This window comes from Podarcis tiliguerta (genome assembly GCF_965153285.1).
Source record: "Podarcis tiliguerta genome assembly, chromosome: 13".
NCBI lineage: Eukaryota > Metazoa > Chordata > Lepidosauria > Squamata > Lacertidae > Podarcis > Podarcis tiliguerta.
Genome location: NC_139546.1, coordinates 53,346,990 through 54,391,315, shown reverse-complemented (window position 1 = coordinate 54,391,315; position 1,044,326 = coordinate 53,346,990). Strand labels below are relative to the sequence as shown.

Below are 1,044,326 nucleotides of genomic sequence, written 5' to 3'. Positions count from 1 at the left end.
TAGAGATGAGCGAGAGAAAGTGGGGTTTATCTTGTCCCATTTGCATGGGGAGGCCAAAACGTGGCTGAGGAATTTATGGAGAGATAATGATCCGGCGCTCCGAGATGCGAAGGCTTTCCTTAAAGCGATGGATTCGTGTTTTTTATCAAAGATAGACATAGACATGGCCAGAAGAGACATACACGGGCTTAAACAAGGCAGAGCCACTGTAAGGCAGTACCATGCACGATTCTTTGGATTAGTTCATGCGCTGGGATGGGACAAAGATTCTGCTCCAGTGAGAGACCTCTTTTGGGAAGGCTTGAATGCAGATGTGAAAGCCGAGATTGCAAGGGGGGAGAGACCCAAGACCACTCAGCAAGTGGTCCAGAGGGCGCTGGAGATCGGGGTGCATCTGGAAGAACGTCCTTGGTACAGAGAAGAAGGACGTTGGGGAAGGGCGCCAACCAGAGCACCTCCCCTCCCTCCCAAAGAAGCAGCGCGTGCGCAATCCACACCCTCGCAGGGAGGGGGAGAAGAACCAATGGAGATTGGAGGTGCTAGGGCTCAGTCAGCTACCAGAGCCCTAACACCGGGAGCAGTCAAGACGAAGCCTCCTAGAGGGAACAGGAAGTGCTACATCTGCGACAGTGCTCAGCACATGGCGAAAGAGTGTCCCCAGAGGCTCCACAAGCACACTGCAGCCTCAGCAACAGTAACAGAAGCAACGCAGCAGGGAAATGACACAGTCTGGCTGGAGGAAGAGGTGCTGGGGTCCAGCCAGACAAGTCAGTGAAGCAATCCCCAGAGATTTTGCAGCCCACAGACCCCCTCCCACCCAAACCAGTGGTGCAGCTTACAGCATCGCTCCAACTACCTAATGGACTCACTATGGAAGTGCCGATTACCATTGACTCTGGCAGCAATGCAGACTTTATAGCACTGGATTTCATTCAACAGCACAACATAGCACTACTGCCAGCCACGATGCCTCAGAAGGTTGTCACGGTGGATGGCAGAGAATTGCTGGGGGGGGGCAGGTGGTACAGCAAACACCACCGATGGTGATGCGGATTGGAAATCACCAGGAAGTCATCAGCTTCAATGTCACCAAACGGTCAGACACGCCTCTAGTATTGGGCATGAGTTGGCTGCACAGGCATAGCCCAGCGTTGGCGTGGTCCCAGCGCCAACTGACCTTCGGCTCATCCTATTGTGCGGAACATTGCATTCTGCCTAGCCCGGAAGGGGAAGAGGATGACCCGCAGCTGCAATTAGGCACGCTGCAAGCAGTGCCACTCACAGAAAGGGGCCCCCATAGTCAGGGCAAGAGGAGTGCCCAGGGGGACACCTCGGGAAGAAGGGGCCAGAGGGGACTCAGAGAGCAGCAGCTGGAAATCCGGACCAGCGTCCCCCCCAGAGTGCAGTAGGGGGGAGGAGTCCCAGGCATCGGGATCAGGTGGCGCGCGGGCAGCGGGAGAACGTGAGGCAGGAGTGACCACACCCTCGTCAGGGAGCGAGGAAACGGTCATCAGGAAAGTTAAACGCGCGCGCGCACAAGTTCAAATGTACAGGAGGGCGGCACGGTGGGCAGCCCGGGTAGGGAGCCAGGTCCTAAAGCCTGCCGAAGAGAGGGGGAGGAGTCAGAGGGGTCAACGTCTGCGTCGGAAGAGTCCAGGAGGGAGGAGACCCCGGGGGGTAGTAGGACCCAGAGGAAGAGAGAGAGAAGGAAGAGGTGGAGTAAGATTAGAGTCTTAAACTGGTGTACAGGGGGCGGAGACTCAGACGGAGCTTCGCCGGTCTAGACTCCAGACGTAGAGCTGGGACGCTGAGGTTTGGAAATGGAAACTATACTTCAATAAAGACTTTGGTACTTTACTACCGGCTAGCGTTGGTCCTCTGTGAGCTGGGACCAGGAGCCAGCTCTGACAGCACCCCATAGTCGCCTTTGACTGGACTTAACTGTCCAGGGGTCCTTTACCTTTACCTTACCTTTGTGAATTTATGTAAAAATCAGGGTTCAAAGTTTGATCCTTGTCAAATTTCCGCATAGAAAATAGTGTCAAGATTAGTAAATATAATTCTCTAGAAAACTTAAAAAAGCAATTAAGTTGTATAAAATATGCCCTGTTATTGTTGTTTTATCCTATATCTACACTCTATTCCCAGCTTCTTAATTTTCCTCTCAACTTCTTCCTTTTTCTCTCCCAGTGTTTCTCCCTCTAACATCCAAAGCCTGCCCAAGCCTGCCCCGGATTTTATTTACCATAAATTAACTAATTACAGATCAGAAATCTGACTTTTCCAAGGAAGCACCTTCTTTCACGGAACTGTCTGATATCATTGAATATTGTGGGTCCCCAGTTTGAAATGTAATAAATGGGTGGCTAAAGGCAAAATTCTTTTATTTCACTTATAAATGCAGGAAACCTCCCCCAGTGTATCACAGTGGTTTTTTTTGCCCTGGGGAGCAGGCAGAAACCAGAAAGCCCCTGAAATGCAGGAATCTTGTGCAACGCGGGACTCAAACCTATAACTCTGATATTAAGCCTCTTAATAGATAAGGTTCTATCCCTCAGGTACATCTATCCCAGTAAATATTCCTATTGATTTTTAATTGCATTTTAGTTCCTTCTCTTATTCTTTGTACTTTATTGTATTACAGTTTGAATTGTGTAGCATATGGTAAAATACAATGTGTGAGATATAAAACAAGCAATAAAAATGCAAGGAAAGATCACACAGCATCTAACAAAGAACATGGCAAAGGCTGCAATAAGCTGAACAAAAGTGGCCTGCTAAATCCCTCAGCCATTTTCAAACAGCCCATGAGGAGAGGAGTTTGGGTACCCCTCCTGCCATAAGCTTCTTTGAGGACTTTGGATGGAAAGTAGCAGGCAAATCTTTTCCATGCATCCTTGCATCTCTGTCCAGCTGTTGCAGCTCAGGATCTTTGTGAATAAAACAGGCATCTCCTTCTGTCCTAGTTTGGGAGCATTACTGGCCTTGAAAGGGGTCAAAGCAGACACCAGCAGGCAGGGGTGTAGCCTGGGGGTGTCAGAGGGGCCATGGTCCCAGGCACAGTTTTTTGAGAGGCCATGAAGCAGGAGCCCCCTCCATGCAGGCGTCATGCTGGAGGTGCCTGCATGGGACCCCTTGCTCCATGCCCACAAAGTGCTGTGTTTGCTGGGGAGGGGGGGCAGCGCAGGGCGGCCCTGCTTGGCTCCAGGGCAAATGGTCACTCTGGCAATGAGGGCAAGGGTGCCACCACAGGCTCCTCCACCCTCTGTGCCCCTGATGCACTCACACCCCCTCCTCTGGCACACGCACCCCCGGGTGCCAGGAACGCACGCTCTGCTGCTGCCAGCAAGTGTGAGCGGAAGTTTGAGATCAAGTTGCTGTCCTGGCTGAAGCAGAGCAGGTCTGGGCGTGATCAGGGCTGGCTGGGTGATTGTCTGGGAGTCCCTTCCAGACCAGAGCACAAGAAGAGCCCTGCTGCTCAGACCAGAGATTTGTCTGCAAACCAGTCAGTTTGAATGCTCAATATGCAGTTCATTGAGTTGTTCTACCTCGCTAGTTAGGGGCAGCAATGCTTCTGAACATCAGTTGCTGGAAGCCACCAGAGGGAGAGTGGCTTTTGTTCTCCCATCCTGCTTGTAGGTTTCCCTCTGGGGGCACCTGGTTGGCCGCTGTGAGAACAGAAGGCTGGACTAGATGGGCCACTGGCTTGATTCAGCAGCCAGGCTCTCCTTAGGTTCTTAAATAAATATGAGGAGGAGGAGGAGGAGGAGGAGGATGTTTCATTTCCTAATATGAAGTCTTTGTTTTGAAAAGCCCTTTATGTATTGACAAAGCAATTAAATTATTCTGAAAGGAGAAGGTATTCAGGATATGGTCCCTCTTGGGGAAAGAGACGGAAAGGATTAAAACTTCTCACACAGTGTGAATAGTTACAGATTGGTAGCCGTGTTGGTCTGCCATAGTCGAAACAAAATAAAAAAATTCCTTCCAGTAGCACCCTAGAGACCAACTAAGTTTGAAAGGAATTTTTAAATTTTGTTTTGACAATGTGAATAGTCACACTGAGATGCCAAATGTTTCATCTAAGGGCTCGTCCACACTTGGCTTCAGCCGTGATTTCGAGTCACAGGTCCAAGATGTTCTTCTTTGGTCTTACCACGTTCCCAGGGAAAACCCACAGTTTACGGTTGAATTGAAACAAACGTCAAAACATATTCTTTTACCTCCTCATAGGGCTTCATTTTCCATTTATTTCCTTCCTCTTTTATTAATTTTTCATACATAACCCAATTTTTGCTCATATTTATCTTTTTCAAGTGTTAACTTGAAAACTTTCAGGCTGTTTATATTTTGATGCAGATGTTTAGATGCAGGCCCTCCACTAATCCTCAGATGATGAAAAAGGGACATTTCTTTCTCCCAACTGACCCTCCTCAATGCCAATTTTTTGTTCCTCCCCCTGTAGAGCATTTCCTATCAGAAGAAGGGTGAGTGCCACCAGCACCACACCAACAGGACCCAGCACAGACACCCTCCACCATCCTGAGAAAACCCCTTAATTCTGATTTGATTTGATTGGTAAATTTACAAGAAGACAAACACTCAGCAATAACAAAATTTTAGAAAGGGGCAAGATTAGACACGGATGCACAAAGCTTTTTTTTTTTTTTAAAGTCAAGATTCCTTGTACTCCGCTCTTTCTCCCTTTAGTCCCACTCAGGGTGGCCCTTCCCTCTGCCTGCTGCTCAGAGCCAGTATGTCATGCGGGACTGGGCAACAGCAGCCTCTCCTCCTCCTCCCCTGCTCTCCAGCAACTGAGAGGAGCTGCCCAAGCTGCCAGGGGAAACAGGGATGTTCTGGGCAGTGGCGAAGCTGCATGGTCCGGCACCTGGGACGGATAACAGGCGGTGGCATGGCTGGCACGTGTCCTGAGGGGCGTGGTGCGTTGCCTGTGGGGGCATGGGACACGCCCCGGGGGCGTAGCACATGGCGCAGTGGGGGGTGGTGTGTGTCCGGGGGTGGCCACGATGATACCCCCTCCCCGATGGTGCTGGGGGCTCTGCGCTCACCCCGCTCCTCTGCCAGTGGTTCTGGGATCACATCAGAAACCAGGATGGCTTCAGGACACTTGAATGGTGTGTAGATGTTAAATATTTTCTGGAACATATGCAGATGCCTTTCTTCATGGACTCATTGACCCCTGGGTGACATTGAAGGGCTTGATGTAACCACAACAGAATATTATTATTATTATTATTATTATTATTATTATTATTACCCCACCCATCTGGCTCGGTTTCCCCAGACACTCTGAATGGCTTACAGCACATTCCTCAGGGCAGGCGCCACTACCGAGAAGGCCCTCAGAGCTGGACCTCAGTGTCTGGGCAGAAGGATGGGGGTCGAGATGCTCCTTCAAGTATACTGCACTGAGGCTGTTTAGGGCTTTAAAAGTCAGTGCCAACACTTTTAATTGTGCTCAGAAACATACTGGGAACCAATGTAGCTCTTTCAGGACCAGTGTTATATGGTCTCGGTGGGCACTCCCAGTCACCAGTCTAGCTGCCACATTCTGGAGTTGTTGTAGTTTCCGGGTCACCTTCAAAGGTAGCCCCACGTAGAGAGCATTGCAGTAGTCCACATGGGAGATAACCAGAGACAGATGAATGCAAGCAGGAAGACTGCTAATCTGGGCCCTGCTAGGCCTACGTCTCCGTCATGCACACAGCAGAGAAGCCATGATATATCAAGATGAAGGACACCAGACCTCCTTTGTGTCTAACAAACTGCTTGGAGCCATGTGCACATATTGGCTGCTTTAGATAAGGTTCATGGAGACATTGGCCTTACAACTGGGCAGCAGGACAGCAGCCAGGATCCAAGACAAAGGTGTCAGGCGCTTTGGCAAAGCGGCACTGAAGGGGCTTCAAAGTTCCCTCCATGGAACATTGCTAATCCAGGGCAGTTGGTGGGGGTAGGTTTCCCTGGCTGTTTTTCCTTTTCTGCCTTGGTGCCTGCTTTGCTTCACATGCTATTATGAGGCTGGCAGCCATGGATTGTTACTGATCTAAACCTAGATTAGTTTCACAACCAGATGGGCTGGAGGGAGTCAGGAGTTGCATTATTTGCTGTAACTGATAGCTCTGTGCTTGCTACTTATTAGTTCCCGTGCAAATTAAGTTGCATTTAATATAATCATGTGAAAATAACTTTATTCTTAAATATTTCATCTTGCCTTATTTCCTTTCAATTCAATTTTCTATGCCACTCCTGCATAAGGTTCATATCATTTATCATTCTGTTTCATTTCATTTACTAATCTGTTGCACACCACCCCAATCTCCAAGCGCTGAGAGTCCCCGGGGATTCCAGGCACATACCCAGGGTTCAGTTTGGTTGGAATGAAAGCCAGCAGAGACCATGGTGTCTTCAGGATGTGTGGCTTATTTACACATATCTACAACCCGAGCGTAGGGTGCTGGGGCTCCCAGCACTGACACCCAAGAAGGTCTTGCTTCTCCCAGCATTGGATTCCAGCAAAGATCCAGCACGTCTCTCCTTCTCTGGCCTCTTGCCTGCTTCCAGCCCAGCTCATACACACCCAGCTCTGGCCATTGTCCTTCTCACCACCAGCCAGGTAAGGGAGGGGATCTACCTGTCTGCCCTCTGACACAAAGCCATTCCATTCTTATACTAGTGACCCATATTTAGGGGTCATTATGGTCCTTACCTGACTAATTCAACAAAGGAATCCTCAATTAGATGTTGACCCTTATTGGATCCAGGAATTACGACACAGGCATCATACAGCCTAACTGCACATGCTCTGAGGTCCAAGCACAGTGGGCAGCCAAAGAGGACAGCAGTGTGACTGGCGTGGTGTGAGGGAGGCGCCAGTGCCTCTCAGGGGAGACCTAGCTGGCCCTTCTGGGATTGAAGGGATCATCAGGCCCAAAAGCCACAAGTGTAACAGTCTTCCTCCCACCCATCTCATAACAGAGGACACTTTTGGTCCCCCAGAGCTCCAGACTGTGTTTGTGAATTCTAAAGTGTCATAAATAAAAGGCACATTCCTAAGTGCACAAGGTAAATGCACCCACATAATAATAATAATAATAATAATAATAATAATAATAATAATAATAAATAATTTTATTATTACCCCGCCCTCCCCAGCCAAAGCTGGGCTCAGGGCGGCTAACAACAATCAAAATAATCCAACATTCTAAAAACCTTTCATTATAAAAATTAGTTAAAATCAAATTGATGGCAACCATTAAGCAAGATTCTGTGCAGATTGCCAGAGGAGGGGGTCAGGCTGCGCCCTGACCAAAGGCCTGGTGGAACAGCTCTGTCTTACAGGCCCTGCGGAAAGATGTCAGGTCCCGCAGGGCCCTAGTCTCTTGTGACAGAGCGTTCCACCAGATCGGAGCCACAGCCGAGAAAGCCCTGGCTCTAGTTGAGGCCAGCCTAACCTCTCTGAGGCCTGGGACCTTCAGGATATTTTCTTTGCAGACCGTAGGTTTCTCTGTGGGGCATACCAGGAGAGGCGGTCCCGTAGCTACGAGGGTCCTAGGCCGTATAGGGCTTTAAAGGTTAAAACCAGCACCTTAAACCTGATCCTGTACTCCACCGGGAGCCAGTGCAGCTGGTATAGTACCGGATGAATGTGATCTCGCAGCGACGACCCCATAAGGAGTCTCGCTGCAGCATTCTGCACCCGCTGGAGTTTCTGGGTCAGTCTCAAGGGCAGCCCCACGTAGAGCGAGTTACAATAATCCAGTCTGGAGGTGACCGTCGCGTGGATCACGGTGGCTAGGTCAGGGCGAGAGAGATAAGGAGCCAACTGCTTAGCTTGGCGGAGATGAAAAAATGCATAAAATGCATAAACTGCATAAACCTCATGTCTGAAAATGTACAGCAGCCATGCTTAGCTCCTAGCCAACCTCAGAGACTCCCTCAAGACACAGAGCAGGGAATTCCTAATAGGTTGCCCCTCTGTGAACAGATTTGACAAGGATCTATTGAATGGCCAAGCAGACCTGTTAAAGGAGCAGATATCTGTCCTTGGCAATGGATTATGGAGTCCAGGTATTCACCATTTCAAAAGGATGTCTCCAACATCCATTAAATATTTCCAGGCAACTTGATTGACTTGAAATACGTTGGAGAAATATGGACTCTGAGCATGATCTGATTTCCATGTGCAGCCAATTTTGTGATGTACTGGTGATGTGTGTTGGGGTGTTCTTTCTGTGACAGGGCAGTCACTCTCTGAGGGTTTAAAAATTGTAACGTGCTTTTGTTCAGGGCTCCCTCACCTCCTTGCAAGTGGGGCAGGCGGAGGCGAGTCTATTGCAGGGGTTGGCAAGGTTTACCTTGCCTGGGCCGGTTCACTCCAGCAGAGATCCCTCCGTGGGCTGGATTGCGTGTGTGTGTGCCTGTGATTTCCGGCATCTGCATCTGCGCAGACGCAATTTCCAGCGTCTGCGTCTGCACAGATGCAATTTCAAGCATTGGGAAAGCGAGTCCCCATGCTGCGCTACACCAGTTTACCGCAGCGTGTGGGGACTTGTCGAGCAGGTGGCTCGGTTCGGGGGGGGGGCTCATGGGACGGTTAAATGACCCCTGTGGGCCACTTGTGGCCCATGGGCCATAGGTTGCCGACCCCTGGTCTATTGCAACAGACCAATACAGATCAGCAGCTTGCCTTGCTTCCTTCCATTTGTATCTCTGACCACAGCAGACCTCCAGGGACCCAAAGTCCCCCCATTTTCCCCATAACATTTGTGGCCGGGGGGAAAGGGTGCCCCCCACTTTTCTGGAGGCCCCTTTCCCCACTGTAGGGGATCTTCAAGCCGCTGTGCAGAGTGTGGCAAGGCATCTGGCATCTGGAGACCCCCGCCTGGGACTCCTTCCCTCTCCCTCCTGGCTCAGTCTCACGGGCAGACGTAGGAGAGGAAGGAGGCAACTTCATTCCTCACCACGACTTTCCCAGGGTGGATGTTGTCAGGCAGGTAGTGGCAGGAGGTCATGGCCCAGGCATCCACAATGGCCACACGCAGGCTGGCGAACATGGTGCGCAGCAGGTGGTCCAGCTGCAGGGAGAGCCAGTCGCTGCCGTAGACAGACTTGTAGCCGGTGTTGGCCGTCTTGATGACCACGGTGGTGAGGGGGCTGCGGGCCAAGAGCTGGGCCACAGCTTGCCGCACCCGGCGCAGCCGCCGGACGTAGACCTCCAGGGGGAAGGTGGTGAAGTGCGCCCAGAGTGTGAAGACCACCACGGTGTCAGGGCCACCGCCCAGCGCATCCAGCTCGTTGGCCAGGTAGTGCAAGTCAGCCATCATGGTCTTGCCAGTGCGCAGAGGGAGACCGTGGGCACGCCAGCTCAGCACCAGGCCCCGGGTGGCCTCCACAGCCAGGAGAGGCCCCGACTGGTAAGTGACGTGGAGGTCGATCTGCTGGAGTGCTGGCAAGAGGGGCAGGGAGAGAGGGGGGAACAGAGAGAGATTCAGACCCCAAACATCCCTGGGTTCTCCTGCTCTGGGTCCTGCCCACCCTCACAGGGACAGGGGGTGTAGCGGCTAGAGTAGTGGTTAGGATCACAGAGTAGGAAGGGATCCCCAAGGGTCATCTACTCCAACCTTCTGCAACTCAGGAGTAAAGTTCTGAAACTTTATTCTCTGGGCTGCACTTTTGGAATAAAAATCTACTCCCGCCACACCAAACTTTTTCATTAATAAGAAATGTGTTGGAAAACCCAAGTTGGATTGTCCTCAGCATTTCTTGAGGCTCTTGCTCTCATTTGGAAAATATATCTATCCATATTCTGCAAATGCAAAAAATGATTTTGATGCTGTACTATACTATAATTTAAGCATTTCTCGAATTGCCCTTGAATCTTCTGCCACACTTGCTGTCCTCTCCTGCTACCCCACTATGGTGCGCCACACCCTTTGAGAACCTGCTCAGTTAGAGTGTTGGACTCAGACCTTGGAGAGACCAGGGTTTGAAGAGTTGCTGGATAGCTCAGTTGGTAGAGCACAAGAATCTTTCACTCAGGGTCATGGGTTCGAGACTCCTGTGGGGTAAAATATAGTTCTTTGGCCCCTTCCATGCTTCTCCTAGCCCCAGCCATCCATTCCTCCTCTTTCCACCCGGCATGACCAAATGGGACCTCCCCCGTACCCCCTGCTCATTGTCCTCTTCCCTCCATTTCTTTTTGCCTGGTCTCCTCAGCTCAGCCCTGCCTCTGGTTCCACCTGAATTCCCAAAGTGTCCCCCCTGCCACTACCCCAGGGGAGCAGGCACTCACAAGGGATGAATCCCACCAGGAACTCCCACCACTGGCGCAGGGTGGAGTCTCCAACCATGTGGACGATCTTTCCTTTCAGGCAGCTGAGGGCCGAGTCTGGAGTAGTGAAGGGCCGACTGGAACACAGCAAGGAAACCCAGGTGTCCTGGTAGTAGAAGCCCGCTGGGTTGGTGGGGGCAAGGCCAGGGCGGCACGGCTGAGGGGGTGGCGTCACTGCAGGAAAGTGGGCAAAGGAGAGAGATGCTCAGCTCCCACCAGGCCCAAAAAGTGCCACTCTGTCCAAAGAGACAGGAATTCACCATTTCAAAAGGATGTCTCCGACATCCATTATCAAGTATTTCCAGCCAACTTGATTGACAGACTTGAAATATGTTAGAGAAATATGTGACCAGGTAATAAAGGGACCAGGAACCAGCAGGGGGCAACTGACCCCCCTGGCAACTCACCGATGGCCTGCTGGGGCTTGGACAGCACCTGGATAACAGGCACACTCCCTGGGATGGGTTGGTCTGTCACAGCCCTGTGTGGACAGAGAGAAATGAGAAGTGGGGAAGGGGAAGAGGGGGTCCTGCAGGCGCTGCTGCCTGGGCTGCGCTTCTCCTGGGAAACTCCTGGCCCTAGGGAAGAACAAAGGGCATCAAGGGCCCCCAGAGCCCACCCCCCAGAGCCCCGCCAGCAGCTGGTTCCGGCTACTGACTGACCGTGCTGGTGCATCTCCCTCAGGCACCTTCAGCTGCCTCGTCTCTGCCTTTCCTACCTGCTGCTTTTACACGAAAGGGTCACAGGATGGCTTTGGAGTCAGGGCCCAGAGAGACACTCTGCAGAAGCCGCCCAGGTGGCCCCTGGGAGATGGAGGGGCGCCTCCCCTGCCCTGCCCTCCCCACCCTGCTCTGTTGTTTTTCTTCAAAAGATTCTGTTGGGGGTGGGGATATACAAAAATTAATATCAAATATCTTTTGAGAATATCAAAGATAAAAGAAACAGATCTAAATAAAAGCACAAACAAAAATGAAAAAGAAAAATAGGAGGGAAAGAAAAGAAGAAAGAAAAAAGGAGAACTTCTGATTCTTTGTCTGTCGACTGCATATAAAAATAATTCAAAACATTAGAAAAGAACTGTGGAATTTTTAAAAATATATGATTACAGCAGAGAGACTCTTGTGTAGACAAAGATGGAAGTATTTATTAATGTTTAATATGGAGGTTGTTGAAGTTGCTGGAAACAAAGCTGATATGTCTGATTAGAGAAAAACGATTGCTAACGTTTATTAATAACAATAATTAGAGAACACCTTCCTTGTGTAAAAAGGAAAACGAATTAATCTGTGACATTTGTGTTGGAAGTTTCGGGAAATATTGCCAGTTGTAGGTCATTCTAGAGTGAATATTTTGAATACTTTCTTTTATGTAACTGACAGCCAAAAAATAAGAAGTCTTTAAGAAACCTCTGTTTTCCTCTTTTCATTTCCCCCTTTCCTTTCCTTTTCTCTTTTTGTTTTCCTTTGGTGTTTTCTCTTCTCTTTCTCTCGCTGTTTGTTTTCACCTAGTTTATTTTCTCTTACTCTGTTATGAAAATGCTTTAACAAAACCTTATTAAAAGCAGAAACAACCCCCCCACCTCTCTCTTTGAAAGACCTGTCTAACAAGCCTCCTGGGCGACTTGGTACCCTCCCCGCCGCTCACCTCGCAAAGAAAGCCTTCTCCCTGGGCGCCAGCACGCTTTTGTAGCGCCCCGACGAGTGGCGCACAAGGGCCGCGCAAGGGTGCGCCTGGGGCCGCACGCAGAACCAGCGCTCGCCGGTGCCCGGGTCCACGTACTGGCAGGCCGGCCCGGGCGGCGGGTGGACGTTGCACTCGGTCACCTCTTCCTTGCCCGGCTGGTCTGGCTGCGCGAAGTAGCCGGAGAAGGCGACCGTGGAGGGCTGCGAGCGGCGGATGCGGCGCAACAGCGCCACGGCCTCGCTGGAGTGGGTGAGGCGCACCGCCACGCGCACGGCGCCCGCCCACAGCAGCGGGAAGGCCAGCGTGTAGGAGCCGTTGCCGTGGTCCTGCACCGTCCCGGCCGCGGCCGCCTTCAGCTCCGGCGAGTGCACCTTGGCGCGCACGAAGTCGCCCCCGTAGAGCTTGCGCCGCCCGGCGTGGTCGCGCGCCTCAAGGCGCACCAGCAGCGTGTCGCCCACCGTGTAGTTGCGCGGGGCGTGCAGGAGCGCGTAGCCGCTCTTCTCCGGGCTGGTGGAGCTGGCGAACGCCACGTCGGCGGCCTCGGAGGGAGCCGGCCACGCGATCAGCTGGAGCAGCGCCTGCATCTCACGGGCCTCTGGGGAGGGCATCGGGGTCGGGCGGGGGTCGCGCGCGGGCGGGGGCGCCGACTGGGCCCGGGGCTCCTCGGTGGCGATGATGTAGTACAGCACCTGCGGAGACCGAAGGAGAGCCGTCAGGCGGGCAGCAGAGCGGCGGAAGAGCCTGTGGCTGCTGGCTCTAGGGTGCCTCGAAGGAAAACTCGCGAGCAGGCTCCAAGCGCAGGGCAGTCTCCCCTTCTGGCAGGGCTGGCACCCAGAAGCATAGCTGCCTCTGTAGAGTGCCACGCTTAGCCTTTGTGGCCAGGAGCCATCGCGAGCATATTTTAAAGAGGTCTAGAAAGGGAGAACCCCCCTCTCTTTTCCCAGCCCCCACCCTCGAAGATGATGGTGGTGGTGAATTAAATTTGTATACCGCCCTTCATCCATAGATCTCAGGGCGGTTCACAGCATAAACATGGCCATTCACATCCTGCACCGGGTCTTTCCGCGCTCCCCACGACGCCCGCTGGCTACCGAGGAGAGACCCCAGACCCGGGCTTTGCGCAGGGGGGTGTCTATTCCCGCTGTGCGCCAGGTGCCTCCAGTGAGGCTGAAGGGCAGATGGATGGATGCTCCTGACAGATTTGGATTTTTATGGCTTTTTTGTATTAGGCTTCTGCATTCTGGCCATCTTTTAGCGCCGTGTTTCTCAACTGGGGGGCATATGGCTCCCTGGGCCCTCCCCCCATGATATTCCAAGGGGGCCACAGTTGAAAATCGTGTAAATGGGGCGGGTACGGCACGAGACTGGGTGGGCCAGAGAGAGAAGCGAGAAGTGAAGAAAACAGAAGTGACCTAGAGAAATAAACAAGAAAAAGACGTTGCTGTTTCTTTGCAAGAAGTGCTGCTAGAGCTGCAGAAGGAAGTAGCAGCCAGAGTAACTTTCAGTCAAGAAAAACACCGTTTTTGGATATCTTTAAAGTTTCCACAGCTTTGGGATAAAGCAAAATTGTTTTAGCGGCATTTCCTACGTCTTACTTAGTAGAAGAAGGTTTCTATCTGGCCTGAGCAGTCTGAAGGGCGGGAGGGGGGCAGCAGAGCGTAGAGGAGAGGGTCCTGCCTAAGCCCTTTCCCACCAGCCATTATCCAACACAATATTATTCCAGGCTGACCCTGCTTCTCCTTAGCCCCGGGAAGCCATGAGTCAAGAGAGAAGCAAGACGGGAGGAAAGCTGAGCTCCTTCAAGGTTCAGCAGACCCCCCCTCCGCAACCCTGAGGATGGGACCCTTCCGCAGCCCACTGGGACCCCAAGCCCTGCAGGAAGGAGGGGCAGGGCAGAGGGGGGCAGGGCATCTCCTGGTTAAGCTCCGCTGGTGCCCTTGTGGGGCTGAGTGAACTATGGAAGGCAGGGAGGTGCAATCCAAACATCTGAGGCTGAGGTGCGGCTCCGGAAATGGAAGGAGCATCCATCATACGCCCAACAACCGCTTATTATATTTGCTGCAACCCAGCAGGAACAGAGCCTTCCAAGAAGGACCTGGGAAGAGCCAAAGGGAAGGAGGGGAGGGGAGTGCCCGGAGGCAGAGCCCCTGCTAACACACACACACACACACACACACACACACACACACACTCTTCCCAGTTTCCTTTGGGGGAGGGAGCAAGAGACATTTTCTCTCAAAAAATTGACCCTGCACAAGAAGCTACTGTAAGGAAGTTTTTGATTTTATTTTTAAAGCAAAGCTACCTTTTCCCTTTTTAATCTTAACTCCCAATTTGGACTGCTCTTACTTTGCTCCTCACACACACCAAACACACAGCAACACCCATCAATTCTGCAAGTCCTCTTCCTACAAAGGGAGAGGGAAAGCAGGGGGACAAATTCCCCCCTCCAAGCTCCAGATCCAGCAGGGATTCCGAGGGCAAACCACTGCAGAGTGCATTTGACCCCAAAGGAAGAGGCTTAAGTAACTTCTGCCAACTTAGATAGAGGCACCACACGACTCCCCTCAAAGATTCCTGGATTTTGTTTGGGTGAGGGGAAATCTGGTCCAGTTGGGGGTGAACTATGGCTCCCAGGATCCTTGGGGGGAAGCCGTGTCCCTTAAATGTGCACCTCCAGAACCCTGGCTGAGAAGAGCTGGAGGGGGAGATTAAGCAGCACTTCCCTCTCATCTCCACCAGTCAGTCAAGCTTTTTGCATTTCCCCCCTGCCCACCCAAGTGGCCAGCAAAGCACAAGGTCCCCCCTCAGAACTCAGAAGACCACTCAGCCCAACCCCTTTCCCCGAGAGATGGGCTCTTCCACATCTCATTCCCTTTGGCACCCAGCTCACTTGCCCCTGAAACATTACTGAGCAAAATGTGAGCACTCCAGGCAAACCAAGAGGCAGCTCATAGAATCATAGAACTGGAAGGGACCCCGACAGTGGCGTAGCGTGGGTTGTCAGCACCCGGGGCAAGTAATTTGCACCCCCTAACCCGTGGATTTTGCGCCCCCTAACCCGTGGATTTGCGCCCCCTAACCCTAACCCCCAGATGTTGCGCCCGGTGCGGCCGGCCCCCCCTGCACCCCCCACACTAAGCCACTGGACCCCGAGGGTTATCTGGTCTGTAAGGAATAAAAATGTCTCTTTTTCATAAAAGCATAAAAGGTCAAAAGGCCTCCAATAGTTGCAGCTTCTGAGCAGAATGTTGCAACAACTCAGAAACCATAGACTCGCTTGGGGACTTATCTTTACTGGCTGGGGGTTAGAATGCCAGAAAACAGGGTGGCTTACTGCTGGAATGTGGTTTAGACACTTCAACAGGGTAGAACTGGATATAAATCATGTGCGCCTAAGGGGTGGTCAGGATGTGGCTGCATCGCTTGGGTAAATGCATGAGAACACACTTCCTTACTTGGGTAAAAGTAATTAAGAGTGATGGTCCCTGGATTTAGAGGGATGGGAGATGTCAATAGGGGCAGAGAGTTTAATATTTTAATTAGGCGGTCCTGATAAGACTGTAACCCCTGTGTGCCTCCACCCAATGGGGAACAGGTGATATAAACTTGTGTTTTACTAAACTGGGGTGTGCCTGCTTTTGGGACACCCAAATCTTGAAAGAAATGTATATGTAATCAATAAACTAACTTTTTGCTGCTTCACCAATTTTGCTCAAATTTTTATTTAAAGGTCCCAGGACCCAGAGTCTTGGGGCCGGTGTTTTATATCTCACATAGTCCAACGCCCCAATGCAGGAATCTCAACTACAGCATCCAAGACATATAGCCACACACCTCTGCTTAAAAACCTCAAAGGAAGGAGAGACACCCCCCCAATGGGTCTTTTGTAAGTTCTTGTGGGAACTTCAGGATGGGACACCCCCACCCCCGCTCAGGTTGCATGTCTGACACTGTCTGGCTTGATGGCGAATGCAAGTAGTGGGGCTGAGCACACCCCAAAGTCAACCCCACTGAGCCCTCCCCACTCCCTGCAGGGGCTTTTTAGTTGGGGGCAACATGGCTTAGCCCAGTGACCAGCAGCAGCCCCAGAAGATGCACAAACCACCACAATGCTCCCACCCCCCCAAAACACCCACCAGCCCCTCGAAAGACTGCATTCTCCCAAAGGGCTCCATTCAGCTTTTACCCCCACCCAGGCCTGGTATTTTTAGAGAGCATGTTACTCCCCAAGTCAACCCCCTTGACTCACCACCAGCAGGAGGGTTAGTCCAAAGCAGAAAAGGGCAGCTGGTCGGCAGCCCCCAGAAGTCTTCTTGGCCAGGTGCCTCATTGCTTCCTCTGCAGGACGGTCTGTGCTGACAGGGCACGAAGGTGGGAGTGTCTCACCCTCAAAGAGGCCAAGCGCAACCTGCGAGGAGCAGAGAGCAGCCCAGGTGAAGGGAGGAAGGGAGTGGAGAAGCCTTGGTTCCAGGGACACGCCTGTCTCCCGCTCTGGACCTTGCAGTGGGACTCTGACAGCCAGTGCAGTGGGACTCTGACAGCCAGGCTATGGACCTTGAGAGGAGGACTCTCCCTTCCTGCACTGGATCTCCACCTCAATGGCCGCCTGCCAGGGAAGGGACTTCTGCAAGCAGATCTCCTCCTCCAGGGCCTCCTCAGAGGCCCCTTCCCAGCCCCATCTCTGGTGCCATCACAGCAACTGAGGCAGAGCCCATGGAGGAGGAGGAGGAAGAGGAGGAATGCCCCAATATTGTCTGCAGGGCAAGCAACTCTGAACAGTTGCAGAAGGGGCGGAGGAGGAGAGGGTGTCTCCTCCTGGACTGCCTTCTCAAAAGGAGCACCTGAGGAGCAAAGCTCTATTTTCCAGGGAACGGGAACCACCAGGGAGAGGCTGGGCAGCTGCTGGAAAGCCACTCCTCTGGCTGGGCAGGCAGCCACATGAGTCAATGTTGTACATAAGTAGCCAGGGCTCACCTCCTGTGGACCTCAAGGTGGAATTATTATTATTATTATTATTATTATTATTATTATTATTATTATTTATATATTAATCCCTGAGAGGCAGGTTGGGCTGAGAGGTAGAGACTGGCTTCATGTGAGGATTTGAACCCTGAGCTGTGTGGCAATCCCCCCTCTTGCTGTGGGCGGGGGCGGGGGGAGAGAGAGAGAGAGGCCAGCAGGTGCAGAAACCTCAGAAATAATTTTCTGACAGGAAGAGCTATTCAACAATAGAACAGACTCCTTCAGGAAATTGTGGACTCTCCTTCCAGGAATTTTAAGCAGAGGCTGGATGGCCCATCTGGATGCTTGAGTTGAGATTCCTGAATTGCAGGGGTTGGACTAGATGACCCTTGGGGAACCCATCCAAATCTATGATTCTATGATTCTAGGACCCATTAAAACAAGCTGTTTTTAAAACCAGCATATCCCACATAAAAGGGGGGGCTGTGGACTTGGTCTGGCATTCTGGGGCATCCTCAAAGCGTATCTCTCCTGGCAATGCTTGGATAGTGGCCCTGGCCCAAAATACCATGATCAAGGCAGGTTTTAATGTAGGTAATAAAAGGGACAGGCTGGCAGAGCAGATGTCTTGCATGCAAGAGGTCTCGGGTTCGGTCCCTGGTGTGTCTATGGAAAGGCCTCTAGAGAGCTGCTGCTGCCCGTCAGTGAAACTGATACTGAGCTAGATAGAACCATGGAATTGGGAGGTGGAAGGCCATCTAGTCCAACCCCCTGCAATGCAGGATTCAAGATCGCCTGTCTCAGCACAAGGCAGCTCATGCCTACAGCTTCACCTCCAACAGGAGATCTTCCAAGAGGAAGAAATGAGTTGTTTGAGGAGGGATCAGTTTTATACTACCTGTATTTAAGAATCCATTAAGTGGATTGCAGTGTACAGTGAAAATATCGCATAACAAAATATATAATAGAAGTAAACACATACATAGCAGTTTGAAAGCAAATCTTTAAAAGATCAGATCACACAAATTCAGTCTGGATCGTAAAACAGCTAAGTCACACTTCAGAGGAAGCTCCGTCAGAGAGAAAAGGTGTCTGAGGAAGCTTCTGGAAGCAAGAAGAAGAAGAAGAGTTTGGATTTGATATCCCGCCTTTCACTCCCCTTCAGGAGTCTCAAAGCGGCTAACAATCTCCTTTCCCTTCCTCCCCCACAACAAACACTCTGTGAGGTGAGTGGGGCTGAGAGACTTCAAAGAAGTGTGACTGGCCCAAGGTCACCCAGCAGCTGCATGTGGAGGAGCGGAGACGCGAACCTGGTTCACCAGATTACGAGACTACCGCTCTTAACCACTACACCACACTGGCTCTCAAGAGCACCAGTTCAGCCAGGAGAGGGTTGCGGGCGACTGGAGCCACAGCACGAAAGCCCCAATTTCTAGCCAAGAACATAAGAAGAGCCTGCTGGGTGCTATGTGAAGAACTGGCAGTAAATTCCAGGGAAAGGGTAACTCTGGAAAATGTCAAGATTTCAGGTGGCCCCTTCCAAAGTCACTCATTTAATTGTGGATAATGAAATCATACACCAACTGCCTCCTTTATCAAGCGTCATCTCTGTATTGTTGCGATTTAATCAGGGACTTGTAAGCTTTTGAGCATTAACCCTGAATGACGAATCCAGCTCTTCTTAGCTGTTGGCGATGAGCCCAAAGAGCCCGCCTTGTGGCAGGTGCTAAGCACCCTCCGCGCTGCGCAATCCTGTGTGTGCTGGCTTGAAGGCAAGCCCTGCCAGATGCAGCAGGACTTGCTCCCAAGAAAGTGCGCATTGGACTGACGTCAGGAGGGGTAACATTTCCTCCTGGGCCTCTAACAGTAGCCGGCTTGGCAGAAATTCAACAGCTGAAGCTCCTTCGTGTCAGTGTGGTGGGGAGGGGAGGAACTTCCAACCTGAGTGTCTTGCATCATGCTCTCCGCTAGGACCCCAAATTCTTGTTCCTGGTTGGTCATCGCCAATTCAGACCCTGTTCACATCTACATGAGGTTCAGATTTTTTGCTCTGGTGTGCATGCACTGCACGGTCTGCATTTGCCATTTGACTCCCAATTCACCCGGTTTGGAGCTATTCATTGGGAGGACGGTCCATTTATTCCTGCTCTCTGCTTCCCATGAAAAACTTTTTGAAAGCCTAAAGACCATTGCTATTTTTCTAGAAAAAGAGGTGCTGGAACTCACTCTGAATGCGTCCCTTATTATCTTATAATGGCAATGGCGCCCACTTGAGAGGTGCTGGAGCTGAGTTCTGGCTGAAAGAAAGCCCCTGCTAAAGACAACGTTGACAGAACCACCTCTGCCAGTATACTTGTTGACACACTCAAAGAACTTCAAAAGGTTTGCAGGACAGGACTTTCCAGGCAGAAGCCATGCTGGCTCTGCTTCAGCAAGGCTTCTTCTTCTATAATAATGCTTTCCATCAATTTCCTCTGGACAGTCATTAAGCTAACAAGCCTGTAATTTCCAAAAGCCCCACCCATGGATCACTTTTGAAATATGGTGTTACACTGGCCAATTCCCAGTCCTCAGTGATGGAGGCTGATCTGAGGGGCCAGTCGTACATTTTTGTTTTTTAAAAAAGCAGCAATTTTGCATCTGAGTTCTTTGGAGTGGATGCCATCCAGGCACAGGGATTCATCGGTTTCTATTTTGTCCATCAAGTCTAGGACGCAGTCCTTTGCCAACACCATCTGCCTCAGCTCCTCAGGCTCCCTTCCTGCAACAGGGACTTTGGGATAGGGACCTGTCTGGCAGCTGTGCATCAGCTGAGCTAGAAAAGAGGGAGCAGTTGTTCAAAATATCACTAAGATCTTAAACTGCCACATTATCCCAGCTTCTCAGTTTTAGCACTTTTACCTACATCTGATGAGGGTAACCAAAATCTGCATTGTAAAGGATTAAGACCTTCTGGGAAATGATCTATAATGAAATGAAAAAGGTGTTTAAATACACCTTCCCGAAGAAACCAGAGGCCTTTCTCCTGGGCATGGTCGGCCAACAGGTGCCAAAGAAGGATAGAACTTTCTTTATGTATGCCACAACAGCAGCAAGAATACTTATTGCGCAGTATTGGAAGACACAAGAACTACCCACTCTGGAAGAATGGCAGATGAAGGTGATGGACTACATGGAATTGGCAAAAATGACTGGCAGAATCAGAGACCAGGGAGAAGAGACGGTGGATGAAGATTGGAAGTAATTTAAAGACTATTTACAGAAATATTATAAGATTAATGAATGTTAGAATGACATCGGATTGAACTTAAAAGGTTATTAGCAACAAAGTGGTGAAGGAGTATGGAAAATTCGAAGGTTAAAAGGTGTAAAATTAAAAGGTTTAACATATTAAGATATTAAGAAAAGACTAAGATATATTAAGATATTAAGATAAAGATTAAGTTAAGATAGAGGGAAGGGATTTGCTGATTAAATATATGAACTGGAATGCAGTGAGGGGAGGTGTGGGGAAGTCTGGGAAATAAGTAAATGCAAGGAATATTATGAAAATGGAATTGTTTTTATTTGTTTTTTGTTGTTGTTGTTTTTGTCGTTTTGTACCTTTGTATTTTTGTACTTCTTTTTTGTTTTTTAGTTTTATGTAAAAACTTTAATAAAAAATATTATTTTAAAAAAATATCTGCATTGTAAAGACTTGAAAGGGCACCTGCTTATAGAGGTTAGGACCACCGCTAGAGTTTTGGGAAAAACTTTGGGCATTTGAATACTTTCATTTACCCTCCCTTGCTATAGGGAAGGTAACTTTGCATTCTTCAGTAAATAATTACAGTCCCTCCCTTCTGCACATTCACATGCCTTTAGTTTATTTATTTTGGTTTTATTCCATGAGACCTCCCCCCCCCCCAGCTTTGCCTCTCCGCACTACGAGGCAAAGACAAAGAGCCACCGCTACACATTACCAAATGTAACAATTCACTGATAAATGTATCTATGTACTGGCTCAACGGGAAAACTTGAAATTCATATAAAATTCATATAAAATCACTATAATTATGGATTTACACTGTGATAGGAATTTTATGGTATTAGATATATGGTAATGTTCATAACTGCACATACACAGATCAACACAGGAAGACCAACCTGGAACCATTTTGATTCCTAAACTGACCAAATCCTTTCTCTGCAAGGTTAAACTGGAAAAGCCTCCCCATTGTCTCTTTCCTCACAAATCTTGTCTCAAGGATATGTCTGTTTGAATAAGGTGTGAACCTGTGACCTGGCCCAGGAAATAAGTATTTTACCACTTCAAAAGAATGGCCAGGCACCCCAGGCAATCCAATCAAGTAACTTGCCAGACAGGAGATAAACTGTGACAGGAGAAAAACATTTAAATTTCTGATGTAGGTGGGATGTATCGGAGGGGTGGTCTTAGGTTACACCCCTTCTGTGATGTATGCATAATGTTTCTGGGGGTGGTACTGATCTAGAGAATGGGATTTTCAAAAGTCTTTATAAGCTCTGGCACAGCAATTCTGGGGGGTCCTCTTCCTCTCCTGCGTGTGAGGGGAGCACCCTGTTGCAACAGATCAATAAAGATCAAGCTTACTAGCTGCTTTGCTTCTCAATATTCTCTGGTTGGCCTCTGTTATTTTCTCCTACCAATAGGGAACCTATGTAAGGACTCTATATGGGCTCTTGGATACCCCATAAGGGAAAAGGGCATATTTTTATTTACAACAACACCATTCCAACATTGTTCTAATCAGAAGGAAAATGACTACCAGAGGAGAAGCTTGGGATATGGCATGGGGCAGCCATAATCCCTGAAGTGTGAGACCACATACTCAGCAGACCACTCCCTGGGTGATAATTGCTGACATCCTGGTACCTGAGTGCCAGACAGGTATTCATTCCGAGCCCAACAGCACATCCAACCTCAATGGATTGCACTGGGAAAAAGGAACATGTAAATACTTACCTTTGTTTTACCTAAAGGGTGTGTTAAAACCGGGGGGGGGGGGAGCTAAATGACTTCCCCAAAATCCCAAGTCCCCACCACAGCCTCTAAAAAGTAGTGTATAAAACTGTAGCAATAAGTGGATACCATGTATTGTAGTGTTTCCCCTGACTATCCAATATAGAATCAAATAATCACCAAAATTCAACAGTTTGCCCCATTTCCTTGGTTCCAATGGCTAATGACTCCTCTGGAAGTGGGGAATCCAGGGTTTCCCCAGCCTCCAAAATCCCTGAGGCATAGAGTCACTTACACCTCCCACCTCACAAGGGAAAAGATAACAATGGACCAGACAGATATCCCTTGATGAAGTTTGCAGAAGCCAGGTGTTCACAAAGCCCATCTTCAGGAAAGGATAGGTCTAAATAGTTTTATTGAATAATGGACTCCTGTTACCATGCAAGATTCCCTCCTTCTTAGTGACACATTGGTGATGTATTGATGACGTAGCTGGAAATGTGTTATGGGAAGTGAGGGAAGGTCTTAAAGGTTCGTGCAACCCCATGCTTGGGGTTCCTACTCTCTGTGTGTTTGAACTTTGTTGCAACAATAAGGATTAGGTCTACTGACCGCTGATTTGCTTCTTTACTTGGCTGGAGATTCCTTCTTTTGCTGACAAGGAGAGCTGGGCAGTAGAGTAAACCTGCCCCCTGAATTTTTCCGTAACAGGTAGGAGGTAGAGGTCATGTGAGGGACAGGGCAAGCCTGGTGCTCAGGTTTCTGCCAGAAGACACTCCCAATTTATGACGCAGTTATGACAAATGTATGGTGGTGTTATGAGAAAAAACTGCTCCTTTTCCCTTATAGGGTACCCAAGAGCCCATACAGAGTCCTTTTGTAGGTTCTCTATTGGTAGGAGAAAATAACAGAGACCAACCAGAGAATATTGAGAAGCAAAGCAGCTAGTAAGCCTGATCTTTGTTAAAGCTGTTGCAACAGGGTGCTCCCCCCACACGCAGGAGGGAGGAGGGACCCAGAACAAAGGTGTGCCCGCCCTTATATAGACTTTTTAAATTGCCCACCCTCAAACTCCAGACTACCCCCAGAAACATCATACATACATCACAGAAGGGGTGTAGCCCAGGACCACCTCCCCCAATACATCATACATACATCACAGGGGGTGGCCTAAAACAGAATCCTGAGTGTGTTGTTTATTTCCTGTCTGCCATTTACCTGATTGCATTATCTGGGTTTTGGCCACTCTTTTGTTATTTTAACTACTTAATTCCTGAACCCAGGTCACAGGCTCATCCTATTCACACCTTAAATGTGCCCTTAAGGCAGGATTTGTGAGCACAGAGACAATGAGGAGATTTCCCATTTCGTTTGACCTTGCAGAGAAATATTTGAGGTCGTTTTGGGAGACAGAAAATGGTTTCAGGACTTTTCTGTGGGTTTCAGACATGTGATTTGCAATGTTATGGTAAAATCTGGGTGCGAGACTGCTCTGCCACCCAGCTCGTCGGACTAAGTCCGTGGGTCCCTGTGGAGGAAAATGAGCGCAGCTGGAGACAGGAGCAAGATGCAGAAGATCCAAGTTTATTGCGCAACAGGTTCAAGGTGAGATTGAACCCCGAGGAAGGGGTGACATGAACTTTTAAAACTTCCCTCCATGTCCCAGGGTACAGTGCAAAATACATCACGGTTGCATCATGAATACATTAAGAAGAGGTTGGGTTACACAGGTTACATCATGAATACATTATAAAGAGGTTGGGTTACATGGGATTAACATATGGAGGAGGGAGGGGGAATATGCAGAGCTGGAGATATGCACAGATAAGTACACCCTGAGTACCGGTGATGAGAAGACAATGGTCCATAGTATGCATAGTCTGCCACCTGGCATTGCCCAGAGGAAAGGCTTGGCAGAGTGATTTGACAGGATTAGGGTCTTCCTGAGAGTACATGGCAGCTCGCTTGAGGGATTATGGAGGACAGGGGATGTGTCATGGAGTCCTAGAGAAACTGAGCCGATTGGCACCAAAAGCAAGAAAATCGGGGTTGCGGTTGATTTTATATGAATTTTTAAAGATTTTAGCCCATTTAATATTGACAATTGTAATTGGAAACAAAGTGGATACATTGTAGCGAAATTTGAGAGTTTTATGAGTTCACGAGTTTCGATTCCATTGTTCTCCAGGCGGGAGTCGTCAGCAGCTTGTCAAAGGTTAAATGAGGCGTGCAACAGCTCAGCTGAGCTAGTTCTGTGGGGGGGGGGGGAATGCATCGTTCTGACTGGGTAGAACGCACCCATTCAAGAGATACAAAATGTCAGTATACAACGTCTACTAATGGAAACAATACAGCGGGCATAGCGAAAGGGAGACATAAGGCGTTTCGGGCTTATTTTCGCCCGGTCTACTTATTCTAGCGAATGGATGTAGGGAAGGGAGAAAGGCACTTTATTTATGGGGTTCGGGGTTAAGTGTGGTGCTTATGTAACAGTGTGGGGGCTGTTGCGTTCGCAAAGTAAAGGAAGGATTGAACTCTGATTAATAAGAATACACACAGAGGCTTCAACCAGCAAGACTCTGGGAAGGGTGCATATAATTGTGTCTCTCTGTGCTTGTCCGTCCGATCCTCGCAGCCCCCAGCCCAGGCCGTTTTATTCACAAAATAACTTTTTACAGAGTGTTCGTAAGAACCAATCAGATTTCTTCTGAGCATTTCCACAAACCCACGTGGGGAGAAAGTTAACCTATAAACACTAGTTATCCAAGCACCCCCGGGTGCAAGTAGATAAATAGGGACCGCTTACTAGCGGGAAGGTAAACGGTGTTTCCGTGTGCGGCTCTGGCTTGCCAGAGTAGCGATGTCACGCTGGCCACGTGACCCGGAAGTGTCTCCGGACAGCGCTGGCCCCCGGCCTCTTTGAGTGAGATGGGCGCACAACCCTAGAGTCTGTCAAGACTGGCCCGTACGGGCAGGGGTACCTTTACCTTTTTATCCATGCATACTTTTGGGGTAAATAAGTTGAGAACTCCAAAGAAGAGTATCTGGCAACCCCGGAGGTCATAAACAATCAGTACACATGATAAGAAGGATGGCCAGGAGGATAGCAATCAGTATCCCCTTCCTGGCCCTAAGATTAACATCCTAAGATTAGTATACATTAGAGAGCTACTTCAAATAAGCTTGCCCACAATCTTTATGGCCCAGGATGCCTGCCTGGCGAAGCAACTGCTGAACTGCTGTGTATGTGACATGTGAGGGGAGAGAAATAGGCAGTAGAGTCAAAAGGGCATGAAAAGGACATGAATGTAGAATCTTATGGGATTTAATCAGAAATTATTGTCAATGTATCAAACCCAGTCAACACAATGCTTTCATCATGGACACGATGGCTTGATGTATATTTTATAATTCCTCATGGTAATCCCACCTGATCACTACATCTCTGGATATTTGCACTCCTACAGGGGCTGAGGGGTCCATATGGGGCTGGGTGACCTAGAGGTCATCGCCTTGGACCCTCTGGTGACTGGCGGAAGGGCTGAAGAAGACATGCCCCCCTTCCGTATCAACATATTTGTATGTGTTTGCTCGAAGCTACAAACATGAGTCTGACCAAACTGCGGGAGGCAGTGGAAGACAGGAGTGCCTGGCGTACTCTGGTCCATGGGGTCACGAGGAGTCGGACACGACTAAACGATTAAACAACAACATGTGTTTGCTTGTGTCAGGGAACTGCCATCGGAGCGGGAGGCGGAGAGGAGGCTCCCAGACGATGGTGGAGAAGGTCCTAGGAGGAGGAGGGATAGCCCATCCGCTGGGGAAGGTAATCAGCGCAACACCAGTGGAGAAGGGGAGGAGATAGAGGAATCGGAGAGGTGGCTCCCGGACTCTTCGCAGGAGACCAGCGGAGAGGGCACTAGCACTCCGTTGCCCACACCCACCTTGCGCAGAAAACTTTCGCGCAGGCAATGGGGGAGGAGACTGGGCGTCAAACAGCTTCTATGTTGGAAGCGGTTTAAGAAACGCCCACTGATGGATTCTGCCAGCGACTGAGGCAGCCACGGATCTTGAGGCTGTCCTGACAGAAAGGGTTCAACCATGCAACCTAGCCAGGAGTAAAGGCAACTTACGCACGAGCAACCCCTAGAACCATTACAGCAACCCGTCAGTCCCTTACGTTGCTTATGCGCAGCTTCAGAGGAGCGACAACATGAGCGTTACCAGGGGAGCCGGAGGTCAGGAGGAGCAAGCAGCTGGAGGGGAAAGTCTGGTTGAGAGAAACCGAGACTTGGAACAGCATGTGGCTCTCCTAACGGCGCGCCTGGATGAAAGGCGGGCTCTGGATGCACAGGTCAGACCCACCCCCATCGCAAGGAAGGTACCAGGGTTGGTACAGAAGTTTGGGGGGGACCCCCAAGACTATAATGCATTCCGAACGGAAATAGAGTATGCCTTGGAACTGCAGCATAATGACTTTGCGGACGATGGAGAACGAGTAGCCTATGTGGTGGGGCATCTCCGGGGGGGGGCACGGGATTGGATTAGGCCCCTCATGGCAACGCAGAATATGGCCCTGAAGGACCTTAAGAAATTCTTCCAGGCCATGGATGCGATGTATTCACGTGAAGTGGCACAAAGTGTGACTCGGCGGGAGCTGATGGGGTGCAAGCAGGGGAACCAATCAGTTAGAGAATACTGGTCACGTTTTGCCATGCTGATCCACCGGCTCGGATGGAGTTTGGACTCGGAACCAGTACAAATGCTGTTCGAGGAAGGTTCGTCTCCTGCTGTGAAGGACGAACTGTCCAGGGCCCCCCGCCCGCAGTCCATGGATCAGCTGACCAAGGCTGTGCTTGCGATTGCAGTACGACAGGAAGCGCACGCTCAGGAGAAGCACGAGGGAAAGGGGGAACGTTGCCTTGACTACAGCATTCCTGAAATACCAAGGCAGCTTTCCCAGGCTCCTGAGCCAATGGAAGTGGATGGTGCTCGAGCCAGCGGGATTTCAAAGTCCAGCGAAGGTCGCAAAAGGGAGGGAAAGGATTGGAAGACGACCAAGAAATGTTTTCTCTGCCAACGGCCAGGACACTTTGCCAGGGTCTGCCCTCAAAGGAAGGCTTGGCAAGGGATGGTGGGGGCTGCTGCCAGCGGGGAGGAGAAGGAGGAGCAAGAACAGGCGCAGGGAAACGAAAGTGCCTGGCTGCCAATCAAGAGGAGCACCAGCCAGGCAAACAACCAATAAAAGCTCCCCAGCCTGAGCACCCCAGAGCAGCTATAGCTGTAGAAGTGGTGCTAGAACTCCCGAATGGGCACCCAGTCAAGTTTGAGGGGTTGCTGGATTCAGGCAGCTCCTGTAATTTCTTCAGCAGGGACTTTGCCCTAGAGCACCAACTCCACCTACTACCTTTGGATTTTCCCTTGCAAGTGACCACCATAGATGGCAGGGAACTTCTGGGAGGGGAAGTGACACACCAGACCCCACCAATGCGAATGAGGGTTTCCAGGCACACTGAAACCATCGCCTTTCACGTGGCCACACTGGCCGGACCTCCAATAATATTGGGAATGAGCTGGCTGGCACTGCATGACCCAGTAGTGTCATGGCATCAGCAGTCAGTCACCTTTGGGTCAACGTACTGTTTGGAGCACTGTCTGGGGGGGGAACCCCAAGAATGACTGTGGCCAGGGTGGCTGGGCTGGCAGTGGGAACGAAAGGGGAGGTGCCAACACAACATGCTGACCTAAGGGAAGTCTTCAGCGAGAAAGAGGCAAACAAACTACCCCCCCATCGGCCCTTTGACTGCCAAATCAACTTGCTCCCAGGGGCGCAACTACCAATGGGTAAGCTGTATGCTATGTCTGACAGGGAGATGCAGGAGTTGCGGCAGTTTATCGACAAGAATCTGCAGAGAGGGTTCATAAGGGAATCCAAGGCGGTGGGAGGCAGCCCGATGTTCTTTGTGGACAAAAAGGGACTAACCAGCCCAGATTGGTCGTGGACTATAGGGCGCTGAACTTGGTTTCCAGAACCAGTGACCTTCCCAATGCCAAGGATTGATGACATTTTAACACAGGTGAAGCGGGGAAAATTTTTTACTAAGCTGGATCTCAGGGGAGCGTACAATCTGATTAGAACACGGGAGGGGGACGAATGGAAAACCACCATGTTCACCCCCCTGGGGGCGTTTGAGTACTTAGTCATGCCATTTGGATTACAATCAGGCTCCGCCTGCTTTCAAGTTTTCATGCACCACGTGTTGGGGCCTCTGCTGTACAAGAACTGCATGGCCTTTCTGGACGATGTCCTAATCTATTCGGACAATGAGGAGCAACATGTCAGAGACGTCAGGGAAGTGCTAAAAAGACTGCATAAGCATCAGCTGTGGGTCAAGCTGGAAAAATGCCAATTCCACGCCAGAGAAGTCGAATTTCTGGGGTACAGGTTGTCTGACAAGGGCCTAGCTATGGACCCAAGCAAGGTGCAGGCGGTGTTGGAGTGGAAGGCACCCAAGACCCGGAAGGACGTGCAGAGGTTTCTAGGGTTCAGCAACTTCTACAGGAAGTTCATCAAGAACTTCGCTCACTTGACAGCACCCATCACAGATTGTCTAAGCAGCAAGAAGAAGTTCGCTTGGACAGAAAGTGCCCAGCAATCCTTTGAAAGACTGAAGAAGGCATTCGCCTTGGAGGAGCAGCTCCTGCATGTTGATCTGAAGAAGTCCATGAGGTTGGAAACCGACGCGTCCGACCGAGCCATTGGGGCGGTACTTCTTTTGGAGGGGGGGCCCGAAGGGGACTGGAGACCGTGTGCCTTTTTCTCGAGGAAGCTGAGCAAGTCGGAGCAGAACTATACCGTGTATGACCGTGAACTGCTTGCGATCTATGCGGCATTTCGCCGAAGGAGACATCTGTTAATAGGGGCACAACACAAGATTCAGGTTTGCACTGATCACAAGAACCTAGAATACTGGAGGACCGCGAGAGTGCTCAACCAGAGACAGATTCGATGGGCACAGGAGTTCTCCAAGTTTTCCTTCGAGATCCGATACGTTCCAGGAGAAGAAAACGTGAGAGCAGATGCGCTCTCCCGCAAGCCGGAGTACATGGAAGGAGAGGGACCACCGGAGATACGACATGTGATCCCCGAGGACCGATGGCTGTGTGGGGGAGCGTTGGTTGGGAAACAGGAACTGCGGGAGCTTATTAGAAATGACGAGTTCGCTCAAACCAAGATCAGAGAACTCCGAGATGGAAGTGAAAGCCAGGGAGGGTTCGAGGAAAAGGAAGGGCTATTGTACTACAAGGGGGCGCTGTATGTACCAGGGGGGACCCTGAGCGGAAGGGTACTCAAGCAACTCCACGATAACCCCACGGTGGGCCACTTCGGGCAACACAAAACTATGCTACTTGTCACCAGGCAATTCTGGTGGCCAAGGGTAAGGGAAGATGTGCGAGAATATGTACGGGGGTGCGACCGTTGCCAAAGGGCCAAGGGGGAGAGGGTGGCTCCTGCAGGGTTACTGGAACCCTTACCCACGCCAGGAAGACCCTGGGAGGTGGTTTCCATTGATTTTATGACAGATTTGCCCAAGTCGAGGGGGAAAACAGCAGTCATGGTAGTAGTTGATCTACTGACAAAGATGTGCCATTTCATCGCTTGCTCACATGCGGTGACGGCAGAGGAAACAGCCAGGTTATTTGTGGAGTACATCTTCAGACTGCATGGGATTCCCTTGAGAGTCATCTCAGATCGCGGGAAACAATTTACTTCCTGGTTCTGGAGGAAGCTCATGAGCTTGCTGCAGGTCAAGGTGGGCTTCTCGACGCCGCGACACCCGGAAACCAATGGGCAAGCAGAAAGAGCAAATGGGATACTCCAGCAATACCTACGCTGCTACATCAGCGAGAGACAGAACGATTGGGTAGAGAAGTTGGCGCTGGCTGAGTTTGCGTACAACAACGCTGAACATGTATCCACGGGAATGAGCCCGTTCATGGCCAATTATGGGTGTCACCCCAGGGCCTTCCCGGGGAGGGGGGAGGAAGGATGGAGTGTACCGGTGGCAGAGCAGTTTGTGGAAGAAATGGAGGCCTTGCACCAGCAACTCAGGTGGAACTTGGAGCGGGCCAAGGAAGTTTACAAGAGACAAGCCAACAAACACCGTCGGGAGGGGGAGACCATACGGGTGGGAGACCGGGTGTGGTTGTCAACCCAGGGGTTACCCCTAAAGGGAGGGTGCAAGAAGTTGCAACCTAGGAGGCTGGGACCATTTGAGGTAACACAGCGGGTGAACCCGGTGGCATTCAAGCTCAAACTGCCTAACAGCATGAAGATACATCCGGTGTTCCATAGGTCCCTACTCTCACCGTACAGGGAGGGGCGGGAGTTTCCAGAGCAGGGAGGAAGAGTCACCACCCACCTGCAGGTAGAGGAGAGGGAACACCATACCCAAGTTACGGAAATACTCGATTCAAGGTGGCGAGGGCGCCAGGTGGAGTACTTGGTAGCTTGGGAAGGAGAACCCGAGTCAGAAAACACATGGGTCCCTGCTGAGGTGGTCACGGACAGGTGTCTAGTGGAAGAATTCCACAACCTGTATCCACGGAAACCAAAACCACTAGTGAGATTCTGGGAGGAGGAGTTTGGCACTACAGACGACGAAGAGGACTTTGTGGGTTTTCCTGCCTCCGAAGAGGAGGGAGGGGAGGTGTCCAAGGAAGAAGAAGCAAGCTCGGAGACTCACCCCACAGGAAGGTATCGGGGCGGGTGGGAAGCAGGCTTTGAATCCTCGGAGGATGACGACAGCTCCTTCAGGGGCTTCCCCGCATCGTCGGTCGAGGACAGGGACGAGGTTATGTCAGAAGGTCGGGCCGGGGGTGGAGGGGGTCCTGGGGGGGAGGTGGATGTCAGGGAACTGCCATCGGAGCGGGAGGCGGAGAGGAGGCTCCCAGACGATGGTGGAGAAGGTCCTAGGAGGAGGAGGGATAGCCCATCCGCTGGGGAAGGTAATCAGCGCAACACCAGTGGAGAAGGGGAGGAGATAGAGGAATCGGAGAGGTGGCTCCCGGACTCTCAGCGGAGAGGGCACTAGCACTCCGTTGCCCACACGCGCCTTGCGCAGAAAACTTTCACGCAGGCAACGGGGGAGGAAACTGGGCGTCAAACAGCTTCTATGTTGGAAGCGGTTTAAGAAATGCCTACTGACGGATTCTGCCAGCGACTGAGGCAGCCACGGATCTTGAGGCTGTCCTGACAGAAAGGGTTCAACCATGCAACCTAGCCAGGAGTAAAGGCAACTTACGCACGAGCAACCCCTAGAACCATTACAGCTTGCTACACTTATGAACATCTATTTTTTATATATAAGACCTTAAAATTCTTATAACTATGTTTTACTAAGGGTGTTATGGGTAATTTGGGAAACTTATAAAAAAGGGGAGTTATCCTTTGGGACTTTTTCCAGCTTCTTCTATGTGGTAGTTTGAAGTCTTGTTGCAACAATAAAGATCAGGCCTACTGGCTGCTGTTTTGCTCCTATAATTTTGGCTGGAGTCTTTGTTTGACAATCCAAGTGAGCCAGGGAATTTTTCTCTAACAATGAAAAACATATATGACTATCAGATTCTGTTTGATAGCACTGTATTCTGCAGAATCATGTAGAAGCCTTTCTTTGAAAAGTAATTAAAAATATTTTTAAAAATCAGAAAAATTGCATAGTGGTGGAGGAAGAAGAACAAGCTGAGATCAGAAGACAGGAGGCGATGCAGGGGACAGCTGATCTGTGGTTGGGCCAGAAGCAGTGGCGTCACAATGGGGGCGGGGCCGCGGTGCGCCCTGGGTGCCATGTCTGGGGGGGGGGTTGACAAAAAGGCACCCTGCGGGGGCTCACTGCAGTGCGAGCAGCCATTGCGCTGCCACAGCCGCATGTGGAGGATCCTCCGTTTGTAGCTGCAGCTGTGAGCAGAGGATCCCGGTGCCGGCGGCAAACCACTATGTACAGCACATGTGCAGCGTTGCACACATGTGCTGTATGTAACGATGCCGCACATGCGCTGTACATAGTGGTTTGCCACCCCGGGTGTCATGCAGCCTTCGTTCGCCCCTGGCCGGAAGAAGCCACCTTAGAGGCGAGTGAAGGAAACAGGCAGCGCCGGGTTCAGGCTGACACATTTTCCTATGGTGTGTTTGTCTGCTTTTTGGGTTAAATTCTCAAACTGCCTTAAAAGTAGACACACACCCCACCCAACCCAAAATAAATTCAGCTTCACAATAACCACAACAGAATCTTTGAACTGTAGAGCAGGTAACGACCGTGAGAGTCATCTAATCCAACTCCCTGCAAGGCAGTAATCTCAGCTAAAGCATCCATGACAGATGGTTATCCAACCTCTGCTTAAAAACCTGCAAGGAAGGAGAATCCACAACCTCCCAAGGGAGTCAGTTTCACTGTCAAACAGCTCTTACTGTCAGAAAGTTTTTCCTGATGTTTAGTCCAAATCCCGTTTCTTGTAACTTGAAGCCATTGCCTCGAGTCTTACCCTCCAAAGCAGCAGAAAAGAAGCTTGCTCCATCTTCCATGTGGCAGCCTTTGAGATATTTGAAAGTGGTTCTCATATCTCCTCAGTCTCCTCTTTTCCAGGCTAAACATATTATCCAGCTCCTTCAACCATTCCTCATCAGGCTGTTTCCAGACCCTTGATCAGCTTGGCTGCCCTCCTCCACACACATCCCAGCTTGTCAACATCCTTCTTAAATTGTGGTGGCCAGAACTGGACACAGTATTCCAGACTCTCCAAGTGTCCCTATTTTCCAGGGACATCCCTGATTTAACCCTTCCCAGTTTCTGATTTAATCCCGGAATGTCCCACTTTTCCTTAAGATGTCCCTAATTTCATTGGAGAAAAGTTGGAGGGTATGGAGTTATCTGACCCCCCCAAGCTGTCTGAAGGCAATCCTGTATAGGGAAGGGGCTTTTTTAGTATTAAACGTTTTATTATGTTTTTATATATGTTGGAAGCTGCCCAGAGTGGCTGGGGCAACCCAGTATGATGTCTGGGGTATAAATAGTAAAAATATCATTATGGAATGTGATGTCCCTATTTTCATCAGTGAAATGTTGGAGGGTATGGCATTCCAGGTGTGATCTGACCAAGGCAGAAGGCCTTGCAAAAACCTTTAGTAAAAGCTAAGTTTGTTTTCGTTTCACTTGCCTCCAGCCTCATTATTCACCTCGTGCTGAATTGCCTTTTCCAGAACAGGCCAGGGAGAAGGGCACAGGCGCCAACTCTCTGGGGCCCTCAGACCCAAGCACCCACAAAATTCCCCTGAAGGGGCCCGGCACCTACAAGTTTCGGTGCCAAGCTGGCACTCCTGGAGGAAGGTAAAGAGTTTGGCATCCACTTGGGGGCAAGAGGCAGCTCTGTCCTGGATGCTCTCCTCCTGAAACCAGTGTTTCAAAGAGAAGGTGGCCTTCCTGCGGGGACCTGCCTTTTCACTCCCACTCCTCACTGCCCTCCTCAACAAACTGCAATGTGGAATATTTGGCAGCTCCAAATAATATCACAGCCCATGCCAGTTACAACCCTAGACTTGTAAAGTTGGAAGGGACCCCAAGGGTCATCTAGCCCAACCCCCTGCAATCACAGCTAAAGAATCCGTCACAGATTCTCAAATTCTGCCATTAGTTTCAGGAGCAAATTCAACCACATGCCAGCAAATTCAAGGTGCACAATCAAGCCCATCTGAACCGCTTGCCAAACAAGCCCACTTCTCTCCAGAGTCCAGGCTTTTTGCTATATGGAGACGGCAAAGCTATAGAATCCTAGAACCGTAGAGTTGGAAGGGAATTCACCCTGGCAAGGGAGGGGTCTCCAATCAAGCATCCATGGCAGATGGTCATCCAAGGGATCCCCAAGGGTCATCCAGTCCAACGCCCCACAACACAGGAAATGCAACTGCCTGGAGGCCCCCCAAACCCTAGCCCCCCAAACCTTTGGGGGGGTCCTCCACAATTCTATGATTCTAACTCGATTCCTGGGCCACTGTGGCCTGATCCAGTAGAGCTATTTTTGGTTCTCACAGAACCTCCCCATCCAGAGGCAGTCTACCTTGATTCCTAGGGGGATTTGGCCACTGGGGTAACAGGATGCTGAGCTAGGGGCCCCCCTTTGGTCTGATCCAGCAGGCTCTCCTGACATTCTTCCAGCCACACCCTGGAGCTGCTCAGCCTCACAGAATCATAAGGGACCCAGAGGACCATCTAGTCCAACCCCCTGCAATGCCAGATTCTGCAACTGCCCCATACAGGGATCGGACCTGCAACCTTGGCATTATCAGCACCACACTCTATCCAGGCCTCCCTCCCCTTCCAGTCCGGCAGACCCACCCAAAGCCCCTTTGCCCACCTTGGTCTCACGCTTGGCAGACTCAGGGCCATGCACAACAGTCCTCGCAGCCCTGGGCAGGGCAGGGGGGGTCAGGGGTCTGTCCACACGCCTTCCTGTCCTGGATGAGGCAGGCAGAGGCTCCTCGCTCACCTGCCTCACGCAGCATCTGTACTGGCCTAAAGCAAAAGGGAGACTGAGGCACATGTTGCCGCCCACCATTTTCCCGTCCGCAGAGACGTCATCTCACTTCCTCTTCCCACAACCAGAAGGTGGGGGAAGAAGAGCAGAATCTGACCCAGCCCTCGCCCTCCATCCTGTGTTTGGGGTCTGGGCAGGAAGGGGAAGGGCAGAATTGCAGAGCACAAGCTCCCACACTCCCCCCAGACCCATGAAGTGAGGGGGAGGGGCAAGGAGGCTGCTGCCAGAACCCCAGGAGACAAGGCAGAAGCAGGACATCAATAAATTAAATATTTTATTATTCCATAATTTAAGAAAAAACAGATCCAGAAAATAAGACAAATTCCTTTGTGCTTAAAAAAGGGGGCTTCTCAGTGCTTTGGGAACCCCCTCCCCAATGCCCTGGAAGGTCCACAGAAGGATCGACAGCCTATGGGGTGGGGGCAGAAATGTAAGTCTGGTCCCTGCCCTAGTTGGAGGGGGCTGCCTCTTCACCTACAAGCTGCTAGTCCCCCTCCTCTGAGAGGGAGAAAATTGGGGGCAGCTGTCTGCCCCCTCTCCCCCCTTCCCTTCACCCACCCCACCCCCTCTTAGATCCCCACCAAAAAGAGAGGCAAACTCAAAGGTATAGAAAAGAAGTGAAAGTTCATTGCTAGGCCTCTCCTTACAGCCCCCATTTTTAAAAAACCCTGGTTTTCCTCCCCAAGTGATAAAAAAAACCACCCTACAAGACTTGACTCCCAATCCCCCCCCCCGACTCTATTTGTCAATCCCATAAAATTAAACCCCCACCTGACAAGTGAGTGGGGGTTTATGAGAGCCCCAACCCAGCCCCCCTTTGACTGGATGCAGAGGGAGATTCCCCCCTTCCTGGTGGTGTTGGGGGAGGGGTGATGCCAGAGGAAGTCAGCCATTTGAGATGCCAAACCACTGTGGGGGTCACCAGCCCCCCAGCAGGAGGAGCAGGAAGAGGGGGAAAAAGACCTTGGCTTGCAAAGTGGCCCCTGTGGGGGGCAGCCCAGCCCCACTGCTTGGCCGCCCCCCACTCTGGTTCTGTCGGGAGGAGGAGGAGCCCTTCCCAGGCCGCTCCCTGCGAGGTGGGCGGGCATCGGAAGAAGGGCGGGATCCCGCGGGGGAACCCCCAGCCCCCCCTGCTCCAGCCCCCAAGGCCGGCCGGTCCTCGCTGTACCCAGCACCTGAGCCGCTCCCGCCGTCCTCATCTGGAACAGAAAACAGAGGGGAGGGTAGAAAGGTCTTGTCCTCTCAAGCGCCAATCTGCAGGTGTTACGGAAATTACGGGGGGGGGGACACATCTTTAAAGTTAAATATTACAAATATTATGCCTGAATATATCCTTCCAACGTGACAGCTCAGGGAGGTCACCTAGCTTTAAAAATAATATAAAATCATCTCCTTTCCCAGTTCCCCCCATTCCAAAGCTATTTTCCCCTTGAAAAAGGACTCCAGGAAGTTCTCAGAGGTGACAATTGCTGGGCTCTTTGTTAGCCAAGGGAAGCCAAATCTCATCACCTGACTTGCCTCACGCTCCAGACATGCAAAGGAACTTCTATTGTACTTTTGAGTGGTGGGTACTTAAGACATATTTGTCTATGCTAATCTTATAGATGAGTCTTGCCCCGCCATGTCTGCTTATGCTAATCTTGTTCCTGTGGGATGTAAACATAGAAGCAGTCAATGACAACATTCCTAGAGTGTACATGTTAGAACATGGGGAGGGATGTCTGTCCAGCAAGCAGGTAAACTTCCTGGGGACGGACTTCCTCCGCATGTGACCAGAGGTGGGTGTGGCCTCACCTGTGCAGGTAAATGTAAAAGCACAGGGCAGGCAGCCATCTATCTCTCTCTGCCATCTTCCTTCGATGAGGAAACATCTAAGGATGCTCTCTTGGCTCTCAGCCAAGAGAGGACTAAGGGACTATCTTCCATAAGATAGATTCTGAGTGTATTTTACCTTTTTAAGTCTGTGTGCCTTCTGGGATCATACTGTGAACAGAACGTGAGTAAACTCTTTCATACTTTTATGAAGACTGTGTTGTGTCTTGTATTTTAAGAGGGAACAAAGGGGAAATTACCAGAGTAATTATTATAGAGGTTCTAGCGAACCTGTGCAAGCGTTACCGTTGCGAACTTAAAGGGGAATGTCTATAAACTCTGCTGATATTTTGGGAACTTGTTAGCACAAGTTGGATAAGGATATAATTAGTCAATATATCCTCTCCTGCACCCCAGAACATTCCCACAAAGGGTTACGGGCCCAGTATTGCATATTTCTGCGTATTTTTGAAGGATTGCATTGGATTGTGATTTTGAGTTGAGTAGTATTTTTCTGAGTTAACTTCCTGGTAAGCACATGGTCCTTTGTTCCATTGTGCAGTGGGGATTAAGCAACCCCCCCCCTTCCCTCAGAGTTCACAGTGACCCAAGGCAGTGAAGAATTGTTTTGCATTTTGAGATTTTTGAGATTTTGATTTTAAAATTTTGAGAAATTTTGAAATTTTGAAGAATTTTCAAATTTTGGATTTTAAGATGGCTAGAGCAGCTTTTGATAGTGATGCAAAGCTAGGAATGCCTGTGCTGAATGAATACAATTTTATGCACTGGAAGCAGCGCTTGATAGCGTGTTTAGATTATAAGCACATTTTGGAAGCTTTAAACCCTCAACCTACGGGATCGTCTGAGGAAGCTTTAGCCAAGATAAGTGCTTGGAAACGCATGAACAGCGAAGCTAGACACATAATTTTGAGTGGACTTCGTGATGAGCAGCTATCATTAATAAATAGTACAGATGATGCGTCTCAGATCTTAAGAGATATTGAGCGTGTGTATGGAGAATCTAGCATAAACTGCTTCAGAAACCTGGTGTGTAAATTAACCAGATTGAGGATGAATTCAAAAGAGGAATTCACAGAGCACATCAACAAGTTTACTGAGATTATTCAAAGAATTGATCTGACTCCCAAAGCTTTTGATGAAGATACAAAGATAGCATTTTTGTTATCATCGCTTGGACCACGCTTTAGCGCATTTGTAAGTTTGATGGATCATAGACAAGGTCTGACTTTTAAAGACTTGATTGGTTATTTAAAAGAAGAATGCAGAGATAGAGCTGAATCTCCAGTGAGAAATGCTGGAAGGAAGGACAGCAGTTATGCATCTAGGCAATTTACAAAGTCCAAAGAGATGCCTAAGAAGGTGATTTGTTTCAATTGTAACAAAGAAGGACACATTGCAAAGAATTGCAGGGCTCCTAAAGCAAAGAAACCCCACCCCTTTCAGCCAAAAAGGGAAAAGAAGGGGAAATGTGAATGCACATGGCTACTGCAAGAAAGGAATTTAGCTGTCCAGAATCGTGAAAATAAACGTAATAAATGGATTTTAGATTCAGGTGCCAGTTCACACTTTTCATATAAAAAGGACTATTTTAATGAGATTAATGAGATAAGTGATGAAGAAGGATCTGAAATCGAGATTGCAGATGGCAACATTGTTAAAGCAAAAGGTGCAGGTTCCATGAGTCTGAAATGCAATATAAACAATGAATGCATTGAGAACACAATCTCTAGAGTTTTGTATGTTCCAGAGCTGAGCTGCAATTTAATCAGCGTGTCCACATTGGACAAGAAAGGTTTCCAGGTCACATTTGGAAATGGAGAATGTAAAGTGACTAGAAATGGCAAAGTGTTTGCTCAAGCAAAGCTAATCAATGGTGTATATGAGCTTGATCTTTCAGAGAACCAGTCTGCAAAAGTGGCACATTCCAGCCAGAAGAATGAAGCAGATCTGGACCTATGGCACAGAAGGCTTGGACATAGAGACACCAACGTCATTCTGGATCTACAGAAAAGAGATCTTGTAAGAGGTTTGCAGGTAAAGCAGAGCAACAAAGCTCCAGCAAAGTGTGTAAGCTGTATTACTGAGAAGGCTGTAAAACCTTCATTTCCACGTTGTGCAGAACAAAGAAGCAACAAAGTGCTTGACATAGTGCACACTGACATATGTGGACCCATGAATGTTCCCTCACTGGGAAAGAATAGATATATTTTAATATTTCTGGATGACTTTTCAAGATTTTGTGTTGTATATTTCCTCAAAGAGAAGAGTGAGACAGTGGACAAGCTCCAGGAATACATTGCCATGGTCAAGAATAAATTCCAGAGAGCTCCAGCTGTGTTAATGAGTGACAATGGAGGTGAGTACTGCTCAAATGAAATGCAGGCTCTCCTGGCCAAGGAAGGAATTGCACACGTAACCACAATTCCTTACACACCACAGCAGAATGCCATAGCTGAGAGAAAATTTAGGTCCATTATGGATATGACAAGGTGCATGCTAAAGGATGCACGTTTGCCACAGAAGCTGTGGGCCGAAGGAGTATACACGTCGGTCTATTTGCAGAATAGACTGCCAACTAAAGGTGCAGAGCGCACACCATTTGAACTTTGGCATGGGAAAGCTCCCAATCTGTCGCACATACGTGTGTTTGGAAGTCCGTGTTACTTCCACGTGCCCAAGGAACACAGACACAAGCTTGACTCCAGGGCAAAAGCAGGTATCCTTGTGGGATACGCCTCTGGAGGCAAAGGATACAGAATTATGGACTTACAAACTGGTAAGACAAATGCATACCATGCGGTTTATGTTGACGAATATGGAAAAGTAGACACTAAGAACACTGTTGTGGATTCTTCAGATGAGTCAGAAAGGACTCAAGAGTTTGTATATTTCCCTTTTGAGACCCCACAAAGTAATTATCTGCCTTCGAGTGTTGCAGCGCCCCCTACAGGTGACGCACCAGAAGACGCAGAGGACCAGAACCCTGGCGGCACCAGAGACGAAGATGAGGACTCAGATGGGGACATGCCTGCGTTGGAGGAGGATGAGGAAGCTGATGCGGTCGCAGAACCAGAGGTCAGGCGCTCATCCAGAACCACCAAAGGTGTCCCACCATTACGGTTGTCCTACTTTGCAGGGTCGGCGTTTCCACAGGAACCTTCCACTTGGGAAGAGATACAGGAGATGCCAGGTGCTGAAGCCAGTCTCTGGAGGAAGGCCGCGCAGGAGGAGATGGATGCACTGCATCAGAACAAGACCTGGACACTCACTGAGCTACCTCCCGGTAAGAAGGCCATTGGCAGTAAATGGGTTTTCAAGGTTAAGAAGGGGTCAGAAGGAGAAGTGCAGCGCTACAAAGCTAGACTTGTAGCACAGGGATTTTCACAGCGTTTTGGTGAAGACTATGATGAAGTTTTTGCACCAACCGTGAGGTACAGCAGCGTAAGAATGCTTTTAAGCATTGCAGCCTCCAAGAAAATGAGAGTGAAACACATAGACATTGCTACCGCTTTTCTACATGGGCAGATTTCAGAAGAAATTTACATGAAACAGCCCAAAGGTTTTGTAAAACCACATGAGGCACATTTAGTGTGCAAACTCCAGAAAGGACTTTATGGACTTAAACAGGCTGCTAGAGCCTGGAACCAGAAGTTGCATAAAATGCTGACGCAACTTGGGTACAAGCAAGGCGACGCTGACAAGTGCTTGTACAGTAAGTCAAACAATGGACAATTCTCATATATCCTAGCATTTGTTGATGACCTGATTATTGCCACAGCAAGTGAGAAAGACTATACACAGATAGTAAAACACCTTAGCAAAGAGGTGGAGGTCAAGGAGCTAGGAGATGTCCAGTACTACCTCGGGATCCAGGTGGAAAGAGAAGAGGACGGCTCATTTCTTCTCAGCCAAAGACAGAAGATCCACGAGCTGATTGAGCACATGCAGATGCAAGACGCACATCCAGTTGCTACACCGATGGCTACTGACTTCCTGAAGAATCAGCAGGATTCGAAGCAGTTGCCAGACAACAATGACTACAGGTCGGCGATTGGTAAACTTTTGTATTTAGTTACCACATGTAGACCTGACCTAGCTAATGCTGTGGGGATTCTTAGCAGAAAGGTGAATTCTCCCACTGAGCATGATTGGGCAGGTGTAAAGAGGGTGGTGCGATATTTGAAGGGTACCATGAATTGTAAATTAAGGTTACCAGCCGTCAGAGACCCTAAGTTGGTTGGGTATACTGATGCGGATTGGGCTGGGGATAATGCTGATTATAAATCAACAAGTGGTCATGTTTTTATGTTTGGTGATGGACCTGTTTCATGGGGCAGTTATAAACAGAGCTGTGTAGCATTATCTTCCACAGAATCAGAATACGTTGCAGCAACAGAAGCCTGCAGAGAGATCGCCTGGCTTGATCAACTCATAAAGGACTTTGGGTTGGTGAGAAAAGGGCCTGTCAGCTTGCTGGAGGACAATCAAAGTTGCCTGAAGCTGACACAGAGTGAGAAGTTCCTGGCCAGAACAAAACACATTGGGGTTAAATACCACTACATACGCCAGATGATCCAGGATGGACTAGTGGAACTATCCTACTGCAGCACCCAAGAGATGACTGCTGACATCCTGACGAAACCCCTACCAAGAGAGAGTTTCCAGAATCTACGTGTCAAGCTGGGACTCTGGGTGGTTGAATAAAGTTGTTTATGTTTTGTGTATGTTGTATTGCCTGAGAAGGGGTATGTGGGATGTAAACATAGAAGCAGTCAATGACAACATTCCTAGAGTGTACATGTTAGAACATGGGGAGGGATGTCTGTCCAGCAAGCAGGTAAACTTCCTGGGGACGGACTTCCTCCGCATGTGACCAGAGGTGGGTGTGGCCTCACCTGTGCAGGTAAATGTAAAAGCACAGGGCAGGCAGCCATCTATCTCTCTCTGCCATCTTCCTTCGATGAGGAAACATCTAAGGATGCTCTCTTGGCTCTCAGCCAAGAGAGGACTAAGGGACTATCTTCCATAAGATAGATTCTGAGTGTATTTTACCTTTTTAAGTCTGTGTGCCTTCTGGGATCATACTGTGAACAGAACGTGAGTAAACTCTTTCATACTTTTATGAAGACTGTGTTGTGTCTTGTATTTTAAGAGGGAACAAAGGGGAAATTACCAGAGTAATTATTATAGAGGTTCTAGCGAACCTGTGCAAGCGTTACCGTTGCGAACTTAAAGGGGAATGTCTATAAACTCTGCTGATATTTTGGGAACTTGTTAGCACAAGTTGGATAAGGATATAATTAGTCAATATATCCTCTCCTGCACCCCAGAACATTCCCACAGTTCCAAGGACTTGTCTGGACATGTTTGCCAAGGTTAACTCCTCCCCTTTGAACTGTATTCTGGGATGTGGTGGGAAAGATTTAAAAGTCTCTGTCACCCCATCCTTGGGGTTCAAAATTTGCTCTTTGAACCTACTGCGCAATAAACTTTGGTCTACAGCTATTTGCTCCGGTTGGCTGGACTCCTTCCTTTATTCCGCAGGGACCTGCGGGCAGACGACCAGCTGGGGGACTGAGCAGCCTCGCACCTAGATTTTTTTCCTAACACAGGAAACCCAGCTGACATTTCCACAACCATGGGGCAAATGGATATGTGGATGAGCCCTCGCTGGGAAGCCCCTGCCAGAGAGGGACGGGGGTGGGGCAGGTTGCTCCCACCCCTTTCTGTCTAGGCACCACCAACTGATTGCTAGACAGCTATGCTGGGGGTTGGGCTAGATGACCCTTGGGGTCCCTTCCAACTGTACGGTTCTGTGATTTTAAGAGACAAAGGCTTCCCTGGGAGCTGGGGTTGGGGGGGGGGTGTTGGAGGGCTGAATTTATTTCCCCCCTTGTAGGTGCAAGGTCAGTCAGCTGTCTTCATCAATGTTTCCCATTTGGGAGCCGTATGGCCCAAGGCCCCCCAGGATATTGCAAGGTGGGCACAGGTGAAAATCATGTAAATGGGGGGCCAGAGCGCGAGGTTAGGGGGCCACAGAGGGAAATGAGAAGTGAAGGGGGGGACTTAAAAAAAAAATCCTGATTGGCTGGCTATCCTCTTAGCCCATCCCAAGTGTGTGTGTGTGGGGGGGTCCTGGCTTGTTTCTGATGTGGGAGGGCGGTCGCTGAGGCTCCTGTTTTGACCAGCAGAGCCTGCAATCTAGAACCCCAGGTCAGACAAGTGGGGTGGCACTGGGGAGGGCTGGGAGCTCCAGAGCTGCTTGTTGCTGCCACCAGTGCTGGGCCCGCTGGCCGCCTGGGCCTGACTCTGCAAGGCGCAGGGTGCAATCCACCCCAGTGCCTGATGGATCAGGGCCTTCAGATGTTGCCAAGGGCTGCAGGGCCAGTCGGCAGTGAAATCCACCCAGCACCTAACCAAGGGGGCTTGTCTGGTGCTGCTGACTTGCAGCTGGTAAATAACTAAGTGTCTACTCAGAGGAAAGCCACAGTGAAGGGTGTGGGAGGCTAGAGTGTTTTATCTAGGCAGCCAGGGCTCCTCCAGATGTCAATATCTTTTTGCACCAGGTCAGTGAGGACCACTTGCTTTTAAACATTCTCCTATATATATAGAACTCCCTGTGCGCCTTTTGGACTGTATCTGTGGGTTTCCCCCTTTGTGTCAAATAACTGAGGCCAAATACAAATACATGGAAGATGGATCTGTCTCAGGAGGTATGGACTCTCCTTCCTTGGAGGTTTCTAAGCGGAGCTTGGATGGCCGTCTGTCCTGGATGCTTGAGCTGAGTTTCCTGCATTGCAGGGGGTTGGACTAGATGACCCTTGGGGTCCCTTCCAGCTCCATGATTCTGTTTTTCTGCTCCAGCAATATTTTATTATGTTCCTATCATTTTATGTGATTCTATTTTGTATAAATTATAAACATCATAAATAAAACATGTTCTATTTACAACAAAACATTTAAATAGCTACCTTTCTACTGGTAGGACGGGGGCAGGCATGGCCATAGCCAGGATTTTTGATGGGGGGGGCAGGCTTTTGTTTGTGTTGATTTTTTCTTATTGGGAGGCAGCTGCCCCCCCTCCAGTCTCCCCTTGGCTACGTCTATGGGGGGCATAGGAAGGAAACAAGGCTGGAAGGGGACTACGGTCAGAAAGTGGCTGGGAAACACTGGTCTACACCAGTGCTTCCAAAACTTGGGTCTCCAGCAGTTTTTGGACTACAACTCCCATCATCCCTAGTTAGCAGGATCAATGACCAGGGATTATAACAACTGTAGTCCAAAACCAGTTGGCGACCCAAGTTTGGAAACCTGGGTCTACCTCAATGATCAAGGCACATCAGCTCATTGGTCAGCCAGTGAGTCCAAGTTCATGTTACGTTTGAAGCTGCAGCTACTTCTGTATTTGTATCTGCAAAGCCTCCAAGCTGAATGTCTATCTATGAACATCAGGCACTGTATTACTGAAGCCTTATCTTCTGGACTTTAGGCTGCCAGTGTGGTGACTGGAACTGGGGGCAACTCCTGCTGTGTGGGTCTCTCCTCCGATTCCCAACAAGGCGAGGGGGGAGTGGGTGCCCGGAAGGGGCTTGTAGGCCTCACCTGCATCCTGGAAGTCGAGGTCCTGCCCATTGCAGGCGCCCACCAGGCGGGAGGTGGCACTGCGTAGGGCCAGGACGTGCTGCCGCGTGGGCATGTCAGGGCGCGAAATGTCCACCTCCACCTCGGGGTTGTTGATCTGGTTCACCAGCCCATCACCCGTCACATCTGGGAGGTACCTGGGAGGGGGGGAAGGGAAAGGTGCGGGGAGAGAGCCTTTAGGCGGACAATGCACCGAGCACCCAGCCCCAAAAGAACCTAAGGAGAGCCTGGTGGCTGGATCAGGCCAAAGGGGCCCATCTGGTTCACAATCCTGTCCTCACAGTGGCCTAGTACTTCTAAGAACCCAGGAATCAAGAGAGACTGCCGTTGGACCTGGAGGATCTGTAAGAATTTAAGAAAGGCCATGCCGCTGGGTCATGTCAAAGGCTTATCTAGTCCAGCCTTCTGTTCTCATGGTGGCTGAAAAGATGCCCTGAGCTCTGCATGGGGAAAGTCTTGCTGCACCCAATGACCAGGTTCACAGGCATGCTCAGGGGCTTGGGTGCAAATGTATCCCCAAAAGCCTCAGGGGTCAAGTGCCCCCTGTCCCCTCCAGCCTCAAGGCGGGGGAGAGAAATCCAGCCACCCTGCTCCCCATCTCCCCTTGAGTCCAAGCTTTTCCTTTTCTCCCTGCCTGCACCCTTAGCGGGGTCCAACCCCACCCCACCTGCCCCTCGCCTGCCCGTTCCAGCAGCTCTCCTCGTTGGTGACATCAGCGGCCACCTTCTCGTCGCTGCAGAGGGCGTGGGGAAGCATCACCCAGAAGCGCCGCATTAGACGCAGCTTCTCCTTCACATCCGACACCTGGGGGGGGGGGGGAGAAGGGGAGGATTAATTTGTCCAGTCCTCCTTTAAAGCAATCCAGGTTGGTGTCCATCACAGCCTCTTGGGAGAAGGAGTTCCAGAGTTCCAGAGATTAATGCAGAAGGGCTTCCTTTCCTCTGCCCCAAATCTTCTGACATTCCCCTTCATAGGATGCCCACAAGCTCTGGCATTAGGGGCGAGGGAGAAAAAGCTTTTCTCCATCCATTTTCTCCATGACTTGTATAATTTTATAAACTCCTATCTCTGCGGCCTCTTTGCCCTTTCTCTAAACTAAGAAGCCCCAAGTGTTGCAACAAGCTGTCTGCTTGTTCTTATACACACCACGAGATGCAGAGTTGTGGTGCTGAGTTGTCCCAGGGTGGACAGTGCGCCCCCCCAAAGGGCAGCATCTCCTGGAATGCAAAAGGCTAAGGCTGACAAGGCAGAAGAGGCGCGAGTTCAAGGCGGAGCTCTGGGGGGACGTAGCATGCAGGTGGAGCCGGGGGGGGTCCCCACAATACCTACCAGCCTGTCCAGGTTGGTTCCTGCCGCGGTTGTGGGCTTCTCCTCGGGCAAGTAAGTGCGGAAGCGGCGCTTGGCCTCCTCCCGGGGGGAGCGGCGAGAGCGGGCGGGGGCTGGGCGGGGGCTGCCGCAGCTCTGGAACACCTGAGGGGGGAAGAAGGCACAGGTGACCCCCACAAGCACCCCAGAAACACCCATCCTGAGCTGCTCTCTCAAGTCCGCATGAAGGCCAAAGGCATTCTGCTGCCAGAGCTGGTAGGAGACCAAAGCTCAGATAGGAGATTCAGACGGCAAGGAAGGGGAAGCAGACTCTGTCCTGGATGCTTCAGTGGAAATTTCTGCATTGCAGGGGGTGGGCTAGATGGCCCCTTGGGGTACCTTCCAACTCTTCAGGTCTATGATTCTATAACTGAACCTCAGGAAGGACTTTCTAAGGGGAAGAGCTGTGGGGCATTAAAAGGGACTACTTGGGGAGGTGGTGGGAGGACTCTCCTTCTTCAGAGGGTTTTAAGCAAAGGTTGGATGGGCATCTGACAGGGAATCCTAGGATTGTAGGGTTGGAAGAGAACCCCCAGGATCATCTATCCCAACCCCCTGCAAGGCAGCGATCACAGCTAAGCATCCCTGACAGATGCCTGCCCAACCTCTGCTGGTCTGTCTGCAGGTTGTTGGCATCTGTCTGTCTCAAGAGATAATGGAGTGCATCTCCAGGGGTGAAGTCAAACCACTGTGCTAGTGCTGAAGTGACCTCCCCAGGGCGCAAGCCAGGGCCATGTGCCTGGAAGTCCTGGGCTGCCCTGAAGAAGAGACCCCCATCTCAGCCTTGCTGATGGGCTCCAAAGGAAAGCAGAGCAAGATGTTTGGTACCTGCTTGGCTGCAGGAGATGCTGGAATGAGGCGTACGAAGCGCCATCCAAGCATCTTGGGGGCTCCACTCCGGATTTGTGTCAGGTGTGCTCCTGAGCCTGCCTGCAGGTGGGTTGGCATAATAAGGAGCAGAGGAGTCAGATTCTCCCTGTCCCCCCATACAAACCTTGGCTGAGATTTGGACACTGTGCTCCTGCAGGAACATGATCGCCTCCGAAATCTTCACTCCGATGGAGTCAGCCGCCAGTTCGAAGTTAAAGGGCCCCCCGAGGCGCTCGGCCAATTGGGTCAAAGCATCTGGGAGGGAGAAAGAGGGAGTGGGCCAAGGGGGCTAGGTTGGGGCAAGGGGAAAGAGCCCCCCCCCCCCGCCCAAAGACCCTGTCTACTTGCACTGAGCGGAACAGCCAGCCAGACTCAGACTTTCATCTTGCCTTTCTACCAATAAACCCAGGCTGGCATTCGTTTTGGTACCCACATGGCAGGGGTTGGACTAGATGCCCCTTGGTGCCCCTTCCAGCTCTACCAATCTAAGAAGTCCCCTCTAGATATATGGCAAGCTGACCCTCAAGGCCTCCAGGGAGCTCCCCGGCTGATCAGAGATTTCTTCAGCTGAAGCCCAAGACTCGGCTATGCCCATTGCACCACTCTGCCTCGCAGTTGACTAAAATGCCACTTGAGGGCAAGCTCTCCCCTCGTCCAACCCTGCCTCCTGCCATTTCCCACTGCCAGCCTTTCCCCCAGCCCTCGTCCCCTCCCCCGGGGGGGTGCTCACCGAGAAAGCGCTCCCACTCGGGGTCCAGCTCCGCTGCGCTGGCAAAGCAGCCCTTCATGACGTTGAGGCAGAATCCGTTGCAGGGCTTGAGGGCCGGAGTCCCACGGCAAAGGGGGCAGTAGGAGAGGCGCATGTGGGCACGGCGGCACTCTCCGCTGGGAGAGAGCTGGGGGGAGAAATGGGGGGGGGGACAGATTGAGCATTTGGCAGCCCAGAGAGGTCACCCTTTGGAACCCCCTGCCTATTGACCTTCACAGCATTCTCCACTAGGCAAACCTGGCATTTGACCCCCCCTGTCATCAGAGCTCCGATGTTTCGCCCACTGTCTAGTGCAGGTTCCCAGGGAAAGAGGGCCGAGGTCAAAAGAGAAGATCAAAAGAGACTACGAGGCTCTGGGCAGGAAATTGAAGCAATTAAATGCACAAATTGTCATCTCATCTGTCCTCCCAGTTGAACGACGTGGCCCAGGGAGAGAGAGGAAAATAGTGGAAGTAAACAGCTGGCTTCGCAAATGGTGTAAACAGGAACGGTTTGGATTCTTGGATCACGGACTGCAGTTTCTTGAGGATGGACTTCTGGCAAGCGATGGGCTGCACCTCACAACGGTTGGGAGGAATGTTTTTGCCAAAAAACTAAGAAACCTCATCAGGAGGGCTTTAAACTGACTAATGTGGGGGAGGGAGACAGTGCTCCTGAAGGTAGGTGTGTATTAATTGATGAAGATGATCATCCAAATGTCATAGACCAAATGGAGCAAACAGCAAGCAGACCTAGTGGTGGGAGGAAAAAATCCTTAAATAAGAGACACGGGGGAATGACTAATGGACTTCAATGTCTGTACACTAATGCACAAAGCATGGGAAATAAACAAGATGAGCTTGAGCTCTTGGTACAGCAAACTAAATATGACATAATAGGCATCACTGAAACCTGGTGGGATAAGTCCCACGATTGGAATGTAATAATGGAGGGATACAATCTATTTCAGAGAAACAGACCAGACAAGAAAGGAGGAGGAGTGGCGTTATATGTCAGGGATGTGTATACCTGTGAAGAGATCCAAGATTTAGAACCTCAAAGCCAAAGTGAGAGCATTTGGGTCAAAATTAAGGGAGAGAAGAATAATAGTGACCTCATTGTGGGAGTTTACTATAGATCCCCAAGCCAAACGGAGGACATAGATGATGCCTTCCTGGAACAGATGGCCAAGCATGCAAAAGGAAGGGAGATAGTAGTAATGGGGGACTTCAATTACCCAGATATTTGTTGGATCTCAAACTCAGCCAAGAGCATAAGGTCAAACAGATTCCTCACTGGCCTTGCAGACAACTTCATTGTCCAGAAAGTGGGAGAAGCAACAAGAGGAACAGCCATTTTAGATCTGGTCCTAACCAATGTCGATGACCTGGTTAATGGGGTAGAAGTGGAAGGATCATTAGGCGCAAGTGATCATGCTCTTCTGAAGTTTACTATACAACGGAAAGGAGCAGCCAAGCATACTAGGACTCAATTTCTTGACTTTAAGAAAGCCGACTTCATAAAACTTAGGGAAGTGCTGGGTGAGATCCCATGGACAGTAATACTAAAAGGAAAGGGAGTTCATGATGGCTGGGAGTTTGTTAAGAGGGAGATAGTAAAAGCACAACTTCAGGCAATACCAATGAGACAGAAACATGGAAGGTGCCTAAAGAAGCCAGGGTGGCTATCTAAAGAACTTCTAACTGAGTTAAGATTAAAAAAGGATGTGTACAAAAAATGGAAAAGGGGGGAAACCACCAAAGAGGAATTCAAACAAATAGCCAGCACGTGTAGACACAAAGTCAGAAAAGCTAAAGCACAGAATGAACTCAGGCTTGCTAGAGAGGTTAAAAGCAACAAAAAAGGCTTCTATGGGTATGTTCGTAGCAAAAGGAAGAACAAAGAAACAGTGGGGTCACTCAGAGGAGAAGATGGTGAAATGCAAACAGGGGACACAGAAAGGGCTGAACTCCTCAATGCCTTCTTTGCCTCAGTCTTCTCCAATAAAGAAAACAATGCCCGACCTGAAGAATTTGGAGGAAATGATTCAGCAGAGGAAACACAGCCCAGAATAACTAAGGAGATAGTACAAGAATACTTGGCTAGTTTAGATGTATTCAAGTCTCCAGGGCCAGATGAACTGCATCCAAGAGTATTAAAAGAACTGGCAGATGTGATCTCAGAACCACTGGCAGTCATCTTTGAGAATTCCTGGAGAACAGGCGAAGTCCCGGCAGACTGGAGGAGGGCAAATGTTGTCCCTATTTTCAAAAAGGGGAAAAGAGAGGACCCAAATAATTACCGCCCAGTCAGTCTAACATCAATACCAGGGAAGATTCTGGAGCAGATCATTAAGCAAACAATCTGTGAGCACCTAGAAAGGAATGCTGTGATCACCAATAGTCAGCATGGATTTCTGAAAAATAAGTCATGTCAGACTAACCTGATCTCATTTTTTGACAGAATTACAAGCCTGGTAGATGAAGGGAACGCAGTGGATGTAGTCTACCTTGATTTCAGCAAGGCATTTGACAAGGTGCCCCATGATATTCTTGTAAAGAAGCTGGTAAAATGCGGTCTTGACTATGCTACCACTCAGTGGATTTGTAACTGGCTGACTGACCGGACCCAAAGGGTGCTCATCAATGGTTCCTCTTCATCCTGGAGAAGAGTGACTAGTGGGGTGCCACAGGGTTCTGTCTTGGGCCCGGTCTTATTCAACATCTTTATCAACGACTTGGATGATGGACTCAAGGGCATCCTGATCAAATTTGCAGATGACACCAAACTGGGAGGGGTGGCTAACACCCCAGAAGACAGGATCACACTTCAAAACGACCTTGACAGATTAGAGAACTGGGCCAAAACAAACAAGATGAATTTTAACAGGGAGAATTGTAAAGTATTGCACTTGGGCAAAAAAAATGAGAGGCACAAATACAAGATGGGTGACACCTGGCTTGAGAGCAGTACATGTGAAAAGGATCTAGGAGTCTTGGTTGACCACAAACTTAACATGAGCCAACAGTGTGACGCGGCAGCTAAAAAAGCCAATGCAATTCTGGGCTGCATCAATAGGAGTATAGCATCTAGATCAAGGGAAGTTATAGTGCCACTGTATTCTGCTCTGGTCAGACCTCACCTGGAGTACTGTGTCCAGTTCTGGGCACCACAGTTCAAGAAGGACACTGACAAACTAGAACGTGTACAGAGGAGGGCAACCAAAATGGTCAAAGGCCTGGAAACAATGCCTTATGAGGATCGGCTAAGGGAGCTGGGCATGTTTAGCCTGGAGAAGAGGAGGTTAAGGGGTGATATGATAGCCATGTTCAAATATATAAAAGGATGTCACATAGAGGAGGGAGAAAGGTTGTTTTCTGCTGCTCCAGAGAAGCGGACACGGAGCAATGGATACAAACTACAAGAAAGAAGAATCCACCTAAACATTAGGAAGAACTTCCTGACAGTAAGAGCTGTTCGACAGTGGAATTTGCTGCCAAGGAGTGTGGTGGAGTCTCCTTCTTTGGAGGTCTTTAAGCAGAGGCTTGACAACCATATGTCAGGAGTGCTCTGATGGTGTTTCCTGCTTGGCAGGGGGTTGGACTCGATGGCCCTTGTGGTCTCTTCCAACTCTATGATTCTATGATTCTATGATTCTATGAGGTGCCAGAAGCACCACCTGTGTCAGGAATGCTCTCCCAGGCGCATCCGTTGCCGGCTTTAGGGCAATTGCAAGGTTTGCAGGAGCCTTGTGGATCAGGCCAGTGGTGCCTCCAGCCCAGCCTTCTCTCTCAGTTGGCCAGCCAGAGTCCCCCAAGGGAGACCTGCAATGGAAACTCTCTGCATGTGCTCAGAGAAACTCTTTGTGATGGCAGCAAAGGAAAAGTGCTCTGCATTGTCCGTTACATCCCCCACCCGTCTCTCTTTTCTTATGTCTACAGATGAAACCCTCAGAAGAACATCATAAGATCCTTCTGCATCAGGCCAAAGAGGGACTTCATGGTGACCAAGCAGATGCCTGCAGGAAACCCAGAATCAGGATTCGGACGCAAGAGCCACTCTCCCCCCTGCAGTTTCCAGCAAGTGGTATTATTGAGAAGCACCACTGCCTCAGATTGTGGAGCCAGAGTAGGATTCCTGCGCTGCCCTTGGGGATCCCTTCCCACTCGAAGTTAACGGTTCTGTGTGAAGTAGTCCTTCCTTTTCCCTGGAGATATTTGCAAGCCAGAAGCGACTGATCTGATATCCTCCCAACATTGCTGCTCCTTTGGAGAGGACTTTGTCAGCAATGTGGGGTGTGGGCAGTGGAGCAAAGCTGACTGCTAGGGAGCACGGCTGGGTGGGGGCAGGTAATAATAATAATAATAATAATAATAATAATAATAATAATAAATCCTGCCCATCTAGGCTCCTTCCCTCTAGCAAGATGCTTGCAGAAGTGTAACCTTCTTCCAGGCAGGGGGCCGCTCACCCATGTCAGGCTTCTCACCTTGACCGCCTGGACCACCACGTCTCGTCCGGTCGCCAGGCCCGACCGCCTGGACCACCACGTCTCGTCCGGTCGCCAGGCCCTGGACAAAGGCTCGAGCAGCAATGAAGGCGCGAGTCACCTGCAGGGGAGCAGGACAGAGCAGCCAGGAAGGGCAGCTGAGCAGCTGGACACATGCATGCATGCACACAGCCCAGGATGGCCCACCCCTGAGGCAAGGTGAGGCAGGTCCCACAGGGGCGTCAGATCCGGACTCCAAGGAATGCATGGCCCACTGCTGCCACGAATGTGGTGCACTCCCTGGAGGCAGGTTCTGCCCTCCACCCAGTGCTGCAGTGGCCTCCTGGCCATTGGAGGTGCTGCTGGTCTCTCCCCCTGCCTTGTTCCCGATGTAGATCTTCATCCCCAGCTTGTTCCAGCTGTAGATCTTCGCTCACCTGCCTTCTCTGGGCAAGAGGTGAGAGGCAATTTTGCGTTTTGCCTCAGGTGCCAACATGTTGGGGGCCAACCCTGCACCACCCACCCACACCCGACCCTCCCGCCCACCTGTCCCACAGTCATGCAGAGCTAAGGTTGCCATATGAAATCCCAGATATGTCCTCTTTTGGGGGAATTTTTACATTTTAAAACAGTGTTTTTCAAGCACTGGTCCGCGGCACACTAGTGTGCCGCGAGATGTTGCCTGGTGTGCCATGGGGAAAATTGAAAAATTTGAAAGATTAAAAAAAAGAAGTCAAATTTTCACCCACTAGGCGGGCGCCGGACTGTGTCCACCCTATTTTCCATCCGTCCTGGGTGGGGATCAGATCGGATGGGATCCGATGAGAGCGGACAGGCGGTCCGCTCTCATCCGATTCCCCATAGAGAGCAGAGGGGCTCTGACATCTCCCTCTCCGCACACAGTGCGGAGACAGAGCTGTCATCCGCCGGCTCAGCGGGGATCAGCGGATCGATCCCCGCTGAGCAGAGAACGGTCCGCAACGTTTTTGTTTGCCATTAAAGAAAAAAATATTAAACCATGCTTGAATGTTAAACCATGCTTCTTTGTGTTTATTTGATTCCTATTCAAGAGAATTACTTTATATATAGTCAATATAGGCACAGAGTTAAATTTTTTAACATTTTCTAATGGTGGTGTGCCTCGTGATTTTTTCCATGAAACAAGTGTGCCTTTGCCCAAAAAAGGTTGAAAAACACTGTTTTAAAACAAAGGTTCAGGGTTGGGGGGATATTTATTTATTTCTGCGTTGTGCGGTTTTGTTTGTTTGTTTGTTTTTGGCTCAGGTGCGGGCTGCTGTGCACACCACGGCCAGCCCAAGCAACTCAGGCTGTCCTCTTTTTTGCTCTTCAAGATATGGCAGCCCCACCCATGCAGGAATGAGTGTGTGTGTGTCAGTGGCTGGGAGCTGGATCTATGGGTAATTCACCTGTGCCCAGAGTTGGTGGAGAACTCAGGCACAGCTGGAAGCCAACTTTTTATGCTCTTGATCCTGCACACAAAGTCAGGGACGCCTCAGTCAACATTTCTGGCCTCCTTCCAGCCCGACTTTGCCTTTTGCCCCGCAGCTGAGGGCTGCCATGAGCCCCAGAGAAGAGGGGGTCCCTGTGGCCTGAGCCCATCCCTTGCAAGTGCATGAGGGGAGAGCTGCTGGATCAGGCCAGGGGCCCAGCTAGATGCTCGTAAGAAGTCTGCCAGCAGGATCCAGGCACAATAGCCTTTCTCCCCTCCTGCTGCCTCTAAATGTGGACGCAGAGCAGGGTCAGTCTGGCCAGTGGCCCTGAGAGCTCTCTCCTCCTCTGTGCATCTGTCCAATGCTCTTTGGAAGCCCTCCAAGTTAGTGGACGTCCCTGTCTCATGTGGGAGGGAGTTCCATGGGTTCACTATAGGTCAAATGAAGAAGCAAGAGGGTGTTGTGGCGTCCTAGGGAGGGTGGGGAGAGGAGGGCCAGGGGGTGGACTCACCTGCACGCGGAGCTGGCGGGGGCTGTCCCCAAAGGCCCGCAGCCCCTCTGCCTGGTGCCCCACACACTCCAGGTAGCCTTCAGGGAAGCTGTACTGGGGGTTGAGCAGGGGCAGCATCCGCTCCAGCAGGCGGGCCCAGAAGTCGCTCAGGGCCTCATCCAGTCCAGGTCGTGCTCCCTGCAGGTGGCGCCGCAGCTCCACAAAGAGCCCCTGGAAGAGGCGGGCATGCTGGGCATAGAGGCGCCCATAGGAGCGGGTGAACATGGCTTGGAGGGACTGCTCTGCCCCTGCCAGGAGCTCCCGGAAGAAGTCTGTGGGGGCAGGGAGATGTGGGGAGGAAGAGGAAGAAGGAAAGGAAGAAGAAAAGGAAGAGGAGGAAGAAGGTAGCTTGAGCCAAAACTCTGCCTCCGAAAAGGAGCCTTCTCCTGAGCATGTGCACATTGCGCTTCCCTCACTACTGCCCCCCTTTGGGGTGCAGGACAAAGGCCTCCAGGCAGCCACAAGCTGCAGCGCCCCATTGCACAACTTAGGGGTGCAAAGCGGGTGTGCAGTTGGGTGGAAATTGGAAACCAGGAGAGTGGGGAGGCAACAAGCCAAGTTGGGGGTGGCAGACCAGCTTCCTCTGCTGCTCAGGGCAAAAGGCCCCCCACCTCACCCCAGGAGCTCCATTGGCCAAGAGGTGCCCCCCCCCCGCTTTCTTAAGGATCCGGAGCAGATTCTGGCATAGAGTGGGGGATAACTTTCATCCAGCCCGTCAGGACCTCCAGTGGGTTGGGGGTCCCACAGCCTCTGGGGTCTCCCAAAGGGAACAGGGAGGGGCTGGAACCCTCCCTCCACCTCACCTTGGAAGCGGCGCTGGCGGGAGCCTAGGGTGCTGAGCAGGAAGCCGGCTGCCTCTCCCACCAGGCCCTGGAGGTCCCCCCGGCTCTGCTCACTCAGGCGCTCCTCCGTCTCGCTGGCGCAGCAGGTGTACTCCTGGGGGCAGATGCGCAGGTGCTCTCCTGGGGGGGGGAAGAGGATTGCTGTTAGCCTGCCTGGCCCCACAGCTGGAGGGAAGTGCTCCCCACCCCTCATGGGGGAACAAAGGCGGTGGCAGCCTCCCCAGCCCAGCATTGTAGAGTCGGAGGGGATCCTGAGGGTCATCTAGTCCAACCCCTGCAACACAGGAGTCTCAGAGAGTGGGTTTTTTTGGAGTGTGTGGCAAAATTGCAGCCAGGAGCACTTTCCACATAAACACATGAGAGTGGTGGCCACATAAGCACAAGAGAGTGGTGGCCTGGTGGTTAGCGTGTCCATCTAGGACCTGGGAGAGACCAGGGTTCAAATTCCCCCACTCAGCAACCTCCAGAGCCAGTCACTGCCTTCTCTCAGCCTAGCGGACCTCACAGGGTTGTTGTGAGGAGAAAACGGAGAGGAGAAAGAGAACTAGGGGCATCACCATGAACTTGCCTGGAGAAAAAGAGGTGGTCTGGAGGTACAGTAAAGAAGCTACGAGAAATGGGGGGGGGCTGGGGGTGCTCTTCCTTGCTAGCACAGGGGATGCCGCCCCCAACTCCACAGAACAGGGAGAGCCCTTCCAGAGGACAGGAGAGGTGGAGAGGGGCTTCTGAAGCGCTGAGGAGGCAGAGAAGAGGCAGCGAACGGGCGCGGGGGGGCGTTGGCTGCCTGTGAGGGGTCCCTCGGTCGGGGAAGCGTCCCTCCACGAGGCTTGAATGGGCAGACGGATAAAACGTCCCGTCGGACTTTGGAAAATGGTGGGCTTCCCCGCAACTTCTGCCCGAAAGACCCAGAGAAAAGGGGCAATGGCGGGGCAGGGGACAGTCCCCACGGGCGCGAGGGGGGGAGGGGTGGCGCGAGCCCTGCTGCTCGCTCTGCGGCCGCCTCGTCCGGGCGAGGGGGGCGTGGGGGGAGCCTTCCTCGCAACTTCCTTCCGAGACCCGGAGAAGAGGGGCGGTGGGGACCCACGCGAGACGCCCCTCTCCCTGATCCACGTCCTGGAGACGGCCAGGAAAGTTTGCTGCCCGTGCCCCCAGCGGTGCCAGGACGGGGCGCCCGCTTACCGGAGATGAGGCTGGGCGGCAGCGAGGCGAGGGCGAAGCCGCGCCCGGCCAGCGCCTGCCGGCTCTCCGCGCAGCTCCGCGCCGCCCCGCGCGTCTCTCCGCCAGCGGCGGCGGCGGCACAAAGGAGCGGCAGGAGGAGCAGGCGCAGAGGCGCCATGGAGGAAGAAGCGCCCCTGCGGGCGAGGCCGGCCGGGGAAGGAGCGCGCCGCCGCCGCCGAGAAGCGCGCAAAGGAGCGCAGCGCGGCGCAGCAAACGGCCGGAGACAATGGCAAGGGCCAGCCCGCGCCCGCCGCCGCCGCCCGGCCCTAGCGCCGCCCGGCCCTTCGGGCGAGAGACAATGGGGGCCGCGCGGGGGGCTCGGAGGGAGGGAGGGGTCCTAGCGCCCCCCGCCTCTCCTGCCGGGCCAGAGGGGCGGATGCAAGACGGCGGGGGCGGGGAGGGACTGCGATCCTGCGGGGGCGAGGGACGGAGGGACCCAGCTGCTTCCCCCCTCCCGGTCCGTGAGTGACAAGCGGACGCCGAAGCGGTTGGATTCCACTTGTCTGGAAGGCCCCTCGCCAAGGCGCGTCGAAACTGCATCGGGGCGACTGGGTGGCTTCTGTGCTGGGGACTGGACTAGATGGCTCGCGGGCCCCTTCCCACTCTACAAGTCTGCGGTTCCATGCTTCTACCTGGGGAGACCCAAGGAGATCCGTCCACGGAGTCCTCTCCGTCCAGCCAACTGCTTCTGGGTGTCCAGCGGGGGCAGCCCTCCCCTCCCTGCCTGTCTGCCTGTTTTCTGCTAGGTCTGCTGCCTCTGATCATGGAGGCTCCATTGTGCTGCTGCTCTGGCCAATGAGCCGCCGACGCTGGCCAGACCCCCTAAAACATTCACCTCCGCAGTCTCTCATTCTCCACACGTGGGCGACGAATTATAGACTCGTAGAGTTGAAAGGGACCCCGAGGGTCATCTAGTCCAACCCCCAGCCACTGAGAAGCTGGAGCATGTCCAGAAGAGTCGGCCAGGGGTGTGGGTGGGTGACCTCTGGAGAACACCTGAAACAATTGGGTGTGTTTACCGTGGAGAAGCAGGGAGACGGGAGAGAGCTCACCCGATATCCCTGGAGGGTTGTCAGTCACGCAGAAGACAGAGCGGGACAGGTCACATCCAGGCGGGTGGCCCTCGCTGCCTCCCCTGTTTGCCTGCGTGAAGAAGGACTTCCTTTCATCTGTCACGAATCCTCCAGCCTTCAGCTTCAATGGATGCCCACGAGTTCTTGTACCAGGAGAAGGAGAGAGGAAAGTTCTCCGCTGTCTCCACGTTCCCATGCCATACACTAGTTTATACACTTCTATCGTCTTATTCGCCTTTTATAAACTATAAAGCAGCCTTTCTTCACATGGGCGTCATTTGGGTTGCCTTTCCTGAACGCCCTCCAACTCTGCAACATCCTTCTTGAGGCGAGGCGAACAGAAATGTACTCAGCATTATTGCACCTGCCGTCGCGCCCGAGATTTCTGCTATAAGCGCATTGCGATGCTTCCTGGGGCCGGAGCCGCTTCCACAGCGGAGCAGGCGCTGCCTTTGCTGGAAGTGCTTAAGGAGCGGCTGGAGCGAGGCCAGTCGGGGGTCTGTGGGGGTCGCATCCTTCCTGTCCCGCAGGGAGCTGTCCTGTGCGTGACCTCACGTGCCTCTTCCAGCCCCGAGCGAGCGAGCGAGCGAGCGCCCGGCTCTGGATCCTCCCAGGTGAGCGGAGGGGGCCCGGAGGAGTCTGCGGTTGAGCTTCCCCGCACAAGCGGCAAGGGGCGCTGCTGCGACAGGGAGGACCCAGCGCCGGAAAGTGCGCTTCCCCCGTAGGAGAGACGTACCGTATTGGAATCACAGAATGGCAGAGTGGGAAGGGACCCCCAAGGGCCATCTTCTCCAGCCACCTACATTAATGCAGGAATCACAGCTAACGAATTCCTGACCTCTGTTTTTAAAACCTTGCAATGAATCACAGAATCATAGAATCCTAAGGTTGGAAGGGATCCCCAAGGACCATCTAGCCCAACCCGCAGCAACGAAGGAATCACGGCTGACGGGTGGCCTCGCGACTTCTCTTGAAAAGCCTCCAGAGAGAGGAGAACCCTCTTCTGCCTTTGCCCGGGCGGCCCAGGAGGACAACCTCCGGGTAACCAGAGAAGTGTTGAGTCGAGCCATATTCCACGCGGAGCAAAAGCTCCCGCGGTTCCTTCGAGAGTCTGCCTGGGGGGTTGACTGCCTTGCTTTCAGTGGATTAACGGCCCCGTCCTCCTTCCCTATAGTTTGAAGTAAGGCGCTGAGCGATCCTACAGCCGATTAAAATGCAGGGGCGAGGGGAACGGGGGCAGGAAGAGATGTCGCCCCTGCAGCAGCTTGGCTCTTCTCCACCCCATGGCAGCTCAGCCTTGAGATGGGGAGGGGGATATACTGCTTGGGAAATCTCCCTCCCACAAATATTGTGCAAGTGGGAGGCGCCCCCTGTTGGAAAGTGAGAGTTGGAAAATATATGCCTATTCTCCAGCAGCAGAGTTCAGCGCAATGGCGATTGCTCCAGGCACATTTAAACTTGATTAGATTTCGTCACCTGCCTTTAAACAAACGCTTTGTTGTTGTTTAGTCGTTCAGTCGTGTCCGACTCTTCGTGACCCCCTGGACCAGAGCACGCCAGGCACTCCTGTCTTCCACTGCCACCCGCAGTTTGGTCAGACTCGTGTTTGTAGCTTCGAGAACACTGTCTAACCATCTCGTCTTCTGTCGTCCCCTTCTCCTTGTGCCCTCCTTGTGCTTAGGCTACAATAAATCACACACTTAATGTTATGTACTGAGTTGAATAGGATCCAAACTGCAGCAATCTGATTGGTCCTAGAACAATAGGATCCAAATTGCAGCAGTCTGATTGGTCCTAGAACAATAGGATTCAGAATGCAGCAGTCTGATTGGTTGGCAGGAACCACCCAATCATGCTCCAGATATAAGTGAATCCACAACCTGATTGGCTTACAGTAGAATTCCAGAATTAGCCAATCATGTGCAGCCCATTGTGTAAATAATGTATATAAAGCAGATACTTTGAGGGGACATTCATTCATTCCTCCTCACCACTATGAGCTGAATAAAGAGCATGAAATCACTTTGCGACTCTGAGTATATTTCACTTAACTTTGCAAATAAGGCAGTATTTTACTCACATAGTTGCCAGAAGTTACAGCAAACATGCCTCTATTCTCTGGCAGTAAAACAAAGGACAAAAAAGAGAGGCTCCAAACTACTTAAAAAGAATAGTACTTTGTTTCCTTACGAAAAAGATCATGCAATATTAGGGTTAGCAAAGATGCAGGCTTTAAAATCTCCCTGAGAAGCAGGGCGCAGAGGCTGCTGAGAGCCAACTAAGCCCCTTGCAGCCTGAGGTCTTATATCTGCTTAACTCTTTCATACATGGAAGTGTGGGGCAGTGGCCATATATTGCAGCACCCTCAGTATCCATTGCTCTGGGAAGTGTGTTGTGACTGTGCCAGGGAGCGAGGTGCCCACGTGGGGGCCACAGACATGGAAGGAGCAGGTGAGCTCACTGGGGGGGGGTCTCTTCTCCCAGTACACACACCCCAGCACCACCAGACACGCAAGGCATTAACCATTAACCCAACACACCATTAAAATGTGAAAGTCCCTCCCCTAGGAGGAAGCAGTGGTGGTCATAAAAGATTAGACCAATTTATGGAGCAGATGGCTATCAATGGCTTCTGTCCGCAATTGCTCTGCTCTGCCTCCACCATCGGTGGTCGGGATCTTGTGGTCTGAATCCCAGTTGCTCAAAACCGAGGCAGGAGAGAGTTGCTCTTGAGCTCAAATCCTGCTTGTGGACAAGGCTTTGGCCGCTGTGAGAAGGAGATGCTGGACTGGAGGGCCACTGGCCTGACCCAGCAGGCTCTTCTTACATTCTTCTGTACAATGGTACCTCGGTTTAAGAACAGTCCTGTTTACAAACAATTTGGTTTACAAACTCCGCAAAACCTGAAGTAATGTTCCTGTTTGAGAACTTTACCTTGGTCTAAGAACAGAATCCGAATGATGGAAGGGCACTGACAGCGGGAGGCCTCATTAGGGAAAGCGAGCGTCGGCTTAAGAACGGTTTTGGTTTACGAACGGACTTCCGAAACAGATTAAGTTCATAAACCAAGGTACCACTGTATATACATACATATGTACATAGGAGCTGAACAAATGGATTCAAACAGCAAAAAAGGAGATTCTGACTGAACAACCAAGTCAAGCTGGATACTTTGGGGGTTGTTTTCATGAGGAAAGAGAGTCACAGGCCCTACAGCAGTGACTGCGCAAAGCAAATGCCATCCCTGGAAGCTGTCCAGGTCCCATTCTGAGGTGCACACGCCACTCATCCCCGCCTGGCTTCTCCTGCATCCGGGAAGGACTTTGCACCACCTTTGGCTTCCTTACGACCTGGGAGTGGTAGGGAGAGGTTCCTTTCCAGCACTCGTGTGAGCGGGGTTGTGGGGGAGAGAGACGCCTCCGTCCAGGCCCCACGTGCAGCCTCCCAGGCCTCTCTGCCCAGCCCCTCCTGAGGACTCTCACCAGCCCCCACCCCCCCACCCCCGATCCAGCCCTGCTGTGCACCAGCTGTCAAGGGGAAGAGCCTTGGCAGGTGACTGCCTCTTCCCAGCCTGGATAGAGAGATGGGGGGGGTTCAAATGCTGTGCACTGTGCAACAGAGTCTTGCTGTCTGATCATCCAAAGATCATATGTGGCGGACCTGTCCCAAGGTGAAAGACTTCTGGGAAAAGATTTATAATGAATTGAAAAAAATATTGAAATAAAGAAACCAGAGACCTTTCTTCTTGGAATAACAGGTTTGGAATTGCCCAAGAAAGATGTTAAATTATTTTTGTATGCCATAACTGCTGCTCAAATTTTACTAGCTAAAAAGTGGAAAACACAAGAATTACCAACGGTGGAAGAATGGCAGATGAAGATGGTGGATTTTTCAGAGCTAGCCGACCTAACCAGAAGAGTTCGCAACCAGAAGGAGGAGTACCAGGAAGAATGGACTAAATTTAATGATTACTTAGTTAAATATGTCAAATTAAATTAACTGGAAACAGCTTGCAGTTACTCAATTGGCTTAGGATTTTATATAAGTTAAGTGATGAATTAATATGTTTAATTTCAAAATGAAAAGATCTAAGGATGTTAATCTTCAAGTTAAACTTTATAAGAACTGTGATTTGGAAAAGCGTTGTTACGGAAAATCTGGGCACGAGGATGCTCTGCTACCCAGCTCGTCGGACTAAGTCCGCGGGTCCCCGAGGAGGAAAAATGAGAACAGCCGGAGGCAGGAGCAAGCTGCAGGAGATCCCAGTTTATTGCGCAACAAGGTTCAAGACGAGATTGAACCCCGAGAAAGGGGTGACAAGAACTTTTAAAAGTTCCCTCCATGTCCCATGATACAGTGCAAAATACATCATACTGACATCACGAATACATTAAAGAGAGGTTGGGTTACATAGTTCACGTCATGAATACATTTGGAGAAGGTTGGGTTACACAGGATTAACATATAGGGGAAGGAGGGGGAGATATGCAGAGTCCGGGATATGCATAGATAAGCGCATCCTGAGTACCGGTGATGAGAGAACAATAGTCCGTATGCACATAGTCTGCCACCTGGCATTGCCCGGAGGAAGGGCTGGACGGAGTGATTAGGTCAGATTAAGGTCTTCCTGAGTACGTGACTCTCCGCTTGGGGAATTATGGAGGTGGGGAAGGTGTCATGGAGTCCTGGAGAGACTGAGTTGATCGAGACCAAAACCAAGAGAATCGGAGCTATGGTTGATTTTATATGATTTTCTGAAGATTTTAGCTCCCTCTTGTCCATTTTATATTGCTTATTGAAATCGGAAACAGAATTGATACATTGTAACTGGTTTTGACACTTTTACGAGTTCACGGGTTTCGGTTCCATTGTTCTCCCAGCAGGGAGCTGTCAGCAGCTTGTCAAGAGGTTAAATGAGGCGTGCAAGGCTAGCTGAGCTAGTTCTGCACGGGCAAATGCATGGTCCTGATTGGCTAAAGCGCGCCCATAGACCACAACGGAGAGCGTAGTTTTACGGTCTACTCACTATCTAGATAGGGCGAGGGGAGGTTTAGAAATATTGGGCTTATTTCGCCCGTAATAGAAGGATAGAAGAGGACGCTTTATTTATGGGGTTAGGGGTAAAGTGTGGTGCTTATGCGACGGTGTGGGGCGAAGAGGGTCCTCAGGGGGGTTTTCGGCTCCCTTGAGGTCATTGCCTCGGACCCTCCGCTGTCCGTAGGGAGGATGGGGAAGACGTGCCCCCCCCCCTCCGTATCAGTCCCCCATTCGGAGATAGATTTGCATCAAAGTTCTGTAAGAACTTGCAAATCTTTTCTCCGCACCCTAAATCTCGGTAATTTCGTATTCCCCTTCCCCCAGGTGTCTCATCCGTATATAATCTGGGAAGATAGGGGCATTCTGCGAACGGGAGTAGGCAGTGAGGGGGAAAGAGGTAGACTTGACGGGGCGCCTAAGGAGGGAGCAGCAAGGGGTGATGCAATGCATAGCACAGCAGAGTATCAAAACGCAGAGGATAACAATAAAGACAGTAAAAAGGATACCTTTCACTAATTGTCGGAGCCATCCTAGCTTGGGCAACCAACCCCATAAGTCCACATCAGATAGTCCCTCGTGTTGTATATCTTTTAGTCTCCCTGCCAGCTCATGGATGTTGTTCAGGTGTCCAGTTATATTCAAGGATTGGTCAGTCACATATGTACAGCATTCCGTTCCTATTAAGGCACACGTTCCCCCTTGACTGGATAATAAAAAGTCCGTCGCGATCCTGGTCTGCAAACTTAGCTGTCTTACCTCAGACAGTTCTGTCATCATGGTGTCAGTGATCTGGGTGGCTTCTTGCATGAATTTTAGGAGAATGTCTGTGAGTCGGAGAATGTCGACATGGTTAGATCCTGCCCCATAGGCGGGGAAGAGAGCTCGGCCCACAGTTTCTCCATTTGCCGCGACGTCGGAAAGGTCTGACAGCTGTTTTTGCTCTCTTTTATTTCTCTGTCTTCCGGGTGGTAGATGTGGGACTACCCTAATTCCTGGGACGATGTATCCTACGAAGCAGGAACCAGACATGTGCGGGCTCACCCAGGTATATGCACGATGCCCACATACCCAGAATAAGCCACTGAGGTACGACTCCATTCTGCCAGATGCAAAGGCTTGCAGTAGCATGAAGTCCGTGGGTTGAGGCTTCCAGGTGGGCGGGTGGCCGACAGCAGCGGCCCAAGCAAGGGTGAGATTTGTGAAAGTCTGGGAGCCGGTCACGCTGGTGATGACAGCCTGACCCGAGGGTAGGATTTCCAGGTTGGAGGTGCAGGTACTAGAGCCGATGAAGGTGCCCTCGCCTGTGAAGCTGCGGCAGAGGGGTCCTTTCGTGGGGCCGGTAAGATACAGATATTGATGTGTCAAGTTCAAAGCAGTGAGATTCCAGGAGGTGACGTCTCCGGATCGGAACTGCTCTAAAGTCACTGGTACCGGAACGAGGGGGAGGCTCTGCTGGAGGTGGCTGGGTGCATGGGCACAGATCCAGCAGTCCGGGTAGGGCGCTTCCTTAGCCACCTGGCTAAGGAGCTTGATGTATGAGTTTTGTTCCCAGGAAGAGAGGAGGTCTTCCCCTGGGAAGGAGGGGTCTGTGCCAAGTCGTCGGGGTGCAGTACCGAGTGGGTGGAGCGGGTCGGTAGAATTCAGGAGCCGCCTGTCATTGGCGATGCCACCACACCTCAGAGGTCCTGCATTGTCCCAGGTAGGGGAACGTGAGGGGTGCACAGGGTGGTGCCAGCCTTCCAGGTATCCAGCTCCTTTCCAGTCGTGGGTGACCCCAAGGTTCCACAGGCAGCAGAACCGCCTTAAGCAAAGTCCCTGAAGTTGCGGTTTCCGGGGTTCGGGGTTCATGAGGAGACACTGGAATCCGAAGATCAAGTTTTCGGAGGGATGGGTCGAGTCCGTGTACACATGGGTGGCCCCTCCTACTTCGATTTCGGTCCAGTTTGGGCCCCTCGTAGTCTCCCCGTTGCCGTAGAGAAGATAGGTCCCATTGTGGCACTTCAGTCGGTAATACGGATGATCAAGGGTGAGAACAGCTGACCCTATACGTTGTAGGTTTTTATCCCGAATAAAGAGTTCCCAGTATTCGTTGTCGGTGAGTCGGGGTACCAGTGAATGGCGCAATAGGGTTCGTGATTCTGGGAGACAAAAATCAAAGTCCCCCATTCGGTCAGGGTTAGACTTTCCACCGGTCTCGACCTTGTGATAGTCCAGGAAGTGGTAGTCCGTTTGTAATCCGGTACAGTGATTTGGTGGGAAAGCTGAAGTTCTAGTCAGGGTGGCGAGGACAAGAAAGGCGCGGATCAGCTCCATGGTCGGCGATCGTGGGTGGCGATGGGCTGTCAGGAGGGCTGTCAGGCGAGCTGTCAGGCGAGCTGTCAAAACGTGCTGTCAAACGCGCTGTCAAACGAGCTGTCAAACGAGCTGTCAAACGAGCTGTCAAACGAGCTGTCAAACGAGCTGTCAAACGAGCTGTCAAACGCGCTGTCAAACGAGCTGTCAAACGAGCTGTCAAACGCGTTTAAGGCGTAGTTTGATGGCGCCTGTGTCAGGAACGACTTCGGAGGTCCACGTTGGTGAGGTGGTGTCTGGTCCGGTCTGTTGGACCCGGTTTTGGTCCCGATCTGGTCCGGTCTGTTGGACCCGATTCTGGTCCCGATCTGGTCCGGTCTGTTGGACCCGATTCTGGTCCCGATCTGGTCCGGTCTGTTGGACCCGATTCTGGTCCCGATCTGGTCCGGTCTGTTCCTCGTCGTCGTCGATGTAAGAGGTCGGCGATGGTGGCGGGGCTTCGTAAGTGTAATCCTCCCCGAGGCTTTCTTGTGTTTCTTGGGGTGGTGGTGCTGCCTTGCACCTGGTGTGGTGTAGCCACGCGCTTTTCTCTCCTACCTTTACAGCAGTTGGTGTGGTCAAAAGTATTTGGTAGGGCCCTTCCCAGGCGGGCTGGAGAGGTAGCTTCTGATAGACCTTGACGAGGATCCAGTCACCTGGGTGGAAAGAGTGGGCTTGGACGTCAATCGGCAGGTTCTGTCCTTCAATAGCTGCGTAATGGTGGAGGCGTTGTAACTGTTTTTGAAACTGAATGATATAGTTAGTAAGTTCTGCCTCCCCCACCTCAAGTTCTGAGAGGGGAAACAGGGTGTTATAGATGGGAGGGGGTCTTCCGAACAAGAGCTCAAAGGGGGATAGGTTCAAAGGTCCGGTCGGGGCGCTCCGGATGTTGTGAAGGACCAGTGGGAGCGCATTTACCCATTTCAGTCCAGTAAGCCTGCAAAGTTTTCCTAGTTGTATCTTTATTTCTTGATTCATACGTTCTACTTGGCCGGAGGATTGTGGATGATAGGGTGTATGGAGATCCCACTTTATCTGAAGGGCCCTAGCCACTTGTTGCACTACATCGGCCGTGAAATGCGTTCCCCTGTCACTGTCCAAGCGGCGAGGCATCCCGTATCGGGGAATAATGTCCTGTAGGAGGGCTCTCGCAACCACCGTCGCGGTTGCCTTTCGACAGGGGAATGCCTCCACCCAGGAGGAGAACTGGTCAATTATGACTAGGGCATGTTTGAAGCCCTGGCACGGGGGCAAATCAATAAAGTCTAATTGCAGGCTTTCAAAGGGGACGAAAGCCCATGGTCTGGCTCCTGGTGGTTTTCTGGGCTCACGTTTCGGGTTGAAGTTAAGGCAAGTGATACAATTCTTTGATGCTGCCGTGGCCGCAACTGCTATTCCTGGAGCATACCAGAATCTATTGACGTGTTCCATTAACCTCCCCTTTCCCCAATGGGTCTGTTGATGCAAGATCCTCACCAATTTTGGAATCCAGGCTTTTGGAAGGACGACCCTTCCATCAGGGAGGGTCCAGATACCATTCCGTTCTTTTGCACCAACGGATTCCCACATGGTTCTCTCTTTTTCCGGGGCTGATTTGTAGATTTCGTTAAGGTCTATGTCAGCGGGGATTTGTAAGGCTTGGAACTCAGATTCGTTACTAGGAGGGCGTATTGCGGCCATCTGGGCTGCTTTATCGGCGCGCCTGTTTCCTCTGGAGACTGGATCTCTCCCCTTTGTGTGTGCCTTGCAATGGACAACTGCTATGGCACTGGGTAAATGGATGGCTGTGAGGAGTCTCTCGACCAGAGCGGCATGTGAAATTTGAGAGCCGGCTGCTGTTAAGAAACCCCTTTGGAGCCAGATCTGCCCGGTGGTGTGTACGAGTCCAAAGCAGTACTTGCTGTCTGTATATATAGTGGTTCGTTTACCCTCGCTGATCTCACAAGCGCGGATGAGTGCTATTAACTCTGCGGCTTGGGCGCTATATTGTGGGTTAATGGGGTTTGATTCTAAGACTTCAAAATCAGAGACCACGGCATATCCAGTTTTTCTTTCCCCTTCGATCACTTTGGAGCTGCCATCTGTGTAAAGTATTAAGTCCGGGTTTTCTAGGGGAAGATGGTCTAAGTCTTCCCGGGGCTTCTCAGCTTGGCGAACTATAGTGGCGCAGTCATGGTGGGGGGTGCCATCGTCAGGGAGGGGCAGCAAGGTAGCTGGGTTGAGGGAATTGACCCGTTTAATTGTGACATTTGATGGGGTTAGCAGAAGGGCTTCATATCGGTTTAGGCGAGAGTTTGAGAAGTGGTGACAGCCTCTCAGGGTTAGGAGGGTTGAGACCGAGTGGGGCACATGGATGGTGATTTCATGTCCCAGGACTGTCTCTTGAGCTTTCTCTAGGAGGATTGCGGCGGCGGCAATAGCTCTCAGGCAACTTACTGCCCCCTTTGCAGTGTTATCTAGTTGCAAGCTGTAATAGGCTACGGGTCTTTCTTGGTCTCGGAAGGGCTGTGTTAAGACGCCTGAGGCTACCCCCATTTGTTCATGGATGAACAGGTTGAAGGGGATCCGGTAGTCTGGCAAGCCTAAGGCAGGAGCGGATCTCAATTCCCGTTTTAAACGTTCGAAGGACTTATAAGCATCTTCTTCCCACACTAGTGTGTCTGGGTGATCTTGGCGGGTCATAGCGGTCAGAGGCTTTGTTATTTCGCTATACCCAGCAATCCAGGCTCGGCAGAAGCCAGCCATCCCTAGGAAACTGCGCAATTGTCGTTTTGTCTTGGGGAGGGGAATTTTGGTGACAGCCTCGATCCTGTCGGTTGCTAGGCTCCGGGTACCTACTCCCAGGATGTGTCCGAGGTATTTCACTTCTTGCTTACAGTATTGTAGCTTTTTAGGGGACACCTTGTGTCCTTTGCGTGCCAGCTCTGAAAGGAGGTGTTTGGTGTCTATTTTGCAAGCCTCCTCACTAGTAGAACACAAGAGTAAATCATCTACGTAAAGCAAGAGGGCGGAGCTAGCGGGTAGGTGGATATCTTGCAAATCTTGGTGCAGTATTGCAGAGAATATTGCAGGGGATTCCACGTAGCCTTGGGGCAGCCTGGTCCAGGTTAATTGACTGGGCCCCCAGGTAAAGGCAAAGAGGAATTGGCTGGCGGGGTCCAAAGGTATGCTAAAGAAGGCGGAGCATAAGTCTGCAGCGGTGTACCATGTTGTTCCGGCTGGGATGGCGTTTAGGAGGGAGTTTGGGTTGCCCACCACCGGGTGGCGGGGTATCACAAATTGGTTCACTAGTCTCAAATCTTGAACGAAACGATATCGGACTGGGGCTCCCTCTGCAGAAGGTTTCTTTACGGGGAGAACTGGGGTATTACAGGGTGATGCACAAGGAACAAGGATCCCCTTCCCGAGAAAGTCTTCTATCATAGGAGTTAGTCCTTCGATAGCTTCTTTGGGTAGAGGATATTGTTTGGTGCAAGGGAAGGGTAAATCAGTTCTATATGTGATCTTTACTGGAGTGGCTGATATTAGGAGTCCTACTGAGGTTGATTCTGTACCCCATAATGAAGGGGGTAATTCATTCTCCAGTTCGGGGGGAAGTTCCGGAAATTGCCGGTCCGATTTCGCTTCTTGTATCATGCCCTGGAAGGCGAGGATAGAATCCTCGGGCATGTATAAGTAGATGCCATCCCCTGAACATTTTATTGTAGCGTTCAGTTTGCACAGGAGGTCTCTGCCGAGGAGGTTCACAGGGCTGCTAGTTAGAAGGAAAGTGTGCTCCGCTAATAAGGGTCCGAGGGTGACTTTAGCTGGTTGTGAGAGTGGGCAAGTGCGGGGTATCCCATCCAATCCCATGACTTTCCTGGTCTCAGTCCCTGGTTGCAGGTGACTGTCAGTTAAAGTGGAGTATGTGGCCCCTGTATCCAACAGACATTGATAGGGGTGGCCGTCAATTTCGAGAGTACAAACTGGGTCTTCCGGTGACAAAGCAAGGACGGGACAAATGGCTTGGGTTGGGTTGGGATCCCCTTCTAATTGTCAATAAGTCTCTTGGTCGTCCGGGGGTGGTTGATTTGGTGGGTGCAGAGGAGGAGCGGTGGCGTTGGTCCAGGGGTGAGCGGGTGGGTTTATGGCAGGCATCTGGTTCTTTGGACCTGGTTGGGATCGTTGATTTTGGGGTAGGGAATTCGCGATTGCTTGTGGATTGTAGGGCATCGATGGTACTTGCGGGGCATAGGGTGCAGACGGGTGGTTTCCATATCCCTGTGTCATGTTAGGACGTGGTACAGGGGGAAAGAGGTTGGGTTTAAACCCTTGTCCCCCGTTGGAAGCGGTATTTAGGTAGGGACAGAACCTTTTTATGTGTCCCTCTTCTTGACAATAGAAGCACCCAGTGGTGGTGGGTCCCCACTGTCTGTATGGATTGGGGGGTCCTCCTCCCCGGACCCCTTTTCCCCGAGGAAAGTTCCTGCCGTGTGTGGAGCTAGGGTCCATGCTCAGGGCTAGGATGTGTTCCGTTTCGGGTCTGGTCTCTTTTCGCTTTCTTTCATCTCGGGAATTGAAGACTGATTTAGCTATAGATAGAATTTCACTAATGCTTTTTCCGTCATACCCGATCTGAAGGTTCAATGCTTTTCTAATATCTGGGCAGGCTTGGTCTTTAAAGAAGCCTTTTATGATGACCTCATGCTGGGAGTTTTCGGGATCTATTCCCCCCCATGTTTTGATAGCTGATACCAGCCGGGTGTAGTAGTCTGAGGGGTGTTCATTTGGTCCCTGGAGTACTGTTTGGACCTTAGTCCAATTGACGGTACGCTGTCCAGCAGCTTTAATGCCGTCCAAAATTGCTTTTTTGAATAGGTTTAAACACCACGTGCCGTTTGGGGTGTTATAGTCCCAAGCTGGGTCGATGCGTAGGCATTGGGCAGAGAGAGCTTGTAAACCCTCTGGACGTCCTCGCTGATAATCTGGAAGCTCTATTGCGTCTCCAGCCTTGGCCAGAATGTCTGCCTTCTCAGCCTCGTTAAAGAGGGCATTCAAAAGAACGTGGACATCCGGCCAGGTGGGGTTATGAGTGGAGAAAATGGCGCTAACTTGACGGTGACACTTATCCGGGTCGTCTCTCAGGGAGGGCATTTGGTTCGCCCAGGTTACCAGGTCAGCCGTATAGAAGGGCTGATGCGTATATACCATTCGGGGGGGTCCGTCGGGTTGTAGGGGTGGGATCGGCAAAGCCCTTAGGGGCATCTGAACTGCCGTAGGACTTTCGGTAGAAGTTCCTGGTGTTTCTGCGGATTTTTCCACAGGAGTGGAGTCCTCCGAGTTGGTGTGCTTCTGAGCTTTGGCTTGTAATCGCGTAAGCCTTCTATTCTGCCCCCCCCTCGCTCCGTCCTCCCCTGTCTCTTCATCGCTGTCTAGATTGCCACTGGGGCCGGGTGGACTCGACTCTCTATAGTAGAAGGGGATCAGGACTCGCTCCATGGATTCGTCTGTGCAATGTCCCTCGTAGGGGGGGGGCAAAGGCTGCCTTCCAGGATTTAAGATGGGCAGCTGGTAGGATGGAGTTCCTTTCGGGGCCTGGAGCTGCCCCTTGACCGCCTCAAAGGCGGCTAAATACTCTAGTTGACGGGGCTTCTCTTCCATCAGATAATTTTTAAGGTACTTTAACCGGTCTTCGTTAAAAGATCCTCCCGTCGGCCAACGTAATTCTGGTTTCGCAGAGGCAGTATTGGCGGGCCAGATTTCTCTGCAGAGGTCCTCTAGTTTTTGTTTGGATAGCAATTTATGGCCAGGAACTGACTTCCAGCAAGTGATGACGAATTCAAGAGGGGAGTCGGGATCTCTCTGGGACTGAGATGGCTTCCTGGAAGCCTTCTTCCCAGAGTGAGCCCGCTCGTGCTTGGAAGCCTGGGTACCCATGTTGTATTACACGCGTGTCTGGGTAGAGAGAAGGGAGAAAGAGAGGGGTCGGTAAAGGGTTTGGGCAGCTTATGCAGGGTTTATTATTGGGGTTTCTGTTGCTTGGCAACTTCCTATGGGGTTTTTAACGAGCTCCAACTATTCTATTCCTTTTCCTTATCCTTACTTACTATTCCATAATCTGGGGTTCCTTTCCACTCTGCCCGCCCAATCCTTCTGGGTTATCCTTCCTGGCAACCTCCTACCTATCGTCACAATCTCAGGAAAAGGGGCCCTACTGAACGCCCGCGCTGTGCGGTGCCAGATCGGGTGGTCCCTGGACAGAATCTCGAACGGAAAATCCCCCTTGCTTTCGGAAGCGGGCTCACGCACGGTACACGTGTTACGTGGCTCCGACCGGTGCGGCTGGGATTCGGATAGAAAGCCAGACCACTTCCCGCCTCTGGTTAGGACGCTAGGGAAGATCGGAAAAAGAGCTCCAACCCCTTGCTTTCAACTGGGGACACCCGTTGCGGAGAGTCGTCTATCTTTCAAGTCGGGTCTCTCCGTCTTACGTTCGGGCTCCCAATTGGTGCGGCTGACTGGAGTTTTAAGAGAAAGAAATAGAGCTCAGAATCCCCCCTTCGGGTTGAGCAGCGGTCCACGGTCTCTCTCGCTAACCGGACCAAGAGAAAGGTGAGAAGAACGATAGAGAGGAGGGCAGAGAATTTGGTTGCCAGGAGACTTCCACCCCCTTCCCACCAGTGCACTGGATTTCCTTTTCCTTATACTCACGCGTCTTCAACTGTGATCCCGGGATCGATGAATGAGCCGGCTGGATTCCTCGTTGCTCCCCGGCTGAACTCTTGGGGCTTTAGATTACCGCCCGGAAGATGGCCGGAGGTCCAAAAGGGTCTTTCCAGGCAAAGTGGCCCGGAGCCGGCTAAAGACTTCGGGGCCCCCGGTCAGCAACACGGGAGAACCTCCGCCCCACGTTGGGCGCCAGAAAATGTTACGGAAAATCTGGGCACGAGGATGCTCTGCTACCCAGCTCGTCGGACTAAGTCCGCGGGTCCCCGAGGAGGAAAAATGAGAACAGCCGGAGGCAGGAGCAAGCTGCAGGAGATCCCAGTTTATTGCGCAACAAGGTTCAAGACGAGATTGAACCCCGAGAAAGGGGTGACAAGAACTTTTAAAAGTTCCCTCCATGTCCCATGATACAGTGCAAAATACATCATACTGACATCACGAATACATTAAAGAGAGGTTGGGTTACATAGTTCACGTCATGAATACATTTGGAGAAGGTTGGGTTACACAGGATTAACATATAGGGGAAGGAGGGGGAGATATGCAGAGTCCGGGATATGCATAGATAAGCGCATCCTGAGTACCGGTGATGAGAGAACAATAGTCCGTATGCACATAGTCTGCCACCTGGCATTGCCCGGAGGAAGGGCTGGACGGAGTGATTAGGTCAGATTAAGGTCTTCCTGAGTACGTGACTCTCCGCTTGGGGAATTATGGAGGTGGGGAAGGTGTCATGGAGTCCTGGAGAGACTGAGTTGATCGAGACCAAAACCAAGAGAATCGGAGCTATGGTTGATTTTATATGATTTTCTGAAGATTTTAGCTCCCTCTTGTCCATTTTATATTGCTTATTGAAATCGGAAACAGAATTGATACATTGTAACTGGTTTTGACACTTTTACGAGTTCACGGGTTTCGGTTCCATTGTTCTCCCAGCAGGGAGCTGTCAGCAGCTTGTCAAGAGGTTAAATGAGGCGTGCAAGGCTAGCTGAGCTAGTTCTGCACGGGCAAATGCATGGTCCTGATTGGCTAAAGTGCGCCCATAGACCACAACGGAGAGCGTAGTTTTACGGTCTACTCACTATCTAGATAGGGCGAGGGGAGGTTTAGAAATATTGGGCTTATTTCGCCCGTAATAGAAGGATAGAAGAGGACGCTTTATTTATGGGGTTAGGGGTAAAGTGTGGTGCTTATGCGACGGTGTGGGGCGAAGAGGGTCCTCAGGGGGGTTTTCGGCTCCCTTGAGGTCATTGCCTCGGACCCTCCGCTGTCCGTAGGGAGGATGGGGAAGACGTGCCCCCCCCCCTCCGTATCAGCGTTAAAAGGATATGCATTGAAATTCAACCGAGGGGAAGCGAGGAAGTCACTTAACAATGTTAATAAGTGTAATTTTTAATAAGGTTATGATTTATGTCTGTTTGTTTTATGTGTTTGTTTGTTTATAATTCTGTGAAAACCAATAAAAAAATTGGGGGGAGAAAAAGAAAACTCCATGCACATAAAAAAGGAGAAGCTTTGAATGAGAGTTTCCAAGGCATGCTCTGGTTCATGGGGTCACGGAGAGTTGAACACGACTAACAAACAACAAAATATACAACCTAAGCATAGGATGGAGGGGCTCACAGCATAGAGACCCCCAAAACCTTCTCCCATAGACAGCCTTTGCATCAGGCAGGAATCAAGCATGTCTCTGCCTGTCCGCTTCTGCCTGCTTCCAGCTTTGCTCACACACTGCTTTTCCAGAATCCTGGCCAGGTGAGCCCACCCATTAGCCCACCATCAGCTAACTGCAGCCCTGGCAACCCAGCTCCTTCCTTTGGGAGGCTGATCATGGTGCTTAACTCCCTGGCCAACAGCCTTTGTCTAGACAAAGGGAATGCTTAGGGGGCAAACAGGGCTTAGGAAACTTAACTGACTAGCCCAGCAATGGAATCCTCCATTACATATTAACCCTCGCTGGATCCAAGAATCATCTCCTTTCTTGTAACCCAAATCCATTGGTTTGGGTCCTACCCTCCAGAGCAGGAAAAAACAAGCTTGCTCCCTCCTTCATGCAACAGGCCTTGAGATATCTGAAGAGGGCTATAATCTCTCCTCTCAGTCTCCTCTTTTCAAGAACCACAGGAATCAGAACACCATGCAGACTGACACCCCCCATCTCCACCCCCCAAAAACTCACAACAATGTGGAGTGATGGGTCCTAGCTTACATCAAAATGAAATCAAATCAGAAACCATAATCTTAAAGACCTATACAAAGCTCTTCATCTTAAGCTGTGTGCACACTCCTGCTCAGACTGAAACTGACCCACAATTTCAAAGAAAACGTCCCTTCCTTATTTTATTCAAAGCAATTTGCAATTTTGAAGTGGCCAGGAGTCTGAGGCATCCCTGCGAAGCATTGCCAGGACATTTCCAAGTGGGGTGGGGGGACATCCACGTTGGGCTCCGCTTGGAAGTCTTCACTACGTGTTTTCTTTTCTTTATGGCTATTCAGAGCAGTCCAAGCCACAGTCTCCTTAGCGATGGCTTTGCGGCAAACTGTTTCCAAAGGCTGAGCCCAGCTGGGTGCTTTTGCCTGGGACAAATGCTGCTCAAAGCAGAATTTCCTCCCGCTGGTTTCCTGTGGCCTTCCCAGGCCAGCCACTGCTATTCCTGGTGGCCATGAGCTGAGGCATCAAAATTAGAGTATTCTGGGAGGGGGGAGAGAAGTGGGGGGGGGGTGAGCTCTCCATCTGGTGGATTTGAGGGCAGGAAGACCCAGCCAGGGAGAAGAGGAGCAAACTCTGCACAGAGCAGCTTGGAGACGCACTGTGTCCAGCCCCACCTACCCCTGCTGGTGCCACACAACAATCCCCACTCCACAGTTGAAAGCGTTGGATTGTTTAGTGCAGCAGCACCTGCACTTTGGAACTCCCTGCCAATTGAGAGAGAGCAGGCGCCTTTGCTCTGGCAGAGGGCCTTCTCGGTGGTGGCGCCTGCCCTGTGGAACTCCCTCCCACCAGATGTCAAGGAAATAAACAACTACCTGGCTTTTAGAAGACATCTGAAGGCAGCCCTGTTTAGGGAAGTTTTTTTTAATGTTTGAAGTTTTATTCTGTTTGATATTCTGTTAGGAGCCACCCAGAGTGGCTGGAGAAACCCAACCAGCTGGGATTATTATTATTAATAATAATAATAATATTTTCCAGCGCCTGCTAAAAACATTCTTGTTAGACAACTGCTTAGAAATGCTGCTGTCCTTCAACTTGGAGCTCTTTTATTAGTTGTGTTCACCAGCGCCCGGTATTCAGACTGCAGGGAGAAGGAGGAGGCCGAGTGCTGAGCCCGTCTCCGCGATCCCCAATCCCCACCTGGTGCGCAAGTGCCGGCATCAGAGTGGCAGGATCAGGCCGCCCGCGTGGCTTGACCTGGCCCAGCGCACAAGTGCTCAGACGCTGGGTGGGGGCAGAATGCATCCTGTGACATCATGCCATGTGTCCCCCAACGTGGCAAGTCGGCGCCCCTGGTTGTGTTAATAAAGACTATACACAGCATCTTCCCTCATACTGTGGAACACGTAACATCTGTATTTATATTTCAGTACTTTATTCCCATCTTGTTCATTGAACTTACTGGCGATGATCTTATCCTTTTGTATTCTTCTTCAAAAGATCTCAGGGCCTGGTTGAAGAGGAGCATTTTTGCCAGGCACCTAAAGATGGTTAATGATGTGTTTAAATATTATTTTCTGGTCTTATTCTTATACTTTGTCTCACTTGTAATAGAGTTATGCTGTTATTCTAGAGAATGCACTGTGTGTGGATTGCAAACAAAAAATAACTATGTGGGAGTCAGGGCGGGGTTAAAAGTTATATTTCCTGTTGTTCCTTGACTCACAAATAACCAATATCTGTACTCCTGGAGACATTCTTATTATTCTGTACCTAGATGTATTATTTTTCAAAATAAAATAGAGCATACAAAGAAAGAAATGCTGGTGTGAAACTTAGTATTTTAACTTTTTTGTAAGCTTTAACATATTGTGAATTTTTCCCAATTTCACTGTTTTATATTTTATTGTTTTTATTTTTATGTTTAATCTTTTTGCAAGCTGCTTTGAGAGGCACTTGCTTTTCCCATCAAGCGACATTTTGTGAAGCAAGTCAGCAGATACCTCCCCTGTGGAGAGGCTGGTCTGCCACACGCAGCACCAAGGAAAGGACCGCGAGGTCTTCCTTGCGGAGGCTCCTCTTAGCAGCAGAGGTGGGCCATTTGGGGAAGGACCTCACCACCCACTGTGGCAGAGCACCCACTTTCCGGGAGGAAAGCCCCAGTTCAGCCACCGCTGGCATTTCCCGGTGGGAAAAGGCTCCACCCCAAACCCTGGAGAGCAGAGAAGACTGAGCTCGTGGGAAAAGAACTGAAAACCAAGCTGCCGAGATCATGAGGCTGTTCTGCAACGGAATGCAGTGTGCAGTTCTGGTCCCCTGGCCACAAGAATGATATTTTGGAGCCGGGAAAGTTTCAGAAAAGGGCCACTGAAAGGGTCGTGGGGAATGAAGTGACTTCCCTGAGAAGGAAGGTGGCAGCGTCTGGGACTTTTTAGTTTAGAGAAAAGAATAAGAGGCGACACAATAGAAGTTTGTAGAATGATGCCTGGCACAGAGAAAGAGGACAAAGTTTTCCTTGTGGGCATCCAGTGAAGCTGAAGGTTGAAAGAGGCAGGACTTCTTCGTGAAGCACAGAGTTAGACTGTGGAACTCCCTCAGGAGGCCTTGGGTGCCTTTAGCAGAGGACTGGACTCATCCACGCAGAAGGAAGGGGCTCAGAAGGGCTGCTAGGCCATGGCTCGGCTCTGCTTCCAGATTCCAGTTCCTGGAAGCCGCAGGAGTGGAAGAAAGAGGATGCCTGGGCTCGGATGCTGGGCAAATGGGTCTTTGGCCGGATCCAGCGCCCAGGCTCTTCTAATGTTCTTATGTTCTTAGAAGGCCTGTCTGGAGCCATCTGTGCCCTGATCTTCCTCTCCTGCTCCCCGCCCCGCCCCACAGCAGACAAACCCCTCAGCGCTATAATCCCTTTGAGGGATTAGTAGGGGACAATCGGACAGAGACTCGCCATCCGACGCCCTGCCGGGAAAAGGATTAAATCAAGTCTCGGGAGGCTGAGGCCAAGGCGGGCAGGAGGAGGAGGAAGCCCTTCCCGGGACTCCTTCGAGGGCTTGGCGCTCTCCGTCTCTGGAGCTTGCCCCTGCCAGGGAGACTTTGGCTGCTATTCCTGCCTTGCAGGGGGTCGGGCTAGATGACCCTTGGGGTCCCCTTCCAACTCTACGATCCTATATGGAGCGGAACCACACACACACACAGAGCGGATGAATGAGCGGCACGGCCTCCCTCCCGCCCGGATCCCCTTCCCAGGACAAAGGCGGACAAAGGAGCCTGTGTCTCGGTGCCAGCGGAGCGGGAGGCGGCCCTGGAGCCTGGGATGGGGCAGGGGAGAAGAGGAGCTGCAAGGGGAGGAGCGGCGCCCACCCCCAGAGAGGGGCAGGCAAGCAACCGGTGCCCCTCCCGCCCCCCGCCGGGGCCAGACGGTGAACCTGCCGGGGCCTGTTTCTCCCTCTGCGTCTCTGTCTCTCTCTCGGATGCCTCGTCAGCTGCCTGCAAAATTGCTGACTGGGGTGGCGGGCGGGGGTCTGGGCGGCTTCGACAGGCCTCCACTCGCCCTGGGGCAGCCACCTGCTTTCCCCTTCCCCCACGCAGCCAAGGCTTGACCCCTCCGGGTCAACCAAACACCACTAGGCACCTGAGGCAGACAAGCCAGGGGCTGGGACTCTCCCCTTACCCTGGACAGCAGAGGAAACCAAGCCTGTTGAGGAACGGCTGAAGGAGCGGAGTCTGAGAGGCAATAGGATAGCCATCTCCAAATATCTCAAGGGCTCTCCCATGGAAGAGGGAACAAGGTTGTTTTCTCCTGCTCTGGAGGGTAGGGCTCCAACCCAAGGCTTCATGAAAGGAGATTCAGATTCCGTGTCAGGAAGAGCTGTTTGAGAGTGGAAGGGGCTCCCATGAGAGGTTGTGGACTCTCCTTCTTTGCAGGTTTGTAAGCAGAGGTTGGACACCCATCTGTCATGGGTGCTTTCGCCGAAATCCCTGCATTGAAGGGGGTTGGACTAGATGACCCCTGTGGATCCCTTCCAACTTTACGATTCAGTGATTCTAACAATCATAGAAACATAAAGTTGGTAGGGTCCCCCAAAGGTCATCCAGTCGAACCCCCTGCATTGCAGGAATTGCAGCTGACCATGAGCCCTGTGAGAAGAGCCTGCTGGATCAGGCCACAGGGGGCCCATCTAGCCCAGCATCCTCTTCTCACAGCGGCCAACCAGATGCCCCCCAAACGGGATTGAGCACGAGAGCAGCTCCCCCCTCCTGGGGTCACTGGCAACTGGGATTCAGAAGCGCGGCTGCCGATCAGAGCCACCCCAGCAGAGCCATTGAGGGCCCTCTCTTCCACCATTAAAGTCATCCAGGTTGGTGGCCATGGCTGCCTCCTGGGGGAGGAAGTTCCGCAGTTTGAACTGCATAAGGAAGGCCTTCCTTTTACCTGTCCTGAATCTTCAGCATTCAGCTTTCGGTGTTGGGAGAGAGGGAGGAGAACTGAAGATGGGGTGGTCATCCAGTCACATCCCTGTCCTCTTTTGCTGCCCACTGTGCTTGGACCACGGGGCATGGGAGGCCACAGCTGGCCATCGGGTGAGACGTGGGGGGGTGGCAAGTTGCCCTGGCCCCCAACTGCACCAACCCCCCCCCCCCACCCTTGCACGACAGCGGCAGTCAGGGCAAGTGTCAGGAGCAGGTCAGTCAGTGCAGTTAACTCTCTTTAGTCAAAGAAATAGAACATCTCAGAGGGCCAGGCTAGGGAGCATGTCAACTCTTCCTGGCAGGTCTTGCCCCAATGAGGCAGTTGCAAGGACTGAAGGTCTTTCCCCAGTTGCCTCAGTCTCCTCCTCCCCGTGGTCCTTCCCAAGCAATCTGAGGCTCCTTTGTCTCGCTTGTCTTTGCTCTACCCTCTTAATACCTCTTCTGGTTCAGGGAAAGCAACTGGGCAGGAACTGCCCCACACAGGAGGGGGAGACACCTGCGAGTCTTCACCAGCCCCACTCATCTCTGCCTCTTGGCCTTTGTCCTCCTACTCTCCTGCTTCTGTTTCTGCCTCTCATTCTGGACTTCTTTCTGCCACAGACTCTTCCTGCTCACTTAAACCCTGTTACTCCTTCAGCTTCTGATACCTCCTCACCCCGTCTTTTCCCTCTTCTCCCTCTGACCCTCATCGTTGTCTCACCACCCCTTTCCAGGCTCTGCGCCTCCTTCCGTTGGGGATTCCCCACCTGGTTCCTCCCACCATTCCTCTGTAGGGACCCACTTCATGACAACACCGCTAGCATCCTTAGGTCTGCAGGGGCTCCTCCTTGCCCCCCGCCTGCCCCAACCCCAGAGCTTACCTGGTTTGAGCTGGGACTATTTTGCAAAAGAAGTGCTCTGCCACTGAGATACAACCCTTTCCTTTTTCTTTTAAACGGGCTGGGGGAGGTGGAAGCCCCCCTCTCTCTCTGGGCTGCCGTGGAAAATGGGGGCTGGTGCTCTTTTGTGGGGGCTTGGCCTGGAAGGTCCCTCTGTCCCTTTGGCGCCAGGCTCCCTGCTCAGGGAATGGAAAGGCACAGACTGGGCTCCGTCCAGGACACCTGGCATCCAGAGTGGGTGCCTGCCAGGAAAGGCCCTTTGGGGTCAGGAGGAACCGTGACTCAGCAGGTGAGACACCGGAGTCTCCTCGCTCCCATCAAGAGAGGTGGGGGCCCTGGCCCCAGATCCTTTTCCAGACAGGATTGCATCTGGGAGGTGTCAGGCTACAGCTGCTCTGCACACTGATTGTAAGCTTCCAAGTTGACAATTCTGTGATTCTACAATGCCCACCCTGCTGCTCCTCCCAAAAGAATCCAGAGCAGCCTTACAACATAATTTGAAAAATACAAAAAAAGGAAAAGGAAACACATTTTCTGTGCAGCAATTATTCTGTCCTCACCTCAGAATACAGACCTGGGTGAACAGGAATGCTTCTATAGAGTCATCAAATTGTAGAGTTGGAAGGGACCCCCAAGAGTCATCTAGTCCAACCCCTGCAATTCAAGGACCTTCACTACAGTATCCAAGGCAGAGGGCCATCCAGTCTCTGCTTAAAAACCTCCAAGGAAGGAGAGTCCCCCGCCTTCCGAGGGAGCCCTTTCCATTGCTGAACAGCTCTTGCTATCAGAAGGTTCTTCCAGATGTTTAGTCAAAATCTCCTTTCTTTCATGCCCAAACATGGTGACAAACACGCATCACCAAGGGGGGACCCCCAAGGGTCACGTAGTCCAACCCCCTGCAATGCGAAGAATCCGTCATCATGGAGCCTCCAAGAAGGAGAACTTGAGTCTTGTCTCTCTCTCACACACCCCACCCCCACCAGCGGTGGAGGCCGGGAGATGCCGTCTTTAAAGCACTGAGGGTTCCCTGGCCATTCAGGGATTTGCACATGCATCACCAGCACCTCACAGCGCTTGGGGGTTTTGCACCAGCTGCAGCTTCCAGGGCAACTTCATCAGAGCATGAGAACAGCCTGAGGCTGGATCAGGCCAATGACCCGTCTGCTCCAGGGTCCTGTTCTCAAAGCAGCCAACCAGGCGCCTGATTCACAAAGAGCATGTTGCCGTGGTCTCAGCAGGAGGACATTACAGCAGCCGACCCCAGACTTCGTTGGGCTGCTCCCGGCTTAGTTCCATAAACTCACCCCCTGTGCTGCCTCCCTACCCTATAAAAAGCATTATTCAGAAGTGTGGTTTGCACAAGCTGCTCAGGAAGATAACAACACAGTCAAATTTGGAACAGAAATGATTCATTGCACATTTCTTCAAAACCCAGTTAAAGCTAGTTTAATTAAGTCGGCCAAATGGGTGAACTTGGTTGAGGAATATCACCTTTGGCAAAGCCTGATGGTCCTATACACTCCCACCCCACTAGGGAATCCCCCAGGGGGCTCTGCCACCCACTTTGGGAACCGCTGCATTAAGGCATGGGGTGGGCAGGGCCAAACTGTCTGCACCCAGGAAAGACCATGAGTAGTGTGCCAGTCTCATACCTGGGCGTCAGCACTCCACACCACCCAAGCCAAGCCAACCCTCTGTCAGTAGAGATTTGGCATGGCAGGTGGTTGTGCTAGATGACCCCTCGGGTCCCTTCCAAGGCTACAGTTCCATGAACCTCCAGCCACAAATTTCAATCAGGGACTCGTTCCTTTGCAGCAGGGGCACAGCCTCTCCCACAACAGGCCATCCCTTGGACACGAGAACCACCTCCTGGCTCCAGACTCCGTCTGCTGACTCCACTCCAGCCCGTCACGGCCTCTGGGCATTGACTCAAGGCCTGCACAGCCTCCCCTGGTTCAGAAGGAGGAGCAGATACACACAGAGGACACCATGCCCCTCATCCCCACATGATGGAGCCCCCCAATTTGGCAGCGGTCGTGGCTGCATCCCACGGCAACAGACCACAGAGTTTTAGATGTACATACTCATTGGGTGAGCCCACTGTGATTAGGAGCAGGGGGAGAAAAATGTCTCCCCACTGTTGCAGGAAAAATCCGAGGGCTCCCTTGGACAAAAAGTAAAGACACCAACCAGAGTAAATAAAGGCCTGTAGGCTTGGCCTTTATTGTACTGTTGCAGCAGGGTGTTCCCCTCACCCGCAGGAGAGAGGAAAGACCCAGAACAATGGTGTGCAAGACCTTATAAAAACTTTTGAAATTCCCCTCCTCTAGGTCAAGCCCACCCCCAGAAACATCATGCATACATTACAGAAAGGAGGGGTTGAGGGAGGAGTTGTGGTGGTAACCTGAGTGTCTTGTCACCTGGCTGGTTCCTCCTTTCTCCCCCTCCCATGAACCAGTTGTGAATAACAAAGAAAAGGTGCAGTTTCCTTCCCCCTGAGGGGAATCCGGCCATGGTCCTTTTGTTGCTGTCTGCTCTGAATATACAACCGTATGCAGTCCATTGTGTCCATGATGAGATGAGCCTGAGCCCATCAGGATGCTTATCTCGCTTATCATGCCCCACCAGGTGCAGTAGCCAGGTATGTGACTGCTCGCTTAGGGGATTATGGCTGACCGTCACCAGGGCACCCCCCTTAGCTAGTCCTTGAAATATGGAGTAGAATAAAAGTGGAACGGTGCAAATCTGATGTATGGTTGATTTTCTATGAATTTATAACAGAAGTGTAGCGTATGTAGTGTGTGAGTGTGAGTGTGTGTGAAGTCTGTACAAACTGAATGATGGGGGGGGGGGTTTCCTGCTACAGTTCCCCCCTTCGGAGATAAGATTGCAAAGGTGGCTACTTTGCAATCCTTTTCTCCGCACAATTTAAGGTGGTAAATATTAACCTGCTATTCTCCGTCCCAGATGCGTGTGTCCATGTGAGCCTGAAAGGGACTTGGAGGTCATGCTTCTTTGCATAGAAATGTAACGGTGTAACAGTGCATAGTTAGACATAGGATATCACGTAAAATTAATATTTTGTTGCTCAGTTACTTGTGGTATTCTAGCATCTTGGAAGAAATGTTTTCTCAATAGTGGTCTATGCTTTACATTTAGCAGGAAGGTCCAGTAACGACTGAAAAATGCAGTTTCCTTTGTCCCCCGCCATTTTTGTGTGTTTCCCAGGTGTCAAGCTAGCTCTTCTGTGGTCTCACACCGGGCATAGTGCTACAGGCGTGGCAATCCCTGGTGAATCCACTTAGGGCTTTCATATTAACCATGTTGCATGGCCGGTTTGGACACGTCATGAGAGAAATGTCTTTGCCTTGGCCATTCTATGGTATTTTATTATTATGGGCTCTGGTCTTGCAGTCATGGGAAGTTGCTCACTTGCACTTTAAGGACCAAAAAGCTAATTGCAGCCTGGATACACTTGTCCAATTTAAACTGAGTCCAATTTGAATTTATCTTGCCCCATGGTTCTCAACTTTTCAAAACAAACTGTTAAAAGAAAACCATTCTTGAAAAGGGCATTTGTCCAAATAAGTCAATTTAACTCTATAAGGGATCACTCCTGCTAAACCAAAGCATATCCACCTTCATGTATCTTGTGTTTTATGGATCCAGAAGCTTGTCCTAGGCAAAACAAAGTTCAGCACATTTTAAAATGGATAGGGAAAGTTGGCAGAGCGCTAGATGGAACTATGAAATGTGGTTATAAATTGATCTAAACATTGGACTACACAATAGCGTGAGCTATTAGAAAGTATAAAATGCATGAGAATTCTCCATTGGTGTGTAAGCAATAAGACATTAAACATAAAAACAATTACAGACAAAAATTGCCCCCCTTTGTGGAAATCACACTGTCAAGACACATTTCAAATTTCCTACATAAGAACACATAATACAAAACAAACTAATTAAATATCAGTTGCATATCTTGACACAATTGTGATCTTCTCAATCCTGGAGCACAGTCTTAAGGTTCAAAAGTGAGACAATGTCCTTAGAATTCAACTCCTCCCCCCTTTGTCAGCTCCCCTCCCCCCTCAGTCTATATCCTTTTCAAGAGATAGCTGTGGGCATTTTGAAAACTGGTGTCTGTTGTTGCAGGTCTTGTGATGGTGAAGAACTGAGTTTGAGGGGTTGTTGCTGCTTTTTCATCATTGCACATCTGTAGAAGTGACATCCTGTGAGAGGGGCAGGGTTTTGGGGGGACTTAAAGACAGAGTTAGAAAAAGAAGGGGCAAAAGCCCCTCCCCAAGAAAATCTCCTTGAGTTATTAGCTGCAAATAATAAAATCTTAGCATGTTAAGCATTTTACTCATTTTAATATTATTATCTCATTTCCATATAATTACTGTTATTATCTGCTAAGTTTGTTTGCTTTCTTTCACTTAATAAAAAATTACTCCACATGTAGAGAAAGAGAACTGTAAAAATACAAGAAAGGTTAAAAAAATAAAAAAGAAAGCAAAAAATTAGATTACCAGTCAGATCTAAACAGACTTGACACAAAAACATCAGATTTAGAAAAGAATTATTATTAAATAATACAAAGGTATTATCAAAACCACACAGATTACTACTGGATTGAAAAAGTGGGAAAACAATGGAAAAGGGTTTAAAATGACTTTCAACGTGTGATGGACATGTCCCAAAAGTAAAACACACACACACACACAATGACCTATGAGGAAGCAAAAATAAATAAATGCTAAGACACACATTTTTTAAAAAAAAAAACACCTGAAGTAACCTGAAGTAATCTGTTTTGGCATTCTAACAACCCAATGAAAAACTGATTAATAAATGAAAAGCAGATTATTTGTAACCTAAAAAGGTGTCAAAGCCACAAAGAGATAGAGGGAAATCAACTAGCAGGGATTCAGACTTGTTTGACTGTTTGGCTTTAAGGGAAGACAAAAGAAATACAAATGCAGTGACTGTTTGGCTTTAAGGGAAGAAAGACAAAAGAAATACAAATGGAATTACTTTTTGTAGAGTATTTAAATCACTGTTTGCATCCCCTCGTTATCATTTGTGCTGTGGGAGAAAGGAAGGGACAAACACTTTGTTAGTGGGGTTCACATATCCTGTTAAAAGGGAAAATTATTTCATGTGAGAAGTCAGTGGGAGTGCTTTTAAATTTACCTGTGAAAAGAATTTGGCATGTTAAGATTTGAAACTTGGCAACCTCTTGACTTTTGATGGTCCAGTACTTAGCCCTTTTGGAGCAAAAGACACATTAAGGGTGATTTCCCTCAATGGTTCCAAGTTTTACATAAGGAAATTTGGATAAGTTTCTCCCTGCAGCCGAAGCTCTGGAAAAACCTCCTCTCCCCCCTTCCTACAGTTCCCCCTCCTTCCTCTCTCTCCCTTTCTTTCAAGCTGATCTAGCCTCTGTGCATGTGCAGAGTTCATGTCTCAGCAAACCTTTTATACTATTGAAAATGTTGGATCTTTTGGCTAAATTACCATTTGAATAAGGGAAGGGAAGGGTAAGAAGTACATTTTAAAAAATAGGGTTAGATTTTAAAACAAAAAAGAGAAACTCAGCAATTCAAGTATTCACCCAAGCTAGCAGTTTTCTAAGGGATCATGTTTCCTTCAGCCCAAGCAAGAGATTGTTTCCTTTATGTACAGGAAAGGGCTAATATCCCTCTGGCCATTCGCAGAACAATGCCACGCCCTTATATATGGGAAAAAATGGCCAGAGTCAGAATTTATAAGATTTGTTTAACATTCTCAGTCATTTCAGCCTTACCATTTGCAGACAAATTTTTCCTGCCCTTTATTTACAGGATGGTGAAGGCTACTGACTATATGTCAAGGCTCATTCTACTTGATTATATGAATTTGTATGTGCTTAAACTTTGAGTAGACTTTTAAGTCTGATTTTTGTAAATAATAGACAAAATGATAAGCACTGTAATCACTCAAATGCCTGATATCACCAGTTCTGCTTCAAAACATCACGGCTTTCACCTCTCACCTTTTTAAAAAACGAAGAGCAAAGTTGGGCTGAATTTCAACTCATCACATGCTTGCAGACACATGGCCCTCCACACAGCCACAAATTGGGAAAGTTGAAAGGGACCCTGGGGTCATCTAGTCTAACCCTAAAATGCAGGGTTCATAGCAAGATTTTCACAGCAAGATTTGTACTACCAAAGAGACATACATATGTACACAGACACAACTGTTTGAAGAGACCATAAGCCATGCTCCTACCATGTACTAAGGAAGAGGAAAATAAAGGTACCCAACTTTATACAGAACCCTTTTAGCAGATCTTGAAGCTAGTTTGAGTGAGAGTTTACTTCCTTAGACTAAAGAGTGCAAGTTCCTAGACTGTTATTATCTTTAAAGGAAGATTGAAGTGAACATTTTCTTCCTAAGATAGGGAGAGGATCTTTTATAAAGCAAAGTTAATTCAATTGATATAACCACTCACAAATAATTAAATCAGCCATAGATTTGATTTAAAAGGAATACAAAAGTGAACAATTTTCCTGAACTTGCAGAGGCATAGTAAGCCTAATCTATGCCCCCCCCCTTTGCAGTTTCCTTTAAAGGAAGCTTACTCAGGAGTAAATTTACCTGGCACAGAAGTAAGAAGAAGAAAAAAAAACCTGAATGAGACAGAATGAAACAAGGGGGAGCATTTTCTAAGAAAAGAGACCAGGAAGTCTTATAGAGACTGATATCAGGAGCCTTACAATAACTCTTCTGTCCAACCAAATCAAAGTTAAAACTAGACTCAGATATTTTTCTTAGAAGGAACACCATACTTTCATAGGAATATGCTTAATCTAATACATACACTGCATTTTAGCTTGAGAGAGCAATTGTGCTCAACTAGGCTTTTGCAGCAGAAACATTTGTGTCTTCACAGCAAATTTCAAAATGCTGGAATAAAAAAGATTGGAACACGGATATAGACTAAGTTGCAGCAAAACATAATCTACCATCAACTTAAATCAAATCATACTCCTCACTCAAGCCACTCAGAGGAAGACTCTTTGGAGCCTCTCTCAAATAACAAACATTTGCACACTTCATTCTAATATATATATATACATATATTTATCCTGTTTAAGATTGATGAGGCCAAACATTCCTTAGCTTCCTTAGATTTTAAATTTTGAAGCAAGCTGGCAATTTAAAAACTATGTGCATTTAAGAACAGTCTGTGGATGCCGAAGCCAATGTAAACACAAACCCTTTAAATATTTCTAAATTTTTGAGTACATCTCTTATTCATTTTTTTTCCTAAATATATTTTAGAGAAACTAAGATCTCTAATGTGTGGGCTCTCAGGCTGGGCTGTTATTATATCTACTGCCTTCTGAGCACCATTAGGTTCATGATTTCATGTTCTAACTTTAGATGATAGTTTAACAACACAATTTTGATGTGTTCAGCTCTCCCTAAGGGTTCACACTCTGATTTTGTTGAAGGATCCCTGAGGTGGCTGCTGTGCCCTGGGTTCCAGGTGGTGGGCCTAAGCCACCCACTAAAAGTTACAACGGTCTTGTACTTTGTACTTGGAAAGACCATTTTGCCCCTTTATTTTAAACTGGAGGGGCGTATCAGAATCCACTCTGGGGCAAGAAAGCTTCATGGAAGCTTTGTTGCCAGGAGGAGTCCAGCCAGGGTGTCTAGTGAGCTCCCATTTTCCCTCTAATACTGAGGGGGGGTTGCTCAGTAGATTACACTAGGAGGTAGAAGAACGGGTACAAGAAAGGGACAAAGAATGGGGGGGGGAGAGAATATTCTACCAGTATTCAAGTTATCTTTCAGCTAAAGCAATCCCTGCCTACCAGTAAACTACAAGCAGTTTGTCTAGAAAACCACGGGTCTCTCTCTACCCGCATTAGCCTCGAAATCCACGGGTCTCTCTACCCGGAAAACCACAGGAACACTCCTGGAAACCACGGGTCTCTTCTACCCGGAAAACCACGTCTCTTAAATTCTACTTAAACCACGGGTCTCTCTCTCACCCGGAAAACCACAGGAACACTCCTGGAAACCACGGGTCTCTTCTACCCGGAAAACCACGTCTCTTAAATTCTACTTAAACCACGGGTCTCTCTCTCACCCGGAAAACCACAGGAACACTCCTGGAAACCACGGGTCTCTTCTACCCGGAAAACCACGTCTCTTAAATTCTACTTCAGTACTGTTCACAAGACTAACCCTAGTGTGGGGCCCCAGTTTATGTACTACCCTCTATTAACCACAACAGCCTCCTACCTGACCTCGAAACTAATTTCGGGATTCCCTACTGAACATCTGCACAGCGCAGTGCCGGATCGGGGTCCCGGAAAATTAAAGGTTTGGAAAGGAAGCAAATGACCTTGCGTTCTCACGTGCCCGGGTCATCCCTAACAAAGGTCGCCAGGCAGGAGGGGCAGCTTCATTTGCGGAGGTTATAGGAGAGTTTTAAGAGGGAGGGAGAGATAGATTTGTAAAGGAAAGTGCAGTATAGATCCGCAATTCCCTGGCCGACTCCGAAAGGGAAAAACGGGAGAGGGGGATGGGGGTTAGGACGCCCCTGGACGACCCCGAAAAGGTGGCGTCTGATAGCAGATAAGAACCGTGTTTCCCCGGACGACTCCGAGGGGGAAACCGGGAGAATTAGGACGCTCCTGGACGACCCCGAAAAGGTAGCGTCTGATAGCAGATAAGGACCGTGCTTCCCGGGACGACTCCGAGGGGGAAGACGGGGGGGGGTTTTAGGACGCTCCTGGACGACCCCGAAAAGGTAGCGTCTGATAGCAGATAAGAACCGTGCTTCCCGGGACGACTCCGAAAAGGGAAGACGGGAGAGTAAGGACGCCCCTGGACGACCCCGAAAAGGTGGCGTCTGATAGCAGATAAGAAGGAAAGATAGGAAAGTCCGGCTGTCGTGGGGTACTTTTTACCACCCCCCCTCCCAATGTGTCTACTTCAAACCCATACTCACGTTCGCAGATGTCCCCCGTGGATCCCGGGATCCTTTCTCTTTAGCCGGCTTGACCTTGCCTTTGCTCCCCCTGGTTGGGCTTTTGGTGACGATTGATTACCGCCCGCAAAGAGGAGGCAGGGAGAGGAAAAAGGATCCCTGGGCTAAGGTTGCCCAGTGGCGCCTGATCCCTTCCATCTCCCCCCTCACCTTCACAGGAGGACCAAGTGTCCCTGAGCATGGTCGCCAAACTGTTGCAGGAAAAATCCGAGGGCTCCCTTGGACAAAAAGTAAAGACACCAACCAGAGTAAATAAAGGCCTGTAGGCTTGGCCTTTATTGTACTGTTGCAGCAGGGTGTTCCCCTCACCCGCAGGAGAGAGGAAAGACCCAGAACAATGGTGTGCAAGACCTTATAAAAACTTTTGAAATTCCCCTCCTCTAGGTCAAGCCCACCCCCAGAAACATCATGCATACATTACAGAAAGGAGGGGTTGAGGGAGGAGTTGTGGTGGTAACCTGAGTGTCTTGTCACCTGGCTGGTTCCTCCTTTCTCCCCCTCCCATGAACCAGTTGTGAATAACAAAGAAAAGGTGCAGTTTCCTTCCCCCTGAGGGGAATCCGGCCATGGTCCTTTTGTTGCTGTCTGCTCTGAATATACAACCGTATGCAGTCCATTGTGTCCATGATGAGATGAGCCTGAGCCCATCAGGATGCTTATCTCGCTTATCATGCCCCACCAGGTGCAGTAGCCAGGTATGTGACTGCTCGCTTAGGGGATTATGGCTGACCGTCACCAGGGCACCCCCCTTAGCTAGTCCTTGAAATATGGAGTAGAATAAAAGTGGAACGGTGCAAATCTGATGTATGGTTGATTTTCTATGAATTTATAACAGAAGTGTAGCGTATGTAGTGTGTGAGTGTGAGTGTGTGTGAAGTCTGTACAAACTGAATGATGGGGGGGGGGGGTTTCCTGCTACACCACCCACATTCCTCAAGCCATGCACAACTTCTATTGTGTTGCTTCTTACCAGCCTTTTCTCTAAACTCTCTGGATTCCTGCATTACATTCTATGATTCTAACAGCCCACCTTTCTTCATAGGGGAATTGCTCCACCCCCTGACCCTTTTGGTTGCATCCTGGATAGCTCACTTGGTAGAGCAGGAGACTCTTAATTCCAAGGTCACAGGTTCAATCCCCAAGTCGGGCAAAAGATTCCTGCATTGCAGGGGTTGGACTAGATGACCGCCATGGTTCCTTCCACTTCTACAATTCTATGATCCTCATGGACATCCAATGAACCTGAATTTTGGAAGATTCAGGACACCTAAAAGGAGATGCTTTTCATGCAGCACATAAACTACGGCACTCCCTCCCATAGGAGGCAGTGATGGCCACTGTCAGGGCTGGCTCCGGGTCCCAGCTCACCAAGGACCAACGCTAGCCGATAGTACAGTATCAAAGTCTTTATTGAAGAATAGTCTCCATTTACAAGTCTCAGCGTCCCAGCCCTACGTCTGGACTTTAGACCGGCGAAGCTCTGTCTGGATCTCCACCCCCTGTACACCAGTTTAAGACTCTAATCTTACTCCACCTCTTCCTTCTTTCTCTCTTCCTCTGGGTCTTACTACCCCCCGGGGTCTCATTCCTCCTGGACTCTTCCGACGCAGAGCTTGACCCCTCTGACTCCTCCCCCTCTCTTCGGCGGGCTTTAGGACCTGGCTCCCTACCCGGGCTGCCCACCTTGCCGCCCTCCTGTACATTTGAACTTGGCGCGCGCGCGCGTTTTACTTTCCGGGTGACCGTTTCCTCGCTCCCTGACGAGGGTGTGGCCACTCCTGCCTCACGTTCTCCCTCTGCCTGCGCGCTCCCTGATCCCAATGCCTTGGACTCCTCCCCCCTACTGCACTCTGGGGGGGACGCTGGTCCGGATTTCCAGCTGCTACTCTCTGAGTCCCCTCTGGCCCCTTCTTCCCGAGGTGTCCCCCTGGGCACTCCCCTTGCCCTGACCATGGGGGCCCCTTTCTGTGAATCCTCCGAGTCACTGGAGAGACTCAGAGACCTTGGACTACTGTCGCCGCTGACATTTCCTTCCGACTCCTCCCCCTCGCTCTCCGTTTCTTCCCTCTCCTGTGACTCTGCTCCTGAACCCCTGACATCCATCCCCCCCTCGAAGCCCCCCCTTCCCCCCTCCCCTTCCTCCGGCGGGGGTGCTGGGTGCTCCGTCGTTGTGGGGGTGAATGGTGGATACAGTTCGTCCCCCGTGGCGTGCATCCAGTTAGAGAAATCCGGCTCGTCCTCCATGTCTTCGCCGACCTCGTTCTCCTCTGCTTCCATCTCCGTGCCGCCATGCTCGAACCCAACGTCCTCCCCCATCACGTCCATGTCCCTCTCTCCCTCGTTCCCCTCCGGGTCCGTTGCCTGCCAAGGGCCCCTCAGCCACCTCTCCTCTCCTCGATTGTCCCACCAAAACGAGCGGTCTGAGGCAAACCCCGAGGGCGAGCCCTCCGGTGAACGTGTGTCTAATGCTGGTTCTTCGTCCGAGGTGAATCCCTGGAACGTGCTGGTAGAAAGCGTGGGTGTGAAAAGCCAGTCGTCGAAATACTCGGCTGGCATGGGCCTGTGTGGGAACAAGGCATGAAACTCCTCTTTGAGGAGAGGCTCGTCCAGGGCATAGTCCGGCACCCAACTGTTGGCGCTGGCCGGGGTACCTTCCCTTGCGAGAAAATATTCTACTCCCTCTTCCCCCCATCTCGAGTCCAAAATCTCTGTGACCTGGTTGATGGGTTCCCTTCTTGGCGACTCCCTCCTTGGGGGGATCTCCTTATACTGGTCTGGTGCCGTGCCCTGCGCCTGAAATCGGTGAGGTGCTTTGTAGGGCGTGAGCACCGACCTATGGAATACTGGGTGCATTCTGGATCCTTCCGGAAGTGTCAACCGGAAGGCCACCGGATTGATCTGTGCCTCAACTAGGTAAGGTCCTAGCTGCTTATGTCCGAGTTTCTTCTTAGCTAAGGATCTGGTCGGCACTGCGTGGGCCGCTAACCACACCCAGTCTCCCACCTGTATGTCTTCACCAACCCTCCTGTGCTTGTCAGCCTGCAGTTTGTATGCGTGCTTTGCCAGCTCTAACTGCCTCCTAAGCTGCTCGTGGACTTCCTGCAATTCCGCCGCCAAGACTTCCGCTGCCTGTGGCTCCCCCTCCCCCAGTCTCTCTAATCCCGGGAAGGTTCTGGGATGCCTCCCGTTGTTGGCGAAGAACGGCGTCACCCCTGTGGACACGTGCTTCGTGTTGTTGTAAGCGAACTCAGCGAGCGGCAGGTAGTCCACCCATGTCGTCGGCTGTTGATTTGCGTAGCATCTCAGGTACTGCTGCATGACGGCGTTGACGCGTTCCGCTTGTCCGTTGGTCTGCGGGTGTCTCGCCGACGCTAGGTTGATCTTGACGTTCAGGAAACCCATCAGCTTCTGCCAGAAGCTCGAAATGAACTGGCGCCCCCTGTCGGACAAGATAGACCGTGGCAGTCCATGCACTCGGAAGACGTGGTCTATGAACAGTTTGGCGGTCTGTTCTGCCGTGGCCACCTTCGCGCACGGAATGAAGTGGGCCATTTTAGTGAACATGTCCACCACCACTAGCACTGCCGTTTTACCCCTTGAGCTGGGTAAATCCGTGACAAAGTCCAGGGCCACCCTCTCCCACGGTTCGCTCGGAGTCTGCAGCGGTTCGAGCAGTCCCGCCGGAGGTTTGTGCACTGACTTGGCCCTTTGGCAGGTGTCGCACCTCGAGACGTACTCCGCGACTTCCCCCCGCATCTTGGGCCACCAAAAATCTCTGGCAACGAGTTCTGCCGTCTTCTCCTTGCCAAAGTGCCCGGCGGTGGGTGCGTCGTGTAACTGCTGCAGTACTTTCGCCCGGAGGTCGTCTCCCGGTACATAGAGAGCTCCTCTGCGGATGAGCAATCCGTCTCGTACTTGGAACTCGTCGTCCTTCACCGTGCCCTTGTGCACCTCCTCCATCTTGGCTTGTGCAAAGGGGTCCCCCTGCAGTGCTCGACGGACCGCCTCCAAGTCCACGGTTGCTGCAGCGCACGCCCACGCTTTCGGAGCGAAAATGTGCTTGGCCGCTGCTGGTGCCGCCTCTTCGAGGTATTGCGGCTTCCTGGACAGTGCATCCGCCATGATGTTGTTGTCGCCTGGGATGTATTCTATCCTGAAGTCGAAATCCGCGAAAAATTCCGCCCATCTGATGTGCCGCTGGTTTAGGAATCTTGCCGTGCGCCAGTACTCCAGGTTCTTATGATCCGTGCGGACCTGCACGGTGTGCTTGGCCCCGACGAGGAAGTGTCGCCACGCCTTGAATGCTGCATGAATGGCCAGCAACTCCCTGTCCCAGATGGTGTAGTTTTGCTCCGACTTGCTGAGCTTCCTAGAGTAGAAGGCACACGGTCTCCAGTCCCCATGCGGGTCCTCCTGCAACAGTACGGCGCCCACGGCTCTGTCTGAGGCGTCTGTTTCAACCCTCAGTGGTTTGCTGGGATTCACATGCAGTAGCTGCCCTTCGGACGAGAAGAGACGCTTAAGGTTCTGAAAGGACTGCTCCGCTTGCTCCGTCCAGATGAACTTCTTCTTCTTAGAGCTGAGCGTGTCAGTAATGGCCGCCGTCTGCATCGCGAACCCCTTGATGAACTTGCGGTAAAAGTTGGCGAACCCCACAAACCGCTGGACCTCCTTCCGATTGCGCGGGCTCTTCCAGTCCAACACCGCGCGAACCTTGGCGCTGTCCATGGCAAGCCCCTTGTCCGACAGCTTGTAGCCCAGGAAATCCACCTCCTTCCTGTCGAACTGGCACTTCTCCAGCTTGGCATACAGCCGATGCTCCTGCAGTCTCTGCAGAACTTCCTTGACGTCACCTTTGTGGGTCTCTTCAGATTCTGAGAATATCAGGATGTCGTCCAAGAAGCAGACGCATGTCTTGTAGAGGAGACCCGCCAGGACGTGATGCATGAAAGCTTGAAAACAGTGGGCGCCATTTTGTAAACCGAAGGGCATAACTCTGTATTCATATGTGCCCAGGGGCGTGAACATGGCCGTCTTCCACTCGTCTCCTTCCCGTATGCGAATCAGGTTGTACGCCCCTCGCAGATCCAACTTTGTAAAAACGCGTCCTTTCCTCGCCGTCGCCAGCAGGTCATCTATCTTGGGCATGGGAAAGGCCGCGGGCTTGGTTCTGGAATTTAAAATTCTGAAGTCTACCACAAGTCTTTTTTGGGGCGTGTCCCTCTTCTTCACAAAGAATACAGGACTGCCCCCCGCTGCCTTCGACTCCCGGATGAAACCGCGCTTCAAGTTGAGGTCTATGAACTCCTTGAGCTCCTGCAGCTCGTCCTCAGACATGGAATACAGTTTCCCGGCTGGCAGCGTCGCTCCTGGCAGGAGGTCAATCTTGCAGTCATAGGGCCTGTGGGGGGGCAGCTTGTCCGCTTCCTTCTCGCAGAAAACCTCCAAAAACGCTGCGTACTTGCGCGGCACTGCTTGCAGCGTGCCTAATTGTAGCTGCGGGTCGTCCCCTCCGTCTTCCGGGCTAGGAAGGATGCAATGTTCCGCGCAATAGGAGGAGCCGAAGGTCAGTTGGCGCTGGTACCACGCCAATGCTGGGCTGTGCCTGTGCAGCCAACTCATGCCGAGGACTACAGGCGTGTCCGACAGGTGTGTGACATTAAAGCTGATGACTTCTCGGTGATTTCCAATCCGCATCACCATTGGTTGCGTTTGTTGCACCACCTGCCCCCCTAACAAGTCTCTGCCATCCACCGTGACAACGTTCAGGGGCAGCGTGGCTGGTAGCAGTGGTATATTGTGCTGCTGAATGAATTCCAGTCCTATAAAGTCAGCGTTGCTGCCGGAGTCAATGGTGATCGGCACCTCCAGAGTGCGTCCATTGGGCAGTTGTAGAGACGCTGTAAGCTGCACCACTGGTTTGGGTGGGAGGGGGTCTGTGGGTTGCAAAAGTGCTGGGGATTGTTTCATTGACTTGTCTGGCTGGACCCCAGTGCCTCTTCCTCCAGCCAGACTCCGTCGTTTAACTGTTGCTGCGTTTTCAATTGAGCTGCTTCAGCGACTGTTGCGGAGGCTGCAGTGTGCTTGTGGAGCCTCTGGGGACACTCTTTCGCCATGTGTTGAGCACTGTCGCAGATGTAGCACTTCCTGTTCCCTCTAGGAGGCTTCGTTTTGGCTGCTCCCGGCGTTAGGGCTCTGTTAGCTGACTGAGCCCTGGCACCTCCGATTTCCATCGGCTCTTCTCCCCCTCCCTGCGAGGGTGTGGAGTGCGCACGCGCTGCTTCTCTGGGAAAGAAGGGAGGTGCTCTGGCTGGTGCCCTTCCCCAACGCCCTTCTTCCCTGTTCCCAGGACGTTCTTCCAGATGCACCCCGATCTCCAGAGCCCTCTGGACTACCTGCTGGGTGCTCCTTGGTCTCTCCCCTCTTCCAATCTCCGCTTTTACATCTGCATTCAACCCCTCCCAAAAGAGGTCTCTGACTGGCGCAGAATCTTTTTCCCACCCCAGGGCATGAACCAGTCCGAAAAATCGAGTATGGTACTGCCGCACGCTGGCTTTGCCTTGTTTAAGTCCATGTATGTCCCTCCTGGCAAGATCGACGTCTACCTTTGATAAAAAGCATGAGTCCATTGCTTTAATAAAAGCCTTCGCATCTTGGAGCGCTGGATCATTGTCCCTCCATAGATTCCGCAGCCACGTTTTGGCTTCCCCATGCAAATGGGACAAGATAAACCCCACTCTCTCTCTCTCATCTCTAAAGTCTTTGTCAAGTAAATCCAGCGCAAACAGCAGGTCTGCTCTGAAGTTGGGGTACTGCTGCAAACTCCCGTCGAAATGCGATACAAGGCTGCCTCCCCTTCTCCCCAAACCTATGCCTTCTGCCTTGGATCCCGTTTGCCCCTGTTTGGAAAGCATGTCCAACCTGGCCTGGAGATCCTGGCAGGAGGTAACCATCTCCTCCTCTCTCTTCCTGGATGCAATTACCTCCGTGCTGAGTTGTGTCACCGCTTCTTGCAGGGCTTTTATCTGCTCTTCCGTCGTCATCTTGCCTGAGTTTTGTGAGCTCTGTAAGCACCCCTCCTCTGTCCTCGCTGCGCCAACTCACGTGGCGAGGTTCTTGGTGCCAAAACTTTAAAATTGAGACAGAGCTTACTGTCAGGGCTGGCTCCGGGTCCCAGCTCACCAAGGACCAACGCTAGCCGATAGTACAGTATCAAAGTCTTTATTGAAGAATAGTCTCCATTTACAAGTCTCAGCGTCCCAGCCCTACGTCTGGACTTTAGACCGGCGAAGCTCTGTCTGGATCTCCACCCCCTGTACACCAGTTTAAGACTCTAATCTTACTCCACCTCTTCCTTCTTTCTCTCTTCCTCTGGGTCTTACTACCCCCCGGGGTCTCATTCCTCCTGGACTCTTCCGACGCAGAGCTTGACCCCTCTGACTCCTCCCCCTCTCTTCGGCGGGCTTTAGGACCTGGCTCCCTACCCGGGCTGCCCACCTTGCCGCCCTCCTGTACATTTGAACTTGGCGCGCGCGCGCGTTTTACTTTCCGGGTGACCGTTTCCTCGCTCCCTGACGAGGGTGTGGCCACTCCTGCCTCACGTTCTCCCTCTGCCTGCGCGCTCCCTGATCCCGATGCCTTGGACTCCTCCCCCCTACTGCACTCTGGGGGGGACGCTGGTCCGGATTTCCAGCTGCTACTCTCTGAGTCCCCTCTGGCCCCTTCTTCCCGAGGTGTCCCCCTGGGCACTCCCCTTGCCCTGACCATGGGGGCCCCTTTCTGTGAATCCTCCGAGTCACTGGAGAGACTCAGAGACCTTGGACTACTGTCGCCGCTGACATTTCCTTCCGACTCCTCCCCCTCGCTCTCCGTTTCTTCCCTCTCCTGTGACTCTGCTCCTGAACCCCTGACAGCCACCAACTTGGATGACTCTAAAAGATGATTCTACAAATTTATGGGGAGGAAATGAGGCTCTGGCCATGCTTGGAGGCAGCCATCTTTCTGAACACCAGTTGCTGGACACCCCAGGACTCTGCTTGCTGGTTTCCCACAGCAGGCCACTATTCAACCACGGAGAGGTCAGGATGCTGGGGGTCAGGGTGGGGGTCAGGAGCAGCTCAGCAATAACTCACAGTGTCAGCAAAGCTAACCCTTTTTATTCCAAGAGGAGGCCAGGCCTAGTGAGCACAGCAACTCTTCCCCCCCAATGAGGTGGTCTCCTCCTCCCCGAGTCCTTCCCAAGCAATTGGAAACTTTTTCACCCTGTCTGTCTCTGCTCCACCCTCTTCATACCTCTTCTGGCTCTGGGAGACCAGCAGGGGAGGGGAGGTGGTTGCAGCAGGAGGAGGAGACACTCTGGCTTCTTCAGCAGCCTTCCTCCTCTCCAGCCTCTGCTTCAGCCTCAGAATCTGAGCTGCTCTCTGCTCCAGCCTCTTCCTGCTTGCTGAACCCTGTTGCCTCTCCAGCAGTTGACACCTCTTCCTCCCAGGCTGCCCCCTCTTCTCCCTCTGACCTCTCATCCTTGTCCCACCACCAGTCCTCTAGCTCTGTGCTTTCTTCCCCTGGGGGTTCCCCAGCTGGTGCCTCCCACCACTCCTGGGCTCTGGCCAGATGACCCTGGGCTGATTCAGGAGGGCTCTTCTTACGTTTATCATTTCTGCGAAAGGGCTCTGGAGAGCAGCTGCCCCTCCCCACTGGCCACATCTGCTTTGCGCCATGAGAGACCATCCCCAGGGGTGGGAGTGGGGGGGCTGGCTCCCCTCCTTCCTAGGCCAAGCTCTGTCCAGCTGTTGGGTGTGCCTGTGTGAGAGAGAGCGGGGATGGAGGCAGCCAGCTCCTAGGAAGGAGCCAGAGAGGTTGCGAAAGAGCCTGCAAGGGCAGGGAGCCAGAGTCCCACCTCTGGAGGTGCTGGGGGGGAGAGAGATGAGCCCTGCACATTGGTGGGGGGGGGTGAGTGAGTGGGGGGGGGGTGTTGAGGCAAGCAGGCCATCTCCACAGCTGACAGCCAGCCTTTGCTTGCCAGGTATAATTTGCTGCCAAAGGTGGTTGTTTTGGGGGTGATGTTTGTTTGTGCAAGAGAGGGGGGAGTGGAGAGGGGGTGGGGGTAAAAGAGAGGCCTGGGGCAGGCAGTGGGTGGGGGTGGCCTTGCCTCTTGAGCTCAGGCCCAGCTGCCTGAGGGGGGAGGCCAAGAGGCTGCTCCCTCCAGACTGAGATGGAGTCAGACCCCTGGGGTCCATCCCACTTGCCCTGACTGGCAACAGCAGCTCCTCGGGGTTTATGAGGCCACGGGGAGGGTGCTGCTCTTGCACCCGGGTCCTGCCTGTGGACCCCCCACTGAGGCACCTGGGTGGCAGCTGGACTCAAGGGGCCACGGCCAGGATGCAGCTGCAGGCTCTTCTGACTTGCTGTGTTAACCCTGACATGAGATGCTGGGGGGGGACAGGGACGGTGCTGGACTTGAGGCCTCCTGTTGCAAGGCGGAAGCTCAGCCTCTTCCCTCGGTGTGGGTCTCCCTCTGTGTGTCCCTCCCCAGAGCAGGCCCTATAGACGGGAAAGAAAGACAGTTGCAGGATCGTAGTGTTGGAAGGGGTACCCAAGGGTCCTCTAGTCTGACCCCTCCGCCATGCAGGAATCTCCTGCCTCTGGGGCGGGACACTTTTGCCCCAGGAGGAACCCCTCACCTTGCAGGCCATGGAGCCTCCAAACATTTAGGGCCCAAAGAGCAGCTGATAAAATCATAGAAGGGACCCCGAGGGTCACCTGCCCAGCCCCCTGCAATCCAGGAATCTTTTGGCCCCACGTGGGGCTGGAACCCATGACCATGAGATTAAAAATCCTAAAATATCCGGGGGGGTCAGGGAGGGGGCGTCTGGGTTGCTGAAGGTGGAGGAGGAGGCACTGAGCCGGGAAGAAAGCGAACCCACGCACCGCAGCATTCAGCCCCGAAATCCAGCAGAAGAGAGAGAGACTCCAGAGCATGTGCAGAGTGCGCTTCCTGCCCCCTGAGGACCCGCAGGAGACTGGCTCTGGGAGCAGCGTGCCCAAGGAAGGGGAGGGGACGCGGGACGGCGGCGGCGTTTCGCTGCTGTTTTCGAAGCGGCGGGGGAGAATCGTGCACAGCTCCGTCTCCCCCCGCCATTCGGCCGCCGGCCGGGGAGAGGGGCCGGAGAGGGGCTGGGGCGGCGCAGACAAAAGACGGCCGGCGGGCGGCGGCGGGGGAGGGGAGAGAAAAGTTGGGAAGGCAGAAGGGGGCGGAGAGAAGGAGGGAAGGAAAAAGTTCGGGAGGAGAAAGAGGAGAAGGACAACGCAGGGAGGGAAGGAGAGAGGTGGCGGAGCTCCGCCACGCCAGTCTGCCCCCCACCCTCGGAACGAGGGGTTCCCCCGAAGAGGCTCGGATCGGGCTCTCTTCTCCCCAGCCCCCCAGGATGGAATTGAGGCGCCCGGGAAACCGCGGGGGGCGGCTCTGAGCGACACCCCCAACACACACTGCCCTTCCCAGGTGAGGCGGGGGCAGCTGCGCTTCGGGAGGGGGTAGATGGGTCTGATTCATTGCAGGGGAGGGCAAGGCGGAGGAGGGAGGGAGCCCCCCCCCCAACGCATCTCCGGTGGTTGGAACTCCCCTCCCGGCTGGTTGCCCTCCCCGCAATAATCTCATGCATTTTCAGCTAGTCTGCATGGACAGATGATCCCCCCACCGAAAGAAAAAAAGTCCGGGGCAGCAGAAGCGAAGCCGGGGCTGGGGGGGGGCTGGGGGGCTGGTGAGCAGAGCCAACTTCCGCAGCTGGGTCCAGACCCAGGGGCGGGGGCAGCTTAAAGCGCAGAGAGGGAGAAGGCGCTCTGCACGTGCCCAGAAGCCGCTGTGTTTCGCCTTCTTCCGGAGGGTAGCCTCGGCTCGGAGTTACTGGTGGAAGCGGGAGGGCGGGGCGCCAGGCCCCCGGGCAGGGCGTGTGTCCCCGGGACAGCTGGCCGGCAGCTGCTCCGCTGCGGGTGCCAAGGGAGCCACGTGGGGGAAGCCGGCCCTCGCCCCCGGGGCGCTCCGAGAGGGCTTGCGGGGGGAGAGGGCGGACGCACGGCGAGGAAGCGACAGCGCAGAGTCGCACAACTGTGGCACTGGGCGGGACCCCCAAGGGTCGTCTAGCTTAACCTCCGGCAGCACAGGAGTCACCGCTAAGGCATCCCTGAACGCGAGCCAAAAACCACCCGAGAAGGCGAGTCCGCAACCTCCCGAAGGATCTTACCGTCGGATGTTGAGTCGGAATCCCCTTTCTTGTCGTTTGAATCCGTTGGTTTGGGTCCTCCGGAGCACGAGAAAAACAAGCTTGCTGCCTCTTCCATGTGGCAGCCCTTGGGATATTTAAAGATGGCTATCTCGTATCTCCTCTCAGTCTCCTCTTCTCCAGGCTAAACATCCCCACCTCCCTCAAGCCTTCCTCACTCTGCTTGGTTTCTAGATCTCCTGGACATTTTATCAATCTCCCCACAAGCAGACCCTCCTTTACCCCACTGGAGACCGGGGCAGGGCTGGTTTGGGGAGCCCTGGAAGGACTGGAGACATTCAGAAGAACCCCAGAAGAGCCTTTCAGGAAACCTGCAAGCAGGATCTGGGCCAAACCATCCTGGCTACTAGCCCTCCATAGCCCTCTCTTGCAAAGCCAGGCAGGTTGTGGCTATTGTTTCCTCCTGCAGGAGGGAGTTCCCCAGTTTAACTAAGAAGGGTTTTCTCTTTTCTGCCCTGAATCTTCCCGCATGGGGCTTCGCTGGCTGCCCACCAGGGAGGAAACTGCTTCTCTGCCCATTCTTTCCATGCCAGGGCCCTCAAAGACACTCCTGGAACTGCCTCTCTCAGGTGCCACAAGGACCAAGGAGCAGCCTTGGGAGGGGAGGGTGGAGGATGCGACCCCCTCCCACTTTCCTTGCAGCAGCGGGGCCCATTGGGCTGCCCCAGTCCCGACCCACAGAGGCCCCTTCCTCCCCTGGTGCCGCCTAAGCCTCCTCCGCAGGGCTGCTGCCATCTGCCAGGCTGCTCCAGGCCTTCTAATCCTCCTAGTCCTTAATGAGGAGTGGCAGGCAGAAGGCAAAGGGCAAGCGCCAAAGAGGAGGCAGCAGCAGTAATGGGGTGGCTGAGGGGCTGCGAGGCTCTCCCAGGCGTCCTTCCCCAGGGACATGGAGCCCCGGACCCAGCGGAGCCTCTCCTGCCCAGTGGAATGCCAGCCTGCCCATCTACCTGGCTTGTCTGGGGCTGGGACTTTGTTCTTATGAGGGAGGGGGCTTCCTTCCTGCCGCAAGCACAGCCTGGCTGCTTCCTCATCCTTCCACACACCGCAGCAGCAGCTGGGTTGGGCCGAGATGTGTGCAGAGTGGGAGGGAAGGCCAGGTGTGGGGCGGGGAGGGCCAGGACCAGTGTTGGCGCTGGCCAGGTGTTGCTGCTGCACACCCGAGAGATGGCTGCCCCTTCTGTGCTGGGCTCCAGGATGCAACTGTGGGGAGTGTGACACGGGTGTGGGGTGAGGAAGGCCAGAAGCAGCTCTGGGGAGGAGCCCCATGACCATCCTCTGACTGCCCCCCACAGGCCAGGCACCTCCAGGAACTGAGCGCAGAATCTGCCTCTTGCTTCCCTCTGGAGCTTCAGCAGCCCTTGATGGTCCTCAGGCGAGCTCTCCCTGTGGGTGAGGCTGAGCAGAGGTTGTTGCCCATGCCTGGGAGGGATGGAGCAAGCTTCTTTTCCACTGCTCTGAACCAATGGATTTGTAGCATGATAGAGTTGGAAGGGATCCTGAGGGTCATCTTGTCCAACCCTCTGCACTGCAGGATTCAGATGACAAGGAAGGAAGGGACAAATGGCAGAGGAACAAGCTCCCTCAGAAGGTGGTGGACTCTCCTTCCTTGGGTTTTTTTTTAAAGCAGAGACCACCTGCTTGAGCTGAGATTCCTGCATTGCAGAGGGCTGGACTGGATGACCCCCAGGGGTCCCTTTCAGCTCTCCAGTTCTATGAACTTGAGACAAATGAGGGGCATGATTTGAGGGTCTGTTTTCTTCCATTTACAAACCTCCTCCTCCCCTCCAGGGTTGTGGCATCCTGGCCTGCCCCTCTCTCGCCCTGCCCCCCAGAGGCCAGAGGACCATGAGGGTCCTCTATGGGCACTGCTGCCGCTTCCAGGTGCTGTGGGCCGCCCTGGCTGTCTCCATGACCATCGGCTTCACCATCCAGCTCTTCGGGGTCTCCTTTCAGAAGAGGTAACTGTTCCACCTTCCTTGCCTTCAGGACCACCCAATGCTCAGCAGTGCCCCCGGTGGCCACTCAAGGCAATGCCGTAGAATCCTAGAATTGGAAAGTCAGACGAGTGACCCAGAGGTCATCCAGCCCAACCCCCAGTGACACTGAGGCTGGCCAGTGAGGGCTTCTCTGATCTCCTCTTCCTCCTCCAGGGCTTCCTTGTCCCAGCTGCCTCCGACCCCCTGGGCTCCCCCTCTGCCCAAAGCGGAGCAGGAGGAGGCGGAGGGGCGGCCAGGACACCGCTGCCAGCCGAGACGCCACCTGGTCTTCCTGAAGAGCCACAAGACGGGCAGCAGCACCATCATCAACCTCCTGCACCGCTTTGGGGATGCCCAGGGTCTGCGCTTTGCCCTCCCCGCCCGCTACCAGTTCAGCTACCCTAACCTCTTCCAGGCACGGCGGGTCAAAGGGTGGCATCCCGGAGGGCGCCCCTTCGACATCCTCTGCCACCACATGCGCTTCAACTTGCCAGAGGTGAGACTAGGTGGGGCTCAAAGAGTGGGGCTGGGGGCATGTGGGGGCATGTGGAACACTCTGTCACAAGAGGCTAGGGCCCTGCGGGACTTGACATCTTTCCACAGGGCCTGCAAGATGGAGCTGTTCCGCCAGGCCTTTGGCCAAGCACAGTCTGACCCCTTCTCTCCTTCTGTAATCCTCATAGAACTCTAGCCCAATGGTTAACATTAATTTGATTCTGAATTGATTTTGGAATGTATTTTAATTAATTGACTGTGTGGTTTTATGTACACTGTGCTATTTTTACTTATTGTTAGCTGCTCTGAGCCCAGCTTTGGCCAGGGAGGGCGGGATACAAATAACATATGATGATGATGATGTGGAGGCTGGTGTCTGAACCAGTGCCTCTGTCATGCACCCTCTCAAACTTGTGGGCATCTAAGGAGAGTGAATGCTGGGAGATTCGGGGCAGATGAAAGGCAAGTCCTTCTTTGTTAAACTGTGGAACTCCCTCCCACAGGAGGCAGCAGTGGCCACCAATTTGGGCAGCTTTAAAGGAGGATCAGACACACCCATTGGGGAGGAGAAGGGCTATTGATGGCTACTAGTCAGTCAGAGTTGAGGCTCCAATACTTTGGCCACCTCATGAGAAGAGAAGACTCCCTGGAAAAGACCCTGATGTTGGGAAAGGTTGAGGGCACAAGAAGAAGGGGACGACCGAGGACGAGATGGCTGGACAGTGTTCTCGAAGCTACAAACATGAGCCTGACTAAACTGCGGGAGGCAGTGGAAGACAGGAGTGCCTGGCGTGCTCTGGTCCATGGGGTCACGAAGAGTCGGACACGACTAAACAACAACAACAACAACAACAGTCAGTCGGAGGCAGTCATGCTTCTGAACCCCACTCTTCTGCTCAGACCTGGCTTGCAGCTTTCCCATAATGGGCATGTGGTTGGCCACTGCCAGAAAAGGAGGCTGGACTAGATGGGCTTCCATTGCTCTGATCCAGCTGGATCCCCCAGGGCCAGATAGGCCAACCCCTGCAAGGCAGGATTCCCCAGAAAACTGGTGGCTATCCATGAGTAGGTGCAGGCAAAGAGGGTTCCCAGCCTTAGCCCCGGGCAAGAGTGGAAACTTGGGTTTCAGATTTGGGAGACTGAATGAGGAATGGCTTGACATCATAGAGAGAGGATGTATATTTCTTTGCTGTCTGCGTAGTAAGAAATAAAGCATAGCGATGTAGCCATAAATCTCATCACTTCCACGTGCTGCTTTGATTCTCTGCTGAATCGGAATGTGCCTGGAAGCCTCATCAAAGGCTCAGGTCGTTAATTATTCGTCGGAGGGCGATTCCGAAGGACTCAGCCAGAAGATGAGCTTTATCAGCTCGGCCGAGTGGAGATTCCGACACCAAGGTACAACTGTAGTGGTACCACAGTTTAAGAACAGTCCAGTTTAAGAATAATTTGGTTTACAAACTCTGCAAAACTGGAAATAGTGTATTGGTTTAAGAACTTTACCTATGCCTAAGAATGGAATCTGCATGGTGGAAGGGCACTAGCGGCGGGAGGCCTCATTAGGGAACGCACACCTCGGTTTCAGAATTGTTTTGGTTTAAGAATGGACTTCCGGAACTGATTAAGTTCGTAAACCAAGGTACCACTATATTGGCAAATGCAGCTTGGTTTTCTACCCAAGTGCAAAAGTGGACATTTCATAGACTCATAGAACTGCAGACATGTGTCTCTGAGCAAGCGCCGAGAGCCTGTCCGTTGCCAAAGGGCAAATTGGGCCTCAGACACACATGGGCTGGGGGATTTGGAGGACCAGACTCTGCCCCATATGCTCCCTCCAACATGTCTCCTTCTCCTTCCTCAGGTCCAGAAAGTCATGCCCCCGGACAGCTTCTACTTCTCCATCGTGAGGCACCCCGTCTCCCTGGCCGAGTCGGCCTTCTCCTACTACCGGAGCGTTGTCCCTGCCTTCCGCCGCGCCGGCACCTTGCCCCAGTTCCTGGCCTCGCCCCAGCGCTTCTACCGCCCCAGCGAGAGGGGCAACCACTACGCCCGCAACCTGCTGTGGTTCGACTTTGGCCTGGACCCACCAGCAGCCCCTGGTCTGGCCCCAATCCAGGCTGCCCTGGCCACGCTGGAGCGCACCTTCCACCTGGTCCTGCTGACGGAGCACATGGACGAGTCGCTGGTGCTCCTGCGCAACGCCCTCTGCTGGGGAGAGGAGGACATCCTGGCCTTCCGCCACAACTTCCGCAGCCCTGAGTCCGTCCGCCCACTGGCGCCCGTGGAAGCTGCCCGACTCCAGGCCTGGAACAACCTGGACTGGCACCTCTACACTCACTTTAACCGCAGCTTCTGGGAGCGTGCAGAGCGCTTTGGCCGTGCACGCCTGGCCCGGGAGGTGGATGCCCTGCGGCAGCGGCGAGCAGAGCGGATGCAGCAGTGCCTGCGGGGAGGGGGCCCTCTGGAGGCGGGGCAGATTGCGGACGAGCGCATCCGTCCCTTCCAGTTTGGGCAGGCCCCCATCCTGGGCTATGTCCTGAGGCCCGGCCTGGACCCCGAATGGCAGGCGCTGTGCCAGCGCATGGTGACGCCCGAGCTCCAGTACAAGGACCTTCTGGATGCCAAACAGTTTCCTCCGCCCCCCCAGGGCAACGGCTCTCAAGCCGGCGGGGTGAGGTAGCAGTGGCAAGCGGAAGGGGGTGCAAAAAGGCCAACTGGCCCCCAACAGGCTTGGCATGGGCTGGGTGCTGAAGGCACAGAGGACCTGAGCTGCCACAAAAAATCTCATTCTGCCCACATTTCTGGGATTCCCAGAAGAAGCTCCCTCTGGATGTTGGGAGATTCAGGTGGAAGGAAGGGCTTCTTTGTAGAACTCTAGTGTTGGAAGGGACCCTAAGGGTCATCCAGTCCAACCCCGGCAATGCAGGAATCACCACTAAAGCATCCGTGGCAGATGACCATCCGACCTCTACGCAGAAACCGCCAAAGGAGAGGAGGGACTTTATGCAGCCCATCAATGGCAAAAAATAAAATAAAATAAAACAAAATAATTCCTTCCAGTAGCACCTTAGAGACCAACTAAGTTAGTTATTGGTATGAGCTTTCGTGTGCATGCACACTTCTTCAGATACGAAAGCTCATACCAATAACTAACTTAGTTGGTCTCTAAGGGGCTACTGGAAGGAATTATTTTGTTTTGTTTTGTTTTGTTTTGTTTCGACTACGGCAGACCAACACAGCTCCCTACCTGTAACTACATCAATGGCATAGCATGGGTTGCCAGCGCCCAGGGCAAGGCAAGTATTTTGCACCTGGGGCAGTTGCCCCGGTAGCACCCCCACATGCTATGCCACTACAGCCCATAGTTAAATGTGGCCACCGCTGGGTCATCAGCTTCAAGAGGCCTTCCTGTCAGTGAGGACGGAATGAAAAGTGGACCCGACAATGTCTTTTCAGGCACAACTCAAGAGCAGCCGCTGGATCCTGCCGTGTGACTCAGCTCGGCATCCTCAGCCAGGCCTGACTTTGCACAAGGAAGTGGGGTTCTGCATCGGGGGGGGGACCCCACACCTCTTGACCTGGGACTCAGCCACAGTGGGCCTGAGTGACTCTTTGCAGGGGCAGCCTGCTGACATGGGAGCCTCAAAGTCCCAGGTTCATTTTGTTGCTTTGGCCACAGACTCATGATGGGGAAGGAGATGGGGTCTCTCTCTCCCCCCTCCCCACCCACAATCTGCAACGGAAGACTCATGGTACTGCCCCTTCCACCTTGTAGGGCTGCTGTGCGGAGCACCGAAGCAACTCACGTGAAGGGCTTTAAGCACTTGTGGGGGGTGTGGGGGGAAGCAGCTTAAATTGGTGCTGGTTAGAGGGCAGAGCCAGGCATGCTCTGGCCATGAGGGGGGGGCTCTTTGGCTGGGGGCTGAGGCTGGTCCTGCCGGTGGGGGGGGGGAGGGCATGTGTTTCCTGGGAGCCAGAAGTGTTCATGGGGCACAAGGGACTGGTGACAGGTGCCCACCTGGTCCTATATGCCAAGGCAGGAGTGCCAACTTGGCTCTATGAACACGGGTTCCCAGGGCCATGGCTGCCATGCAGCATGCAGGGCCCTGGCACCAAAATTGGTGGGTGCCCAGCCCCTTTGTGGGGAATTTTGTGGGTGCTTGGGCACCCAGGCCTCAGGGAGTCCCAAGACATCCTTTGGAGGCGAGAGGCTGCACATCAGCAGGTGTTCTTTTGGCCTTTTAGGCTCCAGCTGCCTATCAGCCCCGGCCTTCATCCAGGCAGTGACCTCAAGACACGCTGGACTGCAGCTCCCATGATGGGAGTTATAGTTCAAAATGTCTGGAAGGCACCAGATTGGCCAAGGCGGCTCCCTTCTCTCCATAGCCAAGGAGGCCACATGCAAAGAGCTGCTAGCTGGGCTGGAGGGAGAGGGAGACCCCCAGTCCAACCTCCCCACCCCCACCCAGGCCACCATTGATCAGTTTCAGTTGGGGACTGTGGAGCTTCTTCCCACCAGTGGTGGGCGCTGTTGGGCTCTTCCTCCCAGCACTTATGACACGGCTGGATCCACAGATCCCACCACAAGGCAGTTTAGGGCTTGGTGTTTGTTGTTTTCTTTTTCAAGGATGTTACTCTTAACCATTGTTTTTTAAAGGAGGAAATCCTTTTTTGTTTCTTTTTGGTCCTTCTCAATAGATTGACATGCTATTGGCCGCTTGGTGTGCTCCACATTTCATCTTCTTTCCGTCCTTCCTCCCTGCATTTCTGGAGTTGCTCAGCAATGACCTGGAGTTTGTTTATTATTACTTACTGCATCTGTATTCCTAGAATCAGAGTTGGAAGGGAGCCCAAGGGTCATCTAGCCCCACCCTTTGCAATGCAGGAATCTCATCTCAGGCATCCCTGCCAGGTGGTCACTCCAAGGAGCCCAAGGGGATGTACAACCCCCCTGTGAGGGAGGCTAGGCCGAAAGGCAAGGACACCCAGGGAGCATCATGGCTAGGCTTCCCATTCCTGACAGGTCCTGGTTTCTGGGTGCAAAAATGGTGTCAGGGGGGAATTTTGCTGAATTGGCAAAATGTCAGGGCAAACACAGGTGTATGGCAACGTGATGGTAAAAGCAGCAGAAGCTCCAAAAGTTAAATCCAGACAAATGGGACTATGGGGTGCGGTGCTCATCTCACTTCAGGCCAAGGGACGAGGCTGGCACTGGTATAAACCACTGCGCCTCTTGGGCTTGCCAATCAGAAGGTCCAGAAAGTCTGCAGTTCGAATCCACATGACGGGGTGAGCTCCCGTTGCTTTGTCTCATGCACTGTATATATTGCATCAGGAGCGCACCTGCGCCGGGTCCTTGAGATGCCCGACTGGGCCACAGCTGCACTTGCCTTAGTTGCCTCAGGCACGTCAGCCGGCCCAGGTTGCTGCAGCCAGACTGCTGACCAGGGCTGGTTACTGGGTTGCCACAGTCCCAATGGCCACCGGTCTACAGTTTTTCCAGGCACAAGTCAAAGTGCTGCTTTTGACCTAAGTAGCCCTACACAGCTGAGGAGCAGGCTGTCTCAAAGACCCTATTCCCCATGGGAACCTGCCCCGGTTTTGAGATCTTCCAGGAAGAGCCTTTTCCTGCTCCTGCCACCCTCAAGGCACCCTTGGTGGGGACTTGGCAGGTGGCTTTGTCATGGTGGCTGCTGCCAGACAACTCCCTCCCTAGAGAAGCCCGACTGGCTCCCTCCTTGTCCTTCTGCTGGCAGGTGAAGACCTTGTTCCCACAGGCTATGGATAAATGGCTGCTTTTAATGAAACAGCTGGTGCTATGCAGTTCTCATTGAGATTGTATGTTGTTAATAAACGTGTGTGTGTGTGTGTGTGTGTGTGGTACAGACACGCACATAAAAAGGCGGGGCATAAATATTTTATCCTTTAGCTTTATTTTATCCTCATCATAAGGGATAAATTTCTTCTGATTTTAGAAGACATCCACAGAAGCCCTTTGACCTCTAATTGAGGATGACAAAGTGTCCATTCCTTGGACTTTTTGTGGCTGCTCCGCACACTCATATATTTCCGTTCCCTCACAAGTGAATGTGCATCTATGAATCTGTAAGCAACCCTAGAAAGATGCAGAGTGTTCAGATGCAGAACAGCTCAAGCCGTGAGAGCAGCAGCGCTTGAATCTAGGAGAGATGCAGTTTCCCTGCAGAGGCCTGGGACTATCCAAAAGGCCTTGGTTGGATCCTGGAAAGATGCCGGGTGAAGCACCCTGGGAAGAGCATCCCACAATTTGGGTGGGGGTGACCCCCAGAATGCCCACCCCACATTAGTGAGGGCTGGATAAGGGCACCTGAGGGAGCCCCATTGGACTAGGGCAATAGGAGAAGAGCCCTACAACACCTGGATGCACTGAATCAGGCATCCTGCGACCAGGCAGAGGGAAGCCCACCAGCAGGCCATGAGTGCGAAAGCTGCCTCCAGGCAGGTGTCTTGCCAGCTCAAGAGCCTCTAGGCTCACTATTGCACCCCCAGGATCTCTGCCTCTGAAAGTTGCCGCTCTGGGACCCCCTGCAACTCCCCCCTCAAATCCTGGAGTTTTTATGCGGCAAATATTCTGGCATTCTGCCCCATCCCCCACCCCGCAGATGACCCTCCAGGGGGCAGAAGGGGTCCAGGAGCCTGTAGGAAGCGGAAGGAGGCAGGGACCGCCCGCTAGGAATCCATCGCGAATGCGAGATCTCCTTTATTGCCGTTGTTTTGACCTTCACGATCATATCAGCCGCAGAGGAACGGAATTACTAATACCTGCGTGGATGCAACGATGAGGCCAAATGCGTCTCTCCATTAAAATGCACCAGAAGAATACAGGAATGAGCTACGGTCGCAAAAAAGGGGATGTTGCAGAGACACCCGGGAAACCAGTCCCACCCGGGGCCACGCTCCCCACCCGCCTCCGGGGAGTCGCTGGCACCTGCTCAGAGACTCCAGCCCCGAGGCCGAGGGTCCCCGGAGGAAGCAGCGTTGCCGTGGGGGAGGGGCCGACAGAGCCAACGAGGAGGAGGAGGAGGAGGGGAGCGCATCCCCTCTCCCCGCTCCCTCCTCCTCCTTCCTCTTTCTTTCATTCTCTCCCTTCCTCCTTCCTTCTTTCCTGGCTCGCTCCGCCCCGCCGCGCCGCACAGCCCGGCCTGGCCCGGCCTCCCCCCGCCCCCCCACGCCGCACCGGCGCCTCCCTCTCTCGCTCTTTCGCTCTTCCTTCTTGATCTTTCCCCCCCCCCGCGCCGCCGAGAATCTGCCCCCCTTTCCCCATCTCTGCTCCGCATCTCTTCCACCTCCCTCGGAGGCGGATCCCCCCGCCCCTCCGAGCGTAACCCCCCTTCCTTCCTTCTCTCCCTCCCCCTCCCTCTTCCTTGCTGATCTCTCCCCCCCCCCGCCGGGAATCCGCCCTCCCTCCCCGCATCTGTGGGGCTCCCTCTCCTCCGCCCCCCTCGGATGTGGACCCCCCGCACCTGCTATGGAGTCCCAGTGCGACTACTTCATGTATTTCCCGGCCGTGCCCTTCCCGGCGCGGGAGGTGCTGCTGGGCGAGCCCGGGCGCTACCGGGCGCTGCCGCGGCGCAACCACCTTTACCTGGGCGAGACGGTCCGCTTCCTGCTGGTGCTTCGCTGCCGGCCGGGGGGCGCCGGCGGGGAGGGTGGCGGGAGGGCGCCCTGGGGGGAGCTGGCCGGGTCCCTCTCTGCCCTGGCCAGCGTTAGCCCCGGGGCCAGCCTGGGCGGCGAGGCGACGCTGGGCGGAGAGCCCGAGCCGACCCGCGAAGAGGACGAGGACACGGCCCCCGGGAGCCTCTTCCGCGACTGCCGGGCGCTGCTGACCCACGGCCAGGGGACCCCCGGGAGACCCGCCGCAGGAGTAAGGCCCGGAGCGGACGCGGGTGGCGGGGCGGTGAGGCGGAGTGCCTGGCGGGAGAGAGGAATCTGGATCCGGCCCGCTGACGCTTCCCTCCCGGCCCGCGCAGGTGCCCATGGAAGAGCCCATCGTGTCCACGGACGAGGTCATCTTCCCCCTGACCATCTGCCTGGACAAGCTGCCCCCCACCACCGTCAAGGCCAAGGTGAGACCCGGGCGGGGGAAGGAGGGGAGGAGGCGCACCTGCGTGGACACCCCACTAAACACCCACGGATCGTTTTTGCGCCCCCAGATCGTGGTGACGGTTTGGAAGCGGGACCAGGAGAAGGCGGAGGTGCGGGAGCGCGGCTACCTTAGCATCCTGCAGGATCGGGCCCCCTCGCAGACATTCCGGGAAGAGCAGGGGGCTTTCAAGGCGCAAGGTGAGCGCTCAAGACCCAGAACTACTCCCCGCAGCACCTCTGAATTGAGAGGAGCGTGGGGGTCTCCTCCAAACACCCCCCTCTCCACCTGCCTTCCCAAAAATTCCTCTTAGGTGCATGGGGCGGGTGTCACCCTCTGACCTTTGACCCCCTCCCTGCAGTGAGCACCATGCTGACCGTCCTGCCGCCTCCGGAGCTCAAGTGCCAACCCCTGAATGTGTCGGGAAAACACCTGACGGTACTAAAAGGTGCGTGGGTGGAGGGAGCAGGGGGGCATTTGGGGGAAATGTGGGGAGCAGCTGGGGCAGGGGCATGATGGGGGCAGGGGGCCTCTCCCTCTTCCAGGGACCTGCCAATGGCCATGCTCCGCCCTTTCCTGTGGGTGGTGCCCCCCCATATGTGTAAGCAGGGCTGGAGGACCGACATCCTCTCCCCCACCAACTGGAGGGTCTCTAAGTGAAGGCTGGGTGCAGAGAACCTCTGGAGAGCTGAGCACCCGCAGGCTCAGGCCCAAGGCTCAGACCCCACCTGGAGTCCAGCCTTCTCCTCTCACACTGGACCAGCCAAGCGTCTAATATGGGAAAGAATGAAAGGAGGGCCCCATTCTAGGTTCCTCCTCACAAGATCATAGAGACCCATGCTGAATCAGGTCCAGGGGGGGCTCACCTAGGCCAACACCCTGTCCTCACAGTGGCCAAAGGCCCCTTGGAACCAGGAAATCCAGATAGACTGTCTCTGGACCTGGAGGTTCCATTGGCTCATCAGAAGAAGCTGCTTGATCAAGCACACAGGTGTCCTGGAAAGTCCAGCTGATCACAGTCTCTCTCTCTCTCTCTCCACCCCCAACATTCCTGCTGTGATGATGGGGGCCGCCAGGCTGATGATCCAGGGACTCCCTTGGAGGAGTTGAACTCCTGACTAGAAGCCACCAGTAGCCCAGTGTCCAGTCCTTGCCATCCAGGTGGGCGGCCATTGCTGCCTCCTGTGGGAGGGAGTTCCATAGATTAATGATGCACGCCATCCTTTGCAACAGCGCCTGTCTCTTTGGATCCCAGGACCTTTCCCCTGCCTTTAATCTTTTGCACACCCACCCTCTTTCCCCCACCTCCAGTTTTGAACGCAGCCTCGCAGGAGGAGCTCTCTGTGTGGGATGTGCGGATCCTGCCCAACTTCAACACCAGTTACCTTCCTATGATGCCAGATGGGTCCGTCTTGCTGGTTGATGATGTCTGGTAAGGGAACAGTTTGTGGGAGGGCAGTCAGCTGGAGCTGGTGACCCCCCAATCTGCCATTGTGGCCGGGAAAGGCCTCCATTCAGGGGCTTTTGACCTTTGGTCCCCACCCTGCACTCAGGTCTCACCTGTGGCTCCTAGAAGCTGTCAGCTGGTGACAGCAGCCACACTGGGAGTGTCTTCGACTGGCCAGCTCAGACAGGTGAGGTTGGCTAATGGGTCTCAAACCCCAGAGAGTTAGGGGCTTCCCCTGTGTGCGGTCAGGCTCTGGTGGATTGAGCAGATGGCATCAAGAAGGGGTTCAACGGTCAGGAAGACAGTTTCTGCTCCTGCTGTGGATGAAGAAGGTGAGGGGCAGGTGGGGCTCGTCCGACTGGGAAGGGAGCCCCTCTAAGGGAAGGAAAACTCTGATCCTAAACCTCTGCTGCCTTGCAAGATATTTGAGGGGGAAGAAATGGCTAAGGAGTAAACCCTATGCAAATCCAGAGTAGAGTCCCTAAGATGCTTGGATGGCGCCTTGCACTGGTGGAGGAAAAGGGGTGCTGGCCCACGCCCCCCAGGCAGCACACCACGTTCCTGGGCGCACGCGAGTGCCCCTGTGGGCAGCGTTCCACACCCCCAGGACCACTGGCACTTTGTATGCCTCCTTCTGGCAATGTTATGTACTGAGGTTCTCGCCCTGGCCACCAGGAGTATTGTCTATGTAGTTTTCACTCAGGTCCACGTCAGTTATTTTAGGCGGGAAACCCTGGGTTGTTGTTGCTACATTGTCGACAGCCGGCTGCCTATAAAAGCAGGCCGGCTGAGCTGTTTGCCGTTCAGTTCTGTCCAGCTTACAAATAAAGAGCTGCTTTGGAGAAATCGCTGTGTCGTCTGCTATGTTCGCCCACTACATAACAGGCAACTCCTGCAGCCCAGCTGGTGGCAAACATCTTGCTCTGCTTTCCTTTGGAGCCCATCAGCCAGGCCAAGAAGGGGGTGTTGTCATCTGGGAAGCCCAGGACCTCCAGACACACAGCCTTGGGGAGGTCACTTCAGTGCTGCTGACGCAGCTTACTCAGGATTGCAGGGGGTTGGGCTGGATGACCCTTGGGGACCCCTCCAAATTCTCAGTCCTACAATTCTACAGGGACAGGGCAGTTGGAGGGATGGAGGCAGGAGTCTTGGAAGGTGGGGGCCTCTTTCCTCCCCTGCTTACCCCTCTTTCTCCCCCTTTCTCTCCAGCCACCAGTCGGGTGAGGTGTCCATGGCCTCCTTCTCCCGGGTGCCCTCGGCCACAGCCTCCTGCCCCTGCTCCCTGCGGGCCCTGGAGGAGCAGAACTTCCTCTTCCAGCTGCAGGCCCCCGAGCAGCCCCCGCCAGACAGCGCCAAGGAGGTGAGGGTCTGACCACCCGGCGGGGACCCACCCGGTGGAGGGGGGATCAGGGGGGTCCGCCTTGCTGCCAGGATTGCTGCCACCTCCTCAAGGCAGACACCGGGGGTGGGGCTAGAGCAGGGCTTCACATTTCAGGGCAGGATAGGATAGTCTTGTATGAAGAAAATAAGGGGTTCTTTGGTCCAGTGGTCCCTTCTTATTAAGTTTCGTGTGCATTGCACAAGCAATATGAGGCCTTATCTATTCAACTCTCCTCTCCACAAGTTCTGTCTCATTTATAAAGGAAAAGAAAGGAAGCAAAGTTCGCCGAAACCCCGTCTCCCTGCAGCGTGTTTCGTGCCCCTTCTGGGATGAGTGAGGCGTTCTGATACAACCCTATTCCAAATATTATTTAGCCAGACTTCAAGGGGGAATTCCATAAATTGTTGCCAGTTTCAGGCTAATGTTAATTGCACTGCTGATTAAAAAAAATAACCAATTTCTGCATTGACAGTTATTGTTTAAATTTGAGTCTAATGATAACAAGGCAAGAGCTGAATTGGAAAACATTTATTTATTTATTTGCAGAATATAGATAGGTATATTTTCAAAACGAGAGCAAGAGTAAGGCTTCTCTGTGTTGACGAGAGGAAAGTTTGTCCACCTTAAATTAGACCTCATATAAATGAGAAACATGGACAGCTTCTCTGTTGCCAAAACATGAGAAATGCAACACGGGAGCGTGCCTCTGGGCTCTTGGGGATATGCGACCAGAAACGGTATCCCAGCCTCTCTTCGAGAGCAAGCACTGGCTGTTCTTCAACTCTGACAAATATGGAAGATCAGAGAAGAGAAAGGCTTCTTTGTGTCAAGGAGGAGAGGAGGGCTTCTTTGTCTCAAATTAGGCCTAATATAAATGAGATTGCCCAGCAAAGGCAGGCTCACGCCTCTCACTGACTTTGTATACCTCCTGAAGGTACAAATGGAAGAGACTCATTTATAAATATATTTTGGGAAGGATGCATGTATTTTCTCTAGCTCCATTGCTTTATGCTTTCTAGGTGTCCCGTGATCATACTGTAAAGTAGTTGCCTGGAGCTGCTTCTTTTTGTATTTCTTCTCCATAAAAAAATTCAGTGCAGTGCAAGAACATTTTTGTTCTGAACAACTGACCCAGAGAAAGAAGTCTGAGAGCCACTGGACTAGATGTCCCTTGGGGATCCCTTCCTTCTGGGATTCTATGAGTGAGGGAGGGGCCACGGGGGGAGAGGCTGCATGGGGTGGGTGGGGCCAGCAGGTCTGCCAATCATTTCCTGCCTGCCAATAATTTTAAGAGGTGAAACTTAATTTTTGCAGCGAGGGGTCTTAAAAATATATTTGGGTGCGAGGAATCCATATCTGCTATTATTTTTGTGATTGGACGACAGTTAACTTGGTAAGTCTATATTTGATTAAGAAGCACATAAACAGTTTTCAGAAAACCAAATAATTTTAATTTTGCCTTCTGAAAGGTAGGCAACAGGTAATATAAAATATGCAATGCATACTATATAAATAAAAGTAATAATTTTAGTATATAATATAACTGCAAGTACTTGACACTTGTTTTTAATTATCTCTAGGGCATTTTACATGTTTTACTAACCAAGCAGAACTAAATTGCTTTAATTTAACCAAAATATCTCTTGAATTCCTAAGTCCTGTCACAACTTTTTAGCGCCCCTCATTTTTGGAAGTTGCAAGTTGAAAAACGCAAATCTCCTGATTTGGTTGAGATTCCTGCCTTGCAGGGGGTTGGACTGGATGACCCTCAGGGTCCCTTCCAACTTGACCATCCTATGGCTCTCTGGTTTAATCGCAGGGCCTGGAAGTCCCTCTCATCGCCGTGGTCCAGTGGTCAACCCCAAAGCTGCCTTTCACCGCCAGCATCTACACCCACTACAGGTAAGGGACCTTGAAAAGAGGATCAGACATGATATCAAAGCAGAAAAGAAAGTCAAATATTTGGGAGTGTGGTTCGACCCAGAAACTTGAACCTATTTCAAGTTAAGTATGTAGAGACTTGGGCTGAAATTTTAAAAAGACCTCGAAAAGTTTTCTTCACCCCTCCCTGATTTATTAAATAATAATAAATAAATAAAAAGACCTTGAGAAATGGAACCGAATGAAGCTTTCGTTTCTAGGGAGAATATCTGCGATCAAAATGAACTTTCTATCCAAGATGCTTTTTCTGTTTCAGGCCTTCCAGTATTTAGTGGCACTCACTGCTTAAAGCAATGGAAAAAGGACGTAGCTAATTTACCGTAATCTGTCAGGGGGGAAAGCCCTGGACTAAAGATGAAATTTTAATTGACATAAAGAATAGGGGTGTGGATTTGGGCTGCCAGACTTGAAAATGTATTATGAAGAGGCTTGTTTATGTTGGATGAAAGAGTGGGTAGAGTTGAAAAACACAACTGTTCTGGACCTAGAAGGATTCGACCTGATGTATGGATGGCACACTTGCCTGTGCTATGACAAAGCCGAAGTTCACAAGAGAGTTCATAATTGCGTGATAAAGAATAATCTATATAAAGTGTGGGTGAGATATAAAGACCTCCTAGAAAGGAAGACCCCCAGGTGGATCTCCCCTATGGAGACAGTTGCAGTTAAAAAACTAAAGCTGAATAAGAATTGGGGTACATACAGGGACCTCCTTGAAATCAAAGAGGACTCTATAGGACTTTAAAAAACAAAAGAGGAGCAAAGCTGGATTCCAGACTGGTTCCAGTACTTTCAAATGCACTAGGACTTTAGGAAAGATAAAGACAAAGGTTTTTTTGGAAGGGAAAGAATTCAGGAAAGTGGTATTGAGAAACAATAAAAAACTAATATCTAGACTTTATCAAATTTTACTGGAATGGGAGATCAAAGACAAGATGGTCAAGGAAGTAATGATACACTGGGCTATTGATACTGGACACAACATTGAAACATTGAAATTTCAGCCTGGGAGAAGCTATGGAACAAAACGATTACTATTTCGGCTTGCTACCTGATAAAATAAAATATGCTGTACAGGTGGTGCCTGACCCCCAATAATCTTGCTTGTTTTACAGATGAGGGTCTAACCTCTGCTGGAAATACTCAGAGGTTGAGGAATCCTTTATCCATATGTGAGGGCAGCGTAAACTTGCCCCAAAGGTCTGGGGGATAGTCTATGACCAGCTTATAAAAATTCTCCAGATCACGTTTCCAAAAAACCCAGAAGCTTTTCTACTAGCGATGATTGGAGATGAGATCCCTACGAAGGTTCATAACCTATTCCTCTATGTGACGGCTGCAGCCAGACTAGAATATGCCAGAAGTTGGAAAGGAAAAGAAATTCCAGCTAAAGAACAATGGCTGCAGAAACTAATAGAATTTGTGGAACTCGCAAATCTCACAGCCAAAATAAAAAACCAACATCGGGGGAAACAAAGGGATGGGACAGATTTGGGAAATATTTAAAAAAATGATGCTAAAATCAATCTACAAGAAGGGGTGTATAAACAACAAATACAACAAAGGACTACAAGGAGAAAACTAGGGTGGAGTTATAAATCGATATGCAGTTTATTAAGAATGCCATGGTAGGGAAGGTTGGAAGTCTGTACAAAACCTCCATATGATGGTTAAAAAAAGAGGATCAGGCATAGTCCTGCAAGAAGAGAGGGAAATACAGGGCTACTGGACTTGGTCATGTCACAGAGTGACAGCAGCAAAGGGGGCTAGGCTCACCCACAATTGGCTGGACCTCCACCCACTTCGTCCAAAAGGTGTTTCTCTCAGTCATGCAGAAATCTTGAGCTGCGATTCCTGCCCTGCCAGGGGTGGGTGGGCTAGATGGCCCTTGGCGGCCCCTCTCAACTCCATGAGGACGATAGACGCTGCCTCCCCGCTGCTGGCTGCCCATCTTGCTGCCACATCCCCGCTCACGGTCCCAGGGACGAAGGGGACCTGGCCCCCCAGGTGGGGTGGGGTGGGGCAGGACCCTGCCCCCGACTGCCCCTCCCGGCCACAGCTTCCCTTCCTCCCTTAAGCTGCTAAATGCTTTGAATGTTTGATTCTTTCTTATGTTTTTATATGTTCTGGAAGCCCAGCCAGATGGGTGCGGGATTCGGATTCTGATTCTGATTCTTAGGCTCCCCAGCATCCGCCTGGCCCGCCCCCGATTCGTCATGACAGCCGAGTGCGAGTCTCCGGTCGCCCTTCACCGCCGCTTCACCGTCACCTACACCCTCATCAACAACCTGCAGGACTTCCTGGCTGTGCGCCTGGTGTGGACTCCAGAGAGTGCGGCTGCTGGTGAGAGCATGGGGGGCTGGGCTGGATGACCTTTGGTGGCCCCCACCCAGCCCAACCACTCCATAATTCTATGGCGGTCTCTCTTTCCTTGGAGGATCGCCATCTGTCAGGCATTCTTTTGCGACCCTTGGGGTCTGTGATTCCATGATTCTTCCCTCCTGTTTTGGGTGGCAGGGAAGGAGGGCCATGGAGGCGACTGGCTGACGTGGTGGGTGAGAGAGGCAGGGCTTCTCTGCGATCCCTAGATGCCCCTGAGTTTGCATGATTCTATGAGTCCTGTCTGGAAATACTGTCTTGGAAGGTCTTTAGGGAGATGTTGGGGAGCCACTTCTCAGGGATTCTTTAACGTTGGACTAGATGACCATTGGGGATCCCTTCCAACTCTACGATTCTCTGGCCAGGAGGAGTTGTGGGGGGAGCCTTGCCGCTCTTGGTCCTGGGGGGCTGGAGCATGAGGAAGAGGGTGACAAAGAGCTCCTGGGCCATGCTCACAGGGAACAGAGCCTCCAAGCCCAGGGGCAGTCTCCCCGCAAGAGCGGGAGCTGGTGCTTCTCGCTTGTGGGCTTCTCTGGGGCACCTCAGGTGGGACACGGCTGCTGCCCTTTCCTTTTCCTGACACCCCCAGGCAAGAAGCTATCCCGTGAGGAACGGCGTGCCATCCAGGACGCCCAGGACGCCATCGTCTGCCACACGCCGCTCAACAACTTGGGGTTCTCCCGGAAGGGCAGCGCCCGGACTTTCTGCGTCACCTTCCAGGCGCTGCGTGCCGGGTTGTACGAGGTAAGAAGCCCCTGTGCGCCAGCACATGCTTCCACCCGGGCTCTGGGGCTCCTTTCTGCGGGGGGGGGGGGGCTGGGCTGCATGGCCCTTGGGGGATTCTTGACAATGCTGTGGTTGAATGCGGGCAGATTTGGGAAAGGTAAAAGAAAGACCTTCTCCACACAGCACAGTTAACCTGTGGAACTCCCTCCCACAAGAGGGATGGCATTAAGAGAGGATAGGACCCTGCAGGAAGATGGACTTTCCTTCATCTGTCCCAAATCTTCCCAGGGGCTGGTAGCTGTCACAGCCCCCTCCATGAATTTGCCCAACCCTCTTTTAAAGCCGTCCAAGTGGATGGCCAGTGCTGCTTCCCGTGGCAGTGAGTTCCAGAGTTCAAGTCTTGCAAGGTGGCCCCAGTTGCTGGAAACCACAGGCAGGGAGAGAGTGGTTATTGCGCTTGGCTTTTGCTTGCGGGAATCTCACAATGGGCATCAGGTTGGCCCCTGAGAGAAGACGCTGCCTGGTCATCTCTCATGGCTGCTTGAGCTGAGATTCCTGCATTGCAGGGGGTTGGACTAGAGGACCCTCAGGATCCCTTTCAGCCCCAGAACACTATGGTGCTAAGGGTCTGGGGCTGGATGGGCCCCTTTGGCCCAGCAGGCCCTTCTGGCAGAGTGGAGATGGGATTGTGGGGCTCTGAAGAGGACCTTGCTGGTGTCTGTGCTCAGGGTGGTGCTGATGGGCAGCCAAGCCCTTCCTCCTGGACCTGCTGAGTTGCAGGGAGATGGACTGGATGATCCTCAGAGCTCCCTCCCAACTCTGCAGTCCACTGCTATTGGGAAGCAGCAGCAGCTGCGGCCCTCCTGGGCTCCCGCTCGGTTTGACACCGCCCAGCTGCAGAAGGAATGGACCTCTTTCTCTTTCTCTTTCTCGTTCTTTGCTCCCCGGAAGCTCTCCCAGCACATGAAGCTGAAGCTGCAGTTCACCGCCAGCGTCTCGAACCCACCTCCCGAGGCCCGGCCTGTCTCCCGCAAGAGCAGCCCAGGCAGCCCGGCTGTCCGGGAGCTGGTGGAGCGTCACCAGGCCAGCCTGGGCCGCTCGCAGAGCTTCTCCCACCAGCAGCCGGCCAGGGGCCACCTCATGAGGTGGGTGCAGGGGGTTCGGCTAGATGGCCCTGTGGGGTCCCTCCCAATTCTACCATCCATGATTCTCACTCTTTCAGGGAACAGGAAGGGAGGGTAATGGAGGAGGCTGACTGAAGGGGCAGGACTCCGGGGGTTGATCTAGATGACCACTGGGATCCCTCCCAACACTCCAGTTCTGTGTCCTCCTCTTTGGAGACCCCGGAGGAAGGGTAATGGGGAGGGTGGGCTGAAGGGGGCAGGCAGGAGAGGCAGGGCTCCTGGGTTCTCCTGGGAGTCGGCCAAGGCCCCCCCGCCCCCCCCCACTGAGGCCTCTCTTTCTCTCCCACCCCACAGGTCAGGCAGTGTCATGGAGCGCCGAGCAATCACTCCCCCCGTGGGCTCCCCCGTGGGGCGCCCCCTCTACCTGCCCCCTGACAAGGCTGCTCTTTCCCTGGACAAGATTGCCAAGCGGGAGTGCAAGGTGCTGGTGGTGGCCCCCGTCACGTGAGGTGGGGGGCAGAGACCCCACCCCCTTTCCCTGCCCTCCTCCAAAAGGGAGACGCTGCCTCCTGCTTTGCAAGGGAACAAACCTCCTGCCTCCCCAACCTGCAAACGCCCCAGTGCTGCCCCCATGGAATAAAAGCCGCGCATGTGACCCCCCCCCGGAAAATCTCGGCACACCCAATAAATGTGGGGGGACCTTCCACTTCTCTCTGCTGTTCCCTTTCCCTTGCGGGGGCCCATGAGACACCCCCCTCACTGTGCCATCTCCCACTCTCATTCTGGGGTTTTTGGCTGCTTCCCCTCCCCGCATTTGCTCCTTGAAAATGGGGGGCACATACCCCCAACCTCATTGACGTCGTCCTGCACGGTATGTGCAAATGAGGCCAAGCATCTGGGGGGCAGCTCCTCCAATTGCCCCATGCTGAGGATCAGGAATCAGCTGCTGCTGCTAAACCTGGGAGCTTGACGGTACATCCACTGGACAGCTGCATTGCAGAGGGTTGGACTAGATGACCCTCGGGGTCCCTCCCAACGCTACAGGTCTATGGTTATGGGACGAATCTGTGCTGCCCCCTGCTGGTGGAGGGGTACCTTTGCTGCTGCGGATCTTCTGGATCACACTGGATTGTGCCACTTCTGAGGACTGGGAAGGGGGCAGATTTCTCTTACCCCCCCCCCCACCCCATTTCACACTGGCAGCTGCTACATCCACGGGAGAGGGGTGGGCAGGCCTCCACCCCAGGCCCTCCTGCCATCTCAGGCCAAAGGGCCCCATTCCATTGCACTTTATTTAATTTTTATGTTATTTATATATATTTTATTATTATTTGCCTCCAAAGCATCTCCGACTCCACGTTGTGTGTTTTGCAAATAAACTGCGCTGGCTGGGGGAAAGCGTTGGTGTGTTTTTGGGGGTGTTGCAGGAGTGGGGAGAGACATTCCTCCAAGGAAGGACGTCTAGCGGACGCCCAACGAAGCTGGACGCTGGATGATTCAGGACAGATTAGAAAAAGCCCTTCTTCACACCGTAGAGTTAAACTGCGGAACTCCCTCCTGCAGGAGGCCATGATGACCTCCAACTTGGAAGGCTTGAAAAGAGGAGGAAACACATTTAGGCAGGAGGCGAGAGCCAGCGGGGGCCCCTGGCCAGTTGCAGAGAAGGCGGCTTCTGAATGGCAGTTGCTGGAGGCCACGGGGCGGGAGAGGCCTCTCGGGCGCCCAGCTGGAAGCTGCGGGCTCCGGCCGGCCTGCCGTGCAGCTGCTCCGCCCACTGAGCCGCGCTGCCCTTCCCTCGGACTGAGCGAGAAAGCGGGCGCCTCGAGGGGGACCCTAGAAAGACCTCCTGCCCCTCGCAGCTCAGCGCCGCCGGGGGGCGAGGGGGGTCCGGGGGGGGGTTGGGGGCGGGCTCCCCCTCCCCTCCCAAGCCCGAGGGAGGGAAGGAGGGAGCCTCCCCCGGGCGGCCGCTTCCCCCGGCAAAGCCTCTTCCGCCCAAACGCAGCGCCAAGACGCTACTTCCGACGGAAGCGACCTGCAGTCGTTCTCTGTCCCCCTAGCAGCGGACTAGAGGGGAAGCGTCTCTATGGCGAAGGCCGGCGGGTTGGGGGGAGGCGCTCGGCGAGGCTGGGCCGGCCCGGGGGCGGGGCTTCTTTTCCCTTGAGTGGGCGGGGCCCCGAGGGAGAGAAGCGGAGCGAGGAGGAGGCAGAAGGGAATGAAGAGAGAGAAATGGCCTATTAAGCCAGGGCGAGGAGGAATGAAATCCCCTTATGTGCCGCGGAAGAAGCAGCCGAGGAGCGCGGCGAAGGCGGACAGGGGCTCCGAATGGAGGAGCTGAGGGGCTTCTCGGGTTCCAGGAAGGGAGCAGCCCCGGGGTCCTCTCTGGGAAGGCCGAGGGAGAGGAGCTGGGGGCCTGGAGGGAGCGCAGTCCTTGGCCCAGGAGCCGGGGAGGCGAGAGGCAGAGGGGCCGCCCGATCCTGCGTCCCACAAAGTGCAGCCAAAACGTTGAAACCCAGAGTCTTCCACTCTAGACCTCCAAGCCAGACTGAAGACTTGGGTGGTGCCTGCCTAGAGCAGGTGGGAAAGCATTGCAAAAAGAGAGAAAGTTCTTCCAGATGTTTAGTCAGATGAATCTCCTGTCACACAATCCTAGTGCTGGAAGGAAGCCCAAGGGTCATCTAGTCTAACCTGAATCCATTGGTTTGGTTCCTGCCCTCCGGAGCCCTTGAGATACTTGAAGATGGCTCTCATCTCTCCTCTCAGTCTCCTCTTTCCCAGGCTAAACATCCCCAGCTCCTTCAACCATTCCTCATAAGGCCTGGTTTCCAGACCCTTGATCATCTGGGCTGCCCTGCTCTGCACATGTTTCAGCTTGTCAACATCCTTGAGCTTGATCTGGACACTAGACTTCTGATGATGCAGCCTGAAAGAGCAGTAGCTTTTTAAATGCTGCTGCATCACACTGCCTAGAGCAGGGGTCAGCAAACTTTTCCAGCAGGGGGCCTGTCCACTGTCCCTCGGGCCCTGTGGGGGGCCAGACTATATTTTTTTTTGGGGGGGGTGAACAAATTCCTATGCCCCACAAATAACCCAGAGAGGCATTTTAAATAAAAGCACACATTCTACTCGTGTAAAAACACACTGATTCCCAGAATGTCCATGGGCCAGATTTAGAAGGCGACTGGGCCGGATCCGGCCCACGGGCCTTAGTTTGCCTATCCATGGCCAAGAGAGTACCCCCAAATAAAGCACCTCTGAGTGTGTGCAGAGTGACTGAGGTTCCTCCTTGACTCCTGCTTTGGAGAGAAGATACAGAGTGGGAAGAGTGGGTGAGCTTTTTGTAACAAGAACACAGCTGCATGCCTAGAGAGGATAGGAAATGAAGGCAGTGGGGTGGAACAAGGTCCTCCAGAGCAAAAGTCCCTCGTTCGGAGGCCCTTCCTCACCCTGTTCAAGTGCTGTATCAGTGATGCCTCCAGGGACCTGGTGAGTCTACCTTCTTCTGACCCAGTGCTGAAGGGGAGGCTGCAGGGGACCCTGGAGGGACCCCCTACAACCCCCAAATCAGGGAGCAGAGGCTCCTCCCTGTCTGCTGTTCCTTTGGATCCATGTACTGCTTGCCACTTTATGGAGGGGTCTTTGGGAAGAAGAGGGCATGCAAACAAACCCCCATTTAGATGTCACATTTATTAACAGAGCCAGGCAGAAATATTTGGACATAAAATATACACGTAATATAAAAACGGCAATCTGACCTCTGCAGTAAATCAAGAAAGACTGTTGGAAGATTGAGGGCGGGGGGGGGTGCACTGTGGGAACTATGGAACTCCTTCCCACAGGAGGCAGGGATGGTCACCAACCGAGATGGGGCCCTCCGGCTACAGAAGCTCCTGCCCTCCGCCCTAGTCCCCCACCAGCCTCCCCCCACCTGACGCTGACCCGGAGCTTGGACTACAACTCTCGCCTGCCCACTGCATTTTGGACCAGTTCCCCAGTCATCATAGAATCATCATATTATTGCATAGAATAAATAATTATTGTTATTGTTTTCAATTACCCACCTAAAGTTCACAGGGCAGATGACAACAGAGAAGCACAATATTCAAGAACAGTTCTAAACAGCCTGCAATCATGGGGAAATGATGGAGAGAAGGGTGAATTGGGTGTGCTCGGCTAGCCAAGGGTTAAAAGAAATGGGTGCTGCCTTCCTAGAGAGGACAGGTATTAAAAAGGGGGCGTCAAGTCCTCCAGAGAAAAAGCCCCTCCCTCCCCAGTCTTTTCGTGCAAGCGGAGGGGGCTCTTGTCTCGGCTCTGCATCTCCCGGGATCTGGTGAGTCTCCCTTCTCTTCTCCGGGGGAGAAGGGAGGGGTCACAGGGCTGCCGGGGAGGGTGCGGGGGGGGGACACCCTCAAATCCAGTGCCGGATTAAACCGGGCGGAGGCCTCTCGGGAGTCGAAATCTCAAGGGCCCCCTCGCAGATTCTTTTGAAGTTTCTGCCTCGGGTTGATCGTCATTTTCTTTCCGGATCAAATCAATGTTCTTTTGATCCATTGTTGTGGGGCCCCTAAAAGGCGTGGCGCCCCGAGACCGGTGCCTACTCTGCCCGTTTGGTCAATTCGGCACTCCCGCCCCATCCCTCTCGGCAAAGCCTCGGAGGGACCAGCGCGCAGGAGTAGCCTTGGGGGAGAGGAAAAGAGCAGATCTCAAAACCCCGCTCAAACTGAGAATCAACAGAGGTTGAAGCCGGACACAAATATGCGCCAAAGAGAAAAACAAAAGCCTGACCCAAGGAATCAAGAAAGAGTGACCTTCCCTCTGTCCTTGGCTGAGCTGGGGAACTCCCTCCGGCAGGAGGAAGGCTGGGCCGCCGGCCTGGGGGGCTTTAAAGGAGGGAGAGGCCAACGCAGGAAGGGCGGTGCTCTATAAAAAAACCCGAGAGCAGCTGGGAGGTCCACCTACGTTGCCTGCTCCCTTTTTTCTTGCCATTCTGCAGTAGCTGTTTTTTAGCCGCTTCCATGCCCACTGGGATATTCGGATATGGAGATAGGAGAGCAGACACTCTGCACATGCTCAGAGGCACAGTGGAGGTGAATGGGGGGGGGGGAAGGACCACCCATGCGCTTCCTTTACATCCTCCTTCCATCAGGTTTTGGGAGAGAACAAAGCACATTCCAAACAGACATAAGCAAAGGTCTGTCTCTTCCTACAGCCTCCATTTTCTCTGGAGCCCTTTTCTCTCACTTCAGGAGAGTCAGAGAAAACAAAAGACTCAGTCACCACCCTGCCAAGATGGCGAATTTGCTATTCAATAGCCTCCCATGGGATCTAAGGTCACTCCCTGGCTGCTAGAGAACAACAACCAGTTAATTATCAACTAGTTAAAGCTCTTCTTGCTTGTCTGAAATCAATGGAATCTTCCAGTTAAACCCTTTCACCAATTATTATTATTATTATTATTATTATTATTATTATTTCTTCAATTTATATACCACCTTTTATCAAAAGATCTCAGGGTGCTGTACAACATTAAAAAATCATGACAGAACATCAATGATAAAAACATAATAAGAACTTAGTAAAAAGCATACTGACAAATAGCCTAATAATAAAATAGTCGCCATCGTAAAAGTTCTCTCCCCCATACTTTTACAGGCCATAGATTATTTAATAGCCACAGGTCTGGGTAAAGAGGAATGTTTTTGCCTGGCACCTGAAGATATGTAATGAGGGTGCCAGACAAGCCTCTCTGGGGAGAGCATTCCACAGTTGGGAGCCACCACAGAAAAGGCTTCCTCTTCTTGGCAGTACACAGACATTCCCATTTCAGTGTGAATTAAATCAGTTATGCTTCACATCACCATCAGGGCAGGAGAGGCCCTGCTAGAAAGGAAGCCCACGTGTGGTGTGGAAAGCAGTGGCATAGTGGAGGGGGCAGGGGGGGCATGGTCCCAGGCACAGAATCTGGAGAGGGGGGAAACCAGGCCTTCCCCAACCAAGGAATTGGCATTAGGATGCCCTCTTGGCCCCAAATGGAGCCCCCAGAGGGAAGCCATTAAGGCTGCCAGCCTGTCTCTGTGTGTGTTCAAATGCACGTGGGGTGTGTGGCAAACTGGCTGTTTGACCTGGGTGAAATAAAACCTAGTTTTGCTCCTGTCTTGAAGAAAAAGCAGGTATGGCAATGCTATGAATAGAAAGCGAAGCAAGCCCATTATCTGGCTGCTGCTTTTTGAACCAGTTTCCAAGTTGTCTTCAAGAGCAGCTCCACCGAGAGGGCATTGCAATGATCCCTTAGCATAGGAGTATCCCAAGCATATATGGCTGGGGGGGTGGTCAGGATCTGGCCCTCAGAATAAAGAAAGGGGGACCCCATCCCAAGAGTCTTTCTTGAGAAGGTTGGAGGTTCCAAGTGCTAGAAAATGAGACGCAAGCAGGAAAAAACATGCCCTGAAGTCAGAGTGGGAGGAAGAGCAACTCTTGAAAATCCCTTGGTTAGCACCCCCACAAATGACTTACTCATCACTCATAGTTCCGACTTCCTTCCTTGACCGAAAACATTGCAAGGTAGAAGCAATCAGGCCGTTTCAACTCACAGAAATCCCTTCTATTGCCTGCACATTTTTTATGGTCATTTTCCTTACAGGAGGGCTAGAGGATTACTTTTCCTTCCTTTCTTTATTAAAGAAAGCTCAGAGCCTGGACTGTGGTGCAATCCAGTCCTGGTTCCTAGCAAAACTCATCCACGCTTGCTCAGGAAACCTTTCTCTTCTCCTAACTGTGTGACAATTTTATAATGGAACAATATATTTGCTTTTTAGAAGTTGCTGGCAGCTCTAATTCAGACTGTCAGACAGAACATGACGAAAGGAAAAACAGATTCCTTGAGATCTCTGGAGGACTTCCTGGGAGCAGAGCTGGATAAGCAAAATTCAGCTGGCCCTGAAGCAGGAGGAGCCCATGCCATTGGCACTGGGAGAAGTGGGGGATTCTGGGAAAACTCTCTGCAGCAGGTCCTGAGAGAAGAGGACACCCTCCGCTCAGATGTACAGAGCCAGCAGTTCAGGCAGTTCTGCTACCAGGAGACTGAAGGACCACGAGAGGTTTGCAACTGGTTCTACCACCTTGACCATCAATGGCTGGAGCCAGAAAGGCACACGAAAGCTGAGATGCTGGACCTGGTGATCTTGGAGCAGTTCCTGGCTGTCCTTCCAGCGGAGATGGAGAGCTGGGTGAGGGAATGCGGAGCGGAGACCAGTTCCCAGGCAGTGGCCCTGGCCGAAGGTTTCCTCCTGAGTCAGGCGGAGGAGAGGAAGCAGGTGGAGAAGAAGCAGGTGAGAGAGACTTTCCTCTGGATACTTCCAAGGGGCTCCAAACAGGAGGGAGAGTCTCCTAAAATCATCTACTAATGGCCCATCCTTTTTTGGAAAGCATCCAAGGAAGAATATATGATACCCCCAGATTTTATCTCTGCCATTCGCTTTCAGATCTTTCTCCCCATTCTCTGTTTTCTCTGTTTGGAATCCCTGTTTTTCTTTCAGGGAAAGGATCTGTTTGCAGAAATGGGCCCTGATTTGGCAGAGATGACTCCGTTGGACACCAGAGAGAGGCTGCTGGGTAAGGAGGAAGGAGTTTCTTCTCCATTTGGTCACATGCTGTGGATTTAGAAACTAATCTGTAAATTATTTTCATATTTTGGGGGAAGACACTTGGAGGTCAGATGTTTCTTTGCACAATGAAAATATGAGATGGGTACAAACATCAGCAGGGGGTAGTTTCTCTAAGGCCGATCTGTAGCTAGATAAGCACCGCTTCACCCCTGAGAGCATCATGCACTCATGGATTCTGACTTAACTTTGTCTCTTGCAGGTGACAAAATGATGCCGGCAAGACCTCCTCATCCATCCTTTCATGATGGTGGAGGGGAATCAGTGGCTGTGGAACCAGATCAGGTAGGGGGAAGGAGGCTGAGGAGTGGGGTAGCCAGGGTGTCTCTGGTTCCAAACAAGTGTCTCTCCTCTAGGCTGGTGTCAACAAAGTTGTATTACTGGGAAATGAGGGAGGAAGTGATCATGTCCTCCTGGATTTCATGATTCAGAGGCAACTGAAAATGGACATGCACTCTGGCCAATTTCAAAAAGCTTAAGGAGCTTCTGGGTGAGATCCCATGGTCACAAATAGTCAAAGAAAGGGGTTTCCCAGGTTGCTGGGAGTTTCTTAAAGGTGAGGTGTTGAAGGCACAAATACAGACAAGTCCAACAAAAAAAAGGGGGGGGCATCTAGATAAATTGGTGTGGTTACATAAGGAGCTTACTGGTGAGCTGAAAAGTAAGAAGGGCACAAAAGAGGAGTAGACAAGAGGAGGCAACAGTTGTGGGGAGAAGGTCTGGTGGGCCAAAGCTCAGAATGAAGCTCAGGTTTGCAAGAGAGGTTCAAAATAATTTTTAAAAGTTTTATTTGGCTATGTTTGAAGCAAGGGGAAGAAAAAGAAAATAGTAGTTCCCATGCATAGAGAATACAGAGAAATTCTTTTGGATGACAGACAAAAGGCAGAACTGCAGCAAAATCAGCTAATGCTATTCTAGGCTGTGTTAACAAAAGTTTAGAGTCCTGATCATGAGAAGTAATAGTCCCACTCTATTCTGCCTTGGTCAGACCACACCTGGAATACTGTGTGCAGTTTGGGGCACCAAAGTTTAAGAGAGACGTTGACAAGCTGGAATGTGTACAGAGGAGGGCAGCCAAGATGATCAGGGGCCTGGAAACCAAGCCTTATGAGGAATGGTTGAAGGAGCTGGGTATGTTTAGCCTCAAGAAGAGAAGACTGAGAGGAGATAACATAGTAAAAATGGATTCTACAAAGGACATTCCAGCTAAACATCAGGAGGAAGTTTCTGACAGTAAGATGTTTGACAGTTGAACTGACCCCCTTGGAAGGTTGTGAACTCTCCTTCATTGCAGCTCTTTAAGCAGAGGCTGGATGGTCCTTTGTCAGGGACACTTTAGTTGAGATTCCTGCATTGCAGGATTTGGATTATCTGACTCTCAGGGTCTCTTCCAATTCTTCCAGTTCAAGAATTCTATTATTTTATCAGTCATTTCTTCAGGGATCAGGATTAACCTAGCCAGCCCCATCAGCTGCACAATAGGGCTTTCTCCCCCTGAAAGTCTCCCCTAACCTCATCCCCAATAGCAGACAGAGAGAGAAGGGAGTGGGCTCTTCCACCTGGCAAATGGAAAGCTTGAGCAGACAATATTGGAGTTCCATCCACTTGCGCAAAGATTGATAACTAGCATTAAAATACACAATAAAAGAATTCCATTAAGATGTAAAGATAAGTATCCATAATTAAAATGCAAACAATCCCATGAAAACAACAGGGCAATTAACAGGCAGAAAACTACAGCACAATGTGCAGTACTTCATTTTATACTGTCTAAGAGGAGGACCTTTTCCTTTCAGGGTTCATTGTGCTTTGAAGATGTCGCTATTCATTTCACAGACGAGGAATGGGCATTGCTAGACCCTGCCCAGAGAGCTCTGCATCAGGAAGTCATGGAGGAGAATCGTGAGATCATGGCCTCTCTCGGTAAGGTTCCCCGTTGGAGCATCATCATAATAATTTATTATTTATACCCTGCCCATCTGGCTGGGTTTCCCCAGCCACTCTGGGCGGCTTCCAACAAAACAGTAAAATACAATAACCTATTCCAACATAAAAGCTTCCCTGAACAGGGCTGCCTTCAGATGTCTTCTAAAAGTTTGGTAGTTATTTTTCTCTTTGACATCTGGTGGGAGGGCGTTCCACAGGGCGGATGCCACTACCGAGAAGGCCCTCTGCCTGGTTCCCTGTAACTTGGCTTCTCACAGCAAGGGAACCACCAGAAGGCCCTCGGCGCTGGACCTCAGTGTCCGGGCAGAATGAAAGGGGTGGAGACACTCCTTCAGGTGTCCTGGGCCGAGGCCATTTAGGGCTTTAAAGGTCAACACCAACACTTTGAATTGTGCTTGGAAATGGGCTGGGAGCCAATGTAGGTCTTTCAAGACCGGTGTTATATGGTCTCGGCAGCCACTCCCAGTCACCAGTCTAGCTGCCACATTCTGGATTAGTTGTAGTTTCTGGGTCACCTTCAAAGGTAGCCCCACATAGAGCACATTGCAGTAGTCCAAGCGAGAGATAACTAGAGCATGCACCACTCTGGTGAGACAGTCCGTGGGCAGGTAGGGTCTCAGCCTGCGTACCAGATGGAGCTGATAAACAGCTGCCCTGGATACAGAATTGACCTGCGCCTCCATGGACAGCTGTGAGTCCAGAATGACTCCCAGGCTGCACACCTGGTCCTTCAGGGGCACAGTTACCCCATTCAGGACCAGGGAGTCCTCCACACCCACCCGCCTTCTGTCTCCCAGAAACAGTACTTCTGTCTTGTCAGATTTCAACCTCAATCTGTTAGCTGTCATCCATCCTGTTTTGAAATTCCATATGTAATGAACTCCCAAGATTTTGATTAACTGCACCACCTACAGCATCTAAAGTCTTATACCCCCACAAGCCACCTTGAATGGAAGGATTATTGACTGTTTTGTCTATGAAGATTCTTTGTCCAGTTATGCCTTCCTTAAGAATGATCTGGCTGTCCTGAACTGCCCTGGCCCTTTTAAATGTTGACTTCAGAGTGGTTAGGGAAGTTGAGGGAGCTTCTGTCAGGCATTGTGCTTGTCCTTCTGCTGTGGTCAATTTTTCATCGACCAAAGAGACTACTGACCTTGGAGATGGAGGGGATTCAATGACTGGGCCAAACAAAATCCATTCCAGATGAAAGCCAGGCTCTTCAAATCTCAGGTTCCCATAAATACATCTATGAATGCACATCAACAAAGGATATGAATCCTGTAGTAGGATCTCCCATGTAAGATCTTTTAGTTCTTCCTCTGTCACAAGCATTAATCAACATTGTTCAATAATTTGGAGCTACATTTCTTCCCGATGCTCTAATCAGTTTCTCTTTTCATTGCAGGTGGTGATGAATTGGAAATGAAGAACAAGGGAGACCACAACAAAATCCGCAGAGTGGAGAAACCACAGAAATATTTGGAGTGTGGTGAGAGCTTCAATCAGAGCAGCAATCTCACTTCTTATCAAGGAATTCACACAAAGAAGAAAGCTTATCAGTGCTTGGAATGTGGGAAGAGCTTCAATCAAAAGGGCAATCTCACTTCCCATCAGAGAATTCATGCAACGGAGAAACCCTATCAATGCTTAGAATGTGGAAAGAGCTTCAATCAAAAAGGCAATCTCACTTCCCATCAAAGAATCCATACAGGGGAGAAACCCTATCAATGCTTGGAATGTGGAAACAGCTTCCGTCAGAGAACTGATCTCACTTCCCATCAAAGAATTCATACAGGGGAGAAACCCTATCAATGCTTAGAATGTGGGAAGAGCTTTAGGCACAGGGTTAATCTCACTTCCCATCAAAGAATTCATACAAGGGAGAAACCATATCAATGCTTGGAATGTGGGAAGAGCTTCAGTCAAAAGGGCAGTCTCAATCTCCATCAAAAAACTCATACAGGCGAGAAACTACATCAGTGCTTGGAATGTGGAAAGAGCTTCATTCGGAAGGAAACACTCACTTTCCATCAAAGAATTCATACAGGGGAGAAACCATATCAGTGTACAGAATGTGGAAAGAGATTCAGTCAGAGTGGTCTTCTGACTTCTCATCGAAGGGTTCATACTGGGGAGAAACCTTATAAATGCTTAGAATGTGGAAAGAGATTCAGTCAAAAAGTCAATCTCACTTCCCATCATAGAATTCATACAGGGGAGAAACCGTATCAGTGTACAGAATGTGGAAAGAGCTTTAGTCAGAGTGGTCTTCTGACTTCCCATCAAAGAATTCATACAGGGGAGAAGCCCTATCAATGCTTGGAATGTGGAAAGAGCTTCAGTCAGAAAGGAAATCTCACTTTCCATCAAAGAATCCATACAGGGGAGAAACCATACCAATGCTTGGAATGTGGAAAGAGTTTCATTCAGAGTGGCCTTCTTGATTCCCATCAAAGAAGTCATACAGGGGAGAAACCCTATCAGTGCTTGGAATGTGGAAAGAGCTTCAGTCAGAAAGGAAATCTCACTTTCCATCAAAGAATTCATACAGGGGAGAAACTCCACCAATGCTTGGAATGTGGGAAGAGCTTCATTCGGAAGGAAAATCTCACTTCCCATCAAAGAATTCATACAGGGGAGAAACCATATCAGTGCCTGGAATGTGGGAAAAGCTTCACACAGAAGGTCAATCTTACCTTCCATGAAATAATTCATACAGGGGAGAAACCATATCCGTGTTTAGAATGTGGGAAGAGTTTTAGTCAGAGGAACAGTCTTATTTATCATCAAAGAGTTCATGGAGGCGGAAAACTCTATCAGTGCTTGAAATGTGGGAAGAGCTTCAGTCAGAGGAACAGTCTCACTTCCCATCAAAGAGTTCATACAGGAGAAAAACCCTACCAATGCTTAGAATGTGGGAAGAGCTTCAGTCACAGCGCCACTCTCACGTCACATCACAGAATTCATACAGGGGAGAAACCATATCAGTGTACGGATTGTGGGAAGAGCTTCACTCAGAGGGGCCATCTCACTTTCCATCAAAGAATTCATACAGGGGAGAAACCATATCAGTGCTTGGAATGTGGGAAGAGCTTTAGGGACAGCCGCGCTCTTACTTCCCATCACAGAATTCATACAGGGGAGAAACCATATCCGTGCTTGGAATGTGGAAAGAGCTTTAACGAGAGTGCCATTCTCATCTCTCATCAAACAATTCACACAGGAGAAAAAGCATTTCAGTGCTTTGAATGTGGAAAGAACTTCAGTAAGAAGAGTAATCTTACTACTCATCAAAGAATTCATACAGGGGAGAAACCATATCAGTGCTTGGAATGTGGAAAGAGCTTCAGTCAGAATGGATCTCTCACTTCCCATCAAAGAATTCATAAAGGGGAGAAACCATATCGGTGCTTGGAATGTGGAAAGAGCTTCAGTCAAAAGGGAAGTCTCACTTCCCATCAAAGAATTCACACAAGAGAGAAACCATATCTGTGCTTGGAATTTGGAAAGGACTTCAGACAGAGTTCCCATTTCAATTCCCATCAAAGCACTGACAGTGGGGAGAAACCATAGAGTCACGGAATCATAGTGTTGGAATGGACCTATGACAGATGGCCATCCAACCTCTGCTTTAAATGTCTTTAGCAGCTCATGCTGCTGTCAAACAACTCTTATCATCAGAAAGTTATTCCTGACGTTTTGTCAAAATCTCCCAAAATCTTGTTTCTTAAAACTTGTAGCCACTGGTTTGAGTTCTACCTGTTGCAGCTGCAAACAAACAAATAAACAGTGGTCTCTGGCCACTATTCTCCATTCATTGTGAGGTGGAATTAATGTTAGAACAATTCTTAGTGAAGCCAATTGTCACAAATGCAAGAATAAAACCTGACCACAAGACTGGCAAGGAGCAGTTGAAGAGGAACCTCGTGGTGAATTGCCCAGTGAAAAGCACTAAGGAGGGTTCTGACACATACAGCGTAAGCTGTTTATCATGGACTGTGGTTAAATAAGGGCTGGGGAAGGGTTGTTTTGCCAGAAGGTGCTTGGGTGGAGGATGAATAGCTAATAAGGCATCCATTTGCTAATAATAATAATAATAATAATAATAATAATAATAATAATAATTTATTTATACCCCGCCCATCTGGCTGGGTTTCCCCAGCCACTCTGGGCGGCTTCGAACAGAACACTAAAATACAATAACCTATTAAACATTAGAAGCCCCAGTGGAAATGCTCTCGCATTTTTGAATAAAGTCTGGCTGATGGAGAATCTGGTGTGAGCTTCTCTACTTGAACCTCCCAAGGGGAATCGCCCCCCCAATGGAAAAATGCCCCATTGTTCCTTAGAACCTGAGAAGAGTTCTGCAGCTGGATCAGGCCAAAGGCCCACTTAGTGCGTCATCCTGTCTTTGGCTCCAGATGCCCATTGAGGAAGCCCAGAAACACACCTGAGAGCAGCAACACTCTCCCCGCCACCTGTGATTCCAGGCAACAGATATAATAATTGACTTTAATGTAAACATTTTAATTGATTGGTTAATTAATTAGTTAATTACACTTACTGTTTTGTACCCTACCCATATGACTGGGTTACCCTAGTTACTCTGTGATTAATAAGAGCCTGCATGGGTTTCTTAAAAACAAGCCATGCCAGAAGGATCTCGTTTCTTTTTCTGGAAGGAATTACTAGCTTGGTGGAGTGGGAATGCTGTGGACACAGTGTATCTTGATTCCTGTAAGACTTTTGACCAAGTCCCTCATGATATTCTTGCAAGGAAGCTGGTAAATTTGATTTGAATGAGGTAACCGTTAGGTGGATTTGTAGCTGGTTGACTCACCGAGCCCAGAGAGTACTCCTCAATGGTTCCTCGTCATCCTGGGGGAAAGTAACAAGTGGGGTGCTGCAGGCTTCTCTTCTGGGCCCATTGCTCAATAACTTTATAAAGTACTTGGATGAAGGAATTGAGGGGATGCTCATCAAATTTGCAGATGACTGCAAATGCCTCAGAAGACTGAATCAGGATTCAAGATGACCTTAACAGATTGAAGAACTGGGTGCAAGCTAACAAAATGAATTTCAATAGGAAAAATGTCAGGTTCTGCACTTAGGCAGGAAGAACCAGATGCACGAAAAAGGATGGGGGACACCTGGCTTAAAGGTAAAGGTCCAGTCGTGGACGACTCTGGGGTTGCGGAGCTCATCTCACAAATCTCCACAAATTCCAGAAGTGTAGATGTGCGATGAGTGAATGAAAGCAGAATAGACGGGGGGGGGGAGCTTTATTTCCACAGATTCCATATTTTAAAAGCCCAGAGGACTTCCTGTGCTTTTTGGGGTTTCCATTGCATGAAATCAATTTTAGGGAGTGCTGCCAAATATGGGATTTTCACTGAAAACCCCCACAATATGACGACAGACTGAAAGGGACTATGTTGGGCCTGTTTGAGAACCAACTACTCATGGGGGGGGGGGCTACAAAACGAATACAAAGGACTTGGAAAGGACTTGTTCAGTGCAGGTGTTACTGGTTAAAGTGCTATTTCACCAAGAAGGTGTTTTTCATCGGCATAACGGAGCTAAGTGAAAGCACCCTCTGTAAATAGGTAGGTGCCTCTGGATACTTCGTTTGCATTTAACGGAGTCCCGTGATACAGTCCCACTCCGGATTAACCTGTTGGGCTGCTCTTGGGCTTCCATGGAAATCTCCGGCCATGCTTCCCCGGTACAATACAGGAATAGTGTAGAATAACTTCCATACCAGAGTACTAAGCCATTGTGCTCAAAAGCGCGTTCCCGGGGCTATTGCCGGGGCTCGTCGGGAGGGTGAGTGGCGGGTGCGCGCGCGAGGGGCTGGGAAAGGAGCCGGGGGAGGGGTGGGTGGGCTGCCTGCCTTCCTCCTCCTCTCCTCGCGATCCTCCGGACTAAGAGGAGGAGGAGGATGGGCGCGGGTGCAGGCGCGCTCTGGGTATGCGCGCAAATCGTGGAGGATTCTCGTATTCCGCGATGGGCTTTCCTGCTTTCTGCAGAGCCTTCAACGCCCCCCCCCCCCAGCTGCTCCGCCTGTTTCTGTTTCCAAGGGAGGGAGAAGCTCAGCACGTCTGCCAAGAGCCCCCCCCCCAAACCCTCTCTGGGGGTGCGCAATGCACACGGCTCCTGCCGGGCTCCTGTTTGGAAAGGGAGAGAGGCGTGAGCTGGGTGCAATCGGCTTGCCAAGGGTTAAACGGAACAGAGCTGGGTTCCTAGAGAGGACAGGCAATAAAAGAGGTGGGGGGGGAGAAATCAGGTCCTCCAGAACCAAAGCTCCCCCCTGCGTCCCTTCCTGCCAGAGGAGAGAGGCTGCATTCTGGGATGCGGTGAGTCTCGTCTCTTCAGTCTTAGGGCGCGCTGGGGAGAAGGGGGGGGGGGTCCCGGGGCTGCATGGGAGGATGCAGGGGGGTCCTGCTCAGCTCGTGCATGGGGGCGACCCCCAAGTGAGGGAGCAAAGGGACCTGCCCCCTTCCTCTCTGCTAAGCCGCGTAGGTGGTAGTTCGTGGGTGGTCTGCAATTGTGTCCTCTTTGGGGCTCTCCCTTTCGGGAGAAAAAAAAAGAGGAATGCCAATAAACCCCATTCAGACTGAGGAACGAGTCCCAGTTATTAACAGAGATTGTAGCCGTACAAAGCAATTGGACCTAAAATAAAAACGAAACCCTGGCTTACGCAGTAAATGCACCGAGTGCGTTGAAAGGGGGGGGGGGCAGAGAAAAGAACGTGCTTCTTCCTGCAGTGCAGAGAGAAAACTCCGGAACTCCCTCCCGCAGGAGGCTAGGAAGACCGCCAGCCTTTAACGGGAGAATGAGGCCAAAGCACAGAGGAGGAGAGGGGGATGCGTGGATCCTGGCCCCGTGGGCTGTGCTCTGACCCCACCGTTGGAGGAGTAAGACGGTTTAAGCATTTAACACCAATCCTGGCCTGACTTCACCGGCTGCCAATTACTTTCCCGGCCCAATTCAAAGTGCTGGTTTCATCTTCCCATGAAGGATGGTGCTGTATACATATTTAACTTGTTTCCCATCTTCTGGTAAGTGCAGGTGCAGAGAGGGGCTCTTGCGCTCCAGTCCTGCTGGGGGGCTTCCCATTGATGCCCCTGTGAGAACGGGAGAGGGGGGAGAGACTCCAGAGGAGGCCCCACTGGCCTGATCCTGCAGGGCTCTTCTCCTGCTCTGGTGCTGAGCTCCTCCAGATGCAACAGACTCCTCAGTTATCTTTCACTTGGAAGTAAAGCTCCCCCCCCCCCCCCGCCCCATATGAATCAGACAAGGTTGCTATTCAGACTCCTGGCTGATAAACCTGCTCCAATTCAGGCATGCAACCTTCAGACAGGGGTCAGCAAACTTTTTCAGCAGAGGGCTGGTCCACAGTCCCTCAGACCTTGGGGGGGGCAGACTATATTTTTTTGGGGGGGGGAATGAACGAATTCCTATGCCCCAAAAATAACCCAGAGATGCATTTTAAATAAAAGGACATATTCTACTCATGTAAAAGCACAATGATTTCTGGAATGTCCGCAGGCCAGATTTAGAAGGTGATTGGGCCAGATTTGGGCCCTGGCCTTAGTTTGCCTACCCTGCCTTCAGAGGATCTTTGGAAACTGAAGAGGAAGCCCTGTGGGAAAGCACTGCAGGTCTTCCCATCCGAGGCAGCAGAGGCCTTGGTGAAAAGGAAGCAAATCTGTGCTGTGGGAGGGGGTGAAAAAGTCACCCCCCCCCCAGTGGTTAGAGTTGCTGGGAAACCCTCTCCCCACAGCTCATGCGCCTGTCCTAGTTCCCTGGCAAGAAGGAAGGATTGTTAAACTCTCTCTCTCTCTCTCTCTCTCTCTCTCTCTCTCTCTCTCTCTGTGTGTGTGTGTGTCCTAGCAAATCTCAGAATCCTTAACAAACTACTGTTCCCACTGTTACGTGGACGAAGCCGTGGCTCTTTAAAATGTTCTGGACAGGGCAGACAGGGCCTGGGTGCATGTGTTGCCTATTCTAAAAAGTTTTTAGAATAACTTTTTACAGAATTAAATAAACAAGGATCATAGGAGTGGTAAATGATACAAAGAAATAGATGGAGTCTTCTCATGTCCTTTGTATATCAGAAAAATATCACAACAATTTTTCAGGAACATCTACATTGTGTGGTTCATGTTTAGTGGTCAGTGTATGCGGTAGGTTTTTGGTTCATGAATTGGTTTAAAGAGAAAAAGGGGGAGCAGGATAGAGCAGAGTAAACAGAGAACAGCCAACACTGCAGAGCCAAGTCAGCAGCCCTTGTGGTTGTGCAATAGTTATTTTTCCTCTTATGTCACCTATGAAACCATATAAAGTATTGGTCTGTTGATGACCGTGGGAGTCAGCTTCAAAGTGAACAAAGGAATTCATGTGTGAATTTAAATTTAGATCAATCAGATTGAGCCAAATGCTGATGGTGTGTGTGTTCTGGGGGCTTCTTTTCTTCAACAGTCCCCCCCCCCCAGCTTTCCTCAGGTTCTTTTGTTGGGGGACCTAAGTGAAGACCTCCTTGAACTGGGCCCGGAAATGAAGGGACAACCAATGCAGCTGTTTTGAAACAGGAATTAAATTTGTTCTCAAGGGTCGTTGTGGGGATTCAGTGAGGAGGGGTAGACCCACGGATGCCACCTTGAGATCCCTGGAGAAAAGGGGGGGGGGTTAGAAATGCCATAAGTAAAGAGAGGGAATCCAGCCCATAATCTGGCTGTTGCATTTTGCACCACTTTCTAAGTCAAATTCAAGGGTAGCTCCACATAGAGGGCATTGCAATAATCCCATAGGACTAGCTGCAAACAGATATGGCTGTGTGAGGGTTAAACAATGTCACATTATTATTGCTATTGTTATTGTTATTTACCTGCCTTCACCCTAAGTTCCCAGGACAGATGACATAAAAACACAACATTAAAAACATCCTACTTTTGATAGCTGTCTTTTGAGCCTACCCACATGAACTTTGGCCCCTCCCACTTGGCCCTACAGCTGGGGAGGGGGGTTGGGATCAGGATCTGGCCCTCAGAACAATAAAAAGTGGCCCACCTCAGGGGTATGGATTGAGAGCGCTGGAGATTCTAAGTGCTAGAAAATGAGACAAACGTGCCCTGAAGTTGGGTTGGCAGGAGAGCAGCTCTTGGAGACCCAGGAGGAGGAACCCAGCTGTAGCCAAGAGCCACTGTCTAAAGCGCTTACACATGGAGGACGAAGCAGGCTTGTTTTCTCTTGCTTTCACTGGGAGGATCCGAACTAAGGGCTTCAAGTTCTTGGTTGCAAGAAGGGAGGGTCTGAATCTTGGAGATTGTTCTGATGCTAAGAGCTGGTTGACAGTGGGAGGGACTCCCTCAGAATGTGGTGGACTTTCCTTCATTGGTGGTTCTTAAGCAGAGGCTGGATGGCCATCTGCCACAGATGAGACTCCTATATTGCAGGGACTTGGGCCAGATGACACTCAGGGCCCCTTCCTACTCTACAATTCTATGATTCTTTAAATCCGTCATTGCATTTTTATTTCTATGTTTATTGTTGAAGGCTAAAATAGGCTTCATTAAAATACACAGTAAAAGAATTCCATTAAGATGTTAAGCATCCATAATTAAAATGTCCAGCAAAACAACCCATTAAAGGGACACAGCAATTAATAGGTAGAAAAGAAAAGAACAATGTGTTTTCAGTAATATTATCTAAGAGGACCTTTCCCATTTTCTTTCAGGGTAAAGTGTGCTTTGAAGCTGTAGCTGCGCGTTTCATGGATTAGGAGTGAGCGTTGCTGGATCCTGACCAGAGAGCTCTGCATAAGGACGCCATGGAGGAGAATCATGGGATCATGGACTCTCTTGGTAAGGCTCCCTGTGGGATCATAATATACGTATTGAAATTCCATAATACTGTATCTCTATGTGACAAATGTCCCAGATTTGGATGGCGCTCAACAACGCCACCTAGAGCACCTAGGATTCTAACACCCCTAAAGCTCACCTTGAATCAAGCGGAATTGACTGTTTGGTCTGTGAAGATTCTTCCTCCAGTTTTGCCTTTGTAAACCATGATCAGGCTGGCCTGAAGTTCCCAGGCCTTTTTAAATGTAGTCTTCAGAGTTGTTAGGGAAGTGGATGTAGATTCTGTCAGGTTTTGTGTTTTTCTTTCTGCTTCTGTCTGTTTTTGGTTGACCAAGGAGGTGACTGACCAAGGTGGAGCAGATACTATGATTGCCCCAAACAATATTCATCCCAGAAAAGAGCCAGGTTTTTTTGGATCTCATGTTCCCATAAATATGTCTGTGAAGGTAGTAAGTGCTCACATTTAACTCCCCTTAGTTCATCCTCTATCACAAGTGGTCTTTAGCATTGTTCAATAATTGGTGGTCCATTTCTTCCTGAGGCGCTAATCTGCTTCTGTCTTTGTTTCAGGTGGTGATGAATTAGAAGAACAAGGGAGACCACAACAAAATCCACACATTGGAGAAGCCATATCAATTCATACAGGGGATAAACCATATAAGTGCCTTGAATGTGGCAAGAGCTTCAGTGAGAGAGCCCATCTCAGGGCCCATCTAAGAATTCATACAGAGGATAAACCATATAAGTGCCTGGAATGTGGCAAGAGCTTTAGACAGAGCATCCATCTCACTTCCCACCAAAGAATTCATACAGGGGAGAAACCATATCTGTGCCTGGAATGTGGGAAGAGCTTCCGTCACAGTGCCAACCTCACTTCCCACCAAAGAATTCACACAGGGGAGAAACCCTATCAATGCTTGGAATGTGGAAAGAACTTCAGTCAGAGGGCCAGTCTCATTTCCCATCAAATAATTCATACAGGGGATAAACCATATCAGTGCCTCGAATGTGGCAAAAACTTCAGTTGGAAAAAAAGTCTCACATATCATCAAAGAATTCATAGAGGGGAAAAACCCTTTCAGTGCTTGGAATGTGGAAAGAGCTTCAGATGGAGCGCCCATCTCACTTCCCACCAAAGAATTCATACAGGGGAGAAACCATAGAAGCATTAAATTGTAGAGTTGAAAGGGGCACTGAGGGGCATCTAGCTGAACCCTGTGCAGTGCAGGAATCTTAGCTAAAGCATCCATGACAGATGACTATCCAACCTCTGCTTAAAACCTCCAATGAAGCAAAGTCCCACCATCTTCTGATGGAGTCCATCCCACGGTTGAACAGCTCGTACCACCAGAAAGTTCTGCCTGATGTTTGAATTTCCTTTCTTTCTCTGTGCCTCTTGAATACAGTGGGAAGGTGGTGCCAGAGCACCTCTCAGAGAAGGCAGTGGTGGCAGAACATTGGGAGACAAACTAGACCTCTGCGTAGGGCATTCTGAAGCATTCAAAGCTATTCATAAAGACATTCTTACAGTATCCCTATAAGGTGGACCAGCAGCATTGCAGGAAGTTGAGAGAAGGGATGGAGAGTGGAGATGGGTTCGAATCATAGACTCTTCTCTGCAAGTTGCACACACAAAATCCACTCTGAATTGTGTTGCTTATTGACATCTGTATTGGACACACACACACAGCTGGCACTGGCTGAACCAGTTTTAAAGGTAAAGGTAAAGGTACCCCTGCCCGTACGGGCCAGTCTTGACAGACTCTAGGGTTGTGCGCCCATCTCACTCAAGAGGCCGGGGGCCAGCGCTGTCCGCAGACACTTCCGGGTCACGTGGCCAGCATGACAAAGCCGCATCTGGCGAGCCAGCGCAGCACACGGAAACGCCGTTTACCTTCCCGCTAGTAAGCGGTCCCTATTTATCTACTTGCACCCGGGAGTGCTTTCGAACTGCTAGGTTGGCAGGCGCTGGGACCGAACAACGGGAGCGCACCCCGCCGCGGGGATTCGAACCGCCGACCTTTTGATCGGCAAGCCCTAGGCGCTGAGCCTTTTACCCACAGCGCCACCCGCATCCCTGAACCAGTTTTAGGGTTTCATAATTATTGCTTTCTTAAATTGTGATTTCAAAGTGGGGGTGTTTTGGAAGGGGCATTGAGCTATGTATGCTGCCTTGAGCTGGAAAGGTGGCTGTGACTTTGCTCTAAGTCTGGAGCAGAGGAAAGGGAGTTGCCATGAAGAATGGGCAGGCAGACCTCTCCCAGGTCCCAAGTCTGTAGCCCTGAATATCCTGCGTGTGTCCAGGTTCTTTTTTGCTTGGTTTTTAGGGAGGGCTTTTCATGAGTCCATTCTTGGCCACACACACACACACACACACACACACACACTTCAAAATCAGGGATGTGGCTGGAGACACATTTCTCATATTTTGATGGTTCTTTAGCTGCATTGCAGTTACACCTATTCCATTTCTCCTGCAAGTTGCTCAAAGAGGTATTCATGGGTCTCCTTTTACCAGTGTTGATCTCAAGCCTTGGGTGTCATGGACCAGTCCTGTGGAACCCCCTGCCACTAGAGATTCAGGGGGCGCCTTCTGTGCAGGCCATTAAGAGAACATCCTTCACAAGAGTCTACTGATGCTTGTGTTTTAGATATTTCCTTTTGCTTTTAACCTGTTGTTAAGTTTTAATGATGTTTTATGTTTTTATATTGCTGTAAACCACTGGCATATTTTTCTGATGCAGCTGTCCATACATATTAACATACAAACAAGCAATCCTGTGAGGTACTTTAGGCTGAGAGACAGGGACTTTCTGCTCCAAGGTCGCACACTGAGCTTTGTGGCTGAGTGGTGGCACACTCTTTCCCCCCTCCCAGCTCCCTCTCTGCTTAATATGACCCATAATCACGAAATCTTTAAAATAAATGCATCAGTGCAAATGATGGCTTATGCCGCAAAACTAACAGTCGCAAGGATACCTTTTTGCAATGGCCACGGTTGCATTTGAATGCAAGACCAAACTAGAGCACAGTCTTCAAAACAACCACATGAAATCAAAATGAAATGTTTCAGAAGTTCCTGCAAGGATGGAGCACTGCTCCAAAGACAGAGGTGAGGGGGCCGGGTTCTGCTTCCAGAGAGGAGTCCCTGAGCCTGAACTAAGACACCCAGCTTCGAAACCGCAATGAAACAACCGGTCACAGAAATCCTATCCTGCGTAGAGATGGGCATTCCAGTTCTTTGGCTCAAGAAATCTGAGGCTGGGGAACCTGCAGAGCCATTGAGGCTTTGTCCTCCATACATTTAAAGCACCTTTCTTCCCCTCCCCCCACACCCCATACTTGAATTTACTTTGAAGTTGTTGACGTAAAAAAAATGCTCCATTGCTGCAACATCAGTTTTTGGGTTTTCTATATAAGTACTTAGGTATCAGGACATAATACGTACATTTTAAGGTGTCATGTTTTTGGAGGTCTTTAAGCAGAGGCTTGACAACCATATGTCAGGAGTGCTCTGATGGTGTTTCCTGCTTGGCAGGGGGTTGGACTCGATGGCCCTTGTGGTCTCTTCCAACTCTATGATTCTATGTTAGTGTTAGGGATTGTTTGTGTTAAAGGGGAAATGAAACAACAAAACTTGTGAGCCCCAGCGAGAGGGGTTTCCCAACTTCAATAGGTCTGGCTCTGTGGGTCCCAAATCAGTCATGTTCAAGCAAGGGACCACAGCCAAGAAAAACAGCGGCAGCCACGTCAAATCGTTTATTTTGTTGCCACAAAGTTTCTAACTTTAAGCAAAGCAAAGAAGAGCCAAGATCAAAGGTTACCTCCGTTTTTAAAAAATACCCAGAGTTTCCCAGCATACATCTGCAAAAGCATCATGAAAGCCGTCAGAAAGAAGGTGTGGTGACAAACGGGAGCCCCGACACCCCCCTGTCCCTCAAGGCAGGGATTAGACATATTTCACCTAGCAGAGAAAGGATTTACACTTCCTTTCCTTATTTTGTATCGCTTAGCACACCCAGGTTTGCTGCACCTCGTGAATCTCCACCCTGAGGTGGGTTTTCCTGCACTTAGAAGTCTGCCGGGCTCCTGTCCAGCCCTTGGTAAGGTGTGATCCTGGGGCCACGCTCCCAGGATTGGGGCCTACCTGCCCAATTCATCTCATGACTCAGCCCCCCTCTGCCTCTGCCTTGGAACCAAGTAAAAACATTTATTCGGCTATTTCTCATGAGTTTCTGTGTTTCTTCCATTCAGAATATAGAGGAGAAAGGCTGGCGCTTCGGCGCGCGTCCCTCGGGGACCTCCTGCCCTTCGAGTGCCAGCGAGGTGAGCCTTGGCGGCTCTTTGCAACTTTGACAGAGGCGATTCAGCCTTTTCTTCGGCCTGCCTCCCATTTTCCCCCATAGGGCTGCTGATTCGCAAGTGCGATTCAGGTTCAAAGGTCTGTTCTGCAGGCTGGGATTGGTCAGCTGTTCAACAGGACGGCTCCTGGTCGGTCAGATCAAGAAAAGGTGGCCTTTCCCTCCTGCTCCCAAAAGTGACGCGCTTGTGCCTGTGCAAGTCTTGTTCTGTGCTGGGCAGCCTCTTCGCCTCGGCGTTTGCCCGCTGCCGGTCAGGCTGATCCCATCAGGCGGAAAAGAACTGAACATTACATTTCCAGTACCAGAATGCCCATCTAGGGGGCGACCACACCGGGAATCCTGCGTCCAGTTCTGGTCCCCTCGCCTCGGAGCTGAAATAGTCTTAGAAAAGGGCCGCCCGGGGCGGGGGCGGGGGCGGGTAGACTGCAGCGGTTGCCTCTTTCTAGCTTAGAGGAAAGCCAGGGGAGACGCACCTTGAGCTGGGGGGGGGGTCGCCCTGCAAAGGTGACAGGGAACAGAGCTGCATTCCTAGAGAGGCCGGGGGAGGGGGAGTCCTTCCTCCGAAGCTCCTTCCTGCAAAGGGAAGTGGGGGCTTTCGTCTCTCTTCTCTGCACGAGCTGCCGCCTTGGGGGCGCCTTCTGGAATCCGGTGAGTCGCCTTTCTCTGACAGCGCAGGGTGCATTGGGGAGAAGGCAGGGCGTCCCAAGGCGGGGGGGGGCGAGGTGCATGCAGGGACCCCCAAGTCAGGCAGCTGAAATCCCCGCCCTTTGCCTGCGCAGGAGATCTGCAACTTCATTTGGATCCATTCGCTGCTTGACACTTTGGGGAGGGGTCTTTGGCGAGGGGGGATTATGTTGGTATTGGTATCGTATTAATTTTCTATACCACTTAATATATTATAAATGTAAACGGTGCACAGGAAATGGCAGCAACAACAATGTAAACAAATACACATTTCAAAAAGACGCTGTTGCATATAAAAATGTTACATTGATACAAAGTTTCTCTCTCTCAGTAGATACATCAGTAATGCAAATAAACTCAATTCAGATTAATGAATAAGTCCCATTTATTAACAGGGGCTGTAGCCCAACAGAAACATTTGGACTTGAAATAAACGCAAGAAACAAAAAGGAAAACCTGACCTATATATTTACTGAATAAAGTCCATTGGAAGATGAAGGGCAGAGAAAAGAAAGCGCTTCTTGGTGCGATGCAGAGTTAAACCTTTGGAACTCCCTGCCAAAGGAGGCGAGGCTGGGACCAGGGCAGGGAGGAGGAGGAGGAGAGGCTCCTGGTGGCTTCATCCTGGAGGGCTGAGCTCTTGTCTCCCCAGCGATGCTGCTGAATCCCAGTTGCTGGAAGGAAGCGCAGGGGGAGAGAGGGGCTCTTGTGCCCCAGTCCGGCTGGGGGGCTTCCCATTGAGGCCCCAGTGGGAACGGGGGTGGGGAGACTCCAGAGGGGCCCAATGGCCTGATCCTGCATGGCTCCTCTCCTGCTCTGATGCTGAGCTCCTCCAGATGCAAGTCCTCTGTTGCCCTTCAGTTAGAAGTAAAGCTTTCCCAGTTCCCTGGATTCTTTGGAGGAAGCCATGGCTCTTTAAAGTGGTCTGATCCTGCTTTGAAGATGCTTGGCTTCCTTGAGGCTCCATGTGTATCTTGAGGCTTAATTTTCCACCCTCAGGCTTGAGGCTTTATGTTGTTGTTGTTCTGGTTGTTATCCTTATTACTCTTATTACTGATACCCTTCATGGAATGCTCTCCCCAGGGAGGCCCACCGGGCGCCTTTGTTACAAATCTTCAGGCAACATTTGCCTGATCCACATCAAATGGCCTTTCAGATGTGTCTGTGGGAAGGGGGGTTGTTGGTTTGGTTTGTTTTTGTTTTGCTTTTGTTTTGCATTTTATGTTTTCATTCTGTTTTTTTATGTTGTGAACTACCCTGTGATCTTCGGATGAAGGGTGGAATACAAATTAAATAAATAATAATAATAATGACAATACATTTATTACCCAGAGCAGGTTACAAGCATTTTAACAGTCCATATTAAAAGGAGTTAGAACGAAGGACAGCCATAGGAAGGTAGGTCCTGAAAAGGCAAGAGTCAGAGCCCTTGGACAAGAGGGGAAGGGGCCAGGCGCCCCTCTGTGGGGAGGGAATGCCCCAACCGAAGTACTGGCCCCAGGATAGCCGCTCTAGGGCCACCCCAAACTGCCAAGAGTGCCCCTTCTGCCAACCTTAACCCCCCAAGAGGCGGTTGTTCAGATATTGGGAGGCCTAAGTGGACCCCTCCTGTGAGCCCCTTGAATTGGGCCCAGAAATGAATGGACATCTGTGGCAGCTGTTTTAAGACAGGAATTAGATATGTTCTCAAGGGTTTGGGGAATTCAGTGAGGAGGGAGAAACACATGGATGCCACCTGGAGCTCCTTGGAGAAAAGGGGGAGATAGAAATACCGTGAATCAAGAGAGGGAACCCGACCCATGATCTGGCTGCTGCATTTTGGAACGGTTTCTGAGTTGTCTTCAAGGGCAGCTCCATGTAGAGGGCATTGCATTGATCCCATCCGATCCAGAGCATGGAATACCATGGTCAAGTACTCTCTGTCCCAAATGGACTGTGTCAGGGACTGGACATCAGAGGAGGAACAGTGGTGACCGTCCTCCCCCTTCTCCTGAACCTTTCCTAGAAGAGGAGGATAGTATAGATGTACAACAGTGGTTTGCAGAAGGTCATGACTCTAGGAGATTACGCAGAGCAACGCCATTCTCCAAGAAACGGCATCCTGCATCTCTCTCTGTGAGCATTGAATAAAAGACTTTGGTGAGAGCTTCTTGTTTTCCATTACTGGCAGCCTGCTGTGAGGGAGGGGGATCTGATTCCCTGAAGCCTGACAGACCGACTGGCAAACTACCTGAGCTGGAAATGGGCACTCCTAGTCACCTGAGCCTCAAATGACCATGAAATGAGATTCGTCCGGCATGACTTGTTCTTCAGAAACCCATGCTAGGTGTTAGTAGTCTCAGCATCCTTTTCTAACTCCTCACAGACCGACTGTTGAATTGTCTGTTCTAGGACCTTCCCTGGTATCAATGTCAAGCTCACCAGTTGGTACATATCTGGGTCTTATCCCCCCCCCCCCCCCGAGAACGCTGGTCTGCAGGACGTCACCTGTTCTCCAAGATTTCTCAAAGGTCATAGACAGAAACTCTGAAGTTACATAAGCAAGCTCCTTTAATACCCCTGGATGCAGCCCCTCAGGCCCTGGAGATTTGAATTCATTTAAAATAGCTAGGAGTTCCCTTACTCAGAGGTGTAGCAAGGCCATGTGGAACCCAGGTGCGGAATTTTGTTGTCTCACTCACACACACCCCAAGTTGGGAGTCACGGACTTCTTGCAGTCCATGGGACTTCTTGCTTTTCCTTAGAATGTCCCTATTTTCATTGGAGAAATGTTGTTGGGTATGGAGTTATCCGACGCGCGAGCCGTCTGAAGGCAATCAGATGGTACAAGGAAGTATTTTTTAATGTTTAATGTTTAATTATGTTTTTATATATGTTGGAAGCAACCCAGAGCGGTTGGGACAACTCAGTAAGATGTATAGGTTATAAACAGTAAAATTTATCGGAGAAATTTTGGAGAGTATGTGTCACTGGTCTGATGAACCTTTTCCCCTGCAAGCTGCTCCTCTTTCTGTTTCCAATGGAAGGAGCAGCTTGGCACGTCAGCCAAGAGGGTCCCCACCCGCCGCCCAAGATAACTTCTCGGACTGCGCGACGCACGCGGCTTCTGCTGGGCTCCTGCTCTGGAGGCGAAAACGCAGAGAGGGAGAGAAGGGTGAGATGGGTGCGCACGGCTTGCCAAGGGTTAAAAGGAGCTGGATTCCTAGAGAGGACAGGATATAAAAGTGTCGCGGGGGGGGGGGCAGGTCCTCCCTTCCCCTTCCCTTCCTGCAAGAGGGGGAGGGGGCTGTCGTCTCCTTTGCAAATGCTGCCTCGGCGGCGCCTTCTGCGGGCTGGTGAGTCTCCTCTCTCTTCCCCCGGAGGGGGCATTGGGGAGAAGAGGGGTTCACTGCCCACCCCCACCGACCCCCCAAATCAGGGAGCCGAGGGTCCCCCTCCATCTCTGCAAAGCCAGGGCGGGGGCTCGTTCCCAGGAGGTGTGCAGCTACAGACCCATGGATGCCCCCTTGAGCTCATTGGAGAAAAAAAGGGGAGTAGAACTATGCCATGACTCAAGAGGGGGATTCCAGCCCATAATGTGGCCGCGGTGTGGTGGGCCCGTTTCCAGCCCGTCTTCCAGGGCTTCTCCACAGAGAGGGCATTGCAAGGATCCCATCCGTGGAGAAGCAGAGCCGGGGAGCTGAGCCCCCCCCCCCCGGAGGGCGCCGTATTCAGATGATCCACCTGGGCAACCCCTCCCTCCACGGAGCCGACTTTCTTTCCTCTATCTGCTCCTTAAATCAAGCGCAGCTTGGCCTGGACGTTGGCAGCAGCAGTGCTGGTTTATTGGGGGGCTTCCCGAAATGGATTAACTGGATGGATTCTAGGCACTGACCTGATTAAAAGATCGTAGCCGAGTTTCTGACGCAGGAACAGAATTTTGGAAGGTAGCTGAATGTAGAAAGTGTGCGTTTTCCTGAACTGTTTGGTCCCTGAATGTGCTGCTTGTAAATACACATGGTTTTAGTCCACTCATTGGTTGCTTTATATAAGGAATAGAGGTCTAGAAATTCAAGTTATTGTTATAGGCCCAGGGTCTTTTGCCTTGCCATCCCCACTACTGACTCCCTGTTGCTACTCTGCTTCAAAAAAAAAAAAAAAAAAGGTTCAGATTGAAAAAATCTGGTGGCCATAGGGTAGGGTGGTATACAGATATAATAAATAATAACAATGGAAATATTTCTAAATGAAATGAATAATAAAAAAAGAAGGGCTGCCTTCAGATATCTTCTAAAAGTTGTGTAGTTCTTTATCTCCTTGACATCTGCTGGGAAGGAAGTTCCCCAGGCAGGGGGCCACTACCAAGAAGGCCCTCCACCTGCTTCCTTGGGCATTTTGGGGCATCTCAGCCTCCCACCTTTGCGAGCAGAGTTGCCTTTGCAGCAGAGTCCCAAAACAAAACAAAACTCCACAACCAGGTCAAGCACAGGCAATCTGGATCCCATCCTGACTGAAAGCAAGGTCAGAAAATAATGCAAGCATAATTCCACTGGGGGTTCACGCTAAGTACAACACAGCAAGACAGGGGGAGTAATATCAGGAACATGGAGCCAGAAAGCTGTGCTATTTCCATATAATCTCATACATTATGGCCTTCCAGACCACAATCTAGCCAAAGTCGTCATCATCATCAGAGGAGTTTCAAGGACTGCATACTCATGAGTAGACCCCTTGCTCCTGAGCTGTAGAAGTTGTCTTCTGATCTCTTGCAGGCCTCCTGAGAGCACAGATGGATGAGCAAGACCCAGCTGGCCCTGAAGCAGGAAGAGGCCATGCCATGGAAACTGGAAGCCATGGGGGATTCTGGGAAAACTCAGTGCAGTTGGGTGAGGTGGACACTCTTCGCTCAGATGTGCAGAGCCAGCAGTTGAGACAGTTCTGCTACCAGGAGGCCAAAGGACCCCGTGAGGTTTGCAGCTGGTTCTACCACCTTGACCATCAGTGGCTGAAGCCAGAAAGGCACACAAAAGCTAGGATGTTGGACCTGGTGATCTTGGAGCAGTTCCTGGCTGTCCTTCCAGCGGAGATGGAGAGCTGGGTGAGGGAATGCGGAGCGGAGACCAGTTCCCAGGCAGTGGCCCTGGCCGAAGGTTTCCTCCTGAGTCAGGCAGAGGAGAGGAAGCAGGTGGAGAAGCAGGTGAGAGACACTTTCCTCTTCATTCTCCCAAGGAGCTCTGAACAGGAGGGAGAAGATCCTAAAATACTATACTAATTGCTCATCCTTTTTAGGAAGCATCCAAGGCAGGACCCATAAAATATTTGCCTCTACCATTTTTGTTGCTCTTTCAGGAAAAGGATCTGATTGCGGAAACGGGCTCAAATTACTCTGAGGCAGAGAGGACTCCGTTGGACACCAGAGAGAGTTCACTAGGTAAGGAGGAAGGAGTTTCTTCCCTCTTTGGTCTTTCTGTTGCTTTTGAAAGTAATCTCTGAGTTCTTTCAATTTTGGGGGGGGGGGAGACATTTGGGCCCCATAGTGCAAAACAAAACTATGAAATTGGTACGCCCGTCAAAATGTACATCTCAGAGAAGCATGCACTCCTGGCTTCCAACTAACCTTTGTCTCTCAGGTGGAAGAAGAATGCCGGCAAGACCTCCTCATCCATCTTTTCCTGGTGGTGGAGAGGAAGCAGCAGCTGTAGAAGCAGATCAGGTAGGAGGAAGGAGCCTTGTGGGGAAAGAGGCTCAGGTGTGGGGCAGCCAGGGTGTCTCTGGGAATGAAGAAATCCTTCTCTCCCTCTTTGCTTTCGTCAAGCTGTTCCAAACAAAGGCTGAAAGTGTGATTCAGTAAAGTCTATCTGCTGAAAATAAGGATAGCCTCCTCACGTTTATTAGCCTTCTGTATGTCCGTAGTGTTACTTATCAGCATTTGCAGTTATATTAATAAATTTATAGAATCATAGAGTTGGAAGAGACCACACGGGCCATCGAGTCCAACCCCCTGCCAAGCAGGAAACACCATCAGAGCACTCCTGACATATGGTTGTCAAGCCTCTGCTTAAAGACCTCCAAAAACATGACACCTTAAAATTATTATGTCCTGATACCTAAATACTTATATTAGTCAGTTTGAAGCCCTCCTGATGAGGTTTCTGAGATTTTTGGCAAAAACATTCCTCCCAACCGTTGTGAGGTGCAGCCCATCGCTTGCCAGAAGTCTATCTTCAAGAAACTGCAGTCCATGATCTAAGAATCCAAACCGTTCCTGTTTATACCATTTGCGAAGCCAGCTGTTCACTTCCACTATTTTTCCCTCTCTCCCTGGGCCACGTAGTTCAACTGGGAGGACAGATGAGATGACGATTTGTGCATTTAATTGCTTCAATTTCCTGCCCAGAGCCTCGTAGTCTCTTTTGATCTTCTGGAGGCTATTGCTTGCAGTGTCATTGGTTCCCACATGAACCAAGAGGAAGGAGTATTTCTCAGTGGGTTTTATGATTCCTGGCAGTCGTTCAGTTACATCTTGGATCTTAGCCCCGGGGAGACAGCACACTTCCCGAGACATCTTCTCAGGCCCATAGATCACTGCTTCTGTTCCCCTCAGCAGGGAATCTCCTATCACCACTACACGCCTCCTCTTAGGTTTGGTCGGGGTTCTTCCGTGAGCTGTCCATTCCAAGGTCGCCTGTACATTCCCTGAGGACTGACTTTGCTGCTCGTCTTCATATACCTGATTGACTGTAATGAGGGAGAGATCCTCAAATGGAGTCTGCTCTTCGTCTTCCATGCTAGGGGAGAGGACCTCAAAGCGATTGTGTATTTCTAAACAATCAGAGTGAACCCTGGGCCTCCTACTTCTTTGAGTCACGTTTCTCCATATATCTGGCTCCTGTGTTGGTGAACTAGTCTCCTTCTCAGGGGAGTCCCCTGTCTCCTCCTTGGTGGAGACGGTGTGCTCTGTTGCTTCCAAGAAGAGCTCCAGCTCTCTAATTCTTTGGAGCGTAGCTACACGTTCCTCCAGTTGCTGGACTTTGTCTTCTAAGAGGGCAATCAACATGCAATTGCTGCAGGTAAAGCTGCCTGCAACCTTTGGCAAGATGGCAAACATTGCGCAGGAACCGCAGGCGACTGCAGCTGTTCCCTCACCCTCCATCTTGAGAGCATGTCGTTGGGGGTGGCTACAGCGGTCCTCCATCATAAAAAGTGTGAAGACAGATGTCAGGGGTTCAGGAGCAGAGTCACTGGAGAGGGAAGAAACAGAGAGCGAGGGGGAGGAGTCGGAAGGAAATGTCAGCGGCGACAGTAGTCCAAGATCTCTGAGTCTCTCCAGTGACTCGGAGGATTCACAGAAAGGGGCCCCCATGGTCAGGGCAAGGGGAGTGCCCAGGGGGACACCTCGGGAAGAAGGGGACTCAGAGAGTAGCAGCTGGAAATCCGGACCAGCGTCCCCCCCAGAGTGCAGTAGGGGGGAGGAGTCTAAGGCATCGGGATCAGGGAGCGCGCTGGCAGAGGGAGAACGTGAGGCAGGAGTGGCCACACCCTCGTCAGGGAGCGAGGAAACGGTCATCCGGAAAGTAAAACGCGCGCGCGCGCCAAGTTCAAATGTACAGGAGGGCGGCAAGGTGGGCAGCCCGGGTAAGGAGCCAGGTCCTAAAGCCCGCCGAAGAGAGGGGGAGGAGTCAGAGGGGTCTAGCTCCGCGTCGGAAGAGTCCAGGAGGAATGAGACCCCGGGGGGTAGTAAGACCCAGAGGAAGAGAGAGAGAAGGAAGAGGTGGAGTAAGATTAGAGTCTTGAACTGGTGCACGGGGGGTGGAGATCCAGACAGAGCTTCGCCGGTCTAAAGTCCAGACGTAGGGCTGGGACGCTGAGACTTGTAAATGGAGACTATTCTTCAATAAAGACTTTGATACTGTACTATCGGCTAGCGTTGGTCCTTGGTGAGCTGGGACCCGGAGCCAGCCCTGACAGTAAGCTCTGTCTCGCATTTTAAAGTTTTGGCACCAAGAACCTCGCCACGTGAGTCGGCGCAGCGAGGACAGAGGAGGGGTGCTTACAGAGCTCACAAAACTCAGGCAAGATGACGACGGAAGAGAAGATAAAAGCCCTGCAAGAAGCGGTGACACAACTCAGCACTGAGGTAATTGCATCCAGGAAGAGAGAGGAGGAGATGGTTACCTCCTGCCGGGATCTCCAGGCCAGGTTGGACGTGCTTTCCAAAGAGGGGCAAACGGGAGCCAAGGCAGAAGGCATAGGTTTGGGGAGAAGGGGAGGAAGCCTTGTATCGCATTTCGACGGGAGTTTGCAGCAGTACCCCAACTTCAGAGCAGACCTGCTGTTTGCGCTGGATTTACTTGACAAAGACTTTAGAGATGAGAGAGAGAGAGTGGGGTTTATCTTGTCCCATTTGCATGGGGAAGCCAAAACGTGGCTGCGGAATCTATGGAGGGACAATGATCCAGCGCTCCAAGATGCGAAGGCTTTTATTAAAGCAATGGACTCATGCTTTTTATCAAAGGTAGACGTCGATATTGCCAGGAGGGACATACATGGACTTAAACAAGGCAAAGCCAGCGTGCGGCAGTACCATACTCGATTTTTCGGACTGGTTCATGCCCTGGGGTGGGAAAAAGATTCTGCGCCAGTCAGAGACCTCTTTTGGGAGGGGTTGAATGCAGATGTAAAAGCGGAGATTGGAAGAGGGGAGAGACCAAGGAGCACCCAGCAGGTAGTCCAGAGGGCTCTGGAGATCGGGGTGCATCTGGAAGAACGTCCTTGCAACAGGGAAGAAGGGCGTTGGGGAAGGGCACCAGCCAGAGCACCTCCCTTCTTTCCCAGAGAAGCAGCGCGTGCGCACTCCACACCCTCGCAGGGAGGGGGAGAAGAGCCGATGGAGATAGGAGGTGCCAGGGCTCAGTCAGCTAACAGAGCCCTAACACCGGGAGCAGCCAAAACGAAGCCTCCTAGAGGGAACAGGAAGTGCTACATCTGCGACAGTGCTCAACACATGGCGAAAGAGTGTCCCCAGAGGCTCCACAAGCACACTGCAGCCTCCGCAAAAGTCGCTGAAGCAGCTCAATTGAAAACGCAGCAACAGTTAAACGACGGAGTCTGGCTGGAGGAAGAGGCACTGGGGTCCAGTCAGACAAGTCAATGAAACAATCCCCAGCACTTTTGCAACCCACAGACCCCCTCCCACCCAAACCAGTGGTGCAGCTTACAGCGTCTCTCCAACTGCCCAATGGACGCACTCTGGAGGTGCCGATCACCATTGACTCCGGCAGCAACGCTGACTTTATAGGACTGGAATTCATTCAGCAGCACAATATACCACTGCTACCAGCCACGCTGCCCCTGAACGTTGTCACGGTGGATGGCAGAGACTTGTTAGGGGGGCAGGTGGTGCAACAAACGCAACCAATGGTGATGCGGATTGGAAATCACCGAGAAGTCATCAGCTTTAATGTCACACACCTGTCGGACACGCCTGTAGTCCTCGGCATGAGTTGGCTGCACAGGCACAGCCCAGCATTGGCGTGGTACCAACGCCAACTGACCTTCGGCTCCTCCTATTGCGCGGAACATTGCATCCTTCCTAGCCCGGAAGAAGGAGGGGACGACCCGCAGCTACAATTAGGCACGCTGCAAGCAGTGCCTCGCAAGTATGCAGCGTTTTTGGAGGTTTTCTGCGAGAAGGAAGCGGACAAGCTGCCCCCCCACAGGCCCTATGACTGCAAGATTGACCTCCTGCCAGGAGCGACGCTGCCAGCCGGGAAACTGTATTCCATGTCTGAGGATGAGCTGCAGGAGCTCAAGGAGTTCATAGACCTCAACTTGAAGCGCGGTTTCATCCGGGAGTCGAAGGCAGCGGGGGGCAGTCCTGTATTCTTTGTGAAGAAGAGGGACACGCCCCAAAAAAGACTTGTGGTAGACTTCAGAATTTTAAATTCCAGAACCAAGCCCGCGGCCTTTCCCATGCCCAAGATAGATGACCTGCTGGCGACGGCGAGGAAAGGACGCGTTTTTACAAAGTTGGATCTGCGAGGGGCGTACAACCTGATTCGCATACGGGAAGGAGACGAGTGGAAGACTGCCATGTTCACGCCCCTGGGCACATATGAATACAGAGTTATGCCCTTCGGTTTACAAAATGGCGCCCACTGTTTTCAAGCTTTCATGCATCACGTCCTGGCGGGTCTCCTCTACAAGACATGCGTCTGCTTCTTGGACGACATCCTGATATTCTCAGAATCTGAGGAGGCCCACGAAGGTGACGTCAAGGAAGTTCTGCAGAGACTGCAGGAGCATCGGCTGTATGCCAAGCTGGAGAAGTGCCAGTTCGACAGGACGGAGGTGGATTTCCTGGGCTACAAGCTGTCGGACAAGGGGCTTGCCATGGACAGCGCCAAGGTTCGCGCAGTGTTGGACTGGAAGAGCCCGCGCAATCGGAAGGAGGTCCAGCGGTTTGTGGGGTTCGCCAACTTTTACCGCAAGTTCATCAAGGGGTTCGCGATGCAGACGGCGGCCATTACTGACACGCTCAGCTCTAAGAAGAAGAAGTTCATCTGGACGGAGCAAGCGGAGCAGTCCTTTCAGAACCTTAAGCGTCTCTTCTCGTCCGAAGGGCAGCTACTGCATGTGAATCCCAGCAAACCGCTGAGGGTTGAAACAGACGCCTCAGACAGAGCCGTGGGCGCCGTACTGTTGCAAGAGGACCCGCATGGGGACTGGAGACCGTGTGCCTTCTACTCTAGGAAGCTCAGCAAGTCGGAGCAAAACTACACCATCTGGGACAGGGAGTTGCTGGCCATTCATGCAGCATTCAAGGCGTGGCGGCACTTCCTCGTCGGGGCCAAGCACACCGTGCAGGTTCGCACGGATCATAAGAACCTGGAGTACTGGCGCACGGCAAGATTCCTAAACCAGCGGCACATCAGATGGGCGGAATTTTTCGCGGATTTCGACTTCAGGATAGAATACATCCCAGGCGACAACAACATCATGGCGGATGCACTGTCCAGAAAGCCGCAATACCTCGAAGAGGCGGCACCAGCAGCGGCCAAGCACATTTTCGCTCCGAAAGCGTGGGCGTGCGCTGCAGCAACCGTGGACTTGGAGGCGGTCCGTCGAGCACTGCAGGGGGACCCCTTTGCACAAGCCAAGATGGAGGAGGTGCACAAGGGCACGGTGAAGGACGACGAGTTCCAAGTACGAGACGGATTGCTCATCCGCAGAGGAGCTCTCTATGTACCGGGAGACGACCTCCGGGCGAAAGTACTGCAGCAGTTACACGACGCACCCACCGCCGGGCACTTTGGCAAGGAGAAGACGGCAGACCTCGTTGCCAGAGATTTTTGGTGGCCCAAGATGCGGGGGGAAGTCGCGGAGTACGTCTCGAGGTGCGACACCTGCCAAAGGGCCAAGTCAGTGCACAAACCTCCGGCGGGACTGCTCGAACCGCTGCAGACTCCGAGCGAACCGTGGGAGAGGGTGGCCCTGGACTTTGTCACGGATTTACCCAGCTCAAGGGGTAAAACGGCAGTGCTAGTGGTGGTGGACATGTTCACTAAAATGGCCCACTTCATTCCGTGCGCGAAGGTGGCCACGGCAGAACAGACCGCCAAACTGTTCATAGACCACGTCTTCAGAGTGCATGGACTGCCACGGTCTATCTTGTCCGACAGGGGGCGCCAGTTCATTTCGAGCTTCTGGCAGAAGCTGATGGGTTTCCTGAATGTCAAGATCAACCTAGCGTCGGCGAGACACCCGCAGACCAACGGACAAGCGGAACGCGTCAACGCCGTCATGCAGCAGTACCTGAGATGCTATGCAAATCACCAGCCGACGACATGGGTGGACTACCTGCCGCTCGCTGAGTTCGCTTACAACAACACGAAGCACGTGTCCACAGGGGTGACGCCGTTCTTCGCCAACAACGGGAGGCATCCCAGAACCTTCCCGGGATTAGAGAGACTGGGGGAGGGGGAGCCACAGGCAGCGGAAGTCTTGGCGGCGGAATTGCAGGAAGTCCACGAGCAGCTTAGGAGGCAGTTAGAGCTGGCAAAGCACGCATACAAACTGCAGGCTGACAAGCACAGGAGGGTTGGTGAAGACATACAGGTGGGAGACTGGGTGTGGTTAGCGGCCCACGCAGTGCCGACCAGATCCTTAGCTAAGAAGAAACTCGGACATAAGCAGCTAGGACCTTACCTAGTTGAGGCACAGATCAATCCGGTGGCCTTCCGGTTGACACTTCCGGAAGGATCCAGAATGCACCCAGTATTCCATAGGTCGGTGCTCACGCCCTACAAAGCACCTCACCGATTTCAGGCGCAGGGCACGGCACCAGACCAGTATAAGGAGATCCCCCCAAGGAGGGAGTCGCCAAGAAGGGAACCCATCAACCAGGTCACAGAGATTTTGGACTCGAGATGGGGGGAAGAGGGAGTAGAATATTTTCTCGCAAGGGAAGGTACCCCGGCCAGCGCCAACAGTTGGGTGCCGGACTATGCCCTGGACGAGCCTCTCCTCAAAGAGGAGTTTCATGCCTTGTTCCCACACAGGCCCATGCCAGCCGAGTATTTCGACGACTGGCTTTTCACGCCCACGCTTTCTACCAGCACGTTCCAGGGATTCACCTCGGACGAAGAACCAGCATTAGACACACGTTCACCGGAGGGCTCGCCCTCGGGGTTTGCCTCAGACCGCTCGTTTTGGTGGGACAATCGAGGAGAGGAGAGGTGGCTGAGGGGCCCTTGGCAGGCAACGGACCCAGAGGGGAACGAGGGTGAGAGGGACATGGACGTGATGGGGGAGGACGTTGGGTTCGAGCATGGCGGCACGGAGATGGAAGCAGAGGAGAACGAGGTCGGCGAAGACATGGAGGACGAGCCGGATTTCTCTAACTGGATGCACGCCACGGGGGACGAACTGTATCCACCATTCACCCCCACAACGACGGAGCACCCAGCACCCCCGCCGGAGGAAGGGGAGGGGGGAAGGGGGGGCTTCGAGGGGGGGATGGATGTCAGGGGTTCAGGAGCAGAGTCACTGGAGAGGGAAGAAACAGAGAGCGAGGGGGAGGAGTCGGAAGGAAATGTCAGCGGCGACAGTAGTCCAAGATCTCTGAGTCTCTCCAGTGACTCGGAGGATTCACAGAAAGGGGCCCCCATGGTCAGGGCAAGGGGAGTGCCCAGGGGGACACCTCGGGAAGAAGGGGACTCAGAGAGTAGCAGCTGGAAATCCGGACCAGCGTCCCCCCCAGAGTGCAGTAGGGGGGAGGAGTCTAAGGCATCGGGATCAGGGAGCGCGCTGGCAGAGGGAGAACGTGAGGCAGGAGTGGCCACACCCTCGTCAGGGAGCGAGGAAACGGTCATCCGGAAAGTAAAACGCGCGCGCGCGCCAAGTTCAAATGTACAGGAGGGCGGCAAGGTGGGCAGCCCGGGTAAGGAGCCAGGTCCTAAAGCCCGCCGAAGAGAGGGGGAGGAGTCAGAGGGGTCTAGCTCCGCGTCGGAAGAGTCCAGGAGGAATGAGACCCCGGGGGGTAGTAAGACCCAGAGGAAGAGAGAGAGAAGGAAGAGGTGGAGTAAGATTAGAGTCTTGAACTGGTGCACGGGGGGTGGAGATCCAGACAGAGCTTCGCCGGTCTAAAGTCCAGACGTAGGGCTGGGACGCTGAGACTTGTAAATGGAGACTATTCTTCAATAAAGACTTTGATACTGTACTATCGGCTAGCGTTGGTCCTTGGTGAGCTGGGACCCGGAGCCAGCCCTGACAACAGAACAAAGAACTCCCCCCAAAAAAACCTAGGTCTCCCCCAACAAACGTTTGAGACTAGCTCCCCTAAATCTAAAAGATGGATCAAACTGCGCGCGCCACTAGGTGCGTGCCACTGCCCTGCAAGTTCTGATAAGCTCCTCCCACAGCTAATCACCTGCCTCAACAGAAACCCTGCCCCCTCTGACCTTTGCACAGGGAGAGCAGCTAATCAGCCACAAAGAAACACACACACAAGAAAACCCTTTTGGCTCCTTCTTCAGCTGCTGCCCTGCAAGCTCAAGCTCATGATTGAGTGCTCTGCTGGGCTTCTAAGCAGTTGACCTAATACAATGCAGCATCCCAAAAAATGAAGCAGGCGCAGCAGATTCATCCAGTATTATTTGCTGAAGGCCAATGAGCATAACAGTTCATGAATCCAACTCTCTGTCAGGGACCGTGCTGAGATGGGCTGCACTGAGGAGGAATGGTGGGAGCCTCCCCCTCTCCTTGCTCCTGATCAGGAATCTTCCCAGGAGCAGTGGGACAACATACCTGTATTTTTCGCTCTATAAGACGCACCAGACCACAAAACACACCTAGTTTTTGGAGGAGGAAAACAAGAAAAAAAATGTTATGAATCTCAGAAGCCAGAACAGCAAGAGGGATTGCTGCTTTCACTGTGCAGCAATCCCTCTTGCTGTTCTGGCTTCTGGGATAGCTGCACAGCCTGCATTCGCTCCATAAGACGCACACACATTTCCCCTTACTTTTTAGGAGGCAAAAAGTGAGTCATAGAGCAAAAAGTACGGTAGATTTGGAAAAGTGGTTTGCAGAGGGACATAGTTCAGAAGGCAGAAATTGGGAAATACTGGATGGGGAACAGCTAGGAGAAGAAGCACTTGGAGAGAGAAACACTGGAAAGTGTTCATCTACTCAGCCGAAGGTCAAGAAGAGCAAATAAAGTGGCAGCACAGGGAGCACAGTTGTTAGGAGATCAGGTTAGAAGATGTGGTAGTGACGTGGGTGACTAGGGCGGAAGTGGGCGGAACCCTTAATTGGGAGCACCGTCATTCCTAGGAAATGGATTCTTTGTTCTAACTGGTAGGAAGTCTCCTTTCCATGTATTCTGCTTATCTACTGCCAAAGTCAGGACAAAGCCGATTTCCTGAAGCCAGACACTCTTCAGGACTGGCATAGTTCTCAAAAATCCAGTTGCAGTAAAAAAACAAAAACAAAAACCTTAAGACTAAGAACTAAACAATTAGACATACTAGGTACAGATCACTCCACCAGAAATAGAGAGAGAGAGAAAGTGAAATCAGGTTTCCTCTGGCCTCTGTTTATAGGCAGCATGGCCTTGGGATAGAAAACTAACAGGGCCAGCTTCAACCAGCTGTACTCAGCTTCTCTGAAGGAATAACCCAAACATCAAGAACATTCTGCTCATTTCCAGGCAGAATGGAAAAATTGCTGACCAGCTAGTCACTTGCCGCTTGCAGTGTGTAGTAGCTTCTAGCTCATGAGAGCCAAACAAGTTTCCGGAACCTTATTGAATAGAATAGGAAAGAATAGAATAGAATAGGAAAGATCTTTGCATATTAGACAAATACTTTCTATAGCAAAAATTGCAAGCCGTGTCAGTGATATCACCTCCCTCTTACCTATCCACAAGCCTTGAATTCTACCCCAGATCCTTTTTGGCTGGTCCAAGATTTAAGACTTCTGTACCAGTTTATGGTCCAAAAACACCCAGTGGTGGCCAACCCTCAGAGCGCCATCCCTGCAGGGACCAAGTGGTACAGCCTAGTGGACCTTTGCTCAGCATTGTTGAGTCTTCTCACTGCAATTAACACAACACAGAAATGAAGAGGCAGGAAACCACACCGCAAAGTGTAGTAGATAATCTTTAGACTGCCTTAGAGGAGGACCCTTGTCTTTTTCCTTTCAGGGTCCTCTGTGCTTTGAAGATGTAGCTGTGCATTTCACAGAGGAGGAGTGGGCGTTGCTGGATCCTGACCAGAGAGCTTTGCATAAGGAAGTCATGGAGGAGAATCGTGGGATCATGGCCTCTCTCGGTAAGGCTCCCAGTTGGATGATAATATCTGCTTTGAAATTCCATAGAAATAATAATAATAATAATAATAATAATTATTATTATTATTATTATTATTATTATTTATACCCCGCCCTCCCCAGCCAAGGCCGGGCTCAGAGCGGCTTACAAGCAATAATAAAAACAAGATGAATGATTACAACTTAAAAACAAAAAAAAAACAGCGTTAAAATAATGGAACATTAAAATATTAAAATATAGCCTCATCGCAGGGGAGAAGGAAAAGAAAAAAGAAAGAGAGGGAATGAGGGAATCAAATTGGCTCCAAGCCAAAGGCCAGGCGGAACCACTCTGTCTTACAGGCCCTGCGGAAAGAAATCAGATCCTGCAGGGCCCTGGTCTCATGAGGCAGAGCGCTCCACCAGGCCGGAGCCAGAATTGAAAAGGAAATTATATATGGATGGAACTCAATAGAACCACCTACAGCACCTGGGATTCTAACAGGGCACAGGGCACCTTAAATGGAGGGGTATGGATTGTTTCGTCTTTGAAAATTCCTCCTCCGGTTATTTTTAAAACCATGATTAGGCTGCTCTGAATTGCCCAGGCCTTCATAAATGTAGTTTTCAGAGTTCTTAGGGAGGTGAAAGTAGATTCTGTCAGGATTTGTATGTTTGTTTTTGCTTCTGTCTGTTTTTGGTTGACCAAAGAGACTATGGACCTTGGAAATGGAGCAACAAACAGGTGACTGACAATAGAGATGCAGATAATTCCATGATTGGGGCAAAAAAAATCCATTCAAGAAAAGAGCCAGGCTTTGCACATCTCAGGTTCCCACAAATCCGTCCATGAATACCAGTCAGCAAAGGCAGTGAACCCTGTAGTAAGACCTCATGCCTGACCCTCTTCCGTTCTTCCACTATCACAAGACTTAATTTTCATTGTCCAATCATTTGGGGCTCCATTTATTTCTGAGGTTCTAATCCATTTCTCTCTCCATTGCAGGTGAGGTTGAATTGGCAATGAAGAACAAGGGAGACCATGACAAAATCCACACAGCAGAGAAACCATATGAATATTTGGAGTGTGCAGAGAGCTCCATCTCCCTTTCCACTCCCTATCAAATAAATCCTATTGGGATGAAACCATATCAGTGTTTGGAATGTGGAAAGTGTTTCACCCGGAAGGAAAGTCTCACTGCCCATCAGAGAATTCATACACTGGAGAAACCATTTCACTGTCAAGAATGTGGAAAGAGCTTCAGATGGAAGTCAAATCTCACCTCCCATCAAAGAATTCATATGGGGGAGAAACCATTTCAGTGTTTGGAGTGTAGAAAGAGCTTCACCCACAAGAAAATTCTCATTTCCCATCTAAGAGTACATACAGGGGAGAAACCCTATCAGTGTTTGGAATGTGGAAATAGCTTTAGTCACAGCGCCTCTCTCAATTTACATCGAAGAATTCATACAGGGCAGAAGCCATATCAGTGCTTAAAATGTGGAAAGAGATTCGGTCGGAGCTCCACACTCGCCAACCATCAAATAACTCATACAGGGGAGAAACCCTATCAGTGCTTGAAATGTGGAAAGAGCTTCACCCAGAAGGAAAGTCTCACTGCCCATCAGAGAATTCATACACTGGAGAAACCATTTCAATGTAAAGAGTGTGGAAGGAACTTCAGTTGGAAGGCAAGTCTCACTGCCCATGAAAGAATTCATACAGGGGAGAAACCATATCAATGTTTGGAATGTGGAAAGAACTTCAGTCATAGCTCCCATCTTGCTTCCCATCAAAGAATTCATACAGGGGAGAAACCATATCAATGTTTGGAATGTGGAAAGAGCTTCAGTCAGAGCTCCCAACTCACTTCCCATCAAAGAATTCATGCAGCGGAGAAACCGTATCAGTGCTTGGAATGTGGAAAGAGCTTCAGTCGAAAGGACAATCTCACTTCCCATCAAAGAATCCATACAGGGGAGAAATTGTATCAGTGCTTGGAATGTGGAAAGAGCTTCAGTCACAGCAACCATCTCACTTCCCATCAAAGAATTCATACAGGGGAGAAACCCTATCAATGTCTTGAATGTGGAAGGAGCTTCAGTAGAAAGGACCATCTCACTTCCCATCAAAGAATCCATACAGGGGAGAAACTATAACAGCGCTTCGAATGTGGAAAGAGCTTCAGAGGACCAAGCCCACTTTCCATCCAAGAACTCACAGCAGGGAGAATAGTTGAATTGTAGAATCATAGTGTTGGAAGGGACTTTGAGGGCACATTCACATGTATGTGGGTGCAGAAGGACACACACACATGCCAATCCCAGACACTACTGACAGTGATCCAGCCAGACCTTCCCGCTCCGGGGGGGGGGGGGACTTGTGAGTGCCTTCAGTACTGTATGGGGAGGGGGGAGCCAGTGCCCCTGTGGGTGGGTGTGTCAGCTTGCATTTTTTAGTGCAGAAAGTATTGATCTGATGTGTAGAGATCTCTCCTTTTCTTTCCTATTCTACTTAATTTTAGAGGGTTCTGGAAGCTTCTAGAAGGTTCATGATGTTTGAGTTATACCTTCTGAGAAGCTGAGTACAGCTGGTTTAAACCATTTCTCTTATCTCTTTCTGTCAAGGTCATGCTGACTAAAAAAGGAAGGCCAGAAGGAGCCTGAGTTTCACTTTCTCTTTCTCTCCCTTCTGGTGTATGTCCCTGTATATTGTGTTAAAGTATAGTCTTCTTGTTTTATTGAAGTTTAAGTTAAGTGTGCTGTAACTGGATTTCTGAATGTATTGGATTTGTGACCATTATGCTCATTTGCCTTCAGTAGCAGTAAAGCTCTGTTGAATGAAATATTAATTGCCTCTGGTCAATTTTATTTTTTTTTTGGAATTTTGCAACATTTAAGTGTTTACTCTGCTACCTATACATTGGAATCTACTCTGGATCACTAATGTTTAGCATTTCAATGACAGGTTGTAGCTGCACTACCTTCTTGCAAGAAGTGTTGGACCAGACAGAGGGAACCCAGAGTCCTGCTCACCTGAGCCCAAGGCTGCCCCGTGTGTGTGGAGGGTGTTGCAGGGGAACCTTCGATCCAGGGCATCCTTCAGGAAGGGAGGAAGTCCAGGACCTGTCCTGCTAGGGGATCTGCCTTCTTTCTACCTGCCCACCTGAGCGAGGCTCACCAGGTGAATTTGTGGGTGCTCTGGGTGGGCTGTCTGTGGGAATATTGGGGGGCAGGTGGACGGTCAGTCAGTCCTAATTCCCTTAGGACCCAGGAGTCTGGAGGTTGGAGCTCTCCCTGTGGCAACAGGTCCCTCCTGTAGGGCAGAGGTCAAGGGTCTGCCCCAGATAGGGCCATGAGTTCTGCAGACCCTCCTTGGCCAGAGTGGAGCTGCTACAATGATCTCTCCCCAGAGTGAATCTCCTTGCAGTTCGCAGAAGATTATGCTTCGCCCATAGAGTTCATTGCTTTTCTCCTATCTCCTTCTGCCTTAGCTATTTCATGCATTAATCGTTTCATATATGTGTCTCTTCGCTTTCATTCTCTTCTCTTCCACTCATGCCTGTGGGGAAGAACACTAGGAGGACCCAAGCGCAAGTCTCTTCTCCCACAGCTTCCATAAACTCGTATTCCGAAGCATCACTGCCTTCAACTGAGGAGGTTGAGGATTGCGTGTAGAGTATTTTTCTGGATTTGTTTGCACAAAGCTTGCAAGGAAGTCACCAGACCCCCCAAGTGCCCCTCTTTTCCAGGGACGTCCCTGATTTAGAGAAGCCATCGTGGTTTCTGATTTGATTCTGGAATATCCTGCTTTCCCTTAGGGTGTCCCTATTTTCATTGGAGAAAGGTTGGAGGGTATGGAGTTATCCTACCCCCGAGCCACGTGAAGGCAAAATTGGAGGCTGCAGGGGAAACCACGAGGGAGGGAGACATATATAGAGAGAGCCCAAGTCTCTTCCTTGCCAGAGGGGGAGACTGGCAGGGGGGAGCCTAAAGCAGGACCCAGCCATTCACAGGGCAAAACGAAAAGGAAGCGTCATTTCCGGGAATGGGCTTGTTGGCAGCGTCACAGACGAAAGTCAGGTGACCCATCTGGATAGCTGAGTATGGATGTATGTGTTTGATCTCTCGTAAACGGCTTTGAAGCTGAACAATAAATATTGTGAAGAGATGGGGCGAAGACCGGAGTGTTGCTTTACTAGCTTATCAGCACCCTCACACAATCAGAAGGCATAGGGAAGTGGTTTTTTATGTTTAATATTTTATTATGTTGGAGGCAGCCCATAGTGGCAGGGGCAACCCAGTTAGATATGTGGGGTATAAATAGTAAAATTATCATCATGGGATTAATGTTGGCGGGTATGAGTCACCTTTCCCCCTGCAAGCTGCTCCTCCTGTTTCTGTTTCCAAACGGGGTGTGAGGATACTCAGCAGCCCAGCTTGTCGGGGTGCAAGTCCCGCGCAGGTCTCTGCTGTCAGTAAAAGAAGGAAGTTCCAGCCAAGGAATGGAGCAAAATAGCGATCAGTAGACCACGCCCTTTATTGTTGCTCAACAGGTCCCCACAAGGAGTAAGAGCCCCGAACATCGGTTACACGCTCTTATAAGACCTTTCCTCCCTGCCCAGAATACATTTCCAGAAGCATTACTGAGTTGTGTATGTGACCTCTCGCTTAGAGGATTATGGAGGAAGGTGATGGCGAAGTCCGCCTGCCCTTTTGGAGCAAAATGTAATTGAAATGGGGAGAATTGGTTAAGGCATGGATTTTATATGCTTTTTCAAAGCACTGTTAAATACAAAGAGATACAATTTGACACTTTCTAGCAACAATGTAAGAGGTTTTGGCAATCGAAACCAGAAGAAATACAATTTACCAGCTTTCTCCATTATCTACAAAGAAGACCGTGCAAAGGCTGAGCTGTTTAGCTGAAGGTTTTGCCGCGTTCCCTGCTGGTGACCTACTTTCCACCCTAGGGGTGACTGTTTGGTAATACCCGATTGGCTAGCTTTCAGATTTTAGAGCTCCTGATTGATTGATCTTCGGTAATTCACAAATATGCAGTTCATTCACATAACACAGGGTTCATTCATAAAGCAGTAACATAATTTCAATATTATATATTGAGCGTATATTTGATTGGTTGAACGTACGGGTTTATGGCCAAGGTGTAATGTAGTGCTTCTGCGACTATGGACAAAGGTGGCTGGGCTCATCGTCCAGGGGTTTGGAAAGGAAGCGGAAAACTGATATCTAAGATGTGCCCCCCCTTCATTTCCGTAACACAAGGGAGGGAGCAGCTTAGCACGTCAGCCAAGAGGCCCCCCCCCCCCAAGAAAACTTCTCTGTGCGCAACGCACGTGCCTCCTGCTGGGCTCCTGCTCTGAAGAGAAGGGTGAGCTGGGTGCACACGGGCTGCCAAGGGTTAAAAGGAGCTGAACTGGATTCCTAGAGAGGACAGGAAAAAAAGTGTCGCGGGGGGGCAGGTCCTCCCTTCCTCCCCCCTTCCTGCAAGAGGGGGAGGGGGCTGTCGTCTCCTTTGCAAATGCTGCCTCGGCGGCGCCTTCTGCGCGCTGGTGAGTCTCCTCTCTCTTCCCCCGGAGGGGGCATTGGGGAGAAGAGGGGTTCCCTGCCCACCCCCACCCACCCCCAAATCAGGGAGCCCAGGGTCCTCCCCCTCCATCTCTGCAAAGCCAGGGCGCGGGCTCGTTCCCAGGAGGTGTGCAGCCATAGACCCATGGATGCCCCCTTGAGCTCATTGGACAAAAGGTATAACGATGCCATGACTCAAGAGGGGGATCCCAGCCCATAATCTGGCCGCGGGATGGTGGGCCCTTTTCCAGCCCGTCCTCCAGGGCTTCTCCACAGAGAGGGCATTGCAAGGATCCCCTCGGGTCCAGAGCCGGGCAGATGAGACACCCCCCCCCCGGAGGGCGCCGTGTTCAGCTGCTCCACCTGGGCAACCCCTCCCTCCACGGAGCCGACTTTCTTTCCTCTACCTGCTCCTTAAATCAAGCGCAGCTTGGCCTGGACGTTGGCAGCAGCAGTGCTGGTTTATTGGGGGGCTTCCCGAAATGGATTAACTGAATGGATTCTAGGCACTGACCTGATGTAAAGATCATCGCCGAGTTTCAGACGCAGGAGCAGAATTTTGGAAGGTAGCTGAATGTAGAAAGTGAGCGTTTTTCTCTTGTGGGAAAATGTTTGTCCTAAGAAAGGAAAATATTATTATTACTGCTGCTGCTGCTGCTACTCCTACTCCTGATCCAGGCATCTGGCTGAACTGTTTGGCCCCTGAATGTGCTGCTTGTGACTACACATGATTGTAGTCCACTCCTAGGTTGCTTTACATAATGAATATAGGTATAGAAATTCAAGTTGTTGTTATAGCGGTGATGAATGTTTTAACTTGGGAGGGTTCTGTTTTATTTGGGGGTGGGTTTGTTTTCAATTGTTTTTGAATGTTGGGTGTTAATTTGGAATCTTAGATTTCTTTTCTATCTGTGGCTTTTGTTGGGGAGTGTATTTTTCCCCCAGTTTGTATACATTAGTTTTTAAAATTATTTTTAATCTGTATTTTGTGCCTTTTATATTGTAACTGTGTGTTGTGAACCGCCCTAAGACCTACAGGTGTAGAGTGGTATACAGATATAATAAATAATAATAACAATGGAAATATTTCTAAATGAAATGAATATGAATAATATGAATAAAATGAATATGAAATGAAATGAATAAAAAAAAAATTGGAACAAGGAGATCACAAATGTGTGGTATGGACTCTCCTCCGTATATAGAAATAGTCTACCAGACATCAGATGCCACAAATAAATGTTACTTTGTTTTAAATTACATTATTAAATTATGCTTAAATAAGGGAAAATATATTTTCATCAGAAACCCAGGATATATGCACACATGCACTCAGTATATTAATAAAACAATGCTGTTGTGGTGGTTATAATATTTGTACCGCACTCATCTGACTGAGTTGCCCCAACCACTCTGGGTGCCTCCCAACACAATATTATAAACACAATAAAACAGCAGCCACTGAAAACTTCCCGATACAGGGCTGCCTTCAGATATCTTCTAAAAGTTGTGTAGTTCTTTATCTCCTTGACATCTGCTGGGACGCAAGTTCCCCAGGCAGGGTGCCACTACCAAGAAGGCCCTCCGCCTGCTTCCGTGGGCATTTTGGGGCATCTCAGCCTCCCACCTGTGCAAGCAGAGTTGCCTTTGCAGCAGAGTCCAAAAACAAAACAAAACTCCACAACCAGGTCAAGCGCAGGCAATCTGGATCCCATCCTGACTGAGAGCAAGGTCAGAAAATAATGCAAGCGTAATTCCACTGGGGGTTCACGCTAAGTACAACACAGCAAGACAGGGGAAGTAACATCAGGAACATGGAGCCAGAAAGCTGTGCTATTTCCATATAATCTCATACATTATGGCATTCCAGACCACAAACTAGCCTTAGTCGTCGTCATCAGAGGAGTTTCAAGGACTGCATACTCATGAGTAGACCCCTTGCTCCTGATCTGCTGAAGGACTCTGGAGCCTGAAGCCAAGGGCTATGTTGTCATTCTGGGACCTGGAGATTGTGGTGCTGACAGCTTGGGCTGTGGGTACAGTCCAGCCCTGGTTCCTAGCAAGACTTATCCACACTTGCTCAGAGAACATTTCTCTTCTCCTTACAATGTGTCAATTTTATAGCAATAAAGTGTGTTTGCTTTGTAGGATTTGCTAGCACCTCTAATTCAAACCTACAGAAAATGGCAGAAAAAAAGGTTATTTCCGATCTCTTGCAGGATTCCTGAGAGCACAGATGGATGAGCAAGACTCAACTGGCCCTGAAGCAGGAAAATGCCATGCCATGGAGACTAGAAACAGTGGGGGATTCTGGGAAAACTCTGTGCAGAAGTTCTTGCATGAGGTGTACACTCTTCGCTCAGATGGGCAGAGCCAACAGTTCAGCCATCTCCGCAACAAGGAGGTGAAAGGACCCCGAAAGGTTTGCAGCCTGTTCTACCACCTTGACCATCAGTGGCTGAAGCCAGAAAGGCACACGAAAGCTGAGATGCTGGACCTGGTGATCTTGGAGCAGTTCCTGGCTGTCCTTCCAGCGGAGATGGAGAGCTGGGTGAGGGAATGCGGAGCAGAGACCAGTTCCCAGGCAGTGGCCCTGGCCGAAGGTTTCCTCCTGAGTCAGGCGGAGGAGAGGAAGCAGGTGGAGAAGAAGCAGGTGAGAGAGACTTTCCTCTGCTTGCTCCCAAGGAGCTCTGAACAGGAGGGAGAAGATCCTAAAATACTGTACGAATTGACCATCCTTTTTTAGAAAGTATCCAAGGCATTTTGCCTCTACCATTTTTGTTGCTCTTTCAGGAAAAGGATCTGGTTGCGGAAACGGGCTCCAATTACTCTGAGGCAGAGTGGACTCCGTTGGACACCAGAGAGAGGCCCCTGGGTAAGGAGGAAGGAGTTTCTTCCCTGTTTGGTCTTTCTGTTGCTTTTGAAAGTAATCTGTGAGTTCTTTCAATTTTTGGGGGGGAGACATTTGGGCCCATAAGAGCACAACAAAGCTATGAAATTTGTACGCCCGTCAAAATGTGCATTTCAGAGAAGCATGCACTCCTGGCTTCCAACTAACCTTTGTCTCTCAGGTGAAAGAAGAATGCCGGCAAGACCTCCTCACCCGTCTCTTCCTGGTGGTGGAGAGGAAGCAGCAGCTGTAGAAGCAGATCAGGTAGGAGGGAGGAGCCTTGGGGGGAAAGAGGCTCAGGAGTGGGGCAGCCAGGGTGTCTCTGGGAATGAAGAAATCCCTCTCTCCCTCTTTGCTTTCATCAAAGCTGTTCCAAACAAAGGCTGAAGGTGCCATTCAAGGAGGTCTATCTGCTGAAAATAAAGAACAGCCTCCTCACCTTAAGTAATCTTCTGAATGTTGCTTTTATTATTTATCAGTATTTATTTATATATATTTTATTTATATATTTATAATTGAGTGCAACAATGGGCTTCTAAGCAATTGACATATCATAAAAACAGTGCCCAAGATACCCCAATGCAGACGGGGTGCGGAGAGAGGAGATTCTTCCATTTGTGACCCTTCCATACCGATCCAGACTAGACTTCAACGAATTGTTGGCAGATTAAACACAATGCAGGATCCCCAAAAATAGACCAGGCGCAGGAGCTTCATCCAATACTATTTACTGAAGGGAAATGAGCATAACTATTCACAAATTCACCTCTTTGGGATTTGCATAGTACTTAACAATCCATTGCAATATATATATATAAAACTCACATCCATGACGGAGGAATTATGGCCTCTGTTTATAGGCAGCATGGCCTTGGGATAGAAAAATAACAGGGCCGGCTTCAACCAGCTGTACTCCGCTTCTCTGAAGGAATAACCCAAAAATCAGGAGCCTTCGGCTTGTTTCCAGGCAGAATGGAAAAACTGATGAACAGCTAGTCACTGGCCGCTTGCAGCTTGTAGTAGCTTCTACGCTGTGAGACCCAGACAAGTTTCCAGAACCTTCTTGAATCAATAGAATAGGAACGATCTCTGCATATTACACCAATACTTTCTATACCAAAAATTGCAAGCCATGTCAGTGATAGCACATCCCTCTTACCTATTCACAAGCCTTGAATTCTACCCCAGATCCTTTTCAGCTGGTCCAAGATTTAAGACTTGTGTACCAGTTTGTGGTCCAAAAACACTTAGTGGTGTCCAACCCTCAGAGCGCCATCCCTGCAGGGACCAAGTGGTACAGCCTAGTGGACCTTTGCTCAGCATTTTTGAGTCTTCTCATTGCAATTAACACAACACAGCAATGAATAGGCAGGAAACACCACCGCAAAGTGTAGTAGATAATATTTAGACTGCCTTAGAGGAGGACCCTTGTCTTTTCCCTTTCAGGGTCCTCTGTGCTTTGAAGATGTAGCTGTGCATTTCACGGAGGAGGAGTGGGCGTTGTTGGATCCTGACCAGAGAGCTTTGCATGAGGAAGTCATGGAGGAGAATCGTGGGATCATGGCCTCTCTCGGTAAGGCTCAGGGTTGGATAATAAGAGAGAGAGATAGCAAACTGAAAAGCCTGCCAGATTTGGATGAAGCTCAACAGAACCACCTACTGCACCTGGTATCCTAGCAGAGCACAGGTCACCTTAAATGGAAGGGTATGGATTGTTTCATCTGTGAAAATTCCTCTTCCAGTTATGCTTTTTAAAACCATGATCAGGCTGCTTTAAAACCAACTGCCCAGGCCTTTATAAATGTACAGCGGTACCTTGGGTTACAGATGCTTCAGGTTATAGACTCCGCTAACCCAGAAATAGTATAGCGGGTTAAGAACTTTCCTTCAGGATGAGAACAGAAATCGTTCTCCGGCAGCACAGCAGCAGCGGGAGGCCCCATTAGCTAAAGTGGTGCTTCAGGTTAAGAACAGTTTCAGGTTAAGAACAGACCTCCGGAACGAATTAAGTACTTAACCCAAGGTACCACTGTAATTTTCATAATTTTTAGGGAAGTAAAAGTAGATTCTGTCAGGATTTGAGTTTTTGTTTTTGCTTCCGTCTGTTTTTGGTTGACCAAAGAGACCATGGGCCTTAGAAATGGAGCAAGAAACAGGTGAGTGACAATAGAGATGCAGAAAATTCCATGACTGGGCCCTACGAAACCCATTCAAGAAAAGAGCCAGGCTTTACACATATCAGGTTCCCACAAATATGTCCATGAATACCAGTCAACACAGGCAGTGGACCCTGTAGTAAGACCTCATGCCTGACCCCCTCCCGTTCTTCCACTATCACAAGAGTAAATTAGCATTGTCCAATCATTTGGGGTTCCATTTATTTCTGAGGTTCTAACCCATTTCTCCCTTCATCGCAGGTGGTGATCAATTGGAAATGAAGAACTGGGGAGACCACAACAAAATCCACACAGTGGAGAAACCATATAAAAATTTGGAGTGTGCAGAGAGCTCCATCTCCCTTTCCACTTCCTATCATATAAATCTTATTGGGATGAAACCATATCAGTGTTTAGAATGTAGAAAGAGATTCACCCGGAAGGAAAGTCTCACTGTCCATCAGAGAATTCATACATTAGAGAAACCCTATCAGTGCTTGGAATGTGGAAAGTGCTTCAACAGGAAATATAGTCTCACTTCCCACCAAAGAATTCATACCGGGGAGAAACGATATCAGTGCTTGGAATGCGGAAAGAGGTTCACCCAGAAGGAAAGCCTCACAACCCATCAGAGTATTCACACAGGGGAGAAACCATTTCAATGTCAAGAGTGTGGAAGGAGTTTCAGTTGGAAGGAAAGTCTCACTTCCCATCAAAGAATTCATACAGGGGAGAAACCTTATCAGTGTTTGGAATGTGGAAGGAGGTTTAGTGAAAAGGACACACTTAGAGCCCATCAAAGAATTCATACAGGGGAGAAACCACATCAGTGCTTAGAATGTGGAAAGAGCTTCACTCAGAGGGGCCATCTCACTTCCCATCAAAGAATCCATACAGGAGAGAAACCATATCAGTGCTTGAAATGTGAAAAGAGCTTCAACCGGAAGGGAAGTCTCACTGCCCATCAGAGAATTCATACACTGGAGAAACCATTTCAATGTAAAGAGTGTGGAAAGAGCTTCAGTTGGAAGACAAATCTCACTTCCCATCAAAGAATACATACAGGGGAGAAACCACATCAGTGCTTGGAATGTGGAAAGAACTTCTCCCGCAAGGAAAGTCTCATTTTCCATCTAATAATTCATACAGGGGAGAAACCCTATCATTGTTTGGAATGTGGAAAGAGCTTCAGTCAAAGGGGCAATCTCATGTTCCATCAAAGAATTCATACAGGGGAGAAACCCTATCAATGTTTGGAATGTGGAAAGAGCTTCACCCACAAGCAAAGTCTCAATTCCCATCAAAGTATTCATACGGGGCACAAGCCGTATCAGTGCCTAGAATGTGGAAAGAGATTCGGTCGGAGATCCTACCTCGCTTCCCATCAAATAATTCATACAGGGGACAAACCATATCAGTGCCTGGAATGTGGAAAGAGCTTCATTCACAAAGCCAGTCTCACTTCCCATCAAAGAATTCATACAGGGGAGAAACCTTTTCAATGCTTCAAATGTGGAAAGAGCTTCACCCACAAGGCCAGTCTCACTTCCCATCAAATAATCCATACAGGGGAGAAACCATATCAATGCTTGGATTGTGGAAAGAGCTTCAATCAGAACTCCGGTCTCACTTCCCATCAAAGAATTCATACAGGGGAGAAATCCTATCAATGCTCCAAATGTGGAAAGAGCTTCAGTAGAAAGGACCATCTCATTTCCCATCAAAGAATTCATACAGGGGAGTAACCCTATCAGTGCTTCAAATGTGGAAAAAGCTTCAGACACAGCAAGACTCTCACTTCCCATCAAAGAATCCATATGAGGAGAAACCATAACAGTGCTTGGAATGTGGAAAGCGCTTCCGATGGGCAAGCTCACTTTCCATCCAAGAACTCACAGCAGGGAGAATAGTTGAATTGCAGAATCATAGTGTTGGAAGGGACGCTGAGGGTCATCTAACTCCCTGCAATGCAGGACGCTCAATTAAGAGTTTTTTTTTTCAACTGGAGCTCATCAGAGCGAGGGAGAAGTTCATGCTGTGTTCTGGCACTTTTTTTCTAGAAAAATAGCACTGTGTATGACAGTTGGCCATTCAGCCTCTGCTGAAAAACCTCCAATCAATAACAGTCCAGCACTTTCTGGTGGAGTATGTGCTACAGTGATATCGCTCTTATTGACAGAAAGTTATGCCTACTGTTTAGCTGGAATCTCCTTTCCTGTAACTTGAAGTCAATTGCTTCAGTCCTTGTTAGGGAGGGGGTGTTTCTTCTGGTGGCAGACGACAGAACCACGAGACCATGAGACCGGTGCAAAACACTCAAACAAAGGTTTTATTACAGCTATACAAAAACAACAAACACAAAGCATGTGGCTGTTCTCCGTAGGTAAAATTCAAACTGTGACTTCTTTTCTTTTATACACATCACCAGCTGTGTCTAATCAGCCCAGAAAACCAAACCCAGAACTCACAGAAAAGGTTCTTAAAGTTACAATCATCTTTTCTGTTTCTTTTGAGAATGACTTCAAACAGTCCTAACATCTGCGGCAGGCAAAAATCAGTTTGCTCCATCTTCCATGGCATAGCCCTTTAGCTATTAGAAGATGGCTCTCGTATCTCCTCTTAGTCTCCTTTTCCATGATAAACACCCCCAACTCTTCAACTTTTCCTCATGAGACTTGGCTTCAAGACCCTTGATCGTCTTGCTCACCCCTCTCTGCACGCCTTCCAGCTTCTCGATATCCTCCTTAAATTGTGGCGCCCATAAATGAACACAGAACTCCAGGTGTGGCCTGATGAAGGCAGAATAGAGGGGTAATGTGACTTTACCTGGGCACCATACTTCTGTTCATGTCCCCCATCTTTTACTGGTGCATTTGTTTCTTCCTGTCTAAGTGCACAACCTCACATTTGTCCCTATTGCAATTCATTTTTGGTTTGGGACCAGTTCTCCAGTCTGTTAAGGTCATTTTGAATTCTGATTCTGTCTTCTGTGGCATTAACTTCCCATCCCATTTGGTCAGCATCCCTCCTCAATTCCCCCGCCCAAGTCATGTATAAAGATGCTGAACAACAGCAGACCCCAGACAGTACACTGTGCCCCCCCATGTCCCTTTTTGCAGGATGACAAGGAACGATGAATGACTACTCTTCGGGTTTGTTCAGTCCATCCACCTGAGAGTTTCCTTGTTCAGACCACATTTTACCAGCTTTTCTGCAAGAATATCACACTGGACATGGCCAAAGGCCTTACTGAAGTCAGGGTACATAGCATTCCCCTGATCCACCAAACCTGTAACTCCATAAAAAAAGAAAGAAATGAACTTCGTCTGGCATGACTTGTTCTTCAGAAACCCATGCTGGGTCTTAATAGGCACAGCATCCTTTTCTGATAGTTCACAGACTGACTGTTGAATTATCTGCTCTAGGACCTTCCCTGGTTGGTAGTTACCTGGGTCTTCTTTTTACCCCTTTTTGAGAACGGGGACATTAGCCCACCTCCAGTCTGCAGGACCTCACCTGTTCTCCAAGATTTCTCAAAGATCATAGACAGAAACTCTGAAATTATATCAGGAAGCTCCTTTACTTCCGTTGGATGCAGCCCCTCAGGCCCGGGAGTTCTGAATTCATTTAAAACAGCTAGGAGTTCCCTTCCCCCCCTTTTCCTCTCTTGGGCTGCAGCTCCTCCTTGCATCGTTTATTCTGTCATCACCAGGCTGGGAACCACTTTACTTTTGGGTGAAGACAGAGGCAAAGTAGGTGTTGAGTCGTTCTGCCTTTTCTGTCACCCAAGAGCATTTCTCTGTTTTCTCCACCCAGAGGACCTACCACTTGCTTGTTCTTCCTCTTACTTTGGACATTTTTTAAACTTCTCTTGCAAGCTGAGCTCATTCTGAGCTTTAGTCCACCTGACATTCGCCCTGCTAGCTACTTGTACGTCCTTTCTTCCATTTCTTATAAATGCCCTTCTTAAATCTGAGCTCATCTATCAGCTTCTTCTGCAGCCACACTGGTTTCCTTTTATGCCTCCCTCTTTTCTTTCTTGCTGGAATTGTCTGCATTTGGGCCTTCAGTATTTCTCCTTCAAGAAACTCCCCTCCAGCTTGGACTTCCTTCTTTTTCAGCATTCCTGACCATGGGATCTCTCCCGTACTTATTCCTCTTTGAAATTGGCCTCCTTAAAGTCCAGACTACACTCAGATTTCTCTTTTCTCTGTATCATGAAACCCAGGAGAACATGCTCACTTCCTCCCAAGTGTCTGAATACTTCCACTTTGTTGATCAGTTCCTCCCTGTTGGTGAGGGCTGGGTCAAGATAGATTATACGCCTTTAGGTGCCAGGCAAAAACATTCCTTTTTAACCAGGCCTTTGGTTGATCTTATTGACATCCAATACCCTTTTAGAATATGGCTCTTGGGGGGGGGGGTTGTTGGGTGGTGGTTTGTTGTTGTTGTTGTTTAGTCTTTAGTCATGTCCGACTCTTCGTGACCCCCTGGACCAGAGCACGCCAGGCACTCCTGTCTTCCACTGCCTCCCGCAGTTTGGTCAAACTCATGCTGGTAGCTTCAAGAAGCTGTGGTTTTTAATTTGATTTTATATATTGTGATATTGTTTATGAACCACCCCGAGACCTCTGGGTATAGGGTGCTACATAAATTCAATAAACAAGAAATATTAATAAATAATAGATGGTCCCCTTGTTGCTTCTTCCACCTTCTGGGAACTGAAATTGTCATCAAGACATGGAGGAAAATGTCACACCTTACATTCTTGGCAGAGTTTGTGTTACAATGGATATTGGGGTAGCCAAAGTCTGTGTGTGGGTCCTTCTGCACCCGTGTATGTGTGAATGCACTTATCTTTGATCATTTATTCATAGCACACTTGAAGTGGAGCCTGAGGGCTTGCACCCCTCTAGAGAAAGCCCTTCCTCCTCCATCTCTGACTTTGGCAGACTTTGCCTTAGAGAAAAGGAGGGAGGACCACCTCCTGAGCCCTAGGGAAGATGAAATTAGCCTTCAGGGTGAAGGGGGGGGGGTCTCATCACAGCATGACAGGATCCCTCTGAATGATACCTAACTCCTTGCAGGTTAATGGTCACCCATGAAAGAGCCTTCCAGCTCAGAAGCTTCAGGGGGATCTTCTGCAGGGGCTCCAAGGGGGGACCTGTGGGCACCTTCAGTACTGTGTGGGGGGAAACCTGTGCCCTGTGGGCGGTTTTAGTTGTGCTGCCTCCTTGGAAGAAGCGTTGGACCAGGCAGAGGGAACCCAGAGGGACTCCTGCTCACCTGAGCCCAAGGCTGCCCCGTGTGTGTGGAGGGTGTTGCAGGGGAGCCTTTGATCCAGGGCATCCTTCAGGAAGGGAGGAAGTCCAGGACCTGTCCTGCTAGGGGATCTGCCTTCTTTCTACCTGCCCACCTGAGCGAGGCTCGCCAGGTGAATTTGTGGATGTGCTGGGTGGGCTGTCTGTGGGAATATTGGGGGGCAGGTGGACAGTCAGTCAGTCCTAATTCCCTTAGGACCCAGGAATCTGGAGGTTGGAGCTCACCCTATGGCAGCAGGTCCCTCCCGTAGGGTAGAGGTCAAGGGTCTGCCCGCTAGTCGATATTTGGTAATTCCCAAAATACCGATCCATTCATAAAACACAGGGTTCATACATAAACCAGTGACATAATTTGAAAGTTATATATTGAGCGTATATTTGATTGATTTAACGTACGGGTTATGGCCGTGGTGTAATGTAGTGCTTCTGCGCCTATGAACAAAGGTGGCAGGACTCAATAGATGGGTGCGCACGGCTTGCCAAGGGTTAAAAGGAGCTGAACTGCATTCCTAGAGAGGACAGGATATAAAAGTGTCGCGGGGGGGGGCAGGTCCTCCCTTCCTCCCCCCTTCCTGCAAGAGGGGGAGGGGGCTGTCGTCTCCTTTGCAAATGCTGCCTCGGCGGCGCCTTCTGCGCGCTGGTGAGTCTCCTCTCTCTTCCCCCGGAGGGGGCATTGGGGAGAAGAGGGGTCCCCTGCCCACCCCCACCCACCCCCCAAATCAGGGAGCCCAGGGTCCTCCCCCTCCATCTCTGCAAAGCCAGGGCGCGGGCTCGTTCCCAGGAGGTGTGCAGCCATAGACCCATGGATGCCCCCTTGAGCTCATTGGAGAAAAGGTATAACGATGCCATGACTCAAGAGGGGGATCCCAGCCCATAATCTGGCCGCGGGATGGTGGGCCCTTTTCCAGCCCGTCTTCCAAGGCATCTCCGCAGAGAGGGCATTGCAAGGATCCCCTCGTTTTCCAGAGCCGGGGAGCTGAGACACCCCCCCGCCGGAGGGCGCCGTGTTCAGCTGATCCACCTGGGCAACCCCTCCCTCCACGGAGCCGACTTTCTTTCCTCTACCTGCTCCTTAAATCAAGCGCAGCTTGGCCTGGACGTTGGCAGCAGCAGTGCTAGTTTATTGGGGGGGGGGGGCTCCCGAAATGGACTAACACTGAATGGATTCTAGGCACTGACCAGATGAAAAGATCATAGCTGAGTTTCTGAAACAGGAACAGAATTTTGGAGGTAGCTGAATGTAGAAATTGTGCATTTTTCTCTGGTAGGAAAATACAGTGGTACCTCGGGTTGCATACGCTTCAGGTTACAGACTCCGCTAACCCAGAAATAATACCTCGGGCTAAGAACTTTGCTTCAGGATGAGAACAGAAATCGTGCTCCAGCGGCGCAACAGCAGCCCCCATTAGCTAAAATGGTGCTTCAGGTTGAGAACAGTTTCAGGTTAAGAAAGGACCTCCAGAATAAAATGGGAAAGAAGTTTAACAGGGAGGGTGCCACTACCGAGAAGGCCCTCTGCCTGGTTCCCTCTGACTTCACTACTTGCAGGTGGGCGGGGGGCGAGCCAGAAAAGGCCCTCCTGTGTTTCCATAGGTAATATCAGGAACATGGAGCCAGGGACCTGTGCTATTTCCATATAATCTCATACAATATGGCCTTCCAGACCATTAACCTGCCATAGCTGCCATTATCAGAGGAGTATCAAGGACTGCATACTCATGAGTAAACCCCTTGCTCCTGAGCTGTAGAAGGAGCCTGGAGCCAAGCACTATGTTGTCATTCTGGGACCTGGACCTTGTGGTACTCACAGCCTGGGTTCTGGTACAGTCCAGCCCTGGTTCCTAGCAAGACTCATCCACAATTGCTCAGAGAACATTTCTCTTCTACTGACAATGTGTCAGTTTTATAGCAAAAAAATGTATTTGCTTTGTAGGATTTGCTAGCACCTCTAATTTGGATAGATAGAAAATGGCAGAAAAAAGAGAGTTTTCTTCTGATCTCTTGCAGGGTTCTTGAGATGGCTGAGCAAGGCTCAGCTGGCCCTGAAGGAGGAAGAGGCCATGCCATGGAAACTGGGAGCAGTCAGGGATTATGGGAAAACTCAGTGCAGAAGCTCTTGGGTGAGGTGGACGCCCTCCACTCAGAGGTGCAGAGCCAGCAGTTCAGGCAGTCCTGCTCCCAGGAGGCCAAAGGACCCCGTGAGGTTTGCAGCCGACTCCACCACCTCTGTTGTCAGTGGCTGAAGGCAGAAAGGCACACGAAAGCTGAGATGCTGGACCTGGTGATCTTGGAGCAGTTCCTGGCTGTCCTTCCAGTGGAGATGGAGAGCTGGGTGGGGGAATGCGGAGCAGAGACCAGTTCCCAGGCAGTGGCCCTGGCCGAAGGTTTCCTCCTGAGTCAGGCAGAGGAGAGGAAGCAGGTGGAGAAGAAGCAGGTGAGAGAGGCTTTCCTCTGGATGCTCCCAAGGGGCTCCAAACAGGACGGAGAATATCCCCAAATGCTCTACTAATGGCCCTTCTTTTTTGGAAAGCAACCAAGGAAAGATATCTGATACACCTAAAGATTTTGCCTCTGTCATTCCTTCTCTAGCCTTTCTCTACATTCTCTCCAGTTTTGAATCCTTGTTGCTCTTTCAGGAAAAGGATCTGGTTGCAGAAACGGGCTCCAATTACTCTGAGGCAGAGAGGACTCCGTTGGACACCAGAGAGAGTTCACTAGGTAAGGAGGAAGGAGTTTCTTCACTGTTTGGTCTTTCTGTTGCTTTTGAAAGTAATCTGTGAGTTCTTTCAATATTTTTTCTTTGGGGGGGGGGACATTTGGGCCCATAAGAGCACAACAAAGCTGTGAAATTTGTACGCCCGTCAAAATGTACATCTCAGAGAAGCATGCACTCCTGGCTTCCAACTAACCTTTGTCTCTCAGGTGAAAGAAGAATGTCAACAAGACCTCCTCACCCGTCTCTTCCTGGTGGTGGAGAGGAAGCAGCAGCTGTAGAAGCAGATCAGGTAGGAGGAAGGAGCCTTGGGGGGAAAAGGCTGAGGAGTGGGGCAGCCAGGGTGTCTCTGGGAATGAAGAAATCCCTCTCTCCCTCTTTGCTTTCGTCAAAGCTGTCCCAAACAAAGGCTGAAAGTGTGATTCAGTAAAGTCTATCTGCTGAAAATAAGGAATAGCCAACTCACCTTAACTAGCCTTCTGCATGAATTGGCCTTAGTAAACATCTTCCAAGACAATAATGCCCACTTACACCACAAAGAACTTATAACCCACCCCTCCCCCTCAAAAAAATAGCAGACGGGGTGAGGAGAGAGGAGATCCTTCCATTTGTGACCCTTCCAGTCACCTTGTAATTGTCAAGGATGTGCCCCATAAAGATCGAGACTAAGATCCAGACTAGACTTCAATGAATTGTTGGCAGATTAAACACAATGCAGGGTCCCAAAAAATAGACCAGGCGCAGGAGCTTCATCCAGTATTATTTACTGAAGGCAAATGAGCATAACTATTCACGAATTCAACTCTTTCGGATTTGCATAGTACTTAAGAATCCAGTCGCAATATAAAAATAATAATCTTAAACTTAAAATAAGACTAAGAACTTGGCAATCAGACATACTATGTACAGATCACCCCACCAGGAAGAAAGATAGAGAAAAATGAAGCCCAGGTTTCCTCTGGCCTCTTTTTATAGGCAGCATGGCCTTGGGATAGAAAAATAACAGGGCCGGCTTCAACCAGCTGTACTCCGCTTCTCTGAAGGAATAACCCCAAAATCAGGAACCTTCTGCTTGTTTCCAGGCAGAATGGAAAAATTGCTGACCAGCTAGTCACTTGCCACTGGCAGCTTGTAGTAGCTTCTAGCCTGTGAGACCCAGACAAGTTTCCAGAACCTTCCTGAATCAATAGAATAGGAACGATCTCTGCATATTACACCAATACTTTCTATACCAAAAATTGCAAGCCATGTCAGTGATAGCACATCCCTCTTACCTATTCACAAGCCTTTAATTTTACCCCAGATCCTTTTTGTCTGGTCCAAGATTTAAGACTTGTTTACCAGTTCGTCATCCAAAAACACTTAGTGGTGCCCAACCCTCAGAGCGCCATCCCTGCAGGGACCAAGTGGTACAGCCTAGTGGACCTTTGCTCAGCATTTTTGAGTATCCCCATTGCAAATAACACAACACAGCAATGAACAGGCAGGAAACCACACCGCAAAGTGTAGTAGATAATCTTTAGACTGCCTTAGAGGAGGACCCTTGTCTTTTTCCTTTCAGGGTCCTCTGTGCTTTGAAGATGTAGCTGTGCATTTCACGGAGGAGGAGTGGGCGTTGTTGGATCCTGACCAGAGAGCTTTGCATAAGGAAGTCATGGAGGAGAATCGTGGGATCATGGCCTCCCTCGGTAAGGCTCAGGGTTGGATAATAATATCTGCTTTGAAATTCCATTTTTTTCTGAGGTTCTAATCCATGTGTCTCTTCATCGCAGGTGGTGATGAATTGGGAATGAATAACAGGGGAGAAAATGAAAAAATCAACACAGTGCAGAAACCACATAAATATGTGGAGTGTGGAGAGAGCTCTATCACCCTTTCCACTTCTCATCAAATAATTCATATAGGGGAGAAACCATATCAGTGCTTGAAATGTGAAAAGAGCTTCAACCGGAAGGGAAGTCTCACTGCCCATCAGAGAATTCATACACTGGAGAAACCATTTAAATGTCAAGAGTGTGGAAAGAGCTTCAGTTGGAAGACAAATCTCACTTCCCATCAAAGAATACATACAGGGGAGAAACCACATCAGTGCTTGGAATGTGGAAAGAACTTCTCCCGCAAGGAAAGTCTCATTTTCCATCTAATAATTCATACAGGGGAGAAACCCTATCAGTGTTTGGAATGTGGAAAGAGCTTCAGTCAAAGGGGAAATCTCATGTTCCATCAAAGAATTCATACAGGGGAGAAACCCTATCAATGTTTGGAATGTGGAAATAACTTCACCCACAAGCAAAGTCTCAATTCCCATCAAAGTATTCATACAGGGCACAAGCCGTATCAGTGCCTAGAATGTGGAAAGCGATTCGGTCGGAGATCCTATCTCACTTCCCATCAAAGACTTCATACAGGGGAGAAACCATATCAGTGCTTGGAATGTGGAAAGAGCTTCAATCAGAGCTCTGGTCTCACATCCCATCAAAGAATTCATACAGGGGAGAAACGTTTTCAGTGCTTCAAATGTGGAAAGAGCTTCATTCACAAGGCTAGTCTCACTTCCCATCAAAGAATTCATACAGGGGAGAAACCATATCAATGCTTCGAATGTGGAAAGAACTTCAGAAAAAGTGTCCATCTGACTTTCCATCAAAGAATTCATACAGGGGAAAAACCATATCACTGCTTGGATTGTGGAAAGAGCTTCAGTAGAAAGGACAATCTCACTTCCCATCAAAGAATCCATACAGGGGAGAAATCATATCAGTGCTTGGAGTGTGGAAAGAGCTTCAGCAGAAAGGACCATCTCACTTCCCATCAAAGAATTCATATGGGGAGAAACCACAACAGCGCTTGGAATGTGGAAAGAGCTTCAGAGGACCAAGCCCACTTTCCATCCCAGAACTCACGGCAGGGAGAATAGTTGAATTGCAGAATCATAGTGTTGGAAGGGACTCTGAGGGTCATCTAGATTAACTCCCTGCAATGCAGGAAGCTCAACTAAAGGTGTTTGGGTTTTTTCAACTGGAGTTCACCAGAGCTTTGCTCTGGCACCTCTCAGGTGGGTGCCATTCCCATTCCCAAAGAACAAGGGAGAAGTTTGTGGTGTGTTCTGGCACCATTTTTCTAGAAAAATAGCACTGTCTGTGACACATGGCCATTCAGCCTCTGCTGAAAAACCTCCAATCAAGAACAGGCCAGCAACGTCTGGTGAAATCTGTTCTGTAGTGAATTAGCTGTTACTGATAGAAAGTTATGCCTACTGTTTAGCTGGAATCTCCTTTCCTGTTACTTGAATCAATCGCCTCAGTCCTAACTTCTGCAGCAGGAGAAAACCAGCTTGCTCCATTTTCCATGCTCCAATTTCTCCTACAAGCTGCTCTTCCTGTTTCTGTTTTCAAATGTTAGGGGAGATTCCGGGGTGCAAGGATACTCAGCAGACCAGCTTGTTGGGGTGCAAGTCTCCCGCAGGTCTCTGCGGTCAGCAAAAGAAGGAAGTTCTAACCAAGTAACAAAGCAAAACAGCAGTCCGTAGACCACGACCTTTATTGTTGCGCAATAGGTCCCAGCAAGGAGTAAGAACCCTGAACACAGGTTACACACTACCCAGAATGCATTTCCAGAAGCATCATTCATACATCACTGATACAACATCATCATCATCATCATCATCATCATTTATTTATACCCCACCCATCTGGCTGGTTTTCCCCAGCCACTCTGGGCAGCTTCCAACAAAAGATTAAAAATACATTAAAACATCATCATTAAAAACTTCCCTAAACAGGGCTGCCTCTATATGTCTTCTAAAGGTCAGATGGTTGTTTATTTCTTTAACATCTGATGGGAGAGCGTTCCACAGGGCGGGTGCCACTACCGAGAAGGCCCTCTGCCTGGTTCCCTGTAACCTCACTTCTGGCAGGGAGGGAACCACCAGAAGGCCCTCAGAGTTGGACCTTAGTGTCTGGTCTGAACGATGGGGGTGGCGACGCTCCTTCAGGTATACTGGGCTCCTTCAGGTATCCTTTGGGTATACTGGTATACAAGGAGGGAGGAGAGTTGTGAGGATACCCAAGTTTGTCAAGTTGCCCCGCTTATCAGATTAAGTTCCAGACACCTTAAGTAAAGGTAAAGGGACCCCTGACCATTAGGTCCAGTCGTGACCGACTCTGGGGTTGCAGCGCTCATCTCGCTTTACTGGCCGAGGCAGCCGGCGTCCAGCTCCCGGGTCATGTGGCCAGCATGACTAAGCCGCTTCTGGCGAACCAGAGCAGCACACGGAAACACCGTTTACCTTCCCGCCGGAGGGGTACCTATTCATCTACTTGCACTTTGACTGCTTTCAAACTGCTAGGTTGGCAGGAGCAGGGACCGAGCAACGGTAGCTCACCCCGTCGCAGGGATTCAAACCGCCGACCTTCTGATCGGCTAGTCCTAGGCTCTGTGGTTTAACCCACAGCGCCACCCGCATCCCTACTGACACCTTAAGTAGCCGCCACCTAAAGAACAATAAAACTATCAATGCATATCCTTGTCTTCTGGCCTTCTCAAGGATGGGAGGATGGCTTTGGGAACAGCTGGCCTGAGCAAACCCATCAGCAGATGTCCATTGTTTCCCTCAAGGGAGGGGTGCTGTGTACATGACTTTATGTCTCAGGGATTATGGAGGAGGGTGGTGTCCAAGTCTGCCTTCCCTTTTGAAGCAAAATGTCATTGAAATGGGAAGAATTGGTTAAGGCATTGATTTTATATGCTTTTTCAAAGGTTAGTACTCCATCAGCACTGTCAAAGACAAAGGAATACAATTTGACGCTTTCTTGCAACAATGTAAGAGGTTCTGGCAATCGAAAACAATTTAGCAGCTTTCGCCATTATCTACACAGAAGCTGGTGCTCAGTCAACCACGCAAAGGCTGAGCTGCGGGGCTGAAGGCTTTGCACCGCTCCCTGGTAGTTACCTACTTCGCACAATAGGGGCGCTGTTTGGTAATACCCGATTGGTTAGCTGTCGGATTTCAGAGCTCCCCGCTGGTCGATCTTTGGTAATTCTCAAAATACAGACTCCATTCATAAAACACAGGGTTCATTCATCAAGCAGTAACATAAGTTCAGTGTTATATATTTGTGGGATGTGAAAGACATAGCAGTCATGCACAACATTCCTAGAGTGGACATGCAAGGGGATGTTTTGTACAAACTTCCTCTGCATGTGACTAGAGGTGGGCGTGGCCTTACCTGCCCAGGTAACAAAAGGGCTAGGCAGGGAGCACACTTCCTCTCTTGGACTGTCTTCTTCTCCATCTTGCTTTTATCGAAGAAGCAACAGCTCTTCAGCTAGAAACGCCCTCTTTCCTTCCAGCCAAAAGAGCACCCAGTGTGGGATAGTGCCACTTGTATATATTTTGTAATCTAAGTCTGCCTTCAGAGATGCAATTGTGAACTGATGATACTGTGAGTAAACTTGTTTTTACTGACTTTAAATAAGATTGTCGTGTCTATTCTTTCTAAGAGGGACAAAAGGGAATTACCAGAAATCCTATATTTAGAAGCTCAAACGAGCTGGCAAGAAGTTAACCGCTGTGCGTTTAAAGGGGGAGTGTTTAAACTATGCTAAGTCATTGAACTTGCTTAGGCAAGTTAGGAAGGATATTATTAAACAATATATTCTCTCCTGCCTCCCTGAACATTCCGACAATGTTGAGCTTCTATTTGATCGATTGAACGTGCTGGTTTACAGCCAGGGTTAATGCAGTGCTTCTGCGACTATGAAGGAAGGTGCCGGGACTCATCGTCCACTAAGATGTGCCCCCCCCCCTTTCATTTCCGTAACACAAGGGAGGGAGCAGATTAGAACTGTCCGTCCCGTCCCCCCCCCGAAAACTTCTCGGACTGCGCAGCACACATGGCTTCTGCCGGTCTCCTGCTCTGGAGGCGAAAACGCAGAGAGGGAGAGAAGGGTGAGCAGGGTGAGCACGGCTTGCCAAGGGTTAAAAAGAGTTGAGCTGGATTCCTAGAGAGGACAGGATATAAAAGTGTCGCGGGGGGGGCAGGTCCTCCCTTCCTCCCCCCTTCGTGCAAGAGGGGGAGGGGGCTGTCGTCTCCTTTGCAAATGCTGCCTCGGCGGCGCTTTTTGCGCTCTGGTGAGTCTCCTTTCTGTTACCCCGGAGGGGCCATTGGGGAGAAGAGGGGTCCCCTGCCCACCCCCACCCACCCCCCAAATCAGGGAGCCGAGCGTCCTCCCCCTCCATCTCTGCAAAGCCTGGCAGGGGCTCGTTCCCAGGAGGTGTGCAGCCATAGACCCATGGATGCCCGCTTGAGCTCATTGGAGAAAAGGTATAACTATGCCATGACTCAAGAGGGAGATCCCAGCCCATAATCTGGCCGCGGTGTGGTGGGCCCGTTTCCAGCCCGTCTTCCAGGGCATCTCCGCAGAGAGGGCATTGCAAGGATCCCCTCGTTTTCCAGAGCCGGGGAGCTGAGACCCCCCCCCCCGGAGGGCGCCGTGTTCAGCTGATCCATCCAGGCAACCCCTCAACCCCCCCCCCCAGCAGACTTTATTTCCTCTACCTGCTCCTTAAATCAAGCGCAGCTTGGCCTGGACGTTGGCAGCTGCAGTGCTGGTTTAGCGGGGGGGGGGGGGGGCTTCCCGAGATGGATTAACTGGATGGATTCTAGGCACTGACCTGATGAAAAGATCAGAGCCGAGATTCTGGTGCAGGAAAAGAATTTTGGAAGGTAGCTGAATGTAGAAAGTGTGTGTTTTTCTCTGGTGGGAAAATATTTGTAATGGGAAATGATAATATTATTGTTATTATGATTATTATTACTCCTGATTCAGGCATCTGGCTGAACTGTTTGGCCCCTGAATGTGTATTTTGTAAATGCACATGGTTTTAGTCCACTCATACATTGCTTTATATAATGAATAGGTGCCTAGAAATTCCAGTTATTGTTGTAGCAGTGATCAAGTTTTAACTCCGGTGGGGGCTGTTTTATTTGGGGGAGGATTTATTTTAAATTGCTTTTGAATGTTAGGTGTTAATTTGGATTTTTGGATTTCTTTTGTAAAAAGTTTCCTTCTGATCTCTTGCAGGCTTCCTGAGAGGTCAGATGGATGAGAGAGTCTCAATTGGCCCTGAAGGAGGAAGAGGCCATGCCATGGAAACTGGGAGCAGTCAGGGATTATGGGAAAACTCAGTGCAGAAGCTCCTGGGAAAGGAGGACACCCTTCGCTCAGAGGTGCAGAGCCGGCAGTTCAGGCAGTTCTGCTCCCAGGAGGCCAAAGGACCCCGTGAGGTTTGCAGCCGACTCCACCACCTTTGCCACCAGTGGCTGAAGCCGGAAAGACACACGAAAGCTGAGATGCTGGACCTGGTGATCTTGGAGCAGTTCCTGGCTGTCCTTCCAGCGGAGATGGAGAGCTGGGTGAGGGAATGCGGAGCAGAGACCAGTTCCCAGGCAGTGGCCCTGGCCGAAGGTTTCCTCCTGAGTCAGGCAGAGGAGAGGAAGCAGGTGAGAGAGGCTTTCCTCTGGATGCTCCCAAGGGGCTCCAAACAGGAGGGAGAAGATCCTAAAATGCTATACTAATTGCTCATCCTTTTTAGGAAGCATCCAAGGCAGGACCCATAAAATATTTGCCTCTACCATTTTTGTTGCTCTTTCAGGAAAAGGATCTGGTTGCGGAAATGGGCTCCAATTACTCTGAGGCAGAGAGGACTCCGTTGGACACCAGACAGAGTTCACTAGGTGAGGAGGAAGGAGTTTCTTCCCCGTTTGGTCATTCTGTTGCTTTTGAAAGTAATCTGTGAGTTCTTTCAATTTGGGGGAGGAAAACATGTGGGCCCAAGGGCACAGAAGAGCACAACAAAACTATGAAATTGGTATGACCACGAAAATGTACATTTCAGAAAGGCATGCACTCCTGGCTTCCAACTAACCTTTGTCTCTCAGGTGGAAGAAGAATGCCGGCAAGACCTCCTCACCCGTCTCTTCATGGTGGTGGAGAGGAAGCAGCAGCTGTAGAAGCAGATCAGGTAGGAGGGAGGAGCCTTGTGGGGAAAGAGGCTGAGGAGTGGGGCAGCCAGGGTGTCTCTGGGAATGAAGAAATCCCTCTCTCCCTCTTTGCTTTCATCAAAGCTGTTCCAAACAAAGGCTGAAAGTGCCATTCAAGAAGGTCTATCTGCTGAAAATCAGAAACAGCCTCCTCACCTTAACTAGCCTTCTGCATGTTGCTAGTATTATTTATCAATACTTGTAGTTGTATTTATATATTTATGATTGAGTGCTTCGATGGGCTTCTAAGCACTTGACATATCATAGAAACAGTGACCAAGATTCCCCAACACCCCCTCCCCCCAAAAAAACCAGACCATGTGGTGAAGAGTGAGGACGTCCTTTCATTTTTGCCTCCATATGACCCGTGAAGTTGACTCTTGGTCATTGTGAGGTTCCCCCACCCCAAAACAGAGCACGGGGAAAGTACAGAGTGGATCCTCATCCCCAGCCTTTTCCCCACCTTTAAACCAGGCCAAAACAGGGTCCCAGTGTCATTTCGGAGACAGAGACCTTGACTTGCCTCCATTTTGTCAATGGGAAACCCCATAGCCGACAAGCCCACCTGGGGCTATGACACTGATCATGGATCCTAGTGCCTGAAGATTTTTAAGAAAACCATCCTAGATGCCATCAAACCTGCCAGTCAGCAAACAGTGTAATGTCGTAAACCGTCGTACAAGGACTACACAGATGAACATCCATCTGAATACTACGTCCGTCTGGTAGCTGCCATAAAACATAGGCAGGGATTTACCTGGAAAACCTCCCAACATGAAGGGAGTTATAAATGTTGGGATACTGCCAGGGAGACAAAGTCCATCATGACTCCACGTCGTCTCCGGACGTCCATCAATCTCCCGTAGACACGCAGTATCAGCAATTAGCGACACAAGCTCCAGAAATAGCTTGCCACATTCCAGAGCTGATGCACGCTCTATCAGCAGATAATGTACAGTGAAAGATGCACTCAGGAGAGCATTATTTACAAGTTTATTCAGTGTTGATCAGAACAAAGAAAACATGACTGCCTGCTTCAGTGTCTCAGACACAGAGAGAACGAAAGCAAAGACACAACAGAAACATCCTGTGAACAGGAAATACGCAGGCTGTGACACAAACATCCTGCTCCCTTTTAAGGTGGAACGGAAATATCCTAACAATAAATGGGTTCTTTAAGGACAAATCCATGTTTGACATTGGTTATATTGGTTATGATGGGGAAAGCATTAGCAAGTTATTTTCAATAGCCAAATCAGTGTTCAACACCTTAGATGAGAGAAGTCAAAGGAGACCCCAGGCAGATCCAGGCAAGTATTAGCCCATAATTATTAAATGCTTAAGTTTGAAGGGATAGTGCAGGAGGCTAAGCAGGAAAGAGAGCTTAGAGGCCTCCCCCTTGAGCTGAAGAACGAGATACCCCCTTGGTTGTGGGGGCTGGAATCTAACTCTGTGCAACTCTTGAATCTGCCACAGCAAAGACCTGCCATTTCCTTGTACAGTATCCTCTTCCAAAGGAAGCCATAATTGGATTCACATCCACGACAGAGGAATTCTGGCCTCTGTTTATAGGCAGCATGGCTTTGGGATAGAAAATTAACAGGGCCGGCTTCAACCAGCTGTACTCAGCTTCTCTGAAGGAATAACCCAAACATCAGGAACCTTCTGCTCATTTCCAGCCAGAATGGAAAAAATTGCTGATCATCTAGAGACTAGACGCTTGCAGCTTGTGGCAGCTTGTAGCTTGTGAGACCCAGACAAGTTTCCAGAACCTTCTTGAATCAATAGAATAGGAAAGATCTCGGCATATTAGACCGATACTTTCTATACCAAAAATTGCAAGCCATGTCAGTAATACAACCTCCCTCTTACCTATCCACAAGCCTTGAATTTTACCCCAGATCCTTTTTGGCTGGTCCAAGATTTAAGACTTGTCTACCAGTTTGTGGTCCAAAAACACCCAGTGGTGGCCAAGCCTCAGAGCGCCATCCCTGCAGGGACCAAGTGGTACAGCGTTGTGGACCTTTGCTCAGCATTTTTGAGTATCCCCATTGCAAATAACACAACACATAAATGAACAGGCAGGAAACCACACCGCAAAGTGTAGTAGATAATCTTTAGACTGCCTTAGAGGAGGACCCTTGTCTTTTTCCTTTCAGGGTCCTCTGTGCTTTGAAGATGTAGCTGTGCATTTCACGGAGGAGGAGTGGGCGTTGTTAGATCCTGACCAGAGAGCTTTGCATAAGGAAGTCATGGAGGAGAATCGTGGGATCATGGCCTCCCTCGGTAAGGCTCCCAGTTGGATGATAAGATCTGCTTTGAAATTCCATAGATCAATCTATGTATCATCTATCTATTTATATTTATCTAAATATCTATCTATTATCTATCATCTATCATCTTATCTATATCTATATCATCTATATCTATATATCTCTATCTATCTAATCTATATCTCTATCTATCTATCTCTATCTCTATCTCTATCTATCTCAAAATGAGAAACCTGCCAGATGTTTTTGGAGCTCAACAGAACCACCTACAGCACCTGGGATTCTAACAGGGCACAGGGCACCATAACTGGAGGGGTATGGATTGTTTCATCTGTGAAAATTCCTCCTCCAGTTACGACTTTAAAAAATCCTGATCAGCCTGCTCTGAAGTGCCCAGGCCTTCATAAATTTAGTTGTCAGAATTTTTAGGCAAGTGAAAGTAGATTCTGTCAGGATTTGAGTTTTTGTTTTTGCTTCTGTCTGTTTTTGGTTGACCAAAGAGACTATGGACCTTGGAAATGGAGCAACAAACAGGTGACTGACAATAGAGATGCAGAAAATTCCATGATTCGGCCAAACAAAATCCATTCAAGAAAAGAGCCAGGCTTTGCACATCTCAGGTTCCCACAAATCCGTCCATGAATACCAGTCAGCAAAGTCAGTGAACCCTGTAGTAAGACCTCATGCCTGACCCTCTTCCGTTCTTCCACTATCACAAGACTTAATTTTCATTGTCCAATCATTTGGGGCTCCATTTATTTCTGAGGTTCTAATCCATTTCTCTCTTCATCGCAGGTGGTGTTGAATTGGAAATGAAGAACAAGGGAGACCATGACAAAATTCACACAGTAGAGAAACCATATGAATATTTGGAGTGTGCAGAGAGCTCCATCTCCCTTTCCACTCCCTATCAAATAAATCCTATTGGGATGAAACCATATCAGTGTTTGGAATGTGGAAAGAAATTCAGTCAGAGCTCCAATCTCACTTCCCACCGAAGAATTCATACCGGGGAGAAACCATATCAGTGCTTGGAATGTGGAAAGAAATTCAGTCAGAGCTCCAATCTCACTTCCCACCAAAGGATTCATACCGGGGACAAACCCTATCAGTGTTTGGAATGTGGAAAGAGATTCAGTCATAGCTCCGGTCTCACTTCCCATCAAAGAATTCATACCGGGGAGAAACCCTATCAGTGTTTGGAATGTGGAAAGAGCTTCAGTCAAAGCTCCAGTCTCACTTCCCATCAAAGAATTCATACAGGGGAGAAACCCTATCAGTGCTTCGAATGTGGAAAGAGCTTTAGTCACATGGCCATTCTCACTTCCCATCAAAGAATTCATACAGGGGAGAAACCTTATCAATGCTTTGAATGTGGAAATAGCTTCAGAAAAAGCATTCATCTCACGGTCCATCTAAGAATTCATTCAGGGCAGAAACCATATCAGTGCTTGGAATGTGGAAAGAGCTTCGGTACAAAGAATCATCTGACTATCCATCAAAGAATTCATACAGGGGAGAAACCCTATCAATGCTTTGAATGTGGAAAGAGCTTCGTTCACCAGGTCAGTCTCACTTCCCATCAAAGAATCCATACAGGGGAAAAACCCTATCAGTGTCTGGAATGTGGAAAGATCTTCAGTCACAGTGGCTCTCTCAGTTTACATCAAAGAATTCATACAGGGCAAAAGCCATATCTGTGCTTAAAATGTGGAAAGAGATTCGATCGGAGCTCCACTCTCACCAACCATCAAATAACTCATACAGGGGAGAAATCATATCAGTGCTTAGAATGTGGAAAGAGCTTCACCCAGAAGCAAAGTCTCACTGCCCATCAGAGAATTCATACACTGGAGAAACCATTTCAATGTCAAGAGTGTGGAAAGAGCTTCAGTTGGAAGGAAAGTCTCAATTCCCATCAAAGAATTCATACAGGGGAGAAACCATACCAATGTTTGGAATGTGGAAAGAACTTCAATCATAGCTCCAATCTCACCTCCCATCAAAGAATCCATGCAGGGGAGAAACCCTATAAGTGTCTGGAATGTGGAAAGTGCTTCAGTCGGAAGGACAATCTCATTTCCCATCAAAGAATCCATATGGGGAGAAACCATAACAGCGCTTGGAATGTGGAAAGAGCTTCAGAGGGCCAACCTCACTTTCCATCCAAGAACTCTCAGCAGGGAGAATAGTTGGCAGTGGAAGACAGGAGTGCCTGGCGTGCTCTGGTCCATGGGGTTACAAAGAGGTGGACACCACTAAACAACCAAAACAGTGTTGGAAGGGATTCTGAGGGTCATCTAAGCTAACCCCATGCATTGCAGGAAGCTCAGCTAAAGCATCCATGAACAGGGCTGATATTTTTCAGCTGGAGCTCACCAGAGTTCTGCTCTGGCTCCTCTCAGGTGGGTGCCATTGCCGTTCTAGGAAAACAAGGGAGAAGTTCATGGTGTGTTCTGGCACCTCTTTTTCTAGAAAAATAGCACTGTCTGTGACAGATCGTCATTCAGCCTCTCCAATCAAGAACAGTCCAATGCAATTCTGGGCTGCATCAATAGGTGTATAGCATCTAGATGAAGGGAAGTAATAGTGCCACTGTATTCTGCTCTGGTCAGACCTCACCTGGAGTACTGTGTCCAGTTCTGGGCACCACAGTTCAAGAAGGACACTGACAAACTGGAACGTGTCCAGAATAGGGCAACCAAAATGGTCAAAGGCCTGGAAACGATGCCTTATGAGGAACGGCTAAGGGAGCTGGGCATGTTTAGCCTGGAGAAGAGGAGGTTAAGGGGTGATCTGATAGCCATGTTCAAATATATAAAAGGATGTCACCTAGAGGAGGGAGAAAGGTTGTTTTCTGCTGCTCCAGAGAAGCGGACACGGAGCAATGGATGCAAACTACAAGAAAGAAGATTCCATCTAAACATTAGGAAGAACTTCCTGACAGTAAGAGCTGTTCGACAGTGGAATTTGCTGCCAAGGAGTGTGGTGGAGTCTCCTTCTTTGGAGGTCTTTAAGCAGAGGCTTGACAACCATATGTCAGGAGTGCTCTGATGGTGTTTCCTGCTTGGCAGGGGGTTGGACTCGATGGCCCTTGTGGTCTCTTCCAACTCTATGATTCTATGATTCTGCTGAAGTCTGTTCTACAGCGATATCACTCTTTCTGTTAGAAAGTTATGCCTGCTATTTAGCTGGAATCTCCTTTTCTGTAACTTGAAGTTAATGGCCTCAGTCCTAACCTCTGTGGCAGGAGAAAACCATCTTGCTCCATCTTCCATGGCACAGCCCTTTAGTTATTAGAAAATGCCTCTCAAGGCTTCCTGTTTCTGGCGGTGGGAAATGGCGGACTCCCACAAGATCGGACCCCAGCCTTTCCAATAATTCAGGGCTGATATGGGGATAATTAGCCCTGGCAGCCTCCCCAGGGTAGGGGAGAACTGTCTCAAAGACCCACGGATTTCCAAGATTGCCGGCGTGCACTAAGGTGCAGCCGGCAGGACACTGGGTCAACGAGCACGGAATGACTGGCACTCCTTTGATGTCATTCTCATAGCCGGGAGCATCTGTTTGGGAATATTAATAGATTTGGACGATAAACAGACACGGCTGGATTGAAGGAGCGTGAGGAAAAACCTGCAGAAGTGTACAGTTCCTGGGGGTTAAGTTCGGACTTCAAAGAGATTCTCATCATGGTGTTTGGATTACGTTTGCTATGTTTTCTCTCTCTCTCTACTCAACAATTAAGATTGGTCTTTTATGTCAAGCCTCATTAAGAATTTAAACTTTTTAAAAAGGAGTACAGATGGACTTTTAGTTATGATTAGGCGTTTAACCGCTAGGTTTCATTTCGGATTTGAGAGATCTGACGGAGATGCAGGAAGAGACAAGGTGGTTTTCACTAGTTTCTGCTAGTGACACAGCATGAAATTTTATATCTCTTCCTTTCTTTGAGATAAGAGGAGCTGTGTGCTGACTGACTTTGTGATGAATCAAGATAACTACTTGGAACAATACACAGTGCAGCTGTTTGCAGAAGCTTTTTATATTCATTATGAGTGAAAGAAAAAGCTAAGGGATGTCTAGCAGCCCCCCCCCGGGCTCAGGGGGGGGGAGTGCGGTTTCCAAAGGCTGATCGATCGCCAAATGACTGATACTGTGGAACACAGTTTAATATTGCAAACAGTTTTGCCTAATAACTTAATTTGGAAGGTACTGGATTAACAAAGTTCAAAAGGAAGGTTGGACAATTAAGGAGTTGTTGCCCCATCAAAGATAACAGACTTGGACAACATCCTGGAATTGGAACGGAATCAGATGAAGCTGAGCTGAGAAAAAGGCAGCTGGAAAAATTTTATATTAACAAAGTTATATTTGGACGATGAAAGTACAGTGGTCCTCTGGTTAAGTACTTAATTCATTCCGGAGGTCCGTTCTTAACCTGAAACTGTTCTTAACCTGAAGCACCACTTGAGCTAATGGGGCCTCCCACTGCTGCCGCACCACCAGAGCACGATTTCTGTTCTCATCCTGAAGCAAAGTTCTTAATCCGAGGTAATATTTGTGGGTTAGCGGAGTCTGTAACCTGAAGCGTATGTAACCTGAGGTACCACTGTATATGGTGTTTGACATGAATGAGAATCCTGGGCCCAGAAACAAAAAAATACCAAGCGTTAATATTGAGATGTGGAAAATATGGAAACAACAAGGAGAAGCAGGACTGAGATCTGCTCCAGAGATCCAGACCGTGGGGAGCCCCAAGAAATTAATAAATACAATTTGGACTATAATTTGATCTTCTTTATTTTAGTTTTTAATTGAAGTATTATGATCAGATGTTTATTTGGATGTTTTCTATGGGAAAATAAATAAAAATGATTTTAAAAAAGAAGAAGGCGGCTCTCATATCTCCTCTTAGTCTCCTTTTCCATGATAAACACCCCATCTGGCTGGGTTTCCCAGCCACTCTGGGCGGCTTCCAACAAAATATTAAAATACAATAATACAATAATTAAAATACAATAATTCAAGACCCTTGGTCGCCCTCCTCTGCACAACCTTCAGATTCTCAATATCCTCCTTAAATTGTGGTGCCCATCAATGAACACAGAACTTGAGGTGTGGTCTGATGAAGGCAGAATAGACACTACACTTCTGTGTACCTGGACCTGTGACCTGGACACTACACTTTGTTGATTAAGCCTAGAATAGCATTAGCTTGCTTTTTTTGCAGCTGCTGCTGCTGCTGCATCACACTGTTGACTAATATTAAGCTTTTGGTCTACTAAAGACCCCTAGATCCTTTTCACATGTGCTACTAATAAGCAAGGTGTCCCCCATCTCATACTGATGCATTTGGTTCTTCCTGCCTAAGTGCAGAACCTCACATTTGTCCCTACTGCAATTCATTTGGTTAGTTTGGGTCCAGTTCTCGGATCTGTTAAGGTCATCTTGAATTCTGATCCTGAGGGTGCGCACCCCTCTAGAGAGTGCCCTTCCTCCATCTCTGACTTGAGAAAAGGAGGGAGGACCACCTCCTGAGCCCTAGGGAAGATGAAATTAGCCTTCAGGGTGAAGGGGGGGGGGTCTCATCACAGCATGACAGGATCCCTCTGAATGATACCTAACTCCTTGCAGGTTAATGGTCACCCATGAAAGAGCCTTCCGGCTCCAAAGCTTCAGGGGGATCTTCTGCAGGGCTCCAAGGGGGGACCTGTGGGCACCTTCAGTACTGTGTGGAGGGAAACCTGTGCCCTGTGGGCGGTTTTAGTTGTGCTTCCTCCTTGCAAGAAGCGTTGGACCAGACAGAGGGAACCCAGAGGGACTCCTACTCACCTGAGCCCAAGGCTGCCCCGTGTGTGTGGAGGGTGTTGCAGGGGAGCCTTTGATCCAGGGCATCCTTCAGGAAGGGAGGAAGTCCAGTACCTGTCCTGCTAGGGGATCTGCCTTCTTTCTACCTGCCCACCTGAGGGAGGCTCGCCAGGTGAATTTGTGGGTGTGCTGAGTGGGCTGTCTGGTGGGAATATCGGGGGGCAGGTGGACGGTCAGTCAGTCCTAATTCCCTTAGGACCCAGGAGTCTGGAGGTTGGAACTCTCCCTATGGCAACAGGTCCCTCCCGCAGGGTAGAGGTCAAGGGTCTGGCCTGATACGGCCATGAGTTCTGTAGACCCTCCTTGGCCAGAGTGGAGCTGCTACAATGATCTCTCCCTAGAGTAGATCTCCTTGCAGCTCACAGAAGATTATGTTTTGCTCATAGAATTCATTGCTTCTCTCCTATCACCTTCTGCTTTAGCTATTTCATGCATCAGTCATTTTATATATATGTCTCTTCGCTTTCATTCTCTTCCCTTCCACTCATGCAAGAGCTTGGCTGCTGGATCCGGCCAAAGGTCCATCTAGTCCAGCATCGTCTTTTCACAGGGACTGACCAGATGCCTGTGGGAAGCTGTTACAGAAGCATTCTGGGTGCTGGTTTACTTCATTGCCCAGCTCATTGGATTGCCACTCCCTGTGGGTCTCTGTTTTATTCAGTTCCAGTTGCAGGTAGGGAGCCGTGTTGGTCTGCCGTAGTCGAAACAAAATTAAAAAATTCCTTCCGGTAGCACCTTAGAGACCACTCAGTTAGCTATTGGTATGAGCTTTCATATCTGAAGAAGTGTGCATGCACATGAAGCTCATACCATTAACTAACTGAGTTGGTCTCTAAGGTGCTACTGGAAGGAAATTTTTAATATTCAGTTCCAGACACCTAAGTACCCACCACCAAGAGAACAATAAAACAATTTACACCTATCCTTGCCCTCTGGGCTTTCCTGAAGATGGGCTTTGTCAATACCTGGCATCTGCAAACTCCATCAAGGGAAATCTGTCTGGTCCATTGCTATCTTTTCCCTTGGGAGGTGGGAGGTGTAAGTGACTGGATGCCTTATGCAGTCAGGGGGATCCCTGAATCCTCCTCTTCCAGAGGAGTCATTGGCCATTGGAACCAAGGAAATGGGACAAACCGTTGAATTTTGGTAATTATTTGATTCCATATTGGATAGTCAGGATACTCAACAGCCCAGGTGGTTGGGGTGCAAGTCCCGCGCAGGTCTCTGCTGTCAGTAAAAGAAGGAAGTTCCAAGGAATGGAGCAAAACAGCGATCAGTAGACCATGACCTTCAATGTTGCGCAAGAGATCCCCACAAGGAGCAAGAACCCTGAACATAGGTTACATACTACCCAGAATACATTTCCAGCAGTATTATGGATACATTACTGATACATCATCCACATGTCACAGAGAGGGAGGGGGGGTCATGAGGTTACCCAAGTTTGTCAAGTTCCTCCGCTTATCAGATTAAAGATTCAGGTAGGTAGCCGTATTGGTCTGACACACTCAAAATAAATTAAAAAATTGTCCAGTAGCACCTTAGAGACCAACTAAGTTTTGTTCTGGGTATAAGCTTTCGTATCTGAAGAAGTGTGCATGCACATGAAAGCTTATACAGTGGTACCTCGGGTTAAGTACTTAATTCATTCTGGAGGTCCGTTCTTAACCTGAAACTGTTCTTAACCTGAAGCACCACTTCAGCTAATGGGGCCTCATGCTGCCCCTGTGCCGCCGGAGCACGATTTCTGTTCTCATCCTGAAGCAAAGTTCTTAACGCAAGGTAATATTTCTGGGTTAGTGGAGTCTGTAACCTGAAGCGTATGTAACCCAAGGTACCACTTGTACCCAGAACAAACTTAGTTGGTCTCTAAGGTGCTACTGGACATTTATTTTATCAGATTAAGTTCCAGACACCTTAAGTACCCACCACCTAAAGAACAATCAAACTGTCTATGCATATCCTTGCCCTTTGGCCTTCCTGGGGCTGAGTGTTCGCCTGGCCTCATCAAACCCATCAACAGATGTCCATTCTTCCCCTTGAGGGAGGGGTTCCTTGTATGTGACTGCATATCAGAGGGATTATGGAGGAGGGTGCTGTGCAAGTCTGCCTTCCCTTTTGGAGCAAAACATCATTGAACTGGGGAGAATTGGTTAATGCATTGATTTTATATGTTTTTTCAAAGGTGGGTACTCCGTCAGCACTGTTAAATACAAAGGGATACAATTTGACATTTTCTTACAACAATGTAAGAAGTTTTGGCAATCGGAACCAGAAGGGATACATTTTACCAGCTTTCTCCATTGTCTGCAAAGCAGGGGGTGCTCAGTCAACCGTGCAAAGGCTGATCTGCGGGGCTGAAGGGTTTGCACCGCTCCCTGCTAGTTACCTATTTCGCACAATAGGGGCCGCTGTTTGGTAATGATGTACCCGATTGGCTAGCTGTCGAATTTCAGAGCTCCCCACATGTCGATCTTTGGTAATTCACAAAATACAGAGTCCATTCATAAAACACAGGGTTCATACATAAACCAGTAACATAATTTCAAAGTTATATATTGAGCGTGTATTTGATCTATTGAACGTACGGGTTTATGGCAATGGTGTAATGTTGTTGTTTAGTCGTTTAGTCGTGTCCGACTGTTCGTGACCCCCTGGACCAGAGCACGCCAGGCACTCCTGTCTTCCACTGCCTCCCGCAGCTTGGTCAGACTCATGTTTGTCGCTTCAAGAACACTGTCCAACCATCTCGTCCTCCGTCGTCCCCTTCTCCTTGTGCCCTCCATCTTTCCCAACATCAGGGTCTTTTCCAGGGAGTCTTCTCTTCTCACGAGGTGGCCAAAGTATTGGAGCCTCAGCTTCACGATCTGTCCTTCCAGTGAGCACCCAGGGCTAATTTCCTTAAGAATGGATGCATTTGATCTTCTTGCAGTCCATGGGACTCTCAAGAGTCTCCTCCAGCACCATAATTCAAAAGCATCAATTCTTCGGCGATCAGCCTTCTTGATGGTCCAGCTCTCACTTCCATACATTACTACTGGGAAAACCATGGCTTTAACTATACGGACCTTTGTTGGCAAGGTGATGTCTCTGCTTTTTAATATGCTGTCTAGGTTTGCCATCGCCTTTCTCCCAATATGCTGTCACCATCTGCAGTAATCATGGAGCCCAAGAAAGTAAAAGCTCTCACTGCCTCCATGTCTGAACCGATATCCCTCTCCGCCTCGTGACTTGAGACAGGCCCCTTGGCTTCATTCTTTTTGGTGCCTGCTTAAAATATGTTTTTTCAGGTGAGCCTTTCCAGATGCAGAGATTTTGATGTGCTTTAATCTTATGCTGTTATTCTTTCAATCTCTTTACTGTTTAATTTTTGATTTTGCTGCTTGGTTGTGATGTTTTAAATGGTTTGTTACTGTTTTTAATTGACTGTATTAACATTTTTAGTAAATGGCTTAGATGTTTTGTTACCACCAAGTGGCATTTTACTCAATGGAAATAAATATATTCCACACCCACCCACCCTTGTGGGGCTTTTGAAACCTACGGGACTTTTTTGCAGAACGCTTGCAATTGTGACTTTTTGCCAAGCCAAAGTATGTAAAAAATAAGGACTGCTTTCTTTGCCTGTGTGTGCCTGTCCCCTGCCATAAGCACAGCAACTCATTGCAACCTCTTCCTTGGATCCTATCTTGTTTGGGCGTTGCCCTAAGCAGTGAAGCATGCTGGGATCAGCCTCTTCTTTTCACCCTGCCTCTTGTTTCTGGACAGAGGCCAAACTTCCTGGCTCCCAAGTTGAAATGAAGCAAGAATGGATCATCACTGGCAGTACAGAGGCTGGCCACCTGAAGATCCCTGAGCCCATAACTGCCCCTAATTTTTTACATGCATTTCAGTTTTGTTCAATAGCCAACTTCTGTTGCAATGTCAGGCCAGCCCCCTAAGACGCATTACTCTCAACTAAAGCATCCATGATAGATGGCCTTCCAATCTATCCAAAGGTCCACAACCTTTCATGGGAGCCATTTCCTTTGCCAAACAACTCCTACTGTCAGAATCTTCTTCCTGATGTTTAGTCAGAACCTCATTTCTTGTCATTTGAAGACCTTGGTCCGAGTCCTACACTCTGGAGCAGGAGAAAACAACCTTTCTCCATCCTCCATGTAGCAGCTCATGAGATATTTGGAAATTGCCTTATCTCCTCCCAGTCTCCTCTTTTCCGGGCTTAACATACCCAGCTCCCTTCCAGATGGAGCTGGTGAGGCTGGCAGTCATAGAACCATAGACTTGGGAGGGACCACAAGGACTATCTAGCAGGAAACTCTTTGTCCAATGTGGGGCTCAAACCCACAACCCTGAGATTAAGAGTCTTGTACACCACCAAAATACGGCACCCAGAGGACACCTGCTTGGGGAAAGCAGTTCACTCCCAGAGCGACGCTCCCTTTCTTGGCTCTTCATGGGGCACAGATTCCCAATACTGAGTCCCAAATCCCAGAAGACCCTTCATCTTAACAATATGGATTGCTGGTAATTCAGTTGGTACAGCATGAGACCAGGGCCAGACTGAGGTTTGATGAGGCCCTAAGCTACTGAAGGTCATGGGGTCCTTTATATGTCCAGCTGTCCTTAACGACAAATTGTCGCTGCTTTTTGTGTTAAATATATGCTACTGTATATGGTAATTGATGGACCTAATAGGTATCTAAAGCCATTTGCACATAACAAAAGATGTACCGGTATTTTATCAAAGTAATTGTTGAACTGAAATACAATTAAGACGAAGTTTATCTTATATTTTGGAAATGTACATCCAGGTTTTTTTCCTTTAATTTTTTTGGGCTCCCCCCCCCTGCAAGAGAGTGGGGCCCTAAGCTATAGCTTGTTTAGCTTATAAGTACGTAAATCTGACACTGCATGAGACTCTCCGAGTTGTGGGTTTGAGCCTCACGTTGGGCAAAAGATTCTTGCATTGCAGGGGGTGGACTAGATGATCGGGGGGGGGGGTCCAATCCGACTCTATGATATCCAAGGGTTTGGGAAATTCTTGAAAAGATATCCCATAAATTAAATATATATAAAGGGCAGAGCTTGAATGACATATCAAAGCAGTCACGCACCGTGTGTGTGTGTACGTGCGCACACAGAGTATGTCTGGCTCATTTAAGCCTATTTAGCACCTTTATGAAGGGACGCAGGTGGTGCTGTGGTCTAAACCACTGAGCCTATGGCTTGCTGATCAGAAGGTTGGTAGTTTGAATCCCTGTGACGGGGTGAGCTCCCGTTGCTCAGTCCCAGCTCCTGCCAACCTAGCAGTTCGAAGCACACCAAAGTGCAAGTAGATAAATAGGTACCGCTCTGACGGGAAGATAAACGGCGTTTCCGTGCACTGCTCTGGTTTCACCAGAAGTGGCTCAGTCATGCTGGCCACATGATCTGGAAAAACTAACTGCGGACAAAGGCCAGCTCCCTCGGCCAGTGAAGTGAGATGAGCGCTGCAACCCCAGAGTCTTTGCGACTGGACTTAACTGTCAGGGGTCCTTTACCTTTTTTGCACCTTTAAATTCAGCAACGATGGAGCCCACAGGTGAGGAATACTTTTATTTTTTATCAGTCTTCCGTATTTGCCCCTAAAACCTGGGCTTCTAGGCGGCGGAAGCGGAGCTTGCAGGTGCAGAGCTCCGAGCAGCCAGCAGAGGGAGCCACGAGCACCTAATCCCCCCTCTAAGATCGTCCCCTTCACAAAAACATTTTGGCTTCATTCTGGTCAACAGCTGCATTAGGGGACTGAGCAAGGGCTGCGATGCTGGCGCTTCCCGCCAAACCCCCTCCCCCAGGTGTCCACCCAATAATCCTGGCACTGCAGAGTCGGGAGGGACCCCCAGGGGCCATCTAATCCCACCCCCTGCAATACAGGCATCGCAGCTGAAGCATTCCTGGCAGGTGGCCCCCCAAGCTCTGCTCGAAACCTCCCAAGGAACACTGGAGCCGGAAGGCATCCCCGGGGGTCAGCCTGGCAATGCAGCGTCGCCTCGCCTGGCGCCACCAGCCTTGGTCCCCCCGGGAAGGGACCCGCTGCTGCTGCTGCCCCCCTGGGGGCCCCTCCTCTGGCGGCGCTGCAGCCGAGGCCTCAGGGCAGCGCCAGCATCCCGTGCGCGGCATACAGCTCCTGGGTGGCGTTGTACACGTGGGCGATGCTGCGGACGGTGTCCAGGAGCCTGCGGGGGCCCTTGCCCTCCTCGCCCCCTCCGGCGCTCAGGATGCGGTAGAGTTCGCGGCGGGAGGGCATGGCCAGGAAAGCCAGGGCGGCCGCCTGGCGCACCCACCAGCTGTGGTAGGGCGCCAGGGCTTCCTGGTAGGCGTCGGCGCACATGCGGGAAGGCTCCGCGTCCTCCGGGCTGGTCCCCAGCTTGCGCAGAAAGAGCTCCAGCCACTTCAAGGCCCGGTGGAGGCGCAGGAAGGTCCGGCAGCCGGACGGGGGCCGGCTGGCCGGCAGGGACTGGAAGCTCACCAGCCCCCGGGCCAGCTCGAAGCGCACCATGGACTGGAGGGTGCGGTAGTGGGCTCCGTGGGGGCCGCGCTGGTTCTCCTGCAGGATGGCGATCTTGCTGCGCGTCTCGCCGGAGATCAGGCCGAAGGCGGCGCCCAGCGAGTCCATGAGCCTGCGAGGAAGGAGAGAGCGGGCCGGAGTCTCACAGGAAAGAAGCGGCGGAAATGGTGGGCTCCCACCCGCTTGTCTCGGGAGACAGCGGAGGACCGAGCCTTTGGGGGGGAGCTCGCAGCGCCTGCTGTGGAGATGCTGCTGCCTCTGGCATTGTTCTTGCTGCATTTGCAGCACCAAAGTGACCACCCCAGGGGCGCAAGTCTGGGCAGTGTGTGGAGGTCCTGGGCTGCCCGGAGGACAAGATCTCCCTCTCCTCCGCCTCGCTCAAGTGGTCCAAAGGAAAACAGAGTAAGATGTTGGGCGCCAGCTGGGCTGCAGGAGTTGCGGGAAAGAGGCGGACGAGGCGCCACCCAACTGCCTCAGGGACTCTGCTTCGGATGTGTGGAGGGTTCGTCTGCCTGCCAGTACCATAACGCCTTCATACCAATCCAGGGTGCCAGGAGGCCTTAGGAAAGGAACTGGGTTTTAACCACTCAGTGGTTAAAAATGAAAACTAATTTTTTAAAAATGGCAAAAAAAGAAAACAGGAAAGGGACTGAGAATAAAACAGCCAATTTCATAATGCCATTGTACAAATCTGTGGTGCGACCACATTTGGAGTACTGTAACTGTGTCTAGTTCTGGTCGACTATTCTCAAAAGGTATATTGCAGTTTTGGAAAAGGTTCGGAAAAGAGCGACTGAAATGCTCCAGGGGTTGGAGCGACTCCTCTATGACGCTTGGGACTTTTTAGTTTAGAGAGAAAAAGCAAGTAAATACTCGCTCACGCTTCCCTTTCCCCCATGATTTCTAGTCAGGGGTCCAATAGGGGTTGGCTTGTGTGTTTGTCCTGCTGCTTTTCCTGGGGAAATGCTCTGTTTATTACTGAGGGCTCCGCACGCTGAGAGAGGGAAAATTCAATAGGTGCAAACAGCAATTTCCCCCCCTGTGGATTGCTGTTTGTTCTGATTTAGCACTAAAGAGCAGTTTTTCCCTGGGAAGGAGCGGGGCAAGGGGGAAAATACTTCAACCCATACTTTCTAGGCACGGAACAAACAGGTGGCTCCTGGCCACAATGACTGCGCTCTGCCCTGTGCAGTTGGAGGCAGCAATGCTTCTGAATATGATTTGATGGAAACCACAGGAGGGGAGAGGGCTGCTCTTTTCTTCAAGTCCTGCTTGTGGGTTTCCCATTTGGAACACTTGGCTGGCCCCTATGAGAAGAGGATGCTGGGCCAGACGGGCCCCTTTTGGCCTCATCCAGCAGCCAGGCTCTTCTGATCCTCTTATGGAACCTCCAGGCCCAGTCTATCTGGATCCCTCGATTCCTGACTCCCTTCCAGTTCTAGGATTCTGCGCTGCTGCTTCATCGGTTTCTGTTTCCTGTGGCACCTGGAAACCTCCTCCCTGCCTTTGCCAAGCCTGTCCCAGGAACATAGTATCTGGGCCAGAATCTCTCACCTGGGAAATGTGGCTCCTGCTTCTACAGAGCCCCCCTTGGCTTTTTTTTGGGGGGGGGGACGCAGCTCTTACTCACTTGATCAGCTCTTTCCAGCCGCTGAGGTATTCCCGGATGAGGATTTGCCCGCTGGGCGTGAGACTGGCAGCGAAGGCCCTTTGCAGACGCACGATTCGGAAGCCCTCACCCAGGTCCCGGGGCTCGGATGGGGTGTGCAGAAGGAGGGCGGCCCCGGTGGTGGCAGAAGGGGGCGAGGCGGAAGGAGGGGGCTGTGAGCAGAGCAGAAGGGCAGAGTCACTGGGGTGGGTGAGCTGGTGGGACTGGGGTGCCTTAGGGGCAGAAAAAGCAACCCTCCGACCCTCGCGCTCCCCCCACCCCACCCCCCAAATCATCACTGCAAATGTAACAAAGAAGTGTTCACTTTTGGGGGGGACACAGCTGCATAATTTAGCCTCTGGCAACTTAGAATCTAGAAAGGGACCCACAGGGGCCATCTAGTCCAACCCCATGCAATGCAGGGATTGCCGCTAAAGCATCGCTTACAGGTGGCCACCCAGTGCTTGCTTAAAAACTTCCGATAGCAGGCAGGGAGGTTTAATTGCTTCCGTTAAGATCCCTGCATTACAACTCTGCCATCTACAGTTCTAGGATTCCAGCTGGGATCCTGGTGTAGGAATGTTGTGGGTAGCAGGAGAGGATATATGGATTAATATTCTCCTTCTGAACTCGCCTTAGCAAGTTTCTTCACTTAGCAGAGTGCATTCCCCTATTACACAGCAGGAAGCTGGTTGCAGACTCGTTAGAATCTCTTAAGACAACAAGCAATTCAATCTGACTTGCCCAGATAGAGACATGTTCTATTATTCCTGATAAGACCCCCTGAATCCCTCCTAAAAGAATAAAGACATCACAGTCCTATTCAGAAGTAACAAAATGTAGTTCTACTCGCAATCAGGCAGAGCACAGTGTGATCCCTGAAGGCAGGTTTTAGGGTTAAAGTTACAAACATGTACAAATAGGTTTACCCCCTATGAGAGATAACCCAGGGACAGCTGGCTGAGAGCCAGCAGTGCAGTCCAGGTGAATCAGAAAGCACGCAGGATGGAAAAGAAGGGAGGTGGCTCAGCGAGCTGACCTTTTACCAGGTCTGGAAAGGTCTCGCCCACCTACTTGGCTGTTGTTTAGTTATTTAGTCATGTCCAACTCTTCATGACCCCATGGACCAGAGCACGCCCACCCACTAGTCACATGCAAAGGAAGGATGCTCCAGCCAGGTGTAACAGGAGGTTCAACTGGCTGGACCAACATCCCCTGCATGTCCACTCTAGCACAACAGGTAATGTTGTACTTGACTGCTCCAGTAGATTACATCGCACACTTAGTGGAAATCCAAGCACTGCCAAACTCTCGGCATTTTTGGATTTTAAAACATGAGCAAATTCCCACTGAACTCCATTCCAAAACTGGGAGCCGCTGAGTTGGGGGCGCTCCGGGTTCTCACCTTCCTCTCTGCATCCTCCTTGCTGGGCGGCATCCCCCCAAACCAGCGGCACGGACGGACCCCCCAAACGCAGGTGGAGTTCGGCAGCTCTGCTGCGGCACCGAGAGCAGGCAATGCGAGACCCACAAGGGCAGGGAGGCAAAGAAAACACACAGAATTGTTAGGTGAAGACTCAAACCCACAACAGCGGAAGGTCGGAAATGAGACCCCTGTTAGGGTGGGGGGCTCCGCAGAGGCCCGTTTGCAATATTGACCTCCCTCACCCCTGGCAGCCTGGAAGAGCCCCAGTTTTAGCAGGAAAGCTTTTGTCTGCGCCCCCCCTTTAAATAACAATTGCAAATGGCTGCAAAATGAATCTGAGAATTGGAAAAGGAGATTCCAGGAGAAGCGAAAGGCCACAGCACGCCCCCCCCCCGACCCCCGACCCTCGGCTTACGGAGGCGGAGGCTGGAGAAGCAGAGGAGGAGGAGGAGGAGGAAGACCCCCACGGTGCAGGCCAGGCGGCAGAGACGGGTGCGAGTCCACCCCGCGGCCCCCATGCCCGGCACCCTGGCGCTCCTGCCGCGGCCGCGTCCTTCCCCGGCCTCCCTTTGCACCCTGACCGGGGCTGTCTGCTCAGGTGGGGAGATAAGAGTTCCTTATCAGTCGGGGACGAGAGGAGGGTGGGGGCAGCGGGGGCGGAGGGGGCGGCGACCTCTGTCCAGCCCCCGTCTCCAGGGACAGGGTCTCACGCAGGGACACCCGGCAGCACCCTGCCTTGGGGCTGACTTTGGCAAGGGCGCTTTGACATCTTCGCCGGGATGGGACGGGACCTGCCAAGCTCAGGATGTGGCGCGGATCCGTCTCGGGAGACACGTGGCAGCCGCCCCCCGGAATGGAGCCAGGAGGCATAGCTGTCAACTTTTCCCTTTTATTGCGAGGAATCCTATTCGGAATAAGGGAATTTCCCTTAAAAAGGGGGAAAACGTTGACAGCTATTGCCAGGAGGCAAAGACCCGAGCGGCATTGGAGAGTTGGGCGAAAGGGACGAGAACCTTCAGGCACTTTGGGTACGATCCGGCATTCCTGAATACAGCAGAAGAAGCATCGTTTTCAGGGCCAGCCTGGCGAACCTTGAACGAGACCCGATCATCATCAGATCCCGCTGATATCCTTTGTTGGACTTTTCGCCCGCGTGCAGCCGGGCTCATCCTACGGGACTTGTTTCAAAGTTTTCGTTTCTCGCCTTTAGATCTGTTGCTTTCTCTGTTCTCTCTGTTTTATATACGTTACAAAAGGAAGTCTTTGCACACGCGCCGCCACCACCGAAAAGAAGGACACAGGCAGCAATAATTGGGAAGGTTTAATATTTTGCTATGTTTTTATATAAGCTGGAAGCCGCTTAGAATGATTGGGGCAACCCAGTCAATGGGCAGAGTACAAATAATAAAGTATTCTTCTTCTTGTTGTTGTTGTTGCTGCACCTGAGCATGTCCAGAGTGCTTTTCCTTCCACACTGAGCAATAGCCACCAGATTCTGCATTTTTCAGGGTTAGTGGAAGAAGATGCAAGATTTGTGTCATTCCCTGACGTCACTCCCTGAGGCTGGCTTCATTCTGTGGCCTCGCTTTCTGTTTTCCGTCGCGTGTATTTGACTTTTACTTGTTAGCCACCCACACAATCTTTGCCATTAGGTGGCATATAAATATTGGAAATGAAGCGACATGAAATCAATTTGCCGTGTGCCTCCCTCCCTCCACCCCCAACCTGGAGGAGCAAAACACAGCTTCCCCTCGTTCCCTTTGGGGTTTACCTTGCAAACAGGCAGCCTGTGGGGTTGGGGTTAATGATTGACGTGCTGGGAGACCTTTGCTCCAGCGGAAAGCAAACAGGTCCCGGACCGAGTATGGTCTCCCTGAATGGGGCAACTGTGCCCCTGAAGGACCAGGTGTGTGCAGGAGTCATTTTGGACTCGCAGCTCTCCATGGAGGCGCAGCTCAACTCTGTGTCCAGGACAGCTGTCTACCACCTCTATTTGGTACGCAGGCTGAGACCCTCCCTGCCCACTGACTGTCTCACCAGAGCGGTGCATGCTCTAGTTATCTCTCACTTGGTCTACTGCCATGCGCTTTATGTGGGGCTACCTTTGAAGGTGACCCAGAAACTACAACTAATCCAGAATGTGGCAGCTAGACTGCGGACTGGGAGCTGCTGCAGAGACCACATCATAGCTGTCAACGTTTCCCTTTTTTTAAGGGAAATTCCCTTATTCCGAATAGGATTCCTTGCAAGAAAAGGGAAAAGTTGACACCTATGGACCACATAACACCGGTTTTGAAAGATCTACATTGGCTCCCAGTACGTTTCCAAGCACAATTCAAAGTGTTGGTGCTGACCTTTAAAGCCCTAAACAGCCTCGGCCCAGTATACCTGAAGGAGCGTCTCCACCCTCATCCTTCAGCCCTGACACTGAGGTCCAGTGCCGAGGGCCATCTGGTGGTTCCCTCATTGCGAGAAGCCAAGTTACAGGGAACCAGGCAGAGGGCCTTCTCGGTGGTGGCACCCGCCCTGTGGAATGCCCGCCTACCAAATGTCAAACAGAAGAACAACTCCCAGACTTTTAGAAGATATCTGAAGGCAGCCCTGTTTAGGGAAGCTTTTAATGTTTAACAGAACACTGTATTTTAATATTTTGCTGGAAGCTACCCAGAGTGGCTGAGGAAGAAATAAATTATTATTATTGTCAGGGGTTCAGGAGCAGAGTCACAGGAGAGGGAAGAAACGGAGAGCGAGGGGGAGGAGTAGGAAGGAAATGTCAGCGGCGACAGTAGTCCGAGGTCTCTGAGCCTCTCCAGTGACTCGGAGGATTCACAGAAAGGGGCCCCCATGGTCAGGGCAAGGGGAGTGCCCAGGGGGACACCTCGGGAAGGAGGGGACTCAGAGAGTAGCAGCTGGAAATCCGGGCCAGCGTCCCCCCCAGAGTGCAGTAGGGGGGAGGAGTCCAAGGCATCGGGATCAGGGAGCGCGCAGGCAGAGGGAGAACGTGAGGCAGGACTGACCACACCCTCGTCAGGGAGCGAGGAAACGGTAATCCGGAAAGTAAAACGCGCGCGCGCGCCAAGTTCAAATGTACAGGAGGGCGGCAAGGTGGGCAGCCCGGGTAGGGAGCCAGGTCCTAAAGCCCGCCGAAGAGAGGGGGAGGAGTCAGAGGGGTCAATCTCTGCGTCGGAAGAGTCCAGGAGGAATGAGACCCCGGGGGGTAGTAAGACCCAGAGGAAGAGAGAGAGAAGGAAGAGGTGGAGTAAGATTAGAGTATTAAACTGGTGCACAGGGGGTGGAGATCCAGACAGAGCTTCGCCGGTCTAAAGTCCAGACGTAGGGCTGGGACGCTGAGACTTGTAAATGGAGACTATTCTTCAATAAAGACTTTGATACTGTACGATCGGCTAGCGTTGGTCCTTGGTGAGCTGGGACCCGGAGCCAGCTCTGACAGTAAGCTCTGTCTCTTTTTTAAAGTTTTGGCACCAAGAACCTCGCCACGTGAGTCGACGCAGCGAGGACAGAGGAGGGGTGCTTACAGAGCTCACAAAACTCAGGCAAGATGACGACGGAAGAGCAGATAAAAGCCCTGCAAGAAGCGGTGACGCACCTCAGCACGGAGGTAATTGCATCCAGGAAGAGAGAGGAGGAAATGGTTACCTCCTGCCGGGATCTCCAAGCCAGGTTGGACGTGCTTTCTAAACAGGGGCAAACGGGATACAAGGCAGAAGGCATTGGCTTGGGGAGGAGGGGAGGCAGCCTGGTATCGCATTTCGACGGGAGTTTGCAGCAGTACCCCAACTTCAGAGCAGACCTGCTGTTTGCACTGGATCTCCTGGACAAAGACTTTAGAGATGAGAGAGAGAGAGTGGGGTTTATCCTGTCCCATTTGCATGGGGAAGCCAAAACGTGGCTGCGGAATCTATGGAGGGACAATGATCCAGCGCTCCAAGATGCGAAGGCTTTTATTAAAGCAATGGACTCATGCTTTTTATCAAAGGTAGACGTCGATATTGCCAGGAGGGACATACATGGACTTAAACAAGGCAAAGCCAGCGTGCGGCAGTACCATACTCGATTTTTCGGACTGGTTCATGCCCTGGGGTGGGAAAAAGATTCTGCGCCAGTCAGAGACCTCTTTTGGGAGGGGTTGAATGCAGATGTAAAAGCGGAGATTGGAAGAGGGGAGAGACCAAGGAGCACCCAGCAGGTAGTCCAGAGGGCTCTGGAGATCGGGGTGCATCTGGAAGAACGTCCTTGCAACAGGGAAGAAGGGCGTTGGGGAAGGGCACCAGCCAGAGCACCTCCCTTCTTTCCCAGAGAAGCAGCGCGTGCGCACTCCACACCCTCGCAGGGAGGGGGAGAAGAGCCGATGGAGATAGGAGGTGCCAGGGCTCAGTCAGCTAACAGAGCCCTAACACCGGGAGCAGCCAAAACGAAGCCTCCTAGAGGGAACAGGAAGTGCTACATCTGCGACAGTGCTCAACACATGGCGAAAGAGTGTCCCCAGAGGCTCCACAAGCACACTGCAGCCTCGGCAACAGTCGCAGAAGCAGCTCAATTGAAAACGCAGCAACAGTTAAACGACGGAGTCTGGCTGGAGGAAGAGGCACTGGGGTCCAGCCAGACAAGTCAATGAAACAATCCCCAGCACTTTTGCAACCCACAGACCCCCTCCCACCCAAACCAGTGGTGCAGCTTACAGCGTCTCTCCAACTGCCCAATGGACGCACTCTGGAGGTGCCGATCACCATTGACTCCGGCAGCAACGCTGACTTTATAGGACTGGAATTCATTCAGCAGCACAATATACCACTGCTACCAGCCACACTGCCCCTGAACGTTGTCACGGTGGATGGCAGAGACTTGTTAGGGGGGCAGGTGGTGCAACAAACGCAACCAATGGTGATGCGGATCGGAAATCACCGAGAAGTCATCAGCTTTAACGTCACCCACCTGTCGGACACGCCTGTAGTCCTGGGCATGAGTTGGCTGCACAGGCACAGCCCAGCATTGGCGTGGTACCAGCGCCAACTGACCTTCGGCTCCTCCTATTGCGCGGAACATTGCATCCTTCCTAGCCCGGAAGAAGGAGGGGACGACCCGCAGCTACAATTAGGCACGCTGCAAGCAGTGCCGCGCAAGTACGCAGCGTTTTTGGAGGTTTTCTGCGAGAAGGAAGCGGACAAGCTGCCTCCCCACAGGCCCTATGACTGCAAGATTGACCTCCTGCCAGGAGCGACGCTGCCAGCCGGGAAACTGTATTCCATGTCTGAGGACGAGCTGCAGGAGCTCAAGGAGTTCATAGACCTCAACTTGAAGCGCGGTTTCATCCGGGAGTCGAAGGCAGTGGGGGGCAGTCCTGTATTCTTTGTGAAGAAAAGGGACACGCCCCAAAAAAGACTTGTGGTAGACTTCAGGCTCTTAAATTCAAAGACCAAGCCCGCGGCCTTTCCCATGCCCAAGATAGATGACCTGCTGGCGACGGCGAGGAAAGGACGCGTTTTTACAAAGTTGGATCTGCGAGGGGCGTACAACCTGATTCGCATACGGGAAGGAGACGAGTGGAAGACTGCCATGTTCACGCCCCTGGGCACATATGAATACAGAGTTATGCCCTTCGGTTTACAAAATGGCGCCCACTGTTTTCAAGCTTTCATGCATCATGTCCTGGCGGGTCTCCTCTACAAGACATGCGTCTGCTTCTTGGACGACATCCTGATATTCTCAGAATCTGAGGAGACCCACGAGAGAGACGTCAAGGACGTTCTGCAGAGACTGCAGGAGCATCGACTGTATGCCAAGCTGGAGAAGTGCCAGTTCGACAGGAAGGAGGTGGATTTCCTGGGCTACAAGCTGTCGGACAAGGGGCTTGCCATGGACAGCGCCAAGGTTCGCGCAGTGTTGGACTGGAAGAGCCCGCGCAATCGGAAGGAGGTCCAGCGGTTTGTGGGGTTCGCCAACTTTTACCGCAAGTTCATCAAGGGGTTCGCGATGCAGACGGCGGCCATTACGGACACGCTCAGCTCTAAGAAGAAGAAGTTCATCTGGACGGAGCAAGCGGAGCAGTCCTTTCAGAACCTTAAGCGTCTCTTCTCGTCCGAAGGGCAGCTACTGCATGTGAATCCCAGCAAACCGCTGAGGGTTGAAACAGACGCCTCAGACAGAGCCGTGGGCGCCGTACTGTTGCAAGAGGACCCGCATGGGGACTGGAGACCGTGTGCCTTCTACTCTAGGAAGCTCAGCAAGTCGGAGCAAAACTACACCATCTGGGACAGGGAGTTGCTGGCCATTCATGCAGCATTCAAGGCGTGGCGGCACTTCCTCGTCGGGGCCAAGCACACCGTGCAGGTTCGCACGGATCATAAGAACCTGGAGTACTGGCGCACGGCAAGATTCCTAAACCAGCGGCACATCAGATGGGCGGAATTTTTCGCGGATTTCGACTTCAGGATAGAATACATCCCAGGCGACAACAACATCATGGCGGATGCACTGTCCAGGAAGCCGCAATACCTTGAAGAGGCGGCACCAGCAGCGGCCAAGCACATTTTCGCTCCGAAAGCGTGGGCGTGCGCTGCAGCAACCGTGGACTTGGAGGCGGTCCGTCGAGCACTGCAGGGGGACCCCTTTGCACAAGCCAAGATGGAGGAGGTGCACAAGGGCACGGTGAAGGACGACGAGTTCCAAGTACGAGACGGATTGCTCATCCGCAGAGGAGCTCTCTATGTACCGGGAGACGACCTCCGGGCGAAGGTACTGCAGCAGTTACACGACGCACCCACCGCCGGGCACTTTGGCAAGGAGAAGACGGCAGACCTCGTTGCCAGGGATTTTTGGTGGCCCAAGATGCGGGGGGAAGTCGCGGAGTACGTCTCGAGGTGCGACACCTGCCAAAGGGCCAAGTCAGTGCACAAACCTCCGGCGGGACTGCTCGAACCGCTGCAGACTCCGAGCGAACCGTGGGAGAGGGTGGCCCTGGACTTTGTCACGGATTTACCCAGCTCAAGGGGTAAAACGGCAGTGCTAGTGGTGGTGGACATGTTCACTAAAATGGCCCACTTCATTCCGTGCGCGAAGGTGGCCACGGCAGAACAGACCGCCAAGCTGTTCATAGACCACGTCTTCAGAGTGCATGGACTGCCACGGTCTATTTTGTCCGACAGGGGGCGCCAGTTCATTTCGAGCTTCTGGCAGAAGCTGATGGGTTTCCTGAATGTCAAGATCAACCTAGCGTCGGCGAGACACCCGCAGACCAACGGACAAGCGGAGCGCGTCAACGCCGTCATGCAGCAGTACCTGAGATGCTATGCAAATCAACAGCCGACGACATGGGTGGACTACCTGCCGCTCGCTGAGTTCGCTTACAACAACACGAAGCACGTGTCCACAGGGGTGACGCCGTTCTTCGCCAACAACGGGAGGCATCCCAGAACCTTCCCGGGATTAGAGAGACTGGGGGAGGGGGAGCCACAGGCAGCGGAAGTCTTGGCGGCGGAATTGCAGGAAGTCCACGAGCAGCTTAGGAGGCAGTTAGAGCTAGCAAAGCACGCATACAAACTGCAGGCTGACAAGCACAGGAGAGTTGGTGAAGACATACAGGTGGGAGACTGGGTGTGGTTAGCGGCCCATGCAGTGCCGACAAGATCCTTAGCTAAGAAGAAACTCGGACATAAGCAGCTAGGACCTTACCTAGTTGAGGCACAGATCAATCCGGTGGCCTTCCGGTTGACACTTCCGGAAGGATCCAGAATGCACCCAGTATTCCATAGGTCGGTGCTCACGCCCTACAAAGCACCTCACCGATTTCAGGCGCAGGGCACGGCACCAGACCAGTATAAGGAGATCCCCCCAAGGAGGGAGTCGCCAAGAAGGGAACCCATCAACCAGGTCACAGAGATTTTGGACTCGAGATGGGGGGAAGAGGGAGTAGAATATTTTCTCGCAAGGGAAGGTACCCCGGCCAGCGCCAACAGTTGGGTGCCGGACTATGCCCTGGACGAGCCTCTCCTCAAAGAGGAGTTTCATGCCTTGTTCCCACACAGGCCCATGCCAGCCGAGTATTTCGACGACTGGCTTTTCACACCCACGCTTTCTACCAGCACGTTCCAGGGATTCACCTCGGACGAAGAACCAGCTTTAGAAACACGTTCACCGGAGGGCTCGCCCTCGGGGTTTGCCTCAGACCGCTCCTTTTGGTGGGACAATCGAGGAGAGGAGAGGTGGCTGAGGGGCCCTTGGCAGGCAACGGACCCAGAGGGGAGCGAGGGTGAGAGGGACATGGACGTGATGGGGGAGGACGTTGGGTTCGAGCATGGCGGCACGGAGATGGAAGCAGAGGAGAACGAGGTCGGCGAAGACATGGAGGACGAGCCGGATTTCTCTAACTGGATGCACGCCACGGGGGACGAACTGTATCCACCATGCACCCCCACAACGACGGAGCACCCAGCACCCCCGCCGGAGGAAGGGGAGGGGGGAAGGGGGGGCTTCGAGGGGGGGATGGATGTCAGGGGTTCAGGAGCAGAGTCACAGGAGAGGGAAGAAACGGAGAGCGAGGGGGAGGAGTCGGAAGGAAATGTCAGCGGCGACAGTAGTCCGAGGTCTCTGAGCCTCTCCAGTGACTCGGAGGATTCACAGAAAGGGGCCCCCATGGTCAGGGCAAGGGGAGTGCCCAGGGGGACACCTCGGGAAGGAGGGGACTCAGAGAGTAGCAGCTGGAAATCCGGGCCAGCGTCCCCCCCAGAGTGCAGTAGGGGGGAGGAGTCCAAGGCATCGGGATCAGGGAGCGCGCAGGCAGAGGGAGAACGTGAGGCAGGACTGACCACACCCTCGTCAGGGAGCGAGGAAACGGTAATCCGGAAAGTAAAACGCGCGCGCGCGCCAAGTTCAAATGTACAGGAGGGCGGCAAGGTGGGCAGCCCGGGTAGGGAGCCAGGTCCTAAAGCCCGCCGAAGAGAGGGGGAGGAGTCAGAGGGGTCAAGCTCTGCGTCGGAAGAGTCCAGGAGGAATGAGACCCCGGGGGGTAGTAAGACCCAGAGGAAGAGAGAGAGAAGGAAGAGGTGGAGTAAGATTAGAGTATTAAACTGGTGCACAGGGGGTGGAGATCCAGACAGAGCTTCGCCGGTCTAAAGTCCAGACGTAGGGCTGGGACGCTGAGACTTGTAAATGGAGACTATTCTTCAATAAAGACTTTGATACTGTACGATCGGCTAGCGTTGGTCCTTGGTGAGCTGGGACCCGGAGCCAGCTCTGACAATTATTATTATTATTATTATTATTATTATTATTACGATTATATATTGGGACTATGGTTGCCCTTGTTGTCCATGTGTCTGGCATGGATCCAGTCTTATGCAACCCTTTGCTGATTAGCCAGCAAAAGGGTCCACCAGAGAGGGTTTAATTTCAGTTCTTTGGAACCTATCACATCTGGTCCAGGTGCTTTCCCTTGATTTGGCTGGCCTATAAGTCTCTTTATTTCATCAGGTGACACTCAGTATAGGAGACCATGCCTTGCGTGAGGATTTCCACGCTTTTATTTTTACTCTGTTGTTTATGAGGCCACATGGTCTGTGCCTTTCCTGGCTGTGTTGGAGACTGTGGCATGTAGGGAGGGTGCTGTGGGGGGGCAGCCTTTCCCCTCCCCACTGCACTGAAATTGTGCTTCCTTATCCTGTTAGCAATTGGGAAAGGTGGCCAAGCCTCTTCCTCACCATGACCATGAGGACCCAGCTTTTCCATGTCCCCAGGAAGTGTGGGATGTGCTACATAAATAGCAGTCAAGTACAACATTCCTTGTTTTCCTAGAGTGGGCATGCAAGGGGACATTTGGTTCAGCCACTGGTTCAGGAAACTTCCTGTTTCCTCCTGGCTGGGGCATACTTCCTTTTGCATGTGACTAGAGGTGGGTGTGACCTTACCTGTCCAGGTAACAAAAGGGACAGGGCACGCAGCCCCCCCCCCTCTTTTTGACTTCCTCCATCATTGGAGCAGCAGCTTTTAGCTAGAAATGCTCTTGGCTTCCAGCCAACATAGGACACTGGGACGATCTCCATATGGGATAGATCCACATGTATATACTTTGTAACTGAGTCTGCCTTCAGGGATCCAACTGTGAACTGAATGAGTAAACTACTTTTATATACTTTACACAAGTTTGCGGTGTGTTTATTCTTTTAAGAGGAATATAAGGGAACTTACCAGGAACCTACTAGTGAGAAGCTTAAATAAGCCTGCAACCAGCTATCCGCTGTGCATTTAAAAGGGGAATGTAAAACTCTGCTAAGAGTTTGCTAGCGGAAGTTAGGAAGCATATTAATAAACAAGATTTCCTCTCCTGCCACCCTGAACATTCCAACAGGATGTCGATGGAGAAAACCAACCACCCTCAAACAGAATTACAACATAGCTGCTTTAATAGATTGAGATGCAGGAGGAGCTTTTGACCGACCGACCGACCGCCCACTCCCCAGGAGAAAGGTATTGGCGAGCACTGGGTCACAATCCGCTGGGCTAAGTCAGGTGAAGCAGAAGGCAAGCATAGTATGACATTCCCCATGAAAGCTGTAGCACAGCTCCTTCGCCCTGAAGGGCCAGCACCACCCCACTCAGGCTATGTTCTCAATAATGGCCTCATCCTGATCAAGAGGGGCCACATCTGGGTCCTTGACCGCACCAGAGTCTGCACTGCTTGCCTGCAAAGCAAGGGAGAGAGGAGAAAGAAGTGTGAGGGGCCAGTTTGGGGGGAGGAGAGAAAAGTCCTGTGGCTGAGAGAATGAAACTCCCAGCTCTCCAAATCCACCTCCCTCCTCCATTCCAGAGCAACAGGTGAGGCACCACAAGCAGGAAGGCTGCCCCTCCCTAACAGGTTTGTCCCCCCTTCTCCTTTCGGTTTCCTGGGGTGTTGGAAGGTGCCAGGAGCCCAAATCCCCAGAGGCGTCTTTGCCCATGAGTCACATCCCAGGTATCAAAGCTCTGCCCCCTCTGCAGGTGGGCCCAGGCCCATGCCAGAGAATCCCAGAAGGGACCGCCAGGGGTCATCTAGTCTGAGCTAATCCATTCAAGTGTTGAGCAGCTCTTCCCATCAGAAAGTTCTTCCCGATGCTTTGTCAGAATCTCCTTCTTTGCCATTTGAATCTGTTGGGCAGAAAACAAGCCTGTTTCATTTAGGTTTCTGAGAGTGCAAACTGTTCTGCTTCTTTTTAAAAGGTAGCCATGCTACTGGCATCTCCCAGTCTCTATTCCTATTCCGCCCCCTTTCCTGCATCAAATCTGGTCTTTGCTAGCACCCATTTTTGCCCTTGTTATGGAGTGGGGAGAGAGATGGATTCAGAACTCAGGGCTTGGGACTTTGTTTGCTCGAAGGAGGAGACATGAGAGTCTTCTTCAGATATCTGAAGGGCTCTTCCGTGGAAGATGGAGCAAGACTGTTTTCGGCTGCTACCAGAGGTTTGGACCTCAGTCAGTGGATTGAAATTACAAGAAAGGAGATTCCAGCTAAACATCAGGAAGAACTTTGTGACAGTAAGAGCTGTTCGACAGTGGAATGGACTCCCTCGGGGTGGGGGGGGCACCCTCCAGCCCCCCAGTCCCTCCCAGCTACCTTCCGGGTGCAGCAGAGGAGGCGGAGGCTGTATGCAAGGCAGAAGAGAGCAATCGCCAGGGCAGCAACGGAGAAAATGAGCAGCAAGACCTTCACAGCAAAGGCCACGCCCTGGGGAGGAAAGGAGAAACAGAGGAAAATACCACATTCAGGCCGTTGCTCCAAACTGCAGGAGGGTGCAGCAGGTTTGGGGGAGGCTGCTGCTCTGGCCCCCAATCATGTAACAGGGCAAGCACCTGATCCACAATGGGACTCTGCTCACCATGAGATCCCATAAGATTCGCTCGCAGTTTCTCTGTCTCCAGTCATAGCCCGGGCTGGGCAGGATTGAAGAAGGTCCCCATCTGGTCTGGCACACATCCTTGCTCCAGTTGAAGGTCTGGTCAAGGTTTGGGATCCAAGCGATGCCTTTCGTCAGAGCCACAATTCCGGCCACAACGCTGGCCAAATTGAAGATGGTGGCCACATGGACCTGGTTCCAGAAAATGTCAGGTGAGCTGCCTGGAGTCCAGCAGAGAACCTTGGGTAGGGTTGGGGCAGTTGGGCAGAGCTGCTCAGGCTTTTGGGGGACTGGAGGTGGGGGAGAGGCTGAGCCTCCATTTCTCAGCATAGGTCTACCAGTCACTTCCCTTTTCCCCTTACACGTAAGCTGAAACCTCATAGAATCACAGAACTGTAGAGTTGGAAGGGGTCCCAAGGGTCATCTAGTCCAACCCCCTGAAATGCAGGAATCACACAGCTAAAGAATACCTGACCCAGGGATCTTTGAGATCAAAAGCAGGCAACGCAGGTTTTTCCTGGCACCTGCCCCACTTACCCAGAAGCCAGCACGTCTCTCACCCACGATGGATAAGGCACCAGAGAGCATGACCTGTGAAGGGGGAAAGGCCAGAGTGAATGAAGTGGGGCAGAGGGTAGGGAGACGCACAACTCCTGCTGCTCCTGGAACCACCAGAAGTGGCCTGCCCCACGTCTGAGTGGATCTTCCTCAGCCGCTTCAGTGGCCGGGGCACTGAATCACAGAACTGTGGAGCTGGAAGGGACCTCAAGGATCATCTAGCTCCACCCCTGCAATGCAGGAATCTCAGCTGAAGCATCCTTGAAGGACAGCCACCCCACATCTGGTCCAAGGAAGGAGAGTCCACCACCTCCCAAGGGAGTCACACTGTCCAACAGCTCTTGCTACCAGAAACCAGCCAGCGGTCTCTTGGGTCTCTGTAAACCTGGAAGTAGGTCCGGGATAGGAAATAAAGGCCACATGGAGGGCCAGCTGTCTGCCTAGTGGAGGACTGGGAGACGTCTGGGGCTGCTGCAGGTGCCACTGGACTCCTAACCCCCAGCAGCCAGCATGCCCAGTGGTCAAGAATCCAGGCTTATCTCTGCTCCTGTCCACCCACCACCTGCCATATCATAATGGCCCTTGCTCTTCTGACCTTCTCAGTAGATGGTGACCTTGTGTTGTCATGGGAGGCATAGCTGCATCTCTCTCTCCCTCCTTCCTGTCGATTTCTCCCCCCCCCCCCGCCTTACTGCTGTTTTCACTATTGGATGTTTTAGACTGTAATCTCCTTGGGGCAGGGACCTGCCTCTTTGTTGCCTATATAGCTGACTTGTGCCCTGCTTGCTCATGGCAAGGTGTTGGTTCTCATCAGCCACAATCCTCAGGGAGCCTTGTTGCCCCAGGTGCAGTACAGGAAGAAGAATCCTGACCTGATCAATCGCTCAAGCTTGTTGTGAGGCTGAAGTGTGCAAAGTGCCCCTGAACATGTATGAAGTGCTTCATAAACTGAAATTCACTTCCAAGCATGGCAGCTGCCCAGGACTCACCAGACCTCCCATCCAGTAAGGCGCTCCTGACCGTATGTAGAATAAATGTCCATAGTCGTTCACCACCCCAAGACTGATGACCACAATTCCCAGCAGGATCTGGGCCCCCTGAAAGGCAAATCCACCAAGGTTAATAATAATAATAATAATAATAATAATAATAATAATAATAATAATAATATTTTTATTGTCATTGCCCCCTTCGGGGACAACGAAATTACTTGACTGCTCCATAAAAACACTAATTAAACAATACAGTAAGGTTTTCTCACAAAGGAAGCAAGATGCATGTTTCATAGAACTGTGGCATTGCAGAGTTGGAAGGGATCCCCAGGGGTCATCTAGTCCACCCCTGCAATGCTGGAACTCAAGCATCCATGACAAATGGCCACCTAACCTCTGCTTAGAAACCTTCCATGAAAGAGAGCTCACATCCTCCAGCTCTTACTGTCAGGAAGGACTTCCTGAGGTTTAGTCAGAATCTCCTTTTTTGCAACCTGAAGCCATTGGATTGAGTCCTCCCCCCCCCCCCCCGAGCAGCAGAAAGCAAGCTTCTTCCGCCTTCCATGTGACAGCCCTTGAGATATCCAGAGATGGCCATCGTGTCATCTCTCAGTGACACATACAAGAGACAGTAAGTGGCTCTGTCGACTTGGACTACTGCCATGCGCTCTGTGTGGGGCTACCTTTGAAGGTGACCCGGAAACTGCAATTAATCCAGGATGAGGCAGCTAGATTGGTGTCTGGGACTGGCCGCCGGGACCACATATCACCGGTCCAGAGAGATCTGCATTGGCTCCCAGTACGTTTCCGAGCACAATTCAAAGTGTTGGCGTTGACCTTTAAAGCCCTAAACGGTCTCGGTCCAGTAGACCTGAAGGAGCGTCTCCACCCCCATTGTTCTGCCTGGACACTGAGGTCCAGCTCCGAGGGCCTTCTGGTGGTTCCCTCCCTGCGAGAAGCCAAGTTACAGGGAACCAGGCAGAGGGCCTTCTTGGTGGTGGCGCCCGCCCTGTGGAACACCCTCCCACCAAATGTGAAAGAGATAAACAACTATCTGACATTTAGAAGACATTTGATGGCAGTCCTGTTTAGGGAAGTTTTTAATGTCTGACATTTTGATGTATTTTTAATCCTTGTTGGAAGCCGCCCAGAGTGGCTAGTGTGATTAGTATAAATCACATGAGATGTCTGAGAAGAGTGTGGGAACGGAAGACTGTTTTATCTCTTCAGTCTGAGAGTGTTATTAGACTATACTTTCGCTTTTGCTGTATGCTTTCTGTTTTCTGCCAGAGTTTGGAGGACACAGACGTGATTATGCATTCTCTGTATATATTGTGAATAAAACGTAGTTTAGATCTACGGATGTCTCTATCTTCTTGCTGCGTGATGCCAGAAGACTGGTGTGCACTTTGCAAAGTGTCGCAGAGGGGCACTCTGGAGTGAAGGGACATGCCATTCCAGAGACGTGCCTACTGGGAGACGCTGGGAGGTACTGGGGGTCTGCCGTGCCCCCCAGGAGCGTTTGCCAGTCTTTGGTTTTCCGTGTGTGTGTGTTAGTTCCATAGTTTAACTCAGTGGTTTTCAATCAGTGTGCCATGGCACCCTGGGGTACCTTGAATGATGGTCCGGAGTGCCGTGGGCAACACTGGCCTCTGATGTGCCTTCCCTTCCTCTGATGTGCTCTGATGTCTGTGCCTCCCACAGGCTTGCACAGCTGTTTGCTGCAGCAGAGGCTGCCAGAAGGACTCCCAAGGAGACGTGAGAGGAGGCTGAGGAAACACTCCACAAGGCAGGGTCTTCAAAAAAGGGCGAGAGGCTGCAGGCAAGGGGGGACACAACCCCTGAGCCCCACAGGGGTGCCACAGAAAGAATGTACTTGGTCAAGGGAGGTGTGGACGCAAAAAAGTTGAACTATATTCTGCACGTTCTGAAAGAAAAGACTTCTATCATGTCACCTCTTGCTCTTTATAGGCCTGGGGACTCCACTTTTGTGGGTTCCTCAGCGACCGACTACTGCTGTTCGACAAAGTAAAGCTGTCTCAAACATCACAATGTTGTGTTGATGGAAGAAATCCACCACACACCCCCATGGCTCCATCCCTATCTCAGCACACCTGAGATGAAGGGAAAGGGGGGGGGATGCAGTGCTCAGACATCACTGGCGCATCTTTTCACTCCCACCTCCTCCTGCAAACCCATTTATGTAGGAGAATCTCTCCATTTTATTCCATCTCTGAATCCATTTTGCACAGTTAGAGCTTTGCAGTCTGAAATCTGTGTGTGCACTTTCCTGATAGAAGAGGCAGAAGTGTGTGCAAGCCTTGCTCTCTTACAGTTCTTAGAGCAATGAAAAGGAATGAAATGCAAGTAGATGTGAAGATGGAGAATGAAGCACTAGGCAATCAGCCAAGCATCAAGAAGGGAACAAAAGTATCAACAGAGAGAACCGAAAGCAAACATGGGCAGACCACTAATATGAGGAGCAATTGCTCAGAAGACAATGAGGAAAGACACTTGAAGATGCCTTTGTATTTGTAGACGTTATTACAATGAGGAGGTTGGGCTGGGCCAGTCAGAAGAAAGAAAGGGTCTCTGAGTGGATTAAGAATGACAACATGTTGTAACTGTGCAGCCGCGATGGGAAAGCATTGATGCAGTTTTCTGGTCAGGTCTTCATTGAGTGTGTAGTTGGACAGGCATCATCAAAGGTAGCCTCTCTGATATTTGGGGAAGGTTATCCTACATAGGTAAAGGTAAAGGGACCCCTGACCATTAGGTTCAGTCGTGGCCGACTCTGGGCTTGCAGCGCTCATCTCGCTTTATTGGCCGAGGGAGCCAGCATCCAGCTTCTGGGTCATGTGGCCAGCAGGACTAAGCTGCTTCTGGCGAACCAGAGCAGCACACGGAAACGCCGTTTACCTTCCTGCCGGAGCAGTACCTATTTATCTACTTGCGCTTTGACATGCTTTCGAACTGCTAGGTTGGCAGGAGCAGGGACCCAGCAACAGGAGCTCACCCCGTCATTGCAGGGATTCGAACTGCCGACCTTCTGATCGGCAAATCCTAGGCTCTGTGCTTTAACCCACAGCGCCACCCATGTCCCTTAAAAGCCTAATTCTTCACTTAAAGCCTGTGTCTATTGGCGCTCCTTCAGGGAACTCAGCTTAAGGCAAACCCTTTAAACTTTCTCCAACCTTTACATTCTGCAAACACAATTGCTTGTCCTGAATTCTGTTCTTCTGGGATTGGCCTTCAGGGCATGTGGCCCAATCCTGCACATGCTTCCTTGGAAGTGAGCCCCTTCATTTAATGGCCCTGCTCCCTAGTGAGTGTCCATCAGATTGTGTAGCCAGTTAGTACACACACACACACACACACACACACACACACTTACCCCCAAAACTTTCTGCTCCCCATTGCAATGGAGCAAGAAACGGCGGGCTGTTGTGGGGGCAGAGGCTGGAGACTGCTGGGTCTTCTGTGTGGGCTCCTGCTGCCTTGCCCAGCACTGGCCCACAGCCTTGAACAGGTAAGAGAGAGAAGACTCCTGGTTGATGGTGATGTTGATGACATTCTTGTCTGAGATCTCCGCAGGAACCTTTTGCTCATTCAGCGTGAGAAAGCTAGTCGACATCTTGGCCTCTTCCAGTGAGTACAGGTGACAGCAAGAGGCACCTGGAGGGACACGCAGAGCAATGTGTTACTTTGTATATTGCAACATTCATTGGTAATGATGGTTGCACGTCACTCCAATCTCCTTGTGGTGTGAGACTCCATCGGTTCTGGTGCTTACCCAGGGTTCATGTTTCGTTGGAAATGAGGCGCAGCAGAGACTGTGGTGTCTTTATGATATATGGTTTACTTACACATATGTACAACCTGATGGGGCTTACCCACCTGGTTAGGTGTCCCATCTGGGAGAAGGAAAACTGATCTTAAACCTCTGCTGCCTTGAGGGACATCTCTGGGAGAAGACAAGGCTAAAGAGTAAATCCTCCACAAATCCTGATGGAGTCCCCAAGATGGTTGGATAGCCCCTCGAACGCCTCCTTCTGGCAACTCCTGCAGCCAAGCTAGTGCCAAACGTACTGCTCTGCTTTCCTTTGGAGCCCATCGGCGAGGCTGAGAGGGGGGTCTTGACATCTGGGCAGCCCAGGACCTCTAGACACACTGCCCAGACTTGCGCCCTGGGGAGGTCCCTTCAGGGCTGCTAATGCACTGGTTGTACTGCACCCCCAGAGGTGCACTCTGTTGTCTCTTGAGACAGACAGATGTCAACAACAAACAACCTGAGCCTATGATGGAGGGGCTCATAGCATCCCCCCCCCCTTTTAAAAAAGGTCTTTTCCTCCGTAGCCACAGCAGTGAATTCCAACAGAAATCCAACATTTCTCTCAATTGTTGCTTGCTGCTTGACCTCTGGTCACATCACTTCCACCTTCAGCTCTGATCTGTCCTTCTTACTACCGTGTGAGTTGAGGGGGGGGCCTTATATTTCAACACTTGCTGGATCCAAAGGCTAGAAGGAGCTCACATACAGCCTACTTCTGTCCCAAACTCAAAACACTATTTTAAGACTGTTTCCACAAACATTTGAAACTTGTGGTGAGGTATGTGAGGCTGATAGGCAATAACTGGCCTAAGATTACGCCCAGTGAGCTTCACGGCTGAGTGAGAATTCGAACCGAAGTCTCACCCGGGTCCTATTCCAAAGCTTTAACCACTGCAGCCCACTGGCTCTGGGAAGTGAGCTTATGAGAATTCACCCAAATTCAGCCGAATGATTGCCTGCAAGATACATCAGGCTGGTACTGCCTAAACTGTCTTGCTCTCCATCACACACGAGGGATTGGCTTGCTGGCTCAGTGCTCACAATTGCAAACACAAGCTAAAACCTCAGCTTTAAAAAAAATGCCCTGAAGAAGCCACTGCTTCTTATCAGCCCAATGTGTATGGTGTGGCTCTGCCCTATAGGTAGGATCAAGAGGATTATAAATGTGGAAGCCAAGAATGGTGGACTTGCAAGGAACCCCAAGCCAGGGCTATGGCTCCATGGCATTCTGTGGGCACCGTTGTGATGCCTGAGGTACGATGAGCCAGATTTCCTGTTTGGATCCACAGCCATTCTGGTGGGATTCTCAGAGAACCAAACCCCGGGGGACACTCACCCTCGGCAGAAATGTGGGCACAGGCTGGGCTGGCTGCTGCTGGGGCCCAGAGAGGCTCCTGGGTGTTGGCTGGCGATGCCAGCGGCTGAGGCTGTGCTGCTCCCAGGCGCTCCTCTTCTGTGCAGATGCTGTGGCAGGAAGCAGCGAGCAAAACCAATAAATAAGCCTCTTCCTGTAACAATTACCTCAGAGGGAATTTCCAGCCTTGAAAGCGCTGGGGCTGAGCGTGCGAGGAAAGCGTTTGTCCTCCTGCTGAACCCGCGACGCGGCTGGCCAAGAGAACAAGCCCTGCCAGACCCGTCCTGGGGCCCTGGGAGGAACTCAACAAGCTGCTACTCTGGACATTGAAATGGAGAAGGGCCTTTGTAACAGCAAGAGTCCGGATACCAGCTGCTGGTGGTCAAAAGTGGGGAAAGCGCTGCTCCTGCACCCGGGTCCCGCTTGGGGCACCACAAGGAGAAGATGCCGGACCGTTTGGCCTGATCCAGCTGCTGCAGAGCTCTGCTTAGCTTCCTATGGTTCCTAAACGGTCCCTCAAGACCTCGTTGGGCTGCCGCTCCCACCATCCCCAGTCACCGTATCTGCAGGAGCCGCGGTCCAGCAGTGTCCACAGAGCACCAGGTGGGCTTCCTCTGCAGGATCAAGGAGTCGTTCCTCTGACTCAATGCGTTCCCAATTCGTCTCCTTGCTCAGTAAGCCTGCCACCCTTGTGCTCCCCAGCAGCAGATAGAGTTTGGAAAATGTGGCAGAGAAGAGCTCTGTCCACTAGCAGAATCCCAGAGAGCAGAGCTGAGCCTCCATGTCCAGAGGTTTTCTACCTATGAGCAAAGCAGCTGTCTAGAAAGAGCCCTTGGAAAGTTCCCGCCGGGGGGATCTGATCATCCAGCAGGGAGCTTCCTTGGGATCGAGGAGGCATTGAGGGGACGGGGGATGTTTCGTTTTGAAAGCTCCTGAGCCCCAGCACTGCTGAGCTCCACCTGAACCCCCCCCCCTCTCTCTCTCCCCCACCCCCAATACCTCAGAAAGGTGTACTGGTCTGATCCTAAACTCCCAGTAGCCCAAATGTCCAGTCTCTGGGCACGTGGGGACCCTAAAACCCAGAGACTGGCAACCAAGCACACTTCAGCAGTCAAATTAAGGAGTTTTATTGGGAATCAAAGGGGAAGCAGGCAGAAGGCAAAAGCAGCGTAGGAAACAAACCTGAGTGCTGTGGCTCCACAACTCAGGACCTGAGGAGAACCTGCTGGATCAGGGCCATGGCTCACCTGGCCCAGCATCCTGCTCCCACAGGGGCCAAACAACTCTAACAAGGATGACGGTTTTATTATTTATATGTGGCCCATCTGACTGGGTTTCCCCAGCCCCTCTGGGCGCCTCCCAACGAAATATTAAAAACACAATAAAACATCAACCATTAAAAGCTCCCCTGTACAGGGCTGCCTTCAGATGTCTTCCTAAAGTCAGATACAGTGGTACCTTGGGTTACATGCGCTTCAGGTTACAGACTCCGCTAACCCAGAAATAGTACCTCGGGTTAAGAACTTTGCTTCAGGATGAGAACAGAAATCGTGCAGTGGCGGCAGCAGGACGCCCCATTAGCTAAAGTGGTGCTTCAGGTTCAGAACAGTTTCAGGTTAAGAACGGACCTCCGGTATGAATTAAATACTTAACCCAAGGTACCACTGTAGTTATCTCTCTGTCTTACACCTGATGGTAGGGCATTCCACAGGAGCAGAGGTAGAGTGGTCTGCCCCAGGGAGGTTCCATAAGAAGACCCTGACGGACCCGGCCAGTGGCCCACCTAGTCCCGCCTCCTGGCCTTGCAGTGGCCAACCAGATGCCCCTTATGGGAAACCAGCAAGCTGCACCTGAGCAAGAACACCTCTCCCTTCCTGCAGTTTCCAGGAACTGGGATTCAGGAGCTGCGCAGGGCTGTGCTCATAGCTTTCTCCTCCATGAATATGACTTCTTGTGGGCAGAAGTCTTTTGTCGGGCTGCCTAAAGGGAGGCCATTGGGAGGTGTGTGTTTTTAAAGTCCAGGCTCTCGAGTTTCCATCCATCCTCAGCTGCCGTCCTCTTCGTGGTCAGGATAGGTGCCGGGGGAGTCACAAAGCAGGATTCACAAAAGACCCAGGACCCAGCAGGCCCAGACTCAGGGAGCAGGCGGTGCCAAGACACTGGGTGGTGCAGCAAGAATTGCGTCTGCCAAATTCTGGGCGAAACAACAAACTCCAGCCCTGGAAGAGACGGGAACAGGCTGTTAGGCAGACGACTTGACGTTATGAGAAAACAATGAGAGGGAACATGAGGCAAGCAAAAAGGCCGCCTTTCGCATACAGACTCCTGGTGTCTGAACGGGAGGAGCTGCCGACCCAATGTTTGGGGGAGGGGCGAGAAAGGCACCTCCCATTATAAAGGATCGTTGGGAAAATCAAACTGCTGTGATACAAATCCGTGGTGTGACTGTACTTGGGATGCTGTGGACATCTCTGGTCACCTCACCTCACTTGTATAGCTGGGGAAGGTTCAGAAAAGGGCCACCCAAATGACCCGGGGGGGGGGGAGCGACTTCTGTCAGAAACAGCTGCAGAGTTTGGGAAAAGCAAGTAAGAGGCGCCACGATAGAAGTTTGTAAAATGATGCCTGGCAGGACAAAAGTGGTTAGCAAATATGCACAGCTTGTGGACTTGACATATAGAATTAGAGAACAAGAAGAACATACGTTTAGAGAAGATTGGAAAATGTTTATTGAATATATGGGGGGATTGTGTGCACTTGAAAATGTTGGCAGATAAATTCAACAGTGTAAAGAAGTTTGGATGGATGTAATAATGGAATGCGGAATGGTTTAGTTTACCTAAAATATGCAGGGATTTATGAAATGCAAAATGAACCATGGAAAGAGAGGAAGGGAAGACTTTGATATTTTAAAGGTAAAGGTATGACATGCTTTTGAACTGCTAAGTTGGCGGGAGCAGGGACCAAGCAACAGGAGCTCACGGGGATTCGAACTGCCAACCTTCTGATCAGCAAGTCCTAGGCTCTGTGTTTTAGACCACAGTGCCACCTGCATCCCATATGTGTGTGTGTGTGTGTGTGTGTGTGTGTGTTTATTTTTTAAATATATTTTAAGGATGTTTAAATGAGTATTGTAAATTGTAAAACAGAGATAGATAGATGATAGATAGATGATAGATAGTTAGATAGATAGATAGATGATAGATAGATATAGATATAGATAGATAGATAGATAGATAGATAGATAGATAGATAGATATAGATATATATAGATGGAGAGCCAGTGTGGTGTAGTGGTTAAGAGCGGTAGTCTCGTAATCTGGGGAACCGGGTTCGCTTCTCCGCTCCTCCACCTGCAGCTGCTGGGTGACCTTGGGCCAGTCACACTTCTCTGAAGTCTCTCAGCCTCACTCACCTCACAGAGTTTGTTGTGGGGGAGGAAGGGAAAGGAGAATGTTAGCCGCTTTGAGACTCCTGAAGGGGAGTGAAAGGCGGGATATCAAATCCAAACTCTTCTTCTTCTTCTTCTAGATAGATAGATAGATAGATAGATGATAGATAGAGATAGAGATAGAGATAGAGATAGAGATAGAGATAGAGATAGAGAGATATAGATAGATGATAGATATGAGAAAGTGGTTAGCGAAAAGTTTTCCTCTCTCTCTCTCATAACACCAGAACTTATGAGCTGCCCATGAAGCTGAAGTTTGGAAGATTCAGGACAGATGAAAGAAAGTTCGTAGTTAAACTGTGGAACTCCCTCCCACAGGACCTGCCTGGCTTTTTTAGAAGGATTAGACAAATCCGTGGAGGAGGAGGAGGGTATCAATGGCTACCAGCCAGGATGGCTCTGTTCCGCCCTCCCCTGTCGGAGGCAGGAAGTGCTTCTGAATCCCAGGTGCCGGAAACCAAGGAGTGGAGAGTTCCTCCTGCGCTCAGATCCTGCTTGCTGCTTTCCCTTTGAGGCCACTGTGAGAACAGGATGGCGGACTAGATGAGCCACTTTGGTCTGATCCTGCAGCCAGGCTCTTCCTCTGTTCTTATGGAACCTCCAGGGCCTGAGGCAGTCTATCTCTCCTCCTAGGTTCTTAGGGTTACTTGGCCACTGTGAGAACAGGAGGTTGGACTGGACTGGCCTCATCTTCTGTTCCTGCGGAAGGTGGGCTGGGCTGTCAGATGCAGCCGGCAGCCTCCTCCTTCTTTTTCCCAGGTTCTCTCTGCCCGGGCATCACCTCATCCGGAATGAAGGCCGAGGGCCTTCCCCACTGGGCTGGGATAAGAGGGAGGAAGTGAGCCGAAAAATGCAGCCAGGCAGCCTAAGGGATTAGCCCTTGATAAGGGGAAAGATGCAGGCTGTTTACTCAGGGAGCCCAGAGGAAGTAAAGGGCTGGGGGATTTCAGCAGCTGAGATGGCCAGGCTACCCAGAAAAGGCAATTGATAAGGCATGATCAGGTATCCTGGCAGACAGGAGAGAAGCAACACTCTCAAATTTCACCACCTCTTTCTGTGATGTATGGATGATGTTTTGAGGGGTGGTCTTGAGCTACAGGGGAGGCAATCTCAAAAGTCTATATAAGGGCTTGCACACCATTGTTCGGGGCCCCTCCTGCGTGTGGCTGTGAGACCCTGTTGCAACAGTTTAATAAAGATCAGACTTACTAGCTGCTTTGCTTCTCAATATTCTCTGCTTGGCCTCTATCATTTTCTCCTACCAATATGCAGGCTCTTGGATACCCCATAAGGGAAAAAGGAGCTGTTTTTTCTTATAACAGTATGAAGCTGAATGTTGAAAGATTCAGGACAGATAAAAGGAGGCAGGTCATAGTTAAACTGTGGAACTCCCTCCCACAGGAAACAGCGATGGTTGCCTACCTGTGGGGCCTTTAAAGGGGGTTGTGCATGTTCCTGGCGGAGGAGAGGGCTGTGGGTTTCCGTTTGGATCGTTTGCCTGTTTTACGTGCACAGAAAACAACAGATCTAGCCGAGATCTGTGCTGAACGTTGCAGCGCGTCCCTGACTATTATTTCTGTGCAATTATAAGATTACTGGGTAATCTTAGACGGTTGCATAACATTGGAAGGGGCGTGGCTGTGTCTCTCTCGCCAAGGGCCCTTCGAAGCCTTCCCCCTTCGCCTCCATACTGGGGAACTGAATACATTGCTTTGGGAGGTGAGACCAAGCTTTCAGGGCGAAGAGTTCGATTTCAGGGCACTTCTTTCGTGGCATGGTCCCAATCCAGCTCAGCTAAGAGCCAGGCTGGGTAGCCTACCATGCTGGGACAAATCTCCGCTCAGCCAGTTGCGATCTGTTAACTTCCCCTTCCTTGCAAGGATTGGATGAAAAGTGGGAAGAGCGTAAGATAGATAAAACTTTATTCGCATTAGCCAATGGCCCTGGCAGCATAAAACAAGCAATATATACAAATAAAAAGACAGCAATGGGTGAAAAGGGCAGTCAAATGACCAAGATTAACGTTCAGATAGTGCCTCTTAATCTCATTGCACCCTCGATAAACCCAGCAACCTTTGCTGTTGTCTGATCATTTTGATCTAATAAAAGAAAGACCAATGTGGCCTCAGATGGGCGGCCTGGGATGGTGAGTGAGCGTGGGGTGATGATCTCATTCCTCAGATCTTGATAAAGGGGAGAGGACAGGAGAACTGAGAGCGTAAGAACATCAGAACAGCTTGCTGGATGAGGCCTGGCCAGGACATGAGAACTGCTCCGCAGGATCAGTCCAGCATCGTGTTCTCACGGTGGCCAACCAGAGGCCCCTTATGCGAAGCCTGCAAGCAGGATCCGAGCACAAGAGCGACCCCCCCCCCCCGTGGCTGCTTGTGAAGCACTGCCGCTTCTGACTGGGGAGGCAGAGCAGAGCCGCCCTGGCCAGCAGCCACCAAAGGCCCTCTCCTCCGAGGTGAAATGGGCTGGCCCTCTTCTGAAGCCATCCAAGTTGGTGGCCACGATTGCCTCCTGTGGGAGGGAGTTCCATAGATTAACTCTGTGCCACATGAAGGAGGACTTTGTTTTCTCTGCCCTGAATCTTCCAGCTTCGCTCCTGAGTTCTAGTGTCAGGAGAGAGGGAGGAAAACTTCTCTCCATCCACTTTCTCCACGCCAGGCGTAATCTTACAGTATTCTACCATCCTCTCACCATTCCTCCTCTAAACTAAAAAGTCCTAAATGCTGCATGACTTTCCTCCTGGGGGAGCCCCCCCCCCCATTCCCTGGATCATTGCACTGGCTCTTTTCTGGACCTTCTCCAGCTCTGCAATATCCTTTTCCAGATGAGGCGACCAGAACGTCACACAGTACTCAAAGCGGGGTTGTGCCGCAGATTCGTATAACGGCATTACGATATGGACAGTTTTATTTCCAACGCTTTCCCTCATGATCACTGGCATGAAATCCGCATTTCTTTGCCGCCGCCGCCACATCCCAGCTCAGCCAGTTAGTTCCACTCCCTTCCCCTCCCTCGCAGGGTTGTTGTTGCGAGGATAAAATGGAAGGAACTTGCTGGCCACTTTGAGCCTCTCAGAGGATGAAACCAGAATCAAAGGCCAACAGTAAAAACGAAGGAGGAGAGAGGGGCTCAGAAAGGAGGCCACACATTGCCCTTTCTCAGGTGGCTTCCTTCCACCAGAGTTCTGGTTTCCCCTTTTGTCCTGAGATAATCCGAACTGGATGGACCGGTCCTCCTGCTGCGGCAGCAGCACCCGTGGGTGTCTCAGAAGAAGCTGCCGCCACCCCCCGGTGGAGCCAATCGCTGGGCAAGGAGGAGGCCCACCCCACAGCCACAGCCCAGGGGATAAAAACCCAAGGGGCACATCTACCCACCCACAGGCACCTCCTGAGCATTGCGATGTGGCCAGTGGGGCGCACAGGCCTGGTGGCCGTCTTGCTGGCCGCAGCCATGGCGACGGAGGCCAAAGAGGTCCTGGAATTCAAGCCTGAAATTGGGGTGTCCAACGGAGGCCTCTGGGGCGCCTGGGCCTGGCAGGAGATGTGCCCGGAGGAGACCTACGCCACGGGATTCAGCCTCAAGGTAACACCCCCTCCCCACCCAAAATAAAAGCCCCACCCCTCCTTTGTGCCTGGTCTGGCTCTCCCAAACAGGGGGCCATCCCAGCTGAGCCCAGAGGTGCACGAAGGAGCAGGGGCGGACCTACATTGGGGGGCCCTGAAGCCTGAACTGCCATGGGGGCCCCTTCACAACCAGCAAGGAGGTCTGTGTCCCCACCGCCATCATCTTGAAGGGGGTTGTTTACAGCCTTCACAGCATCTGGGCTACTGACTCTCAGACTTGGAGATTGTTGAAATATATGAACAAACAGTAATCAATTTGAGTCACGCAGCTCCAATTGGGTCTACAGGACCCATTTTTTTTAAGCAATGTGAAATGAGGTCACTTCTGGGGCTCCTCTGGGATTGGGGCCCTGAAGATGAAGCTTCGTTAGTTTCATAGTAGATCCGCCCCTATGGAGGAGTGGAATTTGGGCAGTGCTCCTGAGCATGTACAAAGCGCCTTTCTTCCTGACAGCCTCCCGTGCTCCCCTAGTCACCAAACAGCAAAAATGGAATGAATTCATTTCCCCCCTCCACTTATTAACACTTTTATACAGCTTGATAAGGGGGGAAGAACCTCCCTCCATTTCCAAGATGTTTTGTGATGATGCTCCTTGGAGAGGGAGCGATGGCACGCCCAGTGGGAAGCCAGCAAGCAGGATTCGCACACAAGACTCCCTCCCCTCCTCCAGCTTCCAGCTGCTGCTTCTTCTTTGGAGATGAGTGGAGTAAGATTGTCTTGCACATCAAAGGGTGGCTTCCGGCAACTGGTGTTCAGAGAGGCAGAGCGTGACTGTCATGGCTAGTTGCCATCGATATCCCCCTCTTCCTCTGTGAATTTGTCCCATCTAGGTTGGTGGCCCTCACCGTCTCCTGTGGCAGGGAGTTCCACAGTTTAACTGTGACGCCCTTCCTTTCACCTGCCCTATATCTCCCAACATTCATGTTTCCCTGGATGCCCTCGAGTTCCCCTGTGTTTTCTCTAGATGTTTTCTCCAGGTCGAAATGATTTTATACATTGATAATAATATAATAATAATAATAATTTATTACTTATACCCCGCCCATCTGTCTGGGTTTCCCCAGCCACTCTGGGCGGCTCCCAAGAGAATATTAGAAGCACGAGAAAACATCAAATGTTAATAACTTCCCTAAGCAGCGCGTTTCTTATAGCACGTTGCGCTGCCTGCGTAATTCCGGAGTGGAGTCCCCGAGATGCTTGGATGGCGCCTCGCCCGCCTCCTTCTGGCAACTCCTGCAGCCACGCCGGTGCCAAAGGTCTTGCTCTGCTTTCCTTTGGACCCCCTCAGTGAGGCCGAGAGGGGGGTCTCGTCGTCTGCGAAGCCCAGGAGCTCCAGGCACACGGCCGAGACTTGCGCCCTGGCGAGGTCCGAGGTGCGCTCCGTTGTCTCTCTCCAGACAGAGGCGGTGCCCGTCTCTCCTTCGCCTTTTCTCTAACTTGAAAAGCCCCGCACGCCGAAACCTCTCCCCCCATTGTGTGTCTGTGGGGGGGGGGTCATCCATCTCCTTTGGCCGACCACCCTTCTCCCTCGCCGCCCCCTCAGGTGGAAGCCTATCGGGGCCCGATGGACGACGACACGGCGCTGAACGGGATCCGGCTCTTCTGCACTCGGGGCGGCCGGGGCGACAAGCACGAAGCGCACACCGTGGAGTCCCAGAGCGGCCCGTGAGTGGCTCCCTCTCCCTCTGCCCGGCCCCTGCGCCCCCCACCCCCGCTCGACCCAAAGGATTGCCCAGCCGCCCTGGTCCTCGGGGCACTTTGCTCGGCTAGGGTCTGGGTTCGAATCCCCGCACTCGGTCCTGAAGCTTTTGCTGGGCGACCGGGGGGCAGTTACTGCCTTCTCTCATCCTGGCCCACCTCGCAGGGTTGTGGTGGGGGTCCCTTGGTGAGCTTCGTGACCGAGTGGGGATTCGAGCTCCGGCCTCTCCAAGATCCTAGTCCTCATTTAATCCCTGCGACATGAAAGGGGGCGGACTCTCCTTCCTTGCATGGCCCCTGCCGGAGATGCTTCCGCTGAGATTCCTGCATTGCCGAGGGTTGGGCTGGATGACCCCTGGGGATCCCTCCCAACTCCGCAATTCCGTGATTGCGTGACTCCCCCTGTTCTGACCTGCATCTCCCATTCGCCCCAGAGAGCACAACCATTTGTGACCTCGCGGCGTGCCTGGCAGGGGGCTGGACTAGATGGCCCTCGAGGGCCCTCCCAACACCGCAGTTCTGGGATTCTAGCAACCCGCCCTCCAAGTCACCCAGCGAGAGGGGATTCGAAGCCTGGTCTCCGCCAGGTCCTCGTCCGGCGCTCCGACCACTGCGCGGCACTGCCTGGCCTGACTCTCTCTCTCTCCCGCCCCCTTCTCTCCCCCCAGGTGGGGCCAGTGGTCGCCGCCCAGCTGGTGCCCCGAGGGCACCTACCTGACGAGGTTCTCGCTGAGGGTGGAGCAGACCCGGCGCGGCCTCCAGGACGACATGGGCGCCACCAACGCGCGCTTCGCCTGCTCCGGGGGCGCCCACCTGGAGGGGCCCGGCCTGAGCTGGGGGGAGTACGGCGAGTGGAGCCCGCCCTGCCGGAAGGGCCTGTGCGGCATCCAGACCAAGCAGGACCCCGTGCGCGGAGCCCTGAGGGACGACACCGCCCTCAACGACGTGCGCTTCTTCTGCTGCGGCCGCTGAGCCCCACACATCCAGGAGGGGCCTGGGGCAAAAGACCCCGGGGGAGTCTTCAAGGGGGCTTTCCGAGGGCAGGGGGTCGGGCTTGAGGGCCCGGGGGGGGGTGCATTGCTTTTTTAGCAGTGGTTCCTGATTTGCAGGGAGTTGGAATTGATGACCTTGAGGTGGGCATCTGTCCTGGATGCATTGCAGAGGGCTGGACTAGATGACCCCGGGGGTCCCTTCCGACTCTACAATTCTATGATACTTCCCTCTCCCACTCCTGTCCCACCGGGTCTCCATCAGCAACTGACACACCCCTCCCTCTGAACCCAGGCTTTGTCCCAGAATGCATTAACAATAAAAATGGCATCTGAGTACGTGCAAAGTGCTTGTTTGCTTTGACAGTCCACCTTCTTCTCTCATTCCATCCCTGCGAGGTAGGATAGGCTGCGAGAGGCAGCGACCTGCCCCTCAAGGTAGCCCAGGGGTGGTGGGATTTGCACCCTGGTCTCCCAGGTCATGGTCTGACCCTGCCCACTACTCCACATGGCTCACTCATCTCCCGCCCCCTCCGCGCTAGCTGTTCACCAGGTATAGGAGCAAAGGGCCTCTGAGCCTACGAGGAGTGCCTTTGAAGGCACTGTCCATCCTCTGCCACCGCCTCCAGTCCACCCTCCTCTTCCTCCTCCTCTTCCTCCTGCAGAACTAGGAAAGGCCAAGCAATGCTCCGGCCCTTGTGGCTGAATGGAGCCTCCCTTCTCAGAGGCACTCTATCCCCAAAGGACACTTGAGAGCCAGTGTGGTGCAGTGGTTAAGAGCAGCAGTCTCGTAATCTGGGGAACCGGGTTCGCCTCTCCGCTCCTCCACATGCAGCTGCTGGGTGACCTTGGGCCAGTCACACTTCTTTGAAGTCTCTCAGCCCCACTCACCTCATAGAGTGTCTGTTGTGGGGGAGGAAGGGAAAGGAGAATCTTAGCCGCTTTGAGACTCCTTAAAGGGAGTGAAAGGCGGGATATCAAATCCAAATCATTTGCTGAGGATCTCATAAAAACGCAAGACGAGCCCCGCCGGATGAGGGCAAAGCGAGCCCAGCATCCTGTCCTCACGATAGCCGGATACCCCCAAGGGACCTGGGACTCTAAATGGACTGCCTCTGCCCCTGGAGGCTCCACAGGGACACCAGCAGAGTCTGCTGAGCCGCCCGGTCCGCCCAGAGCCCTTGCCTTCTCCGTAGGTCTGTCTAGCCCGCTCTTTCCTGCGGGAGGGAGTTCCGCAGTTTAACACGGCGCTGCAGCCCCAAAATGTGCGAGAATCTTCTCCCCTTGCAGCGCCCCCCCCCCCAGGGCAGCAGATCTCGATCCCTCTCTCCAGGGTCCCCCGCCCAGCCCCTCCCTCCCAAAATATGTGCCCCCCCTCCGCACAGCAACCCTGCAGAGCCGGACTCAACAAGGGGGAGAGAGCTGGTTTATTCCGACTTTTGCAAACCGTAGAGATGAGAAGTGGGTGGGGGGGCTGCAGGGGGGGGCGCTTGGACGGAGTGTGCGCGTTGCGGGGGGGGGGTCCAGCCCAGCCGGGTCCCTCAAAGGCCCCCGTCGCCCTACGAGAAAATGAGAGAGAGAAATTGGCCAGTGAAGCAGCGGGCTCGCAGCGGCCGTGGCTTGTAGCACCTGGACTTAGCGCCCGGCCTGGGGGCCAAGAGAGGCTGCGACCCCCGCGGGTGAGCCTGCTTTGCACTGACCCTCCTTCCCGCCGCCCCCCATTTCTCTGGCCCCCTTACCGCTCGGTCCTCGGCTTTGCGGCAGTCTCCGCACACGGTGCCCACCAGCCCATTGACCACCTGAAGTCCGCACAGCGCCAGCTCCACCAGCCCCAGCCCCAGCAGGATGGCGAAGAGGACCACGTGCCACATCACCACGTTGGGGGGGTTCAGGCACTCCTCCCACAGCGTCCGGTTGCCCAGGTAGCTCTCACTGCGGGGGAGACAGGCGCCATCAGTGTGGGGGGGGCGCTGGAGGGGGTCCTTGGGGGGGGAGGGGGCGCTACCTATTTCATGGCATTGACCGCCCCTTCTCCACGGAGCTCAAGGAAGATGGCCCACGTGGGTGTCTTCCAACTTCTTTTTAAGCAGAGGTGGATGGTCCTCTGCCAGGGACGCTTCAGTTGTGATTGCTGCATTGCAGGGGGTTGGGCTGGATGACCCCGGGGTCCCCCTCCAAGCCCTGCCAGATATCCTAGGCGGAGAGGCGGTCATACCCACAGACAGGGCTGGACTGAGGTTTGAAGAGGCCCTCAGCTCCTGAAGGTCATGGGACCCTTTCTATGTCCAGCTGTCCTTTGTCAACAAGAAATTGTCACTTCTTATTGTGTTGAATATATGCTATATGGCAATTTACAGACCTAATAGGTATTTAAAGCCATTTGCACATAGCATAATGTGTATTTTATCAAAGTAATTGTTGAACTGAAATACAGTGGTACCTCGGGTTAAGTACTTAATTCATTCCAGAGGTCCGTTCTTAACCTGAAACTGTTCTTAACCTGAAGCACCACTTTAGCCAATGGGGCCACCTGCTGCTGCTGCGCCGCCAGAGCACGATTTCTGTTCTCATCCTGAAGCAAAGTTCTTAACCCGAGGTACTATTTCTAGGTTAGTGGAGTCTGTAACACGAAGCGTCTGTAACCCGAGGTACCACTGTATTATTAAGAAGAAGTACGGTATATTCATAGTGAAGTACAATTGAGAAGAAGTATATTCATAGTGAAGTACAATTGAGAAGAAGTATATTCATAGTGAAGTACAATTGAGAAGAAGTATATTCATAGTGAAGTACAATTGAGAAGAAGTACATTTGGGGGGGGGCAAGAGAGTGGGGCCCTAAGCTATAGCTTGTTTAGCTTGTACGTAAATCCGGCCCTGACCACAGAGCTTCCTGGCCACGTGCAGAGGTTTGAAGGCAGGTCTCTCCAAACCTGGATCTGTCCCACCCCAGCCAGGATCCGAGCGCAGGAGTGCTTCCTGCCCTCTTGAGGTTTCCAGCAACTGGGATTCGGAAGCATTTGTCTCCCAGGGGGTGGGGGGCTGTCCCTCCCTCTTTACTGCAGCCCCCCCCCAGCTCCTCACCTGAGGTCCTTGAAGGGTGACCCCCACGTCCCGTCCTTCACCTCGCACCAGGGTCCCTCGGCCAGCGCAGTGGACGACACCACCAGGCAGTAGAAGCCCCCCAGCCCCCCAAAGATGGAGCAGAAGACAGAGCGCAGCATCTGTGGGGGAGGAGAAGGTGAGGGGGGGCTGGTGCCGCCCAACACACGCCCCACTTGCTCAGCCCCTCTTCTGCTCTCAGGACCAGAGCCCATTGGCACAGACTCCATAGGAAGCCCCCCCTTCTCTCCCCTCGGTGGGACAAGGTGGGAGCTCCCAGTCTCCCTCCCTAGAAACAGGACTCTGCGCCCCCAAACCTCTACCAAACCCCCAGGCTCTGCCTGCGAAAACATCATGGGGGGGGGCATGTGTAGAGGATCTCTGTGTTGCTACTTGTGGGCCGTGCAAATGAGTCCTGGCGATGCAAATGCCTCTGTGCCTGGGCAGAGTGCCTTTGCCTCACTCCTGGGCCGGGTGGGGAGAGGAACCCAAAAGTGTGTGTTTGTGTGGAACTGGGGGGGGGGGGGGAGTCCTCCAGGGCAGACAAAATAAGCAACAGTTTGTGACCTACTTGATTCCCCCTCCTTTGCCAGAGCTGAGAATAGGAATAAAGGGTTCAGGGTGCAAGGTGCCCATATTCACAAAGGAGCAGCTCACCTGTTCTAGGCCTGGATCAGATTAAAGGGTTTTTTTAAAAAAGAGGGAATGTTTGGGACTGAGGGCCAGGAACGAAAACACCCTCCAGCCCCCAGCCCCAAAGATGAGGCCCAGCCTCAGCTGAGTTGCTAACTTGTTCTCACTTTCACACACACACAAAATAAAGGCAGAGAAACCTGCCCCTGTTTAGTATATTAGAACTGCAGAGTTGGAAGGGATTCCTGAGGGTCATCTAGCCTAACCCCTGCAGCACAGGAATACACACACACACACACACACACACACACCCTGCCAGGCCCTTCCAGCAATGCAGCCTCTGCCAACCTGGAGTGGTTTCCATAGAATCACAGGAATGTAGAGTTGGGAAGGGACCCCAGAGATCATCCATCCCAACCCACTTCAATGCAGGAATCTTTTGCTCAACATGGGGCTCAAACCCAAAATCCTGTCTCATGCTCTACCGGCTGAGTGTTCACCAATTATTATTCTGGGGGAGCACTACAGTTCCCGCTAGCCCCTAGCAGGATGTGCTGGCTGTCTGGGAACTGTAGCTCCAGAGACCGGGCTGCCTCTGGCAGGCGCCTTGCAGGTGGCGGCTCAAGGGGCTGAGAGAGCGCTGAGCCCCCTGGCAGATGAGGCAGAGGAAGAGATGGGCAGGAGGGCCCCAAGATCCGCACCTGGCACCTGTTCCCGCAGCATCCGTATCCGCAGCAGCCTTTCCCTCCGGCCCTCACAGCAGAGCACCCGGTGCAGAGGACCTGGGGGAGGCGGAAAGGGAGGAGGGGGAGGTCAGAGAGTTGCTGGATCAGACCCAAGGAAGACCCCCCACACACACACACTCCCGGATTCAGCCTCCTGTCCTCACAGCAGCCAAGTGCCCCAGAGAACCTAGGAAGCCAGATAGACTGCCTCTGGCTCAGGAAGCTCCACAAGGACGTAAGAAGAGGCCGGATGCTGGATGAGGCCGGCTTGTCCAGAATCCTGCTCCCGCCGTGGCTGAAAGGGGAAACCCAGCAAACAGGACTCCTGATCTCAGGACATAAGGGGCTCACAATTGCAACTCCCCACTCATGTGGCTCCCAGTAACTGGGATTCGGAAGCATTATTTCGCGGGCAGCAGCCACGGATTGCCCCCTCCATGAACTTGCCCAAGCTTCTTTTTAAGAGATCCAAGTGGGTGGCGGCCACTCATTCCTGCAGCAGTGAGTTCCAGAGGTTAACTCCTCCAAGGTGGCCCCTGGATTGGCCTGGCTGCCCACACCATTAAGAACAACGACAACAATCTGATGGGTTTCCCCAGCAGATTTGGGCGGCTTCCAGCAGATATAAAAACAGAATGGAACATCAAACATTAAAAACTTCCCTAAACAGGACTGCCTTCTGTTGTCTTCTAAAAGTCAGATAGCTGTTTCTTTCCTTGACATCTGAGGGGAGGGCGTTCCCCAAGGAAGCGTGCCACCACCGAGAAGGCCCTCTGCCTGGTTCCCTGTAACCTCACTTCTTGCCACTGCCCCCCTGGCCCTCCCCACCTGGGCTGGGCTTCTCGAACTCAGGACCTGCCTTTACCTGAGCAGCTCTCAGGCTGCAGAATGCCAGAAGCACACACCTGTCATTTGACAGAAAAGGCAGGTGGATCTGAAGGTGCCCCCCCCAAAAAAACATGGGCAGTGGCACACACACACACACACACACCCCGGCAAGAGCGGTGACCCCCCCCCATCAGGTCCCTCCAGCAAACCTTTGTCACTCCTGCCTTCTCCCATGAGGCGCGTCATTTCCCCTTTCGGGGGGCAGAGATCACCTTGTTTTATTGACCCCCCACTCCATGCCAGCTGTCTCCTTTGCAGATAAGGGCCCTGTTATCTCCCACAGAGTGGGGGGGGGGCAGGAGGTTTGCACAAAGTTCACCATGAGAGAAACCGAGGCTGCCTGTGGGAAGAAAGGGCTGGGGGGGGCAGACCGGGTGATGGGGTTCCTCTGGGTTCTGCAATGGCACCCCCAATCCCTTGGGGAATGTGCTTGGCACCCCGTTGCCAGGAGAGGCAGCCGGGGTCCTGCTGTGGGTCAGGGCTGTCAACCTCCCCAGACCAGTGTCGGATTTATGTATGAGCTAACAAGCGATAGCTTAGGGCCCCACTCTCTTGGGGGCCCCCAAAAAATTTAAAGGAAAAAGAAACTGGATGTACAGTTCCAAAATATAAGACAAAAAACAAATAAAATAGAGTGGTACTTTGGGTTAAGAACTTCATTCGTTCTGGAGGTCTGTTCTTAACCTGAAACTGTTCTTAACCTGAAGCACCACTTAGCTAATGGGGCCTCCTGCTGCCGCCACACCGCCGGAGCATGATTTCTGTTCTGATCCTGAAGCAAAGTTCTTAACCCAAGGTACTATTTCTGGGTTAGCAGAGTCTGTAACCTGAAGCGTTTGTAACCTGAAGCACCTGTAACCCAAAGTACCACTGTAAAACCTACATACAGCAACAGTGTTTTAGATACCTAATTAGGCCCATAAATGGCCATATAGCATATATTCAACACAAAAAGCAGTGACAATTTGTTGTTGCCAAAGGACAGCTGGACATATAAAGGGCCCCGTTCCCTTCAGGAGCTGAGGGCCGCATCAAACCTCAATCCGGCCCTGCCAGAGTCACTCTGCTCCTGAGCATCCAATGCAACCAGGCCATGCTATGGGGGGAACTGTGGTTGGTACCAGAGATGTCCCTGGGCAGACAACTCGAGGAAGTGAGTCAGGCTGCACAAGGCAGGAGGAAGCAGCGTCTCTCCCACCACCGAGGCTCTTCCTGGCTCCAAGTCCTGAGAATCATAGGGATGGAGGGCACCCTCAGGGTCATCTAGCCCACCCCCCAGCAATGCAGGAATCTCAGCTAATGAACCCCTGGCAGGCAGCCACCCAAGCACTGCTGAAATGCCTCCAGTAGAGGAGAACCCACCCCCTCCCTTGGAATCACAGAACTGGGGAGTTGGAAGGGGCCCCTGAGGGTCATCTAGCCCCACCCACCACACAGAGGCAAAAGCCCTGGGCACTCACCATCAGCCCCCCGCCGACGAGGCCCCCCATGAGCCACACTTGGGTGGTGATGTTCTGGGGGGTCCAGTCCCGCTGCATGTTGGGGAACATCAGGAGGATGTTGGCCACCATGCAGGCCAGGCCGGCGGTCACCAGGCTGAGGCCCACCAGGCGGGCGCACTTGCCGGTGCACATGGTGGGAGACGAGGCCCCGGGGGAGACGGGCGCAGGTGCGGCGGCGGAAGCGGAGGAGGAGGCTGCTGCTGCTGCTGCTGCTGCCGTGCGGAGGAGCCAGAGCAGGAAACTGTTTGCTCACCGATAAGGAGGGCAAAGGGCTGGCCAGAGGAGAGGGAAAACATCTCCCAGCCTGGCATCCCTGCCTCCTCCTCCTCCTCCTCCTCCTCCTCTCCTCTGCTGCACAGAAACTCTCCCTCCCTCCCTCCTTGGAGGGGTTTAAGCAGAGGTCGGGGGGGGGGCATCTATCATGGATTGCAGGGGGTTGGACTAGATGACCCTTGGGGTCGCTCCCAGCTCTGCAGTTCTAGAATTCTATTGATTGATTGATTGATTGATTGAATTCATAAACTTCCCGATCCCAGGAGGCCTCAAGCCGGTTCACAGAACAAAATCAGAATATGAAACCACAAAATATATCATCAAAATAGAAACAACAACCCCTCCCCAAAAAAGAACCACATTTTAAAAAGGCATAGGATGACAACCAAAGCAACCACTGTTTTTGTCTGGTGCTTCAAGGTGTATAAGGAAGGCGCTAGGCGAATTTCCTTGGGGAGAGCAGATGGGGAGCCACTGCAGAGAAGGCCCGTTTCTTTTTTGGAAGCCAAATGTCCAGGCATAAATCCCATGTAGATTTTGCAAAAAAAAAAAAAAAAAAAAAAAGCAGCTCAACAACAACTTTGGGCAAAAAAAATAAAATAAAGCTCAACAACTGTGCCCCCCCAAAAAGCTCAACAATCCTAGTTTCAGAGACATATAATCATATTCTGGACATATAATCCTATTCTGTAGTTGGAAGGAGCTCCCAAGAGTAATCTAGACTGCAGCGAAGGAATCCCAGCTCAAGAATTCCCAGGAGACGGCCACCCAACCTCTGCTTGAAAACCTTTGGCGAAGGAGAGTCCACCACCTTACAAGGGATTGCAGAGTTGGAAGGGACCCCGTGAGTAATCTAGTCCAACCCCCTGCAATGCAGGAATCTCAGCTCGGGCATCCCTGGCAGGTGGCCAGCCAACCTCTGCTTGAAACCTCCAAAGAAGGGGAGTCTAGCACCTCCACTGCCCAACTGCTGGGAGGAGCCCAGAGGGAAGAAACGCCCGGGCGCACCTGCAGCGGCCCAACCCAACGCCTTCCTGTGCCCCGGCTGCAACAAAACATGTCTCTCCTGCATCGGTCTCTGCAGCCACAGCAGGCGCTGCAACCTCCAAAGGGATGCTCCTCCAGGGTCTCCCGAGACTAAAAGGGGCTGAAATGGAGGAGGTGGAGGCAAGGAGATGCTAAAAGAAGGGGGGGAAGAAGGAAATCCCAGGAGCCAGAGGGAAAGTGAGGTGGAAAGTGGGGGTCCCTGAAGTGGAGGGTCCCTGAAGGCAAAGAGCTGCACACACTTCAGATTATGATATGGAAAATTCAGTGCATGACCTCCTGTGGCCCAGCTGGACTGAGATACACATGGATGGATACAAAACGGCTACCTACCTGTAAATAGATGGATACAGGTGTTTTTTTCCTAGGGGGTACACAGGGGTACATATACATACCCCTAAACATTTTGTGAAGTTTTGTACTTTTGTCAACTTGCTGTACTTATTTTCCCCAATTTGAACTATAAAATGGTGGTTTTCTTGAGTCGAAATGAGAGTACCCCTAAACATTTTTTTATATAAAAATGCACTGGATAGAGATTGATTGATAGATTGAGAGATAGAGAGAGAGAGAGAGAGAGAGAGAGAGAGAGAGAGAGAGAAAGTGCTTTTTTTGTACTATGCTTTCCCCATTCTCACACATTTTTTTCCTGTGTTTATCAGCTGCCACCATTTGTAGGCAGTGATGCCAATAAGTATCTTGCATTTATTTTACTTGTGACATTGAATCTTTTTCTGGTTTTGCACTCCTTCTTTTCCAGGACCGAACCCAGAAACGAGTCTTTCAGAACTTATCGCCTTTGTCATGTTCTCTGCTAATTGTATTTTTATAGCTTGTTTTATATCTTACACCTCGTGTTATATCATGCTCCACAGGATACAAACTGTAATGCAGTATAGTAGGGGGAAGAAGGGCAGGAACTAAAATGCCATTAAAAATCACTAGGAATATTTCCCGGGATGGATTTACCGCCTCCTCTCTTCAGTCCCAGAAAAGGCAGGACCCGTGTGCCGCCTCCTCACTCATCCCTCAGCCGAGATCAAACATCTCAGACGGAGGAAGTTTATTTTCTCCTGCTCAGGAGGGGAGAACGTGAACCAAAGGATTATATTCCAAGCAAACACCAGGAAAAAAGACATTAGGATGGGAAGAAGGTGGTGGACTCTCCTTCGCTGGAGGTTTTTAAGCCGAGGTTGGACGGCCGTCCCTCGTGGATGCTTGAGTTGAGAATCCTGCATTGCAGGGGGCTGGACTGGATGACCCTCAGGAGCCCCTTCCAGATCTACAATTCTATGATTCCAGGATGGGGTTTCCTGCTTCTCCTGCTTGCTGCTCCTCCAGTTTCTGGCTAAGGGAGGAAACAGCTCAGAAACCTGCCAGCCAAGAGGCTACCCCGATGGAGGGAGGTGGGGTAGCTGCCCCTCCCACAAATAAAAAATAATAATAATACTCACCCAAAACTACAAATCGTAGAAAAAAAATTCTGAGCACTTGGGGTCAAAAGAAAGTAATTTGAAGCAACTGTTGCTGACCCACGTCATTCCGAATCTGCTGGACAGAGCCAGACAGAGGATGGGGACAGGGGGGAGACCTGCCCCCCCCCAAAAAAACCCCATAAATCCTGGTTACTCTCATGGCTCCCACAAATAAAGCAGCTCTGGGTGCTCAAGACACGTGTCTCCTGCTCTGCAGAGGGAGAGCTGAGTGTGCCCGGCTTTGCCAGGGTTAAAAGGAGCTGAGCAGGATTCCTAGAGAGGAAAGGCATGGGGGGGCAGTCCTCCAGATGAGGAGCCCCTCCTCCCTGCCACTGACGTCCCTTCCGGAGGGGGAGGGGGAGGGGAGCCTTCTGTCTTTCTGCTTTGCACCTCCTGCAACCTGGTGAGTCTCCCTTGTCTTCCGCCATGGGGTGCATTGGGGAGAAGCGGGGGGGGGGGATGCATCAGGGGGTCCCGTTCAGCTCATGCAGGCGGGGAGCCCCCAACCAGCCCCATCCTCACCCCAAGACACAACCACCCGATTGGCCCTGCAAAGGAACTGACAGGCAATGCAGCTGCTTTCAAACAGGAATTGATGGTGTTCTCAAGGGCTGCTGTGGGGATTAAAGGACAACAGGGAGACCCCTGGGTGCCCCCTTGAGCCCCTGGGAGAGAAGGGTGGGTGGAAATGCAATGAAGGAAGAGAGGGAGCCCAGCCCATCATCTGGCTGTGGGATTTTGGAGCTGATTCTGATTCGTCGTCAAGGTCAGCTCCACACACGTAGCGGGCATTGCAATAATCCCGGAGCAAGGAGTGCCCTGTCCACGTCCTCTCTCTCTCTCAAAGGGACTGGGGCTGGCAGCCTAGCCCAGCTGGAAATGGGGCGGTAGAGAAGGGGCAGCATCTGCGGTGGGGAAATGACAGGCTCCTTCTGGCTAGTTCCTCCACCTTTGTTCTCACATGTGGTTCCTAAAAGCTGGAGTATGGGACCGTCGCTGCATCCTGGCAGCAGATTTGAATGGCTGGCTAAACCAGATGAGGGTGGCCGATGGGTCTCAAACCTCAGTGGGTTAGGGACTCCCTCTGCATGCAAAGACAGGCTCTGGCGGATTGAGCGGAGGAGACCCACAGTGGGTTCAACAGTTAAGAAGGGAATTTCTGCAGGTCTTGTCATCTGGTCAGTCCAGGACTTCCAGGCACACTGCCCCGGCTTGCCCCCCATGGCAGTCACTTTGGGGCTGCAAATGCAGAAAAACTATGCGAGAGGCAGCAGTTATGAGTCGCTGGCACCATCTGAGCCTTCAGTGACCGTGTTGGATCCAGGAGTATTCCCAACATTTTTGATCCACGTGGGAGTTGTTGCTGTTGCTGCTCCTGCTGTTAATTCCCTGCCTTTTTCCCTAAGTTCCCACAGTAGATGGCAGCAGTAAAGTACAATATTAAAGATGTTCAAAACCAGTACAAGCATAGAAAGATTTACGGTACTTGCCTTTTAGCACTGTCCTTTGAACCTACCCAAATGAACTTTGATTTTGCCCATTTGACCCTCGGGGGGTTGGCCAAAGAATGATTTGGACTCTGAGAAAAAAGAAAAGGTACCCTACCCCAGTAATTTGCCTTGAGAAGCTTGGAGCGTCCAAGTTCTAGAAAATAAGACAGGGAAGAAATGTGTCCTGAAGTGGGGGTGGGAGAGAGCAACTCTTGAGAACCCTGGAATTAGGACCCCCACTGTTAGCCTAGTGTGTACATTACATTTGGTATAACTGACACACTTGTCAGTCACAGGTCTCGTTTTATTCCTCGTCTGCAAACACTGAAAGACAGGCTCAACCAGGCTGATTCATCTCACAGTTTGGTATGGTCACTTCTAGGAGGGCTGGGGGCTTACCTTTTCTTTAAAAAAGCTGAAAATCTGGCCTGTGGTAGAGTCCAATCCTGCTTCCTAGCAGGACTCATCCAACAAATTGACTATGCCGGTTTAATAACGGAACAATGCATTTGCTTTGTAGATTTTGCTAGCACCTCTTTTCGGACACACAGAACTGGGCAAGAGGGCGGAAAAAGAATTCCTTCCTATCTCTTAGAGGCTTCCTGAGAGCACAGATGGATGAACAAGACTCAGCTGACCCTGAAGCAGGAAGAGGCCATGGCATTGAGTCTGGGAGCAGTGGGGGATTCTGGGAAAACTCCATACAGAAGATCCTGGGTGAGGAGGACACCCTCCGCTCAAATGTGCAGAGCCAGAGGTTCAGGCAGTTCTGCTCCCAGGAGGCCAAAGGACCTCGAGAAGTTTGCAGCCAACTCTACCGCTTTGACCGTCAATGGCTGAAGCCAGAAAGGCACACGAAAGCTGAGATGCTGGACCTGGTGATCTTGGAGCAGTTCCTGGCTGTCCTTCCAGCGGAGATGGAGAGCTGGGTGAGGGAATGCGGAGCAGAGACCAGTTCCCAGGCAGTGGCCCTGGCCGAAGGTTTCCTCCTGAGTCAGGCGGAGGAGAGGAAGCAGGCGGAGAAGAAGCAGGTGAGAGAGGCTTTCCTCTGCATGCTCCCAAGGGGATCCAAACAGAAGGGAGAATAAACCCAAATGCTCTACTAATGGCCTATTAGTGGAGCATTTTCGGATATTAAAAAATTGTTGCCTCTCATTCCTTTTTCTATAATTCTGTGACTTCTTTTCGTTCTTTCAGGGAAAGGATCTGTTTGCAGCAATGGGCCCAGATTGCTCTGAGGAAGAGAGGACTCCGCTGGACACAAAAGAGAGGTCACTGGGTCAGGAGGAAGGAGTCTTTTGTCCCTTTGATCCCATTCTGTTGGTTTTGAAACTAATCTTTTCATCTGTTTGTGGAAGACATTTGGGACCAAGACCCTCAAGGAGGGGAGATGCATTTTTGCACTGCTGAAATAGGCAATGGGTACAAATGCTAAAATGCACTCAGCATGTGAGGCTTGTTATAAGTAGATTCATTTCAATCAGGGTTTAGGCCCGGTTTTGTCTCAGAAACTGATTTTATCACCCTGTGTAATGACCTTTGCCGAGAGAGAGATGGGGAAATATTCCCCTGTTGATTCTGCTGGACATCTCAGCGGCTTTTGATACTATTGATCACGCTCTCCTTCTGGAGCAGCTGGCTGAGTCGGGAGTAGGTGGCACAGCTTTGCAGTGGTTCTGGTCTTCCTTGGATGGTGGTTCCCAGAGGGTATTGCTTGGGGAGTGCTTTTTAGCCCCATGGAGCCTTAAGCGAGGAATTCCTCAGGGCTCTGTTTTATCCCATATGCTACTTAACATCTACATGAAACCGCTGAGTAGGAACATCCAGAGTTTGGGAGGACATTGCCAGCAATATACTGATGATACGCAATTCTACTTCTCTGTTACATCCGCAGGTGAAGCAGTGGATGCGGAGGGACTGCTTCACCTCTGAGAGAGGCAGGCACTCCTGTCTCCCCACTTACCTTTGTCTCTTGCAGGTGACAGAATGATGCCGGCAAAACCTCCCAATCCATCTTTTCTTGGTGGCAGAGGGGAAACAGCGACTGTGGAACCAGATCAGGTAGGGGGAAGGAGCCTTGGGGGGAAAGAGGCTGGGGGGTGGGGCAGCCAGGGCATCTCTGCGTGCAAATGAATCTCTTCCTCTTTGCTTCCGTCAAATCTGCCCTTAAGGAAGGCTGAAATGCCATCCCATCATGTTTATCTGCTGAGAGTAATGAACAGCCACCTCACCTTAACTCTCCTCCTGAATGTTGCTAGCGTTATTTATCAGTTGTTGCTGTTTGTTTCTACACTATGTTTATTGGTCAATGCTAAAATATAAGGAACTTTTTGAAAAAACAGTGGTGAGAATTCACCTGCCCAGCCCCTCCAGTTGAGGGCTCCCCCCTCTTCTCCACTTCCCCAAGCCCCCATGCAGCCCTTGAAGTTGGCTTTAGGGAATGAGGAGAGTTGTCTCTCTGCACCCTCCCAAAATACCACATAAGAAGAGGAGAGAGGGGAGCCTTCCATCTCACAAGCTAAAATGTTTGCGCAGACATACGGATCTGAAGAACACCATGTGGAGTTTCACCCTTTTGCACAAAGATTAATACCCAGTTTTAAAAATACAAAATAACACAATTCCATTAAGATGCTTAGATATGCATCCATCATTAAAATGTGCAGTGAAACATTCCTCTGAAAACTACACAGCAATTAACAGACAGGAAAAAACAGAACAATGTGTGCTAGATAATCTGTATGCTTTCTGAAAGGGAGAGCTTTTCTTTCAGAGTCTAGTGTGCTTTGAGGATATAGCTGTGCATTTCACGGAGGAGGAGTGGGCGTTGCTGGATCCTGATCAGAGAGCTCTGCATCAGGAAGTCATGGAGGAGAATCGTGGGATCATGGCCTCTCTCGGTAAGGCTCCCTGTTGGATCATAATATCTGTCCTGCAATTTTTAAATTTGTCTATGCGATGAACCTCTCAGATTTTGATGGAGCTCAACAGCGCCACCTACAGCATCTGGGATTCTAACACACACACCCTCAGCTCACCTTGAATAGAGGGCTATCAACTGTTTTGTCTGTGTGAACATTTCCTTCTCTGGTTATACCTTTTGATTAGGCTGTCAGTTTTTTGTTCTTGATTGTGTCAGATTCTGGTTGACCAAAATGATGACTGACATTAGAGATGGAGCGGATTCTGTGATTGGGCCAAACAAAACCTCAGAAAGGGCTGAAACACAGCTGGAGGGGCCCCTTCTCAGGAGGAGAGTCCTTTTTCTGGGAAATAGATCTCTTGGCTGACTCCTCAGAGGAATCTGGGGGAACCCAAGCTGCCTGGGTAAGGGGCCTTCTTGAATTTAGCAGCAGCCCAGGCTGAGGAGGTTTCGGTTGACCTGCAAAGGCCTGATCCAGCAGCTCCAGCACGTCCAGAAGGTTTGGAAAGCCAGGAAAGGGGGGTAGGGGGACCACCCTTGCCCCTCCCCACCCTCTGAGAGGCCTCCATTTGCTCTTGGGTGGGTCACCCGGCTAGGACAGGCTCTGGGCCTTTCCACAGCCCCCTGGCCCCATTCAGCCAGGGGCAGCAGCGGGGAGGGGATCTCAGGAAAGCACCCATGGTTCCGGTTCAAGCAGGGCTAGGAACCAGCACGATGGCCAGGTGCCAGGGAGGATGAGAAGGAGAGCTGATCCTCCCTTTGCCCTCAGAGCATTCCTCATCTTGGAGCAGCCTCTCGTCCCCTCACAGGGGAAGGGCTCAGAGGCAGGGGAGCCAGCACAGGAGGCGCCGGGTGCTGCTGAGCAGGGGAGGAAGGGGCTCTGGCAGAAGGGCTTCCAGAAGAGCTGAGCCTTCCCTTTCCCCATGGGCAGCCAGCTCAGAGGGTGCCTCAGGCTCTCACACCCCCTTCTTCAACATCTAGGCCTGCCCCCCCCCCCGACTGGGAGGACAGTGAGCTTTCAGGGCAGGAGGACGAGGGGGAGCATTCCTCCAGACTCTTCATGAGCCTAGACATCAAGCAGCTCCTGGGAAAGACTGTGAGGGCAGTCCATGTCCCTGAGCAGGCCCAGGAAGCCAAGGAGCAGCCCCAGGTAGCGGACGATGCCTCCATGGCCTTTCCCAAGAGCAAGGCCTGTAAGAGGGTTTTCCCTTTTCCAGAAGAGCTTAAGGAGACCATCTTGCAGAAATGGTGGGTTCCTGGGGCTGCTAAAGCAGCAAGCTTCCCCATAAGGCAGCTAAATCCATTTGATAAGCCTGCAGTGGGATTTCTTAGTGTTCCTCTCACAGATGCCCCCATATGTTCCCTCGCTCATGGATCCATGGTTTCCAGAGATGGGCAGGATCACCCCAGGACCCCACCCTGACAACAAAAGGGCCGAGGTTTTGTTGCTCAGATCACATGAAGCTTGTGCACAAGCCCTTGAGGTCTCGGCTGTAGCTTCTTTCATGGTCAGAGCGACCTACATCTGAGCCCAGGCCCTTCTGGCAGAGGTTGGACCAGGGTTCGTCCATATCCAGCAGGGAATAGCAAAGCAAGCTAGGTTTCTGCCCATGTAGCTGATGCCTCGTTGGATGCTTGTTCAATTCGCAGCAGGAGCCAGGGCAGCAGGCGTGGCAGTGAGCAGGCAGCTCTGGCTTAAACAGTGGCAGGTAGACACCAAAGCCAAGACCAGCCTGGCCAGCGACCCCTTCAAGGGGGGCCAGCTATTTGCGGAGGGGCCTGAAGACGCCCTGGTAGAGACCAGGGACAAGAAGAAGGCTCTGCCTCATAAGAAGACAGAGAGAAAGAGTCAGAAAGGAAATGACAGGGGCTCATTCAGTGCTAGAGACCTTAAGGCAACAAACCCTCCAGGGGAGGGGGGCAGAAGGAATGGATGTGCGCAGGGCTATCAGGGTTTACCTCAGGAACACAGAGGAGTTCCGCATAGCAGGGGCTCCGCTTGCTTCTTTCCAGTCTAGAACCAAGGGGCACAAGGTTCCCCCAGCATCATTGGCAGGCTGTATCCGGGGGTGGGGTGGGGTGCCCTTGGGAATCACTGCCCAATCCACCAGGAGCACAGTCACCTCGGCATCGTTTGGGACGTGAGCTCCCCTAGGTGATATACAGGGAAGCCACTTGGTCCTCTCCCTCCACCTTCATGAAACACCATAAGTTAGACACCTACAGCTCAGCAGAGGCCTCCTTTGAGAGAAGAGTGCTTCAACAGGTGGTTAACAATGAGGAGGTAGGGCCCACAGTGGCTGCCACCTGATCTGGACACTGCTGAGATACTTCCCACATCATGGAACCCAGTTTTCCCCTACAGGAGAAGTGAACATTGACACTTACCGTGATATTTTCCTCTCTCTACAGAGAATTGGGATCCGGCCCTCTCGGGTACCTCTGTGTGCATGGGGGAGGCTATCAAACACTGGATTTCAGAGGGTTGCCTAGAGGGACATGGGACACCTCCCCCCAAGGTCCAGGGGCCTCTTCTGTCTTCCCATCCCAGCCTTCTTGCTCTTCAGCACATATCAGAGTTCCCCCTCCTTCACCTGTGCTAGTTACAGGGGCCAGTAGGAATTTTCATTCAGTGACGAGAGCGGCATGCCCCACTAAAATCACTGTTCTGTTCCTATTCTTTAGTTGTTATGTTGTGACTATACAGTTACTCGCTTAAACATGAGTTGAACTGGAGAGAGGATGTATTCCTCAAAGCTTTAACTTCTTTTCAATGGTGAGATGGGCAGAGACCAATTCTCCCTACAGAGAAGGAACTTATTTCGATAAGTACCAACATTCGCTTCTCTCTTCATTGCAGGTGATGAATTGGAAATGAAGAAAATGGGAGACCACGACAAAGTCAAAACAGAGAAGAAGCCATATCAATATTTGGAATGCAGAGAGAGCTTGAGCCAGAGCTCCAGTTCCACTGCCTATCAAAGAAATTCCACTGGAAAGAAACGCTATCAGTGCTTTGAATGCGGAAAGAGTTTCGCTTGGCACGACTCTCTCAATTTCCATCAAAGAATTCATACAGGCAAGAAACCCTATCAGTGCTTGGAATGTGGAAAGATCTTCAGTTACAAGAACAATCTCGTTTCCCATCAAAGAATTCATACAGGGGAGAAGCCATATCAGTGTCTGGAATGTGGGAAGAGTTTCAGTTACAGAGCCAGTCTCACTTCCCATCAAAGAATCCATACAGGGGAAAAACCATACAATTGCTTGGCATGTGGGAAGACCTTCCGTCATAGCTGTCATCTCAAGTCCCATCTCAGAATTCATACAGGGGAGAAACCCTATCAGTGCATGGAATGTGGAAAGAGCTTCAGTAAGAGTTCTGTTCTCACTTCCCATCAAAGAATTCATACAGGGGAGAAACCATATCAGTGCTTGGAATGTGGAAAGATCTTCAGTTACAAGAACAATCTTACTTCCCATCAACGAATTCATACAGGGGAGAAGCCATATCAGTGCTTGGAATGTGGAGAGAATTTCAGTTACAGAGCCAGTCTCACTTTCCATCAAAGAATTCATACAGGGGAAAAACCATATAATTGCTTGGCTTGTGGGAAGAGCTTCCGTCACAGCTGCCATCTCAAGTCCCATCTTAGAATTCATACAGGGGAGAAACCATATGAGTGCATGGAATGTGGAAAGAGCTTCAGTCAGAGGTCCAATCTCACTTCCCATCAAAGAATTCATACAGGGGAGAAACCATTTCAGTGTCTGGAATGTGGAAAGAGCTTCAGTCAGAGTTCTGCTCTCACTTCCCATCAACGAATTCATACAGGGGAGAAGCCATTTGAGTGCTTGGAATGTGGGAAGAGCTTCAGTCAGAAGGGCAATCTCACTTTCCATCAAAAAATCCACAGTGAGGAGAATGGGAGAATCTAGTCCAACCCACTGCAGTGCAGAAATTTCAACTGAAACATGCATGACAGATGGCCACCAAGCCCATGCTTGAGATCTTCCAAGAAAGGACAGTCCACCGCCTTCCAAGGGACTTGCTTCCACTGTTGTACGACTGTGAGCATTAGAAAGGTCTTCCTGATGTTTAATTGGAAATAACTTGCTTGTAACTTGAAGCTATTGGTTCAGGTCCTCCTCTACAGACCAGGAAGAAACAAGCTTGTTCCATCCCCCATGGGACAGCCTTTAGATATTTAGAGGTCACTATCTTATCTCCTCTAAATCTACAATTTTGCGGACTAAACACCCCCAGTTTCCTCAGCTGTTCCTCCTAAGTCTTGATTTCCAGACCCTCGATCATTTCGGTCACCTGCCTCTGCACACGTTCCAACTTGTCAATATCCTTCTTGAATTGAGGTGCCAAGAACTGGACACAAGACTCCAGGTGTGCTCTGACCAAGGAAGAATAGAGCAGTGGTATGACTTCCCTTGATCTGGACTGTGTGGAGATTCATTTGCCCCTTTTGAGATTACTTTGCAGCCTTGAGATTCATTTTGCCCTACTCACAGCCACAGTTTGCTTGGCCCCTCACCCAGCTCACAGTTGTGCCAGAGAGGAAACTGGGGCACATTGTGCCCATTCCTGTTAATTATTCCACGTTGCCCCGTCTCTCCTGTGCTCCCACCTCCCCTCACTTGCACCGCTGCCCTGCTTCCTGGATGTGCCTCTTCTCCTTGCACCAGCTCCAGACTGCCTCCAGGGGGTCAGCGTTCCTAGTGAGCGGCAGGGGCTAGGGCGGAGGGGAGGGGTCTGCTGGTGGTTTCTGGTCAAGGACGCCTTGTAGATGGGGTGGAAGATGAAGGCGTTGGGAGCTCCAGATTGGGGGGGGCAGGTGGGTCAGTGGGAGAACTCCTCCTAACATTCCTCCTCCCCCTAAAATCTGTGTGTCCTGAGCCAGCATGATTACTTGTACCTTGGTTCTCAAGCGCCTTGGTACTCAAACAGCTTGGAACCGAAACACTGCAAACCCGGAAGTAAGTGTTCTGGTTGTGAACTTTTCTCGTAAGCCAAACGTGCTCCGTTGTGAGTGCCACACTCCCTTTTTGAGTGTTACGCTGAGGTCTGTCTGTTTTTGCTAGCTATTTTGCGTTTTTGTTTCTGCAGCTTTTTTGTTTTGTTTTTGTAACTGTGTGGAACCCAGGTCAGCTACTAATTGACTGTTTGTGTGACTGCAGTACATTGTTTATTGCTTTCATTTTATGGAACAATGGTCTCGGTAGATAGGAAAATTGCTGTTTTAGGGGTTGTTTTTGAATGTCTAGAACGGAATACAGTGGTACCTCGGGTTACATACGCTTCAGGTTACAGGCGCTTCAGGTTACAGACTCCGGTTAAGAACTTTGCTTCAGGATGAGAACAGAAATCACGCAGCAGCGGCGCGGCAGCAGCAGGAGGCCCCATTAGCTAAAGTGGTGCTTCAGGTTAAGAACAGTTTCAGGTTAAGAACGGACCTCCGGAACAAATTAAGTACTTAACCTGAGGTACCACTGTAATCCATTTTGCATTACTTTCTATGGGAAGGTGCGCCTTGGTTTTGGAATGCTTTGGTTTTGGAACGGACTTCCAGAACAGATTAAGTTTGAGAACCAAGGTACTACTGTACTAATATTAGCACTAAAAATAAAAAAGCTTCAAAGGCTTCCAATCAATACGCCATGCTGATTGTAAATAATGTGCTAACAGAAAAATGTAATATAACACAGGGGACAAGACAGAGTTGCCCCTTGTCACCATTATTGTTTATACTAGTATTATAGGTTTTGGCTAGCAGAATCAGATTGGATGTCAAGATTGAAGGGATAACAGTGGGACACAGGACATATAAACTTAAGGCATTTGCTGATGATGTGGTGATATTGGTAGAGCAGCCTCTGGTCAGGGTTCCAAAGGCTCTGGAACAGATTCATAAATTTGGAGAGGTAGCAGGCTTCAAACTTAATCAGTGGAAAAAAAAATATGAGAAACGACTGGGTAACTTACAAAGAACTATTAAGAGAGGTAGATCAAGACTTAAAATTAAGGAGTTACGAAGAAGTAAGAGGACTAATAACCAATTGGTTGCAATATCACCAGCTTAATGAAGCATTTATGTTGGATAAAAAGAAAGGTTTTTCACATAAAACCTCCCAGTTTGAAAGAGTTGCTGGAAAATAAAAACAAAATGTATAAACTTTTATCGGACTGTTAAACGAAAGATGGAACAGTTCAAAGCAGGGCTGATACACTGGACGAGGGGTTTTGGTTATAATACTGAGTTAGCAGTGTGGGAGAAATTATTGATTACAAATCTGAAATTTACAGCATGTTATACTTTGGAAAAAAACCTATATGAAAATGATGTCCAATTGGTACTTAATTAGCTAAAATGTATAAATCAAATTCTAATGTGCTGGAAATGTAAAGAGAAAGAGGGCATCTTTTATCATTCTTTTATCATATGTGGTAGTTATGTAAAAAAAGCTTGATGGGAAATGATATATAATGAGTTTTTTAAAATGGTGAAAACAATGTTTTCTAAGCAACCAGAAGCTTTTTTTAAAGGAAGTTTAGGTGCAGAGATCCTGAAGGACCAGAAGAAATTGTTCATGTATGCAACCACAGTTGCCCGTACGTTGCTGGCCCAGGGATGGCAAGAAAATACCGTTCCAAACAAGGAAGAGTGGCTATTAAAATTAATGAACTATGCTGGATTGGCAAAACTTACAGGAAGAATCAGGAGGCAGAAAGAATCAAATTTTAATAAAGAATGGGGGAAGTATATAATGTATTTGAAAAATTACTGTAAACAATTACATTCATTAGTAGGTTTGACAGAAAACTTATAAAAATCTGAACCATGGATTGATTAAGGATTTACAATAATTGGAGTTGGTGATAAGATGCAGAATGAAAATGAAAATATAAGGATCCACAAGGGGGGGGGGAGTTAAATAGGATATGATGTCTGAATTTTGTTTTGTTTTTGTTGTTCTGGTTTGTACAATGGAAAATAAAAAATAAAATGGAAAAGCTTCAAAGGCTTCCTATCTGGACCTTTTTTGGGTTACAGCTCAGTCGGAGAGCACACAACTCTCAATCTCGGGGTCATGGGTTTGAGCCCCACGCTGGGGAGAAGATTCCTGCATTGCAGGGGGTTGGACTAGATGACCCTCGTGGTCCGTCCCAACTCTATGATTCCATGATCCTTTGAGTCTAGTAATCAGGGCTAGGCTGCTAAGTTTGCTGCGTATTGAGAAGAGGGTCCATGGAGCTTTTGATGAACAGATGCCTGGGGGGTTGGGGTTGGGTGGGATTTGGGGGGTGGGGGTTGCAGAAACGGGGTGCAGTCTTTGGAAAGGGGAAAGAGGAACCACAGTTGGTAGGGACCCCAAGGGTCATCTAGCCCAATGCCTGGCAATGCAGGAAGGGTGCGTGTGCCATAAAGATGGAGGCAGAAAGACAAAGGCGGTTGGGAAGCCTTTCCCATGATGGAGAAAAACAGACCAGGCTGGGGGTCAGCTGGACACTGGTCAGAAGTCAACAGGTCATCCCCTCAGGGATGCTGGCCAAACTTGGCCCTCCAGCTGTTTTGGGAATACAACTCCCATCATCCCTAGCTAACAGGACCAGTGGTCAGGGATGATGGGAATAACAATTGTTATTAGGATTGTTTTTATTCTTACGCTGTCAATCACTATGCTTTTTATGTTTTCATTGTCATGCCCTGTAAAATATGTTCTTAATGTGACACACTGCCCTTTTGATAATGGGTGGTGTATAAGTCAAATAAGTAATAATAACAAAAATGCCCCTAGAGTTCATTGCTTCTTCTTTTATCAGCTTCCCCTTTACCTATTCCACACATATATTTTTTTACCTTTACCTTTATATTTTTTTACCTTTACCTTTATTCCATGTATCCATCCTTTTATATGTGTTGCAGTTTCTCTTACGTTCTCTTCATATTCCACCTTTAACACACAGAGAAAGACGCGCTCAGCACCCGGCCCCCGTGGCCCCTTCCGGCGGCCCTCTGGAACCTTATTCCCACAACAGAAGAGAGTGGGGGGGAGAAGGGAAGCCTCTGGAGACGGGGCTCGGCGTGGGCAAAAACCCCAATTGAAAAATGTCCCTTCAAGTTAACTGAAATGAACACAGTTGCCGAGCAAGGGGGGGGGCGCCTGAGATTTGGCTGAGGTAAAAAGTGGAGGAGAGAGGAAGAAAGGAAGGAGAGAGAGAGAGAGAGAGAGAGAGAGAGAAGAGACGCCTGACATTTGGCAGAAAAGGAGAAGCCGAGGTTAGGAAGGCCCAACAGAGACTCCATTTCCTCAGGGTCTTGCGAAAGAACAATGTTAAAAGAACAATTGATGACTCCTTCTACCGGAGTATTGTGTATGTAGTTTTCACTCAGGTCCACGGCAGTTATTTTAGGGGGGAAACCCTGGGTTGTTGTTGCTACATTGTCGACAGCCGGCTGCCTATAAAAGCAGGCTGGCTGAGCTGTTTGCTGATCAGTTCTGTTCCAGCTTACAAATAAAGAGCTGCTTTGAAGAATCGCTGTGTCGTCTGCCATGTCTACCCACAATTCAACACAGCACCTGATATGATGGGCTGCCCCGGAGCCCCTAGATGTCGCCTTAGGAGAGTGAGAACAATTCTCAGTCCAGCACCTCTTTAATCTTCCACCCTCGGGCAGGAGAGAGAGAAGTATAATCAGTCGTACCAACAGGCTAAATGGGCTGTTAAGCTGCTGAAGGGAAAAAAGAATATGGCGCGACTGACTTTCGGGGTTGGTGTGTTGTGCGAAAAGCACAGAGTGCAATGAGACTGAGTGTTGGCAGGGGGGAGGCTCGGTTAATTTCATTGTACACAGGTTGTACATTGACAATAAAGGTATTATTATTATTATTATTATTATTATTATTATTATTATTATTATTATTATTAAAAAGTGGAGGAAAGAAAGAGGGAGGGGGAGACGCCTGAGATTTGGTAGGAAAGGAGAGGCTGAGGTAAAAAGTGGAGGAGAGAGAGAGGAAGAAAGGGAGAGGGAGCGAGAGACGCCTGAGATCTGGCGGGAAGGGAGAAGCTGAGGTGAAAAGTGGAGAAGCTGAGGAGAAAGAGAGCAGGAAATAGAACTCTAAACGGGGCAAATGAACAAGGGCGAAGGCTGAGGTGGGGGAGAAGAAGAGGGAGGCCAGAGAGGGGCTGCAATGGCGGAGTCTGAGGGGAAGAGAAGAAATGGCGGGGGGGGGGGGGGAGGCTGGAAGAAAGAGAAAGAAATCCCGAGAGGGAGAGGGAGGTGGGAAGTGGAGGCCGCGGAAGGCAAAGCTCAGAGGCGTCTCTTGTCCTCACGGGAAAAGGGGTTGGTCACGAAACAGGCTCTTGGCATCCCAGATTATTACTTCCTTTTAAATCCGAGGTCTCCCTTGATAGCTTTGCGCTTTCTAAGAAATTCATACTCACTCGTTGCGTGTTTGATTATATGTACTGCAGACCCAATTACAAGAAAGAAGATTCCACCTAAACATTAGGAAGAACTTCCTGACAGTAAGAGCTGTTTGACAGTGGAATTTGCTGCCAAGGAGTGTGGTGGAGTCTCCTTCTTTGGAGGTCTTTAAGCAGAGGCTTGACAACCATATGTCAGGAGTGCTCTGATGGTGTTTCCTGCTTGGCAGGGGGTTGGACTCGATGGCCCTTGGGGTCTCTTCCAATTCTATGATTCTATGATTCTATGAACTATATTCTTCGTGTGCATTAGATCGTCTTAGCTCTACTGCGGCCACACTTCAATTTAATTCGGGTTAAAGGGCAGCTTGTGGGTCCAAGGGCTCCTGTGGTCCCGCATGGACCCCCCTGGGCGGAGGGGACGTAGGTACGATGCTCCCCCATCCTCACCCCTTTTCGTGGGGCACCAGGGGCAACTGCCAGGGGAGGAAGCTGGCCCAGGTGGGAAGTTTTGACTGTTTGATGTTTTATTGGGTTTTTAATATTTTGCTGGAAGCCACCCAGAGTGGCTGGGGGAACCCAGACAGATGGGTGGGGTATAATGGGATATTATTATTATTATTATTATCCAGCAGCCAGGCTCTCCCAAGGTTTTAGGTTTGGCTAAGATTCCTGTGCTTTAGGTTCTGCAGAGGGTTGGCTTCAGTAAAAACAGGCCTTCTGCCAGACTGGCGCACGGGAGGGGGGCAACTACCCCACCCTAAATCAAGTAGGTAACTCAAAGCGCTTAACTAAACGTAGAAATTGTAGAAAGATTTTGACATATTTTTCTGAGCACTTGGGGTCAAACGAAAGGAATTTAAAACAATTGTTGCTGTCACATTTCATGTTGAATCTTCTAGACAGAGCTAGAGAGAGGATTTCAGAGCATGAGAAGTCACCCAAAAATATATAACCTGGCATTGAATATTTATGGTTACTCCTATGGCTCCTCCCCCCCCCCCCAAAAGAAGCAACTCTGGGTGCTCAAGACACGTGTCTCCTGCTCTGCAGAGGGAGAGCTGAGTGTGCCCGGCTTTGCCAGGGTTAAAAGGAGCTGAGCTGGATTCCTAGAGAGGAAAGGCAATGCAGGGGAGGGGGAGGGGAGCCGGCTGTCTTTCTGCTTTGCAACCTGGTGAGTCTCCCTTGTCTTCCGCCATGGGGTGCATTGGGGAGAAGCGGGGGGGGGGTGCATCAGGGGGTCCCGTTCAGCTCATGCAGGCATGGAGCCCCCAACCAGCCCCATCCTCACCCCAAGACACAACCACCCGATTGGCCCTGCAAAGGAACCGACAGGCAATGCAGCTGCTTTAAAACAGGAATTGATGGTGTTCTCAAGGGCTGCTGTGGGGATTAAAGGACATCAGGGAGACCCCCGGGTGCCCCCTTGAGCCCCTGGGAGAGAAGGGTGGGTGGGAATGCAATGAATGAAGAGAGGCAGTCCAGCCCATCATCTGGCTGTGGGATTTTGGAGCTGATTCTGATTCGTCGTCAAGGTCAGTTCCACACACGTAGCGGGCATTGCAATAATCCTGGAGCAAGGAGTGCCCTGTCCACGTCCTCTCTCTCTCAAAGGGACTGGGGCTGGCAGCCTAGCCCAGCTGGAAATGGGGCGGGAGAGAAGGGGCAGCATCTGCGGTGGGGAAATGACAGGCTCCATCTGGCTAGTTCCTCCACCTTTGTTCTCACATGTGGTTCCTAAAAGCTGTCAGCATTTGACAGTGGCCACACCCCGAAAATGGCTTTCTCTAGCCATCTACACCAGGTGTTGATAGCCCTTGGTGGGTGAGTTCGGGACTTCTGTTGCCTCTGGTGGAATGAGTGAATGAGACCCAACCGTGGCTTCAACAGTTAAGAAGGCAATTTCTTCAGGTACTGTAGAGGGAGATGAGCAGCAGATTGGGCTCATCCACCTGGCAAGGTAGCCTGTCATAGGAAAACTCTGATCCCAAACCTCTGTTGCCTTGAGGGACATTTTCAGGAGAATAAAAGGCTAAGGAGTAAACCCTACAAAAATCTGGAGTGGATCTGGCCCTCAGAACAAAGAAAAAGGGACCCCACCACCCCTGTAATCTGCCTTGAGAACATTGGAGCTTCCAAGTGCTAGAAAACGGGACAGAAGCAGGAAAGTAATGTGCCCTGACGGAGGGGTGGGAAGGAGATCACTCTAGCCGAGCATCCATATGAAACTTGGTACAAATGACTCACTTATATTCCCTTTTCCGAGTTCATTCCTTGACTGAAAGGCAGGGTCAACCAGGATGATTCATGTCACAGAAACCCCTTCAGTTGCCTCCACTTTTGGCCTGGTCAAGAGGCTTGCTTCTCCTTTTTTTTTCTTAGAGAAAGCTCTGTGGTCCAGTCTAATCCTGGTTCCTACCAAGACTCATGTACGTTTACTCAGGAAACCTTTTTCTTCTCCTGATAGTGTGTCAGATTTATGGGGGGGGGGGCAACGGAATGCATTTGCTTTAGGATTTCCTAGTACCTCTTTTCAGACACACAGAAGATGGCAGAAGAAGAAAAAAAGATCCCTTCCAATCTCTTGGAGGCTTCCTGAGAGCACAGATGGATGAGCAAGGCTCAGCTGACCCTGAAGCAGGAAGAGACCCGGCCATGGAAACGGGGAGCAGTGCAGGATTCTAGGAAAGCTCTGTGCAGAAGATCCTGGGAGAGGAGGACACCCTTCGCTCAGAGATGCAGAGCCAGCAGTTGAGGCAGTTCTGCTCCCAGGAGGCCAAAGGACCCCGTGAGGTTTGCAGCCGACTCCACCACCTTTGCCACCAGTGGCTGAAGCCAGAAAGACACACGAAAGCTGAGATGCTGGACCTGGTGATATTGGAGCAGTTCCTGGCTGTCCTTCCAGCGGAGATGGAGAGCTGGGTGAGGGAATGCGGAGCGGAGACCAGTTCCCAGGCAGTGGCCCTGGCCGAAGGTTTCCTCCTGAGTCAGGCGGAGGAGAGGAAGCAGGTGGAGAAGAAGCAGGTGAGAGAGACTTTCCTCTGGATTCTCCCAAGGGGCTCCAAACAGGAGGGAGAACATCCCCAAATGCTCTACCAATGGCCCCTCTTTTTTGGAAAGCATCCAGATAATAATATGGGCCACTTCTAAAGTTTTTGCCTCTGTCATTCCTTTTCTATGACTCTAACACTTCTCTCCATTCTCTGTTTGGAATAATGTTTGTTCTTTAAGGGAAAAAATCTGCTTGCAGGAATGGGCCCAGATTACTCTGAGGAAGAAAGGACTCCGCTCGACGCAAGAGAGAGGCCATTGGGTAAGGAGGAAGGAGTCCTTTGGTCCCATTGTGTTGGTTTTCAAATTAATCCATGGTTTCTTTTCATCTTTTTCATCCATGGTTTCTTTTCATCATTTGGGACCAAGAGCCCCAAGGAGGGGAGACGTACTTTTCCATTATTAAAATACGCATTAGCTACAAATGACAAAATGCACTCGGCTGGTGAGGTAATGGCCTGGATGAGAGCCAACAAACTGAATCTCAGTCCAGATAAGACTAAGGCACTGCTAGTGGGGGGTTCCTCAGACTGGCTTGGGGTTGCCTGCTCTTTACGGGGTAATATTCCCTCTGAAGAAGCAGGTATGTAGTTTGGGAATACTTCTGGAATACTTTTGGATCCTCTGCCGTCCCTTGAGCCTCAGGTGGCCTCTGTGTCTTGGAGCATCAGCTTCGGCTGGTGGCCTGGCTGTGCCTCTATCTGGACAGGGACAGCCTAACTTATTTTGTCTAACTGTAGTTTAGATTACTGCAACACATTCTACGTAGGGCTGCCTCTGAAGTCGGTTTGGAAGCTTCAGCTGGTGCAGCATTCGGCACCGGCTCACTCACTGGGACAAGACTGATCCTGGCCTGACGGCACTAACTCCAAATTAGCTTATGGGCCCAACCCAAAGTGCTGACCCAAAATAATAATAATAATAATAATAATAATAATAATTTGTATCCCACCCATCTGGCTGGGCTTCCCCAGCCACTCTGGGCGGATTCCACAGAGACCAAAAATACACTAAAATGTCACACATTAAAAACTTCCCTGAACAGGGCTGCCTTAAGATGTCTTCTGAATGTCAGGTAGTTGTTTATCTCTTTGACATCTGAAGGGAGGGCATTCTACAGGGCGGGCGCCACTACCAAGAAAGCCCTCTGCCTGGTTCCCTCTAGCTTTGCTTCTCGCAATGAGGGAACCGCCAGAAGTCCCTCAGCGCTGGAACTCAGCATCCGAGCAGAAAGATGAGGGTGGAGACGCTCCTTCAGGTCTACCGGGCCAAGGCCGTTTAGGGCTTTAAAGGTCAACACCAACACTTTGACTTGTGCTCGGAAACGGACTGGGAGCCAATGTAGGTCTTTCCAGACCAGTGTTATGTGGTCTCGGCGGCCGCCCCCAGTCACCAGTCTAGCTGCTGCATTCTGGATTAGTTGTAGTTTCTGTGTCACCTTCAAAGGTAGCCCCATGTAGAGCGCATTGCAGTAGTCCAAGCGGGAGATAACTAGAGCATGCACCACTCTGGCGAGACAGTCCGCAGGCAGATAGGGTCTCAGCCTGCGTACCAGGTGGAGTTGGTAGACAGCTGCCCTGGATACAGAAAAGACCTGCGCCTCCATGGACAGCTGTGAGTCCAAAATGACTCCCAGGCTGCGCACCTGGTGCTTCAGGGGCACAGTTACCCCATTCAGGACCAGGGAGTCCTCCACACCCAGCCGCCTCCTGTCCCCCCAAAAACAGTACTTCTGTCTTGGCAGGATTCAACCTCATTCTGTTAGCCGCCATCCATCCTCCAACCACCTCCAGGCACTCACACAGGACCTTCACCGCATTCACTGGTTCTGATTTAAAAGAGAGGTAGAGCTGGGTGTCAAGGGCATCCTGATCAAATTTGCAGATGACACCAAACTGGGAGGGGTGGCTAACACCCCAGAGGACAGGATCACACTTCAAAACAACCTTGACAAATTAGAGAACTGGGCCAAAACAAACAAGATGAATTTTAACAGGGAGAAATGTAAAGTATTGCACTTGGGCAAAAAAAATGAGAGGCACAAATACAAGATGGGTGACACCTGGCTTGAGAGCAGTACGTGTGAAAAGGATCTAGGAGTCTTGGTTGACCACAAACTTGACATGAGCCAACAGTGTGACGCAGCAGCTAAAAAAGCCAATGCAATTCTGGGCTGCATCAATAGGAGTATAGCATCTAGATCAAGGGAAGTAATAGTGCCACTGTATTCTGCTCTGGTCAGACCTCACCTGGAGTACTGTGTCCAGTTCTGGGCACCACAGTTCAAGAAGGACACTGACAAACTGGAACGTGTCCAGAGGAGGGCAACCAAAATGGTCAAAGGCCTGGAAACGATGCCTTATGAGGAACGGCTAAGGGAGCTGGGCATGTCTAGCCTGGAGAAGAGGAGGTTAAGCGGTGATATGATAGCCATGTTCAAATATATAAAAGGGTGTCACATAAAGGAGGGAGAAAGGTTGTTTTCTGCTGCTCCAGAGAAGCGGACACGGAGCAATGGATCCAAACTACAAGAAAGAAGATTCCACCTAAACATTAGGAAGAACTTCCTGACAGTAAGAGCTGTTCGACAGTGGAATTTGCTGCCAAGGAGTGTGGTGGAGTCTCCTTCTTTGGAGGTCTTTAAGCAGAGGCTTGACAACCATATGTCAGGAGTGCTCTGATGGTGTTTCCTGCTTGGCAGGGGGTTGGACTCGATGGCCCTTGTGGTCTCTTCCAATTCTATGATTCTATGGGTGTCATCTGCATACTGATGAACACCCAGCCCATCATCAGAACTCCCTGATGATCTCTCCCAGTGGCTTCATATAGATATTAAAAAGCATGGGGGAGAGGACGGAATCCTAAGGCACCCCACAAGTGAGAGCCCAGGGGTCAGAACACTCATCCCCCAACACCACTTTCTGGACACGGCCCAGGAGGAAGGAGCGAAACCACTGTATGACAGTGCCCCCAGCTCCCAGCCCCTCTAGACGGTCCAGAAGGATGTTATGGTCGATGGTGTCAAAGGCTGCTGAGAGATACAGCAGAACTAGGAAACAGCTCTCACCTTTGTCCCTAGCCCGCCGGAGATCATCAACCAGAGCGACCAAGGCAGTTTCAGTCCCATGATGAGGCCTGAATCATTAAATGGCTCTTGACTTCAATATTTCAAGGACCACTTTTCCCCATGTAAGCCACCCAGACCTGAGATCATCATCTGAGCCGTTCTTCATGTGCTCCCGCCATGTGAGGTCTGGAGCGTGGCAACACGAGAGCAGGCCTTTTCTGTACTGCTTCCCCATTTTATGGAGGTTTCCCTGGTACCGTCATGATACATATTTAGGCATTAGGCGAAAACGTTCCTATTCAACCAGGCCTGGGGCTGATTAATATTCTATGTAGAGCCCTTTAATTTGTGACTGCAGGAAGAGGGGGTATTGCTTCACTGTTGGCTTTACAGTGGTACCTCAGGTTACAGACGCTTCAGGTTACAGACTCCGCTAACCCAGAAATAGTACCTCAGGTTAAGAACTTTGCTTCAGGATGAGAACGGAAATCGCGTGGCGGCAGCAGGAGGCCCCATTAGCTGATGTGGTACCTCAGGTTAAGAACAGTTTCGGGTTAAGAATGGACCTCCAGAAGGAATTCAGTTCTTAACCTGAGGTACCACAGTAATTATTTATTGTATTTTTATCTTGTATTTTATTCTGTGAACTGCCCTGAGACCTTATGATGAAGGGCGGAATATAAATTTAATAAATAAATAATAATAAGTCTGGTGCTAGAGAAGCAGCGCTTCACCTCTGAGAGAGGCATCCTGCACTCCTGTCTCCCCACTTACCTTTGTCTCTTGCAGGTGACAGAATGATGCCGGCAAAACCTCCCAATCCATCTTTTCTTGGTGGCGGAGGGGAAACAGCGACTGTGGAACCAGATCAGGTAGGGGGAAGGAGCCTTGGGGGGGAAAGAGGCTGGGGGGTGGGGCAGCCAGGGCATCTCTGGGCGAAAATGAATCTCTTCCTCTTTGCTTCCGTCAAATCTGCCCTTAAGGAAGGCTGAAAATGCCATTCCATCATGTTTATCTGCTGAGAGTAATGAACAGCCACCTCACCTTAACTCTCCTCCTGAAGGTCACTAGCTTTATTTATCAGTTGTTGCAGTTCTATTTCTATGGTTATTGGTCAGTGCTAAAATAGGCTTTAAATCAGCTAAGAAACTTTAGTGGTGAGAATTCGCCTGCCCAGCCCCTCCAGTTGAGGGCTCCCCCCTCCTGTCCACCTCCCCAAGCCCCTGTGCAGCAGAACAATGTGTGCTAGATAATCTTTATGCTTTTTGAAAGGAAGACCTTTTCTTTCAGAGTCTAGTGTGCTTTGAGGATATAGCTGTGCATTTCACGGAGGAGGAGTGGGCGTTGCTGGATCCTGACCAGAGAGCTCTGCATCAGGAAGTCATGGAGGAGAATCGTGCGATCATGGCCTCTCTCGGTAAGGCTCCCAGTTGGATGATAATATCTGTCCTGAAATTCTTTACATTACCGTATTTTTTGCCCTATAGGGCGCACTGGCCCATAGGGCGCACCTAGTTTTCAGGGGGGGAAATCAAGGAAAAAATATGACAACCCCCCCGCAGCTCTGGGAGCAGCAGACAGGCTGCACGCAGCCTGTGCGCTATTCCAAGACCTTCTCCCTGCTTTTGCGGGAGGTGGCAGAATTCCCCCACCTCCCGCAAAAGCCCACAGGAGCCACGCGCAACTCCTGCGGGCTTTTCGACCAGGAGGGAGAAGGGACTGAAACGGCCAGTCAGTGCCTTCTCCCTCCTCTGGGAAAAGCCCTCAAGAGCAGTGCGCTCTTTAAAGGCTATGTGGCTCCTGCGGGCTTTTCGACCCAGCTTGTGGAGCTGGCGGTGGGGGGAAGCGCTGCTTTCCCCCACCGCCAGCCTCCAAACCGGGTCGGAGAGTAGCGCAAAGGCGTCGCGCGCCTTCCCGCTGCCCCCCCGATCATCTGGGGCGGGTGATGGGGGGAAGCGCTGCTTTCCTCCACCACCAGCCTCAAAGAGCAGACTCTTCTGGCTTCAGCGAAAGCAACGCGACCCCGGAGCGCAGGCTTCGGAGGCTTCGCGTTGCTATGGCTGAAGCCAGGGAGCCTGCATTTGCCCCATAGGACACACACACATTTCCCCTTCATTTTTGGAGGGGGAAAAGTGCGTCCTATAGGGCGAAAAATACGGTAATCTGTGTGCCGAATCTCCCAGATTCTGATGGAGCTTAACAGCGCCACCTACAGCATCTGGGATTCTAACACCCCCACAGCTCACATTGAATCAGGTGCTCTGCCTTGCACCTGCGATTGCACATAGCGGGGCGTGCTGATGTATCATATGGGGCCACCGCAGAAGTTTGGAGGGGCCCAGACCCTTCATTGAAAATTGGGGGAAGCCTTGAGTACCATGGCCCCACATAGATGGCACACCTGCCTTGAATGGAGGGCTATCTACTGTTTTGTCTGCAGACATTTTTCTCTGGTTATAGCTTTTTAAACTATGATCAGGCTGTCAGCATTTTTCTTCTTGATTCTGTTGCAATTTCATTGACCAGAAATATGACTGACATTTGAGGTGGAGCGGAATCTGTGATTGGGCCAAACAAAATCACAGGTTCTCATAAATATGTTTGTGAGCACTAGTCAACAAAGGCAGCGTACTCTGTAGGAAGACTTCACACTTAATTCCCTTCCATTCTTCCACTATCAATGTTACTATCAGTGTTAATTAGAATTGTTCAATCATTTGGGTCTCCCATTTCTTCCTGAGGCTCTAATCCAATTCTCTCTCCATTGTAGGTGATGAATTTGAAATGAAGAACAAGGGAGACCATGACAATATCCACATACTGGAGAAATCATATAGATATTCAGAGTCCAGAGAGAACCTGAGCCAGAGCTCCCATTCCACTTTCCATCAGAGGAATTCCATTGGGAAGAAAGCATATCAGTGCTTGAAATGTGGAATAAGTTTCAGTAAGAAGGCTCATTTCACTTACCATCAAATAATTCATACATGCAAAAAACCCTATCAGTGCTTGAAATGTGGAAAGTCATTCAGTCATAGCTCCGATCTCATTTCCCATCTCAGAATTCATACAGGGGAGAAACCCTATCAGTGCATGGAATGCGGAAAGAGCTTCAGTCGGAAAGATCATCTCACTTCCCATCAAAGAATTCATAAAAGGGAGAAACAACACCATTGCTGGGAATGCGGAAAGAGCTTCAGTCATAGCTCCGATCTCACTTCCCATCAAAGAATTCACAAAGGCGAGAAACCCTATCAGTGCTTGGAATGCGGAAAGAGTTTCAATCGGAAAGATTATCTCACTTCCCATCAAAGAATTCACACAGGCGAGAAACCCTATCAGTGCTTGGAATGCGGAAAGAGCTTCATTTACAGGGCAAGTCTCACTCACCATCAAAAAACTCATAGTGGGGAGAAGCTATATCAGTGCTTGGAATGTGGAAAGAGCTTCATTCACAGGACAAGTCTCACCCCCCATCAAAGAATTCATACAGGGGAGAAGCCATATCAGTGTCTGGAATGTGGAAAGAGTTTCAGCTACAGAGTCAGTCTCACTTCACATCAAAGAACTCATAGTGGGGAGAAACCATATAATTGCTTGGTGTGCGGGAAGTCCTTCCGTGACAGCTGCCATCTCACGTCCCATCATAGAATTCATACAGGGGAGAAACCCTATCAGTGCCTGGAATGCGGGAAGAGCTTCAGGCAGAGGTCCAGTCTCACTTGCCATCAAAGAACTCATAGTGGGGAGAAACCATATCAGTGCTTGAAATGAGGAAAGGGCTTCTCCCCGAACTCCCTTTCAAAGAGCTAGCTGGGAGAATTGTAGAATCTAGTCCAGCCACTTGCATTGCAAAAATCTCAACAGAAACCCATGAAAGATGACCACCTGCTTCAGATCTTCCTAGGAAGGAGAGTCCACCACCTTTCTAGGGAGCCCTTTCTACAGCTGAACTGTTCCTACCATTAGAAAGTTCTTCCTGATGTTCAATTGGAATCAGCTTTCTTCTAACTTGAAGCTTGCTCCATCCTCCATGTGAAGATACTTGAAGATCACTATCCTGTCTCCTCTAAGGCAAGAATTTTGCAGTCTAAGCATCCCCAGCTCCCCCCACTGCTGCTCCTAAGTCTTGGTTTCCAGACCTTTGATCATCTTGGTCACCCTCCTCTGTTCCCATTCCACCTTCTCGAATGATGGTGCCCAGAACTAGACACAAGACTCCAGGTGAGGTCTGGCCAAGGCAGAATCATGTGGGACTGTTACTTACACTTATTTGGATGCTATACGTGTGTTGATGCAGCCTAGCTAACAGCGACTATCTTTTTTTTTGCTGCTGCTGCTGCTGCTGCATCACACTGTGGACTCATGTTAAGCTTGTGTTCACAAGACCCCTAAATCCTTTTGCATCTGGTTCGTCCTGCCTAAGTGCAAAATTCCACATCTGCCCCTATTGAAATTCATTTCTCCCTTCTGAAATTCCTTTGCCCGTTTGAGATTCACTTGCCCCTATTCTTAGCCACATTAAAGGAACCGGAAGGAGCTTGGGGGCTCTTGCAAAACTGATCCGAAACCTTGGAAGACGCAGCACGTGCAGGGATCATGGCCTCCCCCCAAAATGGCAGCCGTGCTGCTTTTGAAGCACAGAGGGGGGTGACCCACAGATCTCTCAAGGGCGCCACCCTTTGTGCGGGGCCCTCCCCCAGAGGGCAGTTGTGCCAGAGAGGAAACGGAAGCGCCGTTGGCCCATTCCTGTTTATTCTTTTGCCTGCCTTGCCCTCTCCCGTCTATGCTCCACACCCCTATCACTTGCGCCGCCGCCCTGCCGCCCGGATCTGCCTCTTCTCCTTGCGCCTGCTCCGGGCTGCCTCGGGGGGGTCAGCGTTCCCGCTGGGTGGCAGGGCCTGGGGCAGAGGGGCAGGGGTCTGCCGGTGGTTGCTGGCTGAGGATGCCTTGTAGATCAGATGGAAGATGAAGGCGTTGGAGTACCTGGCAGCGAGAGGCGGCAGATGGGGTGAATGGGAGAGCAGGGCCCTCTCGGTGGCGGCCACACATTTCTGGAATCTTGGGGTAGGACTTAGAATCATAGAATCATAGAGTTGGAAGAGACCACAAGGGCCATCGAGTCCAACCCCTTGCCAAGCAGGAAACACCATCAGAGCACTCCTGACATATGGTTGTCAAGCCTCTGCTTAAAGACCTTGCTCTGCTTTGGGAGAGGATTAGGCGATTTCATGGACTGGAGGAAGAGGCTATCAACCATTATGAGCCACACTGGTCTCCTCTGCCGGAGGTTATCATAGAATTTATCACTGAGTTGGAAGGGACTCTGAAGATCAACCAGTCCAACCCCCTGCAATGCAGGAATATGCAGCTGCCCCTTGCGGAAATTGAACTGGCAACCTTTGGCATTATCAGCCCTACGCTCTTAAAGAATGAGCTATCCAGTTTTGTTGGGAACTGTAGGAAAGCAGAGAGCTGTTGTGCTCGGATTCCGCTTGTGGGCTTCTTCCCTTTGGGCGCCTTCTTGGCCGCTATGGGGCAAAATGCTGGGCAGGGCGGGTCCCCTGGGGCCTGAGGCAACCGTCCTCATGGGACCTCCAGGCACAGAGGCAGTCTATCTGGCTTCCTCACTTCCTGAGGGTAGTTGGCCACTGCGAGGACAGGCTGGGCTGGCCCAGGTGGGCCCCCTTGGGCCTGATCCTGACGTTCTTCCTCCCCCTTGAAATCTGTGTGGCTTGAGCCAGCATGATGACTTGTTAATACTAATATGAATTAGCACTAAGCATAAAAAAGCTTCAAAGGCCTCCTTATCCGGAACTGCGTGTCTTTCTTGGGTTACAGCTCAGTCAGAAACCAGGCGACTCTCAATCTCAGGGTCAGGGGTTAGAGTCCCACGTTGGGAAAAGATTCCTACAGTGCAGGGGTTGGACTAGATGATCCTCACGGCCCCTTCCAACTCTACGGTTCCAGGATTCTGTGAGCCTAGGAATCCGTGCTGTTGGATGGGGGATTTCTAGTCTGCTAGCCTAGAGGTCCGGGGAACTTTCAATGAATGGATGGGTGTCGGCAAAGGGTGCAAATTTAGGGGAGTTGCAGAACCAGAGGGTGCAGTTCCTGGAAAGGAGGAGAAAGAACCATAGTTGGAAGGGTCCCCCAAGGGTCATCTAGCCCAACCCCAGCATTGCTGGAGGTGGGGGGAGTGCCATAAAGATGGAGGCAGAAAGACAAAGGTGGTTGGGAAGCTTTCCCCATGGTGGACAAAAACTGACCAGGCCAGGAGTCAGCAGGACAGAGGTCAAGAGGTCGCCCCTTTCAATCGCTTTATGGACTGGGGTCAGGGACATCCAAAATTACCTTCTGGGGCGGGGGGGGGGAGGTCAGAAATGAGTGGCTTTGCCAGAACCGCAGCTGGGGTACCCACCAGGGCATGGCGTTGTCGATTCCGGCCTGGCGGAAAGGCGACCGGAAAGGGTTGATCTGGGCAGGGCTGGCACTGCCCCCCGTCGCCATGGAGACGGCGGCCTCATCCACGGCACAGCTGTACTCGCTGCATTCGGTGAAGTAGGCCGGCACCCGAAGGGACTGCAAGGTGGAAGAAGAAGAAGAAGAGTTTGGATTTGATATCCCGCTTTATCACTACCCTAAGAAGCCTCAAAGCGGCCAACAATCTCCTTTTTCTCTTCCTCCCCCCCACAAACACTCTGTGAGGTGAGTGGGGCTGAGAGACTTCAGAGAAGTGTGACTGGCCCAAGGTCACCCAGCAGCTGCAGGTGGAGGAGCAGGGAAGCGAACCCGGTTCCCCAGATTACGAGTCCACTGCTCTTAACCACTACACAACCACTGGAGAGAGGGAGGAAGAGAGAAGTGAGGGGACGAGGACCTGGCAGCTCCATCACTCAAGAGGGTGTCTCCCTTGCCTGTATAATGGCCTGTACTTAATGCATTTATGTACTTGCTGCATTTCCAGCCTGGCTCTCCCTCCAAGGGGCTGAGGGTGGCATGGTTCTCCTGCCCTGTGAGGTCGGCTAGGCTAACAGGTGGCGCCTTGAGGTCACACGCAGGGAGCTTCATGGGGGGATTTGAACACTGGTTTCTGCCAGCAGTCTAACCAGTACAGCCTACTGCCTCTGCCATGGCTTCTGCTGTCCCAGAAACCATGAAGGCTCCATGCTGAGACCAGGAGCTGTCAAACTTCAGTTTTGAAAAGGAATAGGTTGTTTTTGTACGTGTGCCTTCCGTTTCCCAAAAAACTCTGCAGTTCTGCTAATAAACAGCCAGAGCTGACCATTTACTACTCTTTTCTCTGAATCTTCTAAATTCAGCTGCATTCCTAATTTGGAATTCTGCAAGATTTTCAATGCCTACATTTCTAGAATCAAAATTCAGCCTGGAAGACAAATGCCTGTGAATTGCCACCAACCCCGGGGCAGTTATTTCACCAGCTCTGAGGCGGTTACTTGGTGTCAGTTGGTCACAGCATCATAGCAAAGGCCTGATGACATCACAACTGGAGAATTGGGCTCGGGAGACGCCATCACTTCAGAAGCAGAGCAAAGGCATGTCTGATGTCACAACGCTGTACGCTGGGCCAAAGTACTGTATCCAATGGCCGTGATGTCAAGAGATGATGTCACAGCGATGTCATTCCACAGGATGGAGGGAGGAGTTTTGAGGGGGAGACTCCTTTTCTAAGTACTGCGTGATGAGTGGGCTCGGCTTACCTGTAGTCGCGGCAGAGAACTCCGCCAAGTTTCCTTGAGGGCAAATCCAGAGTTGAACCCTGGACAAAAGGGGGGTGTTAACATGGGGAACTCTCTGCATCAGATAGAGACAGCCTCCTCACCCCATTCTTCAGCTGGATTCTTTCTTACCCCCACCCCCGCCATTGCCTCATTCTCTGGCCAAGCAGCCCAACCTGTCCTCTCCTGGCCCCTTCCCCCTTTATTCTCACCAATGACCAGGTCCGGTTTGGGCGCCTGCAGGAGGTGGTAGGGGCGGGCGCTGAACCCAAACTGCAGTTCACGCCGCCCGCCTTTGCATCGGGGGGCCAGGCCAGGCCGGACAGAGACACCTTGCTCCTCCTGGAAGGGGGGAAGAGAAGGAGGGGATTCACAAAGTGCTTCTGTCAGATCGAGGGAGCCCCTAATTCAGTGCAGAGTTAGCCTCTGGAACTCCCTCCCACAGGAGGCAGCGTTGGCCCCCAACTGGGGTGGTTTCCCATGAGGATGAGGCAAATCCATGAAGGAGAAGAGGGCTATCAATGGGCTCTGCTCTGCCTCCACGGTCAGAGGCAGCAATGCTTCTGAATGCCACATGCTGGAAACCACAGGAAGGGAAAATCCTGGTTGTGGGTTTGCCATGGGCAACCCAGCCGTTACTGTTGCTGTTACAGGTGGCATTTGGTGGCCCGCTATGAGAGCAGGATGTTGGACTAGCTGGGGCCCCTTTGGCTTGATCCAGCGGCCAGGTTTTTCTGAGCTTCTTAAGTGAACCCCAGCTCTGCTTCCCATAAAAAGTGGGAAAGAAAAGCCAGCAGAGGCAACAATGGATGCTAAGAACAACCAGGAGGAAGTGAATAGAGAGAAGTTTCCTGTCCTCTCTGGTGCCACGAGAATCCGTGGACACCCAATGAAGCTGAATGTTGGAAGATTTAAGTAAGATTAAAGAAGGACCTTATTTAATGGAGCTTTTACTACAGGATGGCAAATATGACGCCTACAGTAGCTACTTTAAATGAATTCAAATCTCCAGGGCCTGATGAGTTGCATTTAAGGGTAATAAAGGAGTTTGAGGGTGTGATGTCAGAGCCTTTGTCTATGTTCTTGGAGAACAGGTGAGGTTCCTACAGACTGGAGGAGGGCAAATGTTGTCCCCATCTTCAAAGGGGGGGGGGGATAAGTCCCAGGTAACTACTGACCCGTGAACTTGACATAGAACAGATAATTCAACAGTCTGTGAACACTTAGAAAACAATGCTGTGATTACTGAGACCCAGCATGGATTTCTCAAAAACAAGTCAGGCCTCATTGTGAGAAGCGAAGTTACAGGGAACCAGGCAGAGGGCCTTCTCGGTAGTGGCGCCTGCCCACCAGATGTCAAGGGGAAAAACAACTACCAGACTTTTAGAAGATGTCTGAAGGCAGCCCTGTTTAGGGAAGCTTTTAATATCTGAAGGACTATTGTATTTTAATATTTTGTTGGAAGCCGCCCAGAGTGGCTGGGGAAACCCAGCCAGATGGGCAGGGTATAAATAAATAAATAAAAAATATTATTATTGTTATCATTGTTATTATTGTTATTGTTGTTATTGTTGTTATTTATTTATTTATTTATTTTTAATGGAGTTACAAGCCTGGTTGATTAGGGGAATAATGTGGGGTTGTTTCATGACAGATCATCACATAAAATAAAGTACTACACCTAAGATTTGGATTAAAATTGCTGTAATGGATTATCTCACATGTCCAAAGTCCCTGGTGTGAATAAAAAATTTATCTGCCTTACCATTTTTGATTTGTGTGACTCATATATGGACTACCAGACCTAAAAAATTTACGCAATGTGGTCTAAAGTTACTTTGGGAGGGGATCAGGGTCCCTGAAGCTGAAGCCTCATTGGTTGCATAGTAGATCTGCCCCTGGTGGCCCTCCCTCCCTCCCTCCCTCCCTCTCCCCAGAGGCAGACTCACATCCCTCTGAAGGAGAAACTGCTGGCCGTCCAATTGGGGGGGCAGGGCGTCCCCCACAAACAGAAGCTCCAGAGAGACATGGGGCAGCAGCACCGACAACTCCTGCAGGGGGGAAGGGGGGTCAGAAATGAGAAAATGGATGAATGTTAGCAAACTTCCTGTACTTCCTGTTACATATAATTGGTTTAATTCACACTGAAATACGATACTGTCAGGGGTTCAGGAGCAGAGGCACAGGAGAGGGAGGAAATGGAGAGCGAAGGGGAGGAGTCTGAGGGAAATGTCAGCGACGACAGCGATCCGAGGTCTCTGAGTCTTTCCAGTGAATCGGATGATTCACAGAAAGGGGCTCCCATGGTCAGGGCAAGGGGGACACCCCAGGAAGAAGGGGCCAGAGGGGACTCAGAGAACAGCAGCTGGAAATCTGGACCAGCGTCCACACCAGAGAGCAGAAGGGGGGAGGAGTCCCAGGCATCGGGATCAGGCAGCGCGCTGCCAGCGGGAGAACACGAGGGAGGATTGACCACGCCTCCGTCGGGGAGCGAGGAAACGGTCCAGAGGAAGGTTGAAGTCTGCGTGCGCGCGCCAAGTTCAAATGTACAGGAGGGCGGCACTGTTGGCAGCCCGGATAGGGAGCCAGGTCCTAAAGCCCGACGAAGAGAGAGGGAGGACTCAGGGGGGTCAACGTCTGCGTGGGAAGAGTCCAGGAAGGAAGGAACCCCGGGGGGTAGCAGGACCCAGAGGAGAAAGGAGAGACGGAAGAGGTGGAGTAAGGCTAGAGTCTTAAACTGGTGTACAGGGGGCGGAGATTCAGACGGAGCTTCGCCGGTCTAGACTCTAGACGTAGAGCTGGGACGCTGAGGCTTGGAAATGGAAACTATTCTTCAATAAAGACTTTGATACTTTACTACCAGCTAGCGTTGGTCCTTTGTGAGCTGGGACCAGGAGCCAGCTCTGACAGTAAGCTCCGTCTCCTAGTTTTGGCAACAAGAACCTCACCACGTGAGTCGACGCAGCGAGGGCAGAGGAGGGGTGCTTCGAGAGCTCACACAAATCAGGCAAGATGACTCCAGAACAGCAACTGACAGAACTGCGAAATGCAGTAACTCAACTCAACGCGGAGGTACGGGCCTCCAAGAAAAGGGAAGAGGAAATGGATGCCGCCTGCAGAGATCTCCAAACCAGGTTGGAAGCGCTCACCACACTGGGGCGAATGGGACCCAGGTCCGAGGGCATTGGACTGGGGAGGAGGGGAGGCAGTCTGGTATCTCATTTCGACGGGACTTTACAGCAGTACCCTAACTTCAGAGCCGACCTGCTGTTTGCGCTGGATCTGCTAGAAAAAGACTTTAGAGATGAAAGAGAGAAAGTGGGATTTATCTTGTCCCATTTGCATGGGGAGGCCAAAACGTGGCTGAGGAATTTATGGAGAGATAATGATCCGGCGCTCCAAGATGCAAAGGCTTTCATTAAAGCAATGGATGCGTGCTTTTTATCAAAGATAGACATCGACATTGCCAGAAGAGACATACACGGGCTTAAACAAGGCAGAGCCAGTGTGAGGCAGTACCATGCACGCTTTTTTGGCTTAGTTCATGCACTGGGATGGGAGAAAGATTCTGCTCCAGTGAGAGACCTCTTTTGGGAAGGCTTGAATGCAGATGTAAAAGCTGAGATTGCAAGGGGAGAGAGGCCAAAGAACACTCAGCAAGTGGTCCAGAGGGCTCTGGAGATTGGGGTGCGCCTGGAGGAACGTCCTTGGAACAGAGAAGAAGGACGTTGGGGAAGGGCGCCAGCCAGAGCACCTCCCTTCTCTCCCAAAGATGCAGCGCGTGCGCAATCCACACCTTCGCAGGGAGGGGGAGAAGAACCGATGGAGATCGGAGGTGCCAGGGCTCAGTCAGCTACCAGAGCCCTAACACCGGGAGCAGTCAAAACGAAGCCTCCTAGAGGGAACAGGAAGTGCTACATCTGCGAGAGTGCTCAGCACATGGCGAAAGAGTGTCCCCAGAGGCTCCACAAGCACACTGCAGCCTCGGCAACAGTCACAGACGCAACTCAACAGAGAACAGCACAACAGGGAAACGACGGAGTCTGGCTGGAGGAAGAGGCACTGGGGTCCAGCCAGACAAGTCAATGAAGCAATCCCCAGCAATTTTGCAGCCCACAGACCCCCTCCCACCCAAACCAGTGGTGCAGCTTACAGCGTCACTCCAACTGCCCAATGGACGCACCCTGGAAGTACCAATCACCATTGACTCTGGCAGCAACGCAGACTTTATAGGACTGGATTTCATTCAGCAGCACAATATAGCACTACTGCCAGCCACGCTGCCTCTGAAGGTTGTCACGGTGGATGGCAGAGACTTGTTGGGGGGGCAGGTGGTGCAACAAACGCCTCCAATGGTGATGCGAATTGGGAATCACCGAGAAGTCATCAGCTTCAATGTCACCCACCTGTCGGACACGCCGGTAGTCTTGGGCATGAGTTGGCTGCACAGGCACAGCCCAGCATTGGCGTGGTACCAGCGCCAACTGACCTTCGGCTCCTCCTATTGCGCGGAACATTGCATCCTTCCTAGCCCGGAAGAAGGAGGGGACGACCCGCAGCTACAATTAGGCACGCTGCAAGCAGTGCCGCGCAAGTACGCAGCGTTTTTGGAGGTTTTCTGCGAGAAGGAAGCGGACAAGCTGCCTCCCCACAGGCCCTATGACTGCAAGATTGACCTCCTGCCAGGAGCGACGCTGCCAGCCAGGAAACTGTATTCCATGTCTGAGGACGAGCTGCAGGAGCTCAAGGAGTTCATAGACCTCAACTTGAAGCGCGGTTTCATCCGGGAGTCGAAGGCAGCGGGGGGCAGTCCGGTATTCTTTGTGAAGAAAAAGGACACGCCCCAAAAAGACTTGTGGTAGACTTCAGAATTTTAAATTCCAGGACCAAGCCCACGGCCTTTCCCATGCCCAAAATAGACGACCTGCTTGCAACGGTGAGGAAAGGACGCGTTTTTACAAAGTTGGATCTGCGAGGGGCGTACAACCTGATTCGCATACGGGAGGGAGACGAGTGGAAGACTGCCATGTTCACGCCCCTGGGCACATATGAATACAGAGTTATGCCCTTCGGTTTACAAAATGGCGCCCACTGTTTTCAAGCCTTCATGCATCACGTCCTGGCGGGTCTCCTCTACAAGAAATGCGTCTGCTTCTTGGACGACATCCTGATATTCTCAGAATCAGAGGAGACCCACGAGGGAGACGTCAAGGAGGTTCTGCAGAGACTGCAGGAGCATCGGCTGTACGCCAAGCTGGAGAAGTGCCAGTTCGACAGGAAGGAGGTAGATTTCCTGGGCTACAAGTTGTCGGACAAGGGGCTCGCCATGGACAGCGCCAAGGTTCGCGCAGTGTTGGACTGGAAGAGCCCGCGCAATCGGAAGGAGGTCCAGCGGTTTGTGGGGTTCGCCAACTTTTACCGCAAGTTCATCAAGGGGTTCGCGATGCAGACAGCGGCCATTACCGACACGCTCAGCTCCAAGAAGAAGAAGTTCATCTGGACGGAGCAAGCGGAGCAGTCCTTTCAGAACCTCAAGCGTCTCTTCTCGTCCGAAGAGCAGCTACTGCATGTGAATCCCAGCAGACCGATGAGAGTTGAAACGGACGCCTCAGACAGAGCCGTGGGCGCCGTACTGTTGCAGAAGGACCCGCATGGGGACTGGAGACCGTGTGCCTTCTACTCTAGGAAGCTCAGCAAGTCAGAGCAGAACTACACCATCTGGGACAGGGAGTTGCTGGCCATTCATGCAGCATTCAAGGCGTGGCGGCACTTCCTCATCGGAGCCAAACACACAGTGCAGGTTCGCACGGATCATAAGAACCTGGAGTACTGGCGTACGGCAAGGTTCCTGAACCAGCGGCACATCCGATGGGCGGAGTTCTTTGCGGATTTCGACTTCAGGATAGAGTACATCCCAGGAGACAACAACATCATGGCAGATGCACTGTCCAGAAAGCCGCAATACCTCGAAGAGGCGGCACCAGCAGCGGCCAAGCACATTTTCGCACCGAAAGCGTGGGCGTGCGCTTCAGCAACCGTGGACCTGGATGCAGTCCGTCGAGCGCTGCAGGAGGACCCCTTCGCACAAGCCAAAATGGAGGAGGTGCACAAGGGCACGGTGAAGGACGACGAGTTCCAAATACGTGATGGATTGCTCATCCGCAGAGGGGCACTCTATGTACCGGGAGACGACCTCCGCGCGAAAGTACTGCAGCAGTTGCACGACGCACCCACCGCCGGGCACTTTGGCAAAGAGAAGATGGCAGAATTAGTTGCCAGAGATTTTTGGTGGCCCAAGATGCGGGGGGAAGTCGCGGAGTACGTCTCGAGGTGCGACACCTGCCAAAGGGCCAAGTCAGTGCACAAACCTCCGGCGGGACTGCTCGAACCGCTGCAGACACCGAGCGAACCGTGGGAGAGGGTGGCCCTGGACTTTGTCACGGATTTACCCAGCTCGAGGGGTAAAACGGCAGTGCTAGTGGTGGTGGACATGTTCACCAAAATGGCCCACTTCATTCCGTGCGCGAAGGTGGCCACGGCGGAACAGACAGCCAAACTGTTCATAGACCACGTCTTCAGGGTGCACGGTCTGCCACGGTCGATCTTGTCCGACAGGGGGCGGCAGTTCATCTCGAACTTCTGGCAGAAGCTGATGGGTTTCCTGAACGTCAAGATCAACCTAGCGTCGGCGAGACACCCGCAGACCAACGGACAAGCGGAGCGCGTCAACGCCATCATGCAGCAGTACCTGAGATGCTATGCAAATCAGCAGCCGGCAACATGGGTGGACTACCTGCCGCTCGCTGAGTTCGCCTACAACAACACGAAGCACGTGTCCACGGGGGTGACACCCTTCTTCGCCAACAACGGGAGGCATCCCAGAACCTTCCCGGGATTAGAGAGACTGGGGGAGGGGGAGCCACAGGCAGCGGAAGTCTTAGCGTCAGAATTGCAGGAAGTCCACGAACAGCTTAGGAGGCAGTTAGAACTTGCAAAGCACGCATACAAACTGCAGGCTGACAAGCACAGAAGGGTCGGGGAGGACATACAGGTGGGAGACTGGGTGTGGTTAGCGGCCCAAGCAGTGCCGACCAGATCATTAGCGAAGAAGAAACTCGGACATAAGCAGCTAGGACCTTACCAAGTTGAGGCACAGATCAATCCAATGGCCTTCCGGTTGACACTCCCGGAGGGATCCAGAATGCACCCAGTGTTCCATAGGTCAGTGCTCACGCCCTACAAAGCACCTCACCGATTTCAGGCGCAGGGCACGGCACCAGATCCGTATAGGGAGACGCCCCCAAGGAGGGAGTCGCCAAGAGGGGAGCCCATCAACCAGGTCACAGAGATTCTAGACTCGAGATGGGGGGAAGAGGGAGTAGAATATTTTCTTGCCAGTGAAGGTACCCCGGCCAGCGCCAACCGTTGGGTGCCGGACTATGCCCTGAACGAGCCTCTTCTCAAGGAGGAGTTTCATGCCTTGTTCCCACACAGGCCCATGCCAGCCGAGTATTTCGACGACTGGCTGTTCACACCCACGCTTTCAACCAGCACATTCCAGGGGTTCACCTCGGACGAAGAACCAGCAAGAGAAACACGTTCCCCGGAGGGATCGCCCTCGGGGTTTGCCTCAGACCGCTCGTTTTGGTGGGACGATCGAGGAGAGGAGCGGTGGAGCAGGAGGTGGCTGGGGGGTCCTTGGCAGACAACGGACCCAGAGGTGACAGAGGGAGAGATGGACATGGACGTGCTGGGGGAGGACGTGGGGTTCGAGCACGGCGGCACAGAGATGGAAGCAGAGGAAATCGAGGTCAGCGAGAGCACGGAGGACGAGCCGGACTTCTCCGGCTGGATGCACGCCACGGGGGACGAACTGTATCCGCCATTCACCCCCACAACGACGGAGCACCCAGCACCCACACCTGAGGAAGGGGAGGGGGAAGGGGGGGCTTCGAGGGGGGGATGGATGTCAGGGGTTCAGGAGCAGAGGCACAGGAGAGGGAGGAAATGGAGAGCGAAGGGGAGGAGTCCGAGGGAAATGTCAGCGACGACAGCGATCCGAGGTCTCTGAGTCTTTCCAGTGAATCGGATGATTCACAGAAAGGGGCTCCCATGGTCAGGGCAAGGGGGACACCCCAGGAAGAAGGGGCCAGAGGGGACTCAGAGAACAGCAGCTGGAAATCTGGACCAGCGTCCACACCAGAGAGCAGAAGGGGGGAGGAGTCCCAGGCATCGGGATCAGGCAGCGCGCTGCCAGCGGGAGAACACGAGGGAGGATTGACCACGCCTCCGTCGGGGAGCGAGGAAACGGTCAAGAGGAAGGTTGAAGGCTGCGCGCGCGCGCCAAGTTCAAATGTACAGGAGGGCGGCACTGTTGGCAGCCCGGATAGGGAGCCAGGTCCTAAAGCCCGACGAAGAGAGAGGGAGGACTCAGGGGGGTCAACGTCTGCGTCGGAAGAGTCCAGGAAGGAAGGGACCCCGGGGGGTAGCAGGACCCAGAGGAGAAAGGAGAGACGGAAGAGGTGGAGTAAGGCTAGAGTCTTAAACTGGTGTACAGGGGGCGGAGATTCAGACGGAGCTTCGCCGGTCTAGACTCTAGACGTAGAGCTGGGACGCTGAGGCTTGGAAATGGAAACTATTCTTCAATAAAGACTTTGATACTTTACTACCGGCTAGCGTTGGTCCTTTGTGAGCTGGGACCAGGAGCCAGCTCTGACAGATACGATATACGATATATGATATACGATATCTTTATTGTCATTGTCCCATGCAGAATGGGAATGTCTCTGGATTTTCCATGAAGCTTTAGAAAAGCAGGAAGAGCTCTCTGAGCTTTTTGCTGGCTGATTGTTCTTTACTCTAAACCAGTGATGGCCAAACTTGCAGAAAGTCTATGAGAGGTTTCCAATATTTAGTAAATGTTGGCAATGATTTTTCTCAAATTAAACATGTCAATTTTGCCCTCTCGGCTAAGTCCAATTATTTTAATAACCGTTCCTCCAGTGTTGGCAACGGCGAGTCTTTCCACCTTTGTGCATATTAAAAGTCTTGATGCCGTAATCATATATTAGAACAAAGATGCATGATCTTTTTTCCAATTGTGTATCCGTAAGTTTCAATAAGAAATAGATAGACAGGAATTCCTGCCCAGAGAACCCTACAAAACCAGTGGTACCAGTTTGCCCAGCTCTCCCTCAACCCTCCCCTCCCTCACACCCAATTGCGCCTCTGCCCCGCTGGGGAGACCCTCAACGTACCCAGAAGACCATCAGAACCCCAAATTCTTTGCCTGCCTCTACCACGTGGATCTTGAGAGACTGCTTGTTCAGGATGTTCAGCTCGGGAACTGGAGGGAGAAGAAAAGGAGGGGGGAGACCAGGAGTCACAAAGGACCTTTGGAAAGCTTTGTTGACTTGAAGAACATCAGGAGAACCTGCTTCATAAGGCCTGTGGCCCATCTGGCCCATCGCCCTCCTCTCACAGGGACCCAACGCCCCTGAGAAATAGAGGAGTCTCAATAGGGCCCATTATGGGAAGGCCACAAGCAGGATCTGAACTCAAGAGCAGCTCCCGCTTCCTGAGGCTTCTAGCAACTGGGATTCAGAAGCATCGCTGCCTCTGACCTTGTCGGCAGGGCAGAGCCATCCTGGCTAGGAGCCACCAAGAACCCTCTCTTCCTTCATGAATTTGTCCCGTCCTCTTTTACAGCCATCCCTGCCTCCTGTGGGAGGGAGTTCCACAGGTTAACTGAGCTGCACAAAGAAGGTTAGGCTAAGAGAGGCAGTGGCTGGCCCCAAGGTCACCCAGTGAGCTTCATGGCCAGGTGGGGATTTTGGAAGGGAGGAGAAGTATTCCGAAAGAAACTATGGTTTGCTGCCCAAAATTAATGTTACTGAATATTTTTGATGATGTCGATGTTGGTATAAAGTCAAAAGAGTTGGCCTTATCTACGATCTTGGCAGAACAAATAGCAATTGCAAGTCAATGGGGAACAGTGTCCGAATCTTACAGCTTAGTCGCCGGAACAGAGGTACTATGGAGAGAATCACACATAATTTGGTATATCGATGAGGACTAGAACTGGCAGACACCTTTTGTATGACCTGGAATTCCCTTTACAGCATATATAACAGAACCGCCCTTTTCAAAGCAAGCCTGGAAGACCTGGAACCAGACCTGATAATGCCAATAATTCTCTTTACTTGTTCCTTTGACTCCTGTGCGGCTGCACTTTTTCCATGCACCCATTTTACAGCTTTACTTTTCGTCTTTTAATTCCCGCCTCTTCTTACACCCGTTCTCTCACTGTTTCATGTATGTTACAAACCCTGCAGGGAGGCTGGGGGCCTTACCCCCCCCCCCGATACTCACAGTGCTGAGGGGCCAACTGGGTGATGATGTAGTAGGCAGTGAGGGGGTAGCTGAGGAGGACGGCCAGAGGGGCTCCGAGGGGCAGCCCCCGCCACTGGTAATACTCCTTCCAGGACCCTGTGGGAAGGGGGGGCAGTAGCGAGTCAGAGAAGTGGGCCCGTCCCCTTTCCCCAGATAGTGGGATGGCTATTAATCAGATTTAGCCATCACTTTTTTGTCAGGGCGATTGAAAGCAACTTGCATTATTTTAAGCAAAGAACAGGCACATATGGATGTTAAGACAGGCATATAAATCTAAAAGACAATCTTCTTCTTTTAGAAAACCTAAATTCAATCATTTCACCCAGGCAAAAAGGCCATTGATGATTAAAAGCTGAAGGCCCAATCTGAAAGGATCTTCCCCCCCCCAACACCCCCCCCAGTGCCTATAGATGTGTAATTACGGCACCTGGCAAGCCTCCCTGGAGAAAGCTTGCTGCAAGTGGGGAGCCACCACTGAAAAGGCCTTGTGAACAGCAGTTGCAAGATGCAAGCTCTGACTCCCCCCCCCCCCCGACCTCCTGTCTCACCAAAGAATGTCCGGGGCATGGGAGGCTCTGGGGGGGCTGGTGGAAGAGCCGTCCCTCCTTCCGGCCGTAGCGCCTCAAAGGGGTTCCCTAGGGGGGGTGAGAAAAAGGCTGATCAGGGCAGGGAGGGGAAAGTCAAGGTTGTAGGGCAAAGGAGCTGCCCCAGCCTTAGGCAGAGTGAGCCAGGAGGTGGCAGAGAGGAGATGGGGGCAGGAGTGGCACCCCCCCCAATCAGTTGGAGAGAACTGTGGGTGCCATACAGCTGGTTGTGCACCCCACAAGCAAGTGGAATCCCCTCAGCCCCATTCCAGGGGACCAGGAGGTGCTGCCCCATTGCCCCCCCCAGAAGTGAGTATCGACTGCCCGTCCAGGCAGGTTCTGTGCAAGGAATTGGGGGGGGGGGGACAAGGAGAGGCGCCATCTTCTCCTCTGCCCCAGACGGCCCAGATGTCTTGGACTGGTCTTGAAGAGCCATTGGCCCATCTAGTTCTTGCAGTGGATAAATACCCCCTATGAATCTAGGAATGCAGAAAGACTGCTTCTGGGCCTGGAAGCTCCACGGGGCCAAAAGAATCACCCTGCTGGATCAGGCCAATGGCCCACCTAGTGTAATGGGAAAACCACGAGAAGGACCCAAGCACCAGAGCCGCTCTCCCTTCCTGCAGTTTCCAGTAGTGGGCATCAGGAACAAGACTGCCTCTGGTGGCCCCCCTTCTGTCCACCCCACCTGGACTCCGTGGGTCTGCACCACACACACGCCTGCCCAACAGGCCCACTGCCCCCTCACCGCTTTGCAGGAAGGGCACAGGCTTCTCGGGACCCCCCTGGAGCCCCACGCCGTAGTCAGGCGCCCTGACCAGCATGCTCTCTCCGGCCCAGTAGCCGCGGGTCAGACCCCTGGCCGAGAGGAAGCCTTCTTTGTTGAAGTTCTCGCTGGTCACCTCTGCAAGGGAAACAAGCGGGGAAGATGAGGTGGGGGGCTCAGCCTCTCAGGACCCCAGACTCTGCCTCCCCCCCTCCAGCACCTGACCCCCCGACCCTAGGCTGTGCCGTGAGGGGCCCTCGCCCCAGCTGCCCACCTGCTGTGAAGGTGAAAGGGAGGTTGGCCAGCTCCCGGGTGCGACTCATGTACCCAGCCATGCGCTGGCACCAGAACTGGTGCCCGATGTCCTCAGGGCTGCGGTTCCAGTCCAGCTTGCGGCAGCGCTCAGAGCAGTACAGGACGGCCCTGCAGTGCTGGCTGTGGGGACAGAGAGGGGCTGCTCAGGCCGGGAAGGGGCTGGGGGTTGTGGGGAGAGAAAGAGAGAGTCGGAAGGGACCCCCGAGGGTCATGCAGACCAACCCCCGTGTGGGAATGTTCAGGGATGCAGGAGAGGATATATTGTCTGATTACAGCCTTTCCAACTTGTGTTAACAAGTTCACAATTTAGCAGAGTAACATTCTCCTTTTTAAACTCACAGCGGATGCGTTTACTCAGGCTCCCTAAAGCCTCTATAATAAATGTTCTGGTATTTCCCCCTTATTCCCTCATAAAAGATAAGACACGACACAGTCTTCTATAAAAGTATACAAAGGTTTACTCACACATCATTCTGTTCACAATCGGATCCCAGAAGGCAGACTTCTTAGAAAAGTAACATATACCTGGAAACTATCTCATAAGGAGACAGTCCCTTTGAGCATCTTTGGCTAAGCAGATGTTGCTTCTTCGATGCATGTAGTCAGAGAGAGAGAGATGGCTGCCCTGCCCTGTGCTTTTGTCATTACCTGCACAGGTGAGGCCACGCCCACCTCTGGTCACGTGCAGAGGAAGTCTGTCCCAGCCCAGAAGGAAACAGGAAGTTTACCTGATGGCTGGACAAACATCCCTCCCCATGTGTAAACATGTTCACTCTAGGAATGTTGTACTTGACTGCTCTTGTGTTTCACATCCCACACCCCGGCCATGCAGGAATCCCAGCAAAGGGCAATGCAGTACCAACTTCTGTGACACACCCGCTGGGCTCCCACTGCTTTGCAAAGGTGCGGCAGAGCGAGAGTTGTGGCTTTGCACAAGCGTCTTTGGTGTGTGCCGACAGGCGTGCCTGGATGGAAAGCGGGGGTGAGGTGGGGAGGGAGCCCTCTCTGGGGTGCTGCTCACCACGCCGTGACTTGCCCCTCGAAGCTGTACCTCTTGCAGACGTGGCAGGCCCTCACACGGGTGGTGGGGAACGTGAAGGCTGGCTTGGGGCCCCAGCCGCGCATCGGGCCCTTGCTCATCTTCACCCCCAGCCTCGAGAGCAGCGGCTCCAGGGACCTAGACAGGAGGACACCGGCTGGATCAGGCCCAAGGGGGACTAGCGCCCAGTGGCCAAGTGCCCCATGGGACCCGGGACCCAGATAGACTGCCTCTGGGCCTGGAGGTTCCACAAGAGCACCTCTTCTCCCAGATGCCCCATTGGAAGCAGAATTGGCTGCCCTTCCCCCAGCTATGGGTCACCCCCTTCCCTCTCCGGGGTGGATCTGGCCAACTCAAGCCAGCCCAGGTGCCTCAAGGAAGTTCCAAGGTGGGGCGAAGTGCAGGTAGCCCCATGTCTGTAGGCTCTTTGGGCCTTGGAGGTGCCCTGCCCCTGAACATGGGATCTCTGTTGTCAGCTCCTCTCTTGCTACTTCTTTCAAAGGGGGGGGCAAATGTATTGCACAACCTCTTTTACAATGTGCTTATTCTTCTCTTTGCGCGCCCCCTGCCCTGCCGCCAAAGGAGGAGCCCCTTGGAAGCTGCGTCATGCGCTGCAACCAAGTGCTGCAGCCTCTCACTTGTGCAAGGCTGCGTCTCCCACGGTGAGCAGCTTGGGCCTTCGCGGCTCCCCTGAGCCCAGAGGGCAGATCATGCTGTGGCACAGGAGGGCGACGGCGCGCGGCTCCAGGGGCTGCTCGGCCCCCGTGGCCCCTGCACAGGACCCCCCCAGCTGGAAGTCAAAGCCCAGGATGCTGCCGTGCTCGTCCGTCACCAGCAGGAGGTGGTCCACGCGCCAGAGCGGCTGGCCTGCAAGAGAAGGAAAGGATTATAATCATTATAATTTATACCCCACCCATCTGGATGGGTTTCCCCAGCCACTCTGGGCGGCTCCCAGCAGAATATTAAAAACATAATAAAACATCAAACATTAAAAGCTTCTGTTATGTACTGAGTTGAATAGGATCCAAACTGCAGCAGTCTGATTGGTCCTAGAACAATAGGATCCAAATTGCAACAGTCTGATTGGTCCTAGAACAATAGGATCCAAATTGCAGCAGTCTGATTGGTCCTAGAACAATAGGATTCAGAATGCAGCAGTCGGATTGGTCCTAGTACAATGCAGCAGTATGATTGGTTGGCAGGAACCACCCAATCATGCTCCAGATATAAGTGAATCCACAACCTGATTGGCTTACAGTAGAATTCCAGAATTAGCCAATCATGTGCATTGTGTATTTACACAATCATTGTGTAAATAATGTATATAAAGCAGATACTTTGAGGGGACTTTCATTCATTCCTCCTCACCACTATGAGCTGAATAAAGAGCATGAAATCACTTTGCGACTCTGAGTATATTTCAGCTTCCCTAAACAGGGCTGCCTTCAGATGTCTTCTAAAAGTCAGATAGTTGTTATTTCCTTGACGTCTGGTGGGAGGGCGTTCCACAGGGCAGGCGCCACCACCGAGAAGGCCCTCTGCCTGCTTCCCTGCAACCTCACTTCTTGCAGGGAGGGAACCGCCAGAAGGCCCTCGGAGCTGGACCTCGTTGTGAGGACAGCCATTGGCTGGATCCAGCCACCGACCCACCAAGTCCAGCCTCCGGCTATCCCAGTAGCCAAATGCCCCTAAGGACCAAGGAATCAGGACAGATTGTTCCTGGGCCTGGAGGCTCCATAGGGATGTGAGAAGAGCCCTGGATCAGGCCAGTGGCCCACCTGGTCCAGCATCCTGGTCTCCCAGTTGCCTGTAGGAAACAGGCAAGCAGGATCTGGCCACGAGAGCAGCTCTCCCCTCCTGTGGCTTCCAGCAACAGACATTCAGAAGCACCGATTCCCGTTCCCTCTGCAGAGGCAAGTGTGGGAATGTTCTGGGAGGCAGGAGAGGATATCTTGTTTGTTAATATCCTTCCTAACTTGTGCTAGCAAGTCCCTTTCCTTAGCAGAGTGCATTCCCCTTTACAGAGCACAACAGAGAGCTGTTTGCAGGCTTGTTTAAGCCTCTCACTATTATACAGTTCGGTATTGATTTGTATGTTCCTGGTATGGGAAAGGTTGTAGAATGAAAGGATAAAATTTACAGACTGTAATGCTTTGAAAGAGAATATGATGAAAATGATGTATAGATGATATATTACACCAGTGAAATTAGGTAAAACGTATAAGACAAATAATAAATGTTGGAAATGTAAAGAAAAAGAAGGAACATTTTATCACATGTGGTGGGAATGTAAGAAAGTAAAGAACTTCCCCCCTTCATGGATCACTGCCTTGCCGTGGCGAAGGGGCTTGAAGAACTCAGAGAAGCTATGAACTATGCCGAGCAGGGCACCCAAGATGAACAGGTCATAGTGGAGAGTTTTGACCAAACGTGATCCACCTGGAGCAGGAACCGGCAAGCCACTCCAGTATCCCTGCCAAGAAAACTCCATGGACAAGGACAACAGGTATATAAAAGTTATGACGCTGGAAGATGAGCCCCTCAGGTCGGAAGGCGTCCAACATGCTACTGGGGAAGAGCGGAGGACAAGTACAAGTAGATCCAGAGCTGATGAAGCGGCTGGGCCAAAGCCGAAAGGACGCTCAGTTGCGGATATGCATGGAAGCGAAAGGAAAGTCCAATGCTGTAAAGAAAAATATTGCATAGGAACCTGGAATGTAAGAACCATGAACCTGGGTAAGTTGGATGTCATCAAAAATGAGATGGCAAGAATAAACATTGACATCCTGGGCATCAGTGAACTAAAATGGACGGGAATGGGCAAATTCAGTTCAGATGACCATCATATCTACTACTGTGGGCAAGAAACCCGCAAAAGAAATGGAGTGGCCCTCATAGTTAACAAAAGAGTGGCGAAAGCTGTACTGGGATGCAATCTCAAAAATGATAGAATGATCTCGATACGAATCCAAGGCAGACCTTTTAACATCACAGTAATCCAAGTTTATGCACCAACTACTGGTGCTGAAGAAACTGAAATTGACCAATTCTATGAAGACTTACAACACCTTATAGAAGTGACACCAAAGAAGGATGTTCTTCTCATTATAGGGGATTGGAATGCTAAAGTAGGGAATCAAGAGATAAAAGGAACAACTGGCAAATTTGGCCTTGGAATTCAAAACGAAGCAGGGCAAAGGCTAATAGAGTTCTGTCAAGAGAACAAGCTGGTCATCACAAACACTCTTTTCCAACAACACAAGAGACGACTCTACACATGGACATCACCAGATGGGCAGCATCGAAATCAGATTGATTATATTCTCTGCAGCCAAAGATGGAGAAGCTCTATACAGTCAGCAAAAACAAGACCTGGAGCTGACTGTGGCTCAGATCATCAGCTTCTTATAGCAAAATTCAAGCTTAAACTGAAGAAAGTAGGAAAAACCACTGGGCCAGTAAGATACAATCTAAACCAAATCCCTTATGAATACACAGTGGAAGTGAGGAACAGGTTTAAGGATTTAGATTTGGTGGACAGAGTGCCTGAAGAACTATGGATGGAGGCTCACAACATTATACAGGAGGCAGCAACGAAAACCATCCCAATGAAAAGGAAATGCAAGAAAGCAAAGTGGCTGTCCAATGAGGCCTTACAAATAGCGGAGGAGAGAAGGCAAGCAAAATGTGAGGGAGATAGAGAAAGATACAAGAAATTGAATGCAGAATTCCAAAAAATAGCAAGGAGAGACAAGAAGGACTTCTTAAATGAGCAATGCAAAGAAATAGAGGAAAACAACAGAATGGGAAGAACCAGAGATCTGTTCAAGAAAATTGGAGATATGAAAGGAACATTTCGTTCAAAGATTACCATAATAAAGGACAAAAGTGGTAAGGACCTAACAGAAGCAGAAGACATCAAGAAGAGGTGGCAAGAATACACAGAGGAATTATACCAGAAAGATATGGATGTCTCGTACACCCCACGTAGTGTGGTTGCTGACCTTGAGCCAGACATCCTGGAGAGTGAAGTCAAATGGGCCTTAGAAAGCATTGCAAATAACAAGGCCAGTGGAAGTGATGGTATTCCAGCTGAACTATTTAAAATTTTAAAAGATGATGCTGTTAAGGTGCTACACTCAATATGCCAGCAAGTTTGGAAAACTCAGCAGTGGCCAGAAGATTGGAGAAGGTCAGTCTACATCCCAATCCCAAAGAAGGGCAGTGCTAAAGAATGCTCCAACTACCGCACAATTGCACTCATTTCACACGCTAGCAAGGTTATGCTTAAAATTCTACAAGGAAGGCTCAAGCAGTATGTGGACCGAGAACTCCCAGAAGTGCAAGCTGGATTTAGAAGAGGCAGAGGAACCAGAGACCAAATTGCAAACATGCGCTGGATTATGGAGAAAGCTAGAGAGTTCCAGAAAGACATCTACTTCTGCTTCATTGACTATGCAAAAGCCTTTGACTGTGTCGACCACAGCAAACTATGGCAAGTTCTTAAAGAAATGGGAGTGCCTGATCACCTCATCTGTCTCCTGAGAAATCTCTATGTGGGACAAGAAGCTACAGTTAGAACTGGATATGGAACAACTGATTGGTTCAAAATTGGGAAAGGAGTACGACAAGGCTGTATTTTGTCTCCCTGCTTATTTAACTTATATGCAGAATTCATCATGCGAAAGGCTGGGCTGGATGAATCCCTAGCCGGAATTAAGATTGCTGGAAGAAATATCAACAACCTCAGATATGCAGATGACACAACCTTGATGGCAGAAAGTGAGGAGGAATTAAAGAACCTTTTATTGAGGGTGAAAGAGGAGAGCGCAAAATATGGTCTGAAGCTCAACATCAAAAAAACGAAGATCATGGCCACTGGTCCCATCACCTCCTGGCAAATAGAAGGGGAAGAAATGGAGGCAGTGAGAGATTTTACTTTCTTGGGCTCCATGATCACTGCAGATGGTGACAGCAGCCACGAAATTAAGAGACGCCTGCTTCTTGGGAGGAAAGCAATGACAAACCTAGACAGCATTTTAAAAAGTAGAGACATCACCTTGCCAACAAAGGTCCGTATAGTAAAAGCTATGGTTTTCTCAGTAGTGATGTATGGAAGTGAGAGCTGGACCATAAAGAAGGCTGATCGCCGAAGAATTGACGCTTTTGAATTATGGTGCTGGAGGAGACTCTTGAGAGTCCCATGGACTGCAAGAAGATCAAACCTCTCCATTCTTAAGGAAATCAGCCCTGAGTGCTCACTGGAAGGACAGATCGTGAAGCTGAGGCTCCAATACTTTGGCCACCTCATGAGAAGAGAAGACTCCCTGGAAAAGACCCTGATGTTGGGAAAGATGGAGGGCGCAAGGAGAAGGGGAAGACAGAGGATGAGATGGTTGGACAGTGTTCTCAAAGCTACAAACATGAATCTGACCAAACTGCGGGTGGCAGTGGAAGACAGAAGTGCCTGGCGTGCTCTGGTCCAGGGGGTCACGAAGAGGCAGACACGACTGAACGACTAAACAACAACAACAAAGAACTTCTGGGAAATGATATATAATGAGATGAAAAAGATGTTGAAATATACATTCTTTAAAAAACCAGAAGCATTTTTACTTGGTATTATAGGCCAAGACATTAATAGACAAGATGTCAAACTGTTCTTATATGCAGCAACAGCGGCAAGAGTATTGTTAGCCCAGAAATGGAAGCAAGAAGAAATTCCGACGAAAGAAGAATGGCAGACGAAATTAATGGACTACGCAGAATTGGACAAAATGACAGGAAGGATTTGAAACCTGCGGGACCAGAGATTTACAGAAGATTGGAAGAAGTATATGAATTATTTGAAGAGCAACTGTAACCAACAAATTACGCTAGTAGGACTACAAGAAGTTTTGTAAGGAGAAATATCCAAAGCAGAAAAAGGTAGAGATATTGGTTATGCATTTGAAATGTAATAGGGAAAATAAATGCATACTAAGAGATTAGATTGGAAAATTTTCAGACAGGACTGATGGAAGTCAAAAAATTGAATAAGATGTAAAAGTATGTTTAATTACTGTTGAAAATGATATGTTAAGAAACTAATATATATATATATATATATATATATATATATATATATATATATATGAATTGTATGTTCCTGGTAAGTTCCCTTTTTATCCTTCTTAAAAAAATAAAGTCACAACAATCTTATTTAAAGTCAGTAAAAAAAGTTTACTCACATCATCAGTTTACAGTTGGATGCCTGAAGGCAGACTTAGTTACAAAGTATATACATGTGGATCTATCCCATATGATCTCAGGGTCCTCCGTTAGCTAAAAGCTGCTCCAACGATGGAGGAAGTCAAAGAGAGAGCGAGAGTGCTGCATGTCCTGTCCTTTTGTGTTACCTGGACAGGTAAGGTCACGCCCACCTCTAGTCACATGCAAAGGAAGGATGTCCCAGCCAGGAGGAAACAGGAAGTTTTCGAATGGCTGGACCAAACATCCCCTTGCCTGTCCACTCTAGGAAAACAAGGAATGTTGTACTTGACTGGTACTTAGGTATCACATCCCACACAGACCAGAGCCCTGGTCGCCCTTCTTCCCCGAGCCCCGCCCCCTCCGGCGCCCCTCACCTGTCTCAGGTGTGGCCTCCTCATCGTCCTCCTCGCCGGCACCCACGAAGGTGATGAAGCGCTCCAGGTCCCCCAGGGCCAGGGCCTCCTCACTGTAGAAGCGGCCCCCCATCTGCTGCCCCGGGTCGGCCACGGTGAAGGCCAGCGCCCGGTTGGGCAAGGCGTGCAGCACCCAGAGGGCCGGATCCGGGGGCAGGCGCCGGATGGAGCCCTCCTGGCGCTTGCGGCGCTCGCTGCCTCGCCGGCAGGCCGAGTCCAACAGGAAGCGCCGGTACCAGCTGAAGAGCAGCTCCGCAAAGTCCAGGATCTCGGCCCGGTAGCCAGTGACAAACTCCATGCCTGCGGGGAGAGCGGCGGGGCCAGGCCTCCATCAGCCACGCACGGGAAACCCCCAAAGCCCCCCTCAGGACACCGGGGGAGCCTCTGAGCATGTGCAGAGTGCATCTCCCTCACCCCCCGACAAACTCCCATGCATCTACCTGCCTTGCAGCGGGTTGGAATGGATGGCCTTTTGGAGTCCCACCCGAATCGACAGTTCTAAGTTTCTATGAAACAGGCAATTCCTGGATGGTTGGGGGTTGGACTAGATGACCCATGAGCCCCTTCCAACTCTCAATACTATGATCCCTTGGAGATTTCTAAGGAAAGGTTAATTCCTGCAGGGTGTGTCATTTTAGGGGGTGAAACTTAATTTTTGCACTTTTCTTCAGTGAGGGGCCCTAAAAACAGTTTTGGGTGTGAGGAATTTAAATCTACTATTTTTGTGACTGGAAAACATTTATCTTGCTAGGTTTGATAAAGAAGCAAATAAACTACTTTCAGAAAACCGAAGAAAATTAATTTGAAATTGACAGGTCATATAAGATATGTATAATATATTAATATGAATACATAGTACCGTATATAACTGCAAGTATCTGCCAGTCATTTCCCATGAATTCTACACAAATTTACTCACATTTTATTTACCAAGCAAAACTAAATTATATTATAATATTCTAACCAAAATATCTTGGGGCTTCCCTCATTTTTGGAATTTGAAAGGTGAAAATCCGACAGGTTGGGCCTGCGAATACTCGAAATAAGATAAAAGTGTAATGAAATTTGGAACCCATTTATACAAAATATACTGGGGGTTTTGTGTGTGTGTGTTTGGATTATAATAATATCTATATATTAGATAACTTTATATGGAATTGTAATTCTTAATTCTTGTATTGATATATTATACCTTCCTTTCCATGTTCTCACTTCTAATTTTTATTCTATATTGTTTATTTTCAGCGCTGTTTAAAATTATTATTATTATTAAATAAATGAAATGAAATGAAAGTGTTTCCCCCGTCTCTCTCTGTCCCCTGCATCCCTCGTCTACAAAGGGGGTCGTCTTGGGGGGGGGGAAGTGGCCTCCATTCAGTGGCCTCCATTCAGGTGAGTCCCAACTGCCACCAACAGTCAGGTGAGTCCCCCCCCCTCGATCATAGAGAGGGGCTCCCTAGAGGGCAGCTGTGCCCCCACCAGCCCTGCCCACCCCCTGGCATGGGGTCCTGCCCCCCACCTAGGGCCCACCTAGGCCTCCCCACCTACCTGACCGCTTTGGAGGTCAGTCGTTGGATGGGGGGGGTCCCTCTCTTCCGCTGCGACATCAGAGGAATCTGGAACCCTGGCCAGGCCACAGACGGCGGGGTGGCCAGCAGCCTCCTCCTCTGATGCCCCCTCGGACACCTGGGTCCCATCGCTGCCATGGGCTCCCTGCAGAAGGCCATCGCTGTGGTCCAGCAAGGCTGGGTCCTGAAGGTCAGGAAAAGATTTCGGGGTGTAAAAGAGGCAGCGGCGGTGTAGTGGTTAGAGTGCCAGGCTAGGACCCAGGGAAGACCAGGGTTCGAATGCCCCCAGCCAGCCATGAAGGTTGCTGGGTGTGAGCTCAGGGGAGCGTCTGCCTCCTTCTGCCGGCCTGGCCTGCCTCACAGGGCTGTTGTGGGGACTCCATGAGGACTAGGAGCAAGATCAGGGTTCGAATCCCCACTTGGACAAAAGGGCGCTGGGTGACTTTGTGGGGCAGGCACTGCCGCTCCGCCTAACCGACCTCGCAGGGTTGTTGTGGGGCTTCAATGAGGACTAGGATTTGGGGTTCGAATCCCCCACCCAGTGGCTGTAAAGCTTGCTGAAGATGACCTTCTGGGGGGGGGGGCGGTCACTGCTTTCTCTTGGCCTGACCTACCTTACAAGGTTGTTGTTGTGGGGATTCGATGAGGAGGGGAGAGGAGAACCATGTGCCCCACCTTGAGGTTCCTGGAGGGAACGTTGGGCTGCAAATGCAGAAAATAAATAAATTCCATTCCAAGTGGACCAAATCCCACTTTTTGAAATCTCAGGCGGGGGGGGGGGGGCTACATACTTCCTCTGCAAACCCCTTTGTCCCCCCCCCCTCAAATAATCAGCCTTTTTTAGTCATATCCCCTCCCTCTGGTTAGCCCCTCCTCCAGACTCTCTTATTTCAATTCCCCCCCCCCTTTTAAAAAAGCGGGGTGCAACAAGGATCCAGGGTGGTTTACGAAAACAAAAAAGATGTGATAAAGCTTAGGGAGAAATGCACAAAATAAATCCTAGATAACCCCCATATTGTTGAGCCTTCACTACTAGAGCATGTGGGGCAAGAACCCAACGTGCTGGCATGGAGGGGGCACCTCATTCTGCCTGCCACCCCCAAAGGCCACCCGGGTGCAGAGGGGTCTTCAAAGGGCCTTCAAAGGGGTCTTCAAAGGGCCACGGGTGGAGCGCAAGTGGTTGCAAAGAAGCAAAGGCCTCCACAGGAGAGCCAGAGGGAAGCCGCTTTGTACCTCCACAGAGAACTGGAGCCTCCGGAGAGGGTCAGGGGGAGGGGAAGCCATCTCCCCCCCCCCCCCCCGTTCTTAGTGGGGGTGGGAGGGCCTTGAAAATATTTCAGAACAGGGCCTATTTTCAAGGCCCTGTTCTGAGAGAGACTCTCCCTTCAGCTCCATTACTCTGGGGCGCCAGAGCTGGAGAAAGCATCTCCTGCGTGAAGGGCCTGGCTGGCATGTGGGATGTAATCCATTGGAGCAGTCAAGTACAATATTCCTTGTTTTCCTAGAGTGGACACAGACAGGGAGATAGATGTAGCAGAGTTCCATTCCCCTTTCTTACATGCATAGCAGATAGCTGGTTGCAGGCTCGTGTGAGCCTCTCACTATTATACAATTCAGTCTGTCTCAGATTGAATTGTATGTTCCTGCTAAGTTCCCTTGAATCCCTCTTAAAAGAATAAAGACGCCACAATCTTATTCAAAGTCAATAAAAGAACTTTACTCACATCAGTTCACAGATGGATTCCTGAAGGTAGATTTAGTTACAAATATGTACATGTTGATCAACCCCCATATTGGATAATAACCCAGTGCTTCTGCTAGCTGGAAGCTAGCAGAGCAGTCCTAGCTAAAAGCTGGTCAAATGAAGAAGGAAGTCAAAAAGAGAGAGGTGTGCTGCGTGACTCGTCCTTTTGTTACCTGGACAGGTGAGGTCACACCCACCTCTAGTCACATGCAAAGGAAGGATGCTCCAGCCAGGAGGAACAGGAAGTTTTGACTGGCTGGACCAAACATTCCCCTGCATGTCTTCTCTAGCATTACAAGGAATGTTGTACTTGACTGCCTCTCATGGATCACATCCCACAATAACTTTCTGTTCCACCTGGTCTGGAGCATCCTCCCCCTGCATGTGACCAGGTAGGTGGACGTGAAGCTTACAGACCCAATGAAAGGTCCAGTCACACAGCTCTCTTGTTCTTCTTCTGTTTTTCTTCTCTTGGACTGCACTGCTGGCTCTCAGCCAGCAGCACATGGGATCAATCCCAACCTCTCTCTGTAACTGTACCTACAAGCCAAAGCCTGCCTTCAGGGATCATACTGTGAACTGAATGTAAGTAAACTTCTTGCTACTTTTAAGGAAAGACTGCTGTGTCTTTATTCTTTTGAGAGGGATCAAAGGGGACTTACCACGAATAAATCCAATCTGGGCAAGCCAGACTGGATTGCTCAACGAAAGAGATTCACACTGTCAGAGCTGGCTCCGGGTCCCAGCTCACCAAGGACCAACGCTAGCCGGTAGTAAGGTATCAAAGTCTTTATTGAAGAATAGTCTCCATTTCCAAGCCTCAGCGTCCCAGCCCTACATCTGGACTCTAGACCGGCGAAGCTCCGTCTGAGTCTCCGCCCCCTGCGCACCAGTTTAAGACTCTAATCTTACTCCACCTCTTCCTTCTCTCTCTCTTCCTCTGGGTCCTACTACCCCCCGGGGTCTCCTCCCTCCTGGACTCTTCTGAGGCAGACGTTGACCCCTCTGACTCCTCCCCCTCTCTTCGGCGGGCTTTAGGACCTGGCTCCCTAGCCGGGCTGCCCACCTTGCCGCCCTCCTGTACATTTGAACTTGGCGCGCGCGCGCGTTTTACTTTCCTGATGACCGTTTCCTCGCTCCCTGACGAGGGTGTGGTCCCTCCTGCCTCACGTTCTCCCGCTGCCCGCGCGCCCCCTGATCCCGATGCCTGGGACTCCTCCCCCCTACTGCGCTCTGGGGGGGACGCTGGTCCGGATTTCCAGCTGCTACTCTCTGAGTCCCCTCTGGCCCCTTCTTCCCGAGGTGCCCCCCTGGGCACTCCCCTTGCCCTGACTATGGGGGCCCCTTTCTGTGAATCTTCCGAGTCACTGGAGAGACTCAGAGACCTCGGACTGCTGTCTTCGCTGACATTTCCTTCGGACTCCTCCCCCTCGCTCTCCACTTCCTCCCTCTCCTGTGCCTCTGCTCCTGAACCCCTGACATCCATCCCCCCCTCGAAGCCCCCCCTTCCCCCCTCCCCCTCCTCCGGCGGGGGTGCTGGGTGCTCCGTCGTTGTGGGGGTGAATGGCGGATACAGTTCGTCCCCCGTGGCTTGCATCCATCCGGATAAGTCCGGCTCGTCCTCCTTGTCTTCGCCGACCTCGATCTCCTCTGCTTCCATCTCCGTGCTGCCATGCTCGAACCCAACGTCCTCCCCCAGCCTGTCCATGTCCATCTCACCCTCGGTCTCCTCTGGGTCCGTTGCCTGCCAAGGACCCCTCAGCCACCTCCTGCTCCACCGCTCCTCTCCTCGATCGTCCCACCAAAACGAGCGGTCTGAGGCAAACCCCGAGGGCGAGCCCTCCGGGGAACGTGTTTCCGTTGCTGGTTCCTCGTCCGAGGTGAACCCCTGGAAGGTGCTGGTTGAAAGCGTGGGTGTGAAAAGCCAGTCGTCGAAATACTCGGCTGGCATGGGCCTGTGTGGGAACAAGGCATGAAACTCCTCCTTGAGAAGAGGCTCGTTCAGGGCATAGTCCGGCACCCAACGGTTGGCGCTGGCCGGGGTACCTTCACTGGCGAGAAAGTATTCTACTCCCTCTTCCCCCCATCTCGAGTCTAAAATCTCTGTGACCTGGTTGATGGGTTCCCTTCCTGGCGACTCCCTCCTTGGGGGGGTCTCCCCATATGGGTCTGGTGCCGTGCCCTGCGCCTGAAATCGGTGAGGTGCTTTGTAGGGCGTGAGCACCGACCTATGGAATACTGGGTGCATTCTGGATCCCTCCGGAAGTGTCAACCGGAAAGCCACCGGATTGATCCGTGCTTCAACTTGGTAAGGTCCTAGCTGCTTATGTCCGAGTTTCTTCTTAGCTAGTGATCTGGTCGGCACTGCGTGTGCTGCTAACCACACCCAGTCTCCCACCTTTATGTCCTCCCCAACCCTTCTGTGCTTGTCAGCCTGCCGTTTGTATGCGTGCTTTGCAAGCTCTAACTGCCTCCTAAGCTGTTCGTGAACCTCCTGCAATTCTGCCGCCAAGACTTCCGCTGCCTGTGGCTCTCCCTCCCCCAGTCTCTCTAATCCCGGGAAGGTTCTGGGATGCCTCCCGTTGTTGGCGAAGAACGGTGTCACCCCCGTTGACACGTGCTTCGTGTTGTTGTAGGCGAACTCAGCGAGCGGCAGGTAGTCCACCCAGGTTGTCGGCTGCTGATTTGCATAGCATCTCAGGTACTGCTGCATGATGGCGTTGACGCGCTCCGCTTGGCCGTTGGACTGCGGGTGTCTCGCCGACGCTAGGTTGATCTTGACGTTCAGGAAACCCATCAGCTTCTGCCAGAAGTTCGAAATGAACTGGCGCCCCCTGTCGGACAAGATAGACCGTGGCAGACCGTGCACCCTGAAGACGTGGTCTATGAACAGTTTGGCGGTCTGTTCCGCCGTGGCCACCTTCGCGCATGGAATGAAGTGGGCCATTTTAGTGAACATGTCCACCACCACTAGCACTGCCGTTTTACCCCTTGAGCTGGGTAGATCCGTGACAAAGTCCAGGGCCACCCTCTCCCACGGTTCGCTCGGGGTCTGCAGCGGTTCGAGCAGCCCCGCCAGAGGTTTGTGCACTGACTTGGCCCTTTGGCAGGTGTCGCACCTCGAGACGTACTCCGCGACTTCCCCCCGCATCTTGGGCCACCAAAAATCTCTGGCAACTAGTTCTGCCGGCTTCTCCTTGCCAAAGTGCCCGGCGGTGGGTGCGTCGTGCAACTGCTGCAGTACTTTCGCACGGAGGTCGTCTCCCGGTACATAGAGTGCTCCTCTGCGGATGAGCAATCCGTCCCGTACTTGGAACTCGTCGTCCTTCACCGTGCCCTTGTGCACCTCCTCCATCTTGGCTTGTGCGAAGGGGTCCTCCTGCAGTGCTCGACGGACCGCCTCCAGGTCCACGGTTGCTGAAGCGCACGCCCACGCTTTCGGAGCGAAAATGTGCTTGGCCGCTGCTGGTGCCGCCTCTTCGAGGTATTGCGGCTTTCTGGACAGTGCATCCGCCATGATGTTGTTGTCGCCTGGGATGTATTCTATCCTGAAGTCGAAATCCGCAAAGAATTCCGCCCATCTGATGTGCCGCTGGTTCAGGAACCTTGCCGTGCGCCAGTACTCCAGGTTCTTATGATCCGTGCGAACCTGCACTGTGTGTTTGGCCCCGACGAGGAAGTGCCGCCACGCCTTGAATGCTGCATGAATGGCCAGCAACTCCCTGTCCCAGATGGTGTAGTTCTGCTCCGACTTGCTGAGCTTCCTAGAGTAGAAGGCACACGGTCTCCAGTCCCCATGCGGGTCCTTCTGCAACAGTACGGCGCCCACGGCTCTGTCTGAGGCGTCTGTTTCAACCCTCATCGGTTTGCTGGGATTCACATGCAGTAGCTGCCCTTCGGACGAGAAGAGACGCTTAAGGTTCTGGAAGGACTGCTCCGCTTGCTCCGCCCAGATGAACTTCTTCTTCTTGGAGCTGAGCGTGTCGGTAATGGCCGCCGTCTGCATCGCGAACCCCTTGATGAACTTGCGGTAAAAGTTGGCGAACCCCACAAACCGCTGGACCTCCTTCCGATTGCGCGGGCTCTTCCAGTCCAACACTGCGCGAACCTTGGCGCTGTCCATGGCGAGCCCCTTGTCCGACAGCTTGTAGCCCAGGAAATCTACCTCCTTCATGTCGAACTGGCACTTCTCCAGCTTGGCGTACAGCCGATGCTCCTGCAGTCTCTGCAGAACTTCCTTGACGTCTCCTTCGTGGGTCTCCTCAGATTCTGAGAATATCAGGATGTCGTCCAAGAAGCAGACGCATTTCTTGTATAGGAGACCCGCCAGGACGTGATGCATGAAGGCTTGAAAACAGTGAGCGCCATTTTGTAAACCGAAGGGCATAACTCTGTATTCATATGTGCCCAGGGGCGTGAACATGGCAGTCTTCCACTCGTCTCCTTCCCGTATGCGAATCAGGTTGTACGCCCCTCGCAGATCCAACTTTGTAAAAACGCGTCCTTTCCTCACCGTTGCAAGCAGGTCATCTATTTTGGGCATGGGAAAGGCCGTGGGCTTGGTCTTGGAATTTAAGAGCCTGAAATCAACTACAAGCCTCTTTTGGGGCGTGTCCTTTTTCTTCACAAAGAATACAGGACTGCCCCCCGCTGCCTTCGACTCCCGGATGAAACCGCGCTTCAAGTTGAGGTCTATGAACTCCTTGAGCTCCTGCAGCTCGTCCTCAGACATGGAATACAGTTTCCCGGCTGGCAGCGTCGCTCCTGGCAGGAGGTCAATCTTGCAGTCATAGGGCCTGTGGGGAGGCAGCTTGTCCGCTTCCTTCTCGCAGAAAACCTCCAAAAACGCTGCGTACTTGCGCGGCACTGCTTGCAGCGTGCCTAATTGTAGCTGCGGGTCGTCCCCTCCTTCTTCCGGGCTAGGAAGGATGCAATGTTCCGCGCAATAGGAGGAGCCGAAGGTCAGTTGGCGCTGGTACCACGCCAATGCTGGGCTGTGCCTGTGCAGCCAACTCATGCCCAAGACTACCGGCGTGTCCGACAGGTGGGTGACATTGAAGCTGATGACTTCTTGGTGATTTCCAATCCACATCACCATTGGTTGCGTTTGTTGCACCACCTGCCCCCCTAACAAGTCTCTGCCATCCACCGTGACAATGTTCAGGGGCAGCGTGGCTGGTAGCAGTGGTATACTGTGCTGCTGAATGAATTCCAGTCCTATAAAGTCAGCGTTACTGCCGGAGTCAATGGTGATCGGCACCTCCAGAGTGCGTCCATTGGGCAGTTGGAGAGACGCCGTAAGCTGCACCACTGGTTTGGGTGGGAGGGGGTCTGTGGGTTGCAAAAGTGCTGGGGATTGCTTCATTGACTTGTCTGGCTGGACCCCAGTGCCTCTTCCTCCAGCCAGACTCCGTCGTTTAACTGTTGCTGTGTTTTCAATTGAGTTGCGTCTGTGACTGTTGCTGAGGCTGCAGTGTGCTTGTGGAGCCTCTGGGGACACTCTTTCGCCATGTGTTGAGCACTGTCGCAGATGTAGCACTTCCTGTTCCCTCTAGGAGGCTTCGTTTTGGCTGCTCCCGGTGTTAGGGCTCTGGTAGCTGACTGAGCCCTGGCACCTCCGATCTCCATCGGTTCTTCTCCCCCTCCCTGCGAGGGTGTGGAGTGCGCACGCGCTGCTTCTCTGGGAGAGAAGGGAGGTGCTCTGGCTGGTGCCCTTCCCCAACGTCCTTCTTCCCTGTTCCAAGGACGTTCCTCCAGATGCACCCCGATTTCCAGAGCCCTCTGGACTACTTGCTGGGTGCTCCTTGGCCTCTCCCCCCTTCCAATCTCCGCTTTTACATCTGCATTCAAGCCCTCCCAAAAGAGGTCTCTCACTGGCTCAGAATCTTTTTGCCATCCCAGTGCATGAACTAGTCCGAAAAAGCGTGCATGGTACTGCCTCACGCTGGCTTTGCCCTGTTTAAGTCCATGTATGTCCCTCCGGGCAATGTCGATGTCTATCTTTGATAAAAAACACGAGTCCATTGCTTTAATGAAAGCCTTCGCCTCTTGGAGCGCCGGATCATTATCTCTCCATAAATTCCTCAGCCACGTTTTGGCCTCCCCATGCAAATGGGACAAGATAAATCCCACTTTCTCTCTTTCATCTCGAAAGTCTTTGTCAAGCAGATCCAGCGCAAACAGCAGGTCTGCTCTGAAGTTGGGGTACTGCTGTAGACTCCCGTCAAAATGAGATACAAGGCTGCCACCCCTTCTCCCCAAGCCAATGCCCTCTGCTTTGGTTCCCGGTGGCCCTTGTTTAGAAAGCACGTCCAACCTGACTTGGAGATCCCGGCAGGCGTTAACCATTTCCTCCTCTCTTTTCCTGGATGCAAGTACCTCCGTGCGGAGTTGTGTCACAGCTTCTTGCAGGGCTGTTAGTTGCTCTTCCGTAGTCATCTTGCCTGAGTTTTGTGAGCTCTGGAGGCACCCCTCTTCTTCCCTCGCTCCGTCGACTCACGTGGCGAGGTTCTTGGTGCCAAAATTTGTGGAGACGGAGCTTACTGTCAGAGCTGGCTCCGGGTCCCAGCTCACCAAGGACCAACGCTAGCCGGTAGTAAGGTATCAAAGTCTTTATTGAAGAATAGTCTCCATTTCCAAGCCTCAGCGTCCCAGCCCTACATCTGGACTCTAGACCGGCGAAGCTCCGTCTGAGTCTCCGCCCCCTGCGCACCAGTTTAAGACTCTAATCTTACTCCACCTCTTCCTTCTCTCTCTCTTCCTCTGGGTCCTACTACCCCCCGGGGTCTCCTCCCTCCTGGACTCTTCTGAGGCAGACGTTGACCCCTCTGACTCCTCCCCCTCTCTTCGGCGGGCTTTAGGACCTGGCTCCCTAGCCGGGCTGCCCACCTTGCCGCCCTCCTGTACATTTGAACTTGGCGCGCGCGCGCGTTTTACTTTCCTGATGACCGTTTCCTCGCTCCCTGACGAGGGTGTGGTCCCTCCTGCCTCACGTTCTCCCGCTGCCCGCGCGCCCCCTGATCCCGATGCCTGGGACTCCTCCCCCCTACTGCGCTCTGGGGGGGACGCTGGTCCGGATTTCCAGCTGCTACTCTCTGAGTCCCCTCTGGCCCCTTCTTCCCGAGGTGCCCCCCTGGGCACTCCCCTTGCCCTGACTATGGGGGCCCCTTTCTGTGAATCTTCCGAGTCACTGGAGAGACTCAGAGACCTCGGACTGCTGTCCTCGCTGACATTTCCTTCGGACTCCTCCCCCTCGCTCTCCACTTCCTCCCTCTCCTGTGACTCTGCTCCTGAACCCCTGACACACACGAATCTGCAAACTAGCTTCCTGCTGTCTAAGGGGAACGTGCTCTGCTACTTGACTCCCTAGCGAGAGTGAGGAAGGGTAATATTTAATCTGATCTGGGATCGTAATAAACTTCGTTTCATTTCATATTTAATCAAGATATCCTCTCCTACTATTCACAACATTCTCACATGGCAGAGACAACAAGAGGGACCAGGATCCCACAGAGGGGAGGAAGGAGCAGATATGGTAAAATGTTTAAGTGCTGCGATTGAAACTTTAAAAAAATGAAACGATTTAATGTTTTCTATTTGTAGCAGCTGTGGCTTTTCACCCCTTTCTATGCATTTGGTCCATATTTTTTCCATTAATATGCAAATAATATATTTTTTATAATTTAAAAAAAGGTGAAAATAAGGAGATCTGCCCATGCTGACAGGTTGTTAACATCCTCCAAGACCTTCAGGTTCAGCTGATATTGTTCCAGGTTGTGGGGACAGTCTGGATGGCCGCTGGGGGACCCCTTCCTAGCCTGTAATCCTGCGTGTGGATGGAATCTGTTAAGAGGAAACTGCTGAACTAGTCTAAGAAAAATGGAAATGACTTAATGGATCTCTTTTGTGGTGGCTGCTGCCTTTCATCCCCTTTGATGAGAAACCCAGTCAGATGGGTGGGATACAAATAATAAAATTATTATTAGTAGTAGTAGTAGTAGTAGTAGTAGTATCTGATGCAGTGATCCAAGGCTTGGTTATGGGAGAAGAAAGACCCTCTTGAGGTGCTGATGCTGTGAGCCCCTCCGTTATAGGCTCAGGTTGTATATATGGGCAAATAAACCCATATCACCCCAAGACACCCGTCTCCTGTGAGCCTCAAGGGAAACACGAATGCTGCCTTCAGTGCTTGGGACCCCTGGAAAGTCACACCACCCAGAGATTGGGGGGGCAGGCAACGTTTCCTGCCCCCCCCCCCTTTCATTTGCATTTTTATCCGTAAGCCGTCCCAAATCCCCGTCCGGGTAAAAGGCAGGATATAAACGAACATAAAATAACAATTTAAGCACCGCTAAAAAGAAAACACAAACATATGGAAAGTTAAAAGGGCAATAAAAGAGACTCGTCGTTTTGTTTATTTATTTCCACCCCGCCTTTTTCCCACGCAGTTTACAGATAAAAAGGAGAACCGGCAAAAAAAATTAAAATTAAAATATGTGCAGGGTGTGTGGAAAAGATCAGGACTCCTCCGTTGCCGGGGCTGGACTAAAGTCCCTCAGGCTCCCTTCCAACTATGCTGCGCTACGATTCCACGACCCAAAAGCATTTCCACGCCGTCGGAAGCCGGAAAAACTGCTCGCGCGCGGAAGACCCAGGCCAAATCCCGCCGATCTCCTGAGCATCCCGAGGAGGCGAGAAAAGCCTTCTCCAGGCGCACAAGCACCGGGGGAAACTTTCCTCTAAAGCAGGGGTAGGCAAACTAAGGCCCGGGGGCCGGATCCGGCCCAGTCACCTTCTAAATCCGGGACGGTCCGGAATCAGCGTTTTTTTACATGAGTAGAATGTGTCCTTTTATTTAAAACGCATCTCTGGGTTATTTGTGGGGCATAGGAATTCGTTCATTCCCCCCCCCCCAAAAAATATAGCCCGTCCCCCCCCCCACAAGGTCTGAGGGACAGTGGACCGACCCCCTGCTGGAAAAGTTTGCTGACCCCTCGAGTCTAAAGCCTTCGGGCACATAGCATCCCGTGACCTTGACAATGTTCGCGGGGTCCTTGGTTTCGCTCTTGTTTCGTCTTGCATTTTGCGCCCTCCCTGCGCTCGCCCTGCGACCTTCGGGAGAAAGGCGGCGTACAGATTCCATAAGCAAACGCAGATAAATAAATGATCCTTTATTCCATCTCTTCTGCCCAGCGCAGGGCCCAGCAGGCGGCCCCCAGGAGCCACGCGAGGGCCGGGCGCTGCCCGGGAGCGGCTCTGGCGGCGAGGGCCGCCTCCACTCCGGCCCACATGTCGAGCTCCTGCCTGGTCACATGCGCCGGCTCGGCGGCGGGGGAGGCGGTGTGGCCCTCGGCGGTCTGCGGCACGTGGAAAGGGTGGCTCTCGTGGGCCGAGGTCATCTCCAGCCACGCGTGGAAGTTGGCCACCCTGGTGTAGACGCCGGGGCTGTGGCGGGCCGCGCAGCTGCGCCCCCAGCTCACCACGCCGACCGCGTACCAGCGCTGGTGGGGTCCTCCGCGGCCCGGGGGGCGGCACATGAGGGGTCCTCCGCTGTCCCCCTGGAGAGGCGGGAGGGTGGGAGTTGTAGTCCGAGGCCCCCGGGAGCCCCAGCTGCAAGCCCTTCGCTGCCCCGCCCTGCGCCCCCCTTGCCCCCTCGGAGCGCCCTGGCCGGGCCCCCTTCTGCGCCCAGAAGGAAGACGGGGGGCAGGAGGCGAGGGGGCGTCTCCCACCTGGCAGGCGTCGCGGCCGCCCTCCTCAAACCCGGCGCAGATCATGTTTTTGGTGAGCGAGCGCAGCCAGCGGAGGCACAGCATCCAGTCGACCATCCCCACCTGCACGTCCAGCAAACTGTAGGATCCCTGGCCGCTTCCTGGGCGGAGAGAGGAGGAGGGAGGGAGACAAGCCGCGCGGGCTGGCTGGAGGCGGGCGCGCAAGCCCCAAGACCCCTTTCCCCGTGGGCACCCCACGAGGTTCCAAAGACCCCCTGGAATTGGACCAGGTCCACCAGCAGGTCCATTCCGTTCCGCTGCCTCTTCCCCGCAGAGGTAGACTGCGCCTGGCGGCGGGGCTCCTCCTGCGCCGCCCCTTCTCCATCCATTTGCCCCGTCCCATTTCTCTGCCCTGGCGGCCACATCTTGAGGCAGAGGGGCTTTGGGGAGGACCGGGCTTCTTTCCTCCCCCCGCCCCCAATCCATCCCACAAGGCTGCGCCAACAACGCAGGCAAGGTTCGAGTCCGGCATCCCTGACCATCTTCCCATTTTACAGGGAAACACAGTTGAGAACAGCCTTGACCAAAGGTGTCCTGGGCTTTGAAGACACTCGAACTCAGGACGCAAGGGAGAGACGTGCTAAGAGGAAGGCACGCTTGGCAAATCCACACCGGGATCAACTCCCGCCCGGAAACCAATGTCCCCGCTGTGGAAGGACGGGTGGATCCAGAATTGGCCTCTCCATCACTTACGGACTCCTTGTTAAGACCGTGTTTACGGAAGACAATCTTACTCGGCTACAAGTGATCGCCAAAGAGGAGAGAGATTTTACAGGTGGAAGAACTGAGGAAGGGAGGTAGAGCAGGGGGGCAGCTGCCCAGGACCAAATCCTGAGTCAGCATGGGGCGTGTCTCCCCCCCATCTTTCATGCCCACCCGGGTAAACCCCCTCTGTTCAAACAGGGGTCCACACGCGCAATGGCCCGGCTCATGGGTGCCAACTCCCTGGGGCCCTGGGTGCCCAAGCACCCACAAAATTCCCCGTGAAGGGTCCGGGCACCCACAGATTTCGGTGCCAGGGTCGTGCACGCTGCGTGGCGCCCACGACCCCGGGGCCCCCACAGTCGCGAGCCCAAGCCGGCACTCCTGGTCCGACTCCGCTCTCCCAGCCGCGGGCAGAGAGCTCCCTAAGCCCCGGGGGGTCTCTCTTTGGAGGGACGGGGGGTTTCGTCAAGGGAAAGGAAGCGCGGCTCACCGGCCTTCGTGAGCCCCCAGCCGGCCACGGTGCAGCTCTCCCACATGTTGTCGTCGGGGACGATGCTGTGGTCGGGGAGGCAGAGGGGGCTGTGGTAGAAGCTGTAGGGGATGGGCTTGTCCAGCAGGAGGAGCGCCAGGTCGTTGTCGTAGGTGCGGGTGCTGTACTCGGGGTGCAGGTGGATCTTGCGCACCCAGCGGGTGACGTTGTGCCTCCCCAGGAGGTTGCTCCCCGCCGCCACCCTGACCTTGTCGCTGAAGGAAAGAGAGGGGGGGGGGACTCTGGGTTTAGTCCGAATTCACACACACTTTCGCCTCCAAACAGGGTCTCCCTGAAGTCATAGAACTGTAGAGTTGGGAGGGGGTCCCCCAGGGGCCATCTAGTCCAACCCGCTGCGATGCAGCAATCCAGGGCCGGATTATTTACTTATTTAATTTCATTATTTGAATTTATATTTCGCCACAAACTCTCAGGGCGGTTCCCAAGATAAAAAATGCAGCATAAAAGCACAAAAGACGAAACAATGTGTTCCCACGAACACATTTGAAAGGCTGTAGAGCATTAATTGGAAGTTTCCGCCTGGTGCCTAAACAGACATAATGAAGGCGCCAGGCGAGACTCCCCGGGGCGAGCAGTCCACAAACGGGGAGCCGCCACAGAGAAGGCTGGTTCTCCAGAAGGTCACATGGAGGAGGGACCCTTCATTAAGCAGCCGAATCAAAATAAGGGAAGCAGAGATCAAGAAAGCAATCTTTGTTTGCAAGAGAAGAGTCTGGTTGTAAACGGGCGCTTAACTCGTGTCCGCATGCCGGTTCAGACACACGCGGCTGCACCCAGAGCCAGCCTCCCCCTTGGCTCCGTGGCTTGGCGGGCAGGAGAGGGCGCGCGCACAGCCTCCGGAGGAGGTTCCTGGCAGCCCGGCAGGGACCCCACCTGAAGGTCCCCCCCCCTCCTTCCTCACCTTCTCTCTGCGAAGCAGTGGGCGGCGGAGAGGACCCACCACGGGTGCACGATGGATCCCCCGCAGAAGTGGTAGGTGCTGGTCTGTATGCTGACGACCCAGGGCCACTTCCCGGGGAGGGATTTCGAGCCCCCCACAATGCGCGCGCCGGCCACGGGGGAGGCGTGGGGCCCGTCGAACTCTGGCCGGAAGCCGCAGCCTGGAGGAGAGGGGCGGGCGGAGGCAAGTGCAGGTCAGAAGGGCCCCGGGCCCCTGCCAAATGCCCCGAAGAACCCAGGAACCTGGCCATGGAGGCCCCCTAAGGACATAAAAAGAGCCTGGATGCAGGATCAGGCCATTGCAGGCCCACTGGATGCCCTTCAGGGGAAACCTGCAACCAGGGCCAGACTGCAAGAGCACTCTCGGGTTGTCCTTCCCCATACCTGTGATATTCAGGGGTAGACTGCCCCCAGCCATGGAGGTTTTGCTGGCACAAGAGCCCTTTGTGATAAGAGCCCTGCTGGATCAGGCCCGTTGCCCACCCAGCCCTGCCTCCTCTTCTCACAGTGGCCAAACAGATGCCCCAGAGGGAAACCTGGGGGCAGGATCCGAGCGCAAGAGCCACTCTCCCCTCCTGTGGTTTCCAAAAACTGCTGCCTCCAGCCGTGGAGACAGAGCACGGGCATTGGGGCTGGTCGCCAGGAGGAGGCCCCAAAACACCTCGGCCTCCCCACCCTCCCCACTCCAAGAGGTGATGATGTCACATCATTCCTGTGATGTCACAGGAAACGGAGCAGCCAGGGGGGGGGTTCTTGGAAGATTGGCCATCAGGAGGTGGGGTTGTTTTTTTTGGGGGGTCTGCCACGGGCCTCCGAGGGAAGGAGCCATAGCGCCTCCAGCCCTGCCTTCACCCCATGGCAGCGCCCCACTCCCCTTTCCTTGCACCCGGTACCTTGTCCCCAAATGGCCTGTCCCTGAAGCATCAACAGCAAGCCACAGGCCAACAGATGGTCCATAGGTTCTCCCAGAAGTCACTGGCTTCCAATCCTGAGTGTGGGAGGGGTCTCAGGCTGCGCCCTGTGAGGTCATAGAAGGCCAGCTAATGATGTCACAGGTGCAGAACCGAGGCCCCTTAGCTCCACCTCCCCAGCCTAGCGCTAGACGGGAGCACACGTGGCTCTCTTGGAGCCGCCAGCATTCTGTGAGGCGCTGAGGTCACTGCGAAAGAAGGGAGAGCCGAGTTCTAATCCCACAAGCTCAGTTTCCTCAGCTGCAGGAAGAAGAGTGTGAAGATGCCTGACCAGGCCAATCCCTGCTGCTCTGGTTCAGTTTAACCCCCTCCCTGCCAATGTGTCAGGGGAGGGTTGCAAAGTGGCCATGCCCTCCAGGAACCATGGACCTGTGCCCCCCCCCCATGAGAGAGGTGGTGCCGGGGCTCAAGCAGCAATAAACGCAGAATGAAAGAAGACAGAGGGCGGGGGGGGGGGGGAGGGACGACCTTGCCGCCTCACTGCCAGAAGATCGGAGGAAAGCCAACTTCTCTTATTGTTATTGTTACAGGTAGGGAGCCGTGTTGGTCTGCCATAGTCGAAACAAAATAAAAAAGGAAGGATTTTTTTATTTTTTATTGTTATTGTTACTATTATTATACTCTGCACATTTGGTTGGGTTTCCTCCGTCACTTTGGGTGGCTTACAGCATATATAAAACATGATAAAACATCAGGTATCTGGAGACGTGTGCATGCACATGAAAACTCATACCAATAACAAACTTAGTTGGTCTCTAAGGTGCTACTGGAAGGAATTTCATTTATTTATTTTTTTGTTTCGACTACGGCAGACCAACGTGACCTGTAAACAAAACATCAAACATTAAAAACTTCCCCATAGAGGGCTGCCTTCTAAAAGTTGTGTAGTTCTTTATCTCCTTGACATCTGCTGGGAGGGCGTTCCACAGGGTGGGTGCCACCACCGAGAAGGCCCTCTGCCTGGTTCCCTGTAGCTTTGCTTCTCGCAGTGAGGGAACCGCCAGGAGGCCCTCGGAGCTGGACCTCAACGTCCGGGCAGAAGGATGGGAGTGGAGACGCTGCTTCAGGTATACTGGGCCGTTTAGGGCTTTCAGGGTCAGCACCGACACTTCAAATAGTGCTCAGAAACACACTGGGAGACAATGTAGGTCTTTCAAGACCGGTCTTATGTGGTCTCGGCGGCCATTCCCAGTCACTAGTCCAGCTGCCACATTCTGGATTAGCTGTAGTTTCTGGGTCACCTTCAAAGGTAGCCCCACATAGAGTGCATTGCAGTAGTCCAAGACGGAAATAACCAGAGCATGCAGCACACTGGCCAGTCAGTCTGTGGGCAGGGAGGGTCTCAGCCTGCGTATCAGATGGAGCTGGGAGACAGCTGCCCTGGACACAGACTTGACCTACGCCTCCATGGACAGCTGTGAGTCCAAAATGATTCCCTGGCTGTGCTCCTGGTCCTTCAGGGGCACAGTTGCCCAGTCAGGACCAGGGAATCCCCCACATCCAGCTTACTTACAAATTCCAAATGTCTGGTTCACGTGCTGTTCCACGCGGCAGCAAGAAGAAAACGCATAGTAAAACTCTTGGGTTACAAAGTGCAGTGGGTTACAAAGAAGACAGTGGAAGACAGGAGGGCCTGGCGTGCTCTGGTCCAGGGGGTCACGAAGAGTCGGACACGACTAAACGACTAAACAACAACAACAAAGTACAGGAATGCAAGGTCGAAGCTTTGCAGGAGCTATTTGATTTATTTAAAGAACAGTCATAATAGAAAGCACTGCAGCACCCAATGATGTGTTTAACATACCGTGGAACTTGGATCGTGGCCTTCCCAGACTTCCTCTCACACTCCCACACTTCTGAGTGTCTGCAAATGCTTTGCTGTCTCTGAAACCTCCTGAAATTCTACACACATTGATTGGGGTTTCTGCTGCTCCGCAGTCCTCCACTGTCAGCCCAAGATGCCGGACCTGATGCTCTTAGGTCCAAGAACATCACTTGCTCCCACTCGGGCGGCTTTCAAACAGGATGGGACCAATTCCCGGCAGAGACAGAGGCTTTCGCTGGCTAGTGGCCAGGATGCCTCGCAGGGCCAGCTGTGGGGCGCGCAGAGCTCCCGCAGTTCTGAGCGCAAAGTTGCGCCAGTGCAGAAGGACGTATCTTGCCCGAGCCTTTGCCCTTCCTCCTCCGGGATGCCGGTCTCTCTCCCCGCCTGCGCGGGGCTCCCAGGGTTCCCCTACGGAGGCGGGGGCTCTTCTGCCATGGACGCGGCGGAGTCGGGAGCGCGCCGAGCCCAGCTGCGCACGCGCCTTTTCTGCTTGGAGAGGCAGCTGCTTCCTCGGATCCGGAAAAGTCGGGCTGGCGGGGGGCGCGGGAGGCTTTTCGGGCGAGTGAGTGGCGGGGGCCGGAGTGGGATGGGCTGCCTCCCTCTTGCTCGTCCCTGTCATCCTCTCGCCCCGGAGGAGAGGGGGGACTGGGAGACCCCCTGCAGTCGGACTGTGTGGCGGGGAAGAAGCCCCCAATTTGCCCCCTGCACCCTCCTCCTGGCGGGGCTCCCGGGGCGCCTGCAGGTTGCGCCTGGGCTTTTGGAGAGCGCCGCTCCCGCTCCAGGCATTGCATTCCCTCCACCTGGGTCTCTCTCATCTCAGCTGTCACTCTCGTGGGTGGTCGAGGCAGAGGTCTGTCTGGGGTCCACCCGAGGGCCAGCCCAGCCGCCCACCCTGGGCAGGATCAGGCCCCTGGACACTGCAAGCAGAGGGCATCCGGGGGAGGGGCTGGCGCTGGAGGCCGGGGATGGGGGGGGGGCAGCAGGAGGGAGGGAGGCGGAGGGGATGGAGCTCGCTCGCCTGGAAGAGATCGCCGCTTGCCTGCCGCTGCCTCCCCTGGCTGGGTGGCTGTTATGTACTGAGTTGAATAGGATCCAAACTGCAGCAGTCTGATTGGTCCTAGAACAATAGGATCCAAATCGCAGCAGTCTGATTGGTCCTAGAACAATAGGATTCAGAATGCATCCGTCTGATTGGTCCTAGAACAATGCAGCAGTCTGATTGGTTGGCAGGAACCACCCAATCATGCTCCAGATATAAGTGAATCCACAACCTGATTGGCTTACAGTAGAATTCCAGAATTAGCCAATCATGTGCAGCCCATTGTGTAAATAATGTATATAAAGCAGATACTTTGAGGGGACATTCATTCATTCCTCCTCACCACTATGAGCTGAATAAAGAGCATGAAATCACTTTGCGACTCTGAGTATATTTCACTGGCGACGAAGGTGGGATCCCGCTGAGCTGACTGCCACACACAGCACCGCAGCACCGCCACCTGCCGCACCGCTGCCTCGCACCGTGTATCCAGGCTTCAGCTCCGGGACACAAGGAACTCAGAATGGCAACCGACAGCAGCTTCTCGCCGTTCAACCCAGCATCTGGAGACTGGGAAGCGTACGCCTCCCGTTTCACCTTCCTCCTAGAAGCCAAAGGGGTCACCGATGAAGAAGACGCCAAGAAGAGGGCGATATTCTTCAGCGTCTGCGGAGAGGAGACGTTTGAAATCGCCCGGGCTCTCCTTGCGCCTGAAGACGTCGCTACTGTTCCATACAAAACAATAATGGAACGGCTGAAGGGGCACTTTTCGCCACAGCCCTCAGTGGTGGCTCGTCGAAATGCCTTCTACGCAAAGCGGCAAGCTCCTGGGGAAACCATAACTGGGTTTGTGACCTCTCTCCGCCAAGCCGCCCGGTTCTGCAACTTCTCAGAGCTGGAGAACATGCTTCGGGACCGCCTCGTCGGTGGCCTGGAGGATGAGAAGCTGCAACGACGCCTCTACGCTAAGAAGGACCTAACGTTCCAGGTCGCTCTGGAGGAGGCCCTGGCAACGGAAGCTGCCAAGAGGTCGACGCAAGAGGCACGGCCGAGACTGCCACCCCAACCGAGGGTCCACCACGAAGACCTCACCGACGACTCAGGATCTGACAGGGAGGAGGTGCACCGAGTACAGCAGCGCACTCAAGCAGCCCACATACCACAGCTGCCTCGACGAGAAGGAGGGAACTGCGCAAGCTGCGGGGAAAGTCACGAGAGGAGGACCTGCCGTTTCCGCAACGCAGAGTGCAGGCAGTGCAGAAAATCGGGACACATCGCCCGGGTGTGTCGAGCTCGGTCCACCCGACGCCAGGCATCAGATGACCAATCCAAGAGCCCCAGGTCCCGGGGCCCAACGCACCAAGGCAACTCGACGGAGCTCACGGACTTCCAGGTATACCAGTTGCCCCACCCCAACGTAGAGAAAATTTATGTAGAGGTACAGATAGAGGGCGCCCCATGCCGCATGGAGCTTGACACGGGTTCAACTCTATCCATAATCTCGGCAAAGACCTTAAGGAAACTGTGTCCTACTGGGGGTCCCAAACTCAGGCCGGCCCCATTCACCCTCCGGGACTTCCAGAAACGTAAGGTCCCCACAATGGGGGTGGGGACCTTCAGGGTGCAATACCGAGGGCGGACGCGGCAACTGGACTTGCTTGTGGTCAAGGGCCCCTACATTAGCTTACTGGGATTGGCATGGTTTGGACCACTGGGGCTAGCCGTCACCGGGGTGAACAACACTAGCTTACAAGTGGACGTGGACGCCATTTGCAAGGAATTTCCGGGGGTTTTTGATGGAAAATTGGGACAGTATACGGGCCCCCCCATTGCTCTACAGCTTGACCCCGCAGTACGACCAGTCAGGCTCAAGGCCCGCCGGGTCCCGTTCGCCCTGAAACCCCGTATAGACGAGGAATTGGACCGGCTCGTGGAGCAAGGAGTGCTGGAGCCGGTGCCTAATGCCCCCTGGGAAACCCCAATCGTCACACCCGTCAAGCCTAATGGTTCGGTCCGCATCTGCGCAGACTACAAATGTACCATAAACAAGGCCCTCACGGCCCATGCATACCCAGTGCCAGTGGTCAGCCATGTCCTTGCCACCCTGGCTGGGTCGAAAATTTTTGGCAAGCTGGACTTGGCCCAAGCATATCAACAGCTACCAGTAGATGAGGCCACAGCAGAGGCACAGACGATTGTGATGCACAGAGGAGCGTTCAGGGTAAAGCGGCTGCAATTCGGCGTCAGTGTGGCACCAGGCATATTCCAGAACCTAATGGACTCTCTCCTTAAAGGAATTCCTGGCGTCACCCCCTTCTTCGATGATGTGTTGATTGCCGGGCCCACACCAGAGGAGTTTGAGGACCGCCTCCGCACCGTTCTGCACCGTTTCCAGACGGCGGGTCTCAAGGTGAAGCGGGAAAAATGTCTACTAGGAGTGCCTCAGGTGGACTTTCTGGGATTTATGGTGGACGCAGAAGGGGTACACCCGACTGGGGACAAGGTACTGGCCATTTGTGATGCCCCAGCGCCCAAGAACAAGACTGAACTTCAGGCCTTCTTGGGACTATTGAACTTTTACCATTCCTTCCTTCCCCACAAAGCGGCGGTAGCAGAGCCCCTACACAGACTTCTGGACAAGCGGGCCCCTTGGGTGTGGGGCCAGCGACAGGAGGCTGCATTCCAGGCAGTCAAGGACTTGCTTGTCTCAAACTCGGTCTTGGCACACTTCGACGAGAGGCTGCCGGTGGTGCTAGCATGCGACGCCTCACCCTATGGCATTGGCGCTGTCCTGGGACACCAACTCCCGGATGGAAGAGAGGTACCAGTAGCATACTTTTCCCAGACACTCAGCGCAACCGAACGGAACTACTCACAAATAGACAAGGAGGGGCTGGCAATTGTGAAGGGAGTAAAAAAATTCCATGATTTCTTGTACGGGCGGCCCTTCACCGTGGTGACTGACCACAAGCCGTTGCTTGGCTTGTTTGCCCCCGAAAAGCAGACCCCCCAAGTGCTGTCTCCTCGCGTCCTCAGGTGGTCAATTTTCCTTGCCAGCTACCAGTATGCACTGATTCACCGACCTGGGAAGGCGATGGGCCATGCGGACGCTCTCAGCAGGCTACCACTACCGGAAACAGGCCCCGACCCAGCACCTGCACAAGAGGTTATGAGCCTGGAGCTGCTTCCCGACCGCCCCATCCAGGCACAAGAAGTTGCACACCATTCCAAGAAAGACAGGGTCATCTCCCGGGTCCTGGACTGGGTGTGGAGGGGATGGCCCAGCAACAGCCCTGGGCCAGAATTCGCTGGCTACACAACCCGCAAACATGAACTGTCGGCCCACAAGGGGTGCCTGTTATGGGGAAGCAGGGTCGTTGTTCCCCAGCCCCTCCGCAAAAGGGTCCTCACAGCCCTACACGAGACACACCCAGGGGTAGTAAGAATGAAGGCCCTGGCCAGGAGTTATGTGTGGTGGCCGGGGATCGACGGAGAGATAGAGGCCTGGGTCAAACACTGCCAGGCCTGCCAAGAATCCCGCCCAGATCCCCCAAGGGCCCCAGTCCAGTCCTGGGAGTCCGCCCGAGCACCATGGTCACGCCTGCATGTGGACTTCGCTGGCCCCTTTCAGGGGAAAACATTCTTCATAGTGGTGGACTCCTACACCAAATGGCTGGAAGTCGCACTGGTACCGTCCACTTCTACATCCGCAGCCATCCGGGTACTACGCAGGCTGTTTGCAACCCACGGGCTCCCTGACACTCTCGTCTCAGACAACGGGACTGCATTCACGTCAGGAGAATTCCAAACCTTCACAGCGCAGAACGCCATCCGCCACATCCGTTCGGCGCCATTCCACCCTGCCACCAATGGCCAAGCAGAACGCATGGTGCGGACCACCAAGGACACCCTTCGCCGCATGACGCAAGGGGATTGGGAGTACCGCCTTGCCACATTCCTCCTAGCACAGCACAGCACCCCCAGCTCAACGACTGGCCGGAGCCCCGCTGAACTACTAATGGGTCGGCGCCTTACAATCAGATTGGACCGGCTTCACCCCGATAGAGCTCAGGATGAGGTAGTGGTGGGGGAAGGCAGGAACCCCCGGACCTTCGAGGCCCAGGACCCAGTGTACGCAAAGAATTTTGGGGCAGGCCCAGCATGGGTACCCGCCACAGTCACCAGGGTCACTGGCCCCGTGTCATACGAGGTGCTAACGGATGGGGGGCAATGCTGGCGCCGCCACTGCGACCAGATACGGCGACGATTCCCGGGAGAAAACCAGGAGGAGGAAAGGTCAGAGGAGTCCCAAGGGAACAGAGCGGCAGTGAGGCCCATAGAGCAGGAGGGGCCAGCAGGAGAGGCAGAATCAGTAAATACAGAGAGGACCCGCGAGGCAGAAAGGACACCGGAACCAGAACCACGACTGAGCGAGCCGGTTGCGCCAGACCAAACAGGCCCATCACAGCCAGCATCCTTGGAACACGAGCCAGAACCTGAACCCCGGACCAGGGAACACCACAGGCCGCAACGCACACGTAGGCCGCCGGCGTACCTCGAGGACTATGAATGTGACCTCCCGGGCAGGACTGGAACTTAGAGGGGAGGGGTGTTATGTACTGAGTTGAATAGGATCCAAACTGCAGCAGTCTGATTGGTCCTAGAACAATAGGATCCAAATCGCAGCAGTCTGATTGGTCCTAGAACAATAGGATTCAGAATGCATCCGTCTGATTGGTCCTAGAACAATGCAGCAGTCTGATTGGTTGGCAGGAACCACCCAATCATGCTCCAGATATAAGTGAATCCACAACCTGATTGGCTTACAGTAGAATTCCAGAATTAGCCAATCATGTGCAGCCCATTGTGTAAATAATGTATATAAAGCAGATACTTTGAGGGGACATTCATTCATTCCTCCTCACCACTATGAGCTGAATAAAGAGCATGAAATCACTTTGCGACTCTGAGTATATTTCAGTGGCCATGGCTTGCCGAGGAAGGAAATGCTCCAGGCCTCCAGCCCCCTGCGCGGATCCCGTCCTCCTCCAGGAGGGATTCTCCAGGGCGGCTCCTGCCTGGCATTCCTGCCCGCCTCTTTCGCCAGCCGGGTCCAGCACCGTGGCCGCGGAAGGGAGGGAGACAGTTTTAAGCACTGAAAGGCAGGAGCAGCAAGCCTGATACATTTCACAGAAATCCCTGCCGTTGCCTGTCCATTTGGCCGGGTCACTTTCCTTCTAGGAGGGCTAGAGGCTTCCTTCTCCTTCCAGCCCTGGTTCCTAGCAAGGCTCACCCATCTCCCTTCTTCAGGGAACATATTTCTTATCCTGCCCTTGTGGCGATTTTATAACAGAACATTTTTATTTGCATTGTAGGATTTTCTAGCACCTATAATTTGAGAGACAGAAAATGACAGAAGAAAAAGTTTCCTTCTGATCTTTTGAAGGTTTCCTGAGAGCACAAATGGATGAGCAAAACTCAGCTGGTCTTGGAGCTGGGAGAGACCATGCTATGGAAACTGGGAGCAGTGGGGGATTCTGGGAAAGCTCTGGGCAGAAGATCCTGGGAGAGGAGGACACCCTTCGCTCAGAGATGCAGAGCCAGCAGTTGAGGCAGTTCTGCTCCCAGGAGGCCAAAGGACCCCGTGAGGTTTGCCACCGGTTCCTCCACCTTGACTGTCAGTGGCTGAAGCCAGAAAGGCACACGAAAGCTGAGATGTTGGACCTGGTGATCTTGGAGCAGTTCCTGGCTGTCCTTCCAGTGGAGATGGAGAGCTGGGTGAGGGAATGCGGAGCAGAGACCAGTTCCCAGGCAGTGGCCCTGGCCGAAGGTTTCCTCCTGAGTCAGGCGGAGGAGAGGAAGCAGGTGAGAGAGACTTTCCTCTGGATGCTCCCAAGGGGATCCAAACAGGAGGGAGAACAAACCCAAATGCTCTAATAACTGTCGGTCTGGAATTTCTTTTCTAATAGTTCTTCCTATTCTCTGTTTTGAATCTTTGTTGCTCTTGCAGGGAAATTATACTTTTGCAGAAATGGGTCCTGAGGCAGAGAGGACTCCGTTGGTCAGGTTCTGTTTATTTTGAAATTATTCCATGTGTTCATTTTATCTTTTTGAGAAACACACTTGGGGTCAACTAAAATGTGAAATGGGTAGAAACACAAAAATGCACTCAGCAGGAGGCCCATCTATGATTAGAGATGCACTGCTCCACCCCTAGAATCATAGAATCCTAGAGTTGGAAGAGACCACAAGGGCCATCGAGTCCAACCCCCTGCCAAGCAGGAAACACCATCAGAGCACTCCTGACATATGGTTGTCAAGCCTCTGCTTAAAGACCTCCAAAGAAGGAGACTCCACCACACTCCTTGGCAGCAAATTCCACTGTCGAACAGCTCTTACTGTCAGGAAGTTCTTCCTAATGTTTAGGTGGAATCTTCTTTCTTTCCCTGAGAGAAGCATCCTGCACTCCTGTCTCCCCACTTCCCTTTGTCTCTCGCAGGTGAAAGAAGGATGCCGGCAAGACCTCCTCCTCCATCTCTTCATCCTGGTGGAGGGGAAGCAGCGGCTGAGGAACCGGATCAGGTAGGAGGAAGGAGCCTTGGGGGGAAAGAGGCTGAGGGGTGGGGCAGCCCCGGTGCCTCCAGGGTCCAACGAATCTCTCTGCCCCTTCTGTCAAATCTGCACTGAAGAAAGCATGAAAGGCCATTCAAAGAGGTTCATGTGCTGAGAATAAGGAACAGCCACTCTCCTTTACTAGCCTTCTGAATGTTGCTAGTGTTATTTATCATTCATTGCAGTCTCGTTTATACATTTATCGTTGGTTGCCAAAATAGGCTTCTAAGCAGTTAGTAAATCATAAAAAACTGTGGCCAGGATCCATCCCCTGTTTAGGGAAGTTTTTTATGTTTGATGTTTTATCATGTTTTTAATATTCTGTTGTGAGCCGCTCAGAGTGGCTGGGGTAACCCAGCCAGATGGGCAGGGTATAAATAAATAATTTGTTGTTGTTGTTGTTGTTGTTATATCCCCTATTATTAATGGGGATAGGAAAGAGGGGGGCCTTCCATCTGGCAATTGGGAATGCTTGCATAGACAGCAGCATTTAAAGAGTTCCACTCATTTGCACAAAGATTAACTGCACATTAAAACAATTCCAGTAAGACAGTAAAATAAGTATCCATACTTAAAATGTGCAGCGAAACAATCCCATTAAAACAACACAGCAATTAACAGGCAGAAAACAACAGAGAATGTGCATTATATCTTTAGACTGCCTAAGAGTAGGACTGTTTCCTTTTCCTTTCAGGGTCCTCTGTGCTTTGAAGATGTCTCTGTTTGTTTCACGGCTGAGGAGTGGGCGTTGCTGGATCCTGACCAGAGAGCTCTGCAGGAGGAAGTCATGAAGGAGAATTGTGGGATCATGGCCTCTCTCAGTAAGGCTCCCTGTTGGATCATAATATCTGTTCTGAAATTCTTTACGTTAATCTATGTGAGAAGCCTCCCATATTTGGATGGTGCTCAACAGCGCCACCTGCAGCACCTGGGATTCCAACACCCGCACAGCTCACCTTGAATGGAAGGCTATCAACTGTTTTGTCTGTGAGAATTCCTTCCCCGGCTTGCTTTTTTAAACAACTTTCAGGCTGGTCTGATCTGCCGGAACCTTTTCAAATGCAGGCTTCAGAGTGGTTAGGAAAGTTGAAGTAGTTTCTTTTTTTAAAGAAACCACAATTTTATTTAAGGTTTTCAACATATGATACAATGAAAACCAAATAAAACTAATATCTAAAGAGAACAGAATAATGAAAAAATAAAAAAATGGGGAGGTGACAAAGAAGAAAATATAAACATACCCACACAAACACAAAGTTTTATATTCTACCAACCTTCTATGTGAATCTTGAATGGTGAAAGCCCAGGGGAAATTCTAGCAAATCGCTTAAAACAAACGTAGGAAAATTCATTTATCCCAAGTATTAAAGGTGAAGTCAATAAAAACCTCAAAGGATATGAATAACCAATATTTTAAATTTTATTTGCAATTATACATTGAACCAAAATATGTCGGCCGCAAGGATATGCAGGCTTTCTTAAATAAAATTAAACTACCTCACCTAGATGATTTACAAAAACAAATACTGTTCGCTGCAGTATCAGAGACAGAAATTAAACAATCCATCCTTGAAATGACAACTGGCAAAACATCAGGCCTGGGTGGATTCCCTATTGAATGATGTGATTCAAGCTGGACATGCCTGGTGTAAAACAGATATAGATTTATTGGTACCAAAACTTCATCCAGTGTATGTTGAGATACTTGATAAAGGTATCTTATCAACAATATTTAACCAAGCCAAACCACAGTTATTCCCAAACCAGATAAGGATCACACAAAATGTGAGAATTATCACTCTAGATCCTTGATTAATGTTGATACAATTTTTTTAACATTTTGACACTAGCAAATAGAATCCAATTGCGGAGGCCATTGAGAGGGATCAGACCGGCTTTATAAAAACAAGACGGGCTGCAGGTAACATTAGATTAGTGGTAGATTTGATTGACTTAAATAAAAATAAAGCAACATTCTTTTGGACATCTGTATCTTTGCCTTCACAGCACCATCTGCAGAGTTGAATTTGTCTTCTCTTTCTGAATCTTCATAATTCGTTAAAAATGGCTCTTCTTGATTTTCATCCAGACTCACATTCTTCTCATCTGTATTTACATGTCTCTAGTCATACTATGAAATTCTCATTTCTACTGCTTTAACTGCTCCTTAAGCATTTTTTGCAAGAGGCCCAGAATCGGTGAGGCATAACGAGCCTTCATGATTATGAGATTCCTTCTTCAAATCTGTGACAAAGCAATCAATGTCCATATTTTATGGCTCAGTACAAAGAAAGGGCAGGTTACATAAATTATACATCATAAAAAGCTGAAAAAGTCACAGTCCGGTATATCTTTCAAAGTTATCAGATATTTAAAGCTTTTTGAGGATGTTTCCAGCCTTTTACAATATTTTATAATGTTTTGTAGCCCTTAGCAAGCTTTGCCACTGGGTGGTGTTTAATGGACAAATAGAGAGTCCAGTTTGCTTTTCTTTCAAATCTTGTTTAAAAATAATTAACGTAATGGAGATGCAAACTTGAAGCCCATATTTGGTGTATGAGCTGCTGTAACATCTCGTCTGGAATGCTCCACATTTCCAGAGGTTTAATCTTCTTCCTGATAATGATGGACAAGTGTCTCTTCAGAACTTCTGAGTCTTGCCCACTGATCTCTCCTTGACTCTGGGAGAGAAATTATTGGCAGTCAGGTATTCTGGCCGCCTCTTATCACAGAACAATTATCCATGGTGGCAGATGAGTTGGCAACGGATTCCTTCCAGTTTGCCATGTTCCACAGGAAAGTTGAGGTAGCTTCTGTCAGGTGTTTGTTTTTGCTTCTGTCTGTTTTTGGTTGCTCAAAGACACTACTGGAGATGGAGTGGAGTCTATGGCTGAAGTAAACAAAATACATCCCAGTAAAGAGCCAGGCTTTTTGAATATTAGTTTCCCATGAATGTGTCAGTAAATAGAAGTCAGCAAAGGCAGTAAGCCCTGTAGTAAGAACTCACATCTAACTTCCTTCAGTTTTTCAGAAGCATTCATCAGAACCATTCAATAATTGGGGGCTCCATTTCTTTCGGAAGCTCTAATTTATTTATTTCTTCATTGCAGCTAGTGATAAATTGGAGTTTAAGAACAGTGGAGATGATGACAAAATACACACAGTTGAGAAAGCATTTAAACATTTGGAGTTTGGAGAGACTTTTGGTCAGAACTCCCATTCCAGTCCCTATAAAATAAATTCCATTGGGGGGAAACAGTATCATTGCTTGGAGTGTGGAAAGAGCTTCAGTTGGAACTCCAATCTCATTTCACATCAAAGAATTCATACAGGGGAGAAACCATATCAGTGCTCTGAATGTGGAAAGAGCTTTAATATAAGCATAAGCTTCCGTCGACATCAGAGAATTCACAGTGGGGAGAAACCATATCAGTGCTTTGAATGTGGAAAGAGGTTCAGTCAGAGTGCCACTCTCACTTCCCATCAAAGAACTCACAGCGGAGAGAAACCATATCAGTGCTTTGAATGTGGAAAGAGGTTTACTCGGAGCACCACTCTCACAGCTCATCAAATAATTCATACAGGGGAGAAACCATATCAGTGCTCTGAATGTGGAAAGAGCTTCAGTCACAGGGCTTATCTCCGAGCCCATGAAATAGTACATAAGGAGAAGGAACCACATCAGTGCTTGGAATGTGGGAAAAGCTTCAGTCAGAAAGCCAAGCTCACCTCCCATCAAAAAATTCACAGTGGAGAGAAACCATATCAATGCATGGAATGTGGAAAGATCTTCAGTCAGAGTGCCACTCTCACTTCTCATCAAAGAATTCATACAGGGGAGAAACCATATCAGTGCTTGGAATGTGGAAAAAGCTTCAGTCAGAGTGCCACTCTTACCTACCATCAAAGAATTCATACAGGGGAGAAACCTTATCAGTGCCTGGAATGTGGAAAGAGCTTCACTCAGAATGCCACTCTCACTTCCCATCAAAGAATTCACACAGGGGAGAAACCCTATGAATGCATGGAATGTGGAAAGAGCTTCAGTAACAGGAGTGATCTCACAGCACATCAAAGAATTCATACAGGGGAAAAACCATATCAGTGCTTGGAATGTGGAAAGAACTTCAGTGTGAGCACCCATCTCACTTCCCATCAAAAAATTCATACAGGAGAGAAACCATATAAATGCTTGGAATGTGGAAAAAGCTTCAGTCAGAGCACCCATCTCACTTCCCATCAAAGAATCCATACAGGGGAGAAAGCCTATCAGTGCTTAGAATGTGGAAAGAGCTTCAGTCAAAAGGGGAGTCTCACTTCCCATAAAAAAATCCATAGCAGGAAGAATAATGGAATCATAGAGCAGAAATGAATCTTGAGGGTCACCTAATACCATGCCCTGCAACACAGGAATCTCAGCTAAAGCTTTTATTATACATGTCCACACAACCTTTGCTTAAAAACCTCCAATGAAGAAGAGTCCAACATACCAAGGGAGTCCATTACACTGTCAAACAGCCCTTTCCACCAGCAAGTTATTCCAGATGTTTAAGCAGAATCTCATTTCTTGTAACTTGAATCCATTGGTTTGAGTCCTTCCCTCCAGAACAGGAGAAAACAAGTTTTCTTCATCTTGTAAATGACAGCCCTTGAGATAGTTGGACAGCTCTTCATATACACCCTTGTGCAAATTAATTGAAACAAAACACGTTTTCTATGCCACATTGGTCAGTCTGTCAAGCACCCAGAAAAGTAGATGTTTTGGGGATGCTTCAGTTATTATGGTGTCGGAAGCCTGCAACCAATAGAAGGAATGATGCGCTCGCCACAATACATTGAGGTTCTATGAAAGAGAGTTATTCAAGGACTGGAAAAGAAGTATCCTGACAGTACTGGGATATTGCAGCAGGACCTAGCTCCCTCTCACACACCGAAAGTGGTGAAGAAATTCATGACAGAGCAGCCAATACACGTACTTGATTGGCCAGGGAATTCCTCGGATGTAAATCCCATTGAGAATTTGTGGGCTAGAAATACACCACCGAGAGATGACATTGTGTTTTAGGGGTCTCCTGGAACATCAGGATGAGATCATCAAAGAAAATATTGTAAAAGAACTGGCAAATTGGCTAGGACTACAAGAGGGTGACATTGCACTAGACATTGATAAAGCATTTAGGGTTACATCAATGAGAGCCAAGGCCAACAAATGGCCAGGAGATTGCTTGGTATTCTTCAATTCCAGACTACTTAAGGACAATATTCTCCCAAAAAAAAGTAACCAAGAAAAATTGAGAATAGAAGAAAAGAATATCATTATCCTCAAGGAAATACCAGCAAGATTGTTGTTAAAGAAAAGAAATAATTCTAAAGTCCTAGCAAACTCATTGAGAAACAACTCCAAAGCATATAGATGGGAATTCCCTGAGGAGCTATCTTTCACATATAAAGAAAGAAGAAAGAGGATTAGAGGAACTGGATAAGCTGGATAAACAAGCTCCTCTGATGTTCATAGGCACCGAAAAGGCGTTTGACAACGTCTCGTGGAAATTTATGGAAAGAACAATGGAAACACTGGGAGTAGGGAAAGTACAGTGGTACCTCGGGTTAAAGACTTAATTCGTTCTGGTGGTCCATTCTTACCTGAAACTGTTCTTAACCTGAAGCACCACTTTAGCTAATGGGGCCTCCCGCTGCCACCGCCATGCGATTTCTGTTCTCATCCTGAAGCAAATTTCTTAACCCAAGGTACTATTTCTGGGTGAGCAGAGTCTGTAACCCGAGGTACCACTGTAACAGGAAACTAAAATATTATCTTAAAGATTTCAAAATAAAACATTACAACTACAGAATACATATTTAACACAGAGTTATTTACATGGATGAATTTATCTTAAGGCTACCAGCGTTTTCAAATGTACACAATTTTCACCCATATATTCAATAAACATTTTCTAATCTTCTTTAAACGTGTGTTCTTCTTGTTCTCTTATTCCATATGTTAAATCTGCAAGCTGTATATATATTCCATCTGCTTCAGTTGCCACTCTTCTTTGGTTGGGACCTCGCTCATTTTCCATTTCGGGGCTAACAAAACATTAGCTGCAGTAGTGGAATACATAAATAACCCTTTTGACACCTGGAAATTTCCACCTGATGGCCAAAATCTTAAGCGTTTGTTCCCAGGTGCTCCTTTGTATTCAGATCAGCCTCAGCACAATAATGTAGCACTTGGGGAGGAAGATGCAGCCCAGGAGCCCAGCACTGGAGGCCAACATAGAGAAGATCTGCACGGTTCCCATGTACTTCCCCTTGGTGCTCAGGTTGGTGGGCACAAAAGACACCCAAACACTGCAGAAGACCAGCATGCTGAAGGTGATCAGCTTGGCTTCGTTGAAGGACCCAGGCAGCTTCCTGGCTAGGAAAGCCACCTTGAAGCAGGTGGAGCCAGGAAGCCCATGTAGCCAAGGGCGCCATAAAACACGGCCACAGAGCCTTCATTGCATTGCAGGATGACCTCTACCACCTTGGAGTGGGACTCTGGGAATGGGGGAGAAGAGCCCAGCCAGATGGTGCAGATGACAACCTGGACACTGGAACAGGAGACCACAATGGACTTGGCCAGACTCTTCCCCAGCCATCTCCTCACCCTGTTCCCTGGCTTTGTGGCCAGGAAGGCCAGCACCACAACAATGGTCTTTGCCAAGAGAGAAGAAATGGCACTGAGAAGATGGTGCTGAAGGCCATTTGTCGGAGAAGGCAGGTCGCTATTCTTGGCCGCCCAATGAAGAGGACAAGAAGGAGAGCAGAAGGGGGGCGAGGAGGATGTAGGAGAGGTCCCGGTTGTTGGCTTTGACTAGTGGGGTGTCTTTGTATTTAATGAAGATTCCCAACACAACTCCTGCTGTTATGAACAAGAGCAGAGCAATGGAAGCTAATAGGAACCCCCAAAGTTCTTCATAAGACAGAAAGGTGGTCATGGTGGGGACACACTGATCTCTGTCCTCATTTGCATGCTCATTGTCTGGGTATTTGGTGAAATTCTTGGCATCTGAGGAAGAGAAAATTGTGGCTTCAGCATCACCTGCATGGCCTTCTGTGCTCTGCGCCATTTTGAAAATCTCAGCTGTTGTGGGGGAGGTTACGGAAGAAGAATGTGTAAATAGGTCACGAGAGGCAAAAAATAGTGTATTTGGTTTTTAAAAAATGTTCACACTTGTAGCCTGCCTTTCCATTGTGGAGTTAGAGGAGTCCCCGCCCCCCCCCCCAAAAAAGTTTAATCATCCAAGCAGCCTTGTGATTTAGGATTCGGTCAGAGGAAATGACAGCTCCACATCTGTAAACTGCATTGTAACCTTTTTGCCTAATTAATATTTCCTTTGACCTGTGCCAATTCCTTTATTCTTCTATTATTATTTATTGGCTGCATTTGCATAGCCCTCGTCACCAGGGCTTGTGTGTGTGTGTGTGTGTGTGTGTGTGTGTGTGTGTGGTTTCCCCTTTTGTTCCCACACCAACCTTGCCAGGTCTCCTGGCTTCCTGCAAGTAACAATGTGATGAAAAACAGAGAAGCGAATAAAGGACCCACGTTAAAAATGTATTTATACCCTTCTCAAAGAGTGTATCTGGGGGAGTCTATACCTTATTTCTATCCCCCCCCCCCCAGAAATGCCCTCTTCCTTGGAGTCACCCGCCTCTCTGGGTGAAGATGGTCCCTTCCACACATGGAACACAAGGATAGCAGCAAGCGGGTTTTCCTGGTATCACCTTCTGGACATATCCAGGTCGACATCTTTCATTACACCTGGAACGAGGGACGGCCTAAGCATCCAGGGGGAAATGTGAGGAGTATTGTTGACTATGGACTTCACTCATAGAGTTTGGAAATGACCCAACAGGGGAGTCTCTCGTCCCACTGACCCTCCCTGCTTTGGCAGAGAAACCTCCTTTGTGGGTCTATTAGCCAGTCTCCCCTTCATTCTTTCATCTTTCCATATAAAGATGTGCTCATGGCAGAGTACAAGACATACACAAATGATATAGAACACAGGAAGAAGAAAACAGCAGAGATAGAAAAAAGTGGTGAAGATTATGCTTGAGCATCCTCTCACCGGAAGACTAATGGAAAAAAGGAGTCCTGGGTTATTATTGGAAGGAGTTTTGGGTGCTGGGAAAGAAGGGGAGAGATTAATCTCTTTTGGGAGAGTCTGCTCTATAGTGGGATGCGGATGGTGCTGTGGGTTAAACCACAGAGCCTAGGACTTGCCGATCAGAAGGTCGGCGGTTCGAATCCCCGCAACGGGGTGACCTCCCATTGCACGGTCCCTGCTCCTGCCTACCTAGCAGTTCGAAAGCACGTCAAAGTGCAAGTAGATAACTAGGTACCGCTCTGGCGGGAAGGAGGGGGACACGGGTGGCGCTGTGGGTAAAACCTCAGTGCCTAGGACTTGCCGATCGCATGGTCGGCGGTTCGAATCCCCGCGGCGGAGTGAGCTCCCATCGTTCGGTCCCAGCTCCTGCCCACCTAGCAGTTCAAAAGCACCCCTAAGTGCAAGTAGATAAATAGGTACCGCTTTATAGCGGGAAGGTAAACGGCGTTTCCGTGTGCTGCGCTGGCTCACCAGAGCAGCTTCATCACGCTGGCCACGTGACCCAGAAGTGTCTGCGGACAGCGCTGGCTCCCGGCCTCTTAAGTGAGATGAGCACACAACCCTAGAGTCGGACACGACTGGCCCGTACGGGCAAGGGTACCTTTACCTTTACAGGCGGGAAGGTAAACGGTGTTTCCGTGCGCTGCTCTGGTTTGCCAGAAGCGGCTTAGTCATGCTGGCCATATGACCTGGAAGCTGTACGCCGGCTCCCTCGGCCAATAAAGCGAGGTGAGCGCCGCAACCCCAGAGTCAGCCACAACTGGACCTAATGGTCAGGGGTCCCTTTACCTGCTCTATAGTAAAGAAGTCTCCCCTCTGGCAACCCTCATCATCCTCATCCCCTGACCCATCTCAAGGTGGCTTCCCTTCCCTTCCTCCCTCCCTTTTGTGACTGCCACAACCCTGCTGGGTTTGCAAAGCAGAGGATGGTCAAGGCCATATTAGCGGGTTCCGGGGAGCGAGGAGGCCTCCTGAGCTGCTGGGGCCAACCCTTCACTCAGGACCTGCTGTGAACCAAAATCTCACGTCCTCCATTATGCGAGGGGACCCTCCAGGGAGGTATGGTGCTTCCTACTTGACGCAATTACTATGCCAAGGGGAAATCCCGGGGGCTTCCAGGCCCAGCCCCAAACTCTACTCGGCCGCAGCCCTTCCTCCCTCCTATCTGGGCACAGGATTGCAGTCAAAGTCCCGAAGGAAAAAGGCGGATGAACTCCACCTGCCTTATAAAGGAGTGCAAAGCAAGAAAAAGGGGAAAGAGAGCCCACCCCCAGTTAGGTGGGCATCAGGTGAGAAGTGACAAAGGCAGCTGGATCCGGCCCATCAGTGGCGTACGGAGGCGGGGACGGCACGCTCCGGGTGACATCCTGACGGGGGTTGACATCGCCGTGCCCCCCCCCCCCGGATGCTCACCGCGGGCAGCTAGCCCCGCCCCCAGGACCGGAGCAGCTTTCTCAGGTCGGGGCTGCGGGATCTGGGACTGGCTGGCTGGCGGTACAGGCGATCTTTGGAACTGCCTGCGCATTGAGCGACTGCAGGTTCCCTCGCCGCTTGCTAAAACCATTTCCGTTTAGGCAAAGCCTGTCCAAAGCTGACACAAGGTGTAATCCATTTTTAGCCTCTTGCTTGCTTAAACTTTTGCACAGTCTAAAATCCACCTTATACTTTTTTCATCCTCGTTTGGGGATTGTTTTGTTTTGCTTTTTCAGAGTTGGCCGGTGGCATACATTTTACGGGGTCTCTCCCCTCTCGAGGCTTCCAGAAACCGGCATTCAGAAACGTTTCCTGCCTCAGACTGCGGAGGACAGAGCTGAGCCCCCCGAATATGCCCAACCCTCTTTTAAAGCCCCCCCGGCTAGTGGCCCCGGCCGCCTCTCCTGGGAGGGAGTTCCGCAGTTTAGCCCTGCGCTTTCTGCTTCGCCCTCTCAGTTTGGGCAGCTGGAGCAAAACCCGGTGGCGTTGGCGGGCCTCTTCAGCTGCAGGCGGCGCCACCGCGAGTGAGGCCGCCAAGCTCCGGGTGGAGAGGGTGCCCTGAGGGGGGGGGCTCGTGGAGCAGCCCCTGCCCCACCTGCGGCCTCCAGACGAGAGTGCAGCCCCCGGCCGGCCTGAAGGAGGACACGGCCCTCAATGACGTCCACTTCTGCTGCTGCTGCTGCTTCGGGGCCTGCGGGGGTGGGGGGCACGCGGGGAGGTGGAAATGGGACTGTAACTCTTGCGTTAAAAAGTAGCTTCTCTGTTTCATCTCACAGAGTTTATTGAAAGGTCGGGGGGGGGGAACCCCACAATTAAACAGCTGGTGATTCCTTCCTTGCTGGGAGCTGGACTGGATGACCCCTGGAGTGCCCTTTCCATATCTCTACATTTCTTGGATTCTGTGACGTTGGAAGGTGGTGGCCTCACCTTCGCTGGAGGTTTTTAAATAGGTTTGTCATAGATTCTCCAGCTGTGATTTCTACATTGCAGGGGGTTGGACTAGATGACCCTCAGGGTCACTCCTAACTCAACTGTTCTGTGACGCATTGGGGATTTTAAAGCAGTGCCCGGGTGGCTGTCTGTCAAACTGAGTGGACATTCCTGCACTGCGGGGGGGGGGGGGTAGACACCCCGCGGGGTCCTTTCCCCACCTCTACAAGTCTAAAGGTCCTAAATTTCCTCAAGGTCTGTCTGTGGCGGGTTCTGAGTCATGTCGCAACCTGCACAGCCCCCACAGAACCGCAGTCCCAGCCCAGATTGCGCAGGCCAGTCGCCTGAAATGCCAAACCACCCGGTTCCTATTTACTTTCCCCTTATCTCTGCACAGAGAGTTTGTCTTCCGCCCAGCAACCCTTTCTTTCCCTGGGCAGAAATTTCATTGGTGCGGCCCCCTCAAAAGGCATTGTGGTGTGTTTGGGGATAAATATTGCTGCTGGGAAATGTGGGGGTGGCCTGGGGGCGCCATCCTGCCCCCCCCCCGGCAAGGTAGTGCGGCACCTTCGCCCATCCTTGAAAATTTCCTTCTTGAGAAAACAGTGGGCGGAAAACCCCATGAGGTCATGGAGGAGGAAGCGAGAGGAGGAGGGGGGGGGCATGCTGGATTCCCCAGACCTGACTCACGAGGAAGCTTTGCAAACCGAGAACTGAAAGCAGACTGTGGCCTTCCGGGTTCTGCTTTCGACTTGAAAGTGAGCGCGCAGAGAGCAAGCGGAGATCATGAGGGCAGAATCCTCCTTTGTGCAAAATTATTTATTTTTTTAACCATTTCTATTTACATATTCTTATGACATATCATTTGGTCTTCTGGCCCTCGGAAGGTCGAGGCTGAGAGGAGACATGGAAGGTGGAGCAAGCTGGTTTTCTCCTGCTCTGGAGGGTAGGACTCGAACTCATGGCTTCAAGTTGCAAGAAAGGAGAGTCCCACTAAACCTTCCCCACTAAGAACTTTCCGACAGCAAGAGCTGCTCAACAGAGAAATGGTCTCCCTCGGGAGATGGTGGACACTGTCATGGATACTGTAGTGAAGATTCTTGAATTGCAGGGGGTTGGACTAGATGACCCCCAGGGTCCCTCCCAACTCCACAGTTTCTATGCTTCTGTACAAAAATAAGGGGGCAGAGGGAAAGACACACGGGGTAAAGTGCAAATGAGGGGGGGGACTTTGGGGGTTTGGCTGCCAGACACCCCCCCCCAAAAAGCCTTTTAAGAACAAGAGAGAGATTTTCAAGGGACACCTTTTGCACACAAGGGGATTCCAGTATCTACATTTCCCACTCTCCCCCCTTGGCTCAAAGTCTTTTCATGCCCCCCCCCAACTCTTGGAACAAAGGGATGCAGCAGACTTGCTGGCGAAATCCGCCCCCTGCTTCTTCCAGCAGCTGCCAGGCTGGCTTCAGGTCTCCTCGCGATGATGCGGCAGGTGCATTTGCTCCTCTGTTGAAAGGGGAAAGATGGATTCGTTAGGACGATTTGAGTTGCAGCCCACAACCTCTGGAGAGCGCCAGGTTGCCAAAGGCTGTTCTGCGGGGGGGGGGAGCAGAGGAGACTTCCCACCACCCCCCTCCTTGCTCACCTGGGTCTCCGAGAGGAACGAGGGTTGCCCGCCGCTGCCGGTGTCTCCTGCGGCACACCACGGTGGTGGCAACGGCCACGGCAACCAGGGTGACAGCCAGCAGTGAAAGCACGACTGTTGGTGAGACCCCCCTTTCTGCCGCCTGGGGGGGCTGGCTAGCGGGCCCGGCTGCCCAGGGATCTGCAAGGCAAACAAAGAATTTCGAAGCACAGTCGAGGGACTTTGAAGAGGGTGGGAAGTCCCTTTCCAGGCGCCCCCGTCCTCCCAGCACCACACACTCACCGTGGCCGAGTGGCGCAGCACTTCTGGTTGACATGGGGGGCTGTGTGGCATCCTTGGGGACCTCTGGAGCTGGATGCATGGCAGGGGTCTCCTCAAGGACCCCCATTGAGGTCTCTTCAAGGACCCTCAGCGAGACCGTGGGGGCCTGAGCTGAGAGGGGGGCTTGGGAGGTGGAGAGCTTGGGTGCAGAGGTGAGGGCCGGCTTGGGAGGCGCAGGACTTGGTCTCTGCATCACAACACCCTTTTCTGTGGGAGAGAGAAATGCACACTGAGACTGCTGGGGGGCAGGAAAACAGGCCATTCACAGGCTCATAGGATCGAGGGTCCTCTAGCCCAGCCTCCTGCAATAATAATACAGTTGTACCCTGGAATTTGAATGGAATCCGTTCCGGAAGTCCATTTGACTCCCAAAGCATTCCAAAACCAAAGCACGGCTTCTGATTGGCTGCAGGAAGCTCCCGCAGCCAATCAGAAGTCCCGCCAGACGTTTGGCTTCCAAAAGAATGTTCAAAAACTGGAACAGTCACTTCTGGGTGTGCGGCGTCTGGGACCCAAAACGTTCAGGAACTAAGCTGTTCCAAAACCAAGGTACAACTGTAATGGTTATTTTATTATTTATATGTCGCTCAATGGACTGACTCAAAATGATGGCAACCGTTAGGCTAAAGTTCTGTGAGGCTTACCAAAGGAGGGGGTCAGTCTGTGCCTCGGCCAAAGGCCAGGCGGAACAGCTCTGTCTTGCAGGCCCTGCGGAAAGATGTCAAGTCCCGCAGGGCCCTGGTCTCTTGTGACAGAGTGTTCCACCAGATCGGGGCCACAGCCGAAAAAGCCCTGGCTCTAGTTGGGGCCAGCCTAACCTCCCTGTGGCCCAGGACCTCCAAGATGCTTTTGTTTGAAGACCGTAAGGTCCTCTGTGGGGCAGACCGGGAGAGGGGACCTCTGGAGCTGGATGCATGGCAGGGGTCTCATCAAGGACCCCCATTGAGGTCTCTTCAAGGACCACAGCAACCAGGGTGACAGCCAGCAGTGAAAGCACGACTGTTGGTGAGACCCCCCTTTCTGCCGCCTGGGGGGCCTGGCTAGCGGGCCCGGCTGCCCAGGGATCTGCAAGGCAAACAAAGAATTTCGAAGCACAGTCGAGGGACTTTGAAGAGGGTGGGAAGTCCCTTTCCAGGCGCCCCCGTCCTCCCAGCACCACACACTCACCGTGGCCGAGGGGCGCAGCACTTCTGGTTGACATGGGGGGCTGTGTTGCATCCTTGGGGACCTCTGGAGCTGGATGCATGGCAGGGGTCTCATCGAGGACCCCCATTGAGGTCTCTTCAAGGACCCTCAGCGAGACCGTGGGGGCCTGAGCTGAGAGGGGGGCTTGGGAGGTGGAGGTCTTGGGTGCAGAGGTGAGGGCCGGCTTGGGAGGCGCAGGACTTGGACTCAGCATCACAACACCCTTTTCTGTGGGAGAGAGAAATGCACACTGAGACCGCTGGGGGGCAGGAAAACAGGCCATTCACAGGCTCATAGGATTGAGGGTCCTCTAGCCCAGCCTCCTGCAATAATAATACAGCTGTACCCTGGAATTTGAACGGAATCCGTTCCGGAAGTCCATTTGACTCCCAAAGCATTCCAAAACCAAAGCACGGCTTCTGATTGGCTGCAGGAAGCTCCCGCAGCCAATCAGAAGTCCCGCCAGACATTTGGCTTCCAAAAGAATGTTCAAAAACCGGAACAGTCACTTCCGGGTGTGCGGCGTCCGGGACCCAAAACATTCGGGAACTAAGCTGTTCCAAAACCAAGGTACAACTGTAATGGTTATTTTATTATTTATATGTCGCTCATCTGAGCGGGTTGTCCCAGCCACTCTGGGCAGCTCCCAACAAAATATTAATAATAATAATAATAATAATAATAATAATAATAATAATAATAATAATTTTTATTTATATCCCGCCCTCCCCAGCCGAAGCCGGGCTCAGGGCGGCTAACAACAATAAAATAGTACAACATTCTAAAAACATTTCATTATAAAATTAATTCAACTCAAAATGATGGCAACCATTAGGCTAAAGTTCTGTGAGGCTTACCATAGGAGGGGGTCAGGCTGTGCCTTGGCCAAAGGCCTGGTGGAACAGCTCTGTCTTGCAGGCCCTGTGGAAAGATGTCAAGTCCCGCAGGGCCCTAGTCTCTTGGGACAGAGCGTTCCACCAGATCGGGGCCACAGCCGAAAAAGCCCTGGCTCTAGTTGGGGCCAGCCTAACCTCCCTGTGGCCCTGGACCTCCAAGATGTTTTTGTTTGAAGACTGTAAGGTCCTCCGTGGGGCAGACCGGGAGAGGCGGCCCCGTAGGTACGAGGGTCCTGGGCCGTATAGGGCTTTAAAGCACAAAAGCCTTGAAACATTAAAAACCTCCCATTAGAAGAAGAGGTTTTTAATGCTTCCAGGTGTCTTCTAGTGGAGGGATTGTGGCTGAAGGTTCCCTGATGGGTGGCTGTGCAAATTCTGTCTGAAAGCCTCCACCTTCCCAAGAAGCCCTTTCCAGAGTCCAGTTGGCTGATGCCCTCAGAAAGTCCAGCCAGAATCTCTGTGAGGGAGGCAGGGACTGGGCACCACCTTGCGAGCTTCGTGGCTGCCAAGTGGGAATTCGAACTCGGGTCTCTCCCAGGTCCCCGCCTGACCACTAGGCCCCTTCACTTCTCGCCAGCCAGAGCACCCCAAACCTTTTTTTTCTCTCTTTTTCACTCACCTTTTTCAGGGAATTCTTTCATCAGCGCTTGGACCCAGTCGCTGCTCTTTAAGCCGAGGTAACAGTCTCCTTGGGGGAACGTGAACCTGCCGAGGAAAAGGACGGAATGGAGCGGAGGGATGGAGGTGGAGAGCCAGGGGGCTGGCAGAGACGTAACGGAGCCGCCGAAGGATGGCAGGCAGGGAAAAGTCCCTTGTTCCGGGCTGGCGAGGGTGGCCTACTTACTTGACTAAGTCCATGCAGGGTTCCCAGTTTTTCATCCGCCCGGGGTATTTGCTTAATTTCCCCTGCTTTTTGGAGTGTTTCTGGCAGGAGCCACAAGTCCCAGCAGCTGCTCCCTCGTTCCCCAGAGCTGTGGAAAGAGAAGAGCAGAGCTTCAGGAAAGAGTGGAGAGCGGAGAGGGCCGCTTTGGCCCACAATGAATGAGGAAGAGAGGGAGGAGAAGCAGGCCCTGGGCCCAGCAAAGGGGGCTTGCTTTTGGGGGGGGGGGTTATGCTTAATTCCTAAAGGGAACAAGGTTTGGTCAGCGTAGAACACCTTTGCAGTGGCTGCCCATTTGCAACCGGGCCGTTCAAGGTGCTGCTGTTAGCATAAAGGTAAAGGGACCCCTGACCGTTAGGTCCAGTCGCGGATGACTCTGGGGTTGCGGCGCTCATCTTGCTTTCCTGGCCGAGGGAACCGGCATACAGCTTCCGGGTCATGTGGCCAGCAGGACCAAGCCCCTTCTGGCGAACTAGAGCAGCGCATGGAAACACCCTTAAAAGTTTGGGACCAGTTTACCCATGAGAACACTTTGCCCCTTCAATTGGTGGAACTGGCACTGCTGCAGATGCCACACAAGGTCTGTTCCACATTTACAAGAACCTGATCTTTTAGTACGGCCTGCCCTTTGGAACTCCCTGCCACTTGATATGAAGCAGGCGCCTTCCCTGTGTTCTTTTTGGCACCTGCTGAAAGTATTCTTGTTTATGCAAGCCTAATGCTCAGAAAGCTGATGTAATTTTGACGATGGTTATGTTAAAACGTATGCAGGATTTGAAGTGCGACAACAGAGGAGAAATTGTAGTTTAATAATTTAGAATTAATGCATATAATGGATAAAATATAAGTAATATAGCAGCTTTATAAGTTAACAAAAGGATCCCATGGGTGACCTGTCAAAGGATATGAGAGATTTGTTCGGATTGTACTGTAAAGGAATTGCTAAAATTTGAAATAATAATAATAATAATAATAATAAATATTATTAAAAGAAGAAAGTCGAGGTAATTCTGATTTGTTTTAGTATTTTAACTTTTGTATGCTTTAAAGGTGATGACAAATCTAGACAAGCAAAGACATCACCTTGCCGACAAAGGTCCGTATAGTAAAGTTAAAGCTCTGGTTTTCCCAGTAGTGATGTATGGAAGTGAGAGCTGGACCATAAAGAAGGCTGATCGCTGAAGAATTGATGCCTTTGAATTCTGGTGCTGGAGGAGACTCTTGAGAGTCCCATGGACTGCAAGAAGATCAAACCTCTCCATTCTGAAGGAAATTAGCCCTGAGTGCTCACTGGAAGGACAGATCCTGAAGCTGAGGCTCCAATACTTTGGCCACCTCCTGAGAAGAGAAGACTCCCTGGAAAAGACCCTGATGCTGGGAAAGATGGAGGGCACAAGGAGAAGGGGATGAGATGGTGGGACAGTGTTCTGGAAGCTCCCAGCATGAGGGAGGCAGTGGAAGACAGGAGTGCCTGGTGTGCTCTGGTCCAGGGGGTCACGAAGAGGCAGACACGACTAAACGAGTAAACAACAACATGTTTTAAAGGAGGGTTGTGATCTTTTTTTGTTAACCACTTTGAGGTTTTCCATAATCATTTCATACATTGTATGAAATAATAATAATGCTGCACAATCCTGTGTTCAGTATCAGCTGTCCCTGCAAAAGCTTCAGGGCAAATAGATGCAGGGCTTTTTTCCACCCAGAACTCTCTGGAACTCAGTTTCAGGCCCTCTCAGATGGGCGCCATTATCCATTATAAGAGAACAAGGGAGGTGTTAATGGTGAGTTCTGGCGCCTCTTTTCCTACAAAAACAGCACTGGATAGATTGCTCCATTTCCACTTTCGAAAGACTGTAATTTGTCATTCCAAAACTGGGGAGAACTTTCCTCCCTGTTTTGCGCAGGAGCACAAGGGAGCCCCCCCACCCCAAGATGGCACTAAAGCAGGAACATTGAGGGAGCGGTACACAATGGCCCACAAAGTGAAATGACTCGTGTGAACCCACCACCAATACACTGAGATGGCATTGATGGTGTGTTGCCTAGTTAACCGGTGGAACTCCCTTCCACAAGAGGCAGCAACGACCACCAACCCAGATGACTTTGAAAGAGGATTAGACAAATTCATGGCCCCAAAGGGGACCCATCTCACCTAGCATCCTGTCCCCTGAGTATCCAAATGCCCCCCCCCCAAAAAAAAACTTAGGAATCTAGATAGACTGCTTCTGGGCCTGGAGGTTCCTTAAGTACATGAGAAGAGCCTGACCGCTGGATCCAGCTCAGCCTCCTCTTCCTCCAGTGGCCAACCAACCAACCATACATAAATAATTTTAGTTCTATGTCTCCTTTCCACAGTTCAATCCATGCTCAAGGCGGCTTCCAACATGAAAGAAACCGTCACAAATGTAGCCATGAATGAGAAATCAAAAGTTTAAAAAATGCAAAACCAAACTGAGCAACTTCCACATAAATCACAGCAAAGTCTAACACAAAGATACAACACAAAGAGAGTCCTTTTGACTATCAGTAACAGCAACGATCTCTGCCCCCAACGGAAACCTCCAAAGCAAGACCCCGGCCTCAGCTTTTGTAGCTGGAGTCAGTCCATTAAGGACGCGAACGCCCAGAAACTGGCAGAGCTCCTCTTTCGCTCTCCTTGGACTTCGGTTGCAGCAAAAGTAGCAAAGGCTTGAGGAATGTGGGAGTGTTGCTGTTTCCCCAGAGGCAGAAAAATAAAGAGAAACGCTGGCATGGGTTTTAATTTGTTAACTTTCTGTGAGCCTTAAGGCACTGTATTTTTCTCTCTCGATTTTGTTGTTTCATTCCCCCCCCCCGCCCCTTTTTTCAACAATCAAGCTGTGCACGCATTTTCTGAAGCAAAAATAAACAGAAGAACGCCGTTTACGGAAGCCTTGAAATTACAGGGTGGTTTCAAGGGCTGAGAGCCTGGCAAAGGGGGGGGGGTGTCTTGCCCCAAGGACCCTGTTCAGCCTTCTAGGTGCCACCCAAGGGAGCTCCAGGAAGGGGTCCAAGGGGGGAGTGGCTCCTCCAGCACAGAGGGGGGGGGGGCTTTTGCAATAGCTGCTCCGAACACCTCAGTTAAGAACATCAGAAAAGCCTTGTTGGCTCAGTCCCATCTCCCTTCTAGTCCAGCTCCCCGTCCTCACAGGGGCCACTTCTCCCCCCCCCCCCAGCTCCGGTTTCCAGAGACTGGCATTCAGAAGCGGCCCTCGGCAGCCCCCTCCTCCTCCATGAATTTGTCCCCCCCCCCCCTCCTGGAAGGCCACCCCTGCCTCCTGCGGGAAACTCTGCGCTGCCTGAACCAGGGTTTTCTCTTCCCCTTCCCCAGGAGTCCTGCGCCCTCCCCGCCCCGCTCGCCCGTCCAGCCCTCCTTCCCCGGCTCCAGCCCGTCCCACCCGGCCCGCGGGCGCCTTACCTGGCCCCGCCAGGAGGAGCGCCAGCAAGACGGGCAGCCGCGCCCCCATGCTTCTCCTTCTGCCTCCGAAAACGAAAGGGACCCGGCCGAGGTGCGGCGCCCTGGGACTTTCCGGCGCCAGGAGGCGGAGGCGGAGCGCAGCCCCAGCCCGGAAGCCTCTCCCGCGAGGGGGCAGCGGGGAACTCCCCGGGAAGAGGGAGCGGAACGCGTGGTCCTGGGGGGCCCGTTGGCCCAGCGTCGCTAGCCTCGCTATTTCCCGGGGTGGGGGGTTCATCTCCCACATTGGGGATCCCTTTGAGTGCCCCTCGATTTATTACCCCCCCCGTCTAGGATGAGGAGAGAAGCGGGGAAAGGTTCTCTCCATCCACGCCGGGCGAACATGAATCAACGTCCATCTGATGGAAAGTCCGTCTCTGTCTTGCAGTGGCGTAGCGTGGGTTGTCAGCACCCGGGGCAAGGCAAGTAATTTGCACCCCCTAACCCGTGGATTTGCGCCCCCTAACCCTACCCCCCAGATGTTGCGCCCGGTGCGGCCGGCCCCCCTGCACCCCCCACTCTACGCCACTGCGGTCATGTGCCCCCCCCCCCCGCCCTTCCTTCCTTTCTATTCAACTTGAAGCGAGAGACTCGAGGAGCTTCCAATCCTGTCCTCTCGCCCCTCGGAAGATGCTTCAGTGCTGCCATCGACTGGCTGCCATCCGGTGAGAACATCGGAAGAGTCCTGCAGCCGCTGGATCGGGCCCCGCAGGGGTCATCCATAGCTCTCCCCTCCTCCATGAATGTCTCACATCCTCTTTAAAGCCATCCTAGTTGATGGCTACCACAGCCTCCTGCACAGCAGCCAAGTCCTAGGGGCCACCGTCCCTTTGCACCACCAAGAAAATATTTGAGGGGCCAGGCTGGATTGAGCTTCACTTTGTTGGCTCTCATCCAGTCCATTGCTGAGGCAAGACTCTGGTCCAGCACTTCCACTGCCTCACTTGCAGGTGTGAAGGAGATGTGACCATGCACTCCAAACCTCCAGATGTCCCCACCCTTGGTTTCACGTAGATGTTAAACAACACGGGGGACAGGATTGAGCCCTGCGGAACCCCACATTGAAGGCTCCATGGGCTGAAAAGCATTTGCCAAGCACCCCCCTCTGGGATAACCATCCAAGTAGGACCAGATCCACTGCAAAGCAGTGCCACCCAGCCCTAGTTCAGACAATGGTTGATGGTACTGAAAGCCACTGAGAGGTTGAGGAGAATTAACAGGGACGTGTTTCCCTGTCTGTCTCTTTCAAGTGTTACGGTAAAATCTCTGTGTGTGTGTGTGTGTGTGATTGCGTGTGTGTCTGAGTGCATGTTCCCTTGTCTTGTTATGTGTTAAGTTTGTTAATCAATAAAGCAACGTTATATAGAAATTCCAATACGCATTGGTTGTCTCATTGTTTATTTGTGTTCTCTCTCTGGGGTGCACCATGTCTCATTCAAGCTAAACATCTAAACAGACAAGGAACCTGATTATTCTGTACAGGGTTATTCTCACGATTGTCAAGGAGGTGAAGAACCATGTAACCCCACAAGAACAGAACAAGAAAGGAGATTCTGATTAATCATCAAGAAGATGCATTGCACTGGTTAGACTAGATGACCCTCAAGATTCCTCCTAAAGCTACTATTCTATAACTCCAGGATTTCCCCCACTGTGAGTTCTTTCATGGGGAGTGAGAGTTTGCTTCAAGGTGAAGCTCATTCCGCATTCCAATCACTATTCGGGTTTATCCGTCGTATGAATTCTTTGGTGGGAAGTAAGGTGATCCTTCCGACTGAAGCTCTTCCCACAGTCCAAGCACTCATATGGCTTCTCCCCTGTATGAAGTCTTTGGTGGGAAGTGAAATGGGCGCTCCTTCTGAAACTCTGTCCACACTCTTGGCATTGAAATGGTTTCTCCCCAGTGTGAATTCTCTGGTGTCGATGGAACCCATATCGTGTAGTAAAGCCCTTTGTGCACTCCAAGCAGTGATATAGTTTCTCCCCTGTATGAATTTTTTGGTGGGAAGTGAGACTCTCCTTCCTGGAGAAGCTCTTTCCACATTCCACACACTGGTATGGTTTCTCCCCTGTATGGATTCTTTGGTGGGAAGTGAGATGGGACCTGTCACTAAAGCTCTTTCCACACTCTTGGCATTCAAATGGTTTCTCTCCCTTATGAATTCTCTGGTGTCGATGGAAGCCTTTTCGTGTAGTAAAGCACTTCTCACATTCCAAGCACTGAAATGGCTTCTCCCCTGTATGAATTCTTTGGTGAGAAGTGAGACTCTCCTTCCTGAAGAAAGTCTTCCCACATTCCACACACTGGTACGGTTTCTCTCCGGTGTGAATAATCTGATGTCGACGGAAGCATTTGCTTGTAGGAAAAGACTCCCCACAGTCCAAGCACTGATATGGTTTCTCCCCTGTATGAATTCTTTGATGGGAAGTGAGACATGAGCTCCGCCTGAAGCTCTTCCCACACTCTAAGCACTGATATGGTTTCTCTCCAGTGTGAATTCTTTTGTGTTGACGCAAGTCACTTCTTGTAGTAAAGAACTTCTCGCATTCCACACACTGAAATGGTTTCTCCCCTGTATGTATTCTTTGATGGGAAGTCAGATAGGTCCACTTCCTAAAGCTTTTCCCACATTCCAAGCACTGAAATGGTTTCTCCCCACTGTGAATTCTCTTATGTTGATGTAAGTTTCTTCTTGTACTAAAGAACTTCTCACATTCAAGACACTGAAATGGTTTCTCCCCTGTATGAATTCTTTGATGGGAAGCGAGACTTCCCTTTTGACTGAAGCTCTTCCCACATTCCAAGCACTGATATGGTTTCTCCCCACTGTGAATTCTCTTATGTTGTTGCAAGTCTCTTGTTGTAGTAAAGAACTTCTCACATTCAAGACACTGAAATGGTCTCTCCCCTGTATGAATTCTTTGATGGGAAGTAAGCCTATCTTTCCAACTGAAGCTTTTTCCGCACTCTTGGCACTGATATGGTTTCTCCCCAGTGTGAATTCTCTTATGTTGCCATAGCTTTTTTCTTGCAGCAAAGCACTTTGTGCATTCCAAGCACTGATATGGTTTCTCCCCTGTATGAATATTTAGATGGGAAGTAAGACTATTCTTCCGACTGAAGCTCTTTCCACATTCCAGGCACTGAAAGGGTTTCTTCCCCATAGGATTTATTTGATGGGAAGTGGCATGGGAGCTCTGACTGAAGTTCTCTCCACGTTCCAAATCTTGATATGGCTTCTCCACTGTCTGGATTTTGTCCTGTTGTCCCTTGTTCTTAATTTCTGATTCATCACCACCTGCAACAAAGAGAGGAACAGATCAGAGCCTAAGAAAGAAATGGAGTTCCCAGTTTTTGAATAATGCAAATGAACATTTGTGATCAAGGAAGATCTGAAGGGAGTTAGATGGGAAGTCTTACTGGAGAGTTCACTGCCTGACTGACTTTCACTGACATATTTATGGGAAATTCATATTCAAAAAGCCTGTTCTTTTCAGAGGAGAAATTTCTTTGGCTCAATCATTGAACCAACTCCATCTGCAAGGTCAGAACTCTATTTGAATGTGAATTGGATTCTCTGTCTACCAATTACCTAGCATCCAGGGGAGAATTAAATTGCTGTGTAATGACAGACTTCTAAATGGGTTTGGAAAATACATCAAAAAAGCTCAAAACTAACTACTGGTGATTTCAAAATAGTAACATGAATATATAGTTCTGAAACTTTGCCTTCATTAACTTCTGAGCTGTTTGTAAATGTCCCATCTTTTTTTCCTATGCAGAACGGACTGAAAACCGATGATAACTTTTTATAAGTGCAGAGAAGCAGAGAAGATCAAAGAAGGAGAACTAAATAATCATAATTAGTAAATCATAGCAAAGATAACAATGAATGCATTTTGATTTTAGATACAGCAGTAGATGAAGAGAAGTCCACAGCTTTGCAACTGTATGAAGTGAAGAAAAAAAGAAAGAAAGAAAGAAAGAAAGAAAGAAAGAAAGAAAGAAAGAAAGAAAGAAACTGTTCTGAAGCCAGAAGAGATTTATGGACGATTGGAGGTAGCAAAGACTAATCTGTAAATTAAACAGAGGCAGAAAAAGCCTCTCATCCATTGGAAATCAATTTGGAGAAAGACTTTTTGCTCCACCAAAAAATCCACAAAAATCAAAACCTGGCAGAACCAACTTCCCTGAACACTCAGAAAGCCCATCCACATCCTGATCCCTGTGGGAAAAGGCAGAAGCGGAGGAGCAATATCCACAGAAGAAACAGTCCCCTCCATGCAAGGTGAGCTGTGGGGGTGTGAGAATCCCAGCTGCTCTAGGTGGCAACGTTGGGATCCATCCAAATATGGGAGGTTTGTCACGGATAAATATCTCCTGAATTACAAAACAGAGATTATGACCCAAGAGGGAACTTTACCCAGAGAGATCATGGTCCTCCAAGTCTCCTCCATGACTTCCTTATGCAGAGCTCTCTGGGCAGGATCCAGCAACGCCCACTCCTCAGCCGTGAAACGAACAGCGACATCTTCAAAACAAACTGGACCCTAAAAGAAAAAAGGTCCTTCTCTTACACAACATAAAGATTATTTCCTGCACGTTGCTTTTGCTTCCTGCCTGGGCTGTTTTAATTGGATTGGTCTGCTGCACATTCGGATTATTGGTGCTTATTTCTACACGTTGTTTTATTCAGATCAATATGTCTGTGCAAGCGTTCCAGTTTGCCAAATGGAAGAATCCCTCTCTCCTCTCCCTATGTGATGTTCTGGGATGGAAAGACTCCCCAGATGTCCCAAAGACAATTTATAATGAATAATACTAGTGACATTCAGGGTTAAGGTGAAGGGGTTACGCTTTATCCTCAGCACACAAACCTTCATTAATGGCATTTTCAGCCTTTGTTCAGGGCAGCTTTGACAGAAGGCAAGAGGGGATTCATTTGTCCTCAGAAACCCCTGTCTACTCAGCCTCTTTCCCCCCAAGGCTCCTTCCCCGCACCTGATCCGGTTCCTCAGCCGCTGCTTCCCCTCCGCCAGGACGAAGAGATGGAGGAGGAGGTCTTGCCGGCATCCTTCTTTCACCTGCGAGAGACAAAGGGAAGTGGGGAGACAGGAGTGCAGGATGCTTCTCTCACAGGTGCATTTGGGAGTTTGTCCCCATTTCATATTTTAGTTATGCTAAAATATATCTCATCTCCTTTGGCCTCATGACCCCAAGTGGCTTCTCCCAAAATATTGAATGAACCTGCAGATTAGTTTGAGAATCACCAGAATGTGACCCAACTAAGAAAAAAACTCCTTTCTCCTCACCCAGCGGCCTCTCTCTGGTGTCCAACGAAGTCCTCTCTGCCTCAGAGGAATCAGGACCCATTTCTGCAGAGAGATCCTTTTCCTGAAAGAGCAACAAGAATTCAAAAAAGAGAATGGGGAGAAGGGTTAGAAAAGGAAAAAGGATGAGCAATTTGGAGAGTTTTTTAGGATCTTCTCCCTCCTTGGAGCCCCTTGGGAGCATCCAGAGGAAAGTCTCTCTCACCTGCTTCCTCTCCTCCGCCTGACTCAGGAGGAAACCTTCGGCCAGGGCCACTGCCTGGGAACTGGTCTCCGCTCCGCATTCCCTCACCCAGCTCTCCATCTCCGCTGGAAGGACAGCCAGGAACTGCTCCAAGATCACCAGGTCCAGCATCTCAGCTTTCGTGTGCCTTTCTGGCTTCAGCCACTGACAGTCAAGGTGGAGGAACCGGTGGCAAACCTCACGGGGTCCTTTGGCCTCCTGGGAGCAGAACTGCCCGAACCTCTGGCTCTGCGCCTCTGAGCGAAGGGTGTCCTCCTCTCCCAGGATCTTCTGCACAGAGCTTTCCCAGAATCCCCCACTGCCCCCAATTTCCATAGCATGGCCTCTTCCTGCTCCAGGGCCAGCTGAGTCTTGCTCATCCATCTTTTCCTTGACCAAGTTCTGCCTGTCTGATTTAGAGGTGCTGGCAAATACTGTAAAGGAAATATATTGTTCTGTTATGAAATTGGCACACGGTCAGCAGAAGAAAAAGGTTCCCTGAGCAAGTGTGGCTGAGTCTTGCTAGGAACCAGGGCTGGACTGCACCACACGCCAGACTCTGAGCTTTCTGTAATAAAAAAGGAAGGAGGAAGGAGAAAAAGAAATCCTCTCGCCCTCCTGGAAGGAAAGTGACCAGGCCAGAAGTGGAGGCAAATGAAGGGGTTTCTGTGAGATGAATCAGCCTGGTGGCTCCTGCCTCTCGGTGCTTTCAGCCCAGGAATGAAGTCAGCACTTTGCATCTCCACATCTCCAGACAGACTGATGGGGTGGGATCCCTTTTTCTCTGCTCCGAGGGCCAAATCCTCATCTGGCCAAGCCCCTGAGGGCCAAATGGGCAAAGCCAAAGTTATTATTGTGTTTTAAAGTTATCGGCTGCTCTGGGAGCTTACGGTGAAGAGTGGGTAATGAATAATAATAAAAATAAAAATACTGTGTTGTAGCTTAGCCCCCCCCCCCTCAGCCCGCGATGTCTGGGGCTTCTCCTGGATCCCACACACTCCCTGGGGGCTCCGGTGGCGTCAGTGACTAGCAGGATCCCTTTCCAGCTCTGAGAGAGAGGACCAGGCCAGGCTCCTCCATGCTCTGGACCCCATGAGGCCATGGCAGGGCCCTCTAGGCGGAGCTGCCCCAATGCAAAAGTGGCCGGGTTCCCTCTCTTGATTCCTTGTCTTTCTATCTCCCTCTTTTCTCCAAGGAGCTCCAGGGGGCATCCGGGGGGGGGGCTCCTCACTGAAGCCCCACCACCTTGAGAAGACATCTAATTCCCCTCTCAAACAGCTGCTTGGGTGGCCGGTTCATTTCCTGGCCCAATTCAAGGGGCTCACATTTGGTACCCAAATATCAGAACACCAGCAGGACTGGGGCGCAAGAGCCCCTCTCCCCCCCTGCGCTTCCTTCCAGCAACTGGACCCCCCCCCTGCATCCCGGGGACCCCCCTCTTCTCCCCAATGCAGAGACTCACCGGCTCCCCGGAGGCGCCATGGATGCAGCACGTGCAGAAGAGAGAGACAAAGGCCCCTCCTCCTCTGGTGGAGTTCCCGGTGTCCCCCCCCACCCCCCGCTTGACTTCCTCTCCCCTCTAGCAATCCAGCTCAATCACTTTTAACCCTTGGCAAGCCAGCGCCCCCTCTCTCCCTCTCCCTCCTGTGCCAGGGAGTTCCACTGGTGAACTCTGCCTTGCGTGTAATTTTACCTGTCCTGAATCTTCCAACATCCCGACTCCTTGGATGTCTTTGAGTTCCACTGTCAGGAGATGCAACTCTCCCTCCACTTTCTCTAGGCCAGGCTTGGCTTTTGAAAATTAGGGAGGGGGGGGCTCAGTAATTAGCTAATTGGGAACCACTGCTCTGAAGTCTAAAGAGCCCCAAAGGCTGCAACCTTTTTTCATCGCAAAGTCTGCCTTGATCATTTTGGCAGCCCTTTTCTGAACCTTTTCCAACTCCCCAAACCTCCTTCATGAGGAGAGGCGACTGCACCCCCCATGAGGTTACGCCATAGAGTTGTGACCAGGGGGGGCTGCAGGGCTCTGTCCGGGGCCTGTTTTGCTCCATCTGTCGATCTTGGATGGAGGAGTTGAGGGGATGCTTGTCCAGTTTGCAGATGACACCAAACTGGGAGGGAAGGCACAAAGGACAGAATCTGGATTCAGGATTACCATTTACAGATGAATTTCCATAGGGAGAAAGGTCAGATTCTGCACTTAGGCGGGAAGAACCAGATGCACAAATATAGGATGGGGGACATAGCAGTGCATGTGAAAAAGATCGAGGGGTCTTGGTGGACCACAAGCTCCACCTGAGTTCACTGTGTGATGCATCTGGCGGGGGGAGGCGGTGGTTCTGGTGCGCCCAGTTCCGCGCTGCGGGGACTCAGGCCAGCGCCCCCCTCGGGCTCCGCCGCCCTCTCCCGCGGGCTTCCTCCCAGGAAGGCCCCTCCCGCCTGCCTTTCTTTCGCCCCCTTCTTCCCCACTGACCGGGACCCCCTCTTCCCTCCCGGCCTCCCTTCGCCTCGCGGGCAGAGGGAAAGGCGCGGCGGGATGGCGAGCAAGGTGCCTGCGCAGGGCGCGCTCGGAGAAGCAGGCAGGGCCGTAGCCGGGGGGCGGCGAGGCGGGCTCCTGCCAGGGGTGGGGGCGCAAAATCGGCTAGAAATGTATCCACAAATATCTCTCTAAACAAAAGTATCCATTATTGCCGGAGCGGCTGGTCCAACTTCGAGGTGGGCGCGGCGGCAGCAGCGGCAGCAGCATCAAGAGAGCCGCTGGGAGCCTGGCTGGACGGAAAGGGAACCGGAGGAGGATGCGGGAAGAGCGCCCCCCCCCCCCGGACACATGGAAATGGGTTTGTGCGGAGACGGAGGCTTCGCCAGAAAAGAAGCGGCTCTGGCCAGCAGAAGCCCACCGGTCCTGCCCCCTCGGCAGAGGACGTGTGTTGGAGGGAGGGAGGGAGGGAGCGGGCGCGCATGTGTGTGCCAAGTGGAGGGATGGCGGAGGGAGCCAGCCCAGCCCCGGGCTTCAGCCCTCGGGGGTCATCTCCCACATCTTGGGGTCCCTTTGAGTGCCCTGCGATTTATGGCCCTCCCCCTCCCCGCACTGGGGAGAAGTTCTCTCCATCCAGACACACCGCCCCTCCTTCCTTGATCCTGAGGCAAGAGAGGAGGAGCTTCAAATCCACACTAAACTCCCATGTGGCTGACATCTGGTGAGAACATCGGAAGAGTCCCGCAGCCGCGGGATCCGCCCCACAGGCCCCGCCTCCCGTCCTCACAGTGGCCAACCAGATGCCCATGATGGCAAACCCACAAGAGAGGTCCCCAGGCAAGAGTCCTCTTCTCCCCTCCTGGGGTTTCCAGCAAGAGAGGCTCAGAAGCACGGCTGCCTCCAGCTGGGAAGGCAGAGCAGAACCAGCCTGGCTAGAAGGGCCATCCATTTCCCTCCCCTCCATGAATGTCTCTCATCCTCTTTAAAGCCATCCTAGTTGATGGCTATCACCGCCTCCTGCACAGCAGCCAACTCCGAGGGGCCAAGGTCTGAAAAGCATTTGCCAATCATCCCCTCTGGGAATGACCATCCAAGTAGGACCAGTTCGGACAGCTGCTCCAGAAGGAGACAATGGTCAGTAGTATCAAAAGCCGGTGAGAGGTTGAGGGGAATTAACAGGGACATGTTTCCCTGTCTCTCCCTCTCTCTTGAGAGAAGTCATCATTGAGGGCCACCAAAGCAGTTTCTGTGCCAAAACTGGACCTGAACCCTGATTGAAATGGATGTAGAAAATCAGTTTTCTCCTAGAGCCCCTGGATGTGGTCCACAACCACCCGCTCCAGAACCTTGCCCAGGAAAGGGAGATGAGCAACCGGCCGGTAGTTAGTGTGGGAATGTTCAGGGATGCAGGAGAGGATATATTGTTTGATTATATCCTTTCCAACTTGTGTTAACAAGTTCCACAATTTAGCAGAGTAACACTCCCCTTTTTAAACTCACAGCAGATGCGTTTGCTCAGGCTCGCTTAAGCCTCTATAATAAGTTTCATTTGTAATGTCCCCTTTAGTCCCTCATAAAAGATAAGACACAACACAGTCTTCTGTAAAAGTATAAAAAGAATTTACTCACTCACATTCTGTTCACAATTGGATCCCAGAAGGCAGACTTAGCTTAGAAAAGTAATGCACACCTGGAAACTATCCCATAAGGAGACAGTTCCTTTGTCCTCTCTAGGCTGCAAGCCAAGAAGGCATCTTAGGCTAAGCAGATGTTGCTTCTTCGATGAAAGTAGTCAGAGAGAGAGAGGTGGCTGACCAGTCCTGCTCTTTGTTACCTGGGCAGGTGAGGTCATGCCCACCTCTAGTCACATGCAAACTGGGTGGGTGGGGATGCTTTGAGAGTGCAGGTGGAGGCCTTGAGATGGATGAAATGGCCCCAGCCCCACCAGATGCTTCATGGGACATGAAATATTTATTCCAGGTGAATCTCTTTCCACATTCCAAGCACTATTCGGGATTCTCCGTTGTATGAATTCTTTGGTGGAAAGTGAGATGAGACCTGCGACTGAAGCTCTTTCCACACTCTTGGCATTGAAACGGTTTCTCCCCAGTGTGAATTCTCTGATGTCGACGGACGTGTGTGCTTGTAGTGAACCTCTTCTTGCATTCCAAGCACTGATATGGTTTCTCCCCACTGTGAATTCTTTGATGGGAAGTGAGACTTGAGCTCCGACTGAAGCTCTTCCCACATTCCACACACTGATATGGTTTCTCCCCCGTATGAACCCTTTGATGGGAACGGAGATTGGCCCTCTGACTGAAGCTCTTCCCACACTCCAAGCACTGATATGGTTTCTCCCCCGTGTGAATTCTCTTGTGTTGATGCAAGTCTCTTCTTGTAGTAAAGAACTTCTCACATTCCAAGCACTGATATGGTTTCTCTCCTGTATGAGTTCTTTGATGGGAAGTGAGACTATCCTTCCTGAAGAAAGTCTTCCCACATGCCACACACTGGTGCGGTTTCTCTCCGCTATGAATACTCTGATGTCGACGGAAGTATTTGTTTGTAGGAAAACACTCCCCACATTCCAAGCACTGATAAGGTTTCTCCCCTGTATGAATTCTTTGATGGGATGTGAGACATGACCTCCGATTGAAGTTCTTCCCACATTCCAGACACTGAAATGGTTTCTCCCCTGTATGAATTATGTGATGGGAAGTGAGATGGTCGTTCCGCCTGAAGCTCTTCCCACACTCTAAGCACTGATATGGTTTCTCCCCACTGTGAATTCTCTTATGTTGTTGCAAGTCTCTTCTTGTAGTAAAGAACTTCTCACATTCCAGGCACTGAAATAGTTTCTCCCCTGTATGAATTCTTTGGTGGGAAGTGAAATGGGCTCTCCATCTATAGCTCTTTCCACACTCTTGGCATTTAAATGGTTTCTCCCCAGTGTGAATTCTCTGATGTTGATGAAATAATTTTTTTGTAGTAAAGCATTTTGTGCATTCCAAGCACTGAAATGGTTTCTCTCCTGTATGAATTCTGAGGTGAGAAGTGAGATTGTCCCTCCTGGAGAAGCTCTTTCCACATTCCACGCACTGGTATGGTTTCTCTCTGCTGTGAATAATCTGATGTCGACGGAAGTATTTGTTTGTAGGAAAACACTCCCCACATTCCAAGCACTTATATAGTTTCTCCCCTCTATGAATTCTTTCATGGGAAGAGAGATAGGACCTCCAACCGAAGCTCTTTCCACATTGCAAGCACTTATATGGTTTATCCCCTGTATGAATTATTTGATGAGAAGTGAGACTTCCCGTCTGACTGAAGCTCTTTCCACATTCCAAGCACTGATATGGTTTCTCCCCACTGTGAATTCTCTTATGTTTATGTAAGTTTCTTCTTGTAGTAAAGAACTTCTCACATTGCAGGCACTGAAATGGTTTCTCCCCTGTATGAATTCTTTGATGGGAGCGGAGACTGTCCTTCCTGGAGAAGCTCTTCCCACATTCTAAACACTGAAAGGGTTTCTCCCCGCTGTGAATACTCTGATGTCGACGGAAGCATTTGCTTGTAGGAAAAGACTTCCCACACTTCAAGCACTTATATGGTTTCTCCCCGGAATGAATTCTTTGATGGTCTTTGAGATGTGAGCTGTGATTGAAGCTCTTTCCACATTGCAAACACTGAAAGGGTTTCTTCCCAATAGGATTTATTTGATGGGAAGTGGCATGGGAGCTCTGACTGAAGTTTTCACCATGTTCCAAATCTTGATATGGCTTCTCCACTGTGAGGATTTTGTCGTGTTGTCCCTTGTTCTTAATTTCTAATTCATCACCACCTGCAATGAAGAGAGGAACAGATCAGAGCCCAAGAAAGGCTCCCAGTTTTTGAATAATGCTCATGAGCATTTGTGATAAGGGAAGATCTGAAGGGAGTTAGATGGGAAGTCTTACTGCAGAGTTCACTGCCTTTGCTGACTGACTTTCACTGACATATTTATGGGAAATTCAGATTCAAAAAGCCTGTTCTTTTCAGGGGTGGAATTTCTTTGGCTCAATCATCGAACCAACTCTATCTGCAAGGTTAAATGTGAATTGGATTCTCTGTCTACCAATTACCTAGCGTCCAGGGGAGAAATAAAATACTGAGTAATGACAGAATTCTAAATGAGTTTGGAAAATAGATCAAAGAAGCTCAAAACTAACTATTGGTGATTTCAAAAGATTAAAATGAATATATAGTTCTGAGACTTTGCCTTTAACTTCAAAGCTACACTGTTGATAAATATCCTTTCTCCGTTTGTTTTTCCTATGCAGAACGGACTGAAAACCGACGGTAACTTTTTATAAGTGCAGGGAAGAGGAGACGGTCAAGGGAGGAGAACTAAATAATCGTAATTAGTAAATCATAGCAAAGATAACACGGAATGCCTTTTGATTTTTGATGTGCCATAACCAGCAGCTAAGAGATGAAATGTGCAGAATGGCTGGAGAGGTTTGAGAGAGACTGTAGATCAGAGATTGGACAGAATCTGTTGGGGGAAAAACCTGAGACAGCAATAGATGAAGAAAAGTCCACAGATTTACAAATGTAAATAGGGAAGAAAGAAAGAAAGAAGCTGTTCCTAAGCCAGAAGCTACAGTTAGAACTGGATATGGAACAACTGATTGTTTCAAAACAACCAGAAAGCCCATCCACATCCTGATCCTTGTGCAAAAAGGCAGAAGCGGAGGAGCAATATTAACAGAAGAAACAGTCCCCTCCATGCAAGGTGAGCTGTGGGGGTGTGAGAATCCCAGGTTTTCCCAGAGAAATATCTCCTGAATTACAAAACAGAGATTATGACCCAAGAGGAAACTTTACCCAGAGAGATCATGGTCCTCCAAGTCTCCTCCATGACTTCCTTATGCAGAGCTCTCTGGGCAGGATCCAGCAACGCCCACTCCTCAGCCGTGAAACGAACAGCGACATCTTCAAAAGAAACTGAGCTCTGAAAGAAAAAGATCCTTCTCTTAGGCAGCATAAAGATTATTTCCTGCACGTTGCTCTTTTGCTTCCTGCCTGGGCTGTTTTAATTGGATTGGTCTGCTGCACATCCTGATTATTGGTGCTTATTTTAATGAACTCCACGTTGTTTTATTCAGATCAATTTGTCTGTTTGCCAAATGGAAGAATCCCTCTCTCCTCTCCCTGTGTGTTGTTCTGGGATGGAAAGACTCCCCAGATGTCCCAAAGACAATTTATAATGAATAATACTAGTGACATTCAGGGTTAAGGTGAAGGGGTTACGCTTTATCCTCAGCACACAAACCTTCATTAATGGCATTTTCAGCCTTTGTTAAGGGCAGCTTTGATAGAAGGCAAGAGGGGATTCATTTGTCCCCAGAAATGCCCTGTCTCCCCCACCCGTCATCCTTCCTCCCCGCAAGGCTCCTTCCCCGCACCTGATCCGGTTCCTCAGCCGCTGCTTCCCCTCCACCAGGATGAAGAGATGGAGAAGGAGGTCTTGCCGGCATCCTTCTTTCACCTGCGAGAGACAAAGGGAAGTGGGGAGACAGGAGTGCAGGATGCTTCTCTCAGAGGTGCATTTGGGAGTTTGCCCCCATTTCATATTTAGTTATGCTAAAATATATCTCATCTCCTTTGGCCTCTTGGCCCCAAGTGTCATACCCAAAACACTGACAGAAACCACAGATTAGTTTCAGAATCAACAGTATGGAATCAAAAGAAGAAAACTTCCTTCCTCCTTACCCAGCGGCCTCTCTCTGGTGTCCAATGAAGTCCTCTCTGCCTCAGAGGAATCTGGTCCCGTTTCTGCCAACAGATCCTTTCCCTGAAATAGGAACAAGAATTTGTAATAGAGAATGTGGAGATGGGTTTGAAAAGGAATGGCTGGGACAAAAACTTGAGGGGTATCCAATGACATTCCCCCCAAAAAGGATGGGATTTAGGGATCTTCTCCCTCCTGTTGGAGCCCCTTGGGAGCATCCAGAGGACAGTCTCTCTCACCTGCTTCTTCTCCACCTGCTTCCTCTCCTCCGCCTGACTCAGGAGGAAACCTTCGGCCAGGGCCACTGCCTGGGAACTGGTCTCTGCTCCGCATTCCCTCACCCAGCTCTCCATCTCCGCTGGAAGGACAGCCAGGAACTGCTCCAAGATCACCAGGTCCAGCATCTCAGCTTTCGTGTGCCTTTCTGGCTTCATCCATTGATGGTCAAAGCGGTAGAGTTGGCTGCAAACCTCTCGGGGTCCTTCAGCCTCCTGGTGACAGGACTGTCCGAACGGCTGGCTCTGCGCCTCTGAGTGAAGGGTGTCCTCCTCTCCCAGGATCTTCTGCACAGAGATTTCCCAGAATCCCTCACTGCTCCCAATTTCCATAGAATGGCCTCTTCCTACTCCAGAGCCAGCTGAGTCTTCCTCATCCATCTTTTCTTTGACCAAGTTCTGTCTGTCTGATTTAGAGGTGCTGCTAAATACTGCAAAGCAAACACATTGCTTTTAGGAAACTGGTACACGGTCAGTGAGGAGGATTTAAAAAACCTTTTATTGAGGGTGAAAGAGGAGAGCGCAAAATATGGTCTGAAGCTCAACATCAAAAAAACGAAGATCATGGCCACTGGTCCCATCACCTCCTGGCAAATAGAAGGGGAGGAAATGGAGGCAGTGAGAGATTTTACTTTCTTGGGATCCATGATCACTGCAGATGGTGACAGCAGCCACGAAATTAAGAGACGCCTGCTTCTTGGGAGGAAAGCAATGACAAACCTAAACAGCATTTTAAAAAGTAGAGACATCACCTTGCCAACAAAGGTCCGTATAGTAAAAGCTATGGTTTTCCCAGTAGTGATGTATGGAAGTGAGAGCTGGACCATAAAGAAGGCTGATCGCCGAAGAATTGACGCTTTTGAATTATGGTGCTGGAGGAAACTCTTGAGAGTCCCATGGACTGCAAGAAGATCAAACGCATCCATTCTTAAGGAAATCAGCCCTGAGTGCTCACTGGAAGGACAGATCGTGAAGCTGAGGCTCCAATACTTTGGCCACCTCATGAGAAGAGAAGACTCACTGGAAAAGACCCTGATGTTGGGAAAGATGGAGGGCACAAGGAGAAGGGGACGACAGAGGATGAGATGGTTAGACAGTGTTCTCGAGGCTACAAACATGAACCTGACCAAACTGCGGGTGGCAGTGGAAGACAGGAGTGCCTGGCGTGCTCTGGTCCATGGGGTCACGAAGAGTCGGACACGACTGAACGACTAAACAACAACAACACACGGTCAGAAGAAGAAGGTCTCCTGAGCAAGTGTGGCTGAGTCTTGCTAGGAACCAGGGCTGGACTGCACCACACGCCAGACTCCGAGCTTTCTTGAAGAAGGAAAGGAAGAAGGAAGGAGAAGAAATCCTCTTGCCCTCCTGGAAGGAAAGTGGCCAGGCCAGAAGTGGAGGCAAATGAAGGGGTTTCTGTGAGATGAATCAGCCTGGTGGCTCCTGCCTCTCAGTGTTTTCAGCCCAGGAATGAAGTCAGAACAATGATTCCTTTGTTCCGAGTGTAATGTGGGCACTAGGCCAGAGTGGGGCTCCTCAAGAGTTGCTCTCCCTCCCACCCCCATTTCAGGGCACTCTCCGTTTCTGGTTCTGTCTCATTTTCTAGCACTCTGCATCTCCAACGTCCTCCAGGCACACTGCTAGGGTGGGATCCCTTTTCTGTGTTCTGAGGGCCAGATCCTGATCTGGCCAAGCCCCTGAGGATGAAATGGGTGAGGCCAAAGTTCATGTGGGACAAACCAATGGACAGCACTAAGAAGCAAGTGCAATATTGAGTTTTATTACTGAATTTTAATTAGCATTTTAATGTTGTCAACTGCTGTGGGGGCTTACGGTGAAGGGCGGGTAATGGATAATGATAATCATAACCATAATAATAATAATACTGTGATGTAGTTAAGCTCCCCACAGCCAGCGATGTCTGGGGCTTCTCCTGGATCCAACCTACTCACTGGGGGCTCCGGTGGCCTCAGTGACTGGCAGGATCCCTTTCCAGCTCTGAGAGAGAGGACCAGGCCAGGCTCCTCCACGCTCTGGACCCCATGAGGCCATGGCAGTGCCCTCTAGGCGGAGCTGCCCCAATGCAGCCGGCAGGACCCCTCTCTTGATTCCTTGTCTTTCTCTCTCCCCCCCCCTTTTCTCCAAGGAGCTCCAGGGGGCATCCATGCGGGGGGGGGGGCTCCTCACTGAAGCCCCACCCCCTTGAGAACACATCTAATTCCCCTCTCAAACAGCTGCTTGGGTGGCCGGTTCATTTCCTGGCCCAATTCAAGGGGCTCACATTTGGTACCCCAAATATCAGAACACCAGCAGGACTGGGGCGCAAGAGCCCCTCTCCCCCCCTGCGCTTCCTTCCAGCAACTGGACCCCCCCCCTGCATCCCGGGGACCCCCCTCTTCTCCCCAATGCAGAGACTCACCGGCTCCCCGGAGGCGCCATGGATGCAGCACGTGCAGAAGAGAGAGACAAAGGCCCCTCCTCCCTTTTAGGCAGGCGGGAGAGGGAGGGGCTTGGGCTCGGGAGTTTACCCCCCCCAACCCCACCGCCTTGACTTCCTCTCCCCTCTAGGAATCCAGATCAATCCCTTTTAACCCTTGGCAAGCCAGTTCCCCCTCTCTCCCTCTCCCTCCTGTGCCAGGGAGTTCCACAGGTGAACTTTGCCTTGCGTGTAATTTTATGTGTCCTGAATCTTCCAACATCCCGACTCCTTGGATGTCTTTGAGTTCCACTGTCAGGAGATGAAACTCTCCCTCCACTTTCTCTAGTCCAGGCTTGGCTTTTGAAAATTAGGTGGGGGGGGGCTCAGTAATTAGCTAATTGGGAACCACTGCTCTCTAAACTAAAGAGCCCCAAAGGCTGCAACCTTTCTTCATCGCAAAGTCCGCCTTGATCATTTTGGCAGCCCTTTCCTGACCCTTTTCCAACTCCTCCAACTTCCTTCATAAGGAGAGGCGACCCCCCCCCATGAGGTTACACCATAGATTGGTGACCAGGGGGGGCTGCAGGGCTCTGTCCGGGGCCTGTTTTGCTCCATCTGTCGCTCTTGGATGGAGGAATTGAGGGGATGCTCGTCCAGTTTGCAGATGACACCAAACTGGGAGGGAAGGCACAAAGGACAGAATCGGGATTCAGGATTACCATTTACAGATGAATTTCCATTGGGACAAAGGTCAGATTCTGCACTTAGGCAGGAAGAACCAGATGCACAAATATGGAACGGGGGACATAGCAGTGCATGTGAAAAAGATCGAGGGGTCTTGGTGGACCACGAGCTCCACCTGAGTTCACCGTGTGATGCATCTGGCGGGGGGAGGCGGCGGTTCTGGGGCGCCCAGTTCCGCGCTGCGGGGACTCAGGCCAGCCTCCCCCTCGGGCTCCGCCGCCCTCTCCCGCGGGCTTCCTCCCAGGAAGGCCCCTCCCGCCTGCCTTTCTTTCGCCCCCTTCTTCCCCACTGACCGGGACCCCCTCTTCCCTCCCGGCCTCCCTTCGCCTCGCCGGCGGCGGCAGCGGCTCCTGCCCGGGCGAAGGGAAAGGCGAGCAAGGTGCCTGCGCAGCGCGCGCCCGGAGGAGCAGGCAGGGCCGTAGCCGGGGGGCGGCGAGGCGGGCCCCTGCCAGGGGTGGGGGGCGCAAAATCGGCTAGAAATGTATCCACAAATATCTCTCTAAACAAAAGTATCCATTATTGCCGGAGCGGCTGGTCCAACTTCGAGGGGGGCGCGGCGGCAGCAGCAGCAGCATCAAAAGAGCCGCTGGGAGCCTGGCTGGACGGAAAGGCAACCGGAGGAGGATGCGGGAAGAGCGCGCCCCCCCCGGACACATGAAAATGGGTTTGTGCGGAGACGGAGGCTTCGCCAGAAAAGAAGCGGCTCTGGCCCGCAGAAGCCCACCGGTCCTGCCCCCTCGGCAGAGGACGTGTGTGGGAGGGAGGGAGGGAGGGAGGGGGCGCGCATGTGTGTGCCAAGTGGAGGGATGGCAGAGGGAGCCAGCCCAGCCCCGGGCTTCAGCCCTGGGGGTCATCTCCCGCATCTTGGGGTCCCTTTGAGTGCCCTGCGATTTATGACCCTCCCCCTCCCCGCACGGGGGAGAAGTTCTCTCCATCCAGACACACCGCCCCTCCTTCCTTGATCCTGAGGCAAGAGAGGAGGAGCTTCAAATCCACACGAAACTCCCATGTGGCTGACATCTGGTGAGAACATCGGAAGAGTCCCGCAGCCGCTGGATCCGCCCCACAGGCCCCGCCTCCCGTCCTCACAGTGGCCAACCAGATGCCCATGATGGCAAACCCACAAGAGAGGTCCCCAGACAAGAGTCCTCTTCTCCCCTCCTGGGGTTTCCAGCAAGAGAGGCTCAGAAGCACGGCTGCCTCCAGCTGGGAAGGCAGAGCAGAACCAGCCTGGCTAGAAGGGCCATCCATTTCCCTCCCCTCCATGAATGTCTCTCATCCTCTTTAAAGCCATCCTAGTTGATGGCTATCACCGCCTCCTGCACAGCAGCCAACTCCTAGGGGCCAAGGTCTGAAAAGCATTTGCCAAGCATCCCCTCTGGGAATGACCATCCAAGTAGGACCAGTTCGGACAGCTGCTCCAGAAGGAGACAATGGTCAGTAGTATCAAAAGCCGGTGAGAGGTTGAGGGGAATTAACAGGGACATGTTCCCCTGTCTCTCCCTCTCTCTTGAGAGAAGTCATCATTCGGTGCCACCAAAGCAGTTTCTCTGCCAAAACTGGACCTGAACCCTGATTGAAATGGATGTAGAAAATCAGTTTCCTCCAAGAGCCCCTGGATCTGGTCCACAACCACCCGCTCCAGAACCTTGCCCAGGAAAGGGAGATGAGCAACCGGCCGGTAGTTAGTGTGGGAATGTTCAGGGATGCAGGAGAGGATATATTGTTTGATTATATCCTTTCCAACTTGTGTTAACAAGTTCCACAATTTAGCAGAGTAACATTCCCCTTTTTAAACTCACAGCAGATGCGTTTGCTCAGGCTCACTAAAGCCTCTTTAATAAGTTTCATTTGTAATGTCCCCTTTAGTCCCTCATAAAAGATAAGACACGACACAGTCTTCTGTAAAAGTATAAAAAGAATTTACTCACTCACATTCTGTTCACAATTGGATCCCAGAAGGCAGACTTGGCTTAGAAAAGTAATGCACACCTGGAAACCATCCCATAAGGAGACAGTTCCTTTGTCCTCTCTTGGCTGCAAGCCAAGAAGGCGTCTTAGGCTAAGCAGATGTTGCTTCTTCGATGAAAGTAGTCAGAGAGAGAGAGGTGGCTGACCAATCCTGCTCTTTGTTACCTGGGCAGGTGAGGTCATGGCCACCTCTAGTCACATGCAAACTGGGTGGGTGGGGATGCTTTGAGAGTGCAGGTGGAGGCCTTGAGATGGATGAAATGGCCCCAGCCCCACTAGATGCTTCATGGGATGTGAAATATTTATTCCGGGTGAATCTCTTTCCACATTCCAAGCACTATTCGGGATTCTCCCCTGTATGAATTCTTTGGTGGAAAGTGAGATGAGACCTGCGACTGAAGCTCTTTCCACACTCTTGGCATTGAAACGGTTTCTCCCCAGTGTGAATTCTCTGATGTCGACGGACGTGTGTGCTTGTAGTGAACCTCTTCTTGCATTCCAAGCACTGATATGGTTTCTCCCCACTGTGAATTCTTTGATGGGAAGTGAGACTTGAGCTCCGACTGAAGCTCTTCCCACATTCCACGCACTGATAGGGTTTCTCCCCTGTATGAACCCTTTGATGGGAACAGAGATTGGCCCTCTGACTGAAGCTCTTCCCACACTCCAAGCACTGATATGGTTTCTCCCCAGTGTGAATTCTCTTGTGTTGATGCAAGTCTCTTCTTGTAGTAAAGAACTTCTCACATTCCAAGCACTGATATGGTTTCTCTCCTGTATGAGTTCTTTGATGGGAAGTAAGACTATCCTTCCTGAAGAAAGCCTTCCCACATTCCACACACTGGTGCGGTTTCTCTCCGCTGTGAATACTCTGATGTCGACGGAAGTATTTGTTTGTAGGAAAACACTCCCCACATTCCAAGCACTGATAAGGTTTCTCCCCTGTATGAATTCTTTGATGGGAAGTGAGACATGACCTCCGATTGAAGTTCTTCCCACATTCCAGACACTGAAATGGTTTCTCCCCTGTATGAATTATGTGATGGGAAGTGAGATGGTCGTTCCGCCTGAAGCTCTTCCCACACTCTAAGCACTGATATGGTTTCTCCCCACTGTGAATTCTCTTATGTTGTTGCAAGTCTCTTCTTGTAGTAAAGAACTTCTCACATTCCAGGCACTGAAATAGTTTCTCCCCTGTATGAATTCTTTGGTGGGAAGTGAAATGGGATCTCCATCTATAGCTCTTTCCACACTCTTGGCATTTAAATGGTTTCTCCCCAGTGTGAATTCTCTGATGTTGATGAAATAATTTTTTTGTCGTAAAGCATTTTGTGCATTCCAAGCACTGAAATGGTTTCTCTCCTGTATGAATTCTGAGGTGAGAAGTGAGATTGTCCCTCCTGGAGAAGCTCTTTCCACATTCCACGCACTGGAATGGTTTCTCTCTGCTGTGAATAATCTGATGTCGACGGAAGTATTTGTTCGTAGGAAAAGACTCCTCACATTCCAAGCACTTATATAGTTTCTCCCCTCTATGAATTCTTTCGTGGGAAGAGAGATAGGACCTCTGACCGAAGCTCTTTCCACATTGCAAGCACTGATATGGTTTATCCCCTGTATGAATTATTTGATGAGAAGTGAGACTTCCCGTCTGACTGAAGCTCTTTCCACATTCCAAGCACTGATATGGTTTCTCCCCACTGTGAATTCTCTTATGTTTATGTAAGTTTCTTCTTGTAGTAAAGAACTTCTCACATTGCAGGCACTGAAATGGTTTCTCCCCTGTATGAATTCTTTGATGGGAGCGGAGACTGTCCTTCCTGGAGAAGCTCTTTCCACATTCCACACACTGAAAGGGTTTCTCTCCGCTGTGAATACTCTGATGTCGACGGAAGCATTTGCTTGTAGGAAAAGACTTCCCACACTTCAAGCACTTATATGGTTTCTCCCCGGAATGAATTCTTTGATGGTCTTTGAGATGTGAGCTGTGATTGAAGCTCTTTCCACATTGCAAACACTGAAAGGGTTTCTTCCCAATAGGATTTATTTGATGGGAAGTGGCATGGGAGCTCTGACTGAAGTTTTCACCATGTTCCAAATCTTGATATGGCTTCTCCACTGTGTGGATTTTGTCCTGTTGTCCCTTGTTCTTAATTTCTAATTCATCACCACCTGCAACAAAGAGAGGAACAGATCAGAGCCTAAGAAAGGCTCCCAGTTTTTGAATAATGCTCATGAACATTTGTGATAAGGGAAGATCTGAAGGGAGTTAGATGGGAAGTCTTACTGCAGAGTTCACTGCCTTTGCTGACTGACTTTCACTGACATATTTATGGGAAATTCAGATTCAAAAAGCCTGTTCTTTTCAGGGGTGGAATTTCTTTGGCTCAATCATCGAACCAACTCTATCTGCAAGGTTAAATGTGAATTGGATTCTCTGTCTACCAATTACCTAGCGTCCAGGGGAGAAATAAAATACTGAGTAATGACAGAATTCTAAATGAGTTTGGAAAATAGATCAAAGAAGCTCAAAACTAACTATTGGTGATTTCAAAAGATTAAAATGAATATATAGTTCTGAGACTTTGCCTTTAACTTCAAAGCTACACTGTTGATAAATATCCTTTCTCCGTTTGTTTTTCCTATGCAGAACGGACTGAAAACCGACGGTAACTTTTTATAAGTGCAGGGAAGAGGAGACGGTCAAGGGAGGAGAACTAAATAATCGTAATTAGTAAATCATAGCAAAGATAACACGGAATGCCTTTTGATTTTTGATGTGCCATAACCAGCAGCTAAGAGATGAAATGTGCAGAATGGCTGGAGAGGTTTGAGAGAGACTGTAGATCAGAGATTGGACAGAATCTGTTGGGGGAAAAACCTGAGACAGCAATAGATGAAGAAAAGTCCACAGATTTACAAATGTAAATAGGGAAGAAAGAAAGAAAGAAGCTGTTCCTAAGCCAGAAGCTACAGTTAGAACTGGATATGGAACAACTGATTGTTTCAAAACAACCAGAAAGCCCATCCACATCCTGATCCTTGTGCAAAAAGGCAGAAGCGGAGGAGCAATATTAACAGAAGAAACAGTCCCCTCCATGCAAGGTGAGCTGTGGGGGTGTGAGAATCCCAGGTTTTCCCAGAGAAATATCTCCTGAATTACAAAACAGAGATTATGACCCAAGAGGAAACTTTACCCAGAGAGATCATGGTCCTCCAAGTCTCCTCCATGACTTCCTTATGCAGAGCTCTCTGGGCAGGATCCAGCAACGCCCACTCCTCAGCCGTGAAACGAACAGCGACATCTTCAAAAGAAACTGAGCTCTGAAAGAAAAAGATCCTTCTCTTAGGCAGCATAAAGATTATTTCCTGCACGTTGCTCTTTTGCTTCCTGCCTGGGCTGTTTTAATTGGATTGGTCTGCTGCACATCCTGATTATTGGTGCTTATTTTAATGAACTCCACGTTGTTTTATTCAGATCAATTTGTCTGTTTGCCAAATGGAAGAATCCCTCTCTCCTCTCCCTGTGTGTTGTTCTGGGATGGAAAGACTCCCCAGATGTCCCAAAGACAATTTATAATGAATAATACTAGTGACATTCAGGGTTAAGGTGAAGGGGTTACGCTTTATCCTCAGCACACAAACCTTCATTAATGGCATTTTCAGCCTTTGTTAAGGGCAGCTTTGATAGAAGGCAAGAGGGGATTCATTTGTCCCCAGAAATGCCCTGTCTCCCCCACCCGTCATCCTTCCTCCCCGCAAGGCTCCTTCCCCGCACCTGATCCGGTTCCTCAGCCGCTGCTTCCCCTCCACCAGGATGAAGAGATGGAGAAGGAGGTCTTGCCGGCATCCTTCTTTCACCTGCGAGAGACAAAGGGAAGTGGGGAGACAGGAGTGCAGGATGCTTCTCTCAGAGGTGCATTTGGGAGTTTGCCCCCATTTCATATTTAGTTATGCTAAAATATATCTCATCTCCTTTGGCCTCTTGGCCCCAAGTGTCATACCCAAAACACTGACAGAAACCACAGATTAGTTTCAGAATCAACAGTATGGAATCAAAAGAAGAAAACTTCCTTCCTCCTTACCCAGCGGCCTCTCTCTGGTGTCCAATGAAGTCCTCTCTGCCTCAGAGGAATCTGGTCCCGTTTCTGCCAACAGATCCTTTCCCTGAAATAGGAACAAGAATTTGTAATAGAGAATGTGGAGATGGGTTTGAAAAGGAATGGCTGGGACAAAAACTTGAGGGGTATCCAATGACATTCCCCCCAAAAAGGATGGGATTTAGGGATCTTCTCCCTCCTGTTGGAGCCCCTTGGGAGCATCCAGAGGACAGTCTCTCTCACCTGCTTCTTCTCCACCTGCTTCCTCTCCTCCGCCTGACTCAGGAGGAAACCTTCGGCCAGGGCCACTGCCTGGGAACTGGTCTCTGCTCCGCATTCCCTCACCCAGCTCTCCATCTCCGCTGGAAGGACAGCCAGGAACTGCTCCAAGATCACCAGGTCCAGCATCTCAGCTTTCGTGTGCCTTTCTGGCTTCATCCATTGATGGTCAAAGCGGTAGAGTTGGCTGCAAACCTCTCGGGGTCCTTCAGCCTCCTGGTGACAGGACTGTCCGAACGGCTGGCTCTGCGCCTCTGAGTGAAGGGTGTCCTCCTCTCCCAGGATCTTCTGCACAGAGATTTCCCAGAATCCCTCACTGCTCCCAATTTCCATAGAATGGCCTCTTCCTACTCCAGAGCCAGCTGAGTCTTCCTCATCCATCTTTTCTTTGACCAAGTTCTGTCTGTCTGATTTAGAGGTGCTGCTAAATACTGCAAAGCAAACACATTGCTTTTAGGAAACTGGTACACGGTCAGAAGAAGAAGGTCTCCTGAGCAAGTGTGGCTGAGTCTTGCTAGGAACCAGGGCTGGACTGCACCACACGCCAGACTCCGAGCTTTCTTGAAGAAGGAAAGGAAGAAGGAAGGAGAAGAAATCCTCTTGCCCTCCTGGAAGGAAAGTGGCCAGGCCAGAAGTGGAGGCAAATGAAGGGGTTTCTGTGAGATGAATCAGCCTGGTGGCTCCTGCCTCTCAGTGTTTTCAGCCCAGGAATGAAGTCAGAACAATGATTCCTTTGTTCCGAGTGTAATGTGGGCACTAGGCCAGAGTGGGGCTCCTCAAGAGTTGCTCTCCCTCCCACCCCCATTTCAGGGCACTCTCCGTTTCTGGTTCTGTCTCATTTTCTAGCACTCTGCATCTCCAACGTCCTCCAGGCACACTGCTAGGGTGGGATCCCTTTTCTGTGTTCTGAGGGCCAGATCCTGATCTGGCCAAGCCCCTGAGGATGAAATGGGTGAGGCCAAAGTTCATGTGGGACAAACCAATGGACAGCACTAAGAAGCAAGTGCAATATTGAGTTTTATTACTGAATTTTAATTAGCATTTTAATGTTGTCAACTGCTGTGGGGGCTTACGGTGAAGGGCGGGTAATGGATAATGATAATCATAACCATAATAATAATAATACTGTGATGTAGTTAAGCTCCCCACAGCCAGCGATGTCTGGGGCTTCTCCTGGATCCAACCTACTCACTGGGGGCTCCGGTGGCCTCAGTGACTGGCAGGATCCCTTTCCAGCTCTGAGAGAGAGGACCAGGCCAGGCTCCTCCACGCTCTGGACCCCATGAGGCCATGGCAGTGCCCTCTAGGCGGAGCTGCCCCAATGCAGCCGGCAGGACCCCTCTCTTGATTCCTTGTCTTTCTCTCTCCCCCCCCCTTTTCTCCAAGGAGCTCCAGGGGGCATCCATGCGGGGGGGGGGGGGCTCCTCACTGAAGCCCCACCCCCTTGAGAACACATCTAATTCCCCTCTCAAACAGCTGCTTGGGTGGCCGGTTCATTTCCTGGCCCAATTCAAGGGGCTCACATTTGGTACCCCAAATATCAGAACACCAGCAGGACTGGGGCGCAAGAGCCCCTCTCCCCCCCTGCGCTTCCTTCCAGCAACTGGACCCCCCCCCTGCATCCCGGGGACCCCCCTCTTCTCCCCAATGCAGAGACTCACCGGCTCCCCGGAGGCGCCATGGATGCAGCACGTGCAGAAGAGAGAGACAAAGGCCCCTCCTCCCTTTTAGGCAGGCGGGAGAGGGAGGGGCTTGGGCTCGGGAGTTTACCCCCCCCAACCCCACCGCCTTGACTTCCTCTCCCCTCTAGGAATCCAGATCAATCCCTTTTAACCCTTGGCAAGCCAGTTCCCCCTCTCTCCCTCTCCCTCCTGTGCCAGGGAGTTCCACAGGTGAACTTTGCCTTGCGTGTAATTTTATGTGTCCTGAATCTTCCAACATCCCGACTCCTTGGATGTCTTTGAGTTCCACTGTCAGGAGATGAAACTCTCCCTCCACTTTCTCTAGTCCAGGCTTGGCTTTTGAAAATTAGGTGGGGGGGGGCTCAGTAATTAGCTAATTGGGAACCACTGCTCTCTAAACTAAAGAGCCCCAAAGGCTGCAACCTTTCTTCATCGCAAAGTCCGCCTTGATCATTTTGGCAGCCCTTTCCTGACCCTTTTCCAACTCCTCCAACTTCCTTCATAAGGAGAGGCGACCCCCCCCCATGAGGTTACACCATAGATTGGTGACCAGGGGGGGCTGCAGGGCTCTGTCCGGGGCCTGTTTTGCTCCATCTGTCGCTCTTGGATGGAGGAATTGAGGGGATGCTCGTCCAGTTTGCAGATGACACCAAACTGGGAGGGAAGGCACAAAGGACAGAATCGGGATTCAGGATTACCATTTACAGATGAATTTCCATTGGGACAAAGGTCAGATTCTGCACTTAGGCAGGAAGAACCAGATGCACAAATATGGAACGGGGGACATAGCAGTGCATGTGAAAAAGATCGAGGGGTCTTGGTGGACCACGAGCTCCACCTGAGTTCACCGTGTGATGCATCTGGCGGGGGGAGGCGGCGGTTCTGGGGCGCCCAGTTCCGCGCTGCGGGGACTCAGGCCAGCCTCCCCCTCGGGCTCCGCCGCCCTCTCCCGCGGGCTTCCTCCCAGGAAGGCCCCTCCCGCCTGCCTTTCTTTCGCCCCCTTCTTCCCCACTGACCGGGACCCCCTCTTCCCTCCCGGCCTCCCTTCGCCTCGCCGGCGGCGGCAGCGGCTCCTGCCCGGGCGAAGGGAAAGGCGAGCAAGGTGCCTGCGCAGCGCGCGCCCGGAGGAGCAGGCAGGGCCGTAGCCGGGGGGCGGCGAGGCGGGCCCCTGCCAGGGGTGGGGGGCGCAAAATCGGCTAGAAATGTATCCACAAATATCTCTCTAAACAAAAGTATCCATTATTGCCGGAGCGGCTGGTCCAACTTCGAGGGGGGCGCGGCGGCAGCAGCAGCAGCATCAAAAGAGCCGCTGGGAGCCTGGCTGGACGGAAAGGCAACCGGAGGAGGATGCGGGAAGAGCGCGCCCCCCCCGGACACATGAAAATGGGTTTGTGCGGAGACGGAGGCTTCGCCAGAAAAGAAGCGGCTCTGGCCCGCAGAAGCCCACCGGTCCTGCCCCCTCGGCAGAGGACGTGTGTGGGAGGGAGGGAGGGAGGGAGGGGGCGCGCATGTGTGTGCCAAGTGGAGGGATGGCAGAGGGAGCCAGCCCAGCCCCGGGCTTCAGCCCTGGGGGTCATCTCCCGCATCTTGGGGTCCCTTTGAGTGCCCTGCGATTTATGACCCTCCCCCTCCCCGCACGGGGGAGAAGTTCTCTCCATCCAGACACACCGCCCCTCCTTCCTTGATCCTGAGGCAAGAGAGGAGGAGCTTCAAATCCACACGAAACTCCCATGTGGCTGACATCTGGTGAGAACATCGGAAGAGTCCCGCAGCCGCTGGATCCGCCCCACAGGCCCCGCCTCCCGTCCTCACAGTGGCCAACCAGATGCCCATGATGGCAAACCCACAAGAGAGGTCCCCAGACAAGAGTCCTCTTCTCCCCTCCTGGGGTTTCCAGCAAGAGAGGCTCAGAAGCACGGCTGCCTCCAGCTGGGAAGGCAGAGCAGAACCAGCCTGGCTAGAAGGGCCATCCATTTCCCTCCCCTCCATGAATGTCTCTCATCCTCTTTAAAGCCATCCTAGTTGATGGCTATCACCGCCTCCTGCACAGCAGCCAACTCCTAGGGGCCAAGGTCTGAAAAGCATTTGCCAAGCATCCCCTCTGGGAATGACCATCCAAGTAGGACCAGTTCGGACAGCTGCTCCAGAAGGAGACAATGGTCAGTAGTATCAAAAGCCGGTGAGAGGTTGAGGGGAATTAACAGGGACATGTTCCCCTGTCTCTCCCTCTCTCTTGAGAGAAGTCATCATTCGGTGCCACCAAAGCAGTTTCTCTGCCAAAACTGGACCTGAACCCTGATTGAAATGGATGTAGAAAATCAGTTTCCTCCAAGAGCCCCTGGATCTGGTCCACAACCACCCGCTCCAGAACCTTGCCCAGGAAAGGGAGATGAGCAACCGGCCGGTAGTTAGTGTGGGAATGTTCAGGGATGCAGGAGAGGATATATTGTTTGATTATATCCTTTCCAACTTGTGTTAACAAGTTCCACAATTTAGCAGAGTAACATTCCCCTTTTTAAACTCACAGCAGATGCGTTTGCTCAGGCTCACTAAAGCCTCTTTAATAAGTTTCATTTGTAATGTCCCCTTTAGTCCCTCATAAAAGATAAGACACGACACAGTCTTCTGTAAAAGTATAAAAAGAATTTACTCACTCACATTCTGTTCACAATTGGATCCCAGAAGGCAGACTTGGCTTAGAAAAGTAATGCACACCTGGAAACCATCCCATAAGGAGACAGTTCCTTTGTCCTCTCTTGGCTGCAAGCCAAGAAGGCGTCTTAGGCTAAGCAGATGTTGCTTCTTCGATGAAAGTAGTCAGAGAGAGAGAGGTGGCTGACCAATCCTGCTCTTTGTTACCTGGGCAGGTGAGGTCATGGCCACCTCTAGTCACATGCAAACTGGGTGGGTGGGGATGCTTTGAGAGTGCAGGTGGAGGCCTTGAGATGGATGAAATGGCCCCAGCCCCACTAGATGCTTCATGGGATGTGAAATATTTATTCCGGGTGAATCTCTTTCCACATTCCAAGCACTATTCGGGATTCTCCCCTGTATGAATTCTTTGGTGGAAAGTGAGATGAGACCTGCGACTGAAGCTCTTTCCACACTCTTGGCATTGAAACGGTTTCTCCCCAGTGTGAATTCTCTGATGTCGACGGACGTGTGTGCTTGTAGTGAACCTCTTCTTGCATTCCAAGCACTGATATGGTTTCTCCCCACTGTGAATTCTTTGATGGGAACAGAGATTGGCCCTCTGACTGAAGCTCTTCCCACATTCCAAGCACTGATATGGTTTCTCCCCAGTGTGAACCCTTTGATGGGAACAGAGATTGGCCCTGTGACTGAAGCTCTTCCCACATTCCAAGCACTGATATGGTTTCTCCCCAGTGTGAACCCTTTGATGGGAACAGAGATTGGCCCTCTGACTGAAGCTCTTCCCACATTCCAAGCACTGATATGGTTTCTCCCCAGTGTGAATTCTCTTGTGTTGATGCAAGTCTCTTCTTGTAGTAAAGAACTTCTCACATTCCAAGCACTGATATGGTTTCTCTCCTGTATGAGTTCTTTGATGGGAAGTAAGACTATTCTTCCGACTGAAACTCTTTCCACACTCCAAAAATTGATATGGTTTCTCCCCTGTATGAATTCTTAAATGAGAAGTGAGAGGGCTGCTCTGACTGAAGCTCTTCCCACACTCCGAGCACTGATACGGTTTCTCCCCACTGTGAATTCTCTTATGTTGTTGCAAGTCTCTTCTTGTAGTAAAGAACTTCTCACATTCCAGGCACTGAAATAGTTTCTCCCCTGTATGAATTCTTTGGTGGGAAGTGAAATGGGCTCTCCATCTATAGCTCTTTCCACATTCTTGGCATTTAAATGGTTTCTCCCCAGTGTGAATTCTCTGATGTTGATTAAATAATTTTTTTGTAGTAAAGCATTTTGTGCATTCCAAGCACTGAAATGGTTTCTCCCCTGTATGAATTCTGAGGTGAGAAGTGAGATTGTCCCTCCTGGAGAAGCTCTTTCCACATTCCACGCACTGGAATGGTTTCTCTCTGCTGTGAATAATCTGATGTCGACGGAAGTATTTGTTTGTAGGAAAAGACTCCTCACATTCCAAGCACTTATATAGTTTCTCCCCTCTATGAATTCTTTCATGGGAAGAGAGATAGGACCTCCGACCGAAGCTCTTTCCACATTGCAAGCACTTATATGGTTTATCCCCTGTATGAATTATTTGATGAGAAGTGAGACTTCCCGTCTGACTGAAGCTCTTTCCACATTCCAAGCACTGATATGGTTTCTCCCCACTGTGAATTCTCTTATGTTTATGTAAGTTTCTTCTTGTAGTAAAGAACTTCTCACATTGCAGGCACTGAAATGGTTTCTCCCCTGTATGAATTCTTTGATGGGAGCGGAGACTGTCCTTCCTGGAGAAGCTCTTCCCACATTCTAAACACTGAAAGGGTTTCTCCCCGCTGTGAATACTCTGATGTCGACGGAAGCATTTGCTTGTAGGAAAAGACTTCCCACACTTCAAGCACTTATATGGTTTCTCCCCGGAATGAATTCTTTGATGGTCTTTGAGATGTGAGCTGTGATTGAAGCTCTTTCCACATTGCAAACACTGAAAGGGTTTCTTCCCAATAGGATTTATTTGATGGGAAGTGGCATGGGAGCTCTGACTGAAGTTTTCACCATGTTCCAAATCTTGATATGGCTTCTCCACTGTGAGGATTTTGTCGTGTTGTCCCTTGTTCTTAATTTCTAATTCATCACCACCTGCAACGAAGAGAGGAACAGATCAGAGCCCAAGAAAGAAACGAGTTCCCAGATTTTGAATAATGCAAATGAACATTTGTGATAAGGGAAGATCTGAAGGGAGTTAGATGGGAAGTCTTACTGCAGAGTTCACTGCCTTTGCTGACTGACTTTCAATGACATATTTATGGGAAATTCAGATTCAAAAAGCCTGTTCTTTTCAGGGGTGGAATTTCTTTGGCTCAATCATCGAACCAACTCTATCTGCAAGGTTGAATGTGAATTGGATTCTCTGTCTACCAATTACCTAGCGTCCAGGGGAGAATTAAATTGCTGTGTAATGACAGACTTCTAAATGGGTTTGGAAAATAGATCAAAAAAGCTCAAAACTAACTATTGGTGATTTCAAAAGATTAAAATGAATATATAGTTCTGAGACTTTGCCTTTAACTTCAAAGCTACACTGTTGATAAATATCCTTTCTCCATTTGTTTTTCCTATGCAGAACGGACTGAAAACCGACGGTAACTTTTTATAAGTGCAGAGAAGCGGAGATGGTCAAGGGAGAAAAACTAATAAATCATAATTAGTAAATCATAGCAAAAATAACACGGAATGCCTTTTGATTTTTGAAGTGCCATAACCAGCAGCTAAGAGATGAAATGTGCAGAATGGCTGGAGAGGTTTGAGAGAGACTGCAGATTAGAGAATGGACAGAATCTGTTGGTGAAAAACCTGAGACAGCAATAGATGAAGAAAAGTCCACAGATTTACAAATGTAAATAGGGAAGAAAGAAAGAAAGAAAGAAAGAAAGAAAGAAAGAAAGAAAGAAAGAAAGAAAGCTGTTCCTAAGCCAGAAGCTACAGTTAGAACTGGATATGGAACAACTGATTGTTTCAAAACAATCAGAAAGCCTATCCACATCCTGATCCTTCTGCAAAAAGGCAGAAGCGGAGGAAAAATATTCACAGAAGAAACAGTCCCCTCCATGCAAGGTGAGCTGTGGGGGTGTGAGAATCCCAGGTTTTCCCAGAGAAATATCTATTGAATTCCAAAACAGAGATTATGACCCAAGAGGGAACTTTACCCAGGGAGATCATGGTCCTCCAAGTCTCCTCCATGACTTCCTTATGCAGAGCTCTCTGGGCAGGATCCAGCAACGCCCACTCCTCAGCTGTGAAACGAACAGAGACATCTTCCAAAGAAACTGAGCTCTGAAAGAAAAATATCCTTCTCTTAGGCAGCATAAAGATTATTTCCTGCATGTTGCTCTTTTGCTTCCTGCCTGGGCTGTTTTAATTGGATTGGTCTGCTGCACATTTGGATTATTGGTGCTTATTTTAATGAACACCACATTGTTTTATTCAGATCAATATGTCTGTTTGCCAAATGGAAGAATCCCTCTCTCCTCTCCCTATGTGTTGTTCTGGGATGGAAAGACTCTCCAGATGTCCTAAAGACAATTTATAATGAATAATACTAGTGACATTCAGGGTTAAGGTGAAGCGGTTACTCTTTATCCTCAGCACACAAACCTTCATTAATGGCATTTCAGCCTTTGTTCAGGGCAGCTTTGACAGAAGTCAAGAGGGGATTCATTTGTCCCCTTGTGTCTCCCCCCGGCCCCCAGCCTCTTTCCCCCCAAGGCTCCTTCCCCGCACCTGATCCGGTTCCTCAGCCGCTGCTTCCCCTCCGCCAGGACGAAGAGATGGAGGAGGAGGTCTTGCCGGCATCCTTCTTTCACCTGCGAGAGACAAAGGGAAGTGGGGAGACAGGAGTGCAGGATGCTTCTCTCAGAGGTGCATTTGGGAGTTTGTCCCCATTTCATAATTTAGTTATGCTAAAATATATCTCATCTCCTTTGGCCTCATGACCCCAAGTGGCTTCTCCCAAAATATTGAATGAACCCGCAGATTAGTTTGAGAATCACCAGAATGTGACCACACAGAGGAAAAACTCCTTCCTCCTTACCCAGCAGCCTCTCTGTGGTGTCCAACGAAGTCCTCTCTGCCTCAGAGGAATCAGGACCCATTTCTGCCAACAGATCCCTTTCCTGAAAGAGCAACAAGAATTTGTAATAGAGAATGAGGAGATGGGTTTGAGAAGGAATGGCTGGGGCAAAAACTTGAGGGGTATCCAACGTCATTCCAAAAAAAGGATGGGATTTAGGGATGTTCTCCCTCCTGTTTGGAGCCCCTTGGGAGCATCCAGAGGAAAGTCTCTCTCACCTGCTTCCTCTCCTCCGCCTGACTCAGGAGGAAACCTTCGGCCAGGGCCACTGCCTGGGAACTGGTCTCTGCTCCGCATTCCCTCACCCAGCTCTCCATCTCCGCTGGAAGGACAGCCAGGAACTGCTCCAAGATCACCAGGTCCAGCATCTCAGCTTTCGTGTGTCTTTCTGGCTTCAGCCACTGGTGGTCAAAGTGGTAGAGTTGGCTGCAAACCTTTCGTGGTCCTTCAGCCTCCTGGTGACAGGACTGCCCGAACTGCTGGCTCTGCGCCTCTGAGCGAAGGGTGTCCTCCTCTCCCAGGATCTTCTGCCCAGAGCCTTCCCAGAATCTCCCACTGCTCCCAGTTTCCATAGCATGGCCTCTTCCTACTCCAGAGCCAGCTGAGTCTTCCTCATCCATCTTTAGGAAGGAATCCATCTTTTCTTTGACCAAGTTCTGTCTGTCTGATTTAGAGGTGCTGGCAAATACTGCAAAGGAAAGACATTGCTTTTAGGAAATTGGTACACGGTCAGCAGAAGAAGAAGGTCTCCTGAGCAAGTGTGGATGAGTCTTGCTAGGAACCAGGGCTGGACTGCACCACACGCCAGACTCTGAGCTTTCTGTAAGAAAAAAAGGAAGGAGGAAGGAGAAGAAGAAATCCTCTCGCCCTCCTAGGGGGAAAGTGACCAGGCCAGAAGTGGAGGCAAATGAAGGGGTTTCTGTGAGATGAATCAGCCTGGTGGCTCCTGCCTCTCGGTGTTTTCAGCCCAGGAATGAAGTCAGAACAATGCTTCCTTTGTTCTGAGTGTAATGTGGGCACTAGGCTAGAGTGGGGCTTCTCAAGAGTTTCTCCTCCTCCCACCCCCATTTCAGGGCACTCTCCTTTTCTGGTTCTGTCTCATTTTCTAGCACTCTGCATCTCCAACGTCCTCCAGGCACACTGCTGGGGTGGGATCCCTTTTCTGTGTTCTGAGGGCCAGATCCTGAGGATGAAATGGGTGAGGCCAAAGTTCATGTGGGACGGACCAAAGGACAGCACTAAGAAGCAAGTGCAATATTGAGTTTTATTACTGAATTTTAATTAGCATTTTAATGTTGTCAACTGCTGTGGGGTCTTACGGTGAAGGGCGGGTAATGAATAATGATAATGATAATCATAACCATAATAAAAATACTGTGTTGTAGCTTAGCCCCCCCCCCCCCTCAGCCAGAGATGTCTGGGGCTTCTCCTGGATCCAACACACTCCCTGGGGGCTCCGGGGGCCTCAGTGACTTGCAGGATCGCTTTCCAGCTCTGAGAGAGAGGACCAGGCCAGGGTCCCCCACGCTCTGGACCCCATGAGGCCATGGCAGTGCCCTCTAGGCGGAGCTGCCCCAATGCAGCCGGCAGGACCCCTCTCTTGATTCCTTGTCTTTCTCTCTCCCCCTTTTCTCCAAGGAGCTCCAGGGGGCATCCATTGGGGGGGGCTCCTCACTGAAGCCCCACCACCTTGAGAACACATCTAATTCCCCTCTCAAGCAGCTGCTTGGATGGCCGGTTCATTTCCTGGCCCAATTCAAGGGGCTCACATTTGGTACCCCAAATATCAGACCATCTGCAGGACTGGGGCGCAAGAGCCCCTCTCTCCCCTGCGCTTCCTTCCAGCAACTGGACCCCCCCTGCATCCCGGGGACCCCCCTCTTCTCCCCAATGCAGAGACTCACCGGCTCCCCGGAGGCGCCATGGATGCAGCACGTGCAGATGAGAGAGACAAAGGCCCCTCCTCCCTTTTAGGCAGGCGGGAGGGGGAGGGACTTGGGCTCGGGAGTTTATCCCCCCCCCAACCCACCGCCTTTATTTTCTCTCCCCTCTAGCAATCCAGCTCAATCCCTTTTAACCCTTGGCAAGCCAGTTCCCCCTCTCTCCCTCTCCCTCCTGTGCCGGGGAGTTCCACAGGCGAACTCTGCCTTGCCTGTAATTTTATGTGTCCTGAATCTTCCAACATCCCGACTCCTTGGATGTCTTTGAGTTCCACTGTCAGGAGATGCAACTCTCCCTCCACTTTCTCTAGTCCAGGCTTGGCTTTTGAAAATTAGGGGGGGGGGCTCAGTAATTAGCTAATTGGGAAGCACTGCTCTGAAGTCTAAACTAAAAGCCCCAGAGGCTGCAACCTTTCTTCATAGCAAAGTCTGCCTTGATTATTTTGGCAGCTCTTTTCTGACCCTTTTCCAGCTCCTCAAACATCCTTCATGAGGAGAGGCGACTGCACCCCCCCCCCATGAGGTTACGCCATAGATTGGTGACCAGGGGGGGCTGCAGGGCTCTGTCCGGGGCCTGTTTTGCTCCATCTGTCGATCTTGGACGGAGGAAATGAGGGGATGCTCATCCAGTTTGCAGATGACACCAAACTGGGAGGGGCAGCTAATGGCACAGAAGACAGAATCGGGATTCAGGATGTTCATTACAGATTGGAGAACTGGGGGCAAGCTAACAAAATGAATTTCCATAGGCGTGAACCAGATACACAACTATAGGATGGGGGACACCTGCCTTACTAGCAGTGCATGTGAAAAAGATCTAGGGGTCTTGGTGGACCACAAGCTCAACATGAGTTCACAGTGTGATGCAGCTGAGAAGAAGCGAATGCTATTCTAGGCAGCGTCCACAGAAGTCCAGTGTCCAGATCAAGGGAAGACATAGTCCCTCTCTGTTCCGCCTTGGTCAAGCCACACCTGGAATACTGTGTCCAATTCTGGGCAAAACAATTTAAGAAAGATGTTGACCAGCTGGAAGTTGGTCAAATTTTAAGCAGACACAAATGCAGGCACAACTTCCCAGAGTCTCGTTGAGGGCAAGACCTGGATGATGCTGGTCAACACCGTGTCCAGGGCAGCTACCAGCTCCATCTGGTACACAGGCTGAGACCCTCCCTGTCCGCAGACTGTCTCACCAGAGAGGTGCGTGCTCTAGTTATCTCCTGCTTGGACTACTGCCATGTGCTCTACAGCTAGACTGATGACTGGGAGTGGGCATCGGGACCATATAACTCTGGTCCTAAAGGATCTTCATTGGCTCCCAGTATGTTCCCAAGCACAATTCAAAATGTTGGTGCTGACCTTTAAAGCCCTAAACAATCTTGGCCCAGTATATCTGAAGGAGCGTCTCCACCCCCATCGTCCAGCCCAGACACTGAGGTCCAGCTCCAAAGGTCTTCTGCTGCTTCCCTCACTGCGAGAAGTGAGGTTATAGGGAACCAGGCAGAGGGCCTTCTCAGCAGTGGCACCTGCCGTGTGGAACACCCTCCCTTCAGATGTCAAGGAGATAAAGAACTGCACAACTTTTAGAAGAAATCTGAAGGCAGTCCTGTATCAGGAAGTTTTTAGTTTTTGATGGTTTATAATTTTTTATATGTACTGTACTGTATATGTACTGTAAGGGACGCGGGTGGCGCTGTGGGTAAAACCTCAGCGCCTAGGGCTTGCCAATCGCATGGTCGGCGGTTCGAATCCCCGCGGCGGGGTGAGCTCCCGTCATTCGGTCCCAGCGCCTGCCCACCTAGCAGTTCGAAAGCACGTCCAAGTGCAAGTAGATCAATAGGGACCGCTTACTAGTGGGAAGGTAAACAGCATTTCCGTGTGCTGCGCTGGTTCACCAGATGCAGCTTGTCACGCTGGCCACGTGACCTGGAAGTGTCTCCGGACAACGCTGGCTCCTGGCCTCTTAAGTGAGATGGGCGCACAACCCTAGAGTCGGACACGACTGGCCCGTACGGGCAGGGGTACCTTTACCTTTACCTTTAAGGCTCCCAGAGTGGCTCAGGAAACCCAGCCAGATGGGTGGGGTATAAATTTAACAACAACAACACAATTATTATTATTAGTAGTAGTAGGTGCCGGGTGGCGCTGTGGTCTAAACCACTGAGCATCTTGCACTTGCTGATCAGAAGGTCAGCGGTTCAAATCCCTGCAATGGGGTGAGCTCCCTTCACGCTGTCCCAGCTCCTGCCAACCTAGCAGTTTGAAAGCACATATAAGTGCAAGTAGATAAATAGGTACCACTGTGGCGGGAAGGTAAATGGCATTTCCGTGCACTCTGGTTTCCACCACGGTGTTCCATTGCGCCAGAAGCAGTTTAGTCATCCTGGCTATCTGTGGACAAACGCCGGCTCCCTCAGCCTGAAAGCGAGATGAGCGCCGCAACCCCATAGTCAACTGACTTAACTGCCATGGGGTCCTTTACCTTTACCTTAGTAGTAGTATTAAAATCCATTCTCTTTTTTATAAGTATTTTTTATTAGATTTTACAAATAAAATGTCTTTGGTCTTCTCATATCATAAATATGCATGCAATCCAAATCTACTCCAAATCTATTATCGTGACCTTCCAGGTCTAAAATATCTGTACTTTTCAATGTTATCCATTCCTTTAGCCAGCAGAGATAGGATGCCTCATAATATAATTTTAAATCTGGCTTCCCTTCTCAGTCATGAAGATCACTGGGCAACCTTGAGGACCAGGCACTACATCACAACATTGACATTGGATTAGATGACCCTCAGCGTCCCTTCCAACACTACAATCTTATAATTCTATTACATTCCCTGCTGCAAGTTATTGATGGGAAGTGAAACTTTCATTCCAGGTGAAGCTTTTTCCACATTTCAAGCACTATTAGGGTGTCTCCGTCATATGAATTCTTTGATGAGAAGTGAGTGTTTGCTTCAAGGTGAAGCTCTTTCCGCACTCTTGGCATTGAAATGGTTTCCCCCCACTGTGAATTCTCTGATGTCACAGAAGCGCTCTTCTTGCAGGAAGGCCCAATGTGCATTCTAAGGATAGTTTCTGCCCTTTATTAATTATTTGGTGGGAAGTGAGACTTTCCTCTTTCCACATTCCAGGCACTTAAATGGTTTCATCCCAAAGGGATTTCTTTTATCAGAAGTAGAATGGGAGCTCTGAGTGAAGTTCGCTCCACTCTCTGAATATTCATATGGCTTCCTCATGTAGATTTTTTCATGGTTTCCTTTGCTCTCAATTTCCAATTTATCACCAGCTGCAATGAAATGAGAGATGAATCAGAGCATCAGGAAGATATGAAGCTGCCAATTATTGAAAAATGCTCATTAACGCTTGTGAGAGGAAGAACTGAGAGGAGTTAGATCAGAGGGTGTTACTTCAGGGCTCATCCCTATTTTCTGGCATGGATTTTGTTTGGCCCAGCTATGAAATCTGCTCCACCTCTTATGCCAGCCATCTTTTTGGGTCAACCGGAAACACACAGCCAAAATAAAAAAATCTGCCAGAAGCTACTTCCATTTCCCTAACCACTCTGAAGCCCACAGTTCGGACCAGCCTGATCCTTGTTTAAAAAGGCGTAACTGGAGGAAGCATATTCACAACAAATCAGTAGATGGCCCTCCATGCAAAGTGAGTCCGTTTGGTTTATTGTGTTTAGCAAACAGCCTTTACAAACATCCATGCAAAGTGTGCTGTGGGGGGGATTTGAATCCCTGGGGCCGAAGGTGTGCTGTTGAGCGCTATCAAAATCTGGGAGCTTCATCACATAGAGATTTATGTATGGAATTTCAAAATGTATATTATGGTCGAACAGGGTCTTAGAGGTTACTGACTATAACTGCTTCCCAAAGCTCTAGCAGAGTTTCCCTGGCGGCAGACGACAGAACTGCAGACACACTCAAATGCACAGTGAAGAATTACTTTATGCAAACATTTTCAGCTACTACAAGCATGTTAGTTGCTACTATTTACAAAACTATTTACAGTTCTTCTCCTTCATTGGCATGGTATACTTTTAATCTTATGATAAACAGTCCTGATACTGCAAACTCATAGTATCAACGTATGTGTGCTCTCCTCCTGCCTCAAATTGCAAACTCATTTGTTGTTGTTTAGCCGTTTAGTCGTGTCTGACTCTTCGCGACCCCCTGGACCAGAGCACGCCAGGCACTCCTGTCTTCTCCTTTCAACTGCATCTCCAGATGACTCCAGTTAAGCTGGCAATCCCACGCATTGAAGAAACTTCTGGAATGCTTTTTAACTTAAAGGAACCTTATCTGCTTCTTTAAAGAATGTATTCCTAACACCCCGTCTCATTTGAACAGAAACAGATACAGGATTATGAAACATATACAAACATATTCACATATCATGTAATACAATTCCCAGCATTGTGACCAGTTCTGCATGTTTTTCAAACGTGACAGCTTTTGTAAAAAATGTCTGCAGCGTTTTGCTTACTTGCACAATACTTCAACGTTATCACATTTTCTTTCACATTCTGATATTTAATTTCAATATGTTTTATTTTGCCTTTAGACTGCTCAGAACCCACCAATGAGATTACTGCTTGATTATCCTCCCCCTCTTGTACTGGATAATTACATTTCACACCTAAGTCGTTGTGGATCTGTACATAATATTTCATTTTGTTACATAGTTCTGCTAATGCACAATACTCAGCTTCTGTTGAGGAAGTAACCACAATTCCCCATTTTCTGGCAAAGTGGAAGGGGAGCCGCTTACACCCGTAAGCGTGTAAGCGGTTGTAAGCAGCTCCTCTCCCACTTTCCTGCTTCCAAGCAACTATGGAGGAGGGAAGGAAGGGGACCATGGATCCTCCGCTAGCGACTGCAGCGGATTCTCTCCTCCCGGGCTCTCTTTGAAGCAGGAAAGTGGGAGGAGAGCAGCTCCTCTCCCACTTTCCTGCTTCAAAGCGGAGGGAATCTGCTGCAGTTGCGAGCAGAGGATCCATGGCTCCCTTCCTTCCCTCCTCCGTGGCTTGCTTTGAAGCAGGGTGCAGGGGGGAAAGAGGGCAGGAAATAGATGCCGGGCAGGAAGACAACTGAGACGGCCAGGCTAATCTCGATGGCCATAGGGGCTGGAAACTTGCATGGGCTGCTTATTTAAAGACGAAAACATGCACCATGTGAAAGAAATCCTCCCAGGTTCCTGGACACAACCCACGCTTGATATTCACACATGGATGGCATTGGCAGCTGGAGGAGCAGCATGGTGAAAGAGCAAGTCCTGGTTTCAAGCTGAAGATCAGCTCTTTGGTGGTGGCCTCAAACAACCCTTTGGCTGCAAGGGGAATTCCCCCCCCCCCTTAATTCAGGACGCTACAGTCTACAGATGCTGTGTCTGCCTGCCCTTTGGCCTGAGCTGTAAAAAGCACCTTCAAGAGGGTGATGGGAGGCGACACAGTCATCTTCCAGATGTGCAAAGAACCACCCTCGCTTCACTAAACGGGACAGCAAGCCTCACACCCAGATCCGCAGCATAAATGGGAACCTAGGAAGCTGCCTTATAGGGAGTCGGATCCACTACTCCATCTAGCTTAGTAATGGCAACACTGGCAGTCTGCCAGAGTTTCAGGCCTGGAGAAGCCGGGGATTGAACGTGTGGTGTTCTGCATGCAAAGCCACTGAGTTTACAGCTGTTCCCTTTAAAAACAAACTAAGATTGTAGTCCTCATGGTTATGAAGAAAGGGCTAATTTAAACAGGAACAGAGGGACCTTCCCTGTTCCAGTCAGGACCCCTGAGCCCACTGAGCTCAGTTTTGTCTTCGTAGATGGGCAGAGGCTCGCCGGGGTTTCAGGAGAGACACCCTCAGCCCTGTCCAGAGAAGCTTTCAAGGACTGAACTTGAGATCTTCTCCATGCTCTCCCCATTGAGCTATGATGGCTCCCTCCCTTCTCCTCCCCTGCCCCTCTGCAGGAGGCCTATCTCAGCTTGTCATTATAAGGTATACATGTCAAGGGCTTTGAGATGCATATAAAGTCAGGCTCAGCATTATTAACTGGCCGCCCGCTTTGCTGCTTTAAATAGTTTAGTACAACATTTGATTCAAAATATTTTTTTTCGTGTTTTCCTCCTCTAAAAACTAGGTGCGCCTTATGGAGCGAAAAATACAGTACATAATAAAAACAAAAATTAAGCATACCAATATTCTCCTCCCACAAAGAGACTTAAAAGGGTAACATTTAATTGGCCAAAGGCCTGATTGTTAAGTTGTACTTACTTAAACACACTTCCAAACTCTCAGCCAATCAACAGCCCCTCCCCCCAGCTAATATTACCTTAAATCTATTATAACATATTAGTTGATTTACTATTATTACATAAATTACTTTGCTAGAGGAGTGTACAACTTTAAATACAAACACCAGACATGCACAAACAATTTTTAAGAGTCTCATGGGAGAGCCAGTGTAGTATATTGCCTAGAGCAGGGATGTCCAACAGGTCGATCGCGAGGTTTTGGTTGATCGTTGTTGATCGCTACCTTGCCCTGCCCCGCTGTCATCCTTCGGTGAGCTACTGTTTCTCTTTGACCCCAAAATAATGTAAAAATGTTGCGCCCCCCCCCCAAAAGCCAACCAACTTATGCCTCCCAAACCCCCTAAAAATGGGGCTTTGACCTGAACCCCTAAAAATGGGGGTAGATCACTGCCAGTTTTTTAATCTGTGAGTAGATCGCAGTCTCTTGGAAGTTGGCCACCCCTGGCCTACAGGATTCGACTACACCCTGGGAGACCTGGGTTCAAATCCCTACTTGACCATGAAGCTCACTGGACAGCCTTGGGGAGCCTAACCTACTCACAGTGATTGAAAAGGAGATGAAGAACCATGTAACCCCACAAGAACAGAACAAGAAAGAAGAATCTGATTAAACATCAAGAAGATGCATTGCACTGGTTAGACTAGATGACCCTCAAGATTCCTCCTAAAGCTCCTATTCTATAATTCCAGGATTTCCCCCGCTGTGAGTTCTTTCATGGGAAGTGAGAGTTTGCTTCAAGGTGAAGCTCATTCCGTACTCTTGGCATTGAAATGGTTTCTCCCCAGTGTGAATTCTCTTATGTCGCCATAACTCTTTTCTTGCAGCAAAGCACTTGGTGCATTCCAAGCACTGATATGGTTTCTCCCCTGTATGGATTCTTTGATGAGAAGTAAGACTGTCCTTCCTGGAAAAGCTCTTTCCACATTCCACACACTGGTATGGTTTCTCTCCGCTGTGAATACTCCGATGTCGATGGAAGTATCTGCTTGTAGTGAAGAATTTTCCACATTCCAAGCACTGATATGGTTTTTCACCACTGTGAATCCTCTGATGTAGACGGAAGTATCTGCTTGTAGTGAAGAATTTTCCACATTCCAAGCACTGATACGGTTTCTCCCATGTATGAATTATTCGATGAGAAGTGAGATAAGAGCTGCGACTGAAGCTCTTCCCACATTCCAAACAATGATATGGTTTCTCCCCTGTATGAATTCTTTGATGGGACGTAAGATTGGCCCTCTGACTGAAGCTCTTCCCACATTCCAAGCACTGATATGGTTTCTCCCCAGTGTGAATTCTCTTATGTTGATGAAAGTCACTTCTTGTAGTAAAGCACTTCTCACATTCCAAGCACTGATATGGTTTCTCTCCTGTATGAGTTCTTTGATGGGAAGTAAGACTATTCTTCCGACTGAAACTCTTTCCACACTCCAAACATTGATATGGTTTCTCCCCTGTATGAATTCTTAAATGAGAAGTGAGAGGGCTGCTCTGACTGAAGCTCTTCCCACATTCCAAGCACTGATATGGCTTCTCCCCCGTATGAATTCTTTGATGCGCTTTGAGATGTGAACTGTGATTGAAGCTCTTTCCACATTCCAAGCACTGAAATGGTTTCTCCCCTCTATGAATTCTTTGATGGGAAGCGAGATTGCTGCTGTCACTGAAGTTCTTTCCACATTCCAAACACGGATAGGGTTTCTTCCCAATAGCATTTATTTGATGGGAAGTGGCATAGGAGCTCTGACTGAAGTTTTCCCCACACTCCAAATCTTGATATGGCTTCTCCACTGTGTGGATTTTGTTGTGTTGTCCCTTGTTCTTAATTTCTGATTCATCATCAACTGCAATGAAGAGAGGAACAAATCAGAGCCTAAGAAAGAAATATTTATGGGAAATTCAGATTCAAAAAGCCTGTTCTTGTTTGGGATAAAATTTCTTTGGCTCAATCATCAAACCAACTCCATCTGCAAGGTCAGAAGTCTATTAGAATATGAATTGGATTCTCTGTCTACCAATTACCTAGCGTCCAGGGGAGAATGAAATTGCTGTGTAATGACAGAATTCTAAATGGGTCTGGAAAATATCTCAAAAAAGCTCAAAACTAAGTACTGGTGATTTCAAAAGATTAAAATGAATATAAAGTTCTGAAACTTTGCCTTTAGCTTCAAAGCTACACTGTTCATAAATCTCCATTCTCTGTTTCTTTTTTCTATGTGAAACGGACTGAAAACCGACGGTAACTATATATAAGTGCAGAGAAGCAGAGACAGTCAAAGGAGCAGATCATAATTAGTAAATTATAGCAAAAATAACAATGAATGCCTTTTGATTTTTGATATGTCATAACCAGCAGCTAAGAGACGAAATGTGCAGAATGGCTGGAGAGGTTTGAGAGAGACTGCAGGTGAGACAATGGACACAATCTGTTGGGGAAAAACCTGAGTCAGCAGTAGATGAAGAAAAGTCCACAGCTTTACAACTGTATGAAGGGAAGGAAGGAAGGAAGGAAGGAAGGAAGGAAGGAAGGAAGGAAGAAAGAAAGCTGCTCCTAAGCCAGAAGCTACAGTTAGAAGTGGATATGGAACAACTGATTGTTTCAAAACAATCAGAAAGCCTATCCACATCCTGATCCTTGGGCACAAAAACAGAAGCAGAGGAACAATATTCACAGAAAAAACAGTCCATAGCCTTCCTGCAAGGTGAGCTGTGGGGGTGTGAGAATCCCAGCTGCTCTAGGTGACAGCGCTGGGATCCATCCAAATATGGGAGGATTGTCACGGAGAAATATCTACTGAATTCCAAAACAGATATGATGACCCAAGAGGGAACTTTACCCAGGGAGATCATGGTCCTCCAAGTCTCCTCCATGACTTCCTTATGCAGAGCTCTCTGGGCAGGATCCAGCAACGCCCACTCCTCAGCCGTGAAACGAACAGCGACATCTTCAAAAGAAACTGAGCTCTGAAAGAAAAAGATCCTTCTCTTAGGCAGCATAACGATTATTTCCTGCACGTTGCTCTTTTGCTTCCTGCCTGGGCTGTTTTAATTGGATTGGTCTGCTGCACATTCGGATTATTGGTGCTTATTTCTCCACGTTGTTTTATTCAGATCAATATGTCTGTGCAAGCGTTCCAGTTTGCCAAATGGACGAATCCTTCTCTCCTCTCACCTAAGTTTTGTTCTGGGATGGAAAGACTCTCCAGATGTCCCAAAGACAATTTATAACGAATAATACTAGCGACATTCAGAGTTAAGGTAAAGGGGCTACTCGGTATCCTCAGAGCATAAACCTTCATTAATGGCATTTTCAGCCTTTGTTAAGGGCAGCTTTGACAAAAGCAATGAGGAGGGGAGAGATTTGTTCGGTCTCAGAAATGCCCTCTGTCCACCCCCCCCCCCCAGCCCCTTTCCCCCCAAGGCTCCTTCTTCCTACCTGATCCAGTTCCTCAGCCGCTGCTTCCCCTCCGCCAGGACGAAGAGATGGAGGAGGAGGTCTTGCCGGCATCCTTCTTTCACCTGCGAGAGACAAAGGGAAGTGGGGAGACAGGAGTGCAGGATGCTTCTCTCAGAGGTGCATTTGGGAGATTGTCCCCATTTCATATTTTAGTTCTGCTAAAATATATCTCATCTCCTTTGGCCTCTTCGCCCCAAGTGTCATCCCCAAAACACTGACAGAACCCGCAGATTAGTTTCAGAATCAACCGAATGGAATCAAAAGAAGAAAACTTCCTTCCTCCTTACCCAGCGGCCTCTCTCTGGTGTCCAACGAAGTCCTCTCTGCCTCAGAGGAATCTGGTCCCGTTTCTGCGAACAGATCCTTTTCCTGAAATAGGAACAAGAATTTGTAATAGAGAATGTGGAGATGGGTTTGAAAAGGAATGGCTGGGACAAAAACTTGAGGGGTATCCAATGTCATTCCAAAAAAAGGATGGGATTTAGGGATGTTCTCCCTCCTGTTTGGAGCCCCTTGGGAGCATCCAGAGCAAAGTCTCTCTCACCTGCTTCTTCTCCACCTGCTTCCTCTCCTCCGCCTGACTCAGGAGGAAACCTTCGGCCAGGGCCACTGCCTGGGAACTGGTCTCTGCTCCGCATTCCCTCACCCAGCTCTCCATCTCCGCTGGAAGGACAGCCAGGAACTGCTCCAAGATCACCAGGTCCAGCATCTCAGCTTTCGTGTGCCTTTCTGGCTTCAGCCATTGACGGCAAAGGTGGTGGAGTCGGCTGCAAACCTCACGGGGTCCTTCAGCCTCCTGGTAACAGAACCAGCTGAACTGTTGGCTCTGCACCTCTGAGCGAAAGGGGTCCTCCTCTCCCAGGATCTTCTGCACAGAGCTTTCCCAGAATCCCCCACTGCTCCCAGTTTCCATAGCATGACCTCTCCCAGCTCCAGGGCCAGCTGAGTCTTGCTCATCCATCTTTAGGAAGGAATCCATTTTTTCTTTGACCAAGTTCTGCTTGTCTCATTTAGAGGTGCTGGCAAATACTGTAAAGGAAATATATTGTTCTGTTATGAAATTGGCACACGGTCAGCAGAAGGAGAAGGTCCCCTGAGCAAGTGTGGCTGAGTCTTGCTAGGAACCAGGGCTGGACTGCACCACACGCCAGACTCTGAGCTTTCTTGAAGAAGGAAGAAGGAAGGAGAAGAAGAAGAAATCCTCTCGCCCTCCTAGGGGGAAAGTGCCCAGGCCAAAAGTGGAGGCAAATGAAGGGATTTCTGTCCGATGAATGAGCCTGGTGGCTCCTGCCTCTCGGGGTTTTCAGCCCAGGGATAGAAGCAGAACAGTGATGGAGAAGTGAATCATTTGTTCCAAGTGTGGACACGAGTTTCTATTGAGGGGCCTCATCCTGGGCTCCTCAAGAGTTGCTCTCCCTCCCAGCCCCTTCAGGGCACATTTCTGCTTCTAGCACTTTGCATCTCCCACATCTCCAGACAGACTCCTGGGGTGGGATCCCTTTTTCTTGTTCTGAGGGCCAAATCCTGATCCGGCCAAGCCCCTGAGGGCCACATGCATGAGGCCAAGGTTCCTGTGGGCGGGAAAGTGCTAAAAAGCAAGTAAAGCACAACTCAGTTTCTTTCTGTCACTGCAACTTGTTTTAAATGGTTTTAATGGTGTCCTCTTCCCTAGGAACTTAAGGGGAAGTGTGGGTTATAAAATAATAATAATAATAATAATAATAATAATAATAGTGTTACACAGCTGAACCCCCGCAGAGCCGTAGATGGGTTGCTCTTTGGAAAGCCCTGCGGAGTGGGCTTGCCAAGAGAGAGGGGAAAGGGAGACGGAAAGGGAGCCCCACTTTGAAGCGGAGAAGGAAGCTGTGCTGCGTCCAAAGGATTGAACTCAGAACTGAGTCAAGGAAGGAGAGGGAGGAAAGAGAAACCGAGGGAAGCATTTCACCTCCTCTTCTAGAAAGTGGAACATCTACCTTTGATTTTTAGCAAGGGAAGTTGAAGAGAAGCTGTGCATTTACTTCTTTGTTTTAAGGCCTGAAAGCTCTTTAGGTTTAGTGTCATGAATAAGTTCACGGTTTCCTGAAAGGACACAACTTGACAGATTAGAGAACTGGGCAAAAACAACCAAGATGAACTTTAACAGGGAGAAATGTAAAGTATTGCACTTGGGCAAAAAAAATGAGAGGCACAAATACAAGATGGGTGACACCTGGCTTGAGAGCAGTACATGTGAAAAGGATCTAGGAGTCTTGGTTGACCACAAACTTGACATGAGCCAACAGTGTGACGCGGCAGCTAAAAAAGCCAATGCAATTCTGGGCTGCATCAATAGGAGTATAGCATCTAGATCAAGGGAAGTAATAGTGCCACTGTATTCTGCTCTGGTCAGACCTCACCTGGAGTACTGTGTCCAGTTCTGGGCACCACAGTTCAAGAAGGACACTGACAAACTGGAACGTGTCCAGAGGAGGGCAACCAAAATGGTCAAAGGCCTGGAAACGATGCCTTATGAGGAACGGCTAAGGGAGCTGGGCATGTTTAGCCTGGAGAAGAGGAGGTTAAGGGGGGATATGATAGCCATGTTCAAATATATAAAAGGATGTCACATAGAGGAGGGAGAAAGGTTGTTTTTTGCTGCTCCAGAGAAGCGGACACGGAGCAATGGATCCAAACTACAAGAAAGAAGATTCCACCTAAACATTAGGAAGAACTTCCTGACAGTAAGAGCTGTTTGACAGTGGAATTTGCTGCCAAGGAGTGTGGTGGAGTCTCCTTCTTTGGAGGTCTTTAAGCAGAGGCTTGACAACCATATGTCAGGAGTGCTCTGATGGTGTTTCCTGCTTGGCAGGGGGTTGGACTCGATGGCCCTTGGGGTCTCTTCCAACTCTATGATTCTATGAACTCCTGACCCTTCTTAGTTTTACCAACTTGGTTTTGTAAATAAAACCTTTCTTATCCGTTCAACGTCTCCCTGAGTCTCCAAGCATCTGAGGTTTCCCTCACACAAAATCCAAGAGAGAACCTGTGGTGGTTAAAATATATATATCTCTAGGAGTCATAGAGAGTTGGAGGGTTTGCCTCAAATGGTGGAAGAGTCATGACAGGAAATAAAACCCACAAGAATACAGTGGTCCCTCAGGTTAGAAATACCTTGGGTTACAGATTCTGCTAACCCAGAAGTAAGGTTAAGAAAAGGTTTCTGTGGGGAGAAGGACTCCTGAAGGGAAGAGAGAGCAGAAATGGAGGGAAAAACCTGAGAGGGAATTTCAGTCAGGAGACAAAATGGAGGAAACCCAAACCTGACAGAGAAGCTCAGGCTTTGAATAAAACAGATTCAGTTGGCGGGAAAAAGGGGGACAAGGAAAAAGAGGCTGCGCTGAAGAGAAAACGTCAAATATTGTGAGCCAAAACTCAGGCGGAAGATGCAGAAAGAGGCCCAAAAAGAAATGTCCCTCCGTCTGGAGATGAAGGCAGAGAAGGGAGAAATGAATCCCAAATGCCAGGGGGGAAAACGAGAGGAGAAGAAGAAGAAGCCTTTCTGCTTGGTCTGGAAAGGACTTGGTTGCCCCAAAGGGGAGGAAACGGAAATCGCTTTAGAGACGCTGGTCAAGCGGAGCAGAGCCGGCCGGAGAGAGAGTTATGGGGAGGACTATAAATGCAATTATTATTAATAATAAGAATAATTAATAATAATGGCAGCCAAGGAGGGGCTGAGGGGATTGAGGGATCTGAGGGGACTTGAACCCAGGCCAAGATGGTGAAGAGAGGCCAGAATCTGGCAGGGAAATGGTGGCCGGGAGGCTGAGGCGAAGGAGGCGGAACTATTATTATTATTTTATTATTCATTTAGTTGATTTTCATTTTATGAAATGACAGGAATTAGGGTGCCTTTGGGCTGTTTATCTATTCCCACTTGTGTCTGCCTGAACCCACATTCACACACAGGAATACAGATGCCTTTAATCTGACAATTCTTGCATTTGGAAGCTGCCTAGAGGAGCTCAGAAACTCTGGTGCAGTTTTTAAAAATGTCGGCGCAGATTTTGTTTAAGAGGAGACAGTTCCATCAAGGATGCAAAGACACGTTATACTTCATTTTTCTATCTGCCACCAGAGAAACCAGTTTCTTAGCTTGTGAGCTTTGGATTTTAAAATAATAATAATACTATGCAGACTAGTCCTCTAGTGCCTTTATTTGTTTTCATTCATAGCTGCAGGGACAACGTACAAACACATAAATAAAAATATGTAGGATTCTGGTGAGGCTCCATTCAACACTTTGCTGATCAAATTTATCAAATTAATTTGTTTAATTTGTATACCATCCTATACCCACAGGTCTCAGGGTGCTCACAACATAAAATCACAATATTAAAAACACAAAATATATAATAAAAACAACATAAGCCAATAACCCCCCAAGAGGAGTCTGGGAAGAGAGAGATGTGCAAATACTTTTCGGTAATGACTTAGCCCAGCAGAATAAGTTGCCCAGAGTGGCTGGGGAAACCTACTCAGATGGGTGGGGTATAAATATTATTATTATTATTATTATTATTATTATTATTATTATTATTAATTATTATTATTATTATTAAATGCAGGAACCAGGAGTAGGCCTAAAATTCCCAAGCAACAGGCCTGACTAGCTGAGCCCCAGGCCCCTCAGCCCAGCACAGAGAAAAGAATGCAGAGGGGGAGGGGAGAGGTCCAGGGGTCAAGAACCTCCCAAATATATTGTTTTGTTATATTGGTAAGAATGCAAAATGTAAAGAAAAAAATCTTTAAAAGAAAATATTAAAAAAGAAAAGAAAACAATGCTGAGGAATTATTATTATTGAAGAATTATCATCACCATCATCATTTCCATGCTGCAAAGTACTTAGCAGAGCAAAGGCAGGATTACTTTTAATTATGCGAGGCAGACAAAAAGATTGTTGAAAGTCCAGATCTTTCAAAAGAAGATTGACTACATACCCTCCGACATTTCTCTAATGAATACAGGACCCTCCTATTCCATTATTATTATTATTCTACTATTTATACCCCACCCACCTGACTGGGTTCCCCCAGCCACTCTGGGAGGCTTCCAACATATAAATAAACCTTTAGAAACTTCCGTCCTCCCATGGCTCTGGGGTCAGAGAACTGTAGGTTTGGAAGGGGCTCCTGAGGGTCATCCAGCCCAACCCGCTGCCATGCAGGAATCTCAACTCAAGCATCCCAGAGAGTCTTCCCAAGGGATCCTGCTCCTCTTCCCAGCAGGACTTCTCAGCAGGGCTTTCTGTTCAGTCCTAAAGATCCCCTGAACACCGGAGCGGCTGCATGTCTGAATGGGCACACGAGTGTCAGCCTGGAGTCCGGATATCTCCCTTGTCTGATTCATTGGGGGGGGGGGGAGCTCCACTCTAACTGAGGAGCTCAGCATCGGAGCAGGAGAGGAGCCCTGCAGATTCCCTCCTTCTGTTCCCCCTGGGGCCTGAATGGGAAGCCCCCCAGCCGGACTGGGGCGCCAGAGCCCCTCTCTCCCCCTGCGCTCCTTCCAGCAACTGGGATTCAGCAGCATCGCTGGGGAGACAAGAAGCCAAGCAGAGCCTCTCCTCCTCCTCCTCCCTGCCCTGGTCCCAGCCTGGCCTAAAGTGGCAGGGAGTTCCATAGGCTTGACTCTGCACTGCACCAAGAAGCGCTTTCTCTTCTCTGCCCTCCATCTTCCCACAGACTTTCTTTCTTTATTGGTCAGGTTTTGCTTTTTATTTTTTGCATATATTTTAAGTCCGAATGTTTCTGCTGGGCTGCATCTCCTGCTGGTGATCAATGCCTTGAACTGGGTTTCTTTGCAGCCCCCCCTCCCAGGGCCAAGGAAGAAGAGCTGCGGGAAGAAGGCCCTCCCTGCCCCCCCCCCTGCAGCCCTGGGACCCCCCCCCCTCGCCCCATTGCACCCTTTGCAAGAAGAGCAGAGACCCACCGGATTCCCAAGAGATCACCGATGCAGGTGCGGAGGAGAGGCGCTTGGCCGAGAATGGCTCCCCCCCCCCCCCCGGCCTGGATCTCCTCTCTCCTCTCTAGGAATCCAGCTTAGTGCCTTTTAACCCTTTGCATGCCAGCGCAGCCCCGCTATGCGTCAGGGAGAAAAACTGCGCTCTCTCTCTCTCTCTCTCTCTCTCTCTCTCTCTCTGCGCTTTCTCCAGGCCAGGCAGAATTCTGACCAATTCTCACTCGCCTTCCTCTAAACCAGACATCCCCATAGGAAAGTCGGCCACCCCCCTTGGTCATTTCGCCGGCTCTACAATTTGTAACTCTACAAATATCCTGGACTGGAGACTGTGCCCCAAATGCAGCCACACCATAGATTTCTGTTTGCAGTTTTATTTCCCACTCCTTTCCTAACGATCCCTGGGGTGAAGTTTGTCTTTTTTCACAGCCGCCACACACTGGGTCTACGGCTTCATTGAGCTGCCTGCTACAACCCCCAAGGGCTCCCTCCTGGTCCATCTCCACCAGTCCAGATTCCAGGAGTGAGTATGTGAAGTTAAGAGCTTTGCGTAATGGGTCCTTGTCACCCTAGAAAAAGTGACAAGTCGGGTGCCACAGGGTTCTGTCCTGGGACCAATGTTGTTCAAAGTGTTTATAAATGATGCGGATGAAGGAATTTAGGCGATGCTCAACAAATTTGCAGATGACACCAAACTGGGAGGGACAGCTCATGCCATAGAAAACAGAATCACAATTCAAAACGATCATAGCTGACAATTCTTAACCTGAGGTAATATTTCTGGGTTAGTGGAGTCTATAACCTGAAGCGTATGTAACCTGAAGCGTTTGTAACCCAAGCTACCGCTGTATAACAGAAAAGCACCAGAGTGTAGTGTATGCAGGTGTGGGTGGCACACTTAGGGAAGAATAAGTATATTCTAATTTTTCTGGGTGTTTTCTCAAGGTACTTCTAAAAGAGAAAAGTGAAGCAGTGGAGATGTTCAGAAAATACGACAATGGAGGTGAGTTTACCTCGAGCCACGTGAGAACCCTCCTGGAAGAGGAAGGGGAGGTGTGTGAGCGCAGCGTGCAACAAAACTTAATCAGGAGGGAGAGTTTCAGTCTCTTATGGAGATGACTAGGTGCGTGCTGAGGGACTCTGGACTCGGACACTTGTCCAGCAGGACATCGAAGGGTGTTTGTCTTATCCATTGTCTCCAGACTCACACCTTCAACCTTCAAACATATTACTTAACGCAGTGGTTTTCAATCAGCGTGCCGTGGCACCCTGGGGTGCCTGGAGTGATGCTCAGGGGTGCTGCAGGCAACTCTGGCCTCTGGCCTTCTTTTGTTCCCTCCCTCCTCTGATGCCCTCACGGCCTAGGACCCTCATACCTACGGGACCGCCTCTCCCGGTATGCCCCATGGAGGACCTTAAGGTCCACAAATAGCAACACCCTAGTGGTCCCAGGCCCTAAGGAAGTTAGATTAGCCTCAACCAGAGCCAGGGCCTTCTCAACTCTGGCTCCGGCCTGGTGGAACGCTCTGCCTCATGAGACCAGGGCCCTGCGGGATCTGATTTCTTTCCGCAGGGCCTGTAAGACAGAGTTGTTCCGCCTGGCCTTTGGCTTGGAGCCAATTTGATTCCCTCCTCTCTTTCTTTTTTCTTTTCCTTTCTCCTCCTGCGATGAGGCTACATTTTAAAATTTTAATGTTTCAATATTTTAATGTTGTATTTTAATCTTGTTTTTTAAGTTGTAATCATTCAACTTGTTTTTATTCTTGCTTGTTAGCCGCCCTGAGCCCGGCCTTCGCTGGGGTGGGCGGGGTATAAATTATTATTATTATTATTATTATTATTATTATTATTATTATTATTATTATCTCTGCCTGCCAAAGCCTGGCATGGCTGTTTGTTGCAGCAGCCTTGGTCACCAGCTCCCCTGGCAAATGGTGCCTCTGGGGCAGGCCAGGGGGTGCTGGTTAGCAGGAGCTGAAGCGGGTTCGGAGGAAGCAAGCAAGCGGGCGAGGGAGCCCAGCCAGCCCATCTGCCAGCCCTTGCTGGTAGGAATGGACAGACAAGTCCCAGGCCCCTGTGGGGCAGCCTGAGAAGACACCTCTCTTTGGGGCAGCTCAGAGACCAGGGCAGCAGCAACGGCTGTCCAGAGGACTCCCAAGGAGGAGGGAGAGGAGAGGAGGCCGAGGGAACACTGCACTGTAATAAACAAAAATCTGCCCTTATGGGGGACACAAGAGCCTTTATAGAGTCCGTGCAGGTTCTCTACCAGTCGGAGAAAATAACAGAGACCAACCAGAGAATATGGAGAAGCAAAGCAGTTGGTAAGCCTGATCTTTATTGATCTGCTGCAACAGGGTGCTCGCCCCTGAGGAGGACCCCCAACCAAGGCCTGCCTGCCCTTATACAGACATTTTAAATTCCCTGCCCTGGAGCTCAAGACCGCCCCTCCATACATCATACATACATCACAGAAGGGGTGTAACCCAAGATCACCCCCCACAAACATCATGCCTACATCATAGAAAAGGCAGTCTGCAACAGATATTTGAATGTTGTTGTTTTTCCTGTCTGCCAGGTTATCTGATGATGCCTTATCTGATTGCCTTTCCTAGTAGTCTGGCCATTCCTTTGAGATGGTGATTTCCCAATTCCTGAGACAATGGGAAGGTTCCCTTGCCCCCTCCCTCCTTGCCCAGAAAACATTTGGTCAGTTTGGGAGCCAAAATGGTTTCAGGGCGGTCCTCCTGTGCTGCTCCAGACACGTGGTCCACATATCTATGTATGCGCTTGGTTGGTACATTGCTGTATAGCTAGGTTTGCTTTTATGAAGAGCTCTAGATGAGCTCTACTCATGCAGAGGTCTAGTTTGTCTCCCTGTGTTGTGCTGCCCCCGCCTTCGCTCAGAGGGGCTCTGGCAGCGCCCACCCCCTCCTGCGCCCCCTCCCCACTGCAGTCAAGGGGCACAGCTGGGGGCTAGGTCTTGACTGGGTCTTCCACCAAACACCCCCTTTGTTCCCAGTGACACCCCAGAGAACTCTTCCCTGAACCCTTCACCCTAAAGGAGTGAAGAATGAAGTGTGTGTTGGAACACAGCTGCTTTATTTAATAATTAGGTTTTTAAGATAACTTTGTATACATAAGCACATGGTTTCAAATGTTTCATAGGGAGTTGTACCTGTGTGGCTATTTTGCTTTTTTTAGCTCTTGCGATTTATGTGGAAATTGTTCGGTTTGGTTTTGCATTTTTAAATGTTTTATTTATTGCTTATGACTACTTTTTGTATTTAATTCATTCAATTTGTATACTGCCTTCATCCAGAGCATACAACGAGACAAACCAATCACCGCCCTCCCACAAACACATTTAAGACGATATCCAAAGTTGAATAAGCCACAGGCCTGATTGTATGTTTTATTCAAAATCCTTTTCAAACTCTCAGCCAATCACATCTCACCCCCCAACATCCCAAACTCACACTCTACCCCTCACTAGCTATCATTACCTTAAATCTTATTATATTAATTACTTTGTTACACATGCATACAAACACCAGAACACCACAACTGAACTTTAAGCAGACATCCATGCATGCACAATTTCTAAGAGACTCATTAGAGAGTCAGTGTAGTATACTGGAAGGAGGGCTGGACGATGACCTGGGAGACCTGGGTTCAAATTTCCACACTGGGGGGCCAGATACTGCTTCCTAGCCTAACCTACCTCACAGGGTTATTGTCAGGATTACAAAAGGAGGGGGGAGAACTATGTGGCACCACCTGGAGCTGCTTGAAGGTGATATATGAAGGCAATAAATGAATTTCAATAAGGGCAAATGTCAGGTTCTGCGCTTAGGCAGGAAGAATCAGCTGCACAAATATAGGATGGGGGACGCCTGGCTTGCCATAAGGACATGTGAAAAGGATCTAGGGGTCTGAATGGAACAAAAGCTGAATAGGAATCAACAATGTGATGCTGCAGGGGGGGAAAGCTAATGCTGTTCTAGGCTGAATCAACAGAAGTCTGGTGTGCAGAGCAATGGAAGTCATAGCACCACTCAGTTCTGCCTTGGATGTGTTCTGGGTATGTTTAGCCTGGAAAACAGAAGCCTAAGAGGAGATATGATACCTGAGAGATCTCAAGGGCTGTCCCACGGAAGTAAGAAACCTGAATCTTAAATCACAAGGGAAGCAGCATGAACACTTCCCTTAAGCAGGGCTATCTTAGAAGGTGACCCGAAAACTACAACTAACCCAGACTGGGAGCGGCCGCCAAGACCACATAACACCGGTCCTGAAAGACCTACACTGGCTCCCAGTACGTTTTCAAGCACAATTCAAAGTGTTGGTGCTGACCTTTAAAGCCCTAAATGGCCTCGGTCCAGTATACCTGAAGGAGCGTCTCCACCCCCATCGTTCAACCCAGATATGGAGGTCCAGCTCCAAGGGCCTTTTGGCGGTTCCCTGGCTGCGAGAAGCCAAGTTACAGGGAACCAGGCAGAGGGCCTTCTCGGTAGTGGCGCCCGCCCTGTGGAACGCCCTCCCACCAGATGTCTAAGAGAAAAACAACCACCAGACTTTTAGAAGTTATCTGAAGGCAGCCCTGTTTAGGGAAGCTTTTAATGTTTGACCGACTACTGTATTTTAATATTTTGTTGGAAGCCACCCAGAGTGGCTGGGGAAACCCAGCGAGATGGGTGGGGTATAAATAATAAATTATTATTATTATTATTATTATTATTATTATTATTATTATTATCTTTAAGCGGGAAGTTGCTAGTTTTATTGAATTGGAATATAATTGTTGATTAACAAATGTAACTTTCTATAAGGAAAATAAAATAACATCACAAAAAGGGAGGTCTTGAATACTGAGACTTATGAGGAATGCTTGAGGGAGCTGGGGGTGATGATCACAGAGAAGAGTGCATGGAGATATGATAGGCATCTTCAAATATCTAAAGGGATGTCACATGGAAGATGTCATTTCTCCTTCTCCACAGGATAGAACTCCAACCAATGGCTCCAAGTTACAAGAAAGGAGATTCTGACTAAACATCAGGCAGAACTTCTGAAGGTAAGATCTATCTGACTGAGGAACAGACGCCATCAGAAGGTGGTGGAAAGTGGAAAGTTTTTAAGCAGAGGTTGGATGGTCCTCTGCCATGGATGCTTTAGCTGAGATTCCTGCTTTGCACAGGGTTCAGCTAGATGCTCCTCAGTGCCCCTTCCAACTCTATGACTCCATGATCCTATGATTCTCCCCACTGTGACTTCTTTGATGGGGAGTGAGCTTGATCCTTCAAAGGTATTTCCACATTCCAAGGACAGTTAGAGTTTCTCCCTTGTGAATTCTTTGTGGGAAGTGAGAGAGATGCTATGACTGAAGTTCTTTCCATATTCCAAGCACTGATATGGTTTCTCACCTGCATGGGTTCTCCGATGTGAAGTGAGGTGGGCCTTCTGACTGAACTTCTTCCCGCATTCCAGACACTGATATGGTTTCTCCCCCGTATGGATTCTTTGATGGGAAGTGAGAAAAGTACTCTTACGGAAGCTCTTCCCACATTCCACGCACTGATACGGTTTCTCCCCTGTATGGATTCTTTTATGGGAAATTAGATTCGTTTTCTCATTGAACCTCTTCCCACATTCCAAACAATGATATGGTTTCTCCCCCGTATGGAGTCTTTGATGGTTAGTGAGAACGGAACTCTTACGGAAGCTCTTCCCACATTCCGGACACTGATAGGGTTTCTCCCCTGTATGAATCCTTTCATGGATAGTGAGGTGGGCCCTTTGACTGAAGCCCTTCCCACATTCGAAGCACTGGTAGGGTTTCTCTCCTGTATGGATTCTTCGATGGGAACTGAGGTGGGTCCTCTGGCTGAACCTCTTCCCACATTCTAGGCACTCATATGGTTTCTCCCCCGTATGAATTTTTTGATGGGAAGTGAGATGGGCTCTCTGGTTGAACCTCTTCCCACATTCCAAGCACGGATATGGTTTCTCCCCTCTATGAATTCTTTGATGGGAAGTCAAACTTATCTTCCAGACGAAGCCCTTCCCACATTCCAAGCACTGATATGGTTTCTCCCCACTGTGAATTCTCTGATGTCGACAGACACTTGTGCTTATATGAGAGCCCTTAACCGACTCCAAGCACTGACAGGCTTCGTTCCCAATGGGATTTCTTTCATGGGAAACTGAATGGGAGCTCTGGCTAAAGTTCTTTCCAGACTCCGAATATTGATATGGCTTCTCCGTGTGGATTTTGTCGTGGTCTCCCTTGTTCTTAATTTCCAATCCATCTCGACCTGCAATAAAGAAAGAAATGGATTAAAGCCTCAGAAAAAAATGGAGCCCCCTGTGATTGAACTAAGCTCATTAACGCTTTGGAGAGAGGAGGAACTGAAGGGAGTTAGATGGGAGGACGTATTTCAGGGTTAACTGCCTTTGTTGACTGGCATTCAGGGACATATTTATGGAAACTTAAGATTTGACAAGACTGGCTCTTTTCTGGGACAGATTTTGTTTGACTCAATCATGGAATCTGGGCCATCTCTAGTCTGTCATCTCTTTGGTCAACAAAAACAGACCAGAGCAAAAGCAAAAACAAAAAAATTGTCAGAATCTGTTGTTGTACAATGGCTTTATAAATGACATGGATAGAGGAATTTAGGGGATGCAAATCAAATTTGCAGATGACACCAAACTGGGAAGGGTAGTTAATGTCACAGAAGAAAGAACCAGAAATCAAAATGACCTTAACAGATTGAAGAACTAGGCCCCAGCTAACAAAATGAATTTCAACAGAGACAAATGTCAGGTTCTTCACTTAGGCAGGAAGAACAAGATGCACAAATATAGGATGGGGGACACCTGGCCTTATGGTAGTACATGTGGAAAGTATCTAGAGGTCTTAGTTGACCACAGGCTTAATATAAGACAATAGTGTGATGCAGCAGCAAAAAAGGCGAATGATCTTCTAGGCAGCATCAACAGAAGTCTAGTGTCCAGATCAAGGGTAGTAATAGTCCCACTCTATTCTGGCTTGGTCAGACCACATCTGTAATAGTGTTTCCAGTTCTGGGCAGCACAATTTTAGAAGGATGCTGACCAGCTGGAAGGTGTGCAGAGGAGGGCAGCCAAGATGATCAAGGGTCTGGAAACCAAGCCTTATGGGGAACGGTTGAAGGAGCTGGGTATTTTTAGCCTGCAAAACAGGAGACTGGGAGGAGATATGAGAGCCATCTTCAGATATCTCAAGGGCTGCCACATGGAAGAAGGAACAAGCTTCTTTTCTCCTGCTCTGGAGGGTAGGATCCAAACCAATGGCTTGAAGTTACAAGAAAGTAGAGCCTGACTAATTATCAGAAATAGCTTTCTGAGTGTAAGAGCTGTTGAGAAGTGGACCTGTCTCCATTGGAATGTTGTGGACTTTTAAGAAGAGGTTGGAAGACCATCTGTCATGAATGCTTTAGACGAGATTCCTGCATTGCAGGGGGTGGGACTAGATGATTCTATGATTCCCTAAGCACTCTGAAGTCTATATTTTAAAAGTCCATGGTAGTTCAAACAGCCAGATCATGGTTTAAAAAGGCATCAATGGCGAAATAATAACCACAGACAAAAGAATCCATAGCCCCCCATTCAAGGTGAGCTGTGAGGGTGTTATAATCACAGGGGCTCTAGGTGGTGCTGTTGACCTCAATCAAAATCTGGGAGGCTTCACACATAGATACCGTATTTTTCGCTCTATAAGACGCACCAGACCACAAGACGCACCTAGTTTTTGGAGGAGGAAAACAAGGGGGGGGGGGAATTCTGAATCTCAGAAGCCAGAACAGCAAGAGGCATCGCTGCGCAGTGAAAGCAGCGATCCCTCTTGCTGTTCTGGCTTCTGTGATAGCTGTGCAGCCTGCATTTGCTCCATAAGACGCACACACATTTCCCCTAACTTTTTAGGAGGGGAAAAGTGTGTCTTATAGAGCAAAAAATACGGTATATTTATGGAATTTCCAAACAAATATTATGATTCAAGAGGGAACCTTACCTAGAGAAGCCAAGATCCCATGATTCTCCTCCATGACTTCCTTATGCAGAGCTCTCTGGGCAGGATCCAGCAACGCCCACTCCTCAGCCATGAAACAAACAGCGACATCTTCAAAACACACCGGTCCCTGAAAGAAGAAAAAGGTCGTCCCCTTAGACAGCATAAATATTATCGACTACACATTGTTCTGTTGTTTTCTGCCTGTTTGTTGTTGTGCTGTTTTAATGGCTTTGTTTCACTACACATTTTGACTATGGATGCTTATTTTAATGTCTAAATGGAATTTTTAAAATTGTGCATTCCAATGCCCCACCCCCCAGCCTCTTTCCCCCCAAGGCTCCTTCCCCGCACCTGATCCGGTTCCTCAGCCGCTGCTTCCCCTCCGCCAGGACGAAGAGATGGAGGAGGAGGTCTTGCCGGCATCCTTCTTTCACCTGCGAGAGACAAAGGGAAGTGGGGAGACAGGAGTGCAGAATGCTTCTCTCAGAGGTGCATTTGGGAGTTTCCCCCCATTTCATAATTTAGTTATGCTAAAATATATCCCATCTCCTTTGGCCTCATGACCCCAAGTGGCTTCTCCCAAAAGATTAGTTTCAAACTCAACCGTATGGAATCAAAAGAAGAAAAACTTCCTTCCTCCTTACCCAGCGGCCTCTCTCTGCTGTCCAACGAAGTCCTCTCTGCCTCAGAGGAATCAGGACCCGTTTCTGCAAACAGAACCTTTCCCTGAAATAGGATTCCAAACAGGGAAGAGGGTCAGAATAAGAATGAAAGAGGCAAAAACTTTAGAGGTTTCTGATATCCCTCCTTGGATGCTTTCCAAAAAAAAGGATGGGCCATTAGTAGAGCATTTGGGATACTCTCCCTTATCTATTGAGCCCCTTGGGAGCATCCGGAGGAAAGTCTCTCTCACCTGCTTCCTCTCCTCCGCCTGACTCAGGAGGAAACCTTCGGCCAGGGCCACTGCCTGGGAACTGGTCTCTGCTCCGCATTCCCTCACCCAGCTCTCCATCTCTGCTGGAAGGACAGCCAGGAACTGCTCCAAGATCACCAGGTCCAGCATCTCAGCTTTCGTGTGCCTTTCTGGCTTCAGCCATTGACGGCAAAGGTGGTAGAGTTGGCTGCAAACTTCTCGGGGTCCTTTGGCCTCCTTGGAGCAGAACTGCCTCAACTGCTGGCTCTGCGCCTCTGAGCGAAGGGGGTCCTCCTCTCCCAGGATCTTCTGCCCAGAGCTTTCCCAGAATCCCCCACTTCTCCCAGTTTCCATAGCATGGTCTCTTCCTGCTTCAGGGCCAGCTGAGTCTTGCTCATCCATCTGTGCTCTCAGGAAGCCTCCAAGAGAATGTTAGGGATCCCCTTTTTCACCTGTCAATTTCTGAATGAGAGGTGCTGGCAAATTCTACAAAGCAAATACATTGTTCTGTTATAAAATTTGCACACTGTCAGAAGAAAAAAGTTCTCTATTAAGTGAGGATGTGTCTCTGCCCTCCGTATTCTAAGAGTGTTTATTCATTTTTTTGCACAGGTCAGGTTTTCATTTTTTTGGTGTGTGTATATTTTATGTCCCAATGTTTCCATCTGGTTAATAAATGGGGTTTATTAATTTCACTGATTTACATTATTTATCTATATGAGTAACTTTGTATCAATGTGACATTTTTATATGCAACTGTGTATTTTTGCAATATTTTTGTTTACGTAGTCTGTGCTTGCTTTCGTTTCCTGTGCACTGCTTAGAGATTTTTCTAATATATGAAGAGGTATAGAAATCAAATAATCCATAAACTCATCACTTTTCCCCCTATCCAGAGACCCCTCCCTAAAGTGGCAATAAGTGTATGGGTCCAGGTAAATAATACAGTTGCAGACCTCCTGAGAACTTGCCTCCCGCTCTGGCTTTACTGAGCCTCTTGAGCTTGCTGATCATAAGCTTGGCAGTTCAAATATCCATAATGGAGTGCGCTCCCGTTGCTCGGTCCCTGCTCCTGCCAACCTAGCAGTTCGAAAGCACGCAGTGCAAGTAGATAAATAGGTACTGCTGCAGCGGGAAGGTAAACAGCGTTTCTGGGCACTATGGTTTCCCTCTTGGTGTCCCATTGCGCCAGAAGAAGCGTCTCCACCCCCATCGTCCAGTCAGGACACTGTGGTCCTCCTCCGAGGGCCTTCTGGCGGTTCCCTCCCTGTGAGAAGTGAGGTTACAGAGAACCAGGTAGAGGGCCTTTTCGGTGGTGGCGCCTGCCCTGTGGAACGCCCTCCCACCAGATGTCAGTGAGATACAGAACTATCTGACTTTTCAGAAGACTGTTTAGGGAAGTTTTTAATGTTTGATGTTTTATTGTGTTTTTAATATTCTGTTGGGAATCGCCCAGAGTGTCTGGGGAGGCCCAGCCAGATGGGCGGGGTCTAAGTAATAAATTAGTATTATTATCAATGCCTTTTTTCCTTTAAAACTGTTTAGGGGTACTCTCATTTTCCTACTCATATTGAAATACTGCCCCTCAATGAGGCCAAACTTAGATTCAGAAAATGTCTAGGGGTATTTGTCCCCCTGCGTCCCCCCAGAAAAAAGCACTGATTATTATTATTTGGTCCTGCTGGCCACATGACCCAGAAACTCTGTGGACAAACGCCTGCTCCCTTGGCCTGAAAAGCGAGATGAGCGCTGCACCCCATAGTTGCCTTTGACCTAAGGGTCAGGGGTCCCTTTACCTCTTAGCAAGAGAAGGACCCTCTGCTCCCTGACCTGGGGATCTCCCCCTGCATGAGCCCAACAGCCCCCCAGCCCCCCATGCACCCTCCCCTTCAGCTCCGGCCCCAATGCACCCCATGCAAGAAGAGAGAAGAGACTCACCAGATCCCAGAAGAGGCAGAGCAGAGGCAACAACCTCCTTGCAGAGGAGACAAAAACCACCCCCTTGCAGGAAAAGACAGAGAAGCTTTTGCGTGGGAGGACCTGCCCCCCCCCCTGCATTTATTTCCGGTCCTCTCTAGGAATATAACACTCACTTCATTGTAACCCTTGGAAGGAGGTACCTTTGCTCTGGAGAACTGGATTCTATTATAACAGCATTCTAATGGCACTATCCTAATAACAGGAATAATGAGCACCACAAAAACATAAAGCCCATAAATTCCCATTTATTAAGCAGATGAAAGCATTTGGACATAAAATATGAACAAAGAATAGAAGTGAAAACCTGACCTATGCTATAAAGAGACACAGATTGTTGGAAGATGGAGAGCAAAGAGGATTAGGGCAATGCATGGAGGAAGAGAGGTCCAGGGCTGGCTCATGTTTTGTCTCCAGGCGAAGGCAGCCTTGCTTCTGAATCCCAGTTTTTGGGAAGGAGGAAGCGCAGGTGGAGAGAGGGGCTCCCCCCCCCCAGTCCTGCTGGTGGGCTTTCCAGAAGAACAGGAGGCTGGACTCAATACGGGGACCCCACTGGCCTGATCCTGCAGGGCTCCTCAGATGCTGAGGTCAAGATGCAAGCAAGTCCTCTATTGTCCTTCCGTTGGAAGTAAAGCTCTCCCCACCACCCACCCATCAGACTCCCGATCGACATGTGATTGCCCATTCAGACATGCGGCCGCTCCGGTGTTCAGGGGATCTTTAGGACTGAACAGAAAGCCCTGCTGAGAAGGCCTGGAGGTCTCCCCATCCAAGGAATCCGAGGCAGGAGAAGCCCTGCTGGAAAGAGGAAGGGACTCTCCTTCCTTGGAAGGTTCTAAGAGGAGGTCGGGCAGGGATGCTGTAGATGAGACTCTTGCATTGCAGTGGGCTGGACTAGATGATCCTCGAGGGCCCTTCCAAATCTACAATGTAAGGATTATAGGAAAGGAAACAAACCTAGGGTGGAGGCGAAAGAGGCAACCCCTCCCCAAAGTGGTTAGAGTTGTTGGGAGACCCTCCCCCACCAGCGCCTTCCACTTGAGCTACAATTCCCAGAACTCCCTGGCCAGGACAGATCATTAGACTACTCTTTTCCCCTCTGATTCCTGGGATTCCTTGGCAGAAACTCCTGGCTTTGATCCAGCTTTGAATATGTTCTAACCGCTACAAATGCCAACAGGCTCCCCGCACCCCCAAAAAAATGCTTTTTGGGGGCGCCATGTGTATCTGGAGGCTGGAGCCTGTTATGCATTCACTGGTCTGTGTTTGCCTGAGACTGAGTCTGGACTAAGGATTCTCAGCTCCTGTGTTCTGATTCGATACATGATGTCCAATCACAGAACATTTCAGGATTTGGGCCTCTGCCATTGGCCCTTGAACTCAAAGTCATGATTCGCAGCTTGGAAGTTTAGACAGCCAATCACGTTGGGACTGGGAGTGGCCCAGGCTTTCAGGAATGTATATAAGCAGTTGCCTTTGCCGCTGTTTCCCAGTTATGTAGCTCAGTAAAGGGACTGGGGAGGGAGGGCCTTTTGCTCTGGAGGACCTGCCCCTCCCCCACCTTTATTTCCTGTCCTCTCTAGGAATCCAGCTCAGTTCCTTTTAACCCTTGGTAAGCCAAGCACACCATGTAACCCTTCTTTCCCTCTCCAAAGCAGAAGCCCAGCAGGAGCCTCATGCGTCAACCCCCCTGCCCCACCCCACCCCCGTTTATTTGGGGACTTTCTTGGCCAATGTGCTGAGCTGCCTTTTCATTCCAAGGTTCATTTCTTCACTGGGCAAGGACCAGTAGTCTAGCAGCAATCTCTGACCACAGCTGGGAGTCCAGGAAGACCAGCTCCATGCCTTGCAAGGTCCCCCCCCCGGAGTGATTGACTGATGGGCCCACGGACTCCAGCTAGAAAGGCTGAGGCTGATGAACAAACTATAGGTTTTAACAGGTTTTCCGGGGGTTGTGGCTGTTGTGGTGACCCAATGCACAAATCCTGAGGATCCATGGGCTTTTACCTCCCCCCTCCCAGGCAGCCTCCTTTATCTCTCCCAATCCCACCAATCAGCTGTTTCCTTTCAACATTCCCTTCCCTCTTGTTTGCCTTAGTGTCTTTTCCTTAGCTGGAGCAGTTTTTTGCTCCTCCTTTTCTTCTAATTTCTCTCCTTATAGCTTTAGTCTTCCTGTTTCCCCCCTCCCAGGCAGCCTCCTTTATCTCTAGCGTCTTTTATCACTCTCCCTGATCGCAAACGATCAGCTGCTTTGTTTCAACACCCACTTCCCTCTTTCAAAAAAAAAATAAAAAATCTGCTTTTTGCCCCTGGGCAATTCGGCTCCAGGGACCACGCATTCACTCCATAAGACGCACAGACATTTCCCCTTACTTTTTAGGAAGAAAAAAGTGTGCCTTATGGAGCAAAACATACAGTATACACCATGTTAATGGAGAAATCCAAGGGCTCCCTTGGACAAAAAACAAGGACACCAGCCAGGAATACCAGAGCAAAACAGCAGCCAGTAGGCTTGGTCTTTATTGAAGACTGTTGCCACAGGACTCCCACCTGTCACCAGGTGGAACAAGATGGAAGAGAACCCAAACTTTTATTAGCTGCTAATCCCCATGTTACACCCAAAAAACTACATCACTAATACATCATGGTTACATCATGAAAGGGGAGGTCTGGTGGCAGTAATCTGAGCATCCTGGACCCTGCCCCATGGTTCCCCTTGCCCTCCACCAAACACCCACCAAGTGATATTTACATTTCCCTGTTTCCCAGCCAAGTTAATCACTTAGTCATGAAGCCCACTGGGTGACCTTGGGGTCCAGGCGTAGCTTCACAGCCTAACCTACCTCACAGGGTTATTGTCAGGATTAAATCAGAAGGGCAAGATCCATGTGACTCCACCGGGAGCTTCCTGGAGAGAAAGATGGCATATTAATGCCATCAAGGAATTTCAGCAAGGACAAATGTCAGGTTCTGCATACAGGCAGGAATAATCAGCAGCAAATATATAAGATGGGTAAATATTAAAAGCACAATAAAACACTGACCATTAGAAACCGTTTGGTACAGGGCTGCCTTCAGGGGTCCAAACACTCATCCCTTTCTAGACATGACCCAGGAGGAACAGAACCACTACATAACAGTGCCCCCAGCTCCCAACCCCGCTAGACGGTCCAGAATGATACCATGGTCAATGGTTACAAAAGCCACTGAGAGATCCAGCAGAACCAGAAAAGAGTTTTCACCTTTGTCCCTAGCCTGCCGGAGATCATTGAGCAGTGCAACCAGAACGGTTTCAGTTCCATGATGGGGCCTTAATGACGACTGGAAGGGATCCAGATGGTCTGCTACGTCCAGATGTGCCTGGAGTTGTTTAGTTCTTATATGCTATCCTGTCTTTATTGAATGTCCCAAAAGTTAAGAGTATTTTGAAAGAACCCCGGTACTCTAATAGATCCAGCCAGCCTTTTCCTTGCATTTCTGCACTCTTGTGTCAAACCAGTATCACTGTTCTACAAGATAATTTTTAGGTTCTTTGGTGTTGATCAAGAAGGATTTCTGCTATTATGTGTTGGTAAATCTCCACCGGGTTGGACGAGTTTCTTTCAAGGAATTTGCATAGACACACCCGATATTCAGAGACCAGGGTCTTTAGGATGTTGTCACTTAGTCTCAATGACCATTTCAGCTTTTTTGCACCCACAAGCTCTCTGGAAGTATCTGTTGGCTCGGGGGGGGGGGGAGAGATTCTAACAGGGGGTAGATTTTAACTAATAATGGGAAATGGTTGCTTTCTGCCCTCTCGAGCACCTCAAAAGAATTCACTGAGTGGAAAAGAGATGGTGACACTATGATGTAGTCAATCACACTTCCCCTCCTTTTATGTAACAGTCTGATCTGTCCATATAAAACATTGACAGGACTCCCATGCAGGATATAAAGATCATGTGAGTAAACCCACTCTAGCCGTTTCTTGCCTTGTGGGTTGATTTTCTTGTCCATGGAATAGTGAGGAAAGAGAAGACATCTTCCAAATCTATTCCCGCAGGGAATAAGATTCCGTCTGTTTGATAGCCAATGTGCTGTCATTCATCTGATTGGAAGTTCGCTTGGCCCTCCTAAGTTATTTCCACTCTCCAAGCATAGCTATAGTTTCTTCCCTAAATGTACTCTTTGATGGGTGGTGAGAGCAGAACTCTGACTGAAGCTCTTTCCACATTGCAAGCATTTATATGGTTTCTCCCCTGTATGAATTCTTTGGTGGGAAGTGAGAGCAGAACTCTGACTGAAGCTCTTTCCACATTCCAAGCACTTATATGGTTTCTCCCCTGTATGAATTCTTTGGTGGGAAGCGACATGGGCCCTCTGATTGAAGCGCTTTCCACATTCCAAGCACTGATAGGGTTTCTCCCCCGTATGAAGTCTTTGATGGATAGTGAGCTTGCCCCTCTCACTAAATCTCTTTCCACATTCCGCACACTGATGTGGTTTCTCCCCTGTATGAGTTCTGTGATGGGAAGAGAGATGGGAACTGTCACTGAATCTCTTCCCGCATTGCAAGCACTGATACGGTTTCTCCCCTGTATGAATTCTTTGATGGCAGGAGAGACTTTTCTTACGAGTGAAGCTCTCTCCACATTCCACACATTGATACGGTTTCTCTTCTCCATGAATTATTCTATGGGAAGTGAGACTTTCCTTCCAGGTGAAGCTCTTCCCACAGTCTAAGCACTGATGTGGTTTCTCCCCTGTATGAATTCTGTGGTGAGAAGTGAGGTAGGCCCTATTACTGAATCTCTTCCCACATTCCATGCACTGATACGGTTTCTCCCCTGTATGAGTTCTTTGATGGGAAGTGAATATGTCCTTCCAGGCAAAGCTCTTTCCACATTCCAAGCACTGATATGGTTTCTCCCCCGTATGAGTTCTTTGATGGGCTATGAGCTTGCCCCGCTGACTGAATCTCTTCCCACATTCCAAGCACAAATGTTTCTTCTCCGCTGTATGAGTTATTTGATGGGAGGTGAGACCTCCCTTCTGAGTGAAACGCTTTCCGCATTCCAAGCACTGAAAAGGTTTCTCACCTGTGTGAACACTTTGATGGGAAATGAGAGTAGAACTCTTAAAGAAGCTCTCCCCACATTCCAAGCACCGATATGGTCTATGCCCTGTATGAATTCTTTGATGAGCCATGAGCTTGTCTCTTTGACTGAAGTTCTTCCCACATTCCACGCACGGATATGGTTTCTCGTCCGTATGAATTGCCTGGTGGGATGAGAGATGGGCCTTCCTGCGGAAGCTCTTTCCACATTCTAAGCACTGATATGGTTTCTCCCCTGTATGAATTCTTTGATGTGAGATGAGTGTGGAATTCTGACTGAAGCGCTTTCCACATTCCAAGCACTGATGTGGTTTCTCCCCTGTATGAATTTTTTGATGAGAACTGAGACTGGAGCTCTGGCTGAAGCGCTTTCCACATTCCAAGCACTGATATGGTTTCTCCCCTGTATGAATTTTTTGATGAGAACTGAGACTGGAGCTCTGGCTGAAGCGCTTTCCACATTCCAAGCACCAATATGGTTTCTCCCCTGTATGAATTCTTTGATGGTAAGTGAGAAGGGACCTGTGACTGAAGCTCTTCCCGCATTCCAGGCACTGATAGGGTTTCATCCCAAAGAGATTTCTTTGATGGGAAGTGGAATGGGAGGTCTGATTTAAGTTCTCTCCACATTCCAAATATTGATATGGCTTCTCCACTGTGCAGATTTTGTCAAGGTTTCCCTTGTTCTTCATTTCCAATTTAACACCATCTGCAGGAAATAGAGAAATGGATTATGTCCCTTTAATTTCAGGAAGAAATGGGGACTACGTAGTGCTACTGCTTTTCATGTAGCTTCTAATAGATATATCTGCTGCAGCATTAGATTTGGCTCTGACTGAAGAATCAACACAATACAAACACAACACATAGGCTAATAGTAGGAAATATACAATAGAATAATGATATCATTCAAATTATAGGAGTAAGCCAATCAAAGTTCATATATACAATATAACAGAGTGGTAGCGAGGACTGTCAAGCCATGTGTTCAAAACAGATGTCTAAGGACAGTCTCACAATAGTCTTTCAAAAGTATCAACAGAAGACGTCTCAAAAGTTTCAAAAGTAAAGTCTCTCAATAATGCTCTGCTGATCCTTAGCATGAATTGTACTTACATATTCTGTTGAAAAATATAGGCTGATGAAGACTATTACAAAAAAGTAGTATCATTCCGGAGACACTGTCCTTTTGAGACGTCTTCCGTTGAAACTTTTGAAAAACTATTGAGAGACTTTACTTAGCAGGAGGGAGCCAGGAGGTGTCAAGGCTCTGCTATGCTGAAGCAGAGCCCCAGCACTGCACAGAGAGCTCAGGGGCAGGCGGAGAGCCTATGCCTGTGCCTTCGGCACAGGAAAGGAGAGGCTTAAAGCGCAAGCATCAGAGACGTCACATGAAACTTCCCTGCCCCTTCTGTTTGTTTTTTTTTTTAATTTTTATTAAGGGTTTTCTTGTTTTACAGAAGTTAAGTGTAATGCCTCGTTGTTGTTTTTCCATGTAACATTTTTACAAATCCATTTCATTTGTTGAGGCATTAGGGGGAGAAGAAAAGAAAAAGGGGGGGTGGAGAGAGGGAAAATGGAAGGGGGTGGGGTTGGGTGGCGGTGTTTCTATTGTGTTTAATGTACGTAGAGTTTGGGGTCAGCGTTGTTTGTGTTGTTCACTTGTGTTCCTTTGGTGGTGAGAGAGGTTGGGGTTGGCCTAGGGTGTGATTGTTTGCTTGTGATTGGCTGTGGTGATCTTTGTTTTCGTGTGTGAGTGAGGTGGGTGGGTGTTTTGGATCAGGTTAGCCATATTGATTTGTATGCTGTTGGTGGATTATTGTCATTGTCCTGTTGGGCTGTGTATGTGATAAAGGGGAGCCATACCAGGGTGAAGGCGTCTTCTTCTGTTTGTCCCCGTGTCAGTTTCAGTTTATTAGTTAATTTTTCTAGTAGGGCTGTTTCCCATACTATTTGGTACCATTGGTCCATTCTTACTCCTGACAGGTCTCTCCAGTGTCTGGCTATGATGCTTCTGTCTGCTGAGAGTAGGTGGGTTATGAGTTCTTTGTGGTGTAAATGGGCATTGTTGTCTTGGAAAATGTTTAGTAGGGCCAATTCTGGGGTGATGTCTATTACTTGCTTAGTTATTTTACATATTTCTTGTATGGCTGTTGTCCAGAATAGTTGGATTTTGGGACACTCCCACCACATGTGGAGGTATGTGCCTGTGGAGGTGCACCCTCTCCAGCATTTTGGTGAGGTTCCTGGGTGTATTAGCGCTAGTTTCCTTGGTGTTAGGTACCACCTGTAGGTGAGTTTCAGTGTGAGTTCCCTGCCCCTTCTGTTGGAGGAGAATCTGAACCAGACGATTCGGATGCATAAGTTGTACTGTGCTGCTTGTACATATGTAAAATAAAGAACTGCAAATATCTCTCTGAGTGAGCAGAGGGTGCTTATTGCAAAGAGCATACACAAACCTCCACAGTGTTTGTACTGCAATAAATCTTCAAGCTAATTATGACTTGCGTGCTGTGTTATCAAGACAGCAGCTTGGCTCCTGACAGGCAGAGTATAAAAATAACAACAACAACCTCTTTCTGGTATTTTAACTGTTTGGTGTTGCTCTTTCTGGTATTTTAGCCCATTTTATACACGTGTGCTATGTTATTTTGTATGCTATTCGCTTTAGATTGTACAGCAGTTATTGTTTTGTAGTGAGTGTGGGATAGGGATGTTATTTTGCTTGCTTCATTGGATCATCCATCAGTTAAATAAAGCTTGCTTCTGACACCCAATCGTCTGTCTGCTCTCCATTCACTGAGACCCAAAGAACCACCCCGGCCAAAAGAGTACCCGTTATTGAACAATGTTCATTAATACTTCTGATAGAGGAAGAACTGAAGGGAGTTACATGGGAAATCTTAATACAGCATTCACTGCCTTTGGGGATTTGCAATCACAGACATCTTTATGGGAACCTAAGATTTGAAAAGCCTGGCTTTTTTCTGGGGTGGATGTTATTTGACTCAGTCATGAAATCTGCTCCATCTCCAAGGTCAGTCGTCTCTTTGGTCAGCCAAAACCGGACAGAAGCAAAAACAAAAAACCTGACAGAGGCTTCTTCAACTTCCTGCAACACCCTGAAGCATACATTCAGAAATGTGTGAATAGTTCACATCAGCATAATCCTTGTTTTAAAAGAAATAGCTAGAGGAAAAATGTTCACAGACAAAACAGTCCATTCAAGGTGAGCTGTGGGTTAGAATCCCAGATGCTGTAGGTGGCATTGCTGAGCTAATCAGAAGCTGGGAGGTTCGTCACATAGATATATATACGTATGGAATTTCAAAACAGATATTGTGATCCAACAGGGAGCCTTACCAAGAGAGTCTATGATCCCACGGTTCTCCTCCATGACTTCCTTATGCAGAGTTCTCTGGTCAGGATCCAGCAACGCCCACTCCTCTTCTGTGAAATGAACAGCTACATCTTCAAAGCACACTGGACCCTAAAAGGAAAAGGAACAGTTCCTCCTCTTAGATAGCATGAATATTATCCACTACACATTGCTCTTTTGTTTCCTGCCTGTTAATTGCTGTGTTGCTTTCATGGGATAGTCTTGCCACATATTTTAAGCACAGATGCTCCTTTAGCGTCTTAATTGAATTTTTTATTGTGTCTTTTATTGTATGCATTGTTCTGTGTAGGGAGGGAACCCTCCCAATGCCCTAGGGACTGGGGGCACAAGGAGGAGAGTGGGCAAAGCCCCGGGCTACAGATGGGACTGGTTAGATGAATCCTGGCTACAATTTTGTATGGTTTGTTAATTCCTTAGAAGCCTATTTCAGCATTTCACAACAAACAGACGAATAAAAAAGCAACTACTCATAGATACTAGCGACATTCAGAGGGCTAGTTAAGGTGGGGTGTCTGTTCCTTATTCTCAGCACAGAAACCTTATTGAATAGCACTGGCAGTCTTTGTTAAAGGCAGTTTTGACAGAGACCAAGAGGAGAGATTCATTCTGACTCCAGAGGACCCCTGGCTGCCCCACCCCTCAGCCTCTTTCTTCACAAGGCTGCTTCCCATTACCTGATCTGGTTCCACAGCCACTGCTTCCTCTCCACTACCATTAAAAGACAGATGAGGAGGTCTTACCGGCATCCTTCTGTCACCTGCAAGAGACAAGGGCAAGTGGGGAGCCAGGAGTGCAGGATGCTTCTCTCAGAGGTGAAGCAGTGCCTCTCTAACTGCAGGTGGGCCTTAGAAGAAGTCTCCCCTGCCGAGTGCATTTTTGCATTTTTACCCATTTCATATTTTGTTGTGCAAAAATACATCTCATCTCCTTTGGGCTCTTGGCCACAACTGTCTTCCCCAAAAAGGTGAAACAACCCCATGGATTAATTTCCAAGTCCAGAGAATGTGACCCAAATGAGAAGAAATTCCTTCCTCCTTACCCAGCGGCCTCTCTCTGGTGTCCAAGGAAGTCCTCTCTGCCTCAGAGGAATCAGGACCTGTTTCGGTCAACAGATCCTTTCCCTAAAAGAGAATCAAGGATTCAAAACATAGAATGAGAACTATTAGGGGCAAAATCTTTAGGGATGTCCAATATAGCGCCTTGGATACTTTCAAAGAAGGATGAGATTTAGGGATGTTCTCCCTCCTGTTTGGAGCCCCTTGGGAGTATCCGGAGGAAAGTCTCTCTCACCTGCTTCCTCTCCTCCGCCTGACTCAGGAGGAAACCTTCGGCCAGGGCCACTGCCTGGGAACTGGTCTCCGCTCCGCATTCCCTCACCCAGCTCTCCATCTCCGGGGGAAGGACAGCCAGGAACTGCTCCAAGATCACCAGGTCCAGCATCTCAGCTTTCGTGTGCCTTTCTGGCTTCAGCCATTGATAGTCAAGGTGGAGGAACCGGTGGCAAACCTCACGGGGTCCTTCAGCCTCCTGGGACCAGAACTGCCCGAACCTCTGGCTCTGCACATCTGAGTGAAGGGTGTCCTCCTCACCCAGGATCCTCTGCACAGAGTTTGCCCAGAATCCCCCACTGCTCTCATTGCCAGCTGAGTCTTGCTCATCCATCTGTGCTCTTAAGAAGCTTCCACGAGATCAGAAGGAATCCCTTGGTCTTCTGCCAAGAGCTGTCTGTCCTAATGAGAGACGGTGGCAAATCCTGCAAAGCAAATACATTGTTCCATTGTTAGATTGGAACACAATCAGAAGGAGAAATATGTTCCCTGGGCAAGTGTGGATGAGTCTTGCTAGGAAGCAGGACTGGACTTCACCACAGGCCAGACTCTGAGCTTTATATTAAGAGGTATAGAAATTAAACAATCCATCACTCCTCCCTTCAGAGGTCAAGGAGATGAAGAATTTCACAACTTTTAAAAGACATCTGAAGGCAGCGTGGGGAGATTTTTAAAGCTTGATGTTTTTACATATGCTGTAGGCTGCCCAGAGTGGCTGGGGAGGCCCAGCCAGATGGGCATGGCACTGATGATGAGGATGATCCATCACTTTTTCCCCCTGACCAGTTTCCCCCCCTCCGGAAAGTGGCAAGCAGTGTGTGGGTCCAAATGAAAAAATACATTTGCAGCCTTCCTGTGACGCCTCCCGGGCTTTGCAGAGAGATGACGGGAGGATCCTCTGCTCCCTGACTTGGGGGTCCCCTGCTGCATGAGCTGAGAAGACCCACCCCTGCATACCCCCCCCCTGACTCCCCACATCCCAGGAGGCGCCACCTAGGCAGCGCCTGCAGAAGAGAGAGACAAAGCCCCCCCCTCCCCTTGCAGAAGGCCACTTGAGAAGGAGGGGCTTTTGCTCAGGAGCACATCTCAACCGCCTTGATTTTTTCTCTCTCTCCTTCTCTAGAAACCCTTTTCTTTTCCCCCCTTTTCCAGGACAGGCATAATTCTGCGAGACAGAAATTCTGTCAAGGTGCCTCTCACTCGCCTCTCCTCTGGCTTTGCAGAGAGGAAGAGGGAGGACTTGGGAGTCCCCCCTTCATGAGATGAGCACCCCCCCCCCATGCATCTTCCTCTGCAATGCACCTTATGCAAGAAGAAAGAGGAGACTCACCAGATCCCAAAGGAGAGCCCCCAGAGCCCCCACTCCTCTTGCAGGGGAGAGAGACAAAAGCCACGCCCCTTTGCAGGAAAGGATGTGCAGGGCGGGGCTGGGACTTTGGAGGAACTCCCTCCCCCGCGCACCTTTCTTCCGGTCCTCTCTAGGAATCCGCCCCAAGTTCATTTTAACCCTTGGCAAGCCGAGCTCAGGAGAAATCTTTGTTCGTATCCTTCATTACTCCCCTGATCCTTGTTTCTAACCCAACCCCACCCCACCCCCCCAAAAAAGAAGTTGCGAGAAGAGAAGGAAAAGACAACACCCGCCCCCCCCCCCAGGTCCCATATGCACTGCAAGATCGGAGCAGTTCAAGAGCCCTGGATCACCTCCAATGAATCACAGAATCGTAGCACTGGAAGGGTTCCCCCCGGGGGGTCATCTAGTCCACCCCCCCCCGCAAGGCGGCAGGAATCTCAGGACTTCATTGAAAGCCAGCTTGACTTGACAGTTGACGGGGGGGGGGGTTTCTCCCGCCCCCTTTCCCTTTGTTCCGCTTCCTACCTTTATTTCCCCTGCGGGGCAGGCCGGCTGCACAGGAACAAAGGACTAAATTGCCCAGGAGAAGCGGGGAGGGGTCTCTTTTATGGGGGAGCCCCGCCTGGACTCCCGGGGGGGGGGGGGAAGCCTGCAGCTCGCGCCTGCGCTGTGGGGGAGCGCCGGGTCCCGCTTCGCGCATGCGCTGGGGGGGGCTCAGCTGCAGGGGCGCCAATTTGAATAGAATAAGGGGATGCAGGCGCCCTCTTGGGATGGCAGTGCTCACCAATGGGGGGGGGGTCTCGGCCCCTCAAGTATTTTACTGGGGGCGCTGAAGCCCCTTGGCCGCCCCCAGGACTTGCCCCTATGACGGGGGGGGGGGCAGGACCCCCAGAGCGAGCCAAGGCCAGAGCTGCCAGATTGACAAAAGTCCAAATTTTAGTTTCATCTGAAACTTCCCTCAGTTTGGTCCCAGCCAAGGAATACCAGATGAAGGCAATGGCAAAACGGGAAGAATAAGGAAGCAAGAAGAAAAAAGATTTCCACAAAGAACGGGGGAATGATGGGGCTTCCCTTAAAAATTATTGCAAACGACTAAATACAACAGCAGGATTAATTTAAAAGCAAGCAAGGTTAACTTGCAAGAAAATTAAGAGAGCAATTTAAGTCAAAGGTGTAAAGTGGGAGCGCAGTTTCGGAAGCGATTCTGTAAGAAACCATGGAAGGGGGGAGGGAGGTCAAAATGGGTGTTTTGTGTGTGGTTATTGTTAAACTGAAAATAAATAAAATTCATTTTTTAAAAAGAAAAAGCAGAAGTCTTTCCCTCGGTTTGTGCTTCCTCTCACTTCGGGGTGCCTTCTCCTCTCCTCAATTTCCTCCTCACAAAATATAGAAATTTCTGTGGGAATGTATTCTCCTTGTGGGTTTTATTTTGGATCATGACACAACCGTCAACGAATGATGTAGCCGATCCCACCACTCACCAATTCCCGTAATTTGTAGCGGACTCATCCCACTCTCTGCCCCCAGGGAAATATAGCACAACCAGCGAACATCAGGCCAGTTAAATGAATCTCCGCCATTTGCCCCAGGCGGTCTGGTGTGAGGGAAACTTTGATTCAGGGAGTCTCGGGCAAGAGTTCATCAAATGAGAAAAGTTTTATTTTCAAAAAGAAGAGGTTTGTGAAACCAAGTTGGGTCGGGAGAGGCGTTCTTTCAGGCAGAAGTTAGCTTATTAAACTAAATACGGGAATGTCACAGGCTTAAACACAGTAGCATATGCAGCTTTCCTTAAACTTCAGTTGCTAAAAATCAGTTTGTACCCTTCAGGTAGATATTCCTGTATCTAGACTGGGTGGGGAAATGCTCAAATCGGTTTCTGTTACTTCTCTCTCGTTCCTTTCCTTGGTTATGGAGGTGTGGCAGTTCAATCCTTTTGACCAGCCCAGGTTCCTTTCCCTCAGCCTCCCTCTCTCTCAGCAATGCCCCTCCTGAGGCGTTTTACCCAGGGGATCCCTCGGCCCCCTTCTTTCTCTCCCCCCCCCCGACTCAGCCCCGCTTCCTCTCTCCTCCTTCTGGCCCCCGAGATTCTCCTCAGGCCGGAGCCACTTCTCCCTCAGACTCAGCCTCTCCTCCTCCTCCTCCTCCTTCCCTCTCAGCTCCAGCCTCAAAACTCCCTCAGAAAAGGCGCCTCTCATCTTCCCGCCAAAAGGGCTGGCTCCGCCCCCGCCTCTGGCTGGCACTCTCGGTAGCCAATCAGAGAGAGAAGTTCCAGCCCCTGGTGGCGTTTCTGAGGGACTGCAGCTCCAGACTCGGCCCGGGCTCAGCTGTCCATCACAGCAGGGCTTTCTCTTCAGTCTCCTCTGGACATTGAAGTGGTTGCATGTCTTCCCTATGGCCTCTTGTCTGAATTACACCTGGAAGAAAGGACTCACTTGTCAATCACCATTCTGACTTCCTTCCTGGACTGCACACACTGAAAGGCAGGAGCAGCCAGGCTGATACACTGCACATAAACCCCTCCAGTTGCCTGCACATTTTGTATGGTCACTTTCCTTCTCGGAGGGCCAGAGGCTTCCTTCTCCTTTCCTGAAGGAAAGCTCAGAGTCTGGAAGTCCAGCCCTGACTCCTAGCTAGACTCCTCTATGCTTGCTCAGGGAATCTTTCTATTCTCCTGACAGCAGATCAATTCCTGCCTCAAGTCTCCCATCAAACCCATCTCTTGAGGTTGTGCTGATGGAAAAACCAGGGGAAGTTCCTGCATGGCATGGGGCTGGTCTAGCTGATCCCTGGGGTCCCTTCCAACTCTACACACCTGTGATTCCATTATTCTTGGGGTCTAGCCCTCCTAGAGATATAGTCTGAATATTCCACCCACTCCCTCCCCGCCCACATTTTTCTGGAAAAGAATGGCTTGGGGGGAAAACAGGAAAAAACCTGCTTTCCCCCCATTTTTTCTCCAGGTCTTCCAATATCTAAGCCCTCCCCAAGTCTTCATTACAGTGGGAGAACTACCAGAAGGCCTTTGGAGTTGGATCAGTGTCTGGGCTGAAAGGCGGGAGTGGAGAATCAGAGAACTGGAGAGTTGGGAGGGACCCCAAGGGTCATCCAAACCAACCCTCTGCAACGCAGGAATCACAACGACGGCCACCCAACCTCGGCTTAAAAACCTCCAAGGAAGGAGAGTCCAGACGCTGCATGAGGTATGCCAACACTGAACTGAGCCCACACTGGATGCCCTTCTGGCAGATCTCATTTAATGAAGATGTGCATACCGCGAATCTGTTGAAAAACTAACAAATGTTTTGTGGGGAAAAAATGTGGAAACGCTTCATAAATATCACAAGTTTGTTCCAGGAAAGAAGCCAAAGAGGAGGAAGTAAAGCTATGAAACTGCAAAAGGCGACAGAGACGTTGCTGTTCCTCTTCTGCCCCGCAGGCAGTTTCCACCGCCGTCCCTGCCAGGCGGGCTGCTCAGAGTCCTTTGTCCACAAAGAGCAGCCTGGCGAGGGCTGGCGGCCAGGAGGGGCCACCCGGGAGAGGCCTCCCCTCGGCGCCTCGGCCTCACTGCTCCAGCATCTGCTCGCAGGTCCGGGAGACTTCTCCCAGCTTGACCCGGGCGTAGTCGATCCTCTTGAGGGCCATCTGGCAGTCCTTGCGGGCCGAGTAGCTGGAGCCTTCGTGGGGCTGCCCTGTGGCCACCTGGAGGGAAGAGGAAAGCAGGCCAGGTGAGAGGGCAGCCGGCGGCTCAGAGGAGGGACCTGCCCCCTTGCCGGTGCCGCGTAATGGGCAGAGTGTCGGACTAGGAAGCGGGAGGCAAGGGCTCAAATCCCCCCCTGGGGAGCTGGCTCCAGGCACCAGGCCCATCACAGACCAACTCTGCGCAACAGAGACGTCTGCAAACGTGGCACGAAGGCTGGCAACATCAGCCATGTGGGAATCCCTTGCAGAGACAGGCAGGTTGCGCATCCCTAGCAGTGACCAGGGGAGGAATGGCCGCTTTGGGGAGCGCAGAGAGAAGGAACGCCAGGGTGCAGCTGCAGCAGCACAACCAGGCGCCTTCCTTGCCCTGGCTGCAGCCAGGACTCAAAATTAGCCAGGCACATTTTGCTACTGTCCAGACTGCGGGGAGATTTCTGGGCAAGCCCAGTTTAAAAGCCTCCGCCTTAGTCCATAGTGAACACTGTTTCCGTTTCCACTGTGTGTGTTGGAAGAGCAAGCAAAGGTCAGACAACACAACTGAGATAATAGAATCAAAGAATCAAACAGACATTCCGTTGTGGTGACCAAACTCAGGTTTAAGTCAGCTTTTGGCGCTTTGCTTATTCTATACCTTAGTTTCTAATGCTGGCTGCCACAACCCCTGTCTCTTGCACATCGGTCTCCACAGCCCCAGCAGGCGATGCAACGCTCTATGTGTTGGACTTGACTCCCCGAAGGCACCCTTCTCCAGGGTCTCCCGAGACAGACGGATGCCAACTCCTCAGCTGTGAAGTTCACTGGGTGACCCTGGGTCCGTCCCTGTCCCTCTCAGCCTGGCCTCCCTTGCAGGGCTGGTGTGGGATTAAAGGAGAACTAGGACCTGGGAGAAGCCAGGGTTGGAATTGCCCACCCAGCCATGATAAAACACTGGATGTGACCGGGGGGGGGGCTGTTTCTGCCTCTTTCAGCCTCTCCTCCCTCATAGGGGTTAAATGCAGAGCAGGGAAAGCATGTAAGCCACTCTGAACGCCTTGAAGGAAAAGATGAAATAGCAATGCAACAAGGAAATAACCTTGATATACTGTATAAAGTTCTGCTTGGTCCCCTGCAACCTGTTTCCCTCCCCTTCCCTCAAACAGTGCACAATGTCTCCTTTTCAAGGAATCGTAGAGCCAGAAGGGATCCCAAGGGCCATCTAGTCCAGCCCCCTGAAATGCAGGAATCTCAACATGCCGTCCCCCATCATCCCATCTGAAACCACACAGGGTCTGGCTTAGCTTTGCAAGTCAGTTTTTGATCATCAGAATAGTCTTGCAGCCGCTGCCGCCCCTGGAGGAGAGCAAAGGGGGACCTTCCAGCCCAGCCTCAAGTTCTCACCCTGGCCCACAAGGTGGGGAATCTGGCAGCAGGATCCGAGCCCAGGAGCAGCAATGTGCCCTCCTGCAGTGAGTTTCCAGCCACTGGTACCCAGAAGCACCACTGCTGCCTCTGGCAGTGGAAGCAGAGCATGGCGGGCAGCCACAGACAACCGTTCTGACCCCCCATGAATTGGCTTCCTCAGCTTTGAGAGCCACCCCACTTGGTGGCCACGACAGCCACCAGCCAAGGAGCCCCAAGCAAGTCCTCAGAGCTCTGAGCATCCCTCTCCAGATACGGCAGGGGGCCATGATCTGCACTTTCCAGAAGGAACGGGGGACATATCGCCTCCATCTCCTATTCTTGTTACTGCGGCTTCTGGGGTTCTGGATGGGGCTGGGCTCCCTGACAGGAGCGCCCCCCCCCCAGCGCCAGCCCCGCCCACCCACCTGCGTGAGGTAGCGGATCTGGGCGGAGAGCTCCGACTCCACCTTCTGGACGGAGCCCATGAACTGGGAGGTCTGGCGCTCCAGCAGGCTCCAGTTGGGCTTCTCCTTCGACAGCTCCAGGATCACGGTGCCTGCGGGGGGAGGGGGAGAGAAGGGGGTGATGTCAGCGGTGGGCGGGGCAAGCAGGTGCACCCTCAGGCGTGGGGGGGATTTCCACCCAGCTCCGCCCATGGGACCGCCTGGCCCCTCCTGCTCCTCCGGGCCCCGCCCACAGCAGCAGGCCCCGCCCCTCGTAGCCCCGCCCACCGGCGTCCCAGACTGAAGCCCCGCCCCCAGAGGCCTCTAAGCTCCGCCCAGACGTCTCCTCCCTCCCCGAGCACAGCTCAAGGCCCCGCCCTCTTTCCCCAGGCCCCGCCCACCCGCGCTCTGCATGGCGGCGCCTATCTCTCGCTCCAGCTCCTCCAGCAGCCGCAGCCGCTCGTTGGCCAAGCCCAGCCCGTAGGCGCCCGAGCCCGACGCCGACGAGGAGCCCGACGCCATCGCGCTCTGCCCGCCTCCCCCCTCGCCGCGCCGGGACGCCTGCTCTCTCGGCGGCACGTGACCCGGGGCGGGAGGCGTGCGCATGCGCCGCTGTGAGGCGAGGCCTTTAAAAATTTCTTCCGCCCTCGGTCTCCCGTCGTCCTCCTCGTTCGGGGCGGGGCCATGCCGGGCGCGGGCTGGCGGCAGCACGTGCGCGCGGAGCTGCAGCGGCGGGAGCGGCGCGCGCGGGGCCTGCGGCTGCTGCTGGAGCGACGTGAGAGGCCGGGGAACTCCCCGCCACCGGCGCCCCAAGGCCCGCGGGAGGGCTGCGCGGGAGGGGGGGGCTCGGGTGGGGGGGTCGCCCTAGTCAGCGGGGCGGGGGCCACATCTCCGCAGGGCAGCTGGGAGCTCCCCCCAGCCCTCTTCTCCATTAATAATAATAATAATTTGTTCTTTATACCCCACCCATCCGGCTCAGTTCCCCCAGCCACTCTGGGCAGCTCCCCATTGAGACAGCATTAAATATTAAAAACTGCCTTTAGGTGTTTTTAAAGGTAGGATAGCTGCTTATTTCCTTGACATCTGATGGGAGGGTGTTCCACAGGGCGGGCGCCACCACCGAGAAGGCCCTTTGCCTGGTTCCCTTTAACCTCACTTCTCGCAATGAGGGAACCTCCAGAAGGCCCTTGGCGCTGGACCTCCGTGTCCGGGCTGGACGATGGTAGTGGAGACGCTCCTTCAGGTCTACTGGACCGAGGCCACCTAGGGCTTTCAAGGTCAGCACCAACCCTTTGAACTGTGCTTGGAAACCTCCTGGGAGCCAATGCAGATCTCTCAGGACTGGTGTTATGTGGTCCCAGCAGCTGCTCCCAGTCACCAGTCTAGCTGCCGCATTCTGGATAATCCATCTCCAGCCGCCACTGCCTCTTGTGGGAGGGAGTTCCGCCCTTTTAGGCGCTGCAGGAGAACACCTCTCCCGCCATTCAGCCTCATTGGCTGCCCCCAAGTTCTGCTGGGACCAAAGGGGGAGAAAAGCTTTCCTCTCTCCACTTTCTCCATGACAGTAATAATTTTATCAACTTCCATCCTGCTGCCTCTTCCTTGTCTTTTCTCTTGACAAATAAGCCCGCCCCCGGATCATTTTCCCCGTGACCCTCAGGTGAAGGGCAGCATAGAACAGGAATAAATAATAATTTGGAGACCCTTTTCTGAACCTTTTCCAACTTGGCAATATCCTTTTTCAGGTGAGATAACCAGAACCGCACAGAGTTATTCCAAATACAGTCACACCATTGATTTGAATAACGTCCATAACTATGCCACGGATCCCTGGCCTGGGGATTGGCCTTTTTCGCGCTGCCACCCCCTGGGCCCACTCCTTCGGGAGTCTGAAGATGTTTTCTGGGAGGCTATAAAGCAGGGCAGAGAGGCGTGAAGCCTGGCAGGAGTTTCAAGGGCCGGGCAGAAAGGGCTGGAGGGCCGCTTCCCTGCCATGGAGTCAGAATAGGATCTTCTTGGCTCTCTGCCTGGTGCAGAATCCTGCAACTGCTACAGCAGCCCTCGCCTCCCTGGCCCCTTCCAGAGGTTGCGGGACTACAACTCCCAGCAGCCACCAAGTGGGTGAAGGCTGACCCATGGCACCCATTGGCCTGCGTGTTTCCTTTGCTGCGATTCCTGCACCGCAGGGGGTTGGGCTGGATGACCCTTAGGGCCCCTTCTGCTGGCTTGAACATCAGAAGCACCTGCTGGAGGGGCCCAAGCAGGGCCACCGAGCCCAGCGTCCTGATCTCACAGCAGCCAGACAGACGCCTCTGATGGGAAGCCACCTGGCAGGATTCGAACACAAGAGCAGCTCTCCCCACGATTTCCAGCAAACGGCCTTCATCCTCCCTAGTAGCCACTGATAGGCCTGTCCTGCACTGTTAAATTGCCCGATTCTCTTTTAAAGCCGTCCAGGTCGGTGGCCATTTTGCTACCTCCTGTGGGAGGGAGTTCCGCAGGTTAATGGCATGCTGGATGAAGACGTTGCTTTCTCTCCCCAGCCTTTGGAGAGGCAAGTGGGGCAGTGGAGGCCTAGGGTGGGGCTGCCCTTTCTAAAAGCCCCTTTGCCCAGAGACGACCTTCCTTCCCAGCCCCCTCCTGAGACGCTCCTTCTTGCTCTTCCAGATGAAAAGCTGTATGGCCGCCTGGACGCTCTGCAGGCCCTGCTGGCAGCGGCGGAGGAGGAGGCGGGGCAGTGGCCGGCGGCTGGGGGGTCCTGCCGGTGAGTGCGCGGGGTGGGCTGCTGGCGTGGGGGCAAAGAGTGGGCGTTTGCTGAACTGGGGGGGGGGGGGGTTCTCTTCTGGCTTTTTCCTTTCTTTATATACATTTTTACTGATTTTTTAACATATCAGTTCCAACAGTCATACAATATATATTCTCATCTTATACCATGTTTTAGACTTTCGTCAACACCTGGGATGATTTTCCGCTCTTTATCACTTATTCTGCATTTCTTAATTTCTCTATTGCAATTAATTATCCTTAACTAATAACTCTTTTTAGGGACGCGGGTGGCACTGTGAGTAAAAGCCTCAGCGCCTAGGACTTGCCGATCGAAAGGTCGGCGGTTCGAATCCCCATGGTGGGGTGCGCTCCCGTCGCTTGGTCCCAGCGCCTGCCAACCTAGCAGTTCGAAAGCACTCTCGGGTGCAAGTAGATAAATAGGGACCGCTTACTAGCGGGAAGGTAAACGGTGTTTCCGTGTGCGGCTCTGGCTCGCCAGAGCAGCGATGTCACGCTGGCCACGTGACCCGGAAGTGTCTCCGGACAGCGCTGGCCCCCGGCCTCTTGAGTGAGATGAGCGCACAACCCTAGAGTCTGGCAAGACTGGCCCATACGGGCAGGGGTACCTTTACCTTTTAATAACTCTTTTTATAGTCTTTCTTGTGATGTTTCAAATAATCCATCTTACAGAACTTCTTGCAGTCCTACTAGCGTGATCTGTTCATCACAATTACTTTTCAAATGGTTCATATATTTACTCCTGTCCTGAGAATCTCTGATCCTGCAGGTTTCAAATCTTTCCTGTTAGTCCCCCTCTTCTGGCTTTTTCCAGGCCCCCCCAGGAAGTGGCCTCCGTCCGGGTGCAGCAGGAGGTGGAGCTGATCGAACTCCGGAGAGAGAGAGAGGAGGTGAGTGGAGGTTCCGCAAGGGCCTGGATCGGGGCCAGCTCCTGTGGCTCCGTCGGATTATGGAATTGTGGGGCGGGAGGGGCTCCCCGGGGGTCATGTAGTCCAACCCCCTGCAGCGCTGGAATCTCAAGGCTGACAGACAGCCACCTGACCTCTGCTCCTGGGACGAGAAATGCGGGAGAGAAATGAATAAATTCTGCGCTTGCTTTGCAGTTGTGCCAGCGTGTCGCCCTCCTGACGGACATCCTGAGGGAGGCGGAGGCAGAGAACAAGGAGCAGCAGGCAAAGTAGGAGTCTTGGTCTCTCTGGCCCCCCAGGTGTGGGAGGGGAATGGGGCTTGGCCTTTTAAAGAGGCTGGGGTGCAGCTGGTTCGCTGGCGCTGCATCCTGGTGTTTTTTCTTCCTCCGTTCACCCTGTCCTGCTGCAAAATTCACCAGGAAGCCCACAAAAGGTTAGAAAACAAAATATTGCATTGCCAGGGGATGGGCTGGATGTCCCCGGGGTGTCCCTGCCGGCTCTGGGATCCGGTGCTTTCTGCCCCCCGCAGGACGAGGCGCCTGGCCCAGGATCTGGCTGCCCTGACCCGCCGGCACGAGGAGGCGCAGTGCCAGGCCTGGGCGCTTTCCCAGGAGGCCGAGGGGCTGCGCCGGGAGCTGGCCGAGGCGCAGGGGCTCATGCAGGAGGCGCAGCGGAAAAGGGAGGAGCTGGAGGCGCGCTGGGTGCGCGAGAAGGCGCTGGAGGCCGGCCGGCTGAACCAGGCCAACGAGCAGCAGGACCGGTGAGCAGAGGGGCTGTCCGGAAAGATGCTCAGGCGGGGGGCTGTGGAGGTGCGGCTGTACGTCGGAAGCCGAACGGAAGTCCATTCAACTTCCAAAACATTCGGGAACCAAGGCCCGGCTTCTGATTGGCTGCAGGAAGCTCGATACAATACGATGATCTTTATTGTCATTGTCCCATACAGAACAACAAAATTGAAAAATCTGCATAAGACATTCAAAACCCAACAAGCCTGCTATCCCAACCTGGTTAGCCCCCAAAATACTCTGGTACCCCATTTTTAAATACAATATACTCCCATACAGACTCCTTACAATGCGTTGGGAGCCCCGCCGGATGTCCAGGTCCCTTTGAACATTCACAAACCAGAACACTCACTTCAGGAGCCAAAATGTTTGAGTGCCAAGACATCTGGGTGAGAATTCATATCCTGCCCTTTGTCATCCGGCGTTTGGGCAGATCACAGACTAAAACACAAGATAAAAACACAAAACGAAACTGCAAGGCAATAGACACAGGGTGCTAGTTAGCCAAGGGCCGGGGGGAAGAGGAAAGCTTCTGGTTGGTGCCTAAAAATGTGTACTGGGGGGAGGCTTTTTTTTGGAAACATCTCCCCCCCCCCCCCCAACACAGACAAAAATGAATACATGTTTAGGCCCAGATTGAAAATAGTCCAGGCGCCATTCAGAGAGCCCAATTTCCGGACGTGTCCCCCCCCCCCCTTGACATTGCACTCTGTTTGCACGAGGCCTTTCTTCCCTGAAATCCACTGCAGCCCCGACCCCTTCTCTCCCCAGGTATCAGCGGAGAGTCCGGCGCCTCCAAGAGAAGCTGCAGGAGGCAAGGGAAGCGGCCGGCATGTGAGTCCGTCTCCTTTTCCTGAGGGAGGGCAAGGGGGTGTCCCTTTCTGGTGGGGCTGCCATCCCCGCTCGGCCTTGAAGCTCCCTGGGCCACTCTGGCACACAGCACGGAGTTGAACTGCGGAACTCCCTCCCACAGGAGGCAGCAGTGAAAGGGGCAGGCGAGGCAGATTCACGGGCCATCGGTGGGTCGGCTCCATCTCCGCAGTTGGAGGTGGCTGTGCTTCTGAATCCCAGTTGCCGAAGCCGCAGGAAGGGAGAGTTGCTCTTTCACCCAAATCCTGCCTGCGGGTTCCCATGATGGACGTCTGGTTGGCCACTGCGAGGCAGGAGGCGGGACTAGGTCGCCCCCCGTTTTCTACGAAGAGCCACTTTGCAGAGGCTGGCCCTGCCTTCTGAGCAGCAGTGCCTTTGCACTGAAAGCCCCCCACTTTTTCTTAGGAAAGGGGGGCACCCCACTGCTTGCCCCCAACACGGTCTGCCCCTCTCTCTCAACGCAGGATTCCCAGGCCGGCAGCTGCAGAATCGTCCCCCAGCGACAGCACCTTCAGCACGTCTTGCGAGGAAACCAGCGCAGAAGGTGGGAGCAGCCCAAAGGTGGGTGTGGTGGGGGGGCATATTTATTCTAGTAATGTGCACCCCACCTTTCAGGCGAGAGATTCTTCCAGGGCGGAAGGTTTCTAGGAAAGCATCAAACTGCATTCTGGTACCATCTGATAACAGTTTATTGTGATCCTGAAAATGACCAAGGGGACTTGGTAGACTGGGAGCCAGTGGTGTGATGCAGCAGCAAAAACGGTGAATACTATTCTAGCTGCATCAACAGAAGTGTCCAGATCAAGGGAAGGAATAATACCACTTTATTCTGCCTTGGTCAGGCCACACCTGGAGCCCTGTGTCCAGTTCTGGGCATCACAATTTAAGAAGGATGTTGACAAGCTGGAACATGCACAGAGGAGGGCAGCCAAGATGGAAACCAGGCCTTATGAGGAATGGTTGAGGGACCTGGGGATGTTTAACCTGGGAAAGAGGAGACTGAGAGGAGAGATGAGAACCACCATCAAATATCTGAAGGGCTATCCCAGGGAAGAGGGAGCAAGCTGGTTTTCTCCTGCTCCATAAAAAATAAAGGGACGCGGGTGGCGCTGTGGGTAAAACCTCAGCGCCTAGGACTTGCCGATCGTATGGTTGGCGGTTCGAATTCCTGCGACAGGGTGAGCTCCCGTCTTTCGGTCCCAGCTCCTGCCTACCTAGCAGTTCGAAAGTACTCTTAAGTGCAAGTAGATAAATAGGTACCGCTTTATAGCGGGAAGGTAAACGGCGTTCCGTGTGCTGCGCTGGCTCGCCAGATGCAGCTTGTCACGCTGGCCACGTGACCCGGAAGTGTCTTCGGACAGCGCTGGCCCCCGGCCTCTTAAGTGAGATGGGCGCGCAACCCTAGAGTCGGACACGACTGGCCCGTATGGGCAGGGGTACCTTTACCTTTACTATCCCATGGAAGATGGAGCAAGCTGGTTTTATCCTGCTCCATAAAAATATTAATAATTTATTATTTATACCCCAGCCACTCTGGGCAGCTTCCAACAAAATATTAAAATAGTGTGTCAAACATTAAAAGCTTCCCTAATCAGGGCTGTCTTCAGATGTCTTCTAAAAGTCGGGTAGTTGTTTATTTCCTTGACATCTGGTGGGAGGGCGTTCCACAGGGCGGGTGCCACCACCGAGAAGGCCCTCTGCCTGGTTCCCTGTCACTTGGCTTCTCGCATCAAGGGAGCTGCCAGAAGGCCCTCGGAGCTGGACCTCCAGAGGAGAGACCTAGAGGCAACGGCTTCAAGTTACAAGGAGATTCCAACTAACATGAGGAAGATGTTGGAGGTCTTCAAGCAGTTTGGGTGGCTGCCTTTCAGGAATTCCTGAGCTGCGGTTCCTGCATTGCAGGAGGTTAGACTAGAGGACCTTGGGGGTCCCTCCCCACTCCCGCGGTTCCTAGCGCTCCTTCCCCTCCTTCCAGGTTTCAGAAGCAGGAGCAGCAGAGTCCAGCCCCCCTCGGGCCTCATCCCCTCTGGGTCAGCGCGCAGCTGCAGGTAGCCTTGTCCCTCCTTCCCGGGGAGTCCGTGGGGCAGCGAGCTTCCTCCGTGTCCTTAACTTGGCCCCTCTCTTTCTCGCCGCAGGTCCAATTCCCGAGGCAGCCCCCGCCCCATGAATGCAGCCTGGCCCTTTCCGAGAACGTCTGCACGGCCGTCGGTGGGCTTGCTCAGTGGTCACAGCAGGCTTGCAATGGCACCTTGATTCTTTACCTGGACCTCATGTCACAGAGAGCGTCCTGGTTGTGTGAATTGCTCAGGAGAAGGGGGCTAAGCCACACCCCACAACCCTGGAGTCTACAGGTTTTGGGGGGTCAGGGGTAGCATGGCCTCACGCCCCCCCCCCAGGGTTGGGCGGCTACCGAAAGCCCCACATAGCTCTTCTGCGGGTGAGGGTCTTCCTTCTTGCAAAACTTGGGGGTCAGGGAGCGTCTGGCCGGCCCCACAGCGGTGCAGCAAAAGTGGGGAGTCCTTGCTGCAGATCTGAGAATCTCTGGCAGGGGGGCTGCTATTTTCACAGGAGCCCCCTTTCCATTTCTCCCACACTCCCCCCCCCCCCCGTTTTTAATGCTCAAACCACTTAATAAAAACCTCCAGGCATCTGTTAACCGTTTTTTTATTTTCATTTGTTGCTCTCTGCTCAGACAACGTAGGAAACAATAATGGCCTTTTTAAAATTTCTTTTTACACGCATTGCCTGCCCTGCACCTGTTTGTACAGGGGGGCAGCCCTGCAAAGGTTTTGGGGGGGGCACGACTGGGCACAAAGCACAGAGACGTTGGCACACACCTGCCCCCTTCGGCATTTGGGGGCATGGGGAGGGGTCCCCAATCCCAGGCAGACGGGTTCAGCTCACACCCCCATAGCCAGCAGAGGCACATCTCCTGGGGGGGGGGGGGGCGACAGACAGAAGAGGCCTCCCAGCCCCAATTGATTTTTTCAAAAGGGAAAGAGGAGAGAGTTCAACTGACCAATTGTTTTCCCTAACCAGTTAAAATAGCATTTAAAAATAAGACATTTATATAAAGAGCAGGCGGGGGGGGGGGTTTGCCCAGAGAGATTAGACACACACAACGTGGTGCTTGGGGGGGGGGGGATACGACAGTCAGACGATAATGCCCAATAAATGTTCCAGTGCGTTAGACAAAAATTTAGGAGGGGGGGACGGACGAGGACGGTGGCGTTAAAATCCATCTGTGGAGAAGATACGCAGCAGCAGATAAAGATTAAAAGCTGGGGGGGGGGCAGAGGAGGTGGCGGCCCTCCCCCCCCTCCATTTTTAGTCACATTAAAAGCCCCCCCCCAATACAGCATGAAGACACAAGGCGGGGGAGTGATGGCTCCTATAAGGAAGGAGGGGGGAGTAGAGGATGAGGCGACATTTGTACGGGGTGGGGGGCCGTTTCCCGGCTCTTTCCTCTCTCTCCGCCCCCCCCAACTTGGCTGGACCTGTGGTGGCGGGGGGGGGGGGTTTCCTCCCTCCCTAGCAAAAATGGTCGTCGTCTTCCTTGTCGTCCTTCAGCCCCTTCAGGCGCAGGCGGGCAAAGTCTTCAAACACAATGTCGTCGTCCTGCCCGTAGCTGGGGGGAGGAATTGGGGGGGGGAGAAAAAGGAAAGGAGAAAACGAGGCCAGAGTCAGGCTGCTGTGGATATGCACAAAACCGGTGGCTTTTCTTTCCCCTTTGCACCCGTAAAATATCTGCTTGTTTCCCCCGCATTCCTACATCCCATAATTTCCTCGCTCCGCTTTTCTGCAGCAACAACCCTGCCAGGTAGGCTGGGGCTGAAAGGGAGAAACCGGCCCCCTCCAGACCCCCAGCCAAGCAGAGATTTGAACCCGGGGTCTCTGACCACTGCACCACACTGCCACTGGCCGCTCTCTGCGCAAGACCCAAAGGTCCAGCTCCTTTCCTGGGGGCCTGGACATGGGGGGGGGGGTTGAAGGGGGGTCCCTTGCAGTTCTTGCCCCCCCCCTTGTGGGTTCTCCTTTCTGTGCCCCAACCGCTGACCAAGATTCTCCACTTTTAAACCCCCACCCCAATTAAACTCCCTCCCACCCACCCCTAAAGTGTTAGATGGGCAATGCAGTCACCCCATAGAAGTCCTCAAAGGGGGTTTGTGGGCTCCCCCCTATATTATCCCTGCCCTATATTAAAAAAACCCAAATAACAACCATTCCAACTTGCAGAATAGAAAATAGAAATGTTCGGGTGTTGTAAGTTCTAGACTAGGACTGGGGAGCCCACTGGGTGACTTGGGCCCCCCAACCTCCCTCGCAGGGTAGTTGTTGGGGGCGGGATAAAAAGGGGAGGGGGAGAACAAGTCACATCTCCTTGAACAACCTGGGAGGAAAGGCGGGGTATAAATGCAATAATAAGTCATATTATTTGCTTTATTGCGCGTTTTGGGTTTCCATCTTGCATTCTTATGCTGGGAACTGCCCTGAGTTCTACAGATGAAGAGCAGTATGAAAATAAGTAATACTACTAAATAATTGGGCCAATATATGGGAAATAACTAGGCACAGAGAGAGAGAGACCCTCTGGGCCCAGCCTGGCTCCCCCCCTCTCCCCGAGAGCGGGGCCTTGTGGGTGCTGGCCTCTGAGCCAGACTTGTCTTACTTGGTTTCGAACTCGATGAGGTTGGTGTCGACGGGGGCGTCCGTCTCGGGGGCGGCTGGAAGGGAAACGGGAGGCGTGAGGTTCCTCTTCCCACCCTGTGAAACTTCTCCCGCCCCACCCCCTCCATCAAGCGCAGCTGCCTCTGGGGTGGTAGGAGAGGGCCTGCACCCCGATGCAGAGACTTACCCAGCTGAGGCTGCAGGGTGGGCGAGGCCTGGTCAGGCGGCTTGGGGTGCATGAGGACGAAAGGCAGCTCCACGGAAACATCCCTGGGGGGCAGGAGAGGATCGTGAGAAGAGCCTGCAGGTGGATCAGGCCCCAGGGGGCCCATCTGGCCCAGCAGCCCGGCCTCAAAGAGCCAAATGCCCCGTAGGACCCGGGAATGGAGGTAGACTGCCTCCGGACCTGGAAGCTCCATACGGACATACGAAACGGATGAGGCTGGTCCAGCGTCCTGCCCTCACAGTGGCTGAACAGGTGCTATAGTTATTTAATCATTTTGCATTTTGCTCATTGCATCTATACAACTCTTGATCTTACACAGACTTCCCAACTTATCTTCCCTTGGCATCCTCCTCCAAATCCTTGGTTTGCTATAACTCCTTGGGGAGATTTTGCAGCCTGCATCTTTGCGAACCCCAAATATTGCACGATCCTTTTCATTCTCTTCTTTTTAGGTCGATTGGAAACACACACACACCCCTTTTTTTTTTTTTACTGTTGCGACTTGTTGACTGTAACTTCTGAAAGAACCCCAGAACATCCACTTATCTGCAATGCCAAGTGTCTGTGATTTATTCTAGCCTTGGTATTTGTTTGAAATTGGGCAAGAGCCGATGCAAAATCTAACCAAATTTAAATGCGCTTGGAGTGATCGCCCTTGTGCTTAACTCTGCTACTAGAGAGCAGGAATCTCCCAAACATATCTTTGGAACAGAGTTGGGATTTGGGGGGTGCGTGGGACAACGAGAGAAGAGAAACCCACCTGATGTTCATACTTACCCTCCCCGGGACACCACCAGCTTGACCTTGACCCGGTAGGAGACCAGGATGCCCAGGACCTCCTTGTTGGCACCCTCCTTCACACTGCAATGCCAAGGAAAAAGAAACAGGGGGGTCGCTCTGACCTGAACAGACCCCACAAGGAACAAGGCCTCCCCTTTTTCCCACGCTCACATTTCTTACCCCTTCTCACCATCCATGCATTCCTCCTGTGCCACATAACAAACCAGTGTTCCCCAAAGTGCCACAAACTCACCCCCAGTGGCCCCTCCCCTCCAAAAAGCATTGCTCAGAACAGCGGGTTTTTTTGCATGAGCCCCTAAAGAAGACTCAAAGCAGGAGCAGCTAATGGCCAAATTGTTCAAAATCCAACTGAAACTAACTGTATTTTACTTCATAAAATTTATATACCGCTTGATTGTAAGGGGAAATGCCTCAGAGAGGGTTTTACAAAAAGGATAAAACAATAAAATTGTCGCTAAAATTGCAAAACCACAATGGAACACACTACAAGCACCGTTTAAAACCGCAGCAGAATAGACTGAAACTTGTGCAAACTCATCTCAACAGGAATGTTGAGACAAAAAGAACGCAGTGAAGGCAACTGTGCGGGAAGATGTCAAGGCAGGGGAAAGTGTTACTGCTACCACTATATATTATTGATGATGATGATGATGATAATAATAATAATAATAATAATATTTATTTATCCCCCACCTTTCCCCCTGAATACTCAAGGCGGTCAAGTGATCTCGCAGAGAAGCTGGTCCCAAGTTGTTAGAATCACAGCCTCAACAAATTAGCGGGGACCCCAGCGGACATCTAGTCCAACCCCTTTTTAAGGGCTTTATATACTAAGAGTAACACCTGGAACTCGGCCCGGGAGCAAATGGGCAGCCAGCGCAAATCTCCGAGAAGCACAGGTGTTGTGTGCTGACTGGGTCTCCCATCCTGTCAGCAACCGTGCTGCAGCATCCTGCACCCAGGGCAGCCCCACAGAGAACGCCTTGCAGTACTGAGCGCAAGCAATCCTGCAATCCAGGGTGAGCAGCTCTGCAGTGTCCGATATTCCCTGTCCCCTTGCCTCTTAACACCCCCCCCCAGGAACCTCCTGCCCCCCTCCCCCCCACCAGGGGTCTGCAACCCCTGTTTGGTCCCTCTGCAGTCCTAAGATCCTTTAGCTGGGGTTGGACTGGATGACCCCTGGGGGTCCCAGCGTTGAATTGCTGGACTCACATGGTGGAGGAGGCCAGGTTGGTGTCTTCGTGCTTGAGCTTCCCGTCCAGCGCCAGGCCCCGCTTCTCCCGGTTGTTGCTCAGCAGCGGCGTCAGGGTGTAGACCTTGCAGAAGGTGGAGCTGGGCGCCACTTGGTCGCTGGCGGAGGGAGCCAGAGAGGGAGACGTCAAGGTCCCTGCCGGCCCAGCACGGCCCGCCTGGCAGGAACGGCGCAAGCTGCTTTCTACTGAGTCAGGCTGCTTGCCAGCCCACGTCATGCAGGATTATCTGTGCTGTCAGGCAGGACCCTCTTGGGGCTCGAACCTGGGAACGGCCTGCTCTAACCACTGAGCCCCCATTGCAAGCAGGGGTGCAGGGGACAGCGTCAGGCCAGGGCCAAAATAATAATTATTATTTGTTATTTATACCCTGCCCATCTGGCTGAGCCCCCCAGCCACTCTGGGCAGCTCCCGATCGAGTGTTAAAAACAAGACAGCATTAAATATTAAAAGCTTCCCTAAACAGGGCTGCCTTCAGATGTCTTTTAAAAACAATATAGCTGCTTATTTCCTTCACATCTGGTGGGAGGGCATTCCACAGGGCAGGCGCCACCACCAAGAAGGCCCTCTCTCTGGTTGAGACTCCAGCATTGCAGAGGGTTGGGCTGGATGACCCTTGGGGATCCCACCCAGTTCTGGGATCCGATCTGCAGGAGTCTCCTCCACAGGAGTCTTTAAGGAGAGAAGGGCGTCCCCGAACATTTCGATGCTTGGGGAGATGATGAATGCAAGGCTGAGGTTTCCGAAATCACCCACCCCGCGCCCCCCGCCCCAATCCCGGTTCCGAGGCTGGAGACTTACTCCTGTTCGATTTGGGCCACGGGGCACTTGTACTGGGCTGTGCTGAAGAGGCAGATGTCCGCATATTGCCGCACTGCAGAGTCAGGAGGAAGGAAAAGCGTCGGGGGACGTCCGGAGGAAGCCAGGTCCAGGGAGTGCCAAAGGGGGTGTGTCAGGGGGGGTCCTCAGCTGGCCGTCCCCCATGTACCCCCTTTTTTCCAAACCAGCAGAACCCCCCAAAGCGCTCCCCCCGGCTCCACAGGGACCCCCCTTTCCTACCGGACACCTTGACTTTCTTGACACTTTTGCTGGAGTTGTTTGTGACGTGAACGTTGACGCTGATGGGCTCCCCGTGATAATATAGCTGGAGGGGGGGAGAGAGAAGGGGGGGTCAGGATACCTGGCCGAGGAAGACACGGCCCACCCTCCCAAGACCCCCTGGGACCTGGCCCCTCTCTCTGCAACGCCCCCCCCCCAGCGGCACCGTCCCCCCAAATCATAGCAAGGAACATCCACCCTGAAGCCGGTGACCCCAGAAGGACAGGGAACCTGCAACCATTGCTGCCAGGAGTCCCACATTCGCAAGAGATCTGTCTGTGGAACTCACCGCCTCTTGACGCCTTTTTCCAGAGCCCCCTAAAAGCTCAAATACTCAGGGGAGAATATTCTCTTGAACTACTAGACGCCTATTGTATGGAACTTGACAGTCGGACAACAGACGTTTGGATACAAATAGTGATATTTGGAATGACTTTGCAAAGAATGTATTATTAGGTTTTGAATAGCTACACTTGTACAGTGAGGGGGGGGGAAGTATTTGATCCCCTGCTAAATTTGCCCGTTTGCCCCATGACGAAGAAATGACCAGCCCATAATTTTAATGGTAGGTTTAATGGGAGGGTGTTCATCAATCTCCGACTTTTGTCTTCTGGGTTTCTGGGGGTTTTCCTGTTGTTATTCTCACAGCTACAATAAACCTACCATTACAACTATGAACTGGTCATTTCTTTGTTGGAGGGCAAACGGTCAAATTTAGCAGGGGGATCAAATACTTCCCCCTCCCACACTGTATCAGGGATACAACATCATTTATTTCAATGTATGGAAATGTACTGATTTTATTTCTGCATCTTCTTTCTCACTTATTTCCATTTTCTCTTATCTTTTATAAATGAAATTGCTCTAAAATAATAGTAATAATAACACATTACAGTATTTCTATGCCGCTCTGGGTGGCTTCCAGCAAATTTAAATAATCAGAATTATCAACTATTTTAAAAAGCACTGATTTGCTCAGACCAGCCTGAGGATACTGGTGTGTGTTTTATTATGCTTTAAGGGTCTTTTCCCTCATTGCAGCAACTTGCAGGTGGGGCATTGTGGGGAGGGGGCAGCTATTGCTCGGGGGTGGGGGAGACTGGGACTAGACGGGGGCTGCTTTTAGGAAGGCCGGGCGCCCAGGGATTCTCGAGCTACGGTTCACACCTTGCAGGGCGTTGAGCTACGACTCCCGGATTCCTGACTGGTGGCGGGGGTCTGCGGGGGTCTCAGTCAGAAGCACGTTTCACACCCGCCCCCCCCGCAAATGCACCTATGTGCATCACAACGCCCCCCCCCCCATAAATACCTCCTTGTCGAGCGAAGCCTCAAGGTGCAAGGAGCGGTCAGACATCAGGAAGTGGCGTGTGGTCTCAGCCATGGGCTGGGGGCCGGGCTTCTCCGGGGCATATTGCACTTTCCGGATGACCAGGCGGACGGAATTCCTGTGGGTCGGGGGGGGGCAAGAAGGGGGAGAGGTTGAAAGAGGAGGGGGCTGCGGCCCAGGACGCCTGGGTTCTCCCCAAGGCAAGTGAGGAGGGGGCAGTTCAAAGCCCGATTAATCTGTTGCACGAACAGAAGTCCCCCTTTAGGAATCTCAAGGAGGCTCTCTTCCCCGTTTCACGCCCCACAAGAACCCTGTGAGGTGGGCAAGTCTGAGAAAAGGGGGTCAGGATAAGGGGCAGTATATATATCGAGCAAAGAAATAAATAGCAAATAATTAAATATGGAGTCGGGGCGAACGCCTTCTCCCTTTTAGGACAAAGGGATTTTCTGGCCTGAACTGGACGTGCTGCCAGGGATCCGAACCCAGAGCCCGCCATGGGCAAAGCAGGCAGAAAAGGGGGCAAGGGGCTTCACAGGAAATGACACAGCCTTGGCCACCTGCCCCACAGCCTTCCCTGATCAACCGCAGTTCCTGCATTGAAGGGGGTTGGGCTGGATGACCCCTGGGGGTCCCCTTGTAAGTCTTCCATTGGCAGGGAAGGCTGGGCTACGTAACACCCAAAATAACAATAAATCTGTTTTGTTTTTTGCAGTTTCTCAGCCAAAGGATTTGTTTTCCCGTGAAGAACAGCCCGGCAAAGCTGGCTCACCTTTTGTGAATCTTCTCATCTTGAATTTTGGCACAAAAAGCCCGGATCTCAAAATCGACGCCGCAAGCCTGGAGGAGGAGGAAATTGGGGGGTCCACTTAGTGGCACTGGTGGTTCCCCCCCCCAGCTGCCCCATAAGCAGCTCTGCCCCATATGCTGCTTTCAGGGCAGAATCCACATGGTTCTCTGCCCCAAACCCCCAAAATCTGCCCCCCACCCCTTCAGAAACCCCCTCCTACCTTTCCTGTGTCCTCTGGACCCGGCTGCAGCGTCACAGAGCAGGGCAGGTTCTGTGGGATCTGTGGGGCGCAGAAAGAAATAGAGCAGTGCAAAGGTTTCCCCCCTCGACTCCAACTTTGGGGTCACCCACATGGCCCCCACCCCAAGGACTTCTCCTCCGAGTCCCTGCCCCCCTCCCCCGCTTTCCTCCCTTGCCACTTTCTCCACCCCATGCGCAGAGACCAGAAACCGAGGTAACAGCCCTGCGGAACTCCCTGCCACTGGAAATGCAGCAGGCGCCTTCCAGGCCAACTTTCAAAGCCGGGGGTTGGGCTAGATGTCCTTTGGGTTCCGCTCCAACCCGACAGGGGAGGGAAAGGAAATCATAGAGCCACGGAACTGCAGAGAGTTGGAAGGGGGGCCCCCCAAAGGGCATTAGCCCAACCCCCTGCAATGCAGGCATTTTTGGGGTGCAAAGGCTGAGTGGGCTTGGTCCCCCTCTTACTATGAAGCTGAAGGGGTGGGCGTTGGCCCCCAGTTTCCGCAGCAGCCGCTCCTGCAGGCGGGTGAGGGGCTCGGCCGTCTCCTCGGGGGGCGGGAAGGCCTGCCAGGAGGCCAGGAAGAGGTCCTTGCGGAAGGAGAGGCCCAGCACGTCCAGGTCCTCGCGGCCGTAGCGGAAGGCGCAGGTCAGCGTCACAAAGACTGCGGGGGGAGAAGGGGGACATGGTCAGGCCCCCCAAGACCCACAGCGCAGGAGCCAAAGGGAGGGCAAGCGCAGAAAAGGGAACGGGAAACAGGAAACTGTTCTCTCTCCCCCCCCCCCAAAGATGCAACCCAGGCATTTAGGATTTTGCGGTTTTGCAGAAAGCAAGGGCTTCGCCACTTCTGCTTGGTGACGGAAATCAGGGGGCGATTCCGCCGTGACCAACGTAACATCTGCAAGCTCCCCGGCACGTAATGTTTTGGTTTCTTCCAAGCTCGTGTTTTTCTGAACTCCAGCGGACCTCTTTGCATGCCTACAGACTTCTCTGCAAAGATTACTAAGAAGCTCTCGTTTAATTGCTTTTCTTGCAATTAAAAGGTGTGTTTGACAAGATGTGACTGTGACAAAGGTTCTGCAACCTCAAGAATTTACCTGTAACTTGGATAATGGTTTTCTCTAAGAGATTGATTGATTGATTGATTGATTGATTGATTTTTTCCACCATATGTTCCAAACTTCCTGAGAGCTATCAGATGCCCGACGCTGATAGTATGGTCCAGATTGCAGGTCTAATGCTTATTAAATTCTCAGGGAAGGAAAAAGGAGGTTTCAAACGACACACCCTCTTCTAAGTCACCTGCTGCGATGTTACGTTGGTCACAAGAAATGCTGAATGTATGAAACCTTTCAGGAAAGATCTCACCCCGTTACCTTAATGCTAAGAACTTCAAAGAAGAGGGGAAACCCATACCTTTACCTTTACCTTTTCCTTTTCCTTTGCTATGGGGAGGGGGAGGTGTGCGTGACCAACGTAACATGCTCAAGCAACGCAATTTTCCTTGCCCTCCAGGCATCTGATCTCCGCCCCTAGCCTGGCACTTCTTATCAGTTCCCCAGAGGAGGAAGCAAAACTATCAGTACAGTCCAGGGCCGTTAACCTACTGTCTGTTTTCTCTGGCAAGGTCTTGGGCGGAAATTAGAGAATTAGAGAAATTCTGAGTCATCTTCCTTTCACACTCCCAGCTGCTCTAATCTTGCGCAGAATGACTGATAATCAAACTGTGAACTGAATTATCTTCGGGACGGTGTAGGGAACGTGTTGACCACTTGTGAACAGGAAAAATGGGTTTGTAGGTTGACCGTTTTTTCACAGAATTACCCAGATAAGTTTCCTCTGCTGCCCCCCCCGAAGCTCTTCAAATGATCAGATTATCTTAAGGACTGGAGACTGGAGGCCTTCTCAGTAGTGGCACCCTTCAAATGTCAAGGAAATAAACAACTATCTGACTTTTAGAAGACATCTGAAGGCAGCCCTGTTTAGGGAAGTTTTTAATGTCTGATGTTTTATCGCATTATTATTATTATTATTATTATTATTATTATTACCACCACTGATTCTGTTGGGAGCCACCCAGAGTGGCCGGGGAAACCCAGCCAGATGAGCGGGTATAAATAATAAATTATTATTATATATTATTATTATAAAAAGAGAGAGCGACACTCATTTCCAGGCATAAATGTAAAGTTTACACCTGCTTCTACTTCCCAGATTAGCCCTGCTGGGCTCCCATCAGGCCCCAAACAGCTGCCAACTTCACTGGCGTCAGGAGCAGGGAAAATCTCTTCCCTGAGAGCAGGAGAACAATACTTCTGTTCTCTAGGCTGCCGGTTTTAACTTTTTCTCTCTGAAAAGGCTTCCCTGAGCTTGGCAGGGAGTGCGGGAATTAGACAGAACAAATCTTCACCCCTTTGAATACCATCTTCAGACGGCACAATTGGGATTTTGGGAATTCAAAGGGCTTTGCTTGCAAAAACGACTTAAAATGGCACAGAGACGGGTCTCCTGCAACTCTCTCTCTGTAGAAATTAATGTGGCAGAACTCTGGAACTGCCTGCCTGTTGATATTGGCCTTCAGCTGAACACTTTCTGCACCCGATAAAAGCAGTTTCATTTCGAAAGTCGGTGCGAGTTTTAACCTGCATCCAGACTTCTGCCATTTCGACCTTTCGGACGTTTTAAATTATTGCTGTTAATTTTTCCCATCAATAATTTATTTTCAGAGTATAATATTCTCTTGAACGACATGCCCACTATGTGAGATTTGGCAACGGGATTAGATTTTCTGTGCCCTTACTAGGGCCGAAAGACGGATCTTGATGCATTGCGAAGATGTAAGCCGGACCAGGTATGAATAATAAAATGATTATCATTATCATTAATGTATGGCTCCAATTAATCAATAGATTGAAGATCTGACCATCGCTGCCGCCAATGAGCAGATTGCTGAGAGATGAGATTTGGAACTCTTTTGGAAAAATACAGTAGGTTAAAAATTGAATTAGAAAGAACTGTTTGGATAACATCTCTATTAGGTAAGTATATGTGTAATTGTTAACTGTTATATACCGCACCCTGAAATAAATAGTTATTTGCCGTTTTTATTTTTGTAAACCGCTTTGAGCTTCTTTTTCTACAGGCAAGCAGGTCCCAGAGTGCAGCAGTTAGAGCGTTGGGACCTGGGAGAGACGTGGGTTGAAATCCTCCCACTTGGTCACGGAATGAGCTCCCTGGGGGTGACCTGGGGGAGGCGGCAGGGGCGGCCTCTGAGCCCGGCCTCCCTCACAGGGCTGGCGTGGGGATTCCCTGAGGACCAGGACCTGGGAGGAACCAGGGTGCAAATCCCCACTCGGCCCGCTGGCTGTGACTTCAATAAATAATAATAATAATTTTTTATTTGTATCCCACCCTCCCCAGCCAAAGCTGGGCTCAAAGCGGCTAACAACAAGTAAAAAGGAGGATTGGTTTGAGAAGATACTGAATTATTTGGGGAGGTCTGAACAATTTGGGGCAATTAAAATGTTAAACGTTAAATAAACCTTGTGGAGGGAGGAGTGTTAAGGTATATAGAAGTGTACATATGGCTGATTTGAATATGTTAGTGAATATTATTGAATATGTATATTATTGACTATTGTATACCCAATGTATCAGCTGCCTGGGGGGGTTCACTGTTTGTGTTTTGGTGGTTGGTAAAAAATAAAATATTTAAACAAATATTTTTTTTTTAAAGAAACAAGTAAAAATAGCACAGCGTACATAAAATCACACAGTAAATTAATTAAAATACATTCTAAAATCAGTTCAGAATCAAATTAATGGGGACCATTGGGTTAGAGTTCTGTGAGGATTACCAAAGGCTGTGCCTTGGCCAAAGGCCAGGCGGAACAGCTCTGTCTTGCAGCCCCTGCGAAAAGATGTCAAGTCCTGCAGGGCCCTAGTCTCTTGGGACAGAGCGTTCTACCAGATCGGGGCCACAGCTGAAAAAGCCCTGGCTCTAGTTGAGGCCAGCCTAACCTCCCTGTGGCCCGGGACCTCCAAGATGTTTTCGTTTGAGGACGGTAAGTTCCTCTGTGGGGCAGACCAGGAGGGGCGGTCCCGTAGGTACAAGGGTCCTGGCCGTATAGGGCTTTAAAGGTCAAAACCAGCACCTTAAACCTGACCCTGGACTCCACCGGGAGCCAGTGGAGACCTAGCCTACCTTTCAAGGTTGTTGTGAGGACTGGATGGTGGGGGGAGAGACAGAACTACGCAAGTCACCTTGGGCTCCTTGGAGGAAAAGGTGAGATTCCTGCCTTGAAGGGGGTTGGAGTAGATGACCCCTGGGGGGCCCTTCCAATTCTATGATTCTACAAAATGCACAATCAATAAATAAAGGCAAACAAGTAGAAATCAGTGCCCCCCCAATTCAAGCACCGGCCCCTCTCCTTGCCCCCCTGCTTACCCTTCCGGTCCTTTAGGTATTCAGGGTCCACCAGAACGACACCATCTAAGGGGGCAGAAAAGAAACAAAGGGATTGAGGGGGGGAGTGCAAACCTCCATTCCCCCCCACGTCGCCCTGGATTGGTACAGCCCAAACAGCAACACACACGCCCCAGCCCCGCCCCCGGCTCCGGTTCTAGACTTGATGATCTGATAAAGCCTTTACTTGGGACCCTTGTCATCCCCCCCCCCCCCGGGAACTGGCCTCATTCCATGCCCCCATTTCACAGTTTCCCCTCTTTTCCCAGGACGGTTCTCTCCATTTGGTTCCACATTATAAAATGACATGGTTCACACACATACACCCAAACTAGTCGCACGGACTTTAAATTGCAGTTTCATTGCTGCCTGCATTTCTGACGCTGTGTTTTATCGTGTTGCGGTCAGGATCCCGTGGAATGCAGAGAGGGGCAAACAGTGAATAAACAAACGAGGTGATTAAAATTAACAATTAAAAAGCAGGCATAGTTTATGGCATTGTGTCTGCGTGTGTGTGTCTTTGGGCGACAAGTGACGAATGTTAAATAAGTCAGCTTGCGCAGATTATTAAGTCATTCCTGTTATTCTTCTTCCTTATTGATAAGTTTATTGTTTATATTTGGGGGGTGTTTTAAAAATAAATAAAAATAAAGCAGTGTGTAAATTTCATGGAATAAACAAAATGAAACCAATAAAATTACGATACAAAAAGCTAAAAGCTGATTAATACCCTATACAATTTTCAGTGTGTTTGTGGGGAGGTATTGCTTTGGTTTTGTATTCGTTTCAATACACATTTGGGGTTTTGGTCTTGTAATTTTGTGCTAAGATCTACAGGTGAAGGGCAGTATCCGAATTTATTACGGTATACCTCTATGATCTACTATCACTGTCGAAAAATGTGATCAGACTCTAACAGAACTGCAAGAATATTTGAAAGCCGTGCCTATTAAAATACGGTACATGTGATTAAAAACAACAGCAGCACAGCACTATTAAAGCCCTTTGCTTTAAAAAAGACCCGGGTTCAAATGCTCCGACTTGGAAGCTGTGACCCCCCCCGGGGGGGGGGACCTCAGGGACCAGGCGCTGCTGCCTTCCTGCAGTCTTGAGCTCCTTGCAGGAAAATAAAGTGGCCTAAAAGTGCAGTTTTTAAAAAGGCAATGTCCCCTGAATGGAGCTGGGGGGGGGGGGAATGACTTTGATGGACCCCAAATAAATCGGAAGGGCCCACCCCATAACTCACTTTCCTCTCCTCCCCCCTTGCACCCCCGACTGCCCCAGGGGCTCTCCCCCCCCCCTGCCCCCTACTCACCTACGGGGTCCACTCTGTCCAGGTGGTCCACAAAGTCCCTCTTGCCCAGGTAGACGGTGAGCTGGAGGGAGGAGAGGCAGACCCCCATTAGGTGAAGAAGAGAGGGGACACCCCCTCCAGGGGGGGCATCTCTAGGGAAACAGCCCCTCCCCCCAATCCAACATGGCAGGGGGTGGGCTAGATGGCCCTTAGGAGCCCCACCTGACTCTACAATTCCCGGATTCCCTGGGGAATTTTCAGCAGAGGTCGGGGGGGGGGGGCATCTGTCAGGGATCCTTGGTTGCGGCTCCTGCATGCCAGGGGGTTGGGCTGCGTCACACCTGGGGGGCCCTTCCAAACCTACGGCTCTCCGATTCTGTATCGGTGGCACAGATAAGGGTCATAGGACACTGGAAATACCCCAAATCTTGTGAAATCAACCTCACACAGCCAAGGGCCCCCCCATCCTCCCCCAAGACCTGGAACTGGGCCCCCTTAAGCACACTTCCAGCCCCACCCTCCTCCTCCCAGACCAAAATCCATAACCTGCAAGTGGCTTTTTGGGGGAGGAAGCTGCAAGGAAGGACTCCCCCCCTGGCCATCCGCCAAAGAGCCCCACCTGGCTGCTGAGCTGCTTCCGATAAACCTGCACCCCCGAGGAGGCACCTCGCACCAGATCCGGTCCAGCTCCAGGGGCTCCATCCTGCCCTCCCCACGTCCTCCGTTGGTCCCAGCTGCCCCCCCTTCACTCCCCCCCCAGCCCCAAACGCTGTTTCGCCTGCAGCACTTTCTGGCTGCCCTACCCTGCCAGGAGTCTGCGTTGTGGGTTGCCCCCCAGGGAGGGAGGGAGGGGGGCAGCATCACCACGGAGACGCCGGGAGTCAACAAAGCGCATCCTCCTCCTCGCCCAGATGGAGCGAAGTGTGGGAGGCTTGGAGGGACCCCAGGGGACATCTAGCCCAACCCCCTGAAACGCAGCCAAGGAATCCCTGGCAGAGGGGCACCTGGGCCTCTGCTTAAGCACCTCCGGGGAAGGGACCCCCAGTGGTCATCTAGCCCAACCCCCTAATAAACCGGGAGAGAGAAGGGGGGCAATAAGGGGGGGGGGAGAGAGAGAGAGAGAGAGAACGAAAGAAAGAAAGAAAGAAAGAAAGAAAAGAAAAGATATGCATTTGCCTGCCTCCATCCTTGCCTCTCAGCTGCCTTGCCCAAGATTCAGGATTCCAGGCAGGTGGGCTGGCACCAGGGTCCTCGCTGCCCCCACCCCAAACAAAAGCCCCCCACCCCTCCTTGCACCAACCCCTCAAGACCACCCCCCGCAACCAGCTCAAAAATCAAATTTTCCAGTTCATCCCCTCCGCACCCCCCCCTGCGAAGTGCAGGAGCCCAACTCTCCTCCTTCAGCCCCCCTGTAAAGCCCCCCCCATCTGACCTCTCCCCCCCTCTTCCCACACCCCATCAGCAAGAAGAGAGATCTCTTTTGGTGGGGGGGAGGCAGGGGGAGGTTCTTGCACAGCTAAGTTTATAAAATCAATTTATAAAGAATGCAAAATTATGCATGGCATGAAGAAACTGGGCAGAGAAAAGTTCCCCCTATGACATGCAAGGAAGCTGAATGTTGGAAGACGCAGGAGAGAGAAAAGTCCTTCTTCACTCAGAGTTGAACTGCGGAACTCCCTGCCACAGGAGGCAGCAATGGCCCACCAACCTGGATGAATTTTTAAAAATCATGGCAGCGGCTAGTGGATGGACATTAAATGCGATGGAATATGCAAAAGCTCTGCTTCCAGAGGCAGCAAACTGGAAACTCCAAGAGGGGAGAAGCTGCTCCTGAGTTCGAATCCTGGGGGTGTGTGTTTTGCATCTGGTTGGCCACTGCAAGAAGAGGATGCTGGGCTGGGTGGGCCTGATCCACCAGCCAGACCCTAATGCAAGAGATCCCTTTTGCTGGACGTGGTGGGGAGAGGGGCAGCGCCACCCGCAAAGAACGAGAGGGGGGTGTTTATCGGGCGACTGACAGGTGGGGGGGGGGGAGAAGCAGAGCGCGCAGAGCAGGGAGAAAGAGAGAGGCAGCGGCAGGCGGGACTCAGTTCCTGGTTTGAGAGTCGCGCTTGCCTGTTGGGGAGGAAGGAAGCTGGGAGGGGGAGGGCGGCTGACAGGAAACCCACAAAGCGAGAGATGGCGGGGGGGGGGCGGAGAGAGGAGGCCACATGAATAAACCGTTAAACGTGCCTTTTTGGCCCAGGCACCAAGCTCAGAGCGGAGGATTTGGGCTGATTTTGCAGGAAATACTAGTGCTAATATTATTATTATTGTTATTATTATTATTGTTTGTACAGCACCCATCGGACTGGGAAGGGGGTGTTTTGCAGGGGGAGAAGCCGGGTGAAAGGGGGTCACTTACTTTGCAATTGGGGCTGGACTTCTTGAAAACCCTGTTTTCAACAGCAGAGAGGGAGAAAGAGGACAAGGCAGTTAGGATAAGTGGGGCCCGTGCAGCATCTCTCCCCCTACAAGTGGGACACCCCCCAAAAAAGAAACACCGCCCCTCCCCCCCACCCCTTCTCCTCTCCCCACCGTTAAATTATCCAATGCTCCAATGCTCAGGCCAGCTCCCTCTCTCCCCCAGGAACAGAAATCCACCACCAGCAGGGCTTAGTACAATGTGTTGCCGTGGGAACCGCATCAGGACCAGGTGCCTGAGGGTTGCCGCAGCAACGGGAGCAGCTGTCACCCTGTTGTCAAGGGGTTGGGTGGGGAGGGCAAAGTCCGCTGGGGAACCTCTTTTCCAGCCTGGGCATGGCGGGGGGGGGGGTCCAGACCAGCAGAGACAGAGGCTGTCACTGGGGGTCCCGCCAGCTCTGTGGTGCCCACACGGGCTGGCAGCTGCTGCTCTCTGGATGGACCCAGGCCAGGCGTCTCCCCCAGCCTGGAAATGCCACCTGCAGGATTTGAACCTGGAGCGGGTGTCACTGAGCTCACAAATCGCAGGCCAGGAGGGTTGGCAGCCCCCATGAGCCCCATCTGAAAAAGCAATAATAACAAACCAGCCGTCTCTTTCCTTGCCCCCCCCCATCCAAACTTTGGGCACAAGCGCTCTGAGACCTTAAAAGGGATGCGGGAGAATTTCAGAACACGCTGCACTTCTTCCAAATATCCTGTTCTCCTGGGGGGGGGGGCTCTTGCCCCAAAGGGGGAGGGAAAGGGGGTGGGGAACAGGCTCTCAGGACCCTCCCCCCACAGAACCGTCTCCTCAGAAAAGGCCAATGTTTCTACCTCGGAATCTGGACTTGGAAGGGACCCTGTGGGGTCATCCAGCCTCACCCCGTGCAATGCAGGCATCCCCTGCCCAAAGCTGGACTCGAACTCACAACCCTGAGACAAAGAGCTCTACTGCCTGGGCTCTCCTTCCCTGGAAGTTTGTAAGCAGAGGTGGGGCAGGCGCCTGCCGCGGATCCCTGCATTGCAAGGCGTTGGGGGCCCCTTCCAGCTCTGCAGCTACAGGGCTCCCCCTTATAAACACCCCCCTCCCTGCCCTATGGAAGCCCGATGGAGGATTCATCGGGGCAGGAAAACCGGGGAGGCCGAGAGACCTGCCATCTGCCCTCCTTTCTCCGAAATTCAAGGGGGGCTGGCCATCACCGCAGGGAGCGGCGCTGCATCCTATTGCATGTTGGTGCAAAAACCTCCGTCCTGGGCTGTCTCTAAGGGGGGGGGGGAGCCTGGCAGAGCGGAAGAAGAGCTGTCCAGAGGGACGGCGGGTGCGGAGCAGAAAAAGTTATTTACACCCTCTTCCAAATGTCAGCCTGCCGATGACTTCCTGTTTTTGTGCAGAGATGGGGAGGCGAGAAACCGCTTCCTTATAAATGGGCCCTTTTCGTTCTCCCCCCCCCCTCAGCGCAGCAAAATCATCCCCTGGGGGGCTTTGTGTCTGGAAGCAGGCATAGTGGTTAGAGTTCAGACCTGGGTTCGATTACCGCCCACCACCCAAGGAGCCTGGGGGGCTGCGCCCGCCTTGCAGGGCCGTTGTGGGGACGGAATGGGGGTGAGGGCCTTGGAGGGAGCAGGGTGCCAGTCCTCCCACTTGGCCATCACCAAGGGGGCAGCCAGTCTCTGCCTCTGGGCCTCGCAGGGCTGCTGTGAGGGTTGAGGAAGCCCTTCAGCTCCCAGCGCGGGGTAGAAATGCAACTAATAAATGGGAATAACTGCCCCGGCCGGGTCCGGCCCCCTCTCACCTCCGGGTCCAGAGGCCAGAGTGTGTGTGTGTGTGTGTGTGTGTGTGTTGTGTGTACACAGGCGGACGTGGCTGGCCCTCCCTCTCCCCCGACCACATCTGGGGCTCTGGTGCCAACTCCCGCCTGGCTCCGGGAAAAGGTTAATAGCCAACTAATAAAAGTAAATAACGGAGGCGAGAGAGAGAGGGAGAAGTAACTTCTCTTTTCTGCCCCACCCAAGGCAAAGGGGGGGGGAGAAAGGACACCCCCTCAAGAAGCATTGGGAACAGACATGCCAGCTGGCAGGAGTCTGGGGGCGGAAGGGGGTTTCCACCCCCAGGGGAAATGGCAGGAGAGCCTTTGGGTGCTGGGGCGGCTGCCAGCCCCCCCCCCGCCTGGTACCCCAATGCCTCCTGGCTCAGGCACGGCAGCCCCCCAGGAGGACAGCGCGCCCCCCTCTTTGCAGCCAAGTCCACCCGCCCCCCCCCCCAAGATCCCCCAGCCCTTCTGCGCAATCTGGGACCCGGACGCCTGGGTCCTCGGTGGGAGAGGGGCTCCAGCCAGCGGCCAGGACACCTGGGTTCTCCAGAGGGGTGGGGTGGGGGGAGAAGTCTGGAAGAGGCGCTCGGACGCCTGGGTCCCCCAGAGTGGGGGCGCTTTGGTCAGGTGACGGTGAGGGGAGCCCGGGTCCCGGGGAGGGGGGAGTCCGGGACCACTGGCCCCTCCTCGGGGGGTCTCGGACTCCTGGGTCCCTTGGCGGGGAGGGGGGCGCCTGGGCGGGGGGCTGCCGGCCAGCCCGGACTCCTGGGTTTCCTCCCGAGCAGCCGCTGCGTGTGCGGGGGGGGGGCGGGGGGCGCCCGGACGCCTGGGTCCCTTCCTACCTGGTTCCCGCCTTCTCCCCCATGCCGCCGCAGCCGCTGCTCGCCTTCCTCCTCCTCCTCCTCCTCCTCCTCTAGTGCTCCGGCCCCGAGTCCGGGCTGCAGGGCGGAGCGGACCACAGTGAAGCCATGGCTGGCCTCCGGGCCGCGGTCACGTGGGCGCCTCGGCAGCCAATCCCAGGGCCGGCCCGGGAGGCGGGGTGGGAGGGGGCGACGTCAGCGGCGGCGCCGCGGGAGGGGGAGGCGGGGCGGGAGCGCGCCCCCGAGCATGTGCAGAGCGCCCCCCGCCCCCCCCCCGCCCTCTGCACGCGCCCCGAGACTCCGGCGGCGGTTTCGCGGAGCCCCTCCCCGGGGCGCGGCTTGGCGGCGGGCGTTTCCAGGCCCCCCCCCCGGGCGCCTCCCGGCATGCCCCGCGCTCCGTGCCCGCGCATGCGCCTTGGCGGGGGAGGGCGCGATGGCGGCGGCGGCGGCGGCGTTGGGCTTCTCGGCGGGGTCCTCCTCCTGCTCCTCGTCGGGGGGTCCCGGGGGGGCGGCGCCGTCGGGGCGGCTGGTGCTGGAGACGCTGGCCGGGCTGCTGCGGGGGGGCGCGCAGGCGGGGGGGGCCCCGGAGACGCCGCGAGGCCTGGCCGGGCTGCTGCGCTGCGCCAGGGAGGCCGGCGGGGGAGGGGGCGCCCAGGTGAGAGAGAGAACACTCTGGGGGGGCCACTCCCCCCCCTGCCCCCCCCCAAGACCGGCCCCAGAACGGCCTCTTCCCCTACTTGGTTCCCGGTGACCCAGAGGGAGGCTCTTCTCCCTCTGCGTGGTGGGGGGGGGAGCATCCCCTTCGCGCCTCCCTCTCAGGGTGGGGGGTCCCCAGGGCGCCCCTCGTTCTCCTGAGCATAAGCAGAGTGCCTCCCCTGCCCAGCGCTGCTCTCTGACCGGGTCCCTTTGTCTCCCTCCAGGCGTCGCCCACCCTGGGGGGGCTGGTGAGCCTCAGCAACACCCGCCTGGGCTCCATCAAAACCCGGTGAGTAGCTGCCTCTCTCCTGCCCCCCAGGCGCTGTGGACTACAACTCCCAGCATCCCTTGCAGAATTTTTGGGCAGTCCTTGGTCCTGGATTCTGGAGCTGCCATTCCTGCCTGGCAAGGGGTTGAGATAGATGACCCTGGGGGTCTCTTCTCACTATACCAATTTACCGGCACCCACAATTAATGGGAAACGGGGCGGCAGGGGTCTTGCGGCACCACTCCAAAACCGGCGCATCACTGTCGCCCATGGGCCGCACTGCCTGTGGGTGGGGGGCTTGGAGGCCAACACCCTCGGGGGGACCCACAGGGGTCTCAGGGTGGGGACCCAAGGGGGCATCTAGTCCAACCCCACCACCCGCAGGCTACCGGGACTTTTTCTCTTGACACATCATCGTCTGGCCGGGGGTTGGTTTGGATGACCCTTGGGGGCCCCTCCCAGCCCTCCAGTGCTCTGATTCTGCCCCGCTTTTTCTTCCCCCTGCAAAGGTTTGAGGGCCTCTGCCTCCTCTCCCTGCTGGTGACAGAAAGCTCCACCGAAGCCTTCAGCCAGAACTGCCTGGGATGGCTGCGCAGCCTGCAGCACCTCATTCAGGTGAGGGGGGGCGCCAGTGCCCCCCACCCTCTTTGCCTCCCCCCAGGCCCAAGAGCTCCGCAGCTGCACCCACCTTTCTGGGCCCAGGAAGGCTGGGTGGGTCGGATGTTTTGGGTGCCTTAATGCTCCTTTTGGGTGGGAGGTGCTGGCTGAGGAAGGCTGCCCCCCCCCACTAACCTCATTTCTTCTTCCCCCCCCCCCTCAAGTCTCAGGATCCGCCCCCCACGATGGAGCTGGCCGTCCTCATCCTCCGGGACCTGCTGGAGTATTCCTGCCAGATCCCTGAGCTGGCAAGAGACATCGGCACCAACCACATTCCGGGGCTGCTCACCTCCTTGCTGGCCCTCAAACCCGAGGTGAGGCCCCCAACCCCCCCTGGTTGGGGAACTGGGGGTGGCCTGCACCCCCCCCCCCCATGTGGAACGAAACATGTTTGAAGGCATGAAACAAAACCCACAACTTGAATGAGTGAATATTGTTCAGTATGGCAAAACAGCCAGCTTGGTAAAACCAGAAATTCAACATAATTTTTACATAAATATTAAAACAGTCCAAATGGAATGTAACAATCAATGAGCTAATTAAATAGATGCAACCCCCCTCATAATGTGACTCCCCCCCCCCCACGTAAGAACGTCAGAGCCTGGCTGGGTGAGGGTCCAGTGGCCAGAGACCTCTTCGCACCAAGCGGTTGAAGTAGACTGCCTCTGCAGCTGGAGGCTCCATAAGGACAGAAGAGGCCAACTGCTGGGTCAGGCAGAGGCCACAGCGCCCAACCAAGTGCCCATTATGGGAAACCCGGACTCAGGATTCGAGTGCCAGAGCAGCTCCCCCTCCTGTGTGTTCCAGTATCTGGTGTTTAGAAGCATTTATTGGCCGTGGAGGCAGAGCACAGCCACCAGCAGCCCTCTTCTCCTCCATAAATTTGACCAGTTCTCTTCTATTGGGGGGGCCATCTCTGCCTCTTGTGGCAGGGAGTTCCGCAGTTCAACGAAGAAGGCCTTCATCCCTCCTGGATCTCCCCGCATCTGGCTTCTCTGGCTGTCTCCCACCGGCTCTGGTGTTACAAGAGAGGAAACTTTTATCTGACCCTTTTCTCTTTTCTGACCCCCCCCCTTGCCTCCCCCCGGGACTCTTCCTAGTGCCAGATTTCCACCCTGGAAGGAAGCAAGGCCTGCATGATGTTTTACCCCAGGGCATGTGGCTCTTTGCGGGTAAGTCTTCTGTTTTTGGGGGGCAGAGGAGCAGCACTGGGTTGCAGAATCCCCACTGACCCCTCTCCCCCCCCTTTACTTTCTGCCCCCCCAGGGCAAACTGGCGGCCTATTTCCTGGCCCGTGTGGATGCAGAGACGCCCCACCTGCAACAGGTAAAAACCAACCTCTCTTGCCTTCCCTTCCGCTGTACAGGGACCTCTGCCTTGTGTTTTAAACTGGGAAAGTCCCCTGGGGGCAGGGGGGTGGTTGTGGGACCTGGGAAGAGCCCCAGAGCAGTTGGATCAGGCCAGAGGGGCCCAGCATCCTGTCCTCCCCACACCTGGCCAACCAGGTGTGTGGGGGGGGGCTTGAACCCAGGTCTCCCAGGCCCTAGACCTCATTGAATCCCCACAAGAACTCTGTGAGGTGGGGATTTGAACCCAGGACTCCTTGGGATCCCGCCCCCCTTTCCCCTTGTGGTCTGCCCCACTGATGCTCTGCCTCCTCCTCCTCCTCCCCCCAGCTGGCCTGCGACTGCTACGCCCTCCTGCCCTCCCTGGGCGCCGGCTTCACGCAGGGGCTGAAGTACACCGAGTGCTGGGGGCAGCAGGCCCACTGCCTCCTGGCCACGCTCCACAGCCTGCTGGGGACGCTCTACGAGGGAGCAGAGACAGGTGCGTCTGGCCAGACTTTGAACGTTGATATTGCTCTTACTTTGGGGGGTGGGGTTAGCAGGGCTCGGAATTCGCCAGGCGCATTTTGCACCTGGCTGTCGGCTACTTGCGAGGACACCTCCACCCTTGGGGGGTCCTTGGAGCCGGACTGTTTTCACACACTACCACACACACACACAGAGAACCTGTAGAATTCACTCAGTTCTATTTCATCTGCACAATCGGAACGAATTTCAAGAACCAAAGTGCTTTTTCTGTGCAGCCTGAGCAGGAGCCGCAAACAACTAGTTAATGGTTAATTGTTGTCATAGTTGTCATAGTTAATTGTTGTCGCTAGTTTTTAGCGGTTCTTATTTTTATCTGTAAAATAAGGGAGGAAGGTGGGATATAAATAGTATTATTATTTTATTACGTTTATGTACCACACTTCATCGTAAGATCTCAGGGCAGTTCATAGAATAAAATGCAGGATAAAAACAAGTCAATAAGTCAAACAAAACAGCAAAACAGTAACCTCCCCTTTTCCACAGACTCATTTAAATAGCTGCAGAATATTAATCTGCCAAAGGCCAGGCTTAAGAGGAACGTTTTCGCCTGGCACATAAAATTTTATTATTATTATTATTATTAGTAGTAGTAGTAGTAGTAGTACCCTGCCCATCTGGCTGGGCTTCCCCAGCCACTCTGGGCTGCTTCCAACAAAGATTAAAAATACATTAAAAAGTCACGCATTAAAAACTTTGCTGAATTTATTTAGTTATTAATAAAACATAAAAAATTGCAGGTAAACTGGTCCCAGATTTCTAAGGCTTTCTTGTGCCAATAGCAACACCTTGAACTCGGTTCAGCTGCAAATTTGCAGGCAGTGCAGATGTTCTCTATCGATAAGACCTCCCTCCCGTCAGCAATTGTGCTGCAGCATCCTGCACCGAGGGCAGCTTCCGGATCAAGCGTGAGGGAAGCCCCACATGGGGGGAGGGCGCAGCCCCAGCCCCAGCCAGGAGGCTCTTGTTTTGCAGCGGCCATATTCCCAGCAGACCTGCTCACGTCATGCGCCCCGCCAGCTAATTTGAGGCCGGGGCGTCTCCTGCCCTTGAGGGAGCAATTAAGATAAGTGCTTTGTTGACGAGCCGATTGGACGTGTTGTGCGGAGCCCACATGACGGAAACAGGACCAGTGATGGATGTTGACAGCGGAGGAGACGGGCCAAATCCCAGACCGCCGTCCCGTTGCGTGATCATTGCGTTTCAGCCCCTCTGCCTGCCTCCCCCAAGTTCCCCTTTCCTGGCCGCCTGTCTGCAGCTGGAAGCAGTGGCCTCCCCTGGGAAGCCCAAAGGAACTCCTTCCCTGGAGGAAGAGCGAGCAAACGTCTGGGCCATTGCCCTGCCTTCCTCCATTGCGGGGGTTGGACTAGATGACCCCTGGCATCCCTTCTATGATTCTATATAAGCAAGAGTCCTCAAGTTTCCACTCACGTGGTATAAGTTGTTCTCCCATGAACAGCGCACTAAATCCTCTGCTCCACAGATAAATATGTGGACAGATATTTTTGAGAACTTAATTGACTCCCCCCTCTCTCTTTTTTCCTTTTCTTTTCATTTATGATAGTTGAGTGCAGTATTGTATTCTCAGTTGATTTCTGGGTCTTCCTCCCCATTCTGTCTCCATTTTATTTAATTTATTTCTATATGCTTTTTTTTATCAGCTGCACTTATGACTTTTACTGTATCGTCTATGAGCTTGTATTAATAAAATTAAAAAATTAAAATACTGTCCTTGTGGTCCAGTATTTTAAAAGAGCTTGCAGTGGCTCTCCTCCCATCTTTTCTGGGGGGCATCTTTTAATTGCAAGAAGCACCCTCTTACCTCAGTCTAAGAGGGCCAAGCAATATATCCATATATCATCCAAAACTGGTTTGAAGCCCATATCCGTGATATAGGTTTCGCAGCTTTTGACCTGGTAATATATCACAAGTCCTGGTGTGTGTTTTGCAAAAATCACAACGAAGGAGAAACCATGAAGCCGCTCGGTACCTCTACATAGCGCCATCTAAGTGTCAGAGATCGTGATGCATCAGTATACAGTATTGCAATGTTTAGCTGGGGATGTACCGCGATGTTGAAAACCAGATACCGCCCATCCCTCAAGCTCTTACTTGAGATCAAAGATGCTTTGGGCAACATGTTCTTAATTTTTGTTCCTTATCGGCACTTTAAATGAGCATCTTAGACCAGGGCAGTCCGACCTCTCAGATCGCAGAACCCACAAGCCACATCCTGAATTAAATTTCCGTACTGTGAATGGAAAGGCCTGCCATATAGTTAACGTATGCGATTCGTATACTTAATTAAATATATATCATTAAATAGAGTTCGTAGATTTTACGTATTTAAACTGAACTAATACACAGATGTGTTTGGCTATAGGTCGGAATACAGATTTAATAAGTAAATATGCACAAAAAACAAATGTTTAAGTGCTTTAAGATGTTTCTTCTTGAATGTTGCCAAGTGCTGCACACTGGACCACCTTGCAGGCCACTTAAGAGCTGTCCTTTGTTCTGCAGGGTGGGACAGATGACCTTTGGGGGTCCTCTTCCACCTATGCAACCGGACCTGATGGGTTCTCTCTCTCCCCCCCCCCCTTCCTCCTCCTTCTCCTCCAGATCCCCTGCACTACGAAGGGCCTGGCGTGGAGACCCTGCTCCCCACCCCCGAAGATGGAGAGGTGAACTTCATCCTCCACCTGAAGCACCGCTTCTCCGGACTGGCCAAATGCCTCTGCCAGATGCTCAGGTCAGGGGCCCCTCTCTCCCCCCCCTTTCCAGCCTTGCGCTGTACTTGAGACCCCCCCTCCCCCTAAAACAAGCACTTCATTTGCCATTCCAGTAACGACTTTGTGGCTCCCGTCTCCGTCCCAGTTCAAGACATCCTGGACCTCGTTTGCCGCACCCTCAACATCTCCACAAAGAACATCGTGAGTAGCCGTGGGGGCAGCGTTGGGGTCAGGGTGGGGCGGGCAGGTCCCCGAGCCGAGGGGGCACACAAGTGAGAAGATCCACTGCGGAGAAGATCTCTTCTGGGGGTGCCCAGTGCCTCACTCAGGGCATCGTAGGACCAAAGGTGACCAGAGGCTGGCAGTGCCTGTCTCAGCAAAGCCCCTCTCGGCTGCTCCTGGGCTTATTTTGGCCCCAGAATCATCATCACCATAATTATTAATTATACCCCGCCCATCTGGCTGGGCCTCACCAGCCACTCTGGGCGGCCTCCAACAGAATATTAAAATACAATAACCTATTAAACATTAAAAGCTTCCCTAAACAGGGCTGCCTTCAGATGTCTTCTAAAAGTCTGGTAGTTGTTCTTCTCTTTGACATCTGGTGGGAGGGCGTTCCACAGGGCCGGAGCCACCACTGAGAAGGCCCTCTGCCTGGTTCCCTGTAACTTGGCTTTTCTCAGTGAGGGAACTGCCAGAAGGTCCTTAGAGCTGGACCTCAGTGTCCGGGCTGAACGATGGGGGTGGAGACGCTCCTTCAGGTCTACTGGGCCTTTGAGGCCGTTTAGGGCTTTCAAGGTCAGCACCAACACTTTTAACTGTGCTCGGAAGAGCTTTAGAGCTGGGAGAGCCCCCCAGGGCTCATCTAGCTCAACCCCCTGCAGTGCAGGAACCTCAGCTAAAGCATCCAAGTCGATGGGCTTCTTCGCTTCTTCTGGAAAGCCGCCAAGGAAGGGGAGCCCCCTCCCTCCAAGGGAGCCCCCTCCCCTCTCAAACAGCTCCTTCCGCCAGGAAGTGCTTAGTAGGGACCTCCTCCTTCCTTCTCACCTGGACCAAAGAGGTGCTGGAGGAGAGGGCACCGTGAAGACTGAATGAAAAATGGGGCTTGTTTGTTATTGGAAGGTAGAATTCCAGGGCAAGGGGAACCCCCTATGTAGTTTTAATTTCTCCCTCTAATTTGACCTTTCGTGTCCAGTGCAGTAGCAAACAGGTGTGCTCCTTGGATAGCTGTTTTGTACATGGATGCATGCTTTATTTATTTATGGGGGAGGAAATAGAAATGACTTCCAAGCTTACGTTTAAGGAATAACAAAGTATAGCAGAATTATAATTATATGTTGCTGTAATACGTTAATGCCATATGCATATGTGTATGTAAAACCCACATATTACATTGTCAAAATTATTATTATGAGAATTGTTGTTTCTTTTGTAACGGGTTTATTTTTTGCAATGGGTATATATATATATATATATATACACATACATATATGCACACACACACATATACATATACATACATGTGTGTGTGTGTGTGTGTGTGTATATATATATATATATGCTTTCGTAGATTTTCACGGGTACAGGAATGCAGGTTTTGGTGTCCTCGGGTGTCTTCCCGTGTAAAAGTTGGGGTGTCTAGGCGACGTTTCGACGAGGTCTCACTCGTCATCTTCAGGCTGGTGCTTTCGGCTTCTTGTTACTGGAACAGAGCAGGATCTCAGTGTTTGAGTTCCTATAAATACCGTTGAGGAGGTGTGGTGTATAGCCTCCAATGTTCTGGGCAGAGAGGAGGTTCTCATCTCCAGAACCAAACGCCTGGCTGACGAAGACCACTTGACAACTGAGTTACAGAATCTCTCAAATGTGTTAATTGCCAATGGATACCAGCAAAACAGGGTTACGAAGCTAATCCAAAAAGAAACACCCCCCAAAAACCAAGACACAGAAGAAAACAATGGCATAGCCCTCCTTCCTTATATCAAGGGCACTACAGATAAAATTAGCAAAATCCTCCATAAACACAATATCAAAACAGCCTTTTGCACCAACCAAAAAATAGCCAATATCCTCAGAAACCCCAAGGATAAAATTCAGTTGGAAAACCAAGGGGTCTATGAAATACCCTGCAAAGTCTGCCCAGCCACGTACATTGGACAAACAAACAGACGAATAAATGCACGTATCGCAGAACACAAGAATGCCGTCAAAAAAGAAGAAAAAACTTCCTCTCTTTTCCAACACATGAAAGAAACAGGACACGAAATTAATTTTGCAGATTCCAAATTGCTCTTTAACATGGAACATCACCACAAGAGAATAATCATGGAAGCCATCGAGATAGAGAAACACCCTCACAACATGAACAAGCGTGACGACACATCCCGCTTGCCAGACATCTGGAAATTAGCCCTCCCCACAAAATCTGACACCAGATCCAGAGGCACACAGAACGCCATCACCAATCAACCACACCAGACCCAAACCCAGACCCTCTCCACAGATAAATTACAGACACCATCCAGTAGCCAAACCAGGGTGGCACCTCCGGATGCTGCACCCCCCTGCAATCCCTACACAGATCTGGCTGGCACAGACCACAAAACCACAGCTCGCCCCTATACACGAAGCCAAGCCAGAGCACAACCAAGTGCAGTACAGCCATCTTCTCAGAAAAACTCTTCACAAAGTTCAAGAGTTCAAGACACGAAGGCTTTAGCAACTAATCCACACCTAATGACCCACCTAAGTGGGATTCAGGAAATCACTCAAGAAATCACTCAAGATATCCCTCAAGTAATTAAGGAACAAAAGAAGAAAAGGCACACTAACCTGGGAACCTCCTCTCTGCCCAGAACATTGGAGGCTATACACCACACCTCCTCAACGGTATTTATAGGAACTCAAACACTGAGATCCTGCTCTGTTCCAGTAACAAGAAGCCGAAAGCACCAGCCTGAAGATGACGAGTGAGACCTCGTCGAAACGTCGCCTAGACACCCCAACTTTTACACGGGAAGACACCCGAGGACACCAAAACCTGCATATATATATATATATATATATATCTCGCTTGAAAACTTACCGCTTAAGGCAGTGATGGAGTGATGGCCAAACTTGGCCCTCCGGATGTTTTGGGACTACAATTCCTATCATCCCTGACCAGTGTTCCTGTTAGCTAGGGATGATGGGAGTTGTAGACCAAAAGCAGCTGGAGGGCCAAGTTTGGCCAGGACTGCCTTAAGGGATCATGAAGATTAGTAGAATTGTTGTTTACTGCTATGCCTATGGCTATTGCTATTATTATTACTGCATACAATAATGCTAGAAAAAATAATGCAGCCTAGTAGACAGATTCATCCAGTGACCTTGGTCACTTTATAATGGGGGGGTGGGAAGTGGGGGTGGTGCTGCTCCCTTCCGCCCCTGACCCCCCCTCCCTTCCAGAGCTGGTTTGGTGACGGCCCCCTGCGGATGCTCCTCTTGCCCTCCGTCCACCTGGAGGCCCTGGACCTCCTTGCGGCGCTCATCTTGGCGTAAGTCCCGGGGAGGGGAGAGGGCGTTGGGAACCCCCAGGCCTGGCTGTCCCTTCTCTGACGCCCCCCTCCTCTCGCTTTCCCTTTGCAGGTGCGGCCCCCGCCTGGTGCGCTTTGGGGCCACCCTCGGCCGCCTCTTCCCCCAGGTCCTGACCACCTGGAGCAGCGGCCGAGACCTCTTCCCCCCCGGGCAGGAGCGCCCCTACAGGTATGTGGGGAGCCGAGGAAGGGGGGGGCCTTGCTGCTTGGGCCAATGTGTACCACCACCCCCTGGGGGGGCCTAGAGATGGAGGGAGCAAGGCTGTGTGTTCGTGGTTCTCCCCACAACAGCCCTGCGAGGGAGTTTCGGCTGAGAAGCAGCTACCAGCCCTTGAGGGCTCCCAGTGCGCATCCCAGCCAAGTTGGGGGATCTGGACCTCGACAGTCCTCACGGCGACGCCACCCTGTCTCTCCAGAAAGCTGCCTCCCCCCCCCAAACAGCACCAGCTGTTGCCTCCCCTGCTTAGTCCATCATTAGCGACGCCCCTGCAGGGTTGCCTGGGTCAGGCCTTCCTCTCTCTCGGCCTCTCCTCCTTCCTTGGAGGTTTTTAAGCAGGGGTCAAGTGCCCCCCAGGGGGTTGGGCTGGATGACCTTTGGGGCCCCCATCCAGTTCTGCATTGCCATGAAGCCAGCCCCGGGTGAGGGGTGTGGGGCCTGCCAGGCTGCCCCCTCCTCCAGCTCCTCTTCCTTCCTCCTCAGTGCGGTGCGGACGCGGCTCTACGAAGTCCTGGATCTGTGGGTCCAGACGGCTGGGGCGGCCTGTGGCATCCTGCAGGGACCCAGGACCCAGAGCGAGGCCCTGCTGGGTCACCTGATCAGCGACATCAGCCCCCCGGCCGACACCCTCAAGGTGAGCCCCCCCCCCAGTGAAAAGGGAAAAGGAAATGAAGGACCACGAGACGCTGCAGGAAATATTGTTGAACAGAGAGTGCAGCTGATAGTTTGTTGTACTGACTTGACGGGTAGTTTTAAAATATTATATTTTCATCTAGTGCATGGAAAATATTCCTCCTTTTGTAAGTTTTGCTAATATTTCCCCGTTTCTTCTTTCTTTCTTTCTTTTCTCTCTCTCTTTTCCCTCTCCCTTTATCTCTTATTTTCTTCTGCTTCTTTTCCTTGTTTTGCATCTTAGGCAGCTGCAATCTGGTTGTATTAGGAGAAAATCTCAAATTGAAATGTTGATACGAATGAAGTATTTTAGCTGCGCTGATGAATTCTCTCCCCCACCCCCTCCCTCCTGGCCTCCGGTTTAAGGCCTCTCTCCCTCTTTTTAAAATAACAACAACAATAATTACTATTTTGTCATTTCCACCCCACCCATCTGACTGGGCTGCCCCAGCCCCTCTCTCTGGCCTCCAGCAACTATAAAAGTGTAATCAAACATCCCAAACTTCCCCCTCCCCTTCTCTCTCTGCCCCCGTCCAGATGCGGGACAGCCGGCCGGCCTCGGACCTGAAGCCCAGCGCCCCCAAGAAGCCCAAGCTGTCTGACCTGGGCACGTTGGGGTCCCTGCCACCCCAAGCAGGACTCCCAGGCCAACAGCAGCACCTGCCTGGCCGCCTTGCGAGGTAAGGAAACCTGGGGCTCAGCAGCCGGGTGGAGAGGGGGCCGGGCCTGGGGCTCTGCTTCCTCCAGTCCCACTCACCCCAAACTCACCCCCCACACACACACTAAACTCTTCTCTTCCCCCCCCCCAGGCCTGAGCCGTGCCGTCCTCCTGACCGGAAGCCTGATGAAGGAGCAGGTCCACAAGGTGAGGGGCTGTGGGGCAGCCCTGGGGGCTTGGGGGTCTGGGCTGCCAGGCAAGGGGTGGGGTGGAGTGCCAGTCCTGGCGGCCGAGCCCGGCTCTTGGTTTCCGGAGAGAGCCTTCCCCGTGCAGCGCCGTGGTGGTTGGCCGGTGCCGTCTCTGCCCCAAGGAGCTTTCAGGGCAGGAAAATGAGACAGAGAAGTTTGAGGAAGACGAGGGGAAGGAGAACTTCAAAGGAGATCTGTGATCACTATTACTATGTTGGAATCTGTTTGTTGATTTCAGTCCTGTTGAATGTTGTAAATGGTTCCTTAAATCAATGGCTATTTATTCTCCTTGTGAAGCTGCTTTGAGGTTGACTTGAAATAAGTAAGCTGACCAGCTGCTTTGTTGTTGTGGGGGGTTTTTGGTCATGACAACCTGAATTGTTAAATTTATATCCCTCCCTTCGTTGGAGAGACGAGAGGGCAGCTTCCAGCATAAAACACAAGATACAGGAACAGAATGATAGTCAGAGCAGGGCAGGGAGTCTGCCTCTTTTCCCTCATGGTGGGGCTAGGGAACCCCCGTTCCGCACAGGGCCAGGAGGACCCCCCAGACCGTCTTGCATGTCCCCCCCCCCCAAAGCAACTTCTCTTGATCTTCTTCCTCCCCCCAGAGGCTGCAGGAGCTGGTGGTCCCTCTGCTCATCCGCCTGGGTCAGGCCGAGACCCCCCTGGGGCTCCCCTACGCCAGCGCCCCCTGCCGCAGGGAGCTGCACCGCCTCCTGCTGGCGCTGGTGCTGGCCCCCCCACCCTCCTGGCCGCCCCCTTTCCACTGCGCCCTCCGCTTGTTCAGCCAGGGGCGCGCCGACCCCAACCTCCAGGTGAGTCTCTCTCTCTCTCTTTTCCCCCCAACACCCACTTGGGGTTTGGCCCAAAGGGAAGCCGGGGAGCAGGGCAGGAAGGGAAGAGCCCCCTCCCCACATTGGGCATCTCTCCCCACCCCCTGGAGGGCCTAGGCTCTGCACAGCAGGTAGACTGCCTCTCAGCCTGGAGGTTCCTCCTTCGCCAGCCCATCCGTCCATCCTCCCCTCCTCCTTCGCCAGGCCTGGAGGCGGGAAGTCAACCCCCCGGCTGGGCCCTGTTAAATGTTTCCTAAAAGAATTGCTTTACTTTTTTCATAAATAATACGGGGTGGTTTTTAATGTTTTGACTTTTTAATGTTTTAATATTTTGTTAAAAGCTGCCCAGGTGTGGCTGGGACAACGCAGTCAAATGGACAACATATACGTAATACAGGTGAAACTCGAAAAATTAGAATATCGTGGGAAAGTTCCTTTATTTCAGTACAGTGGTGCCTCGCAAGACGAAAAGAATCCGTTCCGCAAGTCTCTTCGTCTAGCGGTTTTTTCATCTTGCGAAGCAACCCTATTAGCGGATTAGCGCTATTAGCGGTTTTGCGGCTATTAGCGGCTATTAAAGGCTTAAGGGATTGGCGGATTAGCTGCTAAAAGGCTATTAGCAGTTTAGTGCCTTAGAAAAAGGGGGTGGGGCTGCGAAAAAAAATCGCAGGAACTCGCAAGACATTTTCGTCTTGCGAAGCAAGCCCATAGGAAATTCGTTTTGCGAAGCACCTCCAAAACGGAAAACCCTTTCGTCTAGCGGGTTTTCCGTCTTGCGAGGCATTCGTCTTGCGGGGCACCACTGTAATTCAACTTAAAAGGTGAAACTAATATATGAGATCAACTCACAACATGCAAAGCGAGATGTGCTTCTACTTTTCAGAGGTCCAACCTTGCTCGATTTGTAATCCTTGTTTTGCTGATTTCCTTGAATATTCTAATTTTCTGAGGTTGTTAATTGGGGGTTTTCATCATCTGTACACCATGATCATCGCAATGATAACAAATCAAGGCTTGACATATCTCACTTTGCATGTCACGAGTCAATCTCATATATTAGTTTCCACTTTATTCTAATTTTTTGAGTTTCACCTGTAATAATATAATTATTAGAAAGTAAACCAAAGTAAGGCAGCAACTGCTACAATCGTTTGGAAGCAGCTTAAGGTTGGGCTCGATCCCTGAGCTTGTTGCTCCAGAGCAGCACAGAAAAGGCCCACCCCCCCCCATAAGCCTGTGGGGCTGCTGCTTTAGCAGGTTTTCTTTTGCAAGAAGGTTGGGTGAGTTGTAGCTGCCGCAAACCCAGTTTCCTCCCTCCGTTCAGCTAGAGTAGGAAATGGCCTTTTCTCCCATTCGGAACCATTTATATGTTAGCCGCAGCAATGAGGTTGAGCATTATTTCTCGTTCATTTTCTGGAATAATAATAATAATAATAATAATAATAATAATAATAATAATAATAAATTTATACCCCGCCCATCTAGCTGGGCTTCCCCAGCCACTCTGGGCGACTTCCAAAAAAATACTAAAATACCGTAATACATCAGGTCCCGAGGGTGTAAGATATCCTGGCATGTCAGATATATTGGCCTGCACCGATTTCTGGAATATTTCTCTTTGGGAACAAATCCGAAAGACGTGTGCGTCCTCTGCTTTATTTAATCCAGGTCTGCAGCATTTGTCTGGTCTTGACTGGCATATTGAGTTCAGTCTATAAGCTGTTTAAAATACCATTCATAGGCAGTTTTGAAATAGTTCTCCTTTAGCCCCAGCTCCCGGGATTTCCTGGCTGTTCTCTGGCCTGAATCTCCTCTATGTGTCCTGGTTCTGATCTAAGCTCAACCCCAAACTCTTCCTTTTATGCAGATGGGAGATAGATTTCCCATTTGTCCTCTCCCTCCATTTCCCCAGATCTGTGCATCAGAAAGGAGATGGCACCTCTAATCGTACTGTAATTATTTGCATATTTTTAATGGGTGGGTGTATAGCTTTAATTCTGTGGATGTTTAATCATTTTTTAATTGTTGTTTCTCCCCCACCCCCTTAAGTCTTCAGCCTGCTCTTATTTTTATCTGCTAAATGAAATTGAGTCCCGTTAGGTATAAATAACTATATCATGTATAAATAAGGATATAACATAATCTGTGTTTTGTGCTTTCGTCTTGTATTTTTATGTTGTGGACTGCCCTGAGATCAACGGATGGAAGGCGGTTTGCAAATTAAAAATTATAATAGTAATAAGAAAACTGCAAAAATGAAAATAATGAAAACAATTTGGCGTTTATTTTCCTCCTCCCTCCGCAGGTCTCTTCCTTCTGCACAGAGGCCCTGGCTGTCTGCAACGCCCTCCTGCACCCCCGGGTGCCCTCCCTGCAGCTCCCTCTGGCCGCCCCCCCGGGGGGTCCCCAGGCCCCCCCTCCGGGCCCCTCGGAGCTCTCCCCCGCCCTGGCCTCCCCCTTCCGCCCGGCGCCCCCGGCCCCCTTCTCGGCCCCCCGCCTCCTCCTCCCTCCCCCCGCCTCCTCGGCTGCCAACCCCCTGGGCCTGCCCCCCCCAGGCCTGGCCTCCCCCGCCCAGCTGCCCCCCCGCCTGGCCCCCGAGGAGCCCTCCCTGCCCACCTCCCCCGGGGCGGCCGAGGCGGCTCTGGGCGCCAAGCTGCGCCGCTCGGTCTTCGTCCACTACGACAAGGAGGAGGAGGAGGACGTGGAGATCTCCCTGGAGAGCGACTCGGACGACTCCGTGGTCATCGTGCCCAAGGGGCAGCTGGGCAAGGGCCCCGGGAGCGCCATGGTAGTGGCGGCCGTCGCAGCCCAGGTCCCCACGCCGCCCGCTCCTCCGCCGGCCCCGCCAGCCCCCCCTTCCCCCCCGCCTGCCTCCGAGGAGACCCCTCCGGAGCCGCCCGCCCCGCCCCTCTCCCTGGGTGTCCCTCTGCCCCCTGCCCCCACCGCTGTCCTGGCACTGCCCACCTCCCCTTCCCCCGCAGCCATGGACCCCCCGTTCCCCGCCTTGGTGGAGGAAGACCCCACCGTCATCAACATCAACAGCAGCGAGGAGGAAGAGGATGATGAAGACGACTACCCGGAGGACGAGGAATACTTTGAAGAGGACGAGGAAGAGGTGCACTGGGGAGGCAGGGGCCAGTCAGACGGGCGGCATGTTAATTCTTATTTTTTATTGTGATTGCCAGGCAGCGAAGAGGCAGGGCTTGTGGGGCGGGAGGTGCTGTGACCCTATGGGTCAAATTCGTCCCTGCTTTCCCCCCGGGGTAAGAACTTCACCACCACCAGGACATTACCCAGGTGAAAGGAACACCTTTACGTAAAACATGGAACCAAGGAAATAAGTCCAGCAGCCCCGTTAGGGACCCGGTTTATTATCTGCTCCTGCAGTAGGACAGAGCTCAGCTTAACATGGCTTAAATAGTAGCTGCAAACAGATCGCACGCAGAGAGCTATAAAACATCAGGCATTTTTCTGCGTACATTGAGAAGGGTTACAGGTCATGGGATGTATAACACGCCTGGCTCCATACCGGTCTCTGCTTCCCCCAAGTGCTCAGGCCGTTTGGGTCTCAGTTGTCGCCCTTGGCAGGCCTTGGCCAGCCCCACCCTCACTTCCCTCGTCCCTGGGGAGCTCTCGGAAAGCTTCCAGAAGATGCTGGATTGCCAGCTTGAAGCAGACGTAGGAAAACATCACCATTGGCTGTTTCTGCCACTTTGGGGGTTAGATAGCAATTTTAGTTTATGGCCTAGAGAGCACAAGGGTTGTAAAATGTCGGCACACAGGAGCCTCACAGACGTCATTCCCCGATGGATTTCATCTTGAGGTTAAATGGCGTTCATATTGAAATATTGCTTTCAAAAACAGACACCTTTGGTCTCTAATGTTGACATCACCCGCAAGCCTCAGGTGTCAGCCCCACACCTGGCAGGTGAAGACGGGGCTGGGTGCCTATCAGGCTGTGGTTCCTGCGCACCAGGGTCAGGCCGGATGGCCTTTGGGTGGCCCTCTCCCAACGCTATGGTTCTGATTCTCTCCCACCCACCCTTTTTTTTTTTGCTGGCCAGGAGGAAGAGTACGACGAGGAGGACGAGGAGTTTGGGGAGGATCTGGAGGAGGAAGAGGACGAGGAGTTTGACGAGGAGGAAGGCCTGACGGAGGAGGAAGAGGACGAGGAGGAAGGCCTGACAGAAGAGGAGGAGGAGGAGGAAGAAGAAGAAGGAGAGGAGGAGGAGCGGAGGGTGCTGCCCTCACTGCCGCCCCCACTGCCGCCCCACCGGAGTGACGAGGAGCCGCCGGAGCTCTTGCCCATCAAGGACGACCCCCCCAAGTTGGAGGAGGGGGAAGAGGAAGAAAACGAAGACGAAGAGGCGGCCGCCGGACTCCTGATGGAGGTGGACGAGGAAGCCTTCCACCCCCCAGAGGAAATGGCAGAGGAGGAAGAGGAAGGAGGCCGGCCGGAGCAGGACCTGGGGAAGGCAGAAGGCCAGGCGTCTCCTCTGCGGACGGCCGAAGGGCAGGCCCCCCTCCCCAGCACGGCCCCCCTGCCCTCCGTGAAGCTGGAGGAGGAGCCGGGCGAGAAGCAGCCCCCCCAGGAGGAGCAGGAGGGCCCCGCGGCTGCCCCACGGACCGCGACTCCGCAGGGGCAGGAGGACGAAGAGGAGGAGGAAGTGGTGGTGCACGAAGGGGGCCGGAGAGAGCCAGGAGGGGCGGCCCCTGAGGCTGCAGCGCTGCGGGGAGAGGCGGAGAAGCAGGAGCCGCTGCCTGGCGAGGAGGTGGGCATGAGGGGCAGGGAGAGGGGGCGTGGCTGCTCCCCCCCTGCACATGTGGGGAAGAATATTCCCTCGGTATCTGAACTCTGTACGGTGCATCTTCCACTCTGGGGCGGTAGTGGAGCTCAGGGTGTGGCGTTGAAGTTCCAGGCGGAAAGGAACCTGGGACGGCTCAGTGGGTAGAGCAGGAAGGGTCGTGGGTTTGAGCCCCACGTCAAAGATTCCTGCACTGCAGGGGGTGGGACTTGTTCCCCCCCCCCCACTTCTATGACTCGATCATTCCAAGTATGAAGGCATTACAGGTGGAGGGTTTTGATTTGTTTGGTAAATTTGTAGACCCATAGATCTCAGGGCTTTTGCGGTGTAAAATTACAATCTAATAAATGCAAAATAAGAACAATGATCCCTTGGGATCCCCTTCCAGATACTCACAGTTCTCTGGTTCTGTCCTCTGTCCCGGTTCTGATCTTCTCCCCCCCTCCCCACCTCCAAGAAAGGGCAAAAGAGGGAGTGAAATTATATCAGTTTAGAGTTGGCTCTTCTCTTTCCAAATTAAGCTGTTTGATTGACTTCTACACAGTGCTGTTTTCTATTTGTTCGTTTGTTTTGCTTCACAAAATCTCTTCGCTGATCGATTGTAGAGGGAAAAGCCTCGAAGCCGGAAAGGTTTTCTCAGGAAAACCACATAAAGATTTTATGAAGCAAATAAGTAAACCTCAAAGTGGTTTGCAAAAGGATGATGATGATGATGATGATGATAAATTGTCAAACAGAAAAGTTTACAGCAACAACATTTAGGCTTCCGAACAGTTAACACAGCAAAAACCCGAAAGCAGATCAGGAACTCGCATGCACTTCGTAATGTGGGTGGTTGTCTGAAAGCAGTTTACCTGTGAGATCGCTTTGCCCCACGTGCTCCCACTTGGCCAGTTCAGCCAGCGGATCTGGCCCTGCTGCAGGCGCCGCACGACACCCGTTCTGCTTTTGTAAGAGCTCTGGCAGCCTCTGCCCTTTGGAACTCCCCGCCTCTTGAGATCAGGCAGGCGCCTTTGCTGTACTCTTTACCAGCAACCGCCAAAACCCTTCTGGTTGGGGAAGCCCAACCAGAGAAGCCTTAGGCAGGAGGAGGATGCAACCAGGCCGCCGTGTCGGGGAATATTTTGGCGCGTTTTGTTTTTTAAGAGCACAAATTGTCATTAAGAATGATCCAAATAATCCTGGCTACACTTTGGATGGCAGAAAAAGTCCTCTCTGGGGTGGCGGAGAGCCTGGAGGGAGGGTGTGTCTAGGGCAGGTTCCCAAGTCTGGAGCTGGGATGGTTTATTGTACCGGGGGGGGGGGTGTTGTGTGTTCTGCAGTCTCTCCAACTTTGGGGGGAGCAGCGAGGGGTCTTGCAGGGGCAGCTGGGAACAATGGTCAGACCCCACCTGGGTCCAATTTGGGGCGCCCCAGTTACACAAGGATATTGGTGAGAAGATGGAAGGTGCGCAGAAGAGGGTGAGCAGGATCTTGAAGGGTCTGTAAACCAAGCTTTATGTAAGAGGAACAGCTGGGGGGAGATGGAGATGTTTAGCCTGGAAAAGAGGAGAGGTGAGAGCCGACTTCCAGTATCTGAAGGGTTGTCGCAAGGAGCAAGCTTGTTATCTCCTGCTCTGGAGGGCAGGATCTAAACCCATGGTTTCAAATTCCAAGAAAGGAGATACTCAGCGTTTAGGCTTTCCTGAGGGTAAGAGCCCTAATATATTGACGCTTTTGGGGGGATGCTTCCGGTGGGTGGCGGGGTGAGTTGGCATGCCAGCTGCCATGAAGTGACCCCACCTCATTCTCTTCCCCTGCAGGGCACAGAGGTGGATGAAACAGAAGCCATGTTGGCGGACTTTGTGGACTGTCCCCCAGATGAGGAGAAGGTGCCGTCCGAACCCAGTTCCTGAGGGGGCGCTGGAACCGCCGTGGTCAACAGTGGTGGGTGAATTGGGGGCTGAGAAGAGGGGCGCTGTGATCCCTGAAACAGACGTTCCCCGCTGAGCGCATCACTGCCATCTGGACTTAGGACTCTCCATATTCTATTTTTTATGTTGTTTGTGTTTTGAGGGGAGGAAGGTTTTGGGTTTGTTTGGGGTTTTTTTTAATACAAAAGACATTCAATAAAATTTCTTTATACTGCATGTTCACTTTGGTTTGTGGTGCAACGGGGCAAAGGCAGCAGGGCGAGTCGGACCCCTGGGGGGGGGGTCAAGGTGGAAGATTTATGCTGCTCCGGAGGGCAGCATCTGAACAAAGGAGAAAGGAGATTCCGACTGAACGTCAGGAAGAACTTTCTTGACAGTAAGAGACTCCCCTGGAATGTGATGGACTCTCCTTCCCTGGAGGTTTTTAAGCTGTCATGGATGCTTTCGTTGAGATTCCTGCATTGCAGGGGGTGGGACTAGATGACCTTTGGGAGTCCGGTTTTCCTGTGTGATCCAACACCTGCACACTTGATCAGTAGGCAGAGCCTTTTTGATATTGTTGCTCTGTGGAGTAAGAGGCTCCGCAGTTGAGCTTGCTGAATGAAGGATCAGTTTCAGGTTCTGCAGCCAGCCGTCTCTAGCCGCCTGCCAGACAACCTCCCATTGAATGCTGCATTTGGGTCGCTCATTGGTGTGAAGGGCACAAACCAACCAGATCAGCTTTGCACCAAGCTTGACCTCTACCCAATACACGGCACACACACCCATAACAGCAGTAGAATCGCCTCCAGTGGCCCAGAGGTGCTTGTCAATGTGTGTGTGTGATTGTAATACAAAATTTTATATAAAATATGTATAGGTCATACCTAATAATATAGATAACTGAATACTAGGCAATCATTTTTATTTGTACTTACACATTCTTTAGGCAATTCTACACACATTCCCCCATCCAAAAAAATAATGACAAGTGTACCTATTGAGATTAATTTTGTCAGCTTGCCCCCAGTTCTCCAATTTGTAATGGTAATTTTTGCCATTAGCTGCCCCTCTCAGTTTGGTGTCATCTGCAAATTGGATGAGCATCCCCTCAATTCCTCCATCAAGGATCTACAGATTGAGCAAAACAGGTCCCGGACAGAGCCCTGCAGCCGCCCCCCCCCCCCCCGTCACAACTCTATGGCGCAACCTCATGGGGGGGGGGGTGCAGTCGCCTCTCCTCATGAAGGAGGTTTGAGGAGTTGCAAAAGGGTCAGAAAAGGGCTGCCAAAATGATCCAGGCAGACTTTGCGATGAAGAAAGGTTGCAGCCTTTGGGGCTCTTAGTTTAGACTTCAGAGCAGTGCTTCCCAATTAGCTAATTACTGAGCCCCCCCCCCCCCCTAATTTTCAAAAGCCAAGCCTGGACTAGAGAAAGTGGATGGAGAGTTGCATCTCCTGACAGTGAAGCTCAAAGACATCCAAGGAGTCGGGATGTTGGAAGATTCAGGACAGATAAAATTACACGCAAGGCAGAGTTCACCTGTGGAACTCCCTGGCACAGGAGGGAGAGGGAGAAGGAGGGGGAGAGAGGGGGCGCTGGCTTGCCAAGGGTTAAAGGGGATTGAGTGGGCTTCCTAGAGAGGAGGAAGTCAAGGCGGGGGTTGGGGGTTGGGGGGGGGATAAACTCCCGAGCCCGAGCCCCTCCCTCTCCCGCCTGCCTAAAAGGGAGGAGGGGCCTTTGTCTCTCTCTTCTGCACGTGCTGCATCCGTGGCGCCTCCGGGGAGCCGGTGAGTCTCTGCATTGGGGAGAAGAGGGGGGTCCCCGGGATGCAGGGGGGAGCAGGGGGACCCCAAAGCAGGGGGGCAGAGGCTCCTGCCCCCCCTCTCTGCAAAGCCGTTTGGGGACGGAAGAAAAGGGCCTGAAAATAAAACCCCCCAGACTGATGAATCAGTCCCATCTATTAGCTGAGGTTGTAGAGGGACGGAAATATTTGGACCTAAAGCATCCCAAAGAAATAGAAAGGAAAGCCTGACTGCTGGAAGAGGGGAGGGGGCAGAGGAGAGAAAGCGCTTCTTGGTGCGGTGCAGAGTCAAGCCTGCGGAACTCGCTGCCCCAGGAGGCCAGGCTGGGACCAGGGCAGTCAGGAGGAGGAGGAGAGGCTCTGCTTGGCTTCTTGTCTCCCCAGCGATGCTTCTGAATCCCAGTTGCTGGAAGGAGCGCAGGGGGAGAGAGGGGCTCTGGCGACCCAGTCCGGCTGGGGGGCTTCCCATTCAGGCCCCAGAGGGGCCCACTGGCCTGATCCTGCAGGGCTCCCCTCCTGCTCGGATGCTGAGCTCCTCACTTGGAGTGAAGCTCCCCCCCCCCCCCCAATGAATCAGACAAGGGAGAGATCGGGACTCCAGGCTTCGCATCCTTGGCAGAACTGTCTCCTTTGAAGGGAAATCTCTCTTAATTACTCCGCCAACATTTTTAAGGACAGCACCAGAGTTTCTGAGCTCCTCTAGGCAGCTTCCAAATGCAAGAAATATCAGATTAAAGGCATCTGTGTTCATGTCTGTGAATGTGGGTTCAGGCAGACACAAGTGGGAATAGTTTCTGTCTTTCTGTCGCAGGACCCCCCCCCCCCCAATCATTCAGTTTGTACAAACTCCACACACACTCACACTCTCACACACTACATACGCTACGCTTCTGTTATCAATTCATAGAAAATCAACCATACATCAGATCTGCACTGTTCCACTTTTATTTTACTCCATGAAGGAAGGACTACAAAATGGGGAAGGTTTGATACAGGCCAGCCATAATCCCTTGAACATCCCAGCACATCCACAGGAGCCCTGCCCAGTTGCTATGCCAACCCTGATGGTCCTAGACAGAAACCCATCCACCACACTACAGACTGCATACAGGAGTGGATTCAACATGGACTATAACAAAAGAACAGTGATTGGATTTCCCCTCAGGGGGCAGGAAACTGCAAGCTCCCCTTTGTCACCTGGAAAGTACTCATGGGGAGGGGAGAAAGGAGGAACCAGCCAGGGGACAGGACACTCAGGTTACCACCACAACTCCTCCCTCAACCCCTCCTTTCTGTAATGTATGCATGATGTTTCTGGGGGTGGGCTTGACCTAGAGGAGGGGAATTTCAAAAGTTTTTATAAGGTCTTGCACACCATTGTTCTGGGTCTTTCCTCTCTCCTGCAAGTGAGGGGAACACCCTGCTGCAACAGTACAATAAAGACCAAGCCTACAGGCTGCTGTTTTGCTCCAAGTTATCCTGGTTGGAGTCTTTGTTTTGGTCCAAGGGAGCCCTCAGATTTCCCCGTTAACAATATCAATGCAGAGCCAACGGAGGTTCTGCCCCCCCCCCCCCCGAATCAGACCAGGGAGAGATCGGGACTCCAGGCTTCGCATCCTTGGCAGAACTGTCTCCTGTGAAGGGAAATCTCCACCAACATTTTAAGAAACCGCACCAGAGTTTCTGAGCTCCTCTAGGCAGCTTCCAAATGCAAAAATTGTCAGATTAAAGGCATCTGTGTTCATGTCTGTGAATGTGGGCTCAGGCTGACACAAGTGGGAATAGGTCCTGTCATTTCATAAAATGAAAATCAATTAAATGAATAAAATAATAGTTCCTGCCTCCTTCGCCTCAGCCTCCCGGCCACCATTTCCCTGCCAGATTCTGGCCTCTCTTCTCCATCTTGGCCTGGGTTCAAGTCCCCTCAGATCCCTCAATCCCCTCAGCCCCTCCTTGGCTGCCATTCTTCTTATTCTTATTATTATTATTATTATTAATTGCATTTATAGTCCTCCCCATAACTCTCTCTCCGGCCGGCTCTGCTCCACTCAACCAACATCTCTGGGCTGAACTGATTATTTCCATTTCCTCCCCTTTGGGACAACAGAGTCCTTTCCAGACCAAGCAGAAAGGCTTCTTCTTCTCCTCTCATTTCCCTCCCGGCATTTGGGATTCATTTCTCCCTCTTCCCTGAGGGAATTCATTTCTCCCTTCTCTGCCCTCAGCTGCATCTCCTGTGCCTGAGGGACATTTCTTTTTGGGCCTCTTTCTGCATCTTCCGCCTGAGTTTTGGCTCACAATATTTGACGTTTTCTCTTCAGCGCAGCCTCTTTCTCCTTGTCCGCCTTTTTCCCGCCAACTGACTCTGTTTTCTTCCAAGCCTGAGCTTCTCTGTCAGGTTGGGGTTTCCTCCATTTTGTCTCCTGACTGAAATTCCCTCTCAGGTTTTTCCCTCCGTTTCTGCTTCTGCCTGACTCTCTCTTCCCTTCAGGAGTCCGGGGTCACGGTGGGGCCTTCTCCTCACAGAACTCTCTTTCCCTCACAAAATAGACCACTTTCTGTAGTAATTCATTCTCCTCCTGAGTTATGCTTCCTGTCATGACTCTTCCACCATTTGAGGCAAACCCTCCAACATGACTCCTTTAGATATATATATATATATTAACCACCACAGGTTCTCTCTTGGATTTTGTGTGAGGGAAACCTTGGATGCTTGGAGACTCAGGGAGACGTTGAACGGATAAGAAAGGTTTTATTTACAAAACCAAGTTGGTAAAAGAAAGAAGAGTCAGGAGTTGTGTCCTTTCAGGAAACAGTGAACTTATGAATGACACTAAACCTAAAGAGCTTTCAGGCCTTAAAACAAAGAAGTAAACGCACAGCTTCTCTTCAACTTCCCTGGCTAAAAATCAAAGGTTCCGCTTTCTAGAAGAGGAGGTGAAATGCTTCCCTCGGTTTCTCTTTCCTCCTCTCCTTCCTTGACTCAGTTCTGAGTTCAATCCTTTGGACGCAGCACAGCTTCCTTCTCTGCTTCAAAGTGGGGCTCCCTTTCCGTCTCCCTTTCCCCTCTCTCTTGGCAATCCCACTCCGCAGGGCTTTCCAAAGAGCAACACATCTACAGTTCTGCGGGGGTTAAGCTGTGGAACACTATTATTATTATTATTAATAATAATAATAATAATAATTTATAACCCATGCTTTCCCTTAAGTTCCCCGGGGAAGAGGACACCATTAAAACACAATTTTAAAAACCATTTAAAACAAGTTACAATGACAGAAAGAAACCAAGTTGTTCTTTTCCTGGCTTTTTAGTACTTTTCTACCACAGGAACTTTGGTCTCACCCGCTTGGCCCTCAGGGGCTTGGCCAGATCAGGATCTGGCCCTCAGAAGAAGAAAAAGGGATGTTGGAGATGCAAAGGGGTAGAAAACGAGACAGAAGCAGAAAGGAAATGTGCCCTCAAGTGGGGTTGGGAAGGAGAGCAACTCTTGAGGAGCCCAGGATTAGGACCCTCAATAGAGACTAGTGTCCATATATTATTTATACCCCAGCCACTCTGGGCGGCTTCCAGCAAAATATTACAATACAATAATTCATCAAATATTCCACACTTGTAATAAATTATTCACTTCTCCATCACCTTTCTGGTTTTATCCCTGGGCTGAAAACACTGAGAGGCAGGAGCCACCAGGCTGATTCGTCTCACAGAAACCGCTTCATTTGCCTCCACTTTTGGCCTGGTCACTTTCCTTCCAGGAGGGCGAGAGGATTTCTTCTTCTCCTTCCTCCTTCCTTTTTTTCTTAGAGAAAGCTCAGAGTCTGGCGTGTGGTGCAGTCCAGCCCTGGTTCCTAGCAAGACTCAGCCACACTTGCTCAGGGGACCTTCTCCTTCTGCTGACCGTGTGCCAATTTCATAACAGAACAATATATTTCCTTTGCAGTATTTGCCAGCACCTCTAAATGAGACAAGCAGAACTTGGTCAAAGAAAAAATGGATTCCTTCCTAAAGATGGATGAGCAAGACTCAGCTGGCCCTGAAGCAGGAAGAGGCCAGGCCATGGAAACTGGGAGCAGTGGGAGATTCTGGGAAGGCTCTGGGCAGAAGATCCTGGGAGAGGAGGACACCCTTCGCTCAGAGGTGCAGAGCCAGCAGTTCAGGTGGTTCTTCTACCAGGAGACTGAAGGACCACGTGAGGTTTGCAGTTGGTTCTACCACCTTGACCATCAATGGCTGAAGCCAGAAAGGCACACGAAAGCTGAGATGCTGGACCTGGTGATCTTGGAGCAGTTCCTGGCTGTCCTTCCAGCGGAGATGGAGAGCTGGGTGAGGGAATGCGGAGCAGAGACCAGTTCCCAGGCAGTGGCCCTGGCCGAAGGTTTCCTCCTGAGTCAGGCAGAGGAGAGGAAGCAGGTGAGAGAGACTTTCCTCCGGATACTCCCAAGGGGCTCCAAGGAGGAAGAAGATCCTTAAAAACTCTCCTAGTTGCTCATCCTTTTTCCTTTTTTAACCCTTGTCCCCATTGTCTGTTTGGAATCCTTGTTTCTCTTTCAGGAAAATGATCTGTTTGTGGAAATGGGTCCTGATTCCTCTGAGGGAGAGAGGACTCCGTTGGACACCAGAGAGAGTTCACTAGGTAAGGAGGAAGTAGTTTCTTCTCAGTTGGGTCACATTCTGTGGGCTTCGAAGTGATTCCATGGGTTCTTTTCATCATTTTGGGGGAAGACACTTAAGTCCAGGAGCCCAGAGGAGGGGAGGTGTAATTTTGCACAACTAAACTATGAAATGGGTACAAACACTGAAATGCACTCAGCAGGTGAGGCTTTTTCTCCAAGAGAAGCATGCTCTCATGGTTCCCACTTACCTTTGTCTCTTACAGGTGATGGAATTATACTGGCAGAACTGGCAAGACCTCCTCTTCCATCTCTTCATCCTGGTGGAGGGGAAGCAGCGGCTGTGGAACCAGATCAGGTGCGGGGAAGGAGCCTTTGGGGGAAAGGGGCTGAGGGGTGGGGCAACCAGGGTGTCTCTGGGGGCCAAACAAATCTGTCCTCTTCTTTGCTTCTGTTGTAGCTGCCCTTAAGAAAGAGAACGTTTATCTGTTGAGTATAATGAACAACCAGCTCACCTTAACTCACCCTCTGAATGCCACTAGTATTTATCAATAGTTGCTATTTTATTTGTCAATTTATTGTGAAATGGTAAAATTTGATTCTATAGAATCAAGAAACAATAAAAAACTGCAGCCAGGATTCACCTAATGAGCCCCATCCACTGCAGAAAGGGGCTTTCTCCTCCCTGTGGCCCCAATGCGCCCCTTGAAGTTGGCATCAGGAGCCCTCCCCCCAATCACAGTGAAATACACAATAAAACAATTCCATTAAGACATTAAAAGGAGCATCTCTACTTAAAATCTGCAGCAAAATATTCCCATGAAATCAACAGAGCTATTAACAGGCAGGAAACAACAAAGCAATGTGTAGTAGATAATCTTTATGCAGTCTAAGAGGAGGAACTTTCCCTTTTGCTTTCAGGGTCCAGTGTGCTTTGAAGATGTCTCTGTTTGTTTCAAAGAGGAGGAGTGGGCTTTGCTGGATCCTGCCCAGAGAGCTCTGCATAAGGAAGTCATGGAGGAGAATCGTGGGACCATAGATTCTCTTGGTATAGCTCATATTATTACAACATCTGTTTCAAAATTCCATGCATATATCTCTGTGTGATGAAGCTCCTAGATTTTGATGGATTTTGACAGCGTCACCTGCAGCATCTGGGATTCTCGCACCCACACAATTTACCTTGAATGGAGGCTACTGACTGTTTTGCCTGTGAATATTCTTCCACCACTTACGCCTTTTAAAACAAGGATCAGGCTGGTCTGAGCTGCCTAGGCCTTTTAAAATTGTAGGCTTCCTGAATATTTAGGAAAGTGGAAGTAGCTGCTGTCAGTTTTTGTGTTTTTCTTTTTGCTTCTGTCAGTTCTTGGTTTTGCAAAAATTCTTCTGACGCTGGAGATGGAGCAGATTCCATGATTGAACCAAAGAAAATTCATTGCAGAAAGTAACAGGCTTTTTGAATTTCAGTTTCCCATAAGTACCGTATTTTTCGCACCATAACACTCAGTTTTCCCCCCCTAAAAGGTAAAGGGAAATGTGTGTGCGCGTTATGGAGCGAATGCAGGTGGGAAGAGCTGCTCTTGCTGGCTTTTCGTCGAGGTGGGAGAAGGGAGTCAGCCTCTCTTCCTCCGTGTCTGCCTGCTCTATGGCTTTTTGGCGAGGTGGGAGAAGGGAGGCGGGAGGCAGCCTCTTTTCCTCCGGCTCAGAAGCCGGCAAGAGCTGCACGCAGTGTGTAAAAGCCAAGGTGGGAGAAGGGAGGCAGCCTCTCTTCCTCCGTGTCTGCCTGCTCTATGGCTTTTTGGCGAGGTGACTTTATAGTCTGATGGGCTGACTGTAATGTAAGCGGCTCTTACTCTGCTTTCTTTACAATGAGCCGGAAGGAGGGACAAAGAGGGCATCCCCTTCTGTCCCTCCCCCAGCACCTCACCGGTAAATTCAAACAAAGCGGCTTACAAGGCTCGTGTCCCTGCGTCTCCTCCTCCTCTTTTTGCTCCGGTTCGAGGCAAGGCAGCTGCACAAATGTGAGTTCCCCTCTCTCTTCCTTCTCTCCCTCCCTCCCTCTTCCAACTTCAAAAAATATTGGGGGGCGGCCAGGTAAGCCCCACCTCACATACCACAATGGGGGGTGGGGGATGACTCCCTCAAATATTTAATGGGGGGGTGAAGGGACCTAGGCCTATAGGAGTTGGCTGCTTTGCCTAGGACAAATGTGAGCTCCCCCCCCCCTTCATCACTGTATTGGAGATACCATACATTACTGACAGTTCCTTCATCATTTTCTTGCAGAAAACTGTATTTTCTTGCAGAAAACCTCCCCCGTTCTGATAAGGATGATAAAGCAGAGAAGACTAGCATATAAGATTCCTTTTAAACTAAAGGTAGTAAAATATGCTAAGGAGCATGGAAACAGAGCAGCAGAGAGACGTTTTGGACCACCTCCAACTGAAAAAACGATAAGAGGTTGGAGGAAACAGGAGGATCAGCTGCAAAAAGCAGATAAAAGCAAGCACTCTTTTCGTGGACATGGTGCAAAGTGGCCACAGATGGACATTGCCATGAAAGAATGGATCACAAAACAGCGGAATAATGGCATCACAGTCTCTTCAAAAATGATAATATGTGAAGCCAAACGCATTGCTTTAGAGAAAGGCATTCACGATTTTACTGGCTCACCATCATGGTGCTACAGATTTTTGAAGCGATGTGGCCTTGCTATGCGCACCAAAACTAGAATTGCGTAAAAAATGCCAGAAGAATATGAATCTAAGATTCTGTCTTTTCATAAATTTGTAATTGATGCTAAGAAGAGAAATGGATTTGAAATTGGCCAGATTGGGAATATGGATGAAGTCCCGCTAACCTTTGATGTGCCATCTAATAGGACTGTTGATCTTGCAACTGTCCGGAGGTTGCTGTGAAAACCTCCGGACATGAGAAAACCCATTACACGGTTGTGTTGTCTTGCTGTGCAGACGGCACCAAATTGCCACCCATGTTAATTTTCAAAAGGAAAACATTTCCAAAAGAAGTGATTCCACGAGGAATTGTTGTACATGTTCATGAGAAAGGATGGATGGACGAAAATGGAATGAGAGTATGGGTTGAAAAAGTGTGGTCCAAACGTCCTGGAGGGCTTTTGAAAAAACCTGCCTTATTGGTACTGGACCAGTTTAGAGCATATATTAGCGAAACTACAAAAAAGTGCTTTAAAGAAGCGAAGACTCATCTAGCTGTAATTCCTGGAGGTCTTACCAGCCAGTTGCAACCTCTCAATGTTTCCACTACAAGCCATTTAAGGTCTTTATGTGAGAAGAGTGGAACAAGTGGATGGCTGCTGGTAATCATGATCTGAAACCTACTGGACGAATGAAGAGGCCCACTATCACTCAGGTTTGTGAATGGGTGAAAACATCATGGCACTCGGTGAAGGAGGAAATCGTTGTCCAGTCATTCAAAAAATGTGGCATTAGCAATGCTTCGGATGGAAGCGAAGATGGTATCTTATATGAAGATAGCGAAGAAAGTGATGTCAGTGATTGTGAGCAACTGAGCTTCATAAATTCTGACTCTGGCACTGATAAGTTCTTGATAAGTACTCTAGAAGAGTACTCGAACCTAAAATTCTCTCTTCATTTGTTAATGACAGTGATGATGGTTCTTAATGCCACTGTTGACTGCTGTTCACTTTACATGGTTGTAATATGATTCTGATATACCGGTTGTTTATTAAATAGTTTAGTACAACATTTGATTCAGAATATTTTTTTTATTGTTTTCCTCCTCTAAAAACTATGGGCGTGTTATGGTCAGGTGCGTGTTATAGAGCGAAAAATACGGTGTGTCAGTCAACAAAGGCAGTGAATTCTGCAGTAAGAAATCTAACTTCAGTTCTTCCTTTATCACAGGTGTTCATTAGCTTTATTCAATAATTGACAACTCCATTTTTTCCTCTTTGCATAATAATTTTTATTCAGTTTAGAAAACTTTAACAAATTAACTTCAAATTCAATATATGCTTCTTTTACCAAAAAACAACAACAGTGAGGGGACATCTTCCCTCATTTCCGTGGTGCTTTCATTCCCATTTTTTCCTGCTGCTGATATATATCAAACTATATCTAATACATATTTCATCCATTACATTTATTATCATTTCCAATCCGCTGCTTATAATTCCAATCCTGCCCATGATTTCATTTGACTAAAATTCTTTCTCAGATATTCCAAAAAGGGTTTCTACTCTTCAGTAAAAAGTTTGGTCTCTCACTCTTGCTCTCAACTTTGCCAATTTTGCATACTCCAATGTTTTTACAAGCCATTCCTCTTTGTTTCTTCTTTCCAGTTCTGTGCATATAAAGTGTTGCTGCGTACATAAATAGTTTAATCATATTCTTCAGGACATTTGTCCCCAATATCCCTAAAAGAAAAGCTTCAGGTTTTTGAAAATTACCAATTCTTACATCTTCATTTCATGATACATCATTACAGTGGTGCCTTGGGTTAAGAACTTAATTCGTTCCAGAGGTCCGTTCTTAACCTGAAACTGTTCTTAACCTGAAGCACCACTTTAGCTAATGGGGCCTCCCGCTGCTGCGGGAGCACAATTTCTGTTCTCATCCTGAAGCAAAGTTCGTAACCTGAGGTACTATTTCTGGGTTAGCAGAGTCTGTAACCTGAAGCATCTGTAACCTGAGGTTCCACTATATAATCCTTTGTCCATCTATTGGAAGTGGGTTTGAAGAATTCTATCCTTGATTTTTCTTGAGCAGAACTGAACCAAACAAACTCCTGGTAGTTTCTTTGTGCTTGCAAAGGCCGACTTTATACAGAAAACTTAGATTATCTCCTCCGCTTCCATCTCAAGGAATTCCACCAACTGCTTCACCAGTTTCTCTTGGATTTAATCACCTAGTTCCAGGATCCCACGGAATATCAAAAAGGACTCCTTTTGTCGCATTTCCAAGACTTCCATTTGATCTGACAGCAGCTCTCCTTCCTTTATTTCTGTCACTTCCCCCTGCATTGTCTCTGCTTGCTTCTTGGTTTCACGATTCCCAGAAGAAAGCTTATTAACAGTCTCTCCCACTGAAGGAGTTCTTTTAGTTAAATCCTGGATGTTACAAGAAAGTGGGATATTGCATTGGAATTTGCCTCCAGTGCCAACTTGATTGCGATCCATGTTTCATTTAAATCCATTGCTGCCTTGTCAATTCTGCTGTTACAGATGTTGCCCTCTGTGAGGCTGGCTGGTTCAGGTTTTTTTCTTTGGTTCTGGTCATCATAGTACTGTAATTCACTTCTATAATCCATGCTTAAACAACAGTCCTTCTGGGGCAAGTTTTGTTCTGCAGATCTCTCTCATTCAGACGTAACATTTCAGCCTGCTCCGTCCCACCGTGCACCTCTGCTCTGCTGGCAATATTCCAAGTGCTCTCTCTCTTAGCTCTCTCTTTATATGGCAAAGTCAAATTGTTCCCAGACAGTCCCCTTTTGGATTCTAGTGCTCCTTATTCCATTAGCCACGAGGATTGGGTAGTATTCTCCCAAGGAATTTATAGCTTTGTATCAACATTCTCCCTTCCCTCTCCTCTCCCTTCTCCTTTGTGGCAGCGATTTTTTTTTTTTTTTTTACTTCTTTCACTCTTTTCTTCACACACCAGCAGCCAGAATTTCCCCCTGCAGCTGCTGCCCACCCTTTATGGTAAAGCGTCTTTAAATTTAAGTCAAGTCCAATTTATAAGGAAGTCAGCCACTTACACGATTGCCTCTGAGTCTTCTCAGTAATTGAGTCAGAAATGTTTTTGCCAGTGCCTTGCCTCTCAACCAGCCTGGAACAGGGTCCTCCAACTTCCTCCAAGCAGGGAGCGGCAGAGAAACGGGCTTGTCACCCTGCTACACTCAGGGTCTTAAGGAATGTTTGCCTTCGCTACCCCAATTTCTGCATCTGAGACTTCCCCAAGCTCGGAGAAGCTGCTCTTGTGATCATGGCTGACCTAGAAGTACAATTCTTCCTGAGGCTCTAATCCATTTCTCTGTTCATTGCAGGTGGTGATGAATTAGAAATTCAGAACAAGGGAGACCAAGACAAAGTTCACACAGTGGAGAAACCCTATACATATGTGGAGTCTGGCAAGAGCTTCAGTCAGAGTTCCTATTCCACTTCCCATCAAAGAACTCATACAGGGGAGAGACCACATCAGTGCTTGGAGTGTGGAAAGAGCTTTAGCAAGCAGCGGATTCTCACCACCCATCTAAAAATTCATACAGGGAAGAAATCATATCAGTGCTTGGAGTGTGGAAAGAGCTTCAGTAGAAAGGAATATCTCACTTCCCATCTAAGAATTCATATGGGGCAGAAACCATATCAATGCTTGGAATGTGGAAAGAGCTTCAGTTGGAAAAAGAGTCTTACTTCCCATCAAAGAATTCATACAGGTGAGGAACCATATCAATGCTTAGACTGTGGAAGGAACTTCAAAACAAAACAACATCTCACTTACCATCAAAGAACTCATAGTGGGGATAAACCATATCAGTGTGGGGAATGTGGAAAGAGCTTCAGTCAGCACTCCAGTCTCAGTTCTCATGAAAGAATTCATACAGGGGAGAAGCCATATCAGTGCCTGGAATGCGGAAAGAGCTTCATTTGGAAAGATAGTCTCACTTCTCATGAAAGAATTCATGCAGGGGAGAAGCCATATCAATGCGTGGAATGTGGAAAGAGCTTCAATCACAGATCTCATCTCACTTCCCATCAAAGAATTCATACAGGGGAGAAACCACATCAGTGCTTGGAATGTGGAAAGAGCTTCAGTCACAGATCTCATCTCACTATCCATCAACGAATTCATACAGGGGAGAAACCACATCAGTGCTTGGAGTGTGGAAGGAGCTTCAGTCAGAAGGTGAGTCTCACCACCCATCTAAATATTCATACAGGGGAGAAGCCATATCAGTGCTCAGACTGTGGAAGGAACTTCAGAACAAAGCAACAACTCACTTACCATCAAATAACTCATAGTGGGGAGAAGCCATATCAGTGCGCGGAATGTGGAAAGAGCTTCATTCGGAAGTACCGTCTCACTTCCCATCAAAGAATTCATGCAGGGGAGAAACCCTATCAGTGCTTGGTATGTGCAAGGAGCTTCACCTCAAAGGCAGCTCTCACTTTCCATCAAAGAATTCATACAGGGGAGAAACCACATCAATGCTTGGACTGTGCAAGGAACTTCACCTCAAGGGCAGCTCTCTCTTACCATCGAATAACTCACAGTGGGGACAAACCATATCAGTGCTCAGACTGTGGAAGGAACTGCAGAACAAAGCAACATCTCACTTCCCATCAAAGAACTCATAGTGGGGAGAAGCCGTATCAGTGCGTGGAATGTGGAAAGAGCTTCACTCGGGGGGATACTCTCACTTCTCATCGAAGAATTCATACAGGGGAGAAACCACATCAGTGCTTGGAATGTGGAAAAAGCTTCATACAAAAGACCAGTCTCATTTCCCATCGAAGAATTCATACAGGGGAGAAACCACATCAGTGCTTGGAATGTGGAAAGAGCTTCAGGCAGAGAATCAGTCTTATTTCCCATCAAAGAATTCATACAGGAGAGAAAGCACATTAGTGCTTGGAATGTGGAAAGAGCTTCACCTGTAAGGAAAGTCTTATTTCCCATCAAAGATCACACAGCAGGGAAAATAGCAGAATAATAGCATTGTAGTGTTGGAAGGGGCTGTGTTAAGTCATCTAGTACAGGAATCTCAGCTAAAGCATCCATGACATATAACCATCTGATCTCTTATTAAAAACCTCCAAGGAAGGAGATGACACCTCTCATAGGAATCTGTTCCACTGCTGAGCAGTTTATACCACCAGAAGCAACCTCCTGATATTGAGTCGGAATCTCATTTTTTGTAACTTGAATGCATTGGTTCAGGTCTTACCCTCCAGAACAGGAGAAAACAAGCTTGCTGCATCTTGCCTGGGACAGTCCTCTAGATATTTGAAGACTGCTATTCTGTTTCCTCCCAGCTTCCTCTTTTCCAGGCTAAACATATCCATTCCCTCAACTGTTTCACTTAAGGCTTTGTTTCCAGGCCCTTGGTCATGCTTCCGGCTTGTCAGTATCCTATTCAAATTGTGACACCCAAAACAAGACACAACACTCCAGACGTGGTCTGACCAAGGAAGAAGATAACAGTACTGTGACTTCCCTTTATCTGGACACTCGGCTTCTGTTGATGCGCCCTTGGATAGCATTAGCTTTCTTTGCTGCTGCATCACACTTCTGACTCATGTTTAGCTTTAGTTCTGCTAACACTCCTGGATCGTTTTCACATGTACTACTGGAAATCCAGATGTCCCCCATCTTATATATTTGCTGATTATACCTGCCTATATGCAGAACCTGACATTTGTCCTTACTGAAATTCCTTTATGGCATTTAAAGGCCACCTTTTTCTCCAGGGAGCTCCCGGTGGTGTCACATGGCTCTTGCCCTCCTGATTTAACACGGACAATAATCCTGTGAGGTTGGTTAGGCTGTGATGCAGTGCCTGGTCCCCAGGGTCACCCAGCTAAGTAGGGATTTGAATCCAGGTCTCCCAGATCTGAGCCTTTAACCACTATGTCACACTTGTTCTCTAGTGAGACTCTCAGAAACTTCATGTGCATGTGTGTTTCCTTAAAGCTCAGTTGTGATGTTCTGGTGTTTGAATTTAAAGTTATATACACCTATAGCAAAATAATTAACATAACAGAAGTAAGTACAGTATACTAGAAGATTTATGGTAAAGTTGGCTAGGGAGGGGGAGTTTGGAATGCTGGGGGTGAGAGGTGATTGGCTGGGAGTTTGAAAGGGGTTTGAATGACGACAACATAACAATCATGACTTTGGGTAATTAAACATTCTGTGTCCTTTTAAATGTGCTTGTGGGAAGGGGGGATTTTTGTTTTTATTTTGTTCTTGTTTTTATTCTGTATTTTGTGTTTTTGTTCTGTGGTTTTGTGCTGTGAACTGCCCGATATCTTCAGACGAAGGGTCATATACAATTTTTTTTAATAAATACTAAAAATTAGTCATAAGCAATAAAACATAAAAAAGACCAACCACAATGAACCATTTCCACATAGATCCCAAGGAGCTAAAAAACAGAGATGCAAAAAACCCGACAGCTACGAACTTCTATGGCACATTCCCCCCTGGGTGGACCCCCACATCCCCGGAGAGTAAATCTAGCAGCCTGGCACTTCTCTTTTCAGGGCGTGGCGGTGTGGTGTGCTCTGGTCCAGGGGATCACGAAGAGGCAGACACGACTCAACAACCACAATCCATAAAATGAAATCTTCCTCGTCCCAAGGGTTAAAAGCGACTGACGTGCCTTCCTAGAGGGGACGGAAATCCTGCGGGAGGGGGCAGGTCCTCTGGAGCGAGAAATGGGGTGCTGATCGGCGCTCCAAGGGTTAAGAGGAAGTGAGCTGGGTTCCTAGAGGGGACAGGAAACAGTGGGCAGGGGGCGGGACCTCCGGAGCCAAAGAGGGGCCTCTGCGTGGGGTGAGTCTCCTCTCTCTCTCCCCCCCGGGGGTGCAGGGGGACCCCAAGTCCGGGGAGCAGGAGAGGCCTCGGAGGGGAGCAGGGCATTCCTCGGCATCCCTGGCTTGGCGGAGGGAAGAAAAGGGCCTGCAGAGAAGCCCCTGCAGACGCCGCAGTGGGAAAGAAAGATTTGTACGCAAAATAGATGCATAAAATAAAAGAAAGGAGAGCGTGAGCCCTGCAATCAATTGCTGGAAGAGGGGAGCGGGCAGAGAAGAGAAAGCGCTTCTTGGTGCAGTGCAGAGTCAAGCCTGCGGAACTCCCTGCCCCAGGAGGCCAGGCTGGGACCCGGGCGGGGAGGAGGAGGAGGAGAGGCTCTGCTTGGCTTCAGGTGCGAGGACTTCCCAGTTGCTGGGAAGAAGCGCAGGAGCAGATAGGGGCTTTTGCGCCCCAGCCCTACTGGGGGGCTTCCCATTCAGACCCCGGTCACAGGGACATGGAATCGTAGAGTTGGAAGGGAGCCCGAGGGTCATCTAGTCCAACCCCCTGCAAAGCAGGAATCTCTGCTTCCCTGAAGGTTTCTCAGCAGAGTTTGGATGTCCAGCTCTCAAGGATGTGCGAGTTGAGATTCCTACATTGCAGGGAGTTGGGTCACATGACCCCCGGTGCCCCTTCCAGCTCTGCAGTTCTGGGGTTCAGTGAAAGAAGCTTGTGGGGTGGGGCTGGCATCCGAGAGCTCAGACAAGAGGAGAAGGGGGCAGGAAATTCCCAGGAGGAACCGCCACCAGGCTGCCCTCTCTCTGGCCACCCAAAGCTCTTGAGTGTGTGGAAACCACCAAGAGGGCCCGTCTGTCCCCCCTGAGCCCCCAGGGGGGTGTAGTGAAGGAGGCCTTTCTTCAGATATTTGGCTCCTGTGAGTCCCTTGAACTGGGCCCAGAAGTGAATGAAATTAATAAAGAGAAGGAGCCCAGTCCAGAATCCGAGGACTGCATTTTGCATCCGTTTCTGAGTTGTCTTCAAGGGCAGCTGCACATGGAGGGCATTGTAATGATCCCATTGGATCAGGAGCATGGAATACCATGGCCTCCTCCTCTCGCCCCAAAGAGACTGGGGCTGGCAAACTCGCCAGAGCTGGAAGGGGGCACTGCTAGTCACTGAGGCCACCTGGGAACCTCTAAGCAGATGTGGTGATGGAGTTATGCTATGCCACATTATTGTTACTTTAATTATTATAATAATTAATTACCCATCCTATTATTTACATGCGCTTCACCTTATGATTTTAGGGCAGATTTCAACATTACAACAGTATAACAAAAACAGTTTAAAACCCCTTACAATCACAGAAATAAGGTGAATCCTCCTGTACTTTCTTTTAGCGCTGTCCTTTGGCCCTGCCCACATGAACTTTGGGCTCACCCACTTCACCCTCAAGGTGTTGCCAGATAAATCACGTTCCTTGTAGGGGGACTAGATGATTTCTTCTTCTTCCTTCTTCCTTTTTTTCTTAAAGAAAGCTCAGAGTCTGGGCTGGGGTGCAGTCCAGTCCTGGTTCCTTCCAAGACTCATCTACGCTTACGCAGGGAACCACCTTCTTCTCCTTCCCGTCTATCAGTTTTATAACAGAACAATGTCTTTCTTTGTAGAATTTGCCAGCACCTAATTTTCGGACGGACAGAACTTGGAAGAGGCCCAAGGGGTTCCTTCTGGTCTTTTGGAGACTTCCTGAGAGTGAAGATGCATAAGCAAGACTCAGCTGGCCCTAGAGCAGGAGGAGACCATGCTATGGAAACTGGGAGCAGTGCAGGATTCTGGGAAAACTCTGTGCAGAAGATCTTAGGTGAGGAGCACACCCTTCGCTCAGAGGCGCAGAGCCGGCAGTTCCACTGGTTCTGCTACCTGCAAGTCAAAGGACCCCGTGAGGTTTGCAGCCAACTCTACCACTTCTGCCACCAGTGGCTGAAGCCAGAAAGGCACACGAAAGCTGAGATGCTGGACCTGGTGATCTTGGAGCAGTTCCTGGCTGTCCTTCCAGCGGAGATGGAGAGCTGGGTGAGGGAATGCGGAGCGGAGACCAGTTCCCAGGCAGTGGCCCTGGCCGAAGGTTTCCTCCTGAGTCAGGCGGAGGAGAGGAAGCAGGTGGAGAAGAAGCAGGTGAGAGAGGCTTTCCTCTGGATCCTCCCAAGGGGCTCCAAACAGAAGGGGGAACAAACCCAAATGCTTAAAAAAAAAGGGCCATCCTTTTTCAGAAACATCCAAGGAATAAGATGTGATATATCTGAAGTTTTTTTCCTCTGCCATTCCTTTTCTAACCCTTCCCCACATTCTCTATTACAAATTCTTGTTGCTCTTTCAGGAAAAGGATCTGTCTGCAGAAACGGGTCCCGATTCCTCTGAGGCAGAGAGGACTTCGTTGGACACCAGAGAGAGGGCACTGGGTAAGGAGGAAGGAATTTCTTCTCTGTCTGGCCACATCCTCTTATTCTCAAACTAATCTGTGGTTTCTGTCTGTGTTTTGGGAGAAGCCACTTGGGGCCAAGAGGCCAAAGGAGATGAGATATATTTTAGCATAACTAAAATATGAAATGGGGACAAACTCCCAAATGCACCTCTGAGAGAAGCATCCTGCACTCCTGTCTCCCCACTTCCCTTTGTCTCTCGCAGGTGAAAGAAGGATGCCGGCAAGACCTCCTCCTCCATCTCTTCATCCTGGGGGAGGGGAAGCAGCGGCTGAGGAACTGGATCAGGTGCGGGGAAGGAGCTGGGGGGGGGGAAGGATGAGGGGTGGGGAGACAGGGCGTTTCTGGGGGCAAATGAATCTCTCTCCTGCTCTTTTTTTCTTCTGTCAAATCTGGAAAACTGTCATTCTTGCACAGACAGAATGATTTGAAGAAATCAACATACAGTTCCATCCATTTTCACTAAGATTCATACCTATCATTAAAAACAGTATGAAAGATTCCCAAAACATTAAATTATGCATCCATGGTCAAAATATGCAGCAAACAAATCCGATTAATCCAATGCAGGCAGAAAGAGGAATGTGCAGTAAATAATCTTTATGTTGTGTAAGAGAAGGACCTTTGTTCTTTTAGGGTCCACTTTGTTTTGAAGATGTCGCTGTTTGTTTCACGGCTGAGGAGTGGGCGTTGCTGGATCCTGCCCAGAGAGCTCTGCATAAGGAAGTCATGGAGGAGACTTGGAGGATCATGAACTGTCCCGGTAAGGTTCCCTGTTTGGTTATAATAGTTGTTTTGACATTCAGTCAATATTTTTATATCACAAACCACCCAGATTTTGATGAATCTCAACTTTGCCACTTAGAGTATCAGGAGATATGTGTTAAGATCTTGATGGAATTATGCAAATTGTAGGAATCACTGTCCCCTCTTCCTGTTGTCAGGGGCTGGACTGAGGAGGAATGGTGGGGGCTGCCCCCCTTCTCCTGAACCTTCCCGTGGGCAAGAGGACAGTATAGATTTAGAACTGTGGTTTGCAGACGGTCATAGTTCAGAGGCTGTAGAGGGGAGAAGCAGGGAAATATTGGAAGAGGAACAGCAGGAAGAAGAAGCACTAGGGTGGGACAGCTGACAGACTTGTGTCTTTGGAAAGCATTCTTGACCCCCTTCTCCCAGGACCAGGCCAGCCTTGAGGGCAGGAGAACAAGCATAGCTTTGCAAGCGTTGAGTATTGTATCGGTAATGTCTTTATCTCTTGCAGTATGTCTTTATTTCCCACTTTTGTAAAGAAATCTTTCTCTTTCTTTATTAGCTTGTTAGATGTATCCAGTTTCTTCCCTTCCCTCACTTTCCTCTGATACACACTTTGCTGAATAAAATAGCCTCTCAAAACTATAAAAAGTGGCGGGTGGCGGGTTGGCTCTCTGTTGCCAGCATAGTCCAAACACTAGAGCTTCCCCGCTTTCCCCTTGCTTTCAAATCACACACATTCTCTGTTGCTGTTTGTTAATCTTAATGTTACTCCAACTTATTCCATCCTCACTTGTATATATTTCTTAAACCTGCATTCTGGAGAGGGTTGCCATATCAAAAAAGAAAAGAGAAAAACTCAAAATAAACAACCATGGGATTCTCTCCCCCAACCATCTCTTACACAGAATGAAATCTTATCTCAGTTCAAACCTTAAATCCATGCAGCTGAATGTACCACAGGTTGTAGTTGCATCTCCTCCAGCCCATTCCTTTACTTTAATTGCCAATTAACATCCAATTCGTAGGATGACCTCTGCTTCCAGAAACGGAGCCGGGGGGTGGGTGGGGTGGGGGGGTGGGGTTGCAGCAGACAAAGTGCTCCTGCCCCCAGTGCCTGCCTTCCATGGGGAAGCGAATGCCAGACCCCAGGGCCCGTTCCTCCCCTGCCCTGAGAGGAATCCAGAGAATGCTTTAACCCCACGATCCTCTTTATCTGCATTTCCCTGCGATGTCAAAGGAGTCATCCATTCCTGGCGCAGACCGGAAACAGAAACCAAATGCAATTTAAAATGTTTACTGGGATGGATGTACCGTCTCCCATCTTGAATCTGTCACCTTCTTGACATTAGACATCACTTATCTGGGATGTGGCAGAATGGGAGGTAACATCGGGGGATTTCCCAGTATTGAAGGGACTCTCCCACGGAAGTTGGAGCAACCTGGTTTTCTGCTGCTGCTCTGGAGGGGAGGACCCAAGCCCAGTGGCTTCATGTTACGAGAAAGGAGATTCTGACTCAATCCTTGGACTTCTGTGGAAGATGCAAGACTCTCCTTCATTGGAGGACTTCAAGCAGAGCTTGGATGACTCTTCTGCCTCTGCAGAAGGAATCATTGGAGTTTTGCAAGCAGAGGTTGGGTGTGTAAGTTGAGATTCCTGCATTTCAGGGGACAGGACTAGATCACCCCGGGGGTTCGCTTGCAACTCTCTCCTTCTCAGAAAGCGTTTCCTGCTTCCAGAGCCTTTTTCACACAAAGCTGTTCCTGCTGCTTCTGTATCTAAGGGAAGAAGCAGCTCAGCATGTCAGCCAAGAGGGTTCACCAAAGAAATCACCTCTGGGGGTGCCTGACACACGCAGCTGGTCCTGGGCTCCTGCTCTAGAGAAAGAAAACTCAAGACAGGGAGGGAAGGGTGCGCTGCTTACGCTCGTCATCTAAATCCTTTCAGTTCTTCCTCTCTCACAAGCGCTAATGAGCACTGTTCAATAATTGGGGGCTTCATATCATCCTGACACTCTAATTCATCTCTCTCTTCATTTCAGGTGTTGAGGAATTGGATATGAAGAACAAGGGAAACCATGAAAAAATCCACACAGTGCAGAAGCCATACCAGCCTTTGCAATGTGGAGATAACTTCACTAACAGCTCCGATTCCATGTCTCATCAAAATCCCATTGGGAAGAAACTGTATCAGTGCTCAAACTGTGGAAGGAACTTCAGAACAAAGCAACATCTCACTGACCATCAAAGAACTCATAGTGTGGAGAAACCCTATCAATGCTTGGAATGTGGAAAGAGCTTCAATAATAGGCGCTCCCTTGGGTCCCATCAAGGAATGCATACAGGGGAGAAACCTTTTCAGTGCTTGGAATGTGGAAAGAGCTTCAATAATAGCCGCTCCCTTGGGTCCCATCAAAGAATTCATATAGGGGAGAAACCTTTTCAGTGCTTGGAATGTGGAAAGAGCTTCAGTGAAAGCATCAAACTCACTGCCCATCAAGTAACTCATAAAGGGGAGAAACCATTTCAGTGCTTGGAATGTGGAAAGAGCTTTAGTCGACGTGACTCTTTCACTTTCCATCAAAGAACTCATACAGGGGAGAAACCCTATCAGTGCTTGGAATGTGGAAAAAGCTTCATTCACAAGGTCAGTCTCACTTGCCATCAAAGAATCCATACAGGGGAGAAACCCTATCAGTGTCTGGAATGTGGAAAGAGCTTCAGTATGAAGACCTATCTCACTTCCCATCAAAGAATTCATATAGGGGAGAAACCATATCAATGCTTGGAATGTGGAAAGAGCTTCAGTATGAAGGCCTATCTCACTTCCCATCAAAGAGTTCATACAGGGGAGAAACCATATCAGTGTGTGGAATGTGGAAAGAGCTTCAATCACCGCTCCACTCTCAGTTCTCATGAAAGAATTCATTCAGGGGAGAAACCCTATCAGTGCTTAGAATGTGGAAAGAGCTTCAGCAGGAAAGACCATCTCACTTCCCACGAAATAATTCATGCGGCGCAGAAACTATATCAGTCCTTAGAATGCACATTGGGCCTTCCTGCAAGAAGAGCGCTTCTGTGACATCAGAGAATTCACAGTGGGGGGAAACCATTTCAGTGCCAAGAGTGCGGAAAGAGCTTCACCTTGAAGCAAAACACTCTCTTCCCATCAAAGAATTCATGTGACGGAGAAACCCTAATAGTGCTTGAAATGTGGAAAAAGCTTCATCTTGATTGAAAGTTTCACTTCCCATCAAATAACTTGCAGGAGGAATATAATAGAATTATAAGATTGTAGTATTTGAAGGGACGCTGAGGGTCATCTTGTCCAACCCCCTGGCAATGTTGTGAAGTAGTGCCTGGTCCTCAAGGTTGCCCAGTGATCTTCATGGCTGAGAAGGGATTTTAGTAGTAGCAGTAGTATTAGTAGTAGTAATTGTTGTGTTATATTTATACCCCACCCATCTGGCTGGGTTTCCTGAGCCACTATGGGCGGCTTCCAACAAATATATCTATATAAATAATAAAAAATCAAACATTAAAAACCTCCCTAAACAGGGCTGCCTTCAGATTTCTTCTAAAAGTTGTGATGTTCTTTATCTCCTTGACATCTGATGGGAGGGGTGTTCCACAGGGCGGGTGCCACTACCAAGAAGGCCCTCTGCCTGGTTCCCTGTAACTTGGCTTCTCGCAGTGAGGGAACTTCCAGAAAGCCCTCGGAGCTGGACCTCACTGCCCAGACTGGATGATGGGGGTGGAGATGCTCCATCAGGTCTACTTGGCCGAGGCCATTTAGGGCTTTCAAGGTCAGCACCAACACTTTGAAATGTGCTCGGAAATGTACTAGGAGCCAATGTAGGTCATTCAGGTCTGGTGTTATATGGTCTGGGCAGCTGCTCCCAGTCACCCATCTAGCTGCTGCATTCTGGATTAGTTGTAGTTTCCGGGTCACCTTCAAATGCAGCCCCACGTAGAGCGCATGGCAGTAGTCCAAGCGGGAGATAACCAAAGCATGCACCACTCTGGCAAGACAGTCTGCGGGCAGGTAGGGACTCAGTCCGGGTACCAGATGGAGCTGGTAGACAGCTGCCCTGGACACAGACTTGACCTGTGCCTCCATGGACAGCTGTGAGTCCAAATTGACTCCTAGGCTGTGCACCCACCCCATTTAGGATCAGGGAGTCCCCCACACCGCACCTGCCCCCTGTCCCCCCCAAAACAGTACTTTCTGTCTTGTCAGGATTCAACCTCAATCCATTAGCCGTCACCCGTCCTCCAACTGCCTCCACTCACAGGACCTTCACCGCCGTCACTGGTTCTGATTTTAAAGAGAGGAAGAGCTGGGTATCATCCGCATACTGATGAACACCCAGCCCAACCCCTGGATGATCTCTCCCAGTGGCTTCATGTAGATATTGCAAAGCATGGGGGGAGGACGGAGCCCTGGGGCACCCCACAAGTGAGAGCCCAGGGGTCTGAACACTCATCCCCCCAAAGCCACTTTCCTGACACGGCCCAGGAGGAAGGAGCGGAACTGTTGGGATGTATGACCCCTCAGTCTCCCTGACCTTTCCGGGCATCCTCCCAGTAAGCACAACTCTGGAATGGCACGTCCCCTCATTCCAGTGTGCCCTTCAGCGACATAAACCAGCTTGATTTATGCACACTAATCTTCTGTCATTGCACAGCAAGAAGAATGAACCATCCGTAGATCTAAACTACGTATTTATTTACACTGTATTACACTGGACTTCTGTGGACGCTGCCTAGAATAGCATTCACTTCTTCTCAGCTGCATCACACTGTGAACTCATGTTGAGCTTGTGGTCCACCAAGACCCCTCGATCTTTTTCACATGCACTGCTGTGTCCCCCGTTCTATATTTGTGCATCTGGTTCTTCCTGCCTAAGTGCAGAATCTGACCTTTGTCCCTATGGAAATTCATCTGTAATGGTAATCCTGAATCCCAATTCTGTCCTTTGTGCCTTCCCTCCCAGTTTGGTGTCATCTGCAAACTGGACGAGCATCCCCTCAACTCCTCCATCCAAGATCGACAGATTGAGCAAAACAGGCCCCGGACAGAGCCCTGCAGCCCCCCCCCCCGTCACAAATCCATGGCGTAACCTCGGGGGGGGGGGGGTGTGCAGTCGCCTCTTCTCATGAAGGAAGTTTGAGGAGTTGGAAAAGGGTCAGAAAAGGGCTGCCAAAATGATCCAGGCAGACTTTGCGATGAAGAAAGGTTGCAGCCTTTGGGGCTCTTAGTTTAGAGAGCAGTGCTTCCCAATTAGCTAATTACTGAGGCCCCCCCCCCAAATTTTCAAAAGCCAAGCCTGGACTAGAGAAAGTGGAGGGAGAGTTGCAGTGAAACTCAAAGACATCCAAGGAGTCGGGGTGTTGGAAGATTCAGGACAGGTAAAATTACAGGCAAGGCAGAGTTCACCTGTGGAACTCCCTGGCACAGGAGGGAGAGGAAGAGAGGGGGATCTGGCTTGCCAAGGGTTAAAAGGGATTGAGCGGGATTCCTAGAGAGAAGAGGAAGTCAAGGCGGGGGGTGGGGGTGGGGGGTGGGGGGGAAACAAAACTCCCGAGCCCGAGCCCCTCCCTCTGCCGCCTGCCTAAAAGGGAGGAGGGGCCTTTGTCTCTCTCTTCTGCACGTGCTGCATCCATGGCGCCTCCGGGGAGCCGGTGAGTCTCTGCATGGGGAGAAGAGGGGGGTCCCCGGGATGCAGGGGGGGTCCAGTTGCTGGAAGGGAGCGCAGGGGGGGGGAGGGGCTCTTGCGCCCCAGTCCTGCTGGTGTTCCAATATTTGGGGTACCAAATGTGAGCCCCTTGAATTGGGCCAGGAAAACAAGGTTGTGGGGCTTCAGTGAGGATGGGGGGGGGCATGGATGCCCCCTGGAGCTCCTTGGAGAAAAGGGGGAGATAGAAATATAATGAATCAAGAGAGGGAACCCAGCCACTTTTGCATTGGGGCAGCTCCGCCTAGAGGGCACTGCCATGGCCTCCTGGGGTCCGGAGCGTGGGGGACCCTGGCCTGGTCCTCTCTCTCAGAGCTGGAAAGGGATCCTGCCCGTCACTGAGGCCCCCTGAGCCCCCAGTGAGTGTGTTGGATCCAGGAGAATCCCCAGACATAGCTGGCTGGGGGGGGGGGGGCTAAGCTACAACACAGTATTTTTATTATTATTCATTACCCACTCTTCACCGTAAGCTCCCAGAGCAGCTGATAACTTTAAAACACAATAATAACTTTGGCCTCGCCCATTTGGCCCTCAGGGGCTTGGCCAGATGAGGATTTGGCCCTCGGAGCAGAGAAAAAGGGATCCCACCCCACCAGTCTGTCTGGAGATGTGGAGATGCAAAGTGCTGATTTCATTCCTGGACTGAAAGCACCGAGAGGCAGGAGCCACCAGGCTGATTCATCTCACAGAAACCCCTTCATTTGCCTCCACTTTTGGCCTGGTCACTTTCCCCCTAGGAGGGCGAGATAGTTTCTTCTTCTTCCTTCTTCCTTTCCTTCTTCAAGAAAGCTCAGGGTCTGGCGTGTGGTGCAGTCCAGCCCTGGTTCCTAGCAAGACTCATCCACACTTGCTCAGGAGACCTTCTTCTTCTGACTGTGTACCAATTTCCTAAAAGCAATGTCTTTGCTTTGCAGTATTTAGCAGCACCTCTAAATCAGACAGACAGAACTTGGTCAAAGAAAAGATGGATTTCTTCCTAAAGATGGATGAGGAAGACTCAGCTGGCTCTGGAGTAGGAAGAGGCCATGCTATGGAAACTGGGAGCAGTGAGGGATTCTGGGAAAGCTCTGGGCAGAAGATCCTGGGAGAGGAGGACACCCTTCGCTCAGAGGCGCAGAGCCAGCAGCTCAGGCAGTTCTGCTCCCAGGAGGCTGAAGGACCACGAAAGGTTTGCAGCCAACTCTACCACCTTTGCCGTCAATGGCTGAAGCCAGAAAGGCACACGAAAGCTGAGATGCTGGACCTGGTGATCTTGGAGCAGTTCCTGGCTGTCCTTCCAGCGGAGATGGAGAGCTGGGTGAGGGAATGCGGAGCGGAGACCAGTTCCCAGGCAGTGGCCCTGGCCGAAGGTTTCCTCCTGAGTCAGGCAGAGGAGAGGAAGCAGGTGGAGAAGAAGCAGGTGAGAGAGACTTTCCTCTGGATCCTCCCAAGGGGATCCAAACAGTAGGGAGAAGATCCCTAAATCCCATCCTTTTTTGGAAACATCCAGGGAAGGATATCAGATGCTGCTAAAGTTTTTGCCTCTGCCATTCCTATTCTGATTCTTTTCCCTGTCTCTGTTTTGAATCCTTGTTGCTGTTTCAGGGAAAGGATCCGTTTGCTGAATTGTGTCCTGATGCCTCTGAAGTAGAGAAGTCTCTGTTGGATGCCAGAGATAGGCCACTGGGTAAGAAGGAAGGAGTATTTTCTCAGTTTGGTCCCATTCTGTTGGTGTTGAAAGTAATCTAGTGGTTCTTTTGATCTTTTTGGGGAAGACACTTGAGGCCCTGAGCCCAGAGGAGCCTGATAAATAATTTTGCACAATTAAATATGAAATAGGTACAGGGGAGTATTTCTTAATCTGTAGTTAGAGATGCACTGCTTCAGCTCTGAGAGAAGCATCCTGCACTCCTGTCTCCCCACTTCCCTTTGTCTCTCGCAGGTGAAAGAAGGATGCCGGCAAGACCTCCTTCTCCATCTCTTCATCCTGGTGGAGGGGAAGCAGCGGCTGAGGAACCGGATCAGGTGCGGGGAAGGAGCCTTGGGGGGAAAGAGGCTGGGGGGGGGGAGAGACACAAGGGGACAAATGAATCCCCTCTTGACTTCTGTCAAAGCTGCCCATAACAAAGGCTGAAAATGCCATTAATGAAGGTTTGTGTGCTGAGGATAAAGTGTAACCCCTTCACCTTAACCCTGAATGTCACTAGTATTATTCATTATAAATTGTCTTTAGGACATCTGGAGAGTCTTTCCATCCCAGAACATCACATAGGGAGAGGAGAGAGGGATTCTTCCATTTGGCAAACTGGAATTCTTGCACAGAGACAATGATCTGAATAAAACAAAGTGGAGTTCCACCCATTTTCACTAAGATTCATACCCATCATTAAAATACACTATGAAAGAACTCCATTAAAGCATTAAAATAAGCATCAATAATCTAAATGTGCAGCAGACCAATCTGATTAGAACAACCCAGGCAGGAAGCAAAAGAGCAACATGCAGGAAATAATCTTTATGCTGCCTAAGAGAAGGATATTATTCTTTCAGAACTCAGTTTCTTTTGAAGATGTCGCTGTTTGTTTCACGGCTGAGGAGTGGGCGTTGCTGGATCCTGCCCAGAGAGCTCTGCATAAGGAAGTCATGGAGGAGACTTGGAGGACCATGATCTCTCTGGGTAAAGTTTCCTCTTGGGTCATAATATCTTTTTGGGAATTCAGTAGATATTTCTCCGTGACAAACCTCCCAAATTTGGATGGATCCCAACGTTGCCACCTAGAGCACCTGGGATTCTCACACCCCCACAGCTCACCTTGCAGGAAGGCTATGGACTGTTTTGTCTGTGAATATTGTTCCTCCACTTCTGCCTTTTTGCACAGGGATAATTATGTGGATAGGCTTTCTGAGTGTCCAGGGAAGTGGAAGTTTCTTCTGTCAGGTTTTTGTTTCCGTACATTCTTTGGTTGAGCAAAGGGACTTTTTATTTTAAGAAATTGATTTTTATTGGAAGTTTTCCAATTAAAATAGAATAAAAATTAGAGTATGTTAAGCCCAAGCCCTTTATATCCTTATTCCAGACACAGAAGAGCGAACCCTCCCAGCTCCCACCTGGGAGTCTCGTCCCCTTTCCCCAGCCCTTCATCTTCTCTCCATCACCTTCCTGTGTGTATCCTCCCTTATCCAAGATATGAAAATTCAAAAAAGACTTTATAACAAATGTTCATGAGCATTATTCAAAAACTGGGAGCCTTTCTCAGGCTCTGATCTGTTCCTCTCTTCGTTGCAGGTGGTGATGAATCACAAATTAAGAACAAGGGACAACAGGACAAAATCCACACAGTGGAGAAGCCATATCAAGATTTGGAACATGGAGAGAACTTCATTCAGGGCTCCCATGCCACTTCCCATCGAAGAAATCATACTGGGAAGAAACCCTATCCGTGTTTGGAATGTGGAAAGAACTTCAATAAGAGCTCACATCTCAAAGCCCATCAAAGAATTCATTCTGGGCAGAAGCCCTATCACTGCTTGGAGTGCGGAAAGAGCTTCAGTCGGAAGGATAGTCTTACTTCCCATCAGAGAATTCATACAGGGGAGAAACTGTATCAGTGCGTGGAATGTGAGAAGTTCTTTACTACAAGAAGAGACTTCCATCGACACAAGAGAATTCACAGTGGGGAGAAACCCTTTCAGTGCTTGGAGTGTGGAAAGAGCTTCAATCACAGCTCACATCTCAAAACCCATCAAAGAATTCATACTGGGGAGAAGCCCTATCACTGCTTGGAGTGTGGAAAGAGCTTCAGTCAGAGCTCCGGTCTCACTGCTCATCGAAGAATTCATACACGGGAGAAACCATGTCAATGCTTGGAGTGTGGAAAGAGTTTCAATTGGAATAATAGTCTTACTTACCATCAAATAATTCATATAGGTGGAAAACCATTTCAATCCCTGGAATGTGAGAAGTTCTTTACTACAAGAAGAGACTTCCATCAACATAAGAGAATTCACAGTGGGGAGAAACCATTTCAGTGCTTAGAGTGTGGGAAGAGCTTCAGTCGGAAGGATAGTCTCACTTTCCATCAAAGAATTCATACAAGGGAGAAACTATATCAGTGCTTAGAATGTGATAAGTTTTTTACTATAAGAAGAGATTTCCATCGACATAAGAGAATTCACAGTGGGGAGAAACCATATCAGTGCTTGGAGTGTGGAAAGAGCTTCAATCACAGCTCACATCTCGCTTCCCATCATAGAATTCATACAGGGGAGAAACCATATCAGTGCTTGGAGTGTGGAAAGAGCTTCAGTCGGAAGACTAGTCTCACTTCCCACCAAAGAATTCATACGACGGAGAAACCTGAATACAGTGGTACCTCTGGTTAAGAACTTAATTTGCTCTGTAGGTCCGTTCTTAACCAGAAACTGTTCTTAACCTGAGGTACCACTTTAGCTAATGCGGCCTCCCGCTGCCGCAGCACGATTTCTGTTCTCATCCGGAAGCAAAGTTCTTAACCCGAGCTACTACTTCTGGGTTAGTGGAATCTGTAACCTGAAGTGTTTGTAGCCCGAGGTACAACTGTAGTGCTTGAAATGTGGAAAGAGCTTCAGCTGGAAGGAAATCTCACTTCCCATGAAAGAACTCACGGTGGGGGAAATCCCGGAGTTATAGAATAGTAGCTTTGGGAGGAATCTTTAGGATCCAAAACATATGCAAAGCAGACTGTTCCCAAACCAAGGTACCACTGTAGTAGCTTTGGGAGGAATCTTGAGGGTCATCTAGTCTGACCCACTGCAATGAATCCTCTTGATGTTTAGTCAGAATCTCCTTTCTTGTTCTGTTCTTGTGGGGTTACATGGTTCTTCACCTCCTCGTCAATCATGAGAATAACTGTGAGTAGGTTAGGCTCCCCAAGGCTGTCCAGTGAACTCCATGGCCAAGGAGGGATTTGAACCCGGGTCTCCCAGGGTGTAGTCAAATACTCTGGCAATGTACCACACTGGCTCTCCCATGAGACTCTTAGAAATTGTTCATGCATTTGTGTCTGCTTAAAATTTGGGTGCCATATTATTGTTTTGTATTTAAAGCTGTATACTTCTCTAGCAAAGTAATTAATGCCATAATATTAAGTCAAGTTCAATATTATAATAGATTTAAGGCAATGTTAGCTGGGGGAGGGGGAAGTTTTCAATTCTGGGGGTGAGTGCGGCTTGGCTGAGATTTTGGAAGGGTGTTTAACTAAGTACAACATAACAATCTTTGTCTTTTTGTGGGAGGGGGGATATTGGTGTGTTTCATTTTTGTTTTTATTATGTAATTGGTGTTTTTATTTTGAATGTTAATGCTGGGTACTGCCCTGATATCTTCAAATGAAGGCAGTATATGAATTTAATAAATGAAAAATAAGGTCAAAAATCATAAAGGAAAATATAAAAATACTCTGGGCTGGCAGCTGGAATGAAAGACCCAGTCAAGACCCAGCTCACAGCTCTGCCCCTTGAGCACTCTGGGAAGGGTCCCCATAGCTCAGGGCCTGGGGGCACCTGCTTGGCATGCAGAAGGGCCTGGTCCCCGTCCGCCCTGGCAGCATCTCCATCTTGTTAACGGAAATACGTACCGAGGGTTCACTTGGACAAACAAGACACCAACCAGAGTAAGTTCGGAGCAAAACAGCAGCCAGTAGGCTTGGTCTTTATTGAAGAAAAGACTGTCGCGACAGGACTCCCACCGCCCACGAGGTGAAGCAAGATGGAAGCCCAGAACAAAGGGAGACCCTAACTTTTATTAGCTCCTAATCCCCTGAGTTACACCTCCAGAAAATACATCATAGTGACATCATGAATATATCAAAATCAGGAGGAGTCAGGGAGGGGTCGAGCAGGTAATCCGAGCACCTTGACACCTGGCCAGAGTCTCCCTCTCCCCCTCCCATGTGCCAGTCCTGAATAACAAAGGGAAGGGTGCAGTTTCCATCCCCCTGAGGGGAATCCGGTCGTGGTCCCTTTGTTGCTGTCTGCTCTGAATATACAACCGTATGCATTCAATTGTGTCCATGATGGGATGAGCCTGAGCCCATCAGGATGCTTATCTTGTTTACCATGCCCCACCAGGTGTCGTAGCCGTATACGTGACTGCTCGCTTAGGGGATTATGGCTGACCGTCTCCAGGTCACCCCCCTTAGCTAGTCCTTGAAATATGGAGTAGAATAAAAGTGGTCCGATGAAAATCCGACGTACGGTTGATTTATAGTGATTTTATAAAGAAAGTTGCCCTTGAAGTTCAAAGCAAGTTCGCCAGTCGGAAGCAACTTGCTACATTTTGATTAGATCAGTCACGGTTCAGTGAAGTCGGAAGCTTTGTATTTGTGAGCTGTCAAAGCGAAGAGACGGGCGCTCGCTGCCTGCAGTACCAGCGTAGCCGCCACTAGGAGCGCTGTTCACTAACGCTGATTGGCTGAAGCGGCCGCCGGCTGACCCCGAGTTCGGTCGCCCGGTCTACCAATGGCGAAGATAGGGCGAAGCGGAGTACGGGGAGCCCATTTGAGGAAATGGAGAAAGCGCCTCCTTATGTACGGAGGGCTCCTGGGGTGTCCCTCTAGAAGGGGCACCCCTTGGGTCGGGAACAGGAAATGTGTGGGGTGTTCGTGTAGTGCTTGTGCATTACGGTGTGTGGTGTGTTAAAAGGAAGGGGGGGGTTTTCCTGCGACAGTTCCCCCCTTCGGAGATAAGATTGCAACGGAGAATGCCGTGCAATCCTTTTCTCCGCAAATTAGTAGAAGTCCGGCATGGCATACCTGGAGTCCGGGTCGCGTGGGGTTCGGAGGGGTTCCATCTCGATGAAGGTTGAAGTGGTCCCCGGTGGCGGCGCCCGGTGAGGGTGAAGCGTTGTGTGAGGTGCAGGGTCACGGAAGCGGGGAGGCGGGAAGCAGGAGCCGCACGTTTGACAGCAGAGTGGAAAACAATGGACAGCGCAGCAGAAAAATGCGATGCATACAGTTACCGTAATTATAACCAGGAGCCCATTTCCTAAAAGCTGCTTGAGCCATGCTGATCCTGGTAACCAGTTCCAGAGTTGCACGTCAGATAGACCCTCGTGTTGAATGTCTCTTAGCTTGTCAGTTAATTTGTGGATGTTGTTAAGATGGCCGGTGACGTTCAGGGTCTGGTCGGAGACGTGTGTGCAGCACTCTGTTCCCACAAGGGCACAAACGCCTCCTGTCGACGCCAGAATAAAATCTAAAGCAAGGCGGTTTTGAACAGCCGTCTGCCTGACTTCTGTCAATTCAGTTAGGATAGACTGAGTTGCCGCATTTGATTCTTCCATAAAAGTCAGCAGGATGTCTGTCAGCTTGAGAATATCAACGTGGTTGGAGCCGGCTCCATAGGCAGGGAAGAGGGCTCGGCCATAAGTTTCCCCATTGGCGGTCACGTCAGACAGGTCAGATAAGTCCTTGGCCCTTTTGTTACGTCTCCTTCCTGAGGGAAGGTCTGTGGTTACTCTGATTCCAGGTAGGATGAGTCCGAGGTAGCATGTGCCTCGGGAGTGGGGGCTGGCCCAGGTATAGCCACGGTGGCCGCACACCCAAAATAGTCCCTGCAGGCAGGAGTCTATACGACCAGTAAGGAAGGTACGGAAGAAACACTGAGAAATTGGGGAAGGGTCCCAGGAACGGGGCAGGTCCAGTACCTGTTTCCAGGCAGACAGGAAATCCGGGTGTATAAAGGGGGTGCCCCGTCGCCACAGGGTGATTCTACCATTCAAGGAGATGTCAATGACGTACTTACAGGTGCTGTCTCCGATCATCCGATCGTTGCCGCTGAACTTCCGACAGATGTCGCCTTTCGTGGGTCCAGTTAAATAGATGTATTGGTGAGTCAAGTTGATGGCAGTCAAATTCCAGGATTGCACGTTAGCGGAAAGGTGCTGTTGTAGAGTGAGGGGCACTCCAAGGAAGGGAATGCCACTGTGGAGGTGGGCAGGGGTATTGGCGCAGATCCAGCAGTCGCTGGTTGTGGTCTGTTTTGCGATTTCGGAAATCAACTTGACGTATGTGTTAGAATGCCAGGTGGACAGCAGGTCGTTCGTGGGGGTTTGAGATGTCGACAGTTCCCCCCTTAGTCGAGGAGCGGTTCCCGCGGGGTACAAGGGGTCCTGTCGTGAGAGGTGTGTGGCATTTGTGGCTAGTCCGCCACATCGTTGGGGTCCGGAGGTATCCCATTCAGGGGGCGAAGTGGTGGAGTGATGCCAACCTTCAAGGTACGTTCTGCCGTCCCAGGTGGAGGCAAGGCCGATATCCCACACACAGCAGTACCTTCGGAGGCAGATCCCCTGAAGGGTGGTGGGGCGGGGTGCGGAGTCGGCTCTTTGGCAATAGAATCCGTGTATGAGGCGGTCGGTGGGGTGGTTGCGGTCGGTATAAACGGATTCACCACCTCCGTTGTCAATGAGTGTCCAATTCAGGGTTTGCTGGGGTTCGCCATCAGAGAAGACCGTGTAAGAACCATTTATACAGCGGGCCCGATTCCAGGGGCCATCCCTGCTGAGTACGAACTTGCCGAGCGGGGTATAAGTTGGGGAGCGGATGAAAAGTTCCCATGTTTGGTGTGCGGTAAGGGTAGGTAGGACAGAATGGCGGAGGAGGACCCGGGTCTCGGGTACACAAAAGTCGAAGTCTCCAAGGCGGTCTAATGTTCCCTTCTTCACCATGTCAACAATACCAAAGTCCAAGTATTTGTGCTCAACTGGTAGTCCTGGGCACGAAACATGCGTATCCCCCAGGGTGGTGGTGGCGAAAAGGTGAAGAAGGAGGAGGGAGGGGAGAAGTGGGATTGTTGCGAGTTCAGTGTTGGGCATGGTCAGGCAAGGAGTGGTAAGCGGTGAAGCTGTCAAAGGTAGAGCTGTCAAGCGGCGGAGCTGTCAAAAGCAGAGCTGTCAAACGGCGGAGCTGTCAAAAGGTAGAGCTGTCAAATGGTGGAGCTGTGAAACGTAGAGCTGTCAAACGGCGAAGCTGTCAAACAGCGGAGCTGTCAAAGCAGAGCTGTCAAAAGCAGAGCTGTCAAACGGCGGAGCTGTCAAACAGCGGAGCTGTCAAAGCAGAGCTGTCAAAAGCAGAGCTGTCAAACGGCGGAGCTGTCAAACGGCGGAGCTGTCAAAAGGTAGAGCTGTCAAATGGTGAAGCTGTCAAACGTAGAGCTGTCAAACGGCTGGCGGGGGCGCTTTGCGCAGGCGGAGGCGGATTGGGGGAGGGTCTCCGGTGTTGGTAGTTGAGACAATCTCGGATGTCCAGCAGGTTGGTGTGGAGGGTTGATCAGGTCCGGTCTGTTGGGCCCGATTCGTGCCCCGATCTGGTCCGGTCTGTTGGGCCCGATTCGTGCCCCGATCTGGTCCGGTCTGTTGGGCCCGATTCGTGCCCCGATCTGGTCCGGTCTGTTGGGCCCGATTCGTGCCCCGATCTGGTCCGGTCTGTTGGTCGACGTCCTCGTCGAGGTCGTTGTCCTCTGTCGTCAGCGGGGGAGTAGTGTAGGGGTCGTCGTCGGTGGCAGAGTCGGGTGGAGGAGCAGATTTGCAGCGGGTGTGGTGCAGCCAGGCGGATTTCTCTGCTACCTTGACGGAAGTTGGAGTGGTTAGAAGTACCTGGTAGGGTCCCTCCCAGGTCGGTTGTAGGGGTACTTTCTGATAAGTCTTCACAAGTACCCAATCTCCCGGCTGGAACTGATGAATGTTCTGGTCAAGAGGTATGTTCTGACTGGCGGCTGCGTATCTGTGAAGAACAATGAGTTGCTTCTGGAGCTGCATTATATATTTTGTTAGTTCAGATTCTCCGACTTCCAGTTCAGATGGGGGAAATTGGGTGTTATATACAGGGGAGGGTCTTCCAAAAAGTAGTTCATAGGGGGACAGGTTCAATTTCCCACGGGGGCAGGCTCGGAGGTTGTGCAGGACTAGGGGGAGGGCATTGACCCACTTGATCCCTGAGTCTTTACAGATTTTTCCGAGCTGGGATTTAAGTTGCTGGTTCATCCTCTCAACCTGTCCCGAGGATGGAGGGTGATATGGTGTGTGGAGCTTCCACTTTACGCCTAGTGCTTTGGCTATTTGCTGGACAATGTCGGATGTGAAATGCGATCCTCGGTCACTATCTATGTGTCGAGGGACTCCAAACCGGGGTATGATCTCGTGTAATAGGACCTTTGCGACTATGTGGGCTGTAGCTCGGCGGGCAGGGAAGCATTCCACCCACCCGGTCAGTTGATCAATGATGACTAGGGCATGTTTATAGCCTTGGCAAGGGGGCAGGTCTATGAAGTCGATTTGGAGGCTTTCAAAGGGGACAAATGCCCATGGTCTGGCACCCGGTGGGCATCTGGCGCTATGCTTGGGGTTAAACGTTTGGCAGGTATGGCAATTCTTCACGGCCGCTTTAGCGGCGGCAGCTAACCCTGAGGCATACCAGCAGCGCTGCATAGAGTCTATTAGCTTGTCCCGTCCCCAATGAGTGTACTGATGCAGGATTCTCAGGTGCTTAGGCACCCAGAGCTTTGGCATTAAAAGTCTCTTGTCTGGGAGATACCAGACACCGTTTTTTAAGAGTGCCCCTTGTTCCTCCCATCCTTTTATCTCCTCTGCGGATGCCGTCTTGTACATTTGTTCAAAGTCTATGTCAGAGGGAATCTGAGGCCCTTGAAATTCATTATCAGCTGTCAATGGTTGTAGGGCTGCTTCCTGTGCCACCCGATCTGCACAACGGTTTCCCATGGACACGGAGTCTCTCCCCTTCGTGTGGGCCTTACAATGGACCACCGCTATGGCATCAGGTAGGTGTATTGCATTCATAAGGCGTTGCACTAAGGGGGCATGCGCTATTCGGGTGCCTGCAGCTGTGAGGAAACCTCTCTGTAACCAGATCTGCCCGGTGGCATGTACTAACCCAAAGCAGTATTTGGAATCTGTATAGATGGTAACTCGCTGCCCCATCCCCAACTCGCAGGCCCGGATGAGGGCGATAAGCTCGGCTGCTTGTGCACTGTACTTTGCATGGATGGGGCGCGCTTCCAAAATGTCTGTGTCGCTAACAACGGCATACCCGCTTTTCCGTTCCCCTCCAACTACTTTCGAGCTGCCATCGGTGTATAGGATGAGGTCGGGGTCCGTTAAGGGGAGGTAGTCTAAGTCTTCCCGTGGCTTTTCAGCATGGCGAACCACTTGTGAGCAGTCGTGGTGTGGGGTACCATCGTCTGGAAGGGGCAGGAGGGTTGCAGGGTTGAGGGAGTTTACTCGCCTTATGGTGACGTTTGAGGGGCTGAGGAGGATTGCCTCGTATCTGTTCAACCTTTGAATGGTGAAACGTTGACATCCCTGTAGACTAAGGAGGGTGGCTACTGCGTGTGGGACGTTAACAGTTAACTCGTGTCCCAAGACGGTTTCCTGAGCCTTTTCCAGTAGTAATGCCGCGGCAGCCACTGCTCTCAGGCATCCCACGTTCCCCATTACGGTAGTGTCTAATTGAAGACTGTAGTATGCGACAGGTCTGTTTCTTCCTTGGAATGGCTGAGTGAGGACCCCGGAGGCTACTCCTCTATTTTCATGGACGAATAGCGAAAAGGGTAGTCTGTAGTCAGGGAGTCCAAGGGCTGGTGAGGATCTCAATTCACGTTTGATTGATTCAAACGCCTCGAGCGCCTCAGCGGTCCATTGCAGTTGGTCTGGGGCAGTGTCATGGGTCATCGCCGTGAGGGGGCGTGAGAATTCTCCGTACCGGGGTATCCAAGCTCGGCAGAACCCACTCATTCCGATGAAACCCCTGAGTTGCCGTTTGGTTTTGGGGAGAGGTAATTTAGTTATGGCCTCAATTCTGTCTGTGGAGAGGGCACGGGTGCCCTCTCCCAAGATATGTCCAAGATATTTTACTTCCTTCTGGCAATATTGAATCTTTTTAGGGGATACTTTGTGTCCTTTATGCGCCAGTATGGTTAAGAGAGCTATAGTATCTGTTTTACAAGATTCCGGGTCTTGGCTACAAAGTAAAATATCGTCTACGTAAAGCCGAAGAGCAGAACCCCTGGGGAGAGTGACATCTTGCAGATCTTGGTGCAATATAGCGGAGAAAATCGCTGGGGATTCCACGTAGCCTTGGGGTAACCGTGTCCAAGTTAATTGACCAGCTTGCCAGGTGAAGGCGAATAGGAATTGGCTTTCTGGGTCTACGGGGATGCTAAAGAAAGCGGAGCATAGGTCTATGACAGAGTACACCACAGTTCCCTCCGGGATGGTGCTCAAGAGATGGTGGGGGTTCGCGACCACAGCGTGTCTGGGAACGACGAAGGAGTTGATAAGCCTAAGGTCTTGTACTAGGCGCCATTTGACGGGATTCGTATTGGGTTTTTTGACGGGAAGAAGTGGGGTGTTGCAAGGGGAGGCGCAAGGTACTAGGACTCCCATTTTCAAGAATTCATCGATCATGGGGGTGAGTCCGTCTATCGCTTCAGGAGGTAGGGGGTATTGCTTGGTACAGGGGAAAGGTTGATCCGTTCTGTAATTTATTTTCACCGGGGTCGCAGATTTCAAGAGACCCACTGAGGTTGATTCAGTTCCCCATAGCCACGGTGGGACATTATCAAGGAGCTCAGGCGGGAGGTCAATGGCTTTTGTGTTTGCCTCCTGTAGGACTCCCTGGAAGTTAAAGATGGAGTCGTTTGGCATGTGCAGATATATTCCTTCTTGGCCGCATTGGATTGTTGCGTTTAATTTACAGAGCAGATCCCTCCCCAAAAGGTTGACGGGGCTAGATGTCAGTAGGAAAGTATGCTTAACGGATAAAGGTCCGACAGACACCTTTGCTGGTTTGGAAAGGGGGCAGTTGCGGGGGATTCCGTCGAGTCCCATCACGGTTCTGGTTTCTTCCCCTGCAGCTAGATGGCTATTGGTAAGGGTGGAGTAAGTTGCCCCGGTGTCGAGGAGGCAATCGTAGGGTTGCCCATCGATTTGCATGGTGCAAATCGGATCGGTAGAGGACAGTTGCAGGACCGGACAAAGAAAGGGGAAAGAGGCGGGATCTGCTTCTAATTGTCAATGTTCGTTATATTCTTCCATAACCATTTCGTGAGTGGGGTTGGTGGGGCGATTTGCTTGGTTGAAGGGGTTCGTTGTACTTTGGGGTTGGTTCCGGGGTCGTGGTTGTGGCCTCGCGGTGGTCTGGGCTTGGGATGGGGTCTGAGTGGATCGGTACAATGAATTGGGCTCCCTGTACTTGGGATAAGTAGACTCCCTGTTGTCTGCTCGGTATGATCTGAAATCCCCATATTCGGTTCTCGTCTGTTCTGACAATAAGGGGCAGAATCTTCTGATGTGCCCCACCTCGTCGCAATTGTAGCAGACGCGGTCGTCTGGTCTCCCGGGTCCCCTCATTCTGAATGTCTCTTTAGGAGGGGGGACCCCGGCTGCATAAGCCAGCACTCGTGGGGGATCCATTTTTGGATCTTTCTTTCTCCGCTCATCTCTGTTGTTAAAAACTGATTTGGCAATGGACAGTATCTCACTCACTGTCTTCCCATCATACCCCAGATGTGCATTTAATGCCTTCCTTATGTCCGGGGTTGCTTGGTCCTTAAAGAACCCTTTAACGATGACTTCATGCTGGGGGCTTTCTGGGTCTATTCCCCCCCAGGTTTTGATCGCGGAGACTAATCGGGTATAGTAGTCAGAGGGATGTTCATCCGGTCCTTGAAGGACGGCTTGGACTTTGGTCCAATTTACTGTACGCTGTCCTGCAGCTTTAATGCCATCTAGGATGGCTTTCTTGAACATTTTTAGACCCCAGGCGCCATTTGCAGTGTTGTAATCCCAGTCAGGGTCATTGAGTAGGGTTTGGGCAGTCAGAGGGGCCATCGAAGCGGGTCGGTTAGGTTGGTAGCCTTCCCGCGCTAGAGCTTCCCCGGCTTTGGTTAGGATTTCTCTTTTCTCTGCCTCATTGAAGAGAGCTCCGAGTAGCATATGGACGTCCGCCCACGTGGGGTTGTGGGTGGAGAAAATGGTGGCGACCTGACGGTGGCATTTGTCGGGGTCGTCGCGAAGGGAGGGCATCTTGTCTGACCAGTTCATTAGGTCTGAAGTCAGGAAGGGTTGGTGTGTAAAGACCATACGTGGTGGGTCTCCTTCCCTGGCTGGTGGAATAGGCAGTGCTCTTAAAGGGAAAGCGCCCTCCACTTCTCCATTCAAAGTGATCTCTCTATTTCGAGTCCTGCTGGCGACTGGCCCTTCTCTTTCCTCGTTAAGGGGGTGCCCGTTGGGTAGGGTTCTCGTAGTTAAATCAGTGTTGGTCTCCTCCTGTCCGGGCGCGGTCAGATTAGGACTAGGTTGGGGCACTGCGGGCGAGGTCTGGGACGGGGTAGCCGAAGGGGGGCTAGCTGCTCCCGCCCCGGGTCCCGTTCCCCCCCCACCGGCTGGCTGGGGTGCCCTTGGTTCAGGATAATAAAACGGGACTAGAGTTCGGTCCAGCTGTTCTTCTTGCGCCCTAATCTCATCATAAGGGGGCGGTTTGGTAGTTTTCAGAACGGCCATTTGGCGGACGATTTGGGCTTGCTGTCTATGGAACAACTCGCGGGCTTCAGCAAAAGCATTGAGATAATACAGTTGCCGGGGCTTTTCGTCCGCTAGGTACGATTTAAGTGCCTGCATCTTCATGAGGTTAAAGGAACCATGCGGTGGCCACTGAGAGGCGGGTTCCAGGTGGTGGGTAAAAGCAACCCACGAAGAGTTACAGAGATCCCTCAGCTTGGATTTTGAGAGTCCCTTTCTCCCCCTCAGTTCCTACCAATTGGAAAGGACGAACTGCAGAGGGGTATCGGAGTCCTCCCTAGGACCGAAAGGCTTCATAGAAGCCTTTTCGCCTGGAGGAGTCCAGTCGGGGTATTTGGAAGCGTGGGCACCCATCTCTCCTAATAGGTGTGATAGGATCCCTTTGCTTTCAAGGTACGCTAAAGATAGAAGGGTAGACACACAAGGGAAAGGGGGAAAGAAGAGAAAGAAAGGGGGGCAGAGAGATGGAAAGAAATAATAAAAGGACTTCAGTATTTAGGATATCCTTAACCAATACAATCCCTACCTATTAAATGAACTACAATATCTTATCTAGGAACACTACAGGTTCCTCTGCCTGGAAACCACGGGTCTCTTCTACCCGGAAAAACCACGTCTCTTAAACCTATTTAAACCACGGGTCTGCCTCTCACCCGGAAAACCACATCTCTTAAACCTATTTAAACCACGGGTCTGCCTCTCACCCGGAAAACCACAGGCTCCTTTGCCTGGAAACCACGTTTCTCGAATTCTACTCCAGTACTGTTCACAAGACTAAACCTAGTGTGGGGCCCCAGTTTATATGCTACCCTCTATTAACCACGACAGCCTCCTACCTGACCTCGAAACTAATTTCGGGATTCCCTACTGAACGCCTGCACAGCGCAGTGCCAGATCGGGGTCCCGGAAAATCAAAGGTTTGGAAAGGAAGCAAATGACCTTGCGTTCTCACGTACTCGGGTCATCCCTAACAAAGGTCGCCGAGCAGGAGGGGCGGCTTCATTTGCGGAGGTTTTTTGAAGAGTTTTAAGAGGGAGGAAGAGATAGATTAGTAAAGGAAGGTACAGTATAGAACCGCAATTCCCTGGCCGACTCCGAGAGGGAAAAACGGGAGAGGGGGATGGGGTTTAGGACGCCCCTGGACGACCCCGAAAAGGCGGCGTCTGAAAGCAGATAAGTAACCGTACTTCCCCGGACGACTCCGAAGGGGAAAACGGGAGAAAAATAGGACGCTCCTGGACGACCCCGAAAAGGTAGCGTCTGATAGCAGATAAGAACCGTGCTTCCCGGGACGACTCCGAGGGGGGAAGACGGGGGGTTTTCTAGGACGTCCCCGGGCGACTCCGAGGGGTGACGTCTGATAGTAGTTAAGAACCGTGCTTCCCGGGACGACTCCGAAAAGGGAAGACGGGAGAGTAAGGACGCCCCTGGACGACCCCGAAAAGGCGGCGTCTGATAGCAGATAAGAAGGAAAGATAGGAAAGTCCGGCTGTCGTGGGATACCCTTTCCACCCCCCTCCCAATGTGTCTACTTCAAAACCATACTCACGTTCGTAGACGACGTCCCCCGTAGATCCCGGGATCTTCCTCTTTGGCCGGCTTGACCCTGCCTTTGCTCCCTCTGGTTGAGCCTTTTGGTGACTATTGATTACCGCCCGCAAGGAGGAGGCAGGGAGAGGAAAAAGGATCCCCGGGCTAAGGCTGCCCAGTGGCGCCTGATCCCCTCTATCTCCCTCCCCACCCTTACAGGAGAACCAAGAGTCCCTTCGTGGTCGCCAAAACTGTTAACGGAAATACGTACCGAGGGTTCACTTGGACAAACAAGACACCAACCAGAGTAAGTTCGGAGCAAAACAGCAGCCAGTAGGCTTGGTCTTTTATTGAAGAAAAGACTGTCGCGACAGGACTCCCACCGCCCACGAGGTGAAGCAAGATGGAAGCCCAGAACAAAGGGAGACCCTAACTTTTATTAGCTCCTAATCCCCTGAGTTACACCTCCAGAAAATACATCATAGTGACATCATGAATATATCAAAATCAGGAGGAGTCAGGGAGGGGTCGAGCAGGTAATCCGAGCACCTTGACACCTGGCCAGAGTCTCCCTCTCCCCCTCCCATGTGCCAGTCCTGAATAACAAAGGGAAGGGTGCAGTTTCCATCCCCCTGAGGGGAATCCGGTCGTGGTCCCTTTGTTGCTGTCTGCTCTGAATATACAACCGTATGCATTCAATTGTGTCCATGATGGGATGAGCCTGAGCCCATCAGGATGCTTATCTTGTTTACCATGCCCCACCAGGTGTCGTAGCCGTATACGTGACTGCTCGCTTAGGGGATTATGGCTGACCGTCTCCAGGTCACCCCCCTTAGCTAGTCCTTGAAATATGGAGTAGAATAAAAGTGGTCCGATGAAAATCCGACGTACGGTTGATTTATAGTGATTTTATAAAGAAAGTTGCCCTTGAAGTTCAAAGCAAGTTCGCCAGTCGGAAGCAACTTGCTACATTTTGATTAGATCAGTCACGGTTCAGTGAAGTCGGAAGCTTTGTATTTGTGAGCTGTCAAAGCGAAGAGGCGGGCGCTCGCTGCCTGCAGTACCAGCGTAGCCGCCACTAGGAGCGCTGTTCGCTAACGCTGATTGGCTGAAGCGGCCGCCGGCTGACCCCGAGTTCGGTCGCCCGGTCTACCAATGGCGAAGATAGGGCGAAGCGGAGTACGGGGAGCCCATTTGAGGAAATGGAGAAAGCGCCTCCTTATGTACGGAGGGCTCCTGGGGTGTCCCTCTAGAAGGGGCACCCCTTGGGTCGGGAACAGGAAATGTGTGGGGTGTTCGTGTAGTGCTTGTGCATTACGGTGTGTGGTGTGTTAAAAGGAAGGGGGGGGGGTTTCCTGCGACAATCTGCTAGGGAGCCTGGCTAAATTTGGCGGGGAAAGGCAGGCAGGAGCAGGCTCCCCCCCCCCCCGTCCGCAGCTGATCCGCCTTCCTGGAGGGGACGCGGGTCCTCCAGAGCAAGGAGGGAGATGGGGCGCCCGGCACTCCAAGGGTTAAGAGGAGCGGAGCTGGCTTCCTAGAGGGGACAGGAAATAGTGGGGCGAGGGCCGATCCTCTGGCGCCCCGGAAGTGGGGTTCCGCTCGCCCTCGCCGAGGCTGCCGCGCCGGGTGAGTCTCCTCCCTCTTCCCCCTGGGCAAGGGCTCCCCCCCTCCTCTCTCGGCATCCCGGCAGGTGGTGGAGGGAAAGTCTCTCGCCCCCCCAGAAACCTCCGCGGGGGGGGGATAGATAAAGGTTTCCTGAGGGTCCGGAGGCGAGGAATTGGGGTCCGGTTGGGGACAAGGACGGGGCAGGCTGCCCCCGCCTGGAAACAGGAAGGCCGCAGAGCAGCTCCGGGGGGGGGGAGGGGAAGGGAAAGGGGACACCTTCCTCTCTCCCCCCCCTCCGTTTCCTTGGGTAGGAGGCCCCGCCCCCAAGCGAGACCCCCGGAAACTCTTATTCTTAGGGAGGGGGCAAAGGAGGAGGCCCCCCCCCCGCCGCTAGGAAAAGCAGGATCGCTCCCCAGAGAGTGACTTGGGGGGCTTTCTCTCCCCAACGCCCGCCTTGTACCTCGTCCTTCTGACTCTTTGCCGCTCTATTTGTCTAACTTAGAAATTCCAAAATAGAGGCAGACTTTTACTCTCGCAAGGTCGAATATACGGCCTTTGGCAGAAGACACCTGAAGGCAGCCCTGTTTAGGGAAGCTTTTAGTGTTTGATGTATTACAGTACTTTAATATTTGTTTTGGAAGCCGCCCAGAGTGGCTGAGGAAGCCCAGCCAGATGGACGGGGTATAAATAATAAATTATTATTATTATTATTGTCTGCCCTCTAGGGGCGATTCTCAAAAATCCCACTGGAAACACGGTTATGTCCCTGTGGAGATGGCAGTATCGAATCGGTGGCTCATGTCCCTCTTCACAAGGTTTGAGGAGCGAGGTTGTTACCCCTCCATTATTGTCTATTCTGGGTCGCCCAACCGTTGAGGCAGTCTCCAGTCTCTGGGCAGATCAAGGTGAACAGGTGACAGCAAAAGCTGCGAGGGTTTTAACCGGGTCAGAATAAGAATAAGAACCATCATTTGACTATTGATCCTCACCCCCAAAATGTATTTTATGTAATCAACTTTTTACCTTTATCCTCTGTAAGCTGCATTTTATGTTATTGCTATGGCTGGTGGCTGATGCACATAAATATTTATTTATTCATTCAACACCCACCTTGCCCCGCTCTCTTGTGGCCCCACTTCTCAACCCCTTCCTTGCCACCCTGTACCTCACTGACTGCCCAAGCGCAGCCCTCAGGGACATATCATGGACATACAGCCCCCCCCCCCGCCTGCGCCCCTGGTGGAGGCCTTCCCTGAAGCTATGATCCAGGTGTGTGTGCTCAGCTCATGCACGGAGGGACCCCCTAGTTCAGGGAGACAGGGGCTCCTGCCCCCTTACTCTCTGCAAAGCATGGAAGAGGGAGACAAGGGCACAGGGTATCTGCGACTCTTTCCTTCCTTTGCATCCATAGCTTTGGGGAGGGAAGGAAAGGGCCTGAAAATAAACCCCCTCCATACTGAGGAATCGGGGCCATCTACGTTGTAGTCGGACAGAAAGATTTGTACGTAAAATACAATAAAGAGAAAAAGGAAAGCGAGACCCATGCAATCAATTGAGACTGTTGGGAGGGGGCAGAGAAGAGAAAGTGCTTCTTCCTGCGGGGCAGAAACAAGCCTGCGGAACTCCCTGCCCCAGGAGGTGAGGCCGGGACCAGTGCGGGGAGGAGGAGGAGGGGCTCTGCTTGGCTTCTTGTCTCCCCAGAGATGCTGCTGAATCCCAGTTGCCGGAAGGAAGCGCAGGGGGAGAGAGGGGCTCTTGCGCCCCAGTCCGGCAGGGGGGCTTCCCATTCAGGCCCCTGTGAGAATCATAGGGACATGGAATCGTAGAGTTGGAAGGGAGCCCGAGGGTCATCTAGTCCAACCCCCTGCAAAGCAGGAATCTCTGCTTCCCTGAAGGTTTCTAAGCAGAGTTTGGATGTCCACCTCTCAAGGATGTGAGTTGAGATTCCTACATTGCAGGGGTCACATGACCCCCGGTGCCCCTTCCAGCTCTGCAGTTCTGGGGTTCAGTGAAAGAAGCTTGTGGGGTGGGGCTGGCATCCGAGAGCTCAGTCAAGAGGGGAAGGGGGCAGGAAATTCCCAGGAGGAACCACCACCAGGCTGCCCTCTCTCTGGCCACCCAAAGCTCTTGAGTGGGGAAACCACCAAGAGGGCCCCTCTGCCCCCCCTGAGCCCCCGGGGGGGTGTAGCGAAGGAGGCTTTCTTCAGATACTTGGGGGCCAAAAAGAACAGCTCCTGTGAGTCCCTTGAACTGGGCCCAGAAGTGAATGAAATTAATAAAGAGAAGGAGCCCAGTCCAGAATCCGAGGACTTGTCAGTTGTCTTCAAGGGCAGCTGCACATTGAGGGCATTGTAATGATCCCATTGGATCAGGAGCATGGAATACCATGGCCTCCTCCTCTCGCCCCAAAGAGACAGGGGCAGGCAAAGTTGCCAGAGCTGGAAGGGGGCACTGCTAGTCACTGAGGCCACCTGGGAACCTCTAAGCAGATGTGGTGGTGGTGGTGGGGTTATGCTGTGCTACATTATTGTTACTTTAATTATTATAATAATTAATTACCCATCCTATTATTTACATGCGCTTCACCTTATGATTTTAGGGCAGATTTCAACATTACAACAGTATAACAAAAACAGTTTAAAACTAGGACTAGTAGATTTCTCCTTCTTCCTTTTTTTCTTAAAGAAAGCTCAGAGTCTGGGCTGGGGTGCAGTCCAGTCCTGGTTCCTTCCAAGACTCATCTACGCTTACGCAGGGAACCACCTTCTTCACCTTCCCGTCTATCAGTTTTATAACAGAGCAATGTCTTTCTTTGTAGAATTTGCCAGCACCTAATTTTCCGACGGACAGAACTTGGAAGAGGCCCAAGGGGTTCCTTCTGATCTTTTGGGGACTTCCTGAGAGTGAAGATGCATAAGCAAGACTTAGCTGGCCCTGGAGCAGGAAGAGACCATGCTATGGGAACTGGGAGCAGTGGGGGATTCTGGGAAAGCTCTGGGCAGAAGATCCTGGGAGAGGAGGACACCCTTCGCTCAGAGGTGCAGAGCCAGCAGTTGAGGCAGTCCTGTCACCAGGAGGCTGAAGGACCCCGTGAGGTTTGCAGCCAATTCTACCACCTTTGCCACCAGTGGCTGAAGCCGGAAAGGCACACGAAAGCTGAGATGCTGGACCTGGTGATCTTGGAGCAGTTCCTGGCTGTCCTTCCAGCGGAGATGGAGAGCTGGGTGAGGGAATGCGGAGCGGAGACCAGTTCCCAGGCAGTGGCCCTGGCCGAAGGTTTCCTCCTGAGTCAGGCGGAGGAGAGGAAGCAGGTGAGAGAGACTTTCCTCTGGATGCTCCCAAGGGGCTCCAAACAGGAGGGAGAAGATCCCTAAATTCCATCCTTTTTGGAAAGTATCCAAGGTGCTATATTGGACATCCCTAAATATTTTGCTCCTGCCATTCCTTTTTTAATAGTTCTCATTCTTTGTTTGAATCCTTGTTGCTCTTACAGGGAAAGGAACTTTTTGCAGAAACGGGTCCTGATTCCTCTGAGGCAGAGAGGACTTCGTTGGACACCAGAGAGAGGCCGCTGGGTAAGGAGGAAGGAATTTCTTCTCAGTCTGGCCACATCCTGTTATTCTCAAAACAATCTGTGGTTTCTGTCAGTGTTTTGGGAGAAGCCACTTGGGGCCAAGAACCCAAAGGAGATGAGATATATTTTAGCATAACTAAATTATGAAATGGGGGCAAACTCCCAAATGCACCTCTGAGAGAAGCATCCTGCACTCCTGTCTCCCCACTTCCCTTTGTCTCTCGCAGGTGAAAGAAGGATGCCGGCAAGACCTCCTCCTCCTCCATCTCTTCGTCCTGGCGGAGGGGAAGCAGCGGCTGAGGAACTGGATCAGGTGCGGGGAAGGAGCTGGGGGGGGGGGAAGGATGAGGGGTGGGAAAGCCAGGGCATTTCTCGGGGCAAATGAATTTCTCTCCTGCTCTTTTCTCTTCTGTCAAATCTGGAAAACTGTCATTCTTGCACAGACAGAATGATTTGAAGAAATCAACCTAGAGTTCCATCCATTTTCACTAAGATTCATACCCATCATTAAAAACAGTATGAAAGATTCCCAAAACATTAAATTATGCATCCATGGTCAAAATGTGCAGCAAACAAATCCGATTAATCCAATGCAGGCAGAAAGAGGAATGTGCTGTAAATAATCTTTATGTTGTGTAAGAGAAGGACCTTTTTTCTTTTAGGGTCCAGTTTGTTTTGAAGATGTCACTGTTTGTTTCACGGCTGAGGAGTGGGCGTTGCTGGATCCTGCCCAGAGAGCTCTGCATAAGGAAGTCATGGAGGAGACTTGGAGGATCATGAACTGTCCCGGTAAGGTTTCCCCTCTTCCTATTGTCAGGGGCTGGACTGAGGAGGAATGGTGGGGGCTGCCCCCCTTCTCCTGAACCTTCCCGTGGGCACGAAGCTGTTCCTCCTGCTTCTGTATCTAAGGGAAGAAGCTGCTCAGCATGTCTGCCAAAAGGTTTTCCCAAAGAAAGCTCCTCTGGGGGTGCCTGACACATGCAGCTGGTCCTGGGCTCCTGCTCTGGAGAAAGAAAACTCAGGGAGGGAGGGAGGGAAGGGTGCGCTGCTTACGCTCATATTCCCAAGGGTTAAAACGAACTGAGCTAGATTCCTAGAGAGGACAGGAAATATATCTAAGACGGGCAGGCCTTTCAGAGGAAAAGCCCCTTCCTCTCCAGTCCCTTCCTGCAAGAGGAGGGGGCTGTGGTCTCCTTTGCAAATGGTGCTTCGGTGGCAACACCTGGGCTCTGGTGCAGTCCAGTCCTTGTTTCTGAACCAGATTCATCCAAACCTGCTCATTTTTTATTTGTTTCTGTCAATTTTTGGTGGACCAGAGAGATGACTAACTTTAGAGATGAAGAGGATTTCATGAACGGGCCAAACAAAATCCATCCCAGAAAAGAGCCAGACTTTTCGAATCTGAGGTTGCCATAAAGATGGCTGTGGATTGTATTAATATTTCCTTGTATTAATATTTCCCATCTAAATCCTTTCAGTTCTTCCTCTCTCACAAGCGCTAATGAGCACTGTTCAATAATTGGGGGCTTCATATCATCCTGACGCTCTAATTCATCTCTCTCTTCATTTCAGGTGTTGCGGAATTAGAAATGAAGAACAAGGGAAACCATGAGAAAATCCACACAGTGCAGAAGCCATGTCAGCCTTTGGAATGTGGAGATAACTTCACTAACAGCTCCGATTCCATGTCTCATCAAAATCCCATTGGGAAGAAACCATATCAGTGCTTGGCTTGTGGAAAGAGCTTCAGTAGAAAGGACAATCTCACTTGCCATCAAAAAAATCATACAGGGCAAAAACCGTATCAGTGCTTGGATTGTGGAAAGAGCTTCAGGAGAAAGGACAATCTCACTTGCCATCAAAGAATCCATACAGGGCAGAAACCGTATCAGTGCTTGGATTGTGGAAGGAGCTTCACTATGAAGGCCTATCTCACTTGCCATCAAAGAATCCATACAGGGGAGAAACCTTTTCAGTGCTTGGACTGTGGAAAGAGCTTCAGTCAGAGTTCTGCTCTCACTTCCCACCAAAGAATCCATACAGGGCAGAAACCGTATCAGTGCCTGGACTGTGGAAGGAGCTTCAGTATGAAAGCCAATCTCACTTTCCACCAAAGAGATCATACAGGGGAGAAACCCTATCAGTGCTTTGAATGTGGAAAGAGTTTCAGTAAGAAATACTATCTCACTTTACATCAACGAATTCATACAGAGGAAAAACCCTATCAGTGCTTGGAATGTGGAAAGAGCTTCTCCAGGAAGGACAGTCTCACTTCGCATCAAAGAATTCATACAGGAGAGAAACCGTATCAGTGCATCGAATGTGGAAAAAGCTTCAGTTGCAGTTCCTATCTCACTTCCCATCAAAGAATTCATACAGGAGAGAAACCGTATCAGTGCTTGCATTGTGGAAAGAGCTTTGACAGGAAGGATCGTTTCGCTTCCCATCTTAGAATTCATACAGGGGAGAAACCGTATCAGTGCTTAGATTGTGGAAAGAGCTTCAGTCAGGGCTCCTCTCTCACTTCCCATCAAACCATTCATACAGGGCAGAAACCCTATCAGTGCTTGGAATGTGGAAAGAGCTTTGACAGGAAGGATCGTCTCACTTCCCATCAAAGAACTCATACAGGTGAGAAACCATATCTGTGCTTGGAATGTGGAAAGAGCTTCAGTTGCAGTTCCTATCTCACTTCCCATCAAACCATTCATACAGGGCAGAAACCCTATCAGTGCTTGCATTGTGAAAAGAGCTTTGACAAGAAGGATCGTCTCGCTTCCCATCTTAGAATTCATACAGGGGAGAAACCCTAATAATGCTTGAAATGTGGAAAAAGCTTCACCTGAAATTAAAGTTTCACTTCCCATCAAAGAACTTGCAGGAGGAATATAATAGAATTATAAGATTGTAGTATTTGAAGGGACGCTGAGGGTCATCTTGTCCAACCCCCTGGCAATGTTGTGAAGTAGTGCCTGGTCCTCAAGGTCAGCCAGTGATCTTCATGGCTGAGAAGGATTTTAATAGCTATAGTAATAATAATAATAATAATTGTGCTGCTGTTGCTGTTGTTACATTTATACCCCACCCATCTGGCTGGGTTTCCTGAGCCACTATAGGCGGCTTATAGCATATATATATATATATATATATATATATATATATATATATAGTGGTGCCTCGCAAGACGAAAAGAATCCGTTCCGTGAGTCTCTTCGTCTAGCAGTTTTTTCATCTTGCGAAGCAACCCCATTAGCGGATTAGCGCTATTAGCGGATTAGCGGCTATTAGCGGCCTAAGGGATTAGCGGATTAGCTGCTAAAAGGCTATTAGCAGCTGGGGGCCACTAGGTGGCGTGTTGGAAGATGGCCGACAATAACATCTCTCTGACCCATACGAGGTATTAAGGGGCTGCTATGGGAAGTTGGCAGCCTTCCTGGCCCCCCCAAGGGGATGGGGGGGACTGCCCTGCCAGCGGTGTTCATAATGCACCCCCTGATCCGAGAGACGGGGGTGGAGAATACTTGGCACAAGCCCTCGGTGGATTCAGATCTTCTCGATGCCGATTCCAATCAGCGCGTGCTGGTTGCTTCAGCTTGGAATTATAATTGGAAATAATGGATTGGAAGAAGGCTGAAGCACATATATCAAGTGAAGCTCGACGATAAGACTGCTGATTAATGCATCTCTGTGACCGGGAGTGACGGATGGATAAGTAAATCTTTTGATGAACTACCACTATGAGAATGTAAGGTTGGAATGAAGGGGGGGGGGGTGGAGGAAAAAACTTTTTCTGTTTCCTTTGCATGATATGACAATAATACCCTCCACCCCAGAAAGAAATAAGATCGTCACGTTTTAATAATCATAAACAGAACTTTAAGACTGTGTGGGAGGAAATATAATACAATAAGAGAAGATCGAATGGTGAGAAGGAGGAAAATTTCTATGACGCAGTTAAAAAAATATGGCGTCTCGCCAAGACAGGATGGTCGGAGAAGATCAGGGGGAGGAGAATCAGGACTGCGTGAAAGAGAAGGAATGTTGGAATGCAAGTTTGACCTGACAGAGCCCCCTAATTTACTTGATTTATTGGGCCAGCCTGAGGAATAATAATGGACAGACCGAAGATTAACACTGTTTATGGAAGTATTTAACAGAGGTTGTTCCTGAATAATATGAGTTTGGAAGAGCACAAAACCCACACAGAGACGCTAAATTTTCAATCTGTTTGTGGAAATTATCAGAGATCGCAAAGAAAGGAATAAATGATAATAACAAGAAGAGAAAGAAGGTAATAAAGGTCTATCCGAACCGAACTGGATGGAACTGTCGAACAAAAGCAGCAAACAAGTGATGTCTGGAGTCATCTGGAATTTTGGACTCGTGCGGAGCTTGATATATGGGTACCCCCCAAAAATTTAAAATTTGGCTGTATAATCTGGAACTAATGTGATTTGAACTATGTGATGTGATTGGCCTGTTAATAAAAATTATTTCAAAAAAAAAAAAAAAAAGGCTATTAGCAGCTTAGTGCCTTAGAAAAAGGGGGGTGGGGAGCGAAAAAAAATTGCAGCAACTCGCAAGACATTTTCGTCTTGCGAAGCAAGCCCATAGGAAATTCGTTTTGCGAAGCACCTCCAAAACGGAAAACCCTTTCGTCTAGCGGGTTTTCCGTCTTGCGAGGCATTCGTCTTGCGGGGCACCACTGTATAAGGTTAAGGTACCCCTGCCCATACGGGCCAGTCGCGTCCGACTCTAGGGTTGTGCGCCCATCTCACTTAAGAGGCCTGGGGCCAGCGCTGTCCGGAGACACTTCCGGGTCACATGGCCAGCATGACAAGCTGCATCTGGCGAACCAGCGCAGCACACGGAAATGCCGTTTACCTTCCCGCTAGTAAGTGGTCCCTATTTATCTACTTGCACCCGGGGGTGCTTTCGAACTGCTAGGTTGGCAGGCACTGAGACCGAGCAACGGGAGCGCACCCCGCCGCGGGGATTTGAACCGCCAACCTGACGATCGGCAAGTCCTAGGCGCTGAGGTTTTACCCACAGCGCCATCCGCGTCCCATATATATAATGAATCAAACATTGGACTCGATGACCCTTGTGGTCTCTTCCAACTCTATGATTCTATGAAAAACTTCCCTAAAGAGGACTGCCTTCAGATTTCTTGGCAATGTTGTAAAGTAGTGCCTGGTCCTCAAGGTTGCCCAGTGATCTTCATGGCTGAGAAGGGATTTTAGTAGTAGTAATTGTTGTGTTGTAGTTGTTATGTTTATACCCCACCCATCTGGCTGGGTTTCCTGAGCCACTATGGGCGGCTTCCAACAATATATCTATATAAATAATAATAAATCAAACATTAAAAATCTCCCTAAACAGGGCTGCCTTCAGATTTCTTCTAAAAGTTGTGTAGTTCTTTATTTCCTTGACATCTAATGGGAGGCTGTTCCACAGTGCGGGTGCCACTACCGAGAAGGCCCTCTGCCTGGTTCCCTGTAACTTTGCTTCTCGCAGGGAGGGAACCACCAGAAGGCCCTCGGAGCTGGACCTCAGTGTCCAGGCTGAACGATGGGGGTGGAGACTACTGGGGTCTGAGGTATACTGGGCCTTTGAGGCCGTTTAGGGCTTTAAAGGTCAGCACCAACACTTTGAATTGTGCTTGGAAACATACTGGGAGCCAATGCAGATCTCTCAGGACCGGTGTTATGTGGTCCCGGCGACCACTCCCAGTCACCAGTCTAGTTGCCATATTCTGGATTAATTGCAGTTTCTGGGTCACCTTCAAAGGTAGCCCCACATAGAGTGCATTGCAGTAGTCCAAGCGGGAGATACCTAGAGCATGCACCACTCTGGCACGACAGTCCGCGGGCAAGTAGGGTCTCAGCCTGCGTACCAAATAGAGGTGGTAGACAGCTGCCCGGGACACAGACTTGACCTGTGCCTCCATGGACTGCTGTGAGTCCAAGAAGAAGAAGAAGAAGAGTTTGGATTTGATATCCCGCTTTATCAGTACCCGAAGGAGTCTCAAAGCGGCTAACATTCTCCTTTCCCTTCCTCCCCCCCACAAACACTCTGTGAGGTGAGTGGGGCTGAGAGACTTCAGAGAAGTGTGACTGGCCCAAGGTCAACCAGCAGCTGCAGGTGGAGGAGCAGGGAAGCGAACCCGGTTCACCAGATTACGAGTCCACCGCTCTTAACCACTACACCACACTGGCTCTCAAAACAACTCCCAGGCTGCGCACCTGGTCCTTCAGGGGCACAGTGACCCCATTTAGGACCAGAGAGCCTCCCACACCCACCTGCCCCATCCCCCCGAAAACTACTTCTGTCTTGTCAGGATTCAACCTCAATCTGTTAGCCATCCTCCAACTGCCTCCAGGCACTCATACAGGACTATCACTGGTTCTGATTAAAAAGAGAGGTAGAGCTGGGTATCATCCGCATATTGATGAACACCTAGCCAAAAACCCCTGATCTCTCCCAGCATCTTCATATAGATGTTAAAAGCATGGGAGGAGGACAGAGTCCTGGGGCACCCCACAAGTGAGAGCCCAGGGGTCTCAACACTTATCCCCCCCCCCACTTTCTTGACACGGCCCAGGAGGAAGGAGCGGAACCACCGTATAACAGTGCCCCCAGCTCCTCTGGACGTTTAAGAAGGATGTCATGGTTGATGGTGTCAAAGGCCGCTGAGAGATCCACCAGGACCAGGAAACAGCTTTCCCCTCAGTCCCTGCCCCCCCCCCAAGATCCTCAACCAGCTTCATCCAGGTCTTACCCTCAAGGAGACTCTTGGAAGTTGTGCCTTAAAATTTGAGTGTGATGTTCTGGTGTTTGTATTTAAAGGTGTATACACCTGTAACACCTGTATATACCTGTAACAAGGGACGTGGGTGGCGCTGTGGGCTAAAGCCTCAGCGCCTAGGGCTTGCCGATCGAAAGGTCGGCGGTTCGAATCCCCGCGGCGGGGTGCGCTCCCGCTGTTCAGTCCCAGCGCCTGCCAACCTAGCAGTTCGAAAGCACCCCTGGGTGCAAGTAGATAAATAGGGACCGCTTACCAGCGGGAAGGTAAACGGCGTTTCCGTGTGCGGCTCTGGCTCGCCAGAGGAGCGATGTCACGCTGGCCACGTGACCCGGAAGTGTCTGCGGACAGCGCTGGCCCCCGGCCTCTTGCGTGGGATGGGCGCACAACCCAGTCTGTCAAGACTGGCCCGTACGGGCAGGGGTACCTTTACCTTTACCTTTACAAATTATTGGGGGGGGGGAGGGGAGAACATAAAACTGTTATTTCAAAGTTCTCTTTAAGTTTTCATGAAGAGCCAAACAGACCATAGAAATTTCCATCTCCTGATATCTGTACACACAAACAAGCTTAGGGGACGAGCTCAAATTTCATCATTGCACAATTGCAGGGTTTTAACAACAGAGAAAAATAAATAAATGAACAATAAAAGTATATAGCACATGCATGACCTTCCACCAGGTATTTGGTAATCCAAATTTCCAACTGAAATTAAAACCATAGTAGCACTGAGGGCTTATACACACCTCCATTTGACCTGCCTCTTTCCCCCAGGGAAACTCAATCTTTAGCACTGGATCATCATCATTTCAGTAAAAATAAACTAAACCAAAACATTTAAAAACATTTAAGAATGGCCTAATCTTTGGAAAGGGATGCGGGTGGCGCTGTGGGTTAAAGCCTCAGCACCTAGGACTTGCCGATCGAAAGGTTGGCGGTTCGAATCCCCGCGGCGGGGTGCGCTCCCATTGCTCGGTCCCAGCGCCTGCCAACCTAGCAGTTCGAAAGCAGCCCCGGGTGCAAGTAGATAAATAGGGACCGCTTACCAGCGGGAAGGTAAACAGCTGGTATGCAGCTTGTCACGCTGGCCACGTGACCCGGAAGTGTCTGCGGACAGCGCTGGCCCCCGGCCTCTTTGAGTGAGATGGGCGCACAACCCTAGAGTCTGTCAAGACTGGCCCGTACGGGCAGGGGTACCTTTACCTTTACCTTTACCCCTGTAACAAAGTAATTAATGTAATAATAGCAAGTACAGTATTAGAATAGATTTAAGGTAATGTTAGCTGCTAGGGAGGGGGAGGGGCCAGAGCAGTATACTAATTAAATTAATTAAAACCTCTGATGCATGAAGTCTGCAGTGTTGAATTGAGTCTCGTCATAATCCTACATATTTTAATTAATGTATTTGTAAGTTCTCCCTGCAGCTATGAATGAAGACTAGGGGGCTAATCTGCATAATATATCTTTTTTTAAAAAAAAAACCTTAATGTTCAAAACTGGTTTCTTTGGTGGCAAATAGAAAAATGAAGTATAACTTGTCTTCGCATCCTTAATGGAACTGTCTCCTCTTAAACAAAATCTGCGCCAACATTATTAAAAACCGCACCAGAGTTTCTGATCTCTGCTAGGCAGCTTCCAAATGCAAGAATAATCAGATTAAAGGCATCTGTATTCCTGTGTGTGAATGTGGGTTCAGGCAGACACAAGTGGGAATAGATAAACAGCCCAAAGGCACCCTAATTCCTGTCATTTCATAAAATGAAAATCAACTAAATGAATAATAAAATAATAATAATAATAGTTCCTGCCTCCTTCGCCTCAGCCTCCCGGCCACCATTTCCCTGCCAGATTCTGGCCTCTCTTCTCCATCTTGGCCTGGATCCCCCCAGCTCCTCCTCCTGGGCTGCCATTCTTCTTCTTATTATTATTAATAATAATTGCATTTATAGTCCTCCCCATAACTCTCTCTCCGGCTGGCTCTGCTCCGCTTGACCAGCGTCTCTAAAGCGATTTCCGTTTCCTCCCCTTTGGGGCAACCAAGTCCTTTCCAAACCAAGCAGAAAGGCTTCTTCTTCTCCTCTCGTTTTCCCCCCGGCATTTGGGATTCATTTCTCCCTCTTCCCTGAGGGGATTCATTTCTCCCTTCTCTGCCTTCATCTCCAGACGGAGGGACATTTCTTTTTGGGCCTCTTTCTGCATCTTCCGCCTGAGTTTTGGCTCACAATATTTGATGTTTTCTCTTCAGCGCAGCCTCTTTTTCCTTGTCCCCCTTTTTCCCGCCAACTGCATCTGTTTTCTTCCAAGCCTGAGCTTCTCTGTCAGGTTTGGGTTTCCTCCATTTTGTCTCCTGACTGAAATTCCCTCTCAGGTTTTTCCCTCCATTTCTGCTCTCTCTTCCCTTCAGGAGTCCTTCTCCCCACAGAAACCTTTTCTCAACCTTACTTCTGGGTTAGCAGAGTCTGTAATAATAATAATAATAATAATAATAATAATAATAATAATAATAATAATTTATTATTTGTACCCCGCCCATCTGGCTGGGTTTCCCCAGCCACTCTGGGCGGCTTCCAAAAAAGATGAAAAATACATTAAAATGTCACACATTAAAAACTTCCCTGAACAGGGCTGCCTTCAGATGTCTTCTAAATGTCAGGTTTATCTCTTTGACATCTGAAGGGAGGGCGTTCCCTGTAACCTGAGGGACCACTGTATACTTGTGGGTTTTATTTCCTGTCATGACTCTTCCACCATTTGAGGCAAACCCTCCAACATGACTTCTTTAGATATATATATTTTAACCACCACAGGTTCTCTCTTGGATTTTGTGTGAGGGAAACCTTAGATGCTTGGAGACTCAGGGAGACGTTGAACGGATAAGAAAGGTTTTATTTACAAAACCAAGTTGGTAAAAGAAAGAAGGCTCAGGAGTTGTGTCCTTTCAGGAAACCGTGAACTTATTCATGACACTAAACCTAAAGAGCTTTCAGGCCTTAAAACAAAGAAGTAAACGCACAGCTTCCCTTCAACTTCCCTTGCTAAAAATCAAAGGTTCCGCTTTCCAGAAGAGGAGGTGAAATGCTTCCCTCGGTTTCTCTTTCCTCCTCTCCTTCCTTGACTCAGCTCTGAGTTCAATCCTTTGGACGCAGCACAGCTTCCTGCTCTGCTTCAAAGTGGGGCTCCCTTTCCCTCACTTCCCCTCTCTCTTGGCAAGCCCACTCCTCAGGGCTTTCCAAATAGCAACCCATCTACGGCTCTGCGGGGGTTCAGCTGTGTAACACTATTATTATTATTATTATTATTATTATTATTATTATTATTATTTTATAACCCACACTTCCCCTTAAGCTCCTAGGGAAGAGGACACCATTAAAACCATTTAAAACAACTTGCAGTGACAGAAAGAAACTGAGTTGTGCTTTACTTGCTTTTTAGCACTTTCCTGCCCACGGGAACCTTGGCCTCATGCATGTGGCCCTCAGGGGCTTGGCCGGATCAGGATTTGGCCCTCAGAACAAGAAAAAGGGATCCCACCCCAGGAGTCTGTCTGGAGATGTGGGAGATGCAAAGTGCTAGAAGCAGAAGTGGGGCTGGGAGGGAGAGCAACTCTTGAGGAGCCCAGGATGAGGCCCCCTCAATAGAGACTCGTGTCCACACTTGGAACAAATGATTCACTTCTCCATCACTGTTCTGCTTCTATCCTGGGCTGAAAACCCCGAGAGGCAGGAGCCACCAGGCTCATTCGTCTGCCAAAAATCTCTTCCGTTGCCTCCACTTTTGGCCTGGTCACTTTCCCTCTAGGAGGGCGAGAGGATTTCTTCTTCTTCTCCTTCCTTCCTTCTTCCTTCTTCAAGAAAGCTCAGAGTCTGTCCTGTGGTGCAGTCCAGCCCTGGTTCCTAGCAAGACTCATCCACACTTGCTCAGGGGACCGTTCTATTCTCCTGACAGCGGGTCAATTTCATAACAGAACAATATATTTCCTTTGTAGAATTTGCCAGCACCTCTCATTCGGACAGACAGAACTTGACAGAGAACCAAGGGGTTCCTTCTGATGTTTTGAAGACTTCCTGAGAGCAAAGAAATCTGTTTGGAGAAGGGAGGGGGCAGAGAAAAGAAAGCGCTTCTTGGTGCGGTGCAGAGTCAAGCCTATGGAACTCCCTGCCCCAGGAGGCGAGGCTGGGACCAGGGAGGGGAGGAGGAAGAGGGGCTCTGCTTGGCTTCATGCAGGAGGGCTGAGCTCTTGTCTCCCCAGAGATGCTTCTGAATCCCAGTTGCTGGAAGGAAGCGCTGGGGGAGAGAGGGGCTCTTGCGCCCCATCCTGCTGGGGGGCTTCCCCTTGAGGCCCCTGTGAGAATCATAGGATCATGGAGTTGTAGAGTTGGAAGGGAGCATAAAAAAGTCCAACCACAATGAACCATTTCCACATAGGTCCCAAGGAGCTAAAAAGCAGAGATGCAAAAAACCCGACAGCCACGAACCCCTATGGCACATTCACCCCTGGGTGGACCCCCACATCCCCGGAGATTAAATCTAGCACCCCGGTACTTCTCTTTTCAGTGTGTGGCGGGAAAGGAGGTTTACTTAGTAATGCAACTTACACACTTGGTTGTCCCCAAGCGCAGAGTTCTGGGTCTGGCTTTTGTGTGCCACGTCTGCAGTCTGGATTTCTGAGAGATTAGTCTCATAGGCCCTCTTCATCAAATGCGCTTCTGCGCACACCTGGCCATCTTTGGTCACTGGCCAGGTTGCAATTCAATCTTCAGCTCAGACAATTAGTACATAGTCTAAGAGGCGCCAGTGGATTGACTGAGGGTGCCTCCAAGATGTTTTGAATTTGTTTTGTCAAAAGAGTGTGCTGGTAATAAGGTAGTGCACTGCACATATTGTCAAAAGTAACATTGCGTTCTGGTTGCTGTTGCCAGTTCCTCCTTTCCCAATATTCCCAGGCCCCAGATCGAAATCTCGCCCAACTCTTGCATTGAAATCACCCAGGAAACTAATTTTATCCTCCTTGGGCGACCCTGATAGGCGCCTCTGATAGGCGTCTTTATACTGAGAGTATAAATGTTCTTTAATGTCTTCATCAGCATCCAGTGTTGGTGCATAAGCGCTTAGAATAGCAGCCTGTTGGTTTCTGGTGAGTTTTATTCAAAGTGTGAGACATATATATGACACTCTCCACATGGTTATCTCTTCATTGACTGTTTGCCTTTCAGTTTGGGGTCCCTGAACCTGTACTGTATCTCTTTATGGCTTCTCCATTTGCAGTTGGAATATGGCCACCCCCACTGACAGCTTGAGATTGTCCAGGCCGCCAAGTAAATCTTCATCCTAACACATACAGTATATAATAGTAATAAATAATAAATTTTTATTTATACCTAGCCCTTCCCGGTTCAGAAAACTGGGCTCAGGGCAGCTAACAACAAACTTAAAACACTTAATTGATGCAACAAAAAACAGCCTAAAATACAGTATAAAATATGAAAAATAATAAATTCAGAATTCAAAAATCAATTTAGGGGGAAAATCCATCCGATAAACATTAGATGATCACCAGGGCTAGCTGGCTGAATTGGTCCTATTTGGGCCAGCGAAGAGACCAGGGGAGAGTTAGCTGTGGGGTCTCAGAGCGGGTAATCTTCATAAAAAGGGGAGGGGGAAGGAAGGAAGGGGAATAAAAGATCAGGCTAAGTTCAAATTGAAAGCCAGGGGGAATAGCTCTGTCTTGCAGGCCCTGCGGAAGGAAGTGAAATCCTGCAGGGCCCTGGTCTCCTGGGACAGAGCATTCCACCAGGTGGGAGCCACCACTGAGAAGGCCCTGGCCCTGGTGGAGGATAGCCTGACTTCCTTAGGGCCCAGGACCTCTAAACAATGATTTTTCATGGACCTTAAGGTCCTCTGTGGGGCAGATCAGGAGAGGCGATCCTGTAAATACGAGGGCACTAAGCCACAAAGGGCTTTAAAGGTCAAAACCAGCACCTTAAATCTGACCCTGTACTCCACTGGGAGCCAGTGCAGCTGGAAAAGCACTGGGTGAATATTCTCCCATGGCAGGGATCCAGTGAAGAGCCTCACTGCAGCATTCTGCACCTGCTGGAGTTTCTGGGTCAGTCTCAAGGGCAGCCCCGCGTAGAGCGAATGAAGAACATCCATAATTGAGCAACCACTGGTTTGAGTTCTTTCTTTTTCTTTCGCATCTGTTTACAGCTAGACGCTTCTGTTGCAAAAGAAGATTGCATTCTTGATTGCTCTTTTCTCCACAAACTTTTCTCAGATGGCTGATGACATCAGTGAGCCTGAACCTTGGTTTGCCATCTATGAGAGTAGCAAAGGTCCCGGTTTTTAAACCATTATTATTAAAATCCATCAATGTGGTCCATTTCATAGAATCATAGAGTTGGACGAGACCACAAGGGCCATCGAGTCCAACCCCCTGCCAATTTGACTGTCTGAAATACTATCCAGAATAATAGACACTGCTGTTCCCATCTCCTCGTTAAAGATGCACCTCCTCTGGGTTTTTCTTCAATAATAATAATAATAATAATAATAATAATAATTTATTTGTACCCCGCCCATCTGGCTGGGTTGCCCCAGCCACTCTGGGCAGCTTCCATTCCTCTCTTCTACAGAACTGAACTACTCTGGATTAGGCGATCTGGGGCTTGGCTCAGCAATGGGATTCTGGCTACCCATAGAAATAAGGTATATTCATAAACCAAAATAGAAAATCTTCCCCGTCCCAAGGGTTAAAAGCGACTGACGTGCCTTCCTAGAGGGGACGGAAAATCCTGCGGGAGGGGGCAGGTCCTCTGGAGCGAGAAATGGGGTGCTGATCGGCGCTCCAAGGGTTAAGAGGAAGTGAGCCGGGTTCCTAGAGGGGACAGGAAACAGTGGGCAGGGGGCGGGACCTCCGGAGCCAAAGAGGGGCCTCTGGTCGCCTGCGCAGCTTGTGCGGGGGGTGAGTCTCCTCTCTCTCTCCCCCCAGGGGGTGCAGGGGGACCCCAAGTCCGGGGAGGAGGAGAGGCTCCTGGTGGCTTCATGCAGGAGGACTGAGCTCTTGTCTCCCCAGAGATGCTTCTGAATCCCAGTTGCTGGAAGGAAGCGCAGGGGGAGAGAGGGGCTCTTGTGCTCGGGGGCTTCCCATTCAGGCCCCTGTGAGAATCATAGGGACATGGAATCGTAGAGTTGGAAGGGAGCCCGAGGGTCATCTAGTCCAACCCCCTGCAAAGCAGGAAACTCTGCTTCCCTGAAGGTTTCTAAGCAGAGTTTGGATGTCCTGCTCTCAAGGATGTGTGAGTTGAGATTCCTACATTGCAGGGGTCACATGACCCCCGGTGCCCCTTCCAGCTCTGCAGTTCTGGGGTTCAGTGAAAGAAGCTTGTGGGGTGGGGCAGGCATCTGAGAGCTCAGTCAAGAGGGGAAGGGGGCAGGAAATTCCCAGGAGGAACCGCCACCAGGCTGCCCTCTCTTTGGCCACCCAAAGCTCTTGAGTGTGGGGAAACCACCAAGAGGGCCCCCCTGAGCCCCCAAGGGGGGGTGTAGCGAAGGAGGCCTTTCTTCAGATATTTGGCTCCTGTGAGTCCCTTGAACTGGGCCCAGAAGTGAATGGACCAGCAATGCAGCTGTTTCAAAACAGGAATGAAATGTGCTGTCAAGAGTTGTTTTGGGGATTCATTGAGGAGGGGTTCCTTGGAGTAAAAGATGGGATGGAAATGAAATTAATAAAGAGAAGGAACCCAGCCCATAATCTGACGACTGCATTTTGCAGCTGTTTCTGAGTTGTCTTCAAGGGCAGCTGCACACTGAGGCCACCTGGGAACCTCTAAGCAGATATGGTGGTGGGTTATGTTATGCAACATTATTGTTATTTTAATTATTATAATTATTAATTACCCATCCTATTACAGTGGTACCTCTGGTTATGTACTTAATTCATTCTGGAGGTCTGTTCTTAACCTGAAGCACCACTTTAGCTAATGGGGCCTCCTGCTGCTGTGCCACTGGAGCACGATTTCTGTTCTCATCCTGAAGCAAACTTCTTAACCTGAACCACTATTTCTGGGTTAGCGGAGTCTGTAACCTGAAGCATATGTAACCCGAGGTACGGCTGTATTTAAATGCGCTTCACCTTATGATTCCAGGACAGATTTCAACATTAAAACACTTTAGGAAAAATAGCTTAAAATTATAACTAGAAGATTTCTCCTTCTTCCTTTTTTTCTTAAAGAAAGCTCAGAGTCTGGGCTGGGGTGCAGTCCAGTCCTGGTTCCTTCCAAGACTCATCTACGCTTACGCAGGGAACCACCTTCTTCCCGTGTATCAGTTTTATAACAGAACAATGTCTTTGTTTGTAGAATTTGCCAGCACCTAATTTTCGGACAGACAGAACTTTGCAGAGGCCCAAGGGGTCCTTCTGATATTTTGGGGACTTCCTGAGAGTGAAGATGCATGAGCAAGACTCAGCTGGCCCTGAAGCAGGTAGAGACCATGCTATGGAAACTGGAGGCAGTGGGGGATTCTGGGAAAGCTCTGGGCAGAAGATCCTGGGAGAGGAGGACACCCTTCGCTCAGAGGTGCAGAGCCAGCAGTTGAGACAGTTCTGCTCCCAGGAGGCCAAAGGACCCCGTGAGGTTTGCAGCCAACTCCACCACCTTTGCCACCAGTGGCTGAAGCCAGAAAGGTACACGAAAGCTGAGATGCTGGACCTGGTGATCTTGGAGCAGTTCCTGGCTGTCCTTCCAGCGGAGATGGAGAGCTGGGTGAGGGAATGCAGAGCAGAGACCAGTTCCCAGGCAGTGGCCCTGGCCGAAGGTTTCCTCCTGAGTCAGGCGGAGGAGAGGAAGCAGGTGAGAGAGACTTTCCTCTGGATGCTCCCAAGGGGATCCAAACAGGAGGGAGAAGATCCCTAAATCCCATCCTTTTTTTTGGAATGACATTGGATACCCCTCAAGTTTTTGCCCCAGCTAGTCCTTCTCAAACCCATCTCTTCATTCTCTATTACAAATTCTTGTTCCTATTTCAGGAAAAGGATCTGTTGGCAGAAATGGGACCAGATTCCTCTGAGGCAGAGAGGACTTCGTTGGACACCAGAGAGAGGCTGCTGGGTAAGGAGGAAGGAGTTTTTCTTCAATTGATTCCCTTCTGTTGATTCTGAAACTAATATTTTGGGAGAAGCACTTGGGGCCAAGAGGCCAAAGGAGATGAGATATATTTTAGCATAACTAAAATATGAAATGGGGACAAACTCCCAAATGCACCTCTGAGAGAAGCATCCTGCACTCCTGTCTCCCCACTTCCCTTTGTCTCTCGCAGGTGAAAGAAGGATGCCGGCAAGACCTCCTCCTCCATCTCTTCATCCTGGGGGAGGGGAAGCAGCGGCTGAGGAACCGGATCAGGTGCGGGGAAGGAGCCTTGGGGGGAGGGAGGATGGGAGGGGGGAGAGACAGGGCGTTTCTGGGGGCAAATGAATCTCTCTCCTGCTCTTTTCTCTTCTGTCAAATCTGGAAAACTGTCATTCTTGCACAGACAGAATGATTTGAAGAAATCAACCTAGAGTTCCATCCATTTTCACTAAGATTCATACCTATCATTAAAAACAGTATGAAAGATTCCCAAAACATTAAATTATGCATCCATGGTCAAAATGTGCAGCAAACAAATCCGATTAATCCAATGCAGGCAGAAAGAGGAATGTGCAGTAAATAATCTTTATGTTGTGTAAGAGAAGGACCTTTTTTCTTTTAGGGTCCAGTTTGTTTTGAAGATGTCACTGTTTGTTTCACGGCTGAGGAGTGGGCGTTGCTGGATCCTGCCCAGAGAGCTCTGCATAAGGAAGTCATGGAGGAGACTTGGAGGATCATGAACTGTCCCGGTAAGGTTCCCTGTTTGGTTATAATAGTTGTTTTGACATTCAGTCAATATTTTTATATCACAAACCTCCCAGATTTTGATGGATCTCAACTTTGCCACCTAGAGTTTCAGGAGATGTGTGTTAATCTGAATTCATGATATGGTTTATCTCTATGAGATTGACATAACTCTAATACGACACAAAAGCCCCCATGGTGTCTGCATCCTGAAAGGCATTCAGGAATATCCTGAGTTCACACACATCAGGCATTATCTACACATGCAAATATAGGGTTGCTCATTGCAGGATTCTCAGCTCCCCAGTGGGATCCACCCACCCCCTGGCAAGGGGGTGTAAAGGCAGGTTGGAGACAGAGATGTCTAGGTTCAGATCATTGCTCACGATCACAAGTCTTTCGCCTTGTTGTTAAACGGAAACAGGATGACCAAAGATGGGCAAGGTGAGAAAGAGGCAGGAAGATCTTGATGGAATTATAGAAATTGTAGGAATCACTGCCCCCTCTCCTATTGTCAGGGGTTGGACTGAGGAGGAATGGTGCGGGCTTCCCCCCTTCTCCTGAACCTTCCCGTGGGCAAGAGGACAGTATAGATTTAGAACTGTGGTTTGCAGACGGCCATAGTTCAGAGGCTGCAGAGGGGAGAGCCTTTTTCACACGAAGCTGTTCCTCCTGCTTCTGTATCTAAGGGAAGAAGCAGCTCAGCATGTCTGCCAAAAGGTTTTCCCAAAGAAAGTTCCTCTGGGGGTGCCTGACAGACACTAATTCATCTCTCTCTTCATTTTAGGTGCTGAGGAATTAGAAATGAAGAACAAGGGAAACCATGAGAAAATCCACACAGTGCAGAAGCCATGTCAGTCTTTGGAATGTGGAGATAACTTCACTAACAGCTCCGATTCCATGTCTCATCAAAATCCCATTGGGAAGAAACCATATCTGTGCTTGGCTTGTGGAAAGAGCTTCAGTAGAAAGGACAATCTCACCTGCCATCAAAAAATTCATACAGGGCAAAAACCATATCAGTGCTTGGATTGTGGAAAGAGCTTCAGGAGAAAGGACAATCTCACTTGCCATCAAAGAATCCATACAGGGCAGAAACCGTATCAGTGCTTAGATTGTGGAAAGAGCTTCAGTCAGGGCTCCTCTCTCACTTCCCATCAAACCATTCATACAGGGCAGAAACCCTATCAGTGCTTGGAATGTGGAAAGAGCTTTGACAGGAAGGATCGTCTCACTTCCCATCAAAGAACTCATACAGGTGAGAAACCATATCTGTGCTTGGAATGTGGAAAGAGCTTCAGTTGCTGTTCCTATCTCACTTCCCATCAAACCATTCATACAGGGCAGAAACCCTATCCGTGCTTGCATTGTGGAAAGAGCTTTGACAGGAAGGATCGTCTCGCTTCCCATCTTAGAATTCATACAGGGGAGAAACCCTATCAGTGCTTGGAATGTGGAAAGAGTTTCAGTTGCAGCTCCACTCTCACTTCCCATCTAATAATCCATACAAGGCAGAAACCCTATCAGTGTTTGGAATGTGGAAACAGCTTCGATCGGAATATTGATCTCACTTCCCATCAAAGAATTCATACAGGGGAGAAACCATATCAGTGTTCAGAATGTGGACAGAGCTTCAGTTGGAAGATATATTTGTCTTACCATCAAAGAATTCATAGAGGAAAGAAACCCTAATAATGCTTGGAATCTGGAAAGATCTTCACCCACAAGAAATGTCTCACTTCCCACAGAGAGCCAGTGTGGTGGTGTGGTTAAGAGCGGTAGTCACGTAATCTGGGTAACCGGCTTCGCGTCTCGGCTCCTCCACATGCAGCTGCTGGGTGACCTTGGGCCAATCACAGTCTCTCAGCCCCACTCACCTCACAGAGTGTTTGTTGTGGGGGAGGAAGGGAAAGGAGAATGTTAGCCGCTTTGAGACTCCTTAAAGGGAGTGAAAGGCGGGATATCAAATCCAAACTCTTCTTCTTCTTCTTCAAATAATTCATACAGGGCAGAAACTACATCAGTCCTTAGAATGCCCATCGGCCTTCCTGCAAGAAGAGCGCTTCTGTGACATCAGAGAATTCACAGTGGGGGAAAACCATTTCAATGCCAAGAGTGCAGAAAGAGTTTCACCTTGAAGCAAACACTCTCTTCCCATCAGAGAATTCATAAGACGGAGAAACTCTAATAGTGCTTGAAATGTGGAAAAAGCTTCACCTGGAATGAAAGTTTCACTTCCCATCAAATAACTTGCAGCAGGGAATATAATAGAATTATAAGACTGTAGTGTTGGAAGGGACGCTGAGGGTCATTGCTGGGGGGGGGCAGTTTGGAATGCTGGGGGTGAGAGATGATTGGCGGGGAATTCGAAAGGATGGCCTTAGACTGAATTAATATTCAATGTCCTTTTAAATGCAATTGTTGTTGTTGAGTTGCTTAGTCGTGTCCACTTCTTCGTGACCCCCTGGACCAGAGCACGCCAGGCCCTCCTGTCTTCCACTGCCTCCCGCAGTTTGGTCAAACTCATGCTGGTAGCTTTGAGAACACTGTCCCACCATCTCGTCCTCTGTCGTCCCCTTCTCTTTGTGCCCTCCATCTTTCCCAGCATCAGGGTCTTTTCCAGGGAGTCTTCTCTTCTCATGAGGCGGCCAAAGTCTTGGAGCCTCAGCTTCAGGATCCGTCCTTCCAGTGAGCACTCAGGGCTGATTTCCTTCAGAATGGAGAGGTCTGATCTTCTTGCAGTCCATGGGAGTCTCTTCCAACACCATGATTCAAAAGCATCAATTCTTCGGCGATCAGCCTTCTTTATGGTCCAGCTCTCACTTCCATACATCACGACTGGGAAAACCAGAGCTTTAACTATACGGACCTTTGTTGGCAAGGTGATGTCTCTACTTTTCAAGATGCTGTCTAGGTTTGTCGTTGCTTTTCTCCCTAGAAGCAGGCGTCTTTTAATTTCGTGACTGCTGTTACCATCTGCAGTGATCATGGAGCCCAAGAAAGTAAAATCTCTCACTGCCTCCATTTCTTCCCCTTCTATTTGCCAGGAGGTGATGGGACCAGTGGCCATGATCTTCATTTTTTTGATGTTGAGTTGTTGATTTTTTTTTGATGTTAAATGCAATTATGGGAGGTGAATTATTGGTTTGCTTCATTTTCACCTGCAATGAAGGATATTCAACAAAAGAGTTCATGACAGATGGGCATCCTACCTTTGCTTAAAAACCTTCCAATTCAGGAGTGTCCCACACCACCTGAACTACTTTCTTTCACAGTCCAACAGTTCCTGCTGCTAGAAAGTTCTTCCTGATGTTTAGTCAGAATCTCCTTCCTTCTACCTTAAATCCATTGGTTTGGGTCCTCCTTCCACCAGAGTAGGAGAAACCAAGTTTGCTCCATCTTCCATGGCACGGCCCTTCGCATATTGAAAGATGTGAAGCAGTGCCTGGTCCCTTGGTGAGCATCATGGCTAAGTAGGGACTTGAACCCAGGTCTGCCAAGTCGTATTCTGGCACTCCAACTACTATACCACACTAGCTCTGTCATGAGTCTCTTGGAAAGTGTGCATGCATGTGCATCTCTTTAAGTTTAGGCACAGTGTTCTGGTGCTTGTATTTAAAGTTGTGTACACATGGGATCAAAATAATAATTAAATTACTGTTAGCTAAGAAGGCAGAAAGGGTGAGTTTCGGGGTGTTGCAGCTGAGAAATGAGAAGCACGGTTGTGTAACAACAACATCAAAAATAGAGCTTTGCTTAATTAAACCTATGTCCTTTCTAATTAAATCTATGTCCTTGCAAATGTATTTGTGGGAAGGGGTTATTCTTTCTTTTATTATGTATTTTGTGTTTTTATTTTGCATCTTTATGTTGTGAAATACTCAGATCTTTGGATAAAAGACGTCTTACAAATGTAATAAATTAAATAAATAGCAGAGTAGTCATAAGCAATAAATAAAACATTAAAATACACAATCACACTGAAGAATAGCCACATGAATCATGAGAAGATAGAAAATAAAGATAGAAAAACCTGTAGCAACAACAAACCTGCTAAGCCCAAGTGTTTGTTCAGTGGCCCCAGCTTTTGTAGCTGGAGTCAGTCTGGACTTTCCTAGGCCGCATGGGAATAGGCCTGCAAGGCAGGAGAAGGTCTTAGAGGACTCACAGCCAGGATGGTCTCTGTCCTCTTCCACGGTCTCAGCTTTTGTAGCTGGAGTCCATCTGCTAATCACCCCTCAGGCTGGTGGAGAAAGCCTGCAAGAAAACAGTTGGAGGTTGAACTCAGTAGTATAGGAACATCCTTGTAATACCCATTGTTACAGTAGGAATAAAGTAATGAAGAATGAACAGAAAAAACTGGAAGATTTGAAACCTTACACTTAATGTTAGGATTGCCTTATTTCAAATAGTAAAAAACCAGGACACCCCAAAAGCTGTTGAGCAATTCTTTAGGAAGACCCCAACACTAGTGTGCTTTTTTTAGGAACCCCCCCAAATTTTATGACAATGCCAAAATAACCTGATTTTTTTATTGATTTACCTAAGATCCAAGAAAATCTGGACTTATGGCAGCCCTAACTTATCTACACCAAGTTATCTTGAAATTAGTATTTGTTTTTAATAAATCAGTTGTACTCCACCTCACACCTCCTTCTTCGCTACGCTGGGGGTGAAGTGTTCAGGTCAGAGTTCTGGGGTGGCGGTGGGAATAAGGGGGGGTTGGGTGAAAAGCCCATCTGTGCCCCTTGAATGCAGAGGGAAGGTGGAGCAGGAGGGGGTGGGCGCAACATGGAGGGAAAACAGCCTCCGTGTGGTACATTTCAAAGTTCTTAATATAAAAAAAAAACTTCTATAACATTCCTATAAGGCAGACCAGTAGCATATGCACAGCTTTCCTTAAACTTCAGTTGTTAAAATGAGCTGTTAAAATGACCCCCGGCTCAGCCCCCCTTCCTCTCTCCCTCTCCTCAGGCCGGAGCCACTTCTCCCTCAGACTCAGCCTCTCCTCCTCCTCCTCCCTTCCTCCCGTCTCAGCTCCAGCCTCAAAACTCCCTCAGAAAAGGCGCCTCTCATCTTCCCGCCAAAAGGGCTGGCTCCGCCCCCGCCTCTGTCTGTCTGTCTGGGTAGCCAATCAGAGGGAGGCTCCAGCCCCCTGGTGGCGTTTCTGAGGGACTGCAGCTCCAGACTCGGCCCGGGCTCAGCTGTCCGTCTCCCTCCCCCCCCCCTCACACACACTGCTTAGTATTGCTGTTTTCTGACACTGCGCCTCGAAAGTGGGGCTGCTCTGAGGGGGCGCTGAGCTCTCATTGCTGGGGCAGAAGGAAGGGGAAGGCAGAGAGAAGAAGAAGAAGGAACCCAGGGAGGTGATGGCTCGTCAAATGTTGCCGCGAGATTTGTTCCAACGAGATTTCATCTGGGTCTTTCAGCCGGGTTAAGAGGAACTGAGCTGGACTCCTAGAGAGGACCAGAAATGAAGGCGGGGCGGGTCCTCCCGAGTCCAGGCCCCGCCCTCCCCAGCCCCTTCCTGTCAAGAGGCAGCTGTTGTCTCCTCGGAGGCGCCTCCTGCATCGAGTGAGTCTCTCTCTCTTCTTGCCTGGGGGGCTTTGGGGGGAAGGGGAGGGTGTAGGGAGACCCCCCCCAAATCAGGGAGCAGAGGGTCCTCTCTGCAAAGGATCCAGGGGGTGGTTGAAATGAATTTCCGAATTCTAGGGTGGGGAGGGAACCACGAGAGTCATCTGGGCCAAGCAGGAGCAATGCAGGAATCTCCACTCAAATGCTGGTCAGGATACGGAGGAGCGAGACCCATGGCTGCCTTTTGGAGCTCATGGGGGGAAAGGGGGAGAGAAATGCCGTGAATAAAGAGAGGGAAGCCAGCCCGTAATTTGGTCCCTGCTTTCCATCGATTTCCGAGTCATCTTCATGCACAGCTCCGCATGGAGGGCATTGCAAATATCCCACCAGAAGCAGAGCATGGAGTCCCCTGGCCACAAAGGGACTGATCCAGAAGTACCCCACGCAGATGTGGGGGTTCTGCTGTGTCACATTATTAATGACACAGCCACCCTCCTGAATTCCCAGGGCAAATTCCCGGATTAAAACACAACATTGAAAACAGTTTAAAACAACTTGCAATCACAGAAAGCAGGTAGGTCCTACTTTACCTCCCCTTGAGTACAGTGGTACCTCAGGTTATATACTTAATTCATTTGGGAGGTCCGTTCTTAACCTGAAACTGCTCTTAACCTGAAGCACCACTTGAGCTAATGGGGCCTCCTGCTGTTGCTGCGCCGCTGGAGCACTATTTCTGTTCTCATCCTGAAGCAAAGTACTTAACCCGAGGTGATATTTCTGGGTTAGCGGAGTGTGTAACCTGAAGCGTATGTAACCCGAGGTACCACTGTACTGTCCTTTGGCCTCACCCACTTGGCCCTCAGGGCATTTCCCAGATGAGAATCTGGCCCTCAGAACAAGGAAAAAAGGACCCCATCTCAGTAGTTTGTCTCGAGGAGGTGGGAACTCCTCACTATAGCCTGGTTTCCACGAGTGACTCACTTGTCAATCGCCGTTCTGACTTTATTCCTTGACTGCAAACACTGCAAGGCAGGATCAGCCAGGCTGATTCATTTCACAGAAATCCCTTCACTTTCCTGCACATCTGGGACGGTCACTTTCCTTTTAGGAGGGCAAGAGCATTATTTCTCCTTTCTCTTCTTAAGCAAAGCTCAAAGTCCGGCCAGTGGTGCAGTCCAGCCTTGGTTCCTAGCGAGACTCATCCTCGCTTGCTCAGGGAACATTTTTCTCCTCTTGTCCATGTTGTGCTTTTATAACAGAACAAGGTTTTTTCTTTGTTGGCTTTTCTAGCGCCTCTAATTTGGACGAACAGAACTTGGCAGAGGACCAAGGGGATCCTTCCTGTCTCTTGGAGGCTTCCTGAGAGCACAGATGGATGAGCAAGACTCAGCTGGCCCTGAAGCAGGAAGACGCCAGGCCATGCAAATGGGGAGCAGTGCAGGATTCTGGGAAGGCTCTGGGCAGAAGATCCTGGGAGAGGAGGACACCCTTCGCTCAGAGGTGCAGAGCCAACAGTTCAGCTGGTTCTGTTACCAGGAGGCTGAAGGACCCCGTGAGGTTTGCAGCCAACTCTACCACCTTTGCCACCAGTGGCTGAAGCCAGAAAGACACACGAAAGCTGAGATGCTGGACCTGGTGATCTTGGAGCAGTTCCTGGCTGTCCTTCCAGCGGAGATGGAGAGCTGGGTGAGGGAATGCGGAGCAGAGACCAGTTCCCAGGCAGTGGCCCTGGCCGAAGGTTTCCTCCTGAGTCAGGCAGAGGAGAGGAAGCAGGCAGAGAAGCAGGTGAGAGAGGCTTTCCCCTGGATGCTGTCAAGGGGCTCCAAGGAGGGAGAAGATCCCTAAATCCCATCCTTTTTTGGAAACATCCAAGGAAGGATATCAGATGCTGCTAAAGTTTTTGCCTCTGCCATTCCTATTCTGATTCTTTTCCCCGTCACTGTTTTGAATCCTTGTTGCTGTTTCAGGGAAAGGATCCGTTTGCTGAATTGTGTCCTGATTCCTCTGAAGTAGAGAAGTCTCTGTTGGACACCAGAGATAAGCCACTGGGTAAGAAGGAAGGAGTATTTTCTCAGTTTGGTCCCATTCTGTTGGTGTTGAAAGTAATCTAGTGGTTCTTTTGATCTTTTTGGGGAAGACACTTGAGGCCCTGAGCCCAGAGGAGCCTGATAAATAATTTTGCACAATTAAATATGAAATAGGTACAGGGGAGTATTTCTTAATCTGTAGTTAGAGATGCACTGCTTCAGCTCTGAGAGAAGCATCCTGCACTCCTGTCTCCCCACTTCCCTTTGTCTCTTGCAGGTGAAAGAAGGATGCCGGCAAGACCTCCTCCTCCATCTCTTCATCCTGGTGGAGGGGAAGCAGCCGCTGAGGAACCGGATCAGGTAGGAAGAAGGAGCCTTGGGGGGAAAGGGGCTGAGGGTGAGGGACAGAGGGCATTTCTGAGACAGAACAAATCTCTCCCCTCCCCTTGTCACTAGTATTATTCATTATAAATTGTCTTTGGGACATCTGGAGAGTCTTTCCGTTCCAGAACAACACGCAGGGAGAGGAGAGAGGGATTCTTCCATTTGGCAAACTGAAAAGCTTGCATAGAGAGTGATCTGACTAAAATAAGGTGGAGTTCCACCCATTTTCACTAAGATTCATACCCATCATTAAAATACCGTATTTTCCGCCCTATAGGACGCACTTATTCCCCTCCAAAAATGAAGGGGAAATGTGTGTGCGTCCTATGGGGCGAATGCAGGCTTTCGCTGAAGCGTGGAGAGCGAGAGGCATCGGTGCGCACCGACCCCTCTCGCTCTCCAGGCTTCAGGAAGCTATCCGCAAGCCTTGTGAGCCCGGGGGAGTTCCCACGGGCTTGCGGGCAGCAGCCCGGAGCTCGGGGCGCCCTCCAGAGGATGCCCCGTGCTTCGGGAAGGTGTTCGCAAGCCTCCCGCGCCTGGTGGGAGGTCCCGCCGGGCACGCGAGGCTTGGGGCGGCAGGCTGTTCTGGGGCTGGGGTCTCCGCCCCCAGCCCCGCAAGCTCCCAGAGCGATGCCAAAGCTGCACGCAGCTTCGACATGGCTCTGGGTCCCGTTCTGGGGGCTGGGGGAGGGGGAAGCTCGGGCTTCCCCCTCCCCAGCCCCGTGCCTGGGGGGGGGGAATAAATTTTTTTTCCTTTATTTCCCCCACCCAAAATCTAGGTGTGTCCTATGGGCCGGTGCGTCCTATAGGGCGAAAAATACGGTATACTATGAAGGACTCCATTAAAGCATTAAAATAAGCATCAATAATCTAAATGTGCAGCAAACCAATCTGATTCAAACAATCCAGGCAGGAAGCAAAAGAGCAACATGCAGGAAATAATCTCGCAGGATATTTTTCTTTCAGAGCTCAATTTCTTTTGAAGATGTCGCTGTTTGTTTCACGGCGGAGGAGTGGGCGTTGCTGGATCCTGACCAGAGAGCTCTGCATAAGGAGGTTACGGAGGAGAATCGTGGTATCCTGGCCTCTCTCAGTAAGGCTCCTAGTTGTTTTGAAATTCCATACATATATCTCTATTGTGATGGAGCTCAATAGTGCTGCCTTCAGCAGCTGGGCTTCCAACACCTCCACAAGTCACCTTGAATGCAGGACTGCTTTGTCTGGGATTATACTTCCTCCAATTATGCCTTTCTAAACAGAGATCTTACTTGTCAGGAGTCCCTTTACCCTAAACAGAGATCAGGCTGGTCTGAACTGCCCAAACCTTTTAAAAGGAGGCTTCATTCTTATAAAAGGTAAAAGGAGCCTTTTTAAATTGCCAATCTTCTTTTGTTGGTACTGCTTTTTCTTTCCATCTTTGGGCCTATACCATTCAGGCAGCTGTGGTAGCATACATAAACAGGTTTTCCCCCTCATCTTTGGGTACCTTTCCCCTCATCATACCTGAAAGGGAAGCTTCCGGTTATTTAACAAAGATTATTTTCAGCATTTTTTTTAACTCATTATAAATCATTTCCCCGAAGACTTTTACTATCTTACAAGAACACAACGTGTGAAAAAGGTACCTTCCTTCCCTTGACATTCCCAGCAGGCATTTGATTTGGTCTTGTACATTTTAGCCACGTTACTAGGAATCCAATGCCATCTATACATCATTTTCCTATAGTGTTCTTTTAACTCATAACATGCTGTAAATTTCAATTCTCCATTCCACAATATTTCCCATGCTGCCATTTCAATGTTATATCATATATCAATTGCTCTATGTATCATCAGTGATTTGACCTGTTTGTCTTTCTGGGTCACCTTCAATGGTAGCCCCACATAGAGCGCATTGCAGTAGTCTAAGCGAGAGATAACTAGAGCATGTACCACTCTGGCAAGACAGTCCGCGGGCAGGTAGGGTCTCAGCCTGCGTACCAGATGGAGCTGATAAACAGCTGCCCTGGACACAGACTTGACCTGCACCTCCATGGAAAGCTGAGAGTCCAAAATGACTGGTCCTTCAGGGGCACAGTTAGCCCATTCAGGACCAGGGGGTCCTCCACACCAGCCCACCTCCTGTCCCCCCAAAGAGTACTTCTGTCTTGTCAGGATTCAACCTCAATCTGTTAGCCGCCATCCATCCTCCAAACGCCTCCAGACACTCACACAGGACCTTCACCGCCTTCACTGGTTCTGATTTGAAAGAGAGGTAGAGCTGGGTATCATCCGCATATTGATGGACACCCAGCCCAAACCCCCTGATGATCTCTCCCAGCAGCTGCATGTAGATGTTGAAAATCCGTATCTCTCTTTGTTGCAGGTGGTGATGAATTAGAAATTAAGAACCAGCGAATCCATGACAAAATCCACACAGTGGAGAACCCCTATCAATATGTGGTGTATGGAGAGAGCTCTCATTCCTTATCCCATCCAAGAATTCCCACTGGGAAGAAAAAGTATCAGTGCTTGGAATGTGGGAAGAGCTTTAGTCGACGTGACTCTTTCACTTTCCATCAAAGATTTCATAAAGGAGAGAAACCCTATCAGTGCTTGGAATGTGGGAAGAGCTTCATTACAAAGGGCAATGTCATTTCCCATCAAAGAATTCATACAGGGGAGAAACCCTACCAGTGCTTGGAATGTGGAAAGTGCTTCAGTCAGAGGTCCACTCTCACTACCCACCAAATAATTCATACAGGGGAGAAACCCTACCAGTGCTTGGAGTGTGGAAAGTGCTTCAGTCAGAGGTCCCACCTCACTTCCCATCAAATAATTCATACAGGGGAGAAAGCGTTTCAGTGCTTGGAATGCGGAAAGAGCTTCACTTCAAAGGCCTATCTCACTTCCCATCAAAAAATCCATAGAAAGCAGAAACCCTATCAGTGTTTGGAATGTGGAAAGAGCTTCGATCGGAATATTGATCTCAATTCTCATCAAAGAATTCATACAGGGGAGAAACCATATCAGTGTTCGGAATGTGGACAGAGCTTCAGTTGGAAGATATATTTGTCTTACCATCAAAGAATTCATAGAGGAAAGAAATCCTAATAGCTTGGAATGTGGAAAGATCTTCACCCACAAGAAATGTCTCACTTCCCACCAAATAATTCATACAGGGCAGAAACCACATCAGTCCTTAGAATGCACATTGGGCCTTCCTGCAAGAAGGGCGCTTCTGTGACATCAGAGAATTCACTGTGGGGGAAAACCATTTCAATGCCAAGAGTGCAGATAGAGCTTCACCTTGAAGCAAACACTCTCTTCCCATCAGAGAATTCATGTGATGGAGAAACCCTAATAGTGCTTGAAATGTGGAAAAAGCTTCACCTGGAATGAAAGTTTCACTTCCCATCAAATAACTTGCAGCAGGGAATGTAATAGAATTATAAGACTGTAGTGTTGGAAGGGACGCTGAGGGTCATTGCTGGGGGGGGGGGGCAGTTTGGAATGCTGGGGGTGAGAGGTGATTGGCGGGGAATTCAAAAGGATGGCCTTAGACTGATTTAATATTCAATGTCCTTTTAAATGCAATTATGGGAGGTGAATTATTGGTTTGCTTCATTTTTTCTGGTTTTTATTCTTTATTCTGTGTTTTATTTTGCATTTTAATGCTGGAAACCGTCCTGAGATTTTCGGTTGAGGGCAATATACCAGTTTAATAGATTGTATGTAAGAAAGTGGTTGTATACAAGAAATGAAACATCAAAAAATACACAACCAAACCCAGCAATTTCCACACAACTCACAACAACGACTTAAAACAGATACAAACAACCCCAGCTGCACATCCCTGTGGTCAGATGGGGAAAGGCCTGCAAGGCAGGGAGCAGGTCTTCCGGGACTCAAAGCAGCCAAGGTGGTCTCTGGCCTCTTCAGGAGAGACCCTTGGAGGTGGAGAGCAAGAGGGAATTGTCAGCCAGGAGGAGAGGAACAAGGAACAGGAACACTTGAAATGATATGTACACAAACTTAGCCTGAACCTGTTTATTTTCTAATAAATTGGTTGTATTCCACAAAATGCCTCATTCTTTGCTACTTTTTTTCTTTTTTTTAAAATCGAAGTTCTGTTAAGCAATTGGTGAATCTGCCAAGTAACTGCTAGGCTAAGCTGACTATTCTCTGGACAAATGCCAGCTCCCCTGGCCTGAAAGCGAGATGAGCCCCGCTCCCCAAAGTTGCCTTTGGACTTAACTGTCCCGGGGTCCGTTACTTAAAAAAATGGTGTTAGAAATTAGCCAGGTGCCAGGCACATTTTGCTGCTGGCACAGGTCCAATTGTGACTACATGGAGATTTCTGGGCTCTGGGTTCGTGACCCCAGTTTAAAAGATTAGTCCTTAATACAGTAGTTAATACAATTTCCATTTCCACTGTGTGTGTTTCTCCTTCTTGCATACTGGGAGAAGTGAACTGTTGTAAGAGCAAACTAAAGTCCAGCAACGCAGCTGAGATAATAGAATCGTAGAATTGAAGCGTTGGAAGGGACCCCGTTATGGTGACAAACTTAGGCTGAAAGTGCCCCTTGGCACCCAGCTGATATATCTGAGTTTCTTACGCTGCATTAAAAGCGCTTCATGGAAACTAACCCGGCTGACCTTAACACCCCATAGTATGAACAAGGCTACAAGGGTCCAGGCTTAACCCCCCCCCCCCATCTGGCCCCCTGGAGGGTCAAGGCTGCCAGTCAGTGCTGGCAACCCATAGCAGCAGCTTCTTCCTCTTGTCTCCTGCTTCCCTCCTGAGCATAAATGAGCGCCCTCTGACTCAGCAGCAGCACCCTATCCTCCATCTCTTGCTGCAGGTTGCATGCCCCCTCCCACTTGCATGCCCGCCCCCCCAATATTCAAGTATTCCTGCACTGCTGCAGAGGTCGGACTCTTGAATCCATTGGTTCTGGTCCTCCCCTCCAGAGCAGGAAAACAACAGGCTTGCTCCATCTTTCATGGAACAGCCCATAAGATATCTGAAGATGGCTCTCCTCTCTCCTCTCAGTCTCCTCTTTTCCAGGATAAAGATACCCTGGTCCTTCAACCGTTCCTCATCAGGCTTGGTTTCCAGACCCTTCATCATCTTGGCTGCCCTCCTCTGCACACCTTCCAGCCGGTCAACATCCTTCTTAAATTGTTTTGCCCAGAATTGGACACAGTATTCCAGGTGTGGCTTGACCAAGGCGGAACAGAGTGGGACTATGTCTTCCCTTGATCTGGACACTGGACTTCTGTGGACGCTGCCTAGAATAGCATTCACTTCTTCTCAGCTGCATCACACGGTGAACTCATGTTGAGCTTGTGGTCCACCAAGACCCCTAGATCTTTAACACATGCACTGCAAGTAAGCCAGGTGTCCCCCATCCTATAGTTGTGTATCTGGTTCGTGCCTATGGAAATTCATCTTGTCAGCTTGCCCCCCCTTCTCCAATCTGTAATGGTCATCCTGAATCCCGATTCTGTCCTTTGTGCCTTCCCTCCCAGTTTGGTGTTGTCAGAGCTGGCTCCGGGTCCCAGCTCACCAAGGACCAACGCTAGCCGATCGTACAGTATCAAAGTCTTTATTGAAGAATAGTCTCCATTTACAAGTCTCAGCGTCCCAGCCCTACGTCTGGACGTTAGACCGGCGAAGCTCTGTCTGGATCTCCACCCCCTGTGCACCAGTTTAATACTCTAATCTTACTCCACCTCTTCCTTCTCTCTCTCTTCCTCTGGGTCTTACTACCCCCCGGGGTCTCATTACTCCTGGACTCTTCCGACGCAGAGCTTGACCCCTCTGACTCCTCCCCCTCTCTTCGGCGGGCTTTAGGACCTGGCTCCCTACCCGGGCTGCCCACCTTGCCGCCCTCCTGTACATTTGAACTTGGCGCGCGCGCGCGTTTTACTTTCCGGATGACCATTTCCTCGCTCCCTGACGAGGGTGTGGTCAGTCCTGCCTCACGTTCTCCCTCTGCCTGCGCGCTCCCTGATCCCGATGCCTTGGACTCCTCCCCCCTACTGCACTCTGGGGGGGAGGCTGGCCCGGATTTCCAGCTGCTACTCTCTGAGTCCCCTCCTTCCCGAGGTGTCCCCCTGGGCACTCCCCTTGCCCTGACCATGGGGGCCCCTTTCTGTGAATCCTCCGAGTCACTGGAGAGGCTCAGAGACCTCGGACTACTGTCGCCGCTGACATTTCCTTCCGACTCCTCCCCCTCGCTCTCCGTTTCTTCCCTCTCCTGTGACTCTGCTCCTGAACCCCTGACATCCATCCCCCCCTCGAAGCCCCCCCTTCCCCCCTCCCCTTCCTCCGGCGGGGGTGCTGGGTGCTCCGTCGTTGTGGGGGTGAATGGTGGATACAGTTTGTCCCCCGTGGCGTGCATCCAGTTAGAGAAATCCGGCTCGTCCTCCATGTCTTCGCCGACCTCGTTCTCCTCTGCTTCCATCTCCGTGCCGCCATGCTCGAACCCAACGTCCTCCCCCATCACGTCCATGTCCCTCTCACCCTCGTTCCCCTCTGGGTCCGTTGCCTGCCAAGGGCCCCTCAGCCACCTCTCCTCTCCTCGATTGTCCCACCAAAAGGAGCGGTCTGAGGCAAACCCCGAGGGCGAGCCCTCCGGTGAACGTGTTTCTAATGCTGGTTCTTCGTCCGAGGTGAATCCCTGGAACGTGCTGGTAGAAAGCGTGGGTGTGAAAAGCCAGTCGTCGAAATACTCGGCTGGCATGGGCCTGTGTGGGAACAAGGCATGAAACTCCTCTTTGAGGAGAGGCTCGTCCAGGGCATAGTCCGGCACCCAACTGTTGGCGCTGGCCGGGGTACCTTCCCTTGCGAGAAAATATTCTACTCCCTCTGCCCCCCATCTCGAGTCCAAAATCTCTGTGACCTGGTTGATGGGTTCCCTTCTTGGCGACTCCCTCCTTGGGGGGATCTCCTTATACTGGTCTGGTGCCGTGCCCTGCGCTTGAAATCGGTGAGGTGCTTTGTAGGGCGTGAGCACCGACCTATGGAATACTGGGTGCATTCTGGATCCTTCCGGAAGTGTCAACCGGAAGGCCACCGGATTGATCTGTGCCTCAACTAGGTAAGGTCCTAGCTGCTTATGTCCGAGTTTCTCCTTAGCTAAGGATCTTGTCGGCACTGCGTGGGCCGCTAACCACACCCAGTCTCCCACCTGTATGTCTTCACCAACCCTCCTGTGCTTGTCAGCCTGCAGTTTGTATGCGTGCTTTGCCAGCTCTAACTGCCTCCTAAGCTGCTCGTGGACTTCCTGCAATTCCGCCGCCAAGACTTCCGCTGCCTGTGGCTCCCCCTCCCCCAGTCTCTCTAATCCCGGGAAGGTTCTGGGATGCCTCCCGTTGTTGGCGAAGAACGGCGTCACCCCTGTGGACACGTGCTTCGTGTTGTTGTAAGCGAACTCCGCGAGCGGCAGGTAGTCCACCCATGTCGTCGGCTGTTGATTTGCATAGCATCTCAGGTACTGCTGCATGACGGCGTTGACGCGTTCCGCTTGTCCGTTGGTCTGCGGGTGTCTCGCCGACGCTAGGTTGATCTTGACATTCAGGAAACCCATCAGCTTCTGCCAGAAGCTCGAAATGAACTGGCGCCCCCTGTCGGACAAAATAGACCGTGGCAGTCCATGCACTCTGAAGACGTGGTCTATGAACAGCTTGGCGGTCTGTTCTGCCGTGGCCACCTTCGCGCACGGAATGAAGTGGGCCATTTTAGTGAACATGTCCACCACCACTAGCACTGCCGTTTTACCCCTTGAGCTGGGTAAATCCGTGACAAAGTCCAGGGCCACCCTCTCCCACGGTTCGCTCGGAGTCTGCAGCGGTTCGAGCAGTCCCGCCGGAGGTTTGTGCACTGACTTGGCCCTTTGGCAGGTGTCGCACCTCGAGACGTACTCCGCGACTTCCCCCCGCATCTTGGGCCACCAAAAATCCCTGGCAACGAGGTCTGCCGTCTTCTCCTTGCCAAAGTGCCCGGCGGTGGGTGCGTCGTGTAACTGCTGCAGTACCTTCGCCCGGAGGTCGTCTCCCGGTACATAGAGAGCTCCTCTGCGGATGAGCAATCCGTCTCGTACTTGGAACTCGTCGTCCTTCACCGTGCCCTTGTGCACCTCCTCCATCTTGGCTTGTGCAAAGGGGTCCCCCTGCAGTGCTCGACGGACCGCCTCCAAGTCCACGGTTGCTGCAGCGCACGCCCACGCTTTCGGAGCGAAAATGTGCTTGGCCGCTGCTGGTGCCGCCTCTTCAAGGTATTGCGGCTTCCTGGACAGTGCATCCGCCATGATGTTGTTGTCGCCTGGGATGTATTCTATCCTGAAGTCGAAATCCGCGAAAAATTCCGCCCATCTGATGTGCCGCTGGTTTAGGAATCTTGCCGTGCGCCAGTACTCCAGGTTCTTATGATCCGTGCGAACCTGCACGGTGTGCTTGGCCCCGACGAGGAAGTGCCGCCACGCCTTGAATGCTGCATGAATGGCCAGCAACTCCCTGTCCCAGATGGTGTAGTTTTGCTCCGACTTGCTGAGCTTCCTAGAGTAGAAGGCACACGGTCTCCAGTCCCCATGCGGGTCCTCTTGCAACAGTACGGCGCCCACGGCTCTGTCTGAGGCGTCTGTTTCAACCCTCAGCGGTTTGCTGGGATTCACATGCAGTAGCTGCCCTTCGGACGAGAAGAGACGCTTAAGGTTCTGAAAGGACTGCTCCGCTTGCTCCGTCCAGATGAACTTCTTCTTCTTAGAGCTGAGCGTGTCCGTAATGGCCGCCGTCTGCATCGCGAACCCCTTGATGAACTTGCGGTAAAAGTTGGCGAACCCCACAAACCGCTGGACCTCCTTCCGATTGCGCGGGCTCTTCCAGTCCAACACTGCGCGAACCTTGGCGCTGTCCATGGCAAGCCCCTTGTCCGACAGCTTGTAGCCCAGGAAATCCACCTCCTTCCTGTCGAACTGGCACTTCTCCAGCTTGGCATACAGTCGATGCTCCTGCAGTCTCTGCAGAACTTCCTTGACGTCTCTCTCGTGGGTCTCCTCAGATTCTGAGAATATCAGGATGTCGTCCAAGAAGCAGACGCATGTCTTGTAGAGGAGACCCGCCAGGACGTGATGCATGAAAGCTTGAAAACAGTGGGCGCCATTTTGTAAACCGAAGGGCATAACTCTGTATTCATATGTGCCCAGGGGCGTGAACATGGCAGTCTTCCACTCGTCTCCTTCCCGTATTCGAATCAGGTTGTACGCCCCTCGCAGATCCAACTTTGTAAAAACGCGTCCTTTCCTCGCCGTCGCCAGCAGGTCATCTATCTTGGGCATGGGAAAGGCCGCGGGCTTGGTCTTTGAATTTAAGAGCCTGAAGTCTACCACAAGTCTTTTTTGGGGCGTGTCCCTTTTCTTCACAAAGAATACAGGACTGCCCCCCGCTGCCTTCGACTCCCGGATGAAACTGCGCTTCAAGTTGAGGTCTATGAACTCCTTGAGCTCCTGCAGCTCGTCCTCAGACATGGAATACAGTTTCCCGGCTGGCAGCGTCGCTCCTGGCAGGAGGTCAATCTTGCAGTCATAGGGCCTGTGGGGAGGCAGCTTGTCCGCTTCCTTCTCGCAGAAAACCTCCAAAAACGCTGCGTACTTGCGCGGCACTGCTTGCAGCGTGCCTAATTGTAGCTGCGGGTCTTCCCCTCCTTCTTCCGGGCTAGGAAGGATGCAATGTTCCGCGCAATAGGAGGAGCCGAAGGTCAGTTGGCGCTGGTACCACGCCAATGCTGGGCTGTGCCTGTGCAGCCAACTCATGCCCAGGACTACAGGCGTGTCCGACAGGTGGGTGACGTTAAAGCTGATGACTTCTCGGTGATTTCCAATCCGCATCACCATTGGTTGCGTTTGTTGCACCACCTGCCCCCCTAACAAGTCTCTGCCATCCACCGTGACAACGTTCAGGGGCAGTGTGGCTGGTAGCAGTGGTATATTGTGCTGCTGAATGAATTCCAGTCCTATAAAGTCAGCGTTGCTGCCGGAGTCAATGGTGATCGGCACCTCCAGAGTGCGTCCATTGGGCAGTTGGAGAGACGCTGTAAGCTGCACCACTGGTTTGGGTGGGAGGGGGTCTGTGGGTTGCAAAAGTGCTGGGGATTGTTTCATTGACTTGTCTGGCTGGACCCCAGTGCCTCTTCCTCCAGCCAGACTCCGTCGTTTAACTGTTGCTGCGTTTTCAATTGAGCTGCTTCAGCGACTGTTGCCGAGGCTGCAGTGTGCTTGTGGAGCCTCTGGGGACACTCTTTCGCCATGTGTTGAGCACTGTCGCAGATGTAGCACTTCCTGTTCCCTCTAGGAGGCTTCGTTTTGGCTGCTCCCGGTGTTAGGGCTCTGTTAGCTGACTGAGCCCTGGCACCTCCTATCTCCATCGGCTCTTCTCCCCCTCCCTGCGAGGGTGTGGAGTGCGCACGCGCTGCTTCTCTGGGAAAGAAGGGAGGTGCTCTGGCTGGTGCCCTTCCCCAACGCCCTTCTTCCCTGTTCCAAGGACGTTCTTCCAGATGCACCCCGATCTCCAGAGCCCTCTGGACTACCTGCTGGGTGCTCCGTGGTCTCTCCCCTCTTCCAATCTCCGCTTTTACATCTGCATTCAACCCCTCCCAAAAGAGGTCTCTGACTGGCGCAGAATCTTTTTCCCACCCCAGGGCATGAACCAGTCCGAAAAATCGAGTATGGTACTGCCGCACGCTGGCTTTGCCTTGTTTAAGTCCATGTATGTCCCTCCTGGCAATATCGACGTCTACCTTTGATAAAAAGCATGAGTCCATTGCTTTAATAAAAGCCTTCGCATCTTGGAGCGCTGGATCATTGTCCCTCCATAGATTCCGCAGCCACGTTTTGGCTTCCCCATGCAAATGGGACAGGATAAACCCCACTCTCTCTCTCTCATCTCTAAAGTCTTTGTCAAGGAGATCCAGCGCAAACAGCAGGTCTGCTCTGAAGTTGGGGTACTGCTGCAAACTCCCGTCGAAATGCGATACAAGGCTGCCTCCCCTCCTCCCCAAGCCAATGCCTTCTGCCTTGGATCCCGTTTGCCCCTGTTTAGAAAGCACGTCCAACCTGGCCTGGAGATCCCGGCAGGAGGTAACCATTTCCTCCTCTCTCTTCCTGGATGCAATTACCTCCGTGCTGAGGTGCGTCACCGCTTCTTGCAGGGCTTTTATCTGCTCTTCCGTCGTCATCTTGCCTGAGTTTTGTGAGCTCTGTAAGCACCCCTCCTCTGCCCTCGCTGCGTCGACTCACGTGGCGAGGTTCTTGGTGCCAAAACTTTAAAATTGAGACAGAGCTTACTGTCAGAGCTGGCTCCGGGTCCCAGCTCACCAAGGACCAACGCTAGCCGATCGTACAGTATCAAAGTCTTTATTGAAGAATAGTCTCCATTTACAAGTCTCAGCGTCCCAGCCCTACGTCTGGACGTTAGACCGGCGAAGCTCTGTCTGGATCTCCACCCCCTGTGCACCAGTTTAATACTCTAATCTTACTCCACCTCTTCCTTCTCTCTCTCTTCCTCTGGGTCTTACTACCCCCCGGGGTCTCATTACTCCTGGACTCTTCCGACGCAGAGCTTGACCCCTCTGACTCCTCCCCCTCTCTTCGGCGGGCTTTAGGACCTGGCTCCCTACCCGGGCTGCCCACCTTGCCGCCCTCCTGTACATTTGAACTTGGCGCGCGCGCGCGTTTTACTTTCCGGATGACCGTTTCCTCGCTCCCTGACGAGGGTGTGGTCAGTCCTGCCTCACGTTCTCCCTCTGCCTGCGCGCTCCCTGATCCCGATGCCTTGGACTCCTCCCCCCTACTGCACTCTGGGGGGGAGGCTGGCCCGGATTTCCAGCTGCTACTCTCTGAGTCCCCTCCTTCCCGAGGTGTCCCCCTGGGCACTCCCCTTGCCCTGACCATGGGGGCCCCTTTCTGTGAATCCTCCGAGTCACTGGAGAGGCTCAGAGACCTCGGACTACTGTCGCCGCTGACATTTCCTTCCGACTCCTCCCCCTCGCTCTCCGTTTCTTCCCTCTCCTGTGACTCTGCTCCTGAACCCCTGACAGGTGTCATCTGCAAACTGGATGAGCATCCCCTCAATTCCTCCATCCAAGATCGACAGATTGAGCAAAGCAGGCCCCGGACAGAGCCCTGCAGCCCGCCCTGGTCACAAATCTGGGGCGTAACCTCGTGGGGGGTGCAGTCGCCTCTCCTCATGAAGGAAGTTTGAGGAGTTGGAAAAGGGTCAGAAAAGGGCTGCCAAAATGATCCAGGCAGACTTTGCGATGAAGAAAGGTTGCAGCCTTTGGGGCTCTTAGTTTAGACGTCAGAGCAGTGCTTCCCAATTAGCTAATTACTGAGCCCCCCCCCCTAATTTTCAAAAGCCAAGCCTGGACTAGAGAAAGTGGAGGGAGAGTTGCATCTCCTGACAGTGGAACTCAAAGACATCCAAGGAGTCAGGATGTTGGAAGATTCAGGACAGATAAAGTTAAACGCAAAGCAGAGTTCACCTGTGGAACTCCCTGGCACAGGACACCAGAGGGAGAGGAAGAGAGGGGGATCTGACTTGCCAAGGGTTAAGAGGGATTGAGTGGGATTCCTAGAGAGGAGAGGAAGTCAAGGCGGTGGGGTTGGGGGTTGGGGGGGGAACCAAGCTCCCGAGCCCCTCCCTCTCCCGCCTGCCTAAAAGGGAGGAGGGGCCTTTGTCTCTCTCTTCTGCACGTGCTGCATCCATGGCGCCTCCGGGGAGCCGGTGAGTCTCTGCATTGGGGAGAAGGGGGGGTCCCCGGGATGCAGGGGGGAGCAGGGGGACCCCAAGTCAAGGGGCAGAGGCTCCTGTCCCCCCTCTCTGCAAAGCCGTTTGGGGAGGGAAGAAAAGGGCCTGAAAATAACCCCCCCCCCCGACAGAGGAATCAGTCCCATCTATTAGCTGAGGTTGTAGCGGGACGGAAATATTAGGACATAAAGCATCCCAAAGAAATAGAAAGGAAAGTCTGACTGTTGGAAGAGGGGAGGGGGCAGAGAAGAGAAAGCGCTTATTCCTGCGGTGCAGAGTCAAGCCTGCGGAACTCCCTGCCCCAGGAGGCGAGGCTGGGACCAGGGAGGGGAGGAGGAGGAGAGGCTCTGCTTGGTTTCATGCAGGAGGACTGAGCTCTTGTCTCCCCAGAGATGCTGCTGAATCCCAGTTGCTGGAAGGAAGCGCAGGGGGAGAGAGGGGCTCTGGCGCCCCAATACGGCTGGGGGGCTTCCCCTTGAGGCCCCTGTGAGAATCATAGGAACATGGAATCGTTGAATTGGAAGGGAGCCCGAGGGTCATCTAGTCCAATGCAGGGAGGAGGAGAAGGTCCTCGTGCCCATCAGGCTGATTCATCTCACAGAAACCCTTTCATTTGCCTCCACTTTTGGCCGGGTCACTTCCCCCCTAGGAGGGCGAGAGGATTTCTTCTTCTTCTCCTTCCTTCCTTCCTTCCTTCTTCAAGAAAGCTCAGAGTCTGGCGAGTGGTGCAGTCCAGCCCTGGTTCCTAGCAAGACTCATCCACACTTGCTCAGGGGACCTTCTCCTTCTGCTGACCGTGTGCCAATTTCATAACAGAACAATATATTTCCTTTGCAGTATTTGCCAGCACCTCTAAATCAGACAGGCAGACCTTGGTCAAAGAAAAAGGGGATTCCCTCCTAAAGATGGATGAGGAAAACTCAGCTGGCTCTGGAGTAGGAAGAGGCCATGCTATGGAACCTGGGAGCAGTGAGGGATTCTGGGAAAGCTCTGGGCAGAAGATCCTGGGAGAGGAGGACACCCTTCGCTCAGAGGTGCAGAGCCAGCAGTTGAGACAGTTCTGCTCCCAGGAGGCCAAAGGACCCCGTGAGGTTTGCAGCCGACTCTATGCTATGGAAACTGGAGGCAGTGGGGGATTCTGGGAAAGCTCTGTGCAGAAGATCCTGGGAGAGGAGGACACCCTTCGCTCAGAGGCGCAGAGCCAGCAGTTCAGGCAGTTCTGCTCCCAGGAGGCCAAAGGACCCCGTGAGGTTTGCAGCCGACTCCACCACCTTTGCCACCAGTGGCTGAAGCCGGAAAGGCACACGAAAGCTGAGATGCTGGACCTGGTGATCTTGGAGCAGTTCCTGGCTGTCCTTCCAGCGGAGATGGAGAGCTGGGTGAGGGAATGCGGAGCAGAGACCAGTTCCCAGGCAGTGGCCCTGGCCGAAGGTTTCCTCCTGAGTCAGGCAGAGGAGAGGAAGCAGGTGAGAGAGACTTTCCTCTGGATGCTCCCAAGGGGCTCCAAGGAGGGAGAAGGTCCCTAAATCCCATCCTTTTTTGGAAACATCCAAGGAAGGATATCAGATGCTGCTAAAATTTTTGCCTCTGCCATTCCTATTCTGATTCTTTTCCCCGTCTCTGTTTTGAATCCTTGTTGCTGTTTCAGGGAAAGGATCCGTTTGCAGAATTGTGTCCTGATTCCTCTGAAGTAGAGAAGTCTCTGTTGGACACCAGAGATAGGCCACTGGGTAAGAAGGAAGGAGTATTTTCTCAGTTTGGTCCCATTCTGTTGGTGTTGAAAGTAATCTAGTGGTTCTTTTGATCTTTTGGTGGAAGACACTTGAGGCCCTGAGCCCAGAGGAGCCTGATAAATAATTTTGCACAATTAAATCTGAAATAGGTACAGGGGAGTATTTCTTAATCTGTAGTTAGAGATGCACTGCTTCAGCTCTGGGAGAAGCATCCTGCACTCCTGTCTCCCCACTTCCCTTTGTCTCTCGCAGGTGAAAGAAGGATGCCGGCAAGACCTCCTCCTCCATCTCTTCATCCTGGTGGAGGGGAAGCAGCGGCTGAGGAACCGGATCAGGTGGGAGGAAGGAGCCATGGGGGGAAAGAGGCTGGGGGGTGGGGAGACACAAGGGGACAAATGAATCCCCTCTTGACTTCTGTCAAAGCTGCCCTTAACAAAGGCTGAAAATGCCATTAATGAAGGTTTATGCTCTGAGGATACTGAGTAGCCCCTTTACCTTAACTCTGAATGTCACTAGTATTATTTGTTATAAATTGTCTTTGGGACATCTGGGTAGTCTTTCCATCCCAGAACAAAACTTAGGTGAGAGGAGAGAAGGATTCGTCCATTTGGCAAAGTGGAATGCTTGCACAGACATATTGATCTGAATAAAACAACGTGGTGTTCATTAAAATAAGCACCAGTAATCCAAATTTGCAGCAGACCAATCCAATTAAAACAGCCCAGGCAGGAAGCAAAAGAGCAACGGGCAGGAAATGATTTTTATGCTGCCTAAGAGAAGGATCTTTTTCTTTCAGAGCTCAGTTTCTTTTGAAGATGTCGCTGTTCGTTTCACGGCTGAGGAGTGGGCGTTGCTGGATCCTGCCCAGAGAGCTCTGCATAAGGAAGTCATGGAGGAGACTTGGAGGACCATGATCTCTCTGGGTAAAGTTCCCGCTTGGATCATCATCTCTGTTTTGTAATTCAGTAGATATTTCTCCGTGACAAACCTCCTATATTTGGATGGATCCCAGCGCTGTCACCTAGAGCAGCTGGGATTCTCACACCCCCACAGCTCACCTTGCAGGAAGGCTATGGACTGTTTTTTCTGTGAATATTTTTCCTCTGCTTCTGTCTTTTTGCCCAAGGATCAGGATGTAGATAGGCTTTCTGAGTATCTAGGGAAGTGGACGTCACTTAATCTTTTGAAATCACCAATAGTTTGTTTAGAGTTTTTTGATTTATTTTCCAAACCCATTTAGAATTCTGTCATTACCCAGCAATTTAATTCTCCCCTGGACGCTAGGTAATTGGTAGACAGAGAATCCAATTCACATTCAACCTTGCAGATGGAGTTGGTTCAATGATTGAGCCAAAGAAATTTCACCCCGGAAAAGAACAGGCTTTTTGAATCTGAATTTCCCATAAATATGTCAGTGAAAGTCAGTCAGGCAGTGAACTCTCCAGTAAGACTTCCCATCTAACTCCCTTCAGATCTTCCCTTGTCACAAATGTTCATTAGCATTATTCAAAAACTGGGAACTCCATTTCTTTCTTAGGCTCTGATCTGTTCCTCTCTTTGTTGCAGGTGGTGATGAATTAGAAATTAAGAACAAGGGACAACAGGACAAAATCCACACAGTGGAGAAGCCATATCAAGATATGGAGTGTGGGGAGAACTTCAGTCAGAGCTCCCATGCCACTTCCCATCAAATAAATCCTATTGGGAAGAAACCCTTTCAGTGTTTGGAATGTGGAAAGAGCTTCTGTCGGAAGGATAGTCTCCCTTCCCATCAAAGAATTCATTCAGAGGAGAAACCATATCAGTGTTTGGAATGTGGAAAGTTCTTTACTACAAGCAGATACTTACGTCGACATCAGAGGATTCACAGTGGGGAGAAACCATACCAGTGCGTGGAATGTGGGAAGTCTTTTACTATGAGCAGAAACTTACGTCGACATCGGAGTATTCACAGCGAAGAGAAACCATATCAGTGCGTGGAATGTGGAAAGAGCTTCTCCAGGATGGACAGTCTCACTTCCCATCAGAGAATTCATACAGGGGAGAAACTGTATCAGTGCCTGGAATGTGAGAAGTTCTTTACTACAAGAAGAGACTTTGATAACAATAAGAGAATTCACAGTGGGGAGAAACCATATCAGTGCTTGGAATGTGGGAAGAGCTTCAGTCGGAAGAATAGTCTTACTTCCCATCAAAGAATTCATACTGGTGAGAAGCCCTATCAGTGTTTGGAGTGTGGAAAGAGCTTCACTCGGAAAAATAGTCTTACTTCCCATCAAAGAATTCATACAGGGGAGAAACCATATCAGTGCTTTGAATGTGAGAAGTGTTTTGCTTCAACAAAAAAGTTATGGCAACATAAGAGAATTCACACTGGGGAGAAACCATTTCAATGCCAAGAGTGCGGAAAGAGATTCACCTTCAAGGAAAATCTCACTTCCCATCAAAAAATTCATACAGGGAAGAAACCATTTCAGTGCTTGGAATGTGGGAAGAGCTTCATTTGGAATAATAGTCTTACTTCCCACCAAAGAATTCATACAGGGGAGAAACCATTTCAATGCCAAGAGTGCAGAAAGAGATTCACATTCAAGCAAAATCTCACTTCCCATCAAAGAATTCACACAGGGAGAAACCATATCAGTGCTTGGAATATGGGAAGAGCTGGAAGAAAATCTTACTTTCCCTGAAAGAACTCACAGCGGGGGAAATCCTGGAATTATAGAATAGTAGCTTTGGGAGGAATCTTGAGGGTCATCTAGTCTAACCAGTGCAATGCATCCTCTTGATGTTTAGTCAGAATCTCCTTTCTTGTTCTGTTTTTGTGGGGTTACATGGTTCTTCACCTCCTTTTTAATCATGAGAATAACTGTGAGTAGGTTAGGCTCCCCAAGGCTGTCCAGTGAGCTCCATGGCCAAGGAGGGATTTGAACCCAGGTCTCCCAGGGTGTAGTTGAATACTCTGGCAATATACTACACTGGCTCTCCCATGAGACTCTTAGAAATTGTTTGTGTATGTTTGCTTAAAATTTGGGTGCCATATTCTGGTGTTTGTGTCTGATGTTGTATACAGTGGTGCCTCGCAAGACGAAAAGAATCCGTTCCGCGGGTCTTTTCGTCTTGCGGTTTTTTCGTTTTGCGAAGCAAGCCCATTGGCGGATTAGCGCTATTAGCACTATTGACAATTTAAGGGCTAAAAACGGCTTTTTAAGGCTTGGGGGATTAGCGGTTTTGCTGCTAAAATGCTTTTAGCAGCTTAGCGCTTCAGGAAAAGGGGTTTTGGAGCGGGGAAAAAATTCAAAATTTTTCGTCATTTTTCGTCTTGCAAAGCAAGCCCATAGGGAAATTTGTCTTGCGAAGCGCCTCTGCAAACGGAAAACCCTTTCGTCTTGCGGATTTTCCATCTTGCAAGGCATTCGTCTTGCGGGGCACCACTGTACTTCTCTAGCAAATAATTTATGTAATAATAGTAAGTCAGGTTTAGTATTATAATAGGTTTAAGGCAATGTTATCTGGGGGAGGGGCTGTTGATTGGCTGAGAGTTAGGAAGGGTGTTTAAGTAAGCACAACATAACCATCAGGCCTTTGGCTAATTAAACTTTATCATTTTAAGTGTCTTTGTGGGAGACGGAAATATTGGTGTGTTTCATTTTTGTTTTTATTATGTAATTGGTGTTTTTATCTTGAATGTTAATGCTGGGTACTGCCCTGATATCTTCAAATGAAGGCAGTATATGAATTTAATAAATTAAAAATAAGGTCAAAAATCATAAAGGAAAGTATAAAAATACTCTGGGGTGGCAGCTGGAATGATGGGGCTGTTTGGTGAAAGACCCAGTCAAGACCCAGCTCACAGCTCTGCCCCTTGAGTACTCTGGGAAGGGCCCCCATAACTCAGGGCCTGGGGGCACCTGCTTGGCATGCAGAAGGGAACAGGCTCCATCTCCCCTGCGAGCATCTCAAGGTTAGGCTGGGAACATTCCCCATCTTGAACCCTGGAGGGTCATGGCTGCCAGTCAGGGCTGGGAACCTGGAACAGCTGGAGGGGCCCCAGGGTCTGTCCTGGCAGGAGGCACCAGCTTCTTCCTGTCCCCCATTTGAGAGAGCTGGGGCCCTTCGCCCTGCTGGGGGTGGGCATGCAGAGGGGGCCCCTGTTGCCTGGGGACCATGACCCCATTAAAGCCTGTGGAGGCCCCCGGCCGTTGAAATCTCTGGGTCCCCTAGCAAATGATCTCCGAATCCCTTTCTGATTTTAACCAACCAGCAATTGCAATAAACCCAATCAATATTCTGTTGATCCATTGTCGTGGGGACCCTAAGAGGTGCAGGGCCCAGAGTCTGGTGCCAGCTGTGCCTGTTTGGCCCTCCTGCCCTGCTGGGGCGACTCCTCAGAGGAGAGGGCAGGGCTGAAGGCAGCATCCTCTGGGCTGGGAGAGGAGTTGGAGCCCCTGGAGTCTCCCAGCCCCACCCTCTTCGCCCCCATCTTCTGGGTCTCCCGGTTCTTGTCCCCCATTTCCTGGGTGGGGGAGGCCGATGGGAGGACCCTGGGGGTCCCCCCAACCCTCCGATTCCGCGTTGGGGTTTCCCCCTTCCAGTTGCCCCTCCTGCTGCTGTTTCCAAGGGAGGGAGCAGTTCAGCTCACCAGCCAAGAGGGGCCCCCAAATCCTCCCTGGCGGGGATGGCGAGGCTCCTGCTTTGGAGAGGGAGAGAAGGGGTGCACGGCAGGCCAAGGGTTAAGAGGAGCGAAGCTGCATTCCTAGATCAGACAGGAAAAGAAGGGGAAGCTGGCTGGTACTCCCGAGCCCAAGCCCCGCCCTCCGCAGTGCCTTCCTTGCTCGAGAGGAAGGGATCTGCCCGCTCTCCTCCGGGATCTGGTGAGCCTCCTCTCCCTTCCCCAGAGGGTGCATTGGGGAGAAGGGGAGGGGGCAGAGGGAGTCTTCCAAATCCATGCAGGACCCTCTGCTCCCAAGTGAGGGAGCAGAGGGTCCTGGCCCCTTTTTGCAAACCAGAGCGGGAGGCGAGTTCGCCGCAGGTATGAAACCGTGTTCTTTATTGTGCCAACTCCCTGGGGCACCCACAAAATTCCGCATGAAGGAGCCAGACAAGGTGAGGTAAAGGACCCCTGGATGGTTAAGTCCAGTCGAATTCAACTTTGAGGTGTGGCTCTCAGCGCTGACTTCAGCCTGAGGGAGCCGGTGTTAGTCCACAGACAGGATTCAGGATCAGGTGGCCAGCAGGGCTAGACCGCTTCTGGCACCACAGGACACCGAGTGCCAGAGCGCATGGAAACACCATTTTCCTTCCTGCTGCAGTGGTACCTACTTATCTACTTGCTTTCAACCCTGCTAGGTTGACAGAAGCTGGGATAGAGCAATGGGAGCTCAGCCTGTCACGCAGATTCGAACCTCCGACCTTACAATCGGCAAGCTCAAGAGGCTCTGTGGTTTAGACTACAGCGCCACCCCAACACCCCCCCCCAAATCAGAGGCACTCAGCAAATGAGACTTTCATAGAATTGTAGAGTGAGAAGGGACCCTGGCAGTCATCTGGTCCACCTCCCTGCATTACAAGAATCGCCACTAAAGCATCCGTGACGCTTTTAAAATCTCCATGGAAGGAGAGTCCACCAGCCTTTGCAGGGAGGCTGTTCCATTGTTGAACACCCCTTACCCTCAGATACTTAGACAGAAGCTCCTTGAAGCCACGAGCCAATTCCCCTCCTCTCAGGTTCCTCTTTCCCCATCTCAACCATCTCAACCATTCCTCATAAGGCTTGGCTTCCAGACCCTTGATCATCTTGGCTACCCTCTTCTGCACATGTTCCAGCTTGTCCACATCCTTCCTAAATTGTCGTCCATATATGGCTAAAGTATTCCATGTGTGGTCTGACCAAGCAGTATAGAATGCTGCTATTACTTCCCTGAATCTGGACACTAGACTGGCTTCCCACTTACCTTTGTCTCTTGCAGGTGATATAAGGTTGCTGGAGCAGTGACTGTGGAACCAGCTCAGGTAGGGGAAAGTGGTCTTGTGGGGAAAGAGGCGGAGGGGTGGGGCAGCCAGGGTTCCTCTGGAGTCCCAGGAATTTCTCACCTCTTCCTCTTGGCTTCTGTCAAAACTGCCCCTTGAAGTTGTTTTTAGGGCTTCGGCTGGGTCTTCCATCTTCGCAGAACAATGCACAGCACAAAACACAAAATAAAATAATTCCATTAAGACGTTAAAAGAAGCATCCATACTTAGAATGTATGGGAAACAAAACAATCCCATTAAAACAGCACAGCACTTAACAGGCAGGAAACAGCAAAACAATTTGTGGTAATATAATGATTTTACTGGCTAAGAGGAGGACCTTTCTCTCTCTCTTTTAAAGAGTTCACCGTCCTTTGAAGTCGTCGCTGTTCCTTTCCCGGGTGAGGTCTGCATTTGGAAGTCATAAAGGAGAACTGTGGGATCATGGCCGCTCTTGGTAAGGCTCCCTGTTGGATCTTAATATCTTTTTTGAAATTCCGTACTAATCTATCTATGTGAGGAACATCCCAGATTTTGATGGGGCTGAACAGCACCACCTGCAGCATCTGGGATTCTCACACCCCACAGCTCACCTTGAATGGAGGGTTATCCAGCTGTATAGCAAGACAATACCCAGCTATTCCTCATTCTGCTAGGTGGTGTTTGCCCAGACAAAATCCATTCAAGAAAAGAGCCAGGCTTTTGGAATCTTAGGTTCCCATATCCCTGAATGCCAGTAAACAAAGCCAGAGAACCCTGAAGACCTCTCATCTATCTCCTTTCTGTTCTTCCTCTCTCACAAGCGTTAATGAGCATTGTTCAGTAATTAGGGTTCTCCATTTCTTGCTGAGGCTCTAATCCATTTCTCTTTTCTCTTCAGGTGGTGATGAACTGGAAATGGAGGACAAGGGAGACCATGACGAAATCCACACAGAGAAGAAACCATATAAAAATTTGGAGTGTGCAAAGAGCTTCAGTCAAAGCTCCCATTCAACTTCCCATCAAAGAAATCCCATTGAGAAGAAACCTTATCAGTGCTTGGAATGTGGAAAGAGCTTTGGTTGGAGGGCTCACCTCACTGTCCATGAAAGAATTCATACAGGGGAGAAACCATATCAGTGCGTGGAATGTGGAAAGAGCTTCAATCAGCAGGCCAATCTCACTACCCATCAGAGAATTCATACAGGGGAGAAACCTTATCAGTGCTTGGAATGTGGAAAGAGCTTCAAGGAAAGGGCCAAGCTCACTTCCCATCAAATAATTCACACAGGGGAGAATCCTTATCATTGCTTGGAATGTGGAAAGAGCTTCAACTGGAAATATAATCTCATTTCCCATCAAAGAACCCATACAGGGGAGAAACCGTTTCAGTGCTTGGAGTGTGGAATGAGATTCAGTCACAAGGGAAGTCTCACTTCCCATGAAAGAACTCATAGCTGGGAGAGTCCACATAAATGCTTGGAATGTGGAAGGAGTTTTAGTCAGGACTCCCATCTCATTTCCCATCAAATAATTCATACAATGGAGAGACCGTATAAATGTTTGGAATGCGGAGAGTGTTTTAGTCAGGAGTCCTTTCTCACTTCCCATCAAAGAACTCACAGCGGGGAGAATCAGATTCCCCAAGAATCATTGGATTGTTGCATTGGATTAGATGGTGAGAGTCATCTTCTCCAACCACCTGCAATGAAGGATATTCAACAAAAGAGTTCATGACAGATGGCCATCCTACCTTTGCTTAAAAACCTTCCAATTCAGGAGTGTCCCACACCACCTGAACTACTTTCTTCCAGAATCAAACAGTTCTTGCTGCTAGAAACTTATTGCTGATGTTTAGTCAGAATCTCCTTCCTTCTACCTTAAATCCATTGGTTTGGGTCCTCTTTCCACCAGAGTAGGAGAAACCAAGTTTGTTCCATCTTCCGTGGCACGGCCCTTTGCATATTGAAAGATGTGAAGCAGTGCCTGGTCCTCCGGTGAGCATCATGGCTTAGTAGGGACTTGAACCCAGGACTGCCCAGGACTGCCAAGTCGTATTCTGACATTCTAACTACTATACCACACTAGTCAGGAGTCTCTTGGAAAGTGTGCATGCATGTGCATCTTTAAGTTTAGGCACAGTGTTCTGGTGCTTGTATTTAAAGTTGTGTACACATGGGATGAAAATAATAATAATTAAATTACTGTTAGCTAAGGAGGCAGAAAGGGTGAGTTTCGGGGTGTTGCAGCTGAGAAATGAGAAGCACGGTTGTGTAACAACAACATCAAAACCAGAGCTTTGCTTAATTAAACCTATGTCCTTTCTAATTAAATCTATGTCCTTGCAAATGTATTTGTGGGAAGGGGTTATTCTTTCCTTTATTATGTATTTTGTGTTTTTATTTTGCATCTTTATGTTGTGAAACACTCAGATCTTTGTATAAAAGACGTCTTACAAATGTAATAAATTAAATAAATAGCAGAGTAGTCATAAGCAATAAATAAAACATTAAAATACACAATCACACTGAAGAATAGCCACATGAATAATGAGAAGATATAAAATAAAGATAGAAAAACCTGTAGCAACAACAAACCTGCTAAGCCCAAGAGTTTGTTCAGCGGCTCCAGCTTTTGTAGCTGGAGTCAGTCTGGACTTTCCTAGGCCGCATGGGAATAGGCCTGCAAGGCAGGAGAAGGTCATAGAGGACTCACAGCCAGGATGAGGGGGCCGGGCCTCAGGCCGGTGGAGAAAGCCTGCAAGGAAACAGTTGGAGGTTGAAATCAGTACTATAGGAATACCCTTGTAATATCCATTTTTACAATAGTAATAAAGTAAGAAAAGAAAGAAAAGAAAAAACTGGAAGATTTGAAACCATACGCATATTAGTGTATTTTTGGTCTTTGTCGGAAGCCACCCAGAGTGGCTGGGGAAACCCAGCCAGATGTGCGGGGTACAAATAATAAAGTTGTGTTGTTGTTGTTGTTGTTATTATTATATTTCAAAAAGTAAAAACCAGGATACCCCGAAAGCTGTTGAGCATTTTTTAGGAAGACCTCAACATTGTTGTGGTTTTTTAAGGACCACCCGCCATTTTATGACAATTTCAAGATCCAGGACAATCTGGACTTATGGCAGCCCTAACTTTTTAATATCAAACTTTTAAATAAATCAGTTGTACTCCACCTCACACTTCATTCTTCGCTACGCTGTGGGTGTAGTGTTCAGGTCAGAGTTCTGGGGTGGCAGTGGGAATAAGGGGGGGTGTTTGCTGAAAGGCCCAGCTGTGCCCCTTGAATGCAAAGGGAAGGTGGAGCAGGAGGGGGTGGGCGCAACGTGGGGAGAGAAACAACCTCCGCAGGGTACATTCTGAAGCGTTTTTCAAAGTGCTCCATAAAAACAAACTTTTATAACATTCCTATAAGGTAGACCAGTAGCACAGGTACACCTTTCCTTAAACTTGCTAAAATGAGCTGTTACACTTCAGGTAAATGGATGTTCCTGTTTCTAGACGAGGTGGGAAAATGCTCAAATCGGTTTCTGTTACTTTTCTCTCATTCCTTTCCTTAGTTATGGAGGTGTGGCAGTTCAATCCTTTTGACCAGACCAGGTTCCTTTTCCTCAGCCTCCCCCTCTCTCATCAATGTCCCTCCTGAGGCGTCTTATTGTGTGCTCCAGACCCAGGGGATCCCTCGGCCCTCTTCTTTCTCTCCCCCCAACTCAGCCCCCCTTCCTCTCTCCTTCTCCTCAGGCCGGAGCCACTTCTCCCTCAGACTCAGCCTCTCCTCCTCCTCCTCCTCCCTTCCTCCCCTCTCAGCTCCAGCCTCAAAACTCCCTCAGAAAAGGCGCCTCTCATCTTCCCGCCAAAAGGGCTGGGCTGTCTGGGTAGCCAATCAGACTGCGCCAGACTCGGCCCGGCCCAGCTGTCCATCTCTCTCCCCCTCCTCTCTCTCCCCGCCCCCTTAGTTTTGCCTCCTCGCTGCTTTCTGACACTGCGCCTTGAAAGTGGGGCTGCTCTGAGGGGGGCTGAGCTCTGTCTCCCCTCGAGCTGGAAAGGCGCCTGGGACTTGGCCCTCGTTGCAGAAGGAAGGGGCAGGCACAGAGAAGAAGAGAGAAAAGAACCCACGGAGGAAATGGCGTATAAAATGTTCTTTTTCTGTTGCAAAACTCCCTTATCCTTCTACAGAACTTGTTTTCTGATTCTCCCCCTCCCGCATAAAAGGAGTGGCGATGGGGAGGGACAGGGTGAGCTCGGCTGGCCAAGGGTTAAGAGGATCTGAGCTGGACTCCTAGAGAGGACCAGAAATGAAGGCGGGGCGGGTCCTCCCGAGTCCAGGCCCCGCCCTCCCCAGCCCCTTCCTGTCAAGAGGCAGCTGTTGTCTCCTCGGAGGCGCCTCCTGCATCGAGTGAGTCTCTCTCTCTTCTTGCCTGGGGTGCTTTGGGGGGAAGGGGAGGGTGCAGGGAGACCCCCCCCCCCAAATCAGGGATCCTCTCTGCAAAGGATCCAGGGGGTGGTTGAAATGAATTTCCGAATTCTAGGGTGGGGAGGGAACCCCGAGAGTCATCTGGGCCAAGCAGGAGCAATGCAGGAATCTCCACTCAAATGCTGGTCAGGATACGGAGGAGCGAGACCCATGGCTGTCTTTTGGAGCTCATGGGGGGAAAGGTGGAGAGAAATGCCGTGAACAGCGAGAGGGAAGCCAGCCCGTAATTTGGTCCCTGCTTTCCATCGATTTCCGAGTCATCTTCATGCGCAGCTCTGCATGGAGGGCATTGCAAATATCCCACCAGAAGCAGAGCATGGAGTCCCCTGGCCACAAAGGGACTGATCCAGAAGTACCCCACGCAGATGTGGTGTGGGGGTTCTGCTGTGTCACATTATTAATTACACAGCCACCCTCCTGAATACCCAGGGCATATTTCAGGATTAAAACACAACATTTAAAACAGTTTAAGACAACTTGCAATCACAGAAAGAAGCTAGGTCCTACTTTACCTCCCCTTGAGTACAGTGGTACCTCTGGTTATATACTTAATTCATTCGGGAGGTCCGTTCTTAACCTGAAACTGCTCTTAACCTGAAGCACCACTTGAGCTAATGGGGCCTCCTGCTGTTGCTGCGCCGCTGGAGCACTATTTCTGTTCTCATCCTGAAGCAAAGTACTTAACCCGAGGTGATATTTCTGGGTTAGCGGAGTGTGTAACCTGAAGCGTATGTAACCTGAGGTACCACTGTACTGTCCTTTGGCTTCACCCACTTGGCCCTCAGGGCATTTCCCAGATGAGGATCTGGCCCTCAGAACAAGGGGAAAAGGACCCCATCTCAGTAGTTTGTCTCGAGGAGGTGGGAACTCCTCACTATAGCCTGGTTTCCACGAGTGACTCACTTGTCAATCGCCGTTCTGACTTTATTCCTTGACTGCAAACACTGCAAGGCAGGATCAGCCAGGCTGATTCATTTCACAGAAATCCCTTCACTTTCCTGCACATCTGGGATGGTCACTTTCCTTTTAGGAGGGCAAGAGCATTACTTCTTCTTTCTCTTCTTAAGCAAAGCTCAAAGTCCAGCCAGTGGTGCAGTCCAGCCTTGGTTCCTAGCGAGACTCATCCTCGCTTGCTCAGGGAACATTTTTCTCCTCTTGTCCATGTTGTACTTTTATAACAGAACAAGGTTTTTTTTTTGTTGGCTTTTCTAGCGCCTCTAATTTGGACGAACAGAACTTGGCAGAGGACCAAGGGGATCCTTCCTGTCTCTGGGAGGCTTCCTGAGAGCACAGATGGATGAGCAAGACTCAGCTGGCCCTGAAGCAGGAAGACGCCAGGCCATGCAAATGGGAAGCAGTGCAGGATTCTGGGAAGGCTCTGGGCAGAAGATCCTGGGAGAGGAGGACACCCTTCGCTCAGAGGTGCAGAGCCAACAGTTCAGCTGGTTCTGTTACCAGGAGGCTGAAGGACCCCGTGAGGTTTGCAGCCAACTCTACCACCTTTGCCACCAGTGGCTGAAGCCAGAAAGACACACGAAAGCTGAGATGCTGGACCTGGTGATCTTGGAGCAGTTCCTGGCTGTCCTTCCAGCAGAGATGGAGAGCTGGGTGAGGGAATGCGGAGCAGAGACCAGTTCCCAGGCAGTGGCCCTGGCCGAAGGTTTCCTCCTGAGTCAGGCAGAGGAGAGGAAGCAGGTGAGAGAGACTTTCCTCTGGATGCTCCCAAGGGGCTCCAAACAAGAGGGAACGGGTCCCTAAATCTCATCCTTTTTTGGAAACATCCAAGGAAGGATATCAGATGCTGCTAAAATTTTTGCCTCTGCCATTCCTATTCTGATTCTTTTCCCCGTCTCTGTTTTGAATCCTTGTTGCTGTTTCAGGGAAAGGATCTGTTTGCTGAAATGGGTCCTGATTCCTCTGAAGAAGAGAAGTCTCTGTTGGACGCCAGAGCTAGGCCACTGGGTAAGAAGGAAGGAGTATTTTCTCAGTTTGGTCCCATTCTGTTGGTGTTGAAAGTAATCTAGTGGTTCTTTTGAACTTTTGGGGAAGACACTTGAGGCCCTGAGCCCAGAGGAGCCTGATAAATAATTTTGCACAATTAAATCTGAAATAGGTACAGGGGAGTATTTCTTAATCTGTAGTTAGAGATGCACTGCTTCAGCTCTGAGAGAAGCATCCTGCACTCCTGTCTCCCCACTTCCCTTTGTCTCTCGCAGGTGAAAGAAGGATGCCGGCAAGACCTCCTCCTCCATCTCTTCATCCTGGTGGAGGGGAAGCAGCGGCTGAGGAACCGGATCAGGTGCGGGGAAGGAGCCTTGGGGGGAAAGAGGTGGGGGGGGGGGAGAGAGACAGGGCGTTTCTGAGACAGAACAAGTTTCTCTGCACCTCTTTCCTTCTGTCACAGCAGCTCTTCAGAAAATGCCATCCCATAATGTTTATCTGCTGAGAATAAGGAACAGTCACCTCACCTTAGAATGACACTAGTGTTATTTCTCAGTCCTTGCAGTTTCATTTTTTATATTTATCACTGGGCACTAAAATCGGCTTCTCAGCAGTTAGCAAGCCATCTAATACGGTGGCTTAAAGGCCTGATTGCCTCTGTTCTGAATGCAGGGCAGCAGGGAACCAAGGACCTGAGGCAAGTCAGGACCCTTGGGAACAACAACAATGCGAGGGATAACGCATCAAAGAACTCGGGCTTATCCGATGTTTTGCATTGGATCCGCTCCACCCCTAGGCTGAAGTCAGCGGACGAGTGAGGGGAGCCAGCTGTGAACTTGGGTGGCCAGACAGAACATGACTCCCTCCCTCCAGCAAGGAGAAGCTTCTGTGGCAGCGGGGGAATGGATCTCAGCGCCCGTGGGTTGACGCAGAAATCATTTTTGAGGCCTCAAAATTCAAACTTCATCATGCACAATTGGCCAAATGCTTGCTCTGACCTTGAGGGACTCTAATAACATACACTTCAAGCAGCGTGACTGTGCCCCGGTTTTACTACGGGACCCAAGTTGTGATGGATGTGTCTCTATTTAGCTCCTTACGGGAGCTCTGTCTGTAGGGCTATGTAGGCTCTTAGCCACGAGATTAAGCGAGAACAGAAATACAGCAATTATAACTGGTCATTTACCTTTTTTACCTTTATAAGAGAACAAATGAGATGTTCCCGGTAAGTTCTGACACCTCCTTTTCTGAAAAATAGCACTGCCGACACACATGGTGGGTGTGTCCAGAAATACACGAGTTCTGGCAAAAGGTTTTTGCAAAGATTTCTTTGATCACAAGACAGACAGAACCTGTGACCCCAGGACTGGCTTTGCTTAACCTGTACAGTCAGGAAACAAAGAATTTCTAACTCATCTGGTAACCGCGGCAAGAATGACCATTGCCTGAACATGGAATACATTGCAAATATGGACCTTTTTATTTCCTTTTAGGGTCTCGTGTGCTTTGAAGATGTCACTGTTTGTTTCACGGCTGAGGAGTGGGCGTTGCTGGATCCTGACCAGAGAGCTCTGCATAAGGAGGTTACAGAGGAGAATCGTGGTATCCTGGCCTCTCTCAGTAAGGCTCCTAGTTGGATCACGAGATCTGTCTTGAAATTCCATACATATATCTCTATTGTGAGGGAGCTCAATAGCGCTGCCTTCAGCAGCTGGGCTTCCAACACCTCCACAAGTCACCTTGAATGGAGGACTGTTTGGTCTGGGATTATACTTCCTCCAATTATGCCTTTCTAAACAGAGGTCTTAATTGTCAGCGGTCCCTTTACCCTAAACAGAGATCAGGCTGGTCTGAACTGCCGAAACCTTTTAAAAGGAGGCTTCATTCTTATAAAAGGTAAAGGACCCCTGACCCTTAAGTCCAGTCGCGGATGACTCTGGGGTTGCAGCGCTCATCTTGCTTTACTGGCCAAGGGAGCTGGTGTTTGTCCGCAGACAGCTTCCGGGTCATGTGGCCAGCATGACTAAGCCGCTTCTGGCAAAACAAGAGCAGCGCACAGAAATGCCGTTTACCTTCCCGCCAGAGCGGTACCTATTTATCTACTTGCACTTTGACGTGCTTTCGAACTGCTAGGTTGGCAGGAGCTGGGACTGAGCAACGGGAGCTCACCCTGGCGCGGGTATTCGAACCGCCGACCTTCTGATCGGCAAGCCGTGGGCTCAGTGGTTTAGAGCACAGCACCACCCGCATCCCTTCATTCATACATATATATATATATATATATATATATTTGCTTTCGTAGATTTTCACGGGTACAGGAATGCAGGTTTTGGTGTCCTCGGGTGTCTTCCCGTGTAAAAGTTGGGGTGTCTAGGCGACGTTTCGACGAGGTCTCACTCGTCATCTTCAGGCTGGTGCTTTCGGCTTCTTGTTACTGGAACAGAGCAGGATCTCAGTGTTTGAGTTCCTATAAATACTGTTGAGGAGGTGTGGTGTATAGCCTCCAATGTTCTGGGCAGAGAGGAGGTTCCCAGGCTAGTGTGCCTTTTCTTCTTTTGTTCCTTAATTACTTGAGGGATATCTTGAGTGATTTCTTGAGTGATTTCCTGAATCCCACTTAGGTGGGTCATTAGGTGTGGATTAGTTGCTAAAGCCTTCGTGTCTTGAACTCTTGAACTTTGTGAAGAGTTTTTCTGAGAAGATGGCTGTACTGCACTTGGTTGTGCTCTGGCTTGGCTTCGTGTATAGGGGCGAGCTGTGGTTTTGTGGCCTGTGCCAGCCAGATCTGTGTAGGGATTGCAGGGGGGTGCAGCATCCGGAGGTGCCACCCTGGTTTGGCTACTGGATGGTGTCTGTAATTTATCTGTGGAGAGGGTCTGGGTTTGGGTCTGGTGTGGTTGATTGGTGATGGCGTTCTGTGTGCCTCTGGATCTGGTGTCAGATTTTGTGGGGAGGGCTAATTTCCAGATGTCTGGCAAGCGGGATGTGTCGTCACGCTTGTTCATGTTGTGAGGGTGTTTCTCTATCTCGATGGCTTCCATGATTATTCTCTTGTGGTGATGTTCCATGTTAAAGAGCAATTTGGAATCTGCAAAATTAATTTCGTGTCCTGTTTCTTTCATGTGTTGGAAAAGAGAGGAAGTTTTTTCTTCTTTTTTGACGGCATTCTTGTGTTCTGCGATCCGTGCATTTATTCGTCTGTTTGTTTGTCCAATGTACGTGGCTGGGCAGACTTTGCAGGGTATTTCATAGACCCCTTGGTTTTCCAACTGAATTTTATCCTTGGGGTTTCTGAGGATATTGGCTATTTTTTGGTTGGTGCAAAAGGCTGTTTTGATATTGTGTTTATGGAGGATTTTGCTAATTTTATCTGTAGTGCCCTTGATATAAGGAAGGAGGGCTATGCCATTGTTTTCTTCTGTGTCTTGGTTTTTGGGGGGTGTTTCTTTTTGGATTAGCTTCGTAACCCTGTTTTGCTGGTATCCATTGGCAATTAACACATTTGAGAGATTCTGTGACTCAGTTGTCAAGTGGTCTTCGTCAGCCAGGCGTTTGGTTCTGGAGATGAGAGTCTTGGCTACGGAGTTTATTTGTGCAGGGTGGTGGTGTGATTGTGCATGTAAGTAGCGGTTGGTGTGTGTTTTTTTCCGGTAGATAGTGTGTCCTAGGGAGCCATCAGGTTTTTTGTAGATTAGGACGTCAAGGAAGGGAAGTTGGTTGTTGGCTTCTATTTCCATAGTGAATTGTATTTTGGGGTGTAGGCTGTTGAGATGTGTGAGGAAGCTATCCAGTTTTTCCTTCCCGTGTGGCCAAATTACAAAGGTGTCGTCAACATATCTGAGCCAAAGTTTGGGTTTGTGTTCTGACTTGTCTAAAGCATTGGTTTCAAAGTGTTCCATGTACAGGTTAGCGATGACCGGTGAGAGGGGTGATCCCATAGGTGCTCCTTCTATCTGTTTGTATCTTTGTCCATTGTGGATGAAGTACGTGTTGGTTAGGCAGTGGTTGGTCAGGTCCAAGATGTATTCGGGGGGATTGTATTTGTTTTGAATGGCTGTCAAGGCTTCATTAATGGGCACTTGTGTGAAGAGAGATACAACATCGAATTGCCCATTAATGAAGCCTTGACAGCCATTCAAAACAAATACAATCCCCCCGAATACATCTTGGACCTGACCAACCACTGCCTAACCAACACGTACTTCATCCACAATGGACAAAGATACAAACAGATAGAAGGAGCACCTATGGGATCACCCCTCTCACCGGTCATCGCTAACCTGTACATGGAACACTTTGAAACCAATGCTTTAGACAAGTCAGAACACAAACCCAAACTTTGGCTCAGATATGTTGACGACACCTTTGTAATTTGGCCACACGGGAAGGAAAAACTGGATAGCTTCCTCACACATCTCAACAGCCTACACCCCAAAATACAATTCACTATGGAAATAGAAGCCAACAACCAACTTCCCTTCCTTGACGTCCTAATCTACAAAAAACCTGATGGCTCCCTAGGACACACTATCTACCGGAAAAAAACACACACCAACCGCTACTTACATGCACAATCACACCACCACCCTGCACAAATAAACTCCGTAGCCAAGACTCTCATCTCCAGAACCAAACGCCTGGCTGACGAAGACCACTTGACAACTGAGTTACAGAATCTCTCAAATGTGTTAATTGCCAATGGATACCAGCAAAACAGGGTTACGAAGCTAATCCAAAAAGAAACACCCCCCAAAAACCAAGACACAGAAGAAAACAATGGCATAGCCCTCCTTCCTTATATCAAGGGCACTACAGATAAAATTAGCAAAATCCTCCATAAACACAATATCAAAACAGCCTTTTGCACCAACCAAAAAATAGCCAATATCCTCAGAAACCCCAAGGATAAAATTCAGTTGGAAAACCAAGGGGTCTATGAAATACCCTGCAAAGTCTGCCCAGCCACGTACATTGGACAAACAAACAGACGAATAAATGCACGGATCGCAGAACACAAGAATGCCGTCAAAAAAGAAGAAAAAACTTCCTCTCTTTTCCAACACATGAAAGAAACAGGACACGAAATTAATTTTGCAGATTCCAAATTGCTCTTTAACATGGAACATCACCACAAGAGAATAATCATGGAAGCCATCGAGATAGAGAAACACCCTCACAACATGAACAAGCGTGACGACACATCCCGCTTGCCAGACATCTGGAAATTAGCCCTCCCCACAAAATCTGACACCAGATCCAGAGGCACACAGAACGCCATCACCAATCAACCACACCAGACCCAAACCCAGACCCTCTCCACAGATAAATTACAGACACCATCCAGTAGCCAAACCAGGGTGGCACCTCCGGATGCTGCACCCCCCTGCAATCCCTACACAGATCTGGCTGGCACAGGCCACAAAACCACAGCTCGCCCCTATACACGAAGCCAAGCCAGAGCACAACCAAGTGCAGTACAGCCATCTTCTCAGAAAAACTCTTCACAAAGTTCAAGAGTTCAAGACACGAAGGCTTTAGCAACTAATCCACACCTAATGACCCACCTAAGTGGGATTCAGGAAATCACTCAAGAAATCACTCAAGATATCCCTCAAGTAATTAAGGAACAAAAGAAGAAAAGGCACACTAGCCTGGGAACCTCCTCTCTGCCCAGAACATTGGAGGCTATACACCACACCTCCTCAACAGTATTTATAGGAACTCAAACACTGAGATCCTGCTCTGTTCCAGTAACAAGAAGCCGAAAGCACCAGCCTGAAGATGACGAGTGAGACCTCGTCGAAACGTCGCCTAGACACCCCAACTTTTACACGGGAAGACACCCGAGGACACCAAAACCTGCATATATATATATATATATATATATATTCATTTTTACATTTTACAATGTTTCAACAACAACATTTAAATCTAAACAAATTCAGCCTACATTTTCTGCCACTTCCCTCCCACCCCCAACTCTGGGGTTCCTTATTTGATATTCTATTCTTACTGCATAATCAATTCAAATCTATTTGCAAATGTATCCTTATACTTCCTTTAACTTATTTCTAATTGCTCATATTTATGTCAATCCTGCTAACGTTTTCAATTGTTTTCAATTTATCTTTATATATTCAGCAAAATTTCCCCATTCTGTTAAAAATAAGTATCTCACGTTGATCTCTTATTCTTCTGGCAAGTTTCGCAATCTCAGCATGTTACGTCAGTTTTACTTGCCAGTCGTCTTTTGCCAGTCGTCTTTTGTTGGTACTGCTTTTTCTTTCCATCTTTGGGTGTATACCATTCAGGCAGCTGTGGTAGCATACATATACAGGTTTTTTTCCTGATATTTGGGTACCTTCCTCCCATTATACCTGAAAGGGAAGCTTCCGGGTTTTTAACAAAGATTATTTTCAGCATTTTTTTCAACTCGTTATAAATCATTTCCCGGAAGACTTTTACTATCTTACACGAACACAACATGTGAAAAAGGTACCTTCCTTCACTTGACATTCCCAGCAGGCATTTGATTTGGTCTTGTACATTTTAGCTAAGTTACTAGGAGTCAAATACCATCTATACATCATTTTCTTTTAACTCATAACATGCTGTAAATTTCAAATCTCCATTCCACAATCTTTCCCATGCTGCCATTTCAATGTTATATCATATATCCACTGCTCAATGTATCATCAGCGATTTGACCTGTTCGTGTTTTGTCTACCATTCTAATAATATTTTGCCATTATGGTTTCTATTTCCCAGCAAGTTTTTACATTTATCCCAAACTATATATATGTTTTTCCTAATAACATGATTCATGAAAGCTTTATGCCTTTCAGCTTTTCCATGCCACAAATATGCATACCAGCCCAACTTATGATCATGCCCTTCTAACTACAAAATCTGAACAGTTCTCAATGTTAACCACTCCTTTAACCAGTAAAGGCATAATAAACAGTGGTAACTTGGTTCTCAAATGGCTTAGTCGCCAAACAAATCAGCTACCGAGCGTTGTTCCAGTTTGCGAACATTTTTCAGAAGCCAAACGTCCGACGTGGCTTCTGCTTGAGTGCAGAAAGCGCCTGCAGCCAATCGGAAGCTGAACCTTGGTTTTTGAACACTGGGAACTCCATTTCTTTCTTAGGCTCTGATCTGTTCTTCTCTTTGCTGCAGGTGGTGATGAATTAGAAATTAAGAACCAGCGAATCCATGACAAAATCCACACAGTGGAGAACCCATATCAATATATGGAGTGTGGAGAGAGCTCTCATTCCTCATCCCATCCAAGAAATCCCATTGGGAAGAAACCATATCAGTGCTTGGAATGTGGGAAGAGCTTCCATCAGAGGTCCCATCTCACAGCCCATCAAAGAATTCACACAGGGGAGAAACCATATCAGTGCTTGGAATGTGGAAAGAGCTTCAACATGAAACAAAATCTCACTACCCATCAAAGAATTCATAAAGGAGAGAAACCTTATCAGTGCTTGGAATGCGGGAAAAGCTTCAGTACAAAGGCCTATGTCACTTCCCATCAAAAAATCCATACAAGGGAGAAACCATATAAGTGCTGGGAGTGTGGAAAGAGCTTTGACTGGAAATATAATCTCACTTCCCATCAAAGAATTCATACAAAACCTTATCAGTGCTTGGAATGTGGAAAGAGCTTCAGTGAAAGCATCAAACTCACTGCCCATCAAATAATTCATACAGGGGAGAAACCATTTCAGTGCTTGGAATGTGGAAAGAGCTTCTCTCGGAGTGACTCTTTCACTTTCCACCAAAGAACTCATACAGGGGAGAAACCCTATCAGTGCTTGGAATGTGGAATGAGATTCACTCAGAAAGGAAGTCTCACTTCCCATCAAAGAACTCATAGCTGGGTGAGCCCACACAAATGCTTGGAATGTGGAAGGACTTTTAGTCAGGACTCCCATCTCATTTCCCATCAAATAATTCATACAATGGAGAGACCGTATAAATGCTTGGAATGTGGAAAGAGTTTTAGTCAGGAGTCCTTTCTCACTTCCCATCAAAGAACTCACAGCGGGGAGAATCAGATTCCCCAAGAATCATTGGATTGTTGCATTGGATTGGATGGTGAGAGTCATCTTCTCCAACCACCTGCAATGAAGGATATTCAACAAAAGAGTTCATAACAGATGGCCACCCAACCTTTTCTTAAAATCCTTCAATTCAAGAAGAGTCCACCACCGCCTGAACTTCTTTGTTCTACAGTCAAACAGTTCTTGCTGTCAGAAAGTTTTTCCCGATGTTTCATCAGATTTTCCTTACTTGCATCTTGAATTCATTGGTGTGTCCTTCCACCGGAACAGAAAAAAGCAAGTTTGCTCACTCTTCCATGGCACAGCCCTTTCGATGTTGTAAGATGTCTATCACATCTCCTTCTCCATCTCTTTTTCTCCATAATAAACATCCCGGCTCCCTCAACCATTTCTCCAAAGTCTTGGTTTCCAGAACCTTGATCACCTTGGTCTCCCTTCTCTGCACCCATTCCAGCTTTCAGGGATGAAGCAGATCCAGAACTCTGTTTCAAAAGGTTTGGCCCCAGAAGCATCAAAGCCATTGTGGAGACAGAATGTGTGCAACACAACATTCCTGCATTGCGGGGGGGTTGGAGTGGAAGACCCTTGGGGTTCCTGCCAACTGTATGATTCTATGATTCTGTGTTGATGCAGCCTAGAATGGGATCAGCTTTTTATTTTGCTGCTGCATCTCACTGTTGACTCACTACAAACTTGTGGTCTACTTAGAGCCCTTTACCCTTTTCCAATATATGCATGTTATTCCTGCCTACGTGCAGAACCTGATATTTGTCCCTACTGAAATTCATTTATTGCATTCAAATACCCCCTTTTCCCCCAGGTTTCCCCCCTCTTCTTTTAATCCTGACAATAACCCTGTGAGGTTGGTCAGGATGTGAAGCAGTGCCTGGCCCCCAAGGACACCTGGTGAGCATCAGGGCCAAGTAGGAATTTGAACCCAGGTCTGCCAAGTCATATTCTGACACTCTAACCACTGTACCACACTAGCTCTGTCATGAGACTGTCAGAAATTGTGCATGTGTGCACTTTTGCTTCACGTTTAGGTACACGTCCTTGTACTTAAAAGTTCTGTACACATGTATCAAAACAATAATATAGTGGTGCATTTAAGGTACTGTTAGCTAGGGGGGCAGAAAGGGTGAGTAACCATCTACAGTGGTACCTTGGTTCTCAAACTTTATCCGCTCTGGAAGTCCGTTCCCAAACCAAAGCATTCCAAAACCAAGATGCACTTTCCCATAGAAAGTAATGCAAAGTGGATTAATCCATTTCAGACTTTTAAAAACAACCCCTAAAACACACACAAAAAAGCTGCAAAAATAAATAGCAAAAACAGGACAGACCTCAGCATAACACTCAAAATGAAACTGGGGAACTCAAAATGGAAGTGGGGCACTCAAATCAGAAGCGTAGCACTCAAAACAGAGCGTGTTTGGCTTCCAAAAAATGTTCACAACCCGGAACACTTCCTTCCTTGTGGGTTCCAAGTTGTTTGAGGACCAAGGCGTTTGAGAACCAAGGTACCACTGTATGTCTTTTCAAATTTGTTTGTGGAAGATGGTTATTCTTTTGTATTGATTCTTGCTTTTATTATGTATTTTGTGTTTTTATTTTGTATTTTTATGCTGTGAAGCACTCTGAGATCTTCTGGTGAAAGTCATTATACAAATGTAATAAATTAAATGGCAAAGTAGTCATAAACAATAAATAAAACTTTAGAATACACAACCAGACTGAAGAATACCCGCATAAATAATAATAATAATAATAATAATATCTTTATTGTCATTGCCCCCTTTGGGGACAACGAAATTACTTAATCATGAGAAGTTCTAAAATATACAAAAACCTACAGCTACAACCCCACCCCCAAACCTGCTAAACCCAAGTCTCTGTTCAGCAGCTTCAGCTTTTGTAGCTGGAGTCAGTCTGGACTCTGCTAGGCCACATGGGGAAAGGCCTGCAAGGAAGGAGAAGCTCTTAGACGACTCACAGCCAGGATGGTCTCTGTCCTCTTCAGCAGCCTCAACCTTTGTAGCACTGGGTCCTTCTGTCCCAGACCATGTGGAAATAGGCCTGCAAGGCATGGAGATGGTCTTCCAGGACTCGCAGCCAAGGTGGTTTCTGGCCTCTTCAGGAGAGACAGTTGGAGGTCGGAGTGGGGTGGGAGAGCGGTGGGAGTTGTGAAGGAGGGTTGGTTAGATCAGTAGAAGAGGAACAGCATAATAAAGCCTCCTTTTACAGTTTTAATAAAATAAAAGTAACAGGCACATCTGAAAGCACATGCTTATGTACCCAAAGTTACCTTCAACTTCCATTTTTATTTTTTAATAAAACAGTTATACTGCACCAGACATGTCATTCCTTGCTATGTTGGGGGGGAAGTGTTTAGATAGGATTTCTCTGGGGTGGCCCCGGGAATCAAGGGGGTGTTTGGTGAAAGGCCCCGTGACTAAAAGTGGGAAGGTGGCGCAGGGAGGTGTGGGCACTGCCAGAGCACCCGAACAAAAGAGAACCCAAACTTTTATTAGCTGCTAATCCCTATGTTACACCCCCAAAAAACCTACATCACTAATACATCATGGTTACATCATGAAAGGGGAGGTCTGGTGGCAGGAATCTGAGCATCCTGGACCCTGCCCCATGGTTCCCCTTGCCCTCCACCAAACACCCATCAAGTGGAACAAAAGAGATCTTTACATTTCCCTGTTTCCCAGCCAAGTTCATCACATCCTTTTGTCTTCATCTGGGTTTGCTATTTCTGGAATGGCTACCTGTCTGGCACTCAGGTATCAGGAGGCCAGGGATTATCGCTCAGGCAGAGGGGCTGCTGAGGAGCTGAGCTCACAGGTCTATATGCATTTCTGACGTTTTCCCAGTGAGCCAGTACAGAGATCCATTGATCAGTGAATTGTTACATTTGGTATCGTGCAGCAAAGGCCCTTTGAATAGATAGGAAGAAACTGTGATGAAGTGTTTTGTGGGGACAAGTCACAAAAGTGATTGTGCTGATTTTGGTAGTGGGCTGCAAGTGCATGATATCTGCTGGAGGGGCAAGCATCCCCCCCAACCTATATATAAATTCCTGCAACACCCTATTACTGGGGTAGAAGGAAGGGAATTGCTATGAAGAATGGGCAGGCACAAACTGCTAAGTCCAAGAGTCTGATCAGCAGTCTCAACCTTTGTAGCTGGAGTCCATCTGTACAACCATCACCCCGGACCAAAGGATTAAAAGAACAAAAAAGGAGATTGGCTGGCCAAGGGTTAAGAGGAGCTGAGCTGCATTCCTAGAGCAGACAGGAAAGGAAGGCAAAGCTGGCAGGTCCTCCCGCGCCCAAGCCCCGCCCTCCCTGGCGCCTTCCTTGCTCTAGAGGAAGGGATCTGCCAGCTCTCCTCTGGGATATGGTGAGCCTCCTCTCCCTTCCCCAGAGGGTGCATTGGGGAGAAGGGGAGGGGGCAGAGGGAGTCTTCCAAATCCATGCAGCGTGGGACCCCCAAGTGAGGGAGCAGAGGGTCCTGGCCCCTTTTCTGCAAACCAGAGCGGGAGGCAAGTTCGCTGCAGGTATGAAACCATGTTCTTTATTGTGCCAACTCCCTGGGGCACCCACAAAATTCCGCATGAAGGAGCCAGACAAGGTGAGGTAAAGGACCCCTGGACGGTTAAGTCCAGTCGAATTCAACTTTGAGGTGTGGCTCTCATTGCTGACTTCAGCCTGAGGGAGCCGGTGTTGGCCCACAGACAGGATTTAGGATCAGGTGGCCAGCAGGACTAGACCGCTTCTGGCACCACAGGACACCGAGTGCCAGAGCGCATGGAAAACCATTTCCCTTCCTGCTGCAGTGGTACCTACTTATCTACTTGCTTTCAACCCTGCTAGGTTGGCAGGAGCTGGGACGGAGCAATGGGAGCTCAGCCTGTCACGCAGATTCGAACCTCCGACCTTACAATCGGCAAGCTCAAGAGGCTCTGTGGTTTAGACTACAGCGCCACCCCATCCACGACAGCCCAGCACCCCCCCAAATCAGAGGGCACTCAGCAAATGAGACTTTCATAGAATCACAGAATTGTAGAGTGGGAAGGGACCCTGGCAGTCATCTAGTCCACCTCCCTGCATTACAAGAATCACCACTAAAGCATCCATGACGCTTCAAAAATCTCCATGGAAGGAGAGCCCACCAGCCTTCGCAGGGAGGCTGTTCCATTCTTGAACACCCCTTACCCTCAGATACTTAGACAGAAGCTCCTTGAATCCACGAGTCAATTCCCCTCCTGTCAGGTTCCTCTTTCCCCATCTCAACCATTCCTCATATGGCTTGGCTTCCAGACCTTTTATCATCTTGGCTACCCTCCTCTGCACATGTTCCAGCTTGTCAACATCCTTCCTAAATTGTTGTCCATGTGTGGCTAAAGTGTTCCATGTGTGGTCTGACCAAGCAGTATAAAGGTAAAGGGACCCCTGACCATTAGGTCCAGTCGTGGCCGACTCTGGGGTTGCAGAGCTCATCTTGCTTTATTGGCTGAGGGAGCCAGCGTACAGCTTCCAGGTCATGTGGCCAGCATGACTAAGCCCATTCTGGCGAAACAAGAGCAGCACACAGAAACGCCGTTTACCTTCCCGCTGGAGCAACACCTATTCATCTACTTGCACTTTGACGTGCTTTCGAACTGCTAGGTTGGCAGGAGCAGGGACCGAGCAACGGGAGCTCACCCTGTCATGGGGAGTCGAACCGCCAACCTTCTGATCAGCAAGTCCTAGGCTCTGTGGTTTAACCCACAGCGCCACCCACATCCCAAGCAGTACTTCCCTTGATCTGGACACTAGACAGACTTCCCACTTACCTTTGTCTCTTGCAGGTGATATAAGGTTGCTGGCAAGACCTCCTCATCCATCTTTTCTTGTTGGCTGAGGGGAAGCAGGGACTGTGGAACCAGCTCAGGTAGGGGAAGGCAGTCTTGTGGGGAAAGAGGCGGAGGGGTGGGGCAGCCAGTCCAAGGAATCTTAAGTCCAAGGAATCTCTCGCCTCTTCCTCTTGGCTTCTGTCAAAACTGCCCTTAACAAAGACAGACAGTATTACTGAAGAAGGTTTATGTGCTGAGAATAAGGAACTTATTCACCTTAATTCTTCTTCTGAATGTCATTACCATCATTTATTTATTGTTGCTATTTTATTTGTCTACTTATCGTGAAATACTAAAATATGCTTCTCACTAGTTTACAAACCATAAAAAAATTGTAACCAGAATTCACCTAAGCAGCCCCATCTGTTGTACAACTGGGCTTTGCACCTTCTGCCCCCATGTGCCCCTTGAAGTTGTTTTTAGGGCTTCGGCTGGGTCCTCCACCTACACAGAACAATGCACAGAACAAAACACAAAATAAAATAATTCCATTAAGACGTTAAAAGAAGCATCCATACTTAGAATGTATGGGAAACAAAACAATCCCATTAAAACAGCACAGCACTTAACAGGCAGGAAACAGCAAAACAATTTGTGGTAATATGATCATTATACTGGCTAAGAGGACCACCTTTCTCTTTCTCTTTTAAAGAGTTCACCGTCCTTTGAAGACGTCGCTGTTCCCTTCCCGGGTGAGGAGTGGGTGTTGCTGGATCCTGACCAGAGAGCTCTGCATACGGAAGTCATAAAGGAGAATTGTGGGATCATGGCCGCTCTTGGTAAGGCTCCCTGTTAGATCTTAATATCTTTTTTGAAATTCCGTACTAATCTATCTATGTGAGGAACATCCCAGATTTTGATGGGGCTGAACAGCGCCACCTACAGCATCTGGGATTCTAACACCCCACAGCTCACCTTGAATGGAGGGCTATCCAGCTGTATAGCAAGACAATACCCAGCTATTCCTCATTCTGCTAGGTGATGTTTGCCCAGACAACTCAAGTTTGTTAATTTTCCTTTGCATGCAAAAACTCCAGTTCTTATTCTCACTCGCTATCAGGAAAATTCTTCCTCCGGTCCAGTAGCATGAGTGTTCCTTATTAGGATAATAATCTATAATCCTTTATTTATTGTATGTTCATTAATTTGTACCTGTTCCCATTTCCTGTTGCTCATGATGTCCCACCTAAATTTAGGAAGAAAAGACCTTCCAATTACTCTCCTTTTCCCGCCCGGATGAGGCACCAGCTGCTTGGTTGCTTTCCCCCCTGAGTTTACTTCAGCCACCACAGAATGTTTCTTACTGTTTCAGTCCATGGCTCCTCCATTCCTCTGCTCCAGAATAATAGTGAAGATACAGCCTTGTTAGAGGGCTTTGCGTTTTTCTTTTCTTTTTCTTCTTCATCATCTTCTGTTTATCCATTTACTTTCTTTTCCTACTTATCCACTCTGTTTTATTTTTATTTAGCTTGACTTTCATTGTATTCTATGCTGAAATCCCCTGAAAACAAAGCATGTGAGGTTCACCCCCAGTTCATCTCCCTGTCTTCAAAGGCAGAGTGTGATACTGGTGTCTTTGCCCTGGCTATCATAAACCATCACATAAGAATCTCTGCTGGCAGAGCGGCAACAGCCAAGAACTAGCCAGCCTCCCCCACCCTGGAAGTCACTGCTTCTGTCCCTTTTTGCTTCACCAAAGAGATGACTGACATTAGAGATGGAGCAGATTCCATGATTGAACCAAACAAAATCCATCCCAAAATCCATGCCAGAAAAGAGCCAGGCTTTTGGAATCTCAGCTTCCCATAAAGATGGCCCTGAATGCCAGTCAACCAATTAAATGAACCCTAAAGTAAGTCCTCCCATCTATCTCCCTACTGTTCTTTCTCTCACAAGCGTTAAGGACCATTGTTCAATAATTGCGGGGCGGGGGGGGGGGGCTCCATTTCTTGCTGAGGCTGTAATCCATTTCTCTTTTCTCTGCAGGTGGTGATGAATTGGAAATGAAGAACACGGGAGACCATGATGAAATTCACATAGGGGAGAAACGATATAAAAATTTGGAATGTGGAAAGAGCAGTCAAAGTTCCCATTCAACTTCCCATCAAAGAAATCTCATTGGGAAGAAACCTTATCAGTGCTTGGAATGTGGAAAGAGCTTTGGTTGGAGGGCTCACCTCACTGTCCATGAAAGAATTCATACAGGGGAGAAACCATATCAGTGCGTGGAATGTGGAAAGAGCTTCAATCAGCAGGCCAATCTCACTACCCATCAGAGAATTCATACAGGGGAGAAACCTTATCAGTGCTTGGAATGTGGGAAGAGCTTCAAGGAAAGGGCCAAGCTCACTTCCCATCAAATAATTCACACAGGGGAGAATCCTTATCATTGCTTGGAATGCGGAAAGAGCTTCAACTGGAAATATAATCTCATTTCCCATCAAAGAACACATACAGGGGAGAAACCGTTTCAGTGCTTGGAATGTGGAATGAGATTCACTCAGAAAGGAAGTCTCACTTCCCATGAAAGAACTCATACCTGGGTGAGCCCACATAAATGCTTGGAATGTGGAAGGACTTTTAGTCAGGACTCCCATCTCATTTCCCATCAAATAATTCATACAATGGAGAGACCGTATAAATGCTTGGAATGCGGAAAGTGTTTTAGTCAGGAGTCCTTTCTCACTTCCCATCAAAGAACTCACAGCGGGGAGAATCAGATTCCCCAAGAATCATTGGATTGTTGCATTGGATTGGATGGTGAGAGTCATCTTCTCCAACCCCCTGCAATGAAGGATATTCAACAAAAGAGTTCATGACAGATGGGCATCCTACCTTTGCTTTAAAACCTTCCAATTCAGGAGTGTCCCACACCACCTGAACTACTTTCTTTCACAGTCCAACAGTTCCTGCTGCTAGAAAGTTCTTCCTGATGTTTAGTCAGAATCTCCTTCCTTCTACCTTAAATCCATTGGTTTGGGTCCTCCTTCCACCAGAGTAGGAGAAACCAAGTTTGCTCCATCTTCCATGGCACGGCCCTTCGCATATTGAAAGATGCCTGGTCCCCCGGTGAGCATCATGGCTTCGTAGGGACTTGAACCCAGGACTGCCAAGTCGTATTCTGACATTCTAACTACTATACCACACTAGTCAGCAGACTCTTGGAAAGTGTGCATGCAAGTGTTCTGGGGCTTGTATTTAACGTGTACACATTGGCTCAAAATAATAAGAGTGCATTTAAATTACTGTTAGCTAAGGAGGCAGAAAGGGTGAGTTTCGGGGTGCTGTAGCTGAGAACTGGGATTCATGCTTGTGTAACAACAGCATAACAACCAGAGCTTTGCTTAATTAAACCTATGTCCTTTCTAATTAAATGTATGTCCTTTCAAATGTGTTTGTGGGAAGGGGTTATTCTTTCTTTTATTACATATTTTGTGTTTTTATTTTGCATCTTTATGTTGTGAAATACTCTGAGATATTCGGATGAAAGACGTCATACAAATGTAATAGATTAAATAAGTAAATAGCAAAATGGTCATAAGCAATAAATAAAACATTAAAATACACAATCACACTGAAGAATAGCCACATGAATCATGAGAAGATAGAAAATAAAGATAGAAGAACCTGTAGCAACAACAAACCTGCTAAGCCCAAGTGTTTGTTCAGCGGCCCCAGCTTTTGTAGCTGGAGTCAGTCTGGACTTTCCTAGGCCGCATGGGAATAGGCCTGCAAGACAGGAGAAGGTCTTCGAGGACTCACAGCCAGGATGAGGGGGCCGGGCCTCAGGCCGGTGGAGAAAGCCTGCAAGGAAACAGTTGGAGGTTGAAATCAGTACTATAGGAATACCCTTGTAATATCCATTTTTACAATAGTAATAAAGTAAGAAAAGAAAGAAAAGAAAAACTGGAAGATTTGAAACCATACACTTATGTTAGGGTTGCCATATTTCAAAAAGTAAAATCCAGGACACCCTGAAAGCTGTTGAGCAATTTTTAGGAAGACCCTAACATTGTTGTGCTTTTTAAAGGATCCCCCCCTCATTTTATGACAATGCCAAAATAACATTTTTTTATTGATTTAGCTAAGATCCAGGAAAATCTGGACTTATCTCAGATGAGAGTTCTGGGGTGGCAGTGGGAATAAGGGGGGGGGTGTTTGCTGAAAAGCCCAGCTGTGCCCCTTGAATGCAGAGGGAAGGTGGAGCAGGAGGGGGTGGGCGCAACGTGGGAGAGAAACAACCTCCGCAGGGTACATTCTGAAGCGTTTTTCGAAGCGCTCCGTAAAAAGAAACTTTTATAACATTCCTATAAGGCAGACCAGTAGCACAGGCACAGCTTTTCTTAAACTTCAGTTGCTAAAATGAGCTGTTACACTTCAGGTAAACCGATGTTCCTGTTTCTAGACTGGGTGGGGAAAAGCTCAAATCGGTTTCTGTTACTTCTCTCTCGTTCCTTTCCTTAGTTATGGAGGTGTGGCAGTTCAATCCTTTTGACCCAGACCAGGTTCCTTCACAGCCTAATATTTTCCCTCAGCCTCCCTCTCTCTCAGCAATGTCCCTTCTGAGGCGTTTTATTTTGTGCTCCAGACCCGGGGGATCCCTCGGCCCTCTTCTTTCTCCCCCCCCCGACTCAGCCCCCCTTCCTCTCTCCTTCTCCTCAGGCCGGAGCCACTTCTCCCTCAGACTCAGCCTCTCCTCCTCCTCCCTTCCTCCCGCCTCAGCTCCAGCCTCAAAACTCCCTCAGAAAAGGCGCCTCTCATCTTCCCGCCAAAAGGGCTGGCTCCGCCCCCGCCTCTGGCTGGCACTCTCGGTAGCCAATCAGAGAGAGAAGTTCCAGCCCCCTGGTGGCGTTTCTGAGGGACTGCAGCTCCAGACTCGGCCCGGGCTCAGCTGTCTGTCTGTCTGTCTCTCTCCCCCTTAGTTTTGCCTCCTCGCTGCTTTCTGACACTGCGCCTTGAAAGTGGGGCTGCTCTGAGGGGGCGCTGAGCTCTCATTGCTGGGGCAGAAGGAAGGGGCAGGCAGAGAGAAGAAGAAGGAGGAGGAGGAACCCAGGGAGGAGATGGCTCGTAAAATGTTGCCGCGAGATTTGTTCCAAGGAGATTTCATCTGGGTCTTTCAGCCGGGTTAAGAGGAACTGAGCTGGACTCCTAGAGAGGACCAGAAATGAAGGCGGGGCGGGTCCTCCCGAGTCCAGGCCCCGCCCTCCCCAGCCCCTTCCTGTCAAGAGGCAGCTGTTGTCTCCTCGGAGGCGCCTCCTGCATCGAGTGAGTCTCTCTCTCTTCTTGCCTGGGGTGCTTTGGGGGGAAGGGGAGGGTGCAGGGAGACCCCCCCCCCAAATCAGGGATCCTCTCTGCAAAGGATCCAGGGGGTGGGTGAAATGAATTTCAGAATTCTAGGGTGGGGAGGGAACCCCGAGAGTCATCTGGGCCAAGCAGGAGCAATGCAGGAATCTCCACTCAAATGCTGGTCAGGATACGGAGGAGCGAGACCCATGGCTGTCTTTTGGAGCTCATGGGGGGAAAGGTGGAGAGAAATGCCGTGAATAAAGAGAGGGAAGCCAGCCCGTAATTTGGTCCCTGCTTTCCATCGATTTCCGAATCATCTTCATGCGCAGCTCCGCGTGGAGGGCATTGCAAATATCCCACCAGAAGCAGAGCATGGAGTCCCCTGGCCACAAAGGGACTGATCCAGAAGTACCCCACGCAGATGTGGGGGTTGCGCTATGTCACATTATTAATGACACAGTCACCATCCTGAATTCCCAGGGCAAATTCCCGGATTAAAACACAACATTGAAAAGAGTTTAAAACAACTTACAATCACAGAAAGAAGCTAGGTCCTACTTTACCTGCTTCTGGGTTCTGTCCTTTGGCCTCACCCACTTGGCCCTCAGGGCATTTCCCAGATGAGGATCTGGCCCTCAGAACAAGGAAAAACGGACCCCATCTCAGTAGTTTGTCTTGAGGAGGTGGGAACTCCTCACTATAGCCTGGTTTCCACGAGTGACTCACTTGTCAATCGCCGTTCTGACTTTATTCCTTGACTGCAAACACTGCAAGGCAGGATCAGCCAGGCTGATTCATTTCACAGAAATCCCTTCACTTTCCTGCACATCTGGGATGGTCACTTTCCTTTTAGGAGGGCAAGAGCATTACTTCTTCTTTCTCTTCTTAAGCAAAGCTCAAAGTCCGGCCAGTGGTGCAGTCCAGCCTTGGTTCCTAGCGAGACTCATCCTCGCTTGCTCAGGGAACATTTTCCTCCTCTTGTCCATGTTGTGATTTTATAACAGAACAAGGTTTTTTCTTTGTTGGCTTTTCTAGCGCCTCTAATTTGGACGAACAGAACTTGGCAGAGGACCAAGGGGATCCTTCCTGTCTCTTGGAGGCTTCCTGAGAGTGAAGATGGATGAGCAAGACTCAGCTGGCCCTGAAGCAGGAAGACGCCCGGCCATGGAAATGGGGAGCAGTGCAGGATTCTGGGAAAGCTCTGTGCAGAAGATCCTGGGTGAGGAGGACAGCCTTCGCTCAGAGGCACAGAGCCGGCAGTTCCACTGGTTCTGCTACCTGCAAGTCAAAGGACCCCGTGAGGTTTGCAGCCAACTCTATCACTTTTGCCACCAGTGGCTGAAGCCAGAAAGACACACGAAAGCTGAGATGCTGGACCTGGTGATCTTGGAGCAGTTCCTGGCTGTCCTTCCAGCGGAGATGGAGAGCTGGGTGAGGGAATGCGGAGCAGAGACCAGTTCCCAGGCAGTGGCCCTGGCCGAAGGTTTCCTCCTGAGTCAGGCAGAGGAGAGGAAGCAGGCGGAGAAGAAGCAGGTAAGAGACTTTCCTCTGCATGCTCCCAAGGGGCTCCAAGGAGGGTGAAGATCCCTAAATCCCATCCTTTTTTTGGAATGACATTGGATACCCCTCAAGTTTTTGCCCCAGCCATTCCTTCTCAAACCCATCTTCTCATTCTCTATTACAAATTCTTGTTGCTCTTTCAGGAAAAGGATCTGTCTGCAAAAACGGGTCCTGATTCCTCTGAGGCAGAGAGGACTTCGTTGGACACCAGAGAGAGGCCCCTGGGTAAGGAGGAAGGAATTTCTTCTCAGTCTGGCCACATCCTATCATTCTCAAAATGGTTTCTGTCAGTATCTGTGGTTTCTGTCAGTATTTTTCGGCATGACACTTGGGGCCAAGAACCCAAATAAGAGGAGATGTATTTTAACATAATATGAAATGGGGACAAACTCCCAAATGCACCTCTGGGAGAAGCATCCTGCACTCCTGTCTCCCCACTTCCCTTTGTCTCTCGCAGGTGAAAGAAGGATGCCGGCAAGACCTCCTCCTCCATCTCTTAATCCTGGTGGAGAGGAAGCAGCGGCTGAGGAACCGGATCAGGTGCGGGGAAGGAGCCTTGGGGGGAAAGGCGCTGGGCGAGGGGGGAGACAGGGCGTTTCTGAGACAGAACAAATCTCTCCCCTCCTCTTGTCACTAGAATTATTCATTATAAATTGTCTTTAGGACATCTGGAGAGTCTTTCCATCCCAAAACAACACACAGGGAGAAGAGATTCTTTCAATTGGCAAACTTAAAAGCTTGCATAGACATATTTATCCAAATAAAACAATGTGGAGTTCCACCCATTTTCACTAAGATTCATACTCATCATTAAAATACACTATGAAAGAGCTCCATTAAAGCATTAAAATAAGCATCAATAATCAAAACGTGCAGCAGACCAATCTGATTAGAACAACCCAGGCAGGAAGCAAAAGAGCAACGTGCAGGAAATAATCTTTATGCTGCCTAAGAGAAGGATATTTTTCTTTCAGAACTCAGTTTCTTTTGAAGATGTCGCTGTTTGTTTCACGGCTGAGGAGTGGGCTTTGCTGGATCCTGACCAGAGAGCTCTGCATAAGGAGGTTACAGAGGAGAATTGTGGTATCCTGGCCTCTCTCAGTAAGGCTCCTAGTTGGATCACGAGATCTGTTTTGAAATTCCATACATATATCTCTATTGTGATGGAGCTCAATAGCGCTGCCTTCAGCAGCTGGGCTTCCAACACCTCCACAAGTCACCTTGAATGGAGGACTGTTTGGTCTGGGAATATACTTCCTCCAATTATGCCTTTCTAAACAGAGATCTTAATTGTCAGGGGTCCCTTTACCCTAAACAGAGATCAGGCTGGTCTGAACTGCCCATACCTTTTAAAAGGAGGCTTCATTCTTATAAAAGGTAAAGGGAGCCTTTTTAAATTGCCAATCTTCTTTTGTTGGTACTGCTTTTTCTTTCCATCTTTGGGCCTATACCATTCAGGCAGCTGTGGTACCATACATATACAGGTTTCCCCCCTCATCTTTGGGTACCTTTCCCCTCATTATACCTGAAAGGGAAGCTTCCAGTTTTTAAAAAAGGTTATTTTCAGCATTTTTTTCAACTCATTATAAATCATTTCCCCGAAGACTTTTACTATCTTACACAAACACAACATGTGAAACAACAAGGGAATATACTTCCCTTGACATTCCCAGCAGGCATTTGCTTTGGTCTTGTACATTTTAGCTAAGTTACTAGGAGTCAAATGCCATCTGTACATCATTTTCCTATTGTCAGGGAACTGCAGGCAGCAAGGGAGGAGAGAATCAGGGGGTACAGAGAGAGGTCTCCACTAATCAGCAGTCAGTCCTCAGAGGACAGAGAAGAGAGCAGTGAGTCTGGGGAGGAAGGGGTGCTTCAGAGAGAGGGGGATCCACGTCACAGGGAAAGACTGAAGGGGCTGGGCCGTTGGCTCTGTTGGTCTTGCGGGAGAGGGAAAAGAGAAAGTAGTTAGAGCAATGCCTCGTGAGAGACGGGTCGCTTTGTTTATTCTGCATGTAATCTTGTCGAAAAGCAATAAAGAAAGGAATTTATGGTGGCTGGCCTCGAGAGTGTCTCTGCTAAGTGCAGTCACGGAGGGAGGAGGCACGCATCACACCTATAGTGTTCTTTTAACTCATAACATGCTGTAAATTTCAATTCTCCATTCCACAATCTTTCCCATGCTGCCATTTCAATGTTATATCATATATCCATTGCTCAATGTATCATCAGCGATTTGACCTGTTCATCTTTCCGGGTCAAAGGCAGCCCCACATAGAGCGCATTGCAGTAGTCTAAGCGAGAGATAACTAGAGCATGCACCACTCTGGCAAGACAGTCCGCGGGCAGGTAGGGTCTCAGCCTGCGTACCAGATGGAGCTGATAAACAGCTGCCCTGGACACAGACTTGACCTGCACCTCCATGGACAGCTGTGAGTCCAAAATGACTGTGCATCTGGTCCTTCATGGGCACAGTTAGCCCATTCAGGACCAGAGAGTCCTCCACACCCGTCCGCCTCCTTTCCCCAAAAAAGAGTACTTCTGTCTTGTCAGGATTCAACCTCAATCTGTTAGCTGCCATCCATCCTCCAACCGCCTCTAGACACACACACAGGACCTTCACCGCCTTCACTGGTTCTGATTTGAAAGAGAGGTAGAGCTGGGTGTCATCTGCATACTGATGAACACCCAGCCCAAACCCCCTGATGATCTACCCCAGCGGCTGCATATAGATGTTGAAAATCCGTATCTCTTTGTTGCAGGTGGTGATGAATTAGAAAATACATCCCAGAAAAGAGCCAGGCCTTTTGAGTCAGGTTGCCCTAAATATCTCAGTGAATGCCAGTCAAGAAAGGCAGTGATTCCTTTATTAAGACCTCCCATCTAAGTCCCAATAGGGCTTCCTATAACAGAAGCAGTGATGTGCTTTATTCAATAGTTGTGGCCTCTCCTTCCTCCTGATGCTCAAATCCATATCTCTCTTTGATGCAGGTGGTGATGAGTTAGAAATTAAGAACCAGCGAATCCATGACAAAATCCACACAGTGGAGAACCCATATCAATATGTGGAGTGTGGAGAGAGCTCTCATTCCTCATCCCATCCCATGAGTGCTACTGGGAAGAAAAAGCATCAGTGCTTGGAATGTGGGAATAGCTTCCGTCAGAGGGCCCATCTCACGGCCCATCAAATGAGTCATAAAGGAGAGAAACCTTATCAGTGCTTGGAATGTGGGAAGAGCTTCAGTAAGAAGGCCTATGTCACTTCCCATCAAAGAATTCATACAAGGGAGAAACCCTACCAGTGCTTGAACTGTGGGAAGAGCTTCAATCAGAGGTCCCATCTCACTATCCATGAGAGAATTCATACAAGGGAGAAACCATATCAGTGCTTGGAATGTGGAAAGCGCTTCAGTCAGAGGTCCCATCTCACTACCCATCAAATAATTCATACAGGGGAGAAACCGTTTCAGTGCTTGGAATGCGGGAAGAGCTTCAGTTCAAAGGCCTATGTAACTTCCCATCAAAAAATCCATACAAGGGAGAAACCCTATCAGTGCTTGCATTGTGGAAAGATTCACTCAGAAAGGAAGTCTCACTTCCCATCAAAGAACTCATACCTGGGAGAGAGTCCACATAAATGCTTGCAATGTGGAGAGAGTTTTAGTCAGGAGTCCTTTCTCACTTCCCATCAAAGAACTCACAGCAGGGAGAATCAGATTCCCCAAAAATCATTGGATTGTTGTATTGGATTGGATGGTGAGAGTCATCTTCTCCAACCCCCTGCAATGAAGGATATTCAACAAAAGAATTCATAACAGATGACCATCAAACCTTTGCTTAAAATCCTTCAAATCAAGAAGAGTCCACCACCACCTGAACTTCTTTGTTCTACAGTCAAACAGTTCTTGCTGTCAGAAATTTTTTCCCGATGTTTCATCAGATTCCCCTACTTGTATCTTGAATTCATTGCTGTGTCCTTCCACCGGAACAGAAAAAAGCAAGTTTGCTCACTCTTCCATGGCACAGCCCTTTCGATGTTGGAAGATGTCTATCACATCTCCTTCTCCATCTCCTTTTCTCCATAATAAACATCCCGGCTCCCTCAACCGTTTCTCCAAAGTCTTGGTTTCCATAGCCTTGATCCCCTTGGTCTCCCTCCTCTGCCCCCATTCCAGCTTGTCAGGGATGAAGCAGATCCAGAACTCTGGTTCAAAAGGTTTGGCCCCAGAAGCATGAAAGCCATTGTGGAGACTCAATGTGTGCAACACAACATTCCTGCATTGCGGGGGGTTGGAGTGGAAGACCCTTGGGGTTCCTGCCAACTGTATGATTCTGTGATGATGCAGCCTAGAATGGCACCAGCTTTTTATTTTGCTGCTGCATCTCACTGTTGACTCACTACAAACTTGTGGTCTACTTAGAGCCCTTGATCCTTTTCCAATACAATGGTACCTCGGGTTAAGAACTTAATTCGTTCTAGAGGTCTGTTCTTAACCTGAAACTGTTCTTAACCTGAGGTACCACTTTAGCTAATGGGGCCTCCCGCTGCTGCCGCTGCACGATTTCTGTTCTCATCCTGAAGCAAAGTTCTTAACCTGAGGTAATATTTCTGGGTAAGCAGAGTCTGTAACCTGAAGCGTCTGTAACTCAAGGTACCACTGTATATGCATGTTATTCCTGCCTATGTGCAGAACCTGATATTTGTCCCTACTTAAATTCATTTATTGCATTCAAATACCACCTTTTCCCCCAGGTTTCCCCCCTCTTCTTTTAATCCTGACAATAACCCTGTGAGGTTGGTCAGGATGTGAAGCAGTGCCAGGCCCCCAAGGACACCTGGTGAGCATCAGGGCCAAGTAGGAATTTGAACCCAGGTCTGCCAAGTCATACTCTGACACTCTAACCACTATACCACCCTATCTCTGTCATAAGGCTCTCAGAAATTGTGCATGTGTGCAATTTCGCTTCACGTTTAGGTACACGTCCTTGTACTTAAAAGTTCTGTACACATGTATCAAAACAATAATATAGTGGTGCATTTAAAGTACTGTTAGCTAGGGGGGCAGTAAGGGTGGTACCTTGGTTCTCAAACTTTATCCATTCTGGAAGTCCGTTCCCAAACCAAAGCATTCCAAAACCAAGATGCGCTTTCCCATAGAAAGTAATGCAAAGTGGATTAATCTGTTGCAGTCTTAAAAAAACAACAAACCCAAAACAGCAATTTAACATGAATTTTCCTACTAGCAAGACCATTGATCCATAAATGAAAGCAATAAATCATGTAGTGCAGTCACACAATCAATCAGTAACTGAACTGGGTTCCACAGAGTCACACACACACAAAAAGAGCCGCAAAAATAGCAAAAACAGGAAAGACCTCAGCATAACACTCAAAATGAAACTGAGGAACTCAAAATGGAAGTGGGGCACTCAAATCAGAAGCGTAATGCTTGAAACAGAGCATGTTTGGCTTCCGAATAATGTTCACAACCCGGAACACTTCCTTCCTTGTGGGTTCCAAGTTGTTTGAGGACCAAGGCGTTTGAGAACCAAGGTACCACTGTATGTCTTTTCAAATGTGTTTGTGGGAAGATGGTTATTCTTTTGTATTGATTCTTGCTTTTATTATGTATTTTGTGTTTTTATTTTGTATTTTTATGCTGCGAAGCACTCTGAGATCTTCTGGTGAAAGTCATTATACAAATGTAATAAATTAAATGGCAAAGTAGTCATAAACAGTGAATAAAACTTTAGAATACACAACCAGACTGAAGAATACCCACATAAATCATGAGAAGTTCTAAAATATACAAAAACCTACAGCTACAACCCCACCCCCAAACCTGCTAAACCCAAGTCTCTGTTCAGCAGCCTCAGCTTTTGTAGCTGGAGTCAGTCTGGACTCTGCTAGGCCACATGGGAAAAGGCCTGCAAGGCAGGAAAAGGTCTTATAGGACTTCCAGCCAGGATGGTCACTGTCCTCATCCGCAGTCTCAGCTGCTGTAGCTGGAGTCCATCTGTACATCCATCACCCTGGACCAAAGCATTAAAAGGACAGAAAAGGAGATTCCACGAATTACTGGGACTCCCTTGGAAGCGGACGGACTCTCCTTCCTTGGAGGTCTTTAAACAGATGACCATCCGTCGTGGATGCTTCAGCTGAGATTCCTGCATCGCAGGAGGAGGTGCGACTAGATGACCCTGGGAGTCCCCCCAACCCTCCGGTTCCCCGCTGGGGTTTCCCCCTTCCGGCTGCCCCTCCTGCTGCCCTTTCCAAGGGAGGGAGCAGCTCAGCTCGCCAGCCAAGAGGGGCCCCCAATCCTCCTGCTTCGGAGAGGGAGAGAAGGGGCGCTCGGCAGGCCAAGGGTTAAGAGGAGCGGAGCTGCCTTCCTAGAGCGGACAGGAAAAGAAGGCGAAGCTGGCCGGTCCTCCCGCGCCCAAGCCCCGCCCTCCGCAGCGCCTGCCTTGCTCGAGAGGAAGGGATCTGCCCGCTCTCCTCTGGGATCTGGTGAGCCTCCTCTCCCTTCCCCAGAGGGTGCATTGGGGGTCTTCCCAATCCATGCAGCGTGGGACCCCCCTCCCCCATGCACGGTAAAAGGTGGAACCGCTCAGGGAGGGGGAAGGCTCCTCATCCATCTTGGGGGCGGAGGAGAAGCAGCAGCTGTGGAAGCAGCTCAGGTTGGGGGCAGGAGCCTTGGGGGGGAAGAGGCGGAGGGGTGGGGCAGCCAGATCACCCTGGTCGCCCTCCTTTGAACCCCTCCCAGCTTGCCAATATCCTTCCTAAATTGTGGGGCCCATAACTCCAGGAGGGGTCTGCCCAGGGCAGAAGAGAGGGGTGCTGTTAATTCTCTTGATCTGGACTCTAGACCTCTGTGGATGCAGCCTACAATCTACGAAACCCCTACGTTCTCCATCTTACACTTGGGTAGCTGCTTCCCCCTGCCTAAGTGAAGAACCTTACATTTGTCCCTCTGGAAATTCCTCAGTGACATCTGTACTTTCTCTAAGGTCCATCTGTAGTTAGAAAGGCAGTGTATTACCTCTTGAGAGAAGCATCCTGCACTCCTGGCTCCCCACTTACCTTTGTCTCTCGCAGGTGACAGGAGATTGCCGGCAAGACCTCCTCATCCATCTTTTCTGGAACCAGCTCAGGCAGGGGAAAGCGGTTTTGTGGGGGAAGAGGCGGAGGGGTGGGGCAGCCAGGGGGCCTCTAGAGTCCCAGGGATCTCTCGCCTCTTCCTCTTGGCTTCTGTCAAAACAGCCCTTAACAAAGACTGACAATGTTATTGAAGAAGGTTTACGTGCTAAGAATAAGCAACCTCCACCTCACCTTAATTCTCCTTCTGAATGTCATTACCGTTATTTATCAATTGTTGCAGCCTTATTTGTCTATTTATTGTGAAATCCTAAAATACGCTTCTGAACAGTTTACCAACCGTTAGAAAACCCCACAGTAACCAGGACTAAGGCTGGGCCATAACTGCTTTTCAACATCTAAGGTACCGCCAGCTAAACACCACACTAGGGCGATATATCACAATATTGGAAAGGAGCCCATTTCAAAGCAGCAGTGGGTGAGGCTGGTGGGCAAACTCTCACCCGCTGCCTTGAGGCAGGAAGGGGGACTGGTGAGGCTCAGCTGGGGGGCAAGAGGGCTTCTTTGGGTCTTCTTGCTCCCCAGCTGAGCAAGCCCCATGTCCCACTGGTGCACATCCAGGCCTAACCAGCCCCATCTGTTTCCCCAGCATCTGCACATTGTCCCCCATGTGCTCCTTGAAGTTCACCTTGGGGCATTGGGAGAACCATGCACACAACAGACAACAAAACAATTACATTAAGATGTTAAAAGAAGCGTCCATACTTAAAATGTGCAGCAAAACAATCCCATTAAAACAGGGCGGTACTTAACAGGCAGGAAACGAAAAAACTCCCCACAATTCATAGAGGATAATCTTCATACTGGTTAAGAGGAAGACCTTTCTCTCTCTCTCTTTTTAAAGAGTTCACTGTCCTTTGAAGACGTCGCTGTTTGTTTCCTGCGTGAGCAGTGGGCATTGCTGGATCCTGATTAGAGAGCTCTGCAAAGGGAAGTTAGAGTCGAGAATTGTGGGATCATGGCCTCTCTGGGTAAGGCTGTCTGATGAAGCTTAATATCTGTTTTGAAATTCCATACATATATGTGGTGAACCTCCCAGATTTTGATGGATTTTGACAGCGCCACCTACAGCATCTGGGATTCTCACACCCACACAATTTACCTTGAATGGAGGCTACTGAATGTTTTGCCTGCCAATATTCTTCCACCACTTATGCCTTTTTAAACAAGGATCAGGCTGGTGTGAACTGCCCAGGCCTTTTTTTAAAGCAGGCTTCAGAGTGGTTATGGAAGTGGACGTAGCTTCTGTCCTTTTTTATTATTATTATTGAAAGCTTTCAACATACAATGCAACAAAAACCAAACTAATGTAAATATAGAGAAGAAAACAACAGAAACGAAAAAGAGAGAAAAGTTACGTATCATAAAAACGGAGGAGAAGATGGAACCAGGTAATGCCTTCTTAAGAGGCATTAATGCTTTATATAAGGAACAATGGACAAAGATTATAATAAGCAATGTTGTCTCAGAGAAATGTAACATTAGGAAGGGAAAAAGACAATGGTGCCCACTCTCTCTGTTATTATTTATCCTTACCTTAGAAATGTTACTGCAAAATGTTAGGAATAATGACAAAAATAGGGGAATAAAAGTCGGCAAACAAAATTATAAAACAAAAGATGATATTGTCTTAACTCTGGAAGAACCTCTAGAAGGTATATTAGAGTTATTAAAGGAGGTAATTGAATTTGGAAAATTGGCGGGTTTTAAAATAAATAAAGATAAAACCAAAATGTTAGTTAAAAACATGGGTAACCAAGCTAAAATGAATTTAGGGGAAATTACCGGCTGGGAAATAGAGAAAAAAGTGAAGTGTTTAGGAATGTTGGTATCGACAAAGGATCATATCGTCTATAATGATATCAATGCGAAAACTTTGTGGGGAATGCAATGGGGAGAATCTTGGCAATAATATTCTCCCAAAAATTCTATTTTTATTCCAAACAATCCCAATACTTAATGACACACGATGCCTAAAAGATTGACAAAAAAGACCTGTTTAAGTTTATTCGGAGGGGGAATAAACGTAGGATAAAACATAAGATTCTCATTGATAGAAAAGACAGAGGAGGGTCTGCACTCCCATATTTGGAATTGTATTTTGAAGCTGCCTGCCTGTGTTGGATAAAAGACTAGATACTGCTGGAAAACACACAGCTCCTAGACTTGGAGGGTCACGATGTCAAACACAGCTGGCATGCTTGAATCTGGTATGGCAAAGTGGGAAGACGAAAAGCCTTCACCAACCATGTTATTAGAAAAAACTTAATTTAGGGCGTGGGAAAAATACAAAAAAGAAAAGAAAACACTTTCAGGAATTGGGGGCTCCATTTCTTGCTGAGGCTGTAATCCATTTCTCTCTTTGCTGCAGATGGTGATGAATCAGAAATGAAGAACAAGGGAGACCATGATGAAATCCCCACAGAGGAGAAACCAAGTAAATATTTGGAATGTGGAAAGAGCTTTAGTCAAAGCCCCCATTCAGCTTCCCAAAAAAGGACTCCCACTGGGAAGAAACCCTACCAGTGCTTGGACTGTGGGAAGAGCTTCAATCAGAGGGGTCATCTCACTATCCATGAAAGAATTCATACAGGGGAGAAACCATATAAGTGCTTGGAATGTGGGAAGAGCTTTAGTTACAGGTGCAGCCTTAGTTCCCATCAAAGAATCCACACAGGGGAGAAACCTTATCAGTGCATGGAATGTGGAAAGAGGTTTATTCGGGGGGAACAACTCATGGTCCACCAAAGAATTCATACAGGGGAGAAACCTTTTCAGTGCTTGGAATGTGGAAAGAGCTTTAGTCAAAGTGCCACTCTCACTTCCCATCAAAGAATTCATACAAGAGAAAAACCTTATCAGTGTTTGGAATGTGGGCAGAGTTTCAACTGGAAATATAATCTCACTTCCCATCAAAGAATTCATAGAAGAGAAAAACCTTATCAGTGCTTAGAATGTGGGCAGAGTTTCAGGGAAAGCGCCAAGCTCACTTCCCATCAAAGAATTCATACAGGGGAGAAACCCTATAAGTGCTTGGAATGTGGAAAGAGCTTTAAACAGAAGGGAGGTCTAACTTCCCATCAAATAATTCATACAGGGGAGAAACCATTTCAGTGTAGGGAATGTGGGAGGAGATTCACTCATAGTGGCAATCTCACTTCCCATGAAAGAACACATACCTGGGAGAGCCCATATAAATGCTTGGAATGTGGAAGAAGTTTTAGTCAGGACTCGTATCTCATTTCCCATCAAATAATTCATACAGGGGCAAGACCATATAAATGCTTGGAATGTGGAAAGAGTTTTAGTCAGGAGTCCTATCTTACTTCCCATCAAAGAACTCATAGCGGGGAGAATCACAGTGTCCCAGAATCATTGAATTGTTGCATTGGATTGGATGGTGAGGGTCGTCTTCTCCAGACCCCTGCAATGCAGGATATTCAACAAAAGAATTCATGACAGATGGCAATCCAGTCTTTGCCTTAAAACCTTCAATTCAAGAAGAGTCCACCAGAAAAGTCTGCCAGAAGAGTACTGCCAGAAAATTCTGCCTGATGTTTAATCAGATTCTCCCTACTTGTATCTTGAATGCATTGGTGTGGGTCCTTCCCACGAGAAAGCAAGTTTGCTTGGTTTGGGTCCTTCCACTGGAGCAGGAGAAAGCATGCTTGCTCCCTCTTCCATGGCACAGCTCTTTAGATATTGGAAGACGGCTTTCAGATCTCCTTCTCAATCTTCTCTTCTCCATGATAGACATCCCGATCTCCCTCAACTGTCCCTCATTAGGCTTGGTTTCCAGACCCTTGATTGCGTTGGTCTCCCTCCTCTGCACCCATTCATCATCATCATCATCAGGGATGAAGCTCACTCAGAATCTGGCACAAAAGGTTTGGCCCCAGAGACATCAAAGCCATTGTGGAGATACAAAGGAAGCAGCTTGCAAAAGGGATGGAGGTAATCCAAAATGCATCATCCATAGTGAAGTGCATTAACTGCGTTACTGAGAGGAAGTTGAAACCTCCTTTCCTGCCCTGTATGCAACATATCTTTCCTGCATTTCAAGGGGTTTGACTAAAGGACCCTCTGTGCTCCTTCCAACTCTACAGCGCTATGATTCTCTTATCCTGTCTTGATGCAGCTTAGAATAGCATTAGCCTTTCTTTGTTGGTGCTTCACTCTGTTGACATAAAAGCCCTAGATGCTTTTTATGTGTCCTACTGGCTAGCTAGTTGTCCCTCATCTTATATTTGTGCAGCTGGTTGTGCCTGCCTAAATGCACATCCTGACATATTGAAATTCATTAATTGCATTCCTATAACACCCTGTCCTTGAAGGTGCTGTTACACGGTTGTTTCCTATCTCATTTAATGCTGACTATATAATCCTGTGAGGTAAGTTTGGTTGTGAAGCAGTTCCTGGCCTCCAAGCTTCATGGCTGAGTGGGGATTTGAACCCAGGTCTGCCAGGTCATAGTCCAGCACTCTAACCACTATATCACACTAGCTCTATAATGAAACTCTCAGAAAGTGTGCATGCATTTTTTATTTTTATATTGTATTTTTACACCACGAATCGCCCTGAGATCTTTGAATGAAGGGTGGTATAACATTTTACAGCAGCCAAATAAATAGATAAAATTAAAGTCGTTAGAAATAACTCATAAAAAATACACAACCAAACTGAAGAATAGCCACATAACTCACAAGATGTAAAATAAAGATACAAATACCAACCTCAGAACGCCTGACCATACCTCCTAAGTCCAAGGGCCTATTCAGCAGCCTCAGCTTTCGTAGCTGGACTCAGTCCGTCTACCAGTCACTCTAGGGCCTACTCTTCCAGGCCACTTGTGAAAAGGCCTACAAGGCAGGGAGCAGGTCTTCCAGGACTCACGGCCAAGGTGGTATCTGGCCTTTTCAATAGAGACACGGGGAGTGGGGGGGGGGTAGTAGCAGGGTTGGTTAGAGCAGTAAAATAGGAACAGCATAATAATGCCCCTTGTTTCAGTTTTAATAAAGTAAAAAAAAGGAACAGGAACATCTGAAAGCACATGCTTATGTACACAAAGTTACCTTGAACTTCTTGTTTATGATTTAATAAACCAGTTATACTCCAGACGCATCATTCCTTGGTATGTTGGTTGTGAAGTGTTCTGATAAGAGTCATCGGGGTGGCAATGGGAAGAAAGGGGGGTTTGGTGGAAGACCCAGCAAAGAGTGAGCTCGCAGCTGGGCCCCTTGAATACAGTGGGAAGGTGGTGCAGGAGGGTGTGGGCACTGGCAGAGCGAAGGTGGTGGCGGCACAACATGGGGAGAAACGCAGCCTCTGCATCTGAAGTGTTCAAAATGCTTCATAAAAAGAAACTCTTACAACATACCTGTGAAGTGAACTGGCAGCATTACCCCAATGCTACTGTTGCTTCACTGTCTTTCTCCTAGTTATGAGAGGTGTTGCAGTTAAATGCTCTTGAAACAGCCCCACTGTTAGAGGAAGGGGGTGCGGTGGGGTGGGCGGCCCCGAGTGTCATCCCTGGGGGGGGTGACATTGCCCCCCTGGACACCTGCCGCAGGTAGCGCCCCTGTGGGTGGCTGGCCCTGATCCAGGTGCACAGCTTGTGTGCTGCTCCAGGTGCCAGAGCAGCTGGCTCGGCCTCCGCACAGCCCAGCTTCCTTCACTGCCTAATATTTTCCCTCAGCCTCCCTCTCTCTCAGCAATGCCCCTCCTGAGGCGTTTTATTTTGTGCGCCAGACCCAGGGGATCCCTCGGCCCCCTTCTTTCTCTCAGACCCCCAGAGCCTGTCTCCCCCCCCTGACTCAGCCCCTTTTCCTCTCTCCTTCGAGATTCCCCTCAGGCCGGAGCCACTTCTCCCTCAGACTCAGACTCAGACTCTCCTCCTCCTCCTCCCTTCCTCCCCTCTCAGCTCCAGCCTCAAAACTCCCTCAGAAAAGGCGCCTCTCATCTTCCCGCCAAAAGGGCTGGCTCCGCCCCCGCCTCTGGCTGGCAGTCTCGGTAGCCAATCAGAGTGAGAAGTTCCAGCCCCCTGGTGGCGTTTCTGAGGGACTGCAGCTCCAGACTCGGCCCGGGCTCAGCTGTCCAAGGGTTAAGAGGAGCAGAGCTGCATTCCTAGAGCAGACAGGAAAGGAAGGCGAAGCTGGCCGGTCCTCCCGAGCCTAAGCCCCTCCCTCCGCAGCGCCTGCCTTGCTCGAGAGGAAGGGATCTACCTGCTCTCCTCTGGGATCTGGTGAGCCTCCTCTCCCTTCCCCAAAGGGTGCATTGGGGGTCTTCCAAATACATGCAGCGTGGGACCCCCCCCCCATGCACGGTAAAAGGGTCAGGACCCAGTTAAGTCCAGCCCAAGGGGATTATGGGGTGCGGCTCTCACCCTGATTTGAGGGAGCCGGCCTTCGTCCCCAGACAGCTTTCCGGGTCGGGGGGCCAGCAGGAACTAGCCCACTTCTGGCGCAGCGGAACACCGCGAGGAGTCACAGCAGTACCTATTTATCTACTCGCTTTCAAGCCTGCTAGGTTGGCGGGAGCTGGGACGGAGCCACGGGAGCTCAGCCCGGCTCGCCAATTTGAACTGCTAACCACCTGATCAACAAGCTCAAGAGACCCCAGGACAACCCTGTGCAGTGCAGGAATCTCCACTAAAATGCCACCTGGGTGTCCTTGCAGAAAAAGAGGGGATAGAAAGGTCATAAATGAAGAGTGGGACCTCAGCCCATAATTAGTTTATAATTTGGCTGCTGCATTTGGCACCAGTTTCCAAGGCAGCTAGGCAATGCACTCAGCAAATGAGACTTTAGTAGAATCCTAGAATTATAGAGTTGGAAGGGACCCTGAAGGTCATCTAGTCCAACCCCCGCAATACAAGAATGTCAAAGCATCCATGACACTTAAAAACTATCCATGGAAGGAGAGTCCACCACCTTACAAGGGGATCTGTTCCACTGTCAAACACCCCTTACCCTCAGATGTTTAGACAGAAGCTCCTTGGATACATTGAGTCAACTCCCCTCCTCTCAGGTTCCTCTGTCCTCATCTCCTTCAACCATTCACCATAAGGCATGGCTTCCAGACCCTTGATCATCCTAGTTGACTTCCTCTGCACACCTTCCAGCTTGTCAATATACTTTTTAAATTGCAGTGTCCAGAACCAGACATGGAACTCCAGGTGGGGTCTCCCCAAGGCAGAATAGAGTGGTGCTATAACTTCCTTTTATCTGAACACTAGACTTCTGTGGGTGCAGCTTAGAATCGCATTAGCCTTTTTTGGCTGCTGCATCACACTGTTGACTCATCTTCAGCTTTTGGTCTACGAAAACCCCTACGTTCTCCATCTTACACTTGTGTAGCTGGTTCTTCCTGCCTAAGTGAAGAACCTTACATTTGTCCCTCTCTCGCAGGTGACAGGAGATTGCCGGCAAGACCTCCTCATCCATCTTTTCTTGGTGGCGGAGGGGGAGCAGTGACTGTGGAACCAGCTCAGGTAGGGGCGAAGGAGCCTTGTGGGGAAAGAGGCGGAGGGAGTGGGGCAGCCACGATTCCTCTGGAGTCAAACGAATCTCTCACCTCTTCCTCTTGGCTTCTGTCAAAACTGCCCTTAACAAAGACTGACAATGTTACTGAAGAAGATTTATGTACTGAGATTAAGGAACATCCACCTCACCTTAATTCTTCTTCTGAATGTTGTTACCATTATTTATTGATCGTTGCTGTTTTATTTGTCTACTTATTGTGAAATACTAAAATACATTTCTCATCAGTTTGCAAACCATAAAAAACAGTAACCATGATTCACCTAACCAGCCCCATCTATTGCACAATGGGGCTTTCCCACCCCCTCTACGTTGTGCCCCATGTGCCCTTGGAGGTGGCCTAATGCACACAATGAAACACAAAAATAATTCCATTAAGACATTAAAAGAAGTGCGGTAAAACAATCACATTAAAACTGTGCAATACTTAACAGGCAGGAAACAACAAAACAATTCATAGCAGATAATCGTTATTCTGGCTAAGAGGAGGACCTCTCTCTCTCCCTTTCACTCTCTCTCTCTTTTTAACAGTTCACTGTTCTCTGAAGATGTCGCTGTTTGTTTCACGGGTGAGCAGTGGGGATTATTGGATCCTGACCAGAAAGCTCTGTATACGGAAGTTATAAAGGAGAATTATGGGGTCATGGCCTTTCTTGGTAAGGTTCCCTGTTCGAACTTAATATCCATTTTGATATTCCATATATAAACCTATGTGGTGAACCTTCTAGACTTTGATGGAGTTGAACCGCACCACCTACAGCATCTGGGATTCTCACACCCACACAGTTTACCTTGAATGATGCACTGTTGCCTGTTTTGCCTGTGAATATTCTTCCACCTCTTCTGCCTTTTTAAGCAAGGAGCAGGCTGGTCTGAACTGCCTGGTCGTTTTTAAATGTAGACTTCAGAGTGGTTAGTGAAATGGAAATAGCTTCTGTCAGGTTTTATTTTTTTAATTGAAAGTATTCACCATAATATAAATACCAAGCTAATCTAAATAATCATAGTAAAGAAAATAACAAACCAAAAAGAAAGAGAAACCAACATCTCTTTGCCATTCTTTGAAACTTCCTGCAATGCCAATCACTGGAGCTGGCTGGAATAATTCGGGATTCAATGTGGTTAGCTGGACTGTCAGATTTTCTGTTTCTGCTTGTCAGTTTTGGATGGCCAAAGAGACTACTGACCTTGGAGATGGTGCGGATTCCATGATAGGGCCAAAAAAATACATCCCACAAAAGAGCCAGGCCTTTTGAGTCAGGTTGCCATAAATATCTCAGTGAATGCCAGTCCAGAAAGGCAGTGATTCCTTTACTAAGACCTCCCATCTAATTCCCAATAGGGCTTCCTACAATAGAAGCAGTGATGTGCTTTATTCAATAATTGTGGACTCTCCTTCCTCTCTTTGTTGCAGGTGGTGATGAATTAGAAATTAAGAACCAGCGAATCCATGACAAAATCCACACAGTGGAGAACCCATATCAATATCTGGAGTGTGGAGAGAGCTCTCATTCCTCATCCCATCCAAGAAATCCCATTGGGAAGAAACCATATCAGTGCTTGGAATGTGGGAAGAGCTTCAACATGAAACAAAATCTCACTATCCATCAAAGAATTCATAAAGGAGAGAAACCTTATCAGTGCTTGGAATGCGGGAAAAGCTTCAGTACAAAGGCCTATGTCACTTCCCATCAAAAAATCCATACAAGGGAGAAACCATATAAGTGCTGGGAGTGTGGAAAGAGCTTTGACTGGAAATATAATCTCACTTCCCATCAAAGAATTCATACAAAACCTTATCAGTGCTTGGAATGTGGAAAGAGCTTCAGTGAAAGCATCAAACTCACTGCCCATCAAATAATTCATACAGGGGAGAAACCATTTCAGTGCTTGGAATGCGGAAAGAGCTTCTCTCGGAGTGACTCTTTCACTTTCCACCAAAGAACTCATACAGGGGAGAAACCCTATCAGTGCTTGGAATGTGGAATGAGATTCACTCAGAAAGGAAGCCTCACTTCCCATCAAAGAACTCATACCTGGGTGAGCCCACACAAATGCTTGGAATGTGGAAGGACTTTTAGTCAGGACTCCCATCTCATTTCCCATCAAATAATACATACTATGGAGAGACCGTATAAATGCTTGGAATGCGGAGAGAGTTTTAGTCAGGAGTCCTTTCTCACTTCCCATCAAAGAACTCACAGCAGGGAGAATCAGATTCCCCAAGAATCATTGGGTTGTTGCATTGGATTGGACGGTGAGAGTCATCTTCTCCAACCCCCTGCAATGAAGGATATTCAACAAAAGAATTCATAACAGATGGCCATCCTACCTTTGAGATCTTTGGGTGAAAGCCATCATACAAATGTAATAAATCAAATAAATAGCAAAGCAGTCGTAAACAATAAAACAGTAGAATACACAACCAAATTGAAGAATAACCACATAAACCACAACAAGATCTAAAATAAATATTCAAAACCCTACAGCAACACCCCCCCCCCCAATATCCTAAGCCAAAGAGTCTGTTCAGCAGCCTCAGCTTTTGTAGCTGGAGTCTCTCCTTCCATCCATCTCACTGGGCCCTTCTCTCCCAGTGTAGGTGGGAAAAGGCCTGCAAGGCAGGGAGATGGTATTCCAGGACTAGCAACCAAGATGGTTTTTGGCCTCTTCAGGAGAGACTGATGGAGGATGGCGTGAAGAGAGAGGGGGTGGTAGTTGTGAAGGAGGGTTGGTTAGATCAGTAGTAGAGGAGTAGAGGAACAGCATAAAGATGCGCATTGTTACCATTGTAATTAAGTAAAAAAGAAGCAGGAACATTTGAAACCACATGCTTATGTACACAAACATGAATTTATTTTTCATTTTCCAATAAAACAGGTATACAATACCAGATTTATAATTCCTTTCTACGTTAGGGGTGAAGTTTTCAGATAGGAGTTCTCTGGGGTGGCAGTGGGAATAAGGGTGTGTTTGGTGAAAGGTAGGGTTGCCAGTCAAGTAGGATTCCTGACACCTGCAAATTAATAATAATAATAATAATAATAATAATAATATATTTATTGTCATTGCCCCCTTCGGGGACAATGAAATTATTTGACTGCTCCATAAAAATACTAATTAAACAATACAGTATAATACAACAAGGGAGATTAGATGACTTTCAAAGTCCGGGCTTCCCATTCAGGGCCGAGATCGCTCTGGAGAAGAAGCTGTTCTTAAGACGGCTCGTTCTTGTCTTCATTGTCCTGTATCTCTGTCCCGACGGCAAGAGCTTGAAATTTGTTGAATTTGTTGACTTTTTTATGGAAATCTCTCCCCCCCCATAGTGATGTTTAACTTTTTGAACTTTTTCCACTGCTTTTTCCATCACGTTGCCATACATCTGGTTTTCCCCTGACATTTTGCCAATTTGGCAAAACTCCCCCTTGACACCAATTTTACACCCAGAAACCAAGACGTCAGGACACATGGCAAGCCTAGAAAGGCCCAATAAAGTCCCACCTTCTAGCTGTGCTTCCTGAATGCATTGGGAATGTGGCACAGGAGTGTGTGGGCACTGCCAGAACAAAGGGGGGAGGGTGGCACAACACAAGGAGATAAACTTTGCCTCTGCATGGTACATTCTGAAATGTTTAAATGTGCTGCAGAAAAACAAACTCTTGTAACACCCCTAAAAGATGGGCCAGGAGTGTTACCCAAATAATGCAGGAGGTTGAAGAGAGGGGGGGAGGGGTGTAAATCAGATACTGTTCCCTGCAAGTTGCACACTGTAGCAAATTCACTCGGCTAACTGCCCCCAGTGAAATTTAGCACACCCACAGCATGGTATGCCAATTAAATGAATTTTTGTGGGGGTCTTGTGTGAGGGAAACGTCAACTATGGGAGTCTCAGACAGAATAAGAAAAGTTTGATTTACAAAAAAGAGGTTGGTGAAACAGTTGGTTCAGGAGATGCATACTTCCAGGTAGAAGTTAGCTTATTACTTAAATGTAAGGATGTCACAGGCTTAAACACAGTACCATATGCACAACTTTTCTTAAACCTCAGTTGCTGAAAATCAGAAATCAGTTTGTACCCTTCAGGTAGATGCTCCTGTTTCTAGACTGGGTGGGGAAAAGCTCAAATCGGTTTCTGTTACTTCTCTCTCGTTCCTTTCCTTAGTTATGGAGGTGTGGCAGTTCAGTCCTTTTGACCAGACCAGGTTCCTTTCCCTCAGCCTCCCTCTCTCTCAGCAATGCCCCTCCGGAGGCGTTTTATTGTGTGCGCCAGACCCAGGGGATCCCTCCGCGCCCTTCACTGGCTGGGGATCCTTCTTTCTACCAGACACACAATCCATTCGGATATTTGCTGCCTCTTGACGCCTCTTTTGGGCCCTCCGGCATCTGCTGAACCTGTTTCGGTGCTGATTTTATAGTCTTGGATAGTCGTGGCGCTTTAAAATTCTGGTTTCAAAGTGGGGGGGGGTGTCTTGGAGGAGCGTTGCGCTCTGTCTGCCTCCTTGAGCTGGAAAAGTGCCGGTGACATTGGCCTGTTACTGGGGCAGAAGGAAGGGAGCTGCTATGCAGAATGAATGGGCGGAGGGGAGAAAAGAACCCACGGAGGAAGGGGGTCCCCCCAACCACCCCCCGATTTTCCCCTTCCAGCTGCCCTTTCCAAGGGAGGGAGCAGCTCAGCTCGCCAGCCAAGAGGGGCCCCCCAATCCTCCTGCTTGGGAGAGGGAGAGAAGGGGCGCTCGGCTGGCCAAGGGTTAAGAGGAGCGGAGCTGCCTTCCTAGAGCGGACAGGAAAGGAAGGCGAAGCTGGCCGGTCCTCCCGAGCCCCAGCCCCGCCCTCCGCAGCGCCTGCCTTGCTCGAGAGGAAGGGATCTGTCCGCTCTCCTCTGGGATCTGGTGAGGGTGCATTGGGGAGAAGGGGAGGGGGCAGAGGGGGGTCTTCCCAATCCATGCAGCGTGGGACTCCCCTATGCACGGTAAAGGGGGAAGGGCCCAGTTAAGTCCAGTCTAAGGGGATTACGGGGTGCGGCTCTCACCCTGATTTGCGGGATCCGGCCTTTGCCAGGTGACCAGCCGGACTAACCCGCTTCTGTACCGCAGCGGGACACCGCACTGAGGACCAGAGCGCGCGGCGTTCACCTTCCTGCTGCAGCGGCACCTCTTGCTCTATGGCCCTTGCATGCTTTCGAACTGCTGGCTTGGCAGGAGCTGGGAGCTCACGCCCTTCGGCTGTGTCAAACCGCCGACCTCAAGATCAGCAGCCACAAGAGGCTCCGTGGTTTAGACCACAAGGCTCCTCCAGTCTAACCCTGTGCAGAAATTTCCACTAAAATGTTGGGCGAAATGAGTAGGGGGTAGACCCAGGCCCCTCTTAAGCATATCCGGCGCAGTGGTGCAAAGATCCCTCCGGCACCCCCCCCCCCCATTTTGACCTTTTTAAAGCTGACCTTTTTTAGGAAATGCTGCTCCCACCCTCGCATGCAGCCGGACATGGGCTGGGCAGCCAGGCGCAATTGGGGGGGGGGCACGGGAGGCAGGCAGGGGTCTCCTTCGGGCAGGGACAGGCGAAGCGAGTCTGCATTGCTGCAGCAGCAGAGCAGCACACTCGCTCAGCCAGTCTCACCATCCTTGCTTGGGGAGGAACGGGCGGGGGGAGCATGACAAGCTTCGTGTGAAGGAGTGCCAAGGTGGTGGGGGCAGCGGGAGGAGGCAGGCTCCCTGCAAGGTATTGGGAGGGGCGCTGGGGGCAGCAGTTGCAGCGTGTAGCCTCGAGCGCGGGGATCATTTGAGGTAGAGTGGGGGGAGTGGGGGTAGAGTCCAGTTTATTATGTGCAGAGCTTGGGATGCAAGCACACACCACGCAGCCAAGGTGGCGTGTCTCGGAGCCAGCGGAGAGAGCTCCAGACTGCGGGGAAGCATCCGGAGCCTTCCTGCCTCCGACAGGTGCTGGAGACACACAGGCACCAAGCCCCTGCTCTGCCTCGCATATCTCCCCGCTCTCCCCTCCCCGGACACTCCGCCTGGCGCCCTCCACTGCTTGGCACCCTGGCTCGCCGCACCACTACACCCAATAGAAAAGACGTCCCTGGATAGACCCATGGATGCCACCTGGATCTCCTTGGAGAAAAGGGGGTGGGGGATAGAGATCCCATAAATAAAGTGCGGGAGCTCAGCCCGTACTCTGGCTGCTGCATTTTGGACCAGTCTCCGAGTCCTCTTCAAAGGCAGCTCCACGTTGAGTTAAGGTTACCAGATTTTTTCCAGTTACTCCGGGGACACTTTTCAACTTCAATGGATTTTGTATGGGGACTGATTTGTAAATCTGGAGACTGTCCCCAGGAAACGGGGACATCTGGTAACCTTAACGTAGAGGGCAACGCACTCAGCAAAGGAGACTTTAGTATAATTGTGGAGTTGGAAGGGACCCTGAGGGACAGTCAAAACCACGGGAATATAGCCATTTCAATTATAGCATCCCTGACGCTTTAAAAACCTCCATGCTAGGAGAGTCCACCACCTTCCGAGGAAGGGTGTTCCATTGCTGAGAATAAGGAACAGCCCCCTCCCCTTATTTTTCCTTCTGAATGTCGCTAGCATTATTTAACAGTAGTTTCTGTTTTATTTTTCTTAATAGTAGAAATGCTAAAATATGCTTCCCGCCAGTTTCCAGTCCATAAAAAAACCAGGGCCAGGATACACCTAACCACATGGGTAGGCAAACTAAGGCCCGGGGGCCAGATCCGGCCCAATCGCCTTCTCAATCCAGTCCTGGACAGTCTGGGAATCAGCATGCTTTTACATGAGTAGAATGTGTGTTTTTATTTAAAATCCATCTCTGGGTTATTTGTGGGGCTTAGGAATTTGCTCATATTTTTTAGCAAAATATAGTCCAGCCCCCAACAAGGTCTGAGGGACGGTGGACCAGCCCCCTGCTGAAAAAGCTTGCTGACCTCTGCCTAACCAGCTCCCTCCATTGCAAAACTGGGCTTTCTCCACCCTCTCCACCTTGTGTCCCCACATGCCTCTTGAAGTTGGCCTAATGCACCCAACAAAACACAAAATAAAATAATTCCAGTAAGATGTTAAAAGAAGCATCCATACTTACAACGTGCAGCAAGACAATCCCATTAAAACAGCACAGGTGGGAAACACCAAATCAGTTCATAGGAGATAATCTTTATACTGGCTAAGAGGAGAACCTTTCTCTCTCTTTTTCTGTGCTTTGAAGGCGTCATTGTTCGTTTCCTGGGTGAGGAGGGGGCGTTGCTGGACCCTGACCAGAAAGCTCTGCATACAGAAGTCATAGAGGAGAATAATAGGTGATTTGTGGGATCATGGCCTCTCTTGGTAAGGCTCCCTGTTGGATCAATGTGTTTTGAAATTCCATACATATATACGTGACGAACCTCCCAGATTTTGATGGATTTTGACAGCGTCACCTACAGCATCTGGGATTCTCGCACCTACACAATTTACCTTGAATGGAGGCTACTGACTGTTTTGTCTGCGAATATTCTTCCTCCATTTATGCTTTTTTAAACAAGGATCAGGCTGGTCTGAACTGCCCGGTCCTTTTAAAATGTAGGTTTTAGAGTGGTTAGGGAAATTGAAGTAGCTTTTATTTGTTGTTGTTGAAAGTTTTCAATAGAATTAAAAACCAACTAATCTATATAAACATAGAGAAGAAAAGAACAGTAACAAAGAGAGAAAGAAAAAACAGAAAACAGGGAAAAGAGAGTGAGAGAGAAGAAAAAATAAAATACAGTGCCCTCTACCAGGGGTAGATCTTAACCCTTATCTCACAAAAAATGGTATCAACGCTCCCAGCTCTCACCAGAGAACTTCGCTTTCTTCTCCCAACCTCCTTCCCTGGGAGATGATCCCTTCCCTGCCTCTCCCGCAGGGTCCTTCATCAGCAGTAATACAGCAGCTTTCTGTGACTATCCTCATCAAATCAGCATCAAGGACTTCAAAATACAAAATAAAACAAGGACAAAAATAGAACTAACAAAAAAAATGGAGTAAAGCTACAGTATCATTGAAAAAGGAAAATAGAAATAAAGGAAATAAATAGAGAGGACTTCCCATTCTCCCTCTGCCCATTATGTACTGTATATTCAGATGGTTCAAAGCATTGACTCCAGGATAATATCCAGCTGCATTTCAAGACAATGCCCAGCTGTTCCTCAATCTGCTAGGCGGTCTTTTCTCAATCATCAATCCCAGACACCTCAAGTTCGTTCCTTTTGCTTTCCACACAAAAAGTCCAGTTGTTATTATCACTAGCTATCAAGAAAATTCTTCCTCCAGTCCAGTATAACAAATGTTTCTTATCTGGATAATAATCAATAATTCTTTACTTATTATATGTTCATTAATTTGTACCATCTCCCGTTGGCCATGATGTCCCACCTTGATTTAGGAAGAAAAGTCCTTCCATTTCCACTTCTTTCATTTATTTTTTCTGGTTCTTCCAAATTGTTGCAAATCAATTGCAAACCAATTAATTCAGTTTCATATAATTTCCCCAAATCGGCTTTCCATTCCACGTATAATATATGTCCAAGATGAACCTCTATTGCTGTTTATTGTTCTCAGTTAATCTCTAGATAACATCCTCTAAAGGTAAAGGGACCCCTGACCATTATATCCATTCGTGACCGACTCTGGGGTTGCAGCGCTCATCTCACTTTACTGGCCGAGGGAGCCGGCGTACAGCTTCCGGGTCATGTGGCCAGCAGGACTAAGCCGCTTCTGGCAAACCAGAGCAGCGCACGGAAACGCCGTTTACCTTCCCGCCCGAGCAGTACCTATTTATCTACTTGCACTTTGACGTGCTTTCGAACTGCTAGGTTGGCAGGAGCTGGGACAGAGCAACGGGAGCTCACCCCCTCGCGGGGATTTGAACCGCCGACCTTCTGATTGGCAAGTCCTAGGCTCTGTGGTTTAACACACAGCACCGCCCAAGTCCCTAGTATTAACCAAAATCATTATACATCAGCTGCTCCTTTACATCCCTGCATACAGAAAAAGTGAACCTTAATAAGACTCACCCTGTATATATATTCAGTGACAGCTGGTGTGGTTATTACTCCATCTTCCCTTTAAACATTTGCTTGAATTTTAATAAGTTCCCTTTTTCAGAGTGCATTGTTGTCTTCCAACTTGTACCTCCGCATTTTCCTTGTTCAGATCCAGTTTTTTTGCTGCTTAACTGCAACGCTTATGTTCCTGCTCATGCTGCCCAAGGTCACTTCAGATATTCCTCCACAGGGATAAGTCTGGCTCTCAAACAGGACAATTTATCCAACAGCCCGGCCATTAGAGTCTCTGTCCCTCTCCAACACACAGCAGGCACAACCTGTCCAGTACCTCCAGGTCACCTGTTTCACCTCTATGCCAAGCTGCGTCACACTCCTCTCAACCTCTTCATGGCCTGAGTTCCTTCCATAGTAACAGAGCAGACAGCATTCTTGCTAGTCTGAAGAGTCGTAAAATGCAATTCCTGCGTTTCTCCCTCCAGAAACACCAAACAATGCACAGCGATGATTATAAACACAAATCGAATGACCAGTCAGTCAGTCCTTAGTCAGAGGAGAGCAGGCATAGTAAGACTTTTTCAAATTCCCAGTAAAACATAAAAACATCTGCCTTCCTCTTTCCTCAGCCAAAAGTCCCACATTCCCGACACTTGCTTCTTCTTTTCATTAATCAGGAGAGGGCAGGGAAAGCACAGGGGGAAATAGTGTAACATAAAACCCTTTGCCCCCCTCCTTCTCTATTCAAGTCTGCTGCAGGGGTTTTCCCATGTTAAAATTCCATTTAAATATCTTCAGAAATTCCAGTTTTCACACGACAACTGGTTAAGGCGCAGCCTGCGTTGCATATCTTGTCCAGAGAATGCTCTTAGTTTCATCCAATTAGCCAGATTGAAGGAGGAATCTTTCCACACTTCATTAAAAGGCTCTGGAGGCTGGTTCTTTGGCAGAGAACTCACTCCCAGCGCCCCCTTCATTTCTTCTTCCATGGAGGCAGTCATGGGGTCAACCAACATCTACATGCACCTTAGTCTCTCTGATTCTTCCCAGAGACGTCCGGGAGAGGTCATGCCTCATTCTCTCCCTCCCTCTGCCTGAACTTACGCACAATCCCCAGAGGGGTTCTAAAGAAGTGCCACCCTTGAATCTGGGTGTTGACCAGAAGCCTAAAAGTCCTTCCATTCCACTTCTTCCATTTTTTTCTCTCCAGACAAGTTACCAGCTGCTTGGTGGCTTTCCCCCCTGAGTTTACTTCAGTTTGAACAAAAGATCATTTCTCTCCCAGCTCTTTCTCTGCCATCACAGAATGTTTCTTAGTGTTTCTGTCCATGGCTCCATTCCTCTGCTCCAGAATAACGGTTAAGATACAACCTTGATAGAGGGCTTCTTTCTTTTTCTCTTCTTCTTCTGTTATTTGTTTGTTTCGTTTTCCATTCATTCTCTCTGTTTTATTTTTATTTAGTTTGGCTTTCATTGTATTTAATGTTGAAAAGCCCTGAAAAGAAACTTCTTATCTCAGTGTGAAAAGTGGCTCCTTCAGAGCATGTTAGGTTCATCCCAATTCATCTCCCAGTCTTCAAAGGGAGAGCGTGGTACTGGTATCTTTGCCCTGGCTGTCAAAAATCATCACATAATCTCTAGTGGCAGGGTGTCGACAGCCCAGAACTAGCCAGCCTCCCCCACCCTGGAGTCACTGCTTCTGTCAAAGACAACTGATATTAGAGATGGAACAGATTCCATGATTGGGCCAAACAAAATCCATCCCAGAAAAGAGCCAGGGTTTTGGGATCTCAGGTTCCCATAAAGATGTCTCTGAATGCCAGTCAACAAAGGCAGTGAACCCTAAAGTAAGTCCTCCCATCCTACTCCCTTCAGTTCTTCCTCTCTCACAAGCATTAATGAGCAATGTTCAATAATTGCGGGCTCCATTTCTTGTTGAGCCTCTAATTCATCTCTCTCTTTGTTGCAGGGGATGATGAATTGGAAATGGAGGACAAGGGAGACCATGACGAAATCCACACAGAGGAGAAACCAAGTAAATATTTGGAATGTGGAAAGAGCTTCAATCAAGGCTCCCATTCAACTTCCCCTCGAAGAAATCCAATTGGGAAGAAAGCCTACCAGTGCTTGGAGTGTGGGAAGAGCTTCTGTCGGAGGGGTCATCTCATTATTCATGAAAGAATTCATACTGGGGAGAAACCATATCAGTGTGAGGAATGTCAAAAGTGCTTCAGTCACAGGTCCAGCCTCACTACCCATCAACGACTTCATACAGGGGAGAAGCCTTATCAGTGCTTGGAATGTGGAAAGAGTTTCAGTCAAAAGTTCCAGCTCATTTCCCATCAACGAATTCATACACGGGAGAAACCTTTCCAATGCCTGGAATGTGGAAAGAGCTTCAGTCACAGGTCCAGTCTCGTTTTCCATCAAAGAATTCATACAGGGGAGAAACCTTTTCGATACTTGGATTGTGGAAAGAGCTTCAATCAAAGCTCCCATTCAACTTCCCATCAAAGAAATCCCATTTTGAAGAAACCCTACCAGTGCTTGGAATGTGGGAAGAGCTTCACTCGGAGCGGTCATCTCATTATCCACGAAAGAATTCATACAGGGGAGAAACCATATCAGTGTGAGGAATGTCAAAAGTGCTTCAGTCACAGGTGCAGCTTCATTTCACATCAAAGAATTCATACAGGGGAAAAACCTTATCGGTGTTCGGAATGTGGAAAGAGCTTCAGTCGGAGTGACCTACTCACAGTCCATCAAAGAATTCATACAGGCGAAAAACCTTTTCAGTGCTCGGAATGTGGAAAGAGTTTCAATCAGAGTGCAACCCTTGCTGCCCATCAAAGAATTCATAAAAAACCTTATCAGTGCTCAGAATGTGGAAAAAGCTTCAATGAGAGCACTAAACTCACTTCCCATCAGATTATTCATAGAGGGGAGAGACCATTTCAGTGCTTGGAATGTGGAAAGAGATTCACACAGAAGGCAGGTCTCACTTCCCATCAAAGAACTCACTCCTGGGAGAGCCCATATAAATGCTTGGAATGTGGAAGGAGTTTTAGTCAGGACTCCCATCTCATTTCCCACCAAATAATTCATACAATGGAGAGACCATATAAATGCTTGGAATGCGGAGAGAGTTTTAGTCAGGAGTCCTTTCTCACTTCCCATCAAAGAACTCACAGCAGGGAGAATCAGATTCCCCTTGAATCATTGAATTGTTGCATTGGATTGGATGGTGAGAGTCATCTTCTCCAACCACCTGCAATGAAGGATATTCAACAAAAGAATTCATGACAGATGGCCACCCAACCTTTGCTTTAAAACCTTCAATTCAAGAATAGTCCTGTACTTGTTTGTTCCACAGTCAAACAGTTCTTGCTGTCAGAAAGTTCTTCCTGATGTTTCATCAGATTTTCGTTACTTGTATTTTGAATGCATTGGTTTGGGTCCTCCTTACACCAGAACAGGAAGAAGCACGTTTTCTCAATCTTCTATGGCACAACCCTTTAGATATTGTAAGATGTCTTTCAGATCTCCTTCTCCATCTTCTTTTCTCCATAATAAACATCCCGGTTCCCTCAACCGTTTCTCCAAAGTCTTGGTTTCCATAGCCTTGATCCCCTTGGTCTCCCTCCTCTGCACCCATTCCAGCTTGTCAGGGATGAAGCAGATCCAGAACTCTGGCTCAAAAGGTTTGGCCGCAGAAGCTTCAAAGCCATTGTGGAGACTCAATGTGTGCAGCAAAACATTCCTGCATTGCGGGGGGTTGGAGTGGAAGACCCTTGGGGTTCCTGCCAACTGCATGATTCTATGATTCTGTGTTGATGCAGCCTAGAATAGCATTAGTTGGGTTTGGTTTTTTTGCTGCTGCATCTCACTGTTGACTCACTACAAGCTAGTGGTCTGCTAAGAGGCCTTGATCCTTTTCATATATATGTGTTGCTGATTATTCCTGTCTACTTGCAGAACCTGATATTTGTCCCTACTGAAATTCATTTATTGCATTCAAATACCACCTTTTCCTCCAAGGTGCTGCTACATGGTTCTCCCCTTCCTCTTTTAATCCTTTATTTCTGTTTCTATTTTCTGTTGTTGCTGTATTTCACCAGATCTTAACCTATTACAGTAGTTGTAAGAATGGAATCCCTTCCTCTTAATCCTGACAATAACCCTGTGAGGTTGGTCAGGATGTGAAGCAGTGCCTGGCCCCCAAGGACACCTGGTGAGCATCAGGGCCAAGTAGGAATTTGAACCCAGGTCTGCCAAGTCATACTCTGACACTCTAACCACTATACCACACTAGCTCTGTCATGAGACTGTCAGAAATTGTGCCTTTGTGCTCTTCTGCTTCACGTTTAGGCGCAGTGTTCCGGTCCTTGTACTTAAACCTTCTGTACACAGAATAATATAATAGTGTATTTCAGTGCTTTTTTTTGGGGGGGGGGGACGCAGGGTACACATACCCCTAAACATTTTGTGAATCCTTTTACTTTTGTCCATTTACTGTATTTATTTTTCCTGATTTGAACTATAAAATGGTGATTTTCTTGAGTCAAAATGAGAGCACACCTAAACCTTTTTTTAAGAAAAAAAACACTGGTGCATTTAAGGTACTGTTAGCTAGAGAGGCAGAATGGGAAAGTTTGGGCTGCTGCGTGTGAGTGTTGATTGACTGAGAGTCAGAAAGGTGGGGGGGGCTGAGTTACTACAGCCTAATAACCAGGGCTTTATTTACTTAAACCATCTATGTCCTTTCAAATGTGTTTGAGGGAAGGTGGTTATTCTTTTGTTTTGATTCATGTTTTTATTATGTCTTTTGTGTTTTTATTTTGTAATTTTATGCTGTGAAGCACTCTGATATCTTCAGGTGAAAGTCATCATACAAATGGGAAAAAATAAATAAATAAATAAATAAATAAATAGCAAACAATAAATAGAATGCTAAAATACACAACCACACTGAAAAATAGCCACATAAATAACGAGAAGATCTAAAATACAGATAGAAAAACCCGTGGCAACAACAAACCTGCTAAGCCCAAGAGTTTGTTCAGCGGCCCCAGCTTTTGTAGCTGGAGTCAGTCTGGACTCTCCCAGGCCGCATGGGAAAAGGCCTGCAGGGCAGGAGAAGGTCTTCGAGGACTCACAGCCAGGATGGTCTCTGTCCTCTTCCACGGTCTCAGCTTTTGTAGCTGGAGTCCATCTGCTCATCACCTTGGACCCGGCCCCCTCAGGCCGGTGGAGAAAGCCTGCAAGTAAACAGTTGGAGGTTGAACTCAGAAGTATAGGAACATCCTTGTAATACCTATTGTTACAATAGTATAAAGTAATGAAGAAAGAACAGAAAAAACTGGAAGATTTGAAACCATACACAATGTTAGGGTTGCCTTATTTCAAATAGTAAAAAACCATGGCCTTCCTGAAAGCTGTTGAGCATTTTTTAAAGGAAGACCCCAACACTATTGTGCTTTTTTAAGGAAACCCCCCCCCAATTTTATGACAATGCCAAAATAAGATGATTTTTTTATTAATTTACCTAAGATCCAGGAAAATCTGGACTTATGGCAGCCCTAACTTATCTACACCAAGTTATCTTGAAATTAGTGTTTATTTTTAATAAATCAGTTGTACTCCACCTCACACCTCATTCTTCGCTACGCTGGGGGTGAAGTGTTCAGGTCAGAGTTCTGGGGTGGCAGTGGGAATAAGGGGGTGTTTGGTGAAAAGCCCATCTGTGCCCCTTGAATGCAGAGGGAAGGTGGAGCAGGAGGGGGTGGGCGCAACGTGGGGAGAGAAACAACCTCTGCAGGGTACATTCTGAAGCGTTTTTCAAAGTGCTCCATAAAAAGAAACTTCTATAACATTCCTATAAGGTAGACCAGTAGCATAGGCACAGCTTTTCTTAAACTTGCTAAAATGAGCTGTTACACTTCAGATAAATGGATGTTCCTGTTTCTAGACTGGGTGGGGAAATGCTCAAATCGGTTTCTGTTACTTCTCTCTCCTTCCTTTCCTTAGTTATGGAGGTGTAGCAGTTCAATCCTTTTGACCAGCCCAGCTTCCTTCACAGCCACATACTTTTCCTCAGTCTCCCCCTCTCTCATCAATGCCCCTCCTGAGGCGTCTTATTGTGTGCGCCAGACCCAGGGGATCCCTCGGCCCCCTTCTTTCTCCCCCCCCCCGATTCAGCCCCTCTTCCTCTCTCCTTCAGCCCCCCGAGATTCTCCTCAGGCCGGAGCCACTTCTCCCTCAGACTCGGCTTCTCCTCCTCCTCCTCCCTTCCTCCCCTCTCAGCTCCAGCCTCAAAACTCCCTCAGAAAAGGCGCCTCTCATCTTCCCGCCAAAAGGGCTGGCTGGGTAGCCAATCAGAGAGAGAAGTTCCAGCCCCCTGGTGGCGTTTCTGAGGGACTGCAGCTCCAGACTCGGCCCGGGCTCGGCTGTCTGTCTGTCTGTCTCTCTCCCTCCCTCCCTTAGTTTTGCCTCCTCGCTGCTTTCTGAAACTGCGCCTTGAAAGTGGGGCTGCTCTGAGGGGGGCTGAGCTCTGTCTCCCCTCGAGCTGGAAAGGCGCCTGGGACTTATTGCTGGGGCAGAAGGAAGGGGCAGGCAGAGAGAAGAGGAGAGAAAAGAACCCAGGGAGGAAATGGCTCGTCAAATGTCGCCGTGAGATTTGTTCCAACGAGATTTTATCGTGTTCTTTCAGCAGGAGCTTTTCATGTTTCAAAAGATTTTATCAGGAGCTTATTATCTTGTGAAAACTATGATCCATGTCTCAAGCATAGAAGAGGAAAAAAGAGAAAACAACCGATTGAGGAAATGCCTTATGAATGTATGCAATGAAATGTGTTCCAACGAAAATTTGCATAGTTCTGTAAACAGTACATGCTACAAAACTCCCTTCCCCTTTAATGTAAGTTTTTCACGGGAACGTATTATCATGCAGCAAAACTATTATCCATGTCTCAAGAGTAGAATAGATTTAGGTTTCATATGGAACCCAAAATAATGGATCCAAACTAAAGGATTAAAAGGAGAAGAAAGGAGATTGCAAGGAAATACTGGGGGTCCCTCCATGGGCGTAGCAAAGAGGAGGCAGGGAAGGGCTACTGCCCCCCAAATCAGGGCGCGCTCGGAAGGCCAAGAGTTAAGAGGAGCGGAGCTGGATTCCTAGAGAGGACCGGAAATAGGATGGAAGAAGGGAAGGTCCTCCGGAGGCAAAGCCCCTCCTTCCCCGGAAGAGGGGGCTCTGGTCGCCTTTGCAGAGCTTCTCCGCTGGGTGAGTCTCCTCTCTCTTCCCCCAGAGGGTGCCGTGGGGAGAAGGGGGTCCCAGGGCTGCAGGGCAGGGTGCATGGGGGGCTCCCCCCACAACTCGCAAAGTGGGAAAGCAGAGGGTCTTCCCCTGCAGCTGCTCCCCCCGCCCCCCTTTGCTACACCCCTGCCCCCCTCCCTCTCTGCAAACCCAGGGAGGGGCGAGATCCCAGGAGGTTTACAGCTGTGGAATCTCAGAATCAGAAGTGGCATAAATAAAGGGAGCGGGCTCAGTCCATAATCTGGGTGCCGCATTTGGCGCCAGTTTCCGAGTCCTCTTCAAAGGCAGCTCCACGTAGAGGGCAATGCACTCAGCAGAGGAGACTCCTAGAATCGTAGAGTTGGAAGCGATCCTTACGGTCATCTCGCCCAACCCCGTAAAATGCAAGAATGTCAACTACAGCATCCAGGACAGTTTTAAAACCTTCAGGGAAGGAGAGTCCACCAGCCTTCACAGGGAGGCTGTTCCATTGTGGAACACCCCTTACCCTCAGATACTTAGACAGAAGCTCCTTGAATCCATTGGGTCAATTCCTGTCCTCTCAGGTTCCTCTTTTCTCACCTCCCTCAACCATTCCTCATAAGGCTTGGCTTCCAGACCCACAATCATCCTAGTCGCCTTCCTCTGAACATCTCCCAACTTCCCAATATCCTTCCTAAATTGTGGTGCCCATAACTCCAGGAGGGGTCTGCCCAAGGCAGAAGAGAGTGGTGCTATTACTTCATTGATCCGGACTCTAGACCTCTGTGGATGCAGCCTACAATCACATTAGCCTTTTTTGCTTCTGAATTAGACTGTTGACTCATGTTCAGCTTTTGGCCTACGAAAACCCCTATGTTCTCCATCTTACATTTTTGTGGCTGGTTCTTCCTGCCTAAGTGAAGAACCTTACATTTCTCCCTCTGGAAATTCCTGAGTGACACCTGTACTTTCTCTAAGGCCCATCTGTAGTTAGAAAGGCAATGTATCACCTCTTGAGAGAAGCATCATGCACTCCTGTCTCCCCACTTACCTTTGTCTCTTGCAGGTGACAGGAGATTGCCGGCAAGACCTCCTCATCCATCTTTTCTTGGTGGTGGAGCAGTGACTGTGGAAGCAGCTCAGGTAGGGGGAAGGAGCCTTGTGGGGGAAGAGGCAGGGGGTGGGGTGCGGCAGCCACAATTCCTCTGGAGTCAAACGAATCTCTCGCTTCTTTCTCTTGGCATTTGTCAAAACTGCCCTTAACAAAGACTGAAAATGTTATTGAAGAATGTTCATGTGCTGAGAATGAGGAACATCCACTTCATCTTAATTCTCCTTCTGAATGTCCTTATCAGTAGTCGCAGTTTTATTTGTCTATTTATCATGAATACTAAAACACACTTCTCATCAGTTTTGTTGTTGTAGTTTAGGCCTTTAGTCGTGTCTGACTCTTCGTGAACCAGAGCACGATGGGCACTCCTGTCTTCCACTGCTGCTCATCAGTTTACAAACCATAAAGAGCAGTAGCCATGATTCACCTAACCAGCCCCATCTGTTGCAGAATGGGACTTTCCTCACTCTCCCTTCTTTGTGCCCCATGTGCCCTTGGGGTTTTCTTAATGCACACAGGAAAACACACATAAAAATAATTCCATTAAAACATTAAAAGAAGCATCCATACTTAAATTGTGCAGCAAAACAATCCCATGAAGACGACGCAGAAAACAACAAAACAATTCGTAGTAGATAATTGTTATACTGGCTAAGAAGAGGACCTTTCTCTCTCTCTCTTTTTTTTAAAGAGGTCACTGTCCTCTGAAGACATCGCTGTTCGTTTCACGGGTGAGCAGTGGGCATTGCTGGATCCTGACCAGAGATCAGAAGTCATAGAGGAGAATTGTGGAATCATGGCCTCTCTTGGTAACCTTGACACAGGGCTTTATATTTTCGTTTGCTTCTTCTTCTTCTTCATCTTTTATTTATCCAATTTACTTTCTTTTTCTATTTATCCTCTATGTTTCATTTTTATTTAGTTTGCCTTTCATTGTATCCTAAATGGAACACTTTTAGTAAAAATTGATATTGAAACCCTGAAAACAAACTTCTTATCTCAGTATGAAAAGCAGCTCCTTCAGAGCATGTGAGGTTCACCCCCAGTTCATCTCCCTGTCTTCAAAGGCAGAGTGTGATACTGCTATCTTTGCCCTGGCTATCATAAACCATCACATAAGAATCTCTGCTGGCAGAGCGGCAACAGCCAAGAACTAGCCAGCCTCCCCCACCCTGGAAGTCACTGCTTCTGTCCCTTTTGCTTCACCAAAGAGATGACTGACATTAGAGATGGAGCAGATTTGGTGATTGGGCCAAACAAAATCCATCCCAAAATCCATGCCAGAAAAGAGCCAGGCTTTTGGAATATCAGGTTCCCATAAAGATGTCCCCGAAAGCCAGTCAACCAATTCAGTGAACCCTAAAGTAAGTCCTCCCATCTATCTCCCTTCTGTTCTTCCTCTCTCACAAGCGTTAAGGACCATTGTTCAATAATTGGGGGGGGGGCTCCATTTCTTGCTGAGGCTGTAATCCATTTCTCATTTCTCTGCAGCTGGTGATGAATTGGAAATGAAGAACATGGGAGACCATGATGAAATTCACACAGGGGAGAAACGATATAAAAATTTGGAATGTGGAAAGAGCAGTCAAAGTTCCCATTCAACTTCCCATCAAAGAAATCCCATTGGGAAGAAACCTTATCAGTGCTTGGAATGTGGGAAGAGCTTTGGTTGGAGGGCTCATCTCACTGTCCATGAGAGAATTCATACAGGGGAGAAACCATACAAGTGTGTGCAGTGTGGAAAGAGCTTCAGTCAGCGGGCCAATCTCACTACCCATCAACGACTTCATACAGGGGAGAAACCTTACCAGTGCTTGGAATGTGGAAAGAGCTTCAATGAAAAGGCCAAGCTCACTTCCCACCAAATAATTCATACAGGGGATAATCCTTATCATTGCTTGGAATGTGGAAAGAGCTTCTCTCGGAGTGACTCTTTCACTTTCCATCAAAGAATTCATACAGGGGAGAAACCCTATCAGTGCTTGGAATGTGGAAGGAGATTCAGTCAGAAGGGAAGTCTCAATTCCCATGAAAGAACTCATAGCTGGGAGAGTCCACATAAATGCTTGGAATGTGGAAGGACTTTTAGTCAGGACTCCCATCTCATTTCCCACCAAATAATTCATACAATGGAGAGACCATATAAATGCTTGGAATGTGGAAAGAGTTTTAGTCAGGAGTCCTTTCTCACTTCCCATCAAAAAACTCACAGCAGGGAGAATCAGATTCCCCAAGAATCATTGGATTGTTGCATTGGATTGGACGGTGAGAGTCATCTTCTCCAACCCCCTGCAATGAAGGATATTCAACAAAAAAAATCATGACAGATGGCCATCAAATCTTTGCTTAAAATCCTTCAATTCAAGAAGAGTCCACCACCACCTGAACTTATTGTTTCCACAAGCAAACAGTTCTTGCTGTCGGAAATTATTCCCGATGTTTACTCAAAATCTCCTTTCTTCAATACACAGGAGCAGGAGAAAGCAAGCTTGCTCCCTCTTCCATGGCACAGCTCTTTAGATATTGGAAGATGTCTATAACATCTCCTTCTCCATCTCCTTTTCTCCATAATAAACATCCCCCACTCCAATCAACCGTTCCTCATAAGGCTTGGTTTCAAGACCCTTGATCACCTTGGCCGCCCTCTGCAGCCTTAACTTTTGTAGCTGGAGTCTCTCTTTCCATCCATCTTACTTGGCCCTTCTCTCCTAGCCATGTGGAAATAGGCCTGCAAGGCATGGAGATGGTCTTCCAGGACTCGCAGCCAAGGTGGTTTCTGGCCTCTTCAGGAGAGGCAGTTGGAGGTCGGAGTGGGGTGGGAGAGCGGTGGGAGTTGTGAAGGAGGGTTGGTTAGGTCAGTAGAAGAGGAACAGCATAATAAAGCCTCCTTTTACAGTTTTAATAAAATAAAAGTATCAGGCATATCTGAAAGCACATGCTTATGTACACAAAGTTACCTTCAACTTCCATTTTTATTTTTTAATAAAACGGTTATACTGCACCAGAGACGTCATTCCTTGCTATGTTGGGGGAGAAGTGTTCAGATAGGATTTCTCTGGGTTGGCACCGGGAATCAAGGGGGTGTTTGGTGAAAGGCCCCGTGAATAAAAGTGGGAAGGTGGTGCAGGGAGGTGTGGGCACTGCCAGAGCACCTCTGAGTGATGGCAAAGGGGGCATAACGTGGGGAGATAAACTAAACTTCTTCATGGGACATTCCAAAGTGTTAAAAGCGCTTCATAAAAACAAACTCTGAGCAGTATCATTTGTCCAGTACTGCAGTATGCTAAAGAAAATGGATGGAGAGTGGAGAAGGGTGTGAACCGGGACTTTCTTCCTTGCCCCCCACCAAAGAGTCTGATTTTTTTCTGTCTATTGACACCTGTTTGGTGCTGAACTGTGTTAGGTGCTGATTTTTTAGCCTTTGATCATTGTTGCTTTCTTAAACTGGCTTTAAAGTGGGGCTGTTCTGGAGGGGGCACTGAGCTATGTCTGCCGCCTTAAGCTGGAAAGGTGCCTGTGACTTTGCCCTCACTGCTGGGGCAGAAGGAAGGGAGTTGCCGTGAGGGATGGGTAGTCAGAAGAAGAGAGAAAGCAACCCATGGAGGAGATGGCTTTTTAATTGCTGCGATGAGATTTGCTCCATCAAAATTAAATCTTGTTCTTTCAGAAGGAGCTTTTCCTGTTGTTCCCTTGTCCATTAATTTAACTTTTCCCTAAGCGCTGATTATCTTGCAAAACTATAGACCAAGTCTCAAAAATAGAAGGGATTGAGGTTTCATCTGGGGCTCTCTTGATGATCCAAAATAATGGATACAGGTTAATGATGATAATGATAATAATCTGGCTGGATTTTCCCAGCCACTCTTGGTGGCTCCCAACAGAATATTAAAAACATGATAAAACATCAAATATTAAAAACCTCCTGATACAGGGCTGCCTTCAGATGCTTTCTAAAAGTTTGGTAGTTATTTTTCTCTTTTACATCTGACAGGAGGGTGTTCCACAGGGCGGGCGCCACCACCGAGAAGGCCCTCTGCCGGGTTCCCTGTAGCTGGGCTTCTCGCAGGGAGGAAGCCGCCAGAGGGCCCTCAGTGTCGGGCAGAACTATGGAGGTGGAGACGCAGTTTGCAAGGAAATACTACTGGGGGTCCCTCCATGGGCGTAGCAAAGAGGAGGCAGGGAGGGGCCACTGCCCCCCAAATCAGTAACAATCCATATAAATCCATAGCCAACTGAGGTTCTTCCCCCGCCCCCCAAATCCTGTCTACGCCCTTGGCTCCTTCGGAAGCTGAGGTTTCCGAGCTCGGAGAGCCCCCTGTCGTGGCTGCTTCTGCTGAGATTCCCCAGGCTGGGGCTCCCCGCTTCTGGCAGAGCCCTTTCCCCAGCCAGCTGCTCCTCCTGCTTCTCACGCCAGCCAAGAGGGTCCCCCAAATACCCTCTCTGGGGGTGCGCTCGGCAGGCCAAGAGTTAAGAGGAGCGGAGCTGGATTCCTAGAGGGGACCGGAAATAAAATCAAAGGAGGGAGGGACCTCCGGAGGCAAAGCCCCACCCTTCCCGGAAGAGGGGGCTCTGGTCGCCTTTGCAGAGCTTCTACGCTGGGTGAGTCTCCTCTCTCTCCCCCCAGAGGGTGCCGTGGGGAGAAGGGGGTCCCAGGGTTGCCGGGCAGGGTGCATGGGGGGCCCCCCCGCGAAGTGGGGAAGCAGAGGGTCCTCCCCTGCAGCTGCTCCCCCCGCCCCCCTTGGCTACACCCCTGCCCCCCTCCCTCTCTGCAAACCCAGGGAGGGGCGAGATCCCAGGAGGTTTGCAGCTGTGGAATCTCAGAATCGGAGACTTGGAAGGTGTTACCGGAAAAATCCGAGGGCTCCCTTGGACAAAAAGTACAGACACCAACCAAAGTAAATTGGAGGCTTGGCCTTTATTGTACTGTTGCAGCAGGGTGTTCCCCTCACTCGCAGGAGAGAGGAAAGACCCAGAACAATGGTGTGCAAGACCTTATAAAAACTTTTGAAATTCCCCTCCTCTAGGTCAAGCCCACCCCCAGAAACATCATGCATACATTACAGAAAGGAGGGGTTGAGGGAGGAGTTGTGGTGGTAACCTGAGTGTCCTGTCACCTGGCTGGTTCCCCCTTTCCCCCTCCCCAGGAGTACTTTCCAGGTGACAAAGGGGAGATTGCAGTTTCCTGCCCCCTGAGGGGAAATCCAATCACTGTTCTTTTGTTATAGTCCCTGTTGAATCCACTCGTGTATGCAGTCTGTTGTGATTTTTGATTGTCTTCTGTCTGGGACCATCAGGGTTGGCATAGCAACTGGGCAGGGCTCCTGTAGATGTGTTGCTATGCTCAAGGGATTATGGTGGCCTGTATCAAACCTTCCCCATTTTGTAGTCCTTCCTTCATGGAGTAAAATAAAAGTGGAACAGTGCAAATCTGATGTATGATTGATTTTCTATGAATTTATAACAGAAGTGTAGAGTGTGAGTGTGTGTGAAGTCTGTACGAACTGAATGATGGGGGGGGGGGGGTTTCCTGCTACAAAGGGAACCACGAGGGGCCTTGAGTCCAATGCAAGAATCTGTGCAATGCAAGAATCTCCACTAAAATGCTGGGCAACATGGAGAAAAAGCGGGGGAGGGGCGTGTGCGCGTAGAAGTGGCATAAATAAAGGGAGGGGGCTCAGTCCATAATCTGGTGCAGCATTTGGCACCAGTTTCCGAGTCCTCTTCAAAGGCAGCTCCACGTAGAGGGCAATGCACTCAGCAGAGGAGACTCCTAGAATCGTAGAGTTGGGAGGGATCCTTACGGTCATCTAGCCCAACCCCGTAAAATGCAAGAATGTCAACTTCCCAGGAATCCGTTCCATTGTCAAACAGCTCTTCCCCTTAGATGTTTAGACAGAAACTCCTTGAATCCATTGGGTCAATTCCCGTCCTCTCAGGTTCCTCTTTTCTCATCTCCCTCAACCATTCCTCATAAGGCTTGGCTTCCACACCCTTGATCACCCTGGTCGCCCTCCTCTGCACACTTCCCAGCTTCCCAATATCCTTCCAAAATTGTGCTGCCCATAACTCCAGGTGGGGTCTGCCCAGGGCAGAAGAGAGTGGTGCTGTTAATTCCTTTGATCTGGCTGCAGCCTAGCATTGCATTAGCCTTTTTTGCTGCTGCATCACACTGTTGACTCATGTTCAGCTTGTGGTCTACTAATACTCCTACATTCTCCATCTTACACCTGTGGAGCTGGTTCTTCCTGCCTAGGCGAAGAATCTAACATTTGTCCTTCTGGAAATCCCTGAGTGACATCTGTACTTTCTCTAAGGCCCATCTGTAGTTGGAAAGGCAGTGCATCACCTCTTGAGAGAAGCATCATGCACTCCTGTCTCCCCACTTACCTTTGTCTCTTGCAGGGGACAGAAGGTTGCCAGTAAGACCTCCTCATCCATCTTTTCTTGGTGGTGGAGAGGAAGCAGCGACCGTGGAACCAGCTCAGGTAGGGGGAAGGAGCCTTGTGGGGGGAAAGGCGGAGGGGTGGGGCAGCCAGGGGGCCTCTGGAGTCCCAGGAATCTCTCGCCTCTTCCTCTTGGCTTCTGTCAAAACTGCCCTTAACAAAGAATGACAACATTACTCAAGAAGGTTGATGTGCTGAGAATAAGGAACATCCACCTCACCTTAATTCTCCTTCTGAATGTCCCTATCACTAGTTGCAGTTTTATTTGTCTACTAAAATACACTTCTCACCAGTTCACAAACCATAAAGAGCAGTAGCCATGATTCACCTAACCAGCCCCATCTGTTGCAGAGTGGGACTTTCCTCACTCTCCCTTCTTTGTGCCCCATGTACCCTTGGAGCTTTCTTAATGCACACAGCAAAAGACATAAAAATTATTCCATTAAGATGTTAAAAGAAGCATCCATACTTAAATTGTGCAGCAAAACAATCCCATGAAGACAACGCAGAACACAACAAAACAATTTGTACACTTCTTTGAAGTCTCTCAGCCCCACTCACCTCACAGAGTGTTTGTTGTGGGGGAGGAAGGGAAAGGAGAATGTTAGCCGCTTTGAGACTCCTTAAAGGGAGTGAAAGGCGGGATATCAAATCCAAACTCTTCTTCTTCTCTTCTTTGTAGTAGATAATCATTATACTGGCTAAGAGGAGGACCTTTCGCTCTCTCTTTTTAAAGAGTTCACTGTCCTCTGAAGACATCGCTGTTCGTTTTACGGGTGAGCAGTGGGCATTGCTGGATCCTGACCAGAGAACAGAAGTCATAGAGGAGAATTGTGGAATCATGGCCTCTCTTGGTAACCTTGACACAGGGCGTTATATTTTCCTTTTCTTATGCTGCTGCTTCTTCATCATCATCTTTTATTTATCCAGTTTACTTTCTTTTTCTATATATCCTCTGTGTTTCATTTTCATTTAGTTTGCCTTTCATTGTATCCTAAATGGAACACTTTTAGTAAACATTGATATTGAAACCCCTGAAAACAAACTTATTATCTTAGTATGAAAAGCGGCTCCTTCAGAGCATGTGAGGTTCACCCCAATTCATCTCCAAATTTTCAAAGGCAGAGTGTGATACCGGTATCTTTGCCCTGGCTATCATAAATCATCACATAAGAATCTCTGCTGGCAGAGCGGCAACAGCCAAGAACTAGCCAGCCTCCCCCACCCTGGAAGTCACTGCTTCTGTCCTTTTTTGCTTCACCAAAGAGATGACTGACATTAGAGATGGAACAGATTTGGTGATTGGGCCAAACAAAATCCATTCAAGAAAAGAGCCAGGCTTTTGGAATCTCAGGTTCCCATATCCCTGAATGCCAGTAAACAAAGCCAGTGAACCCTGAAGACCTCTCATCTATCTCCTTTCTATTCTTCCTCTCTCACAAGCATTAATGAGCATTGTTCAATAATTAGGGTTCTCCATTTCTTGCTGAGGCTCTAATCCATTTCACTTTTCTCTGCAGGCGATGATGAATTGGAAATGAAGATCAAGGGAGAGCATGATGAGATTCACATAGGGGAGAAACCAAATGAATATATGGAATGTGGGAAGAACTTTAGTCAAATCTCCCATTCAGCTTCCCATCAAAGAAATCCAACTGGGAAGAAAACCTATCAGTGCTGGAAATGTGGAAAAAGCTTCAGTCGGAGGGGTCATCTCATTATCCATGAAAGGATCCATACAGGGGAGAAACCATATCAGTGTGTGGAATGTGGAAAAAGCTTCAGTCACAGGTCCAGCCTTACTTCCCATCAACGAATTCACACAGGGGAGAAACCTTTTCCATGCTTCGAATGTGGAAAAAGCTTCACTCGGAGCGACTCTTTCATTTCCCATCAAAGAATTCATACAGGGGAAAAGCCTTTTCGGTGCTTGGAATGTGGAAAGAGCTTCAGTGAGAAGTCCAATCTCATTTCCCATCAAAGAATTCATTCAAAAGAAAAATCATTTCAGTGCTTAGAGTGTGGAAAGAGTTTTAATGTAAGAGCCAGTCTCACTTTCCATCAAAGAAATCATACAGGGGAGAAACCTTATCAGTGTGTTGAATGTGGAAAGAGATTCACTCAGAAAAAATGTCTCACTTCCCATGAAAGAATTCATACAGGGGAGAAACCGTATCAGTGCTTAGACTGTGGAAAGAGATTCACATGGAGCAACTCTCTCACTTCCCATCAAAGAATTCATACAGGGGAGAAACCATTTCAGTGTGAGGAATGTGGGAAAAGCTTCGGTAAGAAGGGTGATCTCACTTCCCATCAAAGAATTCATACTGGAGAGAAACCATTTCAGTGTGAGGAATGTGGCAAGTGCTTTGCTCGTAAGGAATGTCTCACTTCCCATGAAAGAACTCACTCCTGGGAGAGCCCTTATAAATGCTTGGAATGTGGAAGGAGTTTTAGTCAGGACTCCTATCTCATTTCCCATCAAATAATTCATACAATGGAGAGACCATATAAATGCTTGGAATGTGGAAAGAATTTTAGTCAGTATTCCTACCTCACTTCCCATCAAAGAACTCATAGCGGGGAGAATCACAGTGTCCCAGAATCATTGAATTGTTGCATTGGATTGGATGGTGAGAGTCGTCTTCTCCAGACCCCTGCAATGCAGGATATTCAACAAAAGAATTCATGACAGATGTTCATCCAACCTTTGCTTAAAATCCTTCAATTCAAGAAGAGTCCTGTATTTGTTTGTTCCACAGTCAAACAGTTCTTGCTGTCAGAAAGTTCTGCCTGATGTTTAGTCAGATTTTCCTTTCTTGTAACTTGAATGGATTTGTTTGGGTCCTTCCACTGGAGCAGGAGAAAGCAAGCTTGCTCCCTCTTCCATGGCACAGCTCTTTAGATATTGGAAGACGGCTTTCAGATCTCCTTCTCAATCTTCTCTTCTCCATCTCCATCCCCATCTCCCTCAACTGTTCCTCATTAGGCTTGGTGCACCCATTCCAACTTATCAGGGTTGAAGCTCATTCAGAATCTGGCACAAAAGGTTTGGCCCCAGAGACATCAACACCATTGTGGAGATGCAAAGGAAGCAGCTTGCAAAAGGGATGGAGGTAATCCAAAATGCATCATCCGTAGTGAAGTGCATAAACAGTGTTACTGAGAGGAAGCTGAAGCCTCCTTTCCCGCCATGTTTGCAACATATCTTTCCTGCATTTCAAGGGGTTTCACTAAAGGACCCTCTGTGCTCCTTCCAACTCTACAGCGCTCATGATTCTCTTATCCTGTCTTGATGCAGCTTAGAATAGCATTAGCCTTTCTTGGTTGGTGCTTCACTCTGTTGACATAAGAGCCCTGGATGCTTTTTATGTGTCCTACTGGCTAGCTAGTTGTCCCTCATCTTATATTTGTGCAGCTGGTTGTGCCTGCCTAAATGCACATCCTGACATTTGTCCTTATCGGAATTCATTATTTGCATTCCTATAACACCCTTTCCTTGAAGGTGGGGTACAGTTCTCCCCCTCCTCATCTAATGCTGACAATAATTATACCACGTTTTCCTCCAAGGTGGTGTTACATGGTTCTCCACATTTTCATTTAAGGCTGACAATAACCCTGTGAAGTAGACTAGGCTCTGAAGCAGCGCCTGGCCTCCAAGGTCGCCCAGTTACCTTTATGGCCGAGTGGTGATTTGAACCCAGGTCTCTCAGGTCACAGTCCGGCACATAACCACTATATCACACTATCTCCGTTTTGAAACTCAGAAAGTGTGCATGCATGTGCCTCTGCTTAACATTAAGTGCAATATTCTGGTCTTTATATTCAAAGTTTTATGCACATGTACCAAAACAATTGTGGTGAGGAAAGTATAATCGTAGATTTAAGATGTTAGCTAGGGAGCGGGAGAGAGTGAGTGTTGATTGGCTGAGAGTTGGAAACGGGTTGGAGTAATTCAACAATATATGTGATCGTAAATTGTTTTGGCAAGGTAGAGTTATTGGTTTGCTTTGTTCTCGTTCTAATTTTTATTATGCATTTTGTATTTCTTTTTGTGTTTTTATGCCATGAATTGCCCTGAGATCTTCGGATGAAATGTGGTATAAAATATAATTAACAAACAAACAAATACAATTAAAATAGTCATATTCAAAGTTAGTACCTTCTGGACCTCCTGGTTTTCCAGTCATTATAGACTCTGTACTTTTCAGCAGCCTCAGCTTTTGTAGCTAGAGACAGACTGGACTCTCCTAGGCCACATGGGAAAAGGCCTGCAAGGCAGGAGAAGGTCTTCCGGGACTCACAGCCAAGATGGCCTCTGGCCTCTTCAGTAAAAGTCAGAAGTTGAACTCTGTACTATAGGAACAGCCTTCCAATACCCATTGTTACAGTGCAAATAAAGAGACAAAAGGAAAGAAAACTGAAGATTTAAACCATACAACTATGAAGAAGAATTTGGACTTGATAACCCACTTCATCACTACCCGAAGGAGTCTCAAAGCGGCTAACATTCTCCTTTCCCTTCCTCCCCCACAACAAACACTCTGTGAGGTGAGTGAGGCTGAGAGACTTCAGAGAAGTGTGACTGGCCCAAGGTCACCCAGCAGCTGTATGTGGGGGAGCGGAGACGCGAACCCGGTTCCCCAGATTACGTGACTACCGCTCTTAAGCACTACACCACACTGGCTCCCTATTGTACACTGTTACCTTGAACTTCTCGTTTATTTTTAAATAAATCAGTTGTACTCCACCTCACACCTCATTCTTCGCTACGCTGGGGGTGAAGTGTTCAGGTCAGAGTTGGGGTGGCTGTGGGAATAAGGGGGGGGGGGTGAAAGGCCCAGCTGTGCCCCTTGAATGCAAAGGGAAGGTGGAGCAGGAGGAGGTGGGCGAAACGTGGGAGAGAAACAACCTCCGCAGGGTACATTCTGAAGCGTTTTTCAAAGCACTCCGTAAAAACAAACATTTATAACATTCCTGTAAGGTAGACCAGTAGCATAGGCACAGCTTTTCTGAAACTTGCTAAAATGAGCTGTTACACTTCAGATAAATGGATGTTCCTTTTTCTAGATGAGGTGGGGAAATGCTCAAATCGGTTTCTGTTACTTTTCTCTCGTTCCTTTCCTTAGTTATGGAGGTGTAGCAGTTCAATCCTTTTGACCAGCCCAGGTTCCTTTCCCTCAGCCTCCCTCTCTCAGCAATGCCCCTCCTGAGGCGTTTTATTGTGTGCGCCGGACCCAGGGGATCCCTCGGCCCCCTTCTTTCTCTCAGACCCCCAGAGCCTGTCTCCCCTCAGACTCAGCCCCCCTTCCTCTCTCCTCCTTCTGGCCCCCGAGATTCTCCTCAGGCCGGAGCCACTTCTCCCTCAGACTCAGCCTCTCCTCCTCCTCCCTTCCTCCCATCTCAGCTCCAGCCTCAAAACTCCCTCAGAAAAGGCGCCTCTCATCTTCCCGCCAAAAGGGCTGGCTCCGACCCCTTTCTTTCTGTCTGTCTGTCTGTCTGTCTGTCCGGGTAGCCAATCAGAGAGAGGCCCTCGCTCACTGGTGACGTTTCTGAGGGACTGCAGCTCCAGACTGCCGGGCTCAGCTGTCTGTCAAATCCAGCCCATAAGTGGGTCTCCTGCCTGTGTGCCTGAAAAAGGAGTGTGGGGCCCACACAAGGATATGAGGGGAAAGACGAGTAAGAAAAAGGGAAGTAATGGGGCCGGCAAGGGTGCCATTTCAGGAGAAGGGGCGGCGGAGAAGGGTGCCATTAAATCCAATCAAGATAGTTTCCAAATCCCCTTACTCTGCCTTCCAAACCTGGCAACACACTCCCAGGCGTGTCTCTGGCAAGAAACTGTCATGGCTTCCCGCAGAGAAGGGCGGTGACGAGTTGGAAAATAAGAGCATTGGGGAGTTTGCAGAGCACTTCAGTCAGAGCTCCCATTCCACTTCCCATGGAAGAAGTCCCATTGGGAAGAAACCATCAGTGCCTGGCATGTGGACAGAGGTTCAGTCGGAAGGAAAGTCTCAACTCCCATCAGAGAATTCACACACTTCCGTGGCAGGAGTGCAGGGGAGGAAGCAGATCGGTGCTCGGAATGTGGGTTTTCCTGGGATCCCACTTGATAAAGAGGGGGAGAGGGACCACCGGGCGAGAGAAGGGGGAGCTGGGTGCGCTCGGCTTGCCACGGGTTAAAGGAACTGAGCTGCATTCCTAGAGGGAAGGAGAGATGGAAAGGGGGAGCCGGGTCCTCCAGAGCCAGAGCCCCTCCCTCGCTGGCTGCCCGGTCCTTCCTGCAAGGCTTTTGTCTCCTCTGCAAGCGCAGCCTGGGGGGCTCCTTCTGCAAGGGGGGGGGCAGCTGTCTCTCTGCCCCTTCTGGGCTCGGGTGAGTCTCTTCTCTCTTCTTGCAAAGAGTGCAATGGGGAGAAGGGGGGACCCAGGGATGAAGGGGGAGGATACAGGGGGGGCTGCAGAGCTCCTGCCTGGGGAGACCCCCAAGTCACACCCAAGGTTCCTGCCACCCTCCTCTTTGCAGAGACCGAGTTGGGGGCGAGGTCACAGGCTTGCAACTCGAGTCTTTGGATCCTTGCGCGGCTTTCCTCTGTGGCGACAATCAGGCCGAGGTTGTAGCCGGACGGAAATAATTTTACGTAAAATATAAGCAAAAAATATAAAGGAAAACCTGACCTATAAAATAAGTGAATAAGGTCTGTGGGAAGATGGAGGGCAGAGAAAAGGAAGCGCTTCTTGGTGCAGTGCAGAGTCCAGCCTGCGGAACTCCCTGCCACTTTAGGCAAGGCTGGGACCAGGGCAGGGAGGAGGCGGAGGGGCTCTGTTAGGCTTCCTGCAGGAGGGCTCAGCTCTTGTCTCCCCAGAGATGCTTCTGAATCCCAGTTGCTGGAAGGAGCGCAGGGGGAGAGAGGGGCTCTGGCGCCCCAGTCCGGCTGGGGGGCTTCCCATTCAGGCCCCAGGGGGAACAGGAGGGGGGAGTCCAGAGAGGCCCAATGGCCTGATCCTGCAGGGCTCCTTAGTTGTCCTGGAAGTAAAGCTTTCCCCAACACAACCCATGCATCAGACCTGGGTGTTTTCCGGACTCCAGGGTGACGCTCGTGTCCCCATTCAGACATGCAACCACTTCGATGTCCAGAGGAGACTGAAGAGAAAGCCCTGCTGTGATGGACAGCTGAGCCCGGGCCGAGTCTGGAGCTGCAGTCCCTCAGAAACGCCACCAGGGGGCTGGAACTTCTCTCTCTGATTGGCTAGCCAGACAGACAGACAGACAGAAAGGGGGCGGAGCCAGCCCTTTTGGCGGGAAGATGAGAGGCGCCTTTTCTGAGGGAGTTTTGAGGCCGGAGCTGAGAGGGGAGGAAGGGAGGAGGAGGAGGAGAGGCTGAGTGAGGGAGAAGTGGCTCCGGCCTGAGGAGAATCTCGGGGGCCAGAAGAAGGAGAGAGGAAGGGGGGCTGAGTCTGGCGCACGAAATAAAACGCCTCAGGAGGGACATTGCTGAGAGAGAGGGAGGCTGAGGGAAAGTTGGCTCCTTACCTCTCTTGCCCTGACCTAGCCACTGTGATCCACGCGACAGTCACCTCCAGACTGGATTATTGTAACTCGCTCTACGTGGGGCTGCCCTGGAGACTGACCCAGAAACTCCAGCGGGTGCAGAATGCCGCGGCGAGACTCCTTATGGGGTCTTCGCTGCGAGATCACATTCACCCGGTGCTATACCAGCTGCACTGGCTCCCGGTGGAGTACAGGATCAGGTTTAAGGTGCTGGTTTTGACTTTTAAAGTCCTATGAGGCCTAGGACCCTCGTAGCTACGGGACCGCCTCTCCTGGTATGCCCCACAGAGAAACTTAAGGTCTGCAAATAAAAACATCCTGAAGGTCCCGGGCCACAGAGAGGTTAGGCTGGCCTCAACTAGAGCCAGGGCTTTTTCGGCTGCGGCTCCAATCTGGTGGAACACTCTGTCACAAGAGACCAGGGCCCTGCGGGACTTGACATCTTTCCACAGGGCCTGCAAGACAGAACTGTTCCACCAGGCCTTTGGCCAGGGCACAGCCTGACTCCCTCCCTCAGCAATCTTCGCGGAGCTCTGGCCCAATGGTTGCCAGTGGCTTGAATTAATTAATTTTATAATGAATGATTTTAAAGTGTTGTTTGTACTGTTTTATTGTTGTTAGCCGCCCTGAGCCCGGCTTCGGCTGGGGAGGGCGGGATATAAATAAAATTTATTATTATTATTATTATTATTATTATTATTATTATTAGGCTGTGAAGGAACCTGGTCTGGTCAAAAGGATTGAACTGCCACACCTCCATAACTAAGGAAAGGAACGAGAGAGAAGTAACAGAAACCGAAATGAGCATTTTCCCACCCAGTCTAGAAACAGGAACATCCATTTACCTGAAGTGTAACAGCTCATTTTAGCAACTGAAGTTTAAGGAAAGCTGCATATGCTGCTGTGTTTAAGGCTGTGACATTCCCATATTTAGTTTAATAAGCTAACTTCTATCTGAATCAATGCATCTCCCGACCCAATTTTGTTTCATAAACCTCTTTTTTGTAAATAAATCTTTGTTCCGCTTCTGCCTAAGACTTAAGTTTTCCCTCACGAAGACACCCCCCCCCCCACAAGATAGCTTGTGGTAAATTGTAGGAATTTATGGAACTGGTGTACCATGAGGTGGGTCCACTATATTTAATTGGTGTTACTTGGGGGGTGAGTCCACCACATTTTAATTGGGGGCTGGCAGTGGCGTCTGCTACACCTGCTGAGAGGTACGGGAGGTCTCACCATCCAAGGCAGGAAAGGTCCCTGTGGAAAGAGGAAAGGACTCCCTCAGAAAGAGGCGGACTCTCCTGCCTTGGAGGTTTTTAAACAGAACTTGGATGGCCACCTGTGAAATGTGCTAGAGTTGTGATTTCTGCATTGCAGGGAGTTGGGCTACATGATCCTTGGGGTCCGATCCAACTCCACAATGCTCCGTTTCTACTGAAAGGAAACAAACCTGTGGTGTGGGGAGGGGTGAAATAGGCCGCCCTCCAATTGCTGAGAGTGCTTGGGAGACCCTCTCCCACCAGCCGCTTCTGCCCAAAATAGCATCTTGAGCAAACTACACGTCCCAGGATTCTTTGGAGGAAGCCGTGGCTCTTTAAAGTGGACTGATCCTGCTTTGAAGATGCTCGCTCCCCTTTCTTGAGGGTCCATACGAATGTTGAAGCTTAATTTTCCACCCCCAGACTTGAGGCTTTACGTTACTGTTCTTCTGGTTGTTAGTCTTATTGCTCTTACTGCTGCTGCCCGTTTATGGAATGTTCTCCCCAAGGAGATTCGCCTGGCGCCTTCATTGCAGATCTTTAGGCAACAGGGGAAACCTTTTCCAACAGGCATTTGGCTGATCAACATTATATGGCGTTTAAATGTGTCAGTGGAAAGGGTGGTGGTTATTGGTTTGCTTTGCTTTTGCTTGGCCTTTATTATGTATTTTGCATTTTCATTCTGTATTTTTATGTTGTGAACTGCCCTATGGCCTTCGGATGAAGGGCGGTAAACAAAAACAAAAAATATGATGATGATGATGATGATAATAATAATACATATATTACTCAGGGCGGGTTACAACCATTTTAACCATTAGAACTAATGACAGTCACAAGAATAGGGTGGGTCCTGAAAACAAGTTTTGAATGGTGCCTCTGTGGAGAGGGAATTCCCCAACCAGAATGCCCCCTCTTGAGCCATTTTTCACCCAAAACATGGAGGGTGGTGAAACTAGCAAGGGGGCTCCCTCCCCCAACATTAACCTGAGAACCCAGGAGGGCCTGTAGGGAAGGAAGCGATTCTCCAGATATTTGAAGGCCTAAGAAAGGAACTGATCAACAAGGCAGCTGTTTTGAAATAGGAATTAAAAGTGTTCTCAAGAGTTGTGGGGATTTGATGGGGAGGGGTAGACCCATGGATGCCACCTGGATCTCCTTGGAGAAAAAAGCAGGATAGAAATGCCATTAAGAAATTTAATTCTCCTGACGGTTGTTTAAATTTTACAACAGAATAATGTATTTGCTTTGTAGGATTTGCCACCATCTCTCGTTTGGATGGGCAGAACTTGACAGGACCAAGCGATTCCTTCTGATCTTTTGGAGACTTTCTGAGAGCACAGATGGATGAGCAAGACTCAGCTGGTCCTGAAGCAGGAAGACGCCAGGCCATGGAAACGGGGAGCAGTAGGGGATTCTGGGAAAGCTCCATGCAGAAGATCCTGGGAGAGGAGGACCCCCTTCGCTCAGAGGTGCAGAGCCGGCAGTTCAGGCAGTTCTGCTCCCAGGAGACCAAAGGACCCCGTGAGGTTTGCAGCCAACTCTACCGCTTTGACCGTCAATGGCTGAAGCCAGAAAGACACACAAAAGCTGAGATGCTGGACCTGGTGATCTTGGAGCAGTTCCTGGCTGTCCTTCCTCTGGAGATGGAGAGCTGGGTGAGGGAATGCAGAGCGGAGACCAGTTCCCAGGCAGTGGCCTTGGCTGAAGGTTTCCTCCTGAGTCAGGCAGAGGAGAGGAAGCAGGTGGAGAAGAAGCAGGTGAGAGAGGCTTTCTTCTGGATGCTTCCAAGGGGCTCCAAACAGGAGGAAGAAGATCCTTTTTTTGGAAAGCATCCAAGGAATAAGATCGGATACCCCTAAAGTTTTTGCCTCTGCAAAATTCTCTGAAATCTTTGTTTCTCTTTCAGGGAAAGGATCTGTTTGCAGAAATGGCAGAGGAGATTCCATTGGTCCCCAGGAAGTGGCCGCTGGGTAAGGAAGGAGTTTTGATTCTGTTTGCTACATTCTGTGGATTTTGAATCTACCCTGTGGATTCTTTCCAACTTTTAGTGGAAGGCACTTGGGGCCCAGAGAAGGGGAGATGTATTTTTTACACAACTAGAATATGAAATAGGTTGGGACACTGAAGTGGACTCAGCTGGCGAGACATTCATAGAACCCTAAAATTGTAGAGTTGGAAGAGTGACCCCAAGGGACATCTAGTCCAACCATCTGCAATGCCATCGTTCTCAACTAAAGTATCCACAACCAATTAAAACCCTTTGTTGAAAACCTCCGAGAAAGAAGAGTCCACCACCTTCCAAGCGATAAATGAGTTTTTTCTCGGTTTTTTCACATTCTGTGGATTTTGAAACTAATCTGCGGGTTCTTTTCATCTTTTCCAGAAAGATATCTGAGGCCAAGACCCCAGAGGAGGGGACATGTATTCTTGCACAACTAAAATATGAATTGGATAGAAACGCTAAAATGCACTCAGCAGGGAAGACTTTTCTAAGGCCCACCTGCAGTTAGAGATGCACTGTTTCACCTCTGAGAGAAACATCATGCACTCCTGGCTTCCCACTTACCTTTGTCTCTTGCAGGTGACAGAAGGATGCCACTAAGACCTTCTCATCCTTCTTTCCATGGTGGCAAAGTGCAAGTAGCGGCTGTGGAGCCAGATCAGGTAGGGGGAACGAGCCTTGTGGGCAAAGAGGCTGAGAGGTGGGGCAGCCAGGGTGCCTCTGGACCCAAACGAATCTCTCTCCTCCTCTTTGCTTCTGTCACAACTGCCCTTAAAAAGTCCGAAAATGCCATTTGAGGTTTATCTGCTGAAACTAATGAACGGACAACTCGCTTTAACTTTCCTTCTGAATGTTGCTAATTTATCAGTTGTTGCAGTTTTATTTGTCTATTTTTTGTGAAATACTAAAATACACTTCTCACCAGTTTACAGACCGTAAAGAACAGGAACCAGGATTAACCCTTACCAGCCCCATCTCTTGGAAAATAGGGCTTTCCCCACCCTCTCCTCCTTGTGCCCCTATGTACCCCTTGAAGTTGGCCTTAGGGCATTGGGAGGGTCCCCGCCCCCAACAATGCACACAATAAAATACACAATAAAACAATTCCATTAAGATATTGAAAGGAGAATCTATTCTTAAAATATGTGGGAAAACAATCCCATGAAAACAACAGAGCAATTAACAGGCAGGAAACAAAAGAGCAATGTGAAGTAGATGATCTTTATGCTGTCTAAGTGGAGGAACTTTTCCTTTTCCCTTTAGGGTTCATTGTGCTTTGAAGATGTAGCTGTTCATTTCACGGAAGAGGAGTGGGCGTTGCTGGATCCTGACCAGAGAACTCTGCATAAGGAAGTCATGGGGGAGAATCGTGGGATCCTAGACTCTCTTGGTAAGGCTCCCTGTTGGATCATAATTTCTGTTTTGAAATTCTCTATGTGATGAACCTCCAGTATTTTGATGTTCAAGAGCGCTACCTACCACATCTGGGATTCTAACACCCCTACAGCACACCTTGAATGGAAGGCTATCAAGTGTTTTGTCTGTGAATACGCTTCCTCCAATTCTGCCTTTTTAAGCTTGCGTCAGGCTGGTCTGAACTGGCCAGGCCCTTTAAATGTAGCCTTCAGCGTGGTTAGGGAAACTGAAGTAGCTTCTGTCAGGTATTTTTATTTCATAGAATCATAGAATTGTAAGTTTGCTTCTGTCCGTTTTTGGTTGACTAAACAGATGACAGACATTGGAGATGGAGTGGATTCTATGATTGGGCCAAACAAAGTTTGCCCCCCAAAACAGCCAGACTTTTCAAATCTCAGCTTCCCATAAATATGTCTGTGAATCTAATTCTCTACCTGTATCACCGCTGTGTCCAACCAGTCCATGGCAAACCACCTACAGTGCAGCAATCCCAATTAAACCATCCATGACAGGTGGTCATCCTACCTCTGCTTGAAAACTACCCATGAAGGAGAGTCTACCACTTCCCGCTGGAGACGTTCTACAGTCGAAAAGCTCTTACTGTCAGAAAGTTCTTCTTAATGTTTAGTTGGAATCTCCTTTCTTGAATTCATTGGCTTGGATTCTACTCTCTGGAGCAGGAGAAAACAAGCTTGCTTCATCTTTCATATGACAACCCTTTAGATACTTGAAGATGGCTGTCATATCTTCTTTCAGTTTTCTCTTTTTCAGGCCAACATACCTAATCCCCTCAACTGTTCCTCACAAGGCTTGGTTTCCAGACTGATCACACACGTTCCAGCTTGTCAACATCCTTCTTAAATTGTGGTGCCAAGAACTGGTGTGGTCTGACCAAGGCAGAATAGAGTGGGTCCGTTCCTTCCCTTGATCTGGACACTTGATGCAGCCTAGAATAGCATTAGCAGTTTTTGCTACTGCATCACACTTATGCCACGTGGTAAGCTTGTGGTCTGCTAAGAGCCCTAGCACCTTTTCACATGTACCACTTGCAAGCCAGGTATTCCCCATCTTGTTTCTGCAGATGTTATTCCTGCCTAACCAAAGGCACAAATATAAGTTGGCAGACAAAAAAGGCACTGAACCCTGTAGTTAGGCCTCACTTCTAACTCTCTTTGGTTCTCCCTCTACCACAAGTGTTGATTAGCATTGTTCTGTAATTTGGGATTCTACCTCTTCCTGAGGATCTAATCTGTTTCTATCTTTGTTGCAGGTGGTGATAATTTGGAGATTAAGAACAAAGGGGACAACGACAAAATCAAGAAAGTGGAAATGCCACATACATATTTGGAGGTGGCTGAGAGCTCCCATTCCACTTCCCATAAAAGAACCCCAGTGGGGAAGAAACCATATCAGTGCTTGGAATGTGCAAAGAGTTTCAGTCAGAAGGCCAAGCTCACTTCCCATCAAAGAATTCACACAGGGGAGAAGCCCTATCAGTGCTTGGAATGTGGACAGAGGTTCAGCCGGAAGGATAGTCTCACTTCCCATCGAAGAATTCATACAGGGGAAGAACCGTATCAGTGCTTGGAATGTGGAAAGAGCTTCAGTCAGAGAGCCCATCTCACCGCCCATCAAAGAATTCATACAGGGGAGAAACCATATCAGTGTCTGGAATGTGGAAAGAGCTTCACCTGGAAGGTAAATCTCACCGCCCATCAAATAATTCATACAGGGGAGAAACCATATCAGTGCTCAGAATGTGGAAAAAGCTTCAGTGGGAGGACCAATTTTGTTGCTCATCAAAGAATTCATACAGGAGAGAAACCATATCAGTGCTTGGAATGTGGAAAGAGCTTCATCTGGAAGAAAAATTTCACTTACCATCAGAGAATTCATACAGGAGAGAAACCATATCAGTGCTCTGAATGTGGAAAGAGCTTCAGTGTGGGGGCCAATCTCATAGCCCATCAAAGAATTCATACAGGAGAGAAACCATATCAGTGCTTAGAATGTGGAAAGAGGTTCAGTGCAAGGACTAATCTCATGGCCCATCAAAGAATTCATACGGGAGAGAACCCATATCAGTGCTTGGAATGTGGAAAGAAGTTCAGTCGGAAGGAAAGTCTCACTTCCCATCAAATAATTCATACAGGGAAGAAACCATATCAATGCTCTGAATGTGGAAAGAGCTTCACTCAGAAGAAAAGTTTCACTTCCCATCAAAGAATTCACACAGGGGAGAAAGTAAATCAGTGCTTGGAATGTGGAAAGAGCTTCACTGAGAAGCAAAGTCTCACCTTACACTTAAGAATTCATATTGGTGAGAAACCATATCAATGCTTAGAATGTGGAAAGAGGTTCACTCAGAAGGGAAGTCTCACATTACATCAAAGAATTCATACAGGGGAGAAACCATATAAATGCTTGGAATGTGGAAAGAGTTTCACTCAGAAGGGAGGTCTCACTTCCCATCAAAGAATTCATACAGGGGAGAAACCTTATCAGTGCTTGGAATGTGGAGAGGGCTTCACTTACAAGGAAAGTCTTACTTCCCATCAAAGAATTCACACAGGGAAGAAACCATATCAGTGTTTGGAATGTGGAAAGAGCTTCAGTCAAATCTCCTCTCTCAATTCCCATCAAAGAATTCATACGGGGAAGAAACCATATCAGTGCTTTGAATGTGGAAAGAACTTCAATACGAGGGGCCACCTCAGTTCCCATCAGAGAATTCATACAGGGGAGAAACCGCATCAATGCTTGGAATGTGGAAAGAGCTTTACTTGGAAGAGTAATCTCACTTCCCATCAAAGAATTCATACAGGGTAGAAACCATATCTGTGCATCAAATGTGGAAAGAAATTCAGCGGTAGCTGTCATCTCACTTCCCATCAGACGATTCATACAGGGAAGAAACCGTATCAGTGCTTCGAAAGTGGAAAGAAATTACCTGGAAGAAAAGTTTCACTTCCTATCAAAGAATTCATATAGAAAGCTTCGATGGAGAAAACAGGGTTTCAAATTGAATGAAAAGTTAAAATACTTGGGTATTACTATGACAAAGAGATTCATCAAAGTTTTTATGTCAAGGGAAAAAACCACGAGTCAAAATGAAAATATTGCAAGATGAGAATGAAAGGGGAGGATTGGGTTTAGCTGATATGAAATTGGCCTTTGCAGCCCGTTGTTTAGTGTGGATGAAGAAGAGAGTGACATTGAGAAATAAGAGACTTCTGGAATTAGAGGGTCATGATTTAAAAGCATGGATATTTGTGGTATGATAAGGTCAAAGTTAATGTGGATTTCAAAAACTATTGAGACATACAATATTGAGAATTTGCAATACAGTGGTGCCTCGCAAGCCGAAATTAATTCGTTCTGCGAGTTTTTCCGTTCTACGAGTTTTTTCGTCTTGCGAAGCACCATTGTGTATTGACGGTTTCCCATAGGAATGCATTGGCGGTTTAAAAAAAAAGGCGCAAGACGTTTCGTCTTGCGAAGCAAGCCCATAGGGAAATCCGTCTTGCGAAGCAACTCAGAAAACGAAAAACTCTTTCGTCTTCCGAGGCATTCGTCTTGCGAGGTACCACTGTAGATATAAACCTAAGTTATACGTGAAGATACCTTTATGGATTTCAGTGCAAGAAGCGTTCATAGAAAAGAGGCAATAGTCAAAGAGAAATGGTTAACTTATCAAGAGTTGAATAACTCCACTCTAATGAGTCAAGGAGACTGTAAAATTAAAACAAGGGAACAACAAACAAGGGAAGTTTATAGATTCTAGTGGTTTTCTTATTACAACTAACAAAGATTTAAGTTGGATAAAAAGACTTTGGGTACAGAAAAAAGACAGGTTTTGAAATATAGTTGTGTACAGACAAATATGTTATTGTGAAAACATTTGTTGTTGTTGAGTCGTTTAGTCGTGTCCGACTCTTTGTGACCCCCTGGACCAGAGCACGCCAGGCCCTCCTGCCTTCCACTGCCTCCTGCAGTTTGGTCAAACTCATGCTGGTAGCTTCGAGAACACTGTCCCACCATCTGGTCCTCTGTCGTCCCCTTCTCCTTGCGCCCTCCATCTTTCCCAACATCAGGGTCTTTTCCAGGGAGTCTTCTCTTCTCATGAGGCGGTCTTGGAGCCTCAGCTTCAGGATCTGTCCTTCCAGTGAGCACTCAGGGCTGATTTCCTTCAGAATGGATAGGTTTGATCTTCTTGCAGTCCATGGGACTCTCAAGAGTCTTCTCCAGCACCATAAGCATTTATTGAAATTTGAAATGCAAGAAGAACAAATTAAAGAATATATTTGAAATAAATAAATAAATGTCCAGTAGCACCTTAGAGGCCAACTAAGTTTGTTCTGGGTCTTAAGCTTTCGTGTGCATGCACACTTCTTCAGATACACTGAAACAGAAGTCACCAGACCCTTATATATAGTGGGAGGGTGGGGTTTTTCTCAGAAGGGTAGTAGGAGATGGGTGATTGACTCAATGGGTATGGTAAACCGGTTGGACTGTTAACGACTGCAATTAGTCTTACAGCAGAAGAATTTCAGAAATAGACCTGGAAGAGAAGTTGCTGAATTACCACTTATTACTAAACTGAAGGGACGTTGGTGGTGCTGTGGGTTAAACCACTGAGCCTAGGGCTTGCCGGTCAGTAGGTCGGCGGTTCGAAAGCACATCAAAGTGCAAGTAGATAAATAGGTACCGCTCTGGCGGGAATGTAAACGGCGTTTCCGTGCGCTGCTCTGGTTTGCCAGAAGCGGCTTAAGTCATGCTGGCCACATGACCCAGAAGCTGTACGCCGGCTCCCTCAGCCAGTAAAGTGAGATGAGCACTGCAACACCAGAGTCGTCCGTGACTGGACCTAATGGTCAGGGGTCCCTTTACCCTTTACCTTTTACTAAACCGAAAACTATGGAGAGACCTGGTTTGAATAGAGATATTGGATTCTTCTCTCATTATGCATGCTAAAGCTACTTTTGGTCATCTGCATACTATCCCTTGCTTTTTCCTGTAGGACTAATTTCAGTTTACAATACCCATTGAGTCAATCACCCATCTCCTACTACCCTTCTGAGAAATACCCCACCCTCCCACTATATATAAGGGTCTGGTGACTTCTGTTTCTGTGTATCTGAAGAAGTGTGCATGCACATGAAAGCTCATACCCAGAACAAACTTAGTCGGTCTCTAAGGTGCTACTGGACAATTTTTTTATTTATTTCGACTGCGTCAGACCAACACGGCTGCCTACCTGAATCTTAAAGAATACATGATTACATTTGTGGGGGAAATTAAGTTATATACAGAGGGAACAGTGGGAACATATGTGGACCAAAGAATTACAATATACATTGTGTTATGATTTAAAAGAGAATGTGTACAAAATGATGTATCCTTGGCACTTAACTCCTTTGAGGTTATATAAAATGTATAAAAATGTTCCAAATACTTGTTGCAGGTGTAAAGAACATGAAAGGACATTTCATCATGCTTGATGGACATGTATAAAAAGCTTTAAAATGATTCAGAGAATTTTGAAGATATTTTCAACTGAAACCAGAATTGTTCCTGTTGGAAATTAGGGATATACAATTAGGAAAAGACTATGGAAATTTATTTCACTATACGATTACAGCTGTGAGACTTATATGTAAAAAGATGGGAAGACTCATTACCTACAATGGAGGAATGGTTGTTAAAATTACTGGATTTAGCTGAGATGTCAAAGTTGACACTCATGATACTTTGGTTTGAGGAGTCACCCTTCTTGTAACTTGAAGCCATGTTTGGGTCCTAGCCTCCAGAGCAGAAGAAAACAAGTTTACATGGGACAACCCTTGAGATATTTGAAGGTGGCTCTCCTATCTCCTCTGTCTCCTCTTTCCCAGGCTAAACATACCCAGATCCTTCAACCGTTCCTCATCAGGCTTGGTTTCCAGCCCCTTGATCATCTTGGTCACCCTCCTCTGGATACATTCCAGCTTGTTAATATTCTTCTTAAATTGTGGAGCCCAGAACTGGAGACAGTACTTCAGGTGTGGTCCGACAAAGGCAAAATAGAAAGAACTTACTTCCTTTAATCTGGAAATTCTATTTCTGTTGATGCAGCCTAGGATAGCATCACACCGTTGACTCATATTAAGCTTGTGGTCTACCAAGATCCTTTTCCCATGTACTACTGACAAGCCAGGTGCTCTTCATCTAATATTTGTGCATCTTTTATTTGGTTATTCATGCCTTATGAATGCCAGGAAACCCCTGACATGCCTTTCATTTGTCCTTTTTGAAATTCATCTTGTAAGTTTTGACCCAGTTCTCCAATCTGTTAAGGTCAACTTGAATCCTGATTCTGTTTTCTGTTGCTTTAGCTGCCCTCCCACTTTGGTATCATCTGCACATTGGATGAGCATCAATTTCTTCATGCAAGTCATTTATAAAGACATTGAACAACAACAAGCCCATGAGATCTCACCCAGTAGCTTCTTCAGCTTTTTCTAATTGGTTTTTCTAATTTTCTGCCTTAAAGTCCAGAGTGCATGTCCGACTACACTCAACTTTCCCTTGCCTCTATATTATGAAACCCAGAAGGACACGACCACTTCCTCCCGCATTTCCTGGCACTTCCACTTTATCAATCAGTTGGTGTGGACCACGTCCAAGATAGATGGTCTCCTTGATGCTTCTTCCCCCTTCTGAGAAATGGCCAGTGAGCAACTGGAGAATTTTTGGACCGTACATTCTTAGCAGAGTTGGGAGTCCCAACAGATATGGTGGTAGCCAAAGTGACCCATGACTCTCTCCTGTTTGAACCTCTAGTAGTCTGCTCTAGGAAGGCATCACCCAAGTCTTCAGTCTGGCTTGGAGATCCCTGTGCTGAACCCGTGAAATGTTCCGGAAGGGGCTGCAAGCACCATCTTGGTGGTCAAGATAACCCTAAAATATTTGGTAATTGTGAGAATGAGCTCATACGTTTTCTTGCTTGTATACATGCTAATTGGCTTGCTGTGATGCTGTCTTTATGCATAGGCCTTGGGGTGCTGGGCTCTCAGCCCGGAGAGGGGAAATCATTTGGACAGCTGCCACCTGTGGCCTCACCAGCCAGGTGTGCCAGGAGGTTCTGGGCAGACTGACCTATGCTGCTTAGTGCATAGAGTGTGCATAAACATTTGATTGAGAGCAGACAAGTTATGGCGACCTCTCGCTGATGTGTCCGTTCTGCATCTGTAATGGCAGTGAGATCTAGCAGGCTGATTTACTGTAAGCTTACCCTCCAAATAAAGCACTAGAACTGAACACTCTGGTGTTTTTGACATCCTCCTTTGGCATACCTGCACCAAACCACTCCCATGAGCCCACCTTTGGGCCAGTGGATAAGGATACACCCACAGTAAGGCCACTGTTGTTTCCCTCTCCTACAATTTTTACCCAGATACCGTCAGTCTGCCTTCCATGCTCCATGTCACAGATCTCTTCAGAAGCATACACATCCTTTACGTATAAGGCCCCTACTCCTCCCTCCCCATTTGGTCTATTCCTTTTGAACAGTTTATACCCCCCCAGTTGATACATTCCAGTCATGAGTCACATCCCGCCAGGTTTCAGAAGGAAGGGGTTGTGGTCCATGGCCTTTATAAGACTGACAATTTCTCAGTCACATTGTGATTTTTTGCTGCTGGAAGACCTCCTAGGACATCCGGTTACCTCTGCACCCTGTGGCCTCTGTCCCCCTCAGTGGGGAGTCACCTATCACCACCACACGTCTCTTCCTCCTCTGGGGAGTGGCAGGAATCATTCTGTATGCTGTCTTTTTCACAGCCACCTTGGTGTGTTCCGAGGTTGGCAGCTGCTGTCCTAGCTTCTCTGGCCCAGAATCAGTGTCTGAGGTGAAAGCATGGAATCGATTTTGCAGTTTCAGTGACGGAGCATGTCTCCTGACAGTTCTACTTCTGTGTGTCAGATTTCTCCAGGGGTTTGTCCATTTGCAGTAGGCGATCTTACTCCTCCCTAGAGGCAGCCCACCTGTGGTGCTGTTCCAGCACAGTCCACTTGCCAGGTAGCTATCTTGCCAGGTAGCTCGAAATGTGGATAGGAAGGCCTCAAGTTCCTGTGCCTCCTCTTCCATTGAGGCAACCAGCTTGCACTTGGCTGCAGATATAGTTTTGAACATTCTTGGGCAGGAAGACAAACATGGCACAGGTGTTGTGGGTCACTGCAGCAGCTCCCTCGCTATCGATGTCTCTTGGTCCTAAGCACCTGGCCTCTCCCTCAAACTCCTCTGGTCATAAGCTCCTGGTCACAAGCTCCCAGGGGCTGCAGTCAGCCAAGCAGGACCGCTGCTGGCTACCAACTTCCTCCTTCAGCCTGGCTTCCTCTTGGCAGTAGCTCCTCTCCCTCTGATCATGTGCTGTAGCACAACACACAGCCACACCCGCAAACAGAGAAACAATAATAGAATCATGGAATTGTACTCCACAGAGGAAGCCCGCCTACAGCGACTCCTCAACCGTCTTGCCCAAGCCTGCAGGGAGTTTGGCTTGAAGAAGACCAACATCTCTCATCAGGACATTGCCACCAGCATTGGTGACCACACGCTGGTTCCACCATAACCAGCAGCCTCTTCCATCAATGCTGAGCTGGACAAGCGCATTGGCGAGGCAGCCACAGCTACGACTCACCTCTCCAAAAGGGTACGGGAGAACGTGATGCTAAAGTCCAACACCAAGGTAAAGGTGTACCAGGCTTGCGTGTTGAGCATTTATGGAAGTGAGTCGTGGGCAACCTATACCTGCCAGGCGTGACGTCTCCACACACCTCAATATGTGCTGCGTCAGGAGGGTTTTGGCAGGACGGAGTCTCAAAGCTGTGCTCTCCCAAGCTCACATTCCCAGCATGTTCACCGCTGGGAGGAGCGCAGATTGAAGAAATGCCCGGGTGCATCTGCAGCAGCACAACCGGACGCCTTCCTCTGCCCCGGCTGCAACAAAACATGTCTCTCCTGCATCGGTCTCTGCCGCCACAGCAGGTGCTGCAGCTCTCCAAGGGTTTGACTTCACCCCCCAAATGCGCACTCTCCCATTGTCTCCCTAGACAGAATGGTAGAATTGGAAGGGGTTCCCAAGGGTCATCTAGCCCAGCCCCCTCAATGCAGGAACCTGCCGCCCTCCAAAAGAGCTGCTTGCATTTTTATTTCATTATAGAAAGCTTTTGCTTGGTCGGAAGGGTCCTCCTCTTCTTGGCTGCGTCCAGAACCCCCCCCCCTTGCAATGGGACGCGCCAAGCCGCGCGCCGGCCCCGCCTCCTCCCGGCCTCTTCCACTGCTCCCTCAGCGGGAGGGGGAGACGGCAGCAAACCACTCCTCCTCTGGCGCGATTGGTGGCGCCCGGCAGCTGACCCGCCAAGGGCGTCGGGAGGGGCGGGCTCAGTCTGCTGCGTCGGCTCGGCCAGGCAGCAGCTCTAAGAAGGCGTCCCTCACTCGCTCGCTCTCTCGCTCTCCGTCCCTCCGCCGGGCTTTTCACGGGAGCCATGGTCTCCCTCCTCTGCTGCGGGCCGAAGATGGCCGCTTGCGGGATCGTGCTCAGCGCCTGGGGCGTCATCATGCTGGTGAGGAGCGATGCGTGTGTGTGCGAACGCCCAGATGCGTGTCGGGGCCGGGGGGGGGGGGCTGACGGCCTTGGTGCTTCTTCTCTCCTCCCCCATTAACCCGTTCGAGTTCGGGCCCCGTCCCTTGATCCGGGGCTGCTGCACCCGGAGCGGCGGATTCAGACGGGCAACAACCGGAACTGCCAGGAGCCCTTTTTTGCGGGGAGGGTGGACTTCGGGGGCAAATCTTGGGAGCAAGGGCAGAATGCGGGGGGAGGTGATGGGGAGAGGCGCCCCCTCCCACGAATTTAGTCATTCAACTTATTTTCGGGCGCCTTGGCCACTGGCGGTCTTTCCCCTCCGCTTCCTCCTCCAGCTTCCCCATTAGAGGCTGGAAAGGGTGACTGTGGCTCAGGCGGGTGTCAGTCACCGGGCGAGGGGGGCACCAGGGCGAATCCTCCCCCCCCCCCAACACGCACGCAGCCCGGGGGAAAACCAGGCCTGTCTAAATAGAGGCATGTTGGGTAAACAGCAGAGGAGGAGGTGGGGTTACGGAGCATGTGCAGAGAGCAGGAATACCTTCAGGGGGGACACCTGAGTGTCTTTTTAGGGGTGGGACTCCTGTCAGGTAGGGTTCCTTCCGGGAGTTCAGGGTTTCCTTCATGGGCAGTTGGAAGAACTGGGCGATCTTTTTTGGGGGGTGGCAGGTGGCAAAGGAGACCCGAGCAAGCAGCTGGCATGTAGTTTGGGGTCTGTTTTTGGAGGGGCTTGCCACCCCACTGCAGAGGGCGCTGGGTTCCTCAGGCTTAGATTGTGCCTGCTGCAAAAAGAGATCTGGGCTGTTTTCTCCTCTCAACTCTGTGGCTTGCTCTTTGTCCCCCTTTGGGGGACGGTGGGTCTGGGGCGCTCCCTCCTCCTGAATGGGGCAACTGTGCCCCTGAAAGACCAGGTGCGCAGCCTGGGAGTCGTTTTGGACTCACAGCTGTCCATGGAGGCGCAGGTCCATTCTGTGTCCAGGGCAGCTTTCTACCAGCTCCATCTGGTACGCAGGATGAGACCCTCCCTGCCTGCCTGTGTACTGTCTGGCCAGAGTGGTGCATGCTCTAGCTATCTCCCGCTTGGACTACTGCAATGTGCTCTACCTGGGGCTACCTTTGAAGGTGACCCAGAAACTACAACTAATCCAGAATATGGCAGCTGGACTGGTGACTGGGAGCGGCCGCCAAGACCACATAACACCGGTCTTGAAAGGCCTACACTGCCTTCCAGTACATTTCCGAGCACAATTCAAAGTGTTGATGTTGACCTTGAAAGCCCCAAATAGCCTCGGTCCAGTAGACCTGAAGGAGTGTCTCCACCCCCATCCTTCAGCCCGGATGCTGAGGTCCAGCTCCAAGGGCCTTCTGGCGGTTCCCTCCCTGCGAGAAGCGAGGTTACAGTAAACCAGGCAGAGGGCCTTCTTGGTGGCGGCGCCCGCCCTGTGGAACGCCCTCCCATCAGATGTCAAGGAAATAAAGAACTACGTGACTTCTAGGAGACATCTGAAGGCAGCCCTGTTTAGGGAAGTTTTTGATGTTTGATGTTTTATCGTGTTTTTAATATTCTGTTGGGAGCTGCCCAGAGTGGCTGGGGGAACCCAGCCAGATGAGTGGGGCATAAATGAATGAATGTATGTAATAAGAATTACTAGCGCTACAATAGGGGGGTGGCCACTGTGGCTCCCCCTGCCCCCCACTCTCTGGAGAGACTACCCCTGTTTCTCCTCTGCTCCTTTAGGTGCTGCTGGGCATCTTCTTCAATGTCCACTCAGCGGTCCTCATCGAGGACGTCCCGACCACCGAAGAAGACTTCACGTGAGTAGGGCAGGGTGGGGTCCTTCTTTTCCTGTGGGGTGGTGGGCGGCAGCAGCCTTGCGGCTGGCAAGGGGGGAGGATCAGCCAGGAAGGAGGGAAGGAGAACTTGTTCCCATCTCCCACCCACCTACACACACCTGGTGGGTGCCAAACATACACCCCCCCCCCGCCACTGCCTTGGGTTAGCTGCTGCTCCAGGAGGGAAAGGGGGCTGTGAAGTGGGATTCTGGAGGAACTGTGGGGAAGGGCTGTGTGTGTGTGTGTGTGTGTCCTGTGAGAGCTGGGAACCTGACCCCCCTCTTCCTCTCTCTCTGCCCCCCAGAGGTGGTCCAGACAAGATTTACGCCCTGTATGAGCAAGTCAGCTACAACTGCTTCATCGCGGCCGGCCTCTACGTCCTCCTGGGGGGCTTCTCCTTCTGCCAAGTGCGCCTCAACAAACGGAAGGAGTACATGGTCCGCTAATGGCGCCCCCCACGCCCAGCCCCCAGGCTCCAGCCTCCTGCCGGTGGGGACGGCCCACCCTCTCCTTCTGCCTCTGATATTTATTCCCTTTTTGGACATTGGGGCCCTGCTTTGGGGTTCCTCAGCCCTCGTTCTCCACGCAACAGATCCTCTGGTCGCCCCAAGTCCAGGGTCTGGCGGCTGGGGAAGGGGGCTGGTGGGTGGGGAGTGAGGGGGGAATATTTCCTTTTAAATCATATATATATATCCATGTGTGTTTGTGCGGGTAAAGTGCAGTTTCCCAACTTGGTCTGGAGCACCTAGTTTACGAAAGGGACCTATCCAGGGCTGCTCTTGGCTACTGCACCTTCTCTTCCCCCCCTGCCCCCCCCCAGTGCATCACCTGGCCCAGTTCTGCCTGCCAACGCCTTCCCTGCAATGGCCTCTCTTTGCCATCAAAGACCAGCAAGGGCTGGTTTCGGCTGGCAGGACCTCTGTGCCAGGGTTGTTGTGTAAATAGCACAAGGCGCCCCCCCCCCCCTGCAGTATGTGTACAGTGAAAACAGCCCCCACCTCTTCTTTTCCAAGTCTCTGTTGTCTCTTTAACCGGGGAGGTTAGCACAGTGCTTGAAAGAGCAAGCCCATTCCAGTCCCAGTCCTTTTTGTGTCTCGATCCTAGAACTTGGGTGTTTCTTCCCCCGTGTTCGTTGTGCAGACGTTGACGCTCTTCTTGTTGTAGGACCAAGGCGTGGCCAGGCAACTTGCCCTAGTCTCTGCCCCTGTTGCCAACAGCCCCCCCCCGCCAGCTGGCGCATGGGGCTGCAAGCTCAGTTGCCCCATCACACTTGACTTGCAGACTTGGCCTGGATGTGGCTGCTCAGAGCTGCGGGTTTGAGAGTGGAATGCTTGTATGCTATACGACGGGGTGTCCCCTGAGCAACTCCCTCTATCTGGATGTGGTGTTGGGAGGGAGGGGCTCTGAGTTGGGGGTGCAGTGGGGGGGGGGTCTGGTTGTGCACCCAGGGGGCTAATGTGTTGAAAGCTGTCCTCCTCCTCTCTCCATTTGGTCACCTGTGCAATAAACAGCATTTGATCTGTGTGGGCTGCTTTGTTTTTCTGTTCCTCTTCCTCGGTTCCCTCCCTCGCCCGTCCCATTCTCTGTACTTGGCTTTCAGGGAGAGAGGGAAGCCTGTGATGCTATCAAAACACCAGAAGGTCCCGGCTGCTGGATCAGGCCAGTGGGGACCTATGGACCTCACAGTGGCCAAATACCCCAAAGGTCTTAGGAATGAAGATAGACTGCCTCTGGACCTGGAGGTTCCATAAGGACACCAGAAGATCCTGGCTCCCGGATGAGGCCGAGGGGGGCCCGTCTGGTCCAGCATCTTGTCCTCACAGTGGACACCCAGGTGCCCCAGAGGCAGTAAGCCCACAGGGGGGCATCTGAGTGCAGCAGCAACTCACCCCACACGTTCTCTGGGAACTTCTACTCAGAGGCATTCACTGCCCAGATAGTGGAGGCAGAACACGGCTATTGTGGCTGTTCACCATGTATTGCCGCCTTCTGCCTCAGTTTGAAGTTGCCGGTTGCTTCCACGCAGAAGCAAGTTTGTGCTTTGTTGCGAATCTAGCAAAACGTTGGGGCAGGAAAGGCTCACAGGAGGCTCCAGTTAAGAAGAAGCTGTCAAAAATACAATAACCCGTCAATCCCAGTTTAAACCATTCATGTGGGGCCCTCTAGGTCCAAGCAAGGCAGAAGGATGCCAAGACTCAAATGCAGAAAGGGCAGGAAGCTCTTTGGACCCCACTGAGTCTTGGGGGGGGGGAGAGCTTGTGCCCACCACACACCTCAAAGTCTCCATTCTCCATTGTTGCTGCCCCCCTGTAAATGGTGCTGGCATCCTTCTGTCCCGGGAGGCGATGGAGGAGTGTGCCTCTGGGGTGGTGCAGTGAAGGAAGCCCGGCCTTCTGGCACAGTTGTGCAGCCTGTATTTTCCCTTCCTATCACAATATGGGATCGCTCCAGCAGTAGAGCATGAGACTCATTTGTATATAGACCTAATTTTTTATTGAAAGTTTTCAATGTACGATACAATAAAAACCAATCTAATATATAAAAAGAATAGAGGGGGAAAAGAAAAAAGAGAGAAAGTGGGAAGAAAGAAGAAACTGCAGAGAAGACCCTTCATTGCAAGGGGTGGGGCTAGAAGACCCTCGGGGCTCGCTCCCGGGGCTGGACCTCGCAGCTAGACTGCCTCTGGGCCTGGAGGTTCGGCGGAGCCAGGCGAGCATGTCTCGGGGCGGGGAGTTCCACAGGCGGGGGAGAAAGAGAGTCACAAGGGCTTGTCTTCGGGTTTCCTTGCTTTCGTGGGGCGGGTGTCACGTGCTTCAATGAACCAGGAGAGGCCGGGCAGCGGCGCCCATAGAGCCTGGGGTCCTCCTCGGGCCAGAGGGGCCTATTTTTCCCGCCGGAACGATGCCGAAGTCCCGCCCCTTCCTGCGAGGCCTTGCTCTCCATTGGCGGCGCCAGGAGGGGGGAAGGAGCGTCCGCGGCATAGAGGAGCGCGAGGGCTAGAAGGGCGGAGAGGAAGCGCGGTCGCCATGGAGACGGGCGCCGGGCGGGCGGGCGAGGGCGGGACCATAGAGTGTCGGCGAGGGGAGGCAGCAGAGCGGCCGGGTCGCCTTCCCGGAGCAGCGGAGGCGGCGGCGGGGTCGCCATGACGTCCGCCTCCACCAAGGTACCCGCGGAGGCGGAGGGGGAAGCGCCGCCTCCGCCGCCAAGGATTCTGGGAGGGGCGGAGGGTGCCTCTGAGCATGGGCCGAGCGCCGCGCGGCGGGAGGAGGAGGAGGAGCAGGAGGGCAGAGCTCGCTCCCTCCCTCCCGGGGCTGGTTCGCCCTCCTTCGGCTTCTTCTTCGCCGCCCGCTGTGTCCCAACGGGGACCGAGACCCCGAGGGAGACGGGGGGGGGAGGCGAGGGGGGCACGTCCCCCGCACCTTCCGCTCAAGGGATGGGGAGCCCCACTTCCCGCACTGCAGCGGGGTGGGCTGGATGACCCCTGGGGGTCCCACGCAGCTCAGCGCGGCTCGGGAACTTCAGCTGGGGCAGAATTCAGGGCCCACGAGGGTCTGAGCCCGGGACACCCATCCTGGCCCTTCTGCCCTGGCTCCCCATTCAAAGTGCTGGTTTTGAGCTATAAAGCCTTAAACAGGTCAGCGCCCTCAAGGGCCGCCCCTCTCCCTACCCGGCCCCTGAGATCCTCCTCGCCTGAGGCCCTTCTTCGCGTTCCTCTCCCATGGGCATCGCCAGAACGGGGCCTTTTCAACAGTGGCTCCCCGTTGGCAGAAGACTTGCCTGTCGCCTCCTTTCAGCACCAGGCAGAAAGCATTCCTCTCCTCGCAGGCCTTTGGCCTTCTAAAAGTGTTTGGGGTTACCTGCAGTTTTTCTAGAAAAAGAGGCACCAGAGCTCACTGCAAGCTTCTCCCTTGTTCTCTTAGCATGACAATGGCGCCACCTGAGAGGGGCCTGAGCTGAGCTCCAGCCGGAAAAAAGCCCTTGGTTATTGTTTTGTTTTCCCTTAAGCTATTATATTGTGCTTTTATCTTGTGTTTTGTCATTGCGAACCGCCCTGCAATCTACAGACAAAGGGCAGTATACAAATTGAAGAAATGAAGAAATAAATAAATAAGTACAGTGGACACTCGGGTTGCAAATGTGATCTGTGCAGGATGCACATTCGCAACCCACAGCATTCCCAACCCGCACCTGCACGTCTGCGCACGTGTGGGTTGTGATTCGGTGCTTCTGAGCATGCGCAAAGCGTGACTTAGCGCATTCGCGACCACTGAAACCCGAAAGTAACCAGTTCCGGTACTTCCGTGTTTTGGCGGTCCGCAACCCGAAAAAACGCAACCTGAAGTGGCTGTAACCCAAGGTATGACTGTAACATACTCTGTGCATGCTCAGAGGCACCCAAAGAAACATGCCTCCTGGCAGGTGTGCTGGGGTGTGTGTGTTCTGCATGCCTACCCTCTTATTTCCACAAGCAAAAACACCTTTCATGGAGGGTGGAGGGCAAGAGGGCTCTCAGCAAGGGGGCTTTGCAGCTGCCCCCCCCCCCGCGCACCCTTTCTCCCCTCTTCCTTCTTCAACAAACTTCTCTCCCCTCCACAGGTGGGCGAGATCTTCTCTGCCGCTGGCGCCGCTTTCACCAAGCTGGGCGAGCTGACCATGCAGCTGCACCCCGTGGCCGACTCCTCGCCAGCCGGGTGAGCCCCAGGGAGGGAGGGAGGGAGACCCCCCCACCTATGCTTCTGTGGTCTCAGTCAGGGCTGCCCATCTCTTCCAAGCGGTGGGGGCAAGGTGGGATGCATGCTCCACAGGCTGCACCCAGAGGTGTCCCTGGGCTCCCTTGCACCTTGGCAAGGAAAGGCGCCCTCACCATGGACCGGAAACTCAAAAAGGCTGCATTTTGTCAACTTTTGTGCTCTGCCGGTGAACAACGCTCCTCATAGGTTAAAATGCAATTTAAATTGCAGCCTCATTTTAAAAGTAGCCTGTAGATCAAAACTGTAAGGGGAGGGAAACATAAGGGTCAGACTGAGTCCAAACCAAAGGCCAGGCAGAACAGCTCCATCTTGCAGCCCCTGTGGAAAAATGTCAAGTCCCGCAGGGCCCTGGTCTCTTGTGACAGAGCGTTCCACCATGTCGGGGCCAGTACTGAAAAGGCCCTGGCCCTAGTTTTTGCACTAACCCCTAGGTTTGCCCCCCTCCGAGCACTAAAATCATCATATAGCTGAGGTCGACCATTTTCCATGCGCCCAACTGACGTGCCTCTGCACGGGCCTGTGATTCTGTCTATACTATATATATAAATTGCAAGTCGCCATATAGATCTAGGTGTGTGTCGTACAGAACAGTGTTAAATACATGTTATATATTGTATTAAGAACATGCAGATCACTACATGGCCCAGTACCAGTTCTGAGGTCTCAAGTGCCATGGAAACGCAGTTGGGCCCCTCTGCAGACCCCACCCAGCACCCAACCCGCCCACCCATGGGCTCTCCCTGTGCAGGGGGGTCAAGAGGTTGCATGCCCTTTTTTGCATTTTGGGGGTGGGGGAATGTTGCGTGAAGGGCATCCCTGGCAGCAGAAGGGGCGGGAGGAGGAGCAGGTAGCAGCGGTGCGAGGATCCTGACCCCCCACTCCCCACTGTCCCCCCCCCAGGGCCAAATGGACCGATGCGGAGATCTCCCTGCTCCGGGCCTCCGTCCAGCGCTTTGGAGACGACCTAAACCGCATCAGTGCTCTCATCAAAGACCGGACTGTGTAAGGGCTGTGGGGGGCAGGCGGGCGGGTGGGGGGTCCTTGCACAGCTCTAGAGAGGCCGTTCCACAGGGCAGCGTAGGAAACAGGTGCTGGACGCGTCAAGCTTCTTTATTTCCGTTTTGCATCCTGCTCCTGCTCTCCTCACAGCAGCCCTGTGAGGTTGGCCAAGCTTTTGAATGGCGGTGTCCGGCTCTCTAACCACTGTACTGCACTCTTGTTGAGGGAATCTGACCTCTTCTCTCCCCCCGACCCCCAGGGCCCAGCTGAAAGGGGCGGCCAAGCGGAAGGTCTACGAGGACAGCGGGCTGCCCCTCCCCTCGGAGTCCCCCAAGAAGGGGGCCCGCAAGGGGCAGCCTCAAGGCCCCCCCTCCACCCAGGGGGCGGGCGGACACCCCGACCCTTCGGCTCCCCCTGCGAAGAAGCAGAAGGCATCTGGTGAGTGGGACCCGGGGGGGGGGGTTGCTCTCTCTGTTTTTTGGGGGGGTCTCTCTGTACCAGGAGCCGGGGTCTGCGTGCTCACCCCCCCCATTAAACCAGGGTCTCCCCCCCTTCCGACAGACGTGACCCTCAGCGCTTTGAACGACTCTGACGCCCACAGCGACCTGGTGGACATTGAAGGCTTGGGAGACGCCCCCCCTGCCAAGAAGCTGAACTTCGACCAGGGTAAAGACTCGGGGGTCCCGAGTGGGTGCTGGGGGGCCCCTCCTGACCTCTCTTTCTCCCCCCCCCCCCATGGGGAATTGGCTCCTCACACCTACTTTGTGGGGTTTGGTTGGTGGGCTGGGTGAGAGGTGCCGGGTGCGAAATGTCCCTGGGTTAGGGGGCTGGGCTCCCCCCACTGGGTGGGGCAGGGGCCTTATGGGTGGATTGGACTGTGGCCCCCCCATTCCCCCTCCCTCCAGCTCCCTGGTCCTTCTCTCTCTCTTTCTAGACAGCCTGAATCTGGACTCTGGACTCCTCATGACCCCTGGCACAGACCTGCCCCTCCTCTCCCGCTGACGGACCGCTTGCCCCTGCCCTCCGGTGGGGGGGCTCTCTCTCCCTCCCCCCCCAATCTCGTGGCCCCCCATGCAAGCACTGCCACTCCAGGCCAAGGACTGGTCCTCCTGTCTCCGGGAAGGGGAGTTCATCTATCTCAACTCCTCACCCTCCTCCTGGATCTTTGCCCCCCCCCCCAGTGGGGAGAGGAGAGGTTGAGGAGTTGGGGGGCTGCCCCCTCCTTCCCCCCCCCCAGCCGTGCTCATGCTCCACTCCTCACCTGCCCTGTAATGATGGATGCGGCTGCCCTCAGTCCCTGCTGACCCACGGAGGCCCCCTTGACTCCCTCGCTGTGCCCCATGGGGCAGGACTCCTCTGCAAATGGGGGGGGGCCTCCTTAGCTTCACCCCACTCCCCCCCGAAGTGTGGTTTTGTCTTTTTGTATGATGATGATGATGGTAGCAATAAAAGCCTCCTGCCTCCCTCCTGGGTCTCCTGTCTCTTTGAGCATCCCGTCTTGCGCCCGAGGCCTCTTGAGACAGCAGCACCAGGGATGGGGGGGGGCACTGATGACACACAGACCTCCCCCCCCCCCCAGCAATTTGGGACCCAGGGGCTGAGAGGGGGCGGCCTGGCAGGTGCGGAGGGAGAGTCCTTTGGTGGGAGAATGTCATTGTTCTGTATGGGACAATGACAATAAAGACACTGTATTGTATTGAGAAGGTGAGCAGAGCAGGACGTCTCGGTCCCCCCCCCTGCCATTTCCTCCTCCCAGCCTCTTTTTTACGTGCCCCCCATCTCCCCAGCCCCCCCCACATTTCATCCCCCCCCCCCCGGTGTGTGTGCCAGGCCCACGGGAGCAGCGCTAGCAATACTGGCTGGACAAGGCAGTGCCAATATTTCTGTGCTGCTACGGCGGGACGAGCCTCAATGTGGAGAGGGGGGTGGTCCGCCGGGGGTGTGTCCGGAGGGGGCATCTGCTTTCCATCATGTGAGGGGGGTGGAGAGGGCCCCCCCCCAGGCTCTCTTCCCCCCTCGAAGTCCTGCCTGCTCTCGCGTCAACACCACAAGACGGTTTGTGGATTCCCAGACCACCAAACAAACCATGTTGTGCTGCTTGGGCGGAAGCAGGATCCGGTCCAGAACTGTTGGGGGGGCAGGGAGGGGAGTCAGTGCTGGGGGCTCCGGAGCATTGCTTGTTCTTCCTCCCACCCCCCAAAACACGCTCACCTTGCAAGTTCAGTCCTGCCGACCTCAGCACCTTCGGTTTCGCTTGTGACATTTCCCTCTCCTGGGGGGTGGAGAGAAGAGGGCTGGGAAGAAGGAGGCCTGTATTTTTTTTGGGGGGGGGTGTCAGGAAGGAGCTTGGGAAACTGGGATAAAATCGCAGTGTGTGTGTTTGTTGGCAGGGGAACCCTCTTATCTTCATCGTAATAATGAATAATAATTTTATTATTTGTACCCCTCCCCCCTGGCCAGTCTTGAACCCGTGCTTGCACTGCGGAGGGTTGGACTAGATGACCCTCCGGTCCCTGCCTGGCTCGGCAGTTCTGTGCAAGGTCTGCATTCCGGGAAACGCGTCCCTGTGTGTCCCCACCCCAAACCCCTTCCCGAAGTAGCTGCTGGGCTCGCCACCCCCACCCCACGAGGAACACGGAGCGCCCGGGGTGCCCCCCCCCACCAAGGAGGAGGCCTTGCAGCCCCCCAGGAGGAAATGGACTGGGCGGAGGGCAAGGCCTTCCTGGCTGCACAAGGGGCATCGCACCCCCCCGCCCCCGCCCCAATTTGCACACAAGCAATTCATGCCAAGGGACGGGGTGATGGTGGGGGGTCATGCAATTGTGCACACATCCAGCTGCACCCTCAAAAGGCCATGGGTCCGGGGGGGCATTTGTCCTCCCCAAAAGAACCCGTCCCTCCCTATTGGGGGGGGTAGATGGGGCAGGCCGACGCCTAAGAACTTGGGACCCCCCCCCCCTTTGTGGAGAGCCGGTGGGTCTGTGTGCAGATGGGACAAAGCCCTGCCTTCCCCATTATTCCCGAAATTTCTTTTGCAGACCTTATTTCAGTTACAAAGAAAATAGCATTTTTGGCCTCTAAAACTACCGCCAACCCCCCCCCCCCCCGCAACATGCTGGGCAGCCCTATTTAGGGAAGTTTTTAATGTTTGATGTATTTATCATTTTTTTAATTTTCTGTTTGGAGACGCCCAGAGTGGCAGGGAAACCCAGCCAGATGGGCACGGTATGAATAAAATAATAATAATAATAATAATAATAATAATAATAATAAAATAAAAAAAATAAAAAAATAAAAAAATAAAATTAAAATAAAAATAAAAACAACAACTAACTGCTCCCCCCGCCCCCCCGTTCGCCATGTTCCATTTTAACTGTAAAGGAAGTGTTCACTTCGATTCCATTATTTTTAATTTTTGCAGGGGTATCTAATTCTCCCACCCCCTCAAAAAAGTGACCCCCAAACTCTTTTCTAAGAATTCGCCGTGGCCATTTTCTGTTTTTCCACCATCCCCACCTATTTTCTCCAACGTTGCAAATGGCCGAAGAGGAGTTTCGAGGCGCCTGGTGCCTTTGCCTGGCCGGCCTCGTCCTCAAGAGCCAAAGGGTGTGATTTGCTCAAAAGGAAAACCGGGGAAATTAGAGGAATTGGAGAGGGGTGTCCCTGGAGGGCTGGGCCGTGGGGCTTTGTGGGTCTTTTTCGGAGCAGGGGGTGCTCATTTGTGGGCAATGAGTTGAACGGACACCCACAAAATGCTGTTTTTGGGGTGCAGGGACTGGCAGTGGGGCGGATGGCAGTCAAATCATCTTTGGGCCCAAGCCTTGCTCTCAATATTTCCCTATTTTCAGGGTTAGAGGCTCTGAAAGCTTATATACATATTTTGTGGGGTGAGGGATCGAAATATTTGGGGGGGGGCTTGATTTATTTTTTTATTGTGGAGGAGGGAGAGTAAAAAGGAACCTGTTTTGCTTCAGAGGTGTCCAGCTGCTGTTTTTTTGTGTGGTGGGTGCCCTTAAATTTCGGGATTCTCGGGTGGGGGGTGGCGTGATCCCCCCCACCACTGGAAAACAACAACCCCACCCCTTTGTTTTGCAGTGAGACACCCAAGAGGTGTCCGGGGCCCGATCCTGCCTTTGGGAGGAAGAGGCTGACGCCTTTGAGGGCAGGATGTGGTGTATTCTGCAAATGACGGCTTTCTTCTTAAAGGAGGGGGTCCGCAGGGGGGGCCGGGCTCCTCTCTTTTAATTGTGGGGTGTCTTGCGGTCTAATTCTGGGGTTCCCGGGGGCTTCACCCCCGCAAGATCCGAGCCTTTGTTGTCCTGGGAGCCTCTTTTTGCAGTTTTCCAACCACACAGGGTGTGCTTTGGGGCTGTTTTGGTGAGCTGAGGTTTCACCCTTCTCTGTTTCAGGATCGGACCCCCACCCCCCTTTTTTTGGCCTACGAAGCCAATTTGGGGGTGTCCTCTGGGGGCTGCCCCCCTCCTGGATTTTCTGGATCCTGTCTGGGGCCTGCCAGGCCTCTCAGCTGCCTGCACCACACTCTGCCCAGCTTGCAGCCGTGAAAAGGAACACACCCAGCTCCTCCCGGGGCAAGGACAGCCCTGAGCCGGCCCCGATCCCCACGCCACCTCCCTGGGCACCTCCAACTTACCTCCTCTGCTGCCCCATTGCCCCCATCCGGGCGCTGGGGGGGCGGGTTTTCCAGAAGCCCTTAAAAAGCACTTTTACACCCACGGAGAGATAGCAAGAGGGGCCCTGATGCCTTTGCCACCCAGTCCTGGCACGCTGCCCGCTCTGGATCCGCGTGGGGTTTGTGTGCGTGTGGCCCCCCCTCCTGCAAAAGGGAGGAAAAACTGGCCCCCCGCTTTTTGTTCAGGTCCCAGAATCGGGGGACCCCCTTCCAGCTCGCCCCACTCTTAGATTTTTCCAGGGAGTCCAGATTCGGAGGGTGTGGGGGGCAAAAGGAAATAAAAGAAAATAAGAGGGGCCCCCTCCCAAAGCAGGCCCCCCCAGGAGCTGCCAGCCCTTTTCCGTGCGATTGTGGAGGCAACGAGAGAGGGAGAGAGAGAAAAAAAGAGCAGGGGTGAACGGAGAAAAGCCTGGTCCTTTTTCCCCCTACGCAAGTTTCTACACTTGAAAAAGCCCCTTTGGGGCGCTTGGAAAAATCTGCAAAAAATTCAGGGGGGAGCCTTGGTGCCCCACTGGCGGCGTGCGGAGTTTGGGGCGGATCCGGGCAGGCGCTCCCCGGGGAAAAAATAGCTTTTGAGCGGCTCCGTCTCCCGCCAGCTTCAACGTCCCCAGCTGACTTTGACACGGTGCCAACTTGCAAGGCTGGCTTGGCAGAGGCTCAGCTTTTCAAACGGCCACTCTGGCTCCCTCCCCCCCCTCCCTGGACGGAGGGCGCCCCACGGCACGGGGCCAGGCTTCGGCCTTGCAGCCCCCCCAGGTCCCCCCCCCGTGTGAGTGTGCTTTTCTCCACAAGCCAGGCCGGTGTGTTTGTGTGTGTGTGTGTATTTGTGTGCGCCTCTCGCTTTCCTGCCACCGAGGCTGTTGAATCTGCCGATGCAAAACGCCAGCCGGCTTTACCGGGCAGCGCCAAAGCCCCCCCACCCTGCCCAAAACGGGGCCTGGGCAAGGCAGGCAGGCCTCCCCTGGCACAGGGCATGCGCCCCCTCCCAGGCAGGGGCTGGGGGCACCCCTTGACCCCCTCCCTCCCGCAGGCCCCCTCCCCACCTGCAACCAGCCCCCCTCCCCGCCTCCTTCTCAGAGCGGCCCCCCCAAAAGCTGCTTGGCCACCCCAGCAGGAGAGGTCAAAGGGCAACGGCCTCCGTTTGACCTCTGCAGAAGCCAGGCCTGGCCCAGGGCGGGGGAGGGGCAGCAGGTCCCCGGGAGGAAGTGTCAATCAACCTGCGGGCGGCAAAGGTCAAAGGGCGGCGGGGGGCTTCTGGGCGCGCGCAGAGCGTTTCCTCCAAGGCCGGGAGCTGGGGATCCCCAATAGTCATCGCTGGAGGGGAGCTGGGGGTCCTGCGTTTCATGGAATTGTAGCGTGAGGACCCCAAGGGACATCTAGTCCACCCCTCTTTTGCTTGTGGATCTGGGCCCACCAATCGCATATGATTTTTTTGTGCGGGGGGGGCAGCTAGTCAGTTGCTAGGGCAGCAGCGGAATTTTATTTATTTTTTTGAGGGGGGCAGCTGTATGTGTTGGGAAACAGGATTCCTTTCCAGCCCTCGGTTGGTTTTGCAAGATGACATACCCCCCCCCCCCCCCCGGCTGGCAGGGCCTCTTCCTCCTCTTCCGCTGGGGTTTCATTTCCTGTAACCCGGCCCCCCCCCACACCAAACCACCTTGTGGGGCACATTCTTCTTGCCTGCAGGCATTTTTAAACTCCCCCCCCCTTCCAAAAATGCAACGCCAATCAGGAGCCAGTGGGGTCCTTGCTTCAAGGTCCTTTTATTACAGAATTGCAAAATGCACAGCAGATCCACCAGGAGTGGCAGGGGGGGGGGTGCCCTGTTTCAAGCAAGGACCCCCCAACCCCCAGGGCAACCCCCCTCCCCAATTCCCCAACAGAAAAATATATATTATATATTTATAGAAGATATGTACAAATTATATATATATACATAGAATAGAAAAATAATCCTGCAAATGCCCCCCCCCCGAAAAACATGGTTTATACAGTACATGATTCGGTAGCAGAAGGCCAGGGGGTGGGATAAGAGACCCCTTTCAGTCCATCTTGGTACACAGTTCTTGCTGGGGGGGGGGGACATCCTTGTCCCAATGAGCTCAGGGAATATCACTTAAGCCCCCCCACAAAGTCACTCCTGGGCTTCCCCACCTGAGAAACTCCAAGGGTGCCCCCCCACCTTGTGGGGGGATGTTGGGGGGGAAGTTTAAAGCATGGGGGGGCTCCTGCAAAATTGACCTTTGCATTAATCCACTAAATGAAACCTCTGCCTCTCCCCCCCCCCCCAAATCCTTTTTTTTAATTAAAGGATCCGCTGCACCTCTTTCCTGACCCCCCCCCATCCTTATTTCCTGCTGGAGGGTATCCCCCCCCCAACGAAAACCAGCTCCGAGCACAGCCTGATGCGAACCCCCCAAGGAATGGAGCTGGAGTGCCCTTTGCCCTCGCCTGGGGGGGGGTCAGCTACGGGGCTGGGGGCGTGAGGGGGACCCCCGCCACAAAGAGCTTTTTCGGGGGGGAGTCGATGTCCAGTCCTCCTGCAACGAGAAGCAGAGATGTGGGTGAGGGGTAGAGAATCAGTATTGTGCCCCCCCGTAACTGCCCCCTCCCAGGTACCCCCCCATTTTGCTCACGCTCTTGGAGCCCCCCACAAATGTTGGTGGCCCCTCCCACCGGCAATGCTCATGTTCTTCCATGTTTCCTCCTTTTCTTTTTCTACCTTTCCTCTTCAGGGTTTCCAGCCTTGGGGGGGTCCTTGGGGAGGAGGGGAGCCTGGAAGAGGGGAGCAGATGGGGGGGGCAAAGGTCATGCCAGTTCACCCAGAGCAGCCTGCAGTGGCAGAGGAGGGACCCCAGGGTCATCCATCCCACCCCCCTGCAATCCTCTCCTCCCCCCTCCGACCCACCTCTGGAGATGCCAGGAGTGGGGGGTCACAGCGCTGGGGGGGCTGGAAAACTGGGGGAGAGAGAGAGGGAAACAATTAGGGGGGCCCTGCCCCTGCGAACCCCCTCCCTCCCCGGTCTCCTCTGCGCCCCACACTCACCCCATAGCTGGTCCCCGGGCCGGGGCTGCCGCCGTGGAGGCCGCCGGGGGGCGCCCTGCAAAAGCAGGACAAGCTGAAGCTGGAGCTGCGGGGCCAGGTGTGTCCCCCCCCCATTTTGCACCCCCTAAAAGAAAAGCCTCACCTGCTGCTGGGGGGCCCCCACACTCGGGGGAGCGTCTCGCTCATGGCCTCCACCTTGCAAGAGAAAAAGGGAAAGGGCAGTGAGCCTTTGCAAGCGGGGCTTTCATTGGGGGGGGGCCCCCATGCAGCCGAGCCCCCTCTTGCGCTCACCCCCAGCCCGCTCTCCAGGCAGACGCTGCTGCGGCGGCTCCGGGGGGGGCCGGCCGGCTCCTCCTTCCGCGGGGGGGTCCTGCAAGGAAGGAAAGGCGGGGGGGTGAGTTGCGTCACGGGCTGCGCCGGGACCCCCCCTCCTGCCCCCCCGCGGCCCCCCTCTCCTACCCGCAGGACCCCGGCAGGAGGGGGGCGCTGTTGGACCTCCGCAGGGCCCCCCCCGCCCCGCTGGGCTCCACTTCCATGCGCTCCATGGGGGGCCCCCCAGCCCGACGCCTCGCATCCCAGCCCCCCCCCCGGAAGAGGCGGCCAGCCAGCCGCGAAGTGGGGGGGCTCTTCTGGCGGCTCCGCCTCTTCTGTCGCCCCCCCCCCTTTTCTTTCCAGGGCAAATACTTCCTCGCGGGAGGGGGAGCCGCCCCTGGGGGAGCCCCGCCCCCAGAAGACTCCGCCCCCTCCTCCCCCAGTGGTCGCGGGAAGGAAGTGCACGGGGAGGGGGGGGTTCTCCTTCCCACCCCCAGAATACACGCGCGCGTGCATACACGTGAAAAGGAGCCCCTTCCCCACGGAGCGGGCAGGGCGGGGTCAGGCGCCCCCTGCTGGCGCGCGTCTCCCACGCTGCCGGGAGCGCGTGTTGCGGAGCCCCGCCCCCCAGGCGTGGGACCCCCAACCCTGCGAGACCCCCTCGGGAGGTTGGGCTAGATGACCCTGGGGTCCCTTGCAAGCAGAGCTGCAGGGGCGCCCCTGGCTCATTTGGCCGGCACAAAGCGAGCCTCTAGGGCCGTCTGCCCACCCCTGTGGAACTCGCTGCCACTGGAGATGGCGTCCACTTCCAAACACCTGCTAGTAAGGTTTCTGTTCCGACAAGCCTAGGCAGGCAAGAGGTTGCTCCACAAAGGTTAGCTGATTTCTGATTTTAACTTTTTATATGTTTTTTATTGTTTGCATTTATTATTATAAACAGCAGCACCCCATACATATAAAGGCACAGCAGCATACAACTTTAAAAAAATGGATACTGTAGAGTTGGGAAAGCTTCAGAAAGAGATGACAAAGGATATGGAGGGAATGGAGCAATCCTGCTAGGAGGGAAGGCTGCAAAATTGGGGTTCCACAGAGTCACAAAAACAAATTAAACTAAAAAGCCTAAAAAAAAAAAAAAAGCAGCAAAATAAATAGCAAAAACAAAAGCACCAAACTTAATCTGTTCTGGAAGTCCATTTGACTTCAGAAACCAAGGTGCAGCTTCTGATTGGTGCAGGTGCCCCGGAAACAATAGCTGACAGCCGCATTGGATGTTTGGCTTCCGAAAAATGTTCAAAAACCGGAACACTTACTTCGGAGTTTGAGAACCAAAGCGTTTGAGAACCAAGGTACCACTGTACTTTGCTGGAAATTCCTTCTTTTGCTGACAAGACCTGTGGGGAGCGGCAGCCCAACGAACTGAGCAGTGGAGTAAACCTGCACCCATAATTTTTCCGTAACAGACTTCATTGGGGTGTTACCAATGTGGAGAGAAACGACACATCCAATGGAATTGGCCCCACTTATCTCATGACACGGGTGGCGCTGTGGGTTAAACCACAGAGCCTAGGACTTGCCGATCAGAAGGTCAGCGGTTCGAATCCCTGCAACGGAGTGAACGCCCATTGCTCGGTCCCTGCTCCTGCCCACCTAACAGTTCGAAAGCACGCTAAAAAGTGCAAGTAGGTAAATAGGTACCGCTCCGGCGGGAAGGTAAACGGCGTTTCCGTGCGCTGCTCTGGTTCGCCAGAAGCGGCTTAGTCCTGCTGGCCACATGACCTGGAAGCTGTATGCCGGCTCCCTTGGCCAATAAAGTGAGATGAGCGCCACAACCCCAGAGCCGTTCACGACTGGACCTAATGGTCAGGGGTCCCTTTACCTTTATCTCATGAGTAGGGCCGGGTGCAACCAGCTTTTCAACGTTGTGATGTGTCAGCAGCTAAATATTCTGAAAGGACGATACATCGCAGTCTTGAAAAGGAAGGCGCAAACCATTGAGTTTTGGCGAATTATTTGATTCTATATTGGATAGTCAGGGGGAACAGTACAACACATGGTATTCACTTATTGCTACGGTTTTCTTTTCTGAGCTTTTTTGCTGTTATGTGTGTCTGTGTCAATGGTCCTTGTCCTGGCCTTAGTTGGAGGCTGTGGTGGGGACTTGGGATTTTGGGGGAGTCGTCTAACTGCCCACCCCTGTTCCTGGTTTCAACAAGTCCATGGCCAGCGGAGGCTGCTGTTGCCATTCCTTCTCCTCTTGTGAGAACTGCGGCTGCCGCCGCCTCCTCCTCTCCGTCCGCCTTAATCTCCTCCTTTCCCCTTATATCTCTGCCGTTAAAGATGGACATTGCTGTGGAAAGATCAGCTTCCTCTCATAGCCTAGCTGGAAACTCCTGACCTTTTCGGTCTCAGGGGATGATTGATCTTTAAAGAAAATTTTATGGGTGAGCTGACTGCCTGCCTTCTCAGGGTCTGGTCCTCCCCAAATCTTTATCGCTGAGCATAAACGGGTACAGTGGTGCCTCGCAAGACGAAATTAATTCGTTCTGCGAGTTTTTTTGTCTTGTGAATTTTTCGTCTTGCGAAGCACAGGTTCCCATAGGAAATGCATTGATGGTTTCCCATAGGAATGCATTGACAGTTTTAAGAAAAAGGCAAAAGACGTTTTCGTTTTGCGAAGCAAGCCCATAGGGAAATTCGTCTTGCGAAGCAACTCAAAAAACAAAAAACTCTTTCGTCTTGCAAGTTTTTCGTCTTGCAAGGCATTCGTCTTGCGAGGTACCACTGTATAATATTCGGACGGATGCTTGTTGGGTTTTCGTATGACTGCTTGAATGTTAGTCTGATTGATGGATAGCTGCCCTGCAGGCAGGGGCGTACGAAGTGGGGGGTGGGTCACCCGGGTGCCACTCTGGGGGGTGACAAGATGGCCCCTGCCTCCCCCCCAGCTGTAGAGCGGCCGAGGGTGCGTGCAGTCTGTACGGATGCCACGCTGCCGCTCTCGTGTGCCGTCCATACGGGCATCCGTACAGGCTGCCTCTCGCATGGCGACCGTACGGGATGCCGCACATGCACAGCCTGTACGGACATCATGCGTGCATCACCGGGTTCCATAGAGGGTTCCTCCACCGCTGCCTGCAGGTTTAATTCTGTCTCATACTGCTTTCTTAAAACTCCAGCACCTTCAAGGGTGTTATAGGGAAATCCTTGGGCTCGCTTGGATTACCAAAGACACCAGCCAGGAATAGAGGAGCAAAACAGCAGCCAGTAGGCCTGGTCTTTATTCCAATGACTGTTGCAACAGGGCTTCCACCCACCACATGGCAGAAGCAGGAAGAAGCCCAGAACAAAGGGTGGCTCCCACTTTTACAAAGATACCCACAACACCCCTAAAAATGCATCATGCATACATCACAAATACACCACAAATAGGGAGGGTCTGGTGACAGAAACCTGAGCATGAGGGTTGTCCCCATCCTCCTCTTGACCTCCACCTCAAACCCATCAAGAAGACAAAAGAAATATTTACAAGTTCCTGGTGTCCCCCCCCCCCAGTTAATCACACCTCTTTGTCCCCACCAAGAACCTAACCCATTCCTGGATGGTTTGCTATTGTCCACAGGATGGCTACCTGCCTGGCACCCATTTGCCAGGATGCCAGTGATTGTCTCTTGTGCAAGAGGCTGCTGTGCACCTGATCTCAGGTTTCAGGATTACGGCTGCCCACATCCCAGGCTCCCCCCTTAGTAGCCTTTCCTTTCCTGAACAGAACAAAGTTGGAAAGATGCAAATCCAATACTGGAGCGACTTTATATGACTTTCTAAAAATCAGGACGTAAATGCATTTATCAGTGCATTGTTACATTTGGTAATGTGCAGCTCAGGCCCTTTTGAAGAGAGATAGGAAAAAACTGATGAAGTGTTTTGTGGGGGGGACAATTGCAGGATTGAATTTGGTAGTTGGTGTGTGTGTGTGTATGAAATCTGCTGGAGGGGCAACCCCCCCCCCCTTTTACATAAATTCCTGCAACAAGGGTGTTGTGATTCCACTGTGGTTCGTCCTGAGATTTTTCTGGTGGGCATTTTGGCTGCCTTTGAGCCTCTCCTGCTGCAGTCAGAATTTTGCCTCTTTCTGCTTTGTTAAGTCGGGCGCTGAGGAGCATCCGTACATGTGCCCACCACAGGTGGGGAACGTGGTGTACTTATTTGTCTGAGGCTCCTGTCTTGGTCGTCATGCAGGGATGGCGTTGTATCCACGTTCCTCCCGCGTCTGCTGGGAGGGAGAGAGGGGGCAGCCTCTCAAAAGGCGTGTGCTGGGTTGTCAGGATCTCTGGCACCCCCAAAACAGGTGGACCGAAAGTCCCTTCGTGGTCGCCAAAGCAGTTATAAAAAAACAGGGATCACCGTTTCAGCTCAAACCCAATCAAAGGACTTACACACCTTCAATGTTTGCTCTTCGGTCAAAGTAAAACTAGAGACCCCGTTTTAAGGTGTGGGTTTTGCAAGCTCCTATGGGTTTGTTTTCTGGGTTCTCTGATTCTGGATGTGTGTTTAATGCACTTATTTGCACCTAGTGCACTTGTTTCATTTTTCTTACATCACTCCCATCATGTGACCCCTACTGGCTGGGGCTGATGGGAGTTGTAGTCTGAAAGTGGAGGGCGCCAGGTTGGGAATAGGCTGCTCTGAGGGCCTTCCAGGTGCAGAGGCAGAGCAGAAACTGTGGAACTCCCTGCCGCCACAGGAGGCAGGGAGTCCAGCAACTTGGCTTTAGAAGAGGATCAGGCAAATCTGAGGGGGAGGAGAGAGCGATCGATGGCTACTACCCATGAAAAGCTGGCCAGAATTTGTGAGCCTCTGGATCCCAGCTGCTGGAGACAACAGGAGGGAAGAGGGTTACTCTTGAACTCGGATCCTGCTTGTACGTTTCTGGTTGGCCGCTGTGAGAACAGGATGCTGGACTTGGTGGGCTCTTGGCCTGATCCAGCAGGCTCTTCTTATGTTCCTACAAGGCAGCAACTTACTTCTGTGTAGGAGCCACAGGAGAAGACTTTTTTGGAGGGAGTGGAGTTCTTCTTGCGGGCTTCCCAGAGGCGAAAGGTATATTGAAAGGCATGGAATACTGCAAGCTGTCTGCTCAGCCACTCTGAGAAAGAGGGTGCTGAGCCTCTGCATAGCTCCATCCTTATTTCAGGCATCACAATATATTGGTACTAGATATCACAATGTTTAGCTGGCGATATATTGAGATGCTGAAAATAAGATATCGCCCAGCCCTAGTCTGAATCCGCTGGGTGCCTCTTCACATTCCCACAGAATAATAGATTTGTAGAGTTGGAAGGGAGCCCCCAAAGGTCATCCAGCCCAACCCCCTGCAATGCAGGAATCCCTGCTCAAGAACCTCGGACAGACGGCCACCCAACCTCTGCTTAAAAGCTTCCAAGGAAGGAGAGACCCCCGCCTTCCCAGAGTCCGTCCTCTGTCCAACGACTCTTTCTGCATTATCTCTCAGAATGATCTAGTACTTTGTAGTGGTCATGTAGGATTGCTATGAGGAATTATGAAAAATGGAGCAAGCCATTGTGTCAGCGGTGAAAGCATCGCTTTGACTGGGTTTGGGTCATTGGCATGATTTCTGATCGATCCCACAAGCCTCTGCATCTCTGCCTCATTTTCTCTATGCCTGACGGTCACGTGTAAAGCAGTCTAACACAGACCAGTTGCTTGCCAGGCATCCCTGGTACATAAAGATAAGGAGGTAGCTTTGATGTAGCTTTTGTGAATCTTAGGGCCAGGAACAGAGTTCACATGGAGGTGGTAACATGCCTGTATTTCCTATGGGTTTATTACTGCCGGGGTTTACTAAATGCATTCCTCCTTGGTTCTTGCTTAGTTAGCCTGAACATGTATGCATGCTGAAATGGCAAATAGTTCTTTGTAGTTAAGAGGCTTCCTCTGATCTGACTTTGTCTCCACATGGGGATTTTTTGAAATGCTCAGAGGAAATCTGATTCGTTCTTACAAACGCTGTGTTAAACGACCTGGGCTGTGCACTTCCTCGCAGAGTCTTGCTGGTCAAGCCTCGTGTCCGTTGTATTAATCAGGGTCCAGTCCTTCCTTTGCCTTCAGAACGCAACAGCCCTTTCTCAAAGTCGAACAGAGGTTGGCTGGTTTCCCGCTGGCTGAGCATTGCTGCCTCATATTGCCTGCCCACCCAGCGCCCCCTCCCCGGTTCCGTCCCACTCTGCCCTCCCCGCCCATCACAGACACACACAGACGCCGCACCAGGTTAACTCTTTTTATTGGGTTTTGCAGGAGTTCACACACAGGTCGGAGTTCCACAGGTGCTGGCCATGCAGGCGGAAGAGGTGGGAGGCTGGGGGCAGGGAAGGGGGGGGCAAACTGACTTGGCGGGGGACCCAGCTCTCCAGGGGTCTGCGAGTGGGTCTTTCTCTCTCTCTGTTTCCGAAGGAGCCCTTGAGTCACGGGGCTTGTCCGGAGGTCGGGACTGATAACAGGGACAAGTCCAAGTCAGTTGGACTTTTGAGGTGTCTGGGGGGGTGTGGATTTGGGAGAGTGGTTGCTTTGAGGGGTGGGGACCAGGCCCTGGATCTGGCCAAGGCTCTACGGTAATAGGTATTTGGGGGTGGGCTCTGAGGATGGCTTGGGGGGTGGATTCCCTTGGGGTGCCTTGTGACATGTGTGGGGAAATCAGAGTGAATGATTTGGGGGGGGAGGCGATGCGTGTGGAGGGTGGGGAGTGTTGCCTGTAGCTCCGGTCGCTATACAGTCCAAATATAGATATATATTTATATTTATATTTATATATATGTGTGTGTATTTATTCATTTATTTATCACATTTCCCCCCTTTAAATAAACATTATATACAAATCACAGCAAAGAGTCAGGAGTTGGGGGGGGGGGTCCCAAACAGCAAAGGGGAGGAACCACAGGGGGTGTGGGTTCAATGAGTTTGGGGTGCTACGATGGGGGGCCAGTTGGTGGGGGGGGGTCTGGGAACTGGTGACCGCGGGGACCATGGAGGGGCCTTGGGAAGGCCAGGTGCTGTGTCCCCCACCCCAGTACGGAAGCAGTAGATCAACTTGCTGCCCGGTTCCTGTTTCTGGGGATGGGGGTGATTTGGGGTGGGGGGTGTTGGCAGGCTGGGCCAGCTGGATTGATGGGGGCGCCCGGAGGCTGGAGGGGCTGCTTGGATTGCGTTGATGGGCACAACTCTTGGCTTTGGGTGGCTGGACGGGTGGTCAGGTGGTCAGGGGAGAGGGAAGTTGGACGGGGGGGGGGGTCCATTAGGGATGTTCAGATCGGCTGGGATCCAGCTGCACTGGAAGGTGTTTGGGTTGGGGTGGGGGGAGAGTTGGGGTGAGTGTCACCAGAGGGGCTGATGGGGGGTTTCCTTGAGCTGCTTGACTGAGCTGGGGCTGAGGGGCCGTTCCCTCGTCTCCCCCCTCTGCGTCACAGCTCTGAGCACCGGTCCTGTTTGCTGTAGTGGTCGAACTGGCTCTTCCAGTGCATCATGTAGGCGCTCCAGAGGTGGAACTCCAGCTTCCACTGGCGCTCGGCCTCCTCGATGTTGTCTGGGGGGGGGGGCAGGCGCGGAGGGAAAGCAAGAAGGGAAGGAGAGAGAAAGGAGGAGAAAGGAGGAGAAAGGAAATAGAGTTAAGCGGCAGGAAGAGCTGCCAAGAGGCCAGAGCGCATTTGCGGGGGGGGGGGGGTGCAGACTCACCAGGCTCCAAAGCCCCCTCCCCACTGCAGAGCCCCAGACTCCACACCTGGGGTCAGACGGAGACATGTTCCTCCATCTCTCTTGTCCCTCTGTCTGTGGGGAGTTTTAAGGGTGCAATTCGGCTTCCACTGAGGGGGGTGGGCCCTGCGTGGCCAGGGGGAGATGGAGCCCCCCAGCTTCTCTCCTGACCTCATCCTCTCACCATGACTTTCCCTTCAATGCTAGGCTGATACCTCTTAGGGATGCTGGCCTCTGTGTCCTCCTTCCTTCGTCCTCTACCTTGCAGAGGAGGGGACATTTCTGTCTCTCCTGCTGCGACTGAGGAGGTGGCCTGGCTCACAGCACCTCCGCCTCAGGGACCTTTTCCCCTCAAATGATGATTTCCGGTGATAAAAGTAGCTTTTTCAGGGGGTTGGGCTAGATGACCCTTTGGGTCCCTTCCAACTCTACAATTCCGTGAAACCCGGAGTCTCAGTGTACAAACTGGACAGGGGAAAGTGGATTCCTCCGGCAGAGATTTCACTGCGAAGTTCACCTTTTTAAACTTTTCTCCAAAGCAGCCTGCATGACTCTGTCCGCCCCCAATTCCATCCTCATAAAGACAAAGTTGGCCTGAGACGTAGTAGCTGCCCCAAAGTCACCCTGGTGGGCTTCATGGCTAGGAATGCAATGCAGGACCCCCCACTCAAGAATCCCTGACAGACGGCCAGCCGAGCTCTGCTTAAAAACCTCCAATGAATCCTGGAATTATAGAGTTGGAAGGGACCCCGAGGGTCATCCAGCCCACCCCCCTGCAAGGCAGGAATCCCAGCTGAAGAATCCCCGAGAGAAGGCTACCCAACCACTGCTTAAAAGCCTCCAACGAAGGAGAGTCCATGAAGGGGCGATACACAAATTTAATAAATAAAACAAGTAATAATCCAGTGCTCTAACCACTGCACCTCTCTCACTGGCAGGAGGCAGCTTCCCTTCCATCATGCACCTGCTGCTAGCCTGTGGAATGCACTGCCACTGGGTGGGAAGCCTTTTGGGATGGCTTTCCAGAAGGATCTGAAAGGGGGGCAGTTTGATTTTGACTCAGAGCTCTGGGGCCGGGAGGGGAGTCTTTGGGTGGACCAAGCAGAAGATTTATTGAGGGTGGGGGAGATGCACTGAGGACACCCATGTAAGAAAGAGATGGTTAGCATTAGCAAGCTAAAGGCAGCTGCGGCAGCATTGCGGTTAAGAGCATGACCTGCGGGCCAGGAGCTCGGAGGTTCATCACTCAGCTCCATTTATTTTCTGGGCTGGAGGGTGGACATGTCTCTCTATCCCTCTCTCAAAATCTATCTCTATCTCTATCTCTATCTCTATCTCTATTTACCATTTTTTCCGGCGTATAAGATGACTGGGCGTATAAGATGACCCCCAACTTTTCCGGTTAAAATACAGAGTTTGGGATATACTCGCCGTATAAGACTACCCCCACCCGTTTCTGGTCCTCCTTGTGGGGTGGGGGCGAAGAGGAAGGGATGGGGACTGGCCGGCTGCTGCCAATGCCCCACATGGTGCCGGGGCTGGCGGCGCCCCCGACGGGCTCCCCACACACTCCGTATCCCTCTTGTCATGTTTGTGGTTTGGGACGAGACGGTGAGTCCGTGCACCAAGAAAAGCCATGCGCCCTTGAGCCCCGCCACAGACCACAGACAGTGCGGGCCCCGAGCTCCGGCTCCGGACGCCGCTTTGCTCGCCACTCCTTGGAGTGAGGGAGATGGGCCCAGAGCTGCCAGACCCTCGGCAAGGTGGGGCGAGGAGCAGGCACAGGCCACAGCCCCCCAACCTAAAGCCCGCCAAGCGCCGCCAGGGGCAGAGCACGCACCCCTCCGCTGCCTCTGCCATCGCAGCAGCAGCAGCAGCCCAAGGCGAGGTGAGCGAGCCCCGAGCGGCCATCCAGCAAAGCAGCGGGCTGCACTCACCGGCTCCCTCTCCTCCTTCCCAACGGGTGGCTCTGCGTCGCCACAACCATACCCGACGTATAAAATGAGCCCCGACTTTGGAGAAGATTTTCCTGGGTTAAAAAGTTGTCTTATACACCAGAACATACGGTATCTATCTGTCTAACTAACTAACTAACTAACTAACTAACTAACTAACTATGTGCCTTGCCTCCAAACTCCATCTTACAGCCCTGACCCCTTGGCTAAACAAAGGGTGACCCCAAACTTCACATCTAACACACTCCCCACAACCAAGGCTGCAGCCATCTCTGCAAATGGCAATTGGCATTCAGGTGGCCCCCAAGAAGGCCCTGCGAAAAGGGGTCTGGGCCCACAGCCAGGCTGAGAAAGGGATCACCCACCAAGGAATGAAGCCCCATCCCCAATATCTGTGTGCCTGTAAGTCCAGCAGAACATGGAGCATGCTTCCTCCTGCAGCCTCTCCCTTGACCCCAAAAGGCCTTCCTTGAACCCCCCTTTGCAGACACATTATGCACACCCCCATGCACCCTCCTCTTCACCCCCCACCTCTGTTTCCCCCTCTGGTTATGCAGTTGGAAAGAGTGGGTCTCCCACTTGCTGCGTCCCTCGCCTCCCCCCAAATTGCAAAGCGCCAAAGACTGTGTGTGCTTGAAATTATTGATTCTTATTGCAATTCCCCCAAACAGGGACCTCAGGAACACACAACCATCAAAGTTTCAAGCATGTGAACATGAAACGAGAACAACCAAACACCAGGCAGGAACAGAACCATAAAACCATTGAGAACAAGCTATACAGACACACGCAGAGACCCTGACTCATCCCGACACTGTGCCTGAAGCAGACATTTGCTGCAAGGTGGGTGGGAGGTCTGGTTTGGGGCGCCTGGGCAGGGGGTGCTGAGCCCCCTCACACAACGGCTCACTTCCCTGCCGCTCTCCCCCCCCCAAGCTTTTCCCAAAGGCAGGCAGTGGTGCTGGGAGGGGGGTGGACTGGGAAAAGGTGGGAAGGGGCTCAGTGTCTCCCAGTCTGTCTGCTTTGCCCTTAAAACCAGAGACATCCTCCACTCCATCCTGCTGCAACTGGGTGGAAACCCTCCACTCAGTTGCCGAAATCTGAATCTGCGTTCGTGTGTCCCTCTCCCAAAATCCAACTGTTCTACCCCAAGCCCAAAGGGGAAGCACTGCTGGGCTCTCAGGGGTCCAGATGCTGGTTCCGGGACAAGCAGGATTGTCACAGAAGAACTGCGGGGCTCAGTTGCCTAGACGGCGCATTCTGATTTGCAGCACGCCTCAAATCCATGCTGGATCGCTCACGGGTCTTTGTCTCCCAAAGTCAATCCGCCGCAATGCCAAAGGGCAGCCTGCCTTTGCTGCCTGCGGGCTCCTGTGGGGCTGCGTGCCCAGTGAGTCGCTGCCTCCTGCCCACCCCTCTGCCCTTCTGCTCCCACGATGCCCCTGGACATAGGCCCCTCTTGACCTCCCGGGCCATGCATAGCAGCAGCGGCAACAGCACCAGCAGCTGGGCTGAGCCCCCTCCCTGCTCCACCAAGGCCCAGCCCTCCACCAGTCTGCGGCAGGCAGCAGCGGCTTCCACCTGCTCTTCTCTCAGTGTGATCCGTGGGGTGCTCAGGACAGGAGGTGCCATGGGGGGAAGAGGAGGAGGAGGAGGAAGAGGACCACCAGTGGGGCAGAGGGCCCCCCGGGTCCCCAGCTGGACTCAGCACAATGCCTGGAAGACTCTACAAGGGAGAAGAGAATGAGGAGTTAAACCTCTGGGCAAAGGGGAGAGAGGGGTGTGTGGGGTGCAAGGCCCGGCTCAACACTCATTGGAAAAGTTGCCATTCCCCCAGATTGCAATGGCAGTAGGGAGGGAGGAGGCAGCCACCGGCTGCCCACAAACGCATCACCTTCTGCTGTGGTAGTGAGAGGTCAGTTTGGTCAAGACAGAGAGAGAGCTAGAGAGGAGGCTGGAGAAGTAGGTCATTCTTGGTGGAAAGGGGTGGGAAGCAAAAGATTGGATTTAGGGAGACTTGGCAGGTGGGGGGCGGTCAAGGGGCCGGCTGAAGAAGACCTGGGGAAGGGGCTGGATTTTCCACATCTGTTTTGAAGGAGCGGCCCAATTCCTGGGCTGGGTTGTGCTTTGCCTGTTTCTCCCCCCCCCGCCATGTCCCTGCCCACTCTCAGGAGGCTCCCCCCGCCAGGGGCCCAGACCCACCGGTCACGTTGAGGAGCTTGGGGAGGAAGTGGTTCCAGAAGGCGCAGATCTGGGCCCGGAGGCCGCGGTCGGTGCTGAGCGGCTGCGTGTTGAGCTTGACGTACTGCTGATCAGACAGGTTGTAGACGGGCCAGGACTCCTCCTTGTCCGAGGGGTCCGTGGGGTTCCTGCGTGGGGAGAGAGAGTGAGCGGTCAGTTTCTGGACCAGCCCCCCCAGGAATTCTTGCACCGGCCTCTGTGCTTGGGTCAACCTAGCAGCAGATGGTGCATTTTGGGTGTTTTTGTCTTGTATTTCTATGCAGTTAACTGCCCTGAGATCCAAGGATGGCGGGCAGTACAGTCATACCTCGGGTTACAGCTGCTTCAGGTTGCGGTTTTTTGGGTTGCGGACCGCCGAAACCTGGAATGGGTTACTTCTGGGTTTTGGCGGTCGCGCATGCGCAGAAGCGCTAAATCGCGCTTTGCGCATGCACAGACACGGGTTGCAAATGCTGTGGGTTGTGAACGAGCATCCTGCACGGATCACGTTTGCAACCCGAGCGTCCACTGTATACAAAACAACAACAGCAGTGCAGGGCCAGGACTAGTCCAGTATTCTGGCTCAGTGCTTCATTGTTCTTTTAAGTACTGGCTCTCCTCCTTTCCCCTGCTGTGGGTTTGAGGTATAATGGGGGGGGGGGTCAGTCTGGATGATTCCTCGAGTCCCTTCCAAGCCTTGAGGTCCAGGACCCAGGGAGGGTTAGAATTTCATGGCAGATTCTCTTGCTGAACTGGTCAGACAAGTTTCTTTGTAGGACAACGACCTCGGCTGGCCGCTTAAGTGTCCTCCTCAACATCCCAAAAGAACCGGCCAGGTTGGAAGAGCTGCAGCTAAGTGAGGGGGCCTTCCAGGCTGATGGGTGGGCCTTTCCTCTAGTCCCCTCACCTAGGAGGAGCCAGAGAACATGTGTGAGCCGAGCTGGAAGCAGCCCAGAAGCTGGAGACACAGAGACCTGCTTGCTGTGTGCAGGATGCAGAGCTGCGACTAACCGAGAAGCAGGATCCGTTGAGGTCTTAATACTGTGAGCCCCTCCATCATACACTCGGGCTGCATGTATGTGTAAGTAAAACCATATATACTGAAGACACCACAGTCTCTGCTGTGCCTATTCCAAGGAAACTGAGCCCCCGGGAAGCGGCTGGAGTCCCTTCCCACTCAGAGACTGATTTGAATTAATCTTCCTGCTATTTGCCCAGGCAAACTCACACACTCAAGACACACCTGAGCAGAAATCAAAAGTGGTGGGTCTGTATATTTTAAAATTCAAACCCATGTTTTTCTTATCATGGCCAAGGGTCAACATTTTGAAATTTGCTAATTCACATGAATTGCCCCAATCAGGAATTCTCACTTAAAACCAGCCAGACAATCAAACACAATCCATAACTAGGAACATTTTTCATCTTTCTAGTTGTGTGCGCGGGGGATATAAATAAATCTAATCAAGTCCTGCAAATAAACCTGAATCCTGAGAATCTTCCAAAATTCATTCCCCCAATTGACCTATGCCCAGGGCCCTGTTTGCGACCCCACTGGCAGCTTCTTCAAACATTTAATTAATTAACTAATTAATGGAATACCTGCCCTGGTTGCAGGGCAGATTTCAGCATTAAAACACAAGATCAAAAACAGTTCAAGAAAGCAACTGTAAAATAAGGTGGGGCCTAAAAACATGCACCTCAAGTGCCAAAAGGCAGGGCAAAGAGGTGCGTCTCCAGCATTCTCCGGAAGCTGTGCAGTGAAGGGGGAGGGAGCCCTGCAGCTCAGGGGCCGCCACAGAGAAGGCCCCCCCCTGCATCCCCCCCCCGAGTGGGGAGGAACTTTGCCCCCTTTCCTCCCTCCCTTGGAGGGCAGCCTCCTCCCTTCCCTGCCCCCGCCTGCCCCCTCCGCCAGCCTCGTTACCCTGTGCGGGCAAAGTTGACCCAGTAGCGCATCATCCTGCGGCTGAGCTCCTTCTCCTGGGGGGTGTAGTTGAGGCTGTCGTTGAGCGGCAGCCCGAAGACGAACTCGATCTCGTAGCCGTGCGGGACGCCCATCCAGAGCGGCCACATGAGGTTGGAGGCGCGGTGGTCAAAGAAGTAGGCGTAGACCTTGTTGCCGTGCTCGGCGTAGCGGCGGGCAAAGTGCATGGCGGGGCAGATGACGTTGTGGTCGCCCACGATGTCGTCCATGGCCTCCCGGTTCTTCTCGCGGTTGTCCTCGTCCTCCCAGTCGGTGTACTGCAGCACCACGGCCTCAGCGGCGATGTCGTTGGCGTGCGGCACCCCGATGCGCACGCCGTCCAGGAAGTCCTCTCGGCTGATGAGGCTCTCGTTGTCCTTGCTGAAGCCGGGCGCCCCGTAGATGAGGAAGTAGGTGCCCTCGTCCTTCACCACCCCCAGCAGCACCTGCGTCTCCTTGAAGTTGCCCGTGCTGAGCATGGCCTCGGGGGTGTCCGGGAAGAAGTCCCCGTCGATGACGGGCACGAAGGAGAAGCGGAAGATGCTCTTGTAGGGCAGCACCGACCACTCCTCGTCCACCAGCTCTTGCGGGTGCTTCGTGCGCAGGCAGCTCACCAGCTCAGAGTCGTTGGTGAAGTGGCAGCCCACCCGCTTGCCCAGCAGCGTGGCGCGGCGGCGGCTCTCTGCCGGGGTGATGGTGGCCCACGGAGCGTTGGCCGTCCCGCTTTGCAGGATGGCCCGTTGGAAGAGGGGCCGGCTCTGGGCCGAGAGGAGGTGCATGCTGACCGAGGCGCCGCCGGCGCTCTCCCCAAAGATGGTGACAGCCTTGGGGTTGCCCCCAAAGAACTGGATGTTGCTCTGGAGCCACTGCAGCGCCAGGCGCTGGTCCAGCAAGCCCATGTTGCCCGGGGCCTCCTGGCTGCCCAGCAGGGCCAGGAAGCCGAAGGCGCCCACCCGGTAAGTGATGGAGACCAGGACCACGTTCTGAGTGTAGGTGAGGAAGCGCCCGTCGTAGACGTCCAGCGAGGACGAGCCGCTGTAGAAGCCGCCTCCGTAGATCCAGACCAGGACGGTGGCGTTTTTGGGGCGGGGAGAGGGCACCCAGACGTTGAGGTAGAGGCAGTCCTCGCTCATGTTGTGGTTGGGGTTCCACATCTCCGTCCCGTGGAAGCCAGGGTAAGTGTTGTCCACCGCCTGGTAGCAGGCGTGCCGGTAGGACGAGGCGTCCAGCTCATGGCTCCAGGGCTTGACCGGCTCCGGGCGCAGGAAGCGGCGTGGGCCCACGGGGGGCTCTGCAAAGGGGATGCCCAGGAAGGCCGAGACCTGGCCATCCAGCACCCTCACACGGATGCCACGCACCCGCCCGGTCTGGGTGGCCACCAGCAGCTCATCCGCCTGGGCCAAGCCGACGAGGAAGGCCAGGAGGAGGGGGAAGAGGGGCTGCAGCCGCGAGGCGGGCATCGTGCCAGCCTGCCTGGGGGGCACCTGTGGGAGAAAGGGGAGAGGGTTAGAAGAGGCCTCTGCCTAGCCGCCTGCAGTTGCCACAGAGTCAGGGCCCGGCCTGCCCAGCCCTCCTTCTGCTGTCTGATAAAGGGCGCGCAGGCTGATATCAGCGCAGGCCAGGCCACAGGGGAGGAAGCGGGGAGAACAGCAGGCTCCTTCTCTGCCTCCGATTCAGGGGCTGAAGGAGAAGGGCGAGGCCCCGGGTTCAAGTGGAGGAGCGGGCCCAGAGCCTCCAGCTCAGGCAGGGAGCCTGACACTCAGCTGTGCGGATAGCTCAGTTGGTTAGAGCATGGCGTTGATAATGCCAAGATTGCAGGTTCAATCCTCACAGGGGACAGCTGCATGTTTCCTACCTCGCAGGATTGTGGTAAAGAACAAATGTGTGAAGTTATCTTCCACAGATAAATGGAACAAAATGAAATTTTAGCAGTAAGCTGCCTTGAGTCCCTGTCGGGGAAAGAGACAGGATGTAACAACAACAACAACAACAACAACATGAGAATGATCAATAACATACCAGAGAATAAATCCTATTTAACTCAGTGGGACTTATTTCTGAGTAAAAATGTCTAGGATTGCATTGGAAGGCTGCCCAATCTGGACCCAGTTACTTGGGAGTAAGCTGCACTGAATGCAGTGGGACTTACTTCTGAGTAGACAGTGTAAGGCTCCATTTACAATAAAGGAATGAACACTCCACATGTTTCCTAAGAAATGGCTGGCTGTGGAAGCCTTGCAATTAAAGAATTTAAAGCAGATTGGTGACCTTCTCCTTCTAAACCATAGGAAGGGTTTCACATGCCAGCATCACTGTTTCCTTCATTTGACACAGGGGTTTTATTGTCAGTTCAAACAGGATCAAACTGGACTTTTGGACCAACACAAGCAAGAAAAACAAAAACAAGCAGGAAAAGTGGGACATTCTGGGATCAAATCAGAAACCAGGACACTTGGAGGTTACGCCAACGTGGGAGTCAAAAGACTTGCTTTTGCCCTAAAAGAAGCCAGAAACCCCCACTCTCAGGTGCCTCAGTGCCCCCCATCTGAGAGGCCCTCTTCCCATCCTTCAGCCCCCCCACCAGTCTCCTGGGAGGGTGGGGGTTTGACTCAAGGTCTTTCTAGGGGGTGGAGGAAGGAATCCAGACCCTCAGTGCCACCCGGGGTGGGTGAGGGCGCTGAAGCCACAGAGGAGGGGGTGGCACATGCCTGGGTGTGTGGCCTCTGACACCCAAGACTTGTGCTTTTGTGGTCCCACCCTGCTCTTGTGGACGTAATAGGTTTCTGGCCTGGGGAGTCTCCCCCCCCTTCTCGCTAGCCTTTCAGAGTCCTCTGTTGACAAGCCTTTGTGTATTTAGACATTCAGAAAGCTTTCTTTGCTTAAGTGCCTCTCCAAAGGCTGCTGAGAAAGGTTAGCAGTCGTGGGAGGAGAGGAGAGGCTCTGCTACGGATCAGTGACTAGCTAAGAAACAGGAAGCAGAAAATAGGATAAATAGGGCATTTCTCCACAGAGCCTGGAGTCCCCCGGGATTTGATATCGGGATGAATCATAGAATTGTAGGGTTGGAAGAGACCCCCAGGGGTCATCTAGTCCAGTCCCCTGTAAGACAGGAATCTTAGCTAACCTCAACAGATGGCCAAACAACTCTCTGCTTAAATTCTTCCGTTGGGTGTTTGCTCATAAGCCACACAGAGAGCGAAGCCGCCAAGTTTACTGGTGATACCAAATTGCTTAAGGACCTCTCAAATCATGGGGAGCAAGATGGCAAATGCAATTCAATGCACCCGTATTTTTCACTCCATAAGACGCACCTGACCATAAGACGCACCTTGTTTTTAGAGGAGGAAAACATGAAAAAATATTCTGAATGAAACAGTGGATGTATGATTTTTGTGGTTCATGCTGTGGCCACAGACATGTGATCGGATGGTGAATTTGGGGTGACCCAATGTAAAAATCCTGAGGATCCATGGGCTTTTACCTCCCCCTCCCAGGCAGCCTCCGCTAGCTTCCCTTATCTCTCGCCTGATAGCACAGATCAGCTGCTTCCTTTCAACACTCCCTTCCCTCTTGTTTGCCTTAGTGTCTTTTCCTTAGCTGGAGGAATTTTTTGCTCGTCCTTTTCTTCTAATTTCTCTTGTTATTGCTTTGGTCTTCCTGTTCCCCCCTTTGCAAGTTTGCTGTCTTTCCCTCCCAGGCAGCCTCCTTTATCTCTAGCCTCCCTTATCTCTCTCCCCGATCCGGCAAACGATCAGGAGCTTTGTTTCAACACCCACTTCCCTCTTTCAAAAAAAAGAGAGCATGATCTGCTTTTTGCCCCTGAGCAATTCAACTCATTCGCTCCATAAGACGCACAGACATTTCCCCTTACTTTTTAGGAAGAAAAAAGTGCGTCTTATGGAGCAAAAAATACGGCAAGCAAGCATGAGTTGATGCAGATCACGGCAAAAATATATTCCATATATATGCTCCTGGGGTCACGAATGAGAGGGAATTGCTCGTAGGCAGCTGCATCGTACAGAGTCAGACCACGGATCCATCAGGCAGTGGGATCCATCCTGGCCTACCTGGAGAGCATGTGCTTTAACAAATTAGAGATGAGCTTGCAGTATCCTCAAATCTGTTTTTTTTAAAAAATAATTTTTATTAACCGACCAATCAAATCAAATCACATCACATCACATAAATTCCGAATTACAAAGCCAAATTTTTAAATTTTGTTGAGGGGACCCATATTTCAAGATCCGAAGGGGGATTCTGATCATCTTCTTGCTACTGCGTTAATGTCCAAATCAGTCCAAACAAAGTTCATAATTCTATCCAGTCTTATCTTGCTGTTTCCACATCTCATCTTGTTCGTATATTTTCTCTTTTTTCTTTATGATCTCTTCTGATAATCTCCTTAAGCAGATAAACACCAATTACCGTATTTTTTGCTCTATAAGACTCACTTTTTCCCTCCTAAAAAGTAAGGGGAAATGTGTGTGCGTCTTATGGAGCGAATGCAGGCTGCGCAGCTATCCCAGAAGCCAGAACAGCAAGAGGGATTGCTGCTTTCACTGCGCAGGATCCCTCTTGCTGTTCTGGCTTCTGAGATTCAGAATATTTTTTTTCTTGTTTTCCTCCTCCAAAAACTAGGTGCGTCTTATGGTCTGGTGCGTCTTATAGAGCAAAAAATACGGTATATCCTGTGTGAATTTTTCCGTTTGTCCAATCCTCAAATCGAGATGGTTTCCATATATCGCCTTCATAGATAACATTGCTCTTTCCATCATTAATCACAGAACTGTCGTTCTTAAGTCCCTCTGAGGAGTTTCACCCACAATATAAAAACATCTCTATTGCTCTATTTCTCCTCCCAGACTTAAGTCCTCCGACAGAACTTCCCAATATGGCGACGGTATTTTTAACTGCGTCATTCCAAAGCCCTTATACATTCCACGCTCTTCTTAAAGCATGCTTTGGTTAGAAAGTTTATCTCCACACAGACATAAATCCACAGCTTAAGTCCTTCAAACGACATTTCTGACTTGTGAGGGGGGGATTCTTGTTTAATCACATAGAGGAAAGAAAGGAAAGTCCCCCCCCCCTCCCCCATCCAATCCTTTTGCCATACCGAGTCTTGGTGTATCTTCATCTGGTTAATTCTTGTTCCTCCAACTTGTCTTGTTTATCAGAGATCTCTTCTGTTAGCAGTCTTTACTCCCCCTCCTTCCTTGAAATATGTGCATTCGCTTCCTCCTAATTGTTTCTTTTGAAGTTCTTGCAGCTAGCGGCGTGGATCAGAGACAGCGTCCAGGAGCGCCGAGATCCCACAGGAGGGCATTCTGCCTAGTGCCCCCATCCCCACAAATTCGGGGGTGGTATAGGGCACAGCAGGCAAGGGCAGCCCCCCCCCCCACAATCCTGGGGGGGTAGGAAGGCTATTTACTCCCATCACAGCTTCCAAATTACCTCGTGTGGGTCGGAGAGATGTTATTGTCAGCCATCTTCTGATGCTCCCCTAGTGGCCCCTCCAGTATCCTCAAATCTGGGAGAGTTGTGTACAGCGATTAACCAAATGAAAAACAACAAAGCCAGCGGACCTGATGGGATTCCTGCCAAAGTTACACAACAACTTCACAAGCTCATCGAAAAAATCTGGGAGGAGATCCCAGCAGATTTAGGGATGCCAAAATTATCAAAATCTTCGAGGCATCTCTTTATTCTCTATGGATGGCAAAATTCTTGCAAGGATCTTAGCAAACTGTCTCCAAACTATATCTGAGGACACCTTTCCTGAATCCCAAAATGGCTTTCAACCTTCTAGGGGGACAGTGGATATGATTTTCACTGCTCAAACAGCTTCAATAAAAATGTAGAGAGCAAAACCAGCCCCGTATATGGCGTTTATTGACCTGACTAAGGCCTTCGACACTGTCAATCATACTGCCCTGTGAACTGTCCTTTTAAAAATTGGCTGCCTAGATAAATTTGTGAATATCATTCGGCTTCTCCATGATGACAGCAACAATCATGGATAACAATGGCTCTCAAAGTGAAAATTCACAGTGGGATTGGGTATTAAACAGGGATGTGTTATCGCCTCAACTCTCTTCATTATTTTCATTGCCACGATCCTACACTTTGTTGAAGGGAAACTCCACAACGGGGTAGAAATTATATATCGAACAGATGGAAAGCAGGCTGAAAGCAAAGAGTAAGGTTACCGTAACTTCCGTCACAGAGCTTCACTATGCGCTGACAACATAGTGTGCGCACGCTCAGAGGATGACCTCCAAACCATCCTAAATATTTTCGCAGAAGCTTACGAAAAGCTTGGCCTGTAATTCAACATCCAAAAAACCAAAGTGCTGCACCAACAAGAACAAAACAACCCCTCTGCAGCGCCACAAATCCAACTCAGTGGTGCAGTGTTGGAAAACGTCAATCACTTCTACCTGGGCAGTTATCTTTCCACAAGGGCCGACATTGATGCCGAAATCCAGCATCGCCTGAGCTCTGCGAGTGCAGCTTTCTTCCGATTGAGGACTGGGACGTTCACAGGGAGACCAAAATGTTGTTTACAAAGCTATTGTACTACCAACCTTACTGTCTGCTTGTGAAACGTGGACCACTTATAAATGCCATCTCCAACTCCTTGAAAGATTCCATCAACGGTGTCTCCTGAAAATTTTACACATCACGTGGGAAGACAGGCGAACTAATACCAGCGTACTGGAAGAAGCAAAGATCACCAGTGTTGAAGCAATGATTCTTCAACGTCAACTTCGTTGGACTGGTGGTGTTGTGCGGATGCCTGATGATCGTCTTCCAAAGCAACTACTCTATTCCGAACTTAAAAATGGAAAGCGTAATGCTGGTGGTCAACAAAAGAAGTTTAACAAATCTCTCAAGGCAAATTTTTAAAAATGTAGTATAAACACCGACAACTGGGAAACACTGTGAGAGCTCCAGTTGGAGAACAGCCTTGACCAAAGGGGTCCTGGGCTTTGAAGGCGCTCGAACTCAGGACGCAAGGGGGAAACATGCTAAGAGGAAGGCACGCTTGGCAAATCCGGAGGAGAACCCCAAGGCATCCTCTGGCCAGGGACCCCCTAAAACTCCTCATGGGCACCTGAGGGAATTACCGTACTTTTCTGTGTCTAAGATTAGGGGTGTTTTTTTTTTTTGCTTTAAAATAAGGTTCAAAATCTGGGGGCGTCTTATACACGGATAGTGCATATGCCCATTTTCTAAATTTGGGGTCCCCCAAAGTAGGGAGCGTCTTATGCACGGAAAAATACAGTACATGAATTAATGGATTTCAAACTGTGGCTGTTTAGGAGGCCTCCGGATATGAGGGCCTGGCCTTCTTTTTCCCAAACTGCCACACACACACCTCACAATCAAGAGCATATAAATGTTAGGAAATAAATAAGTTGCCCCTGAGGAAGAGGAGAAGAAAGAACCTTTTGAATGCCCATTACGGAAAGAAAATCCTCCTGAGGGAGCAAGGGATGTCGCCTCCATTGCCTGAGGAGAGAGGGGGAGGGGCAGCTCTTCTGGCACTTTCTGAGGGGAAGAAAAAGGCGGGAAAAGGCCTCAGGCCTGCTCCTCCTTGGCCTCTGCTCCGTCTCTTCGTATCCCGGCCTCTTCTGAGGAGAAAAAGGGTCCCCTTTCTGAGGAAAGAGTCTCATTTCGGAGGAGGAAAAGCATCTCCTCAGGAACAACCCATTTATTTTATTCATTTATACCTACATGCCTCTTGATTGCAAAAAATAACAAGAACCCTCGAAGCAGTTTACAAAGGAGAAAGCAGTAAAAGTGTACTTTGAAACAGACAAAAGTTGAAATGCTGAAATGGATTAAGATTTCCTCAGCTTCCAGTCCTGGCACTCCTTAGGTTTACTCTTCCCCAGACACCTCAAGCCCCTCAGATGGACGCTGGGGAAGGAGGACCGGAAGGTTTCCTGGAGGGAATCTCTGAGCAACCCCTCGCGTATTAGTATTATAGTTTTGATTATTCTATAGTTATTGTAAAGCCTGCTTTCCCCTCTGGTGGTCAACAAAAGAGGATTAAAGATTCTCTCAAGGCAAATGCAAAAAAATGCAGTATAAACACCGACAACTGGGAAACCCTGGCCTGCGAGGGCTCCAGTTGGAGAGCAGCCTTGACCAAAGGTGTGGTGGGCGTTGAAGACACTCGAACTCAGGACTCAAGGGAGAAATGAGCGATCACCAAAGAAGAAGAAGACGAAAGACAGCCCAGGAATGTGAGGGGATTTTTCGTAGGCAGCTGCATTGTGCAGAGTCAGAGCACGGATCCCTGCGGCAGTGGGTCTCTCCCAGGCCTCACCATGGAGCCAAGCCCCCTTCCCCTCCACGAAGATGCTGACTTTGTGTGTGGAGAAAAAGGTGAATTCCATGCTAGGGATTATTAGGAAATGAGTTGGAAATAAAACTGCTGATATCGCAATGCTAATGCAAATCTGTGTGAGACTCGAACCCACAGCTTCAAGTTACAAGAAAGGAGACTCAACTTCAGGAAGATCTTTCTGGCGGCAAGAGCTGCTTGACAGCGAAATGGGCTCCCTCAGGAGGTGGCGGACTCTCCTTCCTTGGAGGTCCTCAAGCAGAGCTTGCATTGCAGGGGGTTGGGCTGGATGACCCTCAGGGTCCCCTTCCAGCTCTGCAGTTCTGTGGACTCACTGGAAGTCCCTGTGCTTCCTTGGGGATCAGAAGAGGGTTTTCAAATATATATATATATATTACCACCCAAATTCTCCCCTGTGGACCTTAGAGGTGGGGTCACCGTTCCGTGTGGGGCCAGGGAAGGAGTGTAACGGAGACCCCAAGTGTGCATTATGTGGGGTGGGATTCGGATGTCCAGTTTCTATTCTGGGATGTCCTCCCAGCAGCTGCTCAGCTATTAAAAGAACCCGAGTCAAAAATAAACCAGCTGGCTGTGTGTGATATGGGGAGACGGGGGGGGGGGGGGAGTGTGTACATGGGGTGGGGTGGGGGGTGGAATCATTTGCTCCGACCCATTGGGTATCCTGATGCGCTGGCAGGTGGGGCGAGGGCATATGTGTGCCCCCTTTTGCGGAGGGCAGAATCAGCCCTCCTGTGGCTGCTGGGGAGACAACACTGGTCTGGTTCCTAGAGGTTTTTTTGGGGGGGGGGCATTGCACATAAAATGGACACTTGTTTCCCCTTCTCCCAGCAGGGCCAAGGGGGGGGGGACACAGAGCAAAATACCCCTGTATTCCTGCCAGGATGAAGCCAGGTTTGCAATGGCAGCCTTTTTTGCATTTGGGTGTTGATTTGCTGCAGCAGAATGTCTCTGTCGTGGCTTTTGACGGGGGGGGGGACAACAGGAGATGGGGGGGTCAGTCTCCCTGACAGTGCCATCTGCATCACTCGTCATGCGCCTGTCAGGAAACCCTCCAGCCGGAACTAATGCCTCCCTTGCCCAAGGATTAGCAAGTGGAAACTGAAACCCCGTCATCCGAGTGCCAGGGCTCACGCTGGCAGTTGCGTCCCCCCCCCCCCATCGCTCCTGCAGTTCAGCAGGGAAGGAGACACTTCCCTCCCTCCCCTCCTGTGACTCCCACCCCAAAGTTGAAATAGGAGCTGGAATGAGGGGCAGTTGGAGGCCCCTCACCCTGTCTGTGCCCCAGAAAGAGCTCCCCCCCTGCTTTTCGGAGAAAGGTGCCTCCTGTCTCGGCTGCCAGTCAGACATTGAAAAATTGAACGGCAGCATTGAAACGGGACCCCAAGGGTCATCTAGCCCAACCCGCTGCTTCCGTCTTTCTCTTCCTCCCCATTTCCCTGCCTCTTTTGAGTAGGGGGGTGCTGCTCCTTGCCCCCTGCCCGTAACACTTTCTTGAGGACTGCAGCCTTGACCTCTGCCACCCTCAAGCCTTCCAGGTGCTATGGATTATGACACACACCCCCCCCCCCAAGTGTCCCCAGGCTGGCCAGGGGTAGTGGGAGTTGCAGCCCCCCAGCAGCATCGGGAGGGTACCACCTGTTGATGAGGCAGCCCAAAGGAATTTGGCAGAAGTGGCTCCTGCCCCTCTCACCCGCCTTGTCTCTCCTGGCTCTGCTGCTTCTGTTTGTCTTCCCCGAACCTCATTGTCACACCTCACTGTCCTGCTCTCCTTTGTTGCCTTCTAATCCCGTCCTCCAGAAGTGCGTGCAGCCCCTCCCTGTTTTGTGTCATCTGCAGACTTGATAAGTAAATAAACAGCAGAAGTGGGGGAGGGGCACCCAAGATTACCACCCAGGTCTTTGGTCCCTTGCCAAAAAGAGAAGAAGGGCCTTCTCACCGAGTGGCAACAGCACATGCCTTGCAGGCTGAAGGTCTCTGGTGCAACCCCTGGAGCTGGCTGGGCCAGGGGGTGGGAGGCCCACTGCCTCCCAGGAGCCCACACTTGGAGGCTGCATGCCAAGGATGTGGGGCATGCAGAAACGGGTGCATTTTCATAGTTCTGTAATCCTGGGCTGGGGAACCTGCGTCTTGTGGGCTCCATGCACCCTTCAGCCCAATGCCACGTGTAGCCCGCACGGATGGGGTGGCAGAGAGACAGACAGGCAGGTGGTCCTTAGAGCAGGCGCTGGGCAACTCTGCAAGATCCACCAGCTGCCACTTGCAGGGGTCTCAGCTGGCTTCCCCAGAGCCTTTGCTAAGAATATAATAAAATGCTCCCGGGGACTAGAGGAGCTGCTTCTGAAACGTGTCATTCTCACCTCCCAATAGACATGGCTTAAAAATGTCAGGTTTTAGGCCATGAATAGGCAAACTAAGGCCTGGGGGCCAAATCCGGCTCAATCACCTTCTCAGTCCGGCCCGTGGACAGTCCGGGAATCAGCATGTTTTTACATGAGTAGTATGTGTGCTTTTATTTAAATGCATCTCTGGGTTATTTGTGGGGCATAGGAATTCGTTCATCTCCCCCCATCCAAAATATAGTACGGCCCCCCACAAGGTCTGAGGGACAGTGGACCGGCCCCCTGCTGAAAAAGTTTGCTGACCCCGGTTTTAGGGTCACTGCTCCCTCTTGAATCCCCACAACTCCCTTCCTGTACCTTATCCAGCTCTGCCCAGCAAAAGGAAGCGAGCCAAAGAGGTGATATTTGTGGTTTGCTCTTGGACGCCTTTACTAGAGGCTTTTCCTTGGCTGGGCTCAAGAAGAGCATTTTCCTGCATGCAGAGCTCTCCGAGTCTTTGCAAAGGAGCCCCTCTCGACTTCCCTGGCTAGCAAAAGCTGAGCAAGCACATGATTACGGAATCTGGTTTTTCGTGGTTCAGAATTTGGAGCCTGCCTTATCGCCTGCAAGTCTGCTTCTGGCCTACACATTACTACTGCAGATGATACAAAAGCAGGAGGGACTGCAAACTCCGGGGAGGACAGGATGAGATCAGGAGCAGCAGGGGAAGACAAGGCGCTCATGGCACCTTCAGAAATAAGGGCCTGAAGCTGGTCTTGGCACAGCTCCAGGCCCATGGCCCTCGCTGATGCGCTCCCTGCACTGGGAGATGTGGTCGCATGCTGGGGGCCTCCAGTGGAAAGAGAGTCAACTGTTTGCCATCGGCAATTCTATGAGTCAATGATAATGATTTCATGTATTCGTATCCAGCTTTCCTTACAAGGTGGGATTCAAAGCGGTTCTCATAATTACTTTTTGAGGTTTGTTTTTTAAGGGATGCTTTTCCTTTTATACAACCTCCTTTGGTGACTGCTTTCATGGCGTCCCAGAGGAGGAGGGTTGTTATGTTGTCTACGTCATTGTCTTTAAAGTAGTTTTGGAGGGCTTTCGAGAGACTCTTGATAATTGGTTTGCGGTCAGTATGGGGCTAAAGGGCCACAATGGGGTGTGTGTGTTTGTGTTTCCTCTCCTAGTTTGAAATAAACTGGGTCTGTAATCCTGATACAGTCAAACCTCAGTTGTCGAATGGAATCCGTTCTGCAAGACCGTTCGACTTCCGGAACGTTCGACAATCAAGGATCAAAGGGCGATTGGCAAAGTCAATAGAGAGAAAAGGGGGGGGGGACCTCCCCAGAAGCCATTCGGCTTTTGAAAACTGGAGCAGTTACTTCTGGGTTTTCAGCGTTTGGGAGCTGAAACGTTCCAAAATAGCGGTGTTCAGGAGCCGAGGTTTGACTGTATTGCCAATGTTTGTTTTTTTCTTCTTTTCCAAATGGGGGATCAAAGTTGTGAAAACAAGGTACCGGATTTTTCGCTCCATAGGACATATGTTTTTCTTCCTAAAAAGTAAGGGGAAATGTCTGTGCGTCTTATGGAGCAAATGCGTGGTCCCTAGAGCTGAATTGCCCAGGGGGGAAAAGCAGATCATGCTTCTTTTTTCGAAAGAGGGAAGTGGGTGTTGAAACAAAGCTGCTAATTGGCAAGCGATCGGGGAGGGAGAGGAGAGGAGAGGAGACACGAAGACTAAAGCAATAGGAATTAAAAATAGGAATTAAAATACACCAAAGCACATTCAGAACCAGCAATTAACAGTGCAGTGCACCTTAGTTTCCAACGGAAATGAAGGAGGGAGCCAGTCTGGTGTTTCTTGGGAAGGAATGCCACAATCTGGGAGCAGACAGAAAAGCCTCTCCCTGTCTCCTTCCAGCACCGGCTGTGACTCTGATGTTGGTGGGACCAACAGAAGGTGTTTCCTGAGGGTCTGAGCAACCAGGGCAGGTTCATAAAGGGTGACAGGCTCTTCCAAGCCGCCTGGCCCCAAGGCAGGCTCCAGAGTGTGTTGCTTTCATTTGATTCTCACAACAGGAAAGCACAAGCATCACACTGGAATTGCCAGGCAAATGCCTCCTTGTCCCTCATGGCTGTTCTCTGATGGGTTCCATTTTGGTTACATTAAGGACACCTGGTGTTCAGGATGAGGCCTTCTTGGGCGCTGTCTCACTCGTTTGCAGCTCCTCCCTCGCTGGGACCTCACCAAAGCCCCAGCATCAAAAGGCAATAGGGGGAAAATGATCTGACTTTGGAGCATGGATGTGTGTTTGTGAAACGTGGGAAGGGAGCCGGGATGGGAATGCTCAAGGCTTGCCTTACCCTCATTCCTTTAGTTTCATAAGTGCTTGCTGGCATTCTTGACGAGGCTGGAATTTTTAGAATCGGGTGCGTGAAAGAGGCCCTTTCATGTGTGGGTTGGACGGAATCTGGGAGATGGAGGACAGATCAAAGGAAGGGCCTTCTCTCTGAAGCATGTCATGAAAACGATGGAATTCCAGAAGATCAGAGGACTGCAGGGTTGGAAGGGACTCCGGGGGTCATCTAGCCCAACCCCCTGCAATGCAGGAATCCCAGCTAAACAATTTCCGATCAACCACCATCTGACCTTTGCTTAAGAACTTCTGATGAAGGAGAAAGTCCAGCACCTTCCCAAGGAGTCTGTTCCGCCATCAAATTGCTCTTGCTGTTGGAAAGTTCTTCCTAATATAGTGTTGTCTGCCTGTTTAAGAGCTGATGGGGGAAATAGATGGAGGGAAGGGCTATTAGCCATCATGGCTATGTACTGCCTCCCGTATTGGGGGCACCGTGCCCCAAATGTCACTCGCTATGGGGCCCCAGCTCCTGCGTTGTCTTGGGGCATCTCCTTCAGCCACAGGCTCTTCTTATGTTCCTGTTCAAGCTCCAAGCCCAGAGGCAGTTTATCTAGATTCCCACTGTGAGAACAGGACTTGGTGGGCCTCCTTTGGCCTGATCCAGCTCTGCTTACGGTCTTTCTTGCAACCAAGGCAGTGTTTCAGTTACTTTGAGATTGACAGAAAGCCACCCACCCACTTGTCTTCCAGAGAACAGTCTAACCAGGTGGATCCCCTTAAATTAGCTCGCTCCAGCCAATGAACTCCTACAGAGTTTAGCTTTGGAAACCAAACCTGCCTACAGCCTAGAAGAGCGTGGAGTGGGAGCTGGCTCCTGTTCCTTGAGGGCAAAGTGCTCTGCACATGCCCAGAGGCAGCCTGGCACTGCTATACATATTCCAGACATTGAGATTCTGGACCGCATCCCTGGAGCGTCTCCATCTCCACCCTGGCTAAGAGTGGAAGAGGAAGGGCTTTCTGTAAACACAGCGGGGAAATCCTCTCTCTCCGGGGGTGGGGGCAAACAGGAAAGAGACTCTGCCTGTCCCTGCGGAAGTTGTGCTGCTGCAAGAGGGGTCAAGCTCAAGGATGGGAGGGGTTTATTTCCTACGCAAGGCACAGGATCACATACCCTCCAGGAACAGTCCCAGAATGACAGAAGTTACTGAATTGATACTGGAATGTCCCTTTCCCCCTCCCCTCCTAATCTCAGAAGACAATTAGAAGTGGTGTGTAGATGCAAAAACAGAGTCCTGTTTGAACTGAAAATAAAATTCCTGCACCGGATTAAAAAAATAGTGACGCTGGTGTATGAAGCCTTTCCTATAACTTTGAAGGAAAATGTTGCCAACCTGCCATAAATTCTTTAATTGTGATGCTTCTGCAGACAGCCGCTTCTTATGTTCTTTTAGAAGAGATGAATTGTATGGTTTTCTTTCAGACATGAAAAGAGAATTGTTTGATCAGGTAAAATAAGACGTTCATAAGGCAGCTTCTCAAATTTGTAAAAATAATAACTTACTTGCAGAGGCTGTGAGACAATTAAAAGAGGCGAATTCACAAACCACCAAGGTGTAAATGGTGGAGAGATGAGGTTCGAGGCAAATACAAGGGAAAGTAAGAGAAGTGCAAGACAAAAATGGTATTATATGTGAAAAGATTTGGGAAGCTGTGACCGTGATAGAAAAGAGGCAGGAAGGGAGGACAAAATGGACAAGAGGTTACTATTTGTGGTGGCAATGTATAATTTATTTAAAAGGCCTGGGAAAAGACGTATAAAGATTTGAAGAATGTGGGAAATGATTAATGTTTAAAAAAATTGAAGTGATGATATTGAGATGTACAGGACTCAATGGACTCATTGAGCAAAAGACTTTGTTCCTGTACTTGAGAATCCCAGGCCAAGACCAGCCAGCTCCTACCTAAGGAAGAACCCACGCCAAAGAAGATAAAGAGGTACTATTGAATAAACTATTGAACTGTGCAGGACAACTTAGTTAATCTGAAGCCAAAGAAAGGAGGACGTTGAGTTTTTAAAAGGGGCAAATGTTCAAAGAATATCTATTCAACTTGTGTTTAGAAATTGACATTAGTATAACTTTTAAAAATAACTTGTAATAAGATGGAGGTGGTTTTAAAATTGGATTCTTAAGAATATAAGGTTCCACGGACGTGCATAAATAGGCTTAATGTAATGGAACCAAGAAGTAGAGGGAAGTCGGCTAGAAAGAATATGGTTTTAAAAACTTGCATAAGATCTTTTTCCTTAGTGTTTTGTATTGTTTTTATTTTTCTTATTTTTGGAAAACTAAAAAAATGTTACTAGAAAAAAGAAAAAAAGCAACCAGCCACTTCTTAGGAAACACAGGCACTGTTTATTCCGTTATTGTAAATTGAGCCTGATGCTGCAATCCTCAGCATTTTTACTCAGAAGTAAGTCCCACTGAGTTCATTAGGATTTACTCTCTGGTATGTTTATTACTGGGAGAAAAGAGATGACAAACCTAGACAGCATCTTAAAAAGCAGAGAAATCACCTTGCCAACAAAGGTCCGTATAGTTAAAGCTATGGTTTTCCCAGTGGTGATGTATGGAAGTGAGAGCTGGACCATCAAGAAGGCTGATCACTGAAGAATTCATACTTTTGAATTCTGGTGCTGGAGGAGACACTTGAGAGTCCCATGGACTGCAAGAAGATCAAACCTCTCCATTCTGAAGGAAATCAGCCCTGAGTGCTCGCTGGAAGGACAGATCCTGAAGCTGAGACTCCAAGACTTTGGCCACCTCATGAGAAGAGAAGACTCCCTGGAAAAGACTCTGATGTTGGGAAAGAAGGGGATGACACAAGGAGAAGGGGATGACAGAGGACGAGATGGTGGGACAGTGTTCTCGAAGCTACCAGCATGAGTTTGACCAAACTGTGGGAGGCAGTGGAAGACAGAGGTGCCTGGTGTGCTCTGGTCCAGGGGGTCACGAAGAGGCGGACACGACTAAACAACAATGTTCATTAATATTACTAAAGAAAAGTCCAGTAGCACCTTGGAGACCGGCTAAGTTTGTTCTGGGTATAAGCTTTTGTGTGCATGCACACTTCTTCAGATACAGTGAAACAGAAGTCGCCAGACCCTTATATATAGTGGGAGGGTGGGATGGGGTAGAGTTTTCCTCAGAAGGGTAGTGAGAGATGGGTGATTGACTCAATGGGTATTGTAAACCTGTTGACGACTGTTAACGACTGCAATTAGTCCTACAGGAAAAAGCAAGGGATGGTATGCAGATGACCAAAAACAGCTTTAGCATATGTAATGAGACAAGAATCCAATATCTCTCTTCAGACCAGGTCTCTCCATGGTTTTCAGTTAGTAATATGTTGTAATTCAGCAACTTGTCTTTCAAGTCTATTTTACTTCTACTACTACTACTATTTCACCTTTTTTCCTGACAGGAACTCAAGGCAGCTTACCGCCAACATTTTCTTTCTTTCCATTTATCTGTGGAAAGTGTTGCACACAATCCCTTCCCCTCGCACATTTTTTCCTTACAACGATCCTGCGAGGTGGGTGAGGTGGAGAGGTTGCACTTGGCTCAAGGTGACCGAGGTCTGTGTGCGCATGACATCTATGTGTGCAATGAGATCAAATGCAGGAGAAGCTTCCGGATGTGGAATAGGATGTCCCTATTTTCATTGGGGAAATGTTGGAGGGGGTGGGAGGGGGTCGGAGACCAAGTCTACATGTCTGGCTGGGGGTGGCAAGTCTGGTGAGTGTTTAGATGCTCCTGGGTGGGGGAGCACATGCCTTCTCCTCCCCACCACTGTGGCTCCTTCCAAGCATTTGGGAGAGGGGCAGATTTAGCCTGGATGCTTCTGGGACACCCAGCGCCCCCCCCCCAGCCTGGCCAGGCTTTTAATAGCTCTCCCCTCCCCCTCCTTCCTCCCTTTGATTCCTGCAGCTGCTCTGTTTGCAAACAAGGGGGAGGTGGCCATAGAGACAGCCTTGATGTGACCTGGGGGGGGTGCGCCCGGCCGGACCCCCTCACCTCCTGCAGCAGCCAAGTGCAGCTGAGCGCATTAAGCGCCGCATCTGGCTCCGGATGAGCGCCCGGCTGGATTGCGACCCACCCGCCGCTCCTCACAGCGCCCCCCCCCCCGCGTGGATGCGCAGGCGCACTGGCAGAGGACTCCCTTTGCTCCCTCTCTTTGCACCAACGGAGGTTCCCAGGCCCCCACCCCCGCCGGATCTCCCGACAGCCTCACCCCACCTGGGAGAAGCCAGGATTCCGCCCGCCCCCCAGCTAAAGATTTTCCATCAGAAGATGCCCCTCCCCGGCATGTCCAGCTCCGCGCTCTACATCTTTCTAGGGGAGTGCTGGGGGGGGGGGGCGCTCTTCACACTCTCAGAGGTGTTTCCTCCAAGCACAACCCCCCCTCCCCACGAACGTAACACTCTGGCCTTGCTCAGCCCCCCGCCTCCCCGGTTGGGAAAACCCCCGGGCAGGATGTCCTCGATGGCCCCCTCAACACAGGCCAGGTGCTGAGGAAGGGGAGCAGGCAAGGGGCGATGGAGAAAGAGGGATCGAGAATTGGGGGGCCAGAGAAGGAGTAGGGAAGTGGTGGCGGGGTGGGGGTAGAAGATGACTCGGGAAAGATGGGGCAGGAGCCGGAGGGAGCTGCGCGTTCGGGGGGGGGGGTGGGCTTTGGAAAACAGCGGCCCGGGAGGGAGAGTCCGAACCTCGCCCCCCCCTCCCCGGCACGCGCCAGCCTGTCACGGGCGCCCCGACCTCCACCTGGGGGGAGAGGGGTACGGTAATTTCCCAGCCCGGCCTGAGATTAGGGAGCCTTTTCTTGCGGAAGAGAGAGATGACGAGATTTGGGGAAGCACGATTTGTGGGGGGCGGAGAAGGGACGGTGGGGCGTCTGCGTCAGAGGCGCCCGGGCCGAGGAGGGAGCCCTTTGGGGGTGTCCTTCGCTCCACTGACCCCCCTGCAGCTGCCCCTTACCTGGGCCGAGGAGGAGGACGAGGGCGCCGCTGTTTCTGGCTCCGCTGCCTCTGCCGACTCCGGGCTGGCGGGGGCGAGAGGAGCAGCAGCAGCAGAGGCGCCCCCCCAGCCCCGCCCGGCTGGCCCAGCCTCCCCACCCCGCCGGGCGGCGGCCCGAGGCGGCAGATCTCGCGAGCCTCACCCCCCCCCCCGCCAGCCCAGGGCTCCCCGTGGAGGAGGAGGGGGCAGCGGCTCAGCCGGGCGCTCCCGCGCTGGGGAAGGGGCGCAAGTCCAGGGGCCCCTCGGAGACGCCCCCTCCAGCGAGGCAGGCGGGCCTGGGCGGGGCTTCGGGCCCGTCCCCGCCTGGCACGTGCAGAGCAAGTTGCGGGTCCCCCCGTCGGGGATCGGAGTGCGGGGACCCTCAGGCGCCGCTTCCGACGGGAGACCCCGGCCGGCCAGCGCCCGAAAGGTGCGTCTGGCTGAAGAACTTGTGCGCAACGCCGGCCGTCTGAAGCTTCGCCCGAGGCCCCCAGGCCCCCCAAAATCCTGCTCTTCTGTAGGTCTCAGAATTGGGACCACCCGCTTAGCCTTGGGTTCCTTGGAGGGGGCGGATTGCAAAGGATGCCTCGCGATGGCTTTGTTTTGTTTTACAAAGGCAGCACGTGCGAAACCCCGGGACCCCGACGGCGAACCCCGAGAACCCGGGACCCGTCGGCCTCTTTGGGAAGCCAATTCCGGGAGGGCTCGGCAGCCGCCCGCCAAGTGCGCCACAAGCCCCGAGGGTCCGGTCCGGAGGGGAGGGGGCGCACGGTTCCTCGCAGGGATGGGGCCCGATTTTTATCCCCGACAGTCGGGGCACTCCAAATTGCCCAGCCACGCACCCCAATTCTCCTCCTAATGACCTCATACACCCCCTCGGCCCCCTCCCCCGGCAAGGCCTTCCTCGCGGCAGCTCCAGGGGAGGAGGAAGAGCGTGCCCCTGAGCGCGTGCAAAGCGCCTTCCGGCCACCAGCCTGGAGCCCCCGCCCCTCTCCTTCGGAGCATCCAGATATCTCCGCCGCCCCCCCCCCCCATCTACTCAGGAAAGAACCCAGGAGTTCCGGCTCTCTCTCTCCAGCACCTCCGCCGGGTGGACAGCGCTGCGCTGACGTCACCCCCCCCCCCCGCCAGCCGGGCCTGGCCGGGATCCCCTTGGCGGCGACGCCCGGAGGGGAGCGCGGCTGGCCGCGGGAGCGAGCGGGGCCCCGCCAAGGCCGGGAGGCGGCAGAGATGGACCCCCCCCCGGGGGTATTTTTGGCCGGCGATGCCTGGAATCCGGCAGGAGGGAGGAGAGGGAGAGATCCGGTTACGGGGAGGCGCGGGGCTTGCAGAGCGGGCTCGCGCGGCCGGCACGTGCACGCGCGCAAACGACAACCGCGTCTCTCTCCCCGACCCCCACCATCCGGCCAGTTCACACGTCCCAGGGGACTGAATCTGCAAGCAGTACCCCCGACGGCCGGCAGGTGGCAGCAGCGCGTCGGTTCCCCCGGGGCGCCGGCAGCGTCCACACGAGCAGACCCTCTTTTGGGGCGGAGCAGAGACGGAGGCGACTGTAAGGCTGAGTTCACACGATGCCTTTGAAGCACATACTCCCCACCCCCCGCCCAAGGGATTATGGCTACTGGGGTTTCCCCTCACAGGGTTACAATCGCCAGCAACTCTTCAAATCATTGAATTGAAGGGGGACCCAATAGGGTCATCTAGTCGAACCAGCTGCGAACTGTTGGCAAACTACCGTGCCCAGAATTCTTTGGTGTGCGTGCGCTTTGCATGTGCTTTAAAACTCTCACATGTAAACATCCAAGGCTGCCTCCTCCTCTTCCCATTATCACAGAATTGTAGAGTTGGAAGGGACTCAAAGGGTCATCCAGTCCAGCCCCCTGCAATGCGCCTGAAGACTTTGCCTCTGTGTGGCGCTGTGACTCCGGCCGCATTCACAGGTGAGGCGTGTAAGAAGCAGAGTTCTGCAGCTCCATTTCAGGGTGAACTCTCTGGCCAGATCTGGGGGTGTTGGTCCACTGGGGGCTCCCTAGCGCAGGTGGTCAATGCCCCCTTTGAGATGTGAAACTGGCCTGTCTGGATCCCACCAAGAAGAGGAGGCCGGATCAGCACCCACTGCAAAAATGAGGAGGGGGTCTTGAGTGGGCTGCACCACTTTGCACATCACCTTGGCCAAGAGCAGAGGGAGACCTCTTGGTCTTCAGCCGGGACACTCCCCCTCCCAGCTCACTCAAGAGTCAGGGAAATAAAAAAGCACAAAGTAATCACAGCACCACCAATTGTTTGTGGGCGTCTTTGGCGCCCCCAAGTCCCTCTTGCAGGTTTGTCTGAGCCTCTTTGCAAAGGCCTTTGGGGCAGGGGGGGGGGGAATGTGGCCTTGTCTTGCTTTGAGAGCTCAGGGGAAATAAGGACTAGGCAAAGGCCTTTCAGAGCCAGGGAGGGGGCCCTTTTCCTGACTGGGCAGCACTGGGTGAAGCTCAGGAGCAGCTGAATGTGGGGATTCAATGCGGAGTATCTCTGGAAGTCTTAAGGCAGCCGGAAGGATTCAGCCCATGTGCAAAGGTCGGAAGTGGCAACGAGGAATTTCTAGGCTGCGAAAACACTTGTTCAGGCTTGTTTTAGAAGAGAAGCCTTTGTTGCTTCCTTACTTACAGAATCATAGAATTGCAGAGTTGGACGGGAGCCAGAGGGTCATCTAGCCCAACCCTCTTGGTGATTGGACACAACCCCAAGGCTGTGTACTCACAGTGCATTTAAGGCGTATTCTTTCTCTCCTCAAATAATTCGGGGCCCTGTGCTTTCCCCCATGACAATTCCCACAGCAGCCCCTAACAAACTACAGCACCCAGAACTCTCTGACGGGGGAGAGAAATGTGCTTTAAGAAAAGCAAAGTGTTCACACACTGTTCCTGAGACCATGCACAGAGTGCACCAACACAAGTTGTCGGGAAGAGTCTCTTCCACTGAGATTGGGGGGCAGGGAGGCTGCTGAGCCCCAGCACCCACCTGGAAGTGAAGCAGGGGTTGTGTGCCTCAGTTTCCCCAGGTGGCCAAAGGGGGATTATTCTCACCTCCTTCCTTTCTTGTCTTGAGAAGGAAGTAAAGCTCTCCCTATTTGCCTTGGCTGTGTGTGAAGCCGTGAGGGAGCAGCACTCCTCTCAGATGCAATTCTCAGTGTTTACCTCACATATTTTGGCGCTGAGGCACGGGCCGCAAGTTAAACCTCAGCTCAAAGGTAGCCCCTCTCTGGCTAGCATGAGCCAATTCTGCTCGACACAGCGCAGCATTGTGCGATAGGTTTCGCCAGAAAGAGGAAGCGGGAAGTTTTTAAATCTGAATTTCGGTGGAAAATATTTGCGACATGGGAGGAGAGGGCCTCGCTGAGAGCCAAGAAGAAGTGAAGCGGGGCCGAGACAAAGAGACCCAGGCCAAGCCAGGATTAGTTGGGAATGAGGAGTGGCTGCCGCAAGGAGGGAGATGGCAAACTCTGGAGGGTTGAAGTTTTGCATGAGAATGCACTAAAATCGTCTGTTGTTGGGTTTGCAACAGCCCCCAGCGGGCTTAATTTAAAATTTGTACACCGCTAGGGATAGTTTAAAAAACCTCAAAGTGGTTTACACAAAAGATAAAGCAATCAAATTGACGGTTCCAAAAGTTGAAATGGCAAGAGACTAAACACAGATTAAGATTCACACCAGATTTCTAAACCTCCGGACAGGCTCGTCTAAACAGTAATGTTTTTAGCAGGTGCCAAAAAGAGTGCAGGGAAGGTGTCTGCCTGGTGCCATGAGGCAGGGAGTTCCAAAGGCATTCTTACAAATGCAGAAAACAAGCATTCTGTGGCACCTGCAGCAGTGCCCATTCTGCCAATTTCTCCACCAATTCAAGGAGCAACACAAAACCCCAGGGCTTGACACCTGGAGCATGCAGGGACATTCAACGGTTGTTTGGAGAGGTGTAGCAGGAACCCCCCCCCCCATCATTCAGTTTGTACAAACGTCACACACACTCACACACTACATACGCTACACTTCTGTTATAAATTCATAGAAAATCAACCATACATCGGATTTGCACTGTTCCACTTTTATTTTACTCCATGAAGGAAAGACTACAAAATGGGGAAGGTTTGATGCAGGCCACCATAATCCCTTGAGCATACCAGCACATCCACAGGAGCCCTGCCCAGTTGCTATGCCAACCCTGATGGTCCTAGACAAAAGACCATCAAGATCACAAAGAACTTGCATATGGGAGTGGATTCAGCATGGACTGGAACAAAGGACAATGATCAGCTCTTCCCTCAGGGGGCAGGAGACTGCAAACTCCCCTCTGTCACCTGGAAAGTACTCATGGGGAGGGGGAAAGGGGGAGCCAGCCAGGTGACAGGACACTCAGGTTACCACCACAACTCCTCCCTCAACCCCTCCTTTCTGTAATGTATGCATGATGTTTCTGGGGGTGGGCTTGACCTAGAGGAGGGGAATTTCAAAAGTTTTTATAAGGTCTTGCACACCACTTTTCTGGGTCTTTCCTCTCTCCTGCAACTGAGGGGAGCTCCCTGTTGCAACAGTTCAATAAAGGCCAAGCCTACAGGCTGCTGATTTGCTCCAAGTAATCCTGGTTGGTGTCTTTACTTTTGTCCAAGGGAGCCCTCGGATTTTTCCGGTAACAGAGGTCACTCCCTGGTTCGCATGGAGAAGTCGTTTTCAACACACAGCTGCATTGAGGCAGCACCCAGTGCTGAAATTTTGCGCCCCAGGCAACCACCCATTGCCTCCACAACGCTATGCCACTGTTCTGTTGTGTAAACCATCCCATTATTACTTCCTTCAAAACATATTTCCAGTGTTGAATTTATCTTAATGCTGCCATACACAATCCCCCCCCATATATTCAATAAACATTTCCCAATCTTCTTTAAACGAATGTTCGCCTTGTTCTCTTATTCTATATGTTAGGTCCGCAAGCTGCGCATATTCAATCAGCTTATTTTGCCATTCTTCTTTGATTGGGACCTCGCTTGTTTTCCATTTTGGGGCGAACGAAGCATGGGCTGCCATAGTGCCATACATAAATAATCTTTTTTCACACCTTTCCATCTGAATTATCCCCATCTGGTTTTTAAAGAAAAGTACTTTTAAACATTTTTTTCAATTCATTATAAATTATTTCCCAATACTCTTTTACCTTTTTACAGGTCCACCACCTATGAAAGAACGTGCCCTTGACCTCTTTGCATCTCCAGCACTTGAATGATTCAGTCTTATACATCTTAGCATGTCTAATCGCAGTTAAATACCACCTATAAATAATTTTCAAGTAGTTCTCCTTCAGGAAATAACATGCTGTAAACTTTAGATCACTCCTCCAGAGTTTTCGCCAGAGGTTAAAATCTATATCGTTGCATTTTTCTGTCTATAAGACGGCCCCATGTATAAGATGTTCTCTATTTTGGGGGACTCAGATCTATCTGTGTATAAGACGCCCCCTAATTTTTGACTTTATTTTTTAGGGTAAAACCTAGTCTTATACACGGAAAAGTACGGTATGTCCTCTATCTATTGCCCAGTGTGTCATAGAGGCTTTGACAAGCTTGTCTTTGGTTTCCCAATCTAATTACAATTTTAGGCACCAGGTGGGCCAAAGCTGCTCCCTGCCCTCCACTGCCCCTTGCCAGCTTCCCAGCCCCACAGGAGCCCAGGTGAGGGCCACCCAGTTCTTTCTGCCAGTCATGCCATGTCAGCAGCAGGAGGGAGAGGAGGCAAACACATATGCCCACACTCCCCCCCCCCCCCGTGTGTGCCAGTTGCTACTGGCTCAAAGGGAAAGGGCCAGACCTGGAGGTCACAGGATGACTCAGTGGCACCGTTAGGAAGCCAAAGTGCTGACGCCACTCACTCAGTGCCACTCCCTGCCATCAAATTCCTTGAGAACCCAGGAGTCCTGGCTGGCACCCTGCCCTGTGAGGCCTGAGGCCCACTGCCAAGCCTGCCCTGCCCTCCACCTCTTCCCTGACTGCCCCCCTCCCAGCTCAACCACTCCATTGTGGCTCTCAGGGACCCAGGAGTCCTGTCCCCTTTCCAAACTCCTGAATGCCACTCCTCCCGTACTTTAACAATGGAGAAAGAGTCTCCTTTGTGCCCTAACTCACAACCTGGATCAATTTAAGGGCAGGTCCCGTTCCAACTCTGGCTGCTGTTCACCCCAAATGTCCTGCACTTTGGGGGGGGGGGTGAGCCAGCATGCTGTGTGTCCCCTCCACTCTTCCTAGAGGACTCAGGCTGCGCCATCCCCATCTTTGTGACCCCCCCACCTTCTCCAGGCCAATACATACCCTCCAAAATCCCACTGATCAAAACTGGCTTGCTTGTTTTTTTTGTCCTGAGCTCTCTTGGTAACCAGCTGATTTGCATGAAAGCACGGCATCAATAAACGAGCATCCTTTGGTCGGCGCTCTGGCGTGAGTCAGCACCAAACCAAAAAATGGGACATTCTAGGATCCAATCAAAAGCTGGGATGGCTTCTGCAATTCTGTCCCACTCAAATTGGGATGGTTGAGGGTTATGCTGCGTGGTCAGCTGGGTCTCAGAGGAAGAGTGTGAGCATGGAAGGATGAGGTGTCTGCATTTCTGCTCATGCACAGAGGTGAGTGCAGGTGTGGTATCTCAGATAAAATGGCATTCCTGCTGGGCACAAAAGGCCCACATATTGGATTGGTGGAAAGCAAGCAAGCAGTTTCATGTCTGCTGAGACCGCTGTGGCCACGATCGGGCCTTGCAAGGAGTCCCCCTTGCCACGCCCTGTGCAACCGATCTTGGCCCATCAATGTAATCTTAAATAAACAATTTGAAGAAAACCTGCTTAGAGTCTTATCTAGGGATTGGGGAGGGAACTGCAGAACAGTGCTGTGCTCATATCCCCAGCAGTCCTCCTGCCACCCCAAAAGGGGATCTCAGACTTCCCGTGAAGGAAGGCCTGCGCTTTCTCTCCTCTGTTATTAACCCCACCACCAACACATCTGGTTTGGGCTTGAATTTGCCCCATGGCTGAATCAAGTCTTGGCTGAATTTGCCCCGTGGCAAATTTGCCCTGCAGGTAACCTTCTGCCATGCGCTGGGTCCTTGCACTTGGCACCCCTTGGGCTGTGTTGACCTAAACAAGGAGTGCTATTTATAGCCCTTGTTTTGTGGCTGCTCCTCTTAGATAAACAGCTCCTTGGGGAGGCTGGTGCTCAGAGCCCTTTCACCTGGGCAGGTAACACACCCCACCTCAGAGTAGGCAGGCAGCCAAAATGGGCACTGCCTGACAACAACCTGAATTTATCAGGAAGCGATACAGCGGAGACAAACACACGCTTGCTCCTGGTACAAGGGGAACCAACACCTGGGGTCATGCCCCAGAGCTCCAAACCCCACAGAGCCAGTGCACACGAGTTTTGCTTTCGTTCCAGTGCAAACAGGGCGCTAGAGAGATATTTGCAAGAACACCTGGACTCAAACAGAGATTGCTTTCTTTTCCTGGGGCTCCAGAAACATAATCAGATAGGATTATGGGAGCGTAAGAGCCTGCTGGGTCCGGCCAGCATCCTGTTCACAGAGTGGGCCTCCAGATGCTTCAATGGGAACCCTTCATGCAGGATTTGAGCAGGAGCCAGCCCTCTCCCCTCCTGTGGTTTCCAGCAAGTGGTATTCAGAAGCATTGATGCCTCCAACGTGGAAGGCGGAGCAGAGCCATCACATTCACCCGGTGCTCTACCAGCTGCACTGGCTCCCGGTGGAGTACAGGGTCAGGTTTAAGGTGCTGGTTTTAACCTTTAAAGCCCTATACGGCCTAGGACCCTCGTACCTACGGGACCGCCTCTCCTGGTATGTCCCACAGAGGAACTTACCGTCCTCAAACGAAAACATCTTGGAGGTCCCAGGCCACAGGGAGTTCAGGCTGGTCCCAACCAGAGCCAGGACTTTTTCGACCATGGCCCCGATCTGGTAGAACGCTCTGTCCCAAGAGACCAGGGCCCTGTGGGACTTGACATCTTTCTGCAGGGCCTGCAAGACAGAGCTGTTCCACCAGGCCTTTGGACAAGGCACAGCCTGACCCCCTCCTTTGGCAATCCCCATAGAACTCTAGCCCAATGGTTGCCAATAATTTGATTCTGAATTGATTTTAGAATGAATTGATTTTAGAACGAATTGATTTTAGAATGTATTTTAATTAATTGATTGTGATTTTATGTAAACTGTGTTACTTTTATTGTTGTTAGCCGCTCTGAGCCCGGCTTCGGCTGGGGAGGGCGGGATATAAATAAAAAAATATTATTATTATTATGGCTAGATTTTGAGGCGAAGCAACCAGATTTGTACACAGTATTCCAAATGCAATCACATCATAGATGTGTAGAATGGCTTTATTATATGAGCAGTTTTATTTTCGGTTCCTTTCCCAGTGATCCCAAGTGGAAATTGCCCTTTTCACGCTGGGTTGACGTCTTCATCAAGCAATCTGTTATGACTATCACCTCCAGTTCAGACCCCGCGAGCGTATATGTGAAAGGAAGATTTCTTGCATCACCAGACATCCCTTTATACTTAGAATCATAGAGTCATACAGTTGGAAGGGACCCTGAGGATCATCTAGTCCAACCCCATGAAATGCATTTGTTTGCATTGAATTGCATTTGCCATTTTGCTGCCAGTTTGGAAAGGTCCTTTGGAGGCTCTTGGCAATCTCTTTTCATTTTAACGGTCCTGAACAATTTATTATCATCAGTAAACTTGGCTACCTCACAGCTCCCAATACAGATCCCTGGGGGACTCGACTTTCTACAGAGCTGTCCGCTTATTTCTGCTCTCCACTTCCTGCTACTTAACCAATTCCTGACCCATAAGAGGTCCCCTAAACACCCTTGGCCCTGTATACCTGAAGGAGCGTCTCCACCCCCATCATTCTGCCCGGACACTGAGGTCCAGCTCCGAGGGCCTTCTGGTGGTTCCCTCACTGCGAGAAGCGAGGTTACAGGGAACCAGGCAGAGGGCCTTCTCAGTAGTGGCACCCACCCTGTGGAACGCCCTCCCAGCAGATGTCAAGGAAATGAGTAACTATCTGACTTTTAGAAGACATCTGAAGACATCCCTGTTTGGGGAAGTTTTTTAATGACTCATGTTTTAACGTATTTTTAATCTCCTGTTGGAAGCCGCCCAAAGTGGCTGGGGAAACACAGCCAGATGGGCAGGGTATAAGTAATAAATTATGTTTATTACTGTTATTATCCATGTCAGCTACATTTACTCATAGAATCATAGAATCGTAGAGTTGGAAGAGACCACAAGGGCCATCGAGTCCAACCCCCTGCCAAGCAGGAAACACCATCAGAGCACTCCTGACATATGGTTGTCAAGCCTCTGCTTAAAGACCTCCAAAGAAGGAGACTCCACCACACTCCTTGGCAACAAATTCCACCGTCGAACAGCTCTTACTGTCAGGAAGTTCTTCCTAATGTTTAGGTGGAATCCTCTTTCTCAACTTTCTCAACTTTCTTTCTCTTCTTTCTCAACAGTCTTTGGTGCGGTACCTTATCAAAAGCTTTTTTGGAAGCCCAGGTGTACTATGTCAACTGGATCAGCTCTATCAAGATGCTTGTTGACACTCTCATAGAACCCTAATAGGTTCATGAGACAGGACTTGTCCTTGCAGAAGCCATGCTGGCTTTACTTCGGAATGGGCTTATCCACACCTACCTTTTGTCCCCTGCTTTTTGAGCACAGGTCAACACTTCCAAGTGCCCGTTTATCTGCTCCTGAGCTTTCTCCACACTTAAAGCAAAGTGCAAGAAATGCCAATTCAGGTTTCCTGCAGATTGCAGTTTGCCCTGATTCAGCTGGGACACAGAGCTTTAAAGCACCTAGAAAGCCCAGAGTAAAGGGAAGTGTGGACACACCCTTATTTTGTGCCACATTTCTAGGCACAGGTCTGGGATTTCCAGGTCTGTATCTGAGCCGGTTCTTTCCTCTCGGGACAAACCTACATTTTACCACTGAATTGGAGGAAATGGCAATTGGGATTCCCAAAGATTGCTGTTTGCTCTGATCCAGCAGTAAAATGCAGGTGTTCCCAGGGAGAGCGTGAGAGCAAAAGTAATAATAAAACCACACACACATACACACACACACACACACACGGACCTGGAAATCCTGGGGCTGGGCCTAGAAAGCAGGGCAGCCTTGTTCTTCTACCTGCCTGGTTATATTATCTTCCTACTTCCCACCAGGATTGCCCTTGGAAACACCTTTTCAAAAATTGGTGTTACACAGGATACTTTCCCGTCCTCAGGTGTGGAGGTAGAGCTGAGGAACAAGTGACATATCTTTTGTTGTTTGTTTATAAAAACATTTCTATACCACCGTATCATAAAAAATATATACCACTGTGGTTTACAACAATATAAAAACATAAAACCAAGCTTAAAAAATCATAAAACGTTAAAAATGATTGAAAAACCTAAATTAAAAACAAACATTCATAGGGCGTTGTGGGGGATGTATCCTTGATTGCCTGCTTGGGCCTTGCGGAATATAAAAGTTTTCAGCAGACGCTTAAAAGTTGGCACAGAAGGCCATCTGGATCAGGCATCCCAATCCGGTGATTTGTCCGTTTTTATTTTGCCTATCGGGCCTAGAAACTCAGCTCCCCACACCCCTATCTGGCCCAGTTCCTCCTGCAAAAGTTAGTTCAGGTACTGAGCTCTGTTCTAGATCTTCCACGGTGACGACAGATGCCAATAATTCATTCAGCCTCTCTGCCACATCTCCTTGACCTCCTGGAGCACACCTTGTCACTGACGGGTCCAACCACCTCACTAGGCTGTTTCCTGCTCCTCAGGGAGAGAGGCGTGAGCCCACGGTTGGAACCACGTTTCACCCACTCACCCACAGGTTTCCCCAGCCATTCTGGGCGGCTTCCAAGAGTAAAAATACATTAAAACATCAGTCATTAATAACTTCCCTAAACAGTGCTGCCTTCAAAAGTCTGTCTCTCTTTCAGCCTCTCTCTCACGCAGAGACACACACCTCAAGGGCCAAGCGGTGGGTTCTGGGCCTCAGATTGTTCTCCTCAAGCTTTCCTAGGGAAACTTTCCTAGGCACCTTGCAGGATAACAAACCGCAGTAACATTGGGTCTGCACTCAGCAGCAAAGTCTCTCACTGGAACCTGCTCATGCTCACAAGTCCAGTTGTGTGCAGATACTGAAGCATCACTTGCAGGGTGATTGTGGAAGGCGAACACGGAGGCCACAGGAGGTCTTGCAGACCAGAGGAGCATCAGAGCTGCAGCGAGGACCAGACTGGTCTGAGACGGAAGGCCAGATATCCTCAGCCTCCTGAAGCCAGAGAGGCCAAAGTGGGTCACCCAAAATTCATTGCTGGATTTTTGTGGCCTCTGCATCACTGCTGCTGTTCTCTGCCTCTAATCTTCCCACACCCTAAACCTTTTATTTCTCCTCAGACTCCCCAGGCCTTCTTTCCTTTTCCTCATTCTCTCTCTCTGCCTGGATGCCTCTCCCTGAATGTGACTTGTCCCTGCCCTTATCACAAGCATCTTGCAGGATGGTGTGGCTAGACACCCCTTCCTCCTCCTCCCTCTAAAAGCTCTCTCTCTGGAGCTTTGAGCTTCAATCCAGCTTTGGTGCTGATCGGAGGAAGGTGCGCTCCTTGACCTCTGCCTGGAAAACCCTCTGGCACCTGCCCTCCCCTTTGCCAGCTTCCCTGGTGCCTCAACCCATGAGACCCAATGACTGGAGAATGGGGGTGAGCCTCTTTGCTCTCTGCCTCTGGACGGGGCTGATCATGGCCTCCTCCCCAGAGGGTAAGTATTTGGGAGCACAGGAGCCTTCTGGATGCGGTGGGTGTGGCGGGGTGGGAACTCTGCCGCTTGGGCAACCGGCTGCGTGGTGGGTGCATTTGGGGTGGAGTCACAGGAGAGTCGCCAGCCCCCTTGCCAGGGCTCAACGCATGCCAAGGCTCCTGGCGGCCCAAGCCCAGAAGCTGTCGCTCATCCACGAAATACCTAAATTAATTTTTTAAAAAAGAGACTTCCCTGGAGCATGTGCAGAGTCCCATTCCCTCCTCACAGAGAAACTTAACCTCCGTCAGATGAGCAACATCAGGGGAGCCAGATTGCACTTGGGTCGGACCAAAGTTCTCTCTAGTCCAGCATCCCATTCGCTACAGTGGCTGACTAGACGCCCCCCTGAGAAGCCTACAAGCCAGGACAGGAGAGCAGCAGCCCTCTCCTGATGATTTCCTCCCCACTGATGATGAGCGTCCTGCGGCAGACCACCTCTCATCCTCATACATGGCCATCGCGATTAGTATCCTCCCTCATGAAACTATTTAATTCTCCTTAAAAGCCGTCTACATTGGAGGCCACCACTGCCTCCTGTGGGAGTGAGTTCCACAAGCACTGCATGAAGCTCAGTTGGCTAGAGTGTGGTGCTGATAACGCCAAGGTTGCACATTCGATCCCCCGTAAGGGACAGCTGCATATTCCTGCAGACTGGACAATTCTCAGGTTTCCTTCCAACTCTATGATTCTGATTCTGATTGTTTCTCTGTTTTGAGTGTCTCACTCTTCAGCTTATTGGACAGCCCCGTTTGGGTTCTGGGCAGCTTGCAGTCAGAATGGAAGGCTGAACTCTTTAGGAGGGTCTTTTCCCACCTACAAAACTCTGCTGTGTTCCTCCTTAATGTGTGTCTAGCAGCTGGATCAGCCGGAAAGCCATTGACTGCTGTTATCACTTCCTGTACCACCCGCACATTGTCATGGCAAGATGCTTCTGGGGGTGCTGCTCTCCTCTGGCTGGGCTGCCCCTCTCAGGCACATCTCCTAATTCCCACATCTCATTATTTCCTCTGTTCTCTTTCCCCTGCGCTTTCTATTCCTCCTCCTATTGCCAAGTCTGGGGAATGAATTTGCAGCTTTCAAAACGGATTCTGCTTCTCATATTTTGTGGATTCCCATTTCCATGTTGTTTTTGCTGCTTGCTCTGGGTTTTGATCAGCTCAGATCGGTTCGCCGCCTCCTTGGCTTTGTGAAGGGCTAAGTGAACTTGCTGTTAGCTGCATTGGGCCAGGAAGCCCTTTGTTTAGAATCCCAGGCTGCTTTGTGCTGAGTCAGGCCCACTGGTCCATTGGCTTCTGCGTCCTCTACACTGACCAGTAGTGGCTGCATTGGGAATTTCTACAATTAAGCCTCTTTTTTCATACTTTCCCCATGATTTTTTGTATTTTAAGCTTATATTTGTGAACTAGTACAGTAGTACGTCCGGTTAAGAACTTACTGTATTTTTCGCTCCATAAGACGCACTTTTTTCCTCCTAAAAAGTAAGGGGAAATGTCTGTGTGTTTTATGGAGTGAATGCGTGGTCCCTGGAGCCAAATTGCCCAGGGGCAAAAAACAGATTGTGCTTTTTTGGGGGGGAAAGAGGGAAGGGGGTGTTGAAACAAAGCTGCTGAGCAGCTGATTGGCAAGCGATTGGGAAGGGAGATAAGGGATTCTAGAGATAAAGGAGGCTGCCTGGTAGGAGGGAGGTAAAATCCCATGGATCCTCAGGATTTTTGCATTGGGTCACCCCAAATTCACCATCAGATCACATAGCATGTCCATGATTACAGCCTGTACCAAAAAAATCACGCATCCACTGTTTCGTGGGGCCGCAATGGCACAAAAACGTGGTTACAAAGCATGGATCCACATGGATTCTCAAGATTTCTGCATTGGGCTACCCCAAACTCACCGTCAAATCACATGTCTGTGGCCACAGCATGAACCACAAAAATCAAATATCCACTGTTTTGTTCAGAATATTTTTTCCCCCTTGCTTTCCTCCTCTAAAAACTAGGTGTGGCTTATGGTCAGGTGCGTCTTATGGAGCGAAAAATACAGTAATTCGTTCTGGAGGTCCGTTCTTAACTTGATATTTATGGGTTAGCGGAGTCTGTAACCTGACGGGCCTGTAACCTGAGGTACCACTGTACATGTATAGCCAGAGACTTGTGTGCGTAAAATATTTATGTTCTACTATTTCTGGGGTGTTCTTGGATTCTTCATAAAAGGGGACTCCATCCCCTTTTAAACATCTTCAGAGAGACAGGGGTGAAAAAGAGCATGTTTCCACTAAAGACATCGGGAATTCTTACTTCTGGGGGGAAATTACTCAACATATGCCACAATCCTAATTACAAAAAAAGAAGTTAACCTGTAAAATCCAAGAACGCATGCATGTTGAAGAGCATTAAAGGAGAAATTAATATACAGTGGTACCTTGGGGTACAGACGCTTCAGGTTACATACGCTTCAGGTTACAGACTCTGCTAACCCAGAAATAGTACCTCAGGTTAAGAACTTTGCTTCAGGATGAGAACAGAAATTGTGCTCCGGCGGCACGGCAGCAGCAGGAGGCCCCATTAGCTAAAATGGTGCTTCAGGTCAAGAACAGTTTCAGGTTAAGAACAGACCTCCGGAACGAATTAAGTACTTAACCCGAGGTACCACTGTAACTGTTTCAGTGCTGGCACAGGCTGTACTGATATCCTCCTTGCCCTATTTAATGTGCTGGATTTTTACTAATGCAGAGTAAATACATAATATGCACACTTGTCAATGAAACCAGAAAGAAGTTTCTGGTTTGTTTCAGATTGTTCTGATGATGCTGATGCATCTGAAAGGATATCCATCTATACATTGTGACCCTTTTCAGAGAGAGACTCCAAACAAAGAAGGAAGACACCTGAAAGCAGCCCTGTTCAGGGAAGTTTTTACTGTCTGGTGTTTTAATGTATTTTTAATCTTTTGTTGGAAGCCGCCCAGCCAGATGGGCGGGGTAGAAATAATAAATTATTATATTATAATATTATTATGACTTTCAATTCTCAGCCATGCCAGTGCAGTGGGCAGAGTTTTGGGCAAGGAGCAGGGAGACAAGAGCTCCATTCCACGCTCAGTGATGAACTTCGCGGGGTGACCATTCGCTGCCTCTCAGACAAGCCGACCTCGCAGGGTTGTTGTGGGGTGGAAAGGGGGAGAGAACCAAGTATACCCCCTTGAGCTCCTTGGAGAAAACAGTGGTATATGGATACAGGAGAAAATAATAATAGAAGAGAGACTCACTTCCCAACCACTGGTGTAAAGGTAAAGGGTAAAGGGACCCCTGACCATTAGGTCCAGTCGTGGCCGACTCTGGGGTTGCGGCGCTCATCTCACTTTATTGGCTGTGGGAGCTGGCGTACAGCTTCCGGATCATGTGGCCAGCAGGACTAAGCTGCTTCTGGCGAACCAGAGCAGCGCACGGAAACGCCGTTTACCTTCCCACCGGTTGTTGTTGTTGTTTAATCGTTTAGTTGTGTCCGACTCTTTGTGACCCCATGGACCAGAGCACGCCAGGCCCTCCTGTCTTCCACTGCCTCCCGCAGTTTGGTCAAACTCACGTTAGTAGCTTCGAGAACACTGTCCAACCATCTCGTCCTCCGTCGCCCCCTTCTCCTTGTGCCCTCCATCTTTCTCAACATCAGGGTCTTTTCCAGGGAGTCTTCTCTTCTCATGAGGTGGCCAAAGTCTTGGAGCCTCAGCTTCAGGATCTGTCCTTCCAGTGAGCACTCAGGGCTGATTTCCTCCAGCACCATAATTCAGAAGCATCAATTCTTTGGTGATCAGCCTTCTTGATGGTCCAGCTCTCACTTCCATACATCACTACTGGGAAAACCATAGCTTTTACTATACAGACCTTTGTTGGTATAGGTTGTTGGTATAGGTACCCACCGGAGTGGTACCTATTTATCTAGTTGCACTTTGACGTGCTTTCAAACTGCTAGGTTGGCAGGAGCAGGGACCGAGCAACGGGAGCTCACCCCGTCCCGGGGATTCAAACCTCCAACCTTCTGATCGGCAAGCCCTAGGCTCTGTAGCTTCAGGTCCATTTGACTATAGTCACTCCTTGAGGTGCTCTCAACTGTTTAATGCCAGAATATTAAGCACAAGCCAAAGAAAAATAGGCGGCCTGTTTAAATGCTAAAGGTGATGTGTTGAAAGATCAAAATGCTTCCCCTTAAAGTTTGCGTTGTTGATGCAGCACCAGCTGAGGCTTCAGAACTGAATCTGAAGATGTATGAGACCCAAAGAGGAGCCGCTCTGCTCAGAATCACCAGGATCTAGAAAGGTTAAAGATGCCCAGCAAGGGAAAGCTGGCAAAGTAAAAATGGGTCATGGGTGCTTTATATATATATTTTGTTTAAAGCACTTATAAAATGCTTGCTGATTCTAAATGCCTAACTGGAATAAAAGAGCACAAAACTGCATGTTCTGAAAAATAAAAACTTATGATGATATTGTGCTTATGAAAAAATATATTGTTTATGGATTCATTGCTTGTTCTTTCTGTAACCAATTTGAATGTTTTGAAATTGCAGTGAAATCAACAGAAGCAAGCCCAACTAGTATGACTAGTTCTTCCACTGCAGCGGAATCCTCAACTCAGAGTACAGTAGGAGACACTAGTACTATGCAGGCAGTGACCTCCACTCCTTCCACCTTGGAGGAACCATCCACTACAGGGACACCTTCTCTGTCAACGTTGCCCGCCTCTTCCAGTGCGACCACTGCAGTGGTATCCTCAACTCCGAGTATAGCAGGAGACACTAGTACTACGCAGGCAGTGACCTCTGCTCCTTCCACCTTGGAGGAACCATCCACTACAGGGACACCTTCTCTGTCAACGCTGCCTACCTCTTCCAGTGCGACCACTGCAGCGGAATCCTCAACTCAGAGTACAGCAGGAGACACTAGTACTATGCAGGCAGTGACCTCCACTCCTTCCACCTTGGAGGAACCATCCACTACAGGGACACCTCTGTCAACGCTGCCTACCTCTTCCAGTGCGACCACTGCAGCGGAATCCTCAACTCAGAGTACAGCAGGAGACACTAGTACTATGCAGGCAGTAACCTCTGCTCCTTCCACCTCGGAGAAACCATCCACTACAGGGACACCTCTGTCAACGCTGCCCGCCTCTTCCAGTGCGACCACTGCAGCGGAATCCTCAACTCAGAGTACAGCAGGAGACACTAGTACTATGCAGGCAGTGACCTCTGCTCCTTCCACCTTGGAGGAACCATCCACTACAGGGACACCTCTGTCAACGTTGCCCGCCTCTTCCAGTGCGACCACTGCAGCGGAATCCTCAACTCAGAGTACAGTAGGAGACACTAGTACTATGCAGGCAGTGACCTCTGCTCCTTCCACCTTGGAGGAACCATCCACTACAGGGACACCTCTGTCAACGTTGCCTACCTCTTCCAGTGTGATCACTGCAACTGAATCCTCAACTCAGAGTACAGTAGGAGACACTAGTACTATGCAGGCAGTGACCTCCGCTCCTTCCACCTTGGAGGAACCATCCACTACAGGGACACCTTCTCGGTCAACGTTGCCTACCTCTTCCAGTGCGACCACTGCAGCAGAATCCTCAACTCAGAGTACAGCAGGAGACACTAGTACTATGCAGGCAGTGACCTCCGCTCCTTCCACCTCAGAGAAACCATTCACTACAGGGACACCTTCTCAGTCAACGTTGCCCGCCTCTTCCAGTGCGACCACTGCAACTGAATCCTCAACTCAGAGTACAGTAGGAGACACTAGTACTATGCAGGCAGTGACCTCTGCTCCTGTCACCTCGGAGAAACCATCCACTACAGGGACACCTCTGTCAACGTTGCCTACCTCTTCCAGTGCGACCACTGCAGCGGAATCCTCAACTCAGAGTACAGCAGGAGACACTAGTACTATGCAGGCAGTGACCTCCACTCCTTCCACCTTGGAGGAACCATCCACTACAGGGACACCTTCTCTGTCAACGTTGCCCGCCTCTTCCAGTGCGACCACTGCAGCAGAATCCTCAACTCAGAGTACAGCAGGAGACACTAGTACTATGCAGGCAGTGACCTCCACTCCTTCCACCTTGGATGAACCATCCACTACAGGGACACCTTCTCGGTCAACGTTGCCCGCTTCTTCCAGTGCGACCACTGCAGCGGAATCCTCAACTCAGAGTACAGCAGGAGACACTAGTACTATGCAGGCAGTGTCCTCTGCTCCTTCCACCTCGGAGAAACCATCCACTACAGGGACACCTCTGTCAACGTTGCCTACCTCTTCCAGTGCGACCACTGCAGCGGAATCCTCAACTCAGAGTACAGCAGGAGACACTAGTACTATGCAGGCAGTGACCTCCACTCCTTCCACGTTGGAGGAACCATCCACTACAGGGACACCTTCTCTGTCAACGTTGCCCGCCTCTTCCAGTGCGACCACTGCAGCAGAATCCTCAACTCAGAGTACAGCAGGAGACACTAGTACTATGCAGGCAGTGACCTCCGCTCCTTCCACTTTGGAGGAACCATCCACTACAGGGACACCTTCTCTGTCAACGTTGCCCGCCTCTTCCAGTGCGACCACCGCAGCAGAATCCTCAACTCAGAGTACAGCAGGAGACACTAGTACTATGCAGGCAGTGACCTCTGCTCCTGTCACCTCGGAGAAACCATCCACTACAGGGACACCTTCTCTGTCAACGCTGCCTACCTCTTCCAGTGCGACCACTGCAGCGGAATCCTCAACTCAGAGTACAGCAGGAGACACTAGTACTATGCAGGCAGTGACCTCTGCTCCTTCCACCTCGGAGAAACCATCCACTACAGGGACACCTCTGTCAACGTTGCCTACCTCTTCCAGTGTGATCACTGCAACTGAATCCTCAACTCAGAGTACAGCAGGAGACACTAGTACTATGCAGGCAGTGACCTCTGCTCCTTCCACCTTGGAGGAACCATCCACTAGAGGGACACCTCTGTCAACGTTGCCTACCTCTTCCAGTGTGATCACTGCAACTGAATCCTCAACTCAGAGTACAGTAGGAGACACTAGTACTATGCAGGCAGTGACCTCCGCTCCTTCCACCTCGGAGGAACCATCCACTACAGGGACACCTTCTCTGTCAACGTTGCCCGCCTCTTCCAGTGCGACCACTGCAGCAGAATCCTCAACTCAGAGTACAGCAGGAGACACTAGTACTATGCAGGCAGTGACCTCTGCTCCTTCCACCTTGGAGGAACCATCCACTACAGGGACACCTCTGTCAACGTTGCCTACCTCTTCCAGTGTGATCACTGCAACTGAATCCTCAACTCAGAGTACAGCAGGAGACACTAGTACTATGCAGGCAGTGACCTCTGCTCCTTCCACCTCGGAGAAACCATCCACTACAGGGACACCTCTGTCAACGTTGCCTACCTCTTCCAGTGTGATCACTGCAACTGAATCCTCAACTCAGAGTACAGCAGGAGACACTAGTACTATGCAGGCAGTGACCTCTGCTCCTTCCACCTTGGAGGAACCATCCACTACAGGGACACCTCTGTCAACGTTGCCTACCTCTTCCAGTGTGATCACTGCAACTAAATCCTCAACTCAGAGTACAGTAGGAGACACTAGTACTATGCAGGCAGTGACCTCTGCTCCTTCCACCTCGGAGAAACCATCCACTACAGGGACACCTCTGTCAACGTTGCCTACCTCTTCCAGTGCGACCACTGCAACTGAATCCTCAACTTTGAGTACAGCAGGAGACACTAGTACTATGCAGGCAGTGACCTCCACTCCTTCCACGTTGGAGGAACCATCCACTACAGGGACACCTTCTCTGTCAACGTTGCCCGCCTCTTCCAGTGCGACCACTGCAGCAGAATCCTCAACTCAGAGTACAGCAGGAGACACTAGTACTATGCAGGCAGTGACCTCTGCTCCTTCCACCTTGGAGGAACCATCCACTACAGGGACACCTCTGTCAACGTTGCCTACCTCTTCCAGTGTGATCACTGCAACTGAATCCTCAACTCAGAGTACAGTAGGAGACACTAGTACTATGCAGGCAGTGACCTCCGCTCCTTCCACCTTGGAGGAACCATCCACTACAGGGACACCTTCTCGGTCAACGTTGCCCGCCTCTTCCAGTGCGACCACTGCAGCAGAATCCTCAACTCAGAGTACAGCAGGAGACACTAGTACTATGCAGGCAGTGACCTCTGTTCCTTCCACTTCGGAGAAACCATCCACTACAGGGACACCTCTGTCAACGTTGCCTACCTCTTCCAGTGCGACCACTGCAGCGGACTCCTCAACTCAGAGTACAGCAGGAGACACTAGTACTATGCAGGCAGTGACCTCCACTCCTTCCACGTTGGAAGAACCATCCACTACAGGGACACCTTCTCTGTCAACGTTGCCCACCTCTTCCAGTGCGACCACTGCAGCAGAATCCTCAACTCAGAGTACAGCAGGAGACACTAGTACTATGCAGGCAGTGACCTCTGCTCCTTCCACCTTGGAGGAACCATCCACTACAGGGACACCTCTGTCAACGTTGCCTACCTCTTCCAGTGTGATCACTGCAACTGAATCCTCAACTCAGAGTACAGTAGGAGACACTAGTACTATGCAGGCAGTGACCTCCGCTCCTTCCACCTCGGAGGAACCATCCACTACAGGGACACCTTCTCTGTCAACGCTGCCCGCCACTTCCAGTGCGACCACTGCAGCGGAATCCTCAACTCAGAGTACAGTAGGAGTCACTAGTACTATGCAGGCAGTGACCTCTGCTCCTTCCACCTCGGAGAAACCATCCACTACAGGGACACCTCTGTCAACGTTGCCTACCTCTTCCAGTGTGATCACTGCAACTGAATCCTCAACTCAGAGTACAGCAGGAGACACTAGTACTATGCAGGCAGTGACCTCCACTCCTTCCACGTTGGAGGAACCATCCACTACAGGGACACCTTCTCTGTCAACGTTGCCCGCCTCTTCCAGTGCGACCACTGCAGCAGAATCCTCAACTCAGAGTACAGCAGGAGACACTAGTACTATGCAGGCAGTGACTTCCGCTCCTTCCACTTTGGAGGAACCATCCACTACAGGGACACCTTCTCTGTCAACGTTGCCTACCTCTTCCAGTGCGACCACTGCAGCAGAATCCTCAACTCAGAGTACAGCAGGAGACACTAGTACTATGCAGGCAGTGACCTCCACTCCTTCCACGTTGGAAGAACCATCCACTACAGGGACACCTTCTCTGTCAACGTTGCCCGCCTCTTCCAGTGCGACCACTGCAGCGGAATCCTCAACTCAGAGTACAGCAGGAGACACTAGTACTATGCAGGCAGTGACCTCTGCTCCTGTCACCTTGGAGAAACCATCCACTACAGGGACACCTCTGTCAACGTTGCCTACCTCTTCCAGTGTGATCACTGCAACTGAATCCTCAACTCAGAGTACAGTAGGAGACACTAGTACTATGCAGGCAGTGACCTCCGCTCCTTCCACCTTGGAGGAACCATTCACTACAGGGACACCTTCTCAGTCAACGTTGCCCGCCTCTTCCAGTGCGACCACTGCAGCAGAATCCTCAACTCAGAGTACAGCAGGAGACACTAGTACTATGCAGGCAGTGACCTCCGCTCCTTCCACCTCAGAGAAACCATTCACTACAGGGACACCTTCTCAGTCAACGTTGCCCGCCTCTTCCAGTGCGACCACTTCAACTGAATCCTCAACTCCGAGTACAGCAGAAGACACTAGTACTATGCAGGCAGTGACCTCTGCTCCTTCCACCTCGGAGGAACCATCCACTACAGGGGCACCTTCTCGGTCAACGTTGCCTGCCTCTTCCAGTGTGATCACTGCAACTGAATCCTCAACTTTGAGTACAGCAGGAGACACCAGTACTATGCAGGCAGTGACGTCCGCTCCTTCCACCTCAGAGAAACCATCCACTACAGGGACACCTCTGTCAACGCTGCCCGCCTCTTCCAGTGCAACCACTGCAGCGGAATCCTCAACTCAGAGTACAGTAGGAGACACTAGTACTACGCAGGCAGTGACCTCCGCTCCTTCCACCTCACAGAAACCATCCACTACAGGGACACCTCTGTCAACGCTGCCTGCCTCTTCCAGTGCAACCACTGCAGCGGAATCCTCAACTCAGAGTACAGTAGGAGACACTAGTACTATGCAGGCAGTGACCTCCACTCCTTCCACCTCGGAGAAACCATCCACTACAGGGACACCTCTGTCAACGCTGCCCGCCTCTTCCAGTGCGACCACTGCAGCGGAATCCTCAACTCAGAGTACAGCAGGAGACACTAGTACTATGCAGGCAGTGACCTCTGCTCCTTCCACCTCAGAGGAACCATCCACTACAGGGACACCTTCTCTGTCAACGTTGCCTGCCTCTTTCAGTGTGATCACTGCAACTGAATCCTCAACTTCGAGTACAGCAGGAGACACTAGTACTATGCAGGCAGTGACCTCCGCTCCTTCCACCTCGGAGAAACCATCCACTACAGGGACACCTTCTCTGTCAACGCTGCCCGCCTCTTCCAGTGCGACCACTGCAACTGAATCCTCAACTCAGAGTACAGTAGGAGACACTAGTACTATGCAGGCAGTGACCTCCGCTCCTTCCACCTCGGAGGAACCATCCACTACAGGGACACCTTCTCTGTCAACGCTGCCCGCCTCTTCCAGTGCGACCACTGCAGCGGAATCCTCAACTCAGAGTACAGTAGGAGACACTAGTACTATGCAGACAGTGACCTCTGCTCCTTCCACCTCGGAGGAACCATCCACTACAGGGACACCTTCTCTGTCAACGTTGCCCGCCTCTTCCAGTGCGACCACTGCAGTGGTATCCTCAACTCCGAGTACAGCAGGAGACACTAGTACTACGCAGGCAGTGACCTCCGCTCCTGCCACCTCGGAGGAAGCATCCACTACAGGGACACCTTCTCAGTCAACGTTGCCTACCTCTTCCAGTGTGATCACTGCAACTGAATCCTCAACTCAGAGTACAGTAGGAGACACTAGTACTATGCAGGCAGTGACCTCTGCTCCTTCCACCTCGGAGGAACCATCCACTACAGGGACACCTTCTCTGTCAACGCTGCCCGCCTCTTCCAGTGCGACCACTGCAGCGGAATCCTCAACTCAGAGTACAGTAGGAGACACTAGTACTATGCAGGCAGTGACCTCCGCTCCTTCCACCTCGGAGGAACCATCCACTACAGGGACACCTTCTCTGTCAACGCTGCCCGCCTCTTCCAGTGCAACCACTGCAGCAGAATCCTCAACTCAGAGTACAGTAGGAGACACTAGTACTATGCAGGCAGTTACCTCCGCTCCTGCCACCTCGGAGGAAGCATCCACTACAGGGACATCTTCTCTGTCAACGTTGCCTGCCCCTTCCATTGAGGGTACTACAGCGACCCTAAGTACAACTAGTGTGACTGATAAGCTGGGTCCATCTACCACCTCCTCCAGTTCCACAGAAGCGAGTCCTGAAACAAGCACATCAGAGGCATCTACATCTACCGGTATGAAAATCTCCACCATTGGGGCCCCTTTCACTTCCACTATTACCCGTTCACACACATTGACTCCTTCTGAAATTAAAAGTTCCTCTGTTAGGGGCCTATATTTTCATATGGTAATGATGTTTATCTCCTAGCACACGACTGCAGGGCTTAATGGTTTGCACTTGTTGCAATCATGCTTCTTGGCGCATTACGAAGTTCTTGCATCAGTTTACATGGCCCTTAATATACTTGAGTCCAGAATATCTTCAATACCTATTAAGGTGTTATATCCCCGTTTGATCAGTGCTCTCTTTGTGGGAGTTTTCTCCGTGGTCCCTCATGAGTCAAGGCACACGACGTATATCCACCATGTAACCAGTGGCGTAGCGTGGGTTGTCAGCACCCGGGGCAAGGCAAGTAATTTGCGCCCCCTAACCTGTGGATTTGCGCCCCCTAACCCATGGATTTGCGCCCCCTAACCCTAACCCCCAGATGTTGCGCCCAGTTCGGCCGGGCCCCCCTGCAGCCCCCACGCTACGCCACTGCGTGTAACTCCTTCCTGGCTGAGAACCATTCTTTATTGAACTCCAGGCCCTTGGCTTAGGCTTCCTTGATTTCAGCAAGCAGCTAAAGTTCTGATTAATTGATTTTATGTATTGCTCTTTCACCCTCACTATACACTTAGAAATAATAGCATTAGGCTGTACAGTATATAAATTATTATTGTCATCATCATCATATATGAGGGCTCTTTTGTCGGCTTGTTCTTAAATATTGTTAATGTTCTGTTCTCTTCCTCTTGCTCAGCTTCTTCCACCACAGTTGTCCCTCTTGGGTGCCTTAATGGAGGAGTCTTTGTTGGGGGTCATTGCCACTGCCCATCTCCCTATACTGGGCGACGTTGCGAAGAGGCAAAGAATGAAATCCAAGTGGGTAAGTCTTAGTACAAATTATTAGTACAATCCTCCCGCCCTCTGGCTCTTCCTTTGGAAACAAAAGCTCAGGAATGTCCGGGTATGTGTAGTAATTTTCTAGGTGGGCAATGCTTGTGGTCCTGCGGCCAACTTGCTTGATTCAAAGTGGTGTGTTGCTTCTGCGGCATCACCCTGACACCTGCAGTTTAAAAAGCTTCTGATACCAGCAGGAGCAGCAGCAGCTGGACCAAAATGTCACCTGCCTCAGGGCCTGGAGACTTCCTGTCAGCAAGAGTAGACTACACTGAGCTGATACGCGCACATTCCCATGTATTTCACACCCTTTGCCAGCGCCCTTTCTCTGCACACTTGGTGTGGATCCAGAAGTCATTCATGTTGTTTCCATGATCACTGTGACTCAATGGACACCGAAAGTGCTCATCCTCACATCTGAAACTGTGGCTGTACCTTCATGTTTAATGACTCCTGTGTTTTCTGATCATAGTGACTGTTGTGGCCATAATCCATGTCTCTGTAACAGTGAGGAATAGGGACTTTAGACCAGAGATGGCGATTCACGGCTCGCATGACTTCAAGAGATTCGTGAATGTCTTTGAGCAACAGGTGAGGGGCGGCTGGGAGTTCACAGAGGATGCCCACTCAGGAAAATGATCACTTCCAGGCAGACCTATTGTTACTTTTGAGTCTGGGTCCCGTTAACATGCAATTCCTTTGTGGTAAACTTCATTAACAGAGATTTGTCCGCTTAGCACATCTGGAAACAGTCAGTTTTCCTTCCTTTGAAACACCTAGATATCCAGATGTGGAGATGTAGCCATCAGATGAGTATAGAAAGCTGTTTCTGTAACTTGTAGCTCAGAGCTGATGGTTCAAACCCTAATACACACATCAGGAACCGTCTTCCTAACTGAAAGACAACGTTAAAGTGACAAAGGTCATCTTCCAGCCTTTATAATCATCCCATCCCTTTGGCCAGGCTGGAGTCCAAGAACAGCTGGGGGAGGGCCACCGACTAGCCATGCCCAGCACAGGAGATACCCCAAAGGTGTGTCGGAAGGGTGGAGGAGTTCAAGGAGCACAGCAGGATAGAGAGGTCCTACTCAGCACACAGGAGGGACCCAGAATCTGCTGGGATGGGGGGTTTGGTATTCCTCAGATCAACAAACTGGTGTCTTGTACACCAGTTTGTACATGTGGAGTATTTTGTTGTTTCTGATTTTTGGTGTTGCCTTTTTGGTACGTTGTAAACATCAGAAGGATTGCTGACATGCACACCTTCTAAGCTGTTGATGCTTCCAAGTGGCAGTACCTCCTCTGCTCCTGGCCAGACCTGCTCTAGATTGCTGCTCCTCACATTCCGTGGTCACTGCAGAGGAGCTAAGATTTTCTTTCTCTCTCTGTGCAGATGAACATCTTCTATTCGGGCGTTTTTGGGTACCAGGGCATACATGTGATTAATCTGAGGTGAGGCACAGAATAGATAAGTTTGGTGACCAAGCATTGGAGAGAGTGTGGTTTTGGGTTCCACCAAATTCCTTGGCGCCCAATGTAAAACACCACACTCCCTTGAACACAGAAGCCTGAGCAGGCCATGCTGACCCCCCTCACAACAGGCCAACTGGGGGCACCTTCACAGCTGGGGCTAAATGATTTATCCTTCTTGCTTCCTGCTTCTTGCTTCCAGGCGAGGCAGTGTCATCGTGGACCACAATGTGCATCTGCGTGAGCCGTTCTCAAACTTCAGTGGTTCTTATGAGGCATCCATCAAGGACATCATGCAGGTCCTGAAAAATAATTGCACTTTCAACCAAACAGGTGAGGCAGCAGCTGCCACTGGCTGGCTGGCAGCTTCCTGAGCGAAAAGGCTTCCTTTGCTTGCATGCCACGGGGCAGCTCTTGCCGCTACATTCCTGCCCCGTATCTGGCTTGTGGAGCGCGAGGAAAAGGTTCCTTATAAGACGTCTCCAGATCAGATGCCACGAGGAAGCAGAGGCCATCCAAGGGCAGCAATCCTGCCCCTTTTTATTTGGGAGTGCCGTATTTTTCGCTGTATAAGACACACTTTTCCCCTCCTAAAAAGTAAAGGGAAATGTGTGTGCGTCTTATGGAGCGAATGCAGGTTGCGCAGCGATCCCTCTTGTTGTTCTGGCTTCTGGAATTCAGAATATTTTTCCCCTTGTTTTCCTCCTCCAAAAACTAGGTGTGTCTTGTGGTCTGGTGCGTCTTATAGAGCAAAAAATACAATAAATCCTGCCGGCATCAGTGGCACTTAAGAGCTTGTCCACTTCTCTACTTGTCAATCGGAGCAGTGAGACAGCCGGTGACCCACCTCTCTACAGAATCTGAGCAGCCTCACTGAGCCCAAGCCCACCCCCCGCTCCCCTGACCCAAACAATCATGCTGTTTCTCTAGGAACAGAAGTACGGAAGCTTATTGGGGGGAAACGTAGTCTTCCTAGTGTGCCCATTTCACAGGCAGCAAGCTTCATCTATGCCAGATCTGAGGCCAGCTAGTGTTATCCATGCAAGCTGAGGGAGACCCAGTGACAGACCCCTTTCACGTCAACAACCCCAGCAGAGACGGATGCCAGGGTGCGGGCTGAACATAGGAGGGATGGCAGAGGAAGTGTGTTTCCTTCAACTGGTGGCAGGGAGACATGGCGGGTGGGGGGGGGAAGAGGTTCCTCCCCTTGGATGTCCCCCCCCCCGTGATTTCTTCCCTGCAGAAGCCTCACCTTTGCTTTCCCCCTCTCCTTTAGATCAGCTCTGCTTTACTAAAGAAAAATCTCGTGTGACTCGAGTGCCCCTGAGCCCTGAAGGTGAGGACTGGGGTGTGAGAGGGGGTCAGTGTGTGCTTAACCCACTCCTGATGCTGAAGAGTTGCAGTGGGCTGTCTGGATGGGGGCGGTGGAGCTGTATGAGGAAGAAAACATGGCCACCGCATGCAAACAAATGCATTGCTGGTGTGGACACTGCAGATGTTGCCAGGATTCTGCAAAGTGCAGTCACAACTGAGATGCACAGGGGCTAATCCTTGTCCCATCAAGTGCAATTAACCTGTGGGATTCTCTGACACAAGTCTGGAGGATGAGAGGAAAGGGTTTCATGGCATTGTGGCTGTATACCACCTCCATATTCAGGGTTAGTCTAACTCTAAGTTGCTGGGAGAAGCAGAGTCAGAGAGTGTTTCTGCCGGTGCCTTTCCCGGAGACAAGTGGCTGAGCATTCTGGGATGCTGAACCCTCTGGGCCTTGGACCTAATCCTGCAGCAGGCTCCTCTTCTGATCTCCTGGTCTCAAGCATGCCGGCGGTTTTCTAAGAGGCACTTGCGTTCTCCCGTTTCTGACTCTGCTTCCTTCCTTCCCCTTTCCAGATCTGTCAAAGGAATGCAAGAACACCTCTGTGGTGGCAAAAAACATCCAGCAATTTTACGTGGCACGAAACGTCAGTGGCAACCTCCAGTGTGTCTCTAACTGCAGCGTTTGGCACCCCGACCCCTTCAGATGTGTGAACGGAAACTGCTATATCACCCCTGAGGGGCCCAGTTGCTAGTGAGTAGCATGCCAGGGGGTGAAGTGGGTGGTGCCCGTAGGCTGTTCCTACCAGCTGTGCTAGTTGTTGTGGTTTAGTTGTTTAGTCGTGTCCGACTCTTCGTGACCCCCCTGGACCAGAGCACGCCAGGCACTTCTGTCTTCCACTGCCATCCGCAGTTTGGTCAGATTCATGTTTGTAGCTTCGAGAACACTGTCCAACCATCTGGTCCTCCGTCGTCCCCTTCTCCTTGTGCCCTCCATCTTTCCCAACATCAGGCTCTTTTCCAGGGAGTCTTCTCTTCTCATGAGGTGGCCAAAGTCTTGGTGCCTCAGCTTAAGGATCCGTCCTTCCAGTGAGCACTCAGGGCTGATTTCCTTAAGAATGGAGAGGTTTGATCTTCTTGCAGTCCATGGGACTCTCAAGAGTCTCCTCCAGCACCATAATTCAAAAGCAGCTGTGCTAGTAGGAACCATTTAAATGTCATTTTTAAGGAAACAGTGTCATTCATGTGCATGTTGTCTTTTGCTGCAATTCCCCGTGGGCACCAGTCACCACTGCTCCTGCCTTGGATTAGGGCCCTGGATGCCACCCAGCCCCCCCCCCCCGCGAATTGCAGCATCAGAAACACCCCCTGCTGCCCGCCCCGTAAAGAACCCAGGCATCCTGGGCCCCATTACCTGCCTCCTTGCCGGTTTTTGACGCTGCCTTTCCTCCCACAGCTGTGAGCAGTCGGACTCCTACTGGTTCGTGGGCCGGCGCTGTGAGCAGGGCATCAGCAAGGTGGGGGTGGCCGTGGGGGTGGCCCTGGGCCTGGCGGTGCTGCTGCTGATCATCCTGGTCTTGGTCGTGCTTCTCTGCTGGAGGCGCTGTTGCCCGAGGGAGAAAGGACACAGGTAGGAGGAGGGCTGGGCACTCAAACTCTTGTCAGCTCGGTCAGCTCCGTGTCCCGGTCAGTCTCTGCTTTGCATCTTCTCTCAATGACCACCTTGGGGGGAAAGTTCACTGGGATTGGAAAGGCATTCTCTGTGAATTGCCCTGGGAACTACGGATGAAGGGCATTATACTACTACAACAACTAATAACCACATTGTAGAAAGGCTATCCAAGCTGCTTGTGTCTGGATGGAGCCCCTCAGAGGCCCCGCTCCTCCCTGTCTCACTCTCTGCCCTATTTCCAGCTGCTGGTGGGGGGCTGCAGGTTCATGATTCGGTCACCCCCCTCACCGCCATAGGTCAGTCTCTGCTGTTTTCAACTGGCGCTGACTCTGGAAGCTGTCCTTGAAATGGGCTGAAGGACAGATCTTTGACCTGATGGCCTCTGTTGGTCTCCCACTCCCAGGCTGACACATTTGCCTCCTGATGAAGAGAAGCGGTATGAAAACGAGCCCGAGTGGGTGTTCCATCCCGAATGCCCTGCAACTGCCACAGGAGGTATGTGGGGCAAGGTCTCGGCCAGGAAGGGGAGGCCATGGTGGGGGTGGCATGCCTTGGCGTCCATGTCAACTGCTGGCACCCAAAGTATGCTTCCTCCCTTGACCTGCGGGTTAATGCATGAAAGAAAATACGTCGATGGAATTACAGGTGGTCTGGGGTTGCAGAAGGGGTTCAGGTTGCACAGAAACATTCCACCCCACATGCAGAAATAAGAAAGGGGAGAGCCAGAGGGGAGGTCAGACACAGCCAGGTCCCCAGACTGCAATCAGACAGAAGGGCTTTCCGTGCCCTGCCACCCCACCCTGCCCTGATCCAGGAGAAGGAAATAGAAATAAATAAATGAGCCCATGTGGGGGTTCTCATGTACTCTGTGCTCTGGGAGGGAGCGCTAGGCACCTGAGGGGGAGGATGAGCCTCAGCCCTGATTACGGGCTGCATTATCACCCCAGGGAAGACCACTTTGCTTGCCAGAGCTTAGAAGATGCGGTTTGTAAAAATAAAGCAGATTCTAGCTGGCTCTGTAGGTCCCTCCCTTCTCGGAAGAGGTCTGGGGGGGCAAGTGGAGAGGCTGGACTGGGGAGAAGGGAAGCCCAAATCTAAAAATATGACTGACATGCCCCCTCCTACTTCACCCTTTGCACAGAAGACCCTTTCGCTGGTGACAGAGACAGCTCCTTCCGACCACGCCTGGAAACGGTGGACACATCTTTGCCGGTACAAGAAACGAGGGCCTCTGGGGTTCGGTGTGTGTGTGTCACAGCTGAGAGACAGCAGGCAGGGATTAGAAATGGCGCATAAAAGCACAGCCAGAACAATCCGGGAGCAGAGCCAAGACCTTTCCCAAAAAGGACAGTGACTTTTTGAATTACGAAAAAAAGCACATGATCGGTTTATAACATTATGGGTGGTGAGCAGACAGTGGACAAGAGGAGGGCTATCTCTCATGATACAAAGTCATTCCACAAAGCCAAAATGCAGGAGCTTCAGAATGGGGGGGGGGGGGAGTCTTTCTTCACACTGGTGCCGTAACTGACATATGGAATGCCCTGCCACAAGATGTGGCAGAGGCAGCTACCTCTTGGAGAGCTTTAAAGGTGCATGGTTGGTTGTGTGTGGCGTGAGAGGTGGACCAAATTCCTGGCAGACCTGAAGTCCATCAATTAAAAGCTACCAGTTAGAACAGTGAAATGGAGCCTCCAAGATCGGAAGCCGTCTGCCATTTGGTGCCGGTTGCTCAGGGAGCTGGCAGGGGATCCGCGTCAGCAGCAAGGAAGGGCTGTTGGCTCCATTTCCTGCCTGTTGGCTTTTCTTCTGGGCCAGAATCTGGCCAGAATCCGGACGCTGCTGCAGGTGGACCTTAGCTCTGAGTAGTGTGGCGCTTTCTGAAAGGTGCTTGTCATTTCCGCTGACCCTGCCTCGCTCTTCTGCTTTCTCCTTCTCTCCCTGCTCACTGCAGACGCGGATCGCTCGGCCCCACTTGGCCCGGCTGTGAAGAAGCCCCGGGGCCGTGGGAAGGACGCTGGGTCTGGATTCGCACAGGACATGATGCCTTCCTGCTTCCTCTCGCACTTCAGGACTGGGGTGCTGCCGCCCCCTTGAACACCAGCGCCTCTTCGTGGTGATGCTGGAAGGAGGAGGTGGAGGAGGAACAGGGCCCCATGGGGGTATTTGGGCTTCTGCCCCTGAGGACTTGCGTTGCCCACAGAGGCTGAACTTGCACAATCACATCCCTCAGCGAGGAGCCTTTGACGACTGCCTGGATGCCAAGGCCATCTGGTGCAAGAGGAGGCTGCCTTGCAAGGGTCTCGCGTCGTCTCTGCAGGTCGGGGGCCATAGCTAGCACTTTTGGTACCTTTCTGTACCAACCTATTTATTTCCCCTTTGCCTCTCTCCAGTTTGGCTCTGGATTCCTCCCTCCAACCCCAACCTGCTCCCACTTGGCTTTTCCTTCTCTTGGTACAAACTTACCCATCCCCTTCCAGCCCAGCCCTGATGACCCACGATGCCACACACCGGTACCCACAGAGTTGCATCCTGAGATGCGCCACAGGTTGGATGCACAGTGCAATTGGTGGGTTGATTTCCAAAGGGGTGCCCCCCCAATGCACAGGTGAGGGGTTCACACCCCTTAATTCACCATGTAATTTGTATAGGATAAGTTATTTGGCAGCGTAGGCAAAGTCAAAAGGAAAAAAAAAACCTTTAGCACTTTGTAATCCAAATTTCTGATAGTTCCTTCGGCTTTTATATATATATTTTATGGAAACTTTGCTGCTTTATCCACTCGAAGCTTGAGGCTTCTCTTCCAAGGGAATCAAATAGATCCCAGTGCTTGCAACTCGATCCCACCTCTCCTCCGCTCTTTGCAGCACAGTTTGGGCTGGGAGAGTCTGCTGACAAGTGCAGCCAGATCCAGGTGCTCAGAATATCCCTTTGAGCCTTTTACAGGGGTACATAGCCCCCTTGCGTTTCCCCGGCCCACACCCTTCAGAAGATCGGGTCTTTCCTCGAGGACTACATCCATGCTACGATGGGGTCAGGGGCAAACTGGAAGTCATGAAATTTATTCTCAGTTCACCAAGTGAGAAACCGAAACTATTAGAATAAAGTGTCCTTAACCTGCTGCCTGTCTTCTTGGAGGGGTATTTAACTGAAGTTTAGATTACTATCTCTGTTTGGGAGACTACTGCAGGGAAATAGAGACATTCTGGAATCACATCAGAAGCTGGGATGGGTTTCGTAAGTCTGGGACTGGAAAATTGGGACACTTGCAGAGTGTGTGTCCATTTGTAGAATTAGAAATGCTGGTTTGATTAGATGCCTGTGGTGGTCATGTAAGGAAATAAAGGCTTTCTGGGAAATGATATATAATGAACTGAAAAAAATGTTTAAAATAACTTTTGTAAAAAAACAACCAAGAAGCATTTCTATTAGGAATTAGAGGTACTGACATTCCGAGGGAACAGAAAAGACTCTTTATGTACGCAACAATAGTATCATGGATGCTACTAGCCCAGAGATGGAAAGAAGAAAGAGTCTCAGAGAGGAATAGCAAACCAAGCTGTTAGACTTACACCGGAATGGCAAAATTGACCCGAAAACTAGAGACCAAGAAGACAAGAAATTCAAGAAAGAATGGGGAAAGTTTATAATTTATTTAGGAGACCACTGTAAGAAGATGAAAACATTAGCAGGATTTGAATCTCACTTGTAATGTAACAAATACTATGGACAATATGGATAGATATAAAATAGAGATTACGAAATAATATGCAGTTGAAAATGTTGACAACAGGATGCATGGGGGCGGGGGGGGGGGGGAGACCCGAGATTCAGAGTGATCTCTCTACATGGATGTGTATTTGGCATGGTTATAAATTCATATTTGTAAAATCAAATAAAAATAATTTGTGCTGTTTGTTTAGATGCCTTTTGACTTTCCCTGCTTTGTACTGTGGTCTTTCTCCATGGTTCCTCACCCCCACACTTCCAATTTATTTACTTTTTAAAATGCAGTGATAAGATTCAAGGGCCCCTGAGCAAGTGCAGAGTGCACTTCTCTCAGCACCCCTGAGAAGCCACAGCAAGAACCGGAGCAGGGGAAGAGCTTGCAGTGGAGCTAGCTTTGTGTGAGCAGAATTGGGTCCCAGCGGCTCTTTTTTCTGGAAATGAAGCCTTGGCTAAGGGGGAGGCCACAGAGGTTCTGCAACGAGCTGCCCCCAAGGAGATTGTTTTGCTAATTAGCAGCACCAGTCTGGAGGAAGGCTGAGGAAGGGCACTTAAGTTCCCATTTGCAAGTACTTTCCTCAAACTTAATCCCTCTTCCCCAAAAGGGAAGACAGAGACTTTTTAACTGTTTGGCCCCTTTGCAGAATTTGGGGGGGGGGGGGATTTGGATCAGGAAAAGGACGTTGGAGGAAAGAGCAAAAACTTCTGTGTCTTCAAGGATGCTGCACTCTGTGTGTGGAGCTGCTGGTCAGCAAAGCGAAATGGTGGGAGAATGGCCTTGACCAGGGTCTCATCTGGCCCCCGGGGAGGTAACTTGGGTGCTGCTAACCCAGCAGTTTGACTTCACCCCCAGAGGCACACTCCATTGTCTCTTGAGGCAGACGGATGCCAACAACAACAACATTTCCCACTGAGGTCATGTCCTTTCAACCAGAAACTGCGCAAGGTATGCCCTAGAGTGGGTCTGCACCTGCTCTTCTGGCTTTGGAGGCAGTTACGTAGGGATCCTGCTCAGGCGTGTATGTACTTTGTGATTTGCTGCCAGCTTATATTGCAATTTTGCGGTTTGAGCCAGCAGCCATGTACTCCATCACTTTTATTTCAAGTTGTAAACCAATCTTCCTTTATTGCTCTTGTCTGGGAACTTATTGTGGGCACAAAGCCAAGGGAAGGTACACACAGCCATGACAGATGCAGCTTTGAACCTGAGACTCAGGAGAGCGCACAGAGGGACACTCATGGCTGGTGTGTTTGTGTGTGCGGGTGGGTTCAGACGACACCTCGCAACACCAGAGAATCACAAATTCTTTCTAGTTGGAACTGGTCCACCAGATGGTAACTCAGTACCACAATATGGTTACTAGTGAAAGCAGATTTAGAGGAGCATGACTGGTTCGCCCGCACTGGGCACCAATCCGAGGGGGCGACACAACAGTAATGCAGAATGGAAGGTGGGAGGCAGGTGGGGGTGTGTGATTAAATTTTGGCATCACACAGGGGTCTGATGAAATTTGAAAGTCCCCCACTGGGTACCAGGATCTGTGCGATGTTTGCCACTCATTGTGCCATTGCCACCAGGGTCCTATGTATTTGCTTCCTTTGGGTTGGAAGTGTAATCCCAACCATGGGGAGTCCAGACAAGCCACCATATTGAGCTTTGAAGTGTTAGGGAAGTGCTTTTTGGTACCAGACTCCTAATCTTGCTCTTCTCGAACTCATTTTTTTATCTGAACAGCTTCACGCATAGCATCCATTTCCTATCCTTGATGGGCATTGACATGCCTGCAGCATAAATCCATTTGTTTGTTGGGTGTGATGTTCTGCAATCCTTGTGCGTACATTGAGGAGGAAACAGTATGCTTCCTATGAGATCCAGGACTCCTTTAACAAACACAAGTGCCATGCATGCTTAACCATGTTTCCTTTATGAAAACTGCCATAAAGATGTTGGCGTTCCTGTACCGCAAATTGATGGCACCACAAGAATCTCCTCCAGGTGTTGAGGAGGAGGAGGACATGCAGATTGCAGCAGAATCTCTGCTCTACCCGCCCCCCGCGCCCACATTGTACCAGATATGTGGTCAGGGGGACAGAGCCAGATCGAAGGCCCTGCCTCAGTGCAGCTTGGCAAGTACTGTGGTGCAAGGCTCTTACATTTCTTTGTCACATGTGGATGGAAAACACCACGGGTCCTCCAACTGCAACAAGGAAAGCTGGCGATGAACGCACACTGATGTGCCCATTCAGTGAACAAGCAAGACTACAAGCAGCAAAGACGGTATGTCCGCGACCAGTGAATATTGTCAGGGGAGGGGTGTTTCCAGCTACCCCACCCTTTGCCCTTGGAAGCCTTGCAAGTGGTTGCAGGAGAGGGACTGTGAGCAACATCCTGGCAGGGGTGTTTCCAGGAAAAAGGTGAAACTGTGAAGCTCCCTTGTTATTTTTGCTCTTGGATGCTGCATAGCGTTCAGGTAATCTTGTTATATTTTTAATATTGGAATGGTTGGGGTTTTTTTTGGTATGTTGTTATATTTGCTATTGTTTTCCTCTGTTATTATGAAATTGCTTTTGTAGCGTTTGTTTGAATTGCACCCCTGTTTCTTTGCTGTAAGCCACTTTGAGCATGGTTTTGTGCGTGTGGAAAAGCAGCATACAAATGAAATGAGTGAAATGAAATGATCAGTCGGGAATCAAACACAATCCATAATTGCTGTTCCAATGCAAACAACGCCGGCTGAGGACGCCTCCAAGTACACAGCACAGCAGCAGGAAGAAAGAAGTGTGTTCCACACATCAGTGTGAGCGATGCATCGAGCATTTCATCCTCCAAACATCAGGTGAACTTGTTTCCTGACGCAGCTCGTAAAAGCCAAGCCCTAAGTTGTCCTTTCAACGTAAGGACTTTCAGCTGATGGAACATAGATGGAAGCTGAGGCTCCAAGACTTTGGCCTCCTCATGAGAAGAGAAGAATCCCTGGAAAAGATGTTGGGAAAGATGGAGGGCACAAGGAGAAGGGGACGACAGAGGACCAGATGGTGGGACAGTGTTTTCGAAGCTACCAGCATGAGTTTGATCAAACTGCGGGAGGCAGTGGAAGACAGGAGGGCCTGGTGTGCTCTGGTCCAGGGGGTCACGAAGAGGCGGACACGACTAAACGACTAAACAACAACACAACAACGAAAGTGAAAGAGAGTCTACCACCTGAGGCTGTCAGTTCCACGACTGAACAGCTCCTCAGAAAGTTCTTCCTAATGTTTAGTTAGAATCTCCTTCCTTGCCATTTGAATCCGTTGCTCCGAGTCCTCCCCTCCAGAGCAGCAGAAAACAAGCTCACCCCATCTTCCCAGTGATGGCACTTCAGATATCTGAAGACGGCTATCTTGTGCTCTCTCCATCTTTTCTTCTCCAGGCTAAGCATCCCAAACTCCCTCAGATGTTCCTCCTAAGGCTTGGTTTCCAGAACCTTGATCCTCTGAGTCACCTTTGTCAGCACCATTTCAGGCTTGCCAGCATCCTTCTTAACCTGGGGCCCCAGAACTGGACACGGTCGGACGCTGCTTGCTGTTTTCTGCACCTTTCCCTTTTTGAGCTGAGCACAGCTCAGGGTGCGGCAAGAACAACGACTCAGTGCATAGCAGGAGGCTACGTGCAGGGAAATTGCTTGGATGCCATGGGGCAAATTTGGCCAATATTTGATAAAAGACCCAGTGGGGTGGGGTTGTTAATAACAAAGGAGGAGAGAGAGGGGAAGGCTTCTGCCCAGACCAATCACAGGAAGCTTGAGACACCCTTTTGGACACCATGGGAGGAGCAGGAAAAGGACACTGGGTCCCTGAAGGGCTCCTCCTGTGAAGTGATCTAGTCATGTAGGTGGCCAGGGTAGACTTGGCAGTGGGCCTCAGGCCTCACAAGGCAGGGTGCCAGCCAGGACTCCTGGGTTCTCAAGGAATTTGGTGGGGCTGGGTGGCTTGCAGAGAGGGAGGGCCAGGCCAGCAGTCAGTCTTTCCCTGGGCAGGGAGTGGCACTGAAGTGAGTGGCGTCAGCACTTTGGCTTCTTAACGGTGCAGCTGAGTCACCCTGTGACCTCCGGATCGGGCCCTTTCCCTCTGAGCACCTAGCAACTGGCACATACAGAGGGCAGTGGTGTCGCAGAACCCCTTCGCATGGCTGGCAAAAAGAAGAAGGGGAGCCCAGGACCCCTCAGGAGACTGGATAACCCCCACTTGGGTTTGGCCTGCAGATAGTTTGTGGCCCCCACCCTTTCCCTGCCCAGCTGTGGCACCCAACCCACCTTTATTTATTCAGCGCAATTGCTTATTGTTTATGGTCCCGCAACCTCGAGGATGGGAAGTAATAAATGCCAGCCATCTCCTCTGGCTGGGAAGGATCCTCTGCAGTGCTTGGCACTGTCTGTCCCACAAAATGTAAGGGCCTTCTTGGGGTGCAAGATCCCCCTGGGCAGAAGCTTCAGGTGGGTTCTGTGTTGCAAGCCGGGGGAGGGGGTGCATGGGGGAGTCTCGGGGTGTGTGTGTCTGTGAAATAATAATAGTAATAGTAATACTACTACTACTACTACTACTACTACTACTACTACTACTACTAATTTATACCCCGCCCATCTGACTGGGTCTCCCCAGCCACTCTGGGTTCCAACCAAATATCAAAAAACAATACAGCATCAGACATCCCTAAACAGGGCCACCTTCAGGTGTCTTTTAAAAGTAAAATAGTTCTTTATTGCCTTGACATCTGGTGGGAGGGCGTTCCACACGGCGGGTGCCACCACCGAGAAGGCCCTCTGCCTGGTTCCCTGTAACATCACTTCTTGCAGGGAGGAAACCGCCAGAAGGCCCTTGGCGCTGGACCTCAGTGTCCGGGCAGAACAATGGGGGTGGAGACGCTCCTTCAGGTATACTGGACCGAGGCCGTTTAGGGCTTTCAAGGTCAGCACCAACACTTTGAATTGTGCTTGGAAACGTACTGGGAGCCAATGAAGATCTCTCAGGACTGGTGTTATGTGGTCCCGGCGGACACTCCCAGTGACCAGTCTAGCTGCTGCATTCTGGATTAATTGCAGTTTCCAGGTCACCTTCAAAGGTAGCCCCACGTAGAGCGCATGGCAGTAGTCCAAGCGGGAGATAACCAGAGCATGCACCACTCTGGCCAGACAGTCTGTGGGCAGGTAGGGTCTCATCCTGCGGACCAGGTGGAGCTGGTAAACAGCTGCCCTGGACACAGAACTGACCTGTGCCTCCATGGACAGCTGTGAGTCCAGAATGACTCCCAGGCTGCTCACCTGGTCCTTTGGGGGCACAGTTGCCCCATTCAGGATCAGGGAGCCCCCCCCACAAGCCCGCCCCCTGTCCCCCAAGAACAGTGCTTCTGTCTTGTCAGGATTCAAACTCAATCCATTAGCTGCCATCCATCCTCCAACCACCTCCAGGCCTGTTGCCAGCCTGTGACGGAGCCCCTGGGTCCTTAGTGGGTCATGAGCCATGGTGAGTCTGCAAGCCTTCAGGTCAAATCCCACTCCCACCAGAAACTTAGTAGGGGTCCTGAGACACCCCACGCCCCCTCCCAACCTCAGTTGCCCTGTCTGCAGAGTGGGGATAATTCCACCAGCCTACCATATGGGATTGTTGTAAACATTAACTCTCTAAATTCCGATGCTAAACTCTTGTCAGTGATAATAACAGGAACAGGAGGCACAGCTGGGTTTTCCTCTGGGGGAAAAGTGTCTCCAGCGGAAGAGTGTGAGAGTGGCAGGGCGAGGTGTCTCTGCTCATGCACAGAGGGCGGTGGAGGTGGGATGGGGCTTTTCTGTTTCCCTGTAATCTCAGATGTTCCTACTTGGCACAAAAGGCCCTCGGATTGGACTGGTGCAAAGCCATTTCAGGCCTCCAGTGCCCCCCCCCCCAGGCTGGTGTTTCCATGGTCGGGCCTTGCAAAGAGGCCCCCCCTCACCCTACTCTATGCAACTGACCATAACTGCTCAAGATAGCCTTAAATAAACAAATTGGAGTCCAGTAAAACCTGTTCAGAGTCTTATCTTGGGGGAGGAAGGAACTGCGCAATAGTGCTGTGTTCAGATTTCTAACTGCCCTCTGCATCCTCCTAAGTGGCAGTGATAGTAAAAAAGGGATCTCAACCTTTCTATGTATTTGGTGGCGAAATAAACAAGTCATCCATCTGCAGCTTTCTTTGACTCAATCTTCAGAGAGAGACTGTGTGGCGGCATGAACCTGAGGCCTCAATGGTGAATCGAAGTTTAAGTTTAAGTAAGCTCCACGGAAGCAGCAGCCCATAAATCAGGAGTAGCCCGCTGGATCGTCTCTGCAACTCAGTGCGCTGGGTGTTCGGATGTGATGCTAAGCCAAACTGTGTCTTAACTCCCCGTTGCACAGCAAGAGCTGGGGCAGAGCAAAATCGCCTTGAGGGGAAAAGGCAGGATATAAACTGATTAATCAATTGATAACAAAGCAGCCACATATTTCTCGCTGTGCCCCCAAGCACACGTGCTCATTCTCGCTAATTCATAGTTTGCCTGAGCTTTACATGCAAATGAGACCAGTGTGGCCATGAAGATCACTAGGGATCACTAGGGAAGGGAAACTGTCAATATGGTAAGGCCTTTATGCAAATCTCTTGTGTAACCGCACATGAAATGCTGTGTACGGTTCTGGTTGCCAGGCCTCCGAAAGGAGTGTTTTGGAGCTTGGACAGGTTCAGAAAAGGCATCCGGAAGGATGAAGGGCCTTGAGCAACACTCCTAAGAAGACAGGACACACCACTGGGGGCTTTCTTTTGCTTAGGGGGAGAAAAGATGAGTAAGGGGAGATGTGACAGAGGTATGCAAAATTAGGCAAGGCATCGAGAAAGGGGACGGAGAGAAGCCTTCCTCTCTCACAACGCAAGAACCCATCTGGGATCATCTTATGAAGCTGAATGGCAAAGGAGACTCAGGGCAGACTTTTCGTTGTAAGTTACAATAACGATTACAAAAATCGCAAGTGACACAAAGATACCTTAGTGAAATCACAATGCCACTGCAATATTCAACAGGATCCACTGCACTGGAAGAGGAAGGAGGTCTTTGTCCCCCAACTGCCACCACACTCCTAGGGAGCGGGGACTGTGGAAGCCCCCAAGTCCTGCCAGCACCACTGATCTGACCCCCACCTTTTAGTTTCTGTGCTTTCAAGACTACAGGTTTGGAGCCCCCCCTCCCCAACTCCAAGTTGGGCAAAGGTTGTGGAGCTGCTCTGATGGAGGAGGAGGAGAGATGGCCTAGGTGGAGTCTTGGCCAGGAGGTGTCTATTTGGGGCATTACTGAGAGGCATTTAAGTGACAAGGCAGAAGCCCAAGGGATGCTATTTATAGCCCTTGTTCTGTGGCTGCTCCTATTAGATAAACAGATTCTTGGGTATGGCTGGTGCTCAGAGCCCTTTCACCTGGGCAGGTAGCACGTCCCACTTCAAGGCAGGCAAATGAGCCCAAATGGGCACTGCCTGACGTCAATCCGGATTTATCAGAAACCGATACGGCCGAGATAAACACATGCTTGCTCCTGGCGCGAAGGCAAACCGACACCCGGGGTCGTGCCCCAGAGCTTTGTACCCCACACAAGTCTTGTTTTCCCTCCACCGTTAACAGGGCACTAGAGATATATTTGAAACAACAACGTCTGGACTCACACACAGCCTTCTTTCATTCTCTTTTCCCAGGACTACAGAAATGTAATCAGATAGGATTGCTGAGATGCAGGCAACGGGCACCATTATTTTTATGCTTCACCCAACTACATTCACACCGTTGAACAACCTCAGGAGGGGAGAGCGAGGGAGAGAGACGTAAGCCCATGGAACCATGTCTCACCCACCCGCAACATTCTCACAGAACATGTACAGAGATAGGCAGTCTCTCTGTCTCTCTTTCAGCCTCTCTCTCACGCAGAGACACACACCTCAAGGGCCAAGCGGTGGGTTCTGGGCCTCAGATTGTTCTCCTCCAGCTTTCCTAGGGAAACTTTCCTAGGCGCCTTGCAGGATAACAAACCGCAGTAACATTGGATTCTGCACTCAGCAGCAAGGTCTCTCACTGGAACTGGCTCACAAGTCCAGTTGTGTGCAGATACTGAAGCATCACTTGCACGGTGATTGTGGAAGATGAACACGGAGGCCACAGGAGGTCTTGCAGACTAGAGGAGCACCAGAGCTGCAGCGAGGACCAGCCTGGTCTGAGACGGAAGGCCAGATATCCTCAGCCTCCTGAAGCCAGGGTGGCCAAAGTGGGTCACCCAAAATTCATTGCTGGATTTTTCTGTCCATTGCATCAGCACAACTCAGGATTGCTTCTAGAATATGTCCTTCTCTCTCTCTCTCTCTCTCTCTCTCTCTCTCTCTCTCTCTCTCTCACACACACACACACACACACACACTTTTTGCCGTAATATTTGCCACCTTGGACAGTTTGAATTTTAAAACCATAGCAGCCCTTTTGCAAATTGTTAGATATTTCTTGCAAAGGAAACTTGCACGGGGTGGAGGGGGGGAGCACTTTTCCCAAGCAGTGTGTTACAAAATAATGATGATGATGATTTTTATTGTTTTATAAGTAAAAATTACAGTTGTTAGGATTATCACAAAATCTAAATGTTATCTCAAAACTCTCCCACCAAACTGCCCCTCCCCCTTTGGCCCTGGTACAGTCTTAGTATGTTAAAGGATGTTTAAAAGTTCTCAAAATTCATCAGACTTGTTAAAAAGATTATCAAGGTTATCAGTGCTTTTTTCCCCTGGAAAATTGGGTGCTGGTACTCAGTGTGAAGTTGTTTCAGTAAGTGCCACACATTTTAACAACAAGAAGAAGAAGTGCCAGTGCTGCGTACCCTTGAGGACCCCCTGAAAGAAAGCACGGAGAGTTGTCAAAATTGATCAAAAGTATAAAAAAATACTGGGGAGGTATTATGAAGTATTTCGTGCATTCCACATCACACCATATTGGGGTAATACCACCCTGGATGTTTAGCTGTGATTCTTGCATCGCAGGGGAGTTGCCTAGATGACTCCCTTGGGATTCCTCCCAGTCTGTGATTCCATGCTGTTGGACAGCGCAACGGACTCCCCTGGAATGTGCTGGACTCTCCTTCCCTGGAGGTTTTTAGGCAGAGGTTGGCTGGCCATTCACCCGGGATGCTTCAGCTGAGATTTGTGGGTTGCACTAGAGGACCCTTGGGGGTTCCTTCCAAATCAGCTCCCCCGCAGTCTCGCCATTGCCCTTTTTGCCTTTCCCTCATTCAATCCCTTCCTCACCTGCTCTAGGGAGGGGCCGGCCTGGCTCACAGCTCCCCCCCCTGCAAATATTTGCCCAAGGTCCTTTGTCAAAGTCGCTATTTACACTGGGCGGGCTGAGCACCACACTTGGAACATACCTGCCAAGAAGGACTGCCCTCCCTCCTTACCAGTGCCCGTTCCGTGCCAGCGGGTCAAATCCCCCCCCCATACCCAACTGACCCACCACTTCCCAGGGTGTTTCCTCCATGAGACACCTCCTGCTGGACGCCTCTCCCTGAAGGTGACACATCCCTGCTCTTATCAGAAGAATTTTGAGGGATGGTGTGGCCAGCCACCTTCTCCTCCTCCTCTTCCTCCTCCTCCTCCTCCCCTCCCCGCTAGAAATCTCTCTCTGGAGCTTGGAGCTTCAATCCAGCTTTGGTGCTGATCGGAGGAAGGTGCGCTCCTTGACCTCTGCCTGGGAAACCCTCTGGCACCTGCCCTCCCCTTTGCCAGCGGCCCTGGTGCCTCAACCCATGAGACCCAATGACTGGAGAATGGGGGTGAGCCTCTTTGCTCTCTGCCTCTGGACGGGGCTGATCACGGCCTCCTCCACAGAGGGTAAGTATTTGGGAGCGCAGGAGCCTTCTGGATGCGGTGGGTGTGGCGGGGTGGGAACTCTGCCGCTTGGGCAACCAGCTGCGTGGTGGGTGCATTTGGGGTGGAGTCACAGGAGAGTCGCCAGCCCCCGTGCCAGGGCTCAACGCATGCCAAGGCTCCTGGCAGCCCAAGCCCAGAAGCTGTCACTCATCCGCGAAATACCTAAATTAATTTTTTAAAAAGAGACTTCCCTGGAGCATGTGCAGAGTCCCATTCCCTCCTCACAGAGAAACTCAGTCAGATGAGCAACATCAGGGGAGCCAGATTTTCTCTAGTCCAGCTTTCCATTCGCTACAGTGGCTGACTAGATGCCCCCATGAGAAGCCCACAAGCCAGGACAGGAGAGCAGCAGCCCTCTCCTGATGATTTTCTCCCCACTGATGATGAGCGTCCTGCGGCAGACTGCCTCTCATCCTCATACACGACCATTATGACTAATAGCTACGGAAAGCCATGATTTTGTCCAAGCCTCTTCCAAAGCCACCCACCTTTGTGGATGTCACTGCATCTTGTGGGAAGGAGTCCCATGGTTTAACCATGTGCTGTGTGAAGAAGGACTTTCTTTTCTTTCTCTCGCTCCTCCGCTTCATCTGTTGGCCCCGGTTGGGTCCCAGACAGCTTTCTGCTGATGGGTTTATGGAGTATTTCCCCTGATTTGTTTGCAGGGAGATTAGAAGGTGTTGGCTTTCTAAGGATTATAAAACAGGCGCTCTCACCCCAGACTTTCCAGGGCAGTTCCCTGCCACTTTCTTTTCCCTTTTTCTAAAAAATAAATAATTGTTTATTTAGTTTTCAAAAGTTTACCATCAACAATATGTTTCATTTATCAGGTGATGTCCCACGCCCCCCCCTCCATGATGTTCAATGTTTATCCTTTAATGCTGCATATTTTAACTTATAACCACTCCATTTATACATCCCAAATTATTAGCCTTAATGTATTTCCACTGTTGCTCATATTTCAAATGCTGCCCATCTTTCCATGCAATTTATAATAGTTCTTTAGATATTCTACAAAAGGTTTCCAATCCTCAAGGGATGTTTGGTCACATTTGTTCCCTGCCACTTTCCTTATTGCAAACAATCCCGTCTGCTGGGGAAAGAGGGTTTTCTGCACAGGAGCAGAACTGTAAATACCCAAACTTGACTTGCTGGTGCGCGGCTGAGGGATCGTCCGCACTCCCGCTTTCCCCACCACTCCCCCCCCCCCCCGGAAAACCTGCTCTTTACTGCTCAGTTGGAACAAACGTCCATCGGGTTTTCCTCAGACTGACGTTTGTGCCGATTCAGCAGCAAGGAGAAGGAAATGGGAAACTGCTCAGACTCGTTCCTAGAAAACACAAAAGAAGCAGAAAACCTCTCGGACCCGTGCTTTGTAGACATGGTGCAAGTGTGGGCAAGCCCTGAATTCTGCCTGAATGTGTGTGTGGGGGGGGGAGGTCCCTGTGGGCCAAATTTGTGGGGGTGGCTGACAGTGCTGTGAGAGTGGGTGGGTGGAAACTAAGGCTCTCCCTCCCTGAGTCCATCCAGCCACTGTCCTTCTGTTCTACAAATGCCAGTTTCCACCCGGTGGGCCTTCAAGTCCTGGAGTAAGCACAGGAAAGAACAAGAGCTTTATTTGTTTATTTAAAGGTGGTTTCAGGTGATAAAAGACGCGGGCGGCAGGGGACTCACGTTGCACCGTCCATGCCCCCTCCCCCCGCCTTTATAGGCAACGGGCAGGACCCAGATTGGGTGTTGTCACAAGTCACACCTAGTTTTATCCTCCACATATTTGACATTGAGGCAGAAAGAGTGGCTGTGGGAGGCTGAAGGCTCCGGACCTCTCAGCCGGTGGCGGCAGAGGCGGTCAGGAAGCTGGGCTAGGGCCTGGGAGAGACCAGGATTCAAATCCCCACTCAGCCTTGTAGCCCACTGGGCGATCTTGGGCCAGTCATGTTCCCTCGCAGCCCCGTCAGAGTAAGGCCAAAAGGAGAGGAGGGAGGTGTGGGGTCATCACCTTGAGCTCCTTAGAGAAAAGACAGGCTGTAAAGGCAATAAGGGGACGCGGGTGGCGCTGTGGGTTAAACCACAGAGTGTAGGACTTGCCGATCATAAGGTCATTGGTTCGAATCCCCGTGACGGGGTGAGCTCCCGTTGCTCGGTTCCTGCTCCTGCCAACCTAGCAGTTCTAAAGCACGTCAAAGTGCTAGTAGACAAATAGGTACCACTCCAGCGGGAAGGTAAACGGCATTTCCATGCGCTGCTCTGGTTCGCCAGAAGCGGCTTAGTCATGCTGGCCACATGACCCGGAAGCTGGATGCCGGCTCCCTCGGCCAATAAAGCGAGATGAGCGCTGCAACCCCAGAGTCGGCCACAACTGGACCTAATGGTCAGGGGTCCCTTTACCTTTACCTTAAAGGCAACAATAACATGGGAATTTGCTGCTGCCCACCCCTCCCTCGCCTGCCTGCCTGCTTGCTTGCTTGCTTGCTGCTGCCCACCCGCTCTCCCTCCTCCCTGTCCCCCTTGTACCTTTGTCTGGGGCCTCCTCCTCCTCTGTCTTGGAAGAATCTGTGCCCGCCTGCACAGCCTCCTCCACCAGTGCCACAAATATGCCGCGAGTGGCAACGTGCGGGTCAAGTAAGTTTTCCTTCTGTTTTTTGGTCCCGTTCTCTGGTGTGGCCAGAGCACGGGAGCCAAAACAAGACATCCAGGATTGGAACTGGAAGCCAGTGAGGCTCCTGTCAGCCTGGGCTGCCCCGCTTAACACGGGACAGTTGTGCGGTATGAATTCGGGTTTTTCATGGATTGCTGTCTGTTCCGATTTAGAGCTAAAGAGCGGGTTTTCTCTGGGAAAGGAGTGGGGCCTGTGCTTGTTCTTAACGAGGTCTTTAATTATTGGATTTGCATCTGGCACTTCCTCTGGAAAGAGGCCAGGGTGGCAAGAGACAGAGATCAAGCAGAGCGAGAGCTCCAGGAGGCGCTTGGGTCTGGAGGCACATTCTCAGAAACAGACAGACAAGGCCACCGATTTCCACATTTGGTCTCCACAGGATATGTGACCAGAGTGCTCAGTTTCCCCCTCACACACTTTAAACAGTAGCAGTAAAGTGTTCATAGCTTCTTTTAGCTTGGCAATTGGAATAACAGAATTTTAGGATTGGAAGAGGTCATCTAGTGAAACCCGACAGTGGGAGACCTGCCGTTCATGAGTCCTGCAGCTGTGGCTTGTCCCTGACAAGGGGGCAGCCCATTCTTTGCTTGATATCCCTCCAGTGCCTGGGAGCCCACCATCACCACCTGAGGCACTCAATATTCCCCTGCCAAGCAGCTCATGCCACTGGGAAGCTCCTGCTCTTCTTCGGTCAGAATCTGCCATTTCCCTGCCAATTCCACCCACTGGTACTTGTCCTGTCCTTCTGGAATGGCAGAAAACACGAGTCTGCGCCATCTTTTCTATGGCACCCCTGTAAGCATTACGAGACTGCTGTCACCAGGGGCCAACCTAACCAGTTCTTCCAGTCAATCCCTGTAGAATCATAAATTCATAGGGTTGGAAGGGATCCTGAGAGTCATCCAGTCCACCCCCTGCGATGCAGGAATCCTTTGCCCAACGTGGGGCTTGAACCCATAACCCTGAGATGACTGAGCCATGGTCTTTGTTTCCATCCTGGTCGCCTTCAACTTTGTCCTTCTTAAAAGGTGGCACCCAGAACCAGACACAGCCTGACAAGCATAGAATAGAGTGGATCTATTGCTTCTTGTGGTCTGGACTTGTTATGATATTGTGAGCGCCTGTTTATGTCGCCTTTGATTGTGTTAGCTTTTTACGCAGCTGCTTCACATTGCTGGCTTAGAGTTAGCTTGTGAGAAACCAATGAGACACCTAGATCCCTTTCACACGTTCTGCTGCCAAGCCAGGTCCACCCTCCATCCCATACTTGTGTCCTTGATTCAGAAGCATTAGTGCTTCTGTATGTGGAGGCAGAGCCAAGCCATCTTGGCTAGTAGCCTTTGATAACTCTCTTCTTCATGAATTTGTGTTTTTTTAAAAAATAATATTTATTAGAGGTTTAATAGTTACAGAAAAAAGAAAAAAGAAACAATAAAAAATTTAACAGACAATACATCTAAAATAAAAAGAAAAACAAAAAAACAATACAGCAAAACAACAAAAAAGAAAAACAAAACATTTAAAAACACATCTAATATTTCCATATCTTTACCTTTCATTTACTTATTTCATCGACCTCCTCACACCTCCCTTTTTTGTATTCTAGTTCAATTAGCTATTTCAGCAAATCCTTTCCATCTTTCTCAATTTTTTGTTCTATAATTTATCTTAACACAATCTAACTTTTAATTTTTCACTTTGGCCCATTAACAATCAGTTTTTGCTTAATTCTTTATAACATTTCTGCTAAAACCATATAGCTTCATTCCAGCATTCTTCTAACATTCATTAATTTTGCAATATTTCTGTAATTTTTTTCCAATCTTCTTCCATCGACTCTTCTCCCTGGTCTCGGATTCTGCCAGTCATTTCTGCCAATTCCATGTAGTCCATCAGCTTCATCTTCTTCATGAATTTGCCCTGTCCTCTTTTAAAGCCATCCAAGTTGGTGGCCATACCAGCCTCCTGTGGGCGGGAGTTCCACAGTTTAACTCCGTGCTGTGTAATAAAAAATAACAAAATTTATCTGTCCTAAATCTTCCAACATTCAGCTTCTTTGGCTGTCCATGGGTCCAAGTATTAAGAGAGGTGGAGAAAAACTTTCCTCTATCCAATTTCTTTATGCCATGCAGGATTCGTACAAACTTCTATTATGTTGTCTCTTACTCACCATTTCTAAACTAAAAAGTCCCTTTCTTCATAGGGACCTTTCACTCCATCCCTTTGATTGTTTCAGTCGCCTTTTCCAAATCTACCATACCATATTTGAGGTGAGAAGTACTGTACACAGTAGTCCAAAAGGGATCAAATAATAAAAGAATTGGATGGGACCCTAGGACTCGTTTAGTCCAACCATCTGCAAGGCAGGAATCACAACGAAAGCGTCCATGACAGATGGCCACCCAACCTCTGCTTAAAAGCCTCTAAAGAAGGGGAGTCCACACCTCCCAATGGAGCCCGTTCCACAGTTGACAAGCTCTTACCAACAGATAGTTTTTCCTAATGTTTGATTGGAATCTCATTTTTAGTAACTTTAATCTGTTGATTTGGGTCCTCCTCTCTGCAGCAGAAAACAAGCTTTAGGTATTTGAAGATGGCTACCATATCTGCTCCCAATCTCCTCTTTTCCAGACTAAACATACATAACTCGTCTCCTCCTTCTGTAGGGAGTAGCAGGCTGCTTGGAGTGTCCTGGGGTCTGCTTCTGTTGTTCTTGTGTCTTTCCCTCTTGTTTATTGGAGCTTATTTTGAAATTGCTGGGATAAGTTACCAAGGCCAGAATCTTATGGTTTGAGTACTTCCTACTCCTTCCTCCCAGCTTGTCCTCTCTAGGCTGCAAATCCCTTTCTCTACTGTCATCTCCACAGAAGGTAGCAAGGGCATTAGCATACTCATCCACGGTCAGTAGCCTTGGATCTGATGGGGTTAGATTAAGAATGGAAAAAGACTCCTACGAATCCATCTCCTCCTTCTGTCTCTTTCTCCTCTGGGGGATGACAATAATCGTTCTGTGCGCTGTAGCTTTCACACCCACCTTCGTGTCTTCTGAGGTTGGCAACTGCTGTCCCAGCTCTTCTGGCCCAGAATCAGTGTCCAAGGTGAGAGCATGGAAGCGATTTTGCAACTCTAAGACCAAGTGTGGTTTGTGACTGTCCTACTTCTGTGCATCACATTCCTCCAGGGGTTAGACTCTTGCAATGGACAATCTTTTCCCACTTGGGGACACTGCATCTCTCTTGGTGCTCGATCTCAGTCAACTCAGATCTATTAAGTAACTCTGCATGTTGTCCTGTTGCTTGAGGTGTGGCTAGGTGGGCCTCAAGTTGCTGCAACTTCTCTTCCAGCCAGACAACCAGCTTGCACTTGCTACAAGTGTCCTGTTTCTTGTTCTCTGGCAGAATGACAAACATGGCACAGGTGTAACAGGTCACTTCAGCAGCTCCCTTGCTCTCCATGTCTCTGGTCCTGTGTACATCAAGAGACAGAACTCTGGGCCTCCCCCTTAACCTCCCCTGTTTGCGAGGTCGGCTCGCAAGCTCTGGGCGCAAGCTCCTAGGATCTGCACTGGGCTAACTTTGACTGCTGCTGGTTGCTAGCTCCTACCTCAGCCTCCCTCCCTCGAGGCATAGTACTCAAGAAGAGACCTCAAATGAGCCCACAGAGACATCTAGTTCTTCCACCAATGAGCAGCCATCCACAAATAAGATGTCTTCTCAGTCAACATTGTCTGTCCCTTCCAGTAAGCTAACTACAGAGATTCCAAACACAACTGTTGAGACTATGGGAAATTGCAGTTAAATATAACAAGCAGGTCTGGGCTACCTAATATTTAATACGACCCCAGAATTGTATCCTTAGACTTGTTTGGTCATGCCCCATTACCTCTGAAGAAGGAGGATATGAAACTTCACTCGGTCTACTATGTGAGCTCAGGAACAAATGGAGGTCTGGCCTGGTGCTCCAGGCTCACACTGCGTCTTTATAAACATTTCTCTACATAGTGTAACTCAAGATGTTCTACCAGTGTTTACTTGTTCCTCCTTGGCTGAAGGCGTGAAGATGACGTTTGAAGTATTTCTAGGAAAGCTGTTTTAAACTTACTATGGTCTGTTTATTACAAAAGGGGTAGAAATGGCGTAGTGCTATAAGCAAACTAAATGAGATACTGAAGTGGTATAGAAGACTACAGTCTTCTATACCACTACAGTCTTCTGCTGCATGATCCTGTGTTTTAAACTATGCTGGGGGCTATCTCCTACTGGGGAGTGTGTTGAAGCCTGCGCATTGGATATACTGATTTAGGCAATTCATTTCTTAATTAATCCACAAAGAGAAGTAATTGATGGAAATATTTTTCATCCACAGAGACACCAAGTTCTATATCTACGAATCCTTTTACAACTTCTGACACAACTACACCCGCCCTATCCTCAGTTACCAACACACCCAATGACCATTTCTCGCATGCTACACCAAAAGATACTTCAACTGAGTCCACACAGATGCCTAGTTCTTCCACCATTGAGCAACCATCCACAAAGGAGTTTTCACAGTCAAGCATGTCAGTCTCCTCCAGTGACTTGACGACAGAAACTCCAAAAACAACAAACAATATGACAACGGGTTCTTCACCTACGACCCCTTCTACACCCAGTCCTGAGCCTTCAGAGACAACTGCACCCAGCCTATCTACAAGAACAAACACACCCACTGCACACCTGAAGCAGACTACACCACAAGGGAACTCATCTGAGTACACAGTGAAGTCTAGTTCTTCCACCACTCAACAACCATCGACAACAGAGGTGTCTTCTCAGAAAACATTTTCTGCGTCCTCCAGTGAAGTGACTTCTGAAACTACAACCAACAATAGTGAGACTACAACACCTACTCCATCCATGACCCCGTCTACATCCAGTCCTGAGCCTTCAGAGACAACCGCACCCAGCCGATCCACAAGGACTGTCACCCCCACTGAGAACCTGAAGCAGACTACACAACAAGGGACCGCATCTGAGTACACAGTGAAGTCTAGGTCTTCCACCACTGAACAACCATCCACAACGGAGGTGTCTTCTCAGAAAACATTCTCTGCGTCCTCCAGTGAGCATAGTACTGAAACTACAACCACAAATAGTGAGACTACAACACCTACTCCCTCCACGACCCCGTCTACACCCAGTCCTGAGCCTTCAGAGACAACCGCACCCAGCCGATCCACAAGGACTGTCACCCCCACTGAGAACCTGAAGCAGACTACACCACAAGGGACCTCATCTGTGTACACAGTTATGCCTAGTTCTTCCACCACTGAACAACTATCCACAACAGAGGTGTCTTCTCAGAAACCATACGCTCCCTCCTCCAGCGAAGTGACTTCTGAAACTACAACCACAAATAGTGAGACTACAACACCTACTCCCTCCACGACCCCGTCTACACCCAGTCCTGAGACTTCAGAGACAAGCGAACCCAGCCGATCCACAAGAACAAACACACCCACTGAACACCTGAAGCAGACTACACCACAAGGGACCTCATTTGAGTACACAGTGAAGTCTAGTTCTTCCACCAGTGAACAACCATCCACAACAGAGGTGTCTTCTCAGAAAACATTCTCTGCGTCCTCCAGTGAGCATAGTACTGAAACTACAACCACAAATAGTGAGACGACAACACCTACTCCCTCCACGACCCCGTCTACACCCAGTCCTGAGCCTTCAGAGACAAGCGAACCCAGCCGATCCACAAGAACAAACACACCCACTGCACACCTGAAGCAGACTACACAACAAGGGACCTCATCTGAGTACACAGTGAAGTCTAGTTCTTCCACCACTGAACAACCATCTACAACAGAGGTGTCTTCTCAGAAACCATATGCTCCCTCCTCCAGTGAAGTGACTTCTGAAACTACAACCACAAATAGTGAGACTACAACACCTACTCCCTCCACGACCCCGTCTACACCCAGTCCTGAGACTTCAGAGACAAGCGAACCCAGCCGATCCACAAGAACAAACACACCCACTGAACACCTGAAGCAGACTACACAACAAGGGACCGCATCTGAGTACACAGTGAAGTCTAGTTCTTCCACCACTGAACAACCATCCACAACGGAGGTGTCTTCTCAGAAAACATTCTCTGTGTCCTCCAGTGAGCATAGTACTGGAACTCCAGCAACAACTAGTGAGACTACAACACCTACTCCCTCCACGACCCCGTCTACACCCAGTCATGAGTCTTCAGAGACAAGCGAACCCAGCCGACCCACAAGGACTGTCACCCCCACTGAACACCTGAAGCAGACTACACCACAAGGGACCTCATCAGTGTACACAGTTATGCCTAGTTCTTCCACCACTGAACAGCCATCCACAACAGAGGTGGCTTCTCAGAAACCATATGCTCCCTCCTCCAGTGAAGTGACTTCTGAAACTCCAGCAACAACTAGTGAGACTACAACACCTACTCCTTCCACGAACCCGTCTACACCCAGTCCTGAGCCTTCAGAGACAACTGCACCCAGCCTATCCACAAGGACTGTCACCCCCACTGAGAACCTGAAGCAGACTACACCACAAGGGACCTCATCTGTGTACACAGTTATGCCTAGTTCTTCCACCACTGAACAACTACCCACAACAGAGGTGTCTTCTCAGAAAACATTCTCTGCGGCCGCCAGTGAGCATAGTACTGAAACTACAACCACAAATAGTGAGACGACAACACCTACTCCCTCCACGACCCCGTCTACACCCAGTCCTGAGCCTTCAGAGACAAGCGAACCCAGCCGATCCACAAGAACAAACACACCCACTGCACACCTGAAGCAGACTACACAACAAGGGACCTCATCTGAGTACACAGTGAAGTCTAGTTCTTCCACCACTGAACAACCATCTACAACAGAGGTGTCTTCTCAGAAACCATATGCTCCCTCCTCCAGTGAAGTGACTTCTGAAACTACAACCACAAATAGTGAGACTACAACACCTACTCCCTCCACGACCCCGTCTACACCCAGTCCTGAGACTTCAGAGACAAGCGAACCCAGCCGATCCACAAGAACAAACACACCCACTGAACACCTGAAGCAGACTACACAACAAGGGACCGCATCTGAGTACACAGTGAAGTCTAGTTCTTCCACCACTGAACAACCATCCACAACAGAGGTGTCTTCTCAGAAAACATTCTCTGTGTCCTCCAGTGAGCATAGTACTGGAACTCCAGCAACAACTAGTGAGACTACAACACCTACTCCCTCCACGACCCCTTCTACACCCAGTCATGAGTCTTCAGAGACAAGCGAACCCAGCCGACCCACAAGGACTGTCACCCCCACTGAACACCTGAAGCAGACTACACCACAAGGGACCTCATCAGTGTACACAGTTATGCCTAGTTCTTCCACCACTGAACAGCCATCCACAACAGAGGTGTCTTCTCAGAAACCATATGCTCCCTCCTCCAGTGAAGTGACTTCTGAAACTCCAGCAGCAACTAGTGAGACTACAACACCTACTCCCTCCAGGACCCCGTCTACACCCAGTCCTGAGCCTTCAGAGACAAGCGAACCCAGCCGACCCACAAGAACAAACACACCCACTGAACACCTGAAGCAGACTACACAACAAGGGACCGCATCTGAGTACACAGTGAAGTCTAGTTCTTCCACCACTGAACAACCATCCACAACGGAGGTGTCTTCTCAGAAAACATTCTCTGCGTCCTCCAGTGAATTGACTTCTGAAACTCCAGCAACAACTAGTGAGACTACAACACCTACTCCTTCCACGACCCCGTCTACACCCAGTCCTGAGCCTTCAGAGACAACCGCACCCAGCCTATCCACAAGGACTGTCACCCCCACTGAGAACCTGAAGCAGACTACATCACAAGGGACCTCATCTGTGTACACAGTTATGCCTAGTTCTTCCACCACTGAACAACCATCCACAACAGAGGTGTCTTCTCAGAAACCATACGCTCCCTCCTCCAGTGAAGTGACTTCTGAAACTACAACCACAAATAGTGAGACTACAACACCTACTCCCTCCACGACCCCTTTTACATCCAGTCCTGAGCCTACTGATACAAAAGTACCCAGCCTATCTACAAGAACAAACACACCAACTGAACACCTGAAGCAGACCACACCAAAATGGACCTCATCTGAGCACACAGTTATGCCTAGTTCTTCCACCACTGAACAACCATCCACAACGGAGGTGTCTTCTCAGAAAACATTCTCTGCGTCCTCCAGTGAAGTGACTTCTGAAACTACAACCAACAATAGTGAGACTACAACACCTACTCCTTCCACGACCCCGTCTACATCCCGTCCTGAGCCTTCAGAGACAACCGCACCCAGCCTTTCCACAAGGACTGTCACCCCCACTGAGAACCTGAAGCAGACTACATCACAAAGGAACTCATCTGAGTACACAGTTATGCCTAGTTCTTCCACCACTGAACAACCATCCACAACAGAGGTGTCTTCTCAGAAAACATTCTCTGCGTCCTCCAGTGAGCATAGTACTGAAACTCCAGCAACAACTAGTGAGACTACAACACCTACTCCCTCCACGACCCCGTCTACACCCAGTCCTGAGCCTTCAGAGACAACCGCACCCAGCCTATCCACAAGGACTGTCACCCCCACTGAGCACCTGGAGCAGACTACACCACACGGTACCTCATCTGAGTACACAGTGAAGTCTAGTTCTTCCACCACTGAACAACCATCCACAACTGAGGTGTCTTCTCAGAAAACATTTTCTCCCTCCTCCAGTGAGCATGGTACTGAAACTACAGTTACAACAAGTGAGATTGCAACACCTACTCCATCCACGACCCCGTCTACACCCAGTCCTGAGCCTACTGATACAACTGTACCCAGCCCATCCACAAAATCAAACACACCCACTGAACACCTGAAGCAGACTACACCAAAAGGGACCTCATCTGAGTACACAGTGAAGTCTAGTTCTTCCACCACTGAACAACCATCCACAAAACACCTGTCTTCTCAGTCAACACTGTCATTCTTCACCAGCAAGGTATCTTCCCCTTCCACCACTACTCGTGTACACACATCGACTAATTCACAGCTTACAACTTTATCTGGTAGGTATCTGTGTATTCATATGGAAATGATGTTTATCTCCCAGCATATAATTCCAGTGTTTAACAGTTTACACATGTGGCCCATATGCTACTGGGTCAACTACAAAGTTATTGTATTGATTTACAATGCCTTTAACAACTTCAGTCTAGGATATCATCAATACTGTTTGATAAGTTAAATTCCTGTTAGATCTCTCCCGACATTGTGGGAGTGGCTCTAAGTGGTTCCACATGACTCAGGCGCATACGTCAGCCACCAATGAACTGTGTGTTCGGAATTGTAGCCCAATTCTGTGGAACTCCCTCTTGGCTGAGACCTCTTCTTGACTGAACTTCAGGCACCCGTGAAAGCTTTGTTCTTTTCAGCAAGAAATTTAGGCAACACTTTTTGGTTTTCTGATGAAACGCAATCTAATTGATTCTATCATTTGTATTGCTCTTGACGCCTCACTGGACACTTCTTAGAAATAATTGCTTTAAGTGGTATACATATATTGTTGGATCCTGACATGAGGGCTCTTTTTTCAGCTTGTTCTTGAATATTGTTAATGTTCTGCTCTTTTCCTCTTCCTTAGCTTCTTCCACCACAGTTGTCCCTCTTGGGTGCCTTAACGGGGGAGTAATTGACAGAGGTCATTGTCACTGCCCATCTCCCTATACTGGGCAGCAATGTGAAGAGGCAAAGAATGAAATCCAAGTGGGTAAGTGAGCATTATTAGCACAAGACTCCTGCCCTCTGGTTCTTCTTTTGAAGACAAAAGCTCAGGGATGTCCGGGTACGTGTAATAAATTTCTAGGTGGGCAATATCTGTGGTCCTGTGGCTTCAAACTTTGTGTTTCCCATTGCTGGGAGTGACTTTGCTTCTTTGATGACCTGAGTGTTTCTCTGTTGAAGTCTTGAGACACGAGTCTTGAGACCCCTCTGATCTCCACTTGCCTGCACTGTCACTCTTGTGAAGGGAATTCTGGCAATGAAGAGACTGAAAGCTTCTATGCATACTGAGAAAGAAGTGAAAAATTCCAGCCCCCCATGGACATGGTTTGATATAGAAATTTACCTTTTCGGGATGCAGATGACTTCCATACCAACCGTGTATAAAACTGGTTGTATCTTTAGGAGGTGTATATACAATCTGCTCAGGATTGTCCGCATGCCTAGGAAGTCTGGGACTGTGGGGTTTTCCGCTTGTCCTTGGCTTAATAGGCATGGGTCTGAGCCGTTTTTCCTTTGCTACACTGTTTTCCCCTGGGAAACCTGCTCTTTAGCACTACATCAGAACAAACAGCAATTCGTGGAAAAACCAATTGCCATTTATTTCTATTCAGCACACAACACTTTCCCCAGGAAAGTACAGAGGCAAGTGGAAGTAAGGATAAGCCCTCAACAGGTTCGCAAGGAAAGATGGCCAACTTGCTTGCTTCAAAATGGTGTGTTGCTTCTGTGGCATCACCCTGACACCTGCAGTTTAAAAAGCTTCTGATACCAGCAGGAGCAGCAGCAGCTGGACCAGAATGTCACCTGCCTCAGGGCCTGGAGACTTCCTGTCAGCAAGAGTAGACTACACTGAGCTGATACGCGCACATTCCCATGTATTTCATAACCTGTTCCAGCACCCTTTTTCTGCACACTTGGTGTGGATCCAGAAGTGATTCATATTGTTTCCATGATCACTGCAATTCTCTTGCGACTCAATGGACACCTGAAGTGCTTATCCTCACATCTGAAACTGTGGCTGTACCTTCATGTTTAATGACTCCTGTGCTTTCTGATCACAGTGACTGTTGTGGCCACAATCAATGTCTCTGTAACAGTGAAGAATCGGAAGTTCAGCCCAGAGATGGCGAATTCCAGCTCTTCTGACTTCCAGACATTCGTGAAGATCTTTGAGGAACAGGTGAGGGGTGGTTGGTTGTGCACAGAGAGATGACACCCCGCAAAATACCCACACCCAAACCCAAACCCTATGGCGACTTCTGAGTCCAGGCCCCATTCATACTCCATTCCTCAGTGGTGAAGTTCATTCACAGCAAGTCTGGAAACACAGTCAGGTTTCCCTCATTTGGAACACCTAGATATCCAGATGTGGAGATGTAGCTATCAGATGAGTATAGAAAGCTGTTTCTGTAATATGTAGCTCAGAGCTGATGGTTCAAACCCTAATACACGCATCAGGAACCGTCTTCCTAATTGAAAGACCAATGTTAAAGTGACAAAGGTCATCTTCCAGCCTTTATAATCATCCCATCCCTTTGGCCAGGCTGCCTGCTGGGAACTGGAGTCCAAGAACAGCTGGGGGAGGGCCACCGACTAGCCATGCCCAGCACAGGAGATACCCCAAAGGTGTGTTGGAAGGGTGGAGGAGTTCAAGGAGCACAGCAGGATAGAGAGGTCCTACTCAGCACACAGGAGGGACCCAGAATCTGCAGGGATGGGGGGTTTAGAATTTCTCAGATCAACAAACTGGTGTCTTGTACATGTAGAGTATTTTGTTGTTTCTGCTGCCGTGGAAATTCCTGCATGGCAGGAATTGGACCCAATAACCCTCAGGTCCCTTACAACTCTATAGTTCTATGATTCTAGGACTGCTGACCCGTACCTCAAAGACACACCCCGTATGATATTTTTTTTGGCGGGGGGGGGGGGCTGGTGATGCTTGCAGACAGCAGCTGCTCTGCTGCCTCTGTGCAGACCCTGCTGTTGGTTGGTGCTTCCGACTGTTGCTGTCTATGCAGCTGAGATGAGACCTCTCTCTCCTTGCAGATGAACATCTTCTATGCAGACATTCCTGGGTACACGGGTGTAAAGGTGATTCGGCTGAGGTGAGTCACAGAAGTGATACAGCTGGGGGCCAAGTATGGGAGGGAGGGTGCTGCTTGGTGCCACACAATTTCCTGGGCCTCCTGCTGTGAGTGGCCACGCCCCTTTAAGCGGCAGCCCCCACTACCATCATTGACCTCACATCAGGCTGGCTGAGGGCACCTTTGGGGTTGTGGCTAAGTGATTTCTCTCTCTTCCTTCCTGCTGCCTCTTCTCAGCAATGGTAGTGTTATCGTGGACCACGAGGTGCTCCTGCAGCTTCACTTCTCAGACTTCAATGCTTCCTACAATGAATCTATGAAGGACCTCACACAGACCTTGCAAAAGAATTGCACTTCCAATGACAAAGGTGAGGAGGCGCCTGCCACTTCTCGTGGGAAGGTCTGGCTGGCAGCTGAAGGAGCCAAAAGATGGCATGAATGTTGCAGACTTTTACACTACGTTCCCATCCATCCAATGGAGTAGGAGGAAAGGCTTCTTATTAAACATCTTCAGATCAGCTGTCATGAGGAAGCAGAAGTCATCCAAGGGTTGTGATCCTGTCCCTCCTTATTTGGGAGTAAATTGCACCAGCATCACAAGTGCATGTACTCCTGAGTCAACATGCATCGGATTGGGCTCCCAAGGTGGTAGCCAGGAGTTAAGCCCGGGGTTGCCAGCCACACTGGGAGCCTGAAGGAGGTTGTGAGGCAGCTGGTGAGACACCTCTCTGCAGAACCTAAGCAGCTCCACTGAGTCCAAGTCCACCCTGACTCTCCTGGTCCAGACAATTACATTGTTTCACTAGGAACAGAGGTATCCCTTTGAGATTGAGCAAGACGAAACTGTACGAAAGCTTATTGTCCAAAATGGAATCAAATCAAGGTCTTCCCAGCCTGCCAATTTCACTCCAGAGAAAAACAGGAATCAAGAATAGAATGCGCCCCAGTTAGGCCGTATCTGAGGCCACCTAGTGTTATCTATCCATGCTGAGGAGTGAGGGTGCAAACCCTTCCCTGTTACCCCAGCAGCTGGGCAGCAACATCAGCCAACCCCAGGTGATTTCCCTAGGCCCACATGGAGATGGATATCAGGTTGCTTGCTGTCAGAAGAGGTGTGCTTCCTTCAACCTTGGTGGCAGGGAGTCATGATGGATGCTCCACCCCCCACGCCCAATTTCTTCCTTTCAGAAGCCTCACCTTTGCTTTCCCCCTCTATTTTAGATCAGCTCTGCTTTACTGAAGGAGCATCTCGTGTGACCGCAGTGCCCCTGAGTCCTAAAGGTGAGGACTGGCAAGTGAGAGGGGATTGGTGTGTGGGATATATGATGATGATGATGATGATGATGGGACACAGGTGGCGCTGTGGGTTAAACCACAGAGCCTAGTACCTGCCGGTGAGAAGGTTGGCTGTTCGAATCCCGCGACAGGGTGAGCTCCCGTTGCTCGGTCCCTGCTCCTGCCAACCTAGCAGTTTGAAAGCACATCAAAGTGCAAGTAGATAAATAGGTACCACTCCGGCGGGAAGTTAAACAGCGTTTCCGTGCGCTGCTCTGGTTTCCCAGCTTAGTCATTTTGGCCACGTGACCCGAAAGCTGTAAACTGACTCCCTCGGCCAATAAAGCGAGATGAGCTCCGCAACTCCAAAGTCAGTCACGACTGGACCTAATGGTCAGGGGTCCCTTTACCTTTACCTTTTGATGATGATGATGATGATGATGCTCCCCTTTTGTTCTCATAGTCCCATGCATGTGGTGTTGTGAGACATTTGCATTCTTCCATTGCTGACCCTACTCCTTTTCCATTCCCAGATCTGTCGGACGAATGCAAGAATGACTCAGTGGTGGCACAAAACCTCCAGCCATATTATGTGGCGCGGGTCATCAACAACACACTTCATTGTGTCTCTAATTGCAGTGCTTGGAACCCCCACCCATTCCACTGTGTGAATGGAAAGTGCCACATCACCTCCGAGGGACCCAAATGCCAGTGAGTAGCATGCAAGGGGTTGAAGGAGGGAGTGGAGATGTGGGGTCAACTCTTCCCCCTTGGCGGGTCCAATAATCACTACCAGTGGTGAATAGTTATGTGCATTTTTATAAAATATTCTAATACAATTTGCCGTCTATTCGTTCTAGGGAGATGCCAAGCACAACAAGCGAAACATCCATTTCTACAATTTTGAAAACAACACCATCTACTTCTGCAACCTCAGCAACTTCTGCTTATACTACTACGAACATGTCCACCACTTCTGAAACTACAACCACAACTAGTGAGACTACAACACCTACTCCACCCACGACCCCTTCTACATCCAGTCCTGAGCCTTCTGAGACAACTGCACCCAGCCTATCCACAAGAAAAAACACACCCACAGTGATGTCTAGTTTTTCCACCACTGAGCAACCATCCACAAAACAGCTGTTTTCTCAGTCAACATTGTCTGTCTCCTCCAGTGAGTTGACCTCTGAAACTACAAGCACTACAAGTGAGAGTACAACACCTACTCCTTCCATGACAACTTTTACTTCTCATTCTGAGGCTTCTGAGACAACTGCACCTACCCTGTCTTCAAGCACAAACACACCCACTGAGCACGTGGAGCAGACTACCTCAGAAGGGACCTCATCTGAGTACACAGTGATGACTAGTTCTTCCACCACTGAGCAACCATCCACAGAACAGCTTTCTTTTCAGTCAACATTGTCAGTCTCAACCAGTGAGGCGACCTCTGAAACTACAGTTACAGCTAGTGAGACTACAACACCTATTCCATCTAATGCCCCTTCTACATCCAGTCCTGAGACTTCTGAAACAACTTCACCCTTCTTATCTTCAAACACCCACCCACCCACTGAGCACGTGAAGCAGACTACATCCCAAGGAACCTCATCTGAGTACACAATGATGACTAGTTCTTCCACCACCGAACAACCATCCACGAAACAGCTTTATTCTCAGTCAACATTTACTACCTCCCCCAGTGAGCATAGTACTGAAACTACAGTTACTAGTGAGACTACAACACCTATTCCATCCACGACCCCTTCTACATCCAGTCCTGAACCTTCTGAGACTACTGTACCTACCCTGTCTTCAAGCACAAACACACCCACTGAGCACGTGGAGCAGACAACACCACCAGGAACCTCGTCTGAGTACACAGTGATGTCTAGTTCTTCCACCACTGAGCAACCATCCACAAAACAGCTGGTTTCTCAGTCAACATTGTCTGTCTCCTCCAGTGAGGTGACCTCTGAAACTACAAGCACTGCAAGTGAGAGTACAACACCTACTCCTTCCATGACAACTTTTACTTCTCGTTCTGAGGCTTCTGAGACAACTGCACCTACCCTGTCTTCAAGCACAAACACACCCACTGAGCATGTGGAGCAGACAACACCACCAGGAACCTCGTCTGAGTACACAGTGATGTCTAGTTCTTCCACCACTGAGCAACCATCCACAAAACAGCTGGTTTCTCAGTCAACATTGTCTGTCTCCTCCAGTGAGGTGACCTCTGAAACTACAAGCACTGCAAGTGAGAGTACAACACCTACTCCTTCCATGACAACTTTTACTTCTCGTTCTGAGGCTTCTGAGACAACTGCACCTACCCTATCTTCAAGCACAAACACACCCACTGAGCATGTGGAGCAGTTTACATCCCAAGGAACCTCATCTGAGTACACAGTGATGTCTAGTTCTTCCACCACCGAACAACCATCCACGAAACAGCTTTATTCTCAGTCAACATTTACTACCTCCCCCAGTGAGCATAGTACTGAAACTACAGTTACTAGTGAGACTACAACACCTACTCCATCCACGACCCCTTCTACATCCCGTCCTGTGCATTCTGAGACAACTGCACCTACCATGTCTTCAAGTACAAACACACCCACTGAGCATGTGGAGCAGACTACTCCACAGGCAACCTCATCTGAGTACACAGTGAAGATTAGTTCTTCCACCACTGAACAACCATACACAACAGAGGTGTCTTCTCAGAAAACATTCTCTCCCTCCTCCAGTGAGCATAGTACTGAAACTACAGTTACAACAAGTGAGACTGCAACACCTACTCCCTCCACGACCCCTTCTACATCCAGTCGTGTGCATTCTGAGACAACTGCACCTACCATGTCTTCAAGTACAAACACACCCACTGAACACCTGAAGCAGACTACACCACAAGGAACCTCGTCTGAGTACACAGTGATGTCTAGTTCTTCCACCACTGAGCAACCATCCACAAAACAGCTTTCTTCTCAGTCAACATTGTCAGTCTCCTCCAGTGAGTTGACCTCTGAAGTTACAAGCACTACTAGTGAGAGTACAACACCTACTCCTTCCATGACAACTTTTACTTCTCCTTCTGAGGCTTCTGAGACAACTGCACCTACCCTGTCTTCAAGCACAAACACACCCACTGAGCATGTGGAGCAGACTACATCCCAAGGAACCTCATCTGAGTACTCAGTGATGTCTAGTTCTTCCACCACCGAACAACCATCCACGAACCAGCTTTATTCTCAGTCAACATTTACTACCTCCCCCAGTGAGCATAGTACTGAAACTACAGTTACAGCTAGTAAGACTACAACACCTATTCCATCTAATGCCCCTTCTACATCCAGTCCGGAGCCTTCTGAGACAACTGCACCTACCCTGTCTTCAAACACCCACCCACCCACTGAGCACGTGAAGCAGACTACCTCAGAAGGGACCTCATCTGAGTACACAGTGATGACTAGTTCTTCCACCACTGAGCAACCATCCACAAAACAGCTTTCTTCTCAGTCAACATTGTCAGTCTCCTCCAGTGAGGTGACCTCTGAAACTACAGCTACAGCTAGTGAGCCTACAACACCTATTCCATCTAATGCCCCTTCTACATCCAGTCCTGAGACTTCTGAAACAACTTCAGCTACCCTGTCTTCAAACACCCACCCACCCACTGAGCACGTGAAGCAGACTACCTCAGAAGGGACCTCATCTGAGTACACAGTGATGACTAGTTCTTCCACCACCAAACAACCATCCACCAAACAGCTGGTTTCTCAGTCAACATTGTCTGTCTCCTCCAGTGAGTTGACCTCTGAAATTACAAGCACTACTAGTGAGAGTACAACACCTACTCCTTCCATGACAACTTTTACTTCTCGTTCTGAGGCTTCTGAGACAACTGCACCTACCCTGTCTTCAAGCACAAACACACCCACTGAGCATGTGGAGCAGACTACTCCACAGGCAACCTCATCTGAGTACACAGTGATGTCTAGTTTTTCCACCACTGAGCAACCATCCACAGAACAGCTTTCTTCTCAGTCAACATTGTCCGTTTCCTCCAGTGAGGTGACCTCTGAAACTACAGTTACAGCTAGTGAGACTACAACACCTATTCCATCTAATGCCCCTTCTACATCCAGTCCGGAGCCTTCTGAGACAACTGCACCTACCCTGTCTTCAAACACCCACCCACCCACTGAGCACGTGAAGCAGACTACCTCAGAAGGGACCTCATCTGAGTACACAGTGATGACTAGTTCTTCCACCACCAAACAACCATCCACAAAACAGCTGGTTTCTCAGTCAACATTGTCAGTTTCCTCCAGTGAGGTGACCTCTGAAACTACAGTTACAGCTAGTGAGACTACAACACCTACTCCTTCCACGACAACTTTTACTTCTCGTTCTGAGGCTTCTGAGACTACTGCACCTACCCTGTCTTCAAGCACAAACACACCCACTGAGCATGTGGAGCAGACTACATCCCAAGGAACCTCATCTGAGTACACAGTGATGTCTAGTTCTTCCACCACTGAGCAACCATTCACAGAACAGCTTTTTTCTCAGTCAACATTTACTACCTCCTCCAGTGAGCAAAGTACTGAAACTGCAGTTACTAGTGAGACTACAACACCTACTCCATTTACGACCCCTTCTACATCCAGTCGTGTGCATTCTGAGACAACTGCACCTACCATGTCTTCAAGTACAAACACACCCACTGAGCATGTGGAGCAGACTACACCACAAGGAACCTCGTCTGAGTACACAGTGATGTCTAGTTCTTCCACCACTGAGCAACCATCCACAAAACAGCTTTCTTCTCAGTCAACATTGTCAGTCTCCTCCAGTGAGTTGACCTCTGAAGTTACAAGCACTACTAGTGAGAGTACAACACCTACTCCTTCCATGACAACTTTTACTTCTCGTTCTGAGGCTTCTGAGACAACTGCACCTACCCTGTCTTCAAGCACAAACACACCCACTGAGCATGTGGAGCAGACTACATCCCAAGGAACCTCATCTGAGTACTCAGTGATGTCTAGTTCTTCCACCACCGAACAACCATCCACGAACCAGCTTTATTCTCAGTCAACATTTACTACCTCCCCCAGTGAGCATAGTACTGAAACTACAGTTACAGCTAGTGAGACTACAACACCTATTCCATCTAATGCCCCTTCTACATCCAGTCCGGAGCCTTCTGAGACAACTGCACCTACCCTGTCTTCAAACACCCACCCACCCACTGAGCACGTGAAGCAGACTACCTCAGAAGGGACCTCATCTGAGTACACAGTGATGTCTAGTTCTTCCACCACTGAGCAACCATCCACAAAACAGCTTTCTTCTCAGTCAACATTGTCAGTCTCCTCCAGTGAGTTGACCTCTGAAGTTACAAGCACTACTAGTGAGAGTACAACACCTACTCCTTCCATGACAACTTTTACTTCTCGTTCTGAGGCTTCTGAGACAACTGCACCTACCCTGTCTTCAAGCACAAACACACCCACTGAGCACGTGGAGCAGACTACATCCCAAGGAACCTCATCTGAGTATACAGTGATGTCTAGTTCTTCCACCACTGAGCAACCATCCACAAAACAGCTTTCTTCTCAGTCAACATTGTCCGTCTCCTCCAGTGAGGTGACCTCTGAAACTACAGTTACAGCTAGTGAGACTACAACACCTATTCCATCTAATGCCCCTTCTACATCCAGTCCGGAGCCTTCTGAGACAACTGCACCTACCCTGTCTTCAAACACCCACCCACCCACTGAGCACGTGAAGCAGACTACCTCAGAAGGGACCTCATCTGAGTACACAGTGATGACTAGTTCTTCCACCACTGAGCAACCATCCACAAAACAGCTTTCTTCTCAGTCAACATTGTCAGTTTCCTCCAGTGAGGTGACCTCTGAAACTACAGTTACAGCTAGTGAGAGTACAACACCTACTCCTTCCATGACAACTTTTACTTCTCGTTCTGAGGCTTCTGAGACTACTGCACCTACCCTGTCTTCAAGCACAAACACACCCACTGAGCATGTGGAGCAGACTACATCCCAAGGAACCTCATCTGAGTACACAGTGATGTCTAGTTCTTCCACTACTGAGCAACCATCCACAGAACAGCTTTTTTCTCAGTCAACATTTACTACCTCCTCCAGTGAGCAAAGTACTGAAACTGCAGTTACTAGTGAGACTACAACACCTACTCCATTTACGACCCCTTCTACATCCAGTCGTGTGCATTCTGAGACAACTGCACCTACCATGTCTTCAAGTACAAACACACCCACTGAGCATGTGGAGCAGACTACACCACAAGGAACCTCGTCTGAGTACACAGTGATGTCTAGTTCTTCCACCACTGAGCAACCATCCACAAAACAGCTTTCTTCTCAGTCAACATTGTCAGTCTCCTCCAGTGAGTTGACCTCTGAAGTTACAAGCACTACTAGTGAGAGTACAACACCTACTCCTTCCATGACAACTTTTACTTCTCGTTCTGAGGCTTCTGAGACAACTGCACCTACCCTGTCTTCAAGCACAAACACACCCACTGAGCATGTGGAGCAGACTACACCACAGGCAACCTCATCTGAGTACACAGTGATGTCTAGTTTTTCCACCACTGAGCAACCATCCACAGAACAGCTTTCTTCTCAGTCAACATTGTCCGTCTCCTCCAGTGAGGTGACCTCTGAAACTACAGTTACAGCTAGTGAGACTACAACACCTATTCCATCTAATGCCCCTTCTACATCCAGTCCAGAGCCTTCTGAGACAACTGCACCTACCCTGTCTTCAAACACACACACACCCACTGAGCACGTGAAGCAGACTACCTCAGAAGGAACCTCATCTGAGTACACAGTGATGACTAGTTCTTCCACCACTGAGCAACCATCCACCAAACAGCTGTCTTCTCAGTCTACATTGTCTGTCACCTCCATTGAGGTGACTTCTGAAACTACAGCCACAACTAGTGAGACCACAACATCTACTTCATCCATCACCCCTTTTACTTCCAGTTCTGAGCATTCTGAGACAACTGCAGCCATCCTATCTGCTAGCACCAACACCAGCCGTACACCAGAACAGAGCTCACCACTGCTTACAACTTCCACAGCCTATCATGGATCTGCTAGCACAGAAATTGCCACTAGTGGAACATCTCATTCATCGACATCCCTTGAAACAAGTGGAGAGACTTTCACCACTATTGTAGCTCAAAGCACTTCCAATACAACATTATCATCTACGTCTATTACAGAGACGATAACCACACACCCTACTACTAGCATATCGGAAATGACCCCAACACTGTTGCCCACTACATTAACGCCTTTTGCTTATACTACTACAAAAATAGCAACCGCCGAGGCATCTTCATCTTTCACCACTACTCATGGACACACATCGATTAATTCACAGCTTACAAGTTCATCTGGTAAGTATCTGTGTAATCATATGTGTCAGAGCTGGCTCCAGGTCCCAGCTCACAGAGGACCAACGCTAGCCGGTAGTAATGTACAAAAGTCTTTATTGAAGTACAGTTTCCATTTTCAAACCGGAGCGCCCCAGCTCTACGTCTAGGGTTTAGACCGGCGAAGCTCCATCTGAATCTCCGCCCCCTGTACACCAGTTTAAGATTCTAGCCTTACTCCACCTCTTCCGTCTCTCCTTTCTCCTCTGGGTCCTGCTACCCCCCGGGGTTCCTTCCTTCCTGGATTCTTCTGAGGCTGACGTTGACCCCCCTGACTCCTCCCGCTCTCTTCGGCGGGCTTTAGGACCTGGCTCCCTATCCGGGCTGCCAACTGCTGCACCCTCCTGTACATTTGAACTTGGCGCGCGCGCCCAGCCTTCAACCTTCCTCTCGACTGTTTCCTCGCTCTCCGATGGAGGCGTGGCCAATCCTGGCTCATGTCCTTCCGCTGGCAGTGCGCCGCCTGATCCCGATGCCTGGGACTCCTCCCCCCTACTGCACTCTGGTGTGGACGCTGGTCCTGATTTCCAACTGCTGCTCTCTGAGTCCCCTCTGGCCCCTTCTTCCTGAGGTGTCCCCCTAGGCACCCCCCTTGCCCTGACCATGGGAGCCCCTTTCTGTGAATCTTCCGATTCGCTGGAAAGACTCAGAGACCTCGGACCGCTGTCATCGCTAACATTTCCTTCGGACTCCTCCCCCTCGCTCTCTATTTCCTCCCTCTCCTGTGCCTCTGCTCCTGAACCCCTGACAATATGGAAATGATGTTTATCTCTCAGTACAGTATTCCAGTGCTTAACAGTTTACACATGCTGTCCATACTGGGCCAACTACAAAGTTATTGTATTAATTTACAAGGCATTCAACAACTTGAGTCTAGGATATCTTCAATACTGTTTGATGCGATATGTCCCTGTTAGATCATTCCCGTCTTTGTGGGAGTGGCTCTAAGTGGTTCCCCTGACGCAGGGACACAGGTCACCCCGCAATGAGCTGTGTGTTCAGAATTGTGGCCCAATTCTATGGAACTCCCTTTTGGCTGAGACCTCTTCTTGAATGAACTTCAGGCACCCTTAGAGGCTTTGTTGTTTTCAGCAAGCAGTTTAGGCAACACTTTTTGATTTTCTGATGAAATCTAATTGATTCTATCATTTGTATTTCTCTTGTACCCTCACTGGACACTTCTTAGAAATCATCGCTTTAAGCGGTACAGTATATATATTGTTGTATCCTGATATGAGGGCTCTTTTGTCGGCTTGTTCTTGAATATTGTTAATGTTCTGTTCTCTTCCTCTTCCTCAGCTTCTTCCACCACAGTTGTCCCTCTTGGGTGCCTTAACGGGGGAGTAATTGACGGAGGTCGTTGTCACTGTCCATCTCCCTATACTGGGCAGCGATGTGAAGAGGCAAAGAATGAAATCCAAGTGGGTAAGTCTGAGCATTATTAGTACAAGGCTCCTGCCCTCTGGTTCTTCCTTTGAAAACAAAAGCTCAGGAATGTCTGGGTATGTGTAGTAGTAGTAGTAATAATAATAATAATAATAATAATAAATTTTATTTATATCCCTCCCTCCCCAGCTGAAGCTGGGCTCAGGGCGGCTAACAACAATCAAAATAAGCCAACATTCTAAAAACATTTCATTATAAAAATTAATTAAAATCAAATTGATGGCAACCATTAAGCAAAATTCTGTGCAGTTTGCCAGAGGAGGGGGTCAGGCTGCGCCCTGACCAAAGGCCTGGTGGAACAGCTCTGTCTTGCAGGCCCTGCGGAAAGATGTCAGGTCCCACAGGGCCCTAGTCTCTTGTGACAGAGTGTTCCACCAGATTGGAGCTGCGGCCGAGAAAGCCCTGGCTCTAGTTGAGGCCAGCCTAACCTCTCTGAGGCCTGGGACCTTCAGGATGTTTTTATTTGAAGACCGTAGGTTCCTCTGTGGGACATACTAGGAGAGGCGGTCCCATAGGTACGAGGGTCCTAGGCTGTATAGGGCTTTAAAGGTTAAAACCAGCCCCTTAAACCTGATCCTGTACTCCACCGGGAGCCAGTGCAGCTGGTATAGTACCAGAGCCGTCTCGGTCCCATGACCAGCGCGGAAGCCGGACTGGAATGGATCCAGAGTCGATGTTTCATCCAGAAACCTACCAAGCTCTTCAGCAACCGCTCTCTCAATCACCTTACCAAGGAATGGAAGATTCGAAACCGGGCGGTAATTGGATAGATCTAAGGGATCTAATGATGTTTTCTTTAAGAGCGGGTACACCACTGCCTCCTTCAGTTCCCCTGGGAATATGCCGGTGCCAAGGGACAAATTGATGATATCACCCAGGGGGGCCCGCACCTTGTCTGGATACACTCTAATCAGCCAAGACGGGCACGGCTCAAGAGGACAGGTGGTGGGCTTTCCAGCTTGGAGGAGTCTGTCCATATCGGCTGGGGATATCCAGTCAAAGTGGTCCAATACTGGACCCGAGGACAGTCAAGGGGCCTCCAGTTCCTTTATTGTATCCAAATTGGCAGGGAGGTCATGGCGGAGCAACAGGACCTTCTATATAATAATAATAATAATAATAATTTATTATTTATACCCCGCCCATCTGGCTGGGTTTCCCCAGCCACTCTGGGCGGCTTCCAAAAGAATATTAAAATACTGTGATACATCAAACATTAAAAGCTTCCCTAAACAGGGCTGCCTTCAGATGTCTTCTAAAAGTCTGGTAGTTGTTGTTCTCTTTGACATCTGGTGGGAGGGCGTTCCACAGGGAGGGCGCCACTACCGAGAAGGCCCTCTGCCTGGTTCCCTGTAACTTGGCTTCTCGCAGTGAGGGAACCGCCAGAAGGCTCTCAGTGCTGGACCTCAGTGTCCGGGTAGAGCGATGGGGGTGGAGACGCTCCTTCAGGTATACTGGACCGAGGCCGTTTAGGGCTTTAAAGGTCAGCACCAACACTTTGAATTGTGCTCGGAAACGTACTGGGAGCCAATGTAGGTCTTTCAAGACCGGTGTTATATGGTCTCGGCGGCTGCTCCCAGTCACCAGTCTGGCCGCTGCATTCTGGATTAGTTGTAGTTTCCGGGTCACTTTCAAAGGTAGCCCCACGTAGAGCGCATTGCAATAGTCCAAGCGGGAGATAACCAGAGCATGCACCACTCTGGCAAGGCAGTCCGCGGGCAGATAGGGTCTCAGCCTACGTACCAGATGGAGCTGGTACACAGCTGCCCTGGACACGGATTTAACCTGTGCCTCCATGGACAGCTGTGAGTCCAAAATGACTCCCAGGCTGCGCACCTGGTCCTTCAGGGGCACAGTTACCCCATTCAGGACCAGGGAATCCTCCACACCTGCCCGCCTCCTGTCCCCCAGAAACAGTACTTCTGTCTTGTCAGGATTCAATCTCAATCTGTTTGCCGCCATCCATCCTCCAACCGCCTCCAGACACTCACACAGGACCGTCACCGCCTTCACTGGTTCTGATTTGAAAGAGAGGTAGAGCTGGGTATCATCCGCATACTGATGAACACCCAGCCCAAACCTCCTGATGATCTCTGCCAGCGGCTGCATATAGATGTTAAAAAGCATGGGGGAGAGGACAGAACCCTGAGGCACCCCACAAGTGAGAGCCCAGGGGTCTGAACACTCATCCCCCACCACAACCTTCTGAACACGGCCCAGGAGGAAGGAGCGGAACCACTGTATGACAGTACCCCCAGCTCCCAGCCCCTCAAGACGGTCCAGAAGGATGTTATGGTCGATGGTATCAAACGCCGCTGAGAGATCCAGCAGAACTAGGAAACAGCTCTCACCTTTGTCCCTAGCCCGCCGGAGATCATCAACCAGTGCGACCAAGGCAGTTTCAGTCCCGTGATGAGGCCTGAATCCCGACTGGAAGGGATCCAAATGGTCCGCTTCTTCCAGGCGTGCCTGGAGTTGTTCAGCCACCACTCGCTCAATCACCTTGCCCAAGAATGGAAGATTTGAGACTGGGCGATAGTTGGCCATCGTGGCCGCATCTAAAGATGGTTTTTTAAGAAGCGGTTTAATAACCGCCTCTTTCAGCGGGTCTGGGAAGACTCCCTCACAGAGGGAAGCATTCACCACCCCACGAAGCCCATCGCCCAGCCCTTCCCAGCTAGCTTTTATAAGCCAGGATGGGCAAGGATCAAGGAGACAGGTGGTTGGTTTCACTCGTCCAAGCAGCCTGTCCACATCCTCGGAGGTAACAGATTGGAACTGATCCCACGCAATTTGACTAGACAGGACTCTAGCACTCTCCCGCCCCGGCCCTGCTCCCACGGTGGCATCGACCTCTTCCCGAATCTGAGCGACTTTATCTGCAAAAAACTTTGCAAAATCATTGCAGGAGATCATGTGGCCCGTACTGGGCCCCGATGTAGCAGGTGGTTCCGCTAGATTGCGGACCACCTGAAAAAGTCTCCTGCTGCTGTTTTCTGCAGATGCAATAGAGGCGGTGAAGAAAGTCTTCTTCGCCGTCGCTACTGCCACTTGGTAGGCTCGACATTGAGCTCTAACCTGTGTCCGGTCAGCTTCAGAATGGGTCCTCCGCCACCGGCGCTCTAGCCGTCTCAACGATTGTTTCATTGCCCTCAGATCCGTGGAAAACCACGGGGCTGTCCGGGCTCCATGCAATCGGAGAGGGCGCTTCGGAGCCAAACAGTCAATAGCCCTGGTTAACTCCACATTCCAGCGGGCCACCAGGGAATCAGCTGAAAGGCCATCAACATGGGATAAAGCATCCCCTACCACTCTCTGGAAACCATTTGGATCCATTAAGTGGCGGGGGCGGACCATCCGAATCGGTCTCACCTCCCTGCAGAGGGGAAGGGTCGCGGAGAAGTCAAGTTGCACCAGGAAGTGGTCTGACCATGGCACTTCTTTTGTTTCGCTTTTACTTAGTGTCAGATCACCAACATCCATTGAGGTAAACACCAGGTCCAAGGCATGTCCGCGGCTATGGGTTGGGCCAAACTTATTCAGGGACAGCCCCATGGAGGCCATGCTTTCCACGAAGTCCCGAGCGGCCCCTTGTAAGGTCGTGTCGGCATGGATATTAAAATCCCCTAGGACAACCAAACTAGGTGTCTCCAGGAGGACATCTGCCACGACCTGAAGCAGCTCGGGCAGGGAATCCTTGGTGCAGCGGGGAGGCCGGTACACCAGAAGGAATCCTGTACTGCCCCTATTGCCCAACTTCCAGAACATGCACTCAGAAAACTGGGTCTTCCCAATAGGACGCCTGGTGCAAGCTAATGACTTCCTAAAAATCACTGCAACCCCCCCTCCCCGCCCACAAGGCCTGGGTTGCTGTGCGTAAGAGAAACCTGGTGGACAAGCAGCGGCAAGAACAGGCCCATCTGCTTCATCCAACCAAGTCTCTGTTACACATGCCAGGTCAAATCCTCCATCCATGATCAAGTCATGGATTGCAGTGGTTTTATGAATCATTGACCTGGCATTGCACAGCAGCACCTTCAGGTCATGTGGGTATCCCTTGCTGATTCTAGCATCCGTCCGGTCAGGACCAGACCCGGAGGCAGGGATAGTCCTCAGACAACGACTAAACCTGCCTCCTCTGTAATGACAAGGTCTGGTCTTAGCGTAACTCCTCCTCCTACCCGTGATCACTGAGATCGGTTGTCCCAGCGCATCCCCCTCTGTGGAACATGCCCCAGCCATTTTGTTGGCTGGGACCCACTCCCTGGCAGCCCTGACCCCTCCCCTTAAGAACAAAATAAGACCTTAAAACAATAAATACAAAAACAAAAGACCCCAGAAAACAAAAAACAATACAAATAAAAAACTATAAAAATTACAAATCCGTTAAAAACAAACAAATTCCCAACTAAACATCCATCCCACCCCCATCCACGTCCCCGCATATACAAAAAAAATAAAATAAAAAGGAGAAGGAAAAATTTAAAACATTTAAAAAAAAAAAGCTCTGCGCCACTCCGGAACCCCCTGGGCCGCAGCAGCAGTGACAGCAACCGTCCCTGTGAGGCCTGTCAGGCCCCACCCCGGGCCAGATGGTGAGTGGCAGGAAGGAGCAGGGCCCTCAGACACTCACACAGGAGAGTCCTCCTGGGCAGCAGAGTGCGGCAGTCCCTGTGAGGCTTCAGGCCCCGCCCCGGGCCAGATGGTGAGTGGCAGGAAGGAGCAGGGCCCTCAGACACTCACGCAGGAGAGTCCTCCTGGGCAGCAGAGCGCAGCAGTCCCTGTGAGGCTTCAGGCCCCGCCCCAGGCCAGATGGTGAGTGGCAGGAAGGAGCAGGGCCCTCAGACACCCACACAGGAGAATCCTCCTGGGCAGCAGAGCGCAGCAGTCCTTATGAGGCTTCAGGCCCCGCCCCGGGCCAGATGGTGAGTGGCAGGAAGGAGCAGGGCCCTCAGACACCCACACAGGAGAATCCTCCTAGGCAGCAGAGCGCAGCAGTCCCTGTGAGGCTTCAGGTCCCGCCCCGGGCCAGATGGTGAGTGGCAGGAAGGAGCAGGGCCCTCAGACACCCACACAGGAGAATCCTCCTGGGCAGCAGAGCGCAGCAGTCCTTATGAGGCTTCAGGCCCCGCCCCGGGCCAGATGGTAAGTGGCAGGAAGGAGCAGGGCCTTCAGACACCCACACAGGAGAATCCTCCTAGGCAGCAGAGCGCAGCAGTCCCTGTGAGGCTTCAGGCCCCGCCCCGGGCCAGATGGTGAGTGGCAGGAAGGAGCAGGGCCCTCAGACACCCACACAGGAGAATCCGCCTGGGCAGCAGAGCGCAGCAGTCCCTGTGAGGCTTCAGGCCCCGCCCCGGGCCAGATGGTGAGTGGCAGGAAGGAGCAGGGCCCTCAGACACCCACACAGGAGAATCCGCCTGGGCAGCAGAGCGCAGCAGTCCTTATGAGGCTTCAGGCCCCGCCCCGGGCCAGATGGTAAGTGGCAGGAAGGAGCAGGGCCTTCAGACACCCACACAGGAGAATCCTCCTGGGCAGCAGAGCGCAGCAGTCCCTGTGTCCCTTCTCCGCAAAAAAAGCCTAGTTAATTTCTAGGTGGGCAACATTTTTGGTCCTGTGACTTCAAACTGTGTGTTTTCCATTGCTGGGAGTGATTTTGCTTCTTTGATGACCTGAGTGTTACTCTGTTGAAGTCTTGAGACACGAGTGCCCAAGCCAGCCTTCCCTAACATTGTGCTCTCCAGACATGGCTCCTCCCATCTGCCTCAGTGAGCGTGTTCAGTGGCCAGGGAGGACTTGTAATTGTAGCCCAATGACACCTGAAGGGCACCAAGTTGGGCGACCCCTCTGACCTCAAGAATGTCACCTGCCTCAGGGCCTGGAGACTTCCTGTCAGCAAGAGTAGACTACACTGAGCTGATACGCGCACATGACCATGTATTTCATAACCTGTTCCAGCACCCTTTTTCTGCACACTTGGTGTGGATCCAGAAGTGATTCATATTGTTTCCATGATCACTGCAATTCTCTTGCGACTCAATGGACACCTGAAGTGCTCATCCTCACATCTGAAACTGTGGCTGTACCTTCATGTTTTATGACTCCTGTGCTTTCTGATCACAGTGACTGTTGTGGCCACAATCAATGTCTCTGTAACAGTGAAGAATCGGAAGTTCAGCCCAGAGATGGCGAATTCCAGCTCTTCTGACTTCCAGACATTCGTGAAGATCTTTGAGGAACAGGTGAGGGGTGGTTGGTTGTGCACAGAGAGATGACACCCCGCAAAATACCCACACCCAAACCCAAACCCTGTGGCGACTTCTGAGTCCAGGCCCCATTCATACTCCATTCCTCAGTGGTGAAGTTCATTCACACAGTCAGGTTTCCCTCATTTGGAACACCTGGATATCCAGATGTGGAGATGTAGCTATCAGATGAGTATAGAAAGCTGTTTCTGTAATATGTAGCTCAGAGCTGATGGTTCAAACCCTAATACAAACATCAGGAACCGTCTTCCTAATTGAAAGACCAATGTTAAAGTGACAAAGGTCATCTTCCAGCCTTTATAATCATCCCATCCCTTTGGCCAGGCTGCCTGCTGGGAACTGGAGTCCAAGAACAGCTGGGGGAGGGCCACCGACTAGCCATGCCCAGCACAGGAGATACCCCAAAGGTGTGTTGGAAGGGTGGAGGAGTTCAAGGAGCACAGCAGGATAGAGAGGTCCTACTCAGCACACAGGAGGGACCCAGAATCTGCTGAGATTGGGGGTTTAGAATTGGACCCAATAACCCTCAGGTCCCTTACAACTCTATAGTTCTATGATTCTAGGACTGCTGACCCGTACCTCAAAGACACACCCCGTCTGATATTTCGGGCGGGGGGGGGGCTGGTGATGCTTGCAGACAGCAGGTGCTCTGCTGCCAATGTGCAGACCCTGCTGTTGGTTGGTGCTTCCGACTGTTGCTGTCTATTAAGCTGAGATGAGACCTCTCTCTCCTTGCAGATGAACATCTTCTATGCGGACATTCCTGGGTACACGGGTGTAAAGGTGATTCGGCTGAGGTGAGTCACAGAAGTGATACAGCTGGGGACAAAGTATGGGAGGGAGGGTGCTGCTTGGTGCCACGCCTGGCCCCCCTGCTGTGAGTGGCCACGCCCCTTTAAGGGACAGCCCCACTACCATCATTCACCTCACATCAGGCTGGCTGAGGGCACCTTTGGGGGTGTGGCTAAGTGATTTCTCTCTCTTCCTTCCTGCTGCCTCTTCTCAGCAATGGTAGTGTTATCGTGGACCACGAGGTGCTCCTGCAGCTTCACTTCTCAGACTTCAATGCTTCCTACAATGAATCTATGAAGGACCTCACACAGACCTTGCAAAAGAATTGCACTTCCAATGACAAAGGTGAGGAGGCGCCTGCCACTTCTCGTGGGAAGGTCTGGCTGGCAGCTGAAGGAGCCAAAAGATGGCATGAATGTTGCAGACTTTTACACTACGTTCCCATCCATCCAATGGAGTAGGAGGAAAGGCTTCTTATTAAACATCTTCAGATCAGCTGTCATGAGGAAGCAGAAGTCATCCAAGGGTTGTGATCCTGTCCCTCCTTATTTGGGAGTAAATTGCACCAGCATCACAAGTGCATGTACTCCTGAGTCAACATGCATCGGATTGGGCTCCCAAGGTGGTAGCCAGGAGTTAAGCCCGGGGTTGCCAGCCACACTGGGAGCCTGAAGGAGGTTGTGAGGCAGCTGGTGAGACACCTCTCTGCAGAACCTAAGCAGCTCCACTGAGTCCAAGTCCACCCTGACTCTCCTGGTCCAGACAATTACATTGTTTCACTAGGAACAGAGGTATCCCTTTGAGATTGAGCAAGACGAAACTGTACGAAAGCTTATTGTCCAAAATGGAATCAAATCAAGGTCTTCCCAGCCTGCCAATTTCACTCCACAGAAAAACAGGAATCAAGAATAGAATGTGCCCCAGTTAGGCTGTATCTGAGGCCACCTAGTGTTATCTATCCATGCTGAGGAGTGAGGGTGCAAACCCTTCCCTGTTACCCCAGCAGCTCTCCTGCAACATCAACCGATCCCAGCAGATTTTCCCAGGCCCACATGGAGGTGAATATCAGGTTTCTTGCTGTCAGAAGAGGTGTGCTTCCTTCAACCTTGGTGGCAGGTAGTCATGATGGATGCTCCACCCCCCACGCCCAATTTCTTCTTTTCAGAAGCCTCACCTTTGCTTTCCCCCTCTATTTTAGATCAGCTCTGCTTTACTGAAGGAGCGTCTCGTGTGACCGCAGTGCCCCTGAGTCCTAAAGGTGAGGACTGGCAAGTGAGAGGGGATTGGTGTGTGGGATATATGATGATGATGATGATGATGATGATGATGATGATGATGATGGGACACAGGTGGCGCTGTGGGTTAAACCACAGAGCCTAGTACCTGCCGGTCAGAAGGTTGGCTTTTCGAATCCCGGTGACAGGGTGAGCTCCCGTTGCTCGGTCCCTGCTCCTGCCAACCTAGCAGTTTGAAAGCACATCAAAGTGCAAGTAGATAAATAGGTACCACTCCGGCGGGAAGTTAAACAGCGTTTCCGTGCGCTGCTCTGGTTTCCCAGCTTAGTCATTTTGGCCACGTGACCCGAAAGCTGTAAACTGGCTCCCTCGGCCAATAAAGCGAGATGAGCTCCGCAACTCCAAAGTCAGTCACGACTGGACCTAATAGTCAGGGGTCCCTTTACGCTTACCTTTTGATGATTATGATCCAGCAGCCAAGCTCCCCTTTTGTTCTCCTAGTCCCATACATGTGGTGTTGTGAGACATTTGCATTCTTCCTTTGCTGACCCTACTCTCTCCTTTTGCATTCCCAGATCTGTCAGACGAATGCAAGAATGACTCAGTGGTGGCCCAAAACCTCCAGCCATATTATGTGGCGCGGGTCATCAACAACACACTTCATTGTGTCTCTAATTGCAGTGCTTGGAACCCCCACCCATTCCACTGTGTGAATGGAAAGTGCCACATCACCTCCGAGGGACCCAAATGCCAGTGAGTAGCATGCCAGGGGGTGAAGGAGGGAGTGGAGACGTGGGGTCAACTCTTCCCCCTAGGCGGGTCCAATAAGCTCTATCAGTCGTGAATAGTTATGTGCATTTTTATAAAATAGTTCAATTGTTGCCTATTCGTTCTAGGGAGATGCCAAGCACAACAAGTGAAACATCCATTTATACAAATTTGAAAACAACACCATCTACTTATGCAACTACAACACCTTCTGCTTATACTACTACGAAAATATCCACCACTTCTGAAACTACAACCCCAACTAGTGAGACTACAACACCTACTCCACCCACGACCCCTTATACATCCAGTCCTGAGCCTTCTGAGACAACTGCACCCAGCCTATCCACAAGAAAAAACACACCCACAGTGATGTCTAGTTTTTCCACCACTGAGCAACCATCCACAAAACAGCTGTTTTCTCAGTCAACATTGTCTGTCTCCTCCAGTGAGTTGACCTCTGAAACTACAAGCACTACAAGTGAGAGTACAACACCTACTCCTTCCATGACAACTTTTACTTCTAGTTCTGAGGCTTCTGAGACAACTGCACCTACCCTGTCTTCAAGCACAAACACATCCACTGAGCACGTGGAGCAGACTACATCCCAAGGAACCTCATCTGAGTACACAGTGATGTCTAGTTCTTCCACCACCGAACAACCATCCACAAAACAGCTCTATTCTCAGTCAACATTGTCCGTCTCCTCCAGTGAGGTGACCTCTGAAACTACAGTTACAGCTAGTGAGACTACAACACCTATTCCATCTAATGCCCCTTCTACATCCAGTCCGGAGCCCTCTGAGACAACTGCACCTACCCTGTCTTCAAACACCCACCCACCCACTGAGCACGTGAAGCAGACTACCTCAGAAGGGACCTCATCTGAGTACACAGTGATGACTAGTTCTTCCACCACTGAGCAACCATCCACAAAACAGCTTTCTTCTCAGTCAACATTGTCAGTCTCCTCCAGTGAGTTGACCTCTGAAGTTACAAGCACTACTAGTGAGAGTACAACACCTACTCCTTCCATGACAACTTTTACTTCTCGTTCTGAGGCTTCTGAGACAACTGCACCTACCCTGTCTTCAAGCACAAACACACCCACTGAGCATGTGGAGCAGACTACATCCCAAGGAACCTCATCTGAGTACTCAGTGATGTCTAGTTCTTCCACCACCGAACAACCATCCACGAACCAGCTTTATTCTCAGTCAACATTTACTACCTCCCCCAGTGAGCATAGTACTGAAACTACAGTTACAGCTAGTAAGACTACAACACCTATTCCATCTAATGCCCCTTCTACATCCAGTCCGGAGCCTTCTGAGACAACTGCACCTACCCTGTCTTCAAACACACACCCACCCACTGAGCACGTGAAGCAGACTACCTCAGAAGGGACCTCATCTGAGTACACAGTGATGACTAGTTCTTCCACCACTGAGCAACCATCCACAAAACAGCTTTCTTCTCAGTCAACATTGTCAGTCTCCTCCAGTGAGGTGACCTCTGAAACTACAGCTACAGCTAGTGAGCCTACAACACCTATTCCATCTAATGCCCCTTCTACATCCAGTCCTGAGACTTCTGAAACAACTTCACCCTTCTTATCTTCAAACACCCACCCACCCACTGAGCACGTGAAGCAGACTACACCCCAAGGGACCTCATCTGAGTACACAGTGATGACTAGTTCTTCCACCACCGAACAACCATCCACCAAACAGCTGGTTTCTCAGTCAACATTGTCTGTCTCCTCCAGTGAGTTGACCTCTGAAATTACAAGCACTACTAGTGAGAGTAAAACAACTACTCCTTCCATGACAACTTTTACTTCTCGTTCTGAGGCTTCTGAGACAACTGCACCTACCCTGTCTTCAAGCACAAACACACCCACTGAGCATGTGGAGCAGACTACATCCCAAGGAACCTCATCTGAGTACACAGTGATGTCTAGTTTTTCCACCACCGAACAACCATCCACGAAAAAGCTTTCTTCTCAGTCAACATTGTCTGTCTCCTCCAGTGAGGTGACCTCTGAAACTACAGCTACAGCTAGTGAAACTACAACACCTATTCCATCTAATGCCCCTTCTACATCCAGTCCGGAGCCCTCTGAGACAACTGCACCTACCCTGTCTTCAAACACCCACCCACCCACTGAGCACGTGAAGCAGACTACCTCAGAAGGGACCTCATCTGAGTACACAGTGATGACTAGTTCTTCCACCACCGAACAACCATCCACCAAACAGCTGGTTTCTCAGTCAACATTGTCTGTCTCCTCCAGTGAGGTGACCTCTGAAATTACAAGCACTACTAGTGAGAGTACAACACCTACTCCTTCCATGACAACTTTTACTTCTCGTTCTGAGGCTTCTGAAACAACTGCACCTACCCTGTCTTCAAGCACAAACACACCCACTGAGCATGTGGAGCAGACTACTCCACAGGCAACCTCATCTGAGTACACAGTGATGTCTAGTTTTTCCACCACTGAGCAACCATCCACAGAACAGCTTTCTTCTCAGACTACATTGTCAGTCTCCTCCAGTGAGGTGACCTCTGAAACTACAGTTACAGCTAGTGAGACTACAACACCTACTCCTTCCATGACAACTTTTACTTCTCGTTCTGAGCCTTCTGAGACAACTGCACCTACCCTGTCTTCAAAAACCCACCCACCCACTGAGCACGTGAAGCAGACTACCTCAGAAGGGACCTCATCTGAGTACACAGTGATGACTAGTTCTTCCACCACCGAACAACCATCCACAAAACAGCTGGTTTCTCAGTCAACATTGTCAGTCTCCTCCAGTGAGGTGACCTCTGAAATTACAAGCACTACTCGTGAGAGTAAAACACCTATTCCTTCCATGACAACTTTTACTTCTCGTTCTGAACCTTCTGAGACAACTGCACCTACCCTGTCTTCAAGCACAAACACACCCACTGAGCATGTGGAGCAGACTACATCCCAAGGAACCTCATCTGAGTACACAGTGATGTCTAGTTCTTCCACCACTGAGCAACCATCCACAGAACAGCTTTTTTCTCAGTCAACATTTACTACCTCCTCCAATGAGCAAAGTACTGAAACTGCAGTTACTAGTGAGACTACAACACCTACTCCATCCACGACCCCTTCTACATCCAGTCCTGAGCCTTCTGAGACAACTGCACCTACCCTGTCTTCAAACACCCACCCACCCACTGAGCACGTGAAGCAGACTACCTCAGAAGGGACCTCATCTGAGTACACAGTGATGACTAGTTCTTCCACCACTGAGCAACCATCCACAAAACAGCTTTCTTCTCAGTCAACATTGTCCGTCTCCTCCAGTGAGTTGACCTCTGAAATTACAAGCACTACTAGTGAGAGTACAACACCTACTCCTTCCATGACAACTTTTACTTCTCGTTCTGAAGCTTCTGAGACAACTGCACCTACTGTGTCTTCAAGCACAAGCACACCCACTGAGCATGTGGAGCAGACTACATCCCAAGGAACCTCATCTGAGTACACAGTGATGTCTAGTTTTTCCACCACTGAGCAACCATCCACAAAACAGCTGTTTTCTCAGTCAACATTGTCTGTCTCCTCCAGTGAGGTGACCTCTGAAACTACAAGCACTGCAAGTGAGAGTACAACACCTACTCCTTCCATGACAACTTTTACTTCTCGTTCTGAGGCTTCTGAGACAACTGCACCTACCCTGTCTTCAAGCACAAACACACCCACTGAGCATGTGGAGCAGACTACATCCCAAGGAACCTCATCTGAGTACACAGTGATGTCTAGTTCTTCCACCACCGAACAACCATCCACGAAAAAGCTTTCTTCTCAGTCAACATTGTCTGTCTCCTCCAGTGAGGTGACCTCTGAAACTACAGCTACAGCTAGTGAGACTACAACACCTATTCCATCTAATGCCCCTTCTACATCCAGTCTGGAGCCCTCTGAGACAACTGCACCTACCCTGTCTTCAAACACCCACCCACCCACTGAGCACGTGAAGCAGACTACACCCCAAGGGACCTCATCTGAGTACACAGTGATGACTAGTTCTTCCACCACCGAGCAAGCATCCACCAAACAGCTGGTTTCTCAGTCAACATTGTCTGTCTCCTCCAGTGAGGTGACCTCTGAAATTACAAGCACTACTAGTGAGAGTACAACACCTACTCCTTCCATGACAACTTTTACTTCTCGTTCTGAGCCTTCTGAGACAACTGCACCTACCCTGTCTTCAAACACCCACCCACCCACTGAGCACGTGAAGCAGACTACCTCAGAAGGGACCTCATCTGAGTACACAGTGATGACTAGTTCTTCCACCACCGAACAACCATCCACAAAACAGCTGGTTTCTCAGTCAACATTGTCAGTCTCCTCCAGTGAGGTGACCTCTGAAATTACAAGCACTACTCGTGAGAGTAAAACACCTATTCCTTCCATGACAACTTTTACTTCTCGTTCTGAACCTTCTGAGACAACTGCACCTACCCTGTCTTCAAGCACAAACACACCCACTGAGCATGTGGAGCAGACTACATCCCAAGGAACCTCATCTGAGTACACAGTGATGTCTAGTTCTTCCACCACTGAGCAACCATCCACAGAACAGCTTTTTTCTCAGTCAACATTTACTACCTCCTCCAATGAGCAAAGTACTGAAACTGCAGTTACTAGTGAGACTACAACACCTACTCCATCCACGACCCCTTCTACATCCAGTCCTGAGCCTTCTGAGACAACTGCACCTACCCTGTCTTCAAACACCCACCCACCCACTGAGCACGTGAAGCAGACTACCTCAGAAGGGACCTCATCTGAGTACACAGTGATGACTAGTTCTTCCACCACTGAGCAACCATCCACAAAACAGCTTTCTTCTCAGTCAACATTGTCCGTCTCCTCCAGTGAGTTGACCTCTGAAATTACAAGCACTACTAGTGAGAGTACAACACCTACTCCTTCCATGACAACTTTTACTTCTCGTTCTGAAGCTTCTGAGACAACTGCACCTACTGTGTCTTCAAGCACAAACACACCCACTGAGCATGTGGAGCAGACTACACCACAGGCAACCTCATCTGAGTACACAGTGATGTCTAGTTTTTCCACCACTGAGCAACCATCCATAGAACCGCTTTCTTCTCAGTCAACATTGTCCGTCTCCTCCAGTGAGGTGACCTCTGAAACTACAGTTACAGCTAGTGAGACTACAACACCTATTCCATCTAATGCCCCTTCTACATCCAGTCCGGAGCCTTCTGAGACAACTGCACCTACCCTGTCTTCAAACACCCACCCACCCACTGAGCACGTGAAGCAGAGTACCTCAGAAGGGACCTCATCTGAGTACACAGTGATGACTAGTTCTTCCACCACTGAGCAACCATCCACCAAACAGCTGTCTTCTCAGTCTACATTGTCTGTCACCTCCATTGAGGTGACTTCTGAAACTACAGCCACAACTAGTGAGACCACAACATCTACTTCATCCATCACCCCTTTTACTTCCAGTTCTGAGCATTCTGAGACAACTGCAGCCATCCTATCTGCTAGCACCAACACCACCCGTACACCAGAACAGAGCTCACCACTGCTTACAACTTCCACAGCCTATAATGGATCTGCTAGCACAGAAATTGCCACTAGTGGAACATCTCATTCATTGACATCCCTTGAAACAAGTGGAGAGACTTTCACCACTATTGTAGCTCAAAGCACTTCCAATACAACATTATCATCTACGTCTATTACAGAGACGATAACCACACACCCTACTACTAGCATATCGGAAATGACCCCAACACTGTTGCCCACTACATTAACGCCTTTTGCTTATACTACTACAAAAATAGCGACCGCCGAGGCATCTTCATCTTTCACCACTACTCATGGACACACATCAATTAATTCACAGCTTACAAGTTCATCTGGTAAGTATCTGTGTAATCATATGGAAATGATGTTTATCTCTCAGTACAGTATTCCAGTGCTTAACAGTTTACACATGCTGTCCATACTGGGCCAACTACAAAGTTATTGTATTAATTTACAAGGCCTTTAACAACTTGAGTCTAGGATATCTTCAATACTGTTTGATGCGTTATATCCCTGTTAGATCATTCCCGTCTTTGTGGGAGTGGCTCTAAGTGGTTCCCCTGATGCAGGGACACAGGTCACCCCGCAATGAGCTGTGTGTTCAGAATTGTGGCCCAATTCTATGGAACTCCCTTTTGGCTGAGACCTCTTCTTGACTGAACTTCAGGCACCCTTAGAGGCTTTGTTGTTTTCAGCAAGCAGTTTAGGCAACACTTTTTGATTTTCTGATGAAATCTAATTGATTCTATCATTTGTATTTCTCTTGTACCCTCACTGGACACTTCTTAGAAATCATCGCTTTAAGTGGTACAGTATATATATTGTTGTATCCTGATATGAGGGCTCTTTTGTCGGCTTGTTCTTGAATATTGTTAATGTTCTGTTCTCTTCCTCTTCCTCAGCTTCTTCCACCACAGTTGTCCCTCTCTGGTGTCTTAATGGAGGAGTAATTGACGGAGGTCTTTGTCACTGTCCATCTCCCTATACTGGGCAGCGATGTGAAGAGGCAAAGAATGAAATCCAAGTGGGTAAGTCTGAGCATTATTAGTACAAGGCTCCTGCCCTCTGGTTCTTCCTTTGAAAACAAAAGCTCAGGAATGTCTGGGTATGTGTAATAATAATAATAATAATAATAATAATAAATTTTATTTATATCCCTCCCTCCCCAGCTGAAGCTGGGCTCAGGGCGGCTAACAACAATCAAAATAAGCCAACATTCTAAAAACATTTCATTATAAAAATTAATTAAAATCAAATTGATGGCAACCATTAAGCAAAATTCTGTGCAGTTTGCCAGAGGAGGGGGTCAGGCTGCGCCCTGACCAAAGGCCTGGTGGAACAGCTCTGTCTTGCAGGCCCTGCGGAAAGATGTCAGGTCCCACAGGGCCCTACTCTCTTGTGACAGAGTCTTCCACCAGATCGGGGCCGCGGCCGAAAAAGCCCTGGCTCTAGTTGAGGCCAGCCTAACCTCTCTGAGGCCTGGGACCTTCAGGATGTTTTTATTTGAAGACCGTAGGTTCCTCTGTGCGACATACTAGGAGAGGCGGTCCCATAGGTACGAGGGTCCTAGGCTGTATAGGGCTTTAAAGGTTAAAACCAGCCCCTTAAACCTGATCCTGTACTCCACCGGGAGCCAGTGCAGCTGGTATAGTACCAGAGCCGTCTGGGTCCCATGACCAGCGCGGAAGCCGGACTGGAATGGATCCAGAGTCGATGTTTCATCCAGAAACCTACCAAGCTCTTCAGCAACTGCTCTCTCAATCACCTTACCCAGGAATGGAAGATTCGAAACCGGGCGGTAATTGGATAGATCTAAGGGATCTAATGATGTTTTCTTTAAGAGCGGGTACACCACTGCCTCCTTCAGTTCCCCTGGCAATATGCTGGTGCCAAGGGACAAATTGATGATATCACCCAGGGGGGCCCGCACCTTGTCTGGATACACTCTAATCAGCCAAGACGGGCACGGCTCAAGAGGACAGGTGGTGGGCTTTCCAGCTTGGAGGAGTCTGTCCATATCGGCTGGGGATATCCAGTCAAAGTGGTCCAATACTGGACCCGAGGACAGTCAAGGGGCCTCCAGTTCCTTTATTGTATCCAAATTGGCAGGGAGGTCATGGCGGAGCAACAGGACCTTCTCCGCAAAAAAGCCTAGTTAATTTCTAGGTGGGCAACATTTTTGGTCCTGTGACTTCAAACTGTGTGTTTCCCATTGCTGGGAGTGATTTTGCTTCTTTGATGACCTGCATCTGAAACTGTGGCTGTACCTTCATGTTTTATGACTCCTGTGCTTTCTGATCACAGTGACTGTTGTGGCCACAATCAATGTCTCTGTAACAGTGAAGAATCGGAAGTTCAGCCCAGAGATGGCGAATTCCAGCTCTTCTGACTTCCAGACATTCGTGAAGATCTTTGAGGAACAGGTGAGGGGTGGTTGGTTGTGCACAGAGAGATGACACCCCGCAAAATACCCACACCCAAACCCAAACCCTGTGGCGACTTCTGAGTCCAGGCCCCATTCATACTCCATTCCTCAGTGGTGAAGTTCATTCACAGCAAGTCTGGAAACACAGTCAGGTTTCCCTCATTTGGAACACCTAGATATCCAGATGTGGAGATGTAGCTATCAGATGAGTATAGAAAGCTGTTTCTGTAATATGTAGCTCAGAGCTGATGGTTCAAACCCTAATACACACATCAGGAACCGTCTTCCTAATTGAAAGACCAATGTTAAAGTGACAAAGGTCATCTTCCAGCCTTTATAATCATCCCATCCCTTTGGCCAGGCTGCCTGCTGGGAACTGGAGTCCAAGAACAGCTGGGGGAGGGCCACCGACTAGCCATGCCCAGCACAGGAGATACCCCAAAGGTGTGTCGGAAGGGTGGAGGAGTTCAAGGAGCACAGCAGGATAGAGAGGTCCTACTCAGCACACAGGAGGGACCCAGAATCTGCTGAGATTGGGGGTCTAGAATTGGACTCAGGTCCCTTACAACTCTATAGTTCTATGATTCTAGGACTGCTGACCCGTACCTCAAAGACACACCCTGTCTGATTTTTTTTTGGGGGGGGGGCTGGTGATGCTTGCAGACAGCTGCTGCTCTGCTGCCAATGTGCAGACCCTGCTGTTGGTTGGTGCTTCCGACTATTGCAGTCTATTAAGCTGAGATGAGACCTCTCTCTCTTTGCAGATGAACATCTTCTATGCGGACATTCCTGGGTACACGGGTGTAAAGGTGATTCGGCTGAGGTGAGTCACAGAAGTGATACAGCTGGGGGCCAAGTATGGGAGGGAGGGTGCTGCTTGGTGCCACGCAATTTCCTGGCCCCCCTGCTGTGAGTGGCCACGCCCCTTTAAGCGACAGCCCCCACTACCATCATTCACCTCACATCAGGCTGGCTGAGGGCACCTTTGGGGTTGTGGCTAAGTGATTTCTCCCTCTTCCTTCCTGCTGCCTCTTCTCAGCAATGGTAGTGTTATTGTGGACCACGAGGTGCTCCTGCAGCTTCACTTCTCAGACTTCAATGCTTCCTACAATGAATCTATGAAGGACCTCACACAGACCTTGCAAAAGAATTGCACTTCCAATGACAAAGGTGAGGAGGCGCCTGCCACTTCTCGTGGGAAGGTCTGGCTGGCAGCTGAAGGAGCCAAAAGATGGCATGAATGTTGCAGACTTTTACACTACATTCCCATCCATCCAATGGAGTAGGAGGAAAGGCTTCTTATTAAACATCTTCAGATCAGCTGTCATGAGGAAGCAGAAGTCATTCAAGGGTTGTGATCCTGTCCCTCCTTAGTTGGGAGTAAATTGCACCAGCATCACAAGTGCATGTACTCCTGAGTCAACATGCATAGGATTGGGCTCCCAAGGTGGTAGCCAGGAGTTAAGCCCGGGGTTGCCAGTCACACCAGGAGCCCAAAGACAGGCTGTGAAGCGGCCGGTGAGCCACCTCTCTGCAGAACCTGAGCAGCTCCACTGAGTCCAAGTCCACCCTGACTCTCCTGGTCCAGACAATTACGTTGTTTCACTAGGAACAGAGGTATCCCTTTGAGATTGAGCAAGACGAAACTGTACGAAAGCTTATTGTCCAAAATGGAATCAAATCAAGGTCTTCCCAGCATGCCAATTTCACTCCACAGAAAAACAGGAATCAAGAATAGAATGTGCCCCAGTTAGGCCGTATCTGAGGCCACCTAGTGTTATCTATCCATGCTGAGGAGTGAGGGTGCAAACCCTTCTCTATTACCCTAGCAGCTGGGCTGCAACATCAGCCAACCACAGCTGATTTTCCCATATTCATGGAGGTGAATATCAGGTTGCTTGCTGTCAGAAGAGGTGTGCTTCCTTCAACCTTGGTGGCAGGTAGTCTTGATGGATGCTCCACCCCCCACGCCCAATTTCTTCTTTTCAGAAGCCTCACCTTTGCTTTCCCCCTCTATTTTAGATCAGCTCTGCTTTACTGAAGGAGCATCTCGTGTGACCGCAGTGCCCCTGAGTCCTAAAGGTGAGGACTGGCGTGTGAGAGGGGATTGGTGTGTGGGATATATATATATATATATATATATATATATGCAGGTTTTGGTGTCCTCGGGTGTCTTCCCGTGTAAAAGTTGGGGTGTCTAGGCGACGTTTCGACGAGGTCTCACTCGTCATCTTCAGGCTGGTGCTTTCGGCTTCTTGTTACTGGAACAGAGCAGGATCTCAGTGTTTGAGTTCCTATAAATACTGTTGAGGAGGTGTGGTGTATAGCCTCCAATGTTCTGGGCAGAGAGGAGGTTCCCAGGCTAGTGTGCCTTTTCTTCTTTTGTTCCTTAATTACTTGAGGGATATCTTGAGTGATTTCTTGAGTGATTTCCTGAATCCCACTTAGGTGGGTCATTAGGTGTGGATTAGTTGCTAAAGCCTTCGTGTCTTGAACTCTTGAACTTTGTGAAGAGTTTTTCTGAGAAGATGGCTGTACTGCACTTGGTTGTGCTCTGGCTTGGCTTCGTGTATAGGGGCGAGCTGTGGTTTTGTGGCCTGTGCCAGCCAGATCTGTGTAGGGATTGCAGGGGGGTGCAGCATCCGGAGGTGCCACCCTGGTTTGGCTACTGGATGGTGTCTGTAATTTATCTGTGGAGAGGGTCTGGGTTTGGGTCTGGTGTGGTTGATTGGTGATGGCGTTCTGTGTGCCTCTGGATCTGGTGTCAGGTTTTGTGGGGAGGGCTAATTTCCAGATGTCTGGCAAGCGGGATGTGTCGTCACGCTTGTTCATGTTGTGAGGGTGTTTCTCTATCTCGATGGCTTCCATGATTATTCTCTTGTGGTGATGTTCCATGTTAAAGAGCAATTTGGAATCTGCAAAATTAATTTCGTGTCCTGTTTCTTTCATGTGTTGGAAAAGAGAGGAAGTTTTTTCTTCTTTTTTGACGGCATTCTTGTGTTCTGCGATACGTGCATTTATTCGTCTGTTTGTTTGTCCAATGTACGTGGCTGGGCAGACTTTGCAGGGTATTTCATAGACCCCTTGGTTTTCCAACTGAATTTTATCCTTGGGGTTTCTGAGGATATTGGCTATTTTTTGGTTGGTGCAAAAGGCTGTTTTGATATTGTGTTTATGGAGGATTTTGCTAATTTTATCTGTAGTGCCCTTGATATAAGGAAGGAGGGCTATGCCATTGTTTTCTTCTGTGTCTTGGTTTTTGGGGGGTGTTTCTTTTTGGATTAGCTTCGTAACCCTGTTTTGCTGGTATCCATTGGCAATTAACACATTTGAGAGATTCTGTAACTCAGTTGTCAAGTGGTCTTCGTCAGCCAGGCGTTTGGTTCTGGAGATGAGAGTCTTGGCTACGGAGTTTATTTGTGCAGGGTGGTGGTGTGATTGTGCATGTAAGTAGCGGTTGGTGTGTGTTTTTTTCCGGTAGATAGTGTGTCCTAGGGAGCCATCAGGTTTTTTGTAGATTAGGACGTCAAGGAAGGGAAGTTGGTTGTTGGCTTCTATTTCCATAGTGAATTGTATTTTGGGGTGTAGGCTGTTGAGATGTGTGAGGAAGCTATCCAGTTTTTCCTTCCCGTGTGGCCAAATTACAAAGGTGTCGTCAACATATCTGAGCCAAAGTTTGGGTTTGTGTTCTGACTTGTCTAAAGCATTGGTTTCAAAGTGTTCCATGTACAGGTTAGCGATGACCGGTGAGAGGGGTGATCCCATGGGTGCTCCTTCTATCTGTTTGTATCTTTGTCCATTGTGGATGAAGTACGTGTTGGTTAGGCAGTGGTTGGTCAGGTCCAAGATGTATTCGGGGGGATTGTATTTGTTTTGAATGGCTGTCAAGGCTTCATTAATGGGCACTTGTGTGAAGAGAGATACAACATCGAAGCTCACAAGTAGGTCATTGGGTTGTAGGTTTTGCTTCTTTATTGTTTCTATGAACTGGAAGGAGTTTGGAACGTGTGAAGAGATGGATTCTGCATATCTCTAATCAGAAACGAACTACACAAGAAAAGATACCTACTAAACCAAACCAACAAAGATCTACTCACTCTTCACCTCAAACTCTGTAACAAAATCCACCCTGCACTCTGGGACAAATGCAAACAACTAGCCGTCTGGAGAGCTGAAACGGAGACCTCACACAAGACAGACACACACACCAACAAACTCCACAAACTAGAGAAACGCCAGAAGCCCAGCCACCCTCCACAACAACCCATGAAACAAACAGTACATAACATATCAGACAGGATCCTCACCTCAACTGAAACCAAAGTACTCTCCAAAGGTTTCAACTTTGCAGTCGCCCCGAGACACATCCCCACGGAAAACATCATATGCGGAGTCGAAGCTAGCCTAACCAAAATCAATCCAGACGAAGCCAATAAAATCAGACTTGAAGTCACCAACATCCTCTGCTCCAGCAAACCACCCAGAAGCAATTTACACAAAGAAGAACAGAAAGCACTCACCAACCTGAGGAAAGACAACAACATAATCATTCTCCCAGCAGACAAAGGTAATGCCACTGTTGTGATGAACACATCGGACTACCAAGCAAAACTATCAAATCTACTCCAAGACCCTACCTACCAACCTATAAAAACAGATCCCACCACCTATCTGGAAAAAACCACCAAATCCAAAATAAAAGCCTCTCCTATCAGTGAAGAAATCCAGCTAAGAATCATCCCCAGAGAAAAATCATCCAGATGCCCCAAACTCTACGGCCTCCCCAAGATACACAAAGAAGGAACACCACTCAGACCAATAGTCAGCTCCATAGGCTCACCTCTACAAAATCTCGCTAAATTTCTCGCCAAGCAACTTCAGCCCTATGCAGAATCCATCTCTTCACACGTTCCAAACTCCTTCCAGTTCATAGAAACAATAAAGAAGCAAAACCTACAACCCAATGACCTACTTGTGAGCTTCGATGTTGTATCTCTCTTCACACAAGTGCCCATTAATGAAGCCTTGACAGCCATTCAAAACAAATACAATCCCCCCGAATACATCTTGGACCTGACCAACCACTGCCTAACCAACACGTACTTCATCCACAATGGACAAAGATACAAACAGATAGAAGGAGCACCCATGGGATCACCCCTCTCACCGGTCATCGCTAACCTGTACATGGAACACTTTGAAACCAATGCTTTAGACAAGTCAGAACACAAACCCAAACTTTGGCTCAGATATGTTGACGACACCTTTGTAATTTGGCCACACGGGAAGGAAAAACTGGATAGCTTCCTCACACATCTCAACAGCCTACACCCCAAAATACAATTCACTATGGAAATAGAAGCCAACAACCAACTTCCCTTCCTTGACGTCCTAATCTACAAAAAACCTGATGGCTCCCTAGGACACACTATCTACCGGAAAAAAACACACACCAACCGCTACTTACATGCACAATCACACCACCACCCTGCACAAATAAACTCCGTAGCCAAGACTCTCATCTCCAGAACCAAACGCCTGGCTGACGAAGACCACTTGACAACTGAGTTACAGAATCTCTCAAATGTGTTAATTGCCAATGGATACCAGCAAAACAGGGTTACGAAGCTAATCCAAAAAGAAACACCCCCCAAAAACCAAGACACAGAAGAAAACAATGGCATAGCCCTCCTTCCTTATATCAAGGGCACTACAGATAAAATTAGCAAAATCCTCCATAAACACAATATCAAAACAGCCTTTTGCACCAACCAAAAAATAGCCAATATCCTCAGAAACCCCAAGGATAAAATTCAGTTGGAAAACCAAGGGGTCTATGAAATACCCTGCAAAGTCTGCCCAGCCACGTACATTGGACAAACAAACAGACGAATAAATGCACGTATCGCAGAACACAAGAATGCCGTCAAAAAAGAAGAAAAAACTTCCTCTCTTTTCCAACACATGAAAGAAACAGGACACGAAATTAATTTTGCAGATTCCAAATTGCTCTTTAACATGGAACATCACCACAAGAGAATAATCATGGAAGCCATCGAGATAGAGAAACACCCTCACAACATGAACAAGCGTGACGACACATCCCGCTTGCCAGACATCTGGAAATTAGCCCTCCCCACAAAACCTGACACCAGATCCAGAGGCACACAGAACGCCATCACCAATCAACCACACCAGACCCAAACCCAGACCCTCTCCACAGATAAATTACAGACACCATCCAGTAGCCAAACCAGGGTGGCACCTCCGGATGCTGCACCCCCCTGCAATCCCTACACAGATCTGGCTGGCACAGGCCACAAAACCACAGCTCGCCCCTATACACGAAGCCAAGCCAGAGCACAACCAAGTGCAGTACAGCCATCTTCTCAGAAAAACTCTTCACAAAGTTCAAGAGTTCAAGACACGAAGGCTTTAGCAACTAATCCACACCTAATGACCCACCTAAGTGGGATTCAGGAAATCACTCAAGAAATCACTCAAGATATCCCTCAAGTAATTAAGGAACAAAAGAAGAAAAGGCACACTAGCCTGGGAACCTCCTCTCTGCCCAGAACATTGGAGGCTATACACCACACCTCCTCAACAGTATTTATAGGAACTCAAACACTGAGATCCTGCTCTGTTCCAGTAACAAGAAGCCGAAAGCACCAGCCTGAAGATGACGAGTGAGACCTCGTCGAAACGTCGCCTAGACACCCCAACTTTTACACGGGAAGACACCCGAGGACACCAAAACCTGCATTCCTGTACCCGTGAAAATCTACGAAAGCATATATATATATATATATATATATGATGATGATCCAGCAGCCAAGCTCCCCTTTTGTCCTCCTAGTCCCATGCATGTGGTGTTGTGAGACATTTGCATTCTTCCTTTGCTGACCCTACTCTCTCCTTTTGCATTCCCAGATCTGTTGGACGAATGCAAGAATGACTCAGTGGTGGCCCAAAACCTCCAGCCATATTATGTGGCGCGGGTCATCAACAGCACACTTCATTGTGTCTCTAATTGCAGTGCTTGGAACCCCCACCCATTCCACTGTGTGAATGGAAAGTGCCACATCACCTCCGAGGGACCCAAATGCCAGTGAGTAGCATGCCAGGGGGTGAAGGAGGGAGTGGAGACGTGGGGTCAACTCTTCCCCCTAGGCGGGTTCAATAAGCTCTATCAGTGGTGAATTGTTATGTGCATTTTTATAAAATAGTTCAATACAATTGTTGCCTATTCGTTCTAGGGAGATGCCAAGCACAACAAGTGAAACATCCATTTATACAAATTTGAAAACAACACCATCTACTTATGCAACTACAACACCTTCTGCTTATACTACTACGAAAATATCCACCACTTCTGAAACTACAACCCCAACTAGTGAGACTACAACACCTACTCCCTCCACGACCCCTTTTACATCCAATCCTGAGCACGTGGAGCAGACTACACCACAAGCAACCTCATCTGAGTACACAGTGATGTCTAGTTCTTCCACCACTGAGCAACCATCCACAAAACAGCTTTCCTCCCAGTCAACATTGTCAGTCCCCTCTGGTGAGGTCACTTCTGAAACTACAACCACAACTAGTGAGACTGCAATGACACCTTTTACATCCAGTCCTGAGCCTGCTGAAACAACTTCAGCCTTCTTATCTTCAAACCCTCACCCACCTACTGAGCACTTGAAGCAGACTACACCCCAAGGAACCTCATCTGAGTACATGGTGATGTCTAGTTCTTCCACCACTGAGCAACCATCCACAAAACAACTTTCCTCCCAGTCAACGTTGTCAGTCTCCTCCAGTGAGGTGACCTCTGAAACTACAGTTACAGCTAGTGAGACTACAACACCTATTCCATCTAATGCCCCATCTACATCCAGACCAGAGCCTTCTGAGACAACTGCAGCTACCCTGTCTTCAAACACCCACCCACCCACTGAGCACGTGAAGCAGACTACCTCAGAAGGGACCTCATCTGAGTACACAGTGATGACTAGTTCTTCCACCACCAAACAACCATCCACGAAACAGCTGGTTTCTCAGTCAACATTGTCTGTCTCCTCCAGTGAGTTGACCTCTGAAATTACAAGCACTACTAGTGAGAGTACAACACCTACTCCTTCCATGACAACTTTTACTTCTCGTTCTGAGGCTTCTGAGACAACTGCACCTACCTTGTCTTCAAGCACAAACACACCCACTGAGCACGTGGAGCAGACTACACCACAAGGAACCTCATCTGAGTACACAGTGATGTCTAGTTCTTCCACCACTGAGCAACCATCCACAAAACAGCTTTCTTCTCAGTCAACATTGTCCGTCTCCTCCAGTGAGGTGACCTCTGAAACTACAGTTACAGCTAGTGAGACTACAACACCTATTCCATCTAATGCCCCTTCTACATCCAGTCCGGAGCCTTCTGAGACAACTGCAGCTACCCTGTCTTCAAACACCCACCCACCCACTGAGCACGTGAAGCAGACTACCTCAGAAGGGACCTCATCTGAGTACACAGTGATGACTAGTTCTTCCACCACTGAGCAACCATCCACAATAGAGGTGTCTTCTCAGAAAACATTATCTCCCTCCTCCAGTGAGCATAGTACTGAAACTACAGTTACTAGTGAGACTACAACACCTACTCCATCCATGACCCCTTCTACATCCAGCCCTGAGCCTTCTGAGACAACTGCACCTACCCTGTCTTCAAGCACAAACACGCCCACTGAGCATGTGGAGCAGACTACACCACAAGAAACCTCATCTGAGTACACAGTGATGTCTAGTTCTTCCACCACTGAGCAACCATCCACAAAACAGCTTTCCTCCCAGTCAACATTGTCAGTCCCCTCTGGTGAGGTCACTTCTGAAACTACAACCACAACTAGTGAGACTGCAACACCTACTCCTTCCATGACACCTTCTACATCCAGTCCTGAGCCTTCTGAAACAACTTCACCCTTCTTATCTTCAAACACCCACCCACCCACAGAGCATGTGGAGCAGACTACACCCCAAGGAACCTCATCTGAGTACACAGTGATGTCTAGTTCTTCCACCCCTGAGCAACCATCCACAAAACAGCTGGTTTCTCAGTCAACATTGTCTGTCTCCTCCAGTGAGTTGACCTCTGAAATTACAAGCACTACTAGTGAGAGTACAACACTTACTCATTCCATGACAACTTTTACTTCTCGTTCTGAGGCTTCTGAGACAACTGCACCTACCATGTCTTCAAGCACAAACACACCCACTGAGCACGTGAAGCAGACTACACCACAAGGAACCCCATCTGAGTACCCAGTGATGTTTAGTTCTTCCACCACTGAGCAACCATCCACAAAACAGCTAGTTTCTCAGTCAACATTGTCTTTCTCCTCCAGTGAGTTGACCTCTGAAATTACAAGTACTACTAGTGAGAGTACAACACCTACTCCTTCCATGACAACTTTTACTTCTCGTTCTGAGGCTTCTGAGACAACTGCACCTACCTTGTCTTCAAGCACAAACACACCCACTGAGCACGTGGAGCAGACTACACCACAAGGAACCTCATCTGAGTACACAGTGATGTCTAGTTCTTCCACCACTGAGCAACCATCCACCAAACAGCTGTCTTCTCAGTCTACATTGTCTGTCACCTCCATTGAGGTGACTTCTGAAACTACAGCCACAACTAGTGAGACCACAACATCTACTTCATCCATCACCCCTTTTACTTCCAGTTCTGAGCATTCTGAGACAACTGCAGCCATCCTATCTGCTAGCACCAACACCACCCGTACACCAGAACAGAGCTCACCCCTGCTTACAACTTCCACAGCATATCATGGATCTGCTAGCACAGAAATTGCCACTAGTGGAACATCTTATTCATCGACATCCCTTGAAACAAGTGGAGAGACTTTCACCACTATTGTAGCTCAAAGCACTTCCAATACAACATTATCATCTACGTCTATCACAGAGACCATAACCACACACCCTACTACTAGCATATCGGAAATGACCCCAACACTGTTGCCCACTACATTAACGCCTTTTGCTTATACTACTACAAAAATAGGGACCGCCGAGGCATCGTCACCTTTCACCACTACTCATGGACACACATCGATTAATTCACAGCTTACAAGTTCATCTGGTAAGTATCTGTGTAATCATATGGAAATGATGTTTATCTCTCAGTACAGTATTCCAGTGCTTAACAGTTTACACATGCTGTCCATACTGGGCCAACTACAAAGTTATTGTATTAATTTACAAGGCCTTTAACAACTTGAGTCTAGGATATCTTCAATACTGTTTGATGCGTTATATCCCTGTTAGATCATTCCCGTCTTTGTGGGAGTGGCTCTAAGTGGTTCCCCTGACGCAGGGACACAGGTCACCCCGCAATGAGCTGTGTGTTCAGAATTGTGGCCCAGTTCTATGGAACTCCCTTTTGGCTGAGACCTCTTCTTGACTGAACTTCAGGCACCCTTAGAGGCTTTGTTGTTTTCAGCAAGCAGTTTAGGCAACACTTTTTGATTTTCTGATGAAATCTAATTGATTCTATCATTTGTATTTCTCTTGTACCCTCACTGGACACTTCTTAGAAATCATTGCTTTAAGTGGTACAGTATATATATTGTTGTATCCTGATATGAGGGCTCTTTTGTCGGCTTGTTCTTGAATATTGTTAATGTTCTGTTCTCTTCCTCTTCCTCAGCTTCTTCCACCACAGTTGTCCCTCTCTGGTGTCTTAATGGAGGAGTGCTTGTTGGCGGTCGTTGTCACTGTCCATCTCCGTATACTGGGCAGCGATGTGAAGAGGCAAAGAATGAAATCCAAGTGGGTAAGTCTGAGCATTATTAGTACAAGGCTCCTGCCCTCTGGTTCTTCCTTTGAAAACAAAAGCTCAGGAATGTCTGGGTATGTGTAGTAATAATAATAATAATAATAATAATAATAATAATAAATTTTATTTATATCCCGCCCTCCCCAGCCGAAACTGGGCTCAGGGCGGCTAACAACAATCAAAATAAGCCAACATTCTAAAAACATTTCATTATAAAAATTAATTAAAATCAAATTGATGGCAACCATTAAGCAAAATTCTGTGCAGTTTGCCAGAGGAGGGGGTCAGGCTGCGCCCTGACCAAAGGCCTGGTGGAACAGCTCTGTCTTGCAGGCCCTGCGGAAAGATGTCAGGTCCCACAGGGCCCTACTCTCTTGTGACAGAGTCTTTCACCAGATCGGGGCCGCGGCCGAAAAAGCCCTGGCTCTAGTTGAGGCCAGCCTAACCTCTCTGAGGCCTGGGACCTTCAGGATGTTTTTATTTGAAGACCGTAGGTTCCTCTGTGCGACATACTAGGAGAGGCGGTCCCATAGGTACGAGGGTCCTAGGCTGTATAGGGCTTTAAAGGTTAAAACCAGCCCCTTAAACCTGATCCTGTACTCCACCGGGAGCCAGTGCAGCTGGTATAGTACCAGAGCCGTCTCGGTCCCATGACCAGCGCGGAAGCCGGACTGGAATGGATCCAGAGTCGATGTTTCATCCAGAAACCTACCAAGCTCTTCAGCAACCGCTCTCTCAATCACCTTACCCAGGAATGGAAGATTCGAAACCGGGCGGTAATTGGATAGATCTAAGGGATCTAATGATGTTTTCTTTAAGAGCGGGTACACCACTGCCTCCTTCAGTTCCCCTGGCAATATGCCGGTGCCAAGGGACAAATTGATGATATCACCCAGGGGGGCCCGCACCTTGTCTGGATACACTCTAATCAGCCAAGACGGGCACGGCTCAAGAGGACAGGTGGTGGGCTTTCCAGCTTGGAGGAGTCTGTCCATATCGGCTGGGGATATCCAGTCAAAGTGGTCCAATACTGGACCCGAGGACAGTCAAGGGGCCTCCAGTTCCTTTATTGTATCCAAATTGGCAGGGAGGTCATGGCGGAGCAACAGGACCTTCTCCGCAAAAAAGCCTAGTTAATTTCTAGGTGGGCAACATTTTTGGTCCTGTGACTTCAAACTGTGTGTTTCCCATTGCTGGGAGTGATTTTGCTTCTTTGATGACCTGCATCTGAAACTGTGGCTGTACCTTCATGTTTTATGACTCCTGTGCTTTCTGATCACAGTGACTGTTGTGGCCACAATCAATGTCTCTGTAACAGTGAAGAATCGGAAGTTCAGCCCAGAGATGGCGAATTCCAGCTCTTCTGACTTCCAGACATTCGTGAAGATCTTTGAGGAACAGGTGAGGGGTGGTTGGTTGTGCACAGAGAGATGACACCCCGCAAAATACCCACACCCAAACCCAAACCCTGTGGCGACTTCTGAGTCCAGGCCCCATTCATACTCCATTCCTCAGTGGTGAAGTTCATTCACAGCAAGTCTGGAAACACAGTCAGGTTTCCCTCATTTGGAACACCTAGATATCCAGATGTGGAGATGTAGCTATCAGATGAGTATAGAAAGCTGTTTCTGTAACTTGTAGCTCAGAGCTGATGGTTCAAACCATAATACACACATCAGGAACCGTCTTCCTAATTGAAAGACCAATGTTAAAGTGACAAAGGTCATCTTCCAGCCTTTATAATCATCCCATCCCTTTGGCCAGGCTGCCTGCTGGGAACTGGAGTCCAAGAACAGCTGGGGGAGGGCCACCGACTAGCCATGCCCAGCACAGGAGATACCCCAAAGGTGTGTTGGAAGGGTGGAGGAGTTCAAGGAGCACAGCAGGATAGAGAGGTCCTACTCAGCACACAGGAGGGACCCAGAATCTGCTGGGATGGGGGGTTTAGAATTTCTCAGATCAACAAACTAGTGTCTTGTACATGTAGAGTATTTTGTTGTTTCTGCTGCCGTGGAAATTCCTGCATGGCAGGAATTGGACCCAATAACCCTCAGGTCCCTTACAACTCTATAGTTCTATGATTCTAGGACTGCTGACTTGTACCTCAAAGACACACCCTGTCTGATTTTTTTTGGGGGGGGGGCTGGTGATGCTTGCAGTGAGCAGCTGCTCTGCTGCCAATGTGCAGAACCTCCTGTTGGTTGGTGCTTCCGACTGTTGTTGTCCATGCAGCTGAGATGAGACCTCTCTCTCCTTGCAGATGAACATCTTCTATGCGGACATTCCTGGGTACACGGGTGTAAAGGTGATTCGGCTGAGGTGAGTCACAGAAGTGATACAGTTGAGGGCCAAGTATGGGAGGGAGGGTGCTGCTTGGTGCCATGCAATCTCCTGGCCCCCTGCTGTGAGTGGCCATGCCCCTTTAAGCGACAGCCCCCACTACCATCATTGACCTCACATCAGGCTGGCTGAGGGCACCTTTGGGGGTGTGGCTAAGTGATTTCTCTCTCTTCCTTCCTGCTGCCTCTTCTCAGCAATGGTAGTGTTATCGTGGACCACGAGGTGCTCCTGCAGCTTCACTTCTCAGACTTCAATGCTTCCTACAATGAATCTATGAAGGACCTCACACAGACCTTGCAAAAGAATTGCACTTCCAATGACAAAGGTGAGGAGGCGCCTGCCACTTCTCGTGGGAAGGTCTGGCTGGCAGCTGAAGGAGCCAAAAGATGGCATGAATGTTGCAGACTTTTACACTACGTTCCCATCCATCCAATGGAGTAGGAGGAAAGGCTTCTTATTAAACGTTTTCAGATCAGCTGTCATGAGGAAGCAGAAGTCATCCAAGGGTTGTGATCCTGTCCCTCCTTATTTGGGAGTAAATTGCACCAGTGCATCACAAGTGCATGTACTCCTGAGTCAACATGCATCGGATTGGGCTCCCAAGGTGGTAGCCAGGAGTTAAGCCCAGGGTTGCCAGCCACACTGGGAGCCTGAAGGAGGTTGTGAGGCAGCCAGTGAGACACCTCTCTGCAGAACCTAAGCAGCTCCACTGAGTCCAAGTCCACCCTGACTCTCCTGGTCCAGACAATTACATTGTTTCACTAGGAACAGAGGTATCCCTTTGAGATTGAGCAAGACGAAACTGTACGAAAGCTTATTGTCCAAAATGGAATGAAATCAAGGTCTTCCCAGCATGCCAATTTCACTCCAGAGAAAAACAGGAATCAAGAATAGAATGCGCCCCAGTTAGGCCGTATCTGAGGCCACCTAGTGTTATCTATCCATGCTGAGGCGTGAGGGTGCAAACCCTTCCCTGTTACCCCAGCAGCTCTCCTGCAACATCAACCGATCCCAGCAGATTTTCCCATGCCCACATGGAGGTGAATATCAGGTTGCTTGCTGTCGGAAGAGGTGTGCTTCCTTCAACCTTGGTGGCAGGGAGTCATGATGGATGCTCCACCCCCCACGCCCAATTTTTTCCTTTCAGAAGCCTCACCTTTGCTTTCCCCCTCTATTTTAGATCAGCTCTGCTTTACTGAAGGAGCATCTCGTGTGACCGCAGTGCCCCTGAGTCCTAAAGGTGAGGACAGGCAAGTGAGAGGGGATTGGTGTGTGGGATATATGATGATGATGATGGGACACAGGTGGCGCTGTGGGTTAAACCACAGAGCCTAGTACCTGCCGGTCAGAAGGTTGGCTTTTCGAATCCCCGCGACAGGGTGAGCTCCCGTTGCTCGGTCCCTGCTCCTGCCAACATAGCAGTTTGAAAGCACATCAAAGTGCAAGTAGATAAATAGGTACCACTCCGGCGGGAAGTTAAACAGTGTTTCCGTGCGCTGCTCTGGTTTCCCAGCTTAGTCATTTTGGCCACGTGACCCGAAAGCTGTAAACTGGCTCCCTTGGCCAATAAAGCGAGATGAGCTCCGCAACTCCAAAGTCAGTCACGACTGGACCTAATGGTCAGGGGTCCCTTTACCTTTTGATGATTATGATCCAGCAGCCAAGCTCCCCTTTTGTTCTCCTAGTCCCATGCATGTGGTGTTGTGAGACATTTGCATTCTTCCATTGCTGACCCTACTCTCTCCTTTTCCATTCCCAGATCTGTCGGACGAATGCAAGAATGACTCAGTGGTGGCCCAAAACCTCCAGCCATATTATGTGGCGCGGGTCGTCAACAACACACTTCATTGCGTCTCTAATTGCAGTGCTTGGAACCCCCACCCATTCCACTGTGTGAATGGAAAGTGCCACATCACCTCCGAGGGACCCAAATGCCAGTGAGTAGCATGCCAGGGGGTGAAGGAGGGAGTGGAGACGTGGGGTCAACTCTTCCCCCTTGGCGGGTCCAATAATCACTACCAGTGGTGAATAGTTATGTGCATTTTTATAAAATAGTTCAATACAATTGTTGCCTATTCGTTCTAGGGAGATGCCAAGCACAACAAGCGAAACATCCATTTCTACAATTTTGAAAACAACACCATCTACTTCTGCAACCTCAGCAACTTCTGCTTATACTACTACGAACATGTCCACCACTTCTGAAACTCCAGCAACAACTAGTGAGACTACAACACCTACTCCCTCCACGACCCCTTTTACATCCAGTCCTGAGCTTTCTGAGACAACTGCACCCAGCCTATCCACAAGAAAAAACACACCCACAGTGATGTCTAGTTTTTCCACCACTGAGCAACCATCCACAAAACAGCTGTTTTCTCAGTCAACATTGTCTGTCTCCTCCAGTGAGTTGACCTCTGAAATTACAAGCACTACAAGTGAGAGTACAACACCTACTCCTTCCATGACAACTTTTACTTCTCGTTCTGAGGCTTCTGAGACAACTGCACCTATCCTGTCTTCAAGCACAAACACACCCACTGAGCATGTGGAGCAGACTACTCCACAGGCAACCTCATCTGAGTACACAGTGATGTCTAGTTTTTCCACCACTGAGCAACCATCCACAGAACAGCTTTCTTTTCAGTCAACATTGTCAGTCTCCTCCAGTGAGGTGACCTCTGAAACTACAGTTACAGCTAGTGAGACTACAACACCTATTCCATCTAATGCCCCTTCTACATCCAGTCCGGAGCCTTCTGAGACAACTGCACCTACCCTGTCTTCAAACACCCACCCACCCACTGAGCACGTGAAGCAGACTACCTCAGAAGGGACCTCATCTGAGTACACAGTGATGTCTAGTTCTTCCACCACTGAGCAACCATCCACAGAACAGCTTTTTTCTCAGTCAACATTTACTACCTCCTCCAGTGAGCAAAGTACTGAAACTGCAGTTACTAGTGAGACTACAACACCTACTCCATCCACGACCCCTTCTACATCCAGTCCTGTGCATTCTGAGACAACTGCACCTACCATGTCTTCAAGTACAAACACAACCACTGAGCATGTGGAGCAGACTACACCACAAGGAACCTCGTCTGAGTACACAGTGATGTCTAGTTCTTCCACCACTGAGCAACCATCCACAAAACAGCTTTCTTCTCAGTCAACATTGTCAGTCTCCTCCAGTGAGTTGACCTCTGAAATTACAAGCACTACAAGTGAGAGTACAACACCTACTCCTTCCATGACAACTTTTACTTCTCGTTCTGAGGCTTCTGAGACAACTGCACCTACCCTGTCTTCAAGCACAAACACACCCACTGAGCATGTGGATCAGACTACATCCCAAGGAACCTCATCTGAGTACACAGTGATGTCTAGTTCTTCCACCACTGAGCAACCATCCACAAAACAGCTTTCCTCCCAGTCAACATTGTCTGTCTCCTCCAGTGAGGTGACCTCTGAAACTACAGTTACAGCTAGTGAGCCTACAACACCTATTCCATCTAATGCCCCTTCTACATCCAGTCCTGAGATTTTTGAAACAACTTCACCCTTCTTATCTTCAAACACCCACCCACCCACTGAGCATGTGAAGCAGACTACCTCAGAAGGGACCTCATCTGAGTACACAGTGATGTCTAGTTCTTCCACCACCGAACAACCATCCACCAAACAGCTGGTTTCTCAGTCAACATTGTCTGTCTCCTCCAGTGAGTTGACCTCTGAAATTACAAGCACTACTAGTAAGAGTACAACACCTACTCCTTCCATGACAACTTTTACTTCTCGTTCTGAGGCTTCTGAGACAACTGCACCTACCCTGTCTTCAAGCACAAACACACCCACTGAGCATGTGGAGCAGACTACTCCACAGGCAACCTCATCTGAGTACACCGTGATGTCTAGTTTTTCCACCACTGAGCAACCATCCACAAAACAGCTTTCTTCTCAGTCAACATTGTCCGTCTCCTCCAGTGAGGTGACCTCTGAAACTACAGTTACAGCTAGTGAGACTACAACACCTATTCCATCTAATGCCCCTTCTACATCCAGTCCGGAGCCTTCTGAGACAACTGCACCTACCCTGTCTTCAAACACCCACCCACCCACTGAGCACGTGAAGCAGACTACATCCCAAGGAACCTCATCTGAGTACACAGTGATGTCTAGTTCTTCCACCACCGAACAACCATCCACAAAACAGCTGGTTTCTCAGTCAACATTGTCAGTCTCCTCCAGTGAGTTGACCTCTGAAATTACAAGCACTACTAGTGAGAGTACAACACCTATTCCTTCCATGACAACTTTTACTTCTCGTTCTGAGGCTTTTGAGACAACTGCACCTACCCTGTCTTCAAGCACAAACACACCCACTGAGCATGTGGATCAGACTACATCCCAAGGAACCTCATCTGAGTACACAGTGATGTCTAGTTCTTCCACCACTGAGCAACCATCCACAAAACAGCTTTCTTCTCAGTCAACATTTACTACCTCCTCCAGTGAGCAAAGTACTGAAACTGCAGTTACTAGTGAGACTACAACACCTACTCCATCCACGACCCCTTCTACATCCAGTCCTGAGCATTCTGAGACTACTGCACCTACCATGTCTTCAAGCACAAACACACCCACTGAGCATGTGGAGCAGACTACACCACAGGCAACCTTATTTGAGTACACAGTGATGTCTAGTTTTTCCACCACTGAGCAACCATCCACAGAACAGCTTTCTTCTCAGTCAACATTGTCCGTCTCCTCCAGTGAGGTGACCTCTGAAACTACAGTTACAGCTAGTGAGACTACAACACCTATTCCATCTAATGCCCCTTCTACATCCAGTCCGGAGCCTTCTGAGACAACTGCACCTACCCTGTCTTCAAACACCCACCCACCCACTGAGCACGTGAAACAGACTACCTCAGAAGGAACCTCATCTGAGTACACAGTGATGTCTAGTTCTTCCACCACCGAACAACCATCCACAAAACAGCTGTCTTCTCAGTCAACATTTACTACCTCCTCCAGTGAGCAAAGTACTGAAACTGCAGTTACTAGTGAGACTACAACACCTACTCCATCCACGACCCCTTCTACATCCAGTCCTGAGCATTCTGAGACTACTGCACCTACCATGTCTTCAAGCACAAACACACCCACTGAGCATGTGGAGCAGACTACACCACAGGCAACCTCATCTGAGTACACAGTGATGTCTAGTTCTTCCACCACTGAGCAACCATCCACAATACAACTTTCCTCCCAGTCAACATTGTCAGTCTCCTCCAGTGAGGTGACCTCTGAAACTACAGTTACAGCTAGTGAGACTACAACACCTATTCCATCTAATGCCCCTTCTACATCCAGTCCGGAGCCTTCTGAGACAACTGCACCTACCCTGTCTTCAAACACCCACCCACCCACTGAGCACGTGAAACAGACTACCTCAGAAGGAACCTCATCTGAGTACACAGTGATGTCTAGTTCTTCCACCACCGAACAACCATCCACAAAACAGCTGTCTTCTCAGTCTACATTGTCCGTCACCTCCATTGAGGTGACTTCTGAAACTACAGCCACAACTAGTGAGACCACAACATCTACTTCATCCATCACCCCTTTTACTTCCAGTTCTGAGCATTCTGAGACAACTGCAGCCATCCTATCTGCTAGCACCAACACCACCCGTACACCAGAACAGAGCTCACCACTGCTTACAACTTCCACAGCCTATCATGGATCTGCTAGCACAGAAATTGCCACTAGTGGAACATCTCATTCATCGACATCCCTTGAAACAAGTGGAGAGACTTTCACCACTATTGTAGCTCAAAGCACTTCCAATACAACATTATCATCTACGTCTATCACAGAGACCATAACCACACACCCTACTACTAGCATATCAGAAATGACCCCAACACTGTTGCCCACTACATTAACGCCTTTTGCTTATACTACTACAAAAATAGCGACCGCCGAGGCATCGTCACCTTTCACCACTACTCATGGACACACATCGATTAATTCACAGCTTACAAGTTCATCTGGTAAGTATCTGTGTAATCATATGGAAATGATGTTTATCTCTCAGTACAGTATTCCAGTGCTTAACAGTTTACACATGCTGTCCATACTGGGCCAACTACAAAGTTATTGTATTAATTTACAAGGCCTTTAACAACTTGAGTCTAGGATATCTTCAATACTGTTTGATGCGTTATATCCCTGTTAGATCATTCCCGTCTTTGTGGGAGTGGCTCTAAGTGGTTCCCCTGACGCAGGGACACAGGTCACCCCGCAATGAGCTGTGTGTTCAGAATTGTGGCCCAATTCTATGGAACTCCCTTTTGGCTGAGACCTCTTCTTGACTGAACTTCAGGCACCCTTAGAGGCTTTGTTGTTTTCAGCAAGCAGTTTAGGCAACACTTTTTGATTTTCTGATGAAATCTAATTGATTCTATCATTTGTATTTCTCTTGTACCCTCACTGGACACTTCTTAGAAATCATCGCTTTAAGCGGTACAGTATATATATTGCTGTATCCTGATATGAGGGCTCTTTTGTCGGCTTGTTCTTGAATATTGATAATGTTCTGTTCTCTTCCTCAGCTTCTTCCACCACAGTTGTCCCTCTCTGGTGTCTTAATGGAGGAGTGCTTGATGAAGGTCATTGTCACTGTCCATCTCCGTATACTGGGCAGCGATGTGAAGAGGCAAAGAATGAAATCCAAGTGGGTAAGTCTGAGCATTATTAGTACAAGGCTCCTGCCCTCTGGTTCTTCCTTTGAAAACAAAAGCTCAGGAATGTCTGGGTATGTGTAGTTATAATAATAATAATAATAATTTTTATTTATATCCCGCCCTCCCCAGCCGAAGCTGGGCTCAGGGCGGCTAACAACAATCAAAATAATCCAACATTCTAAAAACATTTCATTATAAAAAATAATTAAAATCAAATTGATGGCAACCATTAAGCAAAATTCTGTGCAGTTTGCCAGAGGAGGGGGTCAGGCCTGACCAAAGGCCTGGTGGAACAGCTCTGTCTTGCAGGCCCTGCGGAAAGATGTCAGGTCCCGTAGGGCCCTAGTCTCTTGTGACAGAGCGTTCCACCAGATTGGAGCCACGGCCGAGAAAGCCCTGGCTCTAGTTGAGGCCAGCCTAACCTCTCTGTGGCCTGGGACCTTCAGGATGTTTTTATTTGCAGACCGTAGGTTCCTCTGTGGGACATACCAGGAGAGGCAGTCCCGTAGCTACGAGGGTCCTGGGCCACATAGGGCTTTAAAGGTTAAAACCAGCACCTTAAACCTGATCCTGTACTCCACCGGGAGCCAGTGCAGCTGGTATAGTACCGGATGAATATGATCTCGCAGCAAAGACCCCATAAGGAGTCTCGCCGCGGCATTCTGCACCCGCTGGAGTTTCTGGATCAGTCTCAAGGGCAGCCCCATGTAGAGCGAGTTACAATAATCCAACCTGGAGATGACCGTTGCATGGATCACAGTGGCTAGGTCAGGGCGAGAGAGGTAAGGAGCCAACTGCTTAGCCTGGCGGAGATGAAAAGTGCTGCCTTTGTTATAGCTGCAATCTGCGCCTGCATAGAGAGGGAGGTATCGAAGATTACACCCAAACTCTTAACGGACGATGCTGGCACCAATTGCACCCCCGCAAGAGATGGGAGTTGCCCCCTCAATCCCATATTGCCCCGTCCCAGCCAGAGGACCTCTGTCTTTGAAGGATTTAACTTCAACCGGCTCCCATGTAACCATCCAGCCACAGCTTCCAGACATTTGGTCAGTGTGTCTGGGGTCGAGTCAGGGTGGCCATCCATCAACAGACAGAGTTGGGTGTCATCAGCATACTGATGAGCAGCCCAGCCCAAAACTCCGGACAAGCCAGGAGAGGGGGCGCATAAAGATATTAAAAAGCATCGGGGAGTGTATCGCACCCTGAGGCACTCCACACACCAAGGAGTGGCACGATAACAATTCCCCCCCAAGCGCCACCCTCTGTCCCCAACCAGAGAGAAATGAGCGCAGCCATTGAAGGACTGTGTCCTGGATCCCCACGTCGGCAAGGCGGTGGTCCAGGAGTTCGTGATCAACCATGTCGAAGGCTGCTGACAGGTCTAGAAGAATCAGCAGCCCCGACCCGCCTCGATCCAGCTGCCTGCGGAGATAATCTGTTAGGGCGACCAGAGCCGTCTCGGTCCCTTGACCAGCGCGGAAGCCAGACTGGAATGGATCCAGAGCCGATGTTTCATCCAGAAACCTACCAAGCTGTTCAGCAACCGCTCTCTCAATCACCTCACCCAGGAATGGAAGATTCGAAACCGGGCGGTAATTGGATAGATCTAAGGGATCTAATGATGTTTTCTTTAAGAGCGGGCGCACCACTGCCTCCTTCAGTTCCCCTGGGAATATCCCCGTGCCAAGGGACAAATTGATGATATCCCCCAGGGAGGACCGCACCTCGTCTGGACACACTCTAATCAGCCAAGACGGGCACGGGTCCAGAGGACAGGTGGTGGGCTTTCCAGCTCGGAGGAGTCTGTCCACATCGGCTGGGGATATCCAGTCAAAGTGGTCCAATACTGGACCCGAGGACAGTCGAGGGGCCTCCAGTTCCTTTATTGTATCCAAATTCGCAGGGAGGTCATGGCGGAGCAACAGGACCTTCTCCGCAAAAAAGCCTAGTTAATTTCTAGGTGGGCAACATTTTTGGTCCTGTGACTTCAAACTTTGTGTTTCGCATTGCTGGGAGTCATTTTGCTTCTTTGATGACCTGCATGTTTCTCTGATGAAGTCTTGAGACACGAGTGCCCAAGCCAGCCTTCCCTAACATTGTGCTCTCCAGACATGGCTGTCCTCCCATCTGCCTCAGTGAGCGTGGTCAGTGGCCAGGGAGGACTTGTAATTGTAGCCCAATGACACCTGAAGGGCACCAAGTTGGGGGACCACTCTGACCTCAAGAATGTCACCTGCCTCAGGGCCTGGAGAGTTCGTGTCAGCAAGAGTAGACTACACTGAGCTCTGCACACTTGGTGTGGATCCAGAAGTGATTCATATTGTTTCCATGATCACTGCAATTCTCTTGCGACTCAATGGACACCTGAAGTGCTTATCCTCACATCTGAAACTGTGGCTGTACCTTCATGTTTTATGACTCCTGTGCTTTCTGATCACAGTGACTGTTGTGGCCACAATCAATGTCTCTGTAACAGTGAAGAATCGGAAGTTCAGCCCAGAGATGGCGAATTCCAGCTCTTCTGACTTCCAGACATTCGTGAAGATCTTTGAGGAACAGGTGAGTGGTGGTTGGTTGTGCACAGAGAGATGACACCCCGCAAAATACCCACACCCACACCCAAACCCTGTGGCGACTTCTGAGTCCAGGCCCCATTCATACTCCATTCCTCAGTGGTGAAGTTCATTCACACAGTCAGGTTTCCCTCATTTGGAACACCTAGATATCCAGATGTGGAGATGTAGCTATCAGATGAGTATAGAAAGCTGTTTCTGTAACATGTAGCTCAGAGCTGATGGTTCAAACCCTAATACACACATCAGGAACCGTCTTCCTAATTGAAAGACCAACGTTAAAGTGACAAAGGTCATCTTCCAGCCTTTATAATCATCCCATCCCTTTGGCCAGGCTGCCTGCTGGGAACTGGAGTCCAAGAACAGCTGGGGGAGGGCCACCGACTAGCCATGCCCAGCACAGGAGATACCCCAAAGGTGTGTCGGAAGGGTGGAGGAGTTCAAGGAGCACAGCAGGATAGAGAGGTCCTACTCAGCACACAGGAGGGACCCAGAATCTGCTGGGATGGGGGGTTTAGAATTGGACCCAATAACCCTCAGGTCCCTTACAACTCTATAGTTCTATGATTCTAGGACTGCTGACCCGTACCTCAAAGACACACCCCGTCTGATATTTTTTGGGGGGGGGGCTGGTGATGCTTGCAGACAGCTGCTGCTCTGCTGCCTCTGTGCAGACCCTGCTGTTGGTTGGTGCTTCCGACTGTTGCTGTCTATTAAGCTGAGATGAGACCTCTCTCTCTTTGCAGATGAACATCTTCTATGCGGACATTCCTGGGTACACGGGTGTAAAGGTGATTCGGCTGAGGTGAGTCACAGAAGTGATACAGCTGGGGGCCAAGTATGGGAGGGAGGGTGCTGCTTGGTGCCATGCAATCTCCGGGCCCCCTGCTGTGAGTGGCCATGCCCCTTTAAGCGACAGCCCCCACTACCATCATTCACCTCACATCAGGCTGGCTGAGGGCACCTTTGGGGTTGTGGCTAAGTGATTTCTCTCTCTTCCTTCCTGCTGCCTCTTCTCAGCAATGGTAGTGTTATCGTGGACCACGAGGTGCTCCTGCAGCTTCACTTCTCAGACTTCAATGCTTCTTACAATGCTTCCATGAAGAACCTCACACGGACCTTGCAAAAGAATTGCACTTCCAATGACAAAGGTGAGGAGGCGCCTGCCACTTCTCGTGGGAAGGTCTGGCTGGCATGAGGAAGCAGAAGTCATCCAAGGGTTGTGATCCTGTCCCTCCTTATTTGGGAGTAAATTGCACCAGTGCATCACAAGTGCGTGTACTCCTGAGTCAACATGCATCGGATTGGGCTCCCAAGGTGGTAGCCAGGAGTTAACCCCGGGGTTGCCAGCCACACTGGGAGCCTGAAGGAGGTTGTGAGGCGGCCGGTGAGCCACCTCTCTGCAGAACCTAAGCAGCTCCACTGAGTCCAAGGTCACCCCAACTCCGCCGGTCCAAAACAATTACGTTGTTTCACTAGGAACAGAGGTATCCCTTTGAGATTGAGCAAGATGAAACTGTACGAAAACTTATTGTCCAAAATGGAATGAAATCAAGGTCTTCCCAGCCTGCCAATTTCACTCCACAGAAAAACAGGAATCAAGAATAGAATGCGCCCCATTTAGGCCGTATCTGAGGCCACCTAGTGTTATCTATCCATGCTGAGGAGTGAGGGTGCAAACCCTTCCCTGTTACCCCAGCAGCTGGGCAGCAACATCAACCGATCCCAGCTGATTTTCCCATGCCCACATGGAGGTGAATATCAGGTTGCTTGCTGTCAGAAGAGGTGTGCTTCCTTCAGCCTTAGTGGCAGGGAGTCATGACAAGTGGGGGTGGGAGTAGAAGAAGAGGTCCCTCCCCATGAATGTCCCCCCCCCCCGTGATTTCTTCCTTTCAGAAGCCTCACCTTTGCTTTCCCCCTCTATTTTAGATCAGCTCTGCTTTACTGAAGGAGCATCTCATGTGACCGCAGTGCCCCTGAGTCCTAAAGGTGAGGACTGGCGTGTGAGAGGGGATTGGTGTGTGGGATATATATATATATATGATGATGATGATCCAGCAGCCAAGCTCCCCTTTTGTTCTCCTAGTCCCATGCATGTGGTGTTGTGAGACATTTGCATTCTTCCATTGCTGACCCTACTGTCTCCTTTTCCATTCCCAGATCTGTCGGACGAATGCAAGAATGACTCAGTGGTGGCCCAAAACCTCCAGCCATATTATGTGGCGCGGGTCATCAACAACACACTTCATTGTGTCTCTAATTGCAGTGCTTGGAACCCCCACCCATTCCCCTGTGTGAATGGAAAGTGCCACATCACCTCTGAGGGGCCCAAATGCCAGTGAGTAGCATGCCAGGGGGTGAAGGAGGGAGTGGAGATGTGGGGGTCAACTCTTCCCCCTAGGCGGGTCCAATAAGCTCTATCAGTGGTGAATTGTTATGTGCATTTTTATAAAATAGTTCAATACAATTGTTGCCTATTCGTTCTAGGGAGATGCCAAGCACAACAAGTGAAACATCCATTTCTACAATTTTGAAAACAAAACCATCTACTTATGCAACTACAACACCTTCTGCTTATACTACTACGAAAATATCCACCACTTCTGAAACTACAACCACAACTAGTGAGACTACAACACCTACTCCCTCCACGACCCCTTTTACATCCAATCCTGAGCACGTGGAGCAGACTACACCACAAGCAACCTCATCTGAGTACACAGTGATGTCTAGTTCTTCCACCCCTGAGCAACCATCCACAAAACAGCTGGTTTCTCAGTCAACATTGTCAGTCCCCTCTGGTGAGGTCACTTCTGAAACTACAACCACAACTAGTGAGACTGCAACACCTACTCTTTCCATGACACCTTTTACATCCAGTCCTGAGCCTTCTGAAACAACTTCACCCTTCTTATCTTCAAGCCCTCACCCACCTACTGAGCACTTGAAGCAGACTACACCCCAAGGAACCTCATCTGAGTACACAGTGATGTCTAGTTCTTCCACCACTGAGCAACCATCCACAAAACAGCTGGTTTCTCAGTCAACATTGTCTGTCTCCTCCAGTGAGTTGACCTCTGAAATTACAAGCACTACTAGTGAGAGCACAACACCTACTCCTTCCATGACAACTTTTACTTCTCGTTCTGAGGCTTCTGAGACAACTGCACCTACCCTGTCTTCAAGCACAAACACACCCACTGAGCACGTGGAGCAGACTACACCACAAGGAACCTCATCTGAGTACACAGTGATGTCTAGTTCTTCCACCACTGAGCAACCATCCACAAAACAGCTTTCCTCGCAGTCAACATTGTCTGTCTCCTCCAGTGAGTTGACCTCTGAAACTACTAGCACTACAAGTGAGAGTACAACACCTACTCCATCCATGACAACTTTTACTTCTCGTTCTGAGGCTTCTGAGACCACTGCACCTACCCTGTCTTCAAGCACAAACACGCCCACTGAGCATGTGGAGCAGACTACACCACAGGCAACCTCATCTGAGTACACAGTGATGTCTAGTTCTTCCACCACTGAGCAACCATCCACAAAACAGCTAGTTTCTCAGTCAACATTGTCTGTCTCCTCCAGTGAGTTGACCTCTGAAATTACAAGCACTGCTAGTGAGAGTACAACACCTACTCCTTCCATGACAACTTTTACTTCTCGTTCTGAGGCTTCTGAGACAACTGCACCTACCCTGTCTTCAAGCACAAACACGCCCACTGAGCATGTGGAGCAGACTACACCACAAGGAACCTCATCTGAGTACACAGTGATGCCTACTTCTTCCACCCCTGAGCAACCATCCACAAAACAGCTTTCTTCTCAGTCAACATTGTCAGTCTCCTCCAGTGAGGTGACCTCTGAAATTACAAGCACTACTAGTGAGAGTACAACACCTACTCCTTCCATGACAACTTTTACTTCTCGTTCTGAGGCTTCTGAGACAACTGCACCTACCCTGTCTTCAAGCACAAACACGCCCACTGAGCATGTGGAGCAGACTACACCACAAGGGACCTCATCTGAGTACACAGTGAAGTCTAGTTCTTCCACCACTGAACAACCATCCACAATAGAGGTGTCTTCTCAGAAAACATTCTCTCCCTCCTCCAGTGAGCATAGTACTGAAACTACAGTTACTAGTGAGACTACAACACCTACTCCATCTATGACCCCTTCTACATCCAGTCCTGAGCCTTCTGAGACAACTGCAGCTACCATGTCTTCAAGCACAAACACACCCACTGAGCACGTGGAGCAGACTACACCACAAGGAACCTCATCTGAGTACACAGTGATGTCTAGTTCTTCCACCACTGAGCAACCATCCACAAAACAGCTTTCCTCCCAGTCAACATTGTCAGTCCCCTCTGGTGAGGTCACTTCTGAAACTACAACCACAACTAGTGAGACTGCAACACCTACTCTTTCCATGACACCTTTTACATCCAGTCCTGAGCCTTCTGAAACAACTTCACCCTTCTTATCTTCAAACACCCACCCACCCACTGAGCACGTGGAGCAGACTACACCACAAGGAACCTCATCTGAGTACACAGTGATGTCTAGTTCTTCCACCACTGAGCAACCATCCACAAAACAGCTTTCCTCCCAGTCAACATTGTCTGTCTCCTCCAGTGAGTTGACCTCTGAAACTACTAGCACTACAAGTGAGAGTACAACACCTACTCCATCCATGACAACTTTTACTTCTCGTTCTGAGGCTTCTGAGACAACTGCACCTACCCTGTCTTCAAGCACAAACATGCCCACTGAGCATGTGGAGCAGACTACACCACAGGCAACCTCATCTGAGTACACAGTGATGTCTAGTTCTTCCACCACTGAGCAACCATCCACAATACAACTTTCCTCCCAGTCAACATTGTCAGTCTCCTCCAGTGAGGTGACCTCTGAAACTACAGTTACAGCTAGTGAGACTACAACACCTATTCCATCTAATGCCCCTTCTACATCCAGTCCGGAGCCTTCTGAGACAACTGCACCTACCCTGTCTTCAAACACCCACCCACCCACTGAGCACGTGAAACAGACTACCTCAGAAGGAACCTCATCTGAGTACACAGTGATGTCTAGTTCTTCCACCACCGAACAACCATCCACAAAACAGCTGTCTTCTCAGTCTACATTGTCCGTCACCTCCATTGAGGTGACTTCTGAAACTACAGCCACAACTAGTGAGACCACAACATCTACTTCATCCATCACCCCTTTTACTTCCAGTTCTGAGCATTCTGAGACAACTGCAGCCATCCTATCTGCTAGCACCAACACCACCCGTACACCAGAACAGAGCTCACCACTGCTTACAACTTCCACAGCCTATCATGGATCTGCTAGCACAGAAATTGCCACTAGTGGAACATCTCATTCATCGACATCCCTTGAAACAAGTGGAGAGACTTTCACCACTATTGTAGCTCAAAGCACTTCCAATACAACATTATCATCTACGTCTATCACAGAGACCATAACCACACACCCTACTACTAGCATATCAGAAATGACCCCAACACTGTTGCCCACTACATTAACGCCTTTTGCTTATACTACTACAAAAATAGCGACCGCCGAGGCATCGTCACCTTTCACCACTACTCATGGACACACATCGATTAATTCACAGCTTACAAGTTCATCTGGTAAGTATCTGTGTAATCATATGGAAATGATGTTTATCTCTCAGTACAGTATTCCAGTGCTTAACAGTTTACACATGCTGTCCATACTGGGCCAACTACAAAGTTATTGTATTAATTTACAAGGCCTTTAACAACTTGAGTCTAGGATATCTTCAATACTGTTTGATGCGTTATATCCCTGTTAGATCATTCCCGTCTTTGTGGGAGTGGCTCTAAGTGGTTCCCCTGACGCAGGGACACAGGTCACCCCGCAATGAGCTGTGTGTTCAGAATTGTGGCCCAATTCTATGGAACTCCCTTTTGGCTGAGACCTCTTCTTGACTGAACTTCAGGCACCCTTAGAGGCTTTGTTGTTTTCAGCAAGCAGTTTAGGCAACACTTTTTGATTTTCTGATGAAATCTAATTGATTCTATCATTTGTATTTCTCTTGTACCCTCACTGGACACTTCTTAGAAATCATCGCTTTAAGCGGTACAGTATATATATTGTTGTATCCTGATATGAGGGCTCTTTTGTCGGCTTGTTCTTGAATATTGTTAATGTTCTGTTCTCTTCCTCTTCCTCAGCTTCTTCCACCACAGTTGTCCCTCTCTGGTGTCTTAATGGAGGAGTGCTTGTTGGCGGTCGTTGTCTCTGCCCATCTCCCTATACTGGGCAGCGATGTGAAGAGGCAAAGAATGAAATCCAAGTGGGTAAGTCTGAGCATTATTAGTACAAGGCTCCTGCCCTCTGGTTCTTCCTTTGAAAACAAAAGCTCAGGAATGTCTGGGTATGTGTAGTAATAATAATAATAATAATAATAATAATAAATTTTATTTATATCCCTCCCTCCCCAGCTGAAGCTGGGCTCAGGGCGGCTAACAACAATCAAAATAAGCCAACATTCTAAAAACATTTCATTATAAAAATTAATTAAAATCAAATTGATGGCAACCATTAAGCAAAATTCTGTGCAGTTTGCCAGAGGAGGGGGTCAGGCTGCACCCTGACCAAAGGCCTGGTGGAACAGCTCTGTCTTGCAGGCCCTGCGGAAAGATGTCAGGTCCCACAGGGCCCTACTGTCTTGTGACAGAGTCTTCCACCAGATCGGGGCCGCGGCCGAAAAAGCCCTGGCTCTAGTTGAGGCCAGCCTAACCTCTCTGAGGCCTGGGACCTTCAGGATGTTTTTATTTGAAGACCGTAGGTTCCTCTGTGCGACATACTAGGAGAGGCGGTCCCATAGGTACGAGGGTCCTGGGCTGTATAGGGCTTTAAAGGTTAAAACCAGCCCCTTAAACCTGATCCTGTACTCCACCGGGAGCCAGTGCAGCTGGTATAGTACCAGAGCCGTCTCGGTCCCATGACCAGCGCGGAAGCCGGACTGGAATGGATCCAGAGTCGATGTTTCATCCAGAAACCTACCAAGCTCTTCAGCAACCGCTCTCTCAATCACCTTACCCAGGAATGGAAGATTCGAAACCGGGCGGTAATTGGATAGATCTAAGGGATCTAATGATGTTTTCTTTAAGAGCGGGTACACCACTGCCTCCTTCAGTTCCCCTGGCAATATGCCGGTGCCAAGGGACAAATTGATGATATCACCCAGGGGGGCCCGCACCTTGTCTGGATACACTCTAATCAGCCAAGACGGGCACGGCTCAAGAGGACAGGTGGTGGGCTTTCCAGCTTGGAGGAGTCTGTCCATATCGGCTGGGGATATCCAGTCAAAGTGGTCCAATACTGGACCCGAGGACAGTCAAGGGGCCTCCAGTTGCTTTATTGTATCCAAATTGGCAGGGAGGTCATGGCGGAGCAACAGGACCTTCTCCACAAAAAGCCTAGTTAATTTCTAGGTGGGCAACATTTTTGGTCCTGTGACTTCAAACTGTGTGTTTCCCATTGCTGCGAGTGATTTTGCTTCTTTGATGACCTGCATGTTTCTCTGATGAAGTCTTGAGACACGAGTGCCCAAGCCAGCCTTGCCTAACATTGTGCTCTCCAGACATGGCTCCTCCCATCTGCCTCAGTGAGCGTGGTCAGTGGCCAGGGAGGACTTGTAATTGTAGCCCAATGACACCTGAAGGGCACCAAGTTGGGCGACCCCTCTGACCTCAAGAATGTCACCTGCCTCAGGGCCTGGAGACTTCCAGTCAGCAAGAGTAGACTACACTGAGCTGATACGCGCACATTCCCATGTATTTCATAACCTGTTCCAGCACCCTTTTCCTGCACACTTGGTGTGGATCCAGAAGTGATTCATATTGTTTCCATGATCACTGCAATTCTCTTGCGACTCAATGGACACCTGAAGTGCTTATCCTCACATCTGAAACTGTGGCTGTACCTTCATGTTTTATGACTCCTGTGCTTTCTGATCACAGTGACTGTTGTGGCCACAATCAATGTCTCTGTAACAGTGAAGAATCGGAAGTTCAGCCCAGAGATGGCGAATTCCAGCTCTTCTGACTTCCAGACATTCGTGAAGATCTTTGAGGAACAGGTGAGGGGTGGTTGGTTGTGCACAGAGAGATGACACCCCGCAAAATACCCACACCCACACCCAAACCCTGTGGCGACTTCTGAGTCCAGGCCCCATTCATACTCCATTCCTCAGTGGTGAAGTTCATTCACACAGTCAGGTTTCCCTCATTTGGAACACCTGGATATCCAGATGTGGAGATGTAGCTATCAGATGAGTATAGAAAGTTGTTTCTGTAATATGTAGCTCAGAGCTGATGGTTCAAACCCTAATACACACATCAGGAACCGTCTTCCTAACTGAAAGACAACGTTAAAGTGACAAAGGTCATCTTCCAGCCTTTATAATCATCCCATCCCTTTGGCCAGGCTGCCTGCTGGGAACTGGAGTCCAAGAACAGCTGGGGGAGGGCCACCGACTAGCCATGCCCAGCACAGGAGATACCCCAAAGGTGTGTCGGAAGGGTGGAGGAGTTCAAGGAGCACAGCAGGATAGAGAGGTCCTACTCAGCACACAGGAGGGACCCAGAATCTGCTGGGATTGGGGGTTTAGAATTGGACCCAATAACCCTCAGGTCCCTTACAACTCTATAGTTCTATGATTCTAGGACTGCTGACCCGTACCTCAAAGACACACCCCGTCTGATATTTTTTTTTGGGGGGGGGGCTGGTGATGCTTGCAGACAGCAGCTGCTCTGCTGCCTCTGTGCAGACCCTGCTGTTGGTTGGTGCTTCCGACTGTTGCTGTCCATGCAGCTGAGATGAGACCTCTCTCTCTTTGCAGATGAACATCTTCTATGCAGACATTCCTGGGTACACGGGTGTAAAGGTGATTCGGCTGAGGTGAGTCACAGAAGTGATACAGCTGGGGGCCAAGTATGGGAGGGAGGGTGCTGCTTGGTGCCATGCAATCTCCGGGCCCCCTGCTGTGAGTGGCCACGCCCCTTTAAGCGACAGCCCCCACTACCATCATTCACCTCACATCAGGCTGGCTGAGGGCACCTTTGGGGTTGTGGCTAAGTGATTTCTCTCTCTTCCTTCCTGCTGCCTCTTCTCAGCAATGGTAGTGTTATCGTGGACCACGAGGTGCTCCTGCAGCTTCACTTCTCAGACTTCAATGCTTCTTACAATGCTTCCATGAAGAACCTCACACAGACCTTGCAAAAGAATTGCACTTCCAATGACAAAGGTGAGGAGGCGCCTGCCACTTCTCGTGGGAAGCTCTGGCTGGCATGAGGAAGCAGAAGTCATCCAAGGGTTGTGATCCTGTCCCTCCTTAGTTGGGAGTAAATTGCACCAGCATCACAAGTGCATGTACTCCTGAGTCAACATGCATAGGATGGGGATCCCAAGGTGGTAGCCAGGAGTTAAGCCTGGGGTTGCCAGTCACACCAGGAGCCCAAAGACAGGCTGTGAGGCGGCCGGTGAGCCACCTCTCTGCAGAACCTGAGCAGCTCCACTGAGTCCAAGTCCACCCCGACTCTCCTGGTCCAAAACAATTACGTTGTTTCACTAGGAACAGAGGTATCCCTTTGAGATTGAGCAAGATGAAACTGTACGAAAACTTATTGTCCAAAATGGAATGAAATCAAGGTCTTCCCAGCCTGCCAATTTCACTCCAGAGAAAAACAGGAATCAAGAATAGAATGCGTCCCAGTTAGGCTGTATCTGAGGCCACCTAGTGTTATCTATCCATGCTGAGGAGTGAGGGTGCAAACCCTTCCCTGTTACCCCAGCAGCTGAGCTGCAACATCAGCCAACCCCAGGTGATTTCCCTAGGCCCACATGGAGATGGATATCAGGCTGCTTCCTGTCAGAAGAGGTGTGCTTCCTTCAACCTTGGTGGCAGGGAGTCATGATGGATGCTCCACCCCCCACCACCAATTTCTTCCTTTCAGAAGCCTCACCTTTGCTTTCCCCCTCTATTTTAGATCAGCTCTGCTTTACTGAAGGAGCATCTCATGTGACCGCAGTGCCCCTGAGTCCTAAAGGTGAGGACTGGCAAGTGAGAGGGGATTGGTGTGTGGGATATATGATGATGATGATGATGGGACACAGGTGGCGCTGTGGGTTAAACCACAGAGCCTAGTACCTGCCGGTCAGAAGGTTGGCTTTTCGAATCCCCACAACAGAGTGAGCTCCCGTTGCTCGGTCCCTGGTCCTGCCAACATAGCAGTTTGAAAGCACATCAAACTGCAAGTAGATAAATAGGTACTGCTCCGGCGGGAAGTTAAACGGCGTTTCCGTGCGCTGCTCTGGTTTGCCAGAAGTGGCTTAGTCATTTTGGCCACGTGACCCGGAAGCTGTACACTGGCTCCCTCGGCCAATAAAGCGAGATGAGCTCCGCAACCCCAGAGTCGGCCACGACTGAACCTAATGGTCAGGGGTCCCTTTACCTTTACCTTTTGATGATGATGATGATGCTCCCCTTTTGTCCTCCTAGTCCCATGCATGTGGTGTTGTAAGACATTTGCATTCTTCCATTGCTGACCCTACTCTCTCCTTTTGCATTCCCAGATCTGTCGGACGAATGCAAGAATGACTCAGTGGTGGCACAAAACCTCCAGCCATATTATGTGGCGCGGGTCATCAACAGCACACTTCATTGTGTCTCTAATTGCAGTGCTTGGAACCCCCATCCATTACACTGTGTGAATGGAAAGTGCCACATCACCTCCGAGGGACCCAAATGCCAGTGAGTAGCATGCCAGGGGTTGAAGGAAGGAGTGGAGACGTGGGGTCAACTTTTCCCCCTTGGCGGGTCCAATAATCACTACCAGTGGTGAATAGTTATGTGCATTTTTATAAAATATTCTAATACAATTTGCCGTCTATTCGTTCTAGGGAGATGCCAAGCACAACAAGCGAAACATCCATTTCTACAAATTTGAAAACAACACCATCTACTTCTGCAACCTCAGCAACTTCTGCTAATGCAACTACGACACCTTCTGCTTATACTATTACGAAAATATCCACCCCAAAGACATCTTCCCCTTCCACCACTACTCGTGGACACACATCGACTCATTCACAGATCACAAGCTCCTCTGGTAGGTATCTATATATTCATATGGAAATGATGTTTCTCTCCCAGCACAGCATTCCAGGGCTTAACAGTTTACAGGTGCTGTGCATACGTTTCGGTGCCTTAACGCGAGTCCAGGATTTCTTCAAAACCACTGGATGCGTTGTTAGATCGCTCCCGTCTTTGTAGGAGTGGCTCTAAGTGGTCCCCCATGACTCAGGCACACAGCTCACCCCTCCCCCAGAAGCTGCATGTTCAGAATTGTGGCCCAATTCTGTGGAACTCCATCTTGGCTGACACCTCTTCTTTAGTGAACTTCAGGCACCGTGAAGGCTTTGTTGTTTTCAGCAAGCAGTTTAAGCAACACTTTTTGATTTTCTGATGAAATCTAATTGATCATTTGTATCGCTCTTGAACCGTCACTGGACACTCCTTAGAAATAATACCATTAAGCAGTACAGCATATAAACGGTTGGATCATCAACATCATCGCCATATATGAGGGCTCCTTTGTAAACTTGTAGTTAAATTTTGGTTATGCTCTGTTGTCTTCCTCTTGCTCAGCTCCTTCCACCACAGCTGTCCCTCTTAAGTGCCTTAATGGAGGAGTGCTTGTCGGGGGTCGTTGTCACTGCCCATCTCCCTATACTGGGCGACGTTGCGAAGAGGCAGAGAATGAAGTCCAAGTGGGTAAGTCTGAGCATTATTAGTACAAAACTCCCTGCTCATAAGTTTTTCCTTTGAAAAGAGTGGGCAGTATCTATGGCTCTGAAGCTGTAGACTTGGTTTTGTGTTGTTGACGACTCAGTATCGTGCAGTGAAATTTTTCATAGGGGAACAGTTAGGGCCAGAGGCCCTAGCTTGTGAGGGGTGGGGGGTTGATGTAACACATGTGACATCCTGACACTGCGGACATGAACATCATGCCTCCTTCCCTAAGCCAGGCAGAATCTTCCCAGGCTTTGCCAGGGCTCTGACAGGATGCTGGGACCTCTTGCCTCCTTCCAAAAGCCAGATGGGCTTTGGGGAGTTGACAGGACAGATCTAGGACCCATCAGAGCCTTGCATCTCCCTCCCTAAGCTGGGCAGAAGCTTCCCAGGCTTTGCGAAGGAGGCTCCAGGGGGCCATTTAGGCTACTCCCCTTAGTCCAATGACCACCTGCCACTCTTGGGAGTGATCTTGCTTCTCTGTCATGCTGACCATTTTCCCATGGAAGTCTAGGGCTAGGACAGCCTTCCGTAGCCTGGTGCCCTCCAGATGTTGTTCTCTTGGGCTCCCAGCTCCCCTCTGCCCCAGCAAACATGGCCAAAAGCCGGGGAGGATGAGCAGTTGTGGTCCAACATCTGGAGGACGCAGGTTGGGGGACCACTCTGACCTCCCCTTCCCTGCACTCTCACTTTGCAAAGGGAATTCTGTCCATGGTGAGATTTAAAGTTTCTTTCAACACTGAGAAAGAAGGGAAAGGTTTGCAGCCCCCATGGATGTGGGAAGAGGTAGAATGGCGGCTTTTCTGGATGCTGCTGTCTTGTGGGAGATCTTTGGAAGAAGAAAAGGCTGAGGAGTAAGCCGGACGCAAACCCAGAGCGGAGTCCTTAAGAGGGTTGGATGGTGCCTCGTACGCCTCCTCCTGGCAACTCCTGCAGCCAAGCTATTGCAAAGCGTCTTGCTCTGCTTTGCTTTGGACCCCCTCAGTGAGGCTGAGGGGGGCGGGGCCTCTTGTCTTCTGGCCAGCCCAGAGCCTCCATACATCCTGCCCAGGCTTGCTTTGGTGCTGCTAATGCACAGTTAGACTTCACCCCAGAGGCACTTGCCATTGTCTCTGGAGACAAACAGAGGCCAACAAGCAGCAGCCAATAGGCAAGAGCCTCGTTTGCCTCAGGCCCTGGAGAGTAATTGCCACTCAGAATAGACTACACTGAGTTGAGGTGCGCAGGTTCCAGTGCATTTCACACCTGTATTAGCACCCTTTCTCTGAACTCTGTGATGAGGATAGAAAAGCAATCCATGTTGTTCCCATTATCACTGCAAATTATACTGCAACTGCACAGACGTCTGACAGGTTCATCCTCACAAGGTGTCTTTTCACCCCAAAGAGACAGGAGGTGTCAATGGGAAGACACTTCCCAAGTGCTACCTGGGAGAGGGATCCAGCTTGCAGGACTGGGGAGAAGAAAACAATACTCTTGTGGATGGGTTTCTTGATGGGCTACCTAAGTGCTGCAACACCTTTTGACAAGATCATGATGGGCGGCAGGAGACAGATAAAGGGCATGGGAAGAAGACTGGAAAAAGTTTAAAGATTATCTACAGAAATACTGCAAAATTAATGAATGTTAAAAGATTGTTAGAATGAAGTTATATGGCTTTAGTAGAAATGTTATAAGGATTTAAGTATAAATAGATTAATGGAATTTTAAAGGTAAAATAAGGTTAGAATGTGTTAGGATAATTATAGGACAGATAACAGAGGAAGATGGAAAGGAATTGCTGAAACATTTGACAGAAGTGGAATACAAAAAGGGAGGTGCGAGGAGGTCGGTGAAATAAGTGAATGAAAGATAAGATATTGAAATTGTTTGAGTGTTTTAAATTGTTTTTGTTTGGTTTTGTTAGTTTAATGTGTTTAGTGTTATGTAGTGTCTTTATATTGTATTGTATTGTTCTTTTTTGTTTTTGTTTGGTTTTGTAGTGTTTAAATTGTTCAAAAAGCAATAAACATTTTTTTTTAAAAAAAGAGAGACAGATAAAGGGCAGGGCAGCATTGTGCTCCCTTCACCATGCAACTAGGCTGTTGTGTGGTCGTGATTGTGAAAAATGCCTGATTTGAAAATTCCAGCCCCCCATGGACATGCTTTGATTTAGAACGCTACCTTTTCGGGATGCAGATGACTTCCATACCAACCGTGTATAAAACTGGTTGTATCTTTAGGAGGTGTATATACAATCTGCTCAGGCTTGTCCGGATGCCTAGGAAGCCTGGGTCTGTGTGGTCTTCCGCTTGTCCTGTGCTTACTAGGCATGGGTCTGAGCCGTTTTCCCTTTGCTACACTGTTTTCCCCTGGGAAACCTGCTCTTTAGCACTACATCAGAACAAACAGCAATTTGTGGAAAAACCAATTGCCATTTATTTCTATTCAGCACAAAACTGCTTTCAAAGGAAAGTGCAGAGGCAAGTGGAAGTAAGGATAAGCCCTCAACTGGTTCGCAAGGAAAGATGGCCAACTTGCTTGCTTCAAAATGGTGTGTTGCTTCTGCGGAATCACCCTGACACCTGCAGTTTAAAAAGCTTCTGATTCCAGCATCAGCTGGACCAGAATGTCACCTGCCTCAGGGCCTGGAGACTTCCTGTCAGCAAGAGTAGACTACACTGAGCTGATACGCGCACATTCCAGTGTATTTCACACCCTTTACCAGCACCCTTTCTCTGCACACTTGGTGTGGATCCAGAAGTGATTTCATGTTGTTTCCATGATCACTGTGACTCAATGAAAACCTGAAGTGCTTATCCTCACATCTGAAACTGTAGCTGTACCTTCATGTTTAATGACTCCTGTGTTTTCTGATTACAGTGACTGTTGTGGCCACCATCAACGTCTCTGTAACAGTGAAGAATCGGCAGTTCAGCCCAGAGATGGCGATTTACAACTCGTCTGCCTTCAATTCATTCGTGAAGATCTTTGTGGAACAGGTGAGGGGTGGTTGGGAGTTCATAGAGCACGGGTGTCAAACACAAGGCCCGCGGGCCGAATCCGGCCCGCCAGACCTCGTCATGTAGCCCGTGTAGCCGCCAGCCCGGCCTGCCCGCTCCCCCCCGCGAGGTGGCGCGCTGTTGGCGGGGATGGGGGGCTGGAAGGCGGGCGGTGGAGAAAGTGAAGGCACTCCCTTCCCGCGCCGTTACTCAGCCGGCCTGAGAGAAAATTTCTGAGGTGGCGGCGGCCTTCGTCCAGGGTCGGGGGGCCATGGCGGGACTTTGCCCTCCCGACGGCCTGGAGCATCTGGCGCTGGGGTGGCTGTGGGACCCGCTGGGCAGCAGCGGCCGAGTTGTCGTCGGCGCTTCTTCTCCTTCTCCTCCTCCTTCGTCTTGCTCGCCGCTGCCGCCGCTCTCGTCTTGCTCGAGGCAGGCCTGGAGCCGGGACAACCCGGGCTTCGAGCCCGAGGAGGAGGCGGGCGAAGCAGCCAGGGCGGCTGGCGGGAGCGCGGCGGTGGGGCCCGTGCTGCAGATGGGCGTGGTGGAGTGGGGCCGAGGAGGGGCGCCATCGCCCTTGGAGCCTGACGCCTGGGAGGGCCAGCCGAGAGCGGGAGGCAGCGGAGGCGCAGGCGGAGCGGCGAAAAGGAGGAAGGCGGAGGGGAAGGCGAAGGTCAGCGGCCTTGCTCTGCCGGAGGTGCCCCGACGCCAACGCTGCGTTTCCCTCACGAGGAGACGGGCGAGGAGGTCGTCGAGCAGCCACCGCCGCCGCCTCGCCTGGGCCAAAGGGATGACACACCCTTCCCGGCTCGCACCTCTCCTGTTTCACCTTATTACTTTTATGTTACTCGAAAGTCTTCTGCTCTGAAGACAGATGCAAATAATCCGTTCAGCTCCTCTGCAATCTCCTTTCCCACCTTTAGCACACCTTTGATTCCCTTGTTGGCCAAAAGCTCTACCACAGTCCGTTTCGGGGGCCTAATCCGGCCCATTCGGCAGTTTATGGGGTAAAATCCTCAAAAAAACCCTCAACAACTTCAACCCTAAAAAAAAGCGCAACAACTTTGGTTGGCCCTCACGGCCCTTCACTTCATCAAATCTGGCCCTCCTTGAAAAAAGTTTGGGCACCACTGCCATAGAGGACGCCCACTCAGGAAAATGATCACTTCCAGGCAGACCTATTGTTACTTTTGAGTCTGGGTCCTGTTAACATGCCGTTCCTTTGTGGTAAACTTCATTAACAGAGATTTGTCCGCTTCGCACATCTGGAAACAGACAGATTTCCTTTCTTTGGAACAACTAGATATCCAGATGTGGAAATGTAGCTATCAGATGAGTATATGCAATATGTAGCTTAGATCTGATGGTTCATACCCTACACAGAATTTCTTCTTGTTTCTGCTGCTGTGGAAATGCGTCTATGACAGGGATTGGACCAAATGACCTTCAGGTCCCTTCCAACTCAACAATTCTATGATTCTAGGATTGCTCACACACACCTCAAAGCCACGCTCTGTCTGAGTAGATACAGAGGGCTGGTGATGCTTGCAGACAGCAGCTGCTCTGCTGCCTCTGTGCAGACCCTGCTGTTGATTGGTGCTTCCGACTGTTGCTGTCCATGCAGCTGAGATGAGACCTCTCTCTCCTTGCAGATGAACATCTTCTATGCGGACATTCCTGGGTACACGGGTGTAAAGGTGATTCGGCTGAGGTGAGTCACAGAAGTGATACAGCTGGGGGCCAAGTATGGGAGGGAGGGTGCTGCTTGGTGCCACGCATTCTCCTGGCCCCCTGCTGTGAGTGGCCACGCCCCTTTAAGCGACAGCCCCCACTACCATCATTGACCTCACATCAGGCTGGCTGAGGGCACCTTTGGGGTTGTGGCTAAGTGATTTCTCTCTCTTCCTTCCTGCTGCCTCTTCTCAGCAATGGTAGTGTTATCGTGGACCACGAGGTGCTTCTGCAGCTTCACTTCTCAGACTTCAATGCTTCCTACGATGAATCCGTGAAGGACCTCAAACAGACCCTGGAAAAAAATTCCACTTCCAATGGCACCGGTGAGGAGGCGCCTGCCACTTCCTGTGGGAAGCTCTGGCTGGCAGCTGAAGGAGCCAAAAGATGGCATGAATGTTGCAAACTTTTACGCTACATTCCCATTCATCTAATGGAGTAGGAGGAAAGGCTTCTTATTAAACGTCTTCAGATCAGCTGTCATGAGGAAGCAGAAGTCATCCAAGGGTTGTGATCCTGTCCCTCCTTAGTTGGGAGCAAATTGCACCACAAGTGCATGTACTCCTGAGTCAACATGCATCGGATGGGGCTCCCAATGCGGTAACCCAAAAACAGGCTGTGAGATGCCGGTGTACCAGCTCTCTGCATAAGTTGAGCGGCTCCACTGAGTCCAAGCCCACCCCCACTCTCCTGAACCAAACAATTACCGTACGCTGTTTTACTAGGGACAGAGCTACCCCTTGGAAATCACCCAGAGAAAAGCAGGCATCAAGAATAGAATGTACTACGCCATATCTGAGGCCACCTACTGGGTTTGTCCTGTATGGTGGGGAACAGAGGAACCTTTTCCAAAAGGGAGCCAATCAATGTCTCCCTAGTCTTCCCATTTCACTGCCATATGGAACAGAACAAGTTTCGCCTATTTATGCCTAATCTGAGGCAACCTGGTGTTATCCATCCATGCTGTGGGGTGAGGGTTCAGACCCATCTCTCTGTTACCAGCAGCTGCCCTGTAACATCAACCAGCCCCAACTGCTTCACCCTTGCCCACACAGAGATGAGTGTCAGGTTGCTGGTTGGACCTATGGCCAAACAGAGTTGTTTCCCTCAGGAGACATGGCGGGTGGGTGGGGGAAGAGGTCCCTCCCCTTGGATGCCCCCCCCTCCCCATGATTTCTCCCTTACATAAGCCTCACCTTTACTTTCCCCCTCTCCTTTAGATTCGCTTTGGTTTACTGGAGAGCGTTATGTGACAGAAGTGCCCCTGAGCCCTGAAGGTGAGGACTGGCGTGTGAGAGGGGGTCAGTGTGTGCTTAACACACTCCTGATGTTGAAGAGTTGCAGTGGGCTGTCTGGATGGGGGCGGTGGAGCCGTATGAGGAACAAAACGTGGCCACCACATGCAAACAAATGCTATGAACCCCCGTACACCTTGTGGCACCACTGAATGGTACAGATGTTGCCAGGATTCTGCATGTGCAGTCACATATGAGAAGCACAGAGGCTAATCCTAGGGCCATCAGTCGCCATCATAGTTGGTGGGGAAGAAAGTAGGATAAGGAAGAACAAGGGAGGTATTCAGGGCCCCCAATGAGTCCTTCCTTTCCCTTTCCAGATCTGTCAACGGAATGCAAGAACACCTCTGTGGTGGCAAAAAACATCCAGCAATTTTACGTGGCACGAAACGTCAGTGGCAACCTCCAGTGTGTCTCTAACTGCAGCGTTTGGCACCCCGACCCCTTCAGCTGTGTGAACGGAAACTGCTATATCACCCCTGAGGGGCCCAGTTGCTAGTGAGTAGCATGCCAGGGGGTGAAGTGGGTGGTGGCAAAGGATCTGGGCCTGTGGCACAGGGGGGCGAAATCATGCCCGTAGGCTGTTCCTACCAGCTGTGCTAGTAGGAACCATTTAAATGTCATTTTTAAGAAAACAGTGTCATTCATGTGCATGTTGTCTTTCGCTGCAATTCCCCGTGGGCACCAGTCACCACTGCTCCTGCCTTGGATTAGGGCCCTGGATGCCACTCAGCCCCCCCCCCCCGAATTGCAGCATCAGAAACACTCCCTCCTCCCCACCCCGTAAAGAACCCAGGCACCCTGGGGCCCATTACCTGCCTCCTTGCCGGTTTTTGACGCTGCCTTTCCTCCCACAGCTGTGAGCAGTCGGACTCCTACTGGTTCGTGGGCCGGCGCTGTGAGCAGGGCATCAGCAAGGTGGGGGTGGCCGTGGGGGTGGCCCTGGGCCTGGCGGTGCTGCTGCTGATCATCCTGGCCTTGGTCGTGCTTCTCTGCTGGAGGCGCTGTTGCCCGAGGGAGAAAGGACACAGGTAGGAGGAGGGCTGGGCACTCAAACTCTGGTCAGCTCGGTCAGCTCCGTGTCCCGGTCAGTCTCTGTTGTTTTAACTGGCACTGACTCTGGAAGCTGTCCTTGAAATGGACTGAAGGACAGATCTTTGACCTGATGGCCTCTGTTGGTCTCCCACTTCCAGGCTGACGCATTTGCCTCCCGATGAAGAGAGGTGGTACGAAAATGAGCCCGAGTGGGTGGCCCGTCCTGAAGGCCTCGATCCGAGTGCCCCAGCAATGGAAAGCAGCAGCGCTGCAGCAGGTGGTATGTGGCAGAAGGCCTAGGTCGGGAAGGGGAGGTCTTGGAGGTGGTGGTGGTGTTAAGCCCGGGTTTCCATGGCAGCTGCCAGACTCCATCCCAGAGGATGCTCCTCACCTTGCCCTGGAAGGAAGCACCACGTTAATTGGATTACAGGTGGTCTGGGGTTGCAGAAGGGGTTCAGGTTGCACAGAAACATTCCACCCCACATGCGGAAATAAGAAAGGGGAGAGCAAGAGGGGAGGTCAGACGCAGCCAGGTCCCCAAACTGCAACCAGGCGGAAGGGCTTTCCGTGCCCTGCCACCCCACCCTGCCCTGATCCAGGAGAAGGAAATAGAAATAAATAAATGAGCCCATGTGGGGGTTCTCATGTACTCTGTGCTCTGGGAGGGAGCGCTAGGCACCTGAGGGGGAGGATGAGCCTCAGCCCTGATTACGGGCTGCATTATCACACCAGGGAAGACCACTTTGCTTGCCAGAGCTTAGAAGATGCGGTTTGTAAAAATAAAGCAGGTTTTAGCTGGCTCTGTAAGTCCCTCCCTTCTCGGAAGAGGTCTGGATGGGCAAGTGGAGAGGCTGGACAAGGACAAGAGGAAGCCCTTTTGAAAGAGGCCACCAGATCTTTAAAAATGACTGACATGCTCCCTCCCCCTCCTTCGCCCTTTGCACAGAGGACCCTTACAGCAGCATGAGCAGCGAGCAAGACAGCTCCACCGCAGACCAGGGCTCCTTCCAACCCCGCCTGGACAAAGTGGACACCTCCCTGCCGGTACAAGGAAAGAGGGTGCTTGGGGTGGGGTGCAAGAAAGCACAGCCAGAACAATCGGGGGGCTGCAAGGCCTGTCCCAAGCAAGGACACATAACAAGATTTTGTGGCTTTCAGATTAGGGGGAGAAGCAACAGGCAGGGGGTTCCGGCGGGCACAGGATAGGTTTCTAGGTGGCGTGGGGAAATGGGGTGCGAGAGGTATGCATTTCGTGATATAGGGTCATTCCACAAAACGAAAAGGCGGCAGGTTCAGAATAGAAGACAGGAAGTCTGTCTTCACCTTGGTGGCAAAATCAGTGTATGGAACTCCCTGCCACAAGAGGTGGTGGAGGCCGCTGGCTTAGAGGCACAGGTGGGTTAGCCAAATTCCTGGCACTGCAAATATCTCTCACTACTTTGGGTAGTGTAGCCTCCAGGGTCAGAAGCGGTCTACCGTTGGATGCCAGCTGCTCAGGGCTTTTCTTCTGGGCATCTGGCTGGAATCCGGATGCTGCTGCAGGTGGACTTAGCTCTGATCCAGAGCAGGGCTCTTTCCGAAATGTGCTTGTCATTTCCACTGACCCTGCCTCACTCTTCTGCTTTCTCCTTCTCTCCCTGCGTACTGCGGCTGCAGAGACGGATCGCTCGGCCCCAGTTGAAGCGGCCATGAAGAAGCCTGGAAACGGGGCCACAGGAAGGACGCTGGGTCTGGCCGCACGCTGGATTTGCACAGGATGTGTCCCCAGGGGCCCAGATCCAGGAAGAGGCAGTGGAGCTGCAGTGACTTGCAGGGGGGCTACAGTGCTGCCTTCTTCTTGCTTACTCTTGCACTTTAGGACTGGGGTGCTGCCGCCCCCTTGAACACCAGCGCCTCTCCTTGGTGACGTTGGAAGGAGGACGTGGAGGAGGAACAGGGCCCCATGGGGGGTATTCTTCTGCCCCCCCAGGACTCGCGTTGCCCACAGAGGCTGAACTTGCACAATCACATCCCTCAGCGAGGAGCCTTTGACCACTGCCTGGATGCCAAGGCCATCTGGCGCAAGAGGAGGCCGCCTTGCAAGGGTCTCGCGTCGTCTCTGCAGGTCGGGGACCACGGCTAGCACTTTTGGAGAAATCGCTTTCTCCCTTTCTGCACCAGCCCACAATCTGATCTCTAGCTCAGTCGGTAGAGCATGAGATTCTTAATCTCGGGGCCAGGGGTCTGAGCCCCACGTTGGGCGAAATATTCCTGCATTGCAGAGGGTTCGACTAGATGATCCTCATGGTCCCATCCAACTCTGTGGTTCTGTTTGCCCCTCTCTACAGACTAGCTGTGCTCTCCCCCTCCCAGGTCAGTCCCAGGTACACCTGTAGCAACACTGATTTCCCACGATGCCATGCATCTGAACCCGCAGCAATGCACCCTGGGCGCAAGCGACAGGAAACTGCCTTCAGTTTTTCCTTCCCTTGGGTCGCTCTGGCCCCACAGCCATGGTCTGCCCACGGCGAACCCTTTGGTCACTCGCATCCCCCCCCTCCCATCCAGCCTTTTACTTGATCAGGTTTTCAGTGCAATATGCAAGGAAGCACAGCAACTGATCAGTTGCCAGAGAAATGATATAGGATGATGATGATGATGATGGATGACGAAGTGGTCAACATTGTGAACGATTCGTTGGGGTGGGAGAGAAAATAAAGCAACTGAGGGAAGCGTCCTCCTTCTTTTGTGGTGTCAATCAATGGGGCTTGGAGAAGAGAGGCTGGCGGGAGGGGAGTTGTTCCCCCTGGACAATGGTCTCCCTCCACCCCACATAAGAAGGGCCTGCTGGATCAACTCCCTTCTCTTGTGGGGGCCCAATTAGTACCATTGCCTTCCGTTAAGATTTTGGGTGTAATTCTTGATGCCTCCCTTTCTTTTCCATGGAGGCGCAGGTTACAGCAACAGCCAAGGCGACATTTTTCCACCTTCGCCGCATCAAGCAGTTGGTCCCTTACCTTTCCCGCCCCGACCTGGCCACAGTGATCCATGCGACGGTCATCTCCAGGCTTGACTACTGTAATTCGCTCTACGCAGGGCTGCCCTTGAAGCTGTCCCAGAAACTCCAGCAGGTGCAGAATGCTGCAGCGAGGCTCCTCACGGGGTCCCTGCCATGGGAGCATATTCACCCAGTGCTTTTCCAGCTGCACTGGCTCCCGGTGGAGTACAGGGTCAGGTTCAAGATGCTGGTTTTGACCTTTAAAGCCCTTCACGGCCTAGGACCCTCATACCTGTGGGACCGCCTCTCCCGATATGCCCCACGGAGAGCCTCAAGGTCCATAAATAGCAACACCCTAGAGGTCCCAGGCCCTAAGGAAGTCAGATTGGCCTCAACCAGAGCCAGGGCCTTCTCAACTCTGGCCCCGGCCTGGTGGAACGCTCTGTCTCATGAGACCAGGGCCCTGCGGGATCTGATCTCTTTCCGCAGGGCCTGTAAGACAGAGTTGTTCCGCCTGGCCTTTGGCTTGGAGCCAATTTGATTCCCTCCCTCCCTCTCTTTTTTTCTTTTCCTTCTCCTCCTGCATTGAGGCTACATTTTAATATTTTAATGTTGTATTTTAATCTTGTTTTTAAAGTTGTATTTCAATCAATTTGTTTTATTATTGGTTGTTAGCTGCCCTGAGCCTGGTCTTGGCTGGGGAGGGCGGGGTATAAATAAAATTTATTTATTACAGTGGTACCTCGGGTTACATATGCTTCAGGTTAAAGACTACGCTAACCCAGAAATAGTGCTTCAGGTTAAGAACTTTGCTTCAGGATGAGAACAGAAATCGTGCTCCAGCGGTGCGGCGGCAGCGGGAGGCCCCATTAGCTAAAGTGGTGCTTCAGGTTAAGAACAGTTTCAGGTTAAGTATGGACCTCCGGAACGAATTAAGTACTTAACCCGAGGTACCACTGTATTTATGATTATTGGATCAGGGCAAAGGGGGCCCATCCAGCCCAGCCTCCTGCCCTCAAAGTGGCCAAATACCCCAAGCAACTTAGCAATCTAGATAGACTGCCCCTGGACCTGGAGGTTCCATCAGAACATAAGAAGGACCAAAGGGGGTCCATCTAGCCTAGCAACCTCCTCTCCCAGTGGCCCACAGGATGCCTCTATTGGGAAACCCTTTGAAGGTTTCGTTCTGCTTTACCGTCAAGCAGGGTGTGGATTTTGCAAAATGAAATAAATGATAGTGGACTGCCAGAAAGCTCAGGCTGCCGCTCCTCTCAGTTGGGCAAGACCTCCTCCATCCTATTAAAGTTGTCTCCAGAACTTTCCAGGGGAGCTCTCTGCCAAAGAACAAAATGAAGAAATTTTTATTATACTGTACATTTAAAGCTACATTTATTTAACAGCAAACTGCCAAGATGTAGGCGGGGGGAAAGCAGGTCGTATCTCCCTGCGCCTACAAGCCACAGCCCAGTAACACATACGGGTGGCCCCCTGTCATGGCTGCTTTATCTGAGATTCCTGCATTGCAGGGGGTTGGGCTGGATGACCCTCGGGGGTCCCTTCCGACTCTGGTTACATGAGATTGTGCAGAAAATTAAACTCTAAGGGGCTCCTTGGGCCAATGAACTGGGCAACTGAGGGAGCAGAGAGGCAAACGTGAGGGAGGCGGCTTGTGAGACCAGGAAAAGCAGAACAAGCCCCTCATCTTTCTCTCTGAGGCCGGAGGGGAACCCCAAGGCATCCTCTGGCAGGGACCCCCTAAAACTCATCATGGGAACCTGAGGGAATTAACGTACTTTTCTGTGTATAAGACTAGGGGTTTTTTACTTTAAGGTTAAAACTCTGTGGGCATCTTATACACGGATAGTGCATATGCCCATTTTCTAAATTTGGGGTCCCCAAAAGTAGGGGGCGTCTTATACACGGAAAAATCCAGTAGATGGATTAATGGATTTCAAACTGTGGCTGTTTAGGAGGCCTCCGGATTTGAGGGCCTAGCTTTCTTTTTCCCAAACTGCCACACACACACACACACACACACCTCACAATCAAGAGCATATAAATGTTAGGAAATAAATAAGTTGCCCCTGAGGAAGAGAACCTTTGGAATCCCCATTACGGAAAGAAAATCCTCCTGAGGGAGCAAGGGATGTCGCCTCCATTGCCTGAGGAGAGAGGGGGAGGGGCAGCCCTTCTGGCACTTTCTGAGGGGAAGAAAAAGGCGGGAAAAGGCCTCAGGCCTGCTCCTCCTTGGCCTCTGCTCCGCCTCTTCTGAGGAGAAAAAGGGTCCCCTTTCTGAGGAAAGAGTCTCCTTTCGGAGGAGGAAAAGCATCTCCTCAGGAACAACCCATTTATTTTATTCATTTATACCTACACGCCTCTTGATTGCAAAAAAACCCAAGACCCCTCGAAGCAGTTTACAAGGGAGAAAGCAGTAAAACAGAGAGAGATTCACAAGTGTACTTGGGAGCAGACAAAAGTTGAAATGCTGAAATAGATTAAGGTTTCCTCAGCTTCCAGTCCTGGCGCTCCTTAGGTTTACTCTTACTCAGCTGTTTTGAGGACGGGTTATAATAACGTACAAAAGTCAGAGCATAAATTGGTAACTGTGCAGGAAGAAAGGATGAGTGAATTTTGAAACCAAGGTTGGAAAAGTTCTTGTACTGAAAGAAGCGAAGGAGGGAGGAAAATGGAGGTGACGTCTGAGGGACGTTTGTCACAGCAGGAGCAACGGCATCATCGGCCACAGCAGCATTTGCCAGTGCTGCAATTTGCAGGATTCAAGGATAGTTTGACCTGGCGCATGACCCCTTTGACGGTGAGTGGTCTGAGGGTCACCCGCTCAACTTCGTCAGCGTTGTGGACCCAAATATTCCCCAGGCAAATCCAACCATGGGACTGCCCTTCGTAGCTGCTCACTATTCTGTGCCTGTCCACTGATCCTAATAAACTGGGTCATATGTTCTGTGGGATAGATGTGGATCAACACAAGTGATGTCGCTATGAACGCTCTTCTGAGGGCGTTGCTGCCATGATGAGCCCCTACATGACAAGAATTACCACTGGGTTAGCTAACCTGTGGCCCTCCAGGTGTTGCTGGAACATAACTCCCATCATCCCTAACTACTCTTCCTCGCTGGCCTGGGCTCATGGGAATTGGAATCCAACATCTTGAGAGCCACAGTTGAGCAACTGCTGATTTAGCACCGCACCAGTGTCTGCATGTAGGGATGCGGGTGGCACTGTGGGTTAAGCCACAGAGCCTGGGACTTGCCGATCAGAAGGTCGGCGGTTAGAATCCCTGCAATGGGGTGAGCTCCCATTGCTCGGTCCCTGCTCCTGTTCAAAAGCACGTCAAAGTGCAAGTAGATAAATAGGTACCACTCCAGTGGGAAGGGAAACGGCGTTTCCGTGCGCTGCTCTGGTTCGCCAGAAGCGGCTTAGTCCTGCTGGCCACATGACCCAGAAGCTGTACGCTGGCTCCCTCGGCCAACAAAGCGAGATGAGCGCCACAACCCCAGAGTCGGTCACAACTGGACCTAGAAAGTCACACAAGGTTTTAATTGTGTGTTTTTTTAAAAATTACCGTTCTCCTCCCCTTAAGTTCTTTTTTGCCAATTTTTAAAAAATTGATTTCCCATTATTTGTAACCATTTTTCACCAAATCAATACAAATGGATTGGCAGAGGGCCTTCTCGGTAGTGGCACCCTTCCCTTCCATCAGATGTTAAAGAGATAAGCAATTATATAGCATTTAGGAAACATCTGAAGGCAGCCCCGTATAGGGAATCTTTTTAAGGTTTAATGTTTTACTATGTTTTTATATATGCTGGAAGCCGCCCAGAGTGGTTGGGGCAACCCAGTCCGGTGGGCGGTGTACAAATTATTATTATTATTATTATTATTATTATTATTATTATTTGATTTAAAAGCTGACCTCCCACCCCTCAGACTTTTTTTAAATTGGCAAAAAAGAACTTAAGGGGAGGAGAACAGTAATTTTTTAAAAAACACAATTAAAACCTTGTGTGACTTTCTAGGGTGAGCAAAGAACCACCAGGTGATGCCACTGAGCAACTTACTTGCCTAGTTAGGGCTTTGTGTGATTATGTCTTCCTGTCTTTCTCTCTCAGCCTACCTTTATCCAGGTGGCCTTGAGAAATGATCCGATGCCTTGAAAAGTGATCTGTGGGGAACAGGGCTTTATTTACCATTTATTTTACTTTCCCCATACATAGCCTACCTACCCCAGGAGCTCAAGGTGGCCCACATATAATAATTGGTTGGCACCTGTCTGTCTTGTGAGGAGCAGAGCACCCCTGGGAGTCGGCTCCTCTGCCTTCAAGGGGTGAAGTCAAACTGCGGGAAGGTTGCAGCACCTATATCTGTGGCCAGAGAGAGTGACACGGGAGACGTGTTTTATTGCAGCTGGGGAAGAGGAAGGTGTCCAGTTGATGTAGGAGTGCAAATATCCAAAGTGTGGGGATCAGATGGGATTACTATGAGGAATTACAAAATATGCATCAAGCCGTTGTGTCCGCAATGAAAGCATGGCATTGACTGGGTTCGATTCATTGACAATCATTTCTGATCAAATGCCACAAGCCTCTGCATCTCTGGCCCTTTCCTCTACTGTCCATTTCTCTCTGCTTGACAAGTCCCGTACACAGCCCAGTTGCCAGTTGCTTCATCAGGCATCCAGAGCCATAAAAGATAGTAGGTAGCTTCTTTGATGTAGTTTGTTAATCTTTAGATAGATCTTAAGGGCCAGGAAGAGAGTTCAGAAAGAGATGGTAAATACATCCCATCCTTCATTCCTTTATTGCTGTTTATGACCTCCGGAGTTTCCTTTTATTTACTCTGAATTACATATGCATGCTCAAGTAGGAAATTAGCTCTTTGTAGTTTGAATCTTTAACTTTCTCCCACGTGGGGTTTTTGAAATGCTCAGAGGAAATCTGATTGGTTCTTACGAACACTGTGTAAAAAGCTCTTTTGTGAATAAAACGACCTGGGCCAGAGGGTGGACAGGAATTATTATTATATGCACCCCGCCCAGAGTCTTGCTGGTCAAGACTTTGTGTATATTCTATTAAAGGCTGGTCAAGCCTTTGTGTATATTCTATTAAGGTAAAGGTAAAGGGACCCCTGACCATTAGGTCCAGTCGTGGCCGACTCTGGGGTTGCGGCGCTCATCTCGCTTTACTGGCCAAGGGAGCCGGCGAACAGCTTCCGGGTCATGTGGCCAGCAGGACTAAGCCGCTTCTGGCGAACCAGAGCAGCACACAGAAACACCGTTTACCTTCCCGCCAGAGCAGTACCTATTTATCTACTTGCACTTTGACGTGCTTTTGAACTGCTAGGTTGGCAGGAGCAGGGACCGAGCAACAGGAGCTCAACCCGTTGTGGGGATTCTGATGGGCAAGCCCTAGGCTCTGTGGTTTAACTCACAGCGCCACCCGCACCCCTTATATTCTATTAATCAGAGTCTAATCCTTCCTTTGCTTTGGGAGCGCCACAGTTGAGCTGCTGCAGATGCACCATGCCATTTCTTCTCTCTGCGCTCCTCCGGGTGGTCATTTCTTCTCCAGTCATTGCTATGGACTTGGCTGCCTGTCTCCAGGCACTGAGATCTTCTGAAAGGGATTCCCACACGGCAGGGTTGATGTTGCCAGTCTTCATGTCACGTTTGCAGACATCTTTCTAATGCAGAGTTGGCCTTCCAGGGATGCCTGGTGCTGGGACCCGGCTCGCCATGGAGCACATCCTTGGAGATCCTGCCATCTTCCATTCTGTGGACGTGGACCAAGCCAGCATGGATGTTGCTGAGACAGGAGTGCAAACTAATAAGACAATGCATGGTTCTCCCCCCTCTCCTCAATTAACCCCCGCAAGGACCCTGTGAGGGTAGGCTGAGAGGCAGTGATCAGCCCCCAAGGTCACCCAGTGACTTTATTGTATCAGGAGGGAATTAGCTTACTAAAGGTAGTTCAGTGGTACCTTGGTTCTCAAACTTAATCCATTCCAGAAGTCTGTTCCAAAACTAAAGTGTTCCAAAACCAAGGCACGCAATAGAAACACTGCCACCCGACCCCACCCCCTTCCATTTTCCCTCTCTCCACCCCCCCCCTTTATTTTTTCTTTCTTTTTTCTTTTCTTCTCCCCCTAATGCCTCAACAAATGAAATGGATTTGTAAAAATGTTACATGGAAAAAACAACAACCAGGCATTACACTTACTTCCGTAAAGCAAGAAAATCCTTAATAAAATATCAAGATAAAAAAAAACAAAAAAAAAACCAAGGCACGCTTTCCCATAGAAAGTAATGCAATATGGATTAATCCGTTCCAGATTTTTTAAAACAAGCCCTGAAACATGAATTTTACTATCTAACGAGACCATTTATCCATAAAATGAAAGCAGTAATGTACTGCAGTCACACAATCAATCAATATCTGAACTGAGTTCCACATAGTCATAAAAACAAAACAAAAAACAAGCCACAAAACCACAAAATAAATAGCAAAAAACCAGACAGATGTCAGTGCAACACTCAAAACAGAGGCATGGCACTCAAAACGGAGTATGTTTGGCTTCTGGAAAAAGTTCACAAACCGGAACACTTACTTCCGGGTTTGCAGGGTTTGGGTTCCAAGTTGTTTGAGTACCAAGGCGTTTGAGAACCAAGGGAGCACTGTAAATAGAATTAATATGAGAGTTTAAACAGGGAGAAGAGTTAAAAGCCGTGGCTGAGCCCCAGCACCTGCACTCAGCTCTGTGGAGCTTGCGGCCGTGTGGTGAAGAACGATGCACCTCTGAGCCCACACAGCACACCAGGAATACGCTCTCCTCCAGGCCGTGCTTCAGCTCCAGAGTTCAGCCTTAGGGCAGGTGATGCAGCAGCAGAGAATGCCTCTGAGCATACCTAGAATGCCTTTCCCTCAGCCTTGCCCAGTGTGGCATGCTTGGTGTGCTTTGAGACTTGCAGGTTCCTTCTCTGGGTTTCACTTCCGCCTTCGAAGGTGACGGCTCTCTTGCAAGGCAGGATTGGTGCTCTGAATGCTTGGGTGTGGGCATTTCCAGCTCTGCCGGCCTGGCTGTGTGCACTGCCTGGGCGTGTGGCAAGGGAGGGGAGGCCTGTGGGTGCTCCTTGCATTTTCAAGTGGGGCTGGAGGGTCCCAATCCCGAGGGGTGAAGGCCAGGAGCCTCTCTTGTCACTGCTGCATTATCTCACACATGATGAAGCGGCCCCTGAGTCACGAAACCTCCTCCTGCAAAAACAAACATGTTAAGCGGCCACCACGACGCTCCCGTTTCTTTCTCCTGCAGCAGGATAACCCAGAAGTTGCTCCTCCTGAAATTACTAAACAAGTGGAACTGGCTGCAGGCAAGATATATCCTCTGCTGGATATTGCCCAGGCAGCCTTTCCAGTTTGCAAAACGCTCCACGCCATCTATTGACCCTGCGGGCCATTGTTTTACAGATATGTGGAAATTTCAGCTCAAAGAACATAGAACTGCTACACAGGAGGAACGAACTAATCAGCTGAGAGTCCTTAGGGGCCAAAACTCCAAAGGGGATGATTTAACTGTGATCCACACAACGGTCACCTCCAGACTGGATTACTGTAACTCGCTCTACATGGGGCTGCCCTTGAGACTGACCCAGAAACTCCAGCGGGTGCAGAATGCCACGGCAAGACTCCTTATGGGGTCTTCGCTGCGAGATCATATTCATCCGGTACTATACCAGCTGCACTGGCTCCCGGTGGAGTACAGGATCAGGTTTAAGGTGCTGGTTTTAACCTTTAAAGCCCTATACGGCCTAGGACCCTCGTACCTACGGGACCGCCTCTCCTGGTATGTCCCACAGAGGAACCTACGGTCTGCAAATAAAAACATCTTGAAGGTCCCAGGCCACAGAGAGGTTAGGCTGGCCTCAACCAGAGCCAGGGCTTTTTTGGCTGTGGCTCCAATCTGGTGGAACGCTCTCTCACAAGAGACTAGGGCCCTGCGGGACCTGACATCTTTCCGCAGGGCCTGTAAGACAGAGCTGTTCCACCAGGCCTTTGGTCAGGGCGCAGCCTGACCCCCTCCTCTGGCAATCTGCACAGAATCTTGCTTAATGGTTGCCATTAATTTGATTTTAATTAATTTTTATAATGAATTGTTTTTAGAATGTTTGATTATTTGATTGTTTGATTATTTGATTGTTGTTAGCTGCCCTGAGCCCGGCTTCGGCTGGGGAGGGCGGGATATAAATAAAATTTATTATTATTATACCAGTCTTATACCAGTATACCTGAAGGAGCATCTCCACCCCCATCGTTCTGCCCGGACACTGAGGTCCAGCTCCGTGGGCCTTCTGGTGGTTCCCTTGCTGCGAGAAGCCAAGTTACAGGGAACCAGGCAGCGGGCCTTCTCGGTAGTGGCACCTGCCCTGTGGAACGCCCTCCCACCGCATGTCAAAGAGAAAAATAACCACCAAACATTTAGAAGACATCTGAAGGCAGCCCTCTTTAGGGAAGCTTTTAATCATAGAATCATAGAGTTGGAAGAGACCACAAGGGCCATCGAGTCCAACCCCCTGCCAAGCAGGAAACACCATCAGAGCACTCCTGACATATGGTTGTCAAGCCTCTGTTTAAAGACCTCCAAAGAAGGAGACTCCACCACACTCCTTGGCAGCAAATTCCACTGTCGAACAGCTCTTACTGTCAGGAAGTTCTTCCTAATGTTTAGGTGGAATCTTCTTTCTTGTAGTTTGCATCCATTGCTCCGTGTCCGCTTCTCTGGAGCAGCAGAAAACAACCTTTCTCCCTCCTCTATGTGACATCCTTTTATATATTTGAACATGGCTATCATATCACCCCTTAACCTCCTCTTCTCCAGGCTAAACATGCCCAGCTCCCTTAGCCGATCCTCATAAGGCATTGTTTCCAGGCCTTTGACCATTTTGGTTGCCCTCCTCTGTACACGTTCTAGTTTGTCAGTGTCCTTCTTGAACTGTGGTGCCCAGAACTGGACACAGTACTCCAGGTGAGGTCTGACCAGAGCAGAATACAGTGGCACTATAACTTCCCTTGATCTAGATGCTATACTCCTATTGATGCAGCCCAGAATTGCATTGGCTTTTTTAGCTGCCGCGTCACACTGTTGGCTCATGTTAAGTTTGTGGTCAACCAAGACTCCTAGATCCTTTTCACATGTACTGCTCTCAAGCCAGGTGTCACCCATCTTGTATTTGTGCCTCTCATTTTTTTTGCCCAAGTGCAATACTTTACATTTCTCCCTGTTAAAATTCATCTTGTTTGTTTTGGCCCAGTTCTCTAATCTGTCAAGGTCGTTTTGAAGTGTGATCCTGTCTTCTGGGGTGTTAGCCACCCCTCCCAGTTTGGTGTCATCTGCAAATTTGATCAGGATGCCCTTGAGTCCATCATCCAAGTCGTTGATAAAGATGTTGAATAAGACCGGGCCCAAGACAGAACCCTGTGGCACCCCACTAGTCACTCTTCTCCAGGATGAAGAGGAACCATTGATGAGCACCCTTTGGGTCCGGTCAGTCAGCCAGTTACAAATCCATTGAGTGGTAGCAGAGTCAAGACCGCATTTTACCAGCTTCTTTACAAGAATATCATGGGGCACCTTGTCAAATGCCTTGCTGAAATCAAGGTAGACTACATCCACTGCATTCCCTTCATCTACCAGGCTTGTAATTCTGTCAAAAAATGAGATCAGGTTCGTCTGACATGACTTATTTTTCAGAAATCCATGCTGACTATTGGTGATCACAGCATTCCTTTCTAGGTGCTCACAGACTGTTCGCTTAATGATCTGCTCCAGAATCTTCCCTGGTATTGATGTCAGACTGACTGGGCGGTAATTATTTGGGTCCTCTCTTTTCCCCTTTTTGAAAATAGGGACAACATTTGCCCTCCTCCAGTCTGCTGGGACTTCGCCTGTTCTCCAGGAATTCTCAAAGATGATTGCCAGTGGTTCTGAGATCACATCTGCCAGTTCTTTTAATACTCTTGGATGCAGTTCATCTGGCCCTGGAGACTTGAATACATCTAAACTAGCCAAGTATTCTTGTACTATCTCCTTAGTTATTCTGGGCTGTGTTTTCTCTGCTGAATCATTTGCTCCAAATTCTTCAGGTCGGGCATTGTTTTCTTTATCGGAGAAGACTGAGGCAAAGAAGGCATTGAGGAGTTCAGCCCTTTCTGTGTCCCCTGTCTGCATTTCACCATCTTCTCCTCTGAGTGACCCCACTGTTTCTTTGTTCTTCCTTTTGCTACGAACATACCCATAAAAGCCTTTTTTGTTGCTTTTAACCTCTCTAGCAAGCCTGAGTTCATTTTGTGCTTTAGCTTTTCTGACTTTGTGTCTACACGTGCTGGCTATTTGTTTGAATTCCTCTTTGGTGGTTTCCCCCCTTTTCCATTTTTTGTACACATCCTTTTTTAATCTTAACTCAGTTAAAAGTTCTTTAGATAGCCACCCTGGCTTCCTTAGGCACCTTCCATGTTTCCGTCTCATTGGTATTGCCTGAAGTTGTGCTTTTACTATCTCCCTCTTAACAAACTCCCAGCCATCATGAACTCCCTTTCCTTTTAGTATTACTGTCCATGGGATCTCACCCAGCACTTCCCTAAGTTTTATGAAGTCGGCTTTCTTAAAGTCAAGAAATTGAGTCCTAGTATGCTTGGCTGCTCCTTTCCGTTGTATAGTAAACTTCAGAAGAGCATGATCACTTGCGCCTAATGATCCTTCCACTTCTACCCCATTAACCAGGTCATCGACATTGGTTAGGACCAGATCTAAAATGGCTGTTCCTCTTGTTGCTTCTCCCACTTTCTGGACAATGAAGTTGTCTGCAAGGCCAGTGAGGAATCTGTTTGACCTTATGCTCTTGGCTGAGTTTGACATCCAACAAATATCTGGGTAATTGAAGTCCCCCATTACCACTATCTCCCTTCCTTTTGCTTGCTTGGCCATCTGTTCCAGGAAGGCATCATCTATGTCCTCCGTTTGGCTTGGGGATCTATAGTAAACTCCCACAATGAGGTCACTGTTATTCTTCTCTCCCTTAATTTTGACCCAAATGCTCTCACTTTGGCTTTGAGGTTCTAAATCTTGGATCTCTTCACAGGTATACACATCCCTGACATATAACGCCACTCCTCCTCCTTTCTTGTCTGGTCTGTTTCTCTGAAATAGATTGTATCCCTCCATTTTTACATTCCAATCGTGGGACTTATCCCACCAGGTTTCAGTGATGCCTATTATGTCATATTTAGTTTGCTGTACCAAGAGCTCAAGCTCATCTTGTTTATTTCCCATGCTTTGTGCATTAGTGTACAGACATTGAAGTCCATTAGTCATTCCCCCGTGTCTCTTATTTAAGGATTTTTTCCTCCCACCACTAGGTCTGCTTGCTGTTTGCTCCATTTGGTCTATGACATTTGGATGATCATCTTCATCAATTGATAGACTCCTACCTTCAGGAGCACTGTCTCCCTCCCCCACATTAGTCAGTTTAAAGCCCTCCTGATGAGGTTTCTGAGTTTTTTGGCAAAAACATTCCTCCCAACCGTTGTGAGGTGCAGCCCATCGCTTGCCAGAAGTCCATCTTCAAGAAACTGCAGTCCGTGATCTAAGAATCCAAACCGTTCCTGTTTACACCATTTGCGAAGCCACCTGTTTACTTCCACTATTTTCCCCTCTCTCCCTGGGCCACGTCGTTCAACTGGGAGGACAGATGAGATGACGATTTGTACATTTAATTGCTTCAATTTCCTGCCCAGAGCCTCGTAGTCTCTTTTGATCTTCTGGAGGCTATTGCTTGCAGTGTCATTGGTTCCCACATGAACCAAGAGGAAGGGGTATTTGTCAGTGGGTTTTATGATTCCTGGCAGTCGTTCAGTTACATCTTGGATCTTAGCCCCGGGGAGACAGCACACTTCCCGAGACATCTTGTCAGGCCCACAGATCACTGCTTCTGTTCCCCTCAGTAGGGAATCCCTTATCACCACTACACGCCTCCTCTTAGGTTTGGTCGGGGTTCTTCTGTGAGCTGTCCGTTCCAAGGTCGCCTGCACATTCCCTGAGGACTGACTTTGCTGCTCATCTTCATATACCTGATCGACTGTAATGAGGGAGAGATCCTCAAATGGAGTCTGCTCTTCGTCTTCCATGCTAGGGGAGAGGACCTCAAAGCGATTGTGTATTTCTAAACAATCAGAGCGAACCCTGGGCCTCCTACTTCTTTGAGTCACGTTTCTCCACATATCGGGCTCCTGTGTTGGTGAACTAGCCTCCTTCCCAGGGGAGTCTCCTGTCTCCTCCTTGGTGGAGACGGTGTGCTCTGCTGCTTCCAAGAAGAGCTCCAGCTCTCTAATTCTTTGGAGTGTAGCTACACGTTCCTCCAGTTGCTGGACTTTGTCTAATGTTTAATAGGTTATTGTATTTTAGTGTTTTGTTGGAAGCTGCCCAGAGTGGCTGGGGAAACCCCGCCAGATTGGCGGGGTATAAATTATTATTATTATTATTCATTTGTAAGCAAGAAGGAACACAGTCAAGGGATGCCCCCACTCAACCTAGGAACAAATCTGGCTTTGGGCATTTGGATATTTTTATTGACATTCCCTTGGTATAACAGGCTACCTTGCCTTGTAACCATGTCTTGTTTAATCATTATGTCTATGCTATACATAGTTCCAGTCGCTACTTTCCGCACAATCACACGCCTGTGGTTTATTCCCCCCCCCCATTTTATTTCATGCCTGCTTTTGCAGATGTGGGAAGCTGATTTTGGGCACCCATCTGTCTCGGGAGACAATAGAGGAGTGCGCCTTCAGGGGTGAAGCCAAACTGTTGGAAGGTTGCAGCATTTCCTGGGGCTGTAGACACTGATACATGAGATGAGTTTTTATTGCAGCAGGGGCAGATGAAGTTGCCCAGTTACGCTGCTGCAGAGGGACCACCGCCTTTCTACTCTCTGCGCTCCCCTTAAATCGTCATTCCCACTCCCCCACCCCCAAAAATATTGCGGCTAAAATGCCTTTTTATTTAAGCTTTGCGCATATATTTATAAAAAAGCAAAGACATCACCTTGCCAGCAAAGGTCCGTATAGTTCAAGCTATGATTTTCCCAGTAGTGATGTATGGAAGTTAGAGCTGGACCATAAAGAAGGCTGATCGCCAAAGAATGGATGCTTTTGAATGGAGACTCTTGAGAATCCCATGGACTGCAAGAAGATCCAACCTCTCCATTCTGAAGGAAATCAGCCCTGAGTGCTCACTGGAAGGACAGATCCTGAAGCTGAGGCTCCAATACTTTGGCCACCTCATGAGAAGAGAAGACTCCCTGGAAAAGACCCTGATGTTGGGAAAGATGGAGGGCACAAGGAGAAGGGGACGACGGAGGACCAGATGGTGGGACAGTGTTTTCGAAGCTACCAGCATGAGTTTGACCAAACTGCTGGAGGCAGTGGAAGACAGGAGTGCCTGGTGTGCTCTGGTCCAGGGGGTCACAAAGAGGCGGACACAACTAAACGACTAAACAACACATATATATTTATATACTTGCAGGGGCAAATAAGACTTTTGGTGCACTTTTTTTTTAAATTGGTAACAGCCTCCCCATACGGCAAGCCGCCTTGAGCATTGTTTTAACTGTGAAAAGGCGCGTACAAATAAAATGATGATGCTAAAATGGTGCCCACTAGAAAAATGTGCTGCTGTGCCGAAGTGAAGAGCCCAGCCATGTTGCCTGAAACATCCCTGCGTGCAGGTCAGGATTAGGCCTCCAAGGTGGTGCTCTAGCTGTGGAGGTGGTGCTCTAGCTTGGCACGTGGTCACGCACTGGACAAGAACCATAGAATTGTTGTAACCTAAGCAAGACCACCTACCTCTCACCTCCGTTTGAGCTTCAGCAAGACTAATGCCATCTTGTTGCTGGCCGACACCATGGTCACATGCTATTCTCACAGTAATTGTGCTGAAACGCAGGCTTAAAAGGGGGCAGAGAAAGAGCAAACCACAAAGAGGTGTGTAAAGGGAAGTTTTGTGAGCATGCAAGGGCACAGAATACACAAAGGGGAAGAAAGAGGAACTGCCCAGGTTAGCTGAAGCCTGCAAACATCCGCCTTTGCGGTTAAAGCTGGTGGTAGGACTGTATCCCGGGTGGATAGCTGGTGTGTCTAAACAATACGATGACTATAAAAACAGTGTACAACAGTTTAAAACAGTGTACAGCCTTCGACTGCTTTCTTGGTTGCTTGCTGTAACCTTTCCTGCTCCTGCAAGAAATAAAACTTTGCGTTTTATTCTTGGGTGATGTTCTTCGGAGCTGCTGAGTAAAGGACTAGGCTGTGCAGGGGACCTTAAGGTAAAGGTAAAGGGACCCCTGACCATTAGGTCCAGTCGTGACTGACTCTGGGGTTGCGGCACTCATCTCGCTTTACCAGCTGAGGGAGCCGGCATATGACCAGCAGGACTAAGCCGCTTCTGGTGAACCAGAGCAGTACCTTCCCGCCAGACCGGTACCTATTTATCTACTTGCACTTTGGGGTGTGATTTCGAACTGCTAGGTTCACAGGAGCAGGGACCGAGGAACGGGAGCTCAACCCGTCACGGGGATTCAAACCGCCGACCTTCTGATCGGCAAGCCCTAGGCTCTGTGGTTTAACCCTCAGCGCCACCCGCGTCCCTGCAGGGGACCTTAGGGGAGTCAAAAGGGAACCTGGGGGTCATCTAGTCCAACCCCTGCGATGCATGAATCACATCTGGACGGGGCCCTCTTTTGGCCTGACCCAGCTGCTGTCCTCCGTTCTTGCGGGGCGGGGAGTGGGGCGGCCCCAGGAGGGCACACTCTGCCAAGACCCGCTTGCGCTAACTCCTCGGGGTGTGGTCCAGCCTGGATGCCCCAAGAGGAGAAGGGCTGCGAGGCTCAAAGGGAGCGAGGGGAGCCGAGGGGAGCGGGCGGGCCGGACGCCCCCTCTCCGGCCCTTCGTTGCGCCCCAGCGGAACCAGCCCCGAGCCCCCTCCCCGCCACCCCCTGGTCGCAACCTCCCAGCCCCGCGGCGCCTTGCCTTGCGGGAATCCTCCGCCCCCTGGGGGCCGGGCCAGGCGACAGATTCGCTTTCGCTTTCGTGCAGTGACGCTCCCCGCCCTACGTCTCGGGGGCGACCTCCCGGGGAAGGGCGAGCGGGGAGGACCCCCAGCCCAGCTGCCGCTCCGAGGTAGGGGCTCCTTCGCGGGTGGGCGGCAAGCTCCCAGCCAGTCGGGAGTCGCCCCCCAGATATGGGGTTCGGGCGGCGGCCTTTGGCCCGGAGATCTTCGGAGGGTTAGGGGCGGTCGGGGGGGGCGTTCCTTCTCTCCCTGGATCCCGGGGAAGGGGAGGTCACGCTGGTCGCAAGGGCCTCGATGAGAGCTGGGCAAGGGCGCCCCCGCCGGCGCCAGGAGTCTCCTAGGAACCCAGGAGTCCTGCCCCCTAACCCCCACTCCCGTTGGAAAGAGCCGCCGCCCCCCACTTCTGACTCGCACCCATCGCTTCTGGACGTGTTGTAAATACCGGTGGTAGCCTGTGCAGCTCAACCCACGGAGAGTGGCGCTTTCAACCCCGTGTGTGGGTTTCCCCGTGTTTGTGGCTGTCCGTTTAACGCGCTCCTGTCCGCGCCTTCCTACCTAGCGCACTTACAGACGTGCGCTTCTTGTACAGAGCCTCAGTTTCCTTACATCAGGAGCAAGGGCTCCTTCTCCTGCCTCCCGGGGACACCCCGATCCGGGGAGCCCCCTCTCACCCCAGGCTCCTAGCGGGAGGAAAGGGGGGAGCCCCAGCAGGGCTCTCCAGGGGTTGCTGGACTGCCGCTCCCTCCCTTGCAGGGAATTCAAAAGTCCAGCCATATCTGGTGTTTGCAGAACAACTTTTGTCCCGAGAGGACTGGACAAAGTCAGGGAGGAGGGAGGCTGGCCTTGGCTCCGAGCCACAATACAGACTCTGCTGTGCCTTAGTGAATGGTGATCCGCTCCAGGGTCAAACTGCTCTTACTGTCAGAAAGCTCTTCCTGATGTTTACGCTGCAATGTCCTTTCTTGTAACCGAACTCAGGCTTGCTTCACTTCCCATGTGGCAGCCCTTGAGATGTGTGAAGATAGCTACCATGTCTCCTCTCAGTCTCCTCTTTTCCAAGCTAAACATACCCAGGTCCCTCAACCGCTTCTCATCAGGCTTAGTTTCCAGACCCTTGATCATCTTGGCAGCCCTTCTCTGCATAGCTTCCAGCTTGGCAATACAGTGGTACCTCAGGTTACAGACGCTTCAGGTTACGGACTCCGCTAACCCAGAAATAGTACCTCGGGTTAAGAACTTTGCTTCAGGATGAGAACAGAAATTGTGCTCTGGCGGCACAGCAGCAGTGGGAGGCCCCATTAGCTAAAGTGGTGCTTCAGGTTAAGAACAGTTTCAGGTTAAGAACAGACCTCCAGAACGAATTAAGTACTTAACCCGAGGTACCACTTTATCCTCCTTAAATTGTGCTGCTCTGGACTTCTGATGCTGCCGCCTAGAATCACATTCGTCTTTTTTTGCTGCTGCATCACAGCGTTGACTCATATTGAGCTTGTGGTTTACTAAAACCCCTGGATCCTTTTCACAATGCTCGCTCTCTTTCTTGTCCACCCCCCGGCAGGTTCCCTTCAAGGCAAGCGCCCTGCAGCAGGGGCCACCCCACCATGGCTGCCAAGGCCCCGTCCCTCTCCGAAGCCCTCACCAGCGGCTTCCTGACCTGCACCATCTGCCTGGAGTGCCTCCGCCGCCCCAAGATCCTGCCCTGCCTGCACAGCTACTGCCAGGAGTGCCTGCGGAAGTTGGCAGGAGGCCGGAAGGAGCTTCAGTGCCCCGAGTGCCGTGAGCGGGTGGCCCTCCCCGAGGGGGGCGTGGGCGCCCTCCGGACCAACTTCTTCATCAACGGCCTGCTGGACCTGGTCCGCCCCACAGGGGAGGCAGAGCCCACCTGCAGCCTCTGCCCGCTTATCGGCCAGGAGGCCGGCCGGCCGGCCGTCTCCCGCTGCCTGGACTGCGCCGACGACATGTGCCGGGACTGTGCCCGCGGGCACCGCTGCTCCCGCCTCACCCACCTCCACCGCCTGGTGGCCATGGAGGACTACCTCTCCGGGGAGCACGACGAGGAGATCCGGAAGCGCCAGGCGCTGCAGTGCAAGGAGCACACCGGCGAGGAGCTGCGCTTCTTCTGCACGCCTTGTGCCGTCGTCCTCTGCCGGGAGTGCCGGCTGGGGGCCCACCTCCAGCACCCTTGCCTGCCCCTGGCTGAGGCGGCCCAGGCCCGCCGGCCGGTCATCCTGGAGCTCCTGGCCGGGGTGGAGGAGACGGTGCAGGTCATCCGGACGGGGAGGGCCAGCCTGGAGAGGGGGGCTGCGCAGCTGCAGGTGCGCGAGGCTAGCATCCGGGGTGCGGTGGAGCAGGCGTGCTCGCGGGCGGTGCAGCGGCTGCTGGCGCAGCAGGAGGAGGTCCTGGCCCAGCTGGAGGACTACATGAAGGAGCGGCAGAAGGCCTGCCGGGCCCTCTGCTCCGATCTGGAGTTCCAAGAGCAGGTGGCCTCCAGCACCGTGGCCTTTGCCCAGAAGGTGCTGGGCCTGGGGAGGGAGGTGGAGATCCTCTCCCTGGAGCAGGTCATCTGTGAGCGTCTCAGGCATCTGCAAGGCTTCTCCTGGGAGCCGCTGGCCACCCGCCTGCCCTGTCTGGAGGTCAACGCTGAGATCGAGGGCAGCGGCCCCCGCCTGTTCCACCTGGAGTTCCGAGAAGAGAGCCCCACTGGAGTGCCGGAGGGCCCCCAGGAGGAGGCCACAAACGGGGCCAAGAATAAGACCCACCTGCCGGAGGGCCCCCAGGAGGAGGCCACAAAAGGGGCAAAGAAGAAGACCCGCCTGCTCTGCCCGGAGGTTGACGCTGAGATCGAGGGCAGCGGCCCCCGCCTGTTCCACCTGGAGTTCCGAGAGGAGAGCCCCACTGGAGTGCCGGAGGGCCCCAAGGAGGAGGCCACAAAAGGGGCAAAGAAGAAGACCCACCTGCCAGATGGCACCCAGGAGGAGGTCACAAAAGGGGCCATGAAGAAGACCCACCTGCCAGAGGGCCCCCAGGAGGAGGCCACAAAAGGGGCCATGAAGAAGACCCACCTGCCAGAGGGCCCCCAGGAGGAGGCCACAAACGGGGCCAAGAAGAAGACCCACCTGCCGGAGGGCCCCCAGGAGGAGGCCACAAAAGGGGCCATGAAGAAGACCCACCTGCCAGTGGGCCCCCAGGAGGAGGCCACAAACGGGGCCAAGAAGAAGACCCACCTGCCAGAGGGCCCCCAGGAGGAGGCCAGAAAATGGGCCAAGAAGAAGACCCACCTGCCAGAGGGCCCCCAGGAGGAGGCCACAAACGGGGCCAAGAAGACCCACCTGCCAGAGGGCCCCCAGGAGGAGGCCACAAAATGGGCCATGAAGAAGACCCACCTGCCGGAGGGCCCCCAGGAGGAGGCCAGAAAATGGGCCATGAAGAAGACCCACCTGCCAGAGGGCCCCCAGGAGGAGGCCACAAAAGGGGCGAAGAAGAAGACCCACCTGCCAGAGGGCCCCCAGGAGGAGGCCACAAACGGGGCCAAGAAGAAGACCCACCTGCCGGAGGGCCCCCAGGAGGAGGCCACAAAAGGGGCCATGAAGAAGACCCACCTGCCAGAGGGCCCCCAGGCGGAGGCCACAAAAGGGGCCATGAAGAAGACCCACCTGCCAGAGGGCCCCCAGGAGGAGGCCAGAAAATGGGCCAAGAAGAAGACCCACCTGCCGGAGGGCCCCCAGGAGGAGGCCACAAAAGGGGCCAAGAAGAAGACCCACCTGCCAGAGGGCCCCCAGGAGGCGGCCACAAAAGGGGCCAAGAAGAAGACCCACCTGCCAGAGGGCCCCCAGGAGGAGGCCACAAAAGGGGCCATGAAGAAGACCCACCTGCCGGAGGGCCCCCAGGAGGAGACCACAAAAGGGGCCATGAAGAAGACCCACCTGCCAGAGGGCCCCCAGGAGGATGCCACAAAAGGGGCCATGAAGAAGACCCACCTGCCAGAGGGCCCCCAGGAGGAGGCCACAAAAGGGACCATGAAGAAGACCCACCTGCCAGAGGGCCCCCAGGAGGAGACCACAAACGGGGCCATGAAGAAGACCCACCTGCCGGAGGGCCCCCAGGAGGAGACCACAAACGGGGCCATGAAGAAGACCCACCTGCCGGAGGGCCCCCAGGAGGAGACCACAAACGGGGCCATGAAGAAGACCCACCTGCCGGAGGGCCCCCAGGAGGAGACCACAAAAGGGGCCATGAAGAAGACCCACCTGCCAGAGGGCCCCCAGGAGGAGGCCACAAACGGGGCCAAGAAGACCCACCTGCCAGAGGGCCCCCAGGAGGAGGCCACAAAAGGCGCCATGAAGAAGACCCACCTGCCAGAGGGCCCCCAGGAGGAGGCCACAAAAGGGGCCATGAAGAAGACCCACCTGCCAGAGGGCCCCCAGGAGGAGGCCACAAAAGGGGCGAAGAAGAAGAGGAGGAAGCAACAGCATCAAGTGCCACCTGCCAAGGAGGGATTCCAGATGACCACCCTCATCCTCAGGGGCTGCCTCCTTGCCGTAGCCCCTGTACGTGCTCCCAAGATCCCAGGAACCCCCCTTCTGACACCCAAGCCTCTCTTCTCATGCAGCTTCTGTGTCAAGAGCCCCAGCGACCAGAAGTGCCCCCTGGTCACGGGGCTCTGCCCTTTTGGCTCTGGAGAGCTTCTGGTGGCCGATGAGCAAAACCAGAAGCTGAAACGCTTCTCACTGCAGGGGGAGTTCAAGGGCACTGTCCCCGTCCCCAGTGGCGTGGCCCCGGTCAGCGTGGCCACCGTGGGCAGCAAGGTGGCCTTCACAGCCGGCTCCTGCCTCTACCTCCTGAACGGTGAGGGTGACCTGGTGTGGCAGAAGGCCCTGGGGCAGGGGCAGGCCAGCCATGCCGTGGTGGGTCTGGGGGGAGACCGTATGGCAGTGTGCGTGGCTGGGCAGTTGGAGGTGTACGACCTGGAGGGGCGGCTGCTGGAGAAGATTGTGCCCGAGGGCAGTGCAGAGAGGCGCCTCGTCTTCCTGGCCAACCACAAGGACGGCTTTGTGGGCTCCGACTGGTACCGCCGCAGCGTGGTCCTGTTCACCAGGACGGGACAGATGGTGGCCGAGTGCTCTGAGGAGCAGCTGGGCGAATGCCAGCCAGGGGCTGTTTGTGCCGATGACAAGGGCATCATCTACGTGGTCTTGCGGGAGCTGAACAAGGTGGTGGCATTCTCCCCCAGAAGGAACGAGTTGCGGGCGTTCCTCACTGCCGAGAACAGCATTGACCAACCGCAGGTGGTCACGGTGGCTGGGAAGCGGCGCTTTGCTGTGGCTCTCAGCAACGGCACCGTCCACATCTTCCGGATCAGGTACCAGGGCAAGTGAGACAGAGGAAGGGCAAGGGAGGGGGGTTAAAAGCTGTATGTCCCAGAGTTAATGACCCAAGGCAGACTGGTGTTCCCATGGTCACACAGGGTGAGCTATGGTGTGTGTAGGAGAGTAAAAGAATCATTTTACTTTGTATCTCTGCTGTGGTCACCATCCCTCTCTCTTTTTCTATAAATATCATTCAATAATAAAACAAACGTCTATATTTGCATCTTTGCAAGAGAGGACAATTGTATATGAGCTGAAATAAAAGAGTCTGGATAAAAAACGTCCTGCAGTTCTGATATTTTTGTCCTGGGATGCTTTCAGATGGGAACTTAATATGTAAAAGGGCAACAGAAACATCCTGTATGAGAAGCATAAACTCCACAGCAAACAGCTGCCTGCGAGACACCCCTCCCCCCCATTTTTGAACATGCAGAAACTCCACTGGGAGCAGCCAGAGAGTCTGGGAGCAGGAGCTCACCTGTTCAGAAATGGGGCAGAATCTCACCCTACAGCATATTGGAAACAACAATGAGCAGATATTTGTTTCATTCATTTGGCACCCCAAAGCAATTTACAATATATTATAACAACTAAATGAATTGCAAATATGGAAACTCTTCTTACATATATGAGAACAGCTTCAAACAACAATGCCTAAAATCAGTCTGATTCCAATGCTGATACTGGCTGGAATTGTTGCAGGAATATATGTATAGGTTGGGGGGGTGCTTGCCCCTCCAGCAGATGTCCTGGGGTCAGCCTCTTTTCTTTTTGGCCTTAGGCCTGCCCCCGGCCGGCCGGCCATTGTCCTCCCTGGCTGAGGGCGGGTCAAAGGCTAGCTCAAGCAGGTGGGTGGCACCGCGCCCACCTCTGGGGAAGGGAGGGCGGATATTGCGGGCACAGAACCCTGTCTGTGGTGCCTATCCCTTTCCCCAAATGATAACACAAGAGACCAGAGTATGGGTTCAAATTGGCCACAACTTGATTGAGCTTCAGAAGTGGGGAACTTGGCACAGGCCTTGGCAGGCAATCCTCTCAGCCCGCCTGGCTGAGGATATGCAGGCAGTTGAGGCCCAGTGAGAGGGGACTGCAATGCGCAAACTTACACAGCATGCCCTTCCACTGACCTCGTCTGGGGAGTTTGACCTACATGCCGCAGCTCTAGGGCCAGGGACTCCCGGTTTTGCCCTTCAATGGGCCCTGCAAGCATGACTGCATCCCCCCCCCAACTTGATGTTAGACTAAAGGCTACCTTGCCAAGGCCTAGAACCGCCACTCGAGGCCTTAAGGGGCCTTACCGCCAAGTCCCACAACCGAGGACCAATCAAACCCCGCAATCTATCCAGTCCCCAAGGGCTTGTCGCAAGTCGTGGGGCCAGACGTCATTGCCCAGTGGGGTCAGGTGCACCCCGCCCCCCCGGAATACGTCAACTGTATCTGCTGTGATGGTGGGATGTGGGATAGAGAACCCACCAATTTGGCGCATGGTGTTGAGCATGGCCCTGCTAATTTTACTCACTGCATAATGGAGGCGAGAGGGATTGGAAGCCCCCCTCCAGTGAAGACGGGGTAGGAGATTGGACCAGCCGATGGTCATTGATGGGTACAAGGCATGCAGGCTTTTCAAATCTGCCCTTGCAGCAAGGGCAATGCCTTTTTGCTTCACTAGATCGTTCTCCCTTGCATGCATAATCAAGACCCTTGGAGGCCTTGGGTCGCTGCGGCACTACGCAGCATGGGCATCAAGCTCCGCCAACGCATGCCCCGCTGCACCATCCAATAAAAGCGTACCTTGGAGTGGATGTTATGGTTATGGCCATGATTTTGAGACTGTGCATAATCCGCTGCCCAATGGACTATGCTGTGGCCGATCACCCAGATCTTCACGGTGGGCAAACCTGTAAGACAATTAAATTGCAAGTGATAAGGAGGAGGAGCCGGGACAAATGTAGCTTTTGTAGGCTGCCGAACGCCAGCACCCCAGTGTCTTGATGTGTGCAGGGTCCCAACCCTGTATTGCCGCTGAAGTGGCAGCCCTGATACGGAAGGAGTGCCCATAATATTCCTGGGGACGTAAGCAGATAAGGCTTTGCGTAAAACCGCTGTGAATTGTGATTGCGCCAACAGGCGCGTGTTTGAGTGAATGAAGAAAAGGCCCTTGCACTGGGACCGGACCCTGAAGAAGCGGCGCGTGTCGTGATATGGGCAGGGACCCGCCTGTTCCGTCGAGGGCAGCGCAAGCGTGACCCCTTTCCGCAATTGGTCACTTTTGGCGGACCGAATCTTGACATTCAACGTATGCCCAGAGAGCTTGATGTCGTTGTCTGCCAACCCTGATTGCAGGGGCCCAGCCAAACACTCCCCAATGCGCATGGCACCCAAAAAGGCTAGGGAGAATGCTGCCCGAAAGAGACAAGTTTCAAAATTTGACCAGCAGATCTCTGGTAGTTTTTTCCAAATTAGATTAAGTTTATCTATGGTGATAGGCTTCCTGCCATCCTGACATGGGGGAATGACATGCTGCCACCCAGCCAGCAACTTCTTGACATGGAAGCTGTCACAGGGGTCTGGCCAATGACGGACTTTACAAAAGAAAGAAGTAGCTGCCCTGTAAAGCATTAAAGTTTTTATGGCAAGGCCCTTGCGCTTTCGGAGCACCAAGAACTGAAGCACCTCCTCCTCGGATGCCCGCCGTGTTGCAGAGCCACGAAAGCGCCCAAAGGCATCCCAGGCCCTGGAATAAGAACGTCTAGTGGAGGGGGCTATTGCTGCCAGCACTCCCTGGTTTACTTCTTGCTTCCAATCTCCCACAGATCGTCTGGGAAGGCGTCCAGGGACTGGGCTGCTTCTGGTGCCATCGCGCGGAAACGCTCCATCTGAAAACGAGACAGGGCATCAGCGATGTTATTGATAAGGCCAGGTATGAAGCGGGCAGTGAAAGAAATATTGTGCCACCGGCACTCCAGCACAAACAGGCGCAGGACCCTTATGACCCTCTGGGACTTTGCTGACTGCCTAGATATAACTCTTACCACCGCTTGATTGTCGGACCAGAAACAGACCCTGGAACAGTGGCGTAGCGTGGGTTGTCAGCACCCGGGGCAAGGCAAGTAATTTGCGCCCCCTAACCCGTGGATTTGCGCCCCCTAACCCTAACCCCCAGATGTTGCACCCGGTGCGGCCGGCCCCCCCTGCACCCCCCACGCTACGCCACTGCCCTGGAATTCGAGAAGAGGGTTCCCCAGATGCGAATGGCAGCTAGAATAGGAAAGAACTCCAGAAAGGTTAAATCCTGAGTAATGTCTGCTGTGTGCCAAGAAGGTGGACATGGCTGGGCGCACCATGTCCCCTGAAGAACACGCCAAAGCCACAGAGGCCAGAAGCATCAGAATGAACCTGGAATTCCACCCCGGGGGTTAAGGCTCTTCTGCCAAAATGAAACCTCGTTATAATCCTGCAGGAATGGAAGCCAAACCCTCAGATCGTCCTTCATCTGGTTTGTCACCCTGATGCGATGGTGGGGGGCTACCCCCCCCCCGGCCATGAGCCGAGCCAGACAAAGGGCACGGCCTGGCGCCACTACTCTACATGCAAAATTAAGATGACCCAACAGGGCTTGCACCTGGCAAAGGGTGGTCTTTTGAACCCCAAGCTTTGCCTCCAGCAACACTTTCAAGGATTCCAGCTTGGTCTGCGGGAGGCGCGATGACTGCCGAATTGTGTCCAGTTCAATACCCAAGTAGGCAAGGAGAGTCGAAGGGCCCTCGGTCTTGTCAGCAGCCAGAGGTATGCCAAAGTCAGCTGCAAGGCGCATGAAAGTAGCTAGGGATAGAGCGCAGTCCGGGGAGTCTGGGGCCGCCATAATAAGAACGTCATCTAAGTAATGGGTGACGAAAGGGGAACCAGATGTGGATTTGAAGGCCCATGCAATGAATGGGCTGAAGGTTTCAAAGGCTGCGCAGGCCACAGAGCAGCCCATGGGCGTAGTCTTGTCAAAAGACCAGCTATCCCTGAATTTGAGTCCTAGAAGCCAAAAATCTTCAGGATGAGCAGGCGGGAGCAGGCGGAAGGCTGACTCAATGTCGCATTTTGCCATTGATCCTGGAAGGAAGAACAGCAAAAGAGGCTTGAGCCGAGGGGTCATCCTCTTTTCTCTTGGCCTTAGGCCCACCCCCGGCCGGCCGGCCTTCCATTGTCCTCACTGGCCAAGGGCGGGTCAAAGGCCAGCTTAAGCAGGTGGGTGGCACCCGCTCAGGTGAGCTCCACTCGGTGCCGCAAACTCCGCCCATCTGTGGGGAAGGGAGGAGAGATATTATCTCTTTGACATCTGCTGGGAGGGCATTCCACAGGGCAGGCGCCACTACTGAGAAGGCCCTCTGCCTGGTTCCCTGTAGCTTTGCTTCTCGCAATGAGAGAACCGCCAGAAGTCCCTCGGTGCTGGACCTCAGTGTCCGGGCAGAACGATGGGGGTGGAGATGCTCCTTCAGGAATACTGGGCCAAGGCCATTTAGGGCTTTAAGGGTCAACACCAGCACTCTGAATTGTGCTCAGAAATGTACTAATACATCACTCATACAACACAGTTATATCATGAAAGGGGAGGTCTGGTGGCCAGAATCTGAGCATCCTGGACCCTGGCCCATGGTTCCCCTTGCCCTCCACCAAACACCCATCAAGTGTAACCAAAGAGACATTTAAATATCCCTGTTTCCCAGCCAAGTTCATCACACCCTTTTGTCTTCATCTGGGTTTGTTATTTCTGGAATGGCTACCTGTCTGGCACTCAGGTATCAGGATGCCAGGGACTATCACTCAGGCAGAGGGGCTGCTGAGAGGCTGAGCTCACAGGTCTATAGGAATTTCTGAAGTTTTCCCAGTGAGCCAGTACATAGAGACATTTATCAGTGAATTCTTACATTTGGTATCGTGCTGCTAAGGCCCTTTGAATAGAAAGAAAGAAACTGTGATGAAGTGTTTTGGGGGACAAATCACAAAATCCACAAAGTGATTGTGCTGATTTTGGTAGTGGGCTGCATGTGCATGATATCTGCTGGAGGGGCAACCCTCCCCCCAACCTATACATAAATTCCTCCAACACTAGGAGCCGTCAACAGCCTTCTCCTCAGGCTGTATCGAAGCAACAGCAGCCCAGAGTCTCCTGGGGGCGGCTTAAAGACTCCCACTTGTGTTGCGGCAGAATATTTCTTTCAGGGGCCGCAGTCTCCTCCAGGATCCTGGCTACGATTCCTGCATTGCAGGGGCCTGGGCTGGGTGGCCCTGGGGCCCTCTCCAAATCTACAATTCTAGGATTCTGCTATCATCACCACCTGCATAGAGAGAGATCCCGAGTTGCACATATGTATATATTTATGCGTGTGAAAATACACACAAACGCACATGCATGGTCCGTGTGGGTGTTCCACAGAGGTGGAATTGAAATCATCAAAGGTCAGAAGGAAATGAAACTGCTGGGGGTTTGCCAGATGGCTCTCAGGGTCCTTTCCAATGATTCTGCAATCTTAAGTTCCCATCTGAAAGCATCCCAGGACAAAAATATCAGAACTGCAGGAAGTTTTTTATCCAGACTCTTTATTTCAGCTCATATACAATTGTCCCCTCTTGCAAAGATGCAAATATAGACGTTTGTTTTATTATTGAATGATATTTATAGAAAAAGAGAGAGGGATGGTGATCACAACAAAGACACTTACAAAAGACTGGCCAGGCTCCCCAGGGTATCCAATCAAGTGACCATTAAACAGGTAACCTGGCAGACAGGAGGTAAACCAACCACTCAGATCTCTGCTGTAGACCGTCCTTTCTGTGATGTAGGTATGATGTGTCTGGGGTGGTGGTCTTGAGCTACACCCTGTCTGTGATGTATGTATGGTGTTTTGGGTGTGGTCTTGATCTACAGGGTGGCAATTTCAAAAGCTTTTATAAGGCCTTGCACACCATTGTTCTGGGTTCCTCCACCTTTTCTGCAGGTGAGGAGAGCACCCTGTTGCAACAGATCAATAAAGATCAGGCTTACGAGCTGCTTTGCTTCTCAATATTCTCTGGTTGGCCTCTTGTTATTTTCTCCTACCAATAGGGAACCTATGTAAGGACTCTGTATGGGCTCTTGGATACCCCATAAGGGAAAAGGGCAGATTTTTTTTGTATACAAACAAACCGTCCCATTTACGAGCAACCTGACCGCAAGCTGGTCTAAATATAAGAGTATGCAGGTCTTTGCTGCTGCCTGCCATTATCTGGCTGTTGCAGCCTTTTCGATATTTGGTGACAAAAAGCAACATTATCGTCCCTCACATCCTCTGGACTTTGTCGTGCCCCTGATTTACCCGGGAGAACAAAAGGAAGGTAAACTTTGGCAGTTAGGGGATCTATGCCAGGTTCTATCATTTCCACATTGCCCTCTGGTGGCCACCCTTGGGAACAACAACCCAAGGTAAGTAAAGCACAACTCTGGGAGCTGACCCAATCCAGACAGATGGGCAGGCGGGAGAAATTGTTGCTTTTACTCTCCTACACACACCATTGCTCACCTTGGTCACACCAGTCTGCCTTGGGTCATTAACTCTGGGACATACAGCTTTTAACCCCTCTCCCTTGCCCTTCCTCTGGCTCACTTGCCCTGATACCTGATCCGGAAGATGTGGACGGTGCCGTTGCTGAGAGCCACAGCAAAGCGCCGCTTCCCAGCCACTGTGACCACCCGCGGTCGGTCGATGCTGTTCTTGGCAGTGAGGAACGCCCGCAACTCGTTCCTTCTGGGGGAGAAGGCCACCACCTTGTTCAGCTCCCGCAAGACCACGTAGATGATGCCCTTGTCATCGGCACAAACGCCCCCCGGCTGGCACTCACCCAGCTGCTCCTCAGAGCACTCGGCCACCAGCTGCCCCGTCCTGGTGAAGAGGACCACGCTGCAGCGGTACCAGTCGGAGCCCACAAAGCCGTCCTTGTGGTTGGCCAGGAAGACGAGGCACCTCTCTGCACTGCCCTCGGGCACAATCTTCTCCAGCAGCCACCCCTCCAGGTCGTACACCTCCAAGTGCCCAGCCACGCACACTGCCACGCGGTCTGCCCCCAGACCCACCACGGCATGGCTGGCCTGCCCCCTTCGCAGGGCCTTCTGCCACACCAGGTCACCCTCAGCGTTCAGGAGGTAGAGGCAGGAGCCGGCCGTGAAGGCCACCTTGCTGCCCACAGTGGCCACGCTGACCGGGGCCACGCCACTGGGGACGGGGACAGTGCCCTTGAACTCTCCCTGCAGTGAGAAGCGTTTCAGCTTCTGGTTTTGCTCATCGGCCACCAGAAGCTCTCCAGAGCCAAAGGGGCAGAGCCCCGTGACCAGGGGGCACTTCTGGTCGCTGGGGCTCTTGACGCAGAAGCTGCATGAGAAGGACGGCTTGGGTGTCAGAAAGGGGGTCCGTGGGACCTTGGGAGGAGCCACAGGGTCTACGGCTTGCAGGCAGCTCCTGAGGATGAGGGTGGTCATCTGGAATCCCTCCTTGGCAGGCGGCACTTGCTGCTGTTGCTTCCTCCTCTTCTTCTTCGCCCCTTTTGTGGCCTCCTCCTTGGGGCCCTCCGGCACTCCAGTGGGGCCACTGCCCTCGATCTCAGCGTCAACCTCCGGGCAGGGCAGGCGGGTCTTCTTCTTTGCCCCTTTTGTGGCCTCCTCCTTGGGGCCCTCCGGCACTCCAGTGGGGCTCTCCTCTTGGAACTCCAGGTGGAACAGGTGGGGGCCGCTGCCCTCGATTTCAGCGTCAACCTCCAGGCAGGGCAGGTGGGTCTTGGCCCATTTTGTGGCCTCCTCCTGGGGGCCCTCTGGCAGGTGGGTCTTCTTCATGGCCCCTTTTGTGGCCTCCTCCTGGGGGCCCTCCGGCAGGTGGGTCTTCTTCTTGGCCCCTTTTGTGACCTCCTCCTGGGTGCCATCTGGCAGGTGGGTCTTCTTCTTGGCCCATTTTCTGGCCTCCTCCTGGGGGCCCTCTGGCAGGTGGGTCTTCTTCTTGGCCCCGTTTGTGGCCTCCTCCTGGGGGCCCACTGGCAGGTGGGTCTTCTTCATGGCCCCTTTTGTGGCCTCCTCCTGGGGGCCCTCTGGCAGGTGGGTCTTCTTCTTGGCCCCTTTTGTGGCCTCCTCCTGGGGGCCCTCTGGCAGGTGGGTCTTCTTCATGGCCCCGTTTGTGGCCTCCTCCTGGGGGCCCTCTGGCAGGTGGGTCTTCTTCATGGCCCCTTTTGTGGCCTCCTCCTGGGGGCCCTCTGGCAGGTGGGTCTTCTTCTTGGCCCTTTTGTGACCTCCTCCTGGGTGCCATCTGGCAGGTGGGTCTTCTTCTTTGCCCCTTTTGTGGCCTCCTCCTTGGGGCCCTCCGGCACTCCAGTGGGGCTCTCTTCTCGGAACTCCAGGTGCAACAGGCGGGGGCCGCTGCCCTCGATCTCAGCGTCGACCTCCAGGCAGGGCAGGCGGGTGGCCAGCGGCTCCCAGGAGAAGCCTTGCAGATGCCTGAGACGCTCACAGATGACCTGCTCCAGGGAGAGGATCTCCACCTCCCTCCCCAGGCCCAGCACCTTCTGGGCAAAGGCCACGGTGCTGGAGGCCACCTGCTCTTGGAACTCCAGATCGGAGCAGAGGGCCCGGCAGGCCTTCTGCCGCTCCTCCACGTAGTCCTCCAGCTGGGCCAGGACCTCCTCCTGCTGCGCCAGCAGCCGCTGCACCGCCCGCGAGGACGCCTGCTCCACCGCATCCCGGATGCTAGCCTCGCGCACCTGCAGCTGCGCAGCCCCCCTCTCCAGGCTGGCCCTCCCCGTCCGGATGACCTGCACCGTCTCCTCCACCCCGGCCAGGAGCTCCAGGATGACCGGCCGGCGGGCCTGGGCCGCCTCAGCCAGGGGCAGGCAAGGGTGCTGGAGGTGGGCCCCCAGCCGGCACTCCCGGCAGAGGACGACGGCACAAGGCGTGCAGAAGAAGCGCAGCTCCTCGCCGGTGTGCTCCTTGCACTGCAGCGCCTGGCGCTTCCGGATCTCCTCGTCGTGCTCCCCGGAGAGGTAGTCCTCCATGGCCACCAGGCGGTGGAGGTGGGTGAGGCGGGAGCAGCGGTGCCCGCGGGCGCAGTCCCGGCACATGTCATCGGTGCAGTCCAGGCAGCGGGAGACGGCCGGCCGGCCGGTCTCCTGGCCGATGAGCGGGCAGAGGCTGCAGGTGGGCTCTGCCTCCCCTGTGGGGCGGACCAGGTCCAGCAGGCCGTTGATGAAGAAGTTGGTCCGGAGGGCGCCCACGCCCCCCTCTGGGAGGGCCACCCGCTCACGGCACTCGGGGCACTGAAGCTCCTTCCGGCCTCCTGCCAACTTCCGCAGGCACTCCTGGCAGTAGCTGTGCAGGCAGGGCAGGATCTTGGGGCGGCGGAGGCGCTCCAGGCAGATGGTGCAGGTCAGGAAGCCGCTGGTGAGGGCTTCCGAGAGGGACGGGGCCTTGGCAGCCATGCTGGGGTGGCCCCTGCTGCAGGGCGCTTGCCTTGAAGGGAACCTGCCAAGGGGTGGACAAAAAAGAGAGAGAGCACTGTGAAAAGGAGAGGGTGGGGAGGCTGGGGTGAGAGGGGGCTCCCGGATCGGGGTGTCCCCGGGAGGCAGGAGAAGGAGCCCTTGCGCCTGATGTAAGGAAACCGAGGCTCTGTACAAGAAGCGCACGTCCCTAAGTGCGCTAGGTAGGAAGGCGCGGACAGGAGCGAACAGCCACAAACGCGGGGAAACCCACACACGGTTTGAAAGCGCCACTCTCCGTCGGTTGAGCTGCACAGGCGACCCCCGGTTTTTACAACACGTCCAGAAGCAATGGGTGCGAGTCAGAAGTGGGGGGCGGCGGCTCTTTCCAACGGGAGTGGGGGTTAGGGGGCAGGACTCCTGGGTTCCCAGGAGACTCCTGGCGCCGGCGGGGGCGCCCTTGCCCAGCTCTCATCGAGGCCCTTGCGACCAGCGTGACCTCCCCTTCCCCGGGATCCAGGGAGAGAAGGAACGCCCCCGACCCACCCCGGCCGCCCCTAACCCTCCGAAGATCTCCGGGCCAAAGGCCGCCGCCCGAACCCCATATCTGGGGGGCGACTCCCGACTGGCTGGCAGCTTGCCACCCACCCGCGAAGGATCCCCTACCTCGGAGGGGCAGCTGGGCTGGGGGTCCTCTCCGCATGCCCTTCCCCGGGAGGTCGCCCCCGAGATGTGGGGCTGGGAGTGTCACCACGGGGAAGCGAAAGCGAATCTGACGCTCACAGGGGGCGGAGGATTCCGCAAGGGCAGGTATGTTCAAAGTCCAAAGGTTTAATCTGGCGCCTAGTTTATTTACTGGGGTAACCCCCTCCAAAAAAGATCAACAACTTGAATCAACAAAAAGTTCAACAACATTGGGGGGAAATCGTATAGAAAGCTTTGGTCGGCCCTCACGCATGTGCACTTCATCAAATCTGGCCCTCTTTGAAAAAACGTTTGGGTACCTCTGCGCAAGGTGCCGCGAGGCTGGGAGGTTGCGACCAGGGGTTGGCGGGGGGGGGGGCTCGGGGCTGGTTCCGCTGGGGCGCAACGAAGGACCGGAGAGGGGGCGTCCGGCCCGCCCGCTCCCCTCGGCTCTCCTCGCTCCCTTTGAGCCTCGCAGCCCGTCTCCTCTTGGGGCATCCAGGCTGGACCACACCCCGAGGAGTTAGCGCAAGCGGGTCTTGGCAAAGTGTGCCCTCCTGGGGCCGCCCCACTTCCCGCCCCCCTGTTGGAGAGCTCCGTTTCCTTCGTGGACGCAAGAACGGAGGACAGCAGCTGGGTCAGGCCAAAAGAGGGACCCGTCCAGATGTGATTCATGCATTGTAGGGGTTGGACTAGATGACCCCCAGGTTCCCTTTTGACTCCCCTAAGGTCCCCTGCAGGGACGCGGGTGGCGCTGAGGGTTAAACCACAGAGCCTAGGACTTGCCGATCAGAAGGTCAGCAGTTCGAATCGACGCGACGGGATGAGCTCCTGTTGCTCGGTCCCTGCTCCTGTGAACCTAGCAGTTTGAAATCACACCCCAAAGTGCAAGTAGATAAATAGGTACCACTCCGGCGGGAAGGTAAACAGCGTTTCTGTGCGCTGCTCTGGTTCGCCAGAAGCGTCTCAGTCAGGCTTAGTCATGCTGGCCACATGACCCGGAAGCTGTCTGCGGACAAACGACCCGGAAGCTGTCTGCGGCCAGTAAAGCGAGATGAGCGCCGCAACCCCAGAGTCTTCTGTGACTGGACCTAACAGTCAGGGGTCCCTTTACCTTTACCTTCCACAGTTAAAACAATGCTCAAGGCGGCTAACTGTATGGGGAGGCAGTTACCAATTTTTTTAAAAAAAACATGTGCACCAACAGTCTTATTTGCCCCTGCAAGTATATAAATATATATGCGCAAAGCATAAATAAAAAGGCATTTTAGCCTCAATATTTTTGGGGGTGGGGGAGTGGGAATGACGACCTAAGGGGAGCGCAGAGAGAGGAAAGGCGGTGGTCCCTCTGCAGCAGCGTAACTGGACGCCTTCATCTGCCCCTGCTGCAATAAAAACTCGTCTCATGTATCAGTGTCTACAGCACCAGTAAATGCTGCAACCTTCCCTAACCCTAACCCAATGTCTTGATGTGTGCGGGGTCCCAACCCTGTATCGCCACTGTATCGCGACATTCAACATATGCCCAGAGAACTTGATTTTGGTGTCTGCCAACCCTGATTGCAGGGGCCCAGCCAAACACTCCCCAATGTGCATGGCACCAAAAAAAGGCTAGGGAGAATGCTGCCCGAAAGATTTCAAAATTTGCCCATCAGATCTCTGGCCGGGGGTGGGCCTAAGGCCAAGAGAAAAGAGGATGACCCCTCGGCTCAAGCCTCTTTTGCTGTTCTTCCTTCCAGGATCAATGGCAAAATGCGACATTGACTCAGCCTTCCGCCTGCTCCCGGTTCATCCTGAAGATTTTTGGCTTCTAGGACTCAAATTCAGGGATAGCTGGTCTTTTGACAAGACTACGCCCATGGGCTGCTCTGTGGCCTGTGCGGCCTTTGAAACATTCAGCCCATTCATTGCATGGACCTTCAAATCCACATCTGGTTCCCCTTTCGTCACCCATTACTTAGATGACGTTCTTATTATGGCGGCCCCAGACTCCCTGGACTGCGCTCTATCCCTAGCTACATTCATGCGCCTTGCAGCTGACTTTGGCATACCTCTGGCTGCTGACAAGACCGAGGGCCCTTCGACTCTCCTTGCCTACTTGGGTATTGAATTGGACACAATTCGGCAGTCGTCGCGCCTCCCACAGACCAAGCTGGAATCCTTGAAAGTGTTGCTGGAGGCAGAGCTTGGGGTTCAAAAGACCACCCTTTGCCAGGTGCCAGCCCTGTTGGGTCATCTTAATTTTGCATGTAGAGTAGTGGCGCCAGGCCGTGCCCTTTGTGCCCGTCTGGCTCGGCTCATGGCCGGGGGGGGGTAGCCCCCCACCATCACATCAGGGTGACAAAGCAGATAAAGGATGATCTGAGGGTTTGGCTTCCATTCCTGCAGGATTATAAGGGGGTTTCATTTTGGCAGAAGAGCCTTAACCCCGGGGTGGAATTCCAGGTTCATTCCGATGCTTCTGGCCTCTGTGGCTTTGGCGTGTTCTTCAGGGGACATTGGTGCGCCCAGCCATGGCCATCTTCTTGGCACGCAGCAGGCATTACTCGGGATTTAACCTTCCTGGAGTTCTTTCCTATTCTAGTCGCCATTCGCATCTGGGGAACCCTCTTCTCAAATTCCAGGGTCTGTTTCTGGTCCGACAATCAAGCGGTGGTAAGAGTTATATCTAGGCAGTCAGCAAAGTCCCTGAGGGTCATAAGGGTCCTGCGCCTGTTTGTGCTGGAGTGCCGGCGGCACAAGATTTCTTTCACTGCCCGCTTCATACCTGGCCTTATCAATAACATCGCTGATGCCCTCTCTCGTTTCCAGATGGAGCGTTTCCACGCGATGGCACCAGAAGCAGCCCAGTCCCCGGACGCCTTCCCAGACGATCTGTGGGAGATTGGAAGCGAGAAGTAAACCAGGGAATGCTGGCAGCAATAGCCCCCTCCACTAGAGGTTCTTATTCCAGGGCCTGGGATGCCTTTGGGCGCTTTCGTGGCTCTGCAAGACGGCGGGCATCCGAGGAGGAGGTGCTTCAGTTCTTGGTGCTCCCAAAGCGCAAGGGCCTTGCCATAAAAACTTTAATGCTTTACAGGGCGGCTATTTCTTTCTTTTGTAAAGTCCGTCATTGGCCAGACCCCTGTGACAGCTTCCATGTCAAGAAGTTACTGGCTGGGTGGCGACGTGTCATTCCCCCACGTCAGGATGGCAGGAAGCCTATCACCATAGATAAACGTAATCTAATTTGGAAAAAACTACCAGAGATCTGCTGGTCAAATTTTGAAACTTGTCTCTTTCGGGCAGCATTCTCCCTAGCCTTTTTGGGTGCCATGTGCATTGGGGAGTGTTTGGCTGGCCCCCTGCAATAGGGTTGGCAGACAACGACACCAAGTTCTCTGGGCATACGTTGAATGTCAAGATTCGCTCCTCCAAAACTGACCAATTGCGGAAAGGGGTCACGCTTGCGCTGCCCTCGACGGAACAGGCGGGCCCCTGCCCATATCGCGACACGCGCAGCTTCTTCAGGGTCCGGTTCCAGTGCAAGGGCCTTTTCTTCATTCACTCAAACATGCGCCCGTTGACGCGATCACAATTCACAGCGGTTTTACGCAAAGCCTTATCTGCTTGTGCTGTTAGTCCCCAGGAATATTACGGGCACTCGTTCCATATCAGGGCTGCCACTTCAGCGGCGATACAGGGTTGGGACCCCGCACACATCAAGACACTGGGGCGCTGGTATTCGGCAGCCTACAAAAGTCACATTTGTCCCAGCTCCTCCTCCTTATCACTTGCAATTTAATTGTCTTACAGGTTTGCCCACCATGAAGATCTGGGTTATAGGCCACAGCATTGTCCATTGGGCTGCGGATTATGCACGGTCTCAAAATCGTGGCCATAACCTTTATACGCATTTATTGAATGGCCCAGCGGGGCATGCGTTGGCGGAGCTTGATGCCCATGCTGCGTAGTGTCGCAGTGACCCATGGCCCTCCAAGGGTGTTGATTATACATGCGGGGGAGAACGATCTAGTGGAGCAAAAAGGCATTGCCCTTGCCCTTGCTGCAAGGGCAGATTTAAAAAGCCTGCATGCCTCGTACCCATCAATGACCATCGGCTGGTCCAATCTCCTACCCCGTCTTCACTGGAGGGGGGCTTCCAATCCCTCTCGCCTCAATTACGCGGTGAGTAAAATTAGCAGGGCCATGCTCAACACCATGCGCCAAATTGGTGGGTTCTCTATCCCACATCCCACCATCACATCAGATAGAGTTGACCTCTTCTGGGGGGACGGGGTGCACCTGACCCCACTGGGCAATGACGTCTGGCTCCACGACTTGTGACGAGCCCTCGGGGACTGGATAGATTGCAGGGTTTAATTGGTCCTCAGTTGTGGGACCTGGCGGCGAGGCCCCTTGGGGCCTCGAGTGGCGGTTCTAGGCCTTGGCAAGGTAGCCTTTAGTCTAACATCAAGTTGGGGGGGATGCATTCATGCTTGCAGGGCCCATTGAAGGGCAAACCGGGAGTCCCTGGCCCTAGAGCGGTGGCATGTAGGTCAAACTCCCCAGACGAGGTCAGTGGAAGGGCATGCTGTGTAAGTTTGCGCTTTGCAGTCCCCTCTCACTGGGCCTCAACTGCCTGCATATCCTCAGCCAGGTGGGCTGAGAGGGTTGCCTGCCAAGGCCTGTGCCAAGTTCCCCACTTCTAAAGCTCAATCAAGTTGTGGCCAATTTGAACCCATACTCTGGTCTCTTGTCTCATCATTTTGGAAAAGGGGTAGGCACCACAGACAGGGTTTAGCGCGTGTGCCCGCAAATAACCACCTAACATTTAGAAGACATCTGAAGGCAGCCCTGTTCAGGGAAGTTTTTCATGTGTGACATTTTAATGTATTTTTCATCTTTGTTGGAAGCCACCCAGAGTGGCTGGGGAAACCCAGCCAGATGGGCAGGGTACAAATTAATAATAATAATAATAATAATAATAATAATAATAATAATAATTATTATTATTATTATTATTATTATAGTTTTGGGGGGTAGCATGGGGATTAGCAGCTAATAAAAGTTTGGGTTCTCTCTTGTTTGGGGCTTCCATCTTGTTCCACCTTGTGGCAGGTGGGAGTCCTGTAGTGACAGACTTCAATCAAGACCAAGCCGACTGGCTTCTGTTTTGCTCTGGTATTCCTGGCTGGGGTCCTTGTTTTTTGTCCAAGGGAGCCCTCAGATTTCTCCGTTAACAACACTGAGGTCAGAGGGAGGAGATTGGGAGGAGGTGATGGAGGCTGAAGGGGCAACAGGGTTTAGTGAGCAGGAAGAGCCTGTGACAGGGAGCTGTTCAGACTCCGAGGATGAAGCAGAGGAGGGGGCTCAAGAGGCTGCTGGAGAATCTCAGGAGTCTCCCTCTCCCTCCTCCTCCCCCATCTCCAAGAATGTGCAGAGTAATGACAGGATGGCTTTGCTCTGCCTCCAAAGTTGGAGTAATAATAATAAATTGGAGGAAGAAATGCTTCTGAATACCAGTAGCTGGAAACAGGAAAGTTTCATCTGGTTGGTCACTGTGAGGACAGGATGCTGGAAGTGTCAAAATTAAAATCACAATGCATTAACCTAACTAGAGCAAATCTTCACAGCTGCCAGAGCAAATCTGGCTGCCTGGTGTGTAATTTTTAGGTATTTATCAGCTACGAGGTCAACTATCACTTCCAGGGAGGATCAATCCAAGAACCAGAAGTGGAGTTATAAATTTTTCTCTGGGCACCATATTTAAATTGCAAATCAACTATTAGTAGTACAGTGGTACCTCGGGTTACATACGCTTCAGGTTATATACGCTTCAGGTTACAGACTCTGCTAACCCAGGAATAGTACCTCGGGTTAAGAACTTTGCTTCAGGATGGGAACAGAAATCGTGCTCCGGCAGCACGGCAGCAGCAGGAGTCCCCATTAGCTAAAGTGGCGCTTCAGGTTAAGAACAGTTTCAGGTTAAGAACGGACCTCCAGAACGAATTAAGTAATTAACCCGAGGTACCATTGTAGTAGTAGTATATGACCCCTATACCTGTAGATCTCAGGGAAGTTCACAACCTAAAATCACAACATAAGAACAAAAACATAATAAAAACAAAAACACAAAGTATTCCACAAATGGAGATTGTCAAAAAGGCCTGTTCTGGTGCTGCCCCCCCCCCCCCGGACCTCTCACGGAGGCGGCACAAATAGTGAATGATATCTTCACCCCGACTACAAAAGCGTATTTCTGTTCCGTGTGTGCTATTCCAAGATTTCTCCCCTCTGAGCACCTGTTGAAATCCAGGTTCAACCAAGGCCCTGCCTAATTGTGGAAACGTCAGCATCTCAAGGCAGTGAGGCCCTGAGTGGATGTCCTTAATTTGAGGGTACCAAACAGAATAATGGGCAACGATAATGGATGGCCCTGCCTTGGCTGGCTTCGTGGTCAAAGATCCAGTTTCTAAGATCATGCAAGCTCAGAGATAAATATTTCTCCATTTGGAGAGTCTGACACTTTTGGGAGCCAGCCTGTAGCTGCTCCAACCAGCAGAGCTTGGTGAAAATATGGTCCTCAAAGACATTTAGTATCTGAGGTGAGCTAAATCAATTCTGGCTGCTATCGAGGGGAGACCCAACTCAGCTCTAAGTTGAGCCCATGTAGTTCCAGCAGAAAGCCCACCGGCCCAACATCTGGAGAACATCTGGTTGGCTGGACTAGGCAGGCTTGAAGAGGAGGACTGAGCTACAAGACACGCTAGCTAAGCGAAACCTCCCTATTCAGAGGCAGTGTACCTCCAAATGCCAGTTGCTGGGGTGGGGCACTGCCCTTTCTGCCCTGCTCATGGCCCTCCGCCCGGCCAGGGTGGCAGAGACGATGCCAGTGAACTTGGCGGTTTCTGCTCGGTGTGGTTCGATTCCTCTCCCCGCAAGCTCTGAACTTGAACTCAAGACGGTGAAACCTTTCCTTTTTAATCCTCTTAATCAGCAAGATCTCCTGAAACCAAAGCAGGCTGCCCCAGCTGCATCTAGCCTCTTTCCATGACACACGCGCGCAAGCAGGGGTGCGCACAGTCAGCCGACCGCAAGTTACGCAACCCCTGTTGCATAACCTTGAATTCCTACATGCCAGAGGATTGCCCGAAAGCGAGAGGGGAGGAGGCTCCCTCGGAAGCCCAGTGACATGAAGAAACCTCTGGGCTCGCCCCTCTCGCATTCCTCTTGTCACAACAGTCACAGAAGTCTCCAGCTGTGCCGCTGGGCCACATTCTTGGGTGGGGGGTGCCGGCCTGCAGCTTCTTTCCCCAAAGAGGAGCCCTGCAAGGTTGCGCTGCGGAGGCCCAGGGACGAGGCTGGCTGGAGGCCGGTTCAGACACGCAGCCACACAGCTGGATCTGTGGGCGATGGGCGAAGGTGGTGCATGATGCATCAGCAGCCTCCGTGGGGAGGGTGGGACGTTGCCTCAGGGGTGTGGGGTTGATGCTCTGCAGGAGGAGGCTGAGCTGGGTATATTTATTCAACATTCGTAGGCCACACTTTCGTGAAAATACAGCAAAGTACAGCATACCGTGCAAGAACGGGCATCCACACATGCGAGAAGCCCCACATTTGTGTCCCCAGGCCCTGGAACCACAGAGTCCTATAATTGTAGAGTTGGAAGGGAACCCTGAGGGTCATCTAGCCCAACCCCCTGCAATGGGGAAGGAAAGGGGGGTCTGAACGGGCCTACAGGTGAATCTGCTGTGGCGACTGCTTGTCTGAACATTCGGGCAGATCACAAAATTCTGGAGGAATCATAAACACACAATGCACCCACTTACAGCTCCAGCCAAAGGTTCTTTTATTTTGGGGGGGGGGTGTTGGGATCCTCTGGCAACAGCAGAGGGGTGTGAAAGGAGGGTGTGGGCCTGTAGCAGAAGTTGCTGTTGCATCACCCTGGCAGCCTTGTGGAGGGTCAGGCTAGATGACCGCTGGGAACCGTTCCCAACTCTACGAGGTTTGCCCTGGTAGATTGAGCCCCTTGTTCATTCGCTAGAGAAGAGGAGCAGAGGGTGGTGAATCCTTTGGATCTGGAAAATCATAGAACTGTAGAGTTGGGAGGGGTCCCCAGGGTCATCTAGTCCAGCCCCCCTGCTGCAGGAATCTTTGCCCAATGTGGTGCCCAGGGAATATGCAGAGATAAGATACATCTATAGCTGTGTTTTAGTTACCCAAATATATGGGGCCGGCTTCTCCTACCTGTTGCAAACGTTTCAATCTACAGCATGCATCTCTCACACCAACCCCAGAGACCCACTGGTGTGTTAAAACCAGGAATTGGGGGGGGCAGTTAAACAAGTCCCCCCAAACCCCAAGTCCCCACCACAGCCTCGAACTAAGGCCAGGACAATGACCATTTATGCAAGCACCATAAACACACCACGGCAAAGAGGCTCAGATAAGCAGTCTATAAAATTGTAGCAATAAGCAGATACCATGAATGGTGCTGGTTCCAAAATAGAATCAAATAATCGCCAAAATTCGACGGTTTGGGGGATTCCCTTGCTTCCTACGGCTAATGACTCCTCTGGAAGAGGGGAATCCACAATCCCTTAAGCACAAGGTCACATACTCCCGATCAAGGCCAGCACATACCCCAGACAGACATCCATCGGGTAGTGGATTGAATCCTGATACTTTCAAAGGAGAAGCGCAGGAAAGCCCGGCAGCCCGAGCGATGTGTAAATACTTTTTATTGTTCTTTGGGGAAGAGGGTAGTTAAAAGGTGTCGGGAACGGGAGCTGTTGAAAGGGACGGGTGACAGGCTCATGTTTCTAAATGCCAAACTCTCCTACTTATCCATGTTTTTATACCGTATGTTATGCTGGCCACGTGACCCGGAAGTGTCTCCGGACAGCGCTGGCTCCCGGCCTCTTGAGCGAGATGAGCGCGCAACCCTAGAGTCGGACACGACTGGCCCGTAGGGGCAGGAGTACCTTTACCTTTCTTTTATAATTGTTTTAAATTTGTTGTTAGCCGCCCTGAGCCCCGGTTTTTGAACCGGGAAGGGCGGGGTACAAATAAAATATTATTATTATTATTATTATTATTATTACTTTGTGACCTATTTGTATGGGGATGCTGCTGGAAAACGTATTATGGGAAATAGGGAGAGGTCTTAAAAGTTCACGCTTGGGGGGTTCCCCGCTCTTTGTGTGTTTGAACCTTGCTGCAACAAATAAAGATCAGGTCTACTGACCGCTGTCTGCTTCTTTAACTTGGCTGGAGACTCCTTCCTTTGCTGACCAGAGAGAGGGGCGCCCCAAGGAGCTGGGCAGCGGAGTAAATCCGCACCCCAGATTTTTTTCTTTATCAGGAGGGAGGATCCTGGCAGGCCTCCCCCCTATACACACTTTGGCCGGTGAAGCGTTTTGGTGCTGGTGAGAAAACTCCTGCCCTGTCACTCAGAGAGCTCCCCCCGCCCCTGCTCGCCTCTCCGCGATCCTCGGATTCCTCAAGAGCCGGCTCCGCGCCTTCTTCCAAGACAAGAGACAGCAGTGACTCAGCTTGGCTGCTGCTCTGAGACTTGTGTGGGACCTGGCAGGGATCCTGGGTGTGCCCCCCCGTCCCTCCCCACCCATCTGTCACGTTGAACTCCTTGTGCTAAGCTGGGGCTCGGGACCTCTGTCATCCGAAGGAAAACTTTGCCCGGGGAATAGTTTCCCAAACCGTCAGCCCACAGAAAGCAGAGTTGTGGCTGCGCGGTAGCCGCTTGTGTGTACGTGTGTGCAGGGAGCTAAAGAAACTCTCCGTGCGCGCACATGCACACTCACACACACAGGGCTGGCATTCCTCCGTGGCGCAGGGAGCAAGCGGGCACATGTCTCTCCATGTGGCCAAGCTCGCCGCGTCTGTCTGCCGGCCAGCCGCGCCCACCGCTCCTCTCTGCAGGGGCTCATAGCGCACAGCCCAGCCTCCCGCCCAGAACTCTCACCCAGACCTCTGAGCCTCCGGGGCTGTGGGGATGAGTCTGTGTCTGGGAGGGAGGGAGAGGGCAGGCGCCCCTTCCCCCTGGGGCAGGGGCTGAGCCCCGAGTGGGGTGAGTGGGTTCTTCCTGATTCATCGCTGGGGAGAAAAGCAGGAGGAGGAATTGGCAGCCACCTCCAGCAGCACTTAGAGTTTGGGATGATATCTTGCACGGTGTCTTGGACTGGCTGGAGGAAGGGGAGCGGTGCCCCCCCCCCAAGGGAAACCCCAGAGGAGGAAGGCTCAGAGCCCTGGGATTGGTGGTGGGACCCTGAGGCCAGAGGGAGAAGATTGCGGGGAGGAGGTGATGATGGATGCTGAAGGGGCAACAGGGTTTAGTGAGCAGGAAGAACCTGTGACAGGGAGCAGTTCAGACGCGGAGGATGAAGCAGAACATCTCTGGGAGCAGCTCAGGAGGTACAGGTCAGGCTATGGCAAGGGGAACGCTGCCAGGGCGTCCACTGCCCTCCCCCCCACCTAAGTTATACAATACCTTTATTGTCATTGTCCCATGCAGAACAATGAAATTGAAAAACTACATAAAACATTCAAAACCCCCTAAAAACTCTTCTTTATAAAGCACAAAGTTAAACTGTGGAACTCCCTGCTGCAGGAGGCTCTGTCTCCACTGTCAGAGGCAGCGATGCTTCTGAACCCCAGTTGTTGAAAACCACAAAAGGGCAGAGGTCTCTTGGGCTTGGGTGCTTCTCACCCGGTAAGAAGGGGGTGTTGGACTCGGTGGGCCTGATCCAGCAGGCTCTTCACAGAATCTTGGAGGGGGCCATGAGGAGCATCTAGTCCAGCCCCCTTCAATGCACCAACTACCAAAGAAACCATCGCAGCCCCTCCTCTCTCTCTCTCTCTGTTCTTCCACCCTGACACCCACTTTCCCAGAAAGCCCAGTCATTCCTTGGGCACCCCCCTCGGGGCTTTCCAAGCATCTGGGATGAGGATGAGACGCCCCCCCCTCAGGAAGCATCTGGAGAAAGAGAGGAAACCGAAAGGCCTTTTCGGAGATGGAGCGACAGGGACCGGAAGGACGGAGGAAGGCTCTGGCGGCAGATAAAGGCCGGCGGGGAATTCTGGGCTGCACCAAACCCGGCGGCTCCATGGCAGCTGGGGGTGACTCAGCTAGGGAGAACCTGGAGCTGGGGGCTGGGGGGGGGGGTGCGTGTGTGTGATTGATGGGCCCTATTGAGGGAGGGGGAGCTGGGGAGAGGGCCAGGGCCCAAGAAAAGAGGCCCATCGAGGCCAGCACCCACTCTTCACAGTGGCCAACCAAATGCATTGCCCAGCTTAAGAAGGCTAATAGCGGCCCGGGACTCATAGCCAGGATGGGCCCCCTGTGAAACTGCCCTGCATGAGCCAGCCCCTGGCAAGGCAGTGGGTAGATCCCACCCAGAGGGTGCTGGGCTCTGGCTTCCAGCATCCTCCTCCTCCTCACCCCCCCCCCACCTTTGGCCCTGCTCTCTGCTGGATCCCTCTGGGCGTTGGAGCCTTGAGAATGGCCGCCTGTAGTTAGCCACACACACCCTGACCTAGGCTGGTATTGTCCGCTCTGACTGGCAGCGCTTCTCTCTCCCCACCAAGGTTTCTCCACCTGGGCCTCCTGCGTGCAAGGCAGCCCCCACCCCCTGGGCTATGGGTCTGCCCTCCCATAACAAGTGCCTCCACATGGGCTAGCGTCAAAGAGGAAACCTCCATGTTTAGAGGCAGCCTATCCCCAAGGACCCAGAACAAAGGCCAGTGGCCACCAGATAATACTTTTTCAAACAATAATTTTATTATTTATACCCTGCCCATCTGGCTGGGCTGCTTTGCACTGTGCCTGAGCCGGTTCCTGCGGAAGCTGCCAGTTGGTGCTGGGATGAACTCGAAGCCCTGAACAGACTCCAAAACCCACCATTTTTGCATTTTGTTCCTTTAACTAGACCGCCAGCATCTGTTTTCAGTTGCCAGAGCTCCATCCTGGGGTATGTGAATCAGCCGACAATGAGCAACGGAGCCTCTGAGCGTGCGGAGAGTGCCGCCCCAGCTAAGAAGTTAGAATCATAGCATCATAGCATCATCTAGCCAACCCCCTGCAGTACAGGAATCACAGCTAAGTCACCCTCTGTCATAGGAGCCAACACCTAGAAGCCCCTGCAATAAAATATTTGAAAAGTCGAAGGGCATTCCCATTCAGGTGGTGTGTGTGCCCTGCGTCATGTGACCGATTCTGCGGGGCGGGGCTTACCTGGCCCCGCCCCCGCAGTATTCTATCCAATTGGCCCCCCTGCCCTCTGCCAGACAAGGGCCTTTCCTGCCACATCAAACCCCTTGGGGTCCAGGACGCTGTGAGCCCCAGCACCTCTCAGTTCAGGCCCATCTTGGACCTCCCGGGCACAGCTTTTATCAGCGCCGGGTGGTGATGCCGGGCTGAGTCGAGTCTGCCTGGAGCAGGAGATCGCGGGGAAGAGGCTTCCATGAATCAAGGACAGCTCATGGGGCAAATGTCTGTGGGGAGGCGGCAGTGGTGATGGGGGTGTCCCAGGATTCCCGCATTGATCTGGGACACCGAGGGGGGGCAGGGGGGGCGATAGGGTTGTCTCTGGAGCCAGAGAGACAGGTCCTTCCTGGAAGACGTCAAGCTTAAATAATTAGTAATAGATTAGTATTAGCATTCTTAATTACCCCGTCCTTCACCCTAAGGGCACAGTACAGCATCGAAAACATTTTGCAACCAGAAAAATAAGGTGGGTACTGAAAATATACACCTGAAGTGCCAAAAGCCATTCCCCCCCCCCCCATTTTTTATTTTATTTTATTATTTTCATAGGTAAAGGGACCCCTGACCATTAGGCCCAGTCGTGGCTGACTCTGGGGTTTTGGCGCTCATCTCGCTTTATTGGCCGAGGGAGCTGGCGTACAGCTTCCGGGTCATGTGGCCAGCATGACTAAGCCGCTTCCGGCGAACCAGAGCAGCGTATGGAAATGCCGTTTACCTTCCCGCCGGAGTGGTATCTATTGATCTACTTGCACTTTGATGTGCTTTCGAACTGCTAGGTTGGCAGGAGCTGGGACCGAGCAACGGGAGCTCACCCCGTCGCGTGGATTCGAACCGCCAACCTTCTGATGGGCAAGTCCTAGGCTCAGTGGTTTAACCCACAGCACCAACCGTGTCCCTATTATTATTATTATTATTATTGTTATTGTTATTATTATGCCCCAGCACCTATCTTCTTAGAAACTGGGGAAAAGGGAAACTAATAGACTACGTCCAGAGGTGCTGGTATGCTCCAGGGACAGCTGCAGCGGCCACAGCAGCTTCAAAGAACTGTATAGCATGCCAGAACTTCAACCCCAAACGTGAACCTAGACGGCCCCCTGGGGCCAGGCCTTGGGCTTTCATCCCTTTTGAAAGCTTGCAGCTGGATATTATCGACCTGCCCCAGTGCCAAGGGTTCAAACACACCCTAATCATAGTGGATAAGTTCTCTTCCTGGGTGGAGGGATTCCCTTGTGAAATATACTCGGAGTCGAGTGTGGATTTCATGCTCTTTACTCAGCTCATAGTAGTGAGGAATGCAAGTTTCCCCGAAATGTCTGCTTTATATACATTATTTACACAATCGGCCCCACATCATTGGCTAATTCTGGGATTCTCCCGTAGGCCAATCAGGTTGTGGCTTCACTTCCACCTGGAGTTGGATTGGGTGGCTCCTGTGGACCAATCAGCCTACTGCATTCTGGATCCTATTGTTCTAGGACCAATCAGACTACTGCAATTCTGGATCCTATTGTTCTAGGACCAATCAGACTGCTGCATTTTGAATTCTATTGTTCTAAGACAAATCAGACTACTGCAATTCTGGATCCTATTGTTCTAGGACCAGACTGCTGCAATTTGGATCCTATTCAACTCAGTACATAACACCTTGTAAGAAAGCAACTGCTTCAGTGGTCGCTAGAGCCCTTGTACAGGACATCATTCTGCGATATGGGGTACCCCGTCGGCTGGACAGTGACAGGGAAACACACTTTATTGCAGAAGTCATCCAACAGGTGGCTGGACTCCTTTCTTCCGCAGGGACCCGCGAGCAGCCTCCCACCTAGATTTTTCCGTAAGAGAGTCCTGCAGGAGCTGCAGAGGGCCTTCCTTGCTCAGCTCCTGCCCCCCCCCCCCAGCAGCTGCTCTCCATATGGGGCTGGCACACCCACCTCCATCTCCAGCCGATAAATATTTGCCAGTCGGCTGGCTTGGGGTGATGGCATCTCTCCAGCAGACATGGCAGGGAGCCAGGGAAAGGAGGGGCCCACGGAAGCCAAACAGAAGACAAAGGGGGAAAGATTAGACGAAATGAGCTCAGCTGTCTGATCTGCACTCCTTGGAAGCAAAGCAGGAGCCTCAATGGAGGAACTGGTTGCGGGGAGTGGGGGTGGAGGTGGAGGTGGGTGACAAAAGAAGCCCCCTGTCTCCATTAGCTGAAAGGTAGATGAGGGATATGCAAATATGCAGATGACACAACCTTGATGGCAGAAAGTGAGGAGGAATTAAAGAACCTTTTAATGAGGGTGAAAGAGGAGAGCGCAAAATATGGACTAAAGCTCAACATCAAAGAAACGAAGATCATGGCCACTGGTCCCATCACCTCCTGGCAAATAGAAGGGGAGGAAATGGAGGCAGTGAGAGATTTTACTTTCTTGGGCTCCATGATCACTGCAGATGGTGACAGCAGCCACGAAATTAAGAGACGCCTGCTTCTTGGGAGGAAAGCAATGGCAAACCTAGACAGCATCTTAAAAAGCAGAGACATCACCTTGCCAACAAAGGTCCGTATAGTAAAAGCTATGGTTTTCCCAGTAGTGATGTATGGAAGTGAGAGCTGGACCATAAAGAAGGCTGATCGCCGAAGAATTGATGCTTTTGAATTATGGTGCTGGAGGAGACTCTGGAGAGTCCCATGGACTGCAAGAAGATCAAACGCATCCATTCTTAAGGAAATCAGGCCTGAGTGCTCACTGGAAGGACAGATCCTGAAGCTGAGGCTCCAAGACTTTGGCCACCTCATGAGAAGAGAAGACTCCCTGGAAAAGACCCTGATGTTGGGAAAGATGGAGAGCACAAGGAGAAGGGAACGACAGAGGATGAGATGGTTGGACAGTGTTCTCGAAGCTACAATCATGAGTTTGACCAAACTGGGAGAGGCAGTGGAAGACAGGAGGGCCTGGCGTGCTCTGGTCCATGGGGTCACGAAGAAGCGGACACGACTAAGCGACTCAACAACAGATGAGGGATTCTAAGACCACACGAGGAGACTCTTTAGGCTATGTTTGCAGCAAGAAGAATCACATGGAATATGTCTGTCTTGCTTTCTGAGGAAGAAGACAAAAGTACTCTGCTTCTGTGTCACCTCGGTCTTCTCCCCGAAGGGGAATTGCGCTCAGCCCCAGAGAAGCAGAACAAATAATATAACTAAAGTAAAAGAGGCCAGCGTCCATGCAGAAGAACACAAACCTGACATGAGAAATGGCAATACCCGAAAGCCAGCGGGGAGAGATTTCAGCCTCCCAGGATTCACCTAGAAATCCAGAGCTCAAATTGAAACAATTGGGGATTCTTCTTGTTATCATGCTGCATGTGCCAATGGGCCTGTCAATCTCCGGAAGCCAGCGATAGCAGGAGCAATGTCCACACAGTTTGTTGCGCAGCTGCCATTGTCTACGGACTTCATTCTCCTCTGACTTCACTGTTTACAATTCCTTCCCCTGCCAACTCTGCCAGGAACTCAGGATAAGGGCTTGGGGTTTATCTGACAAAGCGGAGAGTCACCCATGAAAGCTTCTGTGCCGGAATATCACGAGACGCTGTTGTTGTTGTTCCCGCATAACGACAAAGGCGGGAAATAACACAGGGAGACACTCTTGCACCCCAGGAGAGTGAAATAGTAATAATAAGAAGAACAGTCTGAGGACTCCTAAGTGAGTTTGGGGCAAAGGGAATTCCAGGGTGCTGGAGGAACTTGGAGCTGCTGGCTATCCTTGTAATCGTTCTGGCAGCTTGGAGAACAGGAGAGGTGATGGAAGGGTGCAGGGGGGCAAATGGTGTCCCTAACATCAAAACAGGGGGAGGTGAGAGATGGTCCACCCTGGTCCACCCTGGCAAGCATCTAGCACTGGGTTGTTGTTGAGTCGTTTAGTCATGTCTGCCTCTTCGTGACCCCCTGGACCAGAGCACGCCAGGCCCTCCTGTCTTCCACTGCTTCCCGCAGTTTGATCAAACTCATGCTGGTATCTTCGAGGACACTGTCCAACCATCTCGTCCTCCGTCGTCCCCTTCTCCTTGTGCCCTCCATCTTCACCAACATCAGGGTCTTTTCCAGGGAGTCTTCTCTTCTCATGAGGTGGCCAAAGTAGTGGAGCCTCAGCTTCAGGATCCGTCCTTCCAGTGAGCACTCAGGGCTGATTTCCTTCAGAATGGAGAGGTTTGATCTTCTTGCAGTCCATGGGACTCTCAAGAGTCTCCTCCAGCACCAGAATTCAAAAGCATCCATTCTTCGGCGATCAGCCTTCTTGATGGTCCAATTCTCACTTCCATACATCACGACTGGGAAAACCAGAGCTTTAACTATACGGGCCTAGCACTGGGTAGTTCCGTTGGTTAAAGCCTAGTGCTCATAACGCCAAGGTTGCAGGTTCGATCCCTGTATGGGGCAGCTGCATATTCCTGCATTGCAGGGCATTGGACTGCTAGATGATTGTCAGGGTCCCTTCCAATTCCACAATTCTATTGTTCTAAAAAATGTACGGACGTGAGAACATAACCAGAGTTCTGTTGTATCAGGCCAAATGGCCTGTATACGTCCCGCATCCTGTTCTCACAGTGGCCAGCCAAATGGGAAGCCCTCAGGCGGGATCCGAGTGCGAGAGCAACTCTCCCCTCCTGTGTTTTCCAGCAACTATACCCAGAAGCATTGCTGGCTGCAGCTGTGGAGACAGAGCACAGCCATTGTGGCCAGGAGCCACCGATAGCCCTCTCCTCCTCTGCGAATTTGTCCGACCTTCTTTTAAAGCCATCTAAGTTGGTGGCCATGCCTGCCTCCAGTGGGAGTGAGTTCCATAGACCAACTGCAGAAGGACTTCCTCTTTTTTCGGTATATAATTTTTATTACGTTTTCTGTCCCAAATCTTCCAATACTCAACCTTCCTTGGAAAAGAATTCACGGCTGCATTACAGGGTCCAGCGGCGAGAACAAAACTCACGCCAGTGAAGCCTTTTCCTTTTTAAAAAAATGGGTGAGCCCAGGGTTGAGCAACCGTAGCCAGCAAGAACCTTGGCCAATGGCCTGGGGGAGTGTCTCTCCTGGGGACCCCAAAGCCCCAGTGCCCTGTGACACAGCTCAATACAGCCTTGGCCAAACTGGTGCCCTCCAGGCCGAGTGGGCAGCCTGCTCTGCCCCTGTGAAGGAGCCCCCATGGAAGAAACACACATTTTAGGGGTCACAAGACTGACGCCTGGAAGTCACTGTTTGCAGTTTGTGGGCCTCCTCTTAAGGAACAAGGGTGGAACGGGTAATAATAATAATAATAATAATAATAATAATAATAAAATTATTTATACCCCGCCTTTCCCAGCCAAGACCAGGCTCAGGGCGGCTAACACCAGATATAAAACAATTGATTGAAATACAACTTAGAAAACAAGATTAAAACACAACATTAAAACGCAGCCTCATTTCAGCAGAAACTCAAAAACTTTTGGGGGGATGAAAATGTCAGGTCTTCACCAAGGCCAACTATCCAGACTTGTCTTATGTGGGCCAGAAAAAAGCCAGGGAAGTCCCCAAATAGGAGTTCTATCACAGAAGAAAAAAGAAAAAAGGAAAGAGGGGAAGGGATCAAATTGATTCCAAGCCAAAGGCCAGATGGAACAACTCTGTCTTACAGGCCCTGCGGAAAGAAATCAGATCCTGCAGGGCCCTGGTCTCATGAGGCAGAGCGTTCCACCAGGCCGGGGCCAGTGCTGAAAAGGCCCTGGCTCTGGTTGAGGCTAATCTGACTTCCTTAGGGCCCTGGACTTCTAGGGTGTTGCTATTTGTGGACCTTGAGGCTCTCCGTGGGGCAGACCGGGAGAGGCGATCCCGTAGGTATGAGGGTCCTAGGCCGTGAAGGGCAGCCTCATTTATTTCTCTTTCCTCCAGAGTCTGGGGGTTCCTGCTCTGTTCAGCAGAGCTGGGAAGGCCCCTTTCGGATCCCTCCTTGCAGAGGAAAGAAATGTTGAGGGCCTGAGGGCTCAGGGACCGGCAGAAAAGGCCCTGAGGGAAGGCAGGGAGGAGCTGCTTAAGGAAATGAAGTTTGCAGGCACTGAAGCAGCTGCGACCCCTGCGCTATTGCACCGGGTTGGGCTAGATGTCCCTTGGGGGTCCATGCCTTCCAACACGGCAATTCTACAATGGAAGCCACAGTTTCAGGACCACCACGGTGTGTGTGTGGAGGCAGGGTCAGCCCAGGGGAGGCCTCCGCTTGTCAGCAGCCCAAGGCCCCGCTGTTCTGGTCTTCTCCCGGGCATCTGCTGACCGGGCCCAGAGGCTTCCCCGCTTTTGTCTCTCTCCAGCTCCTCCCGTCCCTGGGAACGCTGAGCGGGCGGCCCACCAGCAGCCTCTTGTTCAGCAAGAGCAGGCCGGGAGCGGGGGACGGGGCAATGGAAAGTCGCTGCTGCCCAGAGACCCCGTTGCGTAACCCGCCCACCCCATTCCTCTGCGATGCGCGGGGTCGGATCCAGACCTCCAGCCTGGCCCTTTATGGAGCGGAGTCCCGCTGGGCTGACGGTCTGAGCAGCCGGCTCGGAATGTCCTTGCCCGAGGGCCACTCACTTGGCCCCTGGCCGGCCCCCTCCAGCCACATGCCTGACTCAAGGCTCACACGGAAGCTTCGCGGGAGGAGGGGATCCGGGGATCCGGCCCTCTCCAGCCGCTGAGTGGGTGGACCACAAAAATCCACTCTCTCTCCTCTCTCCCAGTCCCGGTGCTGGGAAGGGAACCCGGGAGTCCCAGCGGCTGGGATGCCTGCCGGGTGAGTGTCCCCCTCGCGGGGGAGGCGAGATATTTTGGGCCTCGGAGGCGTGGAGAGCAGCCAGGACAGAAATAGCATCCCGGCGGGGTTAGCCTCTCATTCATGTTTTCCTTCGCACGTGGGTGGGGAGCGCAGGGGCCTCGCTGCTGCTGCTGCTGCTGCTGCTGCCCTCCTCCTCCTTCCACGCACGTGCAGACACACACACACACACACACACACAGCTCTCACCCTGGACCACAATCAAGAGTGCTGCAAACCCACGTAGTTCACACACAGCTCCCTCCCTCGACCTTCAAGGTTTAGGCAGAAGGCAAAGAGGAGAGTCTGTGTCAAATCTATTATTGTGAATTGAGAGATGAATGCAGGGACAAGGGGGGGAACTAAAGGTGGGCAAAATACACCCCCCCCTTCAGAGACACTGCCTCTCCCCCAACACCGAACACACCCCTAGAAGCTGTTGGCGTGTGACAGCAGCCACAGGCCAGGAGCAGGCCGGCTAAAGCAGGTGAGGGGAGCTGGTGGGTCTCAAACCCTCACTCATTTAGGGGCTTTCCCTGTGTGTGAAGACAGGCTCTGATCGATTGAGTGGACAAGACCAAGACGGGGTCCAGCAGTCAAGAAGGCAGTTTCTGCATCTGCTGTGTAGGGAAGTGAGGGGCAGGTGGGGCTGATCCACCTGGGAAGGGAGAAGGAAAACTCTGATCCTAAACCTCTGCTGCCTTGCAGGAAATATTTGGGAGGCCGAGAGTGGGGTCTTGTCATCAGGGCAGCCCAGGACCTCAAGACACACTGCCCAGGCTTGCACCCTGGGGAACTCACAGCGGTTTCACTTCACCCCTGGAAGTGCACTCCATTGCCTCTCAAGACAAACGGGTGCCAACAGTATTGTCATTTGCATTTCTATCCAATCTTTTTCCTCCAGGGAAGGAGGTTCTTCTCCCACCTCCTTGCTTAATCCCCACAACAACCCTGTGGGGTAGGCAAGGCTGAGAGAAGACAGCGGCTGCCCGCCAAGGTCACCCAGTGGGCTTCACGGCCAAGTGGGGGATTCGAACCCAGGTCTCCGACTTGCCGACACTCTAACCAGTCCGCTACCGCCGGCTCTCAGGTGTGCAGAATGAGAGAGAGGAAGCTGCGGCCTTGCATGGAGTCTGACCCGGTGGAATTCCCCTCGCTCAGTGACGCCCACACTGGCCGGCAGCAGGGCCTTTCCAGGGTTCCTACCTGGAAATTGCCATTTGGGGCCTGATCCAGGGACTTTCTGGATGCAAAGCAGGTGCCCAGCCCTTCAGAGCAACCGGTTACATGGCACAGCCATTCTGGTGCTGCTAAGCTTGAGTCGTGAGGGTCTTGGGGGCAGGGACCTGGCTTTGCACTTCTGACACCACGACGCACCTTTGCGCACAGATGGCACTACATGTGTGCATTTGGCAAGGACAAGGTGATGCACTCCTGATTTAATTAGAGGTCATGCTGTCCTCCAGGCCTCAGCACAGAAACCTTTCTTAAAGCCAGGGTCCATCACAGGTCCAGGCCCCTTGGAGCTGTCTGCACTCTGGGCATGTGCAGTGTGCCATCCTTAGAAGCCATGATGGACCCAGGGATTCGGAGTTGTGTGTGTGTGTGTGTGTGCAATCTTGGGCCAACTGCACTGGCTGCCATTAGTTTCTGGGCCCAATTCAAAGGGCTGGTTTCTGAAGGCCCGAAATGGCTCAGGACCCCAATATCTCAAGGGCTACCTCTTTCCCCATAGGAACCGACCCGGACCTTGTGATCATTATCTGAGGCCCTTCTATGTGTGCCCCCCTCTTCCACGGGAGGCCCAGAGGGTGGCAGCATGAGAACAAAGGGGTTTTTCCATGGTGGCTCCCCACTTGTAGGACACTCTCCCCATGAGGCTCATCTAGCAGCATCATAGAATCACAGAATTGTAGAATTGGGAGGGACCCCGTGGGTCATCTAGTCCAACCCCCTGCAACGCAGGACTATTTTGATGTAGGGGTGTGTGTTTTTTAATGCTGGTTTTAATGTACAAAGGTCCGTATAGTTCAAGCTCTGGTTTTCCCAGTAGTGATGTATGGAAGTGAGAGCTGGACCATCAAGAAGGCTGATCACCAAAGAATGGATACTTTTGAATTCTGGTGCTGGAGGAGACTCTTGAGAGTCCCATGGATTGCAAGAAGATCCAACCTCTCAATTCTGAAGGAAATCAGCCCTGAATGCTCACCGGAAGGACAGATCCTGAAGCCGAGGCTCCAATACTTTGGCCACCTCCTGAGAAGAGAAGACTCCCTGGAAAAGACCCTTATGTTGGGAAAGATGGAGGGCACAAGGAGAAGGGGACGACAGAGGACGAGATGGTGGGACAGTGTTCTCGAAGGTGCCAGCATGAGTTTGACCAAACTGTGGGAGGCAGTGGAAGACAGGAGGGCCTGGGGTGCTCTGGTCCAGGGGGTCACAAAGAGTCGGACACAACTAAACAACAACATGTGTTTTTTGGCTTACAATATTGTAAGTTGCATTGCCGTTGTGGAAAAAAAGTGACGAATAACTTTATTAGTTATTGTTTTGTTCCTCTTCCAGTTCCTGTTACGTACTTTGTGGTTTTACTCCGCACACTTATGCTGTGAACCACCCTGAGATCTTCGGGTGGAGGTCAGTATACAAATTTAATAAATAAATAATAATAATAACTGTGCTGCCCTCTTAGGTACTTCCAGCCCCTTCTCTCCCTTCCTTCCTCTCTGTCTCACATGTGGCTCCTTGGCCCCCAAAGAGGACCAGGGATTCCCCGCTTCCTTTCTGCTCTCTTGACCTTCCTGCCCAGGCCTCCTGTTGCCCCATACCCAGAGCAACCTCGGCTGACATGTGTGGGGAGCGTGGTGGTTGCTGTGGGGCATTCCCGGACACTCAGGAACAGCTGCGGTCATCCTGTGGGTGTTTGGGGACACCGGGTTCATCTGTGTGTTGTCGTCCGTTCCCCCAGAGGAGAGAGTCACTGGAAAATCTTCCTCAGCAGCTCTCGGCATGGCCCTGGAACGTGGCCTCCTCTGTCACGGGGCCCAGCTGCCTGGCAGCCAGGCAGGAATATGCTGAGTCAAGGCCCCAGAAGTGCAGCAGGGGCAGTTAGCAGCCATTCCCCCGAATCAGCAGGAGATAGGGCCAGGGTGCAAAACCTGACCCCTTCTCCTGATAAAGCCCTGACCTTTCCGGCCCCAGAGCTCAGCCGGCATCACGGCGATGCACCGGCTCGGCCCAGACCCCTCGCCAAATGTGCAGCGAGCTCCAGGAATCACATCACACACTGACTGACCATACAGCCAATCGGACGGCTAGATGCCTTTGGGAACAAACTTGCGCCTCCAAACACCTTGGGGCAAGGTGCGGCAAATGCCTCAGGTGGCAGGACCCAAAGGCACAGCAGATCTGGTCTCCAAAGAATGCACTGGCGCAGGGGTGGTGACCTTTAAAGCCCTAAATGGCCTTGATTCAGTATATTTGAAGGAGCATCTCCACCCCCATTGTTCTGCTGGGACACTGAGGTCCAGCTCCGAGGGCCTTCTGGCGGTTTCCTCACTGCAAGAAGCCAAGTTACAGGGAACCAGGCAGAGGGCCTTCTCAGTGGTGGCACCTGCCCTGTGGAATGCCCTCCCACCAGATGCCAAAGAGAAGAACAACTACCAGACTTTTAGAAGATATCTGAAGGCAGCCCTGTTTAGGGAAGTTTTTTAATGTTTGTTGCATTACTGTATTTTAATATTTTGTTGAAAGCTGTCCAGAGTGGCTGGGGAAGCCCAGCCAGATGGGCAGGGTATAAATAATAAATTAAATTATTATTATTATTATTATTATTATTATTGGCCGCCGCTGATGCTGCTGTGGTGACAGAAGCGGCTGCTATCCCGCTTTATCAGTACCCGAAGGAGTCTCAAAGCGGCTAACATTCTCCCTTCCCTTCCTCCCCCACAACAAACACTCTGTGAGGTGAGTGGGGCTGAGAGACTTCAGAGAAGTGGGACTGGCCCAAGGTCACCCAGCAGCTGCAGGTGGAGGAGCGGGGAAGCGAACCCAGTTCACCAGATTACGAGTCTATCGCTCTTAACCACTACACCATGCTGGCTGTCCTACACCACACTGAGTGGTGTGGGGGACCCTCCCTCCCCCCAAACTAGGAGGTCTGCCCGTATTAGAGAACAAAGGATGCAGAAGAAGGAGGAAGAGGAAGAGGGGGAGGAGGAGGAGGAGGAGGAGGAGTTTGGATTTGATATCCCGCTTTATCTCTACCCTGAGGAGTCTCAAAGCGGCTCACATTCTCCTTTCCCTTCCTCCCCCACAACAAACACTCTGTGAGGTGAGTGGGGCTGAGAGACTTCAGAAAAGTGTGACTGGCCCAAGGTCACCCAGCAGCTGCAGGTGGAGGAGCGGGGAAGCGAACCCGGTTCACCAGACTACGAGTCCATCGCTCTTAACCACTACACCATGCTGGCTCTCACTCCTTCAAGGCCAAACCTGCCTCCTCATTGGCAGCCCCCCCCCCCCATGCAGCCTCAGCAGTGGCCTCTTGATAAATAGGAGGTGCTGCTGGTCTCCTCCCACCCCCTCTATCTATATCAATATCTCAACGCCGCCCACATGCGCTGAGTTGGGAAGGTTTGGGGCATCACATGGTAGGAGAGGGTCTCAAAGAGATGTGTGCTCTCCCAAGCCCACATTCCCAGAATGTGTCCCAGCTACGTCTATGCTGGCTTGGCCACGTCCACAGAATGGAAGAGGGCAGGATCCCCCAAGGGATCAGTAGCTTCCAGCACCAGACCAACTCTGCATGACAAAGATGTCTGCAAGCGTGACATGGAGGCTGCGATATCAACCCGCCGTGTGAGAATCCCTTGCAAATGACTGAACTGCCTGGAGACAGGCAGGTTGCCTAGCAGTGACCAGAGGAGGAATGGCCGGTTTGGGGGGCGCAGAGAGAAGAAACGCCCTGGCGCATCTGCAGCAGCACAACCAGGCGCCTTCCTCTGCCCCGGCTGCAACAAAACATGTCTCTCCTGCATCAGTTTCTGCAGCCACAGCGGGCGCTGCAACCTTCCAAAAGTTTGCCTTCACCTCCAAAGGAACAATCCTCCATTGTTTCCTGAGACAGACGGACGCCAACAAAAACAACAACAACAACAATGTTCTTTGGAAGAGAAGGGAGTTGTCCATTCAACATTTTTGTTGACTGAGGCTGTGTGGCCATCGGTCATGGATGTTTCAGCTGAGTTTCCTGCATTGCAGGGAGGCGGACGAGATGGGTCCCTTTCAGCTCTAGAATTCCATGGTTATGCAATGCAGTTTCCCAGTTGAGCAAGGAGCACAAAAATGTACAGACCATGGCAAAGAGAGCCTATGTGAAATAGCAAAGAAAAATGCTTTGGATGACGGAAACAGGTTTTGCAGAGATGTGCGTATGAAGTAGAAGAAGAAGTGTTTGGATTTGATATCCCGCCTTTCACTCCCTTTAAGGAGTCTCAAAGCGGCTAACATTCTCCTTTCCCTTCCTCCCCCACAACAAACACTCTGTGAGGTGAGTGGGGCTGAGAGACTTCAGAGAAGTGTGACTGGCCCAAGGTCACCCAGCAGCTGCAGGTGGAGGAGCGGGGAAGCGAACCCGGTTCCCCAGATTACGAGTCCACCACTACACCACACTGGCTCCCTGTGAAGTGAAATTGCAGGCAAGGATGTGAATATTAGGATACAAGGGCGTTAAAATGCTGGTAGGTTTTCATGCAGACACCCCCACCCACAAACTGAGGTGCAAATGTGAACAACTGAAAGATGAGCAACAGAGAGAAGAAACCAGTATTGATAGATCTGTCTGTATGTAGCCCAAGAACATATTCCCTGAAAGGCTGAATGGAAAAAATAAGTCACGGAAATGGACAAATACGGGTTTGTGGGTGTTCAAGGAAACCCCAGGGAGCATTAAAACAGTTAAGCAACAGGAAACAGAGAGTAAGAATAAATGGACAACTCTCCAAACAGAGTCAGAGAGATGTAGAAAGTGGTTCCCTGAGGATCTGTACTGGGACCTGTGATTTGAACTTGATCATAGATAAAATGATTCAGAGTTAAGCGCAGGCAGTGAAGCGGCCAGGTTTGCTGATGATACTAAATTGTTCATGGCTGCAAAAAATATTAAGGGGTTGTGAAGAGCTCCAAAAGGACCTGAGTGAGTGGGAGGCAAAACGGCAAATGAAAATGGCCAATGCAGTTCACGGACGGACAAAGAATCTTCCTTCCACCTGTGCCCTTGTGGGGTCTGTGGGCCAGGAGGGAGACCTTGGGGGTCACAGCAGAGAGCTCTCCGAAGATGTCGACCCAGAGTGTGGCCGCTGTGGACAAGGCAGGTTCCCATGCTAAGGATCTTTAGGAATGGACCACCGCAGTATCACACGGCCAAAATATTAATTTGTGGTGTGGCCCTCTTTGGAGTGCTGTGTGTCCAGTTCAGGTGGCCTCACTGCGAAAAAGACATTGCAGAGTTGGAGAAGGTTTAAAGAAGAGCAACCAAACGGAGGGAAAGGTGCAGTGTGTGTGTGTGTGGGGGGGTTAGTTTAGAGAAAAGGCGAGTAATATGAGACACGATAAAAGTTTATAAAATGCTACATGGCATGGAGAGGGTGGGTAGAGGAAGGTTTTTCTCCTCTCGTAGCACTAGAATTCATGGCCATTCAAGGAAGCGGAATTTGGGAGATTCAGGATGGATAAAAGAAATGGTTAACTTGTGGAACTCCCTGCCACAGGAGGGAGTGATGGCCTCCCACCTTGGTGGCTTTAAAAGAGGGTTAGGCAAATTCATGGAGGAGGAGAGGATTGTCAGTGGCTGTATGTTGTGGGAGGTGGCAATATTTCTGAAGCCACAGGAGAAGGAGGGAGCTCCAGTTCTGCAGCCAAGGGCTGAGATTCCTGCATTGCAGGGGGTCAGACTAGACGACCCCTGAGTGTCCCGTGCAACTCTACAGTTCTGCGATTCTCTCTCCCCCTTCACTTCTGGAGGACTCTCCTGGTCCTGGGGCAGGGATGGGGTTGGGGAGCAGCAGGAGGAGGAGGGGCCACATCTGGGCAGCCAAGCCCCCTCCGCGCTCCGCTGCCGCCGCCGGGGCCTGACTCAGCCTCTCCGCGCCCCTCCGCCGCCCCACTCCCGCCACAAGGGCGCAGCGAGGCGGCGGGAGTTGTTTGCGGGCGTTGCTCATCGCGACGAGGGAGGGAAGCGGCGGGGCCGGCCGGTGACTTCATCGCGGCTTCCTGGCCCGCGGCTGGGCGGGCGCGCATAAAAGCAGCCCTCGGCAGGCAGCCCCAGCAAGAAAAGCCGCAGCGCCCAGCAAGAGTCGCTCCCGCCAGACAGAGAGAGAAGACAAGCAGGTAGGATGGAAATGAAGCTGCTCGCTCGCTCGCTGGGCGCTTGGGCAGTCCTGCGGGCTGCAACGCACGTCGGGAGAGGCGGACGCGTGTCCAAGCAGGGTCCCATAGCCGCCGCGCCTGCCTTCCCGCGTTGCAAGGGCTTCGGGCTTCCTCCGGAGGGGAATCGGGACCGGGAAGAGTCCCGAAAGCGGCCCTAGGGCGGGGCCACGACGGCCAAGCGCTGTCCCGCCGCCCCCTCGAGCTGCGCATCTGGACGAAGGCGCCCCCGGGGAAGGGAGACCCCTCTCCAAGCCTGGCTCTCGCCCTACCCCGTCCCCCAGCCCCGCGCCCCTATTCCCAGGCGGCCGAGCCGTGCGCCTTCCTCTCGTCGGGGTCTCCTCTCTCACCGCCCTCTCCTCCCCTTCTAGGATGCCTCAGCCGTCGAGCACGACCCCCGGCGCCTCCCGGAGCCTGGCCTGGGCTGTCCCCCTGGCGGGGCTGCTGGCCCTGTCCTGGGCGTCCCCGGCGCCCCTCGCCCGGCCGGGTGTCTCCCGCGTGGCCAGCCTCTCCACCGACTTCGGCGTGCGCGTCTTCCGCGAGGTGGCCGCCGCCTCCGGCGAGCGCAACGTGGCCTTCTCTCCCTACGGCGTCGCCTCCGTCCTGGCCATGCTGCAGATGGCCGCCGCCGGCGAGACGCGGAGACAGATCCAGGACAGCATGGCTTTCAGCCTCGACGGTGAGTCCGCAGCCCGGGTGGGGGGCGCTCGCTTGAAAGGGGGCTGGAGGGGGCCGTGGGGCGCAGCGGCTCAGGGAAGCCCCCGACACTTTGCTCTGGCTTTGCTGCAACAAGGGAAACTTGAGGGTGGCAGCAAAGTTCTGCCTCGCTGGCATCCACTTGAGGTGCAGGATGCATCCCCTTAGGGGGCAGGAGAAGCCCCGCAGGACAGACCCCACCACTAGCCCGAGCAAGCCAGCCCACTGAGGCAAGAAATTTGTGGGGAGAGCCCCCAGCTATTTCCCTGACACCCCAGCAGGGGCCAAGCTGGGTTGTGATGCTGTTCTCCAGGACCCTGAGCTGACCCCCCACCCCATGCAAGAAGGGCTGCTGCCCCCCCACCATCCCTGGTGTTGCAGAGACATTCAGGGGTTGGTCTTGGGAGGAGGAATAATTTATTATTTATACCCCACCCATCTGGCTGGGCTTCTCCAGCCACTCTGGGCGGCTTCCAACAAAATATTAAAATACAATAATGCATCACACATTAAAAGCTTCCCTAAACTGGGCTGCCTTCAGAACTGGGGGGTGAGTGGGTGCCCTCTTTTCCTTGCCCTCCTTGAGCCCCCTGCCTCTTCCAAGCAGAGCCAGATTGATAGATGGGGGGGGTGGGGCTGTCATGGGCTGCTTGCCTCTCAGCTATCTGGTCAAAGCACCAAAATAAACCCCAAATCTTCGCTAGCTGAGCTGGTGATACAAGGGGAGTTACCCACTGTGTCAACATTCATGTTTTGTTTTGTTTTAATTGGGGAATTAGTTGTTGTTTTTAACCATCTCTTATGCAACTGGGGCGACTCATGCACTCAGATCATAGAATTGTAGAGTCATCTAGTCCCACCCCCTGCAATTCAGAAATCTCAGCTCAAGCACCCAAGACGGATGGCCTTCCAACCTCTGCTTAAAAACCTCCAAGGAAGGAGAGCCCACCATCTCCCAAGGGAGTCCGAATCTCCTTCCTTGCAATATCAAGCCCTGGATTCGAGTCCTACCCTTTGGAGCAGCAAACATGCTTGCTCCATCTTTCACAGAGCAGCCCTGAAGATATCTGATGCTGGCTCTCATATCTCCTCTCCTCCAGGCTAAACATTCCCAGCTCCTTCAACCGTTCCTCATCAGGCTTATTTTCCAGACCCTTGATCCTCTTGGTCGAACCTCCTCTGGCCACATTCCAGCTGGTCAATCTCCTTCTTTAAACTGAGGTGCCCAGAAATGGACACAGGACTCCAGTTGCAGTCCCACTAAGGCAGAATAGAGTGGGACTATTCCTTCCCTTGACACTAGACTTCTGTTGATGCAGCCTAGAATAGCATTCGCCTTTTTTGCTGCTGCATCACACTCTTGACTCGTGTTTAGCCTGCGGACCACTAAGACCCCCTGATCTCTTTCACATGCACTGCTAGTAAGCCATGTCTCCCCCATCTTATAATGATGTAACTGGTTCTTCCTGCCTAAGTGTAGAACCGTACACTTCTCCCTATTTTTTTTTAAAAAATGTTTTTATTAAAGATTTTCCTGGGTTACAAAAGTACACACTTTTGTGCATTTTCAGATCATAAAGCTTTTTCTACAGATCAGTTATATTCGATGTGAGACTTTGATGCTGTATACAGCATAAGGTATGGGATGTGGGTGGCGCTGTGGGTTAAACCACGGAGCCTAGGACTTGCCGATTGGAAGGTCGGCGGTTCGAATCCCCATGACGGGGTGAGCTCCGGTTGCTCGGTCCCTGCTCTTGCCAACCCAGCAGTTCGAAAGCACGTCAAAGTGCAAGTAGATAAATAGATACCACTCCGGCGGAAAGGTAAACGGCGTTTCCGTGCGCTGCTCTGGTTCACCAGAAGTGGCTTAGTCCTGCTGGCCACATGACCCGGAAGCTGTACGCCGGCTCCCTTGGCCAATAAAGGGAGATGAGCGCCACAACCCCAGAGTCGGCCACTACTGGACCTAACGGTCAGGGGTCCCTTTACCTTTACAGCATAAGGTTGGGGGAGAAGAGAAGGGGGAGAGAGAGAGAGAGAGAGAGAGAGAGAGAGAGAGAAGCAGGGTAGGAAACTTAAATCTGTAAGATCCTTACACCACTTTCCTTAGATGCCTCCCACTTTTCTTTCTTGTTGGCATTGTCTGCATTTGGGCCTTCAGCATTTCTTCTTTTAGAAACTCCCTTCCATCTTGGACTCCCTTCTCTTTGAGTATTTCTGACCACGGGATCCACCCCGTCAGTGGCGTAGCGTGGGGGGTGCAGGGGGGGCCGGCCGCACCGGGCGCAACATCTGGGGGTTAGGGTTAGGGGGCGCAAATCCACGGGTTAGGGGGCACAAATCCACGGGTTAGGGGGCGCAAATTACTTGCCTTGCCCCGGGTGCTGACAACCCACGCTACGCCACTGCACCCCGTAGCTCCTTCAGCTTTTCGAAATTGGCCTTCTTAAAGTCCAGAGCGTATGTGTCTGACTATGCTCAACTTTCCCTTACTTCTGTATCCTGAAACCCAGGAGAACATGGTCACTTTCTGCCAAGTTTCCTGGTACTTCCACTTCATCAATCAGTTCTTCCCTGTTGGTGTGGACCAGGTCCAAGACAGATGGTCTCCTTGTTGCTTCTTCCACCTTCTGGGAAATGAAATGGCCAGCGAGCAACCGGGGAATTTTTGGACCGTATATTCTTAGCAGAGTTTGGAGTCCCAACAGATATTGGGGTCGTCAAAGTCTCCCATGACTACTATATATCTCCTTTTTGAATCTTGAGTAGTCTGCTCTAGGAAGGCATCACTCAAGTCTTCTGGCTTGGCGGTCTCTAGCAGACACCCACAGCAAGGTCCCTGTTGTTTTTCTCTCCTGAAATTTATACCCCTATCCTCTCAACCTGCCTTCCATGCTCCAAGTCATGGATTTCTCCACAAGTGTACACATCCTTTATATACAATGCTGCTGCTCCTCCCTTCCTGTTTGGTCTGTTCCTCTTGAACCGGTTATAACCTTCAGTCCTGACATTCCAGTCGTCAGCCTCACCCTGCCAAGCAATGCCTTCGAGGATCAGCCTCCTTGTCATGTGAAGCCATTGGTTTGGGTAGACGGTGCCTTGAGAAAGGAGCTGCAGTGGACAATGAAAAAGTGGAGCAAATGGAGAGAGAGAAAAGGGGGGGAACGCTCATATTTAAGGGACCGCCTCTCCTGGTCTGCCCCACAGAGGACCTTAAGGTCCATGAATAATCACAGTTTAGAGGTCCCGAGCCCTAAGGAAGCCAGATTATCCTCCCCCAGGGCCAGGGCCTTCTCAGTGGTGGCTCCGACCTGGTGGAATGCTCTGTCCCAGGAGACCAGGACCCTGCAGGATTTAACCTCCTTCCGCAGGGCCTGTAAGATAGCTATTCCACCTGGCTTTCAATTTGAACTTAGCCTGATATTTTATTTCCCCTTCCTTCCCTCCCCCTCCCCTTTTTATGAAGATTACCCGTTCTGGTATCCCACAGCTAATTCTCCCCTGGTCTCCTCGCTGGCCTAAATAGGACTCATTTAGCCAGCTAGCCCTGGTGATCATCTAATGTTTATTGGATGGATTTCCTCCCTAAATTGATTTTTGAATTCTGAGGCAGTGAAAGACAGGAGTGCCTGGCGTGCTCTGGTCCACGGGGTCACGAAGAGTCAGACACGACTAAACGACTAAACAACAACAACTGTATTTTATGCTGTTTTTTGTTGCATCAATTAAGTGTTTTAAATTTGTTGCTAGCCGCCCTGAGCCCAGTTTTCTGAACCGGGAAGAGCAGGGTATAAATAAAAAAATATTATTATTTATTACTAATAATCTCCCGCCCTCGCTGGGCGCTTCCTCCCTGCAGAGTGGGGCACCCCCAGAGCCCTGCGTTGGTTGCAGAAGGCGCTGACGGACCCCAGGAACAAAGATGCAGTGGACACGGCCGACGCCCTCTTTGTGCAGAGGGACCTGGAGCTCAGCCCGGGGTTCATGCCCCACTTCCACCGGGTCTTCCGCCAGACGGTCAAGCAGGTGAACTTCACAGAGAGCGAGGAGGCACGCAGGATCATCAACAGCTGGGTGCAGGAGCACACGAAAGGTGAGTCCCCCCTCTCTTGGCAGCACTGCAAGGGGAAGGGGGAACCGGGCCGCCTGACAGTCATGATGATTGACAGGTAGGCAGGCCCATGGGGGGGCGGGACAACGCAGGATCCAGCCCACTTGCCAGAAAGGGTTATTTTTTTTATTATTTGAGGACATATTGTAAACCAAGTAAAACATTAGTGAGGTTGATATAAACACGCGCAGTAAGAGATAGTAAAGGGAAGGATGAGGGGAAATTTATAAATGTATTTGAATGGGATATGCAATAATAAAAATATATGAACTGCAGAAGGGAGAGGGAGGAAAGTTGAGGGAAAGGTAAATTAGATTGGTAAAGTTCCCCCCCCCCCCCGACTAAAATATTTGTAAAAAATGAAATTAAAAAAGAATTTCGCACACAGTGTTCGAGAGTATTGCAGGGAGCTGAAATAAATAAGGGAAGAAAAGAGGAAAAGTAAAAGTAATAAAAACAGAGGAAAGCAACAGGAACAAAATAACAAAAAAATATATATAATCAAAGTTACAGAACTATATATATGTGGATAAATTGTTTCCCTCCAGTATATGTTGATTCATGGGTCTCTATGATTTCCATAAACATGTTCCAAAGGTCATTAAATGTGTCCCTGCACAATCTCTGCCTGCAAGGGACCCGTTCATGGGGTGCAAGAGATGCCATCGGTCCAGTTGTTGTTTTTATTATGCATGTTGTGCCTTTACGCTGCGAACCGCCCTGAGGTTTGTGGGCGAATGGCGGTGTGCACATCTGACAGCATGCATGGCTTCCCCCAGGGATGATCCAGGACTTCCTGCCCGAGGGGACCCTGGACCACATGACCCGCCTGGTCCTGGTGAACGCCATCCACTTCAAAGGCCTCTGGAACCTGCCCTTCCCAGAGGCGGCCACCAGGGAGCGCCTCTTCCACAAGCTGGACGGGAGCACCCTCTCCGTCCCCATGATGGAGCAGACGGCAAAGTGCAACTACGGTGAGCAGCGGCGTCAAGCGGGGCTTGCCGAGAGGTGGGGTGGGAAGGGGTCTTCCTCCTCGTCCTCCTCCTGGAGAATGAGGTCATTAATGTGTCAGGAATGTGGGCCCCCAGAGCACAGCCTCAGAAATTGAACTAAGCGAGCAAGGAGCTGAGTTTAGAGAGCACAGCCCGGCCCCCTCCCTCCCAGGGAAGAAGCTGTTAGCTCCGAAGGAGAGGGAGAGTTAGAAGTCGACAGGAGCGCTGCCAGGCAACTAGCAGATAAGCCTGAGGCTGTGTCTTCGGGGATTGGGGAGAAGACAGGCCAGCCGTTCAGTCCCCAAACTAGGAGACGAGAGAAGCTCAGAGAACAACGGAAGGGAAGGAGAAGAAAGGCAGGGTTTTGGCGTTCTTCCTGGTGGAAGAATGAGTCAGACTGAGCAACTACTGTTAATGAGAGCAGGCGGGAGGGATGTGCTCTGGACGTGTTTCTTCTTGTAATTAAACTTGTAAGCAACATAAAGCCGTTGCTGCTTATCAGGCTGCTTGTTTGCCAGAGACCGTTATGCAACGGCTACTAGTCAGGATGGCGATGTTCTGCATCAGGGACGCTTCTGAATCCCAGCTGCTCAGGAGGGAAGACTTGCTCTTGTGCTCAGGTCCCGCTTGTGGGTTTGCCACTGTGAGAACGGGAGGCAGGACTAGATAGGCCATTGGCTGTCCAAGCAGCTGGGCTCCTCTCATGGAACCTCCAGGTCCAGGTGCAGTCTATCTAGAGTCCTAGATTTCTTAGCCAGGATGCTGGACCAGGTGGGCCCCCTTTGGCCTGACCCAGCAGTCTCTCCTCCTGTTCTTACACCCTCCTGTCCTTTCCTCTGCAGGCGAATTCTCCAGCCCTACAGGAGTGGAGTACGATGTCATCGAGCTGCCCTACCAGGGGGGGACCCTCAGCATGCTCATTGCCGCCCCCTTTGAGCTGGACACCCCGCTCTCTGCCCTGACCAACATCATCGACTCCCAGCTGGTGGCTGAATGGAAGAGGAACATGACGGAAGTGACAAGGCTCCTGGTCCTACCCAAGTAGGTGGCTCAACACCTTCACCTGAGGAGGGCAGGTGGGAATGTGGGGAGCCAGGACTCCCCCGGGTCCACGCCAGGCCCCCATCTCTCCTGTTGGATGGATTTAGATGAGTAGGGGTGGGTATTTTATTAATTATCCTCCCCCTCCCTCACTAGAACGCAAGTATCTATTACAGCAGAGTAAAATCTCCACCTGTGTGCAGCTTATCTGTAGAAGCTCTTGGGAGAAGTTTACATAACCTCCTGGAACGATTATGATATCCAAGGATGCAAACTTGGATTATCTTCTGCCGTTTATGTTCCCCTCTTAACAAGGAAATCACTCTCAGGCTGTTTAAGTAAGCCAGAAAAAAGTAAGGTTTACTCACATTAAAAGTCTTGCCAGGTTTCAACAGTTACAGTGGTGGAAATCAAACAGGCAGTAATCCCTAAATGTTACAAAACTCTACAGCCCAGTTCAAAATGGAGTGTGCTTTCTGGGAAACCCAGCCAGATGGGTGGGGTATAAATAATAAATTATTATTATTATTATTCTGGAGGGAAGCTTACTGACATCTTACCCCATTATAGGTAAGAGGAAGAGTGTGCAGGGACAGGGAGAAGCAAAGATTAACTTTTTACTATTCCCTTTCCCACCACAAAAGTTTAGAGAATATGACATTCTGGAGTCCCCTGTCTGTGACCATCTAGCAATCACGCAAGCTGTGGTTTGGGTGCAGATCCTGCCACATCTCCCAGCCATGGTGTGGAGCCGGTGGCTGCCTGGACTGTGAAACACCCCCCCCCCTCACCTCTCGCCTTCCTTTTTCTGCAGATTCTCCTTGGAGAGCGAAGCCGACCTCCGGGGGCCCCTGGAGACCCTGGGAATGAAGGACATGTTTGACGCAAGAAAGGCCAACTTCAGCAGCCTGTCAGGTCAGTCCCTTCTGATCCCTGTGGGAAGACCCTTCTGGGCACCTGCACCCCGGGGTGCCTGATTGTGGCTCCCCAACTACAGTATGTGTGGAAATGTTTCAGAGTTAAGGCAGCGATGCTTCTGAATCCTGGATACTGCAAACCACAGGAAGGGGGAGCTGCTTTTGTGCAGGGAAACCCTCCTTTGGGAATTTGGTTGGCCCCTGTGAGAGCAGGGTGCTGAGCAAGCTCTTATGAAAGTAATAACAAAGAGGAAGGTGCTGTTGAGCATGTGGCGAGGGCCTTGGCCTGGCCCAGCCCACTCCCAGACTACACAGGAAAGTCAAACAGCATTTTGGGGTGGAAAGGTTTTTAGGCGTGTGCTGCAGAAGCAGCCACGCGATCAGAGAGCTGTTTTCTCCTTCCACACTCCAAATAAAAAATATTGCACTGTTGCAGAGGACGCAGCGGGGGCTATATTGATGCCCAGCTTGCTTTTAGCATCGTAGTGTTTGAAAGGGCTTGCAAGGGTTGTCTAGTACAACTCCACCAGCAACGCAGGAATCACAGCTACAGAATCCCTGGCAGATGTGCCTTCCGTCTCTGCTTAGAAACCTCAAATGACTCATAGAATTGTAGGGTTGGATGGGTCCCCCAGTGGTCATCCAGCCCAACCCCACATGGGATGCAGGAACCGCAGCGAAAGAAGCCCTTGCAGACGCCCATCTGACCTCTGTTTGAAAACTCTTGGACATCCCAGCTGAGAACGAGGCAGCCAATGCCCCCCCCTTGCCCCCTCCTGCCCCCCTGCGGCCCCCTTTCCCTGCTCACTGCCTTGTCCCCCTTTGCAGACCAAGAATCCCTCTTTGTGGCTCAGGCCTTGCAGAAGGTGAAGATCGACGTGAATGAGAGCGGGACGGAGGCCTCCTCTGCCACAGGTGAGGGTCGCTGCTGTTACTTCTCCTTCCTGCCGTTGTGTTTTTTTTGGGGGGGGGGAGTTTTGAACCTGCTTATCAAAGCTCTGATCAGCTTACTTCCCCTTCAGAAATGTTCTGAACTGCTTAATATAAAAACCGGTGAGCAATAAAATTCAGGTATGCAGTAATGCTGTCAGTGTGTCAGATAACATCGGGAAGTACCAAGAAGACAAGGTGACAGAATGACAAGCAGGCCGGGCCCACCTTGAAGGGCCGGGGAAAGCCTGGGGGAGGGAAGGGTTGTATCCAAAAGACACCTGGAGCAGGTGACCAAAGATGGAACCTCATTCCCTGCAGCATCCCAAATAGCCGCGGCAGAAAATGCCCTTGTTAACCTCTCCCCTTTCCCCAAAGCAGAGCTGATGACCGCTGGCCCTATTGCTTAGGGGGTCTTTGGAGGTTTCATCCAGATACCCCCCACACACTGCACCTCTTTCCTGGGGTGACCCCAAAGACCCAGCTCATTTCCCAGGCTGTTCCTCACATCGATGCATCCCTCAAACTCCTCTTCCTTTCTAAAAATCTTATTATATTAATCCATTTACCTTCCTGCTGGAGTGGTACCTATTTATCTACTTGCACTTTGACGTGCTTTCGAACTGCCAGGTTGGCAGGAGCAGGGACCGAGCAACGGGAGCTCACCCCGTCCCGGGGATTCAAACCGCTAACCTTCTGATCGGCGAGCCCTAGGCTCTGTGGTTTAACCCACAGCGCCACCCGCGTCAACATACTATACAGTAAAATCCAAACTAAGTTAAACAGAAAAATAAAAAAGTAACATATCAAACAGAAAGAAAACTAAAGAGAAATAGGAAGTATGATGCAATAAGAATCGTGTTTCCTTTCCTCAGCTGTCATCATCTATGCCCGGATGGCCCCCCTGGAGATTGTGATGGACAGGCCCTTCCTCTTCCTCGTGCGACACAACCCAACCGGTAAGAGCGCTTTTCACAGAATCGTAGAGTTGGAAGGGACCCCTAAGGGTCATCTAGCCCAACCCCCCACAAGGCAGGAATTGGAGCTCAAGAAACCCTGATTCCCACGGCCACCGACCTTTGCTTAAAAGCCTCCAAGGAAGGAGAGCCCCACACCTTCCGAGGGCGTCCGTTCCACTGTAAAACGGCTCTTGCCTTCAGGATGGTTTTCCTGATGTTGAGTCGAAATCTCCTTCCCTGCAATTTGTGGTTTTGCTTCTGCAGAGAACAAATTTGCTCCGCCTTCCGCATGACAAACCCTGTAAACAGAGCAAGGCTGCGTTTGGGAACGGTGCAAGGCTGCCTCCTGGCGGCTGCCTCTGGGAACACCCAGCCTTATTTTATTTTTTTCCTCCAAGGCGGGAGTGACCTTTGAACCCACCTATATTATATAGTCATCAATGCATTTTATATCCCACCTTTTCCTGTGTTAGTGTAGAAATCTGAGGGCTCCCTTAGACAAAAAACAAGGACCCCAGCCAGGAATACCAGAGGAAAACAGCAGCCAGTAGGCTTGGTCTTGATTGAAGTCTGTTGCCACAGGACTCCCACCTGCCACCAGGTGGAACAAGATGGAAGCCCAGAACAACAGAGAACCCAAACTTTTATTAGCTGCTCATCCCCATGTTACACCCCCCCCCAAACTACATCATGGTTACACCACGGTTACATCATGAAAGGGGAGGTCTGGTGGCAGGAATCTGGGCATCCTGGACCCTGCCCCATGGTTCCCCTTGCCCTCCACCAAACACCCATCAAGTGGAACAAAAGAGATATTCACATTTCCCTGTTTCCCAGCCAAGTTCATCCCACCCTTTTGTCTTCATCTGGGTTTGTTATTTCTGGAATGGCTACCTGTCTGGCACTCAGGTATTAGGATGCGCACATGTCTATAGGAATTTCTGAAGTTTTCCCAGTGAGCCAGTACAGAGATACATTTATCAGTGAATTCTTACATTTGGTATCGTGCAGCAAAGGCCCTTTGAATAGATAGGAAGAAACTGTGATGAAGTGTTTTGTGGGGACAAGTCACAAAAGTCACAAAAGGGATTGTGCTGGTTTTGGTAGTGGGCTGCAGGTGCCTGATATCTGCTGGAGGGGCAACCCCCCCCAACCTGTACATAAATTCCTGCAACACGTCTCTTTTTCTCCTTTCCAGGCACCATCCTGTTCATGGGGCAGGTGATGGAGCCCTGAGTGCCCCCACCTCGTTCAGCCAGAATCTCTCAGGAGCCGGAAGAAGTTTTTCCTCCCTTTCTGTTCCCCTCCCTCTACATTCCTCCCTCCCCCCAAAGAGAGACCTGTCGCCAGCCATGACCTGCCCTGCTGCCTAGTGGTAACACCAGGCGCAGCGCCCTCTCACCCCCCAGGGAAGAAGCCTCAGTTGGTCTTTCGGCTGGGAAGAGGCTCCCCCATCCTCAGACCCCTCCGCCCCCTGGGAGACCCGCTCTTCGGAAAGACGAGGCTCCGGCCACGATGTCCGCACAGCCGCTTCTGCCTCCGCCAGAGTCTTCCTTGCCGGGGGGCTGGGGAGCAACTGAGCACCCTTGCTCACCCTCGGATGGGGTGGGGCTGTGGCCATGCCAAGAAATCCCCGATGATGTGTGCCCCCTACCTCACACTGGACTGGAACCCTGCCCAGTCAGGGCTAGTGGCTTCATTTGATGTTTACGCCGGAGTAGAGCAGGGATCTCTGCCTTCTCTCTTTATTATTATTATTATTAAGTATGTATGTATGTGTTTGGATCGGGGGGGGAATGAGGGTTGTGTCCCCCCCCCATCGGATGTGGATGGGTGGGGGCTGCAGATTAGCACTTTGAATACGTCCATTTCCTTCTGCACTGCTGAGATGGACATTTGTGATGAAGTATGTTTTAACAGAGAGGCTTAATATAAGTTTGGCTTACTGTTTGAATTTAATGAAATATGTTGTTGGGGTGATGATGATGATGATGATGTGAGCAACCTTCCCTTCCTCCTCTTGTGCCCCCCTGAGGAAGGGCAGCATCCCTCCCGTGGGGCACGTGGGGCAAACCCCTCATTGCTGTTCCTTCTTGCAAGGTGCCTGCTCTGGAAAGGGCTAAGAAAACTGCAGGCATCTCCAAACATTCCCGAAAAGAATCTCCTCCTTTCTTTCAAACCCCAACACGCCTGGCCTTAACACGGCCCAGTTTTCCTTACGCGGAGACCTTTGAGATGCTGCAGATTCTGCAATTTCTCCGGCACACAGAAGGAGCCCTTTTGCCCAGACCCCCAAGAGCCACGGGGTCTTCTCCAGAGGCCTCTCTTACGGAAACGCTGCAAAGTTTCGAGGCAAGCTTGCCGTGACCCACACGGGCCCAGAAGCTGCTGCGAATGGCGCTGTGCCAGCAGCGTTTGCCAGCCTGAGGGCCCCCCCCCTCCATTTCTGCTTAATGGCCCTCTGGCCCGAGTTCCCCCCGTCCTTGTGATTTCCCAGGACAGCTTCCAGTTAATTGTAAAAATGGCACTGGGATTGCTGAGCCCAGCAGACCCGATGTTTTGCCCAGAGGCCTTGGCTGCCCTCCAAGTGGATTATCCCCTCTGGATCCGCTGAGCTGGGCGGCTGCCGGGGACCCCCCAGCGAGGGCCCTTGAAGGCTGAGCTTGGTACAAATTGGGCAGGGGGGGGGAGGAGGTAGAGGGCACCCCCCACATAGGTGGGGAAGGACATCCCAAAGGAAAGCTGGTTTTGTGAAGTGCTGGCGCTGAAAGAGCGTTTTGGGAGCCAGTCAGTTCTGAGCGCCCCCCCCCCCCCTCAAGAAGTAAAAGTGCCAGCATTCAGATCTTTAATTGGGGCCTGGGAGTCACCTTGAGATTCAGGTGCCTGCTGATTTTAGCTGACTCAGGAGCATCCATCTCTTGTGAGAGGCTGCCCAGGGCGTCAGAGAAGGACGTCTGTTTTCCCCTCCACTGGCCAACTGCCCCACAGCTATTCTCTGCCTTGCACTTGGAGGTCACGCCTGCCCCCTGCCCCCTTGCGCTGCCTCAAAAACCAGTATTTATACAGAGAGATCGAATTCTATTCCTAGAGGAGGTTATTTTTTCACTTTTCTTGTACAGAAATCTGATTTATATTTGTATGTATTATAACTATTTCTATACCTGTGTGTGTTTGCGGGGAGAGTATTTTGCATTCTACTTTTGATAGGAAATAAAAACACTACGACCGTCCTGGCGGCTGTGTCTGTCCTGAGTTTTCTCTTGTGCAAAATGGGTCCCGATTCCGGGCTTCTCCGACACCCCTGCAAGCCCATTCCCAAACCTACAGGTTGGTGCCGCCTCTGGCACCCAGGGAACAGAGACTCGGTTCATTGCCTAAAAGCGACTATAGGGCAGCCCCACAAAACTCCCTCTTGCAGACCTTCTTCCTTCTGCTTCAGTCCGAGCCCCACTTTCCCTGCCACCCCATAGAAAGGTCCTGACCTGCCTGGCCCCACAAATGGGGGGTGGGCCAGTGAGATACTTACGCAGCCCATAAGCATTTTCCTGGACGTTCTGAGGTTTTGCTGGCTGGGTGGTGAATTTGGGGGGAAACGGATTTATTTATTTTTTGACAGGGTTTTGATCTGGGTTGCTGTGTGGGATATTTCTTCATTGCACTGGACCCCCCACCTGTCCCCCCCCAAGGATATCCAGGTGGCATCATGTGGTTCTCCCCCTTCCTCATTTAATTCCCACAACAACCTTGTGAGGACTGGCTCCTCAGGGACCCCCTGGGGTCATCCAGCCCAACCCACTGCACGCAATGCAGGAATCTCGGCTGAAGCATCCCAGACAAAGGGCCCCCCAACCTCTGCTGAAAAACCTCCAATGGAGGAGAGACCCCCCCCCCTCCCAAGGGAGACCCTTCTGCTCTAACCACTCCGCTCCACCACCACTTCTTCTCAAAAAGAAATTAGGGGGAGGGGTGAAGGAAAACATGGATTGAATGTGGCTTTGTGGGGGGGGGGCAGAATAAGGGGTTGAAGTGACCTGCAGCTGGAAGGGACCTTCAGGGGTCATCCAGCCCAACCCCATGCAGTGCAGGAGCTGCAGGTGGAACTCCTGGGGACTTGAATGGCGAGGGGTGGGGAGGTCAAGGAGGAGGAACTGGATGGGCAAGCGGGGTGGAGGTGGGGGTGGCGCAAGTGTTCCTGAAGCGGAGTGTCTCTAATGGGATCATAGGATTGTAGAGCTGGAAGCGATCCCCAAGGGTCATCCAGCTCAACCCCCCACTTGCAATGCAGGAATCTCAACTGGCAAAGGGCCCCCAAGCTTTGCTTAAAAACCTCCAAGGAACTGTAACCACTGCACTGCACCACCACCTCTTCTCAAAAAGAGATTAGGGGGAGGGGTGAAGGAAAAAATGGATTGAATGTGGCTTTGTCGGGGGGGGGCAGAATAAGAAGGGTTGAAGTGACCTGCAGCTGGAAGGGACCCCCAGGGGTCATCCAGCCCAACCCCGTGCAGTGCAGGAATCCTGCCGGCAGCAGACCCGGGTTAGGGGGCTCATAAATTAGTAGATGCAAGTGGGGGGGGGTCTTCAGTTGCGCCCCCTTTCCCACGTGCCCAGAACTCCCTCCTCGCGCCCCTTCCCTCCCGGATGACGTCACCGGGGGAGGCCCCTCCCTTCGTCCCTGCTCCTCTCCGGGTTCCCCGCCCCTCCCGTCGCCCAGGGAGACAGGCCCCGCCCCCGCCGGGTTGCCTTGGCGACGGGGAGCGAGAGGCGCCCCTCCCGCCCCGGAAGCGGGCTCGGCCGTGCGCGTGCGCGGCCCCGGGCGGGGGGCGGGCGGGGGCGGGTCCGGCCGGGAGGCACCTGGGCAGGTTCGGGCCGCGGAAGAGGAGCCGGAGGGCCGCAGGGGCCGCGCCGCACGGCCCGCCACGGAGCGACGCCCGACATGGTGAGCGGGGGGGGGCGCGGGGAGGGACCCCCATCCGGCGCCCCGGGGGGAGGAGAGGGGGCTGGCTCCCACGTGGCAGGGCGGCCACTTCCGGCCCCGGGTGCAAGGGGGGGCTGGATCCTTCCCCGGGAGAGGGACCCCCTCTCCTCCTCCCCCCTCCAAAGCAAGGGCGCCTCTGAGCATGGGCAGACGGCGGGGAGGAGAGCAGCGCCACGGGGGGCTTGGCAGGCGGAAGAGATTCCCCCCCCCCCAAAGAAAGACCCCACAGATCACAGGGCAGGGGGGTCCCCCAGCATTGCTCACCCCACCCCACAATACCAGCCGGTCCCCTGTCTGGGGGTCCGCTCCGCCCCCCAACTCTCCCTCCTCACAGCGCCCAGGGGGGCTTGGCAGGCGGAAGAGATCCCCCCCCCCAAAGAAAGACCCCACAGATCACAGGGCAGGGGGGTCCCCGGCGGAAACGGGGTGACCCCCAGCAAGGCTTGGAGTTGCTCACCCCGCCCCACGAAACCAGCCGGTCCCCTGGGTGGGGGTCCGCTGCGCCCCTCGCCCCTCCTTCCCTCCTCGCAGCGCCCAGGGGGGTCTCTGTCCCGGGGGTCGGGGGTTTTCCGGAGCCCCGATCCGCCCCGCTGCCCCCCCCCCCGGCCTCTCCCTGGCGCCTCCGCCCCGTCCCCCCCCCCCGCCCCGCCCCACGGAAAAGGCACGTCCTTGCCGGGTTGGCCTGCCAGCTCCCTCCCTCCTCCTTGGCCATTAGCGGAATTGGCTGGCGAGGCCTGTGGGGTGGGGAGAGACTGGGGCAAAGGCAGGACTTGTGGGGCAGGATTTCCGGGTGTGCTTTTTATCACGGGCGGGGGGCGCTGAGAAAGAAGCAAGGCTAGCTCAGTTAGGAAAGCAGGAGATTCTGGATCTCTGGGTTGTGGGTTCGACTCCCACACTGGGCAAAAGACTCCTGCATTGTAGCGGGTTGGACTAGATGACCCTTGGGGTCCCCTTCCAACCCAATGTGTGGATTCGGGGTCACTGCCTTTGCCAGGCGTTTTGGGCAGGCCCGGAGGGAAGTGGCGCCTAGTGGGTGTTGCAAAGCCCCTGCTCACTCTCTCCCACTGCTCCAGAGGGCCGGGAGTGGCCGCCTCTTCCTACCTGAGCCGCCCCTCCTGGCTCACCTGTTGAGGCTTGTTGGTGACTCTCCCAGGGAGGATTGCTCAGCTGCGCTCGACCCACCTTCCCTCTGACGCACCAGCTGGCACCGGGAGTGCACAGTTGCCCTGCGGAACTCCCTGCCACAGGAACCAAGGGATGGCTCTAAAAGGCAAATTCCTGGAGGAGGAGAGGGCTAGCTGTGGCCACAGGTGTAGATCCCAGTGTCAGGAAACCCCAGGAGGCGAGAGGGGTCCTATGGAGCTCAGCCCCTGCTTGCTGGTTTCCCATAACTGGGGTAACTGGTTGGACGAGAGATGAGCTCTTGGCCAGATCCTAAGAAGAGGAAAGAGATCCTTTTGCCAGAGGGGCTATGGAAGGGGCGGAGCCATTATTATTAATATTATTATTATTATTATTATCTCCGGCAGAAGGGGGTGTCAGACGAGTCGGGAAAGGGAGTGGGGCCCGGACTCCTGGGTTCTTTAGGAAGAGGAGGGGGAACCTGGGAATCTGTGGGGGTCAGTCTTTGTGGATTGGTTATATATATATATATATTGCATTTTAAAATTATTACTCATTTATTGTTTACTGGTTTTGTACGTCATCGTAGATCTCAGGGCAGCCCGCAGCATGAAACCACGACATAAAAACCGCAAAATGCATAGTAAAAATAAGAATAAGAAGAAACCAAGGACCACTCTCCTAATTCCCCCAACCCCCCTTTTTTAAAAACCGCCCTGAGATCTGTGGAGGAAGGACTGTGGGGAAATGTAATAAATGGAGGAATTTTTGTTCCTCCTCTGGAGGGGGCAGTTCTGATCAGCCTCCCTTGGGCTGCTTTTCGGCAGGCTGTGTCTGTGTGGCCCCCACCCAAAAGAAACCGTGGAAGGGCCTCATTCTGTCCTTGCAGGGGACCCCTCCTTGCTTTGCAGGATTTAATTTTATTGGGGTTTTTTGGGGGGGGTTGCTGCTTGCTGCCATAGGAGGCCCCCCCTGACCTCCCCCCTCCTCTCCGCCCCCCCCAGATGCGCTTCATGCTCCTCTTCAGCCGCCAGGGCAAACTGCGCCTCCAGAAGTGGTACCTGGCCACGTCCGACAAGGACAAGAAGAAGATGGTGAGGGAGCTCATGCAGGTGGTCCTGGCGCGGAAGCCCAAGATGTGCAGCTTCCTGGAGTGGAGGGACCTCAAGGTGGTCTACAAAAGGTGACTCTCGAACCCGCTCCCCGCCCACTGCGACTCCGGGTTGGGATGGATGACCCCTGGGGGTCCCTTGCAACACTGCGATCCTTGGAAGGTGGCGGCCTCTCCTCCACTGGAGGTCTGGCATCAGGGACGCTTCGGCTGCGACTCGGGTTGGGATGGATGACCCCTGGGGGTCCCGTTCTGTCTTGCCCACAAGAGCGTCAGCACAAGGTTTGGAGGCCGGAAACAGACGTGGAAAAGGCCAGGAGGAAACAAAGGAGCCTTTGTCTGCTTTGCCGGGCTGCTCTGCCGGGGAATAGTGTGTTGCGGGTGCGGTGCCTCCACCGAGAAGGCCCTGCCCTGCTCCTGTTGCAGGAGGTCCCTTGGCCCAAGTGGGGCACCACTTTCTCTGGGCACCCAGCCCCCACCTTGAAGGCGGCGACCTGGTTGTCGCTTTCTCCATAGCTGCCTTGGGGTGTGGATTGGAAAGTCCCCCCCCCCCCCCCAAGCTTTGCTCACCCTGAGTTGGTCCCTGTCCGTTCAGGGGGGGCAGGAATGGAGAATAAGCAGCCCCCCTCCCTGGGGAATGAGGGACTCTTAGACCCACAAATTGCTTTATGTGGGGGAGCCCCAGGCCCAGAGGCTGTGTGTGGCCCCCCATTCCCTTCTGTGTGGCCCTTGCCAGCCCTCCTTTGTGTTTCTTTGCCCGGCTGATTCCTCCGAACTCCGCTGGCGTCTCTTTCTTGGCTTCGCAGATGGAGAAGCCTCAGCAGGAACTACCCCATTGTACAATACCAAAATATATATTTTTAACAGCAACAGCTCCGCCCCCTTTTACCTCTGGCCCCGCCCCCTGGAGTGTGTGGCCCTCAGAGGCTTGCCCGGAAGCAGAAGGTGGCCCTTGGTTTCTCTGTGCTCTGAATGGCCTCGCAGGGCTGAAGGGAGAAGCCTTCTGAGCAGAGCTGTCAACTTTCCCCTTTTCTTGCGAGGAATCCTATCCGGAGTAAGGGAATTTCCCTTTTAAAAAAGGAAAATGTTGACAGCTATGCTTCTGAGACTAATTCTTGCCCCATTACTGCCGCTGTGGGGCAGAGGGTGGGGTGGGCAGGTGAACCCCGGGTGACGGGCACCTTTCTATGGGTGCCTGCAGGGACAGCGTTGTCCTGCAGGGGGCACCCTGAGCTCATCTTGGCTCCTCTGTGGCCAAAGGGGACCTCTGCGGGTGCGCACGGGGTTAATAAGGGCCCTGCGCCCCACACACCCCACTTCCTGCCAGCATAGGCACCTGCTTTGCCCCCCCTTACCTGGAAATGGCTGGCCGGTCGCCCCAGGGAGGGCAAGGCAGGCTTGGCTGGTGGTGGGCTGCTGGCGGCCTCTTCAAGGGGGCGCGGTGGGGAGGGGGAGGAGGCTGCCCCCCAGGTGAGCCAGGCAGCAGCAGGGCTGGAGTTCTGACCCCCTTTTCCCGCCCTCCTGCCCAGGTACGCCAGCTTGTATTTCTGCTGCGCCATCGAGGGCCAAGACAATGAACTCATCACTTTGGAGCTCATCCACCGATACGTGGAGCTGCTGGACAAATACTTTGGCAGCGTGAGTTGTGGGGGGGGGGGCTTTTCCTGGGGGTTGGACTAGATGACCCTCAGGGTCCCAATTCTAGGATTCCGTGACTGCAGAGCGCTCTTTTCCGGCTTCTTTGTTGGTGTAAAAAGCACCAGCATTTTCCACCACCCCTCTCTGTATGTGTGTGTGTGGTGGGGGGGGGGGACTTTATCTCAACTCTCTCCTTTCAGTCCTGAACCCTAGAGCAGAGATGCCTGGAATAATAATAATAATAATAATTTATTATTTATACCCCGCCCATCTGGCTGGGTTTCCCCAGCCGCTCTGGGCGGCTTCCAAAAAAATATTAAAAATACAAGAAAACATCAAACATCAAAAACTTCCCTGAACAGGGCTGCCTTCAGATGTTAAAAATATGTTTTATTAAATATTACAAGAAAATAAAAAGAAATAGAAACAATACATAACAATACATAAAAAACATTTATCTTCACATTTTTCAAAATGCAGACTGGAAAAAAAAAGAAACGAAAGATAGAAGAAAAGAAACAAGAAATAGAAAAAATACTTTCCTTAATCAATAATATCAAATTCATATTTCAAACCTATCTTCTAAAAGTCAGATAGCGGTTTATTTCCTTAATAATAATAATTTATTATTTATACCCTGCCCATCTGGCTGGGTTTCCCCAGCTACTCTGGGCGGCTTCCAACAAAGCACTAAAATACAATAGTTTTAAACATTAAAAGCATCTGATGGGAGAACGTTCCACAGGGCAGGTGCCACCACCGAGAAGGCCCTCTGCCTGGTTCCCTGCAACCTCACTTCTCGCCAGAAGGCCCTCAGAGCTGGACCTCCGTGTCTGGGCAGAACAATGGGGGTGAAAATGCTCCTTCAGGTCTACTGGGCCTTTGAAGGAGCATTAGGGCTTATAATAATAAAACCGTAGAGTTGGAAGGGACCCCCAGGGATCATCCAGCCCAGCCCCCTGCAGTCCAGGAATCTTTCGCCCCACCTGGGGCTTGAACCCACGACCCTGAGATCAAGAGTCTCGCGTTCTATCAACTGAGCCATGAGACAAGCCCTGCTGGGTCAGGGCCAAGGGGGTCCCTATGTTAGCCCACCTCACAATGACGAACCAGCAGTAGTAATCACAATAATATTCATTTATTACTTAATAAATTGGGTCTGCCACTCTGGGCAGCTTCTAACAAAAGATTAAAAGCTGCATGAGACGTCAGACATTAAAAGCATGCGGGGTCCTGTGTTTTCCAGCAACTCGTACCCAGAAGCTTTGCTGTCTCCAATTGTCTTGGTCTCTTTTAAAGCCAGCCGAGTTGTTGGGTGTCGCTGTCTCCAGTGGCAAGGAGTTCCGCAGTTCCGCTCTGCGCCAGAGGTTTTCTCCATCCTGAACCTTCCAACGTTCAGCTCCGTTTAAGCTGAGGCAGTTGGGGGGCACCGGCAGACCTGGGAGGGGGGTCCTAAGAGGTCCTGGGCTCCCTTCCCCCTTCTCCCCCCCCAACAGCAGAGTTTCCGACCCGCGGGGAGGCAGGAGGGCAGAGGCCGAAACCCACCGCTAATTACTCTTGCCATCATTTTGATTCCTTAATCCGCCCCCCCTCCACTTCCCTGCCCCATAGAAAGCCTCCCTCCAGCCTCCCTCTCCTAAGCCTGCTCTTAGACCCACAAAATCCAGCTAAGCATGGCTGCTAATTGGGCTTAACGAGGGCTTGGCAGCTGCCCCAGCTAATTCCTGCTGCTAATGCGCCAGAGCCGCTTATCGCCCCCTCCCCCCCCCCAAGGAAACGCAGCCAGATTGGAGGGTCAGGATCCTGGGCATAGCTGTCAACTTTCCCCTTTTCTTGCGAGGAATCCTATTTGGAATAAGGGAATTTCCCTTTAAAAAGGGGGGGGGGAATTGACAGCTGTGATCCTGGGAGCAGTGGGGGTGTGTGTGTGTTGGGGGCCCCTGCTTGGTTCTCACGCCCCCTTTCTCCCCCCCCCCCGACAGGTGTGTGAGCTGGACATCATCTTCAACTTTGAGAAGGCCTACTTCATCCTCGACGAGTTCCTGATGGGGGGAGAAGTCCAGGACACCTCCAAGAAAAGCGTCCTCAAAGCCATTGAGCAGGCGGACCTCTTGCAGGAGGTAGAGGTGGGCCCCTGCATGGGGGTCCTGCATGCCTGAACTGGGGGGGGGGTGGCAAGGACTGGGGGGGCCCTTCTCCCTGCACCCCCAAAGACAAACCATACACTTCCCTCCAGCTGTGGGGCCAAGCCACCTGTTGCTGCTGCCGCCCTGGACATGCCTGGTTTCTGTCTGTTTCCGCAGAGGAGGTTTTTTTTGGGGGGTGTTGCTGCTGGAGGAGCCCCCCAAGATAGCTGCCTTCCTGGCTGCTGCTGCGGTGGCTGCTTTCTGCATGCTATGAGTCACCGGCAGCCAGCGCTCCCCCTCTCTGCAGTGGGTGTGAGCGACTCAGCCGCCTGCCGCTGGGGCCGAGTGCAAATCCTCAGGGTGGGGAGGAGGGAGACGCAGCACCCTTGGCACCCCCAGCCGCTGCCACCCCCCCCAAAGAAAAACCCCCCGCATGGTGGATGTTGGCACACCTGGAACCCCCAAACACTTAGAATGGAAAAAAGCCTTGTTAGTTGTTTTGGGGGCGTGTTGAGCACCTCTGAGCAAGTGCAGAAAACCTTTCCCGAGTGCGGACTCAAGTGTTGGGGTAGCGGTTGGGCTAGGGGTCTTATGGGGAGGGGGGCTGGCTGCTTCCCCCCCCCACTTCCCGCTCCTCTCCTCTGACCCCGCCTCCCCTCTGCTTCTCTCCCTGATACAGGAAGACGAGTCGCCCCGGAGCGTTTTGGAGGAGATGGGCTTGGCGTAGACTTGGGATTGTGAGCCGCCTCCCCCCTCTGCCCCCGCCACTGCCCCCCGCACCCCTTTGCCCCCCCCCCACACACAGTGGGGCTGAGAGCCTGTGGCGGCCACGCAAGCTCTGCAGCCGGCCTCCTGGCCAAGGAACCTGCAAACCGCACGATGTAAATACTGAACCACCAGCTGGGGGTTGGGGGTGCCCTGCGTCAGAGTGTTGGGGGGGGGGCAAGGAGGCATTTTGCCCCTGCCTGTTGGGGGGCAGAGAGAGAGAGAGAGAGAGAGAGAGAGAGAGAGAGAGAGAGAGCGCAGCGTGAAATTCAGGGGCACCGAATAATCTCCATTCTCCATCTTTTTTTCTGTGCCCCTCCAAACTCTTCTCCTACCGCCCCCCCAGCCTGTTCACACCAGCAACATGGCACTTCCTGCCGCCCCCAAACCTGTGACTCACCCGGGCAGCATGTGACGGATCCCAGAGGAGGGGGGGGGCGGCAGCAGCGCCTCTGCCTTCTTCCCTCCTTTCCCCTCTTTCTCATTTTTTTTGTTGGGGGGGGGGCAGGCACCCCACATGCATGTGGGGCACATGGACGCAGGTAGCCGGAGATTCGGAGGAGCCTGCGGTTTGGAAGACCAGCAGCCCCCTCCCCTAGACTTTGGGTGCCTGTATTCCCTCCCCCTCTGCTCCCCCCCCCAGCCCCTTTCCAATAAGGCATGATCTTTCCGGACCCAAGGCGTGAGTGCGAGTGTCTTCTCTGTTTTGGAATAAAGCGTGTGAGGAAGACGGTGGCCTGGCTGTGGTTCTTGCCCCTCCAGCGCAGGCTGAGATGCTTCCAGCCCCAGCTCAGAAGGGGGGGGCAGAAAGAGCAGAGGGGGTCCAGCTTGGAGGTCGCTTGGCACGGCTGGAGGAGGTGCAGGTCATTTGCTGTCGTACGGGAGGAACACCTGAGCATAAACAGGGTTCATCTGCATCGCTCTTAGAATTGTGGAGACGGAAGGGAACCCCAGGGGTCATCCAGCCCAACCCGCTCCGAATGCAGGATTCACTGCGAATGAATCCCTGGCAGGGAAGGCATCCATTCCGCTTTTCCAGGCTGGGAATGTTTAGCCTGGAAAAGAGGAGATGAAAGAACCATTTTGAAGCACCTAAAGGCCTGGAGGATGGCGCAAGCTTGTTTTCTCTGGAGGGTTGGACTCGAACCCAAGGCTTCAAGTTACAAGAAAGGTGATTCTGGCCAAACGCCGGGAAGAATTTTTCTGACAGTAAGAGCTCTCGCTGTGAAACAGACTCACTCAGGAGCGGGTGGACCCTGCTTCCTTGGAGATCTTTAAGCAGAGATTGGGTGGCCATCTATCAGGGACGCTTTAGCTGAGATTCCTGCATTGCAGAGGGGGTTGGGCTGGATGACCCTCGGGGTCCCTTTCGACTCTACAAGTCGATGATTCCAAGGGAGTTCGTTTCACCGTCAAATGGCTCTTCGCCTCCTACTGTTTATTCAGAATCTCCTTTCTCGCAACGTGAAGCCATGGGTTCAGGTCCCGCCCTCCAGAGCAGGAGAAAAGAAGTTTACTCCCTCTTCCATGTGACAGCCTTGAAGGAATTTGAAGCTGTCTACCATATCACCTCTCATAGTCTCTCTTCCAGGCTAAACATCCCCGACTCCTTCAACCGTTCCTCATCAGGCTCGTTTCCCAGACTCCTGACAATCTCTCAGCCCACCTTCCAGCTTGCCATCTCCTTCCCAAACTGGGGTGCCCAGAACTCCAGCCGGGGGTCTAACAGAGGCAGCACCTGGGGGAGGGATCTGACTCCCCGAATCTTTCAGGAAGAGGAACCCCAGGAGCCAAAGCTATTGAGGTGGGTGTGCTTTGCAAGAGCACAGCTGCCCATTGAGATGAGCTTTGCAAGAGCACAGCTGCAAACCCAGCTCCTTCAACCGTTCCTCGTCAGGCTCGGTTTCCAGACCCTTGATCATCTCCTCTGCCAATCAACATCCCAACTTGACAACGCCTTAAATATTAAATCCCCCGTCCTTTGCCAGCAGGTCCCGGTTCTAAAATCTGGAATTTAAAAAGGCTTAAAACAGGTTGCAGCTGTGGGAAGAGGGTGGGCCCTGGAAACACAGACATCTTGGGTGCCCAGGTTCACCAAAACAGAGGTGTTTGGGGGTTGTAGTTTGGGGGCTGCCAGAGGACACCCACCTTGTGGGGCTGCCAGGAGGGCCTTGAAACACCTGGGGTGGAAGGCCTGCAAGGAAGAAGGCAGCCTCTCAGGTGTTTAAGGCTTAAGGCCTTGGGCCCCACCTGGGAGCAAACTGGTAACCCACGGGCGGTTTGTGGCTGCTATATGGGGCTGGGAGGGGAGAGGAGGGCCGGGAAGAGAGGCCAGCAAGGTTTAACTCAGCTGCGCCGGTTCACTCCTGCGGAGATCGCCGCTCTGGGCTGGATCGCGTCTGCATGGACGCCATTTCCAGCGCCACAGAAGTGAGTCCCCGCTGCGCCAGTTTAGCGCAGCGCGCAAGGAGTCGCCGAGCAGGCGGCTTAGTTTGGGGACGACTTGGGGGCCATTTAAACAACCCTTTAGGCCTCTTGTGGGCCATGGACTGCAGGTTGCTGACCCCTGCTCTACATCAGGGCGGTCCAACCTCCCAGTTCAGGTGGGCTGCAAAAGTACAGTGGTACCTCTGGTTACGTACTTAATTCGTTATGGAGGTCCGTTCTTAACCTGAAACTGTTCTTAACCTGAAGCACCACTTTAGCTAATGGGGCCTCCTGCTGCTGCCGCACCGCCGGAGCATGATTTCTGTTCTTATCCTGAAGCAGAGTTCTTAACCTGAAGCACTATTTCTGGGTTAGTGGAGTCTGTAACCTGAAGCGTATGTAACCCAAGGTACCACTGTACTCCCACACTCAACCCCTGGGCTGCACACTGCATTTGTCGTAGGGGCCGGGAGCAAGTGCGAAATGTTTATGCCCCCTCCGGCCCTTGCACTGCCTTCCCGATGTCAGATAAGTGAGGCACGGGGCTTTGGGAAGGAGGTGCTCAGGACAATGTATGTTTGGGCACATTGGGGTTTTGGGGCGAGCGCCGTGGGTGTCCCTCCCTGCCTCTAGTCCTTCCTCTCTCACACACACCCCCCCCAGCAGAAAGCTAGAGCACCTCACTTTGGTTTTCCAGGGGATCTGGTCCGATTCAGCAAATTAAACCCGAGCGCACGGAGCTGGAAGAGGACGTGGAGACGAACAGCCCTCTTCCAACTTCCTCCTGGAGTTCACAAGGAATCAGAATCATGAAGTTGGAAGGGACCTTGACGGTCATCCAGTCCAACCCCCTGCCATGCAGGATTCTTAGCTTTATTATTACTATCATTATTGCTATCGTTATTATTGCCACTGCATAATGGAGGCCAGTCCCCTGGCACAGCTTGGCCTCCTGGTCTTAGCAGGCAAGAGGTCATTCTAACAGCCACCTCAGGCCTGGCTTGTTGGAAAATCAACCCTGCGGTGGCTGCAGGTGGGGAGGAAATTTGGGTGGGCTGGGGGTGAATGCAACGTGGGTCTCCTTGGGGCTAGAGGTGGGGAGCAGGGGGAGGGAAGGAGATGCAAAAACCGGAGCAATGGTCCAAACTCAGCCCCAAAGCCAGGCGTCAGCAAATTTTTTCAGCAGGGGGCTGGTCCACCATCCCTCAGACCTTGTGGGGGGCCAGACCATATTTTGAAAAAACAATGAATTCCTACGCCCCACAAATAACCCAGAGATGCATTTTAAATAAAAGCACACATTCTACTCATGTAAAAACACGCTGATTCCCAGACCCTCCAGGGGCAGGATTTAGATGGCGATTGGGCCGGATCTGGCCCCCGGGACTTAGGTTGCCTGCAGAGGAGCCAACTCCTAAGGTCCCTTCAGCTCCCCAATAAAATATTTGAGGTGGGCAGGCACCCCCAAAGTTGATGGGCGTTGCCATTCAAATGGTGTGTGCGTGCACGGCGTCGTGTATCGATTATGTCTGGCGGGTCTTACTCCTCCCCCCCCCCCGAAGGGTTTAAAATGGGTGTGGGGAAGACCCAGCCTGCATAAATCTCGGGACCCCACAGTTAATGTATCTGGGAGGAGACACAGCCAAGATCTCTGCAGGCTGATCTCCCACGGAAACATTAACCGGGACCCCCGAGATCTCTGCAGCTCCCAATCCCGGCTGGGATTAACCCCCGATGAGAAAGACGGGGCGAAACGCCTCGGGCTCCTTCGAAAGTGAAATCCACGTTTTCCCAGCATCCTGAGACCCGCTCTCTCTGGGTTTTCGCCCTCGACAGAAGCGGGGGAAGAAAATGAGCCTCCCACGGGGGCTGGGGTGTGCGCCCCCTCTCTCTTGCACCCCCCGTTTTCTATCAGCCCCCCGCCCCGTGGAATGCAACAGAGGCACACGGTAATGATGCTCCACATTTTAAAAACAAAAACCCGTGGTTGTTGTGAAATAACCCACAAGCTTCCTGGCTTTTTCTTTCGGAGCAAATCAGCAAATCGCTTAAGTTTCCAGCAAGGGAGCGGGCTGATTCCTGACTCTCCGCTTCCCCGCAAATTCCGCAGTGTTTGGCGGGGGGGGGGGGCGATTTCTGCTCCTGAGGACCTGGCAGCCCCCGCCTTTCCCCCCGAGAGCAAGCCCACCTGCCCCCTCTATCCCCCTCACAACAACCCTGTGAGGCTGACTCTCCCCCATCTCGAGTGGGGGCGTCCTGACCCACTTGGTGCCCAAGATGGCCACACCCGTCCCCCCTCGGCTCCCTCTGTGGGGAAAGCTGGACACCGACCGGGTGGTCCGCTTCGTCGGGCGCGCTAGTTCTGCCCCGCGTCCCCCTCGGGCTGTGAGGCAAAGGGTCGGACGAGATCAAATTGGTCCGGCCCTCCCTGGCATTGACTCCGTCGTGGGGGGGGGGCTGCATCTCCTTCCTCCCCCCATAAAACCCCCACTGCAAAGCTATTTTGGGGAGAGCCCGTGTGGCGCAACGGTTAAGCCTCGAAGCTCTCAGTGTCGCCTACCTCTCAGGGTTGCTGTGAGGACGCAATGGGGAGGAGGCCCCTTACGCCGCGCGTTTGGGTGGGTGGGGGGCTTCCTCCCCCCCCCAGTCTGCTCCCCACTTGGCTTGCTGCCCTGCTGCACCCCAAGGGCGGGATGTGGCCATTCAGATTCCAGCGGGCGCCCCGTGAGACGCCCCAACCCGCGCCATCTCCCCGCACTTTCTCCCTTCGCTCTGGGTCCTTGTTGCGCCCCCCTAAATCTGGGCGGTCGCGCTCCCCTAAATCGCCCGAGGAAGCGGGGGCGCCGTCGGGGGCTTCTCATGCAATGATGCCGAAGGACCCCCGACCTTCGTCAAGGGGGCGGCCCCGGCAGCAGCAGCAGGAGGAAGAAGCGCGCTCCGTTCTTTGGGACCCGATCCAGCCGCAGGAAGCCTCTTCTTGCCCCTTGAGGAAAGGGCCACGTGGTGCCTGTGGGGCTGGGACTCCCGGTCTCCCCACTGGACAGCTGCCCAGGAGACCCTCCCGAGTCCCGCGCCGCAAGTCCCGCGAGACCCTCCCCTCCAGGCCGGCATGTGGGGGGGGGGGGTGGGCGGCCAGGAAGGGGGCGGCCCCAGGGGCCAGGGGCGAGGCCCGAGCCGGGAGGCGCCTTTCTGTCCCGCTGCTGCGACGGGTCGGCTCTTCGGGGAGTTTTCCGGCGCGGGTGAGTGGCGGGAGGCGGTGGGGGCGAGTCGATTCGTTTTGCCCTCCTCCGAACCCCCCAACTTCGCCTGCTTCGGGTCCGGGCTGTGGCCCTGCAAGGGGGCGGGCGAGGCGACCCTAGCGGAATGGGAAAGTGTGGGGTTCCCATCTGCTGCCTTGGGGAAGGCCTGATTTTTTTGCGGGGGGCGGACAGGGCACCAGGACTCCTCAGTCCTGCAAGTTGTGGAGGTTCGGCTCCCCCCCCCCCCGGCCCGAGGTGCAAATCCGGGGTTGCCTCCTCCAGCTCTGCGCAGAGCGAGCTCAGAATATCCCGTGACTCAGTTTAGGGTCCCGAGGTGCAACGCAGCTCCTCCCCACCCGCCTGAAAGCGCAGCTGTTTCCGGAAGGGGGGGCCGCTGGCGGCTGGACCCCTAGAACACTAGTTCTCAAAACGTTTTTTCTCTGGGCCGCACTTTCACACAAAAAAATTTGCTAGCGCCACGCTGAACTTTTTCGTCGCAGAACGAAAAGCAAGAATTATAACACAGGACACAGCTGCTTTATGATACGATCACAGACGGGACGTCCAGAAAGGATGAAATAACGCAGCCACACAAGGACATAAATTTTCCCCAAAATATCATATTGATGGTCCCCCGCTCTTGCCATTCTCTCCTGCCCCACCCTTCGAGAACCGCTGAATTCAGCACTTGCAGCAAAAAAATAACCTGGCCTCCTTGAGCCCCTTTGTTTCTGCACAGATTTTCACAGGCTAAGAAGCAGCAGGCGCAACTAAATGTTATCCTGAGTTACAGGTATGTATGTTGGGTGTGTGTGTGTTGGGGAGTGTTTGTGTGTAAACAGGGAGGTCAGAGAGAATTCTGCATTTATTTTGCCTGTAACCTCGCTGCTTACAATCCCTGCAACAAAACCCCTGTGTATACATACCGTATTTTTCGCTCTATAGGACGCACTTTTCCCCCTCCAAAAATGAAGGGGAAATGTTTGTGCGTCCTATGGAGCGAATGCAGGTGGGAGGCAGGCGGGAAAAGCCCCCCACAAGCTCCGCGCGGCTCTTGCGGGCTTTTCCTCAGGAGGGACAAGGGAGTGACGCGGCCAGTCAGTCCCTTCTCCCTCCTCGTAGAAAAGCCCACAGGAGCCACACGCTCCTTAAAGGGTGCACGGCTCCTTTGGGCTATTGCGGGAGGTGGGGGTATTGCCATAGCCCCGCGACCCTCTCCCGGCTGGAGAGGTGACATGTGACCATGGCAGCAGCCTCTCCGCTGCGCCTTTCCGCTGCTCCCCTACCTGCTCTTTGGGGCTGGTGGTGGGCTTCCCCCGCCAGCCCCAAGGAGCAGGTTGAAAGGAACCTGAAGCCTGGAGAGCGAGAGAGGCCGGTGCGCACCATCCCCTCTCGCTCTCCAGGCTTCCAAGGTAGCCGCCTGTAGTCGACTGAACGCACCTTGAACGGCACCTTGTTTTAGAGGGGGAAAACAAGGAGGGGAATTCTCCCCCTCTCTGCGCAGCGCCTCCTGCCGCTTCGCTGAAGGGGCGCTGGGCAGAGAGGGGGAGAATTTTTTCCCCTGTTCTCCCCCCTCTAAAACAACATGCGTCCTATTGTCCGGTGCATCTTTTAGGGTGAAAAATACGGTACCTATAATTCAGGATAACTCTTAATGGAGCTGATGAAGTGGACTGTAGCCTGGGTAAGACGGTGCCATAACATATTTCGTTGTTCTTTCTCAAGTGTGTATGTGGGTAGGTTCAGCCACCACTCTGTACATGCTCAGAAGCCGATTCTGTTGACCTCTTCCACCTGCCCTCGCCCAGCCCCTCTCAGGACCCTTAGAAGAAGCAGGAACGGCTCCTGCTCTCAGACAATTTTCTGGGGCTGCCTTTGCCTTTTGGGCAGGAACACAACTGCATCTTAGACTCTTCCAAAATGTTTTAAATTTGGGGAAGTTGCATCCCACCCACCTGCCTCCCCGGCTTGAATCATCCTTTGTGTTTTTCTTTGTGAGCTGCCTTGGAGGACTTTTCTAGCCGAAAGGCAGCGTGGGAATAAACTTCAACAAGGCCTGGCACGCTTCCGAATGCCAGCTGCTGGAAACCACTGGAGGGGAGAGTCGCTTTGGCACTTCCTGGTTAGCCACAATGCAAGCAGAATGCTGGACGAGTTGGGCCCCTGGCCTGATCCTGCAGCCTCTTGGGATAAGTCCATGCCTCTGCTGGGTGTGGAGGTTACGAGGGGGATTTTTAGGGCTGGGTGATATGTTGACATATTATCCAAAACCAGTTTGAAGGCCATATTGTGATACCAGTTTCATCATTGTTGACCCGGCAAAAGTATCGCAAATCATGATGTGTGTGCGTGTGCTATGCAAAAATCACAATGTGGCGAAACCTGTGAAGCCAGCCCATGCTTCTCTTGGTTCCTTCTTGGTAACTCTGCCATCTCATATGTATTCTGTAGCTGACCTCCTTTGTAATGTTTTATTTTGAATTATTTTAGATAATATTTTAGTTTTCTGTTAATTATGTTGCTTTGACTGTATACGCTATATTTGACTTTCTTTAGAAATGTTTGAATCTGGATTGTTTTATTGATGTTTTAAAATGCTGTAAACCGCTTTGAGGTTTTTCTTAAAAATATAAAGCGGTATAAAATTAATAAAATTAATAATAATAATTAATAATAAAACCTCTGCCATCTCAGCTCTCCCCTGCCTCATGCAGGGGGGCAACAAATCACAAGAGCAGGGGCCGGCAAAAATCACAGTGCTGGAGAAACTGTGCAGCCAGCCGATGCCTCTACACAGCTCCATCCTTATTTCAGACACGGTGATATATCATGGCGCCATTATGCAATATAGTTGGTGATATATTGCAATGGGGTGACGAAGAGTCGGACATGACTAAACGACTAAACAACAACAACAATATTGCAATGTTGAGAACCAGACATCACCCAGCCCTAGAGGTTATTGTTAATTTATCTCTAAATTGGGATTTCAAACCAGGCCTTCCCCATGGGCTCCCAGGGTGGGTTAAGTACAGTGCAATGCAAGGAAACTGTAATGCATAATCACTTCTAGGCTGTAAGTATTACTGCATCGGGAAGAAATGAGAACAGCGGTGGCGGCTGCAACAGGAGGGAGGTTTTTAATCAAATCCTGCACACACACAGACACACAGACCGGATACCTGTGCAGAAAGGTGGCCGGGTTCTCTTTGGAGGGGGGGGTCACGCCACACCTTGAATGCCCCCCTCCTGCGCCACCACTGACCCGCCGGATCTGCAAATAATGAGAGTAACTCGTAATAAAATAGTTGCTTTTATTTTATAGCAAAACTAGGAATTCCACATGCTATTTACAACAGGCCAAAGGTGTTTTATTTCAAGTACAACAAAATGGATCAGGACATCGAAACAACTCTTTTTATTATTATTATTATTATTTTACAGGACTGGACGCCACAAAGCGAAGAGACTCGCACACTCTAGGACTGATGCCGGCAGGAGGGGGTTCTTTTTTGGATGCGTGCAGAGTGCTTCCTTCACCGCCACCCTCCCCCTCCCCCCCCGCCCGGCTTGCTCTCCGGAAACCCGCCCTGGTGGACCCTTTCAGGCGCAGCTTTAGATGGTCATGGACTTACACAAGTAGGTATCGACACAGCATGCTCAAAGCCTCCCCCTCCCCCCCCTTTGCAGGGGGGCGGCAACTTGTTTCTGGGTGCCGGTGGAGCTCAAGGTGCCCCACACCTGGGTGCTGGAAGGAACGGCTCGGGGCGAGGGAAGAGTTTGTGGTAAGGCAGTTTGTGGTCAAGAACCTCTCTGTCTCTCTTTCTGCTGCCCTGTCCTCCTCCGTCTCGGACAGGGAATCTTTTCGTTCTGGACAGAACTCCATGGGGAGAGGGGGGGGGCGGCAGCAGCAGCAGAGAGCCTCTGGGCCCCCAGTGCTTGAAGGGAAGGAGTGTGGATTTTGTAGCAGTTTTGCCTCTTCCACCTGATTTAAGGCGGTATAAACCTCAGGCAGGCTCTGGAGCCAAAAGTCTGCCCCAAGGGGCCGGAAACACCCCCCTGGCTCCTTTTAAACATTGGTTTCAAATTTTATTTAGCTTCCAGCCTGGTTCTTTAGATTCCCATGCCTCCTAAGCAGAGGAAAGTTTGGTGTGAGCGGGAGGGTTTGTAAACGGAACACAAGTGAACTGGGTTAATTTAGGTCCGTGAGAAGTCCTTCTCTCCTCTCCTCTCGGAGTATTTGAGGGTAAATACTCCTCAATGTTTGTGGCTTCTCAGCAGCCCTGAATTTCCACACGCCTTTCTTTGAACTGGGTTGCAGCTAGGAAATTGGAGTGGGGGGCACTTCTGTGTCGCATCTTTTACCCCCTCCGCTTTTGGTAGGCTAAATATTGCATGAGCAAAGAAGGGCAAGGTTTTTAGCAGCTACATTAGGTTTCCAAAACGTGTGTGTGTTTTAAACGGCGGGCTGGACTAGATGACCCTTGGGGTCCCTGCCAGCTCTGCAATTCTAGGATTCTGCTATTCTTCTTGTTGCAGATAAAAGGGGTGTTATCTCTGTACCCAGCAGTATGAGGAGCTTTTGCGGTGCTCAGAGCCTCACTCTAGGCCAGTGATTCCCAAACATGGGTCTCCAGCTGTTTTGGGGACTACAATCCTTTCCACTAGTCTTGCTAGCTAGGTATGGTGGGAATTGTAGTCCAAAACCAGCTGGAGACCCAAGTATGGGAAACATCGGTCTAGGTTTTTGCTAGAGTAAACCACTCCCTGCTGCCCTGCTCAGGGTGCAGGATCAGATCCTCTTGGGTCCTAGCTTTCGGTGCCACCTGGTGGCCTTCATTATCACAAACACCTGGGGAGATGTGGCCACAATTATTCATTCCCCTCTCCCCTCCCCATTTTTTGCTGGAGCTCCTCTCTTGAGTGTGCTGTCAAACTGTGCATGTGCATAGCCATGAGGGGGGGCAGCTGCCCTCCCTAAATCAATAAAAATACTAAACTATCTGAGGTTCTGGCCCCCCTAACATGAAACCTGCCCCCCTAATAAAAATACTGGCTATGCCCATGAAATTTTGGGGGTGGAGGGGGCTGTTTCCAAAGGGGGCAGGAGGGAGATCCAGACAGAGGTGGTGGTTTCAACTGGAAACCCCTTAGGATTTGCAGCCTTACACCTGGAATGCTTGCTTTGAGGCTGCCCCCAAGGAAGGAGAGGCCAGGAAAAGGGGGGGGGTCTTTGCCAATTTTGCATTGACAGGGTGGCTGCCTGCTCTTTTGTACAGCTGGGACAGGGGGGGGCGGTCCTGCCCCATGGCTGCATGGGGAGCTCCGACGTGACTCACTGCAGCGGAAAAAGAGTTGTCCCTCTGTCTGAACGCTCCTTGGCAGCTTTCATTCCGCTCTGGAGGCCAGATATTTGAGGTGCGCACCTGATGAGGGTGTGGGCAGGGGGGCGGCGGCTTGGTGTCCAGGGTGGGGGGTGAGGAGGCAACCAGGTAGCTGGCTGAGAGGAGGAGGAGGAGGGTGGGGTCGCAACCGGGCTTCCTCCGCGCGGACCTTTCGCTCGGTGGGGGAGACTCTGTTCTCCTGACTCATGCAAGAACCTGAATTTCATGTCGGAAACACGGCGGATGGCAAAGTTTCTTTGGGCGGGGGGCGAGGAGAGGGGCGGGGGGACCCCCGGGCGGCCCTCACTGGAAAGCCTTGGGGCGCTTCATCAGCATGGTCTCGATGTAGTTCTGCAGCTCCTCGTCCTCGCCGCCGTCCTCCTCCTCCTCCTCGCGGGCCGGGCCGTCGTCGTAGAACTCCTCCCGGGGCACCACGGGGCCGGGGAGCGGGCCGCGAAAGCGCGCGTAGGGCGGAGGCTGGAAAGTCCGCGGGTTGATGTAGTTGGAGATCTTGTTGCTGCCCGCGTAGTTGCTGAGGCCGCCGCCTCCTCTGCTGCCTCCGCTGGGCCGGGCCGGGTACCATTTGGGCGCCGGGTACTCGTCCCCTTTCAGCACCTCGTTCCAGGCCGCCTCGTTCTGCTTGGGGAGGCGGCGGTGGTGGTAGGACTTGTAGTCCGCCGGAGGGTAGTAGGGCTTCTGCGGGGGCCGCGGCTCCGGGCGGTAGACGGCGTAGGCGGGCGCCTTCTTGGGCTTGTTGCGCGCCGGCGGCGGCGGCAGCGGGGGGGCCCCGGGCCCTTTGGCTTTGCTCCCCGCGGGGGCCACTTCGGGGACCTCCTTCTTCTTCTTCTCCACGTTGTTGATGATGTCGATGACGTCGTCGGCGGGCAGGTGCAGTTTGCTGGACAGCTCGATCAGGCGGTCGATGGTGTTGGGGTCGATGTCGTCGTCGTCGTCGTCCTCCTCCTCGACGGGCGCCTCGTTGGAGCGCTTGTCCTCGGCCACGTTGCCCTCCTCGTCCTCGAAGAGGAGCCCGCTGCCCTTGCGGCGGATCCCGCTCCGCTGCGGCGGCTGCTCCTCCTCCTCGTCCTCGTCTTCCTCCTGCGCGTTGGCCCCCTGGCGCCCGTCCTCCTCCTCCTCCTCGCCGTCCTTCAGCAGGTACTGGAGCAGCAGGTCGGAGGCCATGTCCGCCAGGCGCTCCTCCTCGGCCGCCGCCCTCCGCGCCTCCTCCGCCTGGCGCCGGCTCTCGGCCAGCTCCTCGTAGCGCCTCTGCAGGAGCTGGTGCTCCAGGTGCTGCTGCTGGCGCAGCTTGCGCGCCCCGTCCCAGGGCTCTCCTCCCGGGGGCGCCGGGCTGCGCTTGGCGTGCGCCCTCAGCCGCTCGTACTCCTCCAGCTCCTTCAGGACGTCGTCCCGCTCCTGGGGGGGCTCCGCCCTCTTGGCGGCCGAGCTGTAGCGCTGCAGCTCCTCCAACATGGACTTGAGGGCGTCCAGCTCCTGCTGCCCGAAGCTTCTCTCGCCAGCCTCGCCGCCCTCTTCCCCCAGCTCCTCTGGCTTTCGGCCTCCGTCTTCGCCCGCCTCCCAGCGCGGCCCCTGCGCCTTCTTTTCCGGAGGCTCCTGCGCGTCCGAGCTCTTGGTCTCGCTGCGCACCCGCTCCTCGTTGGCGCTGGGCTCCGGGTTCAGGCTCTGCCCGCCGCTGGGCTTGTCGGCCTCGGCCTGGAGCGCTTGCAGGAGGACCGCGGCCAAGGCCTTGGGGTCCACGTCTTGGAAGAGGTCGCCTTCGTCGGAGCCGCCCCGCTTCTGGTCTTGGGCGCCGAGGGGTCCCGGCAGGATCCCCCGGCCGGCTGGAGAGTTTTCAGGCTGGGGGGACTCGCGGTCGTTGTCGCCGCCGCCGCCTGGGCGGGCCTCCTCCTCCTGCCCCCTTCCAGTGGGGAGTGCAGCAGCGCGGAGGTGGGACTGCGCCAGGAGTAGGCAGAGAGAAAGGAGCCAGGCAGCTCTGCGAAGGTGGTGAAGGCACGGCATCCTGCCACGCGGAGAGAGGTGCTGTGCAGGGGAGACAGACAAATGCGAGGTCAGAGCGGCATGAAGTCAAGGAGACCCCCCCCCCAATTCTCTCTCTCTTCTGTACAGCATGAGACTCTTAATCTCAGGGTTCGAGCGCTGCATTGCAGCGGGTTGGACTGGATGACCCTCAGGTCCCTTTACAAGTCTGTGATTCATGCGCACAGATTGAGTTGTCTTGTGGAAGAGCAAAAACCCCACGTGCCATGGAATCCTAGAGTTGGAAGGGACCCTGAGGATCATCTAGTCCAACCCCCTGCAATGAAGGAATAAGCAGCAGTCCCCGGCAGTGATCGATCCTGACACATTGACGTTATCAGCACCAGGCTCTGACCAGCTGAGCTGTCCGGATGGATGTTCTGTCTTATGTTGTTAACACTGTTGCCTCGTGCAAGTTTGCCGTGGCTTTTGGCCAGACCCACAAACTTAACGAACTTGGAAAACGACCCACAAGCTTTGAAGGGGGCTGGCCGGGATCGGTGACTCTTTTGATCCCTTCCAAGTCTACAGTTCTGTCGCTCTGCGAAAGCCCTAAATCCCACCCAGGAGGGGGCGGCGGGGTCCTTTGGCGAGCCGCGCTCACTTCCCCGAAGGAAGAAGACTCTCTTCCTTATTAGGACTTCCTCTTCTGTGGGGCTGAGCCCCCGCTTTTCCCTCGGAAAATGGTTTCTGCGCAGCCCCACACCAGGCGCAGCGCTCCAGCCCTTAACGTGGTCCTCTCTCGTCCCCACATCTCTCCCCCCCTCCCATTTTCTTAAGCCCCGGCTGCATCGTGGGGTTTAGTTTCCCCCCGAAGCGTCTTCTGCCAGCTCGCTGCCTGAGCGGCGGAGAGGCACGTCGTGTACTGTACGCTCGTAATGGGTCTCTCATTGACAATTCCGTGCATCGCCGCCGGATTCCGGGATCCTACTCGCCTCGTAGGGTTGCCTGCCTGCCTGCCTGCCTGCCTGCCAGCGGTGCGCGCGCGCACACACAGACACCCGGGCAGCTCCTTCCGACAAAACGTCTCTCTCTGCGCGCACGTACAAAACACTACGCCATGCATCTCTCTCTCCTCCGCCTCCTCCCCCCCCCGCACACTTTCCCAACTCGGCCGGGGTTGCCAAGGGATGCCACGAGACGGAAGAGCCCGCTCATCGTGCTCAGCAGAGGGAGGGAGGGGGGCAGGAGAGTGCCGCCACCCCCGCTCCTCAGTCGCCAGGACCATCTTCTTGGCACCCGGCTACATTCCTGCATTCTCAGCCTAGGTGTGTTCAATTGGGGGGGGGGGGGCGCTGCTGTTTATCGGAAGTGCATTTTGAACTGGCAGTTTTATTACCCTCGTTTTTGCCTTTTCCACCAAGCCTAGTTTCCCCCCATACTGTGTGGGGAACGAGGTCCATCTGAATCTTGCTGTGGAAGAGGAGAGTCTGCGGGGGTCCGCTTGCAGCTAGATCTGGGGTCCCCATCATTCTCTCCCTGCCTCCCACCCACCCACCCACTTTCCTGGAGCTGCTCCTAACATCCTCATCTCATCGATTGGGGTGTTCTTTCCTACACCCCGCTATTCGGCTTTATATGGGATCTTCGTCTCCCTCCCCCCCCCCATATAAGAGTTATTATAGAACAAAGAAGTCCCCTGCTCGCCCCCCCCCCCAGCCCACCTTTTCTTCCTCAGGTATCTCTGAGCTGTGGGTCACTGGGGTGGCTGGTTCTGGGGAACCGAAAGCGTCGCCCCGTGCCGTCTCCTCCCCACATCAGAGAGAGCGCGCGAAAGACCTGCTGGCTCGTCTCTCGCTCGCTCGCTCCCCCCCCCCTCTCTGCAGTCCCCACACCCACCGCCCACACATGCAGGGGAGGAGATGACTGGCAGCCTCAGCGCTGCTGCCGCCGCCTCCCTCTGCCGGCTGAGACCCTCCGCTACCCAACAGCCATTCACCTTTAGATAGCTGGCCCCCGCTCCAATGCCGTTGTAGCAGCCCCTCCCCCATTTTCAGCCCCTCTGCATAACTTAGCCCCACCCCAGTTTCAAGAGATCCTTCCCAACAACACCCTCGGATTCCTCGCCATCTCCAACGTTTGCACAATTCCTTTCCAGGTCTCGATTCTTTCCCACCGGCTCCCCCTCCATCCTCAAGGGATAGAATCCCCTGCCCCACATCTGCGTCCGTCTACCTGTCGTATCTCGAAGCGGCCGAGCCCCCCCCCTCCATTTCTCTCTCCCCCTCTACGACCGGCTTCCCCCGGTCGCTAGCGAATGGCGCCCGCCCCTCTTCGGGAACCGCTCCAAGGGGACCACCCTGAACCCCGCATCTCGGGGCAACCCTTGTGCAAAGCCGCGGGGGGGGGGGAGCAGACGCCCTCCTCGCCAACCGGCGGTTCCCATCCTGGAGACGCGCAGCCACCGCCCCACAGCCGCGGCCGCCGCCTCGCCAACCGCTCCCGAGCAGCGCTTCCTTCAGCGCCCCCCACCCTCTCCGACCATCCTTCCAGGGATGGGCGAGGCGGGCCGGGGGTTGTCCTCCAGGACCCCCCCCCTTCTCTCGCCTGTGTAGTGACTCTGCAAGGGAGGGGGACGTGTTACCGGCTCCGAGGCAGCTGCGCCGGCCGGGGGTCTGGGGTCCGCCCCACCCCTCTGGAGTCGCTGGTCCGCCCGCCTGGCTCTGCCTTTTCCCGGCGCCGCTCGCTCGCTCGCTCGCTCGCTGGCTGGCTCGCCGGGGCTGCGCTGCCGTTCAGCACCTTGGAGAGCGGCTGGGCTGGGCGGCCGCTTTTGTACTTCCAGCCGGGCCCACGTGGGGGGCCCCATTGACGTCAATGTTCATTCATAAAATTCGAGCACGATTGGAGGGGAGCCCCGCGCCTGCGCAGAACCGGGGGGGGGTGGAGGAAAGAAAGGGAAAAAAGTCCAGCGAGCGAGCGAGCGAATGGAATGAATGAAGGGGATGAATGGGAAGAGAGTGGAGTGTCGGGTGAATGAATGACTGAAGAAGAATCGGGAGGAGGAGGAGAGAGGGATTCGTGAATGGACCGGCGGGCTGGGAGACGGGGCTGGGGGAGACACGGAGGAAGCCTCGGCTCCAGGGCCTTGGGGAGGCTTCCCCGCCGCCGCCGCCTCTGGCCGGTGTGGGCGCTCGGGAGCGCGCTGGCGGGAGAAGACCCCTTTGTTCCCAGGCGCCGCTCCGAGAGAACCTCTCTCTCTCCGGCGCCTTTGCCTCGGGGCCGGTGCGCGGGGGGCGCCCTTTGCGGGAAGCGCCTGTGGACGCGCACGCAGGTAACCAGGCGAGGTGGGGCGCGCTAGGAGGACGCGTGTGCTCCGCGCGTGTGTTCAGACGGGCGCTCGCCCGGAGAGTCCACGTCGCCTTCCTGCCCGCGCGCGCCCGCGCCAGTGCGGACCCGGGGCGCGCCTCCTCCTCCTCCTCCGCGCTTTAACCGGCGGGTCTCCTTCTGCGCCCTCGCCTCTTGCGAGCGATTCGATGGCGAGATGCGCTCTGGCTGGCTGGCTCTCGGTCTCCCGACGGCCCGGGCGCTTCACTCCCGGCTCCCTCCCACCTGCGCGCTCTCGCGCCTCTCTCCTTCCAGTGCCCCCTCACCGCGGTGCTCGCCCATTCATACAAAGAGCGCCCCCCCCCCAGCGCCGCATTTTAATCCTGCCCTCCATCCCTGGACGGCGCTCCTCCTCTTAGTTCCCAGGTTGATCAGCTCCCGCCCCACACTTTTCGGTGGGGGTTCGTGTCACCGGGTGCTTCCAGCCTCGGGGGGTGGCAGGTGGGGAGAAGGGCAGGGGCGATGAGTCACCCTCCGCACGCTCTGCAGTCCTCTGCGTCCTTCACGCCCCCTTCACGGTCCTGGGAGTGGGGGTTGGGGTGGGCGTTGCGGTGGCTGCTGCTGCTCCGGCTGCTGCAACAGCCCCATATGTGGGGAGAGGGGAGCTTAGGACAGGGAGAGATGCTTACAGGTGGAAACCCCCCCCCCAACACACACCTCTCCCTTTCTGACATCCCTCCAAAGATTCTGCTTCTCTCTCTGCCCCCTCCCCCAACACTGTCATTCCTGTTTTGCTGCAATGAATGAGGGGATTCATTTTGCGCCCCCCCCCCCCGTGCTGCAGTGGAGGGATCTACGCTGCACAATGCTGGGGGTGGGCAAGCATCCACGGGAAGGTCATTGACACCCCCCCTCCTTAGCTGCAGTTGAGCAAGGTGGCTCCGTCCCTGAAGCCCTCCATGTATGCACACAACACCAAAAGGGTCTCTGGGGGGGTCTTCCTGCCCCATTTCAGCAAACTCTGCCCCCTCACCCCCCACCCTAGATGCAGGGGCTCCTCAGCAGCCCAGATTTAAAACTGAAAGGGACATTTCTAAATACTTTGTTCTAAATACTTGGGACACAGCAATATCTCATTGCCTGAATGAAATCCCACCTTCTCCCCCCCCCCCCCCCCAGTGAAAGGTGTCTGCTTCTATATTTTTGGGCAACCCTTTTTGGGTTGAGTAGGTTTCAGCCATGATAAACCCTTAAAGCAGAGGAACTGTCTGCATGCAAGCTGTCGAATAACATCAAATATTGGAACCCGCTGGAGATATGAAATATTCTGGATGCTAAACACAGCCCAAATTGTTGGTAGACGTGGCTGTCGAGCATTCAGCTCTAAGGAGAAGGTTTGCCAGCAGATTTCTCTCTCCTGAAATGTAGGGTTGAAACAACAGCTGTGTACATCTTGCCGTTGCCTCTGTCCTCCCTGCTCCCACTGCTGGTTTCTGAAGACGTATAGACATGACGTTAGCCACCATTCATACTCGCCCTGTAACTATTTGTGTATTTTCATGCATTCTCCCCTCAAGCCAGCTCCAATCTGAATTGGAAACTGAAGACACACCAACATCCCCTTTTCAGCTCAGCTGAGATGTGGACATTTGAGTCAGCCATTGAACATACGCAGAGGGCGGCTTTGCAAACAGGAGTTCCAGGTGGGGGTGGATTGCAGGTGTGTGGGGAAGCAGACAGGTAATGCGCGTCAGGTGACGATATTCCTGCTCCCCTTTCACCCCCTGGGGCGGACAGGCAGTGAGTCACTCAGTTGTACGGCACTGTGAAAATGCGACTTGAAACTTGGAAAAGAGGAAGAACTGAGAAAAGCTCAGTTGCTGGAGTTTTAGATTTGATATCCCGCTTTATCAGTACCCGAAGGAGTCTCAAAGCGGCCAACAATCTCCTTTCCCTTCCTCCCCACAACAAACACTCTGTGAGGCGAGTGGGGCTGAGAGACTTCAGAGAAGTGAGACTAGCCCAAGGTCACCCAGCAGCTGCAGGTGGAGGAGCAGAGACGCAAACCCAGCTCACCAGATTAGGAGTCTACCGCTCTTAACCACTACACCACACTGGCTCTTGACTCTTAATCTCAGGGTCATGGGTTTGAGCCCCACACCAGGCAAAAGATTCCTGCATTGCAGGGGGTTGGACTAGATGACCCCTGAGGTCCCTTCTAACTCGACAATTGAGTGATTTTTGTCTTAAGCTGCTAAAGTATCCATAGGCTCATTTCTGCAGAGTGAAGGCTTCCTTGGAGAGACGCTAGCAGTCCACCATGCGGCCAGAATTATGAAACCAGAGTCCATACACGCATCAGGACCGTGCGTTGCCATCCTGTAAGAACATAAGAGCATAAGAACATAAGGCGAACTTGCAGCTGGATCAGGCCAGGGCCCATTTCCTCTGGTTTTCAGCAACTGAGATTCAAAAGGAATTCTGCCGCCTCCTCCATGAATCCGTCCCATTCTCTTCTAAAGCCATCCAGCTTGTTGGTTGCGGAAGGGAGTTCTGCACCTTAACTCTTTCATTTATCTACCCTGAAGCTTCCAGCATTCAGCGTCATCAGATGTCTCCTGGTGTCACTGGAGAGGGAGGGAAGCATTTATTCCTCCATGCCACGCATAATTGCATAAACTCCTGCCATGCCACCTCTTAGCCCCCAAACGCTGCAACCCCCTCCTCACAGGAACAGCCCTTTATCTGGAGCAGAACAAAAATCCACCTATCTCAACACCCTCCTGCTTTCCACAGTGGCCAACCAGGATTTGAGGGCAACAACCTTCTCTCCCTCCCTCCTTGGTATCCATACTCTCCAGGCAGCCTTTCTGTGAGGTCAGAGAGCAGCACAAGAGCCTCACACCCTGAAATGCAGTCCTGGAGGTTTTTCCAAGGGTCAGGGTCCCTCCCCTTATTGCATCACTTCCTGTGTGCAAGACTGGATCCCCCTGCGTTGCACAAAGTTAGATGCAGTTACTTCCTGTGTGGCCCCGTTTAAATTCGACAGCTCCACCACAAGCAAGAGGAGTGGAAGAACTTCGCTGCAGTTGGATCCAGCCCAGCACCCTGTTCTCTGCCAGGTGCACCAAAGTGGAGAGGCTCACCTGCAGGACCTCTCTCTCCCAGCCCTACGGGGAAATGTGTGGATTTGAGACCTTATTCATGCCAAGCAGCTGTCCTGCCACTGAGCTCTGACTCTTCTGCTTCTTCTGGGAGGACCTGCAGCCCAATCACAGGCAGGAGACTCCAGGATATCATATCCTCTGAACTTTTGTGACGGGAAGGGGAACGATCGAAACTTCCCCTCTTGTTTCTTCCTTCCACTACTCTTTTTCTTACCTGCGATGGAGAGAGGTGTTTCTTTGCTCTCCTCCAGAGAGCAGCCCCCCTTTTGAACTGGACTGCGGATATTGTAATAATAAGAAAAATAATATTTTATTTATATCCCGCCCTCCCTAGCTGAAGCCGGGCTCAGAGTGGCAAACAACAATAAAAGTAACACAGCATTCTAAAATCAATTCAAAATCAAATTCATGGCAACCATTGGGCTGGAGTTCTGTGAGGATTACCAAAGGAGGGGGGTAAATAATAAAAAATTATTATTTACCCCCCTCCTTTGGTAAACATTTAAGGATAATTGCCTGCCTGATTTTCATCCCTGTGTATCTCCCCCACTTCTCCCACCCACCAGGGGCCAATGGAGACCCTCTGTTGGCACAAGCCACAGCTCCTTATTCTGCCCCTCCACACAGAAGAGAATTAGAAGAGTCTTCTGGATCAGGCCAAAGGCAGCCCATCCAGCCCAACAGCCTGTCCTCACAGTGGCCCACCAGGTGCCCTCTTGCAACACCAGCAAGCAGGACCCAAATGCAAAAGCCCTTTTCCCCCCTGGGGTTTCCAGCAACCGGGGTTCAGAAGCGTCGCTGCCCCAGACCACAGAGGCAGAGTGGGGCCACTGTGGCTATTAGCCATCGATAGCCCCCTCCTCCATGAAACAGGGTTGTTAAGACCGCAGAGACCAGAGGAGGGGGTCCTTGTTGGTTGAGTTGCCCAGATGGTACTGTGGTCTAAACCACAGGTGCCGGTCAGAAGGTCAGCGGTTTGAATCTCCGCGACGGGGTGAGCTCCCGTTGCTCGGTCCCTGCTCCTCCCAACCTAGCAGTTCGAAAGCACGTCAAAGTGCAAGTAGATGAATAGGTACCGCTCTGGTGGGAAGGTAAACGGCGTTTCCGTGCACTGCTCTGGTTCGCCAGAAGCGGCTTAGTCCTGCTGGCCACATGACCCGGAAGCTGTACGCTGACTCCCTCGGCCAGTAAAGCGAGATGAGCGCCGCAACCCCAGAGTCGGCCACGACTGGACCTAATGGTCAGGGGTCCCTTTACCTTACTCCATAAAGGGTGAGGTGAGAAGCCATGGGTTTGGAGTGAGCAGTGAGTTCTAGAAGCTGTGAGCCTGCAGGTGGCACTAGGGAAGGGAGCCTGGGCTCAGAGGGTGGGGGGTGTGAGCAGCCTCCCCACGTGTGACCCCTGGTCCCTCTCCGTGCCAAGGGCTACCTGACGCCCTCCTCCAACGCCCACATTGACTCACTCACACAATCACTCCTACCTCCTCCTCGGCCATTTCCCATCCTTTCTCCTGGAAAATTAGCAGCTCCCTCCCGGGGCTAATGCCGGATTTCCGGGCTGTCAGAGCTTAGATTGATGCCTGGTGAGTGAGTCACTCTTGCAGCAGGAGCCTCTGATTGTGTGAATGAATCAAAGGGGCTGGATCCCTGCCTGGCTGGCGTAAAGCAGGGCTGCTCTCCCTGGGTCTCTGCCTCTTCCTCGACTGCAGCAGGAGGGGGCTGGCCCAGAGCGAGGAGCCGCAGGTGGAGGAATTATGGGGTGGGGGTGCTGGACCTGAGGAGCAGAGGGGCAGCCCAGTTCAACAGAGGCTCCCGGATTCAATTTCATGCTTGGCCAGATCCGGTAGGTGGGTGGACAGATGGGAGAGGAGGGGAAGGGAAGGGAATGAGTGGTCTGCTTAGGACCACTTCACTCGCTTTCTGGCTGCTCTGTCAGCTACACCCCCTTCCTCCTATGCGGCCCACTACTCTGCAATACCTCAGCGCCCGCCCGCCCCCCAAGGAAACATCCACACAAAGTGAAAATCCAGTGCAAAAGGGGTCCCACCAGCCATTCACCAGGGAATAAAATCTGGCAGGTTTGCAAAGGCAAACTCCAGGCCGTGGCCCCCCAATCCCTTACAGAGGCTGCAAGGGCCACACACCCAGACAATCTTCCTGAGAAGTTTGGCCGAGGGGCTTGGAGGTAAGACTTGAGGGGGGAATGGTCCCTATGGCCTCGCTCCTCCCTTCAAGGCCCCCCTGTGGGTGAGCCTCTTCCCCACCTGGGCTAAATTAGTTTTTGCTGGATCAGGCCAATGGCCTATCTAGTCCAGCGTCCTGTTCTCACAGTGGCCAAGCAGATGCCTCTTCTGGGAAACTCTCAAGGGGGACTTCAGCACAAGAGCAAAATTATTCCCTCCTGTGGCTTCTGGGATTCAGAAGTGTCACTGACTCCAGCTGTGAGGCAGAGCAGAACCTTCACAGCTAGTAGTCATTGACAGCCCTCTCCTCCTCTGTGTATTTGTCCAGGTCTCCTGTGGCAGGGAGTTCCACATGTTAACCCTGAACTGCATGAAGAAGGACTTTCTTCTATCTTCCACTGCTCAGCTCCACTGGATGCCCACGAGTCTTTGTGATAGTTGAGAGGGAGCAAATTTTTCTCTTTCCACTTTCTTCATGCCATCCATAATTTTACAAACTTCTCTCACTTTGCCTCTTACTCACCCTTTCTCTAAGCTGGGAAGTCCATAACACTGCAGCCTTCATGACGGAGATGGACTGAGCTTTAAAGCTGTCAATTAAAACGTAAACCTCCTGTCCCATGTGTGTGGGAGAATTGTGAGAGTGAACAGGCTGTGAAACCCTTTTGGCAGAGTAAAAAACACGTGTGCTTTTGCAGCTTACCAGAAGCTAGGAATTAGGAAGCTACACTTTTTTATCCCTGTTTGTGGTCTGCTGACCTACCCCTCTTTGTCCCCGTTGCTAAGAATGAACCGCCCCTTTCAGCAAAACCAAAAAAGTTTACTTACAATTCAACGCAGACAGCAAATGCATCAAAATAGTAAGTACTTCTTAGTTACGAAATACAAAATTAATTCCAAAAAGGTGTGACCTAGAACAGTTAAGATATCCAAACATGTGCTATGCAGACTTGGATCACTCTTCTCCCTTCTGTTTCCCTCTTAACACTCTCAGACTGTTTAAGTAAACAATAAAAATATAAAGCTTACTCACCTATAAGTCTTGCCAGGATTCAACAGCTCCAGTGATGAAAATCAGACAGGCAGTAATCTTGAACAATTACCAAAGCGCATAGTCCAAAAATGGTGTGCTCACAGGCATCTTTTCCCCCATCACAGGTAAGGAGGAGAGTGTGAGAGGAAGAAGAAGTTTTCTATCATTCCCCTTCCTGCCGCAAAAGTTTAGAGGATATGACATCATACAGTGACTCGCTAGTGGATCAATCCTGCAGCAGGCATGCCATGAAGTGGGGGCTGCCTCCCCCCAGCCCCAGATGAAGAACACCTGCCTCCTCATCACACCTGCCTCCTTTTCTTCTCCCTTATTCTGCTCTGGGGACTCTTGCCTGCCTCCACCCAGGCCCTTCCTCTTTCTGCCCATTCCTTCATCCATTCACCCCCTTTCTCTTCCACCCATTTATTCCGGTTTGCGATTCCCGCAATGGGCAAAATGACCTTTGGGTTCCCTTCCAATTCTATGATTCTAAGAAACAGCTCTCCCTCTCAGAGGCCCTGCTTGCCCTCCCCTCACATCCCTCCATGTCTCATCCACTCACCCCACCCCCACCCCCATTCTGCCCTTCAACACAACCAGCTGCCCTGAATCCCCCCCCCCATACACATCTTGACCTCTGCCTGCCTGACTCCCTCTGAACCTTTGACCTTTGACCTCTTCTGCCCTTCCCCAAAGTGTATGGACTTTTGTGATGGGGGTGGCAGTAGATTTCCAGCCTCCCCACAGCCCAGGAATATTTTTTCGGGGTTGTTTTTTTTTGGTAAACAAATAAGCTGTGATTTTTTGCACCCATCAAGAATAACAGACTCCTGCGAAGATTATTTATGGCACTAAACACTCTCTGCGAGAAATCAGAAGTCGTGAGTCAGAGGCCTGGGGGGCTCCTCTGTTCATTGAGCAGAGAGGAAAGAGAAGAGGCAGAGGCACAGCCAGGGGTTCAGTTTGCTGGCCCCCCAACCCAGTTTAGAGCAGGGGAGATGTGGGGGCTTCTGCCCTGCTTGCCCTGATCCCAGGTTTGGGGGCGATTCTCTGTCGCTGGGCAGCATAAGCAGAGGTTGGAGGGCGAGAGAGAGAGGCTGCAGGTCTGATTCGAAACAGGTTGCAGAGCCGAGTCCTGGGTGCAAGTGACGCCCCACTGACCCAATATTGCGGCAATGTTTTGGTCTGGTAGTTTGCAGGGTGCGGGGGCACCTGCTTCTGATCCATCTCTACAAAGAGGCTCCATTCAGACTTGGAGCCTCGCCAGGTTGCCAGGGAGGGAGGAAGAGAGGTGTGTGGGTCAGCGGCAAATCTGGGAACACTTCTCTCACCCACAGATGACTGAGGGGGCAGGTCTGGAGCAGGACCCCCTGCCCCACTGCAGCCTGCCATGTGCAGATGTTTGCATCGTCCTCAGAGGTGAGGTGGGGATGCCCTCTTGGTGTGTGGAGTGGCCATGGGTTCAGGGCAAGCCCCACCACGCTTTCCCGGACACAACTAAGGGAGCTGCCTTGCCAGGACAGAGACTGTCCGCCCACCTGGCCCTCTTGTGTTCCTGCATCTGGCCGGCAGCATCACGCTGGCTTCTCAAGGCCCAGAGGTCTCTTTCGCACTGCTGGGTGGATTTTGATGAGCTGGAGAGGCTATTTTATCCATTTATTACCCTCCCTCTTTCTCACTTTGTGTGAAGAATGCAAATACCTATTTCAGCAGAGTGATATCACCATCTGTGCGCAGCTCATCTCTAGAAGCTTTTAGGAGAAGGTTGCACAAGCTTCTGGAACAAATGATGATATCGAAGGATACATTAGGCAGGTCTGGATTATGTCCTCCCTTTATGTTTCCATCTTAACAAAGAAACCACTCTCAGACTGTTAAAGTAAACAAGAAAAAGATGTGGTTTGCTCACATTAAAAGTCTTGCCATGTTTCAACAATGACAGGGATGAAAAGCACGCAGGCAATAATCCTGATAAGTTACAAAGTCCAGTTCAAAATGGAACTTGCAGAGATGCTACCCCACTGTAGCTCAGAATCAGAGTGTGCGGTGGCAGAAAGAATATTAAGTTTTCTATTGTTCCCGCCACAAAAGTTTAGAGGATATGACCTCACAGAGTCCCGTTCGTGATTTGGCCGCAGATCCTCCCACACCCACAGTGTGTAGAATCCTAGAATTGTGGCTTTGGAAGGGGCCCACAAGGGTCATCTAGCCCAACCCCTGCAATGTACGTCGGGAACTGGCTTATGCACAGTGGTCCACCCAGTTCAGTACTGCCTGCACTGATTGGCAGCGCACATCATGGTGAGAGGAGCTGTCTCTAGCATGTGGAGCAGGTGGGCTCAGGAGGCTGGCTGCAGGTCAGGGCTGGCTCCTCAGGTAGGCATTGCTGGGCCAGGAGGCTCCAATTTAGCCTGGTGTGAGGCTTTTAATGCTCTTGCTTTAACAACGCCTGGGGGGGCGGGGTGTGTGCCCCTGCTGCCTGTTAGTGCTGTGTGTGTTGGAGGGGTGATATCAGGGTCAGCTGGGGGGGGGCTGGTATGGTGCTGCTGCTGCTTTTTCTACTTCCTCATGCAGCGCAGAGTTGAACTGAGGAACTCTCTGCCACTGGAGACAGGACAGCCACAGGCTGGATGGCTTTAAAAGACGATGGGGGCAAATCCATGGAGGAGATTATCAATGGCCACTACCCAGCTTTCCATTTGGGTCACCTGACTGGCCACTGTAAAGACAGGCTACTGGCCTCGATGGGCCCCCTTCGGCCTCATCCAGCAGCCAGGCCCTCCTGATGTTCTTGCGTTGCTGCTACTTCTCGAGCCGCCGCCCCCCTCTCTCTCCGCGGGGCGGGAGGCTGAGCGTGTGAGTCACAGGCGGGCAGCAGCCGAGCCAAGCCATTGAGGAGGAGATGATGATGGCGGTGATGATGATGATGAGACATCCTTTCTGGTTAATTAGGCACAGTTTATAGCTCTGGGGTGGGAGGGGCAGGAGGGAGGCGGACCCCCCCACACACTGCCTCGACTCGGGGGGATTTGTAGGGAGGAGGAGGAAGGCAGCAGCCGGAGCTAGTTGTGTGTCTGCGTGTGTTGCGCGTGTTGTGAGTGCCTGCTGCTGCTGCTGCTGCCAACAGCGAAAAGAGCAAGGCGGCGGCGGGGGGGGGGAGGCTGAGAGGGAGACTCATCCTCGGCTGGCGCTTCCCTCTCGCGTCGGGGGAGCTGCGGGGCGGGGAGGGGGTTCGCCCTTGGCCCCAGCTCAGGAGAGAGAGGACGGGGCAGGGAAGGGATGTGAGGGCGTGGGCGTTGGGGGCTTGGTGAAAAGAAATTGGGGGGAATCAGTGGAGCTTCTCCCCGGGTTGGACCAAAGCATGGGTAGGCAAACTAAGGCCCTGGGGCCGGATCTGGCCCAATCGCCTTCTCAACCCGGAATCAGCGCGTTTTTTACATGAGTGGAAGGTGTCCTTTTATTTAAAACGCATCTCTGGGTTATTCGCGGGGCGTAGGAATTCGTTCGTTATTATTATTTTTTCAAAATATAGTCCGGTCTCAGGGACAGTGGACCGGCCCCCTGCTGAAAAAGTTTGCTGCCCCCTGGGCTAGAATGACTCTGGGGACCCCTTCTAAGGGCGAGGGAGAGGGAAAGGCCGGATCGGGGCTCCGGGAAACTTCCTGTAAGAGGCCACTGACTTGACTGAGGAGGAGGCGCCTCCCCCTGGAAGAGCAGGCTATGGCGGGGGTGGGGGGGGTTATATATTAAGAAGCAGGAGAGGGAGTCGTCCCCCCACTCTCTTTCTTAGAGCCCCCAGACCACACAGGCTGCGATTTCGCGGTGGGGTTCCTGCACCTCAGAGGGGCTGGACTAGATGATCCCTTAGGATCCATCCCAACTGCAGGCTTCCCACTGGGACGGAGTGGAATCGGATTCAGGGTGGGGCAAAGGAGGCGCCTGCTTCGTGCGGGCCAGGGTTTGGCTCACTGCCATCGGGCGAAGGAGGCTTTAAGAGGGACAGATCCATGGGGCGTGGGGGGGGGGGAGCTCTGTTCGGGGCTCAAGAGAACCTCCATGTTGACAGGCGTGCGAGAGAGAGTGGCGCTCTTGCCCCCCCATCATGCCTTCTGAGTTTCACCAGAGTGCTGGCTGGGTCGTGTGAAAGGCTGGTGCGCACGGAAAGGGCAGATCTTGCCAACTCGCCTCTCCGGTGGCAGAAATTCCAGGGGTGATGAGGAGGAGGAGGATGCCTCGAAATAAAGCGGCGAAGCACCTCCCCCCCCCCCATCCTTGTCAAGGTGAGAGGCAGAGAGACCCCCCCCCCCAACACACACACACGCTGCAGAAGAGTCATCCTGGCTGTTTCCCCTCCCCGTCACTCTCCTTCCAGCTGGTGGGGCACGTGATGGCAAAAGAGGGAGCTGGAAATAGCCCGAGATGGGGGGCCCAGCGCGGGCCTTGTGTGTGTGTGTGTCCCGGTGGGCGAGTGGGCGGCTGTGGCGCAGCACGTGCCAGCGGAGAGAGAGACGTGTCACGCTACACCAGCGCTGCTGCTGCAGCCCACCAGGCGAAGCTCTTTCTCCGCCGCCTCTAGACGCTGCTACTCCCGGGGTGCTTCGCTCCCCGTCCCTGGTGCGCGCCCCCCCCCCGCTCTCCCCTACAATGCAGGACCCCTGCTCTTTGCAACGGACCCACCCCGCTCCCACTCCAGGCGCAAGAGCCATATCTGCCCTACAAAAGCCTCACACTCCATTCAGAGCCTGTTGCTGCAATATTTGCGCGCTCTCCTCTTATACGGCCGGTGGGCTTCGAATCTTACTGAAAGCGCAGAACCAAAGGGTTGGAGAGGGGACCCCCAAAGGTCATCGAGCCAGACCTCCCTGCAATGCGGGAGTCACGGAGTCCCTGACAGGTGCCCCCCCCCCGCCAACCTCTGTTTATAAAACTCCGAGGAAGGAGACCCAACACTTTCCGAGGTCATCCGCCCCATTATCCAACAGCTCCGATGTGCCCCCCACCCCGCTTGAAAATCTGTTAGGATCTGAGCGCAGGTGGAAGAGCCGGCCGTCCAAATTCAAGGGGAGGGGGCGCTGATCTATCAGTACCTTTAAACGGCTGAACTAGTGCCAAGCGCCTGCACGGGAAAGGTGCCAGTTTTGCGCTCTCCGGCAGGATCCAACCCGTTTAGGATCACGGTTTCTTTGCGCCTGGGAACCACGGAGAGGCCTCGATCCCATGAGCGGCGCATAAAGTGTTTCTCCGGGGTGTAAATAAACTTTGCCTTTTGTGCCTGGGACTAGAAGGAGCCTGCCTGAGTTTTGCGCATTCCGGCGTCGCTTGCTGCCCTTTATAAATCTCTCTCTTCGCCGCGTGGCCGGCAGGGAACGAATCCGCGAGAAGCAGGCAGGGCGTGGGGCTCGGCCTCTCGGTCAGGCGGGCTGCGTTCATGGGGGAATCGGGGCCTAGGAAAACGGGGTCACCCGGCGCCTTTGCCGGCTTCTTGCTCCGGGGAGCGGCTTCCTTCAGCACCTCGGACAGCTGCCGCTGGCGTTTCTCCCTGGCCATTCCCGGCTTCCTCTCAGGCGCTGGCGGGGCTCAAGAGAGGTGATGTGGGGGCTCAAACTTGGGACCTGCCCCCCCTTTGGAAGCCCCAGCTGCCACAGACAGCGGTGGAGGGGCTGCTTGCAGTTCAATCAATCAACCAGCCTTTATTGGCATGCAAAGAAGTCAGAAATACGAAACCCAGAATAAGGTTGTTTGCAGTTATTCCGGAAAAGTACTTTGCAGCAGCTCAGGGGTACTCAGGAAAGCGTGAAACGAACCTCTGAATGGGTGGTGTGAATGAAACGAAGCGTGCCGGCGGTGGCGTTGCGTGGACGCGTGTATAGTGGATGGGGCGGGGGGGGGGAGAGTTTGCGTGTGATCTGGAGAGCCGCGCTCTCTCCCTCGCTGCTGTTACGCTCCGATCTCCGTTTAGGGCTTTAGGAAGCGATGAATCACGCGGCCGCGCGCGCTCCGAAGTGTTATCAGCTGCTTGCCACTTCGCTTTCGTCCTGAGGCGGGGAGCGGGGGGGGGGGGGCAGGCAGGAGAAATGAATGCCATTACAGGATGGGGCGGGGGGCGGAAGGCACACGCGAGCGAGCTCCAATCCCCGCAGAAGAGTATTGGCCTCTTTCCACTCTCTCTCTCGTCCCCCCTCCCTCCCCACAAATATCCACATGCAAACAGGCTCACTGCAGGTATCTCGCGTGGGGTGGGGGCGAAGGTGGGGGCGGGGACGGACGGATGAGTCACAGTTAATGAAGGTTTGCGAAGGATGAACCGCTTTTCCGGTGTCGCCTCGGCCTTTCGCTGCCACCTTGGAGTGCGGGGGGGGGGCGGGCGGGGGGAAAGGAAGCGATTAATTTCTCAGAAGAGGTGCCGGGGGCCATTTCAGGAGCGCGAGAAGCAAACACTCCCCCCCCCCCGCGCCGTCAAAGGTTGAAAGAGCCGCGTGCCGATGTGGTCAGGATTAAATGGCAAAAAGCGATCCCTCCGCACAAACCTCGCCAGCCTCGCTGTGTGGCGGAACCGGCGCGGACCAATCGACCCTTACCTCGCTGGGATGCGGCGGCGGGGGGGGGTGTACCGAGGGCCGGGTCCTGGTCCTTAGCAAAGGGCGCGTGGTTCTTAAGCCCGGCGACAACCCCTTGCACTTAGTGGGGGCGAGGGAAAGGGATTCTGCACATGCTCTAAGGAAAGGTGGAGGAGGCAACTCGCTCCTCCATGAATGGAGTAGGGGGGCAAAAGGCAGCAATTGACTCCCTCCCCCCCCTTCACAGAAAGAGGCGTGCAGCGCCGGGCACTGGGTTGTATTGGGAACTGGGTTCAGCGAGGCTGTGAGCACCGGAATAGGTTTTCGACCGGGGACAGCAGAGTGACGACCAGGCTTCGGGCCTGGGGTGCACTCCTGGGGTGAGGGGTTTGCATCTGGAAGCTGCTCCCACCCGCCGGTCAGCACAGCCCCCCCGCCGCCGCCTCCTCTTCCTCCTCCCGCTCCGGTGACGCAGGAAGCGGCTGCAGAGAGTGAGTCACGCCGCTCCGAGAGCGCTTCAGAGACCAGCGGCAGCTAAATATAGGGCGGCGGAGAGGAGGAAGGCTAGGGGGCCACGAAAGCTTCCCCCCCCCACCACCACCAGAGGCGCCCCATAGAGAAGGACAGCGAGGAGGGGTGAGATCTGGCCAGGGTGGGAGAGGTCAGTAGTGGACCTCCCTCTCGTCTCCCAGCTGAGTCTCTGGATCACTTGTGGGGAGGTGGGAGGGTCTTCGGAGCCTCCTGCCCCCCCCCCACAGAACTTTAGAGAATCATCCAGGGCTTCCCCGGAAGGGGACGACGTGGTGGGAGCCTAACAGAGCTCTACCTCTGAAAATGTGCAGGGGAAAAAACCCTTTCCATCTTTCTCAGTAGCTACAGGCAGCCCCTCACAGCGTTTTGGGGTGGGGGGAGCCAAAGTGGAGAAACTGTGAATGCAAGCTCTTTACCTTTCCTCCAAACAGCCCTGCGGGCTAGACCAGGAAGTGCATCGGGCCTCTGTAACAAGCAAACTGCAAACTGCTTTGCAACTTGATCTCCTGCTAGTTTTCACAACAAACATGGAAGGGGGGTCTTTGCTGTTCCCTGAAAGAAAGGGCTGGGTGGCTGAGGCTGGGAGAGGGAGAGCTAATCACAACCCACCGGATCAGGCCCCAGGGGTGCCTCCTAGCCCAGCATCCTGTCCCCCCAGTGGCCAGCCAAATCACAGAATCTGGTTCCCTCCCTGCGAGAAGCGAAGTTACAGGGAACAAGGCAGAGGGCCTTCTCGGTGGTGGTGCCCGCCCTGTGGAACGCCCTCACTTCCGATGTCAAGGAGATAAATAACTATACAACTTTTAGAAGACATTTGGAGGCAGCCCTGTTTCGGGAAGTTTTGGATGTTTGATATTTTATTATGTTTTAATATATGCTGTAAGCCTCCCAGAATGGCTGGGGATACCCAGCCGGATGGGCGGGGCATAAATATTATTATTAATCATGGAATGGTAGAGTTGGAAGGGATCCCCTGGGGTCATCTAGTCCAACCCCCTGTGATGCAGGAATCTCAGCTAAAGCATCCCTGACAGACGGCCACCCAACCTCTGCTTAAACACCTCCAAGGAAGAAGAGCCCATCACCTTCCAATGTCAAACTGCTCTTACTATCAGAAAGTTCTTCCTGATGCTGAGTCGGAATCTCCTTTCTTGTAACTTGAAGCCATGGGTTCGAGTCCTCCCCTCCAAACACCCCAAAGCATGGGTAGGCAAACTAAGGCCCGGCGGCCGGATGAGGCCCAATCACCTTCTAAATTTGGCCCACGGACGGTCTCGGAACCAGCGTGTTTTTACATGAGTAGAAGGCACCCTTTTATTTAAAATGCATCTCTGGGTTATTTGTGGGGCATAGGAATCCGTTCATATTTTTTCTTCAAAATATAGTCCAGCCCCCCCACAAGGTCTGAGGGACAGTGGATCAGCCCCCTGCTGAAAAGGTTTGCAGACCCCTGGCCCAAAGGGAAGAAACCTACAAGCAGAAACCGGGTGCAAGAGCAGCTCTCCCCTTCTGTGCCCCCCCCAGCAGTTGGGAGACTTGCACCCAGCTCCCCCAGTTGGGCAGGGCGGGTGTGGAGGGAGCAGGCGGGCACATGGGCTATGAGCCATCTCATCAGGCTGCCAGCAACCCATTGGGCAGGTGCCTGGAGCTGACGCACTCCAGCCTCCTCTAATGGATGGGCGGTTCTTGTCAGCAAGCAGGGCTGGCCTTCTGGGAAACGGGTTCCCCTGATGGCGCTCAGGGGAAGATGAGGCAGGCGGGCAGAGGGCCACGAAGCCGCTGGGCAGGGGCAGACTTTGGGCTTTGAAATTTCAGTGGTGCCAAAAATCGCCACGCACACACACACCTTCCGTTTGTCAGGGTCTGGCTGAGTGAGGAGGAGAGGCTAAGAGGCCTCTGGAGAAAGTGCAGGAGATGACCGTTTGGACCCAGGTTCATGGTGGTGGGAGACTGGATACACCCCAGAGGAGAAGGAGAGCCTGGGAGGCTGGAGGGAGAGGAACGGGGGCAGATAAACAAAGGTCCCAGCCCTGAGCAAAGACTAGAGTCAGACTTAACAGACGGAACATCAGCACCAACTAACAGTGTGGCTGTTGAAAACTTGCCAGCTCCAGCTTCCATCCCTAAAAGAAGGGATGGTTAGTCAATGTAACAGAAGACCAAGCAGAAACAGAGAGGGATCCTTGGGACTCGCCATAGGCAGAGGGAGGGACCTGAGACTTAGAAAATAGACTGTGGGAATGTTCAGGGATGCAGGAGAGGATATATTGTCTGATTATAGCCTTTCCAACTTCTCTTAACAAGTTCCACAATTTAGCAGAGTAACATTCCCCTTTTTAAACTCACAGCGGATGCGTTTGCTCAGGCTCGCTAAAGCCTCTGTAATAAATGTTCTGGTATTTCCCCCTTATTCCCTCATAAAAGATAAGACACGACACAGTCTTCTATAAAAGTATACAAAGGTTTACTCACACATCATTCTGTTCACAATCGGATCCCAGAAGGCAGACTTAGCTTAGAAAAGCAACATATACCTGGGAAACTATCTCATAAGGAGACAGTCCCTTTGAGCATCTTTGGCTAAGCAGATGTTGCTTCTTCGATGCATGTAGTCAAGGAGAGAGAGATGGCTGCCCTGCCCTGTGCTTTTGTCCTTACCTGCACAGGTGAGGCCACGCCCACCTCTAGTCACATGCAGAGGAAGCCTGTCCCAGCCCAGAAGGAAACAGGAAGTTTACCTGCTGTGGGGACAAACATTCCTCCTCATGTTTAAGCATGTTCGCTCTAGGAATGTTGTACTTGACTGCTCTTGCGTTTCACATCCCACATAGACTAGATGCAAGGAGCAAGACACTCTGGGCAACAGTTTATGCTGAGTGTGTATACTTCATGAATCTCTGTTGACGCTGCTGGTTTCTTGCTTCTTGTGGTTGCAATGTCCTCTTGGCTCAGCGCCCAGTGCAGGAGAACTGGCCGCACTCCCCTAAATCCGCCTCTGCTCTGGGCTCCACAGGGTGGTGGTTCGCCCTCTCAGCCTTTCAGGGTCGGACACTGACAGTAAGTTCTGCGGTGAAGGAGGCCACAGTGTGGCAGGAACCCCACCCCCCTGCAGCCTCCTTGCAACCCACAACCCAAATAGCCACATGGAGCATGCACTAGGCTGGTGTCAAGCTTCCAAACAAACACAACTGTCTGCTGGGATGGCTCTGTCAGTAGAGCATTAATCTCAGGGTTGTGGGTTCGAGCCCCACGTTGGGCAAAATATTCCTGAATTGCAGGGGGTTGGACAAGATGGCCCACATCGTCCCTTCCAACTCTATGATTCAATAATTCATCTACGGTCAGAGGCAGCGATACTTTTGGATGCCACAGGTGGGGAGAGTTGCTGATTACGGGTTTCGCATTTGGGCATCTCTTTGGCCCCTGTTCTGTGGGAGATTAGACGCCAAACCTAACAAATGCATATTTTTGCAAGTTAGCATGAGAAAGGGCTAAGTCCACAGAGCTGTGCTGTAGATGGGCAGATACTCAGACCATAGAAATACAATTGGTAGAGAGGGCTCCTTGTGATGTCATTTCCCCTCCTCTCCTAGAGAGGAAGGAGCATGTTGTACTTCCTGTTCCTCTCTCTCTTACTTCGTTTGACCAGCATTGCTAATCGCACTTTGCACATGCACAGAAGCACAGGATCGCAACCCGCGCATGCGCAGAAGCACCACTGTGGGTTGTGAACGCTGCAGGTTGTGAATGTGCATCCCGCACGTTCGCAACCTGAGTGTCCACTGTACATGCCTGAAGCTGGTTATGCTGTAAATGTGTTTTGCCTGCATAGTTTTTTCAGCTACTGTTGCTGTGAACCAGAGCATGATTACTTTTAAACTTACTTTATAAATTGTTACCTGATTCTTTGTTAAGTGGGGTAAAAAGGGGGAAGCTTCATAGCTGGACTTGCTCAAAAGTAGGCTTTGCAGCCCAGTTCCCATGCTTTTAATTTTTACTGTCAAGGGTGGGATTTTGAAACTCTGTTTCAATTAATTGCAATTAATCCTACCCATTAAAAGCTGTCCCACAGAATCCTCCAGCATTCAGCTGAGCTGGATGTCCATGGGTTTTTGTGTTATGTGAGGCGGAGAAAAACTTCTCTCTAGATGCAGGAATCACAGCTAACGTTTCCATGACAGATGTCCATCCAACCTCTGCTTAAAAACTTCCAAGGAAGGAGAGTAAACAGACTATGAAGCCCTTGTAGCAGAGTAAGAACACTTATGCCCTTTTGCAGCTTACTGGAAGCTAGAAATTACACATTTTATCCCCATTTATTTGTGGTCCTCTTTGTCCTTGTTGCTACAAATGAAGGACACATTTTTGTAAGTTAAACAAAGGTTTTACTTACATTTCAGTGCAGGCAGCAAATGCATGAAAGTAGTATGTTGGTGAAAAAAGTTACAAAAGACAAAATTAGTTTCCAAAATGGAGTCTGGGCCCTGGGTAGAACCCAGGCATGTGTGTCTGCTCACATCGCTGGCTTGAAAGAAGAGAGAGTTCAGGCAGGAAGGAAGTACATAAAATTATCTCCTTTGTTAGACATTCCCGCCAAAGCATTAAGGAAGTGGCCTCACACAGTCCTTTCTATATTGATTCAGGAACTCTATGAGCGTCAGCTCCTCGTGTGCCTGTCTGGCAATCGTGCATTCGTGAATTTGACGGGAAATCCCACAGAACAAGCGCATGACCAGGCTTGACTGGCAGCTCCCAAGATGAGAAAGCATCGCTGTCTCTAATGGCTTTGTGGCAGCGGAAGCATTGATGCTGCTTTGGCCGTGTGGGGAGATGGCAAAAAACCCCTCCCCTTCCATGGCGGTGAGACAATTGCAAGCGAAATGGGGAGTCTGGTGGATTCAGCGAAGGCCCTTGGCCCCTGTGGCCTATTTAATTTTCTTATTGCATGCATATCTCACCTTTCCCTCCAAGGAGCTCAAGGCAGCCCACATGGCCCCCCCTCCTCATTTAACCCCCACAACCACCCTTTGAGGTAGGTAGGGCCAACAGGCAGTGACTGGCCCAAGGTGAGCTTCATGGCTGAACGGAGATTCGAACCCTGGTCCTAGTTCAACTACAGAGTCACACTGCCTCTCGTGAGCAGCCTCATGAGCAGGCAAGCAAAAGACTTACCTGTGGCACTTCCTTCTCTGGGACGGGGCCCCCAGGGCTTAACCCCAAGAGTTACAGGTGCTGGGAAACAGTACGTTTCCAAGCACAATTCAAAGGGTTGGTGTTGACCTAGAAAGCCCTAAACGGCCTCAAAGGCCCAGTAGACCTGAAGGAGCGTCTCCACCCCCATCGTTCTGCCCGGACACTGAGGTCCGAGGGCCTTCTGGCGGTTCCCTCCCTGCGAGAAGCGAGGTTGCAGGGAAGCAGGCAGAGGGCCTTCTCGGTGGTGGCGCCCGCCCTGTGGAATGCCCTCCCATCAGATGCCAAAGAGAACAACAACTACCAGACTTTTAGAAGACATCTGAAGGCAGCCCTGTTTAGGGAAGCTTTTAACGTTTGATGTATTACGGTATTTTATTATTTTGTTGGAATCCACCCAGGGTGGCTAGGGAAACCCAGCCAGATGGGTGGGGTACAAATAATAAATTATATTATTATTGTTTTTGTTTTTGTTGTTGGGTCATATTAGCCATGTTAATTGCATGCTTCCTCCTGCTCCTTGTATGAGATATTGCCATCAATGGTTGTTGTTGTTGAGTCATGTCCGCCTCTTCGTGACCCCCTGGACCAGAGCACGCCAGACACTCCTGTCTTCCACTGCCTCCCGCAGTTTGGTCAAACTCATGCTGGTAGCTTCGAGAACACTGTCCCACCATCTCGTCCTCCGTCGTCCCCTTCTCCTTGTGCCCTCCATCTTTCCCAACATCAGGGTCTTTTCCAGGGAGTCTTCTCTTCTCATGAGGCGGCCAAAGTCTTGGAGCCTCAGCTTCAGGATCCGTCCTCCCAGTGAGCACTCAGGGCTGATTTCCTTCAGAATGGAGAGGTTGGATCTTCTTAGAATCATAGAATCATAGAATCATAGAGTTGGAAGAGACCACAAGGGTCATCGAGTCCAACCCCCTGCCAAGCAGGAAACACCATCAGAGCACTCCTGACATATGGTTGTCAAGCCTCTGCTTAAAGACCTCCAAAGAAGGAGACTCCACCACACTCCTTGGCAGCAAATTCCACTGTCGAACAGCTCTTACTGTCAGGAAGTTCTTCCTAATGTTTAGGTGGAATCTTCTTTCTTGTAGTTTGTATCCATTGCTCCGTGTCCGCTTCTCTGGAGCAGCAGAAAACAACCTTTCTCCCTCCTCTATGTGACATCCTTTTATATATTTGAACATGGCTATCATATCACCCCTTAACCTCCTCTTCTCCAGGCTAAACATGCCCAGCTCCCTTAGCCGATCCTCATAAGGCATTGTTTCCAGGCCTTTGACCATTTTGGTTGCCCTCCTCTGTACACGTTCTAGTTTGTCAGTGTCCTTCTTGAACTGTGGTGCCCAGAACTGGACACAGTACTCCAGGTGAGGTCTGACCAGAGCAGAATACAGTGGCACTATAACTTCCCTTGATCTAGATGCTATACTCCTATTGATGCAGCCCAGAATTGCATTGGCTTTTTTAGCTGCCGCGTCACACTGTTGGCTCATGTTAAGTTTGTGGTCAACCAAGACTCCTAGATCCTTTTCACATGTACTGCTCTCAAGCCAGGTGTCACCCATCTTGTATTTGTGCCTCTCATTTTTTTTGCCCAAGTGCAATACTTTACATTTCTCCCTGTTAAAATTCATCTTGTTTGTTTTGGCCCAGTTCTCTAATCTGTCAAGGTCGTTTTGAAGTGTGATCCTGTCTTCTGGGGTGTTAGCCACCCCTCCCAGTTTGGTGTCATCTGCAAATTTGATCAGGATGCCCTTGAGTCCATCATCCAAGTCGTTGATAAAGATGTTGAATAAGACCGGGCCCAAGACAGAACCCTGTGGCACCCCACTAGTCACTCTTCTCCAGGATGAAGTGGAACCATTGATGAGCACCCTTTGGGTCCGGTCAGTCAGCCAGTTACAAATCCACTGAGTGGTAGCATAGTCAAGACCGCATTTTACCAGCTTCTTTACAAGAATATCATGGGGCACCTTGTCAAATGCCTTGCTGAAATCAAGGTAGACTACATCCACTGCGTTCCCTTCATCTACCAGGCTTGTAATTCTGTCAAAAAATGAGATCAGGTTAGTCTGACATGACTTATTTTTCAGAAATCCATGCTGACTATTGGTGATCACAGCATTCCTTTCTAGGTGCTCACAGATTGTTTGCTTAATGATCTGCTCCAGAATCTTCCCTCCTATTGATGTTAGACTGACTGGGCGGTAATTATTTGGGTCCTCTCTTTTCCCCTTTTTGAAAATAGGGACAACATTTGCCCTCCTCCAGTCTGCTGGGACTTCGCCTGTTCTCCAGGAATTCTCAAAGATGATTGCCAGTGGTTCTGAGATCACATCTGCCAGTTCTTTTAATACTCTTGGATGCAGTTCATCTGGCCCTGGAGACTTGAATACATCTAAACTAGCCAAGTATTCTTGTACTATCTCCTTAGTTATTCTGGGCTGTGTTTCCTCTGCTGAATCATTTCCTCCAAATTCTTCAGGTCGGGCATTGTTTTCTTTATCGGAGAAGACTGAGGCAAAGAAGGCATTGAGGAGTTCAGCCCTTTCTGTGTCCCCTGTTTGCATTTCACCATCTTCTCCTCTGAGTGACCCCACTGTTTCTTTGTTCTTCCTTTTGCTACGAACATACCCATAGAAGCCTTTTTTGTTGCTTTTAACTTCTCTAGCAAGCCTGAGTTCATTCTGTGCTTTAGCTTTTCTGACTTTGTGTCTACACGTGCTGGCTATTTGTTTGAATTCCTCTTTGGTGGTTTCCCCCCTTTTCCATTTTTTGTACACATCCTTTTTTAATCTTAACTCAGTTAAAAGTTCTTTAGATAGCCACCCTGGCTTCTTTAGGCACCTTCCATGTTTCCGTCTCATTGGTATTGCCTGAAGTTGTGCTTTTACTATCTCCCTCTTAACAAACTCCCAGCCATCATGAACTCCCTTTCCTTTTAGTATTACTGTCCATGGGATCTCACCCAGCACTTCCCTAAGTTTTATGAAGTCGGCTTTCTTAAAGTCAAGAAATTGAGTCCTAGTATGCTTGGCTGCTCCTTTCCGTTGTATAGTAAACTTCAGAAGAGCATGATCACTTGCGCCTAATGATCCTTCCACTTCTACCCCATTAACCAGGTCATCGACATTGGTTAGGACCAGATCTAAAATGGCTGTTCCTCTTGTTGCTTCTCCCACTTTCTGGACAATGAAGTTGTCTGCAAGGCCAGTGAGGAATTTGTTTGACCTTATGCTCTTGGCTGAGTTTGACATCCAACAAATATCTGGGTAATTGAAGTCCCCCATTACTACTATCTCCCTTCCTTTTGCATGCTTGGCCATCTGTTCCAGGAAGGCATCATCTATGTCCTCCGTTTGGCTTGGGGATCTATAGTAAACTCCCACAATGAGGTCACTATTATTCTTCTCTCCCTTAATTTTGACCCAAATGCTCTCACTTTGGCTTTGAGGTTCTAAATCTTGGATCTCTTCACAGGTATACACATCCCTGACATATAACGCCACTCCTCCTCCTTTCTTGTCTGGTCTGTTTCTCTGAAATAGATTGTATCCCTCCATTTTTACATTCCAATCGTGGGACTTATCCCACCAGGTTTCAGTGATGCCTATTATGTCATATTTAGTTTGCTGTACCAAGAGCTCAAGCTCATCTTGTTTATTTCCCATGCTTTGTGCATTAGTGTACAGACATTGAAGTCCATTAGTCATTCCCCCGTGTCTCTTATTTAAGGATTTTTTCCTCCCACCACTAGGTCTGCTTGCTGTTTGCAAGCATGGGACTCTCAAGAGTCTCCTCCAGCACCAGAATTCAAAAGCATCAATTCTTTGGCGATCAGCCTTCCTTATGGTCCAGCTCTCACTTCCATACATCACGACTGGGAAAACCACAGCTTTAACTATATGGACCTTTGTCAATGGCTAGCAACCATTAATTGCCCATTGATAGCCCTGCCCTGCTCTCTGCATTTGTCTAACCCCCTTGCAAAGCCACCTGGTTGCCCACCTGCCTGCTGTGGAAGTGAGTTCCAGAGATTAACTTCGCGCTGCCTGACTTCCTCTCTTGCCTGTCCTGAATCCGGGCGACCCTAGCTGGGTCCAGCCTGCTGCATCAGACCCCCCCCCCGGGGGGGGGGGACACCCACCTAGTCCAGTATCCTGTAGATTAAGGTTTCCAGATTTTTGTCAATGAATCCAGGACATCAGCTTCAATGGATTTTGTATGGGGACTGATTTGTAAATCCGGTGACTGTCCCCGGGAAACGGGGACGTCTGGTGACCTTACTGTAGATGCCACAAATGGGGAGAGCCTGGGGCACGATCCGAGCGCAAGAGCCTTTTCTCCCCTCCTGCGGCTCCTAGCAACTGGTCCCCAGAAGCATCGCTGCAGAGACATCTTGTCTCCTCCTCCTCCTTTAGTCAGGAGACTTTGCTGGGGTCCTGCTGCTGTCCTCTGGGTGCCCCCTGCTCTCAGCAGCAGAGGCAGCGACGGGTCTTTCTCTCTCCCCCCCCCCCTTCTTTCTCTCTGCCTCCCTCTGGGCTGTCATGCTGAGCTCATCCCGGGGCTTTGATTGGCAATTAATCTCCCTGCCCTCTATGACGCCATCGCAGGCACCTTTCGCGAAAGCCTCTCCGCGCGTCCCCCCCCCTCCCGACTCGGAGGAGTCTCTTCAAAGCGGGGGGGGGGGGGCAGCGCGGTGCCCCGTTGCTCCTGCGCAGATGCCGCCCCCCCCCCGGCCCTCGCTTCATCCTCTCGCCTCCCAGCGCCTCGTTCAAAGGGACACACCGTCAGACGCGGCGGTTTTCGCTCCGTGACGAATAACTTCTTATCACTCCCGAGCTGCCTTTGCAGGATCCTTCTTCGTGCGAGGCGGGGGCGTCCTTTGCAGGCGGCTGTTGTGCTCGGACCATGTTTGCTTGTTTATTTTAAAAGCGGGGCGGCGGGGGAGGGAAATACGCTGAGAAGGGACAACAGGATGGAAGCAGCCCCGGTAGGGCAGGCGGGCTCCACCCGTGGGTCACTCAGGTCAAAGAATGTGGAGAGTTTGAAGGGACACCTCCAGGGATCATCTAATCCAACCCCCCCCCCCAAGCAATGCAGGAATCGCAGTTAAATAATAATAATAATAATAATAATAATAATAATAATAATGCCGTTAAATAATAATAATAATTAATAATAATAATATTTTATTTCTATCCCGCCCTCCCCAGCCGGAGCCGGGCTCATAGCGGCTAACAACAATAAAAGTAACAACACATTCTAAAATCAATTCATTCTAAAATGAATGGTAGACTTGGGTTTGCAGAGTTGAAAAGGTTCCCTCAGGGGTCATGCAGCCCAAACGCAGTGCAGAAATCAAGGCCATTTTAGACACTGGGCTTGATGGTTGAATGGGAACTCCCCCCCCTCCCACTTTAAGATGGGGAGGACGTCACTTTTCTTCCAAATGGGGGAGGCCGGTGCTGCCTTGAATCCCAGGAGGGGAAGGTTTTCAACCATGGCTCCCTTCCGACCTCGTTTCCTTCCTGTGGCCCCCCCATGGGCGTGGGCAAGGGGTCAGCTGCCCCCCGGAATAAGTAAAAAACAACACAGATATGAGGTTCCCCCCCCTCCTAACGAAAGCCTGCTCCCTAACCAGACGACCCCAATCAGCTAGGCCCTGCGCCCCTCAACAACATCCGAAGGCCCTGATCCACTAGGCGCTGGGGTGGGTTGCAGAGTCAGGCCCAGGCTGCCACCGGGCCCAGCGCTGGCGGCAGCAACAAGCAGCTCCAGCTCTACCCATTGCCACCCACCACCATCTGACCTGGGGGTCCTTGATCACGGGCTCCACTGGTCGAAACGGGAGCCTCAGCGATCACCCTCTCCCATGGGACAGAAACCAAGACTGCTCCAGGAAAACACATGTGGCAAAAAGGAGCGTTAGGCCCCCTTATCCACTGGGCATTGGCCAAGCAGAGAGCCAGACTTTCAGGGGTTTTTCTTCTTCACTTCCCTCACCTCATTCTGTGGCCCCTCATTTACACAATTTTCACATGTGGTCCCCTTGGAATATCCTGTGGCCCCAGTTTGGGAAACCCTGGTCTAGATGACCTGAGGGTCCTCTCGCTCAACCATCTCCAAGAATCTCAGCTAAAGCATCTATGACAGATGCCCACTCAGCCTCTGCTTAAAAACCTCCAAGGTGAGGAGTCCTTTCCACTGTCAAACAACTCTTGCCGTCAGAAACTTCTTCCTGGCTCCTGGTTCCTCCTCATTTAATCCCCACAAGACCCCTGTGGTGTAGAGGTTAGGCTGCGATGCAGGGGGCCAGCCCCCCAAATTCACCCAGTGAGCTTCATGGCTCAGTGGCGATTCGAACCCTGGTCCTTCCCAGGTCATAGTCCAGCGTTCTAACCACTACACCACCATTGGTCCAGCCACACAGCTTGCTGAGAAGGGTTTGTTGTTTGTTGTTTTGTGGTTCAGTAATGTCCGCCTCTTTGTGACCCCCTGGACCAGAGCACGCCAGGCACTCCTGTCTTCCACTGCCTCCCGCAGTTTGGTCAAACTCATGCTGGTCGCTTCGAGAACACTGACCAACTATCTCATCCTCTGTCGTCCCCTTCTTCTTGTGCCCTCCATCTTTCCCAACATCAGGGTATTTTCCAGGGAGTCTTCTCTTCTCATAAGGTGGCCAAAGTACTGGAGCCTCAGCTTCAGGATCTGTCCTTCCAGTGAGCACTCAGGGCTGATTTCCTTCAGAATGGAGAGGTTTGATCTTCTTGCAGTCCATGGGACTCTCCAGAGTCTCCTCCAGCACCAGAATTCAAAAGCATCCATTCTTCGGCGATCAGCCTTCTTGATGGTCCAGCTCTCACTTCCATACATCACTACTGGGAAAACCAGAGCTTTAACATGGGGTTATTTCCCCCTGTTTTGGTGACAGAATCAGAGAACTGTAGAGTTGGAAGGGGTCCCATGGGGTCATCTAGTCCAGCCCCCTGCAGTGCAGGAATCTTTTTGCCCAAAGCGAGGCTTGAACCCACAACCCTGAAATTAATAAGAGTCTCCGGCTCTTACCAACCTGTTGTTGTCATTGTTGATGTTGTTGTTTTCATGTTCTTTTTTTTAATAGCTAATTCATTCACAAATGGAAAGTAACAAAACAACAACAACCTGACAGAGGAGTGAACATCCAATCTCCCCCCCCCTCCGCCACCGCCTTTTTCCTGTGCTGCTATTTGATCACTTCCGCGCACCCCCCCCCCAACTTTGCATATCAGTCAACAGGTTCTGGAGCTGCGAACATGAGATTGGAAAGGGCTTTGCACAAAAGACAGAGATTAGGGAAAGTCAGAGCCCAGGAAACAATGGCAGCAAAGGGCTGAGACGATGACTCAGCTACCGGGAGTTGAATTATCCTTTCTGGCCGGCCCAGATGCCAGGCTCCCTGCGCAAAAGGAGGAATCTTCCTGAGATAATTTCCCAAGAAGAGGAGGCTGCGAGGGAGGGAGGCATGGCACGAGACAGACCCCAGAAGGAGATGGCGGATTATTATCCTCCATATTGCAGTAACCTTTAAACTGCTCTCCTGTGACTCAGGACCAGCGGAATGGGAGCAGTTTAAGGCTGTGCAGGAGGAATCCGGTGCTGCCTGTAAAAACGTCAACTTCCCAAGAACTGTCAGCTTTAAAATGAAATAGATGCATCCCCTAGTAGAAGATCTGATTGTTGTTGTAAGTCGCCTTGCCTGTGGTAATGCAGAAAGACGGTGTGCAAATGTTATAGGGAAAAACCTGCTCCTTTGTCCCTTATGGGGTACCCAAGAACCTGTATAGAGTCCTTTGCAGATTCTCAATCGGTCGGAGAAAATGACAGAGGCCAACCAGAGAATATTGAGAAGCAAAGCAGCTAGTAAGCCTGATCTTTATTAAACTGTTGCAACAGGGTGCTCCCCTCACATGCAGGAGAGAGGAGGAGGACCCCAGCCATGCGCGCAAGCCCTTATATAGGCTTTTAAGATTGCCCACCCTGTAGCCCAAGACCACCTCCCAAAACATCACAGAAGGAGGCATCTACAGCAGAAATCCTGTCTGCCAGGATACCTGGCAATGGTCACTGATTGCTTTTCCTTGGGCAGCCCGGCCATTCTTTTGTGATGGTAAATGCTTTAGTCCCTGAATCCAGGTCACAGGCTCACCCTATTCATACACAAACACGCCCTCAGGACAGGTAGGCAAAAGACAATGCAGGGGCTTTCCCAGTTCCTTCCTCCTTGCAGAGAAATATTTGAGGTCAATTTGAGAGAGTCAAAATGGCTTCAGGATTGCTCTTCTGTTCCATTTCAGACACGTGGTTTATATATACTTATGTATGTGTTTGCCTTGTACATTTATGAGCATTTAATTTATATTTGAGACCTTAGAATTCTTATAACACAAATTAAAAGTGAAATGAAATGAAGATCATAGAATCATAGAATCATAGAATCATAGAGTTGGAAGAGACCACAAGGGCCATCGAGTCCAACCCCCTGCCAAGCAGGAAACACCATCAGAGCACTCCTGACATATGGTTGTCAAGCCTCTGCTTAAAGACCTCCAAAGAAGGAGACTCCACCACACTCCTTGGCAGCAAATTCCACTGTCGAACAGCTCTTACTGTCAGGAAGTTCTTCCGAATGTTTAGGTGGAATCTTCTTTCTTGTAGTTTGGATCCATTGCTCCGTGTCCGCTTCTCTGGAGCAACAGAAAACAACCTTTCTCCCTCCTCTATGTGACATCCTTTTATATATTTGAACATGGCTATCATATCCCCCCTTAACCTCCTCTTCTCCAGGCTAAACATGCCCAGCTCCCTTAGCCGTTCCTCATAAGGCATCGTTTCCAGGCCTTTGACCATTTTGGTTGCCCTCCTCTGGACACGTTCCAGTTTGTCAGTGTCCTTCTTGAACTGTGGTGCCCAGAACTGGACCCAGTACTCCAGGTGAGGTCTGACCAGAGCAGAATACAGTGGCACTATTACTTCCCTTGATCTAGATGCTATACTCCTATTGATGCAGCCCAGAATTGCATTGGCTTTTTTAGCTGCCGCGTCACACTGTTGGCTCATGTTAAGTTTGTGGTCAACCAAGACTCCTAGATCCTTTTCACATGTACTGCTCTCAAGCCAGGTGTCACCCATCTTGTATTTGTGCCTCTCATTTTTTTTGCCCAAGTGCAATACTTTACATCTCTCCCTGTTAAAATTCATTTGAGTAAGTTTCTGAGTCTGGCCCAAGCAGGAAAGAAGACGATCTCAGAAGGTGGTGGGACTCTCCTACTTTGAGGGTTTTTAAGCAGAGGCTAGATGGCCATCTGTCCAGAATTATTTAGCTGTTGCAGAGGGTTGGCCTAGATGATCTCTAGGGGTCCCTCCAGACTCTAGAATTCTATGGAACTGGATAGCCACATTATATGGGAGACAGATTGAGGGTTAAATCTGTAGAGTAACATTTAAACCTCCTACCGCTTGTGTGTGGGAGAAATACAAAAATTAGCAGGCTGTGAAGCCTTTTTCTCGCAGAGTAAAAACACATACAGTGGTACCTCAGTTTACAAACTTAATCTGTTCCGGAGGTCTGTTCTTAAACTAAAACCGTTCTTAAGCCGAGGCATGCTTTTCCTAATGAGGCCTCCTGCCACCGGTGCCCTTCCACCATTCGGATTCCATTCTTAGACCGAGGTAATGTTCTCAAACCGGGACACTACTTCCAGTTTTGCAGAGTTTGTAAACCGAATCGTTCATAAACAAGACTGTTCTTAAACCGAGCTACCACTGTATACGGTTTGCAGGAGTTCAGCCTATATTCGAGTAGGACCCTGGCAGAGGGAACATGCCGGTCGGGCAACACAGTCATCATGACTTGGGGGAGGATGTTAGAATTCCTGCTCCGTGATTGCAGTCATGGGATTGTTGTCTTTCACATGACGGTGTATGTTTTGACTCCACAGAGTGGGAAGTGACGGAGACAGGATGTTTGTGTTACCGTGTTCCGTGAAGTGGGACTATTGTTCTTTGTTCTTTTTCTCTTTGCTGTCTGATGCTAGAGAGAGAGGGGGCCATGTTGCAGTGCTCTGTGTGTGTTTATATATAAATAAAGTAGATTAGCCAAAATGCTGAGTTGCTGAGGTCTGTCACGAAAAGCTGTGAAGACTCTGTGGATCCCTAAGTGTGCCGATGTCTGTTGGCATCAGTCGCTGTGATGTTCAGGCAGAAGAAAGCTTCTGAAGCTCCCAAACGATTGACCAGGAGGGAGAGAACATGCCAGTTGGGCATGCATCTCTGCCAGGGTCCTACTCGAGTGTAGGCTGAACTCCTGACACCATCGACAGCCCTCTCCTCCTCCATGAATTTGTCCAGTCCTCTTTTAAAGCCATCCAAGTTGATGGCCATCACTGCCTCCTCCTGTGGCGGGGAGTTCCACAGATTAACTGGCTGTTGAGTGAAGAAGCCCTTCTTTTTCTCTATCCCAAAGTTTCCATCATTCAGCCCATGAGTTCCAGTGCTATGAGAGAGGGAGGAAAACTTTCCTCTCTCCACTTTCTCCATGACAGTAATAATTTTAGAAACTTCTGTCGTCGTGCCTCTCACTCACCTTTTTTCTAAACTAACAATCCCCAATCGCTGCAACCTTTCCTCCCAGGGAAGTCTCTCCCTCCCCTTGGTCGTTTTGGTGGCTCTTTCATGGACCTTTTCCAACTCTATGATATCCTTTTTGAAGTGAGGCGACCAGAACAGGACACAGTATTCCAAATGAGGCCACAACATATATTTGTGGCGTTATGGTACAGGCACTTTTATTTTCAATTCCTTTCCTGAGGATGCAAGTAATTTAAGGAGGATGGTCCAGAGGTACTTTTATTCTTGGCTCTGGTGCCAACTCACGCATGTCCCACCCAGCAAAGAATTATTTATAGTTTTAAGGCTGATTCCGTGATTTTAGCAGAAAGGTCTCCGCCTCAAGTTGAAGAGGATCTGGAATTGTGGCTTGTGCGACACCTAGTGGCGATGAAAGGGTAATGCCGCACATGATTGCTAGTCGTTCAGTCGTGTCTTCGTGACCCCCTGGAGCAGAGCACACCAGGCCCTCCTGTCTTCCACTGCCTCCCGCAGTTTGGTCAAACTCATGTTCGTAGCTTCAAGAACACTGTCCCACCATCTCGTCCTCTGTCGTCCCCTTCTCCTTGTGCCCCCCATCTTTCACAACATCAGGGTCTTCTCCAGGGAGTCTTCTCTTCTCAGGAGGTGGCCAAAGTCTTGGAGCCTCAGCTTCAGGATCTGTCCTTCCAGTGAGCACTCAGGACTGGTTTCCTTCAGAATGGAGAGGTTGGATCTTCTTGCAGTCCATGGGACTCTCCAGAGTCTCCTCCAGCACCAGAATTCAAAAGCATCTATTCTTCGGCCATCAGCCTTCTTTATGGTCCAGCTCTCACTTCCATACATCACTACTGGGAAAACCACAGCTTGAACTATACGGACCTTTGTCGGCAAGGTGGTGTCTCTGCTGTTTAAGATGCTGTCTAGGTTTGTCATTGCTTTTCTCCCAAGAAGCAATGATCCTTCATGGATCACTGCCTTGCCGTGGCGAAGGGGCTTGAATAACTCAGAGAAGCTATGAGCTCTGCCGTGCAGGGCCACCCAAGATGGACAGGTCATAGTGGAGAGTTTTGACCAAATGTGGTCCACCTGGAGCAAGAACTGGCGAGCCACTCCAGTATCCCTGCCAAGAAAACTCCATGGACAAAGATGATACTGCACATGATTTGTTGTTGTTTAGTTGTTCAGTCGTGTCCGACTCTTCGTGACCCCATGGACCAGAGCACGCCAGGCACTCCTGTCTTCCACTGCCACCCGCAGTTTGGTCAGATTCATGTTTGTAGCTTCGAGAACATTTGCCCTGACTCACAAATGACCTTTTGTTCGTCACCAGAGTGACTGGAGAAGGATGGGGAGTTAATTTTAAGGGGGGAGTGGAGGTAGGAAGGCTTCCTGGTCATGAAAAATAATGTGGTGCTGGATTGCAAGGATGAAGCAGCTGATGTTGTGAAGAGTTTTTCCTCTCATCAAACATGCAGCTTCATCAGCCATCCCTCCATATTAAACACTAGCAAGTCTTTCCATCTTTGTCTGCGCAAGAGTCTCTCTGCTGTGACTGTATATTGAGAAATTACCCCATAGTTCCTTTCTTGTTATGTATTCATTAATTTGCACCCCAGTTCCGTACCGTCCGATCCAATTGCTTGTTGTATTTGCCGTGGTTTTTCACCCTATTTTTTAAAAAAAGAATTTCTCCTTCCGTTTACGCTTCTTCCATTCTTTTTGCGAGAAAAGCGCCAGAGGTGTGATAGCTTTTTCCTCTGGATTCACCCCAAATTGTGCGCACAGTCCTTTCTCTCTCACCTCTATTCCTTCACCTCCCCATCCATGGCTTCATTCCACTCCTCCAACATCACAGCTCTGCCATTTGGCTGTTTCATTCCTCTAAACATCTGTGTGCAGGATTTATCCCATGGGTAGGCAAACTAAGGCCCCGGGGCTGGATCCAGCCCAATCACCTTCTAAATCCGGCCTACGGACAATCCTGGAATCAGCGTGTTTTTACATGAGTAGAATGTGTCCTTTTATTTTATTTAAAATGCATCTCTGGGTTATTTGTGGGGCATAGGAATTCATTCATTATTTTTTTCAAAATATAGTCTGGCCCCCCACAAGGTCTGAGGGACAGTGGACTGGCCCCCTGCTGAAAAAGTTTGCTTCCCTCCTCTTCTGGCAATCCTTCACCCATATTGTTCTCCAAAGTCTCTGTGTCCTCTCTAGTTCCACTTTCCACCCTTCTCTGATCTGCTTTCATTCCCCATTTCATCAACCTTAAATCTAATCCACTGTGTTTGCTCATCAAACATCTTCTGAAGAATGCCAACAGTGAGTGGAATGTCCAATGATATATTTGCCATACCTTAAGATCTTCGCAGCATTGCCTCTTATCAAAACACATTCCTTTCCCACACTTTTGTCGAGAAAACGTTTTGGGTTTTATAAGGAAACAAACATTCTTAGCACTCAGAACTCCCTTGATAATTTAAAACTTTCTTGACTCAAGCAATTCAGGCACACTTCCAGCTGAGGAACGCAGTGGACTGAAGGTCTTTTGCTTGCAGGTTGCCAACAGAGGCAATTATCATGGAATCATAGAATTGCAGAGGTGGGAGGGATCCTGAGGATCATCTAGACCAACCCCCTGCAATGTAGGAATATGCAGCTGCCCCATACAGGGATTGAACCTCCATCCTTGGTGTTATCAGCACCGCGCTCTAACCAACTGAGCTATCCGGTATTTGTGGTGATTGGTGATAGCCAGGCATAAATCTCGGCTATCGGATTTACTCTGGAGATATGGAGTTAACCTCTGATTCTCTGAAAAAGCCACTTTCTACATCTGGAGACTGAGAAGCTGTCAGCTGCTGGGAACCCGGACGGGGGTGAGTGACTTATGAGGAGCGGACACTTTGCCCAAAAGTCACGTAAGAACCCTGATGGGCACAGGGTCTGCAAAAGCCTCCTTTTCTTAATTATCTCTGAGACGGTTGTAATCTATGACTGAGAGATGTTTCTCTGTCTGCCGGTGTAAATTTACATCTGGTGTGTCACCTGCTTTCTGGATTTAAGAAGAGTTGGTCATTAAAGGGCTGAAGGCAGGGATTCCTGCGTTGTCTCTCCAGAGCGGTGCATGCTCTGGTTATGTCCTGCTTGGACTACTGCAATGCACTCTACGTGGGGCTACCTTTGAAGGTGACCCAGAAACTACAACTAATCCGGAATGGGGCAGCTAGACTGGGGACTGGGAGCAGCCGCCGAGACCACATAAAATCGGTCCTGAAAGACCTACATTGGCTCCCAGGACATTTCCAAGCACAATTCAAGGCGTTGATGCTGACCTTGAAAGTCCTAAATGGCCTCAAAGGCCCAGTAGACCTGAAGGAGCGTCTCCACCCCCATCGTTCTGGCCGGACACTGAGGTCCAGCTCCGAGGGCCTTCTGGCGGTTCCCTCCCTGCGAGAAGTGAGGTTGCACGGAACCAGTTAAAGGGCCTTCTTGGTGGTGGCACCCACCCTGTGGAACGCCCTACCAACAGATGTCAAGGAAATAAACAACTATCTGACTTTTAGAAGACATCTGAAGGCAGCCCTGTTCAGGGAAGCTTTTAATGTTTTATCGTGTTTTTAATATTCTGGTGGGAGCCGCCCAGAGTGGCTGGGGAAACCCGGCCAGATGGACGGGGTATAAATAACGAATTATTATTATTATTATAGTATTATTATTACCCTTGGGGGTCCCCTTCAACTCTACACCTCTGCGATTCTCCATGCAGCAGGAGGTCCCAGGTTCAGCCCCAAGGTGGCCTCTCCAGGCAGGACTGCGAAATGTCATGCCCCTGACACCTTGGAAGGTCACTGCTGCGAGCCAGTGCGGACAATACTGAGCTATAGGTGGAGCCCCAAAAGTTCCCAAGCCAGGTGTGTGTCTCATGCAGGGAGGGCTCTTCAGAGTAGCTTCCCCCACCCTGGTCAGGGCTGGAGTCAGCAATAAAGGAAGCAGGTCTCTGTTATCAGTGAAGTCACCATATTTTTCGCTCCATAAGACGCGCCTTGTTTTTAAAGGAGGAAATCAAGGAAAAATATATTCTGAACGAAACTGTGGATGTATGATTTTTGTGGTTCATGCTGTGTCCACAGACATTGATTTGACGGTGACTTTGGGGTGACTCAATGCAAAAATCCTGAGGATCCATGTGGATCTGTGCTTTGTAACCATGTTTTTGTGCCATTGCGGCCCCACGAAACAGTGGATGCGTGATTTTTTGGGTGCAGGTTGCAGCCATGGACATGCTATATGATCTGATGGTGAATTTGGGGTGACCCAGTGCAAAAATCCTGAGGATCAATGGGCTTTTACCTCCCCCCTCCCAGGCAGCCTCCTTTATCACTAGCCTCCCTTATCTCTCTCTTCAGATCCCACCGATCAGCTGCTTCCTTTCAAGACTCCCTACGCTCTTGTTTGCCTTACTGTCTTTTCCTTAGCTGGAGCAGTTTTTTGCTCCTCCTTTTCTTCTAATTTCTCTCCTCATTGCTTTAGTCTTCCTGTTTCCCCCTTTGCAAGTTTGCTATCTTTACCTCCCTGCTCCCAGGCAGCCTCCTTTATCCCAAGTGTCCCTTATCTCCCTCCCTGATTGGCAAACAATCAGGGGCTTTATTTCAACACCCACTTCCCTCTTTTTTAAAAAAATGAAGCAGCACGATCTGCTTTTTGCCCCTGGGCAATTTGGCTCCAGGGACCACACATTCGCTCCATAAGACACAGACATTTCCCCATACTTTTTAGGAAGAAAAAAGTTTGTCTTATGGAGCGAAAAATACGGTAACTCTTTATTCAGGGAAGCCAACATACATCCCGGCTTGGTGGTCTTGCCAACCCTTCCCAGCAGGCCTTGCCCCCGATGGAGCAGTTGCCAGGACTGAAGGTCCCTGCCTTCCACTCCTCCTAAGGGTTCTTCTCTCCCAGATGTTTGAGACAAGCAGTCCCTGTCTTGCCAAATGCAAGCAGCTCTTTTAATGAGATTGAGAAGTAATACAAAACACAAGTGGGTGAGAAGATTAAAGATTCTGTTCTAAACAGCAAGCAATATATACATTACCAAGCAAGCACTTTGATCTGCCACTGGGAAGCCCTCAAGAAATGGCAAAGTGACCCCCCCCCGGGCCCTGTGGCCATCAGTTTGTACATGAGTGTCTCAAAAACTATGCCCAGCACCATCCGATTCATAGATAGCTAACCTGTGTGGTTTGCTTGACTGCCAATGCGCTACTGGCTGCGTACAGATTATTCATTAGCCCCACAACTCCCAATGTCTCACTTAAAAGGAGGAAGGTACCCAGCCCTATCACCTCCTTCCACAGATTAGGACATTAAAAGGTTGTTCTCAGCCATCAAAAAGCAGAACAAGAGATAGAGAAGGGGAAGTAAACAGAGGCAGGGAGAAATGACCATGCTAGATCACGAAACAACTCGAGATGCAATTATCATTTTTGGAGATGGGGGAGGAGGAGGGAAAGGGAGACTCCTGAGATTCTCCAGCAGCCTCTTGAGCCCCCTCCTCTGCTTCATCCTCGGAGTCTGAACAGCTCCCTGTCACAGGCTCTTCCTGCTCACTAAACCCCGTTGCCCCTTCAGCATCCATCACCTCCTCCCAATCTCCTCCCTCTGACCTCAGTGTTGTTAACGGAGAAATCTGAGGTCTCCCCTGGACAAAAAACAAGGACCCCAGCCAGGAATACCAGAGCAAAACAGCAGCCTGGTCTTGATTGAAGACTCCCACCTGCCCCCAGGTGGAACAAGATGGAAGCCCCCAACAAAAGAGAACCCAAACTTTTATTAGCTGCTAATCCCCATGTTACATCCCCCCAAACTACATCACTCATACATCATGAAAGGGGAGGTCTGGTGGCAGGAATCTGAGCATCCTGGACCCTGCCCCATGGTTCCCCTTGCCCTCCACCAAACACCCATCAAGTGGAACAAAAGAGATCTTTACATTTCCCTGTTTCCCAGCCAAGTTCACCCCACCCTTTTGTCTTCATCTGGGTTTGTTATTTCTGGAATGGCTACCTGTCTGGCACTCAGGTATCAGGATGCCAGGGATTATCACCCAGGCAGAGGGGCTGCTGAGAGGCTGAGCTCACCTGTCTAGATGAATTTCTGAAGTTTTCCCAGTGAGCCAGTACAGAGATCCATTGATCAGTGAATTCTTACATTTGGTATCGTGCAGCAGAGGCCCTTTGAATAGACAGGAAGAAACTGTGATGAAGTGTTTTGTGGAGACAAGTCACAAAAGTGATTGTGCTGGTTTTGGTAGTGGGCTGCATGTGCATGATATCTGCTGGAGGGGCAAACACCCCCCCCCCCAATCTATACATAAATTCCTGCAACAGTGTCCCACCACCAATCCCTGAGCTCTGAGCCTTCCTCCTCCTCCTCTTCGTCCAGCCAGGCCCTGACAGCTATCATATCTCCTCTCATTCTCATCTCATCCAGGCTAAACACCGCCACTGCCTCAACTGTTCCTCATCAGGCCTCATTTCCAGACTGTTTATCATCTCGCAGACCCTCAATGTGTCGCAATTTTCCAGGGAGAGTCCCAGAATTACAGAAGCCGTTCTATTTTCTGAGTTGATCTTGGAAGGTGCTGCTTTTGGATGTGTCGATTTTCACTGGTGAAATATTGGGGGGGGGGCATGGTACAGGACACCCCTCTTTTCACTGGAGAAATGTTGGAGGAGATTGTAATGGGATGTCCCTATTTTCACCTGAGAAGCATTGGGGGAGTGTGATCTTGGTCGCCTACCTTTGCACACCTTCCAGCTTGTCAATACCCATCTTAAACGCAGGTGCCCCAAACTGGTGATATAAGTAAAAAAAACTGCTCCTTTTCCCTTATGGGGTACCCAGGAGCCCATATAGAGTCCTTTTGTAGGTTCTCTATTGGTAGGAGAAAAAAACAACCAGAGAATATTGAGAAGCAAAGCAGCTAGTAAGCCTGATCTTTATTGATCTGTTGCAACAGGGTGCCCCCTTCACACGCAGGAAAGGAAGAGGACCCAGAACCAAGGTGCGTCCGCCCTTATATAGACATTTTAAATTGCCCGCCCTGGAGTCCAAGACCACCCCCAGAAACATCATACCTACATCACAGAAGGAGCGGTCTACAACAGAAATCTGAGTGCGTGGAAGGTTACCTGTTAATGGTCACTTGACTGGATTACCTGGGGGAGCCTGGCCATTCTTTTGTAATAATAATACATAATTCCTGAGCCAGGTTACAGGCTCGCCCTATTCACACCTTAAATGTGCCCTTAAGGCCGGATTTGTGAGGACAGAGACAATGGGGAGGTTTCCTTCGACCTCATAGAGGCAACTGAAAGAGTCAAAATGGCTTTAGGACTTTTCCTGTGGGTTTTGGACATGTTGTTTATTACATTTATATATGTGTTTGCTTGGTACATTTATGAACATTTATTTTATATATATATATATCACCTACAAATTCTTATAACAATTGACACCTTATTTGGGGTGGGGTCTGACCAAGGCATAAGTCCTGGGTCCAGTTCTGGACTCTGTAGTTGGAGACCAGCTCCCATCGGTCCCATTTGGGGGGGAGGCTATGGGCCTTGTTGAGCAAATTGCAAACATGCGCTGGATTATGGAGAAAGCTAGAGAGTTCCAGAAAGACATCTTCTTCTGCTTCATTGACTATGCAAAGCTTTTAACTGTGTCGACCACAGCAAACTATGGCAAGTTCTTAAAGAAATGGGAGTGCCTGATCACCTCATCTGTCTAAACAACAACAACAACAACATGGGCTTTGTTAAAGCTATGGTTTCCCCAGTAGTGATGGATGGAAGTGAGAGCTGGACCATAAAGAAGGCTGATCGCCAAAGAATGGATGCTTTTGAATTATGGTGCTGGAGGAGACTCTTGAGAGTCCCATGGACTGAGAGAAGACCAAACCTCTGGTGCATGGGGTCACGAAGAGTCGGACACGACTAAACGACTAAACAACTTACCAGGACATAGGTTGTGTGTCCAGTCCTGGACTCTGTAGTTGGAGACCAGCTCCCATCGGTCCCATTTGGGGGGGAGGCTATGGGCTTTGTTTTTTAAAAATTGGAGGTGCCAGGCCTGTATCCTGCCAAGAAGGCCCACTTGCTGAAAAGTCTTTCTGCCACATGCTCAGAGGCACTCTAACCCATCTTACTAGAAAGGCAGGGCAGCGCTTTTGATGCTGGGCCAGACCAGCTGGGATGCCCAGGGAAGCGATGCCTGCCCTGACTGGCCGGCTGCCAGCAGAGGCTCCCCAGAATCCAGCCCAGAGAAATGCCTTTCCTTACGTGAGATCCCTCGCTCTCAGGGGTTGTGCTAGATGACCCCTGGATGTCCCTTCCAAATCTTCAGTTCTGTGTCTCTATCCACTTCCCAGTATATACACAAAGCATCAAATGTGGTGACACTAATAATAATGCCCAATTGCTTTGTGTTTCCAACTCAAGACCTGTTGAAGAACATCTCATCCAGTTCAATCTTTGAAAGGCAGCTTTGAAAAACTTTTTTGTATTCTCCTGTGTGCTACCCTTGCTGTTGTAGCGGCACGGGGTTGCCATTCTGTGACTGGACTTGTTGAACGGTTCATCCATCCAGTCTGTATAACATTTATTGCACATGTATCTTGTTAAGACACAGTTGTGCATTTATCCACTCCATGTTTACAGTATCTCCAGGCTTTGTTTTGCACATGGCGCCTTAGTATGTTTGTTGCTTCTTGAATGGTTACAAGTCTATCTCTATTCTAGTTATTATTCTAGTTGTTACGGTAAAATCTGGGTGCGAGGCTGCTCTGCCACCCAGCTCGTTGGACTAAGTCCGCGGGTCACTGCGGAGGAAAAATGAGCTCAGCCGGAGACAGGAGCAAACTGCAGAAGATCCACATTTATTGCGCAACAGGTTCAAGGCGAGATTGAACAGCGAGAAAGGGGTGACATGAACTTTTGAAACTTCCCTCCATGTCCCAGAATACAGTGCAAAATACATCCCAATTACATCATGAATACATTAAGAAGAGGTTGGGTCACACAGGATTAACATATGGAAGAGGGAGGGGGGAATATGCAGAGCTGGAGATATGCGCAGATAAGCACATCCTGAGTACCGGTGATGAGAAGACAATGGTCCATGTCTGCATGGTCTGCCACCTGGCATTGCCCGGAGGAAAGGCTTGGCAGAGTGATTTGACAGGATTAGGGTCTTGACACCTTGCTTGAGGGATTATGGAGGACAGGGAAGGTGTCATGGAGTCCTAGAGAAATTGAGCAAATTGGCACGTTGATTTTCTATGAATTTTATAGATTTTAGTCCCTTTTGACATTGACAATTGGAAATAAATGGATATATTGTAGCGAAGAAGGAGGTGAAGAAGACATGCCCCCCACTTCCGTATCATAGTAAATTTGGTTTTATACTTATAAGCCAGTTTGTGGTGGTGCTGTTTTGTTGCTCTCTCCACTTCCCGCCCAGCCCTGATTCTGTCTGGGGGTTCTGCCAGGGATCGATTCTGGCACTCCCTCCCTGTGTGGAAACCCAATGCCCTCCTCCGCTGCTGAGCTGTGGTTTCCTCCCCTGGCAGGCCCTGGGCTAAACCAGGTGGAAAGGTGCCCAGGTCTCTGTTGCACAGCCTTCCTTTCTTACACAGGTGGGGCTCAGGTTGAATCTCCAGGTGCAGCAGGACGCAAGGGGGTGAGTCGCCCAGGACATCGGAGGAGAGGGCAGCTATTCTGCCGGCATCTCAGTCCCCAGCAGATTCCCAAAGATCCATGGGAAGCAAGGGCTGTCCTCCCCACCCAATTTCCCCCTGATCTCTGTTAAGGCAAGGAGGATTTCAGAGAACTCAGCGCTTTGGTGCCTGGTTTGTTTCCCAGAGGGTGGAGATCAAGGAACAGCCCTCTGGGGGGATGCGGGGATAATCTTAAGAATGGCTGAAATGGTTCTGCGGGAGAGGAAACACACACACACACACACATGCCTGAAGTCTGAGCACCCCCCGGATGCTTTAGGCCAGGGGTCAGCAACCTTTTTCAGCAGGGGGCTGGTCCACCGTCCCTCAGACCATGTGGGGGGCCGGACTATATTTTGAAAAAAGAATATGAACAAATTCCTATGCCCCACAAATAACACCAGAGATGCATTTTAAATAAAAGGACACATTCTACTCATGTAAAAACACGTTGATTCCCAGACAGTCCATGGGTCGGACTGAGAAGGTGATTGGGCCGCATCCAGCCCCCGGGCCTTGGTTTCCCTACCTGTGCTTTAGAGAGAAACTTCTGCGAAATGCAAGCCCTGAGCTGCCGCTGTTTCAGACCAGGCTTTTATTACAGGGGTAGGAGGAGGGAAAGAGGGGCGAGAGTTTGTGTTAAATTAATTGCTAATACCTGGAGGTTTGGTGCTGCTTCTGCTTTTTTAAAAATGTATGATGTTGCAGTGAAATTATACCTTAACATCCTATGTCCTTTTAAAAGGTGTTTGTGGGAGCAAAGGGGGGGGGGTCATTGGTTTCTGTTGCTCTTGTTTTCATTACTTATTTTGTGTTCTTATCCTGTTTTCTGCATGGGAATCACCCCAAGAAGAGCCTGATGCAAATTTAATAAGCAACAATAATAATAGATATAGATATAGAGCTTCTATTTTTAGGATGTTGTATTTCGGGGGTTCGAGCCCCACGTTGGGCAAAAGATTCCTGCATTGTAGGGGGTTGGACTAGATGACCCCTGAGGTCCCTTCCGACTCTCCAGTTCTATGATTCTATGAATGTATGTGAGAGAGCAGTGAGAATTCCCTCCTAAAGAACCTGCTAATCGTTATTCCTAATGGGGCGGAACAGCCAAGCAAAGGCATTTAGTAGGGGCAGTTAGTTAGAGGACGGTCTCTCACCAGAATAAGGTTAAAAACCTGGGAGCGTCTTATACACGGAGAGTGCATTTGCCCATTTTCTAAATTTGGGGTCCCCAAAAGTAGGGGCAGTCTTATACACGGGGGCATCTTATACACGGAAAAATACAGTAATTTTATTATTTATACCAGGGTTCAGCAAACTTTTTCATCAGGGGGCCGGTCCACTGTCCCTCAAACCTTGTGGGGGGCCAGACTATATTTTGAAAAAAATAATGAACGAATTCCTATGCCCCACAAATAACCTAGAGATGTATTTTTTTTAAAAGGACACATTCTACTCATGTAAAAACACGCTGATTCCCAGACCGTCCGCGGGCCGGATTTAGAAGGCGATTGGGCCGGATCCAGGCCCCGGGCCTTAGTTTGCCTACCCATTATTTATACCCTGCACATCTGGCTGGGTTTTCCCAGCTGCTATGAGCAGCTTAAAGTACATCTAAGTGCAGCTAAGCCCACCTGCAAGGCAGAATAGCAGCCACCTGTCTCTCTCACACACAGAGAGAGCAGGATACCAGTTTCCCACAAACCGGAGGAAAGGCAGGCAGGTGCGTATTTTGGGGGGGATGGTGTTGTGTGTATTCTGGGGTCACCCGTCGGCTCTGCCCCCCAGGGATCCGGCAGGCAGGCCGCCATGCGCAGCGCAAGAGAGCTCCCCACACATTTTGCACACCATAGATTTATAAATATATCTCCATTTACAAAAATCTAATATTGCACGTTAGTCAGTCTGAAAGCGGCGCTAGGGGGAAAGGCTGGGGGGAGTGCAAGGCAAGATCACGGGGAGGGGGCAGGTGGGGGGGGGTCCGCCAAGCCCCGCAAGGTCCCTTCTGCAGGGGCCGGGGAGGTCGCAGCGACCTTGCTGCCTTCCGCCATCAGTCATCACATCACCGGCCTCCATCGCCACGTCAACCGTTGCCAGGCGCCGCCCCGTGCGTCAGCCTCGTTGCTAGGCTCCCTCAGCCGCTGCCATGTCAACCGTTGCAAGGGGGGGCGCCTCCTCCGTCACCATGTCAGCTGTTGCTAAGCGCCTGGCTGGGGGGGGGGAGGAAGAAGGGGGTGGAGGGGGGCTGCACAAGTGAAAGGGGCTATTGCTGTGCGACTATCGCTGCCCCCCACCCGAAAACACACACTAAAGTCTGGGAGGAGCCCTGACTGGGGCCAGTGGCTCTCTAGTGGTCCCTGCCCCCCAGGATCTCCCCTAAAAGTGTCTGTCGTACCACTACGTCCTGGAGAACTAATTCCAGTGTCCTGGAAGAAGCAAAGATCACCAGTGTAGAAGCAACTATTCTTCAACATCAACTTCATTGGACTGGTCATGTTGTGCGGATGCCTGATGATCATCTTCCAAAGCAACTACTCTATTCCAAACTTAAAAATGGAAAGCATAATGTTGGTGGTCGACAAAAGAGGTTCAAAGACTCTCTCAAGGCAAATCTTAAAAAATGTAGTATAAACACTGACAATAGGGAAACACTGGCCTGTGAGCGCTCCAGTTGGAGAACAGCCTTGACCAAAGGTGTCCTGGGCTTTGAAGATGCTCAAACTCAGGACACAAAGGAGAAACGTGTTAAGAGGAAGATACACTTGGCAAATCCACACCGGGATCAACTCCGGACTGGAAACCTATGTCCCCGCTGTGGAAGGACGTGTGGATTCAGAATTGGCCTCCACGGTCACTTACGGACTCCCTGTTAAAACCATAGTCACTTGACTACGAGTGATCGCCAAAAAAGCCGTCATGGACCTAGAGATGGGCTTGCAAAGATGGGATCCATTACAGGTAAAATCTTAGCATCCAAACCTTGCAGCTCATCATCAGCAAAGCCGGGGGCTTTCACAATAGCCCCAGTTGAATATGCTTGAAATTAACAATTAGGTCCAAAGTACCTGTGTATCTGAAGAAGTGTGCATGAACACGAAAGCTTATACCAAGAACAAACTTAGTTGGCCTCTAAGGTGCTACTGGACAATTTATCTGACCCCGCACCTTAGGTTGCCTTTGTTGTTGAGTCGTTTAGTCGTGTCTGCCTCTTCGTGACCCCCTGGACCAGAGCACGCCAGGCACTCCTGTTTTCCACTGCCTCCCACAGTTTGGTCAGACTCATGTTTGTAGCTTCAAGAACACTGTCTAACCATCTCGTCCTCTGTCGTCCCCTTCTCCTTGTGCCCTCCATCTTTCCCAACATCAGGGTCTTTTCCAGGGAGTCTTCTCTTCTCATGAGGTGGCCAAAGTCTTGGAGCCTCAGCTTCATGATCTGTCCTTCCAGTGAGCACTCAGGGCTGATTTCCTTCAGAATGGAGAGGTCTGATCTTCTTGCAGTCCATGGGACTCTCAAGAGTCTCCTCCAGCACCAGAATTCAAAAGCATCCATTCTTCGGCGATCAGCCTTCTTGATGGTCCAGCTCTCACTTCCATACATCACTACTGGGAAAACCATAGCTTGAACTATACAGACCTTTGTTGGCAAAGTGATGTCTCTGCTTTTTAGGTTGCCTACCCCTGTCCTATTCCATCATCATCATCATCATCATCAGTGTACTCCTCCCATCTAACTGGGTTCCCCCAGCCACTCTGGGCCCCTTCCAACATATATAAAAACCATCAAACACCTTAAAACTTCCCTATACAGAGCTTTAAAGGTGTCTTCTAAATGCATGATGGTTAAAAAGAAACACAATATGAAGATACAAGCAGTATGGTGATCAAAGGAGCAAAGCTCTTGGGGGGGGGGGGAGGAGTGGGGTGCCATTCGTGCTTCAGCCATTCCCTCCACTCTCCCCCTCCCGACCCCCAGCAATTTCTTTGCTGGTTCTTCAGTCTGCTAAGATTTCAGGACAAAGAAACACACAGGTGAGGAGGGGTTGACCCCCTGACCTTCCATGAGAGCTGTGTATTTTAACGTACATGCAAGAATTGTGTTTAGAGGTACCCAGGGCTCAGGTACAAACTCTCTACATATCCTAAGCAGAGTCCCTGAGGTAGTTGCATGGCGCGTTGCCGGCCTCCTTCCAGCAACTATGGCAGCCAAACTGAATTGCTCTGCTGTCCTTTGGACCACCTCAGCTAGGGGGAGAGTCTTGTCATCTGGGCAGCCCAGGACCTCCAGGCACACAGCCCAGGCTCACACCCCAGAGAGGCCACTTCGATGCTGCTAATGCCGTGGTTTGGTTTCACTGCTGGAGGGACACACCATCGTCTCTCGAGACATATGGATGTCCAGAACAGCTCAAAAGCGTCAGGACATTAAGAGGAGCTTGCAGAACCAGGCCAAGGGCCCACCAAGCCCAGCCTTCCATCCTTGCAGGGGCCAACCAGGTGCACATTATGGGTAACTCACGAGCAGGATGGGGGCCCAAGAGCAACTCTTCCCCTCCTGTGGCCACCAGAGCTGAACACAATATTCCAAAGGCGGTTGCAAGATATACTGCCCGGTATCTCCTAAAGACGTTTCAAATGAAGCCGCCAATCTTAAGTGGAAAAAACGGTGGCTTTTTGTAATGCGTAGATATAGAGCATCTATCTTTAGGCTGTTGTATTTCTTTTGTTAACGGCCCCATGTGCAAGGACACGTTTGCGGAAAATGCAGTGTATAAATAAATATGTCTTGTTATGGAGCGCTCAATCCACAGAGAAGGCGACTCTTGAATTCTGGGTCATGGGTTTGAGTCCCAGGTTGGGCTAAAGATTCCTGCATTGCAGAGGGTTGGGCTAGATGACCCTGGGGATCCCTTTCCAGTTCTATGATTCTGTGAATGTGTGTGAGAGAGAGACAGTGAAAATTCCCTCCTAAAGAACCTGCTAATCGTTATTTCTAATGGGGCAGAACAGCCAAGCAAAGGCGTTTAGTAGGGGCAGGTGGTTAGAGGACGGTCACCCACCAGGAGTGACTGGCTAGCTGATAATCATCATCATCATCATCATCTAAGCCCACCTGCAAGGCAGAATAGAAGCCCCCCTCCACCCCATCTCTCCTCAAAATTGGCATCACCTCCAGACATGTCACACACAGAGAGCAGGATATCAGTTTCCCACAAACCAAAGGAAAGGCAGGCAGGTGTGTATTTTTTTTGGGGGGGGATGGTGTTGTGTGTGTTCTGGGGTCACCCGTCAGCTCCGCCCCCCCGGGACCCGGCAGGCAGGCCGCCACGCGCAGCGCAAGAAAGCTCCCCACACATTTTGCACACCATAGATTTATAAATATATCTCCATTTACAAGAATCTAATATTGCACGTTAGTCAGTCTGAAAGCGGCGCTAGGGGGAAAGGCTGGGGGGAGTGCAAGGCAAGATCACGGGGAGGGGGCAGGTGGGGGGGGGTCCGCCAAGCCCCGCAAGGTCCCTTCTGCAGGGGCCGGGGAGGTCGCGGCGACCTTGCTGCCTTCCGCCATCAGTCATCACATCACCGGCCTCCATCGCCACGTCAACCGTTGCCAGGCGCCGCCCCGTGCGTCAGCCTCGTTGCTAGGCTCCCTCAGCCGCTGCCATGTCAACCGTTGCAAGGGGGGGCGCCTCCTCCGTCACCATGTCAGCTGTTGCTAAGCGCCTGGCTGGGGGGGGGGGAGGAAGTAGGGGGCGGAGGGGGGCTGCACAAGTGAAAGGGGCTATTGCTGTGCGACTATCGCTGCCCCCCACCCGAAAACACACACTATAGTCTGGGAGGAGCCAGTGGCTCTCTGGTGGTCCCAGGACCTCATATTGACCTCCCTTAAAAGTGTCTGCTGCACCACAACGTCCAGGAGAACCCCCAGCCTCCGTTTTAAAGAAAGCCAGGTTTCTAGTCCTCATGGACCTAGAGATGAGCTTGCAGTGATGGGATCTGTTGCAGGTGGAATCTCAGCGGCTCATGATTACCATAGCCAGGGCTGCAAAGAGCAGGTGGAATCTAGGCCAAACGGCTCTTGGTTTCTCCACAGCGCTAAGACCTGGATTGTTTGATTATTTATCTCAAAAGATAGGCAGCCGCAGAGGCCCCCTGCTCTCTCTCCCACCCATGGGTGCCTGCTGCTTGGGGTGGGGGGTGGGCAAGGCTTTGCCAAGGACCAGCCAGCCGCTCTGGCGAGAACCTCCTCAAGGGCCCACCACCCCCAATTTCTCTGCTGCTGCCCCATCCATCTCCCTGGACCGAACCACCCACATTGCTAACTGCTGCCCAGGGAAGGAGGGGAGAACTGGGGTTTCATCCTCTACGTGGAGGGGGGGGCACTGGGTTTGGGTCGGGGTAACCAAGTATTTCCAGGATAAAATGTTAAAAGGCTCAGAAAGTGCTGCGTTGCAGGGGAGTGGGGGGAGGGAGGAGGGAGGGAGGGAGGGGAGAGGGAGGGGAGGAGGGGGCCCCGCCGCTCCTCCCTCTCCCCCCCACCCCTGAGCCCCCCGCCGCTGCCCCCTTGGCCTCCCCCAACCCCTCAGATGTCGGACTCCAGCAGGTACTGTTCGGTGTAGTCCTTGGCCAGCTCCAGGCCCAGGGCCGATTGGCAGAAGGTGGCCATGTCTAACCACAGGGCCGGCTCCAGGAAGAGCTGGCACATGACCTTCCCCTGCTGGGCGGCCGGCACCTGGAGGCGCAGGTGGTGTAGCAGCTGGCTCTTGACGTGCGCCAGGTCGTGCCCGAAGGCGTCGATGTTGAGGTAGAACCAGTCCTCCCCCAGCGGGATGGGGAAGGGCCGGGTGCTGAGCGTGGCCACGGTGGGGCGGGCCTTCTGGTCGACCACCCAGCAGAGATCCTTCTTCATCAGCAGGCCCAGGTTGCCGGCGGTGGCCTTGAAGGGTTGCCAGTCTTGGATGATGGTCTGGTTGGGCAGAACCTCCCGCTGGAAGGACTCCTGCAGGACCACCTCGGGGACCTCGCTCTCCAGGAGGAGCTCAGACGGCTCCGGGCAGAAGCCGGCCTCGGCCAGCGCCAGCACCACAGCGTCAAGGCGGGAGAGGAGCTCTTGGGCATCGAAGCGCACCAGCAGGATCCCCTGGAGAGAGGGAGGAAGAGGAGGAGAAGGAGGAGGAGGAGAATTCAGAGCAGGAGAAGGAGGAGAAGTTCCACCAGGTGGTGGAGGAGGTGAAGGCAGTCTCCTCACCTGGAAAGGTCCTGAGATGGAATCAGAGAGTTCTTTCTCGGGATTTGTCCACAAGCAACCCAGGACCATAGGCCAACTGAAGGCAGCTCTACCTTCCGAGACAGAGACAGCCCCACCCCACAGCTCTCTCTTTGCAGGCTCCCCACCCCACCATGTGGGGCCTGACCTCAGTCCTGAAACACGCATGGGAAGAGGGGGCATGGCCGGTTTGCCCAAACCGGGTTCTTAAGCTGAGAGGCTGCCACAACAAAAGGCTCTCAAGATGGAAGGCGAGATGTGCCAAATTGTGGCACCACTGAAATTTGAAAGCCCAGAGTCCACCGCTTGGGATGGGGGGCAGCTGGCAGCTGCACCCCAGAACCTATTTGACACAGGTTCAAGGACCCAGAAGGCTGGCTGAGCCTCTTCAGAAAGCTCCACCCCTCACTCCACTTTGGGACGGGGCCCTGGAGTCATAGAACTGCAGGATAGCTGTGTGGGTTAGAGCCTGGTGCCGATAACGCCAAGGCTGTGGGTTCAATCCCCATATCGACCAGCTGCATATTCCTGCATTGCAGGGGGTTGGACTAGATGATCCTGGGCTCCCTTCCTGTGGGATTTTGAAATTGAAATACTTGATTGTCACTTGTACAACTTGTATACAGTGAGATTACAAGAGCACCCCCCACTCAGCTCTCTTAGTCTTAATTCCCCTCGTTTACTAACGCACACCCACCAAACCCGAAAGTCAGTTGCCCTGTTGTTATCTTTTCATTCAGCAGCCTAACAGCCCACGGATAGAAGCTGTTCTTTACCCTGTTGGTGCGACTAATCCTGCTTCTATATATCTTCTGCCCCAGGGGAGGAGATCAAGAAAGTGCCGGCCAGGGTGTGAATCATCCCTGAGGGTTTTCCTCACTCTCCTGAGGCAACCTTCTTCCGCTATTTCATCCGGCAGATTCACAGGACAGCCCATAATATCTTGTGCTGTATTCACCACCCTCTGTAGGCACTTCCTATCAGTTGATGTCAAACCAGCGTCCCACACCGTGATGCAGTAGGAAAGGACACATTGCAATGCAATCAAACCAACGATTCAGGTTTTCTAGACAGGCACATGGTGGGCGCTGGGAGGACTCTGTGAGGGACACCCCCTCTGTGCCCTGACGGGGTGGGGGGCGTAGCCAGGTATCTCCTCCCACCTGCCTGCGAATATCCTCTTTCTTCTCTTTTTCCATCACTCTTCCCAACAAGCCAACATGTAAGAACATCTGCATGTCTGAGCTCCAAAGCTCAGACATCGCTTTAAGCTGGACTGAAGGATGTCTTGGAAACTGAATTAGCATTTTAAGCCGGCCTGAACAAAGCTGCTGTATCAGTTACTCTTCAGTCGTACCTTGCTTCTCAAACGGAATCCGTTCAAACACCTAGAAAATGTTCGAAAACCAAGGTGTGGCTTCCAATTTTCTGCAGGAGCTTCTTGCACTCAATCAGAAGCCATGGAAGCCGCGTCAGACGTTCGGCTTCTAAAAAACGTTTGGAAACTGGAACACTCACTTCCAGGTTTGCGGTGTTCAGGAGCCAAGACAGATGAGTACCAAGGCGTTTGAGAACCAAGGTACGACTGTAAATCCTCTTTTTACAAGATTGTTTGTGTGCGATTATTATTTTAAGGGAAGAAAAGTTGGAAAATACCAGGAAAAACCAGTCTGCCTTAAAGCAATCCTGGATCGCTTAAACCAAAAGCCTAAAACATGGGTAGGCAAACTAAGGCCTGCGGGCCGGATCTGGCCCAATCACCTTCTAAATCCAGCCTGCAGACGGTTTGGGAATCAGCTTGTTTTTACATGAGTAGAATGTGTCCTTTTATTTAAAATGCATCACCGGGTTATTTGTGGGGCATATTTTTTTTCCAAAATATAGTCCGCCCCCCCCCCAGGTCTGAGGGACAGTGGACCGGCCCCCTGCTGAAAAGCTTTGCTGACCCCTGGCCTAAAACTTGCCTCTCTAAGCTGCTAAGGGATGCTCTCTGCTGAACTCACAAGGAAGGATCTCTAATGCTCTCTCGGCATCTATTCACATCCCTACAATCCCAACTTTACAAGTCTACGATCTCTTAATGCTGGGTCGCCCGGTTCAAGCCCTGGGAGCTCCCCTGCCAGCCAGGCTTGATCCCCAGTGTCTCTGTGCATGCGCAGAGTTCCTCCCTCCCTCCCTGTGCTCTGTCCCGGGGACGGCGTACCTCTGCCCACGCGGCTCCCTCACCTGCTTGGCGATGACGCGGTACTTCTTGAAGTCTTTGGGTCCCAGCTTGTCGTCCCGGGTCAAGCGTGACACCTTGACCCCGGGGTGCTTCTCCTTGACCATCTCTGAGCAGAAGCGCTGGAGGACCCCGGCCACCCCTTTCCCTCGCTCCCAGGGGGCCACGCGGAGCCCCTCCACCAGAGCCGTCTCCCCAGCGTCAATGATGTAGACCGACTGGAGCCCAATCTGGTGGTTGGGTTGGGTTGGGTTGGGGGGGGGACGGGAGGGATGGGGAGAGGGAGATATGGGGCAGGGGAGGGAGGAGGAGGAGGGGAGGGGAGAGAGCAGAGAGTTTAACCCTTAGTGCGCTGCACCAAGTCACCTACAATCTTGAAAAAATCTGTAATTGGAAAAAAATGGTGGCGTTAATTAAACAAAGTTAGGTGAGGGAGGGGGCAGGTGGGGGCGGGCGAGGGGGGGGTTGGGCAAGGATGGAGGCAGAGAGAGAGAGAGGTCTGGGGTGGGGGGAGACCGCTGTTCAAATGCCAAGCGTTGGCACACATTTTTAAGCAATTACATGAAAAGAGAACAACAACAAAAATATACAGGCATATAGAGGGGTTTATATATAGAGATATATATATTTATATATAGGGAAGATCACAGAGTAAGCTGATCATACTAGTACCATTGGACGGGGCCCTTTACGCTACGGGGTCTCAAGAGCAGAGACACAGAAAGAGGGAGACATTTATTTTGGAAACTTGGGTCCAGAGGCCGAACTGTAAGGATTTAGGATCCGCGCTGCAGCAGCCCCTCCACGGTTCCTCCGAGGGAGCCCCCGCCACCTTCCTGGACGGGGGGCCTGATCCCCCACACACCTACGTGAATAAAATCCAGCGAAAATCATTCGGTTTTTATCCATTGCTTTTTTTTTCTTTTTTAAATTATTAAAAAAAATAGAGAGAAAGAGAGAGAAAGAGATAGGGAGGCAGAGAGAGAGAGAAAGGAAAAGTCCAGAATGAAGCTGGAAACAGAATCCCATTAAATCATCAGTAGACGGGAGAGAGAGAGAGAAAGAGAGAGAGAAAGAGGGTGAGGAACGCCCAGGCACCGGAACTGGAGGAATTGCAGTTGGGAAGGGTTCCCCAAGGTCATCTAGCCCAGCCCGGGAGTCACCGTTAAGCGGCCTGCGGGTTTGGGCCAAGGGAGGGGCGATGGAAGGCGTGCCAACCTCTTTCCATCCTCAGGTGACCGCAGCAAGCGAGGGCTTTCATGCCCAACCCTTGCCTTGGAGGCACACAGCATCCTCAGGATATAATAATAATAATAATAATAATAATAATAATAATAATAATAATTGGACCATCTAACAGCCCACAGAGAGAAAGGCTATAAGGCTACAGTTCTCCCCCAAACAGTCCAGACTAAGATTTCATGCAGGATGACCCGTATGTGTTTGAGATTTGCAGATTTTGGGAAACATCCCATAATTTTTTTTGGGGGGTGCTCCCCCACCACACACACACATTGCCCTTACCAAGTGCCATAAGGCTAAGGGGGTCCAATCGCATCCATCCTGTAGGATTTAGGCTCCCACTTAAATTGGCACAATCGACTGGCGCCACTGAATGGAGTTTGGCTCCATTTCTCAGCCGCTCTCCCCCCCCCCTTTTCCCGGAAACACCCCCCCCCCGGACAAGGAGGGGGCGAGTGCGAAAGCCACGTCCAGTTTCGGTGCCAGCGTTACACCCGCGTGTGCGAGCGACAGACTTACCCATAAGCTCCAGGCACCCCCAATTTCCCCACCCCAAACCCGCTATGTGTGAAGAGTGCGATCCTGGGGGGTGGGCCACAAAGGACCCATTTTCTCCGCGCCCCCCCCTGAAGCTGGCACCAGGGGCACAGAAGTGGGAGGGGGCGCCAGGAGGCCTCGGGCTGCTCAGGACCCTGCTATGGAGCAAAAGGCACAGAAGATGGCAGGAGCAAGCGCTTCCTCGGAAGATTTGCCTGGATCGGGGCCGTGGAAATGCAGTTTGCCTCCCCCAAGCGTAAGGAGGCCAGGAGACCCCTGAGGAAGCTGGATCAGGCCAGTGGGGGCCCAACTAGTCCAGCATCCGGGGGCCAAACAGGTGCCCCAAAAGGTAACCCACAATCAGGATTCGAACCCGGGTTCCGAATGCCCTCTTGCAGATTCCAGTTGCCTAGGCATGAATTTCTCCAGTCCTCTTTTAAAGCCACCCGAGTTGGCAGCCATAGTTTATCTGTGCCCTGTATGAAAAGCGGCTTCCTTCTCTCTGCCCTGAATCGCCAGCACCAGATCCCCTGGGTGATCACGAGTTCCTGCGTTAGGAGAGAGGGAGGAAAGCCTTTTTCGCTTCACTTTCTCCTCGCTCTGCATAATTTCGCAAACTCCCTCCCCAACGCAGCCACCTTCCCCGTACAGGGGAGTCGCTCATCTCCCTCGATCGCTTTGGCTGCTCTCTTCTTTCTCCAACTCTGCGACATCCATTTTGGGGTGAGGCATCCAGAACGGCACACCCTATTATTTCAAATGTGGTTGCGCAATGGCTCTTTTCCTATTGATCCCTACCCTGCCAGAGATACTATATCATTTGAATCACCTCCATGGTGGTTTTGTGGTTATAGATCACATTTCCCCTTTCTTTTTCTTTGCAGAATCATAGAGAGGGACCCTAAAGGTCATCCAGCCCAACCCGGGAGATGCAGGAATCACAACTGAAGCACCTGGCCTCTCCTTAAAAACCTGCAATGAATCGTGGGAACTGTAGAATTGGAAGGGACCCCCAAAGGTCATCTTGCTCAACCCTCCCTGCAAGGAGCCGCAGCTAAATTTCATTTGCAGGCTCTGAGGGGTTTTGCTTCTGCTTACTGCCGTTCCTATTTCCCATGCAGGAAAACAACAACAGTAAGGCTAGAAGAGTTGCAAGGGACCCCATGTGGTCATCCAGCCCAACCCGCTGCAATGCAAGGATCCTGTCAGGCAGCGACTTAGTCCGAGTTGCTCCATAGCAGCACCCACCAAGACGACACCCCCCGTCCATTTCAGCCCCCCAGGTGGCAGAGGTCCTCTCCCCCCAGCCTCCCAGGGACCACCGTGGGGGCCCTGGGAGGGGGGAGAGGATGCATCTGGCCGGCCCGGCCCCCCCACCGCTCTCACCACAGCTCCGTTCTTCTTGGCCAGGACGACGGTGCGGTTGGGCTCCCGGATCCAGGCATGGTAGCGGCTGGGTAGGTAGTCCAGCCCCCCGTAGATGCCCTTCGACATGGCCAGGACTTCCTCGAACTCCTTCTCGGTGGCCACCACAAACTCCAGCTGCGAGTCGGCGCTGGGGCTCTCCAGCTTCATGTCTACACGCGGGGCTACAGACTTGTGCGGCTGCAGGGAGATAAACCTCCATGAAAACCACCCTGGGGGGGTCTCTGCGCTGGCCGGGGGTCCCCAAGCGCCAAGGGCCTCTGAAAACAAGCCGGTTAGACAGACACAGAAGGGCAAGGAAGGGGGGGCGGCACTCCAGGCGCTTTGCTGCCTGGGGAGGGAGGGGGAGACGTGGCCCCCGCCCACTGAAACCCACAGGTCCCAAATCCCAAAGGGACCGGCCTGGCAGTGGGGCATTTGGTTGCGGTCCCTGCCCTGGAGGGGGTTGGGATGGATGACCCTCGGGTCCCTTCCACCTCCAGTTCTGCGATCCCTGCCGGATCAGGCGAACACCACATCTAGAATTGGAGAGTCGAAAGGGACCCCGATGGCCGTCTAGTGCGGAATTGTCCAGCCTCCTGTTCTCTCGGGTGCCTGTTATGGGATCCGAGTGCGAGAGCTGAGCTCGCCCCTCTCCAGAGACTGGCATTTGCTGCCTCTGATCGGGGAGACAGACCGTTGAGGCCAGGAGCCCATGATGGGCTTCTCCTCCTCCTCCTCCGTGAATTTGTCCGATCCTCTTTCCAAGTTGGTGGCTCTTGTGGGAGGGAGTTCCATAGTCTAATGAGTGCTGCGTGTGGAATCTTCCTGGAATCCGTCCTGAATCTGCCCCCCTTGGGAGATCAAGCTGGGGGAATGTGGGGCAGGCCATGTTTAGCACTGCAAACATCCCAGTTAGCTTCTAGAGTAGGATTCCTCCCCACCCACCCAAAAAAATCTCTGCCCTGCTTACAGTTCCTCTCTGTGGCTCTTCTCTTATTTCTACCTGGTTGTTTTGAGACGTGTCCCCCCCCCCCCCACAGAGCCACACCTTAAGATGCCATTCTGGACCGGAATGTTTTTTAGGGCGCATACAAAATACAAACAAGCAGATGTCTTATTATGGGCTGCTGCCTTTGTTCCTTAAGGCCGGTGTGTCAAAGCCAAACCCTTCGCTGTTGCCGCTTCATCCGAATCGTGTTTGCAGGAAAAACAAACGTTTCAAGGCAAAAGAAGAAAGTAAAAGGAAAGGGGGGGAAGTGTGTTTTTCAGAAAGGTGAGGTCAGCAAAGGTAAGTTCTCTTCATGGAGGTATAATGTTCATCCACTGACACCCACCCACTCCGGAAACTGGGATTACTGGGGAAACTAAGATGGGACATCCCATGTTTCTGATTTTCCAGCTCTGTGCAGAATAACGAGACTCAAACCGTGTGAACAGGACTCAGCTGGGATACGGAGATGTGCTCTGGTCCTTCTCAGCCTCCCCCCAAACTCTCCCTGCCAATTGTCCCGTCAGGTGAAAAATCCAGGTAACCCTGGAAGCACCGCCAGGGCAACAAGATCCATTTTACCTGAAGTGTCACAACAGAAAACCCTCCCCTCCCCAAATCAGGTGCGCTGAGCCTGTGTCCCACATGGAGCCCCCCCCATAACCTGGGGGCCGCTCTCCTGATCTAACCAGCGCAGAACTAGCCTCTCTGTGTTCCTGCAAGCTTCCCACCCCCAGGGAGAGGCGTGGAAGGGTAACTTCAGAAGAATGTCAGCACAACCTGCTGGATGAGGCCCAAAGCGGCCCATCTAGTCCGGCATCCTGTCCCCACAGGGGACAACTCAATGCCTCAACTGGGAAGCCCCCAAGCCAGGACCCGAGTGCAAGAACCGCACTCTCCGCCCCTCCCAAGGTGGTTTTCAGCCACTGGTATTCAGAAGCATTTACCGCCTCTGACTGTGGAGAGAGGAAACAGACCTTTCCTCCTCCGTAAATTTGCCTCCTCCTCTTTCGCAGCCATCCAAGTTGGTGGTGCCCATTGCCTCTTGTGGCAGGGAGTTCCGCAGTTGCGTAGAGAAGGGCTTGCTTTTCTCTGTCCTGAATCATCCAACATTGGACGTCCACAATAATAATTTATTATTTATACCCCGCCCATCTGGCTGGGTTTCCCAGGCCACTCTGGGCGGCTTCCAACAAAACACTAAAATACAATAACCTATTAAACATTAAAAGCTTCCCTGAACAGGGCTGCCTTCAGATGTCTTCTAAAAGTCTGGTAGTTGTTGTTCTCTTTGACATCTGGTGGGAGGGCGTTCCACAGGGCGGGCACCACCACCGAGAAGGCCCTCTGCCTGGTTCCCTGTAACTTGGCCTCTCGCAGTGAGGGAACCGCCAGAAAGCCCTCGGAGCTGGACCTCAGTGTCCAGGCTGGACGATGGGGGTGGAGACGCTCCTTCAGGTATTCTGGGCCTTTGAGGCCGTTTAGGGCTTTCAAGGTCAGCACCAACCCTTTGAATTATGCTCAGAAACTTACTGGGAGCCACAAGTTCTAAATGACAACACTTTCTCTTCCGTTGGCTTGTCAGCTATGCCGAAATATAGTTCGGCTACGTGGTGCCTGAACCTTTTCCCCGCCCTGAATCTTCTAATGTTCTCACACACCGGCTGGTTAAGTGGGCAGCTGTAACTGCGGCCAGACCAGAGGAAGTGAGAATGTCGTAATCTGAAGGGTTCTGTGTTATCTGAAAGGGGGCGAAGGCTGCAGAGCCCAGAGGCGGGTGGGCAGAGTGAGTTTTTGGACTGTGGGAAGGAGAAAAGGCCCAGCTTGTTGATTTAGGCAGCCTTCCCCCTTGTTTTGGGAGTTGAAGCAACGGCCCCAGCCCTTGTTCCACCACAAAATGAGCATCGATCTACAGGAAAAAATCGGGGGAGCCTTTTCTCATCCAGGAAAGCACTAGCCTGCACCCCAATTTTCTGGTGGAAGCAGTATTAAGTCAAGGGAACAAACAGCTCCTATCCTATCGCGTCCCGGCCACAGCCCGACCCCCCTTGCTTAACTCCAGTGGGCTTACTCAGAAGTAGGTGCGTTGTCAGCTTAGGAACTTGCTCCCCCAACCCCACCCCACATTTGCCAAGCGTGGGAACTTAAGAGAAATTGAAAAATGCCTTCAGAGCCCTCCAGCCCCCCCATCAAAGAAGTGCTTAGGAAGGGGGTGCCAACTATAGCACACCCACAAAACTTTGGTGCCACCCAAAGCCGGGTTCTGAGGCTGTGGGGCGTATGACATCATGATCCCCACAACCTGGGGACCAAGCCGGAGCTCCTGCACTTAGGCGAGGGTCCCCCACCCCATTTATTCCAGACAGTACCTGAGTCCTATCAAACCACCCATTTTGCCGCTGGCACCTCAAAAACGAAGGTGCCCAGTGGGCCAAATCCACGATAACTGTCTGGGGATGGTTCCATTCCGTGTTGTGCATTAAGAAAGCGGGGTGCCCCCAGGCTTCCCTTTTCCCAGAAGGGGCTTACAACTAGACAGTTTGTCCCCCAGGTATGTTATTAGGAAGCAAAACATGCAGTCGGGGGGAAAGCCTCCCCCCCCCCAGGGGAGCCTCTTCTTCAAGGCACAGCAGGTTACAATCCTGACTCTTGCAGAAAAGGCCCCATTGATGTGGCCCTACTGCTGTTCGCTGTCCCTCCCCCAAAATCCAGAACTGCCTCCCTGCCCTTCCCCACAGCCCCCCCTCCCAGAGTCAGCCGCTGTGCCTTGAACCCCCTGTTCCCGCTACAGGCACTTGTGAGAAGTTCGACACCAGATGGAAACAAAAACAAAGGAAACCTCTGCTTTACGGGTCGTTGTTACTTGGCTGATCTGCTCCCAGGGACGCTCTCACTGGTGGGGAACTGGTGGTACTGGTTGTACTGGTGGTGGCGGCGGTGCTCCTGGCTCTGGCAGCCTCTGGCCTCAACCCAGGCGCTTTGGAGACAAAATCAGGACAATGAGGGAAGGGATTTTGAGTCAGGCTGCCTTGGGGTGAGCGGGATGAGGAGCAAATAGTGCTCCTAGCTGACTTTAAAAACACAAAAAAGGTCTGTGCTTCCATAAGACCAATCTCTCTCACGCACACGCACACCACACACAATTTCACCACTCTGCCATGGGATGATGCCTTGGGGGCATGTAAGCTCCCCAATCCCCTCATAGAGTTGATTGTATAGTTGGGACACCCCAAGGGTCATCCAGTCCAACCCCCCCCCCAATGCAGAAATCCTCGCCAAAGGATCCCTCCCAGGTGGCCCTCCAACCTCTGCTTAAAAACCTCCAGGGAAGGAGAGCCCACCACCTGCCAGGGGAGACCGTTCCACTGTCAAAACGGCTCTTAATGTCTTCCAAGTTCTTCCAGATGTTGACTCAGAATCGCCTTTCTTGCAACTTGAAGCCATGGATTTGAGTCCTACAGTCCAGAGCAGGAGAAAGCAAGCTGGCTCCTTTTCCCATGTGCCATCCCTTCAGATGACCTCTCTGTGGGAATGTTCAGGGATGCAGGAGAGGACATACTGTTTGATTATAGCCTTTCCAACTTGTGTTAAAAAGTTCACAATTTAGCAGAGTAACATTCCCCTTTTTAAACTCGCAGCGGATGCGTTTGCTCAGGCTCGCTAAAGCCTCTATAATAACTATTATGTTATTTTCCCCTTATTCCCTCATAAAAGATAAGACACGACACAGTCTTCTAAAAAAGTATAAAAGGTTTACTCACGCATCATTCTGTTCACAATAGGATCCATATCTCATAAGGAGACAGCCCCTTTGTCCTCTCTTGGCTGGAAGCCAAAAGGGCATCTTTGGCTAAGCAGATGTTGCTTCTTCGATGCATGTATGGCTGCCCTGCCCTGTGCTTTTGTCATTACCTGCACAGGTGAGGTCATGCCCACCTCTAGTCACATGCAGAGGAAGTCTGTCCCAGCCCAGGAGGAAACAGGAAGTTTACCTGCTGGTGGGACAAACATTCCTCCCCATGTGTAAACATGTTCTCTCTAGGAACGTTGTACTTGACTGCTCTTGTGTTTCACATCCCACACTCTCCATCTTCTCCAAGATAAACATCCCCAGCTCCTTCAACCATTCCTCACAAAGCTTGGTTTCCAGGCCTTTCGTCTTCTTGCTTGCCCTTTTCTGCGCTCCTTCTAGCTTGTCAACATCCTTCAACTGGGGTGCCCAGGACCAGATATGGGACTCCAGGTGGGGTCTGACCGAGGCAGAAGAGAGCAGCACTATGACTTCCCTTACTGACGGACACCACCCTCTCTGTGCCAGAGGAACTCAGAGAATCTCTCACGCCTGAAGAGGAACGGTTGAGGGAGTTGGGTCTGTTTAGGCTGGAGAAGAGAAGACTAAGAGATGATATGAGAGCCATCCTCAATCATCTGAAGGACTTTCTCATGGAAGATGGAGCAAGCTTGTCTCCTGCTGCTTCAGGAACCCCCGAACCAAGGGGTTCAAACTATACGAAGGGAGATTCCAACTAAACATCAGGAAGAACTTTCTGACGGTCAGAACCATCCGGCAGTCCCTCAGAAGATGGTGGGCTCTCCTTCCTTGGAGGTTTGGAAGCAGAGAGGTTGGGGGGGCACCTGTCATAGACCCTTCCAGCTTTACAATTCATCGTTCTAATAGGAACTGCAAGTTATTGTCTCCGCAAATTGTGACCTCTGGGCCTGGCGGGGGGGGGGGTGAGTGAAGGGGTCATGGAGGAAGAGACCAAGAGCTCAGCAAGCAGAAGAGTGGCTGATTTTGTGGGGTTGTGGCAAGGACAGACAGACAGACACACACACCCCGTGACCACAAGGGACACTGGAAACCCAAGCTCAGCCTTGGCTTGCAGGACCTGAGCTCCGGAAGCCCTTGACCCAGGTAAGGACTCGCACCTGAGACGCCGGGATCGCGTTTCCTCAGCAACTGATCATGAATATTCCATGCTGCGGAACTCGAGGCCTCTTCAGCCGGGAGACGAAAGAGGCCCCGGGAGAAACGAGGCCTGGAATATAAAACCAGGCGGAAAGACTCGAAAGACCGATATTTTCCATCTCCCTGCAGGTGGGTCAGAGGGATCCGTTTGCTCCCGCGGCAGGAGGGGCTTCACGTGAGGGAGATCTCATGTTCTCCCACCAATCCTCTCATCTCCAACGCCACCAGCCAAAGAACCGCGTTCATTGCCAGGCCTTGGAAGGAATCATGTGACACATGGCAAGAAGGAATGATTTCTGCTCACCTGCAAAGGGCACACAGAGGAGGGGCCTCTGTGCAACTCTGGGCATCAGGGGCAAACTGGCTGCTTTGGGAATGGGCTACTTATAGGGGCACTTGCACCCATGCAAGCCTGCCCCCACTACACCCTTGGAGAGCTGCATCTCAGGCCTGCTTAAGTGCCCCCGCCTGTGAAGGAGATTCAGCGGACAGGCCAGCCTCACAGCAGGGCCTTCTCAGCGATGGCCCCACAGTGACTAATAACAAGCTAAGCAAATGAATTCAGTTCCTGAGGAGGAGTCTGTCTGCCTCTTCTCCCCTGAGCCCCATGGGGACACCTCCACTGCCAAACCCTGAGGGCTGGTCCACAGAGGCTCCTCTGGGATCGAGAGAGCCCTGAGAATGGCATCTCCACACCTGGGAACCCCTTTGCCCCTAAGGAGACAACGGCTGCCAAAGGTGGAAGTGGCCTTTTAACTGCCAGGCAGCAACACTTTTTAAAGGGGGGAGGGCAGGTCAATGAATGTCCAGGCCTCTTATGAAACTCAGCCAGTCTCTCTGTAGAATCTTCTGAGGGCAACTTGGCTGTTTGGCCTCCGCTGGTGGTCCTGAACACACACAGAGACCTCCCCTCTGTTGCTGACCCTGGCCTGGGCTGAGCCGTCACCCCCTCCTCAGTGGCACAACACTGGGGCTTGGATTGTGACCGTCGTTGACAGCTGGCACCTGTCTGTCTGGAGAGACAATGGAGTGTGCCTCCAGGGGTGAAGTCAAACAGCACCGAAATGACCTCTCTGGGGCACAAGCGTGGGCCGTGGTGTCTGGGGGTCCTGGGCTGCCCAGATGACAAGACCCCCCCCCTCAGCCTCACTGGTGTGGTCCAAAGGAAAGAAGAGCAAGACACTGGGCACCGATTTGGCCACAGGAGCTGCTAGGAGGCGAACAAGGAACATCCCAACCATCACTGTGGATTTGTGTAGGGTTTACTCTCGAGATATCCCACATGGCAGCGGAGGTTGAGGATCCGAGTTTTCCTTCTCCTACAAGGGCTCCCTTCCCACGTGGATCAGGCCCACCTGCTTCCCTACACAGCAGATGCAGAAACCACCTTCTTGACCGCTGGACCCCTTCTTGGTCTCATGGACCAAAGGTGGACAAACTACCCCCAGAATGATGTCCCTCAGCAGAGGCCTTTTCTTTCGCCTAACACCCCACACGCCCCACTTTGATTATATGCCTGCACACACAGCTATAGACCCACTTTGTGGCACTCTGTCCTCAAAAGGCGTCTAGGAGATTTGCTTCCCATGAACAAATAAAGAAATATTGCTTGGCAGCTGGACTGGCCAAAGGGCTCCGCACCCTGTCCTCAGGATGGCCAACTACCCGCCCCCCCCCCCCCGGCGCTCTGCCCCCACCACCTTGCGATTCCTAGAAACTGCCCTGGCGCAGAGACTTCGCTGCGTTATCTGATTCCGGCAACAGAGGGAGAAGCAGGAAACGCGCCGCCTCTTCCCTGAATTTGCCTGCTCCTCTTTCGCAGCCGGCGAGGCGCTTCCTGCCGGAGGGAGTTCCGCAGTTTATCTGAAGAAGAGCTGCCGCCTTTTGTGCGTCTCGGATGACCCTGTGGGGTTATGCTGCGATGGGGCAGAGATATGTGTGGGGAGGACGTGGGGGGAGAGGCAGCCCCTCCACCTGTACGGAGGGGGGGGGAGAGGGGAAGCTGCGCCCCCCATACCCTTGGCGTGACCTCTGGCGCCGCGCTCCCCAACCCCCCACGATCAATCCCCATCGATCTGCACGGGGATTAATCAGGAACTGCCAAGACTGACGGGAATGGAAATTAACCAGGGGGGCCAATTAAAACGATCACCTCACCAGACTCCGCCCCCGCCCCCGATTCCCCAGCATTGAACCAGTTCCATATAAAGCAGATGGTGCTGGAGGGGGGGGCGCGGGGAGGGAGCAAGGAGCTTTGCAGCAACGCAGAGAGATCCCTGATGGCCCTCCCCACCCCCCCCAAAGATCTGACGTGGGGTGGGGGGGGAGGCAGGGGGGGTAGCAATGAGGCCCTGCTCCTCCTCCTCCTCCTTCATCTTTCCTGGCCGCCCTCCCTCCATCTCCCATCCCTCCCTCCCTCGCCCCCCCTCTGGGCTCCATCTGTGCCGATGACGCCCCCCCTCCCCAAGTCACATGCCCAGCCCTATAAATAGCAGGCACGAAGAAAGGAAATGTAACACCACCCCTCCCCTGGAAGTGGGGCGGGAGGGGGGGGGAGAGAGAAAGCGGAGCGGGAGGGGGGCACCTGAGAATTCAATGGGGATCCACGCCGCCAAGCATCTCTGGGCGAGCCGGCTGTTCGCCGCCTCCCCCCACCCCCCACAGGACGACCCACAGGCCCCCTCCCCAGGCAAAGCCACAGGCCCCCTGCGGGGAGGGGCTACTCTCCGAGGAGATGGGAGGCGGTGGCCGGAAATGGACCCCCTCTTATCTCTGGCCATTCCCGGGAGGGGCATTAATTGGCAGAAGAGGGGCGGGGGAGGGCATAGCCAGGAGCGGCTCCCCAAGAGATTTTGCAGCGGGGAAGTGATGGGGGCGTCGCTCACTTCGACGGGGGGGGGGGGACTCCCATCGGCAGCCGGGAAGAAGACAATGCCGGGAGGGTCCTGCAAGACTGGGGGTGGGGGAGAGAAATATGGAAGGAAGTCCTCGCTCAGCCCCCCTCCCTCTCAAAGATCAGGGCGGCTCCCAAGCCCCCTCCCATCTATTCTCCCCAGGCGACCCCCTTCGCGCACCTTCCCGAAAATCCTCCATGAGACCAATGTCCGTAAAATGGGTGGCCCTATAGAAACTCATTCCCCCTCCCGGAATGAAAAAGAACGCGGAGATTCTGGGCTGGTGGAGGTGAGCTGCGCCCCCCCCCCCCAACCCAATCCGCAGTACCTGCTGCGCGCAAGGAGAGAAGGAGAGCCGGGCGGGCGCCGGGAGCCGAGGCTGGGTCGGTCGCTCTTCCTCCTCCTCCTCCTCCTCTTCTTCCTCGGTCCCTTTTCGCCCAGGCTGCGCGCGGAGAACCCTCCTCCGCCTCCCCCTATAAAGATGGAGAGAAGCTCCGCCCACCGCCGGGAAGCCCCGCCCTCTCCTGGCCTCCGGGGCGGCGGGGGGTTCATCACTCCGGCGCGGTGGGGGGGGGCTCTCTCCCTCCTCTCCCGACGTCAGAGGCGAGGATGGAGGAGGCGAAAGTGGGGAGAGAGGGCATTTGGGGACAAGGGCGCAGGGCGGGGGGAGGACCCAGAAAGGAGACGGTGCTCACGACCCTCTTTCCCCCCATGCTCCCGCGCAGGCTTCGCTGGAAGGCGGCGCCCCCACCCCACCCGAATTAGCGCCGGAGACAGTAGACCCCCCCCATGGCACCTGTTATGCGCCCCCCCCCTCCAGAGCGCACCTGGCAGGTCGCGCAAGAGAGGAGTCCCCCAGCAGCAACAAGCAGGCGCGCAGCCAGGCTCGCGAGCCGCGACGGAATCGCGGGGCTGTAGAGTTGGAAGGGACCCCCCGGGGTCATCGAGACCAACCCGCTGCAATGCAGGAGGGAGAGGCCGCTTTGGACTGGCCCCCCAGCGAGGGCGTAGCCTTCAGAAGCTTCTCCTGAGCCAAACCTCTCAGACCCCGCAGCTGAAAACTCACTCTGTTCCCTGTCCGGTTTGGGTGCGGATTTTTTTATCGCCTCTGCTTTTTCTTTTAAATTAAAAGTGAGGTTCATTGTACGACCTTTAGGCGCCAGGCGGAAAAGTTCCTCTTCTTCCAAGCCTTTGACATCCCTTTTAAATGATGGGGAGGGGTTTTGAAGGGGGGGTATTGCATTTTGTGTGGGTTTTTCATCTTGCATTCGTATGCTGTAAACCGCCCTGAGATCTGCGGAGGGAGGGCGGTATACAAATTGAATAAATTACATTTTTCAAACCGTTAGTCTTAGACAAACTCGCGGGAGGTGCAGGACTCGAAACCCGCAGATCCGAAGGGAGCCCAGCGCCCTCCCAGGGGACTTGTAGGTTCACGCGCGCGCGGTGCGGTGCGGTGGCCTCCAGGGGCGCCCCTTTCCCGACTACCCCACGATCCCAAGTGGGGCAGCATGGAGGTGCCCCTTCTCCAGCCAGCACCACACGGGATTCCTAGATCTCCTTTCTGCTTCCTCTTCCACTCCTCTGCCCTCCGCTTCTGCTTTTCCTCTCTGCTTGAGCCTGATTCCGCCCTCACCTGGCGTATCATTCCTCTGCGGGCTCTTATTTCCTCTCTTTTTTCCTGCTCCTCTTTCCTCGCTCGATGACTTTGGCCCTTTGTCGTGCCGGCCGTGTGCTCTTCCTTCCTTCCTTCCTTCCTTCCTTCCTTCCTTCTTTCTTTCTTTCTTTCTTTCTTTCTTTCTTTCTTTCTTTCCTTCCTTCCTTCCTTCCTTCCTTCCTTCCTCCTTTCCTTTCCTTTTCTTCCTTCCTTCCTTCCTTCCTTCCTTCCTTCCTTCCTTTTTTTCTTTCTTTCCTTCCTTCCTTCCTTCCTTCCTTCCTTCCTTCCTTCCTTCCCAGCCACTGACACATGGCAGGGGTTGGACTAGATGGCCCTTGCGGGTCCCTTCCCTCTCCACCTCCAGACTTGCTCTCCTTCAGAGACTGTTCTCTGCGCATCCTCGTTCCCTCTTCCCTCTCCGGCTCCTGTTCCCCCCACGGTCCGCGAGCAGGTGCCTCTTCCGGGAAGCCCCTGAGCAAAACCTCGTCCTCTTCTTTATCTAGTCAGAGAAAGCAGAATTTAACGTGGAAAAAAGATTGTTTATAAATATACAACCTTTAATAACTATATAAAAGTATGGAATTAATAAAGACATCCACACAGAACATTCATGGGGGAATCACAGCTATATTATAAGTCTACACTATATTCAAAGTTCTTTCGAGCTCTTTTGGATGCAGACTTATCAATTATTTCATTAAATTCAGTTTATCATTTTCTATGCAGAGAAGGCTTAGATCAGAAAACTGAACTTGATGAGGCCGCAGATCATTTTTTTTTTTTTAAATCCTTTTTTAGTCTGCTACAAAACAGTCTGTCACCAGCACACAGGAACAATATGTCAATTCCACATTTGGAAACGCCACCCGAATTTTCTCCAGGAATATTATTGGATACACCTCTTGGTGGCTGAAATTTTCTTTCTCAAGGTGAGCTTGTTTGACCTGCAGGCGGAAGTGCAAAAGTTCATCGGCTAGACTAAGGCCAACAGCCTTTGGATATTCTTGCTTTAACATCTTGACGCCATTGTGAATCCGATCCTTGCTTGCTCGCAGGTTCACCAAAAATGAAAAATTGCCAGCTTCCCTCCTCCACACCGTTGCACGTCTGTCTCGGTTGGACACCAGAGCATCCATGACAGGGATAAATAGATTTACCCTAAACTTGCCTCTTGCAGAAAGTTCGTCTGAGGCTTCAAAGCTTGTCTCAGCTTTCTTTTGGGGGTTTTTTTCGTACTCTCTGCCTTCTTTTGACAGTTTTGTATTCTATATCCGGTAGAGTAAATGTCGCTTGCTGTTCAACTTCATCAAAATTGGCCTGACTGATACGAACTGCAAGAGTGAGCGGTAAATATTTGCACATGCGCTCCGTGAAATTTGCAAAAAGGGCCTTGCTAACTTTGTGAAATCTGAAGCATGGAAATGAATTCAAATTCTCCCATTTTTTTGCAGAAGATTTTCCGCCTGCCATCTAGAAGCTCCTTTCTCAATTTCATCACAGTAAATATGCTTGAGGGCTTCAACAATAATAGAAACCATACAATTGCAGAGTTGGCTTGAACCTCCCATCTTGTGTCTGATTAAATGTTTAGGAACTTCTAACTCAACAAGCATATTTTCCCCCCAGCTGAGAAAAAAAACAATAAAGCTCATGTATTGTTGCAAATCAATCAATCAATCAATCACTGCATCCAGGCCTGGGTCAACTGCGGTTGGTCCAACTAGATTTAGGGGGATTGTCCAGAACATGGAATAAACTTTGCAAGCTTGTTCCTTCCCAGATTTTTGTTGTTGAATGCCCTTATGTTTTCCAATCAAAATATTGTACTCTACATTTACTGAAATCTATTTCAAGTTCACTGATGTAGTATTAGCTGCTCAGCCGTACTTTCACTGGTGTGATCTTCCAGCTCGATGAAACTCAGGAAGCATTCAACTGGTAATCCATCATCACGAAGAGAAACAGATCCAACAATGACAGGAAGTCGATCGATATTGGAAACATATCAGGGGTTGAATCGACTGATAAACTGAAACAGTCTGCCTGTCGGATACCTCCCTCTGAAAGGATGGTTTTGCCTTGGTCAGACGACCCAAACTGGAGTCCTGTGTCCAGTTCTGGGTTCCACATTTTAAGAAGGATATTGACAAGCTGGGAGGGGGGCAACCAAGGTGACCCAGGGTCTGTGAACCAAGCCTGATGAGGAACGGTTGAAGGAGCTGGGGATGTTTAGCCCGGGAAAGAGGAGTCTGAAAGGAGAGATAAGAGCCATCTTCAGATATCGAAAGGGCTGCCCCATAGAAGAGGGAGCAAACTTGGTTTTTCCCTGCTGGGGGAGGACCAGAACCAATGGAGTCAAAGTACAAGGAATGAGACGTGAGAGCTGTTCGACGGTGGAACAGACTGCCACGAGAGGCGCTGGACTCTCCTTCCTTGGAGGCTGGATGGCCACCTGTCATGTATGATCTAGTCGAGATTCCTGCATGGAAGCGGGCTGGACTAGATGACCCTAGGGGTCCCTTCCAACTCCGCAATTCTCTTCTGCTCTCTGCCTCCTGCCGCCTCAAGGAAGGCGAGTCCAGCTCCGGAGGAGAGAGGCTGGGCAGCCTCCGGAAGAGAAGCGCCGCCGCCGCCGCCGCCTTGCAAGGGCCTGCCCGGAGCGCCTGGCACGGCCGACCTCGTGGCGCAACGGTAGCGCGTCTGACTCCAGATCAGAAGGCTGCGTGTTCGAATCACGTCGGGGTCAAGAGCAGCGGGCGCCCAGCGGGGGCTCCTTTTGCGCGGCTGGCGGGGGGGGGGGGGGGACACGCGGCCGAGGCGCTGCTCCTTTTCAGCCCGGAAGCGCGTGCGCTGCCTGCCTCGAAGCCTTTGCGCGCGAGAGGAGGACGTCTCTGCACATGGTCAGAGGCGCTCCTTCTCCTCTGCTGGGAGCTGAGAAGGAGACGCAAGGGTTCGGCGTCCTTCGCAACTGCCTCGAAGCCTATACATGGAAAGGGAACACTCTGCACATGGTCAGAGGCGCTCCTTCTCCTCTCGAAGCCTATGCATGGAAAGGGAGCACTCTGCACATGTCCAGATTTCTCTCGCTCTCTCCTTTGCAACCTTGCAACCAAGTTGCAACCTTGCGGAGCTGAGAAGGAACAGAACCGCAAGAGATCTTCTTCTACCCCACAGCATCCTTCGGGGCTCGGACTCCCAGACCCCGCCCTGCGTGTGCTGTGCCCCCCCCCCCCGTTGGAGGATGGCAACCGACTGGAGTTTGGGTGCTGGCAGCCGGCGCGCCCCCCACCCCCGCGCCCTGTGGGTGGCCCCTTAACCAACCCTTGGCAGGCGATGGCAGGCAGGTCATTAGCGGGGGGGGGGGCAAGAGCAGCCAGGAACATTCCTCTCCCCCCCCCCGCGCGCACACAAAGCATCCCTCCACGACAAGCGCCCCATTGCATCACCCCGTGTGGCCTGGCACGGGTCCTCCCGCTCGTTAAAATGATGCAACGAAGTGGAAGGAGGAGGACGGCGGTGGGGGGCTGGCAAGTGGGGGGTTGGGGTGCGCGGGAGTGGGGTGGGAAGGAGAGGGGAAGAAGGGGAGGTCAATTAACCCAGCGGGCAGCATCCTCCCCCCCACCTCGCAGCCCCGCGGCGAATCGCAGAAGGGACACCCAAAGGTCATTCAGCCCAACCCCCGGCAGGACAGGCCAGGGTCGCAGCTAAAGGACCCCTTTGAGATTGCCCCACAGCGAAGCAAAAGGCAGGCCGGGGTGTATATAGGGGGGGGGGAGGAGAGGTCTGGCATTTCCCCTGCATTCCCGCCGTTGCCTCCAATATTCCGATTGGAGCCTCATCGGGGCAGGCACTCCTTTTGACATCTCATCTATTGCTTATAATGTTTGATGTATTACAGTATTTTAATATTTTTTGGGAAGCCGCCCAGAGTGGCTGGGGAAGCCCAGCCAGAAGGGCGGGGTATAAATAATAAATTATTACTATTATTATTATTATTAGGGAGCTGGATTTGGAGTCGGGGGTGGGGTCCCTCTCGCCTCTGCACCCCCCTCCCGCCACCCCGCCTCTTCTTTCCTTGTTGGACCCCCGGAATAGATCCTCTCTCTCTCCCTTGAACCGGCGTTTCTGCGCAAAACGAAGCAGCAAGAAAGGACTCCAGTCCGGGATTTCCATCTCCCGCCTTCTGTTCCGCGCCGGGTCTTGCGGCTCTCCCTCCGCCCTTGCCATGAACAGCTCCGGCCGCCGAGGGGGAAGGCAGCGCGCGGCGCCGTGGCTTAGTTGGTTAAAGCGCCTGTCTAGTAAACAGGAGATCCTGGGTTCGAATCCCAGCGGTGCCTGATGCTGCCCCGAGCGAGAGGAAGCGTCCCACATTTTCCACCCGGAGCAAAGCAGCCTCGCCTCTTTTAACCGCATCCTCTCGCTTTTGCGCTCCGGGGAAGGAAGGAAGGAAGGCGGCTCTCGCATCCTAACCCTCCAGAAATCCTGCGCAGGCCTGAGCGCCTCCTGCAAAGGCGGCCGAGAGCGCGTGGATCTGCGTGGCACGGCCGCGCAATGCAGCTCACCACCACGATACACGTGTCTCCCCGTTCACACACACTCTAGACCCATTTCAGCGCCCTCTGCTGCCTTGTGCGTGCATCGCGGGTGGGGTGGTTAGGGGCTCCTCACGGGGTCTCTGCCATGGGAGCATATTCACCCAGTGCTTTTCCAGCTGCACTGGCTCCCGGTGGAGTACAGGGTCAGATTTAAGGTGCTGCTTTTGACCTTTAAAGCCCTTCACGGCCTAGGACCCTCGTACCTACGGGACCGCCTCTCCCGGTCTGCCCAGCAGAGGAACCTAAGGTCCACAAATGACATTTTGGAGGTCCCAGGTCGCAAGGAGGTTAGATTGGTCTCAGCTAGGGCCAGGGCCTTTTCAGTACTGGCCCCGACTTGGTGGAACGCTCTGTCCCAAGAGACCAGGGCCTTGCAGGACTTGACATCTTTCCGCAGGGCCTGCAAGACAGAGCTGTTCTGCGTGGCCTTTGGTTTGGACTCAGTCTGAACCTTATGTTTCCCTCCCCTTATGGTTTTGATCTATGGGCTGCTTTTAAAATGAGACTGCATTTTAAATTGCATTTTAAGCTGTGTTTTAAATTGGTTTCCCCCACCCTGTTATGTTTTTACTGTAATTTTACTGGTGTTAGCCGCCCTGAGCCCGGCTCTGGCTGGGGAGGGTGGGGTATAAATAAAATTTATTCTTATTGTTATAATTAAGGTGCAAGCTCGGAAGGTGATTGCTTCGGGGCATGCACAGAGTGCACACGACGTGCACGGGTGGGCAAGATGCTAAACCACAGACCAGCTCCCCCATGCCCTTTCGCCCTGAGGCTCCTGGCACACCCCTCACCCCGTTGCCCACCCATATTTACGTCCCCACCAACGCAGAGCTTTTTCCCTTGCAAGACTTGACCTCACGCCACCCGCGACCCTGCAAGGAATATTCCCGCAAACTCCACACCCCGAAAGGCTTCGTTTTAGTTGTGGCACAAAGGCAGGTGGAAACCAGGGTTCCACCAGCTTTCTTACCCTGCGCCTTTCCCACGGCAAATATCTAAACCCCGTGCAGAAAGGAAAAGGTCAAATTGCTCTGACTTCTCCGTGGTTTCCTTTCTACGGAACAGCCTTAGGCGAAAGTATAAAGGTAGCAGAATTTCTGAGAGGTGCTATGAAACTATGTCGCTATAAAGACACTGTTTAACCTTATTGCCTTAGAATATCGTTTTATAAGCAGACTCCAGTTTTATGCCTTGACTTATATACTTTTGTGGACTCTCTGCATGCCAGTTAAGTAGATTGATTGATTGATTGATTGATTGACTGATTGATTATTGGAAACGGTGTGTACAGACGGGGATGGGGGGGCAAAGACTCCCGCGTGTCTCCCCCATCACAACCTTGTGTCCCCTGATGCTGCTTCGGGTCAGGATCGGGTCCATCTAGGTGATGAGGAGTTGCTGGGAGGCCGGGAGGCCGCAGGATTCTTTATGGGCGTCAAAGAGCTCCTTCAGGGCCTCGACGTAGAGAGCGTGGAAGCTGTTCACCTCGTCCTCGGTGGGGCGCGGGCGGAGCGGGACCGGGATAGGCTTCCCCACTGCAGGAGGGAGAGGAAGGGGGTGGTTTGGAGGGGTCTGCTGTAACCATTGCACCCCCTGCATCTCCCAAGACCTCACTCCCACCTCAGCGGCCTTCTCACCCTGGACTTGGGTTTCAGGGTTGGCCTAAGTGCAGGAATGGAGGGGACCCCAAGGGTCATCCAGCCCAACCCCTTGATTAATGGCCAACCAACCTCTGCTTAGAAACCTCCAAGGAAGGGGAGAAGGAAGTCGGTGTGTGGGTGTGTGTGTGTACAGGGCCTTGCAGAGCCAGGCAGATAATGTGCCCCTTCCCTTTTTTTTACCCTGGGGATAACTGAAGTCTTTTAAATAAGTATATAAATAATTTTCACTAACGTTATGCTGACAAATAATTTTATTTCAAGGCTTGAACCGTATCTGCATCTAAAGACAAAATGGAAAAGATAGATATACAATAGTGCTTTTTATAAATACGTAGGGAAAAGGATTGTTTTAAGTATTTACATTTAAAAATGCTTTCCTAGCGATTGTGAATATGGTGACCGAGCCCCCCTTTGGAATCGGAGCCCCGGGCCAAGTGGCCCATATGCCCCCCCCCCCCCTGTCTGGGCCTGTGTGGGCGCGCAATCGCAGCTCCCTCCATAGCAAGCCCCATAAAACGAGGCGGCTCCTTTGATTCCTGCCTCGCAGGGGGGTTGGGCTAGATGACCCTCGGGGGGGCCCTTCCAACTCCACGGGTCTCCCGTTCAGTTGCAGGGGGCTTGGTGCAGGCAGCGCGAGAGAGAGAGGCGCGCCCGAAGCTGCCGCTTTGCCCGAGACTGGAGTTGGCGGCTCTTTGCAAGCAGGTGGGTGGGTCGGGGGTGCAGACGCGAGGCTAAGGAAGGGATGGGGAGCTTGGTGGGTCCTTGCCCAGCACCGTGATGGGGGCGGCATGGGGCACGATCCACCAGCAGTAGCTGGAGAAGATGAAGCGCACCTGGCGGCTGCGGACGAAGCTGCTGTCGCGGACGCGGAGACGCGGGTAAATGTGGTTCTCCCCGAAGGCGTAAACGGGCGCCAGGTCAGCCCTGCGCGGAGGGAAAGGGAGAAGGAAACAGAGTCGCTTGTCGCGAGTGGAAATGTTGCCCTGCCTGGGGCTGGGGCTGCCTCTGCCGCCTCCCTCCCTGACCAGCCTCCTGGGGTGGGGGGAGTTGGGGGACAGCAGGGTCTTTGCAACGGGGCTCCAGCCAAGAGCTGCACCTGCAGATGTGTCCAGCACAAGTGACCTCTGACCTGCGCCCCAAAGCCCACCTGCTCCCCTTCAGCCCATCCCTCCTGGGGAGGGAAGCAGCAGTTGGGGTGACTTGTCGCAAGTAATAATAATAATAATAATAATAATTTATTTATACCCCGCCCATCTGGCTGAGTTTCCCCCCGCTCTGGGCGGCTTCCAACAGAATATTAAAATACAATAACATATTAAACATTAAAAGCTTCCCTGAACAAAATGTTGTCGTGCCAGCGGCTCCAGCGCAGATGTCTCCCTCTGCCGCCTGCACTTTGGTCCCCAGGTGAGTCTGCGATAAGGAGGCTGCTGTCAGGCAGGTGAGGCAAGGGGTACCTGGCTGAGCTCTCCTCCGAAAGGAGACAAGGCGTGTCATTTCATTCCCGGTCTCTTTTCACCCGGGCTCTCCTCCGGGGAGCTTAAGAAGGTCGAAGTTAGCATCTCCCGCGTGCCCCCTGCCCCTGCCCTACAGAATAGCATCTTGCATTAAGTCGGAGTGTGGGGCCCACTAAGGAAGACTGATGAAATTCTGATGAAATTCAGAACAGCAGAAATTAATTTGCACGCCTATTCAAACCCATTCCGGCTGGCTGAGTGTGTGTATGATTAGCCCAGTGTCCCCATGGAAGCTCAGGGTTTCGGCCCAGGTCAACCTCCCCCCTTGTGGGGGGAGGCCCCATTGCCCTCTGCCAACCTTGCCCCAGCCTTTGTGGCTCCCACAGTTCCTGTTCCCAGTGCCAGTGCAGGGCGCTGATGGGAGTTGTAGTCCAAAAATTCCGGAGGGCGCCGGCTTGGGGAACAGTGGTCTCTGTAACCTGCCGGAGCACATCTCCGGTTTCTCCGGCGCGGGGCGCACTGCAACCAAGGATACCCAGATTTCAAGTCACCTTGGCAACCATGAAAGGACCATCGGGCTGAATAGTTGCTTTTTGCTTGTATTTATTTCTCTGACCGGCAGGGGGACCTCTGGAGATAACTTGCTCACTTCAACCAGCAATACCCAGATTTCCATTCCTCGAGGAACCAAAGCTATTCTTCACGACAACAGGGTGCAAGCTGGGGGTTGCCTCAGGGCATGCACAGAGGGCACACGATGTGTGTACGTCTACGGGTGAGCAAACGGGAATGCTGAACCGTGGGCCCTCTCTCCCATCCCCCTTTGGCCTGAGACTCCTGGCACCCCCTGCCCTGCCTCCACCCGACCCAGGCATGTCCTGAGTTGCTCCTGCAGTCAGAGAAGGGTCCTCGAGCCCCTTGGGAAAACAGATCCCCAAGACCAGCTCCCCCTCCCTCTTTTTCCCGGCCCATAAGAGCAGGGCTTCTTGAGAGTCCCATGGACTGCAAGAAGATCAAATGCATCCATTCTGAAGGAAATCAGCCCTGAGTGCTCACTGGAAGGACAGATCCTGAAGCTGAGGCTCCAAGACTTTGGCCACCTCATGAGAAGAGAAGACTCCCTGGAAAAGACCCTGATGTTGGGAAGGATGGAGGGCACAAGGAGAAGGGGAGGACGGAGGACGAGATGGTGGGACAGTGTTCTCGAAGCTACAAACATGAGTCTGACCAAACTGCGGGAGGCAGTGGAAGACAGGAGGGCCTGGCGTGCTCTGGTCCAGGGGGTCACGAGCAGGCGGACACGACTAAACGACTAAAGAACAAGAAGAAGAGCAGGGCCCCCGTTTTCAAAGTAAGAGCTGGGCCTGCATGTCCGATTGATCTTTTCTCTTGCAGGCAGGCAAGCTCCTGGCCGATCACCCGGAGGGCATGTGGGCAGCCCCCTCAAGCCAGCACCACGGCCTGCTTCTCTTGCTGCCGCGCTCTGCAAACCTCGTCTTAATAATGCACGTGTGAATGAGACAATCAGCCTTGGGCTCCGCAGGGAGGCACAAAAAGGGAGTTCGGGCACCAAGGACCCAAGATCAGACATGAGGCACGGCGCCTTTTATTGGAAATGGTGTGTACAGATGGGGATGGGGGGGGCAAAGACTCCCGCGTGTCTCCCCCATCACAACCTTGTGTCCTCTGATGCTGCTTCGGGTCAAGTCTGGGTCGGTCTAGGTGATGAGGAGCTGCTGGGAGGCCGGGAGGCCGCAGGATTCTTTATGGGCGTCAAAGAGCTCCTTCAGGGCCTTGACGTAGAGAGCGTGGAAGCTGTTCACCTCGTCCTCGGTGGGGCGCGGGCGGAGCGGGACCGGGATAGGCTTCCCCACTACAAGAGGGAGAAGAAGCATGGACGGTTGGGGGGTCTGCTCTGCCTCTCGCCCCCACCCATGGCAGCCAGGGCCTCCCCACCCCAGCAGCTTTGCACCCTGGCTTGGGTTTCAGGGGTGGCTTAAGTGCAGGAATGGAGGGGACCCCAAGGGTCATCCAGCCCAACCCCTTGATTAGTGGCCAACCAACCTTTGCTTAGAAACCTCCAAGGATGAGGAGAAGGAAGTGTGTGTGTGTGTGTGTGTGTGCAATCTCCGCTCCCTCCATAGCAAGCCCCATAAAACGAGCCTGTTCATTTGATTCCTGCAGAGGGGTTGGGCTCGATGACCCTTGGGGTTCCCATTCAACTCCACAGGTCTCCGATTCAGTTCTAGGAGGGGGCGAAAGGGAGATGCACCAGAACCTGCCGCATTGTACGATGCTGAAGAGTTTGTGGCTCTTTGCAAGCAGGTTGGTGAGTTGGGATTTTGGGGTGCAGGGAGAAAGCTAAGGAAGGGACGGGGAGCCTGGTTGGTCCTTACCCACCACCGTGAGGGGGGCAGCTATGGGCTGGATCCCCCAGGAGCTGCTGGAGAAGAGGCCCCTCCCGCTGAAGAGACAAGGGGCGAAGCCGATGAGCTGCTTGAAACCGAGCTGGAAGCGGCGAGCGAAGCTGCCCTCGGGGAAGCGGATCTGTCGGTAAATGTCGTTCTCCCCGAAGGTGTAAACGGGCACCAGGTCAGCCCTGCAAGGAGGAAGAGGAGGAAGAAGGAATGCCGGGTCAGGGAGAGCCTTTAATCCAACCAAGAACCTCGCGAGGGAGGCTAGGCTGGTGGAAGGCAGGGACCTTAGCCCATGGAATTCACGCCTGTTATACATTAAGAGAAAACTGTCTTAAAATGCTGTACAGGTGGTATTTAATGGCAAATAAACTGGCCAAGATTTATAAAAATGTGTCAAGTAAATGCTAGAAATAGATAGACGGGTCTTTCTTCCATATGTGGTGGAGACCTAGGAAAGCGAAAGGCTTTTGGGGAACGATATATAATGAAATGGAGAAAATGTTTAAGTGGTCTATTCCCAAAAGACCAGGAGCTTTTCTTATGGGCATAATAGGGAGAGATGTAGGATAGAAGATGACTAAACTATTTATTTTTGTGACAACAGCAGCTAGAATATTATATTCACAGAAATTACAATATCTGTTATAATATAATAAATAATAATAATTGGGGGGAAAGCGAAGGTCCCAGCGAAGGAGGAGTGGCTTTTGAAGGAAATGGACTAGGCAGAAATGGGAAAGCTCACAGCAAAATTAAGAGATCAGAATGATGAACTTTTTACAGAAGGACGGAGGGCGTTTGTGGATTACTTAAAAAATATTACAGTCAAATGAAATCACGAAAACGATTCAAGATAAAAGCAGAAGAAGAAAAATGACAAAATAATTGTATTTTTTTTTGTAATAGATAAAGATACAACACAGTAGAAAAGGTTTAAGTAAAAACACAGTGGGGTGGAGAGTCCACTTATGGAACAGTGGAATTATTTGTTATAAAGGTTACTGTGAAAATGTATGAAAGATGTAATAAAAAATTACACAGCAAGGAAGGGCAGGGACCTTCCGTCCTCGCAATTGCTTCATTGGGGCAAAATCCACCAGGAAGCACTGCCATGCTCACTAGGCCCGAGATATTGCTGACCTGCACCCCAACCCCCCCCCCCCAGACATCCCCTTGCCCCCTTGGTGCACCTACCCGTGTTGCAGCGCCAGGCGCACGAAGCCCTTCCTCCCCCGAAGGCGGACGCGCTGCTCTCCGGGGGCGCTGTCCAGGGACTCGGAGGCGCCCCCCACCACGATGGCCACCGCGTGCCCGGGGGGGCCACTCAGGAGGAAGTCCAGGGACCTTTTGTTGACCGGGACACCCCCTGGAAGTGGGAGGAAGCAAAGGTTCACTGCTTTTCAGGGGGTCGGACTAGAGGACCCTCACGATTCTCCTCCAACTCTGAAATTCTGTGAGTATTAAAGGGCAGAAGGGTCGCTGGCAAAGGATCGGCGCGTCTGGAAGCGGTTGAAGGGTGGATGGCAGCTAACCGATTGAGCATGAATCCTGACCAGACAGAAGTACTGTTTTGGGGAAACAGGGGGCGGGCAGGTGTGGGGGACTCCCTGGTCCTGAATGGGGTAACTGTGCCCCCGAAGGACCAGGTGCGCAACCTGGGAGTCATTCTGGACTCACCGCTGTCCATGGAGGCGCAGGTTAATTCTGTGTATTATTTGCGCAACCAAACACCCCTTTTCTTTCGCACAGGAGCAAAGAATGGGAGGAAGAACAGGCATTCTTGCTGGGGAATTCTATTCCCAGGGGCACTGGGAGGGCATTCCTGAGACTGGGGTGGTTCCTCCCATTGGATGGGCCAGGCAGGTTCTTGAAGATGGTCCTCAGGGGAGGGGCCACCCCACTTCCCCACCCTCACCATTCCTCGCCCCGTTGGCCTCACCTAAGCTCATCAGGTAGTCCCGGTAGACGGGAATGCGGAACAGCCCTGCCAGGGCGGCCAGGCTGGGGCGGAGGCCCGGGAAGGCGCGGGGGAAGCCGGTGGCCTCGGTGCAGAAGGCGGAAAAGGCCCCCGCGCAGATGATCCCGTGGGGGTGGGAGCCCAGGACGTAGTTCCGCGTCGGGGGCAGTTCGGCCGTTTTCACCAGCTGCAAGGCAAGAGGGGCAAGTCCTTTGGCATTTGGACCCCCACCTGAATGTCATATTCAGAGGTGTGCCCCGCTTTCCATTGGTGGGCATGCGCAGATTCCATGGCCAGCGGCCTTTGACAGCCACCACCTCCTCCTTGTCCGTGATCTGGTCTCCAGGGGTTCCAGAGAACCTGGGCATCCTTCAGGAGCCCTGCCTGCCCCCTTCTCATACCTTGATGGGGAAATAATCCCGGTGGAGCTCCCAGACTCTCCAGCGCCTCATCCAGTCACAGCGGCGCCCACCTGCGAAGACAAGGGTTCAGAGAATTGTGGGGTTGGAAGGGGACCCCCAGGAGTCATCCAGCCCAACCCCCTGCAATGCAGGAATCGCAGCTGAGGAATCCCTGGCAGGTGACCACCCGACCTCTGCTTAAAAACCTCCACAGTAGGAGAGCCTACCACCTTCCGAGGGAGTCCGCTCCACTGAGGAATAGCCCTAACCCTCAAAAAGTACTTCTTGATGTGGAGTCGGAATCTCCTTTCTTGCCATGTGAAGTCGTGGGTTCAGATCCTGCCCTCTGGAGCCGCAGGAGACCTGCCAGCTCCACCCTCCACGTGACAGCCCTTTGGTGGTCCGGTTTGTACACCGCTTGGTCACGGAGACATTTTTGTATTTCAAATACTTGATATATTATTATTATTATTATTATTATTATTATTATTATTATTATTATTTGTGTTGGAAGCCACCCAGAGTGGCTGGGGCAGCCCAGCCAGATGGGCAGGGTATAAATAAAATAATTATTAATTAATTAATTAATAATGAGGAGCAAGATGATTAATTAATTAATTAATTAATTAATAATGAGGAGCAAGATGATCCTTGGGGCCCCTTCCAACTCTGATTCTATGTTATATTTTGGGGAGGGTTCTTTTGTTTCGTGTCAATTACAGGATTCTGTGTGTTTTTTATAGTAAAATTTAATAAATAATTATAAATACAGTGGCACCTCGGGTTAAGAACTTAATTCGTTCCGGAGGTCCGTTCTTAACCTGAAACTGTTCTTAACCTGAAGCACCACTTTAGCTTAATGGGGCCTCCCGCTGCTGCCGCTGCACGATTTCTGTTCTCATCCTGAAGCAAAGTTCTTAACCTAAGGTACTAATTTCTGGGTTAGCGGAGCCTGTAACCTGAAGCGTCTGTAACCCGAGGTACCACTGTACATAAGTAAATGCAGCTGATTTTTCTGCCCTGCAAACAGAGAGAGAGAGAGAAGAAATGCCGTCTGCCATTGTGTTGTGTTCCATTTTATTGGAAGCTGTCTTGCAAAATAGATAACATGTAAATAGCAGTGAGGAAAACAGGTCTGGGATGGTTGCAAGCTGCCCCAGGGGAAGGGGGTGAGCTGGAGGAAGAGGGGCAGGGCGAGGCAGCAGCTCCAGCTATGTGGGTCTGGGTGTGGGGCTCAGCACCCTTCTCAGACAAGGAGAGGCGCCTTTCACCTGGCCTCTGGGTAGGGTTGGGGGGAATCGAACTCACCTCTCTCTGTTGTATCCCAGTCGTAGATCCACCAGGCAAAATACAGGACACTGATAGACCAGTAGGAGGTGAAGAGCAGGTAGACCAGGAGAACGGAGAAGAAGGCACCTGGGGGGGGGGAGAGGCCAGAGGCAGGTGAGGGGGCTGCCGGCCCTCCATGGTTGAAAGCTCCCTGGGTTGTGGGGAGGTGTCTGAAGGGGTCCATCTAGGGCAGGCTTCCTCAACCTTGGCCCTCCAGGCCCCACGAGGAGGAGGAGGCACAGCTGTCAACGTTTCCCTTTTTTTAAGGGAAATTCCCTTATTCCGAATAGGATTCCTCGCAAGAAAAGGGAAAAGTTGACAGCTGTGGGAGGAGGCCAAGCTGCCCCTCTTCCCTGAGCACCCCCTGCCCCTCCCACCCACCCACCCCAGCTCCCAACTTACCAAAGAAGAGGTAGCTGAGGACCCACTGGAAGACGCTAAGGGCCTCCAGGTGCTTCTGCAGAGCCATCTTCTGACCCTGGGTCTCAGGAAGAGGAAGAGATCCTGAGGAGACAATCCACGGGGGGGGGGAGTTGTGGGGGGATGTGCAGCAGGACTCCAGCCAGGAGGGGCCCCGGCCTTGGCAGAAGGGAGAAGACGCAGGTGTGTTCAGCACAGGTGGCCTCTGACCTGCATCCCAAAGCCCAGCTGCTCCCCTTCAGCCGTGCCCTCGGGAGGGGGGCAGCGTGTGGGGCAGGAGGGGGAGGAAAGAGGCTCACTTGCCCAGGAGAAGACGTTGTTGTCCTATCTGTGGCTGCAATGCACAAGTCTCTCTCTGCCACCTGCACTTTGGTCCCCAGGTGAGTTGGCAATAAGGACGCTGCTGTCACCCAGGTGAGGCAATGAGGCCCTAGCTGATCTCTCCTCCGGGCTCCAGGAAACTTAAAAAGTCAAGCCCAGCGGCTCCCAAACTCTGTGTGCCCAGAGGCACCTTCAGAGTCATTTATTTTGACCCCCAGCCAGGGCACTAGAGCCAATCGCTCCATCCCCAGCAACCAGTAGCTGCCTTCCTGGCCCTCGGCTCCTTCCCCTTGGCCCTCATCCCAGTTCTGCCCTGCCCTCTTGGCCCACGAGACAAAGGTTGGGGTGCCAGGATCGATTGGCCTGCCTGCCCGCCTCCCTTCTCCAAGCTGCCTCAGGCGGAGACCTTTGCCCATCTACCTTGTGCCTGGCAGCGGCATCAGTGCCTCCCCAGGGAGGAATTCCCTGCCTCGCCCGGAGATGCTGCCCTGGGGGCTTGGCAGCTGGGCCCTTCTGCATGCCAGGTAGGTGCCCCAATCTGCTACGGTCCTTGGGAAGCCAGAAACCCAGGGGGAGGGCTGGCTGGGCAGGTTTATGGGCCCCTAGATGACAGTGGGGCTGGAGAACCTTTGAGGGCCCGTTCCAACTCTACAATTATGCTGTTCTATTATTCGTTCTGTCAGTGCAAGCATGTCTGTGTGTCCTCCTGCATGTTATTCTGGGGGTTCCCCTGACATCCTGGAGTGGATTTTTTTTGGGAGGGGGGGTCCCATTATGCCAGCAGGAGTCCCTACACTGGCTTCTGCTAGCACTCCAGATTAGCTGAATCCAGGTTGGCACCTGTCTGTCTCGGGAGACAATGGAGGAGGCCGCCTTTGAGGGTGTTAACGGAGAAATCCAAGGGCTCCCTTGGACAAAAAACAAGGACCCCAGCCCGGAATGCAAAACAGCAGCCAGTAGGCTTGGTCTTGATTGAAGACTGTCGCCACAGGACTCCCACCTGCCACCAGGTGGAACAAGATGGAAGCCCCGAACAAAAGAGAACCCAAACTTTTATTTAGCTGCTAATCCCCATGTTAACCCCCCCCCAAACTACATCACAGTTACATCATGAAAGGGGAGGTCTGGTGGCCGTAATCTGAGCATCCTGGACCCTGCCCCATGGTTCTCCTTGCCCTCCACCAAACACCCATCAAGTGTAAGAAAAGAGATCTTTACATTTCCCTGTTTCCCAGCCAAGTGAATCCCACCCTTTTGTCTTCATCTGAGTTCGTTATTTCTGGAATGGCTACCTGTCTGGCACTCAGGTATCAGGATGCCAGGGATTAGCCCTCAGGCAGAGGGGCTCCTGAGGATCTGAGCTTTACTATAGGAATTTCTGACCTTTTCCCAGTGAGCCAGTACAGAGATCCATTGATCAGTGAATTCTTACATTTGGTATCGTGCAGCAGAGGCCCTTTGAATAGGCAGGAAGAAACTGTGATGAAGTGTTTTGTGGGGACAAGTCACAAAAGTGATTGCGCTGATTTTGGTAGTGGGCTGCATGTGCATGCTATCTGCTGGAGGGGCAAACACCCTCCAACCTGTACATAAATTCCTGCAACAAGGGTTAGGTCAAACCCTTGGAAGTTCACAGCTCCTGCTGTGGCTGCAGAGACCGATGCAGGAGAGAGATGTTTTGTTGCAGCCGGGGCAGGTGAAGGCGTCTAGTTGTGCTGCGCTTTTTCTCTCTGCTCCCCAAAGCAGTCATTCCTCCTCTGGTCTGTCTGTCTGTCTCCAGGCACCACAGCTGCCGGCAAGGGACTTGCACCCGTCAGGGTTGAGATGACTGCCAGCCGTCATGGTCACGTTAGCAGACATCTTTGTAATTCAGAGTTGGTCCCGTTCCATCGTGATAATGATTAATAAATTAATCTCCTTCCGTGCACATGGTTCAAGGAGATGCACAAAATGCAGCTCAGAACCATTTTAAAAAGAGATGGTTTTTTAAAACACTACAATGTTGACAGAGCACAGAGCGGCAGAGACCATGACGCTCACTGGAGAGTCATAAAACAGAAGAGTTGGAAGGGACCCGAAGGGTCATCTGGCCCAACCTCTTTGGTTGGCAACTGTCCACCGGAGAGACAATGGAGTGTGCTTCCCGGGGTGAAGTGAAACAACTGTGTTAGCAGCACCAAAGTGGCCTCTCTGGGGCGCAAGCCTGGGAAGTGTGCCTGGAGATCCAAGACCCCCCCCCTAGCTTTGCTGAAATGCAGTTAATGCAGCTTTGGTGACACAGTAGCTCTAGGGAAGAAAGAGTGCCTCTGAGCAGGTGAAGAGTCCTCTGAGGATCCGCAGTTGCAGCTGCCTACCTTTCAAAGGGACCCAGCGCAGCTCTTCCTGATGGCCTTTAGGTGCCCCTGGAAGAAACACAGAGTGAGAAATCACTGGGATTTCTGAAGCAGCCTGTGGGTGGGGGTGTTGGGTGCTGTTCAAAGGTTGCTCCCTCCTCCTCCTCCGTCTCCTGCCAGGCAGGGCAGTGAGGTCCAAGCTGACCTGACCCTGGAGGGGGCAAAGGTAGAAATTTCACGCAAACCTTTTGCTGGTAATGCCATTTTTTCCTGCCTCAGGGCAGGGCAGCCTCTCCTTATTTTTGAGGGGGGGTGCCCTCCGTGGAGCCTGGAAGGGGCCCACCACCCAGCCTTGCTCTTTTTAGCCAGATCTCAGTGGAAGGCCCTCCCTCCACATGGAATTGTGAAATTATAGCTTTGGGAGGGAGCCCTGGGGAGATGTAGTCCAACCCCACTCCCCTCCCCAAACCAGCTGCACACGAACATAAGTTCAACCCCCTATACTGTTAACAGAGAAATCTGAGGGCTCCCTTGGACAAAAATCAAGGACCCCAGCCAGGAATACCAGAGCAAAACAGCAGCCAGTCGGCTTGGTCTTGATTGAAGACTGTCGCGACAGGACTCCCACCTGCCACCAGGTGGAACAAGATGGATGCCCCAAACAAAAGAGAACCCAAACTTTTAGTAGCTGCCAATCCCCATGTTACACCCCCAAACTACATCACTCATACATCACAAAAGGGGAGGTCTGGTGGCAGGAATCTGAACATCCTGGACCCTGCCCCATGGTTCCCCTTGCCCTCCACCAAACACCCATCAAGTGTAACAAAAAAGATATTTACATTTCCCTGTTTCCCAGCCTAGTTAATCCCACCCTTTTGTCTTCATCTGGGTTTGTTGTTTCTGGAATGGCTACCTGTCTGGCACTCAGGTATCAGCTTGCAGGGCAGCAGCTGAAGAAGGAGCAAAAGGGGTTTCTTTGTGGCTGATTAGCTGCTCTCCCTGTGCAAAGGTCAGAGGGGGCAGGGTTTCTGTTTCTGTTGAGTCAGGTGATTAGCTGTGGGAGGAGCTTATCAGAGCTTGCAGGGCAGCAGCTGAAGAAGGAGCCAAAAGGGTTTTCTCGTGTGTGTGTTTCTTTGTGGCTGATTAGCTGCTCTCCAGCACGCGCAGTTTGATCCATCTTTTAGATTTAGGGGAGCTAGTCTCAAACGTTCGTTGGGGGAGACCTAGGGTTTTTTGGGGGGGTTATTTGTCCTGTCTTCACGCTTTTTAAGATGGAGGACCACTGTAGCCACCCCCAACGACACGTTTTCAAGATGGAGGGTGAGGGAACAGCTGCAGTCGCCTGCGGTTCCTGCGCAATGTTTGCCATCTTGCCAAAGGTTGCAGGCAGCTTTACCTGCAGCAATTGTATGTTGATTGCCCTCCTAAAAGACAAAGTCCAGCAACTGGAGGAACGTGTAGCTACGCTCCAAAGAATTAGAGAGCTGGAGCTCTTCTTGGAAGCAGCGGAGCACACCATCTCCACCAAGGAGGAGACAGGGGACTCCCCTGAGAAGGAGGCTAGTTCACCAACACAGGTGCCAGATATATGGAGAAACGTGACTCAAAGATGTAGGAGGCCCAGGGTTCGCTCTGATTGTCTAGAAATACACAATCGCTTTGAAGTCCTCTCCCCTAGCATGGAAGACGAAGAGCAGACTCCATTTGAGGATCTCTCCCTCATTACAGTCGATCAGGTATATGAAGACGAGCAGCAAAGTCAGTCCTCAGGGAATGTGCAGGCGACCTTGGAACGGACCGCTCACGGAAGAACCCCGACCAAACCTAAGAGGAGGCGTGTAGTGGTGATAGGGGATTCCCTACTGAGGGGAACAGAAGCAGTGATCTGTGGGCCTGACAAGATGTCTCGGGAATTGTGCTGTCTCCCCGGGGCTAAGATCCAAGATGTAACTGAACGACTGCCAGGAATCATAAAACCCACTGACAAATACCCCTTCCTCTTGGTTCATGTGGGAACCAATGACACTGCAAGCAATAGCCTCCAGAAGATCAAAAAAGACTACGAGGCTCTGGGCAGGATCACTAGGCGCGAGTGATCATGCTCTTCTGAAGTTTACTATACAGCGGAAAGGAGCAGCCAAGCATACTAGGACTCAATTTCTTGACTTTAAGAAAGCCGACTTCATAAAACTTAGGGAAGTGCTGGGTGAGATCCCATGGACAGTAATACTAAAAGGAAAGGGAGTTCATGATGGCTGGGAGTTTGTTAAGAGGTAGATAGTAAAAGCACAACGTCAGGCAATACCAATGAGACGGAAACATGGAAGGTGCCTAAAGAAGCCAGGGTGGCTATCTAAAGAACTTTTAACTGAGTTAAGATTTAAAAAGGATGTGTACAAAAAATGGAAAAGAGGGGAAACCACCGAAGAGGAATTGTAACAAATAGCCAGCACATGTAGACACAAAGTCAGAAAAGCTAAAGCACAGAATGAACTCAGGCTTGCTAGAGAGGTTAAAAGCAACAAAAAAGGCTTTTATGGGTATGTTCGTAGCAAAAGGGAGAACAAAGAAACAGTGGGGTCACTCAGAGGAGAAGATGGTGAAATGCAAACAGGGGACACAGAAAGGGCTGAACTCCTCAATGCCTTCTTTGCCTCAGTCTTCTCCGATAAAGAAAACAATGCCCGACCTGAAGAATTTGGAGCAAATGATTCAGTAGAGAAAACACAGCCCAGAATAACTAAGGAAATAGTACAAGAATACTTGGCTAGTTTAGATGTATTCAAGTCTCCAGGACCAGATGAACTGCATCCAAGAGTATTAAAAGAACTGGCAGATGTGATCTCAGAACCACTGGCAATCATCTTTGAGAATTCCTGGAGAACAGGCGAAGTCCCAGCAGACTGGAGGAGGGCAAATGTTGTCCCTATTTTCAAAAAGGGGAAAAGAGAGGACCCAAATAATTACCGCCCAGTCAGTCTGACATCAATACCAGGGAAGATTCTGGAGCAGATCATTAAGCAAACAATCTGTGAGCACCTAGAAAGGAATGCTGTGATCACCAATAGTCAGCATGGATTTCTGAAAAATAAGTCATGTCAGACGAACCTGATCTCATTTTTTGAACGGAATTACAAGCCTGGTAGATGAAGGGAACGCAGTGGATGTAGCCTACCTTGATTTCAGCAAGGCATTCGACAAGGTGCCCCATGATATTCTTGTAATGAAGCTGGTAAAATGCGGTCTTGACTATGCTACCACTCAGTGGATTTGTAACTGGCTGACTGACCGGACCCAAAGGGTGCTCATCAATGGTTCCTCTTCATCCTGGAGAAGAGTGACTAGTGGGGTGCCACAGGGTTCTGTCTTGGGCCCAGTCTTATTCAACATCTTTATCAACGACTTGGATGATGGACTCAAGGGCATCCTGATCAAATTTGCAGATGACACCAAACTGGGAGGGGTGGCTAACACCCCAGAAGACAGGATCACACTTCAAAACGACCTTGACAGATTAGAGAACGGGGCCAAAACAAACAAGATGAATTTTAACAGGGAGAAATGTAAAGTATTGCACTTGGGCAAAAAAAATGAGAGGCACAAATACAAGATGGGTGACACCTGGCTTGAGAGCAGTACATATGAAAAGGATTTAGGAGTCTTGGTTGACCACAAACTTGACATGAGCCAACAGTGGGACGCGGCAGCTAAAAAAGCCAATGCAATTCTGGGCTGCATCAATAGGAGTATAGCATCTAGATCAAGGGAAGTAATAGTGCCACTGTATTCTGCTCTGGTCAGACCTCACCTGGAGTACTGTGTCCAGTTCTGGGCACCACAGTTCAAGAAGGACACTGACAAACTGGAACGTGTCCAGAGGAGGGCAACCAAAATGGTCAAAGGCCTGGAAACAATGCCTTATGAGGAACGGCTAAGGGAGCTGGGCATGTTTAGCCTGGAGAAGAGGAGGTTAAGGGGTGATATGATAGCCATGTTCCAATATATAAAAGGATGTCACATAGAGGAGGGAGAAAGGTTGTTTTCTGCTGCTCCAGAGAAGCGGACACCGAGCAATGGATCCAAACTACAAGAAAGAAGATTCCACCTAAACATGAGGAAGAACTTCCTGACAGTAAGAGCTGTTCAACAGTGGAATTTGCTGCCAAGGAGTGTGGTGGAGTCTCCTTCTTTGGAGGTCTTTAAGCAGAGGCTTGACAACCATATGTCCGGAGTGCTCTGATGGTGTTTCCTGCTTGGCAGGGGGTTGGACTCGATGGCCCTTGTGGTCTCTTCCAACTCTAGGATTTTATGATTCTATCAGGAGGCCAGGAATTATCACTCAGGCAGAGGGGCTGCTGAGTAGCTGAGCACTATATGACTTTCTGAAGTTTTCCCAGTGAGCCAGTACATAGATCCATTTATCAGTGATTTCTTACATTTGGTATCGTGCAGCAAAGGCCCTTTGAATAGAAAGGAAGAAACTGTTGAAGTGTTTTGTGGGGACAAGTCACAAAAGTCACAAAAGCGATTGTGCTGATTTTGGTAGTGGGCTGCATGTGCATGATATCTGCTGGAGGTGCAACCCCCCCCCCCAACCTATACATAAATTCCTGCAACAATACATAGACAGGTGCATTCACAACATTCTGCCAAAATAAGGTGAGAAACCTCCAATCTCCTTGTAACCTGAAAACTGACCAATCAGGAGCCACTTCGTTTGGCAGCCGCCCAATCAGAAACAGCGCTGGCAGCCCCTTAAACTTCAAATCCCCTTAATGGACAATGGCCTTCATAAGAAGACCTGCATAAATAGCAGAGAAACGCTGCAGCGATCAGAAAAACCCTCTGCAAAGAGCAGGTCAACATCTCACCCATCAAAGAGCAGGGCTTAAAACGGAACCATTAAATCATAGAACTGTAGATGTGGAAGGGACCACGAGGGTCATCTAGTCCAACCCGGTGCAACCCGGGAATCTTTTGCTTTACAGAAAAGCTCAAGATACACGTTGATCTACCCACACTTAGTTGCTATCTGAGAAATGTAGAAAATAACAGGATATATTTACACGAATTCTTCAAACTTAGGCGACCCTTTAAAAATTAGCTGATGAAGGTGAATACATCGAAACAGGGTCTCTGATCCATAATTGTCTTCTGACTTCTGCTCAATGATTGAAACTAAGATCTTCACGTCGAATCTGACTATGGACTAACGTGAACTTTTCTCTACTCATAAACTCTTATCTCTAATTCTGTAACGAATTATTGTGTTATACATATCCTTATGAGTTTGAGTTTGTAATCTTTGTTCCAGTTCGTAATCTCTATTTGAGTTTGTAATCCTTGTCAGAATACTTACTTTTGAATGGTTTAGTTTTTGTTACTATTGACTGTTGATTTGTGAGTAGGGACCACTCCGACTACTGAAACTTATACTGGCCAGAGTTCTTGGTGTGCTTTTTACTTGGTATTTTTAATAACAAGAACTCCAACTTATTTAACGTCGTCCTCTACCGACTGAGCTTCCCCAGGTTTGTGGAAATCATCAGTTAAGTCAATAAAACCCTATTGTATGAATGGAAAACAATGGAAAAACACTGTAAATATCCAAGCAAACTGTTTTATTTTGTACAGGAGGGTAAAACAAGAAATACAAAAGCATAAATAAAGTGTTTCTGAGCCGCAGTGCTGGGCAGAGCAGGGGTGGCCATGATCCCAGAAGCAGAAGAGCACCTACTTGGACCTTTTCCTCTCAGCTGTCAATGGGCCACCAGACCTGATAAAGGACAGACAGAAAAATAATACTGTATAAGTACCTCTTGATAGTTTTATTGCTTTCTTGTTCGGCGCCCAGCCACACTCCCCCGGGAGCCTCTGCAGGTCGTAAAGCAATTAGCAGTAAGTTGCACAGCGGTCGTGTGTTTGAAAGATTATTTTATATTATTTTATTTTATAATAATTATATTATTTTAAAGCTAGGTAACTTCCCTGAGCTGTCAAGTTGAAAAGATACATTCAGGCATAATATCTGTAATATTTAACTTTAAAGATGTGCCCCCCCATAATTTCCGTAACAGCCCCCATTTTCCGAGTAAGAGCTAGGCCTGCATGTCCAAATGATCTTTTCTCTTGCAGACAGGCAAGCTCCTAGCTGCTCACCCAGAGGGCATGTGGGCAGCCCCCTCAAGCCAGCGCCATGGATCCAGGGCCTGTCAGGAGATTGGCCTACACCAGAGTAGGACCCTGGCAGAGAAACATGCCCGACTGGCATGTTCTCTCCCTCCTGATCGATCGTTCAGGAGCTTCAAAAGCTTTATTCAGCCTGGACCGATGCCAGCCGACACCAGCACACTTAGGGATCTGCAGAGTATGCACATCATGCGTAACAGAACTCAGCATTTTGGCTGTTGTTGTTGTTTAGTCGTTCAGTCGTGTCCGACTCTTCGTGACCCCATGGACCAGAGCACGCCAGGCACTTCTGTCTTCCACTGCCACCCGCAGTTTGGTCAGATTCATGTTTGTAGCTTCGAGAACACTGTCTCTTGCCATCTCATTTTTGACCACATCCAACTTACCCAGGTTCATGGTTCTTACATTCCAGGTGCCTATGCAATATTTTTCTTTACAGCATTGGACTTTCCTTTCGCTTCCATGCATATCCGCAACTGAGCGTCCTTTCGGCTTTGGCCCAGCCGCTTCATCAGCTCTGGATCTACTTGTACTTGTCCTCCGCTCTTCCCCAGTAGCATGTGGGACGCCTTCCGACCTGAGGGGCTCATCTTCCAGCGTCATAACTTTTATATACCTGTTGTCTTTGTCCATGGAGTTTTCTTGGCAGGGATACTGGAGTGGCTTGCCGATTCCTACTCCAGGTGGATCACGTTTGGTCAAAACTCTCCACTATGACCTGTTCATCTTGGGTGCCCTGCTCGGCATAGTTCATAGCTTCTCTGAGTTCTTCAAGCCCCTTCGCCACGGCAAGGCAGTGATCCATGAAGATTAGCATTTTGGCTAATCTACTTTATTTACATATAAACACACACGGAGCACTGCAACATGGCTCCCCCTCTCTCTAGCATCAGACAGCAAAGAGGAAGAACAAAGGACAATAGTCCCACTTCACGGAACACAGGAACACAAACATCCTGTCTCCGTCACTTCCCACTCTGAGGAGTCAAAACATACACCGTCATGTAAAAGACAACAATCCCATGACTGCAGTCATGGAGCAGGTATTCTAACAGGGCCACGGCCTGCTTCTCTGGCTGCCGGGCCCTGCAGACCTTGCCTTCATAATGCACGTGTGAATGAGACAACCAGCCTTGGGCTCCGCTGGCGAGCACAAAAAGGGGGGTTCGGGCACCAAGGACCCAAAATCAGACATTAGGCACGGCGCCTTTTATTGGAAATGGTGTTGTTACGGTAAAATCTGGGTGCGAGGCTGCTCTGGCACCCAGCTCGCCGGACTAAGTCCGCGGGTCCCTGCGGAGGAAAATGAGCTCAGCCTGAGACAGGAGCAAGCTGCAGAAGATCCATGTTTATTGCGCAACAGGTTCAAGGCAAGATTGAACAGCGAGAAAGGGGTGACATGAACTTTTGAAACTTCCCTCCATGTCCCAGAATACAGTGCAAAATGCATCACAGTTACATCATTAATACATTAAGAAGAGGTTGGGTTACACAGATTACATCATGAATACATTAAGAAGAGGTTGGGTTTCACAGGATTAACATATGGAGGAGGGAGGGGGGAGTATGCAGAGCTGGAGATATGCGCAGATAAGCACATCCTGAGTACCTGATGAAAAGACAATGGTCCATGTATGCATAGTCTGCCACCTGGCATTGCCCGGAGGAAAGGCTTGGCAGAGTGATTTGACAGGATTAGGGTCTTCCTGAGAGTACGTGACACCTCACTTGAGGGATTATGGAGGACAGGGGAGGTGTCATGGAGTCCTAGAGAAAATGAGTCGATTGGCACCAAAAGCAAGAAAATCGGTGTTGCGGTTGATTTTATATGAATTTTAAAAGATTTTAGCCCATTTTATATTGACAATTGAAGTCGGAAACAAAATGGATACATTGTAGCAAGATTTGACAGTTTTATGAGTTCACAAGTTTCGATTCCATTGTTCTCCCAGCGGGGAGCCATCAGCAGCTTGTCAAGAGGTTAAATGAGGCGTGCAGGGCTAGCTGAGCTAGCTCTGCAAGGCGAATGCATGGTTCTGATTGGGTAGAACGCAGCCATTGAAAGGAATAGGGAATACAGCTTCGTACGGTCTACCCATAGTAAAAATAGAGCAGGAAAGAGCCATAAGAATTTGAGCTTATTTCGCCCATGTAGGAAAGGGAAAAGGCACTTTATTTATGGGGCTTGGGGTAGAGTGTGGTGCTTGTGCAACGATGTGGGGGCTGAGGGGTGCATGTGGGGCTGGGTGCCCTTGAGGTCATCGGACCCTCTGGCGACCGGCGGAAAGGTGAAGAAGACATGCCCCCCCCTTCCGTATCAGTGTGTACAGATGGGGATGGGGGGGCAAAGACTCCCGTGTGTCTCCCCCCATCACAACCTTGTGTCCCCTGCTGCTGCTTCGGGTCAAGTCTGGGTCCCTCAGTCTAGGTGATGAGGAGCTGCTGGGAGGCCGGGAGGCCGCAGGATTCTTTATGGGCGTCAAAGAGCTCCTTCAGGGCCTCGACGTAGAGAGCGTGGAAGCTGTTCACCTCGTCCTCCGTGGGGCGCGGGCGGAGCGGGACCGGGATAGGCTTCCCCACTGCAGGAAGGAGAGGAAGCATGGATAGTTGGGGGGTCTGCTCTGCCCCTCGCCCCCACCCCATGGCAGCCAGGGCCTCCCCACCCCAGCAGCTTTGCACCCTGGGCTTGGGATTCAGGTGTGGGTTAAGTGCAGGAACCCACAGGACCTCTGAGGGTCATCCAGCCCAACCCTCTGTAATGCAGGAATCCCTGAATGGTGGCCAACCAACCTCTGCTTAGTAACCTCCAAGGATGAGGAGAAGGAAGTGTGTGTGTGTGTGTGTGCGTGCAATCTCCACTCCCTCCATAGCAAGCCCCATAAAACGAGCCTGCTCATTTTATTCCTGGGGTTGGGCTCGATGACCCTTGGGGTTCCCATTCAACTCCACAGGTCTCCGATTCAGTTCTAGGAGGGGGCGAAAGGGAGATGCACCAGAACCTGCCGCATTGTACGATGCTGAAGAGTTTGTGGCTCTTTGCAAGCAGGTTGGTGAGTCGGGGGGAATTTTGGGTGCAAGGCGAAGGCTAAGGAAGGAACGGGGAGCCTTGTAGGTCCTTACCCACCACCGTGATGGGGGCAGCCATGGGCTGGAGCCCCCAAGAGGTGCTGGAGAAGAGGCCCCTCCCGCTGAAGAGACAAGGGGAGAAGCCAATGAGCTGCTTGAAACCGAGCTGGAAGCGGTGAGCGAAGCTGCCCTCGGGGAAGCGGATCTGTCGGTAAATGTCGTTCTCCCCAAAGGAGTAAACGGGCACCAGGTCAGCCCTGCGAGGAGGAAGAGGAGAATTTACTTTCTGTTTTGTGAGAGGGAGAGACAGCATGTCGCCACGCTCTCCTGGGTCGTTGATTTATTTTGCTGCTGTACAATAAATCGCTTCTTAGAAGAAGAAGAAGAGTTTGGATTTGATATCCCGCCTTTCACTCCCTTTAAGGGGTCTCAAAGCGGCTAACATTCTCCTTTCCCTTCCTCCCCCACAACAAACACTCTGTGAGGTGAGTGGGGCTGAGAGACTGTGACTGGCCCAAGGTCACCCAGCAGTTGCACCCAATCTGGTTGCCCGGGGCAATGGCCTTGGTCCAACATCACATCATTTGGCGGTTTCCATGGCAACGGTGAAGGACAGCGACCAGAGCAATGTACAGTGCTGGGTGATCGACAGTGGAGCCAGTCATCATCTGCTGCCATCTGGTGACCAAATGCGGAAGTGCAGAGCCGTTTCTGAAGGAGAAACAGTCACTCTTGCCGATGGTTCCAAGAGACAGCTGACAACTGTTGGCTCTGTTTTTGTACCTTTTTTGCAGGCTGAACTGGAAGTATTCGTGGTCCTAGGGATGAAATGCTGTCTATGGTCTGTGTCTTCTCTAGTTAGAGATGGGTTTAAGGTTTGCTTTGAGAATAATGTATGCTCTAGTTCCAGGGGTGGGAACCAGTTGGTCAGTGTTGAATGTCAGAACAGGCTATTCTGGAAACGTCTCAAGCAGGGAAGGGTAGCACTGGGTCAGCACAGGCACAGTGTGCAAATGTTCCCACTCACTATATGTGTCATCATTTGTGGCACAGGAGGATGTCTCACTGCAATTGGGGATATGTGAGAAAAACACCAGGGTGCACTGAGGGGTGCAAAATGAAGTCATGTGCCAAGTTCCTGAATTGCAGAGCATGCAAGAAGGCAAAGGTAAAAGCATGCAGTTATCCTAGGTCTGACAGGGTAACCAAGAAACCTTTTGAGTTGGTTCATGTAGATATTTGTGGCCCTATGCTCGTGGCAAGTCTGGGCGGCGCTAAATATGTTTTAACCTTGACAGATGATTACTCCAGAAACAGCTGGGCGATACCTCTGAAGGACAAGGGTGAAGCTGCCACCATGCTGAGGGAGTGGGTCACTGCAGCGGAACTCCAATTCTCACTGAGGGTTTCCAGTTTCCAATCAGACCGCGGTGGGGAGTTCACTGGGTCTGCGTTGCAGAATTACTTTCGCCAGAAAGGGATACGTCACAGGTTAACGGTTCTGCGCTCACCACAGGAAAATGGGGTGGCAGAAAGGCGGAACAGAACGCTCCAGGAAGCGGTGGAAGCGATGCTTTTTGACTCAGGCTTACCACACCGCTTCTGGGCGGAAGCTTGGAAAATGGCGAATTTCACTCTGAATGGTCCCTCCAACTGTTTCCTACACACACGCTATCTGTTCTACTCTGCTGAAGCCGGGAGGAGCAGCGTGGCGCATCAGAAGAGTGCTGGATGCCAAAGCACTCAGCTGTTCACAGTCGAAACAGACGTTCAGCAGAACAGGTTATGGCTCATAACTCACAGATGGAATGTCGGGTCAGGGAGAGCATTTAATCCAACCAAGAACCTTGCGAGGTAGGCTAGGCTGTGGGAAGTCAGGGACCTTAGCATATGGAATCCACGGCCTGTTATACATTAAGAGAAAACTTAATTGGGAAAAAGCGAAGGTCCCAACGAAGGAGGAGTGGCTTTTGAAAGACATGGACTAGGCAGAAATAGCAAAGCTCACAGCAAAATTAAGAGATCAGAATGATGAACTTTTTACAGAAGGTTGGAGGCCGTTTGTGGATTACTTAAAAAATATTACACTCAAATGAAATCATAGAATCATAGAGTTGGAAGAGACCACAAGGGCCATTGAGTCCAACCCCCTGCCAAGCAGGAAACACCATCAGAGCCCTCCTGACATATGGTTGTCAAGCCTCTGCTTAAAGACCTCCAAAGAAGGAGACTCCACCACACTCCTTGGCAGCAAATTCCACTGTCGAACAGCTCTTACTGTCAGGAAGTTCTTCCTAATGTTTAGGTGGAATCTTCTTTCTTGTAGTTTGGATCCATTGCTCCGTGTCCGCTTCTCTGGAGCAGCAGAAAACAACCTTTCTCCCTCCTCTAGGTGACATCCTTTTATATATTTGAACATGGCTATCATATCACCCCTTAACCTCCTCTTCTCCAGGCTAAACATGCCCAGCTCCCTTAGCCGTTCCTCATAAGGCGTCGTTTCCAGGCCTTTGACCATTTGGGTTGCCCTCCTCTGGACACGTTCCAGTTTGTCAGTGTCCTTCTTGAACTGTGGTGCCCAGAACTGGACACCGCACTCCAGGTGAGGTCTGACCAGAGCAGAATACAGTGGCACTATTACTTCCCTTGATCTAGATGCTATACTCCTATTGATGCAGCCCAGAATTGCATTGGCTTTTTTAGCTGCCGCATCACACTGTTGGCTCATGTCAAGATTGTGGTCAACCAAGACTCCTAGATCCTTTTCACATGTACTGCTCTCAAGCCAGGTGTCACCCATCTTGTATTTGTGCCTCTAATTTTTTTTGCCCAAGTGCAATACTTTACATTTCTCCCTGTTAAAATTCATCTTGTTTGTTTTGGCCCAGTTCTCTAATCTGTCAAGGTGGTTTTGAAGTGTGATCCTGTCCTCTGGGGTGTTAGCCACCCCTCCCAGTTTGGTGTCATCTGCAAATTTGATCAGGATGCCCTTGAGTCCATCATCCAAGTCGTTGATAAAGATGTTGAATAAGACCGGGCCCAAGACAGAACCCTGTGGCACCCCACTAGTCACTCTTCTCCGGGATGAAGAGGAACCATTGATGAGCACCCTTTGGGTTCGGTCAGTCAGCCAGTTACAAATCCACTGAGTGGCAGCATAGTCAAGTCCGCATTTTACCAGCTTCTTTACAAGAATATCATGGGGCACCTTGTCGAATGCCTTGCTGAAATCAAGGTAGGCTACATCCACTGCGTTCCTTTCATCTACCAGGCTTGTAATTCTGTCAAAAAACGAGATCAGGTTAGTCTGACATGACTTATTTTTCAGAAATCCATGCTGACTATTGGTGATCACAGCATTCCTTTCTAGGTGCTCACAGACTGTTTGCTTAATGATCTGCTCCAGAATCTTCCCTGGTATTGATGTCAGACTGACTGGGCGGTAATTATTTGGGTCCTCTCTTTCCCCCTTTTTGAAAATAGGGACAACATTTGCCCTCCTCCAGTCTGCCGGGACTTCGCCTGTTCTCCAGGAATTCTCAAAGATGACTGCCAGTGGTTCTGAGATGACATCTGCCAGTTCTTTTAATACTCTTGGATGCAGTTCATCTGGCCCTGGAGACTTGAATACATCTAAACTAGCCAAGTATTCTTGTACTATCTCCTTAGTTATTCTGGGCTGTGTTTCCTCTACTGAATCATTTGCTCCAAATTCTTCAGGTCGGGCATTGTTTTCCTTATCGGAGAAGACTGAGGCAAAGAAGGCATTGAGGAGTTCAGCCCTTTCTGTGTCCCCTGTTTGCATTTCACCATCTTCTCCTCTGAGTGACCCCACTGTTTCTTTGTTCTTCCTTTTGCTACGAACATACCCATAAAAGCCTTTTTTGTTGCTTTTAACCTCTCTAGCAAGCCTGAGTTCATTCTGTGCTTTAGCTTTTCTGACTTTGTGTCTACACGTGCTGGCTATTTGTTTGAATTCCTCTTTGGTGGTTTCCCCCCTTTTCCATTTTTTGTACACATCCTTTTTTAATCTTAACTCAGTTAAAAGTTCTTTAGATAGCCACCCTGGCTTCTTTAGGCACCTTCCATGTTTCTGTCTCATTGGTATTGCCTGAAGTTGTGCTTTTACTATCTCCCTCTTAACAAACTCCCAGCCATCATGAACTCCCTTTCCTTTTAGTATTACTGTCCATGGGATCTCACCCAGCACTTCCCTAAGTTTTATGAAGTCGGCTTTCTTAAAGTCAAGAAATTGAGTCCTAGTATGCTTGGCTGCTCCTTTCCGCTGTATAGTAAACTTCAGAAGAGCATGATCACTTGCGCCTAATGATCCTTCCACTTCTACCCCACTAACCAGGTCATCAACATTGGTTAGGACCAGATCTAAAATGGCTGTTCCTCTTGTTGCTTCTCCCACTTTCTGGACAATGAAGTTGTCTGCAAGGCCAGTGAGGAATCTGTTTGACCTTATGCTCTTGGCTGAGTTTGACATCCAACAAATATCCGGGTAATTGAAGTCCCCCATTACTACTATCTCCCTTCCTTTTGCATGCTTGGCCATCTGTTCCAGGAAGGCATCATCTATGTCCTCCGTTTGGCTTGGGGATCTATAGATCTCTGTTATTCTTCTCTCCCTTAATTTTGACCCAAATGCTCTCACTTTGGCTTTGAGGTTCTAAATCTTGGATCTCTTCACAGGTATACACATCCCTGATATATAACGCCACTCCTCCTCCTTTCTTGTCTGGTCTGTTTCTCTGAAATAGATTGTATCCCTCCATTTTTACATTCCAATCGTGGGACTTATCCCACCAGGTTTCAGTGATGCCTATTATGTCATATTTGGTTTGCTGTACCAAGAGCTCAAGCTCATCTTGTTTATTTCCCATGCTTTGCGCATTAGTGTACAGACATTGAAGTCCATTAATCGCGGACAGGATTTGAGATAAAAGCAGCAGAAGAAAAATGACAAAATAATTGTACTAATTTTTTTGTAATAGATGAAGATACAGCACAGCTTTGAGTAAAAACACTGTGTAGGTGGGAAGCCAACTTATGGAACAGCGGAATTATTTGTTATAAAGGTTACTGTGAAAATGTATGAAAAATGTAATGATAAATTATACAGCAAGGAAGGACAGGGACCTTCTGTTCTCGCAATTGCTTCATTGGGGCAAAATCCACCAGGAAGCACTGCCATGCTCACGCAGCCCGAGATATTGCTGACCTGCGCCCAACCCCCCCCCCAGACATCCCCTTGCCCCCTCGGTGCCCCTACCCGTGTTGCAGCGCCAGGCGCACGAAGCCCTTCCTCCCCTGAAGGTGGACGCGATGCTCTCCGGGGGCGCTGTCCAGCGACTCGGAGGCGCCCCCCACCACAATGACCACCGCGTGCCCGGGGGGGCCACTCAGGAGGAAGTCCAGGGAGCTTTTGTTGACTGGGACCATCCCTGGAAGTGGGAGAAAGCAAAGGTGCTTGTGGGTGTGAAACATTTCCAGGGGTTCCCTGCTTTGCAGGGGGTTGGACTGGAGGACCCTCACGATTCTCCTCTAACTCTGAAATTATGTGAGTCTATTAAAGCACAAAAGGGTCGCTGGCAAAGGATCAGCGTGTCTGGAAGTGGCTGGAGGAGAGACGGTGGCTATCAGATTGAGGTTGAATCCTGACATGACAGAAGTACTGTTTTGGGGGGCAAAGGGGGCGGGCAGGTGTGGGGGACTCCTTGGTCCTGAATGGGACAACTGTGGCCCCGAAGGACCAGGTGCGCAGCCTGGGAATCATTTTGGACTCACAGGTGTCCCTGGAGGCGCAGGTCAATTCTGTGTCCAGGGCGGCTTTCTACCAGCTCCATCTGGTACGCAGGATGAGACCCTTCCTGCCCGCGGACTGTCTCTCCAGAGTGGTGCATGCTCTGGCTATCTCCCGCTTGGACTACTGCAATGCGCTCTATGTGGGGCTACCTTTGAAGGTGACCCGGAAACTGCAATTAATCCAGAATGCAGCAGCTAGACTGGTGACTGGGAGACCACATAACACCGGTCCTGAAAGACCTACATTGGCTCCCAGTACGTTTCTGAGCACAATTCAAAGTGTTGGTGCTGACCTTGAAAGTTCTAAACGGGCTCAGCCCAGTAGACCTGAAGGAGCTTCTCCACCCCCATCGTTCAGCCTGGATACTGAGGTCCAGAGCCAAGGGCCTTCTGGCGGTTCCCACCCTGCGAGAAGTGAAGCTACAGGGCAGAGGGCCTTCTCAGTAGTGGTGCCCACCCTGTGGAACGATCTCCCATCAGATATCAAAGAGAAAAATAATTACTGTAGATTACGGCGTATTAGGCAGCTGCCAATTTGGGGGGTTGACATATGGCCAGTCTTATACTCGGCAGCTTTGCTGGGCACCAACAGTGGGCAGCGGGCTCCACTCCACACCAGGAGGAAGCCGCCCAGCAAAGCCGGCTTAGCATCGCTGGGCAGCTTCCTCCCGGCGCAGAGCCCGCTGCCCACTGCCGCTGCCCAGCGAACCCATACCCAGCGTATAAGACGACCTCTGACATTTTAGAGAATTTTCCGGTGTTAAAAAGTCGTCTTATATGCCAGAATCTACGGTATCTGACTTTTAGGAGACATCTGGAGGTTTAGGGAAGTTTTTAATGTTTGGTGTTTTATCGTTTTTAATATTCTGTTGGAAGCCACCCAGAGTGGCTGGGAAAACTCAGCCAGATGGGCGGGGTATAAATAATAATTATTATTATCCTCCTCCTCATCACCATCATCATTTGCACAAACAAACACCCCTTTTCATTTGCACAGGAGCAAAGAATGGGAGGAAGAACAGACATTCTTGCTGGGGAATTCTATTCCCAGGGGCTCTGGGAGGGCATTCCTGAGACTGGGGTGGTTCCTCCCATTGGATGGGCCAGGCAGGTTCTTGAAGATGGTCCTCAGGGGAGGGGCCACCCCACTTCCCCACCCCAACCATTCCTCTCTCTGTTGGCCTCACCTGAGGTCATCATGTAGTCCCGGTAGACGGGCATGCGAAAGAGCCCTGCAAGAAGGGCCAGGCTGGGGCGGAGGCCCGGGAAGGCGCGGGAGAAGCCCGTGGCCTCGGTACAGAAGACAGAAAAGGCCCCCGCGCAGATGATCCCGTGGGGGTGGGAGCCCAGGACGTAGTTCCGCGTCGGGGGCAGCTCGGCCGTCTTCACCAGCTGCAACGCAAGAGGGGCGAGGCCTTTGGCATTTGGACCCCCACCTGAATGTCAGTGTGCAGATTCCATGGCCAGCAGCCTTTGACAGCCACCACCTCCTCCTTCTCTGTGATCTGGTCTCCAGGGGTTCCAGAGACCCTGCCAGCCCCCTTCTCATACCTTGATGGGGAAATAATCCCGGTGGAGCTCCCAGACTCTCCAGCGCCTCATCCAGTCACAGCGGCGCCCACCTGCGAAGGCAAGGGTTCAGGCAGGGGACGGAGTCAGAGAATTGTGGGGTTGGAAGGGGACCCCCAGGAGTCATCCAGCCCAACCCCCTGCAATTCAGGAATCACAGCTGAGGAATCCCTGGCAGGTGACCACCCGACCTCTGCTTAAAAATTCATTTAATTATGACATGCTGATGTTCAATTTTAGTGTTTATTATTGGATTCCAATGGATTATTGCATATTGCATTACTTGGTATAAATTATTTTAAAATTATTGTGACTTTTTATGTAGGATCTGATTGTTACTATTAATACTTGATGTTTTATTATTGTGTGTGTGTGTGTTGGAAGCCGCCCAGAGGGGCTGGGGCAGCCCAGCCAGATGGGCAGGGTATAAATAAAATTATAATCAATCAATCAGTCAATCATGAGGAGCAAGATGATTCTCGGGGTCCCTTCCCTTCCAACTCTGATTCTATGTTACATTTTTTTGGGGGGGGGGGGAGGTTATTTTGATTTGTGTCAATTACAGGATTCCGTGTGTGTTTTTATAGCAAAATTTAATAAATAATGATAAATACATGAATAAATGCGGCTGATTTTTCTGCCCTTCATACAGAGAGAGAGATATGAAATGCCTTCTGCCGTTGTGTCATTTATTGGAAGCTGTCTTGGAAAATACAAAACAGTAAATAGGAAAACAGGTCTGGGATGGTCGCAAGCTGCCCCAGATGAAGGGGGTGAGCTGGAGGGGGCGAGGCAGCAGCTCCAGCTGTGTGGGTCTGGATGTGGGGCTCAGCACCCTTCTCAGACAAGGAGAGGCACCTTTCACCTGACCTCCAGGTAGGGTTGGGGGCAGTGCCAGATTTACCTATAAGCTAAACAAGCTATAGTTTAGGGCGCCAGTCCCTTGGGGGCCCCAAAAAAAATTAAAGGGAAAAAACCTGGATGTGCATTTCCGAAATATAAGATAAAAAACAAATAAAATAAAACCTACCTACAGGAACAGTGTTTTGTGTTGTGTAGGCTCCTGTGATGTAAGTCACGGGCCCCGCCTGCTAGCCTGTTCCCTAAAATATCCCTGGTTTGCTCATTTCTATATATAGGGTACCTACGATCTGCATCTGGGATGCGGGTGGCGCTGTGGGTTAAACCACTGAACCTGGGGCTTGCCCCGTGACAGGGTGAGCTCCCGTTGCTCGGTCCCTGCTCCTGCCAACCTCGCAGTTTGAAAGCACGTCAAAGTGCAAGTAGATAAATAGGTACCACTCTGGCGGGAAGGTAAACGACGTTTCCGTGTGCTGCTCTGGTTCGCCAGAAGCGGCTCGGTCCTGCTGGCCACATGACCCGGAAGCTGTACGCCGGCTCCCACGGCCAATAAAGCGAGATGAGCGCCGCAACCCCAGAGTCGTCTGCGACTGGACCTAATGGTCAGGGGTCCCTTGATCTTTACCTTACAATCTGCATGGACTGCTTGCATGGCTTGAGATACCTATGAGGTCCATCAATTCCCATATAGCACATATTCAACTCAAAAAACAGTGACAATTTGTTGTGGACAAAGGACAGCTGGACGACATATAAAGGGCCCCATCACCTTCAGTAACTTAGGGCCTCATCAAACCCAAATCCGGCCCTGGTTGGGGGGAATCGAACTCACCTCTCTGTGGCGTATCCCAGTCGAAGATCCACCAGGCGCAATACAGGACGCTGATAGGCCAGAAGGAGGTGAAGAGCAGGTAGACCAGGAGAACGGAGAAGAAGGCACCTGGGGGGGGGGGAGAGGGAAGAAGTCCTGGAGATTCTGTGGAATCTTTTTTTTTTTAAATAAATAATTTTTATTCACTTTCCAATAAACATTTTTTCCAAATTTAACATTTGTTTTGACATAAACATCTTTTTGACTTCCATCAGCCTATCTGAAAATTCTCCATAATCTCACTACGTCTCACATTTCTTACAATTATATTGCACATTATAGCTCTTAATCTTAACCTTTCTTTTAAACAACATTTCTATCAGTCTTTTTCACAAAGCTTCTTGAAAGCCAACAAGCGTTAGTTGCTCCTCACATTCAGTTTTGATATATTCTGTAAATTTACTCCAATCCTCGGAAAATCTCTGATCGCGTTGGTTCCTTATTTTTCCAGTCAATTTGTCCATCTCTGCATACTCCGTCAATTTCATTCTCCATTCTTTCTTGGTCGGCATTTCTTCCTGCTTCCATTTCTGGGCCATCAAAATTCTTGCTGCTGTCACTGCATATCTAAACAATTTCACATCTTTCTTACTGATTTCGTTCCCTACTATCCCAAGTAGAAATGCTTCTGGTTTCTTGATAAATGTATATTTCAACATTTTCTTCATCTCATTATAAATCATTTCCCAAAAGCATTTCACTTTTTTACATTCCCACCACATGTGGTAAAATGTTCCCTCTTTTTCTTTACATTTCCAACATTTGTTACAAATTTTATACATCTTACCAAGTTTCACTGGTGTTACGTACCATCTATACATCATTTTCATTACGTTTTCTTTTATTGTAGTACATGCAGTGAATTTCATTCCCTCCTCCCACAATTTTATCCATTGATCAAATTGAATATTATATCCGAAATCTTTGGCCCACTGAATCATAACCGATTTCACTTCCTCATCTTTCGTATGCCACTCAAGCAATAATTTATACATTTTTGACAGAACTTTAACATCATTATTCAGAATCTCCTGCTGGAACCTCGATTGCTTTTCTTGGAAACCTCTCTCCCACAATGTCTTTTTAAACATCGCATTTATCTGGTGGTAATGCAGCCAATCATATACATTTTTCTTAACTTCTTCATATGGTTTTAGTTTCCATTTATTACCTTCTTTCACCAACAAATTCTCATATGTAATCCAATTCCCTGACATATTGACCTTTCTTACACTCATAATTTCCAATGGTGATAACCAGTATGGTGTTTTAAATTCTAAAAGGTTTTTATACCTATTCCAAACCTCATTCAGCGGTCCTCTAAAGATGTGGTTTTCAAAACCTTTATGCACTCTATACTTTTCACACCATAAATATGCGTGCCACCCGAATCTATTGTCGTACCCTTCTAAATCCAACAATTGTGTGTTTTCTAATTTTATCCATTCCTTTACCCAGCAAAGACACGAAGCTTCATAATACAGCTTTAGGTCTGGCAGGGCAAAGCCTCCTCTTTCTTTCACATCTGTCAGTATCTTAAATTTTATTCTTGGCCGCTTGCCCTGCCATATATATCTTGATATTGTTCTTTGCCATTCCTTAAATATTGTCACACCTCTAATTATTGGAATTGTCTGAAACAAAAACAACAGTTTCGGTAGCACGCTCATCTTTATCGTTGCTATTCTTCCCCAAAATGATAATTTCATTCTTCCCCACACCTCCAGGTCCCGTTTGATTTTATTCCATTCTGGTACGTAATTGTTCTGATACAGGTCAATATTTCTGGGTGTTAACATAATCCCTAGGTATTTTACTTTTTTAACCACATTCATCTCGGTTTGTTGCTGTATTCTTTCAATTATTTCTTGATCGATGTTTTTAGCCATTATTTTAGTCTTTTTCCTATTTAATTTAAAACCAGACACCTTACCAAACTGTTCTATCTCTTCCAACACCTCTTTTATACTTTGCTCAGGATCCTCAATAGTTAGAACCAAGTCATCAGCAAAGGCTTTTACCTTGTATTCATTACATCCTATTGTTACACCTTTTACATTTCCATTGTCTCTTATTGATCTCAAGATTCTGTGGAATCTTGTGTTTATGTTGTATGCTGGATATGTGATTGCAAAATTCTGATTTGAAAAACCAAATAAATAAATTTATTTTTTAAAAAACAAACAAAAAAATGAAACCAAAATCACAATGTGGACTTCAAACTGGTTCTGGATGATATATCAATATATCGCCCAACTCTACCCACAAGTACCGCTCCCCCCTCACTGGGATTCAGAGGCCCTGCCTGGGACCACAACCCCAATTTCACAAGACCCCCGAGGATGTGATCTGAAGCCCCCCTAAACCCAGAAGAACATTTTAGGTTGGAAGGGGCACCCCGGGGTCATCTAGCCCAACCCCCTGCGGTGCTGACTCCCTAGTCCAGACTCACCTGGCCCAAAGCTGCTTTGGAAAGAAGAGGGGGTTTGGCTTTTGGGGGAGGGGGGTGAAATAAAAAAAAATAAGGTCTTATATATATAATAAATGTTCATAAATGTACCAAGTAAACATGTACATAAATATATAAACCACATGTCTGAAGCAGCACAGGAAAACAGCCCTGGAACCATTTTGGCTCCCAAACTGACCAAACGATTTCTCTGCAAGGTTGAAGGCATCCCCATTGTCTTTTCCTTCACAAATCTTGTCTTAAGGGTATGTCTGTGTATGAATAGGGTGAGCCTGTGACCTGACTCAGGAACTAAGTATTTATCATTACGAAAAACTGGCCAGGCTCCCCAGGGTATCCAATCAAGAGAGCATTAACAGGTGACCTGCCAGACAGGAAGTAAACAAGGCACTCAGATTTCTGCTGTAGACCGCCCTTTCTGCAATGTAGGCATGATGTTTCTGGGGGTGGTCTTGGACTCCAGGGCGGGCAATTTAAAATGTCTATATAAGGGTGGGCACACCTTTGTTCAGGGTCCTACTCCTGCGTGAGAGGGGAGCACCCTGTTGCAAGAGTTCAATAAAGATCAGGCTTACAAGCTGCTTTGCTTCTCAATATTCTCTGGTTTGCCTCTGTTCTTTTCTCTGATTGATGGAGAACCTACAAAGGACTCTCTAAGGGCTCTTGTGTCCCCCATACGGGAATAAGGGCAGATTTACGTTTATTACAGGGGCCTGGCTTGCCAGATGACCTCCCAAGGGACATGGCCCCAGGAAGAGGAGGAGGCCAAGCTGCCCCTCTTCCCTGAGCACCCCCTGCCCCTCCCTCCCACCCCAGATCCCAACTTACCAAAGAAGAGGAAGGTGAGGACCAACTGGAAGACGCTAAGGGCCTCCAGGTGTTTCTTCAGAGCCATCTTCTGACCCTGGGTCTCAGGAAGAGATGCTGGGGAGAAAATCCACAAGGGGGGGAGTTGGGGGGGGATCTGCAGCAGGACTCCAGCCAGGAGGGGCCCCTGCCTTGGCAGAAGGGAGAAGACGCAGGTGTGTTCAGCACAGGTGGCCTCTGACCTGCATCCCAAAGCCCAGCTGCTCCCCTTCAGCCGTGCCCTCGGGAGGGGGGCAGCGTGTGGGGCAGGAGGAGGAGGAGGAGGAGGAAAGAGGCTCACTTGCCCAGGAGAAGATGTTGTCTTGCCCACGGCTGCAATGCACAGGTCTCTCTCTGCCACCTGCGCTTTGGTAGCCAGGTGAGTTGGCAATGAGGATGCTGCTGACACCCAGGTGAGGCAAAGGGGACCTGGCTGAGCTCTCCTCCTCCGAAAGGAGACAAGGTGTGTCATTTCATTCCTGACCTTAAAAAGGTCAAGCCCAGTGGCTCCCAAACTGGGCGTGCCCAGAGGACCTTCAGATTCCTTTCTTTTAACTCCCAGCCCTGCCTGGCACCTGCCTTGCTGGCCCTCGGCTCCCTCCCCTTGGCCCTCATCCCAGGACTGCCCTGCCCTCTTGGCCCACAAGACAAAGGTTGGGGTGCCCGGATCAATAGGCCCGCTTGCCCACCTCCCTTCTCCAAACCACGGAGAACGGAGGAAGCTGTGCTCAAGGAGATAATAATAATAATAATAATAATCAAATTTTATTTATATCCCGCCCTCCCCAGCCAAAACTGGGCTCAGAGCAGCATAAAATGCAATAAAAAGCAGGGAAGAACCGTTTTCAAAACAACAGATGCATTTCAAAAACAGTGGGACTTACGGTAGAACCATAAAGCGGTATAGTTGGAAGGGACCCCCAGGGGTCATCCAGCCCAACCCCTTGCAAGGCAGGCATCGCAGCTTTGGTGGCACTGTAGCTCTAGGGAAGAAAGAGTGCCTCTGAGCAGGTGAAGAGTGCTCTGAGGATCCGCAGCTGCAGCTGCCTCCCTTTCAAAGGGACCAAGCGCAGCTCCTCCTGATGGCCTTTAGGTGCCCCTGGAAGAAAGACAGGGTGAGAAATCACTAGGGTTTCTGAAGCACCCTGTGGGTGGGGGTGTTGGGTGCTGTTCAAAGGTTGCCCCCCCTCCTCCTCCTCCGTCTCCTGCCAGGCAGGGCAGTGAGGTCCAAGCTGACCTGACCCTGGAGGAGCAAAGGTAGAAATTACACAAACCTTTCTTGGCAACGACATTGCTTCCTGCCTCAGGGCAGGGCAGCCTCTCTACATATTAGCATTTATATATCCCAATACTTTCCTCCAGAAATCTGTAAGCATCAGACATTGCATAAGCAGACACTTCAAAGAGGCATTCTCGTTTTGGCACCTCCAGCAAGACATCCTTGAGGTTCATCCCGTTCTATATTGATGTATCGGAGCCCAATATTATTTTTGGTTGTATAAGACGTAGTTTATAATCTAATGGCACATTAGAAAAGGATCTAGGAGTCTTGGTTGACCACAAACTTGACATGAGCCAACAGTGTGACGCGGCAGCTAAAAAAGCCAATGCAATTCTGGGCTGCATCAATAGGAGTATAGCATCTAGATCAAGGGAAGTTATAGTGCCACTGTATTCTGCTCTGGTCAGACCTCACCTGGAGTACTGTGTCCAGTTCTGGGCACCACAGTTCAAGAAGGACACTGACAAACTGGAACGTGTCCAGAGGAGGGCAACCAAAATTGTCAAAGGCCTGGAAACGATGCCTTATGAGGAACGGCTAAGGGAGCTGGGCATGTTTAGCCTGGAGAAGAGGAGGTTAAGGGGTGATATGATAGCCATGTTCAAATATATAAAAGGATGTCACATGGAGGAGGGAGAAAGGTTGTTCAGGAGTGCTCTGATGGTGTTTCCTGCTTGGCAGGGGGTTGGACTCGATGGCCCTGGTGGTCTCTTCCAACTCTATGATTCTATGATTCTATGATTAGCCACAGAAGGTAAAACACTGGTTTACGAATATATATATATCAAAAAATCAAAACAATCCAATGAAAACATGATCACCCACAATTAAAATCCACAAATAAACATCAGACACATGGAGGGCATGGCAGGAAACTCTTAATCTCAAGGTCGCGGGTTCGAGCCCATCCTGGGCCAAAGGTTCCTCTTTTTCATTTTTTCATTTTCAATTTTACAAAGAATCAAAATGCAAACATCATATTTCCTTTGACTCCCCCCCCCCTTGTGGATCCTTAGGTTATAATTTTTGTTCTGCATCTCCTCACTGACTCCTCACTGACTCCTATCAGTGTTTTTAAGTTGCCCATATATAAAATGATGGAATAGCAGAGCTGGAAGGGGAGGGTCATTAGTCTACCCCCCCCCCCCCGTGCAATGCAGGAATATTTGGCCCAGCGTGGGCTCGAACCCATAACCCAGGAATGGGGAGGTGGGTTGGCTAGGGGTGGGGAGAGAGAGGAAAGAGACCCCAGCCAGGAAGAGCAGGGTTTTTAGGGAAGGGGGGGGAGGAGGAGAGGGGGAAGACTGATTTCCACCTACCGTATTTTTCGCTCCATAAGACGCACTTTTTTCTTCCTAAAAAGTAAGGGGAAATGTCTGTGCGTCTTACGGAGCGAATGCCTGGTCCCTGGAGCCGAATTGCCCAGGGGCAAAAAGCAGATCATGCTTCTTCTTTTTTTGAAAGAGGGAAGTGGGTGTTGAAACAAATCCTCTGATCGGCAAGCGATCGGGAGCGAGATAAGGGGCGCTAGCGGAGGCTGCCTGAGAGGGGGCAGTAAAAGCCCATGGATCCTCAGGATTTTAGCATTGGGTCACCCCAAATTCACCATCAGATCACATAGCATGTCCATGGCTACAGCCTGCACCAAAAAAATCACGCACTCACTGTTTCCTGGGGCCGCAATGGCACAGAAACGTGGTTACAAAGCACAGATCCACATGGATCCTCAGGATTTTTGCATTGGGTTGTAGCCTTTCAGGCCTTTCCCATGGGGGGGGGTGCATTGCTCCCGGGGGAGGGAGGGGGGAGCCAAACAGACACTGAGAGTTGATTCAGAGAAGGAGCTTTATTTCTGCTATCCGGAGTCACAGAAAGGCACCTGTGTGATTGATTCACAGTCAAGCACACCTGAAAGCATTTTACATACAGTTTATATCCCTTTTCCCAGGTCCCCTATCTCCCCCTTTCCCAGGGATCCAGCCTCGTGAGCTTGCGTACGTATGTTGGCAGAAACAATCTCCATTCATGATCAATAGAATTGTTTCTATACTCCCGGCGCCATTCCCGAGGTCTGTGAGTCAGCGAGCCAAGAAAGTTGCGAGCCGGCTGCTAAGCTGGATGCGCTGCTGGCGGCTAGGTCATCTTTTACTGAGCAGAGGAGAAAGCTTAATTCATTTCAGCTACTTTGTGTTGTGCTTTGTGTTACACAGCAGAGCTAAAGCATTTTAGGTTTGCATCCCCAAATAAAGAATTTGGGAAGTCTTGAGGCCTAGTTGGGGTGACTACACACTAATTGGGGTGACCACACAGTCATGATTTGGGTATCCTGTCCCTTCATTCCCCCTTCCGACTCGTCCCAAGGAGGCACTGGCTGATATTCTTGGGCTAGTGCTATAATCTGGGGCCGAACCATTCGTGACACCATTTTATGCATCGTATTTTGCAAGCATTGCAATAAGCAAGGTACACAGGAGCAGAAAAGGATATGATAAGCCAGCTTTCCACACACCCAATGCACATCGTGTCCTTGATCAGAGACACTGCCTCCCCCTTCTGAAGCCCTTGCCAAGTGCTTCAGGCACGTAGTTAGTTCACAGCCAGAAAGAGTTCCTAGTGCGGACTCAGTCACGGTTGTCTGGGCTGGGAAGGTGCGATTACAACGGGGGTCCCCACATATGTCAGAATGATACTGGCGCCCTCAGACTGGTTCACACAGAGCCATCCAGGAATTCGGTGAACCTGGAAAGGAATAGAATGGTTCCATAAAAAAGAATTGTTTCCCAGAGGGCGGAAGCCAAAAATTGGGGCCGTAACTGAGGACTCATTCCGAGGCACAGGGAGGAGGGACATTCCTCCCAAAGCATCTGTGGGTCCCAGAGTGCAGACCGTGCAATGGGTTCGGTTTGCAGAATAAGCCCCCATTTCAGCCATTTATTATTCGTGTTGTGGGCACCCCACTCCCGCATTAGCTGCTTGGTCACCTGAAGGGGTGTGGGCACGCTGACGGCCAGAGGCAGTAAAAATACCACCATGGCCAAAGCCATAGTCACCCACAGCCCTGTCTGCACCACTTGGGCTCAGGGATCTATTTATCTATTACCTATTAGGTTCTTACCTAGTAGGTGCTTAAGCAGTATGTGGACTGAGAACTCCCAGAAGTGCAAACTGGATTTCAAAGGGGCAGAGGAACCAGAGACCAAAGTGCAAACATGCGCTGGATTATGGAGAAAGCTAGAGAGTACCAGAAAGACATCTACTTCTGCTTCATTGACTATGCATAAGCCTTTGACTGTGTCAACCACATCAAACTATGGCCAGTTATTAAAGAAATGGGAGTGCCTGATCACCTCATCTGTCTGCTGATAAATCTCTATGTGGGACAAGAAGCTACACTTAGAACTGGATATGGAACAACTGATTGGTTCAAAATTGGGAAAGGAGTACGGCAAGGCTGTATATTGTCTCCCCGCTTATTTAATTTATATGCAGAATTCATCATGCGAAAGGCTGGGCTGGATGAATCCCAAGTCGGAATTAAGATCGCCGGAAGAAATATCAACAACCTCAGATATGCAGATGACACAACCTTGATGGCAGAAAGTGAGGAGGAATTAAAGAACCTTTTAATGAGGGTGAAAGAGGAGAGTGCAAAATATGGTCTGAAGCTCAACATCAAAAAAACGAGAATCATGGCCACTGGTCCCATCACCTCCTGGCAAATAGAAGGGGAAGAAATGGAGGCAGTGAGAGATTTTACTTTCTTGGGCTCCATGATCACTGCAGATGGTGACAGCAGCCACGAAATTAAAAGACGCCTGCTTCTAGGGAGAAAAGCAACGACAAACCTAGACAGCATCTTGAAAAGTAGAGACATCACCTTGCCAACAAAGGTCCGTATAGTTCAAGCTATGGTTTTCCCAGTAGTGGTGTATGGAAGTGAGAGCTGGACCATAAAGAAGGCTGATTGCCGAAGAATTGACGCTTTTGAATTATGGTGCTGGAGGAGACTCTTGAGAGTCCCATGGACTGCAAGAAGAACAAACGCATCCATTCTGAAGGAAATCAGCCCTGAGTGCTCACTGGAAGGACAGATCCTGAAGCTGAGGCTCCAAGACTTTGGCCACCTCATGAGAAGAGAAGACTCCCTGGAAAAGACCCTGATGTTGGGAAAGATGGAGGGCACAAGGAGAAGGGGATGACAGAGGACAAGATGGTTGGACAGTGTTCTCGAAGCTACAATCATGAGTCTGACCGAACTGTGGGAGCCAGTGGAAGACAGGAGTGCCTGGCGTGCTCTGGTCCAGGGGGTCACGAAGAGGCGGACACGACTAAACGACTAAACAACAAGTAGGTTCTTTGGGCCAGGGGGAGGCTTTAGGTGATTTCTGGAGGCTCCGGGTGGAGCTCTACCACGTGGCAAGATAACGAATCGGGCTGTGGCGCAATTCCCTGATTGAATGTCCCACACAAATACCCTCCCCTGAGAGAGCGGCGTAAGTCTCATTCTTGCAGGATCAACTGGGTGTTCCATTGTGTGGCAAGGTTTCAAAATCTCATGTGGGAGCATGATGTGAGCATGCCGCGTCCCTAACAGCACCTGAAAAAAAAACTTTGACACAGTTCCCAGAATGAATGAATTGAGAAACAGTCTGTATTGCCTTTAGATACAAGCCTTGCTGTGCTGTTGCTGCAAGAACAGATGAGAATGAATCATTTGGAGAAACCTTATTCCGTATGCTGAAGAACCATTGTTGCATCAGGGCCGTAGTCTTGCCACACAAAATGATTACTTGAGACAAAGTATTGCCAACCATTCAGCAAAGGATTATCCAGTTTCTGGGACGGGGGGGGGGGGGCACTGCCTGTGTTTGTTTGTTAACTAAGGGGAAAGCAAAGAAGAATCTGGAACCAGACCCCTTCTGCCGCTAGGCGTGGGATGGGATACTGTCTAGCAGCTACGGGATTAGCAAATGGTTTGGGCTTTGCGATCATGGGGGGTATATTTCTAGCCATGCCCGGGGGGTTATCTTCGGCCCGTACCTCAGGATTCATGAGGCGCCAGTGTTCCCTGTTACAATTGATACGGAAAGGGGGGGGCATGTCTTCCTCCACCCTCCCGTTGGATACCGGAGGGTCCGAGGCAATGACCTCAAGGGAGCCCAACCCCACGAGGACCCTTTTGGCCCCACACTGTTACCTAAGCACCACACTCTACCCCAAACCCCATAAATAAAGTGTCCTTTCCTATACTGATCCGCTATTAAGGGCGAAATAAGCCCAAAATTCCTATGTCTTCCCTCACCCTATCTGGATCCTTGGTAGACCGTACGGAACTAAAATCCCCATTGCGTTCAATGGCTGCGTTCTATCCAATCAGAACCATGCATTCGTCCTTGCAGAGCTAGCTCAGCTAGCCCTGCACGCCTCATTTAACCTCTTGACAAGCTGCTGACGGCCCCCCGCTGGGAGAACAATGAAACCGAAACCCGTGAACTCATAAAAGTGTCAAATCCTGTTACAATGTATCTATTTTGTTTCCGACTTCAATTACCAATATAAAATGGACTAGAAAAGGACTAAAATCTTCAGAAATTCATATAAAATCAATCATAACTCCAATTTCCTTGCTCTTGGTCTCGATCAGCTCAGTCTCTTCAGGACTCCATGACACCTTCCCTGCCTCCATAATCCCCCGAGCGAGGGGTCACGTAGTCCGGTCAAATCACTCTGCCAAGCCTTTCCTCCGGGCAATGCCAGGTGGCAGACTATGCATGCAGGATGTACTTATCTACGCATATCTCCATCCTACGCAGGATGTACTTATCTCAGGATGTACTTATCTACGCATATCTCCAGTTCTGCATATTCCCCCCCCCTCCTCCATATGTTAATCCTGTGTAACCCAACCTCTTCTTAATGTATTCATGATGTGATCTATGTAACCCAACCTCTCCTTAATGTATTCGTGATGTCACTATGATGTATTTTGCACTGTATCATGGGACATGGAGGGAAGTTTTAAAAGTTAATGTCACCCCTTTCTCGGGGTTCAATCTCGCCTTGAACCTTGTTGCGCAATAAACTGGGATCTTCTGCAGCTTGCTCCGGTCTCCGGCTGAGCTCATTTTTCCTCCGCAGGGACCCGCGGACTTAGTCCGACGAGCTGGGTGGCAGAGCAACCTCGTGCCCAGATTTTACCGTAACACAATGTTGACCTCATGGGAAGCTGCTTTTGTTGGGCCCGGTCTATCCTAGCAAGTCTCTTCCTCCCCTCTCAGGGCCATTGCCCCATATGCCCCCGGCTGGTGAGGTGCGGTCCAGGCAGGTCCCCCAGGGGGTGGGGGTGTGCCATGGGTGCCGGTCACAAAATGGCTGCCATGGGGGGGGGGTTGTAGGAGAGGCTGAGCGGGGGGGGGGGCAAACAGCCTCCTGCCCCTTTTAGGGTTTCAAGGCGAGGGTATTGTTGTAAGAATTCTAAGGTCTCAAATATAAATGCTCATAAACGTACAAGGCAAACACCTACATAAATATATAAACCAGGTGTCTGAAAAAGTACAGGAGAGCAATCCTGAAGCCATTTGGACTCTCCCAAATTGACCTCAAATATTCCTCCGCAAGGAGGAAGGAAATGGGGAAGGCGTAAAGGGAATATCTTGTGTGTGCGCTCTGTTTGGTTAAACAGAGCACACATACAAGATATTCCCTTTAGTCAGCCAAACAGGCTTATTTTTCACATCCACTGACACCAACATGCTTTCTCTATTTTCTACCTGCACCTTAGTAAGAAGAAGGATACATTGAATAGCGACAGCTGTCCGGTTGTATTTCCTAAACATAAAACAAGCATTTCATTAATAAATGAAGTGGTCTGTTGTGAATTACTCATACCCAAACGTAGCTTAGAGCATTTAATATAGGAATTCAGTCAGTGGGCTCCCTTTACGGAGTTTTGCTGGCAAGCTCTGCATTTCGCTGGGGAAAGAGAAGGGTCTTGAGCCAAAGGCTCTCCGCATGTATTAAAAAGTTTTAAAAAGCAGAGTACCTCTCAGCATGCCCAGAGGCCTTTGCCACACACCCTGAAAGGAGCGAAGTCAAAGACCTAAAGCCAAACTGATCCCGTTTATGTGTAATCGGGCTTATTCTCAAGGACCGGCTCCATCTGGGATGCAGGATGAGACCCTCCCTGCCCGCGGGCTGTCTGGCCAGAGTGGTGCATGCTCTGGTTATCTCTCGCTTGAACTACTGCAATGCGCTGTACGTGGGGCTACCTTTGAAGGTGACCCGGAAACTACAACTGACCCAACACCGGTCCTGAAAGACCTCCATTGGCTCCCAGTACATTTCCAAGCACAATTCCAAGTGTTGGTGCTGACCTTTAAAGCCCTAAACGGCCTCAAAGGCCCAGTATAACTGAAGGAGTGTCTCCACCCTCATCCTTCAGCCCAGACACTGAGGTCCAGTGCCAAAGTCCTTCTGACAGTTCCCTCCCTGCGAGAAGCCAAGTTACAGGGAACCAGGCAGAGGGCCTTTTCAGTAGTGGCACCCGCCCTGTGGAACGCCCTCCCTTCAGATGTCAAGGTGTTGGGTTGAAATAAACGACAGACGAGTAGTGGGTGTCATCTGGGAGGCATCTCCTCGAGCATGTCTCGGAGAGTCCCTTTTATTGAATATTACAGCATTGCCTCGTATGTGCATGCTGCTGATTGGTTACACGTGGTGCGTAACATGGGTTACAAGGGTTGCGTATAAGACCTTAATCATCATTAGATAAAGGGAACACAGAGTTAGACAGGCAGAAGACTTCCCTAGTAAACAATCTATAGTGATTGATGTAGTGAGACTCAGAGAACGTACAGAGTGCACTTAACATTCCAGGGTGATAAGGAGAGGATGTATACAGATTGATAAGAAGGTCAGGACACAACATTCCAGGATGGTGCTGTGCGATAAGATGGCGCCCGGCACTCTTCCCTGTGCCTTTGGACGCTCGTGCCGATAGAAAAACGTGAGCTCTTAGATGCTCTTAGCAGAGTTCTTAGCAGCGGTACGAAAGCGTTGCCCCGTGTGTGGGTAATAAATCAGACTGAACGCAGGCTTCTTGCTAATCTCTAACAGCCTTTAATGTGAAGAAAAACATCGTAAATCAGTCCCGGCGAGAGAGCAGACATCCTTCTCGCCTCTCAGCCAAAAACGAAAGGAAACTCACACACAAAGAAAGATTCCCGTCTGTGAACCAAACCACGCCTCAGAATGTGAGACGTCACACAGAACTGTTTAACCCTGTAAGTTCTGATTCTCCTCACAGGTGCCAGGGTGGTTGGGAAAGGAATGTACAGAAAGACAACGACGAAGCATCTCCCCCTTTCTTTTCTTACGTACGAGGTTTTACTATACGATTGCAGGGAGGGTAAAGAAGACAAAAATATTTCGGGATACGTGGTATGCCAGCGCATGCCCAAAGTAATTTCGTCCGCATCTCCCTAATCATCTACTGCTGGTGCTGCCACTTCGCAAAGTGGGCGGCAATAATTTTATTGGGTGGTTGAGGGGGAGAGAGAAGCCGAGACCAGAGACGTATGAGACCAGGAATGCATTGGATGAAGCAGCATAGCAAAATTAATACACATATTATGACAATAGCATATTGAAAAAGATTACGAAGCCAACCCAGATTTGGCAACCAACCGGTGAGCCACTGGGTGAAAGAATCCCAGAGGCTCGAGAGTCCAACGTCCTGTTTAATGTGGTGAGTAAGATTTTGCAGAGGAGAGATTGGCTTTAGAATTGTCAGTAATATTGAAACAGCAGATTTCATCCACTTGTTCACAGCCATAATGATGAAGCATCAGCAAATAGTCAATAGCAGCACGATTTTGCAAAAGTCCATGCTGGAGTTCACTCTGTTCTTTATTCAAAAGGTGGAGGGCTTGTGAGGTAAAATTCAAGGCCTTTGCTACGGAACAAGCTAAAGAGTTAATGTTCTTACTATTCCGTACAGCCAATCCAGGGACTCCTAAGAGAGAAACAGCTAAAGAAATATATTCAGATCTACTGGGAAGAGAAACAGAATCACCACAATCATTAGTCAATTCGACAGAGCGGCGATATCTAGAGCCTGGCAGATGATGCTTTAACATCTGACATTTATAAGACATCTGAAGGCATCCCTGCTCAGGGAAGTTTTAAATGTGTGACATTTTAATGTATTTAATGCAACTGGACTTCTCAGCGACCCTTCCCCTCTGCACGGAGGTGGGACTGATTCGGATGGTCCGCCCCCGCCACTTAATGGATCCAAATGGTTTCCAGAGAGTGGTAGGGGATGCTTTATCCCATGTTGATGGCCTTTCAGCTGATTCCCTGGTGGCCCGCTGGAATGTGGAGTTAACCAGGGCTATTGACTGTTTGGCTCCAAAGCGCCCTCTCCAATTGCATGGAGCCCGGAGAGCCCCGTGGATCTGAGGGCAATGAAACAATCGTTGAGACGGCTAGAGCGCCGGTGGCGGATGACCCATTCTGAATCTGACCGGACACAGGTTAGAGCTCAACGTCGAGCCTACCAAGTGGCGATAGCGACGGCGAAGAAGACTTTCTTCACCGCCTCTATTGCATCTGCAGAAAACAGCAGCAGGAGACTCTTTCAGGTGGTTCGCAATTTAGCGGAACCACCTGCTCCATCAGGGCCCAGTATGGGCCACATGATCTCCTGCAACGACTTTGCAAAGTTTTTTGCAGATAAAGTCGCTCAGATGCGAGAAGAGGTAGATTCCACCGTGGGAGCAGGGCCGGGGCAGGAGAGTGCTAGAGTTCTGTCTAGTCACGTTGTGTGGGATCAATTCCAATCTGTTACCCCCGAGGATGTGGACAGGCTGCTTGGACAAGTGAAACCAACCACTTGTCTCCTTGATCCCATCCTGGCTTATAAAAGCTAGCCGGGAAGGGCTGGGCGATGGGCTTCCCTCCGTGAGGGAGCCTTCCCAGACCTGCTGAAAGAGGCGGTTATTAAACCGCTTCTTAAAAAACCATCTTTAGATGCGGCCACGATGGCCGACTATCGCCCAGTCTCAAATCTTCCATTCTTGGGCAAGATGATTGAGCGGGTGGTTGCTGAACAACTCCTGGCATGCCTGGAAGAAGCGGACCATTTGGATCCCTTCCAGTCGGGATTCAGGCCTCATCATGGGGCTGAAACTGCCTTGGTCACACTGGTTGATGATCTCCGGCGGGCTAGGGACAAAGGTGAGAGCTGTTTCCTAGTTCCGCTGGATCTCTCAGCGGCGTTTGATACCATCGACCATAACATCCTTCTGGACCGTCTTGAGGGGCTGGGAGCTGGGGACACTGTCATACAGTGGTTCCGCTCCTTCCTCCTGGGCCATGTTCAGAAAGTGGGGGGGGGGGGATGAGTGTTCAGACCCCTGGGCTCTCACTTGTGGGGTGCCTCAGGGTTCTGTCCTCTCCTACATGAAGCCGCTGGGAGAGATCATCAGGGGAGTTGGGCTGGGTGTCCATCAATATGCGGATGATACCCAGCTCTACCTCTCTTTCAAATCAGAACCAGTGAAGGCAGTGACGGTCCTGTGTGAGTGCCTGGAGGTGGTTGGAGGTTGGATGGGGGCTAACAGATTGAGGTTGAATCCTGACAAGACAGAAGTACTGTTTTGGGGGGACAGGAGGCGGGCAGGTGTGGAGGATTCCCTGGTCCTGAATGGGGTAACTGTGCCCCTGAAGGACCAGGTGCGCAGCCTGGGAGACATTTTGGACTCACAGCTGTCCATGGAGGCGCAGGTCAATTCTGTATCCAGGGCAGCTGTTTACCAGCTCCATCTGGTACAAAGGCTGAGACCCTCCCTGCCTGCAGACTGCCTCGCCAAAGTGGTGCATCCTCTGGTTATCTCCCGCTTGGATTACTGCAATGCCCTTTAAAGCCCTAAACGGCATTGGTCCAGTATATCTGAAGGAGCGTCTCCACCCCCATCATTCTACCTGGACACTGAGGTCCAGCACCGAGGGCCTTCTGGCAGTTCCCTCACTGCAAGAAGCCAAGTTACAGGGAACCAGGCAGAGGGCCTTCTTGGTAGTGGCGCCTTCCCTGTGGAACACCCTCCCACCAGATGTCAAAGAGAACAACAACTACCAGGCTTTTAGAAGACATCTGAAGGCAGCCCTGTTTAGGGAAGCTTTTAATGTTTGATGTATTTTAATATTCTTTTGGAAGCCACCCAGAGTGGCTGGGGAAACACAGCCAGATGGGCAAGGTACAAATAATAAATTATTATTATTATTACAAGAGAGCCAGTGTAACTAGGACCGTATTTTTCGCTCTATAGGACGCACTTTTTCCCCTCCAAAAATGAAGGGGAAATGTGTGTGCGTCCTATGGAGTGAATGCAGGCTTTTACTGAAGCCTGGAGAGCAAGAGGAGTTGGTGCGCACCGACCCCTCTCACTCTCCAGGCTTCAGGAAGCTATCCACAAGCCTGCGGAGCCCAGCGGCAACTCCTGTTGGGCTCCGCAGGCTTGCGGATAGCTGCCTGCAGCCCGAAGCCCGGGGAGTGTGGTGCAGCCTGCAGCCTGAAGCTGTTCTAGCTTCGGGATGTCTGCACAAAGCCAAAACAGTGAGATGGGGCGCTGTGCAGCCCTCCGTCTCGCTGTTCTAGCTTTGGGATGGCTGCGCAAAGCCTCCGCAGGGCAGTGGGGTGCCTTCACCCCGCTGCCCTGTGGAGGCTTGAAAGGATGTCCCCAAAGCCTCAAGCCTTTGGAGTGCAGCTGCGCTCCAAAGGCTTCAGTGATCTTTGAGGTTGGCGGTGGGGGGAAACAGAGCTTCCCCCCACCGCCAGCCCCACCAGCTCAGGGGGCAGCAGCAAGGCTGCATGCAGCCTTTGCGCTGTTCCCCGACCTGCTCTTGAACGCACCTTGTTTTTGAGGGGGAGAACAATAAAAAACTTTTTTTTTCCTGTTCTTCCCCTCCTATGGTCCGGTGCGTCCTCTAGAGTGAAAAATAATATCACATAGCAACTTGTTTGTTGTTGAATTGTGGGTAGACATGGCAGACGACGCAGCGATTTCTCCAAAGCAGCTCTTTATATTGTAAGCTGGAACAGAACTGAGCAGCAAACAGCTCAGCCGGCCTGCTTTTATAGGCAGCGAGCTGTCAACATTGTAGCAACAACAACCCAGGGTTTCCCCCCTAAAATAACTGACGTGGACCTGAGTGAAAACTATCTACAGTATCCCCCTGCTGGCCCAGGGTGAGAACTTCAGTACATAACATTGGTCTTGTCTATCCCTAAGCTATTTCGTTTTCTTGATTTAGGACGGTCGATGGCAAAGAAAGGCAACAGCGCTGCAGAAACTCAAGGCGGAGCATCTTAAAATAAAACAGAGCCTGCACATCAGCAGAAACTGAAGCCTTTCCTCCTCTGTGGCTCCCGCAGGGAATCTGCTTAAATCACCAAATAAACAGAAAATGACAAAAATGTGATCATTAATTCTTCCAGGTATTGTGCAGCGGGGGAGAGGAAGCTGCTGAGCAGCCCCAGGCCCCAGGATCTAACCCGCAGCATCTCCACGTGCCTCTTGCTGCGCTCCTCTGCCCTGCTAGCTCTAGGGTCCAGCAACCCTTTGAATGAGAACAGCGCCAAGAGGAAGGGGGGGAAGCACAGTTGGTACATTCCACGTCCTCCTGTTTCGACAAGTGACCCGGGTGCGCCTTCGGTCTATATGCCAGGCCTTTGAAGCCTGTCTGGGCTACGACGGTTTCCTGAAGAAATCAAGGAATGGCGCGGCCTGGCCTGGTCTTCTCTCCCTCTCTCTTCCCCCGCTCCAGCAAGCAATGGTTCGGCCCGGAGCGGAGGCTATAAGAAGCGGCCGGAAGCGGAAGGGCGTCCCTTTCTCCCGCGCGCGAGGGAAGCGGCGGTTGAGAGAGGCGCTGAGGGCAGAAAAGCGCGGGAAGAGCGGCGGAGCCAACCAAGTGACTCAGGCTGGGGGGGGGGGAGATGGGGCTGATATGTGTGGCGGTTGGCCGGGGAGGCGAGAAGCAGAAGGCCGAGGGGAGGCGCGGGCCTGGAGGGGGGGAGCGAAGGGAGCCGGATTCCCACAGCCTCCGCCGGCTCGTCTCTCCCTCGGAAGAATCCCGGGCTCCGCGCTTCACCCCTCCCACTCCGCGGAGATGGTATGTCCCGGCTTTTAAAGGCGCCGCAGCGCCCCTGAGGGGAAAGAAAGCGCTTCCTTCGAAGGCCTCTGTCGGCGGAGGCTCCGCGCGGATCAGCGCAGTAACGCCGAGGTAGGAGAAATACAGAAGCCCGGCGGATAAAAGTCAAGGCCCCGCTGCGCGCCCTTGTAACTGAGCGAGGCGGGCGCCTGAGGGAACTCGTCCTCTCGCGAGAACGGGCCTCTTCGCGCGTGGTGTTGGGTGGGGGGGGAGCAGAGGCCGGCAATGGCGGCGTAGCCTCGCGAGGAGGCGCTGTCGGTTTGGCTTGAGGCGGGCAGGTAAGCAATGTCTCTCTTCGACAGGGAGCGGGGATGTTTTGCAAAGGCACACCGGGCGCAGGAGCTCTTCTCCCTTTTTTCCCCGTAGAGAAGAAAGGGTGGAGGTAATTAATAATAATAATTTATACCCCGCCCATCTGGCCGGGCTTCCCCAGCCACTCTGGGCGGCTTCCAGCACAATATTAAAATACAGTAATGCATCAAACATTAAAAGCTTCCCTGAACAGGGCTGCCTTCAGATGTCTTCTAAAAGTTTGGTAGTTGTTGTTCTCTTTGATATATGGTGGGAGGGCGTTCCACAGGACGGGTGCCACCACCGAGAAGGCCCTCTGCCCGGTTCCCTGTAACTTGGCTTCTCGCAGTGTGGGAACCGCCAGAAGGCCCTCAACGGTACCTCAGGTTAAGTACTTAATTCGTTCCGGAGGTCCGTTCTTAACCTGAAACTGTTCTTAACCTGAAGCACCACTTTAGCTAATGGGGCCTCCTGCCGCGGTGCTGGAGCATGATTTCAGTTCTCATCCTGAAGCAAAGTTCTTAACCTGAAGCACTATTCTGGGTTAAGGGAGTCTGTAACCTGAAGCGTATGTAACCCAAGGTACCACTGTACAGGATGAGGTTTGGTGAGAAAGAAGCCATAGAGCAGGCCCTTTACAAACAGCCAGGCTTATTAAAATGCAGTATGCTGAGCTGCAGGAAATGCTAGTTCCTGTGGGGTCTGGGTAAAAGGCGGATCTACACAGATCCTCATGGATCCTCCACTTTTTTATAAATAACTCCCAACAAATGCAGTGTCAAATCACACCTGGAAGGCACGCCTACAAACTGGACTATAAAAAACGTGGATCCAACACTTTGCCGCGCTGCAGCACCACAAAAACATGGATCCGAGGCATGGATCCTCATGAATTCATATTATTTTTATATTGAAACAAAGTAAAAACACCATGATACTGTAGACCACTTCTTAGTCTGTAGGCAGAACCAACAAAATCACGCACCCACTGTTTCGTGGTGCCGCAATGGCACAAAAACATGGTTAAAAAACATGGATCCTCATGAATTTTGCACTAGATCAGCCCAAAGTCACCATTAGATCAAATATCATGACCATGGGCAAAGCATCCACCACAAAAATCACGGATCCATGGCTTCCTGGCGACACCGTGGCCCAAAAACGTGGTTTTGAAGCACGGATCCTCACGCTTTTTGCATTGGGCCAACCCAAACTCACCGTCAAATCACACATCATAGCCAGGGGCACAGCCTACACCACAAAAATCACGGATCCACGGCTTTCTGGCGACACTGTGGCCCAAAAACATGGTTCTGAAGCATGGATCCTCATGATTTTTGCAATAGATCAGCCCAAAGTCACCATCAGATCAAACATCATAGCCAGGGGCACAGCCTGCACCACAAAAAAACTCGGATCCACGATTTCCTGGCAACACCATGGCCCAAAAACGTGGTTCCAAACCACGGATCCTCATGATTTTTGCACTAGATCAGCCCAAAGTCACCATCAGATCAAACATCATGGCCATGAGCACAGCATGCAACACAAAAATGACAGATCCAAAGCTTCCTGGCAACACCGTAGCCCAAAAACGTGGTTTTGAAGCACGTATCCTCATGGATCCTCATGATTTTTGCACTGGGCCACCCCTAAATTACCGTCAAATCACACGTCATGGCTAGGGGTACAGCTTGCACTGCAAAAAACTCAGATCCATGGCTCCCTGGTCATACCGTGGCCCAAAAACGTGGTTTCGAAGCATGGATCCTCACGCATTTTCCATTGAGCTACCCCAAACCCACCGTCAAATCACACATCATGTCCATGGGCACAGCCTGCACCACAAAGAACTTGGATGCATGGCTTCCTGACCACTCCATGGCTCAAAAACGTGGTTTTGAACCATGGATCCTCACGCTTTTTGCATTGGGCCACACCCAAATCACCATCAAATCACACATCATGTCCAAGGGCACAGCCTGCACCACAGAAAACTTGGATCCACAGTTATCTGGCCACGCCATGGACCAAAAACGTGGTTTTGAAGCACGGATCCTCATGGATCCTCACACTTTTTGTATTTGGCCAACCCAAACTCACCGTCAAATCACACATCATGCCAGGGGCACAGCCTCCACCACAAAAAACTCGGATCCATGGCTTCCTGGCCACTCCATGGCCCAAAAACGTGGTTTTGAACCACGGATCCTCATTTTCGCATTGAGCCAACCCAAACAACGTCAAATCACACATCATGGCCAGCGGCACGCCGCACCACAAAAAACTCGGATCCATGGTTTCCTGGCAACGCCATGGCCCCAAAATGTGGTTTTGAAACACGGATCCTCATGGATCATCACACTTTTTGCATTGGGGAACCCCAATTTCACCCCTTATTCAAATATCTTGTACATAACCACAGATCTGACCCAAACATCATGAATCTACTGCTTCATGGCCCAGGCCAGATGCTACCCTGGATATATTGGCCAATTTTTAGGTGGGTGTGCCTGGATGGAGGAAATGGAGTCGGCTGAATCTCTATCCATTAAAGTTGGGCGTCCAATGGCTGGGCCGGAATGATTTCGGTTCAGTTTGCCAGCTCTTCATGGGGCACAATAGTCACCTGTAGCCGCCATCAGGAGTCCCAGTGTGATCCTGGATGCTTCTATCTCTATGTAGGCATTGGTCACAAAAGTAACCAAACTGGCATTTTTTAATCTATGTCAGGTTAGGCAATCAGCACCATACCTGTCCCTTTCCAACCTAGCCATGGTGATCCATGCAGTAGTCACCTGCAGACTAGACTACTTTAACTTGCTGTACACCTGAGCCAGGGAGGGCAGGGTATAAATGTGAGAGAGAGAGAGAGAGAGAGAGAGATGCAGGGCTACCCTTGAGACTGCTCCAGAAACTCCAAATGGCCTAAAATGGAGATGCATGAGTTCTTACATGGACTTTGTGGAGAGCCCACATTCAGTTGGTTGTTCATCAGCTGGATTGGCTCCAGGTGGAGTATCGAATCGGATTCAATGTTTTGGTCTAATTTTTAAAGCCCTAAACAGTCTGTGACCTTTCTTATCTGTGGGAATTATGTTCCAATACACCCCCCATGAGTGTGACGCTCATCTGACAGCAACCTACTGGTGGTCCCTGGCCCAAAACATAACCAGCTGTCCTCAACCAGAGCCAGAGCTTTTTTGGTGGAACGCTTTGTCTAATGAGACCAGGGCTCAGTCCAATCTATCTCAGTTCTCTCACTTGTCATGGTGAGTGGGCTTGCACATTCCTATGACCCTTGTGAGCGAAGCCATTGGGAATCTCGTACTCCCAGCAGGGTCACCCAAGGCGGTAAGGTCAAAGAAAATTACATATGCTGAGGAGTCCTGTAGTGATTTCATGCTCTTTATTGCAGCTTGTAAAACAGTGACTGAATTTTACCCCAAACCTCAGGCTTTTATATACATTATTTACACAATGAGTCCCGTCTGATTGGCTGATTCTGCTTCCCTCCTGGAGCCTGATTGGTCTTTTCTGCAAGCCAGTCAGTTATTGCATTCTAGGATCCTACTTGCCTATTGTTCTAGGATCCAAGCTTAGTACATAACAGGGAAGGAGCTAGACAAAGAATGATACAAGAAGTCTCAACGGCAGAACAAGCGGATGATAACAAGCGGTATGTTACAACGCGGGTGAAGGCTGCAGCAGATAGAAATCTACCAGTTTGTCGTGGCTACTCTATGCCATCTGAACAGAGCCCCACTGTGAAGACTGTGCGTTGGTCAGCGTGCACTGATCTACACACATAAAACAAATTCACGCACAGGCATCTTCCAAAAGCCCAACCCAACCCCCCAAAACCCTCCCCCCATGGCGATCACTAAATGGCTACGGGGGCAGGAATGTGAAGTGGAGTGGAGGTCATTTGAGGCTGAGTGCTTTCCAGGTGTCTCATAGTCAGTTGGTGATCTTAAGAAGTCCAACCCCTCAGCAGCCTGCACTGAATCAGATGCTGGAGCTACTGTTATCTTTTCCTGCAGTCTGGGGAACTTTCTTCCCGATCTACTCTTCTGTCTTTTATTTTGCTTCAACTGTGTGAGCTGCAACTGGCAAGGCTGTTGATTGATTTTTTGCTTTCTCCGTCCAGCCACGCTTCCTTTGTGTGCGCTCTGCTAAGCACGGCCCCGGGAGAAAAACAAACAGCAGATACGCAGCGTCTTTCGTGTGAGAGCAGAGGGAGTTATAAATCAGTCCAGGCAACGTCTTCTATTCTAAGAAGCTTTTATTTACAGCAAAAGCATTCCATCCCATCAGAACCCAATTCCATCTTGTCTGTCTCCTTTCGGGCTCAGAGCAGAAGAAGTGAAACCAACACAGAGAAACAAAGAAACCTGTGACTACAGTGTAGCCTCGGTCAGAGGCTCCTCCTCCCAGGGCAGAACACAAAGGAGGTTAACTCTTTAACCACCAGACTCTACAAAGGCTTCCCTGGTTCTGGTGGCATGCCGATAGATTTTGCGGCAGCTATAGTATGGTAACAAGTCCTGGATGATGGGCACGCACACAATGTTCTGTACGGACTGTGCATGCATGGCAGACCGTATGGTTGCCAGGAGAGTGGCTGCCCGTACAGCCTGTACAGCCGCCGCAAGAGGGGCTGTCTGTACGGACGCTACGCGAGCAGCAGCCTGTACAGTCGCCGCAAGAGCAGCTGCCCGTACGGCCCATACAGTCGCTGCGAGAAGGGCTGGCTGTACAGTTGCCTCAAGAGCGGCAGCCCACACGGACGCTGCACAAGCGGCAGCCGGTACAGCGACCGTACTGTCACCCTCCCCCCAGCATGGCACCACCACCCCGCTGCCCCTTCGTATGCCCCTGCAGCCAATCAAATGTACTATGAACAATCTGAAGTCATGCTGGGCACAATTCACTAATCCTGTTCTTTTTCTAAAAACACGTGGTGGACTCCAGGAAAGCTGTCAGCAGGCACCATGATGCCCATGGGCACCACGTTGGAGACCCCCTATTTCAAAGTTTGCACTGACAAACTCTGTTGGCAAGAAAACTTTACATTCACAGGTAAGATCATCACAATCTCTGCCTTGGATATTCTTGAAGTTTAGCAGCGTCAAAAATTTCCAGGTGCAGTTCTTCACAATGGAAGCTATGGATATGAATGTCATTTTAATACAATGTTCTTGCTAATGCAGAACCATTTCAGATAGAGTTTTTATTTCGGTCATTCCATGGACATTGGTGTGATCTTACAATGTAATTTGTTGGAGCCCATTTAACAATCATGACGATCCATGAGGAGTATTTAATATAGTGTTTGTTCCCTGGCTGTGCTCTGTGGTTTTTGTGGTTCATTCTGTGGTCATATACATCAGGTGTGATTTGATAGTGATTTCAGGGTGACCAAACATAAAAAACCTAAGGATCCATGGGGATCTGTGCTTCATGAGAATCTTTTTACAGCATGGCAGTGCCTCAAAGTGATCTGGCCATGAGCAGCATAGGTGGTTGGGTAATGAATATGGGGCGACCCAGAACACTGTGGAGCCGTAAATTTAAAAAAACCATATATATTCAATTTTATATGGATAGGGAAGTACAGAAAGAGAAAAGGGGGAGGGGATAGATAGATAGATAGATAGATTAGAAATTTAAAAGACCTATAAAGATTATCAAATCCTACAAAGTAGGATAATAATAATAATAATAATAATAATAATAATAATAATAATAATAATAAATATAATAATAATAATAATATAGGTGTACCCTACCCATCTGGCTGGGTTTCCCCAGCCACTCTGGGTGGCTTCCAAAAAAAATCAAATAAAAATACATTAAAAAGTCACACATTAAAAACGTCCCTAAACATGGCTGTCTTCAGATGTCTTCTAAATGTCAGGTAGTTGTTTATCTCTTTGACATCTTATGGGAGGACATTCCACAGGGTGGGCACCACTATTGAGAAGGCCCTCTGCCTGGTTCCCTGTCACTTTGCTTCTCACTGTGAGGGAACCACCAGAAGCCCCTTGGTGCTGGACATCAGTGTCTGGGCAGAACGATGGGGGTGGAGACGCTCCTTCAGGTATACTGGGCCTTTGAGGCCCTTTAGGGCTTTCAAGGTCAGCACCAACAATTTGAATTGTGCTTGGAAACGTACTGGGAGCCAATGTAGGTCTTTCAGGACCTGTGTTATATGGTCTGGGTGGCCACTCCTAGTCACCAGACTAGCTGCCGCATTCTGGATTAGTTGTAGTTTCCGGGTCACCTTCAAAGGTAGCCTCACGTAGAGCACATTGCAGTAGTCCAAGCGGGAGATAACTAGAGCATGCACCACTCTGGTGAAACAGTCTCTGGGCATGTAGGGTCTCAGCCTGTGTACTAGATGGAGCTGGTAGACAGCTGCCCTGGATACAGAATTGACCTGTGCCTCCATGGACAGCTGTGAGTCCAAAATGACTCCCAGGCTGCGCACCTGGTCCTTCAGGGGCACAGTTACCCCATTCAGGACCAGGGAGTCCTTCACATCAGCCCACCCCCTGTCCCCCAAGAACAAAACTTCCATATTGTCAGGATTCAACCTCAATCCATTAGCTGCCATCCATCCTCCAACCGCCTCCAAGCACTCACACAGGACCTTCACCGCATTCACTGGTTCTGAGTTGAGAGGTAGAGCTGGGTATCATCCGCATATTGATGGACACCAAGCCCAAAGCCCCTGATGATCTCTCCCAGCTGCTTCATGTAGATGTTAAAAAACATGGAGGGGAGGACGGAACCCCGAGGCACCCCACAAGTAAGGGTCCAGGGGTCTGAACACTCATCCCCCCCCACCACTTTCTGGACACAGCCCAGGAGGAAGGGCCATGGAGTGTCCAGGAAGCTGTGGATCTGAGTTTTTCGTGGTGCAAGCTGTGCTGGCTATGATGCGTGATCTGACGTTGAGTTTGGGTTGGCCCAATGAGAAAAGCATGAGGATCCATGAGGATCCGTGTTTCAAAACCACGTTTTTATACCACGGTACGGCCAGAAAGCCATGGATCCGAGTTTTCTGTGGTGCAGGCTGTGCCCCTGGAAATAATGTGTGATTTGACGGTGATTTAGGTGTGGCCCAATGCAAAAAGCATGAGGATCCATGAGGATCCGTGCTTCGAAACCACGTTTTTGAGCCACGGTATGGCCAGGCAGGCGTGGATCCGTGATTTTTGTGGTGCAGGCTGTGCCCCTGGCCATGATGTGTGATTTGATGGTGGGTTTGGGTTGCCCCAATGCAAAAAGCGTGAGGTTCCATGGGGATCCATGCTTCAAAACCAGGAGCAGAACCACTGTATAACAGTGTCCTCAGCTCCCAGCTCCTCTAGACGGTCCAGAAGGATGTTATGGTCGATTGTATCAAAGGCCGCTGAGAGATCCAGCAGAACCAGGAAACAACTCTCACCTTTGTCCCTAGCCCGCCGGAGATCATCAACCAGTGCGACCAAGGCAGTTTCAGTCCCGTGATGATGCCTGAATCCTGACTGGAAGGGATCTAAATGGTCCGCTTCTTCCAGGCATGCCTGGAGTTGTTCAGCAACCACCCGCTCAATCACCTTGCCCAAGAATGGAAGATTTGAGACTGGGCGATAGTTGGCCCTACTGGCCAGGTCTAAAGATGTTTTTTTAAGAAGCGATTTAATGACCATCTCTTTCAGCAGGTCTGGGAATGCCCCCTCACAGAGGGAAGCATTCACCACTCCGCAGAGCCCATCGCCCAGCCCTTCCCGGCTTGCTTTTATTAGCCAGGATGGGCAAGGATCAAGGAGACGTGGTTGGTTTCACGCATCCAAGCAGCCTGTCCACATTCTCGGGGGTAACGGATTGAAATTGATTCCATGCAACTTGACCAGACAGGGCTCTAGCACTCTCCCGCCCCAGCCCTGCTCCCACGGTGGTGTCTACCTCCTTCCGAATATGAGCAACTTTATCTACAAAAAAATTTGCAAAAGCATTGCAGGAGATTTTGGGATCTTTACAAGGTCCCGGTGGTACAGGTGGTTCCATTAAATTGCGGACCACCTGAAAGAGTCTCCTGCTACTATTTTCTGCAGATGCAATAAAGTCTTCTTCGTCATTGCTATCGCCACTTGGTAGGTTCGACGTTGAGCTCTAACCTGGGTCCGGTCAGATTCGGAGTGAGTTTTCTGCCACCGACACTTTAGCCGTCTCAGCGATTGTTTCATCGCCCTCAGCTCCAAAGAAAACCACGGGGCTGTCCGGGCTCCATGCAATCGGAGAGGGCGCTTCGGAGCCAGACAGTCGATAGCCCTGGTTAACTCCGCATTCCAGCGGGCCACCAGGGAATCGGCTGAAAGGCCATCAACATGGGATAAAGCATCCCCTACCACTCTCTGGAAACCATTTGGATCCATTAAGTGGTGGGGGTGGACCATCCAAATTGGTCCCACCTCCCTGCAGAGGAGAAGGGTCACGGAGAAGTCCAGTTGCACCAGGAAGTGATTTGACCATGGCACTTCTTTTGTTTCACTTTTACTTAGTGTCAGATCACCCACGTCACTAGAGGTGAACACCAGGTCTAAGGCACGTCCATGACTATGAGTTGGGCCAAACGTATTCAGGGACAGCCCCATGGAGGCCATGCTTTCCACGAAGTCCCAAGCAGCCCTTGTAAGGTCGTGTTGGCATGGATGTTAAAATCCCCTAGGACAACCAAACTAGGTGTCTCCAGGAGAACATCCGCCATGACCTGAAGCAGCTCAGGCAGGGAATCCTTGGTGCAGCGGGGAGGTCAGTACACCAAAAGGAATCCTGTACTGCCCCTATTGCCCAGCTTCCAGAACATGCGCTCAAAGAACTGGGTCTTTCCAGTAGGATGCCTGATGCAAGCTAGTGACTCTAAAAATCACCGCACCCCCCCCCCGCCCACATGACCTGTGTTGCTGTGTGTAAGAGAAACCTGGGGGACAAGCAGCAGCTAGGACAGGACCAACTGCTTTATCCAACCAAGTCTCTGTCACACATGCCAGCTCAAGTCCTCCATCCACGATCAAGTCATGGATGGCAGTGGTCTTATCAATCATTGACCTAGCATTGCACAGCAACACCTTCAGGTGATGTGGGTTTCCCTTGTTGAGCGCAAATATAACATTGAATCACAATGGTACAAAATAACTCAGCAAGCTGACATTTATCAAGAGTTAAACAAAGGTTAGTGTACTAAATATTATTTCCAATTCTAGGTAGTTTACTATTGGAGAAATATCATATATGATTATAAAAATCTAAAGCAAGAATTGACTTTGGGGAGCCCCAATGTGAAAAGAGTAAGGATCTGTGCTTCAAAGCCACGTTTTTGGGCCATGGAGTGGCCAGATAGCCGTGAATCTGTGATTTTTGTGGTGCAGGCTGTGCTCCTGGCTATGATGTGTGATGTGACAGTGAGTTTGGGGTGGCTCAATGCAAAAAGCGTGAGGATCCATGAGGATCTGTGCTTCGAAACCACGTTTTTGGGCCACGGTATGGCCAGGAATCCATGGATCTGAGTTTTTTGTGGTGCAGGATGTGCCCCTGGCTATGATGTTTGATTTGACAGTGAGTTTGGACTGATCTAGTGCAAAAATCATGAGGATCCGTGCTTCAAAACCACGTTTTTCGGCCACGATATGGCTAGGCAGGTATGGATCCGAGTTTTTTGTGGTGCAGGCTGTGCCCCTGGTCATGATGTGTGATTTGACGGTGACTTTGGGCTGGTCTAGTGCAAAAAGTGTGAGGATCCATGAGGATCCATGCTTCGAAACCACGTTTTTGGACCACGGTATGGCCAGGAAGCCGTGTATCCGTGATTTTTGTGGTGGATGCTGTGCCCCTGGACATGATGTGTAATTTGACGGTGAGTTTGGGCTGATCTAGTGCAAAAATCATGAGGATCCATGTTTTTTAACCATGTTTTTGCGCCATTGCGGCACCACGAAAGAATGGATGCGTGATTTTTTTGGTTCTGCCATGTGGTCTACAGTATCATGGTGTTTTTATTTTGTTTCAATATAAAAAGAATATGAATTCATGAGGATCCATGCCTCGGATCCATGTTTTTGTGGTGCTGCAACGCTGCAAAGTGTTGGATCCACATTTTTTATAGTCCAGTTTGTAGGCGTGCCTTCCAGGTGTGATTTGACACTGCATTTGTTGGAGTTATTTATAAAAAAGTGGAGGATCCATGAGGATCCGTGTAGATCCGCCTTTTATCCAGACCCCACAGGAACTAGCATTTCCTGCAGCTCAGAATACTGCATTTTAATAAGCCTGGCTGTTTGTAAAGGGCCTGCTCTATGGCTTCTTTCTCACCGATTGGTCTCAACTAGGGCCAGGGCCTTTTCAGTACTGGCCCCGATCTGGTGGAACGCTCTGTCACAAGAGACTAGGGCCTTGCAGGACTTGACATCTTTCCGCAGGGCCTGCAAGAGGGAGCTGTTCCACCAGGCCTTTGGCCAAGGCACAGTCTGACCCTTATGTTTTCCCTCCCCTTATGGTTTTGATCTAAGAGGTGCTTTTAAAATGAGACTGCATTTTAAATTGCATTTTAAGCTGTATTTTAAACTGGTCCCCCGCCCCAATTATGCGTTTACTGTAATTTTACTGGTGTTAGCCGCCCTGAGCCCGGCTCTGGCTGGGGAGGGTGGGGTATAAATAAAATTTATTCTTATTGTTATAATTAAGGTGCAAGCTCGGAAGGTGATTGCTTCGGGGCATGCACAGAGTGCACACGACGTGCACGGATGGGCAAGATGCTAAACCACAGACCAGCTCCCCCATGCCCTTTCGGCTAGAGGCTCCTGGCACACCCCTCACCCCGTTGCCCACCCATATTTACGTCCCCACCAACGCAGAGCTTTTTCCCTTGCAAGACTTGACCTCACGCCACCCGCGACCCTGCAAGGAATATTCCCGCAAACTCCACACCCGGAAAGGCTTCCTTTTAGTTGTGGCACAAAGGCAGGTGGAAACCAGGGTGCCACGTGCTTTATTACCCTGCGCCTTTCCCACGGCAAATATCTAAACCCCGTGCAGAAAGGAAAAGGTCAAATTGCTCTGACTTCTCCGGGGTTTCCTTTCTATGGAACAGCCTTAGGCGAAAGTATAAAGGTAGCAGAGGTAGCAAAATTGATTATTGATTATTGGAGACGGTGTGTACAGACAGGATGGGGGGAACAAAGACTCCCGTGTGTCTCCCCCCATCACAACCTTGTGTCCTCTGATGCTGCTTCGGGTCAAGTCTGGGTCGGTCTATGTGATGAGGAGCTGCTGGGAGGCCGGGAGGCCGCAGGATTCTTTATGGGCGTCAAAGAGCTCCTTCAGGGCCTTGACGTAGAGAGCGTGGAAGCTGTTCACCTCGTCCTCGGTGGGGCGCGGGCGGAGCGGGACCGGGATAGGCTTCCCCACTGCAGGAGGGAGAAGAAGCATGGACGGTTGGGGGGGTCTGCTTGCCCCCAGCAGCTTTGCACCCTGGCCTTGCGTTTCAGGGATGGCTTAAGTGCAGGAATGGAGGGGCCCCTAAGGGTCATCCAGCCCAACCCTCTCCAATGCAGGAATTCGTGATTAGTGGCCAACCAACCTTTGCTTAGAAACCTCCAAGGATGAGGAGAAGGAAGTGTGTGTGTGTGTGTGTGTGTGTGTGTGTGTGTGTGCAATCTCCGCTCCCTCCATAGCAAGCCCCATAAAACGAGCCTGTTCATTTGATTCCTGCAGAGGGGTTGGGCTCGATGACCCTTGGGGTTCCCATTCAACTCCACAGGTCTCCAATTCAGTTCTAGGAGGGGGCGAAAGGGAGATGCACCAGAACCTGCCGCATTGTACGATGCTGAAGAGTTTGTGGCTCTTTGCAAGCAGGTTGGTGAGTTGGGATTTTGGGGTGTAGGGAGAAAGCTAAGGAAGGGATGGGGAGCCTGGTTGGTCCTTACCCACCACCGTGAGGGGGGCAGCCATGGGCAGGAGCCCCCAAGAGCGGCTGGAGAAGAGGCCCCTCCCGCTGAAGAGGCAAGGGACCAAGCGGGTCAGCTGCTTGAAACCGAGCTGGAAGCGGCGAGCGAAGCTGCCCTCGGGGAAGCGGATCTGTCGGAAAATGTCATTCTCCCCGAAGGTGTAAACGGGCACCAGGTCAGCCCTGCAAGGAGGAAGAGAAGGAGGAAGGTGTGAGGAGACCCAGAGCGTGGGAAGTTAAGTCCTATTCCTTGCGGGGTGTTCAAGTATGGGGTTTTACGCTTTGTTATGTGAGCTGATTTACTTTCTGTTTTGAGAGAGGGAGAGACAGCATGTCACCGTGCTCTCCCGGGTTGTTGATTTATTTTGCTGCTGTACAATAAATCGCTTCTTAGATTAGAAGGAGCTGCGTACAAGGGTTTCTCCGCATGCCTCAGATTTCTACACTCACACACGCTATCTGTTATACTCTGCTGAAGCCAGTAGGAGCAGAGCGACGCATTGGAAGAGTCAGCCGCCCAGGCGATTTGGCAGGCTCTTGAGAGGGTCCATCACAGAACCACAGCAGGAGCCAAAATCAATGTCACCAGAAGTTCGTTTGAGCTGAGGCTACGTCCGGGAGACAGTATCAGAGAACATGTGACAAAAATGGTGGCTGTGTTTAACCGACTGAGACAGTTAAACGTGAATTTTCCAGAAGATTTGAAAGTTCACATTCTTCTGAGCTCACTAGACAAGAGTTATGACAATTTGTGCCTAACTCTAGAAGCCATGCCCCCTGCCGACCTAACATTGCAGTTTGTCTCGGGTCGCCTATGAGATGAGGAGGAACATCGGCGGAGGGGGGGCACGCTGGCCCCGGCAGTCCTGCTTCCAAGAGTGGGGGGGCAGTGAAAGAGGACACTGTGAAGGCTTCTGCTACGAGACATTATTGTTGTGGCTCGGAAACCCACCTGCGTAAACGGTCCCAAGGAAGCTGCACAGAATGCATCCAGTTGCCCTGGGAAACCAAATTAGGGAAACGGCCCGGGTGGGAACGCAAGGAAAGGTCCCAGGGGAACTGACAGAGACGCAACGTCACATCATCTGGCGGTTTCCATGGGAATGGTGAAGGACAGTGACCAGAGCAACATACATTGCTGGGTGATCGACAACAGAGCCAGTCATCATCTGTTGCCATCTAGTGGCCAAATGCGGAACTGCAGAGCTGTTTCCGAAGGAGAAACAGTCACTCTTGCCGATGGTTCCAAGAGACAGCTGACAACTGTTGGCTCTGTTTTTGTTCCTTTATTGCAGGCTGAACTGGAAGCATTCGTGGTCCTAGGGATGAAATGCTGTCTATGGTCTGTCTTCTCTAGTTAGAGATGGGTTTCCAATCAGACCGCGGTGGGGAGTTCACTGGGTCTGTGTTGCAGAATTACTTTCGCCAGAAAGGGATACGTCACAGGTTAACGGTTCTGCACTCAACACAGGAAAATGGGGTGGCAGAAAGGTGGAACAGAACGCTCCAGGAAGCGGTGGAAGTGATGCTTTTTGACTCAGGCTTACCACACCGCTTCTGGGTGGAAGCTTGGAAAATGGCGAATTTCACTCTGAATGGTCCCTCCAATTGTTTCCTACACACACGCAATCTGTTCTACTCTGCTGAAGCCGGGAGGAGCAGAGTGGCGCATCAGAAGAGTGCTGGATGCCAAAGCACTCAGCTGTTCACAGTCGAAACAGACGTTCAGCAGAACAGGTTATGGCTCATAACTCACAGATGGAATGTCAGGTCAGGGAGAGCATTTAATCCAACCAACCAGAATGATGAACTTTTTACAGAAGGGTGGAGGCCGTTTGTGGATTACTTAAAAAATATTACAGTCAAATGAAATCGCGGACAGGATTTGAGATAAAAGAAGCAGAAAGAAAATGACAAAATAATTGTACTAATTTTTTTGTAATAGATGAAGATACAGCACAGCTTTGAGTAAAAACAGTATGTAGGTGGGAAGCCAACTTATGGAACAGTGGAATTATTTGTTAGGAAGGTTACTGTGAAAATGTATGAAAAATGTAATGATAAATTATACAGCAAGGAAGGGCAGGGACCTTCCGTTCTCGCAATTGCTTCATTGGGGCAAAATCCACCAGGAAACACCGCCATGCTCACGCAGCCCGAGATATTGCTGACCTGCACCCCAACCCCAACCCCCCAGACATCCCCTTGCCCCCTTGGTGCCCCTACCCATGTTGCAGCGCCAAGCGCACGAAGCCCTTCCTCCCTTGAAGGTGGACGCGATGCTCTCCGGGGGCGCTGTCCAGCATCTCGGACGCGCCCCCCACCACAATGACCACCGCGTGCCCGGGGGGGCCACTCAGGAGGAAGTCCAGGGAGCTTTTGTTGACTGGGACCATCCCTGGAAGTGGGAGAAAGCAAAGGTGCTTGTGGGTGTGAAACATCTCCAGGGGTTCCCTGCTTTGCAGAGGGTTGGACTAGAGGACCCTCGCGATTCTCCTCCAACTCTGAAATTATGCGAGTCTATTAAAGCACAAAAGGGTCGCTGGCAAAGGATCGGCGCGTCTGGAAGTGGTTGGAGGAGAGACGGTGGCTATCAGATTGAGGTTGAATCCTGACAAGACAGAAGTACTGTTTTGGGGGGCAAAGGAGGCGGGCAGGTGTTGGGGACTCCTTGGTCCTGAATGGGACAACTGTGGCCCCGAAGGACCAGGTGCGCAGCCTGGGAGTCATTTTGGACTCTCAGCTGCCCATGGAGGCGCAGGTCAATTCTGTGTCCAGGGCGGCTTTCTACCAGCTTCATCTGGGACGCAGGATGAGACCCTCCCTGCCCCTGGACTGTCTGGCCAGAGTGGTGCACGCCCTGGTTATCTCCCACCTGGACTACTGCAATGCGCTCTATGTGGGGCTACCTTTGAAGGTGACTCGGAAACTACAACTAATCCAGAATGCGGCAGCTAGACTGGTGACTGGGAGACCACATAACACCGGTCCTGAAAGACCTACATTGGCTCCCAGTACGTTTCTGAGCACAATTCAAAGTGTTGGTGCTGACCTTGAAAGCCCTAAACGGCCTCAAAGGCCCAGTAGACCTGAAGGAACGTCTCCACCCCCATCAATCAGCCTGGATACTGAGGTCCAGCACCAAGTGCCTTCTGGTGGTTCCCACCCTACGAGAAGTGAAGCTACAGGGCAGAGGGCCTTCTCAGTAGTGGCGCCCACCCTGTGGAACAATCTCCCATCAGATGTCAAAGAGAAAAACAATTACCATAGATTATGGCGTATTAGGGAACTGGGCGTATAAGATGACTCCCTAAATTGGCCACTCCACATTGGGAGGAAGCTGCCCAGCAAAGCCGGCTTAGCATCGTTGGGCAGCTTCCTCCCGGCGCAGAGCCCGCTGCCCACTGCCGCTGCCCAGCGAACCCATACCCAGCGTATAAGACGACCTCTGACATTTTAGAGAATTTTCCGGTGTTAAAAAGTCATCTTATATGCCAGAATCTACGGTATCTGACTTTTAGGAGACATCTGAAGGTTTAGGGAAGTTTTTAATGTTTGGTGTTTTATCATGTTTTTAATTCTCTGTTGGAAGCCACCCAGAGTGGCTGGGAAAAGTCAGCCAGATGGGCGGGGTATAAATAAGAATAATTATCATTACCATCATCATTTGCACAAACAAATGCCCCTTTTCATTTGCACAGGAGCAAAGAATGGGAGGAAGAACAGGCATTCTTGCTGGGGAATTCTATTCCCAGGGGCTCTGGGAGGGCATTCCTGAGACTGGGGTGGTTCCTCCCATTGGATGGGCCAGGCCGGGTTCTTGAAGATGGTCCTTAGGGGAGGGGCCACCCCACTTCCCCACCCTCACCATTCCTCGCCCCGTTGGCCTCACCTAAGCTCATCAGGTAGTCCCGGTAGACGGGAATGCGGAACAGCCCTGCCAGGGCGGCCAGGCTGGGGCGGAGGCCCGGGAAGGCGCGGGGGAAGCCGGTGGCCTCGGTGCAGAAGGCGAAAAAGGCCCCCGCGCAGATGATTCCGTGGGGGTGGGAGCCCAGGACGTAGTTCCGCGTCGGGGGCAGCTCGGCCGTTTTCACCAGCTGCAAGGCAAGAGGGGCAAGTCCTTTGGCATTTGGACCCCCACCTGAATGTCAGTGCGCAGATTCCATGGCCAGCAGCCTTTGATGGCTGCCACCTCCTCCTCTGTGATCTGGTCTCCAGGGGTTCCAGAGACCCTGGGCATCCTTCGGAGGAAGGCAGACCTCCGGCGCCCTGCCAGCCCCCTTCTCACACCTGAATGTCACATTCAGAGGCATGCCCCGCTTTCCATTGGTGGGCATGCGCAGATTCCATGGCCAGCGGCCTTTGACAACCACCACCTCCTCCTTGTCCGTGATCTGGTCTCCAGGGGTTCCAGAGACCCTGCCCAGCCCCCTTCTCATACCTTGATGGGGAAATAATCCCGGTGGAGCTCCCAGACTCTCCAGCGCCTCATCCAGTCACAGCGGCGCCCACCTGCGAAGACAAGGGTTCAGGCAGGGGATGGAGTCAGAGAATTGTGGGGTTGGAAGGGGACCCCCAGGAGTCATCCAGCCCAACCCCCTGCAATGCAGGAATCACAGCTGAGGAATCCCTGGCAGGTTACCACCCGACCTCTGCTTTAAATTAATTAATTAATTAAATTATTACTTGCTGGTGTTTAATTTTAGTGTTTATTATTGGATTCTAATGGATTAGTGCATATTGCTTTACTTGGTATAAATTATTTTAACATTCTTGTGACTGTTTATATAGGATCTGATTGTTACTATTAATACTTGATTTATTATTATTATTATTATTATTATTATTATTATTATTATTATTATCATCATCATCATTATGTTTGTTGGAAGCTGCCCAGAGTGGCTGGGGCAGCCCAGCCAGATTGGCAGGGTATAAATAAAATTATAATTAATCAATCAGTCATGAGGAGCGAGATGATCCTTGGGGTCCCTTCCAACTCTGATTCTATGTTATATTTTGGGGAGGGTTCTTTTGATTCATTTCAAGTACAGGATTTTGTGTGTTTTTTATAATAACATTTAATAATTATACATAAATAAATGCAGCTGATTTTTCTGCCCTCCATATACACAGAGAGAGATGTGGGAATGTTCAGGGATGCAGGAGAGGATATATTGACTAATTATATCCTTATCCAACTTGTGCTAACAAGTTCCCAAAATATCAGCAGAGTAAAACATTCCCTTTTTAAGTTCTCAATGGTAACGTGTGCTCAGGTTCACTAGAACCTCTATAATAATCACTCTGGTAATTTCCCCTTTGTTCCCTCTTAAAATACAAGACACAACACAGTCTTTCATAAAAGTATAAAAAGAGTTTACTCACATTCTGTTCACAATCAGATCCCAGAAGGCAGACAGGCTTAATAAAGTAATATACATTTAGAATCTATCCTATAAGAAGATAGTCTCTTTCTCCTGTCTTGGCTGGGAGCCAAGAGGGCATCTTTAGCAGATGTTACTAGAGCGATGGAAGAGAAGCAGGAGAGACAAGAGAGAGATGACTGGTCTGCCCTGTGCTTTTACCATTACCTGCACAGGTGAGGCCACACCCACCTCTGGTCACATGCGGAGGAAGTACGTCCCACGAAGTTTACCTGCTGGCTGGACAAACATCCCTCCCCATGCTTAAACATGTACACTCTAGGAATGTTGTAATTTACGTCTCCTGTGTTTTACATCCCACAAGAGAGAAAGAAAAGCCTTCTGCCATTGTGTCTTTTATTGGGTATTTTTATTTGTTCATTTCTATATATTGGGTACCTACGATCTGCATCTGGGACGCGGGTGGCGCTGTGGATTAAACCACAGAGCCTAGGACTTGCCGATCAGAAGGTCGGTGGTTCGAATCCCCACGACGGGGTGAGCTCCCTTTGCTCAGTCTCTGCTCCTGCCAACCTAGCAGTGCGAAAGCATGTCAAATTGCAAGTAGATAAATAGGTACCGCTCCAGCGAGAAGGTAAACGGCGTTTCGTGTGCTGCTCTTGTTTGCCAGACGCGGCTTAGTCATGCTGGCCACATGACCCGGAAGCTGTATGCTGGCTCCTTTGGCCAATAAAGCGAGATGAGCACTGCAACCCCAGAGTTGGTCACGACTGGACCTAAGGGTCAGGGGTCCCTTGATCTTTACCTTACGATCTGCATGAACTGCTTGCATGGCTTGAGATACCCATGAGGTCCATCAATTACCATATAGCATATATTCAACTCAAAAAACAGTGACAATTTGTTGTGGACAAAGGACAGCTGGACATATAAAGGGCCCCATCACCTTCAGTAGCTTAGGGTCTCATCAAACCCAAATCCGGCCCTGGTTGGGGGGAATCGAACTCACCTCTCTGTGGCGTATCCCAGTCGAAGATCCACCAGGCGAAATACAGGACGCTGATAGGCCAGTAGGAGGTGAAGAGCAGGTAGACCAGGAGAACGGAGAAGAAGGCACCTGGGGGGGGGGGGGAGAGGGAAGAAGTCCTGGAGATTCTGTGGAATCTTGTTTTTATGTTGTATGCTGGATATGTGATTGCCAAATTCTGATTTGAAAAACCAAATAAATAAATTTATGTTTTTAAAAAAACCAATATCACAATGTGGACTTCAAACCAGTTTTGGATGATATATTGATATATCGCCCAACTCTACCCACAAGCAGAGTCTGGGCGCAAGAGCAGCGCTCCCCCCTCACTGGGATTCAGAGGCCCTGCCTGGGACCACAACCCTAATTTCACGAGACCCCCGAGGATGTGATCTGAAGCCCCCCTAAACCCAGAAGAACATTTTAGGTTGGAAGGGGCACCCCGGGGTCATCTAGCCCAACCCCCTGCGGTGCTGACTCCCTAGTCCAGACTCACCTGGCCCAAAGCTGCTTTGGAAAGAAGAGGGGGTTTGGCTTTTGGGGGAGGGGGGTGAAATAAAAAAAAATAAGGTCTTATATATATAATAAATGTTCATAAATGTACCAAGTAAACATGTACATAAATATATAAACCACATGTTTGAAGCAGCACAGGAAAACAGCCCTGGAACCATTTTGGCTCCCAAACTGACCAAACGATTTCTCTGCAAGGTCGAAGGCATCCCCATTGTCTTTTCCTTCACAAATCCTGTCTTAAGGGTATGTCTGTGTATGAATAGGGTGAGCCTGTGACCTGGCCCAGGAACTAAGTATTTATCATTACAAAAGACTGGCCAGGGTATCCAGTCTAGTGACCATTAAACAGGTAACCTGCCAGACAGAAGGTAAACAACGCACTCAGATTTCTGTTGTAGACCACCCCTTTGTGTGATGTAGGTATGATGTATCTGGGGGCGGTCTTGGACTCCAGGGCGGGCAATTTAAAATGTCTATATAAGGGTGGGCACACCTTTGTTCAGGGTCCTCCTCCTGCGTAAGAGGGGAGCACCCTGTTGCAAGAGTTTAATAAAGATCAGGCTTATTAGCTGCTTTGCTTCTCAATATTCTCTGGTTGGCCTCTGTTCTTTTCTCTGATTGATGGAGAACCTACAAAGGACTCTCTAAGGGCTCTTGTGTCCCCCATACGGGAATAAGGGCAGTTTTCCTTTTATTACAGGGGCCTGGCCTGCCAGAGGACCTCCCAAGGGCCATGGCCCCAGGAAGAGGAGGAGGCCAAGCTGCCCCTCTTCCCTGAGCACCCCCTGCCCCTCCCTCCCTCCCTCCCTCCCACCCCAGATCCCAACTTACCAAAGAAGAGGCAGGTGAGGACCCACTGGAAGACGCTAAGAGCCTCCAGGTGTTTCTTCAGAGCCATCTTCTGACCCTGGGTCTCAGGAAAAGATCCTGGGGAGAAAATCCACAAGGGGGGGTTGTGGGGGGCGGGATGTGCAGCAGGACTCCAGCCAGGAGGGGCCCCTGCCTTGGCAGAAGGGAGAAGACGCAGGTGTGTTCAGCACAGGTGGCCTCTGACCTGCATCCCAAAGCCCAGCTGCTCCCCTTCAGCCGTGCCCTCGGGAGGGGGGCAGCGTGTGGGGCAGGAGGAGGAGGAGGAGGAAAGGCTCACTTGCCCAGGAGAAGATGTTGTCTTGCCCACGGCTGCAATGCACAGGTCTCTCTCTGCCACCTGCACTTTGGTAGCCAGGTGAGTTGGCAATAAGGATGCTGCTGACACCCAGGTGAGGCAAAGGGGACCTGGCTGAGCTCTCCTCCAAAAGGAGACAAGAGGTGTCAGATTCCTTTCTTTTGACTCCTAGCCCTGCCTGGCACCTGCTTTGCTGGCCCTCGGCTCCCTCCCCTTGGCCCTCATCCCAGGGCCGCGCCACCTTCTTGGCCCACAAGACAAAGGTTGGGGTGCCAGGATCGATTGCCCCATCTGCCTGCCTCCCTTTTCCAAACCACGGAGAACGGAGGAAGCTGTGCTCAAGGATATCATCATCATCATCATCATCAAATTTTATTTATATCCCGCCCTCCCCAGCCAAAGCTGGGCTCAGAGCAGCATAAAATGCCATAAAAAGCAGGGAAGAACCGTTTTCAAAACAACAGACGCATTTCAAAAACAGTGGGACTTACGGTAGAACCATAAAGCTGTATAGTTGGAAGGGACCCCCAGGGGTCATCCAGCCCAACCCCTTGCAAGGCAGGCATCGCAGCTTTGGTGGCACTGTAGCTCCAGGGAAGAAAGAGTGCCTCTGAGCAGGTGAAGAGTGCTCTGAGGATCCGCAGCTGCAGTTGCCTCCCTTTCAAAGGGACCAAGCGCAGCTCCTCCTGATGGCCTTTAGGTGCCCCTGGAAGAAAGACAGGGTGAGAAATCACCAGGGTTTCTGAAGCACCCTGTGGGAGGGGGTGTTGGGTGCAGTTAAAAGGTTGCCCCCTCCTCCTCCTCCTCCTCCTCCTCCTCCTCCGTCTCCTGCCAGGAAGGGCAGTGAGGTCCAATATGACTTGACCTGACCCTGGAGGAGCAAAGGTAGAAATTACGCAAACCAATCCTGGCAATGACATTGCTTCCTGCCTCAGGACAGGGCAGCCTCTCTACAACTTAGTATTTATATATCCCAATACTTTCCTCCAGAAATCTGTAAGCATCAGACATTGCATAAGCAGACGCTTCAAAGAGGCATTCTCGTTTTGGCACCTCCAGCAAGACATCCTTGAGGTTCATCCCGTTCTATATTGATGTATCAGAGCCCAATATTATTTTTGGTTGTATAAGACGTAGTTTATAATCTAATGGCACATTAGCCACAGAAGGTAAAACACTGGTTTACGAATATATATATATATATATCAAAAAATCAAAACAATCCAATGAAAACACGAACACCCACAATTAAAATCCACAAATAAACATCAGACGCATGGAGGGCATGGCAAGAAACTCTTAATCTCTTTTTTTTTTAATGATACTTTTTTATTTTAACAATCAATAAACAGACAATACAAACAAATAGATACAAAAAAGAAAACAGAGACAACACTTACAGACAATATAAAATACAGTATACAAGAAAAAATAAAATAAAAAGTTAAAAAAATCATTGTGTCTTTGCATTATTTAACATTAACCTGGGTCTGCGACTTCCCCAGTCCTTCCCACTCTGTATTCTAGATCTTATATTCTGACAGTAAATTCTTTCCCTCTGGCATATCTTTAGTTCAAATTAATCTTGGTATCTTAACATAATTACATTTCCATATGTCTAAAACATTAATCTTTCTTAATCATTAAATTTTTATGCTAATATTTCTTTTAAATTCAGTCTGATGTCCTCAAACATTCTTTATCTTATAATGTTTCTGTAGATAGTCTTTAAACTTCCTCCAGTCTTCCTTCACCGTCTCTTCTCCCTGGTCTCTGATTCTGCCAGTCATTTCTGCTAATTCCATATAGTCAATAATCTTCATCTGCCATTCTTCCAGCGTGGGTAGTTCTTGCGTCTTCCAATACTGTGTGATGAGTATTCTTGCTGCTGTTGTGGCGTGCATAAAAAATGTCCTGTCCTTCACCTGAACCTGTTGGTTGACCATACCCAGGAGAAAGGCTTCTGGGTTCTTTCGAAATGTGTATTTAAACACTTTTTTCAATTCATTATAAATCATCTCCCAGAAGGACTTAATCCTTGGGCACGTCCACCAAAGGTGAAAAAAAGTACCTTCAGATTCTTTACATTTCCAACATTTATTATCAGGCATATGATAAATTTTTGCTAGCTTGACTGGTGTCATGTACCATCAGTAAATCATTTTCATTATATTCTCTCTTAAGGCATTACATGCCGTAAACTTTATTCCAGTGGTCCATAACCGTTCCCAGTCAGCAAACATTATATTATGACCAACATCTTGTGCCCACTTAATCATTGCTGATTTCACTTCCTCATCCTGCGTATTCCATTTCAGCAGCAAGTTATACATTCTTGACAATATTTTTGTTTTGGGTTCTAACAATTCTGTTTCCAGTTTTGATTTTTCCACCTGGAAGCCAATTTTTCTATCCATTTTAAATGCCTCCATTATTTGATGATAATGAAGCCAATCGCGGACTTTGCTTTTTAATTTATCAAAACTCTGTAGTTTCAATTTATCTCCATCTTGTTCTAAAATCTCCCAATACTTTGGCCAGTTGGCCTCCATATTGAGTTTCTTTAAAGCTTTTGCTTCCATTGGAGACAACCACCTTGGAGTTTTGTTTTCCAAAAGATCCTTATATCTAATCCATACATTAAACAATGCTTTCCTGACAATGTGAATTTTGAACATTCTATGCACTTTAACCTTGTCATACCATAAATATGCATGCCAACCAAACACATTGTTAAATCCTTCTAAATCCAATATGTCTGTATTTTCAAGAAGTAGCCATTCTTTCAGCCAGCAAAAAGCTGCTGCTTCATAATAAAGTTTTAAGTCCGGCAGGGCAAAGCCCCCTCTTTCCTTTACATCTGTTAATATTTTAAATTTTATTCTTGGCTTTTTGCCCTGCCAGACAAATCTAGATATGTCTTTCTGCCACTTCTTGAAACAGTCTGTTTTATCAATAATCTGCAATGTCTGGAATAAGAATAACATTCTTGGCAATACATTCATCTTTATCACAGCAATA

The 1,044,326-nt window shown here is 50.8% G+C and overlaps 57 protein-coding genes and 8 long non-coding RNA genes across 125 annotated transcripts; 37 read left to right on the top strand and 28 right to left on the bottom strand.

The window, feature by feature from the left end:
* Positions 1-7,894: 7,894 nt before the first annotated feature.
* Positions 7,895-34,659, bottom strand: LOC310662304 (NXPE family member 3-like). 3 transcript variants are annotated; one of them, XM_083409091.1, is made up of 6 exons: positions 34,392-34,659; positions 16,290-16,448; positions 11,999-12,726; positions 10,762-10,835; positions 10,316-10,528; positions 7,895-9,469 (listed from the first exon to the last, which is right to left on the bottom strand). In XM_083409091.1, the coding sequence occupies exons 1-6, from the start codon at positions 34,590-34,592 to the stop codon at positions 8,940-8,942; spliced, it is 1,905 nt and encodes a 634-aa protein (XP_083265217.1). In that variant the 5' UTR covers positions 34,593-34,659; the 3' UTR covers positions 7,895-8,939. The 3 variants fall into 3 exon arrangements, with proteins under 3 accessions (XP_083265217.1, XP_083265219.1, XP_083265218.1); XM_083409093.1 differs by lacking the exon at positions 34,392-34,659 and adding an exon at positions 16,595-17,026; XM_083409092.1 differs by lacking the exon at positions 16,290-16,448.
* Positions 34,660-34,828: 169 nt separating this feature from the next.
* Positions 34,829-58,144, bottom strand: LOC310662954 (glypican-6-like). 2 transcript variants are annotated; one of them, XM_083410376.1, is made up of 9 exons: positions 56,598-58,144; positions 54,322-54,480; positions 53,480-53,790; positions 47,011-47,176; positions 46,405-46,535; positions 45,375-45,515; positions 44,713-44,849; positions 44,007-44,182; positions 34,829-35,770 (listed from the first exon to the last, which is right to left on the bottom strand). In XM_083410376.1, the coding sequence occupies exons 1-9, from the start codon at positions 56,845-56,847 to the stop codon at positions 35,490-35,492; spliced, it is 1,752 nt and encodes a 583-aa protein (XP_083266502.1). In that variant the 5' UTR covers positions 56,848-58,144; the 3' UTR covers positions 34,829-35,489. The 2 variants fall into 2 exon arrangements, with proteins under 2 accessions (XP_083266502.1, XP_083266503.1); XM_083410377.1 differs by lacking the exon at positions 56,598-58,144 and adding an exon at positions 55,540-55,804.
* A 39,376-nt stretch (positions 58,145-97,520) lies between these two features.
* On the top strand, positions 97,521-105,738 carry GAL3ST4 (galactose-3-O-sulfotransferase 4). The gene is made up of 4 exons (XM_083410541.1): positions 97,521-97,774; positions 100,341-100,510; positions 100,703-101,024; positions 102,885-105,738. The coding sequence occupies exons 2-4, from the start codon at positions 100,398-100,400 to the stop codon at positions 103,701-103,703; spliced, it is 1,254 nt and encodes a 417-aa protein (XP_083266667.1). The 5' UTR covers positions 97,521-97,774; positions 100,341-100,397; the 3' UTR covers positions 103,704-105,738.
* Positions 105,739-108,299: 2,561 nt separating this feature from the next.
* TRAPPC14 (trafficking protein particle complex subunit 14) lies at positions 108,300-119,541 on the top strand. Its single transcript, XM_083409379.1, has 11 exons — positions 108,300-108,926; positions 109,033-109,128; positions 109,216-109,345; positions 109,507-109,593; positions 110,457-110,577; positions 111,802-111,952; positions 113,793-113,875; positions 116,094-116,257; positions 116,883-117,037; positions 117,971-118,164; positions 118,498-119,541. The coding sequence occupies exons 1-11, from the start codon at positions 108,531-108,533 to the stop codon at positions 118,649-118,651; spliced, it is 1,731 nt and encodes a 576-aa protein (XP_083265505.1). The 5' UTR covers positions 108,300-108,530; the 3' UTR covers positions 118,652-119,541.
* A 922-nt stretch (positions 119,542-120,463) lies between these two features.
* LOC310662877 (uncharacterized protein) lies at positions 120,464-131,565 on the top strand. Of its 5 annotated transcripts, none has more exons than XM_083410146.1 (6): positions 120,464-121,626; positions 124,956-125,453; positions 125,676-125,751; positions 126,004-126,086; positions 127,598-127,724; positions 129,154-131,565. In XM_083410146.1, the coding sequence occupies exons 2-6, from the start codon at positions 124,995-124,997 to the stop codon at positions 131,319-131,321; spliced, it is 2,913 nt and encodes a 970-aa protein (XP_083266272.1). In that variant the 5' UTR covers positions 120,464-121,626; positions 124,956-124,994; the 3' UTR covers positions 131,322-131,565. The 5 variants fall into 5 exon arrangements, with proteins under 5 accessions (XP_083266272.1, XP_083266271.1, XP_083266270.1 ...); XM_083410145.1 differs by lacking the exon at positions 120,464-121,626 and adding an exon at positions 122,277-122,470; XM_083410144.1 differs by lacking the exon at positions 120,464-121,626 and adding an exon at positions 123,141-123,227.
* Positions 131,566-133,681: 2,116 nt separating this feature from the next.
* On the top strand, positions 133,682-140,574 carry LOC310663161 (uncharacterized protein). 2 transcript variants are annotated; one of them, XM_083410821.1, is made up of 4 exons: positions 133,682-134,104; positions 137,488-137,614; positions 138,185-139,331; positions 139,707-140,574. In XM_083410821.1, exons 2-3 carry the CDS (start codon positions 137,581-137,583, stop codon positions 138,775-138,777), a joined length of 627 nt encoding a protein of 208 aa, XP_083266947.1. In that variant the 5' UTR covers positions 133,682-134,104; positions 137,488-137,580; the 3' UTR covers positions 138,778-139,331; positions 139,707-140,574. The 2 variants fall into 2 exon arrangements, with proteins under 2 accessions (XP_083266947.1, XP_083266948.1); XM_083410822.1 differs by lacking the exon at positions 133,682-134,104 and adding an exon at positions 134,167-134,809.
* Positions 140,575-145,842: 5,268 nt separating this feature from the next.
* LOC310662876 (uncharacterized protein) lies at positions 145,843-172,396 on the top strand. Its single transcript, XM_083410141.1, has 11 exons — positions 145,843-145,994; positions 147,411-147,835; positions 147,988-148,069; positions 148,269-148,351; positions 158,342-158,468; positions 166,254-166,687; positions 166,828-166,909; positions 167,106-167,188; positions 168,371-168,497; positions 169,342-170,821; positions 170,906-172,396. Exons 1-11 carry the CDS (start codon positions 145,964-145,966, stop codon positions 170,988-170,990), a joined length of 3,039 nt encoding a protein of 1,012 aa, XP_083266267.1. The 5' UTR covers positions 145,843-145,963; the 3' UTR covers positions 170,991-172,396.
* A 2,565-nt stretch (positions 172,397-174,961) lies between these two features.
* On the top strand, positions 174,962-189,624 carry LOC310662915 (uncharacterized protein; the record flags this gene model as incomplete). Its single annotated transcript, XM_083410279.1, has 6 exons — positions 174,962-175,041; positions 176,409-176,835; positions 177,038-177,119; positions 177,324-177,406; positions 178,676-178,802; positions 188,228-189,624. Exons 2-6 carry the CDS (start codon positions 176,419-176,421, stop codon positions 189,622-189,624), a joined length of 2,106 nt encoding a protein of 701 aa, XP_083266405.1. The 5' UTR covers positions 174,962-175,041; positions 176,409-176,418.
* A 9,259-nt stretch (positions 189,625-198,883) lies between these two features.
* Positions 198,884-203,793, bottom strand: LOC310662402 (ceramide-1-phosphate transfer protein-like). Of its 2 annotated transcripts, none has more exons than XM_083409298.1 (4): positions 203,337-203,793; positions 202,901-202,989; positions 201,478-201,668; positions 198,884-199,959 (listed from the first exon to the last, which is right to left on the bottom strand). In XM_083409298.1, exons 1-4 carry the CDS (start codon positions 203,437-203,439, stop codon positions 199,428-199,430), a joined length of 915 nt encoding a protein of 304 aa, XP_083265424.1. In that variant the 5' UTR covers positions 203,440-203,793; the 3' UTR covers positions 198,884-199,427. The 2 variants fall into 2 exon arrangements, with proteins under 2 accessions (XP_083265424.1, XP_083265423.1); XM_083409297.1 differs by having other exon boundaries at positions 202,901-202,992; positions 203,337-203,731.
* A 9,525-nt stretch (positions 203,794-213,318) lies between these two features.
* On the bottom strand, positions 213,319-223,753 carry LOC310663126 (transmembrane protein 176B-like). Of its 2 annotated transcripts, XM_083410767.1 has the most exons (7): positions 221,522-223,753; positions 219,748-220,028; positions 216,351-216,458; positions 215,341-215,394; positions 214,786-214,995; positions 214,524-214,634; positions 213,319-213,615 (listed from the first exon to the last, which is right to left on the bottom strand). In XM_083410767.1, the coding sequence occupies exons 2-7, from the start codon at positions 219,985-219,987 to the stop codon at positions 213,529-213,531; spliced, it is 810 nt and encodes a 269-aa protein (XP_083266893.1). In that variant the 5' UTR covers positions 219,988-220,028; positions 221,522-223,753; the 3' UTR covers positions 213,319-213,528. The 2 variants fall into 2 exon arrangements, with proteins under 2 accessions (XP_083266893.1, XP_083266894.1); XM_083410768.1 differs by lacking the exon at positions 216,351-216,458 and having other exon boundaries at positions 221,522-221,668.
* Positions 223,754-228,358: 4,605 nt separating this feature from the next.
* LOC310662284 (vitelline membrane outer layer protein 1 homolog) lies at positions 228,359-231,296 on the top strand (the record flags this gene model as incomplete). The annotated part of the gene is made up of 3 exons (XM_083409060.1): positions 228,359-228,584; positions 230,170-230,291; positions 230,993-231,296. Exons 1-3 carry the CDS (start codon positions 228,402-228,404, stop codon positions 231,294-231,296), a joined length of 609 nt encoding a protein of 202 aa, XP_083265186.1. The 5' UTR covers positions 228,359-228,401.
* A 1,429-nt stretch (positions 231,297-232,725) lies between these two features.
* Positions 232,726-238,400, bottom strand: LOC310663163 (transmembrane 4 L6 family member 5-like). The gene is made up of 5 exons (XM_083410824.1): positions 238,121-238,400; positions 235,749-235,829; positions 234,397-234,536; positions 233,053-233,245; positions 232,726-232,872 (listed from the first exon to the last, which is right to left on the bottom strand). The coding sequence occupies exons 1-5, from the start codon at positions 238,292-238,294 to the stop codon at positions 232,855-232,857; spliced, it is 606 nt and encodes a 201-aa protein (XP_083266950.1). The 5' UTR covers positions 238,295-238,400; the 3' UTR covers positions 232,726-232,854.
* Positions 238,401-241,284: 2,884 nt separating this feature from the next.
* LOC310662951 (uncharacterized protein) lies at positions 241,285-250,650 on the top strand. 2 transcript variants are annotated; one of them, XM_083410367.1, is made up of 6 exons: positions 241,285-241,357; positions 242,965-243,460; positions 243,642-243,723; positions 244,423-244,505; positions 245,218-245,344; positions 248,228-250,650. In XM_083410367.1, the coding sequence occupies exons 2-6, from the start codon at positions 243,059-243,061 to the stop codon at positions 249,304-249,306; spliced, it is 1,773 nt and encodes a 590-aa protein (XP_083266493.1). In that variant the 5' UTR covers positions 241,285-241,357; positions 242,965-243,058; the 3' UTR covers positions 249,307-250,650. The 2 variants fall into 2 exon arrangements, with proteins under 2 accessions (XP_083266493.1, XP_083266492.1); XM_083410366.1 differs by having other exon boundaries at positions 242,965-243,475.
* A 5,161-nt stretch (positions 250,651-255,811) lies between these two features.
* Positions 255,812-265,467, top strand: LOC310662977 (uncharacterized protein). 2 transcript variants are annotated; one of them, XM_083410426.1, is made up of 6 exons: positions 255,812-255,983; positions 257,347-257,833; positions 258,041-258,122; positions 261,717-261,799; positions 262,218-262,344; positions 263,698-265,467. In XM_083410426.1, exons 2-6 carry the CDS (start codon positions 257,546-257,548, stop codon positions 264,699-264,701), a joined length of 1,584 nt encoding a protein of 527 aa, XP_083266552.1. In that variant the 5' UTR covers positions 255,812-255,983; positions 257,347-257,545; the 3' UTR covers positions 264,702-265,467. The 2 variants fall into 2 exon arrangements, with proteins under 2 accessions (XP_083266552.1, XP_083266553.1); XM_083410427.1 differs by lacking the exon at positions 255,812-255,983 and having other exon boundaries at positions 256,151-257,818.
* A 198-nt stretch (positions 265,468-265,665) lies between these two features.
* On the bottom strand, positions 265,666-290,063 carry ZMYND15 (zinc finger MYND-type containing 15). Of its 2 annotated transcripts, none has more exons than XR_014504345.1 (14): positions 289,976-290,063; positions 288,389-288,727; positions 282,401-282,629; positions 281,745-281,900; positions 280,683-280,843; positions 280,391-280,546; positions 279,607-279,693; positions 279,038-279,154; positions 277,924-278,012; positions 270,616-270,717; positions 268,879-269,008; positions 268,649-268,707; positions 266,125-267,509; positions 265,666-266,000 (listed from the first exon to the last, which is right to left on the bottom strand). XR_014504345.1 is itself a non-coding variant. In XM_083410333.1 (14 exons), the coding sequence occupies exons 2-14, from the start codon at positions 288,723-288,725 to the stop codon at positions 265,730-265,732; spliced, it is 1,968 nt and encodes a 655-aa protein (XP_083266459.1). In that variant the 5' UTR covers positions 288,726-288,727; positions 289,976-290,063; the 3' UTR covers positions 265,666-265,729. The 2 variants fall into 2 exon arrangements, 1 of the variants encoding a protein (XP_083266459.1); XM_083410333.1 differs by having other exon boundaries at positions 265,666-265,913; positions 267,349-267,509.
* Positions 290,064-291,584: 1,521 nt separating this feature from the next.
* Positions 291,585-299,729, top strand: LOC310662401. The gene is made up of 2 exons (XR_014504280.1): positions 291,585-292,324; positions 299,184-299,729. It is a non-coding gene; the product is annotated as an uncharacterized lncRNA (long non-coding RNA).
* A 1,161-nt stretch (positions 299,730-300,890) lies between these two features.
* LOC310662400 (serine protease 55-like) lies at positions 300,891-304,715 on the bottom strand. The gene is made up of 5 exons (XM_083409296.1): positions 304,594-304,715; positions 303,663-303,861; positions 302,702-302,955; positions 301,468-301,607; positions 300,891-301,296 (listed from the first exon to the last, which is right to left on the bottom strand). The coding sequence occupies exons 1-5, from the start codon at positions 304,655-304,657 to the stop codon at positions 300,910-300,912; spliced, it is 1,044 nt and encodes a 347-aa protein (XP_083265422.1). The 5' UTR covers positions 304,658-304,715; the 3' UTR covers positions 300,891-300,909.
* A 3,004-nt stretch (positions 304,716-307,719) lies between these two features.
* Positions 307,720-312,513, top strand: LOC310661380 (uncharacterized protein). Of its 2 annotated transcripts, none has more exons than XM_083407245.1 (2): positions 307,720-308,928; positions 309,830-312,513. In XM_083407245.1, the coding sequence occupies exons 1-2, from the start codon at positions 308,059-308,061 to the stop codon at positions 309,866-309,868; spliced, it is 909 nt and encodes a 302-aa protein (XP_083263371.1). In that variant the 5' UTR covers positions 307,720-308,058; the 3' UTR covers positions 309,869-312,513. The 2 variants fall into 2 exon arrangements, with proteins under 2 accessions (XP_083263371.1, XP_083263370.1); XM_083407244.1 differs by having other exon boundaries at positions 307,726-308,928; positions 311,696-311,787.
* Positions 312,514-325,501: 12,988 nt separating this feature from the next.
* On the bottom strand, positions 325,502-333,194 carry LOC310662448 (uncharacterized protein). The gene is made up of 7 exons (XM_083409378.1): positions 333,061-333,194; positions 329,589-329,715; positions 329,364-329,449; positions 327,831-328,076; positions 327,628-327,728; positions 326,343-326,421; positions 325,502-326,203 (listed from the first exon to the last, which is right to left on the bottom strand). Exons 1-7 carry the CDS (start codon positions 333,107-333,109, stop codon positions 326,163-326,165), a joined length of 729 nt encoding a protein of 242 aa, XP_083265504.1. The 5' UTR covers positions 333,110-333,194; the 3' UTR covers positions 325,502-326,162.
* A 1,618-nt stretch (positions 333,195-334,812) lies between these two features.
* LOC310662659 (uncharacterized protein) lies at positions 334,813-340,457 on the bottom strand (the record flags this gene model as incomplete). The annotated part of the gene is made up of 6 exons (XM_083409603.1): positions 340,344-340,457; positions 338,633-339,084; positions 338,410-338,491; positions 338,099-338,181; positions 337,521-337,647; positions 334,813-336,395 (listed from the first exon to the last, which is right to left on the bottom strand). Exons 2-6 carry the CDS (start codon positions 339,032-339,034, stop codon positions 334,813-334,815), a joined length of 2,277 nt encoding a protein of 758 aa, XP_083265729.1. The 5' UTR covers positions 339,035-339,084; positions 340,344-340,457.
* Positions 340,458-342,724: 2,267 nt separating this feature from the next.
* LOC310662890 (uncharacterized protein) lies at positions 342,725-350,023 on the bottom strand. Of its 2 annotated transcripts, none has more exons than XM_083410199.1 (6): positions 349,594-350,023; positions 347,139-347,605; positions 346,881-346,962; positions 346,574-346,656; positions 345,993-346,119; positions 342,725-344,967 (listed from the first exon to the last, which is right to left on the bottom strand). In XM_083410199.1, the coding sequence occupies exons 2-6, from the start codon at positions 347,553-347,555 to the stop codon at positions 343,133-343,135; spliced, it is 2,544 nt and encodes an 847-aa protein (XP_083266325.1). In that variant the 5' UTR covers positions 347,556-347,605; positions 349,594-350,023; the 3' UTR covers positions 342,725-343,132. The 2 variants fall into 2 exon arrangements, with proteins under 2 accessions (XP_083266325.1, XP_083266326.1); XM_083410200.1 differs by having other exon boundaries at positions 347,154-347,605.
* A 2,557-nt stretch (positions 350,024-352,580) lies between these two features.
* On the bottom strand, positions 352,581-382,860 carry LOC310662889 (uncharacterized protein). The gene is made up of 6 exons (XM_083410198.1): positions 382,828-382,860; positions 365,360-365,829; positions 365,103-365,184; positions 356,087-356,169; positions 355,506-355,632; positions 352,581-354,480 (listed from the first exon to the last, which is right to left on the bottom strand). Exons 2-6 carry the CDS (start codon positions 365,777-365,779, stop codon positions 352,646-352,648), a joined length of 2,547 nt encoding a protein of 848 aa, XP_083266324.1. The 5' UTR covers positions 365,780-365,829; positions 382,828-382,860; the 3' UTR covers positions 352,581-352,645.
* On the bottom strand, positions 361,401-364,665 carry LOC310662658 (uncharacterized protein; the record flags this gene model as incomplete). Its single annotated transcript, XM_083409602.1, has 2 exons — positions 364,219-364,665; positions 361,401-363,151 (listed from the first exon to the last, which is right to left on the bottom strand). Exons 1-2 carry the CDS (start codon positions 364,394-364,396, stop codon positions 361,401-361,403), a joined length of 1,929 nt encoding a protein of 642 aa, XP_083265728.1. The 5' UTR covers positions 364,397-364,665.
* On the bottom strand, positions 373,311-376,490 carry LOC310663010 (uncharacterized protein). Its single transcript, XM_083410518.1, has 2 exons — positions 376,243-376,490; positions 373,311-375,249 (listed from the first exon to the last, which is right to left on the bottom strand). Exons 1-2 carry the CDS (start codon positions 376,400-376,402, stop codon positions 374,078-374,080), a joined length of 1,332 nt encoding a protein of 443 aa, XP_083266644.1. The 5' UTR covers positions 376,403-376,490; the 3' UTR covers positions 373,311-374,077.
* A 3,371-nt stretch (positions 382,861-386,231) lies between the features above and the next one.
* LOC310662965 (uncharacterized protein) lies at positions 386,232-395,976 on the bottom strand. The gene is made up of 6 exons (XM_083410401.1): positions 393,759-395,976; positions 391,821-392,306; positions 391,552-391,633; positions 391,259-391,341; positions 390,908-391,034; positions 386,232-389,168 (listed from the first exon to the last, which is right to left on the bottom strand). Exons 2-6 carry the CDS (start codon positions 392,220-392,222, stop codon positions 388,183-388,185), a joined length of 1,680 nt encoding a protein of 559 aa, XP_083266527.1. The 5' UTR covers positions 392,223-392,306; positions 393,759-395,976; the 3' UTR covers positions 386,232-388,182.
* Positions 395,977-397,648: 1,672 nt separating this feature from the next.
* Positions 397,649-405,640, bottom strand: LOC310662907 (uncharacterized protein). The gene is made up of 6 exons (XM_083410268.1): positions 405,500-405,640; positions 403,586-404,048; positions 403,335-403,416; positions 402,970-403,052; positions 402,259-402,385; positions 397,649-399,604 (listed from the first exon to the last, which is right to left on the bottom strand). The coding sequence occupies exons 2-6, from the start codon at positions 403,955-403,957 to the stop codon at positions 397,941-397,943; spliced, it is 2,328 nt and encodes a 775-aa protein (XP_083266394.1). The 5' UTR covers positions 403,958-404,048; positions 405,500-405,640; the 3' UTR covers positions 397,649-397,940.
* A 2,566-nt stretch (positions 405,641-408,206) lies between these two features.
* Positions 408,207-411,039, bottom strand: MED11 (mediator complex subunit 11). Its single transcript, XM_083410891.1, has 3 exons — positions 410,898-411,039; positions 410,479-410,609; positions 408,207-408,673 (listed from the first exon to the last, which is right to left on the bottom strand). The coding sequence occupies exons 1-3, from the start codon at positions 411,016-411,018 to the stop codon at positions 408,536-408,538; spliced, it is 390 nt and encodes a 129-aa protein (XP_083267017.1). The 5' UTR covers positions 411,019-411,039; the 3' UTR covers positions 408,207-408,535.
* A 58-nt stretch (positions 411,040-411,097) lies between these two features.
* On the top strand, positions 411,098-418,499 carry LOC310663037 (uncharacterized protein). Of its 6 annotated transcripts, none has more exons than XM_083410578.1 (9): positions 411,098-411,271; positions 413,164-413,243; positions 414,095-414,170; positions 414,384-414,457; positions 414,718-414,948; positions 415,745-415,807; positions 416,308-416,404; positions 417,819-417,891; positions 417,979-418,499. In XM_083410578.1, the coding sequence occupies exons 1-9, from the start codon at positions 411,101-411,103 to the stop codon at positions 418,008-418,010; spliced, it is 897 nt and encodes a 298-aa protein (XP_083266704.1). In that variant the 5' UTR covers positions 411,098-411,100; the 3' UTR covers positions 418,011-418,499. The 6 variants fall into 6 exon arrangements, with proteins under 6 accessions (XP_083266704.1, XP_083266700.1, XP_083266702.1 ...); XM_083410574.1 differs by having other exon boundaries at positions 411,179-411,271; positions 413,164-413,260; positions 416,249-416,404; XM_083410576.1 differs by lacking the exon at positions 411,098-411,271 and having other exon boundaries at positions 411,730-413,260; positions 415,745-415,787.
* ARRB2 (arrestin beta 2) lies at positions 418,492-437,258 on the bottom strand. 2 transcript variants are annotated; one of them, XM_083410544.1, is made up of 15 exons: positions 437,093-437,258; positions 434,402-434,432; positions 432,019-432,079; positions 430,686-430,730; positions 426,706-426,902; positions 426,221-426,280; positions 425,983-426,050; positions 425,196-425,331; positions 423,848-423,932; positions 423,590-423,662; positions 422,751-422,888; positions 421,515-421,598; positions 420,699-420,781; positions 420,513-420,567; positions 418,492-419,471 (listed from the first exon to the last, which is right to left on the bottom strand). In XM_083410544.1, the coding sequence occupies exons 1-15, from the start codon at positions 437,113-437,115 to the stop codon at positions 419,375-419,377; spliced, it is 1,236 nt and encodes a 411-aa protein (XP_083266670.1). In that variant the 5' UTR covers positions 437,116-437,258; the 3' UTR covers positions 418,492-419,374. The 2 variants fall into 2 exon arrangements, with proteins under 2 accessions (XP_083266670.1, XP_083266671.1); XM_083410545.1 differs by lacking the exon at positions 437,093-437,258 and adding an exon at positions 434,575-434,659.
* Positions 437,259-437,629: 371 nt separating this feature from the next.
* PELP1 (proline, glutamate and leucine rich protein 1) lies at positions 437,630-456,474 on the top strand. Its single transcript, XM_083410190.1, is given in 19 exon segments — positions 437,630-437,765; positions 438,031-438,095; positions 438,584-438,689; positions 438,896-439,045; positions 439,832-439,903; positions 439,998-440,057; positions 440,408-440,558; positions 443,225-443,354; positions 443,448-443,535; positions 446,782-446,870; positions 446,962-447,078; positions 447,610-447,760; positions 448,336-448,422; positions 448,424-448,478; positions 448,608-448,663; positions 449,316-449,522; positions 451,846-452,655; positions 453,605-454,312; positions 456,148-456,474. Coding segments are annotated over 16 exon segments (3,003 nt in total). The 5' UTR covers positions 437,630-437,765; positions 438,031-438,095; positions 438,584-438,689; positions 438,896-438,916; the 3' UTR covers positions 456,241-456,474.
* Positions 456,475-457,897: 1,423 nt separating this feature from the next.
* Positions 457,898-471,730, top strand: LOC310662909 (uncharacterized protein). Of its 2 annotated transcripts, none has more exons than XM_083410271.1 (6): positions 457,898-458,027; positions 461,983-462,452; positions 462,594-462,675; positions 462,919-463,010; positions 463,574-463,700; positions 468,698-471,730. In XM_083410271.1, exons 2-6 carry the CDS (start codon positions 462,033-462,035, stop codon positions 470,278-470,280), a joined length of 2,304 nt encoding a protein of 767 aa, XP_083266397.1. In that variant the 5' UTR covers positions 457,898-458,027; positions 461,983-462,032; the 3' UTR covers positions 470,281-471,730. The 2 variants fall into 2 exon arrangements, with proteins under 2 accessions (XP_083266397.1, XP_083266396.1); XM_083410270.1 differs by lacking the exon at positions 457,898-458,027 and adding an exon at positions 458,197-458,822 and having other exon boundaries at positions 459,807-462,452.
* Positions 471,731-473,508: 1,778 nt separating this feature from the next.
* Positions 473,509-478,952, top strand: LOC310662956 (uncharacterized protein). Of its 2 annotated transcripts, none has more exons than XM_083410391.1 (5): positions 473,509-474,327; positions 474,545-474,626; positions 474,853-474,935; positions 475,284-475,410; positions 477,440-478,952. In XM_083410391.1, the coding sequence occupies exons 1-5, from the start codon at positions 473,926-473,928 to the stop codon at positions 478,477-478,479; spliced, it is 1,734 nt and encodes a 577-aa protein (XP_083266517.1). In that variant the 5' UTR covers positions 473,509-473,925; the 3' UTR covers positions 478,480-478,952. The 2 variants fall into 2 exon arrangements, with proteins under 2 accessions (XP_083266517.1, XP_083266516.1); XM_083410390.1 differs by having other exon boundaries at positions 473,509-474,342.
* A 2,032-nt stretch (positions 478,953-480,984) lies between these two features.
* Positions 480,985-505,541, top strand: LOC310662937 (uncharacterized protein). The gene is made up of 6 exons (XM_083410332.1): positions 480,985-481,082; positions 482,050-482,534; positions 502,315-502,396; positions 502,623-502,708; positions 503,058-503,184; positions 503,968-505,541. The coding sequence occupies exons 2-6, from the start codon at positions 482,100-482,102 to the stop codon at positions 505,206-505,208; spliced, it is 1,971 nt and encodes a 656-aa protein (XP_083266458.1). The 5' UTR covers positions 480,985-481,082; positions 482,050-482,099; the 3' UTR covers positions 505,209-505,541.
* Positions 483,199-485,497, top strand: LOC310662657 (uncharacterized protein; the record flags this gene model as incomplete). The annotated part of the gene is made up of 3 exons (XM_083409601.1): positions 483,199-483,460; positions 483,545-483,791; positions 484,401-485,497. Exons 2-3 carry the CDS (start codon positions 483,614-483,616, stop codon positions 485,495-485,497), a joined length of 1,275 nt encoding a protein of 424 aa, XP_083265727.1. The 5' UTR covers positions 483,199-483,460; positions 483,545-483,613.
* LOC310663277 lies at positions 485,669-486,252 on the top strand. The gene is made up of 2 exons (XR_014504466.1): positions 485,669-485,776; positions 485,851-486,252. It is a non-coding gene; the product is annotated as an uncharacterized lncRNA (long non-coding RNA).
* Positions 505,542-508,102: 2,561 nt separating the features above from the next.
* On the top strand, positions 508,103-510,792 carry LOC310663234. Its single transcript, XR_014504413.1, has 2 exons — positions 508,103-509,265; positions 510,429-510,792. It is a non-coding gene; the product is annotated as an uncharacterized lncRNA (long non-coding RNA).
* A 6,267-nt stretch (positions 510,793-517,059) lies between these two features.
* On the top strand, positions 517,060-531,117 carry LOC310662976 (zinc finger protein 213-like). The gene is made up of 6 exons (XM_083410425.1): positions 517,060-518,049; positions 518,226-518,307; positions 518,516-518,598; positions 518,948-519,074; positions 519,857-520,774; positions 530,159-531,117. Exons 1-5 carry the CDS (start codon positions 517,648-517,650, stop codon positions 520,759-520,761), a joined length of 1,599 nt encoding a protein of 532 aa, XP_083266551.1. The 5' UTR covers positions 517,060-517,647; the 3' UTR covers positions 520,762-520,774; positions 530,159-531,117.
* LOC310662947 (zinc finger protein 500-like) lies at positions 524,244-544,266 on the top strand (the record flags this gene model as incomplete). Of its 3 annotated transcripts, XM_083410356.1 has the most annotated exons (7): positions 524,244-524,643; positions 525,934-526,428; positions 526,611-526,692; positions 526,948-527,030; positions 528,021-528,147; positions 529,420-530,149; positions 530,401-531,117. In XM_083410356.1, the coding sequence occupies exons 2-6, from the start codon at positions 526,015-526,017 to the stop codon at positions 530,145-530,147; spliced, it is 1,434 nt and encodes a 477-aa protein (XP_083266482.1). In that variant the 5' UTR covers positions 524,244-524,643; positions 525,934-526,014. The 3 variants fall into 3 exon arrangements, with proteins under 3 accessions (XP_083266482.1, XP_083266480.1, XP_083266481.1); XM_083410354.1 differs by lacking the exons at positions 526,948-527,030; positions 528,021-528,147; positions 529,420-530,149; positions 530,401-531,117 and adding exons at positions 541,829-541,911; positions 542,373-542,499; positions 543,143-544,266 and having other exon boundaries at positions 524,378-524,643; XM_083410355.1 differs by having other exon boundaries at positions 524,378-524,643; positions 529,420-531,117.
* A 1,895-nt stretch (positions 544,267-546,161) lies between these two features.
* Positions 546,162-586,082, top strand: LOC310663043 (uncharacterized protein). 3 transcript variants are annotated; one of them, XM_083410589.1, is made up of 5 exons: positions 546,328-546,450; positions 566,921-567,003; positions 581,812-581,938; positions 583,339-584,480; positions 584,514-586,082. In XM_083410589.1, the coding sequence occupies exons 3-4, from the start codon at positions 581,926-581,928 to the stop codon at positions 584,424-584,426; spliced, it is 1,101 nt and encodes a 366-aa protein (XP_083266715.1). In that variant the 5' UTR covers positions 546,328-546,450; positions 566,921-567,003; positions 581,812-581,925; the 3' UTR covers positions 584,427-584,480; positions 584,514-586,082. The 3 variants fall into 3 exon arrangements, with proteins under 3 accessions (XP_083266716.1, XP_083266715.1, XP_083266717.1); XM_083410591.1 differs by lacking the exons at positions 566,921-567,003; positions 581,812-581,938; positions 583,339-584,480; positions 584,514-586,082 and adding exons at positions 547,966-548,042; positions 548,466-549,654 and having other exon boundaries at positions 546,434-546,450; XM_083410590.1 differs by lacking the exons at positions 566,921-567,003; positions 581,812-581,938; positions 583,339-584,480; positions 584,514-586,082 and adding an exon at positions 548,466-549,660 and having other exon boundaries at positions 546,162-546,450.
* On the top strand, positions 546,547-601,130 carry LOC310663007 (uncharacterized protein). The gene is made up of 3 exons (XM_083410511.1): positions 546,547-546,608; positions 567,618-567,744; positions 599,509-601,130. Exons 2-3 carry the CDS (start codon positions 567,732-567,734, stop codon positions 600,840-600,842), a joined length of 1,347 nt encoding a protein of 448 aa, XP_083266637.1. The 5' UTR covers positions 546,547-546,608; positions 567,618-567,731; the 3' UTR covers positions 600,843-601,130.
* Positions 551,838-563,790, top strand: LOC310662964 (uncharacterized protein). Its single transcript, XM_083410400.1, has 6 exons — positions 551,838-551,971; positions 553,262-553,744; positions 553,930-554,011; positions 554,266-554,348; positions 555,484-555,610; positions 561,170-563,790. The coding sequence occupies exons 2-6, from the start codon at positions 553,343-553,345 to the stop codon at positions 562,153-562,155; spliced, it is 1,680 nt and encodes a 559-aa protein (XP_083266526.1). The 5' UTR covers positions 551,838-551,971; positions 553,262-553,342; the 3' UTR covers positions 562,156-563,790.
* On the top strand, positions 571,966-591,391 carry LOC310662975 (zinc finger protein with KRAB and SCAN domains 4-like). Of its 2 annotated transcripts, none has more exons than XM_083410423.1 (6): positions 571,966-572,230; positions 573,287-573,784; positions 573,955-574,036; positions 574,269-574,351; positions 574,786-574,912; positions 589,920-591,391. In XM_083410423.1, the coding sequence occupies exons 2-6, from the start codon at positions 573,368-573,370 to the stop codon at positions 590,819-590,821; spliced, it is 1,611 nt and encodes a 536-aa protein (XP_083266549.1). In that variant the 5' UTR covers positions 571,966-572,230; positions 573,287-573,367; the 3' UTR covers positions 590,822-591,391. The 2 variants fall into 2 exon arrangements, with proteins under 2 accessions (XP_083266549.1, XP_083266550.1); XM_083410424.1 differs by lacking the exon at positions 589,920-591,391 and adding an exon at positions 576,803-579,574 and having other exon boundaries at positions 571,993-572,230.
* On the bottom strand, positions 595,584-599,180 carry LOC310663284. The gene is made up of 2 exons (XR_014504473.1): positions 596,914-599,180; positions 595,584-595,788 (listed from the first exon to the last, which is right to left on the bottom strand). It is a non-coding gene; the product is annotated as an uncharacterized lncRNA (long non-coding RNA).
* Positions 601,131-604,483: 3,353 nt separating the features above from the next.
* On the top strand, positions 604,484-617,119 carry LOC310662993 (uncharacterized protein). Of its 6 annotated transcripts, none has more exons than XM_083410453.1 (4): positions 604,719-604,821; positions 612,329-612,411; positions 613,106-613,223; positions 613,890-617,119. In XM_083410453.1, exons 1-4 carry the CDS (start codon positions 604,734-604,736, stop codon positions 615,059-615,061), a joined length of 1,461 nt encoding a protein of 486 aa, XP_083266579.1. In that variant the 5' UTR covers positions 604,719-604,733; the 3' UTR covers positions 615,062-617,119. The 6 variants fall into 6 exon arrangements, with proteins under 6 accessions (XP_083266580.1, XP_083266579.1, XP_083266584.1 ...); XM_083410458.1 differs by lacking the exons at positions 612,329-612,411; positions 613,106-613,223; positions 613,890-617,119 and adding exons at positions 605,882-605,958; positions 606,618-606,735; positions 607,418-608,927; XM_083410455.1 differs by lacking the exon at positions 604,719-604,821 and adding an exon at positions 609,917-610,764 and having other exon boundaries at positions 611,465-612,411.
* A 1,404-nt stretch (positions 617,120-618,523) lies between these two features.
* Positions 618,524-627,837, top strand: LOC310662910 (uncharacterized protein). Of its 2 annotated transcripts, XM_083410273.1 has the most exons (7): positions 619,662-619,884; positions 620,634-621,571; positions 622,429-622,934; positions 623,084-623,147; positions 623,759-623,841; positions 624,443-624,569; positions 625,866-627,837. In XM_083410273.1, exons 3-7 carry the CDS (start codon positions 622,518-622,520, stop codon positions 627,422-627,424), a joined length of 2,250 nt encoding a protein of 749 aa, XP_083266399.1. In that variant the 5' UTR covers positions 619,662-619,884; positions 620,634-621,571; positions 622,429-622,517; the 3' UTR covers positions 627,425-627,837. The 2 variants fall into 2 exon arrangements, with proteins under 2 accessions (XP_083266398.1, XP_083266399.1); XM_083410272.1 differs by lacking the exons at positions 619,662-619,884; positions 620,634-621,571 and adding an exon at positions 618,524-618,739.
* A 6,178-nt stretch (positions 627,838-634,015) lies between these two features.
* Positions 634,016-637,575, top strand: RNASEK (ribonuclease K). Its single transcript, XM_083410902.1, has 3 exons — positions 634,016-634,201; positions 635,957-636,033; positions 636,356-637,575. Exons 1-3 carry the CDS (start codon positions 634,124-634,126, stop codon positions 636,495-636,497), a joined length of 297 nt encoding a protein of 98 aa, XP_083267028.1. The 5' UTR covers positions 634,016-634,123; the 3' UTR covers positions 636,498-637,575.
* Positions 637,576-639,102: 1,527 nt separating this feature from the next.
* BACC1 (BPTF associated chromatin complex component 1) lies at positions 639,103-643,267 on the top strand. Of its 3 annotated transcripts, none has more exons than XM_083409293.1 (6): positions 639,103-639,214; positions 640,648-640,742; positions 641,703-641,804; positions 642,061-642,239; positions 642,363-642,467; positions 642,736-643,267. In XM_083409293.1, exons 1-6 carry the CDS (start codon positions 639,194-639,196, stop codon positions 642,801-642,803), a joined length of 570 nt encoding a protein of 189 aa, XP_083265419.1. In that variant the 5' UTR covers positions 639,103-639,193; the 3' UTR covers positions 642,804-643,267. The 3 variants fall into 3 exon arrangements, with proteins under 3 accessions (XP_083265419.1, XP_083265420.1, XP_083265421.1); XM_083409294.1 differs by having other exon boundaries at positions 639,106-639,214; positions 642,740-643,267; XM_083409295.1 differs by lacking the exon at positions 641,703-641,804 and having other exon boundaries at positions 639,106-639,214.
* Positions 643,268-648,235: 4,968 nt separating this feature from the next.
* Positions 648,236-650,174, bottom strand: LOC310662303 (uncharacterized protein). Of its 3 annotated transcripts, none has more exons than XM_083409088.1 (7): positions 649,997-650,174; positions 649,829-649,907; positions 649,680-649,732; positions 649,538-649,592; positions 649,400-649,449; positions 649,128-649,266; positions 648,834-649,031 (listed from the first exon to the last, which is right to left on the bottom strand). In XM_083409088.1, exons 1-7 carry the CDS (start codon positions 650,080-650,082, stop codon positions 648,954-648,956), a joined length of 540 nt encoding a protein of 179 aa, XP_083265214.1. In that variant the 5' UTR covers positions 650,083-650,174; the 3' UTR covers positions 648,834-648,953. The 3 variants fall into 3 exon arrangements, with proteins under 3 accessions (XP_083265216.1, XP_083265214.1, XP_083265215.1); XM_083409089.1 differs by having other exon boundaries at positions 649,214-649,266; XM_083409090.1 differs by lacking the exons at positions 649,128-649,266; positions 649,400-649,449; positions 649,538-649,592 and having other exon boundaries at positions 648,236-649,031.
* A 5,959-nt stretch (positions 650,175-656,133) lies between these two features.
* ACHE (acetylcholinesterase (Yt blood group)) lies at positions 656,134-681,959 on the bottom strand. Of its 12 annotated transcripts, XM_083410284.1 has the most exons (5): positions 670,339-670,431; positions 665,607-665,700; positions 663,713-665,235; positions 661,771-661,937; positions 660,197-661,294 (listed from the first exon to the last, which is right to left on the bottom strand). In XM_083410284.1, exons 3-5 carry the CDS (start codon positions 665,209-665,211, stop codon positions 661,182-661,184), a joined length of 1,779 nt encoding a protein of 592 aa, XP_083266410.1. In that variant the 5' UTR covers positions 665,212-665,235; positions 665,607-665,700; positions 670,339-670,431; the 3' UTR covers positions 660,197-661,181. The 12 variants fall into 12 exon arrangements, with proteins under 12 accessions (XP_083266413.1, XP_083266416.1, XP_083266412.1 ...); XM_083410287.1 differs by lacking the exons at positions 660,197-661,294; positions 665,607-665,700; positions 670,339-670,431 and adding exons at positions 656,134-657,446; positions 681,846-681,957; XM_083410290.1 differs by lacking the exons at positions 660,197-661,294; positions 665,607-665,700; positions 670,339-670,431 and adding exons at positions 656,134-657,446; positions 680,886-680,974.
* A 10,934-nt stretch (positions 681,960-692,893) lies between these two features.
* LOC310663241 lies at positions 692,894-726,024 on the top strand. The gene is made up of 2 exons (XR_014504423.1): positions 692,894-694,055; positions 724,644-726,024. It is a non-coding gene; the product is annotated as an uncharacterized lncRNA (long non-coding RNA).
* On the top strand, positions 704,964-713,202 carry LOC310662995 (mucin-3A-like). Of its 2 annotated transcripts, XM_083410462.1 has the most exons (11): positions 704,964-705,335; positions 706,125-706,250; positions 706,737-706,855; positions 707,658-707,716; positions 707,937-708,067; positions 709,011-709,070; positions 709,625-709,802; positions 710,505-710,678; positions 711,124-711,215; positions 711,862-711,932; positions 712,675-713,202. In XM_083410462.1, the coding sequence occupies exons 1-11, from the start codon at positions 704,978-704,980 to the stop codon at positions 712,708-712,710; spliced, it is 1,404 nt and encodes a 467-aa protein (XP_083266588.1). In that variant the 5' UTR covers positions 704,964-704,977; the 3' UTR covers positions 712,711-713,202. The 2 variants fall into 2 exon arrangements, with proteins under 2 accessions (XP_083266588.1, XP_083266587.1); XM_083410461.1 differs by having other exon boundaries at positions 711,862-713,202.
* On the bottom strand, positions 723,032-724,915 carry LOC310663258. The gene is made up of 2 exons (XR_014504447.1): positions 724,868-724,915; positions 723,032-723,596 (listed from the first exon to the last, which is right to left on the bottom strand). It is a non-coding gene; the product is annotated as an uncharacterized lncRNA (long non-coding RNA).
* Positions 726,025-735,230: 9,206 nt separating the features above from the next.
* LOC310662283 (uncharacterized protein) lies at positions 735,231-741,433 on the top strand (the record flags this gene model as incomplete). Its single annotated transcript, XM_083409059.1, has 9 exons — positions 735,231-736,170; positions 736,746-736,871; positions 737,947-738,065; positions 738,932-738,990; positions 739,207-739,337; positions 740,191-740,250; positions 740,778-740,955; positions 741,105-741,241; positions 741,426-741,433. The coding sequence occupies 9 exons, from the start codon at positions 735,231-735,233 to the stop codon at positions 741,431-741,433; spliced, it is 1,758 nt and encodes a 585-aa protein (XP_083265185.1).
* A 32,003-nt stretch (positions 741,434-773,436) lies between these two features.
* LOC310663243 lies at positions 773,437-781,829 on the bottom strand. Its single transcript, XR_014504425.1, has 3 exons — positions 781,743-781,829; positions 774,964-775,227; positions 773,437-773,715 (listed from the first exon to the last, which is right to left on the bottom strand). It is a non-coding gene; the product is annotated as an uncharacterized lncRNA (long non-coding RNA).
* Positions 781,830-784,979: 3,150 nt separating this feature from the next.
* On the top strand, positions 784,980-810,457 carry LOC310662282 (uncharacterized protein). The gene is made up of 26 exons (XM_083409058.1): positions 784,980-785,567; positions 786,129-786,254; positions 788,704-788,822; positions 789,583-789,641; positions 789,857-789,987; positions 790,766-790,825; positions 790,997-791,174; positions 791,324-791,623; positions 792,431-793,218; positions 795,076-795,201; positions 796,870-796,988; positions 797,751-797,809; positions 798,025-798,155; positions 798,898-798,957; positions 799,484-799,661; positions 799,811-800,019; positions 800,559-800,684; positions 803,565-803,683; positions 805,333-805,391; positions 805,607-805,737; positions 806,632-806,688; positions 807,027-807,204; positions 807,564-807,737; positions 807,900-808,021; positions 808,688-808,785; positions 809,398-810,457. The coding sequence occupies exons 1-26, from the start codon at positions 784,994-784,996 to the stop codon at positions 809,431-809,433; spliced, it is 4,317 nt and encodes a 1,438-aa protein (XP_083265184.1). The 5' UTR covers positions 784,980-784,993; the 3' UTR covers positions 809,434-810,457.
* A 15,375-nt stretch (positions 810,458-825,832) lies between these two features.
* Positions 825,833-831,497, top strand: LOC310662428 (E3 ubiquitin-protein ligase TRIM56-like). Of its 2 annotated transcripts, XM_083409347.1 has the most exons (4): positions 825,833-825,960; positions 827,421-828,678; positions 828,727-828,774; positions 830,281-831,497. In XM_083409347.1, exons 2-4 carry the CDS (start codon positions 827,452-827,454, stop codon positions 831,223-831,225), a joined length of 2,220 nt encoding a protein of 739 aa, XP_083265473.1. In that variant the 5' UTR covers positions 825,833-825,960; positions 827,421-827,451; the 3' UTR covers positions 831,226-831,497. The 2 variants fall into 2 exon arrangements, with proteins under 2 accessions (XP_083265473.1, XP_083265472.1); XM_083409346.1 differs by having other exon boundaries at positions 827,421-828,774.
* Positions 831,498-836,923: 5,426 nt separating this feature from the next.
* On the bottom strand, positions 836,924-841,491 carry LOC310663213 (E3 ubiquitin-protein ligase TRIM56-like). The gene is made up of 4 exons (XM_083410906.1): positions 841,360-841,491; positions 839,545-840,727; positions 837,132-839,011; positions 836,924-837,085 (listed from the first exon to the last, which is right to left on the bottom strand). Exons 2-3 carry the CDS (start codon positions 840,694-840,696, stop codon positions 837,845-837,847), a joined length of 2,319 nt encoding a protein of 772 aa, XP_083267032.1. The 5' UTR covers positions 840,697-840,727; positions 841,360-841,491; the 3' UTR covers positions 836,924-837,085; positions 837,132-837,844.
* A 22,842-nt stretch (positions 841,492-864,333) lies between these two features.
* On the top strand, positions 864,334-1,035,397 carry LOC310663219. Of its 2 annotated transcripts, none has more exons than XR_014504394.1 (3): positions 864,334-864,819; positions 994,525-996,054; positions 1,035,034-1,035,397. It is a non-coding gene; the product is annotated as an uncharacterized lncRNA (long non-coding RNA). The 2 variants fall into 2 exon arrangements; XR_014504395.1 differs by lacking the exon at positions 1,035,034-1,035,397 and adding an exon at positions 1,033,718-1,034,575 and having other exon boundaries at positions 994,525-995,815.
* Positions 867,610-880,737, top strand: SERPINE1 (serpin family E member 1). Of its 2 annotated transcripts, XR_014504353.1 has the most exons (10): positions 867,689-867,828; positions 868,236-868,543; positions 872,420-872,653; positions 873,451-873,645; positions 874,506-874,704; positions 875,519-875,619; positions 876,450-876,536; positions 877,427-877,510; positions 878,709-879,573; positions 879,611-880,737. XR_014504353.1 is itself a non-coding variant. In XM_083410542.1 (9 exons), exons 2-9 carry the CDS (start codon positions 868,237-868,239, stop codon positions 878,744-878,746), a joined length of 1,245 nt encoding a protein of 414 aa, XP_083266668.1. In that variant the 5' UTR covers positions 867,610-867,828; position 868,236; the 3' UTR covers positions 878,747-880,737. The 2 variants fall into 2 exon arrangements, 1 of the variants encoding a protein (XP_083266668.1); XM_083410542.1 differs by having other exon boundaries at positions 867,610-867,828; positions 878,709-880,737.
* Positions 882,336-889,980, top strand: AP1S1 (adaptor related protein complex 1 subunit sigma 1). 2 transcript variants are annotated; one of them, XM_083409345.1, is made up of 5 exons: positions 882,336-882,449; positions 884,615-884,793; positions 886,251-886,359; positions 888,342-888,479; positions 889,165-889,980. In XM_083409345.1, exons 1-5 carry the CDS (start codon positions 882,447-882,449, stop codon positions 889,210-889,212), a joined length of 477 nt encoding a protein of 158 aa, XP_083265471.1. In that variant the 5' UTR covers positions 882,336-882,446; the 3' UTR covers positions 889,213-889,980. The 2 variants fall into 2 exon arrangements, with proteins under 2 accessions (XP_083265471.1, XP_083265470.1); XM_083409344.1 differs by having other exon boundaries at positions 882,339-882,449; positions 888,342-888,485.
* Positions 898,621-904,999, bottom strand: VGF (VGF nerve growth factor inducible). 2 transcript variants are annotated; one of them, XM_083410396.1, is made up of 2 exons: positions 904,919-904,999; positions 898,621-902,337 (listed from the first exon to the last, which is right to left on the bottom strand). In XM_083410396.1, the coding sequence occupies exon 2, from the start codon at positions 902,314-902,316 to the stop codon at positions 900,604-900,606; it is 1,713 nt and encodes a 570-aa protein (XP_083266522.1). In that variant the 5' UTR covers positions 902,317-902,337; positions 904,919-904,999; the 3' UTR covers positions 898,621-900,603. The 2 variants fall into 2 exon arrangements, with proteins under 2 accessions (XP_083266522.1, XP_083266523.1); XM_083410397.1 differs by lacking the exon at positions 904,919-904,999 and adding an exon at positions 903,999-904,137.
* NAT16 (N-acetyltransferase 16 (putative)) lies at positions 950,885-966,679 on the bottom strand. Of its 3 annotated transcripts, XM_083410680.1 has the most exons (5): positions 966,525-966,674; positions 961,173-961,310; positions 957,325-957,543; positions 954,165-954,389; positions 950,885-951,812 (listed from the first exon to the last, which is right to left on the bottom strand). In XM_083410680.1, the coding sequence occupies exons 3-5, from the start codon at positions 957,511-957,513 to the stop codon at positions 951,255-951,257; spliced, it is 972 nt and encodes a 323-aa protein (XP_083266806.1). In that variant the 5' UTR covers positions 957,514-957,543; positions 961,173-961,310; positions 966,525-966,674; the 3' UTR covers positions 950,885-951,254. The 3 variants fall into 3 exon arrangements, with proteins under 3 accessions (XP_083266806.1, XP_083266807.1, XP_083266808.1); XM_083410681.1 differs by lacking the exon at positions 961,173-961,310 and having other exon boundaries at positions 966,525-966,679; XM_083410682.1 differs by lacking the exons at positions 961,173-961,310; positions 966,525-966,674 and adding an exon at positions 954,832-955,024 and having other exon boundaries at positions 957,325-957,461.
* LOC310663076 (2-acylglycerol O-acyltransferase 3-like) lies at positions 977,162-982,175 on the bottom strand. The gene is made up of 7 exons (XM_083410672.1): positions 982,076-982,175; positions 981,653-981,760; positions 980,345-980,415; positions 979,926-980,130; positions 979,181-979,352; positions 977,966-978,168; positions 977,162-977,442 (listed from the first exon to the last, which is right to left on the bottom strand). Exons 1-7 carry the CDS (start codon positions 982,140-982,142, stop codon positions 977,288-977,290), a joined length of 981 nt encoding a protein of 326 aa, XP_083266798.1. The 5' UTR covers positions 982,143-982,175; the 3' UTR covers positions 977,162-977,287.
* Positions 977,162-1,006,874, bottom strand: LOC310663075 (2-acylglycerol O-acyltransferase 3-like). 3 transcript variants are annotated; one of them, XR_014504357.1, is made up of 9 exons: positions 1,006,735-1,006,874; positions 1,006,416-1,006,511; positions 1,003,079-1,003,186; positions 1,001,368-1,001,438; positions 1,001,004-1,001,208; positions 999,284-999,455; positions 994,060-994,262; positions 993,292-993,518; positions 977,162-977,219 (listed from the first exon to the last, which is right to left on the bottom strand). XR_014504357.1 is itself a non-coding variant. In XM_083410671.1 (8 exons), the coding sequence occupies exons 2-8, from the start codon at positions 1,006,480-1,006,482 to the stop codon at positions 993,364-993,366; spliced, it is 981 nt and encodes a 326-aa protein (XP_083266797.1). In that variant the 5' UTR covers positions 1,006,483-1,006,511; positions 1,006,735-1,006,874; the 3' UTR covers positions 993,209-993,363. The 3 variants fall into 3 exon arrangements, 1 of the variants encoding a protein (XP_083266797.1); XR_014504358.1 differs by lacking the exon at positions 977,162-977,219 and adding an exon at positions 991,756-992,159 and having other exon boundaries at positions 993,258-993,518; XM_083410671.1 differs by lacking the exon at positions 977,162-977,219 and having other exon boundaries at positions 993,209-993,518.
* LOC310663072 (2-acylglycerol O-acyltransferase 3-like) lies at positions 1,032,411-1,042,069 on the bottom strand. 2 transcript variants are annotated; one of them, XM_083410666.1, is made up of 8 exons: positions 1,041,797-1,042,069; positions 1,040,972-1,041,067; positions 1,039,607-1,039,714; positions 1,037,652-1,037,722; positions 1,037,103-1,037,307; positions 1,035,437-1,035,608; positions 1,033,191-1,033,393; positions 1,032,411-1,032,671 (listed from the first exon to the last, which is right to left on the bottom strand). In XM_083410666.1, the coding sequence occupies exons 2-8, from the start codon at positions 1,041,036-1,041,038 to the stop codon at positions 1,032,517-1,032,519; spliced, it is 981 nt and encodes a 326-aa protein (XP_083266792.1). In that variant the 5' UTR covers positions 1,041,039-1,041,067; positions 1,041,797-1,042,069; the 3' UTR covers positions 1,032,411-1,032,516. The 2 variants fall into 2 exon arrangements, with proteins under 2 accessions (XP_083266792.1, XP_083266791.1); XM_083410665.1 differs by lacking the exon at positions 1,041,797-1,042,069 and adding an exon at positions 1,041,288-1,041,492.
* Between the last annotated feature and the right edge of the window lie 2,257 nt (positions 1,042,070-1,044,326).

Excerpts from the sequence above, each read along its gene's own strand:
- LOC310662977 (XM_083410426.1), top strand. The coding sequence starts at position 257,546 with ATGCAGAGCCAGCAGTTGAGGCAGTTCTGCTCCCAGGAGGCCAAAGGA. Across the intron at positions 257,834-258,040 it reads AGCAGGTGGAGAAGAAGCAG|GGAAAAAATCTGCTTGCAGG; the intron begins GTGAGAGAGACT and ends TTGTTCTTTAAG. Across the intron at positions 262,345-263,697 it reads TGCGATCATGGCCTCTCTCG|GTGATGAATTTGAAATGAAG; the intron begins GTAAGGCTCCCA and ends TCTCCATTGTAG.
- LOC310663037 (XM_083410573.1), top strand. The coding sequence starts at position 413,007 with ATGCTGGATGAAGACGTTGCTTTCTCTCCCCAGCCTTTGGAGAGGCAA. Across the intron at positions 414,949-415,744 it reads GCCAACGAGCAGCAGGACCG|GTATCAGCGGAGAGTCCGGC; the intron begins GTGAGCAGAGGG and ends TTCTCTCCCCAG. Across the intron at positions 416,405-417,818 it reads AAGGTGGGAGCAGCCCAAAG|GTTTCAGAAGCAGGAGCAGC; the intron begins GTGGGTGTGGTG and ends CCCTCCTTCCAG.
- LOC310662976 (XM_083410425.1), top strand. The coding sequence starts at position 517,648 with ATGCATGAGCAAGACTCAGCTGGCCCTGAAGCAGGTAGAGACCATGCT. Across the intron at positions 518,308-518,515 it reads CACCAGAGAGAGGCTGCTGG|GTGAAAGAAGGATGCCGGCA; the intron begins GTAAGGAGGAAG and ends TGTCTCTCGCAG. Across the intron at positions 518,599-518,947 it reads CGGCTGAGGAACCGGATCAG|GGTCCAGTTTGTTTTGAAGA; the intron begins GTGCGGGGAAGG and ends TTTTTCTTTTAG.
- TRAPPC14 (XM_083409379.1), top strand. The coding sequence starts at position 108,531 with ATGGAGTCCCAGTGCGACTACTTCATGTATTTCCCGGCCGTGCCCTTC. Across the intron at positions 116,258-116,882 it reads TCCAGAGAGTGCGGCTGCTG|GCAAGAAGCTATCCCGTGAG; the intron begins GTGAGAGCATGG and ends TGACACCCCCAG. Across the intron at positions 117,038-117,970 it reads TGCGTGCCGGGTTGTACGAG|CTCTCCCAGCACATGAAGCT; the intron begins GTAAGAAGCCCC and ends GCTCCCCGGAAG.
- LOC310662402 (XM_083409297.1), bottom strand. The coding sequence starts at position 203,439 with ATGGGGGCCGCGGGGTGGACTCGCACCCGTCTCTGCCGCCTGGCCTGC. Across the intron at positions 202,993-203,336 it reads CTTCTCCAGCCTCCGCCTCC|CAGAGCTGCCGAACTCCACC; the intron begins GTAAGCCGAGGG and ends TCGGTGCCGCAG. Across the intron at positions 201,669-202,900 it reads AGGAGGATGCAGAGAGGAAG|CCCCCTCCTTCCGCCTCGCC; the intron begins GTGAGAACCCGG and ends CTCTGCTCACAG.
- GAL3ST4 (XM_083410541.1), top strand. The coding sequence starts at position 100,398 with ATGAGGGTCCTCTATGGGCACTGCTGCCGCTTCCAGGTGCTGTGGGCC. Across the intron at positions 100,511-100,702 it reads GGGGTCTCCTTTCAGAAGAG|GGCTTCCTTGTCCCAGCTGC; the intron begins GTAACTGTTCCA and ends TTCCTCCTCCAG. Across the intron at positions 101,025-102,884 it reads TGCGCTTCAACTTGCCAGAG|GTCCAGAAAGTCATGCCCCC; the intron begins GTGAGACTAGGT and ends CTCCTTCCTCAG.
- ARRB2 (XM_083410544.1), bottom strand. The coding sequence starts at position 437,115 with ATGGGGGAGAAGGCGGGAACCAG. Across the intron at positions 432,080-434,401 it reads AGTCCAGCCCCAATTGCAAA|CTCACCGTCTACCTGGGCAA; the intron begins GTAAGTGACCCC and ends TCCTCCCTCCAG. Across the intron at positions 420,782-421,514 it reads CTGGTGGTGTCCCGGGGAGG|GGATGTTTCCGTGGAGCTGC; the intron begins GTAAGTATGAAC and ends CCTGCCCCCCAG.
- LOC310661380 (XM_083407244.1), top strand. The coding sequence starts at position 308,059 with ATGGCAACCGACAGCAGCTTCTCGCCGTTCAACCCAGCATCTGGAGAC. Across the intron at positions 308,929-311,695 it reads CGGAGCTCACGGACTTCCAG|CATGGGTACCCGCCACAGTC; the intron begins GTATACCAGTTG and ends GGGCAGGCCCAG.
- RNASEK (XM_083410902.1), top strand. The coding sequence starts at position 634,124 with ATGGTCTCCCTCCTCTGCTGCGGGCCGAAGATGGCCGCTTGCGGGATC. Across the intron at positions 634,202-635,956 it reads CCTGGGGCGTCATCATGCTG|GTGCTGCTGGGCATCTTCTT; the intron begins GTGAGGAGCGAT and ends CTGCTCCTTTAG. Across the intron at positions 636,034-636,355 it reads ACCACCGAAGAAGACTTCAC|AGGTGGTCCAGACAAGATTT; the intron begins GTGAGTAGGGCA and ends TCTGCCCCCCAG.
- LOC310662993 (XM_083410453.1), top strand. The coding sequence starts at position 604,734 with ATGGAAGAAGGGAAGGTCCTCCGGAGGCAAAGCCCCTCCTTCCCCGGA. Across the intron at positions 604,822-612,328 it reads TTGCAGAGCTTCTCCGCTGG|GGGACAGAAGGTTGCCAGTA; the intron begins GTGAGTCTCCTC and ends TGTCTCTTGCAG. Across the intron at positions 612,412-613,105 it reads CGACCGTGGAACCAGCTCAG|AGTTCACTGTCCTCTGAAGA; the intron begins GTAGGGGGAAGG and ends CTCTTTTTAAAG.
- LOC310662954 (XM_083410376.1), bottom strand. The coding sequence starts at position 56,847 with ATGGGAACGTGGAGACAGCGGAGAACTTTCCTCTCTCCTTCTCCTGGT. Across the intron at positions 47,177-53,479 it reads CCCGCCAGCTCCGCGTGCAG|CTCTCTCCCAGCGGAGAGTG; the intron begins GTGAGTCCACCC and ends TTCTCCCCCCAG. Across the intron at positions 46,536-47,010 it reads CGAGTGGGAGCGCTTTCTCG|ATGCTTTGACCCAATTGGCC; the intron begins GTGAGCACCCCC and ends TCTCCCTCCCAG.
- LOC310662282 (XM_083409058.1), top strand. The coding sequence starts at position 784,994 with ATGTCTAGTTCTTCCACCACCGAACAACCATCCACAAAACAGCTGTCT. Across the intron at positions 789,988-790,765 it reads TTGCACTTCCAATGACAAAG|ATCAGCTCTGCTTTACTGAA; the intron begins GTGAGGAGGCGC and ends CCTCTATTTTAG. Across the intron at positions 798,958-799,483 it reads AGTGCCCCTGAGTCCTAAAG|ATCTGTCGGACGAATGCAAG; the intron begins GTGAGGACTGGC and ends TTGCATTCCCAG.
- LOC310662910 (XM_083410272.1), top strand. The coding sequence starts at position 622,518 with ATGGATGAGCAAGACTCAGCTGGTCCTGAAGCAGGAAGACGCCAGGCC. Across the intron at positions 623,148-623,758 it reads CCCCAGGAAGTGGCCGCTGG|GTGACAGAAGGATGCCACTA; the intron begins GTAAGGAAGGAG and ends TGTCTCTTGCAG. Across the intron at positions 623,842-624,442 it reads CGGCTGTGGAGCCAGATCAG|GGTTCATTGTGCTTTGAAGA; the intron begins GTAGGGGGAACG and ends TTTTCCCTTTAG.
- VGF (XM_083410396.1), bottom strand. The coding sequence starts at position 902,316 with ATGCCGTGCCTTCACCACCTTCGCAGAGCTGCCTGGCTCCTTTCTCTC.
- LOC310662909 (XM_083410271.1), top strand. The coding sequence starts at position 462,033 with ATGGATTCCTTCCTAAAGATGGATGAGCAAGACTCAGCTGGCCCTGAA. Across the intron at positions 463,011-463,573 it reads CGGCTGTGGAACCAGATCAG|GGTCCAGTGTGCTTTGAAGA; the intron begins GTGCGGGGAAGG and ends TTTTGCTTTCAG. Across the intron at positions 463,701-468,697 it reads TGGGACCATAGATTCTCTTG|GTGGTGATGAATTAGAAATT; the intron begins GTATAGCTCATA and ends TGTTCATTGCAG.
- LOC310662876 (XM_083410141.1), top strand. The coding sequence starts at position 145,964 with ATGCTGCCTCGGCGGCGCCTTCTGCGGGCTG. Across the intron at positions 147,836-147,987 it reads GGAAGCAGGTGGAGAAGCAG|GAAAAGGATCTGATTGCGGA; the intron begins GTGAGAGACACT and ends TTGCTCTTTCAG. Across the intron at positions 166,910-167,105 it reads CACCAGAGAGAGGCCCCTGG|GTGAAAGAAGAATGCCGGCA; the intron begins GTAAGGAGGAAG and ends TTTGTCTCTCAG.
- LOC310662890 (XM_083410199.1), bottom strand. The coding sequence starts at position 347,555 with ATGGATGAGGAAGACTCAGCTGGCTCTGGAGTAGGAAGAGGCCATTCT. Across the intron at positions 346,963-347,138 it reads AGCAGGTGGAGAAGAAGCAG|GGAAAGGATCTGTTGGCAGA; the intron begins GTGAGAGAGACT and ends TTCCTATTTCAG. Across the intron at positions 346,657-346,880 it reads CACCAGAGAGAGGCCGCTGG|GTGAAAGAAGGATGCCGGCA; the intron begins GTAAGGAGGAAG and ends TGTCTCTCGCAG.
- NAT16 (XM_083410681.1), bottom strand. The coding sequence starts at position 957,513 with ATGAAGCTGGAGAGCCCCAGCGCCGACTCGCAGCTGGAGTTTGTGGTG. Across the intron at positions 954,390-957,324 it reads CCAAGAAGAACGGAGCTGTG|ATTGGGCTCCAGTCGGTCTA; the intron begins GTGAGAGCGGTG and ends CCCAACCACCAG. Across the intron at positions 951,813-954,164 it reads ACCGCGTCATCGCCAAGCAG|GGGATCCTGCTGGTGCGCTT; the intron begins GTGAGGGAGCCG and ends CCCTCTCTCCAG.
- LOC310662428 (XM_083409346.1), top strand. The coding sequence starts at position 827,452 with ATGGCTGCCAAGGCCCCGTCCCTCTCCGAAGCCCTCACCAGCGGCTTC. Across the intron at positions 828,775-830,280 it reads CGGAGGGCCCCAAGGAGGAG|GCCACAAAAGGGGCGAAGAA; the intron begins GCCACAAAAGGG and ends CCCCAGGAGGAG.
- BACC1 (XM_083409293.1), top strand. The coding sequence starts at position 639,194 with ATGACGTCCGCCTCCACCAAG. Across the intron at positions 639,215-640,647 it reads TGACGTCCGCCTCCACCAAG|GTGGGCGAGATCTTCTCTGC; the intron begins GTACCCGCGGAG and ends TCCCCTCCACAG. Across the intron at positions 642,468-642,735 it reads GAAGCTGAACTTCGACCAGG|ACAGCCTGAATCTGGACTCT; the intron begins GTAAAGACTCGG and ends CTCTCTTTCTAG.
- LOC310662889 (XM_083410198.1), bottom strand. The coding sequence starts at position 365,779 with ATGGATTCCTTCCTAAAGATGGATGAGGAAGACTCAGCTGGCTCTGGA. Across the intron at positions 355,633-356,086 it reads CGGCTGAGGAACCGGATCAG|AGCTCAGTTTCTTTTGAAGA; the intron begins GTGCGGGGAAGG and ends TTTTTCTTTCAG. Across the intron at positions 354,481-355,505 it reads GAGGACCATGATCTCTCTGG|GTGGTGATGAATTAGAAATT; the intron begins GTAAAGTTTCCT and ends TCTTTGTTGCAG.
- LOC310663126 (XM_083410767.1), bottom strand. The coding sequence starts at position 219,987 with ATGTCGACTAGCTTTCTCACGCTGAATGAGCAAAAGGTTCCTGCGGAG. Across the intron at positions 216,459-219,747 it reads GGGAGCAGAAAGTTTTGGGG|GGGGCCCAGATCCTGCTGGG; the intron begins GTAAGTGTGTGT and ends TTTGCCTTTCAG. Across the intron at positions 215,395-216,350 it reads CTTACTGGATGGGAGGTCTG|GTCATGCTCTCTGGTGCCTT; the intron begins GTGAGTCCTGGG and ends CCCCCTTCACAG.
- LOC310662303 (XM_083409088.1), bottom strand. The coding sequence starts at position 650,082 with ATGGAGCGCATGGAAGTGGAGCCCAGCGGGGCGGGGGGGGCCCTGCGG. Across the intron at positions 649,593-649,679 it reads TGGGGGCCCCCCAGCAGCAG|GGCGCCCCCCGGCGGCCTCC; the intron begins GTGAGGCTTTTC and ends CTGCTTTTGCAG. Across the intron at positions 649,267-649,399 it reads CACTCCTGGCATCTCCAGAG|GCTCCCCTCCTCCCCAAGGA; the intron begins GTGGGTCGGAGG and ends CCCCTCTTCCAG.
- LOC310662951 (XM_083410366.1), top strand. The coding sequence starts at position 243,059 with ATGGATGAACAAGACTCAGCTGACCCTGAAGCAGGAAGAGGCCATGGC. Across the intron at positions 243,476-243,641 it reads AGCAGGCGGAGAAGAAGCAG|GGAAAGGATCTGTTTGCAGC; the intron begins GTGAGAGAGGCT and ends TCGTTCTTTCAG. Across the intron at positions 245,345-248,227 it reads TGGGATCATGGCCTCTCTCG|GTGATGAATTGGAAATGAAG; the intron begins GTAAGGCTCCCT and ends TCTTCATTGCAG.
- LOC310663163 (XM_083410824.1), bottom strand. The coding sequence starts at position 238,294 with ATGTGCACCGGCAAGTGCGCCCGCCTGGTGGGCCTCAGCCTGGTGACC. Across the intron at positions 235,830-238,120 it reads TCGTCGGCGGGGGGCTGATG|GTCCTCTGCACCGGGTGCTC; the intron begins GTGAGTGCCCAG and ends CGCCTCCCCCAG. Across the intron at positions 234,537-235,748 it reads GCTGCGGGAACAGGTGCCAG|ATGCTGCGCTCTGTCTTCTG; the intron begins GTGCGGATCTTG and ends CCTCCCCCACAG.
- LOC310662956 (XM_083410390.1), top strand. The coding sequence starts at position 473,926 with ATGCATAAGCAAGACTCAGCTGGCCCTAGAGCAGGAGGAGACCATGCT. Across the intron at positions 474,343-474,544 it reads AGCAGGTGGAGAAGAAGCAG|GAAAAGGATCTGTCTGCAGA; the intron begins GTGAGAGAGGCT and ends TTGCTCTTTCAG. Across the intron at positions 474,936-475,283 it reads CGGCTGAGGAACTGGATCAG|GGTCCACTTTGTTTTGAAGA; the intron begins GTGCGGGGAAGG and ends TTGTTCTTTTAG.
- ZMYND15 (XM_083410333.1), bottom strand. The coding sequence starts at position 288,725 with ATGGAGTTTGTCACTGGCTACCGGGCCGAGATCCTGGACTTTGCGGAG. Across the intron at positions 279,694-280,390 it reads TGTGCCCTTCCTGCAAAGCG|GGAACCCCTTTGAGGCGCTA; the intron begins GTGAGGGGGCAG and ends CACCCCCCCTAG. Across the intron at positions 268,708-268,878 it reads CAAACCGGACCTGGTCATTG|GGTTCAACTCTGGATTTGCC; the intron begins GTGAGAATAAAG and ends CCTTTTGTCCAG.
- AP1S1 (XM_083409344.1), top strand. Across the intron at positions 886,360-888,341 it reads TGGACAAATACTTTGGCAGC|GTGTGTGAGCTGGACATCAT; the intron begins GTGAGTTGTGGG and ends CCCCCCCGACAG. Across the intron at positions 888,486-889,164 it reads ACCTCTTGCAGGAGGTAGAG|GAAGACGAGTCGCCCCGGAG; the intron begins GTGGGCCCCTGC and ends TCCCTGATACAG.
- LOC310662964 (XM_083410400.1), top strand. The coding sequence starts at position 553,343 with ATGGATGAGCAAGACTCAGCTGGCCCTGAAGCAGGAAGACGCCAGGCC. Across the intron at positions 554,349-555,483 it reads CGGCTGAGGAACCGGATCAG|GGTCTCGTGTGCTTTGAAGA; the intron begins GTGCGGGGAAGG and ends ATTTCCTTTTAG. Across the intron at positions 555,611-561,169 it reads TGGTATCCTGGCCTCTCTCA|GTGGTGATGAATTAGAAATT; the intron begins GTAAGGCTCCTA and ends TCTTTGCTGCAG.
- LOC310662937 (XM_083410332.1), top strand. The coding sequence starts at position 482,100 with ATGGATTTCTTCCTAAAGATGGATGAGGAAGACTCAGCTGGCTCTGGA. Across the intron at positions 482,535-502,314 it reads AGCAGGTGGAGAAGAAGCAG|GGAAAGGAACTTTTTGCAGA; the intron begins GTGAGAGAGACT and ends TTGCTCTTACAG. Across the intron at positions 502,709-503,057 it reads CGGCTGAGGAACTGGATCAG|GGTCCAGTTTGTTTTGAAGA; the intron begins GTGCGGGGAAGG and ends TTTTTCTTTTAG.
- MED11 (XM_083410891.1), bottom strand. The coding sequence starts at position 411,018 with ATGGCGTCGGGCTCCTCGTCGGCGTCGGGCTCGGGCGCCTACGGGCTG. Across the intron at positions 410,610-410,897 it reads CGCCGCCATGCAGAGCGCGG|GCACCGTGATCCTGGAGCTG; the intron begins GTGGGCGGGGCC and ends CTCCCCCCGCAG. Across the intron at positions 408,674-410,478 it reads AGATCCGCTACCTCACGCAG|GTGGCCACAGGGCAGCCCCA; the intron begins GTGGGTGGGCGG and ends TCTTCCCTCCAG.
- ACHE (XM_083410281.1), bottom strand. Across the intron at positions 661,938-663,712 it reads GTCAACTTTGCCCGCACAGG|GAACCCCACGGACCCCTCGG; the intron begins GTAACGAGGCTG and ends CTCCCCACGCAG. Across the intron at positions 657,447-661,770 it reads CAAGCTCCTCAACGTGACCG|ACAACATCGAGGAGGCCGAG; the intron begins GTGGGTCTGGGC and ends CCCCCCCCCCAG.
- LOC310663010 (XM_083410518.1), bottom strand. The coding sequence starts at position 376,402 with ATGCTGCCTAAGAGAAGGATCTTTTTCTTTCAGAGCTCAGTTTCTTTT. Across the intron at positions 375,250-376,242 it reads GAGGACCATGATCTCCCTGG|TTGATGATGAATCAGAAATT; the intron begins GTAAAGTTCCCT and ends TCTTCATTGCAG.
- LOC310662995 (XM_083410461.1), top strand. The coding sequence starts at position 704,978 with ATGCAGGCAGTGACCTCCGCTCCTTCCACCTCGGAGGAACCATCCACT. Across the intron at positions 705,336-706,124 it reads AGAGGCATCTACATCTACCG|CTTCTTCCACCACAGTTGTC; the intron begins GTATGAAAATCT and ends CCTCTTGCTCAG. Across the intron at positions 709,071-709,624 it reads AGTGCCCCTGAGCCCTGAAG|ATCTGTCAAAGGAATGCAAG; the intron begins GTGAGGACTGGG and ends TCCCCTTTCCAG.
- LOC310663076 (XM_083410672.1), bottom strand. The coding sequence starts at position 982,142 with ATGGCTCTGCAGAAGCACCTGGAGGCCCTTAGCGTCTTCCAGTGGGTC. Across the intron at positions 980,416-981,652 it reads CTGGGATACAACAGAGAGAG|GTGGGCGCCGCTGTGACTGG; the intron begins GTGAGTTCGATT and ends TTGTCTTCGCAG. Across the intron at positions 978,169-979,180 it reads CGCCTGGCGCTGCAACACGG|GGCTGACCTGGTGCCCGTTT; the intron begins GTAGGTGCACCA and ends TCCTCCTTGCAG.
- LOC310662907 (XM_083410268.1), bottom strand. The coding sequence starts at position 403,957 with ATGGATGAGCAAGACTCAGCTGGCAATGAGAGCAGTGGGGGATTCTGG. Across the intron at positions 402,386-402,969 it reads TGGCTGTGGAACCAGATCAG|GGTCCAGTGTGCTTTGAAGA; the intron begins GTAATGGGAAGC and ends TTTTCCTTTTAG. Across the intron at positions 399,605-402,258 it reads TGGGATCATAGACTCTCTTG|ATGGTGTTAAATTGGAAATG; the intron begins GTAAGGCTCCCT and ends TATTTCCTGCAG.
- LOC310663213 (XM_083410906.1), bottom strand. The coding sequence starts at position 840,696 with ATGGCTGCCAAGGCCCCGTCCCTCTCGGAAGCCCTCACCAGCGGCTTC. Across the intron at positions 839,012-839,544 it reads CAAAAGGGGCAAAGAAGAAG|ACCCACCTGCCCTGCCTGGA; the intron begins ACCCACCTGCCA and ends AAATGGGCCAAG.
- LOC310662877 (XM_083410142.1), top strand. The coding sequence starts at position 123,156 with ATGCCCACTGGGATATTCGGATATGGAGATAGGAGAGCAGACACTCTG. Across the intron at positions 125,752-126,003 it reads CACCAGAGAGAGGCTGCTGG|GTGACAAAATGATGCCGGCA; the intron begins GTAAGGAGGAAG and ends TGTCTCTTGCAG. Across the intron at positions 126,087-127,597 it reads TGGCTGTGGAACCAGATCAG|GGTTCATTGTGCTTTGAAGA; the intron begins GTAGGGGGAAGG and ends TTTTCCTTTCAG.
- LOC310662975 (XM_083410423.1), top strand. The coding sequence starts at position 573,368 with ATGGATGAGCAAGACTCAGCTGGCCCTGAAGCAGGAAGACGCCCGGCC. Across the intron at positions 573,785-573,954 it reads AGCAGGCGGAGAAGAAGCAG|GAAAAGGATCTGTCTGCAAA; the intron begins GTAAGAGACTTT and ends TTGCTCTTTCAG. Across the intron at positions 574,913-589,919 it reads TGGTATCCTGGCCTCTCTCA|GTGGTGATGAATTAGAAATT; the intron begins GTAAGGCTCCTA and ends TCTTTGTTGCAG.
- SERPINE1 (XM_083410542.1), top strand. The coding sequence starts at position 868,237 with ATGCCTCAGCCGTCGAGCACGACCCCCGGCGCCTCCCGGAGCCTGGCC. Across the intron at positions 868,544-872,419 it reads CATGGCTTTCAGCCTCGACG|AGTGGGGCACCCCCAGAGCC; the intron begins GTGAGTCCGCAG and ends TCCTCCCTGCAG. Across the intron at positions 875,620-876,449 it reads CAACTTCAGCAGCCTGTCAG|ACCAAGAATCCCTCTTTGTG; the intron begins GTCAGTCCCTTC and ends CCCCCTTTGCAG.
- LOC310662965 (XM_083410401.1), bottom strand. The coding sequence starts at position 392,222 with ATGGATGAGCAAGACTCAGCTGGCCCTGAAGCAGGAAGAGACCATGCT. Across the intron at positions 391,634-391,820 it reads AGGCGGAGGAGAGGAAGCAG|GGAAAGGTTCTGTTTGCAGA; the intron begins GTGAGAGAGACT and ends ATCCTATTTCAG. Across the intron at positions 389,169-390,907 it reads TGGGATCTTGGCTTCTCTAG|GTCGAGATGGATTGGAAATT; the intron begins GTAAGGTTCCCT and ends TCTTTATTGCAG.
- LOC310663161 (XM_083410821.1), top strand. The coding sequence starts at position 137,581 with ATGGAGGAGAATCATGGGATCATGGACTCTCTTG. Across the intron at positions 137,615-138,184 it reads TGGGATCATGGACTCTCTTG|GTGGTGATGAATTAGAAGAA; the intron begins GTAAGGCTCCCT and ends TCTTTGTTTCAG.
- LOC310663072 (XM_083410666.1), bottom strand. The coding sequence starts at position 1,041,038 with ATGGCTCTGAAGAAACACCTGGAGGCTCTTAGCGTCTTCCAGTGGGTC. Across the intron at positions 1,033,394-1,035,436 it reads CGCTTGGCGCTGCAACATGG|GGCTGACCTGGTGCCCGTTT; the intron begins GTAGGGGCACCA and ends TCCTCCTTGCAG. Across the intron at positions 1,032,672-1,033,190 it reads TGCCCCCCTCACGGTGGTGG|TGGGGAAGCCTATCCCGGTC; the intron begins GTAAGGACCAAC and ends TCCCTCCTGCAG.
- LOC310662304 (XM_083409091.1), bottom strand. The coding sequence starts at position 34,592 with ATGGTGGGCGGCAACATGTGCCTCAGTCTCCCTTTTGCTTTAGGCCAG. Across the intron at positions 12,727-16,289 it reads GACTAACCCTCCTGCTGGTG|GTGCTGTACTACATCATCGC; the intron begins GTGAGTCAAGGG and ends CGGTCTCCGCAG. Across the intron at positions 10,836-11,998 it reads GAGAAGGCTTTCTTTGCGAG|GGCTGTGACAGACCAACCCA; the intron begins GTGAGCGGCGGG and ends CTGTCCACACAG.
- LOC310662400 (XM_083409296.1), bottom strand. The coding sequence starts at position 304,657 with ATGGACCATCTGTTGGCCTGTGGCTTGCTGTTGATGCTTCAGGGACAG. Across the intron at positions 303,862-304,593 it reads ACAGGCCATTTGGGGACAAG|GCTGCGGCTTCCGGCCAGAG; the intron begins GTACCGGGTGCA and ends CCTCTCCTCCAG. Across the intron at positions 301,297-301,467 it reads GCGGCCGCGACGCCTGCCAG|GGGGACAGCGGAGGACCCCT; the intron begins GTGGGAGACGCC and ends CCGCCTCTCCAG.
- LOC310663075 (XM_083410671.1), bottom strand. The coding sequence starts at position 1,006,482 with ATGGCTCTGAAGAAACACCTGGAGGCCCTTAGCGTCTTCCAGTTGGTC. Across the intron at positions 1,003,187-1,006,415 it reads CCTCACCTTCCTCTTCTTTG|GTGCCTTCTTCTCCGTTCTC; the intron begins GTAAGTTGGGAT and ends CCCCCCCCCCAG. Across the intron at positions 994,263-999,283 it reads CGCCTGGCGCTGCAACACGG|GGCTGACCTGGTGCCCGTTT; the intron begins GTAGGGGCACCG and ends TCCTCCTCGCAG.
- LOC310662448 (XM_083409378.1), bottom strand. The coding sequence starts at position 333,109 with ATGGGGGCGCGGCTGCCCGTCTTGCTGGCGCTCCTCCTGGCGGGGCCA. Across the intron at positions 329,716-333,060 it reads GCTCCTCCTGGCGGGGCCAG|CTCTGGGGAACGAGGGAGCA; the intron begins GTAAGGCGCCCG and ends CTCTTTCCACAG. Across the intron at positions 329,450-329,588 it reads CCCTGCATGGACTTAGTCAA|GTTCACGTTCCCCCAAGGAG; the intron begins GTAAGTAGGCCA and ends TTTCCTCGGCAG.